General features: G+C 39.4%; 4 protein-coding genes across 11 annotated transcripts; 3 read left to right on the top strand and 1 right to left on the bottom strand.

The window, feature by feature from the left end:
* Positions 1–190,913: 190,913 nt before the first annotated feature.
* Positions 190,914–1,008,766, top strand: TRPM3 (transient receptor potential cation channel subfamily M member 3; the record flags this gene model as incomplete). 7 transcript variants are annotated; one of them, XM_079706363.1, is made up of 27 exons in its annotated part: positions 190,914–191,096; positions 749,844–749,923; positions 751,254–751,458; positions 767,986–768,199; positions 771,314–771,438; positions 784,987–785,158; positions 802,773–802,847; positions 825,039–825,213; positions 845,304–845,427; positions 888,692–888,764; positions 909,061–909,161; positions 910,554–910,688; positions 916,479–916,529; positions 923,755–923,790; positions 923,949–924,089; positions 925,235–925,264; positions 926,058–926,347; positions 927,001–927,229; positions 929,599–929,766; positions 935,205–935,345; positions 942,416–942,544; positions 947,051–947,302; positions 953,869–954,043; positions 994,817–994,967; positions 995,088–995,287; positions 997,257–997,389; positions 1,007,314–1,008,766. In XM_079706363.1, the coding sequence occupies 27 exons, from the start codon at positions 190,914–190,916 to the stop codon at positions 1,008,764–1,008,766; spliced, it is 5,241 nt and encodes a 1,746-aa protein (XP_079562489.1). The 7 variants fall into 7 exon arrangements, with proteins under 7 accessions (XP_079562489.1, XP_079562491.1, XP_079562493.1 ...); XM_079706365.1 differs by lacking the exon at positions 802,773–802,847; XM_079706367.1 differs by lacking the exons at positions 802,773–802,847; positions 923,755–923,790.
* LOC307054653 (peroxisomal biogenesis factor 19-like) lies at positions 512,823–513,722 on the top strand (the record flags this gene model as incomplete). Of its 2 annotated transcripts, XM_079706454.1 has the most annotated exons (2): positions 512,823–512,892; positions 513,169–513,722. In XM_079706454.1, the coding sequence occupies 2 exons, from the start codon at positions 512,823–512,825 to the stop codon at positions 513,720–513,722; spliced, it is 624 nt and encodes a 207-aa protein (XP_079562580.1). The 2 variants fall into 2 exon arrangements, with proteins under 2 accessions (XP_079562580.1, XP_079562579.1); XM_079706453.1 differs by having other exon boundaries at positions 512,823–513,722.
* On the bottom strand, positions 801,037–801,342 carry LOC307054590 (transcription and mRNA export factor ENY2-like; the record flags this gene model as incomplete). Its single annotated transcript, XM_079706370.1, has 1 exon — positions 801,037–801,342. The coding sequence occupies one exon, from the start codon at positions 801,340–801,342 to the stop codon at positions 801,037–801,039; it is 306 nt and encodes a 101-aa protein (XP_079562496.1).
* Positions 1,008,767–1,114,115: 105,349 nt separating the features above from the next.
* On the top strand, positions 1,114,116–1,134,885 carry KLF9 (KLF transcription factor 9; the record flags this gene model as incomplete). Its single annotated transcript, XM_079707113.1, has 2 exons — positions 1,114,116–1,114,620; positions 1,134,656–1,134,885. The coding sequence occupies 2 exons, from the start codon at positions 1,114,116–1,114,118 to the stop codon at positions 1,134,883–1,134,885; spliced, it is 735 nt and encodes a 244-aa protein (XP_079563239.1).
* Positions 1,134,886–1,153,433: the final 18,548 nt, after the last annotated feature.

Raw genomic sequence — 1,153,433 nt, 5'->3', positions numbered from 1 at the left:
AACAATTCCTCTACTTCCTCCACTTGTTTTCCTTCCTTGATTTGAATTCGTGGGAGTATATTTCACTGTTTTTTTTTTTAATGTAAGAGGTGGCTTAGCAAAAGAAACTCTTTTCCCACTTCCCAAAGCAACTGTTGACAAAGGTATGGATTTCAATCCAAACATACAGTGGAACTCATGGGACTGTTTGGAATCTTTGCATAATGAAGTTTCTCTGTGGGATTCTTGCTTTCTTCCCTATCCCATTAGGACTCCTCATATGCTGAATTTAGATAATGAACCTTCTGGTTAGGGATGTGTTTTCCTTATTTCATGGTTAGTGACCAATATTAGAGTGCTACAAGTTAGGGTAACCACATAATCCATTCGTTCTCTAACTTTGTCTACGTAAGAATCACCTGGGATTTTAGATCCCACAAACTGGAGATTCAGATACAGTATTTATAGGGTGGGTCTAGTAATCTGCACAGGATATACATCCCATATGCTGATGCAGCTGGTCAGTCCAGGGACCTCAGTTTGAAAAACAGTAGCATAAGCCAAAACTATTTGCAGCCACCAAACCAAAACTGAGTTTGGCGGCTGTGTTTTCCAAAATAGGCAGTGAAGTTTCAGAAAGAAATGCTTCATGAGGACATTCATTCATTCACTGTTTTAATTAATGTCTTAAATGTTATATATGTGTCAGGGCCTGTGCATATTCATTCTGAAATGAATGAGAGATGGATCTAGACTTTATGGCTGAAATGAGACAAACGTGCAAAAGAATAATCCCAATATACAAACGTGCAAAGGAATAATCCCAGTATAATGTCAAAAGGGCAAAAGTGTTGACCCTTGGAATTCTTAAGAGAGGTATCTGTGGCTTTCCAAATTTGCCATGTAATCCCCCCACCCCCCAAATATGTTAGTAATCGAGAGTGAAGAGCAACAATTTCAGTGAGACGTAGAGCCTGGGCTTTTATAGATTCCTTTTCACTAAATGACCTCCACAGGCTACTGTTCCAATTTTGTTCAGTAAAATGATAATTCCATGTCATGGACCTTCTTCTGGTCAATCAAGAATATTAAATTCACAATTGCCAAAGTTTATCTGAGATTAAACTACTGTAGAATAGTGCTTCTTAAATTTAAGCAAGCTTGTCGAAACCCAGATTCCCAGCGCCCACCTCTAGATATAATGATTCAGTAGGTCAGAAGTGGGGCCTATGAAGTCTTGGTTTTAATAATCTCCCAAGTGATGCTATTTCCACTGGTCTAAGGACCACATTTTTTTTTTTTTTTTTGCGTTACGCGGGCTTCTCACTGCTGTGGCCTCTCCCATTGCGGAGCACAGGCTCCTGGATGCGCAGGCTCAGCGGCCATGGCGCACGGACCCAGCCGCTCCGCGGCATGTGGGATCTTCCCAGACCGGGGCACGAACCCGCATCCCCTGCATCGGCAGGCGGACTCTCAACCACTGCGCCACCAGGGAAGCCCTAAGGACCACATTTTGAATAGCACAGTTTTAGAAGAGCTGTTGGTAGTACCCAGGAACTGAAATTGAGCAGGACCCTGTGGGGCTCCTGGGCACAGAAGCCTTTCTGTGTCCTTCATTTCTTATTTGTAGGGAATAGACTCCAACCTCCATGACCTTCCCTGAGTCCCAAAAGGGCAGGTTCAAACAGTTGCTAATCAGGGAAGGGAGGGGATGCAGAGACGAGAGAGGAGCAGCCAAGAAACAATAGTGCAGCCTTGGGGCAGGGTCCTGGTTCCACCTCAAGGGATACACATAACAATATCTTTGAACTCTTACAGAACTAAACCCCCCCCAAAATGGAAGATGTTATTAGCATTCTTAATTTCCGATTAAAGGAACCAGAGAAGCTCTTCAAGAGACTCCCTGAAGCTGGATTAAAGGAGTGCAAGCCCTGCACACACCCTAATCCTTCTCAGCAATCCCGCCCTTGAACCACTGCTATAAAATTCCTCACCAAATCCTCCCGGGTTGGGGACACACAGTTTTTGAGGGCAGGAGCCTGCTGTGTCCCCCTTTGCCTGGCAAAGCAATAAAAGCTGTTCTTTTCTACTTCACCCAAAACTCTGTCTCCGAGATTCGATTCAGCACTGGTGCACAGAGGCCAAGTTTTCAGCATCAGAACTAGTAATTAATATCCTAGACTGGGGAGCGGCATAACATGCTTATGAGGAGGCTCTTCACAAAGGACCTGGGTCTTGCAAGTTCAGTAGGAGCGCTTAATGTGGGACAGGGTGAATCATAAGTAAAGAGAGGATTTCCAGGCAGATGGCACAGTATATACAAAGACACAGAGACATAAAACAGCACAAAGTGTACAAGGGGCTTGTCTATAGACAGCTCTCTCTACAGTCTAAAAGCCCACAGTGACTCTGGAGGCGATGAAAAAAACAAAGCTTCTACTTGAGCAGAAGAGGAAATGAAAGCAGTGGAAAAGATAAGCTCCTACTTGAGCTATAGAGGAAATGAAGACAATGGTATTTGAACCTCAAGGAAGCAAATTGTGCCAAGAGATAGCAGGATGCACCAGTGTATGATGTCCCTTTGAGATATTCCTGAGGAAAGGGTGGGTGGTTTGCTTCCATTAATGAGTTAAGTAGAGTTTTGCGTGTGGGGGGCAGATAATGTTTAGAGCTCCTATTCCACATCTCTGATTCTGTGATATTAAAAATGCATTTAAAATTTGGAGGTACAAAAAGGAAAAATACTGTATATGTATTTCTACTTGATTTGACTTGAAACATGCAAAAAACTCTAAACGTCTCCTTGTAATACTTCTGAATGTATGCATTTGTGGCTGCAAGTTCAACTTAGACTGTAACTTCCCAACTGTATTCCTGGATAAAGAATCCTGCAATAAGCCACTTTCTCATTAGAATGAGCTGCCAGAGAAGGTTGTATTATTGGGCAGCAAAGAGCACTGCCCCTGGTCAATAGATGTAATAATTGGGTGAAAAGGGCTTCCCTGGTGGTGCAGTGGTTGAGAGTCCACCTGCCGATGCAGGGGACACTGGTTCGTGCCCCGGTCCGGGAAGATCCCACATGCCGTGGAGCGGCTGGGCCCATGAGCCATGGCTGCTGAGCCTGCGCGTCCAGAGCCTGTGCTCCACAACGGGAGAGGCCACAACAGTGAGAGGCCCGCGTACCGCAAAAAAAAAAAAAAAAAAAAAATTGGGTGAAAAGGATGAAAAGGAACATTTCTAATAACGGTCCCAGTGACTTTCACATTGCTAGGTCTTCATTTCTTTCCCCAGGAGGACTGGTAAGTCTTTTGCAAGAGGAAATAGAGCAACCAAGCCAGTTTCTGCATGTGTTCTTAAGAGAAAAATAATACCCACTTTGACCACAAATTTTTCTGATGAAAGATGAATTTTCTGTCTGCCCCACACTCCCAACAACTTCTTTGTAATTCTGGAGCTTGAAGTACTTCTGTTCTAATAAAAATTTCACCTTATCTATCAGCAGTAACTAATAGTAGACCCTCGGCATATGTGAATAGCCTGACACACTCTTTCAGGAACCTTTTAAAGTCTACTTGGGGAAGCTCCCCAGACAGGGCAAAATGAAGTCTGGCTCCTTTTTAGGAGGAGAAGTTTGCATTGAAGATAAGGGGTTGACTGGGGTCCGGTGATGCCCCTTGTGAAGCTGAGGAAGGCTTACAGGACAGCAGTAATAGCAAATGCAAATTCAAAGGAATGCTGCAGTCTTTGGGAAAGTGTAGGTAATTTGGATTGGATTTGGTTTGAGATGGTTGGTGCCAGCAGTTGAAGACAGAGATCCAGGAGGGGCCACCCAGTGACAGACCTGATACACAGGCATGAGGAAAATCCCTGGGTTCTCTGAAGGGTCTGGATATGTGTGTGTGTTATCTCTATACCCACCCTTCATCTGTGTAATGGGATAACAGTTGGGCTTACTTCATAGGATTGCTGTGAAGATAAAGTGAGATAACGTGTCAAGGTCTTAGCCTGATTATTGCCAATTTTTTGCTTTCCATAAATTGTAGTAATTGCAGTGACAACAGTGATAGTGGCTATTTTTGTTGGTTATGCTGATTATAGTATTTCTGCAGAGTGTTTTCGCTCTGGGCCTGTGAACAATTGTAGGGAATCTGAAAAAGAATCCTGGTGAATTTGTTACATCCCCTGGGGTGGAATGGTAAGATACTACTTGGAGACAGCCAGAGAATTCTGGGTTCCCTCCCTGAGCTGAGGATGAATAAAACCTTGATCAGGACAGTGAGAATAAAGAGGCAAATTTAATAACAAATCTCTCCCCAAATCTCCACCCCAAACTAGACTGCCGAACTTGACACTGCTTCACTGGTGCTCTCTAGTGGCCAGTAGGAAAAGAACATTTCTTATCAATAGGAGTGGGACTGAATACATTATACAATATATGCAGACTGTGGAATACGATGCAGCCATTTAATTTTATTTTTCTATTATTATTTTTTAAACATCTTTATTGGAGTATAACTGCTTTACAATGTTGTGTTAGTTTCTGCTTTATAACAAAGTGAATCAGTTATACATATACATATGTTCCCATATCTCTTCCCTCTTGCGCCTCCCTCCCTCCCACCCTCCCTATCCCACCCCTCTAGGTGGTCACAAAGCACCGAGCTGATCTCCCTGTGCTATGCGGCTGCTTCCCACTAGCTATCTATTTTACGTTTGGTAGTGTATATATGTCAGTGCCACTCTCTCTTCCCCTTCCTCTCCCCGTGTCCTCAAGTCTATTCTCTACGTCTGCATCTTTATTCCATCCTGCCCCTAGGTTCTTCAGAACCATTTTTTTTCTTATTTAGATTTCATATATATGTGTTAGCATATGGTATTTGTTTTTCTCTTTCTGACTTACTTCACTATGTACGAATGAATTAGAGCAATCCCAGTCGACTTGGAGGGATTTCCATGAGAAGCTGAGGGAGAAAAGCAGCTTGCAAAAAAGCATAAATAATGTGCACTCCCTCTTGTAAAACAATGCCCCCCAAACTTGTCATTATGATGTATAGATGTGTATGTATAAATATGTATATGATTAAATAGAATTATGTGAGCATAAATAATATATGAAAGGATATGGACTAAGTTTTAAAAGTGAATTCCCTTGGGGTGGGAACAAGGACTGATATGTATAGAGGGAAGATAAAAGCTTGAAAAAGTCAAACAACAACAAAAACATCCTACATTTATGCATTTACATAAAATCCTGTCTGAATATATACATATCCATAAATAAAAGTTAATTTACAAGTAAATAATCCAGATGATGGAATTTGTGAAGATAATTTCCCAGAAAAGCAAAATTCTATGGAAAACACTCATCTGTTTATAGCTTTTTATTTAGTGACTTTTTTTTTTTTTGCAAAAGCCTAAAATGACCACTCTTAAATTATGGTGTTATAGAAGTTCAGTGTATACAGTAGGATTTATTGAGCTATTTCTAAAGTTCAAACAGTGCAAAGTTTGTTTTCTGCAATACCCAGGTTTTTTTTTTTTTTTTTTTTTTTGCGGTACACGGGCCTCTCACTGTTATGGCCTCTCCCGTTGTGGAGCACAGGCTCTAGACGCACAGGCTCAGCGGCCATGGCTCACGGGCCTAGCCGCTCTGCGGCATGTGGGATCTTCCTGGACCAGGGCACGAACCCGTGTCCCCTGCATCGGCAGGCGGACTCTCAACCACTGCGCCACCAGGGAGGCCCTGCAATACCCAGGTTTTGCCTCCTACCATAAAAGTGTGAAAACAGTCTCAAGTCTGACCCTGATACTGTGTTTTTTTCCATCTGTAGCAGCCTTCACATGTGATAAAATGATGTTTGTGATTGTTTGCTTGTCTTGAAGTGCCTATTCTTCACTTTCATGTGAAGGGTAATAAAAATCTATCTGAAGATGCTAATTGAAATACATAGTAATAGCAATATGGTGTAGTGGAAAGTTACCAGACTTTGATCTCAGCTCTGTCACTCCCTATGTATGTAAACCTTAGCAAGTTATTATATTTCTGCTCTTCAGCTTCCTTATTTGCAAAATGGGGATTAAAAATAGGGACATAACTCATAGGTTTGTTGTGAGGATTGAATGAGATAATTAAGGTAAAGTGTTTAGCAATATTCCTGGCACAGGGTAGTCATTCATTCATCTATCCATTCATTCATTCATTCATTCATTCAAGAAATAGTTACTGAGGGCCTACTATGTATCAGGCTCCGTGCTGTTGTGTGGATATCCATTGCTACCTCTAGAGATCTGTTTTGTTTGTGAAAGGTGGAGTTTTAACCTAACAAAATCTGTGCCTTCCACTTTTGAGCCTTATTTCAAAAGTTTTTGTGTCATTAGTGTCCCTTGCCAAAGTCCCAGAAGTTGGTTGGTATGGGGAGAAGAAAGTTGGCATACCACTACAGCATTCTCCAGCCCTATATGCTTCAGGCAAGAATCCCTTCTATTTAGGATAATAATGAGGCACTAGGGCTTCCCTGGTGGCGCAGTGGTTGAGAGTCCGCCTACCGATGCAGGGGACACGGGTTTGTGCCCCGGTCCAGGAAGATCCCACATGCCGCGGAGCGGCTGGGCCCGTGAGCCACGGCCGCTGAGCCTGCGCGTCCGGAGCCTGTGCTCCGCAAGGGGAGAGGCCACAACAGTGAGAGGCCAGCGTACTCCAAAAATATAAAAATAAAAAAATAAAAAATGAGGCACTAATTTCAATTCACTACAATTTAATATATAACAACTATGTGTGTCATTATACAAATTTCTGGGAAATAAAAAAGTATTAAAACAGAGTTCTGATTCAGAAGAGGAGAGATTCATATAATAACTGTTATTTTTTAGTATTCTTCTTTCCTGGAAGGCAGTAAAGTAACCTTGGATGCTAACAGTTGGAAAGAATGCAGTCTAAAGAAACCTCCGATCCTGCCAAAAACTATTTTAGTACAGTTTTCCTCCATTGCTGCTTTCTGCTCAACTCCAGTGATTCTGGGACCACACAGTAAAATCTTCACCATTTTAGCCCTAAGAGAACCAAACAGTCCTGCTGCTGTGCTTGTCTGAATATCTAATCTCCTTGAGTACTGTGTACTTAACCTTTATTCATTTCTACTCTCAGATCTTGAATGAAGTGTCTTCTTGGTAGAACTTAGGTCACATGTAAAGCCCCAGGTAAAAGGGATGCATAGAAATGAAGTGTTAGCTTTCCACCCTCTGTTACACAGAAAAGCATGATAAAGGGGTTGGCATTAGGAATTTAGTGAGCAAGTTTGTAATACCTTCCACAGTCTACCTCTTTGGCTAGATCCACAAAGACCTATAATTGAACTTCAAAACAATAATGGCAACAAGAACACTTTCTTGAAAAACGTAATGCAACTGTTTCTTACCCTCATCCCAAAGGGGGGAATCAAAGTCTCACCAGTTTAATGCAAATATCTTTTTTAAATAGCTTTTAAAAAATTAACTAATTAATCTTTTTTGCATTTGGTCTTCGTTGCTGCGTTCGGGCTTTCTCTAGTTGCAGTGAGCGGGGGCTACTAATCATTGTGGTGCATGGGCTTCTCATTGCAGTGGCTTCTCTTGTTGTGGAGCACGGGCTCTAGGTGCACAGGCTTCAGTAGTTGTGGCACACAGGCTCAGTAGTTGTGGCTCGTGGGCTCTAGAGTGCAGGCTCATTAATTGTGGCACATGGGCTTAGTTGCTCTGCAGCATGCGGGATCTTCCCTGACCAGGGATCGAAACTGTCACCCCCGCATTGACAGGCGGATTCTTAACCACTGCACCACCAGGGAAGTCCCTAATGCAAATATTTTGATGTACATTTATCCTTTAGTTCAGAATTTGGCAAACTACAGCTTCCAGGTTAAATTCAGCCACCACTCTTTTTTTTTTTTTGCGGTACGCGGGCCTCTCAGTGCTGTGGCCTCTCCCGCCGCAGAGCACAGGCTCTGGACACGCAGGCCCAGCGGCCATGGGTCACGGGCCCAGCGCTCCGCGGCACGTGGGATCTTCCCGGACCGGGGCACGAACCCATGTCCCCTGCATCGGCAGGCGGACTCTCAACCACTGCGCCACCAGGGAAGCCCTCATTTTTTTTTGTAAATAAAATTTTATTGGAACACAACCATACTCATTCGTTTAAATATTGTCTGTGGCTGCTTTTTTTTTTTTTTTTTTTTTTTTTTTTTTTTTTTTTTTTTTTTTTGCGGTACGTGGGCCTCCCACTGTTGCGGCCTCTCCCGCTGCGGAGCACAGGCTCCGGACGCGCAGGCCCAGCGGCCATGGCTCACGGGCCCAGCCGCTCCGCGGCATGTGGGATCTTCCCGGACCGGGGCACGAACCCGTGTCCCCTGCATCGGCAGGCGGACTCTCAACCACTGCGCCACCAGGGAAGCCCCTGTGGCTGCTTTTGTGCTCCAATAGCCGAGTTGAGTAATTGCTGTTGATATAGTATGACTTGAAGAGCCTAAAATATTCACTGTTGGAGCCTTTACAGAAAAAGTTTGCTGACCCCTATTCTAGCCAATTGTAATCCAGTTTTGATATCCCCTAACTAAATTGTTAAAGTAATTACCATGAATGCACCACATATGAAATAAAAGGGGAAAGGGAAATTTTTTAAAAAGAAAAGCTTAGTTAACATATTTGAGCAATATGAGTGTATGCTATGGTCATCATTTCTACAACACATTAACAATTTCTTTTTCTCACTTCCCATTCTTTTACCCTCAGTGAGGGTATAATACCCCGGCAGAATAACCCATGCTTTCATTTTTAAGGGTCTGCGCCTCAGTGGTCCTGTCTCTATGCAGTTGTTGCAGTTGCTCATTGACTATTACTACTGAACATGGCAGTACTAGGAGGATCCAAAGGAATCATTGGCTTCTAGACATGTGCTTCTCTGTTTACATTGTAGAGAAACAACCTTCTTCCCTTTTGATTATTAGGGTCTGTTACCTCAACCAACAAAGTAATCCCCCAGCCCTTTCTCCAACACATTGCGGAGACTGAGGAGCTCAAAATGATCAGGTAGCATTCTTACCTTCTTGATCAGTGGAACTATTTGCCATCAAAAGTTGTCCTTCCCTGAGGTGCTAAGATTGCTACACAAACTGAGCCCAAAGACACAAGAATGGAAAACAAAAATTTTGTCAGGAGTTTATTAGAGGTAATGTTGAGAAATTCCATTCTAACTTTTACCCCTCTAACCCTTGTTATGGGCTGAATTGTGTCCCCTCAAACATTTATATGTTGAAATCCTAACCCCTAGTACCTCAGAATGTGACTGTATTTGGAAAGAGGATCTTTACAGACGAAATCAAGTTAAAATGAATTCATTAAGGGGTGCATTAATCCAAGATGATGGGTGTCCTTATAAGAGAGGAAATTTGGACACAGCCACATATAGAAGGAAGATGATGTGATGACACAGGGATAAGACAGCCATCTACAAGTCAGTGATAGAGATCTGGAACAGATCCTTTTCTCATGGCCCTCAGAAGGAACCAACCCTGCCAACACCTTGATCTCAGACTTCTAACCTCCAGCAATACAAGAAAATTTCTGTTGTTTAAGCCACCCAGTCTATGTTACTATGTTACATTATGATGGCAGCCCATATATTTTGGCTATGGGTGAAACAGTGCCATATATTATTTACTTGTTTAGAACAAACTGTAGGAGAGCAACCCAAACTCCCAGCTAATGTTATGACTCTTTAGTAGGCAATTCCACTATTTAATAAAATCAATTGCTTTTGAGTGATGGAGGACATCATAAGATCAGTGACTCCTGTGAGTGGCACCCATTGCTTTAGTTCTTTCGCTATAAGATTGAATTCATTAGTCAGAAGCAATATTTTGTGGTCTCCTTTAATGAGAGAGTCCAAGGGTGGTGATGTTGGCATAAGCATGGGTGGCAGGGAAGGCAAATCCATATCCAGGGTAAATGTCTATTTCAGAGAAGACAAATTACTTCCTCCACTGCACCAGGTGCCTGGCCGATCTCCCAGAGGTATGGTGCTAGCAGCTGGTTTCTGTGATTGGAATTTTGGATTGTCATCAATGGTATTAGCCAGATAAACCTTGGTGGTGTTATACCAGTGCATGCTTTCCATTCTTGCCACTATTGTTACTTGATAGATGAGCCTATTGAAAAGTGTCTGGATAAAGATGCCAACTGACGTCCACAGAGTAAGTCATCTTGTCCACATAATTATTGTTCAATGCTATAAGGAGGGGATTTTGGATGAGTATTGGTATATATATATATGTAATAATACTTGGTTCATTCTGAAAATATACATATACTTATTTCCTGATACCTAGTCATCAATTTAAGTCCATGACCATCCAGACAAACCATTAGCCACAACCTTCTGTGAATTATTGTAGATCTGAGTCCCCAGGCATTTGTCCTCTAGGCATTTTCCATCTGCTGTCCTTAGGGCCAGGCCTGATTAAGGCTGTAATTATGCGGTAGTCCATTTATGGCTGATGCCAGTATATTGAACAAGACCTTTTGTGAGTCAAGCTAATATATTTTTTTTTCCCCTCTTTGATAAACTTCTGAAAGGCAGCTTCCCACCAGGTCATATATGTGGCAGTATAGGAGAAGTAGGCATATTAGAAGTATTTATATAAAAATATATGCTCATGCAACTTATTTGTGCTTTCATGACATACTTGAGCCTGATATTAAATATAAAACTTCATTGATTATGAGGTGCTGCTGGGCACACTCAAGTTTATGGCTTGGTGGATCAATAACCCCAATTTATCATATGTATTTCAGATCTCATGGTTACTTTGTGTTTCATTGTCCATGTTCTCAGGGTCCAGGACCAAGTCAGAAACTTTATTTTAGAAGGAAAATAGTAATTTGCTAAAAAGTTCATGTTTTTTCCCCAAATTCCAAAAAGCTTACACTGTGATCCTTCTTTTTAAACTTGCTTCAATTACCACAAAACATCCTGGTTTATGATAGATATTTTAAGCATCTTTGAATTTGTTGGTTCATACAGGCCAATTGGCAGAATTCTTTGCTTGTGGGTTTTTTTTTTTTTTGGCTCTTTTTTTTTTTAACATCTTTATTGGAGTATAATTGCTTTACAATGTTGTATTAGTTTCTGCTGTATGACAAAGTGAATCAGCTATATGTATACATATATCCCCATATCCCCTCCCTCTGCGTCTCCCTCCCACCCTCCCTATCCCACCCCTCTGGGTGGTCACAGAGCACCGAGCTGGTCTCCCTGTGCGATGTAGCTGCTTCCCACTAGCTAGCTATTTTACATTTGGTAGTATATATATGTCAGTGCTACTCTCTCACTTCGTCCCAGCTTACCCTTCCGCCTCCCCATGTCCTCAGGTCCATTCTCTACATCTGCGTCTTTATTCCTATCCTGCCCCTAGCTGCCCCTAGGTTCATCAAAACCATTTTTTTTAGATTGCATATATGTGTTAGCATACGGTATTTGTTTTTCTCTTTCTGACTTACTTCACTCTGTATGACAGACTCTAGGTCCATCCACCTCAGTACAAATAACTCAGTTTCATTTCTTTTTATGCTTGAGTAATATTCCATTGTATATATGTGCCACATCTTCTTTATCCATTCATCTGTTGATGGACACTTAGGTTGCTTCCATGTCCTGGCTATTGTAAATAGTGCTGCAATGAACATTGTGGTACATGACTCTTTTTAAATTATGGTTTTCTCAGGGTATATGCCCAGGAGTGGGCCTGCTGGGTCGTATGGTAGTTCTATTTTTAGTTTTTTAAGGAACCTCCATACTGTTCTCCATAGTGGCTGTAACAATTTACATTCCCACCAACAGTGCAAGAGGGTTCCCTTTTCTCCACATTCTCTCCACGATTTATTGTTTGTAGATTTTTTGATGATGGCCATTCTGACTGGTATGAGGTAATACCTCATTGTAGTTTTGATTTGCATTTCTCTAATAATTAGTGATGTTGAGCATCCTTTCATGTTTGTTGGCAATCTGTATATCTTCTTTGGAGAAATGTCTGTTTAGGTCTTCTGCCCATTTCTGGATTGGGTTGTTTGTTTTTTTGATACTGAGCTGCATGAACTGCTTGTATATTTTGGAGATTAATTCTTTGTTTATTACTTCGTTTGCAAATATTTTCTCCCATTCTGAGGGTTGTCCTTTCGTCTTGTTTATGGTTTCCTTTGCTGTGCAAAAGCTTTGAAGTTTCATTAGGTCCCATTTGTTTATTTTTGTTTTTATTGCCATTTCTCTAAGAGGTGGATCAAAAAGGATCTTGCTGTGATTTATGTCATAGAGTGTTCTGCCTACGTTTTCCTCTAACAGTTTTATAGTGTCTGGCCTTACATTTAGGTCTTTAATCCGTTTTGAGTTTATTTTTGTGTATGGTGTTAGGGAGTGTTCTAATTTCATTCCTTTACATGTAGCTGTCCAGTTTTCCGAGCACCACTTATTGAAGAGGCTGTCTTTTCTCCATTGTATTTTCTTGCCTCCTTTATCAAAGATAAGGTGACCATATGTGTGTGGGTTTATCTCTGGGCTTTCTATCCTGTTCCACTGATCTATATTTCTGTTTTTGTGTCAGTACCATACTGTCTTGATTAATGTAGCTTTATAGTATAGTCTGAAGTTAGGGAGCCTGATTCCTCCAGCTCTGTTTATCTTTCCCAAGATTGCTTGGACTTTTCAGGGTCTTTTGTGTTTCAATACAATTGTGAAATTTTTTTGTACTAGTTCTGTGAAAAATGCCAAATGGTAGTTTGATAGGGATTGCATTGAATCTGTAGATTGCTTTGGGTAGTATAGTCATTTTCACAGTGTTGATTCTTCCAATCCAAGAACATGGTATACCTCTCCATCTGTTTGTATCGTCTTTAATTTCTTTCATCAGTGTCTTATAGTTTTCTGCATACAGGTCTTTTGTCTCCGTAGGTAGGTTTATTCCTAGGAATTTTATTCTTTTTGTTGCAATGGTAAATGGGAGTGTTTCCTTAATTTCTCTTTCAGATTTTTTGTCTTTAGTGTATAGAAATGCAAGAGATTTCTGTGCATTAATTTTGTTATCCTGCTACTTTACCAAATTCATTGATTAGCTCTAGTAGTTTTCTGTAGCATCTTTAGGATTCTCTGTGTATAGTATCATGTCATCTGCAAACAGTGACAGTTTTACTTCCTTTTTTCCAATTTGGAATCCTTTTATTTCTTTTTCTTCTCTGATTGCTGTGGCTAAAACTTCCAAAACTATGTTGAATAATAATGGTGGGAGTGGGCAACCTTGTCTTGTTCCTGATCTTAGAGGAAATGGTTTCAGTTTTTCACCATTGAGAATGATGTTGGCTGTGGGTTTGTCATATATGGCCTTTATTATGTTGAGGTAGGTTCCCTCTATGCTTACTTTCTGGAGAGTTTTTTATCATAAATGGGTGTTTAATTTTGTCAGAAGCTTTTTCTGCATCTACTGAGATTATCATATGACTTTTATCCTTCAATTTGTTAATATGGTATATCACATTGATTGATTTACATATATTGAAGAATCCTTGCATTCCTGGGATAAACCCCACTTGATCATGGTGTATGATTCTTTTAATGTACTGTTGGATTCTGTTTGCTAGTTATTTGTTGAGATTTTTGCATCTATGTTCATCAATGATATTGGCCTGTAGTTTTCTTTTTTTGTGACATCTTTGTCTGGCTTTGGTGTCAGGGTGATGGTGGCCTTGTAGAATGAGTTTGGGAGTGTTTCTCACTCTGCTATATTTTGGAAGAGTTTGAGAAGGATAGGTGTTAGCTCTTGTCTAAATGTTTGATAGAACTCGCCTGTGAAGCCATCTGGTCCTGGGCTTTTGTTTGTTGGAAGATTTTTATTCACAGTTTCAATTTCAGTGCCTGTGACTGACCTGATTATATTTTCTATTTCTTCCTGGTTCAGTCTCAGAAGGTTGTGCTTTTCTAAGAATTTGTCCATTTCTTCCAGGTTGTCCATTTTATTGGCATATAGTTGCTTGTAATAAGCTCTCATGATCCTTTGTATTTCTGCAGTGTCAGTTGTTAGTTTTCCTTTTTCATTTCTTATTTTGTTGATTTGAGTCTTCTCCCTTTTTTTCTTGATGAATCTGGCTAATGGTTTATCAATTTTGTTTATCTTCTCAACGAAGCAGCTTTTAGTTTTATTGATCTTCACTGTTGTTTCCTTTATTTCTTTTTCATTTATTTCTGGTCTTTATGATTTCTTTCCTTCTGCTAACTTTGGGGTTTTTTTTGTTCTTCTTTTTCTTATTGCTATAGGTGTAAGATTAGGTTGTTTATTTGATATTTTTCTTGTTTCTTGAGGTAGGATTGTATTGCTATAAACTTCTGTCTCTTAGAACTGCTTTTGTTGCCTCCCATAGGTTTTGGCTTGTCGTGTTTTCATTATCATTTGTTTCTACGTATTTTTTAATTTCCCCTTTGATTTCTTCAGGGATCTCTTGGTTATTTAGTAGCATATTGTTTAGCTTCCATGTGTTTGTATTTATTACAGTTCTATCCTGTAATTGACATCTAGTCTTATAGCCTGTGGTTGGAAAGGATACTTGATACAATTTCAGTTATCTTAAATTTACCAAGGCTTGATTTGTGACCCAAGATATGATCTATCCTGGAGAGTGTTCCATGAGCACTCAAGAAGAAAGTGTATTCTGTTGTTTTTGGATGGAATGTCCTATAAATATCAATCAAGTCCATGTTGTTAAATGTGTCATTTAAAACTTGTATTTCCTTATTTATTTTCATTTGTATGATCTGTCCATTGGTGAAAGTGGGGTGTTAAAGTTCCCTACTATTATTGTGTTACTGTCTATTTCCCCTTTTATGGCTGTTAGCATTTGCCTTAAGTATTGAGGTACTCCTATGCTCGGTGCATAAATATTTACAATTGTTATATCTTCTTCTAGGATTGATCCCTTGATCATTATGTAATGTCCTTCTTTGTCTCTTGTAATAGTCTTTACTTTAAAGTCTCTTTTCCCTGATATGAGAATTGCTACTCCAGCTTTCTTTTGGTTTCCATTTGCATGAAATATCTTTTTCCATCCCCTGACTTTCAGTCTGTATGTGTCCCTAGGTCTGAAGTGGGTCTCTTGTAGGCAGCATATATAGGGGTCCTGTTTTTGTATCCATTCAGCCAGTCTGTGTCTTTTGGTTGAAGCAGTTAATCCATTTACATTTAAGGTAATTATCAATATGTATGTTCCTATTCCCATTTTCTTAATTGTTTTGGGTTTGTTTTTGCAGGTCTTTTCCTTCTCTTGTGTTTCCTGCCTAGAGAAGTTCCTTCAGCATTTGTTGTACAGCTGGTTTGGTGGTGCTGAGTTCTAACTTTTTCTTGTCCGTAAAGGTTTTAATTCCTCAGTTGAATCTGAATGAGGTCCTTGCTGGGTAGAGTAAACTTGGTTGTAGGTTTTTCCCTTTCATCACTTTAAATATGTCCTGCCACTCCCTTCTGGCTTGCAGAGTTTCTGCTGAAAGATCAGCTGTTAACCTTATGAGGAGTCCCTTGTGTGTTACTTATTGCTTTTCCCTTGCTGCTTTTAATATTTGTTCTTTGTATCTAATTTTTGATAGCTTGATTAATATATGTCTTGGCATGTTTCTCCTTGGATTTATCCTGTATGGGACTCTCTGTGCTTCCTGGACTTGATTGACTGTTTCCTTTCCCATATTAGGGAAGTTTTTAACTATAATCTCTTAAAATATTTTCTCAGACCCTTTCTTTTTCTCTTCGTCTTCTGGGTCCCCTATAATTCTAATGTTGGTGCGTTTAATGTTATCCTAGAAGTCTCTGAGACTGTCCTCAGTTTTTTTCATTCTTTTTTCTTTATTCTGCTCTGTGGTAGTTATTTCCACTATTTTATCTTCCAGGTCACTTATCCGTTCTTCTGCCTCAGTTATTCTGCTATTGATTCCTTCTAGAGAACTTTAGATTTCATTTATTGTGTTGTTCATCATTGTTTGTTTGCTGTTTAGTTCTTCTAAGTCCTTGTTAAACATTTCTTGTATTTTCTCCATTCTGTTTCCAAGATTTTGGATCATCTTTACTATCATTACTCTGAAATCTTTTTCAGGTAGACAGCTTGTTTCCTCTTCATTTGTTTGGTCTGGTAGGTTTTTACCTTGCTCCTTCATCTGCGGTATATTTCTCTGTATTCTCATTTTGTTTAACTTACTTTGTTTGGGGTCTCTTTTTCGCAGGCTGCAGGTTCATAGTTTGCGTTGGTTTTGTTGTCTGCCCGGGTGAGTGAGGTTGGTTCAGTGGCTTGTGTAGGCTTCATGGTGGAGGGGACTGGTGTCTGTGTTCTGGGGGGTGGGGCCGGATCTTGTGTCTCTGGAGGGCAGGGCTGCGTCCGGTGGTGTGTTTTGGGGTGTCTGTGAGCTTATTATGATTTTAGGCAGCCTCTCTGCTAATGGGTGGGGTTGTGTTCCTGTCTCGCTAGTTGTTCGGCATGGCATGTCCAGCACTGTAACTTGCTGGCCGTTGGGTGGAGCTGGGTCTTAGCGTTGAGATGGAGATCTCTGGGAGAGCTCTTGCTGATTAATATTACATGGGGCCAGGAGGTCTCTGGTGGTCCAGTGTCCTGAACTCGGCTCTCCCACCTCAGAGGCTCAGGCCTGACACCAGGCTGGAGCACCAAGATTATGTCATACACATGTCTGCTAGTGTTGGAGGGTCTCCTGTGGCTCACCGTGGGACAAGGACACTGGCAGCAGAAGTTCTGGAAGTACTCCTTGGCGTGAGCCCTCCAAGAGTCAGTTGGCAGAATTCCTTGCCCTACAACTACAGTTGACCCTTGAATGACATGGGTTTGAACTTTAGGTCTTTAATCCATTTTGAGTTTATTTTTGTACATGGTGATAGAGAATTTCTAATTTCATTATTTTACGTGTAGCTGTCCAGTTTTCCCAGCACCACTTATTTGAAAAGACTGTCTTTTCTCCATTGTATATTCTTGCCTCCTTTGTTGTAGATTAAGTGTAGATTGATCGTAAGTGTGTGGGTTTATTTCTGGGTTTTCTATTCTGTTTCATTGATCTATATGTCTGTTTCTGTGGCAGTACCATATTCTTTTGATTACTGTAGCTTTGTAGTACAGAGAACAAAATTTTAAAATTTGTTTGGAAACTCAAAAGACCCTGAATAGCCAAAACAGTCTTGAAAAAGAAGATGGAGCTGAAGGAATCATGCTCCCTGACTTCAGACAACTCTTTTTAAAGTAACATGATAAAGTCTTCAAGTGAGGCAGCAGAAGTCTTATCAAACAGTGCAGTAAAGGCTACTTTTGCTGATAAGAGAGGCTCAGTGGGGTTTAAGAGAATGGGTAACCTGAAGTCTTCCAAATTCCCCCCATTTCCCTCTTTCTATTTTTGAGGTCTTACTCTTTGCAAATTAGTGCCCTAACTCTCATATAAGACTTTTGAGTGAGGTTGGAATTGACCTTACATTATAATTTAGCAATCAATAGGATCAGACCTTGCAGGTTCTGGGCTACATCTGCCCAGCAGCTGCAAGAGATAATGTCCATATTAGGGAAGTCATGTTTCTCTGACTGTGCCTTTGGCCAAGAATTTAAAAGCCCAAGCATGTCATTTTCTCTGTTAAAGCTCTCCAGCACAGTTAGAAATAGCTAGCCTACTTCCAACACGATCATTGTATGCATGATGTTCTTCAGAATAGCTTTTCATAGCAGTAACCTGGCCCATGAAAGCCTTTAGTAGTTTCTTCATTCATGGGGACCATAGTGACAATTTGACCCTGAATTCCATGGAAACTCATTAGATAATTAGTGCCCCAACCTCTAATGCTAACCAGCTAACTGACTTCACACCTAATTAGAATAGATAACTGATATGGACTGAATGTTTATATTCCCTCCCTCCCTCCCTCCCAAACAAACAAACAAACAAACTCATGTGTTGAAGCCCTAATCCCAATGTGCATGGTATTTGGAGGTGGGGTTTTTGGATCGTAATTAGTTTTAGATGAGGTCATGAGGGTGGAGTTGCCATGATGGGACTAGTGTTCTTATAAGAAGAGGGACCAGGTCTTTCTCTCTCGCTCTCTCTCTCTGCCATGTGAGGACACGATGAGACAGAAGCTCTCTGCAAGCCAGGAAGAGGGCCTTCACCAAGGAACCAAATTGGCTGGCACCTTGATCTTGGACCTTCCAAATTCTAGAACTTGGAGAAAATAAATCTGTTGTTTAAACACCCAGTTTTTGGTATTTTATTATGGCAACGGAAGCACGCTAACACAATAACCAACATTAAATTCCCATTTCCTTAAAGGATCCATTTTTTGTAAGCATTTCTGGTACAAATTCCCATATGGACCAGTGTTATTAGTTTCAGACAACAGAATCTACTTTAAGTTGTTTATACAGAAAGTGATTAATTTTAGAGCATTATGTAACATGCCAAATTTGTAGGAGGGCCAGGGAGCTAAGTTTGGATATACTGTACAATCAGGAAAAACATAAGTGTAGAGAAACTCTAAACCACCTTGGGATTATTTTAATGGAAACTTTCCTGTTGCTGTTGCATGCTCCTTGACATTTATGACAGCAGTGGCATGAGAGTAGAACCTCAGCCACAGTTACTGCAGGAAAGCCAAATGCCTCTTCTTGTCAAAAGTTCTGATCTCCCTTTGGGGCTGCCACCTACCATTGGTTATGCATTACAAGTCTCTAAAAGGTATTTCTACAAGAGAATGTTGTAACATTTTCTTCTACAAGAAGCAGGACAAGGTGTCTTCCAAGAATTCGCTTGAATCCTATGTATTCAACATGAAAGCAACTGTTGAAGGTGAAAAATTTCAAGGCATGATCAACAATAAGGACAAATAGAAAATTCTTGACAAGTGTGAAATCATCAGCTGGCTTGATAAGAACTAGACTGCAGAGAAGGAGGAATTTGAACATCAGCAGAAAGAGCTGGAAAAAGTCTGCAACCCCATCATTACCAAGCTGTACCAGAGTGCAGGAGGCATGCTAGGAGGAATGGCTGGGGGTTTCTCTGGTGGTGGAGCTTCTCCATCTGGTGATGCCTCCTCTAGGCCCACCATTGAAGAGGTTGAATAAGCCAGCCTGAGCATAGATTTAGCATTGTTCCACACAAAACATTGAAGGACCCAAATTTGTAGCAAATTCCATGGCAGTTTTAAATTTCAGCTGCTATAGTAAATAATGGGGCATTCTTGATACTTGAATATGGAAAATGTGCACTGGGAAAGGAAATAACATTGCACTTTATAAGCACTGTTTTATAAGTGGAAAATGCAATGCCTTAAATAAAACTGTATTTAAAATTGATACCAAAAATTTGTTTTGTATTTTAAGTCTTTGAAATATATTTCTATAAGAGAATCTTGTAAATTTCTACAAGAGAACCTGGCTGATGTAGATATTAGCTTTTTAGCACATGAAGGGGCATACTAGAAAGAACCTGAGGTGGGTGTTGAGTGTACCAATCTGTAGTATCTTCTGCAGCTTCCATGAAGTCTAATGAAAAATAATTGTGAAGACTTACATATGTAAGATTGTCAGTCTGGTCTTTTGTTACCCAGTTTAAATACTCAGAAAGACCCTCTATTTGGGGAATATAATCTAGAGTTATTAACTGAGTCTCTGTGGGGAAACAATTCATTATTCTAACTTCATTCTATGAGAGACACACAAAAGTATCATCCTGCTATTTTAAGGAGCTGCCCATTAGAAGTATGTTATTGGACCTGAATGCCTCATTTGCTGACTATAAGGATAAGCCATCCTTTGTAAGGATCCTTAAGGGAAAACTGGCTATGGGAGAGGAAAACTAGGTTGAAACTCTAGTTCTTTTTCTTTTTTCAAGCCTATGTATGTTTCTCAGTTCTCTAAGATCTAGTTGAATAGCTCAGGACTTTGTTATTGCTTTCACAGCAAGGAGAAAACCATAGCACAGGTTGACAGGCTGTAGCCACTTGTCTCCCTCTGTGGTCCTTCTGGAATTTGTTTTTCCAATGGTATGCCAATTCGTTTTTAACCATCCTAACATTGAAGTGTGTTTAGCAGTGAATGCTGTTTTCTGGTAATCTTTCATCTTCTGTGAAAAAGCAATTTGTCTTCTCAAATAAACTGCAAGGGGCTCTTGTCCTCCCACATGCCATTTTCTCACATTCTTCTTAGGTCTGAGGGTTGAAAAAAGATCTACAATATTTCTGCAAAAATACTATTAAAATGCATCTCTGAGAGCTTCAGTGTCTCTAATAGGAGTGACGTGGTCTTTGGCTAAGGCCAAGAGCTAAGGGGTGACTGTATGTTTCAACTCCTGAAAAAGAAACATGAAAAAACCCACACCTACTCAGGAACATTGTTCAGGCAGTGAGGAGGAACTGTGGACCATATTTTAAAGAGAAATGTATTCTGCCTAGGAGAGAAATGTTTGGGCAAAAAACTGCTCGGGGTAATGATGGTCTGGCTCACTTTGTTAAGAAATAGTAAATATTCTTTTTGGAAGGAAAAGAAATGACCTTTAGAAAGAGGAATTTAGAACAGAGGTTTTTGAATTGAGTCTGACTTGAGTCCAAATTCTGACTATTCCATTTACTGCCTATCTAAGTTTGGGCAAGTTATTATCTTTTTGAAACATGGGTTTCCACATCAGTATAATGGGTATAAGTATGCATAGCTGTCTATAAAAATATTGTCAGGATTAAATGTAACAATGTATAAAAATATTTTAGTGCCTGGACATACCTAGTAGCTATTATTATTATTACTGGTGATTTTATAAGTATCCTGAACAATGTAAGACTGCATAGGAACATTCAACTGGAGAGCTTTTTCAGGTGTATATAATTGATCTCTTAGTTTTGTGTGTTTGTAAATAAAATAATTAACATATTGAACCTTTATATGACAGAGAATGCTGGTTATCAACACAATATCTTTTTTTTTCTTTTTTTCTTTTTTGGCTGCATTGGGTCTTTGCTGCTGCGTGCAGGCTTTCTCTAGTTGTGGCGAGCAGCGGCTACTCTTCGTTGTGGTGCACAGGCTTTTCATTGAGGTGGCTTCTCTTGTTGTGGAGCACGGGCTCTAGGCGCGTGGGCTTCAGTAGTTGCAGCATGTGGGCTCAGTAGTTGTGGCTCGCGGGCTCTAGAGCACAGGCTCAGTAGTTGTGGCGCACGGGCTTAGTTGTTCTGCGGCATGTGGGATCTTCCTGGACCAGGGATCAAACCCATGTCCTCTGCATTGACAGGCGGATTCTCAACCACTGCGCCACCAGGGAAGTCCCTCAACACAATATCTTTTCTCCCATTTTCCTGACAAAGTCCTAATGTGCCCTGCTAAAAACTAGCATTCTTGCAGCTAGAAGTGGTGATGTGATACAGCTCTGACCAAGGAAAAGAAAGTAGATGTCTTGGGTGATTTCTGGAAAAGTTTTCCTTTCATAATAGTGCTGCTTCCTCTTTCTTCTTGTCACTTCCTTGTTCTGCGTTTTGATCAGAAGGTTCAGATGAGGATAGAGGTAGAGTTACATCTTGAGGCCACAGGGAGACAATGAGGTTGAGGGCTCCACTCACTGAGGCTGGCAGAGCAGAGAAAAAGAAGTAACTTGGGACAACCAATGACACTGTGGAGATGTTGCCTTGGACCACCTCAAGTTGATATTTTTTGAGGGACAGTAAATTCTTATTTGGTAATTCCTGCATAGAGTTTCTGTTATATGCAACTGACATATGCTGCTTGCTGGCAGCATGCTACTTGCTTTTCATGAATGATCTGATATAACTCTAAAAACAGCCCTATCCTATGAAGTACAAATATTACTCTCATTTAAGAGATTATGAAAGCTCAGAATCATTAAGTGATTCATCTATGGTCACATGGCCAGTATGTGGAAGAGCAAAGATTTAAACCAAGGCAGTCAAACTTCAGAACCAGTTTATCTATTTATACCTTCATTTCACTATATAATGGATTTCAGATTGCTTTCAAGAAATATATACAATAGGGGCTTCCCTGGTGGCGCAGTGGTTGAGAGTCCGCCTGCCGATGCAGGGGACACGGGTTCGTGCCCCGGTCCGGGAAGATCCCACATGCCGCGGAGCGGCTGGGCCCGTGAGCCATGGCCGCTGAGCCTGTGCGTCCGGAGCCTGTACTCCACAACGGGAGAGGCCACAACAGTGAGAGGCCCGCTTACCACAAAAAAAAAAAAAAAAAAAAAAGAAATATATACAATAAAAGAAACAAATATCAATAAAATTTCGATATAAAAAAAAGCCCCAGAATGTTGGTGCCTAGAAAACAAAAAGTTTCAATACGAGGTAAAAAGCAAGGGGGCAGTGAGTGATAAGGGGGAATAGAATAGAGGTGTGTGGACCATACAGTTACCTTAGGAAAGATCCACAAACGTAGTGTCTGAGCTTTCTGGTAGCTAAGTAAGTTCTAAAAGCAACTGCTGACATAGAGTTTCACGTAGGACATAAATATGAATAAGAGACTATGTTAAGACACAGATTCCTGGACCCCATTCTCTTGAGAATTTACATTTATCCCATACTTCTAGGTATCACTGATTCTGCTTGTCTGTGGACTTCATTTTGAGTAGCATAGATGTAGGACATAGGTCACAAACTTACCTGCCCAGAGGTACCAGCCAAGTCATGTAAATGATAGAAGTGGGCCACGGGTAAGACAATAGGGAGGGGTTGCAGTTGTGGCACATTAGCATTTTAAAGGGGTAGCTGCTTCTCAACACCAGCCAGTTGTTGCCTTGTGAAAACAGGCAAATATTGCTAGATTCTCAAGTCTTTCAAGAGAAACCCAATGTTATCAAGAGAAAATTATGTGAAATTTCTATTTCTAAAAACACTATTCAGGCCAAATACATCTATCTCTTAATTAAGGGGCTGTAGGGAATGAACATACCTTATTGTTTTTTTTAATAATTTCTCTGTATTTTTGTGAGTTTCATAAAATATTTTTCTGCATTTACTAACATGGTCATTTTTGATTAAGGAGTTCCTCCTGAGATAATGTGTGTTTATGGTTTTACTATGTCAGTGATTTAAGACTTCTTTCGGTTCCTAAGGGAGATTCTTATAAAAGGGGTAGGTAGGCTGAGTATGGTTGCAAAAACTCCAGTATCTTAAAGCAGAGGTGTTTGCTTCCATTTCCTTGGAGAGCAAGGGTTAATGTGAGATGGATAATTCTAAGGCTCCAAGATTTTGCAAATGAAAATTTTCTAGTCTTTGGTCCAGATTCTCTGCAAATATGAGCTAGAAGATTTCACATAGTCTTTTCTTCAAGGCAATTTTTTCTTCTAATAAATGGACAGAAAAAAAATCTCTGTTTGAAATTTCTAGAGTAGTTTCTCTTTTTTGACTGTTCTTACTTTAGTTCTATGATAGCACCTTTATTGTTTCCTAAATATTTTCTTCCTTTTTAATTCCTGTTCTCTTTTTTGAGAACTCCTAATATTCAAATATTGACCTCTTAGACTAATCTTCTAAATATTTGCTCTGTAGCTTTTAGGTAGATACTTGTTGTAAGATTAAGGAAGTTCCCTTCTGTTCCAGTTTTGCTAACAGCATTATGTTTTTATAAATGAATTTTTAATTTTATCAAGTGATTTTTTTGCATCTATTGAGATTTTCATGGTTTTCCTCTTGTTAATACGAAGAATTTCTTAGACTGATTTTATTTATTTATTTACTTATTTTTTAAATTTTATTTTTATTTTTGGCTGCTTTGGGTCTTCGTTGCTGTGTGCGGGCTTTCCTTGGTTGCGGCGAATGGGGGCTACTCTTCATTGCGGTGAGCGGGCTTCTCATTGCGGTGGCTTCTCTTGTTGTGGAGCACAGGCTCTAGGCACGTGGGCTTCAGTAGTTGTGGCACACGGGCTCAGTAGTTGTGGCTTGCGGGCTCTAGAGCGCAGGCTCAGTAGTTGTGGCGCATGGGCTTAGTTGCTCCGTGGCATGTGGAATCTTCCCGGACCAGGGTTCGAACCCTTGTCCCCTGCATTGGCAGGCGGATTCTTAACCACTGTGCCACCAGGGAAGCCCTTAGACTGATTTTAGAATGTTAAATCATCTACACATTCCTGAAATAAACCCTACTTGATTAGGATGTATCACAGTTTTCACATACTGCTGATTTGATTTTCTAAAAATTTAAAAGTATGTTGGATCTCTTTATAAGAAACTTTAGCCTGTAATTTTCTTTCTTATAATGTACTTGTCAGATTTTGAGATCAGGTTGTACTGACTTTATCAAATGAATTAGAGGTATTCTTTCATTTCTATTATCTGGAAATAAATAATATTAAGTAATCTTATTTCTTCTTTAGATATTTGGAGGATCACAGATGAAGCTAGCTGAAACTACAGATTTCTTTGTGGAAAGGTTTTGTTCAATTTCTTTAATGGATATAGGACTATTCAGATTTTCTATATTTTCTTGTGTTAGTTTTGGTAAGTTGTGTTTTTCCAGGTTTTTGTCCATTTCTCCTACATTTTCAAATTAATTAGCATAAGATAGTTTATAACATCATCCTTTAAAAATATGTTTGTTAGGGCCTCCCTGGTGGCGCAGTGGTTGAGAGTCCGCCTGCCGATGCAGGGGATACGGGTTCGTGCCCCGGTCTGGGAGGATCCCATATGCCGCGGAGCGGCTGGGCCCGTGAGCCATGGCTGCTGAGCCTGCGCATCCGGAGCCTGTGCTCCGCAACGGGAGAGGCCACAACAGTGAGAGGCCCGCGTACCACAAAAAAAAAAAAAAAAAAAAAAAAAATATGTTTGTTAAATCTATGATGTCCTCTTTTTATTTCTAGTAAGGATAATTTGTGCCTTTCTATTTTTTCTTGGTAAGAGTTACTAGGAATTAGTCAATTATTTGTCTTTTTAAAACAAAACAACTTTTGGCTTTGTTAATTTTCTTTTACTGAATAATTTGCTTTCTGCTTCATTAATTATTCTTTGTGTTTTTATCATTTTCTTATTCTCTCTTTGGGTGTAATTAGCTCTTTTTCTAACTTCTAGAGATATATTTTTAGGTCATTGATTTTCAGCCTTCTTTTCTAAGGTACTATATTTCTCTATAGAGACTACTTTAGCAGAAAATCACAAGTTTTGGTGTGTTATATTTTTGCTATCATTCAGTTAAAATATTTCTAGCTTTCACTGTGATTTCCTCTTCAACTCATAGGTTATTTAGAAATATATTGCTTAATTTTCAAATATTTAGAGTTTTCTTGCTATCTTTTGATTTCAACTGTGGTCAGAGACTGTTCTCCGTATGACTTCAGTCATTTAAAAATTTGTTGAAACTGGCTTTATGGCCCAGCATATAGTCAGTTTTTTGTATATGTTCCATGTACACTTGAAGAGAATAAATACTCTCAATTACTGAGAAATGAAATCTTATAATCCACAATTATAGTTGAAATCTTCAACTATAATTGTGGATTTGTCTACTGCTCCTATTAATTTCATCAAAAAAAATTTTAAATTTATTTATTTTTGACTGCGTTGGGTCTTCATTGCTGTGTGCGGGCTTTCTCTAGTTGTGGTGAGCGGGGGCTACTCTCCGTTGCGGTGCACGGACTTCTCATTGTGGTGGCTTCTCTTGTTGCAGAGCACAGGCTCTAGGCGCCCTGGCTTCAGGAGTTGTGGCTCACAGGCTCTGGAGCGCAGGCTCAGTAGTTGTGGCGCATGAGCTTAGTTGCTCTGCGGCATGTGGGATCTTCCCAGACCAGGGCTCGAACCCATGTCCCCTGCACTGGCAGGCGGATTCTTAACCACTGTGCCAGCAGGGAAGTCCCAATTTCATCAATTTTTTCAATTGTTGAATATGAGTTAAAATTTTTTATATTTTCCTATAAAAATAACCCATTAATTTTTTTTTTTTTTTTGCGTTACACGGGCCTCTCACTGCCGCGGCCTCTCCTATCGCGGAGCACAGGCTCTGGACGCGCAGGCCCAGCGGCCACGGCTCACGGGCCCAGCCGCTCCGCGGCACGCGGGATCCTCCCAGACCGGGGCACGAACCCATGCCCCCTGCATCGGCAGGCGGACTCCCAACCACTGCGCCACCAGGGAGGCCCCCATTAATTTTTATATTTTATAATTTACCCATTATTATTGTGAAATGTCCCTCTTTATCTCTAGTAACTTTGTGGCCTTAGAATTTACTTCATGTGATATTAGTATAGGCAAATGAGCTTTTATTAGTTGGTATTTCTATGGCATATATTTTCCATTATTTTAGTTTTATTCATTCTAAATTTTTACCTTTAAAGTGTGTTTGTTGTTAAGTAGCGTATCATTGGATTTTGGATTATATCTATCCTCACATCTCTGACATTTAATTGGAGCATGTAGTCCATTTATATTTAATACAATTACTTTGGTTTAGGTCTTCAATCTTATTATTAGTTTTTTGTTTGTCCAACCTGTTTTTACATTTATCTTTCTTCCCTTTCTTGCAGTCTCTTGACTAATTAAATATTTCTTATTATTCCATTTCCTCTCTACTTGCTTATTATTAATACATTCCTCTACTCTTTTTTTGAGTTACCTAGAAATGACATTATATATCATTATTTATTAGAGCCTAATATAAATTGTTACTTTTAAAACATCCAGGACAATGCAAGAAACTTAGGAGAGTTTACACCGCTTACCTTCATCCCGTGGTGTGCTGGAGCTGGCTCAAACCAGCCCCTGAAGGCTGACTGATAAATTTTCCGAAATTTTGCAAGCCAACTGTTGAAACATTGGTAGCTTGAAATTGGCTGTGGTGGGAGTATTTATACCACAGAAACTGAAAATAGTCAAAGTAGGATGTTTTAGTTTTTTTGAGAACTTGTCAAACATTTACTAACACATTGTTGTCTCCATTCCCATTTATGTTACTGTTTCTATATATTTTAATACTATATATAGTTTAGACCCCACAAAATTATTAATATTATGTTACACAGTTAGTATTCTATATGAATGGAGTGAGTAGAATAATAGATCCCTGACAGAACTTCCTAACTGTATTTTGAAATCACCATGCTTCAATAGCACAAAGGATTGAAGTACAATGAATAAATATCTAGCCAGTTGAACTGACTTCAGATGTAGGCAGAGGCTTTGCCTGATTTTGACTTCCTTTTATATCAACAACCTGAGGAATGTTAGCTATCTGTCCTGGGCATTCAACCTAGTGTTTGTTGAATGAAAGACAAAATTAATAAACACATGATCTATAACTTATTAGATAGTTATCTTCGATACTACTACTATTACTACTATTATAATAAAATTAAGAAGGGAATCTCTTTTACTGTATACCTGAAATGCAGTGTGCATTCAATAAATATTTGCAGAATTGGTGAATGAATAATAACAAGCCACAAACACCTACCCTCATCAGTGTAATCTTCTCTAAAACTGGGAGTATTCCTGTTTTATCTCAAAAAGGCTATTTATTGTTCAGGCTTCAGCTTCTTCTAGAAAGCCTTTTCTGACTTTTCCTGTTAGGTGCCCATTTGTGCTCCCACACCATCCCTGTCTTCCTCTTGCATGACACATATAACAGTGCTTTGTAATAGCTTGTTTAATTATCAGTCATTTCCACTGTTCTGTGTGCCCTGTGAAGTCAGAGATTATGGCTCTCTTGTCCTATCTTATATGCTAAATACATTTAACTTGAATATAGGAATCGCACATTCCCAAAGGCACGTGCTAAATCTCATTTGCCTATTTTTACTTTGCAAGGTAGGCATGGTACTACATTGCTCCATGGTTCTCAATTAATACTTCTTTTTAAGATTGCCTCCCCATTAGACCATGTGCTCAGAAAAAAGAAACTGCATTTAATATTAACTTGGACAAAACATAGAAGACCAAGCTTGGCTTAAACAGCCACACAATGATATTTGAAGTATTTTCTGTTTTAGCATTCCAACTTTTGTTCCTTTCCAACAATATTGGTGACTAAGCTCTTTTGGCGTTTCCAAAAAAAGGGCAAAATATATAGTCACAGGACATATTAATTAAAGCATTTCCAAACATTTATGTGGTATTGGATGGTGATGTTTAGCAAAACTTGGTAGGAGTGAATCAAATATGATACCAGAATTAATTTATGAGTCTTGAGTCCCAGCTTCATGGTTCTATAGCTTTGTTCCATTTGCTCAGCAGGCAGAATGCCTTGAAAGCTGTTTGTTGTGCCCCATATAGTGCCTTGGTCCATGTCATACCCAAGAAGTCAGAATCTATGTTTTTCCATCTAGTCATCGTTCTTCCACAAGCCTCGGGCTCCCTTGAACAATTGCTTTAACTAGAATAACAATTTTCCCTTTGTCTTGCCATTGTCAAAGCATACTGTGAAAGTTTAGAGACCAGAATCATGTATTTGGCACTACACAAAGTTTATGGAACTCCCTGGACATGGCCTTCGGCTCAGAACCAGTTGGCAACTCTGATTGGTTGGATCAATTACATTTGTAAAGATTTTAGTTCTTAGAAAATCATACTCTAGGAGTAATGAGAGGGGAAAGGCAAAACCTCTCTAACTTGGCTGGGATGAGGCTAGTCATGTCATCTGTCCTAAATTTAAATTTGTTGAGAATGGAGAAGACATAATCTGTTTTTAATGATTACAGGTCATGATTTCCATAGCCTGACTGCTTTTGGCAACATGTTATTGTGTTAAATGGCACATAGACAGTTTTGAAACCCAAACCATGAGATTTTCCTCCTCCTTTTTTTTTTTTTTTTTTTGCTAATCACAGCCTGCTTTGCCTAGAACTTCTCTTTGGCTGTGCTGTTAGAAAATCCTAATCAGAATTTCCTTAGGGAAGATTCTTCTTTGGGTCGGTCACTGAACATACTCTTTCTACTTAGCAGTGCATTTTTAATGAGTAATTGAAAGCAGTAGTTGGTTTATTGTCTAGTTTGGAGAACTGTTCAGTTTCTAGTGGCCCAGAGTGGCCTGGGCTTGAAAGCAAGATGGAGCCTGCACTTACCATGAGGGAGAAAGGTTTGCTGCCAGATCAGGATGGAAGAATACCTGCTCTAAGTCACATGCCACATTATTTATCTACCTCCTACTTCTGTCATCTTACTAGGCAAGAGATATCATTCCCGCCACCCCCCCGGGTCCCCTTCCCCAACCTCACACACAACTGTGTTTATTTTTGTGTGAATGATATGGGGATACAATGGGGACTATATATCTTTTTAATTTTCCAGCAGTGTGTTTACTTCCTTGTGATGCCTGTTAAGTACAGAGAAAAACCGAGTGACAATTCAGGGTTGCTTAAGGGAAGCAGGGCAAAATTCCCTCTGCCTTAGACATTCTCTTCACCTAATGTCCCAGGTGGGCTCCTACCTCCTCAACTCTGAGCCATCAGCCCTGAGAAAGGATGCTTGGGCAAACAGCATCCTCTACCTTATTTCCCTTATTCTTTCTTTAACCACAATTCTGGAAGGGGCAGCCTCAGGATAGATTCCTACTGTTGGAAGCAGTGTCCTCTCTGCACTATGGCAGAACCTCTCTGAGGCCATCCAACAGAGATCTTGACATTGGAACCATAGGATAACTTGGAACTATGGATTATTGAGAATGAAAATACATTGGTTTAATTTTTCCTCCTCAAAAGTAAAACCCTATTATGTACATTTACAAAATGGTGCTATACTAGTCATACTCTTTTGTAACCTAGTTAAAAAATAATGTCATAAACAGCTTTCTGTCTCCTCAAATATAAATCTGTATTGTCATTCTTAATGACCGCTGTTCAACTATAGGTTTGACCTTCCTTTGTTGATATAGAAAATAAAAGATTTAATTAATAGACCTCTTTTGTAATAGAGTTCATAGTAGTTGCTATGATTTATTTCAGGCCAAAAAATTGCTACCTCTATACTGTAGCATATTATTTTCAGTTTTAAATTCCTTTTTAATATTGTAGTTATTTTTTATTGCAGTGTAATTGACTTACAATATTATATTAGTTTTAGGTGTACAGCTTAGTGATTCAATACTTTTATACATTACAAAATGATCACTACAAAAAGTCTAGTTACCATTTGTCACTGTACAAAGTTATTATAATATTATTGACAACATTCCCTATGCTGTACATTACATGTTTGTGACTTACTTTATAACTGGATGTTTATACCTCTTAATCTCCCTCACCTATTTCCCTCATCCCCCCACTCCCATCCCCTCTGGCAACCACTAGTTTGTTCTCTGTATCCATGAGTCTGTTTCAATTTTATGTTTTCTCATTTCTTTTGTTTTTTAAATTCCACATGTAAGTGAAATAATAATGGTATTTGCCTTCCTCTGTCTGACTTATTTCACTTAGCATAATACCCTCTAGTTCCATCCATGTTGTTACAAATAGCAAGATTTCATTTTTTTAATGGCTGAGTAATATTCCATTGTATGTGTATATATACCACATCTTCTTTTTTTTTTGCGGTACGCGGGCCTCTCACTGTTGTGGCCTCTCCCATTGCGGAGCACAGGCTCTGGACGCGCAGGCTCAGCGGCCATGGCTCACGGGCCCAGCCGCTCCGCGGCATGTGGGATCTTCCCGGACCGGTGCACGAACCCGTGTCCCCTGCATCGGCAGGCAGACTCTCAACCACTGTGCCACCAGGGAAGCCCTACACCACATTTTCTTTATCCATTCATCTATCAATGGAACTTAAGTTGCTTCCATATTTTGGCTATTGTAAATAATGCTGCAGTGAACATAGGGACTCATATACCTTTTCAAATTAGTGGTTTTTTTTTTTCTTTTTTTTGAAAAAATACCCAGAAGTGGAATTACTGGATCACATACTAGTTTCATTTTTAATTTTTTGAGAAACTTTTGTATTATTTTCCATAGAGGCTGTACCAACTTACATTCCCACCAACATGCACAAGGGTTCCCTTTTCTCCACATGCTCACCAACACTTGTAATTTGTCGTCGTTTTGATAATAACTATTCTGAGAGGTGTGAGGTAATATCTCATTGTGGTTTTGATTTGCATTTCATTGATGATTAGCAGTGTTGAGCATCGTTTCATGTGCCTGTTGGCCATCTGTATGTCTTCTTTGGAAAAGTGTTCATTCAGATCTTCTACCCATTTTTAATTGGGTTGTTTGTTTTTTGATGTTGAGTTGTCTGAGTTTTTCATGTATTTTGGATATTACCCTCTTATCAGATATGTCATTTGCAAGTATCTTCTCCCATTCAGTAGGTTGCCTTTTCATTTTGTTGATAGTTTCCTTTGCTGTGCAAAACCTTTTTAGTTTGATCTAGTCCCATTTGTTTTTGTTTTTCTTTCCCTTGCCTGAGGAGACATTCCAAAAAAATATTACCAAGATGCATGTCAAAGAGCGTACTACCTATATTTTCTTTTAGGAGTTTTATGGTTTCAGATCTTACATTTAAGTCTTTAGTCAATTTTGAATTTACTTTTGTATATGTTGTGAGAAAGTAGTCTAGTGTGATTCTTTTGCATGTAGTTGTACAGTTTTCCCAACACCACTTATTGAAGAGGCTGTCTTTTACCCACTGTATGTTCTTGCCTCCTTTGTTGTAGATTAATTGTCCATATAAGTGTGCGTTCATTTCTGGGCTCTCTATTCAGTCCCATTGATCTATGTGTCTGGTTTTGTGTCAGTTCCATACTGTTTTTGTTTGTTTGTTTTTTAGATTTTTTTTGATGTGGACCATTTTTTTAAAGTCTTTATTGAATTTGTTACAATACTGCTTCTGTTTTATCTTTTGGTTTTTTGTCTGTGAGACATGTGGGATCTTAACTCCCCAGCAAGGGATCAAACCCACACCCCCCACACTGAAAGGTGAACTCTCAACCACTGGACCACCAGTGAAGTCCCCATACTGTTTTGATAACTGTAGCTTTTTAGTATAGTCTGAAGTCAGGCATCATGATACCTCTGTTTTTTGTTGTTGTTGTTTGTTTTTTGGGTTATTTTTTTACCGCACCATGTGGCATGTGGGATCTTAGTTCCCTGACCAGCGATTGAATCTACGCCCCCCCTTCATTGGAACTGTGTAGTCTTAACCACTGGACCACCAGGGAAGTCCCGATACCTCCAATTTTTCTCTTCTTTCTCAAGATTGTTTTGGCTATTTGTGGTCTTTTGTGTTTCCATACAAATTTTAGAGTTATTTGTTCTAGTTCTGTGAAAAATGCCATTGGTATTTTGATAGTGGTTGCATTGAATCTGTACGTTGCCTTGGGTAGTATGGTCATTTTAACAATATTAATTCTTCCAGTGCATAAGCACAGTGTATCTTTCTATTTGTTTGTGTCATCTTCAGTTATTTTTATCAGTGTCTTATAGTTTTCAGTGTAAAGTTGTAAACTCCATTTCTCTTTCAGATAGTTCGTTGTTAGTGTATGGAAATGCAACATATTTCTGTATATTAATTTTGTATCCTGCAACTTTACTGAATTAACTTATTAATTCTAATAGTTTTTGGTGGTATCTTTAGGATAGTCTATGTATGTAGTATCATGTCATCTGCAAACAGTGACAGTTTTACTTCTTCCTTTCCAATTTGGATTCCTTTTATTTCTTTTTCTTTTCTGATTGCTATTGGCTAGGAATTCCAATATTATGCTGAATAAAAGTGGTTAGAGTGGGCATCCTTATCTTGTTCCTGATCTTAGAGGAAATGCTTTTAGCTTTTTAACATTGAGTATGATGTTGACTGTAGGTTTGTCATGGATGGTCTTTATTGTGTTGAGGTATAGTCCCTCTATACCCGCTTTGTTGAGAGGTTTTTTTTTAATCATAAATGGATGTTGAATTTAGACAGAAGTGTTTTCTGCTTCTCTTGAGATTATCATGTGATTTTTATCCTTTAATTTGTTAATGTGGTATATCATATTGATTGATTTGTGGATATTGAAAAATCCTTGCATCTGTGGGCTAAATCCCAGTTGATCATGGTATGATCCTTTTAAGGTATTGCTGAATTCAGTTTGCTAATATTTTGTTAAGGTTTTTTGCTTCTATGTTCATCAGTGATATAGGCCTGTAGTTTTCTTTTTTGTGTGGTGTCTTTGTCTTGTTTTGGTATCAGCGTGATGCTGACCTCATAGAATGAGTTCAGAAACAATCCTTTCTCTTCAATTTTTTGGAATAGTTTGAGAAGTATAGGTGTTAACTGTTCTTTAAATGTTTGGTAGAATTCACCTGTGCAGCTGTCTGGTTCTGGACTGTTGTTTCTTGGGAGGTTTTTTTTTTAAATTACTGATTCAATTTCATTACTAGTAATTCATCTGTTTATATTTTCTATTTCATCCTGATTTAGTTTAGGGATATTGTACATTCCTAAAAACATATCCATTTCTTCTAGGTTGTCCACTGTATTGACATATAATTGTTCATAATAATCTCTCATGATCTTTATTATTTCCGTGGTGTCAGTTGTAACTTCTCCTTTTTGTATTTCTGATATTATTGTTATTTTTTTAAATTAATTTACTTATTTTTGCTGTGTTGGGTCTTCGTTTCTGTGCGAGGGCTTTCTCTAGTTGTGGCAAGCGGGGGCCACTCTTCATCGTGGTGCGTGGACCTCTCACTCTCACGGCCTCTCTTGTTGCAGAGCACAGGCTCCAGGTGTGCAGGCTCAGTAGTTGTGGCTCACAGGCCTAGTTGCTCTGCGGCATGTGGGATCCTCCCAGACCAGGGCTCGAACCTGTGTCCCCTGCATTAGCAGGCAGATTCTCAACCACTGCGCCACCAGGGAAGCCCCTGATATTATTTTTTGGATCCTCTCTTTTTTTAATGAGTCTGGCTATATGTTTATCAGTTTTATTTATCTTTCTAAGGAACTAGCTTTTAGTTTCACTGATCATTTCTATTCTTTTTTAGTCTCTATTTTATTTCTGCTATTTTCTGTATTATTCCTTTCCTCTACTAATTTTGGGTTTTGTTTGTTCTTCTTTCTCTAGTTCCTTTAGGTGTAAGGTTTGGTTGTTCATTTGGTATTTTTCGTGTTTCCTGAGATAAGCTCGTATTGCTATAAACTTCCCTCTTAGAACTGCTTTTGCTGCACCCCATAGATTTTTGGATCATTGTGTTTCCATTTTCATTAGCCTCCAGGTAATTTTTTTAACATCTTTATTAGAGTATAACTGCTTTACATTGTTGTGTTAGTTGCTGCTGTATAACAAAGTGAATCAGCTATACATGTACATATATCCCCATATCCCCTCCCTCTTGCGTCTCCCTCCCAGCCTCCCTACCCCACCCCTCTAGGTGGTCACAAAGCACAAGCTGATCTCCCTGTGCTATGTGGGTGCTTCCCACTAGCTATCTACTTTACATTTGGTAGTGTATATTTGTCCATGCCACTCTCTCACTTCGTCCCAGCTTACCCTTCCCCCTCCCTGTGTCCTCAAGTCCATTTTCTACATCTGTGTCTTTATTCCTGTCCTGCCGCTAGGTTCTTCAGAACCTTTTTTTTTTTTTTTTTTAGATTCCATATATATGTGTTAGCATATGGTGTTTCTTTCTGACTTACTTCACTCTGTATGACAGACTCTAGGTCCATCCACCTCAGTACAAATAACTCAATTTTGTTTCTTTTTATGGCTGAGTAATATTCCATTGTATATATGTGCCACATCTTCTTTAACCATTCATCTTTCGATGGACCCTTAGGTTGCTTCCATGTCCTGGCTATTGTAAATAGTGCTGCAATGAACATTGAGGTACATGACTCTTTTTGAATTATGGTTTTCTCAGGGTATATGCCCAGTAGTGGTATTGCTGGATCGTATGCTAGTTCTATTTTTAGTTTTTTAAGGAATCTCCATACTGTTCTCCATAGTGGCTGTATCAATTTACATTCCACCAACAGTGTAAGAGGGTTCATTTTTCTCCACACCCTCTCCAGCATTTACTGTTTGTATATTTTTTGGTGATGACCATTCTGACTGGTGTGAGGTGATACCTCATTGTAGTTTTTTTTTTTTTTTTTTTTTTTTTGCGTTATGCGGGCCTCTCGCTGTTGTGGCCTCTCCTGTTGCAAAGCACAGGCTCCGGACGCACAGGCCCAGCAGCCATGGCTCATGGGCCCAGCCGCTCCGCGGCATGTGGGATCCTCCTGGACCAGGGAACGAACCCGTGTCCCCTGCATCAGCAGGCGGACTCTCAACCACTGCGCCACCAGGGAAGCCCCTCATTGTAGTTTTGATTTGCATTTCTCTAACGATTTGTGTTGTTGAGCATCCTTTCATGTGTTTGTTGGCAATCTGTATATCTTCTTTGGAGAAATGTCTGTTTAGGTCTTCTGCCCATTTCTGGATTGGGTTGTTTGGTTTTTTTTGATATTGAGCTGCATGAGCTGCTTGTATATTTTGGAGATTAATCCTTTATCAGGTGCTTTGTTTGCAAATATTTTCTCCCATTCTGAGGGGTGTCTTTTCATTTTGTTTATGGTTCCCTTTGCTGTGCAAAAGCTTTTAAGTTGCATTAGGTCCCATTTGTTTATTTTTGTTTTTATTTACATTTCTCTAGGAGGTGGGTCAAAAAGGATCTTGCTGTGATCTATGTCATGGAGTGTTCTGCCTATGTTTTCCTCTAAGAGTTTGATAGTGTCTGGCCTTACATTTAGGTCTTTAATCCATTTTGAGTTTATTTTTGTGTATGGTGTTAGGGAGTGTTCTAATTTCATTCTTTTACACGTACCTGTCCAGTTTTCCCAGCACCACTTATTGAAGAGGCTGTCTTTTCTCCATTGTATACTCTTGCCTCCTTTATCAAAGATAGACTGACCAAGACCATATGTGTATGGGTTTATCTCTGGGCTTTCTATCCTGTTCCATTGATCTATATTTTTATTTTTGTGCCAGTACCATACTGTCTTGGTTACTGTAGCTTTGTAGTATAGTCTGAAGTCAGGGAGCCTGATTCCTCCAGCTCCATTTTTCTTTCTCAAGATTGCTTTTGCTATTTGGGGTCTTTCCTATTTCCATACAAATTGTGAAATTTTTTGTTCTAGTTCTGTGAAAAATGCCATTGGTAGTTTGATAGGGATTGCATTGAATCTGTAGATTGCTTTGGGTAGTATAGTCATTTTCACAGTGTTGATTCTGCCAATCTAAGAACATGGTACATCTCTCCATCTGTTTGTATCATCTTTAATTTCTTTCATCAGTGTCTTATAATTTTCTGCATACAGGTCTTTTATCTCTTTAGGTAGGTTTATTTCTAGATATTTTATTCTTTTTGTTGCAATGGTAAATGGGAGTGTTTTCTTAATATCACTTTCAGATTTTTCATCATTAGTGTATAGGAGTGCAAGAGATTTCTGTGCATTAATTTTGTATCCTGCTACTTTACCAAATTCATTGATTAGCTTTAGTAGTTTTCTGGTAGCATCTTTAGGATTCTCTATGTATAGTATCATGTCATCTGCAAACAGTGACAGTTTTACTTCTTCTTTTCCGATTTGGATTCCTTTTATTTCTTTTTTGTCTTTGCTGTGGCTAAAACTTTCAAAACTATGTTGAATAATAGTGGTGAGAGTGGGCAACCTTGTCTTGTTCCTGATCTTAGAGGAAGTGGTTTCAGTTTTTCACCATTGAGAATGATGTTGGTTATGGGTTTGTTATATATAGCCTTTATTATGCTGAGGTAGGTTCCCTCTGTGCCTGCTTTCTGGAGAGTTTTTACCATAAATGGGTGTTGAATTTTGTCAAAAGCTTTTCCTGCATCTATTGAGATGACCATACGGTTTTTCTCCTTCAGTTTGTTAATATGGTATATCACATTGATTGATTTGCATATATTGAATCTTTGCTTTCCTGGGATAAACCCCACTTGATCATGATGTATGATCCTTTTAATGTGCTGTTGGATTCTGTTTGCTAGTATTTTGTTGAGGATTTTTGCATTTATGTTCATTAATGATATTGAGCTGTAGTTGTCTTTCTTTGTGACATCTTTGTCTGGTTTTGGTATCAGTGTGATCGTGGCCTCGTAGAATGACTTTGGGAATGGTCCTCCCTCTGCTATATTTTGGAAGAGTTTGAGAAGGATAGGTGTTAGTTCTTCTTCAAATGTTTGATAGAATTGCCCTGTGAAGCCACCTGGCCCTGGGCTTTTGTTTATTGGAAGATTTTTAATCACAGTCTCAATTTCAATGCTTCTGATTGACCTGCTTATATTTTCTATTTTTTCCTGGTTCAGTCTCGGAAGGTTGTGCTTTTCTGAGAATTTGTCCATTTCTTCCAGGTTTTGTATTTTATTGGCATATAGTTGCTTGTAGTAAGCTCTCATGATCCTTTGTATTTCTGTAGTGTCAGTTGTTAGTTCTCCTTTGTCATTTCTTATTCTGTAGATTTGAGTCTTCTCCCTTTTTTTCTTGATGAGTCTGGCTAATGGTTTATCAATTTTGTTTTTCTTCTCAAAGAACCAGCTTTTAGTTTTATTGATCTTTGCTATTGCTTCCTTCATTTATTTTTCATTTATTTCTGATCTGATGTTTATGATTTCTTTCCTTCTGCTAACTTTGGTTTTTTTTTGTTGTTGTTCTTCTTTCTCTAATTGCTTTAGGTGTAAGGTTAGGTTGTTTATTTGAGATTTTTCTTGTTTGCTGAGGTAGGATTGTATTGCTATATACTTCCCTCTTAGAACTGCTTTTGCTGCGTCCCATAGGTTTTGGGCCATCGTGTTTTCATTTTGCGGTACGCAGGCCTCTCACTGTTATGGCCTCTCCCTTTGCGGACCACAGGCTCCGGACGCACAGGCTCAGCAGCCATGGCTCATGGGCCTAGCCGCTCCATGGCGTGTGGGATCTTCCCGGACCAGCGCACGAACCCGTGTCCCCTGCATTGGCAGGCGGACTATCAACCACTGCGCCATCAGGGAAGCCCCATTGTCATTTGTTTCTACATATTTTTTGATTTCCTCTTTGATTCCTTCACGGATCTCTTGGTTATTTAGTAGCGTACTGTTTTGCCTCCATGTGTTTGTATTTTTTACAGTTTTTCCTGTAATTTCTATCTAGTCTCATAGTGTTGTGGTCAGAAAAAATACTTAATATGATTTCAATTGTCTTAAATTTACCAAGGCTTGATTTCTGACCCAAGATACGATCTGTCCTGGAGAATGTTCCATGAGCCCTTGAGAAGGAAGTGTATTCTGTTATTTTTGGATGGAATGTCATATAAATATCAATTAAGTCCATCTCGTTTAGTGTATCATTTAAAACTTGTGTTTCCTTATTTATTTTCATTTTGGTTGATCTGTCCATTGGTGAAAGTGGGGTGTTAAGGTCCCCTACTATTATTGTGTTACTGTCAATTTCCCCTTTTTTGGCTGTTAACATTTGCTTTATGTATTGAGGTGCTGTTATGTTGGGTGCATAAATATTTATAGTTGTTATATCTTCTTCTTGGATTGATCCCTTGATCATTATGTAGTGTCCTTTGTCTCTTGTAATAGTCTTTATTTTAAAGTCTTTTTTGTCTGATATGAGAATTGCTACTCCAGCTTTGTTTTGGTTTCCATTTGCATGGAATATCTTTTTCCATCCCCTGGCTTTCAGTCTGTTTGTGTCTCTAGGTCTGAAGTGGGTCTCTTTAGACAGCATATATAGGGGTCCTGTTTTTGTATCCATTCAGCTGGTCTGTGTCTTTTGGGTGGAACATTTAATCCATTTACATTTAAGGTAATTATCTATGTGTATGTTCCTAGTACCATTTTCTTAATTATTTTGGGTTTGTTTTTGTAGGTCTTTTCCTTCTCTTGTGTTTCCTGCCTAGAGAAGTTCCTTTAGCATTTGTTTTAAAGCTGGTTTGGTGGTGCTGAATTCTCTTAACTTTTGCTTGTCTGTAAAGGTTTTAATTTCTCTGTCCAATCTGAATGAGATCCTTGCTGGGTAGAGTAATCTTCATTGTAGGTTTTTCCTTTCATCGCTTTAAATATATCCTGCCACTCCCTTCTGGCTTGCAGAGTTTCTGCTGAAAGATCAGCTGTTAATGTTATGGGGATTCCCTTGTGTGTTATTTGTTGCTTTTCCCTTGCTGCTTTTAATTGTTTTTCTTTGTATTTAATTTTTGATAGCTTGATTAATACGTGTCTTGGCATGTTTCTCCTTGGATTTATCCTGTATGGGATTCTCTGCACTTCCTGGACTTGACTATTTCCTTGCCCATACTAGGCAAGTTTTCAACTATAGTCTGTTCAAATATTTTCTCAGTCCTTTTCTTTTTCTCTTCTTCTTCTGGGACCCCTATAATTCGAATGTTGGGACGTTTAATGTTGTCCCAGAGGTCCCTCAGACCGTCCTCAATTCTTTTCATTCTTTTTTCTTTATTCTGCTCTGTGGTAGTTATTTCCACTATTTTATCTTCCAGATCACTTATCCGTTCTTCTGCCTCAGTTATTCTGCTATTGATTCTTTCTAGAGAATTTTAAATTTCATTTATTGTGTTGTTCATCATTGTTTGTTTGCTCTTTAGTTCTTCTAGGTCCTTGTTAAATGTTTCTTGTATTTTCTTCATTCTATTTCCAAGATTTTGGATCATCTTTACTGTCATTACTCTGAATTCTTTTTCAGATAGACTGCCTATTTCCTCTTCCTTTGTTTGGTCTGGTGGGTTTTTACCTTGCTCCTTCATCTGCTGCGTATTTCTCTGTCTTCTCATTTTGTTTAACTTACTATGTTTGGGGTCTCTTTTTCACAGGCTGCAGGTTCGTAGTTCCCGTTGTTTTTGGTGTCTGCCCCCAGTGGGTAAGGTTGGTTCAGTGGGCTGTGTAAGCTTCCTGGTGGAGGGGACTGGTGCCTGTGTTCTGGTGAGTGGAGCTGGATCCTTTCTTTCTGGTGGGCTGAACCACATCTGGTGGTATGTTTTGGGGTGTCTGTGAACTTAGTATGATTTTAGGCAGCCTCTCTGCTGATGGGTGTGGTTGTGTTCCCTTCTTGCTAGTTGTTTGGCATGGGGTTTCCAGCACTGGAGCTTGCTGGTCATTGAGTGGAGTTGGTCTTAGCGTTGAGACGGAGGTCTCTGGGAATGCTCTTGCCGACTGATATTCCGTGGAGCCAGGAGGTCTCTGGTGGTCCAATGTCCTGAACTTAGCTCTCCCACCTCAGAGGCTTAGGCCTGTCATCGGGCCGGAGCACTAAGACCCTGTCAGCCACACAGCTGGAGTGCCTTCAGAGTTGGAGAAGCTGGCCTGCAGTGGCTTTCCTTCTGCGCTGCACATTAGAATCATCTGCTTCTTCCTTGTTTTGCCCCAAAGGCAGTGTTCCACAGAGAAAAACAGTAGCCTTGAAAATAGTCACAGCTTGAGATGGCTTTTTTTCTTTTTTTTTCCTTTTGCTTAGTTGGGTTTCACTTGCTCACAGAGGGCCATGTGCAGAGACCTCGCATCTGGCTTCTTCAACTGGAGTTCCTAGTGCGGAATGGATGCTGCCAACACCTCAGCTCAGGCGGGCTGTGTACATAAGTGGGGCTAATGACACTGCAGTCCTTCCAGTTATTTTTTCATTTCCTCTTTAATTTTTCAGTGACCCATTGTTTGTTTAGTAGCACATTGTTTAGCCTCCACGTGTTTGTATTTTTTGCTGTTTTTCTTGTGGTTGATTTCTAGTTTCATAGCCTTGTGGTTGGAAAAGATGCTTGATATGATTTAAATTTTCTGAAATTTACTAAGGCTTGTTTTGTGGCCTAGCATATTCTGGAGAATGTCCTGTGTGTACTTGAAAAGAATGTGCTTTCTGCTGCTTGTGGCTGGAATGTATGTACACATTCCATACGTATACGTATACATACATATATATATCTCCATCTCATCTAATGTGTTATTTAAGGCCAGTGTTTCTTTATTGATTTTCTGTGTTGATTATCTGTTCATTGATGTCAGTGAGGTGTTAAAGTCCTTTACTATTATTGTGTTACTGTCAATTTCTCACTTATTCATGTTAATATTTGCTTTATGTATTTAGATGCCCCTATGTTGGGTGCGTATGTATTTATAATTGTTATGACTTCTTATTGAATTGATCCCTTGATCATTATGTAGTGTCTTTCTTTGTCTCTTGTTACAGTCTTTGTTTTAAAGTCTATTTTGTCTGATATAAATATTGGTGCCCCAGCCTTCTTTTCATTTCCATTTGCATGGAATGTGTTTTTCCAACCTCTCACTTTCAGTCTGTGCCTGTCCTTAGATCTGAAGTGACACTCTTGCAGGCATTACACATATGGGCCTTGTTTTTTTATCCATTCAGCCACTCTGTGTCTTTTGATTGGAGCATTTAGTCCATTTACATTTAAAGTAATTATTGATAAGTATGTACTTACTGCTATTTTGTGAATTGTTTTCAGGTTGTTTTGGTAGTTCTTCTTTGTTCCTTTCTTCTTCTTTTGCTCTCTTGTAATTTGATGATGATTTTTAGTGTTATTTTTGGATTCCTGTCTCTATTGTGTGTCTGTATCTATCATAGGTTTTTGGTTTGTGGTTACCATGAGGTTCATATGTAACAAGATATATATTTATGAATGTATGTGGATATTATGGATATAGATGAGTTTACTACTTTTGTCTTTTAACCTCCCTACTAGCTTTATAAGTTGTTGATCTGCTGTCTTTACTGTATATTTGCCTTTACCATTGAGATTTTTTTCTTTCGTAATTTTCATAATTGTAGTTGTGGTCATTTCTTTTCTGCTTAGAGAAGTCCCTTTAACATTTCTTGTAAAGCCAGTTTAGTGGTGCTGAATTCTTTTAGCTTTTGCTTGTCTGTAAGATTCTTTATTCCTCCTTCAAATCTGAATGATAGCCTTGCTGGGTGGAGTATTCTTGGCTGTAGGTTTTTTTTCCTTTCATTACTTGGAGTATATTGTGCCACTACCTTCTGGCCTGCAAAATTTCTGCTAAAAAGTCAGCTGATGGCCTCATGGTAGTTCCCTTGTGAAGAACTTGTTACTTTTCTCTTGCTGCTTTTAAGATTCTTTTATCTTTAATTTTCACCATTTTAATTATAATATGTCTTGTTGTGGGCCTCTTTGGATTGATCTTGTTTCGGACTCTCTGTGCTTCCTGGACCTGGATGTCTGTTTCTTTTTCCAGATCAGGGAAGTTTTTATCATCTTTAAATTAGTTCTCTACCCATTTCTCTTTCTCTTTTCTTCTGGGACCACTATAATGTAAATATTAGTATGTTTGATATTGTCCCAGAAATCTTAAAATCTTAAACTATCCTCATTTAGAAAGATTCTTGTTTTCTTCTTTCTGCTCAGCTTGTGTGATTTCTACTACTCTGTCTTCTAGTTCACTGATCTGTTTGTCTGTATCATTTAGTCTTTTTTTTTTTTTTTTTTTGGCCACACGGCTTGCAAGATCTTAGTTCCCTTACTAGGGATTGAACCCGGGTCACCTGCAGTGGAAGCATGGAGTCATAACCACTGGACTGCCAGGGAATTCCCTCATTTAGCCTATTGTTGATTCCTTCTAGTGTATTTTTCATTTCAGTTATTGTATTCTTCATCACTGTTCAGTTGTTCTTTATATTTTGTAATTCTTTGTTAAATTTCTCACTGTGTTCATCCATTCTTGTGAGTTCATTGAGCATATTTATGATCATTACCTTGAACTCTTTATTGGGTAGATTGCTTATTTCCATTTCACTTACTTAGTTCTCTTGCGATTTTACCTTGTTTCTTCTTTTGAGACATATATCTCTGTCTCCTCATTTTGCCTTATTCTCTGTTTATTTTATTTTTTAGTTATTATAAAATATTGGCTATATTCCCTGTGCTGTACAATATATCCTTATAGCTTGTTTATTTTATACATAATAATAGTTTGTACCTCTTAATCCCTACCCCTCTCCCCTTCTCTCTCACCACTGATAACCATCACTTTGTTCTTTATGTCTCTCTATTTTATTTCTATGTGTTAGGTAGATCAGTTACATTTTCTGATTGTTGGAGAGGTGACACTGTATACAAAACATCCTATGGGGCCCAGCAACACACTCCCCTCTAGTCAACAGAGCTTTATGCTTTAGGGGTGTCCCCTTTGTGGGCTTCATGAACCCTTTTGTTGTGGCAGGGCTGAATACTCTGGGTGCACTGTTAGGCAGGGCTAACCCCCAGCCCAGTTGGCTGCCAGGCCCTGCCTCATGTTGTGGCTGCCAGCCCACTGGTGGGTTTGGCTGGCTGCATGGCCTGAGGGGTCCTAGACCTGGTGCTGGCCTAGTGGTGGATGGGTAATCCTCCAGCCTGAATAAGCTAGAGGGAAGAATCCAAATTGGCCCTTGTCAGCACCAGTGTCCTCATGGTAGAATAAGCTCCCTCAAATGGCTGCTGCAAGTGTCTATGTCCCCAGCAGAGTCACAGGTGCCTTCTGCCTCTCTGGGAGGCTCTCCAAGATCAGCAAGTGGGTCTGAACCAGGCTCCTTTCAAAGTCCCAGTCTTTGTGCTGGGACTCAGAGCCTGTGAGATTTTGCATGTGCCGTTTAAGAGCTGAGTCTGTGTTTCTTGTGGCTCTCCTGTATGCAGGGCCAGCCATTCTGGAGGCTTATCTTCCTGGTGCAGGACCTCTAGGTTGGGGACCCCAGTGTGGGGCTCAAACCCCTTGTTCCTTGGGGAGAACATTTTCAATCGTGATTATCTTCCCATTTGTGTGTCACTTACCTAGGGGTGCGAGTGTTGACTATACTGCATCTCTGCCCCTCCTGCCAGTCTTACTGTGGTTCCTTCTTTATATGTAGAAAAATGTCCTGCAAATTTTAGACATTTTAGTTGTAGAAAAATTTCCTGCTAATCTTCAGGTTGTTCTCATAGATAGTTGCTCTGAAATAGTTGTAATTTTGGTGTGCTTGTGGGAGGAGGTGAGCTCAGGGTCTTCCTACTCCACCATCTTGGCCACCTGGCATATTCTTTTCTAAGCCTCTAAAAAAAACTCTAAGTCTCTTAAGGCTTTCCAGAATATTCTAGGTAAACTTTATGGTCATATCAGCCTTAACAGTCAAACAATTGCTAGTGAGGTTTAAGGTCCCACATAGAAATTTATAATGTGTTTCAGAAAAATTTCCTAACCTTCAGGACATACTGATAAACAGTATTCAGGTACCTGTATCTGTTTAAATCTGGGCCCAGGTGCTCTGGACATATGTTTATCAGTACCACCATTATTATTATTATTATTTTTTAACATCTTTACTGGAGTATAATTGCTTTACAATGGTGTGTTAGTTTCTGCTTTATAACAAAGTGAATAAGCTATACATATACATATATCCCCATATCCCCTCCCTCTTGCGTCTCCCTCCCTCCCACCCCTCTAGGTGGTCACAAAGCACGGAGCTGATCTCCTTGTGCTATGCGGCTGCTTCCCACTAGCTATCTATTTTACATTTGGTAGTGTATATATGTCCATGCCATTTTCTCACTTCGTCCCAGCTTCCCCTTCCCCTTCCCTGTGTCCTCAAGTCCATTCTCTATGTCTGCGTCTTTATTCCTGTCGGCACCACCATTATTAATGTGATGTCAGAAAACAGCTTCTTGCCTTAATATTTTTCCAATATTTGAATACTGTGAAATCCTACTTATAGTGACCTTATTATTTCACCTTTTGATTCCATGGTTATGAAATGCTATAGCTGTTAGCATCATTTATCCTATGGCGAATGAGTTTCAGAAGCCTTGTGAATTTTTTTCTCTGATTCTTTCTTAAAAAATGTTGTTTGAGGGAAAGAGGATAATGATGTTGGGTACCTAATATAGGAAGGTGGCCTGGCAAGTGTGATGGGGGAGGTTGGGGGGTTGGTACGGTGGCAGGGGTGGGAAGGTGAAGGGAGTGAGGGAATGTGGGGACAGGGGTAGATGTTTTATGAATTTGGGGTCTGGGATCACTACAGGGCAGTTCGCCCAATCATAGTTTTGTGCATCACAATTTCTGATGTGGTCATAGATAAGAGTGTAAAATTTGGGCCTTATGGGGAGAAGGGGCAATTTGTACATTCCATGGACAGGTCTGAAAAGGAGCTTGAAAAAAAAAGACTAATGTCCCAAACTTACAATGAGGAGAGAGTCTCTTTAATAGTCAACAGATGGCAAGCAGTCTCTTTTATGTAATTTATTGCAGTAGGCAAAGGAATCATAGGCAAAAGGGCCTGGAAATGCTGTGCAGATACTAATTTACTGGCAGTTGAGCACCCCTTAGGGGGTGGCCAGTGGAGAAGATGGTTCCAGGATCCAGAATTTTGGCCCCCTTTCCACTTTTCTTTTTTTTTTTTTTGCGGTACGCGGGCCTCTCACTGCTGTGGCCTCTCCCGTTGCGGAGCACAGGCTCCGGACGCGCAGGCTCAGCGGCCATGGCTCACGGGCCCAGCCGCTCCGCAGCATGTGGGATCTTCCCGGACCGGGGCACGAACCCGTATCCCCTGCATCGGCAGGCGGGCTCTCAACCACTGTGCCACCAGGGAAGCCCCCCGTTTCCACTTTTCAACAGTCTGTGGGGCAATGCCTGATGCCACTTGGGGATAAAAAGGGTCTCAAGGCTCCTAACTATTCATAATGGAGCAGTGGTAGTTTCAGCTATCTTTACGTCCAGCAGTTGTGAGAATTAAGATAAGTGGCAGTAGTTTGCAATCCATGAGGTACTACATGGATGTCAGTAGTCATTACTGCTATGACCACTCCCTGTAAGACTGTCTGAGATCTTATTTAGAAGAGAATATAATTTCATTCTCATAACAATCCTGAGAAGAAGGGAAGAAACTACGGTTGACCCTTGAATAACTTGGGTTTGAGATGCTCGGGTTCACTTATATGTGGATTTTTTTCAGTAAGTGTGTACTACAGTACTACACAATCTGTGGTTGGTTGAATGCATGGATAAGGAACTGTGGATAAAGAGGGCTGACTGTAAAGTTATACATGGATTTTTGACTGTGTGGGGGTCAGTGCCCCTAACCCCTGTGTCGTTCAAAGGTCAACTGTATTTTAATTTTACAAAATGAAAATAGCTTCTCTTTTGGGTCTGATTGTGGAAATAATACCTATATAGCATATCCAAAAAAACCCCAAAAAACAAAGAATAGTCCTTTAAATTTTGATACATATCACCAAAGAGCTCTTCAAAAAGATTCAGTCAATCAACATACCAGACATGTATGAGAGAAGCCTACTGCCTAAACACAAACACTGGGTTTTGCCCATCTTTTAAATTATAGCCAATCTGTTGTTTTATTTGCCTTTCTTTGATTACCAGTGAGGTTGAACATCTGTTCATATGTTTATTGGCCCTATTTTTTTGATGCCTATTCATATTCTTTACCCATTTTTCTTTCTGTTTTGTGCTGATTTATAAGAACTTGATGCACTATGCATATTTACCCTTTTCCTGGTACATATGTCACAAACATTTTTCTCTAGGTGTTTTCTTATAGCCTTGATTGAAATCTTTTTGTTACTAAAAAATCTTTATGTTTTATGAGAATAAAACATAATTAATTGTTTTCATAATTAATATTTACATTAATAATATAAACTAATAAAATTTCAATATTTTCATTCATGGTTTCTGACTTTGCACTAAGCATGGAAAGGCATTCCTCATTTAAAGATGTAAAATTATTCACCTGTATTTTCTTTGAAAATAACATTTATTGGATGTCTACATGTGCTCGGAGCTGTGTTTGCCTCATTACATTTATAATTTTATTAAATTTTCACCAAAATTTTATGAGGTAGATACTATCATCATCTCTATTTTGCAACTGAAAAAATTGCAGGTCAGAAAACAGGACTTACTCAAGGTCACCCAGCTGAGAAGTGGTAGATTCACAACTGGAAGACAGATCTCTAACTCCATAGAATATGAACTTTTCAAGCATTTCATATTCCAGAGATGATCCTGCCTGCCTATATTTAATTTGAATAAATTCATGAGGTAAAAAGAAGTCATTACAGATACTTTCTTCAGAAAAAATACCCAGTCCTGAAAAGAATTACTTTAATAGTTTTATGTAGGCCAGATAATAAAAAAAGAGGGATAATGCCTGAAAATGCAAAGAACTAGTTTATAGAGTAAAAATTATTAATTTCCATAATGTAGATGGATGGAATATTTTTGGTTATTCAAATATTCTAGTTAAAATAAAATGCAGGGCAGTATTGCTGTGAGCCAGTGGAGGAATATTCTGAGGTCCTTCCTGGGCAGAAATCGTATTCTTCTCTAATAATCAAGAATAAATACATGAATGTTATGTCCCCTTCCACAGTAGTCTTATAGTAGGGCCAACATTTTGTTTCTACATTCTCTACACATTTCATTTGTTAATTTATTTTTACAGTCAGGCCTTGGTTTCATACCTGTTTTCTTTCAGTTCAAGCACTGTTTGATACCATACCTAATTGTTTTATTTGAATTCCTTGTCATGCTACACATTTGTGAGCCACTTCTAGCAAAATCAAACCAGTGAACTACAAGATGTTCTGTAACTGAGTTAGTTATCCAGACTCTTGCTAAGATGAGCACTGGTTGGCAAATTAAAAAATATGTATATAAAGTATGATGAAGATATTGGTGTTGATATGGGTGTTTCATGTTGATACTTTGAGTTTTGGCTATTTTCAGAGGATTTGTAGAGGAAATGAGATGTTTTTATATTGTATAAAAAAGAGTTATTAACATTCCTTTGAAAGTTTCATATCACAGAGAAAATAGTGCTTTTTCTTGATTGATAATTCAGTAGTTAATGATGATTTCCAATATTTTAAAGCCAAGAAAAAAATACGTGGAATAATAAGGCAATGGGAGATGATTTTAACCAGTTTAATACTAGAAACTGTTGCAGAGTAATTTCAGTTTGCTTAAGAAATGCAGTGTATGTAAGAAACAACATCTAAGGAGGTTTTTTTTTTTGGCTGGGGTCTTCATAAAAAAGAATTTTATATACTTGAATTAAATATCTGACAAAGATAATTCATAAGATATGAAGAGGAAAGTTTGCAGGCAAATTACCCATCAAGTAAGGGAATACAGTGAAGGCAATAAGAAGTGAGCTCAACCTTTGTTGTCTTCAAGGAATGTTTCTTGGACACCAAAAATATAGATAAATTCCTTTGAATAAGCCAAATTTCTTTTTGCCTGCTTGTCCTTAGAAACATGAAAGAGACAGTGAGAGAGAGAGACTGACTACTAGGTATTATTCTCTCTCTAGACAGAGGAAAAGGGAGTGGGGACGAGAGAGAGAGAGAGAGAGAGAGAGAGAGCGAACAAGCGAGCATATGACTAACTACTGGGTAACAAACTTAATTTCTTTTTCAGGTGATCCATGCTTAATGGAGAGAGAGAGAGTTATGCAGAGTTGAAAGATGATGACTTGAATAATGGTTCCATTAACTAAGATGGGATGGCTATAGGAAGGAAGGCTGGGGGGAAGTGGACATATGTAGGTCTGGAGTTCATGACAAGGATCTGGACTGGAGATGCAGATGCAGATGCAGGAGTCATTTATTTATTTAGTCAGCAAATATCTATGGAGTATTTACTATGTGCCAGGCGCATTTTGGGAAGCACTGTTCTCTGTTTACTGTAGCTGTAGCCCATAGATAATTGGACTATTTGAGGAAGTACTAGGGAGGGTGCTTTGTCTCTTCTTACATCCCTTTGTTTACTCCTCACTAAGGGAGGGAGAAAATGTTCATTAGTAGCTCAGAATTTGAAGTTAATGGACTGCATTTTACTGTGGGCTGAGCCACTGTATTAGTGGTGAATGTTATCAATGGCATGTCCTCTTCTTTCATTTGCTTTCTGCATCCTTGCTGCTGGCAGGTTAGATTGTCAAGGACTTTCCCGTTGTGTGAAGTATGGTTATTCCCTTTCTCTGATCTTCCCTCATGGGTCAGACTGGTTGTCAGGTGGGGGACTGCAAACTTAGGTAAGCTCAGAAAAAAGCTTTCAAGTTGAGCTTGCTCTGTCTGTGGCCGTCTCTCTGTTCATCTGTGTTGGGGCTGATGAGGCAGGCCTCTCTCTGATTCTCATCCATGTGAGTAGATATGTAAGTGGATGTGGGGTTGCTGTGCAGTGCTGGCCTTTATTGCTCACTAACTCCAGGCATAGCTGAGTCTTAGGTCTCAAAGCTGGGAAGCAGTGGATCTCACTATGACCTTGAGCCTGAGCTGTATTTCCCATTCTAGCTTTCACTAGAGCTCTGCTTTGCTAATGCCATAGTAAACAGCAAGTTTTATTTGGCCAGTGATCTCTGTATCTCCATTGGCTAGGTCTTAAAGAGAAGGAGGGGAGAGTGGCAATTCAATTCAGTTCAGTTCAACTCAATTCTGAGTGCATTTAAATAACAAGTAGGGTACCTGAAGCCTTGGTAGTAAATAGAGAAGACAGGGACAGTATATAAAATGAGAAAAGAGGGAAAAGATGACAGAATCCTAGGAAAAACCCACAATATTTAAGGGACAGTTATTACATTATATAACTGTACTGTGAAAGAACAGAGTAAAAAGTCAGAGGGAAACATGCTAATAGTGCCCGTGTGGACATTGGCACCAGGGGAGGTTTCAGTATTCTTCTTGTTTTCACTTTTTGTATCTTTTTTCTTCTATCTTAACAATGAGCAGTAGCTACTTTTATATCATAAAATAAAACTTAGAAAAAGTCATATGGAGAAGGAATTTAGCAGTGTGATTTAGGCAGAGGAAAAAGTCCTTGGAACAATAATGTTTTAAGATGTTAGCTGATTCTAAAATATTGCTGTTTCTCTATGGCCTCAAGGACAGATGAATCTTCTTTCCACCCAGACTGTGATGAACAAACCCACTCTTCTATTGCACGTGCATTGTAAGTGTGCTTCTTTTGCAGTTAACGCATGTATGAAGCAAATATGGATTTTGACAAAATTCATTTGTGAGGTACCAACTGGGGACAGTAAAGTCTGAGGCCAGGAAGCACACACCAAGGCTGGGGAAAGTGTGCAAAAGGAAAGAAGAAATCTGCTGTAAGAGGAGAAGGAATTTATTTTCCATTCAACAAATCCTCATGGAGGGCCTGTTATATGTCAGGTTCTGTGAGAGGTGTTGGGAATACAGTGGTCAGCAATATTAATGTGACTTCTGTCTTCACTGACCTTCCATATTAGCAAGGGTAGTGGCAAGTAAAGAGGGAGTTACAACAGAGTGAAAATACGATGATGGGCCATTGTTACAGGAGCACCCGAAAGCATCTAAAACAGACCTTGGTGAGAGGTGAAGGGGGTGGTGGTAGTGATGTGATGGTGGCGGTGGAGAGAAACATATAACTGCTGAGGACCTATGCTTTTCCTAGCTGTATATCTGGAGATTCCTCCCCAGACAAAAAAGTATCATTTCCCCCCAAAACTGTGTATACAAAGTTGTGATCCTTCAGCATAGATATGCTGATGTTTCTATGACTGATAAAGAAATGACTGTTTTATTAACCAACAAAATAGCTAAATATAATGAGCACTGAGCCCAGCATCTGCATATGCTTTTTAGTTTTCCTTAAGAAGCCTCTTTCACTTCAGAAGCTGTCAGTTTTCCATACCTAAATCCCCCTGAATAGTTAATTCATGAACAGAAGATGTCAAAAGCCAAGAGAGACAGGCTGTTCTATAGCAGCTGTAGCAGATTACAGCCTGTTAAGTTTGTAATGACACATGTCACAGTGCCACTCTGCTTCAGGAAAGCCATATGTTCTATTGTTAAATGTTTTGGGTCTGAGTTCCCTCAAGGTTTCACCTCTATGCTGGTGTGTCTCGTAGATGTGTAGGGAGCCAGGGACATCAAAGCCATATCTTCTGGCTTAAAAAATTGCATGAGCAGGAGATTGAAACAAAGATTGGGATTAAAATGTGTAGCCCTATGGTTTTATTCTCATTGCCATATGGCTCTGAGCCTATGATCTGGCAAAAATTTCAGCCTAATTTCTGGTAAGCTTTTCATTAATTAAATGTGGGAATTGGTGTGTGTAAAATGACCAGGCTAGCTATATGGGGGGCTTACCTCTGCCTTTTGGGTTTAGAGATTCAGGGAAGTTTATGGGGAAGCATGGCGTTAGACCCTAACTTTTCTGGGCCGGGAGGTGCAGTCTCGGGGGATGCTCAGAGAAGACTGTGGACCCGTAAGGTTGTAAGGATTTAAAGACAGAATGGTCATGAAAACACTTAGAACATACAATAAGCATGTAATAAACACTCAATAAATGTTCTCTTTTCCTTTGCTAAAATTATTTCCCTCCTCATCCTGGCCCTCAGATTTTACCAACTCCTCTGCCATCTTGTTTGGGGACATAGAGCAGGTTTTGTGGAAGCAGAACTGTGGTAGCAGGGCCACTATTTCTACTTTAGCTTTCAGGGCAAGGACATAGTTTTCTCAAATTATAATAATTCTGGGGCATCCTTGACCTTGAAAAGAAGTATCTCTCAGTTTGGTTCAGTGCCCAGATCACATCTAGTCGCCCAGTCAGGGCCTGAGGACAGGTGATCAGAATGTTGGATGCAAAAGAGCAAGATTCTCACTTATAACAGTGTTCCCTTCCTTCCTTCCTTCCTTCCTTTCTTCTTCACTCTCTCCCTCCCTCCCTCCCTCTTTCCTTCTATCCTTTCCCACCAGAAAAAGGAAATAAAGCAGAAACAATTTAAAAGGAGTAGAAAAATACCTGAATTAGGAACCCTAGTTTGGCCATTTACTATAGCAATGTACCAAATGTACTGTAGCTCTAAACTTCCTAGAAGCAAAGCAAAACTACTCAAGCGTCCAGGAGCCAAAAATAGGCTATCTTAGCAGCTTGGAAATAATACTTTTGTGAATAATCCTAACCTTGGCTTGTTCAGTAGACTCAGTTTCAGTTCTCATCATCTTTATTGCTCAGTTCCTTTTTGCATCTACAACTATTTTTAATTATATAAAATTGCATCTTTTCTGGTTTCTTATCTTCTATCTTGATTAGACTAATCTTCTTGAGGGCAGGGACTGTGCCTGCAGTTTTTACTATTGGATACCCATTGCCTAGTACAGTGACTTTTGCACAGTAAATGCTCGTAAATTTTTGTGAACATGAGTGAATGAAAGATTTTGAAAGGTATATTTTCTGATAATGTGTACAGGTAAGTAAATGAAATCAAAAGGACTCCACCAAAAATCAGACCAAGGATGCAATTACCTCAGATGTTAAAATTTAGGGATCAAAGACCAAGAGTAACTTAGTAGCCTATAGTTTTGCATAGCAATTTGTTTCCACTGGACCCAAGATATTGAAGAGTAAATAATTAAGAAGGAATTGTCAATATCTCTCCTGCATACCTAACTTATGGAACTGAGTATCATATTTGTGTTGTTTTTCTGCTAGAGTATTTTACAGACAAGGCACACGGAATTTTTTCCTCTGAGTTGGGAAAACAGGAATAACCATATCCTACAAATGAAGAAAGAAAAGGATGACTTGTCCAAATCCAAATGGTGAGCCAGTGGCAGAGATCCCAGAAGTGACTAATGAGGTATGGGAGCCTCTCTAAGTCACTAATTCATCTGCCTCATCTGGCAGGTGGTATAGTAATAGATGTCCTGTTACTTGTCTTACAGGGTTATTGAGAGAATTAAATCTCCTACTAGATGTGAAAGCCTTTCAGAGACACTTTATATGAAAGTAAGATAAGAAAGTGTTATGTTTTATTTTACCTGCAGCATGTAGTTCTGTATTACTAGGGGAAAGCTAAACTGCTAAAACAATAGACCTAAAAGTAACGGCTCAAAAAAAGGGACGTTTTTTTCCTTCCCACATAAACAGTCCAGAGTGGTTTTAATGGTGACAGTGGTAGTGATCAGGTTGTGGGGGTAGATTCTCTCCATGCAGTCATTCAAGGACTTAGGCTGACTGTGGCTCTGCCATCCTCAACACGTGACTTGTGGTTGCTCTGGGTCATGCTTTTGTCACTTGTAGGAATGAGAATGAGTTTAATGGCCCAGGCCTGAAAGTGGCACCATTGACTTGTACTCATTGGAGAACTTTGTCACATTGCCACCCCTAACGGTGATAAAAAGCTGGGGAATGCAGTGCAGTTGGATAGCCCTGTGCCTTCTTCTGTGATAGAAACTGAGAGTGGATTTTGGTGGGCAGCCAGCAATCGATGTCCCTGCTCTTTTATCTGGATGGGGTAAAGTCCTCCTTTTATAGGATCTCATAGCACTAAATACCTCACATTTTTCACACTGGTCAAACACACAATTTCACATTTTATGTTTAGTTGATTAATTTTTCCCCACTAGACAAGGGCAAGGATCATATATCTCTTGTTCATCATGGATCTCCAGCACTTGACACAGTGCCAAGCTCATAATAGACCTTCAATAAGTATTCATTCAAATCCTCTTGGAGGGCCTGAGGAATACATGAATGTATCAAAGACATTGGTTGATCTTAAGAACCTCAAATGAGACTGTCTGGATGTATCTGGTGAGTTGCTGGGGCCTTGCTCTCATCCAGCATCTCTTTGCAACTTCTGATATACTTGGGGAAAGGAGGTGTGGTGGGCAGAATCCTAAGATGAACCCCAGTGACACTCACCCTCGTATAACCTCCTTTCCCTGAGAGTGGATGAAACCTTTAAATATGATGGGATATTACTCCATGATTGAGTTATATGTTATATGAGTTATATGTCTCAGTTGACTTTGAGAAAGGGAAATTCTGGGTGGACCCCACTTATTCACATGAGCCCTTGGAAGGGACTAGGTTCTCCATGAAGAGATTGGAAGTGTGAGGGGTTTGATGCAAGGGAGATTCCTGTTGGGGGCTTTTAATATGGACGGGGCCATATGGCAAGGAATACAGGTGGCTTCTAGGAGCTGAGAGTGGCTTTCAACTGACAACCAGCAAGGAAATGGAGACCTCAGTCCTGTAACCACAAAGAACTGAAATTTGCTAACAACCTGAATGAGCTTACAAGTGGATTTTCCCCCAGAGCCTTCATATGAGAACTCAGACTGGCTGATGCCTTGATTTCCACTACAGAAGACCCTGAGCAGAGATCCCAAGGGAGACACTCAGATTCCTGATCTACAGAAACAATGAGATAATGAATGCGTATTGTTTTATACCACTAAGCTCATGGTAATTTGTTAGGCATTAATAGGAAACTAATACTGGTTTATGTTTGTTTATTAGGAGCAAACATAGATGGGATGGAGCTGGGGCAGGAGGAGGTTGGAGAAGAGAGAATGGTGTCTGTTTCCTTGAGGGCTTCATGGGTCTGATGTCTGAAACTTAGGATGACTGATGATTCCAGTTTGCCTGGGACTGAGGGTTTCCAGGGGATGTGGTGTTTTCAAAGCCAATCCTAGGATAGTTCTGAGAAAACAAGGGCAGTTGGTGTCCCTGCAAACTGTAGGAGTTGCTTTGTGAAGAAGGGGTACAATGAAACTGGTGATAGGATGGCCTTCTTTTGCTCAGTAGGCAGCAGGAATACAGTGCTTACTTTGGCCCATGATGGCTTGTTGTTTCAGGAGCACTGATACCAATATAATTCCGGTGGAATCTACAATAGAGGCTGTGGGGAGGTCCAGCCCTTAAGGGACTCTGCAAGTAGCAGGCGTAAGTGAGGAATCCCTGATGGAAATTATATGAATGCTAAATATAATCACAGGGACGCCTCAAGGATTTCCCACAATTAATCACACACATCTCTGAAATGGATCTGCAGCTCCGGCATGATACAGATGTGGCATGTGCCAGGGAAATTTGCATTCTCATTGGCAGTGTGACCTCATCGTAATCACAGGCTCATGACACTAAGGTACATACACATTCACTGTGCCAGGCATTGTACTAAATGTTCTCACACGTGCCAGGTCACAAAATCTCACAAAATCTTACAGGGTGGATATTATAAGCCCCATTTTGATTATGAGCAATCTGAGGCTAGGCGAATTTACATAATTTGCTTAGGGATGGCCACTTGGGGCTATTTTACATGCATGCTGGACCTCCAGAAAATACTAAAAACAGCTTTAAGAATCAGTACATACAGCATCTGCAAAACACTGGAAGGACTGTGGGAGAGCACAGTGGTAATTTATCCTCTCTATTTGTCTCTGCTGACTTAGCTTAGGAGCTAGAAGCTCTATGGAGAGAGGTAAGGGATACATTGAGTCTGAATGCCATCTACATAGGGTTTCTGTGGCCAAAACATCTGCATTTATCAAGAACAACTAAACCCAGTATCTGGCCAGGAATTGATGTTAATTAAAAGACATTTGCAGATGGATTAATTGAATTAAAAAAATTAGCACGTTCTACTATGATGCTACTCCATAAAATAAAGACAATCTGACAAAAAGGCAGGAAAACATAACGTGTTTCCTCCACATTTGCTCCTTATTTGTAGTGCCAGGGCTGATACAACCAGTAAGTGAGCATCTCTCCTTCTAGCTCTTGTTTTTGAAGAAAATAGATTAAATATCTCACTTTCCAACCAAGGGCCACTGTGTACAGTTGGGCAGGTTGTTTACTGCACAAGAGTACCTGGCATAGCAGGCATCTTTTTTCTAATTTGCAAAGAAAAAGTGTTTAGTGGGCTAGAAGCAGCCCTCCTAAGCCCACTTTGTGCCATGTCTCTCTCTATTTAGGCAGAGCCTGGCCTCTAAAGAGGTACAGTGTATGCTGGCAGGGCCTTTCATATAGTACTGCTAGTCTGTTTGGTGGCATGGGTGTGGGTCAGAGGGAAAGAACTTAGCCTTGTATGTTGGGAGTTCATGTACTATTTCTGGTATAGTACCAGAAATACTGGTACATATATATATATCAGAGAACATAATATGGGGATAACAGGAAGATATCATTGTACCACACAGATCTAGACCCACCCCCAAAACTTATGAGGGAGTTTGAATCTTTAACTAGGTGTGCAAATAACTCTTAAATTTTTCTGTAATACGTCTTGTCTTTATTAGAAGATGTGTCTGCCTAATGACAGAACACTTAATCTCCGTCATTTTTTGCTAATTTCAGTTATTTCAGGTTTCAATCCAGACAATTCTGGTCCTCAAACCTCTCCCTGACCCCCAACACCACAAAGTCGAGTTTATTTTCTCTCTTCTTTTCTCAGTTCCAGGGGCTTAAATCCAGGGGCTTACTGTGGTGGGGTTGGGGGGAAGTCCTGTCCCCTGGCATTGGCAGCTGTCCCTTTGATTGATAGGAGATTTAACTCATCCCATTTGGACTTTGGTCTTTCACATCTGTGCCCACTGACCTTCAGTGTCATTCAGTGAATGTCTTAGTGTCAGGACATTCAGGGTACACTTGTTTCTGTTTGCAAGGAGCTGCTCAGTCTGCAAGCCTTTTTTAACCACTTTGACATCCTTTTGGGAATACAGGAAAATCTTAGTTCTCTCATACCACCACAGACTTGTGTAAGAGTCTTGGGGTACAGCTTTAGGGTCCTTTCTGCTTTTGAAGCCCCACTGTATTCTGGGAGTTTACTGTCCCTCTACTGAGATCTGTCCCAAGAGAGGTGGGGACTTGTAGGGGACACTTAGCAGGGCTTAACTTTCTTACTTTTACTTTGTTCTTTTAATCAAACTTGAGCCTGAGAACTGGCTTTTAAGTCACCTATTATTTATAAGATAAACTTTGCTTCTTGGTCCTTAAAACCCAGTTTTTGAGACTCAGAAGCAACTCTGTCAATGTATTTCCTGTGCTGAGAGCTTTAGATCTCCTTACGGAGAGAGCTGAGACAGGACTCTTCTTTGTTGTTCTCCTGTGGTTGTCCTACCCCAAGACATAAACCTGGAGGGCCTGACTGCAGCCTGAAAAGGGAAACTAAAAAGCCCAGAGCAGTTAATACCAAATATTGCTCCTTTATGCTTGCTAGAGTGAAATCAGGGACTGGACTGAGGCTGGGCAGGAGTGGCTAGAGAGCAGGACCATGAGTCATTGTGTACAGCCTCCCCACTGACAATACCAAGCCCAGGCAGACCATCCCTGGACTATGGTTGCGTAGAGATAATTCACATACACAAGGTCTAGAAAGAAGCCTTGCAGAATAAGGGAGAGGCAGTTGCAGCCGGCAGACTCAGAGGAAGGGCGGAGCTTTGAAGAATCACCTAGAGTAGCATCCAAAGAAGAAATCTCATCATCCTCAAAATGTGTATGGAGAGGACTTCCCTTGGTGGCACAGCGGTTAAGAATCCACCTGCCAATGCAGGGTACACGGGTTCAAGCCCTGGTCTGGGAAGATCTCATATGCCATGGAGCAGCTAAGCCTGTGTGCCACAACTGCTGAGCCTGTGTTCCACAACTACTGAAGCCTGCGCGCCTGGAGCCTGTGCTCCGCAACAAGAGAAGCCACTGCAATGAGAAGCCCGTGCACCGCAACGAAGAGCAGCCCCTGCTCGCTGCAACTAGAGAAAGCCTGCGTGCAGCAACGAGGACCCAATGCAGCCAAAAATAAATAAATAAATTTATTTAAAAAAAAAATAGTATGGGGTCTGGGTTCAAATTCTTTTTTTTTTTTTCCTAATTGGGGTATAGTTGTTTTACAATGTTGTATTAGTTTCTCCTCTACAGCGGACTGGAGTTCTCTATGCTATACAGCAGGTTCTTATTAGAAGAATAATAAGAATAAAGATAAAGAAACTAGGATAAGCAATGATGTAAAAACTAAATGGATTAGTTTCAAAAAGTCTAAGATGTCTTTTCCCAATTTAACATGTAACTTGCTTATGTACAAAACCCTGTACTATGAGCTCTGGGGACAAAGAACTATTAGATAAAGCTGGGATTCCTTCAAATCCATGGACACCCATGCTTTAAATCCTGAATGCCAAAAGCTTGACTTTTATTCAGGCAGAAGAATATAGACAGTCCTTACTGAGTGATCCTACTGAGCATTTTGTAGCATATCAAATTTAGATGACTTCATGATGATAGAAAGGACATTTCCTTTATTGTGTTCATTTTAACAATATTTTTTCTGGATGTTTGTTTCATGATTGTGTTAGTCTGCTTGGGCTGCCATGTCGCAATACCACAGGCTGGATGGCTTAAACAACAGAAATTTATTTTCCCAAACTTATGGAGGCTGAAATTCAAAGATCAAGGTGCTAGCAATATTTGTTTCTTGGGAAGCCTTTCTTCCTGGGTTGTAGATGGCTGACTTATAGCTGTAGCTTCACATGACCTGTCCTCTGCAAGTACACAGAGAGAAAGAAAGAAAAAGAGAAAGAGAGAAGAGAAGAGAGAGGGAGAGAGAGAGATATCTGGTGTCTCTTCCTCTTCTTATAAGGACACTAGCCTTATTGGATTAAGGCCCCACCCTTATGACCTCATTTAACTTTAATTACCTTCTTAAAGGCCTTATCTCAAATATAGTCACATGGGGGTTCCAGATTCAATGTACGAATAATAAAGCGACACAATCCAGTCCATATCAGCAGTCCTCTACCTTCAGTTGCGTGTAATCTCCTGGAGGGGACAGACATGCTCAACTTCTTGCAATGCAAGGAGAAATGGAATCAGCACTGGGATAGGAATACAAGAAAGTGCTGAGGGAGTTAAGAGGTTACCATTAGTAACTGCCACAGCCTTCTCCAAGTTAACCTTTTCCTTATCTCTTTAGTTACTTGTTTCTTCATAAACATCGATCAAATTTGTGTCAGTGGTGTTTTCAAACTGTGTTCTACAGAGCCCTAGTGTCCCATGGCCGTGTTTTAGTGATTCCTTAAATGTGTACTCCAGATTTCATTTAAAAATATAGTTCAACTATTAAAACTATAATAAAATAACACGTAAACAAGCCACATGAAATAACTCATGTGTGTTATATACCAAATTTTAATACATTAAGGACCACTTAAAAAAACAACTTAGAGTGCCAGGTTATCTTGATGCCCTGTAGGCCTTGGAATGAAACCACTGCCATTTCTGTCAAATTGAAGAATAGCTTTAGAACACAAAGCAAACTATCAGAAATAGTTTATCTATGCAAAGAAGCAAAAAAATTATGCAGATAAATTGAATGTTGAGGTTAATGTATAATCTAATTCTCATTTAAGCCCTGATTTCTGCTTTTTTTTCTTTTCATTAAAATAAACTTACTGACTTAATAAAATTGTTATGTATATGAACTTATACATCAAATTTATGCTAATGAATTTATGTTAATAAATAATGCCTTTATACTTATTTAATGTAAGATTTCATCTGAAAGTAGGGTTGCTGCTAAAGCAAGTTTGAAACCGCCGTTCTATTTGCTTACATGTATCCTATGCTGCATGTACTATTAAACAACTGACAACTGCTGAAGGCTATCATATGATGTATATTGAACAGTGAGGTGTGATATGGACCAAACAGTTAAGATGAGGCACATGGAAGTCTAGGTGGTTAGACACACATGTCATTTACGTGCCCTTGAGTCATTGGTTTTACCGCCTGACAGTGAGCAGTCATTCATTATAAATCATTAGAATTTTAATTTTAAAAATTAGTGTAGGGAGCTGAGTTGGGGAGGGACATTAATATGAGTATTTGGTATTAAGATGAGAACAGCTCAGTAGGAAACTTCCTAATGGAAGTGTCACTGATAGTAATTACCCCTTTCCAGTCAAGCAGCTCTTTGATTTTCCTCCAGCGTAGGGGACCAGGCAGCCTGACAGAGACAGCGAAGCAAGAAGGGTGGTTTAGAAAGCTAGAGAATCTGGAAATCTGGCTAGGGAATTTGGAGACAGCATGTAATTTGATACTTGTATCATCTGAAGAGTGCATTGGGTCATGCTTTTTAATTGCTAAGTGGAAATTCATCGGGAGCAAACTGGTGTGGGATGAGAATGGAGACGAGGAGCAAGAATCCCAGGACCCACAGATGTGTACTGGTGGGCAGGAGGTGGACAGGAGAACCAGCCAAGGCCAGGGGAACACTAACAGCCGCTCTCACTATTCTCCCATGAGATCTTTCTAGCTCTCTGAGGGCCCAAGGGTGGTGTGCCAGTGACCCTTGGAGTTTTAGGAAGATGTATAGCATCATCTTTCTTGTAGGCAGCATGTGAGATATTTATCATCACTCAAAGCTTATGAAATCTTACATTAATTAAACTGAATGTACAAAAAGCTCTAAATAGAGTCCCCGAACTGAAGTAGCTTCTTTTAGCTTAAAAAAAAAATTAATTCTTGGAATCCTTAAACCTAGTATCAGCAACATCCTACTTCCAGACAATATGCTTACAAGTTGAAAGGTGAAATTTCTGTTGATTACACAGCTTCTTGCCAGTGGATAAATATGTTTGCCTTCCATTCTTTAGTTTTCCAGTGTTATTATCTTTTATCATTTTCTCCCTCATAGAAACAGCTTTGTGATCTACTCAAAATGAAGAGATTGAATGAGAATTCTCGTCCTGTATTTTTCTTTTCTTCTTCAATGATGAAAACTTTCTTTATAAAGAACATTGAGGGAAACATGTCAGAAGGCTTAAATTATCTATCTTTTCATGTGACAAGTTAATAAGATTGAGTTCTATCTCTCTCTGGGGTGAGTCTCATTTCTCTGAGAATACATAATACACAGAGAAATACACATTGAGATGACAGTGTATAAATATGGCAAAGTGCTTAAGATTTCCATGGTGACGTTAGATGAATACTTTCAATATCTGAATTTTTTTTTGTCAAGAAAGGAAATACTACAGTTATCCTTCTGTAAAGCTAACCTGACTCTCTATTAACTGGCTGATGTAATGTTCACGGTATTGTTTGGTTGATTTCCTAGAGTCAGATAACATGATGCTTCACTGGGTCTGATTTTTGTGGGTTGGTAATGGTTCAAACACATGGGAGTAATTCAAAGCTTTGCTTTTGCGGGTTCAATAATTCCATCTCCACTTAGAAATGAAATGATAGATTTTTTTTAAAGCAACTAAATAATGCATGGTGTGATGGGATAAGGAGAGTATTGCTAAAATTCACATCAAAAAGCATCCTCTGTCATACTGCTCCATTCTCAGAGCTGTTCCATTAGTGCCCCTTTAACATGTAATATTTCCCAATTAAATGTGTTGGTAAGAATTATTCATTTTAATAATTAAAGAGCTTCCCCAGCTCCCTGAAGAGCGTTACCATGGAGGCCCAGCTCCACTGCTGGGAATAATCACAGCATGCTAATGTAAGGAGAGGGTGACAGTTGAATGCTAGTATTGCCATCAGGTGAAACTAACTTTGGGCTTGTTTCAGTGGCTGGGCCCTGGGACACCCATGAAGTGACCTTTTGCTGTAGCAGGCTGTGATATGGGTTAGTTTTGTGGCTATGATGGAGTATAAAATTTATCACCTGTTAACGTACGTAGACTATGCTTTGAGACTTTCTAGGATGACATGAGAAAGCTTTTTGACTGTCTTCAATATTACTTAATTATTAGGCAGTGATTCCCCCAATTGGGTTTAGTGATGCCTTAGAGCTGCCGTGAAATTCTGCAAAGAAAATTTTCTTTCATTTTAATTTAAAAGAAATATATGACCTTGGGGCTGTTAGGAGAGGCTGATGTAAAAGTAAACTTTGAGAAGGGGTCTTAACCAAATGTAACAGTAGTCGTTGGTCTGTTGGCAGCAGCTGTGTTGAATCTGGGTCTCAAGGCGGTAGTGAGACAGTGCCCTCTTGGGTATAAAATGCCAGTAAAGGTAATCACAGCTGACAGCATTAGGGGATTGATAATTCCCAAACACTTGAGTTACTATTATAAGAAAGTTATATAGTACCATAAAGCCAAAGACTCCATCCCATTACTTCATTATTTTAAAATAATGATAAGAATTAAGGTAACCATCACCACTACTACTCCTGGTAATCATCATCCTAATAAAATAGTTCATGCTTAGAGAGTACTTACCATGGAACACTGGTTCTAAGTGCATTACGTAAATGGAAGCATTTAATTATGATCTACAAAGATCAGGTCCTAGATTCTGATAATTTGATAAAGATATCAATAGTGGTAACTATGTCTACAAATATTAGCACTACCCCTGTAATGATAATGCTTTGTGACTGTTTAGTACTACACATCTTTGAAACCACTCTCACCCTTATTCATTTGATTCTTGCAACAAACCATTGAGGTAAACAGAGCTATTTTTATGTTAGTTGTACAGAGACATTATGAGATTTTCCAAAGTTTCAACAGTTAATCTTGGATTCCCAGAATCTCCAAATTGGAAGTATTTTACAGATTTTTACCAGTGAGAAAAAACTGACTTATAGAGATCTGTGGTTTGCTCAGGCTTTAGGTCTTGTCACTGTCATTCTTATGAATTTCCCACAACACTGGTATTTTTGCTTTGCTTTTCAAAACTGGAATGATCATTCTTTAGCTTTCCTTGATAGGAGGCAACTTTGCTTAAAGTCTCTTAGGAACACTCTGAGAACAAGAGCAACGTGGCTTCTCTAGAGGGTTTTCATCATTTCCCAAGTTAGTTAACCTGGAAAATGAATAAAAGATCAGAAGGCAGAAAAGGGCAGACGGTAGAGCGGGGGAGAGCAGATTACCTGTCTTTGGTTTCTGACACTCTCCCTGGGATAGGACAGAATTGAACACTTTCTGGTTCAGGCAGTGAGTGGACTGTGGTATTGTCTCCCATAGGATTCTAAGCTGCAGTCAGCCCATCTTGGGTGGCTTTCTCAAAGTTTTTGTCCATGTTTGGGAGTAGTCATAATGTAGTCGTGATGTGTGAGGGATGGCCAGAAGCCTGGGCTCTAGGAGCCAGCTGTCCACATTCCTCCCAGGGTGGATCTGATTCTCCATCTGTCAGCAGGCCTTGCCACAATCTTCTCTGTAATTCAGGCCCTATCTTGACAGATGGTTCTTACGTGATGTTATAATGGTTTTTGTTTTAGGAGAAGCTTTCTCAGCCCTCAATTTATAGTTAACATTTTAGTTAAATCTTTCTCTTGTTTTGGGCAGTATATAGCCATGACCTGGTGATTTTCATGTATACCGAGTAGTATACATAACCTGCTAATTCATAAGTTTGAGTACAACAATACATGCACATGATGTTTGCAGCACCCCTGAATTGAAGGTAGAGTCATCACTAACTACTGTGAGTAGAAAGGGAGAGAGATTCCTCTTATGGTTTGTCCCCTAAGTTCCTCCATGTCCCAGTTGTGCTATTTTCCATATTCCTAGATAATTATGATCTACTCCTTATCTGGCTAACTCAATCAGGGTACATTTGTTTGCAAGGAATAAAACTGAGTAAAATGAATCAGCTTAAAAAAAAATAAAGGATTCATTTTAAGGATATAACAGGGGATTTCAAGGCAGTCCACAGGTAGGAAATGAAGTGTGGCCTGTTCTTATGGGACGGGGATTTGGAAATATTGTCAGGGTGCAAACTCTCTTTCTCTGTCTTACTTTTCTTTCTGGAACGTCATTGTATTTGCTGTCTGCTTTTCTTGGAACATCTGTAAGACTGTCTTCTGCTGCTGGCATAGCCTATCATGGCCGTCTCCAAACGGCAGCTTCAGCTCTCAAATTTCCCTATTTTATAGTCTCATGTTGGCAGCCAGCTGACCTGGACTCTGTATTATCAGTCACTCTTCTTAATTGTAAGCACCAGAAACCACCATGGCTAATTTAAGCAGAAAAAGAATTTACTGGGGGATACTAGGGAGCTCACAGAATTGTTGGAAACTGTTGGCAAATGGGCAGAAAACAGGGGACGTCATAGCCAGAACCAGAGCCACAGAGCAGGTCCTGTGAGGACACTACTGCTGCCAAGTACTAGACCTGACTAGTGCTTAGACCACTGACCCTGGGGGCACTGGATTCAATACAGTTAGTCCCCTGCATATGAGCGAGTTCCGTTCTGAGAGCGTGTTCTTAAGTCCAACAAAGTTAGCCTAGGTACCCAACTAACACAATAGGCTCTATGGTGCTGTACTGTAATAGGTTTATAATACTTTTCACACAAATAATACATAAAAAACAAACAAAAAATAAAACATTTTTAATCTTGCAGTACAGTACCTTGAAAAGTACAGTAGTACAGTACAGCAGCTGGCATACAGGGGCAGGTTCGCATCTTTTTTTTTTTATTTTTTATTTTTTATTTATTTTTTTTTGCGGTTTGTGGGCCTCTCACTGTTGTGGCCTCTCCCGTTGCGGAGCACAGGCTCCGGACGCACAGGCCCAGCGGCCATGGCTCCCGGGCCCAGCCGCTCCGCGGCATGTGGGATCCTCCCAAACCGGGGCACGAACCCGTGTCCCCTGCATCGGCAGGCGGACTCTCAACCACTGCGCCACCAGGGAAGCCCCAGGTTCGCATCTTTGAAAGTTGCAACTTGAATGTTTGTATGTAGGGGACTTAACTGTATTGCTACTTCTACTGCTGCCCATCCTGGCCCCCCTGAAGTAAGATTCTCTAGTGTCCCTACAACTGTGCATCACTAGCTTCCAATTCAAAATCCAGGGCAGGTACTTCTGATCGGTCAGGCCTAGGCCATGTGCCAGTTCCTTGGCTGCACAGGAGGCTGGGAAAGCAAGTATCAGGAACTTTCAGGCTCTATAGTAGAAAGAAGGCTATCCCTTCCACCATGTCTCATAAGGTGGGAAATTCCTCAAACCCAAGAAGGGTATTTAGATTCTGGGCAGCCCAAAAAGCCAAAACCAAATGGTCACTATACTCAGTGTCCCAGTTCCTCATGTTTGAATGAATATGAACAATCCATTTTGAGTCAGATATCCATCCCTAAACCAATCGTCTATGGCCAGTGAAACAAGATGCCTTTATACATAGGGCTGCACTTTCCAGGGATTTAGGTGGCAGATTCTTCTCTAAGAAGGGGGGCGATGTGTGTGAAATCAGGGGTAGGTAATCATGGCCACCTCTATTCCTGATACCGGCTCAAGATTAGTTACTGAGGTGACTTGTTATATTACTTGCTAACTTGCCATCTGTTGCATTAATATGTTTATTTAGTTTCCCTAGAATAAAAATGGTACTTCGGGGCATTTAGTAGCTTCATGAACCCAGACCTCTTCCAGAAGGTCCAATTCCTTTTCCTGCTTAGGTAATTGACACACTTGAGCCTACTCTTTTGCCGGACACTTGAAATTGTAGCTTCTAATATTCACCAGACTGTGTCTAATGAAACAGCCCTATGGGGCTTTGACAAAGGTCTGGCAGGTATATTTTTTGAGGTATCTACCTGTGTAATCTTTGAGAAAACCTACCTGTGTATCTCTCAGGGATAGGTAAGTGTGAAAATGGAAAAATGCTTTGGAGAGATAAAACACTACTAAATAATAATTTTTTACAATTACTTTTGCTCATTCAAAAAATATATACCGTGTGCCTATTATATGCTAGGAGCTGTGCCAAATTTAGTTCCATTAAATTTCGTTTTCTTATTTTAAGAAGAAATGCTCATGGTAAATTGAAATAAAAGAAATCTCTCTCAACTGTAGCCAAGTAAATAACGAGTAAGAGCCATATATAGCCATACATAGTAAAAACCATATATAGCTTTTCATTTCTATAATTTGATAGTTTGGATATTTGGGATTCAAGTATAAGGAGACTGGGTATCTGGCTCAATATTATAGTCCCCCAGGAGCATGTGAAATTTTTTTCATCAATAAAGAGTTCTGAAACTCTTTCAGTAGTTTTTGTTTGGGGGCCTGAATTTTAAAAGTACAACTGGGTATTTGTTTTGAATTAGGCAAATGGTGCCAGGAGCAACAATTATCATTAATGTTTACTGTTATTTGAGCTTTAGAGGAAGAAAAAGAAAGCTTGTGGGAAATACCAAAGTTGATTGGTAATAAAAGGAGTCTATAAGAAGAAAACACAAGTAAGAATGAATATTATATGAAAACTTCATCATATTGAGGGGCAAGAATAGTAGAATGATTTTCTTAATTATATACAGTCAGATTTTTAAAGTACGAGGCTGTCATATTAAATATGGTGAAAATATTTGGTTTTTGGAAGGAAGATGTGGAAGCTTAAACATGGGCATATATTTAAAAATATTAATGATTTACTGTACCCTTTTTACTAATTCACCTTGTGATCTACATCTACATCTGTCTTTGTTCTGAAGGTCTGTTGTGTCCTGGGAAGATGTTGTAGTTGTATTTCAAAAGCAATGATACAATTATGTCACAAAAACGATCAGTGGGGCAGTTTTGTTTGATAACGTGATTGTATGTGAGATATATCAAAATAAGCCATGCTCTTTTATACCATTTTAAAAAAGAAGAAAACATGATGACAGGCGAAATAGTAATTTGTATATGCAGTAGATTTAAGACAAATCACTGTAAAATAAACTTTTTAGCTCTTAGGGGGACTGAGTTTTTGTTCAAGGTGCAAATACACATATAATGGCAGGCATGGCTGTAACTTGGAACCACATGTTATAGACTAGTCTACTGGAATGAGTTCCTCCTGCAACTACTCCTATTCAACCAAAATATGGATGGGTAAAACCCTCATAATGTAAAGATTAAAATCAAGCAAACTTACCATCTAACTGAATTCTCTAAAATAATACTTGGCCAACTTTCTATAAAGGGCCAGATAGTGAATATTTTTGGCTTTGTGGGTCCTATGGTCTCTATCACAACTACTTAACTCTGCCATTAGAGCGTAAAAGCATCCATAGACAATATGTAAATGAATAAGTGTGGCTGTGTTCCCATAGGATTTTATTTATGGGCACTGAAATGTGAATTTCACATAATTTCATGTGTCTCAAAACATTCTTCTTCTTACTTTTTTTTGGTAGACATTTAAAAATGTAAAGACTGTACCTAGGTGTGAGGGTCATATAAAAACAGGTTATGGCCAAATTCGGCCCATAGGCTGTAATTTACCAGCCCTGCTTTAAAGTGTACTGGCCTGGGACTTCCCTGGTGGCGCAGTGGTTAAGAATCTGCCTGCCAATGCAGGGGACACAGGTTTGATCCTGTTCCGGGAAGATCCCACATGCTGCAGAGCAACTAAGCCAGTGCACCACAACTACTGAGCCTGCGCTCTAGAGCCCACGAGCCACAACTACTGAGCTTATGCACCACAACTACTGAAGCTCGCGTGCCGCAACTACTGAAGCCCACACGCCTAGATCCCTGGCTCCACAACAAGAGAAGCCACCGCAATGAGAAGCCCATGCACCGCAATGAAGAGTAGCCCCCACTCGCCGCAGCTAGAGAAAGCCCGCATGCAGCAACAAAAACCCAACGCAGCCAGAAATAAATAAAATTAAACAAACAAACAAAAAACCAAATTTACCTCTTCTTATATAAAATCACCAAACCAGATTAGGACCCACTCTAATCCAGTATGACTTTAACTTAACTTGATTACATCTGCAAAGACCCTATTCCCAAATAAGGTCATGTTCAGAGGTACCAGGAGTTAATATTTAAACATATCTTTTGGGGGTACAGCATTCAATTTACGTCATCTGGTATCTCATCCTTGCTTGTCACATCAGTCCTGTTCTTTTTTTCTTCTCACTTTCCTTAAAGTGACTTTTTTGCTTACTCAGAGTTTTGTCATTCTTCTTTACTGTAAGATTGTCTCAGGCTTCCCTGGTGGTGTAGTGGTTGAGAGTCCGCCTGCTGATGCAGGGGACACGGGTTTGTGCCCCGGTCTGGGAGGATCCCACATGCCGCGGAGCGGCTGGGCCCATGAGCCATGGCCGCTGGGCCTGTGCGTCCGGAGCCTGTGCTCCGCAACGGGAGAGGACGCAACGGTGAGAGGCCTGAGTACCGCAAAAAAAAAAAAAAGATTGTCTTGTCCATGGTTTTGGCTTGCAGCATGCCAACTCCATCTCACACTGTCCTTCATTTTTTTTTTCTCTTCAACTTCTGCAGCTGACCGCAGCATTTTTATTTCCCAATTCAAATATCAGGAAGATGATCCCAATTGGCCAGATTTTCGCTTTTTGTTCTAGGCTTTAAGTTACAGTCAGTCAATATAGGGTTTACCTCTGAGTCAGGTGTTCACTCCAGATTCAAACAGTTGGATATGGGGTCACATAGGCATGACTACTTAGGCAGAAAGAGCTCTGGATGAATCCTATATGCACTTAATGAACTGTATTAACTGTACAAGGGGCTGTATTCTAGCCCCTAGAACTGTATTAACTGGCAAGGTATTGTATAGAAATAGACAAGATCATATGTATACATATAACTGATTAAATTTGTGATAAAGCAAAAAAAATAAAAAATAAAAAAAAAAAATAAAAAAAAAAAAAAAATAAAAATAAAAAAAAATAAAATCCAAAAAAAAAAAAAAAAAAAAAAGAAATAGACAAGATCATTCTAAGTTTTATATGGAGAGGCAAAGGAACTAAAATAGCTAAAAAATTTTGAAAAATAAGAACAAAGTGGGGGGAATCATCCTACTTTATTTCAAGACATTATAAAACTATGGTAATCACGACTGTGTGGTTGGCAGAGGGATAGATACTTAGACCAATGGAATGGAACAGAGAACCCAGAAATACACCCAAACAAAAGTATGCTCAACTGATTTTTAACAAGTGTACAAAAGCACTTAGGTGGAGGAATGATAGTCTTTTCTATTGTTAGAACAACTGGATGTCAATAGGCAAAAAAAATCAACCTAAATCTTATATGTTATACAAAAATTAACTCAAAATAGATCATAAACTTAAATGTACACAGCACGTGGTATTTCATACCTGCTTCTCACAGCATTCCCATTCCATTTTCTTAACATTTCTCTTAACAGGGTCTTTCACAAAGCAACATTTAAAAATTTTGATGAAAATTTATTGATTTTTTTCCTTTTATTAATGGTGCTTAAAAATTTTTTTGAACATCTTTATTAGAGTATAACTGCTTTACAATGGTGTGTTAGTTTATGCTGTATAACAAAGTAAACCAGCTATCCATATACATACATCCCCATATCTCCTCCCTATCCCACCCCTCTAGGTGGTCACAAAGCAAATGGTGCTTTTTGGTATGTCCAAGAGCTCTTGATCAATCCCTAGCTTCCAGAGATTTTCTCTCATGTTTTCTTTCAAAAGTTTTATGGTTTTATATTTTACATTAAAATATTTGCAAACTACATATCTGATAAGGGAGTCATATCTAGAATTTGTAATGGACTCTCAAAATTCAGCAGTAATAGAAAATAAGAAATTTGATTAGAATGTGGGCAAAAACCATGAAGAGTCATTTCACCTAAGAGGATAAACAAGTGGCAAATAGCACATGAAAAGATGTAAAACATCCCTTGCCGTTAAGGAAGTGAACATTAAGACCACAATGAGATATTACTCCATACCCATTAGAACAGCTGAAATAAAAAATTGTAAGAACACCAAATGCTGGCAAGGATACTAACAAACTGGACTCTAAATCGCTGTTGAGAATGTAATATGGTATAGCCATTCTGGAAATAGTTTGGTAGTTTCTTTAAAAAATGAAATAAACCCTTACTATATAATCCAGTAATCACATTACTGCATATTTTTCCAGTTAAATGGAAATTTTTGTCCTCAGAAAAAAATTGTATGCAGTGGTTCATAGTAGATTTATTTGTAATAGCCCCAAACTGGAAACAAAATGTCTTACAATACATGAATCATTAAACAAACTCTGATATATCTATACCATGAATATTACTCAATGAAAAAGGAGCAAGCTAGTGATACAACAACTTGGAAGTATCTCATGCTGAATAAAAGAAAGCCAATCTCAAAATTTCTCACACTGTATGATTTTATTCATATAAAATTCTTAAAGTGACAAAATTATAAAGGTGGAGAACCAGTTGATGGTTGTTAGGGGTTAGGGTTGGTGGGGAGAAGGGAGTAAGTATGGCCTTAATGGGTAGCATGAGGGGGATACTTGTGGTGGTGGAATAGTCTTGTATTTTGATTGTGGCAGTGGTTACACAGTTCTAGTCATGTGATGAAATGGCACAGAATTATAAACACACATTATACCAATATCAATTTCCTGGTTTTGATATTGTACTATAATTGTGTAAGATCTAACCAATGGGGGAACTAGGTGAAGAGTACACAAAATGTCTCTGTACTATCTGTGTAATTCCCTGTGAATCTATATTTCAAAACTGTATTAAGGGCTTCCCTGGTGGCACAGTGGGTGAGAGTCCACCAGCCGATGCAGGGGACACAGGTTCGCGCCCTGGTCCGGGAAGATCCCACGTGCTGTGGAGCGGCTGGGCCCGTGAGCCATGGCTGCTGAGCCTGCACGTCCGGAGCCTGTGCTCCACAACGGGAGAGGCCACAGCAGTGAGAGGCCCGCGTACCGCAAAAAAAAAAAAACAAAAAAAACCCAAAACAAAACTGTATTAATTTAGTCCCTGAACTCAGCAGAAAATGTAAGGAATCAGTAAGTGAGGCTACCTTGAAATTTATATACTTGTTTCTTTCTTTCATTACTATGTGTTTTTAGGTGTGTATACATTTATATCTTCCTGATGTATTGACTCTTTTATCATTATTAAATGTTCCTCTTTGGCTTTAGTAATATTTATTGTTTTAATGTCTAGTTAGTCTGATATTCATATAGTCACTCCAGCTCTCTAAAGTTACTACTTGTATGGTGTATCGTTTTTTCATCCTTTTATTTTCAACCTGCTTGTGGATTTGAATGTAAAGTTTGTCTCCTGTAGACAGCATCTCATTGGATCTTGGTTTTTGTCCTGTCTGACAATCTCTGTCTTTTGATTAAAGTATTTAGTTCATTCACATTTAATGTAATTATTGATACATTTGGATTTACATCTTCCATTTTACTATTTGTTTTGCATATGTCTCATGTTGTTTTGTTTTCTTGTTTCTCTTTAATGTCTTATTTTGTGTTAAACAAAGCTTTTTGTGTACCATTGCAACTTCTCTATTAATTAAAAAAATTTTTGAGTTATATTCTTAGTTGTTACTGTAGGGATTACAACATGCATCTGAACTTATCACAGTCTACTCAGGTTAATACTGACTCAATACTGGTAAAATGTAGAAACTTTGTTCCAACAAAGCCATTGTACTAATATTGTCATATGTGTTATACATTAATCCCTATAATGCAGTGCTATTATTACTGCTTTATATAATCTTATGTTTTTAAAATAAATTGAGAGGAAAATAAAAAATATATTTAGCCTTTTCTTTTTTTTTTTTTTTGGCTGCACCATGCAGCTTGTGGGATCTTAGTTCCCCGACCAGGGATTGAACCCATGCCCCCTGCAGTGGAAGCTTGGAGTCCTAAGCACTGGACCGCCAGGGAATTCCTCATATAGCCTTTTGTTCTTATCACACGTATTTATCAATTCTAGTACTCTTTATTTATTCCAGCGTATTTCAGTTATCTCTGGTGTCATTTGCTTTCAGTGTAAAAGATTACCTTTAGGATTAAAAAATTTTTGTTTTAAAGTTTTATTATTTTATTTTATTTTTTATACAGTTTTTAAAGGTTATACTCCATTTACAGTTATTACAAAATATTGGCTATATTCCCTGTGTTGTACAATACATCCTTGTAGTCTATCTTACACCCAATAGTTTGAACCTCCCATTCCCCACCCCTATATTGCACCTCCTCTCCCTCTTCCCACTGTTAACCACTAGTTTGTGAGTCTGATTCTTTTTTGTTATTTTCACTAGTTTGCTGTACTTTTTAGATTCCACATATAAGTGATATCATACAGTATTTGTCTTTCTCTGTCTGACTTATTTCACTTAGCATAATGTCCTCCAGGTTCATCCATGTTGCTGCAAATGGCAACATTTAGCATTTCTTACAAGACAGGTTTACTAGCAACAGTTTTTCTGAATTTTTATTTATCTTGGAATGTCTTTATTTCCTTGGAATGTCTTTATTCATTTTTGAAGGATAGTTTTGCTAGATATAGATTTCTTGATGGACAGTTTTTTATTTCAGTATTTTGATTATGTCATTCCATTGCCCTGTGGCCTATCTTATTTCTGATCAGAAGTCAGCCATTAGTTGTATTGTTCTTCTCTGTACGTGATGAGTCACTTTTCTCCTACTGTTTTGGATATTTTTATGTTTGTCTTTGACTTTCAGCATTTTGACTATGACATGTCAAGATGTAGATCTCTGTGTTAATAGTACTTGGTGTTCATTGAGCTTCTTGGATTGTTAGATTAATGTTACTTTTAAAAATCAAATTAAGGAAGTTTCACTCATTTCTTCAAATAATTTTTTTATTCCATCTCTCTCTCTCTCTTCTTCTTCTGTGACTTACCTTATACATATGTTGGTATACTTGGTGTTGTCCCACAAGTTTCTGAGATTTTAATCATTTTTCCTCTTTTGTTTTTTATTCCTCAGATTGGATAATTTCCATTAACTTTTCTTTAAGTTCACTGATTTTTTAATTCTGTCATCTCAAATATGCTGTTGAGCCTGTCTACTGAATGTTTCATTTCAGTCATTCATTTCAACTTTAAAATTTCCATTTGGTTCTTTTTATTGTTTCTACTTCTCTACTGAGATTACTTATTTGTTGAGTCATTCTCATCATATTCTCCTTTAATTCTTTAAACATGGTTTCCTTAATACTTTGAAATATTTATATTAGCTGCTTCAAAGTTCTAGTCTGCTAACCTAAATGACTATCAGTAGATGAATGGACAAAGATGTGAGATACACACACACACACACACACACACACACACATATTTATATATAATGGAATATTAATCAGCCATAAAAACTAGTGAAATCTGGGCTTCCCTGGTGGCGCAGTGGTTGAGAGTCCACCTGCCGATGCAGGGGACATGGGTTCATGCCCTGGTCTGGGAAGATCCCACGTGCCGTGGAGCGGCTGGGCCCATGAGCCATGGCCGCTGAGCCTGTGCGTCCGGAGCCTGTGCTCCACAACGGAAGAGGCCACAACAGTGAGAGGCCCGTGTACTGCAAAAAAAAAAAAAAAAGTGAAATCTTGCCATTTGAGACAACATGTGTGGACCCAGAGTGTATTATGGTAAACAAAATCAATCAGAGAAAGACAAATACCATATGACTTCACTTTTATGTGAAATCTAAAAAATAAAACAAATAACAATAGGAACAGAGTCGTAGATACAGAGAACAAACAGGTGGTTACCAGAGGGGAGGAGAGAAACAGGTTTAAGAGGTACAAATTTCTAGTGGCAAAATAAATGAGTCATGGATATGAAATGTGCAGTATGGGGAATCTAGTCAATATAGTCAATAATTATGTAATATCTTTCTATGATGTCAAATGGTAACTAGACTTATTGCAGTGATAATTTTGAGATGCATAGAAATATTGAATCAATATATTGTGTACCAGGAACTAACATAGTATTGTAGGTCAATTATACTTCAAAAACAGACAAATAAACTCATAGAAAAAGAGATCAGATTTGTGGTTACCAAAAGTGCAGAGTGGGGTTCAGGACCTGGATGAACGCAGTCAAAAGGTACAAATTTCCAGTTACAAGGTAAATAAGTACTAGGGATATACAGTACAACATGATAAATATGATTAATGATGTTGTATGTTATATAGGAAAGTTAAGAGAGTAAATCCTGAGTTCTCATGACAAGGACAAATTTAGACAGTTTATTTATAGACAAATTTAGACTTAGTTTATTTTTTTTTCACTGTTCTTTTTCTGCCCCGAGTACGGGTCCTACTTTCCTGTTTATTTGCATGTCTTGTAATTTTTTGTTGAAAACTGGACATTTTGGATAATATTTTGAAGCACCTATGTATTTTCATTTTTTCCATTGACAAAAAGCTTTATTTTGTATTTTGTAACTTACTTGGACTTGATCTGCAGAATCTTTCCTGTGGTATGTGGCAGTTTTTAAGTTCTTATTTTTATTTCTAGTCTAGCTTCCTAATGGCTGTCCCTGTGTCTTCATATCTCAGTTGATAGCCAATGATTTGGGCTGAGGTTGTACTCAAACACCTTAACCCCATAATCTTCCACCCTCTGCTGATGGATCAGTATGTATGTTTGGTAGCATGTTCAAAGTTCAGGTAATTCTTATCTGCCTTAACTTTTATTTACCACCAGACCATCTCAAATTTCCCTTGCACACATGTTTAGTTTCGTAGTCACACAGAGATGTGTGGAGAGCTTATCTAGCTCTTGTATGGCTCTCTCATTTTCAGATTTTCCCTATTAACTTTCTGGTTGGTCTACTGCTTCCCCCAACTGTACTTCAATCTCAAACTAGCAGAGCTGTAGATTTGCCCTGTTCTTTTTCTACTGCATTTGCCTCTTTTACTGACAGCCTTTCTGGGTGTGGGTTTTTACCTTGTGTCCCAAATCAAGTCTTCCTGCACTGGCAGAAAATTGCTGGTTTTCAAGGTCAGCCTTGCTTTTGTAATCCTACTGCATTGACAAACTGGGGGATTCAGAAGTGGAATGGGAGCAGCCCTGGGCAAAAAGGCTGCATAATTGCACGCCTCTTACCCAAAGTTCAGCTGATTTTCATGAATAAATGCTTCTTTTTTTTTTTTTTTTTTTTTTTTTTTTGCGGTATGCGGGCCTCTCACTGTTGTGGCCTCTCCCGTTGCGGAGCACAGGCTCCGGACGCGCAGGCCCAGCGGCCATGGCTCACGGGCCCAGCCGCTCCGCGGCACGTGGGATCTTCCCGGACCGGGGCACGAACCCGTGTCCCCTGCATCGGCAGGCAGACTCTCAACTACTGCGCCACCAGGGAAGCCCAATAAATGCTTCTTAATATGTTGTTTGCCTTTAGGTAATTTCCAGAGGCCTGATGTGATTGTTTTGGACTTTTTTCCCCCAGTTTTATACTTGTTTTATGGGTTGAGTGGGAGGCTTTTGACCTCTTTTCTTTTTTTTTTTAAATTTTATTATTTATTTTTGGCTGTGGTTGGGTCTTCATTGCTGCATGCAGGCTTTATCTAGTTGCAGTGAGCGGGGGCTACTCTTCATTGCGGTGTGCGGACTTCTCATTCGGTGGCTTCTCTTGTTGCAGAGCATGGGCTTTAGGCACGCGGACTTCAGTAATTGTGGCACGCGGGCTCAGTGGTTGTGGCTCACGGGCTCTAGAGTGCAGGCTCAGTAGTTGTGGTGCACGGGCTTAGTTGTTCCGTGCCATGTGGGATCTTCCCGGACCAGGGCTCAAACCTGTGTCCCCTACATTGGCAGGTGGATTCTTAACCACTGTGCCACCAGGGAAGCCCTTGACCTCTTTTTGATTTTTTAGCCAATTATATGTTTTTTTGTTTTTTTTTTTTGCGGTACGCGGGCCTCTCACTGTTGTGGCCTCTCCCGTTGCGGAGCACAGGCTCCGGATGCACAGGCTCAGCGGCCATGGCTCACAGGCCTAGCCGCTCTGCGGCATGTGGGATCTTCCCAGACTGGGGCACGAACCCGTGTCCCCTGCATCGGCAGGCGGACTCTCAACCACTGCGCCAACATGGAAGCCCCAATTATATGTTTTTAAAGCATCAGAGTGCAGATATCTTATTTTACTTATGAATCTAGTTTATGGCCAGAAGAAGGACCTGCTTCCTCAGGCCAATATTTCCCTTTTTTCAGAAGTATCACATCAGAAGTGATACTTTGATGTTGCAAAATACAATCTATTTAAAGATGGCAGTAATTTATAGATTTAATTTGATTTTTTTCTCATCACACGTGGATGACCTGTGGCATGCTAACTGTGAGATTATTTGTGTAGGTGGTATGACTTGGTTACTATATACGTAAAAATATTGATGAGTGGGATGAATATCATTAAGTTCCTTATTTCAAAGAGGATTTAAAGGTTATGCATTTTTGCAACTTTTAAACTGTAAATGTAACTTTTAATTATCAATGTTAATGGAGATGAGCAAAAGTGTGATAATATCCAAATATTGGGCAATGTGAAAATCATATATGCAGCTGAATGTTTTGTTTTTGTATTTCTATTGGAAAATAGTTTTATTTATTATACAAACAACAGTTTTTAGCTACCAGGGTTAAAAGCTGTATGTGTAGTCTTTAATTTAGTCTTGAGATTTCCATGAGAGGATTATTACATTATCATCATTTTACAGATGTGGAAACTGTGGCTGGGAGAAGTTAAGTAACTTGCTCAAGGACAGACATATAAAAATTCATGTAATGCACATTAGAAACCCAGTTGGTTTAACTCCCACAACCTTGCTTGTATAGTGTGTGGTCATGTGATGTGGAAATTCACAGTATTCTTTCCAATTGGGGGTAATATGAATTTTAGAGGCGAGGCTTTTTCATTTCCTTATCCTCTCTTTCTGCTGAGCTTTCAGCATTGCTTCTGAGACTGATTAAAAAGTGTCCACTTATAGCAATTCTGGACTCTTCTACCTTGCTGGCCTATGACTTCCTTAGGGCAGAGTTGTAATTGCTTTTATATACCTTATAGCTCTTGCTTTACTTGAGGCAACAAAATCCATAAGCACAATTGTTTTTAACCATCATTTAAATACAGGTAATCTTCTCTTTGCCTTCAAAGTATTGGAAAAACTTAGGTAAACAACTAAGATCTTAAAATTAATGTCTTTAAAATTCACAACTTTTTTTTTTTTTTTTTTTTTTTTTTTTTTTTTTTTTTTTTGTGGTATGCGGGCCCCTCACTGCTGCGGCCTCTCCCGTTGCGGAGCACAGGCTCCGGACGCGCAGGCTCAGCAGCCATGGCTCACGGGCCCAGCCGCTCCGCGGCACATGGGATCCCCCCAGACCGGGGCACGAACCCGTATCCCCTGCATCGGCAGGCGGACTCTCAACCACTGCGCCACCAGGGAGGCCCTAAAATTCACAACTTTTAACCCTGATGCATTAAACAGAGTGGTGCTCCAAATTCAATATTTTTTTATTGCCTTTATTATATGCAGATTACATGATGATGGCATAAAGAATACAAAAGCAGTGATAATTTTTGCCACTAGTAAAAAGCTTTGGGATAAACAAAAATATTATACACTACCCTTGAGTTTCATTTATTTATTTCCAACATAAAGTTCTCCCTTAAAGATATCATGGTTGTGCTCTATCCTTGCAAAACACATGTTAAATTTGAGTGATACTTCAGATATGTGAGGGGCTACTTATTTGTTAAAATTCACTATTTTCTTGTCTGTTTGTTTGAGAGTACCTGAAAAGAGTGACCAAAGTGTTCCTGTCTTCCTGGGAGCCAGCCTGGAATGGACACATAGCTGAATGGACTAACTATGCTAATGTTTACCTTTTGAAAATAAATTAGCCCAAATCATTTCAATCTCTTTGATGCCTACAAAAGAGGTAGAAAAAAATCTCATGAACAAGCAATATAAACTAGTCAGTCCTTACCTCTGCTGAGATGCTACTGCTAGCTGTGGGCTTTCTAAAATGTTGAGGGAGATTCTGAATCCCTAGTGGCTAAAGGCACACAAATAGTACCAGAAGGCACTCTTAGTGAAAAACGAGCAATAATAGAGGTATAGGAGCAGCTCATTTTTCCTCACTGATTTTTCTGAGGTTCGAATCACGTTCCTCTTTTTATTAAAAAAAATCTTTTTTTACATCTTTATTGGAGTATAATTGCTTTACAATGGTGTGTTAGTTTCTGCTGTATAACAAAGTGAATCAGCTATACATTTACGTCTGTCCCCATATCCCCATATCTTGCGTCTCCCTCCTACCCTCCCTATCCCACCCCTCTAGGTGGTCACAAAGCACGGAGCTGATCTCCCTGTGCTATGTGGCTGCTTCCCACTAGCTATCTATTTTACATTTGGTAGTGTATATATGTCCATGCCACTCTCTCACTTCGTCCCAGCTTACCCTCCCCCCTCCCCGTGTCCTCAAGTCCATTCTCTACGTCTGCGTCTTTATTCCTGTCCTGCCCCTAGGTTCATCAGAACCATTTTTTTTTAGATTCCATATATATGTGTTAGCATACGGTATTTGTTTTTCTCTTTCTGACTTACTTCACTCTGTAGGACAGACTCTAGGTCCATCCACCTCACTACAAATAACTCAATTTTGTTTCCTTTTATGGCTGATGCCACATCTTTTATCCATCCATCTGTTGAGGGACACCTAGGTTGCTTCTATGTCCTGGCTACTGTAAATAGTGAATCACATTCCTCTTATCACAGGAGGCTATTGTGCCCACAGCTTATTTCATTCTTATGTAGCTCATCATTTGAACATATCAGAGCACCACATTGCACTCATTGTGGCTCAGTGAGAAGGCATAATTTTTATGTAAAGCAGGAATAGCTAGTAGAGGGTTCTTTGCTCCCAAGGTTTGCCCACAAATACCCCACACCTGCAGATATTTTCAAGGCCCTCAGATGTATAAATTGTCCTAAAAAATCACCACCACAACTATCACCTACTCTTCAGAATCCTCCAATTCTGTCTACCCTCCCCAAACACACAGTTTCAACCAACTATCATATATATATATAGGCCCATAGAACCAAGAATATAGTCTGGTGGCTTCTATGATAAAATGCAAACAGATAATTAATTATAATTGAGAAAACTTTCTAATTGTGACCCCTGCATGTGTAATGCAATATTCTGATTTGTAGTCAGACTCCCCAGGAATTGAAGCACACAGATTGGGAGTCTGAGAAAATGAACAAGAGTGATCATAGGCAGATGCATAGCCCACAGAAATATTTCAGAAAGCAATACAGTTTGCAGAGTCCCCATGCAAGCTCCTAGACATAAGGATTTTGAAGAGGAGATAAATGTCCCTCAATACCTTTTTAGATGAATAATACAGACAAAACAAAATCTTTTTCTTCTTTATTTCAAATTGTTGGGAAACCTGCTAAATAGAAACTACTGCTCTAGAAATTCAGGGAATTGGAGTTGGCGTTAAGTTGTAAGTTTTCTGTTAAGCTCTTTGGAACTCAGAATTGACATGTGGAATGTCAGCTATTGTTTATGACTACATAGCTGTGACAGTACATAAATAAGAAATATTCACTTCATCTATGTCCAAGAGCCTGGGATGCTGGGATGACCTTAGAAATGCTACCTCTTTCTCACTGACAGTTATTTGAAGATGTTTTTGATGAATCAAGGTGGAAATTAACATTCTTTCCCATGAAACACTACCTTCAGGCCATTGGCTACAAGAAAAGGAGCAGGGTCTGTTGTGTTCTGATTTATTGGAATGTTCATTAAAATTCTCAGACGAAGCTTACCTTTATCTGTATAAAACAAATATGGATACTGTTTAGCAGCTATATTATTTCTGTACCTTAGAATGTGTGATATTGTGTGTAAGTATCAGCCAGGCTCCAAATAGAAACTACTCTGAGTTTAAAACAGGAGATTTAATACCAGATTGGCTAAACAGGTGATAGAAAAGCTGAGAAACCAAATGGGGGACACTTAGGTAATCTAGGAATTAACAGCAGGAAGTCATTACCATCCTATATTAATTATCTGTTGCTGTGTAACAAATTATCCATAAAGTTACCACAAAATTATTATCTCATACAGTTTTGAGGGTTGGGAATATTAGTGTGGTTTAGATGTTTACCTCTGGCTCAGATTCCCTCATGAACTTATAGTCAAGTTATTAGCTGGGGTTGCTGTCTTACCTATGGGTGCTTGACTAAGATGAGGCATCCACTTCCAAGTTCACTTAGGTGAAGGTTGGTAGGCTCCAGTCTCTTGCTATGTGAGCCTCTCCACAGGGTTCCCTTATGTCACGGCAGCTGGCTACCCCTAAAGCAAGTGGTCTATGAGAGGGAAAGAGTGCACTCAAGATAGAGTCCCAGTCTTTTAAAAAATATATTTATTGAAGTATAATTGACCTACAACAGTATGTTAGTTCCAGGCACACAACATAGTGTTTTGATATTTCTATACATTACAAAATCATCACCATGGTAAATCTAGTTACCATCTTTTGCCATATAAAGACATTACAATGTTATCAACTATATTCCCCATGCTGTACACTTCATTCCCCCGACTAATTTATTTTGTAACTGGAAGTTGGTACCTTTTAATCTCCCTCACCTATTTCACTCATGCCCCAGTCTTTTTATATCTGAAATGATATCCCATCACTTCTGCTGTTTTCTGTTTATTATAAGTGAGTCACAAAGTCCAGCCCACACTCAAAGGGGGGGAGGATTATACAAGTGTGAGAATACCAGAAGTATGTATATTAGTTTGCTAGGGCTGCGGTAACAAAGTACAATACTGCAAACTGGGTGGTTTAACAGAAGCTTATTTTCTCATTTCTGGAGTGTAGAAGTCTGAGATCAGGGTGTCAGCAGGGTTGTTTCCTTCTGGGGGCTGTGAGGGAGAATCAGTTCCATGCTACTCTCCTAGCTTTTGGTGATTTGCTGGCAATCTTTAGCACTCCTTGTCTTGTAGATGCATCACCCCAATTTCTGCCTTCATCTTCACATGATGTTCTCCCTGTGTTTGTGTTTGTCTTTCTGTATTTTTGCTTTTTAATAAGGATGGCAGCTGTATTGGATTAGGGTCCACCCTAATGATCTCAACTTGACTATATCTGCAAAACCTTATCTTCAAATAAGGTCACATTCACAGGCTCTGAGGGTTAGGAGTTCAATACATCTTTTTTTGTGGGGGACACAATTCAACCCATAGCAGTGAATATCATTGGAGGCTGTTTTAGAAGCTACCTACCACATACTGCTAGTCTGGAAGACAGAGGGAGGGGGCAGTCTCACAAGAGCCTGGTGGACCAGCTTCCACCTGACAGGAGCTAGGACCACAGTAAGCTGTCTGGTCAGAGGTGGGGTTGTGGAGAAAACTCTTTTGCTACCAAACTCTCTGCTACAGGAGCATAGAGAGAATGGGAGAATAACCTGCTTCTTCCCCACTCTGTCCCACTCCAAAGTAGACAGTCCAATCTCCCTTGCTGTAAGTCAGTTGATAAGGGCACCTAAAGAAGTCAGCTCGGGCTTCCCTGGTGGCGCAGTGGTTGAGAGTCCGCCTGCTGATGCAGGGGATGTGGGTTCGTGCCCCGGTCCGGGAGGATCCCACATGCCGTGGAGCGGCTGGTCCCGTGAGCCATGGCCGCTGAGCCCGTGCGTCCGGAGCCTGTGCTCCGCAACGGGAGAGGCCACAACAGTGAGAGGCCCGCGTACCGTTAAGAAAAAAAAAAAAAAAAGAAGTCAGCTCTTCTGAAAGACTGAGCAGAGCTGGAGAAAGGCAAGCTGTGGATCTGAGGCACATATGTGTTGTGTTAGATCTGCAGCAAGGTATCGCAGAGTGCTGTGGCAAACTCACAGAGACATTGCAGGATATTTTAAATATTTTGAGGTTAACACAGCAATACTTGATATCTGTTGGACACCACATGCAATACTAGCTCAAGGTAGTTCACACATTCAACATGAGATTGTGCTACATTCCTTTCTGATATCTTGGCAGTTTCTGTGTCCTAACTACTTTAGTAAGTGGAATTTTTAGATATATCTCTGCCTAGAGGAGCCATGAAAAAATTCCGAAGACATTAAGGACTCCATGAATTGAGAACATTTTGGAACCTCTGACGACAGGCATTATTTATATTATTATTCACCATGTCCATATTTATAGAGCATACCTGGGGAGGTCGATTCTTTAATGTCTTGACAGCTAACTTCCTGCCCTCCATTATCCCATTTTGATCTTAGAATGACTGAACTCAAGGTTGGGCTTTGAGGACTGTGCAGTTGGAATAATGTCAAGAGAATAGGAGAAGCCTTGCCTAAGAAACTCAAGGTAACATTTATGGATCCTGGAGAGTGGAGCTTTAAGATTTTAGTGATTCATCTGCAAAGATGCCATTTAAAAGAAAGAAAAATCTGGACACATAGATATGTTCTAGCCAAACTGAGTATCACATGTTCTCATATAGTTGCGGCTCTTGCACCTGCTGTTCTTACTGCCAGAGCAGTCCCCCCACCCACACCCCCATATCACCTCCTATCGGACTGATTTTCCCTCTAGGGCTCAGCCAAGAGCTCCCTTACTGCCTTACACCTATCCTGTGCTCAAACTGGCCTGTTTATGCTTTTTCATAGGTGCTGGTGCCCTCCCATTGTAACAGTTACCACATTGGACCACTAAGCATCTTTATGTATTTCTTCCTGCTGGTTTGTAAGCTCCATGAGGGAAGCAATCATTTCTGTCTTGTCACCACTGTATCTTCAGTATGACTACAGAGCCTGGCACATAGGCACTCAATATATATTTAAGGAATGATTAACTGTTTTGGAATTAGATTGCAAAAGAGAGGTTACAGCTTTCATTACAGTGAGCCAAAGGTGGATGCTTCCATTGGTGACAGAGTATCTTCTGTTATAGTCCTCAAAGAAACTACAACAGGAAATGGTTATTTAATAGGAAATGTAGTTTAGTCAGATCTGAATATTCACATTATGATGCAAATATCAAGTGATATTTAATGATATAAATCAAGTGACACTTGATTTACAGTGGACTGTTGTGCCCTTAATTGGCTTTTAAAGGTCACTCAGCAATTTTCCGTTTACAACTTAGTCTCTTCCATGTTAACTCAGTCTCTCTGAGGAAAGAAAGCTTTTCTTTTTCATGGAGAGGGTGGTCTATCTTTGGGTGGTTTGAGTGCTGTTTCTTATGAGGAGGGGAGCATCTGCTTTGCCGCCATCTTCTGACCCCTGGATCCCACTGCGGTCCTGTCTGGCCATGGTTATCCTGTTTGGCACCTGCCTGGGTTACTGAGCATCACCTGGAAGCCTTGATGATGTCCAGGTTCTGCCATGCTTGTGATCTTGAGGATCTTACATTTTGTAGCTTCCTTATCTCAAACTTGGGTCTCTTCTGGTTCACAAGACATCCTGGCCTCTACAAAGCCCAGAAAACTTTGGCTGCCTTCTCTGCACCACCTCAGAATGTGTGCATCCCTCAGGCTCCCCTGGGCCAATCCACAGGTGCTATTTTTATCACCTAAGCACCATGTCCTTGCATTGGCAGGCTGAATGCCAAGCTCCCTTGAGGCAGCTTGTACTCTTTCCAGGATATTCCCTGGAAAGCTGGGCCCAGCTGACTTTCTTTGTTATTCTGCCAAGCCTCCTTGGGGGTCCTGTTATTTCACACTCCCTGCAGCTAAGGCTCAGAGAATAGGGTGTTGGAAACTTGTCTCAGTGACCCACCCCGGTCTCACATCAATTAAATCCTTCTCTTCCTTCTCTACTTTATGACCTAATTTTGCAAACTCTTTGAGCTCAGTCCTCTAAACTTGGTCTTTTTTGCAATTCAAAATATAACCTCCTTTCACTTTAGTGCCTAGCTCTGACTAATCAAAAGCATTTTGGCTTTTGGAGGATTATTTTTCCTCTGGGTATAAAAACATTTTATTTGAAACTCAAAGCCAAGCAATGACTTCTTTGTTATAGGAGGTATCTGTCCTCCCTTTATCCAGGGAAGTTAACCTTGTGTTCATGGCTCAGCTTTACTGGTGGAAAGGATAACAAGTTCATAGAAGAGAGGTGGATAGGGAAGGAAATTTAATATAAAAAATATCCTACTACATTTGTAGTTAAAACTTATATTGCATTTGTGTTATATAAAGCTTTATAGTTTACAAAATGCTTTTATGTATGTCATCTTGAAGCAGTAGAGAAAAATGGTTAAAAGTCCACACTTTAAATCTGGGTTTTGACTATAATTCAGCCATGCACCAGCAATGTGATATTGGATGAACTAATATAAATTTCTTCATCTGGAGAAAAACAGTACCATACAGGGTTATCACCTTTAAAGAAGACTTCATTTATGTGGAGAACTTGGCATACCTCAAGAAATTAAAAAGTATAAATAAGGGCCACAGTATTGTTTTTTAAGCCGGTATTAATCTCTTTGGAGCTTTTTTCTTCGGTCAGAGTTGTTCAAACTCCAACTTTAGTCATGGATTTCCTTCTGTTTGCCTAGGGTAAAGAAAATGGAGGCCCTTAATTGCTAAAATATTTGGAAGTTCATGCCACTCTCAAATGGCCATTTCACATGACTCTGTGCTACGTCTAGGCTTGGGGACTTTGTTGACCGACACTAGAACTTGGGAGCTTCCAGCCCAGATTCCCTACATGGGAGGCAGGGGGTAGGGTCCAATCTCACTAAACCCACAGCCCGGCAGATGAATCTGTGTCTCCCCTTCCTCACCCAGTGATGCTCCTTCTCCTCCACCCCCCATCCTCCTCTGGGCCAACCCAACATAATCTCAAGAAGTTCACATTTTAAGAATAAAAGCCAGGAAGGGAGACTGATATCAGAATATTTCTGCTTTCTGTGGGGCACCTCTTGTGTTCTGCTGCAGCAAGAACAAAGCCCATTTTAATATCTCAATACATTATCCTTCTGTGCAATGAATAAATGAAAGCAGTTATTATATTTATGCCATGATATGATGGAAAGAAAAACTTTGAATTACACTTTAATCACTTAAACCAAATGAAAGAGTTTTAGAAATGACTGTTTTGAATATATTGAAAATGAGGGTAAAACATGAGACAATCAGAACTGTAAGATTTCTGTCAGGCTTGTAGAAAGGAGAAAAATGAATCAGTCCAACACTGAATGTTTGGTTTTAGGAATTTGTCCTAGTAATCAGAATGAATTTAGAAATCAGAAGCTAGGTCTCTATGATGATTAAAGATGGGAATGCAAATATTCATACAAACAAACAAAGTCCCCTCAATAAGTGGTGCTGGGAAAACTAGACAGCTACATGTAAAAGAATGAAATTAGAACACTCCCTAACACCATACACAAAAATAAACTCCAAATGGATTAAAGACCTAAATTTAAGGCCAGACACTATAAAACTCTTAGAGGAAAACATAGGCAGAACACTTTTTGGCATAAATTGCAGCAAATTGTTTTTCGATCCACCTCCTAGAATAATGAAAATAAAAACAAACAAATGGAATCTAATTATACTTAAAAGTTTTGCATAGCAAAGGAAACCATAAATAAAACAAAAAGACAACCCTCAGAATGGGGGAAAATATTTGCAAACGAAGCAACTGACAAGAAATTAATCTCTAAAATATACAAACAGCTCATGCAGCTCAGTATCATAAAAACAAGCAACCCAAATCAAAAAATGGGCAGAAGATCTAAATAGACATTTCTCCAAAGAAGACATACAGATGGCCAAAAAGCACATGAAAAGATTCTCAGCATCACTAATTATTAGAGAAATGCAAATCAGAACTACAATGAGGTATCACCTCACACTGGTTAAAATGGCCATCATCAAAAAATCTACAAACAATAAATGCTGGAGAGGGTGTGGGGAAAAGGGAACCCTCTTGCACTGTTGGTGGGAATGTAAATTGACACCGGCACTATGGAGAACAATATGGAGGTTCCTTAAAAAACTGAAAATAGAACTACCATATGACCCAGCAATCCTACTCCTGAGCATATACCCAGAGAAAACCATAATTCGAAAAGATACATGTACCACAATGTTCATTGCAGCACTGTTTACAATAGCCAGGGCATGGAAGTAACCTAAATGTCCATCAACAGAGGAATGGATAAAGAAGCTGTGGTACATATATACAATGGAATATTACTCAGCCATAAAAAAGAACAAAATAATGCCATTGGCAGCAACATGGATGAACCTAGAGATTGTCATTGAGTGAACTAAGTCAGACAGAGAAAGACAAATATCATATGATATTGCTTATGTGTGGAATCTAAAACGGTACAGATGAGCTTATTTACAAAACAGAAACAGAGTCACAGATGTAGAAAACAAACATATGGTTATTGGGGGTAAGTGGGGGGAGGGATAAATTGGGAGATTAGGATTGACATATACACACTACTATATGTGAAATAGATAACTAATATTCAATACTCTGTAATGGCCTATAGGGAAAATAATCTAAAAAAAGAGTAGATATATGTATAGTATAACTGTTTCACTTTGCTTATACCTGAAACTAACACAGCATTGTGAATCAACTATACTCCAATAAAAATTAAAATAATAAAAAACCTTGGCAAAGTATAAATCTATTTGAAAAAAATATTCTATTGAGATATTTTGGGCCACAGTTAATTACTTTAACTTCCCTTGAAAAAAATATTCCAAATTTGATCTAAAAAGTAGTTCACCTGATTACTGTAAACATTGGAGCCCAACCTATATGTCTTGAAAAAAAAATTTCGCAAGAAAACCTAGACTACATAGAGCAGTGGGAGAGAAATGCATAATCAAGACTAGAAACTCAGAGCTATAAAAGAAAAATGTAGTTATATTTATTTAAAGTTAAAAACAGTTATGATATGTGGGCTTCCCTGGTGGTGCAGTGATTAAGAATCTGCCTGCCAGTGCAGGGGGCACGGGTCCGAGCCCTGGTCTGGGAAGATCCCACGTGCCACGGAGCAGCTAAGTCTGTGTGCCACAACTACTGAGCCTGCGCTCTAGAGCCTGTGAGCCAAAGTTGCTGAAGCCCACGTGCCTAGAGCCCGTGCTCTGCAACAAGAGAAGCCACCGCAATGAGAAAGCCCGCGCACTGCAACGAAGAGTAGCCCCTGCTCGCTGCAACAAAGAATGCCAGCACCCAGCAACGAAGACCCAACGCAGCCAAAAATAAATAAATAAATAAAACTTAACAGTTAATGATATGTGATAGCATAATCAAAGTAATAAATGATACATTTAGAAAAAGTATTAGTAATACAAAAGACAAAGGGTTTATATCCATAATTATACACACATCACTTAAAACTTGGTTAAGACAAACTAGTAGATATATGGAAAAAGTATGTGCTCAGTAAATGCATGAAAAGTTGATATATCAATTTACTGACCTTAGACTGGTAAAATTAAACAAACATGGAAATGTAAAGTCCTGTCTTGGGGGACACACACATAAAAGAGTACATTCATGTGCTGATGATAGGATTTGTGACATCCTTTTGGAAAGAGACGTGGCAAGGCCCACTAAAATTAAAGAAAAATATACATATCTGTTGTCTTAGCAATTCCTCTTATAGAAATGTATTCCATGGAAATAAAATGTCAACTACAAAAGGAAATATAAATAAGAATATTTATTGTTATATTGTTCATAATAGTTAAGTAAATTATGACAAACCCACAGCATGAAAAGTTATGCATCTATTAAAAGGAATGACCTATAGCTGTATCAGTCATCTTGGAAGGATTTCTAGGAAATACTGTTGACTAAGCAAACAAAGATTTGGAGAAATATGTATAATACAATCTAATTCTTATAAAACAGTAATGACTCTCCCATGTAAGTGACTGGGTGTATGTGTGTATATATGATTAGAGAGATACACAGTAAATTTTAACATGGGTTACCTGGAGGGGTGGTGCTAGGGTTGGGGGCAAAGGAAAGATGATAGATGGAAAGCAAGGATAAAAATATCTAGACTAGGGCTTCCCTGGTGGCGCAGTGGTTAAGAGTCCGCCTGCCGATGCAGGGGACACGGGTTCGTGTCCCGGTCCGGGAAGATCCCACATGCCGCGGAGTGGCTGGGCCCGTGAGCCATGGCCGCTGAGCCTGCGCGTCCGGAGCCTGTACTCCGCAACGGGAGAGGCCACAACAGTGAGAGGCCCGCGTACCAAAAAAAAAAAAAAAAAAAAAACTAGACTAAAAAGTAAATGTGCAATATCCAAATAAACACACACAAATTCACATACAGAAATTAGGGGGAAAGAGGATAAATGTAGTTTTATGTATACTGCCTTATATGAATGGCCCATGATACTCTGTCAAGTTTTAATTTACAGAGTGCTTTGAATAATATGATTCTGTTTTTGTTAAAACAAGTAAATAATCACTTATATTTGTGTGTATATGTTTCTACACATATATGTATATATTTATACACAAACATGGGCAAGGGAATAGGCATGGAAAAGTAACATACTACTCTTAATATTGCATATTTTAGGAGGTGGGAATGGAACAAGGATGGGATTACATCTTTATCCTTTTATTATGCATTGTTTTAATTCTTATACTAAGCTTGAATGAATTTTGTAATTTATAACACACCAAATAAATTTAAATAATATGTAATACCTTACATATGTATAACTTTTAGATTCTACAAATCTGACTCAATCAAATAACATATCAACCCTGGCCTGTGGCCAGCATAACCTAAACCAAATTCTTATCTTATCCCAAAGTGAATTTATTCTCCTTATGCTAAGTGATTGCTAAGATGCTGTTTTCTCATTCATATTCTCATCTACTTCTCATCAGTAGCCTGAAAAGATATTATTATCCCTGTATTTATATACAGTATGTGGAAGAAGGAATCAGAGGTCTTCATTGACTTGCCAAAAGTCATAGAGCTAGTTGTGACCTTAATCCAGATCTCAAATTCCATTTTTTTTTCTATTATATCACAAATGCTGCTAAGCAAGTGTTTTCCTAGCTCCTTCCAAAAACTCAACACTCATCCAAGTCCTAGCCATGGATGTCTGTAAAGCTGCTCATACCAAATAGTGAAAATTTCTCCTCTGGTTGTCAACATACCATTTATTTTTTCCCAATCTCTGCTTGGCTAAATGCTATCCATTTGTGAAATCATTTGGGTACCTCCCAAATGCATGGCATCAAAAGAAGACTCAGCCCTATTAGATGCCTCCTGTTTCAAGTAGAATAGGCTGATCCTTAAGATAGTCCACGATCAAGATTTTCTCAGCCTGTAAGCTAAAGAAATAAGACAACTGACAAAAATAAAAAGACCTCACAGCTTCAGGCTACTACGGTGAAAGAAACAGAAAAAGAACCAAACTGTAAGGTTGATACAGGCTGAGTGTTTGTGTCCTCCCAAAATTCATATGTTGAATCCCTAACCTCCAATGTGATAGCGTTTGGAGGTGGGGTTTTTGAGAGGTAATTTGAGTTAGATTAGGTCATGAGAGTGGGGCCCTCATGATGTAATTAATGCTCTTATAAAAAGAGGAAGAGACAGAAGCATTCTCTCTCTACCATGTGAGAGTACAGCTAGAAGCCAGGAAAAGGGCCCTCACCAGACACTGAATCTGCTGGCACCTTGATCTTGGACTTCCCAGCCTCCAGAACTGTGAGAAATAAACCGTTGTTGTTTAAGTCGCCCAGTATGTGGTATTTTGTTACAGCAGCCTGAGCAGACTAAGGCGAAGGCGCAAACAATGAACAGAAATCCTTGATGCAACTAGTCTTGTAACAGTAGCTAATAGGAAGTGGCAGGACTATTGCACATATATGTCGGTGCTTTTACTTAAATTATGCTTGTGGTAGGCAAGATTCTAAGATGACCCCCTATCAGTTATGGCCTTGCATAATCCTATCCCCTTGAATGGAGGCAAAACTTGGGACTTGGTTCTAGCCAATAGATTATGGCGAAGGTGATGGGATAGTCAGTCGCATGATTGCATTACATTACGTTAAACTCTGTCTTAGTGGACTGGGGAGAGATTCTCTTGCTGGTCCATATGGAGGAGTAAGTTACCAAGTTGTGAGAGGGCCACAGCTGTGGGTGGCCTCTAGTTGCTAAGAGTGGTCCCCAGCTGACAGTTATCAAGAAAAGTAGGGCCTTCAGTTCTGCAACCACAAGGAGATAAATTCTGCCAACAACCACATGCACTTGGAAGAAAAACCTGAGCTCCAAAAAGAAATGCAGGCTGGCTGACACCTCTGAGACTCTGGACAGAGGATCCAGCTAGGCATTGCGTGGACTCCAGACCCATAGAAACTTGTATGAGATAAGAAATGTCTGTTGTTTTAAGCCATTACCTTTGTGGTAACTTCTTATGCAACAAAAGAAAATGAATACAATACTTAACAAGTACAAACCACGATGTTATGGAAAGAACGCAGCTCTGGAACATAGGATACCTGGGTTCATTCCTCATGAACAAGTGAACTTGCTATGGGGCATCAAGCAAGTCACACAACCTTTGGGGGCTTCAGTGACCTCATATGTGACGTGATGGCCTGTTTAAGATCTCTTTAAGGTCTTGATACTAACACCTCCTGGCTAACGTTGACATTAATTTGCTATAGGATTTCTACCCATATCAAATATACTGCATATTATCATCATACATTTTAATCTGGCCCACTTGCTTCATTTATTTAGTTTTGTCATTATCATCCTCCCCCCCCCACCTCCAATAAAGTCCATTAAAATCAGCACCCTCGGATTTTGATTTAAGAAGGCAAGAAGAGGCCTAATTTGAGAAAGGTGCCTAAAAAATTGTATGATGATCATCATTACTTTTCAGAAATTTCATTGTAAAATTGAGAAGCAAAACATAGCTAAAGTCACAAAAAAGGAAATGAGAATTTTATTTTCTGAAACATTTCAGGAATGTGAAAGTTGGATTAGATGTGAGCCCTTGTCTCTGTTTCTGGAGCATTGCACAACATAGGAAAACAACAAACTTTTAGCATCTCTGGAGAGAACTGCGTACATTCCCCAAGTGAGACTCTTAAATCAGAAGGTAGCACCTCATCAGCATCAGGATGCTGGTGGTTCATCAGGTTCATCTTAATCTGTGCAGTCACTCATGCATAAAAGAGAAAAGTGAACAAGGATGCAGCCACCATTCGTTTTATTGCACTTGTTACTAATATGAAGCATCATGGTTCATATTTATATTTAGCGTAAGAGATGAGCCTTCCAGAGGCAAAGCCCCAGCTCTGCAGGGTAAATGGTATATTCCCTCCTGATCCCACAAGGCGCTGTAAGCAAAGGAGACTTCTGCTATAAATAGGACCTGGGTCAGAAAACGTTTTGTGGGAGTATTAATAATCAATGCACTACACAGACAGTGTAAGGTGAGGGCCGGAGTCATTATCATCCCATTAGGAAACGAAGAAATGATTTCCTTTGTTGTAGGTGGCCTTTGGTGTGACCGCATGAAGGAATGTTTGATTAATCCAGCTTTTCCTCTTTGCATTGATTCAGCTCCACAGTGGACACAGGAGTACTGGGGCTTTCTGTAGGAGTCAGCCCTCGGAGCACAAGAGTTAGCCGTCATTTGCTAACTCACCACGCCACTGGAGGCAAAGCTAGAAGACAGAGCCGCCCAAAGCCAATCGCTGCCCCAACCTGTGGCAGGCTCCTGCCTGGGCTTTCCCCCCTGCCCCGCCCCGCCCCGCCCCGCCCCGGCGGCTCCCGACCCCTCAGTCCTGCTCCGCACGCCGGCTGCGCTCGCCTGCACCTGTCGCACCTCCTGGATTTGGCAGAAGGATATGAGGAGACAGCTGGAGTCACTGTAGTTTCCTCTGTTTGAAGGTTGCCCAAATGAAAAACAAACAAACGAATCTGGTGAGTTTCGTGTTTCTTTTAAGTGTACAGAAATGCAGCTGCTAAGTGGTGTAGGAGATCAAAGGAGCCTTTTAAATTTAGGACACCAAAGTGTTCTTCCTGGCTTGATCCTTGATGGAGATTTGTTAGAAAAGTTTAGAAGGAAGTTGCAGAAGAGGATTAGGTCTATTAAACTTGTCTGAATTGTGAAAAGTTCTTTATAAAGCTCATTAAGTGTCATCATTGATGATCCTGTGGAGAATGTGTTAGTGCAGTGAGCCCTGAGGTTGTATTTCTGTTTCGGGTGGTAGGAGTCAAGGGCATAGTTGAAAATATTTATTTAATAGAATGATAAGGTGATACGATTGATTGCCTATTAATTGTCAATTTCATAGCGAGAAACAAAGATATGTTACAAAGCATTCAGTAATTTCAGTACTTGGTGTGAGATGAAGATTAATCTGTTTCCAAATTTGAAGTTATGTCTTAAAACATAAAGACATTGCATAGGGAAAATAACTGGCATATTCTTTTCAGTGTACGTTGCAATATTTTAAATAGCTTAGATTCCAGTGATTGGGGCAAAAAATGGTTAATTGTTATTTCTATCAGTACTTTAGCAGTTGTTAATTTTCTTAAAATTTCTATTTATTTGTAAAAGAATGTAAAATTACTTACTGTAGATTGCAATAGAAAAAGTAAGTGATAGTATTTGAATATTCCAATTTTCTGAACACAAAAATCATAAACATTATATTTTTTAAGTTGCAATTTTAATTTTATTTTGACCAGAATTGGGAAATGGCTGGTTTGTAAATGGTTTGTACTTTAAAGTTATTTTTCTTTAATTTGACATGCTTTAAATGGCTTCTTGATCCCTCTCATTTCTCTATTTTGCATCAGAAAATTTTTAAATATGCTAAAGGGATAGAACTAACATGGCAGATGTGTTCTATGGTACATTTTGGTTATTGTTGATGATGTTTGTAAGCATGAAAAAAATCTATCTTGATTATTCTGAGTTTTTCTATTCTCTAAACTAATTAGTTGCTTTCAGTTAACTTTGTTTTCTGGTTAAAATAATATATCTAAAAATTAATTTCCACCTGAAATCATTTTAATCCACAAATTTAATTGAAAACTATTTAATAATTCGTCATTTTGGTCAAGTTTGAATCTTCCTTTGACAGCTTTAAGGGGCTTGCTGAGGAGGGGGAAGGAGGAAGTGAGTGTGGAAGAAGCTCTTGAATTAAATAATGTATAAAGGTTAAACATCAAACACTCCTGACTGTCATCATCATAATTCTAAATCACAGTTGACCATGGATATTGATGTCTTCCTCCAATAAGTCCTAACCTCCTTGATGTATTTTTTTCTTCCGTTGACCTGATTTTCATTTTCTTAGCCTCTAAGACGTTAGCTCCATAAAAGGTGGGTTTGAGGACAGGATCCCCCAAAGGTAGGTTTTTCATTTCATATTCATACCAGGCAGCTTACGAGGGGAATTACAAATGAGATCCTCATTCAGGTATACTTTCAAGGTCTTGTAAAATTGCTGAGCTATAGCATTGGTTGGTTCTCCAACAGAAGGCAAGTGAATATATGTACACATCTAATTGCAAGAGAAACTCTAGTTTTTCAACTATGTGTATAGAATTTCCGGAAATGAAACTTTAAAAACAGTTTATAGCTATTCATCAAAAAGCCATTTTATTTGTTTCTCCTCAAATTTGAGGAGTAATTCACAAACATTTTAATTTGGTAATTGGAATATGATTTGACTGTTGGAAAGAAACTGTGATTGTCCATCTTTGGCCTTCTATGTAAAATGCTACCCTTTTTCTTATTTCAGTACCCAATGGTATATGTTTAAGTTTTCGTCTTTTAATTTACATTTATAAAGTAAAGCCATCCAATTTGTAAAATAAAGCCTCTAGTTAATTTCATTAGACATTGACTGGAGTATGTATTTCACAAGGTACTTTGGAGTTGGAAACTTCATCAAGATGTCTTTTAGTTCAAAGTAAAATACATGTTACTTTTGGAAAAAAATTTTAAACATGGTACATGTTCATTGTAGTTAAATTAGAAGATGTAGAAAAGTACAGAAACAATTATAAAAACCAGTCAGTCTCAATAGGCAGAGAGAACTATTAAATATTATGGTGTATTTATTATTATAAAGCATGTATAATTTAAAAAGTGGAGTCATAATGTGTACAAACTATATTTTGATTTTTTCCATAAAACAGTAATTATTTTTAAGCACTCTTGGCTGTTTTTAAGTTAATACATGATAGTCTGTTAAATGGATAAGCCATAATTCTTTAAAATATTCATTTGTTGACATTTAAAGGTTCATTTTATAGTAAGTGGATATAGCAGGATTTCCTTGGTACAATGCAGTATTGAAAACACTGGCTCTTCCCTATTCTACAAATGTGTTTTCACTTCTCAAAATGGAATGTTTCATTTGGAAATGGATAAAAGAGGTTCTTTGAGTGATTTCAACACCTTCATTTTAATTTTAGTGATAAGCATTGGAAACACCTATTATTATAGCTAATATATTGATTGAGTTCTACAAAGATTCATTTAAAAGACTTAATATGCCATTAATACATCAAGGGAGCACCTTGCAAAGAGTCTCCTTTACAAATAATTTAGAACACTTCTCCTCCCACTTGTATATTTGCAAGCAAGAGGGATATTTGTCTTTATTAAAATTCTCAAGGTACTTCTGATACTACTACCTCTAATATAGCAATAGTAGTGTCAGCTGAGGTCTATGGTTTTAGGTGGGTTATAAAATCAGGGGATGATGGATTTTTAAATATTAATTATTAGCTACTAGCTTAAATTAACATTTGGCTAGCAGTCCCTGACACAACAGTTTCCTACCTTACACTAAAATTCTTAGGAAGGCATTTTAAAAGATGAATTCATTATACTTCCAAAGACCACTACTGACAGTCAACCTATTGCTAGGATCTGGGAGAAATTTCACTGGGCTAGAAAATATCTGTAACACAAGGTTCAGTGTGACCAGAAAATAGGAAGAAATCCACTTTATACTTTTTCTTGTGTTTGACTCTTAACTTACAACCTCACTGTCTATACCAAACAGGGAACTGGGTTTCCATCTTTTTACTGGGTGCTGCTTTTGAGGAAGTCAAAGTACTCCGTCCTTGCCTCTCCCAAATATTAGTATTTCTCTTTCTAAAATTGTCAGAGGTGGTAGACCACATAAACAACTGTGGAGAAAGAGGATGGAACATTAACAATGTTGGTGGTGGCCTGCATCACTCAGTAAAGCTTTGCAGGCAGGCTGAGAGACTGGGAGAAGCCCAGGAGCAGTTCTTATGGAGTTGAGGGTGTTACTCTATCTCTTCAGCCAGGGCTGCCTGAGCTGGGCAGTGCAGTTTGTGCCCCAAATGAACAGGGCAGATGGAGGCTGTCTCAAAAAGGAGCAGTGCCTTTTTGAAATTGTGTAGTTGTGCGTGTGTGTGTGTTATGTTTCATACAAAGACCTTGCATGTCCTAGTGGTGGCCTTATCTTTAGAGCATCAGAAATCCAGGCTGTGTAGGTAGGAGAAATACCAAGGCCAGCAGAACCATGATGCAAGTGTGACTAGACCCTGGAAATTGGGATGGGAGCTGTGCGAATCAGTCTACGTCCCAGCAGCAAAACTGAGAAAGGAATGTGACCAGATCCCAGGTGACCAAGAGTGAGGTCAAGGGAAAGTCTCCTTGCCTCCTTGTCTGCTGGCAAACACCTGGCTGAATTCTTTTTAATTGAAATTGAGTGCAATTCTGTTAGATAACAGATATATTTTAAAAATACCAGAAGGAAGATAATCTGGCTATCCTCTGGATGCTGAGATCATGGGATTATGAGTGATTTTTGTTTGACTTAAAAATAATCTGTATATAATATTTATTGATAATAATCAAAAAAATTAACCTTAACTAAGAAGAGAAAAACAACTAAAATAAGTTTTGTATTCATTTGTATGCCAACATATAATTGGGGTCTTTCTTGCCTCTCCTTTTATTTGCTTTTTCTTACTTAGTGAAGGTATCTAATGAGAAGATGTCAATAGTTCTATTTTCCTTTTGAATTGAAGTCTCAGTGACAGTCACCTTTTAGATTATCACACACAGGTTGGTTAGGTATTGTGGTAAAGAGACAAGGATTGCTTAGTCACCGAGATTTTCTTCCTTCCTGGAATAGCCATACCAAAAACCACACCTGAAACAACTCTTGTAATCTCAACAATTTTCCCCCTTGCTCTAGTTAGAGAATGTCAGAGAGTGCTGGGCAACCAAGGTTATGTGATCTGGTGGGCCAGATCTGATTAATGTTTTTAATTGTGTTTTCAAGATGTAACACACCCAGGGAGATTTGTTCCAGATGGATGCAGTACAAAATGAAAAATAAAATAAAACCCCCTCCAAGCACAATATTGTTCTGAATATTTCTTTGAGGCATCAGCAGTTTTTAAATCATTGGAAGATGAGCTGAAGGCATTCTCTACATTATTGTGCCTGTCCCAGTAATTTAAAATAATTTTTAGTCTTAAAGGCTTTTCCGTGTAGCCCTTTTCTCTCCCTGTCATTGGTGATCTCACTCATTACATATTTTTTTAAAAAGTATATGACAGGTCATTATGTGAGTAATTATGACTCTTAAGAGTATTTTATATGACATACCCAATACTTTGTCTTAGTGAATAAAAATTTCTGCATGTGTTTGTGTGTATATGTGCATACTTTAAAAGGTCAAAGACAATACAAAAGCTTTGTCTTCAGAGAATATTAAGTTAAATATGAAATGTATACATAATAGAGCAAACCATTACAGAAAAACTAATGAAACAAGTAGATTTGACACTTTTTTTGTATAAATACACAAGTTGTTGGGATATTTAAAAATATCAAATCAGAATTTATTTTTGTGCTAATTTCTGATAGTTATATTTTTTATTTGATACATACCCTATAAATTAGAATTTAATAGTATTTTAAATGGCTCTTAGAATCTGCAAACAAAAGCTAATTTGGGGGGAGGATATATTTGAAAGTAACTTAATTTGGATTTGGGTAAAGATTTCACACACACACATTAGGCTTACAAGCTGACTAGTTTTATCTTGGTGCTCTTAGATTAATAACTACTTCTTACAACTGACAACTAAGGAAATATCTTTGCATATTAAGGTGGTATTCCATATCTAATGCCATTTCAGCTTGTTGTCATTGGGGACTCTCAAGATTTATCTCCACGGTATTTTAATTGTGAAAACACAATAAAAAACCTAGGGCTTTACTTCTCTTTGGTTTTGCAATAAATTTGCCTTTTCTCTTTGGATTTAAGTAGTCTTAGAAAAGTAAAATCATCCTTAAACTTTCTCTCTTACAATTTAGAGGAAAAAGGAATGCATCGTAATCAGGGGCATTAGATGTTTAAGGAACAAAACTCTGTTTAGGAAATTGACTTCATGTTAAATCAACCACCCCGAATATAGAAAATTGTGTTGAGTGCGGAATAGGAGATGTGATGTTTGTCCTGGATCAGATGATGGGGAAAATTTTCACACAGGTAGGAGATGAAAACTTAAGTAAGTTATTAAATGATATGTTTAAACTATGCACACTTGTAAACCTCAGACAATTTATAACAGGCCTCGGCATTGCAACCTTAAGTTTCATTTTTAGGTAAATCAGTGAAGCAGTTTGCCATGAAACTTTTCCTACTAGAGATTCCATAATTTCTAAAACAAAAGAAATAGTATAAACCCATTTCGAATATTTGGCCATGGTCACTACCATTGAGGCTTTGTTCTCAATTTAGATTTCTATGTGAAGTTAAAGTCACATAAACATAACAAATAGCTTGAGCATCTTTGGCTAAATACTGTAACTATTTGAGCCTAATGGGAGTAGTTGCCTTAATTTTTTTTTAAAGCATTAGGAGGATGAGTTTTTTAAAAAAAAATATTTTATTAATGTATAGTTGATTTACAGTATTGTGTTAATTTCCACTATACAGCAAAGTGATTAGGTTATACATATATATACATTCTTTTTTATAGTCTTTTCCATTAGGTTTATTACAGGATATTGACTATAGTTCTCTGTGCTATACAGTAGGACCTTGTTGTTTGCCCATTCTCTATACAATAGCTTGGATCCGCTAACCCCAAACTCCCAGTCCATTCTTCCTCCACTTCCCCTTCCCCTGGGCAACCACAAGTCTGTTCTCTATGTCTTTGAGTCTGTTTCTGTTTGGTAGATAAGTTTGTTTGTGTCATATTTTAGATTCCACATATAAGAGATATCATATGGTATTTGTCCTTCTCTTCCTGACTTACTTCACTTAGTATGATAATCTCTAGGTCCATCCATATTGTTGCAAATGGCATTATTTCATTCTTCTCTATAGCTGAGTAGTATTCCATTTTATATATATATATACATATATATAAAATATGGTGTATATATATATATATAAAATATGATATATATATATATATATATATATATATATATATATATATACCACATCTTCTTTATCCATTGATCTGTTGATGGATATTTAGGTTGTTTCCATGTTTTGACTATTGTGAATAGAGATGCTGTGATCATAGAGGTGCATGTATCTTTTTGAATTATAGTTTTGTCCGGATATATGCCCAGGAGTAGGATTGCTGAATCATATTCAACTCTATTCTTAGTTTTTTGAGGAACCTCCATACTGTTCTCCATAGCGGTTGTACCAATTTACATTCCCACCAACAATGTAGGAGGGTTCCCTTTTCTCCACACCCTCTCCAGCATTTGTTATTTGTAGACTTTTTGATGATGGCCATTCTGACCAGGGTTAGGTGGTATCTCATTGTAGTTTTGAGAGAATGGGTTGTCGACAGTGGCCTGGAGTAGGTGTGGAAAGCTAGGAATCTGTGTGACCTGAGCACTAGCACACAATTGTTTCCATAGCATATTCACTGCTTGTAGACACGAGTGTCTGGGTGTGCTGCTTCTTTACCTCAAAGTTCCCTAAGTATCTCCTTGAAAGCAAAATTTTCAGATACGTAGCTATCCAAAGAACAGATATTTGGAAGTGATGATGATTCAGGAAGCGAATAGAATAGGAACTGATTTAGGTTGTTCTTTCAATCACAGTTGCTAAAATAACAATGTAGTTTTGTTTTAGTACACAGAAAATAAACATACACCAAGGATATCTTTTTCTTTTAATAAGTTTCCAAAGAACTGGAGAAAAGTTCCTGACTTGCATACTTAAAAGGATATGAATTGTGTAGAACCCTGGATTATGTATAGATTTGAGTTGGGAATTTTGTGGGAAAATGTCCAAATTATTTTCTCATTCCTGTATTTTTTGTAGGTCAATTCCATTTCTGTTAGTTTCTTTGGATGCAGTTGATGTGTGCTAAAATTCATTAATAAAGTCTTTTCTGTAAACTTTGGGAGACCTTGCCAGTTTTAAATTGACAGTTTGGCAAATGTGGAAATCAGCATTGTTGCAGAGAGGCTAAAATTTCACAGGCAAACTATTTTCTGAGTGCCGTTTGATCTGGTGGCATTTGAAGAGAAAACCCCTTTGAGATTATTGATTTACAGCAAGCCCTGTTGGGTGGTGTTGCATAATCTGCCAAACCATGGCTACTGTTTTATCCAGACCAGATTTTCATTTCTCGTCATTTGTCTGTCATGACCTTACCTTTTATAGAATTTATACCAAATAGGAAAGTTAAAATTGATTGTGGGATTGAGCCATCCTTTCACTTTTTTTTTTTTTTTATTCTCAGGCAGCTTCCCAAGTAGGACATTGTTTATTTTATTTATTTATTTTTAACATCTTTATTGGAGTATAATTGCTTTACAATGGTGTGTTACTTTCTGCTTTATAACAAAGTGAATTGGAGTATAATTGCTTTACAATGGTGTGTTAGTTTCTGCTTTATAACAAAGTGAATCAGCTATACATATACATATATCCCCATATCTCCTCCCTCTTGCGTCTCCCTGCCACCCTCCCTATCCCACCCCTCTAGGTGGCCACAAAGAACCGAGCTGATCTCCCTGTGCTATGTGACTGCTTCCCACTAGCTATCTATTTTACATTTGGTAGTGTATATGTAAGTCCATGCCACTCTCTCACTTTGTCCCAGCCTACCCTTCCCCTTCCCGTGTCCTCAAGTCCATTCTCTACATCTGTGCCTTTATTCCTGTCCTGCCCCTAGGTTCTTCAGAACCATTTTTTTTTTTTTTTAGATTCCATATATATGTGTTAGCATACAGTATTTGTTTTTCTCTTTCTGACTTACTTCACTCTGTATGACAGACTCTAGGTCCATCCACCTCACTACAAATAACTCAATTTCGTTTCTTTTTATGGCTGAGTAATATTCCATTGTATATATGTGCCACATCTTTATCCATTCATCTCTCAATGGACACTTTTTTTAAGGTGGCTGATTTAGTTTGTAACTTATGTAGATCCCCTCCTGCTCCAATCTCATTCTGCAGCTTGTCTCTATCAGTGTTTATCAAAGTGGGAGCAAAATAATAATTGCTGCAGGTAAGGCCCTAGGATGCCCTTTCAACAGGCATCTCCAGGTAAACTTTGAGTATCATTGCTTTAGGTGTTTCAGGAGTCATCACTTTGTGCTTCAGATACTTTGAAAGGAGATGAAATACACCTTCCTCCCACTCCTCACCTTCATGCAGTAGATTTTTTTCACTTGGTATTTTACAAAGAGTTTCATGTGGAAGAAATTAACTTGGATGGCTAAGATTCGACTGTCTAGGAGTTTAGTTTATCCAGTGCACCCATGTTAATGCAGAACTGATATGTAGTATGACTGGTCTAATAATACTAAATGATGAATGTAGGTATAATAGCTATGGAGGAAAATTTTTAGGACATTTCCTGAGTTTAGAAAATAAGAGGTCATCAGTTCTTCAATATTATTGTTGGTCATTGTCATTATTGTCATCATTAACAAAGGCAATTCAAAGCATTGTGCTGTTTTTTTTTTAATTAAAAAAATTTTTTTTGCGGTATGCGGGCCTCCCACTGTTGTGGCCTCTCCTGTTGCGGAGCACAGGCTCCAGAAGCGCAGGCTCAGCAGCTATGGCTCACGGGCCCAGCTGCTCCACGGCATGTGGGATCTTCCCGGACCGGGGCACGAACCCGCATCCCCTACATCGGCAGGCGGACTCTCAACCACTGTGCCACCAGGGAAGCCCAAAGCATTGTGCTTTTGAAGTTGAGCTAAGAGGTCTAAATGATTTCCAGATTGTGGGGAAGATCTTGACCAAGAGCTGATAATTTATAGCAAAGAAATATTTATATGTAAATAAGTCAGTGATAAAATCTAATAATATAAAATTCAATCATTTGTACCTATGTTGATGTTTTTCAACTAAAATTTTGGTTGTGCACAAGGCAAAAGAATGGTTAAATATATTGACACTCACAAGTAAACATATCACATGTCATCTTGGTATGCTACTGAAAACAATAAACTAAGATAAATAATAGCTAGGAGGAGAGTCATAAGCTATTAAATTCTGCTGATTTGAGACTTTAAAATATGTATATTTATGGATAAAATAAACTGTATGAATTAAGTCATATGTATGTAGAGAAGTGAGTGATTTGCAAAGGAAACTATTTAATAGTGTTCTGGGAGGGCAGAGAAAGCAAATTGTTATGATTTTAGGGTTCCTAACATCAAGTAGCTCACAACTGTTAGTAACCCCACAATAACAGTATGATATGATAAATACCATTTGGCACACACATGTTAGGAGAGAAGGTAGGCAGAGTTCTAAACTTGACGTGGGGAGGTTCTGGAAAGTATGCCAGAACAGATAACCCTAGAGCTGCTTATAGATACTATGTGTTCAAGAAACATTTGTATAACATGATTATTGTTAATCCTCTTGACAACTGACCTTGGACAAAGGTATTTTTTAGGTGATTTTTTCTCTGGGTTTAGTTTGACTTTAGTCTGTGGCTTTGGATATATTGATTTTCTCACTTTCTTCCTGTCTGTAAATACTACAGAAGTAGCAGTGAAACCATTTGGGGCTTTGATAAAAAGCCTGTAACAATGCTGTTTAACATGCATATAAGCCTTTAAGCAAAAACTTTGGAAATTATGTTGAAGGGTGTCGAGTTGCAGCTTTTGCAAATGGGAAAGGATGTCACAGAAGTACAGCTATTATAAAAGATAGTTTGAGATTTTTGAAAAGTCGAATAGACGGTGGATGTGGCTGCTAACAATATTATGTATCCTTTACAGGAAAGCTGGTGATATTGAGGGGGTTGGTTGGGTTCTCTTTAATTATTTACCTCACGGCCATTTTTTCTTCAATACCTAGAAAGGAAATAAATAAAAAAACAGAATTCACAAACAGGGGAAAGGTAAGTAAGGTTTTACATTTTAAGTATGTAACCTAGGTGAAGCGCTTAGACTTTTAACTGCTCATTGAAGAGAAACTTGGCTGAGAGTGAGAGGCAGCTTGAGGTCAACTGATTTAAACCTCACTGAACGTTTAGGACCAACTTCCTGGAAGAGCATTTCACTACAAGCTAAGAAAAGCTCAGGGTATATGTGGTTAAAGGAAACCTTATGTACCAATGAGAAGCATATTAAACTTCTTTATTTAAAAAATTGTATTTCATTTTATTTTTGTATTGAAGTATAGTTGATGTACAATATTATATTAGTTTCAGGTGTACAACATAGTGATTCAATATTTTTATAGATTATACTCCATTTAAAGTTATTATAATATATTGCCAATATTCCCTGTGCTGTACAATATATCCTTGTAGCTTATTTATTTTATGTATAGTAGTTTGTACCTTTTAATCCTGTACCCCTGTCTTGCCCCTCCCTCTTCCCTCTCCCCACTGGTGACCACTAGTTTGCTCTTTATATCTGTAAGTCTATTTCAGTTTTGCAGTTTTGCTATATTCATTCGTTTTATTTTTTTAATTCCACATATAAGTGATAACATACATTATTTACCTTGTTTGACCTATTTCATTAACTCTCTAGGTTCATCCATGTTGTTGCAAAGGCAGAATTTCATTTTTTTAATGGCTGAGTAATATTCCACTGTATTTATATACCACATCTTCTTTATCCATTCATCTGTTGATGGACAGTTAGGTTGCTTCCATATCTTGGGTATTGTAAATAATGCTGCTGTGAACATTGGGGTGCGTGTATCTTTTCAAGTTAGTGTTTTCTTTTTCTTTGGATGTATACCCAGGAGTAGAATTGTTGAATCATATGGTAGTTCTATTTTTAGTTTTTTGAGGAATCTCCATTCTGTTTTCCATAGTGGCTGCACCAATTTACATTCCCACCAACAGTGTACTAGGGTTCCCTTTTCTCCACATCCTTGCCAACATTTATTATTTGTAGACTTTTTGATGATAGCCATTCTGACAAGTGTGGGGTGATAGCTCATTGTGGTTTTCATTTACATTTTTCTGATGATTAAACTTCTTTAAAAATTGCTTTCTAATACCGATTTTAAAATGATGCTCATTTAATAAAAATTTTTGCTTTAATTTGCCAAATTTTATATTTTAACAAGTAAAAAAACCTGTCCTTTTATGAGGGAGATCTGACTAGAGTCTTCCATATTTGTGGTAGGCCACTTTACCATGTGATTTGAATTATATGATGGAGGCAGCCTTGCCTAATGGAGGTATATTAAAATTGCAAGTTTAATTTCTGTTCAAGTTGAGGTAGGGACTTTTATAAAATGGTAAATGCTAAACAGCACAATAGAGAAGTGATGGGAAATATCATCTTACTTTTTCTCAAAAGCTACTGTATGAAGCATATGGTTAAAAAGATCATAGAGATCTCTGGTAGTGGAAGCTAGAAAACAATCCTTTAATTGGAAGAATCTCCTTCACTTATGAGACATTTCTAATTAATGTAGAGCACAGAATACTGAGAAATATCTTTATTGAAAGATAAGTGAGTATAATATGGTCAAAGCATTGCATGTGACATTTATCAAGCTTCAGAGGAAAGAAAAAAAAAGAGATGTCAGTTCCCTGTCAGTCATTGGGCCAATACTTTCTATATTTATTAAGTCAATGATATGAAGCACACAGAACCACAAAAGCAGGCCGATGTTCTAAAGGCAAAAAGAGAAATGTGTAATATTTTAGCAAGAAACGAGTAACTCTGTGGTTTCTCTCCTTATTTCTTTCCTTAGCCTTTGTGGCTGTTACTACTTTTAGTGCCCTTTCCCATCTACATTATTTTTAGCATTGAGAATGAAGCTTCTAATCAGTCAGACATACCGTCAGAAGCTACAGATAAAATTATTGCTTTGGCATATGCTTACAGAAACTGAGTTTCCTAGAATTGACGTAAAGGTAGTATGAGCAGAAGCAAAATATATCCTTTTAAGTGTGGGTTTTTGCATCAATCTTTAGCCATCGAGCCATAAAATCACACAGTTCTATTCTCTTTTTCATTCACCTCATTATGAGAATTCCCTTATGAAAGACCTGACAACTCTTGGTGAATTGAGTGGTGCCATTTAGGCATTTTATGGAAAAATCTCTTTTGAGAGGTGAGCAACCAAATGGCACTCTGAACTTCTGATATTCATAGTGATTTCCTGAGAGTTGTAAGGTATACTAGTTCAGTTTTGTATCCTTCTCCTTTGTCTTTTGTGTACAGACCATCCCCCCAACCATTTCCACAATTTAGCCTCCTCATAGCCTCCTCCCACCTGCAAGGTGATGCAGTGCTGGCTCCCAAACTTATTCAGGTGGCTGAGGACCTGAACACTGGAGAGTTCTTTGTGGCACAGCATAATAACAATAAAACAAACTTAGAATTATTAAACATATCTTTGGAGCTCAATCACACATAATCTCATATGAGATTATATTATAAACAAGTGGTAGCAGCAACCAAAGGGTGAAGAAAACTCATGAGAGATTGACTTAGTAATGTTTTACTCATTATCCCATTGCTTCCCTTTGAAAATTGGAAAAAAAAAATTGGGTTGAAAGCTATCCTATCCCTTCTTTTGAACACCAGTGTTTTGAACCATAGTTTAAAAACGTTATGCTGAGGTCAGTGTGTCTCAGCCTTGGATGTGTATCAGAATCACCTGAACAATTTTTAAAAATCACATCAATACCTGGGATTCACCTTGGATCACCTGAACAATTTTTAAAAATCACATCAATACCTGGGATTCACCCCAGCTGGATTTATTGAGAATTCTTGGGTGTTTTGCTCAGGCATTTATAGTTTTAAAAAGTTTTCCTTTCCAGGCGATTCCAAGTGTACAGCCAAGGCTGTGGATATCATGCCCAGCAGGGCTGTGAATAGACATTGAGAGAGTATGTGAAGACTGTGATAAGCAGGGCAGCTGTAACTGTTACCCAGTGCCCTCTGCTTGATTGCAGTAACAACCCCTGCCAATCAGCTGCGGCAGCCTACCTCCCCCAAACTTCTGTATCACACAAACCAATTTGTTTGTTCTTCTACCTTCTGTTGGCTCTGCCTGTGCATTAATTCCTTTAATACCTGGTTACAATTCACTCATCTTTAGGGTAGGTAGTATTGTCTAGTGGACAGAGCATAAGCAGTGAAGTCAGGCAGACTTGGTTAAAATTTTAGCAGCCATTTACATATTGATACTTGGCTTTCTGAGCTTTTGTTTCCTCAACTATACATTGGGAGTTAAGATTGTCAGTTACCACATGTAAGCAGTGCCTGCTGCTCCCTGTTGTTGCTGTTTACACCTTAGAGCCACACCTCTCTTCTGTATGACATTAATGAATACTAGTAGTTATGATTGTACTGCAGATGTGCTGCTTCATGACTTGGTGGTCTGGGTCTATAGCTAGATTTCACATATATTTGTCAGGGATTCTGTCTTCTGTTTCTTGGTCATTCCCAATCTTCTTTTCATTGCTCCCAACCCTGATCTTAAATATATCCCAGGCTTCACAGCTCTCTCTGTAGTAGTTATGTTCTAAATATTGATGACAGACTGTCATTTTCTGATTTCAAAATTCCATAGACTTCCTAATGTAGATATTGAAAACAATGACATAGAATCAGGTCTTTGGTAGTTCAATTAATAAACTATGTAGAGTTAGATTAAAGGCATTTTGAAATATGATATTTTGAAATATTTGTTCAACCCTAAATAGAATCACCATTTTAAACTAACAGGAAGGCATAATGATATTTTCATGTAAAACAAATTTTTTCATTAATAATCAGAGGCTGTATAATTGTATAAATGCATGCACAAAATCAGAGTCTGCCAAGAATTATCAGCAGACAATTTTCATTTAAGACTTCTTTCTAATGTAAAATCAGTTACTGTGGCCTTTTTTTCTTTGAGCTCAAATTTAACTTTGATTATATCTAGGGGCTCTGCCTTGTGGTTATGTAGGCTTTCACACTGTGATGCTAAGAGCAGATGGGAAAATGTGCTATAATACTACAATATAGTCTTGCAAATAGCTGTGAAGAATCAACCTACTAAAATTTCATAGGCTTCTGCTTATGATGGCTACGCCTGTGTGGTTGTTGCATTTTTATAATGTAACTAGTATTCCTTCTTTGGAGTTTATCTTTATTTCTTTTAGGCTTCAAGTGGTTCCATAATGCTTTATTTGGGGTCCTGCCTTTGAAACTGGAATAGATAGGAAGGCTGTCCATAAAGCTGAGAGTAGGAAGGGAGGCTTAAGGGTTTGAGTAAAGGCTGAAGGTATTCTGTGCATGCTTCTGGCAAAGGTTGAGGATCTGCGGTGCATCAGAGAGGAAAGCCAGGAACACAAAATATATGCTCAAAAACCAGTTTATTGAGAACATAAACACTTGAATGAATGGATGGAGCCCCCACTACGTGCCAGACACCACCAACGATTCTTACATCTGTAGCTTTCCTATCTGGTCAACATCTAGACACCTTTCTCCAACCAATGCTGTCTTCAACTAGGTAATTCAGATTCTAAATTTCCTTTTAGTTCACTCTTCAAGTAGCAGGTACATTGTTTAAGAATTTTTTTCAATTTTATTTCCTTCTATTATTGATATCCCGTAGCTTTGAAGTATCAGTTTGAAAGCAAATTTACAAATTAAAAAATGATATTTTAAATATTCTACATAAAAATTAGTCAGTGCAAAATAAGCGTGACACTTTTATCTTCAGGTTCTAGAAATGTGTGGGTTTCATGGTGCTCCCCCACTTCATGCAGGGTTACTAAGTAGGCTTGTACAGATTTTGCACCATATAACTCTAGGGATTGTATGAGGGATTTCATTCTACCATTATCAAAGTGAATGGCAACCCTTAAATTGTGCAGTGTATATATAACTTGGACAGCTGTACCTGTTGGCCTAGTATATGTTACCTCCTCTTCTCAAGCAACATTTGGAGCTCATGAAATATGGTTATGATGAATATTTGTTTGAAGTTTTTTTTTTTTTTTTTAATTCAATACCACGCCAGAGTGACCCATGTAGTTGCTGTTAGAGGAAGCATTAACTGGACAGCCATTCCTGATGCTTCTCTATCTCATTCCTAGTTAACTATGATAGATGACCTCAGACCTTTCATTGAGGACCAGTTGGTGACTTGACTTTTCTCTTTCATGTTCTGCTATTTTACATTAGCCAATTTTAGTCACCCACCTGAAGTACAGGTTTCAATGTGACTATTTTAATTTGCCATTCCCTAGGGCAATGTGTGTCCAATTTGCCTGTTGTTAGGAATAGCAGTGTCTGTAAATACACTGTAAATACAGATTACTACTCTCCTTTTTATGTTTTTAGAATCAGAAGTTCTAAGGTAGGGCCTGGGGATTTTTGTATCTGTTCTGGGGTATTATATTTATTATGATGCAAAATTTCCTTATAGTAAGACATTGTTCTAGCAGAGTATCTCCCACAAAATGTCTCCAATACCAAAGCCCATAACTAAAGTCAAAAGTAATAGGTCAGGGGTATCCCAGGAACTTCTTACAGGGCCCTCAAATCTGTACATTCAGTGAAGAGCCTCATGGTGGCTTTTGCAAATTAGCCCATTGCATAACGTTCTTAAGTCCATCCTATTTGAGTTAGAGCTTTTCCAAAACATATTTCAACGAACAAAGAGGTCACTAACCAACCAGTGACTGTCCACCACTCATCAAAGGCAGGAGACATGCTCTGATGGAGCCAGAAGGAGTCACGTCTGCATGATTAAGAAAACTCTTTGGAATTATGCCATCTTGCTCAGACTGCAGAGTACTTGCCTACAAACTACTTCATGGACACCACACAACACCCTCCAAAATGGGCATAACTACACCTCTGCCACTGATGGAGGAACTGATAGTCCGAGAGGCTAACTCAGTCTCCCAAAGATACCCAGCCAGCCAGGGGCACGGCCAGAGCACATTTCTGCTTCTCTGGGATTCCAGCTTGATGGTGTTCTTTGACAATACCACAGCACCCCCCTCTATAACAGTGTGTGCTTGTGTTTTTGTGTGTTGGGAGGAGGTGTGTGTTCTGACTTGTTGATCACTCTCTGGTCACAGGCAGAATGGATGTGCTGGGGTGAGCGTGTGGCCTGTGGCAATGCATGTGTAAGTTGTGATGGCTTGTAGGGTCATGGAAGACCATTCTGGATAGGAAGTTGCTTTTCTAGTATCATCATCTCATCTGGGGGCCCATTTTCTCTGTGGCAAAGATGAAGAAACTCGAAACCAAGATACGCTAACATTGGTCTGGACTCCTCCTCAGCGTTTCTTTTCTGCCTGCCTCCATTTTGACACCAGTGCTTACAGATGCTGAATGTTCTCTCTACACACAGAAGACTTATGCTCCTGCAGTGTGTGCCTGTGAGGAGCCTTGATCTATGGGGAGGTGGATCCATGTGGATTTTGGCAGTGGACTCTGCCTAGAAACAGTTGAAAAACAAATGTGCAGGGAGTGCCTACATAGTCATTATGGATAGCATTATTGAGTAGGAGGTATTTGGGTCTTGAGTGACTCTGTCATCCTTGGGTTCTGGCAAAAGACTTTGGGTGTTATTTCATCTCAGGGATAACAACAGAGTGACTTCCAAGTGATTCTCAGTAAATAATGGGCCTTGGCATTGGCTTGGGTTACAGTTGTACTTTGTTTATAATTTTAGGTCTGGTGTAGGAAAATTTCAGAGCAAAAGTTCTGGTCAGGTAAAACAGTGTTCCAAGGTAGCTGTCTTCACATGGGGGTTCACACACACTGGGGGAGCATGAAGATGTCCCAGACTCTTAACATTCATATGTACTTCCCCCAATACTGGTGGGCCTGAGGTTTATCGGGTTTCTACAATCCTATCCTCCACGATTGCCCTTTCTTGGGTTACCATGTAATTATCATTCAAATTGGAACACTTCTGAGAGTGAATGAGGGAACTATTTTAATAATTATGGTGAGGCAGCAAGTGTGAACTGGGGTTATTTTGGATAAAACTGCATTGTATGGTCACATTACACTTCTCTCATTTTATGAAAGGAAGGCAAACCTCTTCCCCATGCTGATTCTTAGTGTGGTGAATGACCCTAAGTTGGGTAGATTTCTGGATGCCAAACGAAGGGACAGTTGAGAATCCATAACTCCATAGGGAATAAGTAGTTAGAGTAAGGCAAAGACGTTTTCAGTAAGAAATAGGTGGTGAGGCAGTGGCACCTTACGTCATTCATGGAGTAAACTCATGGCGAGTCCCTGTGGCTTCTCTCTCTCACTCTCTATCTTAGAATAGGAATTCAGAAGTGACCTGGTTGTCACAGGCATGTGTAGTAATACACTTATTTAAAATGAAAATGAAACCTGGCTTTTTAGGATGAAAAATAAATCTGATTTGGCTGATGGATTTGACAACGAGGACCGACATTACGTATCAGGTTAATATGACAGATATTTTCTCTAAATCAAATGAACTAAATCTTCAGTTCTAAGGTTTTGAAAAAACAAATATTTAAGTCATATGCATTTTAATATATGCCATGAATTACACCTGTAGCAACTATTAAACATACAACGATGTTTAAATATTAACTTAAAAGTATAGATGGTACATAGTTTTTATGATTTTTTTTAGCAATAATCTTTGAAGACCATTTGAAGTGTTTGCATTGAAGCTTCACTGTCCTGGCCTCCTGCCTCACAGTTGCTGTGTCATCCACAATGGCTGTCATGTATTTTCAAATGCAACCTTCCTGTTCCACACATGTGGACCCACTGTGGGCCCAGTGTCTCTTCATATGAAGAAATCCCATGCTAGAGAAGGTACCTGAAAGAAAGACCCACTGTCTTGTCCAGTCAGGCAACTCAAATGTCCTGGTCCAGACACTTCATTTGTGCTTGGATTTGTCAGGGCTCGAGTATACTTATTTCTAGGAAACTTGGTAAGGGCAATTTATTCCAAAGCATATACACTTTCCCCCCTTTATTTCCTATTTGGTAACTATGAAGTACATTTCTTTCCTTTCTCTTTTTTTTTTTTTTTTGTGATGGCATTTTTTCTTAACAGTAGGAAAGTAAATTGCTTTAATATTTGGTGCAACATGAAGGCTTTGGATGAGGCCATGAGATAAGTTTCTATTCATAGAATATTAGAATTTATACCCAAGCCATGGTTGTCAATCTAATTAGATCTTTATTAGATTGGCAAATTTTTCCTTGTACCTAAAAGATTACCGTTTTGTCTTATTTTGTTCTTCAGTGAATCTTAATACAATGATAGAGATGAACAGAAAGGAAGGTGATTGAAAAATTTCTTGAGGAAATTGGACATCAGTCTTACTGGTCAATGCACAGAAGAATAAAATCAGGTTTACACAGGAAAGAAAATTATCATGGGAATGATCCATTTAGTCTTCTTTGCAATTCTTAAACTCAAACTAGAAAAAATGAAACTGGTGAGTTTTGTCCAGTTCTGGGAACTTGAAGGTAAGGAAACATAAAAGAATAGGTTCAAGAAAAGGGCCTGCTGCTTTGGAACAAGAAAGGATACGGAGGGCCAGGTGGGGCTGCTTTTTGTGGTGGCTTACTCACCTGTACAAAGGGGTTATCATAGACATGAACATTGTAATTACATAAACATAGAGGCAAGCTTATTTTTGGGCAAATAGGAATTCTTAACCCAATTCTTAGTCTATATCTCTGGATGCTTCTGAAAAATTCTGAAAAAGTAAGTTCTCTCTGATCAGGTCAGCAATGCTAATGTACCTTTGGTATTTGACAATAAAATCTACAAAAAGTGGCTTATATTTTTGTAGATTCTTAGTTAGAAATGGCACCCTCCCATATATTATTCTGTTTGACTTTGACAAGAGTAGTTCACCACATGTGGAAATGGCGTCCATGCTGAAGAAGGCAACACTCGAGCATTCCTGCAAGGCTGGAAGGTTTATAAAAAGCATCTTCCAGGGTTACACTCTGCTTCTTGTATAAACTCTACTCATATCAGCAAATTAGCCTGTCAAACAGATAGTTGACTCATGCCTAATTAAAGAATGTCTCTATATGTAAGATGAAAACAAATGAGTAATTTACAAAAATTATTTTTGAACATTTGACAGAGCTAATTATGACGACACTGCTACCGTAGGTAAAACTAAACTAAACTAAAACTAAACTAAAGTAAAACTAAAGTAACTAAACTAAAACTAACTGCATTATAATTAAAATGTACTCTGGCACAGATTTAACCCACTGGCACAGATTTAACCCACGGTGTCAGGCTTCAAAAATTTTTCTTCAGCTCCCAAACTAGTAATTTTTCACAAAAGTCCATAAAACCTTCTAAAATAATACATACACCACTAGAAGGTAAACAACTGCCACAATTTTGCATGCTATCAAAAGGTGAAGGATTGGGTACAAGTAGTGTAATTTGACTGAAATAGATGAGTCTACAAATGGAAAAGGTAGGTTGGCACGTTAGATATTAATATTTGTGTAGGATTTCTCCTTTGTTGATTTTTACCTATCTTTTCTTTTTTGCTATCAATTTAGCACTTAATATTAATGGTTACAATGAGTTTTTAACATATATTTCTCATGGAAGTCCTAACTTAATAAACTAGAATGTTAGTTCAATACACAGCAGGGGAAGTTACATAAAATTGTTTTAACCATGAGTTTTGTTCCAGTTTTTCTTTCTATTTCTGCTGCCACTGACTAGATTGAGACACTTACTTCATTGGACTCTTGTAATAACACATTAAGCAGTCTCTGTTCCCGTGTGTCCCCCCTCCACTTCATTCTGCCTCTTCAGATTAATCTCTTTTGAGTGCCTGCTTCATCATTTACACCCCTTCAGTGGCTCAATGACTCATTTTACCAATAGTTGATAGGTAAACTACTTAGCCTACCAATCAAAAGTAGCTACAATTTATTCACTATTTACCAGATACTAAGGGCTATGGATGTACATTGTTCTATTTATTCCTCACAATAATCCTATATGGTAGATACCATTGTCCCCCTTTTATAGAGAAGGAAAGAGAAGCTCAGAGAGTTTGAGTAATAGTCTGAAGATCACACAGTGCATAAATGGTAGAGCTGGGATTTGAAGCTGATCTACCTGATGCCAGAGACTATGAATGTAACTGCTAGGCTAGACTTCCTTCAAAGAGGTTCTAAAATCTGACCCTAATTTAACCTTTTGCCTTCATGCCAATTACTTCCCTGCATCTAGTATTATTCATTCATTCATTCAAAAATATTTAGTAGGCATCTACCATGTGCCATGGACTGGTAAGGAGTGGTTGGTCCCTGCCCTCCCATTGCTTGTGATCTTGTGATGCTGTTGTTCCAGGCAACCTGGTCAAATCACTGTTCTCTAAGCATGCAATGCACTTTTCCTTCCCCATGGCATTTTCTAATGCCTTCTTTCCATATCCTGTTTATCCTTTGAGGACTGTCTCATGTTCTTCCCCTCCATTGTGTCTCTTAAACTACTCAGACCTATGGAGATTTCTCCCTTTCTAAAGTTTCAGTTTACATTCTTACTCTAGTTTCAAACATTAGCTCTGACACCAATTATCTGTGTGACCTTGGGAAAGTTATTTAACTTCTCTGTACCTTAGTTTCCTCATCTGTGAATGAGAATAACAAAAGTACCTAACCCATAGAGCTATTGTGAGGATAAAATGAATTTATTTATGTAAAGTTCTCAAAACAATGCCTGACATATATTAATAATATGTGTTAGCTAACACTATCACTACATTATTATTGTATGGTTTATTTGTAAAGGATCGTGTGACATTCCTGGTATTATGTATCTAGTATTACAATTCTCTTGTATTATTATTTTAAAACTGTTTATAGATTTCTTTTTCTTTCTGTGGCAATTACCAGAGTTCTTTGTCCTGCTCTAATTTTGCTTTGATTTTTTTCTTTATAAGAGAATTTCCTGTCAGAAGAAATATTATCCTTATTTATAAAAAGGTCATATTTTAAGAAGTAAAAGACCATGTGGTAGTGACTTCCCAAATATTGGGTTAGTATTGTGATTTAGCTTATTCTATTTGTAGTCTTATATTTTACTTAGCAGTATAAACAAATCCAGCTTTTCTAGTGGCTATATATTTACTTGTATATAGTAAACTTATCTTAAAAATGAAGACTAGACTATGGAATACATTAATAAAAATCTTTTCCACCTGAGTCTATTAATTGTTACTAAATCTTGGATCTGAAGGTATGATTACATTTTAGAGTTCTTATCTTAACTCATCTGCTTCAGACAGCAACCCCCAAAATAATCTGAACAAGAAAATTATCCCTTTTTCGGTGAAACAAATACCTGAAACATTTGAAAGGTTAAAGGAAAATGTGTGCCTAGTATTGATAAAAATGTTGAAGGAACATTTTGTTCCAGGAGAATAATCAGTTTCTTATCTTTTCCTCATGAAATCGAGATGCCTGGGGTAAACTCTGACTATGGAGATCTTCATCATCTAAGAAAATACAAATTCCTTGAGAGAGCTGAGAATTCTTTTCTAAAAATATTTGTTTTTCATGTACAAGAGAGTTCTGAACACAGATACATTGTTGATAAAAGGATACCCTAAGCTGAAGGAAGAAAAGTGGGCATGAGGATTTTGTGAATGGGGGAAAGGGAACTAATATGAGGGCTCTTCTGGGCCAGACACTGCTAGATGTTTTGCATGTTATTTTATTGGAGAAAGTTCAATAAGTGTTTTTGTTTTTGTTTTCTCGTAGCAGGTAACAAGAACTCAAAACAGCTTTTTTTTTTTTTTTTTTTTTTTTACATCTTTATTGGAGTATAATTGCTCCACAATGGTGTGTTAGTATCTGCTTTATAACAAAGTAAATCAGTTATACATATACATATGTTCCCATATCTCTTCCCTCTTGCATCTCCCTCCCTCCCACCCTCCCTATCCCAACCCTCTAGGTGGTCACAAAGCACCGAGCTGATCTCCCTGTGCTATGCGGCTGCTTCCCACTAGCTATCTGTTTTATGTTTGGTAGTGTATATATGTCCATGCCTCTCTCTCGCTTTTGTCACAGCTTACCCTTTCCTCTCCCCATATCCTCAAGTCCACTCTCTAGTAGGTCTGTGATGAATGGATAAAGAAGATGTGGCACATGTATACAATGGAATATTACTCAGCCATAAAAAGAAACGAAATTGAGCTATTTGTAATGAGGTGGATAGACCTAGAGTCTGTCATACAGAGTGAAGTAAGTCAGAAAGAGAAAGACAAATACTGTATGCTAACACATATATATGGAATTTAAGAAAAAAAATGTCACGAAGAACCTAGGGGTAAGACAGGAATAAAGACACAGACCTACTAGACAAAACAGCTTATTTTAAGCAAAAATAAAGTATTTTATTATGTAAGTAAATATAGTAATCCAAGATTGAGGCACAACTGGATGCTGGGGTACAATTGATGCCAATGAGAATTGGTCTGTCTCAACTCTGGTTTTCTCTGTGTTAGCTTCATGTTTAAGAAGACTCTTTCCATGAAGAGGCAAAGATGGCTGGCCACTGACTGATCTAGACTTACATTATTCTTTCTGCTAGGAATTTCAGCAAAATCTAATAGAGAAACTCTGGTCAGCCTTACCTGGATTTGGTGCCCATCTTTGAATAACCACTTTGCCTAGAGGGATGATGTAATCTGATTGCCCAGTCTGGGTCACATGTTCACCTTCATTCTGGTGGAAGCAAGGCTCTTTGAGGTAGAGGAAGAACCGTTTCCAAAATGGGATTATGATGATGAATATCCACTAGAAAAGAAATAAAAGCACTAATAGTATTCTGGGCTAGTAGGAATGGGTATGGCAGATATTTATAAAATAAACAATGATAAAAGCGTTAATGCCTTCTTGACTCTTTGTCCTTTTAAATCCCTCAGTCCTAGGAGGTTGAGCGTGGTTGGTGTACATTTCTGACTGCATTTCCACTTCAGGCTCTAGAGGGCAGCCCTCCTTTTAATCTTAGAAAGGTGAGGGTCACATAGGGAGCCCACCGTGCATAATTTACCAGTACAGCATCAAGTCAGTCTTGCTCTTGGTGTCACTCCAAACTTGGTAGCCTAATTCTCCATTTATTGAGTTCCTGCTATGACTGCTTATTATTGGGTTCACTATGACTGACTCCTTGTCCTGTTCTGTAGGGTGACAACAATCTGACCACTTCTAACTTAATGATCAACTTCTTTTTACTCCCCTTCTCTGGTTACTGAGGACTCCAGTTTCTGCCATGTCATTTTTTGACTGAAACCCTGTTTAATGCCCCAGCTCTGCCAGGAACTAGGTTGTCTTCCTGCAAACTCCTTATATATAATTAAATCCAATACTAGTTTCCTGATGCCACTTCTCTGCATTGCAGCCCAACTTGCCGTAAAAACATCTTCCATTATTTTGTCCTTTGGATTAAGCTGCTTACTTAAACATTCATTCTTTCATCTGTTAAATAGTTACACTATTTTTCCTCAATAAATATTATTTCAGGTCTCTTAGGTGCTTAGTTGTGGGTTATGGCTGGAAAGAAAAAAATGAATGCTTCCTACCATCAAGATTTTAAGTTTGGTGAGAAAAGACACTCAATACTCTCCAAATTACTAGAGAGCACTAGGGATGCATGTACAAAGGCCAGGCCTGAAAAGAAAAGAAGGTCAGGAAGGTTTCCCTGTGAATGTGCTCCTTGGTCCTTGAATGACTGGCAGTTAGCTGGAAGTAGGAGCTGCCCAAAGAAGAGGAACAGAATCTGCAAAGATTCAGTCTTTAGAGAACAGAACCATTAGAATCCTGTGTGTGATGTATATGGGAGAGTGTTGGCAGATAGGGAGATAAAGGCAGAGAGTGACAAGGTCATGAGGGATTTTTAAGTCATAGAAAGGTGTTTGATCTTTTTCTAAAAAAACCGTCTCCTGCCTTTCCCTACTTGAATAGACCCCTTTTACATTTATCTCATTAGAGGATTTTGGTGAATAGCAATTGAATTCTGCCTGTCTTCCTTTCAGTGTGACATATATGCAGCATCAGTTTACCAGAGCATTTAGATTTCTGTCTGAATGGCTGTCCTTAAAAAAACAGTACTGGGTCACATTTTTTGAGATCCTTTTTGAATTTCCTGACTCTGCTGAGGCTCACTGTCTTCCACTGTAAAGTTCTGAAAATATTTAACGATGGGCTGATCTCAGAGATGGTGGAGAAAACACCTTCCTTTTGGAGTAATCTGATATTACAGAAGGGCCCACCTAACCAAAAATACTTTCTCAATCCCTGAGCCTGAGACCGTGATTAGAATTATTCTTAAGGATCTTCTAGGATAAGGATGGGTCTACATTTTCAAAGTAATAGGAAAGAAAACATCCTAGCTCTCTGACACGTTGGAAGGGCTTTGTCTTATCAGTTTCCATGTAAGTTTTTATGAAGTTTAAAAGAAAAAGGATCAAGAAAGAGGAACATGGGGTGCTTCTCAAGTCTGTTAACCTTCCCTACCCTAAGCTTTAGAAGGGGGTCTCTAGCCTATAAGAAATCTGATGGTCTTCAAATATCCAGTAGAATGGATGAAGGATACCAGAGTAATTTTAGCCTGACTCTCATTTTTTTTTTTTTTTTTTTTGTGGTACGCGGGCCTCTCACTGTTGTGGCCTTTCCCGTTGCGGAGCACAGGCTCTGGACGCACAGGCTCAGTGGCCATGGCTCACGGGCCTATCCGCTCCGTGACATGTGGGATCTTCCCGGACCGGGGCACGAACCCGTGTCCCCTGCATCAGCAGGCGGACTCTCAATCACTGCGCCACCAGGGAAGCCCTGACTCTCATTTTTTATTAGAGACAACATAATATAGAAGGAGAGAAATACTGATTATGGGATATGGGGGAGAGGAAAGTTTAGCCATAGAACCTGGAAGAAGAGCTGGATATATGTTAAGTGGTTAAAAATCGTCCTTAGCCAAAAGAAAAACTTGCAGCTACTGAGAGAGATTGGCTGGAACATCTTCTAGACTATCTAGAATATTCTAGGACATACTATAAGTGAGCCAAGGCCATTTAAAGTTTACAACAGGCAGCGAATCCACATTTCCACTTGCTTTTGTAAATGCTTTTTATTACAGGGAATAGGGGATGGAGGGGAGGTGGAGGAAGTAGGAAGGCCCCCTCCCTTCTGAAAGCACTACACAGTTCTGAGGCAAACTGGCTGTTCCTTGGTTCTGAGTCCATTTACTTCTAAACTCATGGCAATGATTTGGTCTGACTCTATCTTTGTTTTATTAGAGAGGCCCCATTTACAAAGGGCATAGTCATCTCACCTTTAAAAATACTTTTATATAAAGAGAAGTGCTGTTTTATGTATCCATGTTTTTATTGGCACTAGACTATATCTTGTACTCCAAACCTTCATCTCCTCCTGCCTTTATGCATATGTAAGGTCAACACGGCTGTCTCCTACCGCATTACAACGCTGCCTAGACTGTTGTTGGTTTCCTTTCAGGCCTCCATTAGCAGAAGAGAACTATTATTTAAAACAAACATATAAGAAGTGTGCCTTTTATACTTCCTTTTTTTTAAAAAAATAAATTTATTTATTTTATTTTTGCCTGTGTTGGGTCTTCGTTGCCTGGCGCGGGCCTTCTCTAGTTGAGGCGAGTGGGGGCTAGTCTTCGTTGCAGCGTGCGGGCTTCTCATTGAGGTGGCTTCTCTTGTTGCGGAGCATAGGCTCTAGGCCTGTCGGCTTCAGTAGTTGTGGCACGTGGGCTCAGTAGTTGTGGCTCGCGGGCTCTAGAGCACAGGCTCAGTAGTTGTGGTGCACAGGCTTAGTTGCTCTGTGGCATGTGGGATCTTCCCGGACCAGGGCTCAAACCTGTGTCCTCTACATTGGCAGGCGGATTCTTAGCCACCGTTTCACCAGGGAAGCCCTATACTTCCTTGTTTCTTAACTCATTGCAGTTGCTTTCTATGTAAGGTGAACTGAGAAGTTCTGCAAAGTTGAGTCCACCCCATATATTCTCCATCAAGTAGCTACAGGACTGAGCTCTCTCCTTTCAGAATTATGCTTTTGGATAAAGAACTTGTCTGGTGAAACTATGTTAAAAGAAAGCTATAGAATTGTAGCATCTGGGAGGAGTAACGTTTGTATAAGGATGACAAATGCATGGCATATATGGTAACCATCCTCTACTCCTGCAAATCAACCGTGGTATTCTTTTCCACTGAATCTCGATTGGGCCTTAGAATCTTTGCCATTACATGCTACAGGAAACATTACCAATTAATTAGAATAGGACCTTGGGACAAAGTCCATTTGCTGTCAGTGCATGGATTGAGCTGGATTGAGTAGTTTATAAAGTTGATATAGCAGAAAGCCATCAGTAGGGGGTCATTAGAGCACTTACCTTTTGGTAAATGTAGGGAGTTGGGGAAAGAGGATGTCCTTCTGACTGTAGAGAGTGGAGTGTTAAAGAAAAATTATATACAACAAAAATAAGTGTTGGAACAGTGACAATTCACAATTTGTCTCTAAACTACCTCTGCACAGGTGCCTTGTATTTCTCTATGTTCTAATTCCAATAGAAAGGAGAGCTGAGGGGTTGTAAAAAGAAAAAAATTATGTAATTAAAAATATTCACCCCATTAGTTTCCACCATTTCATAGCAGTTTTAGGTTCCAGGGAAGGTCTCTGCTGGGTAGAACACTGGCATAAAAAATCACATTGGAACCTTGTTAGGATCATAATTTCTAAAGTTACTTATTGATTAGGAAAACTTCTCTTTTCTGACCCTCTCAGATCACTGTTATTTATAATCATATCTAAGGTATTTTAAAGGGCGTCACTTCCTGTTTTCACCTCGATCAGAGCTTCCAAATGGATGAGCCCATTTTATCCAAAGAAAGGTTCTGTTAAGTAGAATCTGTTTTCAGTTTCCTCTCTTGTGTGAAGTGTGACATACAAACATAACAAAATACATCTCGCTAAATTTAAAAGGTCCTCTCTGTCATCTGTGTACAGATATGTTTCTAGGTAGTTTAATAGGACAACTCATCAGAGAGCTTAACTTCAGAAAACTGTATTTAGGAGCAAATAGTAAATGTTCCCTGAGTGTCGAATAGGTATTGAGGAGATGTTCCAAAAGGAAGGTCCTGTAATCTAACCCACACAATGTTTCCATATTGGCCTTTTCTCTTTGGGCAGACTTGATGATTGGGGACTGTGGTCTTGGACAATTTTTGAATTGCTTTTTGTTTTGTTTTACAACTGTTGGAACTTTTTTTAAAGCTGTATACAGTGAAGTTCATTTATATAGTTCTGAGTAATTTTTTCCTGTGCTATCGTTCATGTCTATGGCCCTGCCAAAAAGAACATAGGCTTCAAATTAATTTTTCCTACAGATACTATTTTGTACATGTTCTGTCTTTATTTTGGGTTGTGTGAGGTCACCAATTTTGTTTTCCCTTTGGTATCCAATATTCTTGGATAATTTTCTGTGGCCTCAGAGAGACTCAGAGGGAACAGATGTTGTATAAACCATATCCCCCGCATGTTTTCCCACTTATATTCTCCTTTTGAAAGAAAAACAGATGACAGCTCTTGTGTACGAAACCTTTTCTTTTAAATGCCCAAAGACTATTTATGAAATCTGTCCTACTTCTATTGTGGGAGAGAATGCTCCTTTTCAAATGGAATGATTGATAAAGTCTCTGGCTGCTCAGAGGTTGATAAAGGACATTTTCTAGATACCCATCACTCTGGATAGCATATATAAGCCACTAGTTTACTTATTTTTTAATCCCCTTATGTGGGGACCTTTTGAAACACGTATTAAGTTCCAGCAAAGGTCAACTAGTCCAGGACCATATGTCAAAAATCTCAGCAGTGATTAATCACCCTACTTGGTTGAAAGAGACAAATTCAGTGTCTATGAACTTTAATATCTGGGTATTATATCCATGGGCCTGTTCCAATTTGCCAAGTCAAGCCAGAAGTCCACATCACAGCTTTCGTCCTTTTTCTCTGTGTAAATGTTGTGCCCCCTCCCCTGCAAATGTTTGAAATAAGCTGAATAAACAGAACACAGTAGGTAACCTGGGGAGTGTTCTAATCAGAAATATTTTCACTCATGGGGTAAGGCTTTATATAACCTACAAGGAGCTGTGATTTGAACCACCCATTGCAAGCATAAAGCATTGAAATGAGGATGTATTTTTATCAGATCTCCAGCTCCATATTTATTTCTTCTTTCTCAGCTGCTCATGTAGAACTTCATTGTGAATTGTGCAGATGCATAACTCTACCTGCCTATTGGGCAATATGTTTAAATGTCAACTTTTCCTCCCAGATAATTTTTTCCGTTATGTTTTTTCTTCTTCTGTCTTCTGAGTGTCAGAAGATAATATAAAAACACAAATGCATTGAAGAAACAAATGCAAAATAAAATCTATCCTTGTTTGTTGCACATTTCAATATTGGGTAGCTGATTTCAAACACACCCTGTAGACCAGTGTCTTTTAAATAGTTTTAAAGAAGTAGTAACTAGAGCTGTGGTTCTCAAGCCCAATATAGATACCCTGGAATCCCATCATAATTTGTGAGGGGTAAATTATTTGTTGCCAGTAATTCATTATTAGTCATAAAGATCCAATGTTTATGAAGCCCTTTTAAAATTTAAGAGTACATTCAAAGTTATGTTTATAAAGATGTCAGTCTTATTCATTTGCATTTCAACTTTCCTTAGTGGGAAGAAAATAGGTGGAGTTTGGGATAGCACAGTGAGAATTGCCTATAATTTTGAACTCACCTCCGGCAGTGTGTGACACATGTATGCTTCATCTATCATATTTTCACAGCAGAATGTGGTTGAGGGATTGGGAAATCATTAGACTATAAGCTGTGTGAGGCAGGATCCATGTTTTCTCATTCACTATTTGTATGCCCAGCAATAAGCACAATTCTGCCACGTAGGTTCTCAGTAAATATTGAAACAACCGGAAGCTGACATTCTAAGGGACTACAGGTAGTTTTTCTCATGCTGTAGGTACTAGAATTTCATTCTTATGCCAAGTGGGAAGGCATATGTCTTCTCCCCCATACAGGAGAAAAATATGGTGTTCAGAGTATTTGTGGTTGATTTAAGGTATTAGTCACTGTTGCTAAGTTGCTCCTTTGAGGTTCTAGAAGGAGTTGTGAACAGAGAGGCACTTATTTACTACACAGCATCTTATTGTGAGGCACTTCCTGATGTATGCATCCTAAGCCATGAGGGAGTTGTTGATGTATTAATGAAAATAATTGATTGAAATAATACAAAACCTTAGAATAGAAGGTGGTTCTGAGGAACAGAAGTTTAAATGGGTGCTCCCTTGTTTTGAAGGAAAATAATATTAAATAAAATCTTTATCCTGGATGGGGAAGACTCTAGATAAGGAAGAAATTTGAATTTCTTTAAGAAAAAGTTTAGAAGATGCTGATAACCAAGAGATTGAGAAATGAGATAAAAGGCTGTAATCGACTACTTTGGTCTTTAAATATTATTTCATTTTTTAAAAAGTTGGTAACAAGTTGTAAAGTGATTTCCTATGGTGTTGGCAGAGTGGGTGTTGGAGAATAGAACAATTGCTCCTTTGAGGGAGCTTGTTGGGTGTTTGCCTCCTGCAGTTAGATTTTTCTATTTAAGAGAGCCATCTGCTTCATTAAACTTTCCAAGATCAGGCACTATCTACAGGGAGTTCCACAATGTCTTAAAACTGAGAGCTGCAGCAAAGTTTTAAGTTGCTGCCAGAAAACCAGATGTTAACCAGATTGTCAAGTTCTTTTTTCTTTCCAGAACCAGAGATTTCAAGTGAGGCTGAGTGAATGCAAATGTTGGACAATCCTTATGGTTAGAATTTGGAGCCAACATTGGCCTCCTATAGCCTCTGTTCTTGAAGCCCCTCTGAACTCAGTCAAAGAGAACTCTGCTTATGGTTTAAAAAAAGAGGGAGTGTAGAGAAATTCTGGCCTTCCACATTCCCTAATGCACATTCCTTACTGAAAAATTACACATGCTAAATGCTGGAGAATCCAGTAGATATTCCCAGTGCTGTTTCCTTGGTCCAACATGCATCTGTCCATGTTCTGGATGGGTTTTCATTTCTGATTGTACCCTGCAGACTGCCTACTGATCTCAAAAAGGTTGAGTGGAGGACAAATGTGCAGTGGAAACTGAAACTGAAAACAGTTCCTTTCACATCCCCCAAGAGCTGACATTTGAATATCTGAATTATTTGGACTGGGTCTCTCAGTAGAGATTTGCAGGCATGAAAATAGGTATATCATTTCTAGAAACAAGTGCTGAGGGAGGCTGTGTGGTCAGATACTCTGGGGGTAGGAAGGCCTTCATTTTTGTTTTGACAAGTGCTAATTTATTTCTTGGGATTAGGGGGATCAGAGGTTCTCCCTATACCAACCAAACAAGGCAACATTCATATATTTTTAGGGATCCAAAACTCATTTATATTTTCTCCTCTTAACCGCTTTTCAAATTAAACTAAATCAAAACACTAAGCAACTGAACAACAGCAACAAAACAAAAACAATCCTTCCTTGTCTCTTATTGTGAGTCTAATACTTTAAAAATGAAGAGAATATGTTTTAGGTGAATCCTTTCTGTCATTAACTATTGTCCTCACATTTTATGAGACAAAAGCAAGAAAGAAAACCACAATTCTGTTTACAGGCTTAATGTATCTAACATGGCTTTTAATAAAAAAAAATTTTTTTACAGTTTAAATAGGTCTTTATTTTATTTTATTATTATTTTTATTGAAGTATGTAGTTGCTGTACAATATTATATGTTACAGATGTAGAATATAGTGGTTCACAATTTTTAAAGATTATACTTCATTTATAGTTATTATTAAATATTGACTATATTCCCATGTTGTACAATATATCCTTATAGCTTACTTTATAATACCTAATAGTTTGTACCTCTTAATCCCCTACCACTATCTTGCCCCTCCTCCTTCTCCTCTCTCCATTGGTAACCACTAATTTGTTCTCTATATCTGTGAGTCTGCTTCTTTTTTGTTATATTCCCTAGTTTATTGTATTTTTTAGATTCTGCATATAAGTGATATCATCAGTATTTGTCTTTCTCTGTCTGACTTATTCCACTTAGCATAATGCCTTCCAAGTCCATCCATGTTGCTGCAAATGGCAAAATTTCATTCTTTTTTTATCTTATTAAATAAAATAATTTATTTTAATTACTACTTATTTTAACTGAAGTTGGCTGTAATGTTTGAGCTTTAGCTGTTAATGCTTATGAAAACCTGCATTTTTAACAGCCTTAGGAGAATCAAAATAGATTGAATTCTTGGTATGCCAGATGTAAAGGTCTTCCACAAGTATACCTAAATGTCCTGATTCTGCTTTTGACCCACAGATGGGTCCTGTTGTCATTGCAAACAAGAAGGCCTTGGGCTTCCCTGGTGGCGCAGTGGTTGAGAGTCTGCCTGCCAGTGCAGGGGACACGGGTTCGGACGCTGGTCTGGGAGGATCCCACGTGCCGCCGGGCGACTGGGCCTGTGAGTCACAATTACTGAGCCTGCGCGTCTGGAGCCTGTGCTCCGCAACGGGAGAGGCCGCGATAGTGAGAGTCCCGCGCACCGTGATGAAGAGTGCCCCCCGCTTGCCACAACTAGAGAAAGCCCTCGCACAGAAACGAAGACCCAACACAGCTATAAATAAATAGATAAATAAATTTAAAAATTCACGACATATGTCAATATTTAAAAAAAAAAGAAGGCCTGATTCCTCCTCTGTGATAAGGGCGTGGCTTTCTGTCATAATGTGCTATCATATGATGAAAACGTCCTTTAGACACACATGCACTTATGCTTCTATTGTTTAAAGGTATTTCAATTAAATTGCTCATTTCCATCACTGGAGTCTACAAATATTTGGATTCAAATAGTACTGTCATAGTTAGTTTCAAGAATAAAAGGAAAAACTGGCTTAACACATCCTAGCAGATGTGTAGGGTCAGGGATATTCCATTTCTCAGTGTCCTTCATTCTTCACCTACATCACAGTCCTACCTCTGCTCAGCTTCCTTGAGGACCCGCAGGGAGAGTTGTATAAAACAGACTTCTTCCATTGCTAAGGAAAGAAAAGCCTACATTTCCTACTGTTCTACCTCTGTAGATAGATTTTTTTTCACAGAAAGAAGACTCTTATTTACCAACTTCAAAAGATGTAAACTGCTATGTCAACATCACCTCTCAACTCTGTAGGATTCTCCATAGCTGTTTTTGTCATCATTTATGATATATTTCACATCTTTCTATTTTTAACAGTTATTATCCAATCAAAGCAATGTAGCCTTCTGAAACATTAGTTTGCAGCTGCAGGAGAAGCATCCTGTCCCCTATAATAACAACAGTTTAAGGTTGCTGGCATCTAATTTTTCACTCACCACTGGCAAGCAGAAAGCTCACTGTCATGGCTGCACTGCTCTTTCTCCAACTGTATTTCCTTCTCTCCAAGTAACAATGTATTATCCTGTCACTCCTTAGAAACCCTTGGGTTTCTGCTACTCAAAGACAGAGCTGCTACAGATGGAACAGCTTTCTTATCAAATGAGCCGTGGATTTTAAAGCTGCCAATTCAATATGAATTAACATGAAGTTTCACTTGAGAAATGAGGATATCACTCAGAGAACATTTTTTAAACCAGAAAGCAGTCATATCTTTAAAAAAAACATTAATCATCATAATCTCTTTTCAAGAATTCTCTTTGCTCCTAGGATCTGCAAATAATATGCTCCAGATTTTCTTTACAAATCTGAGTAGTCTGCCTTTCAGTTTTGCAAATATGAGAGACTTCTTGGCTATTTGCCTGGGTTCTGCAGCTTCTACACTACCAAACAGAGTTTGAATGAATTTTAGACCAATGCTGATATAAAAAGAGGAGAAAGCCCTGCAGAGATCTCAGCAATACAAACAACTAAATATAGCCTTGGACCATTCTAAGGCTAGAACTAAATTGTGAGTTCCTTTTTGGCAGGAGCCATGTGTCTTACTTTCTTTGTCTTCCCAATTCTGCCTGTCACCGAACTGGGCATGTAGTAGGTGCTCAGTAATACTCTGAACAATTATGACTTTTTTCCTCCAGTTCAAAAAGCACATGCATTAAACAAGTTTAAGAAAATGTAGGAAGAAGAAAAAATTCACTCAAGGCCTCACAAGCCAAATTTCAGCACAAGTGGTTTAGTAAATGCATAGTTTGAAGTAAGGTCTCTGTTGAATATACTGGTGCCCAACTGTCAGGTCATTATCCCAGCCCACTCTTTCTCATTCCCTATAACCCCCAAAATAGTTCTTAAATACCCTTGCATCTGAAAAATTCCCATAAGCCACAATCACAGCTGGCTGAATGAGAGATCACATTCCTTCTAGTACGCCCCTATTGTTGGGCTTAGGGAATTCAGAAATTTGCATACAGAAAATGACATCAGAGCCCTTTTATCCATCCATTCTCTTAATTCAACAAATATGTGATCAGTGCTCACTTTGAACTAGGTCACTCTGTTATATTCTGAGAAAACAGTGGTGAACAAAATAGACCTATCTCTTTCTTCCTAGAGCATAAAATCTGGTGGGAGAGAAAGGATATAAATAAGTAAGCAAGGAAGTGAGTAAACATAGAATTCTGAGAAAATCAGGAAGCCAAGAGGCATAGGAAAGTAGATCAGATGGAGTTGCTTTTTTTACATTTTTTATTTATTTTTTTATTGTGGACCATTTTTAAAGTGTTTGTTGAATTTGTTACAATATTGCTTCTGTTTTATGTTTTGGTTTTTTGGCCCTGAGGCATGTGGGCTCTTAGCTCCCTGACCAGGGATTGGACCACTGGGGAAGTCCCCAGATGGAGTTGCTTTTGATTTCTTATTTGGCTAAGTGCTGTTCTCAGTTGGATTTTTTGACTGTTAGCTCCACTATTCAGTGGGCATACGAAGAAACCATACATGGTACAAGGGCGGTTTGGGTCAAAGTACTTGCAATAGGAGGCGTATTCTAGTTAGACTAGCAAGATGTGCAAACCAAAAACCAAAAAAGAAACAAACAGGACAAGCTGTATTAAATTGTTAGACTGCATGTAACAGACAAGTCATAAGAATAATAGATGTGATATGGTGCCTATTGTGTTTTAGAGACAGAGTGAGGCAGATAAATAAAGGGGAGTTTAATGCAGGCCCTGAGTGTACTCTGTACTTCTGGACAGTTAGAACTTTGGAGTGTTCTGGACCTTTCCTCTCTTCACTGCTGCAAATATCCATATTTCCCAACACCAATCCCAATTTCAACATTAAGTGAACAGAGTATCTTTTCCCCACTGAGTATTATTGGATCCCTAGTCAAATATTAGTTGACTGTATATGAATGGGTTTATTTCTGGGCTCTTGATTCCGTTCTATTGATCTATGGACTATCTGTTTTTCTGACTATAGCTTCGTAGTTTAGTTTGAAGTCAGGAAGTGGGATGCCTCTAACTTTGTTCTTCTTTCTTAGGATTGCTTTGGCTATTCAGGGCCTTTTGTTGTTCCATACAAATTTTAGGATTGTCATTTCTGTTTCTGTGAAAAATGCTCTTAAAAATTTGATAGGGATTGCATTGAACCTAAGGATGCCTTTGGGTAATATGGATATTTTAACATTATTAATTATTTCAATCCATGAACTTGGGATGTCTTTCCATTTATTTGAATCTTCAGTTTCTTTCATCAGTGTCATAGTTTTCACTATACAGATCTTTCACCTCTTTGGTTAAATTTATTCTTAAGTATTTTATTATTTTTGATGATATTGTGAATGGAATTTTCTTTATTTCTATTTCAGGTAGTTTGTTATTATTATATAGAAACACTACTGATTATTGTATGTTGATTTTGTATCCTGCAACTTTACAGAATTGATTAGTTCTAACAGTTTTTTGGTGGGGTCTTTAGGGTTTTTTATATATAAGATCATGTCTTCTGCAAACAGAGACCATTTTAGTTCTTCCTTTATGATTTGGATGCCTTTATTTCCTTTTCTTGCCTGATTGCTCTGGCTAGTACTTCCGGTACTATGTTGAATAGGAGTCGTGAAAGTGGCATTCTTGTCTTGTTCCTAATCTTACAGGAAAATTTTACAGAGTTTCACCATTGAGTATGATGTTAGCTGTGGGCTTGTTGTATATGGTCTTTATTATGTTGGGGATGTTCTTTCTATAACCAATTTGTTGAGAGCTTTTATCATGAAAGGGTGTTGAATTTGGTCAAACACTTTTTCTGCTTCTATTGAGATGATCATGTGATTTTTATCTTTCTTTTTGTTAATGTGATGTATCATTTATTTATTTATTTATTTTTCTTTATTTATTTTATTGAAATATAGTTGATGTACAATATTATATGTTACAGATGTACAATATAATGATTTACAATTTTTAAAGGTTATATTCCACTTATAGTTATTATAAAATATTGGCTATATTTCCTGTGCTGTATAATATATCCTTGTAGCTTATTTTATTTAAATTTATTTATTTTAAAATTTTAATTTTATATTGGAGTATAGTTGATTAACAATGTTGTCTTAGTTTCAGGTGTACAGCAGAGTGATTCAGTTATACATATACTGATACATGTATCTATTCTTTTTCAAATTCTTTTCCCATTTAGGTTATTACAGAATATTGAGTTGAGTTCCCTGTACTATATAGTAGGTCCTTGTTGGTTATCTGTTTTAAATATAGCAATGTGTACATGTCAATCCCAAACTCCCAATCTATCCTTCTTCCTCACCCTTCCCCTCTAGTAACCATAAGTTTGTTCTCTACATCTGTGAGTCTGTTTTGTAAATAAGTTCATTTGTATCATTTTTTTTAGATTCTGCATATAAATGATATCATATGATATTTATCTTTCTCTGTCTTACTTCACTTAATATGATAATCTCCAGGTCCATCCATGTTGCTGCAAATAGCATTATTTCATTCTTTTTCCATTATACAATGGAAAATATATACATATGTATCACATCTTCTTTATCCATTCATCTGTTGATGGGCATTTAGGTTGCTTCAATGTCTTGGCTATTGTAAACAGCGCGGTAATTAACATTGGGGTGCATGTATACTTTTGAACCATGGTTTTCTCCAGATATACGCCCAGGAGTGGAATTGCTGGATTATATGGTAGTTCTATTTTTAGTTTTTTAAGGAACCTTCATACTGTTCTCCATAGTGGCTGTACCAATTTACATTCCCACCAACAGTATAGGAGGGTTCCCTTTTCTCCACACCCTCTCCAGCATTTATTGTTCATTTTGTTGAGAAAATTTGCATCTGTATTTATCAGGGATATTGGCTTGTTTTCTTTTCTTGTACTGTCCTTATCTAGCTTTGGTATCAGAGCAATTCTGGCCTTCTAAATGAGTTTGGGAGTGTTCCCTTCTCTTCAGTGTTTTGGAAGTGTCTGAGAAGAATTGGTGTTAAGTCTTTTTAAAGTATTTAGTAGAATTCACCAGTGAAACCATCTGGTTCTGGGCTTTTTTTGTTGTTGTTGGGAGTTTTTTTGATACTGATTCGATCTCCTTGCTTGTTATTGATCTGTTCAGATTTTCTTTTCATGATTCAGTCTTGGTAGCTTGTAGGTTTCTAAGAAAGTATCCATTTCTTCTAGGTTGTCTAATTTGTTGCTGCATAATTGTTCATAGTAGTCTCTTATGATCATTTGTATTTGTGTGGTGTAAATTATAATGTCTCCTCTTTTGGGCCCTCTATCTTTTTCTCGTGGTTAGTCTACCTAAGATTTGTTAATTTTGTTTATCTTTTCAAAGAACCAATTTTTAATTTTGTTAATCTTTTCTATTTTTTTCCTATTCTCTATTCCACTAATTTCTGCTCTAATCTTTTTTATTTCCTTATTTCTGCTAATTTTGGACTTACTTTGTTCTTTTTTTAATTCCTTGAGGTATAATGTCAGGTTGTTTATTTGAGGTCTTTCTTTTTTCTTGATGTATGTGTTTATAGCTATAAACTTTCCTCTTGGAACTGCTTTTGCTGTATCCCATAAGTTTTGTTATGCTCTGTTCCATTTTTGTTTGTTTATCTTGTTAAGATTTTTAAAATTTCCCTTTTGGTTTCTTCTTGATCATTGGTTGTTCAGGAATGTTGTTTAATTTCCATGCCTTTGTGCATTTTCCAGCTTTCTTTTTGTTAATAGATTTTTAGTTTCATACCATGTGGTCAAAACAGATACTTGATATAATTTTTATCTTTTTGAATTTGTTGATACTTGTTTTGTGGCCTAACATATGATCTATCCTAGAACATGTTTCATGCACTCATGAGAAGGGTATGTATTCTGCTGCTGTTGGATGTTCTTTGTATGTCTGTTAAGCCCATTTGGTATAGTGTTGTTCAGATCTGCTGTTCCCTTATTGATTCTGTCTGGATGATCTGTCCATTGTTGAGAGTGGGGTATCAAAGTCTCCAATTACTGTGGTATTGCTATTTAGTTCTCCTCTTAGTTGTTAGTAATAGCTTTATATATGTAGATGCTCTGATGTTGAGTGCATACATATTTACAATTATTGTATCTTCTTGCTAAATTGATCCCTTTATCATTATATTATGACTTTTTTTGGCTCTTGTGACCATTTTTAGCTTAAAGTCTATTTTTTTCTGATATAAGCATGGCCACCCCTGCTGTCTTTTGGTTACCACTTGCTTGGAATATCATTTTCCATCCCTTCACTCTCAGCCTATGTGTATCCTTAAAGCTAATGTCTCTTGTAGGCAGCAAATCATTGGATCTTGTTTTTTAATTTTTAAATTAAAAAAACCTATTCAGCCATTTTGTGTCTTTTGATTAGAGAATTTAATTGATTTACATTTAAAGTAATTATTGATAGGTAAGAACTTGCTATTGCCATTTTCATTGTTTTCTGATCCTTTGTTCCTTGCTTCTTCTCTTGCTGTCTTCCTTTATGATTTGATGACTTTGGGGGTAGTATGCTTTGATTTCTTTATCATAATCTTTTATGTATTTACTACAGATTTTTCCTTTGTGGTAATCATGAAACTTACATAAAATATTTTATAGTTATAACATGCTGTTTTAAGTTGATAATGACTTAACTTTGATAGCATACAGAAACAATATTTTTTCTTCTCTCCCCCCTCACATTTAAGGTTTGATGTTACAATATTTTTAAAATTTATATTGTGTATCCAATAAATAATATATAGTTGTTTTTAACATGTTTGTTTTTTAACTTTTAAACTAGAATTGTGATTCATTCACTGTTATTACAATATTAGAGAATGTGACTTTCACTACATATTTACCTTTACTGGTGAGTTTTACACATGCATATGTTTTTACCATGTTAATTATCTTTTCATTTCAGCTTGAAGATCTCCCTTTAGCATTTCTTGTAAGGCTTGTTTAGTGGTGATTTATTCCCTCAGTTTTTGTTTGTTTGAGAAAGTGTTTATTTCTCCTTCATACTGGAAGGACAGCTCTTCCAGGTATAGTATTCTCTGTTGAGTATTCTTGAGTATTTTTAGAACTTGCAGGCTCACTTCATCAGGGAAAGACCTTCACCAGTCAGCTCAGTTTGGTGTACTAGATGGGTCAGCTTATAGTGTTCATGGGTAGGCAGGGCTTGCTATCAGGGTTTCTAGTTGGGTAAGGTCACTGCTCATGCTTGGTGGTCAGTGGGGGTTGCCACTGGCTCTGCTTTGTGGTTGGTTGGGCCTATTCAAGTAGATGCTGATGGATTCCCTAGTTCAATGGGGCTGCTGACTGTGTTCTATGGTCAGATGGAGCCACTAGCTGGGCTCTGCAATCACTTCTGGTCAGGCAGTGTTTCCTAGCAGGGTGCTGCCACTCTTTGGATTCTGCAGTTTGGCAGGACTGCAGGATATGCTCCATAATTACTCCTGGTCAACTGGGGCATCAGGCTGTGCTCCTCAACTAGATGGTGCTGCTGGCTGGACTCAGTGTTCAGGCAGGGTCACAGGCCAAGCTTCTCAGTCAGACAGGGCCTCAGGCTGTACTCTGTGTGATCAGGCAGGGCCACAGGCTGTGCTCCACTATTGGGAAATGTTGCTGGCTGGGCTCTCTGGTTGGGTAGGGCCTCTGACTCTACCCTCCAGTTGGGTAGGGCCGGAGATGGCTCTGTGGTCAGGCTGGGTCAGTGTCTGCGCTCCCTGGTTGAGTGGGACTTCAGGCTATGCTCTGCAACTGGGTGGGTTCACTGTCTGGCCTACCTGCCTGGCAAAGCCACAGGCTGTGCACAGCAATCAGGCATGGCCATAGGCTGGGTTCGGGTTTGTAGGCTGGGTTCCAAGGCTAGTCAGCACCACTGTTCAGGCTTGCTGATTGTGTGACACCAGAGGTTACTCTCAACGGTTGGGCAGGGCTGCTGGCTGCTGGGTGGCTTCATAGCTGGTACAGCTCATTGGCTGGGGATCCAAGTCAGGCAGAACTGCCAGCTGAACTCCCTGACCAGAGAGGGCCACCAGCTCAACTCTGCAGATGGGCAGAATCACTGGCTGGGAAGTCTGCTTTGGCACCACTGCAAGCAGGAAGGTTGTCCATCATAGTCTGAGCGCTAGTTGTTGTAAGCTTTGGCCCCTTCTCGGTCTCTATCTGATCACCAGTGTTGAGCTCCACAGATTCCCCTAGTGTTCCCTGTGAGGTGAGTCCTGAAAGGGCCTCCTGGGAAGCACCCCAGGAGGGGAACCTGGTTGTCCACTTTGGGCTCTCTTTCCCCACTAGAGAGACCTTAGGCCAGGGTTGAGGTGAGGTTTCACTCCTATGGCACTGTGCTAGTCTGGGACAGAGGTGGTGCAGTCAAAGTGCACTCCTCTTACCTTTCTAATGCAGTCCTTCTCCGTCTTTGTGGTCCAGGGGCCCCCAGGTTCTGGGATTTTCACACTGGTGTCTTATCTATCTATCTATCTATCTAATCTATTTATTTATGTCTTAGTTGAGGCAGGTGGGCTCCTTAGTTGCGGCTCATGGGCTCCTTAGTTGTGGCATGCATGTGGGATCTAGTTCCTAGACCAGGGATCAAACCTGGGCCCCCTGTATTGGGAGTGCGGAGTCTTAACCACTGCGCCACCAGGGAAGTCCCCACAGTGGTGCCTTGCCTGTGAAGAGTTGCTAGTTGACCTTCTGTGAGAGAGATCGAAGTCAGGAACAAACTGTGTCACCATTTTGATGACATCACTCCTCTTTTCATGATTTGCTGATTTCTGAAGATTGTCTTTGGACCTTATCCATGTGCACATAGGAAGAAATAGAGTTATGCTGTGCATTTAAAGGTAATTAATATCTTCACATAATGTATAAAAGGAAATTATTTACTCATGCTCTGTGAACTTGAGAGCATGACCTGAAAGGATCTGAAAACAGAATAGCTTTACTTTCCTTAAATTGTGTGTGTGATAGAGGGCATTTCTAACAACAGGTAGCAATTTTCAAATGACTTGAATCAAAAATCATGGGGGCTGCTTGATTTGAATCTCAGTATGCCTACTTATTAACAGTGGGACCATGGGTATGTTAAACCTCTCTGAACCTCAGTTTGCTTATCTGTAAGATGGGGAAAATTCCTGTCTAGAGGTTTATGCCCAAAGCCTGGCATTTAATAGACATTCAGTGGATGTAAGCATTCTCATTCATTATGGATGATTGCAAGAACTTGTGCATTATTCATTATCTGGTAGCTAAGAAAAATTTGAAAGGCTCACTTTCAGTTCAAATACCACAGTAGTTCTTAAATTAAAAAAAGATGTTATATAGGTCTTATAAATTAACAGCTTGTACTTTAAAACCATTCAGATATGTAACTTGTACAGATCTATGGAAATATAATAATAAATTGTAATAGCAATAACCGTGAGAAAAACAAAAACAATGATAGTAGCCAAAATTAACTGAAAGTTTATTTTGTGCACAGAGAACATGATCTTATTTAATATTTGCAAAACACTTGGGTGTTTATTATTCCCGTTTTTTGGATGTGGAGTTGTAGAGATTAAATTAATTGCTCAAGGTCATGTAACTATCAAGTAGAAAGTCCAGAGCTGGAAACTTTTCTGTCTTAATCCAATGCCCAAGGTCTTCTATGACCAGTACCACTTTTCAGCCTGGGCCCATGGGCCCCTGCCCTTCATCTTACCCTTAAAAGGATCTCTTCTTACGTTCCTTTGGCTGTGTCCTTTCCTAAGAGGCAAGAGCCTGAGGAGCAAAGGGGACATGCTCACCCAGAGCCTGTAACCTCTTCTACACTACAGACTGGGTACTCAGGGCCTTGGAATTCTCTGCATTCAAAGTCCCCAGCCAGCTTCCCAAACTTGCTTAGATTTATCCCCAGTGTATCCTCCTGAGCATGGACTATCCATGGTGTGCAAACCCCAAGTGGACTCATAAGCTGGTGTGTACACAGTAGGGAGATGGGGCACCTTGAGGTGTGGGATGAAATTGAGGGTGACGAGGAGACTGCAAGAATGCTGCCAGGGTGTTGCCATGCTCTCCAGGGGTTGGCTGTTGCATTCTGGACTAAAACTTCAAGGAGTTCAAGAATTCTAAACCTGAATCTGGTCTTTCAAATCATAGCAAAGGTATTTTTCTCAAGAGAGGAGATAAACAAATTTTATTTGATAGTTTATTGTCTTGATTGATAGATTTTAGTTTTTGAGGATAGTTAGAAGAGCTGTTTTCAGAACCCTTTCTGCTAATTCAGATATCTGGATTATTTGGAGATCTGTCTTTAGTGATTACCTTTTCCCTTGAATATGGGCCGTACTTTTTGGATTCTTCATAAATCTAGTGATTATGGATTGTATCCAGCAAATTGTGGTTGTATGTTACAGAGACTCTACATTTTATTATGTTTCTCTGCAGTGTTTTTTGTTTGTTTATTCTTTTTCCATTTTGTTCTAGCAGACATTTAAATGGACTGAACTCATATTTTCAACTCAACTTCCCCTGTGTGGGCAGAAGCTAAGTCTCAGGTTAGTTTTATTAGCTTTAGCTGAGCTGCTTGGAGTCTTCCCAGATTATTAGAATTTTATAGGTCGGTGAGAGATTTGGGCAGAGTTTTTATACCAAATTTGGGGCTATCACTTTTCTGGTTCTCTTCTTTCTCGAACATCTCTCCTCACTTTCCAGCTACTGTGGTTGCCCTGAAATCTCTCTCTTTATCAAGCCAGTAAAACTGCAGGTTTCTATCAGCATGATGGTGGAGGGGACCTGCCCTTAAACTAAAGGCTTTAAAAATCAGGAAGCTCATTTCTGTTTTCTTCTTTCAAGTGTCCACTCCTACCCTATGCCTTCTTTTAGTCACATTTAAATATGACTACTGAGTTGTTTACTAGTATATATTTCCTTGGACATGAATATCACTCATTTTCAGATAACCAAATAGAATTTCTTTTTAATTAAAATTTTCAATACCAAGAGGAAAAATAATAAATAATAATCAAGCCTTGGCTCCTTGGGTTGATTTATTTTTTTCCCTTGTGCTTATCTACAAAATGATTATTTGATCACCTATAAAATTATCTATCTTTGGCTATTCCAAATATATATCTTAATGATAGTGAGTGAGTCAAAGTTATTGTCAATGTGTATATTATTTAAAGAAAAAAAATATTTTCATGAAAGCAAGTATCTATTTGTTGAAAGCAAGACTGCATTGCCTGTTTTCCCATTTTGGCCTATAACAGTGTTTACATATTGACACTTGATGCTAATTGACTCCCAGGCCCTATTTGACTTACTACTTTAATCCATTGAAAAATATGGTAGCAATATTATTTCCATGTTATAGAACTTCTGTGGTCTAGTTTACCAGTTTTTTTTTTTTGTTTGTTTGTTTGTTTTTTTTTACCGTACACGGGCCTCTCACTGTTGTGGCCTCTCCTGTTGTGGAGCACAGGCTCCGGACGTGCAGGCTCAGCAGCCATGGCTCACGGGCCCAGCTGCTCTGTGGCATGTGGGATCTTCCTGGACCGGGGCACGAACCCGTGTCCCCTGCATCGGCAGGTGGACTTTCAACCACTGCACCACCAGGGAAGCCCGAGGCTGTTCTTTTTGAGTTAAGTAGTTGGAACAGAGTATGCTAAAGACCAGTAACAAATTCAGTATCCAAGGATCTTGCTAACAAAACATAATCCAAAGAGAAAAAAAATCTAAAAAAGATTATTTTTCATTTACATAGGTTACTTTTAAATCTCTTAAGAAGGGCACACATTTGAATAGATGGCTGAACACTTGTAAGAACTCTGGGTATTTTTCATTTCAAAGAGAGGTTTCAAATGCATATGATTCTTTATACCAAAATATACCAATACTGAATAATGAATCAAAGGGATTCAACTCTGGAGGCATTACTGCTGGTTTCTAATGAGCCCATAAGTCAGGGCAGACGACTTCTCTGCACTGGAGTTAGAGATGGTAAATGTTCCAGAGAATATGCCAAAATAGGGTTTTTAACATCATCATATGTCTAAGTCAGTTTGCTTCCTATAACAAGGGTGATGGTTCAGGTCAACAAAAAAAAGACATTTTGTAAATATGAGGTATTTTTTATTTGTCAGTACTACTATTCATCTGATTTTTCTGCCCCCAATTATATTTTGTTCATTACTACAAAATTCTGTATATAGCAATTTCTCTGTAATAGCCATGGTTAGAAAGTAAGATGCTCTGACAATAATCTTGATTAGTGGAACATATGTTATGTTTGACCCTTCTTCGATTATTCAGAAGAGAACACAATATCTCGTACTTTGGAGCCATTACAGTTATGGACATCATTCTTTTACTAATACATTGACTCATATTAATTTTTCTAATACCCATTTGTTGAATGTTTTCAATGTGTAAAATACCATGTTATACATATGACCGGAAATGATGTTTAAAGTGTCATTTAATCAAATTATGTAAAATTAATAATTTGTTATACTTTGTATAAGCTTCTGCGTACCCCAGATTATTTTGCTCCCATATCACAATGCAGTCCTGATGAAACTGAGGAATACATGAATTATTAACTGTCAGAAATCTGATAGAAGCTGAAACATGAATATTGCTACTTAAATTTGGAAGCATAAGTCGCGGTTCTTTTTTTTTTTAAACCATTTTTTTTTTTTGGTAAGATGGAAAACCAAAACAAAAATAAGCAATGAACACTCTCTCCTAGAGAAATTTGTTGCTGTCACTTAAGAGTTGGCATGTCCAATCTTGATGCCTTTATCTCTGATGGAAGGGTGTTTTTTTTTCTTTTGCGGTACGCGGGCCTCTCACTGCTGTGGCCTCTCCCGTTGCGGAGCACAGGCTCCGGACGCGCAGGCTCAGTGGCCATGGCTCACAGGCCCGGCCGCTCCGTGGCATGTGGGATCCTCCTGGACTGGGGCACGAACCCACGTCCCCTGCATCGGCAGGCGGACTCTCAACCACTGCGCCACCAGGGAAGCCCCCTGGAAGGGTATTTTGATGTCCCTCCTCTTAAATTGGGAAAGACCCCCTCACTTCACCTATTTCTTTCCTTCCTCATTCATTTTTCTAGCCTTTAATCTGTGAGTCAGAGACCTAGCAAGAAACATGTGGAGTAACTGAGGAGCATTTAATAAAAGGAAAAAATGTGGCTAGGGCTTAAGGAAACCAAAAAATGTCTTACCTTCCTTTGACTGAAGGAGCAATGGGAGGAAGCATTTACCTGTTACCCAAAGTTGCTGTATAGAGGCGGCCTTCTGACAGGAGCTGTGACCTCCTGGAGAGGGACACATCCAACCTGTGACAACTTGACAGGGAGGGATCCCGGGCAAGACATTCCCTGGCTTTGCTGTCTTCCTACTTTTTCTGGTAGTTCCAATTAGCCAAGACCAACCAGTAGCCAGAGACAAGGGAGCCTCCAAGGGCTTAGAGTAAGTAGATAAGCGTGGACATTGGATCTGAGGACACAGATGGAAAATATTCAGCATGTGCTGCATTATATGTTACCAAGTCAGTATCCCCACCACTTCTAAATGCAAGGAACCATGTTTCCCAGAATCCCCTTTGTCATAGGGATCTTAGTTAGGGTCTGCCAATGAAAGCCACTTGTGGGAGGTTAGAAAGAAGAGGAGAAGGAGAGACCATTCTTCCTTATGCAGCAGTGGACAGATGTGTACCCAAACAAGCAGTTCCAAGCAGCTTCTAGGTAATTCCTTGAGAACCACCCACTTCATGGCAAAGGCTGAGAAAGCTGGTGGGAGCATTTCAGACGTTTTGGAGATTCACAGCAACTTTCCAACAAAAGGGCCATAGGTTGAGCTCATTGGTGGCAGCTTTCCTACTCCTTTGTTCTCTCAACACTTCTGTTGGATATGTATGTCTCTATTTCCAAATTTGGAAAATGTGGAGTGGCTGCAGTTTTTCTGACTGAATTCTGATTGATACACAGAACAATTCCTGTCAGCTGATGTGCTAGAAATGTTCATTTTATTTGAAGAGGGAATATTGGGATAAATGATCAGCTTGGCACTGACACGAGGCCACAACAGGGAGCCCTAAGGATGGTGAGACAACAGGGGGCTCCGGGAGTGTGTAAAGGGGAAGAAAGAGGAAGGAAAACAGTCATGCTGTGCTATGGAGTTCCCTGGGGTAGCTATGAAGAAAAATTCCTTTGTAACCATGGAGTTGGGTGGCATTATAGGAATACCTAATAGATATGAGCCAGATTTGGTTTTGTAAACAATAGTCTGTTGTTTCAAGCATACTGTTATTATAATTATCAGGGCTATTAACCTCTTAGGAAAGTGACATGTGCCTCTTTTGCACACAATTTAGCTCATGGAGATGCCACCTGTACAGCTTCAATCACAGACTAAGCCAGTGGTTTTTTACTTCAGCTGCATATTAGAATTACCTGGGAAGCTTTTGAAAAAAATACCAATTCCCTGGAATCACCCCAAATCAGTTAAATCAGAATCTTCAGGCATCAGTGATTTTTTTTTTGAAACTCCACAGGTGAATATAATAGACAACCACATTGAGAAGTGGTTCTAGAGCCTTGCTACTCCAGCTCAGATCCCCTGATAGCAGCATGGGCATCCATCCATCTGTCCACCCACCCACCTTGATAGCAGTGGGCAGCCCCACCACAGGTCTACTGAATCAGAATCTGCATTTTAAGAAGATACCCAAGTGACTTGTGTGCACTGTTAAAGACTGAGAAGCACTAGTCCTGGCCATTCTAAGTAGGCAAAATTTACCATTTTACCAAATTTACCATCACATTTTCCTATTAGCACTTAAGTTTCCTCCTGTCCTTTTGTAATACCTTTTTCACACTCCTCCTCTCAGCCCTTCCCCCAGCCCTATCCCCATGCAACCATTGATCTGCTTTCTGTCACTATGATTAGTGCATTTTATAGAGCTTTATATACATGCAGTCATACAATATGTACTTTGTTGGTCTGGCTTCTTTCATCTAGCATAATTACTTTGAGATTTATCTGTGTTGTTGTATGTCATTCTTTTTCATTGCTAAGTAATATTCTATTGTATGATGTAATACAATTTCTTTATTCATCTGTTGATGAATAAAGCACTTGGGTTGCTTCCAGTTTTTGGCTTTTACAAAGAAAGTAGCTATGAACTTTCATGTACAAATGTTTGTATGGATATATATTTTCATTTTTCTTGGATAAACACCTAAAAGTGGAATGACTAGGTTATATAGTAGTTGTATGTTTAACTTTTCATGAAATGTGTTTCATAACGATCCTCTAAGGTAGGTATTATTGTTGATCTCATTTTGAAGTTGAAAAAAAGTGACCCAGTGAGGTTAAGTGATTACACTGCCTATTGTGAGATATTTTCCTATCTTTATAGTGATAACTCAGTGATGACAAAATTTTCACATGTTCTTGGATATTTAATTATAGCCATTATTAAAGTCTGGGGACCATTGCTTGCATCTCAGCCAGATATGACTCAAACCATTTGGTCCAGGGAGGGTCCTTACATGTTCAGCAAACTCCTTTTCCCTCTGGCCATCATATATTGTGAATTAACAGATGATGCTGGTTGAAGCCAAATGCCATCATGTCTATTGGGAAGTCTACTGTTAGGCAAATTGCCATACTTCATAGAAGATCTCTGTATCAGTCAGCTATTGCTCTGTAATAAACCTGAATGCTAAAACCTAAAAGCTTTCATTAATTCTCACATCTGTGAGTTAGCTGGGAGTCATATGATCAAGGCTGAACTTGGCTGGGTAACTGTTTCAAGCAGTAGGTCTGATTGAGCTTGGCTTTCACCGTGTGTTGGGCTCAGATTAGCTGCATTTGTCTTCATTTGGAGGCCCAAATATTAGTTTTTAGTGCAATTATTCTTCGTTAGGCCAACCTGTATGCTGAATTTTCTGAAGCCAAATTCCCAAGAAAGTGAGTAAAATTAATAGAGTGGAAGAATAGAAATTGCACAAGTAGGAGTGGAGAGGGACAGAGCACAGAATTTTTTTTTCCAAGTAGGATACCTTTAGCAGACATTGCAGTTATTTCTCACCATTCAGTCTGTGAAGAGGCTGATAAGTTCACATAAATAAATTTGGATAAATTAAGGGTCCAATGAATTCCATTTAGCACATCAAATTTTACCCAGTTACCGCATTCCACTCTGCTGCTTGAGGAAAGCCTGAAATTGACCTTGATAGCTTATAGAGGAGACTCATGAAGTAACAAACTCTAGTCTGCCATTTCACTTAAGGTTTGACTTTTAACATACGCGATGATCTAGCAGTATGAATAAGTTTAGCCTACTGGATTACAATGAATTTTCTGGCATAATGTGCAAGACACAGATTCAGCTGGCTTTGAATGGGATCATCAAGTTGGTGATAACAGTACAAATGAATGAATGGTCGGCAGATAAGAGCATTAAATGATTTTAAAATAATAGCATTCTTAGTCTGAGATATTTCCATTGGCTACAAATGCCCTAAATGTTATTAGACTAAATCAGCCTTTGACTGAAATAACATTTCACCTTTTCCTCTTTAATTAGTGTTTGTGTCTCTATTTGGGAGCAAATAAACATTTTCTCACTCATGTTACCTAAACTCCAAATGAAAATAAAGACATAATTAGTATAAATATTCAGTTCTTGGTAGGGTGTCCCAGTCTGTTAATTCTAATTTCAGAAATTCATTGTCTTTATAAAACAGGTGAGCAAAAACCACCTGGTTTGCAAATAATGGTACCAGACGATCACCACCATTGGAACTAATTTGATGTGGCATCATGCAAATGAAGCATGGGCATGGTTCCCTAGGGAGAAATGCTTTTGGAGATAGGCAGAACATTGGCAGATGATCTATACCTGCCAACAGTGGAAAGGGTTATACTCTGGCCAGGAACATTGTGATCTCTTGAATTTTTTGTAAACATACAGGTACTCTTCACTGACAGGTTACAAAATGAGTCATTTCAATTTTATAAGTTGTTGAAACATTCAACTAACCCTTGCATCCTTATGAATATCTTAATGCTAGTTGGGATACAGAATTTGTAGAAGCTGGAGATCGAATTAAACTTATATTAAGGAATCCCATGATACTTGGATGGTAAAGCAATGTAAGGCACAACCAGTCCTCCAAATTCAAATTCATGTCCCTAATACTAACGTTCTTTAACTTTTGTCTGTGACATACTACGCATACAGTAGAGAAAGATATTTTCCCTCATATCATTGATTCTCTAACTTGAATGATAATAAGTATATTCAAGGCTGCTTATTAAAACTTTAGATCCCCAGGACCCACCTTAGAGTTTCTGATTCAGTATATCTTGAATGAGACTGAAAATCAACATTTAAAGTAAATCCCACAGGGGATTCTTTTTAAGGTGGTCATGAGCTCACGCTTTGATATAGACGTCATTGGACCTTTGTAATAAAGAGCAGAACTGTCTTACATAGGTACAGGGTGACATGTCTTACCATCTTGGTGTCAGGATGTATCCCCTGGTTTATTACACAAAAGACTTGAAGTAGAAATAGCTTAAGATAAAGATAGATTTAAAAATAACATATTATAAGCAAGCAAACAATAAAAAGTAAGGAAGATTTAAAAACAATTTGAGTAAGAAGTCAAAATTGAGAGAAAATAGTACAAATAAAAAATGTATAAAATCTTGGTTACTTGCTATGATTAAACTAACAACTTGGTTTAAATTCTCTGGTCAGCCAAAACAATAGGAAGATACAGTCAGCTCTACAGTCAGTTTTCTGTTACCAAAATGAGGAAGAAATACACTGACTTAGCAAAACTTGCCCTGGCATTGCCCTGGCATAGAAGGACACTGAGTGCTGGGGCAGGTCATGTCCTCAGTGGCTTTCTTCATTGGTAGGAAGGAATGGTCCAGTCCCCCACTCCATTATTGTCTCCCTGCTCTTGAAAGATGAGGTATGTGTTAGTATAATCTGGGTGTAGAAGGCATCCAGCTGCCCCGAAATGCCCAGATCTTCTACTGTTTGAAAGCTGAAGATCAGCATAAAAGGTATTTTCCCCTAACTCTCACACCTTTCCTCACTCATCCCATCATTGGTAACAGTTACAGCCATCTTCTCTCCTGCCACGGAATCATGTTCTTCCAGCTAGCAGAGTCCTGTACACATGCTGTCTTCTCCAGGAGACCCTTTAGTCATATGATGGTTGTTCCCAGGATTGTCCAACTCTATCTAAGGAGGACTGCAGTATGGAGTTTTTGCAGTTGAAAACATGATACGAGCCAGAATTATACCACCCTTCCCATCATTCTCAGATCCCACTCAGCTTTTAGGTCTGGACAGGGAGGAATGAGACTGACATAGGCTCCTGACTGTTTCTGGCTACTGAATTTAGTAGGATGAGAAGAAATCTTGAAAGCTGCCTTAGATCCTGTTTGGGAAGCCTGCCTGCATCTTAAAACCATTGCTACACTTATGTGGAGGTGCAGTCTAGATGGTGAAATCTAAATCTCCTCAAGTAATATGTAGTTTAGAGTTGAAATTCCACCATTACCAATTCATTCCTTTGTATTTAAAACTTTCAACTGTGGTTGTATCCTAAAATATACAGGATGATTCAATATGAGTACATTAATCAGCTTCTTCGTAGCAGAAGGACCAGGATTAACTGAGAACCCTGAGATGCTAAAGGCAGGAATCGCTTACAAAAGGAACATAGGTGTGGAAGGGTAGCAGGAATTAAAGATATTTATCTATCTCATAATTTTACCTAGGGCTATTCTTGCCTACCACACTGCGGTGGAATGAAATGAAATTGTCTTTATTTTCTTTGTGAGGTGCCATGTGATCTGCTCATATTAGCATAAGAGACATAATCTAGAAACAAGGGAAACCCTTTAATGTTAGGGATGCTTTTGCTAAAATTCACACATGTAGTGCTGATATATTTAAAGGGGCCAGAGGAGATCATAATTAACAACTGAAGCATGAAGAGGAGAGTGCAGGACTGCAGGTCACAGCAGATGCCAGTGAGAACCTAGAATGAATTTTTTCCCCCAGGTGACCCTTATATTATTTGTGAGTAGTAAAGCTTGATTCCACTGGGAGGAGTCACAGGTCTGGAGTGGATTTTATCCAGAACATCAGGGAGGGGACATCGTTAGAGGGCCTTCCAGTCACTGGTCCCTACCTAATATGGCAAAGTTTGTGGTAATGATTCATGGTAGACACAATGCCTAATAATCTGGTAAAACCTGGGCAAAATGGAATTGTTATTCCATTTCAAAATGGACAGTCACTGTGGCCTCTTTGCTTCATAAAGTACATCTCAAAAGCACAGTAAGGTGTAATTGTCATTGCACATGAAAATAAGCCAAGTTTTCTGAAGATTAATCTGAGGGAATGGTCTTAACTGTAAAAGGAAAATGTCCAATGAAGTGACTGGTCTTGAGAACATTTCAATTACACTTTAGAAAGGAAAATAACATTAGCTTTTCATGGAGGGGAAATGGGAGGAACGCATTTTCTTTTCCTTGTTTTTTTAATATATACCAGTGGTATGTTTTTAGAAGCTATTTTGAAAGTAGAAGATCTTTGTGCTTACACAAACATCTTCCAAACTTATTTGTAGGCTAAAGCCCAATTTTTATTTAGGAATTAAAAAATGTAAATCCTATTATTATTTGATCAATTCCATTCTTATTTAAATCTTCATAGATTTTTAAAATTCTAATATCAGTAGGTAGTTTAGAACTTTGAATAACTATACTCATGGACAAAATGATGTAAATAGAAGTTAGGTTCTTAAGTCCCTTCATCAGACATGATGGAACCCACAGTGTAGCCCAAACCAAATCAACCCTAACCACCCTTTCACATATCCTTGGATCTCTGTATTATCCAGAGCCCAGGACTCTCAATCCTAACTCACCACAGGTTCCTTGGGCTGGAGGTTTATCACTCCGTGGCCTTTTAATTCTTACTGGGGTAGTGTTCCTGCAGAGAATGGGGCTGTGGCAATGAGGGACAAGCTTAGAGAAGGGAAAGAAGGACCGAGACCCCATTAACAGCAGATTCTGAGGTCAAACTGGAGAAGGGTTTTATTGTCATTGAAGTAGGATCATTGTGGGAGATTCCTTGTGGGGTAATTCATAAAGTCTTAATACTTTAAGGTGGGGACTACGTGTCTCTCATTTTTGAGCATTATCTTTGAGTGGGAAAAAAAAATGTTAGACCTTTTTCATATTGCCCCTGAAGTCAACCAGCAAAGTTGTTTGTTTGTTTTGGTATTTTCTTTTGGAGAAAAGAATTGGTTCAAAGTGATGCAGAATATAATCTTTTCTTTAGAAGTTTGAGTCACAGCTAGCAACAAATGGATGTTTTAGATAAAGGGAAGCACAATTAATAACAAGGCAAGAAGTATATAGTTACCTAGAGATCACTCTCCTTCCAGGTCTACTTATATGGGTTCCTCCTCTTTTCTTAGAAATGCAGTGGATTAGATGAAGTGCCAGCTGTAGGAACTGTGGAACACAAACATGGAATTGTGGAAACATAATTATGCCAGCCAAATAAAAAGCCTTTATGAAGTATACATTAATAACATTGAAGCTGTCCTTCTTGTAACATAAAAGACATAAAGTCTCAGTTTCTTGAAAAGACAAATCTATTCATGGAGAAAATCAGTAAATTAATACACAAAAGCTATAGAACATTGGAGCTGGGAGGTCTCTTAAAGGTTATCTGTCCAACTGCTTCATGCAGATGTGGAAACATGCTCAGAAAAGTTAGTAAATTGCTCAAGCTTGCAGAGCCAGAGGCAGGGCTGGGGTTGGATTAGAATCCAGGATTCCTAAATCCTCTTCAAATCTTTTCCCCTGCTTTCTCTACATACTCTGCTTCCAGAGCTGTGGTTCTCAAACAGGGGCAGTGTTGCTTTCCAGGTGTGCCCTTTGGCGATGTCTGGAGATGTTTTCAGTTGTCACAACTGGGTGTGTGTGTGCGTGTGTGCGGGGTAGGGTTGCTACTGGCATCTACTGGGTAGAAGCCAGGGATGCTGTTGAACATTGTACAATGCACAGGACAGTCCCTACAACAAAGAATGATCTAGCCCAAAATGTCAGTAGTGCTGAGGTTGAGGAAACCTGCTTTAATAATAAATCTTAGAGTATCCTGCATTAAGCAGACTGTGAGAAAAACTAGATTTAAAAACAAGCAAATGCTTTATAAAGTATTTACCAAAGGGTTTGATTAATTGATCATATATTCTAATGTGAGGATCTTAAATAAGGTTTAACCAACAACAAAAGACATACGTCAAAGAGACACAAGTACTATAAAAAATCCTGACACTCGGGCTTCCCTGGTGGCGCAGTGGTTGGGAGTCCGCCTGCCGATGCAGGGGACGCGGGTTCGTGCCCCGATCCGGGAGGATCCCACATGCTGCGGAGCGTCTGGGTCCGTGAGCCATGGCCGCTGAGCCTGCGCGTCCGGAGCCCGTGCTCCGCAACGGGAGAGGCCACAACAGTGAGGGGCCCGCGTAAAAGCAAAAAAAAAAAAAAAAAAAAAAAAAATCCTGACACTCTTACATGTACAAAACATGAACACAAGTGAGAAGTAAGCATAGTAATACTGTAATTTCTATACATTCTATAGGGTATGAAGTGATTTCACAGGTTGTTCTTCACTATTAGAGCCTTGTGACAACCAAGCCAAGTGGGAATGGGAAGCATTCGTATAAATCTGAAAACTAAAGCTCAGAGAAGTCAAAGATTCACTCCCATCATACAGCGCTGGAGCTGGTACCCAGACCCAGTATTTCGGTCTCCAACAACGTTCTCCCCGCATTTCCATGTTGTCTACATAATATATAGGTATTTATAAGTATGTATTTTAAGAATTCATAGTCTAGAACATGTGAAAGTTCTTACGTCTTGCATGTTTTGGAAGACTGTGCAGAGAAAACCAGTCTTGCATTATTTTTCACTGGGAACCAGAAATGAAAACAGTAATAATATTTTATAGGAACTTCTCTGCCTGAAAGTGGATTAATTTAAAAGTCACAACTTGCCTAGAGCCTCTCTTCTTAGGATCATTAGGCCTGTGTTAAGATTAGGTGGAGAAAGCCATGACAAAAATCCCTGGAGGGGTCCAGATAAATGTCACAGCTGATGCTTTCAGCTTATTTCTCATGCACGTTTTACATGATTTCTTTGCTCACTGACTTGAGCAGAGTTATGAAGATGGGGTAAAGGTGACAGGACTTTATTATGATCTGTTGAAGTCAAAAGGCCACCATCATCAAGAGTGTCAACTCTGCTACTTTGGAACAAAAATCTTTATTTTCAGTTTCTCTCTAAGTCTGGGTTTCTGTCCTTTTCTCATCTGAAAGATTTTAAAAGGAACAGCATCTCCAAGTGAATATTCGGTAACATGACATTTGATATTAATAAGGTATTTCTTGTGGGTTGTAGATTTTACTGTATTACTTTAAACTTGAAAGGAAATTGTTCTTCTGTTTCAAGGAATTGATAATTCAGAACCTCTTAATTTTGAACCTTTTAATACACATGTTTTTATAACATGTAAATACTGGATTATACACCAAGAACAAAAATGAAATCAAAAGATTTTTATGGGAATCTATTTTAATATTGTTTTATTTGGTTTTCTGTAGCCAAATTCTAAGTACCTTTCTGGTAGGCTATTTGTCTTTGGCTTCCAAGGTAACATAATTCATTCTCACACTTTTCTCCCCATCATTTTAGTCTTTTAATCTCTCCCATGGCAGAATGAAGGCATTTTTATTCCCTGCCTTCACTTCCTCTCAGTTGTTTCCATTTTGTACCCATCAACTAAGGTGAAGGGAATTTCTTCTTTGAAAGTAACTTTCTCCTAAATGTCCTGGGGAAGAAGATATTCTTTCATACCTGACTGATCCTTGGCATCCCATGGCTCAGAGGCAGGAGTCAGGCTTGGTCTGGATTAGGTTTCATAGAATATCTTGAACTTTATACATTACCTTACGCTTGTGTTTACTCTTAGGAAGGCTGCCCATGGAAAGACGCTGCAGCAGAAGGGGGCAGGGGTTTAGGAGAGAGCGAGGGTTCTGAGCAGCCAACCCTGGGAGCACCGTGAGTAGGTATTATGAAGCAGGACAGCACTGTTAGAAATGCAAGAAAATACTCAAACTATTTCAAGATACTGTCCTGGGAGGCCTCTGCCCATAGCAACAAATTCAGCTGCCAGTATTCCATTTACTCATCACTTCATTCACATATTCTTAATTCATTTAGGCATTAGTTTAATCAAATGTTTTGATTATAGATGATTCCCAGCACCACAATCTCAGAAAATTAGCTGCCCAGTTTTCTCAGGACAGAGTCCTCTTGTACCTGAATGTGCCGATGACATGAATTCTTCAAGAGTAGAAGAGTAGGGCTATGTTGTTATTACTTTTAGCCCTTGTGAAAAGTGCTTGAATTGGGACATCATAGGTCTGCCTGTTTGGGGAAGTATCCTCATACACACACACACACTCCATAGAAACTAATGGAAACATGATTTACTTGGAGAATATTGCTATACAAAGACATAGATATGTATACATAGGAGTTATGACTGAAATACTGAGGCTGATTTTATAGTCAAGCATGAAACTTATTTTTATCATTTTAGAGTTATGACTTTGCATTGAAATATGCTGCAAAGGCAGGAAGGGCCAGAATCTAAGAGTAAAAAAGTTGGGAAAAAGAGGTATGTCTGAAAATTCCAGAGGTGGATGAAGTCAATGCATATTTGAGGACCAAGGGTAATATTTTATGGAATTAATATTTTTACAAGTTATCCCCACAATGGTATGTTGATAATATTTTTACTTCTGCATGTTATGGTTAAAAGTAGAGAAATAGATATAAAGAAGTAAAAAGCCTGTATCCATATTTTCCCAATCCTCTATCTTATTGAAGAAATAAATATCAGTCTCTTCTTCAGCAAGAATGATTTCTTTATCATAACACAAATAAAACAGATTAGAAATAATTAGTATCTGGAAGAAGTATCTAAAATAAATGGAAAAGAACTTGAGAGAGATTTATTTTTGTGAGTTTTGTGGGCTGTGATATTAGATCTGGGCAGCTCATTGTTGGACAGATATCGGGTGGTGTGGTGTTTGTAGCTTCAGATCCTTCCAACAGAGCCATCTTTGTATTTATTAAGAATGTGGAATGCAGGGTGGGACAATAAAACTCCAAATTCATCACAGCAAGGCTCAACAGGGGAAAAATACATGGGTAAGAAGCATCAGGAGAAGTCCATTTAGCAACAGGAAGCTAATTGCTTCATTTTTATTCCATGGCAAAATCAAAACCAGGTGGCTGGCAGTCAGCCCACACATGAAGATGTTTCTTAGAGTTCCTCAGTCCTGGGTCATGGATGTTGTCAGATGAAGTTGGAAGGCTGAAACAGCCATCTGGTGGCCGGTCATATTGTTGAACTCAGTGGCCTTGGCTCCATCACAGAGCTTTCTAGCTAGATCACCTCCTGGTCTCTACATCCTTTATTAAGAATCAACAGAGCTGCTAACACTAGCCAGACAGATAAAGCCGCACACACCTAATTAACTCACATTAAGGTTGACTGATACTTCATTCTTTATAAAAGTAGAACTCATTAAGCAGTGCTTCTTGAACTCGGAGGGTTTGGTAAAACACAGAGTGCTGAGTCTCCTCCTCCCCAGAGTTTCTGATCTGGTAGGTATGAGGTGAGCTCTGAGAATCTGCATTTCTAACAAGTTCCCCAGTGATGCTGTTGCTCTGGTTCACCATCCTCAGGGGAGCCATTTATTGTGTTAGGTATAAATAAAACAAGAAGTGAGTTACATTATAATGCAATTTTCTCCATTCACACGTGACACAAAATTCCTGAAGTTTTATTTCTGACAAAGTTATAATGCAGGATTGCCTGTATTAACTTTTTCATAGAAGTTCCTCCTGATCATTACTTTTAGGTGATACACCTGTCCCCACCCTCTCACCCTGATAAGTGCAAATAAATTAATGTTCCTATTTAGAGTGACTCATTACTTGGTCAGAAAACAAATTCACATCCAGCGTAGGCTGACCTTACCTCCGGTTTATTAAAAAACAAAACAAAACCAAAGAACTCACCAAATCTATTGTGCTTTCACACTAACAAGCATTTAACAAGAAGTAAGGTTTCTTTTTCTTTGCTTCTCTTTCTGGAGAACTACATTGACCTATACCTAGTATTCTATGTAATGAACATTTTTCAGGGATTGCAATGATAGTAAAGTAGAGAGCAGTGGTAGGCTGCTGAGAGATGGCAAGGGTAAAAGACGTGCTTTACAATGTATCCAGAGATGAATAGTATCTATTTTTTGTTAAAAGTGATGAAGACAGGCTCTGAATATACAACTTTAATCTAATTGACTGAAATAGAAGTTGGTTAGGTGTATTAGAGGAAAGAAAACCTTTTTTACAGTATAAATCTTGAAAAGGAGAGACATAATCAGCATAGGCAAAAAGGAGACAGGATGGTTTAAAAGAGGCAGTGTTGTGTTTTCTTTTGTTTACATTTTTATTGAAATATAATTGACATATAACATTGCATTAGTTTCATGTATACAACATAATGATTTGATATTTGTATACATTGTGAAATGATCACCACAATAAGTCTAGTTACCATCTATCATGATACAAAGTTACAATATTTTTTGTCTTGTGATGAGAACTTTTAAGATTTACTCTCAGCAACTTTCAAATGTGCAATATCATCTTATTGATTATAGTCGCCATGCTGTACATTACATCTCCATGTGTATTTATTTTATAACTGGAAGTTTGTACCTCCTGACCCTCTTCACCCATTTTGCCCACCCTCCCTACCCCTCTCCCCTCTGGCAACCACCAATCTGCTGTCTGTATCTATGAGTTTCATTTCATTTGTTTTGTTTTTCAGATTTCATATATAAGTGAAATCATACAGTATTTGTCTTGCACTGTCTGACTTATTTCACTTATCATAATGCCCTTGAGATCCATCCATGTTGTCACAAATGGCAAGATTTCCTTCTTCTCTATGACTAATGTTCTATTATATATATATACATATATATGTATATATATATATATTCGTATATATATGTATATATATATAAATATTTATACAGCTCTACCTCGACTTATGATAGGGTTACGTCTGATAAACCCATGGTAAGGTGAAAATATTGTAAGCTGAAAATGCATTTGATACACCTAACCTACTGATCATCATACCTTAGCCTAGCCTACCTTAAATGTGCTCAGAGCACTTACAATAGCCTATAGTTGGGCAAAATCATCTAACACAAAGCCTGTTTTATAATAGTGTTGAATATCTCATGTAAATTATTGAATACTGTACTGAATGTTAAAAGCAGAATGATTGCATGCATTCACAATGGTTGTAACTGTATCAGTTGTTTACCTTTGTGATTGCATGGCTAACTGGCCATGCATCATGAGAGAATATCATACCACATATTGCTAGCTTGGGAAAAGATAAAAATTCAAAATTCGAAGTATGGTTTCTACTGAATGCATATTGCTTTCACACCATCATAAAAATGAAAAATTGTAAGTTGAACCATTGTAAGTTGGGGACCAGCTATATATTTTGGGTATTAGCCCCTTATCAGATATATGATTTGCAAATATTTTCTCCCATTGAGTAGGTTGACTTTTCATTTTTTTGAAGATCTCCTTTGCTGTGAAGGAGCTTTTCAGTTTGATGTAGTCTCACTTATTTATTTTTGCACTTGTTGCTTTTTCTTTTAGAGTCAGATTCAAAAAATCATTGCCAAGACCTGTGTCAAGGAGTTTACTGCCTATGCTTTCTTCTAGGACTATTATGGTTTCAGATCTTACATACAAGCCCTTAATCCACTTTGAGTTAATTTTTGTGAATGGTGTAAGATAGTGGTCTAGTTTCATTCTCTCCTGCATTTGGCTATTCAGTTTTCCAAAACCATTTATTGAAGAGACTTTCCTTTTCCTGTTGTATATTCTTGGCTCCTTTGTTGTAACTTAGTTGACCATATATGCATGGGTTTATTTCTGAGCTCCTATTCTGTTCCATTGAGCTACGTGTCTGTTTTTATGCCAATGCCATACTGTTTTAATTATAATGGCTTTGTAATATAGTTTGAAATCAGGGAGCATGATACCACCAACTTTGTTCTTCTTTCACAAGATTGCTTTGGCTATTCAGGGTCTTTTGTGGTTCCATACAAATCTTAGGATTGTTTGCTCTGTTTCTCTGAAAAATGCATGTGGAATTTTGATAGGGATTGCACTGAATCTGTAGATCGCTTTGGGTAGTATGGACACTTTAACAATATAAATTCTTCCAATTCATGAATACAGAATATCTTTTCATTTATTTGTATTATCTTCAGTTTCCTTCTTCATAGTTTTCAGAGTATAAGCCTTTTACCTCCTTGATTAAATTTATTCCTAGGTATTTTATTCTTTTTGATGCACTTGTAAATGGAATTAAAAACATTTCCCTCTCAGGTAGTTTGTTATTAGTTGTACAGAAATGTGACAAATTTTTGTATATTGATTTTGTGTTGTGAAACTTTACCGAAATTGTTTATTAGTTCAAAAGTTTTTTGGTGGAGTCTTTTTAGTTTTTTGTATGTAAAATCATGTCATCTGCAAATAATGATAGTTTTACTTCTTCCTTTCCAATTTGAATGATTTTTATTTCTTTTTCTTGTCTTATTGCTCTGGCTAGGACTTCCAATACTATGTTGAATAAAAGTGGGCATTGCTGTCTTGTCTGATCTTAGAAGAAAAGCTTTCAGCTTTTCATCATTGAGTATAATGTTAGCTGTGGTCTTGTCCTATAGGGCCTATATTGTGTTGAGGCATGTTCCTTCTGTATCCACTTTTTGAGAAATTTTATCATAAATGGCTGTTGAATTTTGTTAAATACTTTTTCTGCGTCTATTGAGATGACCACATGATTTTATCCTTCATTTTGTTAATGTGATGTATCACATTGATTGATTTACAGATTTTGAAACATCTTTATATCTCTGGAATAAATGTCACTTGATCGTAGTGTATGATCAATCTTTTTAATGTATTGTTGAATTTGGTTTGCTAATATTTTGTTACAGATTTTTGCAACTATGTTCATTAGGGATATTGGCCTGTAATTTTCTTTTTTTGTAGTGTCCTTACCTGGTTTTGGTGTCAAGGTAATTTTGGAGAAGAAGTGTGTTTTTTACTTTGGTGATTTAATGAAAATCTTGCCAATAGCTACCACAGTATCCTTTCTGTCTTCCATTTTCTTTTTCTCTCTCTCTTTTTCTTCTCTTTCCTTCCCTTCCCTTTCATTTTCTTCCCTTCCCTTCTTCACTCACTAGATTTTTACTTGTCCGTAATATGTGCAAACATAATTCAAGATTGTAGAGGGAGAGGTGACTCAAACACAGATTCTGTCCTCAAAAAAGTACAGGTTGACAATTTCACCATATTTAAATCTATTTGGGCTCAAACTATAATAATTTCATCTCAGATCCTTAATATGCACTTTCATTATGATAGACTCCTTTGAAGAATGACATGGTTGCCTCCCCCCTCCATCATGTTTTGCTTGACCTGGAGATTCCCTCCTCTCCTCCTGGGTGCCTCCCTAGCAGCCTCTGTCCTTTAATTTGCTATTATATTTTGGTAGGTTTAAATACATGTAGCTTACAATGGATAGGGCTGTGTGTTCAACACTCAAAGGAACTGGGCAGTCAAGATGAGGAATGTCTACGCTTCCAGCTGCTGAACTATACCATGTACCCCAAAGATAGGCAGTGTGCCAGAGGTCTGTCAATGGAGCAGTTACTACATTCATACAGCTATGGCTAATACTAAGTTATATTGGTTCATTCAGCGGTTTAATGTGTGGTAACTAAATTAAATGATTTACATTGTGGGCATGTTTATTGATTATTTTGTTGATGTGGAAATCCTGAGGAACAGAGCATGGTCATAACTTGGGTGAGTCTGCCTTTGAGGCATGTTGAGACCTTGACAGCACTGGTGGTGGAGGAGGGAAGGAACTGGTGAGTGAGCAGAATTGGGGAGCATGCCTTGGCTCCTGACTGTAGCATTGACCAGCAGAGAGTAGCAGAAGTACAACATATAGGGAAATACATGTAGTTGTTACCAAAAAAGTGACATCTGAGGAGTCAGGACCAAACTCCACCATCTACTGTGTATATGAACTTGATAAGCCAAAATTCCCAAGTAATATGGGAACATTGATATTGTATTATTAATAACAACAATACTCAATTTATAGGGTGGTTGTGAGGTAAGTGAGAAGTGTCAAGTATTTAGCACAATGCCCTCAATAAATATTAACTTTATTAATTATCTATCTATGCCCTCAAACACAAGCTACACATAGGCTTCTTTCCAGATTTAAGTGATCTAGTTCTCTATGCAGATGTTCTCAAAATGTGTCCTCAGACTGAAGTCACTGGCATCTTGCTCAAAGTGCAGCCCCTCAAGCTCTTCTCATACCTAGTAAGTCAGAAACGCTGGGGGTGGGGCCTAGTAACCTGTGTTTTCACAAGCATTCCAGGTGATTCTGATGTACCCCCTAGTTTAGAACTGTTGTTTTAGTGGGACATAATAGAGTCATTTTCAGCAAGGGAGTGATGATCAAAGCTGATGAGTGAAACACTGTGGTTCCAGGGGATTGGCAAATACAGCAGAGGCTTCTAGCCATCAGCCAGAGGTATTGAGGATGAGGTCTAACCTTCCAGGAGAGAAGGCTGGGACAAAAGATAGGCAGCATGGCAGGCTTGGCTCTATCCTTCCTTTCCCTATCCCATCCGTACCAACTGGCTTTGGAGACAGGATTCTTGTCCTTTGAGGGAATGGGGATGCTAATTATACCAGAATCCCATCATAAATTGGGGCAAAGTAAAAAGAGGGTAAGGGAAACTTGCAATTCTGTGGACCTGTAGGTAACCAGGGTTCACTTCCTGGAGGAGCAAAACTTATTCCTGATCAGATATGAATTAAGTTGGAACTAATGCTGAAGATGAAAAGTTTTCACTCTTTGAGCTGAATAGAGCTTGGCAAGGTAGGGACACTGAGATGCTGGTTGCATTAACACAAACTCTTTGGTAAAGCATAATCAACTTCAGTTCAAAGTACCTCTGATCCTCTACTCTCTTATTCTGTCCTGCTGGCTCACATATTCACAGGCTTCTTGGAAAAATACTTAGCATTTTCTTTGAAGGGCCAGCAACAGGCTGTGGCCAGGCTATTTGTGTCTGGTGGTGGCTGCATGAAGCCCCTGGGATTGCCCACTTAACTACAGACTGTGTCTGAATGCCCTGGGCTGGAAATTGAAAATGTGTGCTTGTGTGAGTGATCACCCTTGGCTGTAGGTGATGCTTTCCACAGTGCTCCTTGTAGAAGCCTCAGGGGAGGAAATCATGGAATGATATAACTGGGAGGACCTCTGAGAAATCATTTGGCCTTGCCTCCCATGGAGAGCCCAGGACAAAGAAAACAAGGAAAAGAAAAACAAAAAACAGAACCCTGATTCTCTTCCCTCTTGCTGGTACACTGTATAATGCCGGTGTTTTCTCCCCATGCTAGCAGAGGAAGTTAGGATCAGGGAACCACTTAGGTTTTTTCCCTGCCATCCATCATTTGAGCTTTCACAATGTGATACTCAACAGCTTGGAAATATTAGCACTAATATGTAAGATATGGATTAAAATTCAGCCTCACAATTATGATTAGAAATGAAATCACATTGAGCCGATGAGTGTCACATTGTCATTAAATAGAAATTAAAACCTAAAAATGTGAATGAGTTCAATAAATATTTAAGGTCCCATTAGGGTAGTTCTCAAATATCACATGGAAGTATCACCTGACAGGCTTATGTAAAGTGTTTTCAGGATCCATCCCCAGAATTTCTAATTCATTGGATTAGGAATGAGACCCAGAAATCTATATTTTTAACAATGTCCCCAGGGAGTGCTAATGCTAATGCTCTACAAAGCATACACTGAGTAGCACTGTTTGGGGAAAAGGACAGATATTTTGTGAGTAGTTACTATGTTCCGTCCCTAGACTATAAGCTTCCCACCTGCAGAAGCTTTTCATTTGCCACCATATCATTCCCGTGGCTTGTGGCTTTAAATACCATCATATGCCCACAATTCTAAATCTGTATTTTCAGCCCAGACAACAGTTCCTAACTTCAGACTCATATAGCCACCCAACACCTCCATACAGATGTCTAAAAGACATCTCAGACTTAACATGTTGAAATTGAACTTTTAATCTCCCCTAACCTACTCTACTTTCAGTATTCCCATCTCAACTAATGCTGAACAAATCCTTCCAGACGTTCAAGTAAAAAAATAGTAGGTCATCTTTGACTTCTTTCTCTCTCCTATACCCCTCATCCAATCTGTTAGAAATGCTGTTACCTGTGTCTTTAACCTATATCCAGACTCTGGCCACTTTCACTCCTACCACCCTGATTCAGCATACTCTGTCTAATCTCTCTTGAGTTATGGCCAATTGTCTCATATCCACGCTACCACTCCTGTCCCCTACTGTCTGTTTTCAACATAGTAGCCAAAGAGGTCCTGCGAAAATATAAATCAGGCCATGTGACTCTTCGGTTCAACACTATTTTGAGTAAAAGCCAAAGTTCTTACAGTGGACTGCAAAACCCTGTAAGAGGTGACTTCTCGTTGCCTCTCTGGCCTCATGTCTTGTTCCTCTCCTCCTTGCTTTGCCATGTCCACACAATCACTGGCTCTTCCTGCAATATACTCATCATGTTTGCATGTAGGCCTTTATATTGGCTGTTCGTTCACTTTGCCTGGAACACTATTTCTCCATATATCCACATAGCTCACTCTCTCACTCACCTTCTTCACGTCTTTGAGTCTTTGCTCAAATTTGTTTTTATTACCTTCTCAGTAAGGTCTATCTTGGCTGCCCTATTTATTGTTATAATGACTCCCACTCATCCCTAGCATTTCTGAACTCCTTCTCCTCTCCTCTGTGCTGTTTTTCCTATGGCATTTATCACCATTTAATATACCATGAAATTTACTGATTTATTATGTTTATTGTCTTTTCTCCCATTAGAATGTAAGCTTCACAAGTGTGGAGATCTTTGTCTCTTTTGTTCAATGATGCCACTCAAGCACCCACAGCAGTGCCTGCCACGTGGTAGGTGCTTTATTAATATTTGTTGAACAAATTAATGATGCATAATAAATTCTTAATATTTATTAAATGATAAAGCATTTAGAAATATTACTTCATTTAACTCACAGCAGCCCTTTAATCCCCATTTTACAAATGAGAAAACCAAGGTTGACATATATTAAGTAACATGATCAATATCAAATATCCAAATACGTCTGACTCTGAAATGCCTTCACTTTCTACTCTCCCACTACCTATACAATGCCCCAGGCACTATACTAGCTATTTAGAGGATATGAATGAAAGAGGCATCGTTCCTTCTCTAAGGATCTCATTTGTTAGAGAAGACAGATGTACAGAAAAAAAAAAAATATCCTACAAGGAACTTACAGTTTATTACTATAGCAAATGTACAGACAATTAACTACACTGCAAAGCAGAATGTGGCATATATTATAAAAAATGCACTAAGTGTCATAGAAGAGAGAGTTAGTCTTGCATGGAGTGACAAGAGATTGAACTTGTAGGAGGAGGAAATAATAATCATTGAAAATGTGAATAGTCCTTGGTTAGCTGCTGAATGATGGATAGGACTTAACAGCTAGAGATTCTCAGGACTAGTATTTCAACATGAGAAAAGGAAATAAGCAGAAAAGTGAAGGTTAGGTGTGGGGAACGTAGAATTTTCTAGAAACACAGTATATGAGGTGGCATAAAGGCAATAGCCTAGGTAAATCTATTGGAAATTTCTTCTGAATCTGCTAAAATGCTTTTGTTGAAGGGAAAGCTGTACTCTGGGAGAGCTATTCTGGCAGGCATGTGTTCATTTATGTAACATTATTTATTAAGTGCCTGCTATGTGTTTGATGAAGGGGTTAAAATGGAAAGAGAGATGGAAGATGCCTCTGCTCTTCAAAGCTTGTAACCTGGCAAAGATGACAGCTAATTAAACAAGGAAATACAACTCAATGAAATATGTACAGTGGAAGGAGACACAGAACCCATGACAAGGGAGAATAACCTTATCTGAGGTCAGGGAGAATAACCTTATCTGAGGTCAGGGAAAATATCAGAGACTTACTAGAGGACTTACATTTCAGCTGAGACTCGAGGGATGTATAGGCATTACCAGGGCAAATAAGAGGGCAAAGAGTGTTGTAGGCAAGGGAATGACATGTACAGATAACCAGAAGTGACCAATACCATTCACTGAGCCCGCCAGGACCCAGAAAACATTCAATATAGCTGGAGTATAGAATGAAAAAGGAGAGAGTGTAAAGGAGTAATGTGGAGGAGTAGGCAGAAACACATTATAGGCATGTTAAAAATTTTAACTTCATCAAAATGTGAAAAGGGCATCATCACGGGTTTCAAGCAGAGAAACTGTATGATCAGATTTTCATTTTAGAAGCTTTAATCTTGCTTTAGTGAGCAGAGTGGGTTGGAAGGGACTAAAAATGGAAGTAAGGAGATCTATTCAGAGGCTATGGTAATAATCCAGTTAGGTGGGGATAGATTAAAGCAGATGGATGAGATTGTCAGGATTTGGGGATTGATAGGATATATGGGATGGAGAAAAGGGAGGCGTCAAAGATGACTGGCAAGTTTCTAAATTGTGAAAATGGGTCATGGTATAGTCAATTACTGAAATATGACTGGATAGAAAGCATGCATGTGTGTGGGTGTATATATGTAGATGTAATCAGGGAGTTATTACAATAGACCAGACAAGAGACTTAACAATGGTAATGATAGAATAGAAGTCAGGGAAATAATCTTTAACCAAATTTATAAATATTTTAAGGTTATTAGTAAGAAATCGTGTAGACTTAGAAAGTGATGATGGCACAATTTTTATAATCCATTTGTAGTTTTCTAGATCATTGTTTGATATCCTGTCTGCGTACTGAGTTGTTGAGTCAATGCCTCATTTATTTAGTCAGTACTTACTTAGGGAGAGGATTTTTTTTTTTTTTTTTTAGATGTTGGGGGTAGGAGTTTATTAATTAATTTATTTATTTTTGGCTGTATTGGGTCTTCGTTTCTGTGCGAGGGCTTTCTCTAGTTGTGGCGAGCAGGGGCCACTCTTCATCGCGGTGCGTGAGCCTCTCACTGTCACGGCCTCTCTTGTTGCGGAGCACAGGCTCCAGACGCGCAGGTTCAGTAGTTGTGGCTCACGGGCCTAGTTGCTCCGTGGCATGTGGGATCCTCCCAGACCAGGGCTCGAACCCGTGTCCCCTGCATTAGCAGGCAGATTCGCAACCATTGCGCCACCAGGGAAGCCCCTAGGGAGAGGATTTTAAACCATCTTATAAGATCAAAATTTATTATTAAAAATGTTAAAAATATCCATCATTTTCATTTTATCATTTCATATCTCTGATGTAAAGAATGAGTGCACTACTTAAACAGAGCACTAATTTATTAGCTTCAGTACATGAGCTGCTCCCTAGACCTGACCATTCTTTTTTAAGAAACACACTAATTTGGGAATTGTTCAGTTGTATAGGCTTAAAAAGTAAACAGGGGCAAGGAAAAGCCACATACGGCTCATCTACATGAAGGATGACTGGAAGATCAACTTAGCTTGATTCTTCAGGGAGTGATTTTCTTTGAACACTTAGCTGAATTCACAGATAATATTCATCCAAGTGGCTCATTGCATCTGCAGAAAAAGCCTCATCTGGGCTTGCAAATATTCTTCTTTTAAAATGGTAAACTTAAACATTACTTTTGAAAGCACCAGTATAGAAAATGAGCCTTCAGACTATTCCTTCAGGGCAGTTATCAAGAAGATGGCAATCCTCTCTGGGCTAAGAATGATGGGTGGCCAGTGCTCAGAGGCTACCTCTGCACACTCTGATGGACATTGGGGTAGCAGTAAAAGATACAGCTTATAGGAAAATTAGCCTCGTCAACCAAATGGACTTGGTAAGATTCTCCTCTTTCTACCATTTTGAATAAAATGATGGGCTGTGTAGTTCATATAATTCTCAGGAGTGTGGTCTGCCTTTATTACATACCTCCTTCTTTTCAGAAAATATATAAAGAATTCCAGCCCTCCACCAGGCACTGTGCTAGGTCCTGGGGATACAATATACAAATTCTGGTTTCAAGAATCTTATAGGCTAGCAGTGGGGACATTCTCTTCATGCCATTCCTAGTAATTAAGCAACTAGCATGTTGACCTGCTTATGGTAGGTATTCAATACATGAATAAATGAAATGACAAATAATTCATAATATATAATCCACACTGCCTGACTTGACTTCCCTGATTCCCTGTAGAGACCCCTGCACGTGAGTGGTTCATTTCTCATGCAAAAGCAAATATTTTGGATAGGAAAATTTTAATGAATACTTACTGCAGAGCCTTTAAATTGCCAAAGTAGATTTTTCTCTATAACTATTGCTCTATAACACTGAACTTCTAAAACCAGAATTATTCCTTGCTAAATTATTTGCTACAAAGTAATAACACGTTTCTGACCTAACAACCAAAAACTAAAAAATCGGACACACGGAGCTGAATGGAAGACAGTTTACTCACTTAACAACACATGATGGAGGAGAACTATCAGCAAGTATATGGTGACTTGAAGGGCCTTCAGTTTATCTTTTCTTCTAGTAGCTCTCTTCTCCACACTGCGTCGTCTTCTTTGGATCTCTAATGCCATTCAGTTTTCAAAATCTGCTCTCAGGAAAGCACCTTATAACTTTGTAGAAGACAAAAATTATTCTCCCAGGTGGAGGGTCACGGGAGGAAGGATAGGGGATCCTTCTCAATATTCCTGTTATCAGACCACACAAGCACTGCCTTTGGTGTTCATAAGAGTGGGGTGCTCTGAATAAACATACATAATAAATTAATTTATTCATTCATTCCTTCAATAATTGAATGGTTAATAAGACAAAGTTTTTGGTGCTTATGAGACAAGATGGAGTTATGAAGTGACAGAAATTATGATTCAGAAGTAAAAGGCATACAGTAAGTAAAATGGAAACAATGAAGTCAGTAGATGAGAGAGCTGAGTGGAGTAGACTTAGGAAAACATAGACACTACTAAAAAGAGTAACTGGCCTCACATGTCTTAAAAGAACTGAGATGAGGGCCACACTTGACCCACATGCCTTTGGAAAACCATATTGGAAAGTATTTTAAAACTTTAAATAGAATGGAGATGAGAAGTTAGGAACCAAGAAGATAAGCCCAAACTCTTTCCTTCTATCTCATGGTGCCTTTATCCCTCATAATTCCAGCTCTACTTCTCCCCTTCATGACATTAAAAAAAAAATTGGCCTATCTTCAGACTACTTAATTTGTTCACCATTTCCAGAATACAAATTGCCTGAGAATAAGATTGGCCCAACTCATCTGTGTACAGTGGACTTGTTGTATTTATGTCAAATGCCTTTATCGTTGTCTAATCCATCATCCATCAATGGCTTCCCAGTGCTGGGGCTATGGGTAAGTAGGACTGTGCCCTTTAGAAGGGATTTGTGACACCACAGGCATGAAGGCTAAAAAAATGTAGAGCAAAAATGAGTTACTAGAAAATAAAAGGAGCTAACTTCTTTGAGTATTTGCCATATGCTACATACTGCTTTATATACTTTAAATTTAACCTTAATAACAATCCTTTCATTATACTTACTTTTTATATGAGGAAACTGAGGTACTGAGATATTCAGTAACTTGTCGAAGTTGACTTATCAAGTGGCAGAGTTGAGGATTGAACTCAGGCAGCCTGATTCCCGAACCTATGTACACAACAATTATGTTCTACTGAGTAGTTTAAAATTGTTTTCTCACTTACTGTTAGGTATGTGCTTCTAGGCAAGGGATACAACTCCTTTAAACTCTAGTTTTTCCATCCATCTAATGAAGGTAATACCTGGCCACATAGCACATAAGATTGTTCTCAGGATTAAGTAAAAATGTATTTGAGAATTCTTTTTAAACTGTAGAGCAAGGTATTACAATTTAAAGCAACAACATTATCAGTAGCAATAGGAATAATAAAAGTACGGAGAAGTTTGGTTAAGTAGTTAACTTTCTGAGAGCTCCTTAAAAAATTTATATGTTCTTTGCCCTCAAGTTTCCATTATAAAATAGCTGTCGTCATCTTTTACACTTCAGCATGACAGTCTTTTGGGGAATTTTTTTTCTTGAGGTTGATCAGATTACTGCTGTGTCATCCAAGAAATGATAATGTAATGGGAAAAGGGCAAACATCCTGCATCTACATCTATTTTTGTCATTTCTCTTCCTACCCATGATTATTTGTGGGATAGATAAATTTGTAACATGCTTTAAAAACTTCAGATGAAAGGTGTTATAGGCAATTTAAAATCAGTATGTTCTGTTACATTTTTTTTTCTTGAGACTTCCAGCAACAAATTGCACAATGGAAAGTTCTCTTACTACTTATCTCTTTAGTTATATGTCTGTTTTATTTTAGCACACTCACGTTTGCATGGCATACATCTAAATAAATGCTATAAAAAAGAAATCATGGGACTTCCCTGGTGGTGCAGTGGTTAAGAATCCGCCTGCCAATGCAGGGCACACGGGTTCGATCCCTGGTCCGGGAAGATCCCACATGCCATGGAGCAACTAAGCCCGAACACCACAACTACTGAGCCTGCGCTCTAGAGCTGGTGAGCCACAACTACTGAGCCCACGTGCCACAACTACTGAAGCCCATGCATCTAGAGCCTGTGCTCTGCAACAAGGGAAGCCACCGCAATGAGAAGTCCGTGCACCACAATGTAGAGTAGTCCCCGCTCGTCGCAACTAGAGAAAGCCCGTGCACAGCAACGAAGACCTGATGCAGCCAAACATAAATAAATTAAAAAAAAGAAATTATTAAAAAAATTTTTTTTCTTATCTGTGAGTCTTTCTTTTAACACAGTTCTGCAGATCCAGTAGGAACACGAATGTATTTAAAAGGGAATCATTTAGAATTGAGGCAGGCTTTTTTCCTTCCAGGTTTCTCTATTTCAGTAGTAAGCACCTTAAATGCCAAAATAGCATTAGCCCCAAGAACATATTAGCTTGCTGTGGGATACTTAGAGCTCCATGGTAACAATTATTTGCAGAATTCACAAGATACACTTTTGGAATTAAAAGATGCTTATCTCATTTTAGGAAAAATAACACGAATAAACGAAGGAGAATACGAGAAGTTTTAAAGCAGACTGTTGTTTCAAGAACAGACTTTATCCATAATCTTTTCCTGTGGTTATATTTAGGTTCTTTCACTTTCCCTTCTTATATTTCTCATCTTCTTTCACACTAAAAAAGGGTAAGTTTGTGTTTGCAGTCTGCTGGGGGATTGTATATGGTTATGAGTTTGGAAGATATTACATTTCACCTCATAAAGTTGATTACGTCCTCAGAGCATGCATAAAAATGAAATTTCCTTTGTTTACTCTTGGAGTAAGATTCTCAGGTAAACTACTTGTCTTCATTTTAACTAGGTTGATGGCCATATCCTCTTCCTGTCCTTTGTAATATTCCTGTTATGTCTTTACCTCTGGGACAACAACCTGTATGCACAAACACAGATAAGAGTTGGAGTAGTCACCTGTAGACATGGTATACATGATCAAAAGTTCAGCTATTATCCAGTGGCCCTGGCAGAAATTATGTTATTAAAGGCATAGATGAAAGAGGTCCTTTGGAGTTTGGAAGATGTGAAATGAATACTGTCATCAGTTTCTCCTGGTCATAGAAGCAGTGAAAGGAATAAACTTTGTCAAAATCATTGCCAATCATAGCTTTTCTTTCACCTCTGATTATGGTCCTAAAGTCCTTCTCCCATCTAGAAATAAAAATGTAATCCATAGCTGGATCAGTTTATGAGATTGTATTTTAATTCCTAACTGTCAAGATTGAAGACTTAATAGATATTTGTAGAACATTACATCCAAAAGCAACAGAATACACATTCTTATTAAGTGTGCATGGAACATTTTCTAAGATAGATCGTATGTGAGGCCACAAAACAAATCTAAGTAAACTTAAGAGGATTTAAATCATATCATGCTTCTTTCCCAACCACAATGGTATGAAACTAGAAATTAATGACATGAAAAAACTGGAAAATTCACAAATATGTGGAGGTTAAACAACATGATACTAAATAACAAATGAGTCAAAAAAGATATCAAAGGAGAAATTGAAAAATACCTTATGACCAAATGAAAATAGAAATGAAACATATCAAAATTTATGGGATGAAGCAAAAAACAGTTCTAAGAGGGGAGTTCATAATGATAAACACCTTATTGAAGAAACAGGAAAAGCCTCAAGTAAACAATCTAACTTTACACCTCAAGGAACTAGAAGAAGAACAAATGAAACCCAAGTTAGTAGAAGGAAAGAACAAAGATTAGAGCAGAAATAAATGAAATTGAGACTAAAAAGACAATGGAAAAGATCAGTAAAACTAAAAAGCTGGTTCTTTGAAAAGATAAAATCAACAAATCTTCAGCTAAACTCATGAAGGAAAAAAGGGAACTCAAATCAATAAAATCAGAAATGAAAGAGATGTTACAACAGATATCAAAGAAATACAAAGGATCATTAGAGACAACTATAAACAAATACTAACACATTGGAAAACCAAAAGAAATGGATAAATTTCTAGAAACATACAACCTACCAAAACTGAGTCATGATGAAATAGAACATCTGAACAGACCAATTACTAGTAAGGAGATTGAATCAGTGACCAAAACTCTCTCAAAAAGTGAAAGACTAGGACTGTATCACTTCACTGGTGGATTCTACCAAACATTCAAAGAAGAATGAATACCAATCTTTATCAAACTCTTTCAAAAAACAGAATAGGAGGGAACTCTTCCAAACTCATTTTATGAGGCCAGAATTATCCTGATAACAAAAACAAAATTACAGACAATATCCCTGGTGAACATAGGGATGAACAAAAATCCTTAACAAAATACCAGCAATCCATTAAAAGAATCATACACCATGATCAAATGGGATTTATTCTAGAGATGCAAGAATGGTTCATGTCCACAACTCAGTCAATGTAATATACCACATTATCAAAATGAAGGATAAAAATTATTATCTCAATAGATGCAGAAAAAAATTTGACAAGATTCAACACCCATTTATGATAAAAAAAAACCTCTCAATAAAATGGGTATAGGTGAATATATCTCAAAATAATAAAGACCATATATGACAGGTCTACAGGTAACATCATATTCAATGGTGAAAAGCTAAAAGCTTTTCTTCTAAGATCAGGAACAAGACAAGGATGGCTACTCTTGCCAATTTTATTCAACATAACATTGGAAGTCCTAGCTAGATCAATTAGGCAATATAAAGAAAAACCATTCAGATTGGAAAGGAAGAAGTAAAACTTTCACTATGGATGATATGATATCAGATATAGAAAATCCTAAAGACTCCATGAAAAAACTGTTAGAACTAATAAACAAATTCAGCAAAGTTGCAGAATACAAAATCAATACACAAGAATTTATTGCATTTCTATATGCTAATAACAAACTATCTGAAAAAATAAAGCAATCCCATTTACAATTGCATTAAAAAGAATAAAATACCTAGGATTAAATTTAACCAAAGAGGTGAAAGACCTGTATATTGAAAACTACAAGACATTAATGAAAGAAATTGAAGAAGACACAAATAAATGGAAAGATATTCCATGCTCATGAGTTGGAAGAATTGGGCTTCCCTGGTGGCACAGTGGTTGAGAATCTGCCTGCTAATGCAGGGGACGTGGGTTTGAGCCCTGGTCTGGGAAGATCCCACATGCCGCAGAGCAACTAGGCCTGTGAGCCACAACTACTGAGCCTGTGCGTCTGGAGCCTGTGCTCTGCAACAAGAGAGGCTGCGATAGTGAGAGGCCCGTGCACTGCGATGAAGAGTGGCCCCTGCTTGCCACAACTAGAGAAAGCCCTCGCACAGAAACAAAGACCCAACACAGCCCCCCCCAAAAAAAAAAATTGGAAGAATTAATAATGTTAAAATGTCCATACTACCCAAAGAAATCTACAGATTCAATGAAATCCTTACCAAAATTCCAACGACATTTTTCACAGAAATAGAACAAACAATCCTAACATTTGTATGGAACCATAAAGACCCTGAATAGCCAAAACAATCTTAAGAAAGAAGAACAAAGCTGGAGGCATCATGTGCCCTGATTTCAAACTATATTACAAAGCTGTTGTAATTAAAACAGTATGGTATTGGCATAAAAACAGACACATAGATCAATGGAACAGAACAGAGAGTCCAGAAGTAAGCCCACTCATTTATGGTCAATTAATTTGCCACAAAGGAGCCAAGAATATACTATGAGGAAAAGAGATTCTCTTCAGTAAATAGTGTTGGGAAAATTGGACAGCCACATGCAGAAGAATGAAACTGGACTGCTGTGTTACACCATACATGAATATTAAATCAAAATGGATTAGAGACTGAACATAAGACCTGAAATCGTAAAACTCCTAGAAGAAAACACAGGTGGTAAGTTCTTTGACATAGGTCTTGGTGATGAGTTTTTGAATCTGATACCAAAAACAAAGGTAACAAAAGCAAAAATAAACAAGTGGGACTACATTAAACTAAAAACCTTCTGCACAGCAAAGGAATGCAATGAAAATGCAACCTACTGAATGGGAGAAGATATCTGCAAATCATATATCTGATAAGGGACTAATATCCAAAATATATAAAGAACTCCTACAACTCAATACCAAAACCTAAACTATCTGATTTAAAAATTGGCAGAAGATCTAATTAGACATTTTCCCAAAGAAGACATACATATGGCCAGCAAGTATATGAAAATATGCTTTATATCATTAATCATCAGGAAAATGCAGACCAAAACCACAATGAACTATCACCTCACACCTATTAGAATAGCTGTTATCAAAAAGACTAGAAATAACAAATGTTGACAAGGAGGTAGAGAAAAGGAAGCCCTTGTACACTGTTGGTGGGAATGTAAGTTCATGCAGCCACTATGGAAAATAGTATGGAGGTTCCTCAAAAAATTAAAAATAAAACTACCATATGGCCCAGCAATTCCAACCCTGGGTATTTATCCAAAGAAAACAAAAACACTAACTCAAAAAGATAACATGCACCCCCAACGTTCATTGCAGCATTATTTACAATAGCCAACATATGGAAACAGCATAAGTGTCTATCGGTGGTTAAATGGATAAAGAAGATGTGGCATGTATATATAATGGAATATTATTCAGCCATAAAAAAGAACTATATGTGGCCATTTGTGAGAACATGAATGGACCTTGAGGGCATTATGCTAAGTGAAACAAGTCAGAGAAAGACAAATACTGTATGATCTCTCTTATATGTGAAATTTAAATATATGTGTTATATATTTAATATTATCTATTTTACATATATATCCAAATTTCATAGATACAGAGAACAGATTGGTGGTTGCCAGAGGCAGAGGGTGTGGAGGTGGAATAAATGGTGTATTGGTTTTGTTTTGTTTTTTTAGTTTAAATAAATTTGAAAAAAGTTTTTTTAAAACGTAATCCACACCTGGAACAGTTCATGAGACTCTATTTTAATTTCTACATGCCAAGATCGAGGACTGAATTTGAATGAGTTACAGTGTTTTGTGGCTATTTAGTGTGAACAAGTAATCTCCTCTGTTGGCTAGAAAGAGCACCTAAAATTATACTCTTAGAAGAGAATTCACTTAGGTGTTGCTTTATTTTCAGTCCTTGTGAGTTCCTTATTAAAATGAAGATTCCCAAAGTAGGGGACACCAGAGCCGTTATTTCTTCCTTGACTAATAGGAACTGAAACAGTAAGTTTATCCAGATGAAGAAAATTTTTACTCTACTAGTGGACAGCTAGCTGTATGCAAATCTCAAAAAGTAACAATGGGCTTCCAATTCTGGACCAAGATGGAGTAGACGTACTTTCCCCTATTCCTCCCACTAAGTACAGCTAAAAGCCCAGGACGTTAAATATAAAACAAACAGAAGACTCTGAAAGTGGAGAGAGAAGACAGGTTGGCTATGGTCCTGGAGACCTGAGGAACAACATGGCAATATGGGTTATCTTTTTGCCTCATATATCTTGGACTGAGTGCTGGAGAAGCACTGAAAATGTCACTGTGAGCAGACAAAAAAAGCCCCAAGGAAAGCTTCCTGTTTCTAGCCAAAGGACCAGAAAAGGGCAGCCTACTGAGACAGAAAACTTTTAGACAGTGGCCACTCTACTTTATCCAATTACCATGGGAAAAAAACATAATAATCCCACTTCCACTCTTGTCAGCAAAGGCTGAGTGGGGAGCCTAGACCTCCAGCCTCATCCATCTGTAATGAGGTTCCCCTCATCCCCTCCACCCGTGAAAGACTAATTAGGAGTCAAGACTTTCATCCCTGCCTTGGGGAGAGTGAATGGGGAACTTGGATTTTCACTCCCATTTGGAAGTAGTGAGTTAGAGCCCCCTTTCCCCAACCTGCGTTGAGTTAGAGGAGGCTTGCTAAAACAGATTTATATAAAAACAACTGACATACAATTATACAATTGAAAATCACATCATACCAAGAGAAAGGAAAATCACAATTTGAATGAGAAAAGGCAATCAACAGACAGAAACTTCAGTATGACATAGGTGTTGGAATTATCTGACAAGGCAGATATTATAAAAATGCTTCAATAAGCAATTATGAATATTTTTGAAACAAGTGAAAAAATAAAAAGTCTCAACAAAGAAATTGAAGATATGAATAGGAACCAGTGGAAATTTTAGAACTGAAAAGACAATAACCAAAATTAAAAGCTCATTAGATGGGTTCAATGGCGGAATAGAAGGGATGGAAGAAATAATCAGGAAACCTGAAAGTAGCAAAAAAAAAAATCCCTAATCTGAACCACAGAGCCAAAATAGACTGAAAAAAAAATAGACCCTTGAGAACCAATGAGAATAAAATAACTAAGCTAACATTCATGTCATCAGAGTCCCAGAAGAGAGGGGAAGGAAGGTGGAGGTAAAAAAGTATTCAAATAAATAATGGCAGAAAACTCCCCAAATTTGGCAAAAGGCTTGTCTGTAAGCAGTAAGCTCTTTGAGCTTAGCAATATATATATATATATTTTTTTAGATCTCCTCAGTCAAGGAAAACAAAAGCAAAAATTAAAAATGGAACTACATCAAACTAAAAAGCTTTTGCACAGTGAAGGAAACTGTCAATGAAACAAAAAGGCAACCTACTGAATGGGAGAAAATATTTGCAAATCATATGTTTGGTAAGGGGCTAAATGTCCAAAATATACAAAGAACTCATACAACTCAACATCGAAAAAAGCCAAACAACCTGATTTAAAAATGGGCAGAATGGGGCTTCCCTGGTGGCGCAGTGGTTGAGAGTCTGCCTGCCGATGCAGGGGACACGGGTTCGTGCCCTGGTCCGGGAGGATCCCACATGCGCACGGAGCAGCTGGGCCCATGAGCCATGGCCGCTGAGCCTGCACGTCCGGAGCCTGTGCTCCGCAATGGGAGAGGCCACAACAGTGAGAGGCCCGCGTACCGAAAAAAAAAAAAAATGGGCAGAAGACCTGAATTTACATTTTCCCAACATGTACATGAAAAGATGCTCAACATCACTAATCATCAGGGAAATGCAGATCAAAACCACAATGAGATATGACCTCACACCTGTTAAAATGGCTATTATGAAAAACAAGAAATAACAAGTGTTGGTGAGGATGTGGAGAAAAGGGAACCCTTGTGCATTGTTGGTGGAAATATAAATTTATGTTGCCACTGTGGAGGGCGTATGGAGGCAGTATGCAGGTTCCTCAAAGAACTAAAAATAGAACTACCATATGACCCAGAAATTCTACTTCTGGATATTTATCCAAAGAAAATGAAAATATTAATTCAAAAAGATATATGCACCTCCACGTTCATTTCAGCATTATTTATAGAAGCCAAGATATGGTAGCTTTACTCAGCTATAAAAAAGAATGAAATATTGCCATTTATGACAACATGGATGGTCCTCAAGGGCATTATGCTAAGTGAAATAAGTCAGAGAAATACTGTACAATTTCACTTATATGTGGAATCTAACAAATGAATAAGCATAACAATGCAGAAACAGACTCATAGATATGGAGAACAAACTGGTAGTTGCCAGAGGGAAGGGGGGTGGGGACATAGGCAAACTAGGTGAAGAAGATTAGGCAGTACAAACTCCCAGGTATAAAATAAGTCAAGAGGATGTAATGTACAGCATAAGGAATATTGTCAATAACATTGTAGTAACTTTGGTGGCAAATGGTAACTAAACTTATTACGGTGATTATCTTGTAATGTATAAAAATATTGAATCACTGTGTTATACGCCAGAAACTAATATAATATTGTAAGTCAGTTATTCTTCAATAAAAAAAAAAGAAAGATTCCAATTGATAACCTAATCCTCCACCTTCAGACACTGGAACAAGAGAAAACTGAATCGAAAGTAAGAAGAAGGAAGAAAATAATAAATATTAGCATGGATATTAATGAAATAGAGAGTAGAAGAACAATAGACAGAAATCAGTAAAACTTAAAGTTGATTCTTTGGAAATATCAACAAAATTATCAAGCTTTTCATTAGACTGACCAAGAAAAAGAGTAGATAAGACTCACATTGTTAAAATCAGAAATGAAAGAAGGAACATCACTTCTGACCTTACAGAAGTAAAAAAGGATTTCAGGGGAATACTGTGAACAACTGTATACCAACAAATTAGATACCTTAGATGAAATCATAAATTCTTAGAAAGACAAAAACTATGGAAACGAACTCAAAAGAAATAGAAAATCTGAATAGATCTTTAACAAGTAAAGAAATTAAATTAATAATTTTTAAAACTCCCACAAAGGAGCGCCCAGGCTCAGATGGCTTCATTGGTGAATTCTCCCATATATTTAAAGGAGAATTAATACTAATTTTTTAGAAACTCTTCCAAGAAATAGAATATTTCCCAACTTGTTCTATGAGATAGATACTACTCTGATACCAAAACCAGATACAGATTATCATGAGAGCAGAAAACTACAGCCCAATATCTTTTATGAATACAGATGCAAAAATCCTTGACAAAATAGCAAAGTGAATCCATAAGTCATTTTAAAAAGGTTGTACACCATGTTTAAATGGGATTTATCTCAGAAATGTGAGGTTAGTTCAGTACCTGAAAGTCACTAATGTAACACACCATATCAATAGAATAAAGTTTTAAAAACATATGATGATCTCAATAGTTGCAGAAAAAGCACCTGGCAAAATCTAGTACCCTTTTGTGATTAAAAACACTCAACAAACTAGGAATAAATGGAAATTTCCTTAATATGATAAAGGGCATCTACAAAAAACCCACAGCTAACAGCATACTTAATGGTGAAAGACTGGATGCTTTCCCCTTAATATCAGGAAAAATAAAAGGATGTTGTGGCTTCCTTGGTGGCGCAGTGGTTGAGAGTCCGCCTGCCGATGCAGGGGACACGGGTTCGTGCCCCGGTCCGGGAAGATCCCACATACCGTGGAGTGGCTAGGCCCGTGAGCCATGGCCGCTGAGCCTGCGCATCCGGAGCCTGTGCTCTGCAACGGGAGAGGCCACAACAGTGAGAGGCCCGCGTACCGCAAAAAATAAATAAATAAAATAAAAGGATGTCCTCTCTTACCACTACTATTAAACATTGTACTGGAGGTTCTAATCAGGGCAGTTAGGCAAGAAAAAGAAATAAAAATCATCCAGATTGGAAAGGAAGCAGAAAAACAATCTCTATTTGCAGATAACATAATCTTGTATATAGAAAGTTCTAAGGAATCCAGTTAAATATCTATTAAAACTGATAAATACATTCTGTAAGGTTACAGGCTATAAGATCAATATACAAAAATCAATTATATTTTTATATACTAGCAATGAACAATCAAAAAATGAAATTATGAAAACAATTACATTTAAAATAGCATCAAAAAGAAGCAAGTACTTAGGAATAAATTTAGCCAGCTACATAAAAAACTTGTACACGGAAAATTCTAAAACATTTTTGAAAGAAATTAAAGATCTAAATAAATAGAAATCTCACATTCATGGATTAGTAGTCTTATTAGGATATTTTTAGGATAGCAATATTCTCAAATTGGTATACAGACTTGATGCAGTCTCCAGCAAAATCCCAGTGGTATTTTTTTTTTTCCAGAAGTGGAAAAGCTGACCTTAAAATTTGTGTGGAATTGCAAGGGACCCTGAATAGCCAAAATAACCTTAAGAAAGAACAGAGTTGGAGGATTCATATTTCTCTATTGAAAAATTCATTACAAAGTGACAGTAATTAAGATAGTTTGATAGTGCATGAGAATAGACTGAAAGAACAATGGAATAGAATTGAGAGTCCACAAGCAAACCCTTACAGTTTTGATCAATTGATTTTTCAAAACAGTTATCAAGAAAATTCAATGTGAGAAAGAATCATCTTTTCAATAAATGGTGCTAGGACAACTGTATATCCACATACAAAAACATGAAGTTCGGATTTCTTTCTTACACCACACAAGTTAACTCAAAATGTATCATCAAACTAAATGTAAGAACTATTAAACTCTTAGATGAAAACATAAGGGTAATCTTCATGGCCTTGAATTAGACAATAGTTTTTTGAGTTACTGCACCAAAGCACAAGCGAACAAAGAAAAATACATAAATTGAACTTCATCATAATTAATTTTTTATTCTTCAAAGGATACAATCACAAAGACAACCCATACAGTGGGAGAAAGTATTTACAAACCATATATCTGAACAGAGACCTTTATCTAAAATATATAAGTAACTCTTACAACTCAATTGTAAAAATACACAAAAATCAATAATCAGTGGACAAAGTATTCGAATAAACATTTCTTTAAAGAAGATATACAATAACCACATGTAAAAATCCTCAACATCATTAGTCATCAAGGAAATGTAATGCCAGACCACTATGAGATGCCACTTAGCTCCCTTCAGGATAGCTATGATAAAAAAAAAAAAAAAGATAATAACAGGTGTTGACACAGATGTGGAGAAATTGGTACCTTCATACATTGGTGGTGGGAATGTAAAATGGAACAGATGTTTCGAAAAACCACTTATCAGTTCCTCAAAATATAGGACGTAGAGTTATTATATGACCCAGAAATTTCACTACCCAAGAGAAATGGAAACTACATGCAAACAAAAAATTGTACACAAACATTCCTAGCAGCCTTACTCATACTAGCCCCCAAATGGTAACAAACCAAATGTCCATGTGCTGATGAATGGCTAAATAATTTGTGGTATATCTATACAATGAATACCTTTTGGCAATAAAAAGAAATGAAGTATTGGTATATGCTACAATAGGGATGAACCTTGAAAGCATTATGCTAAGGGAAAGAAGCCAAGCACAAAAGACTGCGTATTTTATAATTCTGTTTATGTGAAATGTCCAGAAAAGACACATCTATAGAGACAGAAAGTAGTTTAATGGTTGCCTGGGCTGGGGAAGGAGAAGCAGGATGAGGAGTGACTGCCAATGGGCCTGGGGTTCCTTTCTGAGGTGATGAAATTATTCTAAAGTTAGATTGTGGTGAAAGTTGCACAAGTCTGTGAATACATTAAAAATCATTCCTTTTACACTTTAAATGGGTGAATTTTATGGTATGTGAACTATATCTCAATAAAGCTGTTTAAAAAAGTTGAACAAACCTCTAACAGGATAAACCCGAAGAAATTCATCAGGTTTATTCATGATTCACACATCATAATTAACTTCAGAAAACTAAAGACAAAAAAATATATTGTTTCACCTTTGAAGCAACATCTTTGAAATAACACAAATTGCATTAGATTATCATCAGAAACCATGGAGGACAGGAGTGGTAGAACATTTTCAAGTGCTGAAAGAAAAGAATTTTCAATCCTGAATTCTATATCACACAAAAATTTCTGTCAGGAATGAAGACATTATGAGACAAAGGAAAATTGAAACAATTTTCACCAGCAGACCTATCCTAAAGGAAGATCTAAAAGAAGTTTTTGAAAGAGGAAGGGTATCTTGGAACATCAGGAAGGAAAAACCATCATAGAAAGAGCCAAAATGTGGGTAAATAGACTTTCCTTTCACTCTTGAGTTTTCCAAATTGTGTTGGATGATCTAAGCAAAGCATAAAACACTGTCTGATGTGGATCACGGTATGTGTAGAGGAAACATTTAAGACAATTCTATTATAAATGGAAGAGGAAAAGGAATTTAAAGGAAGGTGTTTTCACTGTGGTTGACACCAGTAGGTTTTTTTGGTGCTGGGTAGTTCTGTATCTTGATTCATATGGTAGTTTCAGGAATCTACACATGTAGTCAAATGACATAGAATGATGTACATTTCACCGATGTCAATTTCCTGACGTAGCTACTGTGCTTTAGTTATATAAGATGTAACCATTGATGGAAGCTGGGAAGAGAGTACATGGAAACACTCTGTAGTATATTGGAAACTTCCTGTAAATCTACAAATATTTAGAAATAAAGCTTAAAAAGTAATGATGATTCAAAAACTAGAGAAACACCTATGGTGAACGTGTGTGTGAGAGACTAGAGAGACTAGATTTAATTGATATTTATAGGACATTCCATCCAAAAACAGAAGATTACACTTTCTTCTCAAGTGCACATGGAACATTCTCCAGGATATATCACATCTTGGGTCACAAATCAAGCCTTGGTAAATTTAAGAAAATTGAAATCATATGAAGCATCTTTTCTGACCACAATGCTATGAGATTAGAAATCAATTACAGGGAAAAAAACGTAAAAAACACGAACACATGGAGGCTAAACAATACATTACTAAATAACCAAGAGATCACTGAAGAAGTCAAAGAGGAAATCAGAAAATACCTAGAGACAAATGGTAATGGAAACACGACGATCTAAAACCTATGGGATGCAGCAAAGCAGTTCTAAGAGGGAAGTTTATAGCTATACAAGCCTACCTCAAGAAACAAGAAAAATCTCAAATAAACAATCTAACCTTACACCCAAAGGACGTAGAGAAAGAACAAACAAAACGCAAAGTTAACAGAAGGAAAGAAATCATAAAGATCAGAGCAGAAATAAATAGAAACAAAGAAAGCAATAGCAAAGATCAATAAAACTAAAAGCTGGTTCTTTGAGAAGAGAAACAAAATTGATAAACCATTAGCCAGACTCATCAAGAAAAAGAGGGAGAGGACTCAAATCAATAAAATTAGAAATGAAGAAGGAGAAGTTACAACAGACACTGCAGAAATACAAAGCATCCTAAGAGACTACTACAAGCAGCACTATGCCAATAAAATGGACCACCTGGAAGAAATGGACAAATTCTTAGGTATAACCTTCCAAGACTGAATCACCAGAAAGAAAGAGACAATATGAACAGACCAATCACAAGTAATGAAATTGAAACTGTGATTAAAAATATTCCAACAAACAAAAGTCTGGGACCAGATGGCTTCACAGGTGAATTCTATCGAACTTTGAGAGAAGAGCTAACACCCATCCTTCTCAAACTCCTCCAAAATATTGCAGAGGAATGAACACTCCCAAACTCATTGGATGAGGCCAACATCACCCTGATACCAAAACCAAACAAAGATACTACAACAAAAGAAAATGACAGACCAATATCACTGATGAATATAGATGCAAAAATCCTCAACAAAATAGTAGCAAACAGTATCCAGCAACACATTAAAAGGGTCATACACCATGATCAAGTGGGATTTATCTCAGGGATGCAAGGATTCTTCAATATATGCAAATCAATCAGTGTGATACACCATATTAACAAATTGAAGAATAAAAACCGTATGATCATCTCAATAGATGCAGAAAAAGCTATTGACAAAATTCAACACCCATTTATGATAAAAACTCTCCAGAAAGTGGGCATAGAGCAAACCTACCTCAACATAATAAAGGCCATATATGACAAACCCACAACAAACATCATTCTGAATGGTGAAAAACTGAAAGCATTTCCTCTAAGATCAGGAACAAGACAAGGATGTCCACTCTCACCACTATTATTCAACATAGTTTTTGAATTCCTAGCCATGGCAATCAGACAATAAAAAGAAATAAAAGGAATACAAATTGGAAAAGAAGTAAAACTGTCACTGTTTGCAGATGACATGATACTATACATAGAGAATCCTAAAGATGCCACCAGAAAACTACTAGAGCTCATCAATGAATTTGGTAAAGTTGCAGGATACAAAATTAGTGCACAGAAATCTCTTGCATTCCTATACACTAATGATGAAAAATCTGAAAGAGAAATTAAGGAAACACTCCCATTTACCATTGCAACAAAAAGAATAAAATACCTAGGAATAAACCCATCTAGGGAGACAAAAGACCTGTATGCAGAAAACTATAAGACACTGATGAAAGAAATTAAAGATGATACCAACAGATGGAGAGATATACCATGTTCTTGGATTGGAAGAATCAATATTGTGAAAATGACTATACTACCTGAAGCAATCTACAGATTCAATGCAATCCCTATCAAATTACCAGTAGCATTTTTTACAGAACTAGAACAAAAAATCTTAAAATTTGTATGGAGACACAAAAGACTCCGAATAGCCAAAGCAGTCTTGAGGGAAAAAAATGGAGCTGGAGGAATCACTAATTATTAGAGAAATGGAAATCAAAACTACAATGAGGTATCACCTCACACCAGTTAGAATGGGCATCATCAGAAAATCTACAAACAACAAATGCTGGAGAGAGTGTGGAGAAAAGGGAAATCTCTTGCACTGTTGGTGGGAATATAAATTGATACAGCCACTATGGAGAACAGTATGGAGGCTTCTTAAAAAACTAAAAATAGAATTACCGTATGATCCAGCAATCCCACCACTGGGCATATACCTAGAGAAAACCATAATTCAAAAAGACACATGCACCCCAATGTTCATCGCAGCACTATTTACAATAGCCAGGTCATGGAAGCAGCCTAAATGCCCATTGACAGACAAATGGATAAAGAAGATGTGGTACATATATACAATGGAATATTACTCAGCCATAAAAAGGAACGAAATTGGGTCATTTGTAGAGACGTGCATGAATCTACAGACTGTCATACAGAGTGAAGTATGTTAGAAAGAGAAAAAAAAATCACACATTAACACATATATGTGGAACCTAGAAAAATGGTACAGGTGAACGAGTTTGCAGGGCAGAAGTAGAGACACAGATGTAGAGAATAAACATATGGACACCAAGGGGGAAAGTGGTGGGGGGTGGTGGTGGGGGTGGTGGTGTGATGAATTGGGAGATTGGGATTGACGTGTATACACTGATGTGTATAAAATGGATGACTAATAACCTGCTGTATAAAAAAAATAAAATTCAAAAAAAATTATGAGGCACAGAAAATAGTACAATTCAGGAGTCCTGGCATTTGCTAGAGAGATAAGGAACTTGGGCCAATTATCCTGCGCATTCTCCCTTCCCCTCTACTTTGATATCAGAATGCTGAAAAAAATCCAGCTAAAACAAATTTAAAACATGAAAAGAAGTAAAAAACTGATGATGTTTACCCCACCACATTGTCTTGGTTGTGGTGGAGGCAAGGAAATTATGGGTTGAGGTACAATAAGAGCCCCAGTTATTTTAAAAAATAATCATCGGTTGGTAAAGCTGCCACCTCCCCACCAACTGCCTCCATGACTCATGGCCCATTCCCCATCAGCCCTGGGGAGCAAGTATGGGGGTGGCTGGGTGATAGACCTTATATAGTATTAAGTTGTTAGCTTACAAGTTTGGCTAGAAATCCAGCTGGTGGGAGGTGTTTCCCGAAGCACTGAAATGCCTGATAATGTCATCCTGGATTAGGCCAAAATCAAACAGCAGATAAAGTAGTAGAAACTTATACAAATAAGCATATTATCATCATTATCATTCATAACCCCTAGCACCATTACTGCTGTTGTACTGGAAATGAGAAATCAAGAACTGGGTGGCTTTTCTCCATTAAATAAATTGCCAGCCTTTGCCTTACAGCAGTTTCAATATGTATATTTACATCTGTTGCAATTATTTTCCTCCATACTCTCACAGGGCTATTGGGAAATGTTTAAATTGATTATGTAAGCAAAAAGGGAAACAATATACAGGTGCCAAACATTATTTTAAAATGTGGAGATTGGTTCAAGACTGGAGAGTAGAAGGACGTGTGCTCACTCCCTCTTGCGAGAGCACCGGAATCACAACTAGCTGCTGAACAGTCATCAACAGTAAGACACTGGAACTCACCAAAAAAGGTACCCCACATCCAAAGACAAAGGAGAAGCAGCAGTGAAACAGTGGGAGGGGCACAATCACAATAAAATCCAATTCCATAACCGCTGGGTGGGTGACTCACAAACTGGAGAAGAATTCACCCCCTGGAGTGAAGTTCACCCCCTGGAGTGAAGGTTCTGAGCCCCACGTCAGGCTTCCCAATCTGGGGGTCCAGCAACGGGAGGAGGAATTCCCAGAGAATCAGATTTTGAAGGCTAGTGGGATTTGATTGCAGGACTTTAACAGCACCGAGGGAAATAGAGTCTCCACTCTTGGAGGGCACACACAAAGTAGTGTGCACATCGGGACCCAGGGGGAAGGAGCAGTGACCCCATAGAGACTGAACCAGACCTACCTGCTAGTGTTGGAGGGTCTCCTGCGGAGGTGGGGGGTGGCTATGTCTCACCGTGAACACAAGGACACTGACAGCAGAAGTTCTGGGAAGTACTGTTTGGTGTGAGCCCTCCCGGAGTCATCCATTAGCCCCACCAAAGAGACTGTAGCTTCCAGTGCTGGGTCGCCTCAGGCCAAACAGCCAACCAGGAGGGAACTCAGCCCCACCCATCAGCGGGCAAGCAGATTAAAGTTTTACTGAGCTCTACCCAACAGAGCAACACCCAGCACTACCCACCACCAGTCCCTCCCATCAGGAAATGTGCACAAGCCTCTTAGATAGCCTCATCCACCAGAGGGCAGAAAGCAGAAGCAATAAGAACTAAAATCCTGCAGCCTGTGGAATGAAAACCGCATTCACAGAAAGACAGAAAAAATGAAAAAGCAGAGGACTGTGTACCAGATGAAGGAACAAGATAAAACCCCAGAAAAACAATAAAATGAAGTGGAGATAGGCAACCTTCCAGAAAAAGAGTTCAGAATAATAATAGTGAAGATGATCCAGGACCTCGGAAAAAGAATGCAGGCAAAGATTGAGAAGGTGCAAGAAATGTTGAACAAAGACCTAGAAGAATTAAAGAACAAGCAGAGATGAACAACACAATAACTAAAATGAAAAATACACTAGCAGGAATCAGTAGCAGAATAACTGAGGCAGAAGAACAGATAAGTGACCTGAAAGACAGAATGGTGGAATTCATTGCCATGGAACAGAATAAAGAAAAAGAATGAAAAGAAATGAAGACAGCCTAAGAGACCTCTGGCACAACATTAAATGCACCAACATTCGCATTATAGGGGTACCAGAAGGAGAAGAGAGAGAGAAAGGACGTGAGAAAATATTTGAAGAAAGTATAGTTAAAAACTTCCCTGTGTGTCCTCGGAAAGTTGCTGAGGCTCTCCAAACTGCAGTTTCTTACTCTAATACAGGTGAGAGGATGAGATTAAGTGTGTGCTCAGCTGTGCTTTGCACTGTGCCTTATTACATAGGAAATACTCCATAAATATTAGTTGTTTACTATTGTTATTGTTTTTTTTAATTTTTCAATTTTATTTTTTTATATAGCAGGTTCTTATTAGTTATCCATTTTATACATATTAGTGTATACATGTTAATCCCAATCTCCCAATTCATCCCACCACCACCACTGCCCCCGCCACTTTCCCCCTTTGGTGTCCATACGTTTGTTCTCTACATCTGTGTCTCAATTTCTGCCCTGCAAACCGGTTCATCTGTACCATTTTTCTAGGTTCCACATATATGTGTTAATATATGATATTTGTTTTTCCCTTCTGACTTACTTCACTCTGCATGACAGTCTCTAGATCCATCCACATCTCTACAAATGACCCAATTTCGCTCCTTTTTATGGCTGAATAATATTCCATTGTATATATGTACCACATCTTCTTTATCCATTTGTCTGTCAATGGGCATTTAGGTTGCTTCCATGACCTGGCTATTGTAAATAGTGCTGCGATGAACATTGGGGTGCATGTGTCTTTTTGAATTATGGTTTTCTCTAGGTATATGCCCAGTAGTGGGATTGCTGGATCATACGGTAATTCTATTTTTAGTTTTTTAAGAAGCCTCCATACTGTTCTCCATAGTGGCTGTATCAATTTATATTCCCACCAACAGTGCAAGAGGTTTCCCTTTTCTCCACACCCTCTCCAGCATTTGTTGTTTGTAGATTTTCTGATGATGCCCATTCTAACTGGTGTGAGGTGATACCTAAGTGTAGTTTTGATTTGCATTTCTCTAATAATTAGTGATGTTGAGCAGCTTTTCATGTACTTCTTGGCCATCCATATGTCTTCTTTGGAGAAATGTCTATTTTGGTCTTCTGCCCATTTTTTGATTGGGTTTGTTTTTTTAATATTGAGCTGCCTGAGCTGTCTATATATTTTGGAGATTAATCCTTTGTCTGATGATTCATTTGCAAATATTTTTTCCCATTCTGAGAGTTGTCTTTTTGTCTTGTTTATGGTTTCCTTTGCGGTGCAAAAGCTTTTAAGTTTCATTAGGTCCCATTTGTTTATTTTTGTTTTTATTTCCATTACTCTAGGAGGTGGATCAAAGATCTTGCTGTGATTTATGTCAAAGAGTGTTCTTCCTATGTTTTCCTCTAAGAGTTGTATACTGTCCAGTCTTACATTTAGGTCTCTAATCCATTTTGAGTTTATTTTTGTGTCTGGCATTAGGGAGTGTTCTAATTTCATTCTTTTACATGTAGCTGTTTAGTTTTCCCAGCACCACTTATTGAAGAGACTGTCTTTTCTCCATTGTATATCCTTGCCTCCTTTGTCATAGATTAGTTGACCATAGGTACATGGGTTTATCTCTGGGCTTTCTATCCTATTCCATTGATCTATATTTCTTTTTTTTTGCCAGTACCATATTATCTTGATTACTGTAGCTTTGTAGTATAGTCTGAAGACAGGGAGTCTGATTCCTCCAACTCTGTTTTTTTCCCTCCAGACTGCTTTGGCTATTCAGAGTCTTTTGTGTCTCCATACAAATTTTAAGATTTTTTGTTCTAGTTCTGTAAAAAATGCCATTGGTACTTTGATAAGGATTGCATTGAATCTGTAGATTGCTTCAGGTAGTATAGTCATTTTCACAATATTGATTCTTCCAATCCAAGAACATGGTATATCTCTCCATCTGTTGGTATCATCTTTAATTTCTTTCATCAGTGTCTTATAGCTTTCTGAGTACAGGTCTTTGACCTCCTTAGGTAGGTTTATTCCTAGGTATTTTAGTATTTTTGTTGCAATGGTGAATGGGAGTATTTCCTTAATTTCTCTTTCAGATTTTTCATCATTAGTGTATAGGAATGCAAGAGATTTCTGTGCACTAATTTTGTATCCTGCAACTTTACCAAATTCATTGATGAGCTCTAGTAGTTTTCTGGTGGCATCTTTAGGATTCTCTATGTATAGTATCATGTCATCTGCAAACAGTGACAGTTTTACTTCTTTTCCAATTTGTATTCCTTTTATTTCTTTTTATTGTCTGATTGCCATGGCTAGGAATTCAAAAACTATGTTGAATAATAGTGGTGAGAGTGGACATCCTTGTCTTGTTCCTGATCTTAGAGGAAATGCTTTCAGTTTTTCACCATTCAGAATGATGTTTGTTGTGGGTTTGTCATATATGGCCTTTATTATGTTGAGGTAGGTTTGCTCTATGCCCACTTTCTGGAGAGTTTTTATCATAAATGGGTGTTGAATTTTGTCAATAGCTTTTTCTGCATCTATTGAGATGATCATACAGTTTTTCTTCAATTTGTTAATATGGTGTATCACATTGATTGATTTGCATATATTGAAGAATCCTTGCATCCCTGGGATAAATCCCACTTGATCATGGTGTATGATCCTTTAAATGTGTTGTTGGACTCTGTTTGCTAGTATTTTGTTGAGGATTTTTGCATCTATATTCATCAGTGATACTGGTCTGTCATTTTCTTTTGTTGTAGTATCTTTGTCTGGTTTTGGTATCTGGGTGATGGTGGCCTCATAGACTTGAGTTTGGGAGTGTTCATTCCTCTGCAATATTTTGGAGGAGTTTGAGAAGGATGGGTGTTAGCTCTTCTCTAAATGTTTAATAGAATTCATCTGTGAAACCACCTCATCCTGACTTTTGTTTGTTGGAAGATTTTTAATCACAGTTTCAATTTCATTACTTGTGATTGGTCTGTTCATATTTTCTATTTCTTCCTGGTTCAGTCTTGGAAGGTTATAGCTTTCTAAGAATTTGTCCATTTTTTCCAGGTTGTCCATTTTATTGGCATAGAGTTGCTTGTAGTAGTCTCTTAGGATGCTTTGTATTTCTGCGGTGTCCATTGTAACTTCTCCTTTTTCATTTCTAATTTTATTGATTTGAGTCCTCTCCCTCTTTTTTTTGATGAGTCTGGCTAAAGGTTTATCAATTTTCTTTATATTTTGAAAGAACCAGCTTTTAGTTTTATTGATCTTTGCTATTGTTTTCTTTGTTTCTATTTCATTTATTTCTGCTCTGATTTTTATGATTTCTTTCCTTCTACTAACTTTGGGTTTTGTTTGTGCTTGTTCCTCTAGTTCCTTTAGGTGTAAGGTTAGATTGTTTATTTGAGATTTTTATTGTTTCTTGTAGGCTTGGTAGGCTTGTATAGCTATAAACTTCCCTCTTAGAACTGCTTTTGCTGCATCCCATAGATTTTGGATCATCGTGTTTTCGTAGTAATTTGTCTCTAGGTATTTTTTGATTTCCTCTTTGATTTCTTCAGTGATCTCTTGGTTATTTAGTAATGTATTGTTTAGCTTCCATGTGTTTGTGCTTTTTACGTTTTTTTCCCTGTAATTAATTTCTAATCTCGTAGCGCTGTGGTCTGAAAAGGTGATATGATTTCAATTTTCTTAAATTTACTGAGGCTTGATTTGTGACCCACAATGTGATATATCCTGGAGAATGTTCTGTGTGCACTTGAAAGTTTTAGCTACTGTTTTTTTATGGAATGTGCTATAAATATCAATTAAAACTATCTGGTCTATTGTGTCATTTAAAGCTTGTGTTTCCTTATTAATTTTCTGTTTGGATGATATGTCTATATGTGTAAGTGAGGTGTTAAAGTCCCCCACTATTATTGTGTTACTGTCAATCTCCTCTTTCATAGCTGTTAGCAGTTGCCTTATGTATTGAAGTGCTCCTATGTTGGGTGCATATATATTTATAATTGTTATGTCTTCTTCTTGGATTGATCCCTTGATCATTATGTAGTGACCTTCCTTGTCTCTTGTAACATTGTTTATTTTAAGGTCTATTTTATCTGATATGAGTATTGCTACTCCAGGTTTCTTTTGATTTCTGTTTGCATGGAATATCTTTTTCCATCCCCTCACTTTCAGTCTGTATGTGTCCCTAGGTCTGAAGTGGGTCTCTTGTAGACAGCATATATATGGGTTCTGTTTTTGTGTCCATTCAGTGATCCTGTGTCTTTTGGTTGTAGCATTTAATCCCTTCACGTTTAAGGTAATTATTGATATGTATGTTCCTATTACCATTTCTTTAATTGTTATGGTTTTGTTTTTGTAAGTCCTTTTCTTCTCTTGTGTTTCCCACTTAGAGAAGTTCCTTTAGCATTTGTTGTAGAGCTGTATTATTGTTATTGTTGCTGTTACTGTGAAGAAGTCAGGCTAACTTGAGGTTAATCTCAATGCTGCCACTTAAAAATTGAATAATTTGTGCCATGTTATTATTGTCCTGTGTAAGTCTCTTTTTTTCTCATTTGCAAAATGAAAATAATATTTCCTACTTTCTAGGGTTACTGAGAAGATTAGTGATCTCATTCAAGACACTCAGCATGGTGCTTGGCACAAAGAAAACAGTCTCTATCAGGCAGTTATAATTACTTCCTCCCTCTATCTGCTTTCTTACACATAGTTACATAGTGGGAAAGTGGATGGGCTCTGGAGCCAGACTCCCTGGGTTCAAGTCTAGTGTCTGCCACTCACTCTCTAGTTATATAACCTTAAGTGATTTGTTTAGCCTCTTTTGCCTCAGTTTCTTCATATGTAAAATGGAGTTACTGTGAGAATTAAATTAATTAATCCACAGAGAGAGATGAAGCCTGGCACATAGTAAGTGCTTAATAAATGTTAACCATTTTAATAGGATTGTTATTAATGTTTTAGTTTCTCTAATCCTACTTGGACTTTTAGGGACACTTTTGAATACTACATGAATAAATTGTTGACACTTGAAACTAAAATTACTACCATGATCTTAATCAGTGTGGTTACTTTACCTCATAAAGTAATTTGGAAAGAATGTGGTCATGACAGATACGTAGATTTCTATACATGCATAGAAAAAAGCTGGCTAGAAACTCTCAACCATCTTGCAAAGTTCTTCACTCAGGTGAACGGTTTGTGGCATCCAACAGAATCTGTATTAGTGGGCATGATGGAAGTAATGAACAGGAGTGCTTCATGTGTTTGCCATGACTCCACATTAGGTCTGGTTGAAAAATACTGGTAGAAAGTAAGAAGTGAAGCTAACTAACCAGTGAACAAATACTGAGGCATCATGTTGTTAGAGATCTTAAAAATCACTTAAGTGTTCACCTTTAGGTAAAAGAAACATTTGTCAATAAAGCCTTAACAGAAAAGAAGCATTTAGAGCACTATGACTTTCCCATTTGCATTCTCATTTTGGTTAAGTTTTTATTTTAACCAGTTTGGCATTGCTTTACATCTTATTGTAGTTTCAACACTGATGAATTTTGTTTTCAAGCCACCAAACTGGACATGTAAGTTCTTTCATTGTTGCAACATAATTCATACCTTTCAGCCAATCAGACCAACTTTCTTTTCAGCTAAATGGCATAACTCTACATAATTTGGTACATGTATTTCTTTTAACCCAATTTAATACAAACCATCTTTTAGTCTCAAGTGTTATAGTAGGCATTGGAGTATCTACTGAACCTCTTAGGAGCCCATTCACCAGGCAAAGATAATTTGTAATGGAATACATTGTGTTAATGACAATAGCTTGTCTCATTTTTAGCATCTTGTTGGCTTTGTTTCTTTTGTGGAAGTCAAAGGAGAATGTGAAGCACTTGAGAGTTTTAGTTAGTTCCTTGAGCCTCTGCCTTCAGACTCTTCTCAAGCCCCCATATGATTTTGCATGAGTTGGAGGAAATTAACTTTGAAATACATCAAAGATGAAAAGGTAACTAAGCTGCTGTTTCTTGTTTAACTAATTGCTTTCACTTCATTCACCTTTATACTTTGGGGGGGGGGTGGAAAATGCACAAATTTGTTCTGTTTTGAGTAGTGAAAAATGCTTAATAGGATTCTAGTTAATATGCTCAGATTCAGAAATCACATTTGAATAATTCTTTTCCAGTGCAAATAGAAATTGTGACTTTAAGAAATATGGGAGTTTTGCATGGTCACTTACATGTTCCCTTTTCACTCTGTTTTGTATTGGAGTAGATGACATTACTACTTGTCCTTCTGCAGAAAAGGACAAAATTGCACAAAATTATTCAAGTGGACAGTTTAAAATTTTAGTTTCATAAAGCCATTTAATACACTTACATTTAGGAAACTAAACGTGTTTAAGTGCTGGACCTAACTGTTTAAGACATTACTGAATAGTTTTATTGACCTGTGTGGTGCTTTTAGATATTCATACTTTCTTAAAAATTAAAAAGGAGAAAAAGTAAAGTCTTCCTCTAGTGATTAGTCCCTGTGTTCGTTTTGAAGATGACCTTTGATGTTTTCCTGCTCTTTATACTGGACAAACAAATAACTGGACTTTAGAAGAAATGATTGCCTTCTGTTTTAGTGGTCTAACTCAGGAGGAGGAAGGAAACAATAGTTTCCCTTTAGAAACCTCCAGGTGCTGCATTCTGTACCTCACCTTACCACATCTGTGTTGTATATCCTTCTCTCCCAGTCTCCTGGAGTTCTTGCTACACACCTAAAAAAATCTTGGCTTTAGAAAGGTGCTAATGAGTGATAAAACTTAAAGGATTACTCATTGAAGAAGGAGTGGCATTTTTAAAGAAGAAAAGTAGTGGAATTACAAAAGTTCAGGTATCCATGATGTCAGAAAAGCAGTTTGAGAAAACATGTGTCCCTTCTAGATGGGTAGCAACCAATTTCTTTGACTGTCAGCAAGACCAGTTCCTCCTGGGGATAGCTGAATCGCGTATCAGTTGAAAAGTCAGTTAAGCTTAAACAACGTATTTTAACTTAAAACATTATATTTATTTACTGTTTTTGATATAAGGATACAGTTTTTTCTTTGACAGTGGTACTAGTCATTGAACCTCTGATTTACCTCCTTACATAAACCACATCCATCACGTAGCATCTAATTTCCAGTTTCATTTCTTTAAAATAGAGATATTAATGATAACTGTAGAGCAATCTGGTGGTAGTGAACTTTTGTATTTTTTCTACTTTATTATTCTTATTTTTACAGTTGTCTACACTACATTATTCTTATTGCTTCATCCATGGTTTTGCATGTAACAGTGATTCATTTATTCTTATTACTGTATACTATTCCAAAACTTATATATCCATATTTATGCTGATGGGCATTTGTGTGTTTCTAGTTTGGGACTTTTACAAATAGTGCTGCTGTGACTGTTTTTTCAGTATTTTATTGATCGTGTGCATGCATTTCTGTTGGGTATATACCTTGGAGTAGAATCGCAGGGTCATAGCATGTGTATCATCAGCTTTAGTAGACAGTGCAAAATAGTTCTCCAAAATAGTTGTACCATATACTCCCACCAGCAGCGTGAGGGTTCCAGTTGCTCCACATCCTTGGCAACACTTGGTATTTTTTTGTCTGCTTAAATTTTCTATCTACAGAATTTTAGCCATTCTGTTGCTAGTATTATATTAATATTTAAAAATTTTAGACATTATTTTATAATAGATAAGAATTTATTTCACTTACGCTTTCCTTTTTTTGTTCTCTCTCCCTTTTTCCCCAGTTTTAATCATTAAATTATTTTCAATTCTATTAATTTATTTTTATAATTCTTATACAACTTACTTTAGTCATGATCTTTTAATTTTGAAATAAAATTTTAAAAAACCATGTAGATTTAAAAAGAGAGAAAAGTGTTTTTATGCAAATACATCAATGAAAGATAAAGAAGGTTTATACTAAAAATTTCTACAAATCATAATGTGTTTAGTGGGCAATTGGAGGATTTTGTTTGTTTTATGTTGAGGGAATGGTCTACAGAAAAATTAAAAATAGGAAAGAAGGAAGGGCGAAAGGAGAGTGGAAGAGAGAGAGAGAGGAGAAAGAAGAAAGGAAGGAAGGGAGGGAGGGAGGAAGGAAGGAAAGAAAAGAAACAGTGCAGATAGGCAGCTAGATTCTCTGACCTGCAATGACTCCTGCAGGGAGGACTTGGGTGTGTACCAGCTGTATCAGCTGGCATTTCAGGAAAGATATGACATTGTTTTCAGGAGGGGATCCCCAGAGAATTTCATCCACATAGATGGCAAACTTATATAACCAGGATAACCCTACTGCTCCTTTTCTTCATTAACAGTCGTGGGCTTTGGGAGATCTTTTTGCTCGAATTACAGGAGTAATTGTGTCAACTCTCACATTTGTTTGGCTTGTGTGAGAATCAGCCCTCATATCTACTGAAGGGAATCTAATCATAACTAAACACATCCTATCTCCTGCTTCATGGGTATTGACTAATCCCACTTCACTGTGAGTCTAGTCATAGTGATTAAGCTTTTAGTGAATTCACAAAGCAGTTGGCCCCAAATTCATTTCACACTCACCATTTTCAAATTCCTTAGTATGCTAGAATGCCAGTTCTGACTTTGCTCCTCCATGTGTGTGAGGATGTGACAAAAGGAACCAGACATTGTTTAGCTTAAGAGAAGATAAAAGTTAGGAAGCTTGTAAAGGCCATCTTCAAGGACCTGATGACTATCATGAGGAAAAGAACATATGTTAAATTAGGGTGACTCTAGAATTTGAAATAAGGGTAGAAGGCATGGGTTTCAGCTTAGTTTATAAGGATGAGCTTCTAATGCTTAAAATTGTTTAGTAAAGAAATGTCCTGCTTATGAGAAAGAAGATATCTAATGCTGCAGACTGAATGTTTAGGCAGAGGATGAATGATAGCTTGTTGGGTTTCTAAGGACAGACCTCTAAGTGTCTATCTCACTCTAAATCTCTATGATTCAGTAAAACATATTAGTCTGAATTTGAGATACCATCTATTATAAAAAGCATCCCGATTTCAGAGAGGTTAAAATGTAAAAAATTGAGTGTTAAAATTGATGAAATATGGTTCATATTCTCTTATTTTGTGAGGAGAAATTGTGGATCAAACATGGCTTTGTAGTTTTCGTCACTTTCTCTATGTTTACTCTCCCTTCTCACACTTTGCTTGATCTAGTTAGTCCCAGGGCATGCCTGTGGGTTTACACGTACTAGAAATAACCAAAGGAAAATATATTTACTGTTAACTCTCCTGCAATACAGTGCATGGCCATGTGACCCAGAGCAAATGGGATTTGGAGAGAGTTTCTTCTGATTATAGACTCATAATAGACTCAACAGGCTAGTAGGACCATGTGTGTTCATAGAGTACTTAGGGCTAACAGAGGACCTTTGGCATCTAATATTTTCTTGAAAAAAATTTTTTGAGTCCTACTTGAAGTTCACTTTCCAGAACACTTCACAATATTATATTTTGATTGATTCATGCATAAAACTTTTAAAATTTTATGTAGAAAATCTATTATTTAACAATATAAGTGATTTTGCCTTAATCTTTATTTATATTCACATTCTTTAATGCCAAGAAACAATGGAGGATAAAAAGGTTTATGTCATACTTCCCATTTACCTTTTTAATGTATTAACATCCACCTTTGTAATTGTGGTGACTCTTCCGGGAAAGTTAAGTTGCTCTGGAAATGGCTTCTAAGCCTGCTCCCAGAATTCCAATGCTGGTGATTTTAAACGTGTTCTTAGTTTTTGTTTTTGTTTTTTTGGGGGATACACGGGCCTCTCACTGCTGTGGCCTCTCCCGTTGCGGAGCACAGGCTCCGGATGCGCAGGCTCAGCAGCCATGGCTCATGGGCCCAGCCGCTCCGCGGCATGTGGGATCCTCCTGGACTGGGGCACAAACCCGTGTGCCCTGCATCGGCAGGCGGACTCCCAACCACTGTGCCACCAGGGAAGCCCGTGTTCTTAGTTTTGATGCCGCTATGCTCTGCTAAGTTTGTGAGAAATATGATAGACATTTAACCTAGTTTTCCAGTTCCTGGCTATTAGGGAACTTGAAAAAAGACAAATGAACATCAGAAGAGGAAGGGGTCGATATTCTGCTTGCTTATAATCATGTCTAATTTAGCCTCTTGTACAGTTCCCAGACATTTTTGGTCCTTGTCAAGTGCAAAAAGAAATGCAGAGATGGTCTTCAAACAAGGCTTTAAAAATATTGCTCTAAGATAAGGGCAATTGAAAGCTCATTTTCAGACCAAACAGCTAAAAAAAATGACATATGCAGTCAAAACTCATCACTAAGTTTTTCTAAGTGTGTTTAAAAAACTCATCAGTTGCTCTGAGTGCTCATGGATGTGCTGGTACCATCGTTCGTGACAGATACCATTGATTGATAGCAGGGTTATTTTCCCCTTAATAGGCAGATGCAGGTGAGCCAGGGGCTTGTGGCTCTGTGAGGTGAGCATTCTTGGATTTTATGTGCCTTGATATATCTGTGAAGGCCCCTCGTAGCTCCTTTTCAGGGATTTTATTATTACACCTAAAGAATGAACTTTCAAGTCATCCAAGTTGGCACACAGGCTTTTCATCTTCTAGGGAGTTCTCACTTATATTTTCCTTCATTGACAACTAAAGGAAAAGGTAAATATTTACTTTATCATAATTTATTGACTTTTATTCTACTCCCTAATTGGTATTTAGTTCTCATACTTGTCTAATTTGTAAACTATGCATAATCATTTTGATTTATTTTTGTCAGGGGGAGGAATCTGGGCTGAATTATTATATTTCCATGAAATGTCACTAATAATTTCAAATCCATGAACCTAGATAGGAAGTGTGAAAACGCAGAATGGAGCCTGTGGTTTTCTCATTAAATGGCATTGTGTGTTGCAAACATTGTTTAGAGTCTCATTTTGTTTAATATGGGTGTGTGATTTCTGGACACAGAGGATTGTTTAAAAAGGTAGAAAGTATGCTCTGTGAGTCCCTTTGCTTAAAATGACAAGATTAATATTAATGTAACACTACATACAGGTGCACAGCTGTGGGATATTAGGGCTCTGTATTCCATTCCTGTGAACTAGCCAATTCCAAAACTTCTGCTTAATCAGACTGACCACTGACAAATCAAATTATGCTTTTCATAACTGGCACCACAGCACCAATTTTCCCACAGCATTTCTCACTCTCTCTCCTTCCCTCTTATTCCCTTTTCACCTTTTCCTCCTGGGAAGACCTGGAATTACTCAAGTAGGAGGGAGAATGCTCGATTTCAGAAAGCAATGAAAATACATCTGTTGCCATTGCAACAGTTAAGTAACCAGACAGCCCTTTTCAACTAGGACCGAGTTTAGGTCTCCTTCCCTTTAGTAATGAGTAAGGTCATTGTATCAGTTTTTGTAAATTTATGATGCCCCCTACGGCCTTCTCTCATCTGATCAAGGACATTTCTGAATACGAGGACAGCTCAATCTGGTAAAATAACTAACACAAAACTGATGAGAGACTGCCGGCTTTCCTTCTGATGAGCAGAAGGCAGACGCGTGAACACAGGCGGAGGTGGAGGTGTCAAAGAATGTACAACAAACAGAAGCTCAAATATCATTCTCACTGCTTAACGGCTGTACCACCCTTGCCCCAGGAGTGAAAGGGTAAACTGAATACCCATTCCTACCTCGGAGAGAGAAGTGTGTTGATTTAAGAAGTATCAACCCTTTATCCCTTCCAAGGATCCTCCTCTGCCCTGTCCCTATAGCGCAGGTCCTTGAAGGCTCTTAATTGCGGTTAGAACAGCAAGAATCACCCAGGGAGCTTTTAACTATCCTGATTCCCAGGCTACAGCCAGGCCAATTAAATTAGAGTCTGAGGAATATCAGCATTAAAAAAATTTTTTTCCTTAGGTAAACTCCAGTGTGCAGTCAAGTTTGAGAACAAGTGGGTTAGTCTGACCAAGCGTGAGAAGGAATTAGCGTGGCGTCTGACAAGGAGACGAAGCTTTACTTTCCCCAGGGATACTTGGGAGACAGTTGTTGCTGCACAGGGGAGAAGGGGAAGAAAGAGAAAAGGAAGAACAAAGTTATACGTTTCCAGTCTTTCTCCAAGCCAACTGGAGTCTCCACCCACCTAGTGTGGGTAACCCAGGCTTGCACCTGCAGCTCGTGGTGGGGTGAGGTTGATCTCCAGGCCTGGGGGACTGGAGGTAGCTACCCAGCGGCGCATCAGTAGCCCCAGGTGTGGGCCGTGCCCCACCTCCCCCCAGGGAAGGCGGCGGCCGCGGGTGGAGAGCAGTTTGGGGGGGCGCAAAAGGAAGCTGTCTCGGGCGCAGGTGGCGCTCGCAGCCCCAGCCCCTAGTTTGGCCAATCGCTGGCTCAAGCGCAGCCTGGTGGCAGCGGCGGCGGTAACGGAGTGCAGCAGGGCTGTGGCCGGAGCCGGCGGTGGCAAAAAGGCGGCGCCAACAGTGAGCTACGCGCAGGCGGGAGTGCGACCCGGCGGCTTGAGGAGCGAGCGAGAGCGCTCGGCGCCGGGGTGTTGCCCGGCCGAGCGAGGCGAACTTAGCATGGGGAAGAAGTGGAGAGACGCGGCCGAAATGGAGCGGGGCTGCTCGGACCGCGAGGACAGCGCGGAGAGCCGCAGGCGCAGCCGGAGCGCCAGCCGGGGCAGGTTTGCCGAGTCGTGGAAAAGGTTAAGTTCCAAGCAGGGATCCACCAAGCGCTCGGGACTCCCGTCGCAGCAGACGCCGGTGAGTGGCTGGGGGAGAGCCCCTGGTGTCTTTCCCCTCTGCGCGCGACTCGAGCCCTTTCCATGGTGCTGAACTTGCCTCCTTAGAGGCTCAAGCCAGGAACTTGTGGAGCCGCTTCTAATGAAAGTGTTGGGGGCTGTGAGGAGGGGCAAGAAGGAACGACTTTCCTTTCCTCAGCTAGGGGAGGGTCTCCTGACATCTCTGGTGTCTCTGCAAAAAATGGAAAACATGTTTGAGAGGCGAGGGCTCACTGTCAGATCATTAGAGTTTTGCAATTAACGGGGCGTGGGAGATGTTGTCGAGTGTGTTGTTGTGACTCGCATATGTCCTGAGGGTCTGCCTGTGCAGCGTGTTCAAAGGTACTAGCCATCCGCTGAATGAGGGCGGAATAGGAAGGGCATGCCATATTTTTACTCTTAACACTTGCTCTTTTCCATCTCGCACCCCCACTATGTTAATAGGTGCGTTTAGTTGTTTGCAGAGTCATTTACACGCAGAAGATAGCAAGAATATCCCAGGTGTTTATAATCCGACTGTTAACATATACAGCGTTCAGAAAACAGTTTTCCCATGTGCCAGCTCCTTTTCAGTGTCTAATTAGTGCAGTAAAAGCACTCAAGCGAAATTAATATAGGCATCGTATGTGTGTAGAGAAGTACAGTTGATAAAAACTTTAGCTGCATTTGCATTTTTAGTATTTAAATATTATGTTTTCCTTCAGCCTAGAGGGAGAGAACTCTGTTCTAGAAGAGAGTGCAGAGCCCTCCTGTTGCTCCTAGGGAAGAAGGGTACACCACTTTAACTTCCAAGACATCACTGAGAACATCAGCGTGTGTGTATTTATGTTTTACATCCAGAGGAGTTGACAGCAGAGATTGTATAGTGAAGAGAAATTGAATTCATTTTGTTTTAAAAGGATGGTACATAAACATTGTATAGCACGAATAATGTTACCCTGTTCTGTTTTTGAAAGGTCATCATTGCAGGACAAAAATTAATCCCTAAAAAGCAGGATGTCTAAAATATTCCTTCAAAAGAGTAAAATATAAATGCATACCATTTTTTGGTATTTGTGTTTATTTTGTTTGCTTGTTCACAAAAACTACTAGCAGAAAATGTTATTAGATAGTTATTTGAAATATTTTAATATTTAGTGTGTTGAATGGGTAGATTTTTTATAAAAATATGGATATAGAACACTTAAAATGCAATTAATTTTATTTCAGCCATTTAAATATTATTTTTCTAGAAATGTAGACTTGAAAATATTTTAAAAAGGAAAATATTCTGAAAATAGGTTTTTTCTGAAATAAATTATGTAGAAGATATAAAATTGATTTTGGTTTCTATCAATTATGTGAACTAAGATTAATTTTATCCCCTTTTTAATATAAAGTCTAAGTATCAGTTTAAGTAACTTCTTTGATTTTGTTCAACAGGTACATTCAGAGTCTATATCAGGAACATATAAAATCTTCATAAAACTGTAAGTTAGATTAAATAGCTTGCAGGTCTGTTAGCTAGAATAAAAATGTGAGAGAAAGAGGACATAATAGATACCATGACAACCAGAAGACATCTGGAAAAGTAACCATGTCTCCTGTTTACTAAGGGTGATGATGGTGCTATATTTCTCTGTAGTACTTGTTAATTGCAACATTAGTAATTCAGCTAAAAACCAGTTATGGCAAAAGCCTGTGCTTATTCTCACATTGCATGGCAAGTTTGATATTGATTTTGTTCTAAAAAAATCTAATAAGTGCTCCTAGCCGTGATTTTAATTATCAGAATTTTTAAAACAAATATAATGAGGTTTTGTAAGTGTTGGAGCTGGACTGATGGTTTTTAACCAAGGCTTGATTCCATTAATTCATAACAAAGACTTTCTACTTCATTTGTAAGTAAGACATCCAACTTATTTATGCAAACAGGAGGGAAGCAATAATAATGTTTGCAACAGATATGCTTATAAAAGTTTTTAATCTTTAAGGTAAGATGTTTTACTCCCTCTTAAAGTGAGCTGGTGCTATTTTCAACTTTCACTGTATTTCATGTAAAAAATAGCTTAAATTATAGATATTAGGAAGAGATTAAAGCAGTTAATTTGATTAATACTGCTTTTTATTTATTCTTATGAATAAATAAGATATTCTGTGATGTGGCTTTGGATCTTATTCATTTTGTGTTGTACTCAGAAATATTGTGGCATCCATCCTGATAAAAATCGTATAAGGATTTTACTCTTTTCTTTGAAGACAAAATAGATAAATGTGGAAAAATTAGTTAATAAAACATAGAAGCTTTCTAACATCTTTCTGTCTTCTTTCTTTTGAGAATGTAAAATGATTATATAGTTGTTTTAATAACGTGGCCTTTGTTACTCTCTTCTCTGCTTTAGTTAGAGTCTTGAAATCACTTCCAGTTAAAGTTATTCCCAGGCAATGATACAGCCTATGACTCTGTCCCCAATGGGAATGATTGCATTATTTTTCATTTTCACTAACAACAAAGCAGACATACATCATGGATAATGGGGGAGATTTTCTTCAGCAAAGAGAGGTCTGCCATATTCTTGGTTATCCAGAAGTACTTTTCTTCTGTGATTTGAGTCATGATGATTTTGTGTGTGAAGTATAGAGGAGGTGTGTTTGAATCAACCTTGGCAATTAGATTTCCTACCTATCACTAAATATGTTGGGGTTTTCTTAGAAATATCTTAGAGGCTGGGCTGGTCCCATGATTTTAATGCTGCTATTAGAAATCAAAAAGTCACATTCCTGGCAATCCCTTTGGTGCTCAGAAAATGGTCTTCTGATAGTCTTTACGGAGTACGGCAGGCCCACATTAGGACAGTGTGTGCCACCCTTGCCCCAGCTCTCTGAGGTCTGCTTCTATTCTGCAGAAGCAGCACTACCCTGTGCAGTAGCTGGAGGAACAGGCAATTGTTCTGAGTCCTAACAGTGGCATTTAAAGGGCATATTTTCAATTTCTGGGCCACAGTTCTGGGTGTGTCTGACAAATCAATCCTTGCTGATTTGAAAATTTTTTTTTCATTTTTCTAATTCAAGAAACACTCTCCTCTCCACTTATTTTTAAACTTCATGGTTGACAATGAAAGCTTTAATCCAGTAATCTACAATACTCAAAATATACCCCAAATCATAAAATTCTGATAGAGTGAAGTATGATTTAATCATATTCATTCCTTGGAATTTGTTCCTCTCTGAAAGTGCATCATGGATTATTTTTTTAAATCTAAAAATACTGTTTTTTTTTTAAGATGTTGGGGGTAGGGGTTTATTAATTAATTAATTAATTTTTGCTGTGTTGGGTCTTCGTTTCTGTGCAAGGGCTTTCTCTAGTTGTGGCAAGCGGGGTCCACTCTTCATCGCGGTGCGCGGGCCTCTCACTATCGCGGCCTCTCCCATTGCAGAGCACAGGTTCCAGATGCGCAGGCTCAGTAGTTGTGGCTCACGGGCCTAGTTGCTCTGCAGCATGTGGGATCCTCCCAGACCAGGGCTCAAACCCGTGTCCCCTGCATTAGCAGGCATATTCTCAACAACTACGCCACCAGGGAAGCCCTGGGGTTTTTTTTTTAGTAAGTGTAAAGGAATTTTATATCAACTTTACAGTTAAATTAATATGAAAGTTATATATTTGAATTTTGGATATGAAATGAAGTTCCTGGATATTAATGTTTTATGTAATGTCTCTGTTGAATTGGTTAATAAGCATAAAAGTAATTTAAAACTTCTTTGCCTCCATTCTATAAGATCTGGATTTCATATTTCTCCTTGAAGTATTGTTCTTGTTATTCCTATTATTTGTTTTAATTCCACCCACACAGAAATATATGGAAATCTATTGAAAGCTGAGTCAGCAAGTGCTGTCTGGTGTTACAATATCAAATGTTCACCTGCGCATATAATAAATAGTACTTTTAATTTTGAAAGGCGATTTCCTCCTCTAGTCCATTTATACAACTATTTAAAGGCTTGTTTTCAAATAGATACAGAATTAATTTAATCTCTGAGTAACCTCTTGCAAAAGAAAAAGAAGCAGTTCTGAGGGAGACAAATGATGGAGTTGTTTTTCAATCTTAGATGTCATGCTTGCTTCCACTAATGCTATAATTACCCTCATCAGCAGGTGCCCACCACAGAACATCACACCTTGTGCAGACAAGAGGGCAGCTAAGAGTGTATAGAAGCAGCATTGAGTCTATGAAACAGCAGTCCTGCGAAGTAGATGAGACCCGTTCAGCTGGTACCACATTCACTCCTCCCACAGCTGTTTGAGATGCTGTGTGCGCAGGGGGGATTCCATGAACAAACCTGGTTCCGTTTCCGAGGCTGACTTGTCTCTTTTGGAGCAAGTGACTTCCAGTTGTTCCTGCCAAAAGCTGGGTTCTTCAAGATCTTAAAATAAATGAGAGAAAGCTGAGTCAAAGGCAGGGCTAAAGTCAGAAAAACTCATTTCCCAACCGATTGCCCATTTGAGGATTGTGTGAATGGTAGATCCCATGGTGGCCGTAGAAACAACAGCAACTTGGTGAAAAGAATCCTCATTTCCTTTTTCAGTGTCTAATATGCTATTGCAGTATCATTAAACCCCTAATAGTTTGTTTTTGTTACACAAAGGGCTTGCTGGTGAAAGCAGAACAAATCCCCTGTAGTGCTAGTCCATTACTGAATAAACCATTTCTTGACAGGTTGATTTTTGTCTACTGCCTTTTACTCCCTGTGTTGAAAAAATAAAAAAAGGGACAATGTTGTATCACTTAGGAATATGGCTGTATTTTCTTGTTGTGATTTTTTGATGGGGAAAAAAGCCATTTTCTGATAATCGTCTATTTTGTTTAAGCATTTCTGAATTCTTTATCTAGTAATTAATATAACTAACAAGCTTTTTCTCATCAATCACAGTGAATTAAAAATTTAATTTAATTTAGTTTCATCTTTAATTTGAGGGCCATGGTATTAGGTGTCAGGTGAGTAATTCAAATATTTTAAGTTTTGAGGAGGAAAAATATCCTTGTATGGGGATGGTTTTAAACATGTTTTCAGTTATTCCCAAATATATTACAGCAGTTTCTTCTGCCATTATTTATTGAGATCTTGAAAAAGAATTGAATCATTAAAAATCATTTATAAATAGTAGCAAAACATATTCATTTGTTCTGACCAGCTGTGCTGGTCTGTGCATTGGCTTTACTTTTTGTTTCTTTCATTTGCAAAGCCAAATGGGGGGCTGGTAGAGCAAATATGAAAGGATTATAGAGAACAATGTTTAAAGAAACTTTTATTCCTCTAACATTCATTGAGTACTTAGGAAGTGTTAGGCACCATGGTAGGTACTGAATAACTTCCTCAATAGAACTAATGGTTTAACACAAGACAGAGATATGCAAAGCAACAAGACAGGGTTATACATAGACTAGCTTCATGGTCAGAATACAGTAGAGCAAAGATTAAAGTAGTCAGTGCCTCTTAATGGATGGTGATGGAAAATTTAGATAAGAAGCATCCTAGACTTGGTGCCTGATTCTCAAAAGATGAGGAAGAAAAAGAGTTGCTTGGCTTTGGCAGTTTGGAAAGAGGGCAATAATTCCTTTCTCAGTCATTTTAACAGACTCATGAGGGTCGATGCCTGACTGCACAGCAGATGAGACAGAGAAGTAACAGCGATGACAGCAACAAGGCAAAACACATAGGTAGTACTCAGTATGTGCCAGGCATCACAGAATTTATTATCTATTGCCTGACTTCAGCTAGACTGTAAGCAAAAGTGGGGATCTTTGTTTTGTTCACTGATTTATCCAGATGCCTTGAATAGTGCCTGGTGTATAGTAAGCACTCAAATATTTGTTCAATGAATAAAGTGACCAATTAATTGTAAAATGGTGCTTGTTGATTAATGTGAGGTAGATTTTAGGTTCTTAGCTATGAAGGAAAAAAGAAATATAGGGAATTTTTCTTTTTTTTTCAAGATGGGAGAAATTTGAGCTTTCTATTTGCTGGGTGAAGAACCTATTAGAGAAGGAGGGTTTAAACAAGTAGGAAGAGAGAAAAGCGATGAAACTAGTTTATACATTCGGAGGAGTTGGGATTTGTTTAATGGGAGGGTTAAAGATCTGTTTTCCTTCATGTTCAATCCTGGCTCTACCCTCTTTGTCTTAGGGACTTGCCTGGTGGAAATTGGACCCGATTGTTGATTATTTTGCAGGTTTTACTTAGTACATATTTAGTCTATAGTGTTAGTGAATAATTCAAAATTATCATGCAAATATATGTATTTCTGGGAAACTATTGTTTGTTAATAATTAATAGATTGCTGAAATGCTACTTTGTATCTTTGACCTCTCTAAGTACCTGAATTCTTTGATCTCACCATATACCTCAAGTGATGTGGGAAATTCCTCAGATCTCAACAAGGTGGGAATCAGTACTTCAGTTTTCCTGAGGATGATTATTTTAGTTGAGTTGACATGGCAAGCTGCCAATCCCTGCATACAATGTCATGGGATTGTATATTTATTTAAAATGCCTCTGTAGAATACCAGAACTTCAACCACAAAATAGTCACACAAAATGGAACACATTCACAGTGATAATCAGTAGGTTTTGTCCTCCACAAGCGTTGATTTTTCTAGGACTTCCTTGGGAATGAACTTTATAATGGTGAGACTAGGAGGGACAACTCTTTTGGGTAAGTGTTTCCAACAGGCTCAATTTGAATGCAGTTCATCTCTACTTGGAAAGTTCTATGGACAATCTGAATTGATTTTAGAGAACAGTATGGTGGCTTTGGAAGCAAGCAAATCTAGATTGGAACCCTGGCCTCTCTCAGTTTTCTCCCCAGTTCTATCAGGAGGATTCCTTCTTCCTTTCCCACTGTTTAAGATTCACTTGTGTTCTTTTTTTTTTCCTAATAAAGAAAAAGTAATTATTGTATTTTTTATTTTTATTTTTTTTGCGGTACACGGGCCTCTCACTGCCGTGGACTCTCCCGTTGCGGAACACAGGCTCCGGACGTACAGGCCCAGTGGCCATGGCTCATGGGCCCAGCTGCTCCGCGGCATGTGGGATCTTCCCGGACCGGGGCACGAACCCGTGTCCCCTGCATCGGCAGGCGGACTCTCAACCACTGCGCCACCAGGGAAGCCCTGTTGTATTTATTTTTATTTAAAATTTAAATTGGCCCAAATAGGCAAAAATAGAAAATACTATGAAAAGAACTCACGTACTCATAATACACATTAAACCAAGGTTAACAATTTGCCATATATCCTTTATATCTTTTTAAGAGTAAACTGCTACAGACACAGCTAAAATATCCGCTTACCATTCCCTTGATTCCTTTCCCAAAGGTAAGAATTATTCTGTACTTGAGGTTCATTCTTCTCATATAGGTTTATTTAAAAAAATCTCTACTACATATTTATTTATTCATAACTACGTGTAAATAGTATGGTTCTGTATGTTTAAAATTTTTTACGTGAATGTATAGTATATATTCTTTTGCAATTTGCTTTTTTTCATTCAACATTGTATTTTTTGAGGTATATCAAGGAGTTAGAAGTAGATGTTGCATATTATATCAGTATGTTTGTACCACAGGTAATTTAGTCATTTCTCTACTGGCAAAATTTTAGTTTATTTCTTTATTTTTTTCGGCTATTACAAACTATATTCAGTGAAAATCTTTGTACTTGTCTCTTTGGTCCTTAACTTGCAAAAACAGGATATAAACTCAGGAACTGACCTTGCTCTTTGGAAGATATAAGGACCAGGGCTTCTTCCCTAGAGAAAGGTCAAGGTTGTCCAGCTCCTGATCTCTGAACAGATCCAAAAGTTGCAAGGAGTTGAAGGGGAATGGTGCTGGCCTTCTTTAATCCTGGATTGACATTCAGATCAGACAGACTTGATTTCCAGTCTGGCTCAGGTCATTAACTGGTTTTGCAGCTTTATCTTTCTGTGTCTCAGTCCTTTATCGTAAAATGAGGATGAGAATACCTGTCTCCAGGATGAATTGTGAATGTTAAGTGTATTGATGTGTGTAGCTATTTCAGTGTCTGCGAGAGCCACTTGTTAAATGGATGTTACCTAACTCTTGGTATTAATCAGAGGTCTTACAACAAATATAAGAAGTTGCCTTTGTTTGATGGGGAAGTGTTTATAATCTTTAATTCTTTTGAAATTAAAATGTTGGTTACAGACAAGAGGTAATATAAGGCTAATGATCATTTGTATTGGGCTTCTGGTTTTGAAAGTGCTTCGGAAAATAAAGTCAGCTTGTCTTCTCCAAGATGATTGTTTTCCACAGTTGATTCTGGTCCTTGAAATGTCCATTATTCTATGTTTTTACTGAAGGTAAATTTATTAACATTTTTAGAAATAAAATGTGAAATCTGTACCATATTGAAATACAGGATACTCTTTGCTTTTGGTATTTTTACTATTGGGTTCTTTATGTTTTGAAATAAATTTATGATTATAAAATTGTTATCTTCATGAACCTCAAGATTTTGGGGAAAGAATGCTTTTTAAAATACCTTTATTAAGGAAAATCCAAACATATACAACACTAGACAAAATAGTGTAATAACCACATTTACCCATAATCCAGCTTCAACAATTATCAAAACATGAGAAATCGTATTTCATTTGTATACCCCTATTTCCTGTTTTTTCCCTCTTCACTAGATTATTTGCAAATTCCAGATACCATATTACTTCTTCTAAAAAATATCTGAAAAATAAGGACCCCTTATCAAAACAAAACTGCAATACCATTATGAAGTTTAAACAAATTAATAATTTCCTTATACCCACATATATATTTTTTTTTTTTTTTTTTTTTTTTTTTTTTTTTTTTTCTGTACGTGGGCCTCTCACTGCTGTGGCCTCTCCCGTTGCGGAGCACAGGCTCCGGACACACACAGGCTCCGCGGCCATGGCTCGCGGGCCCAGCCGCTCCGCGGCATGTGGGATCCTCCGGGATCGGGGCACGAACCCGTGTCCCCTGCATCGGCAGGCGGACTCTCAACCACTGCGCCACCAGGGAAGCCCCACATATATTAAATTGGGATCACAGTTCCTTAATGATCTCATAATTCTGTTTTCTACTCACGGTTTGTTTGAATCAGAATACAGCTGTAATTTACACATTACAGTTATTTGTGGTTTTCAGTCTATAAGTTTCCTGTCCAGGTCTCCTATTTTTCTGTTGAAAATTATTTTTCAAAGAAATTTATTTGTCCTGTAGAGTTTCCTACATTATATATTTTGCAGAATACATCCCAATGGTGTTAATCTTACATGTTCCTCTGTCCGTTGTATTTCCTATGAACTGGTAGTTTGATCAGGAGCCTTGATCGGTTTTGATTTTTTTGGCGAGGATACTGCATAGATATTCTGGTTGCCTCTCATTTAAGGTATTAGCTACCATTGATGATCATTGTCTAGAGCAGGTGTTGGCAGACATTTTATGTAAAATCCAAATAGTGAACATTTTAGGTTTTGTGCACCATAAGGTCTCTTAGAACTACTCAACCCTGCTATTATAGCCCCAAAGGAGCCATAGACATTATATAAATAAGTGGACATGGCTGAGTTCCCATGCAACTTTATAAATAAACACTGAAATTTGAATTTCATATAATTTTTTACATGTCATGAAATATTATTCTTCTTTTAATTTTTTTAACCATTTAAGAATGTAAAAAATCATTCTTAGCTCACAGGCTAAGAAAAAAACAGGCCACAGACTGGATCTGGCCCTTAGCTGGAGTTTGTTGATCCCTGACTAAGATCCATTGCTTTATTAGGGCATTGCAAAATGATAATATACAATTCTATCTTTCCTTTTTCATTTATTAGCTGAAATTTTATAAATAGGAACCACTGCATCAATGATTTGTTTACTTTGAGTTATAATTCATACCATAAAGTCAAGCTAAATATTTGGGAGAGACAGTTTTTAAAAAGCTGAGCTAATAATAATAACAGGAGCTATGTAGTGGCATTGATCTCTTAGTTTACTGTCAAGCCTTAGATTTTAATTGGGTCACTGTGTTCGATTAACCATCAGAAAATATTTGGCCCTTTATTATGGAGGCCAATTAAACTGTCATTAAGAAATGGAATATGTAAAAGCATATTGTCAGACTATTTCTGTATTAAGGCTTTTGCTCTCAGTATTTAAAAAAACCCTGGGCATTGTGTTAGGTTTCTGCTGCTGCCATAAAAAATTACTACAGGGCTTCCCTGGTGGCGCAGTGGTTGAAAGTCGGCCTGCCGATGCAGGGGACACGGGTTTGTGCCCCGGTCCAGGAGGATCCCACATTGCCACAGAGCGGCTGGGCCCGTGAGCCATGGCCACTGAGCCTGCGCATCCGGAGCATGTGCTCCGCAACGGGAGAGGCCACAATAGTGAGAGGCCCGCGTATCTCAAAAAAAACAAAACAAACAAACAACAACAAAAATTACTACAAACTTAGTGGCTTAAAGCGACATGAATTTATATTATCTTACAGTTCTGTAGTTTGGAAGTCTGATATGGGTTTCTGTAGACCAAAATCAAGGTATTGACAGGGCTGTGTTCCTCTCTGTAGTCACAAGGGGAGAATCCATTTCCTTGCCCTTTCCAGCTTCTAGCAGATACCAACATTCCTTGGCTCCTGGCTCCTTTCTCTTTCACATCAAAGGCAGCAAAGTTGTCTGTCATTGACCCCTGCTTCTATCATCACAGTGCTTTCTCTGATCCTCTCTTTTGACAAACATTATATATATTTAAAGTATGTAACATGATATTTTGATATAGTATACATTGTGAAATGATGACCACAATCAAGCTAGTTAACATATCCGTCACTTCACATAGTTACCTTTCTGTTTTTGTGGTGTGAACATTTAAGATCTACTCTCTTAGCAAATTTCAAGTACATAATACAGTATTGTTAACTATAGTCACCATGCTGCACATTAGATTTCCAGACCTTATTCATCCTGCATAACTGAAAACTCTTTTGTTTTCTTAATGTTGAATTCACAGTGAAAACTGTAGAAGTGGAAATTACCTTTCCTACCAGTGGATATTCAGTAGATTTGGGGATACGAATGTTTTGTTTTGACATACATTTTAATGAGCACCCACTCTGTACAAGATAAAGCCTCAAATGCTACAGGAGAAAGAAATGTGAAAAAGACTTCTGGAAGACTTACTTGTGATTGGTGGGAGGGATGAAACTATAATTTGGCATATAACATGATATATTTACTGTAACATATTAGGTATAGAGTTAGCAATTATACATAAATGATATATTATGACTATTACTCATAAGTATATTAAAATTGCCTTAATTATATTATTAGTCTGCTAAAAAGCTTGGTAAGACTTGTCAAATGGTTGAGAAAATCAGTTGATTGGACCCATGGTGGAACTTTCAGTTTTTGATCCACAGACTTGAAGCTGTACAGGTAAAATGATTTTGGGGATATCTTTAATTAGTATTTTCTTAAAAAATTTTTTTTAAACTCTTATACAGTTTTTTTTTTCCTGCGGTACGCGGGCCTCTCACTGCTGTGGCCTCTCCCGTTGCGGAGCACAGGCTCCGGACGCGCAGGCCCAGCGGCCATGGCTCACGGGCCCAGCCACTCCGTGGCATGTGGGACCTTCCCGGACTGGGGCACGAACCCGTGTCCCCTGCATCGGCAGGCGGACTCCCAATCACTGCACCACCAGCAAAGCCCTAAACTTTTATACAATTTTTAAAAGTTACTTTCCACTCACAGTTATTACAGAATATTGGCTATATTCCCCATGTTGTACAATACATTCTTGAGCCTGTCTAATACCCGGTAGTTTGTACCTCCCACTCCCCTACCCCTGTATTCCGCCCCCCCAGCCTCCCCCCCATAACCACTAGTTTGTTCTCTAGATCTGTGAGTCTGCTTCTTTTATGTTAGTTATATTTACTAGTTTGTTGTATTTTTTAGATTCCACATATAAGCAATATCATACAGTATTTATCTTTATGTCTGACATTTCAGTTAGCATAATACCCTCCAAGTCCATCCAGGTTGCTGAAAATGGCAAAATTTTTTCTATGTAGATGTTTCAAAAAGCAATTTTTACTAGTTTGTAAATATTTTATTGATTTTTTTAATGAATGAAAATAACCCTTAACTTGAAATTTTGAATTACAACTACTTTTTAAATAGGGCTCTTAATGTTTTTTCCCGTTATTTGAGTACATCTGATTATTCATATAAGTGCTTGTCTCCTTTATTCAATAATCATTGTAACAATAGATAATTATTATAAATCACTGTTAATAGAAAAGAAAGAAGGATGAATAATTAGCACCAAGTGAGGACATAGCAATAGATGGAGTCTTCAAAATGCTAAGGTCAGATAGGGTGAGAAATTGAGTCTCTCTTTTTAAAAATGTTCCTATTTCTTTTTTAATTGAAATATATTTGACTATAACCTTGGGTACATTTAAGGTATACAACATGTTAATTTGATACATTTATATATTGTTATATGATCACTATAAAAGGCAAAAGGACCAAGATGAAGACAAAAGATCTGGACCTTGACTCAAGATAAAGACATTTCCTTCTATCATTCCTAACTAAGGGTTTTCCTGTGGTTATAGCTATGTATTATTGTTACTATTAATTATTACAACTTATATTTGTGATTAGGTTTAAGGTAATATTGGTGAGCAAACTCTGTTTTATTCCCTTTTTCTTGACTTTATAAAGTCTGTCATAAAATAAAACCTTCAGGAATTATTGAGGGGAAGTAGCAGAATTGGACCTGACAGACATTTGTCACCAGCCCATTGTCCAGTGTGGGTCCCAGTTTCAGAATAAGATCTATTTCCATTTGTTTGGACTTTATACCACAAAGTTGACCCCCCATGTAAAGACACATTTTTAACAAAAAGATAAAGTTTAAAATTGCTTTCCTTTTTTCTGAGTTGTTGGCAGCCATTTTGTGGGAATATGGGTTTTTAAGTATTTAAAAGTATTAGATACCCTAGCACTAAATGAAATTAGTTTTCTTTAAAAGATAAACAATAATGATTCAAATTACTAGAGCCTAGGACAAAGTGGGAATGATTTGGATTACAGCTACAAAAAGAGCTCATTGTTTAAAAGGTGCATCACGTTATCGGCTGTAACTATAGAATGCAGTGGTAACAGTAACTAAAACAAGAGCTTAATTCATGTTATGAAAATCACATACTCCAGGTGAATAGACTTTGATAAATGAATGCAGAAGGAACCAGTGATAAATAATGGCTAAGTCCTACTTTTGTCTCATTACCCATTAAGTACCCTTAGGGGAGGGGAGGGAAAAATAATGTGTGACTATACTGTACCTTGTATACCTGGTGCCTTTGGGTCCACTGATGGAGATAGACGACTAAGCTGGTATGATAACATCACGGTCCTGCATTGATCTGGGCAGTGAGGTAATTCACAGGATATTGTATTACTGCATAGTTTGTGAATCCTACACATTGTAAAACCTTTGGATAGCTGGGCATTATTTCTTCTTCCTGGGGAAAATGTCTGATTGTCAAATATAACCTTAAGTGTACCTAGAGTATAATTTAGTCCTTTGGTTTAGGATCTCCTTTAGGATGAGGTTTGTGTTTTATTTACCAGTGTAGCCCCACATTTTGCACAGTGCCTGGCATGTTGTGGAAACTCAGTACTTGTATGTGGAGTAAATGAGAGAACATAGTGAAAATGCTCAGGACTTAGGTGTTTCATACCTTGGACAGAAAAAGGGTGAAGAAAGGAAGAAAAGTAAACATTATTTTGGTATTTTTAAATACCAGGCACTTTCAGTGATCTCCTATGTAATCTTCTGTAATTATTCTGATGTAGGATTGATTTGCATGCCCAAAGCACAGATGAAGAAACAGAATTTCAAAGAAGTCAAGTCAGTTCTTGCCAGGGTAACTGGGAAATGGTAGAGATAGAATTCAAACACAACCATCCATTTAATTTTTTTTCAATACTCTGCTGACTTGTGAGTTAGGGATAAGATGATTTAAAAAGCATAAACAAAGTTTATGTATGTCTCTTCCCTCACAAAGGCGATTTGTTCTTGGAGGTGGCTTAAAGGTCACTATGGGTAGTGAGACTAAGTCAGAGCAGCACTGAGTAATGAAAGCAATTAAACTGTATTGTCAACAGTCCTGCCAACAAGCTTAGTCCCAGGAATAAACTATTGAATGGAAAAACAAAAACATGGTAACTTGTTATTGCTGCTACTTCTCTTTCTGTTGTTGGGTGAGAATAGGGCAATATAGTTGCATTTACATGATTGTGATACTTTATTTTCTTTATTTTTCTAAATATGTTGAATCATTTACTTATTCTTTCAAGTTTTTTTTTGTTTTTGTTTTTTTTTTTTGGTTTTTTTTGCGGTACACGGGCCTCTCACTGTTGTGGCCTCTCCTGTTGCAGAGCACAGGCTCCACATGCACAGGCTCAGCGGCCATGGCTCACAGGACCAGCCGCTCCGTGGCATGTGGGATCTTCCTGGACAGGGACACGAACCCATGTCCCCTGCATCGGCAGGTGGACTCTCAACCACTGTGCCACCAGGGAAGCCCTCTTTCAAGTTTTAAATAAACTCTGGTTATTTCATTTTTTGTGATGTCAAACAGAACCAGATTTAGAAAACTATAATTTCAAGTGAAACTTGAGTATAGAACCCTTGTTAAATAGGTTCTGTGTGTGTGTGTGTGTGTGTGTGTGTGTTAGAAAAATGTGACAAATAAGAGATAAATAAGAACCTTCCCTGGGAGTTTAATTTGAGAAAGTAATTACCTTGGTTTGTCTTGAGGTCAGAGTAGAGTCAGGCCAATATACTGTATCGTTAATATCTTACAGCAAATGGAATTGGTGTCCATAATAATGACCCTGAGCCAAGGTGTTGTACTCAGACATAAGAGAAAGATGGGTTTGTGTTCCGTGCTTCCTACTTACTAAGGCAAGAAGCTGCGTTAAGATCAGGAAGAGAGATGTTCAATAAAAATGGGTGAAAGAAAATGAGTTGTTGATTAACTAGGAAAAAAACAATCAAAAGAACCCTTTTCACAAGCATTCTTATTTAATCTTACTCTGTGTGCATGTAAGAAGTATATGCCTATATTTTCACAACCAAGGGTGTTTAAAATCTAATTAGGATATGCTGACATTTGCTGTAAATCTAAATAATGACCATAAAATTGAAGTTTCCATCCATTCTTCTCAGGTCTCTGGGATACTGATTGTGGGGGATGACGGTGGTGGTAAGAGATACAAGAGAGGCAATGTGCTCACCCTCTTTACTTGTTATCATAAAGAAAGTGTGAAAATCAACATTTGCTGTATGCTCAGCACTTCATTAGGCTTTTTTTAATATTTATGAAGGCTTTATATTTTATACATGCTATCTCATTCAGTCCACGCAACAAACTGATTAGGTAAGCATCCCTCCTGGAGCTTATATTCTAATGAGGGCTTACAGAAGATACACAAACAAGCACGTAAATATGTAATAAAATGTCTAGTAATTATAAGTACTATGAGGAAAAAATAAAACAAGGCCAGGAGGTAAAGAATGAGTGAGGGTGCTATTTTAGCTAGAGGGGAAGCCTCTCTGATAGGTGCTCTTAGGCAGATGTCAAGATGAAGTGAGGAAACAAGCCATGGAGATACCTGGGGAAGAACATTCCAGGCAGAGGGAACAGCAGGTACAAGTGTCCTGAGGCAGAGGAATGTCTTATGTGTTCAGCCAAAGATGCTGGAGCAGAATGAGCCAGGATGAAAGGGGAAGGAGATAAAATCTGATTTGAACCCAGGTCTATCTGGCTCCAAACTGATGTCCACACGTTCCTCTCACACCATGAATTGGGAAGATGTGTAGCACTAGAGAATGACAAAGGAAATTGAAAACAATTTGAGACTTTATAGTATGGACTGTAATTATTGTAGAAAATCAAGAATAGGACAGCAAGATGTTTTGTTGGAGACACGATGACATGGGCTTGGGCTCTAGGCTACACATAAATGTGGGCTTGCAGATTCAAACTACAAAGAGCAGATTAAAATGAAAAGAGCACTGACATGGGAATGTTAATAACAGTTACACGTGTTGAACTTCATGTGCCAGAAACTGTTCTGTGAGACTTACATGTATTGAATAATTTCCTCCATATCACAACCCATTTTATGGAAGAGGAAACCAAGGCACAGAGATATACAGTAACTTGCCCAATGCCATGGAATTTAGGTTTGAAATCAGGATGCCTGGCTCTGTATTCTGTACTCTTAAAGAATGGTGAGATTGAAAGAAAATGTGGAGCAATTTAAAAAATTCTTTAAAAAATCTTCTCCCATCACTTTCCTGAAGTATGTAACAAAGACTGACAGATGACCTATCAGAAACAAAGTTTACTCTTATCCTTCTGAAGAATATAAAAGGAAGTTTGGGCAGAATCAGTTGGGGAGGATGGTGAAGATACACATTAGTCAAAGTATTTTCTCATCTCAGTTTTCCTCTGGCTTTTGGCTAGGGTGAAAAGGTGATTAGCCAGTGAGGTACAGTACTGTGCACATAGTTGTCCGCAATAAAGAGCTCATTAAATCTGCTTCAAAATATTCTTTATATTATTTTTTCTTTTTTTAAAAATAATCTTTATATTAAATGAAGAAGCCAATTATTGAAACCTGGGGCAATTGGATGATTATAATGTATTAAATATGTGCTCAAGGGTTAAAAGAAGCCATGAGACAGTATAAATTTGTTTTCATTATTGCTTTTGTTTTTGTGTGTGTGTCTCTGTTTTGTGTTTTTCACTGAGCAAGAGTTTTAGGCTTGTTTCTCTTGTAAATTGGCTGCTGAAACATGCCAGAAGCATCAGAACAAGTAGTTTTAGATTAAATTTGTCAAAAGCTCTGTAGAGATACATCAGTGAGATTTAAAACAAACAAACAAACAAACAAAAAATCTATCCAGGAATTGTGAAGGAACTTAACTGTGAAATAGGAAAGCAGTTCATTGAAATGTGTAACTGATTGTAAATAGCCACAGCATTGGAGAAGTGTTCCCAAATCTCCTGGCCATTAGGATCACCTGTGAACTGTTTGAAACTATAGACTGCTAAACTGGCACACCTTGCCTGTGGAGTTTCCATCTCTGTGACAAGGCTGGAAAAACTATAATTTGATGAGATCCTCATGTGATTTAGATGATAACCCATATTTGGATACTACTATTTTTATAAGTATTACCTGTGATGGTGGGTCTCAATATTAGCACATATCAGAATCACCTGGAGGGCTTGTTAAACCACCTTCCGGTGGGCTTTAACTTCCAGTGGGCCTTAACTTCCGGTGTTTCTAAATAAATAGACCTGAGGCGTGGTCTGAGAATTTGCATTTTGAACAAGCTCCCAGATGTAATGGCTGCTGCTTGTCTGGGCATTGCACTTTTGGAGCCACGACTTAAAAGAACTTCAGAGTAGGATGTGGGTGACAGCCAGACAGGTAAGCAATATGACTTTCATTAATGGGATCTGGAAGACTTCATGGTATGGGGTAGAATCAGTGACCTTAAAAATAAAAAATTATGGTGAGTAAGGCAACATTATTGCTCTAAGGTATATTCAACCAATTCAGTTGTTTGTGGTTTTAGTAATTTTGTGAATAATGGCTTAACAAGGAAAATATAATTTATAAGCCAAAGACTAAGAACTTCTAAAACAATCTAGTTTCATGGAATTGGAAAAAGTGGATGTGCGAAGGAAATCTTTTTTTCCAAGGATGAGATCAGATTTAATGACAGACGTGAAAAGGAGATTAGCAATCATTTTTAAAGACACAGAAAACAAAATAGTGAATTACCTTTGGCAGTAGGTCTGGGAATTTCTTTTCTTTTTTTTTTTTTTTTTTTTTTTCTCCTGTATGCGGGCCTCTCACCGTTGTGGCCTCTCCCGTTGCGGAGCACAGGCTCCAGACGCGCAGGGTCAGAGGCCATGGCTCACAGGCCCAGCCGCTCCGCGGCATGTGGGATCTTCCCGGACCGGGGCATGAACCCGTGTCCCCTGCATCGGCAGGCGGACTCTCAACCACTGCGCCACCAGGGAAGCCCACATTTCTTTTCTTTAATGTTAGTAAATGTCTTACAACTGTGAATACCGTGGTAAATCACTCAGTGTACTTAGATCCTAAATTCTTCCCAGTAAGAAAATGCCAAGCTAGTAGAAATAAATTTAGGAATCTCTTCACAAAATCTGTGGTACAGGCAGGAGCAGCTGCATAGTTTGTGGAGCCCAGTGCAAAACGAAAATGTGAGGCCCATGTTCAGAAATTACTAAGATTTCAAGACTGCAACAGGAAAGCATTAAACGAAGCGTGAGACCCTGTGAGACTAACCCGGTCCGTGAAGCCAGCTCTGGGTATAGAGTCAAAGGGGCTTCAAGAGATTTGGAGTTAGAGCTAGATTTGAATTCCACCTCTGACACTGTGTCATTTTGAGTGATATACTTTTGCTCCTCAGCTTCTTGATATGTACAGTTTGTTGAATAATCCCTACTTTGAAAATCCATTGAGAAAAACAAGTTAGGGAATAGATGAAACTCTCTATGGCAGCACATGGTGTAGGGCAGACAATTTTTAAAAATTCTAAATAAACAAAAAAGAGTTGGTAGGGCTGGAGAGATTATTGATCTCACCAGGATGGGTGTGTCATTTCTCATATTCTTATAAAACTGACAAATTCATTAAAGGTTTGTTGACTGCTTATAAAGTGCTAGGCAGCGTCCTAGGTGCTGGTGTTTGTGCAGGTCACAGTCTAGTGGGAGACACAGCCAGTAAAGAAGTAGATGAAAACATAATTGTGAAATGCAAAGTGCACTGGAAGAAAATAACTGGCACAAGAGGTATGGCCTTGGAGGGAGGCCAGGGAAAGCCTCTCTGAAGAGGTGGCGTTGCAACTGCTACAATCTACAGGTGAGGAAAATCTAGTTAGGGGAAGAGAAGTTGGAGAGAGCAACACGTGCAAAGCTTCTTAAGCAGGAAAGACTTTGGTGTGTTTCAGGAACTAACAGAAGACCAGTAAGCCTACTAGAGAATGAGGTAGAGAGTGGTAGGAGATGAAATTGGGGAGGAACATAGGACCAGAACGTAGCCCTTTGTGGGAGAGTCAGAAGTCTGGATTTTATTCTAAGCGTGATGGGAAACCATTGAAGACTTTTAAGTACAGAAATGATGTGTGCTGATGGATATTGCTAAAATATCTCCAGATGCTTTGCATACAATAGTTGGAAGAGGGACAGAAGAGGAAGTGAGAGGCTATTGTGCAAAACCCAGTGAGAAATGATAATGGCATGGACTAGGTTTGTGACAGTGGAGGGAGGAAGAAATTGATTTTCTTTCTAATGTATTCTGGTGGTAGGAGCAATTGAATTTGCAATTGGTATTTGTGTGAGTGTGAAGAGAGACAGATGAATCAAGAATGGATCCCAGGTTTTGGGCTTGGGCAACTGGGTGGATGGTAATATTCACAGAAATCATGAAGAACTGGAGGAAAACAGGCTTTGGAGGAGAGTGAGAAGTCCAGTTTCGAACATGCTGATTTTGAGATGAGGGTATCAAGTTGGTTAGTTGAATATATGTGACTGGAGTTTAGAGGAGAGACCAGTATTAGAGATAATCCAGGTGTTATCTGTTTATAGATGGTATCAATATTAAAGCCCTGGGAATGAATGATGAGTAGCATGACAGTACATAGATAAGGGAGTCCAGAAAAGACCCCTGTGGATCTATTTAGTAGAGGGACCATCCAAGGCAACAGAACAACCAGAGATGTATATAACCTCTTATGTTACAGAGGCCAAGAGAAGATCTTTCAGGAAGGGAGAAGTGACCAAGAGGGTTGAATGCTGCAGAGATTGGTCAAGGAAAATGAGGATACCAAAGCGCCCATTGTATATGGCAATTTAGATTCTTGTGAATTTGCTAAGAGCAGTTTTGTTACAGTAATGGGGACAAGAGCCAGATTGGAGTAGGCTGAGGAATGAGGTGTGAAGTAGTGGAGACAGGGTGTATACTCAATATTTTGAGAAGTTTAATGTACAAAGGAGTGGGAAAAAAGGGGGTGGGCATTTAAGAGGGCATGTGCAGTCAAGGTACTTTTCTTTTTTCTTTTAGGATGAATAATACCAGGGCATGTTTGTGTACTGACAGGAATGATACCACATAGAGGGAAAGAATAATGATGGAGAGAAGGGATGCTTGTTAAACACAAAGTCATAGAGAAGGCTGAGGGGATCTATAAAATTATGCAAAAAAGCAGAGTGACTCACTGAGAATAAGTGGCCAGCAGGGTAAACCTAACATTTGAACTATGTCCTGCCTTATGATATTGCTTGTATTTGGATTATTTAACCAGTTTTGTATATTTATTTCTCTCCTTGGCTTGTCAGCTCCCAGAGGAAGAGAACATGCCTAATTTACCTGACCCCTTGCACAGTATCTTGGCTTAAGTGTCATCCAGATGAGTTTTCTAAAATGTTGTAGTGGGAAAAAAATGGAAATTTGAACCAGCTATCTTAAGAATTGGTAGATGGTTTGCCATAAGGCACAAAATGACTGTTTCTGAACAGTATAGGAAGGAGCGCAAATGCACATCAGACCTAGGGTTGCTGAATTGGGGTAAAAAACAGTAAAAAAATGAGATTTCTTCACGGAAGACTGTGTATTGAATTATCTATAAGAAACCTTATGATGTTGTAAAGTTGATGGTGGTCTATAAGGCCTCCTTAAGAATGCAAATGATATGAGCTCTGGGTGGAAACCAAAAGGCAGACCCCGGAAAGCTGGAAAACCGTTGAGCTGTATTTACTCTCACTGGGAGCACTCAAGGTCCAGAAGCTCAGCCAGCCCGACTTCATTCAGCCCTTTCTGTCACCTTGTCCCAGACAAGGTGGAAACATTACTGGATTTGGAAGAAAAGCTGATGAAGGAAGTAGGTTAATTACATGAAGTCTTGGTTGACATTTTAATAATTTTAGCCACATCAGAAAAAAAACATTGTTTCTCTGGGTTAAGAAATTGGGGGCTGAGGCTAAGATTTAGGAAGAAAAACTGTCAGAAATAGCAGAAAAATATTATTCAATGGCTTAGGCAAGGCTGTCATTGCTCTATAATGTTAACATCCTGAATTATCCTTTGAGATTTTTTCAAATATATACTTCTTAAATTCCATAGCCAAAGATATAAAAAACAAAACATTAAAAACAAAAACATTGTTTTTATTTCTAGAAGAACATGATACTGTTTTCTATTCACAAAAGCTCAGTAATGAGCATAAAATATTGAGAGAAAACAAACTTAAACTACTTTTATGGTGCCAGCCTTTAGTTCTGGAAGACTGTTTTGTAGAGAATGGTGACAATAAATGACTCCTAGAGAACAAAGGAATGGTTACTCAAAAATACCAGGTTTGTTTATTGCTTAGATGCAGTGTTTGCTTCTGTATTCTGGTCACATTCCCAAATAGTCTGAAAGGATGAATCTTGAAAACAAAATGGCAAATTCCAATTGGTTTTTAAAGGGTAGTTTGTAATATATATATATATATATATATATATATATATATATATATATAATAAATAAAAAATTAAAAAAATCCTATAGTAAGAGTTTTATGACCATCCTTACTGGATCTTTCCTGTTTATTTCGTATAATGTTAGTTTAAAGTTGTCTGTCAAAGAGTGAAAATCTGCTATGAACAGGAGAAGTAAATTTAATGGTAATGAAAGTGACTTGCTCACAGCAGGGAATGGAGTTTTGCTCCAGGTTTTTTGCTTTGGTGAGCAAGTGATGAGAGACTGAAATGAAAGTGCTAGGAACTGAACAAAACTCTTAATCAGCTATATAGAGGATTGTCATAGAATTCATTTGTTCAGTTTACTGGGATAGGAATTAGAGCAGTTTTTGCTTTGTAGATATTGCATATTGATGTGGGTAATGAATGTGGGGGGCACTTCAAAGGTTACCCATATCACTGGGTATGTGGGGTGAGCTGATAAATCCAAAGGTATAAAAATTATTCTTAAATCTCCACTGAACAAAAACTTACGAGTTGCTATAATATGTAGTTGTCTCAAAGATTCGGAGATACTGGAAAATTAATGTATTTTATCAGCTGAATAATCTTCAAAAGCTAACTGTAAGAAGCCAAGCATAGCAATATGACATGGGTTCAGCCAATGTGTCTCATTTGGACTCCCTTTTTAATTTCAGTGATGATGGAAATGTTTTTAGCTCCCTTGAAGCCTTTGGAGATATGCTACTAGAAAAATCTTGAAATTATGTTACCTAAAGTATAAGGAAACAGTGATTTTTTTTTTCAAACTACTTGGTGAAATCCCAGGTTTTCATAAAATGTCTGTTGGGATTCCTTGGGGAAGTAGGCATGTGGTCAAGCAGTCATAACTTTTGCCACTGGGTCCAGTAGTGAATGCAGATTGAGGGGTCTCATAGGCAGAAGGTGACCCAAGTCAAAAGGATGGAAAACCGTTGCCTTAAATAATACATACAGATGGCATTGCTTGCTGTGAGTGTCTATTTATAAGTGTGTAGATAATCTGCCACGTTTTCCTTCAGCATCTGAGATACTGATTCCTTTTTTTCATATTTTCCTTTTAGTGTGATGTCAGAATGGTCATGGTTCCTTCCTAAGTTAGTAGTCGTATTATCATACCTCTGTGATATTTGCTCCAGTACTCCCTTCAGAGTCTGTGCTTGACATATTTGCTCTAAACGTCATCCTGAAAGAAAAAGGGGTTTATATAAGACACATTTGTTCAGTTAATTCAGCGGCCCTTTACAGGAGGAAGTGGGCAATAGAGCAAGTCCGTGTAGCATTCCTGTCCTTGGTTTTTCTTCATTCACCTCTCTAATTCTCTCCTTTTCCAGTCCCCTCCTTACCAGACTTCCCACCCACACCACCCACCTGGTGATGTCTCAGATTCCTGCAGGTTCTCTCCTCATTATGGCTCAGAGTAATGTAAGACAAAGATGGTAGCTAATGTTTATGAAGATTTTAAATATGGAAACTATCAAAACTTATTTAAAATGGTATGCAGCAGAACACTTTATTTTATTCTTTTAATTTAATTTTTATTTTATATTATAGTTAATTTACAATGTTGTGTTAGTTTCAGGTGTACAGCAAAGTGACTCAGTTATACATACACATATATCCATTCTCTTTCACATTCTTTTCCCATAGAGGTTATTATAGAATATTGAGTAGAGTTCCCTGTTATACAGTAGGTCCTTGTTGGTTATCTACTTTTTAAAAAAATAAATTTATTTTATTTTATTTTTGGCTGCGTTGGGTCTTCATTGCTGTGTGTGGGCTTTCTCTAGTTGCGGCGAGCGGGGGCTGCTCTTTATTGTGGTGCGTGGGCTTCTCATTGCGGTGGCTTCTCTTGTTGCGGAGCATGGGCTCTAGGCACACAGGCTTCAGTAGTTGTGGTGCGCGGGCTCAGTAGTCGTGGCGCAGGGGCTTAGTTGCTCTGCAGCATGTGGGATCTTCCCAGACCAGGGTTAAAACCCGTGTCCCCTGCATTGGCAGGCTGATTTTTAACCACTGCACCACCAGGGAAGTCCTACTTTTAAAAAAATTTTTATTGGAGTATAGTTGATTTACAATATTGTGTTAGTTTCTGCTGTACAGCGAAGTGAATCAGTTATATCGGGTTGGCCAGAAAGTTCATTTGTGTTTTGCCGTAGGCTGTTACAGAAAAACCTGAACGAAGTTTTTGGCCAACCCAATACATATATCCAATCGTTATTAGATTCTATTCCCATAAAGTTCATTACAGAGTACTGAGTAGAGTTCGCTATGCTATACAGTAGGTCCTTATTAGTTATCTGTTTTATACATTGTAGTGTGTATATGTCAATCCCAGTCTCCCAATTTATCCCTCCCTCCTCTTTCCCCCTAGGTAACTATAAGTTTGTTTTCTACATCTGTGACTCTGTATTTCTGTTTTGTAAATAGGTTAATTTGTACCATCTTTTTAGATTCCACATATAAGTGATATAATATGATATTTGTCTTTCTCTGTCTTCACTTAGTATGGTAATCTCTAGGTCCATCCATGTTGCTGCAAATGGCATTATTTCATTCTTTTTAATGGCTGAGTAATATTCCATTTTATATATGTACCACATCTTTATCCATTCCTCTATCAATGGACATTTAGGTTGCTTCCATGTCTTGGCTATTGTAAATAGTGCTGCAATGAACATTAGGGTGCATGTATCTTTTCGAATTATGGTTTTCTTTGTATATACGCCCAGGAGTGGAATTGCTGGATCATATGGTAGTTCTATTTTTAGTTTAAGGAACCTCCATACTGTTCTCCATAGTGGTTGTACCAACTTACATCCCCACCAACAGTGTAGGAGGGTTCCCTTTTCTCCACATCCTCTCCAGCATTTATTGTTTGTAGACTTTTGGATGATGGCCATTCTTACTGTTATGAGGTGATACCTCATTGTAATTTTGATTTGCATTTCTAATAATTAGTGATGTTGAGCATCTTTCCATGTAGCAGAACATTTTAAATGTAAGAATGTACGACCAATTGGACTGTGATTGGTTGACTATTTTTTTTTTAATTTTATTTTTTGGCTGTGCCACATGGCATGTGGGATCTTAGTTTCCCTACCAGGGATTGAACCCATGCCCCCTGCATTGGAAGCGTGGAGTAGTTGTGGGAAGTCGCAGTGATTGGTTGACTATTAATAACAATTCATAATTTGATTTAAAAGAATAGTTTTGTTGGATTTCATTGAACCTTAGGAGCTTTAATGTTTGGTGAGTATCAGAATTATACCTTAAATATGTATCTGAACCAAGGTATGAGCATTTGTTATCCTTATTCTGACCTTCATTATAGAACAGAAACCATTAGTCTTACATATTATGGAAAGGAAATAAGCCAAAATGAGATTTTTTATATCAACTTTTTAATGTATTTTTACTTTTTTATTGTGGTAAAATATGTAACATAAAATTTATCATCTTGTCACTTTTAAGTGTACAGTTCAATGACATTAACTACCTTCACATTGTTATATTAGAACTTTTAAGGAAACACGTTTTGTGACATGTATTTCTGGTTATAAATTTTTATTGCAAATGTTTTGATCTCTTTTGCTATTATCCAATTATGAAAATTAAGAGAATTCAAGATTTATGGCCAAAATAAATTAACTGACTTGATACCTGACTGATTTTTCAACATGCTCAGAAATAAATTATTCCTCAGGCGAAGAGAAGCCTACCAACATAAAACAAACAAAAACACCACTGGTATGTACATTGGACATTTCTCAGTGTTATCTAAACTGTCATTGGATTTCTTGGTCCTTTGGGAGAAATTTTTAAATTCAAAGTCTTTTTATAATACAAATATCCACACATTACTACTACCATAAATAATTATTGTACTGTATTAAATCCTGTCAATAAGGCCTTTTCTATTATGAGTTCTATAAGTTATTTTGGAAGAAAAATTGCCCTAGGAAGTAGGTGCTATATTAAGATGAGCAAAACCCATAATAGCTCTGAGGTTTTACATTTTATGATAGCTTTTTAGTTTTATTTACCTTAGGTTTACATTCACTGCTATGTGTTTTCATATGTCCTCTTTAAGTTCATATCATTGTAATGAAATGTTAACATTTGCTAGGTGCCTATGGTTTCCTAAGCACTTATGTACATATATTGTATTATTAGAGCCTTTTAGGAACCTTTCAGTTGGGGAGGAGGGGCCATTCTCAGAGTTTTATAGATTGAGATATTTAACTTGCCTGAGGTCATTAGTGGAGATTGATTAGTTCCTGAATGCTCAGGACCTTTTTCTCTTTCCTAACAACACATGAATACCCTTTCCCCCTAGATACAGTCACCTAGGGCTGTAGTGAGCGGCCCACCAATACCTGGTCATGGGGGCAGGTATGAGACCTAAAGCACAGGCAGTTAGAGGCTCCCTTTTTGGAGCATGAACAATGAGATTGCTAGAGGCTGAGGTTACTCCATCTCAGCAGAGGCATGTCTTGATTTGACTGTTCCTGCTGAGAGCACTGCAGAGCTTCCAGCTTCCTCAATCTGAAGTGGCCTTGCTTCCTCTTTTCCAGGTTCTGAAGCCTCCTGGAGACTCTGGGAGTCCTTGATATTCTTTCAATAAATTCCCTTTAGTTTGAGTTTTCTGGAATCTCCTTCTGTTGCTTGCCACCCCAAAACCAACACAAGATCATTCCCAGTGTCGGTGTGGTAGAAATTATTGCTTGGACTCAAATATTCCCTCATGATGTTCCATCAAATATTGGTTCTTTTAAAGCATATTATTAAAGCTAATTAAAACAATTGCTTATCATTTTAAAAAAAGATTTCCAATTACTTTAATGTTTATTCCCATTCTTTTTCCTCCTTTCCATATGCCCTTCTCAACAAAGAAGAGTTTTTAGTCTTTTTAGAAACTTAAAATTTTTTTTGCTTCAGGCCCTTTGCTGACAGTAAGAGAGCATGATAAAGAGAAATGGTTCATCTAGTGCAGGCAAATAATGTGTTTTGAAGAGAAAATAAAAAAATCTTACCTCAAGGTTGAGGTAAGTCAATGGTTAGATAAAGATGCGTGTGAAATTGTTTGATATTTGGATTTCGAAGTAATCATGTCTCCTCCTAAACTATGAAGTCACTTTCTTAGAGTACTTCTTGTTTACATGTCTATGTGAGATAAAAGAACCCAGCGTGCTGTGTTCTTTAATATTTCCATTTTGTTGGCACTTTACTTCTTTTATGCCCTCTCACATGTGTTTCTAATACCTGTTTCCTGTAGATTCTTTATCCACTAACTTAGATTAGGACACTAATGTCATAGGATTATGAGGTAATACTTTGGAATACCAAGTCATTTATTCAGTCACTATTGAGTGTTTATGGGGTGGGCATTGTGTTAGTGTGGGTAGATATCTTTCAACAAATGAACTATTCTCTGAAAGATTTAAACAGGGACTTCACAAAGGAAGATATAGAACTGGCCAATAAACACACGAAAAGTTGCTTATTATCACTAGTTTATCCAGAAAATGTAAATTAAAACCGCAATGAGATACAACTACACACTAAACAGAATGACTAAATTAAGATTGACAATACCCAATTTTGGTAAGGATGTAAAGCAAGTGAAACTCCCATATTTGTTACTGAGAATATAAACAGATAGAACACTTCAGAAAACAGTTTGACAGTTTCTCATAAAATTAAACATACACTTACCGTATTTCGCTGTCTTCCCTACAAAAATATTACCACCCAAAGACTATCACTTGAATGTTCATAGCAGCTTTATTTGTAAGAGCCTTAAACTGGAGACACCCCCAAATGCCCACTAATAGGTGAATTAATAAACAAATTGTGGTATATCCATATAATAGAATATTCAGCAATAAAAAGAAATGAACTGCTATATAAAATTGCATGGTTAAATCCTAAAAATATGTTGAGTGAAAGAAGGAGAGAACTCTCACTTATGTGAGATTCCAGAAAAAAAAAATCTATAGCAGAGCAGGGAGTGCCTAGGGGTGGGAGTTAAGGTGTTTGGGAAGGGGCACAAGGAAGCTTTTGGGGGTGATAGAAATGTTTTGTATCTCATGGTGGTAGTTTCCCAGGTGTATAATTTTGTTAAAACTCATTGACATGTACTTTTAAAATGAGTGCATTTTATTGTATGTAAGTTATACCTCAATAACACTGGCAAAATGTAGGTGGATACTGTCTTTTTGTTTTACAAGCCAATTTGACATATGACTAATTAAAATGGAAACATCACAAGGCACTTAACTTTTATATTTTTAAAAATATAGTGCTTTTTTGAGAATTTTAAATAAAAATTCCCATCTATTTACAATGATATAGGATGGGGAAATTATCCAAGAAACCAAATATATTTTCCACTATTAAATAATCTTTTATTATGGAATAAGAGTTAGACAAGTCCTCATATCTTGAAGTAGCTTGTGCTACTAGTTTGGGGGAAAAATGTTAAAACAGCAACAGCAAAAAAAATTTATGCTAGGTGGTAATAAATTGTCAACCAATCCAAACTGATTTACCAAATATAAAAATGATAATTTTAACATACTTAACTCAATATTTTATTATGTTTTATTAAAATTGTAAGAAACCATGCGTTCATTTCTCCCCTGCTTTGTTAAACAACTGCTTTAAGTTATATGTTATGAAATCGTCTCCATGGACTTGTATCTTTTAACAGGTGCCAAACAAATCCCAAGCAATACTTTGATTCTGTAGGTAAAATGACCAGGTTCTTTCTTTGTGAAATAAAAGCATATTAAAAACTCATGTATTGGTATGGTGATACTCAGCCTTCCTGTCAACTAATAGAAAGTAATACCTTACCAAAAAAAAAATCATTGGGATATTATAACAGGATTATTAAATGTTTTCCTGAGGCCTCAGGTAATAATAGAAATTCAGTGTTCTACCATCTGTTCTTTTAATGCAATATCAAAGTAAGTTTTTCAGGAAACAGTCTCCTCACAATTCCTTTAAATTTTTACTTTTCTAACACGATTTCGTTTTTAGTGCTTATATTTTAAAAAATCCATTCACTATAAATCTAGAGAGGCTATTATAGGTGAGAACCTCACAAAGAGTCTCTTGGATACCCATTTGGGAGAGGCAGGGTATAGAAAACTCTCCCAGTGAGGCAGCAGTAGAAAGTAGGTGAAGCATTTTGTAAGCTGGAGTCAATCAACTTCCACATTAAGAGTTTAATGGCCATACATAGCAGTGGAGGTTTATAATTTAAGTCTGCATTTTTTTAATAGTTCTGAAACTTGAGGGTTTACCTCCTTAAAAGCATATTTTGGTAGCACCCTTAATACTTCTATTTATAATTTAGGAAAAAGAGTTTTTCTTATTAGGTCATCTTTAACAGGTCTAGATAAGTAAAAAAAATATTTTTATATGTATTTGAAGAATAATAATTAGATAATTATATCATATTGAAACTTAATTATGACTGTATCAGTTTCTTGTGGCTAATATAACAAAGACAACAGAAATTAATTTTCTTGTAGTTCTGGCGACCAGAAATCTGAAATTAGTATCACTAGCTGAAATCAAGGTGTCAACAGGGCCATATTCCCTGCAAAGTCTTTAGAGGAGCATCTGTTCCTTGTCTTTTCCAGGTTCTGGTGGCTCTAGGCATTCCTTGGCTTGTGGCCACATCACTCCAATCCTTGCTTCCATGGCCATGTTCTCTTCTGTCCAGGTCAGATTTCCCTCTGACCTAGACAGACTTGTGACTTCATTTAGGGCCCACTCAGATAATCCAGAATCACATCACAAAAAAAGACCCTTTTTTCAAATGAGGTAATATTTACAGGTTCCAGAGATTACCTGGGACCTCATATCTTTGAATGTCATTATTCAGGCTACTGCAAAGACCTAAAAAATGAAGCTTGCTATGCTGATTACATTGCTCTTTTTCCTGTCATTTCAAAGCACATATGGTCTTTCCTACACATTTAGTAGTTTAAATATATTACTTATTTACCCCAAAAAAGACTATTTCTGTTGTATAAGACACTGTCTGTTGTCATTTACAGTAATCAGAAGAATCTTAGGTCTTCTCTGCCTTATGAGTTAGTGTCCTGTGTCTCCATTACAGTAGTAAAGATTTTGAGCACAAGACCTATGTGATACTGTGCCGTGTATTGTGAACCTGAGAATTTCACTGATAGTATTAATTTAAAATATTCAGTCCTGTTGTTAACCAATGTGTTTATTACATGCTAAATTTTTGATTCAGAAAATGTGATTGCTGTATACAGACCATCTGATAGAGTAGGACTTTTAAAAGTATCTGTTCAAGAGAATAACGGCATTTCAGTTTTTTAAAGCTAGTTCACCATCACCCACTTCTATTTTTTTTCACTTTGGGAAAGGAAGTAAAAAGGTAATCAGTGAATAAGCTGTTAAGAGTGGCAATATCAAGTCTGTTTCACAACATAAAATGATAACAGCCTATTGTTATGATGAAGTGATTCTTGTAATAAGGCATTGATATAGAAAAAAATCCATCATATTAAAATTTCATTTCCATGGTTTCACTTAGATGCTGACATCTTCCCTCAAATGGTGTAATATTTTTTTTCATTTTAACAGTATCTTTTAGCTTTGTAGCCCACAGAACATGCTGCTTCTCTGTGAGAGGTCAGAGCTGCCCTATACATAAAGAATGGAGCTACAACAATTGCAGTACAATAGGACAAATTAAATTTTATTTTTACACAGCACAATTAAAAGGTTATATTTCAGTTTAGCCTTATGAATATTACAAAGCAAAGGGTCATTCTTGGGAAGCCATTTTTAGAATAGTGTCCATCGATGAGGTGTGGTGAAGTACAGAAGAGTGAAAACTGAGTAGACAGTATACAAGCCAGTGAAGAGTATGCACTATTCATTCATCCCCTGAGCAAATATAAAGAGCCTGTACAAGGTTGAGAGGCTTGTTAAGGGTGTAGTTTGGGGGGCCTGCCCATATGCATACAAATCACATTGTGACTACTTACTAATTTTATGACCTTGAGAAAATTATTTAATCTCAGCTACCAAAGTCTATTTTCTTCTCATCTATAAAAAAGGGATGATAATAGAAATTATCTCATACTTTTAAAAGTTAAGTTAGACGAACTGTAAGAAGCACTTAGGACTGACACATAATAAATGTTTAACAATATGAATTACTGATTTCGGGTCTGAACTAGATATAAACCATATAGGAGATAATAGCCAGTTTGATGAATTTAAGCCATGACCACACTCATACAAATTAATAAGTAGGCCATATTCAATGCATATGACCAACAAAAGTTTTTCCTTCAGTGTGGATCAGAGCTTCTTTGCAACTTCCAAACTGGCCCTCAAATTCCCCACATCAAACCTAATCATTACTCCAAACCTGCAGCCCTAAAGTCTGAGTTCTGAAACTCCAGACCACTTTGTTGTCTTTGAGTTCAGTCCTTGATCCCTCAATCAATACCATTATTTCCATTTTTTTTTTCTTTTAAGCTGTACGTGGGCCTCTCACTGTTGTGGCCTCTCCCGTTGCGGAGCACAGGCTCCGGACGCGCAGGCTCAGCGGCCATCGCTCACGGGCCCAGCCGCTCAGCGGCATGTGGGATCTTCCCGGACCAGGGCACGAACCCGTGTCCCCTGCATCAGCAGGCAGACTCTCAACCACTGCGCCACCAGGGAAGCCCCATTATTTCCATTTTTAAAGAGGACTAAATACCTCGAAACAAAGTCCCCTAATCCAATGGAAACTGTTTGTTATGGTTCTTAAAGGCAGTGACACAAATGACATGACTGTAACAAAGGCGGTGGAACAAAACAAACACATTTGGGTTGGGTTGATTTCAGGTCACTCTAAATATCTGGAGAAGTTTCAACTACATTTTTTCCATGGACAGAATTTCCATTTTCTCTATGTCAAAACAAAAACGAAACTAATTTTTGCTTCCTGTGTATGTGTATTTATGTGTGGTGTGTGTTGTATTTTTCTCTTGGTAAATTGATGTAAATGGTTTTCTTATTTAGGAAGGCAGGCTCTAGCTAAATGCTGATGTTGGAAATGTTTAAGTTAGTTCTCTGATGTTTTCTTCCCTTGAAGTTACCCCTCTCTAATATATCTGAATGTCCTCATTCCTTGAGGAAAATTTTGGTCTACTTTTACTTACATTTTTCTTTTCTACAAACTGTATCTCTGTAGACAGAGGCCATATTGTGTGCCTTCTTCCATGCTCTACATTCATCTCTTTAATTCAACAAATAGTAAGCACTGCCTATATCCCAGGCATTGTGCTAGGTGCTAGGAATACTACAGTAAACAAAATAGACAAGGTTGGATCTTTTTTTTATAAAGGGAGCTATTTACCAACTTCTTATTGTTTTAAAATAATGACACTGTATTCAGTAATGGAAGGCTTTATTTTTCTTGTTTTTCTCTGTTACCTTTTGAGTATGTATGCACTTAGGTGTGAGGCAATGAAGAATAGGTACAGAGATGTTTTCTTAGCCTTTGGCATCCTTTAAAATATATTTTCATCTTGAATATGTATTAGTTGTCATCTGCCAACTATTAATTACTGTTCTTTGAAGCATGCCTGGTACAGAGAATAAAGACAAATAGAGTTGATAATTTTGCATAGCACTGTGAAAAAAGGAATCATCAGAAGGAGATGAAATGCATAAAATGACATTTTTGTCATAAAGCAATTATAATTAGATCTCAGTATGTACAAAGCAAACAAAATTTTTCCAACAGAACTCTCTGAACTTATGGTGGTTAGAGTGGTTTAAGCTTACTTTTGTCCTCCTCTCATTTTCCAAAAGGAAAAGACACAAATCTGTTTGTATAACATTGACAAGCAGGAAAAAAATCCATGTTTATGGTTGAAGTTTCAGGGTAAGATCTTGTTTACATGGAAAGAAAACCTACCAATTATCTACTACTGTTGAACTACCTCTGGGAATTGGGAGGATGTGGGCAGCTGGTTTGTGTCTCTACCTAATCTAAACCCAATGTCTAATGATTATTTGTGCCCTTTCCTAAATTCCTAGAATTTAGCACAGGAGGAAAGATCCTATTTCTTTTTGACTTTGTATATTCCACTGGGCAAAGGACAGGGCCATACATATGGTAAGGAAGTGCTAAATTCGAATAGACTCAGAATGAAGTTGTTTTTATATGATGGTAGAATCTATGGAGACAGTAAGACAAGGAGTAATTATCACTACATTTGCCAGTCAATAGATATTTACTAGTAATTAGGTAAATATACCAAGTGTGGAGGGTATGAAGTCAAATGAAAAGAAACCTCCAATTTAGAGGTACCCACAGTTTAGGTATGACCCGTGCATGTTAATTGTAGTGCAATACAGGAATACCAACATGTAGATATGTACAAAGTACTGCAAGAGCTGGAAGGGTAAGCTGCCTGGATAAGTTGGAGGGCCTTACAAAGCACAGAGATATTTGGTTTAGACCTAGAAAGATTTTCTAGGTGTTGAATGAGACAAGGGCCAATGAATCTGTTTTGTGGGGAGGTGGCAGAAATTGAGGCAGGGTAGTTAGATGGGAGCCAGGTAAGGATGCATCTTGGGGATTGTGTGAAAAAGTTCAGAATTCAGTCTCCATACAACGAGGAGCCATTGGAGGTCCTAAGACGACCAGTGGCATCATTTTAAGACCTCCATTGGTCAGTTTCGAGAACAGGCTGGAGGAGAGGAAGAGACTGACACAGCTAAAACCTTCAGAAGGTGATAGCACCAGTCCAGTCAAGAGATGACCAGGATCTACCTGACATAAGGACAAGAAAGGGAGGAGAGATTTAAGATTTCATAAGGTAGCTTTGAAAGAAATTGGTGAGTAATTGAATGGTAGGAAAGGGAGTGATGAAAGATGGGTAAGAGAAAGGCAGCTGGAATAATTTCAAATTCACAATATTCCCATGGTATGCTACGTTGTTCAAGTGGAATGCATCTGATTAAGGTTGATATTAGCTAAATTTATTTCCTAATGAAAGTCTGTTAATGTAACAATCATTGAACACCTGTTTATTTCTTATGTGTTGGACACTCTTTTATCCTTAAAAATCCAGTAACAAAAACTAGCATTATTGAGCTACTACTTTGTGTTAGGCATGGTGCTGCACACTTAGATGTTTCTGTCTAGATATCTTAGATATCAGATGTTTCTGTCATTCTCACAGTCACCCTGGGATGTGTGTATTATGGTCCTAATTTTATATATGAGGATGCTGAAACTCTGATATCTAGTTTTCTGTGTAATTGAACTTATAAGAGGTTTACTAGTTGAACAAAAACTGGACATTTCTAAAACTCTGCTCTTTTCATTAGCTTACTCTGCTTCTCTATGTCAGAATTTCATATACCCTGCATTTTCAGGATTTTGAAAGGAGAAATATTCCCAGTTGGTCATTAGGAAGCACCAACTTGTTGACGTCCTCTAAATTCCTTTAAGTCTTATTCCTGTGGGTTCCTAATTCTCATTAGGAAAATGCACATGTCCTTTATCCTATAGGAGTCTGTGGGGTTCCATAAGTCCTACCTCTTTGGATGGCATCTCCCGAAGACTTTGTGGTGATAACTGCTTCATACTTGCCTTACTAGTGGTATAGAGCATAGGAATTATACCGCCTGGGTTCAGACCTCTCCTCTGTCATTCATTAGCTATGTAACCTCACTTCTGTTCTCTCTGCATCCATTTACTCACTTATCAAATGAAGGTTATAGTTTTACTTCACAGGACTGTTGTGAAACTTAAATGAGATAATGAATGTGAAAGGATTAGTAGAGTAGTACCTGGCAAAAAGCAAACACTAAAAAATGGTAGTCATTATTAATATCTTTTTCAACTACCTACGCATGAAGTGCTTTGTAATCTGGTCCGTGGTTATCCCTCTAGCCACATTCCTCCCCACTCCCCAAGCACACTCTGTGTTCTAGCTACTCTGAGCCACAAGCAGTTTCCTTTGAAACAACCAATTTTTTTGTCACTCTGCTATCTTTGCACGTGGTTCCCTTCCAGGATGGCCAAATCCTATCTCCAAATCCTCCATTGCCTCTTTCTCTAGAACAAGAGTTGGCAAGTTTTTTTGTTTTTGTTTTTTGCAAAGGGCCAGACAGGGCCTATTTTAGGGTGTGGTATCCATAGCAATTACTTAATGCTGCTATTGTACCATGAAAGCAGCCATGACAGTAATCGAAGGAGTAATTGAGGCTATGTTCCAATAAAGCTTTCTCACAACAAGTGAGCTGGTTTTACTTGCAGGCATATTTTGCCAACCCCCTTTCTGGAAAGTTCTCTGGAAGCTCCCAGTCTGAGGTGGGTGCTCTTTTAGATGAGCCTTTACCCACTCATGCTACCTGTAATCAAGCATTCTTTACCCTCAGGAAATTATTTGTTTCTCTGTCTCTCATAAGACTGAGAAATGTGAGAGCAGGGATTATATCTTGTCTTTTCTGGCTTTTTATACCTTTCCAAGAGCAGAGAAGTCTCATTAATGTTTCTTGTGGAAATGGATGAATCTCATTAACAAGATGCCGTGCACTGACTTTGTGATTCATTTGCTCTTTACAAAATCTGGCCTAACCTGATAAGATTAGTGTAAGGTTCAAATTGAGGCCAAATCAGCATGGCTCATACTTTCAAAAGGCGTGGCCTCTCTGTCTCATAGATAACATGAAATCGGCATATACCACTCCTTTCTGTTTGCTTTAAAGTATTTTCCCTATAAAAGAGTACAACTTTCAGAGGCCATTGAAGTGAAACAATTTAATAAAAACTGTTTGTTCATTTCTTAGTAATGGGATGATTCAGTTAAGTGCAATTTTAAATTTAATGATGTGGGGAAAAATTTGGAAAGGGAGTGTTGATTGAATGCTTTGGAAGTACCTGTCCTATAAGATTATTGAAGTAGGTAGAAGAAATACCATGGACCTTTGATATATCCATACAAGCCCTTAGGGCATCTTCAACATAGCTGAGTAGGGAGGAGGTTAAAGATAGGGGTTACCAAAATTATCAAAGAAGAATTATCTGGAGAAGATGGCAAACCAGATATCTTAAATTTGATGAATTTCTATCATCTCTTCTCCAGTTTCAGGAGATTGTGTACATTTCTTATTGTTGACTACTGAAGCAGCAAGGTTTTGTGGCATCTTGTCAAACTTTCATTAAGTTATCTTGACACATAAAAATGAATCCAATATCTAAAATAGCTTTGGATTTAAATTTATTTTGGCATATGTAAGCAGCAAAGTGCCAGGCTATGTAGACTTGCATGCTGATTCTAATTTGTGATAAGCAGTTGATGACAATTTGTTTGAATGTTCATTTCTCCATTTCAACCTTGCTGGCTAAAAGGTGGCAGAAACAATTCTGGTATGTAGGCTAGCCATAAATTTATTGCTTACATATTGATCATGAATGGTGTGCCCTTTTAGAACTCTTTCTCCTAGTAACCCATGAGAGTGATCTGAGGAGATAATATTAACTTGAAATTTCGATTTTTGCCTCTTCCTAATGGTTCTTCAGCTGGATAAATCATTTACTTGAAATAATTCTTCAGTTATTCAATTGTCTGTGGTCAGATTTGAGTCTAAGCTTTATTTTGACTTAGCCTAAGGAATCTTAGGCTGTGTCAATCTTTTCAAAGGCTTTTTTTTTTTTTTTTTTTTTTTTTTTGCGGTACGTGGGCCTCTCACTGTTGAGGCCTCTCCCGTTGAGGAGCACAGGCTCCGGACGCGCAGGCTCAGCGGCCATGGCTCACGGGCCCAGCCGCTCCATGGAATGTGGGATCCTACCAGACCGGGGCACGAACCCGCGTCCCCTGCACCGGCAGGCAGACTCCCAACCACTGCGCCACCAGGGAAGCCCTCAAAGACTGTTTTGAAATGACAAACAGGGGCTTTGCCTTCCTCCCCATTAGAGTTGTCATCACTCAAGTTCATCTCTTTAGCTCTTCAGCCTTACAGCTCATTTCCCATTCTCTGATTACTCTCTAACCACCCTGTGTGTTACTTCTGCTTTCAGGATATCATTATCTGTTCCAGAATATTCAGTGAATCCTTGCTATGCACATCATCAAGAGCAAACTCTTCAACTCTTCTTTTAAGACTGCTAAAATCTAGCTCCATCCTGTCTGTCCAACCCTCAATTTTCTCTTTCACCTAACTTAAAGCACTATTTTTATATCTCAGCTATTGTGAATAATGCTGCAGTGAACATGGAGTGCAGATATCTCTTGTCCAACTCATAGAAGTAGAGGGTAGAATGGTAGTTGCCAGGGCTGGCGGGGAAAAGAGAAAATAAGGTACAAAGTTATACAAGAGGAATGAGTTCTGGAGATCTAGTGTACAGCATGGTGAAAATAGTTAACAGTACTGTATTGTATACAGGAACACAAACACAATTGTAACTATGTAGAGGTAATAAGTTATTTAGCTTGATTGTGATCTTTGCACAATGTATGCATATATCAAAACATTGTTATATACCTTAAATAATACAATATTTATACGTAGAAGATATAATAAATAAAGTTGTTTTTTTAAAAAAACCCACTATTCCCAACAGATGAATTATTTGCTGCCCCTTAGGCCTGCCAAAACCATGTCCCCCATCTGCTTGCTTTTTCTCTGTCTGCTCATATGTATCCTGGGTGCTCTCTGAACCCCTCCAGTTCCCCACATCCCCTAACTACCCCAGCCTACTCTGATATCCTTTTCTCATCTTTATGCTACTCTATGTCCATTTGTTTGAATTAAATGGAACTCTAAGTTCCTTGAAAGCAGAGGTTAGTGGCTATATCATTGATTCTTAATGAATATGTGATCTTTTTTTTAATGAAAATTAGAAACCCCTTCTTTGATTGTATTTTTATAAAGTTTGTCTTTTTTCTTGTTAAGGCCTCTGGCAAATAAAGTATAGGAGTAAAATTAACACCTGTTTTCTAATTATCTGAAGATAACATTGTTGTCACTTTAGATTTCCTTGTAGCCTTATTTGAATACATATAATACATAACATAACTACAATCACTGTGACCATATGAAATCTACAATTTATCTAGTTATTTCCACTTCGACTCTGAGCTCCTTGAAGCAGGGAGTTTGTCTGTTTACTCTCCACTCAGCTCCCAGTGCTTTGAAAATTCTCAGCTGTATGCTGGGTGTTGACAAGGACAATCCCCTCTGCTTATTTCCACATTAAATAGTCTTCGAAGTCCTGATGGTTAATGGCTTCATTACATTCCTTCTTATAATTATACTATATTATTTTAACATCCCCTGTTTTTGTGCATTTAGGTTGTTGCCATATTTTTCCTTATAAAATTGCTGCTATGAAGCTTCTTGAACACAGATGTTTCTGTACATATTTGGGTTTTCTTAAATGGTAAATATTATTGTTTTAGAATTGAGGCAAAGCATATGGCCAAAATTCTTCTATTTAAAGGCAAATTATGGGTATTGTTAATGCCCTTGATAAATATTATCACTTTTGAGATTGTTCTCTTTCTGTTTAATGAATAAAAGGAGAATTTTAAAGCCTTCATTTCTCTTATTTATGAAATTGAACAGTTTCCTAACATGTATGGATTATATTATCAGTTGCCTATTCATGCCATGTGGCCTTTCTTTTTTTTTTTTTTTTTTTTTTTTTGCGGTACGTGGACCTCTCACTGTCGTGGCCTCTCCCGTTGCGGAGCACAGGCTCCGGACGCCCAGGCTCAGTGGCTATGGCTCACGGGCCCAGCCGCTCCGCGGCACATGGGATCTTCCCAAACCAGGGCACGAACCCGTGTCCCCTGCATGGGCAGGCGGACTCTCAACCACTGCGCCACCAGGGAAGCCCGTGGCCTTTCTTTTATGAGGCCGTTCCTCACATTTCTCACTTTACATTTGTATAGTGATTTACAGACTCAGAGTACAGACGGTCCCTGGCTTATGATGGTTTGACTTAACAGTTTTTTGACTTTACTGTAGTGAGAAAGTGATACGCATTGAGTAGAAACCGTACTTCAGATTTTGGATTTCGATCTTTTTTTCAGGCTAGCAGTCTGTGGTACAATGCAGCTTCCAGTTAGCCAATGCTATCATGAGGTCAACAACTGATATTTAGAACCATTCAGGGACTTCCCTGGTGGCCCAGTGGTTAAGAATCTGCCTGTCAGTGCAGGGACACTGCAGGTTCGATCCCTGGTCCTGGAAGATCCCACATGCCACGGAGCAACTAAGCCCGTGTGCCATGACTACTGAGTCTGTGTGCCACAACTACTGAAGCCTGCACGCCTAGAGCCCGTGTTCCACAACAAGAGAAGCCACCGCAATGAGAAGCCTGCGCGTAGCAACGAAGACCCAACGCAGCCAAAAATAAAATAAATAAAGATTCATTACTATAAAAAAAATTCAGTTTTTCCCTTTCAGTATAGTATTCGCTAGATTACTTTCAATAGTCAACAGTTTATTATAAAATGAGCTTTGTGTTGGATGATTTTTGCCCAACTGTAGCCTAATTTAAGTGTTCTGAGTGCCTTTAAGGTAGGCCAGGGCAAGGTGTGATGTTCAGTAGGTAAGTGTATTAGATGCTTTTTTTTTACTTTATTTTCAATTTATGATGAGTTTATTGGGATGTAACCCCATCTTAAGTCAAAGATCTGTACACATAGCACCTTATTTACGCATTGTAACAACCTTCTTGGAGAATAGGGCCGTGTATGAGCCTTATTTTATATATGAAGAGAGACTCAAAAAGCTAAACTGCTTGCTCAGGGTAATGGACTAACAGATGCAGCTGGGACCAGAACATGCCTTTTTACTGTTATCCTAAAGCTTTTCCCTCAACAGTACTCTGGCCTAAAGAAAACCTTTTCAAAGGAGAGATCCTTGAACTTGTAAAGAAAAATTAATACTATATGAGAGTATCAAGTGTAATTAAATAGATGTGTCATGAAGCTTATCACGACACAGACCAGTGTTGGTCAACTCAACAGTCCTATGCCAGTGCCTGACACAGGCGATGCACTTCATACATGGTTGCTGAGTAAATAAATGGGCAGAGTCTATGTTGGATAAACTGGATAAAGTTTCTGGGAGCATGCATGTTTTGATTGAAAATCTAACCTGTTTGGATGGGAGTTTGTCTTACTAAAGAATCCATTCTATTTATCAGGCAATGTTCAGACCTACATTTGAAAGTAATTTTTGCCAATTTAAAGAATCTCTAATGTGGAGTTGATGAGGTTTGATGGACTTAATATTCTGGAGTATATCATATAGGTTTCCCATCTTTTTCAGTCTTTTTCTTTACGATGTAAAAATGAGTTCTGAAAATGCATTGTAGTATTAGACTCATGAGTTCAGGTCACTGCATTTCAAATTGTATAATCCTCGTCCACAATTTCATTTCAGACTCCTCTGATTTAGGTGGGCAGATTTTTTTTTTAAATTAATTTTGGCTTGTTGGATCTTTGTTGCTGTGTGCGGGCTTTTGCTAGTTGCGGCGAGCAGGGGCTACTCTTCCGTTGCAGTGCGCAAGCTTCTCATTGCGGTGGCTTCTCTTGTTGCGGAACACAGGCTCTAGGTGCGTCAGCTTCAGTAGTTGTGGTACATGGGCTCAGTAGTTGTGGCTTACGGGCTCTAGGGCGCAGGCTCCATAGTTGTGGCGCACGGCCTTAGTTGCTCCACTGCATGTGGGATCTTCCTGGACGAGGGCTTGAACCTGTGTCCCCTGCATTGGCAGGTGGATTCTTAACCACTGCTCCACCAGGGAAGCCCCTGGGCAGATGTTTAATGCCAGGGATTTAACTCTTTGTCATTCCTTGTGCTTCTGAGGAAAGGTATCAGAGAACTACGGGGGACAGAGGGTAAGCCCCAACTCTTCCTCTGTGAAGTTTGCGTTTTTTAGGTTTAATCTAACAAACATTCATTGTGATGTTGTATGTAATAATCAACAGACCTTAGGGTATCAGGAATCACAGTTATTAAGATATGGTTTATAAGATTATTTGATTCAGAAAGACTATACCTTAGAGTAAAAAGGAGAAGCAAAAATAGAAGAGTGGTTATACTTAAAGGTCTTAAAAAACAGACAGTAGAATAGTATTAGAAAATATATGCCTTATAAACAAAACCTATTATCCCTGGCCAATATCCTCCAGATAAAGGCTATACTGTTCTGGCTGTAAAGGAAATAATAGTAGCTTCAAAAGTGGTCCTTCTCTAAATTGAGACACATTTCATCATTGGACGGGCATCGTTTTATCCTGGTTACCAACTGTACTATTTTATTTAGAAATATCTTATTGTACTACATGAATGTTACTGAATTTTCTACATTGGAGACACAGCTTCTATTTTATTTGTGATATGAGACTATTTTTCCTGCCTAATTAACATAATTAGATATAAACATTGGCAAAACAAAGCTTGTATATGTTTTTATTCAACTGTATATGTTGTATTCTTTTTCTTACAGAAGGATTTTGTTCCAAAGATTGATTTTAATTTCATAGACATGGTTCTTAAACATGTATCTTCTGAGCTGATATTCCTATGATTGGAATTTCCCAAGTGTAAGGGCATAATAGGATGACTCACATATAAAACTGGCCCTCTGACTTTAAAGTATTCTGTCCCATAGCAACAAACCTATTGCTTTAAATGAAAACTAAATCAAAGTTTCTGTAAATTATGATTGTTTTACAGCTGTTTAAGACCAAACTGTGTCACTCTCTGGACTCTTAAAAGTTGTTAAATAAAACTGTGCTTTGATAACCATAATCATTACTGATGTATAAACGTGTACATCAAGAGTATCTTTTAAAACAATAGTTCTTAAAAACAATTTATAAAGTTAAATATAGGAAAAGTATATCTGCTAAATAGTCTGTGATAAATTCTAAATATCATGAGCCAGAGCAGAAAACAATTTGCAAAGTTATTTCTATTACCAGCCTGCTTGAATCCATTTTATGGCTCTAGGAGTTGTTTTCCACTGGTCATGGAATTAAGACCAAATTACCAAACTTCTTCTTCAACGTAATCCTCTTACTTTTGTTAACTTTTCCTATTTTCTTTTTTTTTTCCATTTTAGCTTTTCTAGGTGGTTTTCCTGAACATTTTCTTCACTTGATTTTTTTTTTTTTTGGTTCCCACTCTTACCCTTGTTCATTCCCCAAATTCACACCCAGTGGAAATTGTTCCCCCTGCTTTCAGACTGTCAGCTTCTAAAATTTTACATTAATTCTGTAATTCCATTTCTCCCACTAAATCTTTACAGGTTAAGGAGGGGCATTACTTTTCCCTCCAGCTGTGTCTTTTCCAAAGCATGCAATTTCTTCTTTGTTCCCATCTTTTGCTTCAAGGCTCTCTCTCCTTGACCCTCTACTAAAAAAACCTTAGGTGAATTTTAATTGGTATGAAGCTTGTCCAGCACATGAACCTAATAAGTTCTTTTGATCATAATGATAAAGAATGAACTAACCTAGAGTTTAAGACCTTAGTCAAGATGTCTAATCCAAATGTTGAAGTAAGCTTTCATTAATTTTCTAGCAGCTAGAAAAATCAGAAAGGGAAATAGTTAATGTTTGATCATCTACTGTGGTACCAATATTGCCTGAGCACAGTAATGCTATTGTCAGTTATACTAAGTTAAGGTTAACAGTTCAGCTCAACATGTGTTTGTTTCTTTAAAAATACCTCTCCCTAGAAAGTCGGAAGTTTTTGCAATATCTGACCTCTTTCTATGTAACCTATTCTGATTTGTTGACATAGAGCTTAGCATTTATTAGATGATAGTACTCAGAATTTTCCTAGGTGACCACACACTCAGGACCTCAAGGTTCTGTTGAGGAATGCAAAGCATTTATATATGAAGTTGTTAATCCTTATATAAAAAACCATAATTAAGTACCAAACTGAGTACAAGAGATGGAGATACAGAGAAGGGATGCGATGAAGTGTTTGGGGGAAGTTTCATAGAGAAGATGGATTTGGACTTGAGCCCCATAGGAGAATAAGAGTGTATGGGAAGAACACAGACAAAGGCTCAGTGTTTCTCAGTAGAAGTGCTGTTGGCATTTTGGCAGTATGGCTCTTCATCATGAGGGACTGCTCTGGTCATTGCAGGATATTTAGCATCCCTGGTCCTTGGGTACTAAATGACAGCACTATTCCAGTTACAGTGTAATCAAAATACCCTACACAGGTCCAAAACACTTGCATGGGTGTTGTGCTGCCCTTGGTTGGGAACCACTGTGGAACATGCCATCCTCTTATGGATGGTCCTGATTTTGGCTTTCCCAGGCAGAGTTAATGATGCCAAGTAACAGGAAGTAGAGATTTATTTATTCACACTGTAACATATTTTAGAAGGTGTAGACTTGAGTATTTTTAAAGGATAGGTTGGATTTTTCTCTTGAAGTTATTTCAAAATGAGTTTTTCAGTCATCCAGGAGAAACCTTTTTGTAGGTTAGAGAAAATCATGTGTGAGATAGGTAGATCATACATAATTAAAAAGACTGGGATGTGTGAGGACAACATAGGCACCAACAAAATATAATTTTCTGAAATTGGTGAGTCTCCAGAAAAATTTGGGACTGGTCATTTTTGGCTGACTTATATACCTACACAGGGAAAATATCTTCACATTTAATTCTGGAAGCCTGTACTCTCCATGTATCTTTATAAATTATGTATACATATACAGATTAAGTCTAAAAAGGATAAAACAATACATGCTTATTTAAGAAAATTTAGAGGACACCAAACATTGTGGGGAAGAAAAAACTAAAAATTATAACCTCAATAATGAGGGATATTTTCTCAATGTTTTCTATGGTTCATACATACAATGTAGTTTCCTGCTTTTTTTCCACTTAAAGTTCTGATGAAAGTATTTTACATATATATTGAACTCTTCATAAGCATATTTGTCATGCATCAATAGAATATTTAATATGAATGATTGAGTCATTTATAGTACATTTTGTCTATTATCAGTTCTATGAAACCTCTCGTGTTAAATGAATCCTGGCAAGTAGGTGTCATTGATTTTATTTTTTTTTCTTATCTTTTAGCAATGGTACTTAATTTCTTGCATCCTACATCTCTTTGAGGGCCTAAGGAAGTCAGTGGATCTCCCCTCAAAAAAAGGCATATATGTATATGCTCAGAAAATTTCTAGACCACCTGAAGACTCTCTGTGGATCCTTTAAGGAAATACAGATCTTGGATTACAAACTCCTATTTTTCAGCATAAACTTTCTCTCAAATGCGGGAAATGTCAGGGGAAGAAAGAATGCCAGTGTTGAGATGTCTGTCACTTGGTGGTCTCACTGGAACTTAATGACATGAGTGTGCTGTGTGGTATGCTATTGCCAACTGTTCTGAACCCTGAGGCCATCTAGTTCGCTTATTCCAGGCCGTTGTACCAGAACCTGTTTATTGATGGAACTGGCTGTGTAGTGTTGGAAGGGATATGAAGAGTCTCTAAGTTGTTAACATAGGAAGAACTGAAGTCCACATTTCCAGAGTCTAGAGATAAGGCCTTTTCTCTGAGCACTGTTGATTTGCTGCAGAATTGGGAAGTATCCAGATTTTTGTTGGTGACTTCCCACTTTTCCTTCAGGTGTTTTTATTCCTTCTGTTTGATATTGCATCCTTAAGTTAAGCTCTATTGCAACTCTCCCCCACAAGCACCCTTAAGTAGCACTTACCAGCATCTCCTTTTTCATTCCTTGCCCCATCACAATCTCATCTGTTTTATTTTCAACCTAGGCCAAATTCTGGGACACAAGAATGAAAATGGATACCGTTTTCTCAATACGTGGAGCATTTCACCCCATATTATACTATTCAGTATCTATAGAAATGCCTAGAAAGTGGTGTTCTCAAAGTTAACTCTGTACTTCCCCTTGGCTGTTTTATTGCCATAGAAACTTTAACAGATTTAAAAGTTAATTCATTTATCTCACTCTCTTGGCTTGAATCGGTCTCTCCTTTTCTTACTGCTACATTATTTCAATCCCCCCAGACTCAACTTCCCGGTCATCTTTGACATCTTCATCTCACTGGCCGTTTAGAACTATGGTATCCTAATTCCTCCTAGAAAACAAATCACTTCCTCCTTTTGATCCTGACTACTACTGGCCTAATCCAGGACAATAATTTATGTCCTAGATTGGTTTCCTTTCTGTATTCTATATTCCTACCAAATCATGTTCTAGAATATTACTTTGACCACATTACACATGTACTCTAAAACGATTAATGGTTTTCCCATTTCCTAGAGGGTAAAGTGCTTTCAAGTGAATAATTATTCAACTAACATGTCTTAAATGCCTTTCTCCATGCTGTAAGTCACTCAAGAAATTGTTCAGTAGGAAAAGCAAGATGTGCATAGTTAACTATAATGCTAGATAGAAGGTGCTCTAAATTTTGAGAGGTAGAAAGTTATAGTGAATTTGAGAGGAGAGTGATGATGTTTTCCCTCCAACTGAGAGAAGTAAGGAAGACTTGTTAAAGCCAGAACTGAAAGAATGAATGGGATAGAGATGAGGGAGAAATGGGGCAATAGGTTTGGAAAACAGGGAGAATAAGCATAAAGACTGACGCTGAGCCAAGGCACATTTGGGGAAATTCAAGTTGTAGTTTAAACTTAGTCTTGCATTTGAGGGCCTTCCAGACCTTGGCTCAACCTTCTTTCTGGTTAACTTAACTCCTTTCATGTCCTTAAATGCACCCTTTGTTCTAACGAAATTGGCCTATACTTTCTCCTCTGACAAATGCCTTGATTTCCCTGTCGTCATGTCTTTGCCTTTGTGTTTCTGTTAGTAGGCTGTTTCCCATTTTCTCCATAACCAAAGTTCAGACTATCAGTTACAGGTCCTGACTCACTTCTGAAGATATGTCTTGTTTAGCAGGTACAATGTTTGTTTTCAAATTAAATTTGAATGCCTGAATGTGGGGCACCTATGCCCTCATTCACCGCAGTTCCCCTAAATTCTCTCGTAATATTTTTTTAAAAAGGCTTTTCCTTTTAGTTCCCACCCAGGCCCTTGTCAGCATTTGAGTTTGCAATCCCTATGAACTTGTTCAAATCCTACTGATTTTTTCTTTAATGATTTTCCAAATCACTCTAGCCCATGGAAATGACTTCTATCTTTAAATTCTCTTCCTTCTCTGAACTTACTGTTTTATCTCCTTCAGTTGGAAATTAGGTACTCCTTTAAAATGTCTATGGATTTAATGATTAAATTTGCAAAGATGTTTAACTATTATACCCAGTATCTTCAGCACCGGGTATGTAGGAGCTAGAAATGTTTTACAAGTTCTTCATGCCACAAGAATGCCTTACATTCAGCATGAGTGCAACAAATATTAGGTTGAACCATATGAAATTGTTATTTGTGTTGGTCCAAATGGTTGAATATTAACAATTTCAAACAGTTCAATGTAAGAAAAATCAAATTTGATTTTTAAATTTGCAAACTTATGAAACTTCCTAAAATGAATTTTTTAATTGTATGAGTAGAAGTTCATTTATTTAGCATCCTTCATGTGGAAAAATTCCAGTAACATTTAATAAAGCTTGACCATTATATTCATGAATTAGAATTTTAAAAAGTCATTTTAATCTAAGTATATGATTAATACCCATTATTAACCTATACTTATAATAGGAAAAGTTTTGAGAAAAGGTAATATCTTTGGAGAATCACTTTATATATTTTACCTATGTATAAATTTTTTTTCTTCAAGAAATAAAGAGGTAGATAGATGTAGTTGCTTTTGTATTATTGTAGAATCAGTTATCTGAACTTGATTTCTGGTTCTGAACAAGTCACTTCATCTTTTTAACCTCAGTTTTCTACTATATAAAATAGAAATAATGGTAATAATACCCCTCACAGGTTTGTTGGGAGGATCAAATAAGATAATATACATCAAGATGCCAAGGATGGTGCCTAGCATGTAATAGATGCTCATGTTGGTTTCCTTCCTTTTGATCTTCAGGCAGGGATGGTCTTAGGGAGTATGTTGATGATAAATGAGGGTAATTTGTAGTTATCAAGGCTATGGGGAATGTTTGCTTTTTTATTTATTCATATGTTATTCATTTGGATCTGCCTAATCTCTCTGGTCTTGTATTCAACACCTTTTACCTCTTCATCATACTGCTGTTCCCTCTGTTCTAGCCAACTCGAGGTTATCTTTTAATCTTTGCTTGAACTATAGTCTTCCCCATACTCATGAGGACAGTTCTCCCAGGACTCTGTGCTTTCTCCCTTGTAGCATGTAACCACACCTGCAGTGAAAAGCAACCATGTACTTCAGTGTTTATTATCTCCTCCTTCACTAGATTTAAATCTCCAATACAGTGACCATGTCAGTTTAATTTACCACCATCACTACAGGGCCAAGCATGGTATCTGGCCCATAGTAGGGTAGGGTTCAGTGAATGTTTGCAGAATCAATGACTGACTGACATCTAATTAGTGAATGTCTAGATCTAAAGTGGCGCATGTACAATCAGGATGGAGGAAGAGTCTGTTAGGTGGTCACCTCAAGGTAATTTGCCAGCTTAAACTGTGTCTGAAAGAATACTACTGATTCTTATTTATGGAGCTGGTAGAAAGGGGAGTCCTATCTTTAGCCAAACCAATGATTGTGTTCTGCATTTAGAATGGTCAGAATTTAAAGATATGCAAGTGACTGAAGCTGAAATTTAGACAACTCCTAGAAATATAAGTGCTGCTCAGATGACAACAGCCAAGTTCAATTGTTGATTTGAGATGAAGAAAGTTATTTAGTTGTTTGTTATGCACATAAACAAAGGAAACTTAATACTCTCGACATAGTACACTCATTCCTTTCTCCAGTACACTCATTCCTTTCTCCCTCTCATTTCCTTTCTTCCTTTAAATAAATGGGCTCCTAATAGTTTTACCTCTTGTTCTCTTCTATGTGCCAGTGAGATCTATTTATCCATCTCATATGGAGAATGTAGATGAATGTATGTATGTGTGTATACATGTCTATCTGTGTGTGTATATATGTGTGTGTATATATAGTCAATGCTGTCTTGTCTAAAATATTAAGTCTTCTAGATGGGTTGTTTGAATTTTATATAGGATTGAGATTATCTCTTATTTTTATCACATAACATTTTGTTCTCCTTTTTTGCTCTAAGAAGCTGTTGCTTTGCTATAGTTCTTACAGCACGATAAGACTTTTCAAGTGGCCAAACCTATTCACAGCAGTTCAAGTCCCCAGAATTCTCATTTTGATTTCTCTGAAGAATAGTAGACTGTTGATCCTTGGGCTCTGGACTGCAAATGTGCATTTCCTCAAACTGTTAAGAGTAATCTCTCCTGGGGAGCTGAAGCCACATTAGGGAAATTAAAGACAAAAATTCTCCTTTTGTTCTTAAGTTTTAAATGACTTTGCTCTGAAGATAAAGTCTCCCTTGACTGGTATATGTAGAGAATCTAGAGGCTAGTAAAATGTGCCTGTAGACCCTAATATACTGTGTCAGCTATTCTCTAGGCTGAAATAGGTAGATCGGGCAGGAGCATGGATTAATTTCTGCTTCAGCGGCAAATGACTTACATGTTCCTTAAGGGATTTTTCATACTGCCATTGGCTTTCCTACACACATCCCATATTATGAGGCCAAGATAATATAGCAAGTGCCATGTATGTACTCTAAGGTTTTATCTCAGAAATTTTGGGGGAGGGATTTGTGGCAAGCTTTCCTTCTCATTTGTTCAATTTTTATTTTAAGTCTTTCTCATAGCCCAGACTTAATTTGATTCTCTCAGACAGATGTAATTAAATAGCCAGATTTTATACTTTTCTTGAAAAAAGATGATGCACTTTGACTTTTTTTATTCCTCTAAATTTTGTGTACCTATGGGTGTTTCTGTGTAAGCTTGTAAAAATTAAAAGTATGACAAAACAAGCCCACAGGCAAGGTTTTCCCCTCCTGGTTCTTCATGTAGAAGGTGGGTCTTCTTTTTCTCGTCTAGCTATGTAAGATGGGTGCTGCTAAAATCTTCCAGACAGTGGCACAGAAATCTCTGACTAATGAGCCCTTGATTTCTGTGGCTTCTTTGAAGAAAGGAAAAGAATCCTTCAACTTCTTAAAACTGGAGCTGTCCAAAAAATATTATTTGGCAATGGAAAAGTTTTTGGAGAATATAGGTGAATATATATGTGTATGTTATATATATGGAAAATATGTTTACAATGTAGGATTGAGTGGAAAAACATTTTACAACATAGTGTCTAAAGTATGATCTTATTTTTATCCAATGAGAGAAGAGTTATATGTGTTTGTATCTGTGTGTGCCTGCATGTGCATTTCAGTGCTAGTAGTGGTTATCTCTGGAGACGGTGCTTTGGTTTTTAGAAAACTTTTGTAGTAGAAGTAGCTACTGGTAGGTAGTCTTGACTACTATGTGTCAGGCATTGTTATGCCTTATCTAAATTATTTCACTTCTCATATTTTGTAATATTATACATATTTTAATAAGACACAAGTAATATTTAATGAAAACAATAAAAATTAATGTTTCTAAAGAATGCTACCTTTTTCTTTTCCCTATTTTTCCAACTATACTAAAAGTGATATATATAGTTATCAGATATTTAACTTGGAAAGTTGTGGCACTAACATTACTTTTCATAAGGATTCAAAGTCTGTCCTATTTCCTTGTAGTTTAAGAACCCTCTTCATAGACTCAAGTTATGGATGTAAAATACCATGGTTATTGGTAAAAATAAAGATGGTATTTAGAACCCTGTCACTTCTACATATCTTTGGATCTGCCCACACTGGGTCCTTCCCTGATAAATATCCCCCACAGATAATTTGTTATCAATCAAATATTAGGTTCTAATATCTGATTTCATGTGACCATGAAGACTTAGAATTCAGAATCATGTTTAGCATCATGTTTGGCAACTGTCAGCTCTTTGGTGTCTGGTGGTCTACAATTCAGTGGTTGCTGAAGCTGTTTAGGAAGCTTCTTAACTGAGTTCAGTCATATATTCAACCCAGATGGTCTCAACAACACCTTATTCTTTCAAGAGGCTATGTCCTTGAAATGGCTGCTAGCATGGGAACCTCGACATTCTGGACCTCGATTGCCAGAGTCCAGCTCGTGGGTCAACCAGTAGTCACATCCTCTTGATGACCTCCTCCAACACTAGTCATTCTGATGTGTAAGGTAACCTTAATGAGTGTAGGAACCACCAGTTGAGTAAATGCTCTCTCTGGGAGAAGCAGCCTACAAGTATATTTTCCAGTATTCTGATTGTTATTCAGCTGTGTGCTCTCAGTGCCACTGGAGAAATGGTGCTCTTTCTAGAAAAGTAAATGTTTTTACTTTGTGTATATGTCTGTCAGTCAAGCCACATGGTCAACTAAGAATCAAACTGAATTTATAGAATGTTTTCTATAAATTTTCTATTGTCATTTTCTTCAGAAATTCTGTAAGTTCCCAGGTTTTAAAATATTTAAGTTATTCCTATAAACTGAGTCCTTATCCATGGCTTAAGCTACAGGCCAAGTATATATTGAGTGATAGTATCACGATGAACAATATTATGTAGTATAATTTTCTAGGGATTACCATTACTAGCAGCATGAAAATTAATAAAGGTTAGCTATATATACACACACTCCCAATATCCAATTTGCTACCTGATATATCTGAACCTCGATATTGCACAGGTACTATAAAGCCAATGATTCTAGATTTGTGCTCATTAATTCTGCTACCTCTGCCCCTCTGAATGTATCCTCTTCCTGTATTCTCTATTTTAGGTAGTAGTGTACCACTCTTCCCCTTTATCCCCACCAACCCAGAAATCTCAGTCATTCTTAGTTCCACTCTTTCCCTTGTAAGTTCCAAGTGGTGGTAGTCCAACCAACCACCATTTCTTACTGATTTATATGCCTATATATTCTAAGAATTACTTAAAAATTACATAATCTGTGAATGTCAGTGTAGTGACTAGTATGTTTTTATTGTAGATAGGGCTAGTCATTTAACGTGAGCATCACAGTTTAGTTGTAAAGTGATTGGGAATGGCAGGGATTGTGGCAAACTGAATAGTAGCCATGCAGAAGTGCAGACTCCGAGTTTTCAGATATTCCAGTATTTTAAGAGAAGCTGGAAATCTGAATCTTTGTGTCAACTCTTGATTTTTAAATGCAAGCTTCTAGTTTAAATAAAGAATATGCCAGGCTAGTTAATAAACTCTATAAATCCAATTTACCCTCTGAGTTGCCACCTTTAGATCTATGCATATAGATCATGTTGGGTACTATGTTTCATATATATTCAAATTGCTTTTTTTCCTAAATAGTTATTAAAGAAATAACTCCTTTTTCAGAAAAATTGATTTTTCTAGATTGATACTTTGAGAATACTGAAGAGACAAATGTGGAGATAATATTCTCCCTCCTTATATTCTGGAACCATTCTCTGGGACTTCAAGGACAAACTTCCATTATCCAAATTTAGGGCTCTCCGTGTGCTGCTGAAAGTTTTTAGATATTTTCTTTGTCTTTCCTTTTATCAAAGGAAGAGTTTAGTTTCACTCTCGGAATGGAATGGGAGATAACTGTGTCCCCATTATCTCAAGAGATTCAAAATTTTATAATTTCTTGGTTACATTTTGCCACAGGACTTCAAAGTCTATTATATTAACTTTTCTTTTCCATTATTTGAGAGATTTTTATTAACTGAAGAATTAATGCCTTTTATAACTGTTGATTCTTCTTAAATGACATTATAAATCTTTTATTTAACAATATTGAGAGCTCCTGAGCAGTTTTAAGGCTCACCTGGGATTGTATTAAAATGAATTCTTGCTCATACTGTGTTCATTGCACAGCATTCAATGACTGAACTTGTTACATTTAGGTACAAGATACCAACAGTTTTTTTTCTTTGTTTTCTTTTTGTTGTTGTTTTTTTTTTCTTTCTGGCATTACCAGAAAGCCCTAAGACTGCTAAAGCCTAAGAAAATCATAGCGGAAAATTCAGTGGTATCTATGGGAGAGTCAAGGAATAGAAAGGCTAGTGACTGGCAGTTTCCATGGCAACAACGGAATTTTCGGGCTAAAAAGATGGGTAGACTACACCATCAAATGTGCCAGAGATTGGTCTCCATGACGACAGCACTGTGAATGGGGAAATGTATGCTCATGAGATTTTGTTTTAAAAGCCTGTTGGGTTATCTTAGAAGAAAATCCTTGCCAAATCAATATTTTTTTCTATTATTTCCCTAAAAAATACATAGTCAAAATAAGGAATTCCATTTGTTCCAATATTTGAAAAAGTAACATTCTTGAATATTTGTGTTACAAAAGAGGTTACTGACTTACAAATAACTCCTTTGGCAGCATGTCTGAGATAAAGAACCCAAAGAGTACAGATTTTTCAAATGTATTTACTTTTAAATTTCAATATTTATTTCAGAGAGCAGTGCCTCCAAATGTGAAAATAACTAGAGTTATTTAACTTATGTTTCTGAACATAAATCAACAGCCAGAATGCATGATATGTTAAAGCTTTACTCCTGTTGTATCAGAAAGACAGGATTTATTACAGCAGTCATAGAATAAAAGAATGTTCAAGACTAATTACTACTCAAGTTCTTATGCTTCAATTTCTAAGAGCTCTTGGCAAATTTTCCTTATTGCTGCATTTTGAAATCTCTAATGTAAGCACTAGGGAAACAGACCGTGCGGTTAGTGCGTTGTGTGCATAATTGAGGACTCATATACATAGTGTTAGTTAAGGATCGATTCAACCATAGAAATAAACACTGGCTTTATGCCTAAGGTTTAAAACACTTGGTGAACACATTTTGTTTTCATTTCATGGGCAGATGCTTGTGTAATCATTTTTTGAGACCTACTTGGTAAGATTGATTTGTTTGTATTAGTGAGGAAATGTAAAATTTATGAAACTGTAAACAGGGTTGAGGAAAAAGGGATAGTATTTTCTGGGCTGGTACTAGCTAGAAGCATTTAGGCTAACCAGGACAAGAAGGCAATCCCAGAACTTGGAGAGAGGAGCTGCTGCACTTTTGTAGAGGGACACAGATAACTAACTTGGAGCAGCCTAACAGAGCAGGAGCTGAGAGTAAACACCCCGACCGCATTTTCCACTCTTCTTAATCTCTCATTGGTGTTTCCCATCGGCCGATCCCAACAGAAGTCAAAGAAGCAAATAGTCTCTGAAGGTCAATTGCCAAGGGCACAGAACAGGGAAAAGAAGGGTGGAAAATGAATCTGGAGGGGCAAATACAGGATACCCAGCACTACCAGAAGTGAGACATTTAAAAGTGTCAAGAATAAAAATTAGCTTGATTTAAAAATATCACATAACATATGTGTATGTGTAGTAGTTTGGGTTAATAGTGTTGTAAATATTGATGTAAAATGTTAGAGAAATCTTTTTATGCTCTGTTTTTTAAAAAAAGCAAAACTGAATAGTAATACAGAATATTGATGAATGTCTTTTTAAAATGAGTTCTATTTATCATTGTTGATAGTCATTTATCCAGCATCCATGTATAATATACAATATTATTGGGGGTTTATACAAAGTAAGCTAAAGTCCCCTTTTTTAAAGATCAGTACTGTAGGACTGAAAAGGATTATCAGACACTATTTTCATATTTGTTCTCTACTTTGAGACAATATGTAATATCAACTCTCAGCAAATTGATAAATAAAATGCATATGGTCATTTCTGACTAAAGGTGAAAAAGGAAGTATAAAACATTGCTCTGGCCTTTAAAGAGCTAAAGATTTAATTGAGAAAGAAAAATGTGTATTCAAGAGACTAAAGGACATTAAAAGCAATATGGGATAAACTGCAAAAACTATGGCTTTACAGACATAAAAGTTCTATAACTGTTTTGAGGTTTTTTTTTTTTTAAAGATTTTCAAACAAGAAAAATCAGGATATCACTCATTTCAGGGTTCATCTGGTGCTTTTGCTGGGTCTACGCAAGGCAAACATTTTCTATTAGTTCTCCCTTATATAGTCTTATATGTGGATTTTTCCCCCCTCTCTTACTGTTTAAATTCAATTCTAAATACCACGGTACTTAGAGTAAAAAGAACAAAAACACAAATTCACATCTTCGTTTTACCATTTTCTTGTAGAGTGGTTTGGATTTTTAACATTAGCGCCTCAGTTTCCTTATCTGTAAAATGTGAACTTAGAAGAAAATAATAAATGGAAAGGTTTTTCACATGCAGCTGCTGCACAGTAAACCCTATAAATGAAGTGGAGCCTGTCCTTTTATTTATCAGTTAAGCACTCAGTCAGGTTTTTATGGAGGGTTAGAGAAGCAACCATTTCAAAAGTTTAATTAACTAAAATTCTCATTGACTTTTCTAGTCCATAACTCATTTCCCCCTAGGTGAAACAAGTCGTTCCTTTCAAGGACTCAGTTTAATAACTGAATCTTTAGATTGGCTCCATGAGTTATACATACTTAGCTTCTTGTAAACTTACACAAGTATTTCGAGTTCCAAGTCTCTAGAAACTATGAATTGGTTTTCTTGAATTCACTGACCAATGTGGTAATTGTATACATTCATGAACAGTAAGAAAGGTAGACATTTGTTCATGTTCAAACTTGTTAGTGCTTGTGCCTAGTGGCACGGAAATGCAGGTCTGTCTAGACTTTAGACCACAGGACACCACCACTTCTAACGCCAGAATGACAGCAGTTTATTGAGTGCTTACTCAGTGTCAGATACTGCACTGAGTGCTTTACATACATGACTTCACTTAACCTGAATAGGGACCCTGTAACTCCTAGGTCTTATGATCCTCATTTTATGGATGAATAAACTGGAATTTTGAGAAATTACTTACACAAGGCTGCGTAGGTAATAAATGACAGAAGTGGGATTCAAAATAAAGTCAGACACTAAAGCAATGTTCTTAACCAAAACCAGTTTCAAATACTTAATTGTGTTAAAGGGCATGCATTTATTCATCCATCCATTCATTTATTCAATCAACCGTGGCATGCGTCACAGAATACTGCGATTGTTTATTTTCTCCTCTCTCCCGTGGGATCTGTCAGCACTGTGAGGTCAGGTCTAAGTAGAGAGGAGGTGCTCAAAAACTGTAGAATCACTCAGCATTTACTGAACCCAGCCTCTTCTCTAGGTGTTGGGGACAAATAGGAAGGACGAGGAACTTAGAATATTTAATAATCCCTCTGTCCCAGAACTAAAGCCATCCCAATATTAGAGAAAACCATGTAACATAATGAGTTGTATGGGCTCTGAAATAGACAATACCCACTTTCACATTTTAATTTGCTTGTTAGAATGAATTTGCTTGTTTCCGTGAGCCTCAGTTTCCTTACCTGTAAGTTGTGGTTAATAGTGGCTACATCATTATGTTGTCCTGAGCACTTGTATGCTGACAAATATTAAACATTCAATAATAATAATACTTTAGTGCCATATATTTTTCAATTCAGCCACAAATATTTTTTCAACTTTGAACTTGGCAGTTGCCTAGAGTCCCACTTAATCACTGAGAGTACTAAATGACACATGGGGCCTTACCTAGTCATTGAAATGGCCAGGTTCTGACTTGATCATACTTACGGGACTCCTATTTCTTCCTACTCTGTTTTCTTCGGGGATGTACTCGCCTGCTCTCTTCTACCTCTGTGGTTTTGATAATATTCATCCTTATGTCTGGGATGATCATCTTCTCTGTTCCCGCATCTGACTGTTACTAGCTCTTTAAGATTTAATTCCAACTTTCATTCTTCTAAAAAGTTTTTTCTATCCTCTAGTGTTTATTGATGGCTGAGTGTTCTAGTCTCTACTACATAATGCAACACTATTTTATGCTGTCTGAGGTCATCTGGTATCATTCCATATGCATGAGGCTTAAGGGCCGTGATTATGTCTTACATTTCTTTAGTCATGGTTGGTCCTTATTTCAACCTAGGGACTGACCTGACTCTGCTTATCTAAACCTGTGTGTGTAATGTCTTTCCAGTGGGTTACAAGATAGTTCCAGCTTTTCATTCTTCAGTCTTCTATTCCCTTGTACCTAGGGGCAAGATGCATAACTTCTTCCCTCGTAAGTTTTAAGCAGTTCTGAGTTGAGATGTTGAGTGCTTCAGAGTCATCTTGGCCAAAGATCAGGGGAGTGCATTCTCCCTGTCAGGCCCTAAGTTACTAAGTAGGTTTTATTTATGATATAGTGAGTGAAAGATTTAGAAATCCAAGAGACAAAACTCAGGAAGAATGGGTTTTTATTTTTTTAGTAAAGTCACTTTTTTTTTTTTTTTTTTGCATTACGTGGGCTTCTCACTGCTGTGGCCTCTCCCGTTGCGGAGCACAGGCTCTGGACGCGCAGGCCCAGCAGCCATGGCTCACGGGCCTAGCCGCTCCGCGGCATGTGGGATCTTCCCAGACCGGGGCACGAACCTGTGTCCCCTGCATCGGCAGGTGGACTCTCAACCACTGCACCACCAGGGAAGCCCCAAGTCACTTATTTTTTATGTAATAGAATGTTCAATAATAATAACCATATATTGGCCATACAGTACTGGTTTCTCAGCTCTTTGCTGATGAAGGTTCTTTCCCTGGGAAGAATTGTCTTTCTTAGAAGGGGGTGCTTTAGGGAGGTTGATCCATGGTTCAGCCCTGTGAACTGAAGTTGGTTACTGCTTCTCCAGGGTCGAAATGACCTGCCTCCCTCCTTAGGCAATGAAATGATTGACAAAGATGAAATAAAGTATGAACTTTTCCATTCTTAATTGTGGTGCTGAGAGTTGGGATTCTTTGTCTTCTAGTTGATAATATTACAAAATCACAAGCATGCATAATTTCTCATAACATAGGACAAGATTTAAAGTGTTTACATGCTATTTCATATATTCTTCTTCTGCCTTGTATGTATTATCCTTTGGGATTGGAATGGCCAAGGACTTACTGTATGAAGCACAAAGAACATCAATGACATTTTATAGCCCTGTCTTTTCCTAGAAATAAGAATCTCCCTAGGCAAATAACCAAGAAGACCACTGCACATTGAGGAAAAATGACAGTCCCTTCTAATTTTGGGAGTGTTGGACACTAACCTTTTAAATCAAGATTTGTACTTCTTGAATCTACACATATTAATAAATTGACTATGTTGAAGGATTGTGAAAGCAGTGAAAATTAATGCATTGCTTTTACAAACCTGGGCAATCATTATCTTGTCTTAGAAAAATTGATAATATTTAAAATATTATTCCAAATAATGCTCTTTATATTTGCATAAGACCTGCTTGAATAATGAAGATCTGTTCTGTCATGTCCTAAAGATATGATTAAGCATTTATATCATTTATATTCTCATAAATATGCCACTTGATATTTTACATTTATCTAATTGATACAGCCACTATGGAGAACAGTATGGAGGTTCCTTAAACTAAAAATAGAACTACCATATGACCCAGCAGTCCCACTACTGGGCATATGCCCTGAGAAAACCATAATTCAAAAAGACACATGTACCCCAACGTTCATTGCAGCACTATTTACAATAGCCAGGACATGGAAGCAACCTAAATGTCCAATGATAGATGAATGGATCAAGAAGATGTGGTACTTATATGGAATCTAAAAAAAAAAAGTTCTGAAGAACCTAGGGGCAGGACAGGAATAAAGACGCAGACGTAGAGAATGGACTTGAGGACATGGGGAGGGGGTAGTGTAAGCTGGGACGAAGTGAGAGTGGCATGGACATATATATACTACCAAATGTAAAATAGATAGCTAGTGGGAAGCAGCCGCATAGCACAGGGAGATCAGCTTGGTGCTTTGTGACCACCTAGACGGGTGGCATAGGGAGGGTGGGAGGGAGGGAGATGCAAGAGGGAAGAGATATGGGGATATATGTATATGTATAACTGATTCACTTAGTTATAAAGCAGAAACTAACACACCATTGTAAAGCAGTTATACTCCAATAAAGATGTTAAAAAAAAAAAAAGAAGATGTGGCACATATATACAATGTAATATTACTCAGCCATAATAAGGAACAAAATTGCATCATTTGTAAAGATGTGGATGGACTTAGAGTCTGCCATGCAGAGTGAAGTAATCCAGAAAGAGAAAAACGAATATCATATATTAATACATATATATGGAATCTAGAAAAATGGTACAGATGAACCTATTTGCAGGGCAGGAATAGAGATGTAGACATAGAGAATGGGCATGTGGACAAGGTGGGGAAGTGGAGGGTGGGATGAATCAGCAGATTAGGTTTGACATAAATACACTACCATGTGTAAAATAACTAGTGGGGACCTGCAGTATAGCACAGGGAGCTCAGCTCGGTGCTCTGTGATGACCTAGATGGGTGGGATGGTGGGGTGGGGTGGGAGGGAGGTCCAAGAGGGAGGGGATATAGGTATACATATAGCTTATTCACTTCATTGTACAGCAGAAACTAACATAACATTGTAAAGCAATTTTACTCCAATTAAAAAAAAGAAAAAAAAGAATGTGCTTAGTGATTAAAAAACAAAACAAAACTCCAACATTTTGAAAAAAACTAAAAAGTCAAAATATTATTTAAGTATTATATGATAAAGAAAGAGAAACATGGTCTTATTTCCATGTTCTTTAAGTCACCCCAAGTAGTTGTAAATTTCTGTGATGCAATACTGTACCTAAAATGGAATTTAAAAAATAAGACAAGAATTATTTTTGCTACTTAAAATTTATGCTCCTTTAATATTAATATCTTCACACTCATATCACATAGCAATTCTAATTTTACTATCATTAGACTTTTAAGAACAAAGATATATCTAAATTACACCATTGACTGTTTCAGCGATAGTTGTACACACTGTATATTATTATTCAGTAATATCTAATGCTATAATAGTATCTAAAGCAAAGATGGACCTGCTTAGGTTCTAGCAAAGGGAATTTTTTAACAAACAACTTGTTAAAATTTTACATAGATGGTATTTGAAGATATTCACTCAAAAGGGCATCGTTAAAGTTATAGTCTAATGTTTTGATAATTTGAATAGTAACAACATAGAAACATCCCCCAAAGGTTCCAAAGGGCAGCAAGAGGAAGCATCTCAGCATGAAAATATGAGGGAAGAACTAAGTTGGAGTCTTATATCCTCAGAACCTGGTACAATGTCTATGACTTATTAGGTATTCAGTAAGTGTTGGACTGAATAGCATTTCCATTTTGCCCAAATCAAGAAAATTATGGCAAAGGTTTTCAGTGCCTTGGATGGCTCTAATTGTAGCATTATTAAATAAGGAATATTACAGATGGTGCTACTATGAACATTTTTGCTAAATAGTTTTTTAAAGTAGTTACACCAATTTACAAAGCGGTTGTATCAGCAGTGTACCTAAATTCTAATTGTTCCATTTTCTTGCCAGTACTTGGTATTTTCAGTTTTTTTCCACTTTAGCCATTTCAGTCTGTGTATAGTAGTATCTTATTATGTTTTAATTTGTATCACCCTGATGCTTAGTGAAACTATAAGTCCTTTTGACATGTTTATTGACTATTTGCATATTTTTAGAAGTACCTATTTCAAATCTTTTGTTTATATTTCTATAAGGTTATCTTTTTATTTTTGATTTGAGTTATTCATATACTCTGGATATGAGTCATTTAGACATGTGTATGGCAAATATGTTCGCCCGCTCTGAAGCTTGCTTTTTATTTTTTGAATAGTGTCCCTTGACAATCCAAATGTTGATTAATAATAGAATGGATAAATATATTGTAATTTCATACAGTTGAATATTATATAGCAATGAAAAAAAATGGGCTACAGCTACATGGACAACATATTGGGTTGGCCAAAAGGTTCATTCGGTTTTTTTCCATAAGATGGCTCTAGTAGCACTTAGTTGTCTTTAATTTCATTCGAAATAATTTTCTTAGATTGTATGTGACAGCTGTCATATCAGCGTGCATTTAAAAAAAGACATTGAAATTGGTGAATTTTTGTGTAGCCATTTTAATATTGAAGATGGAAGAAGAAAAGCAACATTTTCAGCATATTATGCTTTATTATTTCAAGAAAGGTAAAAATGCAACTGAAACACAAGAAAAGATTTGTGCAGTGTATGGAGAAGGTGCTGTGACTGATCAAACATGTCAAAAGTGGTTTGTGAAGTTTCGTACTAGAGATTTCTCACTGGACAATGGTCCACCATCGGGTAGACCATTTGAAGTTGATAGCTATCAAATTGAGAACAATCAACGTTATACCATGGGAGATAGCCGACATACTCAAAATATCCAAATCAAGTGTTGAAAATCATTTACACCAGCTTGGTTATGTTAATTGCTTTGATGTTTGGGTTCCACATAAGTTCAGTGAAAAAACCTTCTTGACCATATTTTTGCATGCAATTCTCTACTGAAATGTAATGAAAACGTTCCGTTTTTAAAATTGTGACGGGTGATGAAAAGTGGATACTGTACAATAATGTGGAATGGAAGAGATCGTGGGACAAGCAAAATGAAGCACCACCAACCACACCAATGGCCGGTCTTCATCCAGAGAAGGTGATGTTGTGTATGTGGTGGGATTGGAAGGGAGTCCTGTATTATGAGGTCTTTCCAGAAAACCAAACGATTAATTCCAACAAGTACTGCTCCCAATTAGACCAACTAAAAGCAGCACTTGAACAAAAAATGTCCAGAATTAGTCAACAGAAAATGCATAATCTTCCATCAGGATAACACAAGACCGCATATTTCTTTGATGACCAGGCAAAAACTGTTACAGCTTGGATGGGAAGTTCTGATTCATCCGCCGTACTCACCAGACATTGCACCTTTGTATTTCCATTTATTTCGGTCTTTACAAAATTCTCTTAATGGAAAAAATTTCAATTCCCTGGAAGACTGTAAAAGGCATCTGGAACAGTTCTTTGCTCAAAAAGGTAAAAAGTTTTGGGAAGATGGAGTTATGCAGTTGCCTGAAAAATGGCAGAAGGTAGTGGAACAAAAGGGTGAATACGTTGTTCAATAAAGTTCTTGGTGAAAATGAAAAATGTGTCTTTTATTTTTACTTAAAAACTGAAGGCACTTTTTGACCAACCCAGTAGCTGTGTCTCACAAACAAAATGTTGAGTGAAGGAAGCCAGATACAAAATAGTATGTGAATGTTATATAAATGGTCTGATACAATGCAAACAGGCAAAAGTAATCAATGGGAGACTAGTAATGTTCTGTTTTTAAATCTAGGTGTTGTTCACATAAATATTGGTTATGTTGGTGTGTTTACTTAGAAATAAACCTTATACTCTAATGATTTGTATACTTTTCTGTATATATGTATGCTTTTCTATATGTATGTTATACTTAAATAAAAACTTTACATAAAAAAGATATAGACTAACCCCACTTATAGAAGGATAATGTATCAAAAATAGAAACTCTTTAACAGAAGATGAAAAGTAATGGGCATGGTGATTTATTATAGATCTACCTTATGATGAGCTGGTTCTGGTCAGGGTCACATCAAAATTTTGACTACTGAATACGAGCAATTCAATGGAACCAATATTTCATATTAAGCTTAAACTTGAGATTTGGTCTAAAGAAACTTAGATGAGAACCTCCATATGATTATTTCCTTCTTGTCAAATGACTCAAATGGTTATCTTTGGTTAGTGGTTAATACTCCATCCCTGAGGTTAAAGAATAATTAGAATGTTTTAATGCCCATATAGCTCAGGTTTATTATAATAATCTGTTACCAAAATATCTTTGGTTAATAGGAATTTCCAATAAATGGCTATTATATTTAAATATTTTATCCATACGAGGCAGTATAGCAGGGTGGAAATAAAAATATGACTTGGCATCTCCAAAAAGTGGTTTGAAACTCATTTCTTTCATGTATCAGTTGTTCGCATTTGTGTAATTTCCTTAATTTTTGAGCCATTTTTCAGTTGTGTAGTACTCAGAGAAACACTTTCATAGCAAATAGTAGATACATGATAATTGGTAGCTATTATGCAATTTTTATAGTCTTTTGAATTTTAAATTCCATTCTTTGAGAGAATCTTAATTGCAGTGATATAGATGAAGATTACATTTCATAAATAGCATTGAAAATAGGAAACACTTTCAAATTTAACTTAAATATTAAGTAGATATATAAATTTTCAGTCCATGATTCACTGTGCCTTTGTGAATAGAAACACAGAATTTCAAAATTTTCGGTTTTCTTAGCATGTCATTAAATTCGAATAGCACTGAATGTAAATCATGTTACCTATTTTTGATGACTAGAACCTGGATATATGCATTTAAATATGGAAAAAAGGAGTTATGATTCTAATGATAAAGGTGATAATGATGATGATAAAATAGCAAGCAATTATTGAGCCCTTACTATGTGGCAGGCACTGTTTTACTAGTTCAATATGCATTTTCCTATTTAATCTTAACAACTTGGGTAAAATAGAACATTTATATTCCTACTATACTGACAAGAAATGAGTAAAGTTAAGACATCATTTAAAACATGCTACAAATATAGAACTTTTGGAAAATTGCTTATGTAGCCATTTACTGATAATTATGAAACAGTGTTGTAGATTTTAAATCTTACTCTATTAAGGAGTTTCATGTAAATTACTTGGAGGGGAAAGTTGTTTTCTCAAAGTTGCAAGAATTGGCCTTAGAATTCTGTTATATTTTGTCTGATCTCCCATAATCCTAAATGAAAATGAAATATAAAAGTTTATTTTTTCCAGACTTCATTTAGTTTAATTCAGATTTTTTTTACTATAATCCCACCCCCTCACCACTCAGTGTTAGAAATTACTATCTATGAGTTTGGGGAAAGAGATTGCACTCTTGTCAGGAAGTATCTAGTTATGTAATTTTTTAAAGAAATGTTTTATCGCAGTATAATATACGTGAACAAACAACAAATTATAGGTGTAGAAACTGATTAAATATTCACAAAGAACACATTTGTGTAACCATAACCCCAATCAAGACCATTATCAGCAAGTCAGAAATCCCCCACTAGCCTACTCTAGATGTAGCACTAGTATATTGTCTGTCTTCATTTAGTTTCTCTAAGTTTTGATTTTTTTAAACAAATGTGTCCTTTTATTTATATTTAAAAGTGTATTGGCATAAAGATCATAATAGCCTCTTATTTTTTAAATGTATAGAGTATTATCCCCTTTTAAATTCCTGGTATTAGAATTAGTATTTTCCCTCTTTGTCTTTTGATCAGCATTATTAGAAATTTTATTAGATTTTTCAGAAAAACAAATTTAATTTCTCTTTTTATATGTTTATCTTCATTTCATTCATCTGTGTTCTCTGCTTTCATTTTCTTTTTTTTTTTTTATAGCATTGAATTTTCTTTTTATTAGTTTCTGCTTTATAACAAAGTGAATCAGTCATACATATATATCTGTTCCCACATCCCTTCCCTCATGCATCTCCCTCCCTCCCACCCTCCCCATCCCACCCCTCTAGGTGGTCACAAAGCACCGAGCTGATCTCCCTGTGTTCTGCGGCTGCTTCCCACTATCTATCTACCTTACGTTTCGTAGTGTATATATGTCCATGCCTCTCTTTCGCTTTGTCACAGCTTACCCTTCCCCCTCCCCATATCCTCAAGTCCATTCTCAAGTAGGTCTGTGTCTTTATTCCCGTTTTACCCGTAGGTTCTTCATGACATTTTTTTTTTTAATTCCATATATATGTGTTAGCATACGGTATCATTTTCATTATTTTTTTCCTTTTACCTTTTTAAAGGATTTAATTTGTATTTCTTTTTCTAAGTTAAGATGGATAGTTTATTGATTTTTAGCTATTTTGGTAATATATATATTTTTAAGACTATATCCCCAGTAAGCATGGCTTTTTCTATATCCTACATGTTTTGGTATGTCCTATTTTTATTATTCAGTTTACCAATTTTAAAATTTCTGTTGTGATTTCTTTATTGACCTTTTTTTGGGGGGGGAATTTCTGCTTGTCATACATTTTATTTTCACTTAATATTTTATTCTGCAAAACTGAGTGGGTTCAACAGAAGTCCATTATTACAAATTGTCTAGCTTGCTTGTTTTAGTATTTATCTAGTTGTTTTGTTATGGATCATATAGAAAATATTTGATTCTTTTCATGAACCAGAGCCAAAGCATTTTATTGCCTAAACTTAGGTGTGAAAGAACATTTCAGAACAGTAAATCACTAAAATTATTCCATGCAGTTATATTAAAGCTAGAGACGATTATACAACAAAGGTATTATAAATAATACCACATATTAAGCATTACCTATTTTGATTTGTTGTTTTAGAACCTTAATACTAATATAGAATAATGGAAGATTAAGCTCATTTTAGCCTGATATTGAAATTGGTGGGTATTTGGAGCTCTGCTTAGGGTACTAACGAAATTTAATTTATAAGGGATCAGAAAGAAACTTTATTTCAATGCTATGACATTTAGAAAAACATAGATTAAAATTAATATGTCATCTTTAAAGTGCTATTTAAATTTTACTAATTAAGTGAAACTTTTGGCCCAAAACAACAGTGTCGAAAGTTATATTAAATGCTTTAGAAGAGCAATAATAACAGTAATTGGTGAGTCATGATCTTATATTTCTACATATCAAAGGATAGTTTAACAATTTTTATGAGGCAGTAGCATTTCAATAGTAAGAAAAATCTTAAAGGTAATCTGAAATCTTGACTCAAAATCTAGTATCATATTATATATTTTGACCTAAAGTATACAATGCCTACAATGAAGAGTAACATCATTGTTAGGAAGAAAAATCAGAGGATCCCTACAACAGGGTAAAGTGATAAGACTCTAAAAACAGGTATATGGATATTCCTATAACAGCTGTATGTAGTACATTTTCCAGTTCCTGGTGAGGAATTTGTGAATGTTCCCAAAGCAATACTCTAGGTATATGAGATAATAAAGTATACGGGAATTTTAAAAGTTGCTATTTGAGTAAATGAAAATCCTTTTTATTTTTAAAAATGTGATGTTTATTTGTACTATATTACCAAACCGAACGTCTTTAGAATTTGATAATTATGCCTTCTTTTCTCTTAGCTTGAAATTATTGCAACTTTTTGTTATACATTGTTAAAGGGACTTACTGATATGTCTGTGCAGGTTGTACTGTAGGCTCAGTGGGTTTTTTTTGGGGGGGGGGAGGAGGAAATTTCTTTAAAAAATTAGAGATTCCATTAAAATAAGAGAAGGCTTCTGTGAAATAAAACACTTTAGCTTGTATTTAGCATGTATGAAAGTGGGAGGTGGGACCTTATAATCCTCATACTGTGTTACTTTTTCCAAAGCACTTCTTGGGGTGACCAACTATGATTTTACTTTGTTGTGTTGTAGTAAGTTGGTTTCTTCATGATGAAATGGCTTCAGTTAGTTGAACTTGTGATTCTTAAACCTCTTTTAACTTTAAATTTTCTTCTAGCTTTAAGATCCTAGGAATTAATGGGTAAAAAAAATTTTTGTCTGACCTTATTTCCCTTTTTTAAAGCACAGTGGATTAGTAAATACTACCTGAAGTCTACAAATATGAAATTTTAAAACCTTTATTTACATGAGAATATGGTTATAAATATGGTTATATAGGTTTTTATTCTCTGGCTGCCATTAGATTGTATTCCTGTGACTACTGCAAGCAGGCATTATCTAGATAGCCAATGAACTAGCAAGGTAACAAATCAACCAGCAAATTTAGCTACTGAAATTCTTTTCAAAGAGAAAATGAAAGTGAAAGTGAAAAGAAGAAGAAAAAATAGGTGAGTCAGTTAAACCAACAGTGTGGTTTAAAGTACACAAGGCCACATATGTGTATATTTTGTGGCACCTCTTGCTAAAGATGCACATCATGTCTGTGATATGCAGTGTAAAATACTCATGCTTCCCATTAATAGTAGGTTACAACATTATGTGATTTGATTAATGCTATTAAGCAGGAAACTCCAGGACACACAGAACTTAGGACAATTGAGAGTTGTAGGAATTCCTATGATTTGCGTCTCTAAACTTTATTTGAAAAAGTCATGGCATAGATAATAAAAATATTCATGTATTATTAATTACCCCAGAGTACATATGGGACTCTAGCTATAATATTTCTTTGCCTTCTTTCCTCCTTTTTCCTTTTTTTTTTTTTTAGACTCAACTTATGCACTTTTAGGAGCTCTGTATAGTGTAGATGCAAAGGACCCTTCCCCTAGATATACATACACATTTTATTGCAGGTCTATTCATTTATTAATTTAATAAACATTTTCCAGACCACATCACTAAATGTAGGCCTTCTGCTCCCCACTGGGCAAACACAATTAAACAAGATAGACCGGGTCCTTGTTGTCAGGGCTTTGCATCTACTGGTTGGGGCGCTGCTTTACTCCTTAGGTACCAAAAAAAAAAAAAATCCAATGATGGAACTTTTTTCCTATAGGCCTTGGGATAAGACTTTGGGATAAAAATTTCCTTGCTGTCACTAGGGTTCACATGGGAGTTCAGGCCTGGAGTTTGGCCAGGTGACTGAGGATTATTCTAATCCTCAGTTTGTCAGTAAAAGTTTCAAGGTAGCAGTAGCTCCCCTGAGCTAATGGATAAACTCTGTAGCTGTCAAACAAGTAATCAGAAGGTCTAAATCAGCTTCTACAGTTGTACTCACAATCAGAGGGAATAGCGCTGTTGGGAGTCTTCATCACATTTTACCAAGGAAAATTACCTTAAGGTCACAGTGGCACATCTAAAATCTTGGTCCTCTCTTTAATGGTTGCAGATCCATCTCTGGTTACTGATAGTTCTTTAGTCAGTTAACCTAACACACACACACTCAGAGGAAGACACTATGACAGCAAGTAGAAAGACCAGGTATTTAAGACATTCAAAGTAGGAGAGACAAATCTATTAGGAGGATGGCAAAAAAGCAACCTCAGACCATCCTAAGAGTAACTGAACATTTGCCCAGGACCTGGGCAGACACTAATAGCACATATTCCCCAGGAGATGTGACAAATTCCCCATGGGTATTCTGCCAGTTACTTAGCAACATGGAGAAATTGCTAATTCCTCATGTCTCTTCTCATCTGTTTACAGAGCACTTTTGCCTTTATCCTTTTATTTAATGGTTTTGGTGAGTTTGTACCTGCACTAGATCTTTTTGGATGAAAAAACAGGCTGGGGGAGAGTAGTGAAACTGTAACTAGAGCTCAGGTCTTCTTTCTCCTCCTATTACTGTTTTTCTGCTACATGCCTGTCTCTGATCAAAACGTCACAAAATGTTATAAACTTTTATTGTGTAAACCATAGACAGCTTGTTGAACTTCAAAACACCTCCATTTCCCTATCTTCCAAATGGAGATGAAAATAAAATCTTCATCATTGAGTTCTTCTGAGGATTAATGGCCTTATCCCCAGCACCTCGAACAGAGGCAAACACTCCAGAGGGGTCAGCTGTTATTATGCAACATGTTCCCAAATGCTTTACTGTGTGTAGTCTCTTTTCATTGTTTATATACACCCTTTTCGAATTGTGCTCTTAGCCTGGGGTAAAGCATTGCTAATATCCCCAGATTTTTCAAACTATTGTTTTAAGGAAGAAAATTTGATTCTGAGATTGCACTGAATGTTTTTCTTATGATCACTTTATTTTGTTTATCATCTATCTTGTTAGAACAAGAGAGTTCTAAAAAAAAATCTGCATGAAATCCCTTATTAATTCTATTCATCATATACAAGTTAATGCCCTCTGTCTGCCTGGCACTTTGAAACAGTCAATTAAATAGGTTCATTCGCCTTATAAAAATCTTCCATTTCTTTCAGTTGGTGGAATCTCATCTATAAGAAGTCTATTTGAATTTGTAATGATCTTTTAAATTTTTGAATGTGCAGATTCACCACTGCCAAATTATTTCTACTAGAGAGTAATCTAATCTGCATTAGAAAGAAACTCTTCTTCTCATGACCCACTGCCCTATGGAATAAATTATTAGTACAAGAATGCTCTCTTGGAGATAATATTTTAAGACAGTACCTGGCCCTGTGCCCTTAAAATACAAAGAGAATTACAGTGACTCTATAAGGTCAAGTCCTAAGCAAGTTGGTCACATAGGTGGGCTCAGGTGTGGACCCCATATTTCCTTCTCTCCTCCCCACACCACCTCAGCCTCTCTTCATGCTTGTTCCACGAGACTCCAGGCTGTCTGCTGGGCTGCTGAGCCTAACATGGCCCTTCCCTTCGTCGGCCAGTGTGTGTCTCAAGCCCCATCCACCTCCCTGCTCTTCTCCCTGGTACCATCACAAAGTGTCATTCCTTTAGGTTCTCTAACTCCATTTCTCCTGTTTTGCAAGGAAACAGTAAGAGGATAAAGCTGTCCATGGTAAGGTGCTTGTGCACGCTTTTGTACAAGTAATCACACTCGTGTATTTTAATAACATGGGCCTTAATAGAAAAGAAATAAACTTATAGTTTTATTATGACACCTACTGTGTTTGAGTGCTTACTAGGTGCTAAGCGTTGACTGTACTAGTTCCTTTATTTGTAAAAATTTGTATAATGGTTAATCTTTGGAAAGCTCTTTTAACAGCCTTCACCTAACTTTAGTCACATTATAGTTCCAGTGTAACCTCCAAAAGACCTTCCAAAAGATTTTAGATAGCATGGCACCCTTTATCCCCCTTTTCTATTTCATTATGTTTTATATCATTTATCACATTGGTGTTATATCCAATACTGATCATATGTTTGTTAATATTCTGTCACATCAACTAAAATAGTAGTCCCATGAGGTTATGACCTTTGTTTTGTTTGCTACCATTTCCCTGTATTTATAACAATAGGTATTACATGCATATTTGTTGAATGAAGTTGGACATTATCCCCATTTCCACAATTGAAAAAAACTGGGCTTAGAAAAATGAGCTCAACGTCACACACTTAGAAAGTGCATGGAAATGGGTGTGAATCTAGGCTTGTTTGGGCCCAAATCCTTCATGTCTTATTTACATCACGGTGCAACTTTTCCCACCCCCACATACCAACGAGGGATCCTAACTAAATAAATGGCAAATGCCTCTAGCTGTTCAAGAGACAGCTCTTTGTTAAGTCACACCATTCAGAATCCCTAAAATCATAATGCTTTAGGTTGTTATCAATTCTACCCATATAGCTAGCCCAGTTCATGTTTCTGTTGGGGGAATTTTAGACTCTAAAGTGATGTCTTGAGTGAAATGAAGTGAAAAGTAACATTACAGGATGAGAGAAATAATATGAAGATCAATATGTCACCTGGACATTGAAAATAGAAAAATATCCCTATGGCCTCTACATGGGGTCTGGGATTTGCTTAGTAGGAAAACAAAACTCAAAACCATGCTATTTCTCAAGAAAGAAAAACAGAGCTGGAGGAATCGGGCTCCCGGACTTCAGACTATACTACAAAGCTACAGTAATCAAGACAGTATGGTACTGGCACAAAAACAAATATAGACCAATGGAACAGGATAGAAAGCCCAGAGAAACCCACGCACATATGGTCACCTTATCTTTGATAAAGGAGGCAAGAATATACAATGGAGAAAAGACAGCCTCTTCAATAAGTGGTGCTGGGAAAACTGGACAGCTACATGTAAAAGAATGAAATTAGAACACTCCCTAACACCATGCACAAAAACTCAAAATGGATTAAAGACCTAAATGTAAGGCCAGACACTATCAAACTCTTAGAGGAAAACATAGGCAGAACATTCTATGACATAAATCACAGCAAGATCTTTTGACCCATCTCCTAGAGAAATGGAAATAAAAACAAAAATAAACAAATGGGACCTAATGAAACTGAAAAGCTTTTGCACAGCAAAGGAAACCATAAACAAGATGACAAGACACCCCTCAGAATGGGAGAAGATATTTGCAAATGAAACAACTGCCAAAGGATTAATCTCCAAAATTTACAAGTAGCTCATGCAGCTCAATATCAAAAAAACAAACAACCCAATTAAAAAATGGGCAGAAGAGCCAAACAGACATTTCTCCAAAGAAGATATACAGATTGCCAACAAACACATGAAAGAATGCTCAACATCATTAATCATTAGAGAAATTCAAATCAAAACTACTATGAGATGTCATCTCACACCAGTTAGAATGGCCATCATCAAAAAATCTACAAACAGTAAATGCTGGAGAGGTGTGGAGAAAAGGGAACCCTCATACACTGTTGGTGGGAATGTAAATTGATACAGCCACTATGGAGAACAGTATGGAAGTTCCTTAAAAAACTAAAAATAGAACTACCATACGACCCAGCAGTCCCACTCCTGGGCATATACCCTGAGAAAACCATAATTCAGAAAGAGTCATGTACCACAATGTTCATTGCAGCTCTATTTACAATAGCCAGGACATGGAAACAACCTAATTGTCCATCAACAGGTGAATGGATAAAGAAGACATGGCACATATATACAATGGAATATTACTCAGCCATAAAAGGAAACAAAATTGAGTTATTTGTAGTGAGGTGGATGGACCTAGAGTCTGTCATACAGAGTGAAGTAAATCAGAAAGAGAAAAACAAATACCGTATGCTAACATACATATATATGGAATCTAAAAAAAAAAAAGGTTATGAAGAACCTAGGGGCAAGATGGGAATAAAGACGCAGACTTACTAGAGAATGGACTTGAGAACACGGGGAGGGGGAAGGGTAAGCTGGGACGAAGTGAGAGAGTGGTAGTGTATATATGGACATATAAACACTACCAAACGTAAAACAGATAGCTAGTGGGAAGCAGTCGCATAGCACAAGGAAATCAGCTTGGTGCTTTGTGACCAGCTAGAAGGGTGGGATAGGGAGGGTGGGAGGGAGGGAGACGCAAGAAGGAAGAGATTTGGGGATATATGTATATGTATAACTGATTCACTTTGTTATAAAGCAGAAACTAACACCATTGTAAAGCAATCATACTCCAATAAAAACGTTAAAAAAACATGCTATTATGTGATTTAATATAAAAAAAGCAATTCATTAGGAACCAGTGGTGGGACGTTTGTGGTAGACTCCATTTGCTCATTTATTCCAGGGACCCAGGGTCATGGAATGGAGTGGGAAGAGGGGCCTTTGCCTGTTGTCTGCAGTGACCTCAAGGAGTAATCAGCTCTTCTTCTCTTAAATCCCCTACCAGTTAGCTTATTTCCTTCTGTACCTTTTCTTTTTCCTTTCTGACCTGATGTCACTAATACCAGGTCTTTCTTTTTTTGTCAGTAGGTCTACATTGTTAAAATGAGCAGATTCTAGTGAGAAACAAGATTGTATCTTATTATTCTATTTCTTTTCTGAAAAATAGATTATTTTCCCCCAGGCGAATGTCTATGAACATTCATGTGATTATTCAGTTAAAAAGAAGAGGGATGTATTCCTGTGTCTGAGTAAATCTTTAGTGATTCACAGTTCATGGTTTTCTTAATTGTATCCTTCTCTGTCATCACTTTTAGTACCCTGGGTCAGTAACTTCAGTGACCCAGGATGATAAAAGACATTTTATTTAATGAGACACACACACTACTCTCAAGCTGTAGGTATAAATATTCTTTTATTGTCTCATCCATAGGATCCTTACCACCTCCCCTCTCCTAGGATTTGTGAAGATTTTAAAATCACTTCTTTGTCCCAGTTTAGCTCTGAACCTCACGTTAAACTCTAAGAGGATTTATAATTTTTTATAGTCATTTGGAATAAGCAGTCAGTTCTGCGATAAACAAATTAGCCAAGCTTCTTCTAATGACTCTCTCCCTTTTGCACTGACACTGCCGGAGGCAGCTGTGTTAAGGTAATCTGCCCACCACACACGTTTTACCCCGACCAATTAGTGGCTGAAAATGTTCAGAAAAATATCCCATTTAATTAGGCAAAGATAAATGATGACTGCATGTGTCTCATATCTTTGAGTGCTCAAGTTTCCTTAAGTGATTAAGGAATTAGTTTTCAATTTTGTTTTTGGAATTGATATATTCTAATAGTGGTGAACAGAAATATTAAGGCTGCCCCAGGAATGGACAGTGTTCTCTTTGTTTATGAGAGCCCAATACTTTATTTTTTCTTGGTCATATTCCATGTGCTCTGCTTCTTATTTATTTATGTTTTGCATAAAGATGTCTTACTATCCTACTACGAGATAGCACTAAATCTTTTTTCCAGTCCTATTATTTTTCCTGGTTGGCATTAACAAATAAACAGTTTTCAAGATTCAAATGAACTTCAATACCACAAGCTTAGCATATTATTTCATCCATTTATTTCATAAATATTTTTGTATATTATTGTACGTGCTAGGCCTGGGCACACAGTGGGGTCTAAGCCATGTTCAGGGTCTACTCTCACTGAGAGTAGCACTTAATTCTAGTGTGATGTATTCTGGTAGTGCATGGGAGCTATGGGAACATGTGTCAGGGTCCTCCTGTTCAGGGATCAGGAAAGAATTCCCAGAGGAGGTATGTTGTAGGCTGAGAAGTGATGGGTGAGAATGAGTTAGCTTAGAAAAAGAGATTTTTACAAAAATACATTTTTACTTTTTATGCTTATGCTTATGCTTATGAGCTTCTAGTTCTGACAAATGTATTTTATGAAGATGGCTAGGGACAGAAGAGTTGTTTCAAACGAAAAGCAACTCATTGAGTTGAAAAAATAAAACAGATAATGAAACCATATGGGGCAGTGTGGTGACATGAAAATGGAATGACATTAAAATGATGGGGTCTTGGGTTCAAACCGCACCTCTGCTGTTTATTAATTGTGTGTCCCTGGACACATTAGTTAACTATGCCAACCCTCAGTTTTCCCTTCTCTACCTAGGGTTTGTTTGGATGAAATAATGAGGTATAAAGTATCAGCATACAGTAGCTCTTGTCTAAATGGTATCATTTTTGTTACTGATTCAGGACTCAAAGCAATCTATCACATTAAACATTTGCAAATAGGGTGAGCAAATAAGTCAACTGAAAGGCATTTGATTTGAGTGACCATTTTTGGTCTCTTATTCATGACATGGCATGGGCACCTTTTTTTCAGGATAAAATTACCCAAGCCAGGAAAGATGGTGATGATCATTGAAATTTTCTTCAGTTAGTAGTGAATACAAATGAAGTTAGCTTTACAAACACAGTGAATTTTATATGTTCTTATTGGACTTAAGAACCTATGCCAACATTTTGGAGTTGCCATTGCTATGTGGTTTTCTGAAGCACAACTTTGGAGTTCTGTGTTTTATTCCTTTAATTTAAAAATAGATGAACTTGATGGAATTAAGAGTATTTATTTAACAAGCTCTTAATCCAAATTCTGTGGAGAGCATTTTCATGGCACATTACATTTAAGCAATATGTATGGGCATCTGCATGAGAAGCAGTCACTATAGTGGCTGGGGACCAAGATTTCAGAGTTACCCTGACTGTGGTCTAGTTCTGGCCCTGCTACATACTAGCTTGTACAAGTAAATATCACCAACCCTCTCTTTCCCCATCTCTACAGTAATAATTATTATAATAATAACAGCCATCTGATAGTAATTTCTGGGTCAGTTAAGATAATGTAAGCATATACTAGATGCTTAGCATAGAGCAAGGGCTCAATTAATGGTAACTATAATCTCAATTTGGTTTGTAACATAAAAAGCACACCTCCAGGTCTCTTGGCTGGTGGACTGCTTATATATCTAGTATAGACAGGACTTAAGACAAAATTAGTTATTCCATGATCATACCAGGAAAGGATGGTAGAATGGTGTTATTAACCTGGGAGTGATGGCAGGTATCCTCTTATTTAGCTGACTGTTTCCCTTGATATAACTTTTCAGTAGTTATTTAAGTTCTAGCAGAACCCACATGCAGAAATTTTGCCATATGAAAATTTTATCAGAATGACCCCTCAGGAGTAAGTAGTACAGGTAGTAAAATGAATAAAATCAACATTTCTGGTTTCTCAGTCGTAGTACTGGCAAGGCTTCTTGTTTTCAAAGTATTGTTCTGAAGAAGATTTTGCTTTTTCAGTGTGCTTGTTTTAAATGAAAGAATTGCTCTTTATGACCTTAAGCAATTCCAATGAAATGCCAGTGTGTTTTCCCAAACCCATGCATACTAAGCTTAATTCCTAAGATGGTTATTATTATTATCTTTATAAATTCTGGCCTAAATTTTAAGCAGTTGTTAACTAGAGCCATAATCTGTGTTCCCAAGTCATTCAGCTTTAGTAGATACAGGTACTGTTTAATTTGAAACTTTAGATTTAATTTATTATGTTAAAATGTATTTAATTAAATTTCAAGAATTGTTATCCATTATGTTCAGGAGGTTTATCTGTAGTCATAGAGACAGGCAGTAATATTAAAGAGAGAGGATCATTCTGGATGTTGGTAGTTTGAAACTTTAATTTCAACTCGTATTTTTAGAATGTGTGAGTACAAGGGCTACCCTTGCTGAAATTTGCTTTAAATAGATAAGAGTAAAGTCCTTCAGGGCCAGCCGCAGGGGAAATAGTCAAGTTGACAGTTTTTCTTGGATCCAGTCACGGCTTCCTGTTCCACAACTCTTCTTGCTGTTCTGAAGAAAGCCCTGAAGTGAGCACTTTTGACTTCCTATTCACTGGACCCTGCCCTTCCCAAGGTCAGTATCCTTTGTTCTGGGCTGACTGTTAATGGCTATGGGCACATCTCCTCCCAGGGGAACTGGGTTTGTAATTCTTTATTCCTGAACAAGGCAACCTTTAAGAAGCATTCTCTGCAATGAAAGATGTTCAGGCTGTGAACAGGCCTAGACGGGGGGATGGAGGAACCTTGCCTGAAGTTTCTCCAGCCACCCATATATACGTGTGTGTCCTTATCCATGGGCGTCATTCATGCGGTGAAGAGCACTAGGGGAGTTTGTCTAAGGCCCCATCCCAATGTGGCATTAAGTAAGGTGTGATGATCTTGAAGCAAATCGCCTCCTAGCTGAACCTTGGATCTTTTGCCGGCAAAATGAAAAAGCTTCAACTTGAACATGCTGTGATTCTGTAATCTCTTTCATGACTTTTTGCACACTTGCTTCCATTGGACTGCAGGGAAAAAAACAATGAAAAGGTTTTATTTTTCAAATATATTTGAAACTGATTAGGGAGAAATGACTAGTCTTTCAACTCAACAATAAATCCAGTTTAATTAGTGTCAGCTTTTGGGTAGAAGTTGTAGAGTAGTGTAGACTTTGAAAAAAATTGGAAGAATTTCATAAAGAATAATTCATAGGCACTAGAAACAAAGAAAGCCATTTTTACATACCAGAATTTCTCCATTGCTGTGGCAGTGCCATAGGAATAACCACCAATAGGTAAGCAATCTGGTCAAAAGAGTGAGCTTGGGTGCAAACACATATGCAAGAGAAAAACTTAATCTCTTTTCCAGCTAGCTTGCTATACCTGAGCCCCTCGTATGTAAAACTTCTATAGCTATCACTGTCTAATCAACAATTTTGGTATAGTCAACCACAAGGACTGCACATGAACCAATTCCTGCCATAAGTATTTCCATCTCAGGGAGGTAGTGTTTTGGGATAAATTTTTCCTGTCCCTTTTGTTTCCTCTGCCTCTAACTTGTCCCTTTCATTTTCCTGAAGATCTTTGATGGAGAGTTAAATTTATTATTCTGTGATCTTTCAAAACATCATAGGGACATTTTCACATATTTATCAGTTTTTGGAAATGCAAGGCTCATTTCAAAGTTACATTAGAGTTAAGATTTATCAATGTCTAATTTTTTAAAAATGATTATGAAAAATTTCTAATATACCCAAAAGAAGATAATATAATTACTCCTCACATATCTATCCTCTAGCTTCCACAATTTTAAACATGTTGGCAATTTGCTTTCTTCCTGACTATTTTTCTGGAGCATTTTTCTACAAACTCCACTGCTACAGTTAAAAGTGTTGTGATATAAAACGATGTTGTGCTGGGCTCTGGCTATTGAATCTTCTAAATAAGAAATTCTTCTAAATTAGAAAAACTCTGAATGTACAGAAAACTACAACTAGGCTGTGTTGTCTGATTCCAAAGAGATGATGTTATGATGACGCTGTGCAATCATACAGTCTCTCAGTTGGTATATGAAACTATTTTATTAGTGAGTCATCTACTAGAATGCAAATTTGTGAGAGCAGCTTTCTTTTTTTTTAAAAGTGTTTTGACTGTGGTTTTCAATTTAGATTAGAATACCTTAGAAATTTAGAAATTGAATGAGCTTTTGTTACCCTTTTACATCCAACTATAATACCTAATCCAACAATTTATGGTGAAATTCTAATTTATTTTAAAGCTGATTTCAGTGAAATGAAGATACCATTTTGAAATTCATAACATCTTTATTCATTGTTTGAGCTCTTGTGATCTCTGTACCCAGAAATGTTAATAGCAAAACTATGATATTTATCATACCATTCTATCAGTTCATTGATTACCAAAATGGTAGAGACTTGTCCAAGTTGAATAATTGTATGTGGTTGAGTTAGAACTGGACTCCTGATCCCTGACTCTTAGGCCAGGACATCTACTGCTATCTCATAGTGCTTTCTAAAATCCAGTGGGAAATTACAGGTTAAATAACTACCTTATGATTACACAGCTAGAAAGTTAAGATTAGGACAAATGTGATAAGAACAATACTGATGAAAATAACAACCAACAATTATTCTAGCTATGTGTCAGCTACTTTTCCACCAACATTGTTCATTCTTTCTCCTTTATTTAATAAATTTGTATTGAATTCCTACTAAGTGCCAGGTACTCTTCTAGCTGCTGGAATGTAGCAAAAAGTAAAGTCCCAAATCCCTGCTCTCATGCATCTTATCTTGTAGTAGTATTCTATGTAGATCATTCTATTTGAATTTATACAGCAACTTTACAGATAGCTACTCTTTATTTTCCCCATTTTATTGTTGGGGAAATTGAGTCACAGAGAGTTGAAGTATCTTAAACTCCAGGTCACACAGGTAGGATGTAGCACGCAGAATCAGAATATAGGTGGTTTGGTTTCAGAAACCATTATTATAAGCATCATGCCCTATCGTCTCCATATTGAGCTCCAAAGCCTTTATTTGTGATCCTCTGCTATGCTGCACCTCTAGTTCTGAATTTCTTACTGAAGTTCTTAACCTTTATCCTAAAAAGTGAAACATGGATGGCAAACAGATTTTATATCCCTGTGGTTCAACCTGTTTCCAGGGAACTTCTTTTGGAGGCAAGGGGACAGTTGTATCTCCGTACTTGTTCAGTCATTGGTCTGTTAGGTAAGATCCTCAATTGTGATTTTTCTGATGGTAACACAGAGTGCTGGCTTCTTTCAAAATCTGAGCAGCTTTTTTCCTTGGGATCAATCTTTGAGCTGCCCAGCTGAGATGCCCTAAGTCAGTCAATATAAAATTGGATTTAGAGGGAAGGAAAATGGACTTCTTAAAATATCATTACCACATTTTAAGTACTTTTTTTTATTTCTAAAAGATAGCTCTCCTATGGGAGAAGAAAGTAGGAAATAAGAAGAAATTTAGCATATTTCTAGTACTGACTCATCAAGAATATATCAGAACGCGAGAGACGTAGTAACCAGCCAAAGAAATGAATTAAAGCAGCCAGAAATTGACAACATGGAAATTAAGAATTTGCTTTTAACAACAAAAGCATTTTCTTATAGTGTGCCTAGAAAATATGCCAACTGATGAGATGTTTGAATTTAAAAAGTAAAACAAAGGCCTTCAGAATCGAAAGTTAGGTTTGTTTCCCTATTAAAGGCTTCATACAGAGTAAGGGTAGTTTCCCTCCTTAGTGTGAGCTATTAAATATAAGTGTTAAGGACATTAAGTTGGGTCTCCGAGGCCCTAAATTGCAAAGGCTTCTATGGAAGAATCCATGGGTAGAAATAGCCATGAAGAGTTCTGAAGTGGATTAAAACCATTAAGACATCAAAGGCATTTGTGTTGTGACCAAAATCGACCGTGGTGCTTAATTTAAAATTTTAACATCGGGCTTCCCTGGTGGCACAGTGGTTGAGAGTCCGCCTGCCGATGCAGGGGACACGGGTTCGTGCCCCGGTCCGGGAGGATCCCACGTGCCGCGGAGCGTCTGGGCCCGTGAGCCATGGCCGCTGGGCCTGCGCGTCCGGAGCCTGTGCTCCGCAACGGGAGAGGCCACAACAGTGAGAGGCCTGCATACCACAAAAAAATAAATAAATAAATAAAATAAAATTTTAAGATCTTTCATGAGCCATCCTTTTTTTTTTTGTGGTACGCGGGTCTCTCACTGTTGTGGCCTCTCCCGTTGCGGAGCACAGGCTCCGGACGCGCAGGCCCAGCGGCCATGGCTCACGGGCCCAGACGCTCCGCGGCACGTGGGATCCTCCCGGACCGGGGCACAAACCCGTGTCCCCTGCATCGGCAGGCGGACTCTCAACCACTGCGCCACCAGGGAAGCCCCTCATGAGCCATCTTGACACTCTTGCTTAGGAACCAAGAAATACTCCCTGTGTGCCCCTTCTATTAGCCTGAGTCCTGAAAATAATGAAATTTTCTTCTTAATGTGAAACTCCAGGATGGAAATATGCACCGAAAGAGAAAATTATTAAGAATATACAAGTTAAAAATTTAAATATTGGCATAATAAGAACTATGGGAGGTTAACCATAAAATTTGTTTCCAGTAATTAAATTGACAAGTTAATGCAGTGGGTTTAAAATTATTTATATCTTAGAATAATAGCATTTACTTAGGTGCATTTCAGAATTTTCTGTCAAGGTTTCAGTGACTTCTGTTCAAGATTTCCTTTCTTCATGGGTGCAGCTATACTTGATCACAGATATAGCTCACAAAACAGGCATGTTTCCCTTTTTCCTTACTAACCATTTCTTGACTCTTCACCAAGTGGATTGTTTAAATTCTAACAGATTTATTGCCTCACATTCAAGCTCTAAGCCTCCTCTTTCTTCTGCATATTGATTGTTATCCCCTAATTCTCTTTCTTTGGGTAGAATAGGATAATTGATATAATTAATCCTCCCCTAACCCCAGTTCTTAACATTTAGGTAAATGACACCTAGCCTTCGTTTCAAGGCTCAATGAGGCACCATATCATCAAAAAGAAATATGACTGAATTCTTAAACAAATGGTCAATAGAGTGATTTAAATTTATTTTGATGTATAAAAGTCATAAATTATTTTTAGAAAAATTTAAAAGGCCTGAGGTATAACTGCTGCTGGCAAAAAGTTTGGGAATTACAGGCTATATCTGTACATTCCTTTAGCAGTAGCATCTGTGTGTTACAAGCCATGATAATTCCCAAAGTTATGCAATTTCCATAAAACTTAACCTATAAATGTTCTTCTTAATGACCTGTGCATTACAGGTCTGCTTGAAGAAGTCTTTGTGACACCAAAGTCACAAATATATTCTCCTATATTTTCTTCTAGTTGTTTTTATGATTTTTCCCCCTTCCACATTTATATCTTTGGTCTATTTGGATTTAACTTTTGAATTTGATATGTAGTATTCATCTAATTTTATGTTCTTCTATATATAGACCTAATTTCCCCAACACTATTTACTAAATAGTTCATTCTTTCCAGATTAACACATTCTAAGTTCCTGTGTAAATGCTTCTTTTTCTGTATTCTCTACTATATTTCCTTGTTCTCTTTATCTGTTATTGTTCCAGAATTGTGCTCTTGTAAATTCTGTGTATTTGTTATATGACTTCACATATGATAGGGAAAATCTTCTGCGTTTACTCCTCTTTGAAAAATTGTTTTATCTCTGTATTAAAAACTTTGTTCTTCCATGAAAAAAGATCTAGATCTGTCAGTTTTATTTCCTTCCCCTATGGTCAGATACTTGGTAGAAGCAGATGTCACATCTCAGTTTTAAAACTTCTGCTGACTTCCCCATTCACCTTGCTTTGTTATCTGCTCTTTCTGGTCTTCTGACCACACCCTATTTTCTATTTTCAGTACCTTTACATTTAGGATCTGAAATTTGAAGTATCTTGTAATTAGAGGGATTGTCAGTAGATTGTAAAACATTTCGGTTTATGGTCCATTTAATCTGAAGAGAACAGAAAGTTTGAGCAAATAGGGATGCTTGGAGCCCTTCATTCTGGAGTATATTCTAACCCACAATCTATAGGGTAGACTCCTTTAGTTTTTTTAAATTAATTTTTATTGGAATATAGTTGACTTACAATGTTATGTTAGTTTCTACTGTACAGCAAAATGAATCAGCTATATGTATACATATATCCCCTCTTTTTTGGATTTCCTTCCCATTTAGGTCACCACAGAGCATTGAGCAGAGTTCCCTTTGCTATACAGTAGGTTCTCATTAGTTACCTTATACATAGTATCAATAGTGTATATGCCTCCTTTAGTTGTTTTTCCTTACTGGTGGTGGGTTGTGTTCGTCTAGCTGTGCATCTCACTTGGCCCTGCCGGACAGATAATGCACATTTTCTAAAAGATTGTTTTAGGCTTAAGTGTCTGTGCTCTTGAAAGTGATGTAGAGTTAACAGATCCATATGGGGATTGAGCCTATAACCTTGACCTCATTAATCCCTACCAATGAGTGAATTGTTTACATAAAGAAGAAGAAAAAGAGAAAACAACAATAAAAACAAACACTGTTGGGAATGATAATGTTTGATAATAAGTTAAATGGATGTTCTGGTAATTACTGAACTTTCAGACTGTTTTGCCAAAAGTGAGGTTTGAGCCCAAATTTATCTAGTTTATTGAAGATAAAATGCCTGCAGTAATTAGGTTCTGTTGAGGAAGTATTTTATTCTCTTAAAATACAACAAATATTTTTACCTCCACTGTATTCATTTGTTTCTACACTTTTTCCTACTTCCCAAGGCCCTTGTTGCATTAGGATCTGGGACAGAAATGTGGAGTGAGTAATCTAGCCCATTTTGATAAACTGAAATTTGTTTGCAACAGAGTATTATCTTTCAAATTGCTTTCCAAATGCTTTTGGAATCACTTTCCTTCATCACAGGTTCATGGGAAAAGCTTTAGAACTGAATAGTTATTTGACTCTGGATCTCTTCATAATGATTAAAAAATTTTTTTTTCTTTCAAAGATAGCATATCACTTGAGTATGAAGCAGTTAAGCCTGCTTTGAGCCTAGTTCCAGTGAACTGAGGGCATGATTTGTATTTTAGAGAAGGTCAGTCAGTTTTGGTGTGTGACATCACAATACAGACAGTGTTCCCAGTTCCAGCAAAACATCTGGCAAATGCATGCTGTTGTTAGAGACTAGGCCAGAAAATGTTGATGGATGCAAATTCAAGCCAAAGTGAGCGCACAGTAGTGCTGTCTTTGTGAGTGATAGAGTTGTTATGAATGTCAGTACAGTAAAACGTGTCTGCTTAGCTTCGCATTTGGAACTCCTGAGCGTGGTTCATTGTCATGTTACACATCTCTCACTGTTGGAGCAAGTGGCACTTGAAGAATGTGAACATTCTTTTTAGGAAATATTACATTTTGGTTTGAAGATAAATGACATGAAGTTGTATCTTTACATGTACATTTGCTTCTTTAGAAATAACAGACTACACAGAAAATATTGGTAATGCAGCAAGAAGTAAAAGCTTGCGATGTTTGAGAATGAGTCAAAGAAATCAATTTTAACTGAGTAGTGTGTTCATTTTTTAAAAACAATTTCCTGGGCTTCCCTGGTGGCACAGTGGTTGGGGGTCCGCCTGCCAATGCGGGGGGCGCGGGTTCGTGCCCTGGTCCGGGGGGATCCCACGTGACGCAGAGCGGCTGGGCCCATGAGCCATGGCCACTGAGCCTGTGCGTCCGGAGCCTGTGGCCCGCAACGGGAGAGGCCACAGCGGTGAGAGGCCCGTGTACCGCAAAAACAAAACAAAACAGTTTCCTCCCATAGCAAACCTAGCATTGTGGTAACCCTAAGTGCAGTGGTATGCTGGAGGGTGGGCTCTCTGTTCATATACATCCTGTTGTCCCTGTTCACTGTTTTGTTTTTCACGGGTGCCATCAACAACATGGTTTGCCAACTGCTCTGGAAGAATTTTCTTGTCTCCATTTGGTCCAGTCATGTGGTTCCTGCCCTTCCACTAGCCTCTCTCCTTGGGGCTCAGGGTTGGGATACAGAAGGAGTAAGAAAGATTAAGAAATAAATATGCATAATAAACAAAGTGGTAGAAAGTCTCTGGGTTTTGTGCTATGTCAAAAAGTTACATTGTTCGTAAGTAAAAATTGAGACTCTCAAGCATCGACTGAGAATCTGCTATGTGCTGGACACTGACTCAAGCAGTTCCCATGCATTATCTCATTTAATTCTCACAGCAACCTAATGAAATTGTTATCCCATTCTATAGCTGTGAAAACTGAGGTCTAGCCAAGTGAAGTAACATGCCCATAAAGGTGGAAAGAACCTGAGATTTGAATTCAAGTACATCTTCCTAATCACTCTCTATGCTACTATCCTATAGTATAGACACATTAACCTCTGAATTTCCTGGGTCACAGACCTCCCATGAAAAGAGTTCAGTTAAAAGTACATGATCTTCTGGGCCAGTCAGTGTAGCTGTTTTCATTGGCTGAATGGGTAGTCACTTACTTGGCATGATTTCATGTGTGGTAGAGAGACCCACCTGTTGGTTATTGCCTGAAATTTCACAATTAGGGGTTTTCTCCAGGAGTGAGAACACATTGATGCCTAATGAGCTACTAACTGGCAGATTTTGTTTTTCCTAAAGTGTGCTTTTTCTGAGTGCCATAGTTTAGATCATTTGGACTTTAATGTGTTAGCTCTCCATTAAAAATCTTAATTTTTTTAGTGTATTCTCTCCTTTCAAAGGCTTAAAAAAAGTGTAGCCCCTAGGAAAACCAGGATAGACTGCATTATGCTGTGATAAAAATATCCTAACTATAAGTGGTTTGCAGAGACAAAGGTTTTGTTTAGCTCATGCTGTGTGTCCATGTCCATTGTAGGATTTTAGGGACCCATGTATGAGGGAATGAGAGATTCTGGAGGGTCTCACATCAGCAGTAAATTGCTTTTCCTGTAAGTAATACATGTACTTCTCCTTATAGCTTATTGGAGAAAAATAGTCACATAGCTCCAAATAGCCATAAAAGGGCCATATTAGTTTCCTACGGCTGCCATAACAATTACTACAAACTAGGTGGCTTAAAGAAAGAGCAGTTTACTCTCACAGATCTCAGCTAGAAGTCTGAAATCCAGGTGTTGGTAGGATTGGTTTCTTCTGAAGGTCTGAGTAAGAATCTGCTCCATGCTTCTCTCCTAGCTTTTGGTGGTCCCCAACAATCTTCTTCGCTTGTAGAAACATCACTCTAATCTCTGCCTCCGTCTTCACATGGGATTCTTCCCTGTGTGGGTCCAGAATCTGTGTCTAAATTTCCCTTTTCTTATAAGAACAGTAGTCAGTGGATCAGTGCCCACCCTAATCCAGTATTACTTCTGTGAAGATGCTTTTTCCAAATAGTCACATTCACAGGTACTAGGGATTGGGATTTGGACATATCTTTTGGGAGGATAAATTCAACCCTCGGGGCTTCCCTGGTGGCTCAGTGGTTGGGAGTCCGCCTGCCGATGCAGGGGACACAGGTTTGTGCCCCGGTCTGGGAGGATCCCACGTGCCGCGGAGCGGCTGGGCCCGTGAGCCATGGCCGTTGAGCCTGCGCGTCCGGAGCCTGTGCTCCGCAACGGGAGAGGCCACAACAGTGAGAGGCCCATGTAATGCAAAAAAAAAAAAAAAAAAAAATTCAACCCTCAACAAGGGCCATGAAGTACAATTAGACCATGAGGTTAGAAAGGAAGAGACACGGAAATATATGGCAAAGGGCACTAGTGATGGCTGCACTGCTCTTTGAAATTTGAAGAGGAGACACTTCTTTTCAGAAATTGCTAGGAGTTTAAGAAAGATTAGCAGCTCAAAGAACTAAGACTTGACTATGGATGTTAACCAAATAGCCTGACCTGCTAAGAATGTATGAATAGCAGAGGGATACTATTTGGGAAAAGAACACAAAGATATTATTTATAGTCTCAGTAGTTTGATGCCTCTGCATTTCTACCTATCTCTGCCACCTCATGGAAGGAAGTGAATCAGGGCTTTTGTGAGCATAGGGGCAGAAATAAAAACGAAGTCTTTTACCTAACTGGAGTGTTTTGTGTAGGATATGTGTATTCTCTTGGTGGTGATTATAACAGAAGATAAATTAGGAATAAGTAAGATAAGACATTTTGGTGCCAGGGATGTCTCAAGGTTGAGGATTTACTACAGAGAACACAGTTTAATTACAAACAATGACTGTATAAACTAATGATAAAAAAATTCAGGATTAATTGAAAAGTTGACAAGCTGTATCTTTTCGTTAATTAATACTCAGGTATATTTTAAAATAAAATTGCTTTGTGTTTAAATTCTGCAGTTTAAAAATGAATTATATTTGGGTAAGTAAGCTGTGGGAAATGCATAGAAATAAATGCCTTTGGGGTTAAGAAGGAGGCCCCATCAGGAGCTTGTTTAAAGTATCCATGAGTCAGTTCCATGGGGTTTGGGTCATGAGTTTAGTGTAAAGGAGGACACTGAATCCATAAATCAAAGTGGTAGCAACATCACAAGAATACTGTGTACCTAACCAGTATATGGGTGGTTGGGATGCAGGGAGTTTGCTTAGGATCTGCCAAGTGGCATGATACAGTCATTGAGATGGGGGCATCTGAAAACAACCTTTATCTAGGGCCATCTCTTATTATAGGATGAATCTTCCTGAACCCTCCTCTATGGCCTTCTACAGCTTGACTGTGTATTTCCCAATTGCCAGTCTCCCAGTTTTGGGGGCTAGGAATTGGTGGTGATGAGAACTTTCATGCATGAAAATCTCAAATGTCAGCAAAAAATGACACAGTATTTCAGAAGTAGAGAGGGTGAAGCATGTGGAAATAACAGAAGGGCTATAGCTATGGCCTGTGGTGAGTGGCCTAGATCTTAAGGAGGTCAGCAGTTAATCAAAATGTGAGGCCAGGAGATGGAGTGGAAAGACTGGGAGACAGAAGAGCTGGGTTCTAGGCCAAGTTTTGTCACCAATCATTTATGGCTTAGGCAAATCACTCATTTTCTTTAAAATTGAAACAGGTATTTCCTAAATTCCTTTCTAGCTAGGAAGTACTATGATTAAGGGCATTTGCATCTTTCTGTTCATCAATATATGTGGTCAATGATTCACGGCAAAGAGCCAGTCCTCAACATTGGGGGAAAGCTTTCTTTCCTAAAACTGCCAAATGTTTGTAAAGGAGGGGTATCTCAGGTTTGGTATCAGAACTGCATACAGCAAACATAGGAAAAAGTAATATATTTATTGAGTGTAAAAATAAATACTTATTGACAGACACTGTTCTGTTTTCTCTGCAATTAATCTGCATACAGTCCTAGAAAAGGAGATGGAACTACAGAAGTTGCCCGAAATGACACAGCTAGTGTTGAGGCTTTGTACCTTGCTCCTTTATCATAATTCCTGCCATGGATAAATACATAGACATTAGGTCAGGGGGAAAAGCCAGGGTTTCATAATGCCCTTGGTCTTCACTTAAATATATGCATTCACTTATTTACTAAACATTCATCTACTGTGCACTTGCTGAGTGCCAGTCACTGTTCTAGACACTAAAGATATAATTGTGATCAAGGGGAGCCCAGTTCCTGCCGTCACAGTATTTTCAGTGTAGTAGAGGAACACACAGAGTTAGACAGCACTTAGAATACAGTGCAAGAAGTGCTGATATGGGACCAGGTACAGTTAAGAACGTGTGTTTGTGTGTGTGTGTGTGTGTGTGTGTAGGGAGATCATCCCGGAAGTAACATTCAAGTTGTACGTTGAAGGATGCACACCAGTGAAGGGAGAAGAAAGAAGGTAAAGAGAGAAAAGTGTAGCAGAGAGAACAAGTGAGAAGAATCTAGAGCTAGCCCTTAAACTTTGGACAGGTGCTGACGTAGCAGCTTAAGTTCACTTGAGATTCTGATTGGGCAGGTATGGGCCTGGGCATTTGTATTGTGAACAGAGTGGTTTGAATGTCAGGCTGGTTTGTGAACCCTGAGTTTTAGGTTTTTGGCTTCAGGAACCCCACATATTCTAAGGTCCTTCCTGGAGGTTCTGAATCATTTTGGAAAAGGGCAGGTAAAGAACCTGGTTGGATGCCAGAGACTACAACCTCCAAGGTACCTTCCTGCTCTGGGTGGATTTGGGTCGTGTTTGAGACAGAGAAAGGCTGGACCTTCTGAGGGCATTCTGGGAGTGGCTTGGACCAGCCAGAGGGCATAAGTTCAAGGAGTTGCTGAAGCGACATGAGAGGACCTTTTTTCTTCTTGTTTGAAAAACTGTATTTGGGGAAGTATTTCATTCTCAAAGACTTGTGGCAGAGTTAAGTCACATGATGAGTGGTGTTCATTTAGGTGCCCTCTCTCACATGTGAACCATGTGGCAAGTGTCTGTTAGTTTTGTGACGACATTTGTAGATATTTTGCATTAATGTCATAGGCCAAATGCTGTGATAGCTTATCCCATTCTTATCAACAAAAAACCGTAAAGGAATATAAATGGGACCATCAGTTTTGGTTGTCTCAGTGACATCTTTATGCTATTCTTTCTAGGAAAAAGATTCATTATGTAATCTAGTGAAAAAAATCTCTGAAGTTATACTGTATTTGAGTCACTTTCAAAGTATTCACGGGAGAAGTTCTTAAGTCAGTTTTCTTTAAAAAACTTACTGATTTTTTCCTTTCGTATTATGGAACTTTTCTAATATATAAAAGGGTAAAAATAATATAATGAACACCTATATGTATCCTATTCACTTTAAAAATCTTCCTGATTTCACTTCCTTCTCCCTTCTTTTTATCACCCAACCCCTCCCATAACACTTCTTATTGAACTTGGTGTTCAGTTTCAGTTGGTGTTTAATTTAAATAATGTTTTAAAATGTCCAAATTACTACATATTTTATAGTTATACCCTTACATAGTAAATGATAACATCTAGGGCATTTAAAAATATTTTTCTATGTAAGTGTATGACCCTAAAAATATATAGTAATTTCGACATTTTAAAACATTTTTAAAATCATAGCTTCCTGTACATATCTTTCCACAACTTTTTTTTTAGCCCAACATTACACTTTGAAGATCTATCACTATTGGTGTGTATCACTACTTCATTCGTTTTCATTGCTTTATAGTATTTCACAATCTAAAAAGACCATGATTTAATTATTCTCCTATTGATAGGCATTTAAATTGGAAACAACCTATCAAGTTCATGACTAATTATACCTATAACTTAAATTATTCAATCTTTGTTATTTATAGCTGCCTCCTTCCTCCATTTTTTCAATGATCATCTAAGGTATACAGCCATTTTTCAGGAAGATTAAAGAAAAACAGACAACATTGCAATAACTAAATTTGTGTGAATCTAATTACAGCTTGAACATTGTGTGCCTAAGCTTACAATTGGAACTAATGATGACTTTCTGAAGGAGAGGAGCCGGTGAGCCATAATAAAGCTGAAGCTCTGGTCGTACTCCCTAACTTAATATTTTCTAGGTCCAGTGAATTTGTTAGAGGCCAGTAAATTGGTAGGTATCTACAGGAAAATATTTTCATATCAGCTTCTTCAGGATTTCCCAGCAGATTCACCTTAAAAGAATTATTTATTGTAAGAAATGGTCACCCAATCAGATCCTGTCACACTCTGGGTCTTTTCGGTCTTGAATTCTAAATTTTAAAAAGCCTGTTTTTAGCCATTCCCAACTCAGAAAATTTTAGAAATATTTGTTTCCTGAGCATGGAGATAGCTCCATATGGTGATTAGGCCATATTGATATCTATCATCCTCTCCCCAAAATTTCTTCAATATCAGTTATCATTGATGTTTCAAATGGTCTCACCAGAAGACACATCCTTTCTGCTGTATGACTAAAGATAGCACGTGTTAAATTTGGGTGATATAAATGTTTGTTAAATTTGGGTGACATAAATTTTGGCAAATGATTTGTAGGTTAGATGACAGAGGTGGTAACTTCATGCACTTGAAGGAGAAACCCAAGTGAGCAAAATAAAATCCCATTTTTAAAATTGCTTTGTTTCTTTTCTTATTATTGAATTTTGAGAGTTCTTTATATATTTTGGATATATGTTCTTTGTCAAAAATGTGATTTGTAAGTATTTTCTCCCAGTCTGTCGGCAGCCTTTTTCATTCTCTTAATATGGTATTTTTTGCCATGTAAATCATTTTATTTGTATATAGTAGTCAAGGTTATCAATCTATAATTTTATTGAATATAGATTTTTGAGTTGTAGTTTGAGAACTTTTCTTACACTTAGGTTACAGAAGAATTCACTCATTTTTCCCCTTCTAATATTGGCAGTTTTATTTTTAAAGTTTAGATCACTTATGTTTGGAGTTTATTCTAGTATGTGGTATGAGGAATTGATTCAGTAGACCCATTGTTACCTTTTTCCGAATGACTATACAATAATCCCAATACTATTTACTTGAGTATGTTTTGCCCCAGTGGTTTGAGATGCGACCTTTATAATATGCTAAATTTCCATAAGTTGTTAGGTCTATCTCAAGGCTTTCTGTTCTGTTTTATTGGTTTGTCTGTTCATGCACCAGTACACACACTGCTTTAATTTTGGAGGCTTTGTAGTATGCCTAAATATCAGGTAGAGCTAGATTTTCCTCAGAGCTCTTTTTTTCCACTGTTTTCCCAGTTTTTATTGCATATCTATTTTTTCCACTTAAACTGTAGTGTCAACTTGTCTAGCTCCAGGAAAAAAAGATTTTTATTGTGATCAAAAAGACTTTAAAACCAATAAAAGGGATGTTTTCCATTTACACAAGTCTCTGTTTATATGTTTTATGGGTGTTTTTATAATTTACTTCATAAAGGTTTTGAAGTTAACAGGCTAAGTTCATTTCCGAATATTTATCTTTATTGTTGCTACTGTGAATTGTTTTCTCTTCCATTTTATCTTCTAACTTGTTATTTGTTATATAAAGGATATTGATTTTTGCTTGCTAATTTTGTATCTGCTACCTTGTCTAATTCTTTTATAATTTGAGTTAGTCTTAACATTGATTCTCTAGGTGTTTCTTGGTGTAGTGGTATGTTACTTACAAATATAGTTTTATCTCTTCTTTTCTCTTGTCTCATTGCATTAGTTAATACATCCAGTACAATGTTAAATAGTTTTGGAAATAGTGGGTATTAGAATCCTTGCTCTGTTATTGATCTTAATGGGAATGTTTATGCTGTTTCCTCATCAAGTAAAATGCTGACTCCAAGACTGAGGTAGGGATGTGTGTGTGTGTGTAAGAAAGTATCCATCCATTCTTCATCAAGGGTTTTATTAGAAATAACTGTTGAATATTTTCAAAGGCTTTTTGGCTACCAATTAAATATTTTATTTCAGACAGTGCTTTTTTTTCAGTTCTATGATTTCCATTAGTTTCTTTTATAGTTTTCATCTCTCTCCTGAAATCCCCATCTCTTTACTCATAAATTCATCTTTTCTTGGAGTTTAACATTGATCAAATGTTCTTTTTTGTTTCTAATTCTTGTATGTTAATTCCAAAGTCTGCCTTGTCAGTGGATCTGTTTGTATTGACCTTTTTTCTCTTGACCAGGAGTCACATTTTTTTCTCTGATAATATACAGGGCATTATATATGACACACTGAAGAGATTTGAGTTCTGTCATATCCCTCTGAAGAGTGTTGAGGGTTGTTCTCGCAAGCCCTTACATTACTGGCAGATCACCTTTATTTTCTGGAGGCTTGGTTTCAGGTTTTGTTGGAGTGGCCCTATATCAGTTTTTTCCCTTAATCTAAGGAACGTCTTAGTCATGCAATATGATTTATACTCCTCAGGTAAACTGAGACCTTCAGTGGAATGGCTGAGGTGTTTACTAAGGCCCTCTGACTTAGTATAGTAGTTCTTTCAGTATTCTGTGTTTTTTTTTTCCTTGGGCTCTTCGGGGTCTTGCCTTTAATCATGTGCAGTGCAGTTAGAAGTCACCCAAACATCTTGAGAGAAATTTTTTTTTTTTTTTGAGAGAAAATTTTATGCAGATTTTGAGACTCCCTACATTTTAGCTCCCTCCTCTCAGGGAGCTTCCTCCTTGATTTATAGTTTTTCTGGCAACCCCAAACTCTGACATTGGACTCCTCACTTCATTAAGATTACCGTTTTCTGCTTGAGTTCTAGACCTTGCTCTGGAAAGAATGGACTGTGCTTGCAGAGGAAAAGCTGTATTCATGTGGATCTCATTCAGTGTCATTTCTTTTTTCAAGGGATGGATTCTGTCCAGTTCCTATCTATTTTTCAGTCACTTTCCAGTACCTCCAAACACGTTAAAAATATTTTACTTAGTTTTTTTATCGTTATCGGCAGGATACAATATAGTCTGATAAATTACTCTGCCATTACTTGAATCCAGAAGTACAGAACCAAGGTTAATCCCAGTGGAACTAACTCCACAGTGTGTGCTTGTTCCATTTTACCACACTTCCCTACCTACTTTATTAGTACTTCCTAGGTGTGAGAACTGAGTTTTATTATTTTCTGGTCATTTTTCAAAGCTAGATTGCCAGGAGTAGTCTTCTTGGAGTGTGGTAATAAGACAACAGTTTGGCTGTTTTTTTGTTGTTTTTTTTTAAAAATTATTTATTTATTTACATTTTGGCTGCGCCGGGTCTTAGTTGCGGCCTGTGGTCCCTGGTCGGGGAACTAGATCCTGCATGCATGCCACAACTAAGAGTTTGCTTGCTGCAACTAAGAAGCCCACATGTCGCAACTAAGAAGCCCACATGTCGCAACTAAGAAGCCCACATGTCGCAACTAAGAAGTCCACATGCTGCAACTAAGTTTGGCTGTTTTTAATGAATTGATTGGTAGTTTTGAGGAGTAACTACCTTGACTGTTTTCTCCTGTACCGATCAGTCTCACTGAACCCATGATAATTTGCCTGACTTTGGTAAACCCCTCTCTTGATTTTATGTTGTTTATATGCAGAATCTGAAGTCAAAGAGTACCATATCTTGCCACTTCTAAAAGGGTTAAAGATATTTTATACTGCAACCCCAAACTAGTTTACGAATGTTATATTTGTTAGCTTCTACTTGATAATAGACCTTTCCCAGATGTTCCTCATGTTTATAAATTTAATGTGAAGATTCGGAAAGTATATGGTATGTCTTTAAGAGAGAAACTCATTTAAAAAATGGTTATTTGCTTGTTCTTTCAAGTAACCCAGTTTATTGGTCCTAGAGCATAATACAGACTAACTTATGATTTCTTTCTCATTATTTCAAATGGAGAAGTGGTGAATTTAATTTTGGCAATTGTCTTCAGAATTGTTTCATGTCAATGGTGAGGAGATACTTTCATATGCAGCTTCATCAAGTTATAAAGTGTTGGTATGAGTCATATAATGGGAAGATTATAAAAGGTGTGTTCTACTTTAAGAGTACTCAGTATTTGAGAATTTAACTACTAGTTGTTAAGTTTAAGAATGGCTACTCATTTTATAAAGCATTATTTCCTTAATGTTGGTTTTGTAAAAGTGGTCTTCTGATATAAATAAAATATAATCTAAAAGAGTTTGATTTGCCAAGCTTCTACCCAGGGTTTTAGGGGAGGGTTTAGGTTCACTGAAATCTGTGATAATCTATGCTAAATAGCAAACCTTGCCAAAAAGGAGAGCTAACTACAAGTCCCCAGTGAGCCATGACTATGACTCATGTCTACAAACTTATTAATATGCTTTCATGTCACTAAAATTGATTATAGTTGCTGTTATCCATAATTTTTGGTTATCCATAATCTCCTTCCTAATATCTTATAGTTCATTTCATCCTGTTATGGTGGTTAAAATTTCAGTTGTGATTGCATTTTGTAATGTGGGGCAAAATTCTATTATATTATCATCAACAATTGATATTTTATTCAGTGACATTTTAAAGAGTTTGACATTGGTATGTATGTATAGTATAAATTAATAAAAGGGTGAACAGTTGGAAAGAAAAAGATGAATAGAAGAAAATGACATAGTAATTAGGGTGTTAGTTGGTGAGGGTTTGAACCCGCTGTCATTCTTGTAGAAATATAAAGGCAGTAATGTTTAAGATAATTAGATTAAAGAAATAAAATAAAGATTATCTAATTTGACTTGGTAACTGGATGAAAATGGCTATGGTGGAGCAGTGCAATGGGGAGGCAATTTGAGAAGAAAAATGAGTGTTGAATAAGAAATAGAATAGCTAAGAGAAAATACAATTTGAGATAAAGGATTGTAGTTTAAGGATCTGGCCAGGGATGAAATGCATATTTGGGATTGATGCTCATAGAAGTGATAGATGAAATGTTGAAAGTGAGTAAAATGGGATTAGCCATCATCCATATGAAAGCAGATGATGCTATGGTAATTCTGTGGCACAAATTTATAGAAACATTCTGTCTTAAAATATTTTAGTATGACTTATATCCCTGAGTACATTTCTATATTAGAAATTAGCCTCTTTTTCCTAGCAGTTAGGAACTCATGTATATTAACCATAGTATAGGTTTTTAAATTTTAAAAGGAATAAATAATCCCTTGGGTTTACTTTGCTGCTTGCTTATTACCATTCGGTAGAAACACATGAGCCAAATTTTAAGCAGCTTTAATATTAGAGCTTTGATTGATTTAAGGTCTCTGGTGAATTGCTCAGTTAGTTATGATTTTTTTCTTCTACTTTTATTACTGATTATCATACATCCTTGAAACAGGAACTTCTTACCTTTTAATATATCATTTCTGTTGTCATGTTATACTTCATAACTGGAAGAAGAAATAGTTTATTATTTTAGAGGACTTTATCCTCATTCCCATGCTTATCAATGCGTGTTCACTTTTGGTCATCATCTCTGGCACTTCCCTTGTTAGTGTATCAGAAACTGGAAATTTGTAATCTCCTTTAGCATTCAGATGTGGCTACATATTTATCTATTAAATGAATTGGTTTTCAAGTTTTAAAAGTTAGGAGATTTCACACACATGAATCTGAATTTCCAGCTACTTTGGAAAAATTGGAAAATCTGGTGACACTCTGCATTAGCTGTCTACCACTTAACACAACACTGTTATGTCAGTTTCTGTGGGTCAGGAATCCAGGTGCAGCTTGACTGGCCCCTCTGGCTCAGGGCCTCTCATGAAGCTGTACTCAAGGTGTGTACTCGATTGCAGCCATTGTTAAGATTCCACTGGGAGGATCATCCAAGCTCACTGCCAAGGTGGTTGGAAGCATTCAGCTCCTCAGGGGATGTAGGTTTAAGGCCTCCCTCCGTTCCTTTTCATGTGGGCATCTCCATAGGGCAGCTCATCACACGGCAGTTTGCTTCGTCAGAACAAAAATGAGAAGAGACAGAGAGAGTACCAGCAGGACTAAAGTCACAGTCTTTTGTAACCTAATCTTGGAAATGCCATCCGGACACTTTTGCTGTGTTTTTTTTTTCCATTGGACACAAGTCACTAGGTCCAGCCCACGCTCAAAGGGAGGACATTACCCAAGGGAATGAATGCTGTCATGAGCTCTTTTAAAAGTCATCCATTGCTATCTGTTCATGAGTTTTCACAATACAGGCATGTGTTAGAGCTGAGTCACGACCGGCTCCTTATGAGTGGGTCATGAACTCTCTGGTCCAGAGCTGACCTCGTCCAGTCCCCTTAACCTTTTTATGTTCCCTGCTGGGATTCTACATGCAGTTGAGTTAGTGACAAAATGACATTAAACAGGAATCACAATCTTTTTTGTAGAGATGTTTTCCACAGTTCTAAATTCTTCCCTTCTCTGCTCTGTGGAGACAAAATAACCACATGAAGTCAGAATAGTAGATTTGAAAAGGACCAGATTTAATATAGACTAGTTGTTTAAAATATACCACTTAGTTTTTCAGAAGTTCTTTAGGTATTCTCCAAATTTTGAATTAAACTTTATTAATACAGATATTTCAATAATTTAAAAACTGTTTAAGTAAACCTACTAGAGGTATTTAGTAAAAGTTGTCACACTTAGAAACCAGCAAAGCTTCATTTGCACATACATTTTAAAGTATTCTAAATGTGTTATTAATTAGAAGCTTGTGACACTGCACTGATTTTTTTTTTTAAAGTTCTATGAGATTCTGCATGAATGTTCAGTGGTATGAAGCATTTAGGTAGAATGGTATGAAGCAAGTTCTTCCTGAAATTGTGCAACTAAAATGAAATATATTAATAAATTGATGATGAAGTTGATAGAACACTGTAACTTTAATACTCTGATTTCACATTTTTGGGTTTATCAGATCAATGTATCAATGTATTCTCATTGACTTTATAAGTAAATTTTTTAAAACATGAACTTATGTTAATAAAATGCCACTTTTAGCTCAATTGCAGTACTGTGTAAGAATTCACTTGAGCAAAGAGTTTCACTACTAAAAAGCATAAACAAATAACATTCAAAGCTACTGATCTGGAATAATTTTCTTTTAGGTTAAAGAAACTTTAGCAAGAGATATTTCCAGTAAAAGCTATATTATTCCTAAACAAAATCATAAAATAGCCATTTAGAATAAAAGATATAGTGGAGCGGCATATTTAAAATACAAACTCGGAGGTGCAGCAAACTTCTGAAGTATCTTTTTTAATCTCCAAGATTTAATATTCATAGTATAGTTTACACCTTGAAGAGATTATCAGTTACCCAGATGTATTATTATGTTACCTGACTACCATATTCAATTAACCAGAATTTGCTATTCCCTGATCTGCAGAGTTTATTTTATAAACATTATGTCTACACAGTAACCTATCTAAATACTTATTTTATTTACAATGTTTACTTATTACTATTTTTAGGATATCACTTTAATGATAAGAAACATAAAATGTATGCTTAGATCTCCTGAGATTCCTCTTAGGTATTTATCCCCTCTCCGGGTAGAATTTAGTAGAGAATTGTGGCAGCTATATGTAGTAACAATGTTAGCAAATCAAATGTTAGTTAATCATATTTATTATAAGTCTACATTCTTCAAGGATATTTATTACTTATGCATCAAAATAAATATGTGGCTAGTTTATCCGAACATTAATGAAAAGTTTATTGTGCTTTTAAACATAGATATTTTAAGAGTTCACAATATAACTTTTTTTGATGCATTTCTGTTGCATAGTATTTGTTTTTATTTCACTCCATTTACCACTCCAATATGGAAATGGATTTATTGTATTATCTATAGATGTGCCATGTGGTTAAGGAACCTGATACCCAAAAGAATTTGCCTCATCCCATCTTTCATGCTAAACCCCTCCTGACACTCATAAAAAGCCCCTCAGGAGGAGGCCACCACTAGAACTGGGGGTATTAGCAGCCTCCTGGTTGAAACTCTCGAGTTCTATCTGAAATGGCAGATAATTAATGACAGGCATTTGTACATGGATTTGGGAATCCAACTGCCATTTATAATCCTTTGCTACAGTAAAGTATGTTCTAAATGCTAGCTTAGAGTTGAAATTTTAGAAGCCCACCTATTAAAGTTGAAGACTTGCTGGTACTCTGGTGTTAAAATAGGTGTGTTATTATCTCATCAATCAATACTTCTAATACAGGCGGAATCCTATTCTCAGATTTCCCTTTTTCAATCTGAATATAATGTTTGTTTTTATAAGAAATTTTATAAATTCGCCTATTTGGATGGACAGTTGTTGGGATGGTTTTCTTTCTTCTCACACTTCCCCTCCACATCCTTGTATCCACTGCAGCCTTTAGCACATGCCTCAGTGTTAGCTTTCGAGATACCCGTCACCTTTGTTCCTGCTTCTCTGAGATGGAGAAATCAGAAATGTATTCTGGGCTCTTTCTATTACACCATATTGAGAATTTCCCAGTATTACAAAAATATTGGCAATAATAAATTCTAAGATTTCAGGGATGGTTGTGATCATTAGTAATATAATACCTGGTAAGTGACTGGTATTCAGTAAATAATGCTCATTATCCTATTAGTGCAACTAATTAGTATAAGATTCTGAATTTTGGGAATGCCATTTATGTATGAATTAATACAATGACTATAAAAAACAGTTTTCTCTCATTAAAGCAGGTCCCACACTGAACTAAAAACCTTTTGTTAGCCTAATTGAGTTACTGTGTGTCCTTAAGTAATTAAACTACATAACATTAAAAAATTCTGCAATTTAGTTTTTCAGAAATCCAGGCTACAATTATTGCTCTGATTAGCCAACATTAGTGAGATGTTCCTGTTTGTGGTCTGACAGATGTGAGTTGCCTGCATAAAGGATGCACTAGGACTGTGCATAAAGAATGTATTTTTGGGTGCTATGTTGGGAACTGTGCTACAGCTCCTACCAGGCTATGATTTGTGAAGGGTTAGCTTTCTTCTGTTGTCTTTCTAAATATGGGTCTTTTTTTCTCACTGTTTTTTCCTGGTGTGCCAGCTTACCTCTAACAACTCCTTCAAATTAAAACTCAGAATATGATGCTTCCAAAAAGTTTTCTATATTTGTATAAAGGTTTATGAATACTTGTGTTTGAGTTATTGGATCATCAGCACATAGTAGGTGCTCAGCAATGCTCCTTTAAAAAATTCAGGACTATAAAACACATTTTTACCTTTTTATATAGGGAGACAGTATCCCCCAAATTCTGGGGTCGTGCATATATCTCTTTTCCTCAGAATGCAGGAAGAGTATAGGTGAAGATCACTCTAGTATTTAGAGATAGGTGGTTTGATGCAGGATCTCTAAGGTGTGTATTGATTTGTCTTTAAGGTGCCATATCATTTTAATTACCCATGGCAATGGTTTTCAACTCCTCTTTAATTCTCCCCCTTTTACCCAATTTCAATTTCATTCAGATCTCCAAGTTATAAAGCATATAAAGTAAAGCTTCTGGAGTTGAAATTGTATCTCCTTGGCCACTTTGAGCCCTTTGCTGTATCCCCAAGGCTCAGCTCAGCTATATGGCTTTGGGAGACTCTGTACCCAACTCTTCTTGACCAATTGACATATTGAAGAATCATCAGATAATTAAAACTTTTTTATTCTGACTACTGTATGCTTTAACTCACATTAGATGCTGTACAAAATATAGAAAATAAGACCCAGTCATGTTTCTCCAGATGCTAACTTAAGAGATGAGATAAACATACATGAAATAAGGGTGAACAATCAAGGCAGTAGAAATTAAGAATAACTTTATCACATTTCTGGGGGTTCTTGCTGTTGATACTCGTCATGGATGCTGTAAAGCCCAAGATAACAAATAGTGGCTAACTTTAATTCAGTAGTGTCAGGTACTTCTCTTGCCTTAACCTGTTTTATCCTCATAACAGCTCTGTTGTCACCTCTCTTTTACATATGAGGAAACTGAGGATCAGAGAGGTTAATGCCTTGCCCATATGCACCAGAGCTGAGTTTTGAAACCTGCTGTGTTCAAACTATTGATAGTTACACTTTGCTGGCATTTAGAGTTGTCCATATGTGAGTATGAAAGGTCTTGGCCTCTGGGGCATGGCGATAGGGATGCATTTCTTAGTCTGACAGCATTCAAGGTAGCGTTAAAATATAAATGAGATCTGTGCTATAATGCAATGCATGAGACATAATAAAAATAACAAATCAGCTGAATAATCTTTTGCATTTTGAAAGCAGCTTTATATACATTATCATAGATATGAATTTTTCATGATAAGCTAATGTTGTAACAGGTATTGCTGTGCACGTTGGAAAGATGAGGAAATATATCAAAAGATCTTAAATGATTTGTCCTAGATTACAGGGCTAGGAATAGATCTAGCAATAGAAATCAGTATCCTGGACTCCTTTCCACCAAGGTTTTCTTCAGAATTGGGAGACAGAGTAAAAAATGGATATTTTTGTGGACTGCCTGAATATTTTTACTAGTAGCAATTTTCAGTTTGTAACAATGATTCATGTTTGTCAAAGAAGTACTGGGTGGGAAGTTAACATTAATTGCTTGGACATGGATATTTGATTCATACCTATTTTTCATTTTCTTTTAGTAATCTTTCAAATTCTCCTGGAATTAAACTTGAACCTCTCAATTATTTGATCATATTCTGCCCCAATAGCAATTGTAGAGGAATTCAAAACCTGCTTGCATGAAACCTAATTGCAGTCACCCAGACAGTAGTAGTTACTGGCAATCTTTAGACTCTTGTGGTCAATCATTCCTTGAGTATTAGTAAATTAGTTAAAAAGATTTTTCCTCTTGGCTCAGAATTTCAGAGAAACTCCATCTCAGTCACACGTTGAGCTCTTGATCATTTGATTACCCCATGGCCTGATAGAGGTGAGGAGAAGATCAGGATGAAATATGAGGTGTCCTAGTCAGACACCCTACTCACAAACCTGACAAGTTGGGCTTCCAGAGAGGTAGCAAAGATGAAAGAGAAGCCAGAATATAGATAGGGGATTGAGGACCCTTTGGCCTCTTCATTCTGGTCACTTAGGTAGTTTTTACTCAGCAAAGCATATCTTTTCCTTGGCTAATGCCATCTGTAGTCATTCCCACTCTTTTTGATATTCAGAGACTCGTCATCACTCCCAAATGAATCCACCTCAGCAGTGCTGTAGAGCAGCCAGCACAGCTTCAGACAGGAGGACTGCTCCTTGAAGGACTGCATTCCCATTGTGCTACTTAATGTTAGATACCACACGTAGCTGACACTCATGAACTGATTCCCCTTACATCCTTTTTGGAAGCAGGGAAGAGATAATGATTAATACATTACAGCATTTTTAAAACATTGGTAGAACCTCTTAGGAAGATGTTAGTAGGTGCAGATTGTTTCCAAATCAAAGCTAACTTCTGATCGGAATTTAGAGGTTGTTGGAGAGAGAAAAGAAGAGTTGAGGGAACCTAGGAACAGTGTGTGTTTTCTTTAAGATACACAGAATTAAAAACCAGGCTACATTATTTAAACCTTTTGAAACACTGATTTATAGCTTTTGGTTTAGAAGCCAGTGGGTGACTTGTTCTGCACTCTTCCATTTGGTTATAGTGTTAATATCATATTTCATATTTATCTGGTGAATTTTGTCTCAGAAGCTGTAAATGTGACTCTTATTGCGGATAAAAATCCTTCTGTATCCCTGGAAAGCCAGTACATCTCTGCTGGAGGCAACATTAGCTCGGGAGGCAGAGTGTATGGTGTGGCTGATCAGTTAGCTTGTTCTAGCATGCAAGGTGCTTAGACATCCCCAGAAGTACTACCGTTGGATGGTTGTCCATTGCTCTCCACACTCACCTTTTTTTCAATGATCTTTTGACCCTTGTAACGTTTAAACAGAATCCCAACTTGATATCAGATCTTCAGCATCCCCTTAATAAAAGCTGAGACCTCCAGCCTCAGTACCACAAGAAAGCAAATGCTGTGGTCCAAGGAAAATGAAGTAGTAACATAACTACAAACAGCAGGTCCTAGTCTAAGCGTAAAATCTTGGATCTGTAACTGAGGAGAGTTTTCCATAGTAGTAGATGCTCTGCCAATAGCGCACACAATTGGTTTGGCCATGCAGCCTTATCTAGAGAGGCAGTCTTGATGTCATCATGCCAGGTGAATTCATCATCAGTGTGTTGGGCACCTGGAGTGAGAGAGTTGTGGATAGCTTGTTTTCCTACTGTGTGACCTCAGGAGGACCAGGACTTGGGAGCCACACCAGGGACACTAGACCTGTTTCATGTCTGCTGGGTCAGAGGAGGTCATGAGAGGGGACCCTCATCCATTACCAGGGCTCAGAGTTACTAAGGATGTGAAGATATTTCTGGGTTTGGGAAAGCTCCAGTTGTCTATTTCTCCTGTTGATCTTCCCTGTCACAAAATAGTGTACTTGGGCTGCTTTGCCAGCCAATCAGGAACACACTGTGACAGCGTCAACCATGGTAAAAATTGCATTAAAACAGCAATCATCTCCTTATTTGCCTTTGCTATAACTCATGCTTGAGGAGTTTAAGTTACATTTTACAGATTCTTGACTCATTCAAACAATACTTAATAGCACACTCATGCTGAGCCAAGTAAGTTGTTGGGTGCTATGGATACAAAATGAGTGAAATGCATAGTCCCAAGCTCATAGTCAGCTAAAGAAATAATTGCAATGTAAAGAGCACCCAGTAAGCATTACCAACCTGCCGGTCACCTGGGAAAGCTTTAGTTTCCTCATCTAAAATGGAAACATTGTATAAAATGGTTTCTTGGTTCTTCTCTAGTTGGATGTTCCATGATTCCTTCTGACCTGTTATCAATAAATGTCATTCTTAGGAATGCAGAATAGTTTGTTTGATAGCCTCAATTTGTTGGTTCAATTACTACATGTGCTCTCGCCCACAGTTACCAAATACTTGAACAACAATATTATGGTAATAAAATACAATGACCATATTTTAACACTTTAAAACCTGAGAAGTAAAGATATTTTCTCATAGGGGCAAGTACTATTGAACTGAAGGAAATATATAAGTCAAGTACCATGCAATATTTATCATATGGCTGGAATCTGATCTTTAGAATGGACTTCTGCTATAGTAGCAATATCTTCTGAAATGATAGTCTTAGATTCTGCCCAAGCTGGCCACAAATGTGTAAAATCCCTAGGTGAATTTGGTTATGATTAGCAATTAAAAATATAAGCAGAGTGAGAGAAATAAAATCCCCAAGGAAAATCATCAAGTTACCATGCCCATTTAATGAAGTATGTGGCAGCATCTGGATCACTGTGTGCATGTGTGTCTGCATGCATGTGTGTGTGTGAGAGAGAGAGAGAGAATATGAGAATATGGCTGGCATCTTTGAGAACAAAGAAGGGAGAAGTTGCAGCTTTGTTGACTTGGTTATTGCCATGATCTTTCTGCCTAAGCAATTCTTTCATTCATTAACAAACTTAATTACCTGTTATGTGAAAGGCAGTTCTTCAAAAATGTGTCTTGTCCTCTCTCACATACGGGCAAAGATGTATTTGAAGTTATGTGATGGTTTCTTCAATTCTTGGTTTTATAACTTAAAATTTCTGTGATTCTAGACTTGACATTTGCTCTCTCTGAGGCTCAATGTCCTCACCTATGAAATGCGGGGACACTTTCCTCACAAGATTTTTATGAGGATTTAACAAGAATATATGTGGGGAAAAAAGATCACACATATGCCAGTAGCCTTCAAAGATGACATGTGATAATAAACTGGTGCTCGAAGACATGTCAACACCTTTTCTTACCATAACAGCTCTGTCGATGAAAAATTAATCAGTCGATCTAAGAAAGAAATAGAAAATTTTATTTGAGCCAAATTGAAGATTATAACCCGGGAACAGCCCCTCAGAAAGCTCCAAGAACTATTCTACCCATTAGAAGTCAAAGCACAGTTATATAAGTTTTTCGAGACGGAGAACTGTACGTTAAATGACATATTATTGACAGTTTACACAATCCAGATCTGCAAGTACAAAGTGGTAGGTCACGTGACCCCTTACAAGATCAAGAAGGAACATTATCTTTAAAGGAGTTGTCTTGTTGGTGCTAGGAGAATGTTGCTCTTTATGGTTGAGCAGGTATTTCTGCTGATGGGTAAGTTTGGTCGATGCATAACACAGATATGCAACGCACAGTGAAGGGGAGAGAGGAGCCCAAAGGGCAGAGAAAATTTTTTGTTTAAATTTTTCTTGTCTTGCCATAAACTATGAATTTTTATTTCACAGCTCTAAATATAGAAATTGGCTTCTGTTGATATTAGTCCTGTTTCACAGTCATGTGGAAGCCTGTTTTAAAATTTTGTGCTAGGGAAGGTCTGCATTTATGGTTTGGGTTGCAGAAAATTCCATGAGTTTGGATCACATATTCAAGAGACCTGTGTTTTCCAAGACTCTTTTCATTTACATATTTTCCCTAATTATTTCCCGATTCTTATTTTCCTAATTATTTATATATATAATAATTCTATTATATATATAAATAAAACAACAATAAATCTATATATCTCTATATAGAAATTGAATAGAAAGTTATACCAGTGAGCACAGTCTGACAGTATTTAAGGCTATCAAAGAAATAGATTCCATAAAGAAGAGAAAATTCGCAATTTTGTGCATGACAGAGAGCTGTGGGAATAAAATCCAGAGCATGATGGTTCCAATTAGGTCTCTGTTTTTTAGTCAAGGCAGTTTGGATTGTGACAGAGCCCACTCTAGCTAGCTTAAGCAAAGGCATTCATTGTCTCTAGTAGTCAATTTCATTGTCATCCAAGATCAGGAAGTAAAGTACAGCCAGACCTCATGGGAATCAGAATTGGAAAGCCAGGTACAAGATTCTTTATCTCTTCTAGGTTGCATGGTTCCTTTCATGTTGTTTTCTCTCTGATCTCAGTGTGTCAACTTCATTTTATTTTCGTAACCATTTTCTTTGGCTTGCTCATATTTGACATGGCTTAACAAAGTCATTTTTTCATCCCTCAGACTACAGTGTGGCCTTTGATTTTTGATGCCTCATGCCACTGACAACAGTCTTTTTGTATCTTAGTTCAAATTCTCAAGACAATCTCATGGGTTGTTTGGGGTCAAATATCCATGCCTGATCAGTTTAGTAGTTTTGGTTGGGAAGGGTACAGACAGCAAACCATATGTAGTAAAACCCTTACTAGTTTAGTAAACTTGGATAAGATTCAGATAAATTTTGTCATCTGAAAAAATGTGGATAACACTACTTCCTTCAAAGTATAATGTGAGGATCAAAATCAAATATTGTTAGGTAAAGTGTAAAGACTTCTGTTTAGGGGTTAATGGATATTGGGTAAGTTGAAGTGTTTGGCAGCTAGTATTCCTGAATCTACAGCTATTCCCCTTTACATCCACTCCAACTCATTTCAAGGACTTAGGTCCCAATCGTGCTATAAGACATGAAGGCTGATGAAATGGTATCTCTGAAGAATGAATAGAGACCACAGTGTGTTTAAATTACTGGGGTGTGAAAACAGGACAAATTAGCTTGAACTGCAGAGGAGAAAAAATAACTTTGTTCCCAAATGTTGAAATATATTTAATATCCATCCAATCTTGACATTTAGAATGTATCACCTTTTTTTTTATTATAAAAGGCAAAAAAGACTTAGAAATATTGCAAGAAATGTGAATGGAGTGGCAGATCTTTCTGTGAGCAAACACACTTTTTTAGATGAACTATTACCTTTAACTTGAACTAAATACTTCTTTTTATCAAGTCAGTGTACTTAATTTGTGGTTTGCTTTAAGAAAAATTTTTTTGTTGTTTTTTGGCTTTTTTTGTTTGTTTTTTGTTTACTTTGGAAATGATAGAATCTGGGAAGAATTGCTTAACTGTGCAGCTCATCATTTAGAAAATATATCAGAACTTAGAGATCAGCCAAAAAATAAACAAAAAATAATTAATTGGTTGATATGGTGCTTTTACATGAAATCCTGGGCTAAATGTCTATCTAGTGTAGTTTATTTTTTAATCGTCTCCATTAACCTCATAAAATATAAATTGGAAAAAACTAACTGCTTTTTTTAATGCCTTGTTCCTAAAATGTTGTTCATGAGAGAGGACTTGACATTTTCATTGTAACCACCTCACTCACACAGAACATGCTGGCATAGTCTAACTCTGCTGTAACCTGAGGTAATATGACTGGCTGAGATGTCATTTGTAGGGTAATGTGTCAGGTTGAATAGCTAGTTATATATGAAGATGCTTAACAAATTTACTGCAATCTTACAAGAAATATTTTGAATAACAATATTTCATCCCAACAACTATGACATCATCATCTGATTGTGTGAATCATTTGAATGATTTCTCCAGATGTGAAATATCTGGGCAAATTCACAGGCCAACATTCATTTAACATATCAGTGGGGTCACAACCTTAGTGGTTGCATCGTCTGCAAATATTTTCTCCCATTCGGTGGGTTGTCTTTTCGTTTTGTTTATGGTTTCCTTTGCTGTGCAAAAGCTTTTGAGTTTGTATTAGTTTTCTATTGCTGCCATAACAAACTCCCACTACCTTAGTGGCTTAAAACAATAAAAACTTATTATCTTAGGGTTCTGTAGGTCAGAAGTCTGATGCAGGTCTTGCTGGGCTAAAACCAAGGTGTTAGCAATGCTGTGTTTCCTTCTAGAGGCTCTAGGGGAGTATCCATTTCCTTGCCCTTTTCAGCTTCTAGAGAGCTGCCCTTTATTCCCTGGCTCATGTCCTCCTCCCTCCATCTTCAAAAATAGCAAGATAGAATCTCTCTGTAACCTCTGACTCTTATCTCAGCCAGAAATGTTCTTTTAAGGAGTCTTGTGATTAGGCTTGAGCCCAGCCTAATCCTATTATTTAGGATAATTAGGATAATAATAATAGGATTAAATATCCTATTATTTAGGATAATCTCCCTTTCTCAAGGTCCTCAACCTTAGTTGCATCTGCAGAGTCACCTTTGCAACTAAAAGTAGCGTAGTCACAGGTTTCAAGGATCAGGACATAGACATCTTTGGGAGGCCATTATTCTGCCTCCCATATGGGTGAAATTCTAGAACAGTTAGGGACTAAAACAAGGGCAGGGAGAGATTGAATTAATGGATATGTTTTGAAGAGTATCTGTTGGTGTGGTCTTCTTCAACAGAAGAGTCAACAAACGAAAAAAATTATCAACAGAAAGAAAATCAGGCATCAGGATAGCACTTCGAGTTAGGAGTTGCCACACTTTGCACGTAAAAAGCAATCCTCTTTGTTCAGTCAATATTTAAATAAGCTAATTACATGAATGGGCCTGTTCTGTCATCTGTTTTTTAATCTGGTAGCAGATACAACGCCATCACTTAGGTACTTGAAGTTCTGTAGCAAACATTTATGAGAATGAGTTGACAATTATTAGTGTAAAAGAAAAGCTAGGTTAATACCATTTTTAAACCTAGAGTTTCTTGCTTAGGATGTATTAAAGATAAAGAAGATTAAACATGTAGAAGATGTTTTTTACTTAAATAGATAAAACTGATATGTGAACATCAGTAGGAGTGCAAGATTAGTTCTAGCTTTTAAATTAGCAAAACAAAAAAAATTCCAGTTTTCACAAAACTCAGTTGATAAGGAAAGGCAGATTATACTTCAGGAATCTTTTAAAAACACTGCTGGATAATCTTTTAAAAACACTTCTTTTTGTTTTAGTTGATTAAATACCTTTAATTCCTTACAGAATCCTTTTAAACTGTATTTTTCTTTTTTAAAATTGATTTTAATAAATGGGCTGGATAAAATTAATATTCAATTGAATCTAATAGATAGCTGTAAATATAGCTGGATTTGTTGGTCTTAAAATTAATTGTAGTTTGAAATTTAGAGCTCAAGCTATAAAATCAGTGACAGGTGAGTAAAGCAGAGATCCAGACAGAGTGGGAAGATAATTTTGTGTGTCATGGGAAATTCCTCAGCTTTAAATATGTAGAACATTTAAAAAATGCTCTCTGATCTTTTACATATAACAAATAGCTGAACTGTGCAATAGAATTATTTGGTCTGTTTTTTAAAGTTAACTCTATGTAGTTGTAAATTAACACCATATTTACTTGCATAATTCTCTTATTCCACCTCCTGGAGTGGGCTAGACACCTAGAAAGAATCCAAACTTTGCTTGATTTCACTCTTCCTTGAGCCTTGGAGGAGAAATGGGAAAGATTGAGTGAAGCGGAGGCCATCTGGAGGCAGGGAAGGGAATGAATGCTTCTTAGCACCAACTGTGTACTAGGTACACTGCTTCATGCTTTACACGCATTGCCACAACTTTAGTTATTATCCAAGAAAGAGAAATGGAACTTACAGTGGCCAAGAATTTTGTCAAACATACCCTAGGCAATAAAGCCTGACTTGAACACACGTACACTTGACTCCACGTACACTTGACTCCAAAGGTTTATTCTTCTAATTGTCTCTATGCTTCCTTCCTGAACCTTGAGACCCATTTTTCTGATTCCTCTCCTTAAATAGAAGGCACTGTGTACCGAAAAGAAAAGCAGCTCCCTCAAAACCGGTGACACTGACAGGTTTACAGGATTCCCCAAAGTATCTCAGGGCCCCAAATCAGAAAAGCCTTCAAGTCAAGGAGCCATTCTTGTTATAGTTGTGTGAGCCATCTACTCCTTTAACCAAAGGCCTCACTTCCAAGTTATGAATCTTCTCCAGGAACAGATGGACTATGAAGTCAGCCATGCTCTCTGCATGGTGACAGGGCATGGTTATACTTCAGCTCGGATCTTCCTGTCTTATTGACTCACATGAGATTTCTCGGAGGACTCCTGCTTCCCTGTCTGTTGCTCCCTTCGTTATACTCATCAGGGGTTAACAGGATAGAATGTGGGGCCCAAATCATTTTTCCTTATTTTAAAAGAACTTCAATAATGTGGACTGAAGTTGAAACTAGAGAATAAAAGGAATTATCACACAGGCTACTGAAAGGGGATAAAAACCTCTTAAGTGTTGTGGAGTAAGGAAGGCAGGAATATGTGGAAAATATGTTTGATGAAAAGGATGCAGATCTATGTGATCTTTGTATGTGATAAAAAATAATACAATTGTGTTCATGGTGTATTTATCACAGATATATTTTATCTTTAAGGCCAGTATGGTATCATTTAGAAAAGCACCTATGGGGGAACTTAAAATATAGGCAGGCTTTACTGTGAAAAGGTGTTGATTACATCATAATGCCCAGCAACAAGAAAATGATTGTACCTCGATGTGATGTCCTTAGTCTTTAACACTGATGTTTATAAAGAATTAATAGTGATACAACAAAAAACCTTTACAGTAATATTTTAAAAACAAGATGGAAAGTTGGGGATATGATTTTTCTTAATTATGAAATTGCATAAAATTCTAAACATAACTGCTAAAATGTTAACAGTGTTTGCCTGGGGAATTCTGGTTTATTGCTGGTTTTTTTTTTCTGCTTCATTGTATTTTTTCCAACACTTACAAGCAGAAAAACAAATAAGCTTCCATGATGAGAAAAAAAAGCAGAAGATTTTATGAGTATCCTCAAGTGACCAGTAAGGAAACAAAAGATCTTCCTGGCCAGATGAGACTTAATATTACTTCAAGTTAATTGATTCAGTGATCCTTCTGTTTAGATTAAAGCCAGTAGAAATCAGATGGTGACTGTACACCTAATTATCATGTTATTTTAGCAATAGGAAAAAATAATAAGCAAAGTTGTGCATCAATTTTTCAACTATAATGAATCAAGAAAGGGCATGTCAAGAATCATATAAGGCACATGTTTTAGACATTAAAATGTTTGTAGAAACAATCATAAGTCAATTATATAATTTTGAAGTAAAATATGAATAGTATGTTAATACATTTGCTATGTTCTACTTTTTGTAATTTCCTTTGATATAATATTAGCTCTGTCTAAAGAACCACACAGGTCATGTAGAAATTTGGAAACCAGCTATCAGGTGTCAGTTCATCCTTTTTAAAGCTATTAAAGTACTATATTTAGGGATTAACATCAGTAAGCAATGAGTTAGATTGTGTAAATTCATAAATATATTACTTTTTAAATTCTTAGTGTTTTATTTCTTTTAAATAGACTTTGTCAGAGCAGTTTTAGGCTCACAACAAAATTGAACAGGAAGTACAGAGAGTTCCCATATTTCTTTATACCTCTTTCCCCCACATAGATACAACCTCCCTCTCCCTGCCATCATCATCCCACACCAGAGTGGTACATTTGTTACAATCGATAAACCTACATTGACACAACATTATTACCCAGAGTCCATAGTTTACATTAGGGTTCAATCTGGGTGTTGTATATGTATATAATTATTTGTATCTACCATTATTGTATGCAGAGAAGAGTTTCACTGCCCTAAAAATCCTCTGTGCTCTGCCTATTCATTGCTCCCTTTCTTTAACCCCTGGCAAACACTGACCTTTTTACTGTCTCCATAGCTTTGCCTTTTACAGAATGTTATATAATTGAAATCATACAGCATGTAGCCTTTTCACATTAGTTCTTCCACTTAGTAATGTGCACTTAAGGTTGTTCCATGTCTTTTCATCATTTGATAGCTTGTTTCTTCTTGGCGCTGAATAATATTCCATTGTCTGGATGGACCACAGTTTTTTTGTTTGTTCACCTACTGAAAGTCATCTTGGTTGCTTCTAAGTTTTGGTAATTTTAAAAAAAGCTGCTATAAATGTGTACAGGTTTTTGTGTAGATGTAAGTTTTCAAATCTTCTAGGTAAATTCCATGGAGCATGATCACTGGATCATATGGTAAGACTATATTTGGTTTTATAAGAAACCAACAAACTGTCTTCCTAAGTGACTGTATCATTTTGCATTCTCACTAACAGTGAATGAGGGTTCCTGTTGCTCCACATCCTCATCAGCATTTGGTGTTGTCCATGTGTTGGATTTTGGCCATTCTGTTAAGTGCGTTTTAACTTGAAGTTCTTTATTGACATATGACTTGGTGCATCTTTTCAATAAGCTTTTTGTCATCACTATATCTTCTTTGATGAGGTGTCCAGACCTTTGGCCCATGTTTAATTGGATTGTTTGTTTTCTTATTGTTGACTTTTAAGAGTTTTTTGTGTATTTTGGATAATGGCCTTTGATCAGATATGTCTTTTGCAAATATTTTCTCCCAGTTTGTAGCTTGTCTTCTCATTCTCTTAGCAGTAGCTTTCACATAACAGAAGTTTTTACGAAGCCCTTATCAATTATTTCTTTCATGGGTTGTGCCTTTGATGTTGTATCTAAAAGATCATCGCTGTACTTAAGGTCATCTAGATTCTCTCCTATGTTATTTTCTAGGTGCTTTATGGTTTTGCATTTTACATTTAGGTCTATGATCCACATTGAATTAATTTTTGTGTAAGGTATAAGGTCTGTGTCTAGATACATTTTATTGCATGTGGATGTCCAATTGTTCCAGCACCATTTTCTGAAGAGACTATCTTTTCTGCATTGCATTGCCTTTCCTCTTGGCAAAGACCAGTTGACTGTATTTATGCAAGTCTATTTCTGGGCTCTCTATTCTCTTCCATGGGTCGATTTGTCTATTCTTTCACTAATACCACAGTGTCTTGAAGAGATACTACTTTGAAAACTAAAAGAAGGTATTAGAGGTTTTTGTTTTTGTTTTTGTTTTTGTTTTTTTGCGGTACACGGGCCTCTCACTGTTGTGGCCTCTCCCGTTGCAGAGCACAGGCTCCGGACGCGCAGGCTCAGCGGCCATGGCTCACGGGCCCAGCCGCTCCACGGCATGTGGGATGTGGGATCTTCCCGGACCGTGGCACGAACCCGTGTCCCCTGCATCAGCAGGTGAACTCTGAACCACTGCGCCACCAGGGAAGCCCTAGAGGTTTTTTTTTTTACTTGACTGTGATACATATTTTCTAAAACATAATTGTTCTTATAGAACATGTTTCTCTAATGCTAAAATTAGTTCTAATATCCTAAAGAGCTTAACTTGTGTTGAAAAAATGAATTTACAGAAAAATACTTTTTCCTAGTGACAATTTGGTTTCACTGTACGTATTTGTATACAAGTTTTAAACTACTCATTTGTGCAAGGATAGACATGAAATAATTATCAGAATGACATTATATTTTCTTTTTTGTGTGTGTGTGTGTTTTCTTTAAAGTCACTCTCTAAAAAGTATGTAAGGAAAAAAAGATGAAGAAAGAAGAAGTATAACATTGTGGTTTCTGCTCACCACAGTTCTAGAGTAATTTTTCTAATTTTTAGTAGAAATTTACATTGAAGAATAAAACTCAATTGAGGAACAGATTGAGAAGTTAAATCAATATCAGATTAGAAAATGTTTCAATGATTTATTATAATTTCTTAAAATTTTGAAATTTATATCTCTTATTTCACCTCTTATTTGCCTGGCTCTGTGATAAAGATAAACACATCAAGCTGTTTCAGGTTTATTTAGCCTTCCTTGGTGCCAACATTTTGGTAAAGAAAGTTATTCAAAATATTGTTCTGTGCTTGAAATCTCAGAGCATGTCTGTTCAGCTGGAGGTGATACAGCCTGAAAGATTGATTTGTATTAGCCAAAGTCACAAGAGACTGATTTATAAGTCTTAATGCCCACTCATTAGTTTACAGTGGGAGCTACATTTAGTACAATAACTGGATCAGCTATACAAGACACTCACTCCCTTTGGGTGAGTAGATGTACTCTAGTGGCCAAACTATAGATAGGAAACTTTCTTGGAGGCTATGAAATTAGACCAATGGGAATTGAATATTAATAGATATTTCTTTCCAGCTAGGGGAGCCTGATACTTTGCCCTTTGCCCCTCTAGGAATTTTTCTATTATAATAAGAGATGTTGCTCAGAAATTTCCTTAAATTTTTTTTAACCTACTACTCCTTTCTCTAGATTGTATAAGGTTACTGAAACATACTGTCATGAAATCATCCTTCATGAAATGTTGGTTTCTATTTCCAAGATTATAGTATGTTTCTCATTTGTTTAATTTTACTATGAGTTAGTTCTGCTGACTCTTGGAAACAGATCTTCCTCTAAAAAATAAACTATCTGAAAATAATGGTATAGTTTGCAATGAATTCCAGCTATTGTATGTTGATTCTTACCTCCGTTAATTACAGAGATTGCCATACTTTGATTTAGGGTTCTACCTTATTCTTTTGGCTTTTCCTTCTTTCCCTGTAGCATATTGAATGATAGATTATACCTATGATCTGAATTTTAATTTTATATTTTATTTTGATAGTTAAAAATATCAGTAGTATAGCATTTTTGCTATCTACCTTAATATATGTTATACTCTTTCTTTTATGAAAGAAATTCTTTTTAAAGTTTTGTTCTCCATTATAAAGTTCTTTCATAATTTGGTTTATGGGCTGAATGATAGAAATCCTTCATTCGGGCTTCCCTGGTGGCGCAGTGGTTGAGAGTTCGCCTGCCGATGCAGGGGACACGGGTTCGTGCCCCGGTCTGGGAAGATCCCACATGCCACGGAGCGGCTGGGCCCGTGAGCCATGGCCGCTGAGCCTGTGCGTCCGGAGCCTGTGCTCCACAACGGGAGAGGCCACAACAGTGAGAGGCCCCTGTACCGCAAAAAAAAAAAAAAAAAAAGAAATCCTTCATTCAATTTTAAATTCCATAAGTCACCTTCAGAAAGTAAAAAATTATGCTGAGGGAATTTTTTGCTGTAATATTTGTCAACTCTGCCATGATATTTTCATGATATTTTGATGAAAATGAATGTATATTTTAGTTGCAAATTAACATATCAGTATAAAGGTTGTAGGAAGAATGTCATTCTAAGAAAATCAAAACAATGAATTAAATATTCAAGTTGTGTTTTCCCCTGAAGTATTATTAAATACAGTGTGTTTGTTATTCCTTTGTACATTATTTCAGAATTACAGAGTTGTAAAATCAAGAAAATAATGACAGATCCAGCATTCGAAAAATGAAGTTTGGCGGATCTTGCCAAGCATACTTTATTTTTGAGTGATATGTGTTTACAGTGATGGCTGGAATACTTTGTGTCTACTAAGTAATTAAAATGAATTTGTCTTTAACCATTTGTGCTGGGAAATGTCTATTTTGCATTCATTGAAAATGAAAATATTACATTGGTATCTTTCTGGAAAAATATGAAAAATGTTTATTATTACTTTGAGCCTGTTTGTATTAACTGTTCATGAAACAAATATATAACACAAAAGTGGAATATTTATTAAACTCACCTCAAAAAGTCTAGATGTCCTAAAATTCTAGCTGTAAGGAAATGGGCAATAGCCTAGAATGTTTGTTGTGAGTTTTTTTGAAAAGGATACGTAATCTGAAGAAGCTATGTTATTCAATGCCCATTAAAAAATTAAAAGTGAGTTTCAGATGTAGATGTTTCTCTCTCTCATACTAAGTTCTGTTTCATAAGGTGACTCCTGTGATGCTTTGGAACATGTAGCAGGATCTTCAAATATTGACCAGACAAGAGTGCCCGTCAATCTTATAGTATGATGTCACTTGACGCTAGAACAAAATAGTATCTGGTAAACTTGAAAGAGATATTTAGGGAAGTATATAATTTAACAACAGTACAAGATCTCAGTTCATTAGAATTGGCTTCATAATCTTATGTTCCTAAAGACAGGGAAAATCGGTCTGAAGCCCATTGGTCTGTATATCTTTTCATTGAAAGTTTACCTTGGTTTTCTGCTTCTGTGGTTTCATGGTCTGTCTTTGAGCTTTAGTTACAGAGCACAGCAGTACTGTTTATGTCAAAGCCCCCCATTACTTTGCTGAAGTGTAAAATAATTTTTATTCTGAGCCAGAACAAGTCCTACCTAATCTCCAACTGGCCTCAGAAAATAAAATGACTAGGTTCTTTGATTTAAGGGTGTTAAGTACTACCTTTAGGAGAGGCATTTTAATGAAATAACTGATCATTAAATAGTTATGACAACTATACATTCTGCCTGAATTGCTAGTAAGACCAGATAAATGTAGTAATCACAAATCGGTGTTTAAATTATATGTCTAAACAACCTTATTAATCTTCCCCTCGGTTCTCTTGGATTCATGCTGAGAAAATCTCAAATAATTCTCTATGCTCAGATGGTGACAATGTGTAAAAACAAGTAATCTTTTTTTTTCTGAGATAAATATTTCTCAGTTATCTTACTTTCATATAGACTAAGTATAAATTATTTTTATTGATTTTGAGAGGCAAGGATATTAAAGTATATTGAGGCTTACATAAACCTTAAGCATTTAATTATTAAAATATGAGTAAAAGTTTTAGATAAAAACAGTTTTAAATAAATGGTCAGTTTGGGTGACAAATTTAGTTAGATGCACATTTTGTACAATTTACTACAATATTTCCAAAGAATTAAATTATAATAAATACATAAATAAGAAAAAATAATAAAATTGAGCTCTTAGTTGAAAAAATAATCTGAATTTAAAAGTGCCAGAAGAAGTTTAAAAGGAAAAAAATTAACAAATTTAATTAAATAACTTTTTTAAAAAGGTAGGCACCCTAAGGAACCAAAATAATTAGGTAACTAAGTACAATACTTGAAAAATGTTAAGAGCAAATAGAATTTTTCAAAAGACAATATATTTATATTAGTAATATATAAATATATAATGTATTTATAAAATAAATGTATTATGTAAGTATGTAATTTGGTGAGAAAAGTATTTAATCAAGTAGATAAAGGGCCAAGTCTAACATAAGATTCATAAAAGAGGGGTTATATTGATAAATAAACATGAAAACAGAGAAATATCAAAGCATTATTATATTAGGAAAAATTAAAAGAACAAAGCTAAAAGAAATTAAAAAAAAAAAAAGAAGAAAATGGTTTCTCCTGGTGAGGTTGCCATGAAACCACTGGTCCCATGTACTGCAGCAACCAGTCCACATAAAACTAACTTCAAAAATTATCAATATTCACAGAAGTGTTCATAGCCTTTGGCCCAGTAATCCCACTCTGGCATCCCAGATTAATCTAAATGATGATAAAGCCAAAATCATTAGGCTTAAAGCTGCATGAAATGTTTAGCACAGCACCATTTATTCTAGTAAGAATATTGGTAGCAAACTAAATAGTGAACAATATATGAATTGTTAAATTATGTTTCATTGTAATGTCAAGGGAGTCTTTTATGGACAGTGACAATGATACAATATAGAGAATATCAAAATATCCTTGAACAGATACTTGAAGTTTTTTTTAACTATCTCTATATTTGAAAAGAAATATAGAGAAAACTTAATAGATAGTAGAATAGTGCTTATATATATATATATCCCACTCTGTTTGCCAAATTGGATTTTGTAATATAAAAAGAATAAACTTTAAATTGAGAGAAAAAGGGAAACTTTCCATATTGACTATGTCTGTTTATTACTTATAAAAATATGAAACTAAGAGCAAAAAATGAAAAAAAGTGTTCATATGGATGTTCCTCATTCAATTCAGGTAGGGTTTTCGCTGCCGAGTGGTGCCAGTTACAAATGTAGGCCCTGGAGGCCAACAGAAGTCATGGCTGTTGAGTCTAGCAAGAACTTGTAAAGAAAGGAGAGATGGTCCAGTCATGTAACTGGAAAGTTAACAGATCTGCATGGATTTCCTGTTCAGTCCAGAATTTAGACTGCAGGATTATGATAAGATCTCAGTAACCAAAATGTTTCTTTCCACCTTCTAAACTATAACGGACCAAATATGTTTATGGTAATAGCAAGTAACAAAGCAAGGCCCCTGTGCATTTTTGCTTAAGAGATAATGCACTTAAAACAATTATATATATGCATGACAATCAAACATCCTTTTTATTAATGGCAACCATAAAGCCCTACAAGAGGATCAAACTATCAACTTGAAATGCAGAATGGGAATATCTAGTATACATGAGGCACTTTTCTTGGATGTTCTCCTTACAGTTAGAGAAAATTGCAAAGAAACATTCTGATCAGAATAAGCCATGATTGCATAAAGAAATTTCCAAAAGAAATAATTCTGGCATACATAAATAAGGTAAATCCTCGTAATAAGATGATACAGCTGTGAAGAATAGGCACCATGATCTAAAGAAAGAGAGAAAGCAGGAGAACACTAGCTCTTTGGAATTTCTAAAACCTAGTCTGAGAGCTCATATTCTATGTCCGTCTCACGTTTTCTGTAGAATGAGTCTCAAGCCTGACTGCACATGAGCGTCACCTTAGAGTGCTTAAGAATTCCTGACACCCAGGCCATGACAGAGCAATTAAAATGGAATCTCTGGAGGTGGACCCAGGCATCATTATTTTTAAATCTCCACAAGGGATATCAATATGCAGCCAAGGCTGAGAAGCAGTGCCTTAATGAAATGTCAATGGTTTAAGACAGTTATGTTTATCTGCAACCCCTGTTTTATGAAATATCTATGGGGTCCTGATAGGTAGTGCAAATGAGTAAAGCTGACCAGGTTTTTTTTTCATAATTGTGTCTTCAGTAGTATTTTTTCAAAGCAAACAATTTGCTTACATATTAAATGTATAGGAATGCTTTGTTCTTCTACCCACCACCCTGCCAAAAAAAAAACGTTTTCCTGTGTTTTTATTAAAATACATTTGGGTCTGTTTTTGGCTTGGGCCTATCTTTGGTTTGGCCAATTTTGGTAGAGCTCAGCACAAGAAATATTTCACTTTTTACTTTATTGTATGAAAACCTAGCACTAGGGTGATAATAAAAGACAATCAACATTTGTAGGCTATACCATGGCAGCTGCTCTTCAACCTTGGCCTTTGGTTACCATGCAGGAATGTAGATCCAATCATTGTCATATTTTTCAGATATTTCAGAAGACAGAGATTCAGATTTGTGTATGAAGTCACTCAGTATTTATATATTGGCAATTCAATTAAGAAAAAAAACCTCAGTGTACATCAACATTGCAAGCCAAAGAACACATCTGTGGGCTTTTTCTGCTCACAGACTGAATCTGGCCAGCAGGGTGGCAGTTCATATGTTTTGGTCTAAGGCAGATCTATTGAGGCTGCATAACCAGTTGACCTTATTGCATCATTTCAGAAAGAATCTGTTATTGGCTATAAATAAGCAGGGTCCAGATTGAGTTACAAAAGATGCCTTGTCTCAAAAATAAGGTCAAGGCACTAGACTTAAGGCACGTGGTCAGATTTAGACTACTGGCCAAAGAGATTTGATAATGAGTGACTCTATAGTAACATTAAATCAGCTCTTGCCAGGGGCAGGGCATATTCTATAGACTCTGGCAGGGCTTAGTGGGGAAGATGTAGGAACTAACATCAGTCAAGTCTGAGGCGCTGGAACAGATCTTTGCACTGTTGACTCATCCTGTGGCTTGTTGATATGGAAATCTTGTCTTCCTCTTGTTACCACCATGATCTAAACAGCTCACATAATCTGCCATATGGGCTTTTCACCAAGTTGGTTCTTGAAGAGAATTTGGGGAGAAAAATATGTTCTCCTTTGGCTGGCTAGACCAAAGATTGATGTTATATCTGGAGAGCAGTGGTTCTCAAACTTCAGTGCACATCCGAATCATCTGGGATGATTTGTTAAAACACAGATTGCCAGGCCCACCCCCAGAGCTTTTGATCAGTAGGTGAGGAATGGGACCTAAGAATTAGCATTTCAAACAAGTTCCCTGCTGGTGTTGATTGCTGCTGGTCTGGGAACTACATTTTGGATCCTTAGGTCTAGGATCTTTAATTCTCATTTTCCCACTAACCTGTTTTTGTACCTTTGTCTCTGATAGTGGGAAATGATGTTCTTTTGGTGTGTGTGTTAGAGTTCTCCTTTGAATAAAATAAAATACAAATGTTGAATAAATATTATGAAGTATTTCTTCATAGGGCTAGCACTGATCTTCAGGTTCTATTAATTGACAGTTGTAGGAGCCACTTGAGATCCTTATCCTTTAAGTTTTCTGTGGCAATCAATGGAAGCTGTTTCTGCACTTCCAAACTTCCTGGCATGTTGACGGGGATGGTGACTGGGGAACCCCCAGAGCCCGTACCTCATATAGTCCAAATACGGGTTCTTGGATTGTCTGGTTGAAAGTGTGGTGTCTGTCTTTTCCTTGTCTTTGTGTATCTGGTGTTATCTTCTAAGACAGTTGAATCATGAGGCCCATCCTGGAAGCTGCTTATGATTTCCTTGTTATTATGATGTTAGTTACTGGAGCTGCCATTTGTCAGGCATGGACCTAGTAATTGAACTCTCTGGAGGTCAGAATTACTGAGAGAGGGAAAGCATCAGTATATTCAGTTCAGCCAGATATTTTTTCTGTATTATTTTCTGAGAAGGCTACCATTTGGAACAAATCTTAAAAGAAACAGGCCCAGTGATTCTCAGCTGTGGCTGAGACATCAAAAAATCCTAGGCAGCTTCGAGGTGAGAGGCTGAATGCTTGGACCCCCAACTCCCACCCCAGACTAATTAAATCTGATGCTCCACGGGTGGAGCCTGGTCTTGTTATATTTTCAAATCTCCCTAGGTTAGTGGTTCTCAAATTTTGGCCTGCATCAACATCACCTGCAAAGCCTGTTGGAGATTGCTGGGTCCCACTGCTAGAATTTATGATTGAGTAAGCCTGGGTTGGGGGCCTAAGAATTTACATTTCCAACAGGTTCCCTGGGGATGCTGATGCTACTGGTTTTGGAACCATACTTTGAAGACCACTGCTTTGATGATTACAGTGTACAACTCTAGATAGCATGGCTGCTCTGGGCAGAGGTTGCCTTTTCTCTGAGCTCAGCTGTTAGCTACTTCATTAACCTCGGCTTCCCTAGCAGGCTAAATAATAACTCTCAAATCCACTGTGAACCTTTTTTTTTTTTTTTACAGACTAAAGTATTTTGGGGGGTTGTTCTCTTAGTTACATTGGAGCCCATTAAATTATATAGCAATTTAATTTTGTTAAACAAAACTATATTTGTATCAAATATGGCACTTTAGTCGCTTCTAGCTGTATCAGTGAGCCTCAAAGAGCTCTATCTTTGCTGATATTTTTCATTATATTTTCCTTTAATTTTATTTACCAGACCCTTAAATTGAAGAAAAATAGCAACCACAGCATAAGCAGGCCTAAAATAAATTAGATCTTTATGGGCAGTTTTCTGCATTATACTCCCCTGGTATGATAAATTCAGTCATCATTTTATGAGGCTCGCCATTCCTGGAAAGGTTATTTTTACCAAAAATGTCTAAAGAGCATCTTCAAACCTAGTGAACCTTAGGAGTTTCCAAATCTTGGTTCTTGACCTGATTCTGCAGAATTCTGAATGTATTTTAATCATAATTATACCTTTTAAAACAGGTATGTACATTGGCTTTCTCACTGTACCAAATGTTCATGCCTCTCTTGCTAGTGTGATAAGAAGAGCAAGGCCTTCACAGACATACCTTTATTAGTAGTATTACTAGCAGAGTAGGTTGGGCAAATTATTTGGTCACTCCCAGCCTTAGTTTTCTTATCTGTAGAATGGTAGGAATAATCCCTGTCTCACAGGGCTATTGCAAGATCAGATATAAGGAGGCCCAAGTCCCCAGCATAGTGCCTGCTAAAAAGTGCTCTATAAGTGGGAGCTGTTTTTTGTGGTGTTGATGGGGTCTAAGAAGCTCTTGGAATCCTCTTTGTGGGGAGAGGATGCCATGATCAAAACTGGATATTCACCCAAGCCACAGAACCAAATCAAACAAATCATATGTAACTCCATTGTGTCTACACATGAATTCACCACATGTCTACATTACTTTTGTACTTTATTCTAAAATATTAAAATGTGTCAGTGGAGAACATTGCAGGTCAGAGTCCTGCTCTAAAAAAATAACTTGTGCAAATATGATTGTTGACCTAGTTTTTAGTACTGTCTTTCATTTTTACATGGTGGCGTGATATGTCTATTAGGCACTCTTTTTAATGTGGATTCTTGGCAATAATTCATTTAGGCTTAATTAAAAATGGAACTTGATTTAATTAAAGGATTACCTTCACAATAAAAGCTAGGGTGGATTTCTTTGAAGTTTGTAGATCTTCATTCTAATGATCATATGGCTGATGCCTTGTGAGACTGTGCTTATTTACAGCTTAAACCAGTACTTACAATACAGACTTCTCATTTCCCTGAACAAAAAGGGTTTTGGAACTTTACCCTCCATTGAGTGAGGTGGGTGCACCAAGCAGGCTACTGTAGTTTTTCAAAGTCAGCACTAGTTTGGAAGAAATAAAGTCCATGTGAAAAAACAAAACCAAAATCAAAACCACACCTGGAGAACTCTAATTATTCTTATCTTGATATGTTAATTTAACAAGGTTATGATATTATATAACTATATAATATCATTATGTAAATGTATATTTTATTTTAAGTCCATTAAGCTCAACTTGTTGCATCAATTATGTGTTCAGTTTCTTCAAGTTAGGAATTTTCTAGACTGGTTCCCAAAATGTGTGTGTCTCAGTCTTTACAGGTGTTTTAATGTGTGTGTTTTTGTATAGGTCTGTGAGCATTTTGTTTGCTTGTTTTTATAATGCACAAAAACAACCCTTGAATAATCATTGTAGTATAATGACCATAAAGCATAATTTTGCTTTCCTTCAGTATTTCTGTTAAAAACCCATTTAAAATAATATAAAAATCATTATATTCTACCTTTTCTCTTTAAGTCTTGATAAAAAAATTTCTGTCTCTTTTTATTTTAATAAGCTAGTGAAACAAGCTAGGCTCTTAGATTTAATTTTGCCTAACTCTAGGTAAGGGTTGAGCTTTCTTCTATAGGGTGACCATTCCTCTCCTCTCTTCCCTCAAGGAGCTCATCTCTTCTCACTGCTGAGCTAAAAACTTAATAGTGATATGCCAAAAAACACATGGGATTAAGACCCCTGGATGAGGACAGTCCCCACATCTTTTATATGTATCCACTGGGCTTCTTGCCAACCTTCTACTTCTCTAGATATTCTTATTTGAACATTTCTGCTTCTCTCTTCTGCCCGTGTTCAAAAGTTAACCCCTAGGAAAGCACTGTCATCTATTGGGATTTACACCATAGGATGTACATGTACAGAAACTTGACTTTGTTTTCTGTAATTGAACTCAATTTGATCATGAGCTCCCATTTCTGCTGATGGTGGGGGAAAATAAACTTTTACTTTTTCAAAGTAATTTGTTTTCTTCCTTTATACAATTTTGTCTTTAGATAAGGCAGTGGGTCCTGGATTGTTTCCTACCATCCCCTTTCTGTTTCCTTGTCTTGAGAAAGAGGGAAAAGCTTATCGAACCTTATAGTAGTGAGATGGAATGGGTGGAGTGTTCAGGATGTCCTCAGTCTCCTTCTGGCCACTGTGGGTGAGGTAACCAGGTTTATTCACCTCTGAGTAGTGGTCAGCACCACTGCTAGTGTCCCTGGAGTCTGTGATAGAATCAGGCCTCAAAGTTCAGTAACTCTGTAAGCGTCTACTTTAACTTCACCGTGGCCACCAGGTATTCTCCTCTCAGAGTCCCAGATATGAGCCAGGGCACAATCCCTCTCTAACTTCCCCTTCAATCTATCTGTAGTTTATACAATTTCCTCTTGGACCCTCATCTTCACCCCAGCCAGGGTTTCTCAGGGACACAGGCAGTATCTTAATGCTAGACTTCTCATTTTACAGTCTCTTCATTCTGCAATACAGCTTGTAAAGGGCTTTTTAAAAAACCTTTTTTTGGTAAAGAAAAAAAAAATTTGTTTCCGTATTCTGCAGTTGACCTTATTTATTTCTGTGTCGAATCTTCCAGCTTTGACTCATTGATCCTCTGAATGCATCCTTGCAACAATTCCTGGCTCTTACAAGTGTCATCTTTAAAATGGACATTAAGAGCCTTTTTTGGAATTCAAAAGTAGAGTATCATTTTATTTTCTCTGCTGGATTCTGCCTTTCTCCTGAACCAACCGATACCTCAGCTTCAGGGAGCACAGACTAAGGGTTAGCAATAATTAAATAAATGAAATTATATCAAATAACATTTCAGAATTATTTGATATTACTACTTCAAATAAGCTTATGTGCTGCAGATCTTATATAATGATTTTGTCCAGTATTGTTTCAGAGACTATTTTGGTGAGTGTTGGACTTTCATATCAATTAGATAGCCCTATTTACTCAAATAGTCTGTTGGCTTTTCAATTTGATCATAAAATAGTATGTAATGAGGATGCATAAAATATTTATTAATATTTATTGACAAATTTCTATGATCCCAGACATACTAAGAAGTATCTGCAATGACCCTTATTCTCACTGTGTGATTTAAACAACTATGGTTTATTTTTTAACTGTGTAGGTTTTTAAAACTACAGTTACATAGAAAGCAATTTAAAAACCTACTATGTAGGAGTTGATTGTGACACTAAATTATATATATAAAACAAAAATAAATGTATATTTGGAGTTTGCTCCATTATTCCAAAGCTACGGCAATTATCTCTAATGGTTCATAGTAAAGAAGGGCAGAAACACACAAGCCATTTCTTTTCTATAAATTTATTTGTTTTATTTATTTATTCTCTGGCTGCATTGGGTCTTCTTTGCTGTGCACGGGCTTTCTCCAGTTGTGGCGAGCAGGGGCTACTCTTCCTTGCAGTGCGTGGGCTTCTCTTGGCAGTGGCTTCTCCTGTTGCGGAGCATGGGTTCCAGACACACGGGCCTCAGTAGTTGCGGTGCACAGTCCTAGCTGTTCCGCGGCATGTGGGGTCTTCCCGGACCAGGGCACGAACCCGTGTCCCCTGCATCAGCAGGCGGACTCTCAACCACTTCCCACCAGGGAAGTCCCCATAAGCCATTTTAATAAGGTTCATTCAACGCAGAATTGGTAGGGAGAATAACTGATCAGATTTTACAACTATTGAGAAGACCCCTTGAGGGCAAAGCCATGTTTCCACAGAAACATAAAGGGAATTAATATTTATGAAGCATCTACTGTATGCCAGGTACTACACTAATAGCTCATATGTATATGATGTTTTACTTAGTCTCTATTAGGTAGGTAGTTCTTATAGTAAAAGAAGCATTTTATAATGAAGCAACTGGCACATAGCCAAGCTGGAATTAAAGACTAGGTCTCTTCCCTACAACCCATTGCCAACACTAAAATCAGCTTTTATAATCTTCCTCTCTATTAGATAAGCAGTAGGTGACATTTGAATAAGGTAATATTTTTAAAAGATAGTCATTCACAGAAAAAAGTTAATCGTATAATTATAAAATGATTAAGAACTGTTTAAAATTGAAGTGTAGTTGACTTACAATATTATATTAGTTTCAGGTGTATGACATAGTAATTCAATATTTTTATAGATTATACTCCATATAAAGTTATTATGACAATACTGGCTATATTCCCTCTGCTCCACATTATATCCCTGTAACTCATCTATTTTGTGCCTAGTAGTTTGTACCTCTTAGTCCCCCTTACCCATTTTACCCTCTCCCCACCCCTCTCTCCTCTGGCACTAACCAGTCTGTTCTCTATATCTGTGAGTCTGTTTCTGTTTTGTTACATTTGTTCATTTGTTTTATGCCTTAGATTCCACATATAAGTGATAACATATAGTATTTGTCTTTCTCTCACTTATTTCACTTAGCCGAATACTTTCTAGGTCCACCCATTGTTGTTGCAAATGTCAAAATTTTATTCTTTTTTAGACCTGAGTAGTATTCCGTTGTGTGTGTGTATGTGTGTATATATATATATACATACATACATACATATACCACATATTCTTTATCCATTCATCTGTTGATGGACACTTCAGTTGCTTCCATATCTTGGCTTTTATAAATAATACTGCTATGAACATTGGGGTGCATACTTTTTTTGATTTAGCGTTTTCATTTTCTTTGGCTGAATACACAGAGTAGAATTGCTGGATCATGTTAGTTCTGTTTTTAATTTTCTGAGGAACCTCCATACTGTTTTCCACAGTGACTGTACCAATTTACATTCCCACCAACAGTGCATGAGGGTTCTCTTTTCTCCACATCCTCACCAACACTTGTTATTTGTTGTCTGTTTGATAATAGCCATTCTGACAGGCGTGAGATGATATATCATTGAGGTTTTGATTTGCATTTCCTGATTATTAGTGATGTTGAGCATCTTTTCATGAGCCTGTTGGCTATCTGTATGTCTTCTTTGGAAAAATGCCTATTCAGGTCCTCTAACCATTTTTAAATCAGGTGGTTTGTTTCCTTTGATGTTGAATTGTATTAGTTCTTTATATATTTTAGATATTAACCCCTTATCTGACATATCATTTGCAAATATCTTCTCCCATTCAGTAGGCTGCCTTTTTGTTTTGTTGATGGTTTCCATCACTATGCAAAAGCTTTTAAGTTTGATTGGGACCCTTTTGTTTACTTTTGCTTTTGTTTCCCTTGCCTGAGGAGACAGATCCAAAAAAATATTGCTAAAACCAATGTCAAAGAGTACTGCCTATGTTTTCTTCCAGGAGCTTTATGGTTTCAGATCTTGCACTTAGGTCTTTAATCCATTTGAGTTTATTTTTGTATGGTGTGAAAAAATGTTCTAATTTGATTCTTTTTTTTTTTTTTTTTTTTTTTTTTTTTTTTTTTTTTTTTTTTTTGCGGTATGCGGGCCTCTCACTGTTGTGGCCTCTCCCATTGCGGAGCACAGGCTCCGGACGCACAGGCTCAGCGGCCATGGCTTACGGGCCCAGCCGCTCCGCGGCATGTGGGATCTTCCCAGACCGGGGCACGAACCCGTGTCTCCTGCATCGGCAGGCGGACTCTCAACCACTGCGCCACCAGGGAAGCCCTACTAATTTGATTCTTTACATGTAGCTGTCCGTTTTTCCCAACACCAATTATTGCAGAGACCGTCTTTTCCCCATTGTATATCCTTGTCTCCTTTGTCATAAATTAAATGACCATATGAGCGTGGGTTTAGTTTTGGGCTCTCTATTCTGTCTCAATGCTCTATGTGTCTGTCTTTGTGCCAGTACCATGCTGTTTTGATTCCTGTAGCTTTGTAGTATAGTCTGAAGCCAGGGCACATGATATCTCCAGCTTTGTTCTTATTTCTCAAGATTGCTTTGGCTATTTGGGGTCTTTTATGGTTCCATACAAATTTTAGAATTATCTGTTCCAGTTCCCTGAAAAATGTCATGAGTATTTTGATAGGGATTGCATTAAATCTGTAGATTTCTTTGTAGAGTATGGACATTTAAAAAATATTAATTCTTCTAATCAATGAACATGGGATATCATTCCGTTTATTGGTATTATCTTCAGTTTCCTTCTTTAACTTCTTATAGTTTTCAGAGTACATGTCTCTCACCTACTTGGTTAAAGTTATTCCTAGGTATTTTATTCTTTTCAATGTGATTGTTTTCTTGATTTCTCTTTCTGATAGTTCATTATTAGTGTATAAAATTACAACAGATTTCTGTATACTAATCTGGTATCCTGCAACTTTACTAAATTTATTTATTAGTTCTGATAGTTCTTTTGTAGAGTCTTTAGGATTTTCTATGTATAGTATCATGTCATCTGCAAATAGTGACAGTTTTACTTTTTCCCTTCCAATTTGGATGGCTTTTCTTTTTCTTGTCTGATTGCTGTGGCTAGGACTTCCTATACAATATTAAATAGAAGCAATGAGAGTGGGCATCCTTGTCTTGTTCCTGATCTTAGAGGAAAAGCTTTCAGCTTTTAACTGTTAGTATGATGTTAGCTGTGGGTTTGTCATACATGGTCTTTATTATGTTGAGGTATGTTCCCTGTATACCAACTTGGTTGAGAGTTTTTAGTCAAATCTTTAAACATGGTTTTCACATAAAGTATAAACATTTACTCTAACTCTTATTTATTGATTCAGTTTATGACTTTGAAACTGGGTGTAAGTGATTGTGAGAACAGTTGGACACATAGTTTGGCACAAATTCAGTGACTCTTGGGGGCTGGGAATAACAGTAATCAATATAACATATAAAGCGTTATTTCCCCTCCTGGGAATTATTTTAGAAATAGAAGGATTTCCCATTTCGTGCTTTGTCCTATCCATAAAGTGAAAAATTACTCATCATCACATGCAAGTCCCAAACATTACTTGGGTGCCTATGGGCAAGGTACTATACCACTCACTCAGGAAACAAAGATGTGATCTCTTACATGTAATCAGATGTCTACACTAAATTTAAAGGTTTTTGGCACATGTTGCCCTGAGATAGTTCCTGGGAGCAGATATACTGTGTGTGTGTGTATATTTTAAATGTTGTATATGTAAGAAGTGCCCTATACATATTCATTTGATGGTAATGCAATGAGATCATGGTTAAAAGGAGCCTCAGTGTAGTAGCATGGAGTTTAGCACATATTAGCTATTCAATATGTATTAATTACTTTAAAGTGAATTTCAAAGTACTACTTAGACTTGATTGAGGGTCCAATCTGATTCTGAGAACATGAGTCATTAGCTCGTGTCCTTCTAAGCTCCGAAATCCTATATATCTTTTGGGGACATCATTGGCTTTTTTTTTTCATTTCATAAGGAAAAGATCTTTGAACTATATCATCTAGGAATTACACAACTTGGAAAAAACTGTCAGGGCTTTTCTTACTAATGAATGACCTTCAGTTAAGGATTCTAAATCAGGAAGTGGGAGAAAACTTATGACTTAGAATTCTGTTTAAATCAATATGATCTTTAAAAACAAACATGTATTTTAAAAGGCCTTGCTGTATTCATCATTCATACAGTCATTCTGACTTAACTGTAATGAGTTGAAAGTGTTGAATATGTGAATTGTGATTAAGTGTGTAGGTCCTAACACTTACACCTTCATTCTACATTTTGGCAAAATAGGATCCTTAGGAAGTCACTAAGATACCTTATGTAAGCTAAAAAATGCATATATTTTACAACTAAATGGAAAAATAATCCAATTAAATAATTTGCTATCTCATTAATAGGCAGGCATTAAATAGTACCATTAAAACCAGCTTGCAGCTTCATGCATTTTGAAAATATTTTGACCACCAGTGAGAATATATTTAAATTAAATTTTTATAAAATTAATATTTAAGTTACTTTTACTTTGATTGTCTTACGATTAAAAATATTTCACTATAAAAATATTTCATTATAGAGTGCTTTTTATCTTTAAGAACCATGAAATGAGGGACAGTGCCAGTGATGTCTTGTTTCTTTATTGCTCCAAGCACAGGAAGAGAAAATTTTCAATTAGAAATTCCATTTTCTCTTCATATATGGGAAATAGCACATAGAGGCAGATGAAACATTGGCCTAGCTATTTTTTTTAACATCTTTATTGGAGTATAATTCCTTTACAATGGTGTGTTAGTTTCTGCTTTAAACAAAGTGAATCAGCTATACATATACATATATCCCCATATCTCCTCTCTCTTTTGTCTACCTCCCACCCTGCCTATCCCACCCCTGTAGGTGTTTACAAAGCACCGAGCTGATCTCCCTGTACTATGTGACTGCTTCCCACTAGCTATCTATTTTACATTTGGTAGTGTATACATGTCCATGCCACTCTCTCACTTAGTCTCAGCTTACCCTTCCCCCTCCCCGTGTCCTCAAGTCCTTTCTCTACGTCTTCATCCTTATTCTTGTCCTGCCCCTGGGTTTTTCAGAACCTTTTTTTGTTTTTTGTTTTTAGATTCCATATATATGTGTTAGCATATGGTATTTGTTTTTCTCTTTCTGACTTACTTCACTCAGTATGACAGACTCTAGGCCCATCCACCTCACTACAAATAACTCAATTTCGTTTCTCTTTATGGCTGAGTAATATTCCATTGTATATATGTGCCACATCTTCTTTATCCATTCATCTGTCGATGGGCACATAGGTTCCTTCCATGTCCTGGCTTTTGTAAATAGAGCTGCAATGAACATTGTGGTACATGACTCTTTTTGAATTACGGTTTTCTCAGGCTATATGCCCAGTAGTGGGATTGCTGGGTCGTATGGTAGTTCTATTTTTAGTTTTTTAAGGAACCTCCATACTGTTCTCCATAGTGGCTGTATCAATTTACATTCCCACCAGCAGTACAAAAGGGTTCCCTTTTCTCCACACCCTCTCCAGCATTTACTGTTTATAGATTTTTTTGATGATGGCCATTCTGACTGGTGTGAGGTATTACCTCATTGTAGTTTTGATTTGCATTTCTCTAATGATTAGTGATGTTGAGCATCCTTTCATGTGTTTGTTGGCAATCTTCTTTGGAAAAATGTCTATTTAGGTCTTCTGCCCATTTTTGGATTGGGTTGTTTGTTTTTTTGATATTGAGCTGTATGAGTTGCTTGTAAATTTTAGTGATTAAGCCTTTGGCAGTTGCTTCATTTGCAAATATTTTCTCCCATTCTGAGCGTTGTCTTTTTGTCTTGTTTATGGTTTCCTTTGCTGTGCAAAAGCTTTTAAGTTTCATTAGGTCCCTTTTGTTCATTTCTTTTTTAATTTCCATTTCTCTAGGAGGTGGGTCAAAAAGGATCTTGCTGTGATTTATGTCATAGAGTGTTCTGCCTATGTTTTCCTCTAAGAGTTTGATAGTGCCTGGCCTTACATTTAGGTCTTTAATCCTTTTTTTTTTTTGCGGTACGTGGGCCTCTCACTGTGTTGGGGCCTCTCCCATTGTGGAGCACAGGCTCTGGACGCGCAGGCTCAGCGGCCATGGCTCACGGGCCTAGCTGCTCCGCGGCATGTGGGATCTTCCCGGCCGGGGCACAAACCCATGTCCCCTGCATCAGCAGGGGGACTCTCAACCACTGCGCCACCAGGGAAGCCCCTTTAATCCATTTTGAGTTTATTTTTGTGTATGGTGTTAGGGAGTGTTCTAATTTCATTCTTATACATAGAGCTGTCCAGTTTTCCCAGCACCACTTATTTGAAGAGGCTGTCTTTTCTCCATTGTATATTCTCGCCTCCTTTATCAAAAATAAGGTGACCATATGTTTGTGGGTTTATCTCTGGGCTTTTATCCTGTTCCATTGATCTATATTTCTGTTTTTGTGCCAGTACCACACTGTCTTGGTTATTGTAGCTTTATAGTATAGTCTGAAGTCAGGGAGCATGATTCCTCCAGCTCTGTTTTTCTTTCTCAAGATTGTTTTGGCTATTCGGGGTCTTTTGTGTTTCCATACAAATTGTGCAATTTTTTGTTCTAGTTCTGTGGAAAATGCCAGTGGTAGTTTGATAGGGATTGCATTGAATCTGTAGATTGCTTTGGGTAGTAGAGTCATTTTCACAATGTTGATTCTTCCAACCCAAGACCATGGTATATCTCTCCATCTGTTGGTATCATCTTTAATTTCTTTCATCAGTGTCTTATAGTTTTCTGCATACAGGTCTTTTGTCTCCCTAGGTAGGTTTATTCCTAGGTATTTTATTCTTTTTGTTGCAATGGTGAATGGGAGTGTGTCCTTAATTTCTCTTTCAGATGTTTCATCATTAGTGTATAGGAATGCAAGAGATTTCTGTGCATTAATTTTGTATCCTGCTACTTTACCAAATTCATTGATTAACTCTAGTAGTTTTCTGGTAGCATCTTTAGGATTCTCTATGTACACTGTCATGTCATCTGCAAACAGTGACAGCTTTACTTCTTCTTTTCCAATTTGGATTCCTTTTATTTCTTTTTCTTCTCTGATTGCTGTGGCTAAAACTTCCAAAACTATGTTGAATAATATTGGTGAGAGTGGACAACCTTGTCTTGTTCCTGATCTTAGAGGTAATGGTTTCAGTTTTTCACCATTGAGAATGATGTTGGCTCTGGGTTTGTCATATATGGCCCTTATTATGTTGAGGTAAGTTCCCTCTGTGCTTACTTTCTAGAGGGTCTTTATCATAAATGGGTGTTGAATTTTGTTGAAAGCTTTTTCTGCATCTATTGAGATGATCATATGGTTTTTCTCCTTCAGTTTGTTAATATGGTTTATCACATTGATTAATTTGCATATATTGAAGAATCCTTGCATTCCTGGGTTAAACCCCTCTTGATCATAGGGTATGATCCTTTTAATGTGCTGTTGGATTTTGTTTGTGCCTAGCTAATTTTATTAGACTTTCCTAGAATGACCTCTACCACAAATCTCTCCCATATAAATGTGCCCTTCTTGGGGATTTTTATCCCATTTTCCCTCTCCTTTACATTGCAGTGTGACATATCTCTGAATTCAGATGATCTTTGCCCACATATCTAGAGTTTGCTCCTTAATAGTTATATTTTTTCACAATTTTTTTCAGTTTTTATGTTTATAAACATGTTCAATACCATTTTAAGGGAAAGCGTGCAGTCTTAGTCACAGCTCCAAGAACTTTCTAGGTGGAATGTGTTGTTGGTTTTTTTTCTGCGAACTGAGAGGCACATTTTACACTAAAACTAATACTTGAATTATGTTACAGTTGGCAAATTGAAATAATTTCTCCATTACTGTAGTCCTTCCTTCCTTTTTTGCTTCCTTCTTCTTTTTCTCTTTTCTCTCCCTTATTTCCCCTACTTTGTAATTCTTCTCTTTCCTTCCCATTTCCTTCCTTTCCTATCATCTTTTTATATCTGTTTTACTCTTTCACTTTTTGCACTTTTATTTTGGTATAGTTTTAGATTCATAGACAAGTCATAAAAATAGTATAAAGAATTTCCATATACCATCCATCTAGCTTCCCCCAAAGTTAACATGTTATATAACAATGGTGTATTTATAAAAACTCTTTATTTTGTATTTTTCATGTACTCCAACCCTCTATTGCAATACCTGTCAACCAGTACTGTGTAATAGGACTGTCGTATATCAGTGAAAATAATGCATTTTTTGTTTTAGTTTTTTGTTTTTTTTGTGGTACACGGGCCTCTCACTGTTGTGGCCTCTCCCGTTGCGGAGCACAGGCTCCGGACGCGCAGGCTCAGCGGCCATGGCTCACAGGCCTAGCCACTCCACAGCATGTGGGATCTTCCTGGACCGGGGCACGAACCCGTGTCCTCTGCATCAGCAGGCAGACTCTCAACCACTGCACCACCAGGGAAGCCCAATAATGCATTTTTAAAAAATAAATTTATTTATTTATTTTTGGCTGCCTTGGGTCTTCGTTGCTGCGCGTGGGCTTTCTCTAGTTGTGGTGATTGGGGGTACTCTTCGTTGCGATGCACAAGCTTCTCATTGCGGTGGCTTCTCTTGTTGTGGAGCATAGGCTCTAGGCACGCAGGTTTCAGTAGTTGTGGCACACGGACTCAGTAGTTGTGGCTTGCGGGCTCTAGAGCACAGGCTCAGTAGTTGTGGTGCATGGGCTTAGTTGCTCCGTGGCATGTGGGATCTTCCTGGACCAGGGCTTGAACCCATGTCCCCTGCACTGACAGGTGGATTCTTAACCACTGCATCACCAGGGAAGCCCAATAATGCATGTTTCGCAAGGATACAGTGAAATAACCTCAGCGCACATCCTCTTTCTTTCCCTCTACCACTTATCCTTATTTACACTCTGATAGTGTATTTTTATGAATGATTTTAAAAAAATTTTCTCTAATATAATAGTCTCATTAAAGAGGCTGTTTCAGAGATTTTCTGTGGTTTAATATCACCCAGAATTTACTCCTTGAATACTGAAGCCATATCTGAACTATTCTCTTTGTCTCCAGTCTTGGCATCTCCATCCTTTCTCCAGCCAGCTGCCAGGGTGATCTTTTTAGAGAGTACATCAGAATCATGTCATTCTCTTGCTTCACATCTTTCCATGGTTCCTCATTGACTATAGCTGTGGTTCCCAAACTGTGTGCTAGGGCACCCCAGGCATGGCAGTTAACTCACATGGGATATTTTAAATATTTGGGGGAAACAAAGCAATCTGTCCCTTAAACACCCTCTGTAATAGCTCGAGGTAGTTCAGTTTCAACATTAGATTGGCTCCATTCCTTTTGATGATGTCATATTTTACAAAGCTGAGTTTTCAGTGGTTGCTGTGATGAAAACAAGCATTGTGTTAAAAAACAATGTAAAACAAAAAAGGTGGCAGTGTTCAATCTGATTCCAAAATCTGTGAAGATGTGCAGTGCCCAAGCAAGAATGTCCCATTGGTAAGTAATGTGGCTACTTAAGGATGAAATAAAAATGTTAATTTTCTTTTTAATTTATGTGTATTATGTTTTCAAATGGTTACTGAGTTTTAGGACATAAATATTGATTGCGCTTTTTTAGACATAACTACTTAAAGAGAACTGTTATTTATCTCTTTTGGCCTAGAGTCTCAATGAAAAAATGTACTGACACTAAGAGTGCTGCAAACCAAAAGACTTTTCAAATGTCTGGTCAGAAATTAAAATTCAAACTCCATGGCAAGGTATGGCAGGCACAGTCCTTCAAAATCAGTTTTCTGACCTTAAAATGAAGAAGTAGTACCATTCATGCTTACATTTCTAGGTTTCAAATTCCTTATCTATAAGGTTGGGATAATATAAGTACCTAATATATGTTAAGAGAGTTGTTGAAATTAGATTAACATGTACTGGCACTTAGCACAGTGCCTGGCACATGGTAAGTATGCAGTGAGGTTTTGGTGATTAAATTAAGCACAATGATATTTGCTCTTAAAATTAACATCATCTCAGTCAAAACAGTTACAGACTTAGAATCTGAGAGCCCTCATAGTCTTAAGAGTCCTAGTGTTGGTTAACTTGCTTAAGGTAGTTCAGCTAGTTAGTGGCAATGTGAAAACTTGAAGTCAGATATTTTGGGTCTGTCTCATCAGCCTTTCCTCTACTCTGCAAGCAAAATCAGTGGTTTTCATCCTTCAGAAGGTGTGCATTACAAAGTACCAGTCATGAGTAGAAACAGGTTTTCTAAGTTCAAGGAGGACATTAAGAAATCAAATCCAATAGTGTCTTTTTATTTTTTACTTATCTTTGGACAAAGATTTATCTGGTATTACATTTGTGAAAATGGGAAGAATAAAATACTGAGTTGTTTGCCTTACCTAGAAAAGTAGGACAGTGTGGGCTATAATTTGAATTGGTTCTTATTCCCATATTGCTTTTTTGCTTCTGTGTCTTTTTTTCCTTAAAAGGGAGGGTTCTATAAAAATACTCATATTTATTCTGCAGGTGGAAACACCTTGCTTTAGTGACGCAAGTACCCTGAAGGAGGCCTGTTTTGAGCTAGAGGGAAGGGTAGAAAGATCGTAGAGGTGACATTAGAAGGTCTTTCCTGTGTTGCTACCTGCAGTTTGGTCTTGGGCCCTGGCCAAGCAGAGATAGGGCATCTGTTTAGGCTTTGAATTCCTAGTATTGAGAGAAACAAAACGAAAACAAAAAGGAGTAGATGATGGTGTCAGGATTAGTGAAGTACCATACTAAGCATTACTGCTGCTGAACAAACTGAAAACTGTGAACCCTGATTTCCTCATCTAAGTAAGAAAAAAATATTTGATCAGATTATTTCTAAAGTCCTTTCTTGTTCCATCATAATTTGGAGGATCAAATTTATTGTCCACAGGGCCATAAACTCATATTCTACCCCTGGGGCTTAGAGAGGTCACTTAGCTCAGTGCATGAGTTTCCTGATCTGTTGGATTGATCCAGCTGGGTCTACGGATTATATTTCCTGATATCATGCAAAACAAACAAGCAACAAAACTAAACAAATCCTTATTCTAGATCAAATAAGTTCAGCATATAATACATCCTATATTCCTCTTAGAGATTCATAATACACATTTTTATATTAAAGACTCAAAGTATCCTTCAGTAAAGATAGGTTTATTTGACTCACTGTCTTAAAAGAACTTTTTTGGTGACACAGTTCGTTGACATACCATGGACTGACCACTCTGGACTAGAGTATTTCTAAGTCCCAACTGTAAACATTTCAATGCTATGTTTCCAAAAAATAATTTGAGATCGGATGAGTTGGTAGCCAGCTCTCTAAGTCTGCTGAGCTATGCCTTTCACCTTTTATTATATATGAGGGTCAATTACATTCTGGGCGTGCTAAGTAAACCATGAAATTGTTGCAGTCAAGTGGTCCAGAATAAAGATAATGGGACCAGACTGCTTGGATTCAAAATTCAAGCCTTGCCTCTGCCACTTCCTCGCCTTGAGAACTGGGACAAGTTAAGAAGCTCAGTGCTTCATTTTCTATCATCAGTTAAATGGACATGATGATAGTACCTACATTGTAGGGCTCAGACCAGGAGCAGGGCCTGGTACATAATAAGTTTTCAACAAACGTTACTACTACTATGATGATAGTAATGATTGCTAAGGGAGCCTGCAGACTTCTCTCCTGGAGATATTGAGAAGGAATGGAAAGAGTCTCATCTCAGGTTCACGCATTGTTAAATTTTTATCTTCTTAAAATTTCTCCTCTCCATAGTGTTTGCCATCTCAGTAAATGGCATTAGCCTTCAGTCAGCAGTGCAGGCCCCAAACTTAGGAGGCCAATTAGTAAGTTCTTTGTCCTCTACCTTCAAAATATCCTTCAAATTATATCTTAAAACCTGTTCTTTTGAGATATTTATTAATATTATCACAGTGCAAACCACCACCATCTCTTCCCTGGAATCCTGCAATAACCATCTAATGATTTGTGGTCCCCCATAGTCCCTTTATCAGTAGCAACTAGAGTGCTTATTTAAAACTTACATCAAATAATTTGCCTAGGGCCCCATTGCATTAGAATAAAATCCAGACATCTAACCATGATCTTCAAAGTCCCTAGCTGCCTCCATAATCTCATCCCCTTCATTCACAGTGCTTTGGACATCCTGGCGAAACACAGAAAGTTTGTTCTTACCTTGGTCTTTTGTATTTGATGTTCTTTTTGCCTACAGTATTCGTTCCACAGATTTTTATAAGCCTGGTTCCTTCTCTCTATTCTGGTCTGAGTCCAATGTTACCTTCTCAGAAAGACAATCTGCCATCACTGTAGTAGCCCCCAACACACTCTATCTGAATTTTAAAATTTGTTTATGTGTTTATTTTTCCATCCTTCAACCAGAAAGTAAAGCTGTACGGGAGTAGAGATCATGCAAGTCTTGTTCATGGGCATTTAGAATAAATTTTATTATTTCCATTTAAGTTATATATTTAATGACTGAATGAAGTTTTGCTTGAGGGTCTAATGGTACCCATCTCGCAAGCTTGTTTTGAAGGTTAAAAGAGAAACTACACATAAAGCAGCTGAATTCAGTACTTAGCAGATGGAAGCTGCTTAGTATCTGTCCTTAGTATTCCTTAGTATTTTTATGCCACTTCCTCATTTTCCTGTTCTATCCCCTCAAAGGTACTGAGAAAGAGGCTCAAGAGACTCCCCTTCCCCCTAATATCTGGAGGGTGCAAAGAAGTAGAGTCAGGTCTGGAGCCTCCATCTTTGGGCCTTCCTTTGGTCCAGGATGTCTCTCACTATGTCACCCAACTTCTATGGTAAAATATATTTAGCATTTAAGTTTTAAGAGACATTATATATATTTTCATATTCCATACAAATAATTCTTTTTCAAGAGGAAGGAAACCACAAGAACAGATTTGAACCCATGATGGAATTAATTCATTATCCTGTAATCATTTAAAATGTTTAAGATATAGCTAATCATCTATATTTTTTCACCTCTTCTACGATCCAACATTTGGAATGAGTTCTCATTCTATAGTGTTATACTCAGTCTACTTTAAATCCTAATGTAATTAAAATTTTTTATTTCCAAGCTGAAAGTGCTGACCATAATTATTTATCATTTTCCATACCTAATCCGTATTCTGCCCTACTGAGCTTCATGTTATTTGCATACTGAACTAGCAAGATTCATATTCAGGTACCTATGTTACTGATCAAATTGTACACAATGAAAGGTATTGAGATATATCATATGTACAAACGTGTGTAACATGAGCATTTATATACATATATACACATATATGTATACATATGTGTGTGTGTGTGTGTGTGTGTGTATATATATATATATATCTATATATATATAGTTTAAACAATAACAAATAAGCATCTCTATTCACCATCCAGGTTATAAAAATAGAACATGATCAGTACCATTGACATTCCCTGTGTGCCCGCCTCTATTTACAGAATTTGGTAATAATCATTTCTTTGCTTTCCTTTATATCCCTAAACAATATAAGTTTAGTTCTGCCTATTTTTGTTTACTTCATACAAATGGAATCATACTGTATATATTGTTTGGTGACTTGCTTTTTCACTTTATGTTATGTGTTTGAAATTCATCCATGTTGATGAATACAACTGTGATTCAGTCAGGCTCACTTTAGTACAGAATTCCATTGTGTGAATAAATCACAATTTATTTCTCCCCCATCTTGTTGATTTGAACTGTTTACAGTTATTTGCTATTATGAACAGTGTTGCTGTGGACAATTTCTTATGCTTGTTAGTACATGTGTGCAAGGGTTTTTCTAAGGTTTATACCTAGAATTGGATGACTCTGTCATAGGATATTCTCATATTCAGCTCTCCTGTGTAATACCAACTTACTTTCCAAAGTGATTATATCAAGTTACATTTCCCTCCAGTGGTACACAAAAATTCACGGGGCTTTCTATCTTCCTGAACATTGTCGGGAAGACTGTCAGGCTTTCAAGTTTTGCCAGTTTGGCTGGTGTGAAATGGTATCTCCTTGAGACTTTAATTTGCATTTCTTTGCTTACTAAAAACACTGAGCATCTTTACATATATTTATTTGGCATTCCCATTTTCTCTTCTAAGAAATGTTTATTTGTGGGGGTTTTTTTTGTATTTATCTTATTGATTTATGAGTTCTTTTTACATATTCTAAGTACTATTTTGTCTGTCATATTTACAACAAACACATTTTCCCAATTATTTGGATTGTCATTTCATGATTCCTTTTGATAAACAGAAGTTTAAAATTTTAATATCGTTGAATTTACCAGTATTTTCCTTTTCTAAAAATTGGCACATAAAACATTCTCCATATTGATGTAATATATTCTCCTACCTTTTTCAAAAAGCCTTAATGTTTAACTCTTCACATTAAAGTCCTTGAATAGATTTTTGTATGAATTCCAAGGAAGGAATCTTGTGTTTTCATGTGAATTTGTAATTATTCCAGCATAATTTATTGAATAATGTGTCCGGTTCCCACAGATGTGCATTACCACCTCTATCATATATCAAGTCTCCAATTATTCATGAGTCTGTTTCTGAGCTCTCATTCTCATTTTGTTGGCCTATTTGTCTATCCCTGGGATAATGCCATAGTTTTAAAATTGCTCTAGCTTTATAATAAGTCTTAATAACTGGTAGGGCTAACCTTTTTTATCATTTTCTTGACTCCTACATGAAGATATTTAGAATCATTCTGTCAAGTCCTATAAAACATCCCATCGGGATTTTTATTGAAATTGCATTGAAAGTGTAGATCAATTTGGGGAAGGGGGTTGATACCTTTACAACATTGGGTATTTCTATCCATGAAAATAGCATCTCTCTCCATTTATTTAGCTCTCCTTTAGGGTTTTTCAATAAAGGTTTGTACTTTCTACATAAAGAATTTGCACATATTTATATTAAAATTATTTCTAGGTACCTCATCTTTTGGATTTGTAAGTGATGTGTTTTCAAATTGTATTTTCTAATTTGTTCTATTAAAAAGCAATGTACTTTTATTAATTTTGATAATTAGGAAATGCTTAAGTTTTACATACAATGATGTTATCCTGAAATAATAGAAGTTTTATTTCTTCATTTACAAACCATTTGTATGTTTTGGGTTTTTTTGTTTTTTTTTACTTATTCCACTGATTCAAAAATCAAAGGTAATGTTGAATAGAAGTGATAGTGGGCTTTTTTTTAAATGTAAATTCAAAAGGAATGATTTTGATATTTCACCACTGAATAAGATGTTTGCTTGAATTTTTTTGTAGGTATACTTTTCAAGATAAAAAAGTTCTTTGATTTCTAGTTTTTAAATAATTTATTATGAAGGGATGCTGAATTTTATAGAATGCTTTTACCAGTTAATCAAGATGAATATGTAGATTTTTTCACTTTGAACTGTTAATATGAAGTACGTTTCTGATTTCTAAAGTTCAACCAACTTTACATTCTTGAGAGAAACACAGTCTGATCATAAAAATTTAGGGCTTTTCTGTTCAATGCTGTGTTTGTCATACTATTTTAAATACTTTTATTATTTATTTATTTACTGAAGTATAGCTGATTTACAATGATTAAGGTTTACAACAAAGTGATTCAGTTTTATATATATATATATATGTTTGTGTGTATATATATGTGTGTATATATTCTTTTCCATTATAGATTATTACAAGATATTGAATATGGTTCCCTGTGCTATACAGTAGGTCCTTGTTTTATCTATTTTATGTAGTAGTGTGTATCTGTTAATCTCAAATTCCCAATTTATGCCTCTTCACCCTTTCCCCTTTGGTAACCATGTTTTCTGTCTGTGAGTCTATTTTTGTCTTGTAAATAAGTTCATTTGTATCAACTTTTTTTAGACTCCACATATAAGTGATATCATATGATATTTATCTTTTTCTGTCTGACTTCACTTAGTATGATAATCTCTAGAATACTTTTATTTCTACAATTAGCATTGGCCTGGTATTTTTCTTTCCTATTTGCTTGTCTGGTTTTAGTGTCAAAAGTTACTCATAAAATTATTTGGAGATTGTTTCTTTGCTTTCTATTACCTAAGATTAATAAACATGAGATTATTGATTCCTTGAGGATTTGTAGAACTTGCTTTTAAAATGCTCTGGGTATAATGTTTTCTTGAAAAGAAGATTTTTTTTTATAGCTGTCTTTTTTTTTTTTTTAAGTGTTATTAGCATTCAAATTTTCGCTCTTCTTGACCAGGACTAATAATTTGTACATTTCTAAGACTTTGTCCTTTCTACTTTGTTTTCATATTTAATTGTATTCTGTTGTTTATAATGTCCTCTTATCTTTTAAGTTGTTTCTATTAGTCCTAAAATTGTTTTTTAAAAAATCTGTCTTTTTCTGGAGATTACTCAGTTTTTTTAGCCTTTAAAAACTAAAAAATTTGACTTCTCTAATCCTTTCTACTGTATCTTTTTTTTTCTATTTTCCATTCTTTATTTTCTATTTCTGCTTTTAATTATGTTGTTTTTTTTACTGCCAGCTTTAAAAAAATGACTTCCCTTTTTTACACCTTCTTAAATTCCTTAGCCTATTTTAACCATGTATATGTGTATGTATATGCATTTTATACTTTTCCTTCTAAGTGTACTTTATAAGTTTTGATACATTGTATTTTTCTCATCTTCGAGTTTTAAGCATTTCTTTATTTTCATTATGCTTTATTTTATACATGTGCTATTTAGAAGTGTGTTTCTTTAATTTCTATTTTTCTTTCTCCTCCTTATTCTATTTGCTCTTTTTGTCTTCCACCTCTTTTTATCCCTTCTATTATTTTTTTCTACCTTGTTTATAGTAAGAGAACATGATCTATATGACATTGATCCTCTGAAATATGGTGATATTTGCTTTGTCCTACATTGTGATCAGTTTTCCTTAAATGCCCCATGTGAACTCGAGAATATATACTCTTCAATTAATGATTGTCCATCAGATCAAGGTTCTAATTATGTTATTCAAGTCTTTACTGTTTTTACCAATTTTGTTAATATTCCTTTATAGTATCAGTTATAAAGTGAAGTATATCAGAACTTCCCACTGTCATGGCAGATTTGTCATTTTCTTGTTTTTATATTTTTCCTTTTGTGTTTTTGAGGTTCATAGAAATTTGGAATTGTTATATATTCTTGGTAAGTTAAACAACTTATCAATAGATAGTGACAAACTTTTACCTCTGCTAAGATTTTACCTTAGTCTATTATGATTAGTAATCTAATAAGTTGCATTAGCTTGGTTCAAGTAGTATTTTACTAATATAACTTTTGTTGCCTTTTTTCTTTTAACTTTTTATGTCTTTGTAAACACATATGTAAATTTTATCTTTTTTGAATCATCTGATATTTTTTATTAATTGGAGATTTAGTTCATTTATGTTGAATATTTCAGGTGTATTTGTCTTCGTTTCTAACATATTATTTGTGTTTGTATATATTTTTTCACTTGTCTTTTTTTTTTCCAGAATTATTTTCTCATTCCATTATTCTCTTCCTTGAGTTTAGAATTTATGTATGCTTTGTCTGTTCTTCTAGGTCAGTACACTTTAAATGCATATTTAACTTATCAGAGTCTAATGTTAATCCATATTTTATTATCCACCCAAATATAAAAGGATTTTAGAATGATTTAGTTAGTATTTTCTTTCTGACTTGTATAATTGTCCTAGCTTTTATCTATATCTTGATTCTTTTAACACCAGAAATAAGGCATGTATTTTTTTTCACTAGCTTAATTAATTTATTTTTTAAAGGGATCAGTATTTTGATTCTTCCTTTTTTTTTAAGGTGTGTATTATTATTATATACAGTGTCACACATATGTTTGCAAATATCCTTTCTTCATCATTTCTTCAATCTTATATATTCCTTTTGAGATCAGTTTTTTTTTTATAACATATAAGCTTTAGAAGGGCCTATAGAGAGAGTCTCTTGATTCTAAACACTGTTTCTATTGATTGGTCTGTAAATCTTTATTCCACCCTCATCACCCTGGACATTCTTGGTTGACTTTTTCTCTCTCAGTATTTTGAAAGTATTATTCCAACTACTGGTTTCCACTATTGCATGTAAAAATCATCATTCAATGTAGATTTTTATTTTAAATCTATTTTCTTTGTTTATGGTATTCTGAAATTTCACTATGACATATTTAAGTATGTACCTCTTGTTATTTATTCATGGGATATCTTGAACTTCTTAAATATATAAATTACTATCTTAGAAATACTAAGTTATTATCTCTTCAAATATTGCCTCTGTCCCATTTCGTCTTTCTTCTTTTTTGTGAACTTTGAATAGATCTGTGTTGCTGTTTCTCATTCTATTCTCTAGCCTTTTAGCCTCTTTTATATTTTGCCCCTCAGTGCTACATTAGAGTAATTTCTTTAGATTTATCTTTTAGTTTCACAAATTTTTTGTCAGCTTTGCTCAACCTTCTGTTAAACTCATTTATTAAGGTTTTGATGTCTATTATAGGTTTTTATCTCTAGAAGTTTTATTGCTTTCTTTTGCACAACTCTGTGGTTAATTGTTTTTTTTAAAAAATTAATTAATTGGGCTTCCCTGGTGGCGCAGTGGTTGAGGGTCCGCCTGCCGATGCAGGGGACACGGGTTCGTGCCCCGGTCCGGGAGGATCCCACATGCCGCGGAGCGGCTGGGCCCGTGAGCCATGGCCGCTGAGCCTGCGCGTCCGGAGGCTGTGCTCCGCAACGGGAGAGGCCACAGCAGTGAGAGGCCCGCGTACTGCAAAAAAAAAAAAAAAAAAAAAAAAAAAAAAAATTAATTAATTAATTAATTTATTTATTTGGCTGTGTTGGGTCTTTGTTGCTGTGCGCGGGCTTTCTCTAGTTGCGGCGAGTGGGGGCTATTCTTCATTATGGTGCGCGGGCTTCTCATTGTGGTGGCTTCTCTTGTTGTGGAGCATGGGCTCTAGGCGCGTGGGCTTCAGTAGTTATGGCACATGGGCTCTAGAATGCAGACTCAGTAGTTGTGGCACACAGGCTTAGTTGCTCCGCGGCATGTGGGATCTTCCCTGACCAGGGCTTGAACCCGTGTCCCTTGCATTGGCAGGCGGATTCTTAACCACTGCGCCACAAGGGAAGCCCTCTGTGGTTAATTTTTGAAGGTCTCTTTTTCCTTTGAGATACTCTCAGTGTCATCTTCTATTTGTTGCACTGAAAGCATTTATAGATGCTAAATATTTCTGGGTTTTACAGGACTGCCCCTGCCGTTTGTGTTTTCTGCTGACTATTTGAGTCAACTGCTGCCTTACATGTTTTGTTAACTTTTTTCTTATGAGCTTCCTGTTCCTTGGAACTTCACCTGTGGAAATTCTCTCAGGCCTGGTTTTACAGTGTGTTCCTCTAGAGAGGATTTGAGTTTGCTTTGTGTGTGGTGTTAGAGACACTACTCATCCGTCCCTCTTTAAAGTAAATGTGTACATTAGGGATTCTTGAGCGAATCAGGTTGTACAATAGGATGTGGGATTAGACAGTCTCAAGGAAAAGTTTTTCTCTCATTCCCACCTATAGTTAAGAGCATGAAGGGATGATACCCACTGTTGCCCTCTGCAGGAGGTTTTATTTTTCTCTCAAACACTTAAGAGATTCCAGCTATGTGTACACTGGTCTTCTGTCTGACCTCCCATCTACTTGGGCCTTAAGCTTTCCCCCCCTATTTTCTGGTCATGCAATCTTCAAAAAACCGGGCTCTGGGGAACTATGGTTTGGCTGATACTCCCAGAGTAAACACTGGTTTCAGTGCTATTTTAGCTCTCTGAATTCATCCTTTCTTGTCATTTCTCTCCTCCAACGAATTCTCAGCATTTCTCCATCGACTCAGCCCTGCATTGAAAGTAATTTTTAAAAATTTATCATTTTTAGTTCTGTATTATAAAGATGTCTCTGTGTGTGTTTAAAACTAGCCTGCCGGGCTTCCCTGGTGGCGCAGCGGTTGAGAGTCCGCCTGCCGATGCAGGGGACATGGGTTTGTGCCCCGGTCCGGGAAGATCCCACATGCCGCGGAGCGGCTAGGCCCGTGAGCCATGGCTGCTGAGCCTGCGCATCCAGAGCCTGCGCTCCGCAATGGAAGAGGCCACAACAGTGAGAGGTCCATGTAAAGCAAAAAAAAACAAAAAAAAAAACTAGCCTGCCATACTACTGGAAGGTAAATGTGCATAGTTTTCACTAGAGAACTTTTTATATTCAGATGAACTTTATTTTTATTGTCTGTGTGTTTGTGTCTTTCTGCATATACACGTGTTTAACATATACAAATATATGTTAAACAATTTAAAGCTATGGATAAATAGCATCATAAATTTTTATTTTGCTAATAATCAAACAATTTTAGCTCTACATACAGAAAATAACATATACTATGGATGGCATTGTAGATTTAGAAGTTGTTCCTGTGCTAACATGTCTTCTCCTGTCCTCAAGGTATCTCTTTTTTTGATGTCATAATTTAGATAAAATTTCAGGCATTTAGAATGAGGAATGATGGGGGGAAAAACCCTTCACTTTCAGGAAATAGCAAATCTTATAAAGTTTCCATCCAGCCAACAAAGGATAAGCCAATTTAACAAATACTTAGGATTGGACTTGGTCACAGAAAACAGACAGTTAACATAGGCCTTTTATCTGCTAGAAAGTTTAAGTTAAGGGCCATAGGTACCCATCCTTGGCAGTACCTGTAAATAAGCAAATGGGCAGAGGACTTCTCAGAAATGTGACCTTGCCTGCAGAGCTGACTTCTAGAGTTAAAATACCAGTTCTTATTATACAGGTGACATTGGATGCCTTTCTTAACCTCTCTAACCACCATTTCCTCATTTATTAAATGAATTTAATGAAAATAATAAATGTGTCTGTCTCATATAGCTGCTTGAGAAATCAAATAGTTTATTCAGTTGGATATACATTTGTGATTAATGTAAAGTATTAATAGGCCAGTCTAATTTTTCTGAGTCAGTGACAACATGTTCTATGATTCTGAGATTTTAGCCTTTTTATGCACTGAAATCCAGCAACCGAATTTTGAAGGCCTTCCTGCCTATACCCCAAATTGAGAACCTACACTTGTCATGTTCCCACTTTTCTGAGGTTGATCAGCATTCAAAAACATCTTGTCTGTTACCAGGAGCACATGTAGATTTTTGTACCCAGGTTAGTGTTTTTTCTATACTCCACATAAGGTGGAGTTTGTGTGCCAACTCTATAGTGACTTCCAGTTTTAAAATCTGTTTGATATGCAGCCACGAAAGCACATTGGTGCATATTCCAAGATTTCTGAGACTCAGGAAGGAAAGGCAAGTCATTGTCTCTTCCCTGAATGCCTATAATTCTTCCTCTTGACATTTGTTCAATGCATCCAGGTATTGTTTTTCTCAGTACTGTATTTCTTAAATTAGGTGGTGAATCTCTAGAGGGTGGGTATCCTGAAATGGTTTTCTTATGTTAATTATTCAATATATATTGTTTTTGAGAATAATCGTATCCCTAATTCATTCATTCACTCATTTAACAAGTATTCATTAAACACCTAAAAAAAAAAAGCACCTAAAAGAAAAGTTCTAGATCCTAGGGTATGCACATCAGTGAACAAGAGATACAAGGCCCTGTTCTCATGGAATTTACATTTGCTTAAGAGAGACTGGAAAATAAACAAGTAAATTAAAATGGATTATAAATAGTGGTAAGTGCTATGCAGTCGTAATGGATGTGGGATGGGAAGGATCACTTTGGCTAAGGTGGAGGGAAGGCCTTGGTAAGAGGTAATATTTGAGCTTTGAATTAAACAATGAGGAGAAGCCAAGCATGTGAGGATATGAGAGAAGAACAATCCAGGCAGGGGAAAGAGGTTGGCATTTTGAAAAACAAGAAGAAGGCCATTGTAGCTGGAACATAACAAACAAGGCGCATAGACTGGTACTAGATGAAATCTGAGAAGCTGACCGGGGCTGGATCATTTAATATGTGATTTTTACTAACAATATTCCAGGTGCAATTGAATAGGATTTACCATATTGACTTCTGTTTCATTTTGTTTCTTCTCCCTGTAAACTTGCTGCTATTCCCTTTGCTTAAGCTATCTATGCCAGTGAAAGTCTCTTTTCCTGTCTCAGCCTTCCACACTCATAACTCAAATGACCACAAAAACTAATTTGATTAGTAAGGGATTAAGGATTAAATGTATTAAGGTCTGGATTCTCTGGGAAGAGATTTTCCCTCTGAAAAGTGAGCTTTGCATATGAAGGGCAGATCACAGCAAGATTCTGGCTTCTTGCAATAAACAGATCACAAATCTGAATAAATTACATGTCCTCCCTTGGCTTAGCTTAATTTGAATTACTATTGTCTAATATGAGTTTCCTGAACTGTTAATCATGATTTATCAACAAGTTGATTGTGAAGCTATTAAACTATCTCTAATCTGATGACACAGCATTTCAGTGGTTACCACACCTTCCTAACCATAGGAGGAGCTTATGAAAGGGCATTCTTAGGAGCTTAGGGGACATCGTTAAACCTTCTCATAACCTTCTCATAGATGCAGGGCCCTTGGTCTTTTGGCTTATAGGTCTCTAGAAGTGTTGACATAGGGCCATTCTTTTCTGACAGTCGCATGGCTTTTTGCATTGGAAGAAATAAGTATTTGAAGGAAAATTGCAAGCAAATATGAATAATTTTGTCTGTGGCATTATCAGTCTTCTGCTTTTGTAAAATTGATATGTTTACTATTTTGAAATTATGGGGCATAATGGTAATTTGCACCTGCAGGGTGACTGTCAAAGGGAGTCTAGTTGGCGTTGCTCCATGAGACTTGATTTTGAAATTTGGTACAAACCCCAGCTGGGAAGTTAGGCTACAGAAAGCAGCAGGAGCGAGCTAAATGTACATAGAAACTGGTGGTGTTGGCGCTTGTTCTCAGCAGAGAGAGCCTTGTATGATGTCTGAGCACTTGAGAGACTTGGACCAAACAGCACTGGCATTATTTGATTTTGACTAAGTAGCCCTGGGATGAAATGGCCTTTCATTCAACTTTGTTAAACTTAAGGGCATGCTGGGCCTTGCTTCACTCTGAGTTTGCCAAGGACAGGGTTGGCAGCTGCAGAACAGAGCAAGACATTTCTGCCACATCAATCTCTTGATGGCAGCTGTATGCAGTACGGGCTAATAGGCACCTTTTTCAACTCTGAGAGTTAGACTGTTTACTCAGTGTTTCCTTGCTTGTCTGGGTACACAAAAAAGAATAGAAAGACAAGAGGCACAGAGCCTCTTTTTACATAATGTAGCTGGCGCCCTCTAGTGGGTGATGGTAAGTATGCAGGTAATTTGAACTGCAAGTCTGGAAAAATAGGATTATTTTTAATAATTATTATTATTGATTTTATTATTAATTATTTTAATAATTATTATTAACAATAGTTTTATTATTAATTATTTTTAATAATAATAATAATCCTAGGGTTATTATTAATAATAATCCTATTATTTAGAAATAATAGGATTATTTCTAAATGATGCATACCCAGGCAGGATTGGGTTTGGGTTAGTGGGGCCTAAAGCTTGTACAATTTAAGGGCCCCTTTTAGAAAAAAATGCAAAATATCTTATTTAAGTTTTACAAAAACCGGCAAACATGTAAACACAACTAGGATTCCTCCCTTATCACCTAAACCTCATGAAATTCATGGTAGATCCACCTCTGGATTTACTGGATTCTGTTTTTGCTGATTTTAAATAAAATAGAAATTATGGAGAATATACTTTTTTAAATGTTTGGGAATTACAGCTTTTTAGTCTATAAAAGTTTGGACAAAATTATAATATAGTTTTTAAGTACAATACACAATTCAGACTTAACTTAATTCTTTCTTTCTTAGAATTACTTAATCCAGCCTTTTATAGCATTTCTCAGAATGCTTATTCTTCTATTCCCTAGCTGAGTTCAGAACTGTATGTGCTAAGTAATGTATAACACATTAGTCTTTAACCTATAAAACCTTACTTGAGTATGGTAAAGTACAAAGTTAGTAAAGGTTAGTAAATAACTTTGCCTTCATTAACCTGAGGAGAGTATTTTAGTGATCAGCATATTCAACTTTGCTTATCCATTGGTAACTCTAGAAATAGATGAATCTCAAGCAGAAATGTTGGAATTTGCAAATTGGCTTGAAGATCTGCAAAGTGGGATCCAGAACCTGCCAAGTACAATGGAATAAGATTGATTCAGTCTTGAAGTGCAAAAACATTAACGAAAGACACTTCCCACTCAAACTAGGGCCTTGAAAAGTCCATTTTCTGAAACAAAATAAGCAATCCAGTTTCGACTGTTTCCTTGAATTAAAGGAGATATAGATGTGTGGTTTTGTGCTCAATTACAAGCTCTTTCTTAAAAATTAAAGTTCCAAGTAAAGTTACTAAGTCACAGAATTTTCTATACTAAAAAGCTCCTAGATAATGATTTATAGATAAGTTTCCTTTTTCAAATAGTTGAATTTGTGAATGGGTTTTAAGCATATAATGTGCTTCTTTATCACCAGAAATATGCAGTCTCACCACTCAAAAGGACCGTAGGCTAATAAAACAGTACAGAGTTTTTTGGAATCAGATTCAGAGAGACAAGAGCTCAAAAAGAACTTGTAAGGCCATCTCATCCAGTCTCCTTTTCCATTAGACAGGTCAGGAGTTGTGTTCTTCATGTTTTCTTCACACATAAGCATGGCTGATTTTAAAGAAAAACTTAAATTGAACTTCTCTATCTTCATAAACATTGAGGCAAGCTACCTTAAGTATTAAAAACCCTGGACTTTTAACATGAATTACTAGCTATTTTTATATAGAAATATAAGTTGATTTTATTTTCTCAAAGATAATGTATTCCAATTTAAAATCTAAGGTAATAATGGCTAGCCTTTTTGTTTGGTTTTTAATATATCAGGTACTGGTCTGTGTATTACTATAGTGCTTATGCTTCTCGTGTATTATTTCCCTTTTATCCTTACAACAACCCATTGAGGCTGGTGTACTGCAGATGAGAAAACTAAGGGCCGTAAAGGTTAAAGAAATTGCCCAGGGCAATTTAGCTAGCAAGTGGCAGACCAGGGCTCATACCCAGGCAGTCTGGCTTCCTGATATATTATCTCCCTGTCAGAAGACTTTGAGGAACCCGCTGGAGCATGTGACAGATTAATGCATTAAAAAAGAAGGAATACAGATTGGATTATAAAACACAAACTTCGGAAGACAATAACTGTACTCACATAGATGTTGGTGTATTAGAAAGTGCACTCAGCTTGGAATCTTAAACTTCTGAATAGTGGTGGTAGTTAAAAATGGAGTAGACAGCCATAAAAAAAAGATGAAACCTTGCCATCTGTGACAACATGGATGGACCTTGAGGGTATTACGCCAAGGTGAAGTAAGTCAGACGGAGAAAGACAAATACTGTATGATTTCACTCGTATGTGGAACGTAAAAAAGCAAACAAGACTCCCAAATAAATGAGCAAACCAAACAAAAACAAACACATAGATACAGAGAACAGAGTAGTGGTTACCAGAAGGAAAGGGGTGGGGTGGGAGAAGGCAAAATGGGTAAAGGGGATCAGCTGTATGGTGACAAATGAAAACTAAATTTTGGGGGATGAGCACTCTGTAATGTATACAGAAGTAGAAACATAATGTTATGCACATGAAACTTAGATAATGTCATAAACCAGTGATACCTCATTAAAAATTAAACTTTAAAAATATAGGAGTATGAGAAAACCATAATTCAAAAAGAGTCATGTACCACAATGTTCATTGCAGCTCTATTTACAATAGCCAGGACATGGAAGCAACCTAAGTGTCCATCATCGGATGAATGGATAAAGAAGATGTGGCACATATATACAATGGAATATTACTCAGCCATAAAAAGAAACGGAATTGAGTTATTTGTAGTGAGGTGGATGGACCTAGAGTCTGTCATACAGAGTGAAGTAAGTCAGAAAGGGAAAAACATATACCATATGCTAACACATATGTATGGAATCTAAGAAAAAAAAAAAGGTCATGAAGTACCTAGGGGTAAGATGGGAATAAAGACACAGACCTACTAGAGAATGGACTTGAGGATATGGGGAGGGGGAAGGGTAAGCTGTGACAAAGTGAGAGAGTGGCATGGACATATATATATACACTACCAAACGTAAAATAGGTAGCTAGTGGGAAGCAGCCGCATAGCACAGGGAGATCAACTCTGTGCTTTGTGACCACCTAGAGGGGTGGGATAGGGAGGGTGGGAGGGAGGGAGACGCAAGAGGGAGGAGATATGGAGATGTATGTATTTGTATAGCTGATTCGCTTTGTTATAAAGCAGAAACTAACACACCATTGTAAAGCAATTATACTCCAATAAAGATGTTAAAAATATATATATATATATAGGAGTAGATACAATTTCTAAGACAGGAATTCTGGCTAAAAGTGGAGGGGTCAGAATGTGGAAGCTTAGGGAACACCAGAGAAGAGGAAAGGTGGCTGGAAAGTGACACTACAAAGGAATGGTCAGTGGGGTGGGAGGGCTGCCATCTGGCAGTGCCCCGGGGGAGGGAACAGACACTCTCAGCAGCTGAGGGCAGATGGCAGTGCTGGCCGTCCAACACACCACACACCGCCTCCTTGAATAAGAACACCTGAAACTGACCTAAAGGTGTCTGGTCACATCAGCCACATTTAGAGTCTGATTATACCCTTATAATCAGACTGAGTCTTGTGCTCAGTCTGAAGTACCTGAGTTACTTCACAGGGGGTGGGACAGGGTGTTAGTATTCCTTAGATAAGAACACTGATCCAATGGTTTTAAGTTATCCTGCTGGTGAGCCTCAAACAAGAAAGAGCAGGCTGCTACTTTTGATTTTGAATTCCTATACAGATGGTGCTAACAGTTGTTTCCAAGCAACAGACTTCTAAAAATCACAACTCTACTTGAGGCTTCAAACACAAATACACACAGACTTTGTAGTGCTTTGGCATACCTCTTGTTTTAAAAATAGTACCACACTCTCAACCCCTTGGGGTGAGTGGAACTCTGTATTATTACCCTTTTCACATTTAGATGTACCTTACTATGGTTGAGAATGTTCATGTACACTTAAATGTGGTTTTCCTGTCTTTTTAATGGCTTTAACGGGATATGAACAATATGATGGCTGATAGATCCAGCAATTTCTAGAATAATATGAAAAGCACACTTCCCCAGCTTAGAAAACTACAATCAAAGAGATGTAGATAACAAAAGTGACAATTAAAAAAGACTTTTTTTTAAATCCCCAGCAGCAGAATTCATGCAATCATTAAATATTTGAGTGCATACCAGTTATCTATGTGGGGAGACAGCAATGGAGAAATGGATTCCCCTGGAGCCTTATTCTAGAAAATAAAATAGGTAAATAATGGATAGTATGCTAGGTGGAGGTGAGTGTTTTGGAGATAAGGGGACCCAAGTTTGTTCCTGATCCTTTAAGACTCTCAAGGTGTTTTTTAAAATTTTATTTTATCTATGGCTGCGTCACCTTTTTTTTTTTTTGGCTGTGTTGGGTCTTCGTTTCTGTGCGAGGGCTTTCTCCAGTTGCGGAGAGCGGGGCCCACTCTTCATCGCGGTGCGCAGGCCTCTCACTGTCGCGGCCTCTCATTGCGGAGCACAGGCTCCAGACGTGCAGGCTCAGTAGCTGTGGCTCACGGGCCCAGTTGCTCCACGGCATGTGGGATCCTCCCAGACCAGGGCTCGAACCCGTGTCCCCTGCATTGGCAGGCAGACTCTCAACCACTGCGCCACCAGGGAAGCCCCTCAGGGTGCTTTTGTACTCTTTTTAAAGGTCATTCTGGTTCTATCACTGTCCCTGCTGAAGTTTGCCTCTCCTCTGCCCCTTGTGTCCTGAGTTGCTGCTGCCTTCTTGGCTTCGTCTATGGTATAGGTTAACCTGGTAAGGTTACAACAAGCCAGGATAGGTCTTTATCATATTGATACACCTCTCAATTTCTCTTTTGAGGTCCTGATTTTGTCTGTAGTGGTGCTTCTTCCCCCAGTGTATTCACTGATCATTTCAGCAGATCTATATTGAGAACACATTATATGTCAGGCACTGTGCCAGGTGCTTGGGGGCACAGTGGTAAGACATACATGGTCCTTGCCTGAATGGAGCTTATTGTCTGGATAGGGGGAAGAGAAACAAACAACATAAACATGTAAGCACTCAAGTGAATCGGGTAAGTTCTACGAAGGAAGCAAACAGACTTCTGAAATAGAGAATAATAAGACATGGTGGTCAGGGGACTCCTCCTAGAAAGTGTACCATTTATCCTGAGATTGGAAGAAGGAAAGGAATCAGCCTTTTAATTTATGTGTTTGTGTATTTGTGTGAGGGGAAGTTGGAGGGTTGCTTTTCAGGCCGTGAGAACACCACGTACAAGGTCCCTTAGCCAAGGGGAGTAAAATCCGGCTCCTTCAAGGATCTGCACGAAAGCTTTTGCAGGACTGAGTTGGAATTGGAATACTGAGTGCCCTGAATCTGTCTCTTAAAGCAAACCTGATGGTAAAGCCTTATTTGACTCCATTATTTACTTTTTCCTACACACCCCTCTTTCAGGAACTTGGGGGTTATTTCCATCCGTGCTGGGTATTGGTGCAAAGTATGAATCAGCACTGCTCCCAGAACCACCTCTCCCTGTCGACCTTAAGTCCCACCACCCAGACTCCGTTCTCAGAGATTGTTTTCTGAGCATCGGGGAGACCAATACTTCCAAATGTTCCCACTGCTGTTCTTCCTAGGATGTCACAGAGTCCCCATCAGTCTCCCGTGTCATACCAGACCTCCTCAGAGGCTTGACACCCTTCTGAGACACTAGTCACCAACACACGTTTGGTAAAAATATACAATTTTAATTTTTTTCAATTAGATAAAAAAGTTTTCCTTTTAAGTCTAGATTTTGTTTTTCCTTTAAAAATACTATATTCTTCTAAAGTTCCAGGTAGACAAATATTTAACTACACTCTGAATTGCCTTGGTAAATCTCAGTTAGCCAACATACCTTTGAGCTCTGTTGTGTAACTGTCCATATTTGGGTTTTTTTTTTCCATAGTATATTTTTTACCCAGTGGGTAACACTCCAGCTGTTGATACTTCCACAGGAAGGGGTTGCCCTCTTATGCTTGTGTGAACATTTTGGGCTTAGTAGCTGGGGCAAAGGAAATACTTGTGGTAAGGGACAATCTGTTAAAGAAACTAAGTTACTTCCTTTCATTTCCACTACGGGGTATTCAGCAATTTGGAGAAACTGGAAGAAAATAATACACAGAAATGGTCATTGGGTGTTTTTTGTGCTGAAGCGGGATAAGTTTAGTGAGAAGAGAAATCAAGAAATAAGTGTAATCTTTGCCAATCTGATGTCCAAAAAGTAGCATCTTACTGTTTTAACTTGCATTTCTTTGATTACTATTGAGATGAACTCTCTCTAGGTTTACTTGTTGTGCATTGCTTCTTCTTGTCTCTTAGCCATTTTTCTTTTGAGGCTTTACTTTTCTTATAAGTAAGATTTCTATATATGTCACATATGGATATGTTAGTATGTAATCATTAACGCTCTTGTCGTATATGTTTCCAGGTTCTTATTTCTGGTCAGACCTGTCTATTTCTTTATATCAGGAACCATACGCTGTTGCTGTTTCTGTACTTCAAACATGGTTAAAAAATAATGTAGAAATTACAAATGATTCAACCTAAATAGTTTATGACTTAGAGTTTGTACTCACCCCAGATTTTATTGTTTCATATGTACTTTTTTTCTCATGCCTAATAACCTATATAATCCTTTAAAAATTGTGTTTCTTTGAAAATAAGTACTTTATTACTCCTTAGTGTATTAAAAACACTCTCTTCTAACATCATCTGCTTTTATCTGATTTGGTGCCTTTTGCTTTTGTTCTAATACAGTGGTGTTCATACCCTTCCTTAACTCTGTTTAGCTTCAGCTCAGGAGTTGCCCCCTCTGGGAAGCCTCCTCTGACCCCCTTAGCTTGGTTTGGTGCTAATGTTCTGTGCTTTGGTGGGATCCTATATATCCTTCTCCCCTGAAATTTACCACATTTACTGGGATTGTTGATTTCTCCACCTCCAATCTGGGACCACATTTTGTTTACTTCCAAGTCCTAGGATCTAAGATACTGGTTGCCTCATAATAAATTTCCAATTAATGTTCATTTTACCTGAATTAAACTACTTGAGCAGGAGTTTCCCACGGATCAAGGAATAGAGTCGTTATTTTTATAGCTTACGTGATATACGTGCAAGTAGCCTTCTCAGCGCAGCACTGATACACATAATAGGACCATGAGAACAAAATGTGCTGAATTGCATTGTTATCCTACACTCTTTCTAATTAGATCTCTCTTCCTTTTTCTTTCCTTCTAATTTATTTTCCTTTTTATATTTTCAAAATAACCTCCTTCCTTACATTTCTAGCCTTTGATCTTGTCTCTACATCCTTTTCCTGAAACCCATCTGTTGAGTGCAATGTTTAACTATTTCATGTGCATGTGTATTACACCATGATGAAGTGTTTTCCTATTTGAATATTTTACTCTTCATTTTACTTCAATATAGGCTAGATGTTTGTTGAAAAAATGTAATTAGAATAATCATATCATTATATTCAGACTGGACTGTAGGCATTTTCTATTTGGGGAGATGCTCTGCATTTTTACCTGATCATAAACATATTGTAGGCCATTAACCTCATTCATAGACTTCAGAATTTACCACTTTGTACTATTCTTTGCTGACCACATCTTTCTTTTTCAAGCCTGTGTTAAAAAAAAAAGTCACCAAATCCAGTCATGCTACTTTGATTTATCACACTAACTTTTCCAAAACTTTCCCCTCATAAATGTTGTCTTTTACATCAAGAATAAATAGTTAATCATAAACTCTTTTTATTTATTTATTTTAATTTTATTTTAATTAATTAATTTTTTCACATCTTTATTGTAGTATAATTGCTTTACAAATAAACTCTTTAGAAGGCAAAAATAAAAAAAGATTGTTATTGAGGAATAATGACTACATATGAAAAGGCACAGGAAAACATGAAGTTTAAATCAATAAAGAAATGCATATCTCTATATACTTTACTCAAAGCAAGAAATTTATTTACCATTTCCATTTTACTCTCATCTTTTTTCTGTGCAGGCCTTTGTGGGGAGAGTCATTATCCTGAATACTATTGTGTTAATTATTCCCTTACTTTTCTTGATAACTTTTAGAAAACAACCTTTCTAGGAATTCTGACATATTGTTTAGTTATCTGGTTTTGTAATTTAGGTAATTACAATAAAATCATACCATATGAATTTTTAGGTGATTTGATTCTATCATTCAACATTATATTTTTGAAATTTATTTATTTGATGAATGGAACTTACATTCTTTCTTTTTCATGGCAACATAGTATTTCATAGTATAGCTATATCACAACTATTTTTCCATTTTCTTTTGAGGAACACATAGGGGTTTTCCAGTTTTATTGCTATTTCAAGCAGCGTAATTGTAAATATATGTATTTCCTGGTGCACATGTGTGAGAACTTTTTCCAGGATAAATACCTAGTAATGAATTTTCTGAATCATAGGCTAGGCAACAAGTTCAACTTTCCTACATGATTTTCCAAAGTAGTTTTACCCATTATCATACCTAGTTTCAATGGATGAGAATCCTCTGTGTATATTCATGGCAACACTTAGTATTACCCTACATTTACATTTTTGCCAACCTTGTGGGCATGAATTGTATCTCATTGTGCTTTTAATTTACACTCCCTTGATTACTGAAAAGGTTAATATCTTTCAGTATGCTTTGGGGCCATTTGTTTCTTCTATTTTGAATTCATGTTCATTCCTCTTTCCCATTTTTCAATAGTGTTGTTTGACTTTGTCTTATTAATTAATAGAATTCTTTATATACACTGCATAGTAACCCTTTGATTATGTGAGTGTTGTTGTTGTTTGACTTATTAATTCATAGGGTTCTTTATATACACTGCATAGTAACCCTTTGGTTATGTGTTTTAAGTGTCTTATCCAAATTCATAGCTTGTATATTTATTTATTTACATTATTTTATTTTTATATTTGTATATATTTTATATTAATTAAATTTTGTATTTCTTCTAAAAATATAATTGCATTTACCAATTTTTCCCTTCATAATTTGCCCATTCTGTGCCTTGTTTAAGGAATAATTTTCTATCTCCCAAGGTAAAGAAAAAATAAATCTTTCCTAAATTGCTTCTAAAATCTTGTCTTTTACCTTTAAGTGCTTATTAATTCATCAGGAATTGATTTATCTGTATGGTCTAGAAGGGGATTTTTTTTCTTCCCACATATGTAGTCAGTTGTCCCAGTACAATTTATTTTAAAAAGTTCATTCTTTCTCCACTGATCTGTATTATAATCTCAGTCATATATTTTGACTGTGCAGTCATCATTGTATTTCTAGGCTCTCTATTTTGGTTGGTTGCTCTATTTGTTAATCCCTGTTCCAATACTTGACTACCTTTATTAATATGGCTTTATAATAAAGTTTAGTATCTGGTAGTCAAGTCCCATGATATTATTCCTCTTCTTCATTAGTATATTAGCAATTATTGGAACCTTGAAATTCCTTATATATTTTAGAATCAGTTTTTCAAGTATCGCATATAAAACACACACACACACACACAGAGTTGGGATTTTGATTGGAATTGAATTTATAGATAAATTTTTGATCAAATAATATTTTTGCAATACTGAATATTCCAGTCTGTTAATATAATATTTCCACTTTTTAAATTCTTTCATGTCTTTCAATAAAATATTATAATTTCACCATAGAGATTTTGCATGTGCTTTTTTATGCTACTCTAAGTGGTGACTTTTTTTAAAGTTGTCATTTTCTAAATTTTGTTGCCAGTGAATAGAAATTCAAATTTGTGTGCACTGATTTTTATATCCAATAATCTTGCTAAGTGTGTTGAAAGTAATTTGTTGTTTGAATCTTTTTTTTATTGTCTACAACCATTATCTTATTTTATTTATTTATTTATTTATTTTTTGTGGTACGCGGGCCTCTCACTGCCGTGGCCTCTCCTGTTGCGGAGCACAGGCTCCGGACGCGCAGGCTCAGCGGCCATGGCTCACGGGCCCAGCTGCTCCGCGGCATGTGGGATCCTCCCAGACCGGGGCACGAACCCGTGTCCCCTGCATCGGCAGGTGGACTCTCAACCACTGTGCCACCAGGGAAGCCCCTACAACCATTATCATATCATGGTGAATAAAGATAATTTTGTTTTTCCTTTTCTAATTCTTATGCCTTTATTTTTTCCTTGCCTTACTCTATTGGCTAAGAACTTAAGAACAAGGGCAAACAGAAGGGATGATAACATGCATCTTTGCCTTTCTTTGCAAACTCAAGAGATACTTTCAGTATTTCAACATTGAGAATCAGATGGGCTCTCTCTGTCTGCACTAGATCTTAATATTGTGTAGGCCCCTAAGTTGAGATAAATCACTGGAGGCAAAGGAGAGAATGCCAGCTTAAATTTATATTTCTGCCACAAAGCATATTAGGACCTTAAAGTAAAAATTAATTTCTATCAGAGAAAAATAAAATGATGTTATTTCTTGTACACCTAAGTTTGTAGACTAAGGTACATTCCCACTACATAGTGAATAGATTCAAGAAAATGACACTTTTTCCAGTGAGGAAAATATCATCAGAGCATTTTCCAGCTCTCTCAGTGGACAATTTCTTAAGGAATTCCGTTGCAAAAATTCTCCCTCTTAGAGAGCAACACAGTGGGTGACAGATTAACTAGTCATTGCAGCATTTCCTGGAGGAAGGGAAGGTGGCAGGGTGCTTGCAGTTCCATTTAACTGTCCCAATAAGTATATGAAGGACCTGGTTGCTCTTTTACCAGTACTTTACTAGGTAAGTGTTAAGTGATGGAAAGAAAAAACAGGACAATTGTACTACACAGCTGTCTCATTCTAAAAAAAAGAAAAAAAAACCCCAGAGACTCTGAAGTCTCACTCAGTAAAACCACTCAGTTCCATCCCAAATAAAAACAGAATACATGGTGCTGGTCCTGACATAAAGAAGGCTTTCTGTGTAGTAGACATTCATCCTCCTGAAATCCACTTGGAGGCTTTAGAAGTCAACCCCAGGCATAGCGAATCTAGGAGCACCTCTGGTTGACACACCCCTGTCTCAGTGAAAGCGCCCTGAGTCACAGGAGCAGCCTGTTGCTTGGGTGAATATGGACAAGGGAGATAGTTTATTTACAGCTCCAGGGAAGGAGAGAATGAACATTATACAGAAACCGTTGGTCACAGAGGAAGAAATATGTGGATTGTATCCATGGGCATATGCTATTCTTACACAATTGCTCAGAGATAAGAGATGGCATATCCTATATTGTCAGGAACTAGATTTGAGACACACAGGTTAACTCAGGGAGGAGCATCTGGGGAACAGTGTGTAGGCTATAACTGGGATGCTGGTTGGCCTAGAAAACATGTTTCATCATGCCTAGTGGACATGTCTCTTGGGCAGAGTAAGCTAGGCTTTGCTCCGGGCACAAACGTGAAAAAGATGCAGAAACGTGACATGTTTTTTAGAGATTCATCATCTCCCCCAAGAGTTCTCCCCCAAGATTAATAGTAAACATTGTAAAGTTCCCAGAATTACATAAAGTCTTCCTTTTGATATTGTAAACTTAATGTATAACTTTACTGACATCCTAATGACAATGCTAACAGGGAAAAATGCAAGGCATAGTGATACTTTATAAAGTTATCATTTATTGATATCAACTTGGCTTGCCAATGCTACCTTCCTCTTCCTGTGATAAGAGATGAAAGGGAATAGTAGATGGGAAAACAGGATTGGTGGTGAGAAGTCAGATGGCAGGGCCATCCTTCCTTTCTTTTGATAACGTGTTGTCATGTTTGTTGTCAATACCACAATGCAGTGATTGTGGCTTTGCTCTAGTAATCACTGTTGAAGGACTGTATAGATGGAACTGAACATGTCTCTGATGGTGAAGGGGGACATAGAACAAGTCAGATTTTGATTTTTCCCTTTTAACTTTAAGATTCTGGTCATGTAAAATTATTGTTAGGGAATTAAACATGCTTCAATATCATTTCTATCTTATAAATTTATGTAAATTTTTTAGATCCTGGCTCTTTGCTTTCCTAGAAATGTACATCTGAGCTCTCTCTACATAGAGCATAATTATGAATAAATACTATAACCCTATAATAGATGATCATATAAAATGATAAAATATATAATATGAAATTTTAAATTTGTATGATTCCTATTACAAATGGGCTAATTTCACAGCGTTAGACTTGAGGAATAAACTATATTCAGGCATGTGAGCTTGGTCTACTGGATACAGGTGCATTTAATCTTTTCATCAGATTATACAGTTCTGAGTCTGTTTCATCTTTGTACTTCCCAAGCTCCTTAAGTACTTATTGAATGAATAAATACATGGATGAGTCTGTAAATTAATAAATGAGCTAATACATAAGTACATAAATACTTGATATTTCTCTATAAGTGGTTAGTAAGTGGTTAGTACATATTGGCTTATTTGGGCTTTGTGCACTATATTGCCAAATAGACTTTCATTATTTTTATACCCCTTACATCAATGTACAAGGTTTTGTATTTTTAACTTAAAAATTTTTTGTTATTGTTTAGAATCTAGCTATGTGAAATTGTAATCACCTTTTAGAAATGTCAGTTTCTTTCTATGCCACTTCTACTTTCTTGATGTCTTCATCATTGAAAATTAAAAAAGAGAGAGAGAGAAAAATCAAACACGTCTCTTCCATACCCAGGCACTGTTTGAATAGGATGCTCTCTTAGTTTACTACCTGCAGGGTTCATTTGCCAAGATTCCTTTGAAGCACAGCTCTTAGCTTTCTAAGTTTTGAATTAAAAGGTATTCCCTCTATTACCCAAAATTATGTCTCAGATGATCCAGCTGGCAAAACAAGGCTGGGATAAGTGGTACAGGTCTGTTCTTCATAAGACAACGGATGAGAGCCACTAGTTTGGCCCCCCAGGGATAGAGAATGAATAGATCTTTATCCTTTTCCTCCTCCCATCACACTCCTGTTCACCCCTTTCTCTCATGTCTTTTGATTGAAGGAGACAGCTTCTGTTACTGTTCATCAAGTGGAAAAATGACTCAGCGTGTTTGGGACTTCGTTTCTAGGGCTCCTGGAGACAATAGTGACACCTCCCATTGAGAGGTGTGTTTGCCAGTTTAGTCATTTTCCAAATCAAATCAGGTCCGTCTGGGAGCCCCTTGTGATTCTTTTATTTTTAACTTTTTTGTTTTTTTCCACAACCAGACACTTCTTCTTCTGCCTCTTAAGTGGAACTTGTGTTCCTCACTTATCATGGTCTCTCAGAAGCCCACTCTCCTTTTCCTTGTTGTAAGAATGATCTACATTTCCTTTACCCATGACCATGATAAGCTGGTGCTAAGTTGCATCCGTGGTGGAGAAATCCAGAAAATATATTAAGTCAAAAGATATGAGACCCTTTCCAACTGTGATTCTCTTAATTCAGTAGTTAAGTTTTGGAACTAAAATAGGCTTAATAATTTTGAATATAGGGAAATTCTTTGTCAATTTTGTTCTTAGGTAGGAAAAAGGGAAAAATACTCATACTTTTTTATACTTGTCAACTGGGACTCATTTTATTACTAGCACTTATTGTAAATTATAGGGTTAATATGTTTATTCAAAACTCAAATAGCTCCACTCCCTGCAAAATTTCTCTCTTAACTGCACGGAAAATACTCTCCACATCAAATTTAGGAGAACTGTATTTTATTTCCTCTTAAAATTTTGATTGGAATTAGACACACTGGATGGTTTGTGTCTTTGTAGGTACACGAATGCCATTATACTTCCCACTGTAGCACGATTGGGAAGTCACACACACAGGAATGCATTGCAAGTATGTGAGGGTGTGAGGGGGTATAACGTTGCTTCATTTTTGAGAGCTCTGATTAAACAGACACCTTCTGTGGCTGTGACTTTGTACAGATGGCAGGACTAAACCAGAGAGGCTGAAAGCGCTTTCTAAAATGAAGCCAAGAAACAGATCTAGTTTTCTCCACTGAAAGTTTGGGGAAAACCACATGAAAGTACATGCTATTTGCATGTGCATGCATGCTGGATGTGTGTAAATCTTTTACCCCTATTTTTGGTCATGGAATTGTATATGCCACACCTACTACCTACTGGTGAAGTCTTAAACCATATACATATTATGTAGAAGCTTTAAAAATGTATGTTTTATTTAACAGAGAAAGTGGCTGGATATAGAGCAGTTTTCTCTGCCTTGGTTCTTTGAAACTGCTTTGGACAACTTGGGTGCAAATCTTTTAGAAGGTCTAAAGACAGCCAAAAGATTACCTCTATTACATTTGTTTGAATTGTTTTCCACCTCATCATATTTTTCTTTTTCCTTTTTTCTTTTTTTTTTTTTTTCTGATGATCATCTCTTCTACCTTAACTCTGGTCCTCTAACATTTTCCCCAGTTGGTTCTTGCTTTAAAAAAACCTTCTTCTCTGCATCATGTACATTTCTACTAGATCTCCATATTCTCTGCCCTAAAATCTTGCCTAAATAGTGGCTATCACACAAAACAAGACAAAACAAAAAATTTTACCCTTTCTGCAGTTCAGAACATGCAGTTTTGCTCGAGGGATAACAGCCCCTGGTTCCTCTTCTTGGCTGGGTTCAAATATTTCTCACTCTTGGATGGAATCTGAGCCACCACACAGGTTGGGAGAAGGATTCAACTCACCAACCTCTTATATGCCTTGGAGAAAAAAGTGAAATCAAATTTTCACAGAGTGCTAAGTTATTCTCTCCCCAGGTATCTATGGAGCATCTACTCTAGTTGATCCAATTCTTGGCATAAACATTGGTAAATCGGGCAGATAAAGTTTCTGCCTTCAAGAAGCTTACATTCCAGGACTTCCCTGGTGGTCCAGTGGTTAAGACTCCCGCTTCCAGTGCAGGGGGTGTGGGTTCGATCCCTAGTTGGGGAACTAAGATCCCTCATGCTGTGTAGCATGCCCCCCTGCAAAAAACACCCTAAAAAAAAAAGCTTACATTCCAGTGGTGGGGAGACAAACACTAAACAAAATAAAAATGAGCAAGACAGTAAGCTATGGATAAGTGTAAGAAAGAAAATAAAATGCAGTAATTTCATAAAATGTGACAGGGTCTTAAAATGTGTAGAGTCTTGGATTATATGTCAGGGGAAACCTATGTGAGAAGACATAATAGTTATTATTGCTGTGTAACATATCACCCCACATCTAACAGCTTAAAAACATTTATTGTATCACATGATTTTTGTTAGACAGGAATTCAGTGATGACTAAAATGGGTAGTTCTATCTCAGGGTCTCTTAGGAGATTGCAACCATCTGAAAACTTGACTGGGGCTAGAGAATCTGCTTCCAAGGTAACTCACTCCCACTACTGTTGGCAGGAGGCCTCAGTTCCTTCCCCCGTGGATCCTTCCGTATGAGCACACGAGTGTTCTTGTGACATGTTGACTGATTTTCCCCAAACAAATGATCCAAGAGGGCAAAGCAGAGTAGCAATATATTGCTTAGCCTTGGAAGTCGCATGATACCACCTTCTGTGCTGTTGGTCACACAGTTTAATGCTGGAGGACACTACTACAGTGGTGTGACTACCAGGATGTGAGGATCATTTGTGGGGTGGGGGGACATTTTGGATGCTGGTTACCACAGGAAGGGATAGTTGAACTCAGGCCACAATAATTATAAAAAATCTGTTAGATGAAGGCTCAGGGGGAGGGCATCCCAGTTGGCAGGAACAACAGTTCGTATGACACTGAGGCAGGGAATACTTGGTATTTTCAAGGAATAGATACAAGGCTGGATTGAGTAAATGGGAGAGTTGCATAAGGTGAGTCCAAAGAGAAAGGGCCAGATTACATAGGACTGTACAGGGGTTTGGAATATATTCTGAACGTGGGGAGAAATTGTTGGCACGTTTTAAGCAGAGGAATAACCGAATCACTTGAGTATGTGTTGAACAAAAGTACACTTTGAAGAACAGAATTGGACCTGAAAAATTGTAATACTAAAGAGAATGAGTTTGACTAAGATTTTTGACTTTGACTCTTGATGGTCATACTGTGCAAACGCATCAAAGATGTGACGTGTATTTATTCAACTCTGTTGAGTAATAGAACAAAATTGATCCAGAGATTTAAGCATAAAGTGTGAGCGTCTCTGAATTAGCCCGAACTCTCTATTCTGTCATCAAAAGGAGGCTGTACTTTTGACCCCGACCATTTATAGGAACCAAAACCCACAGGGAATTTCAGGCAGGAATATAACTATTGAGGTATTTTATAAATGTTTCAAAGGTCAGGTTGAATTCCTGCTGAAGCAGTTGGGTGTTTTCCCCTTTGTTTGCCAGATAGAATGTCATTTACTCCGATTTCTCCAGTTCTTTTTCGTGCTGTTAAAAGGCAGGAAATTATTCTCATTTTTAGAAAATTCACTTCAGACATAAAAGAATAGCTCTTTCTTCTCTTGACACCATGCCCCACCCTCTCAGCTCACTGGCCAGTGATGTCTTGCCCTTTAGAAGGTGGTTCTACAGAGAAAACGCAGCATTTTATTTTAAATGAGACTATTCTGCTCTGTTGCTCTGTGTGGGTGCTGAGATTCTGGCCATGGTTCACTGACTTGGAGGAGGGATGTATTCAGTTTTTCTCTTAACTACCTGCCATGCCCCTCAAAGCATTTCAACAGTAATAGAATGTATTTCATGCACATAAAAATGTTCATAGTCTCTGATCCTGATCATGTACACAAAATTAACCTTTGCTCCAGGTCTAATGGTTTGATGTGACATTCTTATCTCTTCACTGCTTACATTTCCTTCTTTTTGCTTAAGAACAGGAACATTTGACTTGCATATAATGTACCAGCTCCTCAAATACAAATCTACTAAATTTTGTGTGTCTTTATTATTTAAATATTTCTAACAGTTGGAATGTACCTGCATTGTAGAACTGAAAACCCATATCTTGGTTCACTCTCCACCTGTGCCCACACCCTACACCCTATGCTGTTAGTCACCAATAAGTATGCCATGTACTTGGCTGTCTTCACTCCTTGTTCATGTGGTTTGCTCTGCCTGAAATGTCCTCTAACCTTACTTCTCTCATGAATTTATATTTCTCTTTCAAAGTTCAATACAAATATCACTTCCCCTGAGAAGCCTTCTCTGATCCCTATAAGCAGATCTATCTCCACTTCCCACCATAAACCCACGCTAGGACATTCAGGTCTCTGCGAAGAGCATTTAGTTCTAAGTACCATAATTGCTTAATGATGTAATTCAATTCATAGTCTCTGATATATCATAGGCTCATAAATATTTATCTTAACCAGTCAGCCCAAAACCATTTTAAGTAATCAATATAAAGTATTTCAGTGTTATCAAGCAAATATGCTTCTGTGTCCTTTGCTCATCAGAATCTTGTAACAGCTTCAAGAAAAGGAACAACTTCAGGGTGACTGATCTCAAGAGATTTTATTTTATTTATTTTTATTTTTTTATTTTTTTTGCCGTACGCGGGCCTGTCACTGCCGTGGCCTCTCCCGCCGCGGAGCACAAGCTCCAGACGCGCAGGCTCAGCGGCCATGGCTCACGGGCCCAGCCACTCCGCGGCATGTGGGATCTTCCCGAACCGGGGCACGAACCCACGTCCCCTGCATCGGCAGGCGGATTCTCAACCACTGCGCCACCAGGGAAGCCCTCAAGAGATTTTAAATCCACTGAGATGGAAAGTAATTCCTGACTTTTCTTATACACTCTAGAAGCTTTGGTAGCAACAGTCAGGAAGATCAGAGGTTCATATTATTTGTGTGATGATTGTTCTCATCCTTTATCTCCCACTGGGAACATTATCAAACATGATACTCGCAAGTTCATCTTCTGTCACGTCCATTTATTTAGATTACATGGCAGTAAACAAATGCCAACTCTCATCTCTGGGCATTCTAAAAAGTAAATATAATTAACAATCACACAGAAAGAATGAGCCTTGGCATTTAAAGTGGGATACGGGCTGTGGGGTTTTAGGTCCTCTGAGGGAGGAATGGCAGAGATGATGAGTAGAGTCTGAGTGTGGAGCCTCCCTGGGACTTGTGAATTTCTCTATGCCTGGGGGAGTGACAGGAAGTAGCTGCAGTACAGAGTCCTTAGGGAAATTATCATCTGTTTACTTGTCTGTGTATGTGTTTATGCATGAATTCAGCAATCATCTATGGAGCTCTCCGTATGCGAATTCACTGTGCTAGGTACAGTGATAAATGAGACAGAAGCATATTGCCCTCATGTTGCTTCCAGTCTAGAAGGGAAGACAAACATGATTACATGAATAATTTGTCTACTATCCTTTTGATAAATACCATAAAGTAATATTCTGGGTTGTTAGAGCATGTAATAGTGGTTAGGGTGTTAACTTAGTGGGGGCCCTTAGGAGGCCCTAAGGAGGTGACAGTTACGTTGAATTTTAAAGGATAAGGTAGTCAGGCAAAGAGAATGGGACATGGGGAGAAGGACAGGTAGGCCAGGATTGGGGGGAGAGATCAAGCTCCAGGTGGGTAGAACAGCCCCTCGGGCACTCTCCATGGATGAATTTGCCATAAAAGATGGACAGAGTTAGGTTTCTTGCTTTTTTTTAAAGTTTGAGTTATGTGGAATTAAAATTTACTTTTGACATGACTTTTTTGGGGGAGGGAGAAAGATATGATATTCAAAGGATTCAAATTTTGTTCATTAATAAAAATACAGAACACACTAAAACAATTTTTGTTTATGCTTCTGTGCTCATTCTGCCATTTATGGAGAGAGTTAGGAAGGGAGAGAAAGAGAGATAAAAGGAAGGAGAGGACTCCTAGAAGGAATTACTGGAGGGACAAAGGCAGAGAAAGAGAAAATAGCAGGATAAAATATGAATAGAGTGACGCATTGTTCCCCAAATGTCACCCATTTCAAAGAAGGCTTTTAAAAATCAGTCTTACTAATTTATAGTTCCATGTCTTATCCAAATGATTCTCTCTTCTAAAGGATGTGGGAGAAAACAAGTTTAGTAAGCTGCATGAGGAAGTTAATGTCAGAAAGATAACCCAGGAATGATAGTCTATGTGACTACCATAGGACATCTCGGTATCATTATGCTCAAAGAAAATTTAAAATTACAAAACAATTTTTTATATTTTAAAAAGACATTTTGTAAGTAGCATATGAGAATGGCTTTATTAACCTTTTTCTTTGTGTCAGAGAAGTTCTAATTCATCTTTTCCCTTAATTCATATTGAAATAATAAAGATCCCACACTTGGATTTAAGAGAACCGAGTGGGTGTTGCATATTATAAAAATATCTTTCTTTGCTATCATCCAAATTAAATGTATTTCTTTGTTAAAACACCTTGTGGTAAGATTTAAACATTCTTTTCTCTAGTATTAATGAGAAATGATACACCCACACACAACCAACATGCTTCTAAGAATTTTTTTTTTTAATTTGGAATTAAGTGGATTTTCAAAATATGCCTTACCATAGAAATCTCTGCTTTGGGACACAAAGGCTAGAGGATGGAACACTTCTATAATGTGGGAAGAAAGGAAGGCAGAAATGAAGCTTAAGGAAAGGCAGAGAGGCACGATGGATATGTGTACAGCTCTGAAGTACACTTGTCTGGATTCTTACTGAGGCTCCATTCAAGGGCAACCTTGAACAAGTCACCCAAACTTTCCTAGCCTCGGTTTCCACATCTGCAAAATGGGCAATAGTGGTTCTCCCCTCACAGGGGTTTTGTAAGGATCAAATAAGTGAATGCAAAGCTCACATAGAGACTGCACATGGTACAGCCTCATCTACTGTAAGCCTCATCTATTATTTTATTCTAAGAGGAGGGCTATTCCTATGCTGATCTGGGGACTTTCCTTTGGGTCACTTAATGTGACTGTGGAAACAGCATTCAGTTTGTTGTTTCCTGGGGATGGCAGGCAGTAGAGAAGGTAAGGGAAGTCAAGCCCACTTTTAGCAATATGAGTTCTCCTCTCTACCCTCTAGACCGGCATATCATCCCACACTGTTGTTTCCTTATTCAGCTCTTTACCCTTTTCTTTGTCACTTTTGTTTCCTTTCCCTTCTCCTGTTACTTCAGAATCTTAACAGTTGGATCAAAGGTAACAGCATTAATTGTGTGAGCCAGAACAAGGAGTTAGGGATTAGTTCAAATTTTAACAGGGGGAGAGGGTTGCATGTTGAGATCTGGGGTGGTTATTCCCTTGGCTGGTTCTGTCACCCTTGTACATATTCATGGGCACTGTATTTCTGGACTCACTGTGATTATGCCAGAATTAACACACAGCTTTGCTTATCTCTTCTATGCAGAATAATCTAAGTGCTAAGAGTCTAGAGAAGGTAAATAAGACAAGATCACTTAGCCTAAGGAATGTGTCATCATAGACATACATGTTAACTGACAGTGCCATGGAGATCTGTGATAAGGGCCATGAGAATTATGGCTCAAAGAATTGAAAGATGAAATGATAGTTGTAGGCCCAGAAGTTGTCTTATTCTTTTGGGACTTTTTTTTCTCATGCTCTTGGAAATAAATTTCAAGCAAAATAAACAGTCTTTTGACTGCATCATCTCCTGCTCATTTTTAAAGTTTACTTTTATAGAATTAATCCCAAAGAAGAAAAAAAATGCATAGATTTGGTTACTGTAACTTTTATTTTTTATTAAAAAATTTTTTTACACATCTTTATTGGAGTATAATTGCTTTACATTGTTGTGTTAGTTTCTGCTGTGTAACAAAGTGAATCAGCTATACGTATACATATATCCCCATATCCCCTCCCTCTTGCATCTCCCTCCCACCCCCTAACCCACCCCTCTAGGTTGGCATAAAGCACCGGCTCATCTCCCTGTGCTATGTGGCTGCTTCCCACTAGCTATCTATTTTACATTTGAGAGTGTATATATATCCATGCCACTCTCTCACTTTGTCCCAACTTACCCTTCCCCCTCCCCATATCTTCAAGTCCATTCTCTAGGTCTGCATCTTTATTCCTGTCTTGCCCCTAGGTTCATCAGAACCTTTTTTTTTTTTTTTTAGATTCCATATATATGTGTTAGCATACGGTATTTGTTTTTCTCTTTCTGACTTACTTCACTCTGTATGACAGACTCTAGATCCATCCACCTCACTACAAATAACAATTTTGTTTCTTTTTATAGCTGAGTAATATTCCATTGTATATATGTGCCACATCTTTATCCATTCATCTGTCGATGGACACTTAGGTTGCTTCCATATCCTGGCTACTGTAAATACTGCTGCAATGAACATTGTGGTACATGACTCTTTTTGAATTATGGTTTTCTCAGGGTATATGCCAGCAGTGGGCTTGTTGGGTCATATGGTAGTTCCATTTTTAGTTTTTAAGGAACCTCCATACTGTTCTCCATAGTGGCTGTACCAATTTACATTCCCACCAACAGTGCAAGAGGGTTCCCTTTTCTCCACACCCTCTCCAGCATTTATTGTTTGTAGATTTTTTGATGATGGCCATTCTGACTGGTGTGAGATGATATCCCATTGTAGTTTTGATTTGCATTTCTCTAATGATTAGTGATGTTGAGCATCCTTTCATGTGTTTGTTGGCAATCTGTATATTTTCTTTGGAGAAATATCTGTTTAGGTCTTCTGCCCATTTTTGGAATGGGTTGTTTTTTTGATATTGAACTGTATGAGCTGCTTGTATATTTTGGAGATGAATCCTTTGTTAGTTGCTTCATTTGCAAATATTTTCTCCCATTCTGAGGGTTGTCTTTTCATCTTGTTTATGGTTTCCTTTGCTGTTCTCTTAAGTTTAATTAGGTTCCATTTGTTTATTTTTGTTTTTATTTCCCTTTCTCCAGGAGATGGGTCCAAAAGACCTTGCTGTGATTTATGTCATAAAGTGTTCTGCCTATGTTTTCCTCTAAGAGTTTTATAGTGTCTGGCCTTACATTTAGGTCTTTAATCCATTTTGAGTTTATTTTTGTGTATGGTGTTAGGGAATGTTCCAGTTTCATTCTTTTACATGTAGCTGTCCAGTTTTCCCAGCACCACTTATTGAAGAGGCTGTCTTTTCTCCATTGTATACTCTGGCCTTCTTTAACAAAGATAACGTGACCATTTGTGTGTGGGTTTATCTCTGGGCTTTCTATCCTGTTCCATTGGTCTATATTTCTGTTTTTGTGCCAGTACCATACTGTCTTGGTTACTGTAGCTTTGTAGTATAGTCTGAAGTCTGGGAGCCTGATTCCTCCAGCTCTGTTTTTCTTTTTCAAGATTGCTTTGGCTATTCAGGGTCTTTTGTGTTTCCATACAAATTGTGAAATTTTTTGTTCTAGTTCTGTGAAAAATGCCATTGGTAGTTTGATAGGGATTGCATTGAATCTGTAGATTGCTTTGGGTAGTACAGTCATTTTCACAATACTGATTCTTCCAATCCAAGAACATGGTATATCTCTCCATCTGTTTGTATCATCTTTAATTTCTTTCATCAGTGTCTTATATTTTTCTGCCTACAGGTCTTTTGTCTCCTTAGGTAGGTTTATTCCTAAGTATTTTATTCTTTTTGTTGCAGTGGTAAGTGGGAGCGTTTCCTTAATTTCTCTTTCAGATTTTTCACCATTAGTGTATAGGAATGCAAGATATTTCTGTGCATTAATTTTGTATCCTGCTGCTTAACAAAATTCATTGATTAGATCTAGTAGTTTTCTAGTAGCATCTTTAGGATTCTGTATGTATAGTGTCATGTCATTTGCAAACAGTGACAGTTTTACTTCTTCTTTTCTGATTTGGATTCCTTTTATTTCTTTTTCATCTCTGATTGCTGTGGCTAAAACTTCCAAAGCTATGTTGAATAATATTGGTGAGAGTGGGCAACCTTGTCTTGTTCCTGATCTTAGTGGAAATGGTTTCAGTGTTGCTCCGTTGATAACGATGTTGGCTGTGAGTTTGTCATATATGGCCTTTATTATGTTGAGGTAGCTTCCCTCTATGCCTACTTTCTGGAGAGTTTTTATCATAAATGGGTGTTGAATTTTGTCAAAAGCTTTTTCTGCATCTATTGAGATGATCATATGGTTTTTCTCCTTCAATTTGTTAATACGGTGTATCACATCGATTGATTTGCATATATTGAAGAATCCTTGCATTCCTGGGATAGACCCCACTTAATCATGGTTTATGATCCTTTTAATGTGCTGCTGAATTCTATTTGCTGGTATTTTGTTGTGGATTTTCACATCTCTGTTCATCAGTGATATTAGCCTGTAGTTTTCTTTTTTTGTGACATCTTTCTGTGATTTTGGTATCAGGGTGATGGTGGCCTCATAGAATGTTACTGGGAGTGTTCCTCCCTCTGCTATATTTTGGAAGAGTTTGAGAAGGATAGGTGTTAGATCTTCTCTAAATGTTTGATAGAATTAGCCTGTGAAGCCATTTGGTCCTGGGCTTTTGTCTGTTGGAAGATTTTTAATCACATTTTCAATTTCAGTGCTTGTGATTGGTCTGCTTATATTTTCTGTCTCTTCCTCGTTCAGTCTCAGAAGGCTGTGCTTTTCTAAGAATTTGTCCTTTTCTTCCAGGTTGTCCACTTCATTGACATAGAGTTGCTTGTAGTAATCTCTCATGATCCTTTGTATTTCTGCAGTGTCAGTTGTTACTTCTCCTTCTTCATTTCTAATTCTGTTGATTTGAACCTTCTCCTTTTTTTCTTGATGAGTCTGGCTAATGGTTTATCAATTTTGTTTATCTTCTCAAAGAACCAGCTTTTAGTTTTATTGATTTTTGCTACTGTTTCCTTTATTTCTTTTTCATTTATTTCTGATCTGATCTTTATGATTTCTTTCTTTCTTCTAACTTTGGGGGGTTTTTTTGTTCATCTTTCTCTAATTGCTTTATATGTAAGGTTAGGTTGTTTATTTGAGATTTTTCTTGTTTCTTGAGGTAGGATTGTACTGCTATAAACTTCCCTCTTAGAACTGCTTTTGCTGCATCCCATAGGTTTTGGGTCATCGTGTATTCATTGTCATTTGTTTCTAGGTATTTTTTGATTTACTCTTTGATTTCTTCAGTGATCTCTTGGTTATTTATTAGCATATTGTTTAGCCTCCATGTGTTTGTATTTTTTTACAGTTTTTTTCCTGTAATTGATACCTAATCTCATAGCATTGTGGTCAGAAAAGATACTTGTTACAATATTAATTTTCTTAAATTTACCAAGCCTTGATTTGTGACCCAAGATATGATCTATCCTGGCGAATGTTCCTTGTGCACTTGAGAAGAAATTTTATTATGCTGTTTTTGGATGTAATGTCCTATAAATATCAATTAAGTCAATCTTGTTTAATGTGTCATTTAAAGCTTGTGTTTCCTTATTTATTTTCATTTTGGTTGATCTGTCCATTGGTGAAAGTGGGGTGTTTAAGTTCCCACTTAAACTATTATTTAACACAATACTATTATTGTGTTACTGTTGATTTCCTCTTTTATGGCTGTTAGCATTTGCCTTATGTATTGAGGTGCTCCTATGTTGGGTGCATAAATATTTACAATTGTTATGTCTTCTTCTTGGATTGATCCCTTGATCATTATATAGTGTCCTTCTTTGTCTCTTGTAATAGTCTTTATTTTAAAGTCTATTTTGTCTGATATGAGAATTGCTACTTCAGCTTTCTTCTGATTTCCATTTGCGTGTAATATCTTTTTGCATCCCCTCACTTTCAGTCTGTATGTGTCCCTAGGTCTGAAGTGGGTCTCTTGTAGACAGCATATATAGGGGTCTTGTTTTTGTATCCATTCAGCCAGTCTGTGTCTTTTGGTTGGAGCATTCAGTCCATTTATATTTAAGGTAATTATCGATATGTATGTTCCTATTCCCATTTTCTTAATCGTTTTGGGTTCGTTATTGTAGGTCTTTTCCTTCTGTTGTGTTTCTTGCCTAGAGAAGTTCCTTTAGCATTTGTTGTAGAGCTGGTTTGGTGGTGCTGAATTTTCTTAACTTTTGCTTGTCTGAAAAGTTTTTAATTTCTCCATCAAATCTGAATGAGACCCTTGCTGGGTAGAGTAATCTTGGTTGTAGGCTTTTCCCTTTCATCACTTTAAATATGTCCTGCCACTCCCTTTTGGCTTGCAGATTGTCTGCTGAAAGATCAGCTGTTGACCTTATGGGGATTCCCTTGTATGTTATTTGTTGTTTTTGCCTTGCTGCTTTTAATATTTTTTTCTTTGTATTTAATTTTTGATAGTTTGATTAATATGTGTCTTGGCATGTTTCTCCTTGTATTTATCCTTATGGGACTCTTTGTGCTTCCTGGACTTGATTGACTATTTCCTTTCCCATATTAGGGAAGTTTTCAACTATAATCTCTTCAAATATTTTCTCAGTCCGTTTCTTTTTCTTTTCGTCTTCTGGGACCCCTACAATTCAAATGTTGGTGCCTTTAATGTTATCGAGAGGTCTCTGAGACTGTCCTCAATTCTTTTCATTCTTTTTTCTTTTTTCTGCTCTATGGTAGTTATTTCTACTATTTTATCTTCCAGGTCACTTATCCGTCTTCTACCCCAGATATTCTGCTATTGATTTCTTCTACAGAATTTTAAATTTCATTTATTGTGTTGTTCATCATTGTTTGTTTCCTCTTGAATTCTTCTAGGTCCTTGTTAAATATTTCTTGTATTTTCTCCATTCTATTATCAAGATTTTGGATCATCTTTACTATCATTACTCTGAATTCATTTTCAGGTAGACTGCCTATTTCCTGTTCATTTGTTTGGTCTGGTGGATTTTTACCTTGCTCCTTCATCTGCTGTGTATTTCTCTGTCTTCTCATTTTGCTTAACTTACTGTGTTTGGGGTCTCCTTTTCACAGGCTGCAGGTTTGTAATTCCTATTGTTTTTGGTGTCTGCCCCCAGTGGGTAAGGTTGGTTCAGTGGGTTGTGTAGGCTTCCTGGTGGAGGGGACTAGTGCCTGTGTTCTGGTGGATGAGGCTGGATCTTGTCTTTCTGGTGGGCAAGTCCATGTCTGGTGGTGTGTTTTGGGGTGTGTGTGGCCTTATTATGATTTTAAGCAGCCTCTCTGCTAATGGGTGGTGTTGTGTTCCTGTCTTGCTAGTTGTTTGGCATAAGGTGTCCAGCACTGGAGCTTGCTGGTCATTGAGTGGAGCTGGGTGTTAGCATTGAGACAGATATCTCTTGGAGAGGTCTCACTGATTGATATTACGTGGGGCCAGGAGGTCTCTGGTGGTCCTATTTCCTGACCTCGGCTCTCCCACCTGTGAGGCTCAGGCCTGACACCCAGCTGGAGCACCAAGACCCTGTCAGCCACACGGCTCAGAACAAAAGGGTCAAAAAAGAAGAAGGAAAAATAAAATAAAGTAAAATAAAATAATTAAAATTAAAAATTAAAAAAATATTATTAAAATAAAAAATTTAAAAAGTAATTAAAAAAAGAGAGCAACCAAACCAATAAACATATCCACCAATGATAAGAGGCGCTAAAAACTAAACTAAGATAAACATATAAATCAGAAACTAGTCAGTCGCATACAGCAAACCCCAAGTCTACAGTTGCTCCCCAAATCCACCACCTCAATTTTGGGATGATTCGTGGTCTATTCATGTATTCCACAGATGCAGGGTGCATCAGGTTGATTGTGGAGATTTAATCCGCTGCTCCTGAGGCTTCTGGGAGAGATTTCCCTCTCTCTTCTTTGTTCGCACAGCTCCCGGGGTTCAGCTTTGGATTTGGCTCCACCTCTGCGTGTAGGTCGCCCTCTGGTGTCTGTTCTTTGCCCAGAGAGGACAGGGTTAAAGTAGCAGCTGATTGGGGGGCTCTGGTTCACTCAGGCTGGGGGGAGGGCGGGGTATGGAATGTGGGGCGAGCCTGCAGCGGCAGAGCCCGCTGTGATGTTGCACCAGGCTGAGGCACACCGTGTGTTCTCCCGGGGAAGTTGTCCCTGGATCACGGGACCCTGGCAGTGGCGGGCTGCACAGGAGAGGGCGTGTGGATAGTGACCTGTGCTTGCACACAGGCTTCTTGGTGGCTGCTACTTAGCATTTCATGCCCGTCTCTGGGGTCTGCGCTGATAGCCGCGGCTCGCGCCCGTCTCTGAAGCTCGTTTAGGCGGTGCTCTGAATCTCCTCGTGCACCCCAAAACCATGGCCTCCTGCCTCTTCAGCAGCTCCACACTTTCTCCCAGAGTCCCTCCCGGCTAGCTGTGGCGCAGTCGTCCCCTTCAGGCTGTGTTCACACCGCCAACCCCAGTCCTCTCCCTGGGATCTGACCTCCGAAGCCCGAGCCTCGGCTCCCAGCCCCCGCCCGCCCCGGAGGGTGAGCAGACAAGCCTCTCGGGCTGGTGAGTGCCGGTCGGCACCAATCCTCTGTGCGGGAATCTCTCCGCTTTGCCCTCCCCTCCCCTGTTGCTGTGCTCTCCTTCGTGACCCCGGAGCTTCCCCCCTCCGCCACCCGCAGTCTCCGCCCGCGAAGGGGCTTCTAGTGTGTGGAAACCTTTCCTCCTTCACAGCTCCCTCCCAGAGGTGCAGGTCCCGTCCCTATTCTTTTGTCTCTGTTTGTTCTTTTTCCTTTTGCCCTACCCAGGTACGTGGGGAGTTTCTTGCCTTTGGGGAGGTCTGAGGTCTCTGCCAGCGTTCAGTAGGTGTTCTGTAGGAATTTTCCACATGTAGGTGTATTTTTGATGTATCTGTGGGGAGGAAGATGATCTCCATGTCTTACTCCTTCGCCACCTTGAAGGTCCTCCAGCTACTGTAACTTTTTTAAAGTATTTTTAAACTGTGAACAAACTAAGTCCAGATGTTTGGAAGAAAGTTAACTAAGTTATAATGTCGACTAAGTGAAATAAGATGTAGCCATTAAAAATGATAATTATAAAAACACATGACATAATGTTAAGTGAAATCAATATTATAATAGTTTTAGAAAGAAGAGAAAAAAGACAATGCTAGTCAGTGTGAAATGTAGGATTATAGTGATTTTTAGTTTTTTCCTGTTTTCCTTAAGTCCACTAAAGTTCTTACAAATGTAGTTTTAAAATAAAATTGAGGAGGTCAGGTACCCAACTACAAGTATCACCAGGAAATAAGTTTACAAAGCCACCTTGATCCCTAAAATAGTAAGAAGTCTGTAATTTTTTAAAATTGCAGTATATTTTGTTTACAGTATTGTATACAGCATAGTGATTCACGTGTACACGTGTACAGCATAGCGATTCATTTTTCTTTGCGATTATATTCCATTATAGGTTATTATAAGATGTTAGATATAATTCTCTGTGCTACACAGTAAATCCTTGTTGCTTATTGTCTATTTTATATATAGTAGTTTGTATCTGTTAATCCCATACTCCTAATTTGTCTCTTCCCCCCCTCACTCTCCCCTTTGGTAACCATAAGTCTGTTTTCTATGACTGTGAATTTCTGTTTTATATATAGATTAATTTGTATTATTTTTAGATTCCACATACAAGTGATATCATGTAGTATTTGTCTTTCTATATGACTTATTTCACTAAGTCTAATATTCTCTAGGTCCATCCACCTTGCTGCAAATGGCATATTTCTTTTTTATGGCTGAGTAATACTCCATTTTATATACATACACACACACATACACCACATCTTCTTAAGCCAGTCGTCTGTTTATGGGCACTTGGGTTGCTTCCATGTTTTGACTATTGTAAATAGTGCTGCTATTAGTCTGTAATTTTTTAAGAGGACAGCTTTCTGGATGCTGAGACCAGGGAAAATTTCTTTACCCCTTTGATTCTCAGATTTCTCATCTGTAAAATAATCTGTGGATGTTGGGAAGATTAAATATGATGATGCATGTAATGCAATTACCGTGGTACCTGGCAGTCAGCAATCACACAAAGATCTTAATGAGTTGGTATATTTAGAAGTATTGATGTAATTAATTAAAATATAAAAACATTACTTCAAGGGATAGAAATTCAAAGTGAAAGTTCTGCAAGGTAAATACCAATTTATCGTTATCATGAAAGTCATTTATTTTTGAATAAGAAAATAAGAAATAAGAGGAAACTTTTTCTCAGTGTAAAAAATCCAGATCATGGTTAGATAGAAAATCTAAACGGATAGATTTCCTACAATAAAAAGAATTCATGGGAACAGTGGGGACACCTGCTTGAAAGGTTAATGCTAGACAAGTACAGATAAGTGATGGCCAGGGGGTCAAGTGCTCATACTCTTAGCCAGTTTGCCTGGGTTCAAGTCCCAGCTTTGCTGCATGAACTTGGACACCCTACCTGACTTCAGTTTCACCATCTATAGAGCAGGATTAATAACAGTGCCTACTTGATACTGTTATGGTAGGAATTAAATGAGTCAATACGTGCAAAGATCTGACAGCAGTACTTGGTACATTAATGAGTGCCATGTAATTTACTTAGAAAATGTGATTATGAAGTTTTAAGCCTTATTATAAGTTTGTTTCCATAATTTTAGCCATTCATCCAATTTTGATTTGATAAGAAACCACTTACGGTATTAATAAAATAAAATATCGTTCTTGGAAAACGTAAGCCCTAATGCTTTTAGATGGTGAAAATCTTCAGATATGTGTTCTCGAGGTGTAAATACTTATTGAATGAGTATAAGCATATCATTCCATAGAGCAATTTAACACATAGTGATCATATAACCCTACCCCCAATTTTATGTCTCTTATAAAGAAATACCACTTCATTCTCAGAAGTGAAGCCATAAGACCTCTGGATGAAAATTAAAACAGTTCACTCAGTTACTAGGATATTAACTGGAATGGAGGAGTATTGACTGTCAGATGATATTATCAGAAGACTCACCAGCACTCTGCTTATCTCAGATTTAAAAATCAGCAAACATTCAGGTGCAGACTTAGTACAAATGCATTCATTTGTGATTACAGGTTTTATGAAAGTATTTTCCTGAGGATTTCTATAAATAATTTCTCTTGGTGTAAGTCAACTCCATTTAGATAAGTTTGTATATATAAATATGTAAAGAAAATATGTCTCAAATAGCTCAATCAGACCATACCTTTGCTATTATGATGAAACATATTTCATATGTAATACTTTAGTCATCACTGTCACATGGTATTATTGACCAGCCATTGAGCCCATGGCGTAAAGGTTTTCACCACATCAGCACAAAATCATTATTTGCTCCCAACTTGCTCTTATTTCCCTCTTTTATCAGATGACCCCACCATGTATTAAGTTACCCTGTTTGATAACACAGGATCCATCTTCTCCTCGTCTTACTTACACAGTACCCACCTCCCATCCAGTCAGTTACCACACTCTCAGAAGTCTCTCCCCTAAATCTTTTGCTATCCTATTAAAGAACTTGTCGTCTTCATGTGTACCATTATAGCACTTTCCTACCTGTTTCTTCCTCTAATGTCTAATAAATTACTTTAGAAGATGACCTTAAAGCAGCTCTTCTAAAATGCAAATTTAATTACAGTGCCAGACACTTCCCATATTGCTCTGCACATATTCATTCTGCAGGATGTTAAAGATGTTACATTTGGGAAATTCTGGGTTAAATCATGTTGAAACATGATTCTTCATCGTAAGACTTATCAGGGAGTTTGGGATTTATACATTATGATATCCAAAGGGTGGTTTTTTTTTTTTTTAATTTTAATTTAATTCAGAAAAAAGTTTTGGCCTTGCGGCATGTGGGATCTTAATTACCTGACCAGGTATCAAACCCATGCCTCCTGCAGTGGAAGTGCAGAGTTTTAACCACTGGACCACCAGGGAAGTCCCAAAAATGGTGTTTTAATATGTAATTTTTCCTAAACTGTACTGACCAAAAACTTTTTGGGGGGGGGCTGGGGTATAGTACAGAGAGGGCTGATGTCCTTCGGAATGCACTTTGTGAAATACCATTTTATGTGCCTCTCCCAATCCACATTAACCTGTAAGATAAAGCACAAATTCCTTAACATAACTTATAAGAACTTCTACGTTCAGCCTCCTGGTATCACCTTAGCCCCATTTACTGTTCTTGCACAGACACTTTTTGTTCTGATCCTGTCAAACTTTATTTAGACCCAATGTCCTGTATATTGTCATGCCTTACACGCACTGCTCTCTCTCTACCTGAAATATTTTCTCTTACCTTGTCTGCTGGATGATTCCTCTTTATCCTTCAAGATGAAGGATGGGGTACAAATGACACCTACTTTGTAAATGTTCCTGGACCGACCCAAGCAGTCAGTCTCTTTCTCCTCCATACTTGCTGGTACTTATCTCTCTTGTAGTTCTAATCAAATTTTATTAAAAATAAAATATTTGTATATAGTCCCCCTTCTGTGCCAGACTAGGGGTTCGTTAATGGTCAGTATTCTTTGATCCTGTGTCCTGGCATCTGGTCCATGATTGATGCTGAGTAAGAAAAGAAATGGTGGGCCTCCCTGGTGGCGCAGTGGTTGAGAGTCCGCCTGCCGATGCAGGGGATACGGGTTCATGCCCCGGTCTGGGAGGATCCCATATGCCGCGGAGCGGCTGGGCCCGTGAGCCATGGCTGCTGAGCCTGCGCATCCGGAGCCTGTGCTCCGCAACGGGAGAGGCCACAACAGTGAGAGGCCCGCGTACCACAAAAAAAAAAAAAAAAAAAGAAAAGAAATGGTGCTTCTGTAGAGGTAAATGGACACCCTGTTGTCAGAGGAGAGACATACAGTGTAATCAAGTTAAGACTCTAATGAAATCACAGAGGCAAGACTGTGTTTGCTAATGAATACATGGCAACTTCAGATATGAAAACATTTTCAGCAGAAACAGCATCTGAATACCAGTTCCTTTGTCTACTAACAACGATGTCCTCAAGTCAAATGGTGAGCATTTGTAACACTGAAGGTTACTTCCTACTTTTTTTCTGCTTTCCTGATCACCATATCTCTGAATAAAAGAGAAAAGAACAGAATGGCCTTCAGAGAGGCTGGAATCATTATTGAATATGTCACATCTCAGATCTTGGAAAGAGATCAAAGGAGAAACAATAAATAGGGTTCCCCCCTTTTGATTTAACCACTCACTCTTGCTTAGCTCTATAGATCATTCTTTTTTTTTTTTTTTTTTTTTTTTTGCGGTACGCGGGCCTCTCCCGTTGCGGAGTACAGGTTCCGGGTGCTCAGGCTCAGCGGCCATGGCTCACGGGCCCAGCCACTCCGCGGCATGTGGGATCTTCCCGGACTGGGGCACGAACCCGTGTCCCCTGCATCAGCATGCGGACTCTGAACCACTGCGCCACCAGGGAAGCCCCAAATCATTCATTTTTGAAATCAAGATAATTGTGGCAACAGCTCTCTGTAAGAAGCAAATAGCAGAGTCAGCTTTATCTCAGGACAAAGTATATTCAGAGAGTAAATTTACTCAGAATAATAACATTAGAGTTTTTACAATTAAAAGGGGCAAATAGAACCCATATTATTACACGTAAGAAAATGATGCTGGAACAGGGTAAAAGACTTGCCCAGGGTCACGAGAACCAAAGTTTTACTTTTTCTAAGTTGCAAAGGTATGTTTTTAGTCATGTTTAAAAATACAACTCACATAAGACTAGAGAAATAGAGCAAAGTAGACTTTAAGATCAGCAGGCAAAATCATATTGTCAAGCTTTTGTCTCTTTACCTTTCATTTGTGTAGAGCATATGTCTTTTAAGTAATTTTTACACTAACTGATGTTTTACAGAGATACATGGAGAGGGTATCAAGGAATGATTTAGGAAGAGACGGGTGGTGTTTGTAAGTTGGGGCAGGGTGGGCGAATGCTTGGCCAGCGATTGGGAGTGATGGTGGATCACCATCTTGTAAAAGTTTTGCAAGATGAATCTAAAGCATTCTTCTTAAATTTTCATTCATTTTTGTTTCCTAGTACAGAAGACCATGTATTATTGACTCACCACTTAGCATTTTCTTTAAAGTGAGCATTTAAAATTTTGTTAAAAAACAACAGAAAACTTTACCGTTTATGGAAGCAGGTTAACTGAGAGATGAGGCAATGGGAAGGCAGACGTGAACAGAGATGGTCACAGTAGTAGCTTCTGGTCGTGTTTGCTTAGAGCAGGCCCAGCGAAGGATTGGTGGTAGCTGTAAGGACTTTGACATAATTCTTTTGTGGACTCAGTTGGGCTGGCTAAAGGAAGGGCACAACTCCAGGGCTACTGAAATCAGCCACCAGGATGTGCCCTTGCTGGGATGAGGACTATCTACGAAGGAGGGAGGGGCTTTCTTTTGATACTTGGGAAGCTTCAGCCAACCTTATCTGAAGGAGAGGTAGGAGGGATAGTTTATCTTTTCTCCTTGCCCTTACCTCCTCTGCATTTTAGAGGCTGCATGAGATTTGATCTTAGAATTGTCAAAACTCCAGCAACAGTAAAAATTAAAACCAGATCAGTAAAATAGTATTTGTTAATAATTTATTGTGCACATAAGAAGAGTTCATGAACTGGGAGCTTTCAAACCCCAAACTGATGTGAAGCTTACAGAATGGCTTGTAAAGTGAAAATGAGGAAGTTGGTTAACCTTTATAAAGATTGGTTATTACAGTGGGGATTTCTAGAAGGAAGGAGATTGGTTAAAAGTGTTTATCTTGGGCTTCCCTGGTGGCGCAGTGGTTGAGAGTCCGCCTGCCGATGCAGGGGACACGGGTTCGTGCCCCGGTCCGGGAAGATCCCACATGCTGCGGAGCAGCTGGGCCCGTGAGCCATGGCCGCTGAGCCTGCGCGTCCGGAGCCTGGGCTCTGCAAGGGGAGAGGCCACAGGGGTGAGAGGCCTGCGTACCCCCCCCCCATAAAAAGTGTTTATCTTATACTTTAAAGAAGATGACTTTAATTTCTTGTATGATTGCCAGAAACATTTACCAGTGTTTACCTAAATTAAATTTTGCTTATGATTTAGTTTTGCTTACATGGCTTAAATGGTTTGTCTGCTCAGGGGATTTTCAAGTTGAGTCTCCACTTTGTATTTTACTTTAGCACCATCCACACATAAAGCTTTACAAACTATCTAAGGATATACAAGGCCAGAATGCTAAAGTGCTTTTGCGTTCAACCTCTTAAAAATACTGTCTTGATAGATCATAAGACTTTGGGTAAAACCAAAGTAGCTTCTAGGAGGATAAATTTGGGGGCTGCTGTTTTATTTTAGTATGTGTGAAAAGTAATTGAAACCTTAACTTAAAGGAGGATGTCTCAATCTTGACACTATTGACATTTTGGACCATATAATGCTTTGTTGTAGGCGGTTCTGTGCATTGCATAATATTTAGCAACATTTCTGTCCTCTACCAACTAGATGACAGTAACACAACCCCTGGCCCGCCCAGTTGTGACAACTAAAAATATCTCCAGATATTGGCAGATGTCCCCTGGAGGCCAAAATTGCCCCAGGTTGAAAATTACTGACCTAAAGCACAATGTATTGTTTCCTGCTTACTATGAAGTGAAAACTTGCCTTTGAGTCAGGAAACTTTCTATTAGTGCTGAAATCCCTTTTCTTTATCCATCACACATGTGTTGAACATCTTACAATTAATCAGATCCTGGGGATACAAAAATAAATAAGAAATTGCCCTTCTGGACTTACATTGTGGTAAGGAAGACAGGTATATGAAATACATCATTACTGTATAGGGTTCGAGTGTAGTTTTGTAGAGGTAAGTCCATGGTGCCACGCAAGCTCAAAGAATGCAGAACCAAGTTCGGAGTGAAAAACTCAGGGAAGTTCTGTAATGAAAGGCATCTCTGGATTATTTCAGAGCTGTTTCTCCTGTGTTAGATACAGTCCCTGGGAGGTGAGGCCCCTCTTAGCCCCATAGATGCAGGAAAGTCATTGATTTTAGTTATAAGAACCTGCTCCCAATAAAAATTGCACAATTTTATGCTGGAAGAAGTTGGTCCTGGTGTGCGACTTTCACAGCACTGTTCTGTGTTGATGTGGCGAGTCATTGTGACGGAGGTGTTCGGTATCACAGACTTTCATCATTTTGAGAAATGTGAAATAAGCAAAGTCAACATCAGGCAAACAGTGTCATCACTTTAAAGACAATGAACTGAACTCAGAATGTCACATAAATTCCCAGGAAAAACTATTGTTACCCTAAAATACTGTGTTTCCCTTGTTTAAAGAGCTGAGCAGTAGAGTTAATGAAGAATCATGTATTCTACCTCCATTGACTATAATTAGAATATGTGAAAGAATAAGGTTTTTCTTTTAGGTTAGAAAAGCTAACAGAATAAAGAAACTCAAAATTTATTATTAGCTTGTATCTGAATTTTCCTTTGGGGAGGCAAACGTTCTAATTTTAAAAATTAAATTTCTATGTTACAATGAATTAGTATTATACGTAAAATTTTATTTAGTTTAGTATTTATTGTATAGCTACCAAGTATAAAGGACAGTATTGTGGGACTGTAAACGATGAAGAAGACAGTGTTTACTCTCAAGCACTTATCATCTTGTAGGGAAGATGAGCACTAAATAACCAGGCTAATTCATCAGAAGGAAAGATTAGTGCTGTAATAGGGGAGTTCAGATGAGAAAGTGAAGAATTATAACTGGTGAATGAAGAAAAGTGAGCATCAACCCTTTGTCTTTCTGATTTCCTGAGCACAATAATATATATCAGGAATATTTGCAGGTCAAAAGTGTCGTCCTCTAGTATTAATAAAGCTGGTAGAAAGCTGTGATATGGTTTTAGTAGATTGTTCTCAAATTCAGTTTTCTCTTCAAACAAAACAGTAACAGGAAACTTTCTCTAAAAATGCAAGAATACTCTCTCTTGTCTTCCATTCTTCCTTCCAGTTATTCTGCCTTTTCCCCTATCTTAGGACCATTTCATATGCACCTTCAATTCTGTCCCTCTGCTCTTGACTCCCGCACGGCACTCTGCTGGCTCCTTCTCATGTTTTACATCACAGCTTAAATGTCACTGCCTAGAAAAGGTCCTTATTTACAACATTTGTTCACTTCTTCCATTACACTTCAAAGCATTACATGAAAGTAGGATCCTTGTCTATTTTGTTCACTAATATATCCCTGAAGAAGGCACAAGAAATAGTGTATACTTAATACGTATACTTTGAATGCATAGACAAATACATCTCTTCAAGTGTTTATCCCTACACTAGATTACCTATAAGCTTAAGGGCAGGATAAATGTCTGTTTTGCTCACCATCATATAACCATTACCTAGATCAGTGCCCAGTTCAATGAAGATTTTAAAGAAATATTTTTTTAAAGATGGAAATGAATTAATCAAGGTCTAGTTCAGGTAAAAAGCAAAAAAGGAAAACAAGGGCAATAGTAATAACAAAAACATGATCCTACCAGTAGCTTGCCAATAGGTATGGGAAGGAAAAGTAAACATTTGATGAGTCAATTTTTAAAAAAGTATAGCTTCAAGGTTAAATACATATAATCATCTTCTCAATTTGAATTTATTATGGTAAAATTCCTTAAACATCATTTATTAAACCAGATGTAATAATTTTAAACATACTCCCTCTCCCCCATAGAATTACGGCTGATAATCCATTATTAACATTCCTTATGAATCTGTCATTACTCTAAGTTAAATAATAAGTGCTGTTAATGGGGTTTACTCTGTTAGTGGCAGTGGGGAGTTACCAAGCCTTAAACTATGGACCACGTGAAAGACTGGTATTCACATTGTATAGTTTTATCAGTCTAAAATGGTTCTCAATATTGTCCACCAGATGGCAGTGTATGGGAAAACTTTCTCACTTCAAAAAGAATTCTTTCTTCAGCCACTTGATGGCATCTCTTCATTGTTTTCAAGAACTCTTGACCCACTCATCTTGATTCCTTTTGTGTTCCCTGTCTGCACAGCTTTCCTCCTGCAGTTCTTCCCTATCACATGGACTCCCACCCGCAATGCCAGTCATGCATACAGTTCCCTAAAGAGAAGGTCTTTAGGACATTCCTTTGAATGATATTCATTGTGAAAAATTTCCACTCTAATCGTTTAAAGTGTACTTTAAAGAAGAATTTTTTTCTTGTATTTTAAAGGCAACAGAAAGCTGCATAAGATTCTTTAAATATTATGAGAAAATTGTATGTATATATATAGACACACACACACACACACACACGCATGTTTATAATGGAATAAACGTGTGTGAGCAAGTGATGTTTTTGTTGAAAGGTTTTATGATTAGCTTGTACAATAGCATCACGTTGTTGAACTATAATATTATGATTCCATATAGGGAGCTTTAAGCTCTACCCTTCATAGGAAAATATAGACTATTTACACCTCTTTGGCCTATTAAAAATTCCTGATTAAAAAAAAATTAGGGTAAAATATAGAACCACATCAGCATTCCAGTGTAATTTAGACTTTGATTTTATAGTGTTTGCAGGTAAATTAACCTTTTAAAGTATGTATGTATATGTGTGTGTGTGTGTGTGTGTGTGTGTGTGTGTATTTTTAAGGGCTGGTAATTTTTCCTCTCAGGATATTTTCTCGTTAACATATTTGACTTGTCAACCAAAATTCTCATAAGGCCATTATGTAAAGTGAAGCTTTGGGGTATCATACTTTCAGGGGTCACTCTTTCAAGCATTTTAAAGATACTCCACAGGAGAGGAGAGGAGGACATTTGCCCCACCCACTCGAGCTAAGGAAGCCTGCTGGGCTCCCAGGTGAGGTCCCCCACCCTCTGAGACCAGGGGTGGGGGGCACGCCTGGACCCCTTCTGTTCCTTGAGCCTAAGCCCCACCCTCCACAGCCCCCAGGGCCTTTTCCAGACCTGTGGGTCCTGAGCATTGGCCCTGCCCACTGCCCAAACCTCACCCTTGCTTAAGCCCTGCTCTCCACAGCCAAGGCCTTTCTACCCCCCCCTTTTTTTTCTTCTCCCTCCTCCTCTTTTTTACTATGGTGGTACTGTTGTACCTTTCAGTTGTTGACTCATCTATATTTTTATTTTTATATCCTTTCTAACATATCTGTTAGTTTCCTGGTCTAATTTTATTTTTTTCTTTGTTATTGTCTCTCTCGCTCTCTTTTTTTTTTTGCTACCCCACACGGCTTGTGGGATCTTGGTTCTTGAGCCAGGGCTCAGGCCAAAGCTCCTGCAATGGGAGCTCTGAGTCCAAAACACTGGACTAACAGAGAACCTCATACCCCAGGGAATATCCATTGGAGTGAGCTCTCATGGAGGTCCTCATCTCAGCACCAAGACCCAGCTCTACCCAACAGCCTACAAACTCCGGTGTTGAAAGCCTCAGGCCAAACAGCCAGTAAGACAGGAACACAATCCCACTCATTAAAAAAAAAAAAAAAAAAAAAAAGACGGCAAAAAAAGATGTCACAGATGAAGGAGCAAGGTAAAAGCCTACAAGACCAAATAAATGAAGAAAAAATAAGCAATCTACCTGAAAAAGAATTCAGAGTAATGATAGTAAAGATGATCCAGAATCTCGGAAATAGAATAGAGGCATGGATTGAGAAAATACAAGAAATGTTTAACAAAGATCTAGAAGAGAACTAAAGAACAAACAAACAGATGAATAACACAGTAACTGAAATGAAAAATGCACTAGAAGGAATCAATAACAGAATAACTGAGGTAGAAGATCGAATAAGTGAGCTGGAAGACAAGATGGTGGAAATAACTGTCGAGCAGAATAAAGAAAAAAGAATGAAAAGAATTGAAGACAATCTCAGAGACCTCTGGGACAACACTAAATGCACCAACATTTGAATTATAGGGGTCCCAGAAGAAGAAGAGAAAAAGAAAGGGACTGAGAAAATATTTGAAGGGATTATAGTCAAAAACTTCCCTAATATGGGAAAGGAAATAGTCAATTAAGTCCAGGAAGTGCAGAGAGTCCCATACAGGATAAATCCAAGGAGAAACACACCAAGACACATATTAATCAAACTAACAAAAATTAAATTCAAAGAAAAAATAGTAAAAGCAGCAAGGGAAAAGCAAAAAATAACATGAAAAGGAATTCCCATAAGGTTATCAGCTGATTTTTCAGCAGAAACTTTGCAGGCCAAAAGGGAGTGTCAGGAGATACATAAAGTGATGAAAGAGAAAAACCTACAACCAAGATTACTTTACCCAGCAAGGATCTCATTCAGATTTGATGGAGAAGTCAAAACCTTTTCAGACAAGCAAAAGCTAAGAGAATTCAGCACCACCAACCAGCTTTACAACAAATGCTAAAGAAACTTCTCTAGGCAGGAAACACAATAGAAGAAAAAGACACACAAAAACAAACCCAAAACAATTAAGAAAATGGTAATAGGAATATACATATCGATAATACCCTTGAATGTAAGTGGATTAAATGCCCCAACTAAAAGACACAGACTGGCTGAATGGATACAAAAACAAGACCCATATATATGCTGTCTACAAGAGACCCACTTCAGACCTAGGGACACATACAGACTGAAAGTGAGGGGATGGAAAAAGATATTCCATGCAAATGGAAATCAAAAGAAAGCTGGAGTAGCAATACTCGTAATAGATAAAATAGAATTTAAAATGAAGACTGTTACAAGAGATAAGGAGGGACACTACATAATGATCAAAGAATCAATCAAAGAAGAAGATACAACAATTATAAATGTTTATGCACCCAACATAGGAGCACCTCAACACATAAGGCAAATGCTAACAACCATGAAAGGAGAAATCGACAGTAACACAATAATAGTAGGGGACTTTAACACCCCACTTACACCAATGGACAGATCATCCAAGCAGGAAATAAATAAGGAAACACAAGCTTTAAATGACACAATAGACCAGATAGATTTAATTGATATTTATAGAATATTCCAACCAAAAGTGGCAGAATACACTTCTTCTCAAGTGCACAAGGAACATTCTCCAGGATAGATCACATCTTGGAACACAAATCAAGCCTTGGTTAATTTGAGAAAACTGAAATCATGTCAAGTATCTTTTCCGACCACAATGCTATGAGACTAGATATCAATTACAGGAAAAAAACTGTAAAGAATATAAACAGGTGGAGGCTAAACAATACACTACTAAATAACCAATAGATCACTGAAGAAATCAAAGAAGAAATAAAAAATACATAGAAACAAATGACAATAAAAACACAACAACCCCAAACCTATGGGATGCAGCAAAAGCAGTTCTAAGAGGGAAGTTTATAACAATTCAATCTCACCTCAAGAAACAAGAAAAATCTCAAATAAACAATCTAACCCTACACTTAAAAGAACTAGAGAAAGGAGAACAAAGAAAACCCAAAGTCAGTAGAAGGAAAGAAACCATAAAGATCAGAGCAGAAATAAATGAAATAGAAATGAAGAAAGCAATAGCAACGATCAGTAGAACTAAAAGCTGGTTCTTTGAGAAGATAAACAAAATTGATAAACCCTTAGCCAGACTCATCAAGAAAAAAAGGGAGAGGACACAATAAAATTAGAAACGAAAAAGGAGAAATCACAACTGACACCACAAAAATACAAAGATATCACATTTAAAAAAAGATATCACATAAAAAGAAAATTATAGACCAATGTCACTGATGAACATAGATGCAAAAATCCTGAACAAAATACTAGCAAACTGAATCCAACAACACATTAAAAGGATCATATACCATGAGCAAGTGGGATTTTTCCCAGGGATGTGAGGATTCTTCAGTATATGCAAATCAATCAATGTGATACACCACATTAACAAATTAAGGAATAAAAACCATATGATCATCTCAATAGATGCAGAAACACTTCTGACAAAATTCAACACCCGTTTATCATAAAAACTGTCCAGAAAATTGGCATAGAGGGAACCTATCTCAACATAATAAAGGCCATATATGACAAATGCAAAGCAAGCGTCATACGTAATGGCGAAAAACTGAAAGCATTTCCACTAAGATGAGGAACAAGACAAGGATGTCCACTCTCGTCACTCTTATTCAACATAGTTTTGGAAGTCCTAGCCACGGCAGTCAGAGAAGAAAAAGAAATAAAAGGAATAGAAATTGGAAAAGAAGAAATAAAACTTTCACTGTTCACTGATGGCATGATACTATACATAGAAAATCCTAGAGATGCCACCAGAAAGCTACTAGAACTAATCAATGAATTTCATAAGATTGCAGGATACAAAGTTAATGCACAGAAATCTCTGGCATTCCTATACACCAACAATGAAAATCAGAAAGAGGAATTAAGGAAACACTCCCATTTACCATTGCAACAAAAAGAATAAAATACCTAGGAATACACCTGCCTAAGGAGGTGAAAGACTTGTACTCAGAAAACTATAAAACACTGATGAAAGAAATCAAAGGTGATATAAACATATGGAGAAATATACCATGTTCTTGGATTGGAAGAATCAATATTGTAAAAATGACTATACTACCCAAAGCAATCTACAGATTCAATGCAATCCCTATCAAACTACCAAAGTCATTCTTCACAGAATTAGAACAAAAAATTTTACAATTCGTATGGAAACACAAAAGACCCCGAAAAGCCAATGCAGTCTTGAGAAAGAAAAACAGAGTTGGAGGAATCAGGGTCCCCGACTTCAAACTATACCACAAAGCTACAGTAATCGAGACAGGATGGTACTGACACAAAAACAGAAATATAGATCAATGGTACAGGATAGAATGCCCAGAGATAAACTCACACACATATGGTCACCTAATTTACGATAAAGGAGGCAGGAGTATACAATGGAGGAAAGACAGCCTCTTCAATAAGTGGTGCTGGGAAAACTGGACAGCTACGTATAAAAGAATGTTATTAGAACACTACCTAACACCTTACACAAAAATAAACTCCAAATGGATTAAAGACCTAAATGTAAGACCAGACACTATACAACTCTTAGAGGAAAACACAGGAAAAACACTCTTTGACATAAACCACAGCAAGATCTTTTTTGACCAACCTCCTAGAGTAATGACAATAAAAACAAAAATAAACAAATGGGACTTAATCAAACTTAAAGCAAAGGAAACCAAAAAAAAGACAAAAAGACAACCCTCGGATAAAATATTTGCAAGTGAAACAACAGACAAAGGATTAATCTCTAAAATATACACACAGCTCATGGAGCTCAGTATTAAAAAAACAAACAATCCAATTAAAAAATGGGCAGAAGACCTAAATAGACATTTCACCAAGGAGACGTACAGATGGCCAAGAGGCACATGAAAAGATGCTCAGCATCTCTGATTATTAGAGAAATGCAAATCAAAACTACAATGAGGTATCACCTCACATCAGTCAGAATGGCCATTATCAAAAAATCTAGAAGTAATAAATGCTGGAAAGGGTGTGGAGAAAAAGGAACCCTCCTGCACTGTTGGGAATGTAAATTGATACAACTGCTATGGAAAACAATATGGAGGTTCCTTAAAAAACTAAAAATAGAACTGCTGTATGACCCAGCAATCCCACTACTGGACATATACCCAGAGAAAACCATAGTTCAGAAAGAGACATGTGCCACAATGTTCACTGCAGCACTGTTTACAATAGCCAGGACATGGAACCAACCTAGATGTCCATTGACAGATAAATGAATGAAGAAGATGTGGCACATATATACAATGGAATATTACTCAGCCATAAAAAGAAACGAAATTGAGTTCTTTGTAGTGAGGTGGATGGACCTAGAGTCTGTCATACAAAGTGAAGTAAGTCAGAAAGAGAAAAACAAATACCATATGTTAACACATATGTATGGAATCTAAAAAAAAAATGGTACTGATGAACCTAGTTGCTGGTCAGGAATAAAGATGTAGACATAGAGAATGGACTTGGGGACACGGGGTGGGAGGGAGAAGCTGGGGCGAAGTGAGAGTAGCATCGACATATATACACTATACCAAATGTAAAATAGCTAGTGGGAAGCAGCAGCATGGCACAGGGAGATCAGCTTGTTGCTTTGTGATGACCTAGAGGGGTGGGATAGGGAGGATGGGAGGGAGGCTCAAGAGGGAGGGAATATGGGGACGTGTGTATGCATATGGCTGATTCACTTCAACATATAACAAAAACTAACACAGTATTGTGAAGCAATTATACTCCAATAAAGATTTATTTAAAAAAAACAAAAAAACGATGCTTCAGATAAGTTTAGCTATTAACCAGCAGTTTGCAAATAAATGACCAAGTTTTGCAAATGCTGTTTTTAAGTCAGAGAGTATATTCCACATGAAACATTATTTTTGTTGCCTACTGTTTAAAAGCAAATCATAAACATCTTAAAGCTCATTAGAGTTGATCTGCTTTGAAATAAATCTGTTTTCATATTCTTCCCTCATGAAGATTTTATCTGTGTATCCTCAAATGGCTTTTCTTTGTACTTTGTGCTATAAGCTCTTTTTTCCCACAATTCACAGAACTTTATATATATATATATATATATATATATATATATATATATATATATATATATATATTTGTGTGTGTGTGTTGGGGAGGGGGGGCACGCGGGCCTCTCACTGCCGTGGCCTCTCCCGTTGCGGACCACAGGCTCCGGATGCGCAGGCTCAGCGGCCATGGCTCACGGGCCCAGACGCTCCGCGGCATGTGGGATCCTCTCGGACCGGGGCACGAACCCGCATCCCCTGCATCGGCAGGCGGACTCTCAACCACTGCGCCACCAGGGAAGCCCCACAGAACTTATATTTATGATCTTGAGGGCTCTTTCAAAATGTTGGTGTTTACGGAAGTTGACAACCTTAGGGAGCTATGTAAGTGTATAACAATAATTGGATGTGCATTATAACACAGACCAGGGCTCTGTTAAAAGTGCCTTGGGGACTTCCCTGGTGGCGCAGTGGTTAGGAATCCGCCTGCCACTGCAGGGGACACAGGTTAGATCACTGGTCCAGGAAGATACGACATGCTGCAGAGCAACTAAGCTCGTGCGCGCCACAACTGCTGAAGCCTACGCACCTAGAGCCAGTGCTCCAGAACAAGAGAAACCACTGCAACGAGAAGCCCACGCACCGCAACTAGAGAAAGCCCGCGCGGAGCAGCGAAGACCCAACGCAGCCAAAAATAAATTTAAAAATAATAATAATAATAATTTTAAAAGTACCTTTGCTGAATGGGAGAATCAATCAGAAAATGAGAGACATTGGTAATTAGCTGAGAATAGGAGCTTTCTCCTATGCCCCACCCCTTTAAATCAGTTAAGATGGGATTTGTTCCAACTAACAACAAACAAAAACTTAAAGTAACATGTAAGAAAAATGTGTTATCTCATATAGAAGAGAGGGCTGAGGTGTGATGTTTCCTGGGTTGGTTAACATAGAACCTGAGAGATATCCTTTCTGTCTTCCCCTTCTAGCATTCCCAACCTGTCAGCATTGTCTTCTGGCTTGTCCCCTCATGGTTAATAGATGATTGTATCTTTCCTGAAGTCACATTCAAACACCAGAATGCCCAGAGAAAAAAAGATAATGTTTAACCATACCCAGAGGTCCTGCAGGCAACTCCCTCTGGTCTCATTGGCCAGAACTTGTTGTATGTGTACTCCTTTCTAAACCAATCCATTCCTGCTATTTCCTCTGCAAAGCAATTTGATTTCCATGATGGCTCAGACTATTTAGTTTACCACTGAGTCACAGAGGGGAGAATTTTCCAATGAAAAACAGCCAAGAATGGTGGATGGGCTTAGGGTAGACAACCAATAATTTCTGGTGCCCTACCTTTTTCTCACTTGGTGGAAGTGTGGGAGAGCTTGGAAAAATTCGGTAATCAGATAAGAGGGAGAGTTTGCTTAAAATCTCAGTAGTTGTAATGTTCTTGGCTCGTGGACCCTTTGGGAATAATGATCCATTAGCCTTTGAGATTGTGCTGTCAGCTCAGGAAAAACTGGTCTCCTATTTATTCCCTCAAATATTTCGCTATTATATCAGCTTTAAAACCTTCATTCTAGCTAGTAAAATAGAGTATTCATAAAATGAAGACTTGGGGTTCTGGGCCTCCTTGTTTTAAACCTTAGTTCATAAATGTTGGATTTCATATTTCTGCCAGGAATGGTGATTCTAGACCATCAGTAATGATCAGGCAGGAGAAGGGAATCTATGCTGTGTTCCACTAGCCGGTTTCCCACAGCAGCTGTTCCCTCACACTGGGCTGATTACCTTGTATCCCTGAGAAAATAAAGGTCAGCTCATAGGTTGATCCTCTCTTTGTCATTTCTGAGTCTCTCCTCCTTCCCTCTCATTTTCAAGTATGGAATACCTCTCCTCCCTTCTTATTTCCTCTGCTAGTGTTTTTGATTCTTTTCTTTCCTGACTCCTTGAGCTCTGTGATTCCAGTCCTTCTCCAGGTCACCTGGGCTGGACACTTTGGACTTTGACCCCCACATGCAATGAGGTGCCAAATTCTATTCTTCCTCTCAGGTATCACTCATTCCTTCCTGCTGCCACTGTTGTCTCGTACTGAAATAATTTTAGGTTCTTGGAGCTCAGATTATGTTCCTTTAATCGAGTTGTGCAGTAGTCTGGCATTTGAAATAGAGTTTCTATTTTGCTATTTTTTATCTTTATTAAGTATTCTGAGAGGTAACCTTTTGGTGATCTATATTTGCTTTGCAGTACACTAGAATTGCAGGATGCACATAAAACCTGAAGAGGCTGAAATGGTAGCAACTAACCACCAAATACAGAGAGAGCACTAATTAAAGTGTCTTACAATTAAATCTTCCTTATATTAGGGTAGATAAATTAGAACTGTGTGAATTTATAGGGGCCAATTTTGAGATGACAAAATAAATCCCATTATTATTTACTCCCTAAAAATAGATTGATAGTATTGTAGGCAAATGTCAGTTAATTTTGTGAAACCAGTTATTTGTATAAATGGCTATTAACTAGGGCCAATTCAATTCTGGGTGCTTTTCATTAAAGCCGTTGTTTACTTTTCTTTTTTTCCTTTTAGTTGAAAATCTCAATCCATTTTATATTATCGCCAAGACTGAAGGGCTTGGTGAAACATCTCATTTTCCAGAACCATATGCTAAAAAGTGTAAAAGGGAAGCACCTTAAGTAATTTTATTTAGTTTGTACACAACTCTCTGTTCACTGTTCTACTCGTTTTCATTGATTTCATCCATTCACAAATCCAAAATATGATCAGTCTTATGTGCAGACATGACAAACATGCCTTTTTTCTAATTGTTTCTAAAATATAAATACTTGGAAAATTTTAAAAAAGTCATTTAAGTATCTACAAACTCTAGAGAAGAACATAAAACATTCTGGCAAAACCATTTTAGTGTTAGAACTTTTATTGAATTTACTTCTCCACCTATCAGTGGATCAAGTAAAGGGTACATTAGGCAACCAAATAAGGATCCAAATTATTCAGCAATCCATTTCCCAAACCCTCATTCAAGTCCCATAATTTTAAAAGTTTTATAACTATTTAAAACCCCAGCCCTACTCTAATCCCTTCCTTCTCAACTGATGATCTTGGATTCTGCTTCACTGAGAAAATACGAGCCATTCTATATTAACTTCATGAGATATCCATACCACTTCTTTTCTGTAAATCTCTTTTCCATTCTTTCCCTCTCTGGGGCAGTTGAGCCCTCCTCTTTTTCAACATAAACTCCAAACCCATGTATTTGATAACATTTATTCCTGTCTCCCAAGCCTTTAGCCACTATCCTTCTAGTTGTCCAGGCTACACACTTCCAAATCATTGTCAGCCCCTATTGGGAGCCCCTTATCAAGTGATTACTCATCCCAGTTTATTCAACTTCTCCATAATTCTTCTATCAAATTCTTTGCATTTCCACCACTACTGCCCTGTGTAAAACCCAGCTCATCTGCACATCCTTGGCACTACTAATTTATTCTTCTTACGAATTCCTTCAGCCGTGTTCTCAAAACAATTAAAATTACGTTACTCCTTGCCTCAACAAAATTCATCAGTGCCTCCCTGTGGTCTAAAGATAAAATTCAGATGTCTTCACATTTCATTCATACTCTTGCTTAGTCTGACATAAAACTACTTTTCCAACATCTTCTCCCAGAGTATTCTTCATTCTACCCACCTTGGACTTGCCCACGATGTACCAGTCACTCTGATTGTCCTGCCTCTGCTCATGTTGTTCTAGCAACACAGGAAGTCCTCCCCACCAACCTGAACTACTGAAGTCCTACTTACCTTTCAAGATCCACTTCAAACGCCATCTGGAGTTTCATAAACTCCTTCTCTTGATCCTTCGTTGAGAATTAACCCAACATTCCCTGTACTCCTAAACTAAATTTCTTATAGTGCTATCAAATCACTTCACTTATCCTGCTTTTTATTGTATCCAATAGTACATTTGCATTTTCCTCCACAAATGACACATCTTTTGAAGATGGTGACTATATCTTATTTATCTTTGTAGCTATTGTCACTTCCCTGCCTGAAGCACTTAGCAGAGTGTTTTGTACAAAGCAAGAACTCAGTAACATTTGCTGGAATGAAATTACCTGTTATTCAAATAGTCTGGCTTACATTTTGATGTGATCTTTTTAATTTCATGGCATTTACAATGAAAAGTAAAGCACAGTGTTCAACTTTCTAGTGTTCAATGCACTGGTTTGCCTTAAGTGATCTTTGATATGTCTAAATACTGATCCTCTTAGCATTCAAGGCAGCATGACAGAGCTTAGGGTACCTTGAATGATTTACCCCAATATGCATTACAAACATTGTCATTTTCTATGTTAACTGTGATTTGAAAAGGTTGTCAGAGTGCTTAAAAGCATGGGTATTGGAATCAGAATGGCTGGATTTGAAATCAAACTGCCACTCACTCTTTTAAGGCTCCAACTTTTGAGTCTTAGTTTTAGTTTTAGACTCGGGTGAAAAGGGTTCCTGCTTTAGAAAGCTCAGCTTTTCCTCTGGCCACACCTTTCTTCACAAGATGAAGAGTTCATGCCACCAAAAGGATGTTCTTACCTGGAGCCTGTATCTCCACTTTTAGAACATGCTTCTGGATTCCTGAAGCCTTTTATGCACATGACCTTGTACCCACTTCCAGGTCCTGCAAAGGCCTCTCTCCTCACCTGTCTTCCCATGGGTAGACCACAGGAACAAAGTATCCTCCAGGGAGAGCTATTTGATGGGGCAGGGACTGAGCTTGGACATGGGAGCTGGGCTGTCCACAGACTCTACACAAGGTCCCTCGCAGTGTGGGACATGGCCTAGGGTGGGAGATAAGGGAGGTAGGCTGGGGGGTGGGGGTCCAGAATGATCTTTTCGCATATCTCTGCATCCTTGTGTGGAATCCGAGGAATTAAAAAATTCAAGCCTGATCTCACGTGTTTTATGATGTTATATTGCCAAGATAAGAGTAGAGAACGTATTTTATGTAACAGTTTATTAGCTTGGTTTATAACTTTTGAGTATTTGGACTCAAAGTGTCTGGGTCCCCATTTGTCTTCCTCCCTAAGCCTTGCATATGTTATAGGCTATAAAACTGAGATAGGGCTTCCCTGGTGGCGCAGTGGTTGAGAGTCCGCCTGCCGATGCAGGGGACACGGGTTCGTGCCCCGGTCCGGGAAGATCCCACATGCCGCGGAGCGGCTGGGCCCGTGAGCCATGGCCGCTGAGCCTGCGCGTCCGGAGCCTGTGCTCCGCAACGGGAGAGGCCACAGCAGTGAGAGGCCCGCGTACCGCAAAAAAAAAAAAAAAAAAAAAACTGAGATAATTAACACTTCTTCCCTTACAGTCTGACACTGCAGATTAATTATGATAATGTAATCACAGCACATCGGTTCTTAGTAAGTGATCAGTAAATACAAGCTCCCATTAATAATAATTTATTCCTCCATTTGTTTGTTCAAAATATTTTTGTTGAGTACTTACAATGGATTAAGCACAATTTTACATGAAAACAGACAAGATTCCTGCCCTCATGAAGTTTACATCTTAGAGACAGTGAAAACTTGAACATAAAAATTGCAAGTTATGCCAAAAGCAATAAAAAGATGAGATGATAATCTAGAGAGTGATAGCACAGCACTGGGCATCCAGGAAAGCAGTCCATCAGGAGGTGACAGTTGAACAATGGAGATGACAGTAGCTGTCGGGAAGCTCCACACAAAGGCTGGGGCCTGAGAATTCCAGGTGGTGGGAACAGCAGGTGCAAAGGCTCTGGGACCCAAATTAGTTCAGTAAGATTGGGGGCATTGAGGGCCAGTGTACAATGAGCTGTGCCTTCCCCTGTACCTCAGCTACGCTAGTGTAGTATGAAATTGGTAGACAGGGACAAGATAATTCATGTTTAACAGGATCAGCAGCTTGCATTTTACTTTGAGCAGATGGGCAATTACTGGAGGACTTTTCAGCAGAGGTGTGATAAGGTCTCATTCATATTTTTTTATTTTTTTATTTTTTTTTGAATTTTATTTTATTTATTTTTTTATACAGCAGGTTCTTATTAGTTATCCATTTTATACATATTAGTGTATATATGTCAATCCCAATCTCCTAATTCATCACACCACCACCCCTACCCCCACCACTTTCCCCCCTTGGTGTCCATACATTTGTTCTCTACCCCTGTGTCTCCATTTCTGCCCTGCAAACCGGTTCATCTGTACCATTTTTCTAGATTCTACATATATGTGTTAATATACGATGTTTGTTTTTCTCTCTCTGACTTACTTCACTTTGTATGACAGTCTCTAGATCCATCCACGTCTCTACAAATGACCCAATTTCATTCCTTTTTACGGCTGAGTAATATTCCATTGTATACATGTACCACATCTTCTTTATCCATTTGTCTGTTGATGGGCATTTAGGTTGCTTCCATGACCTGGCTATTGTAAATAGTGCTGCAATGAACATTGGGGTGCTTGTGTCTTTTTGAATTAAGTCTCATTCATACTTTTGAAAGCTCAGTCTGGTTGCAATATGGAGAATGGATGATAAAAGTGATGAAGGCAATGATGGATAATGAAAGTATTAGAGTAGAACTAGTAAAATTAGTGGGGAGGCTATTACAGAAGGCCCAGGCAAAGAGTGGTTGTGGTAATGATAACAATGGTCATAGTAATAGAAGTAGAACTAATAATAATTATAAAAAGTAACATCAACATTAGTATCAGTAATAAGAGCAATAAATAACAGCAATGATGATAATGTAGAATTATCTTTCTTTGTCAGGTTCTGAATTGAATACTATAGAATTAAATTTTTAGGTAGCCAACTTAAATTGATTTCTGTTTTTATTGAAGTATAGTTGATTTACAATATTAGTTTCAGGTGTACAGCATAGTGATTCAGTGCTTTTACAGTTTACATTCCTTTGAAAGTTATTACAGAAAATAAAAGTTATTACAAGATAATGGCTGTGATTCCCTGTGCTGTACAATATATCCTTGTTGCTTATCTATTTTATATACAGTAGTTTGTATCTCTTAATTTCATCCCCCTGTCTTGCCCCTGCCCCCCTTCCCTCTCCCCACTGGTAACCACGAGTTTGTTTTTTATATCTGTGAGTCTATTTCTGTTTTCATATATAAATTCATTTGCATTATTTTTTAGATTCCACATATAAGTGATATCATACAGCATTTGTCTTTCTCTGTTTGACTTACTTCACTAAGCATAATATTCTCTAGGTCCATCCATGTTGCTGCAAATGGCAGAATTTCATTCTTTTTTATGGCTGTGTAATATTCCTCTGTGTGTGTGTGTGTGTGTGTGTGTGTGTGTGTGTGTGTGTGTGTGTACGTGTGTACATCACATCTTCTTTATCCGTTCATCTGATGGACATTTAGATTGCTTCCACATCTTGGCTATTGTGAATAGTGCTGCTATGAACACTGGGGTGCATATATCTTTTCAAATTAGTGTTTTCATTTCTTTTGGATATATACCCAGGAATGGAATTGCATCAAAATCTAAATTCCTTCATTGAAATGTTGTTCTGTTAACATAAGTCAATCTTAAATGAATAGGTCATTTTCTCTATTTAACCCATTAAGGACCTGGACTTTTCAGAGCAGGGCTATACAGTTATAGAGGGTATTTGGCTACGGGGAATCATACACTTCCTCAGCTAACTGATCATTTCACAGGGTCAGCCTTTTAGAGCTGAAAGTCATCCTGTGGATCCTGTGGATCATTTGCCAGTGAACAAACTGCCTCTGAGGATTTAGTGACCTAAGCTGGAGATGCCTCGATTTCTTTGTGGCTTCTAGTCTGTATCACAGCCACCCTCTGCACATAGCCCAGTACCTTGTGCTGCTGAAGGACAATGGAAACTTATGCCTGAGATATTGTTTTCCACATCTGTCTGCCACAAAAAACTATTTAAAGCTGTTGAGAGGCAGTGATTTCCCAAGTTGACACGTATGCAAATGAGAGATGCTTTTGTTTTAAAGTCTCCTTCCAAAAGCAATGTATATCTGAGTCATCCTGATTCTGTGTGCTCACTGTTGAAATGAGCATTGCTGCTAGATGTCTAATGAAATGAATGTCCTGAATAAAGTCACATGAGATGGATTTTCACCTAAGGATATTTTAAATCAACACTAATTTGCACAAAGTCCATTTCTTAAACCTTTACTTTTAAAATGAGTCTGCATACATGATGTTTACTTCTATAACTAGTTTTTTTTGCCAGTTGAGTTTAGATTTCATAGCATATCAAATTAGTAAGCTTATGAAGCATTCATACATTGCATAATAGAATTCCAGTATATTCTGTAAAGCATTTTTACATGAACCCAGGCTTCAAACCAGAATTATTTTTAAAGTGTTGAACCAATTGAATATTTGGCTAGATATGGTTAAGAAAAGGCCACCAGAACTACAGTGAAAAGAGCTATGAGGGCATAAGCAGAAAGAGCTGTAGCAGCTTTGCCATCATTACCACTGAAGAGGATTTTAAATTTAAAGGTGTGAAACAAGAGAACTGGTGAGCGTGTGATTGCCTGAGGTTCAAGGTCTGTTTGAAGAACTGTGCATGTAGGTGAAGGAATGTATTCTGCTATTAACTTTAAATCTTACAAAGCAATCATTTTGAGGTATTTTCCTCCATTTGCATTTCTCTTGGAATCTAAGAAACTTAGAGCATTTTAAAAGCTTTTTATATCTTTGGAAATAAAAGAAATAGTTTAACAAGGACACAATGTTCAGAAAAGTTCTAATGATCAACTAATAATATAAAGCAGAATCTACATTGTAGGAAATTTTCAACACAGAAAATTTGGTATCCTTCTAGGAACCAAAAACGTTCAATTAAAGTGTTACTCCTGGCATGACCTAGATACTACTAGGAATTCCTTGTAGCAGACCTAATCCTACAATGGGTGGACTGCAGACTTCTGTTTTGTTTTATTTTGCTTTTTCTCAAAAATGTTGGTATTCGTCCCTCCCTCTCTCACTCTTGTGTCCTTTCTCTTTCTTTTTTCTTTCCTGCATTCCTTCTCCAGCTCTATCTTAAACACTAAAAATGTTTTTGTAAAAGCATTAAGCACAAGAAATTGTTTTTTTCAAATTTCTTTTTGGTTCCAAAAATGAAAAAATACATTTGTTGTTATTGTTGTTGTTTAATTCTGGGTGTTTAATGCAAACATTTAAACTTACATTGACACTTTCAGAAACTATATTAGAGTAAATGTAGACTTAGATAAAAGATGTTAAACTTATGGGTAAAGCTGTATGGTAAAAATAATGCATCCCACTGGCTAAAAGTCATGGCTAGATTTACAATGCATTTATTCGTTCACTCATTCAAGATAACACTTGTTATTGCTTACTCGGTAAATGGGATGCCAGGGATAAAAGATGACTATGAGCTAATTCTTGCCCTCCAGGAATTTGTAATCTGGCCAATCTCTTTTCCCCTGATGGTCATTTTGAAAAGTATGACAATAACTTAACATTTCCCTAAAAGAATCCAAATAATTATTCAGTGTCTATGGAAAATTATTTTTAAATTTACAAAATAAATTTCCAATAAGGAATCTGAAACAGGTGCAAAAATTGGTATATGTAAGGCTCATCCAGTTCCAATGGGAAAAAAACTTTACATTTATGTAATGAATTTCAAGATGCACTGAATTATTCCTCTGAGCTATATTTAGATGCTATAAAGGTCTCTTCAGCTAATCCTTGACAAAAGAATGAAACCTTTTAAGCAAATAAATTCTTACATAGCAAGTGTGAATAAATTCTACAGGCTGCCCTAATTAATTCCATTTTCTAAATACAATGAAATCCCTCTTTTAACAAAGATCTAAATAGGCAAAGTAATCTTTGAAAACCCCAATCCATGAGGCTGAATCTTGGTGATATTATAGTTTTAGTGCATAACTTTTATATTTGGCATATTTAAGGACTTGGAGTTGATAAATTGCATGAAAACATATTTTCCTCGTTCCTATTTAACTAAAAAGAAAAAAACAGGCCATCAATAACTTATTCTAAGAAATGCATAGTATATTATCATTCTAAGAATGAATAAGTGTATTATATTTCCTGTTGAATTATATTCTGAGTTTATATCAAGTGAAACATGCAAATATTTCCTGTAACTAATGCAATCCCTCTTTTGATTCATGACTTTTGATGTAGAAAGGTGATTTTGTTTTAAATTTATGCTACTTTTTAGTGAAGTTTATTTTCTTCAAAATATTTATTTGATGATTTTTGAATGACAAATTCATGGATCAAAGTGGTTGTATCTTTTCCTATAGAACATTGAACTATAGTGATTGTAATTTAGTATTTCAGTGATTTAGAAGTGCCCTGAAGATATTTGAATTGCAAGAGCTGTGCACTTTGAAATATTTATCTGTGAGAAACTTTTCAAAATATACTAATAGTAGTGGTAGTAAACCTATTCTGCCATTCTGGTATGAGAAATGCTATAAATAAAAACATATTAATATGGTTAAATTTTACTGCATGAAATGTTAAAAATTCCACATTGGATTTGTAGCACGAGATTTGTAAAATTCTGTCATTTTTTCCCTTCTTCAAGGGAAGGAGGTAGGGAAGGCCATCTCAAGAAGAGAAGTGCATTTGACACAATACAATCATATATATTTTAGGATATTCTAATCTGAGATATTTTGTACCACATTGTACAGTTGGTAGGGGGCCATGTCAAAGAGAATATTAATATCTCTTAAAACAAGGGTTGGTAGTTTTTCAAAAGTGTTCTTCAAAAGTAATGTTAATACTTTTGAGGTGTGCTAGGGAGAAAGAGAGCCCAATACCCTTCTACAAGGAAGAGTAGATGACTGTGAGTTGTGATTTAAGTAGCACCAAGAAGATCCGCCTTTCCCTAAGTTTTCTTGACAATCTCACATATTCTCATTGCTTAAAGTTCTACTGATTAGAGGTACATTGAGTTTATGAGTAAATGGCCCTTGAAGAATAAAGATGTGTAATGCCAAATTTTATGTTCATGGTACCTTCATTTAATCATAACTCCAGAAAGAGGGCTTTCTTAAACAGTCAGTAGATATTGGAGCATGGGAACTTAAGAACTGAAACCCGAGAAATAAAGGAGCAAGATGGTCAGAATTAACTGAGGACAAAATAAAGGAGGACGTCAGAGCCTGGTTTCACTTTGAATGTTTTTCCTTTGGTTGAGCTGATAATTTAATTTACATCATTGTGTAACACTTGGATAGGGAGAGATAGGTGTCATTTTACCTACTTTAGGGAATGATATATGGAGAAGGAAACCAGACTGACTTCCTGAAATACTGGGCATCATCTTTGGCAGACATTGTTCATGATCCATGTGAGATGGAATAAAAGTAGGTTTACTGAGGAGAAAATGGTTATATTAATAATTTAATGCTGCTACTGCTTTTATTTTTCATAGAAATGTATTATGGAAATGCAGAAAATGTGTTACTTTGAAAAACATGTTGAATTTCTGCTAACCTTTTTTTTTTTTTTTTTTTTTTGCGGTACGCGGGCCTCTCACTGTTGTGGCCTCTCCCGTTGCGGAGCACAGGCTCCGGATGTGCAGGCTCAGCGGGCATGGCTCATGGACCCAGCCGCTCCGCGGCATGTGGGATCCTCCTGGACCGGGGCACGAACCCGTGTCCCCTGCATCGGCAGGCGGACTCTCAACCACTGCGCCACCAGGGAAGCCCATTCTGCTAACCTTTCATTGTAATGAGCCACTAGAAATTTGATAGGTATAACCCACCTGCCCCAATGGGGAATATGAAGGTGAAAGATCTGCCAACCACTTTTTGGTAGTCTTCTAATCTTTTGCTTGGGAGATTCATTTTTATATTGAAAATGGCATCAAAACCTAAAGAATTAAATCCTATCAGAAGTGCCTAAAGACTTTACAATGGAGTTCATCTTCCAGACCACCTAATAAATAAAAGTATAAAATTTGGGCTTTCTATTGCTACCCATACCTCCTCCCCCAGCCACTCTGTAAGAAATTGAAGCAGGTTTCTGAAACAGTGTACCTGGATGAAGAAAGACTACCTAAAATCCTAAGAGGGAAGTATTTTGAAAGGATATGATTTAGACAAATGTCCAAGTCATATTGGACATGCTCTAGAACTATGTTCACACTATCATCACCTCATTCAGAGAAAAGCAAAGAATATTTGATTCATGAGTATACTAAGAAGACTTTAGATAGGTCAAGTTCATGAATCAGGAAGTGTGAAAACCACACAGCCTAATTGTATCCATTTCTGGTATAGCTCAGAATTAAACTATTTGAACATTTAGCAACTTTTATGTACAGAATTTTTTTTTTTTGCTCGGAATGTATGAAAAGTTTTGCACAAAACTTGCTGTAGGGAGAAAAACATTGGCATATTGTGAACAATTATTCAGCATTCTAGTTAGGTAATTGCTATAAGACATATTATCCTGCCTCTGTCCTGAGGGGACTTAATTAATGTTTGTGACTAGGGTGTCTTATATGTGGAGAGTTCAAATTATGAAAGTCATCATAGCTAATTGAATGCCACTGCCTTTGTTTTAACAGAATTAAGAGTGCTGCTTATTTTCCTCCAATTGAACAATCAATAGAATTGTGTATTATATGACTACTCTTATGACATGAAGTGTGATAACTTAAACCTCCAGAAAATCTTCTAGGGATGAATTGGGAACGGCAGTTGAGGAGGAATGAATATTACCTTTCTTTTGATTCTTACTAAGTGAAATAAGATTATTTGCTTCTATACCACTGCTCTTCCTAAACTTTTCCAGTTACTTCTTTTTATTTATATCTGCAAATCTGAAGGTAATTTATTACATAATGATAGATAATTAGTATAATAATTAAAGGGGAAAGGACTCACCAAGATAGCTATATTCCTTCTTGTGAATCTCAGAGTTGATCAGTGGGGTTTCATTCAGTCTGAATTAAAGGAAAAGACTTTTGAGCTTCACTGCAAAAGAAATCCCAAGCCTAGAATGACATTTAAAAGGCCTAACTGAACATTTGGCTAGGGTCTTGAAAGTTGGGGTTCTTACAAACTCTGAAAGACCTTCTAATGCTAATAATAACACCTACAGTGTATTACCTGTAATTTAAAACACATGTTCACATGAGTTTAGTTTAATTTGGAAGGTGGCAATTGTTTCTGCAATTTCCTAGAATTTGCGTAGTGCTTTTCCAAAATTATCAAAGCTGCTTCCCCATGGGATGATGTATAAGATGATGGTTTTGTTTTTATGGCATAAATGATGCCTTTGCAAAGTAAAGTAAGACTCTCTCCCATTTTAACATGCCTTTTACTTTTGCATATACTACTTATACTAAGAAAGGAGCAAATGAAGATATCTGCATATAATTAAAGCAGATATGTTGACTGAAATATGAGTATTTGGTATTGAAACTCAACCTTAATTATCAAAGTGTAATTTGGAGACAAATGAGATGTCTGTTGGCTATAAGTGATTGCTGCTTTTATAAAATGAAAGCACGGAGTCTGATAAAGTTAATATGGATTGATAATGCTCCTTTTGAATTTTTTAAAAAATCTTTATTGGAGTATAATTGCTTTACAGTGTTGTGTTAGTTTCTGCTGTATAACAAAGTGAATCAGCTATATGCATACGTATATCCCTATATCCCCTCCCTCTTGCATCTCCCTCCCACCCTCCTTATCCCACCACTATAGGTCATCACAAAGCACCGAGCTGATCTCCCTGTGCCATGCAGCTGCTTCCCACTAGCTATCTGTTTTACATTTGGTACTGTATATATGTCAATGTTACTCTCTCACTTCGTCCCAGCTTACACTTCCCCCTCCCCATGTCCTCAAGTCCATTCTCTACATCTGTATCTTTATTCCTCTCCTGCCCCTAGGTTCATCGGAACCATTTTTTTTTCTTTAGATTCCATATATATGTGTTAGCATATGGTATTTGTTTTTCTCTTTCTGACTTTCTTCACTCTGTATGACAGACTCTAGGACCATCCACCTCACTACAAATAACTCAATTTCGTTTCTTTTTATGGCTGAGTAATATTCCATTGTATATATGTGCCACATCTTCTTTATCCATTCATCTGGCGATGGACACTTAGGTTGCTTCCATGTCCTGGCTATTGTCAGTAGTGCTGCAATGAACATTGTGGTACATGACTCTTTTTGAACTATGGTTTTCTCAGGGAATATTCCCAGCAGTGGGATTGCTAGGTCATATGGTAGTTCTATTTTTAGTTTTTTAAGGAACCTCCATACTATTCTCCATAGTGGCTGTACCAATTAACATTCCCACCAACAGTGCAAGAGGGTTCCCTTTTCTCCACACCTTCTCCAGCATTTATTGTTTGTAGATTTTTTGATGATGGCCATTCTGACTGGTGTGAGGTGTTACCTCATTGTAGTTTTGATTTGCATTTCTCTAATGATTAGTGATGTTGAGCATCCTTTCATGTGTTTGTTGGCAATCTGTATATCTTCTTTGGAGAAATGTCTATTTAGGTCTTCTGCCCATTTTTTATTTTTTTATTTTTTTTTATTTTTATTTTTTTTTATTTTTATTTTTTTTTGTGGTATGCGGGCCTCTCACTGTTGTGGCCTCTCCCGCTGCGGAGCACAGGCTCCGGACGCGCAGGCCCAGCAGCCATGGCTCACGGGCCCAGCCGCTCCGCGGCATATGGGATCCTCCCAGACCGGGGCACGAACCCGTATCCCCTGCATCGGCAGGCGGACTCTCAACCACTGCGCCACCAGGGAGGCCCCTTCTGCCCATTTTTTGATTGGGTTGTTTGTGTTTTCGATATTGAGCTGCATGAGCTGCTTGTAAATTTTGGTGATTAATCCTTTGTCAGTTGCTTCATTTGCAAATATTTTCTCCCATTCTGAGGGTTGTCTTTTCGTCTTGTTTATGGTTTCCTTTGCTGTGCAAAAGCTTTTAAACTTCATTAGGTCCCATTTGTTTATTTTTTTAAATTTCCATTTCCCTAGGAGGTGGGTCAAAAAGGATCTTGCCGTGATTTATGTCATAGAGTGTTCTGCCTATGTTTTCCTCTAAGAGTTTGATAGTGTCTGGCCTTACATTTAGGTCTTTAATCCATTTTGAGTTTATTTTTGTGTATGGTGTTAGGGAGTGTTCTAATTTCATTCTTATACATAGAGCTGTCCAGTTTTCCCAGCACCACTTATTTGAATAGGCTGTCTTTTCTCCATTGTATATTCTCGCCTCCTTTATCAAAAATAAGGTGACCATATGTGTGTGGGTTTATCTCTGGGCTTTCTATCCTGTTCCATTGATCTATATTTCTGTTTTTGTGCTAATACCACACTGTCTTGGTTATTGTAGCTTTATAGTATAGTCTGAAGTCAGGGAGCATGATTCCTCCAGCTCTGTTTTTCTTTCTCAAGATTGCTTTGGCTATTCGGGGTCTTTTGTGTTTCCATACAAATTGTGCAATTTTTGTTCTAGTTCTGTGAAAAATGCCAGTGGTAGTTTGATAGGGATTGCATTGAATCTGTAGATTGCTTTGGGTAGTAGAGTCATTTTCACAATGTTGATTCTTCCAACCCAAGACCATGGTATATCTCTCCAAAGTTGGTATCATCTTTAATTTCTTTCATCAGTGTCTTATAGTTTTCTGCCTACAGGTCTTTTGTCTCCTTAGGTAGGTTTATTCCTAGGTATTTTATTCTTTTTGTTGCAATGGTAAATGGGAATGTTTCCTTAATTTCTCTTTCAGATATTTCATAATTGGTGTATAGGAATGCAAGAGATTTCTGTGAATTAAGTTTGTATCCTACTACTCTACCAAATTCATTGATTAGCTCTAGTAGTTTTCTGGTAGCATCTTTAGGATTCTCTATGTACACTGTCATGTCATCTGCAAGCAGTGACAGCTTTACTTCTTCTTTTCCAATTTGGATTCCTTTTATTTCTTTTTCTTCTCTGATTGCTGTGGCTAAAACTTCCAAAACTATGTTGAATAATAGTGGTGAGAGTGGGCAACCTTGTCTTGTTCCTGATCTTAGAAGAACTGGTTTCAGTTTTTCTCCATTGAGATCGATGTTGGCTGTGGGTTTGACATGCTCCTTTTGAATTTTAAAAGAAAGAAATAAATTTGATTTGATTTGAAAGGATATCCTCTCTTATCTAGGTTTTATAGGTTTACTAGGTTTGTTAATTCAGTTGTCCTATGCTCTTTTAGGTAAGGATGATGTATACTGTTGGAAAATAAAGCAGGATGGTAAAATGAAGACTCTGGCTTGCCTTTTCTGGGCTACATATGGCACTTACACACGTAACCCCAGACAGAGTCTGGGGCTGGAGGCAGGTCACTCCTTAATAGAGGCTGAAGACGGACAGCTGATAGAGTCTGCTCATGGAAGCAAGGTGAACCCCATGTTCCCCGAACAGAGTGGTGTGATAATGGGGGCTAGAGAGTTAGCACACCAAAGCAGAGGGCCAAAGACAACACAGTGCAGGGAGAAGAGACACAGACTTAAGTTGTGGGCCAAGAAGAGAGATGGCACAAGTTAAAGAATAGGTACCTTGACACTGAATCCAATTTATAAATGCATTAAAATATGCATCAGGGAATGGACGGGGTAAGGAAAATGAACAGACGATCTTCTCATGGTGAGTACATGGGAAGCAGGATGGTAGAGCATTGATAACATGCACATTGGAGTCATATCAGCTTCACTTTAACCTCTGGTTTCACACTTGACTAATCAATAGTGTGATCTTGGCAGGTTGTTATACTAGTGCAACAAGATACCTAGCACAGGCCAGACTAACATGCAAGAAGTACAAACAATGCTGGTTCTAGTCTTATTCTAGATTGGAAGCTCAGATTCTCTATATTTGCTGTATTCTTTTCCTTCTTAGCATCCACTCCACTTGGTATCAACATTTGCTTGAAATCCTGTTCTCTAAGGCTATTTATTTTTAATTTGTAAAATATGGTAGCTTATAGCTAACAGACATCTTTTCAGTCTCCAGTGGAGCACAGTGCCTTTGGAGTACTTTGAGTTGAGCTCCTTGAAAGGACTAATATAAATGTAACATTTAGGGCTTCCCTGGTGGCGCAGTGGTTGAGAGTCCGCCTGCCGATGCAGGGGACACGGGTTCGTGCCCCGGTCTGGGAAGATCCCACATGCCGCGGAGCGGCTAGGCCCGTGAGCCATGGCTGCTGGGCCTGCGCGTCCAGAGCCTGTGCTCCGCAACGGGAGAGGCCACAGCAGTGAGAAGCCCACGTAATGCAAAAAAAAAAAAAAAAAAAATGTAACATTTAAATAATACCTGATTTTTAAATCTATTATTCAAATGTAATCGTGTTTATATAATATATATGTATTAGTTTCCTATCCCTGCTGTTTGACCACCGACTTAATGGCTTAACAAAGCACACATTATTCTCTTCCAGTTCTGGAGGCCAGAAATCCTAAAATAGGTTGGCAGGATCATGTTCCTTCTGGAGGCTCTAGAGGAGAATCTGTTTCCTTGCCTTTTCTATCTTCTCGTAACTGCCTCAGTTTCTTGGCTCACAGATCTACCCTCCATCTTCAAACAGAGGTGACAGCATCTTCTAATCTCACTCTCTACCTCTTTCTCTCTCACACTCTCTACCTCTCCGCTTCTGTCATCCCATCTCCTTCTCTGACCCTCCTGCTTTCCTCTAATAAGGACCCTTGTGATAACATTAGGTCTACTTGAAAAATCCAGGCTCATCTACTCATCTCAAGATCCTTAACTTCATCACACCTGCAGAGCTTCTTTTGTCATGTAGAGTAACATATTTACGGGTTCTGGGGATGAGGACATGGGTCCCTTTGGTGGTACACTATTCAGCCTACCGCAGCCCACTGACTGAAAGTAGTCAGGTGGAAGGAACTCTCGTTCTGTTCCATTCAGGCCTACAGATTTAAATGTTGATCTTTTCCAGAAACACACTCACAGATACACCCAGAATCATGTTTGACCGAATGTCTAGGTGGCCCAGTAGCCCAGTCAAGTTGACACCTAACCATCACAGTTATGAATATAGTTCCTATTCTATCTTAATGTATTTAAATTACCCATTACATGTATGGATATAGTCTGTACTGTCCTGATCAAAACGCCTCCACACTGGAGAGGTTAAGTAGCTGCCATATTCCCTAGAAGAACACTGCTTTTTACCCTGTGTCATTCTTGGGGACATTTAGCTAATACTGGTTAAACTGTGGCTCTGAAATCTAATAAAACTGGAAAGCAATAAATATTTTCTCCTGTTCTGCCACAAATACTTTCCTGTGATATGAGCAGTTTGAAGTTTGCCTTTCAAATGTGGAAGAAAGACAACACAGAAGCCAAAACAGAAATATGTGCTTTAGAGACACGAGGCTTGAGAAGTGACAGAACTGCATTTGCAATCCCCCAAATCTTGGAAGCTTGGCTGTACCCTTAGGTTGTCTTCAGTTCACGTCCAATTTTGAATCTCACTGCCTGAAAGCTATGCAGATCAGGCCCCTAATTTACTCAGAATAAGAGCATGAGCAATCTTGACCAAGTCAACTTGTTGAGTGCAAAATTTGGGACAGAAATTGGCTGACTTGGTCTAGAAGCACCTTTGTATTAAGTTACTTTGCTATAATTGCCTGTCTTAATTATTGGAAATAATACATATGGGTGACTCATGGTCAGGACTCCCCACTGCCCCTTCCAAAACAACCAGCCAAAAGAGTAAAGGGTGACTTCAGTTAACAGAATGTTTGCTTTTAGTCAATGGAACTTGATTTCTTTAGCTTTTGGACTCTGATACTTATTAAACTCTAAGCATCCTGGGGAGATTGAAACTGTAATCAGTCACTGAAAACTGGTTCATTATTATATTTTAAGTCATTCATGCAGACAATTTTCTATTCACTATCCATTTATCAACAGTATACTGCTTAGTTTCAGTTTCAACTAATATATTTCAAGCACAAACTAAGGGCCAAGCACTGTGGTGGGTACCATAATCACATAAGAAGATGAATATAATATAGCTTTTTCCTTTCAGAAGCTAATGATCCTTTAAGGATATATAACAAGTGTAAGAATTATTTCAAACCTAAGTGGTAGGGAAGTGGACATTTTATTAAACTGCAAGCAACTGTGCATACACACTTACTTGTTGCAGCTCTGGGCAGTTTCATCTTCTGGGGCTATTATGTCCCTTCATCCTTTTCCCTCAGGCATATTCTAACTTTCTCGCTTTTAATCTTACCGGGTTTTTGTTCCCTGATTTATCTCACAGAGTCTCCCGAGTTACCCATTGCCTGACGGGGTTCTCTGAGGTAATCTGCCTGTGCTGAGATCAGTGACTTGGCCAAAGTCTGATCACACAGCCACTTTTATCCTCATGATGCCACTGGCACATGTGGACCTTTAGAGTGGAACTGTGCAATATGGCAGCCACACGTGGCTACTGAGCACTGGCCATGTGGCTAGTTCAAAAGAAAGTAAAATCTCTCACTAATAATGTTGAATGCTTTTAAATATGTTGGATTAAATAAAACATTAAAATCTGTTTTACTTTTTTAATATGGCTAGTAAAAATGTAAAATTATGTATGTTTATATAATACCTATATTATATAACATTTAAAATTGAAAATTACACTGTGTTTCTGTTGCCCTGCTCTAGGACAGAGGTCAACCAACTTTTTCAGTAAATGGCCAGATAGCAGTGCTGTGGGAGCACAGAAGGATGTGGTGTGGGCACAGGGTGGTGCCAATAAGTTTGTTAGCTTTCTCTTGAGAGCCCTTTTTGATTTTGATGGGTAATCACAGATTTTTGCGTGCAAACACATATTATCTTATTTACTCTTCAAAACCTGTGAAGTATGTTATTAAGACCATTTTATAAGGAGAGAGTGACTGAGAAAGGCTAACGAATGTGTTGTTCAAAGGAACATAGTTTGTGAGAGGCAGAGCTGGGGTAGGAACGGGGGCTGTCTGAGACCAAAGCTCATATTCTTTTGTTGCTAAGTTGTACTGCTTCCTGTGACAGTCCTAAATGTTTGAAGTTGTGTTGAAATCTCAGAACAGGGCATAAACTAAGAAAATTTCAGTTGGCCCTTGAGTTAGCTAATAAATTAAAGGCTATTGGGAGCAGGTGGTGTGGGATCAGTTTTTCTACCTTAACTTACCTATTTAGGTCAGTTGGTAAACTGAGTACCAAAAAAAAAAAAAACAAAACCAGACTTTCTCAGAATTAAAAAGCACTACATGATAATATTCAGGACAGTAGACAAAGAAGGAAGTAATGATATCTACTGTCTATTCTCTTAATATCCCCAGGGCAGGATTTTCTTTTTTTTTTTTTTTTTTGTTCTTGCGGTAAGCGGGCCTCTCACTGCTGTGGCCTCTCCCGTTGCGGAGCACAGGCTCCGGACGTGCAGGCTCAGCGGCCATTGCTCACGGGCCCAGCCGCTCTGCAGCATGTGGGATCTTCCCAGACCGGGGCACGAACCCGTGTCCCCTGCATCGGCAGCCGGACTCTCAACCACTGCGCCACCAGGGAAGCCCCCAGGGCAGGATTTTCTAATCTCGCATAGTCTAGACATGGCCTTGGTATATGGTGGCTGGTGTCAAATGTGAGATTAGTGGTTCTTCTTAAACGATGGTTGACCTTTTGTGTTCAGTTTTGTTTTGTTTTTTTTCTGTTTTTTTAAAGCAATACTGGAGAAGCTTTCAAACAGGGAACTTCATGTGTACATTTTATTGTACAGTGAACCAGGCAAAAATATATACAATAAGCAATGAATTCTGAAACAATGGAGACCCGATATCACCTTCTTTCTCACTAGTGATAACTGTTAGCCTGATGGTTTTTAACCTTTTGGAGGAGGTGGAGAAAGGAAATACAAAGATTTTAATAAAAATCAGTCCTGGACAAATGTAGCTTTGAGCACTTACACACAGTTTTGTACACAATATCAGGCAGTTTATAGATCCTTGAAGGCCACCCATAGATGGAAGTTTAAGACTCTGATGTGTGTTCATTGTTCCACATCCTCTGTTGGGCAATCTGAGTTGCTTAAATTTACCCAAGATTCCCTGGTTCCCAACTCCCACACTAATGTTGTTCACATATTTCAGAATCTAAGACACAGTTGTTGAGACTGGAAAAATGTATGTGATATCTTGTAGCATATGCTTAAATACTTTTGTCAAGAAGCATGATGGAAAAGTAAGTGTGCAAGAGTACGTGATTTTTAGTTATCCTCAGTTAGTAGTAGATGACAACAGTTTCTTTTCTCAATTCAGGACAATTTTATTGGTTTCTTGGATGGCAGCTACTTTTCCCTGTCAGTGGTATAAATATTTTAAGAATGACTAGGCTGGCTTAACGTATCCCTTGAAAACTTAAGCTATAGATTTAAATAGCACAGAGTATCATCAAACCCCACTATAGCTAACTATAAAGAACATCAGGAATATGTATGCAATTTTAGAGATTAGAGAATACACTGATGTGTGCTATTTTGTGTCAAGTTGATGGCACTGTATGCATGCTCTAAATATTTTGGAAGGTGCTTAAATAACGGTAATTCAGACCCATGAATAAAAACCTCTCTTACCAACATTTTTTTGACTTGGTTCATTTAAATAAATCAACTGCAAAGAAATAGAAATACAGCCTGTTGTCCCTGGAAAGTTTTGAGTGAAGTCATAACATAGCCATGAAACCACCCGTCAATGTTTCTCATCCTTTTAGACTCGATTAAATTATCACTCACTCTGTAAAAGTTTCCTTGCCTTGGCAAACAGTCACCATCTTCTGTGCTCCTATAGCACTTTGAACAGATTATGCAGCATGTATTGGAATTATGGGCCTGCCTTTCCCAGTAGATTGCAAACAGTCTTGTCCCTCCTTGTATCCCCAACTCTAAGCACAATGCTTGTGTATAGTATGTGCTCAACAAATGTGTGTTTAATGAATGAGAGAATGGGTAAATGTCTATAAGAAGGACCAAAAGAGAACGGTCATATCAGGTAGCCAAATGAAACACTGAAATATCTATGCTGGGAATTAAAATTCACTCTTGGTGATACTCCTTGGCAAGTTTCATAGATGACAAAGAGCTTTAGCAGTATAACTTCGTGGTTATAAACAGGGACTCAGGAGCTAGATTGTCTGGGTGCAAAGCCTGGCCCTACTGCTTACTAGCTGGGTGACCTTAGGTGAGTTATTCAACCACACTACCTTTCAATCTATTTATCTGGAAATGGTTATAAAAGTATATCTACCTTATACATGGTATTGGTTATGTTACTGTTTGATTAAATGAGTCAATATTTGTAGAGTGCTGACATGTAAGAAGTACTATATGAGTGTGTTCTTTTTGTCGTTATTATTAAGTCTATGTATATTTGCAGTGACAAGGAATGAGCAGACAATTCACATGCCCTGTTCCACTTCCCAAAATTCCCTGGATACACTGGGATCGTGTGGATGGGGAAAGTTAGAAATGTAAATGAAATGTAAATAACCACATATCTCTTCTCTTATTTTGCCTTATATAAAATTTGTTGTTAATAGATTATGAAAATCAGTTATACAAAGCCATCCTGTTCTTATTGGAAAAAATTATTTATAAATAATTCCAACAGTCTGTGATCCAAGTGGACTGATTTGTAGTTTGGAAAGGAAATGTTTGAATGGAAACAGTGGTTCCTCGTTTTCCAGGTCCTAGTGGCTCCAGGGTTATAAGTTAGGTGTTAGAGGGGCTGCTGTCAAGTACAGTCCAGCAGAAGAGCCCTGGAGAGGACACTGTGGTCGGGACACACTGCTGCTTAAAGCACTGTTCCTCTGATGCCAAGTGTGCTGGCTTCGTTCCCAAGTGAGCTGTCTGGCTTGGGAAGCAGAATGATCTGGCCCAAAGAACATTGGATTTAGTTAAGAGAGCTAGATTTCAATCTAAACTTCAAAACCATTGCTTTAAACCTTTAGATATCACAAGTTTTCCATTCATCCTTAGCCTGATATGTTATTAAATGGCATTAGTTAATAAATGTGTATTGTGCATATTATAAGAATAATAATGTACAAAATACCATGGACATAAATTCTGACTTCAGAGAGCAGTGATGAAGGTGTCTGGGCAGAAGACTGCTCTGCTTAACTCTTTACTTGATCATAGAGGACACATATGAAAACATTCCTCAGTTTCCTCTCCCTACCCTTGACACACACATTCTTTAGTGCCTGCAAAAGTGTAACAAGATGACTGTTGTGTGGCATGTCTTTGCTAAAAGTATGACCATGAACTCCGTTACACTGTCTAGAGTCCATAGGAGAGACAGTGTTCTAAGAGAGGCCCAAAGAATATGCATGCACAAAGCTGATCTCACAAAGTACGGCTAGGGTGTGCTTATTGAATATTTTCATGAAGTAAATTTTCTTGGGTGTCAGTGAGGAAGTATTTGCTCTTCCCCGAGGGGTAAGGCTAGAAAGCTGATATTCAATTCAATGCTACAGACAAGTATTGAGCTCCTAGTAAGATAGAGATTCATCATTTCTTTAAAAGAATTTACAGGGAAGAGGATCTAACTAAATTTAAATATTCCAGGTATACTGGGTTCAATGCAAACATGATCTTTACTTAGCTCTTCACTTTCCATTCAGCCCTATAGAATAATTAACACATTAGTTACCTTTCTCTCCTTGTACACGTGTCTAAAAGTCATTATGGGCCTGTGTACTGGAATGTGAACACAAAGGTCCCAAGCATAATTTCAAGCTTTGTGCCAAAGAAAAGAGCTATATTTATTATTTTATGTAGATTAAAGTATAATATAATAATTGGATTAGCCCTTTTAGGCAATTGCAATGTGAAAGTGATTTATAATCTTTGATTCATTTACCGTAACTCACCAAGAACTAGACAAATATGAGACAAATAAGCATAAATACCTCTGAATCCATTTTAATCTGTTTGACAGGTATCTGTGAGATCAACTCATTGTAAGATGTGCACAAATGAGTAGAAGAATGATTAGTATTATAAGTTAATTGTTTGTAGTAATTACCTTTTAATAAAATCACATCTGTTATTAAACAACCAAGAATTTTTAGAGGTCCCCTTAGCTGAGAGCAAAATTCTGTCAGTAATTTTATGCTTCAGTTACAGTCAAGGTATAAGTTCTCACTTAAAGCAATCAAATTATTAGCTTTCACGATAGATGCCCACTGGACCCTTTTTTGCAGACCTCTGCTGGCTTCAGCCTATTAGCTTCTGATCCATCCTCAGTATAACATGTGCTTCTACTCTCCCATCCTGTGAGCCCACCAGGGGTAGACATTCCTGTGTGTTGCAAATAACTTTGAGGTGTCCCTGCTACTTAGTGATATTAACTTCCTTTGTTTTGCACTGAAATGCCTGTTCATCCTGACATTAAAAATAAAAAAAGAAAAGCCATGGAAAACTGTATTAAACAGTACATGAGCAAATGCCTTATGCAATTAAAACCACCAAACAGCAGGCTTCCCTGGTGGCGCAGTGGTTGAGAGTCCGCCTGCTGATGCAGGGGACACGGGTTCGTGCCCCGGTCCGGGAAGATCCCACATGCCGCGGAGTGGCTGGGCCTGTGAGCCATGGCTGCTGAGCCTGCGCATCCAGAGCCTGTGCTCCGCAATGGGAGAGGCCACAACAGTGAGAGGTCCGCGTACCGCAAAACAAACAAACAAACAAAAAAACCCACCAAACAAAAGTCTTCAGTTCTTTCCCAAAGTGGAACTGAGTACTTTAGAGATTCCACTCAATTTTATTTCACACTTAAGTAAACCTGCCTCTTAAATTTGCCAGTTTCTTTTTCCTTTTTTTTGCCAATTTCTTAATGGTAGTCTTGCTTTGGACTACTATTTGAATGTCAAGAAAATTTAGTGCATCCATTGGTAGTGGTCCAATAATACATTTAGTTAAGGCAAGATCAAAGCAAAAAAAAAATTAACTGATTGCTTCTTGAAGGAATCTCTTAAGCTGAAAAATAAGAGGAGTTAAAAAGTTCTGTAATTCCATGAATCCTAGCATTAAACTCGTGATCCTGGGCAAAAATGAATTGCAAAGCGGAACCCCCAGTCTAACTTAACTTTGGAGGCTTTCACAGAGGAGGCGACAGAGAATGCCTATTGTAATAATACAAACAGATGCCAGGAAACAATGGTATTTGTCTTCACTGTTGGTTTATTGGCATGCTTTTTTGAAATGACTACTTTTCAGTTGTCTCCTCCAATGCAAGCCAAATTCACTGTCTTAAGATACATTAAGAAGTAAGGTTTTTTAAAAAATGTTGCTTTCTAATGAAAATATGAGCTATGTTCAGGGATATTAGTCGTTCAGCAGATACTTTATGAACCACAACTTTTTGTCAGGCATCTGTATATTAAGCATGAATAAGGCATATTTCCTGTCCTCATGGAGCTTACAGTTTTGAGGGTTTCATGTGTGTGTGTGTGTGTGTGTGTTGGCAACGGTGGACAGATAAATAACAATAAAATCTGTCATAAAGTAAACAATGATAGACTTGTGACAGTCATGAAGAGGCCAAGCTATAGAAAAGGAAAAGTTTTTAAAGGTGGAAAGAGGTTGAAAAATAGGAAGTTATTAGCAAGGAATGCATTCTTTCAGAGAAGGTCACCCTCCAAAGGGGAACAGATTATCCTTACTAGTGCTGACTGGGTAATTCCAGGTTGATGGGTTAAATGTTACATATGGGAGGGACTGCAGTTAGGTTAGATATTAAGTCTTTGTTTGCTGATGTGGGATTTAGCACAGATGACTCCATTTGGGGCCTGCTGTCTCCTTTTTAACAAGACTTAAGTTTTCAAAGTAAATATAGATTTGCACCAGGCTCTACTGTGGCAAACAGGTTCCATTGTGTGTTTGTGGTATCGGAAAAAATGAGGCGTTCTTGACTTCTGGTCAGAATTTAAAAGTTGGAGATCTTTGTAATATCTCTTGAATGCACTCCCACTTCCTAGTAGCCTCAAGAACTGATGTTTCCCATCTGTGTCATACTCCTTTATGTTTATAAGAGTTTATAATTTATGTTTATAATAGTTATTTATTCTGAGCTTAAATGTAATAAACCAAAGAAAGAAATAAAGTGAATATCTAGTTTAGTGGTTGGCAAACTTTTATCTGTAAAGGCTCAGCTAGGAAATATTTTAGGATTTGTGCACCACACAATCTTGGTCATAACTGTTAAACTTTGCCATTGTAGTGCAAAAGCGGCCAGAGACAAAATGTTAACAGATTTACGTGGCTGTGCTCCTATAGAACTTTATTGATGGGCACTGACATTTAAATTTCATGCAATGTTTGTGTTGTGAAGTATTCTTTATTCGATTCTTTTCAACCATTTTAGAATGTAAAACTTATTCTTATCTCATGTGCATACAAAACCAGACAGTGAGTTGGATCTGTCCTGTAGGCAGCAGTTTGCCTCCCCACCATGGACAGTTCCCCTCCTCCTCCATCAGCAGGTGTTCTTAGCCTCTCCCACAACTTTTGCCGAGCTCACTATTGTTCTTTGTGCGCCAACAGTACATATTTGGTAGATGTAGGGGAGCAAATAAGATGGGCTCCACTACCAGGTATTGTTTTGCTTGAGATTATTTTGAAAAAGTGTTTTTCTTTTTGTCCAGTCGATTTATATTCATATTAGAGGAGACAGTATGTTCTTGAGATTGACAGGAAGACAATGTATTCTTGATTCTCTTGTTCAAGAGCGTCAAATTCTCTTCCTCTCCTCTCTCCCTCTTTCTCCTCTATCTCTGTCCCTAACTCTATCTCTGTTTCTCCAGTTTAAATTCCCTTGATTTGGTTAGATGTTTTAACTCAAAAAATTACTTTTGGAACTGGCTCCCTTAGACAAGAGTTAAAACTTAAGAAATGAATAAATTTTGATTATGAAAATGTGAATGTTCACTTCCTAATATTGAGAAATTATAAGCTTACTCCTTAAAAAAGCAAGCAGTTAGTTTTAGCAACCATTATGCAAAATAGAATTGGGGCATCAATTTGCTAATTATTCTTTCCCACTCTAACATCAGCTAGAATTCAGTTTCTAGCTATGGCATATGAATAATTGAAAGGATTGAAGTTTCATGATTTACATTATGTCTGGATGGGCTAAGATATATGCATTTAAATTCTTCACAAGAAGATAGTTTCAGGGACCACTACTAAAAGTCTTGATATTTTCACAACTGGACATATTTTAGGTTTGCTAGGGTTTGCAAGATATGTAATAAAACTTCACAGTAACTTTTAAATCACTGAGGGTTGCATTTATGTTTATATTTTCCTGGCCATTTCAATTTTTACCTTGGAAAATAGGACAATAAAGGGAGAACTGTAGTGCCTAGTTTAGCAGATATCATAAAAATATTTAGAGATGTTATTTTGACCATGAGATGTACTTCTATGATGGTAAATATTTCTGATGAGATAATTAAAATTTTTTTCATGTTAATTATAGGGTGCTTTAATTTGATTGACTTCAAAGACCCAAGAAAATTCTTGGTTCTTTCTTGGAAACTCACCTCACAGTCAGTGTTAATGAATGCAAACCAAATTAGGCCTTTATAAAGCATTTGAACTATTTATTCTTAACACATGCACCACCACCACCAAATGTTTGTATATCTTCTACTGCAGTAATGTTTTCTATTGACTTTTATTCCAGGTTTTGGGTAAAGGATGAAAGTCAAGGTCTAGCATTTCACTCAGTGTTTCCAAAACTTTTTAATACCTAAATTATTGCTATATTTTGTGAATGTTTTGTTTAAAATGAAAATTTTAAACTGCAACAGTAAATTGTGTTCTCACCTTTCCCCTTACCCCAGCAATATCATTTTGTGCTATTATTCAGTGGTCAGTTCCAGCGAAGGTCAATGTCAATTACTGGTTGGATAGGCATGCCAGATCAAATTAATTAGCTTAAAATACAAATGTGTTCTGTCTACGCTGTTTTTCTGGAAAAACACCAAAATTCTTTTTTCAGGAGCTCATTCCTTGTCCTTTTCAGGGCTAGAAATGGAAGAACAAAACTGAAATAATTTTGGCCTTTTCCTGTTTTGTTAACTGCCCTCCCTCCTCCTTACCCCTTCTGATATAAGATGCCTTACTCTATTGGTCAAGTGTAGACCTAAGAAAGGGAGGCTTTGGTAATAAGGAAACAATTCCTATCAAAGAATGGATTGGCATAATTTTGGAGCAGTTAAGGAAAAATAAAAATTTAAGCTATATTGGAGAACTGATGAAAATGTAAAACACTTGACATGCATCAACTCTTTTTGTTCTTTCATATTGATTTTTTTCAAAAGGGCAATGAAGATCTGTTGAAAGGCATTAAAATAGACCAACGGGTTTTCTGTGACATATTTAAAAATACTTTAAAGTTCATTCTCATTTTGAACAATAACTGATTCAGGGAGTTTTTGTGATTACACTATCCATTACTGTATGGAAATTTTATAGTGCCACACTATAAAGTGCCAAATTTCCCACTGAAGAATTAACCAAATGGTATGTAATATTTATTACAAAATATATGTTGAATATTTCACATTTATCTCTTTATCTTTTTATGCCAAAAATCAATTTAGGGAATAGTGACCGATTTGACTTAATTGGGCACACTATTGAAGAATCTCAGTATATTTTTTTCATTTTAAAGAGGTAAGATACATAAGAGATGTATTATTTATTCCAGAAAGTAGGTCTGTAATTGTTAATAGCATGTTAGATGTCTTTATAGTGTCTTAATCCTTTTACTTAAGAAAAAGAAATTTTAGTAGAAATCAGCTGCTTATTCCATAAAATTTCAAGGAAGAAAACTATCATTCCTAATCAGTTTCCAGGTATATAGCATGGATTTAAAAGATCAACACTTTATTTTATACTGGTAGCTACTTCTTAAGTCTTCTTGTTTAACTTCTGTACCCATTTCAACTGCTGAAAAGAAGAACATCCCAGTAAGGCCATCTTTGAGATAGCTTCGGGGTCATGAATTATTCGTTGAGGTAAGTTAGAGAAACCTCTTGGTACCTACATAAACCATTTTTGCCCTACAAGGCTTTTGGCAAACTTGTGTACATTAATTCCCCCTTATCTGCAGGAGATATGGTCCAGGACCCCCAGCGGATGCCTGAAACTGCACATAGTATGCAACTCTATACAGGTGACTCCTGAACACTCTGGGCGTTAGGGCTGCCAACCCCCAAGCAGTCAAAAATCCCTGCATAACTTTACTGTCAGCCCTTCATATCAGTGGTTCCACATCTTTAGATTCAGTTAACCACACAATCTGTGGATTGTGTAGTACTATAGTATGTATTTAGTGAAAAAAAAAATGAGTATAAGAGGACCTACACAGTTCAAATCAATGTTGTTTAGACACTGTATATAATGTTTTTTTCCTATACATACATACTGATGATAAAGTTTAATTTATAAATCAGGCACAGTAAGGGATTAACAGCAGTAACTAATAATAAAATAGAACGATTATAACAATATACTGTAATAGAAGTTTGTGAATGTGATCTCTCTCTGTCTCTGAGAATATCTTATCATACAAATTTAACGCATTTTCCATCTTAACTAAACACTCATCACACACTGTGGCTGTAACTTGTAGTTTGAGGTGTGACAGCAAAACTAGCACAGTTTCACAGATAGAAGATTCATTCTGACCCTAGATCTTAGCAACCTCAGCATACGATTTTTTTTTCTTTCCTTATTAAATCAGGAACTTCCATCTTTTCACTTTAAGGAGGCACTTTACTGCTTCTCTTTGGCATATCCGAATTGCCAGCATCACTACTCTTGTGCTTTGGGGCTGTTATTAAGTGAAATAAGGGTGACTTGAACACAGGTACTGTGATGCTGTGACAATGGATCTGATAACCGAGGTGGCTACTAAGTGACTAATGGGAGGGATAGGCTGGACAAAGAGATGATTTCACATCCCGGGCATGATGGAGTGTGACTGCGCAAGATTTCAGCACTGCTACTCAGAACAGTGCACAACTTAAAGCTTATGAATTGTTTATTTCTGGAATTTTCCATTAAATATTTTTGGATCTCAGTTGACCATGGATAACTGAAAATGCAGAAAGTGAAACAGTGGGTAAGGGGGTACTATTGCATTTATTTTACTTGGTAAGCTTTCTCTTTACCCCAGCTGTCCAGTATCCTTCATCTTAAAACTCCATGTTCTGGGCTTCCCTGGTGGCGCAGTGGTTGAGAGTCCGCCTGCCGATGCAGGGGACACGGGTTCGTGCCCCGGTCCGGGAGGATCCCACATGCCGCGGAGCGGCTGGGCCCGTGGGCCATGGCCACTGAGCCTGCGCGTCCGGAGCCTGTGCTCCGCAATGGGAGAGGCCACAACAGTGAGAGGCCCGTGTACCGCAAAAAAAAACCCACTCCATTTTCCTTTCAAGTTCCTGAAAGAGTGTTCTTAGAATGGAAGCCAAGGCTTCATTTGCTGTTGCCTTCCCCTGAGGTAACTCTTTCACACTCTTATTTTTACTGAAACCGTAGTGCGCAAACACAAGGATTCCTGTCATTTCTCATGGAAACTACCAGGACATGGTTCAGTTTGTTCATTTGCAGTCTTAGGCAAGAGGTATTTGTTATATCACGTGAATGAATCACTTTTAATGCTACATGAAATGTGAATTTGAGAAGGATGAGTACTTACTTCTTGAGCTGATATCATTCAAACTACATAGTATATAGTTCAAAATGTATCAGCATATTCTTTTAAGAAAATGCATAATTAGTAATATAGCTTTATTTTATCCTCAAACAATCCCTAATGTGTTTTAACGTTTCACACAGCATTGCATATAATTTTATTTTAAAAGTGTTTGCCCAACAAACTTGACATGGGTGCCATTCCATCTTCCTCACCCTCCTGTCCAGCGCTATTCCTCCTCAACCACTGTCTACCCCACTAAGAAAAACCTGGGCAGGGCACTCATAAATTCAAGCAAAGTAGAACAACTTAAATTCATTTTGAACTCAGTGAGTAGCTTTGTTTTTAAGCTTTGAGAATAAAGACTAATATGTATTTTCATAGAGGTAATCTTTTTCCTCCTTTTATACTCAAATCTTTGAAATGGTATTAGTAACAATTCTACTGCTATCTGTGGCACCAAACTGCATTTAAGATGATGATAGTTGATGTTAGCTGATACTTCCATAATGCTCTTCACACTGTACCAAGCACTATCCAGAGTACCATAGGTGTATTAATTCCTTTAATCACACAACAACCCTCAGAGGTAGACACAACTATAATTGCTGTTTTACAGATGAGGAAACTGGGACACAGAGAGGTCAAGCAACATGCCCAAGGTCACACAGCTAATATAGTTGATAGCAGAGCTGGGATTTCAAACCAGACAATCTGTCTCCAGGGTTATTCTGCCTTTCTAGTATCATTAGCACTCAGTTTTACCCAGCCCCTACTGAGACTTTGAGACGTAATTTTGGCTGAATAAACACATGAGAAGATAAACGCATAGACTGGAATTTGTGTCTGTTGCATTTTGGTACAAAATTAGGAATGGTAGGTTTGGCTGCAGCTTACTGAAACATGTTAAAAGGGAAAGATGGGGGTAACAATAATATTGAATATGCATTATGAGCCACTATGGTCCAGTAAGGGGGTATTTTTCAAAGATTTGCAGATAAGGGAGAATGAAGCCAAGAAAGGTTAATAAATGTGCCCAGAGTGACACTAAAGTGGTGAAGCCAGCATTCTAAACAGCTCTGTCCTGCTCCAAAGCTTTCTGCTTCTCTGGAACTAGACCTTCCTCAGAGAGTATGTATCAGTGTCAACCGAGAAGCAGAACCAGCTATATATCTATACTGGCTAAACCAAACACTTCTGGGGGCCAAACTGCAGGCCACCAATTTGTAACTTGGCCTTAAATAATTGATACTGTTTTCATACAGTCACTGCAGTGGGCCTACCATAGTATTACTTGCCTATTTGGGGATTTCTCTTTTACAAAAAGAAATGCGTAATTCAATATTTAAATGTCCTTACTTAGAGAACATTTTTCTAATACCTATTATGTATCAGACACTGTTTTAAGCTATTCACATACCATTTTCTAATTTAAGCCTCACAACACATTTATGAGGTCAGCTATACCATTAGGTTCATCTCACAAATGAGGGTACAAAGGAGGAAGGGACATTGTCAGTGGCATAGTTGGCATTCAGATCTGAGCAGTCTGGCTGCACAGTGTGAGCTCTTAAAAATGATTCTTTGCTAAAGTGTTACAACCAAGAAATGACACATAATTCTACATTGTCCAACTGAGTACCTGGGCCCATCAGTCTTCTCTGTGAGGCTTATATGTACCTGCTATGCTATACCTAGAAAGACACTCAGAGCAAGCACAAAGCAAAAGTCAGAAAGTGTTAAAAATAACAGCCTGGGATATCTATCTGCCTATGAAGTCTGTGCCGGAAAACTCTATAACAAGATCCTTTTAAAATGTTAATAATCGAGTTCTCTTGTGAGGTATACACAAGGAGCTAACCTGTGATCCATTCTGCCTCATAACAAAGAGTGCTGTGCAGTGCCACATGTATGCATAAACAATGGTTGAAGCCCCTGTTCATATCTTAGTTTTCTTTAGAAATATATAAAAGTCTTATAAGTATTACTAAATAAAATTTAAAGAAGAGAAAAGCTCCCTCTTAATGCATCTGATACTATTTGGTTTAGCAGGAATTTAATTGCCAGGTGTCAATGAGGAAACCAAATATTGGGGATGATTTGGGGTGGAGGTGGGGTGAGGTGACAGCAGCAGGATAGGTCAATATATAGGGGAAAAGGAGGCAATCTGGTGAAATACACATGACATTTGTAAACAGAAAATGTAGACTATAAAACTCCACCTGTGATACTAGGGTAAAAATGTAAATATCAAATATGCACATGAACAAGGCCAAAGGATGATAAAGATTTTCAGCAATGCAGTTGAGGATGTGAGTATGAAGTAATGTTTTTTTCTTTTTCTTTCTGTTATTTCAATACTATCTGAAATGAAGTATTAAAAAAGAAGGGAAAGAAAACAGTTAAAAAATAAATATATTAAAGATCAAGAAATTAGGAAGCCAAATAAATACACCACAAGTAGAGCAAATAAGATACAGAACACTATTTTGTGGGAATTTTTTTTTTTTTTTTTTTTTTTGTGGTACGTGGGCCTCTCACCGTTGCGGCCCCTCCCGCTGCGGAGCACAGGCTCCAGACGCGCAGGCTCAGCGGCCATGGCTCACGGGCCCAGCCACTCCACGGCATGTGGGACCCCCCTGGACCAGGGCACGAACCCGCGTCCCCTGCATCGGCAGGCGGACCCTCAACCACTGCGCCACCAGGGAAGCCCTGTGGGAATTTTTTAAATGCATATATCTTTTATAGTAGTCTTTAAAGTGACAGTCGGTGCCTATTATAAATTGCTTCTTTTTAGTTAACTCAATGAAATAAGAGATAGGGTGTCAATGTTTCTATGGGTAATATACATGTCATTACTCCTAGTGAATTACCTACTTAGAAATTGGTTCAGGGTGATTATTCTTGGTGGTTTTTGTTTGTTTGGGTTTTTTTTTTTTTTTTTTGATGTTGTTGTATACAGTTTGGTAACATTTGATCCCCTTTTCAAGTCTAGCTGAGTTCTCAGAACTAATTGAAATCAAAGTGTTTTCTTTTTTTCTAAGTAACTTCACACTTCCAACTGTATACTTTTTTTTTTTTTTTTTTGCGGTAAGCGGGCCTCTCACTGTTGTGGCCTCTCCCATTGCGGAGCACAGGCTCCGGACGCACAGGCTCAGCGGCCATGGCTCACGGGCCCAGCCACTCCGCGGCATGTGGGATCCTCCCGGACCGGGGCACGAACCCGTGTCCCCTGCATCGGCAGGCGGCCTCTCAACCACTGCGCCACCAGGGAAGCCCCAACTGTATACTTTTAATATGATCCATATACAACTGGTCCTACTCTAAAAATATTTTCTAACGCACGTATATTAGTTAAGGTAAAGCTTGCTGATGGGGCAGATAAATTTAGTGGTTTAGCACAATAGGAGTTTCTCTCTCACACGTGTCAGAGTTCAGTGAGGGTGTCCCTGGTTGGGTACCTCTTCTCCAAACAGTAATTCAGGGCCCAGGCTCTCTCTGTCTTGTGATTTCACTGTCATCAGTTTGACACCAAGTCTCACCTTGGGGGCCATATTCACTCCAACCAGCCAGTCACCTGAAGGGGGTTTTCATGGACTGACAGGGTTTGGAATTAGAATACATTCTTTTGCCCAATTCTGTTAGCTAGTATTCAGCAACAGGGCCACACCTAACGGGAGGTTGGGAAACATGGTGTAGCTGTGTGTTTGTTAAGGAAGAAGAGAAGGATTTAGTGAGCACGTAGTCTCTGTCACCACTGACCCTCTTGGTCACCATATCTCTATTTCACTCTTCCTCCCATACATGGAACATTCTCACCCCCTTCCCATGAGAGATCCTGAACTATTAGAGCCAATAATCACTTACTAAAAATTTCAGTGATCTGTAATTGTAAGTTCAATTTTCTAATTTAGCAGAAACAAAGTGAGGGAGGGGGGAACCTGATTCAAGCTACCAGTTACAAAAATCACAAAAAATATCACCCCTTCAATAAAATGAAACAATTTCAGCATCACCTATACTTGTAAAATATATCTATTCTTTTTCACAGTCTTTTCTATTATAGGTTATTACAAGATATTGAATATAGTTCCCTGTGCTATACAGTAGGTCCTTGTTGGTTATCTTTTTTATATATAGTCGTGTGTATCTGTCAATAACAAATTCCTAATTCATCCTCCCCCCCTTTCCCCTAAGTTTGTTTTCTATGTCTGTGAGTCTATTTCTGTTTTGTAAATAAGTTCATTTGTATCATTATTTTAGATTCTGCATATAGGCAATATCATATGGTATTTGTCTTTCTGTTTGACTTAACTTCACTTAGTATGGTAATCTCCAGGTCCATCCATGTTGCTGCAAATAGCATTATTTCATTCTTTTTAATGACTGAGTATTATTCCATCATATATATGTACCACATCTTCTTTATCTATTCATCTGTAGATGGGCATTTAGGTTGCTTCCATGTCTTGGCTATTGTAAACAGCACTGTGATGAACATTGGGGTGCATGTATCCTTTTGAGCCATGGTTTTCTCCAGATATATACCAAGGAGTGGGATTGCTGGATCATATGGTAACTCTATTTCTAGTTATTTAAGGAACCTCCATACTGTTCTCCATAGTGGCTGTATCAATTTACATTCCCATCAACAGTGGAGGAGGATTTCTTTTTCTTCATACCCTCCCCAGCATTTCTTGTTTGTAGACTTTCTGATGATGGCCATTCTGACTTGTATGAGGTGATACCTCTTTGTAGTTTTGATTTGCATTTCTCTAATAATAAGCAATATTGAGAATCTTTTCATGTGCCTATTGGCCATCTGTTATAAATTCTTTTAAAGAAACTTTCATTCATTTACTAGTCTCCTTTAGCCTGGACCTTAAACTGCCAAATTGCTTTCAGAGACTGAAACCTCATGCCTTATTTCAGCCCCATCCCCACCCTGAAGCCTAGATTTGGAAGAAGAGAACATTAGAAATGCTCTAAAAAGGAGAGAATCACCATGATACCCATTGGAATTTCTGTTCAATAATTTGTGCTTTTGCTATATTTACATAAAGATTAAAAAAATAGATTTAAGATAGTGTCTTCCTTTAGCTTAGAAATAAATGTTACCGTATATTAAATACATTTTTCTTAAAAAAATTTTTTTATTCCACTACTGAAAAGTCAGCACAATAAAGTAACAAATCTATCAGAATGTTGCATTCATTTCTATGTGAGGTAATAAAGCAGTCAAAGGCACCTTCTCACCAGCTCTCCAGGTGAGAAAAGGGAAAGGTACTGTGTCTCACAGATACTGTATTACCCTGAGGCCAAGGCTCCCAGCAGCTGAATTCACACTTCATTTCTCTGATCCTTGATGATGTGGTAGGTTCAGAAATTTACTATTCAGTTGTTTCTTAAGGAAACAAATACAGATTAAAGTTAAAATAATAGTTTGTCCATAACAAAGGATACAATGTTTACATTTGAAAAAGAAGTGCTCCAAATTGTCAAAACAGCAATACTTACAGTTTTTATCTCATAGTATTACAGGCAAGTAGTCCAGCACAGAGAATGCCTGTATCAGTTATCGCTGGGTGCCAGACATTAAGCTAAATGGTGTAAAGAATTCAAAGTTTAAGAATTAATGAAACCATGAGAATAAAAATAAGTGAAACAGAAGGACAACAAATACATAAATGTTACAGGGAATTTGGGTATTAATTATGATTTTCTAGTATAGACCATGAATTAAGGAGAGATTGAGGTGAGCTGCTAAGTCTAGTCATGGAAAGCATTATGGAAGAATGTGAACTTGAGAAAGGGGTTGAAGGTTGTAGGTAGGTAGATGGGCATTTCCAACATAGTCAAAAAACAAACAAACAGACAAAACCCACAGGATCTTGTTTTATTTATTCAATAAAAATCTATTGAGTGACTACTATGTACCCAACACCACGCTATCACTGAGGATAGAGACAAGTGTTGAAGTCAGAAATTACAGGCCTATTCAATACAGCTTTAGGTTTAAGAAGGCTTGGAATAAGTATTCAAACACTGGCAACGTTATTTTTGTTCTGTATGGCCTTAGTAAAGTTACCTTATCATTTTAGGCTTAAGTTTCCTCATCTCTAAATAGAAAAAGAAAAAGGCTCCCTCGCAGGGCAGTTGTAAGGAATAAATGAGAAGAATAAATGAGAAGATTTATCTCAGCTATTAAACAGTGCAGGGTGTGTATGTAATAAGAGCTCAGAAAATGAGAATTGCTCTTCCCTGGATTGAAGCTTATATTTAGTGGAATAGTAAGAAATGTATCCAGGTGCTTGGTTAGGAGACAATCTGTGAAAGGGTTTCAATGCCAGTGGGAATTTGGGCATGTTCTATAGGTTGTGGAGAGTCTTGCCCAGGGAATATCATGATCACTGTGGTGTATAACAGGGTGGACTAGATCAGAGGGGCAAGGTGGCTGGCTGGGTGGCTTTTTTTCAAGCTTGATGTCCCAGAAAAATGATATTGTGGTCTTCTGTGTTTAGGTAGATGTGGAGACTTCATAAGGAAGTGCATGTTATAAATGTATGGAACATATGACATTACCTGTAGGAGTTTATAAACTGTTGAACATTCCCTTTACCCAGTTCTTCATTATCCTACCCATCCCCTCTTAGAGAGAGGCCTCAGATGTCTGGAAGACTTGAATGTTTTCAGATATTTCATACATTAAATAAAATAATTGGATGTGCAAAGAGGATTGTTGTCATTGAGCTAATTCCATTAAATCTCTGTGGAAAGAGCTTCTTCAGTTTGATACTCGGATGTGTGTGGGAGTACCTACATTGGTGAGAATATGAAAAGGACGGGCATTCACTCAACACATATTAACTGAATGCTTAGTACTTAGATATTTGTGCAAGTTCTTTTAGAGGTAAGCTGGACTGAGCTACTTTGTTCAGCATATTAGATATCACTTGTAGATCCCAAGTCAAACGGGATTTCAGTACCACTGATGCCTTGTTTATACTGAGCAACTGTGCAAAATGACATGATGTGATTACTGCTCCTGCTTTATGTACTGAACTGTCAACACCGCCAAGCCCATGTACCTTTAATACAGAAGTCAAGGCAAAGGGCAAGGTGTTAGATTTACTCTTTCAAATTCTTACATCCCTTATGGTCATTGGGAAAATCAATTTGTAACTTAAAGTGTATAAAAGTGACACCAAAATCAGTCAAGAGGAGAAAAAAATCCTCTGCTGATTTTGCAAATTCTTTCCCAGTTACTGTGGGCCACAGATGGATTTTTATATGAATAGTGCATGTGAGTGGAAGCACTATATATGTCTGTTGATGTGTAAACTCTTGGAGATAAAAGATTCAAAAATCCAGGACACCCCAGGAATCCCAGAAATCCTGGACACCAGAGAGAGGCTATTGCTGATTACTTGATTTTTGGAAGCATCGTTACTGGCATGGTGTTGGCACAGATTGATTTGAAACCACTTCTAGGGGACTTCCCTGGCGGTCCAGTGGTTAAGACTCAGTGCTTCCACTGCAGGGGTCACGGGTTCAATCCCTGGTCGGGGTAAGATCCCACATTCCACGTAGCGCAGCCAAAAAAACAACAACAAAAAAACACTTCTAGATATTACATGCTCAAATTTTGAGGAAGAGAGCAATCAGTCTCTTCCTTTCTTGAATTTGTAAAATAGGTCCTTTTTTTCTTGGTGGACATGTGTGCAAAAAAAGCACAGTAATATAAAAATATCAATTTTATACATTTACTGTATGCCAAGTGCTGTGCCTATTACTTTGTATACATTATTTATTTAATTTAACATACATTTTAAGAGATAAGTATCATTTATTATCTATAGTTTACAGAAGAAAAAAGCTAAGTGTAGGGATGTTGAGTAGCTTGCTCACTGGCACAAAGCTAGTGAGTAGCTACATAGATTCATGTGCAGGTGAGGTAGCATGGTGGCTCCTGGGTCATGACAGAATATACTGGGGTGTCTGCGGACCATGCTCAGAGGTGGGCTGAGAGCAGTTCTGTAGGTGTTTGAGAGACAGGCACTTTTCCCCTAGCTCCTGGGCTCTCTAAGATCCTGTCTCCCAGCACACTTCAAAGTCTACAATTAGGAGTTTCTACTATGCAGCGTTATAATAATAAATATCACATGGTAACATCAGAAGTATCATCCAGAAGATTAAACAAGAAGAGAAAATATGAAATTGCTTGTACAGTCTTGTTACAGTATAGAAACCTATCTAGGGACATGGTTGGCCTATGCATGTCAACAATAGATGGCACTGCTGTTGTGTCAAAATGATGTTTTAAATTAAGAACTTCCCTTCTCCTGATCAGATTGGAAAAGATGAAGATGTTGATGATACCTGGTATGGGCAAGGATGTGGGGGAATGTGCACTCTCACACTGTGCTGCCAGGAGTGTAAACTGGTATAGCTTTAGAGGTTTCTCATTAAAATTAAAATGGTGCAAAACTTTTATTCAGTACTTCCTTTTCTAGAAAGTTATTGTATAGGTATACTTGCACTTGTGTCCAAAGGAAGGTGGTGTATACAGATGTTGATTGCAGTGGTTTCTAATAGAAGAAATGGTTTATAATAGAAAAAAGTTTTGCATAATATTCTTCTGTATCGTTTGAGTATTCTAACTTTATGAAGAGCATGCTGCTTTTTTTTATTTTTTAACATCTTTATTGGAGTATAATTGCTTTACAATGGTGATATTATTTTCTCAATTTTTTTTTTTACATCTTTATTGGAGTATAATTGCTTAACAATGGTGTGTTAGTTTCCGCTTTATAACAAAATGAATCAGTTATACATATACATATGTTCTCATATCCCCTCCCTCTTGCATCTCCCTTCCACCCTCCCTATCCCACCCCTCCAGGCGGTCACAAAGCACCGAGCTGATCTCCCTGTGCTATGCGGCTGCTTCCCACTAGCTATCTACCTTACGTTTGGTAGTGTATATATGTCCATGCCTCTCTTTCGCTTTGTCACAGCTTACCCTTCCCCCTCCCCATATCCTCAAGTCCATTCTCAAGTAGGTCTGTGTCTTTATTCCTGTCTTACCCCTAAGTTCTTCATGACATTTTTTTTCTTCTTAAATTCCATATATATGTGTTAGCATACGGTATTTGTCTTTCTCTTTCTGACTTACTTCACTCTGTATCACAGACTCTGGGTCTATCCACCTCATTACAAATAGCTCAGTTTCGTTTTTTTATGGCTGACTAATATTCCATTGTATATATGTGCCATGTCTTCTTTATCCATTCATCTGATGATGGACACTTAGGTTGTTTCCATCTACGGGCTATTGTAAATAGGGCTGCTATGAACATTTTGGTACATGACTCTTTTTGAATTATGGTTTTCTCAGGGAATGTGCCCAGTAGTGGGATTGCTGAGTCATATGGTAGTTCTATTTGTAGTTTTTTAAGGAACCTCCATACTGTTCTCCATAGTGGCTGTACTAATTCACATTCGCACCAGCAGTGAAAGAGTGTTCCCTTTTCTCCACCCTCTCTCCAGCATTTATTGTTTCTAGATTTTTTGATGATGGCCATTCTGACTGGTATGAGATGATATCTCATTGTAGTTTTGATTTGCATTTCTCTAATGAGTAAAGATGTTGAGCATCCTTTCATGTGTTTGTTGGCAGTCTGTGTATCTTCTGTGGAGAAATGTCTATTTAGGTCTTCTGCCCATTTTTGGATTGGGTTGTTTGTTTTTTTGTTATTGAGCTGCATGAGCTGCTTATAAATTTTGGAGATTAATCTTTTGTCAGTTGCTTCATTTGCAAATATTTTCTCCCATTCTGAGGGTTGTCTTTTGGTCTTGTTTATGGTTTCCTTTGCTGTGTAAAAGCTTTGAAGTTTCATTAGGTCCCATTTGTTTATCCTTGTTTTTATTTCCATTTCTCTAGGAGGTGGGTCCAAAAGGATCTTGCTGTGATTTATGTCATAGAGTGTTCTGCCTATGTTTTCCTCTAAGAGTTTGATAGTTTCTGGCCTTACATTTAGGTCTTTAATCCATTTTGAGCTTATTTTTGTGTATGGTGTTAGGGAGTGATCTAATCTCATACTTTTACATGTCCCTGTCCAGTTTTCCAAGCACCACTTACTGAAGAGGTTGTCCTTTCTCCACTGTACATTTCTGCCTCCTTTATCAAAGATAAGGTGACCATATGTGCGTGGGTTTATCTCTGGGCTTTCTATCCTGTTCCATTGATCTATCTTTCTGTTTTTGTGCCAGTACCATACTGTCTTGATTACTGTAGCTTTGTAGTATAGTCTGAAGTCAGGGAGCCTGATTCCTCCAGCTCCGTTTTTCGTTCTCAATATTGCTTTGGCTATTCGGGGTCTTTTGTGTTTCCATACAAATTGTGAAATTTTTTGTTCTAGTTCTGTGAAAAATGCCAGTGGTAGTTTGATAGGGATTGCGTTGAATCTGTAGATTGCTTTGGGTAGTAGAGTCATTTTCACAATGTTGATTCTTCCAATCCAAGAACATGGTATATCTCTCCATCTATTTGTATCATCTTTAATTTCTTTCATCAGTGTCTCATAATTTTCTGCATACAGGTCTTCTGTCTCCTTAGGTAGGTTTATTCCTAGATATTTTATTCTTTTTGTTGCAGTGGTAAATGGGAGTGTTTTCTTGATTTCACTTTCAGATTTTTCGTCACTAGTATATAGGAATGCCAGAGATTTCTGTGCATTAATTTTGTATCCTGCTACTTTACCAAATTCATTGATTAGCTCTAGTAATTTTCTGGTAGCATCTTTAGGATTCTCTATGTATAGTATCATGTCATCTGCAAACAGTGACAGCTTTACTTCTTCTTTTCCGATTTGGATTCCTTTTATTTCCTTTTCTTCTCTGATTGCTGTGACTAAAACTTCCAAAACTATGTTGAATAAGAGTGGTGAGAGTGGGCAACCTTGTCTTCTTCCTGATCTTAGTGGAAATGCTTTCAGTTTTTCACCATTGAGGATGATGTTGGCTGTGGGTTTGTCATATATGGCCTTTATTATGTTGACGAAAGTTCCCTCTATGCCTACTTTCTGCAGGGTTTTTATCATAAATGGGTGTTGAATTTTGTCGAAAGCTTTCTCTGCATCTATTGAGATGATCATATGGTTTTTCTCCTTCAATTTGTTAATATGGTGTATCACGTTGATTGGTTTGCATATATTGAAGAATCCTTGCATTCCTGGAATAAACCCCACTTGATCATGGTGTATGATCCTTTTAATGTGCTGTTGGATTCTGTTTGCTAGTATTTTGTTGAGGATTTTTGCATCTATGTTCATCAGTGATATTGGCCTGTAGTTTTCTTTCTTTGTGACATCCTTGTCTCGTTTTGGTATCAAGGTGATGGTGGCCTCGTAGAAGGAGTTTGGGAGTTTTCCTCCCTCTGCTATATTTTAGAAGAGTTTGAGAAGGATAGGTGTTAGCTCTTCTCTAAATGTTTGATAGAATTCGCCTGTGAAGCCATCTGGTCCTGGGCTTTTGTTTGTTGGAAGATTTTTAATCACAGTTTCAATTTCAGTGCTTGTGATTGGTCTGTTCATATTTTCTATTTCTTCCTGATTCAGTCTTGGCAGGTTGTGCATTTCTAAGAATTTGTCCATTTCTTCCAGGTTGTCCATTTTATTGGCATAGAGTTGCTTGTAGTAATCTCTCGTGATCTTTTGTATTTCTGCAGTGTCAGTTGTTACTTCTCCTTTTTCATTTCTAATTCTATTGATTTGAGTCTTCTCCCTTTTTTTCTTGATGAGTCTGGCTAATGGTTTATCGATTTTGTTTATCTTCTCAAAGAACCAGCTTTTAGTTTTATTGATCTTTGCTATCATTTCCTTCATTTCTTTTTCATTTATTTCTGATCTGATCTTTATGATTTCTTTCCTTTTTCTAACTTTGGGGTGTTTTTGTTCTTCTTTCTCTAATTGCTTTCAGTGCAAGGTTAGGTTGTTTATTCGAGATGTTTCCTGTTTCTTAAGGTGGGATTGTATTGCTATAAACTTCCCTCTTAGAACTGCTTCTGCTGCCAGAACTGCTTCTGCTGCATCCCGTAGGTTTTGGGTCGTCGTGTCTCCATTGTCATTTGTTTCTAGGTATTTTTTTTATTTCCTCTTTGATTTCTTTAGTGATCACTTCATTATTAAGTAGTGTAATGTTTAGCCTCCATGTGTTTGTATTTTTTACAGATCTTTTCCTGTAATTGATATCTAGTCTCATAGCATTGTGGTCGGAAAAGATACTTGATACAATTTCAGTTTTCTTAAATTTACCAAGGCTTGATTTGTGGCCCAAGATATGATCTATCCTGGAGAATGTTCCATGAGCACTTGAGAAAAATGTGTATTCTGTTGTTTTTGGATGGAATGTCCTATAAATATCAATTAAGTCCATCTTGTTTAATGTATCATTTAAAGCTTGTGTTTCCTTATTTATTTTCATTTTGGATGATCTGTCCATTGGTGAAAGTGGGGTGTTAAAGTCCCCTACTATGAATGTGTTACTATCGATTTCCCCATTTATGGCTGTTAGTATTTGCCTTATGTATTGAGGTGCTCCTATGTTGGGTGCATAAATATTTACAATTGTTATATCTTCTTCTTGGATCGATCCCTTGATCATTATGTAGTGTTCTTCTTTGTCTCTTCTAGTAGTCTTTATTTTAAAGTCTATTTTGTCTGATATGAGAATTGCTACTTCAGCTTTCTTTTGATTTCCATTTGCATGGAATATCTTTTTCCATCTGCTTACTTTCAGTCTGTATGTGTCTCTAGGTCTGAAGTGGGTCTCTTGTAGACAGCATATATATGGGTCTTGTTTTTGTATCCATTCAGCCAATCTGTGTCTTTTGGTGGGAGCATTTAGTCCATTTACCTTTAAGGTAATTATCGATATGTATGTTCCTAGTCCCATTTTCTTAATTGTTTTGGGTTCGTTATTGTAGGTCTTTTCCTTCTGTTGTGTTTCTTGCCTAGAGAAGTTCCTTTAGCATTTGTTGTAAAGCTGGTTTGGTGGTGCTGAACTCTCTCAGCTTTTGCTTGTCTGTAAACGTTTTAATTTCTCCATCAAATCTGAATGTGATCCTTGCTGGGTAGAGTAATCTTGGTTGCAGGTTTTTCTCCTTCATCACTTTAAATATGTCCTGCCAGTCCCTTCTGGCTTGCAGAGTTTCTGCTGAAAGATCAGCTGTTAACCTGATGGGGATTCCCTTGTGTGTTATTTGTTGTTTTTCCCTTGCTGCTTTTAATATGTTTTCTTTGTATTTAATTTTTGACAGTTTGATTAATATGTGTCTTGGCATATTTCTCCTTGGATTTATCCTGTATGGGACTCTCTGTGCCTCCTGGACTTGATTAACTATTTCCTTTCCCATATTAGGGAAGTTTTCAACTATAATCTGTTCAAATATTTTCTCAGTCCCTTTCTTTTTCTCTTCTTCTTCTGGAACCCCTATAATTCGAATGTTGGTGTGTTTAGTGTTGTCCCAGAGGTCTCTGAGACTGTCCTCTGTTCTTTTCATTCTTTTTTCTTTATTATGCTCTGCAGTAGTTATTTCCACTATTTTATCTTCCACCTCACTTATCCGTTCTTCTGCCTCAGTTATTCTGCTATTGATCCCATCTAGAGTATTTTTCATTTCATTTATTGTGTTTCTAATCGTTGCTTGATAAATCTTTAGTTCTTCTAGGTCCTTGTTAACTGTTTCTTGCATTTTGTCTATTCTATTTCCAAGATTTTGGATCATCTTTTATCAATTATTCTGAATTCTTTTTCAGGTAGACTGCCTATTTCCTCTTCATTTGTTAGGTCTGGTGGGTTTTTATCTTGCTCCTTCTCCTGCTGTGTGTTTTTCTGTTTTCTCATTTTGCTTATCTTACTGTGTTTGGGGGCCTCCTTTTTACAGCCTGCAGGTTCATAGTTCCCGTTGTTTTTGGTGTCTGTCCCCAGTGGCTAAGGTTGGTTCAGTGGGTTGTGTAGGCTTCCTGGTGGAGGGGACTAGTGCTTGTGTTCTGGTGGATGAGGATGGATCTTGTCTTTCTGGTGGGCAGGTCCACGTCTGGTGGTGTGTTTTGGGGTGTCTGCGGACTTTTTATGATTTTAGGCAGCCTGTCTGCTAATGGGTGGGGTTGTGTTCCTGTTTTGTTAGTTGTTTGGCATAGAGTGTCCAGCACTGTAGCTTGCTGGTCGTTGAGTCAAGCTGGGTGCTGGTGTTGAGATGGAGATCTCTGGAAGATTTTCGTTGTTTGATATTATGTGGAGCTGGGAGGTCTCTTGTGGACCGGTGTCCTGAAGTTGGCTCTCCCACCTCAGAGGCACAGCACTGACTCCTGGCTTCTCAGTTTGGGATGATTCGTTGTCTATTCATGTATTCCACAGATGCAGGGTACATCAAGTTGATTGTGGAGCTTTAATCTGCTGCTTCTGAGGCTGCTGGGAGAGATTTTCCTTTCTCTTCTTTGTTCTCACAGCTCCCGGGTCTCAGCTTTGGATTTGGCCCCGCCTCTCCGTGTAGGCCGCTGGAGGGCGTCTGTTCTTTGCTCAGACAGGACAGGGTTAAAGGAGCAGCCGCTTCGGGGACTCTGGCTCACTCAGGCCGGCGGGGAGGGAGGGGTGTGGAGGCGGGGCGAGCCTGCGTCGGCTGAGGCCATCGTGACGTTGCACCAGCCCGAGGCGCCCCGTGCGCTCTCCCGCGGAAGCCGTCCCTGGATCTCGGGACCCCGGCAGTGACGGACTGCAGAGGCTCCCCGGAATTGGAGCGTGGACAGTGACCTGCGCTCGCACACAGGCCTCTTGGCGGCGGCAGCAGCAGCCCCAGCATCCCACGCCCGTCTCTGGGGTCCGCGCTTTCAGCCGCGGCTCGCGTCCGTCTGTGGAGCCCCTTTAAGCAGCGCTCTTAATCCCCTCTCCTCGCACACCAGGAAACAAAGAGGGAAGAAAAAGTCTCTTGCCTCTTCGGCAGCTCCAGACTTTTTCCCGGACTCCCTCCCGGCTAGCTGTGGCGCATTAGCCCCTTCAGGCTGTGTTCACGCCGCCAACCCCAGTCCTCTCCCTGCGCTCCGACCGAGGCCTGAGCCTCAGCTCCCAGCCCCGCCCGCCCCAGCGGGCGAGCAGACAAGCCTCTCAGGCTGGTGAGTGCCGGTCGGCACCAGTCCTCTGTGAGGGAATCTCTCCGCTTTGCCCTACCCAGGTACGTGGGGGAGTTCCTTGCCTTTTGGGAGGTCTGAGGTCTTCTGCCAGCGTTCAGTAGGTGATCTGTAGGAGTTGTTCCACGTGTAGCTGTATTTCTGGTGTATCTGTGGGGAGGATAGGTGATCTCTGCATCTTACTCTTCCGCCATCTTCCCCGGAAGTCTCCGTTGCTTTTTTTTTTTTTAATAAAAATGAACATTAGGTTTAAAAAAAATCACTTGATTTTGTTATGGTTTTCTCCCTAAGACGATTCTGTGTTTCCCACTTGCGTTAATGCCAGTCTTCCTACCCTAGTCTCCCAGAAATTTCCTGTTGGAGTGAGTGGTACAATGTATATATATGTCTGGTTAGGATGACCAAGAGAGCACATCTCTCCTTCTTCTCCTTCCTTCCTTCTTCTAGCCTGTAGGCCTAGAACAATAAGAGGTGGAATAAGAGGTGAGCAAGAATTTGTTGCTGTTGTGACTGGGAATTTCCTGGAGGGAAGAGGAAACTTCATACTGTGTGTTGAAAGGTAGCTCAGTTGGAGCAAACTATGTGGAAACAAAGATTGTGATGCCAGCATATAACCTCTTGCATGTAGATTGACTAATTAGAAATGAGGGAATAATTTAACTTAAATTGAACTAAAGTTTAACTTTATCTGATCTATGAGAAGAGATTTGCCGAGCACAATAGTACTGTTATAAAGATAGCCAAAGGCTTGTTTTATCTGCTCTATAGAACTCCTGTTAACAATTAAGTGAGCTAATTATTGGTATGCAAAGGTACTAGTAATTATAAATCAACCTTATCTTTTAATTAAAATTGGCCCAGAACGTATGCTCACATGATAAAGTATTATGCACTATTGCAGATGATTTTTAAGAAGAGTTTTTAACTGATAGGGGAAAACATGTTTATGAGATGTGTTTAAAACCCTATGGCATTTTCATATTTGCTCATAGACCCAGCTGAGGTAGAATGAGATGGTTAGTCTTTTGCTAGCTCATCTTCTTATACAAAACATGTGCAATACATGTGAGAAAGGCTTGAAGATTTTATAGACATTCAAATCTGTTATTTTTTAAAGGAGCTAAGTATACCAATTAATAGCAAATTCTGCCTTTAGTATATTTCCATTTAGGAATATTACAAAATTTTATAGAATTTTAATAGATCTCATTCCTAATCTTGGTTTGGGCTGACCACATATTTCCATGATTCATTTATATATTCTCTCAGTCAGACATAGTTCATCATTGGACATTAATCAGTTGCCTTTCTGAGGGATAATTTGCAAACAAAATGCCTTGGAGATAGGAAGTTAAGGTAGGCATAGAACTTGCCCTCAAAAAACATACAGTCTTAAGACAGAGACAGAGAGGATATGAATTTAAGGAGAAGTAGAGGCTTGGGTGGCCTTTATAATATAATTACTTAGATTTTTCTAAGTTTGCAGTTAGAAAATAGTTTAAATTAATTGGTTAATTAATCTCTGCAATGTTGTTAATGTAGTAAATAACCTAGAAACTAAAGCATTTAATTAGAATGATTTTTCCATGAATGCGAGATTGTGATGCTTTTCACATGCACGTGCTGTTTTCTCTGCAAAGTTTTCCTGATACCCAGAGTGGTTAGTGATCCCAGGGATGAGTTACCTTATCTCTATGAGCCTCAGTGTCCTAATCTGTAAAATATTTAGACTAATACGTAATGACATATTAGTCCACACATGAAACACGGAGGATGGAGCCTGGCACATGATGGTTGCTTCAGGGGTACATGTGAATTCTCGTGCATTCCCTCTCTGTGAGTTGTGCAGGGCAGAAGGTTACTCCCCAAGAGCCTTTGTCTGAAGTCTGTCCTAATTAGTGTCTGAGTAAGAGAAGCCAGGTCTATGTCAGTGATTGGGTTTATTCCCCACTGGTCCAAACAGCTTAGCAGGAAGCGTAGAGGGTCTATCTATACTTCTAAAGCAAGCTTCTTTGGGTTTTGTGCTGTTGTTGTTGTTTCTGTTTTTTGTTGGTGGTGCTGGCGGTGGTCATTCCACATAAAATATATAGATACTTGTGGAATTTCTACAGGTTAATATCTTTGTTTTAGGTCGGATAGGATTATGCTTTCAGTGGTGAGAAGCAGGGAAGTAAAGGGTAGAAATGAAACAGCTGTGGTTGTTCTAAGTTTTGTACCCAGGGTTGCTCTGAATTGATTTCTTTCATAATGTCTCCTCTTTCCTTACATGTACCAGTTGTACAATGAATTTTTATTACTGTAGTTGTAGCTTCCCCACAGCAAGTTTTCCACCCCCAAAAGTTCCCTGTGGTTCGTTCGAGAGCACAGTCTTTGAAAAGTCACTTGGTTTCTCTGAACATTTGTTTAGCCATCAGTGTGTGTACTTTCATATCTACTTGTTATGAAAGACCAACAAATCTTAAGGCAGTCATCTTGTATCTTGATAACTGCTGTTGTAATCTCTGTGTGTCTGTTTGTGTGTGTGTGTGTTGACGGTTTTCTACTTTCTCCACTTTTTTGTGTGTGTGTGTGTGAGAATGAAACAAACTTCTTCATTAGAAATAGGACCTAAGTGTAGATTCTTCAGGAATGAGCAATGCATGGAATTAATTGGATGAGCATGCAAAAGCTGGTGTCAGATCCTTACTTGCACTAGTGATTTTTTTTAATGGATCAGAGACTGAAGTAAGCATAAGGATAAAGATTGGGTCAACAAGACAGGAAAAAAGGCTAAGACTGAGGCTGCTTATGAGAATTCTTTGCCTTCTTCATGATTTTGCCCAAGGCTAGTTCGAGGTTAACACTTCACAACAAGAAGATTGTCTGCCTGCTCAGTGCAGATACAGAATCTGCTCAGCTGGCATCATTGCAGAAAACAATTATGGAATGAACTGAGGACGAGCAGATATCAGGAGAGGCCCAGCCCACGTCTATTTTTCAGGGCTTCAGTAATTTTGAAAAGAGAAGAAAGTGCCAAGTCAGGTCACAAAAACTGTTCTATGGTTTAAATGATTACATTCAAAGAGTTAACACTTCTTTCATTTACAGAGAAAGCCAGGAGTCTAGATTGGAGACCCTTACTAAGAATAAGCATTGGGCCGAGTGGTCCTCTTGGAGCCCCCATCCCAGGCCCTGGCATGGACTGATACAATTAGTTATCCTTTGATCCATTTCCAGGTGGAATGTTTGAGATCAATTATTCCTAGTTAATAGCGAGATACCTCATTGTCAGAGGTGTTTTTCTCTGATGTCCACACCCTGAGGACATCTGGAAGAAGGTCCCCAAAAACTGCTCCTGAAGAGTTATCTTAAAAACCTGGCTACCTGTGTAGCTGGAAACCTATCGTGATTTTGGCTGAGCTGATGGTAGGAACTGACGATTCCTGACAAGGGTATAAGACAAGATGTGGCAGAGCTGTGATACTATTGCTCACTATTTGTCAGTGGGGCCCTGACTGAATTGCTGTTGAATTATCTACTCTGTGTACAGTAATGGGCGTATGAGTGAGGCCTGAAAGCTGTGTTAATTGTATTTTCTTCTTCTATTCCATAGCCTGTATTCCGCATAGTGGAAACATCCCAACACTTTTTATTTCTAATGCCCCCATAGGTTACACTGTGATAGATATACTTGTTAAGGAACAGAAGACCCCAAGAAAATTGTACCACTTCTACCATTCATGTTATTAGTGTGTTCAGTAAGCAGTGTTATTAGCTGTAGTGATAGGATAGAAACTCTAGAGGGGAAGGTTTTCCTAGCTGTGTGTATTTTGATGTGAAAGTGCTCTAGATAAATCATATTAAATATAAATTCTGGAATTAGCATGAAATTGATAAACAAAGCTTAGAAAGGAATAGGTTGGTATATAATGAATAATATTATGCAATGCAACTGTGCTTGGCTAGGACTGTTTTCAGAGTAGTTGCTGGAGAAGGAGCCAATAATTGTAATAAGACAGGAAATTAAAGAGCAAAAGAGGAAAGGCACTTTCAAAGGGGCTGGCTGGCAAAAGGGAGAAATGCTTCCAGCTGAGGAGAACTTCCAAGAGAAAGATCTGATTCAAGTGAGAAGTTTTTCTTCTCTGTTTGCCTACTTTTATTATCCTTAAAGAATCTGGGAGGAGATGAACAGGTGGTGCTGAGAATGAGAAAGCAAAGTAAATGCCTTGGACTTGACCTTGCAGGGCTGGTGGACTGTGCCGATCTAATTCAGGTGCACATTAATAGGTCCTGGATCATGAATACTTATTTGATTTTGGGTCACCCAAGTGGTGAGTGATGGATAATCTCATAATATATCCTTCTATTTACTAAATTCCCTGTTTATTGCCTTGCCAGGTACATTCTATCTGTAATATCACCAGATAAATGAATGTCTTTTTTTACCCCACTTGAGGAATGAGTAAAATCATTCGATTCCTTGATGGAATGAGCTGCTTGTTTTAAAAATTTTCAGTAGTGAGCATTTTTGGTCATATAAGTAAGCCATTATACTATTTTGTGTTTTGTTATGTTTAATTTGATCAAATAAGATTCAGAGTTGCTAAAAATATCTTTTAGGACAAATTGACTCCTTTATGTTTTTGGTAGATATGTATAAATTTAGGACCATTTTCTTCATTGAGGTTTACCTGCCATGTTAAGATAAATTAAAAAAAAGAAATGATCAGATTTTACTTGGCCATGTAGAAATATTTAAAGACTCAGAGGAATCCAGATTCCTTTCAAAGCCTTGGAATCCTGGAGAGCTACTCTTCCTCCTGTGACTATCTTTTGAGGAGGGAAATTCAATGGGACGGGAAGTATTTACATCACTATTATGTGTGGCCTGATAGATTAGCAATATTTATCACACAGCCCCCCTAATAGTTGTTTTCTTTCCTATTCTCTGCTATGACTTCAACTTAATCATCTCTGAAATCTTAGTACCAAATTATATTTAGGTGTAGAAAGAAAAACAAATGAACGTTTATTTAACACACACTCAAAGTGCCTGTTATATGCTTGTCTGAGTCTGGTAAAATATGGTCCATATATAAAAGGAACAAGAAAGCTGAGGGTGATAGGCAGAAGAGAGTACAGGGCATGAATCATGTAGATGTTGTGGATTTCATCATTCAGTGTGCTTAAAAATGGCCTGTGGGGCTTGTCAAACATGCAGATCTCCATGCCCCCATTGATTCTGGTTCTGTATGAAGTGGCTCAGGAATTTGTACTTTTACAAACACATTGGGTGATTATGATGCAGGTTACCACCTCAGGAGACACTGAGAGGGTAATCTTAAACCTGTGCTTTATGTTGACCACTGTGAGATAATCTTTAAATTGTTACCTGGGGCCAGACATTTGAGCAAAAGTTATATCTAAGGATTCCTCAGCAGCTAGTTCAGCTATAGCAATCCCATGTGAGTGAGTGTGTATGGCAAGATACAAGAACATAGAAGTGAAAAATGACCACTTATTGCTAAAGGACAATGGTAAGTTTGGCATCTCGTTTGTAAGTTTCAGAAAGAAAAACTCATTGGTAGAAATGCAATGTTATAGTATTTATCTCATAGGGAGGATTAAACATGATAGTGATTGTAAAATACTTCATATAGTATTTCACATAATGTCTAATACTAAGTTTAATAAACACAATATATTCTTCTTGTTATCATTTAGTTATTATTTAAGCTATGCATTTCCTATTCTCTGCTTTATTTTTAGTAAAGTAAGTTGACCTAAGGGCTTGTTTGTCATCTTGTGGTTTGAAGAGCTAGGTCTTTTTCTGCATCAAAAGAAAATAGCAGTTACCGACTCCATTATTCTTTTGAAAAATAACAGAAGTATTTTGATTAAAACAGGAGTTGGAGTAGAAAAAATGCTTACATGCTTTTACTTATAGGGTTCAAAGTTGTAGAGGGATGTGGTAATACAAGATCAGTTTCCATCCAATTTAAAAGAGAACCTTAGATAGTCTGAATGTTGAATGACTGGGATAATGCCTTTGTTCTCAGGAAGATCACAAGATCTTTCTTGTTCTATAAAGTAGGAGTATTTAAAAAAAAGGCGTATTACATTAATTTTAATGGAAATGAATCCAATTTCTGAAGCATCTGGGTCCTCAGGTAAGGGCAGTCTTGTCAACCCCCTGTGACTAAATTAGCATGATGGAAGTAAACACTAGAGTCTTTATGAACTGTTTGCTTCTATTCTAGCAGCTTAATTCACAGAGGACTGAAAGGCCAAACCTTAAAGGAGTACTTTTATCCTATAATTAGAAAATCCAATATGCCAGAATCTGGGGGGAGATGAAAGGCCTCTTTAGAAGAACTATTAGTCTTTTATTTACTCTAACTGCCTAATCTTGGGATTTAGAAGTTTTAACTGGGGTCAAATTGTTCAAATCTTATTTTACACAAGAGAGAAATTCCTAGGGATTTATGCTTTCTTCTTTTTGGTAAAAATTTTCAGAATTCGTTAGGCAACAAAGAGAACACGTGGTCTAGGACATCTGCCACTCACTACTAGTTTTAGTGGGGACCATATAGCCACTCTGCCTCCTTCCTTTATATCCAATAGGACATGTTTTCAGAAATTAATCTGACCTTAGAATGTCTGTTATGGATTCCCATGTGAGGTATTGCAACTCACATTTCTCACTAAGTGTAGTACTTAACAGAGTATACGTTTCTTTCTATTGATAGAAATGGGGTCAGGTCATGGCCCACACACCTTAGAGAATTCTATCCAGGTTAAATTCCTGTTCAGATGAACTGAATTTGAAATACATTGGAAATGATGTCCCTTTCTAAGAAAGATGGATGATAAGAATCTCCCCTTCTATTGTGTAATGTAAAATCTATTATATTCTACTGAGAGAGAGATGATTTCCAACATGGTAGTTCCAACAAAGCAATTTCCTACAACGATGAACACCAGCATCCCACACACATTAATGCCATATGGTGAGTCCTGCTGCTATTGCCAGGTGAGCCACTAAAATTTACTTCCTATTCTGGGAGGCAGATTTGATTAGGAAGTCTCATTATGATTTTAAAATTTTGTTTACACAGGATGCTTATGGAAAAATAAATTCCCCAAATGGGAATATCTGTTGGTTATGTTTAATTGGTATGACAAGTAAAGCACTTCTGGATCACTACAAATCACAGCTGTCTTCAGCTAAGTCAGCATCCTGCCCCTTTGGAAAAAGTGTAGAGTCTGGTTTCCTTACTGCCTTGCCTCCTTCAGGACAATTTTGTTTTATGGTTTCAGTATTTACTAAGTAGATGCCATTACAAACTGACTTGTTCAAAATTATCTAAACTGATCAAATTCACCAAAAATTAGCAAATCCTCCATTTTATTTCACATAATATGCATTGGGATTTGGTTCTTAATAAAGCAAAGCAATGTCAAGAACAAAAAACAGGAATATGGGGCACTCTCTTTGCCTGCAACTTTGGATGTGGTGTACAGTTTGCTCTTTTGCTGGACAAATAAATGTTTGATGTCGAATAACTCCCTTTAGAATCATGAATGGTGATGCCTACTGCCTTTCCCTCTCCCTCTTGATAATCGGCTCATCCTATCACTTCTTTTTTGTTTGTTTGTTTTTTTTTTTTTTGCGGCACGCGGGCCTTTCACTGTTGTGGCCTCTCCCGTTGCGGAGCACAGGCTCCGGACGCACAGCCTCAGCGGCCATGGCTCACGGGCCCAGCCGCTCCGCGGCATGTGGGATCTTCCCGGACCGGGGCACGAACCCGTGTCCCCTGCATCGGCAGGCGGACTCTCTACCACTGCACCACCAGGGCAGCCCCCTATCACTTCGTTTAGGCTCAGTCTAACTAGTCCAGTCCAGGCCCTCACTTTGGCACTAACAATGCATGGTTAGCTGGCACACTGCATTTCACGTCAAATTGTTCTCTGTTTCAAGTGTGTTCGCTTTTTCTCCTAAACTGGGTTATCAATTCCTTGAAAGCAGGGGAAATGCTGGGATTAAGAACTAAGGAAAATCAAGGTTCAATATCTTCTGGAAGTTCTCCTTTATCTAGTTCATCATTCTAATGTATGAAATTTCTATTAATAAAAGTTTAAACTGTCCTTTTAAAATATTTTTAAACAAAAGTTAATTTTTAGAATCCAGGCTCTACGGCAGCTGCAGTGTCACTGAGGGAATAAAATAGGTTAATTACCTTGACTTCCTAGAAGTAATTCCTTTGAAGTAAGAAAGCAGCCTCTGCCTGTCAGGGTTTCAGAGTGAAGGATGAAGGCATTTTTAACAGCAGCTTGGAATAGCAAGGACAAGGGGATGATGACTCTGATATAGTTATGGATGCTATAATATTTATGTCTGTATTTAATTGGGAAATATTCTTAGAAACTGAATGAATCTTATAAAATTGCTATTTCCTCTTCATGCATATTTTCATCTTATAATTTGCCTACTCTTAAGTGATTATTTCTTTAAATACTATCTTCTAAATACCAGTAACATAATGTCTGAAAAGAAAAGGTGCCTACAGTCTTACAGAGTGAGAGAAATTATATTTTGTTTTTACGCTCCTTTTGATTTTATTTATTTCCAGCATTATTGACATATAATTGACACATAACATTATGTAAGCTTAAGGTATACATGTTGATTTGATACATGTAAATGTTGCAAAATGATTACCATCATAGGTTAGTTACCACCTCTACCCCCATCACATAGTTACCATCTCTTTTTCTTCATTTCATTATAAATTGCCTGGGTGTGTAACCTACTCTATACAGAAGCTTTTATATTAAACTATTATGAGAAACATATTATTATGTTTATACTACCTAAAATAAAACATATTGAATTTACGTACGCACTTTCTGTAATATTCTCCACTCTGTTGTATTTTAAGCTGTAAATATGTATAACACATGCATAAGAATTCCTCCTTGCAAGTCTTACCAATATAAATGCAATAATACACTGTAAATCATATATTATCCATTGCTACATTTGCCATGTGTAGGTTTATTGCACTCTTTCTACAGTGTGGCTATATGATAAAAATCTTATCTAGAGGAAAATGAATTCCAAAAATTACCAAGCTGAATAATTCTTATACTGAGTTTAAGATCATATCTTGGTTTAATATAAAACATTTTCTGTTAGCAAAGGCAGGTTCGTTAGAAGCATTTTTTTCCAAACTGTCCTTTCCATTGTGGTACAAAAATACAATCTCCCTGTTAGCTTAAGGAACTTAAGGCAAACAAAAAATGAAAACCTCATAAAACTCAATTAGGATAACCCTATGTGGTGCTTCCATATGACTAAAAACTAAACCTTAGTGTGCTAGTTCCAGAGGCAGAGGAGGCAAGAGCTAAAAGTCTAAAAACCCAGTGACATTTGGGGTCCGGGTTTAGTAACTTTAAGAATATTTTTAATATCGTTTGGGTCTTTTTTAAGTTGAGTATTTGTGTATGGCAATAGCTGGGTTTCCTAATGCATGAATGACGCTGAATCCTGTCTATGTGTGTGAAAACTTGGGTGTTCAGTGTGCTGATTGCTTTTCATACCTTCCAGTATTTCTCCTCATGGCTTAGATTTTTAATGCCTCTCCTATCCGTGTCCTTTACCTTTTGATGATTTCAATTTCTATGTTAAAAGCCATTTGATTCCTCCATCACCTGGCTTTATGCCTTCTTTGATAGCACAGCTACTGGCAGCAGCCCAGACACTAAGTACAATGAGTGTTGCTTTGCTTCAAAGATCTCTTCTTGGTCCTCTTTCTTTCCCTGTTATACCATCCTCACAGCCTACCGCCACTGAGACCAGCCTGCCCGTCACATCTACATCACAGGCTGCCTGCCAGCTCATCACACTCCTCCCTCTCTTTTACCTGTAGTCTTCATTATATTAGAGATTTGTTTTTTCTACCCACATTTCCCTTGGTCTGCCTCATTGTTTCCCAAATGCACTGATAATGCCTGCAACTGTTTCAGCTTATGTTCTCTGCTCTTCTGCTCCTCAACTGCCAGGCTTGATGGGAGAGAAGCATAGAATTATACAGGCCGAGCCTATTACAGGTTCACACAAATGCAGTTTGACTATCATTGCAGCTCCGCAAGACATTTACTTCTCTTCTGTGCAATCCTAACCTTACCCTCCCAGAGGCTACTTGTGACCTTTCTTCTCTTCTTTGAATCCCAATCCTGCCTTCCCTCACTTCCAAATTCATGGCTAAGGTCATTACAGTCTGGCAGGAGCTGCTCTGCATCTTCGGTCATGTTTACCTCCATGGGTTTCTTCCTTCCTCCCAGTCATCTTCTCCCTAAACTCCCTGCCCCCATGATATTTGGCCCACCTGTCATTCTCTTCATGACTGCTTCAAGGCTCTCGGTCTCTCTTTCAATTCCAGTAGCCCCAGCTGCTCCTCTTCTTCTTTTAAGCAAGATTAGCCCTCAGTATCTGAAAACAAAACAGCCAAATGTGTTTTTCTTGGCCTCGCTCTCTAATCTTAGTACTCAAACATGGCTTTGTTCCTTCTGTTGAGCTGTTAGAATGTGTGGTCCTCACCTGATGGCTACATCACCTTCATCAGCAGCATCTCTTAAAATTCTCAGACTCTGACTTCTAAACTTGCTTTATCCAGATTCTGCCCAATAAATAGTCCTGCCCTGTTTTCCTCCGGTTACCTGATAGCTCCTTTTTACCTTTCAGACTTTAAATATATTTTTTTAAAAGTTTATCCTTGATTCTTTTCCCTCCTGGTTCTTTGCTTGGCATTCCCCAGTTCCAACTATCAACTGTCTTTTCATGATGCCCCAAGATATGTCTCCACACAAATCTCTCTCTAGAATTACAAGTCTACTTTCAAAGGCCTACTGGACATTCCAACTTAATTTTCCTATGATTGCTTCCATTTAGCTTGTCTAAAAGTTAATCAGTTATCTTTTTCCAAAGCCTTTCCCCTTTGACATTTTTTTCCAAATGGCTTTTAATTTCCAAATTTATTTTATTTTAATTTTTGAGGGAAGAAATATAATACTAGCGGAGACATACTCTTTTGACTTGGTGCCAAAATAATCATATGCAGACTCAGTTATCACTTCTGTAGATTATGAAATATTTTCCTTCATAGGAAGTACATTGTATTGCAGATGATTATTGTGATCTGGTTTATCTTGGAGTGCAGTGAATGTAGAATGCTTTTATTTTTAGCAATTTATAATGTAATGCAATGCCCAGATCATGTCAGTTATTTGCTGATCAAATTCATTGTATTTTTACAAGTAAAAACTCACAAGTAAGAACAGTAATTTCAGGAAATAAATTGGTCTTCCTAGGTAGTACATCTAAAAACAAATTCAAAGTTGTCTCATGCTGTCCTCCAGCCGTTTCAATATCATTCTTACCTTGAATGAAGGTAGAAAAAAAACATTTGGACAATTTGTGACATGCTTGTCTCCAAAGCTGGTTTACAGGCAGGTAGTAATCTGTCTCTCCCCTCAGCCCCCCAGGGAATTTTCCATAAAGAACCCAGACACCTCCATCAGTGCACAGCCATGGACCTACCTTCTCCCAAATGTAGGGAGATACTTGCCAACTACGTTTTAAGGAATAGCATTTTTGCAAAGTATAAATTGTTTCTTTCATTACCACCAAATGTAAGATTCTAAGGTAAATATATTGCCTTTCCATATATGTTCCATAGGAGGGGAACAAGTTTTCCTCTTTTCTCTTAGGGTTCCTGTCTAGGTCTGAATATTAAACTGGCAAAGACAGATTAACAGGAGAAAAGCATGCACATTTATTTAATGTAAGTTTTATGTGACATGGGAGCCTTCATAAGGAAATAGAGACCCAAAGAAACAATTAGCCCTGAGTATTTTTATGCTAGGTTTGATGAAGAGTGATCAGACGTGGAGAGATATGATAGGTCAAAGAGTATGAGGTAAGTGTAGTAATCTGGGGAAAAATTAGCAAGACCTGTTTGTTCGGATTCTTCTGGGCATCCTTTGTCTCCAGGGATAAGGATGCTCCTTTCCTGGTGTAGAGGAGCATCCTTATCTATACCATCCTCGTCTATACCTCTCACATGTGAGGTTCTGAAGTCATAACCTGTTTCAGGGGAGAAGTTGTAGGGAAAGGTCAGAGTGACCTTCCTGCTTCTACGGTTTTCTTAAACTCCCTCAGCTTACAATATTCAGCATACTAAGGTGACATATTTTGGGATAGTATGTCCTGAACCCCATCATTTACAGTTTACCTCCTGCATTCTTTGTTTCTCTAGCTGTCCTTATTTTTCTGTAATTAGGAAAACTTACTTATAAGACTCTACCAAGGAAAATGGGTGTTTGGAACAGGAAAGTCCTTTTAAACTGTTCCTAAGTGTTTGTATGGAAATTTGAAGAACCTGGGGCAAAGTTAAATTGCGATGCATAAGAAAGTGGTAGCAGTATTAGGGGCAGAGAAGGAAGATCAGGGAAAAATGGTAAATATATTGCCCCTGTATATTCCCCCAGTATGGGAAACCCCAGTAGGAGGCTGGGTGAAGGGACTGGAGGAAAAGGAACGTGTGCAATGAGGATTTAGGAAGTAGGCTATAGGGAATAAGACACAATGCCTTTCTCCAGTTATACTATAATATGTTCAGGGAAGTCAACTTTGATCACTAATCCTTTTCAGTATAAGTAGATTGTTTCTGGAAATGCAAAGACTCCTACACACTGATGGCACTCCTAAAGACTGCATGGTGGTGTTACAACTCACATAGCAGAAAGCAATTGTGATGCCATTGTTTTCTATTCATATTCATCATCAACATATATTCATGGCATGGGTTGATGCTTGAGGCACTATGAAAAATGCAGTTATGAGACAAGACACTTACAAGTCTAGTTATGAAGAGAGAACAACAATTATAAAAGCAATTGGGTATCATTGACAAGTGGGTGGTCCAGTCAAAAGGTGTTCAGAGGAGGAAGACATGGTTTGCAGAAAAACCATGTCTACCAGCTGTTCCTTCCTTCCCACATCTATGTGACTTTCTGCTTTGTCATGTATTAATATTTTGTAAATACCTTTGCCCTTTAGATACCTCTGTTTTCCATGTATGATGTCCTTGTGAAACTTTACACCATCTTTAGTTTTTGTGTTTCTTATGCTGCACCCTGATTCAATCCATTTTAGTTCAATGAGAAGAACCTACTTAGCTATTCTGTTTGGGGAGTTCTTTTACGTACATCACATTCAGTAAATCTGGGCTACAATGAGAAAGCTTTGATTGTTCCTCTCTGAGACCTCACAACTAAAGATATGACTTGTTATTTGGTGGCAAATGTCCTTTAAGCATAACAATGATGAAACTCTTAAGGACTTGTAGTCTTTTTTTTTTTTTTTAACACATTCATCTCACAGGAATGAGGTCATCCCTGTTCCCCTCCCTCTCTCTCCCAACAAGTATCTGTGTAGCTAAATTCTTCTGATACTTCTAAGACTCAGTCTAGAAGCAACTTCCTCCAAAAAGTCTTCTATGATGCCAAACTATTCTCATTTTGATGTTAGAAGCTGCCACGTTATGCAGTTCCAGGGGACGCCATTTACTTCCAGTCTATGTGAGCGACACCTCCCGGATTTACGCAGCTCACAGCCTGAGCAGCAGTACACGGCAGCCTTGGGTGCTTCTGCCATAGTACCCTATGCCTCAACTATTACATTATTGTTCCTTTCTATTTATGATTCTGTCCCCTAACACATTGTAAGTATTTTAGAGACAGAAACTGTAACTTAATTCTCCGCCCATAGTAATTACAGTGTAAAGGTTTATTTTATTAGTGAAAAGGAAAGAAAGAAGTTGAATGGAACCTCTTTGTAAAATTCATACCTTAATGATGTCTCTAAAGACCTATGGTTAACTCACACTGTTGTTACATATCCTGACTCATAGGTGTAGCAGTCCAGACTTTCTCCCCGATTCTGACTCCTGATCCAAAATACCGGGGTTTCCATTTTCTAAGAGCCTTGTACCCTTCTGACCCCATCTATTCCCTATCCCTTTCTCTATCTGCTGTAATCTTGTTCATTGGCCGTTATCACCTCATTCCCCTGACTCATTAACTCTATGGAACAAGTACTGGAGAATCTTTTCAAAACTCTGCCAACTCCAGTTTCTCCTCCAGGTCTTTCCCCCTCTTACTTCTGTTGTGCATCTCTCCCATCCTCCTCCACACTTGCCACCAAAAGTTAGAAATTCAGCAATAAAGGTTGAAATTAGATTTTTATATCACTGTATATTTTTCTTCTCTGCCTTCCTCCCCAATTGGGAGGAAGGCAGAGAAGAAAAATCCATAGGTTTAGTAATATCAGTTAGATATCAAATCTGTTTGTCTAACAGAATAACTGATTAGGGTGCATGCCTCTTAAATAGGTTAAAAATATTTTTTTATTTTTAGAAATAGGTTTTAGGTGACTTTCCTAATCCACCCTTGATCAGTATGCGTGGCCTCATTCTGCACATCATTTGTCTATTGCATATAAACAACATTCACCTACATACTCTCCCCTTTCAAGTCTGCGTTTCCAATTTTCTCTTACATAGAAGAGATCTGGGGGGTCCTGTTTCCAGCCATTGGTGAACATGAAGAGCAAGCCTTGCAAACTGGGGACTTTGACCTGCAGATGTGCTTTATTTAGAAAGCATACTACTTGGAAAAATTGTTGTTTATTTAACAAATGAAATTGGAAGATTTCACATAAGAATTCAACTTTACAAGTTTTCTTTAAAACTTGTTTTGAAATCCAACAGATGATCCGCTTTACAACATGGTAAAAATCAGTGGGGCTTAGTAGCAATTACTTCATTTATACTGATATCCACTCCCCATAGACCACAGTCGTCACTACTCCTTATTGTCTCTCTAATGTGGAGGTCCAATGTATCTCTGCTCTTTCACTGTATTATCTTATTGTGGAGAAATACTTCCTTGTATCCCTGGTTTTGTCAATTATAGGAAAATGAAAAATGACTGGAGAGGGCAGTTTATTTCATGCAAAAAGTGGAAGTAGCTTATTTCCTTGTGCCAGTGACACATATTTTTATATATCAAATGCAAAAAAAAATGTGTTTGTGGAACTTTAACCAGGCACCTTCACTCATTTAAGTTACTTTCTTGTTCTTGTACACATATTCTGTGACCCTTGAAAAATAAAAAGAACAATATTAAAATAATAACAACATTCCAGGAAGTAACTCATTGCCAATGGCGTAGGAGAATCCATGTAGAAAGAAGGTCAGGGTTAAAGAAAGGTGTTGGAGATGTTGAAGTGGCAAACAACAGTGAAGCAAGGCTCTGACTTAAACTCTTGTAACTCTAGATCACTGTGTAATACCCACTGCTGTCTCATCCTCTCCACACAAGTGGAATATGGGGCCTGGATTGGGAGAGGACAGATAGCGTAGGATCTGTCTTAATTTACCCTCTGGATACTTAAAAATCCAAATGAGTGAAAACTAGGCCACAGGGAAGACAGCACATAAGTTTTATTTTCAGAGTCATTGTAGTCTGTATGCCATTTGGAAGCAGAAGTGTCTTGGTGGCTTCAAAGCTATACAAACAATACCAATAAATAGTATACAGTGATGGGTGGTAGCTGTTAATTTGGTTTGCTTTGCCCATTAAAATACCATTTTTGGCAATCTATTTTTGTATTCTCTGTAAGATGATAACAATATTTTTTCCTCTAAATGAGGTATGTCATAGTGCACTTATTTTCAGCTTCAACAAAATTAATTCCATAGCAGTCTATTTGTCACGGTATTATGCAGCTGTTGGTGCGATAACCGTGTACCTAATAAAAAGTATTGTTTTATTTCCTCCATTCTCCCACATCCTGCCCTCCACTTACCCCTTCTAATTTCTCAATTTTTTCTTCTGCAGAGTGCAGCTAGAATGTTGTTAGAGTTTTAAAAAAATTATGCTGTCATGATTCCCTCCATAATTAGCTTATTGGGAAAGTTTGGGTAAATATCTCATAGCTCAGCAGGGAAAACATTAAAAAACCAAAAACAAAAAACTCTTACTCAACTCAACTTGTGCAAGGGGTGAAGTTACTAGGGAGTTTTAATTGAAACCTCAACCATGAGCGTATACTTCTCAGAATTCTGAAAACTTCTAATTAGGTTCAAAATTAACTTCTGCATGGAGTAGAAGACTATTGAATTTAGGAATGTATTGTCACTATGTGGAAAAGTGATATCTATAAATAATCCAAAATGAACTGTGTCACGAGAGAAAGAAGTGTGTATATGTTTTTTGTTTTTTGTTTTTTGTTTTATTTTTTTTGGCGGGGGGGCAGGAGATAATTGGTTCTTTCATTGGTTTTATGGACGAAGGAGATATTATTCTGGTAAGTTCACTCTTGTGTTCTAGAATAAAATATGGGGATAGCAGAGAAAAATAACAATGAATTTTAAATAAAAGGTAACATCTTTATACCATACTCAGTGTTCTTAAGGAAAAACACATGAGGGAGGTAAGATAAATAAATGAGGAAATCATCCAGGTAGGTCAGACTGAAATGAATACATCTTTTTTCAGAATTATCTGTATATTGTTCTACTGCCTTTTAGTCAGTGGCTTTATAACAACCACTGACTAGCCCAAATAATGTCTTTCATTTGATTCAAATTTTTGAAATAATGGCTGTAATAAATAAATTTTATTTTTGCTTTTCTTTTTATTTTAGATTTGTTTTATTCCTTGTGGTGCCAGATATTTGAGAGAGCCTAGTACATATGTATTGGTTGAGAAATATAGTTTGGCATAAGAGAGTAAAATGATGATCTCTCTGATATAAAGGGGAAACTTGAAAAAAAATCATTGAAACAGCATAAAACATTTAAAGAAAAAATGTGGACCAACTATATTTTAGAGACCAACTGTGATACTTACTTGGTATAATATTGGAATATTCAATGGAGTTCTTGAATCGCTTCTGCAATTTACCTCATTTTTCTCAAACAAGATGATGAGAAGAGATTAAAGTGATATGGACAGTACCTGGGGTATTTCCATGTTATTCACCATAATTCCTTTAATCAATTTAAATTAATCAGTGTATGATTCCAGTCATTTGTATGAACTTTCAATCTGTGCAACACATTATTTTACATTGTTGCTGTCTTAAATAGTCAATTTCCAAATATTTTATGCTTGATAGTATGGCTAAATTTACTTTTTTATGATGAAATATATATTTAAGTTTCACTTTTGCACCTATACATTGATGGTCCATGAGTCCTTTTGATTCTTCAAAACACTGTTTTAAAGAATATACAGGGGGGCTTCCCTGGTGGCGCAGTGGTTGAGAGTCCGCCTGCCGATGCAGGGGACACGGGTTCGTGCCCCGGTCCGGGAAGATCCCACATGCCGTGGAGAGGCTGGACCCGTGAGCCATGGCCACTGAGCCTGCGCGTCCAGATCCTGTGCCCCGCAACGGGAGAGGCCACAACAGTGAGAGGCCCGCGTACCGCAAAAAAAAAAAAAAAAAAAAAAAAGAATATACAGGGGGCTTCCCTGGTGGCGCAGTGGTTGAGAGTCTTCCTGCCGATGCAAGGGACACGGGTTCGTGCCCCGATCCGGGAAGATCCCACATGCCGCGGAGCGGCTGGGCCCGTGAGCCATGGCCGCTGAGCCTGCGTGTCCGGAGCCTGTGGTCCGCAACGGGAGAGGCCACAACAGTGAGAGGCCCGCATACCGCAAAAAAAAAAAAAAAAAAAGAATATACAGGGCTTCCCTGGTGGCACCGTGGTTAAGAATCCGCCTGCCAATGCAGGGGTCACGGGTTCGAGCCCTGGCCGGGGAAGATCCCACATGCCGCGGAGCAGCTAAGCCTGTACACCACAACTACTGAAGCCTGCGCGCTTAGAGCCAGTGCTCCGCAACAAGAGAAGCCAGGACAATGAGAAGCCCACGCACCACAACGAAGAGTAGTCCCCACTCACTGCAACTAGAGAAAACCCGCACTCAGCAATGAAGACCCAATGCAGCCAAAAATCAATTAATTAATTAAAAAAAAAGAATATACTAACATGGAAACATTATATTTTTATTTCTTTAGCCACAGCTGTCAACCTACTGTGTTTGTTGAATTTCCTGTTTCCTTCCAGTCCATTTTGGCCAGTCACCATAACTTTCTGGTCACTTTGGCTTATTATAATTAGTCTAATCCTGTTTAACTTCCGATATCATATCTTATTTCATTGTTTTCTTCCCTCCCCCCAGCTGTAGATTGTGATCTTGGCTACTTGGACTTTGGAGAGTAGGAGGGTCTGCCTTTTAGATCTTCATTACCTCTTCCTTTTTAAGGTCCAGTCTCTTGAAATAGGGAGAGAGAGGAATAGTGGAAGCAGAGCTTGTCTGTAACTAAGCTGCTCTGATTCCATCTGTGATCTACTCAGAGAATGGTCTTCGCATAGATGTTACATTTGGGTGGGGGTGGGGGAGTGAGGGCTTTGTTCCTCCTCCTTTTGATGACCTCTATTGCTGACAACTCCTGCAGAGAAAGACAGCTAGTTTCCCTTGAGTCCTTCCAGAAGGCCGTGTTCCCAGTTCCTTCTGGTACTTCCTCATCTGTCTCTGCCCTTCCTCTGTCTTCCTTGCTCCTTCATATGGGGCCACAGGAGTCATAGGAGGCTTCTTCTGTCCCCTCTGATGGCCTCTGGGAACTGAGAAGGGGCTGCCCCACCATTTTTCTTCACAAGTGTAATGGACATTAGTCCTTTTAAGACTTGCTGACAATAGACTACTCTGAAGACCTTTCTGCTTTCGGACAACCCTAGCCCAGAAATGGGCACCAGGTTCTATATTTATTATTATCCTACATTTCAGGGGGTAGATGTTGACCTCGCCTGAGAACTTTCTCACTGTTCTCAACTCCAGCTCAGGAATCAGCCAGCCAGGTTTCCTCACCGACTGCTGTACATGAGTCTCCTCCTCCCCTGACATGCTTGGCTTTAGCAAAATATTATTCTTGCCTTTCTCTTATGGTTGGGACAGGCATGAGTAACCTCTCACCACAAAGAGTGCATAGCCATTAAGTCTAAGGCTGACCTTCAGGATCGTTCATCTATGCACTTGGGGGAATAGAGGACAGAGAAAAAGTTAGTGAATGGGGGCTCTGGGAGCTGCTTCTGCCTCTGAGAAGAGGAACATATCTGGGGGGCTTGTTAGTACAATATTGTGCCCTCCCTGTAATATAAAAGGTCCCTCTCAACATGCTGTTAGGGTGTGTGTGTGTGTGTGTGTGTGTGTGTGTGTGAGACAGTCTCTCTCTTCCATGAATTTTAAGCTACTTTGAGGCAGAAACCATATATTGCAGCTTTTTCATCCCTTCCAACTACCACTTTAACAATAAAATTGATATCAAAATGGTAATAATAATAGTAAAAAGAGTAAATGGTGCTCACTTTTTAGGTCAGGCACTGTTCTAAAAGAGTTATATATATTTATGCATTTAATCCTCACAAACCCTACGAGGTCGGTATTGTTATTGCTGCAATTTAGCTTGTGAAAATAGGTTATGGAGTGGTTAAGTAACTTGCCGAAAAGTCACACAGCTGATAAGCGATGAAGCTGGGGTTGGAACCCAGGCAGCCTGGCTCTGAGGTTTATCAATACTGATTGTCCTCATCACAAGCATATGGCCTTACTGTGAACAGGTGTTGGTAAAGTTAATTAGAAACAGGGATAATTTGCTCAGTCTGATTTAGTATGTGAAGGAACATATTAAATTTTAATTTAAGTGAATTACTTAAGAGAAAAATCAGATTATTATTTATGCATGCAACTTCATAAATTATTGTTGAACTCAGTGAATATGAAACTTTATAGGTGAAATATAAGCAAAAAATTAGTCCCGAAAGAATTGAGAACATTAAAACAATTCCTTCTAAAGATGAGTCAGAATAGTTACTTAATGAGTGACTGTCCCTGAATATATTAGATATGTTTATAAAGGTAAGTTTACAAAGTTCAAACCATATTGGTTATCTAGTCTCAGACACTATCTGGTATCTCTTTGTTGACAAGAAAATAAAAATCAGAGTTCAGAACGATGAAGTCCATTGTTCTCACCTTGCATCTCCTTAAAATCACTGATGATCTTCTCCCAGATTTAAACAGATGCTTTTCAGACCATATCTGTCATAATCCCCTTCCCTCTCCTCCTCTGTCTCCAGCTCTGCCCCTTGTTTTCCACCCACTCATTTTCCCCTCAGTCTGTCCACTGCACCAGCTCTGAGGTGCACTGAGTCTCCTCTCTGCTCTCTTCCTGTTGTGCATTCTTCGCCCTCTACCGCTTCTCTGGCCAGCTCCCTGCAGTTCTAACAATGGGTATCTGGGGCAAATTCAACTCTCTGGACAATGCTCTAATGGAGAAAAAGAAAGAAAACTGGTCAGCTAAAACATGGCATAAATTTTTCACAAGCTCTTATCTCTACCCCATCCAATACACATTTCTGTAAACCATTTCAAATTGTCAAAAGAAGCAAGTATTTCCCTTTCTGACTTACTTCACTCTGTATGACAGACTCTGGGTCCATCCACGTCTCTACAAATGACCCAGTTTCGTTCCTTTTTTATGGCTGAGTAATATTCCATTGTATATATGTACCACACAATATCATATATTAAGTCATATATGTGGAATCTAGAAAAATGGTACAGATGGACCTATTTGCAGGGAAGGAATAGAGAATGCAGATGAAGAGAATGGATGTGTGGACGTGGGGAGGGGAGGGGGGAATGAATAGGGAGATTGGGATTGACATATGTGCACTGCCATGTGTAAAACGGATAGCTGGTGGGAACCTGCTGTGTAGCGCTGGGAGCTCTGCTTGGTGCTCTGTGGTGACCTAGATGGGTGGGATGGCAGGGTAGGGTGGGAGGGAGGTCCAAGAGGGAGAGGATATATGTATACGTATAGCTGATTCACTTAGTTGTACAGCAGAAACTAACACAACATTGTAAAGCAACTACACTCCAATTTAAAAGAGGAAAAAGAAGTAGATTCAGTGAACTTGTTATTTGGTGGATTGACTTTCAGCAATCCAGCCTTAAATGAAGTGGCCATTCAGTCAGCTGGTAAAATGGTGAATTGTCTTTTGGGATATTGGCCCTGAGGCTGCCCTGGTTCCTGCCTTTCTGGTTGTTCAGCTTGTCCTTTGATACCATGACCTATCCCAGCATGCTTTGTGCTTAAGCTGGTTGGCCTCTGTGACTTGATGGAAAGAACCCTGACTGTTTTGAACCTTCGTTCAGCTAGTCTCTGAGCAGGTCTGTTGGGAGTGGCAGAAGCAGAAAACTCTGGCGCCATCTGGCTCTCCTGTTTTCAGAGTTCCTGTGATCACCTGTGGTCTGTGCACCTGTCTTGCTCACAGTATAAACCTGGACTTTTTAATATGTATATTATATTGTAGATACACACTGATGGGGTTAGGATTAGGGTTAGAGTTATGGTTATGGTTAGCTTAGTGCTGGATTTTGGATTCTCTGGTGAGATTCTTCTGGTCACAGAGACTATTAACCTCCATATGGCCAAATCCAGTAGCTACGATTCTGTCATTATATTTCCTGATAATCCTATTGATTTTTGCAATGTTGAACATTCTCTGCTACTTAAAATCTTTTTCTTTCATTTCCAGAATCCATCTTTCCAGGATTTGTGGTTTCTCTTTTATTAATAAATAAAAATTTACTTTTTAAATAAACTGTTACTTGTGTCATCTTTACAAATCTATCTTTAGCCACCCACTCCCTTTAATAATGTGTTTCTTCAGGACTTAGGCTCTGACCCTCTAGTTACCTTACCTTACATTCTATTTTTAAAAAATATTTATTTACTTACTTACTTATCCGGCTACACTGGGCCTCAGTTGCAGCACGCAGGATCTTTGTTGCCGCTTGCGAGATCTTCATTGCGGCATGTGAGATCTTTTTAGTTGCAGCATGTGTCATCTTTTTTTTAGTTGCAGCATGTGGGATCTTTAATTGCGGCATGCGGGCTCTTAGTTGCAGCATGTGGGATCTAGTTCCCTGACCAGGGATCGAACCCGGGCCCTCTGCATTGGGAGCACAGAGTCTTAACCACTGGACCACTAGGGAAGTCCCTACCTTACATTCTTAAACATGCTTATCCATGCCCATGACTTCAACTGATACATCTCTACTTAAAATCCCCAAATTTCTATCTCTTGTTTTGGCCTCTCTACTGGTCTCTAGACACATAACAACTGTTTACTCATTTCAGTTTGGTTATTTCACAAACACTTCAAACTCATCATCATCCAAATTTTCCTCTTTGACATTGCCCATCTGGTAAATGGCACCACTGTTTACCCACTCCACCTAGCCGTCTCTGTCATCCCATTCAGTCACCAGATCCTACCATTTCCACCTTCTAAGTCAGCATCAACCACTCTCCCTCTTTGCTTCTCCCTCTCCTTTTCCCCCTCTGTCTTTCTTTTTCATCACCATTGCTCCTGCCTCAGTGCAGAGCTGCATCTTTTCTCTCCCAAATCATTACAACTGTTTCTGAATAATTATTTTTTTTCCAGTCTTACCTCCCTCCAATTTGTCCTTCATACTGTGGCCTTGGAGGGAGCTTCTGAGGTGCTGTTCTGATCATATCACTTCTCTGGGTAAACCTTGTCATTGATGTCCATTCCCTTTAGAACAAAGAGTTATTAGCATGAACATGTAACCTGGTGACATGTAACATGAAACCTTGTAACCTAGCCTCTGCTTAGCTCTCTTAACATTTATTCTTTTGCCTTCTAACATGTATTCATCACTCCAGCAATAGCAAACATGGCATTTCCTAAATGTGCCATGTATCTTAATGTTTCGCACCTGTTTGTAAGACCCATGTGAAGCATCACCTCCCCAAGGAAACCTTCTCTGACCCCTCAGCTTAACATAGATGCTCTTCCTTTGTGTTCCTACAGCCTCGAATACACACATACCTCTGCCTTAATGCTTATCATACCCTTCTGGAATAGTCTGTTTACTTTTCTGTCTCTTACACTAAGTCCAAACCTATTTACTTTATCTCCCCCAAACCTAGCTCAGTACATAGGAGGTAATCAATAATTGTTTATTAAATGATTAATATATTAATGAATGGGTGAAATATAATAAGAAAATTAAAACAGAAGAATTTTTCTTATTTAAAAATACAAATGATTCCTCTGAACAATTTCATTTACGTAATGTTATTTCTATTTTAAAATACTCTTTTGCATGTTTGGAGGGCAGTTGCATTCTTGCTAATTACATATTTCAATTAATATTGTGTAAAGCTAGTTATGCCATGTAAAGTATGCCCATTCTATTGAATAAGAATATAATAAAATACATGCTACAAAATATTGTAGTCCAAATGATTCAGTCTACATTGTTTTTCTGTCCTTTATTCATTGTTATGACTGTCATTATTATACAGTAGATAAGGGACCTGTAGGTTATGAGAAAGTCAGAAGTATTATATTTTATTATGAACTAATCTTGCTCTAATCCCCAATGCAGCTACTTCCTTTTAATAATATTGTTTTAAAAGATCTTCTGACATCTGCATACACTCAGTAACGTGAATATAGCAAACTTTTAGGTATTTCACTCATCTCTGTGCAACATATTAAATTACTAAGAATGTCCTTTTGGAATCATTTTCCTGGAATATAGTATCTTTCTTAAAGTCTAAGCCTTTTTTCTAAAACAGTCTCCCTTTCCCCTAGAGGCTGAGTAATCAGAGGCTCTCCTGTTCACCTTCTCCTTAGCATGGTACCAGATACTCAGCAAGTTCTCAGGGACTGTTTCTTGAGTCTACATCCTTGAAACTCTTCTTCTTTTCAGTTTTACCACATTTAGAGGATTTTCAACCCACCAAAGCCCCTAATATATTCTCTGCAAAGCCAAGGGTTTATTTAAGGGTATAATACAGCAGGGAACAGGAATTAGAGTGAGTGTTTCTTCATCTCCTTGGAATTGTGGGCCCCTTGAGAATCTGTTGTAGTCCTCTCTCAAGGAAAATGCACATACTCATATACTCACAAATGCTAAAAGTTCAGGGGGTCATAGAGCTCTAAAAGGATTTCATTGACTCTCCTGGGTCCATGGAACTCAGATTAGCTCTGAAATCAGGTTTGATTATGGCTGGAGTGAAGGATGTTGTGTTAGGACATGGTAGAAGATGAGGCCAAACCAGAGGTAACCAAGAGATGGAGAAGGACTTGGATTCCATGAAAGCAGTTGGGATTTCTTCCTAAGGAAGCATTAAAACTCATGATAACTAAATCGAAGGATATTTATAAAACCAAGACTACCAAGCCAGAAAGTAAAATTTCCATTTATTTTATGGGGAAGATAAATATAATTTTGCATAAGCATCAAGGGGGAAATACTGAGTTCCTAGTGTTGCCTCTTTGCTCAGTAAAATGCCACTAAGTTGGAAATCTCATATTTCATCAGACCGAACCTATTTGCACTGAGTTGGCAGTAGTTAAGTACCTTTCTCCACAAAGTATAAGGCTTACTTATGTCTAACATTTTGTCTAGTAAAAAAACAAAACCAGAAAGTTATGGCCAGTTCACTCTCATACATATAGTTGAGTGACTATAATGGGTCAGGCACTATGCTAGTCTCTAAGAGGAATATATAGACAATTTTTAGAAGACTAGAGCTTCTTGAACAGCTTGAAAAAGAGATGCACAAATAACTGTGGTGAATGCTATAACTAAGGTCCAGTTATAATGGGAAAGAAGAAAAGAGGATTTGATCCTCCCTAGTGGAATCTGGGAAGACTTCACAGAGGAGGTGGAGCTTGAGCAGGCTTTGAAGACAGTTGGATTCTGACAAGTGGAAGTGAAGTACGGAGACCACTGTAGTTAAAATATGTGCAGAGGGAAAACATGGAAGTTAGGGAGAGCAAGGAGAATGGTGAATAGTCTCCTTGGGTTGGCACAGAGGTGTCATGGTGCACGGTAAGGAAATGCCATATGTGGCAGAACGTGCTCTGCATTCCACATTCAGCAAACCTTGAGCACTTACTATGTGCAAGTGGAGAGAGAGAAATGATAAGCCATAATCATAATAGGAAAGTTATAAAGGATTTTATAAGTGATAATGTGATTAAAAAGAAAAGAAAAAATAAAGCAGGGTAAGGGGGATTGTAGTGCCTTATAGGACGCAAGTTAACATTTTAAATTGGGTGGTCCAAGCATAATTCATTGAGAAAGTGACCTTTGAGCAAAGCCTGGAAAGGGATTAGGGAGATAAACATTCAGATATCTTAGGGGAGAATGCTCCAGGAAGAGAACGATGAGGCCAAAGTGTGCTTGGTTTGTACAAGGAATGACTTGGACACCAGTATAACTGGAGCTGAGTGTAGAGGAGAGAAGTAGAAGACACAGTCAGGTAAAGTGGTGTGTGATGCAGGTGGGGGTGTGTCCTATAGGGTCTAATCGAAGGTTTAGGACCTTTCTTGCTTCCTCTGCCAATATTTTCCCTGAACACTCTTAACAGTTCCACAGTTTTGGAATCTCAAAGAAAACATGGAGGCAGTGTTCCCTGGAAGGGATGTAGTGTTTCATCTATTCATAGCACAGTGTATGGAATCAACATAGTCTATTTTATTTCACATTTTTTGACTCAACCATACAGATCTCTGGAAGGGAGATGATTTTGCTAGACTTCAAATAGTAAGGAAGCAGTACTTCAGATTGTTACATGTCCCCCATGATTGACATGGTTCTAAGTACTTTCGCTGCAAGCATCTTTGCTGCAAATATTTTCACCACATAACTAATTGGCTGTAAGGCAGTTTTTCCATAAAAGATACAGTAACAAAAAATAAAAGAGGGACATTTAAAAGGACATAATGAAATATGAGAAATGAATAACAAAATTAAAAAACTATTTTGAAATGTAAAATATTTGAATACATTTAAAATGTGTTGATTCATGGCAGTTCTGCATAAATAACTGATTTTATTTTGTGGGTTGTACCGAAGCACTTGTCTTCCAAGTATTTTCTCCTAGTATTTTCTGCTTTTTTTTTTTTTTTTTGCTTGTTGATTCATGTCCTTATCTGGCATCACACTTTTTCTGTTTTGCCAAAATTTTCATTAAGAGCGGTATCAGTTTCCAAATACTAGGATGTATATTTGTACCTGAGCTTTGTATTGCATTGTGAAAGCCTTCTACACTGTTGTTTGTTCTTGGCATATTGTCACATGTCCGTTGACAGACATGCCAAAGTCCTGTAGGAATGTGCATTCAACTCTGCACCTTGGAGGCCCTGGCCTCTTTCTCCTCCAATGTAGTGTGTTTCAAAATAAGAAACCAACTCTTGAGGCAAATCATCCTCATCTGTCAGCTGGACAAAGCCATCAGTAACGTCACTAACTGGAAGAAATGCTAATGTATTTCAACCAGTTGAAACCAAACTGTTGAACCAAAAGCTGTCAACCAATTGTATCTTTCACGGCAAAATTGCCTTACGGCCTATTAGTTTTGCGGCAAAGTGCTTGCGGCAAACATTTACGGCAAAGATGCTTAACGGACTCTGAGGCGTTCCCGTGTTGCTTTCGATATAACAGGTAGGAGTTATTTTTCATTGGAAAGGTTTTGACTTCAAAAATATTCAAAGGGGGGGGCTTCCCTGGTGGCTCAGTGGTTGGGAGTCCGCCTGCCGATGCAGGGGACACGGGTTCGTGCCTCAGTCCGGGAGGGTCCCACATGCCGCGGAGCGGCTAGGCCCGTGAGCCATGGCCACTGAGCCTGCGCGTCCGGAGCCTGTGCTCCGCAACGGGAGAGGCCACAACAGTGAGAGGCTCGCGTACCGCAAAAAAAAAAAAAAAAAAAAAAAAAAAAATATTCAAAGGGAATTTTTAGAAGGAAAGACGGTAGTTATGAAATAAGTTTCTTGGGACTTCCCTGGCGGTCTAGTGGTTAGAACTCGGCTCTTCCACTGTGGGGAGCGCAGGTTCCATCCTTGGTTGGGGAATTGAGATCCTGCATGCCAAGCAGCTCAGACAAAAAAAAAAGGAAAAAAAAAAGAAAATTCTGTTAATAAGTTTCTTAAAAACGAAAGATGGAGAGAAAATATGTTTATAGGTTTTAGGTTCATTAGGATTTTTTAAAAAACATATGTGTATTTTCTTTGGCCAGATATTGAAGTATGCATGCTTGATATATTTTATCCAACATAATGACATTTGGGTTTCCTCTTTAATTAACAGAGATGATGTAGCCAAGCCTTATTTCTTCACGTGACTCTATCTACAGCAAGGATGTACAAAAACATAGTTTTTGTGTTAATGGCCCTCTCTGGCCCATTGTGTTCACTACTGTTTGCACTATACTTTATTTCCTATCCTTACAATGACTCTGTAAGACAGAGATTTTTAGTCAAATTTTCAAGCGAGTTACCTGAAGCTTACAGAGGTAAAATAATTTTGCCCAAGTTACACAGTCTATTTGTTGTGGTGCTGTAATATTAGTTCATATTGCTCTGATCCCAAATCCTTTGTAATTTCCACATGATTGAATTGTCATCTTCTTTTTAATTCCCTTTGAACCATATGTAGCTAGAGTCCGGAGAAGGAATAAATTGTTAATAGGGTAGTAGCTACTGGGTAGCTACTTATCTCTGCCCGATATGGTATCCTAGACTAATTTAGGTAGTAGGCATTTAAAGGTCCTGGATTCAAATGCTACCTTCCCTCTATGAATGGTATGACCTCGGTAAGTTACTGTAGTTTTGAGCTCTCATTTCCTGATCTATAAAGTGAGGATTCATGCAGAGTTGTTGGCAGAATTGAATAAGGGCATATTTTGGACTAAGTAAGCTTTCCGTTTTTGCTAGTTGAATATAGTAAGACCTTTTCTTTGTGTGGTTGGCAGAGCATATTTTTATATCAAGGATTAATAGTCCAAGCTATGTCACAACTTTAAGATTGCATGTAATGTTGCTCCCTGTGTAATATTATAATTAGGTTTCAATTAGAAAAGTTCACGACCAGTCTTGCATGGCAAGTTGTGTTAACCTCATTTAACCCAGTCAAATGTTTTGTGGTACCAAATGCAAAATTTTTTTGACAATCTGTCCTCATAGTTTTTGAAATAATTTAATTATTTCAGTTTCAACAATCTGTGTGCTCTTCAGCTTAGTTCTTCTCTTACTAGACTACTTGATTCCTCCTATCCATGAAAGAATAACTTAAAATAACGTATCTTTAACCCAATTCCTTTATTACTTGCTATCTACCCTCAAGTATTGTTGCTTAAATATTAGGCCATCACAGATCTATAGTTCTTGTGTCCTGGTCATACTTAAAAACAAGAATGATGTAGCAAAGCATTTGTAAGCTAATAGCTTGGCCAATTACTGAACTTTGATTAGAGTTTTAAGTTTCTGAAAAAATGTATTAATGGAATACATATAGACTTATATAAGTATTCCATTAATACATTTGACTTATAGGTTTTGACTTATAGATTTTAATTGATAGATTTTAATTGATATTATCTTTGTAGTGTAATAAGATTCCTTAGATGGTGCCTTTGGTTTAATTTTATCTTGCTCTGACTATGAAAGAGTCAAGAGTTGGGCAAATGATACTGTAGGATACTGTAGGTGACTGTAGGATAGAAAGTAGCAGAAACTAACATTTTTTGAAATTAATAGCTATAGCCTTTAAAACTTTTTGAAATAAAAAGTAATGCTTTTAAGATGTTTAGATAGCATTATAGACACATTTATGGTAATTTGCTTCTGGTATTTTTAACTTGTGATACTTTGCTATTTGTTTAGGCAAAATATTCTTTGCCTTCAGAACTGTAACATTTGTTAGCTCAGCAAACCAAAATGTTCCCTCAGCATTGTGTGGGTGTTATGCTTTTTGTTTATAATGTACTATTATTCATCTTCTATTAATATTTGGAAAATAAACCTGGAGTCTAAGAAAGTGTGTGTCCAGTGTGGATTATTGCAGTCAGGGAAGCCCTCACTCATCCATGTGTTTGGGAAGCAGGCAGAAGTCAAACATTTAAATATTTGATCAAATATGCTTTATGGAAATTATACTGGACTTTGACATTCTTGGACACAATTTTCATGGAAGCCCCTTTGTGACAAGGGTTATGACTTAGAGTACTTTCAAGTGATTTGGTCTTGGAGAATGATTGTCATGAAGATGCTTATTATGACATCAAGCTGTGATCATTTTTCTTTCCAAAGCAATTTGGAATGCTTTCACAAGTGACATCTAGCATTCTTGCATAAGGGTTTGCAAATTTTTAACAGGGTGAAATTTTCCTGATCCTATATTAAGAATAAGTCTACAAGTCTCTTAAGAATCCTGAAGAATGCTTATTATAGCAAGTTTTCCTAAGTACGGTGATGAGTAATATAGAAATATAAGTACATTTTTGTCTTTCTCATAACTTGAAAAGCATTTAATAACATCATATGGGATTATATGGGTAGCAACCTAAGCACAATCAGTTCTTCTCATTTAAGTCTTTAAAAGAGAGCAAGAAATTTGATTTGCTTTTTAAAAAAAAGTAGATTAAAAGACTAAGCTAATCATTTAATTATTAATAATCATAGTTGGTATATACTGATCAGTTACTGTGTATCTGGTGCAGTGATAAGCTGATGAACAATGTATATACTGGTGGTATACTTATATCCTGTACAAAGAAACAAAGCCTTAAGAATTTAATGACTTGCCCAAGTCTGATGACAGTATTAAAACCAGGAATGATCTGACTGCAGAATTCAGGACCTCAACCAGCAGACGCCATGGCCTTTCTCAAACTCCCAAAGTACCTGAACTAACAAACATCAGCCTAGGGTTGACCACTAGGGAAAAGAATCTCAATACACAGTCTGGTTACTAGAATATGGCAGTTTCTAGATTAACTTAGAACAATGGCTTTCAACTCTCATTTTGTATTAGAATTATCTGGGCAATTTTAAAACATCCTGAGATTCTGATTCAATTGGTCTTGGGTGGAACCTGGACACTAGTATTTTTTAAAATTGCCCTATAATTGATGTTTTATTTATTTATTTATTTATTATTATTTTTTTTTATTAGTCTCTGCTTTACAACAAAGTGAATCAGTCATACATATACATCTGTTCCCACATCCCCTCCCTCCTGCGTCTCCCTCCCTCCCACCCTCCCCATCCCACCCCTCCAGGCGGCCACAAAGCACCAAGCCGATCCCCCCGCACCACGCGGCCACCCCCCACCATCCATCCACCCCACGCCCGGCCGTGTATACACGTCCATGCCTCTCCCCCGCCCCGTCACAGCCCCCCCTCCCCATATCCCCAAGCCCACCCCCAGTAGGTCTGTGTCTCTATTCCTGTTTTACCCCTAAGTTCTTCATGACATTTTTTTTTCTTAAATTCCATATATATGTGTTAGCATACGGTATTTGTCTTTCTCTTTCTGACTTACTTCACTCTGTATGACAGACTCTAGGTCTATCCACCTCATTACAAATAGCTCAGTTTCGTTTCTTTTTATGGCTGAGTAATATTCCATTGTATATATGTGCCACATCTTCTTTATCCATTCATCCGATGATGGACACTTGGGTTGTTTCCATCTCCGAGCTATTGTGAATAGAGCTGCAATGAACATTTTGGTACATGTCTCTTTTTGAATTATGGTTTTCTCAGGGTATATGCCTAGTAGTGGGATTGCTGGGTCATATGGTAGTTCTATATAATTGATGTTAATGTGTAGCCGAGATATAGATGCATTTATTTAGGGCAGACTGTGTCTTGTAAGACAGCAGCATTCAGTGGAAATACTTCAGGTTTGTTTCATGTTTAATTTTTAATATATTTGAACTATTAATTAAAATAAAATATACAATCAGATGTATTAACTACAAACGTTAAATCTCAGGATGAGCCAAGCTCATTTTAGCCTCAGGGTCTTTGCAGTTGGCCTGCAATACTTTGAAGCTTTGCCTGGATGGTTTCTTATTAAGGTTTCCACTCTGTTGTTCCTTTAGAGAGACCGTCTATGAGTGTCTCCCAAAGTACCTCCCCCGATTTTTTATCTCATTGTTTTTAAAGGTTTTCATTAAAACACTTCTATTTCCTGAAATTGTCTTATTTTCATTTGTTTTTTGTTGGCTTCCTTGCAAAATGTAAACAGAGATCTTGTCTGTCTTGTTTTAACATGTGGCTATCCCTAGCACAAGGAGTGGAGTCTGGCATCTAGTAAGTACTCAATAAATGTCTGTTGAATGAATGAATGAATGAACGGCGAAAATTTAGCATAGATTTTTGGTTAGTCCATCTGTTTATAAGCTAAACTGACTCTCCCAACTTTGAACATAAATTCTGTGTACCTTACTTCCTAGATAACTGGAAAAAGAACACACCTGGTACACAGGTAGAGGTATTCTGAATTCAGTTTAAAATAAAGGTGATTTGATAAAGCCTTCATTCGTAGCTGGGATTGTGACTCTTGATGATAAAACCATGTTTCTGGAAAATATTAATTGTGTTTTACAATAAATTGACATCTCTGATACGTAGCAAGTCTAGTTCTTTAGACTATCCAGCAAAAATAAAAGTCTAAGGTAATGCTTTTCAAGTATGTCATTAGTACACTTAATGTAGTTCTGTACATCTGTACCATTTTGAAGGGAATCTTGATTTTGAATTCTAGACTGTATCATTCTTTTCTTTGATAACCTTGGCACAATATTCTTTGGATAAAATAAAACTATTGATATTTAGGAAAGTTGAGTTTCTAAAAATGGGAACTTGGATAACAGGGAGTAATTAAAATACCTCATAACTCTTGGCCTTTGCTTATTCAGGATGGCAGTTCCTAGAAACCACTGAAGCAAGTTCTTAGAATAATATAAAAGAAAGCTCCCTTCTTGATTGATATTGGCTTAGTACTTAATGTGAGATGGGGAAGTTTTCTTCAGTTAGAATATTTTGAAGGAGGGAGGTCAGTTGGGTTTCATCCCGTGCAAGTATCTTTTGACCTGCTGCTGATTAAAGTTTGTTAGCTTGCAAAGTAGCAATAGACTTAAGAATCTTTAAATGTGAAGAAGACTTACATACCATTTAGTTCAATCACTTTATTTTACATCAAGGAAACTGGGGCCCAAATAGGAGAAGTAAATCTGGAACTCTGTCTTCCCTCAGTAATTGCAGTGTAGCTACATGCTCTGCCTTTCTAGCAAATGTAGTAAAAGGTTTGCTCTTATATCTTTTGGTGTTTTTTCGAGAAGAAGTGTTTTGCTTTGTACTTATAAAGGCTAACAATACATGTTTTAAATATATTAATAATTATATATGTATAATATAAATGTAAAATATCACTGGATAAGAGATCTAAGGCATAAGCAATCATCTGAAGTGCCAATTTGAAGCTAAAGTTTTTCTGTGGATCTATCTAAAATAGAATAACATTTACTTGGAGAATTCAAGGAAAATAAGCTCCAAAGTTTTTTTGTTTGTTTGTTTTTGCTGTTTAAGACTTGAACTTTGCCATTGCAGCTTCCCTCAGGTTCACTCTCACAGTGCCAAACTAAATTTATTCCTGGTGTTTTTAACATTGGCCTTACAGAAAAATGGCTACATAAACCTCAAATTGTGAAACATTAAAGGAATTTGAAAGAAAATATTCTATTTGACTATGTGCAAGTAAATCAGGTTGCTAAATTACAAGAAAAAATGAAGGTGCTTATTATACTTGTTGGGTCCCATTTTAGTGGTATAGAATTCCAACTCCTGTGGGAACGTAGTGAAAAAGCACAGACTTCAGTCAGGTCTAACAGGGTACAAGTCTCACTACTGCTTATGAGCCAGGGCTCTAGGGCAAGTGACAGAATATCCCTGACCCTCCTTTGGCTTAGCTGTAAAATTACCCTGAGATAAAAGTACAGTGAAGTGAACTAAACAGGGAAGGGTGTGTCCCAAGGCACCAATGTTAAGGGAGTACAAACCTTTTAAAAATTGAAATTCTAATGATGTCATTTAAAATAATGTAACATTTGCATATTGACAGCATATGCACTGAGCTTAGTACCTAATTAGCAAGAAAGAGTAATTAAAACAGGAAGCTACCATGTGACAAGTATTGTTACTGATACCTGCACCTGAGGCACATTACCAAGATGATCTGATGGTTCTACTTTCTGTGGGCTCAGTATTGCCAGTGACCGCCCTGATAATGTCAACTTCACAAGGGCGTTATACAGATTCCATGAAATAAAATGCTGCTATGACTGTATAAATGGTAGTCATTGGCCATTGTGACAGGAGCTCTTTCTCAGGTCTCTAAGTTTAGTATTATATTGACTTTCTTATCAACCTGATATCTCTTTTACTAGACTTTCTGCAGGGTAAGGTCATTGCACTGTTTTATTCTTTGAGTCTACCAAGTAAGTGCCTGATGTGGAATAGGTCCTCTTTGAAGAGTTCAAATGAATGTATACAGTCATCTAAAAGTTACTTAACTGGGGATCTTGTTATCATTTTGAGAGCTCTAATCTCTGTCCTAATAGGACAGATGAGCTAATAAAGGAGAGTTGAGTACCAGTTCTGCTCCCCAGATGGCCTCAACCTTCTTTGGCAGCAGTAAGGCCAGGAAGAGTCAGTGGTGATCACTCCATTGTGAGGACAGACTATATCTAATTCTGCTGGCTCTCCCCTCTGTATTTCCGTTCATCTGAAATATAATGGGTTGGAATTCATAAAATAAAATTCTCACTTATTTATATTACTTTCATTGGACATTAATGATCCAGTTTAATGGAAAATAGAACTTTTTTTTTTTTTTTGCGGTACGCGGGCCCCTCACTGCTGTGGCCTCTCCCGTTGCGGAGCACAGGCTCCGGACGCGCAGGCTCAGCGGCCATGGCTCACGGGCCTAGCCACTCAGCGGCATGTGGGATCTTCCCGGACAGGAGCACGAACCCGTGTCCCCTGCATCGGCAGGCGGACTCTCAACCACTGTGCCACCAGGGAAGCCAACAAGCCATAGTTCTTATACCTCTTTTGAAAGGAAAGGCAGATATATCACAGAGTGGTTTTTATAATGTACATTTTTCGGTTGTTGATGGCAGATAGTTGAAGCAAAAACCTCAGAACGCTCACACGAGAGTTTAACACATAATTTTGTAATAACGGAAGCATGGTTGTTTTCAACCTTTTTTTTTTTTCCCACTGGGAGCCCATTCCATATTAGTGTGTATAGAATTGCCTTGTACTTTTTAAGGGATACTAAATTCCTTTTTTTTGAATTTATATAATGTAGTCAACCATTCTCCTATGGATGGAAATTTATGCTGTTTCCAAACTTTTGCTGCTATAAACAATGATGCAAAGAATGTCTGTGTCCATGTCATTGAGCTTTTGGGTGAATACTCTGCAGAATAAATACCTAGCAGTAAAATTGCACATTTTATTGCATTTTTTATTTTTGTTAAAGATAGCCAAATTTTCTTTCATAGAAGTTGTGTTAATTTACACTTTCATCAGGGGTTTGAGAAGATACATAATTCTTCACATCAAGCTTTTAGATCTTTACCAATCCTGATGGGTGAAAAATGGTATCTGAACGTTTAATTTACACAGCTCTTGTTACAAATAAGAGCATTTGAAGTTATTTATATTTCATTTTCTATAAATGCTCTGTGTATTTTCTGTTCTTTTTTTAAATCTTAGCTTGTTCTTTTCTGATTTGTTGAAACTCTTTCCATATTGGAAAACCTATGCCTTTGTAATAGGGGTTGCAAATATTATTTTTCCTCATTTGGCATTTATCTTGAAGCAATTTAGTTATATGTTTTGTCATGAAGAAAATTTAGATTCTTTTTTACCTATTCAATTTATGAATCTTTAATTTGATGACTTCTCATTGCAAATTCTCCCCCCCAACACACACAACCTCTCTCTCTCTCTCTCTCTCTCTCTCCCCCACTCCCTCCCTCTCTCCCTCTCCCTCTCCCTCCCTCTCTCCCTCTCCCTCTCCCTCCCTCCCTCCCTTCCGCACCTCACTCACTCTCTTTCTCTCTCTTATTTGTTTGTAGGGTTTTATCTGGAATTTATTTTGTTATGAGATAGATATCCAACCTTAGTTTTTCCCAAATGACTTCCCAGTTGTCTCAATTTTTAATCTAGTTCTCCTACATGCCACTTACATCATAAACTGAAGTCCCACATTTATTTGGTTTTATGTCTAGACTCTGTTCTGTTCCATCTTTCTTTCTTTCTTTCACTGCAATATTTTAGTAGCAGTAGATTTATAATAAAACTAGTTTTCATTCCACCCACTCTTCTTCATTAGAATTCTTTTCTAAAAATTTCCTTTTGTACACATTTATTTTCCACATGAATTAAATAAACAGCTTGGTATAGGTCTAAAAAATATGTTGCAGTTGTATTTAAGATTTGTGCATCTATTTTCTTAAGTGTTATTCATTTGTGATTTTAGTGGGAGGCTATTTCATTGGATTTTGGCATCCATGTTATACTAAATTCATATAAATTAAAAGATTTTCTTCTTTTTTAATGCTTTGGAACTGTTTCAGTAGTTTTGGAGGTATCTGTACTTTCAAATTTGATATGGTATCGGTGCTATTGACTCTTTATAGACTTTTTTCTCCTGCAAAAATCTGAGACTTGTGCTTAAAGGTATAAGAGGCGGTAGAGGAATCACTCTTCTAGTGTTTCCTCGATTTTATTTTCACCAATTAGGATATTTATATATTCTGCTTATTTAGGTCAGTGGTTTTATAAAGCCTTTATTTTTTTAGAGCAGTTTTAATTTTACAATAAAATCGAGAGGATGGTATAGAAACCCTCTGCTCTCATGCACACATAGCCTCACCTGTTAACAAGATCATTCACCAGAATGGTACATTTTTTCACCAAGGATGAAGCTACATTGATACAACATCATCATAGTTCACCTTAGGGTTCTTGGTGCTGTACATTTCAGTGGGTTTGGACAAATGTATAATGACATGTATTCATCATTATAATATTCCACAGAGTATTTTCACTGCCCTAAAATCCTCTGGGCTCTACCTGTTCATCTCTTACCCACTCTAGCTCCAATTTTGTAAAATTATATTTTCCTAGTTAACCATATATTCTATACAGATTTTCAAATTGATTTTCAAATTGCTGAAAATAATAGCAGTCTCTTATTTCTTCTAATTTCCTCTGTTGGGATTATTTCCCCTTTCACCGTGTGCATGTATATATGTATGTGTGTGTCTCCATCTCCCACTTTTCCTTGCTTGTGTTTATTGTTTATTCAATTGTATTTTTAAAAAAGACTCATCTTTTGTATTTTAAATTCTACAATATTTCTGTATTCTAATTATTTGGTTTTCATCTCTCTTTACTGTGTTTTTTTTCTTTTTTGTATTGCTCAGTTTCGTTTTTCTCTTCTGTTTGAAAATTCTTGTGTAATACCTGGATAATTATTATTCAGTAATTTTATTTTTCATTATTACATAAATATTTTAAGACTAAATTTTTTTTTTTTTTTTTTTTTGCCGTATGTGGGCCTCTCACTGTTGTGGCCTCTCCCGTTGTGGAGCACAGGCTCTGGACGCGCAGGCTCAGCGGCTATGGCTCACGGGCCCCGCCGCTCCGCGGCACGTGGGATCTTCCTGGACCGGTGCACGAACCCGTGTCCTCCGCATTGGCAGGCAGACTCTCAACCAGTGCGCCACCAGGGAAGCCCAAGACTAAATTTTTCTCTTAAACCTGACTTTAGCTATTTCTTGCCATTTTTAAGATAAATTTCATTATCTGTGTTTGTTAAGTATTGTGCAATTTTTAATTTATTTCCTCTTTAACTCACATGTATCTATACTAATTATATTTTGGGGAGATTTATTTAGGTTTTCTAAATGGCCTAATACTTGGTTAATTTTTTTGTGGCTATTCTGTTATTACTTCAAAAGAAGTTATTTTGTTTGTTTAAAGATTATAGAAATTTATATCAATTACCTTGTTAATTTTGTCCCTTGGGTATAAGAAGACCTTGTTTATTTCTGTTCTACTTGCTCTTTTGTGAGTGGGGGAAAGAGGAGTTCAAATTCCCTATCACTGATGTGATTCCATCTATATCTCTTTGTTTCCACTAGTCTTTGCTTTATGAATTTTAATGTTATTTGATTCACAGATATCATAGCTGTAAACCTTCAGTTGGTTGAAATCATTGAATGCTTTCTTTGTTTTTATTTAATGTTTATGGCCCTGAATTTAATCTGTTTGGTACTAGTTCATAAACCCTTAAACCTCTTTTGTTTACACTTCTTCGAATACCTTTGCTCACCCTTTCATTTTCAACCATCCCTAATCACCTTGTTTTAAGTATATCTCTTGTGTACCACATATAGCTGTTTTGCTTTCAAGAATATCTATCTTTCAATAGACAAGGAAATTCTTTTTACAATTATATATAAGACCAATTTGTGTGGCCTAATTCTGTCATTATATTTAGTGCTATATGTGCTCCTTCTATTTCTTTAGACAATTTATTGGCCCTCTTCTGTATGTGGTCTTTAAATTAGTATACTTTCACTTTGTCTCACTTGCCTTCCCTCCTGTCTTTCCCTTCACAATTTTGGGTGATTACATTTTTACTAGTCCTGAAATTTAAATTATATCTTTGAATATCCTCTCTTTCTATTATTTGATTTATCAGCTGTATATGATGCATTTTGAATCTCCAGCTCTAAAAAGAGAGAATATCAGCATACATCCACTACCGTCTCCCTTCTTTCTCGTTTAAGTTTTGGTAGTTATATTATTTTTACATTTCATATTTCTATTACCATCATGGCCACAGGGTTGCATTTTTTCTTTATCCTAGAATTAGATGGCTTCAGTAGCCTCTGCATTTGCTGTTCTTACTCCATTTTCCTCTTCTTCAGCTGCAATTTAGCTTCTGACTTTCAAGAAATTTCAAACTCCTTCAAGAAAGCTTTCTTGGAGCAATGATCTCTGAGTTCTTATATGTTCAGAAGTGTTTTTCTGTGTCCTTTATACTCAAATGATTGCTTAGTTGGGAGTAAAATTCTTGGTTCATGCTTTTCCTAAGATCTTCCCAGGCATCACTCTACTATGTGCTAGTTATATATTCTGCTCCGGAGAATCGTGTGAACAGTTGACAGAAGGACAAGAGAGGAGATTTTTAAAAATCATAAAAATCCAAAATAAATCCCCTCCATAGCAAAGCATTTCAAAACAACATCCAATACACCTCAGTTGTATCTAAAAACATTACTGTAGCATGTCATGTGATAATGATATACATTACCATGTCCCAGGGTGTTAAGAAAAATGTAAATTACTTTCAATGTTATTTATAAAAATTCAGGCAAATGTAAATTTGTTTATAAATATCCCTCTACTGATTAATTATATTAATTAGTATTAATTATATTAGTCTAATATTTTAAACATCTGGTAATTTTAGCTGATTAAAAAGTATAGTTCTGTGAAATTACTTAAATCCTAAGGACTCAAGAAAAATACGGTACTTCTGCCTATAACAGTTTTTCTCAAATGGGAGTACAAATGTCATATTTACTTGAGAAGATTTTTAAACATTAGACAATTCCACCACTCCCTGTCATTTCTGTTTGAGAATTGGTAATTTAGTACCAAATGAAATATGGTAGGGAGAAGGATAAGGGAACATTGTTGGACTAAATTTTTTAAGGCAAGCTTCTTGATGAGGTGACTCTGGACCTGTCTAGATTTTTGTCAAGGTAGAAGGGAAAGGGAGCATATTTGTAGATTCCTGGAAAATGAAGTGTTGGTCAGAAAGTGCCACATAATGAGTACCGCTTGTAAGGACCCTGTTTATAGTGTTGTCACTTTTTCCAGCTGGTCTAAGATATGAGTTGTGTACCTACCTTTGTCCAGAGGCAGCATTTTCTGTCTCTGAGAACTTGAATCAGCAGGATTGGCAGCAAACGAAGTTATTTTTTCAGTCAATTATATGATTAGAGCACTTGAAACAGGCTAAATTCCAAAATGCTATCTTAACCTGATTTCCATTCAGACTGGAGGTTGGTTGAAAGAATCACTGAGTGATTCTCAATTCAGATCTCTTGAGGGTTTCTGTCAAGTATGGGCCTAGGACTTCAGAGAAGCTCTGGGAAAAAGTTCCATTATGAGGAAAAACAGTTGAATTTGCTTTCCATTAACCAGCCAGCACAATTTTTATTGTTCTGGGTGTGTGTGTGGAGGTCAGGGGGAGTATTTAATGACAGGTGTGTATTTTGTTTTAAAGAAAAATAGTTATCTGAACTCCTGTTTAGAATCTGAACTACTATTTTAGTAGTTCCTGTATGGAATTTCTGTTCTAAAGGTTCCAAGGTCTGTTTTTAACACATGAAGATTTTAAAGCAGGAGCAAATTAACCCATGCCTTTCAATACACTGTGAATCTTTACAGTAATTTCTAGGCTTTTCTGTTTCCTAAGGTACAGCTAAAGGTATGTTACATATTTTAATTCTTTATTTTATTCAACAAACGTTTGTTGAGCATTGTGAATTGGAGAAACACAGATATATAAAACACCTCCCATACATTCCAAGAATCCATGGAAGCAGTTGCCTACAGAGACCAAATCCATGGGAACTTTGGGAAGTACATGGAACTAAGTGGGGGCTCTGTGGCGTGTTTGGCATTTCCTGGCCTTAGGGATTCGTAAGCATCCAACATCCATTACCCAAAGTCTGTGGCCTCCCTGTGACCATCATTAATAAGTCAGGCCTGTGGCATGTCCTTCTTGCTGCACCTTTACTTTCTAATCAGTTCTCACTCAACACAAGAAAATTTTTAAAATTTTCATTTATTCTAGGTGTAGTTCATGAAATGTTTATAAACTTATGATTTGTAGACAGAGGGATTAGAGACAAATTTCATCTCTGAGCCTTATTAACTATGTGACATTAGGCTCTTAATCTCATCTGTAAAATGGAAATGATGTGAAGGGTCCTTATGGAGATTAAATGAGGTAACATAGGTAAAGGACTTCGCAAAGTGCCTGACATATAATAATTTGTCAATAATTATGTGTATGTGATATATATTCCTCTCACAATTATTGTTTTCAATAAACTATGAACTCCTTAAAGGCATGAAATAAGTCTACTCAGTTTTTCTATCTGAGAATTAGGAACAGTGTTGCATGAGACAGTAATGAAACAAATGTTTGTTCATTATGAAGGAATATTAATAAATTATGCAAGGCTTCCAGCTGCTGAGATCTTCAAAAGAAAGCATGTTCTTTCAAGGTTCCAAGGACATGGGTGATGCCTCATTTCCTATAATCAGCAGTGTCCTCTAGGGTATATATAAGTCAGGTGCTGAGTTTGAAAGACCTGGGGTTGGTTGTTATTGTATCATTGTGTAGATTGTAAAAGAGAAAAGAAAAAACGTCCATAGAATTATAAAAGAAAAAAGAAAAAAATATTCATCCATAGATGAATGATGATGCATCCACCTCAGTGGAACTATTTAGCATTTAAAAACAGATGGATCGGGAGGGTGGGAGGGAGGGAGACGCAAGAGGGAAGGGATGTGGGAACAGATGTATATGTATGACTGATTCACTTTGTTATAAAGCAGAAACTAATAAAAAAAATACATAAGCAAAAAAAAAAAAGATTGAATTAAAAAAAAAAAGATGGATCAATATATCCTGACACTTTAAGGAGCACTACAACGTATTGATAAGCAAGTGGAACATGATGCAAACACATACAACCATACATAAAAGGATTCAGTTATTTTAAACTATATATAAACTACTTCTGTGTCTATTCATTTACCCACATATCCACTCATCAATCTGTTATTTTTATACCTACATCTATAGAAGAGGCTATATATCTACCTATTCACTCATCCATCTATCCATTTACCCTCTCTCCATCTTCTCTTTGTAAACATGAAGAAAAAGGAGTTCTGAGGATACAGACTAAACTGATAAAAATGGATATGGTGCATGTTGGAGTGGGCAAGGGAAACTTTTGCTCTATCTGCAACATTGTAATGTCTTATAAGGAGAATCCTCTAATGAATTTCTTGTTTTTAAGCTCTATTGAGTATTAAACAAGAAATCATGGAGTTATCTCCTTGTTGAAAATATTGTATCCTATGTCAGAAAATGTTTTGCCTGTGTTCTCTTCTAGGAGTTTGATGGTGTCATGTCTTTTTTTTTTTTCATGTCTTACATTTAAGTCTTAAAGCCATTTTGAGTTTATTATTGTGTATGGTGTGAGGGTATGATCTAACTTCATTGATTTACATACGGCTGTCCAAATTTCCTAACGCCACTTGCTGAAGAGACTGCTTTTTCCCCATTGTATATTTTTGCCTCCTTTGTCGAAGATTAATTGACCATAGGTGTATGGGTTTATTTCTGGGGTCTCTATTCTGTTCCATTGATCCATATGTCTGGTTTTGTGCCAGTATCATGCTTTTTCATTACTGTAGCTTTGTAGTATTGTCTGAAGTCTGGGTGGGTTATGTGTCTTGATTTGTTCTTTTTCCTTATGATTAAGGAAATTTTGGCAATTCTGGGTCTTTTATGGTTCCATATAAATTTTAGGAGTATTTGTTTTAGTTCTGTAAAAAATGTCTTGGGTAATTTTTTAAAATTAGTTAATTAATTTATTTTTGGCTGCATTGGGTCTTCATTGCTGTATGCGGGCTTTCTCCAGTTGTGGCGAGTAGGGGCCACTCTTTGTTACAGTGCATGGGCCTCTTAATTGTGGTGGCTTTCTCTTGTTGCGGAGTACAGGCTCTAGGGGTGTGGACTTCAGCAGTTGTGGCTTGGGTGCTCCAGAGGGCAGGCTCAATAGCTGTAGCGCATGGGCTTAGTTGCTCTGGGACATGTGGGATCTTCCCGGACCAGGGCTCGAATCTGTTTCCCCTGCATTGGCAGGCAGATTCCCAACCACTGCACCACCAGGGAATTCCTGTCATGAGTAATTTGATAGGGATCACATTAAATCTAGCTTGCTTTGGATAGTATGGCCATTCTAACAATATTAATTCTTCCTCTGTTAGAAAATTTTAATCTGAAATTTAAATTCCATATTTTTAAAATTAATTAATTAATTTAATTTTGGCTGCATTGAGTCTTTGTTGTTGTACGCAGGCTTTCTCTAGTTGTGGCGAGCGGGGGCTACACTTTGTTGTGGTGCGAGGGCTTCTCATTGCGGTGGCTTCTCTTGTTGCGGAGCATGGGCTCCAGGTGCTTAGGCTTCAGTAGTTGTGACACATGGGCTCAGCAGTTGTGGCTCCCAGGCTCTAGAGCACAGGCTCAGTAGTTGTGGCACACGGCCTTAGTTGCTCCACGCCATGTGGGATCTTCCCAGACCAGGGCTCGAACCCATGTCCCCTGCATTGGCAGGCGGATTCTCTACCAGTGTGCCACCAGGGAAGCCCTAAGTTCCATATTTTAAGCCATGTTTCTTTCAATGCTTTTTTTGGTATATTACTCATAATAATATATTAACAGTAGTATACTTTTCCTTTTTGATTACAAAACTAAAATTACGATTTTACATGAAAAAATAGACTTTGGAATGCTCGTTCTGTCCATTCTTCATATTATGTCTATTTTCTTTTCCCAGAAATGCAGTTTTTTCCTGCAGGGCACCTCCAGGCTTCACAGCAGTTTACTAGGGCTCTCAAAGTTGGCTGAGAAAACACAAAATCATGACGTGGTATTTAGTGCTTTCTTAAGTTATAGAGTATTCCAGAATCCATTCTCAAAGTCCCATATCTAAAGGAACCTACATCTCTTACTGGAAAAAGGAAAGAGTAGCAGAAGTCCTTGCCTGAATGCCCACATTCAGTCATTTTTCTATTGTTATTCTCCTCTGGAGTGTATCACCTCTAGGGAAGTTACCCTATCAGATTTCCAAATGGAGTTCCATCTGGTATCTAAGATAGCATTTACATTTTGTCATATTTTCATATCCTTTTTGACTTCACAGTAGTCTGAAGGATATGTGACCCTTGACTCTTTGGTCTTCATTATAATTATGATATTAAACAGCTTTTCTAGTTTCTCATTAAGAATGATACTCAAAACTTTTCATAATTTTGATTTGCTGTAAAGTTTTTTTGCTGGACTATTAGCTAATGGATGTTTATGGAAACATAATTTTATCTATTACAGTGTTTTAAATAATTTACATATTCCTGGTAACATAGCTATTTGAAACTCAAAAACGTAAACGTGGGTTGTCATGGATACGTACATGAAGAAACTTACTTCATACATTTATTACAAGACTACCTGTTTATTTTTAGTATGTAATGTAGTGTAATCCAAAAAACTGCTGCTGTAATTGAGGTTCATTTTCGTTTTACTTAAGGTTATTTTATTAAGCATATTGCTCCTTGTTTATCTTTCGATTTTTTTTTTTTCTCTAAAGACATTATATTGCCAAAGGGCACAGTTTAAACTGTGTGTCAAAATGACTGATCAGCAGTCTAGGTTGACTTTTGCTGCCTTTCCTTTCTCTGGCTGATATGTCAAGTCAGGTCTATATATAACCCTCAGAATAATGATGGGTTAGACCAGCTCACTAGGGAGCTCATAGAAATTTAATTGACCCAGAGGGGGGAAAAAAATAAAACCCTAGCTCACCCTAAAAAAAGTCAGCAAATAATCCCCGTGCTTTGCCTTTTAAGGGTACAATAACAATTACTAAAAACAGACTAGAAGCAAAAAACACATTGAAACAATTATATTTTTGGGTTTTTTTGTTTGTTTTGGCCGTGCCATGCGGCATGCAGGATCTTAGTTCCCTGACCAGTATTCGAACCCATGCCCCCTGCATTGGGAACACAGAATCTTAACCACTTGACCACCAGGGAAGTCCAAAAAACACATTGATACCTAAGAAAGTAGGGGAAAGAGAATGAATGGATGGGTAGGTGGAAACAGTATAGGTCAGGTTGCCCAGGAGCAAAGAGTTAGATAAGAAGAATTGGGAAAAGTTTTTTTAGTTTGTTTGAGTAGACCAAGATTGCGTAAGACTAAAATTAAAATGATCAGATGAAACTTTGTTGAAGTAACTTGCTTGGATAAAACATACAACAGTACACGGAAGTTTACAGTACAGTAGTACTAGGTACACAGTACAGTAGTACTAGGTACACAGAAGTTTAAAAATCATGAACCTTATGAAATTTAGAACTCTTACTCATTTTTGTACTTTTTTCCCCCACAGGGTTGGCCATAAAGTAAGGGATATTTTGGTGAAACATAACAGAGAAAATATACATTTTGTTTGATAACTGACAAATATGAAAAGAAGTTTAGAATATATATTCTTAAAAGCCAGCTCTATTAACTAATATAACAGCTAATGGGACAAGGTTCTACCAGTGGAAAAATACAAAACTGCTTTGAAGATTGTGTACTATTTATATAAAGTAACAGAATCTGACAGTGCGTAAAAAATGCATCTTCACATAGGCAGAAGAGACAATTTTAATATAAATTGCAAGGCAAGCTTCTTTTTTATAGATTATCAGTGAAAAATAAATCTGAGAATGTTACCTTTGTTAAAGTTAGTGTGTTCAAATTAACTTGGTGTTTTTTGATAATCTGATTTTAATATTAAAATTTAAACATCTGATTTGATCTCAGGTTAAATTATACATATAAAATATATAGAAAAATGGAAAAGTCTTAAGCAGCACAGAGCCTTAAACATATTAGGTAGACATTCAATATATGCTTGTTGGAGCTGCTACTGCTGGGTGAATTTTCCAGCGTGGCTCACCAAGTTTTTGGTGTTATGAATTTGATAACAACGTTAAAATGTCAGCATAAACTGTTCCACTGTTTCAATGTCTAAATAATTTGCGTTACAGACAGGGATGGCTATTTGGCATAAGCAACTGTAGTAATTTCTGCATGCTCTGTTTCCTCACAGAAATGAGATAGGAGACAGCTTGGTGAATGCTGAATTTTTACAAAAGAACCACAGGCTTACCCAATAGCATTGCTCAAATAGATGTAGGTAGACTACTAAGCTAGAGACAGAAAGAACTTAGGGTTTAGTGGAGATAGGCATGCAGTGCAATCATTCCTATAATGATGTATGTGGTACGACAGAGCTCGGGAGTCAAGGGAAGCTGTGCACAGATGATATAACATTTGAGCTAGTTCAGAGGATGATCACAAGTCTGCCAGGTAGATTGGGAGAGGAGCATGGGAAGGAGTGGTGTAGTAGATTCCACCTATGTCCTTTCAACCCATTTTCAGTGCACTTTGCCTCAACATAAAATTCCTCACATCTGTATCTCTTTGCTTGATAATGCTGGCTTCTAGAGCCCTGCATGGCAGTCTGGAAGTGCTGGTGAATAGAACCCTTCCCTCTTAGTAGCCCCCAACCAATGACTGACAGGCATTGGTGTACAAATGTCCTGGCTCCCTCAGCCTTTGGGTAGGATAACTCTGGGAAGCAGGTTTGACATCATACAAAGCATCCCAGTGAAATGAAGCTCCAGGTACTCACTGTGGTAACTTAACATCGTCATTGTCTTTCCCCTAACTGGTTTCAATTCCTTCTTTCCTTCTTTGTTTCCTGGGATAACTACCAAACAAACTGATTGGGCTCAAATTCTTGTTCCAGGGTTTGTTTTGGAGGGAGTTCAACCTCAAATACTTAAGACATTTCAGAACAAATGGCCACCATGTCCAAAGGCATTTTAGAGATGCTCTGTCAAGAAATTTCCAAGCTTAAGCTCTTCTCTTGAGAAATAGGAAACTGGAGGTCTAGAGAGACTGATTCCTGGTCCAGTGTCACAAACATTAAAGAAAGAATTCTACCCTTTGGACTTCAAATTTAGTGTTTTGACACTAGTCAACATTAAGTGTTTATATATATATATATATATATATATATATATATATATATATATATAAAACAAAGGTAAAGCTTAAGATAGAAATCCTGCAGCAGTAACAAAACCCTTCCTGCTCAGTTTTGAAAACATTCAGATATTATATACTGGTGTTTTTGATGATATCCTTCACAGATAAGGACCTTGACTGTATTACAGACCCAGTGAATGGAATTTCAGAAACCATCAAAATACAAGTATAGTAACAGGGTATTAAAGATGTTATTGTGGATGAAGCAGCTTCATTTCATGGGAAATCAAAAGGTCATGCCAACATAATTGGGATTTTGCAGGAGAGCAACTAACAGAATTACAAACATGAGTGAAAGTGGTATATAAAAAATGTAGTCAGCCTATGAAATGTAATAAAAATTTATTGTAAGTGGTAGTAATATTATTAATTCCATTGTTCAAGACCTCACAGATATGCTTCAAACACTGTCATGTTTTATTGCAGATTCAGACAGTCAGATGTTGTCCATGTAATCTCATTAACTCAGAATATTCCATGTTTGTGTTTGAAAAGTCCCTTTAACTCAATAAATAATGCATGGAAAAAAAGGATGTCTTGGAACTAAAACGTGAGTGAAGAAAGACCTACTTGAAATCATCAGAAAAAGAATAGAATCAGAATCAGAGGTCAAAAGGCAGAGTTATATCCATCCCCAAATTAAAAACTAGGTGTTCACAGTTTGTTACAATCATTTTGAACATGAAAATCCATCTTAAATACGAGTTTTAGTATTTTTTGTGTTTATATTAAGTACTCAAAGTATTTGTAAAATGTGCAAGGATATCAGAATTCCCGTCAACTAGATGCTATTTATAAAGATGTCTGAAGCTAAGTGCATTGGTAAATTATAGTACTTTTAATACAACTAATTAAATTATTGAAAGTAGCAGATTAAGAACCAGAAGCTTAAGAACATGCTAATAGTCTAGATTTCTTAGGTTTTTGTGGAAATTTTAATTTTACTTGTCAAAGTTAAGTGTATCATGTTCAGTGTACTTGATTTTGGATCTTGTAAATATAAAAAGATAAAAATGGGATATGCATAATTTTTACATTTAAACATTACTGAACACATGACAAATGAGTTCGACATCAAGGGTGTAATCTGCATACTCCTGAGCATAGAAACTAATTACATTTGAATATGATATAGTCCAGCTCAAGCACACCCTCTTGAACCCCTGAGATGACCCCAGACAGAGTCAGTTGCTTTATTCCTCTGCTAAAATCATAGCTTGTTTACATTTATTTTATTATGCTTTTCATTGTAATCTGTTTATACAATATGTTAAAATACAGTATTTTCTTGTATAAGTGCATGTATGATTCAACTGTTAGACACTAGTCCTGTTACTCGTATCTCAGGGCCAGGCACATAGTGGAAGGTCAGTAAATGTTTGGGTGGATTGATGGATGGATGAATGAAAGAATGAAAAATATGCTAATTTAGAGCAGTCATTGAGGAAAGTTATGTGCCTGTTGGCTTTAAAGGTACCATAACATTAAGATACTTTCAAACATTATTCTAGGGTGGCACAAAGGACCAAACTTGAGTAGATGTCAGGATGCCATATTGAGGAAGAAGAGGAGATTAAAAGAGGTAGAATTGGAAAATATTAGGAGGATGAAGAAGGAAAGGGAAGTAACTCTGTTTTCAAACACCAAGCAATTTCCTTTGGAAATGAAAGATGTTGTAGAGCAGGGATTTAAGACACTGGAGACAAAGTGCCTGGGTTGAAATCATGTCTCTGCCACTTCCTAGCTGTGTGACTTTGGGGAGGTCAGCTTTTCTGTCCTTCAGTCTCTTCATCCATAATTTGCTTCATAGGGCTGTTTATTCTAAAGCAGAAAGCTGCAAGTAACAGAAGACTTACTAGCTGCTTAAATACTAAAGGCACTTAATTATATAGTATAAGTAGAAGTCTCAGAGGTAGTAGATTGTAGTTTGGCTCAACAGCTCAGGCAGGATGTGAGGGCCCTGGATGCCATGTCTGTCTGTCTTCTGACCTCTCACTCATGGCTTCAAGATGATTGTTATAGCTCCAGGCCTCCCCTTCTCAAATGACAGCATCCCAAAGGTAGGGAACAAGTAGAGGGACAGTAAGTGGCTTGGCATAGGGGCTGCAAGAGAACTTGGTGCCTTTCTTGTTTCTCACGAAGGGAAATCTTTCCCCTAACACACACATCAATTCTTTCCCTTTTTGACTAGAACTAAAGGTGAGGGAGGCTTAGAAAACAAGTATCTTTTTCTTAGCCTTTCCAGCAGAAGGACAAATAAGAAAGTGGTTAAGAATGGGAGCTGACTTGCCAGCCAAGAGTATATGTCACTTTTGTTGTAAGGATTATTACTGCTTAGCACCGTGCCTGGCACAGATTTGATGTTGTTATTATTACTATTATTATTGAATACTTATTTGATACATATTACAGTTATTATTATAACTACTCTGGAATGCATTGAAGAGAATAAATCCAGTATTAGTAAAGATTTTCCAAGGGAATATAGACTCCTTTCTACCACTTACAGTTATTTTTATAAATTATTTACAAACTCAGACATTACTCTTGTTCTCCTCTTAGTATTATCCCTACACCTACCCTTTCTTTATCACACCCCTACTCTGTTTTGTGTAAATTGCCAACTAAGAGAAGTCATTTTTTTCCTGTTTTCAGGACTGAAATGTAAACAGTGGTTTTTCTAACATATCAGTTAAGATGAGTGGAAACTTTTGTTTTAATTATTTTTAATATCCTGAGGAATTAGGGTTGAATTTTACCTCGGAGCTTCACAACTAATAAAATTTTAATTGCAGAGAACCTCTTGAGGTAATAACTTGCCACAGCCATTTCTGTGTGGACTGTTTAGCTAATGGGGAAATTCATCTTATATGCTATTCTCATCAATTTAATCTTTGAGGACATCGCTTATTTCAGTTACAACATGAATTGTAGTAAGAGAGGACAGCATTTGGGGAAGATTAAATAGCATGTATTCAGGGAATCAAGTAAATACCAAAGAGGTTAACAAAACAAACAAAAATGACCTCTAGAGAAGAGACAGAAAGATGAAAGTAATAAAATCTACATCACAGTTTTTATGCTATCAAATTAGGAGACTTCTTTCAATGTACTAATCACTAGTCTTTTATATGATACAAGTTATATACTAGTATAACTTGCAAAGTCAGAAGCCTTGAACAATAGTATTTTTCATGTTTCTAAGTAGAAAAGCAAATAATCACATTTTAAAAATCAATTTTTATATTGGAGCAAGCAGAAACATACATGACTATTTGAAATATATGTCACAGATATACTGAAGGATCAGAAGAGAGAGAGTATCTCCCCAGGAAAACCTGATGTGATTTCTGTTTAATAAATGGTTGAAGTATTGGGAAAATGGCACTAAAACCCAGACCTATTATTGTTTGTATGCTGTATTCTGTTTCTTTTTTAATAAAAACAGTTTTATTAAGATAAAATTTTTATACCATAAAATTCACCCATTTGAAGTATACAGTTCAGTGGTTCATTCTATTATTTTTAAGTGAAGTAAACTGAAAAAAAAAAGATAAAAGATAAAGAGAGAATGCTTGGAAAATGCTGATTTCCAGTAAGAAGTTTATGTAAGTACTAAAAAATCAATTGGAAGACAAATTTTTCATTTAAAACCCCGGAACAAATTAAAAGTAATATTTATGCATTGCATCATTCTCTGTATCCTGAGTTCAGGCAACCTTAGTGTTAGCACAGGATCACCTGCCTGGGAAGAGAAAAGCACTAGTTTTTCTCCTCAGATGACTGGAAACAAATATAAACTAAGACAGAGAAAGCTGGGAGGAGAAGGAAATCAGAGAGACCTTTGATGTGGAACCAGGTGTGTGAGTTTGACAAAGGAGGTTTTTGTTGCCATGCTTCATTTTTATTTTTTCTTGATTTCTAATACTTCCTTTTTCCAAAGTTTTGTTGTCTATTTCTAATTGCAAAAGTTCCTTGAACATAGATTTTCAACTGTTTAAATGATGTAAAAAGGTTACTTTTCTAAAAATAATACTTGAAATGTGTCATCCAAGCCTGAAGTTTCCTTTTGGACATTTTGCAGAACTTGAATCTTTTGCATATGAGTCCTTCAGTGACATGTCAAAAGTAAGGAACTGATGAGGATTACAGATCAAAGTCATGTGCTCCTCCATGTGGAAAATTAAAGAGAAATAAGAACCATCTTTTTCAAAAAAGGATTAAAATAATTGGAATTGCTTAGCCATTTTACCGAAGTTTATGTTGACACAGTTGCCAAATATGTATATTGTCTGTAATCCCACTAATGAATCTTCAAAATTCAGTTATCATTTCTTCATGTTACTGTGTTATGCTCAGGCAGGCTTGTCTTAAGTATTTACTTAAGTGTTTAAGGTCATCTATTCACTTGATATTTGTTAGACTATTAGATTTTTATTTGATACTCATTTATATTTTTTAACAGAGGAGAAGCTATATCAAATGTAATAGAATTTTGCCTTAGTCTGAAGCTGTGAAAATTGGGGCACTTCATCTTTATTTCTTTGAAGTAATATCTTTGTCTATTTTGTGTGAATTTCAATAGTTTTTTAAATTAAGTTTTAAGGAAAAGCCACAACATAAAAAATAACTTTTTGCGTTATGAAGCACATACTTGGAACATTATGTTTACCTCCATTCTATAATAAAATTTTACCTTTGGGTCTAGAAGTTAAAGGAAAATTTGGTATCAACCACTAAAAACTGAAGAATTAATAATTTTCTATAATTGACATGGTTTGCTTTCCTTCCTCTTGTTTTGCCCCACTCTGATCTATTTTCTACGGATAGTAGAGTCATTTTCTAAAACACAATCTTGATCACAAAACCTTAAAACCTCTCCCACCCCATCCAGTTTAATGATACAGTTCAAACATCTTAGTTCAAACTGTCCCCATCCACCCCCAGCCTAATGTTGTGCTATACAACACTTCTTATATTCAGAAAGTACCATGGTTCCTCTTACTTCTTTGCCTTTACCAGAGTGCTATCTTACTCTCATATCTGTGGCTAAATTTGCCAAGCTCTTTTGCTTCCAGAAATTGCGTTTCTCTCTGCTCCAGACTAAGAGGCCACTCCCAGATGCTCCCTTTAGCATTTTGTGTGTAGCCCTGTCTAGATCTGGATTAAGGAGCAAAGCTGGGAGTACCTACCTGGTCCGTGTTCTGTAATGGGCATTTGATTTCCTTAGACATACATAACACTGGAAATGTCCCAAGGAGGAGGATATTACATTTATTAGAGCTCCTTTTAAGGAGACTAAGGTATGTGGTTGGGAAGATTTGATTGAAAAGTAAGTAGGGTTGAAGAATAAAAATCCCCAGGAAGTAGATTCCAATCACAAGGTGGTCCTAGTCCCAAACTCATACCGTATGAGTCCCTTCTCAGGTATATGAGTCTAGTTACCTGTGACACTTTTGCGTTACCAGATGGAGTATCCATATTTGGTGTTAGAGCTGAACAACTCAGGGCAATAGAGGAGAGACTGGGCCTAGCAATCTTAAATCATTCCCCACGTGACACTCACCTTACTCCAAAGTAAGGTTTAAATGATTAGCCCTTCTTGAGCCACTACGTAAAGAATTTATGTCTTGAGTTTGTCTAGGAGGCTGTCTCTGTCCAGTCTTGCGTTTAGTCTGGCACTTACCATGCTATGTGAACCGCTTGTTTTCTCAACTAATGTGCTTATGTGTTCCATCATTGTGTGGACTATATACTAATCGTTTTATATCCTCAGCACCTGGCATAGTTCTGGGCACATAGCAGACATTCAGAGGGTGGTTAGATTAACAAATCTGTCCAGTGAGTTGGTAAATGTTAATTACATCACTTTTAAATGGTGTCTTCATAAATTTGCTAAAATCTTAAATTCAGGGTTAGGCTGCAAGTGTGGCACCAAACAAATTCTAGACCTAGGCATAGATATTTATGTAATTCCTCAGCAAACAATATGTAGTATTTGTATTATGTTAACAGCCCTTAAAATTCTACTCTACTTTACTGAGAAAAATTAAGACATCTAAAATTTGTTGATGTTTTTCTTTTTTCCTGAAGATGAGCATATGCTGAGGTATATCTGGCCCAGATTTCCATAGCATAAACTCCGGTAGAATAAAACTCTCCAGTTACATCTGTGATGCCAGTTGGCTCTGGGTGAGTTTATGAGGCTGTCCTATTACACAGACCCTATAGTAAGTGTTAGGCAGTATTCACTTTTTATTCAAAATGGGTAATGCTGAAAATGATTTATTTGTGGCACAATGAAATAGATGGAAACTATCTAGGAAGGAATTAGTATTAAAATCTAAAATGTTAGCTCTGGAAAAAACTCAGCAGAGCATCAACATCACTCTTATTATATTTTAAATTTTATTTTATTGAAGTATGGTTGATTTACAATGTTTTGTTAATTTCTGCTGTATAGCAAAATGGTTCAGTTATACATAGGTATATACGTTATTTTCCATATTCTTTTCCATTATGGTTTATCACAGGATATGGAATATAGTTCCCTGTGCTATATAGTAGGACCTTGCTGTTTATACATTCTGCTAATCCCAAACCACCAATCCATCCCTCTGCCATCCACCCTCCCCCTTGGCAACCACAAGTCTGTTCTCTATGTCTGTGAGTCTGTTTCTGTTTCACAGATAAGTTCATTTGTGTCATATTTTAGATTCCATATATAAGTGATATTGTATGGTATTTGTCTTTCTCTGTCTGACTTACTTCACTTAGTATGATAATCTCTAGGTCCATCCCTGTAGCTGCAAATGTCATTATTTCATTCTTTTTTATGGCTGAGTAATACTCCATTGTATATATGTACCACTTCTTTTTTTTTTTTTTTTGCGGTACGCGGTCCTCTCACTGTTGTGGCCTCTCCCGTTGCGGAGCACAGGCTCCGGACGCGCAGGCTCAGCGGCCATGGCTCACGGGCCCAGCCGCTCCGCGGCATGTGGTATCCTCCCAGACCGGGGCACGAACCCATGTCCCCTGCATCAGCAGGCGGACTCTCAACCACTGTGCCACCAGGGAAGCCCCCACATCTTCTTTATCCATTCATGGACATTTAAGTTGCTTCCATGTCTTGGCTGTTGTAAATAGTGCTGCTATGAACATAGTGGTGTGTGCACCTTTTTGAATTATAGTTTTGTCCAGGTATGTGCCCAGGAGTGAGATTGCTGAATCATATGGCAACTCTATTTTTGGTTTTTTTTGCGGAGCTTTCATTCTGTTTTCCATAATGGCTGCACCAATTTACATTCCCACCAACAATGCAGAAGGGTTTGCTTTTCTCCACACCCTCTCCAGCATTTGTTCTTTGTAGATTTTTTTTAATGATAGCCATTCTGACTGGTGCTAAGTGGTACCTCATTGTAATTTTTATTTGCATTTCTCTAATAGTTAACAATGTTGAACATCTTTTCATGACCATCACTCTTATTTTATACCATTATCCTGAGTCCAGAGGAGGGGGATGCCACCACGAAATTCCCCACTCCTACTTAGTGGTACAGCCTGGAGAAGAATCCAGCTGCCTTGGCTTCCATACTACTCTCATTCTACGTAATCACGTCTCTGTGGCTTCTGCTTCTCGCTCTCCTCTCTAACCCCAATCAGAACTGGAGATGACAGATGGCAGGTTTGTGTTGCAGAGGGAAATAGGGAGCTAAAGGGTGACTGCAAATTTGCTGTCCAGTGTGTGGGAAAGATGCCAACAGAAGATGACCTTACAGATGAATGCTTAAGGAGTCACATAATTCGAAGAGACTAAAAATTGTCATAATTGATAATTCCAGAGATTTTGGATTTAGCTAAGTATGTTTTTATAAGGTTGTGTTATGATGAGTTCCTTTTGTTGATTTTCTTCGTCATTTTGCCTCTTGCCCATCCTTCCTATTGTTAAGGTCCAGTGAGTTTTCAAGTTGGATTTTTCCCCAACTGGTTTGCTACCAGTTGACAGCTCTTAGAAACAGATGTTCTCCATTTTCTGGCTACTAGTCCAGAGAGCTTAGTTTAAGGTATTGACTCTGATCCTCGAAGTCTCAAGTGGCTTAAGTTCTGGCAAACTCAGAAATCCATGTTACATTTATTCAGTAGCTAGCCAATAAGGTACATTCAATTACTCATTGCTTTTACCAGTCATTTTTGTGGCAGAGATCATAGCCATATTGAATCTGCAGGATTGCATCTATCAGAGACTGAGATGACAGAGATTTCATGGCATTTGGATCCTTTTATTCAATGGAGATAGTGATTGTGGGAGAGAAAAGAAGCCTTAATACTATTTGAAAATATGAAGCAATAAACTTCATTTAGAACAGATTGTGGATTATATCATAGAACAGAAGATCCCTTTAGTCACAGTTATCACACCATTTGGATGGGCCTCTAATAAAAAGAGTGATATAGGATTGCAGTTTGGTTAAGTATCAGCAAAGAAATGTTAGTCCAAATCGTTTAAATATAATGAGAAAGAAAGAGAGAATTTGAGACAGGCGTGCATGTGTGTGTGCACGTGCACACACACACAGACTTTTATAAATAATAGGCAAAATAATGAGGTCACAAAGGAAGGTGAATGGACCAGAGATGGTGTTGAGATGCTAACGGACTATGGAACAGCTATAAGAATATATAAATGAGTATTTATTGGAGCCTGGCCTTCCTTTAGCTTAACGTGTATGATGGGAGCTACAAAGGAAATGACTGCTAGATTTGAATGTATAAATGTAAAAAAAATTTTTATAAGTTAACAAAAAGAACATAAACAAAATTAAAAGACAAGTGGAGGGACTTCCCTGGCTGTCCAGTGGTTAAGACTACATGCTTCCACTGCAGGGGGGTGCGGGTTCATCCCCTCATCAGGGAACTAAGATCCCACGTGCCTCGCGGCACAGCCAAAATATATTTAAAAAAAAAAAAGTGGAAAACTGTAAAAATACTAACAACTCATCTGACGATGGGTTAATACCTTTAGTATAAAAAGAGTTGTTATGGATTAAGAGGAAAAATAAAACTCTATTACAAAGAAGAAGCAATTTACTAGAAGAATTACAATTGGCAACAGGAAAAATGGAGCTTTATAAGTTACTCGTTGAGTGCACAATACATTTCTTTTTCTGTGATCGACTTGGTATATTAATGGTATATTAATGATATACCTGGTTTTGTAAATGATTCAGTAATAACGACATTTTTATCTATTGCTGAGGGTCATGTAAAATGGTACATTTTTCTGAATAACAATTTGGAAAATACCTATCAAGAACATAAAAAAATATTCATCACTTATGAACCAGTTATCCTTCAACCTAATTGTATCTTAAGGAAATGATCAGAGATGTGCACAAAAATGTATGAGCAAGTTTATCCATAGATAGAATTATTTATTACAATGAAAATGGAGCCAGGCTGATAACTTGCAGTGCATATAATACAATAAAATTCTATATACCAATTTAATATTATAATTTCTAAGAATATTTGATAACATGGAGGTCAATTTATGATATCATCATATTAAGTTATATATAAAGTATAATTCCTAAAATACTTGATAAAATTTTTTAAGTCACATCAATAGTTATTTATGGGTAGTGAAATTATAGGCATTTTAAATTTTTTATACTCCTATGAATTAAAAAAAATTTGTATTGAAAAGTTCTTTTTTATAATAGGGAAAAAAATATATTTTCCCCAGCTTTATTACATACAAAAAATTCACTAATTGTATGGTTTGATGAATTACAGCAATTATATGCAGTTGAGTAACTGGCATTACATTCAAGATATAGAACATTTTCATCACCCTAAAAAATTCCTCATGTCCTTTTGCAGTCAATTCTATCCTCAAACAATTACTGGGAGTCTCTGCTCTTTCTGTCACTATTGTTTGTCCTCTCTAGAATTTCATATATCATTTTGAGATCCATGCTGCTTATATATGCCATTTTTTTGTTCTAAGGATTTTATTTTGAAGGAATATTCAGTATGTGGTTCACCCCAAGAATTAACCCAGGGGTGAAGAGGCGATGGGGCATAATGAAAAGAAGAAATACTGCAGCTGGAGAGTCTGGATAAGTCATCTACACATTCTGATTCTCAGTTTGCTCATCTCTAAGATGACGTTAAAAATAACATTTTCCTTACCTGTACTTCAGCATCATTATGGATAACAAATTAGAATATGCTTGTTAAACCACTTTGTGAAGCATGTGTATCAATTTCTGTCTTAATTATTATTGTGAGTGTGACTATTATTGCTGATGTGTAGGTCAGTGTACCTATCCCCTTCAAAAGGAGATTTGCCTTTATGTGAAATAGAGGACTGCCTTCGTAAAGGTATATTCTGACATTAAGTTAAGCCCTAATAAATTGCTATCATGGGAGATGTTTGAGAATGAACCACACTGTCACAAGTGGTAAATGATTGAATTCTCTAGCATGAGTTATTTTCAGATTCAGGTTCTGATATCTATACTTTCCCCCTTTCCTCTTTCTCTTTTCCAAATCCCTCTACATTTAGAGCTTGGTCTCTACTAGCAGGTTAGAGTATAAGAATGTACTCCTTTTATTAACTTTTTTGATATCTAGTAAGTAATTCTTAGACTTTTCAAGGGAATGAAATTAAGATTTGGGGAAACAAAAAGGCAGTGAAACCCAATAAAATGTTCAACCCAGTTTGCAGATAAGCACCATGAAATAACTTTAAATAACTTGAAAGAAGGGATACAACAAACATGTCTAGGTCATTCATTCATTATTTATTCATTCTACAGTCACCAAATTTTGATTGAGTTTCCATCATGTTCTAGATGTTCTGTAGGACCTGGGATATAGTTAGTAATTGTCCTAATAGAAATTACAATCAAGTAGGAGACGAAGACAAAAAATAAGCAAATCATTAAATAGTTCCAAATTCTGATGAGAGTAAAAAGAATTCAAGCAAAAACTGCAATGGGTGATGGAGTGTAAGGCTAGAGAAATCAAGAAAGGAATGTCCAGGGAGACTACACTTATGCAAGAGCTGAACCATGAGGAGGAGCTAATCTTGGGAAGAGCTGGAGAAAAGAGCATTAGGAGGAGAAGAAGAAACACTATGTGTAAATACCCTGTGACAAGAAATACAGGAACTAAAAAAAAAAATCAATATGGCTGACACACGATAAATACGGAAAGGTCCATAGTTGAAGCCGGAGAGTTAATAAGCAGGATCAAATCAGGCTGAGATGAAGACTTTGGGCTCTATCCTAACTGCCTGGGGAGAACTGGATGGTTTTACTCATGGGGGTGCCTTAATCTGTTTTAATCCTGATTGTTTTCATAAAATCGAACTGATCATTCTCTCATCTGATCTGTAACCAACCATTTAATTGCAAAGAATTTAATTAAGATGCAAAGAAAACTTACACATATTAAAGCCGTATCTACCTATTTTCTTTTTTTTTTAATGGTAACTATTTTTTTATTTATTTAAAAAAAATTTTAAATTTATTTTTGGCTGCGTTGGGACTTCTTTGCTGTGTGAAGGCTTTCTCTAGTTACGGTGAGTGAGGGCTACTCTTCATTGCAGTGCACAGGCTTCTCATTGCAGTGGCTTCTCTTGTTGTGGAGAACGGGCTCTAGGTGCGTGAGCTCCAGTAGTTGCAGCACGTGGGCTCAGTAGTTGCGGCACGTGGGCCCTGGAGTGCACGGGCTTCAGTAGTTGTGATGTGTGGGCTCAGTAGTTGTGGTTCACAGGCCCTAGGGCGTGCGGGCTTCAGTAGTTGTGGTGCGCGGGCTCAGTAGTTGTGGCTCGTGAGCTCTAGAGCGCAGGCTCAGTAGTTGTAGCACATGGGCTTAGTTGCTCCATGGCATGTGGGATCTTCCGGGACCAGGGATCGAACCCATGTCCCCTGCATTTGCAGGCAGATTCTTAGCCACTACACCACCAGGGAAGTCCCTATCTACCTATTTTCTAAAATAATAATTTAAGATTTTTGCTTTGAGATAATTTCAGGTACTATAGGACATTATAGTTTTCTCCTCTATTATCATCCCTCCACTTCCTTATTGGGGAAGGCTTCCCAGGAACACCTGGGGGTCCCATGCAGTCAGCCAGATACCCCATGCCAGCACATGTATTGTTTAGGCTCCTGTGGGTGGCTTTGGCTAGATTTAGAATAACAGCAGTCGGAATCTGATTTATTAGCCAATTTAGAAGCTATTGTTAAGTCAAATTTTTCTTTGCTACCTAATTTTCTAGTTTAACAGCTTCAGGTCAGTAGTAAGTTTGGGTATTATTTTGTTTTCTCCCCAGATGCTTTTGTACATTTCATAGGCGGGTCAAGTAACTTTGAATAATCACCATAATTTTGTGTGATTACACAGATACCTTTGGTATTTACTTACTGTGATAGTTATCAGGCCAAGTGTATTTTTTGTATAATTGAAACTTCTTCTTACCCTAGTATCTAGAATATTGTCTTTCAGTCATAAAAACTGCTGGTTTTATGAGCTATCTAACTAAAGTATATGAAACTAATTCTATTGCCTTAAAAATAGATTTTATTTTTAATTTATATATTATAAAACATTATGCAATATCTCAAGAGTGAAACTGTGGCTCTGAAACTTACTGTGTGAACTTGAATAAGTATTTAACCTTTCTGTGCCTCCATTTTCTCATCTAGAAAATGCATGTGGGGATAAAAGTAGGACAGTAATGAGAAATAAATGAGTTCATATATGTATATGTATATATATTCAGTATATGGAGAACTTACCCCACATTTGCAAGAATCATGTGAATCCTTCAGAAAAATTCATTTTTCCGCTTAATAAATACTGTGTCCCGGGCCTTGTGTTAAAAATATTGGCATACCAAATGAATAAGGAGAAATCATTGTCTCACCAGAGAGACCTGAGCTTCTAGCCCAGGACAGGCTGCCCCAGCCAGATGGAACAGGAGAGTAGGGAAGGGATGTGGATGTTAGCAGTAAGAACATAAGAAACCCAGAGCTGGGAAGATCCCACATGCTGCGGAGCAGCTAAGCCCGTGCACCACAACTACTGAGCCTGCACTCTAGAGCCCGTGAGCCACAACTACTGAGCCCACGTGCCACAACTACTGAAGCCTTCATGCCTGGAGCCCGTGCTCCACAACAAGAGAAGCCACCACCATGAGAAGCCCGTGCACCACAACGAAGAGTAGCCCCTGCTTGCCACAACTAGAGATAGCCCGTGTGGAGCAACGAAGACCCAATGCAGCCAAAAATAAATAAATAAAAATAAACTAATTAATTAAAAAAACAAAACAAAAAGAAACCCAGAGCTATTGGGAGAACCATTGGTCCTCCTGTGCTCTGCAGGATTCTTACATTAAGGTTAGATGCACAAGTTACTTTTTCTGTTTTCAGATTGTGTCAGTGATCAAATACTACCTTCCTTTTGGAATGCAACCAAAAACTTCTATAAATCATTTTGTTTTTAATTGTAGTGGTATAGTGTGAACAGCACAGATTATAGAACCAGATGCACAGATTTTAGAATCAGATAGACCTGGATTCAAGTCCATTTACTACCCATGTGACTGTTGACAAAAATAATAAATAGTCAGTAATAAGAATATAAAAGGGTTTTATTTGAGCCAAACTGAGGACTAGCCTGGAAGCCCGCTTCCCAGATTACTCTGAGAAACCACTCCAGAGAAGGAGGGTTTTCAGTACAGTTTTATATCTTGTCAGAACAAAGAACATTAAACATTTCTTCAGGGGTTACATTTCTTCAGGGTTTCAAAAAAAGAAGAACAGACTAGCGTGTACACAGTGAGTCAGTATGGCCTTGGCACCTGGGAAGGTAGCCTTACCATCAGAGGAGTACCAGCATTGGCATTCTAGGAAGAGGGGCATTTAATCTTTATTTTTAACCTGGACATTCTTTATTTCTGGTCAATGTGCCCTTTTCTTTCATTAAATCAGATGTACAATGTATGTTTGATAGGCCACAAACAGGCTATTTTAGTTAGCATAAAATTCAGATTAATTCATGTATAAGTCAGAGTGAGTTCCCTGTATCTCAGTGTGTGAAAATTTCTTTTATTATGACTTACTGCAAGTTTCTTAACTTTTTTGAGTCTTTGGTTTTCTGAGACTATTTCCCCATCTGTAAAATGAAGATAATAATGCTACAAATCTCATAGGTTTGTTGTGAAAACTAAATGAGCTAGGCACTTAGAAGGATTAACACACTTCAGCATATAATAAGTGCTCAAAGTTGTCAATCATCATCTTAACATTATTATAATTAACTAGTATGTTTATTTTAAAGATGAGGATTCATAAAAGTTGTATAAATTGCCCAGTGACTTAATGTGGATTCAAACCCAGTTCTTCCTGATTTTGAAATCCATGTTTGCATTGATTTTATGCCGCCTCATAAGAAAAGCAAAACAAACAAAACAAAAACTGGACCAATCCCTCAAAAACTAGAATCATGTAATCCCCACCACTATTGTTAATTAAAATAAAAATGAAAGGCTCAGAGTTGTTAAAGATGTGATTTCAGAATAAACATCAACAGTGATACATTTTATGGTAGGCTGACAAGAGTAGATAGCAAGTATGGTTTTCATTAGCTTTCTTTGTTAAAATCCTCTTTTGTGCAGATCTCCTGCTTTGAAGATTTTCCAGATCACAGCATGTCTGTTTCCCAGGTGAGCAGACCTTATGGTTCAACACAGTGGTAGCCATTAGTGTCAGAAGCCCAGATGCACAAGGTGGAGTGTGCAGCTCAGGCAGTTTCTCTGCTCTCATGGATGGGAGTCAGATGGTGTTTGAGAAGGTATATGTGAGGCATGAGCTTGAACTTGTATCTTATTTGAGCATCCATTTAGTCAAAAGATCAGACTTATGCTGCACTGTTAGCAAGGAAATATTGAGCTTCCCTCCAATTCACACAGTTTATTCAAGCAGTAATTTGAGATTCACTGCTTAAATCCCCCTCCCAAAAGATATTCATTCACAAGTTTTGTACCAAGTTGGCCAGATTTGTGGTTTTCATAATGGAGGAGTCTCTAAAATACCTATATTCTCTGTGTGTGTGGTGCAGTTGAGTGTGTGTGTGTGTATGTGTGTATGTGAGACGTCTAGGCTCAGAATAGAGAATATCTGCAATAATCAGTAGCATTGTAAGTATTAAAAGAATGCAAATATTAAGTGGTTTAGAAATGCACATCTCAGATTCCTATAGTTTTAATAAGCCTCCATGGACTCATTAAAATTTTTGGAATTGTACAAAAAAGCAGTCCCCTTTGTGAATGAAAGTATTAGGGTTTCAAAGTTTGCATGAGGATGTATTTTAGCTCTTGGCCTTTGAATACTTGTTATACGTGTGTGTGTGTGTGTGTGTGTGTGTGTGATTTCTATTTTTGATGAAACAGAAACTGCTTATATACCTTAATGTTTTCCAACTGAAACATTTTATGTATTAAAGCTTTGTACTCTGTTAGTGGAATATATGATCCCCTCCCAGCTGCAGAGAGGAAAGCAGTAAGTAAAGGCAGGTGTGGTTTTCTTCTGTGTTTTCTGAAGCTTATCCTCTTACTGGAACAAGCAGAGGAGGAAGTGAAGGCGTTTTGCTTTGCTTTTCCTAGAGCAGCAGCTTTGGGAAAGACAGTACATTTGACTTCATATTATTAATAATCAATTACTAATATTTTTTCATCTTTTACCATGTGCTGGTTCCTCTTTTGAGGGTTCTGCATATATTAGCTAATTAACTTCACAGTATTCTTTGACATAGTTAGTAGTATTATCCCCAAGTTACAGATGAAAAAACTAAAGCATGGTAAGGTGAAGAAACTTCCCAAAGCAACATGAAATAGTAAAGCTGGGGTTCAAATCCAGGCCATTGGCTGTATGGCCTGTGCTCTTAAGCACTATGCCAGTGGTTTCAGTGAAGGAGATAACAGTCATCATCATCATTCATCATAATTACACTTAAATGTGTGTTTACTATATAAGCACTATGCCAATTGATTTTAATCTTCACAAACATCTTGAGGTGGAAACTGCTGTGGACCCATTTTACAACATAACTATGACTCTGGGAGGTTAACCAGCCCAGGGCTACACAGCTGTGAGAGGTAAGACTTGATTTTGAATTAAATCTGACTGCAAAGCTAGCAAATAAAGACAGGGAGAAGTAAACACAGACCAATCCCTGCCCATTTCTAGATAACATAGCTTCTAATTAGCCGGAGCTTATCACTACCTCCATTACAGGGGCACAAAAGAGGAAATTACATGCATTTCAGGCTTCAGATACAGTGGAGGTCGGTTTGTAACAGAGGTTCTATATGGCACACTTCACTTAGAGAGGGAGAGACAGTCAGTTATTAAACTGTATGTTGAGTAAACTAATTAATTCATGAAGAAAAATTTTTAAAGAAACTAAATTATTAGTGAGTTTGCCCTCAGAGCTCCCTGCAGGAACTTTATGAGAAGTAATTGAAGGGACATAAGAGGATTAGACACCATTATACTTAAAGTGCCCTATGACATAATATTGACTATAACCATGAGGAGGGTTTTTACATAATGATACTCCATCATGTGAAGAAGGATCAAAGGTCCAAGATGTCCAGTATGGAGAAGAGGTTTGAGTGGAGCTTGTTGCCTGTCTTTATACTTTTGGAGAACATTCTCTGGAAGAGAAACTTGACTGGGAAGTTCCAGGGAGACACATTTTATTTTAGTTGTAGGAAGAACTTGCTTTCAACTAGAGCTGTCCACCCATGGAATGGGATGCCTTAGAAACACACCCACTCCCTGCCACTGCATGCAGAGGTGGGGATAGCACTCAAGGAGCTGGGGAGAAATGGAGTAGACAACTATGATAATTTTGAGACCTTTTAATTTTATACAGCATAAATGTTGTTTAAGCTACTTAACTGAGTAAGTCATGGGTTTTAATAGATTTTAATGTATGTTAGAATCTATTATCTATAAAATATACCAAAAGGGGAAAAATAAGTGTAGAAAAAATTATTTAATCTATTTGGAAAACATATTTGAAACTAAATTAAGAACTGTTCTGTATCAGTGGAATCTATAAAGAGATTTAATACCTTAGAAAATATTGTTGAAGGATCTAAAATTTCTAAAAATTTTATTTGAGTGCGGTTAAAGCGAAGAAAGAGGAAAAGCATGTTTTTTTGATAAAAATGATAAATTGCCAGTGCTCACAACACAAATGTTTTTCTGATAAAAGTGATGAATTATCAAACACAACAAGTAGGGTGATGATATTGAAATTACAAAATATTAAGGCAAATGAAGTTATCTCGCAAAGGCTTACCCCTGGACTGGTTTCTGCTATTTCACTGGGATGCTTGAATATCGTCCTTCTGAACTAGGTACACTACATTCACTGTGAGAGCCTCGAAATATCTGTTCAATTAACGTCAGATACCTATGAATTTCCGTGTTTTAACAACATTGTGAAAAATTACATTGGAGCATTTTTTTTTAAAAACACATCTTAGGCGGCAGATTTGGAACACTGAACCACCCGTATACTGTGTCATTTCCTTTCTATTTTCTTAGGTTTTCATGGATCAGCCCCTTGTATATCTAAGAAATATAAGGGAAGACAGTGTGCAAAGTGGAGCAATGCTATGTAGAGGACGCCATGATTTTTTTAAAGAGAGGGAATGTAGTTTTCAAAAGGAAGGCAGGCAGCCTGTCTGTACTGTGGCTCGTCGTCAGCATTGAGACAGCTCAAATCTTAATCATAATTCTTAAATTTAGCATCATTAAGACAGGAAGTAAAACACAAAGATGATCAATGGGAAGTGGGCTTACATAGCATAGGAGAAAATTAGTTCAAAGGCAGGCTTCAGAGAGCAGAGATTTGATGTGCTGGGCTTGCTATTTTGGGGGATACTGAAAGCTAATGTGGTCATGTCAGGCTTTTAAGTCTGTTGGAATTTATTGTGTAGCTTTGTAAACATCCACATTCATAAAACTGGTAAACAAGCATTTTGGATTTATGAGGTGCAGACATCTGGGGCTGGGCTTGCTCCTCTCTGCTCTTTCCTCATTAGACTCCTCTCTAAAAGCCAGGAAGACATCATTCCATGTGAAAATATCATTTCTTGAAGCAGGGTGGGATCCTGAAAACTGCTTCAGATGTTGTGATAGCAAACAATTGTGGCCCAAACTATTCCAACAATGGAAGAAAAACCTCCTCTCATGCACTGTCATTCTAATTTGATCTTCACTTCTTTTGCGTGTAATCTCCAATTCTCTAGAGGTTTTGTGCTCCCTCCTCTAACGGCCATTAGAGAGGGCTGTGCATTCTCGTACTTCTCCATTCCGCAGAGTTCCAGACTATTCTCTTTGACCAAAGTTATTCAGTAAAAATTAAGGGGGCTAGGAGGATCAAAGGCTGTGTGTTTTCAGAATGATGCTGTCCTTTTTGTGGGGTCCTTAACAGTGAGGAACAGAGGAGGCAGGGGAGAGGCAACTGCAGTGTTTCAGCATTTTAACCAACCACTTAATAGTATTTAATAGCTTAGGGAGGTTGGTGCCTGGTAGCCTAACCAAAGGCAACATCTTGCAATCTGATGAATAACACTCTGCAGTATAGCATGAGGAAATCCATACTGCTGTCTTAGTTTCCCACTTTTCTCTTTACCCCATTTATTAATCTCATGGTAACTCATAAGAAGCTGTCAGGTTTAATCTGCTTGACTTCATTACCTGGTACTAAAAGTGTATACACTTGTGCATGCTTAAGGGAATCATCAACAGGTTCCCACCTCAGCATCAGTGCTTGTACCTGGAAGATAAATCATGGTATAAGAAACTCAGTATACGCCAGGCACTGTTCTAAGTGCTTTACTGATCTCTTAGCTGACTTAGTCTTTACAGCCTTAGGTGTGTGGTTCATTTTTATCTCCATTTTACAGATGAGGACTCTAAGGCACAGAGTAGGCCGGTAAATTACCCAAGGCCAGGGTCAGAATTAGAGTTTGAACCATGCAGCCTGATTCTAGAATTCATGGTATTTACTATATCAACATCAAACCAAAGAAATAATTTGAAACAAATGCTGAGCATTTTTTCTTCATGGTCTTTTAGCTCAACTCTTATGTAGGGTTAAATCACCAGAAAACTGAATCAGCAGCTTAAATGCTGTGGCTGCCGTAACTATGAAAGAAATAGGAAAGAAGATAAAGCTTGTCTTTATAGTCTTGTAGACTGGTTTCAGTCTAAATCCCAGTTTTATTAGTTATGTCATTACTAATTCTTAATTACTCATTATGAATTTCTCAAGACCTCAGTTGCTCAATCTGTGAAATGTGGATATGACTGTAGCATGTACTACATAGAGTTATTGTTGACGTGAACTTACGTAATGCATTTAGTGTGCCTAGCACAATGCTTGACACAGACATATTAGCTGTTACTGTTTTAAGCTGCCTTTAATCTTTGGTGGAAATAGAATGGTGGCAGATAGTGAACCAACTGTGTGTGTGTGGGGTCTATAAAGTGATATTGGTTAATAGAAGGAAATCAGATGCATGAATTTTATTACACAAGGCAAGTCAGTAGTCTGGATTCTACCCATGGACTAGATTTTCTATAAAAAAATCCTTAGTGTTCTTAGATCTGTAACACAGGACCATTGTGAGGGAAATACAGTTGTAATGTGGTGTGTCAGGTATATTACACTCCAGGGAGGTTCCATGTTGCTCCAAATTCTGAATTACAGCACCGTCTCCGTGTATCACATCTGCTCTCACATCTCCCGTTTCTGCTTCAGAACGCATAGTAGTCATGGAGCTGGGATTTACCATTCACTTCTAGTTAATTAAAAATTGAAAATTAGTGCAGTCATAGGGAGGGACATAAAGAGGAAGAATAAGATGGAAATGCTCTAAGGATGTGAGGGTTCTCCTGGGCAGCTGTCAGTCAACTGCACTCACTGACGTCTGATTCTTCGGGGTGGGGGCGTTTACGTGGGGCTTGAGACTTCCTCTTCCCACCCACCTCACTGCCTTCAACTGGGAGAGTTCCCCTTTATGCTTTCTCACCACCGGAGCCCTAAAGACTATTCACACCAACGCAGCAACTCTCTCTTAAAGCTACCCGTAGGAAATGGTGGGGGTGGGTATCCCCAATTCAGGAAACTCCATCTTTTATAGAAAGCATTCCATGTGGCACCTTAAGAGTTAAACTTTTGTCGCAGATGGAGTATCAAGTGGCTTTTCAGGATGGGATAACCCCCGTTATCTAAAAGGTAAGCCAAAGATACATTAGTTTACACTGCTTTCTATGAAAGGAATAACTCAACACTCCCCCCTGTGTGTGTTAGTTTGCTTCTCTCTCTGCCGTCTGCCTCCTCTAATCTATATAATGTATATATCAGGGTGAGGACTGTCAATCACAGTTAATAAAAAACCCAGAACATGACAGAGATCCCTTTTATTGTAGATCCATTTTACAGTAGCTCTCAATTTATTGTGTCACATAAATCAAAAGTATTTATCTTATCATTCGGAGGCATTCCCTTCTCCTTCTGTGTCCTAGCCCCTCCCCGCTGTGTCAGTTCCCAGTCCCTCAGAGATGCTTTGTACCAGAAAGTGCAAGTTCCCCATTCTGGCTTTATTGATGTTCCCTTTTGCTCTCTTCCTGGCTCCCCCCCAAACCAAGTGAGCAGAACAAATGGCCAGGGTTTTCCCCCAATGCCTGACCTGCGTTTACTGGGAGGAGGGTAGGAGAGGGAGCGCACATTCTGAGCAGGCTGCTCTGACTCCGACCGCGGGCTGTTCCGTGCAGGCTGTCCCTCTCCTTCAAAACCGTGCATCCCCTCCCCGAAGCAGCAGGCAGTGTGCCTCCATTCAGCCACATTTGGTATGCATGAGCACGGCTGCAGGGAGAGGGGAGGTGGCTTTCTTAAGAAGGTTCAGTGGCTCAGGCAACGCCACTTGACTAGTCTCCCAAGTTGCAGGAAGCCTTTGCCCTGATGGAATTCTCAGGTGTGGAGATGACCATGGGATGCCAGGGCTGTGGGGGACCGTTTATTTTCTAGGCACTGCTCAGGTTTGCGGCTTCTGGTTTTCCCGTGGAATTTGGACGGGGTCATGAATCAAACTGATGCTCCTCGACCCCTAAACTGGACCATCCGGAAGCTGTGCCACGCAGCCTTTCTCCCATCTGTCAGACTTCTTAAGGTACTGTAACTTGCTGCTTTGAATGGCTCTCATTGTGCTTTGCAGGTCTAAATACCCAACTTTGCACTTGGACTGGGACACACCTTTTGGGGAGTATAGATGCCTTGGAGTACTGGCCCTGTTGCCCATGGCTGGAGAGAGGTTCTAAACGCCCCTCACCCCATGGTGTCAGGGAGGGAGGATGGTCTGAGCCACATTTGAGAATGAGATTGTGGTGGTGTAGAATGGACTGCCTGAGTGCTCCCCACCCCCAGAATCCCTAAAATAGAATTAATTAACTTCTTTGGGAGGGTGGGAACAGTGGTGGGAGTGAAATCTCTTATTCCCCTGTGTTTGGCTCCTGGATTCTTTTCCCTCCCTGGGGAAGCCTTTTGACCCAGTTTTCCTTTAAATGGAACCTGGGAGAACAAAGGATTCTCCTTATTAGTTTAAAAGCCCTGTGTCCTTAGGTGGTCTCTCAGATAAAGACAAAGAACAAGCCTCATCAGATTGTGACTTTTTTGGTGACTTTTTTTTTTTTTAAGGCATGATAATTTTAGTCCCTTAAGTGAAGTCGGTAGTGGGGAATTATTGTTAAATATATACCGGGTGTGTGCCTCGAGCTTTCTCTCTAGCTGAGTTACACAAAAGAATGGTACTATACCTGAGCTAGGATGCTACCTGGTGTCTGCAGCACTCCTCTTTCTAGAAGCAAATACATTAAAGGTACTGAGAAATTCCCCACAACTTCATAATAATTCATCTTCATCATCTGCCTTGTAGGGAAGGAAATACAAGTAAAATTTAAAAGGTGCAGAAAACAAGTATTATTTTCCCTCAGAAAAGAGAATGTGGTAATACTTATTTGGGAAAAGTGCATATCTCTGGATGTTCCTCCCACATCCATGTGGAGTTAAAAAGGCAAGGTGAAGTTTTTAATTCTCTTTTCCATATTAATATGATACTGTGCTATAACGACCACTGGACCTTGAGTCCAGTGTCACAATAAAGGATTAATAAGTTAACCCTAAATAAATTACACTTGCAACATTTTTTTTTTCTGAGGCTGTGTTCTAGTTGGGTCAAATTTGATGTGGACAATTAGTTCTGTACAGCTAAGTGGCTTCTTACAATGGAGTATTACCTTGTCTGAGTTTCCTTGATTCTGTTCAGCACAAACTGAGATTAACTTTCTCAAAGGCTACCCTCACATACTGTTCAACACCTATCATATTGTTGTTATGATGGTGGTTTGCTTCCCTAGAAGAGTATTTTGGAGGAAAAGCAGGTTTGAGAGTGGGAGAGAAGTTTCCTTGGATATAAGGGCTTTTGCTGTATTGGAACTACATGTGTGATAGGGCATGAAAAAGAATGAGTCCAGGGAACCAACAAACAAATGTAAATTTTCTTCCAGAATTACTCCTGAATCCAGGGTCTGGGGTGAAGAGTGTCTTGTCAAACCTAACTATGACTGAGAAAATTGACTTTAGCAATTCCATGTGCAATAAGAAGCATTTTTCAGTTAAATCATTCATTGGCTTTACCCCAAAGTAATGCTTTTTAACTTACATAATGATTTTTTAAACAGGTGTGTGTATACCACCTTCAATATATTATTCATTAATACTCTCATTTTTTAATGGAAATGTTATTTATCATTTGCTAGTCACAAAACCAGCAGAGAAGTATCTCTTTGAGGTATATTACTTATTTTTAGAAGAGCTCTCATCTTTTTTAGCTGAAAGTACCATCCATGCTATATACCAGCAGACATTGTCAATACTACACCAAATACCCATGGTTGGCATACAGCTCGGTCTTACCATGGTTTATTAACATGGTGCTTTATAACAATTCATTCTAATAAAGTGCATTCATGAGTATCCTTCCAATTCTCTCAATATCTGAAAGATAGGATTGTTTTACCTGAGAACTTTCTTTCCAAATGACATCTGTATGTTTTGAAAGATTATACCTATCCTAGGAGACTTCAGATATTGAGCACATTTCAAACTAGAAAAAAAAAGTGCTACCAAATTCGTTCAGCAATATTTGGAAAGAAAAGCTGCTTCTGTATATGAGTTATTGTATTATCAACATTCTGGATATGAATGCCATGTAATTTTTTCCCCTCTGGATTGTTGCTGTCATTGTCTTTGCTTTCCTAGTCCCTGTGTATTCTTGCTCTGCTTTTACATTTCGAGTAGAAGGGAAGTTTCTGAGTAATCATTTGCAACTGTTGCTCAGTGTTCTTCCTGGTTTAGTCTATAAATTAAATATTTAATAACAGCAATCCTACTGTTCTTTCCATACTTTCTGCTGGTTCTCTCCCACTCCTCCTCCTCTCTCAGTCTCTTATTCTGTCCCCCACACTACCACAACCGTGTTAGTATAATGGATGGATTCTCTGGAGTCTATTGAAATTGTAAGTGAATAAACCCAGTTCTCCTATTCAATAGGTAATGTTTGTTCCTCTTTCAAGCTTTTTCTGGTGTGATATGCCCTTTCCAGTGCCCTGACTTGTCAGTAAATGCAGTTTAGGACATGATGGCATGATTAGATTTAACTAAACTCAGATCGCTCACCGTTTCTGACAGACTGGGCTCAAGCCAATTTCCCTCCCTATCCTTTCCTTGAAAATGTGTGTTTCTTTGCTAACTTAGTTCAATACCATGCTAATGTTTAGAAATGGCTTCATAATCCTGTTTCCTGTATTTCCCATTTCCTAATGAAAACGGGATAGTAAAGAATTAGAAGAGAAAGGCCAGCATTTGAAGCATGAATTAAACCCAATGAGTGTTGGAATATACTTATTATTCCTTCTGAAAACATCTCATTTGTTGTTTTGTCTGTCTCAGAGAAAATTTTGAACATGCCAACCAACTCACATTTTGAATTTGGGATTGCATTCAGAAATATCATTTGAAAATGAATTTTTGAACAGGCACATGACCATGATAGCCAAAAGTCAGAGGCTGTTTTCAAACGGATACATTTCAAATGGGACCCTTTCCAAAATGTTTCTCTTCAGTTGTCATTTGCTTCATTCTTATATGTTTCAAGATTTCATCTTACTATTAATCTCCAAAAGTCTAATTTATTTCAGTGATAGAATGTTCTTAGCATATTTTATATTCATTGTAAGGTGTGTCTCTGACGTTGTTTTATTTGGGAGATTTTATTTTGGTTACTTCTGTTGAATTTGAATATCAGTTTTAGAGCAGAGAGCTTCCTTTGTATTGACGTCTTGGTAGACTTAGTAAAGGGGCTTCTGAAAAGTGGATTGTTTTGGGGAAAAGGAAACTCTGCAGTTGTAACAGACTTTGGATACACATGTTTAAGCCAGTTTCTTAATGAAGACCAAATGGTCTGTATCATTTTATGATTTTCAAAGAAAAGAGTATGACTTTGCCACTTTGAGTAATGTCAGAAAGAGATGAACAAAATTATACTTTGGACAGTTAGGCCTAAACACTGGGTCCTAATTCCTTCATGTTCCTAATCACCTGTGTGACCTTGGGAAATTACTTAACCTCTCTGTAACTTGGTGTCCTTCTCTTTAAAATGAAGAGTTTAGGTCTTGACTTAGATTCAATGCTATGATTCCCTGTGGTGAAGGCGGCCATGCTCTGTGGGCATGGAAGAACATAGTCTATTGAGGCTAAAAGTAGTTAATCTGGATTGAACATTAAACTGGAAGGACTAGAACAGTCAGAGTTTAGATCATAAAGGGCCTTGTCTGCTAAGCCAAGGCAGTTGACAATGATCCTGAAAACGAGGGAGGGCCATTAAAGGGCTCTTAGCAGAGAACTGGTTGCTAGATTCAGCTATTAATTAAATAGATTGCTTTGGCTGTAGTGTCTAGAGTGGATGGGAGATGGTAGGATTGGAAGCTGAGAGATTAAATTAGAGGCCTGAAGAGTTCATGAGGACCAGGGCTAAGGCAAAAGTAATGAAGGTAAAATAAATAGGGACTTGTTAAATCGATTAGTTGTGGTGGAAGAAAGAATTTAGGATACCTTCAGATATCCTACTTTACTGTCTGATGGTCCCAGTGGTGGTGGTTCCAGTGTCTGAGAATAAAGGTCCTGAGAAGGAAAGATAGAACTTCTTGATTGGTGGTTCTTTGGTGAGCTAGAAAGGGTATGCCAGTTACTAATTCTAGTGGGACTGAGACAAAAGTAAGGAATGTAACTTCATGTCATTGATGAGTAAGAGCCCCATTGGATGCCTGATAGCAGAACTCTTTGATTAAATAATATACAATCAGAAATATCACTTCTAGTTTTCTTAGATTGTTTTTTTTTGCTCCTATAAAACAATGCATAGTAAATTCCCAGTTTTTTGAAATCCAGTCAAAAAGCTCAGAGTTTCATTTCATTTTTTTCCCTCCTTTCCCTCTTTTATGTTATTATGCAAAGAGGGATAAATGAAGGTGAACTGGGTATGACACAAGAGAAATAATTGAAAGAGCAGTGATCAAGTTAGGCTACCAGATCACAAATACTGCCCAAGTACCAATGTTTTCTACTCCTGTAATTTCATGTCATGGTAACCAATGTCCATTGTATTGTCCCTGAAGTGTAGCAAGATCCTGATGACAAAATAAGTTGGGTCTGTCTTCTACAGTTGATGCCAGGCATTCCAGAAACTGACTTCCCTTTGCTGTTCTCAAACTCTTAGAAAGCAATTATGTTGAGATTCATTTCAATTTGTGTGTTAAATTTATTACTTTTAATGTCTTCTTTTCACATCTGAAATTCTGAATCTTTACATGGCAGGTAGAATAACATTAATACACCAGAGCTTTTCCTTAGCCAGGACAAGGCACTCCTAAACCCATGCTGGTGAGTAGCCGTTAAGTTTCCACAGGAAGAGAGGAAACATATGCCTATTACATCTAGACATGTTCATGAATGGTGGTAAGTGAGGTCAGGGAACTTGTTATGGACCAATTCCACTAAGCACCTTAAAGATGGGAAACTTGAAGAATAAATTGCTTTTAGGAAAATGCAGGGTGTGGTTAGGCAAATTTTAAGGGCTAGTAATAAAGAAACTTCTGTCTTTCCATCTCAGCATGCCAGCCTCAGCTTCCCTTTAAGAAAATAAGAAAAATAAAAGAAAATGTGCCCAAACTAAAACCCAGGAGAGACAAAATCTGTCTGGTGTGTTTCAAGTGGTGGCTTCAACTCAGACTGCTGAACAGTGACCATGTGATTTGCCTTTGTGTGAAATGTTCCTCAGGCAGCCTGAAGGAAATTCCTGAGGCAACTAGAAACCTGTCTCTCTGGAGAGCTCTGTCTTCTGATGCCCACTATTGTGGAGTAAAGAATGAAAGTGTATGGTCACTGCAGAATGAGGAAGGGCATAGCTGGGATGTCCAAGCTCAGGACCATCTGGTTCTGGGATGACTTGTGGAGTCACAGTAAAATGGGGCAAGGTCTGTGTCAAGGAAAAGGGTTCTGCCTTCCCTGTAGATGACTTCCTACAGGGGGCAGGTGGGGAGGCGTGGCGGGGGGGCGGGAACACTGCCTCTCAAGCAGTGGCTCTACATCCTCCCCCTCTCTCAGTCTGTTGGTATAATCTCAACTGGCTCCAAGCTCATCGGCAGACAACTAGATCATATCCTTTCTCCATTTCCATTAGCTAACATGAAAAAGAGTTTTAAAGACTGTGGCTCACAAAAAGTATTCAGTAAATGTTTATTGAAAAATAAATGAGTGAAGGAACATGTAAATGATACGTGATATGCTAAGAATGCTTAGGAATCACTTGGGGAGCTTGTGAGCAAAGCAGATATTCATGTCCACCCCTTGGGGGTGCTGACTCAGTAGGTAGGTTGTGGGCCCAGGAATTTTCATTTTAACAAGCTCACTTAGTGATTCTGGTATGAACACCCCTTAGAAGGACCGCACACTGAGAAAAACTGCCGTAGATTCAACTGAGCTGGAGGGAAACTCAATTAAATGCCCTCTCTCTTTTGCTGGCATCTGGGCATAACAGATTATGTGTTAGTTAACAGTGGGAGCAAAGGGTTTTAAGTGAACAGTTCACAGGTTTTCAAAATTTTTAGTCATGAAAGATCATTTATATAGAGAAGTAATTGAGTTCAGCTGCCCCGTCTTGGTTTGTAGATGACATAACATCATAAAGTGAAGGAATGTTTGTCCCTATTCTTTTTCTTTTTCATTTATCTATTTGAGATTTCTCTGTGTATTATTTTCATGATGTTCTTCAGGCACATGACATACAATTCTAGATTTTTCTATCCTACTGAATTTATATAGAGATATGATTGTGAGCCAGAGCGCCCAGAGGTAGTGTCCATCGTCAAGATTCCGGAGCATCCTGCTTATGCCCCCTTTAAACTTCCCTGTGATGGTACTTGGAATTGCAGTGGTCACTCAGTGCATATCCCTTAGATTCCAGTAGTCTGTGATAATACCAGCTGAGCAGTGGTCAGTTAACTTCGGGACCAAGGCCAAAGCAGCCATAACTGATGACTACATTAGTAGAGATAATACCCCCACCCCTGCCCCCTGTCTGCTCTACCCTACATCCTTCTAAAACTAAGGAAGAGATTCTGGACAGGGAGGGTGAGGAATAGAACATCCAGGGCTTTCATTTGAAAAAGGATGTTCAAACTTAAAATTAATTTTATATTTGAATTTTTTAAATGATGCCCGGTATTAAATATTAAATGTGGAAAATTGAGCTGAACAAAATTTTCTCAGCTCCTGAGCATGTGAGAAAGATACAATGATATAATTGCTTGGGTAAGGTGGGGGCAGGTACCTCTAAGAGGGAGATATTTAATTTTTACATTTGTCTCACATAAAATTTATGTTTAAAGCATTTGGGAATTTTGTTCCAGCCATTGGCTCTTCTCTACTTCCATTTTCAGAGGCACATGCATAGAAGTTTGCAGTTTAGGGATAGCATTGATAACTTTTGCTTCTTTTCCCCCAAATAATTAAAAAATTTCAAAGTTTAATATATAGAGAGACAGACAGATAGGTGATAGTTAGATGATATATAGGTGATAGACAAATAGAAAGATAGATAGATAGATAGATAGAAGGAAGGAAAGGAAGGAAGGAAGGAAGGAAAGGAAGGAAGGAAGGAAGGAGTGTTTCTCAAAGTGTGGTCTAAGACTGCCTGTTGTAAGTCTGACTGAGTCCTAACTTCTTCCCTAATCATTCAGCCATTGCTGAAATAAGCAAGCTCCCTCACACCTGCTCCTTTTCCTCTGTTTTCTCCCAATTGCTAGAATCACCCATTCACCAGGTTGCCCAAACTGGAAAACTTGGGCTTATGCCTTTTGCTTTGTTTGCTCTCATCCATTACATAATCAGCCACAGCTCTGCCACGTTTTCTCATAAATATGTCTCTGATCCACCCGCTACTGTCTATTCCTAGTTCCCAAGACCAGTCTCTCTTTCTCTTGGGCCCAAAATACTACAGCTGTCTACTTCAAATTGATCCTTTCCACAGCCACCAGAATGGTCCACTTAAAATGCAGGTAAGACCAGGATACTGCCATGTTTGACATTTCTTGTAGAATAAAATCCTAAGCTCCTTGGATTGATATATAAGACCCTCTGTGATCTGTCCTCTGCTTACTTCTCTGCCTTTATACTTTGTTTTTCCCTTTCTCATATCATGAAATTCCTTTTAGCTGGGCTTTTTGCACAAGCTATTTCCATTGCCTGGAAAATCTGAACCACATCTTCTCCTACCTGACTCCTGCCCATATTTTAATACTTAACTCAAGTGAGTTGGATGAGTTCAAGAAAAATTTCCTGAATCTCTAAAGCCAGATTAGGCTCTTCTTTTATTCATAAAAAAATTCATAAAAATCAGTGGGTATTTCTGTCTTTGCTTTTAGCATGTTGTAGCATTATTAGCTCTTTCACCTCATTCTGAAGAGCTTCTTAAAATTAGGAACCATATCTTAGACAATTTCCTGTGTACATCATTTAGCAGAGAGCACAGGATAATTGGGGTGCTAGATGAATAGGTAAATGTTAGAGAGCATGCATAACTGTGCTCTTGATGCAGTGCTCTGAAGCCACTGCTTAGAAGAACCAAATGGTTTTATAGGGTCTTGGCATTTTTGTCTAATTAAAGGATACTTTGAGCTTGAGTTGATATACTTCATATGTTCCCCGAATTGGAAGATTAGTTAGGGAATTGAACTAATAATTATTACTCAGTAAAAGTGATGCAGATAAAATATGTACTCAAGGAAGAAACTGTAAGTGGGTAGCACCAGATGTCTGCTTTGAAAATATTTACTGAAAGTGAAAGTGAGAAATTGAAATTACTTCATCTATTGCTTAATTTAGTGATCTAAGAGACTTTAATATGTTACTTTCAATAATGTTGGCTGGGTTACACTGTGAATTAGAGAAAGTACTATTAGAAGAAAAACTACACTGTTAAACTCAGGCTATTCTTGGTTTAATCTTTAAATATGCCATTGGCTAATGTCTAGAGATAATTATGTACATAATTATATTGAAGTATTTTGTCATTTTCATTTAAAGGCAAATGTGGCTTAGGATTTGTTTTTCTGTTAGCATTAGGTCATTCAACTGTATCAGGTATCATGGATAGAAATATTTTATTATATCAGGTATCACGGATAGCTGGTATAAAATAGAAGTTTTAGTTTATCCCATTGTGACAACCAAAAATGTCTGCACACATGGTCAAATCTCCTTTTGGAGGCAAAATCATCCCCAGTTGAGAAGCGCTGCTTTTAAACATTTCCTCTTAAAGATGGAGGGTAGGTAATTGATTACACTGGAAACCCAACAGATACATCCTAGTGATGTAAAAGGGATGCTTTAACTTTAGACACACTTCCTTTTTCATTTTATAAAACACTGAAATTTACATTTACATTTACATCCCAATTTACATTTGGGAAATTAGCTGGTCAAGTTCTAGTCACTAAACACAGAAAGGCTAAGGGATTATTTTCTCATCTTATTGTCAGTCATCTCTTGTAAGAAAGTTGAATGTGGCCAGTTTGCCTGAAAGTGTTTGAATTTCCATATATTACTGCTTTATGAATTACAAGCAGATCAATCAATTGATTGATGTGTTAAGCAAAATATTTAATTTTTACCATTATTTTATTCTACAGTAACGTCTACTTAGAACTATTTAAGAATAATACAATATAAAATTCATTTCAATGAATAAATGAAGAAAATATTTTACTTCATCAAGATGAATTTTTTGTATAATGTTAGCTTATGTGAGCAAAGATTCTGAGATAAACCTAGTAATTAGCACAAGGAGGCTACATAAGTTAAGGATGAGTATAATTAAAGCTAATTTTTAACCATTAAATTGAGCATGATCACATGGACAGAAATACTAGGTTTTAGCCCTAATTCTGATTAATTAATATCCTAGCTGAGTTACCTAGAGTAAATAGTTTTATCTTTAGTTTTCTCCTCTATAGAATGACAGGATTGGGTTAGATAAGGGTTGGCAAACTTCTTCTATAAAAGGCCAGATGGTGAAGTGGCTTTGTGGGTCATGGATCCTGTCTGTCACAACTGTTCAGCTTTGCCATTGTAGTTTGAGAAAGCAGCCACCTACAATACATAACAAATGAATGTAGTTGTGTTCCAGCTAAACTTACTTACGAACACTGTGCTATGGTCTGAGTGTTCATGTGCTGAAGGTCCATATATTGAAATCCTAACCCCAAAGGGGATGGTATAAGTAGGTGGGGCATTCGGGAGGTACTTCAGTCATGAGTGTGGAAACCTTATGAATGGTATTGGTGCCTTGTAAAAGAGGCTCCAGAGAGCTCGCTATCCCCTTCCAGCAAAGAGAAGTCTGTGCCCTAGAAGAGGGCCCTACCCTGACCACGGTAGAACCCTGATCTTGAGCTTCCAGCCTCCAGAATTGTGGGCAATAAATTTCTGCTGTTTATAACCTGCCCAGTCTGTGATATTTTGTTATAACAGCCTGAACAGACTAAGACAGATTGAAATTTGAATTTCATGTAATTGTCACATGTCATGAAATATTATTCTTATTTTCATTTTTTCAACCAGTTTTAAATGTAAAAACTATTGTTAGTTTATTGGCTATACACAAACAGAGGGCAGGTGGTAGTTGGCCTGTGGAGTGCAGTTTGCCAATCATGAGATGATTGTTAAGTTCCCTTATAGCTCTAATATTCTTGGATTAATTCATAATAATAGAAAGCCATTTCATGCTCCTATTTATTTTAAAATTAGTTTGATATTTGAAAGAGCTGAGAGTAAATCATTTATTATAATAATGTTATCTCATGCTCACTGGAGAGCGGTGTGGAGTAGACTTACTGTCTCGTGATGTAGCTCACATTTTGTAAATGTTAGTAGGGAATGCTTGTTTTCTATCTCCAGCAATCTGAATGTCTCTGTCCTTCAGAAGATGTCATTATTCACAAACTATTTTGAAAGGTACAGAGACTACAAGTGAAATGATATTAAAACTTAACATTAAAAAGTCCTTTTCAGGGCCTCCCTGGTGGTGCAGTGGTTGAGAGTCCGCCTGCTGATGCAGGGGATACGGGTTCGTGCCCCGGTCTGGGAGGATCCCATATGCCGCGGAGCGGCTGGGCCCGTGAGCCATGGCCGCTGAGCCTGCGCATCCAGAGCCTGTGCTCCGCAACGGGAGAGGCCACAACAGTGAGAGGCCTGCGTACCGCAAAAAAAAAAAAAAAAAAAAAAAAAAAGTCCTTTTCAGTTTACAGAGTTCTTTACTTTACATCAAACAAACTGAACTTGATAGCAACCCTGTGACACAAGTATAGAAAACACGGCTATCCCTCTTTCGAGCTGAAGAATTGACCCACCTAGGTTACCCACATCATTGGACTTTGCTGTTCCCGAGCTCAGAATTTCCTCTGTTGCGCGCTTCTTACATCTGCCCCATCCCCACCACCTTCACTCTCTCTGCATCTGAAACCCAGCTAGATGATAGCGTTACTTGTGCATTGGTAATACACACAAGCGGATCATTTGTGTACTTGCTACCAAAATAATTAAATGGCATATTCTCAAAATGATCATTGACAAAATAGGAAAACTTCTCCAAATTTTAATTTCCTTAATTATAAATTAAATAAAAATATTGCTTTATGTTCATAAATTAATATGTTTGTTGTTGGCATACTCTATAGCCAGTATTCAGTTAATATGAGTTCCTCCCTTCCAGCCTAATAAAACAGAAATGGTGCAGTGCAAATGAACAAAATTCAAGATGTCTTTTGTAATAATTTGGGTTTAGGTAATACATACTATTCAAATGCAGCTAATTACACTTTGTAGTTATTGTAGGTTGTATTAGTTAGGGTTCTCCAAAGAAACAGAAGCGTGTGTGTGTGTGTGTGTGTGTGTGTGTGTGTGAATAAAAAGATTTATTTTAAGGAATTGGCTTACATGATTGTGGAAGCTTGGCAAGTCCAAAATCTGATGATGGACACTGGCAGGCTGGAGACTCAGGAAAGGCCTGCAGTTTTAGTCCAAAGGCAGTCTTCTGTAGAACCAGGAATCACTGATGTTGCCGATGATTTTCAAAGTCAGTCTTTTGGAGAATTCCGTCCTGTTTGGGGGAGGGTCAGCCTTTTGTTCTATTCAGGCCTTCAACCAACTACATGAAGCCCACTCACATTATGGGGGGCAATCTGCTTTACTCAAATAGCACTGATTTAAATGTAAGTCTCAGCCAAACACACCCTTACAGAAATATCCACAATAATGTTCGGCCAAATATCAGAGCACGGTGGCCTAGACAAGTTGACACATAAAATTGGCCATTGCATAGATCACTGTTACAGTTAAAGTTATTATTTTAGATGTAACAACATGAGCTTGAACTGTGAAGGTCCATTTATATGTGGATTTTTTTTTCAGTAAATATGTACTGCAGTACTACATGATCTGAGGTTGGTTGAATTCAAAGATGTGGAACTGTGGATATAGACGGCTGGCTTTAAAGTTACTTGCGGATTTTCAACTGTGTGGAGAGTCATTGCCCCTAACTCCTGTATTATTGTTCAAGGGTCAACTGTACTTTGCTTGCAAATAACAGAAATCCACTCATGCTAACTTAAATAAAGATTTTCTTCTAAGGCTAATCTCTGGGATATCTAGCAACTGGAATGGAAATACATCCAGACAACACAGGGACCCAAGCTTCACTGTAATGGGGCCCTAGAATCTCTCATTTTGGCTTCTCTTAGCCCATCTATTCTGTATTCCCATTTTTCTTTGTAGACTAGCTTCCTCTATCACTCTATATTTCTCTCATACTTGCCACAGTGTGCAGTTCTGTATGATCTTGCTGTTGCATTCCTTACATCTTACCAATTTGTCTCTCCCATTCTCCTAAGGAATCTCCCTGACTCAGGTTTGGTCAGATATCCATCCTTGCCTACATATCTTTGGTCAAGGAAATTGAATCACCTGATATAAATATGGCCACCTAGACACATTCTTCTAGTAGGTGATGTGGGCAGGGGCAGATTCTCTTAGCAAGGATATAGGCACAACGCTTCACTAATTCAATTAGCATGAATCCCCTACACACACAATAGCTTAATGTTTCTGGAAGTCATCCAGGCCCAAAAGTTACAGCAAGTAATCCAAAACTAAAATTTCATCCTGCAAGTGCAGATAAACAGTCTGCACCTTTTCACTAATATGTAACAGGAGGAAATGGATTCCAATTATAGAACCTGATTTTATGTGTACTATAAAGACAATATTTCTGAGGAAGGGCGTTAGAGAACCAGGGAAAATAGTAGGCTCTCCTCCATTAGAATCAAGAAGAAATGCTTTTTAGAGTCCACTACAAGATGGCATGATGGGCTCCAATGTCCCTTAAATGCCTCCTTGAGTTCTCCCATTTTTTCATGGTTTCACCACTGCTGAGAGGTCCTATGGAGCTTTTAATGGGGTTTGTCAGCTCTTCTCACTGAATGAAATTGCACCATCCCAAATGTATATCCCTGAGAAAAGCAAAATAGCACATTGTTTAGAAGTAGTAACGTGATGGTGAACTAAATATGAGAAAAGTTTTATGTTTTTAAAAAATTAACCATGCTAAAGGAATTCAGTCTGAGAGATTAGTGTTTTAATCAGGATATTCCTATTTTCCTCAGTGTTCATTTGAAGGGGAAAAGTTCATAGATTTTTAATGCTGTCAAAGTATTGTTTTGTTTCTAGGTGTACAGCAAGCAATTCACAAATCAAAACAGGAATATAAAATTAGCTTTTCTCCCCATTCATTTATTCATTCTTCACACTCTTATTCATTCTACAATTATCTATTGCTATGTGTCAGAAATGCGCAAAGGTATTAGAAGTTCAGAGATGAAGAATAATAGGCTCCCCATCAAAAGGAGGTAAAATGAAGTTAGGGAGACAGACAAGCAAATTGGAAGGGATACTGTGGTTTGATAATTGGTGAACATAGATAAGGGGCACCAAATAATAGCCTGGAAGGTACTAGAAAAGGTAACTCCTGAACTGAATATTGAAAGAGATACTTATGGGAAGTTAGGTAGAAAGAATATGCCAGATAAATAGAGTGGCATGTACAAAGGCAAGGCGATCCTGGAGAGTATACCCCATGGAGAGCACTCTCATGAGGGAAGCTGAAGTATCAAGTGTAAAGGGATTGTCATGGAGAGAAATGGGCCAAAAAGAGTGCCATGTAGCTAAGGGACTACTGGTGGTGGGTGTGGGGTGTATTTATATTGCTCTGGCGTGTACAGCTCGTACTCACTTGACAGTCTGCCCAGCTTAGGCTGCTCACATTGAAGTGCAAGCTGCCACCTCCTCACCCTCTGCCTCAGAGAAGCTCTGTAGATAGTACCACTGCCCCCAGCTGCGCAAATGCAGAGGCGAACTCAGATTCATTAATCATTAAATGTAGGAATTGTTCAGCAGCTGCAGGATGCTCTATTAAGAGTGTTACACTGTAGGAGAGCTCTTCATTTTTCTTCTCCTTCTTCCTTTTTTTTTGTGCCCCTGGCAAACTCACTTTGCCTCATCATGGAGAAATGTTTTGTCCTGTTTTATACATGCTAAAATGTCTTCATCCAGAGTGATAATGGCCTTATGAAAATTATAGTAAACAAAAGCTATGACACAGAACATCTTTCTTTTGCTCTGGACAGCTATAAAATGTTAGGCACAGGGGATAATGAGCTTGATGTGTAGTTGTCAATAATGGCATATCACTGAGTAGAGGGAGTAGGTGTGCCTTCAGATGTGTCCCCATTTAGCAAACAGGTGAACTCTGGACATCAAGACTGTTTAAATCTGAACTGACTTCTCTGGGATTTCAGTCATCCTCCATCATCCTGTAAAAGCCTCTACCAGGTGAACTACTCAAGTGAACAGTTAAACATCATCAAGAAGACTTTCTAAAGTTGAGGTAAACTTACATCCAGTAAAATTCATGAGTTTTCATTCTAAGCTCAATAATTTTTTGGAAATGTAATCACCTGTATGAGCACTACCCTTATCAAGGCATATTAGTTTACATCACTCTAAAGAGTTCTTGGTGCTCTTTCCCAGTTAATACCATTACAACCAGCACTACCCAAGGTAACCACTGTCAAGGTTTTATCATTCTATATTAGTTTTGCCTGACTTAGAATTTTGCATAAGTGGAATCATACAGTGTGTACTCTTGTGTCTGCTTTCTTCCACTCAACATAGTGTTTCTGAGATTCATCTATTTTGTTTTGTCTGTCATTCTGTGTAATATCACATTGTATGAATACTATAACTGGTTTATCCTTTTTCTTGTTAATGGACACTTGGGTTCTTTCCCACTTTGAGTTCCTATGGATAAAGATGCTGTAAACATTCTTGTAAACCTATGCACTCATTTGTGTTGGCTATATACTAAGATTGGAGTTGCTGGGTTATAGTGTAGGCATATATTTGACCTTAGTAGAAACTGCCAAAGAGTTTTTCAAAATGGCCATACCATTTTATACTCCCTTTTACACAATATATGGGAGTTTCAGTTGCTGCATATTCTCACCAAAATTAGCATTGTCTGTCTTTCTTTTAAGTTTAGCCATTCTGTTGGGTGTATAGTTGTATCTTACTGCATCATAGTTTTCATCTCCCTGCTGAATAATGTGATGTTAAATTTCACATGTAAACATATTAAAAAAACAATAACAATAGCAAAAAACATATGGATAAACCTAGGGAAAAGAGAGGAAAATTAATTTTTATTGAGTTATTATTGTGGCTAGAAACCATGATGCATGATTTATATCTTGTCATTTAATCTTTAATGAGGTATTATTATCTCCAGTTTTCAGGCAAGGAATTTATGATTAAAAGACATTAAATAAAGCAGGGATAGTTATAATATTAATTACTTTGCAATGTAGTTGGAAGAAATAAATGAATCATACACATTATACACATTGTGTTGTATACTCTCAAGTACTGAGAATAGTGCTTGGCATATGAGAGGCACTCAGTATGTTTTTGCTGTTTTGAAACATAGTGCTACAAATTGTAAATAACAACCAATTAGTTTGTGGTTTTTAAGGAAAGTCAGGATGTGGTAGGCTATAGATCTACCCATCTGAAGTCAACATGAGGAAGTTTCATACAGTGTTGGCTGTGCCACTAGGGATGTCTCAGAAATAGTAGTGATGGTCACCCTTGAAGAGTTGCTAAATGGGTCTGATTATTCTGAGCTATAGTTATTCCACGCAGCTTGGTTTGGATGGAGAGTGTCCACGTTTCAGGAAGAGGGCATAGGATGTCATTAGTTGAGTGATGTAGTCACTGCTTCCACCAAACTTGTCAGGTGCCTCCTACACATCAGATGTCATACTGAGTGCTGGAAATACAAACTTGTGTAGTGATTATAGTTACATTTCATGGAGCTGAAGAGAAGAAAAGACTGTCTTTCTGAGTGTACTCTATTTTCCCAGCCCATCACATCTAGTTCCTTAATCAGTTACATTTAGACCATGTCAGGTGCTTTTGAAGACTTAACAGCTTCCAGGACTCTGCAGTTAGAAAGATCTTTGTGTTTGGGACAGGCTTTTGTTTTTGGTTTTGTTTTTAGTTTTGTTTTGAGGTCCCTGTAAATAAATATCAAAGATTACAGTGACACAAATGACTGTGCCAGTATTTCATAATTTTTCATTCAACTTTGACTTCTGAAATCTCACTTTATTTGGAAGGCTTCTCAAATAACCATATTTTGACCTCAGCAGCTTGAAAGACTAGTTTTCATAGGATACTCAGGTGATAAGAGAGAAGATACTCAGCAGTTTGTTCTAAGGTTCCTATTTCACTTTTTCTTTTTAGTAATTCTCATTTTGTAATAAAATTTAATAGAGGTATTTACATTGGTTACAATCAAGATTCAATGGAAAAAATAATACAAGTGTTTGAGAAAACTTCAAACAGTGCAATTCAGCATGTGATTTATTAGGGATAGGTATTTTTAAATGACCAAAGCTGTTATCCTCTTTACATACTTACATTCTTCTTACGTCAAAGAGGATTTGAGGTAATAATATCTTTGCTTAAAACTAAAATCTTCTTTGGCTAGTTTTAAAATTTTTTTAGTTATACCTCAGAATTCTGTTAAAACACAAATATTGGGAGGGGGAGAAATGTCCTAGTTTGTCAGAAGGGGCAAAGCATATGTGCTGTTCTCATAATTTCAAGTCAATTCAGTAAATATTGTTGAGCATTTCCTATGTTCCATGCTCCATGCTAAGTGTAAGCAATATGAAGATGAAAATGACATACTCTATACATTCTAGGATCTGAACAACTTAAGGGAGAAATCCACATGAACAATTAACCATAATGCTTTCTAATAAAAAATATAATAGAAAAATGTTCCATGTATTAAAAGAGAACACTGTGCAAAATAACTAATTTTTCCTGAAGAAAAAGGCATCAAAAATGGGTTATATTGGGCTCATATGAATCTTAAAAGTTGATTTCAACATCTTTTAAGGAGGGCAAGGACATTCCGGGTGGAGAAAATAATATATGGAAAAGCATCGTGGTGTGAGTGAACATGGCATGTGTGGTGATTTGAAGTTGATCAGTGTAGCTGAGCAAAGTGGGCTGGAGGGAAAAGGAGGCATTGCAGAAGGAACTAGGGCAGGAAATGAGAAGGTATTCATGTGCAGTGTTCAGTAGCTTGGATTTTACATCTGAACTTGTTTCTAAAATGTTCTTAGGGGAAAATGTATTCACCAAATATTCACAGAAATCAGCTGTGTGGCAGAGTCTGAACTAGGCACTAGGAATACAGTAATGAATAAAAATTATTTCCCAGCGCTGAGAAATCCGAAGTAGAGCTAGACCGGCATAGAAGTAATGTGGTTGACTCAAGGATAGGTGTTTCTCTTACCTCATGGGATGAGAGTTGGGAGCAGAAGGGAAGGTGCTTGTTTTGCTTTACCTTTGAAAGGACACATTCCACTCACTACCAAGACAAAAATGTTCAGGTTATGAACCAAAAGCTTAATAAATCAGTAATGTCATTTCTGATTTTGCTTTGGCATGGAGGGGATGCTTGAAATACATTTGAAAAGAAAAATTTATACTAGAACTCCACTTTCACAGATTTTGGCTCAAAACACACACATATCCCCCTAAAAAGAAAGCTGGAGTCTTGATTTAATTGCTTCTTATGAAAGGCCCAGAGAGAAAGCTGTTGGGCTTCACAGGCTTTTAACCAGTTTTGTTATCAATAATACAAGAGATGGGTGCTTAAATGTGCCTTTCTCACAGGGGAAATGCTGCCACAGGAGCTAGTGACCTAAATTGTCTTTGAACATCAAACTTCCTAAAGTGAAGAGGACACATCTACCCTTTGGATATTAAACTAGTCACTAAACTGGGTCAGAATGCCTGCAGAGAGTGCATTTACAGTCTTCTCTCTCTCATAGAAAGTAATGTCTTGGGCCTTCATTACCGTGAAGAAAATAATTGTATTTCCTATACAAATTGCTTTTGATGGAACAAGTGTTTTACAATATTCATCTTTGACAGTATAGCCCTGCACCAATTTTTAGATTTTCTTAACTGAGTTTGAACTAATTCCTTGGGAATTACTTATCCCTTGCTACCTGTGTTCTCCACTTTTCTCCTCTATATCTGTCTCAGTTACACATACACACACAATTCAGCCCTCCCTTCAGACATTAGAAACAGTCTTAGCAATTGTTTGAGACTGCTTCAGCAGTTTTCTTACATCAGCACCCTTGGAAGGAGGATGTCAGTGAGGACTAAGAAAAGATGCTTGGGTTGAGCGATTTGGAGGGTTCAGGGTGACTCAGTCAGAATCTATGGCAGGGTGTTCAAGGAGCAAAATACCCACAACCATCTCAAGAGCAGAGACCATACCTTGTTCATGTTTCATTGCACAACACCTACACTGAAGTCACAGATGCTTTATGTTTCCTGAATGGATTAGTAAATGAACAAGTGGGAAGTAGAGGCAGTGGGTATACTACTTCAAGAAGATAAGCAGTGGAGGAGAGGAAACATATTGAGTTGGCTTCAGGTGGTTACATGGTCCCAAAAGAAAGGTATATTTAGCTTTTAGAAACATGACATAAAGCAAGAAAAGAAAAGATTTAGAATTCAAGCATGATTTAAGAAGAAAAGACGAGTCGGTATCAGAGGCCAGGAGTTTTCCTTGGAGCTGAGAAGTCTTAACAGTGGACACACAATAAATATTTGTTGAATAAATCAGTGGGTGAGTAAAGACACTTCATCTTCTAAGACATAAAAAAGGATTGGCTCAAGGTACAAAAATTTTGATGGAGAATAAAAGGAAGTTGGAAACTCTTAAAAGATCTAATCATCTAAGATAATTGTAGTAAAGATTTAGGAAATGATCGCTGTGTGCCAGGTGTCATGTTATGTACTTTACATATATTATTTCATTTAATTCTTACTCATAAGCCTACACTGTGCGTAGTGGGGGGTAGTATTTTGGTCATTTGTAGTTAAGGAAACAAAACTTAACCTTATAGTGATCTGGACATAGGGAACAGTTGTAGCTGAACTAGGACTTGAACTTTGGGACTCTGCCTCCAGAGGTCACTGCTTCCTGATGGTAAGGGAGTGAGGCTGGAGTCTTGAATATCCTTTGCTTTTAATTTTCCAGTGGTTTCTTATTTTCTTACGCTTATGTGGATCTTGCTATATGGATTATATATTCATTAAGCGTGAAGACTTGAATATGAATTTCCTTCAAATTCAAGATTTGAATTTCCTTCAGTGGCTAGCAAAATGCTTGGATTATTGTAGTCAGTTGGCTGCTTGTTAACTGATGTGTTAATCAAAGAAGTTAAATCAAAGAAGTTAAAATTTAGGATATGAAACTTAGGAATTGGAAGTCAGAAAGGAATTAATTTTTATAAAACATGATGAAACATAGAAATATGCCAGTCCCTTGAAGTGTGGCCAGTAAGATCTGAGGCTCTGGTATGTCAGGTAAAATTTCTAAAATAAAGGCACATAAAACTTCTTCCAGTGTTAAAAATAATGGACGAGGCTACAGTGCACTGTCCAGCACATAATAGGCTCAATATACATCAACAGTGATGCAGGATATCATAGGTATTGCTTGGGTCCAAATCTCATCTCAGTCACTAGAAACTTTGGATAAATTACTTAATCTCTTTAAACCTCAGTTTCCTCATCTGTAAAGTAAACAGATGATACCTCCTTCCTAGGGTTGTTATTAATATTAAATAAGGTAATGCACATAAAGCACTTACTTAAGGCTTTACACATAGTAAATGTTCAATAAGTATTAATGATTACTATTTGATGTTGAATGAAGGAAAGGGAGCTTAGAGTCATAAGACAAATATAGCATGGATCTCCTGGAGTCCAAGTTGCATTTTCTATCCTGGCATGTATGTAATGGGTACAGTGGGCTTGCCCCAGGCTTTTTAGGAAAGAACTCATCTAGAGGTACAGTCATACATACGCTTGGATCATTGAAAAGACCCCACACCAGAGAGGAGGGTTGGTTGTGGTATACAGCATTGTACCTACCCTGTGCATTTCAGGAGACAGGGATTATGAATTAAATATAGTGAGGAGATGGGAGAGTTCTTTTCTATAAAGTGCCTGAGATATTGGAAGTAGCAGCTAACATTGCTTTGGCTTCAGTGTCATGGCATGAGGTCTAAGGAATAGGGAACAGCACTTTCCCCCCTCAGCTGAGCAGCCCAGCCTGGTGCCTGCAGCAGCACCACTCTGACAGCTCTGGGAGAGAAGGAAGTAGGGATGCCCAGGGAGGCATGGATATCACTTCCTGAATGGTAGGTCTGGAGGTGGTGACACTTGTGAGATGCCATCATAGGTTTCACCTGGCCACTGCAATCTCCAGGGGAGTCCAAGACATCTTTGGATAAGACTTGAGGAGGATTAGAAATCCTTTGGGGGAGGTGGCAAGATGGCCACGGCTGAGGAGGATGATGGTGTTGGGGCTGAAGCCGACCGGGAATTGGAAGAGCTTCTGGAAAGTGCTCTTGATGATTTCGATAAGGCCAAACCCTCTCCAGCACCCCCTCCTACCACCACGGCCCCTGATGCTTCGGGGTCCCAGAAGAGATCGCCGGGAGACACTGCCAAAGATGCCCTCTTCGCCTCCCAAGAGAAGTTTTTCCAGGAACTGTTTGACAGCGAGCTGGCTTCCCAAGCCACTGCAGAGTTTGAGAAAGCAATGAAGGAGTTGGCTGAGGAAGAGCCCCACCTGGTAGAGCAGTTCCAAAAGCTCTCAGAGGCTGCTGGGAGAGTAGGCAGTGATGCGACTTCCCAACAAGAATTCACTTCTTGCCTAAAGGAGACATTAAGTGGACTAGCCAAGAATGCCACTGACCTTCAGAACTCTGGCATGTCAGAAGAGGAGCTGACCAAGGCCATGGAAGGGCTGGGCATGGACGAAGGAGACGGGGAAGGGACCATCCTCCCCATCATGCAGAGTATCATGCAGAACCTCCTGTCCAAGGATGTGCTGTACCCGTCACTGAAGGAGATCACAGAAAAGTATCCAGAATGGTTGCAGACTCACCGAGAATCTCTACCTCCAGAGCAGTTTGAAAAATATCAGGAACAACACAGTGTCATGGGCAAAATATGTGAGCAGTTTGAGGCAGAAACCCCCACAGATAGTGAAGCCACTCAAAAGGCTCGTTTTGAGGTGGTGCTGGATCTCATGCAGCAGCTACAGGATTTGGGCCATCCTCCAAAAGAGCTTGCTGGGGAGATGCCTCCTGGCCTCAACTTCGACCTGGATGCCCTCAATCTCTCGGGCCCACCAGGTGCCAATGGCGAACAGTGTCTGATCATGTGAAACACAACATGCTTTCTTCCCTGATTCCCAGCCGTGGGGGAACGTCTGGAGTCAGCAGAACCACTGGGAGCTGAGGCAGGAGTGTCGCCTACAGGAGTGGTCTGCCCACCGCCATCTGCCATCCCACCCAAGATTGTGCCATATCAGCTGAGGCTTTCTCTCTGTACTTCTAGGAGTAAGGCCTGTTCTGCAGATCATTTCTGTGAACCCCTTCCATTGTGGTTTCTGCTGCTAGCAAAGGCCCAGCTACCTACCAGGTGAAGGAAGGTGTCCCTTTGGGGGCATACACCTTCTTTCCTCTCCCAAAATAATGTTATACAGGGCCACACTGAGTTCACTTTTGTACCCAGGGTCTTCGTGCCTTGTCTCTACTCCCTGTCTTGGACCTGGGGAGCAGGGACAGAGTCCTAGGACTCTATATTTCTATAGTTCTCTTGGGCAGCACCTGTGGGAATGAATGGGGAGAAACTTAGCCTGGGCTGGGGGTTTAGGTCTGTCACCACACCCTCTTGCCTTCAGACTGTTCTGAATTCCCTGAAGGGAAAGTAAGTGGGGGGGCTTTTGCATCTAAAAATGCTACTCTTTCACAGTAGGTTGAAAGAGAAGCCCTGGGATTCTCCTCTCTCCAGGTACAGAGTCCTCAATTCCCTGTTCCAGCCTGAGAACTCAAGTAGCTGCCCTGTTCTTTCTATAATGCTGTGTGATCTGGGTGAACTCAGCCCTTGACCTTCCTTTACCCCCGCCTCTCCTCTCATCTCTCTATTTTAAATACCTCTTTATTCCAACCCTTCTCTGAGCCCAAACTGTGACAAAGAAGGGCCCATCCTGTTTCCCCTCATCTAGTCCATCCACCACCCTCACTGGCCCCCCTATCTCCCTGGCAAGCATATATAATTATAGTGTCAGGTCTAGGAAATGAATTACTGTTCTTCCCCAGATACATTTTGGCTTATTTGAGACATCTGATTCCTTTGAATCCTGTTCATTGATTCAGGGAGGTAGCTTGGGAAAGGGGGGGTGGGATGCAGCCTGGGTCCTTTTTCCTGACTAATAAATATTCTGAGTGAGGGAAAAAAAAAAAAATCCTTTGGTTGTCGTTAGAGACAGAGAACTGAGCTAAATTATATCCATACATTTACAACTTCCGGGCCATTGTGGTCAGGGGAATAGGCATTATGTAGAATTCTAGAGCTGAGAAGAATGTAACCGGTCATCTGGTTCAATTTTATCCTTTAATCTGTGGTCCAGGGAGCCTAAGTAATGTTCCCGGGATCACCTGCCATAAGAATCTGTGTAACAAAGTTTGAGTGACGGGGTATTCACCACTGCATATGTCCATTACTTACTAGCATTATGAAAAGTGTGAGTGAGCTGAATATATATGAGAGTGATTGCATTAAACCAGAAAACACCAGTATGAACAACCAGGCAGCCTGCTTGGTTTGTTTCCCCACATATATCTGCTCCTTTATCTCTCTTTAGCGGTTGCTAGCTAACTGATGATGTGAAAACAGACTTCCTTAACTCCTACACGCTAAATCAATTAGTGTTGAGTTGCCACTCGGTTCACTGAGAACTGTTGATTTCTACCCCGTTGTTTTAGTTGTTGCTTTTATTCTTTTTCATTACTTTTTGGTTTGGGATTGTGTTAGTAGAGTGAGGACATCTGCATGATCCATGGCCCTATTAAAGGGGCTAATAGGAGTTAAGTAAACATATTACAGATATTCCAGTGCTGACTACAGAGCGATCATTACACAATGAAACGCTCATGGCCTGAGCACAAATCAAAGAGGCCATGCTGGTGTTGGGTGAATTTTTGCATTTTCTTTTCTTCCTCTTTATAGAAGAATGCTCATGAGAGTCCTGGATGGTTTGAGGAGCTATCTTCTCTGCATCTTTCCCTTCCTGGACTGATTTAATCATATGCCCCTTCCTTTCTCTTCATCTCTAACTTCATGCCATCTGTGATACTTGGCAGCTGCTGGTATATCCAGAATACTCCTTGGCCCCAGCATCTGTTGGTTTGGATGAAGCTGGAAGTATTTTATCTATCAGTAATGTCTTTCAAAACCATAAATGGTTATTTTGTCACCTGTTATGTTGGGATAATCATTTCCTTTATATATGGCACCTTTGGGCACTTTGACCTCTTTTTCTTTTAGGCCCTAAAATGCAGAGGCACACAAGCTTGAATAATGGGAAATTTGATTTTCCTATGGGGTGTATATTTGCTTCTAGGAGATATTCAGTGGTGGCATTGAGAATAAAGAGAATACAGCGTTAGAAGAGTCAGAAAGTTCTCCGTGGTGTTTTTTAAGCTCAGAAAACTTTGGAACCAAGAAACTAAAAAGTATATATATATAAATTTATTTTGTGTCCATAATACTAAGTATAAACAAATACCATACAGACATACAAATTAAACATACCCTCATTTACACCATGTATACATTTGTATATGTATGTGGCTGTGTGTACAAAAAGTGTTGGCCAGTTGTATATGTATGTATATCTGAAAGTGTTCATAATATTACTGTATGACAGAATTACAGAAAATTTATATTTTCTTATATATTTTCTGGGTTTTTCAAATTTTTAAATGAGCTTGGAGGCCTTCTATAAAAAGGAACAACCAAACATTGTAAAGCAAATCCATGCTTGGAGTCTTTTTGACAGCACACCATAAAAGCTGCCAGAGTCAGGAAGGACATAGAAATTGCAAATGTTCCCTGGGCTCTGGCCAAATAGGTCACAGGAGTTGGTCCCCACCCCCCATCCCCACTCCCATCTCCTTCTTTGAGGTCCCAGCTGTTTTGAGACAAAACGATATATGTGATCAGTGAGGTGACTCAGATGGTATAACCAAACATTACTCCAGCCTCTCTTCTAGAGACAAAGTCTGATTATGTTTAAATTCTAAATTTGTATTTCCTCTCTAATAGTTCCAGAGAGTTCACTCACAGAAACTCCAGAAACAAATTAAGTTGACCACCAGCTGATTTGAAATTTAGCATTTAGTTACGAAGGACTGTTCTTTTTACAGATAATGATTGCAGCACTCCAGGTAAATAAAATCTGCCACTGCCATTGTGGGTTCCTGTACTCCTTCTCCATTTTATTTAATCGGGTGTGTGTGCACACAGTGGGGTCCAACAATCAGTGGGAGATCCTGCAAGCTTCTCATCTACTGGGTCCCGTTTTCACTCTTAACCTCTGGAAGAATTCCATAGAGCCCAGAGGTAATGTAGTATGTAGACTTTGCTTTTTCACAGGTTTCCTGACTGAGGTTATGCTAATGATTTTCAGTTAGAAATTTGACCATGAATATGACTGTTGTCTTCCTTTAGATCCTAGCAGGGTAGTTCCATCAATTTTTAGTAAAGAAAGAGAAAAGCAATTATATCTAAAAATCAGTTGCAATAAGAGTTTACCACACTCTGATGTTTTGATTCTGATAGAAGCATAGCATTTATAACATTATTTGGAATTTACATTTTTTTTTCAAACCACCGATCTATTTTTAGATTGGAGCAAATGAACTTATTTTTGAAACATTAACTTGACTTAAAATCAGATTTGGTCCTCCAGAATCAAGAAAGCTAATCTTGGAAAGTTATCCTGCTTGGATAAATACCTTTTTTAAAACTCTTAACTGAATAAAGCCATGGTGGTCTCCAGAAAAGAAAAACATAGGCCCACTTTAATTTTTATGACTGATCTATCTGAAAACGGAAGAGGAGAATTGTAATTCCTTGAGAAGTTATGCTAATGAAAATCTCAGGTGTCCATTCCATATCTCTGGCAGCTGTCTAAGTGAGCAGTGGAAATATCCTCATAACTATTAGAAGAGAATAAACTTAAATGGAAAATTCTCATTCTCCTGCATTGGGAGAGTTACTTTTGTCTTCTGCTTGTTTTAATTTGTGGTTAAGAACTTATAAGAAACAGTCCAAGAACATAAATAAAGTGTTCTCCCTTCGTGCCCCACATCACACCTCCCTCCAATTCCATGTTCTTTTATGAGAGAAGAAAAAGAAGGGAATCTGGAAAATGGTTCTATCTCTTATACACGATGATGGAGTCAGTTTGACCCCTTCTGTACTCATTTAATAAGCAAATCTTTTGTTAGTGAAAATAGGAGAGTTTTTGTTCACATGAATTTTAACAGCCAAATGTAATCAGAAACTCAGTCCAAGAAGCAAAAAAGGAAAAAGTAATATGTCCTTTGAGCCCTACTCCAGATAAAAGCCAAGGCATTTCCCAGGGCTTGGATTACAGTCCATTTTGTAGATTCTCATCTGTAGGGATGATATAGTTCCTCTTTTGAATACGGAGTAGTTGTTTTGGATGAAGTATGCTAAGAGGACTTAGGACCTTCCTGGCTGGAGCTGTGAGTACTTCCGAAACTTGATTAGCTCTAGTAGTTTTCTGGTAGCATCTTTAGGATTCTCTATGTATAGTATCATGTCATCTGCAAACAGTGACAGCTTTACTTCTTCTTTTCCGATTTGGATTCCTTTTATTTCCTTTTCTTCTCTGATTGCTGTGGCTAAAACTTCCAAAACTAGGTTGAATAAGAGTGGTGAGAGTGGGCAACCTTGTCTTGTTCCTGATCTTAGTGGAAATGGTTTCAGTTTTTCACCATTGAGGACGATGCTGGCTGTGGGTTTGTCATATATGGCCTTTATTATGTTGACGAAAGTTCCCTCTATGCCTACTTTCTGCAGGGTTTTTATCATAAATGGGTGTTGAATTTTGTCGAAAGCTTTCTCTGCATCTATTGAGATGATATTATGGTTTTTCTCCTTCAATTTGTTAATATGGTGTGTCACGTTGATTGATTTGCATATATTGACAAATCCTTGCATTCCTGGAATAAACCCCACTTGATCATGGTGTATGATCCTTTTAATGTGCTGTTGGATTCTGTTTGCTAGTATTTTGTTGAGGATTTTTGCATCTATGTTCATCAGTGATATTGGCCTGTAGTTTTCTTTCTTTGTGACATCCTTGTCTGGTTTTGGTATCAAGGTGATGGTGGCCTCGTAGAATGAGTTTGGGAGTGTTCCTCCCTCTGCTATATTTTGGAAGAGTTTGAGAAGGATAGGTGTTAGCTCTTCTCTAAATGCTTGATAGACTTCGCCTGTGAAGCCATCTGGTCCTGGGCTTTTGTTTGTTGGAAGATTTTTTATCACAGTTTCAATTTCAGTGCTTGTGATTGGTCTGTTCATATTTTCTATTTCTTCCTGATTCAGTCTTGGCAGGTTGTGCATTTCTAAGAATTTGTCCATTTCTTCCAGGTTGTCCATTTTATTGGCATAGAGTTGCTTGTAGTAATCTCTCATGATCTTTTGTATTTCTGCAGTGTCACTTGTTACTTCTCCTTTTTCATTTCTAATTCTATTGATGTGACTCTTCTCCCTTTTTTTCTTGATGAGTCTGGCTAATGGTTTATCAATTTTGTTTATCTTCTCAAAGAACCAGCTTTTAGTTTTATTGATCTTTGCTATCGTTTCCTTCATTTCTTTTTCATTTATTTCTGATCTGATTTTTATGATTTCTTTCCTTCTGCTAACTTTGGGATGTTTTTGTTCTTCTTTCTCTAATTGCTTTAGGTGCAAGGTTAGGTTGTTTATTCGAGATGTTTCCTGTTTCTTAAGGTGGGATTGTATTGCTATAAACTTCCCTCTTAGAACTGCTTTTGCTGCATCCCATAGGTTTTGGGTCGTCGTTTCTCCATTGTCATTTGTTTCTAGGTATTTTTTAATTTCCTCTTTGATTTCTTCAGTGATCACTTCGTTATTAAGTAGTGTATTGTTTAGCCTCCATGTGTTTGTATTTTTTACAGCTCTTTTCCTGTAATTGATATCTAGTCTCATAGCATTGTGGTCGGAAAAGATACTTGATACAATTTCAATTTTCTTAAATTTACCAAGGCTTGATTTGTGACCCAAGATATGATCTATCCTGGAGAATGTTCCATGAGCACTTGAGAAAAATGTGTATTCTGTTGTTTTTGGATGGAATGTCCTATAAATATCAATTAAGTCCATCTTGTTTAATGTATCATTTAAAGCTTGTGTTTCCTTATTTATTTTCATTTTGGATGATCTGTCCATTGGTGAAAGTGGGGTGTTAAAGTCCCCTACTATGATTGTGTTACTGTCGATTTCTCCTTTTATGGCTGTTAGTATTTGCCTTATGTATTGAGGTGCTCCTATGTTGGGTGCATAAATATTTACAATTGTTATATCTTCTTCTTGGATCGATCCCTTGATCATTATGTAGTGTCCTTCTTTGTCTCTTCTAGTAGTCTTTATTTTAAAGTCTATTTTGTCTGATATGAGAATTGCTACTCCAGCTTTCTTTTGGTTTCCATTTGCATGGAATATCTTTTTCCATCCCCTTACTTTCAGTCTGTATGTGTCTCTAGGTCTGAAGTGGGTCTCTTGTAGACAGCATATATATGGGTCTTGTTTTTGTATCCATTCAGCCAATCTGTGTCTTTTGGTGGGAGCATTTAGTCCATTTACATTTAAGGTAATTATCGATATGTATGTTCCTATTCCCATTTTCTTAATTGTTTTGGGTTCGTTATTGTAGGTCTTTTCCTTCTGTTGTGTTTCTTGCCTAGAGAAGTTCCTTTAGCATTTGTTGTAAAGCTGGTTTGGTGGTGCTGAACTCTCTCAGCTTTTGCTTGTCTGTAAACATTTTAATTTCTCCATCAAATCTGAATGTGATCCTTGCTGGGTAGAGTAATCTTGGTTGCAGGTTTTTCTCCTTCATCACTTTAATTATGTCCTGCCACTCCCTTCTGGCTTGTAGAGTTTCTGCTGAGAGATCAGCTGTTAACCTGATGGGGATTCCCTTGTGTGTTATTTGTTGTTTTTGCCTTGCTGCTTTTAATATGATTTCTTTGTGTTTAATTTTTGACAGTTTGATTACTATGTGTCTTGGCGTATTTCTCCTTGGATTTATTCTGTATGGGACTCTCTGTGCCTCCTGGACTTGATTAACTATTTCCTTTCCCATATTAGGGAAGTTTTCAACTGTAATCTCTTCAAATATTTTCTCAATCCCTTTCTTTTTCTCTTCTTCTTCTGGAACCCCTATAATTCGAATGTTGGTGCATTTAATGTTGTCCCAGAGGTCTCTGAGACTGTCCTCTGTTCTTTTCATTCTTTTTTCTTTATTTTGCTCTGCAGCAGTTATTTCCACTATTTTATCTTCCACCTCACTTATCCGTTCTTCTGCCTCAGTTATTCTGCTATTGATCCCATCTAGAGTATTTTTTATTTCATTCATTGTGTTTTTAATCGATGCTTGATTCATCTTTAGTTCTTCTAGGTCCTTGTTAACTGTTTCTTGCATTTTGTCTATTCTATTTCCAAGATTTTGTATCTTGGAAATAGAATCTTGGATCATCTTTACCATCATTATTCTGAATTCTTTTTCAGGTAGACTGCCTATTACCTCTTCATTTGTTAGGTCTGGTGGGTTTTTATCTTGCTCCTTCTCCTGCTGTGTGTTTTTCTGTCTTCTCATTTTGCTTATGTTACTGTGTTTGGGGTCTCCTTTTTGCAGGCTGCAGGTTCGTAGTTCCCGTTGTTTTTGGTGTCTGTCCCCAGTGGCTAAGGTTGGTTTAGTGGGTTGTGTAGGCTTCCTGGTGGAGGGGACTAGTGCCTGTGTTCTGGTGGATGAGGCTGGATCTTGTCTTTCTGGTGGGCAGGTCCACGTCTGGTGGTGTGTTTTGGGGTGTCTGCGGACTTTTTATGATTTTAGGCCACGTCTCTGCTAATGGGTGGCGTTGTGTTCCTGTCTTGCTAGTTGTTTGGCATAGGGTGTCCAGCACTGTAGCTTGCTGGTCGTTGAGTGGAGCTGGGTGCTGGTGTTGAGATGGAGATCTCTGGAAGATTTTCGCCATTTGATATTATGTGCAGCTGGGAGGTCTCTTGTGGACCGGTGTCCTGAAGTTGGCTCTCCCACCTCAGAGGCACAGCACTGAGTCCTGGCTCCTCAATTTGGGATGATTTGTTGTGTATTCATGTATTCCACAGATGCAGGGTACATCAAGTTGATGGTGGAGCTTTAATCCGCTGCTTCTGAGGCTGCTGGGAGAGGTTTCCCTTTCCCTTCTTTGTTCTCACAGCTCCTGGGTCTCAGCTTTGGATTTGGCCCCGCCTCTGCGTGTAGGTCGCCGGAGGGCGTCTGTTCTTCGCTCAGACAGGACAGGGTTAAAGGAGCAGCCTCTTCGGGGACTCTGGCTCACTCAGGCCGGGCGGGAGGGAGGGGCACGGAGTGAGGGGCGAGCCTGCAGCGGCAGAGGTCGGCGTGACGTTGCACCAGCCCGAGGCGCGCTGTGCGTTCTCCCAGGGAAGCCGCCCCTGGATCCCGGGACCCCGGCAGTGGCGGGCTGCACAGGCTTCCGGAAGGGCGGTGTGGACAGTGACCTGCGCTCGCACACAGCCTTCTTGGTGGCGGCAGCAGCAGCCCCAGCGTCCCACGCCCGTCACTGGGCTCCACGCTCTCAGTCACGGCTCGCGCCCGTCTGTGGAGCCCCTTTAAGCAGCGCTCTTAATCCCCTCTCCTCGCGCACCAGGAAACCAAGAGGGAAGAAAACGTCTCTTGCCTCTTCGGCAGCTCCAGAGTTTTCCCGGACTCCCTCCCGGCTAGCTGTGGCGCATTAGCCCCTTCAGGCTGAGTTCTCGCCGCCAGCCCCAGTCCTCTCCCTGCGCTCTGACCGAAGCCCGAGCCTCAGCTTCCAGCGCCGCCCGCCCCGGCGGGCGAGCAGACAAGCCTCTCGGGCTGGTGAGTGCCGGTTGGCACCTATCCTCTGTGCGGGAATCTCTCCGCTTTGCCCTACCCAGGTATGTGGGGAGTTTCTTGCCTTTTGGGAGGTCTGGGGTCTTCTGCCAGCGTTCAGTAGGTGTTCTGTAGGAGTTGTTCCACGTGTAGCTGTATTTCTGGTGTATCCGTGGGGAGGAAGGTGATCTCCGTGTCTTACTCTTCCGCCATCTTACCCGGAAGTCAAGCATAGCATTTTTAAGTTTTGATATTTCAAGGTGTTTCTTACCAAGCCAGGGTCAAAAGGTAGGGTCAACAGCCATGAAGCAAAAATTTATTTAGAAAGTAAAAAGGGACAGTAAATTTTTATGACTTGTTAAAAGAAAGAGGTGAGGGGGTGTTAAAAAATTCCTACTATATATAGATATAAATCAAGAATTTGAAAGTTTTACTGGAGCTTTTAAAATCATTGCACAGTTAGGTACTGTAATACTAACAGTACCTAACACTACATGCCTGACATTATGCTAAATACTTTTAATCCTCACTTAATCTTCTCAGGAATCCCATAAATTAGGTAGGTATCCTCATTTTACAAATGAAGATGCTCAGGCTTGGCGAAGTTAAATAACTTGTCTAAGATCACAGAGTGAGTGTAGTGAAGCCAGCCCTAAAATTTGGTGCAGTTTGAGACATAATAACTTAACCTGTGCCTTCAACCCCTTCTAACAGAAACAACCCATAGCAAGAAAAGCCTGCTTTCTGTACTGCTCGGGGCAAACAAGAAGAGCAGTGTAGCAGCCTGGGAAGCATATTTTAGAGGAGACCTTCCTAAACATGAAGGCATGGTATAGAAGATGGCCAAGATGGTGATGATTCTGGAAATTGGCAGATGAGAAGGTTCATATCGAGGAAAAAGGACATGATGACTTTGCCTCTGTCTTCGTTCAGGCTGTTATAACAAATTACCATAGACTAGGAGACCTAAATAACAGATGTTTATTTCTTACAATTCTAAAGGCTAGAGGTCTGAGGTCAGGGTGCCAGCAGAGTTCTGGTGAGGACCCTTTTCCTGGTTCCCAGATGGCTGTCCTTTCTCTGTGTCCTCACATGGTAGAGAGCAGAGAGAGAGGAAGCAAGCTCTCTCATGTCTCTTCATATAAGGGCACTGATCCCATCATGACGGCTTCACTCTCATGACCTAATAACCTCCCAAAGACGCCATCATCTCCAAATACTCTCACGTTGGGTTTAGTGTTTTAACATATGAATTTTGGGGATACATATTCAGCTTGTACCATTCTGCTTGTGAGAACTGGCTCGCAGATATGGAATTATACTTACCCTGCATAGAATGGTTGTTGGATGTTTCAGAAAGACAGTTTGCAGATAAGGTAAGACTTCTTAGCAGTTACCCATTGGCATATTCTGTTACTTCTGTCTACACTGCTTCTCCATTCTCTTTACATGTCTAAATACAACCCATCCTTGAAAGCTTAAAATGCCATTTATTCCACAAGACCTTGCTTGATTGCCTTTACCACTGCCGTCAAGTGAGGTATCTCCTTCCAGTAACTCCCAGAGCACTAAAACACTTGCCTTAGGACCTTGTGCTGTGCTTTATTAATGTAGAGATCTTATCTTTGACTTTAGCCTTAAGTTCTTTGAGGACGAGTGCTTTGCCAGCTTTATCCATGAACCTTTCTAGAGTGCCCCATTTGGCCTTGCACACAGCAGATGCTCAGGACACCTCCTGAGACGGCCTGGCTGGTGAGACAGGAGCTCCTGTTCCTAATCATCTTCAACAGAGTGCTGAAGACAGTGATTACGGGGATAAATTCCTGCATTAAGTGGAAGGCACATGAAACGACTTCCAAGACCTCATTTATTGTAATATTCTGTGATTTTTATGGCATAATTTTACACTTATTTTTTATTTTTTTTCACATCATTGTTGAAACATGACTTTATGCATCTGACAACAAAAAAAATCCTAAATGTATTTCTGGCTCTTAAGTATCTAGATGTCTCTAGCTAGACAGAAATATTTTCAGGTCATATCAATATAAAGGAAGATACAGATAACATAGCCATAGTCTGTTACTTTTGTCTACCCCTAAGTAGATCTGTACAAGTTATATGGAGCTATAAATGCTATATTAAGAAAACTATGTATTGTATTTATGTATTCTTTATTTTTTTGCTGTGTTGGGTCTTCGTTTCTGTGTGAGGGCTTTCTCTAGTTGTGGCGAGCGGGGGCCACTCTTCATCACGGTGCACGGGCCTCTCACTATCGTGGCCTCTCTTGTTGCGGAGCACAGGCTCCAGACGCGCAGGCTCAGTAGTTGTGGCTCACGGGCCTAGTTGCTCCGCGGCATGTGGGATCCTCCCAGACCAGGGCTTGAACCCATGTCCCCTGCATTAGCAGGCAGATTCTCAACCACTGTGCCACCAGGGAAGCCCTGTATTTATGTATTCTTGCATGTATGCTATATCCGTGTATAGCATGTTCAGAGTTATAAAACCGTTCTGAAAAAATCATTTCATTTTATAGTTATATAGAAACTATATATACCTATAAGCAAATGTTTGTATATATAACATATATATATAACCATACATACATACATTATATATGTATACATGTATATATACAGTGCATATGTTTTTTGGGTTTTTTTTTGCGGTACGCGGGCCTCTCACTGTTGTGGCCTCTCCTGTTGCAGAGCACAGGCTCCGGACACGCAGGCTCAGCGGCCATGGCTCACGGGCCCAGCCGCTCCGCGGCATGTGGGATCTTCCCAGACCGGGGCACGAACCCGTGTCCCCTGCATCAGCAGGCGGACTCTCAACCACTGCGCCACCAGGGAAGCCCAATGCATATGTATATTATCCACACACATATACACACTTACAGTGATGTATAAACTTGCCTTGATATTTGAGGTTGCCTTTTACCCTGGAAGGCAGCTGAAATAGTGCCGGGATTATTTTTCAGAAAGGATGAACTAGAGAAAGGAGAGAACAGTATATCAGCAGCTGTCTCCTTCCCCCTCAAGTTTCCATTACACCTTCTTCCCACTTTCTTTCCACCTCTCTACTTACAAATCTTATCATCTGGTCTCAGTGTACTAGTGCAAATAACAAGTTTGAATGGAGTGAGTTCCAAAATCAAAAGAGCATAAAGAATCTTTCAAAGAGAGGAAAGTTGTGTGAAGTGGTGTTGTGGATATTTAGTGCCTTGCCAACAACCACATACCAATTATGTTACCTTGGGCTAGGTGAAAATGAGGAGACCTCATTACGCCTTGCAAATTCTGCTACTTACACCTACAAGTGTCACTTGGCTTTCTGGTTAGCACAGAAAATTTTGGACTTTCTGAAATTAAGTAATGGTAGTCAGCTTGAGTCTAGAACAAGAGGAAAACATTGTTGATATATTTGGAAACATTTCGGTAACCATATATATACAGTTTAGTTTGTATAATAAGCTATAATTAGATTATATCTATATATTATGTTGCCTTCCAAAGATATTTTATATCGGTCTTTAAAATATGATATAATAGATTTTGGGGTATATCAAACCCATTCAGAACTCCATATATTTCTGTTCTTACTTCGTAGGGTGAAGTTCCTCCCTTGCTTTCTAAAGGTCCCACTCAGAATCTGTTTGAACAGCTTCTATCCTGAAATCCATTTTCTCTTTCCAGCTATAACCAAATGTTCTGTCTTCTGTATAACATGGGTTCATAAATGCTTCTCTCCACCAACACTTGTCTCAAGCTATTTTTCTTCCACAATTGACTATGGAGTCACTGTAACCTGATAGGTATAACTGTATCTCATTGTTGACAGGAGCTTACTGAAGAACATGTTTTGGTCTTATTTTATTTCTAGCAACTAGTCCAATCTCAAGCATAATGGAGACACATAGTAACCTCTTGATTAAAGAATGAATAACAGTATAAACGTTAAGGCAGATCTACTGCCATAGGTGCAATTGCTTTCTGGCAACATTTAAATCCAAAGAACATCATGTCCTAAAGAAAATGTGATATACATGCATATATATACATAATGGAAAAAAAAGATGAAATCTTGCCATTTGTGGCAACTTGGATAGACCTTGAGGGTATTAAGCTAAGTGAAGTAAGTGGAGAAAGACAAATACCGTATGATTTCACTCACATGTAGAATATAATAAACATAAATATTAAACAAATAAAACAAAAACAAACACATAGATACAGAAAATAGAGTAGTGGTTACCAGCAGGGAGGCAAGGTGGGGGAAAGGTGAAATGGGTAAAGGGAGTCAACCCTATGGTGATGGATGAAAACTAAACCTTCAGTGGTGAACATGCTGTAGTGTATACAGAAGTTGAAATATAATGTTGTACACGTGGAACTTAGATAATCTTAGAAACCAATGTTATCTCGATTTAAAAAAAAGGAACAGCCTGTCTATATTTCTTTGAGCTTTTCAAATATTTGTGCTTCCAATACTTATTTGCTTTGTATTTATGTGGTTTGTAATTTTCAAAATACAATTAGTCCATGTACTCACCCTGAAGTCATTTATTAGTTAGAAGTGTTTTCCTAGTCTTCATACCCAGTAGAATTGGCCTAAACATGCAACAGCCTATGTTTAAAATCTACTTTGCTGATTAAAAGAAGGAAATGAACTTGTACTTGCTTGCTTGCTCTCTCCCAAAGCTTATTAATCTATGTACACTTATTTTACTAAAGAATGTACCCAGTCATGCAGTGAAGTGCAAATATATTGAGTTCCCACCATGTGCTGGATTCTGTGGGAGTACAGAGACAAATAAAATGGACACTTCCCTCCAGGAGTCTAAATGGTATTCACAGAACAGATATAACCGTAAATAATGTTTTTTATAAAGGATCCCTGAGATACATGCTCTCTCAATGTTGTGAACAGAAAGAGGGGTAGAGCAAGGAAGGACAAAATTAATTGCTATGGGTGGGATCTGAAAAGGCCTTTCTGAGGAAGGGGCATTTGAATCAAGCTTTGAAATTCATGATATAAACATTGTACAGTATAAGCAGTCTGAAGGAAACTTCCAAGAGGAAGAAATGTCTTGGTCAAAAGGCTGGAAGCAGCAAGGTTGTTAAAAGCTATTCTTTGGCACAGATGGGATATAGGAGTGAAGATGGGGTATCAGATAAGACTGGAAAGTCAGATTTGGGTCAAAAGTTCTTGGTAAGAGGTGAGGATCTTGCTTTAATTTACCAGGCAGCAGGGAGAAAATGAAAGTTTTTAAGGCAAAGAAAAGAAGAGACAAGCTGTGATGTTTAAAAGTTTTCAAGAATAAGAGGCATCAAAGCCAGTGGCCAGAGAATTTATAAGTAGGAGGAAACTTGATAATCTTCATAAGGAAATAAAATGCCCAGACATTACTCTCCTCTTCTCAAATAAGTGCTGGTACCAGGGCAAAGCATGTGAGGTGAGTAGGGTGTAAATTTATAGGAGGCACTCATTCTTAGGGCTGTGAAAGTACATGAAATTGTACCTCTCTCACCTTAATCTAGTTCTGACACTGCCTGGAATATTAAATTGGCATTACTGTAAAAGATACTCCTGACATTTCCTATGAGAACTCGCTTCCTATGAGTACTCTCAAAGTGGTCTACTAGATTCTTTCCTTGGGCCACCATTTTCAGTTTCTGTAAGGGGAGAGGAAGGCTAATTCACATAGAAACGTTGCACTGCAATGAGATATTACACTGAACCAGGCCAATTAGAAGAAGAAGGTCTTAACCTCCATGAGCCTGAAGCTCCCATTTATCCTGACAGGATATGCATAATGACTCCCAGGTCTTTTCATTTTGACCTCTTTAATTTAGATTCTCAGTCTGAGGTGGAGAAAAGCACATGGACTGAATGGTGAGAAGCACCAAACTCTGAGCCATGAATTTGTGTCAGTGGTCCATTATGATAATCCAGACTTTCTGCCCATTTTTAAGGTTGCTGAGAAGAGGAGGAAAAAAATTAGAATGAATCTCTTCTTTTTTAAAACCAAGAAGTAGGTGACACAGAACATTTGCTCATTTGTGGCCAAGATCCCTTCATGTTACTGCTTGTTCATTATTGATTGCCTGTGTGATGCCTTGTACAATCATAGATTCTTAGAGCAGTTTTCATTTTATAAATATACTGTGTGGTCCATTGTTAAAATTAGTGTACACTACATATGACTATCCATTCTACAGTCAGTCAGCCTGTTTCTTACCCATGAGAAACAAAGGAGATATTCAGGAAGCACCTAGCACAACATTGGCACATTGTAGGTCCTCAGTCAAATACTGGCTCATTTTCTTCGCCTCTCTTCAAAAACCTCCTTCCTCTGTAGAATCACTCTCTCCCCCACAGACTGGGCCCACATCACTCAACTTCAAGATTCCACTGCTAAGATAATTTTTCTAAAGTATTATTTGAATATCCTATGCCTGGCAATTAATTGATTGGTTTAATATATTGTACCCCACCACTTAGAAGGAAAGTTGGTTAAAAAATATATATATATATATATATATACACACACACACTCACACATACATATATACACATACACATGCATGCCCTTCAATGTACAAGTCTGCTGAGTCCAAAAACAACACATAGTATGTAAAGTCATAGTCATTAAAAACAGGACTACATTAACTTTTTTTATATACGTTCCCATCCATCAAAAAAAGTGCGGTGTGCAGAGAGCATTGTGATGTTTACAACTTCAGAATACGTAGCTCTTAAGATTGGCTCATCCAGTAAGATTCAGAGAGATGCAGGATGCAGAATGGCAGCATGGGCTTTAAATCAGTAAGGCTTGGGTTTAAATCTCCTATCTACCAGCCCTGTGACCTTAAACAGGTGGCTTACTGTTCTGAATATTTGTTTAAGATATTAAATTGCCCCCCTGCAATTCTATAAGTATTAGATGAGATGATATATGTAAATCATCCAGTGTAGTTTCTGATCCATGGTTGGCACTCAGTAAGTGGTAACAATAAATGACATTGATTACAGTTTTAGGAAATTATTTCTGTCTCACACAATCACTCAGCCACTTCAATCCATGTATATTCTAAGGGATTTACTTGGAATTCACTCATACCTCCTTTATGTGTTCAATGGATTCTATGAAATGCAGTACCTGTCATATCCAAATGAAGGCTGTTCTTTGGAACACATACATAGAGTTATTTGAAAGATTTCCCTATTCAGGACAAGCTAGACATCTCCATATGAAATCTCCATGTAAAGAATTTTTTCAGATTGTCTTCTAAGATGTTGTCTGTCCTGTTCCTGCCTTTTCGATTCCTTCCTGCTATCCCCAAATCTCGTAAAACAGAAGTAAAATTTAGTACCTTACTGTGTTTTTATATGACTCTTCTTGCCTTTACTACCACAGAGATACTCTTCTTGTTAAACCCACTCTCAATGGTTACATTATTAACCTTTGACTGCTTTTCCCTGACACAGATCATTTTAATTCCAGTAACAACCTGTTCTTTCTTCCTTGATTTGACAAGGTATCAGGCCATGTAAGATCACGTAATCCACTAAGAATCATAGACCATTAGAGCTGGAAGGCATTTTATAGAGTATCTAGTTCACTTTATTCTTTATATACAGGATAAAAGGGAAGTTCTGAGAAGTTAAGGTACCTTGTGAACTATCATTCAATGTCTGAGATTTATGTCTTGAAACCAAACAAAGATTCTCTTTAATTACCTGGAATGAAATTAGAACATGTCTCTAACATACGCTATGGTCATCCTCTCTTTGTTCCTTGTCTTGGTAGGTATTACATGAGAAGACATGATAGAACAGTAAAATTATGCAGCCTTGTTATTAAGGTAACATTCCATCGATGTCAGGAAAACTGGCATCATTTGAATGGTTTCCTAACTTTTATTTTCGACATCAGCTATTTGGCAGTCTGTACCTATACTATTAGGAGCGAGCATTCATAGATCCAAAGCAACCAAATGATCATCAGTAAACACCAAGGGAATTTCCCTTAGCATATTCGATATATTTCCGTGATCCTTGAGATGGGCGCTGGGATTAGTTGAGAGTATACAACTGTTAACACACAGTTAACTATATTGGTATTTCAGGAACACTGTCTATTACATGTAAAACATTCATAGCCTGATAGATGCACTTTTTCTGCATTCTTTCCAATAGGATTTATTTTAAAACATCTGTTGATGTTGTTACATCTGTGCAGACATAAGGTTCTGCTAGGAGAAAAATTAAAAGATTGGTGGGTAGGCAGATGTGGTTGTTATCTTACTCAGAATCATCTGAAATTATAACTCCAATAAGTCAGTGTGGTAGTACAGCTAAAGGAAGAGCCAGAATGTAAGACAGATGTTTACACTTTTATTAGAACTGCTTGATACCAAATCAAGACTCTGAGTTTGGAAAAACCATTGGTAATCATTTCAGAAATAGCTTACAAAGCATGTAGTTAAACTAAGTCTCTTATTTCTAAGTGCTCCTGTGTGTGTGTGTTTGTGTGTGTGTTTTCAAATAACAATGACGTAAGGCATTTTCATCTAGATATTCCACCAAAGATCCTTCTTAACAAAAGTTCTTATGTTAAGCTCACAGTTCTTTCTTAGCAATGCCATACAAATTTTCAATAAAGGACTTTTGTCTTGGCACCTTACGAATCTTTCCTTGATTATCCTGAGTCCCTCAAAAACTTGCCTTGTTTGAACCCTTATATTTAACACTGGTGAAGCAGTTTTATGTGTTGAGTACTGTTCTAAGCATTTAATCCTTCCAACAGTTACTAGAGAAGTTATTCTAATTATCCTATGTTTAAAGATGAAAACACTGAAATACAGAGGTCAGCTTGTCCGGAGTCACACAGCCTGTGAAAGATGAGGCAGGAGTGGAATCCAGGCACAGCCTTCCTAATTACTTCTATAGATTGCCTCACTTGTTCACTATTAATTACCATTCTCTGGCACATTATATCCTATCTTTCCAGGTAGTTTGTTAATGCTTTATAGGCACTGTTCCTCTTTATACTCTTTTTTTTTTTTTTTTTGCGGTACGCGGGCCTCTCACTGTTGTGGCCTATCCCGTTGTGGAGCACAGGCTCCGGACGCGCAGGCTCAGCGGCCATGGCTTACGGGCCCAGCTTCTCCGCGGCATGTGGGATCTTCCCAGACCGGGGCATGAACCCGTGTCCCCTGCATTGGCAGGCGGACTCTCAACCACTGCGCCACCAGGGAAGCCCTAAAAAGAATTTTTTTTTTTGCGGTACGCAGGCCTCTCACTGTTGTGGCACAGGCTCCAGACACACAGGCTCAGCGGCCATGGCTCACGGGCCCAGCCGCTCCATGGCATGTGGGATCTTCCCGGACCGGGGCATGAACCCGTGTCCTCTACATCGGCAGGTGGACTCTCAACCACTGCGCCACCAGGGAAGCCCTATACTCTTAAAGGCAGAGTAGATTTTGTTTGGTAAAGACCAGTTTAGCTTCATGCCCATAGAGGAAGTGTCCTGGACTTTCTGAGGGCCACGCTGGAAGGGGGGCAGTCTTGCCTCCAACCACCTGGCATTTCTAGTCTCTTCCCTCACTTGCTCCTGGTCCTTGGTTTTATCTTTTGCAGGTGCAGGATTGACTCCAGAATGTGTATATACAAGGGGTTTAGCCACCCTGTGAAAGAAGGGACTTTAGGGACTTCCATGCCTACTGTGAAAACACAAGGCCAGTTACATAACTTGCTAGGTCTAGTGCAAAATAAAAATGTGTGATCTTTTACTCAAAAAGCAGGAAAAAGTTTATTCCTTTCTTCTGTGGTCTCTCTCTCAACCTGTCATGGTGGTTTTTATTTGCTATTTAATGTAGTGCTCCCTCAGGCATGGGGAACTCACTAAGCGAATGCACCTAGGGCCTCTGTAGGAGGGAGATGGGGAGAGGGCAGTGGCTGAGTGGGGTTGTGGTTGGGAATGACCAAGAGTCCACTCCAAGGAGGCAGTGGGAGATGAGACCATGGTTGAGCCTAGGCTCTGAAGGCCCAGCACATCCTTCATTGTCTCATCAGACCTCACAGAACACAAATTCACAATAAAAGTACTAAGAATTTCAAGATGGTAGCGCAGAGTTAACCCCCAAGGGTAGGCCCCCCTTTAGAGCACTGGCTGCAGACCAGACCCATGAAGCTGGCTCTTTATACATATTAATTTGGTTTGACTTAGGGGTCAGAGCTGATGAAGAATATGGCTGAAGCCCGTCTAAGCTGTCTTTTGCTCCTTCCACTGTTAGGGTGATAGCATCTTTTGAGGTATTGTTGTCACATCCCAATGACTAGATTGCAGATCTTCGAGGGCGTAAAGCATCTCTTCTGTGTCTTTATGAACTCTCGCAAGGTGACCAGAGGACCACTGGGGGTAATGAGGGCACTATGGAAAGTCCATTTGAGGATAGACAAACCTGTGCAACCCAACAGAAAGATGACTTGTACCACTTTATGATGGCAGAGAGTCTTCACGTCCACTGGACTCACTGAGAAACATTGCTGACTACTAAGCAAGCTTTACACTCCATTGGGAAGACTCTCATGCATTTTTAATAAAGAACCATTTACTTCCCAGCTTATCTCCAAATGGTACAGTCCTGAATGTGCAGACTGAATGGGACTTTCAAAATCATCCCATCCCAGCCAGGCACTTTACCAAAGAGAACAGTGAGGCCTGGGGAGGTGCCTTGACTTACCTAAGGTCACAGTCCTCCAGAGATACAGTTTTCATTCGACCTGGTCTTTAACACAGCGCACCTTTCCCTCGAAATCTGGCACAAGTTTTTGGAGACAGAAGCCAACCTGACGGAACAGTTCAGAGTGCTACCCTCTCAATCATTCCTTCACTCCAAACCCCAACTTGTCAGTGTCCACAGATGATAAACTTTTCCTTCCCCAGAGAGCACATTCTTTTTTCACCTTGTGCATTTTTCAAGTGTTCTATCCAATGTTTTGTTTCAGGGCAAATTATACTCAGAGACTGAGATTGTATTGCCAGTATTTTGTTTAACAAAGATTCAGTGTACAAATTATAATTTCACAAGCCAATAGCATACAGGAAAATGTCTCTTAACAAACCAATAAAGAAGTAGCATACTCTAAACCGATGATAATTACACTATTCTTCTGGCAAGGGGAGATGACAGAAATAAAGTCCAAATTTAGTTGCGGTGCACCTTTTTATGAGTTAGTACTCTGGGGAGGCAGCTTAGTCAATCATCAGCTGATGTCCAGCTGCTGGCAAAAACGAAAGTCCCCTGTTGTTGGAGCACATTGCTAGGGAGTGATGATGCTGGTTTGGGGGAGATGATCTCCTTCACGGGACCACTGCACAGCTTTCACCACTGCCGGTAAAAGAGTAGACTTTACCAAGGCAGGAGCTAATGCCCCAAGGTCTTCCCAGAGCTATTAGATCAGCAACAGCAAAGAGCCGCCTTGCCCAGATGGAAGACTCTCAGATGGTCCTCAGAAACTCTGAGTATTTATAGTCTAAATGTCCCATCACCATACTGGCCTCTGTGTATGTTCTTATTAATAAGCCCCAATGGCGCCCCCAGCAGCTGAGCTACCGAGTGCTCGTCAGCAACCACACGTGTGGATGACAACATCCCCACATGCAACTTCACGTTTATATCAAAACAACTTATAAAAACAACTTCATTTTTAGACCAAAACAACTGTACTCTTAAAAACAACTTCATTTAAAAAATGAGCCTAGAGTTTTTTGTCATAAAAAACAAGTGGATTTGAAATCCTACTGTCGACTGAAAAAAATGCACAGCTTAGAAGTTGAGAGTTATGTTTTATTTGGGTACTTTGCTGAGGGCTATAGCCCAGAGAATCAGCCTTTCAGATAGCTCTGAGGGACTGTTCCAAAGAGGTAAGGGATGAGACAGGATACTTAGGCGTTTTTGTTGGAAAAAAGAACATATAGTTGAACATCAAAAGATAACACACAAAAAAACCCAGACATTTCAAGTTAATGATTTTATTGCTTTTCTGTATATGGGAAGATGCAAGAGTCTGGGCTCATTGAAATTACTACTTTGATTTGCATCTTAACTATCTGGGTCCGGTATCCTGTTCTCTCCATCCTGAATTACCCTCAGGGCACACCATAGTGGGCCGCTGATGACAGGTAACTTTGGTTGTTTGCCGGAATGGCAGGCAACATTCTTTGTCTACAGTATCAAACCACTACACAACACCCACAAACCCATCACCAACTCTGGACACAGTAAAATCTTTCCTCTTTGAGATATTTGGGTTATACAGACAGAGCCCTAGCCAGGCCAGCATAGAGGCTTCTCCTCTCTGCCTCCCCAAGAGTTCAAGGTGGATGTAAGGGTACACTGTTGAGGCCTGATGTGGAAAAACTGGTTTTCATTCTACTCAACTGGCAGTGAGTACCTTGAGGATTCTGAAGTTGACCCAGGGGCTCAGTGGGAAAGTGTACCTTGGCCTTTGGTAGTGGCTTCCCAGGTGCCAGGGCAAAAAGGGTGGTAGTTCTGCCACCTATTTGCTTTGTATTAGCTTCTGTGCTTATTCTGGATTTCTTCCTGGATTTATTATGCTATAGTTTGATGTGCTATTGGAAAATATTTTAGCTGAAATTCTAGGCTTATTGATGAACTTTCATAACGGGCTCCTCCATTAGGCCCTGCCAGCAGAAATCCTCTCAACATATATTTAAAGAAGCAAGATGATTAGGGGAAGAGCCTATTGGTAATCTTAACATTGCAAACTTTTATTTAACAAAATGTTATACCTACATATATGCATGTAAGTCTAAATACTTTAAAACTCTTTTTAGTTATGATGATTTCTGTTTTTAAAAATTATTAATTGAAGAAGTAATATAGCTTATGGCAAAAATTTTAAAGAGTACAAGAAAGCATGCTATGAAAAATATTGTGACATCTCATCACCAATAATTAATTCCAAATTCTCCATCCCAAGAGGCAATTACTGTTAAGAATTCCTTCTGTATCTTTCTAGAAATTTGCTACATATAAACAAAAGTGTGTGTTTATACACTTGAGAAGATACTTTACATATTATTCTGCATCTTGCTTTTTTTCCCATGTAAAATTATATCTAGGAGATAATTACCTATCAGCACAAATAGATCTCATTTTTTAACATCTACATATATTTCCATTTCAAATATGTATTTTAATTTATGTAACAAATCATCTAAAGAGGATGCTTTCTAGATATTTGCAATTACAAACAACACTGTAAAAAACCTCATGACTATGTTTTTGCCCACATATGTGCATACATGTATAAGGTGATTTTCTAGAGGTAGAGTTGCTGGCTCAAAAGATACATGCACTTAAAAATTGTGATAGGTGTTTCCAAACACTCTAAGAAGTTTGTGTGACTGGTTAGCATTTGAAAAACCGTGATTGAATAGAAAAAGACAGATATAAAACCAAAATAGATGACTATGAATTGAATTAATATATTCTACTAAAAGCATAAAGGAAATAGTAATTTAAATGGAATCTAAAAACAATAAGTAGTTTAGTTCAGTTTATCAAACACTTGTGCCTTTGTGTACTGAGCAGTGTCAGGTGGATGAGAAGGAGCTGGAGGTCATGGGGAGGAAGGTGTGCACAGGTGAGTAAGGCTGCATGCTTGTCTTACCTTGACGGGGTCCCCAGTCCACTAGTGTAGGCAGTTGTGGGTGAAAACACAGGTGTTAGAGAAGCACAGGTGAAAAGGTTTAAGATAGGTGTGGGGTTGGTGGGGAGAGGGCTCATGTTTATAGTACTTTTTTCTACCTCAAATATCTTTCTCCTTCAGCCTATAGCATTTATGTACAATTCAGGAAGAACTGATTTACGGGCTGCTCCCTGTTTAACCATGGGTTGAATTCCAGAAGTTGGTTTTAAGTCCATCTGGAGCTTAGAGGACCTGTCCTCACAGAAACATTGCCATACATTGTTTCAATTCCTAAACCATATAAAAGCAATCTCACTGAGAGTGTAGCAGAAAAATTGTGCATATGTGGTTAAAGAAGGCAGTAATATTCTGGTAAGATCAGGTAATTAAGCAAAAGACAAAACAAGTCAATTTAAATGAGTAGCTTACCATCAATGCCTGCACTTGACTACTAGGTTTGGTTAGAGGAAGATGAAAAGGTCTGTGGAGATTCTGAAAGCTACCAGCTGTTTCTCTGGAAACTTTCAGGGGTTTTCGGAGCTAGCCAATCCATCCTAATTTCTACTTTTTTGTCCTCTGCACTCCCTTGGTTTTGTAATTCATGGAAATGAATCAGAGGGAAAGGTTTTCCTGAGGTAAAAAAGGAAAGAGTTGGAAGAAAGAGTAGAAAGAAAAATGAATTCAAGTAGGGTGTGTGTATCTCCGTGAGAAAGAGGTGTCCTGAAATGGAATTGAGGAGTGTCTGAATAGTTGAGTGATGAAGCTTGGAGTCACACAATTCTACAGTCTGCCCAGGAGGTTATGATGTTTGTCCCCCATGCCTTGGCTGGTCTTTGAGAGGGCTGGTGGGCTTGGTAGTGCTTCCTTTAAACCAGTGATTCTCAAACCTGGAAGTTCTTCACAGTCATTTGGAAATTTTAGAAATGCATATTCCTGGCTCTAATATCGGAGATTTGATAAGAAATTTCTGTTTTTCTGTCCAAGTGCATAATGTATCTAGGTGATTCTGATATTTAGCCAGGGCTGAGAACCACTACAGGGCTGGACTTCATAGCCTTGGGTGAAAGGGGAGAGAGATTATATGTAATCTGTTGATGGTGTAAAAAACACTTCTTTAAGCCAAGTGATTGTAATGTATGGAATGCTTATTTATATTTCAGAAAAGGGCAGTCTCCTCTTTTTGGAGCAGTGGAAGGTACGAATCCTTTGTTCCTGGGGACAGGATGGTAAACAAGATAGGTCCCTGCTGTCTTTGAGTTCATATACTGGTTTTTACTCTATTCAGTGATTCTGGTTAGTGATTCTCAATGACACTGCACCTAATGCCTGGTCCGTTCTTGGATGGGATCCGCTGGTTCCAGGATGGGACTCAAGCATTGATATCTTTTAAAGGTCTCCAGGCGATTCTCAACAGTGAAAGTATTAAGAACCTTGTCTAAATTTGCATGAGGTTGAAGAGGGAACAGTAACCTCTCTCCAGTGTTTCTCCTCTCCCAACTTAGCTCCCCTCTCCTCCTGGATTTCTGGTGTAAGAAAAGATGCTAGTACTGTCAAAAGTTTTTGAGATGAGGAGAGAGAGTGTTTTGTTCATCATCGTACTAACAGATGGAGAACTCTTAAGAGCAGCAGAGCTATGATCTTCAGTGACTCCCAGAGGATTTTCCCATGTGTGGAGCAACTGTCCCTTCTCCAGCTGATGGTTGATGCAGGGAACTCCCCACCCAGTCCAAGCATCTGAGAACAGATAAAAGCTTTTCTCCTCTTCCTAAGAATGGCTGCTTGACCCAGTAGCAAATTAGTCCATTGTTTTTATTGTAAGATTTTGTGATGTGCTAGTGAACGTTTAACAACCGGCTCTGGAAAGAAAACAGAATCCACGACTGGTAGTGTGTGCTAATTTCATGGTGTAAATACTCTCCCATGGCTGATTTCAAGCTGACAGCAGTTAAACACCTCACTTGCAAGGTTCCTGAAAGTGGAACAAGTAGCAATCCTGAGCAGTTAGAAGCCAGCACACCACTAGATGTATCTTTCCTCCACCCCTCTGCATTCCAATCATTTTTTAGTTTTGATAGTTTCTTTCACAAATGTATACAGTTGGCACTTTATTGTATATAAGTGATATATCAATTAAACAATAAAACAAAAACCAAAACGAAGTATTGAGGCTAAAGTTGTGCCAGTGATTTCCATCTCTGCCCTGTTTGTTTTCATTTATAGGGACAACTTATCTTCTTGCTAGTTAATATGACCTCTGAAGACTTTTCATTGACATGAACATTACAATTAAAAATAGTGTACAATATTTTTGTTCTGAGACATCTTGTTAGAAAGCTTATGCCAAAAGAACTAGTTTTCCTTAAAGCAGAAAAAAATTTTGTTTTAATATTTGCTTCTTTTCAATATTTAAATAAATAGCCTAGATATTATTTATGGTTTATTTATGACCCACAAGACACTCATTAGATGGCTTTATGAGGTTGACTTATAATGTGGAAGTTTTACAGATTTTAAAAAATAAAACAGATGTATATTTAAATTAAGTCTATCAAGTAGTATGGGAGAGCAGGTGGTTGCTTTTTGAGCATTTATTATCCAAATCTCTAAGGGAATTAAGGTTGCACAGGGGAGCACAGTTGAACATATAGAAATATTCACAAATGAACGGACCACTTATAAAATTAGCCCCCATTCAAACCACCCTCTCCACTTGACATCTTATCTGTTTAAACACTGAACAAAATGCAGTGCAAACTGGCTTCAAAGTGCATTGGAAATCCTTTCATATGAGGAATTTCTTTGAAGGCAGTGTTGGCTTGTGAATGGCTTGAATCTTGTGCAGAGCTGTAAACAAATGGTGATCTGATTGAGTCATCTGAATCAAGAGGTGAAGTAGAAAAGAAATCTGAAGATGAAGACAGGATAGGTTTTTCAGAAGTGAATTATTCAACATCAAAATATTGAGAGAGACCTCTGCAAAAATTGATAGACATTTTTGCCAAAATGGCTCTCTTATGGTGCTACAAAGTATCATGTAATTTTGTTAGGAAAGTTAGCTACATTCCCATCCACCAAAAACAAACAAAAAAAACCCCAGAAAACAAGAACAATTACAGTAGAGCCACTTGTTCTTAGAAACAATAGCCTAATTCACTGTGTACAACAGTACACAGCGGGTGCAATTATAATTTAGTTTTTTGATGTATAACATGTTATTTTAATAATTTTTATGAATTTATCAAAATTTGCCAAAATTTTATTGTCATTTTTCCAGGGTAAGGTTCCATTCAAACTTCACCCTCATTATTTATAATAAAATGTTTTTTCCTGCTTTAATTAGGGTCATTTCAAGTCAGCCTTTTCCAGGTAATGGTAATCCTTAAATAACCATAATGATGTACTCCTGAATTCGATCCAGAACTTGCCAGGTCCCTACTTATTTAGTAATAAGGACAACAATAATAATTATTAAGAATATGCTATGTACTATTCCATGTCTATGTGCTATTCTGAGTACTTCACAAGTGTCATCTCTTTTAATCCTTACAACAACCCTGTGAGGTAGAAACATTTATTAACAGCATTTTAGATGTGAAGTAACTGAATTGAGAGGCTGGAAAGTAACTTTCTAAGGAGGGGAAGCAGACACAGGTAATCTGGTACCAGAGCCTGCTGCCAGTGTTTACCAGTGACATAACGGCCAAGAAATATTAAAATGCTTAACGCCTCAAATTCTAATGGTGAAGTGACCAAAAGTCATATTCTTATCTACTTTAAAACATAAGATGAATATTATATTAACAGGAGTTAATAAATATCAATACCGGGAAATCCTCTCCCTAATAACTGGCTTATTCACATGTTAATCAGAGTTTAAAATGCTGCAAGAAACAGCTGCACAGACTGCTTGCCCCATAAGCAGAAAAATATTGTATAATATTTGGACAGTAACTTAAATAAGAGCTAACTATATATAGCTTGCCTGTTCTGGTAGTTACTAAAATAGAATTAATTGCAGGCTATTGAATTATATTGTTAACAGTAATCATGGTGCTGCTAGCCTGTTAGGTGAAGAAAAAAAGCATGTTGTAGTTCTTAAAGTTATTTATTATTATTTAAAAGCTCCAAATTAATAGAATCAAAAGATGTATTCTTTACATAGAAGAAAAATGGTACAGCAAAGAAAGTTTAAATTAGAGTAGATTTGTATGCTGGAAGCGTATTTTTCTCCTTAGGTTAGTGACTTTCCAACTTTTTAACAGCTCCTTGGGGAAATGAAATCAAGATAATGATAAATGCCTTTGTGTCACTATAAAATTCAGCATTCCTTTTTCAACATTATCTCAGCTGTATTTTTTATGGGTTTTTAAATATTAAATATATTAAATTTGTGCATCGTGGAGCCCCTGCCATATGTAAGCTGCCAGCTTGAAAAGCAAAGCTCTCTGCTTTAATATTATGTGATACAAGAAATAAGATTTTCCAAATAAATTGGTTTATTGTTCATTGATGAGTGGTGGAGTGGAATAGGGAAACACATTACATTTTACTTTAAAATAGAATTCGAGAAAATACAAATGGGTATATTAGAACATGGGCATTAGTTGAAGCTGCATCTCTGGCCAGCAAAATTAAAGCAATTAGATAGTGTCAGAGGCTAATTACTGATGAGACGTCTGTACTTTCTCAAGCTCGGAATCGGGAAATTAAATGCAGAGCTGAGGATATAGTAAGATACAGCATGTTTCTTTTTGAAAACTGTAATCTTCCTTTTACCATATAGTGAGAACCATGTCATATTTTTAATCTTCCTTTTTGTCTCGATCTACAAGAAGTTCAGAGGCACAAGTTTGGCTCAAATACAGGATCTTGCATTAAGCCTACATTTTTGACTGTTAAGCCTCACCTTCCCTCCACTCCTTCATTCTCATCTTTATTATTTTGATTTCCCTTTTTAGTCTTCAGTTCATAGTTTTACTTTTTTCTCGTTTCTATGCATTATACTATGGGTTTTTTTTGTTTTTTTTTTCCGGTACGCGGGCCTCTCACTGTTGTGGCCTCTTCCGTTGTGGAGCACAGGCTCCGGACGCGCAGGCTCAGCGGCCATGGCTCACGGGCCCAGCCGCTCCGCGGCACATGGGATCCTCCCGGACCGGGGCACGAACCTGTGTCCCCTGCATTGGCAGGTGGACTCTCAACCATTGCGCCACCAGGGAAGCCCTATACTATGTTTTGTTTTAGTTTTTGCAAGTTATTCTGAATCCTTGAAGAGACAGTGTAACTTTATGAGCCCTGGAGTAGGACTGCCTGGGACCAGATCTTGACTCAGCCACTCAAGAGCTGTGCGATCTCAGGCAAACAACTGAATTCATCTGTCATTTGTTTTTCTCATCTGTAGAATTGGGTAATTATGATACCCGACTCCTAGGGTTACTGTAAAGATTAAATGGGTTAATATATGTTCAGTGCTTTAGAAGGGAGTCTGGCACATGGTACCTTTTCAGTAAGTATTAGCTGTTGAAGCGATGGATGGACAGACATGCTCTAGGTGGAAGAGAAATAGGCAAATATAAGATAAAATGTTTTGTAGAAATGATGATAGGTTTAACTACCTGAACTTAAGAGAAAATTAACTGAAGGTGACCCTGAAAACAAAATGTGGCCTTGATACTCACCAGCTGTAACAGCAAATAGAGAAATCTCAAACAATGTAGAGGGCTTCCCTGGTGGCACAGTGGTTGAGAGTCCGCCTGCCGATGCAGGAGACACAGGTTCGTGCCCCGGTCCGGGAAGATCCCACGTGCTGCGGAGTGGCTGGGCCCGTGAGCCATGGCCGCTGAGCCTGCGCGTCCAGAGCCTGTGCTCCACAACGGGAGAGGCCGCAACAGTGAGAGGCCCGCGTACCGCAAAAAACAAAACAAACAAACAAAAAACAATGTAGGCATTGTCATCAATGAAGGCATTCCATAAACTACTGGAAACTAGATCTGAAATGTTTGGGTCTCCCAAGTCAGACGGGGATATGTTTTGTGACATTAGTGTCAATTAGTTCCTCTCTGAAGTTATGTCTTATAATTCTGGACCAAAAATCCTAAGATTACTACATTATTAAGAGATTAATCTTACCTAATCAAGAGACCAAATGCCAAAAAAAAAAAAAATTGGAATCCCACTTTCTACTCCTTCTTCTTGCCTCCTTCTTTCTTGCTTTCCTGGCGCTGAGATCTCTGTGATGTCCTTTGAAGGAGTAGAAGAAAGATAAGTACACCTGACATTTGTTGATTCCCTCTGCATGAACCAGGTTATCTACTAGAAGCTCTAGCCTGAATCCTCATGCTGCAAGCAGGTATTAATATCCGCGCTTCCGTTGCAGGTTCAGAGGACTTAAGTGTATGTCCCAACATCTTACATTTAGTGAGTGACAGAGTTGGATTCAAACCCTGGTTTGTATGGTGCTAAAGCCCATTCTCTTATGGATACAGCCTATTCTATATATCTAATCACTCTACCACAGAGTCTGTGGATAAAGATATAGCTATAATGCGTTAATTCAGTCTTGCTTAATTAGGAATCAGTTGCAGTGGTTGTACGGTCTGGGTTACAATTCATGCTGTAAATTTTTAAACTTTAAAAAATATATATTTATTTATTTAGTTGGTTGCAGTGGGTCTTAGTTGCAGCAGGCGGGCTCCTTAGTTGCAGCTCCAGGGCTCCTTAGTCGTGGTTCGCTGTCTCCTTAGTTGTGGCACACAGGCTCCTTAGTTGTGGCATGTGAACTCTTAGTTGTGGCATGCATGTGGGATCTAGTTTCCTTACCAGAGACCGAACCTGGGCCCCCTGCATTGGGAGCATGGAGTCTTATCCACTGAGCCACCAGGGAAGTCCCTTGTGTTGTAAATTTTTGAAGAGAGGTTTTCCTGGGTAGTTTAATATCGCTTATTTCATTGTCATGATTGAAGTCCTGTGGCTACAATCTTCTAAAAACCTCTCATCCTTTATTCTTTGTGACCCTACCCATTCTTGATTACTCATTAGCTAAGCTAATTTCTGAAAACACTCTCCTGTATGAGGTCAGGCTGTGCTTTTGTAACCCAAAGACCCAAAACCATAGTGCCTCAAGCAGAAGAGTTTATTTCTGTCTCATGTAGCAATCCAGGGCTAGCAAGCAGCTCTGCCATCCTCAAAACATTGCTTTGAATGTTGCCTCTTTCCAAGAAAGTGGGAAAGAGGTAGGCCAAGGCAAGGAGATAGCCCAGAAATGGCACATGTTACTGCCACTCACATCTTATTGGCTCAGACTAATTAATACAACAAAGCTAGCTACAAAACTAGAGAACCCTCTAACCAAGTGACTGTGGGGATAGATGTTCTATGCTAAAAGAAGGAAAAGAAAATATATACTGGGGCACAATCAGTGGTCTCTGACTCATCACCCCCGACTAAAGAACCCCTGAGCCTCCTCACTGTCTCTGTTATTGAAGCTGACCTAGATTCCAGTGCCCTCTGTGATGACGCCTCACCTTACCCATTCAGTTTTTTCCCCTGGAGCCTTGCCAACATAGGGCTATGTCAGCTTTAGAGCCAAAAAGAAATCTTTTAAAGCAACAGTTATGGTTTTGACATATGTAAAAGTCTGTATATCCCAGGCCCATCAGCTAAGTTGGAAAAATGTCCAGCCCCTCCCCAGGATGAAGAATGCTGCATGTGAGATGGGAAAAATGAGATTTGTGTTCATATTAACTAGACACTAAGATTTATATTTGTATCATAAAAAGGCAGTAACTACACTGCAAAGATAATTTCAGAATTGGATATCTCTTCTTCTCTCCCTCTCCAAACCTCATTATTAAAAAAAAAGAGGTGAATATGTTGTTATTTGCATGGGTATCAGTTGACAGTGCGTATCTGGCAACTCAGAGTTTTGCAAACGTTGTCCTTCTAAAATATCTTGCTGTGGTTTTGTTTTGTTTTGCTTTTTTTTTTTTTAAAGAAAATACATCTGATAAGAAATCTGGCCCAAGAGAGTTTAGAGAACAAAGCTTACAGAAATTGCAATGGATTTGTTCCACAAGCTGGTGCAAAGCTAAAAGCAAAGTGAAGCATATTTCTCTGCTTTCTAACAGTCTTCTCTGTTTCATTCCGAGTGCAGAGCTGTATGGCTGAACTTCTTGTAGCACCGTGCATCATTCATGACCTGATGGAGTAGACAGAGTGCATAACAGTCAGTGCAGAAATCCACTGCATGAATAAGTTCACCAATAGGTTACAGACATCTCCATTTTGTTTTCTGCTGATCTAGGACATTACCCCTTCCCATTTCAGGAGCAAATTACTGATACATTTTAATCATAACACTTCATCCCGATATGTTTCATCTTAATTTGGAAGTTGATTTGGGTGATGAGAGTTTTGACAACTGTTAGAGTGAAATATAATCATTGTATGGTCAACACTCATTAAAATCGAAATTAAACAAAAATGATAACTCAGCATATTAAGTTACTAGACTGGTGACTTTAAATCCACTTTTCTTTGCTTAGAATAAATTTATGTTAGGGGAAGAGACTAAGAGGCATGCTTTTTAAAAAAAATTAATTTTGGTAAACAGGTCTTCCTGTTCCTACCTACCTGTCTCTCCCCACCATGTGAGGCCCTATAGTAACCATTCTTATTACTCTCTTTATGCATTTACATATAAATGCAAATACATGTTCCCCTGCCACTCTTATATAAAAGGTATATATTGGGTTGGCTAAAAGGTTCATAAACCCGAACGAACCTTTTGGCCAACCTGATATATACCATACTATATATACTGTGGTGTACTTTGTTTTTCTTACATAAGACATCTTAGAGAGCTTTTGATATGAGTACATAGACAGCTTCATCATTCTTTCATAGAGTTGCATCGTTTCTTTTTTGTGCATCTGTCAGAGTTTATTTACCAATCTGAGGAGCATTGTTTAGTTAAATCCTCAGCTCTACAGTAGGCATTATTAATCTGGATTTTCAGAGAAAACCAAGGCTCTAGGAGCTTCTACAGTGCTTCCACAGTGATCTCTATCTTCCAGGGTTTGGTAGGTGGATTCATATTACATCACCACGGTGGAAGCAATAGTAACAGTTCTTAAATATTGGCTATTCTCTCTTTTTTTTTTTTTTTTTTTTTAGTTTCTGCTTTATAACAAAGTGAATCAGTCATACATATACATCTGCTCCCATATCCCTTCCCTCTTGTGTCTCCCACCCTCCCTATCCCACCCCTCCAGGCGGTCACAAAGCACCGAGCTAATATTGGCTATTCTTAAGAAAATCTCCTTCCTTCACATGCTCACAAGTACGTTTTCCTATGCCAGAGTTTCTCAACTTCAGAGTACAAGAGAATCATTTGCCGCCTTTGAGAATGCAGACTCTTGAGCGGCACTCTCATAAGTTCTCATGAGCATGTCTGGGGTGAGTTTCTGGAACACAGCTCTCCCAGGTAGCCCAACTCCATCATGGCTGTTCACATAGAGTGAAACATAGAAGTTCTGGTCGGCAGTACTCATTTGAACATATACTCCAGATTGTTTGCGGCAGTGATCCCTGAGCCACACTCTAACACACAGCTGTAGATAGTCCCTGGGTGTGTATAGTATTTGTGTACAGCATCATGCTTGGTAGTCGGAAGCATTCCCTGATCCCATTGCCACCTGGTTCCCTCTGGGCTTTGTTCTCCAGCTCACTTTGCACCCTGGCTGTACAGGCTGCCTGAGGTGCCAGTGGGTGCAGCAAAGCATGAGGCTGAATACCTCTTGTGCCTTTGGGATTGAGAAAGACTTTAGTTCTCTGTAGCAAATTAGCATATAAATAGGTGCTGTTGGAGTCCCAAATCCTGAGTGCACCAGGAATTGAAAGTATGTGCAAGGGATTTAATTAGGAAACTCTTAGAATCTCCAGTGAGACAGAACACAGAGAAATCTTCAGTGAGGAAGAACTGCTTCCTGAACTTACCTTTCACTTCTTTCTTGTTTCCACCATAGTCAGGTCAGGAATTATAAGAATGTGACCATTTCTGTAGGACTGACCACCACAGAATGCCAGAGCTTGAAGGACGATGAGAGGTCATGTAACATGAGGATTCTTAACATGGAGCCTCTAGAATGGACCCTTTAACTTCCAGAGGTCAGTAAACCCCACAAAATCATAAAGTACTGTGTCAAAGGAGTTTCTGATCTTCTCAAAATGATTAAGGACCACCCATATAGCCTAGCACCTTCATTTTACCAATGATGAAACAATGATGCAAAGAATTGCAGTGACTTTCCAAGGTCACATAATTATTTGTGGCAGGGATGGGGCCAGAATATGGGAATCTTCATATCTGGTGATTGATATCTCCAAGACTTTGAAAATAGTATATGAAGGTGGCTTAGTAAGAGCCCTTGGCAAAGGAACATGCCATTGCCAGGACTTGCAGTCTTTGTAATAGAAAATGCTAATTGACGGTGTACTTTGTGCTAGCCACTGTTCTAAGTACTTTACATATTAGCTCATTTGAGTTTCATAATCACTGCATAAAGAACCCTAAGAATGGATGAATTGTAGGAGTTAACTTTTGAGTACAGAGAGGGAAACAAAGACTGGACACGATGGTGAGATTTAGATGAGAAGGGGGACAGGGACCAGGAAAGACTGGCAGCGGGAAAGCTTTATGATAAGCCACATAGGAAAAGGTGGTCAGAAGAATAAATGATGTTCAGCTGTGATTTTCCCCACCTTAAAAAAAAAGGAATTCAATACGTTGTTGTTCTTATCATCCCATTTTATTTATGAGGAAAAGAAAGTACAAAGAAATTAATTTTCTGCTAGGATTTAAAGTCCAGCAGTTTGGTTCCACAACCATGTTCATCATTACGCTATGCCATTTCTTTCTTTGAAATGATGATTAATGTCAAGTGGGAGAATGAGCACCAAATCATTTACAGATGCACATTTTCATGAGACATGAGAGAAGGTAATCTTGGCTGTGTTCCTGCAAACTTCTGCACTTGAACATGAGCCGTAGAATGAAGAAACACCATTGAGATGCTTTCAGTGATAAACAACAAGATGGTTATACACTAAAATGTCCACAGTAGTTATCTCTGAGTTCTCCAGTATGCAATCTTATTTTTGCTTGGTGCTTTTCTGTTTTCCCAGTTTTCTACGAAGTATATCTGCCACTTTGATAGTCAAAAAGAAAATAAATATTATTTAAAAGATACTGTACACAGTATAAGAAACCCAGAAGTTCATTGCCCCCTTTTTTGTCTCAAACCATTGAAAGGGATCCTTCTATAGACATTTGCTGTCAGGTTTTGGGCCTCTGGGGTGTGTTCTTGTCTATCTTCAGAGTGCTTTTGTACAGTGGGAGTTTCAAGGGCCGACAGAACTGCTCTAATGCTTTCCTGGGTTGAAATATGGCACCATAGCACCAACCCCTAAAAGGAAACCGTTTTCCTTTAAACATTATCCAGAGAACACTTTGAATGGATGAATGGTAGGAGTTAACTTTTGTGTACAAAGAGGTAAACAAAGACTGGACATGATGGTGAGATTAAATGAAAAGGGGGAACAGGGGCCAGGAGAGACTGGCAGGGGGGAAAGCTTTAGGATAAACCACATAGGAATAGGTGGTCTGAAGAATAAATGATGTTCAGCCCTGATTTCCACACCTTTAAAAAAAACAGTAATTTAATATGCAACAGCTTTCAGTGCTATTCAGGAATAATCTATCAGTGTGTGTCTGTTATGCCAAAACTCAGAGTGGTTAATTATAGATAGAGCAGCATGAAATATGGTCTGCTCTGCATATAAGGCCATCAGGGACCCTCTCTGTTCCTTGCTGTCACTAAAGAGTGTCAGCACAGCTTAAAGATGGCACCCTATCTGCCAACACCCCATTTACAAAACATTTTTAGAATAGATTTATGGCTGGGAAGGTCTGTGTCATGGAGTTTGTTTCAGTTTCAAGTCTCAAGTTAATGGATAATTCCTTGGAAAACCTACACGGAATTCATTTCTTTAAACTGTATCTATTGGTATGAGAATCAGACCCTACCTTAGTCTTTCAGGAAACTTAACATTTCTCAAGTGTCAAGCTGCACCATAAGCAAGGTTGCCAATATTTTAGTAATAAAGTTCACAGAGTCAAGTCTTGCTTAGATATTACTGTCATCAGGATATAAAATATTTCAGTTCGGTAAGTTTTTTCAGAAGACTGAGTTTCATAACTTTAAGGTGTTAAGGCTATTTTCTCTAACTTTAAACACATGGGAGGAACATTTCTCAAATATGTGATACATTTCTCTCCCTTTTGAAACAAAGCACTGTACTCTGGGTGGCTAGGGGGTCACCACTGTACATGCAGTTGATAATTCTCAGAAAGTATTGGTGCATATGTAGCAGTTTCCCCTTGCATGTAAGTCCCAGACTGCCTTCCTGGGTCAGTTTATGTGTCTGCGTTTGAATTTGTGATCTCTTCGCTTACTATCCATCCCACTTCCAGATATCATTTCTTCCTCTTACCAGTGTGCCAGTCACAGACATGTTATATGAATTTTGATGACTTTCCTTAATCTCCTTGGTTCCAGGATTTCTTTAGGTAATTGAGGTGATTAGACAAGTGTTTTTTAGATAAGTGATATTTTGCTATGAGCAGCAATAGATATTTTAATGTTTTTTCAATGAATTCACTTAATGATATTCTCTCAAAGTATTTAGAAGAGGTTAGTGGTCCCATTGTTTAGAAAGGTGGAGTGAGCGACGGGAGTCACAGAATTCTGTGTTGGTGATTGAGGCCTAAGACTTAGCCAATCAGCAGCAGCCCATCAGTAGCAGCACTGATGGTCTCCTAAATCTCCCAGGGGTCAGAGCTCTCATTCATTCATTCATTCATTCATTCATCAAAGTGGTAGTTTAAGAAGGATTAATTTTATACATGCGTGTAGAATGATTTCAAAGCTATGGAGGCTTAGGAGGGAACAGGGCTTCAAAGACATATAATGTTGAAAGCAGTTGAAGCCAATTAGAAGCAATTTCAGTAATTTATCGTGAAAAGTCACCCTTACTTGACAGTCCTACTTGAACATGTTTTCTTCATCCATTAGCTTTGAGATTCTTCAACAACTATTACCTTTGACAGTAAAACTCATTCATATGGTGCAGTTCATTATTACAGAGATTTATACAAATGTCACCTGCAAAATATCATGTAAGATCTGATCTATCAATTGCTTACAAGCCTTACCAGTCATTGAAACAGAAATCTGGAAAAGGCCTGGAATGGAAGGGCAGCATAGCATGCCTACTGAAATAAGAAGAGGTCGAATTAGTTTGCAAACATGGGAAACAGAAAAAAAGAAATGGATATGAGAGGCTAAATGACAGCACAGCCAATAAGCACTGGAGACACTTCATGATATGGAGGTCCCATCAACGAAGTTTTAAAAAGTTGGTTTTAATGCTACACTCATATAATGTGCTAAAATTCTAATTCATAGCCTTCATTATAATTGTAACAAAATAATTATTAGTGTAATTTGATTTATTGTTATTCTTTTATAGCCCATAAATTTCTGCAGGCTGGGATTGTGTCTCAGGTACCTGGGGTAGGGCGTGGCATACTGCAGTTATTCAAAAACTGGAATTAATATATAGGCATATTAGGACGAGGGGATAACTTGAAAAAAATATATGATAAATTTTAAACAAGGTGAATTAGAGGTGAAATGTCTAGCAGGAGTAGCTTATTTATAACACATTCAACTACACTTAGGTTACAACCTCTTTCATACCTCTCTTCAGTTTTGTCTTTCTTATACCACACCTCCAGATGAAGCATCCACAAATGCCACATTGAAAGCAGAAGTACTCTGCTCTACAGACACCTTTGGTGGTCTTCCCTCACCAGCAAGAGGAATGCCAGCCTTCTTAGACTGCATTCTAGACTGTCCTCAGCCTGGCTCCAGCTGCCTACCCAGCCTTATTGTGCATTATCCCCTTAAACGCAGTCTCCCCTCAGCCACCTTAGTCCACCCATTGTCTCCTCAATGTGCATCTATGCATGTTATCAACTCCATCGGAAATGATCTCCCACCTTGGAGTGTTCTGTACCAGCAGACTTCATATTTCAGTGTAGATCCTTCCTGTAAAGATGTTTACATCCTCAGAGGGTTCTTTCCTTTCTGAACTTGTAAGAGTAATCTGCATTTCTTACTTAACATAGCCTTTCTGTTGTTTCATTGTATTGCAATGTGTGATTACACACCTAAGGCTGATGGTTTCTAGATATCAAGGACTGTGTCACTTTCAGGACACAGCACATGTTTTGCATGAAGTAGGTGCCGAGTAAATATTTGCTGATTTCATACAAGGATTCTAACTGTACTCAGCAAAGGTGAAGGCATTCTATGGATCCATATCAGTGAAGATCTCCATAGGAATAGCATGCCAGGCTCCTCAGAGATGTCTGGTCCGAGAGCTTTCTGCCTCTTTCAAGTGGAAGTTCATGGGAGGAGAGTAAGTGCTGTGATAACAATTTATACTTGCTTTGATAATGCGAGCAAGGTGGCCGGATTCCAGAGAAAGAAGACCAGTAGTGTTGTTTGGTTGTTTACTTTAGAAAGCAAGATTTGTCTTCCATGCCAGTTCTTATCTTTATTTTCTGTTTTCCTCTCCTGAGAATGGAAGAGTAAGTATACTGGATTTTCATTTACTTAAAGAAACAAAAGTATTTAGTAAGCAATATCCAGTTTTAAGCATTGCTCCACTGGAGATAGTGAAGTTGGCATATATTTTGTAAAATTTGCCTTTGTGGTTTTCTAGTGTGTTTGTATTGATAGTTCTTGCAATTAACAGAATATAAAGTATAAAGAAATGACTAAGTTTCCTAGGTTTTGAATAATAAATTGAAAGTATAAGAGAAAGAGGCCATTCAGACCGTAACGTTGACTGGCTTAATATAAAGATATAAAATGAAAATGACCTTATTACACTCATTGGCACAACCTGCATTTTAATAAAGGCAGATAAATTAAAGCTATAGAGCATTATGAAATTGGTTTTCTGAACTCCCGAAGGTAAGATGCCATGTTCCTGGGCAAATGCAGGGCAGTGGCACTGGGGATTGCAGGTGGTTGTTTAATATTTATTATTAATCTTTGTTGGAAGTTAGTATATGTCTTTAAATTTTCATTACCCAGCTGTGGCTCACTGTAGACATTTCCAGACCTTAGAGTCATGAAGCAACTGCAGAGGTGAGAGTTGCCCATTCTAACCCACCTTTGTAAGCCCTTCAGTGGTTGGAGGGGAAGCTTTGATTACATGGTCACTATAGGCTTTGGGGTCAGCAAGGTCACAAGGCCTGTATCAGGGGTCCCCAAGACCACCCTCCCCTGCCCCACTAGGTTTGGTGATTCACTAGGAACACTCAAAAGACTTATACAGTCATCCTCATGGCTAACATGTGTTACAGGGAAAGGACACAAAGCAAAATCAACAACAGGATGAGATGCATGGGGTAAAGTCTAAAGAAAACTAAATACAAGCTTCTGTGCTTTCTCCCAGTAGAGTCACACAGGACATGCTTAATCCCCCCAGCAGTAGCTGTGAAAATGTTTGTGAAATACTGTCTACCATGTAAGCTTATTAGACTCTCAGTGCCCAGGGTTTTTACTGCAGACTAGTCATGTAGAGGCACCCTCTGCCTAGCACACACCAGAATTCCAGACTCCCAGAAAGAAAGCAGGTGTTCAGCAAAAACCTTATTGTTTGTACGGTTTAGACACAGTGAGCCACTCTCATAAGTTTTGGGAAGGGTGGGAATCTTCTCAATATCCAGGTGTCCTGTTGCCAGCCAAGGGCCAACCTTGCAAACAAGACTTTTAGGCATAGCAGTCTCAGGTCTGCTGTGCTGTTTGTACATACCACCCAATCTCCATGTGCAACTGCATTGAGGACTATGTGATTGGGATGTCCCAAGCCACCAAGTTATCTCTGTCCTTATGCATTCATTTGTTCATTGAGAAAATTACATATTCTACATGGCCTTGAATGAAGTGGCTTCTGTCCACCTCTCTAGCTGCATCTGATTTCACTGCCCTCTTTATTAATAAGTCAGGCACCCTGGCTTTCTTTCAGTTCTTCAGTGCTCCAAGTGGTTTCCTATTTCAGGGCCTTGCTATACACTGCACCTGGCTGAGCACTGTACATCCTTCAGCTCTTACCCTGCCAATTACTTATTGAGGGATGTCTTCCCTGACCCTCCAGGTGAAATAAGGACCCACTTGTTACTCACTCTCTGAGCACTCTGTTCTCCTTCTCAGCATTGATGACAATTGTAATTAAATACTTACCAATACATTTTTTTTAAATGGTAAGTTTTTTTAAATTTTATTAACTAATTAATTTAGTTTTGGCTGCATTGGGTCTTTGTTGCTACACTGGGGCTTTTGCTAGTTGCAGTAAGCGGGAGCTACTCTTCATTGCAGTGTGTGGGCTTCTTATTGCGGTGGCCTCTCTTGTTGAAGAGCACGGGCTGAAGGCTCACGGGCTTCAGTAGTTGTGGTTCATGGGCTCAGTAGTTGTGGCTCACGGGCTCTAGAGCGCAGACTCGGTAGTTGTGGCACATGGGCTTAGTTGGTCCGTGGCATGTGGGATCTTCCCAGACCAGAGCTTGAACCCATGTCCCCTGCATTGGCAGGTGGATTCTTAACCACTGTACCACCAGGGAGGTCCATCAATACATTTTAATTTAATATTTACCTTCTCTGTAGATGTATGTATCTGATGGGGCTGGGATCGTGTCTATCTTGTTTGTTGCTGTATTCCTGGATGACTAGTACCTGTGATCAACCAGCATTTGTTTAATGAAAGAATACAATTCTTTCACTTTTAATGCTCTGAAAACTAAAGCATGGCCCCATCACAGATGAATTCACTACATTGGACTCAAGGCAGATAAACATATAATTAGGGTGCATGTACTAAGGATTGAACAGACAATGACTTGTGCCTCATGCATGAGATTTTGAGTCCTTCTATCACAGGGTAAGGAGAGTGTTTCCACAGAGAGTTGCCCTCTACACAGAGGCTTCCCAGGGGAGTCTGGGGAGTCAGGTGGGCCTGGGTTTGAAACCTAGCTTTGAAATCTACTTACTGGATGACTTTGGACCAGTTACTGAGCTTCCAAGAGCCTTATTTTTCCTGTCTTTAAAGTGAGGGCACTAAGCCCACCTTAGAAGTTGGGGGGATGACGTTGTGAAATCAGATATCTAAGTGCTGAGCACAGTGTCTGGCTCGCAGGGAGGACTCAGTAAATGATGGCTTTGATCAGAGAACTGTCAAGCTGGATAGGAGCCTCCAGGTCATACTCTCTCCTCTCACCTAATCAAGAAGAATCTTTTTTAATCTCCTGCCACGTATCACAGTCCTTTTAGAAAGCTGGTCCCTGGGAGCTGATCCAGGTCAAATGGTTCAGTTCTTGTGTTTATTGATTGCCCGTCTGCCCACTGTAACTTCTAACCTTAGGATCCAGTTTTGTATTCTGGGGCAACACAGAACACGGCTGATCTCTCTTCTGCATTTCGGACCTTCAGATCTATGAAGGCAGCTGTCAGATCCCACTTAGACCTTCTTCTTCCAGACTGAATATCTGTAGTGCCTTCAACCTCTCCTCACATACTGTCATTTCCAGACCTTCCTGGTTTCCAGATCGCTTGGAGTCTTGGCTGCCTCCCTCCCCACACATGCTCCGTTTGGGTGGTGTATCAGTCAGGGTTCTTCAGAGAAGCAGAACCAGTATGTATATATTTTAAGGAATTGGCCCATGCAGTTGCCAGTGCTGGCAAGTCCAGAATCTGTAGGGCAGGCCCCAGCAGGCTGTGGAAGCTCAGGCAGCAGCTGATGCTGCAGTCTGGAGGCAGAATCTCTTCTTCCTGGGAAACCTTAGTTTTTGCTCTGAAGGCCTTCACTTGGTTAGATGAGGCCCACCCACCTACATTATCAACGGTGAGCTGCTTAAAGTTAACCACATGTATAACATACCTTCACAGCGATGCCTAAGTAGCGTCTGATGAAATAACTGGGCACTGTCATCTAACCAAGTTGCCACAAAAGTAACTATCACAGACGATATACTTAAACTATGATGCCAGAACTGAGCATGAAACATTCGCTCTGACTAGGGTCCAACACGGGAGAATGTTAGCTCCCTCAATCTGGAAACTACTTTTGTGGTAATGTGGTCTAAGATTTTATTAAATTTTTAAAAAGTAGCCAGACCACACAGACTTGTTTGTGCTAAACATATCTGCTACCTTTGCAAGCAGGAGGCATGGACCCTGCTGCAGAAGCTCCTGGTCCAGGTAAGAGGGTGCTTGACAACAAAGGAAAACCCCAGATCAGAGGAAGTGGGGGGAGGGAGGGATTCTGTCAGGGAGCCTGGAGGAGGGAAGGAGACAGTTTTCTTTGACACAGTCCTACTTTGTTTCCAGTAGCCTTTAACATACCCTTCCCTCCTCTCCCAACCAACCCTTCTGTTCACATGTCCCTAACTGCCACCCAGAAGCTAGTAGCATAACACTAGTTAATAGTAACTTACAGTGTTATTTCTCCTATAGGTTATTTATAGCCTAATAGATGACTCTTGAAATTTGAAAAAAAAGTCATAGCAATGTATTTATTGCAGCAGAACTGCAGGCTCCAGAGGCAGGCAGGGAGGGAGATATTTTTGGAAACAGGCACAAGACCCATCAGGTGGACCAGCTGCTCTCCATTCCTGACATCTCTTCACTGTCCCTGTCAGGAGGCTGTGAAGGAGGTCAGGAGGCTGACCTCTGTGAGAACTATGTGCACTCAGTTAGTCTTGCAAGGCCAGCCCTCCTACATCTAGGCAGCTGTGCTGCCTCTGGCCCTGGCTGGTTTTCTAATTCCCATATAAATATTAAGAGAGACTGAGCATCTGACGAATCAGCAGGAGAAAACAGGAGAGTGGAGCACGTTACTTCAAAAATATTGTAGCCTGCAATACCCATCAGTCAGAGCTCTGGATTTGAAGCTACTGCCAGGTGGCTGCAGAGCTTGCTTAAAACATGTATATAGTAGCTTCTGGAAAAACATCAAGGCTTGCACTGGGCTATGCCCTGGGTTATTTTGTTCATAAGTGGTATCAGTTTGTAGTGCAGTATTTCACAGACTATGATACCCATACTATTGGTGACTCACAGATAATTTTAGGTGGTACATGGATGATCATATTTTATTCTAGACTTGTGTGCTTATTGATTTTAGTATACTTGTGAAATGTGTTGTAAGGTTATATTCATTTTAATGCCTATTTTAAAAGTATAGTTGTCTCACTGAGCTATATAAAAGTATAGCTGTTGCATACTGCTTAAGACAACGTTAAGGTAAAAATTTGAGGCTATTTAAAGAAAAATGTTCAATAGATAATAGTACCGATAGTATGTAGATATGGTAAAAGTTATGATAGTGACATGAGAATGACCACAATTAGAAAACACATGTCCAATGAGTAAAGTCTGGGCTTTACTATCTGACCTTTGTTCTGATATCAGTTCCATTATGGCCTCTTTATGGTCTTTTGTGTCTCATCGATAAAATGGAAATGTTAATACTTAACCTTTAGGATAGGTTTGAGGACTAGAGCTAATAATACAAAGTGCCAGGCTCATCATAGGTACTCCATAAATAGAAATTATTGCTTTTAGTATTTTAGATCTGTTAGAAGAAAATGGCACAATTGTCAGAAAGATGAGATCAAAGGCTAGAGATCTAGCATAAGACATAAAGACAGAAAACTATTTAAGTTGTGAGACTGCATCAGTGTAGTAGTTCACTTGACTGTTTAGAGCACTTCATTATCTGACACTAGCTTCAGATACAAAAGTAGAACATGAAGACACAGTCAGGGGAGGCCAGGCTAGACTCTGTACAGAAGTAGACTCAGTGGTATAGAAAGTGTCATGAAAGATTTTTCAGTTAAAAGTTCAGAGAGGAAGGACTGACAGCTCTCTGGCCCTTCAGAGGAAAGGGAGAAAGTGACGTGGACCCTCTGGTCCAGCGGAGGAGCAGTGAGAGGGGCATGGAGATCCAGTTCTGCATCAGGGGTCTCATGAGCCCATTACCTGGGTGTCTGGAGACAGTAAAATGAAAACAACACTACAGACTGAATCGTTTATTCTCTTCCTCTATTTTGTTGAAACCTAAAATAGGACACTTTGTCACTAAACTCCCAAGCCTCCCAAGCATTTCCTTGTCACTGTTTTGTCCATCTTAGTCAATGCACTAATAAGCTTTTCCTCACAAGGGAGGCCAGTGTGGATGAAGTGTGGATGGAGTGTGGATGAACCCAAGGATGCTATATTAGTTTGCTAGGGTTGCTATAACAAAGTACCACGGACTGGGTGGCTTAAACACAGAAATTTATTTTCTCACTCTTTTGGAGGCTATAATTCTGAGGTCAACGTGTCAGCAGGGTTAGTTTCTTCTGAGGCCTCTCTCCTTGGCTTGCAGATGTCCATGTTCTCCCTGTGTCTTCACTTTGTGCTTGTCTGTGCCCAAATTTCCTATTCTTGTAAAGACACCAGTCATACTGGATTATGGTCCTCCCTCATGACCTCACTGTACCTTAAGTACCTCTATAAGGCCCTATCTCCACATATAGTCACGTTCTGTGATACTGAGGGTTAGGACTTCAACATGTGAATTTGGTGAGACACAGCTCTGCCCATACACATGTTTGTTAACTGCTCCTGGAAGAAGAGAATTCACACAGTATGACCTGCTGACTAGACCACAAGCTTCATCTTCATTTCAATGAAGAGTGTCTAATTATCTGTATCTTTGCAGTGTTTCCTAAAGATTGGAGTTGAATAATCATCCTTCTCTGAAGTTTTAAAATTAATAAAATCAGATATCCTTTCAACACATTATGAAAAGATTACAACAAGAGGCAGCACACTGTAATTGGTATCTTAATTTCCCTTCCCAGCTAATGAGTACTTTGTAAACACTGGAATATAATTTATTCTTATTCAATTTTTCTAGTCCCAATTCTACTCCCAAACATGTTATTTTAATATATCTTTAAGTTTGATATGAATCATGGCTCTGCCACTAGCTGCTGGAGTGGCATTGGGCAATTTTGCCCATCTGGGTCACAGTCTATTGCTGTGTAGGATGGGGATGATAATTCCCTTATAGGGAGGCTAAGGGGATAACAGGAGACAATGGTTCTAAAGTGCTTTGTGCAATGCCTGGCATACAGCAGGCGCTCAATACATGATAGGTAAAGCTCTAAGGGTTATTTGTATACAGGGTATATAGAAAGGAGGGTGGATTCTTAGCTGTCGGATTAGGAAGAGCTAAAAAGGAAGGTGTGGTCCCCTTCAACTCATGCTCTCTGTCAAGAACAGAAGCTGTTCTGGATTACTACCAAATCATTCATTCAAATCAACATTCATTCACAAGCTCAGAAGGACTTGCTCACATTGAACTGTAGTGGCTTCAGCACATGTAATATTACCTTCAAGGAATTGGCATAAAGATCTGAATCCTTATGACTTCTATCTACATTATCCATTCCTTTAAGAGAGCAAGCAGCCAGGCTAGGGATTATATAATAGGTGTCAGAGCAGATAGCACAAAGCAGTAAGTGATATCGCCTGGACATGCATGCATTTGAATTCTGATTCATCTGAAGCTGCCTTTTTGGAAAAATGGTCCACTTGGATATAAGAAAGGATGTGTACTGAATGTTTTCCTGCTACTCACAAGCCCTGACTTTAACAATATTTGCTGAAAAGTAGGGAATTGGACCCTTTGTCTTTCCCCTCTTGATTCTGTTGCTCACCCTGAATACTCTACTTTTCTAAGCACTATATTTGAAATCTCGTAGACACCTGTAATTTCCTCTATTTTATTCTCTATTTCCAATGGTGTCTAATTATCCTTAGACTGCTTCCTTGTTATTTTTATATGTCTGTTGTACTGACTTTACCTTAAGTTCCCACTAACTCTTGACAAGATTATTATGTTTATAACTAGTCTCCTTGACTTTATTCTCTTTCCTCTCCAATCCATCCACTTACCTGATTAAGTTTCTTAAAATGTGACTCTCTTCAACCCAGCACTTGAAAAAGTGAATATTTAGTTAGCAGACTGCCTCCAAAATGGTTTAAGCACAACCTAATCTCTGGCTTCAATGTAACTAAACAGCACCTTACCTCCTAACTTGTGTTTCAAATGAACTGGAATCTCCAAATCTGTTCTGAACTCACTACTTAAACTACATATGTAGCAAACATTTGTAGATACGAGTGCTTAGTATCTACCAAGCATTGTGTGGAGTGATTTATATGTACTTTTAAATCATCACAGTAACTCTATAAGATGGAAGTGGGGCTGAGGAGGTTAAGTGGCTTTCCCCAGGTCACATAACTAGCAGTGATGGAGCTGGGTTTACCTGACTCCAAAGCCTGCCTTCTGCCCCAAATGCTGCTTCTTCACATCTGCCAGTCAGACCTTTACGGTACATCTGAAGCATCTCCACTAGTTAAAATTGTAAGTTCCTTTATTATAGGGACCGTGGAGATGCCACTGTATGTATGTATGTATATGTGTGTGTGTGTGTGTGTGTATATATATATATATATATATGTATGTGTGTGTGTGTGTGTGTGTATTTATATATATATTTGGTGCTCATAAGATCTAGCATAGTGTTAGCCTCATAACAGATACTCAATACCTGTTTGAATGAGTGGACAGAACAGATGATTTCAGATAAAGCATAAAACAAAAGTAAAAAACAAAGTGGTATGCAGTGCTACTGTAAGGACTTACATAAACAAAAGCTGAGCTGAATTAAATTTCATTTCACTTGACAACTACCTCAGTCTGCCTCAAGGGCAGAATAAACAGATTCTGTGAACTTTATGAGTTCATACGTATAAAAGAACATTGCTCATGTGTGGCCTCCTCTGAGAGGGAATAAAGTTTCATAGCAGGCATCCTGAATAACCGAAGATGCAGAACTCTGCACACGGGGAAACATCTTGGCCAGTCAACAAAATCAGGCTGCTGCCCTCCTAGGGACCATTTTGTTTGCTTAGCATCCACTCAACTTACTAGGTTGTCTTGGGCAAGACTTCACCTCTTTGACCAAGTTCCTCATCTGTAATGCAGAGGGCTGGTGGAGATAGTAACAGCTACCATGACATACTAGCATAGCTAGTATGAGCAGAGCTAGGGTTTAAGCTGACTAACTGAATTTAAAGCCTTAATGCTACTATTTTAAGGCCCCTTGCAGCTCTAAAATTCAGTGAAACTCCCACATGTTCTCTCTGACTCTGAGTTGGTTGGAGGCTCTTACACTCCCTTGTCTGAGGATCCTTTACTCTGTTTTGTGATGTTTGGTAATGATTTTTGTACTTCTAGCCCATGCGGGACCTGCTGGAGGGGTCTCAGCCATTATGCAGCTTGGTCTGGCTCACACCTGCTGAGGGCTGCTGGCTGGGGAGAGTGTGGAGACAGAGAAGACAGTAGAACAAAGCTTCTTTTGCCAAGTCCATGTCACTGAGAGGCGATTCGATACTTAAATTAAAATTTTGCATATTTCAAATTTCAAATATTTTCAAATTGTCATATAACCTCTCTAATCTAAAAGAACTGAAAAATAACACATTTTTCAAAATTGGGTAGTGGAATTGTAGGTGGCATCTGCATCTCTTTTATAATCTTGTTTTCATATACAATCAGCAGGTTGACCCTCACCTTCTGCCACTGTGACCTTGAAAGAAGACCTGAAATTCTCAGGGCCACAAACTGTGTGTGTGTATTTAACAATAAATCTTTTTACTTCTGGGATACTTTCCCTTCAAAATCTCTGGAGTGATATAAGAGGTACTTAAATGAATGTGAAAGGAAATGAGTGGACAGCACTGTATATTGTGAGGATAATGAGGCAGGATGAGTTAGTTTGAAAGGCCCAGCATTGCACAGACATCTGCAGAGGTCAGTGTGGCTCAAGCTTTGAAGAGACTCTTCTTCAGCAGGGATTGGAAATAGATGATCTTGAGGTCCCTTCCAGGTTGTTTAATTGCAAGATTTACTGCTAGACTGGAAGATAGCTTCCCTCTTCCCTCTCTGCTCAGTTTTTTTTTCTTTTTCATAGCATGGTTCTATAAAAAAAGGTACGTTAGTTTGCTCTATGTTATAAAACTCCAGATGCATCGCTGATGCCAAGAGAGTTACTGAGATGCACTTTGGGTAGGTGTAAATGTTGTTTTGTTATTGTATTTTTTGTAATAGTGTGATTTTTTGCCATGAAAGTACAGCTTCTGACGGTCATTTCAGTAAAAAAGAGAAATAACTACCTCACATGAACTTATGGGAAGTTCATTTTATCTGGTGAAACTGAGTTTTGCTTTGTGCGCTGAAGGAAGCAAATGATGGTACCTTGGCCATTTGCAGCAAACTCTTAGATACCTGGAGTTGTAGGTGTTTTTAGAAGGTTATATGTGTTTTGGCTCAGCTAGTGAATAGAGGTGGAAACAAGCCTTCAGTATGACCTATAAGGTTAAAAATTACTGTAAAATACTTATGATGAGCACTAGTTATTTTCTGCTGTCAATAGGTAGAGTGAAGGTCCTGAAACATGGAGCACTCATGGCCTCACTCTGGCTTGCACACCCTTTGTAGACATAACTGATTGAACTGGCACTCTTTCTTGACTTGGATCAAGACCTCAGAATCCTTTCTCAACACAGCAGTTCAGGAAGCTGCTATCATCTAATGAGAATGATCTAGCACCTAAAACCCAATTGCTATTCTGAGATTCATCCCTGTGGGCATCCAAGAAATAGATATGGGATCTACATACAACACATTTAATTTAGCTTGATTTGCATTAATGAGTATGAATTCTTGATCTGCCATTTACTAGCTGTGTGACCTTGGCCAAGTTTCTTAACTTATCTCATTCCTCTAGTATTAAATGGAGATAATAATATGTACCATGAACATATAAACATGGTTCCTTAACATGAAGCCAAGTTGTGCCCTAAATTTTCACTCTCCCCCATGATACAGAACCAACCACCTACTGCCTTTAAACTTTCTCCTTCACCCTGACTGCTTTTCTTCTCCTTCTGATACAGTTCTTCCAATGCCAGGAATATGTTTGATTAAGAGATATAGTACAGAAGCAGGTAAGATATGCCAGACCTGAACACTAATGAGGATGAAATTAAATGATAATGGATTTTCCCCTCCTATCCCCTAGATAATGATGAGACTGAAATGAACACCCAAACTGTGGTCTTCAGTAATCCATGGTGACAGTAAAAAGAAACAGCCAAATAACATATTGGCCTCAATATTCAGAGCACATTTGGAATGCAGAGTAAGACTGAACAATCCTCCATTTCCCTTTCTCTCTTCTTTTGTGTAGTATAGTCTGAGCAGGTATGTGGGTGAGGCAGTGTGCTCCCCCCAGGTCGGGGAGAGACACTAGGCTTGGGAATCAGAATACTTGTGCTCGGGTGTCAGCTCCATAACTGACTACCTGTGTATCTTTGGATACATGGCTTCCCAGCTTCCTGATCTTCATAATGGAGGAGAATGATGTTATCAACCTCACAGCAATGTTGAAATGAGATAATGAATTTAGTAATGCATTTTGTAAACTGCAAAGCACTTAAACACATTTTAGAGTCTTAGTAGGGATGCTCAAAGACATGCTGAATGAATGCAAATCAGTTAAGCAGTAGAGGCTAAGATCACCATCCTAGTAGATTCTTTATAGTATAATACTTTGTTCAAAGAAAATCTTATTATGGAAAGCCAAGTTTTTGCTGTCTGACATGGCAGAAACTTCAGGACCCATCTGAGAAACACTTCCATTTCTGTAAGCAACATTGTGCCTTATCCCTGTCCTACTGAAAGGTACAAATTGTACTTTTTTCTATTTATTTTTTAATTTATCTGTTACCAAGGTGTATCTGAGACCTACATGAGTCTCACAAAAAATAATTGATGAATCTAATTTACGTGCCTAAATATTAGTTGAGAGCTTCCTAGGTCCCAAGCACCATGCTCTACACCAGCAAAACAATAATGAAAATGTCACAATTCCCATATAACAATTTCCTATATGCATTGTTTCCTAGTATTTGCATGACACTGAGGGAGGCACAATTAATAATTATAGGCTACACTTAATAAGGCTCTTGAGCACCTTCTTTTTTTTTTTTTTTTTTTTTTTGCGGTACGTGGGCCTCTCACTCTTGTGGCCTCTCCCGTTGCGGAGCAAGGCTCCGGACGCGCAGGCTCAGCGGCCATGGCTCACGGGCCCAGCTGCTCCGTGGCATGTGGTATCTTCCCGGACCGGGGCACGAACCAGTGTCCCCTGCATCGGCAGGCGGACTCTCAACCACTGCGCCACCAGGGAAGCCCTCTTGAGCACCTTCTGTGTTCCAAGTCCAGTCGTTATTTTACTTTACAGTATTCCATTTAAGCCTCACAAAATCTGGATGGAGATTTTTTGTTTGCTTGCTTTTATTTTATATTGTGGTAAGAACACTTAACAAGAGGTATACCCTCTTTTTAAAAATTAATTTTTATTGGACTATAGTTGATTTACAGTGTTGTGTTAGTTTCTGCTGTACAGCAAAGTGAATCAGCTATACATATACATATATCCACTCTTTTTTAGATTCTATTCCCATATAGGTCATTACAGAGTATTGAGTAGAGTCCGTGCTAAACAATAGGTCCTTATTAGTTATCTATTTTATATATATTAGTGTGTATGTGTCAATCCCAATCTCCCAATTTATCCCTCCTCCCCCTTTCCCCCTTGGTAACCATACGTTTGTTTTCTACATCTGTGACTCTATTTCTGTGTTGTAAATAGGTTCATTTGTACCATTTTTTTTTGGATTCCACATATAAGCGATGTCATATATTTGTCTTTCTCTGTCTGACTTCACTCAGTATGACAATCTCTAGATCCATCCATGACGCTGCAAATGGCATTATTTCACTCTTTTTATGGCTGAGTAGTATTCCATTGTATATGAGCTGTACTCGCTTAACAGATTTTAAGTGTACAATACATTATTGTTGACTCTAGGTACAATGTTATACAGAGATCTGAAGGGAAGTTATTATTAACCCCTGGGTCACAGATATGGGAACTGAGTCTCAGAGAGTGAGATAATTTTCCCAGACTCACATAGCTGGAAAGTGGGGGAAATGGGATTTTTAACCTGGGCTGTTGGAACTCTAAAACCTATCCTCTTTTCCATTACACCACAGTGCCACCTCTGCCTTCAAAGAGTGACAGCCCAGCTGGGCAGATACAATCTACCTATAATGACCTGGAAAAGTAGAACTGGCTAAGGGCCAGTCGCTTCAAGGACCCTCTCATTTGGCCACTTCTTCCCCTCCTCCCTCAAACCCAGGCAACACATATGCCTCCTTACTGGCTTGGGCTCCTTGGGGCCACCCTTTCCTTTTTCCTCTCATGAACCAAGTAAAAGTTGGTTTACTTGGTTTCTGCATATAAAATGATGTTTTTAGAAACTAAAACTCACATTTCAGGTTGGGACATGCCAGAGCATTATTTTACAGAGTTTTCTCGTGCCCTGAAAGACGAGTACTTAACTCTGGTTATGACTGAGTATTTTGGCTGACGTGGCTGTCATTGGGTACAAGACAGGAGCTATGTGCCTGGAGGAGGAGCAAGTCATTAAGGCAGGTCAGCATAGCCTCGGAAAGAGGGAGTCAGGGTGCGCCTTGTGATAAAAAGGATAAGTGAGATGAGTCACTGACAGCGACTGTGACACATCAGCAAGAATGGTGCTAAAAATGTTAGTGTGGCAAAGATGTGGTGAAGAAAGTGAGGGTCTTCAGCCTGCTCTGGGGAAAGACTCATTTATTGTTATTTCCCTGGAAGCAAAATATCATGTCAAAGCTATTTTATTTTATAAAATGACATTGAATAATATGGATTTGAAGGAAATGAGTAATTTTCATCTGATTTCATCTCATAATGGCTAGCATGGGCCAGAATGGAGCCATAGCTCAGGGTCCTGATGAAAAATCATATGTCTCCTTCACATTAGCAGTGAGGGATTTTCAGTCCCTTTCGTTACTTAATGCTCCATGGAAGTCTGTCTTGACATTCCTCTCACATCAGCATCAAAGTGAGATTTTTGCTGTCTGTGGCCGTCTCAAAAATTGGCCACTGCTTTTCAGTCACCCAGTTTCTGTGCATGGGTGTGACTGCCTGCAGTTGTCCATCCCTGCTCCAGTGCAAGGCTCAGATTCTAACCCATACCTAAAACACGGTAGATTCATGTCACAGAATTGAATGAGGTGAGCAAGACAAGGCTCTCCCTGCTTGTTGGAGCCATAAAGTACCTGGAGAGGAAACCGAACCAAAAGGGAATTGTCCTGATTTTATGGTAGGTGAGAACCATAGTATTGTTGCTGAAAGCACACTCCGACAAGCATTCCTGCTTGGGGAAGGTTGGGCACTTCATGGATGGCTAGTGAGTAAACTGTCCTCAAAGATACAAGGATCTGAGGCCAGTAGGCCTACCCCTAAATGGAAGCTGACCTTCTGGGCAGTTGAGACTAGAGGAATTACTTAGTTCTTTGGCATAAAATTAGGTAATTCAATAACTAAATGCTCTAAAAAGTTAAAAGATAGTTTTAGCCATTCTTTCATTTAACAAATATACTGAGCACCTGTTATGAGCAGAACACCAGTCTAGGCTCTGTTGCGGATGGGGTAATGAAAATACTACTCACCTTTCAAAAAAAGTGTCAATAACATATTAGATTAAATATCTATACTAGAGTTGAATGATGATATGGCAAGAGTAGAAAATACGGAATCATTTATTCACTCAACAAATACTTATTAAGCATATAACTGTGTTCCAGGCACTCCACAAAGCATTGGTGAATCATTGGTGAATGAAAGTCAGATTCTCTGCCCTTGACACCCTTTTGTTCTGGAGGAATGCAACCAGTAGGCTTGCATTTTGAAAGCAATGATTTTCTCTGGTGATTGAATATCTGTAAACTTGCAGTTGTATAGTTTGTCTGTGGGGCAGATATAGCCATTGTCAGCTTTCACTAATCATGAAAGAATGAGTTTTTGGCATGTGGTGAACCAGAAGACCAGGTCCTGTCTTCTCCAGATACTCTTCAAGTGAAATAATCAGATGAGCAAGGTGTTGACTTATCCAGAGGATAGCCAAAGTTGCAGGAGTTTGGGACAGCCTCCTCTGTATCAGAAGATTTCAGTCCCTACACAAAATCAAGCTACTGATTGAATTCTTTCCAATATTATTTGTGCTGTGCCTAGGTTCTTAATGATGGATCCTGATTCTGGGGCACTCAGGTAAAGTATATCATTAGGCTTTTAGGAAAAAAAAATTATTAAAATGTTTTTACCTGATGATCAGTTCAGGCTAGAACATTTGAATGTTTAGAAGAAAACCAACAAAAACTGGAATAATAGAAAAATAATTGAAAGTCCATGAATGATTAAAGATTATACCATATTTATACATCTGTATAATCAGTATATAGTAATTCCTATTAATCTCTAATGATCTTGATTCTAAATTGCCAGAAGATATCCACATATGAACTTCTATCTTGGGTTAATTTGGGACCCTCTTCATTTATTGGAAAAGCATTTCATTAAATGGATTTTACACACACACACACACACACACACACACACTTTCCCTAAAAGAACAGTTTTGAGGAATTCATTATCCTTAAACACTGCAAATGCAGCTTGCATTTGGCCTTTAAAATATTCCAAGGGGCAGTTCTTAGGGATTACAAGGGTAAGCCTATTTTGGCATATGTGTGAAAGTCATGTGGTATTTGGTGCTTATTAATTTAAAGTATTATTTTGAACATTCTTAAGTAAATGTCATGGCATTTAGGAAAAAAAATGGACCACAACTATGAAATATCAAAGACCAGATAGAATATTAACTCTATTCCACTCTGATCAGTTTTTTATTCTGTGCCCCCAGGCAAAATATCTGTTCGATATATATGTTGCTCTAGCAACACTTTCAAGTCATGGTAAACCTATTTTAAATTATGAGTCTGAGAGTTGTATGTGTAGTTAATTTTCTTTTTCCCACCTTGTTTGGATTGCTAAGAAATCCCTCCCCCCCAAAAAAAAACCATGTTTCACAAAGTGGGAATAGGGAAGAGGGGTGGTTGGTGGAGGATAGAGCTGGAAACAGGCAACAAATAACTGATAGTCTGAGAAATCCTCAGGAGAGGGGACTGTGGAGCAGATAACATTATTTGGATGCTTGAAAGAGAAGTGCCCTTTTTGCTATTTTATGGGCCAGCTAATTTATTTTTTCCATTTCTAAGGTACGGAATGTTAGAATTGCCTTCAGTTTCTTATTTAAAAGCTCACAAAATATCAAATTGCAGAGGGTCAGTCATGTAGTGTTTCCCAACATGAGTTCCTCAGAAATGCTGTTCTTACAAGATACTCTGTGATAAAAGAATGTCTGGTCACATAAGTGCAGGAAATACCACAAGCTGCAGATTCTCCTGGAAAGTCATACATTAGTAAATGAAAGATTTCAGAAGTGGTACAATAAAGAATCCTTTTCATTTTTGTGTGTCAGATTTTCTCCAATTATTTGACCATAGAACCCCCAATTTAAATAGCAAGCAGCTACTCATTTTACTCAGACCACATTACTCATTACTCAGAACTAATGTTGTGCAAAGTATGCTAAATTCTATGGGAAGCACCCCTGTCAAGTATTCTTCCCTAAGAGTCCCTTAGCCTGTCCACAATTGAAAACAAATCCGCATTACTTCCTTAGATCTCTGCTGGAGGATACTCTAGTCTTTGTTTCTCTAGGTCATAAGACTTCTTGTCTGCTTGCTTTATGTCTCATCTGTTCCTCCACCTTCCTCTTTGGTTGCTTCTTTTATAAGACCCATCAATCCTCTCATGGGCAAATTTTAGGCAGAATTTATTCAATTCAAAAATATTTATTAAGCATCTATAGCGTGACAAATTGTGCACTAGGTACTCAGATACTCAGGTGAGAAAGAAAAACGTAGAGACCAGCTCAGTTCCTGTCTTTAAGGAGTTTACAATCTAGCGAAGAAGAGAAGCCATTGTACACATTATCATAATAACTTACAGATGTGTCACCTGCGATAAGAAGGGTATAAAGAAGGTGAAAATAGAGGAAAGATGTCCTAATGGGGGCTACCTAAGAAGGAAACATGGAGGATAACTGAAATGGTATTCTAGGTTGAGTGAAAGCATTAAAAAATAAAATTACAGAAATATTCAAAATAGTGATGAAGCTCAGAGACTCTTTAATGGAGAGCCTCCCAACTTGGCTAGACTATAACAGGGAGCAGTATGAACTAAGCCTGGAAAGGAAGTTTGGAGTTATGTAATGTAGTAGATAATCTCATGTGTCAAGCTAATGAATGAAGATTTTATATGTGAGGTAGTGGCAAGTATTAGAGAATCATCGAATGTCTTTATAATGTTACAATCAAAACCTTGAGATTAACTTAGTAGCAATTACTAGAAAAAAACTCAGGTGAAAGATGACTAGAGGCTGGGTCTACTGAGAAGTTGATGGAAGTGCAAATAATATAAACAGACTCAACAAGACTTGGCAAGTAGTCAGTTGTGGAGTGACTGAAAAACAAGGATGAGTCTGAGTCTTTGAGCCTTCTTGTCAGAGTCTAGGGAGAGAAATAAGAAAGCTGAAGAGCAGGGGCTTTTGGGGGTGGTGAGGACTGGGTGTTTGGGTTTTGATGTATTCCTTATAAGAAGCCATGGAACACAGAGATGGCATTTCTAATCAAGCAATTGGAGAGGTAAACTTGGAGACTCTATTAAGATTGAATAAAAGACAAAATTTTTAAAGTCCTGTGACTAAAATGAATGATTGAGATCATAGCGATGCATCAGATTCTCATGGCAGAAAGTATGAAGTGAAAGGCAAGGTGTAACTATGGAAGACTCCAGATAATAGGGAAAAATGTCAATGAAAGAGATAAAGGAATCGTGTGAGGTAAAAAGAGAATTAGGGTAGTACAACCACAGAAAGCAAGGGAGGAGAAAGTCTCAAGCAGTGATGTGAAATGGTACAGGGATAAAGAAGGATCAGGGCTAGGGTAAGACCCCTAGATTTGGTGAATTAGAGGTCCTTACTGAACTTTGAGAGAGTGGTTCCAAGAGGGCAGTGTTCTGACTGTGGTGTGTGTTGGAATCTCTTGAAGGGCTGGTTACAGCAGAGATGGCTGTTCAGTTCTCTTCCCTAACCACTCTCTGCCAAAATTTCGATTTTGTAGATCTACAGTGAGGCCAGAAATTTCCACTTCTAACAGATTTCCAGCTGATGCTGGTGCAGATGTGCTAGTCCAGGAACCATACGTCGAGAATCACTGTAATAGAGTGATGGAAGATTGTAACAGATGCAAGAGAATAAGGGAATAAAAGATAATCTAGATGTCTATGTGGCAAATGGAGGCAAGTTCAGAATACTTGCCTATGAAAAGAAGATGGGGAAGGGCAGTAGACTGTGGACTAAATTTTCCTCCCATAGCACCCAACGCGGTAGCTTATATGTATTAGGTTCTCAGGGACTAGCTATACACTGAAGTTAACCAATAGCCATTTATTTCTCCTTGCTCTAGTAGCAAAGACTTCTTAAATGTAGCCTTACGTGTAGTCACCTCTTCTAAACTCCTCCATCTCTTCTTGCCAGAAACTGCCCCCAAATTCCATCTTATGTCCAAAATATACCAGTTGTGTGACAATCACCTCAACTACCAAAGTTGAGGGATAGCTAGGTTTGAGGCTGTCTGCAAAGAGTTTAGCTATTAAAGGATAAGGAGAATATGTCAGACATCTTTAGCCTTGAAAATGCCACAGTGTGTGCATCCTTACATTTATGTGCTTAAAAGCTCAAGATGTGTTTTGCAAAGATATCAAATTTTCTGTTTCTCAGAAAACTGCAAGAACTTGGCAGAAAGCCTGTGCTTTGGACCAAATGCAGTCATGCTCGTGTGTAATCCCAAGAAATAAGAATGCAACTCTGGCAGTTCAGAAAAGTCATTTCAAAGTCTGTGTAGTGGTTTCCTTCATGGCGCTATGATTTTATTACCTATAATTTAAAACACCATGGTGCTTCCTGATGAGCTGTTTATGGCCCTTTGATTTTTCCCAACTGCCAGGTATGTAATGCTTATTTAAATTAAATTTTTCATCTCCTATTCAAAACCTTTTAAGGACTCTCCTCTTTGCAAGATTGACTCTTACCTGGGTAAGAAGAGAATGAAGAGTTACACAAATGTAATCACAGGCTGTCAGAAGGCTGAAGCTTCCATTAATGATTAGAAGTCAGCTTCAGGACATCCAAAGGTCACTTAGTTTGGATGTAAATGTTAGCTTAGATAGAGGAAATTGGAGGGATGAAAATTCAATACCACGAGATACTGTAAGAAGAAAAGAAACAGTATAAGAGGCTTAGTGTGTCCCTGCCAGTAATCATGGGATATTTATTGAATATCTACTATATGCTTAACATGTAAAAGAAACTGAAATGTAAGGTACATCGAGTTCTTCAAGTAAATACTACCTTTGGGAGACTAAACAAAATTACATAAAATAGCTACAAACAATTTTTTTAAAGTGGCTGTTGAGTGGCCTGGTATACATTATGTGGGGAATGCTGTATAATGCATAACACAGAAGAGTAGTGACATAAATTAGCACAGTAGAGGCTGAGTTGATTAATTTCATTTAATGCAATATATCTGAAACATATTTGACCATTATACTCTCCCCCTTTTTTTCAAATAACAACTTGAACATTCTAAGGTATATACTTTAGGAAGTGAGAATGGAAAGGACAAAGCCAGACAAATAAAAATTTGTCCTAACTTTTTTTTTTTTTTTTTTGTGGTACGCAGGCCTCTCACTGTTGTGGCCTCTCCCGTTGCGGAGCACAGGCTCCGGACGTGCAGGCTCAGTGGCCATGGCTCACGGGCCCAGCCACTCCGCGGTATGTGCGATCTTCCCGGACCGGGGCACGAGCCCGTGTCCCCTGCATCGGCAGGTGGACTCTCAACCACTGCGCCACCAGGGAAGCCCTGTCTTAACTTTTGATCTTCAGTTTTCTGAGCTCTAAAATGGGAACAATAATGCCTATCTCACAGAAGATGCAGGAGTTAAATTAGATTCTGTGTGTGTGTGTGTGTGTGTGTGTGTGTGTGTGTGTGTGTAGTGGCACACTTAAATACTTTACCCTTGAATACTTCAATGTATTTTCCCCTAACAAGGACATTCTCTTTCATAACAATAGGACAATGATCTAATTCAGGAAATTAACACAAGTACAACATTATCTAATCCACGTACCTTATTCAGATTTTGCCAGAGTTTTCCTTCTTCCTGGGGAAGTGCTTCAGTCTTCCCTTGTCTTTCCTGACCTTGACACTTTGAAGAGTTTAGAACACTTATTTTGCTGACTCTCTCAATCTTTGATCTCACCTGATATCTCCTTGTGATTATATGCAGGTTATACATTTTTGTCACAGAAGTGTCATTGTGTCCTTCCCTGTGCATCATATCTGGAGGCACCTGATGCCTGTTTCTCATTGCTGGTGATGTTCATTTTCATCACTAGGTTAAGACAGTATCTACTAGGTTTCTCCTGTTTGCCTCTGCTTTGCTTTGCAATTATGTAAATATCCTGTTACTAATCAAAGTTTATACTACTTGTTTTAGCATCCACTGATGACTCTTTTTAATCAGTTATAACCATGATGGCTGCCAAATGGTGGCTTTTTAAAGTCCACGTGAAAAGCAATTTTAAAAAATTATGTAATCAGAGAGATGCTACTCTATGTGAATGCCTCTAGTTTACAGAATGCCACCCTGAAATAATGTTTTTTTATACAGCATGAGGAAACATCCCTAACACCCAGCTGTGACTGTTAATGTCGTGGGGATAGCACTGCTGAGAAAGTCTGGGAAGTAATATCAGGCTGATGAACAGCTATGCATTTCAAAGCTTCTGTTATAGAGAAAGCTTTGTCCACTAATGTTTATCTATAAAATATATTGAGAAATATTGTGTGCTTTGAGATAAACTATTTTTATGAAGAATTCTAGCTCTGGCCACCAGGACTTGTTTCTGCTTCAAGACATAAAGAATTTTGTCTTTTGCTTTTACTCAAGCAATAAACTAATTTGTAAATGACTGAAAGCAGATTAGAAGCCTTTAAAGACTTGTTTGTAACAGCTACAGGCTTTCTCTTTCCTGCATAGGGACTCCTGCTCCCTTTTCTCCTTACTTGAAAATTATAGCAAAAAATTAATTCTCATAGTACCTGTGAGATGTATTGGAAGAGAAAAAAGTTTATACACTTTTTAAATTATTGCCCTTATAATAAAATTATCAAGTATTAGCATTTCAAATATTGTATTTTGAAATGTGATCTTTGTATACCATGAATAAAAAAGTATGACATCTACTGATCACTTATTATGCCCCAGGTACAGGGTATACTAATAGTCTATATATTCTCATTTAATCCAAAACCACTCTCTGAGGTGTTATCCCTATTTACAGAAGACAAAACTGAGACAGAGAGTTAAGTGCTCTTCGTTTCGTTTCCAGTGTTTGTGAGTCCTACTCATAAATCCTGAGAATTAGAACCTATCTTTGTTCATTTGTGTTAATGAGAATAGTCTTGAGATTGAGTTGACCATGCCTGGGGCCCAAAGAGGCTCACTGATATTTTCTACTTTTATGGCCACTTGTGGCATTTCCAGACCCAATATGTTTTCTTGAAATAGCACATTCTTTCATCCCTGGCAGTATCTAGCTGGAGACTATAGATTTACATTTTTGTAAATCGCTGATATTATTAAAGAGCATCTATTGATATTATGATTTAAGACTTTTACTTTTAAAATGTTACATACCTTTTTACCCATTTATTAAATATTTGTTGAATACTTAATATGTCTGGCACTATGCTAGGCTCTTTACATGTATAACCACCTGGTTCCATACTTCCTGGAGGGTAGTTTTTAATTCTGATTCTGCACATGAGAAAGCTGTAACTTAGAGATAGAAAGATTTGCTCAAGACCAAAACACCAGAAAGTTCAGAGTCAGGATTAAATTCCATGATTTGTTTGATTTCAGAGTCCACAATCCATATAGCACCCTGACAACACTGACTTTCATAAGGTTGCAGGGATGTGTGGGTAAGAAAAAGACCAACGTTGCATGGTTGAAGTGACAGGGTTTTAACATGATACAAGGCACATTTTCCTCTATTTCTTTTTTTTCAAGTTTACTTCAAAATGTTTATTCCTGATTTATTAATGCAAAGTTCAAAATTATACAGAAGTGAAAATATTTTAGAGGAAATGTTGGGCTGGGAATTGGGCCCATGACATGGAAAACAGTCATATAATACTCTTTACCATTGCCTGATGTGTCAGTTCTGCTGAGATCCTCCAGTGGCCTCTCCTGGCAGCTTTCTGCTGTGGGACATTAGCACAGACCATGTCCTCTGCCTGGAATGTTATATACCCCCATTCTGTGACAGACTGTGTCCTATCCCTAGGTCTCAGTGTGAATATGGCTTCACCAGAAAGCTTTTCCTGACCTGTCCATGTGCCCGACTAGACTATAAGTTCCATGAGGTCAGTGACGCAACTGAAGCCCTAGTCCCTAACCCTATGCCTGACACATAATAGCTGCTCGGTAAATAATTGTTAAATAGATGGATGGATGGGTGGATGAAAGAGAAAGAGGGAAATGAAAAAGACAAGGGGAAAGAGGTGGAGAGGAAAGGAAGGAGGGAGGAATATTGTTAGAAAGAGACAAGAGGGAAGGGGAGAAAGAGAGAGGAAGGCAGAGAGGGGAAGAAAGAAAAATTCTCATTCAGGTTATACAATAAGCATGTTGTAATGCAAAAACTTCCTGGACCTAAGGCCAGGAGAGATGAATTTAGATGCCCCTTTACTCACTTGTTCCATAGCATTGAATATATTATTTCCCCTCTCTGAACCTCTAATTCCTTATCAGTAAAATAAGGATTTAAACTTGAAGACAGGAGGCATCTCAGATCTCTTCAAACTCTGTCATTCTCCAGAATTGCAATTGTTAGTGGATAAGTGTTCTCAAATGCCTGATATGCACTTCTCCACTTCTCCTCCAACTCCCCAAAGACTAAAATAGCCCACGGCCTTGAACAATACAAATCTGTTTGAAAACACTTTATGCTCTGTCACTCCAGCTTTTATCTCACGAAGCTGTCTAAGACTATTGAAAATTCAGTAGGGTCATTAAAATCAGTTCATCAATTTCTTTTCCCTTGTAATCTGCAAGCACTACTATATTTTAACTGAAAAAGACCAAAACAGCATGTAAAAGCATTAGCAGCAAGAATGATAGGCTGCACCATTTATTTGAATGCATAAATGTCATTTTCTAGGACGACTGATGTTATCCAGGTTTTTCTTGATTAGGTTTCTCCTGTGGCATCCATGCTTGATGGAACTGTGTGGGTGGGCAGGAGGGAAGAACAGCAGACTGGCTTGTATTAAACAAGTAGTGGACTCTGTACATTACCGATTAGATCTGAGGTGATCCATTTCACTGAGAGGCTTCTGCATATGCCTGCCACATCATAGCAATGTTCTGCAGGCTGCTAGCTGAGAAATGAGGTAAACCATACAGTCAGCTAAGGTGGAAGACTTGAATAAGCAAGAAGTGCAGTTTTGTAACTTCATAATGGACAAGTTATGCAGAGTCAGTGGGCAAGGGCCACTTTTCTGCGTGCGCACACACACACACACACGTATGTATGAGCTTGTCTCACTTGAAGCCATACATTTTATGCACACATATCACGTATGTACATACAAATGTTTATGAACACATGAGGCTCCACTGAGTTTTAGGAAACACTTGGATTTCACCCAGTAAAGTTAAATCCAGTCAAAACACTGGATTTGTGTTACATATTCAAACTTTAAATGTAGTATTTCCCATGATACCAAAACTTACTCTGAGGTTTAGGGGGTAGCTACTAATTGTTTAAACTAGGCTAGCCTTACATACCTAAGTATCCAAGTGTTGCATTCTACTCACTATTTTAAGTTGAACATAATCATGATAAGACTTGAACACGGCTGGATGATCAAGATACAATTAATTCTCAATTAACACCCCTAAGAAAAAAATAAATACAGAGTTTGTAGCATACCTTTCCACGTGGGACGCTTTTTAAAGTTTTTCATTATTGCTGATGCTTCTCTTGTTGCTGCTGTCATTGGTCCTGAGTATAGCAACTCTGTCTCATATTTCTTGGTATCTCAATCATAGCTTTCTGTCATCATCGATGCTTAATAAATGCTTATAATCATATTGTACTAGATTGTCCTAAATTTTGCATAATTTAAAAATGATCAATCTGTGTTAATTTTGAAATGTGTGTTTTCACTCATATTTGAGTGTCTCTTGTCCCTCAACTCCTGTTGAACCACCTAATGACATCCCCAAGGCACAACGGAGTTGTCAAGTTCCCCATGCTGCCATTCTTATAAGTTGCTTCATAATGGTAGGCAGCTACTTCAAACTAATGCAAACTTAGCCTTCTTTCAAAAATTCTCTTTATCTGGGCATAGGGCCAAAAACTTCTGTTTCGAAGAGTTCCCCTCAGGCAAAGTAAATTGAGGGAGTTCCCTCATGCATTCACCTGTTCCTTCAAAAATAGTGTGCCAACAAATGTGTAGTGAAGCCTTTGTACTGTTAACTTTTTAGTTAATGCCCATCAAATGAAAAATAAGTAATTTAAATGAACTGGGGTCTGTGGAAAAGCCACAAAGCAGTGTAGATAATATACCCACAAATAAGTGATATTTGGTTGCACTGAGTTTATATGGTCTTTGTAAAAACCATGTCAGGGTGCCTGAGACATAAGTGCTTTCTCAAGAAAACTGAAGAGGCATAATTTACAGAGATGTGACCTGGAGGTCCCTGCTTCATGCATCCTAATTAAAGCAGTCACTGAAATTGCTTTCTGTCATCTGGATAAGAAGCAATTACAGTTACACTTCAGGTTGCTGATTTGGTTAGGGAATAAGGTATTGTATTTAGCTGACTTCTTCAATCAGCTGAGGGTTAATAAATTAATGTCCATAGTTGTGAAAAGGTAATGTGGCAAAGAGGGAAATCTAACTGCTTAGAAGATGGAGACTTTAAAAATTCAGTCTGAAACCTCTTTCCAGATCATAAAATTAGGGTTAGTGGTTATTTTTGTCTTCCCTCTTACAGAAACTGAAAAAAAAATCCCAAAATTGTTTAAAAAATATTTCCATCACCAAGTTGAGTTTTAACATGGTATACAATAAATTTAGTTAGAATAGATTTCTGATTTCTTTATAAAACCTCCTGTATACTTACTTACCTCTATTTAATAAATATTATAATCTGTGATCTGCTGCCAACTAGATGATGAGTTCTTCAAGGGTTGATACTGGAGTTTTTTCTTTGAGAAATCCTAATTATAGCAGGCCCCCATAAAGTTTGATGAAGGAGTAAATTTTTCTACTATGTTTTATGAATTGGCAAATTTGTGTCTCCTAATGCCTGTTCTTGAAATATGCTAAGTCTCTAAAAGTAGTTTCTGGCTTGTTGTTGTTGTTGTTGTTAGAATATTTTCTGGAAAGATTTCAAAGTTCACATTCATTTGTTTTTTGGTAGTTTCATCTTTCTCTTCCTGATCAATCAGCACTCTCTGAATTGCTGGTTACTTGATGGGTGCAGTTAGCTGAGTGCTCGTTAACCAAGTTTTTACTAATGAAGAAAAGCAAATGAGCTCAACTGCAAAAGCTTTTGGAATAATTCTAATTAACTTCAACAAAAGGGTTGTCCTACTAAAGGAAAGAGTGGGCTGGAATTATCAACAGGTTGAGATTAGTCCACTGTTACCAACTTTCCACTGTAAAAAATGAATAAGCACAAGGAAACTGTTAAGAGATTTTGTAGCTGCTAAAACATATATCTGACCATTTTTAAATGCATGGGTGAGCTAGAGGAAGATTTAAAGTTATTTTGACTAATTTTCCAGAAACGAAATTTGCAGAATGTGTGCACGCACACACATACACAGACACACACTGAGTAGTGTGCTGATGTATGTTTAACAATGCAAAGCTCTCTGGAAAAAAATAATGATACAAATACCCTGATTTGTAGCATTGCTGATTTCCAGCATAAGTTCTCCCATCATGGCCAATTTCAGCCTTCAAAGGTGATGTCACTGAGCACAGTTAGGAAGAGATGTGCACAATCACCTCTTACACTGAAGCAAACCAGCTCAAACAAACCACTGCACACTCGGCCCCAGTATACCATTTAACTCTTAATATCTCAGATATTGAATCCTGTGAATCATATATAGCAGTGTGACCCAAAAGCCAGTGTGAAAGTATCTAAACTGGAAGAATGAAGTATTCGCCTTTCTTTTCCCATGTTTCAGGCAACTAAACAGAACAATGAGGCTTGCCACTTCATGGGAATAAGCTCATTTTGGTGAAACACATTTACTTGATAAATGATATCTGTCAGCATGAAGCCCTCACCAAACCTTCTATCATTTTGCTGATGACCCAAACTTACTGACCAAGCTGAGTGCTGACTGGATCTCTGCTATTCCAAGCAGAGCTGGGGCATAGCCACCATGAGAACCAGAAAGAGCAGCTTCAGAGTCCTGGCTTTGAAGATATTAAAGTCAGCCTCCCAGTGACCAGCCACAATCTGCTTCTTTGAACAACTCAGTGTCTGTCTGTTTGGCTTCCCAGCAGTTTAGGACCCCTTCTCCTTATTTCCTGTGTTCCCTCTTGCTTCAGAGACTGCAAGCCCCAGCCTGCTTGAGATGGAGAGATGGCTCATGAATGGAGTATCAGACGGGTGCCAAAAGAGTCAGATGGAAATAGGATCTGATTGTTTGACTCTGCTTAGAATCAATAATTGGCACTAAGTAAAGCAGGGAGTTTTAATCAAGATAAATGGGACAGTGATGAATAGATAGCTAAATGGAGTCCAGGAAGTAATAGAGTATAATTCCAAAAGAAAGGTTACATTTAATCCAAATAAGTAAAGTGCTTCTGAGAGGGAGGAAGTTAATAGATAGATACACACCGAGAACCGTTGATGGTATGAATAGCTATGTACCAAACAGGAGGAATCTTCATGGCAAAAAACTGCTATAAAACAGATTTAAAACACACACACTCATACACATAACCCTTGGTGTTGTGGTAGAAAAAAATAAATGCCACATTTTCAGATGTGAGGTTAATTGGACACAGGTGATTGTTGTTTCAATCTATGGGTCACACTTTTACATCATCCTTATTTACTTAAAATGTTATTACATTTATGGAGACTTAGAATGACTATCCTCTTATCCTACCTCTCATTTCTGCAATCTCTTCTCTTTTTTCTCTTGTCCTATTAGCTTGTTTTACTTCTGCAATATTCAGACTGTATTTCAGTAATATGTTGAAATTAATGGTGGGTTTATAACCTGATATTTATTTTTAAAAACCTTGGTGTTAGTAAATACATCAAGGATGGGTCCCAATATCTTCCGTCTAGGTTAATATTTAGGAAGTGTCAAATTTCATTGGTTTTCAAATTATGGTTCGTGAAATATATTTTATGAAAGAATCAGTGGCTAAACATATTCAGGGTAGGATTAGCCCAGTGTCTCCAGCCTTGACCCTCAAGTTAAGATGTTTACGTATGAAAAGGGAGTGTGTAAATGTCTCAGAATCTCAGAAATTGAATGTTTCAAGGCCCTAGTGGACCATAACTTGGCATGGTATTTTGTAATCTGACTAAAAATATCAACAACAGCCACAAAGATAGTAATAGTGAGTATGCTTTCTTAAAGTATCTACTTTGTGCCAGGCATCTGACTTTCTTAAGTATCACTATGTGCTGAGTATATACTAGGTATTTAATATGTATTGCATTCATTCTTTTTTTAATTAATTAATTAATTAATTTTTGGGTGCGTTGGGTCTTCGTTGCTGCCCGCAAGCTTTCTCTAGTTGCGGCGAGTGAGGGCTACTCTTCGCTACAGTAGGCGGGCTTCTCACTGCAGTGGCTTCTCTTGTTGCGGAGCACGGGCTCTAGGCGCATGGGCTTCAGTAGTTGTGGCACAGGGGCTTCAGTAGTTGTGCCTCATGGGCTCTAGAGTGCAAGCTCAGTAGTGGTGGCGCATGGGCTTAGTTGCTCCACGGCATGTGGGATCTTCCCAGATCAGGGCTTGAACCTGTGTCCCCTGCATTGGCAGGCGGATTCTTAACTACTGCGCCACCAGGGAAGTCCCTTGCATTCATTCTTGAGAGAAACTTGACAAAGGAGTTATCACTAACCTGTTTTTATAAATGAAGAAATTGAAGCTTAGAAAAGTTTAGAGAGAAATATGAGGGAGAACCAATATTCAAACTCAGATCAAGCTGACCATAATTCTGCTCTCTTACTACTATGGCCATCTGATTTTAAGCTCTGAAAGGGCAGAGGCAATGTTGGTTGTGCTCATATTTCTATTTCTAGCACACAATAATTTGCTTGGCATTCAATGTATATGTGTGAGTTGAAAGAATAAATGAAATCTCTCATTTAAATTCTTGTTAGCTGTCGTATTTTTTTCCATCTGAAAGTGAGAATTATAATGTTAAAATTTTTTGTTAAACTTTTCAGACATTTAATGAGACCATATGACTTAGTGTGATTGCAGCATTTTAGTTCTCAGCATGCCGCAGTAGGAGCCCCCAAATGTAATCTATGAAAGACTACAGAGATGCTGAAATAAATTAAAAATTTTAATGAGTTCAGCAATTCAAACTTTAACTCAAATAATTTCTACGGTGATCAATAAATACCCTGTGCCTATGTAATTTCTTTTCATATGTTTCATGTCAATATCAGCATAATAAATGCAAGAATTAAAATCTCTAGGAGAAATAGCTTCAGATTCATTCAGTCTTTATAACCCAGATAAAACTACCAAATAGCACTGACTACATCCTGGGCATTGAATTCATGAATTTGCTATTACAACTTAATATACCCTTTATGTCCGAGCTCACATTGCTGCACAAGATTCCAAAATGAATAATCTTGTCTCTACTAAAATAATGTTTTGTGTTTTTAAAATGCCATTTAGCCCGATTGGTCAAGGAAGACCTGAGTGTCATTTTAGCCATCTAAGCTTCATTAAAATTTATGCTTCTGTCATTAGAAGAAAATTGAATGCATCTTGTCAAAGAAGGCATCTCTGTTACCTCTGAAAACAAAATCATGGCAAATTCTTTTTTAATATTTATTTTTTTTATTACTTTTTTGGCTGTGTTGTGGCTTAGTTGCAGCACGCGAGATCTTCGTTGAGGCATGTGGGATCTTTTTCGTTGCAGTGCGTGGGCTCTTCGTTGCGGTGCGCCGGCTTCTCTCTGGTTGTGGCGTGTGGGTTTTCTCTCTCTAGTTGTGGCGCACAGACTCCAGGGCACATGGGCTCTGTAATTGTGGCGTGTGGGCTTCAGAGCGCGTGGGCTCTGTAGTTTGGGGCACGCGGGCTCTCTGGTTGAGGTGCACGAGCTCAGTAGTAGTGATGCGTGGGCTTAGTTGCCCCGCAGCATGTGGGATCTGAGTTTCCTGACCAGGAATCAAACCCATGTCCCCTGCATTAGAAGGTGGATTCTTTACCATTGGACCACTGGGGAAGTCCCATGGCAGATTATTTTTAGATAATTCTAATAACTTTCCCTAACTATAAAATATGTTTACTGAACAAACTTTAGAAAATATGATCAAAAATTTAAAAATAATTATACCTCCTTAGCCTTAGGTGACCACAGTGAATGTTCATTAACGTTTGTGTTTGCTAAGAGACTTTATACTTTATTTATAGGTAAGTGAGTCAGTAGAAAGGGAGCATGAATCAGACATTCTTGTCTTTATAGAAAGCTTCAGCATGTAACTTCAGGCTTTTGGACCTCTGGAGTAGCTTCTTTTAGCTAAGAGTCCAGTCTGTATCCTGGTACATGACTCAAATGATAAAAGCAGCCCGCCAAAGTAATGTCATAGCCCTAATTCTACTCTAATTTTCCTACTAAATATTCTCTTCTGAATTCCAGTTACCTGTCTGACTATTGTTTATTATCAATATCTGTTGACATTTGAACATTTCATACATGCATGAAAAATGTGTTGATTTTCCTTTTTTTGGTCATAAGCTTAGATTGTCTAAACTGTATTATGGTATTTCTCTTCCTTTATTATATCTTCACATAGTAATTGAATTTCGAATGGGTAAATCTTGAACTTTTTATTGATGAATATTTACGTCTTAATTTGGTGTCATTTTATATTCTGGTCACCTTTCAGTATGTAGCTTTTACTCCATACTGAATTTTGTATATCTTTGGCTCTAGAAATCTGTAAATGCATAGAACATGTTAAAAATCCCTCTTATAACTATTAAGCTAATTTCTGGTAACATTTTATTTTTCACTCTCTCTTTATGAGAATATTTTGGTCTTATTATAGGTCAGGAGTTTTTTTTTTTTAATGTTGTGTTTCAGGTGTACAGCAAAGTGAATCTGTTATATATATACATATATCCATTCTTTTTTAGGTTCTTTTCACATATAGGCCATTACAGAGTGTTGAGTAGAGTTCCCTGTGCTCTACAATAGGTCCTTATTAGTTATGTATTTTATATGTAGTAGTGTGTATATGTCAATCCCAATCTTCCAGTTTATCTCTCTCCCCCACCTTACCCCCTGGTAACCATAAGTTTATTTTTACATCTGTAACTCTATCTCTGTTCTGTAGATAAGTTCATTAGTAGCCTTTTTTTAGATTCCACATGTAAGTGATATCATATGATATTTGTCTTTCTCTGTCTGACTTCACTCAATGTGACCATCTCTAGGTGCATCCATGTTGTTGCAAATGGCATTATTTTGTTCTTTTTATGGCTGAGTAATATTCTATTGTATGTATGTACCACATTTTCTTTATCCATTCCTCTGTTGATGGACATTTAGGTTGCTTCCATGTCCTGGCTAATGTAAACAGTGCTGCAGTGAACATTGGGGTGCATGTATCTTTTCGGATTATGGTTTTCTCTGGATATATGCCCAGGAGTGGGATTGCTGGATCATATGGTAGCTCTATTTTTATTTTTTTAAAGAACCTCCATACTGTTCTCAACAATTTACATTCCCACCAACAGTGTAGGAGGGTTCCCTTTTCTGCACACCCTCTCCAGCATTTATTGTTGTAGATTTTTTGATGATGGCCATCTTATAGGTCGGGAGTTCTTTACCTAGAATCCTCAGACTCCCAAGGGTTCAAGGATTTAATTCATAAGGTCTGTGAACTTGTATAGAAAAACATATACATATTCATATTCACTAACCTCTGACTAAAATTTAGCAGTTTCTTCAATTATAAATGTAGACAACAAACCACAGTACTGTTAGCAATATCTGACTTTGTCACCACTGAAACTCACAGATATTTTCATGTCACTTTATAGTTGCTATAGATATCTTAAAATATAATTACATTCATCACTATTTAGAAATTATCGAAGTTATTAGACCTACTGCTAGATCTTGATATTTAGTATATTAATAAGGGCTTGCATATTTTTATAACAAATATCTGGCTTTAATTTTTCAACAACAATATTTAGTGTTTAGTATTTCAATATAATAGGTTTTCTTTGTAAACAGATGTAGTTTATGCACGAAAAACTATTTTGATGATGCGACTGTATCTTTCACCTATTTATTTTACTCTTCCAAACATTAGGATTATATGCCAACACACAGCGTAAGTATCTTTCTTGGTACTTAGACTTCAAAAATATCTTTTGATTAGTTTTCATACTTAAAAAATGATTATAGAACTTGGAAGAACTGGATAAGAAAGAAACTTCGAAACAAACAAAAGGGAATGATTAAACGATAGAAGGAGAAGAGTAAACAAGGGTGATCCCAGACGATCTAGAAGAGGAAATTTCTTATATTTCTATTTATACATGATGCTAATTTCATCCAGGTGATGAGCTGCCAGATTAATAAGGATCATTTCAAGAAGGCCTAGTAAGACATGGCAGATGTACTTTCATAAGGAAGGGTAGTAAATTTGCAGAATATAGTTCTAGAAAGAGGACTGTTAAATCTAGAAGCCGTGGTTGACTGTTTCCCAAAGTGTAGTAGTGTCTGCAGCCAGAGATGCTTCCCCTTTCCCACTCATCCCCACCCTTGCAAAGCTGGTAATCTTCAGGAAAATTTCCAGAAGGAAAAAAAAAAATCCTGTGCTAATTATCATTATACACTCTTGTCAGAGGTATATCTCTGGATCCTGTACTTCCACAAAAGAATGAAGAATATGGAGGAAGTTGAGTGAGTGGTAACTAAAATGATCAGCGGATGGATGTATCCCTTGATTTGAGAAAGTGAGGACTGAGCAAATGCAAGGCCTGTAAAAATTTGAAGATTATAAACAAGATGGAGATGGCTCTGTTAACCAAATTCTTGAACATAGAACTCTTAAAAGGGATTTGATTCAAGAATTTGAATAAAAATAAATGACAGAAACACTATATACTGCAAGTAATAAACATATGGAACTGGTAGTCTCCAATGGTGGTATTCATCAATATAAACAAAAAAGGGGGGCTGAAAACAGTTGAGTGTGTGAATAGTGGCTTTCCAATGGGATTTCATTAAGGGAATGTTAAAATGATAAACCCACATGCTTAAACTACTGAAGTTATTGACAGGACAACCACTGCATGTGACGAAATACCCTTCAGTGACATTAACAGGAGCCATACAATTGGACTGTATTCTGGTGTTCCCACTGTGTGGTTGTTTTTGTTTCTCTGGCTGCATGTTGTGTATGGTATGCCAACAGTGATGGCTGGTAAGTCAGTGCTTGTCCTTATTAAAGAAGAAATGTGCCAATACCACCAACTTGGTATTTTCCCTGCAAATGATCGTATCCTGGTTCATTAGAAAATATGAGCTTCATATAGTTCATGCCCATAAATATTTATTCCTTTTCTATGCATCATGTATTCTTGCCAGTAAAGCTCAGGCTCTCGTAGAGCAGAATTCTCACAGCTGTCATCCTGTAGGCTTCAGGGCTACTTCAGCAGCTCCTTCTGCACTACTCAGAGCAAGTCTATCTGTAGGGGATTTAGAGCCAACAAGTTCAGTCTAGATCATTACTGCCTGCCAATCTTCATCAGTCAAGAGGGTTGCAAAATAAGGAAAAAATTTTACCAGCAGGGCTGGAAAATGATGATTACAGTTTCTCTTTGGGGAATGAGTGTTTCATTACTTGTGATGCATTGTACTTCGTCAGAGAATAAATAGGTTGCTTGGTGCTGAGAAGGTGAAGAAACCGCAGAATTATCTCTAATTTGGGCTGGACTCACAAAACAAAGATATTATTGGAAATCAGTCAGGAAAAGGGGGACAGGTTTGAGGGAGATGTATTGAACTGGTTTCCCTCTCCAAGTAACATTGTTTATACTTGGATGGGTAAGCAGCCACCTACACAATACTGTGCTTCTCTGGCCTGCTTTCAAACAACTTTAGAAATCAGAGATGCAGAGGTGTCAATTTCCCCAGCTACTGTGGCATAAGCTCAGTTAGTAGAAATATCAAAACACAGTAAGTAATAAGAAAGACACAGGAAAATTATAGCTTATGTTGCCCTATGATCAGGTAATGATACAATCAGCTAAGACTGAATACCAGGCACTCTTCTAAGATTTTTATATACATTAATTTATTTGGCCCTCATAATAGGCTTATAGGATTCATATATTATAAGGAACTTGAGGCATAGAGAGGTTTCAATAACTTGCCCAGGGTCATCCTGCTATAATAATTGACAGAGTTGATATTGGGTCTCAGGCAGTCAAGTTTAGAGCTCACACTCAACAGTTATATTCTACTGTATATTTTGGGTGTATTCTGTTCAAGAAGGCACCACGAGATACTTGCCCTGGATTTTCATCCCTAGTTAAGTAGAAGCTTGTTACCTCCTCCTTAAAATCTCAGTTTCAATCTTAACCAGTACTTACTTCTACCTCTCTGATATCCTGTATCCAGTTTGTTTTTTCTTTTCCAGAAAATGATAACGGCTCAGTTTTTGATACTGTGCACCTCTGTCCTGTGTGTGTGTGTTGTGTGTGTGTACGTATGTTTTTTGTTTTTATTCCAGTTTTATTGAGGTATAATTGACATACAGTACTATGTAAAGTTAAGGTGTACAGCATAATGGTTTGACTTACATAACATCGTGAAATGATTACCAAAGTAAGTTCAGTGAACATCATTTCATATAAATGCAAAATTAAAGAAATAGAAAAGAATGTTTTTCTTCTGATGAGAACTCTTAGGATTTGTTCTCTTAACAACTTTTATGTATAGCCTACAGCAGTGTGAATCATGTTTATCATGTCCAGTGCTGTACTGGCAGTTTTTACCTTTTGATGGCATTCATCCAGTTCCCCTCCCCTCACCAACACCACAACTCTGATCTCTTTTTCTATGAATTTGTTTGTTTGTTTTTGAAGTATAATTTTCCTACAACATTATGTTAGTTCCTGGTGTACAGCATAGTGATGTGGCATTTCTATACACTTCAAAATGATCACCACTATAAGTCTAGTTACCATCTGTCACTATACAAAGACATTACATAATTATCCACTATGTTCCCCACACTGTAAATTTCATACCCATGACTCATTTATTTTGTAGCTGGAAGTTTGTATCTCTTAATCTCCCTCAGGAAAGAAACCTATTTCTTCCCCCCCCGCCCCCGCACCCCTCTGGCAACCACTTGTTTGTTCTCTGTATCTTTGTTTCTGTTTTGTTATGTTTGTTCATTTGTTTTATTTTTTAGATTCCACATATAAGTGAAATCATATGGTATTTGTCTTTCTCTGACTTATTTCACTTAGCATAATACCCTCTAGGTCCATCCATTACATCTGTATTCTTTCTTTGAGTTTATAGCTGAGATATATTTTTGTGTTCAATAATTAAACATTTTTGTTTTGAGATAAATGTAAATTTACATACAGTTGTAAGAAATAATACAGAGAGATCCTGTGTATCCTTTACCTGTTTTCCGCCCATAGTAACATCTTGCAAAACCACAGTATAATATCATAACCAGGATATGACATATCCAATCCACCAATCTTATTCACATTTCCCAAGTGTTACTTTACTCATTTGTGTGTGTGTGTTTGTGTGTGTGTGTGTGTATAATTAGTTCCGTACAGTTCTGTCACATGGGTCTGTTCATGTGTCTGAACCACAGTCAAGATATGGAAGAGTTCTATCACCACAAGGATCCTTTGTGTTGCCTTTTTTATAACCATGCCATCTTCCTCCTGTACCTTCCCTTCCCAGTTCCTAAACCTTGGCAACCACTATCCTGTTCTCCATTTCTTAAATTTTGTCTTTCCAAATGTTTATTATAAATGAAATTACCATATGTAATTTTGGGGGATTGGCTTCTTTCACTTAGTGTAATACCTTGGAAACTCTTCCAAGTTGTTGCATGTATCAAAAAATTGTTCCTTTTTATTGCTGAGTAGTATTCCACAGTTGGTTTAACAGTTCACCTGTTGAAGGACATCTGGGTTGTTTCCACTTTGGGCTGTTATGAATAAGGCTGCTTTGAGCATTCACACACAGATCTTTGTGTAAACATAAGTTTTTATTTCTCTAGGATAAATGTCCAGGAGTATTATTGGGTTATATGGTAGCTGATGCTTATTTAGTTCTACAAGAAACTGCTAAATTGTTTTCCAGAGTGACTCTTTCATTTTATATTCCCAGTAGCAGTAAATGAGTGAGCCAGGTTTCTCCCCATTCTCACCAGCATCTAGTACTGTTACTATTTTTAATTTTTGTGATTCTGATAGGTGTATAATTATAGCTCATTGTGGTTTTAATTTGCATTTTCCTGATGTCTAATTATGTTGAACAACTTTTTATGTGCTTATTTGCCATCTTTATTTCTGCTTCTGTGAAACGTCTGTTCATCTCTTTTGCTAATTTTCTAATTGGGTTTTTTTTTTTTTTTTACTGTTGAGTTTTGGCAGATCTTCATGTATTCTAAGTAATAGTCTTTTGCTGGATATGTAGTTTGCAGATACTTTCTTCAATTCTGTAGCTTGTGTTTTTATCATGTAGCAAGAGTATTTCAAAGAACAAAATTTTTAAATTTTGATAAGGTCCAAATTATCAATTTTTCCTTTTAGGAATCCATGCTGTTGGTATCAAGACTAAGAATTCTTTTTTTTTTTTTTTTGCGGTACACGGGCCTCTCACTGTTGTGGCCTCTCCCGTTGTGGAGCACAGGCTCCGAACGTGCAGGCTCAGCGGCCATGGCTCACGGTCCCAGCCGCTCTGCGGCATGTGGGATCTTCCCGGACCGGGGCACGAACCCGTGTCCCCTGCATCGGCAGGCGGACTCCCAACCACTGCACTACCAGGGAAGCCCAAGACTAAGAATTCTTTACCTAGCCCTAGATCTCAGTGGTTTTTCTCAGTTTTCTTTTCTACAATTTTTATAGTTTTATGTTTTGCAATTTAAGTTTATAATCTATTTTGTGTTAATTTTTATATGGGTGTGAGCTTAGGTTGAGGTTCACCTATTTATTTATTCATTTTGCTTATGGATTCCAATTGCTCTAGTATCATTTCTTGAGAAAGCTATCTTTTCTGATAAATTGCTTTTGCACCCTTGTCAAAAATCAGTTGGATGTATTTGTGGGGGTCTATTTCTGGGTTCTTTATTCAGTTCCATTAATCTACGTGCACATCCCTTTACAAATACCATATTGTCTTGAGTAATGTAGCCATATAGTAAGACTTGATTTTGGGTAGAGTGATTCCTCCCACTTTAGTCCTTTTCAAATTTGCTTTAACTATTTAATATTTAATTTATGATGTTAGTTTATAATGAAGAACAACAGCCCATGCTACACTTACATTCTTATTCCAACCTCCTGGAGGCAGCATCTGTGAAGTAATTGCATTTTAGTTTCTTTTGGTGGTTTACCCTTTATTTCTTAATAGTATATATTGCTACCTCTTGATTTATCAACTTTTTGATGCTTTGCATTACTTTTTGCTATAATATATAGTGTCTTAGCTCACTTAAATCAATCCCCACTCCCTCACCCTCCTACCTTTTGCTATTGTTAAGCCACTAGTTTTAGTTTGTTCACTGGTCATTTGAGTACCTTAAAAAGACATGCCTGAACCTTCTTCTCTTGACTTCCCTCTTTGTTAGATGACAGTACTGCTCTCCCAACTCTTTCACCTCGCGTTGTCTTATACATTGTTGAACTTTTCAACATTTTCATTCTGTTTTGTAATGAGTGGTGATTGTCTTATTTCTTTGTAGTCTGATTTGAAAAGTTGAAAATCAGTAGATATTATTAGCTTTTTAAAACTGTAAATATTTAATCATAAATTTCTCTACTCTGCCAAATAGCCCTATGGACCATTCCCATTATAAATGTTCCTAATACCAAGTTGAATAGACTCTCCCCACCATCGTCAAAATTAAGTCACCTTTTAGATTACTTCACACTTGAATGATGCATTTCTTATTATTCCTTGAGTTGCATATTATCAGTCTTTTTGGAATAAATTTTCTTATTGAAGTATATGCATACATAAAAAGCAAAGATTATAACTGTATAGCCTGATATATTTTCACAATAAATAGAACATTAGCAGTACCCCCAAAACCTTGTTTGCACCACCCCAATCATCACTTGTCCTTCTCCAGTCATTTTCCTGACTTCAAACACTATATGTATTAGTTTTATTTGATTTTGAATTTTATATAATTTGAGATAAAATATTAATCTTTTGGTCTGGCTTCTTTTACTTAACATTAAGTTTGTGAGAGACATCTTTGTGGTTGCATTCAGCAATAATTCTTTTATTTTTGTTGCTGTAAAGTAATTTTTGTAGTAAAATACCACAGTGTCTTTATTCCAGCTGTGATTGGGCATTTTTTTCCAGTTTGGCTATTGTGGATATGCTGCTTTAAATCTTCTTTTACCTGTCTTTGAGTATATACATACAAACTTGCTGTTGGGCATATGTTAGGAGTATAATTACTGTGTTATATAATATGAATGTTTTCAAGTGTAATGAATACTGCTAAACAGTATTTCTAAGTTTATAATCTCACTAACATGTATGAGAATTCTACTTGATCAATTTCTTCACTAACAATTAGTCTTGGCAGTTATTTTCATTTTACCCAGTTTGGTGAGTAGATGTTTTTACCTCATTGTGATTTTAATTTGCATTTTCCTAATGAATAATGAGGTTGAATAGTTTTTCACATTTTTTGGCTAGTTCTTTAAATATTCTGGTTTTGAATCTATTTTTGTTTATTCTGTGGCTTTTCACTTTTTAAAAAACTGTCTAAATGAGCAAAAAAAATTGTAATGTTATCCAGTTAATCTCTTCTGTTTTGGTTAGTGTTTTTTTCCCCTTTTAAAACGTATTTGCCTATCCCAAGTTTATAGAAATATTGCATAATATTTTCATCTAGAAGCTTTATTGTTTTACCTTTCATATTTAGACTTACTGAAATTAATTTTTGTGTATGGTGTGAGGTAGGATTCAAAATATATTTTTTCCCATATAAATATCCACTAATTTGGTTCCTTCTTTAAAAGGCCATCCTTTTCCCAAAGTTCTGCAGTGAAATCTTAGTCATAATCAAGTGTCCATAGATGTGTGGGTCTGTTTCTGCCCCTCTGTTCTGTTACATTGTTCTATTTACCTATCTTTGTACCAGCACACACTTTAGCTTTTTACTGATTCTTGAAATGTGGTTGTGTAAGCCTTCCAGTTTACGATTGTTTTGGCTATTCTTGGCCCTTTGAATTTCCATATAAATTCTAGAATCAGATTATCATTTTAAAAAATTCTCTTGGGATTTTGATGTTTATAGATCAATTTGCAGAGATATGACGTCTTTACAATATCAATATTCTAACCCATGAATCTGATATATATCCCCCCAATTATTTAATTCTTTAGAAACCTCCTCTCAATATATTTTTTTCAGTTTTCTGGGTACTTACACTTCTTTTACTTCTTTTGTTAGAATTATTGCTAGGTATTTGAAGATTTTTGATATAAACAGAAACTTTTAAAATTTTCATTTTTAGCTGTTGATGAAATATAGAAATAAATTGATTTTTGTATATTGACCTTTAGCCAATGAACTAAATGATTTCACTTACTAATCCTAAAAATGTATTTTTAGGTTCTTTTCTAGTTATATATTTCTTTTAGTCACATAGTACAAGGTGTCAGTTTGGGAGGGTGATAAAAGTTCTAGAGATGGATGTTGGTAATAGTTGTGGAACAGTGTGAATGTACCTAATGCCACTGAACTGTACACTTAAAAATGGTTAAAAAGGTACATTTTATGTTATGTATATTTTACCACAGTTTATAAAAGAGATGTTGATGAGATCTGCAGTATACTCACGTTTGGTAATGTCATCAGAATTTCTTTACCTCCCTCGTGATTTATTATTATTACTCTGAAGCAAGTATGTAGGGAACTGTCCAAAACCTGCTCCTCAGTGTGACACATGTATATTCCATTCAAAACAAAAATAGACCCAAAACTCTACTGAATTAAACTAAACTACTCTGGTTCATTGGCTTTCTTTTTTGCTTAGCAGATTTTCATAAGGAAAGCTCTGATTTAATTGATAGAAAACACAAAACAAATGTAAAAGACCCCAAATGATAAACTCCGGAGTGTAATGGTAAGGGGACACTCTCATAGTACTCTGAAGTACTCTGAACATAAGAAAACACAAAGAATGAGGAAAATGTCCTTGAACTGCTATGGAATGATTTCCAGGATATACTGTCAAGTGGGAAAAAAAAGCAAGATTCAAAGGATTCAAAATACTTAAACTAAATCTAGTCTTGAAACTATAGTCAGACAAGTCAGTTTGTGGAAAAATCATTTAAGATAACTAACCCTAGGACTCTTTGAAAATGTCAGTATAATGAATAACCAGAAAAAGAAATATGAAGGTAATAGACTTATTCTAGATTAAGAGAGGGACTAGAGAGACTTGACAACCAAATGCTGTTAAGTAATCCTTTAATGAGTCCTGGATCCAACAACAACAATTATTAAAGACATCTTTGGAAAACTTGAATATAGACTATATATATATATATATTTTTTTTTTTTTTTTTTTTTTTTTTTTTTTTGTGGTATGCGGGCCTCTCACTGTTGTGGCCTCTCCCGTTGCGGAGCACAGGCTCCGGATGCGCAGGCTCAGCAGCCATGGCTCACGGGCCCAGCCGCTCCGCGGCATATGGGATCCTCCCAGACCGGGGCACGAACCCGTATCCCCTGCATCGGCAGGCGGACTCTCAACCACTGCGCCACCAGGGAGGCCCTAGACTATATATTAAATCATACTTTTCCATGTGAAATTTCTTGGTTGAGATATTGGTATTGTGGTTATGTAGGAAAACGTTCTTGTTGTTAAGTGATACATGCTGAAGTGTTTGGGGATGAAGTGTAATGATATCTGCAGCTTGCATTCAAGTAATTCTAAAGGATATGTGTGGAGAACGGACCTAGCTGAAGGTATAGAGGTGCTCATTATACTATTATTTCAACTCAAAATCAGACTTGAAATTTTTCAAGTAAAAAGTTGAGGGACAAAAGGGATATCCACGATAAAAAATAATTTAAATTAGAGCTATGCCATTTACTTATTTTGTAGTTCATTGGAGTTTGAGCTTACATTTAAGTAATGTTAAATGGTAATAAATTGGTCATCCTAACCAAATAAGCCTTCATTGAATGCCTGTTGTGTCTGAGGTGTGGTAGAGAATAGATATGTATAATGGAAGGAGAAAAAGAGTCAAAGCAGAAAAACGATCAACACAATGGATGAAGTTATAATGAAAACCTCAGTGTAGAATAATTGTGTTGTGTGTCTAAAAAGTTGGTCTTTCATTTTCTCTGAGATCTCTCATTAAAAAGAAATGTAGTCCCTTGTATTAGATGGTTTCCTGGAGACTGAGATTCCTTTTTAAAGTTTGAAAGCTAAAACCACTGGCTCCAGTTTCAATGAAGAGAAGTATTTCTAGCAACTGATGATAGCTTACGGCATATAGTATATAAAATGACTTAGTACATGGAGTCAGGGAATGCTTCCTTGAATTGATGTCAAAGGTGAACTTTGAAGGGTGATAAGAGTTAACTAGGCAAATGGGATAGATGAAAGTATTCTAAGTACAGGCAACAGCACGTACAAAGAACAAAAACGAGGGGAATGGTGCATTTGGGAACTAAGAGAAGGTCAGTATGCCTGGAGCACGGAAGGGGAAAAGATGAATGTAAGAAATGAGGTTGCAACCCTCCATCTCCCACCCCTTCATTGTTCATTCCTCCATCTCTATTAGCTTGTCAACCACAAGGGGGCTCCCAAGACCCAATACCTGGTCTGTGGCCTGTGTGCCATTCCAAATGTGTTTCCTTTCTTCCTTGGGGTTATACAGAACTATCTTGAGCAGCTCCCATCTCTTTCACATATGCCCCCGCCAACTGAGTAGCAAAGGGGAAACAAGCGAATAAGTTTCAAGTTACTACCAACACACAATAGATGCCATGTGTCTCATACTCCCTCCTGGGTTAGAAATCAAAATAGCTGCCTAGACACATGGGGATCAACAGTGCAGTCCTCCTTTCATTAGAATGATGTTTTGCTTTGGATTCTACATCAAAAAGGCTAATTTTTCGGGGTTAGGGACTTGCTGTTTTTATAGGAGGACAAAAAAAGAGGAGAGTGTTTGGTTTTATTTTTTACAATGTCTCTATTGTTCCTGGCTTTTTTGTCCTTAATGGACATTGTATGGCACCAAGGCATTTAGAAGTAACTCAGTATGCCTGTTCCGGAATCATGTAGATCAGTAGGAATATCATAACTTTTGAAACTAGAACTATGAGGTAGCAGAAATCTTAGGTTTGCTGAGATATATTTAAGCTTAAAATGACCTTAATGGAAAAAACAAATGTAAGAATCTAAGGGAAAATTACATGTGTGTATATATATTTTTTCTTTATCTCTATGTGTTAGTTATCCTAGGGTTGATAAAATTAATCAAAAGGCACAGTGACTGCTGAATTGGTTATAGACATAACCCCCACATTGGGATTGCTTTTGGGAAGACCCAAGGGTTCTCATACCACACCACCTACCACAGTCTGGACTCCCAGGTCCTGGCACTGGAGTGGCTCAGAACTGGCTTTGGGTTCCAACAGCACTAATAATCAGAATTCACTCAATTACCCATCCACCAACCACCATTCAAATATGTTCTACACCAATGTTTCATCTATTGGAGTGGAAGGCAATTAGGTAGAACTGAGGAAATTCAGCAGGCCAAATCATTACTTTGCATTCTGCATGTAATTTGTTGAGACCCTTCTAATAAGAAAAGGTATTTTGTTTGTTTTCTAGGTAGAATTATATTTATAGGAACAAAACTTATCAGGCTAATATCAGTTTCTGCTATGAAAGTGGCAGGACTGATAAATTGCAATATGATTATAATTTATCTTGATTCTGTGAAGATTTTTATTCTGTGCATACTAATGAAAAGAACTGGAGAGGGCTTCCCTGGTGGCGCGGTGGTTGAGAGTCCGCCTGCCGATGCAGGGGACACGGGTTCGTGCCCCGGTCTGGGAAGATCCCACATGCCGCGGAGCGGCTGGGCCCGTGAGCCATGGCCGTTGAGCTTGCGTGTCCGGAGCCTGTGCTCCGCAACGGGAGAGGCCACAACAGTGAGAGGCCCACATACCGCAAAAAAAAAAAGAAAAGAACTGGAGAAACAACCCACCTCCCTTTTCAGGGTGTTGTCAATCCTGTGGACTAAATAGCGGGTACGCACTTTATTGTCAGCTTCTCATGAACTGTGTGAGGGGTCTAGGTTAATGAGGTAAAGGGCAAGATCCCGTTCCTTTATGATGGCAGGTGATTATGTGATTTAATCAGCGAACTGTGTTTAATTAGCTCTAAAGGTAATAAAACTAGATAAGTTTGACAGCTGGAAGAGGAAAGTCAAATAAATTAAAAAGCAAAATCTAAGTTTCTCTGAATCCCAACTAGATTGAAGTTTTATTTGGGTTTTATATATACACTTTAAAATTTATTTTTCATATAAGCACCACAGCTCAGGGGTTTATTTTTACACCAGGAAAGCCCGGTCATGGATCTGAAAATCAATTTAGCACTTTCTTTATTTTATTTCTAAAACTTAGCAGTACTTTGGAAATGGCTAAAGAAAAAATAATAACTACAATGAGATGGAATTCAACACTTTAACCTCAGTGTTCAGCCAAACAGAATCTTAAGGCTCTAAATTGTAAACTCATTCCATTTGACTTGATTTTAGGGTCACATGGAGCCAAAACTAACTTATGTGCCTTGAATTCACTGCTTTGAACTGAAAAGTAAGCTATTTACTTGCTCCCAATGGGAATACATTATGCTGAAAGATCGCTTCCTGTCTGTCCTAGAGGGGATTCCCTGCCCTGAAAGAAGCCGTAAGTTGGGCCAGCTGTCTCTGCAGGGGCCGCCTCTGACAGCTTTCTCAGGATGAGGTCAGGAAAGCACCAAGCTGTCGCAAGATATGAAGCCAAAGGCTTGGCACAGCCCCGCCCCTCCCTTGCAGAGGGCTTTAACTTTAAGTGCGGCCTGAATGCTGAAGTCACAGAAAAGGGACACATTTCCCCCAAGTGACTTCTGCTGAACCACACTGTGGATTGTTTCAGATGCTCCTGAAAGTCACTAGGAATGCTGTCCTGCATGGATATTTTAGACCGTCTGTAGGAGGATTGCCCAGAGAGAGTTGCCCCTCTCTCTGATGTGACATTGGAAGGTGCTGGAGAGATAAAAATAATCCTGGATCAACATATGAGTCAAATGCAGTATTTATCCATTCTGCAGTTAGGGAACAAAAACTTAAAATGCCACCTTGCCGAAAATAACAGGCAATTAAAGTATGCCAAATCCATGATACTACATGTGGTAGCCAAGAAGCATTATTGTAGAGGAATAATTATTAATGGGGTTTCCAGTCTTTCATTTCCCCTGATATTACCTACCTAACTCTTTACCCTTTTGCCTTTGAAAAGAAGCGAAGAGTTTTTCTGGTTTCATCCATGGTAGTATCACCACTTCTGCTTATTATTTCTGATCACTGTCCCGGTAAATTCTAAGTATGATGCTAAGTTCTGGCATGAACCACTGCCGGAAGGAGTCCAAATGAAGAAGTGTCAACATCCAAAGACTGCCCCATTCACACAGCTGGAAAAATCAATTCAATTGAAAGCACACATGCAATCTACTTCAGGTGTGACAGACAGCATATTACCAGGTCAATGCGTTCATAATTCTTTCTTTCTAGTGAGGCCCTGTGGGAAATGGGCCAGATACTCTGACTCATCTTTACTGAGTGCTTTCATGCCAGCGTGCTCCCTTATCTGAAAGGCAACTGGAATTGAAGGAAAATGGAAAACTCATCTTCAGGTGAAATTGGAAGTGGCCAAGGAGCCACAAGCCAGTGACTGTCAATAGGCAGAAATAAGGGGCTTTGCTACAATCATGTCTCGTAAATGTGCCTACCTTCCATCATGGTGCCTTATGTCTAGCAAGTATGGAACAAAAAATTTTGGGAAGTATGAAAATAAGGAGTGCACTGTGTAGTACTACAGGGGACAAAGGGGTAGAAAGTAAAAGTTTAAAGAAGATGTGAAGACCATCATTGCAAAACAAATGGAAATGCAGTTCCAGGACTTCTAAAACCACGCTAGTGAAACTGTTGGTGTTGTAATCTGAGTTCTAAGAGTAAGTAATGTATCCTTTTCGTGGGAGAAGTCGCTGGTGGTGAAAGAACACGTACTAGAAAACAACTAAAAACTAGTGATAATGATACAAGTAAAATTCAGTAAAAGTGGTTACATCAGGGTAAGTAAAAAACTGAAACTAAGAAATAGAATTGAAGCATAATATATGGATAATATAGAGAATAAAATTAAAAACAATTTTTCAGCAACAGCGATAACCTGAAAACAATAGAAACAAGCTTGAAGGCATATGGGAAAGGTATTTCTTTTTTTATTTTTTGAATTTTATTTAATTTATTTTTTTATACAGCAGGTTCTTATCAGTCATCCATTTTATACACATCAGTTTATACATGTCAATCCCAATCGCCCAATTCATCACACCCCCACCCCCACCCCCCGCTGCTTTCCCCTTTGGCGTCCATATGTTTGTTCTCTACGTCTGTGTCTCAACTTCTGCCCTGCAAACTGGTTCATCTGTACCATTTTTCTGCGTTCCACATATATGCGTTAATATACAACATTTGTTTTTCTGACTTACTTCACTCTGTATGACAGTCTCTAGGTCCATCCACATCTCAGCATATGACCCAATATCGTTCCTTTTAATGGCTGAGTAATATTCCATTGTATATATGTGCCACAACTTCTTTATCCATTTGTCTGTCAAGGGGCATTTAGGTTGCTTCCATGACCTGGCTATTGTAAATAGTGCTGCAGTGAACATTGGGGTGCATGTGTCTTTTTGAATTATGGCTTTCTCTGGGTATATGCCCAGTAGTGGGATTGTTGGATCATATGGTAATTCTATTTTTAGCTTTTTAAGGAACCTCCATACTGTTCTCCATAGTGGCTGCATCAACTTACATTCCCACCAAGAGTGCAAGAGGGTTCCCTTTTCTCCACACCCTCTTCAGAATTTGTTGTTTGTAGATTTTCTGATGATGCCCATTCTAACTGGTGTGAGGTGATACCTCATTGTAGTTTTGGTTTGCATTTCTCTAATAATTAGTGATGTTGAACAGCTTTTCATGTGCTTCTTGGCTATCTGTATGTCTTCTTTGGAGAAATGTCTATTTAGGTCTTCTGCCCATTTTTGGATTGGGTTGTTTGTTTTTTTAATATTGAGCTGCATGAGCTGTTTATATATTTTGGAGATGAATCCTTTGTCCATTGATTCGTTTGCAAATATTTTCTCTCATTCTGAGGGTTGTCTTTTCGTCTTGTTTATGGTTTCCTTTGCTGTGCAAAAGCTTTGAAGTTTCATTAGGTCCAATTTGTTTATTTTTGTTTTTATTTCCATTTCTCTAGGAGGGGGGTCAAAAAGGATCTTGCTGTGATTTATGTCAAAGAGTGTTCTTCCTATGTTTTCCTCTAAGAGTTTTATAGTATCTGGTCTTACATTTAGGTCTCGAATCCATTTTGAGTTTATTTTTGTGTATGGTGTTAGGGAGTGTTCTAATTTCATTCTTTTACATGTAGCTGTCCAGTTTTCCCAGCACCACTTATTGAAGAGACTGTCTTTTCTCCATTGTATATCCTTGCCTCCTTTGTCATAGATTAGTTGACCATAGGTGCATGGGTTTATCTCTGGGCTTTCTATCTTGTTGCATTGATCTATGTTTCTGTTTTTGTTCCAGTACCATATTGTCTTGACTACTGTAGCTTTGAAGTATAGTTTGAAGTCAGGGAGTCTGATTCCTCCAGCTCCGTTTTTTTCCCTCAAGACTGCTTTGGCTATTTGGGGTCTTTTGTGTCTCCATACAAATTTTGAGATTTTTTGTTCTAGTTCTGTAAAAAATGCCATTGGTAGGGCATTTGATAGGGATTGCATTGAATCTGTAGATTGCTTTGGGTCGTATAATCATTTTCACAATATTGATTCTTCCAATCCAAGAACATGGTATATCTCTCCATCTGTTGGGATCATCTTTAATTTCATTCACCAGTGTCTTATAGTTTTCTGCATACAGGTCTTTTGTCTCCCTAGGTAAGTTTATTCCTAGGTATTTTATTCTTTTCATTGCAGTGGTAAATGGGAGTGTTTCCTTAATTTCTCTTTCAGATTTTTCATCATTAGTGTATAGGAATGCAAGAGATTTCTGTGCCTTAATTTTGTATCCTGCAACTTTACCAAATTCATTGATTAGCTCTAGTAGTTTTCTGGTGGCATCTTTAGGATTCTCTATGTATAGTATCATGTCATCTGCAAACAGTGACAGTTTTGCTTCTTCTTTTCCAATTTATATTCCTTTTATTTCTTTTTCTTCTCTGGTTGCCATGGCTAGGACTTCCAAAACTATGTTGAATAATAGTGGTGAGAGTGGACATCCTTGTCTTGTTCCTGATCTTAGAGGAAATGCTTTCAGTTTTTCACCATTGAGAATGATGTTTGCTGTGGGTTTGTCATATATGGCCTTTATTTTGTTGAGGTAGTTTCCCTCTGTGCCTACTTTCTGGAGAGTTTTTATCATAAATGGGTGTTGAATTTTGTCAAAACCTTTTTCTGCATCTATTGAGATGATCATATGGTTTTTCTTCTTCAATTTGTTAATATGGTTTATCACATTGATTGATTTGCGTATATTGAAGAATCCTTGCATCCCTGGGATAAATCCCACTTGATCATGGTGTCTGATCCTTTTAATGTGCTGTTGGATTCTGTTTGCTAGTATTTTGTTGAGGATTTTTCTTTTTTTTTTTTTTTTTTTTTGCGGTACATGGGCCTCTCACTGTTGTGGCCTCTCCCGTTGCAGAGCACGGGCTCCGATGCGCAGGCTCAGCGGCCATGGCTCACGGGCCCAGCCGCTCTGCGGCATGTGGGATCTTCCCAGACTGGTGCACGAACCCGTGTCCCCTGCATCGGCAGGTGGACTCTCAACCACTGCGCCACCAGGGCAGCCCTGTTGAGGATTTTTGCATCTATATTCATCAGTGATATTGGTCTGTAATTTTCTTTTGTTGTAGTATCTTTGTCTGGTTTTGGTATCAGGGTAATGGTGGCCTCATGGAATGAGTTTGGGAGTGTTCCTTCCTCTGCCATTTTTTGGAAGAGTTTGAGAAGGATGGGTGTTAGCTCTTCTCTAAATGTTTGATAGAATTCACCTGTGAAGCCATCTGGTCCTGGACTTTTGTTTGTTGGAAGACTTTTAATCACAGTTTCAATTTCATTACTTGTGATTGGTCTGTTCCTGTTTTCTATTTCTTCCTGGTGCAATCTTGGAAGTTTATACCTTTCTAAGAATTTGTCCATTTCTTCCAGGTTGTCCATCTTATTGGCATAGAGTTGCTTGTAGTAGTCTCTTAGGATGCTTTGTATTTCTGTGGTGTCTGTTGTAACTTCTCCTTTTTAATTTCCCATTTTATTGATTTGAGTCCTCTCCCTCTTTTTCTTGATGAGTCTGGCTAATGGTTTATCAATTTTGTTTATCTTCTCAAAGAACCAGCTTTTAGTTTTATTGATCTTTGTTATTGTTTTCTTTGTTTCTGTTTCATTTATTTCTGCTCTGATTGTTATGATTTCTTCTGCTAACTTTGGGTTTTGTTTGTTTTTCTTTCTCTAGTTACTTTAGGTGTAAAGTTAGATTGTTTATTTGAGATTTTTCTTGTTTCCTGAGGTAGGCTTGTATAGCTATAAACTTTCCTCATAGAACTGCTTTTGCTGCATCCCATAGGTTTTGGATCATTGTGTTTTCATTGTTTTGTGTCTCTAGGTATTTTTTGATTTCCTCTTTGATTTCTTCAGTGATCTCTTGGTTATTTAATAACGTATTGTTTAGTCTCCATGTGTTTGTGTTTTTTACGTTTTTTCCCCTTAATTCATTTCTAATCCCATAGTGTTGTCAGAAAAGATGCTTGATATGATTTTAGTTTTCTTAACTTTACTGAGGCTTGATTTGTGACCCAAGATGTGATTTATCCTGGAGAATGTTCCATGTGCACTTGAGAAGAAAGTGTAATCTGCTGTTTTTGGATGGAATGTCGTATAAATATCAATTAAATCTATCTGGTCTATTGTTCCATTTAAAGCTTCTGTTTCCTTATTTATTTTCATTTTGGATTATCTGTCCATTGGTGTAAGTGAGGTGTTAATGTCCCCCACTATTATTGTGTTACTGTCGATTTCCCCTTTTATAGCTGTTAGCAGTTGCCTTATGTATTGAGGTGCTCCTCTGTTGGGTGCATATATATTTATAATTGTTATATCTTCTTCTTGGATTGATCCCTTGATCATTATGTAGTGTCCTTCTGTGTCACTTGTAAATTCTTTATTTTAAAGTCTACTTTATCTGATAGGAGTATAGCTACTCCAGCTTTCTTTTGATTTCCATTTGCATGGAATATCTTTTTCCATCCCCTCACTTTCAGTCTGTATGTGTCCCTAGGTCTGAAGTGGGTCTCTTGTAGACAGCATATATATGGGTTTTGTTTTTGTATCCATTCAGCAAGCCTGGGTCTTTTGGTTGGAGCATTTAATCCATTCACGTTTAAGGTAATTATCGATATGTATGTTCCTATTAGCATTTTCCTAATTGTTTTGGGTTTGTTTTTGTAGGTCCTTTCCTTCTCTTGTGTTTCCCACTTAGAGAAGTTCCTTTAGCATTTGTTGTAGAGCTGGTTTGGTGGTGCTGAATTCTCTTAACTTTTTCTTGTCCGTGAAGCTTTCGATTTCTCCATCGAATGTGAATGAGATCCTTGCCAGGTAGAGTAGTCTTGGTTGTAGGTTCTTCCCTTTCATCACTTTAAGTATATCATGCCACTCCCTTCTGGCTTGTAGAGTTTCTGCTGAGAAATCTGCTCTTAACCGTATGGGAGTTCCCTTGTATGTTATTTGTCATTTTTCCCTTGCTGCTTTCAGTAATTTTTCTTTGTCTTTAATTTTTGCCAGTTTGATTACTGTGTGTCTCAGCGTGTTTCTCCTTTGGTTTATGTATGGGACTCTCTCTGCTTCCTGGACTTGGGTGGCTGTTTCCTTTCCCATGTTAGGGAAGTTTTCGACTACATCCCTTCAGATATTTTCTCTGGTTATTTCTCTCTCTCTTCTCCTTCTGCGACCCCTATAATGTGAATGTTGTTGCATTTAATGTTGTCCCAGAGGTCCCTTAGACTGTCTTCATTTCTTTTCCTTCTTTTTTCTTTATTCTGTTCCACAGCAGTGAATTCTACCATTCTGTCTTCCAGGTCACTTATCCATTCTTCTGCCTCAGTTATTCTGCTATTGATTCCTTCTAGTGTATTTTTCATTTCAGTTATTGTATTGTTCATCTCTGTTTGTTCTTTAATTCTTCTAGGTCTTTGTTAAACATTTCTTGCATATTCTCGATCTTTGCCTCCATTCTTTTTCCGAGGTCCTGGATCATCTTCACTATCATTATCCTGAACTCTTTTTCTGGAAGGTTGCCTATCTCCACTTCATTGAATTGTTTTTCTGGGGTTTTATCTTGTTCCTTCATCTGGTACATAGCCCTCTGCCTTTTCATCTTATCTATCTTTCTGTGAATGTGGTTTTATCCCCACAGGCTGCAGGATTGTAGTTTTTCTTGCTTCTGCTGTCTGCCCTCTGGTGGATGAGGCTATCCAAGAGGCTTGTGCAAGTTTCCTGATGGGAGGGACTGGTGGTGGGTAGAGCTGAGTAAAACTTTGATCTGCTTGACTGCTGATGGGTGGGGCTGGGTTCCCTCCCTGTTGGTTGTCTGGCCTGAGGCAACCCAACTCTGGAGCCTACCTGGGCTCTTGGTGGGGCTAATGGCAGACTCTGGGAGGGCTCACAGCAAGGAGTGCTTCCCAGAACTTCTGCTGCCAGTGTCCTTCTCCCCACAGTGAGCCACAGCTGCCTCCCGCCTCTGCAGGAGACCCTCCAACACTAGCAGGTAAATGTGGTTCAGTCTCCCCTGGGGTCACTGCTCCTTCCGCTGGGTCCCGATGCACACACTACTTTGTGTGTGCCCTCCAAGAGTGGAGTCTCTGTTTCCCCCAGTCCTGTCGAAGTCCTGCATACAAATCCCGCTAGCCTTCAAAATCTGATTCTCTAGGAATTCCTCCTCCCATTGCCGGACCCCCAGGTTGGGAAGCCTGACGTGGGGCTCAGAACCTCCACTCCAGTGAGTGAACTTCTGTGGTATAAGTGTTCTCCAGTCTGTGAGTCACTCACCCAGCAGTTATGGGATTTGATTTTACTGTGATTTCGCCCCTCCTACCGTCTCATTGTGGCCTCTCATTTGTCTTTGGATGTGGGTTATCTTTTTTGGTGAGTTCCAGTGTCTTCTTATCGATGATTGTCCAGCAGCTAGTTGTGATTCTGGTGTTCTCGCAAGAGGGAGTGAGAGCATGTCCTTCTACTCCGCCATCTTGGTTGAATTCCTGGGCAAGGTATTTCTTGTTATTGTGTGGGCTGTGGGCTGTGGGATATTCTTTTGTGAGGCTTTGGGAGATCTTGTTGGGTGCTGTGTAAATGGGTATTAGAGGAGTGTTGAGACTTATAAAAGACTCTCAATTCAGAGGAGGTAGACACAGCATATCAGAAAGGGCACAACAGTTCATCCAAGAAATGCAAAAAAAAAAAAAAAAAAAAAGAACTAGTGGAAATCCACAGTGGATTATAATTAACATTGATACCCAGGAACCCTGAACACTGAAGATTCTGTCAGATTAACTACAGTATGTGTGTTCTGAAGATCATCTGGAACTAGACATCAATGATGTGGCCTTCAAAAGAAGCTAGCCTACCTTCTTAAGAGGAAGGTGAAAATCTACTCTGATTGACTAGATTCCAAAAAGATTGGAAATGATAGTCTGGGAAAGACTGTGCAAGAATCAGATTTTGAAAAGGTGGAAGGAAGCCAAAGAAAGCATTAAGGTTAATGAGTATAAAAATGTGACACAGGGGAGAAAAAAAGAAAAGAAAAGGGTATATATATTACTGAAGGTATAAAACAGTTTTGAGCTCTGTAATTGGAAAATATGTTGTCCATCTAGTCCTTCTTAAGGTGTAGACAACAAACCATACTCAATAGAGCATTAAAGAGATTAAGGCAGAAGAAACCCTAATATGGCCCACAGGAGAAAAACACAGGAGTCATAAACCCCCAGTAAAGGTATATTTATGACTGATTATAAGTTTACTCTCATTTATGAAAAGAAATGGCAAACCTTCCCACAACTCCCTAGATCTAAAAAGTGTTCTTCCCATTTACCTGGTCATGGGTGCCAAATAACATGAGAAGAAATTTAAACCAAATTTCTCATTACTTTGAGATACTAGGTACTACATGTTAAATCTTTTGGAGGCAGTTTAACTGGATAATTACCCAACCCAACAAAAGAAAACTTGAGGCTACTGTTAAGGTGAAAAGAAAAGGAAATCCCAAATAAACTATTAAAGCAGATAGTATTCAGTACACTGGGAATGACCCAATGGGCTGACCTAAATGTGAGAAATTAGTGTGATTTAATATTGTGACTTGGCCAATGATTCACTGTTAGCCTTGCATACAATCTGAGTGCTCTGGCCATGGGATGTAGATGTAAGTGGAACCATATATTTACCATCCCTGTTTGCTCAGTCGTTCATAAGCCAACATAACGAATGCTCCTGGGTATCTTGTTCACTTGGTTGGACCATCAGGATTTGTTTACAGTAGACATATGGCCCAAGTTCTTTGGTGTCATTGTGGAGCAAGGAACAAGAGGACAGAATTCCTCTATCATATTCCCCATGACTTTCAGCAGTATTGGATCTATGCTTTTCACCACCTAGGACTTCACTCTCTAGATAGACTGAGCAAGGTGAGTTTGTGTCTATAGATCAAAGTTCTTAATCCCTTCAAATGGTAGGCAGGGTTCTGTTTCTATGGATATGTGTTTAGTTTTTCTAAGGAGAATGTATCATTGGCCATTCATCTGCCAAAGTTAAGAAGGGCCTTTCATTAATCCAACAATATATTGTAGTACCTTCAATGTATAAGACACTAGATTCTGTGATTACAAAAGTAAATATGACAGTAGTTGCCCTTAAGCAGTTTTCAGTCCACTGGGGTAAACAAGCCCCAGCCAATTTCAAAGATGCGGTAAAGACATGCATAGAACTAATGGATCCAGAGAATTACAGAGGAAAAAGGGACAAGATTAGAGTTTCTTCCTGAAATTGCATAAAATTATGGCAGTTAGGAACCAAAGTTGGGACACCAAGATAGAACAATTAAGTAAATGAGTCCAGCAGTATGCATGTGTGTAAATCAGTGTGCGTAGAAGCAGACAGCAGTTGGGTTTTACAGGGCTTTATTTTGAGCAATTAATTTTTAAGAGCCTGGAATGCTACATTTATTCATCATCTTACCCACACTTCTGGAAAGATGCTAGGAACCTCTGACCTAGCCAATTAAAACAAATGGCTCTTGTTGTGGCATTATGAATGGCTAGGCAAACAACATCGCACTGTTTGTTAGCAGATTCTGCCACACTAATGGAAGAAAAATGTCAGAAATCCTAGCAGATGTCTTTCCTAATTGATACAAGGACACTTGATGGGCAGGGATGACAAATGCTAAAACAAAATGAGATATAAAGAAAAATGGATCCAGCGTGTTGGGCTTGGAGATTAAGTTGATGAATTTTTTTTTAAAAAAGGAATAATCTAACCTGTACACTTTTGCAAAGATAAGAGTTAAAAGCAGTAAGTGATCCATCTCTCTTCCACTTTTCATCTGCCCTGATCTAGAGAAAATTTGCTTGAACTGCTGGTTTAAATGTAATTTTTTTTAGTAACTCCTTTTAGGAAACCCTGATGAGGACAGTTCAAAGAGAGTTAAGTAGATTCCTTAACCTTAGAAAATGACTTTAAAAAATGGTCAGCACCCATGTATTGCACTATAAAGACTCCTAGACCAATTTTCAACCAAACATAAGACAGGGCTTCCCTGGTGGCACAGTGGTTGAGAGTCTGCCTGCCGATGCAGGGGATGCAGGTTCGTGCCCCGGTCTGGGAGGATCCCACATGCCACGGAGCGGCTGGGCCCGTGAGCCATGGCCGCTGGGCCTGCGGTCCAGAGCCTGTGCTCCGCGGCGGGGGAGGCCACAGCAGTGAGAGGCCCACGTACCGCAAAAAAAAGGACAAAAAAACCCGTAAGACAGAAAAATGTGATGAGATTACACACAAACACGCATACAGATTTACACTCATACAAAGGAGAAAGCAGGAATCATGGAAACCTACATGCTCTGATTTCTGTAAGAGTCCCCTGTACCTGCCTTGGTGGTGGTGGTTCATTAGGAGCATCCACCTGGATCCAGTGAATCACCTGTACAAATACAAAGTGGGATGGAGAGCACACTCTGCAGAAAACAAGAAAAGATGTTTTGAAGATGATCACGCCAGACTGGGTCCATGTTTCTAATTGATCTGCAGGGATAAATTAACTGTCTCCCATCTTTTTTGTTTCTCATATCCACAGTGGTTGAAGATTTATTAAATAGAATGCACAACGAAAGCAGAGTCAGCAGGAATGTAGCTAATCCACATGTTTCACTGCAGTTTGGGAAAAGAGCAGTGCTTGTATGCCTTGCTGGCAAGCCCTGCATGCTGAGTAAGCTGGTGAGGTTCCCCTGGAGAGTAAGGTGGGCTGGGAGGAGGAAAAGGGGAAACATTGGGTTTCCCTGGGTACACATTTACAAAGGCCATGTGAAATTACATACTTCCTGCCAGAGAGCAGTAGGCAGAGCCAGTTTCAGGAAGCAGCACTTTCCAATTAAAAAAATGAATTAAATTAAAAAATTGTTCTTAGGGAGCATTAGAGAAGTAAACAGAGAAAGAAGGGATAGAGCCAAAATCAGGTAGTTCTCAAGCACAGGAGTCGTGGCATGGCACAGCAGAATGATCACAAGCTTTGGAGTTGCGTACACCTGGGTAAATTTCTTAGGCACAGTAACGGGATTAGTAACACTGACCAAGGTATTTCATTATCAACAGCTAATGCATTTGGGGCATTTATTATATGTTAGGCATTGGACTTGTATCCATTATTTTACTTAATTCTCCTTACAGCTTCACTTACTGATGAAATTTGGGAGACATTAAGTATCTTGTCCAAGGTTATACAGCCAATAAAGAGTGGAGTCAGGATTTTAACTCAGGTCTGTATGACTGTTTGTATACCAGTTACATTCTCTGTGAAATAGAGGTGCTATTACTAATCTTCCAGGGTGACACAGCTAGTAACTGTTGGTTCTCCCCTCCCTGACTGTAGCCATTTGCTCAGTGCAAAACTCAGAGTACACCTCTGTGGTGTGAACTTTGGGTCACTGATAGTTGGGCCCTTGGAATTTGCACATTTTGCCCCAAAGAGAAGTGACCCTGATCTAAAGAGAATAACCACTGTGCAGGTGCTGGTCAGCATACCCAGCCCTCCTGGAGCACTTTCTCTTTTCTGTCTGGGCTCATGACACAGTTGATTTCATCAAGTCCCTCAGCTTCAAAGACCATTTCTATGCTGCTGCCTCCCAAACCCACATTCGCAGTTCTGACCTTTCATTAGAATTCCAGACATGACATTTCCACTTGGATGTCTAATAGGTATTTTATACTTGGCATATCCAAAACTGAACTCTTGATTTTTCACCCTTGAGCTGGGTCTTGAATTTACCAGCAGTGAATTAGGGAGAGACTTTTTATCAGAGAGAACAGTGTGTCCAGAGATAAAAGAGAACTGTGATGGTTCAGTGCATCTGGGAACTTGAAACAGTTTGGAACAGATAGAAAGCAGAGTACAAGGATCAACACGCAGGCAGCGAGGCAGTGGAAGGAGACATGTAGATCATGGAAGGCCTTCGGTGAACCACAAAGGATTTGGACGCTATTAGGGAGATGGCTTGGTGCCACTGAAGAAGTTTAAGTTAAGGGAGTTACATTATGAAAACGTTAGAAAGATCCTTCCAGAGCAGAGGTTCTTAATTCTTGTATGTGTGCCATGGATTGCTTTAACTGTCTGGGAAAGCCTAGAGATCCCTTCTCAGAAGTGTTTTTTAAATAGACCTATATAATTTCAAAGGAGACCAATTACACTGAAACACAGTGGTCAAAATAAAAAAGAAACAAATCTGTAATACAGCTATATATGTGCTTCTTTATTAAATGCACTAAATAATAAGATCTAGGAGGAGGTCTAATAACTAAGATAATTTTGAATGGTGATGCACTTACATGCTATTGGGGATATTTGCTGTAACTGTAGTGAGATATGAAAATGTCTGTGGTTTTGTTTGGCGACTAGCTCACATCTACTACAAATAATACTGAAATTTGTTTCTCCTTTCATTGTAGAAGGAAATGCTAAATTTCGGTTTGAGATTAGTGAAAATAAAAATACTTTATCCAAGTTTATGGACCACTGAATTCTATCTGTGGGTCCAGATATAGAGCCCCTATTGTAGGTGATACGGAGAATAAACTTGGGGGTGAGAAAGAATAAGGGTGAATGTTGTGAGGCTTGTGATGAGACAGGGAAAGCAGTTAGAAAGATATTACCATAGTTCAGTGAGAGATGAGGAAGCTTGAAGGGAGCAATTCCTTTAAAACAGATGTGGCACAAATTCACTTCCAAAATAGATCATTTAAAGGGTAATTTTTCTATTAGAAATGATACATGACAAGTCCCTTATAAATAGGCTCCCCCTTACCTTATTTAAGATTTAATTTATATTAACTTTGAGATATGTAAGTTTCAGAGACACAGTATTTCTAGAGAGATGAAGTTGTACTAGTGCTATTTTCTATTTTTTTAACATCTTTATTGGAATGTAATTGCTTTACAGTGTTGTACTATTTTCTGCTGTATAACAAAGTGAATCACCTACATGTATACATACATCCCCATATCACCTCCTTCTTGCATCTCCCTCCCACTCTCCCTATCCCACCCCTCTAGGTGGTCACAAAGCACCAGGCTGATCTTCCCTGTGCTATGCAGCTGCTTCCTACTAGCTGTTTTACATTTGGTAGTGTATATATGTCAATGCTACCCTATCACTTCATCCCAGCTTACCCTTCCCCCTCCCCATGTCCTCAAGTCCATTCTCTACATCTGTGTCTTTATGCCTACCCTGCCCCTAGGTTCATCAGAACCATTTTTTTTCTTTTAGATTCCATGTATATGTGTTAGCATATGGTATTTGTTTTTCTCTTTCTGACTTACTTCATTTTGTATGACAGACTCTAGGTCCATCCATCTCACTACAAATAACTCAATTTTGTTTCTTTTTATGGCTGAGTAATATTCTATGGTATATGTGTGCCATATCTTCTTTATCCATTCATCTGTTGATGGACACTTAGGTGCTTCCATGTTCTGGCTATTGTAAATAGAGCTGCAGTGAACATTGTGGTACATGACTCTTTTTGAATTATGGTTTGCTCAGGGTATATGCCCAGTAGTGGGATTGCTGGATCATATGGTAATTCTATTTATAGTTTTTTAAGGAACCTCCATACTGTTCTCCATAGTGGCTGTATCAACTTACATTCCCACCAAGAGTGCAAGAGGTTTCCCTTTTCCCCACACCCTCTGCAGCACTTATTGTTTGTAGATTTCTTGATGATGGCCATTCTGACTGGTGTGAGGTGATACCTCATTGTGGTTTTGATTTGCATTTCTCTAATGATTAGTGATGTTGAGCATCCTTTCATGTGTTTGTTGGCAGTCTGTATGTCTTCTTTGGAGAAATGTCTATTTAGGTCTTCCATCCATTTTTGGATTGGGTTGTTTGTTTCTTGATAATGAGCTGCATGAGCTGCTGTATATTTTGGAGATAATCCTTTGTCAGTTGCTTCATTTGCAAATATTTTCTCCCATTCTGAGAGTGGTCTTTTCATCTTGTTTGTGGTTTCCTTTGCTGTGCAAAAGCTTTTAAGTTTCATTAGGTCCCATTTGTTTATTTTTGTTTTTATTTCCATTTCTCTAGGAGGTGGGTCAAAAAGGATCTTGCTGTGATTTATGTCATAGAGTGTTCTACCTGTGTTTTCCTCTAAGAGTTTTGTAGTGTCTGGCCTTACATTTAGGTCTTTAATCCATTTTGAGTTTATTGTTGTGTATGGTGTTAGGGAGTGTTCTAATTTCATTCTCTTACCTGTAGCTGTCCAGTTTTCCCAGCACCACTTATTGAAGAGCCTGTCTTTTCTCCATTGTGTTTTCTTGCCTCCTTGATCAAAAATAAGGTGACCATATGTGCGTGGGTTTATCTCTGGGCTTTCTATCCTGTTCCATTGATCTATATTTCTGTATTTTTGCCAGTACCATACTGTCTTGATTACTGTAGCTTTGTCATATAGTCTGAATCTTCTCCACTTATTAGCTGTATGATCTTGGGCAAATTATTTAAATACTCTATATATAGTTTCTGCATTGTACAAAAGGCATAATGTTAGAACTTATGCTACCTTTCTAGAAGAGATGTTATGACAGTTAAATTAATACACTTAGAGTGCCCACAACAGGATCTGGCATACAATTGCTTAATAAATGTTGTGTATTATTGTCTACATGGGAAATGCACACGTTTCCTACACAAGTAGAAATTCCTATATACACTTGCTTCAGGTTATAAAAAGGGGAAAAGAGATCATTATTCTCCTATTAGATCTGACCTCACTGAGATTGGAAACATGATTTATTTTTATTTGAAATACTTTAGAAGGTAGAGTTTGGTTGAATGTCTAAGTTCCTGGTCTAAATAATCCAAACCAATTGGGATTTAGTTTGAAGAACATATAAAGCTGCGTATTCTTACTGAAGTCCCAAGACTTTCAAAACAAAATCTTGATCTTCTTGATCAGATCAGAAGGCCAAAAGTACCAATTCCCTTCCCCCAACCATATAAAAGGACTAAGAAAATGAAAACACAATAACAAGGAAGGAAGCTCTTCACAGTTGTAAACCTTTGGGAATTGCTGTTTCTTCAAGTTAAAAGTTCAGTTCCTGTCACTTCTAGATTCTTAGCTAAGCCTGTGGGCAAGATGGGAACGTTATCTCACTGTAGGGCATTTATAACAAACTAAAGGAGATGGAGTGAAAGAGATGTGCATTTTTGTAGTCCTTGGAAATATGTCAAAATAGTGAATATGTTGTTTCTCCTTCTATTTGGCCCTCGGAAGATAAGAACTGTCACTTATTTCTGTTACAGATACAAGCATAGGTGTATGGTGGAAAAGGCAAGAGGAGGAATTTGTTCTTCAAATAATGTTAACTTTTAAAAACAATAATACAATTCTGTTATATATATATATTTATTGTCACCTTACAAATTATCACAAACTTAGAGATTTTAAAGAACACTTTATTATCTCAGTTCTATAGGTCAGAAGTCTGGCACAGCATGGCTGGCTTCTCTGTTCAGGGTATGGCAAAGATGATAGCAGGATGTCGGCCAGCTGCATGCTCCTCTGGAGGCTCCTCTAGGGAAGGATCTCCCCCTTTGCTCCTTTAAGTTGTTTCAGATTTCATTTCCTTGCAGTCGTAGCACTGAGGTTGACAGTTGGGGACTGATCTCATCAGCTACTCTCAGGTCCTTGCCATGTGGCCCCATAGGCAGTTCACAACATGGATGTCGGTCTTCTTCCAGGCCTGCCTAAGTGCATCTCTCTGACTTCCTGTGGGACAACCAACAAGAAAAATCTCTCTGTTTATAAAGGGTTCATGTAGTCAAGTCAGACCCACCAGAATAATCTTTCCATCTTAAGATCAACTGATTTGGGACTTTAATTACATAAGCAAAATTCCTATACAGAAATACCTAGATTCGTGTTTAACTGAATAACTGGTGGTTGGGAATTTGGAGAGGACCATCTTAAAATGCTGCCTATCCAAAAATACATATGCAAAGTATATAATGGACACTTAAGTAGCATGGTGAATACTTAACTAGCATGTACAAGGGTATGGTGGAGAACTGATTTTCTTGGGTTTCTTTTCTGGACCAAGTGCTGTTGGAAACTTTATACTGATTAATGTTTTCATTCTCCTAAAGGCCCAATCATTTTATAGGGGAGACAATGAAGGCTGCCAGACTTTAAAAGTATCTTAGGTCACCCAGCTAGTAAATGACAAGGCAAGATTTCAAACTTTCGAGTATTTGGATTCAACGTTTGTACACTTTACTCCATACTAGTGGTTCTCAAACATTAGGATGTATTTGAATCAAGGAAAACTGGTTAAACATGTTAATTTCTAGACCGTCCTCCCAGATATTCTGATTCTCTAGATCATGGTCTAGGAGTTACTATTCAAGAAATCTTGCTTTATAGCAGTGTTTCCCAGAGATTCCAAAGAATCTCAGTGGCTAACACAAGCTTGCCTACATGAAGAACAGGTATTTTAACCCTGAAAAATTTAGAAGAACATACAGAATAAGAGATAATCTCTTAGGTCCTTATTTTTCACACTTCTCCATAGAATGATAACAAAATTGTCATGAAATTTACTAATCCCAGGTCTGGCATTTGGGAACCACTGTTCTATACCATAGTTGGAGTGTTTTTAAATTAGTTATTTACATAACATACGAGTCATTAATTATCCGTGAAATAAAATTTTACTTATAATTTAAAACATAGGAATATTTTAATATAATGTTAAAAATTTTTAACACTCCGAAGACATTTCAGGAACCAACAGAGAATTAATCTTTGCTGTTTGGTTGATGTGCAGAAGGACTACTTAATGGAAAGTTCCAGCTGATAGATTTAGTAGATTAACAATATTTTATTCTGTATGTATGACTGTAGCCTCAGGATAATAATATGGCAGCAAGAGCCTCTCTGATCTTGTTTTCATACGTTCTTTTCCCAAAGAATTTTCATTGCTTGTAAAACACATAACTAATGTATGTGGGTGTTTACGCACATATAACCATATATGTGAGAATATATATTCTGACTTATTAGTGACAGTTATTGTATCACATATACTTGTCTCTGGCTTTCAGGTTTCAAAAATACCAGAATTAGTCATTGGTCATAACCTCTATGGCAACAAATTGATCATTTCACATCAGAAATAATATTGGTTCTTAAAATATTGGGGAATGTAATAGATTTTAGAGATCTTAGAAAAGGACATAAGAAATAGAGGAATTAAGCAGAATTTTCCAAACAGTGAGTATATTACAATTACCATCTACATCAAATATAGCACATGAAAGTTGCATCTTACTCAGAGCCTGTGTTCAGAATTTAGCAGGAAATGCAAAAATTATGTACAATCAAAATTACCTTTGAAACCAAATAAAGGGATAGAACAGATCATACTTTCTTCAGTTAAGCACTAGCTCAAGTATTTGGCTTAAGTTTGGGGGCCATTTTGTGTTTTAAAAACACATGTTGGTTTTTGTTTTTTGCTTTTGTTGTTGTGTCATCGTTGTTGTGTTGATTTTGCTGAGTCCATATGATTACACTGATGGAGTTTAATGGACATATGACACTATTCTCTTGTAGGACTTTTTAAAGCTTTAAAGCTCTTTGAGTTGGATTTCTATCTGTCACTGACTGGGGGATTCACAGACATGGTGATGTTTAAGCTGAATGCAACTAAATTTGAAAAAGTAGGAAAAGGAGGCAGATGAAGGAAGAAGAGATGAGCTGAGAATTTAAAAATAAAAAGGAAGTGTCCACATGTATTCCCATCACTGTTTTAAGTAAGTATCTTTTGGAAACAGCTTTATGGAAGCTAAAATAGTATTTCTCAGCTTTGTTGATAAGGAAACTGAGTGCTTGGGAATTCTTGCTAGGTTTACATTAACAAAGGTTGCGAACCCTTACATTTTTCTTTTTTTCATTAAACTTTCACCTTCACCCATTTTGCCCACTCCTCCCCACTCCCACCCCACCTCTGTGGATTTTTTTTTTAATTCCACATATAAGTGAGATCATACAGTATATATCTTTCTCTGTATGACATTTTTCTCTTAGCATAATGCCCTCTAGGTCCATCCATGTTGTCACAAATGGCAGGATTTTCTTCTTTTTTATGGCTGAATAAGATTCCATTGTATATATACCACATTTTCTTTACCCATCCATCCTGAAAGAGATTAATGAGATCTGTAATCTGTTCCTGTACTGTCCAATAAATTAAATGTAAATTAATTAGAATTAAATAAAATTAAAAGTCCATTTCCTCAGTCACACTAGTTGCATTTCACATGCCCAGGAGCCACATGTGGCTAGAGGCTACCGTATTGGAAAGATGCAGCAGAAATATAGAACATTTCCATCATCCAGAAATCTCTGTTGGAATATACTGACCCATCATTGGCTAAATGATGCTCCTAGAAGGTTAACTACAGATAATAAGAGACTGATGTGACCTGTGCTCTAAAACCAGAGATCTGAAGAGGCTCCACTAGATTAAACATCTGTTTTTGCACATTTGCCTGTATTCTATTTGCCTACATTTTTGGGAAATCACAAATGTTAAAGAAAGAGGCAGAGTAATATAGTAGAAGAAAAATAGTGCTGCTTCAAAATCTGGTTAATTCACTTGTGAATGCTGCTACTACAGACCAGTCACCATACATCTGTAGGTCTCTCTTTCCTCACCTGTGAAATAGGATCATAATATTGACCTCACATGGAAATTGTCTGACTTGACTTAGATAGTTAAAGGGGAAAACATCTCAAAGCACCAGATGATTCTGAATCATAACAAACTTCCTCTTGAGATGAATGTGTAGTCAAGTTTTGGGTTTTGGGTATTTATTAAAATATAAGTAATAAAATTATAATATTGCAAATAGAGTATGTTTCTCTTTCCCTCTTAGATTATAGGTTCCTTGAGTATAGGGATATCTGGCCCACTTTTATACCCACTAGAGCCCAATACTGGAAAAAGTCAGTTCTCAGAAAACACTTGACTCTTGAGCTGAGATTACTAGCAAGTACTTTAGATGGATTTAGAAGCCAAATTTCATTTTTTAAGTAGCATTTTAGTTATAATACTTTTGACCAAAAGTAATAGAATAAATTCCTGACTGAAAACAAATACAGACATTTCATTGCTTGTACAAAAAGAAGTTTGGAAATGTGCATCCCCAGGGCTGGTTCAGAGGCTCAGTGCTGTAAGGGCACTGGGTTGCCCTCTTTAGGATTCTCTTGGCCTCTTCCTCATGGTTCCAAACTGGCTGCAGAAATTCAGTATGACATGTCTGGACATCAGGCACACCAAGCAGGAAGGGAGGGAAGGAAAGGTCCTCTCTTCATCCATCTCTCTTTAAGAAAAAATTCTTTCCCAGACACTCGACAGCAGAGGTCTTAAATTAGTCAGCTCTGGATATTAGGGTTACTGATGACATTTTCACCTTAAGGAATGTCTGGTATTGGCCCCAACAGCCTCTGCCACAGTAAGCTGTCCCTAAGCCCTATAGATAATAATGCCATAATTAGACCTTCGTGATCTCATTTCATTTTACTTTTTTCTTCTTTTTTCCCATCTGTTCTTTGGCACTCCATACCATCTGCTGGGTATTGTTTACATCTGCATCTTAAAGTGTATTTAATCTGAGATAAAGAACCCAACAGCAGAAAGCTGGAACCTAGGATACAGGTGCAGGAAGCTCCACATGACCCCAAATAATCTGTAGGTAAATGAGACAGTGGATGACATATTAGCCTCCTATTGTTGCTTCGGCAAATTACCACAAATTTAGTGGCTTAAAACAATACAATATATTCTCTTACAATTCGGGAAGTCAGAACTCCAAAAGGAATCTTAAGCAGCTAAAATCAACATGTTGGCAAGGCCTTTTCCTTCTGGAGGCTCCATGGAATGTTGTTCCCTGCCTCTTCCAGCTTTTAGAGGGGGTTGGCATTTTTTGCCCCGTGGATTCCTCACTCCATTTTCTGCTTTTGTTGTCACATCACCTTCTGTTCCATTGACCCTTTTGCCTCCCTCTTATAAGAACCCTTGTGTTTATGTTGGCTTACCCAAATAATTCAAAATAATCTCACCATCTTAAGATTCTTAACACTATAAAGTCCCTTTCACCATGTAAGGTAGTAGATTCCCAGGTTCCAGGGATTTGGACGTGGACATCTTTTCTGGGGGAGGGCAGGGAGAGGGGACATTATTCAGCCTACTACATATAGGAAGTTCCATTGTACACCATCAAAAATATGTGGAAGTAGGAAACAAATGTCTGATCAGGAAACACAACTTATCTGAAGTCTTTCTTAATTATAAGGCACTAAGTAAATGCTGTTCTTACGGAGTTTTGCATCTCCAAGCAGCAACCTCTTTTTTTTTTTTTTTTTTTTTTTTGTGGTACGCGGGCCTCTCACTGTTGTGGCCTCTCCCGTTGCGGAGCACAGGCTCCGGATGCGCAGGCTCAGCAGCCATGGCTCACGGGCCCAGCCGCTCCGCGGCATATGGGATCCTCCCAGACCGGGGCACGAACCCGTATCCCCTGCATCGGCAGGCGGACTCTCAACCACTGCGCCACCAGGGAGGCCCACCTCTTTTCTTTTACAAATAAGGTGACATGACTTACCTGAATTGACTGTTTTGGAATCTGGGGCAGAAAGCGGGTGTCTGAGTCATAATTTATAAGAAGGATCAGGCAAGAAAAATGACCCCTCAAATGCACCAGTACATTATTGCTATTATGCCTGCCAAAGCAGATTATATGTTATATGCACAAGAGCTTTATTTGTAATGTTTTAAGGGAAAGTTGATCCAGGAGGTCAAAACAGGAAAAACAGAAAAGGAAGCTTCTGTTTCACACTGCATCATGTCTCCTTTCTACTCACTCTAAGTGTCATTTTCATTTATTTTTAAGATGTCAGTTTGATACCAAAAAAAAAAAAAAGTGGCAGTGTGGATACCAGTGCCAATAACAGATAAAGTATGATGTCATAAGAGAACAGTTTTCAAAAGGCCACTTTCTGAAGTCTTTTTCTAGTTTCAAAAGGAAATTTCAAAATCAGGGGCGTTTTAAGCATGAGATAAGGTTGTTTTGAGAGATGCCAATAACCACATAACCAGTATTTATTATGCACCTAAGGGCTGCAGAACATTACTGTGCTTTGAAGGAGCAATTATAAGAATCCTATGAGGGGGACTCATGAATCCTAACTATGCAAGGAGTTGAAGTATGAATGGAGCTACTTGGGGAAATTTTTCTGAGGATTGCCTGGAAATAGACTTTAAATAAAGGAAGGATGTAGTACGGAAGAGAGGAAGAACAACCATAATAGCACCTCCTAGGTACTCTGTTAGGCCCTCTACACAAATAATGGCAAATCCTTACAACCTGCATTGTCCCCATTGCATAGGAAAAATGTTGAGGCCCAGAGGTAACTCCCCAGGGTCATGCAGCTCATCAGGAGCAGGAGCAGGGTGCAAATCAAGGTCTTACTTTAAAGTCCATATTCCCTATACTACTGTGCTATGTAGCCTCCAGGGACTAAAACATTTATACCTTTAGAGTAGAGGAATCTTTTAGGAAATAAAGTGCTACATTGACAACCCCCTTCTGTTTTTTGTTTTTTTTTTTAATTAGTTTCTGCTTTATAACAAAGTGAATCAGTCATACATATACATCTGTTCCCACATCCCTTTGTTTTTTGTTTTTTGTTTTTTGTTTTGTTTTTTTTTTTGCGGTACGTGGGCCTCTCACTATTGTGGCCTCTCCCGTTGCGGAGCACAGGCTCCGGACGCACAGGCTTAGCAGCCATGGCTCACGGGCCCAGCCGCTCCGCGGCATGTGGGATCTTCCCAGACCGGGGCACGAACCCGTGTCCCCTGCATTGGCAGGCGGACTCTCAACCACTGCACCACCAGGGAAGCCCCTAACAACCCCCTTCTTTTTTAATGTGAAGTAGGGAAGAAGGAATGATCTGCCATGTATCTATGTCAGAATAGATAAAAAACTTCTGTCTTGTTGAGATCATTGTTTACAATGATGTATAGTAAATATAAGGATGGAAGAAACTTTCTATGATAGCACATAACAAAAAAACTTGATCTGGACAGGGGTTTTTGGAAAGGCTTCCCTGACAATACCATACTTCAGCTAAAGGATGAGTAGGAGTGAACTCAGCAAAGGAGGGATGGTTTGGATGCATTCCACATAGATGGTGGGGACAGTATGTGCAAAGGTTCTGTGGTGAGAAGGAGCAAAGTTTATTCCAGGAACTGAAATACAGTAAGCATGGTTGGAGTACGGGGAGCAAGGGAAAATGTAATGGAAAATAAGGCAGAAGAGCTAAGCACAGGCTGTGGAAGACTGTTGTAGGCCATGCTTAAGATTTCTATCTTCATCCCAAAAACAAAGTCAGGAAAGGTTTTTAGTTGGGTGGAAGCAGAAAGACAGGTTTACTGTATGATAAGATTAGCAGTGAGTATTTTCCTGCATAGTGCAGAGGAGATATTATGGTAACTGATAGCAGCGAGGATGGAGAAAAGAGAAAAGGTGTCAGTGGTACTGAGGAGATGATGATGGGAAGACTTTGGTGATAGGTTGGGAAATAAGGAGGTGGATAATAACAACATTAGCTAACGTTTATTAAATACTATGTGCGAGATGTGTTGGTAAATAACTTTTTTGTGGATTATCTCATTTTTCCCAGTAACTACACAGTAACATAGTATACTTTTAGCTTCAAGTGACAGAAATGCCAGCTTAACATGTTCTTATGTTGTAGAAGGGAAGTCTGCAGGTAGGGCAGTTTTGATGTTGAATTAATTCATCAGCTCTAATGTCATCTGGGACCCAGGTTCATTCTGTGTGTTCATTCTGTCATCTGAGTGCATATCATAGTGCTTTGGGTAGCCCCCCTCATGGTTGCAAGCTGGCTGCAGCAGCTCCAGCCATCACTATTCATACAGCTGTGTCCAAAAGGAAAAACTTTCCATCCCTGCCTCCTTCTGTTACCTTCTTTCCTCTTTAGGTAGGCATGTGTTTTAGTTTGGAGGTTATTCTCACACTGTTTCCTTCTGAAAATAAAAACAAATATGTAGATGTATTTATTTCCTCTTTTCTTACAAAAGATAGAATGCTATACACACTGTTCTACCCATAGATTTTTTTTTTTTTTTCTGTACGCGGGCCTCTCACTGCCGCGGCCTCTCCCACCGCAGAGCACGGGCTCCAGATGCGCAGGCTCAGCAGCCATGGCTCACGGGCCCAGCCGCTCCGCGGCACATGGGATCCTCCCTGACTGGGGCATGAACCCACGTCCCCTGCATCGGCAGGCGGACTCTCAACCACTGTGCCACCAGGGAAGCCCTACCCATAGATTTTTATTGCTTAACAGTATATCCCAAAGATCACTAATGTAAAAAGATCTTCCTCACTCCTTTTTAGAGGTACATGGCACTAAGTTTATGGCTGTACTAGAATTTATTCAGCTAATTCCTCATTGATAGACATTTAGATACATTCTAGTCTTTGCTATTACAAGTAGTGTTATATTGAGTGAACTGTTCATACATGTCATTTCATATTTCTTCCTGTGTATCTTCAAAATAGATTCCCAGAAGATGGATTGCTCTGTTAAAGGGTAAATACATGTGTAATTTCAGCAGTAAACACCAAAATCCCCTCCGTAGTGTATGCTGTACCTCTTTGCCTCCCCACTAGCAACATATAAGGCTGTTTGTTTTGTGTTGGCCTGGCCAATGACGATTATTGTCAGACTTTAGGTTTTTGAAAATCTGATAGATGAAAAGTAGAATCACATTATATTTAATTTTACATCTATCTTGTTAGAAGTATGGCTGAACATCTTTTAGTATGTTTGGGACCATTTGTTCTGTGAGCTGCCTCGTCCTGTCATTTACTTGTTTTTCTACTGGGTTGTTGGTCTCTTCTAAATTTTGAGGAAGCTTTTATAGATTACAGATTTAGCTGTTTGTAAGTTAATTTGCAAATGTTTTTCCTATTTTGACACACTCTAGATGGAATTTATCTTGGTGTACAGTGTGAGAAACCCACCCCATTTTATCTTTTTCCATACTTCTACTCAGTTGTCTCAACTTGATAAAAAGTCCATCATTTCATTTCACATCACTGATTTGAGAAGTTGTCTTTATCGTATTCTAAATTATCAAGTGTACTTGGATCTATTTGTGAATTTTCTGTCCTGTTCTATTGGTTTGTATCTGTCTTCATGTACCAGTGCATACTATTTTAATTGTAGAAGCTTATATAATATTTTAATATGTTAGCCACCCCTGTTCCCCTTCCCAACATTGACTTTTATTAAGTTTTCTTGGAAATTTTGCTTGCTAATTCTTCCAAATTACTTTGTAGCTGACTTATCTGGCTCCAGGAAAAAGCCAAATGGTACTTTTATTAGAATTTTATTACATGCATAAACTGACTTCTGAGAATTGACATCTTTTTGATATTGAGTCTTTCTTTCCAAGAACATGGTATATCTTTCTATTTGCTCAGGTATACTTTTTTTTAAAAAGACTATTTTTTAAAATTTTTATTGGAGTATAGTTGATTTGCAATGTTGTGTTAGTTTCAGGTGTTCAGCAAAGTGAATCAGTTATACATATACATATATCCACTCTTTTTTAAGATTGTTTTCCCATATAGTCCATTACAGAGTATTGAGTTGAGTTCTGTGCTATACAGTAGGTACTTATTAGTTACCTATTTTATATGTAGTAGTGTGTATATGTCAATCCCAGTCTCCCAATTTATCCCTCCCCCACCTTATCCCCTCATAACCATAAGTTTATTTTCTACATCTGTAACTCTATTTCTGTTTTTTTAAAGCCATCCAGCTGGACACTTTATTTATTTATTTATTTATTTATTGGCTGCTTTGGGTTTTTGTTGCTGCATGCGGGCTTTCTCTAGTTGTGGTGAGCAGGGGCTACTCTTTGTTGCAGTTTGCAGGCTTCTCAGGGCTTCTCATTGTGGTGGCTTCTCTTGTTGCAGAGCACAGTAGTTGTGGCACTTGGGCTTAGCAGTTGTGGCTCGTGGGCTCTAGAGCACAGACTCAGTAGTTGTGGCGCACGGGCCTAGTTGCTCCGCGGCATGTGGGATCTTACCAGACCAGGGCTCAAACCCGTGTCCCCTGCATTGGCAGGCAGATTCTCAACCACTGCGCCACCAGGGAAGCCCCTTATTTCTGTTTTGTAGATAAGTTCATTTGTACCCTTTTTTAAAATTCCACATATAAGCGATATCATATGCTATTTGTCTGACTTACTTTACTCAGTATGACAATCTCTAGGTCCATCCATGTTGCTGCAAATGGCATTATTTCATTCTTTAAAAAAATTTTTTTTTTTTTTTAAGAGCAGTGTTAGGTTCACAGCAAAATTGAGAGAAAAGTACGGAGATTTCCCATATATCTCTGGCCCTCAACTCATGCATAGCCTCCCCCATTATCAACATTCTCTACCAGAGTGGTACATTTGTTACAATTGATGAACCTACATTGACACATTGTAATCTCTGAAAGTCATAGTTTACATGACAATTCACTCTTGGTGTTGTACATTCTGTGGCTTTGGTAAAATGACATGAATCCACCATTATAGTATCACGTGGAGTAGTTCACTGCTCTAAAAATCCTCTGTACTCCACCTGTTCATCCCTCCACCCCCAGTCCCCAGCACCCACTGATCTTTTTACTGTCTCCATAGTTTTCCCCTTTCCAGGATGTCACATAGTTGGAAGCACACAGCATATAGCCTTTTCAGATTGGCTTCTTTCACTTAGTAATATGTATTTAAGATTCCTCCATTCTTTTCATGGCTTGATGGCTCATTTCTCTTTATCACTAAATAATATTCCATCACGTGATGTACCACAGTTTATCTGGTCACCTACTAAAGGTCATCTTGGTTGCTTCCAAGTTTTGACAATTGTGAATAAAGTTGCTATAAACATTTGTGTGCAGGTTTGTGTGTGGACATGTTTTCAACTTCTTTGGGTAAGTACCAAGGAGAATGATCGCTGGATCATATGGTAAGAACATATTTAGTTTTGTGAGAAACTGCCAGATTGTCTTCCTTAGTGGCTTCTGTTTTGCATTCTGACCAGCAATGGATGAGAGTTCCTGTTGTTCCACACCATCACCAGTATTTGCTGTTATCAGTGTTCTGGATTCTGGCCATACTTTGGGTGTGTTGTGGTATTTCATTGTTGTTTTAATTTGAATTTCCCTGATGATATATCATGTAGAGCATCTTTTCATGTGCTTATTTGTCATCCATATATCTTCTTTGTTGAGGTGTCTTTGGCCCATTTTTTAATCGGGTTGTTTTCTTATTGTTGAGTTTTAAAAATTCTTTGAATATTTTGTCCTTTATAAGATGTGTTTTTTGCAGATATTTTCTCCCAGTCTGTGACTTGTCTTCTCATTCTTTTGATAGTGTCTTTTTCAGAGCATATGTTTTGTATTTAATTAAGTGTACTTATCAATTATTTCTTTCATGAACTGTGCCTTTGGTGTTGAATCTAAAAAGCCATCACCATACCCAAGGTTATCTAAGTTTTCTCCTGTGTTATCTTCTAAGCATTTTATAGTTTTGCATTTTACTTTAGGTATTTGATCCATTTGATTTAATTTTGTGAAAGTTGTAAGGTCTGTGTCTGGATTCAATTTTTTTTGCATTTGGATGTCCAGTCTTTCTAGCACCATTTGCTGAAAAGACTGTCTTTGCTGTATTGTATTGCCATTGTTCCTTTGTCAAAGATCAGTTGACAGTGTTTATGTAGGTCTTTCTGAGCTGTCTCTTCTGTTTCGTTGATCTATTTGTCTATTCTTTCGCCAACACTATACTGTCTTGATTCCTGCCTCTTTGTAGTAAGTCTTGGAGTCCCGCAGTTTCAGTCTACCAGCTTGGTTTTTCTCCTTCAGTACTGTGTTGGCTATTCGGGGACTTCTGCCTCTCCATATAAACTTTAGGATCCACATATTAACTTGCTGAGATTTTTATTGGGATTACATCAAACTTATATATCAAGCTGGAAAAAACTGACATCTTGAAAATACTGAGTCTTCCTCTCCCTGAATATCTCCCCATTTATTTAGTTCATCTTTGGGAGGGTGGGGGGGAGACGCAAGAGGGAGGAGATAAAGGGATATATGTTTATGTATAGCTAATGCACTTTGTTATACAGTAGAAACTAACACACCATTGTAAAACAATTATACTCCAATAAAGATGTTAAAAAATAAAAAATAAATAAAAAGATTTAAAAAAAAGAAAACGGGGAAAATGAGAAATAACACGTCCACTGAAATATGGCATATATTATATCCTGTTACACAGGAAAGGTCAGGACTCTCTGGTAGAGATCAGTCAGTCATTCTGGTCATCTCTGGTTCTGCCCTAAGGAAAGATCTTTCTTACCTGTTGTCATTCTGAGTGACATCTGAGACATTTATTGGGTAGAATGTCCTTCCTTCGAGCCAATTGTTTTAGCACTATACTTCTTGTAAGTATGAGTTGTAGGGCCCCAAAATCACTGTAGGGTTTATTACAGATTATTTTTAGCCAAGCACGTGGTAAATTTAGCAGTGTAGTACTCAGAAATAAAAAATTATTAGGTTTCCATTCTGGTTTTTTTCCCCACAGGCAGCTCCATATTGTAAAACCAGCGCCAACAGTCTCCTTGTACATAATCCTTAAGAATATCTGTCTTCTGGTCACTGGCACATTTCCTCTGCTAAACCCAGAGCTTGGATTTTAATGTTAAAATATGGAATAGCATCTTCAGTGATATGGGAACACACCGCCTTTAAGCTTATTTTTGCCATCAGTCTTTTCCCCTTTGTCAAGCAGAGAATGATTAAGATGCCAGGCCCACTGTTTTCTCAAGTGTATATCCTACCTCTCTCTCTCTATTTAATTCAGGTTTGAGAATTCCATTATTCCAACACTGCAAGACTTCAAATTATAGAAGTCTTGGTTAATTTTAATTTCAGGCTGTTGGCACAGAGAGCTTCTCTTAGCAAGTTTCACTCTTAAAATACTATACTCAATTCTGCAGGGCTGTAGCTAACACATATGAGTAGGTTGAATTTTCCTTATATTACTATCAGCCTTGTTAGTAAAATTGTCTTCATTACAAGGCAGTAATGCAATAACTAAACCAAGCATTTTGACCTTGAATGACAAAGCTTATCAACTTCCAATCTAAGAATAATGGAATTCTCAACACCCTCCATCTCCTTTCTTCCTTCAATCAAGTTCTCATTTTTAGGGTCTGTTACTTATAATGCACCATTCCTGGTTATCATTGGACCAAGAACATAGCCAGTAGTTAAATGTTTTTAACACTTCAGAAAAGTGTGGGTAATGGCTGTTGAGTAGACAATTACTGTGTCTATGTCAGATAAGTCTCCCATTCTACTAATTTTTAGGTTAAGTAAATGAAAATTAAAACAAAATTTAAGTACCTTGTCCAGAGTTACAGAGCTCATGTGTGGTAGACCTATGAAATATAAACACAGTATGATTCCAGAGCTCACATTCTTATTATCATGCTATATTGCCTCCTTAGTTTCTGGTTTATGAGACCGGACTGATGGAGTTGAGAGACTTAATATACAAATGGACAATGGCTAGACCATATATAAAATAGAACTCTGACCCATAATCTGCAACAACCAGCCCAGGAAGTGAACCTCCCATTTATATTTTCTCCAACTGGAGGAATCCAGATATATACCTCTAACCAATCACATAGGAGGCCCACTTCTAGTTAGCCCACGTCCAGCTTTCCCATGCCAGCAGCCTCCAATCAGGACATACCTGGAGCCCTTTTTTCTTGACTGTAAAGCATTCCCACTCTTCTCCCTGGCTTTGAGTCTCTGCCAAACACTGGTGATGGTGGCTGACTCCCTTTTTGTGAATAAATAGTCTTTGCTTGCTCTCATTTGAGTCATCTTTTTGTTTATTTCCACAGAGGTATCTTTCAATGAGAGAGAAAGTACTGAAATGAAAGAAAATGAATCTTGGATAGGATGTGTTTGATGCTTTTGAAGTATCAAAGTACACGTGTTAAGTAGGCACTTAGATTTATTGGTCTGAAGGGCCTAAGCTATGAAGGGTGGATAAAGTTGCCTAGAGAAATATACAAAGTGAGAAGATATGAGGTATTAGAACCGATCCTGGAGGAACTCCCACATCTAATGGTTGGAAAAAGCAGTATCAGCCTGCAGAAGAGTATGAAAGGATGAGAAGGGGATAGGAGAAAAACAAGGGCCATGAGGTCATGGATGTCAAGGGAAGAGAGCTTTCAGAAGGAGTTGATCGGCAGCATCTATTGCTGTTGAGAGTTGAGTGGATTTAGCACCATGGAGGTCAGTGTGCTCCTAGCAGAAATGCTACTGTGATAGCATGGATTCCAGACTGGTGGAGATTGAATAGAAAGAGAGATGAGGAAAGAAAGACCAAAAGTTTAAAGAACTTTCAACAAGTTTGGCTGTGAAGAGGGGGGATGAAAATGTGCTGGGGGCTGAGGTAGAATGTGAGGATCAGAGAGGGTTACTTGAAAATACCTAAGGTTTGCGCGTGTTTAGATGCTGACAAAAAGGATTCATTTGAAAGGTATTGGTTGATTGTATGCAAGGGGAAAATGAATAGTCATATGTCAGGTTCCTGAGGAGACTGGAGAGAGATTAAAGCTTAGGCAAAGGCAATAAAAAGGAAGAACTCCTTTAATCTAACAGGAAAGAAGATGAGGGCTGTTGACTAGGTCAGTGGGTTTGTCATTTTCAAGTGGGTTCCTTTGGAAATCTTTGATTTTCTGAATAATATATAATGATATTGGAAATATTTCAAATAGTCACTGTGGAAATTAGGTGAGGTAGTTTACCAGGGAAATGATGGGAAAATGCTAGGCACAGTTGAAGGCCCATTTGAAGTTTATAATCTTGATTTTTTGTCACATCAGTAAATTGATCCAAGAATGTGAGGTTGTACAGTATAACTGACTTGGAGGAAATAATCACCAGAAAGATTCCATGCTGGGCTGAGAGGAAAAAGAGAATATTCATGATGGGTGAGGTGAAATTAGTCTGGAGAGTGTATATAACCCAGAACTGAGGATTGGTGAGGTTTAGATGGTGAAATAGCCCCAGTCTTCCAAGGTTTCAGGAAGAACAAGAAGCTTTGCAAGGTTTGCTCGAGTCACACCAGTATATCAAGGCACTTTACCATATGTCCTCTTGGAACTAGTGTTTTATAAATCTCCTGAGAATACTTTTAGTGCTTTATTGGGTGAAGTCCAATTTGTTTGGAAATAATATTAAGATAATATTTTCTAAGATTAGGATGTTTCTGTGCTTTTGTATTACTTTTTTGAAATTTGTATTACACATCTTAGATGCACGAGCTTCAAATGGAATGGGGAAAGAGATGCTATCATCCTCACATAATAATAATTATTAGCACTAATTGAGTATTTACAATAAGCCGGACACTGTGCTACATATTTGCCTACATTTCCACACTCCATCCTCCCAACAACCATGTAATTTAGATAGCATTCTTATCTCCATCTTACAATCAAGGAAACTAAGGTTTATAGAGGCTAGGTGACTTGCTGGAGGTCCCCCTACTAGGAAATGATGGAGTCAGGACCAGAACCCAGGATCTTCTCAGGCAAAATTGTGATATCAGCGAAAGTGATCATCAGGAAATTCCTGGTTCTCTTCCAGCTTTACTTTCTCAGACCTTGCCTAACAACTCCCACCTCCCCAAGATGACACAGCTTCTATCTTTTCCAAGTCAGGCAATAAAACATTCTTTGCTAATGGGTCAATCATGTACTCCCAGACATTGTATTCATTATTTATTAGGAAACTTTCTGGAGACACTGGCCTAAATCAGTGAGATTGCTGTAATGTTGCTTTTACTCTCCCATTTTCAAGTCATTCTGTGCTGTAAAACTGCAGAAGAGGTAACTACTGTTTTCCTTCACTAGGGCCCTAAAATCAAGACTCCTGTTGCTCTGGACCAAATCACATTGTCATCTTTCTCAGTAGAAGTGAGCAGGTCTGTGGGGATGGGAGAGCAGAGAAGTGACACAGATTGTAGGTTCATCAAAGCTTATGCTAATTAGGAAGCAACTGATTTGATTTGACTCTTGAGCTTCCAGTCACCCAAGGAAAGAGGCATCTTGTCTGTGCATGCATGTGTGTGTGCACTCACATATGTGTGTATTGAAATTGCTTTAGATTTATTTTTTGTGTTTTTTAAAATTTCACATTTATTGAGGTATGACTGATAAAGTTGTAAGATATTTGAAGTGTACATTGTGATAATTTGATGTATGTATGCATTTTAAAAGGATTCCCCCTCCACCCGTCTAGTTTATTAACACACCTTTTCCATCACCTCACATATTTATCCTTTCTGTTTCTTGTGGGTTTTTGTTGTTTTTTTTTTTTTGCTGAGATAGATTTCTTAAAACAAATTAATAGACTGCATTTCATGAGTCCTAAAACATACGGGAGGATGGAAAAAGGAGAGAAGAGGCCACAGCAGTGTGCCTATCTCTGGTGAAACATCTAGTTAGAAGTTTAGGCAAAAACAGCACAAAGTACCCAAAGATTGAGTTCCCACATTAAAAAAATAGTTCAGTTGATTTTTAATCACTTTTGCCCACTCTTTTTAGAGAGAAGCTCAAGGTAAGGCAGTTGAAGGGGGTATGTGTTGGCAGGGGCCAGGATGCTACTGAACAAATAAATTGGGCGTGGGAAGTAAAGGAGATGGAAACAAGATGAGTGTGTGTAGAGGGATGAGTTAATCAGTCAGCTTGATAGAGACTGGAGCAAAAGAAGAAACAGATGCCTTAGAACCAGAAACAGGTGCCTTAGAAACAGATGCCTTCGGACCGCTGGGAGTAGCCAACAGAAGTGAGCAGAGGGAGAAAGAAAAATGAACACCTACACATAGCTGACATTGATTAGCTTCCCTCCTCAGGAACATGAAGGAAAACCACCTTAAAACCACTTTAGAAAAGCAAAGGGAAAATACGGAAACTCTCCCAGACTGTCCCCTTCATATATCTTTCTTCCTTCTAACACTGATCTCTCTCAGGCTACCACTCCCTCTGGTCTTATTATCCTGTGTTATCACTCAAATCTTTCTTTCTGCCCTCCAAAGATGTCCAGAAATCCCAGTTCCTCCATAAAGCCTTTCCTGGCTAAATGAAAAGAGGCCACGCTGACTTCTCCTCCCTCCAGCAGTCTGGCAGAGAACACTGCAAGGCCTGATTTAAGAAGGTTACCCTCAGTGTAAATATTTAATGACAGGTGCCCTCACCACAGCATTAGCGCTTGGCTTAGTGTGCGGTGTGTGCCTGAGCATGTGCACATGCTATGGACTGAATTACCTACCCCACCAATTCATATGTTGAAACCCTAGCCCCCATGGGACTGTATTAGAGATAGGGTCCTTAGGAGGTAATTAAGGTTTAGTGAGGTCATGTGGGTGGGGTCCTAATCTGATAGGATTTTGGCCTTATAAGAAGAGGAAGAGAGACGTCCCATCCTCTGCCCAACCAATCCCGCACCCCTCACTCCCTGCTGCCCCGTGAAGACACAGCAAGAAGGAGGCAGTCTGCAAGCCAGGAAAAAGAACCCTCACTAGAACCTGAACCCTGCCTGAACCTTGATCTTGGACTTTTTGTCCTTCAGAACCGTGAAAAAAAAAATGTCTGTTGTTTACACCACCCAGTCTGTTGTATTTTGTCATAACAGCCCAAGCAGTCTATGGCAGTGTGTGTGGGTAGCGGCAGTTGTGAAGACTGTTAGTTGAATTTAGGTCATCCGTTGTTAGAATAAAACTCCCATAAGGCAAGGGTTGTCAGTTTAACTGTATTTACAATAAGCAAAGTATTTATGTGACGCCAGTACCTAATAAATACCAGTAAATTTCTGCTGTTTCTTTTAATACAGAAATGACAGATGTCTTCTGCCTATTTTTCTTTATGTATCCGTTTGGCTTCCCCCTCCCCTAAATTTCTGTTTACCTGAAACCAGGGACTCAGATATAGCAATACAGGTATTCCTCGTTATATTACACTTGGCTTTACTGCACTTCAGAGATACTGCTTTTTTTTTTTTTTTTTTTTTTGCAAATTGAAGGTTTGTGGCAGTCCTTGTCGAATAAGTCTCTTGGCACCATTTTTCCAACAGCATTTGCTCACTTTGTGTCTTTGTGTCACGTTTTGGTAAATTCCTGCAATATTTCAAACATTTTCATTATTATTATATTTGTTATGGTGATCTGTGATCAGTAATCTTTGATGTTATTACTATGACTCAGTGAAAGCTCAGATGATGGTTAGTGGTTTTTAGCAATAAAGTATTTTTAAATAAGGTATGTACATTATCTTTTTAGACAGTGCTATTGCACACTTAGTAGACTACAATATAAAGTATAAACATAACTTTTATATTCACTGGAAAACTAAAAATCTCACTTGCTTTATTGCAATGTTCACTTCATTGCTGTGGTCTGGAACCAAATCCGGAATATCTCCAAAGTATGCCTGTACTGGAACCTCTGGATTTTACAGGACAAGGTTGGAGTAAAGTTATCTATACCCCAGAAAATTGAGAGGCTTTGCCAATTAGGTGTAGATCTTTCACACTCTATAGCATTCCTATTAAATTAAAGCTGTAGCCAGCTGTGTGCATTTTTAGTTGTAGAACTCAACTCAGATAAATTATTTCAAGTAAGGACACTGGCAGTTATCAAGAAGTAGGCATTAGATGGCAGGTTAGCTGAAAAAGCGCTCTCCCTACTACCATAATTATTGTGCTGAAAAACTGCCTAGGAGAAGCCTGTAAGTAATTAGTGCTGTTAAAAGCAGGTGGAGGGAGGATGCTTCATTCTCCTCCCTGGGCCAGCACACCCACATGGTAATTTACATCAAGGAATCCTTCCCTCTGACTCAGAAAGAGGGTGGTCCCTGTGGGGCTCTCCTCATGTGAGGAATAAATGTGCCCCTGCGAACTCACCCTTTTTAATCATTAGATACTCCAATCTAGCAACATGGACCTCAGAAAAGAGTATTAACAAGGTTGGCAAAAAGCACATTTGCCCTCTATAAGACTTCATTCAGAGACAGCCTGGAATTTAAAATGGCAGTGGCCATTTAGCAGGAAGACTAATTCTGTTTCTCTTCCCATTACAAGGGTCGGGAGGAGGGGGACTATTAAGACCTTCCATTTTCTTGCATCTTTTTTTCCTACATGATACATCAGCACCTCAAAAGCCTTTCTTGCACCAGATTCTGTATTCCATATATCAATGAGCAATGCTGATTCCTAACTCTTGCAGGGTGCTGGCCAGTTAGGGGGAGAGGAAGAGAGCCCAGGCTCAACATCCTCCCTCCCACCTCCATCCCTACCCATATTCCCCAACCCCCATGAAAACCAAAAGGGGTCCTAAGGTCAGTGACTTAAGATGACAAAGGCTGATTTCTTGCTCATGCTTTATATTTATCATGGTTTGAAGGGGTGAGAAGGTCCTGCTCATTGGAGTAACTCAAAGACCAAAGTCACCATCCACAAACATTGCTGATCTCCATATAGAGGCAAGAGAGTTCTAGAGTGTTTCACATCGGCAATTAAATGCTCTAACCTGAAAGTGACACATTGCATTTCGGCTCCCAGCTTATTGTCAAAAACTAGTTATATGGCACAACCATGGGGGTATCATATATATTTTTTTTTTTTTTTTTTTTTTTTTTTTGCTTTATCACAAATTTAATCAGTTATATGTATACATATGTTCCCATATCCCCTCCCTTTTGCGTCTCCCTCCCACCCTCCCTATCCCACCCCTCCAGGCGGTCACAAAGCACCGAGCTGATCTCCCTGTGCTATGCGGCTGCTTCCCACTAGCTATCTACCTTACGTTTGGTAGTGTATATATGTCCATGCCGCTCTTTCACTTTGTCACAGCTTACCCTTCCCCCTCCCCATATCCTCAAGTCCATTCTCTAGTAGGTCTGTGTCTTTATTCCTGTCTTACCCCTATGTTCTTCATGACCTTTTTTTTTCTTAAATTCCATATATATGTGTCAGCATACAGTATTTGTCTTTCTCTTTCTGATTTACTTCACTCTGTATGACAGACTCTAGGTCCATCCACCTCATTACAAATAGTTCAATTTCATTTCTTTTTATGGCTGAGTAATATTCCATTGTATGTATGTGCCACATCTTCTTTACCCATTCATCCAATGATGGACACTTAGGTTGTTTCCATCTCCGGGCTATTGTAAATAGGGCTGCTATGAACATTTTGGTACATGTCTCTTTTTGAATTATGGTTTTCTCAGGGTATATGCCCAGTAGTGGGATTGCAGGGTCATATGGTAGTTCTATTTGTAGTTTTTTAAGGAACCTCCATACCGTTCTCCATAGTGGCTGTACCAATTCACATTCCCACCAGCAGTGCAAGAGTGTTCCCTTTTTTCCACACCCTCTCCAGCATTTATTGTTTCTAGATTTTTTGATGATGGCCATTCTGACTGGTGTGAGATGATATCTCATTGTAGTTTTGATTTGCATTTCTCTAATTAGTAAAGATGTTGAGCATCCTTTCATGTGTTTGTTGGCAGTCTGTATATCTTCTGTGGAGAAATGTCTATTTAGGTCTTCTGCCCATTTTTGGATTGGGTTGTTTGTTTTTTTGTTATTGAGCTGCATGAGCTGCTTATAAATTTTGGAGATTAATCCTTTGTCAGTTGCTTCATTTGCAAATATTTTCTCCCATTCTGAGGGTTGTCTTTTGGTCTTGTTTATGGTTTCCTTTGCTGTGCAAAAGCTTTTAAGTTTCATTAGGTCCCATGTGTTTATTTTTGTCTTTATTTCCATTTCTCTAGGAGGTGGGTCAAAAAGGATCTTGCTGTGATTTATGTCATAGAGTGTTCTGCCTATGTTGTCCTCTAAGAGTTTGATAGTGTCTGGCCTTACATTTAGGTCTTTAATCCATTTTGAGCTTATTTTTGTGTATGGTGTTAGGGAGTGATCGAATCTCATACTTTTACATGTCCCTGTCCAGTTTTCCCAACACCACTTATTGAAGAGACTGTCCTTTCTCCACTGTACATTCCTGCCTCCTTTATCAAAGATAAGGTGACCATATGTCCGTGGGTTTATCTCTGGGCTTTCTATCCTGTTCCATTGATCTATCTTTCTGTTTCTGTGCCAGTACCATACTGTCTTGATTACTGCAGCTTTGTAGTATAGTCTGAAGTCAGGGAGCCTGATTCCTCCAGCTCCATTTTTCGTTCTCAAGATTGCTTTGGCTATTCGGGGTCTTTTGTGTTTCCATACAAATTGTGAAATTTTTTGTTCTAGTTCTGTGAAAAATGCCAGTGGTATTTTGATAGGGATTGCATTGAATCTGTAGATTGCTTTGGGTAGTAGAGTCATTTTCACAATGTTGATTCTTCCAATCCAAGAACATGGTACATCTCTCCATCTATTTGTATCATCTTTAATTTCTTTCATCAGTGTCTTATAATTTTCTGCATACAGGTCTTTTGTCTCCTTAGGTAGGTTTATTCCTAGATATTTTATTCTTTTTGTTGCAATGGTAAATGGGAGTGTTTCCTTGATTTCACTTTCAGATTTTTCATCATTAGTATATAGGAATGCCAGAGATTTCTGTGCATTAATTTTGTATCCTGCAACTTTACCAAATTCATTGATTAGCTCTAGTAGTTTTCTGGTAGCATCTTTAGGATTCTCTATGTATAGTATCATGTCATCTGCAAACAGTGACAGCTTTACTTCTTCTTTTCCAATTTGGATTCCTTTTATTTGCTTTTCTTCTCTGATTGCTGTGGCTAAAACTTCCAAAACTATGTTGAATAAGAGTGGTGAGAGTGGGCAACCTTGTCTTGTTCCTGATCTTAGTGGAAATGGTTTCAGTTTTTCACCATTGAGGACGATGCTGGCTGTGGGTTTGTCATATATGGCCTTTATTATGTTGAGGAAAGTTCCCTCTATGCCTACTTTCTGCAGGGTTTTTATCATGAATGGGTGTTGAATTTTGTCGAAAGCTTTCTCTGCATCTATTGAGATGATCATATGGTTTTTCTCCTTCAATTTGTTAATATGGTGTATCACGTTGATTGATTTGCGTATATTGAAGAATCCTTGCATTCCTGGGATAAACCCCACTTGATCATGGTGTATGATCCTTTTAATGTGCTGTTGGATTCTGTTTGCTAGTATTTTGTTGAGGATTTTTGCATCTATGTTCATCAGTGATATTGGCCTGTAGTTTTCTTTCTTTGTGACATCCTTGTCTGGTTTTGGTATCAAGGTGATGGTGGCCTCGTAGAATGAGTTTGGGAGTGTTCCTCCCTCTGCTATATTTTGGAAGAGTTTGAGAAGGATAGGCGTTAGCTCTTCTCTAAATGCTTGATAGAATTCGCCTGTGAAGCCATCTGGTCCTGGGCTTTTGTTTGTTGGAAGATTTTTTATCACAGTTTCAATTTCAGTGCTTGTGATTGGTCTGTTCATATGTTCTATTTCTTCCTGATTCAGTCTTGGCAGGTTGTGCATTTCTAAGAATTTGTCCATTTCTTCCAGGTTGTCCATTTTATTGGCATAGAGTTGCTTATAGTAATCTCTCACGATCTTTTGTATTTCTGCAGTGTCAGTTGTTACTTCTCCTTTTTCATTTCTAATTCTATTGATTTGAGTCTTCTCCCTTTTTTTCTTGATGAGTCTGGCTAATGGTTTATCAATTTTGTTTATCTTCTCAAAGAACCAGCTTTTAGTTTTATTGATCTTTGCTATTGTTTCCTTCATTTCTTTTTCATTTATTTCTGATCTGATTTTTATGATTTCTTTCCTTCTGCTAACTTTGGGATGTTTTTGTTCTTCTTTCTCTAATTGCTTTAGGTGCAAGGTTAGGTTGTTTAGTCGAGATATTTCCTGTTTCTTAAGGTGGGATTGTATTGCTATAAACTTCCCTCTTAGAACTGCTTTTGCTGCATCCCATAGGTTTTGGGTCGTCGTGTCTCCATTGTCATTTGTTTCTAGGTATTTTTTTATTTCCTCTTTGATTTCTTCAGTGATCACTTCGTTATTAAGTAATGTATTGTTTAGCCTCCATGTGTTTGTATTTTTTATAGCTCTTTTCCTGTAATTGATATCTAGTCTCATAGCATTGTGGTCGGAAAAGATACTTGATACAATTTCAATTTTCTTAAATTTACCAAGGCTTGATTTGTGACCCAAGATATGATCTATCCTGGAGAATGTTCCATGAGCACTTGAGAAAAATGTGTATTCTGTTGTTTTTGGATGGAATGTCCTATAAATATCAATTAAGTCCATCTTGTTTAATGTATCATTTAAAGCTTGTGTTTCCTTATTTATTTTCATTTTGGATGATCTGTCCATTGGTGAAAGTGGGGTGTTAAAGTCCCCTACTATGATTGTGTTACTGTCGATTTCTCCTTTTATGGCTGTTAGTGTTTGCCTTATGTATTGAGGTGCTCCTATGTTGGGTGCATAAATATTTACAATTGTTATATCTTCTTCTTGGATCGATCCCTTGATCATTATGTAGTGTCCTTCTTTGTCTCTTCTAGTAGTCTTTATTTTAAAGTCTATTTTGTCTGATATGAGAATTGCTACTCCAGCTTTCTTTTGGTTTCCATTTGCATGGAATATCTTTTTCCATCCCCTTACTTTCAGTCTGTATGTGTCTCTAGGTCTGAAGTGGGTCTCTTGTAGACAGCATATATATGGGTCTTGTTTTTGTATCCATTCAGCCAATCTGTGTCTTTTGGTGGGAGCGTTTAGTCCATTTACATTTAAGGTAATTATCGATATGTATGTTCCTATTCCCATTTTCTTAATTGTTTTGGGTTCGTTATTGTAGGTCTTTTCCTTCTGTTGTGTTTCTTGCCTAGAGAAGTTCCTTTAGCATTTGTTGTAAAGCTGGTTTGGTGGTGCTGAACTCTCTCAGCTTTTGCTTGTCTGTAAACGTTTTAATTTCTCCATCAAATCTGAATGAGATCCTTGCTGGGTAGAGTAATCTTGGTTGCAGGTTTCTCTCCTTCATCACTTTAATTATGTCCTGCCACTCCCTTCTGGCTTGTAGAGTTTCTGCTGAGAGATCAGCTGTTATCCTGATGGGGATTCCCTTGTGTGTTATTTGTTGTTTTTGCCTTGCTGCTTTTAATATGATTTCTTTGTGTTTAATTTTTGACAGTTTGATTAATATGTGTCTTGGCGTATTTCTTCTTGGATTTATTCTGTATGGGACTCTCTGTGCCTCCTGGACTTGATTAACTATTTCCTTTCCCATATTAGGGAAGTTTTCAACTATAATCTCTTCAAATATTTTCTCAGTCCCTTTCTTTTTCTCTTCTTCTTCTGGAACCCCTATAATTCGAATGTTGGTGCGTTTAATGTTGTCCCAGAGGTCTCTGATATTGTCCTCTGTTCTTTTCATTCTTTTCTCTTTATTTTGCTCTGCATTAGTTATTTCCACTATTTTATCTTCCACCTCACTTATCCGTTCTTCTGCCTCAGTTATTCTGCTATTGATCCCATCTAGAGTATTTTTCATTTCATTTATTGTGTTTTTAATCGATGCTTGATTCATCTTTAGTTCTACTAGGTCCTTGTTAACTGTTTCTTGCATTTTGTCTATTCTATTTCCAAGATTTTGGATCATCTTTACTATCATTATTCTGAATTCTTTTTCAGATAGACTGCCTATTACCTCTTCATTTGTTAGGTCTGGTGGGTTTTTATCTTGCTCCTTCTCCTGCTGTGTGTTTTTCTGTCTTCTCATTTTGCTTATGTTACTGTGTTTGGGGTCTCCTTTTTGCCGGCTGCAGGTTCGTAGTTCCTGTTGTTTTTGGTGTCTGTCCCCAGTGGCTAAGGTTGGTTTAGTGGGTTGTGTAGGTTTCCTGGTCGAGGGGACTAGTGCCTGTGTTCTGGTGGATGAGGCTGGATCTTGTCTTTCTGGTGGGCAGGTCCACGTCTGGTGGTGTGTTTTGGGGTGTCTGCAGACTTTTTATGATTTTAGGCCACCTCTCTGCTAATGGGTGGCGTTGTGTTCCTGTCTTGCTAGTTGTTTGGCATAGGGTGTCCAGCACTGTAGCTTGCTGGTCGTTGAGTGAAGCTGGGTGCTGGTGTTGAGATGGAGATCTCTGGAAGATTTTCGCCGTTTGATATTATGTGGAGCTGGGAGGTCTCTTGTGGACCAGTGTCCTGAAGTTGGCTCTCCCACCTCAGAGGCACAGTACTGACTCCTGGCTCCTCAATTTGGGATGATTTGTTGTCTATTCATGTATTCCACAGATGCAGGGTACATCAAGTTGATTGTGGAGCTTTAATCCGCTGCTTCTGAGGCTGCTGGGAGAGGTTTCCCTTTCTCTTCTTTGTTCTCACAGCTCCCGGGTCTCAGCTTTGGATTTGGCCCCGCCTCTGCGTGTAGGTCGCCGGAGGGCGTCTGTTCTTCACTCAGACAGGAAAGGGTTAAAGGAGCAGCCTCTTCGGGAACTCTGGCTCACTCAGGCCGGGCGGGAGGGAGGGGCACGGAGTGCGGGGCGAGCCTGCAGCGGCAGAGGTCGGCGTGACGTTGCACCAGCCCGAGGCGCGCCGTGCGTTCTCCCAGGGAAGCCGCCCCTGGATCCCGGGACCCCGGCAGTGGCGGGCTGCTCAGGCTCCCGGAAGGGCGGTGTGGACAGTGACCTGCGCTCGCACACGGGCTTCTTGGCGGCGGCAGCAGCAGCCCCAGCGTCCCACGCCCGTCACTGGGCTCCGCGCTTTCAGTCGCGACTCGCGCCCGTCTGTGGAGCCCCTTTAAGCAGCGCTCTTAATCCCCTCTCCTCGCGCAGCAGGAAACCAAGAGGGAAGAACGAGTCTCTTGCCTCTTCGGCAGCTCCAGAGTTTTCCCGGACTCCCTCCCGGCTAGCTGTGGCACATTAGCCCCCTTCAGGCTGAGTTCTCGCCGCCAGCCCCAGTCCTCTCCCTGCGCTCTGACCGAAGCCCGAGCCTCAGCTTCCAGCGCCGCCCGCCCCGGCGGGCGAGCAGACAAGCCTCTCGGGCTGGTGAGTGCCGCTCGGCACCGATCCTCTGTGCGGGAATCTCTCCGCTTTGCCCTACCCAGGTATGTGGGGAGTTTCTTGCCTTTTGGGAGGTCTGGGGTCTTCTGCCAGCGTTCAGTAGGTGTTCTGTAGGAGTTGTTCCACGTGTAGCTGTATTTCTGGTGTATCCGTGAGGAGGAAGGTGATCTCCGCGTCTTACTCTTCCGCCATCTTACCCGGAAGTCCGGTATCATATATTAAACAAAAGACATAAGAAATAAGTTACATAATATGTAAGAAAGGGATGAGTGTGATGCAGAAAGAAAACATGGAGCAGATAAGGAGGATGGGCTGTACTGGGTAGAGGAGAAAGGGAGGAAGGTTGTAAATTTAGACAGGGTGGTCAGGGAAGACCTCAGGGAGATGACTTTCCAGCAGAGACTTAAAAGAGATGAGGGAGTCAACTATGCAGATACCAGGGGGAAGAGCATTCCGGGTAAATGAACAGAAGGAACCGCTAATGCCAGTGCAAATGCACACTGGGCGTGTTCAGGGCCAGCAAAGAGGCTGCTGGTGTGACAGAATGGAGTGGAGAGGGGCTTGGGGTTGTGTGTGTTGGGGGGGCGGGTGTAGGAGGTAAGGTCAGAGAGGGAAAGGGGCCTCAGTCTTCCTAAGGACTTGGCTTTTACTCTGACTGCAGTGGTGGTGACTTATTATAGGCATTTGGGAAGAGGACTGATGTGATCTGACTTGCCTTTTAAACTGATGCTCTGGTTGCCTTGTTGAAAATAGACTGTAGGAGGGCAACGGTAGAAGGAGGGAGACTTATGGGAAACTACTGCCATAATCTGGGCTCAAGATGATAGTTTGGGCCAGGGAGGTAACAGAGAGGTTGGAGGCAGAGATCAGATTCTAGATACGTTTGGAAGGTAGAGACAAGTGAGATTTCCTGACAGATTGGACATGAGGTGTGAGCGAAAGAGAAGAAGAGTCAGGGACCCACTTCGAGGTTTTTTGCCCAAGGAATCAGAAAAGTGGAGTAGCCATCAGCTGAGGTAGGGAAGTCTGAGAGGAGAGCAGGGTTATGGGGGGCAGACCAAGAGTTCTGAGTTAGGGTGAAATGTGAGAGAAAGTCTCTTGCAAAAAGCAGCTTCAACTGAAGTGCTATCAGTAGATGTCAAAAGTAAGAGAAATAGAAAATTCCACATGCTAGCACAGGCTAGCTTCCTTGATTTCACCAATCCAGGCAGATATGAGAGACCTGGGACAATCCTTTTGACAAAAGATGACGATTTTTACTGGTTATCATATGTTTCATAGAGATGCCTCAGAATGCAGTAGGATGACTGGGGTTAAAATTAGAAAGTTAACAATACGTCATATTCATCTTTGCATTCACCATGAGTAGAAAATCCATGGCACATTAGCAAATGATAAATATTTGATAAATGGATGAATGAAATTACCATACCCACATCTCCCCAAGTCTGAGCAATGGAATGGCAAATGGAGAGGTGTAACAGGAGAAAAGGAAAGCCAAGTGAAAGGCGTGGGCTTGAAAAAACAGCCATTTGGCCCAAAGGGGACTTGGTATGTTGACCTATCACTGGTTTCAAGAAGTACTACACACCTAATCTTAGCAGTAGTTGTATTAGTTGGAATTATTTTCTGCTCTTGAAAGGTATTCCTTTAAGATGACTCATCTCAAGATATCCACCAGGGCAATAACATTCAATCTTCCAATTTTCTTTCTTCCTTAGGGAGGAAAAAGTCTCATTTTAACTTTTTTCTCTCTGGCATTTGCGGAAAAGGTATGAGTGTGGCATTTTGGAACAATTATGTTCATTTCCCTGGAATATGGATGGCATCCAACCTCGAGGTTTTATGTTGAGGACACTGGCAGGACACCCAGTGAGCATGTAGCCAGGAGACAAACTTCCTCATATAAAACAGAGCCGTCTGACACCAAAACAAATGTGTTTCCATTTCATGCCATTTATGTTTTATGCAGTTGTTTAAATTATGCTGATGGCAAATTAACACTAAGCTAAATGCCTTACCCCACGATGGGAACTACAGTATTTCCTCGTGGAGGCAGTGTTTCAGGAACTTATGATGCAAGCCATGGCATTGGAAATAACTTGAATCCTGATGATGTCTCTAAAGCATTAAAAGCATCTCTTGTAGATGCATGAAATAAATAGGATTGTTGCTGGAAAAAGAAACATAAGTTTTGGGAAGGGAGAAACCTGTAAAGGGATTTTCTGAGCAATTTCAACTGACTGCAAAAGAGTAAAATACACTATACTGACACATTGTGGAATATACATGGGGCTGGTTTTTCTTACACTCAGTGGGCTGAATTGCATTTGCTTTGGTCACTAGACATAAATATCCAAGCAGGGAGCTGCCCTGAGAAGCATCCAAGACATTTTTCATTTCACCTGTGCACATTAGTCACATGCATTTGTTAAATATTTTTTGACCAGAAACAGTTTAACTTTCTCCATGTTATAAAATTCAGTTATCCATCCTTTCTGAAGTTATACTCTCAGGTGTAGCTGAGGGGCAGATGGGAAGAAAAAAAAATTTTTTTTTGACCTTCATACTTAAAGTAATGCTGTGCCTTTCTCTTAAAAAAAAAATCCCTGAATTAAAGGAGAATCACATTATGGTGATTCACAAATAAGAAAATCATGACTCAGAAGAATCAGAGACTTGCCCACTGTCCATCTGTGGCTGCACCCAGGTTTCTTCATTCTCAGGCAGGAACTTTTATTATTAATAACTATTATTTACAAAGGACTTACTAGAATCCAGTAGAGTGATGCATTATCTCATTTAATCCTCACAATAATCCAGTGAGGTAAAAACTATTATTTGTACCTTTTTACAGAGAGAAAATTGAAGCATAGAGTGGTTAAGAGACTTACCCAAGGTCACACAGCTACTAAGGTGAGGATCCAAGCATTAAATGCAGGCAATCTGGTTCTCAGGTTCTTTGCCCTTAACCAGTGCACAGACTTCCTTTTTAAAGACATAAGCACTTTCAAAGAAATGAGCTTTGATTGACTGATTGATTGATTGATGGATTGATTTTTGGCCATGCCACACAGCATGCAGGATCTTAGTTCCCCTACCAGAGATTGAACCTGTGACCCCTGCAGAGGAAGCGTGGAGCCCTAACCACTGGACCACCAGGGAATTCCCAAGAAATGAGCTTTTAGAAGATGTTCTCAAATTATAGTATACATAAGAATCTCCAGGAACCCTCTGATTCAGAAGGTCTGGGCTGCGGCCCAGAATCTTTTATGTTCAGGTGCTTGTGGCTGGGCCCGATGCTTTAGAACACCTCTGCTCTCTGGATAAGTGGTACTTGAGATGGGCCGGGGTGCTTTTGAAGCTCTTGACTTCAGTGTGTACTTTGGGCATTCTGCCTAGTGACCTGGCCTCGTGAGAACATTCACCTGGGTGTGGATGTTGGCGAATCAGGTGGAGAAATCACTAGCTGCGTGACCTCCTAGGCAGGAGAAGCTGAGCTTCCCTGTTTTGTGTTTTCTCTCACGGTAGACAAACCCTTTACTTCCTGAGGTTTTAGCTCATGACATAATACTCAGTTCACCTTGCTCCTTCTTGGCAATGCCTCATGCAGAGTTGTTCTGCACCAGGAGTGAAGAGCGTATCTGTGTTCGCCTTCCTCTTATTGTCCAGGAAATTTCACCGTGGATAGTCTTCTTTACACTGGAAGCAGACTGATTCTCACGAAGTAATTGCAATGAAAGTGCATATTGAATACGGTGAAATGAGAGTCCCCTTGGATTCTAAGGCTGGGAAGGGAGATCATGCTTTAGAGAGTAGGGATGGAAAGAAGGGACACTAAAATATGTGTCCTAGGCACTGTGCTCGCTCATTTGGGTCTATGGTCTTCAAGGTACCAGTTATGTACATTTTTACAGATGAGGACCCTGGGCACAGAGAAGTTAGCTAACATGCCCAAGTTTGTTCAACTAACAGATTCTGGCCTCTCTGATTCCAGAGAGTGTGTTCCTTCCATGGTACCGTGCTGGCCAAGACAATGCAGGTGGCTAGCTGAAGTAAGCTCCTAGATGATCCTAACATGCAGCTTACATCTTTAACCTTTGAGCTGAACCTGAGAGGTTCTCCGGGCCTAAGGTCTTACGTGGTACTTATCTACTGCAACTAATTAGAGAATCTTCTTTAGAAATTGTGACTATTCAATGTTAGATAAGTGTACATATAAACACTTATTTTTTTACTGATATGAATCAAAATGCATTCTGGCTTAAGGCCCTGGGTAGTATTATGTATGTGCTGTAAGGCACATAGAGGTGTTCGTAACATTGTAGATGTACAAAAAAGGTTTTTCCTCTGGGTATTTCCTAGGAATGGCTGTGGTGCAAGTAACAAGTTATTTTTCCTTTAAAGAATACTTTATTAATCTCTTATCTCTTACTCTTAAAATACATTTTGAAATAGGAGTAACATGATACTGTAAGATGGCTCTACTCAGCAACTCCTTTGCAGAAGTTATCTTTAGCTTCCTGAAGAAATTAATGGTCTTTCATTCTCATGGAACTGTAATCAAGTTTGAATTTTTGTCTTTATGTACATTTCTTAACCTTTGTAAATTTCACGTTTTTCCTATTAAAAACAAACACAAAAAACCTTTCTCATTTATAGCTGGAAATTGTTATATCCATCAAAAAAATTACCCATGTGAAAATGTTTCAGGAAATTTATCATGCTGTACAAAGAGAAAGAATTTGCTTTCAAACCATGGTGACTGGATTACTTTTCAGGATTAGCCTGCTGGTTTCTGTGGTCGGTGGGCAGTTAATAGCCTTTGTAAGTATCATTCCTTTTTACTTATGAAGTGCATATGTGTACTTCACTTACTATGCGCCAGGCATTATGTGAATAGTAACTCACCTAACTTATTCAGAATGTTGTCCTTTTAGGCATCAACTACTTTATAAAATTCCCTGTCTGTTAGTGAGGAACTTTATCACAGCTTTGAAATTGACCAATTCTAGGCTATGCAATTTAAAGAACTTTATCTTAAAATTTGTATTCAGTGAAGTTTTTGTTACAGTTGGTAGTCCTTTTTTCAGTGACTTTAGTCTGAATTTTCGATATTTTTCCAATGGGAGACAGTTTTGACCCAGTGGTGTGCCATAAAAGTTTAATAACCAGATGGATGATGTTTAACAACCAGGTTGGGGGAAGGGATTAAGACCTTAATTTGTATCATTGGCCAATTCCTATGGTGTAACCATGGCTGATTTGGTGTCACAATGTGGAATTGGGAAGAAATGCTTACAGGCAGCTCCCATGAGTGTGGTCTTTTTATATCTTATCTTAAAGATGCTATAAATTTGAGTTTAGTGAGAATGACCTAAATTCCTAGATAAGGTTTAAAAAAAAAGTGTCATGAAATGGAGGATATTAGTTGCCAGATAGTTACTACCTTTTCATGTAGGTATAGTTGATAAGGTTTGAAATCTTATATAAACTCAAACCAATAGGAAGACTACATAAGAATGAGTCACTTTTACTAGAAATTAAATGCTTTCACAAATGAATGAGACCTCCTTGCACTTGGGCTAACTGAGCTTAAATAAGCAAAGTAAGCAGTGTCCTTGTCAGTATGATAAGAAGACTAAGGAAAAAAGATCTCTGCTAGTATTAACCATCCACAACCTGTCATTGATGTGATAAAGTCAGTCCTTTGAATTAAGAAATAATTGTACACAGTAAGATGTAAAGAGGACTAGACTATGATGTAAAGAGGACTAGACTATGATTCAGCAAACTCACATTCCACATATGGAATCTGTCCACATCTTTCTATCTATGTCACTTAAAATCTCATTTAGGCCCCAATTGTTTCATCTTTATATTGGAAATAATAATTATTGAAAGCATGAATACCAAGGTACTTTAAAAACCAAAGGCATTATATGAATGATGAGGCATCTTATGTAGGGGTTAGATTTTTAAAGTGAGGACGTGAGAAGGCAGATCATACGTAACCTCAGTCCATGCTCCCAATCCTTTCGATATCATAGCTTCCACAGAAAATAATAATAGTGGTGGGTCACACTGGGCCCCCAGCTGAATAATGCTTACCAGGTGAAACCTTACAACTACTATAAGCCAGATACTATCTGGGGTTTCTTGTCCCTTGGGATGTAGAAAAAAATTCTGCACTGATACAAGTCCAAAGCCCTCTTCAAGAATCTAAAAAAAATTCCTAAAGCACTTTTTAAATAACAGCTTTGTTGAGATATTATTCACATACCAAAAAGTTCATCTTTTTTTTTTTTTTTTCCTTTTTTGGGCCACACCATGAGGCATGCAGGATATTAGTTCCCCAACCAAGGATCGATCCCATGCCTACTCCAGTGGAAGCAAGGCATCCTAACCACTGGACCGCCAGGGAAGTCCCAGTTCACCTTTTAAAAGTGTGCAGTTAAATAGATTTTAGTGTATTCACAGAGTTGTATATCCATCACCACTATTTAAATCTGGAACATTTTCATCATTTCCAAAAGAAACCCTGTACCAGTTAGCAGTCAGTTCCCATTTCCCCTCATCCTACCCCTGGCAAACACTAATCTGCTTTTTGTCTCTGTAGATTTGCCTATTCTGAACATTTTATATAAATGGAATTATATGTGGCTTTTTATGTCTGGCCTTTTTCACTTTACCATAATGTTTTCAAGATTCATCCATATTGTAGCATGTATCACACCTTCATTCCTTTTTATGGCTGAATAATTCCATTGTATGGTATACCACATCAATTGATGGGCCTTTGGATTGTTTCCATTTTGTATAATGAATAATACTGGTATGAACACCCATGTACACTTTTTTTATGTGAACATACATTTTCAATTCTCTTGGGCATATACCTAGGAAAGGAATTGTTGGGTCATATGGTTAACTCTATTTAGCATTTTGAGGAACTACCTCCAAAGCAGCTGGACTATTTTACATTCCCACCAACAATGTATGTGGATTTCAATTTCTCCACATCCTCGCCATCAATTGTTATCGTCCACCTTTTTCATTATAGCCATCCTAGTGGCTGTGAAGTGGTATCTTAATGTGGTTTTGATGGGTATTTCTCTAATGACTAATGATGTTGAGCACTTTTTCATGTATTTATTGGTCATTAGTAAATCTTCAGAGAAGTGTCTATCAAGTCCTTTTACCATTTTTCATTGGATTATTTGTCTTTATTATTGAGTTGTAAAGTTTATTTATATATTGTGGATACGAGTTCCTTATCAGATGTATGATTTGAAGATATTTTCTATCATTCTGTGGGTGTCTTTTCACTGTCTTGATGGTGTGCTTTGGTGCACAAAAGTTTTTAAATTTGATGAAGCCCAAAATTATATATTTTTTCTTTTCTCACCTGTGCTTTAGTTATCTAAATATCTGAAATAGATATCTGAGAAAGCATTGCTTAATCCAGGGGCACAAAGATTGACCTCTGTGTTTTCTTCTAAGAGTTCTTACATTTAGGTCTTAGGTCAATTTTGAGTTAACTGAGTTAATTTTTCTGTGTGCTGTGGCACTTATGCTTTTATGGTAACTCTACCCTCAGGCTCCTACTTCTGTACATAGTGTCTCTGTTCTCATATTGACACACAGGAAAACCAGGCCCTTCCTTGATTTCTACACACACATACACACACACACACAGACACACACACACACACACCTAAACTCCTCTGCTATAAAACATCCCCAGAATAATATACTTCACAAAAATTTTAATAATCACATCATATATCAGACAAACAACCTAAAATCACATTTTAGACATCTCTAACCTCCAGAGATTTTTTGGCCAAGGGATATTCACTGTTAATTGTCCCCAGTATGATGCAGTTTCTAAGTGGTTTTTTTCTTTATTCAGTTCTTCTCTCTCTCCCCTGTACCTCTCTCCAGGCTCTTGAGAACCGAAACACAAATGTCTCTCATTTTCTCATGTAGCACAGCTTAACTTCTTCATTTCCTTACTTGAGTTCCTCATGGCTTCTCACTTGCTTTTCGGCGAGAATGTATTCCCCTACCCCCCAAAAAGTTTCTCCCTAATGGAAATTCTGGTACCATTTTCCATACCATTATTCTAAGCAAGTTTTGGTAGAGTAATGGATGGAGAGTGGTCCTAGGAGTGAGTAGAGAGCCCACATACCTGAATAGCAAAAAATAAGAATCACCAAATGAATAAAAGAAAGGCACAAAAGGGGAGACCAAGAACACTATGATGACGAGCTTCAACTATTCCAACATGTTGACAACAGTTGAGGTAGCAGAAAGGGTTTTATAGGTCAGCTCAATACAATGGGGGAGAGATTAGGTTGTGGAGAGATTGGTCAGTGGAAGGGGGAAGGAAACCTACTTTTAAATATACAAAGTTATAGTGTTTTGATTATACAGATCCACAATACTTTGGGGCAGATATGTTTTATAATTCGGTATTTTTCAGATTTTAGAACATATTACAGTAGGTGTGTCATGTATTATATACAATATAATACCCAGGTAGGGTGAGGCAGCATCCCATAAGCAAACACAGCATCAAAATTATATAACATGAAGGGGGAAGAAAACTCTAAATAGCTTTATATCGATTATTTAGTCTTGTCAAATGAGTTAGGAAAAAAACTGTCTATTTTTGGTTTTGGTTTTTTTTATTCTGAATGTCATATTATGGAAATATGAGATCTGTAGGTGATAAACCACTATTCCAGTGTTCTCTTTTGCTGAGACTACTCAGCAAGGCTAGTGATGATGAGGATGAAGATGAGGATGCTTCCCAAGTGCCAACATTCTTTCTAGCCGGTGCATGTTTTGTAAGTGATTTGCCAGGCAGATCAGCTTTGCTGCTTAAAAGCATTCACTGTAGACTCATTTCCTCCCAGCTTTCTTTTTAGCTTCAGTCTTACTGCAGTGAATATAGTTGGAACATAAGATGATGAGCAAATGCTGCTCAGGATAATAACGTGAGTTCAAAAAAGAGAAAGAAATCACTACAGAGAGGAGAGTAGCAGGGAAGAAGTAGACTAAAGCAGTATTAGGAAATTGCTACCCACCCCTCAAGGGAAAAAAAGCCTATCAGCTGTACTAAAGCTCTCTTTGGAAAACCTTGAATGGTAATAAATGAGCACAGGCATATAGAAGGAGTGACCGGCAGCCTTTGTGGGCTTAATGGAGGAATTAATCTTAATTTTCCTTTTGCTTAAAGGAATTCTGATGCAGCTTTGATGCATGAAAAATGCTCAGGATTTGGATTCAAGATACTGGGTCTTAAGCAATCTCTTCCTGAATGTGACCCTAACCAACACCATTTGTTTTCGTTAGTGAAGATTACCATTTTGTAAAAATCACTGTGATCGGGACATTTTACATAAATTAGTTCTAATATTCATAACAGCCTTTCAATGAAAAAATACAGGTCTTAACATCTCCATATAATGGATGAGAAATTGAGATCTGGAGAGTTTATCTGACTTAACCCAAATTACACAGTGAAAGATCTCTTCCACTGGGATTAGACACAGTTCTGTCTGATGCTAGAGCTTATGTTCTTTCTGTTGTTCAGGATGCCTCTTTAGCTGAGACCCTGGTTTAGCACGTGAATACTGATTTTACTGTATATTGTAGAGACCTGCAGACCTAGCTTCAAATTAAGCTTATTATATACTAGCTATTCAAGCTTGGAATAGTAATAATAGTAGTAGTGGTAATAGTTACCATCACTATGTATCAAGCACTATTCTAAGAAACTTTATATAGATACAGCTGTAGATAGATATTTAAGGGATAAAGATACCAACTTGTTTTCTATGTAGTTCACATGACATAACGTGGATCAGCATTTTCCACGGTGCATTTTAGGAACTACTAGACTCTTGAAATATCCCAAGAGAAGAGGTTTTATGCTAAAACAAACTTGAAAAACCCTGACTATATTTTTCTTTTATAGGTTCTCAATGTACATCCACATTGTAATGATGCTGAGAAGTATTTAAGGTTAAAAAGAAATGGTTGACCCTTGTTTATTAACTCAGGGGTTTCCGCAATATTTTGACCACAGAACCTCTTTATTCAGAGTTTATCTGTTAACATCCTTAACTTCCATGGAACACAGTGTGAGAGATGCTGATATAAATGAAAGTCGTTTGTATACTGGTTTAAAGTGATACGATCACTCACATTATTTTGTACAACTAGTATAAGTTCACAAAGTAAACACAGAGTTTGTTTGGGTCAGAACATGTGTCTGACTTTAGCTTCTCATTCTACCTGTGGGCTTTGCCCACTTGAATATTTTTTAAATAAAAATAAATTTTAGGGTTATGTCTTACCATCCAAATTCAAGGCGCTCAAATCCTGGTCAAGGTTTCTCTCTTTCACAGAATCTTCCCAAGCCTCCCTCCCCTCTAGCCCACAGGGATCCCTCTGTTCTCTGCCCTGTCTCAGCAGTGATTGTCCCCAAGGAACTGGGGCTTCAGAGTCGTCTCTAAGAAACTAGAATTATGCGGAATTAAAATGTTCTGCATTTGATGGAGCTGAATAGGAATAGATTGAAATTAGTGAGAAAGCCACAGTTTTAAAACAAAAGGCAACAGTTCCTCATTAGCCAGTCAGGAAGAAATTCACAAGGGGAAACTAACTTTCTTGCTTTCTTTCTTGCTTTCTTCTTTGTGATCCAATCCTGAGTACACAATTACAAAAATTTTATTTACCAAAAACAGATATTCAGTTTGAGTCTTCTAAATTTGGACATGGATTTGCATTTAAATTTCTCATATATCTTTTTTTTAAAATACAACTGCAAAAAATAATGACTCTTCTCCCTGTGTGAGTCCTTGATTGTTTTTAATTTGTAACACTTCCCAGCTATGTGGAAATTTGTGAGTCTCTATTCAGAATCACTTTTTTTAAAAAAATGATGACGTGCAACATTCCTAATTGAAATTTAGCACCTTACTTATTATTGGGGACCCCTTTTATTAAAGTTGTGAAATTAAAGTACAGTGTTTACTCTGTTTAAAATGTCCTAAATATGCTCAGTGCTGCTCTTGCAAGAGAACCATCCTTTGGCCCTCTGACTAATGCACCAATGGAAATGTAATCTGTGCTAAAGGAAAATGCCCATGACCTGCTTCTACTATGAATTTTAAAAAATAAAGGATAGCTTGAGGGTGTGGCACTGTAGCTGTCCTTGGAGAAGCTGAAGTTAGGTAGGAGAGGATGAACGAGTGATCAGCCACACTGGGGTGCAGGTACAAAAAGATTGTGTCAGGCACTAGTTTACTGTACTAACTTAAGAACAACCACAAGCTAAATGTGGTGCTCAGTCTACAGAGAGAAAATTAAATTAGGCAGAGAAATAAAGATTGATGTAAATTTCTGTGGCTTCATATAATAGGAAAGAGAAGAGGTTTGATTTTGAAAATCCTCATGCTTCTCTAAAATAGAACTAGCCACCTAAGCAGAATCTTTGGAACACAAAGGGTGATTTATTTGAAATCCTGTGGTTAATTATAATACCATTAGTCAAATTCAAATTATGATTTATGAAAATTAGTCAAGGATAACAATTACACCTGTGGCTCTGACTTAAACTGGTGGTTATTTATAATAATACAGATCAGTTCAGAATATAACTGGAAATTTATCTATGAGTTCCTCAACCACATTATTCCCACCGCACGTACAGAGCCTGGAATGTAGTAACTACACAGTAACTGGAACAGAATACTTGCTCTCCAGATTAGTCATGTGGGTAAATAAAACAGAGTGAGAGAGATGGAAGCAGCTTAAGTGCCCTTCGATAGATGAATGGCTAAAGAAGATGTGCAAGTATATACATATATATATATTGGAATATTACTCAGCCATAAAAAAAGAATGAAATCTTGCCACTTGCAACAACATAGATGCATTTAGAGGGTACTAAGTGAATAAGTGAAATAAGTCAGAGAAAGACAGTGCAGGATCTCATGTATTATACATGGAACCTAAAAAACAAAAACAGACAAAGAAAACAAAATGAAAACAGACTCGTACATACAGAGAACAAAGAGGTGATTGCCAGAGAGGAGGAGAGTGAGGTTGGGCAAAATAAGTGAAGGGGATTAAGAAGTACAAACTTCTAGTTAAAAAATAAATAACCCACAGGGATGTATAAGGAATATGGTCAATAATAATGTAAATAACTTCATATGGGGACAGATGGTAATTAGACTCATCAGGGTGATCATTTCATAATGTATGTAAATGTCAAATCACTATGTAGTATACCTGAAACAAACATAATATTATTGTATGTCAACTGTATTTCAGTTTAAAAAACAAAAACCAAAAAAATAATTAGGAACCACAAGGAAAAAACAATGATAGTGAGATTGTTGCCTTGACTTAAGAAACACACTTCTGTCATTTACCAGAATGCCTCATAGTTTTTAAACTTATTTTATTCTGTCTCCTCTCTGTTAACTCATTCATTAATTTAAGCATTCATTCATTCACTCAAAACCTCTTCTTTGAGCCTATTCTTTGTTCCAGGTACTAGGTATACACTCTGACATCCTAGGGTTTGGTCTAGCAGAAGAGCCAAAAAACAAGAAAAAAAAAATCATAATTGGGATAAATAATAAGACTAAAAATAATGATGGTGAATACTTCAGTATGACAGGTCTAGGTGAACAGAAATTTCACCTTCCTTTGAGAAATCACTGTATTATATTGATTTGTACTCACTGATTTGCCAGTAAAGCACTTGTGACATTTAAAACAAAGGTTAGAAAGGTCTCTAACCCAAAAAAGACACTGCCAGAGAAAACACATTTTCCAAGGAAAGAACATAAAGTTAACAGGATCTTAAATGTCATAATTATCCCTCATTAGCTAAAAAACAACAAAAGAATCTTGCTTTAAAACATTTCTTTCTGACCCCGGACAGAAACTTTCTAGACCAAAACATGGCCTACTATTGATGCAAAAGACTCATATTTTATTCACTCTCTTTAAGGGCAGCAGACCTTGGGGAATACTGTGGATTTTGGTGCCCACACTGAGAAACAAGGGTGTGAATCTGTACTCTTCCACACGTTTTCCATGTGGACATGGACAGATTATTTAACCACTCAGAACCTCATTTTTGTAAGCCTTTTAGTTGACACACAAAATGTGCAGAATATCAATATACAGTTCAGTGAATTATCTCCAAAAGAAATCTGTGTAGCCAGGCAAACCAAGATGTGGGCCATTGCCAGCCCATCAGAATCCCCTCTCAGACCACCTCCAGTCACTTCCCCTCTCTCCTCTCTAAAGTAACCAGTCTTTTAACTTCTTACACTACAATTTAGTGTTGTACTTTCTTTTTTAAAACTTTATGCATATATAGGATCAAATCACATGTATTGTTTGGTGTCTGGTTTCTTTCACAGAGGCACATCTCTGTATCTGTAAAATGGGGGAAATCATACCTACCTTATACTGTGGTTACGATAATGATATTGGAATTTTGCAGCATGGAAAGTACATGGCTACCAGCTAGTTGGGAGAAAAGGGGAGTGGTTTATCCTCCCTAGTTCCATGTTCACAAGCAGCAGGTGAACATGCAGAAATGCTGGTGACAAGGATGGGATGGATTTGGAAGCATCTGATAGACCTGACCTTGCCTTGAGATCTACAGTTTAAAACATGAACCTTTATCTTGGCAGTTAGTTCTTCTTTTCCTGATGCCATTTCCTCCTGTGGAGTAGCTGTTCCTTCTCCATTAGTCTCCAAACGAGCTCAATTGGTTTGTGCACCAGAAGCTTGTAGAAGTGACCCAAGCAGGTTTTCAGATAGAACAATAGTTGTAAGTAGTTTTTCCTAAAGACACATTATGTGCCAGGCCATCTACTGATTACTTCACATACTTTATCTCATCTCATCCCACCACAGCCAAATGAGGAAGGTATTCCTATTATCCCCATTGTAGAGATGAGGTACTGAAGCCAGAAAGACTTGAAAGTTTACCCAGCCTCTAGGAGATGGAGTTAGGATTTCAACCTAGGCAGTTCATCTCCAGAATGTTGGCTAGCTGCTGATGTGCGGAGCCCTGGTACAAACAGATCCTGTCATTTTTACTGCACTTCTTTGGGAAGAGTTATCACATGTAGATTTCAACTTATTGGAGAGATTTGGTTGAAAAAATAATAAAGTGTTTTACACTCTCCCCTCTAACCTTACTAGGAAATGTCCTCAGTGAACAGAGTTTGGAAGACACAGGCCACATATGCCTCATGAAAAACCCTAAAATTTAAGGCCTAAATCTATGTTTATTGTGTTACCCCTGCACTAGAGCATGTCATGTTATCTAGGAAAGTGCTTTTGGGGATTTTAGTGCCCTCTCTAGTTCTACTACCATTTCCTTCTTTTTATCTTTATAACAGTTTTACCTATTTCTTTATTTTCCATTATTGACCAATAATCACAGCCCTATAGAGTCATTCGTGATGCTACTTCAGAAATTTAGAGAGCCCCTGTAAAAACCCACTGCCAGGTTTAATCCTGTGAAGTTGCTGGTAAGACGTTTTGTAATAAGTCTTCTTACAGCATTATTTAATATGTCAAACCAATACTTATTTCGTATTTTTTTTGTGCACAATACTATTCTAGGAGGGTAGAACAAAAAATTATATGACATAAGCCCTATCCTCAGAGTGCTTGAAATTCAGTTGGGGAAGAGGGCAAAGATGTAATCACAGAAAGTTAAATGTTAGTTCAAAGCAGTAGTAGAAATGTTAATAGTGCCTATGAGTAATAGGACATTTAAGGTGGTCTCAGAATAATTACCACAGATGTTCAGAGAAAGCAGGAATCACATGGTCAGAAAAGCAGCGGGATTTTTTTTTTAACATCTTTACTGGAGTATAATTGCTTTACAATGTTGTGTTAGTTTCTGCTTTTATAACAAAGTGAATCAGCTATACATATACATATATCCCCATATCCCCTCCCTCTTGCATCTCCCTCCTACCCTCCCTATCCCACCCCTCTAGGTGGTCACAAAGGACCAAGCTGATCTCCCTGTGCTATGTGGCTGCTTCCCACTAGCTATCTATTTTACGTTTGGTAGTGTATATATGTCCATGCCACTCTCTCACTTCGTCCCAGTTTACCCTTCCCCCTCTCCGTGTCCTCAAGTCCATTCTGTCCATCAAGCAGTGGGATTGAAGGTGCTCCTAGAACATGAATAGGATCTGCAGAGTCAGACTGTAAAACACCCTGGCTGATAAACATGGCTTTACTCAAGGATTCAGGAAGACGAGAAGAGAGAGGGTAGAAGGTCGAGTGCATTTGTTTCCTATTGCTGCTGTAACAAATGACCGCAAACTTGGTGGCTTCAAATAACACAAATGTATTATGTAAAAGTCTGCAGGTCTGAAGTCCAAAATAGGTCTATGGCTAAAATCAGGGTGTCAGCAGAGCTGCATTCCTTCTGTAGACTCTAGGGTAGAATCTGTTTTCTTGGCTTTTCCTTGGCTCCTGGCCCCTTTCTCCATCTTCAGAGCATATTATTCCAACTTCTGTTTATGTCATCACATCTCCTTCTCTGACTCTGACCCTCCTGCCTTCCTTTTATAAGGGCCCTGTGATTATGTTAGGCCCTCTGGAACTGTCCAGGATTATCTCTAAGTGTATCATCTCTACACTAACTGAATCACACATACAAGGTTTCTTTTGCCGGGTCAGATAACATGATCACAGGATCTGGGGGGTAGAACCCGGACATCTGTGGGTGGTAGGTGGGGGGGAGGCATTATTCTGTAGATTTCGCTCAGCACCATACTGAGGAGGTTTTAAGTGATAGGCTTTGAAGTTTACCTGGTGCAACATGAAACAATTGAACATTTCAATCTGGGAAGTGGCATGAGCAAAGCACAGAGTAAAAGGCAGAGCAGTGGTTAGAAAAACAGAGAGACAAGGAGACCAGTGCAGAGAGTGCTGAGTCAATCACTGGACAGTGTGCATGTGGTGTGTCATCTTTGCCTGTCTGTGTGTCAGTCATGTGTGGGGTGACAGACCACCCACATGTCCACCTACACTTGTACTTGTGAACACTGCCTAAGCTTGTTCCAAATGGATATTTGCCTGGCCGTGGGAAAGCAGCCACCCGAGGAGACGTGCACCTCTTCCTGCCTCCCAGTATTCCTGCTAGAGCACGGGTGATATGCAAGGATTTTGGTTTCTAAGTAATTGTCATTATACTTCAAAATATGGGACATTCAGAGAGCTGGGAGTTACCTCCCCAGACAACCATCCAGGTGTTCCAAGGGGGTTTCCATACTTTAAGAAGATCTTTTAAAAAGTAGTCTGTGATGGGCTGTTATACAAGCTGCAGTGATCTCCCAGAGAGACTGTTTCCTGGGGTGGCGGGGACTGTCACATAGTGGCAGCCAGGAGAAGTGATCTGATTAACAGGAAGTCTGAATGGTGTTCAGAGCAGAGCTGAAATGCTATTCATTAACTTGCCTCTCTATTGTTTTCCCTCTCTATATTGTCCAAAATTTGAAATAAGTTGTCACACACAGTGAGTTTTTGTTCAGACACTGCTTTATTGGAATTAGCTGTAACTATGGCTCTACACGGGTTTGAAATTAGGCAAAAACAAAAAAAGCCCCAAATCCCAAGCATCAAATGAATTAGCATACTTGAAGCAGCCCGAGAAATTTTTAGGAGAATTCTCACTGACATACAGGCAAAGGCTGGAGTTGCCTCTCTGGCCAAACAAATTCAGATAATTCAGGAGTGAGCAAGCCCAAATAGTTTATTAACTCATTTGGGGGTCCTGTCATCAGTGTAGTTGCTTATCTAGGGTAAAGCAATTAAGATGGTATCAGATAGCTGCACCCAACTTCCTAGTAAGACTTAATAACATGGAATTTTTGTAGCAAAAGGGTGTGTTTTCAGCAACGGGAGAGAAAATTATAATGTTGGTATTCAGACTTTGAGGAATTACAGCACAATCTGAAAGGGATGGATGTTATGAAGTGAACATGTTCCCCCTTCCCAAGGCTGAATGGTATAGCAGAGTTATTTTGGTGGCTTTTAACTATTACGATGTTCAATAGCAAAGAAAGATCCTCAGAAATAAGCCCAGAAGTCTCCGAGGGAAAACATAAATATTCAGCTTTGCTTTTAAACACTTGCTGTTTTCTTTCTTAATTGTGTTTACCTTTTAAACAACAGCAAACAGAAGCCAAAAACTTGGCAGAGGGATGCTTTTTAAGGACAATGTATTCCTTGGCTGCTAACTGAATACGCCTCTTTTTTTATTTGGTTCTTTTTCCTTTAAAAAAGAAAAAAGTGATACTTCCCATTTTCTTCATTCAAGAACATCTTGCCCTTCAGTCATCAAGAGTACTCAGACTTCAGAATGGGGTCCCAAGGAGGATAAGTCCGGGGATGTGTTTATTATTATTATCATCATTATTGTTATATTGCATGAAATTATAAGACTCAGGGTTTGGAGTATTAGAGATATACTAGATTGATAGAAACATTTGCATAAACAAATAATGACTACACAACATAATAAGGCATTTGTACTTAAAAACTCAATATGGGAGTGTTATTATTTTCAAGAGCGATGACCTCTAGTGAATTCATGCACGTGTTTGCCACCTTTAAAGAGTTCCTCACCTCATACAGCAAAACCAAACAAACTACAAAGCAGTAGCAACCTATCCTTTTCGAACCCGTTTCCCATGCTTGGGGTATAAGACAGAAGAGGACTATGGCCTTGGAGTCACTAACATTAGGTGGTAGCCACTGTGGTAATCAGGAGAGACCCCAAGGGGAAAGTGACCTCAAGTCGGTGCTCTCCTGCCACCCAATGTCCCTTTCTGTCCTTCATTGGGAAGTTGCAGGCTCCATGTCTAGTTAGGTGTCTCATACATGGTATTCCGAATTTTCTGGTTGTTAAACCCTCTTCCCTGTTCACTCAGAGAATATCTCCACGGAAATGGGTTCAGAAAGCAAACCACCATCTTTTTTACGTAACATCGCTTTACAGAGGCTAAAGCTTGTCAAGAGCGCTGAAGAACTAGAGGGGAACTTTTATACCATAGTAGAGGAAAGTCTGTTTCCTAAATGGAAAAAGTTCTGCCTCTTCTTACTGATTATATTTATGTGGACACCATGGACCAGTTGATGTTTGGGGAAGTTGGAGGAAGGGGGAGCAGGGTAGCTGCTAGGTTTGAAGACTTTGGGCAAAGTATTTGAATTATTGTGGGATTTAGAGAAACTGAGAGGTGTATTTATTGATGAACTGTGAGCCTCTGCTAAATAATTTAAATATTCATTTCATTTAATCTTAAAACAAAATATGAGGTTTACAGATATGGAAACTAAGGATTTGCAAGAAATTACCCAAATACATTATTGTTCCACAACCACTGAGTGACAAAGCTGGAGTTTGAATTTAGTCCTGCCAGAGGACTTTCCACCTCAACAGTGTAAACACCTTGGGCAGTGGTAATACACTCAGGCCTACCTCTGAGATGTGTGTTCAGTTCCGGATGACTGCAACAAAGCAAGTCACATGAATTTTTTGGTTTCCCAGGGCATGTTAAACTTATGCTTACACTATACTTTATTGTGTGCAATAGTATTATATCTAAAAAAAAATGTACATACCTTAATTAAAAAAATATTTTATTCCTAAAAAATGCTAACCATCATCGGAGCCTTTAGGAAGTTGTAATCTTTTTCGCTGATAGAGGGGCTTGCTGTGAAGTTGATGACTCCTGACCGATCAGAGTGTGGTGGTAGCCGAAGGCTGGAGTGACTGTGGAAATTTCTTAAAATAAGACAACAGTGAAGTCTGCCACATTGATGGACCCTTCCTTCCGCAAATGATTTCTCTGTAGCCTGAAATACTACAGAGCTTTTTAGCCACAGTAGAACTTCTTTCAAAATTGGGATCGGTCCTCTCAAACCGTGCCACTGTTTTATCAATGAAGTTTATGTACTGTTCTAAATACTTTGTTGTCATTTCAACAGTCTTCACAGCATCTTCTCCAGGAGCAGATTCCATCTCAGGAAACCACTTTCTTTGCTCATCCAAGAAGCATCTACTCATCTGTTAAAGTTTTATCATGAGATTGCAGCAATTCAGTCACATCTTCAGGCTCCACTTCTAATTCTAGTTCTCTTGCTATTTCCACCACATCTTCAGTTATTTTCTCCACTGAAGTCTTGAACCCCTCCAAGGCATCCATAAGGGTTAGAATCAACTTCTTCCAAACTCCTGTTGATGTTGATATTTTGATCTCTTCCATGAATCATAAATGTTCTAGGATGGTAAATGCATCCCAGGAGGTTTCCAATAGACTTTGCCCAGATCCCTCAGAGGAATCACTATCTATGGCAGCTATAGCCTTACAAAAAGTATTTCTTAAATAAAAAGACTTGAAAGTTGAAATGACTCCATGATGTTAGCAGGCATGAAAACGACATTAATCTCACTGTACATCTCCATCAGAGCTCTTGGGTGAGCAGGTGCATTGTCAACGGGCAGGAATATTTTGACAGGAATCTGTTTTTTTTTTTGAGCAGTATATATCAACAGTGAGCTTAAAATGTTCAGCAAACCATGTTGTAAACAGATGTGCTGTCATTCAGGTTTTGTTGTTCCATTTGTAGAGCACAAGCAGAGTAGATTGATCATAATTCTTAAGGGCCCATGAGGATTTTCTGAATGGTAAATGAGCACTGATTTCAACTTAAAGTCACCAGCTACATTAGCCTCTAACAAGAGACTCAGCCTGTCCTTTGAAGCGTTGAAGCCAGGCATTGACTTCTCCTCTTTAGCTATGAAAGTCCTAGATGGCATCTTTTTCCAATAGAAGGTTGTTTCATCTACATTAACAATCTTGTTTAGTGTAACCACCTTCATTAATGATCTTAGCCAGATCTTCTGGATAACTTTGAGCTTCTACATCAGCACTTGCTGCTTCATGTTGCACTTTTGTGTTGTGGAAATAGCTTCTTTCCTTAAATCTCATGAACCAACCTCTGCCAGCTCCAAACTGTTCTTCTGTAGCTTCCTTACTTCTCTCAGCCTTCATAGAATTGAAGAGGATTAGGGCCTTGCTCTGGATTAGGCTTTGGCTTCAGGGAATGATGTGGCTGTGGCTGGTTTGCTCTTCTACCCAGATCATCAAAACTTTCTCCATATCAGCAGTAAGGCTGTTGCACTTTCTTATCATCTGTGTGTTTCCTGGAGTAATACTTATAATTTCCTCCAAGAACTTTTCCTTTGCCTTCACAACTTGGCTAAGTGTTTGGCGCAAGAGACCTAGCTTTCAGCCTCTCAGCTTTTGATCACTAAGCTTAATCATTTCTAGCTTTTGATTTAAAGTGAGAGACATGTGACTCTTCCTTTCACTTGTACACTTAGAGGCCATTGTAGTATTATTAATTGGCCTAATTTCAAAATAGTAGTATCTCAGAAAGTAGAGGCCCAAGGAGTGGGGGATAGATGGGGGAAACAGCCAGTTGGTGGAGCAGTCAGAACACACTCAACATTTATGGATTAAAGTTGCTGTCATATTTGTGCGGTTTCCATGCCCCAAAACAGTTACAACAGTAACATCAAAGTCACTGATCACAGATCATCATAACAAATATAATAATAATGAAAAAGTCTGAAATATTGCAAGAATTAACAAATGTGACACAGAGACACAAAGTGAACCAGTGCTGTTGGAAAAATGGTGCAGATAAACTTACTCAATGCAGCATTGCCATAAGCCTTCAATTTGTAAAACACTCAGTATCTGTGAAGCCAGGTGTTCCTGTACTTCCTAAGTGCTTACTGGTCTAAACAGGCCAGGTGTTCTGCTCTTAAATTGATGCTGTCATTGCAATTATACACAAGTGCAGTTTAAAAATAAAACTTGAAAAGTTAGAAGCATTTTTAATGTAAGAAGTAAACCATTAAAACTTTCATTCATTTAGATATGATATACATATAAATGCATATACATATCAATACATCCCTATCTTTAGTCAATGCTAAGTTCTTACAGATTTTCAACATCTTTATCTTTGCATTAAAAGCTTGCTACAGCTATTCCATTTGCCTTGCTAATATGTTGCTTTTTTTTTTTTTTTTTTTGCTGCGTTGGGTCTCTGTTGTTGCGCACGGGCTTTTCCCTAGTTGTGGGGAATGAGGGCTACTCTTCCTTGCAGTGCGCGGGCTTCTCATTGTGGTGGCTTCTCTTGTTGTGGAGCACGGGCTCCAGGCACACGGGCTTTAGTAGTTGCAGCATGCGGGCTCAGTAGTTGTGGCTTGTGGCTCTAGAGCACAGGCACAGTAGTTGTGGCACACGGGCTTAGTTGCTGCTCAGCATGTGGGATCTTCCCAGACCAGGGCTCGAACCCTTGTCCCCTGCATTGGCAGGCGGATTCTTAACCACTGTGCCACCAGGGAAGCCCGCAAATTTATTTTTTCTTATTTTTTTCTATTTAAAATTTACTATCCTTAAGTAGAAATGTTGAATTAATTACAAACCTTTCTGAGGTGAAAAATGTGCATTTCTCTAAGTAGAGTCTTGGCTATATTTGTTCATGTGACTAAAAAATAAGATTAAATCCTAAAAGCTATCCAAATTCTGCATTTATTTATATGTTAAGTATATTCTGTGCTATGCTATTCTCAATATTGCCTAATTTCTTTATCTTTTTATTCTGAAAAGCTTATCTTGGAGTAAGCAAATATGTATCTCTTTCTGATTCTCAGTTGGATGCCCTTCAAGTAACACTGCCAAATAGTACAATTAGAATCCTGGGAGTGCCTCTGATATGAAAACTCATTCAATAGATATTAGACTACTGACTAATTGGCATTGGCCACTGAAAGGTTGTCAGAGATAATGATATACTGTCACTCTCACTATTGTTATACTTTTCCAGTATACCAAATATATTAGATGCCAATTAATAATCATGGAGCTGCCCCCCGCAATGATCTTGCATTTACCCATTGAGCTTGTTATATTAATTTGAAAAATGAGACTCGAAGAATTGACAAAGGCTATTCACAGAAAAGAAACATGGTAACGCAGAATTCACGGGCCTCATTCTATAGGAAATTTTCACCCATCATGAAAGATATATGCAGAGTCACCATCTTAGTGAGCTAGTAGAGTACTATCAGACACCCTGGAATAGTAGTGGTCAGAAAACTTGGATTCTGGTTCTAGCATAATCCCTGAGTTTCTGTGTGGCCTTAAATAAATCACTTCTCTGGGTTTCAAATTTCCCACCTGTTAACTAGGAAGATATAATGCCATTCCATTGTAGGTATAAAAGTACCATGAAGATCAAGTGAAATAAAATATATAAATATGAATTTAAAAGTATTAAGAACAAGAGAGATGTTAACTGCCACTGCTACTATAATTATGTAGCCTTGTGGAGTAGTGAAGATATCTGAAGACAGGAGTATGAAGTATAAATATAAATAAAGATAATTAGATGAGGTAAGGGAACTAAATAAGCCAAAGAATATTCCTTATTCTTCCTGTAATCTCTTCTGCAATGCAGAAACAGCCTCCAAAAAAAGACTACTCCCTAACTGTTTAAAAAACTTTTGATAGCTAAAGGCAGAGGGGTGTTACATAGGAAAAAGGAGAATGTGATTGTCACTTGTTTTCAATCACTCTACTTCAAGCAAAAAAGAATGTAATATAGGGAATTAGAGGCTGATATAACTGTTGGAAGGGCTGCAGAAGCTAAGGTCAGGGGGAGAATGCTGCTGGTTTTCAGGAACTCCAGAAGTGCAGGAAACACAGAGAAGCTGTTGCTGATAATCTTTAATTGCCGGCAATTCCCGAGTGACTTGCCACTGCTCACGTAATAAGCCCCAGGCAAAATCTGCTCTAGGCATCTGTCAGTGTTCGCCTGGCTGCTGCTGGAGAATGCAGGCTTCTCCTCTTCTGTGCTCCAGCTTTCCTGCAAGGATTCCCACTGGCATAATTCAAATTGGAACCTAGAGGGCGAGGGATCCCAGGAAGTGTGGGTACCAGGCTTCTCCCCAAGGATGGGAGTGATGTGCAGTTGACAACACAAGCTGACACACTCCTGCTCTTCAAAGCCATTTCTTTAATAACACTTGCATGAAAAGACTAGAGTTAGAAAGCAAGGATCTCAAATGTTAAATCAGAATTATTTGAGAGTGAGAAACTAGACTATTTCTGTATTCTCTCATATGTTATACTATTTCCACAGTTCTAAGTTTCCAACAATTAGGAGTTGCACCATTAATTTAATAGGAGCTTTTCAAAAAAAAAAAGCAACATAAAAAGTGCACATCCAATGGAAGACTTGCCCCCTCCCAAGTCACTGTTGTTCATAGTACAGAGATTAGTGTTAGAGACAAGGAACTAGGATGTTACTGTGATATTGGGGGGTTCTAGTGGGAGGAAGTTGGAAATCCCTTATCCTTCTCACATCCATCTACACACTGACAACTGATCCTTTAATCAAATTGGGTCAGGATCAAGGCATTTTCCTTTTCCACCGAAGAGGCCTGGTGGACATGCTCAAGGATATATTATTGGTTATTGAGCTATAGGGGTAATGGAGAGAATGTCACTGTCCTGGGCAGAGAAGGAAGGGGGACCAAGGAGTGTCACAGTCTCTCCATACATGGACTTCCTTACATTATGCTAGGGAGAAGTAGCTAGTTGTCTCTTTCTCTTTGGTTTCCTTCTGCTCCCTTCTGACCTTTGTCCCCATGTAACCATGGTAGAGGTGGCCCATTTCCTCCTGGAAGAAGCCTGGTCCTCTCTGTGTATTTCTTTTTGGGGTGCTATTTCTTCAGGGATGTTCCTGATGCCCCAGTCTCAGAAGACCTACCGAAGTTTCTCTAAACTAAATCTACTATAGGCGTTTCAGAAAATGTTTCCTCCATCTTCCTCTTTGAGCTCTTGGGCTGGCCCTGGATGAGAGCCTTTGCAGTGGTGTGGCTGAGATTTGGGCTTGGGCCCAGTGGTGTCCTCTACTCCGGCTTGTGGTCTTTTCAATCCACCTTGTGTAGGCCCTAGTGGTTCTACCCAGGGCCTCTTCCACCTCACTGGAGAGTTCTGCATTGGAGTTCAGTGGTTATGTGTACATAAATTTCCTTTGGAACCTGGTAAAGAGCGATGGCCAATTTATGACCTAGATTCTTGGACTCTTGGCCAAATTCTGTGGTGATCTCACTTTGTATTGAATAATGCCATGTTTATTGCCTAGAAAGTAATTTTAAGTATTTAAGCATATAATCAGTGTTGAGCAACTGGCATATGTTACCTGTTATCAGGAGTAGAAGTCCAGACACTTCTGCCTACTGCATCTTGATATTAGAGTTGCCAAGGAAAACACAATGATGTCAAGTACTGGATGGAATAGTGTTTTACTTAATAAAGAAGAGACAGAGCAATACCAGCTTCAGTAGTTGGGCATCCATCACCCATAGTGCCTACATGCACCCCAGTTGTGACACAGAACAGAAACCCCATCCCCTCCCTGTAAGGGTCAGGTAGAGCTGTGGAGCTGACCAGGTGCCATATGACATATACACTTAAGCAGAACAAAGGAGTTCACACTGAGTCTGAAACAGAGAAAGTGCTCTTCTTTCTCAAGTCCAGCACAGGCTTTGAGGATTTTTTAATTTTTGGTGAGAATGTATTCTAGGCCCAAGGCCTACCCTGTGCAGCTAACAGGGTTGAAAAAAAACTACATATATAGAACTATTTTCCTAACAATCAGGATTTTCAAAAAATGTATTTCCTGATTTCTGAAAAGAGTATATATGTACTCATGATGAAACATTTAAAAATGCTTGATAATGTCACAGATTTTTCTGGAAATGGTATTGTGTCCTACTTTGATTTTTTTTTTTTTTTTTGAGACCAGAAGAAGATTATTACCTGCAATAATCTTCTCGAGGGCTGATTGGTTCACTCTGAACTAGGTTTCACTTTGGAAGAATATCTATGGACACCCTGCCCCAATCATAAATGCCAACATGACAGCCTTCTCATCAGAGCCTAAGCTGGTTAGGTGACCTTGAGAAGCAAAAGCACTTTGAAACTGGGTGACCATTACATGAAACATTGTCAGGCAAACTCCCCACCATGGGAAAAGAAAAGAGAATATTTGGGGGTCTGTCATAGACCTTGTCTTTTATTTGTGCCATAGAAGTTCTGTTGAGCAGCAATGAAGCATGAAACATTTGGGGTCCCAGAGCTATGGACCAGTATTCAATTTTAGCCAATATATCCTTTTAACCAGAAAAGAAGCACCCATTTTTGAGGTTATTTCTGTTATATGGGTCAGTAGAGAAACCATTTTTTTTAGTACTTGGCATGGTTGCAGGAAAAAATGGTTTGAATGCTTTATCATTTCTTTGCTGAGTTTAATTCAACTTTTTCACTTCTTTGCTTGAAAATTCCTTCAGTGGCTCTCCCTTATTTTCTGGATAAAGTTCAGATTTTCTCACATGACTTGACTAGGACTTTCAGTACCTGGTTCCTCCTTGCCTATCCAGACTCATCTTCCAGTGACCTCCCACAGGCTGCAGCTCCACTACAGCCTGACTAAGCTATTGTCATTTCCTCTGACACTCATGGTCACCTGCTAACCCCTCTGTCTAGCTTCCTATCTCCCCTACTCCCCTCCCTCCCTTCATCTTTCAGATGAATTGCTACTTAACCTTCAGGAGAGCAGACTTTAAGTGCCTCCATAAATTGGCCATGTCCTATTCATCTCCAAACTCCTGGTGCTTATCAGAAAATTGGTACATCAGAGGTGCTCAAAAACAATCAGTGTATCTGAAATGAACTGTATAATTGTACATTTTCTGTATGAACTTTATCCCAGTGTCAAGAGTCTTCTGCTTAGGTAATGTGAACAATTACTAGAAATTGCTCGTTTAATTTCCGTGACATCTCACTAGCAAGAATCTCTTCATTACCAAAGTCCCTATTAAGAGCTGTATTATGAATTCCACATATAAAAATGTGTCCTAAAACACCATTTAAGAATTCAACAAATTGTAGTTGTAGGAGTGAGACCATCCCCTGTCTATGGGTTCAGGCTGTAAGATGAGCAATAAAACTTTGCTGCTAAAGAAAAGTGTGCTTTCATTAGTGCCACAAGTTCATCAAATATTAGAATCTTAGTTGAAAGACTGTGAGCAAATCTTTTAAGGAAGCAATTTGGGCTCATTGATGGTTAGGAGATGATACTTTTCTTTTCAGGGCATTGCATTTGTTTTCTGGAGGTAGAATCAAGGCTTCTTGGGTTGTGGATCCCAGGGAGCCTCCTGACCTTGAACATTTTGGTCTGCCCTAGAGCAGCCACTTTTAGCACAGAGTCAGCCCATAGGTTTAGGGGAAAGCTTTGTTCAACTGATCAGTAATTCTAGAAGGCTGAAGTGCAGTGAAACAAGTCACAGCTTCTTTGAATGTGTCTTAGTTGTTTTGCTTGTTTAAATAGAATTCCATCCTCATTACCAAAACATCTGTCATGTTGAGTGCTATTAGGAAACAGAAAAGAACAAGCAGCCCTTCCAGAAGACATTCCTTTAGCTCTGCAAAATCTGTATATCCCTGGAAGTTACTGCAGAGACTCAAGAACAGACTGTATAATGGAAATATTATCAATGAGCTTCACTGCCCTTGGGTATGTGAGCAACAGTACTCACATTCTGTCCTATTTCTCAAATTCTAGAAGGATCATAATGGTTTAGTATGCCTGATTTACAGAGTGTATTTAGTGAGGAGAAGCTAGCAATATAATAAAATAAAATAGAATGTGTTATATTTTAAAAGATTTAGTTTTCTTCTTAATGTTGTACCTATATTTTCTTTGATCTTTTACATACATAATATATATTTCACGCCAAACTCCTCTAATCCATAATTTGATTATTTACAGGATAATAGAATGTTGTCAAGTGTACTTTTTTCTTTTCTTTTTTTTTTTTGATTACCTTAGTCATATGGTTCACCAATTTAGAGAGTTACTTATATTGAACTGAAAATTACTCAAGAAGTTTATCATCATTATTTGTTGACATTCCCTCTTTCCACCTATTCAAACATAATTCTTCATTAAGCATCTACTAAGGATGAATCCTGAGATGCAATATCTAGTCATTGTTTCCACAAGCTAAGTTGGTTAAATCATAATATGTTCTTTTTTTTTTTTTGCGGTACGCGGGCCTCTCACCGTTGTGGCCTCTCCCGTTGCGGACCACAGGCTCCGGATGCGTAGGCTCAGCGGCCATGGCTCACGGGCCCAGCCGCTCCGCGGCACGCGGGATCCTCCCGGACCCGGGCACGAACCCGCGTCCCCTGCATCAGCAGGCGGACTCTCAACACTGCGCCACCAGAGAAGCCCGGTCATGTCTATTTTATAGAACACTGCTTGCCCAGGGTTTGATTCCATGCTCAGCCTATGGTAGATATTTAAATACTAATTGAAGAACAAATAAATTTGAGTATAATTACTGAGTCAGGTAGATGTCATGAAAATTTAAGCTAAGGGCATTACACTTTCTTTCCCTAAAACCACAATGTAGAGAAAAATTCCAGAATCAGCAACACAGTAGATCAGTCTGTAGTAAGGACATAATACGATCATACCTTTGAAGCAAAAAAGCATCTTCCTGCATTAGTTACCACTCTTGGCAATAGGGCAGATGGTTTAAGTAGTTCAGGGAAATCTGTGTCAAAAGTGGCTCCTGGTCCAATGTCATGTTGTGAATTCATTGGAAGCAGGGATTATCTTTTGGGCTGGCCACTTACCGTGAGTAGTGGCTGGAATACCAACTGCTGAGAGCAGCAGAAATACTCTTTGCTCCTTGTAAATTCCTAACAGGGTCATGTTTGTTTAATAGTCTCTCAACTACCCAAGCCATATTTTTGGAGACAGTCTCTTCAATTGTTAATAGATTCATTCATCTTTAACCTGCAACCCAGCCCACTGGTCACAGTTTCAGTTTTTTATCAACGTAACCAAACCAGGAAGCATGTTAAAAAAACGTATTTCAGTCGTCAAAAGGCTCTTTATTTTTCAAGCTTAGTGTTTCATTAGAGAAAAAAACAAGGAATGAATACAGTTGGAACTGTTAAAGTATATTTTATTTTCTGCAGTGTTCACATTGGCACAAATGATTCAAAATGTACCTCTCTGGTGTTTCCCAAGATAAAAAAATTATTTTAAATAATTTATATTTGAGAAAGATTCTAAAGGAATAAGATTCTTTCAAATCCAGGAGAGGAGAAACTGTGTGTGATTTGAACGTAAGCCAAGAAGATATATTCATTAGCTGGAACCCTTTTATGACAATGAAGAGCAGTTTAGTGTTCTATCTGAAGGCAAGAAAGGCTTTTGAGGGTGAGAATAAATATGTAGGAGCTGTATCCTGGATACTACTTATACTGTTATTTATAAAATCAAGTTGTGTTAAGGAGTTTGGTGGTGTTTCTGTGCACTCTCACAAATATAAAGAAAAGCAGGAACAACTTAAGTGTTTACAAGAGATATATCTTAATAATAGTAATTTTTCCCTATTTACTGTCCCTACAAAAGGCTTTGGAGGAAGTATGAGAGACTTAGGTATACCTTTTTTTTTTTTTTTTTTTTTTTTGCGTTACATGGGCCTCTCACTGTTGTGGCCTCTCCCGTTGCGGAGCACAGGCTCCGGACGCGCAGGCTCAATGGCCATGGCTCACGGGCCCAGCCGCTCCGCGGCATGTGGGATCTTCCCAGACCGGGGCATGAACCCGTGTCCCCTGCATCGGCAGGCGGACTCTCAACCACTGCGCCACCAGGGAAGCCCGACTTAGGTATACCTGTATGTGATAACAGTGAAAGTAAAACTTAAAACCCAAGCTGCAATCATGCATTCTCCTGCAAAATACTCACAGACGTGCTGTACTGTCATTATTCTCACACATACACCCAATCTTCCTACCCTCCATGCACCCCTGGCTCAGTTTCAAACATAAATGTCATGAAAACACCTTGCAGTCACTAAAAACGATGTCATGGAGCCTCCAGAATTAGGTCATCCTTCCTTACCGTCTTCCCCTCCCCCGCTCGAAACGCTGAGCAGGCCTGCAGAGCCAAGATAATTTTCTAATTCCACTTTGAATGGAAACAAAAGGAAGTGCAAGACAGTCTTTTATAAAAGACCCCCTTTCTCCCCTCCATTACCAGAGGATAGTTCTCTAAATTACAAAAGAAAAAAAAAGTGAATACAGAATAAAAATAGTGAATGCCCTTGATTTCTAAATTGGAACTTATAATTCTTTGAAAAGCTTTGGAGAGAGGCAGTTATTTGTAAAATGAAAGGTGGGGATAGTTATTTATAAAATAAAAAAGAGAGAGCACAGGCTTTTGACTTAGAAAAACCTCAGTTTAAATCTTGGTGTTGCTTTATACAAGGTATCCAAATACCCAATAAATAGCTGTTTAATTTCATTAGTCATCAAGGAAATGAAAAGTAAATCCACAATGAGATACCACTCTACCCCTCCAGAATGGCTGCAATGAAGAAGACAAAGTAGAATTTCCATATTCTACTCACGGGGAGTACTTATTTACAGCTAATCTCTGTTTTACGCTATATTCTAAAGCTGACTATATTAATACCTTATGAGCCAGAAATTCCACTTGTAGATATATACCAAATAAAAATGTATATACATGTTCACCAAAAAGCATTGTTTAAAGGTTTATAGCAGTACTATTGGTAATAGCTTAAATTTAGGAACTACTCAAATGTGGATCAGCAGTAGATTGGATATATCAGTTGTAAATTTACAGATAGAGTAACATACAACCATGAGAATAAAGGATTTTTATGCACATATAACAACAGATGCAAAGTTTAGAAGAGGCCAGATACAAAAGGTTATACATTGTATGACTCCTTTTATATAAATTACAAAAACAAGAAAGACTCCTCTGTGTGTTAGAAGTCAGACAATCAGTAATGAAGGGTGTGGGGATATGGCTGGAGGGGAGCGTGAGCAGAGCTTTTGGGTGCTGGTAATCTGTTTCATGGTTTGGATGCTGGTTACATGAGTGTTTGCAGTGTGGGAAAATCTGTCAAGGTATACATACATTTGAATAGCTTTTAGAAATTCTAGTGCCCCCAATAACTGGCTATGCATCCTTGTATATGATTAGTACCCACTCTTGTGCCGGTATTCTGAGAGCTTTATAAATAGTGATGCATTTAATCATCACCCTGGAAGATAATTATGATTATTATCACCTCGGTTTTACAGAAGAGGAAGCTGATGCATGGAAATGTATGTAACCTGCTGGAGACCCCGTGGCTGGTCCATGTTGGAGCTGGGTTTCCGATTCTGCCTGCCTCTCTACAAATTCAGTGTTCTTACCACTACACTGCTCTGCTTCCGTAGGCACTTAATATCTATGAACTACCATTTTCCCTTTTATAATGTCAGCATAATAATACATCAAAAGCTGCACTAAGGATTAAGTAACATATCATTTGATGTAGTATAGTCATTCCTCGGTATTTGCGGGCGACCCCCTGCAGATACCAGAATATATGGATGCCCAAGTCCCTTACAGTTGGCCTCCACATCCGTGGATTCAACCAACCAAGGATCAAATCCATGATTGGTTGAATCTGCGGCCACAGAAGCCTCTGAAGAGGGCCAAATGTATATGACATTTGTCTAGCTCACAAGGTGTTTAACTAACGTTAACTAAAAGCATGTCTGCTCCACCTTTCTGACCAGAGTTGACCCAAGATCTTCCTAGTTCAGGGTCAACAGAGTTTATTATTCACATACTTCTCTCTCCCTTTTCTGGTCCCATTGGACCCCGTGTCCTCAACACTCTGCTCCACTTCTCTCTTCCTCTGTACCTCTCCAGCCAGTTCTTACTAACGAGGGCTGCCCTGCCTGAATAGTACAGAACCTCCCTCAATTTTAAATTTAATTCAGAATTACCTTGTTCTATATTTTAGGGTTGCTAATGGTTGACAAGTGATAAGAACTGATCTAATTAATATTATTCCACCAAACAAGGAATTTACATTTTAACAATAGTCAGTCACAGCCAAATAAAGGAACCTAATGTTGAAAATTTCAAGCCAGGAGCTATACAGGGAAACATTTTGGGTTGGGTAGTATTTTGTAGTAATAAGAATAACATTTCTTGGCATTTTACATTCTCCACATTAGTTTATGTGGCCATGATTTCACTGAATCATCACAGCAGTCTAGCTGGGTAGGTAGTATTTTGCTCATTGTAAGATGAGAAAGCTGATGTTTAATGTATTTAAATGTATTTATTTGACAAATATAGAGAGAGTAACTACCCTGTACCAAATATTGTTCTGGGTCCACAAGATCTTACATTCCTGAGAGAGGAGAGTGATCGTACACAAATAACACACAAGACAAGTATATAAAGATAATTTAAATGGTAAGTTATGCTATGAAAAAGGAATAAAACAGAATGGTGAGATAGAAAGAGACCAGCAAGGCTGGGGCAGGAACTCTATTTTGTCCTGAGAAATTCAAGGCAGAATCTCCTAGGCCTTCTCACTTCCTTGTAAACTGTGTTTCTCCACTTTGGCTGCACGTTAGAATACACTGTGAGCTTTTAAAAAAGTACCTCTGTCCGTGCTTCACCTGCAGAAAGACTTTAATTAGGCGTAATACCTTTTAAAGCAAAAAACGAATGAGGCCCAAAGAATGACAGCACTTGCTTCTGTTGATGCTTTCAGTTTAATACAAAACATGAACATGCCTACATTGATTTCTGATCCCTCAGCTAGTTTTTATTGAGGCTTTTCTGTGGGGTTTTCCCCCATGAGCAGAGTAATCTGTCTCTATGCAATGGAAGAAGATAAAACCTTCCAAACATAAATGAGCATAAACATTTCCTTGCAAACCACAAAAGATTATTGTTAAAAGTTTAAAGTTCAAGGGTTTAATGTAGTCTTCCTGAACATTTTAAGAAATCTTTGAAAGACTGAAGGGAAATATGAAGTTATGTTATAATTTTTCTACTAAGTGTCTCTTAATCTACTGCTGGTATAAGCTGTCCATATGGAGGAATTTGAAGTGGTGTCAAAAGACATTATCATCCACCTTTACCCATTAAGGTATGAGGGGTGTTTGTGGAGAAGGAAAAGGGCAAGTCTTTACAGGGAGAATCTAGAATAACCCTTCCCTTATGATCTCATTCCTTGAAGAAAAAAAGAGATAAGGGAAAGAGAAGGAGAAAAAGGAAGGAAAGGAATGAGAAAATAAGAGAAAGTGAGAGTGTGGAAATGAAGGAGGGACGGGGGCTCTGCGGTCTAAAGTGTTGGAGCCGACTCAGAAGTCAGAAGACAAAATAAAGGTACATTAGAGAAACACACGCCTTGCTCCAAGGCTGCTTTTCACTTAGGCTTATGGCTTCCTTTTTTGCTTAATGAAGGCAGGATTGTTCAAGCAGAGTGGTCATTCATGATGCTGCTCCATGTTTTCTCTTCTCTGCTTTTCATTCATCCACCTCCAGCCCTCCAACTGCTTCCTTTTCTGTACTGCCAACTAGAGCAGAGGCCAGATTGCGCTTTCTTCTCTGTTACTTGTATAACTCTATGGAGTCAATTTTTTAATGAAAAAAATTACTTTAAAATCATCATCACCATTGTAATTACTCAATAACATTGCACAATAACATTATTATTCAGTATCAGACATTTTTAGAGACTTTGAGGCCTATACAAAATCTTTTAACCAAATGGTAAGGTTTTTTTTTTTTTTTTGAGTTTAATGGAGTGAAAAAATGGCTTAACTTGGAAGCATAGTTTAGTAACTATGACCTTTGTTTGCCATTAGCTAGGATTTTGGTCATAAGTTAAGAGGATTTGCACACAGTCAATAAAAATGACTCCTAACCCACTAAAAGAAATATTCCCTCAGTCTTTTAGGGAAAGTTAACTCAGGTTATTGAATGGGTGTAAGAAACCAACCATACAGGAACTATGTGTTATGTAATCAAAGCATTTTGTGTCAGAAGTTTTACTGAGTGTCATGGGTAAATGCAGTGGCAGTCATACTTTCAATTTCTACATTCATGGTATTTGTGATCTAAGTCTTGAGAAAGTTTTCATGGAGTTAAGCCATGTAAGTTTTGTGTCTAGAAGTTTCTAAATATGTAAAGAAATCCAAATGTGATAAGAGATTTCTTCTTCAGCCAACATCTGTCAGTCACCTCCTGTGAGCCACCTTGTCTCATCCAACTCATGACCCCTTGATGCGGGCACTATCATTCCCTGTTTAACAAATGAGGACACTATGGGTCACATAAGTTAAGTGACTCAGCAAAACTCCCACAGTTAGTAGGCAGTAGAACCCACATAGGGATTCAGATCTTGGACTCCACAAAGACAAAAAACTCCTTTCCATTTTACCACATGATCCTAGTTAAAAAACATTTATAGTAGGCCAGGTACTTGTTACATTAGCTCCTCTTTAATCTCCAAAATCAGTGGTTCTCAAACTTTGGTGAATATGAGGATCACCTGAGAACTTGATGAAAATACAAATGCCCAGGCTTTGTTCTCCTTTAATTAGTTTGACCTCTGTGTTCTTCATTAGGTCTCCACTGAAATTTGAGAAACACTGGTCAAAACCATCCATATTAGAGATGATCTACAGAGGTTAGTACCATAATTTGCCCAAAGACAATGCTGGAGCCATTGGTGGGGCTCCAAATGGGAGCCAGGACTCAACCCAGTCTGATCCCAAATCATTGCTTCTGAAATTGAAGTGGGATGCCAGTGGAGATAGAAGGCAAGGAAGGCATATGCTACCTAGAACCAGTCTTTATTACTGAAGAAGGTGGAAAAAATGATATGATCACTGATAAAGAAGAAAATGAATCCCTGCCCAGTGAATTTTCCAACAAGGTTTTGATCTCCAAGAGCCAAAGTTGACCTGTAAATAATCTGTGCATTGTGCTAATATGGTTGTTGAAGGTCGAGATGCTCACCTCTTCTTCCTGAATCTTGCCACCCTTTTCTTTTCTTTTCTTTTCTTTTTTTGCGGTGCGCGGGCCTCTCACTGTTGTGGCCTCCCCCTTTGCGGAGCACAGGCCCCGGACGTGCCAGCTCAGCGGCCATGGCTCACGGGCCCAGCCACTCCACGGCATGTGGCATCTTCCCGGACTGGGGCACGAACCCGTGTCCCCTGCATCGGCAGGCGGACTCTCAACTACTGCGCCACCAGGGAAGCCCGCCACCATTTTCTTTTGCCTCTCCTATTGGACTTCTGTACATTTTTTGGCCTAAATGTGTTTGCCAGTCTCTCCATCGCCTGAGACTCTCTAACCTGAATGGTTAATTCATTTGTCTGTGTATGTATGTGTGTGTGTATACAAACCTACATGACAGCCTGTGTGAGATTCCCAAGTTTAACTCTAAAAAGAATGTCAAAAGATGGTCCTGGGGTAGATTTTTAAGAAGGAAGATTGTCTCTCCTTTTTCAAAAGTCTGTTGCTGGAAACTATCTCAGTTAAAGGTTGGCCAGTTGCTCCTGCTGGTGCCTGCCAAACCTGAGCTGCATGATTTATTTGTCTCCCAGATAAAAATCAAATGGCATCCAGAGAAGTTGAAAACAGTATGTGGTAAGATTTAAGAGGAAAAAACTTACAAGTTTAGAACAAAATATAAGGGCCTCTACTGATTGTTTTTGGAACCAATAGAGACTGGTTGATTTCTTTTTCACGTTGAATATTTGGGGATAGAAACTACTTGCTGAATTGTGGAGTCAAGATAAACAGTAATCAGATCTATTTTCCAAAGAGTCCAATGAGTTCTCAGAAGGTGCCTGAGATTCAAGGGAACAAAATCTTATCCAGATGTTCATTTGGTACTATTCACTCCCTCTGGGTCTTCTGCAGTGTAAATAGAAAGCTGACAGTTTGCCACCTTTAATTAAGTGCCCCTTGCCTTTCTGAATCAGCCTGTGCATCAACAAAATCCACCCAGGGCAGATACCACACTGATACCCTCTTCACATTTTGCCCCACCCTACACAATGATTTTCACATTCCATTTTTGCCTTCTTATATGCAAACTGTTAGAAATCATAAAATATTTATTATTTTAAAGAAGAATCTTAATTAATACTTAAGCTGCAATGATTTCTAAATAGAGAGTTAATTTTGTCCCTGACTAAGACACAGCAATGCTGGTTGTACTCCATTTTTTCAAATACAAACTACTTCTCTCCTCAAGCCCTTGCACACATGCTCCTTCAGCATGAAACACTCCCTTCCCTCCACTCTCCATCCCCGTCACCAAACTTCTCATTGCTATCTCATCCTTCAGCCTTAGCTCCACTGCCACCTCCTCCGAGAAGCCATTCCTGGCCACCTTATAGAAACAGGTCTGTCTGTGCCTTGGTCTTCTATTTGCTTCACAGTTGTTTCCTTCACACCATTTATATTGTATACTCTTATATATTTTTGTTTACCGCCTTTGTTATATATGTCTTTGTTTCCCCACCATACCATAAACCCCATAAGGGCAAGAAACACCCCCCGCCTAGCATCACACTTAGCACATAGTAGATATTCAAGAAATTTTGAATTGATGGACCACCAAAACTAAGAGATTGAGATTGAGCCACTTTCTTGTCTCCATTCCCTACCGAGTATTCTCTAATCATGCTGTTTTTATATTCCAATGGAATCCTAGCAAAGTTTCAAAGAAACTTAGATAATGTAACTTGATGATGAAAAACACAAGCTTAAATGCCAGCTTTGTCACTTCATAGGTTGGTGAACTTAGGCAAAATATTTTACCTTTTTGTGTCTTAAGTTTCCTGTCTATATACCGAAGATAATACTTGTATCTAATTCCGAAGGTTGTAATGAGTCTTACACAAGTTAACACGTTATATGCTTTTTAAAATAGTAGCTGGCAGATAAATTCTGGCCAGAATAGTTTCAAAAGGTCCATACAGGGAGGGGTTCCAGCACCTGCAGGAATTCTGAATTGATGATAGGAAGGTTGAAACCACCCAACTGAGAACCTGTGTTGTGTGTTTTAAATACTGAGATATCATCTGGATTCCTCACTTTAGCTTCTTAACTTTAGCTAGAAAGCAGCTTACTGTAATTATAATGGAGAATCTGCCTCATCAAGCTGAATTCTAAAGGACCCTGCCACCTTCACACTTCAAGGAACAACATCTTATGTCATTAGCAGTATTAATTAATTTTACTTAATAGATGGGTACATTGAGGAGAAGGGACTCCCCAGGGCCATAGAAAGAGTGAATAAAGGTGCTTGGAAAAGGTTATAGCAGCTCTGTTTCATAATTCACCACTCAATTCAAATGATTGAGCTGCCCCTCATTTAGACTTCCTGTTCTCTCTCTCAATATAAATTTTAGTTGGATTTATCTTAGGAAATTTCTCTTTCCAATCTTTCACTGGCAAAATCAACCCTTGTGGGTGTGTCTGATCACTATAACCCAATTAGGGATTTGTTGATTTATCTTAAGAAACTGTTCCTTGAAGCATTAAAGTAAATCTCTCTGCAGCTTTTCAGATCCTGTATTTCTTTAAGCAATTGGGCTGGCTAATATTTGCTCTGCTGCTGAAATCGAGTGATAACTCATTAATCTTGCTGAATAATTAACGTATGTGAGAAAAGGGGAGGAAGTACTATCAAGTTCTGAGAGAAGTTTCAGGGACTCTTGGGTAATTAGCAAAGCAGGAGGAGGTGGAAACTTTTGCTCACTTTGAAAAGTTCTATCATCAAGACAATAACTTTGGTAAGAATTTTGGTAACAAAACTGTAAAGGAAACAAAACTCATTTTAGTGTTCTGTGCCACCCTTTCACTCTTCTCTTCCCCTTCTTACTTAGTTGCTTTGAAATAGCCATTATTTGTTATGCCTCCACCTTACACAGAGGAGAATGGCTCTGAAAAGCAGGTGTACTTTAACCCATTAGTAGTTTAATAAGGTATCTCTTGCATAAGTTATTGCATTACACAAGGTAAACCATAAAGAAACAAATGTCTAATGGTGGAATTTCAGCTGCTGAGACACCTTGGTAGAGGGAGAAAGGAGTAATATTACTGATAATTGGCAACATTTCATGATATGAAGGGGTTGAAAATGGGCAGCATCACTATTTAAAGAATGTTCAGAGGACAGGTAATCTGCAAAGAATGAGAAAGAATCAGCAGAGAGATAGAAGGAAAAGCATGATTAAATGGAGACATATTTACCAAAGGTAGAGAGAGCACCCAGGAGGAAGCTGTGGTTAGCAGGGGCAGATGTGAGGAGGGCTCATAGAAGGTAACTCCCATAAAGCATGCAGGAGTTAGCAACAGAGTCATTGGTGCCTTGAGTAGAGTGGGCGCAGTGCTCAGTAAACTGAGAAGGGAACAGAACCTGAGGAAGTGGGGATGACATGGTTACCACATGTTTGAATTGGTGTTTTGGAATCTGTCCAGATCTCTGTATTTTTTGATGCACCCTCACCCATCAATTCAAAACTCACAACAAAAATCACAGAGCACTTTAGCCCCTCTGCCCAGCCCTCCCTTACACCATTATAGTGATGCAGCCCCAGGTCCTCTTCCCCACCCCAGAACATTTAGAAGTCCTGAAAGTGGTCTCCAACTTCTGCTTACTTACTGGACAGAATATACTGAGAAATTATAATAGAAGAGGTTTCTCATAGGAAAGTAGCATATTCGAAAACAAATCCTCAGAATTAACTAAGAGGTCAAATTTCTGAACTTCATTAAATTGTAAAGGGAGTTCTTTAGAAGCAACCCCCTCCCAAAACATTGATAGCTTTTAGTCTGAGAGTCTAGTTAGGCTCTCAGCTGATTTCTGCAGGACCTGTGAGAGTGACAAGGGCTCACGGATACAATAGCTGGAGCCCTCCTGCCCCAGGAACTTCGAAAGAGGATTTCACAGTCCACCTGGTAAACATTCAAATTTCTGTTTAGGGATGGCCACATTTTCAGTCAGTCACACTTTGAGGCTTCTTTTCTGGTGAAGTTTCTGTACCAAAGAGTCAATGGACTATGCTGTGTATTCAGTTTCTTTTAACTCAAGAATGCTGTTAGTGAATTTTTTTAAGAGTCTTTCGTTTGGTTGGTTTGGTTTTTTTGTTCACAGGAAAATTTGTAATGTCTCAGTAAATTTGGACATTTCTGTCTGTAATATGTTGCAAAGTTATTTTAGCAAGAATGAAATTAGATATTGTGTTGGCCAAAAGGTTCATTCGGGTTTTTCCATGATATGTTACAGAATAACATAATATAAAAAATTACCATGTTTACTGATTCCAGTATAGTTCGTACAATTTAGATCCTCAAAAGATTGATTTTAAAGTCATAAATAAATCTTGTCATTTAGAGATGGCTACGCTGGGGGAGAGGTACCTAACAGATTTGCCCGAAGATGATAGTTTGTGGCCAAGCTGAGAAGAGAAACGAGAGAATAACATGAAACCTAAGTCTGATTCCAAGCTTAGTGCCTGTTTCTATGCCTATCTATCCACTTTTAACTAACCACTTTTAAAAACTTTTTCATTTTGAAATGTATAATTATGAAGTTATCTCATCAGCTCATGCCATGTGGTGAAGTTTCATCAAAATGTATAATAAAACAAGTTCATTATTATAAAGCAGAAACTAATAAAAAAAAAACAAGTTCATTAATTCTTTTAAAACTATTTTCAGCTCATGACATATTTCCTCATTGTGTTAATATTGAACAAAAGTATGATAATTGATGCCACAGGCTGATTTGTTTCCGAAGGCTTTTGAGATAGTAGAGATTAAAAACTGGTGATAAGCCATGTATCTTTTGTATGGTCTGGGAAGCTAAAGGCTGGAAGATCTTGACAGATATGAGTTATGGCACAGAAATCCTACTTAAATTTCCTCTTAGGTGCTAAAGCCTGGAGTTAGCTGAGCTGAGTACAAATGAGGTTGATCTTAGTTTACTTCACCTATGAGAACAACTCTCCTCCTGAGCAAAGAGCACAGTCATCCCTCGGTATCCGTGGGGGATTGGTTCCAGAAGCCAACCCCCACAGACTGGTACGAAAATCTGTGGATGTTCAAGTCTTCTATATAAAATGGCTTATGTAGTACTATGAATACAGTTGGCCCTCTGTGTCTGCTGGTCCTATATCCCCCTGTTCTGCATCCACAGATTCGACCTACCCAGTTTGCAGTTGGTTGAATCCACAGACATGAAACTCTCGGCTAATGAGGGTGGACTGTGTATCTCATTGAGTCATAATGAAAATCTATTTACTGAGTCAACAGAACTCTAAGCATAGGAGGAGACTTGTGCGATACAGAAGTCTCACGAATACTTTTGAGGGGTAAAGGTTGTAGCTTTCAGTTTACCTGAACCATTAGGCAAATCACCCAGCAGCCTAGCAGTGATCACACTATTACCAGTTCTGATTTCCACTCCTCCGCTAACCCATTAGTGGTCTCTGAATATATCAGTTGCTTTCCCGCTGAGGTGTCGCATTTCTACCAATTCAACCTGAATTTCCTTGTCTGATTCCAAAGGACTAATTAAACATTCTGTCGAGAGCTATAGAATACAGAATTTCATTCTTTGCCAAATTTCACAGAGGATGGACATAATTCTCTCCCTCAGTGGAAAATTCTGTGGCTGGAGGTCTTCATATAGATTTTAGTGAATGGGGTTGAGTGAAGTTTTTGTTTTGCTTTGTTTTAGAAGTTCCTAAACATCGAATCAAAGCAAAGCAATACTGTTGTTCACATCTGAAGGTTGGTACAGTTAGTCATTTATTTACTTACTCATTTACTGCATTTATTGAATTTACAGTACATTTATGCCATACAATCAAGTTTTAAACCCTTGGAGGCTGAAGACTGGAAATTATAAAGTTACTTCCATGGAGCAGTCACCCCAAGAAAGCTCTCTCTCCTATGTTTTTGCAGCCAAAGTTAATCCTATTGCTAAAGCAATGCCAGGTGTCTTTGGCATTATCAGAAAGCTTTTGAAAGAAGGGACGTGCGTAAATGCACAAGTATTTGCAGGCCTTCTGTTCTGTCAATAACTGGACCGCTAATACTCCTTTTCCTAATCTTTGTGGCTTTGAAGCACACTAGATGAAATTTGGAAATGGATTACTGATTTGAATGAACAGCATACCTAAAGATACTAGGATGTGGAGCATTTATCATGCTTGGGGGGAAAATCTTTTTCTTTTTAAAAAGTTCTCAAATATAAACAAGATTATGTTTAAGTCTCATTCAGAAAACATTTAAGTGTCTACCTACTCTTGGAATCAGACTATTAGATATAGTTTGTCAGAGTTCCTAGTGGCCAGTGACCCAGACAAATATGTAGGACACATATCGGTGAGGGAAAGATGCAAAGTAGGTGCAAAATGGTAATGGGTAATATCATGCATTTTCAGTATGCACAGGCCAAAGTTTAGGTATATTTACAGGCAACCTGTAAAGTGTAAACAACTTCCTGTTTAGATGGTATTTTTTTCATATATATATATATATATATATATATATATATATATATATATATGTTAGATAATTGTGCAAGTCAGCCTTGCCATTAAAAGTATCCCCAGGATTGATTCTTTACTTCATCTAACATTTATTGAGCACCATGGTACCTAGCCTGGAGTAAGCACTAACGTGGTTCCAAAAATGGATTGAATCCTTTATCCCTGAGATGCTCAAAGTCTGGTGGCAAAGGCAAATCAATTAACAGACTAATTAAATACAACCCAGTAAGTATTAAAATGGGGATATGTTCCAAATGTCAGTGTTCTATAAGCCTAGAAAAGATATCTGCCTGGAGAATTGGGGAAATCTTCATAGAAAAGAATATTTGCATTGAGTTGGGTGGGAGTTAATGAGGTAGATAAGAGAAGCAGTGGGTGGAAAGGGATGGGATGGTGACTGTGGTGTAGTTGCAAAGTAGGGCATAGGGAAGTGATGGAAGATGAGGTGATGAAGTACATTGGGGTCCAACTATGAAGGATTTTGTAAGGATTTGCATTTCATTTTCCGAGAACTTGATACTTTGGGAAAGGTCTTCTAGACTGCCAGAGTCTCTCCTACAAAATTTATATAAGCCCATGATTACCCAGTTGTTTTCTCTGGTCATTGTATGCCACAATTCATAAAACCTCAGGTTAAATTTCCCACTAGTTACATGTAAATTACATTTCCCATGTACTTCAGCAGCACACCTCCTCGTTACAAACACACACGGGCAAAAGAAAGAAAGATATTTGACATTTATTCTCAGGGAAAGAGGAATTTTATTGTAGTAGTCATTTTACCTGCATTATCCTATTTGATTCTTCCAAGCCTATGGTGGTAGGTATTATTAATACCTCATTTTTAGGATGAAGAAGTTGAGAAAACTGATACTTAGGGTAGTTAAATAGCCCAAATTCACCATCATAATAACTTTGCAAGTTACACTTAATGTATTACAAATGTATTGCAAGTACATTTAATGCATACATCATATATATTTCATGTATTGTTTATTTTAATCTTCACAACCATATGAGATCTTTTTTTTTTTTTTTTTTTTTTTTTGCGGTACGCAGGCCTCTCACTGTTGTGGCCTCTCCCGTTGCGGAGCACAGGCTCCGGACGCGCAGGCTCAGCGGCCATGGCTCACGGGCCCAGCCACTCCGCGGCATGTGGGATCTTCCCGGACCGGGGCACGAACTCGTGTCCCCTGCATCGGCAGGTGGACTCTCAACCACTGCACCACCAGGGAAGCCCATGAGATCATATTTTATTCCTATTTAGTGATGAGGAAACTGAAGCTAAGAAAGACTAAATAAATTGCTTATGATAAAACTGGGGTTTGAACCCAAGTCTAGCTGATTCCAACACCTATTTTTTTCCCCAATACTGTCACTTATGCTTATAAAGCAAACCTGAAATGCTCTTTGATTTTCCCAGGCATAATCCTAGAAGCATCAAATATTATGTTTTCTTGCCAAATCCTCTCATTATCCTTCCATTTTTCAACTGTGCCTTCTTTTTTATTCCTGAGTCTACCTGGGACTCAGCACATCTTGATACTGCTTTGTGTATTCCAAGGATTTTGGTACACTTATAAAAAGATTTTGACAAATACATGTTTTGGACAGCCAGGGGAAGTTTTTTTTATTATTCAGCATGTTGGTATAGCAGTGGAAGCCAGGGAATGCAGTTTTGTAGCTTCCGTAACTTTAGGAATTAAGTTTAGTAAAAGAGTTTATGCAGGCTTCCCTGGTGGCACAGTGGTTAAGAATCTGCCTGCTATGCAGGGGACATGGGTTCAAGTCCTGGTCCAGGAAGATCCTACATGCGGCGGAGCAACTAAGCCTGTGCAGCAGGACTACTGAGCCTGTGCTCTAGAGTCTGAGAGCCGCAACTACTGAGCCTGCAAGCCACAACTACTGAAGCCCGTGTGCCTAGAGCCCGTGCTCCGCAATGGGGAAGCCTACCGTAATGAGAGGCCTGTGCACCGCAACAAAGAGTGGCCCCCACTTGCCACAACTAGAGAGAGCCCGCACACAGCAACAAAGACCCAACGCAGCCAAAAATAAATAAATAAATATTTTAAAAGGCTTTAAAAAAAAAAGGTTTATGCATCAAGTAGAATGTTCAATTTTATGCTCGTTATCCTAGAAACTCCCAAATATATGGGATAGACAGACTTCAAGGTTTATTACAAAAATTTGATTTTAAAGTTTTTTTACGAATCTAAAAAGCATTGGTGAAAATATTAAAAGGTTTGTCATTTGGAGAAAATACATATTTCTTCAGAGAGCTCGTTTTTCCATTTCTTTCTCATCATTCTCTATGCTGCAAAAAAAAAACTATAGCACAGAAAACAAAAAGAGTGAAATAGTGATCAATCCTGCCTTTCATGTCTTTAAATGAAATGGTTTTTTGTTGTTGTTGTTGTTGTTGCGGCACGCGGGCCTCTCACTGTTGTGGCCCCTCCCGTTGCGGAGCACAGGCTCCGGACGTGCAGGCTCAGCGGCCATGGCTCATGAGCCCAGCCGCTCCGCGGCATGTGGGATCTTCCCGGACCGGGGCACAAACCCGTGTCCCCTGCATCAGCAGGCAGACTCTCAACCACTGCACCACCAGGGAAGCCCTAAATGAAATGTTTTCTTCAAACTTCATTTTATTGTTGTTATTGCTCTTATTGTTGTTATAGCTCTATTTTCTGGGTTCTGTCTCCAATCAGTTTTAGTCATCAAGAGCTCACATTTATGAAGCCATTCTTATTTCTTAATTTTGGACTTGTTTTCTTTGTGCATTTTCTTAATGCATTCTGAATACACTGTCTTAAAATTACATAACCTTTGCATTTTTATATTTCTTGAGTGCACTCACAAAATAGGAGTTTTTAAAATTTACTCTTACAGTTTTTTCAAATGCATTTCTAATTATTCTGAAAATATATAACTTACACATGCATTTAAATGCACTTACTATAATTATCATTACACCAGAAACCCTATTGAACATAAATTTCTTCAGAGTCTGAACACTGTCTTCCCAAAGCTGCCTTGCTTATTATTATCCTTATAAAACTCATAAAAGGCAGGAAACAATTCTTTACATTAAAAAAATTACTTTTGGGGCAAAGGGAGTATTATGCTTCTTTATCCAATCCAGAGCTTGGAACATATGGTTATTGAAGCCCCAATATTCAAAGTTATCTACATTTTCTCTGCTTTGATTATTGCATATGATGCATATAAATGTGTATGTTGTATTTCTCCTGCAGCTAGTTTCCTTTATTCTGCTTTTCCTGCTCCCAACTCCCACATCTCGACCAAACACATTGGCAAGATTTTGTCTTGGTTTTAATGACTGTTTAAAATGAACAGTTTTCTTGCTTTTGCCAAAGTATTTATGGAAACCACTTTCGATATTTAAGTTAATTGAGTTGAAATCATATTTTATTACAAGAAAACAGCCACGCAGTTATGTCACAGGACCTCATCGCTCCTTGATAATCCTGCATTTCATTCCTTAACACCTCCTAATGTAACATTAATAAGAATGTGTGCTGCTCTGCTCTATCCTTAACTTTTTGTTTATTGTGGATTCAAATATTAACACACTGTGGCTTAAATGTTAAGATTTAAATAAATGAAATAAGTCAATCATATACATGTTATTTTTTAATAATCAAAAAACAGTTGTAAGAAAAACATAATGATGATAAAAGAAAGTATAAAAATTCACCCAGAGAAACAATTTCCATGGCACTGCTGAACCCTCACATAGGAACTTACATAATCTGCATTAAGTGACAACACGGACAAATTCTTGAACTACAGTTTTGAAAAAGATAATACTAAATAGCTACCATTTTCTGTATGCTTTCAGTGTAAGGCATTATGCTAGGTACTTTACAAATGTGACTATATTTCTATCTATTAATTTGTTTTTTCTCACCCCACCCCTGTCCTGCATTGTCTCCTATGGGTTTCTTCATTTCTCCCACCACCCTTAAACAAATGTAGAAAGAGAAACTGTGGAAAACCAAGGATACTGTATCCCAACTCCACCGTTTACTATGTTTAGAATCTGTACTTTCTCTTTGTATGTTGTCTAAGCCTCAGTTGCTGCACAGGTAAAATGAGAATAAAAATATCTACCTCAGGGGCTTCCCTGGTGGCGCAGTGGTTGAGAGCCCGCCTGCCGATGCAGGGGACACGGGTTCGTGCCCCGGTCCGGGAAGATCCCACATGCCGCGGAGCGGCTGGGCCCGTGAGCCATGGCCACTGAGCCTGTGCTCTGCAACGGGAGAGGCCACAGCGGTGAGAGGCCCGCGTACCGCAAAAAAAAAAAAAAAAAAAAAAAAATATATATATATATATATATATATATATATATATATATACCTCAAAAAATTGTTGTGAAGAGCAAATCATATGTACACCCAGTGGTTGGTACTTAAGTTTCCACAATTTCTCTTGTACCAGACAGACTGAAGAGCTGAAATATTGAGGGCTAATTCTAATTGTATACAGGGAAGAAAGGCTAGACCGAGGGGCTGGGGAGGAGGACAGCAAAAGCGCGTCCTAAAAAAAACAAAACACAAAAAATTCTTTAAGCATGTTCAAGCCCTTGGAGAAGCTCTTGGTAAGATAAGGGTTCTGTGCCAGAAAACCGTGGGAGGAAGCAATTTTTCCCTGACCGTATTAACAATAGATTTTCCAATTATCAATGCCAGCCATAGAAACTCAGCCAGGACCCAGTGGAACATACACTTTTGGATAGAACTGTCTTCAAGGACCATCCAGAACCTATGATTTTGTAAAACACTATTATCGTATAGCTTAGGCTCCAAAGACATGAAAAAGTATGAGGAAGAATTATATTTAAGAGATGATGCAAAAAAGAAGGCAATGCTTGAAGACTCTTGGAACTTATCAGATATCAACTAAGTAAACCAAGAGGCTACTTTCTACCATTTGTGAATATGGCTGGAAAAACCACAAGGATGTAGAATCCTTTTTTTCCTGTACGTGTGCTGGGTCTTTCCTGGAATGTGGAGGAAGCCATTGTTGGCTGGCCAACTAAGAATCATAGTAATTTTTATCATATATTGTGCTGTGCCAGAACAGGAACTGAGGGCTTTTCTTAGGGACAGCTTGGTTGCAAGCTACTGAAACACATTCAAGCTAGATTCTGTGGGGATGGTTAATTGTCAGGGCAACCTCTCAGATACCCAAGAACAAGGAGCAAAGGTCAGCCAGGCCTCTCATGAGGTTGCATGATCCTCCCTTCATCATCTTTCCACATACCTACTTTGTTCTCCCACATCTCTCTGAGATCATGTTTCTCAGAGCCTCCTGTCATCCGTGGCTCAGGTTTGCCTTGTTTCCTTTGGATCCAGCTGAAAAAATATTCAGGTGCCAGACCCAGTGAAGTAAATAGAGAGGCAACCCCATTTGATAGTCAGTGTCACAGAGTTCCAGTGCTCCATATTGCCTCAACTATATTTGGCGTGTGTGTTTTAGATTGAATTTTCAAGAAAGACACTGTAATAGGCCGTACTTAATCCCTAGGTGCATTCTCTTGGTGTCAGGTTTCCACATTGCTCTCTCACTTTGGCCAGAGGGTCAAGATCACCTGTATGAAATCCACCTGTTCCTAGGATCACCCTTTTAGTAAGAATTGAAGAGAGAAGGTGATTTTTTAAAAAGGGGTGAGGAGACCTGGTTTATTCAGACAAGTCCAAATATCTCTAATAGAGCTTCAGCCTGCAATCCTGCAGGTAGCATTATCTGCAGTTCACAGTTGAAGAAATGGAGGCTCCAAGATATCAAAGCTCCTTCCTAATGTCACATACCTAGTAAGTTACAAAAAATGGCATTTCATCCCAGTTGTATCTCTCTGACCCCGAAGCTCATGTTCTTCCGATTTTGCCTTAACAGCTAAATATCCAGATGACCTTCAAAAATGGGGGCAATTTGTTTGAAGTCATAAGAACTCAGAAAGAATTAAAGGCTCCAAAATAGTTTCTACACTTCCAAGCAGTGTATTCATTATCTTGGAATTAAGAGATGTCTCAGGAAAGCTCTTCATAAAAAGAAAAATACTGCATTTAAATGCTATTAGAAACTGTTAATTAGTGGGAGGTGAGAAAGCTGCTCCCAAGCTAAAAATAGACAAAATAGTCTAAATTAGGGGGGAATGGACGATACCCAAAAGGAGACAAGAGACCCAATTGATTGTGCCTGCTTTTAGGGTTTTGCCCTAAAGCCCTCTGGCTGGCAGGTCCTGTCAGGTGCTGTGACATTGCCAGATCTCCCTTTTATATATAAAATGAGTTACCTCAGACTCTGTGCCCAAGCCTTGGAGAAACACTGAAAGGAAGAATACAGGAGAAAAGTATTCAGAAAGCCCTTGCGAATAGCAGAGATCATTAAACCAACCATTGGAAGCTGGCAGCCCAAGAAAGTATATAATAAAACATATTTTCTCTATCTCCATGAGAAAACCTTAATGTACTTTTCTAAGTTACAAAATTAAAACAGAAGATTTGGTTGCCTTTAAGGTTTTCCTAGTTTCATTGAGATTCTTTTACCTTTTCTCATGCTATGAATTTCATTAAATGTTGTTTGTTGGCCTACAGAACTGTCTGACAGTTACTTTGTGGATGGCATTTACCAATATCATTCAGGGAGCATTCAATAATGTCTTATCTGCAGCTTAATGTATTTTCACCTCTTATGTGCAGAACGTAATAGCATGAAAGTACATCTGAATTTCCATAAAATGTAAGGAGACATTCTTTCTCAAGCTTCCAAATAAGAGAACTTTTCTTTGGCCCCCTCAACATCCCTTGAAAAGAGCCTAGAGTACAATAAATTCAGATACAAAGTGATGATGAACAGGAAAATGTTTCAGTATGTCAGTAATAACTTATAGTATAAAACCCTGATAAGTAAGACTGAGCCCTTCAACTATGACAGTCGTGGAGAATACTAGAATAAATTTTCATGTTACCTGAAATGTAATTTCCTTCGATATGGTGCATTTTCAGGTTAGCACTTAACCTTTAAGCTGGAAAATTTCCGATTAAATCCAGTGCCTGCTGTAGGGAGAGCTGTCAACACAGGTATCCTCTGGTTGGAAGATTTCGTTGATATGTTCTTGCAGTGTGTGTATTTGCGATCTCAAATCTGCAAGGATGCTGACAACTTTGAAAATTTAGTCCTTAAAATACCTTCCCTAAGCACACTCGGGACTGATATTTCCCACCAGTTATAGTGTGTTTAGGAGCAACACAGCATCAGATATGCAGAAGACTAAGTAAATTATGACAAAAATTTCAAAAGCTGCTTAAAAATAATAGGTCATAGAAAAATGGTTCTGGTTGTTAACTTCTATTATTGAAGGCCAAGATCAGGATGTGAGTTGAGTTAAAAAGTGCCTCTATGTTTCTTTGAAGCAGTACTACATGAAGAAAAAGTTGTAGCTTTTTTTCCAGGGTGTTTTAAGATCTAAAACATAGCTCTGCCTTTGCTGTCTACCTGCCTCCTTTTCAAATGCTGCCTTTTGGGAGAGCCTGCCTTTCATTTTCTCGTGAGTCTCTCTATGGAATCACATGTAGTCATGTGATTTTGCAAAAGAATATGGTACATACAGTAGTATCTCTGAATTATATAACCACAAACCTTTACAAATAAATACAGATAACTTCATGAACAAATACATTAGTTTGGGCTAGACTTGAAATATTTTACAAATGCTTTGTCTCACTTTGGTCTTGGGGACACCTCACTCTGAAGATCACACAAGCCCCCAAACCCACATTTGTAATTTATTTCCATTTCTTGTCAAGTTACAAATATGAGAAGGAAACCATTATAGGTGATCTCTTGTCAATATTATTGGTCGGCAGTCTCTATACCAGCAGCCTATGGACCATTTTTGGACTCCTTGAAAGAAGGATGACTTTTCTGTGTGTATTAATAATAGTTGTTTGAGATATGCAGATTATAGATTGATTTTTAAAGGTGCGGGGAGGTTGTTTTGTTTCATTTTTTTCAAAGCCTTTTTCTTTTCTAGTTATGAGTGGATCATAAAATGCCTAACTGAAACTGATCCCTCTCCTAAACTGACGCTGTTTTCAGAGAAATGAGACTGGCCTTGCTTCCACACTGTAAACAGGAAAGGTGCTGTTCTCCTCCAAATCCTAACTGTGTTGAAGAGAACTTCTAACCTGTATTGCCAGGAAGAAATTTATCTCCATTGTGCTGCCTAAAAGGACATATTGTGCTGCTTCTTCCATCTTAACATTAAATTATTTTGGAAAATGAGTCACTGCTAATATCCCAGCCATCCAATCCATATTCCACCAACATTTCTGTGAAGCTATAATAGAAACAATATAGTCTGTATAATGACTCATAATCTTTTTATAACTACCCTGTTTAAGGCCCACCTCTGACTCCCACTGCCTCCCCAAAAACATTTACCTATGTGTCTTTAGGAAAAAGATCTGGTTTAATACATCATTGCTATAAGGTGGTGAGTCATCGTTTATTTGCCCTCAGTACCCCCGAAAACACATTTCTTTCAATACTGAGCAAAGACTGGTTTTGTATTTGAAGTCTGCTGTCTCATTTTCAGGTTCAGTTTTGGACCTGTGAGCAATTTCAATAATATCAGTGCACAAAGCAGACTTCATTGTACAGCCTTAAGCAGGCCTGCTCAAATCAGTCAAGTTATAAATTTGCCGTGTAGCAAATTTAAATGTTGGAAAGACAGCACCATCTGCTGGAAGGGGGCAGGTAGGGAAACACATGTCAGCCAAGTGTTGGAGAATCTGAAGACCAAAATCCCTGACTGGCTCAAGTGTATGCATATCCATGTTCAAATAATTCATGTTTTGAACCGGCAGTTGTGGTATTTCAATGATAATGACGTTTTATGGTTCAGTGGAAAGAGCACAGAGTGAAAATAGGATTTTGGTTCTGGTTCAGCCTTCTTCATCTTTTTTTTTTGTTTTTGTTTTTTTGGTTGTTTTGTTTTTGTTTAATCCATGTAACCTTGAGGAGATCACTTCTTTAAAATAAGAGTTCCTTATATGGGTCTTGGGGTGTGTGGGTAGTAGTACCTAAGCTTCCTACCTCACATTAGTCAGCTGAAAGAATGGTTGTTACAGTGCTTTGTACCCTGTAAGTCACATTAGAGTATAAGATATAAGTGTTAGTGATAACATATCAAATTTTAATTCAACAAGATGCAGTAGTAGCAGAGCAGGCCTGTTGAGTGTTCTAATACACTGCTGGAGAGACTGTTAATTGGGAAAGTAATTTGGCAAGAAGAGGAAGAGCTTTAAAAACATGCGTCTAGTTTGACTCAGTAATTGTGCTTCTAGGAATCCATCCAAAGAAGATCATTAGAGATGTGGAAATAGATTTATGGTCAAGAACATTCGTACTAACATTATTTATGATGTTGAAATACTGGAAATACAAACTGATGAATATCAGTAAGGAGTAAGTCCCATGATAGAACAGTGTGCAGCATTAAACATCCCATTTTGAAGAATAATGATATGAGGAAATATTTATAATTTAATTATAAGTAAAAAAATATGGGATTTGAATGTGAATGACCAGCGTGATTATAATTTTTGGAAGGAAAAAGAAAAGAAGGGATCAAGAGAGGAAAAAAGATATTGATGGACACTCAGTGAGATGTCAACAGCAGTTATCTCTGTTAACACCATCAACACTGTTGACATTGTTGACTATATAATTCTTTGTTGTGGATTTTGGGAGACTGTCCTCTATGTTGGAGGACATTTAGCAGCATCCCTGACCTCTATCCACTGGATGCGATAGTAAAACTTCCCCCAGATATAACCAAAAATGTCTTCAGACATTGCCAAATGTCCTCTGAGAGCCAAAAATCACCCTTGGTTGAGAACCATTGGTTTAACGGCAAGTAGTAAAAACATTACAGAGTTATTTCTGTGCTTGTACATACACTAAGCCCAGTTTGATCAATAAACTGGTTATAGGAATCAAATGGAGGAAGTGGAGAGTAACTCACTGGCTCTCCAAGATTTTGCCTAAAGGAAGTTCTTGGGAAGTGGATTGGACATCTGGCAAGAGGAACTCATAGGAGATACATATCTATGCACAGATTGAAAAAAAAGATTTTCTGACATATGACCTTTAGGAACTTAGGCCTTTTCCCTTTGTACTAGCTACATTACTTTATAGTCATTTCTTGGCAAAAGAGACTGAGTTCTCATCACTGACAAGTGATGATGAGTAACTTTTTTTTCTTTGCACTTTCTATATTTTACATATTTTTCTATAATTAACATGAATTAATTTGTTATAAGAAAAAGTAAATGTGTTTTAAGAAACCCTTGGAGCAGACCAGGAAGCAAATGCTTGAATCCTGGCTAGTGTTTTCCTGATGTAATCCTGATGAATTCATCTGCTCTTTGTATCCCTTCCATTATCTTAAAATCGGACAAAACCTGCATAATTGCCATAGTAAATATGAACATGTACTGAAAAGTTTAAAATGCAATGAAAACACGTCGTTATCTTAATAACACGTACCTTCAGGTTTTCCAGGCTTCTTTTTCATTAATTAGTTTACTCAAATTGTCAGATTAATAAATCAAGAAATTTTTAGGTTCCAGTTAATTGTTCCTGGATAGGTACCATAAATTATCACAGGCTGAATTGTCTAATCCATTTAGAAAGCCAAAGTCAGAAAGACCAATCACTTTTTTTTTCATCTTTATTGCAGTATAATTGCTTTACAATGGTATGTTAGTTTCTGCTTTATAACACAGTGAATCAGTTATACATATACATATGTTCCCATATCTCTTCCCTCTTGCGTCTCCCTCCCTCCCACCCTCCCTATCCCACCCCTCTAGGTGGTCACAAAGCACTGAGTTGATCTCCCTGTGCTATGCGGCTGCTTCCCACTAGCTATCTGTTTTACGTTTGGTAGTGTATATATGTCCATGCCACTCTCTCACTTTGTCACAGCTTACCCTTCCCCCTCCCCATATCCTCAAGTCCATTCTCTAGTAAATCTGTGTCTTTATTCCTGTCTTACCCCTAGGTTCTTCATGACATTTTTCTTCTTAGATTCCATATATATGTGTTAGCATACGGTATTTGTCTTTCTCTTTCTGACTTACTTCACTCTGTATGACAGACTCAAGGTCCATCCACCTCAGTAGAAATAGCTCAGTTTCGTTTCTTTTTATGGCTGAGTAATATTCCATTGTATATATGTGCCACATCTTCTTTATCCATTCATCCGATGATGGACACTTAGGTTATTTCCACCTCCTGGCTATTGTAAATAGAGCTGCGATGAACATTTTGGTACATGACTCTTTCTGAATTATGGTTTTCTCAGGGTATATGCCCAGTAGTGGGATTGCTGGGTCATATGGTAGTTCTATTTGTAGTTTTTTAAGGAATCTCCATACTGTTTTCCATAGTGGCTGTACCAATTCACATTCCCACCAGCAGTGCAAGAGTGTTCCCTTTTCTCTACACCCTCTCCACCATTTATTATTTCTAGATTTTTTGATGATGGCCATTCTGACCAGTGTGAGATGATATCTCATTGTAGTTTTGATTTGCATTTCTCTAATGATTAATGATGTTGAGCATTCTTTCATGTGTTTGTTGGCACTCTGTATATCTTCTTTGGAGAAATGTCTATTTAGGTCTTCTGCCCATTTTTGGATTGGGTTGTTTGTTTTTTTGATATTGAGCTGCATGGGCTGCTTGTAAATTTTGGAGATTAATCCTTTGTCAGTTGCTTCATTTGCAAATATTTTCTCCCATTCTGAGGGTTGTCTTTTGGTCTTGTTTATGGTTTCCTTTGCTGTGTAAAAGCTTTGAAGTTTCATTAGGTCCCATGTGTTTATTTTTGTCTTTATTTCCATTTCTCTAGGAGGTGGGTCAAAAAGGATTTTGCTGTGATTTATCTCATAGAGTGTTCTGCCTATGTTTTCCTCTAAGAGTTTGATAGTGTCTGGCCTTACATTTAGGTCTTTAATCCATTTTGAGCTTATTTTTGTGTATGGTGTTAGGGAGTGTTCTAATCTCATACTTTTTTTTTTTTTTTGCGGTACGCGGGCCTCTCACTGTTGTGGCCTCTCCTGTTGCGGAGCACAGGCTCCGGATGCACAGGCTCAGCGGCCATGGCTCGCAGGCCTAGCCGCTCCGTGGCATGTGGGATCCTCCCGGACTGGGGCACAGACCCTTGTCTCCTGCATCGGCAGGTGGACTCTCAACCACTATGCCACCAAGGAAGCCCTAATCTCATACTTCAACATGTACCTGTCCAGTTTTCCCAGCACCACTTACTGAAGAGGCTGTCCTTTCTCCAGTGTACATTCCTGCCACCTTTATCAAAGATAAGGTGACCATATGTGCGTGGGTTTATCTCTGGGCTTTCTATCCTCTTCCATTGATCTATATTTCTGTTTTCGTGCCAGTACCATAATGTCTTGATTACTGTAGCTTTGTAGTATAGTCTGAAGTCAGGGAGCCTGATTCCTCCAGCTCCATTTTTCGTTCTCAAGATTGCTTTGGCTATTTGGGGTCTTTTGTATTTCCATACAAATTGTGAAATTTTTTGTTCTAGTTCTGTGAAAAATGCCAGTGGTAGTTTGATAGGGATTGCATTGAATCTGTAGATTGCTTTGGTAGTAGAGTCATTTTCACAATGTTGATTCTTCCAATCCAAGAACATGGCATATCTCTCCATCTATTTGTATCATCTTTAATTTCTTTCATCAGTGTCTCATAATTTTCTGCATACAGGTCTTTTGTCTCCTTAGGTGGGTTTATTCCTAGATATTTTATTCTTTTTGTTGCAGTGGTAAATGGGAGTGTTTTCTTGATTTCACTTTCAGATTTTTCATCATTAGTATATAGGAATGCCAGAGATTTCTGTGCATTAATTTTGTATCCTGCTATTTTACCAAATTCATTGACTAGCTCTAGTAGTTTACTGGTAGCATCTTTAGGATTCTCTATGTATAGTATCATGTCATCTGCAAACAGTGACAGCTTTACTTCTTCCTTTCCAATTTGGATTCCTTTTATTTCCTTTTCTTCTCTGAGTGCTGTGGCTAAAACTTCTAAAACTATGTTGAATAAGAGTGGTGAGAGTGGGCAACCTTGTCTTGTTTCTGATCTTAGTGGAAATGCTTTCAGTTTTTCACCATTGAGGACGACGTTGGCTGTGGGTTTGTCATATATGGCCTTTATTATGTTGAGGAAAGTTCCCTCTATGCCTACTTTCTCCAGGGTTTTTATCATAAATGGGTGTTGAATTTTGTCAAAAGCTTTCTCTGCAACTATTGAGATGACTATGTGGTTTTTCTCCTTCAATTTGTTAATATGGTGTATCACAATGATTGATTTGTGTATATTGAAGAATCCTTGCATTCCTGGAATAAACCCCACTTGATCATGGTGTATGATCCTTTTAATGTGCTGTTGGATTCTGTTTGCTAGTATTTTGTTGAGGATTTTTGCATCTATGTTCATCAGTGATATTGGCCTGTAGTTTTCTTTCTTTGTGACATCCTTGTCTGGTTTTGGTATCATGGTGATGGAGGCCTCATATAATGAGTTTGGGAGTGTTCCTCCCTCTGCTATATTTTGGAAGAGTTTGAGAAGGATAGGTGTTAGCTCTCTCTAAATGTTTGATAGAATTCGCCTGTGAGGCCATCTGGTCCAGGGCTTTTGTTTTGTGGAAGATTTTTAATCACAGTTTCAATTTCAGTGCTTGTGATTGGTCTGTTCATATTTTCTATTTCTTCCTGATTCAGTCTTGGCAGGTTGTGCATTTCTAAGAATTTGTCCATTTCTTCCAGGTTGTCCATTTTATTGGCATAGAGTTGCTTGTAGTAATCTCTCATGATCTTTTGTATTTCTGCAGTGTCACTTGTTACTTCTCCTTTTTCATTTCTAATTCTACTGATTTGAGTCTTCTCCCTTTTTTTCTTGATGAGTCTGGCTAATGGTTTATCAATTTTGTTTATCTTCTCAAGGAGCCAGCTTTTAGTTTTGTTGATCTTTGCTATCGTTTCCTTCATTTCTTTTTCATTTATTTCTAATCTGATCTTTATGATTTCTTTCCTTCTGCTAACTTTAGGGTTTTTTTGTTCTTCTTTCTCTAATTGCTTTAGGTGCAAGGTTAGGTTGTTTATTCGAGATGTTTCCTGTTTCTTAAGGTAGGATTGTATTGCTATAAACTTCCCTCTTATAACTGTTTTTGCTGCATACCATAGGTTTTGGGTTGTCGTGTCTCCATTGTCATTTGTTTCTAGGTATTTTTAAATTTCCTCTTTGATTTCTTCAGTGATCACTTCGTTATTAAGTAGTGTATTGTTTAGCCTCCATGTGTTTGTATTCTTTACAGCTCTTTTCCTGTAATTGATATCTAGTCTCATAGCATTGTGGTCGGTAAAGATACTTGATACAATTTCAATTTTCTTAAATTTACCAAGGCTTGGTTTGTGACCCAAGGTATGATCTATCCTGGAGAATGTTCCATGAGCACTTGAGAAAAATGTGTAGTCTGTTGTTTTTGGATGGAATGTCTTATAAATATCAATTAAGTCCATCTTGTTTAATGTAACATTTAAAGCTTGTGTTTCCTTATTTATTTTCATTTTGGATGATCTGTCCATTGGTGAAAGTGGGGTGTTAAAGTCCCCTACTATGAATGTGTTACTGTCGATTTCCCCTTTTATGGCTGTTAGTATTTGCCTTATGTATTGAGGTGCTCCTATGTTGGGTGCATAAATATTTACAATTGTTATATCTTCTTCTTGGATCGATCCCTTGATCATTATGTAGTGTCCTTCTTTGTCTCTTCTCATAGTCTTTAAAGTCTATTTTGTCTGATATGAGAATTGCTACTCCAGCTTTCTTTTGGTTTCCATTTGCATGGAATATCTTTTTCCAACCCCTCACTTTCAGTCTGTATGTGTCTCTAGGTCTGAAGTGGGTCTCTTGTAGACAGCATATATATGGGTCTTATTTTTTTTTTTTTTTTTTTTTTTAGTTTTGCTTTATTTATTTATTTATTTATTTATGGCTGTGTTGGGTCTTCATTTCTGTGCGAGGGCTCTCTCCAGCTGTGGCAAGCGGGGGCCACTCCTCATCGCGGTGCGCGGGCCTCCCACCGCCGCGGCCTGTCTTGTCGCGGAGCACAGGCTCCAGACGCGCAGGCTCAGCAGCCGTGGCTCACGGGCCCAGCTGCTCCGCGGCATGTGGGATCCTCCCGGACCAGGACTCAAACCCGTGTCCCCTGCATTGGCAGGCAGACTCTCAACCACTGCGCCACCAGGGAAGCCCTGGGTCTTATTTTTGTATCCATTCAGCCAGTCTGTGTCTTTTGGTGGGAGCATTTAATCCATTTACATTTAAGGTAATTACTGATATGTATGTTCCTATTCCCATTTTCTTAATTGTTTTGGGTTCGTTATTTTAGGTCTTTTCCTTCTCTTGTGTTTCTTGCCTAGAGAAGATCCTTTAGCGTTTGTTGTAAAGCTGGTTTGGTGGTGCTGAACTCTCTCAGCTTTTGCTTGTCTGTAAAGGTTTTAATTTCTCCGTCAAATCTGAATGAGGTCCTTGCTAGGTAGAGTAATCTTGGTTGTAGGTTTTTCTCCTTCATCACTTTAAATATGTCCTGCCAGTCCCTTCTGGCTTGCAGAGTTTCTGCTGAAAGATCAGCTGTTAACCTTATGGGGATTCCCTTGTGTGTTAGTTGTTGTTTTTCCCTTGCTGCTTTTAATATGTTTTCTTTGTATTTAATTTTTGACAGTTTGATTAATATGTGTCTTGGCGTGTTTCTCCTTGGATTTATTCTGTATGGGACTGTCTGTGCTTCATGGACTTGATTAACTATTTCCTTTCCTGTATTAGGGAAGTTTTCAACTATAATCTCTTCAAATATTTTCTCAGTCCCTTTCTTTTTCTCTTCTTCTGGAACCCCTATAATTTGAATGTTGGTACGTTTAATGTTGTCCCAGAGGTCGCTGAGACTGTCCTCAGTTCTTTTCATTCTTTTTTCTTTATTCTGCTCTGCAGTAGTTATTTCCACTATTTTATCTTCCAGGTCACTTATCCGTTCTTCTGCCTCAGTTATTCTGCTATTGATCCCTTCTAGAGTATTTTTAATTTCATTTACTGTGTTGTTCATCATTGCTTGTTTCATCTTTAGTTCTTCTAGGTCCTTGTTAAATGTTTCTTGCATTTTCTCTATTTCCAAGATTTTGGATCATCTTTACTATCATTATTCTGAATTCTTTTTCTGGTAGACTGCCTATTTCCTCTTCATTTGTTAGGTCTGGTGGGTTTTTATCTTGCTCCTTCATCTGCTGTGTGTTTTTCTGTCTTCTCATTTTGCTTATCTTACTGTGTTTGGGGTCTCCTTTTTGCAGCCTGCAGGTTCATAGTTCCCGTTGTTTTTGGTGTCTGTCCCCAGTGGCTAAAGTTGGTTCCATGGGTTGTGTAGGCTTCCTGGTGGAGGGGACCAGTGCCTGTGTTCTGGTGGATGAGGCTGTATCTTGTCTTTCTGGTGGGCAGGTCCACGTCTGGTGGTGTGTTTTGGGGTGTGTGTGGCCTTATTATGATTTTAGGTAGCCTCTCTGCTAATGGGTGGGTTTGTGTTCCTGTCTTGCTGGTTGTTTGGCATAGGGTGTCCAGCACTGTAGATTGCTGGTCGTTGAGTGAAGCTGGGTGTTGGTGTGGAGATGGAGATCTCTGGGAGATTTTCGCCGTTTGATATTATGTGGAGCTGGGAGGTCTCTTGTGGACCAGTGTCCTGAAGTTGGCTCTCCCACCTCAGAGGCACAGCACTGACTCCTGACTGCAGCACCAAGAGCCTTTCATCCACATGGCTCAGAATAAAAGGGAGAAAAAGTAGAAAGAAAGAAAGAAAAGAAAGAAAGGAAGGAAGAGAGGAAGAGAGAAAGAAAAAATAAAATAAAATAAAGTAAGATAAAATAAGATAAAGTTATTAAAATAAAAAATAATTATTAAGAAAAAAAAATTTTTTAAGTAAAAAAAAAAAAAAAAACAGACAGATAGAACCCTAGGACATATGGTGAAAGCAAAGCTATACAGACAAAATCTCACACAGAAGCATACACATACACACTCACAAAAAGGAAAAGGGGAAGAAATCATAAATCTTGCTCCCAAATCCCACCTCCTCAATTTGGGATGATTTGTTCTGTTCATGTATTCCACAGATGCAGGGTACATCACGTTGATTGTGGAGACTTAATCCTCTGCTTCTGAGGCTGCTGGGAGAGATTTCCCTTTCTCTTCTTTGTTCGCACAGCTCCCGGGGCTCAGCTTTGGATTTGGCCCCGCCTCTGCGTGTAGGTCGCTGGCGGGCATCTGTTCTTCGCTCAGACAGGACGGGGTTAAAGGAGCCGCTGATTCGGGGTCTCTGGCTCACTCGGGCCCAGGGGAGGGAGGGGCACGGAGGCGGGGCGAGCCTGCGGCGGCAGAGGCCGGCGTGACGTTGCAGCAGCCTGAGGCGCGCAGTGCGTTGTCCCGGGGAAGTTGTCCCTGGATCCCGGGACTCTGGCAGTGGCGGGCTGCACAGGCTCCCAGAAGGGAGGTGTGGATAGTGACCTGTGCTCGCACACAGGCTTCTTGGCGGCAGCAGCAGCAGCCTTAGCGTCTCATGCCCGTCTCTGGGGTCCGCGCTTTTAGCCGCCGCTCGCGCCCGTCTCTGGAGCTCCTTTAAGCAGCGCTCTTAATCCCCTCTCCTTGCGCACCAGGAAACAAAGAGGTAAGAAAAAGTCTCTTGCCTCTTCGGCAGGTCCAGACTTTTCCCTGGATTCCCTCCCAGCTAGCCGTGGTGCACTAGCCCCCTTCAGGCTGTGTTCACGCCGCCAACCCCAGTCCTCTCCCTGTGCTCCAACCGAAGCCTGAGCCTTAGCTCCCAGCCCCGCCCGCCCCGGCGGCCGAGCAGACAAGCCTCTCGGACTGGTAAGTGCCGGTCCGCACCGATCCTCTGTGTGGGAATCTCTCCGCTTTGCCCTCCGCACACCTGTTGTTGCGCTCTCCTCCGTGGCTCCGAAGCTTTCCCCCTCCGCCACCCGCAGTCTCTGCCCACGAAGGGGCTCCTAGTGTGTGGAAGCCTTTCCTCCTTCACGGCTCCCTCCCACAGGTGCAGGTCCCATCCTATTCTTTTGTCTGTTTATTCTTTTTTCTTTTGCCCTACCCAGGTACGTGGGACTTTCTTGCCTTTTGGGAGGTCTGAGGTCTTCTGCCAGCTTTCAGTGGGTGTTCTGTAGGAGTTGTTCCACCTGTAGATGTATTTCTGATGTATCTGGGGGGGGGGGAGGAAGGTGATCTCTGCGTCTTACTCTTCCACCATCTTCCATAACACGACCAATCACTTTTATTCTTGGTGGACATGATCTTTGGCAAGCAGATCATTTGCACTGTTTCAGCTGAGCTCGTAGAAGGTGAGCTTTTGTGGAATGTGTTTACAGGGTCGATTCTCTTTCCTCAGGCCCCAAATATTACTTTCTATATAACATGGTGGTTACCTGCAAAATCTCCCTTTGAAAAATAACCTTTTGGAGATCTAAGCTCAATATGTGGAGAGAAAACGAGCCTGAGACCACTTAGCAGCCCAGCAATAACTGAAATCAAATAAAAATGAGCGGGCTGGTTCCCTTTCCAATTTTTCAAAATGAAATTTTCTCAGCAATGCAGTATCAGTGTGTGAGGGTTTAGCCACAAACTAAGCTCAAGGAGTTGTAATAAATTCTGAAAGCAATGATTTAGTGGAAAAAATGGTAATCAAGGCAAAGTATTACGTATCTTCAAATACAGTAGAATGAATAAATATCTGTAGAAGACCTGCAGACATGCAAAAATATAAGGGCTGACTTCCTACTATTTAAACCTCTTAACAGCTTTATCAAAGTATAATTTACTTAACATTAAATTAATTCATTTTAAGTGGCTGTTCAATAATTTTTAGGAAATGTGCAGAACTGTGCAGTCAGCACACCAATTGAACTTCTTTTTGAGGCCTAATATTTTATTGTCCAAGTCAAACCTTAATAACATGATGCATCACACATGTGTGTGTGATTGAGGACAGGATTTGGAAAGATGGTATGTATTCAGAATTGAGTCTCTTTTGCCAAGAACTGACTATAAAGGAATGTAGTTAATGCAAAGGGGAAAGGATGATTAGTTTTTAAGAGTTATATGTCAGAAAACATTTTTTCAATCCATGCATAGACATGTATCTTCTATGAGTTCTTCTTGTCAGATGGCAAATCCACTTCCTAAGAATTTCCTTTAGGCAAGGCCCTGGAGAGCCAGTGAGTTACCCTCTGCTTTCCCCATCTGAGTCCCATAACCAGCTTATTGATCAAACTGGGCTTAGCAAGGTAGAAGTACAGAAATTATTTTTTTACTACTTTATTTTAAACCAGTGGTGCTCAACTAAGGATGATCCTCCACCCCATCTCAGGGAACATTTAACAGTGTCTCCAGTCATTATTGGCTCTCGCAACAAGGGGGATGCTATTGACATCTAGTAGGTGGAGGTTAGGGATGCTACTAAACATCTCACATTGCACAGGATATTTTCCCCGGCCCCCCATACACACAACAAAGACTTATTCTGCCCAAACCATCAACAGTGCCAAGATTGAGACACCCTCCTGTAAACTCACTTCATGCATCTGCTAGTCCCCCCCATGGACAAAGTGTCAGGCAGGATACATATCTTCTCATCAGTCATTTTATGGTAATAAAAAGTCCTGTGGTCACTTTCAAGCACTTAAGAATTCACCCTAAGCAAATTATCAAATAATTCCAGTTTCATCTGGTCAAATATCAAAACTTAAAAGCTTATTTGGAGTGAACATTTTTCCCATGTAGTAGCTCAGGCCTGCTGGAAACCTGCAGCAGGAAAGGGACATGGTTAGAGGATTCTTCCCTCCTATCTTGCCTAGCTTTCTGGTCCCTGAGCTGCTGTTTCTGCACCCGTTAAAGTCCAGCCCAGGTGGCCAGGGAATTACATGCTGGTACAGTTGCAATTTGGCATCAGTGCTCTCTGGTATAATGCTTGGACAATACAGACTTTTTCATTCATGGATACTTTTGCTGTTTCTTTAGAGCATACTCTCCACCACAGCTTACCAAGGTCTTCTCCAACTCCTTTGTTTCAGACAGTGTCTTTCCTCCTCTGGCTGCCTACTTAAGATTCCCTGCTAGTATCTTGTTCTTCCACTGTTCATCCCTCTCCTGGGGGGTTTCACTCATCAATCCAGATGCTCTTCTGCAAGGAGATACCTTTTTAAGACACTCTCAGACCAGATCCCATTCATGGGGTCCAGAGTTGGTTCCCAAGTGTATTCGTTATCTACAGCTATGTAACAAATTATCTTGGAACTTAGTTGTTTAAAACAATAGCACTTGTTATCTCACAGTTTCTGTGGTTCCAGAATCCAGGTATGACTTAGCTGATTTCTCTGGCTCAGAGTCTCCCACAAAACCACAGTCAAGGTGTTGGCTGGGGCTGCTGTCTCATCTTAAAGCCTTATTGGGAAGGGAACCTCATCCAAGCTCTTTCAAGTAGTTGTTGGCAAGATTCAGTTTCATGCTGACTGTTGCACAAAGGCCACACTCAGTTCCTTGCCATATGGGTCTCACCTCATGGCTACTCACAACATGGCAGCTTGCTTCATCAGAGAAAGCAAGAGAGAAGAACCAGAGAGAGAAAGACAGAGCAAGAAGACCTTTGCTCTACTAGTGTTTGAAACAGTCACTCTCTGTCCAGCCTTCCTTCTAAGAGACACTTATCAAACTCTCCTAGTGGGCTGCTCATTGACCCACTTGGATCTATCACTTGGCTGAGGAAAAAGCAACCTCCTTTTCCCAGTGGAGAATTGTCAAAGCACCTCAACACCCTCCCCACAAATATTTTGTTTCTTGGACTGTTTAATATTGATCTCCTACGTAGATTGTGAGAGTGGGAGGCCTGGATAATTGCTGACAGTACCAATCTGGAGCTTGCTTCTTTGCAAATGCTGTACTGATGAGCTAGCATTTTGCTATACAACGTGAGGGAAGTTGGCAATTATTTATAATTCAGCATTTAGAGCTCAGCAAAACTGAGGCAGGAAGTACTCACTTAATATCCTGCTACCTTTTAATCTAGAGGTAGCAGAGAATAGAGAAGCAGATTATAAAATTTTATTTAGGTGCATTGTGGAAAACAGGATTTAAAATGAGAACTGTGATAAAACTGGAAGAGACAGACTAGAACATCTTGTATAGAAGAGTATAATCATTCATTCAGTTAATAATAAAATAGGCAAAGAATGATGAGGACACAGATGTAAGAGAAATGAATCTACTTGTTAATAGAAAATCAGTAGGGAAGGCAATCAGACATTTGGAAGAACTAAGAAAAGGTGATTTGGATCTGTGTTTGATGCCTGTTTTTCTCTTACAGCAACACTTCTCTGTCCACAGAGAATAGGAATATTGAACTAAGTGTGCAACCTGTATTTGAGGGGTCTGCTAAAAATGAATCCCTAGTATTGGTCTACAGCAAAATTTTCATCAGTTCAGGATGGAATAAGAAGTAAAGATGTTACAGTAAGCATTTCATATTTATTCAGTATAAATAAATATACTCTGGCATTTTTTGTATTTGGGAATATAAATATTTCCTCTTATTTATGAAACTGTTGAGGGTAGATGTCTGATTATTTAGATTGGAGGTTTCATGTTTTTTACTCTTAACCTTCAGAGATTTTTTTTAATGGTGTATTTCATCACTTTTTTTGATATGAACAAATATGTAGTTTTAGGAAAATATAGAGAAGCCAAAATCAGCTGTTTTAGCTCCTTGTTAGAGTTTTGGCCAGAAGTTTGATAGAGGAGACTTAAAATTCCAAAATTATTGACATTTTAAAATGGTCTGTCATTTTCCATTATTTTTTGTTTCTATTCTATTACCACATTTCATTATTTCCATTATTCCTATTTCATTACCACCACATAAAACTAATAGACTTTTCAAAGCCCTGACCCCACTCACTAAATGATGAAACAAAATTTTAGTAAGCACCTACTATGTACAAGGCACATAGGCATTGTGAGGGCTACAAATAAGAACAGGGCACAGTTTTTGCCTTCAGGAAGCTTGTAGTCAATGGGGAAGAAAAGCTTTTATCCCAAGTTTATTGATTTCTCACCAACAAGAATTGAATTCTCTTATAACAGGTACTAGGAACGAAGTAATAAAAAAGACATGCTCCTTACCCTTCTTGAGTAATCACCAAATGATGAACATGGGATAATTTATTATCCACAGTAAATATCTTTGTCAATTATGTCAGTTCTTTTTTTAACCTTGGACTTGATGTGACAGATTAGAGAAAGCAAACTGTGTTCTTGAAGGTCAATTTAGTCAAACCTGGGGAGAGCCTGTTCTGTACTTTTGACCCCATTTACACAAAAATATCTGCATTAGTTGATGGACAAATGCACACCAAGTTAGACCTTTACAACTAAATATCAGTCATGGACATACATAAATAAAAGATAAGGTAGAATATAAGTACTATAATAGGGAAATGAACAAAATGGCACAGGAGTGCAGAGAGGTGTAAGATTAATTCTGGCTGAGGAAAGTGATGAAAATAATTCTACTTGAGCTAGCCTTCAAGAAGCTAACAAACATATATATTGAGGTTTGGGTGGAGGGTAAGAGACCTTCCAGGCCACGACAGGGTTTGTCCCATGGTGAAGTCACTTGCCGAGGCCGGGCATGTTTCTAGAGCAGGGCTCAGTTTGACTGTGGCATCAGGTTCCTGAAGAAAAGTTACTGGTCAGGCTGGGAGAGCAGATTCCAACCTGATGATGGAGAGCCTTGGTTGCCATGCTGAGCAGTTTGAACTTGTTTCTTAGCAGATGAGTAGCTATTAACGGATTTTTCACTGAGAATGTAATAACCTGGTGCTTTAGGAAAGTTACTCTTTTGGAAGGATAGGTTATAGGATGAATTGGAAAAGGGGAAGGCAGTGGAGAGACAGACAGCTCCCTTGAGAAACTATTGTCAGCTCCATTGAGAGACTATTGTAACCACCCAAGAAAGAGGCAGTGAAGGCTCATATTTAATGAATAGCAATGGAAGTGGAAAGGAACAAAGACACTGAATAAATTGTGAATTGAATCTATAATACAGTTTTTAGGTTTTCTATAGAAAATGCTACATTAATTTGGGTAGAAAATATAAATCTGCTTCATATGAAAAACATGAGCATCATCTTACTGTACAACAATTATTACATATTTGTCACCATAATTTTTAAGTGGGGACCTCGGAAATTTATTTTTTAAACTCAAAACTGCCCAAATGAATAATCTGTACACCCAAAGCTGACTTTTCTCTCGAAACATTTGATTTTCTCTTTATCCAGTAGGTGCTCCTCTCTGAGCATCCCCCAAATGGCATCATTTTATGTTTGTACAATGCCCAAGCCAATGTGCTCCTTCATTAGCTCAAGACTAAGGGTTTTACTGCACTGATCTGTCTTTAAAATAAAGGGTTTCTATTTTATTCTGGGGATGAGGGATGGATGAAAACATATACAAGAAGGAAGAATCACAGGCTCATCCACATCTAAGTCCTAGAACAAAGCAAGTGACAGTCACTTAAATGCTTGAGTAGTGGTGGTCAGTTCCAACAAAATGGAATGAAGATTTCAAAACAAATGCAAGCCCCATTTAACTTGAAACAGAGGTGTTTTTGTAGATGTACCACTTTCTTCAAGACTAGAAATCATTAAAATATATTCTAATGGCATTTCCTTTCTTGAGGGTCTAAATGTTTTTAAAATTACAAAGAAACATGTAAAGTCATTCTTACACACTTTTAAAAGCATAGTCATTATTTAGTTGTAACCGCAGCTTGATCCATGCCCTTTCATCACCACACTGCACGTGTCTATTCTGCTTCAGCATCTGTCTCTATAGGAAGTTTATTTTGACACAGCTTTTTTCTCATTATACCTCCAGTGACTCTAAGAGATACAGATTATGGTGTTTAGCAGCCATCATTAAAGACTGTGATCTAAGTTATTTTGCCCAGGGAACATGGTGAGAAATCTGTAACTTTATTTCTCTATTCTTTGACCTGGTCTTTCTCATGCGCAATAGAACATGTTGGTGCACTGGGGTCTAGGTGTGGTTGCTGGCCATCACATAGAGGAAAGCAAGAACTTGTAAGCTCGACATGTTTTATGTTTTTAAGATTGATAGACAAGTCAATATTTTACTCCTGGGAAATTTGGGAGAGACAATTAGATGCTCAGAATAACACAGAGACTTAGGAAATTAGATTTAAACCTAAAAGAGCCTAATTCATCCATTGGTCTAGTAACAGCCTATTGTCTTTATGCTGGTACTACTGGATACCACAGATTCTACTCTAGAACAGTTAATACTTTGTTTATTGACGTATAGTTGATTTACAAAGTGTTAATTTTTGCTGTACAGCAAAGTGATTCAGTTATATATATGTATACATTCTTTTTTAAATATTGTTTTCCATTATGGTTTATCATAGGATATTGAATATAGTTCCCTGTGCTATACAGTAGGGCCTTGTTGTTTATCCTTTCTATATATAATAGGTTACATCTGCTAACCCCAACCTCCCACTCCATCCCTCCCCCAGCTTTCTGCCTCTTGGCAACCACAAGCCTGTTCTGTGTCCGTGAGTCTGCTTCTGTTTCATAGCTAGGTTCATTTGTGTCACATGTTAGATTGCACATGTAAGTGATATCATATGGTATTTGTCTTTCCCTGTCTGGCTTACTTTACTTAGTATGATAATTTCTGGCCGCATCCATGTTGCTGCAAATGGCATTATTTCGTTCTTTTTATGGCTGAATATTCCATTGTATATATGTACCACATGTTCTTTATCAATTCATCTGTTGATGGACATTTAGGTTGTTTCCATGTCTTGGTTATTGTAAATAGTGCTGCTATGAACATAGGGGTGCATGTATCTTTTTGCATTAGAGTTTTGTCTGAATATATGCCCAGGAGTGAGATTGCTGAATCATATGGTAGCTCTATTTTTAGTTTTCTGAGGAGCCTCCATACTGTTTTACATAGTGACTGTACCAACTTACATTCCCACCAACAGTGTAGGAGGGTTCCATTTTCTCCACATCCTTTCCAGCATTTATTATTTGTAGAGTTTTTTTTTTTTTTTTTTTTTTTTTTTTTTTTTTTTTTTTTTTTTTTTTTTTTTTGCGGTACGCGGGCTTCTCACTGCTGTGGCCTCTCCCGTTGCGGAGCACAGGCTCCGGATGCGCAGGCTCAGCGGCCATGGCTCACGGGCCCAGCCGCTCCGCGGCATATGGGATCCTCCCGGACCGGGGCACGAACCCGCGTCCCCTGCATCGGCAGGCGGACTCGCAACCACTGCGCCACCAGGGAAGCCCCTATTTGTAGAGTTTTTAATGACGGCCATTCTGACCAGTGTGAGGTGGTACCTCATTGTCGTTTTGATTCATATTTCTCTAATAATTAGAGATGTTGAACATCTTTTCATGTGCTTATTGGCCATTTGTATTTTTTGTTTGGAGAAATATCTATTTAGGTCTGCTGCCCATTTTTCGATTGGGTTGTTTTTTTGTTATTGAGTTGTATGAGCTCTTTGTATATTTTGGAAATTAAGCCCTTGTCAGTTGTATCATTTGCAAATATTTTCTCCCATTCTGTAGGTTGTCTTTTCATTTTGTTTATGGTTTCCTTTGCTGTGCAAAAGCTTGTTAGTTTTATTAGGTCCCATTTGTTTATTTTTCTTTTTATATCTATTGCCTTGGGAGACTGACATAAGAAAACATTTGTACGATTTATGTCGGAGAATGTTTTGCCTAAGCTCTGTTCTAGGAATTTTATGGTGTCATGTCTTATGTTTAAGTCTTTAAGCCATTTTGAGTTTTTTTTTTATATGGTGAGAGTGTGTATTATAATTAAATTGATTGACATGTGGCTGTCTGACTTTCCCAGCACCACTTGCTGAAGAGACTGTCTTTTTCCCATTGTATATTCTTGCCTCCTTTGTTGAAGATTAATTGACCATAGGTGTGTGGGTTTATTTCCAGGCTCTGTATTCTGTTCCATTGATCCATGTCTGTTTTTGTGCTAGTACTATGCTGTTTTGATTACTGTAGCTTTGTAGTATTGTCTGAAGTCTGAGAGAGTTATGCCTCCTGCTTTAGAATAGTTAATACTCTATAACACTAAGCTATTCATTTTTTAAAATCATTGATTATTCGTTATTTGTGTCTTTTTCTGCTATAGAAAATCATGGAAATTTTAGCAGTGGCTATTTTCCTCTACTCCTTTGAATTTGAATATTGTAAATAAATGTACATGAACTTGATGACCTTTTTTCCTACTTAATATCTCCCTCTAACCCACTCTCAGTGGTGGTAATGTGAAAAATGTGAAATCCAGGGGTGATCTTCACCAATCCAGGGAAAAGGTCACTATACTCTGTACTAGTTATAGCACTGACTTTTGACCCCCAAAGACTTTTGACCTCAGAGAGTACAGTAAATCATTTCTACGTAAACCAAATAAGACTATTGGGACACCTCTGTGTACAGGTGAAGTTTATAGTTCATACCTCTGAAACATGTCTAAGAAATAGAGGCCTGGAAAACAAAACCAAATACGTGGAAGTGACTCATTCACAAATTTTGAAAAGGGAAAAAAATGGCTCTTTCTACCATTTTGTTTTGGGTTTGGCAATTTCACCATTGGGAGGGTAAACATATGCCTACTCTACATTTATAAGTTGCCCATCCAGCTTTTATTTTACAGGATGCCGTCTCATAAGCAGGATACCCATGTATATAAGTGGTTGCCTGGGATGGGATGGATTATAAAGGAAGAGAAGGAAACTTTGGGGAATGGTTAAGTGTATGTTATCATAATTATCGTAATGGTGTCATGCTTGTATATATATGTCAAAACCCATTTCATATATGTGTAGTTTATTCAATGTCAATTGTATTGCAATTACTTTGTTTTTTCCCAAAGATTTGTTTATTTATTTATTTATTTATTTTTGGCTGCTTCTGGTCTTAGCTGCGGTAACGGGATCTTTGTTGAGGCATGCGGGATCTTTCGTTGCGGCACACGGACTCTTTGTTGTGGTGCGTGGGCTTCTCTCTAGCTGTGGTGTGCTATTGCAATTACTTTGTAAACCTGAAAAGTAGATTGAGAGAGAGAGAGAGGGAGAGAGAAACAGACGGAAAGAGAGACAGAGAGAGGCAAACCTAAAATACCTTTCATATAATGGGTGACTGCCGCAGAGTTGGTGCCCATTGCATTTCAGCTTGTTTTTCCTTCCCATTATTTATTGTTTTTTCCAGGCTTTCATTCCAAGTTTGCAATCTCAAACACTTGATAGGGGGCAATGTCCACATTTGTTTTGGCTTCCCATCAGCTGCTCCTTTCACTGAGCAGTATTTTCTAAATACTTCTGTTGATTTTCAGATAAGCAGCCCAAACATGTTTTTACATTTACTCTGCTGGGCTGCCCTGGTCTCTCCCCACTCTCTTCACCCACTATCTATTCTATCTGAGAAATTAGACTAAGAAATTCCAATTTGTTTTAGCTGTTTGAGGTTACTTTGCTTTATCAAGCCTGTTGAGGCAACTATTTAGAATTTCGTAGAACACCTTAGAATTGCTGTTTTTAATTCTTTAACAGGTACCAATGTTTTTTCCAAACATAATATTTTACCCATGAAAGAGTTGTTTTGTGGTTTTAACTTTGAGAAACTGTTTAACCTCTAGAAAACATTCTTAACTTTTAACATTTGGGGTAAAAAATACTAAGTGAGAATTTAAAAGTTCTTGGAAAACTAAAAATTAATATAATGATTCTCAGGGAAGATTGCATTAATCCTTTTAAATATTTATTTGCCTCCTCTTCCTCTCTTTGACTTTTCCTGCCTATATTGGCCATAAAGATTGTCCTGACATCAACTTCTGATTGAGACAGTCATGGAGGAATCCACTTTGACCATTCTGACTCTATTCTAACTCTTCTCTTTGGTTAGACATCATTCTGTTTCCTCAAGTCCAAGCCAACTCCTTTATTTTTATTTTTATTTTTTTTGGTTGTATGCGGGCCTCTCACTGTTGTGGCCTCTCCTGTTGCGGAGCACAGGCTCTGGACGCGCAAGCTCAGCAGCCATGGCTCACGGGCCCAGCCGCTCCGCGGCATGTGGGATCTTCCCTTTAGTAGTAGTTTATTCTTTTTCACTGCTGTATAGTATTTTGTAGTGCCAGCATGCCACAATTAATTTATCTGTTCTATAATTAATAGAAATTGGGGTTGTTTCCAGTTTAGGGCTATTATGAATAATGATACTGTATACATTGATTTATACATACCTTAGTGACCATATGTATGCATTTCTGTTGCTATTAGCCTAGAAATGGAATAGCTGGGTCATAGGGAATACATATATTCAACATTAGTAGAAATTCCAAGTAGTTATATCAATTTACACTCAAAATTGTAGCAATTTATACTCCACCCAGCATACAAGGGTTTCATTCTCATATCATCATCATCATCACTCTATTATTGTCCATCTTTTTACTTTTAGCCATAGGGTGGGAATGTACTGGTATTTCATTGTGGTTTTAATTTTCATTTTCCTAATGAAAAATGAGATTGAATATATATTAATATTTATTGGCCATTTGGATATCTTCACAGGACTTCATCAAGTCCTTTGCCAACTTTCCTATTAGATTGTATATTGAACCCAATTTATATGCCCTCCACCCAGTTCACTCCTTCTAACCCCAACTTTTTGGGCCCTTAGCTACTTGATCAGTGGACAGCCCAAGCTGCCAGTGCTGTTGCTTTTTTTTCTTAACACCACAGGCTGCCTAAGGCTTCCCCAGAATAAGGGCTGGGCTTCTGCATGGCCTCCCTCATGCCCACCTTGCCTGGGGCTACAGCAATTCTGGTTCCCAATCCCAACCCTACCAAACTATGGAGGATCTGGCTTCTCCCACCACCTCCCTAGGGGTTCCCTAGAAAGGCCAAGTGAATTAATCTGGAAATATAAAAATTTGACAGTGAAAGACATGAGCTAGAAGGAAACCAGCATACAAATTCTTCTCCTTCCCTCCTTTCCATATACTCTAGGTATTTCTCTATGTCCTCTCTGGAAACTGAGCAATCAGCTAGGTTTTCTTATAAGGCTGTGGGGTAGCTAGGTATTTGCTTTCCCTTTTTCCCTGCCTCTCTTCCCTATTTTCCTTTACTCTTGCTGCCCTGGACTTTTAACCCCCCAATAAAGCATTATCTTGTTTTTCCCTCAGGGTTGATTTTAGGGAAACTGGATTATTGATTTAAAAGAGTTTATATATGTAAACTTAATTGGTTATGTGTATTACAGATATCTTCTTCATTACGTGACTTCTTATAATTGAGTTTTTTGATTAACAGAAGTTCATATTTTCAGTGTATTATAATGAATCATTCTTTCTTGCTTGTGGTTTATGATCTATGTTCTAAGAAATCTTTGCTTACTCCAAAGATATAAAGGTACTTGACTGTCTTCTCAAAGCTTTATTTCACATTTCACATTTTTATCTACAATCCAGCTGAGATTGTCATTTGATGATGTGAGATCAGGGTATTTTTTTTCCCATATGGATATGTGGTTAACACAGCATCATTTATCCTTTATCTACTTCTCTGAGGTGTCATGTTGGTCATATATTAAGTGTCAACATATGTGAGGGTCTGTGTCTGGACCTCTGTTCTATTCCATTGGTCTGTTTGTCTATGCTTGAGCCAGTACCACATTGCCTTAATTACTGTAACTTTATAATGAGTGTTCATATATGCTAGTGTGGATACTCCAAATTTGTTCTTCTTCTTCAAGCTTGTTTTGACTATTTGGAGCCCTGGGATTTTAATTGAAATCACATTGAATACAAATCAGCTTGGGGAGACTCAACATTTCCACAAGTTTGGATCATCCAGTCCAGGAACATGGAGTATTCCTCCATTTGTTTAGGTCTTTAATTTCTTTCAGTATTGTTGTGCTTGCTTCTATGGACTTCCCTTTTGTCCTGGACCTTGGCGCCACAAGTCCTTGTTGCCTTCACAGCTTTCCAATGTCTTCAAAACTTGATGTATATTTTGTCCAGTTCATATAGTGGTTCTTGGTGGGAGTGTTGCCTGAAGTGAAACTGAAGTGAAACTCTCCCTATCTGTATTAAATAATTAAATATTATTTAATCAGTTGATTCTCATTATCTGTAATTATTTTCTGTAAAGTCACCAGGAACACTGAATTAGCAAATATGGGATCATTGCTCCTAGGGGAAATACAGTGTTAGGTTCTTATCCACTGTAACTGAATATATAAAATCCCCATCTAACCGTTTCTCAGCCTGGAGGATTCTTCCCCAAACTTCCAGAAGCTCCCTCAAACTCTTCTGGCATTTACTTCCCTGAAATTTAACAAAGGGATGGCACTAGCTTCACCTGCCAGAGGTCACCAGCCCTCTTCACCTTTGATTTCCACCCTCTCCTCAGAGCCCAGGCCAAGTGAAGAATCATGCAGCTGGGCCCCTCACAGGCTCATGGCAGAAAATGAAACTATGTGTCATTCCCATTTTAAGATTTTCTTTTCTTTTGTACCTCTTCATCTCTTTTCTGTGATAGATGTAAACTCCAAAATCTCTGGCTACTACCTGGGATTCTTTGTATACAATAGGAAAGAGCTGCTGATTCACAAGACCTTTTCCCCTAAATATTATTACAGAAATAAATATTCAGAAAAAAAAGATCCTTTAAGTTATGAAGGAAGAACAAAGTCACAATTGTATTCTGTCTTCCTGTGAGCTGTTATTGTTAGTTTGTTTGTGATGAGAGAAGTCAGAGGATTCTCCAACAAAAAATGATTCCTTTATCAGAAGCCAGGTCCAGGAAGTAGAGGATGCTTTGTCTTGGTATTGATCATCCCTTGCGTATATTTATTAATCACAGAGATGACAAATGCTTATTCATTGCATTTTTAATGTCCAGGTATTTATAAAATGTTGTAGCTTCTGTTTATGGCTAGAAATCTTGTTGGTCTATTTGCACAGTAGTATGTTACTCTTCCTAGTAATTAAATATACTTTATTGAGAGAAAATAGTATAATTACAGTTAAATAGAGGCCATTCCCTTCAGCTGGTTTTAATGACACTTAGTGAAAATTCCAACACAGGCATTTTGGTACCTTCTGCAAGATATTAAGAGTTGCTACTGGTCTGTAAACAAAGAGGAGAGGGACTTTTAATTTGTTTCGGAAATGTTGATTTAAACAAAGTTAAACAGCTTGTTTACTGCAGCACTTATGCTCTTTAATATGTCCACGTGTACTGGGCATCTCCAGAAGGAGATTACAGTGTACTGCAATCTTGAACATACTTAACTTCAGAACCACTTTAAGAGACAACTTGTGGGAAGAATGCTATGAAAGGCATAAATTTGAAAATACTACTCTAGAATATGACCTACATTATTTTTGTAGACTTAGAAATTCTAGTGGAGGAAAATGGATAATTAGTGATTGGCAGGAACCATGTCTATTTGTTATCGATGCTCTTGAGATGGCTTTTCAGGATTATTAGCACCGCCCCAGGATATCCTGAAACCTACCAAAACAATTGAGTTTTTGCTTACCTTCTTCATTAAACCACACTGTGAATGAAGCAGATGTTATGAGATTCAGGGATCATTACAAGGAAAGCTTCCCCAGCCATAAGAAAAATTTAAACTCTGGAATATAAGCAAAAGTTTTAGAAAAGCTACTTTCAAATTTTGTTAATCTCAAAAGAAGCCAATTGTCAATTAAAAGCTCTCCTCTAAGTCTTCTTTTAAAATGTCTTTAAATTAGCGAAACTTCATTTCAACACCTTTGAAGAGAAAATATTCTATTCGATTACCCTGTGAATATGTGTTTTCAAACTGAGTATGTGAAACCCAATTTAACCCTTCCTTGAGGGCTGTGTCATTTTGTGACATTTTGTGTTGAAAGGCATTGCTGCTCCAGGCCCATTAATATATGCTGGCCATTTACCCCATCCCTAGATGGGCCCAGGTTGCTCCGCTTTCTGAGATTACTTCTTATCTGCCTCTGAGTTCCTTCCTTCTTACCCCTCTTCCTCCTTCACATTCTTCCCTGGGCTGTTTCTGATCTGCTGGGCTTTTGGAAACCACAATCTGTATTACACTTGTTGGTTTAAGTAGTAAATTAGAGAAGGTGGGCCCTTGAGCACCTAATTTGCACTTCATTGATTAGAAAGAAGTAACTTTTCAGGAAACTTCCTTAGTTTTTTTTTTTTTATCAAACATGTATTCAGCCAACAAATATTATTATGGCTTGGGACTGTGTTTTGGATGGTCAGGTTTGCCAGAAAAGCGAAGAATCTTTATATTTTTATTAATTAGTTTCAAAAATAAGCAAAAAAGAAAATATATGATAACTTCAAATCCTACATAATTCTGTATCTCAGAGAAAACATGTTCTCCTTGCTATTCTTGAGTATACACAATGGACTCTTAATTGAACAATATTTAAACAAATTCATTTATCACGTACCTCTTATATATGAAGAACCCTGCTGTTTGCAAGCAATACAACCAAAACTGTGGCAAACTATAATAGATCCTTGCCCTAACTGTCTAGTAGTTTTAGCTAATAAACAATATTCTGTAGGTAGAGTTTACCTTAAATCACTCTTTAGTATTTTATATGCACCATTTTGCTTTTTCATTTTCTTCACGATAAATAAACAACAAAAAAAGTAAATGTCTTTCAGTTCCCTCGTTAAGGAAAAAAGTATGTTGATTCCTCATTGTGATCTCTTTCTTTTTGCCAAATCCCCCCCCCTTTTTTAATAGTACCCTTTTAATAGGAACACTTTTAACAGAGTACTTTAAGGGAAATTATCTTTTGGGGGAGGTGGATGAAGCCTCCATTCACACTTTACGAGGTCCAGAATGTTGGTGTAGGAGTGCCAACGTGGCACTTCCATATAATGGAGCTAATCCCCACACAAAATGTGTCAGTCATTTCACTGCGTATTAATGCCCCAGCTCTCATTTAAAGAACCAGGAAAGCTCAGATCTTTGTTTTAAGTGCAAAACCCTGCTGATGCGCCAACTTTGTTCAGGCCTCCGGCACATTGTCTGTGCTTCATGACCTGGAAAAAGGACCCATTATATCTGAAAATGTTAACGTTTCAACACAGGAAAGGACAGTAAGGTACAAACCAACACGGAGTCATCTTTCCTTTGTACTGGATTTGGTTTCTGAATTCCTTCCTGGGAAAGAGTTCCGGCTGTAATTTTCCCCTGGCCAGCTACGTGGATAACATCTTCACGTCCCCCTCCACTTCGTTTCCTCTTTTACATTTACAGCAGGACACACTATGCTTGTATTACAGCCATCTTATGTGCTTGGGCAACCTCTGCCCAGCCTGTAAACTGGAGGCTGGAACAAGGTTATGTCACTCTGCTATTTGTGCCATGACACCGTGAGCTCTTTCAAAAGGTTCTGTGACTTATTCTAATAACAGTCAAGCCAACAACTTTCTCTTCCCCTGAAACATCACTAGTGCAAGTCATAGGTACATATTTATTCACTTGTTCATTCATTCATCTAGAACTCCCAGCACCTAGTATAGTGCCTGGGGCTGAAAATGTCCTCAAAAACTGAATCAACGAGTGAATGGCCTGCGTTTTGCTCATTGTAACTTCTCTGGAAGAAGGAAGAAAGCAGCTGACATGATTCTTATTCAAATAATAGGTGAAAGATTGGAAGAAGAACTGAGCTAACTGTAACTTGTCTCATGCAGATGCAATGAATTTGTGACTTGTGCAGAATTTGAAATCTGTGTCCCTCCCTTATGCTCCCCGAGATTAAAATAAGTGGCCCACAGAGTAACAAAATAGATCTTAACCAGTTCCCATTCAGTCGTCGGCATTTATTGAATATGTACAGTATCAGGCACAAAAGAAATGAGGCATCCCAGATCTTGAGTGCAGTGAGGTCAAGCATAACCACAGCTTCGCAGAGTGTGAGGGATGTTGAGATGAAGGGGCATGCCTGAACTGGAGCTGGAGCCGTGACCAACCTTGCAAGATTCTGCTTATTTGCTCCTGAAACTTCTCTCATCCTGCCTTTGCTATGTGTTATTTGCTCGCCAGTGGGGTGAATTTGGTTTCTCATTAGCTATGGACATATTGGAGAGAAGCAGGCCTTGTAAAGGAGAATTACGTAAAAATTGCTATGTGTTGCTGGCTAGATATTCAATGTGGACCCTCACATTCTATGTGACTCCTCCCCTAACCACCAAAGAACAAGAATGTCAGAACAGGGCTTCCCTGGTGGCGCAGTGGTTGAGAGTCCGCCTGCCGATGCAGGGGACACGGGTTCGTGCCCCAGTCCGGGAAGATCCCACATGCCGCGGAGCGGCTGGGCCCGTGAGCCATGGCCGCTGAGCCTGCGCGTCTGGAGCCTGGGCCCCGCAAGGGGAGAGGCCACAGCGGTGAGAGGCCCGCGAACGGCAAAAAAAAAAAGAATGTCAGAACATAAAGACTGCTTTGTGTGGCTATGGGTGTCTGCCCATGTCACCTTTCCTAATTCTACGACAAGCACAATAAATGACATTTAATAGAAACATAATTATAATGATGAACATCCTCAGCTGGTTTAAAATTTACAAATATATGCTCTCATGAACTTGCTTATAAATTGTTCTCTGGAGTCATTAATTAATAGTAACTTGGAAGTTAATAACTTAGAAACAAAACTCGCCTTCTTTTTGTTCTTCTGTGCCATTAAGTAACATTAAACCTTTGATGCTTCAAATGTTTTAACTTATCAAAGTCTAATAATTACTCACAGCTCCACATATTGCTGCTCCTCTCCTATTATAAACAACTAATTTTTTAAATTTTTAATGCTTAAATTTTATTTTCAGTTTATTTGTTGAATTTATTTCTGGATATATAATAAAATTCCTAAGTAGTTCTTTTCACGGTATATTTCAAATTCCATAAAATGTTTTACCACCATGGACACAACATCTACCATATTGCTAACCGAAGTCAAATTTTTTAACCTACCTTGTTAAGGAAAAAAAAAAGCTGAATGTTACATCTTGATAATTTTATTCATACAAAGTAAACATGCCTCCTCTTCATATTACTTGATGGTGTTTGGAGCTGCCTCAAGGGGGTTTTCTCTCTAAGGACTGACTCTGTAGTATCTGGAAATGCTTATGGGGTCATTAATGAATGTGCCCTTTGAGCTCAGTGATCAAGGGTGTTTCCTTTGGTTTTAATTTGTGTTACTATATCCACACTCATAACAATTGTGTAGGTCATTATATTATGCATTTTTACCTAATTCCTGGTTACATTTTAGGTCTCCACCCTTATTTTTCTTTCTTTTTTCATGCCACTTTTATTTTAGTCTATCCTGTTCCTTGTGGAACAAGGAAGTATGTAAATAGTACTGAAGCAAAGGACAGTTAAGGCAAACCAATCAGTGATTTCTGTTGAACACAAATGGGGGAAAAGTTGTCCTCTACTTCTCCCTGAGAATATCATAGAAAGTAATTTTAAAAGCTCTTTATAAACTTCAAAGACATAAGTATTCATAGAGTCTCTGGCCCAGAAGGGAAACCTCCCTTATGAAAGTAGCGTGGTTGCCTGCCTGTGAGGCCAGATACAGATTCTTCCTCTAGATTGACCCTTCTCACTCATTATCAGGCCTATGACCATGACCACAGTTTAGAGCAGAATCAGAAGCCCTGTCAGATTGTATAGTAACTTTGACTTGGAGAAAAATGAAAAGAGTGTTTGCATAAAGGTTGATCCAAGTGAACAATCCACTTATAGTGGGAAAAGACTAGAAATTCTTGCTAAAAGATATTTGTGGATACTTCCCGATTTTTTGCTATAACGTATAGAATGTGCTTTTTGAGGTAAGGTATTTAATTTGCTTCTCTTTTTAATTTTAATAACCTATTTTTATAATGCTTGTGTCCATTTTCTTCTGTTATTCCTTGTTTGTGCCCTTGAATTCCAAATTTCGCTACTCTTTTTTTTCTTTTTACTTTCTTAATCTCTGCAAGAAATCTTTGAACCATGACCCACGCTTGTACCTTATATCATTTGATTTTCTAGAAATTTATTTCTTGACCTCCAATAAGTTTGATTTTACCTGTGTCATTAAAGTTATGATTTCCATATTGGAACTTGATTTTTTCTTTTTTGATGAATTTATTGTTAAGGGTCCTTCCACCCCTGAGATTCTCTGAAATATTTCTCCTGTCCAAGAAAAAAAAGGATAATGAGTTTATTCAGTGCTAGTTTTTGTATTCTTTGCAGACATTTTAAAGCAATTTTCATGCTGCAGTAGTATAATTAAAACCAGCCTCCTCAGGTATACGTTTATCCAGTGATTGGTTGATTGATCCATTCATTCATATATTCTTCAAACATTAAGTGGTTGATTGATCCATTCATTCATATATTCTTCAAACATTAAGTGACTTATCTATGCACACAGGATGCTAAGAACTATTTCTACAGTGATAAAGCAAAGAGGGTTCCTAACCCAGAGAAGTTCACAGTCTTGTAGATATAAACACACAATTAAGCAAATGCCATAAAGTGGAATCTTTACTATGATCTAAGCATCTATAAGGTGCATTGGGGCACAAAAGAGTGTGTGATCAGTTCTCCCTGAGGTATAGGTAAGGAAAAGCTTCATAGATGAGATAATGATTCAGCTGAGTTTTTTAAAACTTCTTATTTTATATTGGAGTATAGTTGACTAACAATGTTGTGTTAGTTTCAGGTGTACAACAAAGTGATTCAGTTACATATTTACATGTATCAATTCTTTTACAAATTTTTTTTCCCAACTAGGTTGTTACCAACAAGGACCTACTGTATAGCGTAGTTGAGTTTTGCAAGACAGTAGATTCATAAGGGGGCAGGGGAAGGGACAAAAAGCAGTTTGGACACAGAAAATAATACAAGAAAAACCAAGGAACATGAACCAATATACGCAGTTTAGGGTTTTGGAAGTGGTTCTGTGGCTCAAGTGTGAGGTGTGAAGTGGAGACAGAGTGGAAGGTGAGGAAAGAAAGAGATGGAAGAGAGCTCAGATGATAAGAAGTTTGGACACAAATCCGTAGGCAATGAGGATCTGTTGAAGAATCTGATCAGATTGCCTGAGAGACCCTGTTTTAATAAATAAACAATAACTGTAAGATTACCTCCAGGAATGACAAGTCATCTTTTAAGGCTACAACAAAATGTGGTAACAGGTTTACAGTCAGTGATGGTAGTTTGTATTATGCTCTAAAATTAAATCTTTCTTTCCCTCTTTCTTTCCCTCTTTCAATTTTGGTTGCCCTAATGCTTTCCGTTCCAGTACCACTGATGTCTCTGTCTTTGCTCTTGTCTTCCCTGCCCTGCTCCTTTCTCTGGAAGCATCAAATTTCAGGTTCTCTGAACACTTTACACAGGCACTGGCCTTGGCTCTGTTCCTTTCTCTGACTGTTTCCTACAGAGGGATAGTGCATTTATTTCTATTGTCCAAGCTGCATATTGGTAACAAGCTTGCCAGTTAGGCACACGTTTCCCAAAGCCATTTGGACCACCTTCATTCCTAGTAAGTCAGTCCAAATTCTATCAGAAGCTTCTGTTCTCCTCAGGCTGCTTTCAAATTGGTAGAAGTAGAGGAAAAAAACAAGTAAATCTTTCAAAAATATTTACTTTTAAACTTACTGGGAGCTGTTGAGTGAGAATTTGGGTTCCTTCAATACCAAAATAAAGACTGTTCTAATGAGTTGCTCAATTCGTAGCACTTGTCAGGGATCTTATTCAAGAGGGGTATCCCCAGAGCTAGAAAAGCTCCAGAAATTGGAGTGGTGCTTTATTTTGTCTTGATTTATCTCTGGTTTAATGACAACTGCCTAGACAGCTTCAGCCTTGCTGTAATTGATCAATCTGACTCTCCTTGACCTTCATAGGAGATGCTATTAATGGCCAGTGAGCTGGTGCACAGTAATAAAGAGAATTGTCTTTAGAAGCCATTGTTTAATTTTACAAACCATTAACATACTCTGAGTCTTCCCTTCACTAAATATAATCAGTTCCTTCTCCTATTTGGACATATTTACCTACAGATTATCTAGCTTTTCTAGGAATTTACCTCTGGGAAAATAATTTCCTCTTCAAAACTCAGCCTAGACTTTTTGGAGCTTTTAACCCCAAGAGTTGCTGGAGCTTTCTGGAGCAACTGTCCAATATAATCAAAGACACCTTCATAAGGAATTGTTTAAAAAAATTCAGTGGATATCAGGTTTGGAACTAGACCCTCTCCCTTGTGCACCTCAGTTTTTTCACCTGTCAAAAAAAATTAGAAGGTCTGCTTAGCTCTACAATGCTCTTTGGTGTTAGGAAGTTCTTTACACTGCTCTGCCACATAGAGCACTATTGTAAGCTAGAGGAATTGGTTTTAATAAAACATAAATCTCCTGATTTAGGCATTAGTCCCTACAAATCTCATCATTGTTGTTTGTTAGTGGTAATCTGTTAATTAAAATCTGCCTAATTCAATCCAAGAATGACATACAATGAACATGTTAGACTTTTATTAATAAATGTTCAAATATCTTACTGCACAATGAACATCAGTAGTGATTAAACAGCTCTGTGGGGGTTTTTTTGTTTATTGTTTTTTGTTATTGAAAGTACTCATTGTCTCTATCTGTTCACAAATCGATTAGTACTTTTTGTGTAATAATTCATGCACATTCACTTCTGAGTCCTTTTGTCTTCTAGCATCTGGTTCTTTATTTTCTGTGACTGTCTGTATCTTATAAAAGAAATTGAAGCTATGGCAGCTATCTAATCAGTGTAATCAGTATGTGTAGCTGAAGTCGGAAATTCATCCAGACCCCGGTATATTGTGAAGGGTTTTAGCCTTTGAGTGATCAATTTAGCTAAATAAATTTGTAAGATTAAATCACCACTTTCCACTAGGCTATAGAACTATCCTGTGTAGCCTACTCCAGCAAGGCATGACAAGCAGATAGAAGTGCACATCCCTAAAATTTGCCACTGTGCAGACACCTTACACAGCAAAAACATTGTAGTGTGGTAAATTCCTTGAAAATGGGGAGTTTTTCCCAAAAGTATAGAGGTAAGCACAAAACAAAAGATAACACTCTAAACCTTTTTTTTAACTAAATCTTTTTTCCAGTTTTATTGAGAAATAATTGATTGACATACATCACAGTATAAATTTAAGGCATACAGCATAATGGTTTGATTTACATATATTATGAAATGATAACCACAATAGGTTCAGCTAACATCCATCTTCTGATACAGTTACAATAAAAAGAAAAGAAAAGATAAAAGAAAAAAAGGAAAAAAATTTTCTCTGGGATGAGAACTCTTAGAATTCAGGATCAAAACTTTCTTATGTATCATAGAGGTGAGTTAGCTATAGTCATCTTGTTGTATATTACATCCATAGTATTTAATTATCTTAAAACTGGAAGTTTGTACTTTTTGAACCTTAAACCTTTTTATGAAACGCTGCTGTGCTAATCTCTATCTCTTTTTATGGGTATTGACCTTCATCTCATCTTTCTCTCCAAAAGCATTCTTAATCTCTAATTATCTTTCTTGTGACTCATCAATTATAATTTTTTTAGTTTCTTTTTGATCATTTAGGCCACCTGCTGTCTGACCCATTTGACCAGTAATGCATTTTATAAGAGGGGATGTTTTCCCTATGTGATGAAATTTCACCAGAGCCACTCTCCGGATAATCCCCTCATTCTTAACTTAGGGTTATCTAATACTTTTGCTGTCTCTACTCAAATTTGCTATCTCTTCCAGGTGTGTTTCTTATAAGATTATCCCTTTTAGTTTCTGGGGCATTTTGAGGGCTAGTCTATGGTCTGTCTCTTTTTGTAAGGTATAAATATTATTTAAGTTTCTAAGTTTCTTCTCTGTCTTTAAAATATATCCTCAGTGCACATTCCCCCAAAATAGCTTGTAGTGTGGTAAATTCATTGAAAATGGTGAGTTTTTCCTAAAAATATAGAGGTTAGCACAATTTAAATATACACAGAAGCATAGAAAGGATTATACTATATTCAATAAGCCCCTATTTATCCATCACCCAGCTTCAGTCTTACCAATTCATGGCCAATCTTGCTTCAATGACTCCACCACCCACTTTCTCCTTTCCTAATATTATTTTGAAACTATCCTAGACATATTTTATCCACAAATAGTGTTTTTAAAAAATATATAAAATATATATTAGAATATATATAACACATATGTTATATAAAAATACATATTAGAATATATAACATATAGCACATGTCATATGTATGATATATACAACATGTATATAATACATATATAATATTAAGTAGAAAATTGCCTAAAAAATTCTGGGAATTGTCTGTAACCCATTTGTCTATATAAACACTGGGAGTTATCATAAGTCATCTCTAATTGATATGCTTGTAGTATTAGATCATTCTAATTAAAATATCAGATGTGAAAGAGAAGAAAAATTAGAATTCCATCCAGATATTAATTATGTAGTTTCATTTCAAATAGCTTGGGCAGTTAATATGTTCCTCTAGATTTTCCGTGGCACATAAGCTATTTAGTAGATAGAGGGGCCTATTCAGAGTGGGCCAGGTGGTCCTGCCCAGTTGTAGAAAATATTACGGATTTTAAAAACCTTTTGCAGAGTTAATAAGCATTAAACATAGGAACAAAATTCAAAGTGGTGTACACTTCAGAATTCCATAAAGAACAAAATGCAGCACTGGATCTCTGCAAAGCTCAGATCTGCCTGTGTTTGGACTGGCATACAGAATTGTCATAATACTACTAATGTTTATATAGCACCTGACACTTTAATATCTCATCTGATGTTCAGTTCACCTTAGAGCTGGGGACTCTTATCATCTTCCCTGGGCTCATGAGGAAATAAAGGCTCTGAAAAGATGAGGCTCTCCCCAAGGCCCGGCCCTAGCACCCAGTAGAGGCAGCACTCAAACTGATGTTGTCTGTGACTCTAAAACTTGTGCTCTTTTCCTCATTTAGGATTCTCATGGGTCCTGTTAAACCGGTGTAGCCCTGAGATGTAAGCTTCTTGAAGATATAGACCCTCAAGAAGGTCTGTTGTAGGAAGTAGTATTGACATGATGTTACTAACATTTATGTAGCAAAATGTCAAGTACTCTTACTTAAACGTTAGTAATGTTATCACAATTCTGTATGACGGCCCAAACAGATATAGGTCAGGGCCCCGGAGAGGCCTAATACCACATTTTCTATTCTTTACAGAATTCTCAAGTGCACCTAGCTTTGTATTTTATTCTCATGTTCAACGTTTTCTTGGTCAACACTATATAACCGAGTTCCTAAAATGGTGTGTGGTACATGGTAGGTGCACAAGGAACATTTGTTGAATAAATAAATGGATGAAAAGTGATGACAGTATCCCTGGCTCTTGTACCAAAGGCACAGACCTTGATTTATAGAGAGAGATTCCATGAGTTGCAAACACTGAATATAGCAAACCAAAGCGGTGCAGTCCCAGGAAGCCCAGTTGAGGCCCCGTGGTCCCCCTTGCCCAGGTATCCATTCGCCCCATAGCCCAGGGCAGAGCTCAGCTGGGTCCTAAGCTTGGCTGCTCCTAACTGACAGTGTCACTGGACAGCACCACTGAAAGTGTTCCCTTTTGTTTGTTTAACAGTTACCAAAGCGCCTTCACATACATGGCGTCTAAGCCTCAAAACAACTCTGCAAGGAAAATCCCGGGCCCCTGCACCTTACCAAGCTCCTTGGTCTCTAAACTCCTTTCCCATTCTGGTGCTGTGATTCTGAAGAACTACTCTTTGCTCACTTGTAAATTAGAGACATGTGCTTATCTATCATGAAGCTACTTCCCAACTTTTAAGCTATTGTAAAGCAAAGTAGACTTTTTCTGTGGTAATTTTCTGCATATCTTATTTTTTATTTTGGTTTTGGATCATATTCCTGATTGACGTGTGTGTGTGCCCTAAAGCTCTACATCATAGTTAGATGACTGTTAACGTGCAAACATAGACATGCATCCACTTCATTTGCACATGATACCATACAAGAAAACTTACATCTTTGTAGCTCAACAAGGAGTACATATCAGTGTTGAAATGTGGTGGGATGGCTTATGAACACTTTTTCATTCTGTCTGCTGTATGTGTTCTCCTCTACCTGTTCCAAACAAGATTCCCAAGTTCTTGGACAGCCATGACCCAATTTTCCCTCCAATATAGTGCTGTTTCCTATATGTGAGATAAAGCCTTACACACATTATAACTTCTGGTATTTTCCAGTAGAAAAAAAATTGTGCTTACCTTGTCATATTTTTCAGCTTCTTTTAAAATAACTGAGAGGCTTAGAATGCTTTGCATAAGACTTCTTTCATATCCCAGGCCTTTTTGGGAGAAAAAAGAAAGAATCCTTTGATGTAAATCTTTTTTGATGTAATCCTTTTCTAATATTAATCTTATTCACTGTGTGTCAGTCTTTAATTACCATTAGCCCTTTAATCTGACCACGTGTGGGATTTGGGGTGGCGCTGGTGGCTTTGCTAGCACAGTAATGTGACTCCAGCTATATGAATTACTTGTCCCTTTTCAGTAAATAAGCTTATAGGGCCCTAACTGTTGCACGTCTAAGAGGTGTACTTTTAATCCCAAAGTTATCAAGGTACAACTAAAAATATCCATAATATACCATAAGCTGCTGGTGGTCACCATGGGGCATCTTGATATTTATGCTCTGCTATTATTATTTGTATTAGTCATACCATTATAACTTATATTTCTCTGGTACCTTACCATTTATAAAAGAGCTTCCTGTACAGGACACATTCATATTCTTTATTCATTTGACCCTAACAAAAACCCTGTGATGAAAACAGGGATCCCTTTTTATGGATGAGAAAATTTGGGCTAGGAAAGTTGACCAAGGTTCCTTGTGACAAAGCCAGCTCTTTGACCCAAGCCGCTGGTATGGTCTAAGTGACTTCAGCAAGCAAATATCGACGGTATGGTTATGCAGCCCTTCCAATTTGGAGGACCTATGGGGAGTAGTTTCATTAGCAAATGTGTTGCTGCTATCCCAGGCAATATCTGCATCAACATATTGTAATAGCGATCTGGTACAGGAGACTGTCCTTTGGGGAAATAGATCATCAGTGTTGCCTCTTTTTCAGAATATGTTGTGCAGAGATGGTGCTTTGTGTTTGTTTAAAATGCCATCTCATGTTGCAGCATACTAATAACCTTGTAAGTAGTTGCAGTGGGTGGTATTTTCTCAATTTTATTTATTAACATATATGGTCATGTAATTAAGTGACTTTTCTAGATATGTGAAGGTAACATCAGAACAAGAAAACTATAGTATTCTTTTTCGTTTGAGTTATCTTTTTTTCAAATTTTATTGAAGTATAGTTGATTTACACTGTGTTAATTTCTGCTGTACAGCAAAGTGATTCAGTTATACATGTATATATTCGTTTTCATATTCTTTTCCACTGTGATTTATCATGGAATTTTTTTTGGGTGGGGGAGGTTCACGGGCCGCTCACTGTTGTGGCCTCTCCCATTGCGGAGCACAGGCTCCGGACATTCAGGCTCAGTGGCCATGGCTCACGGGCCCAGCCGCTCCGCGGCATGTGGGATCTTCCCGGACCAGGGCACGAACCCGCGTCCCCTGCATCGGCACATGGACTCTCAACCACTGCGCCACCAGGGAAGCCCTATCATGGAATATTGAATATAGTTCCCTATGCTATAAAGTAGGACCTTGTTGTTTATCCATCCTATATATAATAGTTTGCATCTGCTAATTCCAAACTGCCAATCCTTCCCTCCCCCACCCCTCTCCCCCTTGGCAACCACAAGTCTGTTCTCTATATCTGAGAGTCTGTTTCTGTTTCATAGATATGTTCATTTGTATTGTATTTTAGATTCCACATATAAGTGATATCATATGGTATTTGTCTTTCTCTTTCTACTTACTTCGCTTATTATGGTAATCTCTAGGTTCACCTGTGTTGCTGTAAATGGCATTATTTCATTCTTTTAATGGCTGAGTAATAGTCCATTGTATATATGTACCACATCTTCTTTATTCATTCATCTGTCAGTGGACATTTAGGTTATTTCCATGTCTTGGCTATTGTAAATAGTGCTGCTATGACCATAGGGGCATGTGTATCTTTTTTGAATTATAGTTTTGTCTGGATATATGCCAGGAGTGGGATTGCTGGATCAAATGGCAACTCTATTTTTAGTTTTTTGAGGAACCTCCATACTGTTTTCCATAGTGGCTGCACAAATTCACATTCCCACTAACAGTGTAGGAGGGTTCCCTTGTCTCCTTTTTCTGTTCCACCACACACTATGGTTGGAATGACAATTACCCGTTTTAACCACTTACATCTTGGTATTGACTAAGAGTTAGAAGAGTCTCTTTAATTGGAAACCCTTGACCTACATGCAGAAAATAGATTCCCTAAGTTTAATAGATCCCTTGAATAGATTCCCATCCATGAACATGATAGTTTTTCATAAATGTTTACAGATAGGCTAATTTTTTGATCCCTTTTTTGAGGCCAAATAGGCCAATACAAAGCTTGAATCTAAAGAAGAAGGAACAGTGTATTAATTTGGGATTTTTTTTTTCATTTCAAAAGCATAAAGGATTGAAGTAACCAGAATTGAATTGAACCATAGAATTTCTTTCAAGATAATTATTTAAAAAATAAAAAGTGGCACAGTCTCAGTAATAGCTAAGACTATTCCCCAGAAATTAATCAAATATCAGAAATTGGCTTTATCTTTAATCTCAAAATTCAAAGCCTGACCCCATTAATGTAAAGGAAGAAAAGTGAATCACCCTATTTCTAGATATTTCCACCGATTTATAGATGCCTAGCTTAATGTCTGACAATAATAGTGGCTTCTTTCTCTGAAAGTTATTAAATATTATTAATTTATTTTGCTTTTTATAGTGTATACTACCCTGTTGGCTAAAAAAGTAAATTCTCTACTCCCATGAAAAATTAATTTCTAAATATAGTCTTTCAAAGTTTAAGGCACAAGATGTTAAAATAGTGTGGGTAATACATTCTGAAAATAAAGAATCCTCTTACATCTTGCTTTTTTCCCCCCTCTTCCTTTATAAATAAATTCCCCCAAAGAAGGATTAAAGTTATCATCTAGATGTCCACTTTATTATGAAATGCTATGAAGTCTAGGAGAAACATGCAGTCCATAACAATTTCTTAGAATCAAGCTTCCATATATAATTAAATGAAACTTCAGAATATGATGAGAGCATGGAACTCAAGGTGAAAAAGGCTTATGGTAGGGTGTGACTTTGCTAGCCCTCTGACCTTGGACAAGCCTTTGGAACTCAGCCTGAGTTCTCTTATCTGGGATGTGGGGACAAAAATGCCTGCCTCATGGAGTTGTCATTAGCATTAAATGAAATAGTGCCTAAGAGACTGCCTAACACAGGGGCTTGTAATAGATAATACAGGTTTGTTTTAATAAGGACCCTGGGGGAGATGGAAGGATAACTAACAATCCAACCTCCTACTCAAGTTTTGTTGTAGTTGTTCATTTAATTCTTATTACATAATTTTATTACATAGCTTAAAAAATAAAATAGAACTACAAGATCTTTAACCCAGAAACTGAGTCCCTTTCCCACTCCACATTCGTGCTTCCCATTCACTTTCCACTCTTTTAGCATCTTTTCCTGATATTTATCTTCATTTGTAAATAACATGCTTATATGTCTGCATTTTTTATTTTTCATAGTAGATATTTTTACCCTGAAAGATAGGATTTAGCTATTTTACTCTCCTTCCCCAACATACACTTCCTCTTCCCCCTTACTCCCAAAAGACCATTGATAAATTTTTTTTCAATCCATATTCAGTGTTTTTTATGAATATGCAAACTTTGTTCACTGCCGAGACAAGTAAGATTATTAAACCTCGTTTCCTGAACAGTATTTAAGGTTATCTGTGTTTGTTTGTTTCTGTTGTTGTTGTTTTCATATGTGTGATTTTCTTTGTACTTCTAGCCAGGTTCTCCAGTACCCTCAGCAGCTTTGTAAAATGTCTGGATCCAGTTTTCTCCATCTGTCCTTCTGCCCTAGTCTGGAGTGGTTGGTCCTGTGTGTGCTGTGTAGCTGTCTTGTCAACCTGGCCCTTGGTTTTTCCATCCTCCTCTCACTTCACTCTGCTCCTATCCCATGTTTGGTTCCCTGTTTCTTGCATACCATGTTTCCTCATATTTATGGAGCATATTTTCCAGTAGTTTTCTAAGAAAGGGTGCGCATAGCACGTTAAAATTTGAGATAGTTTAGATCATAAAATTCCTTTATTCTGTTCTTACACTTGATTAAGAATTACTTTCACTCACAATTTTGAGGTAACCCCCACTGCTTTCTAGATTTCAGACTCTTGATCTTATTTATGAAACCCATTTTCCCCTGTCTGGAGGCTTATAGAACCTTCTCTTTTTCTCAGTCTTTGGAAACTCTATAATGTTATACTATGGTGTAGGTCCATCTTCATTCACAGTGGCTCCTTCAGTTTGGAAATTTATGTTCTGCAATTCTGGAAGCTTTTCTTATATTGATTTTTGATAATTTTTTCCTTTGGTGTTCTCTATTCTCTTTTTTCTGCAAACCTTCACTACTGATTCTCTGATCTTATTTTTTTCTCCTGTTTTCTCTTTGTTCTGTTTACTAAGAAATAACCTTACCTTTATCTTCCAGCACTTCTATTTAGGGTTTTTTTTTTAAGGTTTTTTGTCATATCTTTAGCTTCTAATAATCCCTTGATGTTTTTGAAATGCCCTTTGTTATAACCTCTCTCCTTTCATGCATGGGGCTTCTTTATCTCTCTGAGACTATTGTTTACACCCATTCCCCTTGTTCTCAGCACTGTTTCCTTTGTTGATTTCAATGGTCTCTGTCTTTCATATTAGAGGCTTTCTTCAAGTCCTGGTAACCCTTGGCTGTTATTATATTTAACACTGAGGCACTAAAATGCAAATTGGAAATTATTTGTACTGAGGTGGGATTTTTTTGACTGATGGCCTTTTCAGTGGGTACCCAATATTTTGTTGGGAGAGCCCCCCCCCAAATCAAGATCATTAGGTCTCTGTTTGGTGCTCTTTAGTATTTGCAAAGGAAAGTCCTCCAATGTCCTGCCTAAAAGTGGGTACAGAATGGAGTAAGAGTGATCAGGAAGGGTGGTGAGGATATTCAGCCAGTCTGCCCATGTGTAGCTGAGAGAGGTAAGGAACTTCTGGGATCTCACTGGTCTGTTTGTAGACTTTCACTCAATAGTTTTGTTTTCAGTCTGGTGCCTCATGCCTTGTTTCAGCTGTGCCCCAGAACCCAATCCTCTGAGGTTCAACTTCTCAAAAGAGTAAACCTCTGGTCTTCTGCCTGGGTGGGACAGGGGCAGTTTCCTGGCTCTGTGGAGTGGAGGAGGAACTTTGGCTCCTTCTTTTAAATATTTTCAACCAATTATCCCTGTGGGCTTGGCCTCACAACCCCACCCACATCCCAGCCTTCAAAAATACCCCGATGTCTCTATTTCTAAACCTGTTTGAGGTTCAGCAGAGTGAATCAGCTTCTTTATTGTTGGCTTATGCCACCCTTTCCAGTCCCTTAGCTTGGAAGAGTCCTTCGTCAGCTAAATCAGTTACCACTCATCTACTTTGAAGCTTCCAAAAATGTTGTTGACATCCTTCATGTGTTCCCAGTTCCTTCTCCATGCTCCTGTCCTCATAGGCTATGCCTTTGTTGTTGTCCCTTTGTTATTGTTGTCATTGTAGGAGAATGTTTAAGAAGAACCAGGAAAACTGCATATATTCAGTCTTCCATGTTTGATCAGAAGAGCTATTGATTCAGTCTCTCCCCATTCCAAAACAGACATCATCACTCCTTAACTTAAGCAAAGGTCAGCCCAAGGGAACCATATCTCCTTCCTCTTCTCATCCTAGGACCAGGAGTCAAGTCAGTGTCTCTGCTGAGCCAGAGTAGCTAGACAAAAATGTTAGTGAATTGTCACAACCTCAGAAGGGGAGGGTAAGGTACATCCAGTCCTTCCAGTTATCACAGGAATTTTTTTAAATGGTATGCAATGTACATTAACAGTGGAGGTAAGACAATAAGCAAAAGTTGAAAGCAAAACATGTATTTGTCAATGGCAAAATAAATTCAAAAATAAAATCTCCTAATCATAAATTTTCTGAGAAAAATTTTGGAGAATATATACTATCTGGTTATTTCCAGTTTTATCTTAATTATCCAGAAAATTTTACATCTAAGATTGGATAAACTGCACACACACACACACACACACACACATACACACACACACAAAAGCAAAACGTACTCTCCTAACTCCTATTAGCCCAATAAGAAATTTTTAAAAATGAAAATATTGTTATAAAAATTCAAGATTTCAGGCAACTACTATGTGCTAAGTGGTTATAATAGTTCATAGTAAAGATTGAAGCTAAGCTTCCTTTAGTGAAATAAAGCCTCATCATTATAGTGATTTGGGGAAAGCCGAATCTTGTTAATAATATGCCTTCTTGGTTCTATGGAGCATGCTACAATCCGTGCCAGATGCAATTAAAGAATGGTTCAAATGGCAATCTGTAGAGCTTTGAAGATATCCGTGGGAAATAGGCTGCTTGGCTGTTCATTACCATTGTAATAGATTAGAAGTGACATTGGTTTAAAAAAAAATAACAACTCGTCATTCTGGTCCAGTTGACCAATTAGGGCATTCACACTTGTCATACTGCAGTTGCACAAGTTGTTGACATTATTTTTCATCATATGATGGTTATGGGAAAGGAACACGTTACTTTATAGACCTTTACAATATCTGTGCTTCTGCCCAAATGTAAGTCTTCTTGCATATGAGAGTTAAATATGTTGTGTTTATGTGCATAGATAAAATGGAGCAAACCAGTGTCTGGTGATAAGGAATAAATGGATTGATAGTTGAAAAACAGATGTTGAAACACACAGAAAACCAGATATCAAAAAAATATATTTGTATGAGTTGCCTCGCTCACCCACATGTAACACAAATGAGAAGAATTATAACTACTGAAATGGAAACTTATAGTTTCCTGCCAGAAGTTTATTCTTGTCATTTCAGATATTCAGGGAAACTCTCTTCTGTAATAATTCATAAAAAGAAGGCATTTATACTGACATGAATAGTATAGTATAAAATTATACCTGTTAGATTTGCATCACTGTATATTCTAAAATGCTCTAAAAATGGAAGAGAAAGCATTTTTATATTTATATTCCTTATGTTGTTTCCCACTAAGTTTTATTAGCACTTTAGATGAGTAACAGTATAGACAGTGAATAATTAGCTCTTTGAAGATCTTCCCAACACTTAAATAATCTTCCATTTTCCTTTTGTAACTTCAACATTGAAATTAGGAGGAAGACTATGTATAGATGTGATGCAATTTGGACTTAATAAGACCTGGAACAATCTAAACTAAGTCACCTGAATTCATATCCTCAGACCCCTTTCTTTCTAAGCAGGAGCCCGATCAGTTGGGCATAGGTGATATGAAAGAACTCCAAATGGCTTAAAAGTTAGGTAGTATATATTGGTAAACTTAGGCAGAATGCAATTACAGATTTCCATTTAGAAGAATGACTCTCCTTTAAAACTGTTTTGGTTTTGTCTTCTCCCAGTTATTAGTGATAAATAAAGACACCTTACAGGTAAAAAGAAAAACTCTCAAAGGACCTCCACCACCACCATCTTCCTCAGTAGTCCTCATTTCACCCTTGAGCTGTTGTCCCCATCTCCTCCTTCTGAGTTCAGGGTAGCTAAGGTGGTCAAAATAGGCGCTTTAGATCTGGGCTGAGACTGGATGTTTAGGATCAACTAGATGCATTTGTTATACAACATAAAGTAAGGACACAGGGCAATGAGGGGAGAATGGAGACAAGCTAATTGTTGTAAATTACTGTGATTGTTAATCCATTAATAGAGTAATTTCTAAAACCTAGAACTTCTTGGAAGTTCCCTTTGTAATAATTCTACCAAAGATGCTAACGTAGCACCTACTGAATCAGTGCTTTTCAAAGGTGACTTGAGGTATAATTAATATCTATTAAAAGCAGGAAAACACTAAAGCGAACATTGCTTGTGGGTTGGTTTGGGACTGGTTGTGTTTTAATTTTGGGCTGCTTATGAGTAGTTTGGTCACTTTTTCTTACTGATTTTAACTTTAGTTAAGGGCTTACTGCAAATTAAATATTCTAAAATGTTGATGGCTAATATCCTGACTAAAAATGCAATGCTGTAGGTCAATAGCACACACATTTCATTTTGTTTCCATCATTCTTGGTGAGTCAGTTATAACATATAGATTAAAAAACTTTTTATTCTCTGTGGTGTGCTTTAAATGTCACTTTTATTCATTTGCGCAGTTATTAAGGGCCAACTTGTGCTTTCCCTGTGCTCAGTGCTAATGACTTGGGAAGAAATACGTCCTGGTCTTTGCAATTGAGAGGGAAGGAGATGGGCAAAAAATTGGTTGTGGGACAAGTCTGAATGAATAAGCTCTAGATAGAGGCAAAAAAAAAAAAAAAAAAAAAAAAAAAAACTAGTACACACAAGGAAGGAGTGGAGATAATTAGGAAAATCAAGAAAACTTTGGAGAAGGTGGATTTTGAGCTAAGCTTTGAAGATGTCAGGTTTTCCTGGGAAAGCAAGCAAAAAACGAAAAGGATGCTTAAGGCTTGAGAAAAAGCAGAAGCTAATGTACAGAGTTGTGAATATCAATGGTTCTTGATATTGGGTAAACTAGAATGGCCTAGTTTGGTGGAGAGCAAGGATCATTGAGTAGTTTAGCAGTCGGCACGGCTGGAAACATGTTTTGGAGGCAGATCACATAGGTATTTGAATGCCATGGTAAAACATTTGGACAATAGAAGAAGAGACCTAAGGTTTAAGAGCAGTGGTTTTCAACCACGGTCTGTTCTTCCCCAAAGGGATATTTGACAATGACTGGAGACAGTTTTGGTTGTTACAACCAGGGATTGGGGATGTTACTGGTTTCTAGTGAGTAGAGCCCATAGATGTTGCTAAACATCCTACAAGGACAGGACAGTACCCACACCCAGCAAAGAATTATTAAGCCCCATGTGTCAACAGTACTGAGGTTGAAGAATTCTGGTTTAAGAAGATATTTCTTATGGCACTGTGATGGATGGAAGAGGGTGAGGGAGTGGGGAACAGAGAGGCCTGTTAGGAAACCTAGAGTCATGGTGTTGGAGTGAGAGAGAGGACCTAACCAAGGCAGTGGCAGTGGGTTTGGCATCTTGCAAATAAACATGAATAGCCGACTTCAAGAAACTCAGATTCTAACCAGTGGCTGAGAGGAAATCTTAGTGTTGCTCAGACAGTAGTTCACGGAATTAACTGTGGTTATTATTTAAAAATTGGGATGCTGGAGACCCACTATCACCTACAGATGCATAATCTATGAACAAGGGACCATAATGTACATTTTTCACAAACTCCTGGAATAATTTTTAGCAGGATTTCCACTTCAAGTCATAGATTCTTAAACCTGTTTTCTAATACATCAGAATGCTTATAATTATCTCCAAGATTATCCTAGTTTTTTTCATCACTTAAATTAGCAAAATACATGTCCCCCAGCTCTGTGAAGCAGGGACATAAATCACGCATATTTAGGATATTGCAAAAACAAAGGCATAGCTATGTCCTCTGTATACAGGAACTATTTGGGGTATTTGTATAAAATGCCACATCTCTCCTGTAATAAGGAGCACCTTTGCCACATGCCACATGCACACTCTGCCCCATGCTGGGGCCATCACTAGTTCTGCCCTCACATGCCTGGTCAGCACATTCTCAGATGAATGGTTAATTCAGTTCTGCATGCTTTCACCAGGTCACTGTATCCCAGGGAGAAATCAGACATTTGCCTTGTAGGCTTCTGGGGTATCCTATACTTTTCCACCAAGAACGTATGCCAACATGTTATCAGAGTTCTCTGGGGGTGGGAGTCAAGATTAGAGGTAACGTATATTTTCTTCTCTTTGTGTAACTGTTTTCCAAAGGACCCTCAGTGAATTAGCACAACTTTTGTAAGACAGAAAGAATGCACAAAATAAGTTGTAAAAAAGCAAATTAAAGAGTTTGCATGTGGGCGTTGTCCCTGCAAGGGATCATTGTAAACCACCCCTAATACAGGAAAACACCCTAGGAAGCTCTTCATTATGAACAACAGCAAAGGATAGAGACTGAAAGGGGATGCATCTCACTGTAAATACATGTCCCTAGATTTCTTAAGATCCCCAAAATATGTTTTTCAATATAGCCAAGAAAACAACTACCCAAATGCCAAAAATTATCGGGTTGGCCAAAAGGTTCGTTTGTGTTTTTCCATAAGATGGCTTTAGTAGCACTTAGTTATCTTTAACTTCATTCGAAGCAATTTTGTTAGGTTGTATGTGACAGCTGTCATATCAGCGTGCATTTTAAAAAAGACATCAAAATTGGTGAATTTTTGTGTAACCATTTTAATATTGAAGATGAAAGAAAAACAACATTTTTGGCCTACATATGGACAGGCAGGCACTAACTGAGATCTGTAGGAGCACACTGGTTTGAGTACTTCTTTATAATCCATGCTTTAGCACTCTTATATATCTATCCTTTTGAGGTTTGTCACTATCATATTAAGTGTTATAGTGAACATATATGTCTAGGGATGCTGTCTTGAGGAATGGGTCCATGGTTTAAACGGTACCCAGTCTAAAACAAAGTCACCACTCACTCAGATGAAGGACCAGAATCAGGTTTCATTCTTCTCTGCTCTTTATGATGTTGTGAAGTCATTGGGAACAGTCGCCATGACCTGCAGCCAAACATCCTTGCAAAGTCACTTGCAAGGGAGAACTTTACCAGTAAGTCAAGGTAGACCTCATATGATCAGTAGAATGAAGTGGGAGACATAGGAGTGGGATTAAGTTTAAAACTAATTTTGAGGAAGATGCTGTGTTCCAGAATACTCAAAATGTCTCACTAACTGAAGTTCAGGTGTCATTCTGAAAAAATAAAGTAGCTGTAAAGCCGATGGAGAAAACAGAAAGCAGCAGTGATTCCTAAGGCCTGAGTCTCCACACCTGCAGTCTTGATAATAATCTAATATCCAGGAATGGAAGAGAAAGAATACCAAGATTATTTCTAGAAACTTATTTCTAACCATTCCAAACAGCTTTGGCATTTCCTGTTAAGAAATGTTATTTATATCATCTCCACACAGTGTAGCATTTTTCTGGTTTGTGACTCTGTTAGAAGTATGGCAGACCTAGGAGTCCCAGAGGAATGAGGCCTCTGTCTCTTCATGTTGTGATGACACCAAACGCATGTAACCAAATCAACCAAAGTGAGGACTGGGTCACATCAAGACACTAAGTTAATTTATTTAGTCGACTAACAGGCCGAATGCTCTGTGTGTCCAAGAATCTATTGGGTAATAAATCATCATTTTACTCTTTCGTACAATCTCTTTCATATGTTGACTCTTAGTCTTTTGGCTAACACAGAAACTTTATACTCTGGCTAAGACTAACTTCCTAGAACTCGAAAACTTGGTGATAATGTTATTTTTAGAGCATACTTTTGATTATTTAAGATAATTCATTGTTTGTTAGGCAAACAGACTGAGTGCCTCGATACGCCAGATATGGTACTAATTGCTCAGGAATCAGATGAGAGACACGGCCCCCACCCTTGAGGTACTTACAGTCTGGACAAGGGGATAGACAGAAAATTTTAGGAAATAGTGGAAAAGTTCTGACTAAGGTAGAGAGAGCACAGCTTGCTCTAAAGCAAATATTTCCATTCATGGCTTACATTTCATGGAACTAACCTTAATTTCTAAGTAACATAATTCACAAGTGATGGGATTTGGTGTCACTTGAGAGAGATGCGGGAAACTCCAAAGGCAGTGCTCTAAAAGAAACTGCAGAAATGCAGAAATGGCCGAAAGCACCAATGTGATGTCGCCTTTTATTAGTCCACAGAGGAAATGTAATTATTCTGCTAAGTCTTTGTTTGCTATCTGAGAGCAACAAATTAAACCCCACTAATCTACCTCGCTGGATGGTACCTACTGAACCTAAGAGGCTTCAATTATCAACAGCTTAATAAACTTACTAATCTGCATTAAATGAAATCCTGTGCAAAATCACATTGAAACAATGCTTAAGTCATAATCAGCCTGCCTGATATCTGTAGCCTGCTGTGGCTGAGCCCCAGAATGCACTGTGTAATCAAATTCCATGTTACTTAAATCTTAGAAAATTCCTAATAGTTGGTTGTGTTTGTGTGTGTGTGTGTGTGTGTGTGTGTGTGTTTTGTCACATGAATTCATATAGTGCTTTTTTTAATCCAGAGAAAATTGACATTTAGGTATAAGTCAAGCAAGAATGTAATTTAGAACTGCTTAAATTCAACCACCTATTACCATAAAAAGAAAGCTTAAAAAGAATGTTCTATTCTGCATACAGCAAGCCAGCATTCTGTGTAACAAGTCTTCATATGACACTCAAAGAATCCAAGGTTGTCATCATGTTATCAATCCAGACCACAGTCCCTTGCGAGGTAATAAGAGAAGTATTCTTTAGGTTTGCAAAAGGAGAAACGGAGGCAATGGAATGCTTTGTCCCCAGTCATAGAAGGGAACACCAGCAGGCTACCATTTCATTCCTCTTTCTTTTTCTAAGCAGTCCAGGTAAGGGAGGACTGTTAGAACAGAATTGCTAACTGAGTGGTTTAGGATTCACATAGATATTCTCCAGGTGATTTGTATTGATATCTGGCACAGAAGCTCAAGTTGATAGTAACAGTGCCATGAGGAACTCATCAGTTAGGTCTTAAATGTAAATAATGAGCAGTGCGGTACAGATGAGGGTAGGATTTGTGCACGTAAGAACAAGGAAAGGGAGCCATAAAATTAACTGAACAAAGCATTTCAGGGTTTTGTCCTAAATTTTATGGACTAATTAATCATTTAAACCTGTCCAGGGTGCACACACGCAAATGCCAACTAAAATCTATCCATTTAGGATTCTGCTGGCATGGTCTTATTTTTTTAAGGTATAAAATGCAGAATTTTCTATCTGGATAAAACAGAATCTAGCAAGGACTGTCATTTAAAAACTACCTAGGGGCTTCCCTGGTGGCACAGTGGTTGAGAGTCCGCCTGCCGTTGCAGGGGACACGGGTTCGTGCCCTGGTCTGGGAAGATCCCACATGATGCGGAACGGCTGGGCCCGTGAGCCATGGCCGCTGAGCCTGCGCGTCCGGATCCTGTGCTCCGCAACGGGAGAGGCCACAACAGTGAGAGGCCCGCGTACCACAAAAAAATTAAAAATAAAATAAATAAATAAAAGCTACCTAGGTAGTAAAAGTTCTGATCCTCTCTATTATTTTGAATTATGCTGACTAAAATTATTTTTCAGATCATCTCCATCAGCCTGTAGTTTCTAAGACTTGAAAATTTTTGAGCAGAGGGGAGGTATAACATGTCTAAATTCAGTGGTAAAACATAATTGATGAGCAATTATACTGTTAACAAATGGCTGAATTTAAATAATGACATCTACTGACATTAAGAAAAGACTGCATACCCCCAAAATAGCATTTGACAATCGAGAACTTTTCTAAGATTTTTATCCTTAGATTACAGAAAATTAATTTGAAGGTCCAAGCATTCAAGAATGATCTATGAACCCATTGTCCTTAAAATGCACAAACAAGCTATAATGCCAGCAAAAGGAAGGGTGGAGATGAATTACATTTTTATATATTTCTCCCTTTTCAGTGCTTTCCAGCAAGTTTGTAATATAGAACTGGTAAAAGTAGAACTTGCTGTGTGCCTACCAGATTCCAACAGAAAAAAAGTGTGTGTGTGTGTTTCTGTGCACAAACACGGTGTGTATGGGCATGTGATCAGTGTAATCAGTCGACTCAGTGGCAGTGCTTTAAGTCTGACAGTTATATTTTGCTAATATTTTAAGGTTTGACAGTTCATGTTAAGGTTCTGGTGCAGAACGTGTTAGGAAAATAGAGAGCAATGAATATCTAAAAGAATGTTCCACCCGCAGCTGAACGATCTATTTTCTTGGTAACTTTATATTATTTTAACAAAGGTTTATTGAGGTACCAGGCACTTGGGGTTCAAGAAGAAGAGAGATGCAAATCAAAGCTACGATGAGATATCATCTCACACAGGTCAGAATGGCCATCATCAAAAAATCTAGAAACAATAAGTGCTGGAGAGGGTGTGGAGAAAAGGGAACCCTCTTGAACTGTTGGTGGGAATGTAAATTGATACAGCCACTATGGAGAACAGTATGGAGGTTCCTCAGAAAACTACAGATAGAACTACCATACGACCCAGCAATCCCACTACTGGGCATATACCCTGAGAAAACCATAATTCAAAAAGAGTCATGTACGAAAATATTCATTGCAGCTCTATTTACAATAGCCAGGATATGGAAGCAACCTAAGTGTCCATCATCAGATGAATGGATAAAGAAGATGTGGCCCATATATACAGTGGAATATTACTCAGCCATAAAAAGAAACGAAATTGAGTTATTTGTACTGAGGTGGATGGACCTAGAGTCTGTCATACAGAGTGAATATGTCAGAAAGAGAAAAACAAATACTGTATGATAACACATATATATGGAATCTAAGAAAAAAAAAAACGGTCATGAGGAACCTAGGGGTAAGATGGGAATAAAGACACAGATTTACTAGAGAATGGACTTGAGGATATGGGGAGGGGGAAGGGTAAGCTGTGACAAAGTGAGAGAGTGGCATGGACATATATACACTACCAAATGTAAAATAGCTAGTGGGAAGCAGCCGCATAGCACAGGGAGATCAGCTCAGTGGTTTGTGACCGCCTGGAGGGGTGGGATAGGGAGGGTGGGAGGGAGGGAGACGCAAGAGGGAAGAGATACAGGAGCATATGTATATGTATAGCTGCTTCACTTTGTGATAAAGCAGAAACTAACACACCGTTGTAAAGCAATTATACTCCAATAAAGATGTTAAAAATAAAGAAATAAAGAAGAAGGTAAAAACGTAAATAGATGTGGTCCCTTCCCTACATGAGCCTGAGGACGTAGGCTAGCTGCACACTATTAATCAGGACAGAAGGTGTTAATGGGCCAGGAAAGAACAAAGTATAGGGAAGCTCAAGGAAGGAAACAAACACTTTCACTGTAGAGTTGGAAACAGGGGAAATAGGAGAAGAAAGAAAAATTTGAGCTGAATCTTAAAAAGTGTAGAGTTGGGCCTCCCTGGTGGCGCAGTGGTTGAGAGTCCGCCTGCCGATGCAGGGGATACGGGTTCGTGCCCCGGTCTGGGAGGATCCCATATGCCACGGAGCGGCTGGGCCCGTGAGCCATGGCCGCTGAGCCTGCGCATCCGGAGCCTGTGCTCCGCAACGGGAGAGACCACAACAGTGAGAGGCCCGCGTACCGCAAAAAAAAAAAAAAAAAAAAAAAAAAAAAAAGTGTAGAGTTATGAGAACAGGTAATTAAATTGAAACCACCTCCCTGAAACTATGGAAATAGGGAAGGACAAAAATTATGTAACTCAGCGAAATGCAACCAAAATCATTTAAGTGCCTACTGTATGCTAGGAATGCTAGATATGTGCCAGACCCAGCTCAAATACCTGTCCTGTCCAAAGTTGACCCTTCCCACATCTGAGCACCCTGTCAGTCAGTCTCAACTTCTCTCATGTCCCTGAAGCTATTCTCATTCCTACATTCTGCTTCCTAGCTGTGTGACATTGAACTAGACTGTTAAACTCTACTGTCTGGTGTCCTTACCTGCAAAATGAGCATAATAAAAGCACTTAACTTCACAGGTTTGTTATGAGGATCAGATTAGTTGATACATGAAAATAATTAGACCAGTGTATGCATACTTACTGTAAGGGCTATAAACCTGTTTGTTCTTATTGCTCTTATTAAATGTTATTGTAATCTTTCATTCGTCTGATTGATTTCCCTGCAGAACAGTGCTTTTCCCCTGTGGATCTTATTAAAATGCAGATGCAGATTCGGTAGGTCTGGGGTGGGGCCTAAGAATCTGCATTTCTGACAGGTTCCCTGATGCTGCTGGTCCATGGACGGCTCATCGAGTAGTGCCTTATGGTACACAAACTGGTGCTGGCCCATGAACTGTTTGTGAATGATGAGAGATGAGCAAAATTGAGAGTAAACATTTGGAAACTTAGAGCAACTTGCCACTGCCACAAAATCCAAGTGCATAATCAATTCATTGCATTTTACAAAACTATGAGTTTGTAACGGATTGAAAAAAGTTTTAAAAATGGTCCTTCACCACAAATCATTTGAGAAGCATTGCTCTAGAACACAGCATAAACTTAAAAACAGATAAGAGGTCTTTGTAAAGTTTTGTACCACCTCATCAACTAAGTGAACTTTGTACAAGGTTCGTGTTCAACAGATATTCTTCAGTGCTTGTGAGAATTCATTTAAAAATAAGGGCAAGGGCTTCCCTGGTGGCGCAGTGGTTGAGAGTCGGCCTGCAGATGCAGGGGACACGGGTTCGTGCCCCAGTCCCGGAAGATCCCACATGCCGTGGAGCGGCTGGGCCTGTGAGCCATGGCCGCTGAGCCTGCGCGTCCGGAGCCTGTGCTCCGCAGTGGGAGAGGCCACAGCGGTGAGAGGTCCGCGTACCGCAAAAAAAATAAAAAAAAATAAAAATAAAAATAAAAATAAAAATAAGGGCATACAACTCTGATTGCCCATTTTCAAATTCTCCGTGTGATGGCTGGAGTCAGAGCTCCAGGTAGCATCAACTTTAATGAAGTACAGTTAGCAGTTGTACAACTAAGCTTCTGTTTATATCTTATGCTTAATGATTGTTTAAAGACTTCTGTGTTAGAACTGTAAACACAGGAAGGTGTTTTCTCTACTTGGTTCTCTCCTGTGAAATATTAGGTTTGTACATTTGTAGAAATACATGCCCACTTTCATAATAACTCACTTTCAAATAACTAACATTAGGATCTGAAGAGAGACAGAACACATACACATGTATGTTAATGTGAGTCTCATATTTCATCCTTGTTCTTCATCTACTGTGGCCTCAGGTAGAGCAGTATTTAACAGTAGTATACATATCAGTATGTCAAAGAAAAAAGTAAAAGGGAAAAGAAATACCTGTTTGAACAAAAGAAATATATTATTATTTTGGGTGTGTGTGTGTGAGTGAAAGTCAGTTAGTATTACAGTATATTTTATGACTCCACCTGTAGTGGCAGTTTTAATGACTGGTCACAGACAGTATTCTAATGAAAGGGATTGCATCCCAGAGTCAGGAATTTCATGTGAGTGTGTGTATTTATGATTTTCCTTTGCAGTTATCTCACCAGCTAGAAACAAGGTGTCATTCACCAGAAGAACTTACTTAGTTTTCTACTAAATATTGGAGGAAAGACCTAAGATCTCTTGCAAACTTAGGGTTTGAAGTTTAAGTTAATAGATGAATCAGGATACTTGGTCTCTGCTCCATGATTTTCCAGTGATTAACGTCTTTACTAATGACTTCCAAAATCATTATCATACTTATCTCTCATGTGCCAAACAGGAATCTTAAAATAAACTACATTATCAAATTAAACAAATCTGTGTTACGAAAATTTACATTCGAAATGCAGGCATCAGATCATCCACAACCCCCTCCCCCCAGGACATGAATGTTATTTGTATCCCCTCAAAAAGTAGTATTCAAATTAAAGAGTAGGGGCTTCCCTGGTGGCGCAGTGGTTGGGAGTCCGCCTGCCGATGCAGGGGACACGGGTTCGTGCCCCGGTCCGGGAGGATCCCACGTGCCGCGGAGCGGCTGGGTCCGTGAGCCATGGCCGCTGAGCCTGCGCATCCAGAGCCTGTGCTCTGCAATGGGAGAGGCCACAGCAGTGAGAGGCCCGCGTACCGCAAAAAAAAAAAAAAAAAAAAAAAAAAAAAAAAAAATTAAAGAGTAAATTCTATCATGATATTTTTACTCTTCCATCTCTTATGTGGAGAAGTTGCAGATCTGAAAGAAGGCTGGTACGGCTGGAGGTAGTTAGTTGGGATGTGACTGTGCAAGGCCTCTGAGGCCTGCCAAGGAATCTTGATTTTATTCTGGGAGTCACTGAGTGATTTGGAGTAAGGGAGATGGAATGCCACAAGCTAATACATCATTTTAAATGATCATCAGTAAAACTATTCTATATGATACTGCTATGATGGATACATGCTATTATGCATTTGGCAAAACCATAGAACTGTACAACACAGGGAGTGAACCCTGATGTAAACTGTGGATTTTAGTTAATGGAAATATATCAGTATCGGGTCATCATTTGGAACAAATGTAGCACAGCAGTGCAAGGAATTAAATAATATGGGAAACCATGGGGATAAGTGGAGGGAGAGGATATTTGAGAACTCTGTACTTCTGGTCAATTTTTCTTTAAACATAAAACTTCTCTAAGAAATAAAGTCTATTAATTAAGAAAAAAAATGATCACTCTTGTTGCTGGGTGGAGAATGAATTAAAGGGACCAATTAGAAAGCCAGCACAGTCCATTTTTAAAAATAGCTTTACTAATATAGCTTCCTTCAGAAGAATTTTGCTATCAGAATTTCATTTTGGCATCAAATATCCAAAGAATGGAATTCTCTACATCAGAGTAAGGGTGAGGTGGTAAGAAAACAGGAGGAAAATATCACGTTGCCATCCAATGGAATACAACTTGGAAACTAAATCTTTCCAAATATTTTTGCACTACCTACTAACATTTTTTACACCTACTTCTGAATTTTTGTTCATTTCTCTGTGCATCAAATTTAAATTAATATATTTAAAGAAAGCTAATAAATGTATTAGTATCTTCCAGGACCTAAAATCTTACAGAGAATTTTTTTTTTTTTTTTTTTTTTTTGCGGTACGCGGGCCTCTCACTGTTGTGGCCTCTCCCATTGCGGAGCACAGGCTCCGGATCAGAGAAATATTTTATATTAACATACTAAGGTAAGAATAAATCAAAAAGATATAGGCTTTGGTAGGGAGTATGTAAGGAAAGGCATTGACGATATATGGAAGCTAATAACCTTGAACCACTTTAAAACTGTCACATTAGTACAATATAACCAGAGGCTGAATTTATGTGGATGGCTTTATTTTCTACCTAACAATCTAGTAATTTGACAGAGAAAGATGACTATCAGACAGAAATACATTTATGCTGCATTACCTTAATACCTAATAATTTTTCATTTCCAGAGATAGGAATAGCTTTACAGTTACATCTGGACCTATCTGCTTATAACTTACTTCTGATGATAAAAATGGTATTGATTTGGCCTCAGTTTCTCCACTTAAGTAAGTTTTGATTGTTAGGTTAAAAAAAATTACAAATTGTGGGCAGACTCTGCATATTCTGACCGGAATGACCATCAAGATTTGATTTATTTGGTTGGGAATCAGGGTAAGAGAACACCAAGTTCTAGTCTTGAAAACTCTCTCGATAGCAGAAATAGAAATGTCAAGTTATTAATTAATTGCAGTAATGTCTTAATAATACTTGAAGTCTTATTGAACCAGAATTAGGGCTTGACACGTGTGCCAGATTGCTAAACCAGGGGCATTCTTAAGAATGGTTGGAGTCTGGGGAGAATTCTTTCAGGGATTACTTATTAATTCAAATCTCCTTATGTGCTTTGTGCTCAGTAAGCACAAAACTGTGTGCTCTGCTACATTTTCATTTGTTATCAAAAGAATAGTGGTTTCATGAATTTGTAAAAATTAAAATAAAAATACCCTCTTATTTAAAAAAAAAAAAAACCTCTACATCTATTTTGTACACATTAATGAGGAACTAATGACAAAGCTGTCAGGTTCTGATTCCCAGAATCCTCAGCTCTGAGAGCTGGGGTTGACCATGAGATCACCAAGATTAAGTCCTCCCCCAAGTTTACACGACTAGGTGTCAACAAGACATGGCTAGGATGCATATCTTGGGACCCCCTAATCATTCATGCTTCCACTAGGCTCTGCCTTTGAATGGATAAAGAAAATCAGTATTTCAGAAATAAAATCCTGCACCAAATTTAAGTCTGTACTTTGTGAGGATAAAGAGTTTGAACTGAATTAATCACTCATTGATTAAGATGAGTCTGCTTCTGTACCCAAAATACTTGAAGGTAATTAGGACTGATGATAAAGAAACTAAAAATAATAAAAATGAGAGAGAGAGAGAGAGAGAGATTGATTTCCTAAGCAGTTAATCCTCATATGAGAACTCTATTACAAATAAAAGTGCAGCTACTTATCCATTGTCCCCTTCTTCTTAGCATCTTCATCCTTCCAGGGCAAAAGAGGCAAACAAAATAAAAATCAGCTTCTGAACCTGTGATATCATTTGTCACATAAACTCCCCGTTTCAACATAACACAGAATGTTCCAGTTTCATGACTCAGCACATTTCATTGGTTCCTGACAAAATCAGAATGATGCGGGAATGAATTGTGAAAGCTAAACAGAATTAAGGACTTAAAGGATGACATTACATTGCCCCAGCTCTGCATTTACTTGACAGAAAACAAGGTTGTATTTCCCATGTATGCAGCCTCCAGGAATATAGAAAGCCCTCCCGGTGACTTGCTGTACACTGGCATTGTCACACTGTTGCTGCTTTCTAACAAATGACCCATCATTTTAAACTTTCTAGCTCTTGAATATGTCAAATCTCAGTCTTATAATTTTGTTAGACATAATTTTGTCTTTCATTTCCTCCTTCTCTGGGTGAAGTTTATCCTATTAGTATCTTCTTAAGATGTACACTGGTTTTATAGAGCTGGCTCCAATGTAGGTATGTTTTTTGGTCAATGAAGGCAGTGAAGTCACTAAAAGTATGTGTGGAGCTTTTAAGTTTTTATATCACCATGTATAGAAATAGCTATTATATTCAAACAGATGTCTAATCCTTGATCATAATTAGGATACTTTTGAAATAGAAGCCTATGTCCTCATTTCAATTTTTCAGCAGTCTTTTAGGCTTGATGAAGTATGTATATTTTTATTAAGATCATAATGATTAAAATGTACCTATCCCACCACAAAGAAGAAAAAGATGACTCAGCATTCCTAAGGTTAGTCATAGAATATAGAGGATACAGGGTTCTCTGTACCCTCTGTACCCTATGGAAGCACAAGGGCTTTGGCTCCATCAGGCTAAGCCAATAGCTGATGTACAACTTAGGAATGAGACTAAATCTCTGTAGACCCCAGTTTTTAATTTGCATAATGGAATTTTATAATACCTACCTTACAGATTTATTGTGAGTATTGCATAAAATACTATGTTTGAAAGCATTTGTGAACTGTAGAATACTTTATAAATGTAATATATTATTGCCAAGCAATAATTAACTGATTCATAATGAAGAAAAAATTTTCCAAAGAAACATGAAATATATTTTTAAATTGTTTACAAATATTCTATGAGGTTAACATTCGTATATATTCATAGTACATCTATATAAAATTTTGCCTGTATTCAAGTGTAATTTACACAGCATGACCTACTGAAAAAAGATGTTTCAGTTATAATTATAAAGCATAGTTTATTGAATTTTTTGCGAATCTAGTGATAAAAATGTAATCTAATTTAACTTTATGTTAAGGTGTATATGATTTAAGTTTAGAGGCTATAAGGAGGATTTTAGTACAAATAATTTGTATAATAATTTATATACTAATTATAGTAATTAAAATAATTTAGTATAAATAACCCACAAAGAATTATTCCCCAAAGATGACTAACTAGGAATGAGAAATTGATATTTCTGCAGAAACAATGTTAAAAATAGAAAAAGAAGGAGAGTGTCCTAGGCAAGGCTATGAAACTCTAGTTACGCCATGATAGACCCAGAGTACTGTGTGTTTGCAGCAGAAATTGGCAGTGGGTGATTATAAATCTTGAAATGAAAACAGATAATTATAAAATTATATGACTTTTCTCCTAATGGAAGTGTGAGCAAGGTATGGAAGTGGATCAGTAGTTGTGGTGATTCATTTTGTCTGGCAGTGGCCAGCCAAGCTTGTCAAAGAATACAATATTTTGTGCAGAGTTAGGAAGAACAAACAGGTGTTTCCTAAGTACAGAAGGAGGAACCTAGCATTCCAGGCAAATGGGACAGCATATTCAAAGGTTAAGGAGTATGGCACAGCATGGTGCATTAGGGAAAGAATCAATAATCTAGTGTACTGGAGCATAATGTGTTTAAAGATTTGGAGGGAGATTGAGAGATTTGAACAGATAGTTTCAGAGGCAGATCCTGAAAGGTTTTAAATACTGAACTGATCTGATCTTGTTGGGGTTGGGGAGCCAAAGAAGGGTATTGACCGGGGGTGTCCTGATTGACTGTTTTAGGAAAACCATGTTGGTGGTATTATGCTCCAGAGGCAGCTGGCTTTGTCATGTTCCTCTGGCATTGTTTTACTTTATAGGTCAAGGGCAATTCTGAATATTAGAGAACACAATACATTTATTTTCATGAATTAGAATAAAAACAAGGAGCCAAAGGGACATTTAAGAGGAATTGGTCCTGTGTTTCCCAAACTTCATTTGCTTATGTGGTACCATCATTATCTACAAATCATTTTTAATCTGATTTATTAAATATTTTTGATGGATTCATTTTTTCATAACTCCACAAAAGAAAATGTATGTCACCAAGCAATAATATTTATTAAATTACAGGTTTAGCCATTGCTTAAATATTATATATTATTATAAATCCAGCTGTTAAAAGGAAAATGCATCTGGGTACCACCTTTAGGAAACACAGGTCCATCTGATGTCATCCTCTTACAGGTGAGGAATTGATGTACAAGTAAATCAAATGTTGTCCCTAAGTCACCTATGTATGCTGACCACATCCCAAACACAGTTCTAGGTGCTGGGGTGACAGCAGTAACAAAATAAAATCACTGCCCTCAGGAGCTTACATTCTAGTGGGGGAAATAGACAAAAAATAAATATGTGAACACATGGCATAATGCTAGGTAATGTGAAAAGCTGTGAGGAAAAGAGGGGGGAGTTACAGAGTAGAGAATGATGACAGAGGTGTGCCTTCAGACGGGGTGTCCAAGCCTGTCCGTGTTCCTAATGTGCTGACGGAGCAAGTTGTGGGCAATCTGAGGATGGAGCTGTCCAGGTAGAAGGAACAACAGAAGCACAAGTACCTGAGAACTTGCCTGACATGCTTAAGGAAGAGCCAAGACAAGCTAGTGGTGGTGCCATGGAAGCCTGGTTTTTAGGACCATCACCCCCCTCCCCTGCTGCCCCATCAGACATACCCCCTTTCTCTACAGCGAGGGCTGACCAGTACACACCAGTTCCAGCCCACCGCCTGTGTTATTGGAATGCAGCAATGCTCATTTGTTTATATCTGGCCTAAGAGCGCTTTTGTGCTGCAACAGCAGAGTTGAATGTTGTGACGGAGACATGTGACCCACAGAGAGCCTAAATTATTTACCATCTGGCACTTTACAGAAAATGTTTACTGACCCCTCTCCTCTATATCATGCTCTTGTTGTCATTGTTGTTATTAAATGTGGGCATCACAGAAAGGAATGCTTTGGACATCTTTATAAAAATGAATACAAATCATCCATGTCAAAGTCTAGTTTCTACTTGTAGAAAATCTGATTTCATTTTTTAAAATTGAGTTGTGTACCAATGGGAACTTTTTAGTATATTCTATTCAAGTGTGATCTTTTTTCCTTAATGATGAATTGGAAGAATAAGGTAATCTGCCATTACATGAAGATAGGAGTGAAGAATAACCACAGTTCGCATTACACTTGTGGCTTCCTCTTGTTAGTAATCAAAGTACATTCTTTCTAAACTACATCTGAAACAAGATGGTGATATATCCTGTCAGGAGTTGGAGTTGCATTGTTGGGTAATGCATAGGATTTTTAAAAGATCTGTGTGGACAGTGTGGCCCAGAGCTACAAGTCTCTTTGGAACTAATTACCTTCTTAAAGAGTCCTGAAGATCATCTGTGACCTCATATGAAAGAAATGCTGTGCTGATTTTACCTCAGGCTTCCTTGTTCACATAGACATAGAATGCTCGTGGTTCTGGTGACAGTATTTTTGTCTTTGGTGTAAAGTTCATAGAAGGTGCCTCATATTCTTTTCCCTATCAAATATTTCTCTCCAGGAAGGAAAAATAAGCAAAAAGAAAAACAGCAACAAAAAATGAGTAAGACTAGAGAGAATAAGGCTAAAAAAAATACATGGGCAATATTTAAAAGACTCAGTATAGATCTGATTGAACTCAAGATTTAAAGTAAGTCAGATGAGGAACTGAAGTAGTATCTAGTGAAGAAGGAAGATGAGAAAGCTGGATTTTTCAAATATTTCTTAAACTGGGAGGATTATCTATAACCAATTTTAGTCTCACAGACAATCTATAGCTACTAGGTCAGTATCTCTCAGATGCCTGCCTGTCAGCCAGCCCTCCCCGTCTTCTTCCATCTCCTCCTCCTCTGTTCCCTTCCCTGCTCCTCTCTCCCTCCCTCCCTCCCTCTCTCTCTCTCTCTCTCTCTCTCTCCCTCCTACCTTTATACCCTAGGAAACTCACCCTGTACATTATAGAATGTCCCTTTCCAAATATTACCCACTGAGCCCTCTCTTTTAACTGAGCTCTTCCTAAGTCACTTCCTGAACTACTCTTTCCTAATGACTTCCGATTATCATAAGGTCGAGCTTAACAGCTGGAAAAAAAATCTGGAAATCTTCTGACCACATAGAATATAGTTTCATGACTTTAAATATATGGTTACAGAAGAACACTTTGGAAAATATAAAAAAGCAAAAGGAAGAAAATAAAAATTAGCTACAGTTTCCACTTTAGTATATTCCCAGTCATCTCTGTATCTATTTAAAATTTGTAATTATCCTCTACTTACAGTTTTGTCCTGCTTTTCTCACATAACAATGTGAAAATGTATATTTCTCTTTGTAATTAAATAGTCTTCTGAAACCTGATTGTGGTCCTCAAACAGCATGAAGTATAGTTTAATTAGCCTCCCTTTAATTTTCATTTTTTTCCAGTTTTTCTGAATTACAAATAATGCTGCAGTGAACATCTTTGTGTGCTCACATCTCTGCTGATTCCCTAAGAGTAAATGCATAGGAGTGTTACAGCTGCATAGAAGGATGGGTATCCTCATTATTAAGGCCATCACTACGTATTATTCTGCAGCCAACTCCTGAAGACTGTCCAAGGGACTTCTCCATCTCATGTTTAATGCTAATGCTCAGTCTGATGATGATTCATTTGCATTTTGCTTATTGTAAAGTTTCCTCAGTTGAAAGTCACTAAGTAGTTTGTTGCCCCTTGTCTCCGGGGAACCTTGGTAAGTGAGAGGCCAGAAGATGGTGGAGTTTGAAAGAGATCCATCCTGGAAACAGCAGAGAGGCAGGGAGAAGGCTATGGATCTGATCCAAGCTAGAAATAAGTCACCCAGTTCCCACTGTGACTCTCAGGGAGTGCCCACATAACACATACTATGCGCTTTGACAGGAGATTGTGGGAAAATGAAGCTCAAAATGACACTGCCCTCAGAGGTTCACAGCCCACAGAGTTGATGATACACACACCTCTCAGCTCTGACTTCCATCTGCAAGAAAAGATAAGTCTTTTGGAGATGAAGTGTTCACATAGTCACTTCTTTAAAAGTATTATTGCCTTGTTGAAAGTTGAGCTCTCTTCTTCCCCAGTTCGTTCACTTATCTAGCTAAGAACTACTATTATCTAAAAAACTTATTCTTGGAAGATATTTGAAAGAGCCCTTTTGTGTTGTGTGAGCCAGAACCTCTAAGTTGCCCTCCACCCGCCCCAGATAAACACATCACAATGCCACTGCTTTCAGCCTGCATCCATGTGCTGTAATAGTCCCAGCTCATCTTTTTTTAATAGGGAATCAGGGGAGTGTAGGTTTCTAGTCACACATTTACAGTAGTGGGGGAGGGGCTGCAGGATAAGAAGTGTGATCAGTTTTATTATTATTATTTATTGACATCTCAGAAGTTGTGGAAGGTTACTGACAGACCCCAACTTTATTCTCCTTGGGCTCACATTCAGGGACCCAGCTATCCTTTTGAAACATTCAGAGTTTTTAGCAGTTCCTCTTTAAAGAAATGCTATCATTCCATCCTTTGGGAAGGAATGAACAATGCCGCTTGTGTGTTCAAACCACTCGGAGCATTAATATACTGTTTCTTTAGAAGGATTTGCTTTCCAAAGTTGAACTTTTCAGAACTCAGAACACCTTATCACACTTTCACAAGCCTTCTCTCTGAAAATGGAAAAAGAAAAGGGGGGAGAGCCTGTCAGGATTTGTGCCAGTTAAATCCGATCTCTCCGGGGATTTGTTTTTCTTCTGGCGTCAGATTAGATGTTCAAATCAAGCAGTGTTTGAGGGCTGCGAGGGAATGTCCATGGGATTCTTAGTGAGGCTAATCCCAAAGCAGCACATTCCAAGGGGCTAATCTGCCCAAATTCATTGCTTACTTGAAACGTCTCTTGGGGGAAGAGCCGGGCAAGTGACTTTTTTTCCAGTGGGCGGTCATAAGAGCATTATTAACGGGATGACCAGCCCCAGACGCAGCAAAATGAAAGCAACAAGAGCTGCTCGTGGGACTGCCTTTGCCACCACCCAGAGTCAATGCTCAGGTAAAATGATTTCAGCTCATTTTCTTCTTGTTCAACCTCCCAATACTGGATCTGGGGATCTAGAGGAAGACCCAGGGAATGCCAGGGAGATGTTGAGGGAAAGCAAAAGGTAAAAATGAACGCAGGCATTCAGTACCTTGGGGTCTTTGGTGTTTTGTTCTGATTAGGGCAGAGTGTACCTTTTAAACCTGAGAGTCTCAAAATGAGGGATGTAGTAAAGTTTTGCTTGTAATTTGTTCCTATAAAGTTAGTGGACTCTTTTTTTCTAATCTTGCAATTACTGGACTGGATTGGTGTCCTGTTAAGTTGCCCTGCTAAAGGGTAGATTGCAGTAGCAGTTTCTGAGACTTTCTGTAGACAGATTTAATACATACTCTGTGTAAGTACTTGTAAATCATTGTTGCCTGGAGACGGTCTTAATTCTGTAGCTAATGGGGAGTGGGTGGTAAGAAGAATCAAAGAAGTTTGAGAGACTAATGTTTGTAGCAGAGTCTTTGTGAAAAAGAGTTGAAACCTGGTTAAATGAAACAATTTATTTTTCTTTTTTCAGTTCCAATTATTTTGATGCTTTATTGACTGTACATTTGACTTTAAAAATTCATACGTACTTTATTCTTTGAGGGTTATTATTATACTTTTCTTGAAATGTGAATGTCCTCATTTTTGTTTTGAATAAGATGTCCTTTAATTATTAGCCTTTGAAAAACAGTTCCCTATTACACATCACACATGACTGATAATGCAGAAAGACAAGAAAGAAAATAGCCCTTCACAAACTCAGTCATGGTGATGTGACTCTTCTACCTTTAGAAAGTGATTTTCTAAGAGCTGATAGAAACCACCTTTTCTAAGAGTACATGAGCCCTCCAAAGCATGTTTAGAAAGAAGAGATTTTAGGGCATGCTGCTGAAGTTTTGCATTAGAAGAGAATTAAAGGGTCAGCTAGAAATATGGCATGTCAAAACTGTTTCATTCTTTCTAACGATAAGGATAGCCATTCTGTGCTAACTTAGTTGGATGTTGCAACCAAGTATAAAGCTTCACACAGAGTAGTTCAAAGCCTTTGAACAAAAGAAAAGGGAATTAGTTTAGGGAACAAGTTAAATCATGATTATACATCAAATATGCCTTCTCTGAGAAAATGATTTTAAAAATCTAATATCCATCCACACTGAAGACTGAATAAAAGCACAATAAAGCAAAGCCCACAATAAATCATAGTAAATTGTGCATGGTATTTGGTAGAATTCCTAATTCATGTGCTATACGTGCACTCTTACTGTTATGTATTATGCTTTTCTTCTCAAAAAGAGAATCCAACTCAATTATGAATGATGGAAAGATTTTTTTACATTTTCCTCCCCTCCCAATTTTCTATGCCTTTGCAAGAGAAGCTGTTAGTTTGCTAATAATAAGAAATAGAAACTGATCCTCAATCCCTTTGCTGACAGTGAGGTAGCTTTTCACCTTTGAGAAGGTAATTAAGTTGCTAAACTGCACACAAGTCAGATTACTTAAAGACTAACAAACAAGTTGGCAATGCATATGCAGTCATTCTTATTACACACCATCTGTGTAAACCTTCCAGGGCCTTCCAAGTTGAAACCAGGATCCATGAGTGAGAGAAATAATGGAGGTGCCCTTGAAAAGTCTAATCTATTTGTTGTGGCCCCCAGATTCTCAAGTTGGGAGTCCTGTGTGATTACATTTCTTTGGGGTAGCCGTTATAATGATCCCCCCCCTTCTTTTACGTCTTTCTTATATTCTGATGTCTGCCTAATGTCCCACCTCAATCCTTGACCCCAAGGAGAGAAGAACAGAGAGCAGAGTGTTCGTTACTCCACTTGTGGGGACTGGAAGGGGGAAATAAGGAGGGGAAAGGTGCAGGTATGAACTGGTTCCCAGACATGCCTCTAGAAGGCACTCCCAGGCAAGCCCAGATGGCACTGCCCAGATCTAGGGTATTTAATACCAATAACACCTAATTTGGAGAGGCAGTTGAGTAGAGTGGGTAAGAGTGTCAACTCTGGAGTCAGACTGCTCACGTTCAAACTCTGTCTTCTAATCTGCTGCATGTCTGACTCAATTTTTTCATTGGTAAAATGGACATAATAGTAGTACTTCCCTCACGGGGTTCTTGTGTGGCTCCATGGAGACAATACGTATACAGCGCAATTCCAGGTACATGATGAACCCTTAATAAAGGTTAAGCATTGTTATTACCTACTGAGTGCCTACTATGTGCCAGGTGCTTTCTCTGAATCATTTGCTTTGATTAATACAACAACTCTCCAAAGTAGCTATGGTACCCTCATGTTATAGAAAAAGCTCAGGAAAGTTAAATAACTTTTCTGTATACCTTGTTTGTGGCCAGCCAGGCCTTCTGAAAGCATATCATCTCCAGTGCAAAGTGAAATCAATTTAGGTCAGATCTGTGACAGCAGTTTCATAGTAATCTCATCTAAACCTTTATCTGAACTTCTAGTACCAGACCAACCTAGGACTGGTCCCTGTTCTTGAAGTGAAAACTTGGTACCTAAATAATGGTAACAACTCTGTGTCAGGCATTATTTTTGTGCCCATTTTATAGATGAGGAAAACCAAGGATCAGAGAAATTATACGACTTTGTCCAAGCTGCAGAATCCCATTCACGACAACTTTTTCTAACTGCAAACGTCATTGTCTACCCATGATACTGCCATTCCTGCTTTCTCTCAACGAGTATTGATCAGCACTCCCTGAAATTCCCAGATAGTGGGCCACAAAAAAAGGGGAAGTATGCTCTCCCTTTTCTGCTCCCCAAGGTGAAGGAAAAGTTGGTTTCAGATGTCCAGTGAGGAATATTTTTACCATCTATCTGCCAAGAGATGTTATCAAAGAAAGTATTCAGTTTCTAGGAAAAATCACAGCCTATGAATAGTTTAACTTACAGGCTTTTTACGAAGATAAAGACTGGTTATCTATGCTGCTAAGCTCATTTCTGCTGCAAAGATATACCCACTAGTTTTCCCTATGTATTTGAAAAGAAAAATCTTTAAGAATATACACTAGGGCTTTTTCCATGCCCAGATGACAAATGGCTGTGAATGTTAGTTTTGTGGTGTGAGGGTGCAGAGGGCCACCTGGACCCAGGGATCTCTGTGGCAGGGTGGGTGCTCCTTTTCACGTGGACAGTGTTTATACACTCAGAAATTATGCAACCTGATTGTAACCATGACTGAAATAGGATGCAGGTCCTTTGTATCCCTCAAGCATCCCCCGCGTTGCTACTTTTAAAATGTGCTTTGTCATGAATATAAGACAACTACTTCCTTCTGTGCCACATGCTCGCATAGACTCCACTGTGAGAGAGGAGGCAGGTGCAATATTAAGGGGTTGAGGGCAAACCAGAGCTTAGCACAACTTATACAGACATTTGGGTCCCTGGCAGAGTCAATATTAATTACAGCCAACAAGCAGGGGCTTGTAACAGTTAACACTGGTCATTGGGACAGGCCAGGTAAACAGCTTAGTTGCGCTTTGGTCCTGTATATTTTAAAAGTAGGAATTTGGTCCTGATGCTGGGTTAGAGAGAAGACGATACCTTGTAGATATAACATTACACGTTACTCTAGCAACATCTGTCTTAAACACGCACTTAGAGAAGGAATCTTCTGAGTAGCTTACTAGATTTCGTAGGAGGCTCCTCTACTGTTTCAAATGCTGCTAAAAAAAGGGGTTAAGGGATGAAGGATGGACACTGTTTTGGAACAAAGATGGTACAGTTTGTTGAAACTTCCTTTATCCTTCTGGGAGCCCAATCTCAGTGACCAGGCTTCTGGGTGGACAGTCCCAACAGTGTTCATTCTAAGAAGCCATGTTTGCTGTGCTGAAAGGCATGTGGGATGCCAAAAAATGTGGTATCTTCCTTCCAAAGGCATTACCTGTGAAATTTTGGACTGTGATGAAGACATTTATCTTCCTAGGTTTCCATTTCCTTTCTTCCCCTCCATATTCAAGCATTGCTAATTTGGATTTTAGAAAAAGCATGGTGATGGATTAGGGCTCGAATTATGTAATTTCCTCACCATTTTTCTTTCTTTCTATAAGGAAAATCTAATGGAAGTGTCAGCCATGAAAATCGTAGGCTTATTTAGATATATTCCTTCCTACCACTGAATACTTGTTAACTAAAGGGTTATAAACATCCTGCTCTATGGCTTTCATTTTCTCTGTAAATAGCATTATTTTTCTGTTCTTCAAAAGTCATTATGAACTTATATATAGTTTCATTACTAACATTTTTTATTATGGTCATTTCCTTTAACTCTCATATTATAATGTTAAATAACCTAACCAGCAGATTCTGGTAATAATTGATTTTGTTATATGCAGTGCTTATGTGTGAAGTAACCACAATTTCAGTTCAGTTTATGAGACACTGGTCTCTTAAGTGATTATGAAATTTTGCTTTATAGTCAAAAATACTTAAAGGTTGTGTTCACCTTTCCTCTTCTTTTTTTTTTCAGGCTCAGAAGTCCTGGATAGAAAGAGCATTTTATAAAAGAGAATGTGTTCACATCATACCCAGCACCAAAGACCCCCATAGGTAATCTTGCTCTCTCTATAATGTAGCAAGAACTTGAAGTAGCAAATATGGGAACAAAAATATGATAGCAGTCACTATCCATTGCAAGAGAACAAATGTTAAAGATCATTTTTTAATTGTTGCTGGACATCTTTGAAGCAATCTCATATATATGCACCATGTAATATGCCATACCTGCAGTTAATTGTCTGAGAGCCTGTACAAAATAAAAGCTACACCATAGGGAAGGGAATTCATCACTGTCTATAGGAATGGGATATATATATATATATATATATATATATATATATGTTTAGTGTGATTACTGGTTTTCCCTTTCCAGCATTTCATCAAAATGCTTACTTTTTACCAAAATGCTCTGCTACAGTGAAAAAGAAACTTTTAAAGGAAATACTCCCAGCAGATTACTAATTAGACTGCAGACCTTCAGATTTCTAGCCAATCACATTTTTAATATTCTTACCTTCCTGAAGATCAACAGTATATAAGGTGGGAAGCATTTGGGATAAAGTAACATATGAATATCTGGAAATGCCCTTATGAAAAGGCAGTATAATGGAGTAGTTTAAAATATAGACTCTGGAATCATATAGACCAGCTGTATAACCTTGAACAAATTACCTAACTTTCAGAACTATAATATTTTACCCATAAAATGAATGTCACATTGTTAGTATTTAATAAATAATAGCTCTGTATCAGTATTATTGCTAATAGTCATAACAGTGCTAGTAGTAAAGTATGAAGGACATTTTCATGAGGGGCGAATTTTGTTTTCAAATACCTTGTGAATAATTTTTTCATTGTTTCTTCAACAACACTTAAGCTGTAGATCTTCATTCTCAGAATTGGATATATGACAGAGAGTGTCAATTGGGAAAAGATAAGTTAGGTTGTGACTCACATATGATTGAGAGTCCTTATTTAAATGTACCTGTTAAAATTCTTCCCTCAAAGCTGTTTAGTGTCCTTCGTGCAAGATTTGATAGATGGGAGGAGTGAGAAGTAGAAAAATCTACATGGCATTCATTCTTTTCGTTCCAATCCTGAGCAATGTGGCAGGTGTGAAAGGGGGTAGGTGCAGAAGGATGGGAGGCATGTTACAGCCTATACAGCTAGAGGAAAATGTGGAGGGGCCAGAAAAGAAAAGAAATGCATGTCAAGTAAATCCCGAGTTCACCATTTGCCAGGTATGGCCACATTATGGATTCCACCTGAAAACTGACTCGCTGGCTTGCTACGGTTTGTAGGTTTCTCTAGCAGGTTGCCTTCAGTGTGTATTACAGTTGTCGCTAATAAAAGGGGTTCACTTTGACCTCTTATGTTATAGGTGTTGCTGCGGGCGTTTAATAGGCCAGCATGTCGGCCTCACTCCCAGTATCTCAGTTCTTCAGAATGAGAAAAATGAAACTCGCCTCTCCCGAAATGACATCCAGTCTGAGAAGTGGTCCATCAGCAAGCACACTCAACTCAGCCCCACAGATGCTTTTGGGACAATTGAATTCCAAGGAGGCGGCCATTCCAACAAAGCCATGGTAATCAGAAACCATTCGACACTTCTCAAATTCTATCTCAAGTCCTGCAAAGGAATGGTGAAGAGCTGGAGATTTAGTCTTTGGGCTGAATCCCAACTTTGCCAGTTCCTGGCTGGGTGACCTGCTCTAACTGTGTTGCTCCTGTGCATCTCTGCTCTTCCTCTGTCAAATGGGGCAAACCTTCCTCTCAGGATTTTTGAAACGATTAGTATGAGATCAGACACAGTGACTCTTGTTTTTAATAATAATAACAAGTAGCTTTCTACAGTTATCCACTGTTCATTATTTTATTTTCTGGGTCTCATCCATTGAGACATGTTTTTCTAACTCCTTTGGTAAAAAATATCTTAACTTTAGGTCTCTGTTTCATTCTATTGGTAACTAGCATTTCTCTCAATTCAAGGTAGAAATGATCATCCCAGACTATTTCCTTCCCTGTTCTAACAGAGATCTTGTCATCCAAATTGAGTGCTTTTTCTTCAAGCAGCTGCGTTCAATAATGTTCTCAATAGAACAGCTCCATATGAAAAGCATTTTTTTTTTTTTTTTTTGGAAAGGAGGCATTAGGAAGTATACAAATTTTACTTCTAAGAGTTGTTGCTTCTAAATTTTAGCTTTCATCATGGACCTCTCCCTACTTGGCTGACAGATTTTGCCAGGAGAAAAGTCTACCATGTGTTTTTGGAAATTCTAGAAATGCTGTATTCCAACAAGCTTGCTTCTAACTTTTGAGAGAGAGTTAGTTAGTTGAGGGTGGAGCAGTTGGAGGTGACTGTTCTCAGGCATGCCACGGAGCTTTCTGAGTTTGGAGAGGAAATTTTGCTTAGAGAAGCATACTGCAAAACGCAGGAGAAGTCACTTCACACCAGTTACAGTCTAAAAATGTGCAATAAAGCCACCTTTCTTGTCTCTTTCCTCTCCTCTCCCCTTTCCCCCATCCCCCCCTTCCCACTGCAGTATTTTCTTCACCAAGAATAGCTGACCAAGCTATTCTCACAGTTCTTCCCTAAGAAAATTAATTCTGAGCAATATACTGAAAAGGAGGATGCTATGTGTAACCCCCAGAAAGGCCTGGGGAAAACAAAGAAGGGGTTAGGTAGTCTTGACCTGGACAGAACCAAGGGAAATGAAGATTTGGTAGCTTCTTCATCCACTTCACAGATGGATATGCCCACACAAGATCCTTAAGGGTTCCCAATTCAGTACAGTCCCCATTCACAGTATGAGATTGAACCATATGCAGTGTGGATCCTCTGGAACCGTGCATTAATTAAAAGTCACGAAAGTTCTCCCTGTAAGAAAAGTGCTGCAGATGAAGAAGTGGTTTAGCGGTCAATAATCATTATAGAGTAGTATACCCAGTGACTTCATAGGGTTCTTGAATGATGCCTGTAAGCATCATGCCACAAACCCAGAGGCATATGGTAAACTTCTAGCCGTTATTTCCTTCATTAATATGCAGTGTCTGTCAAATATAGAGCATAAATTTGGTCTTAAGTAGAGCATTCCTCCAAAGTCATCACCTAGCGAGATTCTAATTACCGTGATGCACGAGTGCACAGAACGTGTTTTGGGGACTGCTTTCAGACAATTTATAGATCACGAGAGAAAAGCACTCTGTATTTTCTTCAAATGACGTTTTTGATCAGAAGTTAATCCTGAGTACCTGAAATTCAAAAAACTTAGGGCTTTGTCACAAATGGCTTCTGCTAGTTTTTAAAAATCAGGTCTGTTCTCAGAAGATAAAGTTTTCCACCACTAAAAATTCTGAAAGAATGGAGTACTAGTTTGGAAGTGAAGAATGTGGGTTTTGGATGCAGACAGTCTAAGTTTATCCCAGAACCATCATATATTTGCTGTGTGACATGAGAAACCTCAATTAAATTCTCTGGGCCTCAGTAATTTATTCTGTTATCTAGGAATAATAATGCTACCATTGTAAATGTTAAATAGATGGCATATGTAAGTCATCTGGCACAGTGCCAGGACACATAATAGATGTAAAATTAATTTTAACTGCTATTTGTACTACTATCATCATTATTGTTTGCTTCAGACTTTGAAAATTTTTTAAATATTTTGATTAATACTCTGAAGGACATACATTTGGGTGCATATTTTGGTATATTATTTTAGAAAGTCAAATCATAATTTTTCAGTTGACCCTTTAAAATAATTCAAGAAGTTCTGATTTCTTCACCTAGTTCTTAAGCCCCGAATCTGAAGCCACATTGCTTTGTTTATAGTCTGGCCTGTCACTTACTGGTTTAAAATCTGGCCCAGTTTATTTAACTTCCCAGTGCCTCAGTTTCCTCATCTGCAAACTGAGGATAGTAATTCCTGCTTTATAGGGCTGTAGCAAGGATTAAGTGAGTCAATATATATTAAGTACTTAGAAGAGTACCTGGTGTTAAAGCTAAATTAATGTTTGCTATGTTATTACTTCCACTAAGTGTTCACGTACTATAGTTACAGGAGAGGCTTTGCAATCAATTAAAATAAAATGCATAATCTTGAAGTCATATAGAACTGTGTCTAAACACTCACTCTCTCTGCCTAGTTAAAAAGTCTTGGTTAAACCAATTAACTTAGCTGAGCCTCAAGATTTCTTATTTATAAAGTGGGCATGTTTTCCTTATGAGATGGTTACAAGGATTAGAGAGAATATAAAATCACTGGTATACAGCTAGTTCTCGGTATATTTATGAAAATCATAGTAATGGTGCAGTGAAGCAACTTTGTTTACTTCCTAGGAATCTGAAGATATGTTAACATATTTCCACAGGAGTACCAGGCTGCATACGCTGGTGTTAGTGACGGTCACTAATTGGAGGCTACCACTGTGGACACCAGCCCATCAGTGACTGGAGACATGTGGCTTGTAAACCACCACATTATACACTTTGACTTCCTCATTGAGTCAACCTCCTATATCCACTTATTCTAGCAAAATGGAAAATGAGCTATTACCTGGTATCCTCTCTACTTTACTCACTGTAGACTTCAACAATTAGATGGCTACTGTGGGTGTGGTATTTGTGCCTTTTATGATGGACAAAGCCAAGATTCCTTCTCATTATACAATTTTTTTCTACCTGAAATTTTTTCCCTCCTAAAAATTTCTAGTGAATTTGAAATTTTTAAGAACACTGGAGGGCTTCCCTGGTGGCGCAGTGGTTGAGAGTCCGCCTGCCGATGCAGGGGACACGGGTTCATGCCCCGGTCTGGGAAGATCCCACATGCCGCGGAGCGGCTGGGCCCGTGAGCCATGGCCATTGAGCCTGCGCGTCCGGAGCCTGTGCTCCGCAACGGGAGAGGCCACAACAGTGAGAGGCCCATGTAACGCAAAAAAAAAAAAAAAAAAAAAAAAAAAGAACACTGGAGATTGAATCTCCAAATAAATTTACTAGAACATGTGTCCTTCAAAGTATCAATCAAAGTACTTTTGCAACTGTTTTCAGGGTCTGTAGCAAATAATAATGACAGTCTCAATAATAATGGCAACTAAAACTTATTAAACATCTACTGTGTGCCCAGCACTGTGCCAAGTACTTATCTATGTTTGTATATTTCATGTTTATGACACTAGCATTATTATTCCTGCATGACAGAATAACATACTAAGGCACAGAAAAGTTAAGTAATTTGCCCTATGTCATACAGGTACTATATGATATGTGTATATTATGGTATCTAACAGTAGAGGAAAAACTTGAAGAGACAGCTAGATCTTTCACTCTGTTCCAGAAGGGTGAACACATTAGGACATTGAACCTTGACAGCCCTCCCCAGGCCCCACATAGCTCTGTCCAACCCAGAGCTGTCTGTTGGCAGTCAGGTTAGGCAAGGTCAACTACATGATTTGTGGAGCCCAGTATAAAATGAAAATGTAGGCCCTCAGCAGGGGTAGGGAAATCCATGCCCCTTTCCCATGACTACAGCCCCAACCCGTCAATGGATTGCCATCTCCACACTGGGAAGTGCTCAGTATCCAGTGGGGGAGGCTTCCCACAAAGTTGCTCACAAAACCCACCTTGGCACTGCCAGGCCAAGGCAAGGACAGCTACATCCTTACCCTGCCCTCAAATGCTACAGGCCACATGCCCAACCCTAACCCTGCCCCTGCCCTTGCCTGCACCCAGGTCCCAGCCAGGGATGGAGGGTAATGATGGAACACAGCCCTGTCAGCTGCCCCAGGAAGGGCTGGCAGGGACACTAAAGGCAGGAGCGGGTATGAATGAAATCCCATTCTGGCGAGGCAGCAGGAGGTAGGACGTGCGACTGTGAACGACGTGTGAGGCGAGGCTCTAGGCCCTCTGCACATGCCCCACTGTCCCATCAGCCTTCACTTACAAAACACGGATTCAAGGGTAAATTTGTCAAGAATTTCAAGACAGCAAGTGCAGAACATTAAACCCTGAACACTGCCCTTCTGAGCTCTGTGACTGGGCTGGTGGCACGACCATGAAGCCAGCACTGAGGTTAGGTCTCGCCTGCCCTAGGTGGTCTCAGAGCAGTCACTTCAAGGGGAAACCTTTCTTTCTGAGTCTAACCTGCCAAATGAGGACCACTTTTTCTTTTTTATTACAACCCAGTATTTAACAAGTGGGAGTCCCCACTGTTCATCTAGGCACAATGAGCATTTTGTCCACTTTGGATACTTGGCCTTGAATTATTCCGATTCTCCTGTCTAGACAAAGGGGTGGAGTTATCCATAGGACAGATGACTTGTTTTATCAGGCAGGACAGTTGTTTTGTGCCAACCTGTGACTTCTTTACATCTTGTTCTCTCCAACAAACCGACATGCAGTTCATCAAAGGGAAAAATCAGCAACTGCTCTCTGTTAAAGAGTGCCAGTCTTTAGATGGGGAAGCCATGGTTAAATATTCACCAAGACTGAAGTGAAACAGGTCAACTAACTTAATATGTCTTTGGTCCCCTTGTCCTGACAAGAATATTTGAAAGTTGAAATGATTTTTAACAAAGTGGTCAAAAAATTCTAGAGGGCAGATTAACTTTGACCTTCATTAATTTTTAAAAAAATAAGATATAACATTAACTTTTCCCCTCAAGACAGCCCAAAATAAAGCACTTGGGTCTTCAAAATGCCGATGTGGTCTGGACACCATTTGAGGCAGAATCTGCCATAGTTTGGTAGAAGATACAGTTGGAAAAAAGGGACTCATTATTAAAATGTGGTGGGCTATGTGAGAACCATATCTCACATATGTATCTCTGTTACCACATAGACAGTACAGCATGATGTCACAGGACTTTGATCACCAAAGACCCTTGAGGGATCAATGCAATGGTTCTCTACTTGGAGGCTCACAGTAACCTGTGGGGCTACTACCAATGCCCATGCCCAGGAATCATTCCCAGAGAGTCTCCTTCATTGATCTGATATAGAACCTGGACATCCAAAGTGTTTTATTTATTTATTTTATTTATTTATTTTTGGCTGCATTGGGTCTTTGTTGTTGTGCACGGGCTTTCTCTAGTTGCGGCGAGCGGGGGCTACTGTTCTTTGCGGTGCGTGGGCTTCTCGTTGCGGTGGCTTCTCTTGTTGCAGAGCACGGGCTCTAGGTGCACAGGCTTCAGTAGTTGTGGCATGCGGCCTCAGTAGTTGTGGCTCACAGGCTCTAGAGCACAGGCTCAGTAGTTGTGGTGCACGGGCTTAGTTGCTCCGCGGCATGTGGGATCTTCCCAGACCAGGGCTGGAACCCGTGTCCCCTGCATTGGCAGGCAGATGCTTAAGCACTGCACCACCAGGGAAGTCCCCAAAGTGTTTTAAAAGTTAGCCCAGTTAATCTGTTGTTCAGCCAGGCTTAAAAAATACTGAATAATCCCAATCTCTCTACCTGTTTTATAGATGAGGCAACTCGAGCCCAGAGAGGTTAAATTATTTTCTGAGAGTCACCCAATTATTTGACAAAGATAGTTCTCAAACTCAGGATCCTTAGCACTCTCCATCAGTTCTGTTTCTTCTCTGTCATGTATTCCTGGTGCAGCCTATAATAGATGTTTTGAAAGGAAGCTAATTACTATTATGTTTCTGACTCTTTATAAGGGTTTTGAAAACTTTCTAATAGAATTATAAAATCACTAGTATTTGATGAGGTTAATTACACTCAAAAGCTGTGAGCAGGAAGAGCTCTCTGTAAAATTATATCCTAGGTTAATGGAGCCATTTTCTGAGCCCTTCCCAGGGCTCTGTGGTATTCTGTCCTCAGTTCTCAGACTTGACAAACCCCAGTGAGATAGTGAAACCAGCGTCTCTCACGCTTTACGGAGAAAGAAGTTGTGACACAGAACGAAGACATTCAGAGCTGACAGTAAGTGAAGGATTCTCATTCCTCTCTCTTCTCTATACCAAGCCACATCTTACCAAAAAATTCATGCCCCCCAAATCCATTCCTGGGCTGTTAAACAACCTGGCAGTTCATGCAGATGCCTCATAAAAACCAGAACATGAGGACCAAGAAAGAAGGTACTAAGACACTAAAGCTCTGGTTTAGGCATTTTCTTACTAGACTGGATTCCAGGTAACTTTTTAAAACTGACTGAGAGAGCAATACCAAAATGGCCCAACAGCAGACATTGTTGGGTCCTTTCTCAAAGACTCTTCTTTATCTGGGGCTGAGTCTATTAAATTATTTAGAAAAGGAAGCAGTGCTGAACTTAATTAGACAGACTCTTATTTGCTTACTAATCATCTCTTCCAGTTAATGCTGAGCTGACTTATAGACCAGGTAAGTATAACCTAATTAAGGACTTGTATTTAAACTTCTTAAGTCACCCACATAATGCTCTTTGGGTTTTCCCTTGCTGTTTACTCAGCTTATTAGATCAGGTTGAGCCCCTTATTACAGTTTTTGTATAATTTAGAGAATTCTCCCTGTGCTTCATTTTCACACTTAGAGCTGTAACTGTTGAGTCAGCCAGGATGTAAGCCTTCTTCTCTGAGCATTACCAGAGAGTGTGTGAGAGGGAGTAGGTAAAACTGGAGAGATACTCAGGGGGGTGGGGAGGCTGTCAGCTGTATGACATCTACAACCTTATACTCTTAAAATGCTTTAGGATTAAATCTGATTTTTTAAAAATTATTTTTCTTTGCATTATGCAGATTTGATCTGGAAATCATTGACTGACATGCACAAAATACATTAAATAAATTCCAGTTCACAAAACAAAATAGCTAATCACTGGACTATAGCTAACTAAGAAGCTTTATATAGCATGGTATGGTTTTTGAGGGGTTTTGTAATTGCTCTGTTGCTTTCCAGTTTCCACCTTGAAATCTCTAGACCATTAGATTGGCAGTACCTTTGGAAAACCTTTCTGAATCTGGGAATAAAACTAGAATGTATCATTATCACTTAAACTTCTGATCTCAATCACACACCTATAGAGAAGGAAGAACCGACATTCCTCAAGAAACTCATCTTGTTCTAGAAAATTTTATACAAAAGCAATTCTGGCAGAAAATTCATAGAGTACCCCTGCAACTAGTCATATGCTCAGTGAAGTTTTATATTATTTCTAAACCTTTAGCTTTGGCTTATCAACATCCATCACCTGGAAGCAGCTGTTATCTAACATTGAAGAACCACAAAAACGATATAGAATAAATTACAATGGCATTTTCACTCCCAAAGTTTTGTGGGTCATCAAACTGGGAATCCAATAACAGTGACACCTTACATTTGCATTCCACATATTTTCTTTCTAGAGAACTTTTGCATACATTAAACCACCGTAAGCATTAAACATTTGGTGCAAAACCAACGGCTCCATGGACTTGGAAAGCTGATATCAGCAAAATGGTCTCAGCAGTCTGATGCAACATACTCTCCTTGGCCACAACTTTAATTAAAAATACTCATTTAGGGGCTTCCCTCGTGGCGCAGTGGTTGAGAGTCCGCCTGCCGATGCAGGGGACGCGGGTTCATGCCCCGGTCCGGGAGGATCCCATATGCCGCGGAGCGGCTGGGCCTGTGAGCCATGGCCGCTGAGCCTGCGCGTCCGGAGCCTGTGCTCTGCAACGGGAGAGGCCACAACAGTGAGAGGCCCGCGTACGGCAAAAAAAAAAAAAAAAAAAAAAAAAAAAATGCTGGGCAAAATGATGTGAGTAAAAATTTAGGGTTGAAAAGGTGACAGATTAATTATCAGAGACAAATTGCTCCACAGCAAGTGAAGATCAGAATACCAAAGGAAGATTATTATTATTATTTTAAATTAAACAACCCCAGCCTATTCTAAGTAGTGATGGCTGCTTCTCCACTTTCCAGCCTTCACCCACCCTGGGTGTTGTAAAGGGAAGGATACTGTCTGGTTTGTGACACCTCTGTACCCAGTTTAATGCAGTGAGGCCATAGTAAAGTTGAATTCTGCTTTGACAAGTGAATAGTAACATTTCTAATGATGAAGCAGGTTAGAGTGGCTTTAGAGAAAACTGCAGTGAAATCACTTGCTAAACAAAAATAAATTTAGCAACTGGAAAAAGCAAAAACTCAAAGAGTTTTAGCTACCAAAGCCCTCTGCCATTCGAACAAAAGAAAAGCTCTAGTTTGCTCTTATAGTCTCACTTGCAATATTTCATTTGTAAGTTTGTGGTTTGGAATTCAAAGTACGTGTTTTTGTGAAAATCACGCTTTTATGCATTGGCCTCCAAAGCACCTAAGAATAGATCAAATAGTACAATTTCAAGTAGAGCTAACTTCTGTTTTATACAGTACATTCTTTAGATACTCTTCTGAATCTCATTAGCTTATCACACAGGCTTTCTGCTGGCAGGCAGGGGCACTAATGATGGCAGTGCAGGCATGGGTAACTCATTTGAGCTCAATTTATTTCTAGAAATTAAAATTAAGGAGCTAAGGGCATGAGGGAGAAGGATAGGATAGGTAGCCAGACAGAGGTAACATTTTCCGCCTGGACAGGTACTTTTTATAACTTGCACCGGTCACTCCTCAGATAGCTCAGAGTTGAGAAACAAACGGCTGCTTTGAAGGGGACATTAAAGAGCTAACGGCGAGGTATCTGTATCTGGATCCTGTTGTATGCAGAAGTCATTTATAACGTGAGTGCTTGTAACTCTTATCCAATTTACATATACTGATTTTTCTGCCATTCCAGGCATTTCCCAGAATTTAATCTTTAGTGTTCTGTGTGGTGGTCAGGATCACCCTTATTTCACAAGAGAGGGTCTCAAACTGATCAAATGATTTACAGTGCCAGTACTGTAACTGATGCTAGAGTGTGATGCCACACGTGATTGGGAAACCTGTAAATAGGAACACACATCACCACATCAGAGTACTGCCCAGGTAACAAAATTTAATATACACATTAGGAAGATTTCTTGTTATTTGTAAGGTGATCTCTTGGCAATTAATGAGCTCACAAGTGGACAGTCAAAATTGCTTATCTTGACAACCAAATAGCTCCTAATTTCAAATCACATTGATCTTTGAGCAGGAATTGATTAATTGCTCTGGGTACAGCCATTTATGACCTTGAAGCTGCTGATTCAGCACCTGAGTTAACTGTTACATTACAAGCACTAGGAGAATTACTGAATAACCTGATTCTTATGGGTATAAGAATGTAATTTAAAAATTGAAATCTCCAGGTAATCATAAAGTGTCATTTCATCCCTTAGTTTTAATTATCCTCTTATCCCTAAACTGTTTCCTTGAGCTCTTAAACAATAACATACAAAAAGTAACAAATTGATTCATTTAAATGCTTCCTTTTTTAAAAAAATCTTTTATTCTCCAAGGGAAGGAAAAAATAAATCTAAAATAATGGCCAACATTAAAGGAACAGGGACACCCAGTATTTCTGTTATTTATCAGTTTCTGGATAATCAGGGGTGGGCTGTCATTAATCATGTGTTCCTTTGTATAAGAATTAGTCCTGGTGAAAAAGAATTAGGTAGGTGAAATTGAGTAGCTTATCAGTGGCTGCACTTTCCTACTTCTCATGGCCTGAGTAATATTCCATTATTTCCTCCATTCTTCTCTTTGATTTTCGTGTAAAATATTGAGTGTTCTTTCTTCCCTTGGGCCCAGTGATAAACGCTAGACACACCACTTAGAACCTTTGGTCTGGGGAAGAGTTGTAATCCTTGCTACTCCTGTGGTCCCTGGGGAGCTAGTTAGAAATGCAGAACCTCAAGTCCCACCTCACACCTACTGAATCAGAACCTGCATTTTTGAGGTCCCCTGGGTGAGTTTTGCATGTTAAAGTTTGAGAAGCACAGCTCAACCTAGAGTTTCCAGTGTAACAGTAGCTTTATTAATGGGTTAGGTGAGTGGTTAATTACTAGATAACTAATTCTGACTCCCAGTCACTCACCTTCCCTGGGTCTCAGTGTCATCTGGAAAGCAGAAGAACTGAAATAGAGTATTTCTAGTTCCCATGATTGCTAAGATAATTCTAAACTCCTAAGATTGTAACTACATCATAGCCAGTACTGAAAGGCTTATCCAAAATCGAAGGTCAGACCAAACATGATCCCTCCACTCAGAGATCTTGCAAATAGGGAGATAAAACTGACACAAACAAGAAACAACCGGAAAAAAATATATATTAAACTGGGTTTGACTGAGAGTTATATTGAGTCAACATGAGCTTGCATTCCAAGGAGCAGTCAGTAAGAGCCTTTGAAAGACAAGAATGATTTATGTAGATGAAAGGGGAGGGACTGGGTTTTCTAGGATTTGGGGAATAACATTAGCCAAATACAGAGAGAAGGGGGGAAACGCCTCTTAAATGAGTAGGGTAAGGCCAAACTTTGGGGACCATGACAGGCAGAATGGGAGTTTATGTATGATGTAACTATTTGAATTGAGAAATAATATGATCAAAAAGGAATTGGGAAAAGAAATCTGCCTGTTGGTGTCTCATTGAGAACACAGGGTTAGAGGAGCCAGTAGGACTGTTGCCACAACCCAAAATGACATCCTAGTAAAGAGCATTCTTATTTATTCTTTTTTTTTTTTTTTTTTTTTTTTTTTTGCGGTACGTGGGCCTCTCACTGCTGTGGCCTCTCCCGTTGTGGAGCACAGGCTCTGGACGCGCAGGCTCAGCGGCCATGGCTCACGGGCCTAGCCACTCCGCAGTATGTGGGATCCTCCCGGACCGGGGCATGAACCCGTGTCCCCTGCATCGGCAGGTGGACTCTCAACCACTGCGCCACCAGGGAAGCCCCTTATTTATTCTTAAAATAACAACTGAAGCAATAGAAGGAAAGGCCTGGATGAGAGCACCATTTAAGAAATGGATCATTAGGACTCGCAGACTGCTTGGTTGTAAGTGAAGGAAAAGGAGAAGTAAGGAGAGAGGAGGCATTTATGTTTTTGAGGTCAAGAGCAAGGACCTGGAGTCAGACAGACCTGGGGTGTGAATCCTGTCATCACCACTTAATAGCTGTTGAACTTACTGTTCTTTCCTGTCCCCTGTAAATGTGGATGCCACCAACCTCGTAATTGGGAGGAGTCCATGAAATGATGCATGTAAAGCACACAGTATGTATGTACCTGGAACACAAGGGATTTGATTGTAGCTTTGGGGTTTTTTCTCAGTAGTTAAGAAATTGAGAGTAGAGAGAAGTATGCATAGAGAGCCTATGAGCAACATGACCTTACACAGGCCAGACACTGAATACCTCTGTTTGTTCGTCTGTAAGACAGAGAACCAGGGACAAGGTGATCTAAGGTCATTCATTCATTCCCCCACTGGAGCACTTATTAACTGAGTAACAAGTGTTTCATGACCACCAGCAAGCTTTTCTTCGTTTCCTAGCTAGGAAAAAGATGAAGCTAGTTCAAAAGGAATTTTGACATATTCACTAGATTCATTGGTCACTTTCCAGTGAACTGCTTACATGATCAGTAAATTGGGTTCCTTATTGGTAAGTTGTAACTTTAGAAGCCCTAAAGGGAATTATTTACCAAGTGAGACTTATTCCTAAAAATGCATTAGGATTATTATTACTAATTACTATAAATAATTGAACTCCATAATATGTTATTTTTTAATATTTATTATTTATTTATTTTATTTTATTTTGGCTGTGCCAGGTCTTAGTTGCGATGTGTGCAATATCTTCATTGCTAACACATGGGATCTTTAGTTGCAGCATGCGGGCTTCTTAGTTGTGGCATGTGAACTCTTAGTTGCAGCATGTGTGTGGGATCTAGTTCCCCGACCAGGGATCAAACCCAGGCCCCCTGCATTGGGAGCGTGGAGTCTTACCCACTAGATCACAGGGAAGTCCCCATAATATGTTATTTAGCTAGGTTACACATATTAAAATTATTACACAGTCTCTGTAGTGATTTAGTATAATTGCCATATCTCTTCACATTGAGTTAATTAGTAATGTACGTGTGTCTATCCCCAGACACTACCTGTGGCTCAGAATCTCACATTATTTACCTGGCTAAATGAAACGTGCAGGTGGGGTTGCTCAGTGAGGCATCTTGAAGTTCCAAAAGCCATAATCACACTACTTTTCTTGTTTTTCAAAACATTTTACTGTTCTCATGTAAGCCTTCTCTCATCATTGGGACTACAGCTTTACAGTTCTTCAGAAATTTTAGGAACTAATATCTAGGCTTGCAAGGGGATTTTAGAAGGATTTTTTAAATTTAGAAGGATTTTTATACTTTAGATGTTTTTCTATATTTAGAAGTGCAATTTATATCTCACCTTAGAAGAATATGGATTCTTATTTAGTTGGGGTTTTTTGAAGGAATAAGAAAGTGATACTGAAATGAAGTTACTGAATAATTTGAGAAGCAGTTTCTTAGCATCTCCCACAATGAACATTCTTGGTTTGTATAGTTTGGAAGCCTTGTGAGTCTCAGTTCTAGTTTATTTTACTAAATATCCCTTTCTAGAATTATTCAAAATGGTATAAATTTAATCTAGTAAAGCTACCAAATTTTAACTACTTAAGTAGCATAAGTTCAGTGTACAGGCACAGAAAACATTTTATTCTTTTATTTTATAGCGCTCTATATAGATAGCTTTCTTATAAACAGTCACTCAGTGAGAAAGTAAATATAACAATAGATAATTTTAAAAGCTTTTATTTAAGAAACCCTTGTGTTTGCTTCCACCACTGCAGTACCGTCTCTCCAGCCCCAAGGCTCCTTGCATGACACAAAAACACATGTTGTTGTTGAAGATTTCTGCTGATAGATATCTGAAAGTTCTTGCCCTCTACATGAGAATTTGTGTACAAAATATGCAGTTTCCCACATTGTAAACTCTAGTTAAATTCTATCGATATAAGTGATATAATTCTTTTTTTTAACATCTTTATTGGAGTATAATCGCTTTACAATGTTGTCTTAGTTTCTGCTGTATAACAAAGTGAATCAGCTATATGTATACAGATATCCCCATATCCCCTCCCTCTTGCATCTCCCTCCCACCCTCCCTATCCCACCCCTCTAGGTGGTCACAAAGCACTGAGCTGATCTCCCTGTGCTATGCAACTGCTTCCCACTAGCCATTATATCACTTATTTTATACACTACCGATGTAAAATAAGTGATATAATTCTTTTGATATAATGTACTTAGCTAAAATTGCCAACCTTTACTCTTTCCATTCTAGAATTGGTTTTTGCTGAGTAGATTAAATCAATATAGAACCAGCTTGTTAGATTCTAACACTTCTTTGGATTTCTAGTATATATATATGGGAAACTTTAGCTCTTTTGTATTTCTTGATTATGCAGCTTAATTTATCAAGCTACTTTGATATTTTGTATGTTTGTGCCTCACATTTCTGCTAAATATATTTAAAATATACTTTAACAGAAGAATTGACATATAATTTTTAAGGTTTTTGCAACAGTGGGGTCTCCCCAATCCAAAAAATATTACAATGAATTGTCATCTGCTGCATAACCTTTTTTATTTATACATCCAAAAGCATATGTTTGTATGATTACATGCAAGTCTATTCTTTTGGTGATTATGCAACTTCAACATTAATACTTCACGAATTCCAAAATTAAAACTTTTCTCTCCCACATAATATATAGACTTTAGAATGCTTTGACTCTAATTACTACTCCCTAATTTATATGCTATATTATCCAGTGCTTTAGTTCTATCCCTTTCCACCATATATTAGACACTATTATCATTTTATATTTTACAACCAGTGCTTTTTAAGATTTACCCTATATGTGCTAATATCTTCGTTTACCATTCTTTCTTGTATCTCAGATCATCCATCTGGGATCATGTAACTTTAACTTCTACCTGCTACATATATCTTAAAATTTCCTTCAGTGAAGTCTGCTAGAAGTAAATTCTCAGTTTGGGTAGTCTAAAAATGCCTATAATATGCTCTCATTTTGGAAAGATAATTTTGCTGAATTCTACACTGACAGATAATTTCTCTTTGCAAATCGAAGACACTGTTCTGGCATCCATTGTTGCTGTTGAAAGTAAGCCATCAGTCTAATGACTGTTTCTTTGTAGGTAATCTGTCTTTTTTTCTAGCTCCTTTTGAAGGCTTTTCCCCTACCCTTTGGTGTTCTCTATGAGGTATCTGTGCGAGGGGTTTCTTTTTGTTTATCTTGCTTGGGATTCATTGAGCTTCTTGAATCTGAGAATTAGTATCTTGTAGTAATTCTGAGAAATTCCCAACCAATATCTCTTCAAGTATTGCCTCTTCCACATTATCTCTTTTATTTCTATCTCGAATTCTGATTACGTCTTCTAAAATTCTCAAATTTTCTTCTATGTTTTCAATTCCTCTATTTTTCTAGGCTGCATCTGGCTTATTTCTCTGGATCTATAGTTAACATGTCTGATCTGTAGTTTCATTTATCCCCTGTATTTTTCATTTAAATTGTTATATTTTAATTTCTAGAAGTTCTCTTTTTTACTCTTTTTCAAATGTATGTGATCATTTTTTATAATCACTTGTTCTTTATTCATATGTTCAATTTTCTCATTTATGTTTTTTAACATATTAAATGTAGCTATTTCATATTCTCTGTCTGAGCATTTCAGTATCTTTGAGGATCTTATTCTGCTACCTGTTGTCTTTTGGTTCTCATTCATGTTACTTTACTTCCTTCTGTAATTTGTGATTTTATTTTTTTTACAATGAAATGCTTATTTTCCCATGGGAATTATTTGAGACCTGGATTGATGATGTATTCCTCCACAGAGAATTTGCATTTACTTCTGAGAGTTATCTGGAGCCATTACCCCACCAGAACCATCTTATATTAAATACTCTGATGTTTCTCAAACCACACTGAGAGTGTGAATGTGGACCAGAACCTGTATGAGGACCCACTTTTGTTTATAAATAACCAGAGGAGAATTTTTTTTTCCCATCTGCTGAGAATCAAGGTTGAGGCCGGCAAGTTTCCTTGCTCTATTCTTTTGACCATCAGCCTTATTTATTTTTCTTCCTTACACTTGAGAGTGGAGCCCTTTGAAGTATCCCAGCTTTATGTGGGGTCTCTCCTTAGGCACCCCCATACTGCATTAACCTACCAAAGCAGATGCTCATGGTCTTCCAGGATTCAGGAGAAAGCCTCAAGGCCAAAGCTTGCTTTGGTATTTCCTTACCTCCTGAGATTCCAGCTTCCACTTTGTTTAGGTATCTGAATATTCTCTCTTTTCATGCCAGCTCAGCAATACATTTCAAAAGGCTTTCAAGTGCATTTGCCCAGTATTCCAGTTGTTTCCAGCTAGAAATGAAATGTTTATATAATTAAAGACCTAAATGAGTATGTGTGTATATATATATATATATAGTTATAGTTATATAGATGTTTATCATTATATGTATTTATAGCATTTTATTTATATATACTTATCATAACTTTATTTCCAGTTGCATCTGGTAATACCTTGATATCTGCTATGCACTTCAATTTTTTTCAACTGTTCTACAAAAATAATTGGAATGACTTCTGTCACTTTTCTTTGAAAGATAAAGAAAATATTTGGTATGCAGTTATTTTTAGATTTAAATAAATATAATCAGCTGTTACCATATTTTAAAATTCTTGTTACATTATGTAGAACTGTAGAATTTTTCAAAACCTCTCAAAATAATAGGGTCACAGAAACAGTCATATCTAGGTCCAGTTGGTATAGAGGGATTATTTATATTGAAAATGTTAGCAACATTTGAACTGTTGCACGAATTTTAAGGTTGGTAAAATATAAATACGATTTCCTTTGAGCAAAGAACCCATCCCAGGGAAAGTTGTGTTTACACTGCGTTTTAGAAGTTAAATAATTTAAAAATTTGTAGTCATTCAGAATTTCAAGAAAACCTTTTAAAATGATGAATCCCTTTGTCTAGAAGGCTCTTTTGGTAAAGCAATTGATTTGCCCCTTTTAAAAAATCTAGTTTTTATAAGACGTTTTCTTCAAGTAACTATACATATCATTGCAATCAGTAAAGATAAGCAGCCACAGTCAGCCCTGCCCTGTCTCCCTAATCAATGGTCGTCCTTCTTCTAGTACGTACGAGTATCTTTCGATACAAAACCTGATCTCCTCCTACACCTGATGACCAAGGAATGGCAGTTGGAGCTTCCCAAGCTTCTCATCTCAGTTCATGGGGGCCTACAGAACTTTGAACTCCAGCCAAAACTCAAGCAAGTCTTTGGGAAAGGTCTCATCAAAGCAGCCATGACAACTGGAGCATGGATATTCACTGGAGGTGTTAACACAGGTAATTGGAAGTGGGACAAAGAAGGACAACATAAGGCCACGAGAATGTTGTGACTAAGATCATTTTCTCCTGAGGTTAAATATATTTACGTTCCCCCACCTCATCCCCTACACCTGTGTGTCCACACCTGCTGGTTATTGCTCCTTTCACTGAGTCTCTCTCCTTCCTCTACCTAAATGATAACTGTACTGTCATTTCTCAACCAAGAATAATTATTTACACTTAAGAAACAGATTGGGATATTTAATACTTGATTCTACAGAATTTATAAACACGACTAGTGGAATTTCACAGGATATTTTCAATACCTCAATTTGCCAAATAGGCATCCAGTAATTTTTTAAGGAATAACTTTTGCTCTAAATTGGAGACTCTGTTCTTTAAGTGATTTTAAGTTTGATGCAAATAGCTTTAGAGTTTGCAGAACGCCCTTTCCATCTGGGGTGACAGCAAAGTCTGGAGTAACATGTGTTTATTATTTAAAGTATTTCATTGAATCAACTCTGCACCGACAGAAGACACACCCCACTCTGAACTCCAAGCAGTTTTTTCTACCTGCCAAATGAGTTTCTATATTGTGATCCAGGCAAGCTGCCAAATCAATTCTTACAAACCCACTTAGAGTTAAGTGCTTATCTGCAGAACATTATGAATGTGCAGCAGATAATGGAATGGATGCTGTAAATGTCTGGATGTATTTCCCCAGCCTGAGTCAGAAGTGCCGATTGGAAGAGACAGGTAATGCTGCAGTAAATTAATTCAGACTTGTTTCAAGACTCAGAGTCTGCACATGTGGACACATTTGAAGTTAGTGGGACATGCTGAACATAACCCTGGACCAACTAGTTTTAAATAAAATGTTATCTCAATGTTGTTTATTCATTTTTTTGTAGTTTAGATGATGTTTGAGTGAGACCTGCGCTCAGAATTCTCCTCCATACCTAGAAGTTGTGAACATTCAGCTCACAACAATATAGGTTCATTTACACAGCGAAATCTGCATATTGCCCTGCCCATCGTTGTCATGTGAAACCCTGACTCAGTCTGTATAGTGACATGATCTTAGAATGACCTGCTCAGCCGGCTCTTTACTGTTTACTTTGTGGTGATCAAATATCTACAGAGCAGTTTTCTTTCGTGGCTGTTCAGGCTTTAAGCTCCAACTTTCACTCACAGTTTAACAGGCATCATTTGCCTATAATTATTCAGTCTTTTGCTTTCCTGGCATAACCTGCATCTCCTGTGGAGATCAACTCAAAGGTTTCTAAAAGAAATGCTTACCCATCTTCTGTTTGGGGGAACTTGGAACATTGTTTATTGTTTTTCTTTTGTGAAATGCATCCAATATCAAAAGAAGAATTAACAGCATAAATGTTGTAAACCAAAGAATTCATCTCTGCCTCTCTCCAGGCATAGTGCTCAATCCAACACTCAAAGTGTGTTCCATTGAACGCTCAGCTTGGGTAAAAGGTGAAGGCGGAATTGTGGCAGATGGAGGGAGGGGCTACCATGAAGCTAACCTTCTTGTCCAGGACTGGACCCCAAGTGAGTTTTGCATATAAATAGGAAAAAACTTAACACTAATATTCACACCTTTACTCTTGTATTTGGCTTTCTTTATCAGTACTTTCTCTTAGAAGATCCATAGATGAGATAGTAAGTGAAATTGATATTCTTCCCAACGCTCCCAGCACAGCTCAGCATGGACTAGTGGCTATTTACGCTACTCTGTTGTTTGATTTTTTTTTAAAGGAGGCTCTTTCTGTTTGATCTTATGAATATTTCAGAATTGAGTTGTTCACACATGTCTGTTGTCTCCTGTGATTAAATTGCCTGGTGTGTTTTGTGTGCTTGTTAGTTCAGTGGTGCCCAGTTCCTGAGCCCTCACTCTGTGCCGGCACCTGAAGAGAGTAAGACACTGATCTCCAACCTTCCCCTCAATGAGTTTACTCTGAGCAGAGACATCCTCACATGTGATTATGAACCAAAGAAGAATATGTTCAGTGACATATTGAACTATTCAAAATATACAAACTGCAACCCTGTTCAAATGGAGAAAAAATCAAATCCAACTAAGCTTTCATATAGGAGATGGAACTAGGTGTGAGTTTTTCCTTGAAGAATGGGTGGAATTTTCCTTAAAGTATAAATGGAAGCATCTTTTCTTAGAGAATGTATTTTATATCTTCTATAAAAATGATCACTTGAGAGAGAAGTTAAAAGATTAGAAATTATATCTTATTTAAATGGTTTATTAAAAGATAAAAGGTAGTTCCCTACAATCTTGTAAACTGAATTTTCTCACTCTTAACTATGGTAAGGAAAGGCATGGTGATGGGAAGGCCATTATGACAGAAGAGGAAAATAATTAGAATGATGTCTAAAAAGGTGTATTTATATATTTTTAAGATAAATTTTCCACAGAATATGTCAACATTTTCTTTACAAGCAGGGTCTCCACATTATGTGCCCATAAATAAGAAGGTGAAATCAAGATTAACAAAATATGAGCTAAGTAATTACTCTATTTGCTGACCCTAACTCATACACAGACTGTGGTATAGATTTAATATAATATTATTTATGATGCTTTTTATAGGATATTGTCATGGTATTAGTACTTAGTCATACTAATACATCATTATACTTATAATACAAGAAAAGATTCTCTAAGTTTAAAGTATCGTATTTATTCTTTTTTTTTTAATGAAGTTTTATTATTATTTTGGCCACGCGGCTTGTGGGATCTTAGTTCCCTGACCAGGGATCGAACCCATGGCCCTTGCAGTGGAAGTGCAGAGTCCTAACCACTGGACCACCAGGGAAGTCCCTGTATGTATTCTTTTTATAGATATTGTATATGTGTTTTTTATCATATGAGATAGAATAAGAAATGTATTACTAGAGTTCATATACAAGTCCAGCAAATGTATCTGGCATTAGAGCTGCAAGTTTATGTTCTCTCCTGAACACGTGTAGTTCGTGTAGAAATGTGTCAAAACTTTATATTCAGTGCATTTAACCTTAGGAAAAACAGTTACCACAATTTCCTTTAGATCAATGGAAAGTAATTGCTTTAAAAGGCTAGAGTAATACTTCTCTTTTTCCTCTTAGGTGTTATTCGTCATGTTGGAGATGCCTTGAAGGACCATGCATCTAAGTCTCGAGGGAAGATATGTACCATAGGTATCGCCCCTTGGGGAATTGTGGAAAACCAGGAGGACCTGATTGGAAGAGATGTAAGTCCTGGGAGCTCCCTGTATGTGACTTCTCATAGAGGTGATATCAAAAGAGTAAAATAAAATTAGAATTCAAACTATGCATACTGGATTATTCTGTTAGTCCCCACCTCCTGAAATGAAGCTGATGTTAGGAATAGTTATGGGAGACCGTTTATTTTCCAGAATCTATCTATGTGAACTCCACGTCAGTTCTTAGGATTAGGAAAGGTCCTAAGTAAGACTTATCAACTACCCTCTTGGTTTGAATCAAGCAATGGTCTTTTATCACCCATCAAATTTTGCAAGTGCTCTTGGCACAGTTATGTTAAGATTAATTAACAACATGAATTCATTGACTGATACATAAAATGAGGACTTTCCTCACCCCAGGTCTCCAGCTTCTTTATTTGAGTGCCCTTCACCTAGGACAGGAGGCTACAGAGGGAGATTCTTTCCATTCAAACTTGTGGCTTCCCTGTTTGGTTTTTCTTTTGCTAAATGCTTGGGTGAGGAGTGGGCACAGTTGGGATCTTTATTTCCTGCTCTGGAACTACTCAGAAGCCCTTGACCAAGCTCAGCAGATTGTTAACCTCTCTTTCCTGTTCTGATGTCCGGGGCCACACACTGACCAATCAATCAACAGTTTTGCCAGAGAGAATTTGGTCCTATTTTTTCTGAGTCACTGTCTTATTTCCAGGGTCTCTTTTTCATTTGTTTAAAACCACAAACAGGTCATTCCCCACCTCCCCTCTAGGGTTTTTCTCTCCTACTAACAACCAGACTTTTTCCCCTATGTAATACTTTCCAGAATTCCACTGGTATGAGTTAAACTATGTACACAGATTGCCATGCATTATTTATTTCTTTTGTCCCCAATAATTTTAGCAATTAATTATTTATCAATGCTTCTCTATATCAGATCAATACAATCCTCCATTCCCAATCACGGCCTGCCATAGAGTAATAAATGTGCTTCGCAGTTCTCTCTAAGTAGCATGAAGTCTGTCTGAGTCAAAAAAAAAAAAAAAAAAATTTTTTTTTTTTTTAATCAAAGAGGTTGAGAAGTAACTGGTCCTAAACTGCTTCTTCTATTGTGTTGCAGTATAATGAAACCATCTTATTTCAGTGCAACACAGTATGTGCAATTTTTTTAAATGCAATGCAAAATACTTTGAATTTAAAAATCAAAGATCATGAAATAGAAGCAGTAAATAAACACTGTTTGAATCCTTCAGAACTTTATTTAAGTGATAAATAACTTTATTTTAAGTGATAAGAAATGTCCATATCTATGCTACCAAATTACATGTAGAAACACGAATTTATCCAGAATATGTAGAATAAGGAATGAGATAGTTTTATCAATGTAATATTCTCTTAACTAAAATGTACTTGCTGTTTTGTATCATAAAAAAATTGAATATCTCAAGCAGCAATTCCCAAAGTGTTACGTTGGCAGAACTGACTGGAAAAGTAATACTGATTTTTTCAAAGTATCTGGGACTAGTCTTTGATGGAACATATTTGGGTTAATATTTGCCTTAGATTGCAAGTTGGCTTTTAAGTATATATCAGTTGCGAACTAGAACAAATGCAGTTCTTAAAGAATTAGAATATGCTAAAATGCCCCCTCATACCAAGAGCATCTAATAGTTCATTTTATTAACAAATGAATTAACTGTTTAAAATGTCATGGTGATTCAGAAGTCATTTTTAAATGTTCATAGTTTCAGCATCTCTCTTGTAAACCTGAGTTGTTATTATTCAATTTTGTGGGGGGGGGAACCGTTTTGGAACTTTCTCATGCAGATGAACTATGAGTAAATGAAGGCTGATTATTTCTTTATTCAAGATAGAGTAACCATATAATTACCTCAGTTGCCTAATCATTTGCAGAGAATGCTGGCCTACTGCCTTTCTGTATCATTTTGTTTGTCTTCTAATTCTGTATGATTGTGGAAAGACAATACTTATATTGTACTTACTTGCCTTGCTGGGTTGGGTGAATCACCCCTAATTCATTTTCCTCCAATTCTAGCTTTTTTTCTCTTATTTCACCTCCTCATGTGCTCCTCTTTTTCACTCTTCTTTTCTTTCTCCCTGTATTTCTTACCTGTTCTATGCCAATAGGAACTTACATATGCCTATGCCAATGGGACTTACATTGTCTGACTTCCCAATGAAAAACTAGTCTTGATCCCAGTTCAGGGGGCAGAAAAACCCACTTATAAGTTCAATAAAATGTGCACATTCATTGTCCCTGCTCACAGGGGTCTAATAAAGGCAAGCCATGGCTCACAAAGATCCAAGTGAACTTGCGGAGAGACCGAGAAAAGGAAGTAAAATTGGCAGGTTGTAGAGAGCACAGGAAAAACAATCGTATTTTCATTTTTTAGTAAATCTTTGACCAAGATCTATTGAATTTCAACCACTCTGGCATGTTTTTCCCCCAAAATTGGGAAACCAGAATACACATAGGACTTCTCAGGCTCTTATATAATAAGAGTTTGTTTTTCAAGTTGTAAATTATTTGGAGCAAAAGTGCTGTTTTCTGTGAGGTTTTTTTAATTTAATTTAATTTTTTTAAATCTGTGCACTGACCTATTTAGGTGATTCACTTTCCAATCGTGATTTTCTCTTTCCTATAGATTCTTTCCTCTTTTCTATTTATTTATTTATTTATTTATTTTGCTGCACCGCGCGGCTTGTGGGATCTTAGTTCTCTGTCCAGGGATTGAACCCAGGCCCTCGGGAGTGAAAGCGAAGAGTCCTAACCACTGGACTGCCAGGGAATTCCCAAAAGTGCTGTTTTTGGTATACAGGATTTATGACATAGTTTGAGGGACATTTAAATATGAGTTTATTATTCTAATGTATAATTTAAATGATAATTTGAAAGGAATATGATGTTAGGCTGTCATAAAAAGAAGTATTTGAATGAAATATGTAGTCACTGGTGAAAATCTCCCTAAAATTCATTAAAACAGAAGTGTTGTCCGGTAAGCTTCTTAAGTAGTTACAATAATTTTCATAGTTAGCTTGATTTAATGCCTTCTATCCTTTTTCTTCCATTTTATATAAACAAACACACATGTAATAAACATCAAAAAGGAAACCTTATAGGATCAGACATCAGGTAGCAGAGAAAAACAACCAACATATTATTAAAAATCCTGACCACTTCAGAATTCTATCAAAATGCAATCATTTGAAAAAATAGGATTGTTGCATTTTTGGTCAAGTCTATGTCTGTGTTCCAGAATAAGATTGAAATGGCACAAAATAAATGTCAAGGGAAATCTAGGAAATTTACTTGAAATAAATAAAAAAATAAGGATAAAAGAAAGGCCCTATATCTTATTCCAGATATTTTATTACAGTAGATTTATATCCAAACCAATAGAAAATATAGATCATTTTATTTCTGTGGTGCTGACTCTCAGATGAGCACTTTTAGAAGCTGAAAATTCAAGTACTACTAGAGTTATTTTATTGATAGAAGTCATAGACATCACAGTTGCTATTCATCTTAGAATTTGAATATACCTTTGGAATGGCACCATAAAGGCAAATACTAGCCCTAAAAATAAAGAAGAAAGATTAATTTGCCCTAGGGTGTGCTTCTAGATATTCTGAAAAATGTACTTCCCTTCAAGTCCGATCTCTTAACTAGACTTTAAAGATATAAGGCATGTATCTTTGGATTCTGAGTTCAACTTAGAGCCACACACATAGTAGGTACTCAATAAATATTGAGGAGATGGATTGGCCATGATGAAATTCAGGCTTCAGGGAAAATAAACATGGAAAAAATATAATGATAAATTTTATCTGGTTCACAACTTTACCACAACTTAATCTCTACTCATATTACAGAGCTTGATCATACTATAGTAACGATAGTCGAGGGATTTTTTAACCAAGTATCTGAATATAAAACTATTTTCTTATGTAGCAGCTCAAGTTGGGAGGTGGATGGTGAAGCCTCTACACGTTGGGGATGGAGACAAAGAAATGTGGAATGTGAAGAGGCTCTTCTGTAACCCCTTTGAAAGATGCATGATCCTCCCAACTGAGTGATAGAACTAGCCTTGATTCTTTAAATTTAAATACCTTCAACTCTGTTTAACCAAATCTTTCAATTAATAGATAAAAACAACAGACTTTGGTGAAGAATAATGCTATGAATACTGAGATAGTAACAATCTTTTGCCCTGCCATTAGACCTGAAAACGAATATTGTTCAGCTCTTAAGGTTAACTCCACCTCTGTGATGTCTCCATATTATACCTACTGCTCTTCTTCTATGGCAACCCATAATCCTATACTTCCATCAAACTAAGCTCAAGGCTCCCTTCCACCAAGACGGCTTCCCTGACTTCACCCACAATATCATTTTCCTGATTGTAGTTCTCTCACAACTGTCTTTTTCCTCAACTTAATTAAAAGCTCCTCAAAAATAGGGATTAAATTGTTTTCTTTGTTTGATGGTAACCACTAACATAATACTTTGCATGAACATAAGGCCTTGACATGTCACTTAAACTCTATAAGATTTGATTTCTTCATCTCTAAGGTAACTATAAAACATTTGCTCTATTTTATAGAACTTCAATGAGCATAATCATAATAGTAATTGTAATTTATTGAGCTCTTATTTGAGGAAGCTCTCTGTGATTGTATATATTAGCCTGCTGAGATATGTTTTATTCCATAAAAAAAAAAAACTAAGCCAAGGTCCACTGTCTCCAAAGCCCATACTCTTAACTAGTATAAAATCTTATGGGAAAACCCAAATGAACTTTTTGGCCAACCCAATAGTATGCCAAGTGATATATAAGAAAATATTTAATGATATTATGTTTTTATTGTTAGTTGAGATACTGGCAGATATCTTATGCCTGTAAATTGAACTCAAAAGTAGACTCAATGAGAGTGACCTGAGCCCTTTTCTTTGTCCCTAAATACTCTCGATCTGGAATGATGATTATGAAAGTGTCACCAGTGTAAAGTCAAGAAAGAAATTCCAATGAATTGTGATTTTTATATGACTCATTTCAGACTTAGATTCTTGCTTTAGAAAACAATCTGACCAGAATTGTTTCAAGTAACTGAACAGTTTCTGAAGCCTTTATGATTTGTCTTTTCCCAAATTTAGATGAACAAAACACATGCCAAATGAAAAATCTAGGCATGATCACAAGAAAAAGCACTTTTCATTTTAGCCTGGGGATGAAAACACAAGGTGGATTTCCAAAGCATCATCTTATGTGGTTATTAAATTATCTTGACGTTCAATATCTTCTGTCTTCCCTAAGCTATAGATATATTCTCAGAATTTTATAACCTTTAAGAGTTGTTACATTTAATTGGCAAGTGTTCTTTTGATGTCATTTTTATATTTTAAGCCAAGAAAAATTGTTTAATAATGCAATTGATAATTCTAGTGTAGTTTTCAACTCAGTACATTTTTCATTTACTTCAAATGCAAGCCAAATGTGACTTCATACTGTAAGCTCAGAAAACGTCCCAGGAGTGTTCTTACGTGGAGTTTATTAGACTTCTATGACTAGGTTAGATAAGATATATTCAGAGGATGCGAGAGGAGAAGTTGAGACAAGGAGACCCACCCAAGTATTTACAGTCATGAAGGAGCCAATGCTAGCTAAACCTGGACCACACTCAGGTTCAGGGCCACATTCAGTGGCATGGGTAATACAGTTTCAGTAAACACAGTGTTGAGTTTGGATCTGGACATGTTGATTTCAAAGTTCCTTTGAAATATCTATGTGAAAATGTCCAGGAGGACAGTGAGAAAGATCTGTTTACCCACTTAGATTCAGAAGGTGTCTGCATATATATGATAATTAAAGCCACTGCAGTGGATGGATCACTACATACAACAGAGTATGTAGAGTGATGAAAAGGAGGGCCTGATGATATCCCGGATCCTGGTGATAGCCAATATTTAATGGTTGAGCAGAGGAAAAGCAGCCTGTGAAGGAGACCAGAGGAAGGACTAAGAGGGAGGAGCAAAACCAGGGCGTGTTGTAGAAGCCAAGGGAAGAGTGTGTTTTAGAAGGACCGAGTGAAGGGCAATGCCAAGTACAACTGAGAGTCTAAGGAAGAGAAGGACTTGGAAGTGTTCATCCAGTTGATCAAGACAGACATCATTGGTATCACTGGTTAGAGCTGTCTCAGAAGCATGATGGAGGATCAAGCCACATTTCAATGGGTTGAGGAGGAAAAAAAAGAAGTAGAGATGGCAAGTAGAAACTACCTTTTAGAGGTTTGTCTGGGATGAGGAGAAGGGACGTGAGTAGCCAAAGGGAGCCATAATTTGAGGGATTTTTCCTTCAAGATGGGAGAGACCTGAGTTTGTTTATATGTTTATGGTAGAAATGGAGTTAGGGATGGAGAGGAGATAATTAATGAAATAAGTCCTAGAGTGGCCCTAAGGTGATGGGGTCCAGAACTAAAGGGGAGATTAACCATCTGTACCCTTATAACCGAAGGAGATGAGGAAAGAATATGTAGGCAGAGAGTTGATGGCAGGATTTTGAAATTTAGCTGGAGGTTTATCATTTATCACTGAAATAATAATAACAACAATGATAATATCAACACAATTGTAGAGTTTAATAAGTATCGGCATCCATCCAAGCACTTTACACAGATAGTCATTTAATGCTCATAATGACACTCAGAAGTTGCTATTTTTAGTATCACTATCATCCTTCCCATTTTACTGATGGTGAAACGAAACACAGTGAGATTAAGTAACTTGCCCAATGTTACATAACTAATAAATTATGTAGCTGGGATGTAAACCTAGGCCATCCAATTCCCCAGATCATATTCTTACCTATTATGCAATATTACTTCTCCATATAAGAGCAACTATCATTTTTTTTGAGTTCATATGTGGATCATTTCATGAGTTTTATATCTCATTGAATCCTAAAAATGACCCAGTGAGGTAGTTATAATCATTATTAATCTCCACTTACAAATGGAGACACTGAGACCAGAAGGTAAATAACCTGCCTTGGGTCATCCGGCTGGCAAATGTGTAAACACAGGAGTCAGACCATCTGCCAAATGAGGAGAGATAGTGTTTGGGGTCAGGCGTATGAGGAACGTGGAGGATAGTAGTCATAGCCCCAGTTGTAGAACAGGAACCAGGACTGATCAGAGCCTAGGGATGGAATGCCAGGCAGCTTAGAGGACCAGAGTGGGGCAGGATGGAGGTCATGAAATTAGGATGCATCAGTGAATCCAGAGTAGAGGGAAGAGAATACGCTTTGAAGTCTCAAAGAAGATAATAATAATGCACCATTATATTAGTTATCTATCACCATATAACCCATTACCCCCAAACTTAACGACTTTAAACATTCATTATCTCACCGTTTCTGCGGATCAGGAATTTGTGAGTGGTTTAGCTGGGTAGTTCTGGCTTGGGGTCTCTCGTAAGGTCACAGTCAGGATGTCAGTTGGGGCTGCATCATCTGAAGGATTGAATGGGGTTACAGTACCCTCTCCCAAGATGACTCACTCACACGGCTATTGGGAAGAGTTTTCGCCATGTGGATCTCTACAGGAAGCTGCCTTATTAACATGGCAACTGGCTCCCCCCAGAGTAGGTGGTCCAAGAGAGAGCGAAGAGGAACCCTCTTATGACCTAGTTTTGGAAGCCACACACCATCACTTCTGTTTTATTCTACTTAGAAGTGTGTCACTGAATCCAGCCAGACTTAGGGAAGATTTTCAAAGAATTTCTGAACAAATTTTAAAATCACCCCACTGATACATGGTGATTTCTAAAGCAAGTAACCCCTTTCAGAACTCAAGGCCTTTTCCCACAACCAGTAGGCCCTGTATCTGAATGGTACACAGTCCAGCTCAGGACAGGGCAGAGGGAGGCGAGCCTATTCGAGCAGAAAGCCTGAAATGTGGACGGGGCATCTCTGCAGCCCGTGAGGTGAAGAACACATTTTCAAAGTGCTGCAAAAAGATGCAGTTGTTTTCCTGTGGATTTTAGTGGGAGTTACACGGCTAAAGTATCTGGGCATTCTTTAGAGATGGATCCCTGGGTTTGCTGGTTTCTTGTTTGGATTGCTGAGCTGAGAGTCAGCATCTGGGTTTCAATATGACCCTGCTTCATACCTAGACTTGCAGCTGAGCTGCCTGAATAGGAAACAACAAGCCAGTGTTCCCTCTAGCTCAGGCCTTGCTATGATTTTGAGGATACACAGTGCCTTTCTTTTTTTTTATTTCATTCTCTCAGTCCCCTTGTTTCTTTACCTCAGACACAGGTTGTTTCCCACTTCTCTGCAGTACACCCTCATCCCTCCCAGAAACGCATGCCTGATCTGAAGAGTACCTTGCCACTCCTTTTGTGTGTCTCTCTCCAAAGCACAAACCCCATTTTGCTGCCTGCTGGTGCCTTTCCTAACCTCTGTCTACTATACAGTTCTGGAGAACTCATCTGGAAATAATCTGATCAGCTGTCAGCAGGACTTTAATGCCTGGCTGAGTCACTGACAAAAATATCCAGCAGCAAAACCAACCATAATATCCTTTATAAATTTAAAATCAGGCTGGGTCCTCTGTCTTTCCTCTAAATGTCTCCTGCCCTGTAAAGGAATTTAAGATCTACATGCGATTTATAGGAAACAGGTTAGTGGGGCAGATCCTGTCAAGACGCTTTACTTCTCTGAGCCTCTATAGTTTTGTCTTTAAAATAAGCATGAAATGGATTAATCCATGTAAAAGTGTCTATCACAGTGCCTGGCATACAATAAGTAGTCAAAGAATGCTAATTTTCTTCCTGCCTAAATTGTAATCATACTGCTATTAGGAGGGAAAGAATGACTCATTGGGCTACACATCCCCTACCCTGGTATTGCCTGGGGCAGGTTGACACACACCTCACCAGGTAATAATGTCTGGGATTGCAGAAGGCCTGTGATTGATGACTCAGAAACCTGATTTAACTCAATTCAATTCTGTTCAGGAAAGAAGTCACAGATACCCAAACTGCCCTTGCATTGTGGAAAGCACCACAAAATGGAAGAGACCCCAATATATGAGCGAACTACTTTTTTTGTGGCCACCACACACAGAAGGTCATTGTTCTGTGCTAACTTGGAAAAGGCAAATGTATTTTTTAATACAGACTGTTCAGACTCAATTTTAGAGGTAGAAAGCCTTCAGAATTTATAGTCAAATCCTCTACCTTACAGATGAGAAAACCACCCTCCAAAAAGTTTCTTTCGATTAATATATTTTGAATATTTATTTGAGATATTACTTAGATGCAAGATTATATGTCTCCTCAAGCCAGTCCAATACTTATCACATACATTTCCTAGAGAAATTCTGAATGGGTGTGTGAACGAATGAATGAATAAATTTGAAGACTTGCCCAAGTTCACAGAAGTAATTAGGGGAACTAGAACTTGAAGTCCCATCTCCTGACTTCCTACTAAGTACTCCTGGGTGAGACCAGAACATGCATGAAAATAGCTAGGAAAACTCCAGCAGGTGTCCTAGATCAGCTCCCAAATGATTGATTTCAGCCCATCCAAGTAAAATAAATGCAGCACGCTGCACCAACACACGAACGATGTTCAGTTTCTCCACAGTGTCTCTAGATCGGTTCTCTCCTGGCAATGATAATGGCCCTACAAATATCTTATATAAAGGCCCTCCACCTCATTAACTTCTTGAACAGCTTCTATTACATTCCCTCTTTGTTGCAAAGTCAAGGTACACAGAGGCCTTAGAACCAGAGCTTTACCAATCAGCCAATACAAAGTGTGTACAATAGATTAATGAGTGAAATACTAAGTATCTAATATCCATTTCTAAGCAGATTTCCCTTCTAGGTATAGATACCAATATAGTTACCAATCATGAAAGATCACTTGATATGTAGGCCTGTCAGACACAATTCAGTCTTTCTCGACCCAGATTCCTCATTTGAGCTACAAAACACAGAAAATTATTTGAATGACTCTCTTCTCAATTCTCTCAAGGATGATACATAACGTGGACCATCCTATATTCTTAGGAGAGAATGTGATCCATTACATACAATGAATACTGCAGAGCATTAGGGCTTGATTCTCCCAGGAAACACTGGCTGAGAAACATGCTAGAGTAATCTGTATACCTACAGGTCACAATTGTTCTTGCTGTGCACACATGCGCATGCACACGCGCACACACACACACACATTTCCAAGAAAGTCCTTTTTATGTTATGCTCTTAACAATAAAAGTTTTGCATTACCTCTAAAATTTTGTCAGAAGGAAAAATTCACTTGTATTCATGTGATACAAAGGCATTATTTTTTTCTATTTGAAAAACTTAACAGGAAGATCAGCAAATCTTTTGTAGATATGCAAATTGTAACTTGAACAAAAATAGACTGCTGGTATGTTTGTTATGAAGAATATTAAGTATATTTTGTAGACAAGTTAGACCAAAATACATTCCTCTGAAGTATTTGGGAAGTTATTTCCAACTTTGCAGTTAATCAACAAATATTTCCACAATATCACCGTCTTAAATGACCTAGGAGGACATGCAAAAAAACCCACTTTGCATATTTTGGCAACTGATAAATTTGTTTTCTTTACTCATATTGATTGATTTAAATCTCTGTGTAAAACAAAAGTGACAGATTTGTCTCCCATCGTTTCATTTTGGTCACTAGTTTGCAACTGAAAAATCAGTTTATAGTTGTTAAGATAAAGCAGGACTTGAGAAGAAATTCACATTTGTAGATTGCCTACTAGGAGCCAGGCATGGTGCCAGGTACTTTGCACATATAATCTCATCTAACCCCCATGATGTAAGTGGTTTTATCATTTCTCTTTTACAAATTAAAAATGTGAGACTCAGATTCACACAGCCATTGACAGAACTGGGATTCAAAGAGATTTCCATGCCTCAGACGTTCATGATTGTTCCAGGATTCAACATACCTTCCTCCAATGATGACTGGAAAATAATTTAGGACATTTAACTTATTTTTTGGATTTATATCCTCCATTATTTGGCAGAAAAAAATCCCTGCCAAAATATAACTACCTTTAACTTACTTTAACATCAGATCCAAAGAAATGGGGAGCAGTAAGATGAAGAAATTAAAATTCCTGAGTGACACTGTAAACTTGATCCTCTTATCATGATTAATTCAAATGTACAGTATTCCCAAAGAGCTGGTACACCATGTTTCACAAGAAAAGAAGGTCAAAACTCAGAAGGCTGAAGCACCAATGTCCTTAGAATCCTATGGTGGGGGAAACAGATATGTAGAATATAGTCAGATGATTTAATTATGTTCTTTTATTCTCAGATTGTGGTGATTAAGTCAGGTTGACCCAGAATCATTTTCATTCCTTTATTTGTTTGAAAATGTCACTTTCACTGGTGGTCTTTAAGCTCCCAAGAATTAGAAAACGTGCCCCGTGTCTCATCTAGAACAAGTGTCTGGAGTTCTCCATCACAAATAGTTTAACCTCTAGAAAATCCACTGTCCCCTGCCCCTCACAGAACTGCTTTGGGATTCCCTCCTTCTTGGCATGGAGCCTTGGGGAACTGCCGTTAGGAAAGAGAAAACAGTAACCTAAAGCTTTTTCTTTTGTCCAAAAGTACAGTGCAGAGGTACTTTAAGAATAGGAGAAAGTCTTTCTGCTAAGCCTTTTCCAACAAAGCATTAATATTTATTAACTTGCACTCTGTTATAGAATGAATGTTTTATGATCAAAAATGTGTAACAGCAAAATGGGAATTTTAACCACAAGCGACCTACTCTTCCAGTGATAAAGAACTCAGGATAAGGTTAGCCAACCACTCTCTCTGTAGTTCAGGGGGAACTCTCATTCACTCATCTAGACAAAGGGGTAATTGAACACTGCTCCATGTGATTACTGGAAACAATAATCACAAATTTATAGGCTTCCTTTATAAATGAGAGCCATCTAGAATAAGCTGTGAATTAATGGTATATTAATGGTATATTAACAAATAGGGACATTTATTAAAAGGTCTGAAAGATATTTCAAAAGCTCAGAATTACCCATTTTAAATTTAGATTAGATCAATTCCCAAACAATTCAGATAAGAGGGGGTTTTTATTTTTCAACTTTTAATAAAAGCATGTCTGTCTCAAGTCTTTTGAATTAATCCATTCACTATTCATTGAGTAGATTCTGTTTGCCAGGCATACAGAAATGTGGGGTTTTGAATCAGCATCAAGGTGTAAACTATGACTTTTATGAGATCTTTTCTACTGATGCTGTCTTTACTGAATCACTTTGTAATTCCTTTAGCAAACTACTCAATCTTACTACAGCTTTGCCTGATGAGTTATTACATACTTAAAATGAACAAGTACATCTCAACTCTATAATTAATGTATACACTGCATAAAGGCACAGAAATAAAAGTCCCTTAGCATTTATTTCTGTCTTGTCAATTTCAGGATACAGTACAGAGATAACTGTATGGACACCGTGTAACAGTGAGTTGGTTAAATGTTCCTTTTCATAGTCTTGAGTGAAATTTCTGCCTAAGTATTTTAGGAGTAGATTTCCAACACATCATCTTGTTTCCATTGTGTCTAAGCAGTTTGGGAAAGGGGAATGAATAAGCATAGATTTTGGAATCAGGCAGACCTGGCTGTGATTTCTGGTTCTGAGCGTGGTAAACTCTTGTAAAACCTACTTAATCTCCATCTCTGTTCCTTCATCTACAAAATAAACATAACAACATCTACCTTGCAGGATTGTTGCAAGGAGTATAGATAATGTATATAAAACAACTGGCGCACAATAGGTTTTGTTTTTCTTTTCAGATCAAAAGTCTGAAAGACCATACTAAGAATTGTTCTGTTTCAGGTAGTCTGATTCACCATGAAATTAAAATAACACAACAAAAATTTAAGACAAGAGATGAACATTGTGAGCCTGATTTTTATTTATCTCATAATCCAGTTATTTTACATTCAGCATTTCCACTTAAGGTGTCTAATAAGACACCTTAAGGTGTCTTAAGGTCTGTTTAAATAACAGACCTTCAGATTGCTGAATGGGCTTGACAAAGATCACCCCTGACCCCATTCTCCACCCTCCACTCCCCACCCTCCACTGTACTCCAGAATCATGGTTGCTCTTCTCTGCCTATTAGATGTATGGACATGATGGAGAGGAGAAAGAAAGAAACAAAATAGCCAAACTTAAAAATTATTTTTGGTTCATCAGCATATAAACAATCAACTTCAAAATGAAACAGACATTCACTTGCCAGTTTTTGAGTACAGTGAAAGCACAAACTCTCATTTCTGTATGAATCCAGAAAATTAATGGAACACTTACTGTAAATCTTGCTTCTACCCAAAGCAGTATTAGGAGGAGGATGTAGACTATCCTTTCACTGTACCAAAGAATTGATTTCCCTTCTCTCTCTCTCTTTCCTGTCTGTCTGATTCTCCTTTTCATATTTTGCACTCTTTTCTCTGACTTCTGCCCCTTCCTTTTGAAATTCTGCAGGTTGTCCGGCCATATCAGACCATGTCCAATCCCATGAGCAAGCTCACTGTTCTCAACAGCATGCATTCTCACTTCATTCTGGCCGACAATGGGACCACCGGAAAGTATGGAGCAGAGGTGAAACTTAGGAGACAACTGGAAAAGCATATTTCACTCCAGAAGATAAACACAAGTAAGTCGGCTACTGTTCCCACTCAGCCTTCAAATAGGCTGAAAGTGAGAAAACTTGAGCAAATTTTGAACACAGATCATTTTCTACTGGGCCAGTGGTTAGAATTAGAGGAAGTCATCTAGAGGAGGATGATTGGAAGCTCAGTAAGTGTTTACACAATTAGTGGACTCAAGCTCATTTATTATGTGTGAAAAATTCAACCCTGTCTGGGGTTTATAAATGCAGATAAGCTTTTCTTTCCAAACTTTTTTCTACATCTTTTACACAATACTCTAAGGAGGAAAAGCACCCTGTAGAATTTTTTTTCTATTTATTAAGCTATTTTTGGTGGCTAAAGAAAAGAAAAAAAGGAGAAAAAAAACAGGTTTTGATCTTAGCATAGATCTGGCTGTGCGAAGGCATTTCAAGGGAACTGACATTGTCTAAACTAAAGCATAATGTGTAACCATGTTGATGAAACTTTAATTCTGTCTCTTAATTTTATGTATGTATTCATTCACTGTCTCTAGATACCTATATATTTAGATACATGTCTGTATTTATGGGTGCCACATGATACTTAGCCCATAGTTACACTGAAATTATCTCTTAAGTACTTATGTGTTCTATGCAGTATTTATTGTGTACCCATTTAACTATGAGAAGGTAGCATTGTAAAAACAGCAACGCTCCCCAGAACACTCAGTGGCTTGCATTTAAATGTGATAGAGGTATGAAAATAATCTACTAACCTTCCTCACAAAATAAAGTTCAATTTGTTTTCACAAAGTAACACATGGCTTCACGGCAGGCTCAAGCTTTCTGGTAATTGTATGTTCCATCAGGGAAACTTGGATTTAATTGATAAAACTTTCAAAGCCTGCAATTCCAAGTAACAAAAGATTTTCTTTGGCTTGATAAGCTTTCAAAAATTCAGTGTAATATGATTCAACCTGTCCAAATGGCTTTTCTCATCTCCAGTCTTTTCTCTGCATCTGTCCCAAATGGATTTTGCTTGCTCTCGCCACCTTCCTCCCAGAGCTAGGATGTCCAACCGATCAGACCACAACTTCTCTTTCCTGTACTCTCTTTTCTGGTCCCACCTTTTAGGAGCTACTACTGTTTAAGCAGTCAAGTTTCATACCTTCATCTTTTTCACAGAGAAGTCTGGAATAATAGATTTTGGTGTAGGCCTGAAGTCAACATTGTATTAGAAAACTCTCTTCTAAGAATCTTCAACTATCTTTGGAAAGAGAAAACACAGGATTACCCAAAGGTAAACATCTTTGGGGAAAAAAAGAGTAGAAAAGGCTAGAAAATCCATCCAGAAACCAGCAGAGATCCAAAGTAACAAAGCACTATAGCCAATGGGTGGTAGGTTTTGTTAAACTAAAATTGAATTTTATTATAATATTTGATAGGAAGGACAAAACTCATATCATTAATATTATCCATTTAGGTTTTTATAGGCTATAGCATTACTTTTTTTTACACCAGCAGGTTAAGAATGAGCCTAAATAGGAGTAACCTGAAAGCTGAAGAAGATGGGAGCAGGGTAGACAAAGGGCAAATGCAGGGTCAAGTTCAGTGCTCAACAGTGAGACCAAATTTGTCCAGACACACAAAGCATGCCATTGTGCCAGGTCCTGGTGGCAGCTGGGCCAGGTATTTGTTAGTGTTAGGAGGAGAGCTAGGTGTGCGGTTGTGTAAGTTTAAACACCCAGCTACGGTGGTGCCAGCAGGAGTTAAAACCCAGCCAGGGCTCTGTCTGCCAAGCCCTGTGCCTTATAGGCTGCCCAAGGAAAGGATACTCTTTTCTAATTAGTCATCCCAGAGGAGACATTGTTTTGTAACCTTTGTGCCTGGGGAAGCACCTGTCTCCAAAGCTCACAGAGTTGCTATATATGGGGATTGCCCTGAAGGGGAGGTTCATAGACAGTGGCCGGGCCTCCGTGAGGAGCAGAGCCCAGCAGCACAGAGTCCAGGAGAAGGCCAAGGCTGGTGGTCAGGGCATCAGGGATGCTGGAGGAGCCAGGACCCCAGGCACATGCCTCATGCCACTCGTGTGACACTGGACCCTTGCGAGCCCATCAAGGCAGGTAGTGGCATGCAGACACATTGCCAAGTGAAATCCCAGTCAAGGGTCTAGGGCGCAAAGTAGGGGATAAACACAGACCCAGGTTCCAAGCTGAAGAACCAGGTCAGAGAAGCTGGCTTGAGACTCCTAAAATGTTCCGAGTCCACAAACAGGATTAGGCCTTGGATCTGGGGTAGAGGCTGAGCCCCTAGGTTGGATTAAGTGGTAGTAGCTGGAACAGGATGGGGACAGAGAGAGGCAAATAGTCACTGCAATCGTCATAATTTATAAGCACAATTTTCCTCTTTGTTTTGGGGACTGTATTTGAGGCTTAATAGGAATCCACAGACTCCCATTCAGTGCAAATAATTAAATAAGAAGAAGAAGGTTAAAGATGCCCAGAGGAGATCCCTGAGGTCACAGGAAGTTATAAGGCTCAGGGCCAAGAATTTGCCACAAGCTGTAGTGAATGATGCCATGCCTTAGCTCTTCTACCAGTTCTATCCTTGAACTTGGTAGTGGGAGGGTGACCAACTTGACCCAGTTTCCCAGGGACTTTCTCAGATTTAGCATTGAAAGTCCCATGTCCCTGGGCCCCCTCCATCACAGGCAAATGGAGATTGCAGGTCGCCCTCCAAGTCAGACTCAGGAGTCATTAGTTCTACTTCTCTTTTTACTGCATTCACCCCGCAAAGCAGGGAAGGAGCAGCGAGGGCCTCAGAGCTTAAGGAGTGGCCCCAGGCTCCAGAAGTAGAGCAGGACCTTGAGATCTCCATTCAGTTAGCAGTAAAACAAAGTGCCCACTGAGAACCTGGAAGGCTCCAGAATAGGACTGACTGAGAAAAAAGGAGGAAAAGTTGACCTGGTTAAAATAAGAAACAGGAGAACTAAGAACATAGTTCTTAGTTCATAGTTCTTAGAACTAAGAACACAGACCTTTAATGTAACTCTCTGTTCTAATCTGAACACTTTTTTTCTTTATATCATAATTAGTGATAATATAATTCTTCTTATTAAAATAAGATTTTATTCTATAGCAATTCTAAAAATCTCACCTACTTCTTAATTTCCCTCTTCAAAAGTCTAAGAAATCTAAAATACAACAGGGGAACTCAATTTTGGGAAACCCCAATTTAGCCTCCTGAAATTAGACCCTCTACCAGGAGATACCACAATAATACTGTCACCACCTATTATGCTTAGCACGACCCTGGGGGTGTCTGAATACACTCAGCATTTTACTCATTAAAGTGCCATTCCTCTTCATCACTTAGGGATGACATGCATACCATAGGAATCTTTCCACAAGTCTGTTTCTTGCATAAATAGCATAATCTTCTGAAGAATATTTTCAAGAGACCTTTAAGCCCTTTCTCATCAACATGACAATTATGAATAATAAAATATTATAAGCACCAGCATCTTAGACTTCTCTCAGCACTCTGGCATCCATTATCTCAACCCTCCCCTCCCTCCACTCATTCCTGCTCTTAACAGTCCTTCCGGAAGTGTTGTCATTGTTTACTGAAGGACTTCTTTGCTGTTCTTTGTTCTGACATGAGCCACTTAGGAACACTCTCCCATCTGAAATTTTCTAAACTTCAAATTTAACATGCAAAGCCTCAAACAATCCCCATCATGCCTTTAGCAAACAAATATTTCTTGAACTCCTATTATGTACCAGTCATGGTTAAGGTCTAGAAAAGCAGCAGTAGATAATTCATGGAGCTTACGTCAAGAGGGGCAGAGTAATAAGTAAATAAGTAAATAGGCAAATATATGTAGTAAGAGAGCTGTTAAGAAACATAAAGCAGAGGAAGGGATATATGTATATGTCATGGGTACACATGTCTTCATGCATGCACATGTGTGTGATGGGAGGATAGTTTAGATTAGATGATTGGGTATGGTGTAATGTATAAGCAGAGACCTGAATGAAGTGAGGGAGCCAGCTCTGAAAAGAGCATTCTGGAGGGAGTGGAAGCAGGAACAAAGACCCAGGTCTTTGATGAAGAGTACGACCTTTGTAAAGAGTTGAATTTTATTCTGACAGAGTTTTGATCTGGCAAGTTATAGGATCTCCCTCGTGGTTTAAAACATCACTCTGCTGTTGTGTGTAGAGATCCACCTGATGCAAGGGGCAAGATTAAAAGCAGGTAGATGTTTCAGTAGGCTATTGACGTAATGCAGGTGAGAGATGACAGTGTTTTGAATTAGGATGACAGCAATAAAAGTAGTAAAAAGCGGTTGGATTCAAATTTATACATATCTGTTTTCTTAACTGATCTTTCTTTTAATGTGGTAAAATATATATAACATAAAATTTATCAGTTTAACCATTTTTAAGTGTACCGTTCAGTGCTATGAAGCACGTTTACATTGTTATGTAATGATCACCACTGTCCATCCCCAGAACTTTTCATCATTCCAAACTGAAACTCTATACACATTAAACACTTTTATTCCCTCCCTCCAGCCCCTGGTAACCATGATTCAACTTCATGTCTTTATGAATTTGTTCTAGGTACCCCACATAAGTAGAATCATATGATATTGGTCCTAAGATACATTTTGAAGGTAGAACTGAAGAGAACTTGCTACTGAATTGAGCATTCAGGAGAAGAAATAGACACATCAAGGATGCTGAACAGTCATCCTTACAGACACCAGTGTATTCTTCAAAGAATGGGGCTAGTGGGAGCCCCTAAGGAGTAAGTTTTTACAGAAAAGGGAGTTGAGGACTAATCTCTGGGGAGTTGAGACAAAGTCCTTGAGAAGGAGGGAGATGATGAGATTCAGTGCACAAATGAAGAACGTGGCCATAGGTAGAACAGGAAGAGTTTCATCCTGGGTAGCAGGAGGGAAGGCAGAGTTTATGTGCACAGATGTAGGTGGGATGGAACATTTGCTGCTGGGTAGATCAGGTAGTTCTTTATAGATGCTTTCTATATCTGAAGAAAATAATACAGAAGGTCATTGGCTAAGAGTGTGGAAAGGGAAGAGGTGTAGAAGATTAGGGAGAAAAAAGAAAAAACAAGTGTAGAGCCTGGGAGAGTGAGCTGACTAGGGAAATGTAGGACTGCCCACTTGATATTTTTGGTCATAAATTTGCAGTGGCATGAATCATCAGGGATGTGTGTTTGTTTCCAGGCATGTTCACCTTGAGTAGTAGAATAGGCAGAGACTTGGGTTGAGAGCCTATTGGGATTTTGCTAGGCAAGTAGAAAAGAGGAAGAGAGAGGCAAGGGAGTGAGGCTATATGTACTCTTTATACCTATATCCCAGGAGTATTGTCAGTGTCTGGATGAAAGCAGTGCTTTCCCACCCACATCTGTGCCCATTCACGAGAACATAAAATCATTCATCTAAAAGATCAGAATAAGGTGCAGAGAAGTGATTAAGATAATTATCAAAGGTGACCCACACCTTTAGTTAGTATTGCCAAGCATTACATATATTAAGTTCAAACCATTTAAGTAAACAAAGGTTCATAATAAGCAGTTCCTCATATTTATTTTATTGTTGTTTACATATTCATATAAGTTGAATCAAGTTAGCACAATGCTGGGAACATAGTAGCTGTTCAATAAACACGTGTTACCTGAAAGACTGAATACCAAGGGACTGCTCCAGAAAGACTGAATACCAAGGGACTGCTCCAGAAAGTAACGTGTAAGTAACCTGATGAACCTATAAAATCCCAAGCATATTTTCTGCATACATTTTTGCTGTTAAAAAAATTCCAAAAAAATTAGAGAATACTATAATAACCCCCGTAACTATCACCCAGACTCTACATTTATCAGCCCATAGCCAATCTTGTTTCCTCTATGTATATAACCACCTACATCTTCCTCCGGGTAAGTTTGAAAGAAATCCAAACAGTGTATCATTTCATCTATAAATATTTCAGCACCAAAGCATTTCTTTAACTTGTGTGGGCCACACACAAGGTAGATTTTTTAAGTATTTCCTTAACTTAGTAGCAACATAATGGAAAATACTGATCCAGGTATCCTTTAACAATTCTTTCAAAAAAATAAAAATTAAGAACTATGTTATCGCGTTAAAATTTATCTAAAATTTTGATAATCATTTTTTCTTGTCCCAAATTCTACACTAAGATGGCCAAAAAACATTTAAAACAAATATTACCTTGCAGTTCTTAAAAAGGAAAATTAGAAAAATCCCCAGCAATTGTGGCTTTCTTTGAAGCTTTTGAAGGGAAGAATATAACTTTTGGGAAAAAAGGAAGGCTTTGCCTATTTCCAGTGGTATAAGCTAAGAGAAACAGGGAGACCTGGGGGTTCAGATCTTCATGGCTCTGTGACTTTAGGTAAATTACCGTATTTCTCTCAGACTTTGTTTCTGTGTCTATGAACCAGGGATGATAATTTTTCACAGTGTGGTGATTAAATGAGTCAACCTATGAAAGGATTCTGGCATGTGGCAGTTCAGAAACACTGATAGGATGTCTGACAGAATATCTTTACCACAAATCGAACCTGTCTCTGCTTGTTAGGGAAAAGCCATGGATCTCTGGGGTTACAGAAAGGGTCCAAAGAAAAAAATGAGACTCAAAATTATATTCTGAAACATATTATCAAGCCTCTATTAACATTACTTCTTAAAGAGTAGTTGATTTAAAGTCTTGATCTTTGCAACAATAAACAGAAAACTCATGTTTTTTCATTATTGTTGAAAATATATTCTAAACCATGTTGTTCCTCTTGCTTGAGTGAAGAATATAATGGAGAAAATTTCATATTTCTTTAGAGAGTCAAGCTATTCTAGTGTCTTGGAGCAATCATTATGAATGTCAGTTAAGTTTGCAGAGAACTCTGTTTGGTGGAGGTATTAGAATTTGGGCTAAATGTGAATTGGTCCCGAATATATAAGATTAGATTTATATGTCAAGTTTAGATTTGGGCCAATATCAGATTTCCTTCTTATAATTTACTATTTTGTTTAAAAAGGAGATTGGAGGAAGAGGACAGAAATCTAGTTCGTTTTGGGCTCTAATTGATGAAAGTGTTATACTCCGTTGTGTCTGAATTTTATTTTAGGTTTGGCTAAATGCAAAGTTTTATTTGGATTATATATCTTAATTAATTTGTGAACATTAACTTTGTTTGTAGGAAATTTCATTATGAGGCTAGAATTTTCCGACTTTGTCATCTTCATACTATAAAGTGAAATCTGTGTCAGACTAAATCTAGTCTAAGAGACTCTGTCCCCACGGCAGTCATTATAGATACACCCATTCTGCAGTACTAATGAATGGGGATGTCTGAGTAGGTTTCAATTTTTGTAACCATTGCTTTTGCCACTGTCAGGGTTTTCTTGAAAGAGAATTTGATGCTCTGCATTTTCTTTGCCCCAGAGTAACAACTGACATTTGAGCATAGCCTCATCTAATGAAGCCACAAAGAATACTTTCTCTAAAGCAGTAGATTAAAATCTGCTTGGCAGGGGCTTCCCTGGTGGCACAGTGGTTGAGAGTCCGCCTGCCGATGCAGGGGACACGGGTTCGTGCCCCGGTCCGGGAAGATCCCACATGCTGCGGAGCGGCTGGGCCCGTGAGCCATGGCTGCTGAGCCTGCACGTCCGGAGCCTGTGCTCTGCAACGGGAGAGGCCACAACAGTGAGAGGCCCGCGTACCGCAAAAAAAAAAAAAAAAAAAAAAAAAAAATCTGCTTGGCAGTTCTAAGCAAACAAGTAGCAGAAATGATCACAGAATTCATAAAACACAATCAAATTTGGTATTTGAGAATATTGCTATTTAGAATTCTCTGGGAAAAAAGAACAGATGTTTTGTTATGCAGTCCCTAAGCCAGTACACCTATTTATATATGACTGTGTGCTTACTCACACAAACTAACAAAAAATAATAACAATAATAATGTCACCCACCCAGTAGCACTGATGTCATCCCTGATAAGTTATGCTTTATGATGGGAACAGATGTTTCTGATTTCCACTGAGTTGTTTGGTACAGGAGTCCCATGAACAGGCTAATCCATAGAGTGATAAAGTCTCATGGGTTCCAGGAGATTTTATTTTTAAAAGATCATCTTTGTGATGTGACACTCATCAATTTACAGCATTTTGTTTCAGTGAAATTTCCATAATCAGAAAAAATACTCATGACTGTATCCTTGTTCCATTACCACCATTTTTTGGTGATAATTCTTAAACATGGCTGTGGTAGTTTTCAACTAAGGTGACACTGTGTCCCGTAGGAGGTATTTTAAAATATCAGAGGGGTTTGGTTGACACAATTTCTGGTGCTCCCAAATGACACAGAGAGGAGGAGGGAATGTTAATATTCTACCTTGTGCAGGACGGTTTCACATGAAGAATTGCCTGGACCAAATGCCAATCCATCCTTTAGGAAACACTACCCTGATTATGTTTCCTTGAGTTTTGTTTTTCTTTTTTTGTTTTCCCAAATCTTTCCAATAGCCCACACCTGATGTGGCAGGGCCACACACTTCCAAGATACTCTGTCCTAGTCTAAAGGTGTAGAAAAAGCAGCAATCGTGAGCCAGCAGTGAGATTTAAAATATTGAACAACCTGTGAAGACTTTAGTGTCCTCAATCCACATGATAGGCTGGATGTCAGCCCTGACATGTCCTTCAGATCCTAACATCCCTTGCTGTTGGGAAGTTCTCCCTTATATCCAACTTCATTTGCTCTGAATCAGTTCTCTTCTGGGTGAGGACCAAAATCATCATCTGTGTTAGAGCTCTCAGCTTATTTGAAAACTGTAAATGGACTTGAATTGACCTTTCTGCCATAATGGCTGTAAGGAAGCTGTTTTTCATTTGAAGAGACACACTGACCTGCTTAACAGGCAGAACTGACTCAAGAAGTAAATCAGAATTTCCATTTTGGCAGCACCTGCTCTTAGCACCACTGCTTTTTATGTTTCAGGCTCAGTGACTCCAGAAATGTGCTCAATGCTGGGGGCTCTACTGTCAGAGTCCTTGATGTTCAGAGAAATCCTACAGTCCACAGTTATTAGCTGATTTGGGGGTAGAAACAGAAGCCCAGAAATGTGATTGCTTTACCTGCAGGCCCTGGAGAGCCTACTAACTAGAATTCATTGCCAAGGGAATATTTTAATAAACCAAGGTTCTAGGAGAATAAAGCGTTTGAAACTGAATACAAAGAGACCTCTAATTTTTAATCTATATATTACTGAGAATTATGTTGGAAATCAGGGAGCAGGGCAGTAATATAAATCTTGAGTGAATGAATAAATTCATGATGTAAAATGCCATAAAGCAGTGCTTTTTAAAAAGTCACATTTCATTTCTAGTGTATGTCTCTCATTTCCCTGGACTGTAATAGACCCCTTATACGTATTAGTATTTTTCTCTTGTTAAATTATGAAGCCAACTTGCCCTGGAAATTTGACATAGATTATCTAAAGAATACTATTGACATCCTTACTATTAAATCCTTACTATTTACCAACCTCTCTGACACCAAAACTAGCGTTAGTGTCATGCATAGTAAGTGCTCAATAAAGAGTTGCTGTTTGGCATGATACAAATTTTAGTGATTTTGACCCAGTCATATTATTATAAGAAATGTGTGAATTTGCAGTTTCAAAAAAATTCCAAAAATATTTTAGCAACAGCAGCGTTATTGAAATAAGCATGTAGCTTCCTGGGAGGCTATTTTAAAGGATTGTAGTCATTTATATATAAATAAATAATTTGTATCATAAATACTACATAAATTATTTATTTTTATTCTTATTATGACTGTTAAGTAAGTCTCATTTCTTTGTATTTACACCAAATACAGAGAGACCAAGCCTGAGTGTCAACAATAGCACAGAGAGGAAGGCATATGACAAAGGGAAGGTCCAAGGTATGAGTCACATCAGAGTTTCCTTGGAAAGTTTTCCATTTTGGAGTAAGTTGGATAGCCATGCAGTAAGAGGTTAGAGTTGGCATGGAACCATCGGGTCCCTTGCCCACTGTTGACATTGCAGACCTAGCAGGACACTTTTCCCACTGAGCCTTGATACAGCTCAGGACCATTTTGCATTCACTAAGACACAGGTTCTGCTGCTGTAACAATGACTCAAAACAATGGATGCCTCGATGAGACAGGAGTTTATTCCTTATGCATGTGTTATTCTGAACATGAGTCCAGGCCTTTTGTGGTAGCCTCACAATGTTGAGGACTCAGATTTCTTCTTTCTTTTGCTCTGCACATCCCTGTTTTCATGGTCTGCAGGAACTCACTATCACATCTACATTCTGCTCAGAAGGAATCAGGAAAAAGTCATAACTTGTTCCCTTAAAGGCACAATGAGGAAGTCATATACAGGATTTTGGCTTACATCCTACGTGCCAGTATTTGGTCACATATTCACACCTAGCAAAAGGGGGATTCAAAAATGTAGTCTTTATCCTGGGCATACAGCTAAAATTCTATCACTATGAAGGAGGAAGACAGGTAATAGGGTACAGCCAGCACTTTTTGCCACACCTTTCCAGCATAGCACTACAGATGTTTATTAAGAATTGGCTGGAGTTGGCACATGAGGTAAAACATACCTGCCATTCATAAATAAGATACAGCTACATGTTCTAGTGTTCATTGAGTAGCTTTGTCCATAAATAACTCCTGTAGCATATGCTTCATATCACGCCCTTTCACTCTTCACATGTGTGTTTCTTAATGATATGTAGTTGAAGAGTCTTCCACTGGTTCTGGAAATTGTAATTTCCCCTTGAAATGGGATTGAGACTAGCTGTCGAAAATAATATACATTATTTTAGACCATCCCGGTTTAGTTAACTTTTTAGGTTAACTCAAACAGATCCTCCTAGCCTCAAAGTAATTGCATAGGCTGTACTATGCATAATTTGTATACATTCCATAATGGATCCATAGCCACATATTTTCTTGCACATCATTTGTAACCTTTAAATACCTAAATATTAAAAATAAATAGAAGAGATTCAGTTCCGTGTTTCTATGACATTGTACTTAATATTAATTTTTCAAAGATAAATCCTAGGAAATAATTCTCATGTGACCTACACAGGACTGTACTCTTGGTAACAGGCAGTAGAATGGAGATTGCTCGCCTCTCAAATCCTTCCTGAGGGGGAAAGGTTGTAACTGGGCCTTGTTAGGGAAAAAGGACGAGAAACGCATCTTAGAGAGTAAAAGCAGCAGCGCATCCTCCGACTCTGTTGAGGAAACGTTTGAGGAGACCTGGAAAGCAGATGCATTTGTGAGGGATTTAAAGCTCTCTTATACCAGTTATCCAGTTTGACATTCCTACGTTTTATAACCCCTAAGTGATAACTCATAATTTGGCAAGATACAGCTGAAAGGCTCTTGAAACCTTCTGAATGCCTATAAATATATAATTAAGAGTATTTCCTGACACTGACAGTTATAAAAAGATTAATTAGTAGAACTTCTCTTAACAAATGGTGAGCTGGGTCACCTTGTTTTAGAGACTGAGATACATGTGTATTACTGGTCCAACCCTAGTTAGTTTTTCTTTTGATTTTAGCTTGTGTTCCTCAGTAAAACCAAAAAGATAGAGCTAAAAGCAGTTGGGGTTTCTTTTCTATCTTAAGTGAATAAAGCCTACGAGGATCTATTGCCGTACAGTTTTAATGAAACCACAGGTCGGCACTTTAAAAATAAACCTTGCCTTTCCTCTCTGGGTATTCTTTGAATAGAACAGTTTCTTGGCCTTGTTTCTGCCTTGCCTATATATTTTTTTCCCTCATCTTTTTATAGTACCAAACTCAGAGGTATTGTGACTTTTCCATTCAGACAAACTAAGTTTCTGTAGAAAATAGATTCCATGTTTAGAAACCCCATTAGAAAATAGTATAAATAAATTCAAAAAACAATTGAGAAAGCAAAGAAAATATTTGCAACCATGACAAAGAATTCATTTACATAATAAGCAAAGGGCATCTACAAATCCTAAAGGAAAATCCTGTAAGAAAATGGGCAAAGTATATCAACAGGAAAATCTTGGGGAAGAAAATACAAATGCTTAACTTCACTCAAAATTAAAGAAATGAAAGCTAAGACAACAATGAAATTTTTTTAACCTATCAAATTGACAAAAAACAAAGTTTAAAAATATCTGGTGTCAATAAGTGTGTATAGAAATCTGTACTGGAGGGTGTGCAAATATGGGCAACCTTATCTGGAAGATAATTTGGCTACCCGTATTAAATTTTAAATGCACATACCTTTTGGCCCTGTAATTTTACTTCTAGGGATTTATTTTATGCATATTTATTGCCATATTGTTTATAGTAATAAAAATGGAAATAATTCAAAGATTCACCAGTAAGTGACTAATTAAATTATATGTAGACATACAGTGAAAGACTGTGAAGTTATTATGAGTAATGGAATAGCTCTGTTTGGGCTCCTATGGAGAGATACCCAATGGTAGTTTTTATGTCCTTTTCTTAAGTTAAAGCCTATTGTACAACAGTAGAACTGTGTGTTTATGATCACATTTACGTTTTTTTAAATTATGTGTGTGTGTACATATATGCTTACAAAATATCTTAAAGGACACAGGTGAACAATTATAGCTTCTAGAGAATGAGACTTGAGGTAAGGGAAGTAAGATGAGAACTGACATTTTCCACTAATACCTTTTAAAAACCTCTCAGTGTTGTTTTTTGACAATGACCAAATATATCTTTTATAAAAGGAGGGAAGGAAGGGAAGGAGGGAGGGAGAGAGAAAAGGAGGGATGGAGAGAGGGAGAGAGGAGGAAGGATGGATGAAGGAAGAAAACTTTTTGGAAGTAGTCAGCCTATCTGTGTTCAGTACTTTCTTCCCACAAGTGTATGTTTATCATTCTTGACCTGTGGGTAAGGAGCCAACACAGCTGTGTTTGACACACCTTGATTTCTCTTGCTCACTGAGTCTGCTGGCAATTCTTTGCTTCATCTAAGACAAAAGGAAAGAGTCAAGTCAGGAGACCTAATGGAAGAGGCAGCTTAAAGACATGCCATGGAGAATAATATTCTCAAATCATATAAAGGATGTGTATAAAACAATAAGACAGCATAACAGGTTTGAATCTTATATTTGATAGTGGCTGAAATCAGAGTCAAAATTATCTTCCCTGTTTGGAGTTGGTAAATGACAAAATAGCCTAAATTTATTCCCAATCCTTAGCCATAACCAGATAGCCTAGTATAATGGGGCTACTGAAAATGCCCTACTTCTATACCTCTACCATGAGCACAATTCAGTAGAGCTAAATTGTTCATTTTCCTTTTATTAGGCTCTTGGGCACCCCAAAGTCCAGCTCCCCTCTCCCTGGATCCTACTCCCTGTGATGGAGTAGGCTCACACACCGCTCATTCAACAGCCATTTCATGTTGAGTATTGCCTGTGATGCTCACACTGGAAAAAAATGGCTGCCACTATATTCTTGACTCCACTGTACTCTTAAGATGCTTTGTATGGAGCCAAAATACATGTCAAAAGTTCATCAGCTTTTCAAAATATGGCAAGAATGAGAACTCAAAATATCTGTCATCTAAAATAAGTAGTGATCGCTCTCTCTGTTATTTTCCCCTTGATAGTTCTTCTGTTACTCCACCAGTATTTGCTTGTGTGCCTACAATATACAAAGCACTATCGAGGTGGCAAGATAAATAAGACATAGATGTGCACTTGAAGAACTTAGAGTTTCACAAATAAGTTAACAATAACTAGCTATTGAGTGCTATTCTAAAACTTTACAAGGAATAATTGATTCAGTCCTTACAACGACCCTATGACGTGAGTACCATTATTATTCCCATTGGCCAAAAAGAAAACTGAGGCACAAAGGAGGTCAAGTAATAGCCCCCAAGGTCAGACTGCTAAAAAGTGGCAGACCCAAGAAATCTGCCTGCGTCCATGCCTCAACTGTTGTGCTCCACGGGCTCTCAGTATGCAAAGGGCTGCATTAAACAGCAACAAGTGTCAAATGCCCTTGAGTGATACGAACTACAACAGGAATTCAGACAGAAAGCATTTCTGGATGGAATGTTCATGGGGGCGGTGTAGTCAAGGTATTCTCAGGAAGATTTTGACAGGTGGAATGTGGGCAATGGATTGCAAGCCATGCGTGTGAAAGCTTTCAACATTTAGAAAGGTAGTGCACAGCATGTGGTCTAATTACATTTATTTTACTTTCATTAAATTGTTTTTCTTATCTTCATAAGCAGAATTTCAGCTGCAAATTTAAATAAGGTCTACATGTGAACTAGGCTTAGTTTGTTTTTTAGGAAACACGATCATCAAAATCATGAGGATAAGAAGATGTTTCATTGTTTCCCTTTTATTGACCCTCCTTAATAGAATGATGTAAAGGTAGAATATAGTGTAATATGATAAATGGAACATTATTGCATATACATAGATATAGATATATAGATGGGGCAGAAGCAGAGCAATTCATACTCATGGGATTCTATATATCTATAACTATATATTATCATTGGTATTATATATATATATTTCACCTAGTTCATTGCCTTCATTTTCCAGATAGGAAAGCCCACTTGGAAAAGGTCAATCAAGTGTCCTACCTAAATTCATACAGTGAATTAACTGGCACAGCTTTTACCTGAACTCACGACTCCGAACTCCTAACTGCTACTCTTTGCTCAGCGTTGTCATTGCCTTAGTTTGGGAGGTACTTCTCTTATTCTGTTTAACAGAGTACCAGGGGAACTCAAATAACAAAAGGTTCTCCAGGCACCTGAGCAAGGAATAAAAGCAGGGCACTTAGGATATCAACGTATTTGATGCAAAATCCTTAACCCTTTATTCTCCAGTTTTTCCCCTTGAGACCATTTTCTCCCCTGCATCTTGAAGGGTAAGCAAGGAAGTATCAAGAGAATTGGAATCACAATCAACAGACACTGGATGTTCAGACATTTCCATTTTTAGCCGTGCAACAAATCGGCAAAAATCTGGTTGAGCTGCACTAAAATGCCATTTAACTTTTGTTCATTAGGACTTGGTAACTGTGGGGGGAAAGAAAGAAACTAAAAATACCAGTGTGCTGTTCAGTCTGCAGGAAAGACGCAGCTAAGCCAATTTTGTGCTTGGTTCCTTAAACAAGCACTTTTGTGGTAAATTTCCAGGAGGGTTTGTGTCATCAACTCTTTGAGGTTTTGCTCATAATATTTAACAAGCTGTCTAGTTGTTGCACAAAGTGGTGGAGTGGCCTGGGGAGGTGTGTGCTCCCAAGCTGAATTTATGTTCTCAGGAAGGTGCTAATTAGTAACTTTCTGGAAAATGTACAGTAGTTACTCTTGGCTTGTTTTTTTTAATTCATGAGATATTTATTAAAATAACACATTTAGGGGGAAAAAATCAATATAATTGTATGCATCATTACTGAAAACCGTATACCATCATACAAAAAAGGATTTTATTTTGGGAAATCGATTCCTAATTTATGGCAAGTTACCCCCCGCCCCCACGTTGGGTCTTCGTTGCTGCGTGCAGGCTTTCTCTAGTTGTGGCAAATGGGGGCTACGCTTCATTGTGGTGCGTGGGCTTCTCATTGCGGTGGCCTCTCCCGCTGCGGAGCGCGGGCTCTAGGCACGCAGGCTCAGCAGTTATGGAGCATGGGCCTAGCTGCCCCGCGGCATGCAGGATCTTCCCTGACCAGGGATCAAACCCATGTCCCCTGCGTTGGCAGGCGGATTCCCAACCACTGCACCACCAGGGAAGTCTGGCAAGTTTTACTTTCAGAAATAAAACCACAAAACAACACAATCCAATTCAATCTTAAAGGCTGGCGTGCTGAGCAAAGAATGTTCTTATTCTTTGCAGGAGCTCCTTCTTTACACTGTCAGGTACCAGGACTCTGCCTTTTGGTGTGATTTCAGCCACCAACTCATCAGTAGTAATGTGTTCTAGTCCTTTTTCTTTAATTACCTCTTTACAGTGTGCCTTCAACTGATCCTTCCAGCCACATTCAGTTAATTTAGCTCTCAGCCACTCTTTGAGGCATTCTCTTTCTCCAGTTTCTATCAACTTTTGGTTAATTGCTGCTCTCATCTGCGCATCTTTGTTCATCTTGCTAACCACCATCACCGCGTGCAAGGGCTGTCCCTTCCCAGTGACGAAATGACCCTTGGGCTGACGACCGTTACCTACCACACTCTTCGGCTGCCAGGACCTAGACCCTCCTTGGCTTGTTATTTTGCAAACTATCGATAATCCAGAGAACCAACCCTTACATTTTGTGCTTCAAGTGATATTGCTTTGTGTTTTCCCCAATGAGTACGTTCTTATGAAAAGGCAGCCCTGCCAAGTTATGGGCACTGAGGAATTACCAAGTGATGTTTTATGAAAAATGGGGTGAGACCCTACTGTGCCTCTCACTAACCAGCTATCCCCTGCCCAACCAACAGCCAACAACTACCACCCCAAGCTGTGGCTGCTCTAGAAGTCGGGCTTGATCCTAGGACACTAGGGCTAGAAGACCTAACTCAAGGATCTGGGCCCCTCTGTAAATGCTATTTTAGGGAAGGAGCAAAAGGGGCAGAGGCAGATTCTCCTGAGGCCTAGATTTGAAATGAGATCCTGCCTGAGTCATCTAGCCTAAAACTAGCTTGTTAGTAAGTTAACAACTCCAGAGACATTATTTACCATTAAATTTCTCTCCCAGTTTGGGATAGAATAGCCAGAATTGGTAGGAAACCTGTTATAATGAAATGTCTTTGACGACTTTTTTTTGGAAGATAGATAGATAGAAAGGTAGGTAGATAGATAGACAGACAGACAGACAGATAGAAAGAGGTATATGATAGAGATAATATGTGACAGATAGATACAGATATATATGGTTCTATCTATCTATCTATCTAATTGGTCATTTTCTTGGCCCATGAGAGAAGAAAGGGAAATGTGGGGATCTCTTCAGTAAATAACATGAGCTATGTTGAGTGACACATTGGCATTGGTTTCAGTTCCCTTTTAAAAAGAAAAGTTAAGTACATTAGCCTCTGAAGAAGTACTTCTTTTAGGCCAGAAGTAGCTAATTACCAGAGAATAAGACATGTATCTCTAGAAATAAGAAAAAAATGTTTTTAAAGGGAGAGAGGGAGGAATCCAGTATTTATTCAGCCTTGGAAGACATAATTATTGTTATAATTAGTATAACAAAAACAAACATTTCTTGAGGATTTACTAAGTGCCAAGCATTGTTACAAGCACTTAACATGGATTAACTCATTTAACCCTTTAACCACTACAACAGTTATCTAGGCTGAAACAGAATAATGAAGGCTCTGTCCTCCAGCAAAGGAAATGTTGATTTTAAGGACCCGTTTATCTGAGGGAGCAATGAGACAAGGCATAGCTGGTACAGAGCGCTGTTTGATGCTTTGCATAGGTCTGAATATGCAGTTGGGTTGCCATCACGTGTAAATTTATAAATTGGGAGATTGGTCTGCTTTAATAAAATGTGAATCCAACCATTGGGTTGTAGAAATTTCAAAGATTTTATTTTTTGACAGGATGCCTGCCATTTTTCTCTCTTGATTCCCACTTGTTTTATTCATTTTGGGGTAGTTGCCAATTAGACCCAATTGGTAAGTATAATTAATGGACAACATGAATTTCCTCTTAAACCCCAACCAAGAAAATTAACCGTAGAAATAGTCATTTCCTTTACAAATTCCTAACACTATCCCTCCCTGTGACTGCTGTTTATCTCTTCTAAGACATCCAACCACACCAGAGATTAATTACTCCCTATTATTTACCATCTTAATAATACCACATAAGACAGAGAAGAGAGAAATGAGCATTTATTGAGGTCCAAGTATATTCCAGGCACTGTGCTAGCATTTTCATATATACTGTCTCTTTCAATAGTCACAAAAACCCTTCAGAGTAGGAATTATTATCTTCCTTCTTTATAGTAGATGAAATAGCATCTCAGAGTAGTTAAGCCCTTGTTTTATATCCAGTTAGTGGTACAGACAGGTACAAACCTAGGCTGATAAGATTCCAAAACCCTTGCTCTTTTCACCCCACATAAGGAAGCATTCATTATTTCATTCAAAAAGACACTCCGCTAAAATTTTGTTACCTTGGAGGGTTTGGGGGTCATTATTTCATTCAACAACTATTTGAACACAAACTCTGTGTCAGACACGGGTTGAATATTGGTTCAGCTGGGAATAATCATCAGCAGAACTTTGGGTGGAGGACAGTGGTTAGTGGCAAATGGTAGAGGAATTCACAGGAACGAGATGAGGAGGAAGTAGGACAGGGTGGTGGCATGGGCGGTAGGGGTGAAGACAAACAGAGGAGCTCCTGATCGTGTGCCCATGGCTACAGTCTTTCTTCATGTGACTCGTGGACTTCCCTTTGTCATCCTATGCCTGAGAATATATGAAGGAGGCTGGGAAGGCAAAGGGACGTTCAATTGTCATCACTGGCATCTTTTTGATCATTGCACCATCATCCAGTGCATTGGGGTAACCATGACATGAAGTTTTCCATCATTGAGCTCATAACTGTTCCATGAGATAAATAACAACTCTGTAAGTTAAAGGTCATAGCAGAACTTCATCCAGGGAGCCCTGGAAGTAAGAAACAGTGAATTTATATTCTCAGAGACTGACAGCCCTGGATTCAAATCAAGTGACCTGAAAAGGATGTTAAACTTCCTCTGGGCAGGTTACATGTATATCAGGAACATCTCATTGTCTTCTTTGGATGCTGTAACACGTTCAGCCTAATCATTCAGACTTTTTACTACTGGTAGAATCAACCAATCAAGTAGAAGACCATCCAAAATACAAATACCAAATTCATGATCAGTTAACTTTGGACTGTGATAACTTGCCATTTTCCAGATGCTCTCAAGTGAATGTGTTGTTTGAAGTTTTCTCTGCCTTTTAAAGAATTTTCCCTTCAAAGGATAGGTTGTGTGAAGAAGACAGTTACAGTTTAAACATCTGCCCTCTCTTCATTTTATAAAGTGGCTTGACAGAAGTTGGCTGTGACACTGAACTGTTTGCCACGCTTGTTAATGAAAAGTCACCTTGTCAATCAAGAAAATAACGGAGTCAAAAGAATGATATTGAAGGAGTAGAACAAATTTTATTGAAACCTGTTTCTTGGTATTTGCCTGTCTTGTTTATCTGACTTATTTTCCAATTCCAGCTAGGAGCTCTCTCTTTTTTAGGAAGGAACCCCATTCCACATTGGAACTCTCTGTTCAGGGACTGGGACAGTTCCTGTAAACAAATGAGTCTGAAACAGGTAACTGTCCACCATTCTGATAAGACTTAGGTTCTTTTACACGTAGGGAAGAATGCTGAGATCTTTCAGATTAGAAAGATTTGGGTTGCAAATGTTTGACTGGCATTTTGGTCTCAGTTGCTGGTCAGAACTAATAGGTTCTTCTGATGGCAACTTTCTTGGTGGGACTCAGTCTCTTCCTTGTTTCACTAACTGGAAGACCTTCCATATCTTCTCATTTGTTGTTTTTCTAGCTTTCCTCTCCTTCCTAATGCCTGTGGACCTTATGTCCCACCCATTCCAAGCTACTTGCAGTTTCTCTTAAAGGACATGCCCTGTTCGATGTGTTTTTGTCCCATTTTGACATTTGCTGAAATTCCAACCTCTCCCAACTCTACTTATTGGCAAAAACCTACACTCTTAAGTCTCAGCTTGAAAATCTTCTTTTTTCTGAAATACTATCAGAAACCATAGACACACACACGCGCGCGCGCGCGCGCGCATGATCCTCTTAGGCTCAGTTATTCACCACATAACCCCCGTTCCCACAGCACTCTGTATAAACCTGTGTTGTAGCATTGCCTCTTTGGTAGAGTGGTTGTCTGCCTGCGCCTCCTCCCCATCACCTGTAGATTGTGAGCTCCATGTGAGCAGAGCCTGAGTCATACTCACTTTTGTCATCCTGCAAATCTAGCACAGCACCTGGCACATGCAGGTAGGTAGGTGCTCAATAAATTTTTATTGTAAACATCAATATTTGGTCTTCTGGCCTTATTTTTAACTCTCGTTTCCAACCTGATGTAAAAATGTAATAGAAGAGTTTAGAAACTAAAAGCTATATAGAAAGGACACATAATAAAACAATAATACGTAGATTCAGGGAGGATAAATAAATAGGAACGTGTACAGGCAAAGACCGTCAGGCATACTTCCAACTGTCATGGGCATAAAAACGTTTATTCTGGAAATTTGACTGCATTTCTGTTGACTTGTGCTTGTTGTCAAATCATTTCTATCTTGTGGATTTAGAGAGTCTAGGATATACATTTTTGTAGCAGCCAATGCCATCATGGCTTCATTATTTCCATTTACACAGAAAAAGAAATAAGTATTGATTTTTCTGCACTTATCTAAAGTGATAATTGCCCGTGGCTGCTTTTCAGTCTAGATTAGGATCAACCATTCAGTAGAAATGCATAGCTAACTTTAGAAAGTTAGACAAACATAAAATAGATGGGAAAACTTGTGCTGACTGAGTACTTTTCTGCTATAATCAACAATTTTACAGTAGGTTATATTTGGAGACGATAAGGTATCTCATTCTCTAGAGATCTTTTAAAATAGCGGGCTGAGATTTTAATTCACTGGAGATGGGTCAGGCCAGGGCAATTGTCATAGGGCCCTTCAAAGCCCCTTCCCAGGATTTAAAATAATTTGCCCATCCTTTGAAAATACTGTTTGGATCATTTCAAGCCATTTAAACTACTGGATGTAAGCCTATATTTCATATACGCTAGGAAAATGACTAGAAGTCGTTCTCCCAAAATGTCAGTAATAAAGTTGTCATAAGTTTTAACAGAATAAAAATCTTTTAACTTGAACCCTCAGCTTAAGATCATTAAGCCCTGAGAAATAGGAGAAAAATAGAGATGTTATGCCCTAATACTGGCCAAATAAGCATGCAGGGGTTTTTTTTTGTTTGTTTTTTGTTTTTTGTTTTTTTGGCATCCATCACTGAAGCAACAAGCGCTCTTACCCTTACTGAACAGGCTGTCCCTGTTCTGCAAGGAGGCCGGATTTCACAAGCCTCGCAGAGTCCCACATGCTGCAACCCTGCAGGCAAACACTCAAGTCCTAAATCCCAGGCAGAGGAATCAACAGTTCTTGTTGGCTAACGAGCCTTGACGTCTCTGGGTCCACGTGGGGTTTTGTGGGCAATTCCTGGCGGAACAAGGCAGAGTGGAAAAACAGGTGCACCTTTGCTAAAACAGAGGAATGAGGATTGAAGAGTCAGCTTTTCTGGTCATCAGAAAGATCTGAGCTGAACCCTTCCTCATTAGCAGCATTTCGTCCACCCAAAGGGAGAACACAGGAAGTGCATATTGACTCTGGTTCACATCAGAATTTATTATGAAATCATGGTGGAGTTTGGGGAAAAGTGAAAAGTTCATTACACCCTGTATTTCCATTTTTCTATCCTGTTTTCTTGGTTTGAGTGGGGCAGGGTTTCTTTTGTTCCATTGATTTATTTATTTCCATTATTCAAGTAATAAGAACCGTTGTTATGAGTATGAATTACTGTTCATAAACTTAGGTATGTAGGAAATGTCACATAATAACAGTTTTCCTTAATTCAGATAAATCCAATTCCAAGCCCCCTTTCCATCTAGTTTTGGTAAATTCAATCTTTATCTATTAGCGCTCTCTCTCTCTCTCTCTCTCTCTCTCTCTCTCTCTCTCTCTCTTTCTCCCTTCCTCCCCCTCCCTCCTTCCCTCTCCCTCCCTCTCTCTTTCATTCTGCTTCTCTCCCTCTTCCTCTCCTCTCTCCCCATATTCCTCTCTCCTCTACCCTTGTCCTCTCCCCTCCTCCCTCCTTCGCTCCCTCCCTCCCCCCTCTCTTCCCCTCTCTCCCTCTCTCTCTCCACCCCCTTCCTCTCCTCTCCTGCCACCTCTCTCCCTCTTTCCTCTCCTCTCTTCTCTCCCCTCCCCACTGTCCTCTCTCTCTCCCTACCGCCTCTCTCATGCTTATGGTGTACCTGGAAAATTGAATAAGAGCCTTTTAACCTCCCTCAGCCAAGGTGACCACTGATAAAAAAAACTGCCCAAGCCTGCTTGGTCCCTCCAGGGTGGAAGGCTCTGGTGCTGCCTGGCCGAGTAAAGCCAATGGTATCTTTGCTGCAGCTGGCATCCCTGTGCCCAGGGCTCTGCAGCCCCGACTCAGCACCCCAAAGTGCACTTCACAGCAGCCCCTTCAGACCAGATGCCTGTGCTAATCCCACCCTTAAGGAGTTTACATTTGAGTGGAAGGAGACAGAGAACAAACAAGTGAAATACATAGTGTATTGCATAGTGATAAGTGCTGGGGAGAGAGAAAAAGCAAAGAAGGCAGAAAGGCAAGCAGGGAAGGGGCTGCAATTTTCAGTAGAGTAGGGGGAGGACTCCGTGAAAAGGGGACATCTGAGTAAAGACTAGGAGGAAATGAGGGAGCAAGTTGTGTGATGTTTTGGAGACCATTTCCAGCAGAGGAAACAACATTAAAAAGGCACTGAGGTGGGAATGTGGGCAGCATGTTTGAGGAGCATCAGGAGGCCTGTGTGACCACGTGGGAGGAAGAGTAGGAGAGGAGTGGGGAGGAGGCCAAAGAGGAAACAAGGGCCAGGGCCAGGGAGGACTGTAAGACCTCTGACTTTCACGTTCACTCTGTGGGAGATGGGAGCTTGTGGAGTTTTGAGCAAAGGAATGAGTGGTCTTGTATGTTTCAATAGACTCGCTGTACCTGCTGAGTTGAGAGTCGTCCAAACTGGGAGCAGGAATGAAAACAGAGATGCCAGTCAAGAGAAAATGGCACCAATCCAGGCAAAAGCTGATGGTGACTAGACTAGGGGTGGTAGCAGTTGAGGAGGTGAGAAGTAGTCATATGTGAACTATGATATGAAGGTAGCCCAGGCAAGATTTACCATCAAATTGGATATGGGGTATGGTTCCAGATTTTGGAGGCTGATCAGTAGAAGAATGGAGTTTCCATTTTCCAGTCTGGAGAAGACTGTGGGGATGGGGATGGCAGGGATGAGACCATATCAGGAGCTTAGCTTCGGACATGTCAGATTTGAGAGGCCTCATAGCATGTGTGGAGATGTCAAGAGGGGCACAGTTATGTGAGACTGAAGTTCAGTGGAGATATTTGGCCTCGAATTATAAATATGGAAGATGTCTGTGTGTCGACAGTATATGAAACCATGTGAGTGGATGAGATCACCAAGGTAGCGTGTGAGGAGAGGACAGGACAGGAGAGGACCAAGAACTGAGCTTCGAGACAGTCCTTCTATCAGAGGAGAGACCAGCAAAGGAGATAAAGAAGGAGCAGCTAGTGAAGTGAGAGGGAAACCAGAGGAGAATGCTCTCTGGAAGCCAAGCAAAGAACATATTTCCAAGAGGAAGGAATGGCCAACTGTGTCAAATGCTGTTGATGGGACAAGTAAGGAGAGACCCGGGAACTGACCATCAGGGATGTTGCGAGTCCTTTCTGCCTGTCCCAGGAGTTGGATAATTTCCTCTCCATCTCATCCGCTTCCACCTCTCCCCATCAAATACATTTGTCTTTGTCTTCCTCCTCTTCAGGGCCTCGGCGAGCTTAGTTCTTTAACAAAAACCATCATGAGAGCTTATCTTCAGGCCACCAGCGTAAACCTCCCGTGAGAAAAGACAACCCAGTGGGCCCTTTTGGAAATAAGGAGAAGAAAAAACAAATTTAAAACGAAATATGAATTAACTGATAATCAATGATCCTGCTACACAGGAAGATATTACTGACTTTTAGGCAAAGTACCAAGTAGAGAGTAAATTAAATTTACGTAATTTCCAGCAGTGCAGCGAAACCCCTGTTGAATTAGGATGAAGTGGTGAGGCGTTGGTTTTTAAACAGCTGTAGGGGTTGAATTGCAAGAAGAGTGCATATCTTCCAGTACGGTTAATAGTTGACCCATCACGTGCAGCTAAAACAGGTGTCAGGGCTTGGCTGACACAGGTTTCCAGCTTGGTTGGTTTCTCATTGACCATAGGCATACTTGGACTCAACATACTAACAGATGTTGCAATATGTGAATCATATTTATCACATTAGTTAGACTCAGAGGTTGGCAAATTATGGCCTGTGGGCCAAATCCAGTGCGTTATTCATCTTTGTAAATAAAGCTTTATTGGAATATAGCCGTTTCCACGCTCCATCTTCCATGCAATGTCTCTGGCTGCTTTCATGCTACAGTGGCAGAGTTGAGAACTTGCAGCAGAGATCATCTAGCCTGCAAAGCTGAAGATATTTACTATCTGGCCTCTTACAGAAAAAGTTTGCTGACTCGTAGTCAGACTTCAATAGACTATTAGAAATATAACAGGGACATTTCAGTCCTGCTCCATGGGCTTTCATCTTAATTTATTCCAGGGGGCACGTCTTAGATTTCACTTCTTTTCACAGGTGAAAAGTCTCCATTCCCTACAGCTTTATGCTAGGGCATTGGTTCTCAGAGTATGGTCCGTGGACCAGCAACAATAGCATCATCTGGGAACTTGTTAGAAATGCACATTCTCAAGTCCCATTCTAGACCTACTGATCAGAAGCTCTGAGGGTGGGGCCCAGCAGTGTGTATTTTAGCTGATCCTCCAGGTGATTCTGGAGCATGCTAGGCTTCAGAGCCATCCTACTAGAGCACACACTGGTAAGAAGAGCTGAGAACTGGAAATGGGCATTTCCACACACCTCTTGTGATAATTTTCAATGCACAAACTAGTTCTTTGCACATTAGAATCAGGATTTTAAGAGCAGTCCTTAGAGTGCCACACTCTTCTATGTAACATTAGGATAACCCATTTACTAGAATGACAGTATTAGCACTGATTATTGATGTCAAGTGACTCTTGGTGGCAGCAGTAGGAATAACTCAAGTGGCTGTTTCACACCAACTCAACAGAGTAGGGTAATGAGGTTAACCACCCCCATGCCCCTGGGCCTTGACTCTCTCTGATTCCTCCTCACAACACTCCAGTGTGCTTAAGTGATAGAATGTAATGAGACATTTATTTATAAGAGAGAAAAGTAGAAGTTATTTATATCCAACTCCATCAAGGATATGCTAGAACACGAGAAAAACTTTAAATTGATCTTTTCCCCCTACAGGATTTATGCAGGTGCTGTTGTATTGTTGTTGCTATTTTCCTTTGCTTAATGATCTAATCCTTCCCTGGTGCTTCATCCCTCTGTGTGGCTAGAGGAAGAAATATCTCTGATAACAAACAGCTGTGATTTATTTAGATGGAGCTAGAAACTGGATCTCAAGAATCAGGGAGGGGCAACAAGTGAGTCTTAGCCTTTTTAAGCCAGGAAGAGATGAACAAAGGAACAGTGAACAAACTCAGGCCCCTTTCTAAATACACAAAATTGACATCTATTTTTAAAAATCTGCTAGAAACAAGTTTGAGACCCTAGAGTGACCATATGTACAGGTTTGTCCAAAACTAAATAATTCTGGTTTATATTGATCCTTGTCATCCCAGAGTAATTATTAATGACCTCTTCACTTGCAAGAATGTCCTGGTTTTTGTATGATAAATCACCTGGTCACCCTAGTGAGAGACAGGCGAGTAGATTGCAGAGTGCAGGCTCTGAATTTCCTAATAGGTCTCTGAAACCCTGTTCAGATATGTGATTTACTCTCAGTGCCTCAATTTATTTAACTGTAAAAGTGGGATGATAATATCTCTATCATAGGGTTGGTGAGCAGATTAAGTGAACATATACAACTTGCCTGGCTGAGTGCCCAGCACCTGGTGGGTGCTTCGTAGCCGCTACTTTCCCTACAGGAATAGGAAACTGCCTTCAGTCAGTTGGCCGAGTGGACTTCACTACATGAAATCATTCACTGCAACCCAGGAATTCATAAGCCCCCTTGTTTGGGTTCCATTTTTAATAAGCTTTTTTTAAAATCTGTGGCAATTGTTGTTTCCTTTTAAGGAGCTGTAAAGACATTAAGAAAAAATTGTCTTTCAGAAAAGGCCGTACTTGCATCTAAAAAATAAGATCACGTTAACAAACTTGAACCAGAGGTTCAGGTCTGTTAGATGCTGCTGCAAAATGAACACCAGCAACAGAAGTGACTGCATTGTAACTCATGGTGTTGGAGCTTGAGGAAGTCCAGTAAATTATAACTCACTCTTGACAGGACAAGATTCAAATTGACCGAGAGTTGAACACTGGAGTTAGGCAGATGGAGATCAAAATATCACTTCTATTAATGATGAAGTAGTTGAAGATAATGACTTATTGTGAGGGCCAAATGGGTTTGCCTGCTTACCTCAGCCCTCAGACAGCCAACCAGAGGAGAAATTTGGGTCTACAGAAACAGTTTTACTAATATCACTGACTGGCACTGGTCCATAGAGGAAGATGAGAAAAGATGCTAAATCCTCCTCACTGAGAGACTTTTAGTAGACTAGTCCTATCCAATCAAGAAACATGGACATTAGCCACCACCAACCAGGTTACTCAATTCTATATATAGAGACGAGAAGGACAAGGGGCTAGATGTGTCACATTAATGGAGCCCTCCACATGGAAACTTGACACCAGAGGAAAGAAGGTTTCCCATGACATTGTCATCATATTTCTCACTGAGGATTTAGTAACAGTGAAAATTTGATCAGATTGGACACATTATCTTTTGGAAAAGATGCCAGATAATCAAATAAAAATGTATCGCTTTTCCCAACTGCTGGGCAGAAATTGGATTAAATACCATTACTAGCTCCCAAATAATCAGCACCCTTCCTTTGTCTCATACATGATAATGGCAGTCAGTTATTTTAATAACTTCAATAACCTTTGTGGTGAATGAAGGTCACTCCTGGCCTACAGCAAGTTAGCTGCTAAAACATATCCATCACCTCAGAGAGAACAGAATTAGGTTTCTACTTCAGTCATGTAGTTCCCTGTTTATTTCAACTGGAGGAAATAATAGCTTTCACGGACATCCTTCCAGCAAGGGGAAGAGTGTAAATCTTTGTTCGCGTCTTTCTTCCCAGTGTCCAGGACACGTTGTCACTGCAGCTGGGTCCAATTCTGAGAAATAATAAGGCTTCAATTTAAAAGTACAAGACAGCTGAACTGAAATTGGCTATTCAAGTTCCTAAGAATCTGGACTCTTGTAGACTTAATCCAGATGGACAAGACAATGTGTGAGCACCCACCCAGGTCATTCAGCGTGTTCTTTTCTTGGTCTCTGACCACCACTAAGACCAGTAGTGAAGGCCTGTAAAAGGACACCAGGGACCACTTAAATGGCTGTCATTTCCACTTTCAGTAGTTTGCATCAGTAGTATTGAGGTATGATACTTAGTCCCCTTATAACAACCCATCTATTCATGTTGTTTCAGCTGTGCTAGTCCCAAGGTATAGACCCTAGGCATTGTACCTTCTAATTTTACTTCACAAGCATTTATTTGAACTACCTTCTAAGTATGAGGCACTATGGAAACCAGAATGTTGTCTAAGAGGGGTGTGGGTGTTTCTGTCCCAAAGAGTTTACAATGTAGTGGATGAAACTTTCATTAAAGCAAGGCAGAATTTAAAAACTGCCAAAGGATATGTAGAAAAATAAGTAAACAAATAATGGGACTACAAAGGAATGAATAATTAATACTGCCTGAGGGAGTTAGGAAGGGCCTCAGGAATTAGTAACATTTGAACTGGACTTTGCAGATTGAGTTAAGGTTTCTGAGGGGCTGCAATAAATAGCACCTCTTTTCCTCTTCCAAGTTCTAAACACTTCGAGAAATGAAAGAAGTAGTTGATGGAACTCAGAATATCATTTTTAGTTGGGGGACAAGTTAGCAGACATGGCTTTTAGACTGTTGACCAAGTGGGATTATTGACTCCCCAGAATTAGGCAGAATTCCACAGTAAGCCTTCATTCCCTACCCTACCGCATACACCCGCAGGGATAGGGCCCTGGAGGAGTTGGGAGATGTCAGGCTTCCTGCAGGCAGGAAGATGCCAAGAGAAAGAAGAGCGAGACTGAGTGGGCAAATCAGTTATTCTTCTCAAATCTACCAAGGAGTAAAAGCATAGAAAACCCAAGGATCTGCTTAGGAAAAATTCCTCCTCATGAAACCAAGAGTAGGGAAAGATACTCCTCTCTGAAAATTAGGATGGCTAAAGGGAAATTTAAAAATAGTCCTAGATGGAGGATAAGGAAGATAGTCTGGATGAGACTAGAATCAGAATGAACAGAAAGCTCTGGTGAGAGAGATGAGGCTGTGAATAAAGGTTGGGTCCAGAATATAGGGAGCCTTGTCTGTCATGCAAAATTATTTGGGCTTTTATCTATAAGCAATGGGAACCCACTAAATATTGTTACAGAGAAGACTGTATTTACAGATGATAACTAGCAGTTATATGATGATTGTTGTAGAGGCAGAGAAATCAGTTAGGAAGCAATCTCAGTAGTCCACAGGAAAACCAGTGAGCATAGAAACTGGGCATTTGGCATCATTCCTGATTTCAGGAGAATTTAAATCAGATCTAAGTGCCCTGGATCTCAGGTCAGTTGATTAAGGGAAAATTGCTTATGTCATAAAACATTTGAAAATTTCTATAGAAATAATTACATTGTCATATAACCTATGAGCAATCAGGATATACTTGAGGTGATTCAGTATCCTGCCTTCCTTCTGTACCCCAGATTTTAGTGAACAACTACTACATGTAGAACACTCTATGATATGCTGGGAATACAAAGATAAACCTACCTACAGAGAAAAGAGATGTCCAAACATGTAATTTAATGAGAGAAAACTTCAAGAGATATGTAAGGTACTATGAGAATTTTTTCCTTGATATCATAGTAGTTGATTGACAAATTTATAAAGTATATTCATTGGCATGGGCTTTTAAGAAAAGTAAATGCTATAAGAACACAAAAGTGAGAATAGTTAATTCTGCCTGGTAGGGGTGAAAGCGAGGGGCCTAAGGAAGACTTGTCTTTGAGCCTGGGAACTGCAGGATGCATATAAGTTCTCCAGAAAGAGTAAGTCAAAAAGAACATGCCTTAAAGAGAGAATAGAACTTTTCACATTTGGTGCAGGGAGAAGTAATAGCAGTCTCCTTCAAATGACGCAGAGATTTTTTTTTTAAATTATTTTGGAAGGGCAAATTAATATACAATTTTGCCATTACCAGCAACATTTCCCTCTCTCTTACCATTTACCTCTCCTACCCAGCCATGCCCTGCACTGTGGACTAGGTCTTTCCAAATCATAATTCCCCTGGCTGCTCTGCTGCTTATTAATTCTGTCAAGAAGCCAAATGATCTTGTACGAGCTGTGGACCTAGATCCTGGCACATTTATAGGGGAGTGTGGGCAAGGAATTATAAAGTAAAATGAGTTAGAATCACTTTGATTACCTTACATTTGAGAAGGCAAGGATGCCTTTTGATGTGGGTTTTGAACAGAGCAGAAACTAAGAAGACTGTAGCTTTGTTTGAGCGAGTTTTCTTGTAGACTTAGATCAATTACATTAAAACATTCAGCCTGCAAACAATGGCCCCAAAGAAAAAAACGCTGGCTCTTTCCTTTTATGAGAGTAATACTTGCCTTACAGCCCATGCAATTGTCCGTTCCCTTTCTTTTGAAACGATTCATGTGGAATGTTGCTTGGATGTCCTGGAAACGTACAGACGTTAATAGCAGAACATTTTAATCAGAGCTGTCTGGCCATGAGGGAATAACTGTTTTCCATTGATTAAGTCAAAAGCTAAGTTTGTTTACTAGCATGTAATATACTTGGAGTCAACTTATGAGTTTTGTTATTTGGCATTTACATCTTTGTCCAGCCCACAGAATTCAAAAGACTTAAGCTGATTGAAGCACTGAGGAGAGGCCCCTTGGTAGAAGACATCTGGGGAGTGACAAAAAGATCACCTACCCCAAAGCAGAAAGTTTTAGTGTTTTGGATAGGAGATAAAGGAATTTGCCTTCCTAAGCATATTACTGGTCTGCATGAGAGAATATTCAAACTTTGGAAAAGTGTGTTTCAAATTATTTATTTGTCGGAGCATACTTTTGGTTTAAATCCATAAAATGCATTTGTCATCATGAATCATTTATACAGTTAAAATAGAAACCTTTTACAAACCTAATAAATATATATAAGAATCTTTATATTTGTTTAACCATATAGTTCTCAGTAAGTGCCAGACTCTGTTCTAAGTACTTGACAAATAACTCATTACTCAAAACAGTGCTGTGAATTGTGTGCCAACTCTGTGTATTAGACACTGTGTAGAATTCTAAAATATATTGTTGGTTTATCAATTCATATCAAGATGTATTTTTGCCTTTCTAGGATGTGCATAGTTCCAGCTACCATGTTAGTAGTACAAGGTCTAGACATGCTGTCAAAGTTTACAGTAGCAAGGAGGTAAAGTAGACTAGAGTGACCCATGCTGAGTTAGAAAGTGGGGGTCAACGGGAAGCAGCAGACAAATGAAGGTAGAGGCAGTCATGAAACTGGGAATCAGAGTCAGAGATCAGGACAGGACAGGTTCAGCCCAGTTCCAGCCAGGCAGCCCATGATCTAAAGAAAAGAGTCATCATCTGAGTGAGACAGGTCCAGGCTTCCAGAGTATAGGGCAGAGATGGTCATGGTGTTGCATGAAGAAGTGCTTCCAGAAAAGTCCACTGAAATCAAGGCAAAACCCCAGTCTTGGGGCCCACATTGCCAGGGAGGGAGCAAGCAAATGTCCCAGCCTGGCTGGCTTGTAGAAGAGGGTGCCACTCTCCAGGAGCCAAGGGTATTCAGAGAGGACGGATTGCTCTCTCTGCTCTTGGGCTTAGAGCTCTCTGAAGACCATCTGAATCCCTTCCGCTGTCTGAGTGAAGCTCCTTGATCGACCCCATGAGTGAGTCCTCTTCTCTTTGAGAGAAGCAGAGCGGCTCACCATGACTGGTAACCAGGTTTCCCACATGAGCATCAGTTAAGCTCCAAAATGAAGGCCTGCCTGACACTGTGTAGATGGTAGGCTTACACCCAGTTTAGAACTGAATATTGCCCCTTAAAGCCCTACCTCAGGGCTTCCCTGGTGGTGCAGTGGTTAAGAATCCGCCTGCCAATGCAGGGGACACGGGTTCAACTCCTGGTCCTGGAAGATCCCACATGCTGCAGAGCAACTAAGCCCATGCACCACAACTACTGAGCCTGCGCTCTAGAGCCCGTGCTCTGCAACAAGAGAAGCCACCACAATGAGAAGCCCGTGCACTGCAACGAAGAGTAGCCCCCGCTCACCTCAACTAGAGAAAAGCCCACGCACAGCAACAAAGACCTAGTGCAGCCAAAAATAAAACAAATAAATTAAAAAAAAGAAAAGCCCTACCTCAAAAAAAAAAAAATCTCTGCTATCCTCCATTTTTCTCTTACAAAGAGCCCTCAAATACTGTCTCCCTGTGAGGGTCTTCAGACTGAGAAAAGAGCATCTGAGGACTTGCCATGTTGTAGGACAGGCGAAGACTTCCTTAGAGTCAGCAGAGGTGAGGCTGGGGAGGGGAATGTTTGGTGGCAATAAAGAGAAACTCACTCAAAATATATAAAGGAGTATTTTTGATAAAGAGAAATGTGTTTAGAGGAAGGTTTGCAAACTACGGCCCACCCTGTTTTCATATGGCTCATGGGCTAAGAATGTTTTTTTTCATTTTTAAATGTTTGAAAATAAAAGAATAGTTTTGTGACATATGAAAACTACATCAAATTCAAATTTCAGCCTCCATCTGAAAATTCCATTTTTCTCATTAGTAGACCTGTAGTACAAAAAAAAATGTATTCAATTGTGTTTTGCAATTCATCTATAAACATTCTGTATAATTTGTTTTCTCTCTTGCTATATAAGTACCTGCATGATGTCCTCTATTTTGCCCATTGTCCTACAAAGCCCAAAATATTTACTGTATAGCCCCTTACAGAAAAAAATTTACTACCTTTGATCTATAGGGGACTCCGTACAAACTACAGCCAAGTGACTGTATCTTGAACTGAAAAGTCACTAATAATCCAGGCAATAAATCCCTCTCTCCCTCTCCCTCTCTCTCCCCTCTCTCTCCCTCCCTCTCTCTCTCCCACTCTCGCACGCTCTCTCTCTCTCTCTCTCTCACCCCCAAACACACACACTCTTTCCCTCCCTCTCACTCAGGCCACGTGATCTCTCCTCTGTGATGCACTCAGTTCCCTTCTTTTCTTCCTGCACACAGACTTCTTTGCTTGTTTATTCACCCTGACATGGTGCCATCAGAGCTATCACTAATAGAGGCTTTACTCCCCAAATACTCACGCCCTCCCAGTCCCTCCCAGTTACTCACCTCGGGTTCAAGGTCTCCATTCAAATTGCAGGAAGGCAAATCTGACCCACTGCAGGTCTGGAATCTACCTCCATTCCAATCAGCTTTGAAAGATGCCAAGTAAGGCTGCTCTTCTGTGCTGCGGACAGTTCAGTTCTCTGATAGGCGAGTGTAGATAGAGAGGACATGATGGGAGTTGCCAGTACACATGCCACAGTGACCTCTTTGGTTGGCTTTCAAGATTTTTACATTCAATCCACTCATCCACTCCCCCAGTTCTGGCCTTTGGCCTTCAGTCGCTACATGGGAAAGCAAAGCAAGAAGGCAGTGTCCAAAATTATAGTCCTCTGGTGGGGCCTAGTACTGAATTCCTAAGAAAATACCTGCAGCGTTGATAATGCGAAAAATAGATTGGTTCAACAACAGAAAAAAATGCATTGGAAACAAACAGAAAAAAAGGGGATTGGCTATATTAATTTAGTAGATTTAACATTCTTAGTCCCCAGGGTAAGAAATGCTATGCACCATCTGTTTTCGGTCTTTTATCATTGTCTCAGAGATGTGTTTCCATGAATTCAAACTCTATATCTTCAGCGTCTTGACAACCTCATATCTTCAGCCAAATTTACTGAGATTTTAACTGCCAAGATAAAATATACATGTATGTTTATTCTGGAATATTGGCACTAGCTTTAAATATGGAAAGATTGTGTATGGATGGGGTCTGTTAAGTTAAATATCGACAAGGGAGTTGCCATAGGGATTGGTGATGATAGGAAAAGACATTTAAGCAATTTGCATTATCTTTACCCCTGCCTAGTCCTCCAATGGGTTGGAAATTTATGCCTCAGGGAAAGACCCCAGCCCTCTTTCAAGGAATTTCTTCCCCACCAGAAAACCAAAAGTGTCTAAAAGTGAAGCATCTTGTTGCATGTGGTTTCCTTTTGACTGCTTAATAATTTGTGCAGTATTTTATATTTCCAAATGCTTTTCTAAGCATCCATTTAGGTGCAGAATTATAGTGGCAAAAAAAATGTAGTAAGGATATACATAATTGGTTTGAACTGGGATTGGCATTTACCAATTGAATACATCATCAGGATTTGCTAAAATGAATGGGTTTATTACCCATTTCCAAGTGGGATCAGGCACATTCCAGTAATAGTTCTGTTGTCTTGAATAGATAATGTATTCTGTCTCTAAAACATGAAGGCAATATCTAAAACATCTGCTTCCATTGAAGACTGAGGAGACATTCTAGTTAAAATGAGATGCATTTTTTTTTTCTTATGTCATTCCTAGATATTTTCTTGGGCTCACTCTGTTCCTTAGTAGCTCAAAGATTTCCAATCACGTTTCTTTTTGCCAAAAAAAAGCATATTAAAATATTATCTTTCTATACAGTAATATTCTACAGTTGTACCTGAATATTCATGTTCTGGGAATCTTCCTAATTATAAGAAGCACCTTAAACTTAAAAAATAAGAATAGTATCGAGTGTTGTCGGTTAAACACAGCTGATTACCAGCTTTATTTAATTTTCGTAAATCCATCCCACAATTTGCAGACCATAGAAGATATTCATTAAGGGGAGCAAGAACCTAATTCTAAAACTATTTGTGAAAAGCCGTGGTATTATGCAAACTTCCGCCACTATTTCTCAAGTAGAGAGTAAACTGGTGCCCATTAAAATGAAGCAGATAGCTTGACTGCTTCTCCTCCCATCACTACAGCAATTGTTAATGCCCCCCAGGTCTGTATAAAGTTCTGTTTGTAAAATACAAGATCTTAAGGGGTTAGTGAGTTTTTATGGCACCATTCTAGTCCAGAAACAGGAGATGGTGACCAGTATATCTATTGGTCGAGTCAACCATTGAATCAAAGACCAGACTATACAAATGAGAAACGGGATAAAGGGGACATGTTCAGTGCTTTTTTTTTTTTTCGTTATGGGGGCCTCTCACTGCTGTGGCCTCTCCCGTTGCAGAGCACAGGCTCCGGACGCGCAGGCTCAGCGGCCATGGCTCACGGGCCCAGCCGCTCCGCGGCATGTGGGATCTTCCCGGACTGGGGCATGAACCCGCGTCCCCTGCATCAGCAGGCAGACTCTCGACCACTGCACCACCAGGGAAGCCCAGTGCTTTTTAATAATATAAATTAAAAATTTTGCAACATAAAATATATTGACAAGTTCTCACTGTATGCACGCTTTCAAAGCATATGCCTTCTCCAAACAAACTTCTAAATCATCAAGAATCACATAATCCCAGAACTGGCAAGGCCAGTGTGTTAACTGTGCTCATGTTATTGCTCAACAGCTTTAGCTGGTAAACAGAAATGCCTGCCCATCACTGCCAGACTCATTCTCAAAGTGATTAAGATCTTCAAGAAGTCATCGCTCACGTAGAGTTTGAAGCCTCCTTTCTAAATGACCTGTACTGTAATAATCACATGATCTGTGGCTTTGGTCATTAAGATTTAGCTAGGGCTTCCCTGGTGGCGCAGTGGTTGAGAGTCCGCCTGCCGATGCAGGGGAAACGGGTTCGTGCCTCGGTCTGGGAAGATCCCACATGCCGCGGAGCGGCTGGGCCCGTGAGCCATGGCCGCTGGGCCTGTGCGTCCGGAGCCTGTGCTCCGCAACGGGAGAGGCCACAACAGTGAGAGGCCCACATACCACAAAAAAAAAAAAAAAAAAGATTTAGCTAAATATCAATCTTCTATGCTCCATCTCCATGTAAATATAAACCGTTTTCCAACAGCAAAAATATTATTCCTTAGGCCCACTGGCATTTTAGATCACATATAATGATGTTGACAGTAAACCAAAGGATTAATTTGGTTTGATCAAAATTCTATTTATCCAAGCATTTCACTACAATACAGCAAATATTTTTACAAGTGGCTGAACTGATCGTACATTATAGTCTCACGTCGGCAGAAAGAGAAGAAAAAGGTCTTTCAGAATTTTAAGACATTCTTCTCTCCCTGCCACCTCCTTCTTTACACCACCCAACCCAATCTTTGTTTACGCCAATTTTGACAATATTTGAATTATTGGAAGCCCAGGCTTAACTGCATAGTGGTCATAACAAAATGGGACAAACATCTAAGAGGTTATCTTCTGCAAAGAACCATTAACTGGGGTTCAATTTATAATTTGAAAGCCCGAGGTCAACCTGGAATCCTCTAGAATGTAGTTGCTAAGTCCATTACTCAAGCTCACATTTTTGTAGGCTATAATGCTTCCAGTTCCAAAATTACAGAAACTAAAGAGTGTGGCAAACATCTTGCCTCTTCCTGAGTAAGCAACTCTGCATTGCTCTAAAATTAAATTCTAATGGAAATCTCTAAGAAGTTTTTGGTTATAGTAGAAAATGAAAAATTATTGCAATCAACTAAGGAATTAGCCTACTTTCCCCAAAACCAAAAGAACAAGTATTGACCAAAAAGATCTCTGAGGGGCCTAGATAAAATGAGAACGTTTTGGTGATAATAGAAGTCATATTTTTTTAAAACTATAAATCTAAACTACTTTTTGTGAATGGTCAGTAGTTTCAGCTGAGCAAGGCTTACATTTGTGAGGCTCTTCAAAGGAATTTATGTTAATTTTTTTGTGGGCATAAAGAAAATGGTAGTGGTCCTTATGAATCCAGCTGTATCTGCAGTGAATTCCCAAAACGTTTTCTTTATTTCACTAATAAAGAATATACCGTTCTTGTTTTTTAAAATGCTTTTTCTGTACTAATGATGTCATATGCTACAGATTTGTAAATTTGTGGTTTTCTCTAGAGACTTTTTTTAATATCCTATGTCTAAAATGTAATTTAGAAAAGAAAATGTGAACAGAAGAAATAAAGAAAAACAAGGAAGAGAGAAAGGAGTGAAGGATGGGAGGAGAAATAACCTATAGACAGTGCTTCACCTTGGAAACTTTGGCCAGTCACTGTAACCGGGTAGTAATAATGTGATATAATTTCCCTGGACATAGAGCTTTGTTTGAAAACCCATTCTGGAACCTGTCTCAGAGGCCTCAGTGGGCTTCATAAAAGAACATAAACTGATGCTCTTTGCATATATAGTGGTCCCTCAGTATCCTTGGGGGATTGGTTCCAGCCCCACCCCCACAGATACCAAAATTGCGGATGCTCAAGTCCCTTCTATAAAGTGGTGCAGTATTTGCATTGTAGCCAACACACATCCTCCTGTATACTTTAAATCTTCTCTAGATTACTTATAATACTTAATACAACATAAATGCTATGTAAATAGTTGCCAGTGCCCGGCAAATTCAAGTTTTGCTTTTTGGATCTTTCTGGAATTTTTTTCAAATATTTTCGCTTCACAGCTGGTTGAATTTGTGGATGTGGAACCCACAGATATAGAGGACCAACTGTATATCAATGTTCTTAATTTAGGGTGGGGCTTTGTAAGGGTCCATTAGCAAGATTTTTATGAATAGGCTTCAGGGATCCTTGAACTTTTGAAATGCATAGAAACATTTTTGTGACTGTCCTTATGAGCATTTTTTTTTCTGGGAAGAGGATCATTAGCTCTCATCAGATTCACAAAACTTTTCAAAGATTCTTGTCTCCAAAAAATAGGCTAAGAACCATTGCTTTAGGTCATTACCAATTATTTGATATCATTTTCTTTTCTCAGAAGAAAAGGTAATATGTGTGACGTGTGTGTGTGTGTGTGTGTTGACAAAAAGGCTTAATGTTACCATATATCCATATATTGGCAAGTTTAATTTACACAAAGCATATTTTTAGGCACGGCCTGATTCTCTACCACCTATAACTAAGAAAATCAAAAATGCTTTTGTTTTAGGCTATAAGCGTTTTTCATTGTCTATAGAACAAATTTCCATGTATTGTCACTAAAGGAAATGGGAGAGAATTTGGAGGCATAGATATATTGGATATATTCAGTTTATGAAAAAATAGATGATATTTTGATACTTTACTCCATCCAATTTTTAGCCCTGGAATATATATCTGAATTAATGTAGTTCTTTCCATCATTTCAGTTAATTACAGCTTCATTCCAAATGTAGGAAATCTGACCATCTAAATGCTTCTGTATTTCTAGAGGTTATAACAATTTGATTTATTGACAAATATAACTGACAGCTTATTGCTCTCAAATCTTCCTATGAAAATTGATCCTTTGCACCTGTGTTTCCTCTCAAAGAGAGGAGAGTTTTCCAGCCATCTTGCCTATTGTCTGGTAGACTCTGGATCACTGGAACATTCTAGAAGATCCATTCTGTGACTTCTTCCTTCATAAGTAGGTCACAGTTGGTCTGTGAGTAGGAGTAAAGATCCACTGATAGAATCAGTGCTCAAGAATCAGAATTTGGCCAAGGCCTCTCTTAGAAGATCCTAGAAATAGTCTAAATGATATCATTTGGTATAAAACAGTAGGTATAGCATATTGTCCCTTGACGTGAAACAATATGAGAACATGTGCTAAAGAAAAGCAAAGGGAAAAACTAAATAGCATAGTATTTTGGAAATACCTTATAAAATCACTTTAAACATTTAAGTTTATGTTTAAACTTTAAACATAAAATACTTTATAAAATAACTTTCAATGTGCCTTGGAAAAGAGTCTCTTTTCCAAGGCACATTAGAACATAAATCCATATAGGGGTGGGTATTTTTTATGTCAGAAAATTCTCCTCCGAAAGAAGTGTGCTGTATTAACATTTCAAGTTAGCCCTTAATCTTTAACGTGCCTTTCAACAGGAACTTACTTAATCCTCATAAACAATAGCAGTGGGAAAGTGTCTCCTTCATAGACACCCCAATAGAGCTTTAAAGTGGCCTTTTGTCTGAGTCATTAGAGCTTCTGGGTCAAAGGAGAACAGCATGACCTTTTACTTCCCTCTCCTTGGATTTGAAGGAGTAATTCTCAAAAACTCCCCGTTCTCAGAAAACTCTGATGGGGCTACAGGTCATCTCTCTCTCCCAATTCCTTCTGGGGAACAAAAAAAAATCTTGGCTTCTTGCCTTAATCAACAATTGTTATTTTCTTACATTTTTTAAATGTAGATTTAAAACAGCACTCTTTTTTTGTGTAACTGGCATTTTGGACCATTCTTTACAGATGAAAATCAAACCATGAAAAACACTGACTTATAAGAGATAAGGCCCTAGGAGACTGATGTACTTATACTTTAGAAGTAAAACAGGTCACACAAGTCTAATAAAATCTCTTACTAATGGAGCAAGAAATCAAACACCAAACTATTATTTCTCATAGGGAAGCAGTTTCTAGATAAAAGATAAAACCATAACAGAAGGGGGAAGAGGAAGGAAGAACTGAGGTGATTAAGGGCTTTTTTCAGTTCATATTTACAGAAGTGGTACAGAATCTTGACTCTATTTTTTAAGATAACTGCTTTGTGTACCTTATAAAACCCTTTCATTTTTATGGCACTGCCCAATTTCCTAACTATTCTGAGAAGATAGAGTGAGAAAATACAATGTGGTACCAAATTGAGCAAAAAAACTTATTCAGTGAACGATGATACTTGGGATGTCACTTGAAAACTAATTTAATTTCTTTCTCATGTCTCTCATGGACATTTGTTTTTAATACTTCTCTTTACTCTGTTAGGTTGAACATACATAAGTGTTGATGTTAGGGCAGTTTTTACTTGAAAATAGCAATGTCTATGGCTCAGCATAAATAGCTGAAATCCCTTAATTCAACTGAATTCAGAAAATGTTTGCCCATCATGTGCCTGGCACCTTCCTCAGTAGTGAAGGACACAATAATGGCAGAGGGCAGATGCCATATCTCCTGAGTAATTTATTATAACTATTCTAGTGTTAAGAATCCATAATCAAGCTTATCACCTATGGTCAGAAATAGATAGACCCCTAATTTTGCCACTAGTTGATTCAACAAGTTAAAATATGCCCCCAGCTGATTTTGGTAGTCTTTAATAAAAAGAACCATTTAGGCATTTTGTTAGCACTGTGATGACTTCAGGGAGGTGGCATTTTTTTAACTTCCCATTTTTCATATAGGAAACTGACCCTTGAATCCATATGAGACTTGCTTAAGATCACATTTAGCTTCCAGTCTTTTGGCTGCTGGCCCAGCACTTCTTCTACTAACCAATTCCTTTCCCACCCTCCTCACTCTACGCTCCCCTGTGAGGTATAGTCATCAGCGCTTTAAAACCCCAGCACCCTGGGAGTTGCAGGGAGGGGGCAGAGTTGAATGGACTCTCTAGTGGGAAAATTCTGCTAAAGGGTTTTCTGTACATTTTCGCTCCGTATGTTAGCCCTTCATATGTTGTTACCTCCCCCATGCTCAGTAATTTTAGTTTGTGCTTTTTGTTTCTCTTTTTGTTTCTTTGGTTTGCTGGCTTTGTGTTCTTTTCTCTTTTTTCCCTTTTCTTTTCCTTTTTTAATGCAGGAATCGGTCAAGGCGTTCCAGTGGTGGCACTCATTGTGGAAGGAGGACCCAATGTGATCTCAATTGTCTTGGAATACCTTCGAGATACCCCTCCCGTGCCAGTTGTTGTGTGTGATGGGAGTGGACGGGCATCCGACATCCTGGCATTTGGGCATAAATATTCAGAAGAAGGCGGGTAGGTAATTTTCCAGGCCCCAAAGTTGACCTGTGAGTGCTAAGCTTGTGTTCCAAGCTTGGAAGAGAGGGTGTGAGTTGATTAATCATTTGGCATGGGAGGGAGGTGGGGAAGAGCAGGGAAACATACTCTACATGTCGTATGAAGTGGGCAATTCCATGACAGCTCTACTAGTCCACACTGATGATAAAGAGAACTAGGGCTGGCCTCCCCTGGTGGTGCAGTGGTTGAGAGTCCGCCTGCCAATGCAGGGGACACGGATTCGTGCCCCGGTCCGGGAAGATCCCACATGCCGCGGAGCGGCTGGGCCTGTGAGCCATGGCCGCTGAGCCTGTGCGTCCGGAGCCTGTGCTCCGCAACGGGAGAGGCCACAGCAGTGAGAGGCCCGCGTACCGCAAAAAAAAAAAAAAAAAAAAAGAGAGAACTAGGGGGATGGAGGGGTCATAGGATGTGGTCTCCTTTCTGTTCTCTTCATTTTCCTTCTCTCTTGTCCTCCTCCCACTGAGGAGAAGCAGGAATTGGGTTTTAACACATGAAGCACAGCTAACCTGGACCATACAGTACAGGTTAGTAACTCGAGAGAAGCTAGGATGTGCAGCTTCCAGGCTTGACCTCCAAACACCACCTTGCCCAAGCTGCCATGTGTGTACAAATGCTAAATGTTTACAAAAGCATTTGGTGGCCTGTCCCATCAGATCCCTCTAGACTGGCTTGGAAAGTAGATGCTCTGCAATGGTAACCACTCTGTCCTGTGTAACCTGCTCTTGAACCCCTCACACACTTCCCTTGGTCTAGCAACCCCCTGATGCTGCTCTCAACAGTCCAAAGTACCCAACCCCATGGAGGATTTCCTTTCATGGCCCTCTCCGCCAAATCTGAGATCCCCCTCAGTGAATCCTGAAGTGCAGGCGCTCCTGCAGATGATTAGATCAAAGTAATTCATCTGAAGGTGTGAATGACTTTAAGGAAGAAAACTCAAGGGAGCAATTGAAGTTTTAAATAAGGAACTTTGTAACCTAATCAGTTCTCCTAACACATGAAAGTAGTGGGAGAAAGAAACCCTGAAGGAGTTGGGGGTCTTTTATTCATTCCTTTCATAAATATACAGTAAGTGTCTACTGGGTGCCAAGCACTAAGATATGAAAAAGAATAACAAGCTATTCCTACCCCAAAGAGTTCATAGCAAGTCTTGTAAGTAGACAAGCATATCATTATAATAATAGTAATGGGGGCTTCCCTGGTGGTGCAGTGGTTGAGAGTCCGCCTGCCGATGCAGGGGACGCGGGTTTGCGCCCCGGTCCGGGAGGATCCCGCGTGCCGCGGAGCAGCTGGGCCCGTGAGCCGTGGCTGCTGGGCCTGCGCGTCCGGAGCCTGTGCTCTGCAGCGGGAGAGGCCACAACAGTGAGAGGCCCGCGTAATGCAAAAAAAAATAAATAAATAATAGTAATGACAGGTGAGCTTGCCTACTCAGGCCACTCCCTCCTCCACCTCTCTCTCACCCAGCCTGACTTAAAATAGACTCGGTATGGCAGCTTAATACCCTCTCTGTCCCCAGTCCTCCTCTTGTCTTTGCCAGCAGCCCGGCACTCTGGGTGAGCCATTAAAACAGCACACTTCCCTGGTTAGTACACGAACTTAGACATGTGAAAGGAAGACGGTTGGAGACATAAGACTCAGCTTAACATTGCAAATATTGACAGTGACTTTAGGCCCTGTTAAAGCTTTTGATACTAAAAGAAAAAAAGCTAATTTTTGTATGCACCAAGTTGGAGTTTGCTTACTGGCAAATTCAGTGAAGTTACTGTTAACCTTCTTCTTTAATAGTGAATATCAGTCACATTTGCCTATGTGTCCACATGTCTGTTACCAAAAAGAGTTCGAGATCCTCAACTATGCTTTGCTTTTAGCCATAGTTCTCATTGATTTAAATATAGCAATTGGTTCTTTATTCAGAAATAGGTTAGAGAATGTACACAGTTTTTAGCTTTGGTGCTTTTTTTCTTTTTAGTGCTTGCAATTATTTTGCTGTATCCCTAAAAAGTAGATACAAGTTTGCACTCAGAATGCACATTTCATTTTGAGAAACCTCAGCATTTCAGGTTTCCAGGTCTATATACAATGAAAGTCTGGACCTAGTGCTTGTTTTTTGTCATTTTCTCGGGTTGGGTACCTTGAAAAATATTAAAATCTCTGATAAGTTGCTTTTCCTGATTCTGTTTTAATATAGGAGAAATGTTATACATTTTAGAGCTGGGTAAGACTCTATATATTATTTAACCTAGGGGAGAGATACACAGAGAAATTAAATGCTTTCCCAAGGCCACACAGCCCATGATCCCAGGCCATTTCTGGTGTATTATAAAAATTCACTGAAATGTGTTTTGTGGTATGTGCCCTAGTGTTTCTCATTTAGTACTTCAGTGATACTATCTTTTAAATATATAGGTGTACTTACTTAAGCTGCCTTCAGTTTCCTCTTTCTGTTATAATTTAATTTTTTTATTCTGTATATTCAAAAAAAGGTAAAATCAATGCATTTCTGGTTATAAACCAACATCCAAGCTGATCAACTCTACATCATGTAGATTCTTTTCTTTCTCACACCCAGATCATCATACTTCAACTCCAAAATTAAGAGTCAAAAATACCATGTCCTTTCATGCATGTAACTAGTGTGAAGATAAAGAGTTAAGATATAATTTTATATCTTTGGAATTATTTTCAGAAACATTTAGAAATGGTTATTAAGAATTAGAAGACTAAAAAGAGCATTATATTTGCCAGTCTAAATATATATGTATATATTTTAAAGTTATGATTAAAATGCGCTCTGCTTCAGGAAAGCAGTTATAAATTTAACATGATAAAATGCATTCAGAATGTTTCTGTGTGCCATCTGAATAACTGCCAGAATTAATCATGTTTATTTACCTTGGTAAGAAATTGTCCAGCCACACATATGCAGTCAATTTTAAAAATCATTAGTGCTTTATTATATGCTCCTGAAAAAAATGGCTCACCTGGACTTCATTCATCAAGAAGGATTTCTTCTTTGATTTTCAACAAAGTCCAACAGAGTTGAGACATGTTTCACTGCAAATAAATATAAACGCATAACTATATGTTCATATAAACAAATCTATATAAATAAATGTGTGTGATCATACATATACTATTGAAACATACATACCCTGTTTATTAAACATGAATCAGGATTTGAAATCACTTATTTTTATTTTTCAGTTACTTTGGTAATTTAAATATGATTTTTTAAATTTTAAGTTCATTTATAGGTTGTTAAATAGTATAGGCCCAAGCACTATAAATTTTTATATTCAGCTGTAAAGCTCTTCAATTTATAATCCTAGAGGAGTGAATAGAATTTACACACTTTGTAGTTTAACTTTTGTGAACTTGATATTTTGACTTTAAATTCCCTGTTATTAACTACCTTCCAAGAATATGAATTTGAAAGGGAATCGCTCTGGAAGCAAATTATCATTGGAAATACTGATTAACTTTTGTAGATGAGATTACGTGAGGTAGAAAAAGTCAGACTGTATCTCTCCCAATGCAAATGGGTTTGGATAGACTAGGAGACAATTGCAGTTAAATTCTTATTTTTATCTTTTCTCCCCATCTCTGTTCTGTGGACTATACTACCAGAAAGAAATGGTTAAACTTTGTTTTTTTCCTTATTGACATACTGGATTTTCTGTTTCTCATCTGTCATAGTTTAGAATGAGTCACAAGTCACTTTCCCTCCCTAATTTCATTGCTTTAGAAATATTATCAAATATTATTTCTGAATCACAAATGACTCAACACTGCAGACATAAATAGATGAATGCTATCTAAGTAGCATTAGATTCAATTACCTCAGTTGTTAAATACTAGGATTCCCCTTTTTGCTGTGTTGACTAACCAAGATGACCAGCATTCCCCATAGGCAGGAGCACCTTTCCGGCTGTAGGTTTCTGAGTTGAAGTTGGAGATTACTTTGCTTGATAATTGTCAACCCAAGTCTCAGATTGCAGAGAAATGTGGTCTAGCCCCTCATTTATCAGTTTGTGAGCAATGACTCACAGATGAAACACATCAGCATGAAAAAGGCATCTGAATGCATGTGAGTCCTGAGATGATTACCCCCATTCATCCAAATTGTATTATCAATGCTTATGTTTATTTTGACAAGTTTGTCCCAGAAATAATCATCCGGATTTACCATTTTTAGATACCCTAGGCAAGAAGCAGAACTTGCAGTAACAGAAAGCCTTAAAGTTTTCAGTAGTCATAACTCTTGGAAAGTTATTAATGGGGCAAACACCAATAGACTTCACATCCTTATGTGCCAGTGGAATTTGCATCAGGTATTGTGAAGAATAAATGAGCAATGGCTTGCTCTTGAATACGGGAGATAAATATTGTATTTGAAATAAAAGTCTGATTTGCCTGTTTAAAGGGAGCTTAATAGGGTCCCTGAATTTTTGGATTAGCTGAAATAAAGGCATAAATGGAACACAAAGTAGAAATGAAGAAGGAAAATTTTGCTGCATGGCTTCAGATTATATAACTGTATCCTACCAGAGATGGGACAAGTTTGTTTCTCTCCAAATACACATCAAAATGACCAAGGACAGGAGAAAGTTACCAGAAAACTAGTCATTTTAGAACCCCAGGTGTAGACTGTATTCCCTAGGGCATATCATTCTTTGTGGTGGCCACTCTTTCCTTCTGCTGCTTGAGAGATTTCCAGCTAAAGCTGAAGGATGCCACAGGCCTATCATTTGTCTCTGTAAGATCTGCTGAAAGAAAGTAATTGATCTCGATGGTTTGTATTCCAGCATGATTTAGACATAATGGGAATGTCAAGTGAGAAGGAAGGATACCAATAGCAGAAAAAAGAATCAATCTGAATAGGATTGAAGGAAAGCTGGTAAAGGGACAAATTATATGAGACAGTATGGTGTTTTGTGTGGTGGTGTGTGTGTATAGATAGATATTATTAAACTGAATTTATATATACTCAAATTCAGTGTAATGAAATTAATTGATATATTAATTTAATACTATAAAATTTAATTTTATATAATTAAGTATATATACTTATATATAAATGATAATAATATGTGTATGTATGTGTGTGTTTAAATTTTAAGTGAAAACTTAAAAGTAGGACTGATAACCTCACTTTCCAAATCAATCAATCACCAGGTATTTTTTGAATGCTTGTTTTAGGCCTTTCCTGGAGAGGTACAATCTCATTTGAACTAATATAATAGAAAATAATTTTCAACTAGATGTTAGTTACTGAATTCTAAAAGGCAGAAAGAGGCAGAGGTTGGAGTAGATGGAGAAAGTTTCATAAAGAGAGTATTATTGCGATTTTTCCCTCTGTGGAATATATAAATATATAGTTATATGGATACTTATGTCATTGTATCCAAGTTCCACAAGGGTAGAGTAGCTTCATTTATTTAGGAAAGTGCAAAATAAAATAAATATTTTTGCCTTAGAGTTTGCTATTTGATCCCTCCATGTGTGCCAACATGGGGAGAATGAAGCATTGACTTTAAAAAAAAATCTAGATAGTTCATGGAGGAAAGTACCGGTGAAAACTTTTATTGATATAAATTGGCCGATAAGTTCTCTACACTGATTAAATTTACTTTAGAATTGCTCAACTCCAAGTTGGGAAAATGTGATCTTGAACATAAAGAGCAAACATGAGAAAAACACAGAGCTGGGTAATCCATTACTGTAAAGAAATCCTTTTTAGGGAACCACTGCCCAGAACTTTTAGATAGCCTATCAATGCAAGTGCAGACTTCAAAGGTACCAGTTGTGTTCCCCTGAGATTTGCTTCGCTAACTCTTGGCCACTTGTTATATAGAAAACGTTCAAAATAAGCATGTGGTTATCACATTTCAGCATGCCTGAGAATCACCTGGAGAGTGAAAGAAAAAGTCCCCTAAGCATCCTGATTCAGTGTAGCTGGGCTGGGGTGCAGGAAACTGTATTTGAAACCAAAACCCCAGATGATTCCAATAAGAGTGGTCCATGGACCACACTTTCAGAAACTTTTTAAAAATTTATTTAATTGAAGTATAGTTGACTAACAATGTTGTGTTAATTTCTGCTGTACAGCAAAGTGATTCGGTTATACATATGTATATACATTCTTTTTCATATTCTTCTCCATTATGGCTTATTACAGGGTACTGAATATAGTTCCCTGTGCTATACAGTAGGACCTTGTTGTTTATCCATCCTATATATAATAATTTGCATCTGCTAATCCCAAACTCCCAGTCCATCCCTCCCCCATCCCCCCTCCTTGGCAACCACAAGTCTGTTCTCTATATCTGTGAGGCTGCAGAAGCTCTTTTAAAGTTTATAAAAATTAGATTTCTCTTTATATTTCTCTGGTGTTTCCAAAAACAGCTTCTTCACTTTCTATGCCTCATGTGCATTCTACTCACACAAGTCATTGCATTGTTACCACAAGCACTTTGTACTCTCTGCCAAACTTTGTCTTTGGAACCCAGTTGACTTGAAAAGTGTATTTAGCATGAATCTCCTCATTTCTTTCTTTATCACAGCTGTTCTTGGTTCCAAACATCTGTCAGACTTGAAAATTCTTCCCTTGAAGAGCAAGCTATAGCTCTTCATACAGCATAAAAATATGCATTTAGACAGGACTGGGAGACTTCTCTGTTAGTATTTTTATTTCTATGGATTTCTTAAGCTCTTCAGCTCACCTCCCTATTTCTCTTGAAAATTATTTTCTGAGTAGTTCAAAAGGTATGAACAATTCAAAAAGAGAAAGAAAAAAGGATGAGAAAAGCAATAGTACTTAAAAGTGAAGTAATGCTAGTTGGTTGTGAATGATGGCTCTCAGCTGTTTGAGAAGCCACTGACAGTCACTGGAGCCATTAACTTCAGCATTAGAAGGTATTACCTCACTTTCCTTTAACTTGACGATTGCAATGGATAACCATTTTAGAGTCCCAATTTCCCACTTGCCTCTAGTATTGATTTCACTTCTTTAAAGCCCCTGGACCCCTTCTCAAATGAAATCTCTGGTACAAGTGCCATTTATAAAACAGACAAGACACAGGTTTACTCTGTTGAAGCTGGGATAGAAGGCCTAGACCACTGGTTCTCAATTTTTACCTTGCGTCAGAATTACCCAGAGGGCTTCTTAGAGTCTGCATGCCACAACTAAAAAAGATCTAGCATGCCGCACAGAAGATCCCTGGTGCTGCAACTAAGACCTGGTGCAGCCAAAAAAGATTAAAAAACCATTAGCATTAAAAAAAAACTACCCAGGGGGCTTCTTAAAACGAATTGCCGGGCCCCACCACAGATTTTCTAATTCAGTAAGTCTGGTTGGGGCCAGGTGATTTGCATTTCAAAGGAGCACCCAGGAGATATGGGTACTGTTGGCCCAGGGTCCATACTTTGAGAACCACTGGCTTAGCCTCCTTCTCTCCACCTGGTTCTCACCCACTAAAGCAGTTCTGAAGCAGCTCTGGAGCTCATCCTCAAAATTCCAGGGGCTTCTTTGTAGAACCCAGTTGAAGACCATTAGTCTACAGGTTAAGTCCACATTCATTTACTTAAACTCAAGACTCTGCATTCTGGCCCCAGCGTCTCTCTAGGACCATCTCAATGAAGCTTCCATTTACCCGAAACCCAGCTGAACTGTCCCCCTGCACTGCTCTCCAAGCACAGCATGCTGCCATAGGCCTCTCTGCCTTAGCATGAGATGTCCATGTACATTTCTTTACCCACTTAATTTCTAGGAAATTTTTCTTTCTGAAGTCCAGTGCATAGTTTCTCTCTCATGAGGGCTTAAAAACCCACAAATACATTTAAAACTTATCTGGGTGAGGTGCAGATAATAAACTCTCCTGGTATTTAATCCCTCTACCTTAGGGGAAATGAATTCTGAATCAACCTGGCTGACATTAGAACCTGCAGCTGCTAAAAATACAGTGTATTAACATCTCACCCAGTGATCATTAATAGTAGATAATGTTTGGGATGTTCTTAATGGATTTCCCTCAGATTCGCATGCAATTCTCAGATGTTGATTATGAGCCACAGGATTTATGAAGACTATTTACAGCAGTAACTACCTGCTTACAAAAGCTTCTTCATCCAGAGAAACACTAAAGATGCATTAAAGTAGGACTCCAAGGTTAACTCAAGTTTGTACTTCTGAAAAGTACAAACTAGAAAAGTCTCCATTCAGTTTCAATAAAGCCTGTCCTTTATTGTCCTAATTGTTGGACAACCATCCTAGAGTTAATATACATGTTCATTGTGTTTTCTGGGTTTATTTAATGTAAATGAAGTGTCCGTCCATGAGCAGTGACCCCCTAAAGGTCTTAAGTAAGCAATAAAGAATCGGTTCTTCTAACTCCATGGAAACCACAGTTCAGTGTCTTAGAGACAGGCCTAAAATTTGGAGCTCTTTGACCCTATGATCTTATTGGTTTTCACCATTTGACAGTATATTTGAGATTTATTATCTTTGGTAGAGGGATGACGAGTTTTCATCTTTTTTTTTTAATTTTTATTTATTTATTATTTATGGCTGTGTTGGGTCTTCGTTTCTGTGCGAGGGCTTTCTCTAGCAAGTGGGGGCCACTCTTCATCACGGTGCGCGGGCCTCTCACTATCGCGGCCTCTCTTGCTGTGGAGCACAGGCTCCAGATGTGCAGGCTCAGTCACGGGCCTAGTTGCTCCGCGGCACGTGGGATCTTCCCGTACCGGAGCACGAACCAGTGTCCCCTGCATCGGCAGGTGGACTGTCAACCACTGCGCCACCAGGGAAGCCCCTTCATCTTGAGTGTCAACAATAATCAACCAGTAGTGGCTTCCTAGGATGATGTGTTGAGAGTGGTTCTGAGGCCACATCTGGACTCCGGAAAGATTACTGTGATAGATTAGCAATGATGCAAAGAAGGAAATTTATAGTCAAAATACCATGGATGTCTATTCTTATTCTTGAATAAAAACAAAATCTTTTAGCTAGCCTGCGTATATCGCTACCAGGCACGCATCAAGCAGCACACTGAATTATGAAACCAGGGGAAAAATAAGAACCTTATCTGCCTAAAAGATACTTAGGAAATACTCAGGTTTTTTTATCAACACTGTGAAGCACATCAGTCTTTAAATTATCTGATGATATGAGCCTTTTCACACAAGCATAATGCATAGGGTATGAGGGACAAGAAGTTCTTTATTGTGGGGTGATGCTGTTTGGAGCAGGACTGAGGGACAAAGTGCAATCGCCAATGGATAATGTATTAGAAAAAAGAATAACTTTTTCAAAAAGCTAGGAACTAATTCATCACAGAATACATACAAAAATAGAGAAAATTATATTTGCCCCAGCATCTCATAGAGTAAGATATAGGGTTAGAAGGAATACTTTGACAAATGACTTTGAAAGAGAAATGGTATTTACCACTCCCTTTTCCTCCACACCCCTGACCCTCCCCCCACTAGCATACTTGAGGAGTTGAAATTAGTATTTTTTAAAGCTTCTACATGCAAGAGCCTGATCTAGACACTTTATTTCATAAATGCTGTGAGGTAGCTATGATAATTATCTCAATTTTATAAATGAGGAAATTGAGTAGAGAAAGGTTAGGAAAGTTCAGTATCGCACAGCTAGAGAGTGGTCTGCCTAGGAAGGTTAGGGCTGGAACCTCTGCTCTTAGCAGCTGCACCATGTTGCCTCCTAGGAAAATGGGCCCCAGCAACTGCAGGAGGTTTACTTGCCCCAGAGCTGAGTTACTCCGAGCAACAGAGGAAGCTGCACCCAGCTTCCATCTTCTCCTTCTTGTTTCATATGCTGGTTAACTTCTCCTTTGAATTAAATGTTGGACCAACGTTTAAAGCATGTCAGTTGAAGAGGTGCCAGTGTTTTTGCCTGCCCAAGGAGCCTACACATCTCAGTCCAGCTCTGATTCTGTCTCTCATACAGGGCCTAAAACAACAAAAGTTTGATTATTCCTCTTGCCTGGCTATGTGCAGTATTCACTGATGGGATTTCACTTGGAATGAAATCAGAGGATGTGTTTTCCTTACAGTTTTGGCAGCAGAGAAGCTACCTGGCCATGTGGCAGTCCCCATATCCTCTGGCAACAATTCAATTTCTACTCTTGGGCACATTCATAACCAAAGGCAAAGAGAAGAATAGGAATTGGAGAGATGCAGCCAACGCTGTTCAGGATTTCTCACCTTAATTTCCTGCTAGTCCCTGACTAAGGTTGAGGATTTGGCACCTCTGCCTCAAGAGCAGCGCTATCCAATAGAACTTTCTGTGATGATGGATATGTTCTATATCTCTGCCATCCAATCAGATACGCACTGAGCTCTTGAATTGTGGCTAGAGTGACTAAGGAATTGAATTTTAAATTTTATTTAATTGTAACAAATTTAAATTTGAATCGCCACATGTGGCTAATAGCTCGCACAGCTCTGGCATTTCTGTAATGGGATTCTACCACACTAGGAACCCTTGAATGTCTGACAGATTTCCAATGTTATTAGAAATTGTTGCCTTCATTTTTAAATTACGTTCTTTCATCCAACCAACATTATGTACTGAGTCATTCAATATTTTTGGACACCTGCCATGTTCCAGGCACTATTCTAGGTGTGGGCAAAAACACACCTGTGAGCCAAATAGACAAACATTTCTTCTGTTGTGGAGCTTACATTTTAAATTTTAGCACAGTTAGATAGATAATAAGTAATATACATAATAAATAAGCCTGTAGAACATTTTAGAAGGTGATATACTATGGGGAAAAGGAGAAGGGTGAGGGGAATCCAGATAAGGAGGTAGAGGAAAAGTCTCTGTCTACAGCACGCCCATGAACACTGAGAGAAGGAGTACATAAGTAATATAACATGTAGTCCATGCATCCAAGGAGTTAGAGTTTGTTAGAATTTTCTTAGATTAATCTGTCTTTCTTAATGAAATGCCAAATACAAGATGCACAGCACAAAGCTTGTCTTATAATAGGTGTTAACTGCCTCTCTTAGCACCACCCTCAACCTTACCTCACCACCTACCTTCTGTTTCCTTTTGTATGTGTATCTAAGCCTTCTGTTTTACTATATCTGGCTCCGGATTGTAGAGTGGGTTTTAAAAAGTAGATAGATATTAGATAGGTAGGTAGGTAGGTAGGAAGGTAAGTAGAAAGAAAGGAATGTAAGACACATCACTCTATGGTTAGTGGTAGGTGAAATTTGCCAGAGAGCAGACTGTACCATCAAGGTATGTGCATCTTGCCCAGTTATAAGCAGCTTCTCTAAGATCCTTCTAACTACCTCACATTGCTAGATGGAAACCCTCAGGAAAAGCCCAGGTGAACAACTTTTCTAGGCCAGATGCTCAAACAAGATCAGAGGTACTACTTCTAACATGTCTTAGCTAATAAAGGCCATTTGTACCTGGAGCTGATCCTCAGTAAAACTTGGGCAAAGTAGTTGGTCACTTTTCTACATTCCATTCACATCTTCCCCAACTTTCTATCCAACTAGTGCTTCCTGAAAAACATCAACATCAGTCAATTATAGCTAAGTAGTTTAACATGAAATATCACATTAGGCCTTCTAATTGTTGAGCAAAATTGTTGTTTGCCTTTTAATTAATTTTAAAAGGAACTTGGGGCATCTGCTAAGTTAAGGGAGTAACTCTGAGAAAGTAGTGGATCCTTGAAATCAGATTACTCAGTCTTCTCACATATAAGATATATAACATCCTGTCTCAGGAATAAAACAGAAGAAATCTCCTCTTGTATCCAATCGTTTAAACGAATCACTAACTTTACTACACTGAGCTGAGCCTACGTGTTTAGGTTAGTATAATTCATTGTCAAAGATTATTCCTTCTTATTCTCTTGTTCTCTAAGCCCAGCTCTGATGCTTTCAGCTATGTAATCTTTAGCAAGTCAGTTTACCTGTTCAGGCTTCAGATTCTTCATCTGTAAAGTGGTTGTTCTAAAGTTGTATCATTCCTTTATCCTGAACTTCAAATTCCTCAATAGAATTTTCGGATTAGCACTTTTCCTAGAACACACAGACTCTAGAAATATCAAAATATAAGCTTCAGGAGGAGGTCATACTCAAGTAACAGTTCTGATACTAACAGCAGTTTGACTTCAAGATGACATAAAATTATCTAGAGTAGTGGTTTTAGGGTATCTTAGCATCACTTGTTTGTTTTTACATGACATTGATGAACATAATACAAGAGCTAATGAACTCTCTTCATTGATACCCTTCTAAGCGGTTTTGAATTATAGCCTTGGGCTTCCCTGGTAGCGCAGTGGTTAGGAATCCACCTGCCAGTGCAGGGGACACGGGTTCGAGCCCTGGTCCAGGAAGATCCCACATTGCCACGGAGCAACTAAGCCTGTGCGCCACAACTACTGAGCCTGTGCTCTAGAAACTGCAAGCCACAAATACTGAGCCCACATGCCACAACTACTGAAGCCTGCGTGCCTAGAGCCCGTGCTCCACAACAAGAGAAGCCACCACAATGAGAAGCCCACACACCGCAACGAAGAGTAGCCCCTGCTTGCCACACCTAGGGAAAGCCCGCGCGCAACAACGAAGACCTGACACAGCCAAAAAAATACATAAAATAAGATAAAGTAAATTAAAAACAATTATAACCTTTTCCATCCCATTCACAGACCTGCTCTGTCCAACTTTTATAGAAATGCTGCAGTTTTTCCCTCCTCCATAGAATTGGTCTCCTCCAGCTAATTTGCATACTCAATACCTTGCTTCAGCCCTGAGCTGGGCACATCATTGGGATTCCCTGCAGGTGCGAAAGCCCCTGGGGTATTTCATAATAAGAAAAAACTGCTTATTACTGAACGCCTACTACATACCAAGAACAGTGCTAGGTGCTTTCTATACCTTATCTTTTTCCAAATACATCAACCTACAAAGACATTCTACCCCCTTTCAACAGATAAGGAGATGGAGGCTTAAAGAGGTTGAATAACCTGCCTCAGGTCCCTCAACTAGTAAATGAAAGAACTGGATTCCAGCCAAAGGCACCATATCATAGTGCTTTAATTATAACATTCCATCTTCTATAGAAGATTGCAAAACTGACCTCACCTCTTCTATGTATGACATGGAATTAGTTGAAAAAATGTAGGTGTATGTTGAGTTGATCTTTTTAATTTTAGTTTATTTTATTGTAGTATAGTTGCTTTACAGTTTATTTTAATTTCTACTGTACTGCAAAGTGATTTAGTTATATATATATAATCATTCTTTTTCATATTCTTTTCCATTATAGTTTATCACAGTGAGTTGATTTTTATGTAATATAATTACTTCCATAAAAAAACACCAAGATCTATGTGAAGGAATTATCTTGATATCACTGAAATCCTTAAAAGTCTTTAAACAGTTATTGAGCACTTTTATGGGCAAGACATTGCCCTAAGCATTATGGGGGAGACACAGTGAATATGCATCTCCTCCTGATGAGCTACAAAGCAATTCAAAAGGGGAAAACAGTCTCCAGAAGTAGAACCAAATATAGATTATTGAGTTTGGTGGCCAATTCATTTCTAAATACCCTTTGAGTTTAAAGAAAAACTAGAATATTTCTTAGAGATGGATCTGATTGAATGAAAAACGATCAAGAAAATCAGATTGTTGGGGGGTGAGAGGCAAAACCCTATGCCACTTCTCTCATTCTCCCAAATAGGTTTGAAGTCCATCCCAGCATGAGGAGCAAAGGGGAATGGGGAAGACCACCTGGTTATCTGCCACAGAGTAGCTAATGAGTAGGCAGCTACACTTTCACTCAGTCAATCCACAGATATGCTTCTAGAACCAACAGTGAACTATGTACTCTTCTAGAGCTTAGGTACAGGAAGTGTGAAGATGCATTCACTCCTTCAAGGAGTTCATAATCTACTGGAGGGAGACATACATGTAAATAAATAATTCCCATACAATATAATCATAGTAGTAATTAATATGTATCCAGTGCTATGGGAACATCAAGAGAGTAGTAATCAGAGACTTTCACACAGGAGGTGGACTTGGAGCTGAATTATGAATGATGAGCCTGAGTGACGGGATCAGATGTAGAGAGTATTGCAAGCAGCAGGTACAGCAAGTTCACGGGCATAGAAGCATGCAAGAGTCTGGTGTGTTTGGGCGATAATAGCATTTTATAGAATATGTGTGAGAGAGTTGCAGGGGATGAGCCTAGCTGGGAGAGAGGCCATGATAAGCCTTAAATGCCATATGCAAGTTGAGGTGTTATCTTGCTAGTGATGGGAAGCTATTGCAGGGTTTTAAGAAGGATATGATAGACTCTTATTTGCCTTGTAAGAGAACCATTCAATCAACACCATGGGGAATATAGTAGAGGACATAGAGAAGAAACCAATTAGTGATCTGTTGGTACCATTTGCATGAGTCACCTCTGCCTGAATTCTTGGCCCACAAAATTATCAACACAATAAATAACTACTGTTTTACATTGCTAAGGTTGGGGTGTGTTACCTATTAATAAATGACCAGAATATGTTGACACACAATCCTGTGAGTTCCTTGAGGCTAGGACTGAATAGTGTTCATCTCTCTACCTCTAGAATAGTGCCTGGCACATAGTAAGCACAATATTGTTTGTTGAATGAATGAGTGAATGAATGTTTAGGTGCTGCCTGCATGGGATGTTTGCAAGGCTCCATTATAATTAAACCTCCAAATCTAAGTATCTCTCTGTCTCAAATGTAAGAAAGAATGGTGATCTCTGACCTCTCTGAAGTCAGAAAGTTATTTCTCCGACTGCATACCTGGCGAGCCCAGTGGTATAAGGATTGGAGTGTCCTTATACCGCTGGGGTCTCCAGGTATAAAGAGCACTGTTGACCCCAGGGGAGAGCTCTGCATTACCCACAGAGGCCCTGGCCACTGGTTGTGCTACTTGACAAGAAGGGCTGGTCAGTGACGCTTTCCTAAGGAGCATTGTAGGACTGAGCGCTAATAATAGCAAACGTTTACATAGGACTTGCTGTGTGTCAGGCACTTTTCTAAGCATTTTGCAAAGATTAATCCATTTAACATTCACAAGTCTATAAGTACTATTATAATTCCTATTTTACATATACAAAAAATATGACTTGGAAATACTAAGTAATTTGCACAAGATCACACAGCTAGAAGTGACAGTTGAACTCCAGACATCCTGGCCCTGGTGACCATGATGGTTTTATTCATGATGCTCTCCTGCCTCTCTGGGAAGAATCATGCTGTTACTTATGACCTCAGCCATTTGGGAAGAACTGGTAACTTTTACTAAAGAAGAGAAGGAGAAAGGGAAGAGAAAAAAAGAAAAATACCAGTCTCTGACCTTAGACATGTAAACTTTCTGTGCCCTAATGTTGTACTTAGTACTTTGCTTTGGTTTCAAGCAAATGATAAAATTTCTTTTTTTTAGACCATTAGAGATTCCATGGGAAATGATGTTTTGTAAGTACCAAACAGTGGTATTATTTTTTTTTTTTTTTTTTTTTTTTTTTTTTTGCGGTACGCGGGCCTCTCACTGTTGTGGCCTCTCCCGCTGCGGAGCACAGGCTCCGGACGCGCAGACTCAGCGGCCATGGCTCACGGGCCCAGCCGCTCCGCGGCATGTGGGATCTTCCCGGACCGGGGCACAAACCCGTGTCCCCTGCATCGGCAGGCGGACTCTCAACCACTGCGCCACCAGGGAAGCCCCCAAACAGTGGTATTATTAACAGTTGTTTTTATTTATACAAGTAAAATTTTCTCACATTGTATCTGAGTAGGTTAAGAGGGAGTGTCTGTGGGGGCATAAGAAGGGCTCCTCTCCTCAAAAGCCATTAGCCTAAGCCTAGCTGTTTGAGTCCCAATGAATTCTGAATGCGTTTTCCAATCTTTAAATCTAGGAACAAAACTCTGATATTGCAGATAAATTCATTTTGAGAAAAATATGTACATGTGGGTTGAATTGCCAGCATTTGAACAGAATATTAGTAGCAAACTGTGGCACGTTTTGGTTACTCTGAGCACTGGATGAACACTGACCTATTTCAGATAACTCTGTGACTCATCCGAAAAGCTTCAGATCACAAGTACAGCATTTAAATGTAGACACAAATGCTGTAGTGTAGAGATTTTCCTCACTTCAATGACTACACTTCCTTATCAGAAAACCTTCTAATTTGAAGTGTACCAAAAATAGCATTGGTACATATGGAACCACAAATTAACAGTTTCCATAAATAGGCACCCCTTTGTCAAAGACCCAGTTCTAAAACTAAAATTTTACATAATACTATGACCATGTTTTGGTGTCAAGAAATTTTCAGTCACTATTCTAGTGCTATAAAAAGAAATCTAAAATGAGCTTATTTCTATTTTTTGCTCATGATTAAATATAACAGTCAAGATTTTTAAATCATTCCAGTGTTGTGCAGAAAAAAATATGCAAAGAGCTAGGAAAGTAATAATTTCAAGAAAGTAGACCTTCCAGTATCATAAGGAGTATAGCCACAAAATAAGAAAGGTGCGGTGGAGAAGACAGTAAGAATTTGTGCCAAATGGAAATCATCTAGGTCAGCATAGAAAATACTTGTGGAAAATTAGAAGCAAATGTCATCTTCAGGGTACTAAATGCACTTTGTCGTTGTCCTCATTTACCAGTTTACCCTTATCTTCTCCAAACGTGTCTGATTTCCTTCAGATGTTTTCTATGTAACTAAAAGGAAAAGCAATTTCCTACAACAAATACACGCAAATGTCTACCTCCAGTGCAGATGAGTAGGAAAGTGAAAGGCACATTTATAGATTACAATCAGGAAAAGCAACACCATGGAAGGAAGGCTGAATTCAATAGACCCAACTGAAGCACTGAGATGATGAAGCTTTGTGACTTTGCACACATCACTTCACCTCTTTGGGCCACAGTCTCCTCTTCTGCAAAATGGAATTAATACCTGCTTTTCTCACAGATTGTTATGAAGAGCAAATAAGATTATCTCTGTGAAGCCCATTGTGTGTCATAAACACTGCTGCACTATGAACACATCAAACCATTATACAGTATCTTTTTAAAAACTATTATTAAACTCTCTGCAAAGAGTAGGGGACCTAAAACCTGTCATTTCTCTGTCAAAAGGGGGGTTTTGTAAGTGTTTGTGAGCTGTGAAAGGCAAAGAAGCATCAAAAATGAAATTTTCCTCTTGATGCAATCAGAAGGACAGAAAAAGAAGTAAACCAGGAATAACAGTTATTTAATGTTTAATGAGTATAACCTAATGCTTTGAAAGGACCAAATCACCTTTGTTGCACCTAAATTCATCTCAGCTCCAGCAGTGACAGTTTTCCTACACTCTGGAAAACACCAACCTAGAGAATTCTTGTACTTCTAGAAGTAGAATCCATGGTTTTTGTTGCTAAATGATTTAACCAAAGCCACTATTTCAGTCAGTTGCAAAATTGGACTAAAAAGTATAAGATGCTTAGTGTCTTTCAGCTCTCCTAGCCACTGAAGCCCACAATCAGCTAAGCTGTACATCATTTCTGAATTTTTACAAAGTGACAGACTGGGTACAGGTGACGACAGATCCCTCAAACAGTTAATGACCTCAGGGAACTGGGATTTCATTACAGATGTTTGGCAATAGAAAACAAATTTTGAGTTGTTGTCAAAATTAAACACCTGCAGATGAGTGATTGGATCTATCAAGTGGCTAATCAGGAGAGTCTTTTCTGTTGTTAATCATGTACAACATTTATGTACACATGATATTGCAAAAACCTCTAGACTGTCAAGTAGACACATGCCCAGGTATGAGTGCTCATGTCTTGACTCTTACAGAAAATTAATTGGCAACGCAAATGTAATCATGTTACTCTCCAACTTAAATCCTTCAATGGTTCTCCTTGCCTGGGGGATAAAATCCAAAATCTCTGACACCGTCTTGAAAATTTCCCATGATCTTGCCCTTGCTTACCCCTTCTGCAGCCTCATCTTGTTCCATTCTTTCTTTTGCTCTCTGTGCTCTAGCCATACTGGCCTTCTTTATTTTCTCCAAACTAGTCCTATTCGTGCTGTTCTGTTTGCCAAATATGCTCTTACCTAGCCCCCGGCCCCACCCCCATCCCACCCCCTTCAAGTGCTAATGCTCCTCCATTCTTCAAGTCTCAGATAAAAGAGCACTTCCTCAAAGAAGTCTGCCCTGAACCCCTTAGATTAGATTGTATTCAGCTGTCACAAGCTTCTCTACTTCCTGACCACTGTAAATTATAGTTGAATTGCTGGATCCTGTCTTTCTACTCCACTGGTGTGTAAGTCCATTGAAGGCTGTGAGTGTGTATATCTCATCTATCCCTGTACCCCTGGCATGCACCACAGTGTCTGGCACTAAACAGACATCACTAAGCAATTGTTGAATGAATGAATGAATGGATGGTTTCAGAGTGGTTCACAACTAAGAGTACAGAGTCCTACAGAATCATTCAGTAATCTTGAGAGGATTTGGTATCATTTTTCAACTTTATCTGGATCATTCTCTTTTTCTGAATGTATATGCTCATGATATAAATCTTCCTGGGGGGGCCAAAAGGGTAACCCAATCCTCCATCAAGATGAGTGACATTCCAGGATCCTTGGTATAATTCTGTCATGGGGAGTGCACCTGCCTCAAAGTAGGGCCACCATAATATCTGGCCTCGTGGGTCTGGGTGAATCTTCACACAATCCTGGGGCACAGCAGGTCAGTGATATGAAGACATTCTCAAGCCTCTCATCTTGCTTTCTTTTAAGAAACAAAGGAAATTTTATAATTTCCTGCTCAAGTAGCCACAGTGATGAAGAGAGGCAGTGGTGTATTGCAAGGTGTAATACGAGGCAGCGTGGTGTAGTGGAAAGAGCACTGGACAAGGAATCAGAAGAACTAGGTTCTGGTTTTGACTGTGCCACTTGTTTTCTGAGTGACCTTAAGCGTCTGGCTCTTCCTGGCTAAAACATCCTTCCCTTTTGAATTGGACAGATCTCTTGTCTATCAAATTTCTGTAGGCACCAAATGAGATAATAATTATAGTATACTATTTTATCTAGGAGTTGTTGGTGCTTCATATGTGAAGGCAATTTGTAAACTGTAAAGTACTAGGCAAATTATGATAATTTTGTCACTAGTCCTTAAGAGAAGTTTTATCTTCCTGATTTTGAATAGTATCTATTAATACAAAGTGAATTTTCATTCCTGCTATTTGATGGCTGATAGAGATAGACCAGTTCTCACCAGGCTAGTGGTAAAGGAGTTAAAATTAATTGTGATTCATCCATATGCAAGAGATAATTGAGCTTTAACTTGATATGATGCACCTTCCTTGTTTTAATTCACTCCTCTATAATACGAAAACTATCTTTAAATAAAGTAGTCAATGTAATACCTCTTTATGGGTCAGACTCTTGTTGGCAAACAACACAGCAAAAGTTCAACATAAATAGTGAGGACCTGAATTGTGGGCCATATCAGCTACTACCTTCACGGAATGATCTTAGAGGAAACATAAGTCCTGTTTCTCCTCATTGATACTCAGAAATCCCTTACTGAGACAAAATTTTACTTTCCACAGTTAGACATGAAGGTGAAATTTAAATCTGCTTCAAATAAGTAATATATTAATAGTAAATTTTTACCAAGATGCAAAGGATTAATTGAAGGTATTTTTTTGATAACAGCATTTGAGCAAGAGGGCATTAGACATATGCCATATAAAAGAAAAAAGAGAGAGCCAAAAAAGAACTAAATCCATCTTCTTCCTTTACTCATTTAGGTACTGAGATGTTGAAATGGATTTATTTTTAAATGTACTTTTTAAAAAAAATTATCACAATCAAAATAACTGCTATAGAAAAAAAATATGGGAAGAAATAACTCCTATCTAAAGTAAATCCTCATAATGCTTTCTCGTGTTCTATATTTATCAGAAATATGTACTAAATAGGAGCTGAGTTAACCCGTTTTCAACATTTTTTCACTGCAGACTTATAAACGAATCTTTGAGAGACCAGCTATTGGTGACCATCCAGAAGACTTTCACATACTCTCGAACCCAAGCTCAGCACCTGTTCATCATCCTCATGGAGTGCATGAAGAAGAAGGAATTGGTAGGTAACAGTGTGTCCGTGTGTGGCAGAGACCTCCCCACATTCCCTCTGTCTGTTTAACCATTTTCTTGAGTCACACACCCACTGTTTCTCCTTTCTGGCCAAGCTCACAACCATCCTCAGCCTCCACTGGCCCCTGTAGCTTCCTCCTTTCAGTAGCTAAGAAACTTTTCTGCCTGGATCTAATGAAGTGTGGGCAGCAGGGTTCTAGCATCACTTGCTACTGAAGCTCACCTGAATGCTCCGATTGCCTCAACCCAATGAGGTGAAGAGAGAACATGGGTTTCCTCTTGGAAAATGCTTCAGTTGATACTGTGTTAGGTTTGGAGTTTCACTTGACTTGTGAGTCATGAATCACTGATGTGCTTAGTATCAATGATCTTAGTGACACAGGGTCCAGGCTAATCTGTTCATCTGTACAGGTGGAAAATGGAGAAACGTAGCCAAGGAAGGGTGGGAATTTCTGTAATTTCTGAAATGTCCTTCAATAACTACTGAAACATTTCTGACATCTGGGGAAAGTGTCTTAGAAGTGTGTCAGCACAGAGACCTGTTACGGTGCACAGAAATAACCTGAACTAACACTGAAGGAGTAGGCAGGGTGCCAGATCTTTCCGTGTATTAGCTCACGTGATCTTGGTGACTGTCCCAATGTGAGAGGTACAGTTATTATCCTCACCTTACAGAAACCCAAAGTCCCTGATGAGTAAATCAGGAACTAGACTAAAAACCATTGGTATTTCATCTCTGTGGGAAGTATTTTTATTCAGAAGTTGTCTCATTGAAGCAAATGCAGTGAATCGCCCACTCTGGGTCGATTTGAGGTGGGCCTCAGTGAGAGGAGACTATTCTCAAAGGCCATGTGAGCCCACCTGCTGATGGGGAGGCGAAGGATCAGTTCAGACCTGAGCAGTAGCCTCACTCAGGCTTTGACGATCTCAAAGTCTGCGCAGGCATCCTGGAGTCATTATCTCCGGAGACGTCAGGGGGCACTGCTTCTTCAGAGGGGCACCAGGGCCAGACCCTAAAAGGCTCAACCACAGGGAGGTAGGTGGTGAGGAGAAGAACTAGAGAGCAGCTCCCCACTAGACTATAGCTCCCTGGGCCTGGGCTGGAACTGTCTTGCTCACGATGGTGTCCCTATGTATGTGACGGTGGCTGGCACGCACAGGTGCTCACTGAGGCTGCCAGGAGGGAGGGAAGGAGGCAATTTCTGAGTTTAAGGAACTAAATATTTAGAAAAAAAAGATTTGATTGAAATAAATAAGATCCAACTCTGGAAAGCATCACACAGCCTTTGTGAAAAGGCTTTCAGCAGCTTCTAGGTTTGGGATGAGAGGAGTGAGGTGAGGAGAATGGGGCAACACCTCTAATACTTGAGTATCCAATCTAAGTAGTCTGGCCGCCCTGCAGAAAGAAGCCCACGTGCAGACTGGGTTCACAGTCATGACTGCTGGTGTCCCAGCAGAGCCTCTGTCAATCCTGAGAGTGCCCTTGGCGTCCTCCCATCTCGGAGGCAGTTAGCTCACAGCATTTCAGCCCATGTGCTTCCTGCACTCCCAAGGAGGGCATGAAACTGAGCTTCTGCATGCTTGCAGCAGGGATTTTCTGCTAACTGAGGATTAATGATTTTCCAATGGTAAGGCCAATTACTGTGAAAGCTTACCAGAACTATGCATTTCAGCAGTCCTGCAAGTTTCCTAGAAAGGCACTCAGGCTCAAAATTCTAGGAACCAGTTAGAAGTCACAAAATCAAATGAGGCTGAATGTACTTTTCTGGGTATTTTACAGGGCTGTTCCCTGGGATTCTTTCTGTCTGATAATTATCTTGTTGCTTAGGTCAGCTGCATTTTCATGCAAGATATTTTATTCTAAGAAACGTGAGGTATCCCTAGCTCTAGGCTAAGGACATGTGATCTTAACAAGCAGTAAATTGTCCTGATTTCCATCCACATCTGGACAGAAATTAGGATCTTTAAAATCATAAATGTAATTAAAATAATTTCCATTTTTGAAGGACTATGTGTGTGGACAGTACTAGATGCTTTAGAAAGGAGGTGGAAGGAGGTAGGCATTATTTTTCTCCCTTTGAAAGAAACAGGGGAGGGAACTGAGGCTGGGGAGGTGAGGAGATGTGCGCACAGCCAGGAAGAGCCACACTAGGTCTGTCCTGCTGCAGAGCCCAGGTATCTTCTCCATGCTGCCTGGCTTAGCACACACAACAGCACTGCACAGGGAGCTCCTCTTCACTTTTACATCCTTCAAGTTGCCTTTTTTTTTTTTTTTTTTTTTTCTTTTCTCAATTAGGTAGTCTAGAGTTTTTATTCCCCCATTGGAGATTTAATCCATCAAGTATTAGGTACAGGGTTTCTTTGCAACTTTTTTTTAATTGAAGTACAGTTGATTTCCAATGTTTCAGGTGTACAGAAAAATGATTCAGTTTTATATATATATATAAAGAATTTTCAGATTCTTTTCCATTATACGTTATTACAAGATATTGAATATAGTTCCCTGTGCTATACAGTAGGCCCTTGTTGCTTATCTATTTTATATATGGTCGTGGGGTATCTGTTAGTCCCAAATCGCTAATTTATCCCTCCTCCCCTTTCCTCTTTGGTAACCATAAGTTTGTTTTCTATGTCTGTGAGTCTATTTTGTTTTTAAATAAGTTCTTTTGTATCATTTTTCTAAATTCCATGTATAAGTGATAGCATATGACATTGGTCTTTCTCTGTCTGACCTACTTCACTTAGTATGTTATTCTCTAGGTCCATCTGTGTTGCTGCAAATGGCATTATTTCTTTCTTTTTTATGGCTGAGCAATATTCCGTTGTTTGTGTGTGTGTGTGTATATATATATATATATATATATATATACACCACATCTTCTTTATCCATTCATCTGTTGATAGACACTTAGGTTGCTTCCATGTCTTGGCTATTATAAATAATGCTGCTATGAACATTGGGGTGCATGTTTCTTTTTGAATTAGTGTTTTTGTCTTTTCCGGGTATGTATGCCCAGGAGTGGGATTGATAGATCATATGGTAACTCTAGTTTTAGTTTTTTAAGGAACCTCCGTACTGTTCTCCATGGTGGCTGCACTAGTTTACATTTCCACCGATAGTGAAGGAAGGTTCCTCTTCAAGTTTCTTTTGATTTCCTTTACAAATGAAGTGGGATGTCATATCCTGAGGTCAATCTAACCATTCATTGCCAAGTTCAACTTAGGGATTTGGTTCTAGAGCTGATCATACATCTTTCTTCTCCCAGCATCCTATTAACTGTGTCATAAAGATCTGCACTATAGATGCTTGTGAAACCCAGGCCTCTGGGCTGTGTGACCTTATGGAAAATATGCATTGATGGGCCCTTTGTGTGAGTGCTTTCTACTAACTTCATATTGTTCTTGAAGAAATTCACTTCTCCTCTGCTTACTTCCCAGCTTGGGTCAAAACACCTGAAATCCTGTCACCTTCTGAGAAGATATATCCCCCTAGAAACCAAGCCATGAGCTAAATTCCATCATTGTTATTCAGGAAGAAATTAAAAGTAAAACAATAAAAACTGTCCCCAGCCAGTATAGTAATTTGGGGGCAAATGTAAGGGATCAGTGGCCCTCCACCTCCTTCCTCTCAAGAGGGATCTGGTCATAAAGAACATCAGGACAGGAAAAGTGGCATAGCATACCCTGAGGCTGATTGCATGTGTACAAACTACAGAGCCTTTTAGTTCCAGAGGACAGTGCTACCTCCTGCCTCTTGGAGCTCCTGCAGAAGCCTCCCCCCATCACCACTTCCAACCCACCAGTCCCAGGCTGGGCAGTACCTTTGTTCCTGACACTCTGTAGTGATGGGGTGCTGGTCAGACTCAGCAGTGTAAGCCCCATGGTACGTGTGGCCCTAAACAAGTCATGGTGGAGGATGACACCTGCCTGGCTCCTAGTTCACTACTTCCATTTACACACTGCTGGCTCCTCTAATTTGCTACCCTTCTCTCCCAGCCGTTGGACCTCCTAGGGGCCAGTTCTGTTCATCTGGCCACCACTTCCCAGTCACACCTGAGGATCATGTCTCCACTCAAGACTGATGCTGCTCTAAAATCCAAGACTTTCAATTCCATTCCCACCTCCAAATACAGTCACCCTCCCCTCCCCCCACCACCATCACTTTATTCATATCAAACTTGAATGCCAAGCTTTTCCATAATTTGCTAGTCTGAGATCAAATTCTTGAGATCATCCATGTGGAAGCATATTTTAAAGTGTGGTTTTCTTTGTCCTGCTCCTAGTTGAGAGTCCAAGCCATCACTCCCAAAGCTGAGTCATTGGTTCTAATTCAGTTAGGTCTTCAGTCCTACTGGGCAATCTCTTTATTCATCTCTAGTCAATTCAGGATGTACAGGAATGAAGATAAACTGATTTTTTAAAGACATCAGATGTCAAGAATCGACCAAGGATGTCTACAGGTATAGAGAAGAGGTAGTTTGGGGAGAATTGGAGGGGACCTGCTACCTACCTTTCTTTGGAAAATGATGGACACGTGCAACCTGAGAAGCTAAATTTAAGGAATAGGTCACTATTATGTCCTAGCAGCTGAAGCTATAGCATCTCAATATCATCACATTCTCACTTGGGTAGGGCACCTTAAGGCAAGGAAAAGCCAAAGACATAGAAATGTGCTAATGGAATAAACTGAAGCAAAGATGTTAGGTCATCAGGTTTGTGTCCTTTTCAGTAACTTCTCTGTAGCATTTGATGCTGTTAACTCCTCTTCCCTCTTCCAAGTTACATTCCTGAGGAGTCAGTGATGTTAGACTCTGTGGATTCTGTTTCCTTGCCATTTCTCTTACAGTTCATATATCTTTCTATTGCTAGTTCCCCTTTTTCCTCCCCATACTATAAAAAGATGTTTATCAAAGACCAGTTCTTGGCTCTTTCCCCTTTCATTCATTATTCTGACTTCAGTTATCATTTTGAGACAATTCCCACATTACATGTATTAAGCCTTGTCTTCCTCCAGGCTCCTTCCTTTCCAAAGTCCATGCTCTCATACATTCCCTTATTCTTCCTTTCCTGTCACTCTTCCCTATTAACATGGTTTCCCCTAATCCAGTATCCCACCAACAATCCATTTTACACACTGCAGAGGTTGGCAAACTTTTCTGTAAAGAGGCAGATGGTAAATATGTTAGGTTTTGTGTATTACATGCAGTTCTGTCATATAATTTTTCTGTTTGTTTGCTTATTTGTTTTTAAACAACCCTTTAAAATATAAAAACCATTCTCAGCTTACTGTCCACAGGAAAACAGGCCATGGACCAAATTTGACCCACAAGCTGTGGTTTGCTGACCCCTGCTATACAGTAATGCCAGATACTCTTGCTGGAGCAGAGAACCAATCACATCAATCATTTGAATATGAAGTATAACGTTTTGCTTATAGTTCCAGTCTTACGTTCCATCACTTTTTTATGGACCCCTTACACTAACCAAACTAATCTTCTTGCAGTCATTTTTTTATTTCCTACTTCCCTGAATTTGTTCAAGTTTAGAACCCTCTCTTTGGACGTAACCAGGTGCCAAACACATGCAAATACATGCATGTACATGCACACGTGCACACACACACCTAGAAGACACCTCACTCCTTTATTTGTAACTCTCTTGTGGTACTTACCATTTATACCTTAAGTTATTTATGTGTATCTCTAACTTCCCATGTAAACTCTTAAGAGCAGAATCGCTGTCCAATTTGTTATTCTCACTCATCCCTAGTTGTACTTAGTAGCATAGCATATATGTAGCAGATGCTCAATAAATCTTTGTTTAATGGTTGAGTGAGTGAATGAATGAATTCAGATGGATATACATTAAGGCAGAAAGATACATATTCAGTATCCATAAATTGCCCTAAAATTTTCATTAACACAGCAGCATGTCTCCTTAGGGCGTCGTAGATTTGGTTTATGGACGTAGATTTGATTCAGGGCCATCTGCTTAAGTTGCTGGACCTATGGGAGGTATCCCAATGCAGTGGTTATGAGGAGCAAGCTGTAGAAGCAGACAAACCTGGATTCCAGTTCTGGCTTCAGCGCTTAAGAGACTAAACTTCCATTGAGCCCCAGGGCCCTCAGCTTTAAAAGAGAGTGATATGTGTTCCTATGTGTGTGAACACACACATAGGTGAACACACACCTATGTGTTCCAGGATCTGCCACTTTAGAGCTTCTTCCTTACTGGTATAGATTATGCTTTGATTCTTTTTTTTTCTAACCACAATGAGACAAATATCACAATACCAAAAGATTAAAACTGGCACGAGGATTTCACATGCCCTGTCTATGCCCTACCAAGTTCAAGGCCAAGCAGTACCCAGACATCACTCACATGGCTTCTTGTCCTCTGCTTGATGGTCCCAGGCTCCAGAGCTGATGAATATCCACTAGACACTGGGGAAGGCAACAGAGGGATGTTTTCTGTGCCTTACAGGTGAGTCTTTGGAGGCCCAACTCTGCTACCTTCCAATGCAGGGAGATGTATTACTTTTATGAGGGCATATGTAAAGCATATGCTGATGTCCCATCACAACTCTCTAACCACATTTGGGAAACTGAGAGACAACTCTCTACTTGTCATTTCATAGATTCATAAAAACCAAGCAAGCATGACTTCTAAACAAACAGGTTTCTTCTCCTTTCGCAGATGGGTATCCTATATCTGAGAAAGAACCACAAAGTGCAAGATGTTCCTTGCTTAGAAAAATAGATGTTTGTAAGACTCTTAATACCATACACAGGAGCAGTTAGTGTACCTTGATGCATTGATACCTTAGCATCATGTAGGAGATATTCCTGAAGATCCCAGTTACCCCTCCACCACCCTGGGATGCTGGGAGAGTTGAGTGTTTCAGCCTGTGCCAAGAATGTTGGCACAGTTTGTGGCTCCTAGGAAATAGTAACCTCAGCTATCATTACAGTTATATGACAAGTCACTACAGATGCTAATCAGAGTACAGGTACAGATACCTGCTCTTACCCTTGTTTTTTCCCTAGTCCTATTGATAGTTATAATTGTCACTGGGGCACAGTTTGACTTGAGTCGCTTGTCATCCATCTTCACCTTCCATCTTCCTTCCTTGCTCATCACCACGGATAGAGGACAGAAAAGGGGAAACATATTTATATGTAAACTCCCATGTGACAGGAGAGGAGTGAGCCTGCGCCTTCCCTGTTTAACACCAATGGCCAAACAAGTGCAGTAGATCTCATGTGGTCATGAAGGAAATAAAACCTCTTAGAGCTGAAAAAAGGCTTTTTAGGCCAAACGGCTGAGAGTCAAAGTCACGTATCAAGTTTAGAAAACAGTTCTCTCTAACACAGTGTATGGGGAGAAATAGAAATACTCTTTGAGATCAGTGCTGAATAATTGTACCTAGCTCCTTTTAAGTTCATTTGACTATCATCGTAACAATTTAAGTCCAAACGTCTTAAATGAGATGGAAAGAGGATAGAGGAGAAATATTGTTCCATTAAAAAGGTTTTCATATTTGTTCTCAAAACACACTGAGTTACTGATTAATTTTTGGAAGTTCTGAAACTCTTTTAGGTGATAGAATATCACTATTCTAGGAATAAGGATGATGAAGCCTTTGGAGTCAGTTTGCCTGGCTTCAAATCCCAGATCTGTCATTTAATACATGGCATTAGCAAGTTATTTAATGTCTTTAGTTTTCTCCTCCAGAAAGTTGAGATAATAATAATATTTAGGGCTTCCCTGGTGGCGCAGTGGTTGAGAGTCCGCCTGCCGATGCAGGGGACACGGGTTCGTGCCCCAGTCTGGGAGGATCCCGCATGCCGTGGAGCAGCTGGGCCCATGGGCCATGGCCGCTGGGCCTGCGCGTCTGGAGCCTGTGCTCCGCAGTGGGAGAGGCCACAGCGGTGAGAGGCCCGCGTACCGCAAAAAAAAAAAAATAATAATAATAATAATAATAATATTTATGCTATGGGGTTAATTATAAGGATTAAATGAGCTAATATATGTAAAGCATTCAATAAATACTTTTATCGTAACAATGATGATGATGTCTATATAGCACTTTATCTTTAACAAAGACAATTTTCTTGTCATCTTATTTGATACTACAATCAACCTTGCTAAGGTCAGTATTAGAATCTCCATTTTACAGAGAGAAACCAAGACTCAGAGACTTAAGTGACAGGCCCAACGTCATGTAGCTTAGTCAGTGGCAACCCCAAGACTTGAACCAAGAACATCTTTCTGCAAGTCCTCTGCTCTTTCCACCATATTTCAGCTGATTCCATATTCAAAATATCAGGTATGACCAAGTTAAAATGACTTTAAAGTAGGAGCCAATTTTCTCTTTCATTCCTAGAATAATCTGAACAAATATTTATTAGATTTTTAGAGTCCTGGAAGGAAAAAAAAAGAATACATTGTTGGTTGATATTCCTGGAATGCCCTCTGCCCCTGTAGCCATTATATTCTTATAAGGAAAATGTAAGTACAGTGTCCAAATCACTTGAAATTTCTGCATCAAGGGCAAAGTGAAATTATTCTTTTCCAGCATAATATCTTAATCAGACTAACTAGAAGTCCCAATTAGAGATCAACTCTCCTATGTCTTCTCACAAAATATTCACTGAAATAAAAAAGAAATCTGAAGGAAATGTCATTTACACAATTCCTTGCCAAGACAGCTGATCATAATATCACCTTTCATTTAATGATGTATAATAACACTTTATAATAGACAGAGGTCTGTTGCACTCCTTGTGTCATTTGAGCTGCATAGCAATGGGGCAAGAATCACGTCTGTTTTTCAGCTAACCAGAAAAATTAAACAAATTGGGAAAGACCAGAGAAGTATACAGAAAATGGCCATCTGATTTTCAACCCCACTATCCAGGTCTCACATTCTCTCTCATAACCAATAAAAATGCATAGAATTTTAATGCTCCTGACTTTTTTCAACCATATTCATTAAATATTAGTAGATTAAGGCAAAGGGAAAATATAGCAAGGATTAAAATATAAATAATTAAATATAAATAATGCACAAAAATAAACATATTATTATATTATTTTATTCCTTTAGGAGCTGACTTACTAAATGGTTTACATGACAGTTGGTTTGAGTTCCAACTCTAGGAAGACTCCATCTCACCTCCAGTCTGCATTTTCCCTCTGCCTCCCTGGTCCAGGGTCTCACCATGTTCACCTAGACCATTGGTGTCTGCTTGGTCTCACCACCACCAGGCTCTCCATTCCAACTGACACTCAACTGCTGAAGGATTTCTTTTACAGAGTATCTCTCATAACATAACCTCCCACCCACTCAGAAGTCCCCATCGCACTCTCTAGTGTTTCCCAAAGTGAAGAATACCTACTGCTGATTGCATGAGATCATTTCAGGTAGAATGCAAATTCATATTTTTATTTTAGGAGATATAGTTTTTTGCATATGTATTTGAAATGATTACAATAGAATGCAAAATATAAGTATATATTAAGCCTTTAAAAATATAAGTTTTAAAGGGGAATCAGTTTTAAAAAAGAGCTAATTGTCATGTTGGGATATAGATCTGGCAAAAAGATGAAGATTGTACAAGGATGACTGTAGGCTGGAACATACTGGCTTTCAGAATTAAGTTGCAGTTTCTTAACCTAGCATTCAAGATCCTCCGTGATCCAGATCTAGTCCTCCTTTCCAGTCACAACTACCAGTACTACTACTCTTGTCCCTTATACTCTAGCCTCTCCATACCTAATTTTCTTTGAGGAAAAAGACTATACCTTATACATCTTTCTGTATTTTGTGCAAGCTCTTGAATCCTCTCTCAAATGTTAAATGCAGTAGGCTCTACAAGCACCAGGATGGATTCTTCACCCCTACCCTACAGCCTATTCCCAAATAGGAATTTTTCTGTTGTAAATAGGAATACATGGGCTAGTGTTTTCCCTGAATTCAATAGGCTAACAATTCTTAGCCTAGTGTTTAAGAACAACTAGAAGTCTCTAGGGAGTTCTGCGAATCCCCTGAAAATATACATAAGATTCTGTGTGTGTGGGTATGCCTTTCATGGAATGAATGCATTCAATTCTCAGATTCCCCAAGGTACAAATAACCCAAAAGAGTTCAGAACCACTATATTAGAGACCTCTCCATGGCAGCAACCAAATTAGAATCATGGGAGCCATAAACATTGTCTCACATTCCTTTTAGTTCCTCAGAGATATCCCATTTGGATAAACATTTAAACTCTGAGCAATTTTTAAATGTGTGAACCTCCACATTTCTCAATAAGAGTTTGTACATGTAATTTCTTCCATGCAAAACAGTCAATCATGCATCTCAGGAAGTCATCAGCTTATAAATGGGCTGTGATCCAAGGATCTATTTACAACCCAGAATCCATTTTCTCATAAAGCAATGTAAATAATTTAGCACAATTCTGGTTTGCTATAAAGAGTCTGAGAACAAGAAACCAAGAAATGTAGTAGGAAAGGAGGAAAAGATTGTCATTCCCTTCTCTGGGACATCCCCATCTTGTTCCTCCATTGTTACCCATCTCCCACCTCCTACAATTCCAAGTCCTCCCTGCAGAGCATCTTGTCTGGGAACCTGGAATCCCAGCAGCAGGAGTGATAGCTCTTTGACCTCTGTAACATACTTGAGCTTCCAATAGAGGAAACTTATTGAACCAAAGGAATTATTGATTAGGGGACTTTAAGGTAGTATAACAAATGAAGGGGGAAATACAGGTGGGAAGGACAATGAAGAGGTAGGATGTTGAGTCTTTTTTGGAAATCTTCTGATGTCAACTGTCATATTCAAACCATTTCCATATTCTGCTTCCTACAGCATCTTCATGATGGGTAAAGGCAAGGATAAAAAACATGCTGAATATGACAGACACCAGCCCACCCTTTCTCTGTTTTAAATTCATCTTAGTTCTGTAACCCTTCTCCAGTAATAGTTCATTCAACTAAAGATCATAGGACTAAAGTTTGAAAATCACTTCTCCAAAATAGGTGTTTCCCAGCTTATTCCCTTCCTCCACTTTTTTTTCATAGCTCTGTTTTAAAATTTTTATTGAAATATAGTTGATTTACAATGTGTTAATTTCTGTTGTACAGCAAAGTGACTCAGTCTATATACTTTTTCATATTCTTTTTCATTATGGTTTATCACGGGATATAGCATATAGTTCCCTGTGCTATACAGTAGGTCCTCATTGTTTATCCATCCTATGTATACTAATTTGCACCTGCTAACCCCAAACTCCCAATCTTTCCCTTCCCCACCCCACCTCCTCCTTGGCAACCACAAGTCTGTTCTCTATGTCTGTGAGTCTGTATCTGTTTCGTAGATATGTTCATTTGTGTCGTATTTTAGATTCCACATATAAGTGATATCATATGGTATTTGTCTTTCTCTTTCTGATTTAACTTCACTCAGTATGACAATCTCTAAGTTCATCCATGTTGCTTCAAATGGCATTATTTCATTCTTTTTTTATGGCTGAATAATATTCTATTGTGTATATATATATATATATATATATATATATATATACCACATCTTCTTTATCCATTAATCTGTTGATGGACACTTAGATTGCTTCCATGTCTTGGCTATTGTAAATAGTGCTGCTATGAACATAGGGGTGCATATGTCTTTTCAAACTATAGTTTTGTCCAGCTATATGCCCAGGAGTGGGATTGCTGGATCAAATGGCAACTCTATTTTTAGTTTTTTGAAGACCCTCCATAATGTTTTCCATAGTGGCTGCACCAATTTATACTCCCACCAACAGTGTAAGACACTTCCTCTACTGCTGATTCCACAATTTTACTCAAACATGTAAGTTTTGTTCTTGACCCACAGTGTTTGCAGGAGGAAGAGGGGAGTGGAGGGTTGTGGGGTGGGGGGGAATAAATGGGAAGGAGCTATAAAAGAGAGGCTATTTATATGTGTGGATTATTTGTAAACCAGGTTCTGAAACCAGATACTTTCTGCTTTCTCTTCCGTGCTAATCAATGTGTATAAAATACTTTCTATCATTTGATCTTATTCACCCACACTTCCTTCTATATTAGTATTTATGCTGCTTCTTATTAGATGTGAGGCTCAGTAAATGAATACATTCATCATATTCCAAGGTTTCAGGCAGGGCCATTAGCCTGGTGTTGATCACATGTTGCCCAATATATCATTCTCCCAATTCATGATCTGCCTTCCCCAAACCCAAACCTTGACCTGAGAACATTTTTCCCAATCAGAAGACAAACATACACTGCATAAAGAGCACTCCTACTACTATTATTTCTATCATTTATCTTTGGGTTTTTACTTGACCGTCTTCTTCCTTAAAGGGAATTTAAATATTTTACCCACTAATCTCCTCCTTTACATTAAATAATACTTCCTTTCTTTTTCCTTCTCATTTGGCCTCTGTATTTTCTTTATTCTCAGCCCACTTCTACTGTTTGTTGTCAGCACATGGCTATCAACTGTAGGGCCAGTGCTCAGGCCTTGTTCTGGAGCTGGTCTGTCACCTTCATTCCATAGTGATGTGACTAACACTTCCCCTGTCCTTGTGGGCCTTAGCATTGGCCCATGGCAGCCACATTAGTTTCCTTACCCTACTTCTCATTTTTAATTCATAGAAACATAGATACATAGTTCACAGAAGTATAGAGGCTTGGGGTGTTAAGAAACCACTTAATAGTGATTCTCAACCTTGGCTGCACATTAGAATCACCTGGGGAGTTTTAAAAACTGCTGATGTCGACCCCACCCCTGTGAAATAAATTAAAAGTTGCCTTATGTGAAACTCCTCCGTTTTCAAAGATACCAGCAAATGGGGCTTCCCTGGTGGCGCAGTGGTTGAGAGTCCGCCTGCCGATGCAGGGGACACAGGTTCGTGCCCCGGTCCAGGAAGATCCCACGTGCTGCGGAGCGGCTGGGCCCGTGAGCCATGGCCACTGAGCCCGCGCGTCCAGAGCCTGTGCTCTGCAACGGGAGAGGCCACAACAGTGAGAGGCCCCTGTACCGCAAAAAAAGATACCAGCAAATGAAGTATCCTGATACAATGAGAGCAGGCCTGGTGGGGGGCTGGGCAGAGAAAGAGCATTATTAAGTAAAACTGGCCCCAAACTGACTTGATTTTAAATGTTGTGATCACATCCTCCTCCATGCACTCGGCCATGACTAATAACAGTGGTGAGAATGACTGTTGGGGTCTCACACCACATCATGGGCTGTCTGCACATGCCAGCAACGAGCCATTCAGTGATAAAAGACAAGAGGCTCAAGGCATCGCCGACTGGTGGAGGGAAGGGAAGAAAGGAGGGAAGTGGAAGAGGAGGGAAGAAAGGGAGTAATTCATCCCTAGCTTGCCAGTTGCTTTTTGCAATTTTATCTTCCCTACAGCAGAGGCAAATAATGCCATCCCTATTTTTACAAACAAAAAAGTTGCTTGGAGTGACTAGAGGTCACTCAGCTAGCAAGTGGTCTGATCAGGGTTCCTCCTACCACTCCTGCCTTACTGTCATTACCTGTTCAAAGTCTACTGCTCTGGTTTTGAAGGTCAGGGAACACAGACCCTCCAGATCTGAGTGAAATAAAGTTCCAGGTGGGAGGAAGGGCAGCCTCCACCCAGGGGGAAGAGCATTACAGCTCTCAGCCCTCTGGGTAGAGGCAGGCTGACTTGGGACCCAAGAAATGGAGCTTGAGTTTTGCTGGCAGTGGTTGGCCTCCAAGGGGACCTGAGTCAGGGGAAAAACAAATTCCACCAAGCAGGTTCCAGCAGGCGCTACATGAATGCAAAGTCTGGAGTATGAGTCCTTTTGCCAGGCTTCCCCAGGAAATGGACTGGAGGACTTCTGTTATTGAGCTAATGGGGGGACAGTTTTGGTTGTTGTGGAGAACAGCAGAGCATAGAGTATTAACAAAAACCCACCATCCTCTCATCTAACGACACTAAGAAACAGTCAAATACTAATGATTCAAACATTTGGGCAAACCTGCACTTCATCCAAATGGCATCGTTTTGTTTCCATACTTGTAGAGGACAGAATGATAACCAAAGGGAGAGCTCTCTTACAACACAGCATTTAGGGGCAGGAGGTGGCCAACTCTCAAAAGAGATTTTCCAGAGGAATGACTACCAATATTTTCACCCTGTTTTTCTCTCCTTGCTCTAGCACTGGTCTCTCATCTCAGCCACTCTGGTCTTCTTTCAGTACCTCAAACACCCCTGTGTCTTCTTTGGTCTCAAGACATTTGCTTATATCCTTCCTTTTGCCTGAAACCTTTCCCTCCAGTCTTCATGTAGCTGGTGCTTTCTTATTCTTCATTCTCAGCTTGACCATCACCTCCTCCAGGAAGCCTTCCCTGAACACCCTATATAAAGCATTTCCCCCTTTCATTCCGCTATTTGTTTCCTATTAGCATTTATCACACTTGACAGTTCTCTCATTTATTTATGTTTGCATGTGTTTTTGTCTTTCTGCAACTTTAGCCTCTACGAAGGCATATCCATCTTGCCCAGCGAGTCACACATTTTTAGACACAAAGTAGATGCTCCATTTAAATGTTTGCTGAATACATTAGCAAACAAAGCCTACATCTGCCGTGTCTGATGCTGAGTGCTCTGGGGAAAGGGTACAGGGCCCAGATAACACCCCCACCAGCATCCCCAAAACTCAGGGCTTGCAAGAACCAACTTGCAAGTTCTGTGGACAAAAAAAAAAAAAAAAAACGGATCAGGGTGTTGGAGGAGAGGACCCCAATCCTGACATAGATAAAGTTTGAGATTGCTAGGACTGTCACTAGCCTATGCATAGCTTTAAATGCCCATGTTCCAACTCAGCCTAAGACAAAATGTTTCTCAACAACTCGATTCCTAACCAGACCTCAACCATCTGCCATCCATGAGCCATAAGCTCTTTGTCTTCCCCTTTCATTGGTCCTCGGAAGCTCTCCATTTCCACTACAGCTGTTTTATCTCCTTGTGTGGGTTGATTCTGTCACTCTGCCAGCTTAGGAATACTTGGTAGCTTTCACATCCCCAACAGGATAAACCAGAGAGCTCAGAGAGGAGAATTTCTAACCCTTGTAACATGCCAGTCAGCTCCCAGATGCCCTGTGGGCACAGGTACACGGAGGGGCAGGAAGCAGAGCAGATGCCAGGCACAGCATACATCATATACACATAAACATGGGCATTTGTAACTGAAGCTCACTGCAGAAAAATCCAAGTGGGAAATCCATCTCTTAAAGCCAAATCATTACACATGCCAACAAATTATAAGCCTGAACAGAAGTCCAGAATGTGCTCAGGAACTGCTCACGGCATCCATGGGGTGGACTTCAGCTTGGAACATATATTCACATTCCCCTCAGGGTCTCTCCTTCAGGGAAAGGCAGTCTGTTGTTACCTGCAATAGTTTTTTGCCCAACAGACTACTTTTGCAGTCATTCATTCCACAAACCTTTATTGTATGCTTGCCACATGCCAGGCACTATTCTAGGGGCTAGGGATACAACAGTACCTGTCCTCATTTCAGCCTACATTCCAGTGGGGAAGAAATAGTAAAGAAATTGGTACTGACCCTTTCGAGTGTGGCCCCAACAACGGTCCTCCTGCCCAATGTCATTTGAGCCAATACAGCGAGACCGTGTTCAGTGCAGAAGCAAAGCAAAGTTTTATTCTTTGATCAGAGAATGGAGAGGTGTGAGCTCACGCTCTAGAGTACACGGTCTTGTCTTTTGATAGGCTGTGGGCGGAGCTCCTTTATAGGGATCACGTCATCTGGGCGGGAGCGGAGTTCTGGTAGGTGGGCGGGGCTGTACTGTTCTGGCTCCAGATGGCAGTGCCGGGCGCAGCGCCTCTGCACACAGCCCACTGCCGCCATCTTGAATTGCAGTGCCAGGCGCAGCGCCTCTGCGCACAGCCTGCGCAGCTGAGGCGTCAGCGCAGGCGTTCGGCGCTAGGAACTCTGGACTGAAGGGCCAGGCGCAAGGCCTCTGCAGGCAGCACCGTGTGAGCAAGTGACACTAGACTAAGCACAAAGGAAAAAAAGGTTAGACTTTATTACCCAGATTCTATTTTTATTTCCAGGGACTTGCTAATGGGCTTTGCTGGTGACAAAATAAATACATGGAAATATGTATTATAATAAATGTATGATGTTATGCATTTAACGCATCAAGTACTATAAGTATTAAAAGTCTGCCACCAGATTTAGCAAGATGGAGTTCATTGGTGGCCTTAAGGAGCATGGTTTTGGTGGTGGTGTGGGCAAAAATCCTATGAATAGGGTACATTCAAGAGAGAATGAGACTGCAAGGAATGAGACAGTGAGAGTAGAAACTGCGTGAGGATTTTTTTTTTTTTTTTTTTTTTTTTGCGGTACACGGGTCTCTCACCACTGTGGCCTCTCCCGTTGCGGAGCACAGGCTCCGGATGCGCAGGCTCAGCGGCCATGGCTCACGGGCCCAGCCGCTCCGCGGCATGTGGGATCTTCCCGTACCGGGGCACGAACCCGTATGCCCTGCATCGGCAGGCAGACTCTCAACCACTGCGCCACCAGGGAAGCCCTGTGTGAGGAATTTTGAAATAAAGGAAAAGGAAAAGTGGGGAAGAAGCTGGAGGACAATGGAGATCAAGAGATGATATCACAGTAACTTGTCCATTAAAAAAATATTCCATGACCTTAAATATTTATCCTATCCAGTACCAGAGACACAGGACAGAAATTTCAGTACTTATCTTCATTCTCTTCTAAACCCAAGCGAAATGGCATCAAAATACTTCTGGCCTGGGGGCCACTGAGGAATCAAAGAAGTCAAATAATAATGATAATGTTAAAAGCTGCCATTTTGAGGGTGCTTTAATGATTAAGCAATTATATACGTGTATATATATTTCCCTCTCATTTAAATCTGAAAGACACAGTAAGAAGTTGACATTAGTGTCACCTTCCCTCTCTGAAGTTGAGAGAGGTTAAGTAATTTGCCCAAGGGACAATGGAACAGCATTAAGATTTGAATCCAGACTTGCTTGAATAAAAATCTTGTGTTTTTTCTTCTCTCTTCTAATGCGAGAACAGACTTTCAACTCGCCAGCCTAAAAATCTCACCTTGAAATGACCTGATCAGATGGAACACACAATCTAGATGATCTCTAGGTCCCTCTGGCACTGCTTTTCTTTTATTCTGTGATTCATTTACAAAGAAAGACTTTTTCATATTTCAAATTCTTTTATTTTTTACGAATTAATTTTACATCTCTCAGTGAACAATCATCTTAAACTTAATTTTTAATGTAGTTTTGATTTTGTTTATTTCTTCCATTGTGAAAGTAATATCTGCTGATTGAAAAATATGTTTTTTAATGAAAGGAGGAAAACTATCACCCACAGCCCCACAAGCACCAGTGACTTTTATTGTTTCCTTCTATGTTTTTTCTATGTGTCAATTTTTAGATTTATTTTGTTTTAAATACAGTTGTAATTAAGCATATATTTCTAAAGTAAAATTTTTCATTTAACATTAAAATATTTTCATTTTTCATACCATTCATAAGTATACATTTTTAGGATTAAATTATTCATTATGTCACAGTGAGATTTCCTCACTGAAAACATTAGGTTGAGTTTTATTGGGAAAAGTTATGGATAGTGCACTTAAGTCCCCCAGCCATGCTATTAGAAAAGAATAGGTGTCTGGTTATAAGGATACATGACTCAGTACTACTAAAAGCTTCTTCTACCATGGTTCTCCACCATGATTCTCAAAACTACTTTCAGTAGGTGATCTGCCTTGGCAAGTATAAATTTTGGGGTCATCCTGTTAATCAGTGTTATGACCCTGCTGAGAACACTTGAAAAAACTTTGGATTAAGAAACATGCCAACCCCACCTCTGCTTAACAAAGCCCTTCCTAAGCATTAAAATTGCACATGAATGCTGTTTATGATCATGTACTGAATATTCCAGCATTTGAGCAGAGGATAATGTAGAGACGACCTTTACTACTTGTCCCTTTTCACTCGTGAAGTTTATGTAATACAATTAATTTGAATTCACTTAATGTCCAAACAGTTTATTGGGCAATTTGTAGACTTGGTGAGTGTCATGGATTCTTAGACATTATGGAATATAACCTACTAGAGAACCTTTGTCCCCTAAATAGACAGTCCATGTGAAGGAGCCACAGCATAACAAGAAATGGCATGACAAAAAGAAATATGAAGACCCAGCTTGTACTTGACATCTGTGGTGAATGCAGCCTTTCACTGATGTACCCCTGCCAGTCCTACCTTGTTTGATTTTGCATTCTCCATGAATGTGGCTATAATGCTGGCCCTGGTAAAAGTTCCTTTGTAAGCTTCCTGTTTCCTGGGTGTAATACAGCCAGCAAGCTTACTTACATACCAGCTATTGACTAACAAAACAGTGACCTATTATTGAAGAGGTCTTGGGTCACTGTGCAGTATATTCTTTATGTTCAACGAAAGCTGTATCAGGGACAGTGTTAGAAACCAGTTCGAACCACCAAAGAGAATCCTCTTTCATTCCTTCTCTCATATAATATGCTCTATTTATCTTTTTGTCTTTCTTTTCCTTTTGTTTTTGCAAGGGTTATTTCCAGTAAATCTATGTGTGATCGGAAGTGGTTGATTTTGTAAAATGCCACTGAAATCGAACTACTGATGAATAGCAATTTTTTTTTTCTTCTCTGGACTATTGTTCCCTAGAAAAATTGTACCTTCCTGATTGCTTTGTCTCTCACCAGGATTTTTTAATACTTTTTTTAACGCATTTGGGTGCAATAAATATAGCCCTTGGATTTTGGTGGAGCCTAAATACAGGGAAATGTAAAGTAAAAAATCTCTTTTTCAAAAGAGGACATACTCACTAGCTCAAAGCCTAATTTTAAGCAGTTTATAGCCCCCATGACTAGCATTTATACTGCATAGGAAGATATTTGAGAAAGAGAGCAACCATTTGGGGGAATGAAGGATTTACAGTAGCAGTTGTTGGAACAACTGGTCATCAGCCTGTCCAAACATTCTCCCAGATTTATAACATAAAATTACCGTATCAGCACAAGCGAGCCTCCAGGGAGCTAAAACAACCAGTTGACAAGCTGTTCTACTCCCTGTTAAAGCTGAGCTGGGCCTCTCTCCTTCTGGATCCCAAAGCATTCAAAGCTTTTAAGCCCCCAGGAGAAATTACCTGCTTATTATCATTTCATCATTCTGACATTATAAAAAAACAGAAGTTATTTGCATGGAGCAAGACAAGACAAAACAGTTATTCTTACGCTTCCATTTGCTGCCGTGAGCTCTTAATACCTCAGGGTAAATTTTCATTTCTATTAAATGTTAACCTGATCCACTGATTTAGGATATTGGCCCCTCCATAGAAAATTGAAGGACTTTAACAGAGGTCACCAAAACAAAGAAACTGTAGGGATCGTCAAGATTAAATCCACCCATCCAGTTTACAGATGAGGAAACTAGGACTTTAAATAATAACAATAATAATAACAATAATAGCAACAGCATTTACTGAGCACTTACCTTTTCATTGGTTTGGTTTTTTTAGCTCACCTGTAAAGCCAGTTCAGTTTCTCCAAGAATATGCCAAGTTCTTTTCTGACTGCTTTACACGTGTTAATTCACTTTTCCCACAGCAACCTATGAAGATGATATTGTTAGTGTTGTTGTTTTGTAAAAGTTAGATGACTTGCTTGAAGCCACAGAGCCAGTTAAGTGGCCTAATATATTATGTGGGTGTATATCATTATATTACATTGTCTATAACGTTATTTATATGATAACTGTCAAATGTCACAATACAATGATGTTATATAATAATAAGTGTTATTATATGTTGAAACTTACAAAAATCCATTTTCCTGCAAGGTTCTATGCATTTTGTTTTTCACTGAAGAGGGTTGCAATAAGTCCATTATGTGCTGGTAAGGAAAACCAGGAAAAAATAATATGCCATATCCCTCGTAATAAAAGTTTTCTGATTTCACTAGATATTGAATTAGAACACCAACCTTGCATCTGAAGAAGGTGTTCAGAAAATATCTGTTGACTCAAAATCTGACTTTCTCTCTTGGAGTCATAATAGTGGATAATATGGGTCCAGAAACCATATTTTCAGAACTAAAATCTAGACAGGGTGGCCTTGGATGTGAGCTATAAACTGGGCAGAACATTTGAAATAGGGACAGTTCTGGAAAATTCCATTTGCATAGTGAGTGTGTGTGTTTAATATGTGTACTTGGTGTGAGTGTAAAATGTAGGATGCCATTTTTCAACTTCTTTTGTTTGATGCCGAGTAAAAACATTTGTAAATTTTTAAAACCTGTCTATTTTAGAAACTGTAGGTAAAGCCTAATAAAAATTTGAGTTAGAGAGCAGGAATGTCCAATATTCTCTCACAAGTCAGCATAAGTAAGTCACCAAAGACAAGGAGGACGTCTTCTCCCTGGGTTTTATCCCAGTTCCAGAAATGCCTCCTTTCCTTGTCCATATCAGAAAGTATAGGATCAGTCACTGTAAAAAGGTATGTTTAGGGTGCTTGATTTAGAAAGCTGCTAAAATATGCTTTTCCTTTAAGGGACTTTCCAGTTCTCTGCCAGCCTTTGTCACACTGGTCTGGGTGGTTCTGTGATTGCTGAGTGTGCTCAGTGAGGCAGTGCTTGAAAAGCAATTGAAACCTGAAGTTGACTGGGCCCATAACAGCAGCCAGTCTACTTGAAAATACACACTGGACTCCTTGAAATGGAACTTGTCATGCCCAGCAAGGCTGGTGACTGCCTGTCACATCTGGGAATTCTTGGAGGAATTGAACTAGCCTGACAGATAGACTCAAAAAACCAAGCAACCTGGAGAAATATTCCTGAGCTGCCCCTCCTTTGCAACATCCGGCATGCTGGTGGCTGTGGGCTGCCTTCCTCATTAGTTCCTGGTAGTTTGGTGGTCATGTTTCTGGTGGCTTTTTTTAAAAGATGGTGAGATACTTGATAAAATATTGTCTTGAATAACTAAAGGATTTGTCATTCACATGATATTTCTTCTTTTGGAAAAAAAAATTCTTCCTGTTGCCCAATTTATTTTAGAGCTGCCACAGTTCTGTCAAGTCTTAGACCCTTAGAATTATGGTATCTGTATATGGGGTAAACTTGGCCTTACATGCTTTTTCAGATTGATGATATAATTATGGAGAGCCACTAATGGTGTCATTCTCTCAAACACACTCTACTACTTAGTTAAAACTAGGTTTTTCTTTTCTGAAGGGTGAATAAAAATAAAACCTGCTTTCTTTTCAAGAGATTAGAATTATCCATTGTACCTGGTATAAACCCACTAATTTCCTTTTTATTCGGAATTTCAGGGACCCACTGAGTAGTACATAATTGGGTAATTTTTTCACACATCTAAATTTAGCTTCATTTAGCTGCTAATATGTTATATTTTTTCTTATTTTAAACAGAAAAACTCCCAGGTGCACTTTTCTCATCATCTAAGAACTATATTTGCTTTTTTAACTAATAAAATTACTCTTATGATGCAGTTTTTAAGGTTATAAATTTTGAACTGAGCTTCACCTAGCTACAGTTCCTATTCCATAGAAACAAATCTCTATCTAGAAAATATATATGTGTGTGTGTGTGTGTGTGTGTGTGTGTGTGTCCCTGCACAGTGCCTGGCCCTTTAAAGGCTCCTAGTTAATATTTTTGGAAGGAAAGGAGAGAAGGAATGAGGAAGAAAGGAGAAGGGGAGGCTAAAAACATAACTGAAAGAAATGCAGTGTTTGCATGAGAGAGGGACTCAACATTTGAATGTTTCTTGAATGTTCCCATGCATCTCTCCATACATAACTTTCAAGCTAAGGGATGTTCTGCTGCAATTGACTGATAAGGAAGAGATTAAAAAGGAGAGAAATATTTCTCACTGATGTCCAGAAATGAATAACGAAGTGACAGACTCAAAGACAGGTGCTGGACAGAAAATAATTACATTCTACTTTGCACCACTGTTACTTCAGTTTATGCAGTAGCTTTATAATTGCTAGCTAAAAATATATGCCTTTCCATGCCATTCTATCAAGCCTATTTTTGGGAACTTGACTTTCTTTAGCAGCTTGCTTTATTCCATGTTATTTCTACTTTGGGGCATCTAGGAAATTCTCTTATTTAAAAAGCAAAGTCTAAAAGAGCTGATGATAAATGATAAAAATCTGTTTGCATAGCTGACAATCAGTGAGTGCTCTTGCCAAAGCAACAGAGAGGAGGTTCAGGACTGAATAGTAGCGCTGTCTCTTTCATCACATCAAATATGGACACTACCTCTGACTTCAGTGCCGCTTCCATTCATTCTCTTTCTGTTCCTCCATAAAATCCAGGGAACTCTGATGAATCGTCCAGTAGAATGAGCGGGGAGGCCTTCAACAGTAGTGTTTGAGCACACACCATGAGAATTCCAACTATGTGACTTTGAATAAGTTACTTTACCTTTCTAAGCTTCAGGTATCTCTACTGGAAATTAAGAATAATAATACTGAGGGTCATTGGGAAGATGAGTGAGTTGTACATGTACAATGTTCAGAGGAGTGCTTGCACACTACAGCTGCTATTATTATGATTAAGAGCTCTCTTCTATTCTTACCTTAGGCAGATGTGCTAATGTCACTTAGCAACTGCTCTCCTTAAGAGGCTAGACATGTTCAATTCTTAACTCCCTAGTAGGGATTAGCAGAAGGAGTTCAAATAAAATTAATTAGAAAAATTTCCTGCTAAAAGTATGACAATGTCTAATTTATCTGAAGATCTCTTATACAGAATCATCAACTATGCAGAACCAGGAAATAAGAAATGAAAAAAGAGAGTTATTTGAATGCTGTCATTAATATCAGACAATCTGGCACTAAATCCCATACAGTCAAAAGCACTAAATGCCACAGAAACCGCCACTCTTTTGTTCAGTTTTGGTCTGGTACTTCTGCCCTTTATGCCTCAGGGGTGGTTTGAGAAGAGTTAGACTGTAGAGTGAGGAACCAATAAACAGCAGATACATGAACTCTGAACATGAACCGTCTGAGGTCATTTCGATAGGACGAAGTAGTCCTACCTTCCTGACAGTCAATGAGAACATCACAAAGTCACACCAAAAATAAATGGATTTTCATTTTATTTAATGTTGTCTAAGAAGACAAATGTGTCTATTCCATTTTAGAAAAGTTTCCATCCAAGAGAACTAACTTGTTTTCAATTGGTGTCAAGCAGTAACCCATACTTAACTAGAAAATTCACCTCTATAGAACAATTCATCATTCTTTAATATCTCCAAATAAGATAGACATCATCATATAACTGTACAATCAATGTAACAGGAATATGTAAAAAATGCAAGCATTTGATGAAAGTGGTAAATGTAAAGCTGAACATTTTTCTGAGGGTTCTTTGTGGGAAAGGCGATGCTGGTTGAAAGGTACATTCTTCCATCCAAGAGAACCACATTCAGATTGTACAGAGTTGCTTTCTGGGGAGGCGGTTAGCATATTTAATATTGCCAAGTCATGTGACTCACAGAACCACTGTGTGTGTGTATGTGTGTGCACGTGCACATATCTCCTTACTGTCATGATAGGATGTAAGTAAAACATGCCTCCAATTTTGCTCTCTAAAGAGAGCAACTTGATGAGAGCTTCTGTTTTCTCAGTCCTGGGTATCTCCACATACATACACATTGCTCTGTGGCAGTTATAGCCTGAAAAGCTGTTGACAGCCTCAAGTTTTGCCAAATCCTTCCCTTTCCCTACTCTTTAGAATCTCCTCAGGGCTTTGGTGTAGCTGTAGTCAAAGGCCTTTTAACAAAGAGCTCATCTTTTTGCTTACCAGTGGGAAGATTTCGAGGGCGTGTGAGCAGCAGGGATTCTACTCATTTTGGTTTCACTGCCCGGCAGGGCGCTGTCTAAAATCACCCCCTACCTTGTAGTGTGCTGCCCTGGGCCAATACTCAACTTCTGAGTCAAAAAGAATAGAAGTTATGGAAAACTCTTCACTTCTCCTGGCTTTTCTGTTTCTCTTAAAAACAGCCCCATGCTCTCAGCACCAAGGCTGAAAAATTAAGAGTCATCTTTGATTCCTTCCTGTCTCTTGACCCCTGAAAATCAACCCACCTTGTGATTCTTCTTGATGTTTCTCACACAGAGCCTCTTCTCCATCACACAGCCATATCCTAATCCAGGCCCTTGTTACTTCACCTTAAACCTGCTGCAACAGCCCTGAAGCTGGGCCTCACCTCCAGTTTGTACCCTGAGATTAATTTGCATCCAACAGTATTTGACTTCAGCAAGATAGCCTAGCAGGCTAAGGGCATAGCCTTTAGAGCTGAGCAGATCTGAGATCTAATCTTGACTCTGCCATTTACCAGCTAAGCGCTGTTGGGTACTAATGTAATCTCGGAGCCTCACAGCGTTGATGTGAAGATTCACAAGATAATATATATAAAGTGCTTGGCACAAGGCCTAGTACATAGTGAATTATGTCCAAATTCCTTAACACTGAAGATGGTTCACAACTCGGCCCCAACTTTCCTTCACTAGTTACCTTCCCTTTACAGTGCTCCAGCCAAATGAATATGTAATACTTTTATTTTTTTTAAGTACTTATTTCATTTTATTAGCTTTCTCGGAAAGTGCAAACTTAAATAGCCATATTTGTTCTCCTGGGCAACACCAAGTCTCTCTTGTGTCTTATTTTTAGTCTTGACAAGAAAACTGTCTTTGTCAATTTGCCTCAGAACAGGTGATGGATGTAATATTTATCCTCAAAGAAAGGAGTAGCAAGAAAAACAATAACCTACATTTATACAGTGCTTATACATATTTTACATCATTTGATTTTTTTCTTTTTTTAAATTTAATATCTTTATTGGAGTATAATTGCTTTACAATGTTGTGCTAGTTTTTGTTGTATAACAAAGTGAATCAACTGTACATATACATATATCCCCATATCCCCTCCCTCTTGCGTCTCTCTCCCACCCTCCCTATCCCACCCCTCTAGGTGGTCACACAGCACTGAGCTGATCTCCCTCTATTATGCAGCTGCTTCCCACTAGCTATGTCAGTGCTACTCTCTCACTTCGTCCCAGCTTACCCTTCCCCCTCCGCGTGTCCTCAAGTCCATTCTCTAGGTCTGCATCGTTATTCCTGTCCTGCCCCTAGGTTCATCAGAACCATTTTTCTTTTATTGATTCCATATATATGTGTTAGCAAACGGTATTTGTTTTTCTCTTTATGACTTACTTCGCTCTGTATGACAGACTCTAGGTCCATCTGCCTCACTACAAATAACTCAATTTCGTTTCTTTTTATAGCTGAGTAATATTCCATAGTATATATGTGCCACATCTTCTTTATCCATTCATCTGTTCATGGACACTTAGGTTGCTTCCATGTCCTGGCTATTGTAAATAGTGCTGCAGTGAACATTGTGGTACATGACTCTTTGAATTACGGTTTTCTCAGGGTATATGCCCAGGAGTGGGATTGCTGGGTCATATGGTAGTCCTATTTTTAATTTTTTAAGGAACCTCCATACTGTTCTCCATAATGGCTGTATCAACTTACATTCCCACCAACAGTGCGAGAGTGTTCCCTTTTCTCCACACCCTCTCCAGCACTTGTTGTTTGTAGATTTTTTGATGATGGCCATTCTGACTGGTGTGAGGTAATACGTAATTAAGTTTTTTTTTTTTTTTTTTTGCGATACATGGGCCTCTCACTGTTGTGGCCTCTCCCGTTGCAGAGCACAGGCTCCGGACGCGCAGGCTCAGTGGCCATGGCTCACGGGCCTAACCGCTCTGCGGCATGTGGGATCTTCCCGGACCGGGTCACAAACCTGCGTCCCCTGCATCGGCAGGCGGGCTCTCAACCACTGCGCCACCAGGGAAGCCCCCCTAATTAGTTTTGATTTGCATTTCTCTAATAATTAGTGATGTTGAGCATCCTTTCATGTGTTTGTTGGCAATCTGTATATCTTCTTTGGAGAAATGTCTGTTTAGGTGTTCTGCCCATTTTTAGATTGGGTGGTTTCTTTTTTTGATATTGAGCTGCATGAGCTGCTTCTATATTTTGGAGATTAATCCTTTGTCAGTTGCTTAATTTGCAAATATTTTCTCCCGTTCTGAGGGTTGTCTTTTCATCTTGTTTATGGTTTCCTTTGCTGTGCAAAAGCTTTTAGGTTTCATTAGGTTGCAGTTGTTTATTTTTGTTTTTATTTCCATTTCTCTAGGAGGTGAGTCCAAAGGAACTTGCTGTGATTTATGTCAGAGTGTTCTGCCTACATTTTCCTCTAAGAGTTTTATAGTGTCTGGCCTTACATTTAGGTCTTTAATCCATTTTGAGTTTATGTTTGTGTATGGTGTTAGGGAGTGTTCTAATTTCATTCTTTTACATGTAGCTGTCCAGTTTTCCCAGCACCACTTATTGAAGAGGCTGTCTTTTTGCCATTGTATATTCTTGTCTCCTTTATCAAAAATAAGGTGACCATATGTGCATGAGTTTATCTCTGGGCTTTCTATCCTGTTCCATTGATCTGTATTTCTGTTTTTGTGCCAGTACCATAGTGTCTTGATTACTGTAGCTTTGGAGTATAGTCTGAAGTCAGGGAGCCTGATTCCTCCAGCTCCATTTTTCTTTCTCAAGAATACATTGGCTATTCAGGGTCTTTTGTGTTTCCATACAAATTGTGAAAATTTTTGTTCTAGTTCTGTGAAAAATGCCATTGGTAGTTTCATAGGGATTGCATTGAATCTGTAGATTGCTTTGGGTAGTACAGTCGTTTTCACAATGTTGATTCTTCCAATCCAAGAACATGGTATATCTCTCCATCTGTTTGTATCATCTTTAATTTCTTTCATCAGTGTCTTATCGTTTTCTGCATACAGGTCTTTTATCTCTTAGGTAGGTCTATTCCTAGGTATTTTTTTCTTTTTGTTGCAATGGTAAATGGGAGTGTTTCCTTCATTTCACTTTCAGATTTTTCATCATTAGTGTATAGGAATGCAAGAGATGTCTGTGCATTAATTGTGTACCCTGCTGCTTTACCAGATTCATTGATTAGCTCTAGTAGTTTTCTGGTAGCATCTTTAGGATTCTCTATGTATAGTATCATGTCATCTGCAAACAGTGACAGTTTTACTTCTTCTTTTCCGATTTGGATTCCTTTTATTTCTCTTTCTTCTCTGACTGCTATGGCTAAAACTTGCAAAACTATATTGAATAATATTGGTGAGAGTGGGCAACCTAGTCTTGTTCCTGATACTAGAGGAAATGATTTCAGTTTTTCACCATTGAGAACAATGTTGGCTGTGGATTTGTCATATATGGCCTTTATTATGTTGAGGTAAGTTCCCTCTGTGCCTACTTTCTGGAGAGTTTTTATCATAAACTGGTGTTGAATTTTGTTGAAAGCTTTTTCTGCATCTATTGAGGTGATCATATGGTTTTTATCCTTCAGTTTGTTAATATGGTGTATCACATTGATTGATTTGCATATACGGAAGAATCCTTGCATTCCTGGGATAAACCCCACTTGATCATGGTGTATAGTCCTTTTAACGAGCTGTTGGATTCTGTTTGCTAGTATTTCACTGAGGATTTTTGCATCTATGTTCATCAGTGATATTGGCCTGTAGTTTTCTTTTTTGTGACATCCTTGTCTGGTTTTGGTATCAGGGTGATGGTGGCCTCGTAGAATGAGTTTGGGAGTGTTCCTCCCTCTGCTATATTTTGGAAGAGTTTGAGAAGGATAGGTGTTAGCTCTTCTCTAAATGTTTGATAGAATTCGCCTGTGAAGCCATCTGGTCCTGGGCTTTTGATTGTTGGAATTTTTTTTTTTTTTTACATCTTTATTGGAGTATAATTGCTTAACAGTGGTGTGTTAGTTTCTGCTTTATAACAAAATGAATCAGTTATACATATACATATATTCCCATATCCCCTCCCTCTTGAGTCTCTCTCCCACCCTCCCTATCCCACCCCTCCAGGCGGTCACAAAGCACCGAACTGATCTCCCTGTGCTATGCGGCTGCTTCCTGCTAGCTATCTACCTTACGTTTGGTAGTGTATATATGTCCATGCCTCTCTTTCGCTTTGTCACAGCTTACCCTTCCCCCTCCCCATATTCTCAAGTCCATTCTGTAGTAGTTCTGTGTCTTTATTCCTGTCTTACCCCTACGTTCTTCATGACATTTATTTTCTTCTTAAATTCCATATATATGTGTTAGCATACGGTATTTGTCTTTCTCTTTCTGACTTACTTCACTCTGTATGACAGACTCTAGGTCTATCCACCTCATTACAAATAGCTCAATTTCATTTATTTTTATGGCTGAGTAATATTCCATTGTATATATGTGCCACATCTTCTTTATCCATTCATCTGATGATGGACACTTAGGTTGTTTCCATCTCCGGGCTATTGTAAATAGGGCTGCTATGAACATTTTGGTACATGACTCTTTTTGAATTATGGTTTTCTCAGGGTATATGCCCAGTAGTGGGATTGCTGGGTCATATGGTAGTTCTATTTTGTTGGAATATTTTTAATCACAGTTTCAATTTCAGTGCTTGTGATTGGTCTGTTCATATTTTCTATTTCTTCCTGATTCAGTCTTGGCAGGTTGTGCATTTCTAAGAATTTGTCCATTTCTTCCAGGTTGTCCATTTTATTGGCATAGAGTTGCTTGTAGTAATCTCTCATGATCTTTTGTATTTCTGCAGTGTCACTTGTTACTTCTCCTTTTTCATTTCTAATTCTACTGATTTGAGTCTTCTCCCTTTTTTTCTTGATGAGTCTGGCTAATGGTTTATCAATTTTGTTTATCTTCTCAAGGAACCAGCTTTTAGTTTTGTTGATCTTTGCTATCGTTTCCTTCATTTCTTTTTCATTTATTTCTGATCTGATCTTTATGATTTCTTTCCTTCTGCTAACTTTAGGTTTTTTTTATTCTTCTTTCTCTAATTGCTTTAGGTGCAAGGTTAGGTTGTTTATTCGAGATGTTTCCTGTTTCTTACGGTAGGATTGTATTGCTATGAACCTCCCTCTTATAACTGTTTTTGCTGCATACCATAGGTTTTGGGTCGTCGTGTCTCCATTGTCAGTTGTTTCTAGGTATTTTTTGATTTCCTCTTGGATTTCTTCAGCGATCACTGCGTTATTAAGTAGTATATTGTTTAGCCTCCGTGTGTTTGTATTTTTTACAGATCTTTTCCTGTAATTGATATCTAGTCTCATAGCGTTGTGGTCGGTAAAGATACTTGATACAATTTCAATTTTCTTAAATTTACCAAGGCTTGATTTGTGACCCAAGATATGGTCTGTCCTGGAGAATGTTCCATGAGCACTTGAGAAAAATGTGTATTCTGTTGTTTTCAGATGGAATGTCCTATAAATATCAATTAAGTCCATCTTGTTTAATGTATCATTTAAAGTTTGTGTTTCCTTATTTATTTTTATTTTGGATGATCTGTCCATTGGTGAAAGTGGGGTGTTAAAGTCCCCTACTATGAATGTGTTACTGTCGATTTCCCCTTTTATGGCTGTTAGGATTTACCTTATGTATTGAGGTGCTCCTATGTTGGGTGCATAAATATTTACAATTGTTATATCTTCTTGGATCGATCCCTTGATCGTTATGTAGTGTCCTTCTTTGTCTCTTCTAATAGTCTTTATTTTGAAGTCTATTTTGTCTGATATGAGTATTGCTACTCCAGCTTTCTTTTGGTTTCTGTTTGCATGGAATGTCTTTTTCCATCCCCTCACTTTCAGTCTGTATGTGTCTCTAGGTCTGAAGTGGGTCTCTTGTAGACAGCATATATATGGGTTTTGCTTTTGTATCCATTCAGCCAGTCTGTGTCTTCTGGTGGGAGCATTTAATCCGTTTACATTTAAGGTAATTATTGATATGTATGTTCCTATTCCCATTTTCTTAATTGTTTTGTGTTTGTTATTATAGGTCTTTTCCTTCTTGTGTTTCTCGCCTAGAGAAGATCCTTTAGCATTTGTTGTAAAGCTGGTTTGGTGGTGCTGACCTCTCTCAGCTTTTGCTTGTCTGTAAAGGTTTTAATTTCTCCGTCAAATCTGAATGAGGTCCTTGCTAGGTAGAGTAATCTTGGTTGTAGGTTTTTCTCCTTCATCACTTTAAATATGTCCTGCCAGTCCCTTCTGGCTTGCAGAGTTTCTGCTGAAAGATCAGCTGTTAACCTTATGGGGATTCCCTTGTGTGTTATTTGTTGTTTTTCCCTTGCTGCTTTTATTATGTTTTCTTTGTATTGAATTTTTGGCAGTTTGATTAATATGTGTCTTGGCATGTTTCTCCTTGGATTTATCCTGTATGGGACTCTCTGTGCTTCCTGGACTTGATTAACTATTTCCTTTCCCATATTGGGGAAGTTTTCAACTATAATCTCTTCAAATATTTTCTCAATCCCTTTCTTTTTCTCTTATTCTTCTGGAACCCCTATAATTCGAATGTTGGTGTGTTTAATGTTGTCCCAGAGGTCTCTGAGACTGTCCTCAGTTCTTTTCATTCTTTTTTCTTTATTCTGCTCTGCAGTAGTTATTTCCACTATTTTATCTTCCAGGTCACTTATCCGTTCTTCTGTCTCAGTTATTCTGCTATTGATCCCTTCTAGAGTATTTTTAATTTCATTTATTGTGTTGTTCATCATTGCTTGTTTCATCTTTAGTTCTTCTAGGTCCTTGTTAAATGTTTCTTGCATTTTCTGTATTCTATTTCCAAGATTATGGATCATCTTTACTATCATTATTCTGAATTCTTTTTCAGGTAGACTGCCTATTTCCTCTTCATTTGTTAGGTCTGGTGGGTTTTTATCTTGCTCCTTCATCTGCTGTGTGTTTTTTTGTCTTCTCATTTTGCTTATCTTACTGTATTTGGGGGTCGCCTTTTTGCAGGCTGCAGGTTCGTAGTTCCTATTGTTTTTGGTGTCTGTCCCCCGTGGCTAAAGTTGGTTCAGTGGGTTGTGTAGGCTTCCTGGTGGAGGGGACCAGTGCCTGTGTTCTGGTGGATGAGGCTGGATCTTGTCTTTCTGGTGGGCAGGTCCACGTCTGGTGGTGTGTTTTGGGGGGTGTGTGGCCTTATTATGACTTTAGGCAGCCTCCCTTTAATGTGTGGGGTTGTGTTCCTCTCTTGCTAGTTGTTTGGCATAGGTTGTTCAGCACTGTAGCTTGCTGGTCGTTGAGTGAAGCTGGGTGTTGGTGTTGAGATGGAGATCTCTGGGAGATTTTTGCTGTTTGATGTTACGTGGAGCTGGGAGGTCTCTTGTGGACCAGTGTCCTGAAGTTGGCTCTCCCACCTCAGAGGCACAGCACTGACTCCTGACTGCAGCACCAAGAGCCTTTCATCCACATGGCTCAGAATTAAAGGGAGAAAAAGTAGAAAAAAAGAAAGAAAGAAAGAGGATAAAATAAAATAAAGTAAGATAAAATAAAGTAAAATTATTAAAATAAAAAATAATTATTAAGAAAAAAAAATTTTTAAGTTAAAAAATAAATAAATAAATAAAATAAAATTTGAAAAAACGGACGGATAGAACCCTAGGACAAATGGTGAAAGCAAAGCTATACAGACAAAATCTCACACAGAAGCATACACATACACACTCACAAAAAGAGGAAAAGGGAAAAAAATAATAAATCTTGCTCTGAAAGTCCACCTCCTCAATTTGGGATGATTCGTTGTCTATTCAGGTATTCCATAGATGCAGGGTACATCAGGTTGATTATGGAGATTTAATCTGCTGCTCCTGAGGCTGCTGGTAGAGATTTCCCTTTCTCTTCTTTGTTCCCACAGCTCCCGGGGCTCAGCTTTGGATTTGGCCCCGCCTCTGCGTGTAGGTCGCCGGAGGGCATCTGTTCTTCGCTCAGACAGGACGGGGTTAAAGGAGCCGCTGATTCGGGGGCTCTGGGTCACTCACCTGGGGGGAGGGAGGGGCACGATCTGGGGCGAGCCTGCGGTGGCAGAGGCTGGCATGACGTTGTAGCAGCGTGAGGCGCACCGTGCATTCTCCCGGGGAAGTTGTCCCTGGATCCCAGGACCCTGGCAGTGGCGGGCTGCACAGGCTCCCCGGAAGGGAGGTGTGGATAGTGACCTGTGCTCGCACACAGGCTTCTTGGTGGCAGCAACAGCACCCTTAGTGTCTCATGCCCGTCTGTGCGGTCCATGCTGATAGCCACGGCTCGCGCCCATCTTTGGAGCTCATTTAGGCGGTGCTCTGAATCCCCTCTCCTCGCGCACCCCGAAACAATGGTCTCTTGCCTCTTTGGCAGGTCCAGACTTTTTCCCGGACTCCCTCCCGGCTAGCCGTGGCACACTAGCCCCTTCAGGCTGTGCTCACACTGCCAACCCCAGTCCTCTCCCTGAGATCCGACCTCCAAAGCCCGAGCCTCAGCTCCCAGCCCCGCCCGCCCCAGCGGGCGAGCAGACAAGCCTCTCGGGCTAGTGACTGCCAACAGCCTTCCGCACCCCTGTTGCTGCACTCTCCTTCACAGCTCCGAAGCTTCTCCCCTCCACCACCCTCAGTCTCCACCCGCGAAGGGGCTTCCTAGTGTGTGGAAACCTTATCTCCTTTACAGCTCCCTCCCACTGGTGCAGGTCCCATCCCTATTCTTTTGTCTCTGTTTATTCTTTTCTCTTTTGCCCTACCCAGGTACGTGGGGAGTTTCTTGCCTTTTGGGGGGTTTGAGGTCTTCTGCCAGCGTTCAGTAGGTGTTCTGTAGGAGTTGTTCCACGTGTAGATGTATTTCTGATGTATCTGCTAGTGTTGGAGGGTCTCCTGCAGAGGCGGGGGGTTGCTGTGGCTCACCGTAGGGACAAAGACCCTGGGAGCAGAAGTTCCAGGAAGTACTCCTTGCTGTGAGCCCTCCCAGAGGCTCTCCCTCTCTCTCTCCCTCTCTCTCTCTCTCTCTCTTTCTCTTTCTTTCTCTCTCTTTCTCTCTTTTTCTCCCTTCTCTTCTGAGCCGTGTGGCTGACAGGGTCTTGGTGCTCCAGCCGGGTGTCAGGCCTGTGCCTCTGAGGTGGGAGAGCCGAGTTCAGGACATTGGTCGACCAGAGACCTCCCGGCTCCATGTAATATCAAACAGCGAAAGCTCTCCCAGAGAACTCCATTTCAATGCTAAGACCCAGCTACACTCAGTGACCAGCAAGCTAGAGTGCTGGACACCCTATACCAAACAACTAGCAAGACAGGAACACAACCACACCCATTAGCAGAGAGGTTGCCTAAAATCATAAGGTCACAGACACCCCAAAACACACCACCAGACGCAGTCCTGCCTACCAGAAAGACAAGATCCAGCCTCGTCCACCAGAACACAGGCACTAGTCCCCTCCACCAGGAAGCCTACACAACCCACTGAACCAACCTTAGCCACCGGGGGCAGACACCAAAAACAGGGGAACTGCGAACCTGCGGCCTGCAAAAAGGAGACCCCAAACACAGTAAGTTAAGCAAAATGAGAAGACAGAGAAACACACAGCAGATGAAGGAGCAAGGTAAAAACCCACCAGACCAAAGAAATGAGGAAATGGGCAGTCTATCTGAAAAAGAATTCAGAGTAATGATAGGAAAGATGATCCAAAATCTTGGAAATAGAATGGAGAAAATACAAGAAACAAGGTTTAACAGGGACCTAGAAGAACTAAAGACCAAACAAACAATAATGAACAACACAATAAATGAAATTAAAAGTTCCCTAGAGGGCTTCCCTGGTGGCGCAGTGGTTGGGAGTCCGCCTGCCGATGCAGGGGACACGGGTTCGTGCCCCGGTCCGGGAGGATGCCACATGCTGCAGAGCGGCTGGGCCCTTGAGCCATGGCCGCTGAGCCTGTGCGTGTGGAGCCTGTGCTCCGCAATGGGAGAGGCCACAACAGTGAGAGGCCCGCGTACCGCAAAAAAATAATAAATAAATAAATAAGTTCCCTAGAAAGGATCAATAGCAGAATAACTGAGGCAGAGGAACGGATAAGTGACCTGAAAGATAAAATAGTGGAAATAACTACTACAGAGCAGAATAAAGAAAAAAGAATGAAAAGAATTGAGGACAGTCTCAGAGACCTCAGGGACAACATTAAACACACCAACATTCAAATTATAGGGATCCCAGAAGAAGAAGAGAAAAAGGGACTGAGAAAATATTTGAAGAGATTATAGTTAAAAACTTCCCTAATATGGTAAAGGAAATAGTTAATCAAGTCCAGGAAGCACAGGGAGTCCCATACAGGATAAATCCAAGGAGAAACATGCCAAGACACATTAATCAAACTATGAAAAATTAAATACAGGGCTTCCTGGTGGCGCAGTGGTTGAGAATCTGCCTGCTAATGCAGGGGACACGGGTTCGAGCCCTGGTCTGGGAAGATCCCACATGCCACGGAGCACCTAGGCCCGTGAGCCACAAGTACTGAGCCTGCGCGTCTGGAGCCTATGCTCCGCAACGAGAGAGGCCGCAATAGTGAGAGGCCCGCGCCCCGCGATGAAGAGTGGCCCCTGCTTACCACAACTAGAGAAAGCCCTCGCACAGAAACGAACACCCAACACAGCCAAAAATAAATAAATTAATTTAAAAAAATTAAATACAAAGAAAAAATATTTAAAGCAGCAAGGAAAAAATAACAAATAACATACAAGGGAATCCCCATAGGATTAACAGCTGATCTTTCAGCATAAACTCTGCAAGCCAGAAGGGAGTGGCAGGACATATTTAAACTGATGAAAGGAAGAAACCGACAACCAAGATTAGTCTACCGGACAAGGATGTTTTCACATTCAACAGAGAAATTAAAACCTTAACAGACAAGCAAAAGCTAAGAGAATTCAGCACCACCAAACCAGCTTTACAGCAAATGCTAAAGGAACTTCTCTAGGCAGGAAACACAAGAGAAGGAAAAGACTTACAATAGCAAACCCAAAACAATTAAGAAAATTGTAATAGGAACATACATATCGATAATTACGTTAAATGTAAATGGATTAAATGCTCCAACCAAAAGACACAGACTGACTGAGTCAGAAAACAAGACCCATTTATATGCTGTGTACAAGAGACCCACTTCAGACCTAGGGACACATACAGACTGAAAGTGAGAGGATGGAGAAAGATATTCCATGCAAATGGAAATCAGAAGGAAGCTGGAGTAGCAATTCTTATTTCAGACAAAAGATTTTAGAATAAAGACTATTACAAGAGACAAAGAAGGACACTACGTAATTATCAAGGGATCAGTCCAAGAAGAATATATAAAATTGTAAATATTTATGCAGCCAACATAGGAGCACCTCGATACATAAGGAAAATGCTGACAGCCGTAAAAGGGGAAATTGGCAGCAACACAATCATAGTAGGGGACTTTAACACCCCACTTTCACCAATGGAAACAGTAGGAAAGATCAATAAAACTATAAGCTGGTTCTTTGAGAAGATAAAGAAAATTGATAAACCATTAGCCAGACTCATCAAGAAAAAAGGGAGAAGACTCAAATCAATAGAATTAGAAATGAAAAAGGAGTAACAACTGACACTTCAGAAATAAAAAGGATCATGAGAGATTACTACAAACAGCTATATGCTAATAAAATGGAAGAAATGGACACAATCTTAGAAAAGCACAACTTTCTGAGAGTGAACCAGGAAGAAACAGAAAATATAAAGAGACCAGTCACAAGCACTGAAATTAAAACTGTGAGTCAGAATCTTCCAGCAAACAAAAGCCCAGGAGCAGATTGCTTCACAGGCAAATTCTATCAAACATTTAGGGAAGAGCTAACACCTGTCCTTCTCTGTCTCTTCCAAACAATATCAGAGGGAGGAACACTCCCAAACTCATTCTACGAGGCCACCATCACCCTAATATCAAAACCAAAGATGTTACAGAGAAGGAAAACTACAGGCCGATATCACTGATGAACATAGATGCAAAAATCCTGAACAAATTACTAGCAAACAGAATCCAAGAGTGCATTAAAAGGACCATACGCCATGATCAAGTGGGTTTTATCCCAGGAATGCAAGGATTCTTCAATATATGCAAATCAATCAATGTGATACACCATGTTAACAAACTGAAGGATAAAAATCATATGATCATCTCAATAGATGCAGAAAAAGCTATCGACAAAATTCAACATCCATTTAAGATAAAAACCCTCCAGGAAGCAGGCATAGAGGGAAGTTACTGCAACATAATAAAGGCCATATATGACAAACCCACAGCCAACATTGTTCTCAATGGTGAAAAACTGAAACCATTTCCTCTAGTATCAGGAACAAGACTAGGTTGCCCACTCTCACCAATATTATTCAACATAGTTTTGCAAGTTTTAGCCATAGCAGTCAGAGAAGAAAGAGAAATAAAAGGAATCCAAATCGGAAAAGAAGAAGTAAAACTGTCACTGTTTGCAGATGACATGATACTATACATAGAGAATCCTAAAGATGCTACCAGAAAACTACTAGAGCTAATCAATGAATCTGGTAAAGCAGCAGGGTACACAATTAATGCACAGACATCTCTTGCATTCCTATACACTAATGATGAAAAATCTGAAAGTGAAATGAAGGAAACACTCCCATTTACCATTGCAACAAAAAGAAAAAAATACCTAGGAATAGACCTACCTAAGAGATAAAAGACCTGTATGCAGAAAACGATAAGACACTGATGAAAGAAATTAAAGATGATACAAACAGAGAGATATACCATGTTCTTGGATTGGAAGCATCAACATTGTGAAAACGACTGTACTACCCAAAGCAATCTACAGATTCAATGCAATCCCTATGAAACTACCAATGGCATTTTTCACAGAGCTAGAACAAAAAATTTCACAATTTGTATGGAAACACAAAATACCCTGAATAGCCAAAGCAATCTTGAGAAAGAAAAACGGAGCTGGAGGAATCAGGCTCCCTGACTTCAGACTATACTACAAAGCTACAGTAATTAAGACAGTGTGGTACTGGCATAAAAACAGAAAGATAGATCAGTGGATCAGGATAGAAAGCCCAGAGATAAACCCACGCACATATGGCCAACTTATCTTTGATAAAGGAGGCAGGAATGTACAGTGGAGAAAGGACAGCCTCTTCAATAAGTGGTGCTGGGAAAACTGGACAGGGACATGTAAACGTATGAGATTAGATCATTCCCTAACACCATACACAAAAATAAGCTCAAAATGGATTAAAGACCTAAATGTAAGGCCAGAAACTATCAAACTCTTAGAGGAAAACATAGGTAGAACACTCTATGACATAAATCACAGCAAGATCCTTTTGGACCCACCTCCTAGAGAAATGGAACTAAAAACAAAGATAAACAAATGGGACCTAATGAAACTTCAAAGCTTTTGCACAGCAAAGGAAACCATAAACAAGACCAAAAGACAACCCTCAGAATGGGAGAAAATATTTGCAAATGAAGCAACTGACAAAGGATTAATCTCCAAAATTTATAAACAGCTCATGAAGCTCAATAGCAAAAAAACAAACAACCCAATCCAAAAATGGGCAGAAGACTTAAGTTGGCATTTCTCCAAAGAAGTTATACAGACTGCCAATAAACACATGAAAGAATGCTCAACATCATTAATCATTAGAGAAATGCAAATCAAAACTACAATGAGATATCATCTCACACCAGTCAGAATGGCCATCATCAAGAAATCTAGAAACAATAAATGCTGGAGATGGTGTGGAGAAAAGGGAACACTCTTGCACTGCTGGTGGGAATGTGAATTGGTACAGCCACTATGGAGAACAGTATAGAGGTTCCTTAAAAAACTGAAAATAGAACTACCATATGACCCAGCAATCCCACTACTGGGCATATACCCTGAGAAAACCATAATTCAAAAAGAGACATGTACCAAAATGTTCATTGCAGCTCTATTCACAATAGCCCGGAGCTGGAAACAACCTAAGTGTCCATCATCGGATGAATGGATAAAGAAGATGTGGCACATATATACAATGGAATATTACTCAGCCATAAAAAGAAACGAAACTGAGCTATTTGTAATGAGGTGGATAGACCTAGAGTCTGTCATACAGAGTGAAGTAAGTCAGAAAGAGAAAGACAAATACCGTATGCTAACACATATATATGGAATTAAAAAAAAAAAATGTCATGAAGAACCTAGGGGTAAAACGGGAATAAAGTCACAGACCTACTTGAGAATGGACTTGAGGATATGGGGAGGGGGAAGGGTAAGCTGTGACAAAGCGAAAGAGAGGCATGGACATATATACACTACCAAACGTAAGGTAGATAAATAGTGGGAAGCAGCCGCAGAGCACAGGGAGATCAGCTCGGTGCTTTGTGACCGCCTGGAGGGGTGGGATGGGGAGGGTGGGAGGGAGGGAGATGCATGAGGGAAGGGATGTGGGAACAGATGTATATGTATGACTGATTCACTTTGTTATAAAGCAGAAACTAATAAAAAAAATAAAAATAAAAAAAAATTAAATTAAATTAAATTAAAAAAAGAAAAAAAGAAAAACGGAGCTGGAGGAATCGGGCTCCCTGACTTCAGACTATACTCCAAAGCTACAGTAATCAAGACACTATGGTACTGGCACAAAAACAGAAATACAGATCAATGGAACAGGATAGAAAGCCCAGAGATAAACTCATGCACATATGGTCACCTTATTTTTGATAAAGGAGACAAGAATATACAATGGCAAAAAGACAGCTTCTTCAATAAGTGGTGCTGGGAAAACTGGACAGCTACATGTAAAAGAATGAAATTAGAACACTCCCTAACACCATACACAAACATAAACTCAAAATGGATTAAAGACCTAAATGTAAGGCCAGACACTATAAAACTCTTAGAGGAAAACATAGGCAGAACACTCTATGACATACATCACAGAAAGATCCTTTTTAACCCACCTCCTAGAGTAGTGAAAATAAAAACAAAAATAAGCAAATGGGACTTAATGAAACTTAAAAGCTTTTGCACAGCAAAGGAAACTATAAACAAGACGAGGGCTTCCCTGGTGGCGTAGTGGTTAAGAATCTGCCTGCCAATGCAGGGGACATGGTTCGAGCCCTGATCCAGGAGGATCCCAAATGCCGTGGAGCAACTAAGCCCGTGTGCCACAACTACTGAGCCTGTGTTCTAGAGCCCACGAGCCACAACTATGGAAGCCTGCGTGCCACAACTACTGAGCCCAAATGCTTAGAGCCCGTGCTTTGCAACAATAGAAGCCACCACAATGAGAAGCCCGCGCACTGCAGCGCAGGGAACCCCCCCTTGCTGCAACTAGAGAGAGCCCGCTCACAGCAATGAAGACCCAAGGCAGCCAAAGATAATAAACTTTAAAAAGAAGAAGAAAAAGAAAAAACAAGACAAAAAGACAACCCTCAGAATGGGAGACAATATTTGCAAACGAATCAAGGGACAAAGGAGTAATCTCCAAAATATATAAACAGCTCATGCAGCTCAATATTAAAAAAGCAACCCAATCAAAAAATGGGCAGAAGACCTAAATAGACATTTCTCCAAAGAAGACATACAGATGGCCAAGAGGCACATGAAAAGCTGCTCAACATCACTAATTATTAGAGAAATGCAAATCAAAACTACAATGAGGTATCACCTCACACTGGTTAGAATGAGCATCATCAGAAAATCTACAGAAAACAAATGCTGGAGAGGGTGTGGAGGAAAGGGAACCCTCTTGCACTGTTGGTGGGAATGTAAATTGATTCAGCCACTATGGAGAACAGTATGGAGGTTCCTTAAAAGAACTAAAAATAGAATTACCATATGACCCAGCAATCCCACTACTGGACCCAGAGAAAACTATAATCGAAAAAGACACATGTACCCCAATGTTCATTGCAGCACTATTTAAAATAGCCAGGTCATAGAAGCAACCTAAATGCCCCTCGACAGATGAATGAATCAACAAGTTGTGGTACATATATACAATGGAATGTTACTCATCTATAAAAAGGAATGAAATTGGGTCATTTGTAGAAACGTGGATGGACCTGGAGACTGTCATACAGAGTGAAGTTAAGTCAGAAAGAAAAACAGATATCTTACATTAACGCATATATGTGGAATCTAGAAAAATGGAACAGATGAACCGATTTGCAAGGCAGAAATAGAGACACAGATGTAGAGAACAAACGTATGGACACCAAGGGGGGAGAGTGACGGGGGAGGGGGGATGAACTGGGAGATTGGGATTGACATGTATACACTAATATGTATAAAATAGATAACTAATAAAGTGCTGTATAAAAAATAAAATACAAATCAAAAAAGAACAGTAGATAAAGTATGTTATGATCATAAAAAAATAAAATGAAATGAAAACCTGATTCTTTGATATGACAATGATTTTGATGAAGTGAAAAAGAGGAATCAAAAAAGCTGCCATATAATGCTATACATAAAAGAGATTTTTAAAGTAATAAGAGAATTCTGTGTATAACTGTATACCAATAAATTTGAAAATCTAGATGAAATGTTTGATTACATAGGAGAATATATGAAATTGAGTCCAGGAGAAGCAGAAAATCTAAACTGATTAGTAACCGTTGAAAAATTTATAAAGATGATCAGTGATCTATCCCTAAAAATGCTTCATCCTACTAAACCTGCCGGAAGGAGAATTCCTTTGTTACACTAACCGTTCTAGGGCATAAGTAAATTTTAAAAGATTCCCAATTCATACTGAAAAGTTAGTGCAACTCTAATACCAAAACTAGGCAAGAATGGTGACATGTACCAACCTCACTTACATAGTTGAAAAGATGCTAAATAAAATATTAGCAAATAATGTTTTGCTAATGGCTGTTAAAGAATAATACATAAAAACCAAGGAATTTTATATCAATCTATCATACTCCAAAACTACTATTTCGATTCACATCCCCACCAAGAATAAGAAAACCTGGTTTTCCGCATCTTTGCCAACACCAGGGGTGATAGGAGAAGACGACTCTGGTTTTCTTTTTTGACTTCTCTTTGTTTCCTGCGAAAGACATATAAATTGAGTAATTGATATTTTTTACATTTTAATTTCAAATTAAAGAGTTTAGAGTAGGGCTTCCCTGGTGACGTAGTGGTTGAGAGTCCGCCTGCCGATGCAGGGGACACGGGTTCGTGCCCCTGTCCGAGAAGATCCCACATGCCACGGAGCGGCTGGGCCCGTGAGCCATGGCCGCTGAGCCTGCGCGTCTGGAGCCTGTGCTCCACAACGGGAGAGGCCACAGCAGTGAGAGGCCCGCGTACCGCAAAAAAAAAAAAAAAAGTTTAGAGTAGTGGAGACATAATATCTCAGGTCAACTCACGGGAAAATTATGAAATAAATTTCATCTTTGGATCCTCCAGCCTCCCTTTGGTGCTTCCTCTCCCTCTTTCTAGGATCCGTAGGTCCTTCAGTCTAAGCACACCATGGGGATGGGGTGCCACAGACAGGTGGACAGCCATCCCCTCCACACCAGTTTTCCAGAAAATCTGTGAAGCCCCAGAGTACAATGCTCTTTCAGGCTCCTGGACAAACAACAGCACACATATCTGCATCTCCACCACCCCCACCCTGAAATCCAGCTCCACACTGTAAACCTTCCTTTCCCCTCCTCAAAGCTGTTCCGAAGAAAACTTGATAATCTTATATTTCAGGGTAAATTTATCTATTTGCTACCTCGGAAGAATTTGCATCTGAAATGGGATCTCTAATTAGGCAGTGAAATTTAGGCATCTGCAGAACAAGTAGGTCAGATGTTTAAGGAATTCCGTTTGATGCCTAATTTCTGAATTCTTCTAAAACAATGAGAGCTGTTATTCTGGTAGTCCGCAGCTTGCTACCAGCTCAGCACACGGTAATACCTTTCAAACCCTAGCCAGCCTTGGCTTAAAGAGTTGAAGATTTAGCCAAAATTCCACTTCTGCCCCTTGGTTCTTTCTCCAGTGGACCTGAAGTTTTCTTCCCAATTAAGGCACTTCTATCTGAGTTCAGAACAGAGAACTGCCTCTCATCTCTGTTCTTGGTTCCAGTCACAGCTGTTCTTCTAACTTGATACTGACCATAAGCAAGTTACTTTGTCTCTGGATAGTGGACTAGAGGATTTCTAAGGCAATTGACAGTTTAACAGTCTGTAATTCTAGGTGCCTGTTCTCTTCATCATGGTGGCAAAACTTAGAATTATACATTAGCAAATCCTACAAAGTTTACTTCCTATGTGGTTAGAAACAGGGAAGCCCTATTATTTTCCCATTTTACAGATAAAGAAACTTGCAGTCTAAAGCAGTTGAGTACAGTAGTAATTCAACCAGTGTATATATTCAAATAACCTTTTGGCTTCCTTAAGTAGCTTCCATCTGACTTGGAAAAAAAATCTTCATTATCATTAACATGATGTGGGGACTTCATATTAATCCAACATGTATTAACCCTTCACTGCTACATCTGTACTCTCCTCCCCATCATTCATCCCCAGATAATACTTTTCTTCCCAGAATTAAGAGGAAGAAATGTCATTTTATTGTCTGCTTTTTCATTCTTACAACCTGGATACTGCTAAGTCATTCTCAAGAAGCTTTAAGGTTATTGAGAGGACTGAAGGATCTAGAGGCATCACAATATTGAAACCCTTGAATAACTTTTGCTGAGGAGAGAGTGTAGTGATGGCTATATTGCACACGTGCATATACACAAAAACACACACGGGCACACACACATGCATACATAGTGGGGCCACTTACCGAAGGGCATACTAACTAGCTATTTTTAAACACTTACTTTTTCAACTCATAGTTTAAATTATGGCTTACACATATTTGCAAATCTGGAAAGTTTTAATTCTAAAACTGAAATGGTAGAAGGGGACATTTTCTTTGGTCTCTGGTTTCAGAGATTGTAACCATAATGAATTATCTAAGTTGGTTTCTGTTTGGAGGCTACTGAGGCATCTCCCTCTTAATGAGTTGCAGACCCCTCTAATTGAATTCTTGCTATGCATGCTTTTCCTGTGGTTAAGAATCTACCTTATAGATATTAAGATAGTCTGTGTTCAAATATGGTCTCATTGATTTAATTTCTCTTGAGAGAAAAAATGCATTGCTAATGGTCACCTTGTCTCAAATTTCAGATTACGGTATTTCGGATGGGATCAGAAGGACACCAGGACATTGATTTAGCCATCCTGACAGCTTTGCTTAAAGGTAAAGAGTTTCTACGTCAAGAGAGTGCAAAACTAATTTAAATGGATTAACACAATAACCTTATGTCTCCTAAGAGTGGATATAATTCCAAATGATACCATGACACATCCAATTATTGATAACATAAGGGCCTCTGTTGTAAGGCATTCTTAATGCTATTAAATTCCCCTATAATAGACCTGTTACAGTGTGACTCAATTTCATAAAATTTAGGTGTACTACAATTCATCCGTGTCCACTGAATCATAAAAATATATGAATTAAAAGGCTAATGTAGGGCTTCCCTGGGGTCGCAGTGGTTGAGAGTCCACCTGCCGATGCAGGGGACACGGGTTCGTGCCCCAGTCCGGGAAGATCCCACATGCTGCGGAGCGGCTGTGCCCGTGAGCCATGGCCGCTGAGCCTGCACGTCCGGAGCCTGTGCTCCGCAACGGGAGAGGCCACAGTGGTGAGAGGCCCGTGTACAGCAAAAAAGAAAAAAAAAATACCACTGGGGAATCTAAGTAAGACATGTAATGAATACAGAACTAACAGAAAACAATTTGTAGGAAATCAAATGTCCTATGGACTTATACAATCATTTCAGAGATAATTACCATTTTATTTTATACAGTTCACTTCTCCAGACATAATTAATGCTATCAGTAATTAATAAACTAATTAATTACTTACCTATTCTTAAGCAGAGGAAGAAGAACTCTTTTTAAGATATGTATTTGTTAATTTGTTCAAACTATAAAGAAGAAAGTTTAAAATAAAAATTCAAATGCCAAAAGAAATAGTCAATATGTTCTAACTTTAGAAAAAATTTCTAGTAAGAATGCTATTGATTAGATTAGATCATACAAAACAATGAAAATCACTGTTTTCAGAGTCATTTTCCTTTAAAACTATCTTTAAAAAAAATCCTAAATTTGAAATAAAAGTGGGTAAAATCTAATGTTTTTAAACTACTTCTGAATGCATGCCCCTCCAACTCTATTAACTAGAAAATGCAGAATTATTGTCACAAACTAGTACTGATATCAATACACAATTAATATTGCTAAATAACTCATTTTTAAATGGCTTAATTAATCCTTGATAAAACAAAAATTTTGACATATATTCTAAAGTAGTTTCTGTCCAATAATTCTCTGCACCAGATACATTTCATAAGTAACTAACACCCTAGAAAGTTTACTGAGAAGCTGTCTTTGCTTAAACTTGGATGATTAATGAATAGGTTTTATGGGAATTTACTGTGGCTCTGCTTTGAAAATTAAAAAATTATTTCTAATTATGTGTTCCATCTTTCCCACCCTTTTTTCTGTGTGTAGGCAGCTTAATACAACACATGCATGATTGCTTTCTTTTTAATACTGTTTTTTTAAACCCAGAACTGTTTAGATAGCTTTATTAAGGCCAAAGAAGACATTCATGTTGACACTTTCATCGTTTATATACAATGCAAAGTTATTAAATATTATGCAATGGAAATAGATGAAATTTTGTCCCAAAGATATCTCCAAAGTCAAAATGTGTAGCATATTTATTTTAAGTTTAAAAGGGCATAGGGGGTAAACTGTGGGAGAACAGTGAAATATTTCAGGCCCTAGAGATGAAATTCACCCAGTATTTTTTACAGTGTAGATTCTTAACAAAAGTATTGTTAAGCCCTTATCTGTATGAGACCACTTTTAATCTTCCTTGTGTCCTTTGACTGTAAATCAGGCTCCCCCAAATGCACTTGTTTCCTGATGGTTCATTTTACCTCTTTAGCCAAATCTTTAACTTAGATGTCACGGAGCAGATTGGCCATGAGCATTAGAACCTTAGCATGGGCCCCCCAGACGTATGTCTGCTACTGGCCTCTTATTATTACTTCATCCCAAAGCCACCCTGAAGCCACAATACCCTCTTGCACCTTGCTACTCCCTTGCATTTTACAAACTTGGAAATTGAGGCTAAAGAGTCTAAAAGACATTCAAGATCATTAGGCAAATCAGTGGCAGAGCCAAGCCTTAAACTCAGGTCTCCTCACTTCTATTGTTTTCTTTACAAACATGTATGAGTCTTTGGGGCATCCAGGATTTCTTGGCTCTACACTGCCACAGAGATTTCAGGCATTTGCCCCTTTGACTCCAGGGGTATCCGAGTGATAACAGATCAGGACATCTACTTCCTTAAAACTCTCAGAACACTTACCAGGGCCCTCAGCTGCCAGATGATCTTAGCTGCACGCACAATATCTTAATGATGAAACTAGAATGCCCACAATTTAACCTAATGCAATGGAAGAAGAAGTATAGTCTGACACTTGTTTTATTTTTAAAGATTAGACCTCTGGTGAAATATTGACTTAACCAGGAATTTTTTTAGTTACATGTGACAGAAACACAGTTCAACCTAGTTCAAACAAAAAGAAATAAAATGGTTCACATAGCCAGGAAGTCTGAGGGTAAAATGAGTTCAGGCAGAGTAGCATGCAGGACTCAAATGGTGTCATCAGGGTCTATACTCCATTTCCTAGACGTTAATCTGTACACTTGTTATGCAAAACAGCGATCACTAATGCCAAGCTCACATCCAATCCACTGAGCAAACCCCAATTCAAAAGAGCCATCTTTCCTCGTACTTACAATGAGAAGTCCCAGGGAGCATTTGGATTTGCTTGCCTTGGTTCAGTGCCCATCCCTGAATTCATCACCGTGGCAAATAAGATCGGAGAATCCCTATAAGCATGAAATACAAGATGGAATCAGCTTCATCTGAGTCTCAGAGTTATAGATTCCCAACAACACAAAAAAGAGGTTCTGTAGGCAGAAAGTAGAGGACGAAAGAGTGCTGAGAAGACCAAAAGCAACTAAAAAACGTATACGTCTCTGCAGCTGTGTTAAAAGAAGTACTGAGGGTCAAAGAGTGTCAGATTTACCTCACATGCAAGCACCTCATGCACCCCAGTGGAATAAATTCTTCACTCAGTAGACAAAAATGGGAACTAGATCAAATGAATACTAATCAGGGTTCAGACATTCTCCCGAGGCATTCTCATGCAGTTCACTTCAGGTAGACCTAAGTATGCAATTTATGAATGTTATTTACTATATATTGTTATTTATTACTATAATCATTATAACCTTTTCAATTTTAATTGTCTGTACTTGATTATTTCTGCCAAAAATTTTAAAGGAGATTACATTCTTAACACTTTTTCCCCAAGACCAAAGTCTATCCCTTAGGAAAAAATGACTCTGGGAAGACCAAATCGTCCCAGGCTTTCCCCACTAGACACCATCCACCCCATCCTCCACTACCACCCCAACCCCTCAGAATAGTACTTACCACAGTGAGACCACCAGTAAAGGGCCTTATAATGGTAAGAATTACAGCCATACTCAAAGCATCGCTACTCCCTGATTGAACAAATTGCTTTACTTCATTGAAGCTTGGTTTCCCAATCTGTAAAATTGAGATAATTATCATACCTCACTTACAGTCATTGTAACAATTGTAATTAATAATGTAAGTAAAGCACTTAACAGTGCTGGAAAGTTAAGCACTGTTTAACCTGGAAAGTTGTGAAGCTTGTGAAGACATCATCACTGCAGACTGCCCAGCAGTGCTGTAGAATTATACCTCTTCTTCCTTGACTTGCCTGAGAGCAATGAATCAGCCATTAGTTAAATCAGTTATTGAATATTCTGAATTACATAACCATGCAGATTGGTAAGAGCATGATTCCAAAATGAATAGTTTACATTAATAACAAAAGTAATAGTGATAACAATAGTAAAACATGTAACAATAACAACTAATATGGCACTTACTATAGTACAAGCATTAACTAATTTAATTCTCACACTACTACAGTGGGGCAGGTACTATCAGTATTAGCCATTTTACACTTGAGGAAACTGAGGCACAAGCAGGCTGCCTTGGCCAAGGTCACACAGCTAGAAATTGATGGAGTCTGGACGTGAACTCAAGTTATTTGAGTCCAGAACACTTGCTCTGCATCCTAAGCCTCTATGGCCAGGATCAGATATTAAAGACTACCCCCATTTTTTAATGTGTTCTGAACAATAAATGGTGGCTAAACTTTCCTTGATGTATAAAAAAAATACAGATTCCTAATTAAATATGGTCCACTGAATACGTGGATCTACTATTATTAGTGTCCACTGAATCCCTCTAAAACAAGAGTAAATGGTTATTTATTAAAAGCATTGGAGCAGAACAATATTTTGTATTGGAGCAGAAACAATACTTTGTGTTCACCACACTGATTTCTCTTCTTGCACACTGGAGATTAAATATCCTAGCCTTCCTTCGAGAGAGGTTGGGACCATGTGACTGTGCTTCAACCAAAGGGATATGATCAGAAGTGGTGTAAGCCATTTCTAGACCTGGAAGATGAAAAGCCAATGTAAGAATGGAAAATAACACGCCAAAGAAAACTGCATACTAAGCTGATACCAAGCTGACTTACACTTCAAAATGCTCAAAAGGCCCAGAAAAAGTGGGGCACACAGAGCCTTTTTAAAGAAGTAGCCAGAATGCCATATCCACTCCCCTAGACTCCCCTACACTCCAAAACCCTGTCCAATCAAAAAGCAAAGATTTAGGGCTTCCGTGGTGGCGCAGTGGTTGGGAGTCCGCCTGCCGATGCAGGGGACATGGGTTCGTGCCCCGGTCTGGGAAGATCCCACATGCCGCGGAGCGGCTTGGCCCGTGGGCCATGGCCACTGGGCCTGCGCGTCCGGAGCCTGTGCTCCGCAGTGGGAGAGGCCACAACAGTGAGAGGCCCGCATACCGCCAAAAAAAAAAAAAAAAAAGCAAAGATTTATTCTCTGAAGAGGGTAAAACATATTATGTGCACCAGGAGACACCAGGTGCAAGGTGAGGGCTAGGCTATAGAAGTGACAATGGGGGTGCTAAATAAATTAATAGATATCAGATGCTGAGACCCCAACCCTTTGCCCTCCACTTGGTTCCCAGAATGCTGGTGGCTGGGGTCTTCATCCTCCAGTGAGGAGACTGGAAGATCCTTTTTTGTAAAACCACTCCTAACACCCATTGGCAACTCTGACATATATGTAAGCCCTTGATAATTTAGGGACCTCAGTACTTAATTCTGAGAATTACTGTTCTCAGTAATTACTGAGAATTACTGTTTCACTATACAGTTGGTATTCTGTGTGGTAATTGTTCTCCATCCAGGAGTGTCTTCATGGCAATGGCATTATTAACCTGATAAAATGATTAAAATATTATTATTAACCTGGTAAATTTATTGTCAGGAACGTGTAAGACACTCAGAATATTTGCACAGTGCTTTAATTTAACAAAACAATTTTTTCATCTGTTATTCTATTTAATCCTCAGTCCCTTGAGGGAGATATTGTTGACCTTGTTTTACATGAAGAAACTCGCTCTTGGGAGGATAAGTAACATTTCCAAGCCCCCCAGGTAATATCAGGGATAAACAGCCTAACGCTGGGATACCTACTATAAGGCATTATCTTAAGTGCTGCGAAGTCTTCAAAGTCTTAAAATATGGTAGAGTACACACCCCAATGTAAAATGTAAACAAAATGCTAAAAAAGTGCAAATGAAAGAGACTGCTGTGTTCAGGGGAAGTTTTATTATAGAGGCAGCATTTGAAATTCGCCTCTGCAGTTCAGAATACTAAGCCTATTATATTGAATAAACAGCCTAGAGAAATCCAAAATAAATAGTATGCCAATTATTTTTTCAGAGGAATTTAAAATCAAGAAGAAGATACTTGTTTGTTTGTTTTCTTTTTCAAATTATTTTCCTATTTAGGTTATCACAGAATATTGAGCAGCGTTCCCTGTGCTATACAGTAGGTCCCCGTTGGCAACCTATTTTAAATATAGTAGTGTGTACATGTCAATGCCAAACTACCATCCATACCCCCCGCCCTTCCCCTGTGGCAACCACAAGTTTGCTCTCCAAGTCTGTGAGTCTGTAAGAAGAAGATACTTTTAAAAAAATCTCATTAAGACTGAAAATCAGAGCCTCCAAATAAACAGGATATAAGAATGTCCAAACAGGGTTTCTTTTGTCTGTACAGGTGTGCATCATTTTATCCAATCAGTACCTTCCTTAAAATATATTTGTAAATTGTATCTTTTGAACTGTATCATACTTTAGACACACTTGTAAATTCCTAATTAAGGAAAGAATAAGCCCTTTTGCAAAAGAGAATCCTTTTACAAAAATATCACCTAAGTCACTGTTCTGTAAGTATTCATTTTTACAATATTGTTACCAAAAGTGGGGTCAGGCTGCTTGTCCCTCTGAAGCCGATAAAGAGGCAAGGCACGTGGAAAGGAAGTTTGCTTTATTTCAGAGGCCAGCAACTGTGGGGCAGGGTGGAGTCGTGCCCAAAGGCTGGCTCCCTGCAACTGACAATCAGGGGGCAAGAGTTCTTATGGGCGGAGGGAGGGGGCCACATGTAGAAACAGCACAGTCAGCTCTGCCAGTCCTCTTGAAGTTGGTCATGCTGTGGTCTGATCAGTGTCATCTTGATGTTTTCAGTAAAGTTAGTCTTCAGTTCCTGGTCAGTTTGTTTCCATTTCTTTGAGCCCAGTTCTCAGAATTGTGGCAACTTACGTCGTGGCTACAGTCTGGTCATCATGTAGTTCACTTCTTACACCTGGTGGGGGTTTCAATATCTACAAAACAGCTCACAGTACACGGCTCAGAATATTATTTATAGCCCTTGGGGAGGAACTAAAGGTCCTTGACTTTGCTTAATGACTAAACTTTTTTTTTTAATAAATTTATTTATTTACTTTTGGCTACTTTGGGTCTTTGTTGCTGTGCGTGGGCTTTCTCTAGTTGCGGCAAGTGGTGTCTACTCTTTGTGGTGGCGTGCAGGCTTCTCATTGCGGTGGCTTGTCTTTGTTGTGGAACACGGGCTCTAGGCACGTGGGCTTCAGTAGTTGTGGCACGCGGGCTCAGTATTTGTGGCTCACGGGCTCTAGAGCGCAGGCTCAGTAGTTGTGGCACATGGGCTTAGTTGCTCCGTGGCATATGGGATCTTCCCAGACCAGGGCTCGAACCCGTGTCCCCTGCATTGGCAGGCGGATTCTTAACCACTGCGCCACCAAGGAAGTCCCTTAATGACTAAACTTTTATTATTTTGTCCTGTTTGACTGTTTTCCTTTGCTTCTGCATTTTCTCACTTCTCTGATTAAATTTATTCTTTGACTAAAGTTTTTCTACAGACGAAAGGCAGGCAGTGGCCATGGTGGGGAAAGGACCATAGGGTCCTGCTCCATTTCAGCATGAGACTTTCAAATGGAGAACTCCTATTTATGACTATCAGGAAGGGGTGGCAGTAGAGGTGGGATAATTGAAATGAATGGAGCTGGTAGGGTAGAGTGGATGGAGCCCAATTTCGGACCAATCTTTTCTGTTCCAAAGGAAATGAAGAACACTGAATTCATTTTGGGTCACTTCAAAAACTGGCATAGACTCTTAGGTAGTCTTCTAAGGACTCGATCCAAAATAAGAGACTCAATAATAGAATCCAAAGGAGGACTCAGGAGATTACATATATATTTATTTTATTTATATTTATATTTATTTTATATATATGTGTGTGTGTGTATATATGTATATATATATATTTTTTTTTTTCCTTTGAGAGTAGAAACTTTGGTTCAACCTTGTTTTCCCCAGGGCCTAAAAGAAAGGCTGATGGAGAATTGGAATTCAATAAAAATCTGTTGAGTAAATGAAAACAGCTGGGGATCCAGCTCTCTTCTCTAAAGTCAGCCCTTAGAGGCAGTGAAATGAAGACATCAAGAATTTCAGCAAGGAGTGGGAGGTGGGGGTAGGTGAAATGGGTGAATGTGGTCAAAAGGTACAAACTTCCAGTTATAAGTAAGTTCTTGGGAGGTAATGTATAGCATGGTGACTGAAAGTTGCTAATAGAATAGATCTTAAAAGTTCTCATCACAAGAAAAAAATTTGTAACTATGTGAGGTCATAGATGTTAACAAAGTTTATATTGTACACCTAAAACTAGTACAACATTTTATGTCAATTAAATCTCAGTAAAACTGGGGGAAGATGTTTTTAATAAATAAATAAAACCTCAAGCCCAAATGGCTTGACTAATAATAATAATAATAACAATAATAATACTTAAAGAAGCTGAAATGTGAATTTTAAGTAACATTTTACCATCAATTTTGGACCTAATCGTAGGGCATTAGAGAATATTCTGGCTTACTTCATTAATGCAATGTGGGTTATTTTGTGATAAAGGAAGCAAAAACCTGTTTGCCTACTTCCCTTTTTGTTGTAGGTATGATGTTCTAAATTTCTATGAATCAGAAAAAAGAAAAGTTCAGCTCTTAAAACCAGATTGCCTGAGTTTGAATCTCATCTCTGAACCTCTTAGCCATCTCACCTTGGACAAGTTTCTGTGCCTCGGTTTCCTCATATGTAAAATGAGGATAATGGCACCTCAGAGCTTGTTGTGAGAATTCAATATGTTAACACTTAGAAACAGTGCCTGGCACAAGCTAAGCATGAAAGAAATATTAATTGTTATTATCTTTCTTATTTACTAAAGATAAACCAAGAAAGAAAACTCCATCTCCCCACAAAGGGCTCTTTCACTCAGCTGTCTGGGTTTTCTCTTACAAGCCAAATCCGAATTTCTTCAGCTAAAGTTAATCCAATTTTTCCTGATTCCTTTTACCTTTCTCCTGGGAGTCTACCTGAAGTTATTTTTACCAAGAGGAGATAGTTATCATTCAAGGCAAGAAAATAGAGCAAAGAATAATTATCCACAGACCTCACATACTTTATATGTGTGTGTTTCAAGCCTTTGATTTGTTTTTTCTCAACATAGCAGCTGCATTCCTAAGAGAGGCTCACAAGGCTAGGTCATGTCTCTACTCTGAGAGATAACTGAAGGTGTATCCTAGCAACCAAGTCACATGGCAGGGCCTTTCAACTACTTTCCTTCCACCTTTGTGGTTTTCATGTAGGTAAAGAATCTAAAGTCTTTAAATGAATGGATGGATGGGTTTTCACTGACTTACTGCATTTAGTTGCAAAACTTACCAGTAAAGTAAATTGATAGAAATGAATAGAATTCCTGGGAAGAATATTTAATCCAGACAAGATTCTTTAGATAAGACAAGGAAAGGCCCAAAGATCCCAGCAAGAAGAAATGTTCCTCAATTAATATAGGGATGGGCGGCATCATCCTATATATCACAGAATCAATGCACTACTAAGACCTTGCAAGGTCAGTACCTCCTGCCCTCTCCCACCACCACCCAGTCCATCAACTATCCATGCTTAAAACTCTCCAGGTCAAATGACTCACCCAACATTTTTATTTGGAAACTCTCCCAAAGAGAGTCCACAGCTCTATTTACAACCCATTGAAGTGTTTAGTGACCCTCAGGGTAATAAAAAACAAAACAAAACATAACTTTCCCTAATAGTGATGCTCAAGTCCCTAAATAAATATTGCCTGCAACACGTACCCATTGGTGCTATGACGTATTTGGGATGCCTTACCTCAAGTGGGCTCTAGCTGTGCTCCAAAACTGCTTCATTCTTTAAGCCTCAGCCTCAGACACATTTTCCATGTTCCTTCCTTCTCTTCAAGTCCCCACTTCCTCTCACTCCCAGCAGATGGTATCCCCTCTTGCTTAACTTACAATATTTAGGTTCATCTAAGCTCCCTTCTTTTCCTCTCATGAATATGTTTCTTCACTCAGCCTCATTGCTTTTCCTCCTCTCCCTGAAGACCTCTCTTTGCTAAAACCAACTACTCCCTGGCGTCCATTCTCCAGGATCTCAACCATCACACACTTGCTCTTTCCTTTTACATTTTCAATGCCTCCCTCACCAGTGGCTTTTTCCTTTCTGCTATAAACACGCTCCGGGTACTTGTCACCTAAGAAGACCTGGCTCCTCTCCACCAGGACGCTGAAGGAAGCATCCTACTTTTCTCATCTTAACCATCAAACTCTGAAAGGTAGCCTGCCTTTCTACCAGCATTCCTCACCCTCCACTCACTCTAAATTCTTGACTTACTTACTCTGCAAATTCTTGCATTCCATATTCTATCCCAGCCAATTTATTCACACAGCTTTCAGTGACTTGATGATGTCATCTTTACCCTCTTCTTACTGCAACTCTTTTTTATTTTGAGGGAAGGCCTCAATTTAAAGCCTAGTTCTACAAGTTAATCCACCTCTCTGAGCCTCTATTTTCTTTTCTTTTTCTTAAATTTTATAGTTGCTTTATTTAACAAAATTTATGCCAACTTTTCTATCTATATACATATGTGTTTCAAAATCAGAGCCGCAGACACACAATTTGTTAACACAGGACTTATAATAATGCTTAAAACATGTTACACAATGTTTTGTTTTCTGCTCATACTGACATTGACAGATTCAAAATTATTCCAAAGGCTGAGCAGCATCATGTCTTCATTTTCTTGGGTGGTTTATATGGTATGTCCTAAAGAAAGAGGGATGGAATTTTTGAGGGTTAATACCTTGTGTTCAGTTTAGTTCAACCAATAGTTCTTGACCCATAAGAGGAGCTCACAAAGTGTTTTGGACTGGGGATAAAAATTTGAATAAAATAGAATCTATTTGAGTATACTTTAAAAAGCTTTCTTCACTGTCATACCATAAATATAACAAGGTCATCTTGTTTCTGATCCCCCAAAGTAAGAAAATCTATTTTAAAAAATAAGTTAAAAATGATTTTAGTAGTAAGTACTATGAATAACATTTAGTGAGTAGAGATCCTTCAGAATCAAGGTAAGAAAGAGTAGACAAATACTCAACACAGTTCTGCCCCTGCCTTCTCCAATTTTGTTGGAAATATGTTCGTTTCATGACATGAAGATACATGTTCACAAGATGTTTTCTAAAGTTCTTTATATGGGGAAGACAGCCATTTTCTGCTTTCTCTTTTTTTTTTTACAACTTCCAGGAGCCCTCTTAATTCCTTAAAAAGTAAGTACTATAGTTCTGAAAATCTCAAAAAGCTTAGCTACATATTCTACTCACAAAATCTCTGAGCCTCCGTTTTCTGATCTGCAAACTGGGCATAAAGATATTCACTGTACAGATCTTTGTGACCATTAAATGAGATAATACATGTAAAATGCCTAGCATGTAATTGTGTGTATGACGGCAATTCTTTTTATTTTTCATTGGTGTCAGAGATACTAAATATTCTGCCTTTCTGACTACTCCTTTGTTTCTTTCATTAAACCCTCTTACTTCTTCACTCTGCCTCTGTCAAACTTTAAAAGTACCATAACTTTAAACAGCACATCTGCATGAATAACCTCCAGACTCACCTCCAACCCTAGCTTCCCTCCCTGCTCCCTTTTCTAATTGCCTACTGGATAACTCCCTTGGTAGTCAAATTCAATCAAATTAATTATCATAAAAATAAATATAAATAAATGAAAATAAATTCTTTGCCCAAAAAGCTAATTTCTACCATTTATGTTCATATAACAGCCATCCTTTTGGCTATCGAGGTTCAGAGCCTTCATCAAGTTCTTCCTCCCTTTGTTCGAGCAAATTCTTGCTAATTCTGGGCATTTTTACCACCATAATTTCCTTTATGTCTATCCCTTCTTTTCCCTCCTTGCTCAGTCAGCATCATTAGGCCTTCAGGACTTTTGATCTGAATTATTGCAATGGCCTCTTAAGGGATCTTCCTGCTTCTTGTTGAACATATTCCTGTCCATCTTCTATGCTTCAGTTAGAGGAATACTACTAGTGCAAAGATCTGATCAAAACACTCTTCTACCTACAAAATCCTTCAGGACTTCCAGTATAGACATGGCAACAAATTTATCATTATCTTCCTAGAAATCTTCAAAAATCAATAATGAAAAAGGAAGACAACAGCAAACAAACTCCATTTTTGGTAAACTAGGAAAAATTCCAAAATATTTGTATATGTGGGACATCTGTAGGAGGAAAGGGTGAAAGCTGAGGACAGAGAAACCAGCAGTGACAGTCCTCAGAAAGCACCAACAAAAATGTAATTCCTAGATGTGAGGAACACGCTAAGGTACAAAGTTCTCTCCTTTGTCTGGAACAGCGTGTGCAAGAACAAGAGGGAGTTGGATGGTGGCAGGAGACCCTCCTGTTCCTGACTTAGTACATATAAGTAGAGGAGGTGAGCCACATATGGAATTATTCAGATAAGCCATGTTTGCAGGAGAGAGTTTTCCTTCATGGTAGCTGGGAAGAAAACCTTCCAGCTGTGAGTAATAACTGGCCTGGAATGCTACCCTGGGCCCATTATAATCCAACTCACTAAATGATAAACAATAAAAAAGGAATTAGCATACAGATTTATTCTAAGAAAAAAATAACAAAAGAGCAAAATGTATTCACAGAAGACTAATACTCTATAAAAATGTTTCCAGGGAACAGATGAACATTATGAGTACATACTTTACCATGAACTTTAAAAAATTAAATGTCAATGAAGCACTTATCTATGAAGAAATACTTCAGAGTTGGAATACCAAAACTCATGTAAGAGTAGGTGAGGCAGCAAGAGGAGATAAAATGTGAATAGCACTCAGGAATAAAGTAAAGGGGGAAAAATAAAATTATCACAGAATTGCAGAAGAAATGGAAAATGGTACAAGATCAAATACACATTGTGAAAAACCCAGCGCAGGACACAAAGAATAGAAATGAGGAAAATATTCATAGAAGATAGAAAAGAGATCCAACATAAACATACTTGGTGACTCCAAAGAAGACGACCAAAATAACAGATCAGAACAAATATTTTGAAATATAATTACATAATTTAAAAATATAATTTAAGAATTTTTTTATTCAAAATTTTTAAAACTTTGACCTGGATATTGAAAGGGCCACATTATGCTAGGAAAAAAATAGATTCAGAATCCTCAACACCCACACTTAAAATCTTAGTAAAGTTACTGAACGTCAAAGAAAAATAAAAGATACTTTGGGCCACCAGGAAAAGTAATCAAGTCTTTTATGAGGTGAAAATCAAGCTGGCCTCAGACCTTCTTACAGTAACATTCAATGCCAGGAGTCCATAGAGGAATAGATTTTATATTGAACCAATGTCATTCAACTGCAATGACTACTGAAAAAGCAAAACAAAACAGTTTAAAACAGTCTAGAACTCTGGCAGTATTGTTCCCTTAAGTTCTTCTTGAAAAAAACTATTGGAGAATTCAAGCTACCAACCAAGAGATGCTTGGTTGGTAAAATCACTAATTGTGAGCATTGATACTAGAATCTAATAGAACTAAGATTAAAAATAAAAATGGGAATTTGAGTAACAGAACAGAATGTAAATGTTACTTGCCATTTACATAACAACAACAAAAATTAACAGGAGGAAAAAGGGTGAAGGTAAAGTTGGTAGGCTTTTTGCCCATTATTATATCTATGCCTTTTGCCTAAGGAACATAATTTGAGACACAATTCAAGTATTAGTAAAAGAAATATAAGTGTATTTGACAGCACAGAGTAAAACACTAAAAATACAATCTTATATTCTAAAATTGAATGGTGGAGGAAAGGAAAGGGAGAAAGGGTACATGCACTAATTTTATCATGATTGCAATAGAAAACTAATTAATGCTTGCTGTCTAGAGAAACATAATTAGGAGCCCACCCCAGACCAACTGAATCAGAATCACCATTTAAACAAGATCCCTGGGTAAATCATATGCACATTAAAGTTTGAGAATTGGTACCATAACAAATTACCACAAACTTAGTGGCTTAAAATAACAAAAATTTACTCATAATTCTGGAGGCCAGAAGTCTAAAATTAAGGTGTTAGCAGGGTTATATTCCTTCTAGAGGCTTCAGAGGAGAATCATGTCCTTGCCGTTTTCAGCTTCCAGAGGCTGCCTACATTCCTTGACTTGTGGCTCTTACCTTGCATCAATCCACCCTGTTGCTTTCATTTTCACATGTCCTACTACTACTACTACTTTGTTCCCCCTATGTTCCTCTTCTAAGGACTCTTGTGATTACATTGCATAAGGCCCATCAGATAATCCAGGACAATCTCCCCATTTCAAAATCTTAATTACAGCAACAAAATTTTTCTGCCATATAAAGTAACAGCTTCACTGGTTCCCAGGATCAGGACGTTGACATCTTTGAGAGATGGGGGCATCACTCAGCCTACAACAAACTCCATTTGTTCAAGTCTCCCTCATCCTTCCTCATCTCTCAGAAAATTCTACTTCCTCCTTAAAATTGCTCTGACTTAACTGACAGGAAGTGCTCTAGACTTATTTGTATAGCTTTTACAGAACTTACCACTTTGTTCTTTGATACAGAGATTTGTATACTTGTCATATCTCTCCTTTTATTCCATTCCACCTCCATTCTTATTAGATCATAATTTCCTTGAGGGAAGAGTTAGGAGACATGCTTCCATTCCCGTACTCTGCTGACAGTGCACACACTGATTTCATCAAGGACTTCTTTGTTGTTTTTTTGTTTGTTTGTTTTTTGTTTTTTGCGGTACGCGGGCCTCTCACCGCCGTGGCCTCTCCCATTGCGGAGCACAGGCTCCGGATGCGCAGACTCAGCAGCCATGGCTCACAGACCCAGGCGCTCCGCGGCATGTGGGATCTTCCCGGACCGGGGCACAAACCCGCGTTCCCTGCATCGGCAGGCGGACTCTCAACCTCTGCGCCACCAGGGAAGCCCCATCAAGGGCTTCTTAATTGCCAAATCCAGTGCACACTTTTAGGTTCATTTATTCATTCAACAAATAGTTATTAAACACCTATTATGTGCCAAGCACTGTTTTGGACTCTTAAGAATACAACAGTGAATAAAGAAGACTCAGTCCCTGACCTCTTGCAGTTTACATTTTGGTGAAGGAAATAAGTAATAAACTAATAGATGCATAAGCTGGTGCTCAGTAATGAGAAGAGTTGTGAAGAAGGAAGACTAGTCTTTTCACTTGCTCTCTTTGCAGAATTTGCCCTATTGACCATCCCCTCTTTCTTGAGAACCTCTCTTTCCATAGTTTAGGACACCATGATCTCCAGTTCTCTTCCTGTCTCTGTTTTTGTGTGTGTGTGTGTGTGCTTTCTTTCTAAACATTTGCTTTACTTTCATACTTTTTTAAGTATTGGTTTTTTAGTTACCCATCTTCTGCTCTCTTCTTCTTGTCACCTTCATGCTAATGTTTCCCAAATCTGTATCTCCAGGCCTCACCCTCCCCGCCACAGACCTCAATATTTAGTGGCCTCTGGTCATTCCCACCTGGACATATCACAGGCATTTAAGCTCAACATCTTAAAGAATGAAATTTTTCTGCCCCCAAATGCTCGTTTTATCTTGCATTGCCAATCTCAGTTGGGTTCCCAAGCTGGAGACGGGATCACATTTGACTTCCCTTTCTCTCTCGCTCCCCACTTTAAATCTTACCCAAGGCTGTCAATTTTGCTTTCTAAATATCCCTCCATCAAAGCTGCTTCTTCAGGTTCTCATTATCCCTTTCCTAGAATGCTGCAAAACTTTCCTAACTGCTTCTCCAGTCCACTGCTCTTCCAATCCACCCTTCACACTGCTCTAGTGATTTTCCTTAGTCATAAATCTGACTGCGTTGTTTCTGAGACAGAGTCCTCCAGTGGTTTCTCCATGACTTCAGGATAAAACAAAACTCCTCCACATCATTTATAAGTCTTTCTATTCTAGCTTCATCTCTCTCTGCTTCTAACTCACAATATACCCCAAGCATTGAATCTTCAGTGTCTTCCCATGAATTTTCCAAATTCACTGAGTTATTTAACTCCCCAATCTTTGCATACATGATTCCCTTTGCTAGAACACTTTTATTCCTCTCATTTGTCTAGTGAACTAATCCCTTAAAACCAAGTGTGGCCATTACTTATGCAGGGAAGATTACCTGCAGAAAGAGGAAATAATAAAACCATATTTTAATGTCTTATACCTACTTGTTTTCATTTCTATGTCAGGACCTTTGCACTTGATGTTTCCTCTTCCCAGAGTGTTTTCCCCCCAGTTCTTCACATGATGGCTTTTTCTAATCATTTAGGTCTTGGTTCAAGTGTTACTCTCGGGCGGGTCTCCTGTTCACTCATTTTAACAGAGCAGCTTCACCACCCTGATCATTATCAGTACCATCCTTAGACCTGTGCTTTCAAGGGCCTTTTCCATGGCCACCTGGGATCCTGCACCAGCTAGGGCTGTAGTACCATATGGTGGGGAGGGCAGGGACTGAGCTGACACCAGGACCTGCATAGACCCCAGACCCATTTCAATACTTCAGGGCATTTTTGAAACTTCTGTTTCCCACACAGGATCAACCAGATGCCCCAAAGTACTCCCAGACTTGCGCTAATGAGGTTATCCAATGGCTCCATGTCCAGCCTTGGTTTCAGGAGGGCAGCCTGGCCAGCAGATCACTCCAGCTGACTGGCACAGTACTTTTGTCCTGGGATCATATGAAATGGGTTGCCAGAATGTTGCTGCCACTTTGATTTGGAATGAGTCAAATTTATATCCTGGGAATGACACTGCTCCTTCATAGCACTTACACGTTCTGAAAGTATACTGTTTATTAATTCATTTATTCATTTATTTTCTGAGTGCCACTCCTCCACTAGTAGAAGTAAGTAGTAAGCTATGTGAAAAGAGTGACCTTAGATATCTTGTTCACCACCAGACATTCAGTGCTAAAACAGTTCCTGGCACCGAAGGTATTCAATAAATATCTATTGAGCAGATAAATGAATGATTGCATGAAATAGTGTATTTAACTACAGACCTCTCTCCTCCTCTAGAATGTAAGCTCTCAAAAGACAAAGGATTTTGTCTTATTCACCTTGGTCTTCATACTGGCATAGTGCCTGCCATATGAGAAGGCATGAGGTCAATATCTTTGAATTCATACATAAATAAATAAATGAGTGAATGAATGACCATATAATATCTAGACTTGAGGTTCTTCACCTTGTCTTCACAATTCTAACGTGTAAATGAGGTTAAGAACCTCTCGTTCTCAAAAGCTGTTAAGAAACTTTTAAAACTGCAGTGCTCAGGACCAGTTAAATCAGAATCCCTGAGGATACATCCCAGGCATGAGTATATTTTAAACTCTCCAGGAAATTTCAGTGTTCAACCACAGTTAAGAATAGGGTGACCAGCCATCCAGGTTTGTGCAGGACTGAGGGGTCTTCCAGGATTCAGAAATTTCAGTACTAACACTGTGACTATACCAGGCAAACTAGAATGGTTGGTTACCCTAGTTGAGAACCACTGATTCAAACTGTCGCCCAGCACCAATCTTGAGTGATATATTTTTGAAAAGTCAAGACTCATCAGTTTCATGCTTTTATTTGACACTTACCTAATTACATTCAGGCAGTTCACGTTGACCTCAGTGACTGCTTTCTGCTATGTGTTCTTGTTCAGATTTGTGTGGCTACTATTGACTTGGGTGACATACAAATTTATGGCATACAAATGGCAAAGGGAATGATTAAACCATTACAGCAGGTCAGCAAGGACCAATAGGGCAGCTAAGCTTCCTTAGCTGGAAGTTAGCATAAAGTGCTACCTTTCCAAATGCAGCTCCATTGAGCCTTCACTTTTCATTCTCCTTCAAAATGTTGACAGTACCTTCTGACACGTTCCTATTATCACTTATGTATGTCAGTTACCCTGGTATGAGCTTGCAATCCCTGCTGTTATCTGAGGAGACAAGAAATACTTTTCTTAATGGAAAAATCCCTATGTAAAAATATTGGGCTTCCCTGGTGGCGCAGTGGTTGGGAGTCCGCCTGCCGATGCAGGGGACACGGGTTCGTGCCCCGGTCTGGGAGGATCCCACGTGCCGCGGAGCGGTTGGGCCCGTGAGCCATGGCCGTTGAGCCTGCGCGTCCGGAGCCTGTGCTCCGCAATGGGAGAGGCCACAACAGTGAGAGGCCCACGTACAGCAAAAAAAAAAAAAAAAAAAAAAAATATTTACCATTCCAATTAGTTTAATTCCTAATTAATTTACTATAAATATGTGATTTATACTGAACCCATCAATATCTGGACACCAGAATAGAAATGCTCTTTGACCCTTTGACCTATGAAGGGAACATAGCACCGCAGCTCTCTAGGGCCTTGTTATTCAAAGGGTGGCCCTAGATCATCAGCCTCAGCATCGCCTGGGAGCTTGTTAGAAATACGGAGACTCAGGTCCCACCCCAGATGTACTGAATCAGAATCTTTGGAGGTGGGGCCCAAGAATCTGTGTTTTAAAAAGCTCTCCAGATTATTCTTATGCATGCTCAAATTTGAGAAGGGGTCATCTAGAGAACACTTCACTTACCTAATTCTTCACATCATTATCTCAAAGCCCAGAGAGAAGAGGTAAGGGTAAGCAGAGGAAAGAAACATGTGGCACAGTGGTCCGCAAACTCTGCTGCACATTGAAAACACCTGGAGATCTTAAAAACTATCTGCACCTGGCTTGCCACCCAAGGCACCTTGATACGATTGGTTTGAGGTGCAACCAGGGCACAGGGATATTTTAAAAGCTTCCCAGGTGATTCTGGTGTACAGCAGAGATTGGGAATCACTGATACAGCAGCCATATCCCCAGCTCCTTGCTTTGGGCTTCCACTGATGAAGAACCCAGAGGAATGGGCAGCATCAGCATTTTCTATCCCTCCTTCCTTCACAAACATCAGAATCAGCAGGGACAAAATGAAGGGGAAACTCACTGAGTCTGAATCTCACCTCTGGCATAATGAATGCTTATTCTGTTTACCCTCTGTTAGTAGCTGTTTGATCTTTAACCTCTCTGGACCTCAGTATCATCTGTCAAATGGAGACAGTAAGACCATTCCCAGGATTATTTGGGACATTACATATGATAACATGTGGATGTGCCTAATAGTTTGCCATTCGAAAGCATCTGATGCAGGAAAGAGTGTCATCTCTTTATCCTGGTCCCCTGGTGGTGGGACATCCAGCAGCATGAAGTCTGGCAAATATTTAGGGATGTCTCTTGCTCAGTACACCAAGGATATTGATGAATTGAAATAACCCTGTTCACGTGTGAGTTCATTTATATAATCCCATTTCAGTCTCACATCTCAGCTGGGTAAACAGGATAACTTTTATTGTCCCCATTTTACAGATGATAAAACAGTGGCTTAGAGAGGTCCAGTGCCACAGCAGTGAAATGGCAGACTCAGATCCTCTGACTGTAGCCCATTTTTCTCTTCATTCTCAATCTCACATCCTGCTGCTTGGCAGGTTGCATTTATGGACAGGATACATTGATTTAGACCAGCTCTGTCCCAGTAAACCATCTCTGTGATGATGGAACTGTTCTGTACTTGCACTGTCCAATTCAAAGGCCACCAGCCAGTGTGACTATTGAACACTTGAAATGTGGCTACTATGAGTGAGGAATTAAAGTTTTAATTTAATTTTAATTAGTTTAGATTTAAATAGCCACGTGTAGACAGTGCAGATCTAGCGACAGAGTCTGGAGAATAATGGGAAACTGAAAAATTGTTCAGTGGTTTCTACTCACAAATCAAAGTAAACCTCAGCCACTTGTTTGCCTCTCCCTTAAAAGATCTTCTTAACTCTTTTTCAATAGAGTGTTAAAGCTGGCTCACTTTCTTGACAAGGGCACCATCACCATGCAATATATAACTCAAATGATGCCTTGAAACCAGTGATTGGCCAGCAGAAACAAAATGTGTGTAGAGCAGGCTTCTCAAACTTCAACATGTACAGGAATCACCTGGGATCTTGTTGAAATACAGATTCTGATTTAGTAGGTCTGGGGTGGGGCCTGGGATTCTGCCTTTCTAATAAGTGCCCAGGTGATGCTGCTGCTGCTGCTGCCCTGTGAACCACACCTTGACTAGCAAAGCTATAGAGCAGCAGTCGGGTTAACATTGTCTCCCTTCACTCCTGGGGGCGTTTGGCAATGTCTGGAGATATTTTTGGTTGTCATGGCTTCGTGGGGGAGGTGCTGTTGGCATCTACTGGGTCCTGAGATGCTGCTAAATATTCTGCAATATATAGGACATGATAATTATCCTGCTCAAAATGGCAATAGGGCCAAGTATGAGAACCCCTGCTGTACAGCCAAGTCTGCTCTCCAGGAAGAGGGGGTGGATGGGAGAGCGATGGAGTGGGTCTTCTTGGTATAATAACTGAGTGCTGTTTTCTCTCTCTCATCTCTCCTACTTATCTACACACAGGAGCCAATGCCTCGGCCCCAGACCAACTGAGCTTAGCTTTAGCCTGGAACAGAGTCGACATCGCCCGCAGCCAGATCTTTATTTATGGGCAACAGTGGCCGGTAGAGTATATGTCGTCACCCCTGAAAAAGCCCGCTTGCTTGGGCAAGGGTATTTGTTTAAGGAATCTCTGAGAGCAGCTCAGGAAACCGCTGCTTTTTCTTTAGGGTAGAAACGTTCCTTTGTAGCTGTCCTCATTCTCAGCTCCCTTTCTTATATTTAGGAAAACAGTGTCATCTGGTGGAAGATATGACAAAGCACAGCTCCAAATGTTCCATACATTTCCATCTGTCTGAGTGGCCTTTGATAGCAATGTTTAGCTGCAACTAATGCCATTTCTTTTATATGCCTGAAAAAATATATATAAGAAAATTGTGTTAATTAAGACTAAGGAAGGAGCAGAGTTAGCAGTTTGTGTCTGGTTGTTCCGGAGGTTTCTGCTGCCATGTGGTGGCACCTCATGCTGGTGTGGGGCTGGGTCGCACCTTAGGATACAGAATTAGCAGGCGTCCACGGGCTGGTGCCATCTGGTCCTGGAGGCTGAGCACAGGTCCTCCCTGAACCCAAGAACAATACAGAGGCAACCAAAGCTTTATATAACTGTTGGTTTGTTTCCGTCAACTGGCTCTACCAAAAATAAAAACTTGGAAAATTGGCCATTGGGTGGTGTATGCTTGTATGCCCAGGAGGCAGCCAACAGTCTGGGATTTGATTTCTGTGCCTGGAATCACTGCAGGACAACACCTTCATGTACAGGTCTTTTTTTAACCCATTCTCTGCCCCAGAGAGCTTCTGCCTAGGATTGAAACCCTGGCTTCATTTAGTGCAAATGAATTGCTAGTGTGGAGAGATTTGTCAGGGAATCTGGACACTGGGAAATTTTTGTGAAAGAAATTAAAGGAAACCCTAGTAAACAGACCAAATGACCTAAATAGTTACTGGGCCTCCGTGTAGAAATGGGCGAGGTGGAGACAAGGTAGTATCACTTAACCAAAAAAAAAGAGCAGCCTTCTTTCTGGTCTGTTTACTAGGATCCCTCCTCTCAGGTCAGCCAGGAGTCCAATTTAGAGCCTAAGGAAGATGACAATGAAGACAGTAAAGTACTCACTTTGGCACTTCACTGGTTTTGTAGAAGTTTGGTCAGAGAGTTGGAAGAGGGAAAGCCTTGTAAACCCTTGCACCTTCTCAGAATCTAGAACAAAAAAAGAGATTCAAGGAAGAAATAGCTTTTGGAACTAGAGATCCTTGTGTTCTGTTTGCAAAGACAAGCCCCCAAACACAGGAGAGAGTGTGACTGTCCCAAAAGTGGGGGTGGGAAACTCTTGCTAGCATGTTCTTTGGGGTGCTGAAGGTTTACCGGATGTCAAAGGCATCCACTTCTAAACTCTTCAGGAGAATGCCAGAGAACTACATCCTTAGACCCTGGGTCAGACTAACTCTGACTTGATTTGCAGGTGGGGTCTCTGGAGCAAGCCATGTTGGATGCCCTAGTTCTGGACAGAGTGGATTTTGTGAAATTACTCATAGAGAATGGAGTAAGCATGCACCGTTTTCTCACCATCTCCAGACTAGAGGAATTGTACAATACGGTAGGACCAAGCTAAGGCACATTTTATTTTCTCTACTTTGTTTGTTTGTTTGTTTTACCTTCTCCTGCCCCCCACATGTCTGTGAGTCCCTGCCCTCCCCTCCAAATGCATGGATCATTTTCCACAAATGCTCCCTTAGACCTGTATAGACAACAAACACCAAGTCACCAAGAATCCACTTGTTTTAACTGCTCAGTTGTCAGCATCTAAGAAGCAGAAAGTTACGTGATCACCAAAAGGTAATGTTCTCAGGTTCTTACACAAAAGCATACGGCTCTGGAAATTAGAACACACTTTATTCTGTAAGCCCAGAGGGTGTTTGAGGCAATCAGCAGAGGAGGATTGATTTAACTCCAAGCATCAAAGGAGGCTGATTAACTATCCTGCACCATCTTGTTATCCTCAGATCTATGAAGTTCATTCATTCCACTATAATAGGATAAAATGTAAAAACCTCTTGTTTGGAGTTACCCAGAAAGATTTTTTTTGTTTTGTTTTATAATGATTTGTTAATTCATTCACTAGGGATACCAAGAAGTAATCAAAAGAAAACCTACTGTTTATGAAGTTGTTGAGAGTATCCAGTGAGTTAAGTACATCAGCTCTGAGCTGATACTCCCTAAAATACAGTGAAGTTTAAAGAGTAGATATTGTTTTCCCCCATTTTACAGATGAGGAAACTGAGGCCAAGAAGAGAATTGTCTTATTCAAGATCACAGAATTTCTAAGTAAAGAAAGAAGCCAGTACTGAACCAAAGCTTCTTTCTCAGAGACTGTTTTTCCCCTCATTTGTCACAGTGCCTCTTTGTCCCACCACCCACAGCACTAATGAGATGGAGCTTGTTGACCTGTCCCCAGCCAGTGATAGGTATTAGCTGGTGCCACCCTGGCTCTGTAACATTCCCACTGCTGGAAGTAGAAAACAAGTTAGCAGAATGACCCCACGCTTCTGTTTTCTCTGAAGATTTTTCTTAGTTCCACATACTAAGACTTTCAGTAATAATAGGCCAGAATGGCAGAGTGGGAGACCCAGCCTCTATCCCCGCCCCCACAAAGATCAACAATTAGACAGCTATCCACAGACAAAGACAGCTCTAGGACAGCTCAGGAGTTCAATTAAGAAACTTCAGCAAAACAGTGGAACAAAAAATATCTGAAAATAACCACACAAAAAGGAGAGGAAGAACAGCTTTATTGTGTCTGTATCACCCTGTCCCCTGAGGCCAGCACAGCTCTGTGCCAAGAGGAAGCTCCTCAGCTAGAAATAGTTCCCCTCACTGGAAAAGAGAGAGCCCGTGAGCCTTTCAGGGCACTGCACAAAGGACACACTTCAGTTTCACCCTGCCCAGAGACCTGCAAAGCTGAGACATACTGTGATAGCTAGGAACACTATCAGCCAGGCTGAAGGCTGAGTAACTACGGTTCCCAGGGACCTGCTCTGCAGAGGACCCTGGCATTTTTCACCAGTGAAGAAACCAATAGCCAGCACAGCTGCCACAGACCCCTGCAGATTTCACTGGCTTTTGCTCTACAGATATTTGCATTCATAGACACCAGTCACGCAAGCCCCTCACCACTCCCTCTCCCCTCACCCCTGCTGGCACCTGGGGTCCACACCAGCAGCCAGCCCAGGCCTCTGTGGCTACACGATGGCAAGAACCCAGCCTAGACCCCCATGGCTGACCTCCACTGCTGTGCACACTCTGAAAGCTAGCACCTCTGGCTGTGCACCTGTACACTGCTGGCCTAACACACATCGCCACTGCTGTGGAAATGCAAGACCCTAGAACTGCAAGACCCTGTAGCTATATGAGTACATTCCATCAGCCAAGGCTGCATGTCGACCAATAGCAAGTAAGGAGATTGAATCAGGAATCAAAAACCTCCCAACAAAGAAAAGCCCAGGACCAGATGGCTTCACAGGTGAATTCTACCAAACATTTAAAGAATTAACTCCAATTCTTTTCCAATTCTTCAAAAAAAATTGAAGAGGAGGGAATGTTCCCAAACTTATTTTAGGAGGCCAGCATTACCATAATAGCAAAGCCAGATAAGGACACTGCAAGAAAAGAAAACTACAGGTCTATATTCCTGATGAATATAGATGCAAAAATTCTCAACAAAATACTAGCAAACCAAATGGAAGCACATTAAAAAGATGGTATACCATGATTAAGTGGGAGTCTTCCTAGATGCAAGGATGGTTCAACATATGCAAATTAATAAATGTGATACATCACATTAATAGAATGAAAGACAAAAATCATATGATCATCTCAGTGGATGCAGAAAATATATTTGACAAAATTCAACATCCTTTCATGGTAAAAACTCAACAAATTGAGTATAGAAGTAACACACCTCAATGTAATAAAGGCCATATATGACAAACCCATAGATAACATCATACTCAATGGTGAAAGATTGAAAGCTTTTCCTCTGAGATCAGGAACAAGAAAATTGTGCCCACTCTTACCACTCCCATTCAACATGGTACTGGAAGTCGTAGCTAGAGAAATTAGGCCAAAAAGAAAAGGAGAATAAGCAATAAAATTTTTTTATCCAAGTTGAAAAGGAAGAAAGAAAATTGTCTCTGTTTGCTGATAACAGCATCTTGTATACAGAAGATCCTAAAGACTCCACCAAAAAAACTATTAGAGCTAATAAATTCAGTAAGTTTCAGTATACAGAAGCAACATACAAAAATCAGTTGCATTTATGTATGCTAACAATGAACTATCTGAAAAAGAAATAAAAGAATTCCATTTACAACAGCACCAAAAACAATAAAATACTTAGGAATAAACTTAACCAAAGGAGTGAAAGATCTATATATCAAAAACTATGACATTGATAAAAGAAATTGAAAAAGGCACAAATAAATGGAAAGATATCTCATGTTCATGAATTGGAAGTGTTAATATTGTTAAAATGTTGATGCCACCCAAAACCATCTATAGATTCAATGCAATTCTGATGGCATTTTTCACAGAAATAGAAAAAAAATTCCTAAAATTTGCATGGAAACACCAAAGACCCTAAATAGCCAAAGAAATCATGAGAAAGAAGAACAAAGGTGGAGACATCACACTTCTTGATTTCAAACTATATCACAAAGATACAGTAATCGAAATAGTATGGTATCAGCATAAAAACAGACACATAGACCAATGGAACAGAATCGAGAGCCCAGCAATAAACTCATGTATATACAGTTAACTAACATTAGACAAGGGAACAAAATATAGGAAACAATATGGAGGTTCCTCCAAAACATTGGGGCCGAGGGGCGGGGGAAATGGGGAGATGTTGGCCAAAGGATACAAACTTTCAGTTATAAGATGAATATGTTTCAGGGATCTAATGTACAGCATTGTGACTGTAGTTAACAGTACTATATTGTATACTTGCAAGTTACTATGAGATCAGAGCTTTAATGTTCTCACCATAACAACAACAAAATGATTATTAAGTGAGGTGAAGGATATGTTAACTAACCTTATTGTGGTAGACATTTCACAATATATATGAGCATCAAATCATCACATTGTACACCTTAGACTTATACAATGTTACATGTCAATTTTATCTCAATAAAACTGGGGAAAAAATAATGGGTTTTCAGTAAAATAAATAAATGAAAACACAGAGTTGAATGACCTTCATATAAATCAGAGAATCAAGGGAGTAGAGTGATTTATTCCAATGACTGGAAAGAAGTAAGTAGGAAAGTTATAGATCAAGAAAGGCCAATAGATTTCATCACTCCAGTCAAGTCTAATCAACGTTCCCTAGAGTACTCTGTTGAAAAGGATTATGGAACAGTGAATGGCCTCAGTGATAAGAATAGCTAACATTTTCTAAGCACTATTTTAATAGTTTTATAAACATTTCATCATTTAATCCTCACAACAGCCCTACCAGATAAATGGTAGTAGTATCCTCATTTTATAGATAGTAAGACTGAGTCACGGTTAAGCAGCTTGCCCATGGTCACAGCTGGTAAGCAGCAGGGTCAGGTTTGGAGCCAGGCATTCTGACTCCAGAGTTTGCATGTTTAATCCCTACACAATACTGCATCCCTCAGTGGGAAAAGAGTTCTGATGAGTATGTCCTCCTGAAGGGGCCAGTAGTTGAGGCAGTACACAGGGATTGTCTTGAATACTTGAATGTGTTACAACAGTGCTTAAGGATTTGCCATCACTGTTCAAGATCTTCCAATACGGTCACCAGATTTAGCAAACAAAAATACAGAATTCCCAGTTAGGCTTGAATTTCAGATAAAGAACAAATAATTTTTAGTATGTCTCAAATATTGCACAAGGCATAGTTATACTCAAAATTATTCATTGTTATTGGTCAAAATGTACAAAATTCCAGATTTATTTATAAAATAAATGTCATGAGGATGTAATATACAGCACAGTGACTATAGTTAATAATATTGTATTGCATATTTGAAAGTTGCTAAGAGAGTAGATCTTTAAGGTCCTTATCACAAGGAAAAAATCTAGGAACTATGTATGGTGACAGATATTAAATAGACGTATTGTAATGATCATTTTGCCATATATACAAATATCGAAACACTATGTTGTACACCTGGAACTAATATATGTCAATTATACCTTAATTTAAAAACGATGAGGAAACATAAAAGCAAAAGCTGTAAATCAAAAGATTAAGAGATATAGTTACATTTAAAACTTTTAATTTGATACATAAAAAATACATGAATACTAAAAAGAAATACAAAATAGGCCATCAGGGCTTCCCTGGTGGCACAGTGGTTAAGAATCCGCCTGCCAATGCAGGGGACAGGGGTTTGATCCCTGGCCCAGGAAGATCCCACATGCTGCGGAGCAGCTAAGCCCATGCACCACAACTACTGAGACTGCGCTCTAGATCCCGCGTGCCACAAGTACTGAAGCCGGCGCGCCTAGAGCCCATGCTCTACAACAAGAGAAGCCGCGACAATGAGAAGCCCGTGCACCGCAACAAAGAGTAGCCCCCGCTCGCTGAAACTAGAGAAAGCCTGCACACAGCAACAAAGACCCAACACAGCCAAAAATTAAAACAGATTAAAAAAGCCATCAATATGACAAAAAAGTTCAACATTAAGAATTAATAACATGAATGAAAATTAAAACAAAAGAAGTTATTCATTGGCTGTCTGGAACTCAGATTTAACTGGGCATCCTGTGTTTCATCTGATATTCCTGTTCCTGAAAGACAAGAGAATGGCAAACTACTTCACTTTATTCTTACCTTAAGCAAAGGTAAGGATCTTTTGCACAATGGCAGAGTTGAACAGTTGTGATGAAGATTGTATGGCCCACAAAGTCTAAGATATTAACCATCTGGCTATTTACAGAAAAAGTCTGCCAAACCCTCCTTTAGCCAGTTTCTCATTCATTATGGGTAATAAACAAGTTGGATTGGCAGTGTGCCAAATTGTAGTTCTAATGCAGTAAACTGGCCCTTTTGTCTCCCCCTGCTGCACAACTAGCCTCTTGAATGATGTTTTGGCCCAGCTGTCAACAGAGTTGATGGCCTCCTTTGTAAAGTTTGAATCTAGAACCTCAAATGCTTTTTCTTGAGGAGCCACAATCCAAAAACCTGCCACTCTGTTTGTTTAGAAAAGACAGGTACAACTGAGCAACTAGAACAAGGTTCATATTAATGAACTTCCCCTCTGCCAGCCAGAACCCTTCCTTCCAGATCCTTGTTGCCTTGCCAGTGAGAGCCCCTGACTAGCAAAACCATTTGATTCTTCTTTATTGTTTTCAGAGACATGGGCCCTCAAACACATTGTACCACTTGGTCAGGGATGTCAAAAAGGTAAGAACCCTCTCGACTGCAGGTCGGAGGCCCTGTCTTGACTGCTTCCTGTGATTAGAAAGTGCCTGTTTTGCATGAGCTGCCAGAGTATTCCTATCCCTGCCAGACCCCCTCATTTCAGGACACAGTGTGCGTGTATGTCTTTTAACTTTGACATCTCTGCTTATGATGCAGCTGCGGTTTTATCGCCAGTCTCCATGGTTTTAGATGCTTTCATTGGACATAATGCTTTTGGGTAGTGGAACCCTAGGCTTTCCCCCCATGCCGTGTGGATTTATGCCATTACCTGTATTTCTCCATGTGCTCCTCACTATTTGGGGAACTTGTTTCCATGCTTTCCAACTGACCATGAAAGGTATATTTATTTACTAGCTCCTGATACAGTGTATCACTGCCACGTCTAGCATGACACAGAGCATATAGTAAGCGTAGCTCAAAAAGTCTCAGAGAAACAGAGACTACAACATATATATACATTCCATTCTGCTAACACTTTATTTTCTCCAATGTATTTTTTCACATTCATCATCAAATTTGATGGGGGAAAAAGCCAGTTGGTTTGGATCTAGTAGATGTATGCCCAATTTAAAAATGAGGAGGTTGAAACACAAGGAGGTGAGAACTGTATTGAGTGGTTAGTAAGGAGCTAGAATTAGAACTCACATCCTTTAATAATCATAATCATAAGTAATGGTACCTAGGATTCAGTGATGACCAGGTATGTGACACTAATCCTTCTATGTGTTGTAGCTCATTTCATCTTCACAACAAATATATGAAGTAGAGTTATTATTTTATTTTTTTTTACTATATAGTGTTATTCCCATTTAAAGATGAGAAAAATGAGGCAAAGCGAGGTTACATTTAATCTTAACCAAGTGCTTGTTCTGCCCCATACAACCTCTTTCCAAGGTAGCTTCAGTTCTGAACCCTTGGCAGGGTTCCCAGAAAGTGATGTTTTAACACTAAAGGGTAAAATAAACGGTGACACTTCCCCTACCACATACACATGTACACACGCACACACACACACAGATATACCCACCTACCAGTTGGTAGCAATTCTTTGCCAAAGTCCATAGGGCATACTCGGAGAAAGCTACAAAGTGAGGTAAAAAGTAGAGTGCCATTCCTTCATCTCATAGGAAGTCATAGGCTAGAACTACCCTTTAGGTGTCCTGTAGCCACTTACTAATGTTTCCTTCGAAAGGCCCTGGGGCTGATTATAATGTACCTATTAACCAGCTGGACCTTTGCTGATAATGAGTAAAGAGTACTAAAAACCCTCCTTCTGTAGGCCCTTGGGAACTTTACTCCCATCTCTGCACAACCTTACTGAAAAATTTCTCATCCGTGTGAGTGAGTGAAGCCTGTAGTTCTTTCAAAGCAAGGGAAATAGATGCTATGCCATCTGTATATTTTACCAAGATCACACCTTTCCATGGTCTGCCTCATTTCAAGCCATAAACATACCTGCCCTCAACAAACCCATTTCTCTTTTCCTCAAGTCTTCCTATTTTGTTGAATTAATCTTGGCATAAAATTGCCTGGAAACTAAACAGAAGTATCTCAGAAGATTAGATGTACACACCCAGCATGTATTCTTTGCCAAGGTACTTGTTGCTCATGTTCAAAACTCAAAATGTTTTGAGTTTTTCTAAAATAATAAGTAAAATATCCCCCTTATCTTAATCTAGTCTGTGTCACTGAAGGAATTATGAGGCTTTCTGAAGAGACAGCTGTGTGCCTTTGTCCCATAGTCCCAGCCACTGGGCAGGCCAAGCCTTCATAAAGTCACTCATCTACCTCCATCACCAAGTTTCTCAATGTCTTGCCTGATTTTCAAAGAGGTTTTTGCAGTTAGATGTTAATGAATATAAATGATTGAAATCCCTCCTAATAGGTTCTCTTTCTCGTAGGACTCTGCTTTGCATATCATTTTTCTTTTTTCTGAAGTTCCGTTAGCTGCCTCTTACATTTGCTTACATTTAGTGGAAGGCATGTAGAGTATTTTTAAGGTAGAGTTTTCTTTAACTTCTTAGCTAAAGGTATACCTCAAAAATAATATAGACTAACGAGACAGGACAGGATGGTAAGAATTTGGGAGGACTATCAGTTAGGAGCAGTTTTATTTTTCTTTCAAGTGTGATCCAAATACCAGAGCAAGAATATAGTTATACAAGGATTCATTTACTTACTAATTTAGTAACGGGAAAAAAATAACAAATCACTCAGGATAGTACTGAAATGGCTTAGGAAAAATTTATCCTTTTTCTTGAGAAAAGAGACTGCCAATGTGGTTGGGAGAAACAAAAGCCTATGTTTAGTTTCTTCCCTTGGGAAGAAATAGGGGCAGGAAATGCAGACTCCATTTATGTCTATGATAAAGGTGAGTGTCTGACTATTGGAGAGCAAGAAAGAATAACAGTGGTAGGCAAAGGAGCTGTTAAGTGTCTATGTTTTATGGATGAAAGTAGCTAAAAATGAGGTTTTTCTGTTTGTGTTTTTTTAAGAAGTGAATGAGAGAGAAATTAATATTGGTAAACATCTTCCTCAGATGGTTCCAGATGACTTCCATCAATTTATGCCAATAAGATATGCAAAATCTACAAAAACTAGGTTTAAAATGCTAAGAAAATCTTGGGCAGTTTAAACAGTTTTCAAAATTAAGGAACATAATAATTAGCATGTGCTTTGTGCTTTATGATTTTAAGACTTTATGTACATATTAATTGATTTAATCTATGACAAAAATTAATCAGTAAGTGATAAGCCCTAGTATGAAATGAATGCTGTTCAAAAATTAGAAACACAGTTCGGGACCTTAAACGTAGTGTTTGATAATATGTCTGTAAAATAAAATGTAAATAACTTATGAACCCAGAGAATGCATTTAGGAATTATCAGACCATCATTAAGTTAACCAGCATATCTCCAAGTCCAACTATCCTTTGAAACCAACAGAACTGAATGTGGAGAATTACTTCCAAGCTAGTTTCAAAATCTTAAATTATTTATATCAAGGGAGCAATCTAGGAGCAATGAGGTAGAATTAGTATCAATCAGAAATTTAAAATATCAGCCAACCCAGTTCCCTGAACCTTTCTCGTGCATAAATCCATTGGATGTACCAATGCTCTCATGTTAAACCAGAGTGGCCTGAGTCTGTCCGCTTTTCCATGAAATCTAACTTGCCATTTTAGTAGCTAACTGTCTGCTCAATTTGTGCCTCTGTATGTTTTAAATTAGTAGTTTTTCTTTCTTAAATGTACTAATACTTCAGATTGCCTCAATTATCCCTCCCCACCAAAGAAGGGTGATATTTGAGTATTATGTAAGAGTAGTGGTGAAATTATGATAACTTAAAATTCATTTATATGGGAATCAAGACCCAGAGCTTTGCCGAATTTTAAAGAAAAAGCATTTCGGACACACTTTGGGGAAAGAAAGGATATTTTCATAACTCCATCTGCTGAATTCATGCAAATTTGCAAAAGCATTCTTAATTTTTAAAAGTTTTGTTGCCCAGTCTACTTCCATGCCAAACACTGAGGGAATGTCCTCTTTTCCCATGAATTTTCACCAGGTTGGTCTTTTCCCCACTCTCCCTTGGTAAATCTGACAACCAGCTATCATTTTATACCTTGCATACATCAGAAGGAAACAGTATTCTTTGAAGCCTTGTTACGAGTTTCAAAGAAAAAAAAAGTTTCCTAAACAGCTGAAATCTGATAGTGATATCATGAGCTGACATCTGAAAAACAGAGTGCATTTAGAAGAGCAGATCTAATAAGTGAATTTAAGTTATTCTTTTAATTAAAAGACATCCTTAGGCATGGCATGGATTAAAATTTAGCCTCAGCGTAGTATCTCATGGCATGGATTAAAATTTAGCCTCAGCGTAGTATCTCATGGCATGAAAAAAAAGGAGACAATGTTTTCAAGTTGTAAAATTTACCTACCCATGGATCCAAGCCTCTCTATTTTACTCTGTGGATCAAATTATTTGAATCCTGTGGCTTGCTATATGTTGTTAAGGCATGAAATGGGAAATAAGTGTTCAGACTTTACCAGTTACCAAAGTAATTACCAAAAAAGGGGAACAGGGAATAACAGAAACAGCAGGCAGAATGAATATTACTCCAGTATATTGACTTCCTATTCGAAAAGGAGCCAAGCACAGGAAGACTCCTCCAGAGGTTTTTGGACATTACCTGTGGAATATGAGGAGGCATTTTTCTCTGCTTTTTTTTTAAAGGAGGTGGATGTTATGAGCACAAGCCCATCCCTGTCTAACCCTTTACCCTCCCTTTTCTCTAAGCCTCCATCTCTACTAACCAAATTCCAACAGATTATTAGAAACTGCGTCAACTCTGGAAGCTCTGGACAGGGGTCTTTGCCCAGTGACCTGGCAGCATAGAAAGAAGAGCAGCCTTCCAGGTAGTGATCAAACAACTGGACCTTTAGAAACAGGACCTTAGAAGTAACTATGTCCACATTGCCTGTTTTCAGAGCATGAATTGAAGTACAGAGAGAGAACCCTCATTGCCTTGTATTAGGTGACCATCGCCCCCTTGTAGTCAAACAGAAATCAGGCCAGTTCCTTTCAGGCCATCACTCAAAGCTCAGTAACCCAGAATGGTCACAGAATCTTTTCTCCTACTTCAGACCAGATCATACAAAAATCACTCCAAAATAATCAAGCTTTATATAAGAAATTTCTAGGAAGAGAAGATTCCAGCACCTTCTTTGGTAGTATGTAAGCCTATCAGCCCTTTATGAATTTGCATAAAATTTTGCAAAACAGTGTTGCCAGTGTTTGCAGAACATTTGCAAAAAGTGTTGCCCCTCTAAAATTTTTGTTTATTTTGAATTTTACTATTATCACTTTGCTGACAACCCACGCTTACAGAGACCTCAAAAGCATAAATATTGCCATTCAATATTGGTCTTCAGGCAATATTGGTTCTTGTTCTTAGAATTCAAACTGATGTTCACACATAGGTTTCTCAAAAGGAAATATACAGGTGTTAGGCTCACTATTACCCAGGTTTTAAATTTGGAAAATTGTTACAGGACTAAAAATAGGCACAAATTCATAGACCCACTATGATTGTTGTTCAGTAGCATCACAGTAAACCTTTTGGGGATTTTTCTGAAACCTGGTACTTGAGCATTACAGACCATAAAGGTCATGGAGTTCAGCCCCTTTTACTGGGAAGAAAACTGAGGCCTTGAGGGAAAGTGGATGATTTGTGAAGGATGGACAGAGTCCAGAGCAACTGACTCGCAGCCAGTGCTCTTTCCCCTGCCAGCTTCACAGTGCCAAGGAAAATAGCACAGATGGGGTGAGCCTCCTCTGGAGGTCATCCATGTAGGAGCCAAATGCACAGGAGATGAGGCTGACCCAGATGTGCCCAGAGAAGCTCTGGGGCTCTTCTACTCTTGAAATAATAGCCTCTCCTAACCGTCCCGTAAGAGCCAGACAGTACAGAAAGTACAGTCTTGTTAACCTGCCCAAAATAATGGAGAAAAAGTGTTGCACAGGTATTTTATTTTTAGATTCAGTTTAATGTTTATAGAAAGGACAATACATAAAAAGTTCCTGCCTTAAAATAAATCTTTCTCTAAGTTCCCTTTTAAAGAATTCTGACAATTGGTCTTTCTTGATAACCTGAGGATAGCTGGGGCTTTCCCACCCAGGAGTGACTCATAAACTGTAACTAGTTAGTTGTTACTGAGAACATAATACTGAAGAACCCCAAACTGAGACTTGATCCCAAGTACATTGATTAATTTCAGTGTTTTACTTATTCACATTTTTGACAAAAAAAAAAAAAAATCTTGAATGCCTACCATACACCAGGCATTGGGAATACAAAGATAAATAAAACAATTAAAAATATGAAGTTATAGGTTTGATGGCAGGATACAGTGGGCCACCTGTAATCCTGAATCCCTTTCAAGTGATTGCTGTTGACCATAGGAAAGCTGATACAGATAACTGAAAACCTACCTTCAGTTAATAAAACTACATAAGCTAATTTCCTAGTGATAACGATATCTTCATACACTATGAATTTCCCAATTCTGCTGTGTAATCCCACCTGAACTTTACTTGGTAGACCTCAGAATCACCTGGACAGCTCATAAAGTGCATAGAGTCTCATACTCGAAGCAGGATAGGGTCCAGACCTTTGCATTGTCACCAAGTTCCTCAGATGGAGCAGATGCCACAAAGTTGGAAAACCACCACTATTATGAGCCACTTCTGTGAAGTGGCAGGAATCTCACACAGCATCCTGGACGGATCCTCCATTAAAGACAAACCCCACAGTGGACAAAGCCCTCAGGCCTCTCCAAAATGTATCTAAGAATGCAGTGTGCCAGGCTTCCAACACGGTGTGGTACCCCTGCCATTCATGGTATAGAGCACACTTCTGCATCAGGGAACTAAACCAGACAGTGAGACTTGATCAGTTGTACCCCTTGGAACTCACTGTGAGCTCAGAATTTCCCACAAACAGAACTAATTCTTCCTTGGCCTAAAAAAACAAGGATTTTCCTCAGACCCTATAGAGCTCCCTTTTGAAGTAGAAATCAGTAATGAGCAGATAATAATAAAAACTCTTGTACAACATTAAACTTATACCGTAGCTCTAGGTCCTTAAGAAGCACTATTCTCTGAAAGAAAATATGAAAAACCTCTTTAATTCTGAGAAAATAAATATTCAGTTGATAAAACTTCTCTTATTTCACCCCTCTTTCTCTTTAAACACAGGGGATGTTCATAAAGGACTTTGTCATGACATCCATCCTGCTCTCCTTTAAAAAAGGTGCCAATTTTTAAAAAAAGTTTAATAGAAGTTTTGTGTAAAGGATATTTGAGCTCTCAGCATATTTCACCTGATGCAGTCCCTGGTAATCACAATCACCTTCTGGAAGGAGTCTTCATTTAGTGACTGTGAAGAAATAACTGATCAGCAAGAGGACAGTAACAGGCCTGGGTCAGAGGCAGAGCAGCGAGGGGGTCCAGGGGGAGTATCTGGGGAACATAGTTCCTAGTGGCTGGGAATGGTAGAATTTGCCATGTCTAGCCTTGTGTTTCTTTCTGCTACACTGGTGTTTTTTTCTCCCCAGCTGAAGACTTGAATAAATATTTTGATTTTCTGTTATTGCCGACGATTACTGCATCTTCTTATTTAACTTATGTCTTCTTTCCAAGCGAGAATATCCAGGTTTCGGTTGGATCTATTTTAAGGTGAATTGATTAACCAGAATAATAATACATTCATATGTTTCTTTTTTAATTATTATTATTATTTTACTCTAAAATAGTTACAGAACACATGGAATAGAATCCCTAGTAAACCACACTGTCTTTTGGATGTGTCTGTTTGTTCCGTTCTTCCCTGATAGGGGAACCTGCCCCCAGACTACAGAATCAGCCTGATAGACATCGGCCTGGTGATCGAGTACCTGATGGGAGGGGCTTATCGCTGCAACTACACGCGCAAGCGCTTCCGGACACTCTACCACAATCTCTTTGGCCCCAAGAGGGTGAGGCTGGCAGCAAATTCCATTTCCTGGACTCTGGGGAGGACTAGTGTGTGGTAGATTTGGAGTGTGGATGCTTTGTCATCTCCAAGGGGGAGATCAGATGACAAGGCAATTGCCCTGCCTCTTCTTCCCTCTGCCATCAAATCTGTTTAAACAAGAAAAAAGAAAAAAAGGAATATACTGGGTGTTACATTTCTTTCTTTTCCTCACTAGATCCAATTCAAACCAGAAACTGGCATTGAAAGTGAACCTTTTTTAGCTTTTCTGCATGCTATGAATTGCGATGACATGCTCAACTTCTAAATAAGTCATTTTGTATATTAAAAAAGTAATTTTTCTCACTTAAAAAGAGTGAACCTTAATGATCAGAGAATAGTAAGTCAAATCTTATTATCTACCTCATCAGTTTTCACGGTTTTTGGCCTTGGGATCTATTTATAAAAAATTATTGAGGACACCCCCAAAGCTTTTTATCTATATGAGTTCCATCTTGTTCTATAATTTGCTGAGTTGCCTTCTCTTGCGTCTTGGTCTGTGCCTGTTTTTCACATCCCCAGCGTCACCAGTGGTGCTACTGTGTGTGCTTACACTTTCCATGCCATTCAGTGCCTTTTGCCATCAGCACATGCCCCTCTGGTCCCACTCACCCTTGCTCTGCTGGACAGCAGCAAAGAGAGATAGCCAGCGTGAAGCATCTCAACATATAGTATTTCTGAATAATATCCCAAGTCTCCAGATAATAGAGGTCTTTCAGAGGTTTGGGAAACATCTCGTAGTTTGATTGAATGTCTCATTGTTCACTCAAGTGCTTGATGTCATGGAGAGGTCGGCCTAGCGGGATGGTTTTAGGATGATGGAAGAAATCTTGGCCCACAAAAGAGATTATAAACCTGCAGGCTCTACCCTTGGGCAATCTCATTATGCCTCTCCAGTTTCCTAATTTTCTGTAATTCACCAAAATCACTAAATCCCTAATTCTCTTAGAATTTCTATAAAGAGTTTCCCCTGTGGTGTTTTATTTAGTGAAATGAATAAATGCTTATGGTACAATAGATTTGTTCTATTACCTGTTTAAGATACATTAGGATTCTTTTCTTACCTCTATAAAGAAAGATCTAACTTTGTGCATAACATTTTTTTAACAGCCCAAAGCCTTGAAACTGCTGGGAATGGAGGTGAGTGTTTGCTCAAATTATTAGTGTCAATTGTTTATTCTCTTTATTACACATTTCAAAATATATATATATATAAGGTCATTCCAGTGGTAGGGCTTAGTACATGATTCTAAAATAAGGAGGTGAAAATTTTTCCAGTGTCGAGGGGGCAGGTCACAGTAGCTTTGAAAATTCTATCATGGGGTTATATTAGCATTGCAAACAAAAAAATAAATCCTATTTGAAATACTGACTTGAAAACCAAAAAAGCATATAAATTCCAGTAAGTGAAATCTATTCATGGGTGTTTACAAATGGCAACAGATCCAAAGACCAGAAATTCTTCACAAATGCATCTAATGAAGTATTCAGAAACTCAAGATAGATTATCTGTCTCCCATCTTCTGTTCATGTGGTTATTATCATATATCCAATGGCAAGTATAGGATGTCCTCATCCTTTCAGCGGAAAGGGTAGTGCTGTCCATCATGAGGTACAAATAACCCTACTTGTAGAGGAAAAGAATGGACAAAAGTTAAGAAAAAAAAAAGCCCATTAAAAAATACTGTTCTAAAATTAAAGTATAACACTGACATGTTCCCATAGGACTGTGCTTATACATTTATTATAACTTGTTTTAAAGTAGGCATTCAGGGGCTTGTGAGTTCTTTTAGAATAGAAGCTAGGAAAAGATAGTTTATTTTTTCTATATCTATCCCAGAGCTGGGCCAGTAGTAGACATACAAGAACTATTTACTGAGTTGAACGGATTCATTTCTAACTCCATCTCTATGTTTTTTCCCTAAAATTACAGGATGATGTTCCCTTGAGGCGAGGAAGAAAGACAACCAAGAAGCGTGAAGAAGAGGTGGACATTGACTTGGATGACCCTGAGATCAACCACTTCCCTTTCCCTTTTCATGAGCTGATGGTGTGGGCCGTCCTGATGAAGCGGCAGAAGATGGCCCTGTTCTTCTGGCAGCACGGAGAGGAGGCCATGGCCAAGGCCCTGGTGGCCTGTAAGCTCTGCAAAGCCATGGCCCACGAGGCTTCCGAGAACGACATGGTTGATGACATCTCCCAGGAGCTGAACCACAACTCCAGGTTGGACAGCCTAGCAAATGGCGTGGTCAGGGGAGGAGAAGTGAAGGTGGTCCCCAGATACAGGTTTTTTGAGCTATCCAATACTTCAAGGGGAGACAGAATCAACCCAATGGTGCACACAGAGGGCGGACACAAACAGTTAACATTTACAGTGCACAGTGCTGGATACAGAGGTACATACAGATACATAGATTTCATTTCATCCTCTCAACTGCCTCAAGAGGTAGGTCCCTTATGATGCATACTTTACACCTGAAGAAAATGAGACTCGGAGAATTTAAGTAACCTGTCCAAGATCACACACTTGTGGTTGACAAGGCCCAGCTCTGAACTGAGGTCTGTCACATTTAAGAAGACATACTGCACTCTGAGTTTTGGGTCTGCCTTCCACATCCATATGCCTTGAACTGGGGGCCTTGAGTGCAGGGATTGTGCTTCATTTGACTTACACCCCCAGTTCTAAACATGGTATCTGGCACACAGTAGATGCTTAATGGGTGTTGGCTGAATGAATGAATGAACAGACTAGACCCCGTAAGGAACAACTAGACCACTCAGCGACCACCCTTTGTGGCTTGGCCAGTGGGTCCCCACTTTCATCATCTAAGTCTCCAAGATGGCCAAAAGACAGTTCCTCACATTCTCTCATTCAGGGACTTTGGCCAGCTGGCCGTGGAGCTCCTGGACCAGTCCTACAAGCAGGATGAGCAGCTGGCCATGAAACTGCTGACGTATGAGCTGAAGAACTGGAGCAACGCCACATGCCTGCAGCTCGCTGTAGCTGCCAAGCACCGTGACTTCATCGCACACACATGCAGCCAGATGTTGCTCACGGACATGTGGATGGGCCGGCTCCGGATGCGCAAGAACTCAGGCCTCAAGGTCAATGAGTCCAGAAGGCCCTGTTGGCTATGAGGGCCAGAGGGCTGGTGGGAGCTTTCCAAGCCAAATCTGCAGTGGTAGTGGGCATTCTCTTAACTCGGGAGGGTGGTTCTAAGCCCCAACTATGCATCAGAATCTTCTGTATAATGGGTTGTTTTTTTGAATACAGAGACGAGGGCCTACCCCAAGTTCTGCTAAATCAGAGCCTCTAGAGATGGCATGCCTAGACAGTAATATTCTTAGAAGATCCAAAGGTGATGGTCACACACAGGTACCATAGGAGGTATCATTTGCTCTGTCACAAGCCATGCTGCACCAGGAGACACTTACTTAGGCAACCTTTCACCTCCATGCGAGCCTGAACGCCTTGGCCCCTCCTTGGCACCATAAAGAGACATTGGCTCTTATCTTTTTTTTTTTTTTGTGGTACGTGGGCCTCTCACTGTTGTGGCCTCTCTCGTTGCGGAGCACAGGCTCCGGAAGCGCAGACTCAGCGGCCATGGCTCACGGGCCCAACCGTTCCGCGGCATGTGGGATCCTCCCAGACCAGGGCTCGAACCAGTGTCCCCTGCATCGGCAGGCGGACGCTCAACCACTGCGCCACCAGGGAAGCCCTGGCTCTTATCTTTAGAAATTTTTTAAATGAAATAAAAATGAGATTTATATGTAAAGATGTTGCTAGATAATCCTGATCTATTCTTCATTGAAGGAAAACAAGTTGCAGACCAATATGTAGAGCCTGAGTCCATTTCTTTGGTTTTTTTAAAGCATGTACATGTATAGTTCTATTTGTATAACTTCATTTAAAAAAAAATAGAAAGGATACACAGTAAATTGTTTGTAGTGGTTATCCCTGGGGTTGAAAGTATAAGAAATAGGATAATAAGTGGCTTTTGATTTTTTGTTTCCTTCAGTGTTTTACAAGGAAAACATTAAACTGAGAGAATTTGTTAAAAGACCAAAATAATGGGAAGGGAAGATGGAAAGAATGTTTTAAAATGCTTTATCTGTTTAGAGTCTGTGGCTGTTACAACCGAAGCCAGCCAGGCTTATACTTACCTAGAACTACCTGCTCTAGGTAACTCTGAGGTCAGCCCAAAACAAAAGGGCCACCAGACCAGATCAATCTGCTGAGGCCACCCTGATTGAACCAGCAACCCTCCCCCACTCCACCCTTTCCGTGGGCTCTTGGCCCAGAATCATAGAAGGGTTCCATGAAGTGGGTCTTGGGCATTCCATCACTACACTGCAGACAATGCCAAGCCTGGCTCTCAGCTCTGAGGACAGGGTGTCATGTCCCCTGAAGACTGCCAGGCATGCCACCTGAGCGTTCCCAGGCCTGCCAGGCACCCTGAGTCAGGGTCACCACTCTCCCCTTTCCCTTAGCTGCTCTCAAGTCCCTGGGCACTCGAGCACAGACTGTCCCTGCCTCATTACTTGAGGATCATTTTTACTTATCCTTCATGGCCTCTTTTAGCCCCTCACCTTGGTATACTTTCTTCAGGGAGGGTTGTATTCAGAAGCCTTGTACATAGAACCATTTTAGGACTGAGGAAAGAGGTGAGAGAAGATTTAGGGAACACAAATCAGATGTCAGTATTATCATTCAGAAACTTGGTCCCTGGAAATAGAGAATGAAATTATTGCCCTCTCATGAGAAAAGCCAGTGAATTTAGTGTCATCACGTGGAGATTTAAGCATGTGGTTTATAATGAGAGAAATACAGTGCTGAGCCTCCTGGGGCATTTGTGCTGAGGGATTCTCATAGTGATACAGAGCCCACGTGTGTGTGTGTGTGTGTGTGTGTTTCTGTTGGATAGTAGCAAATGCTGGGGGATGCTCTAAAATGAATACCGTTTTCCTACATGGACTTTCTCAAGGTCAACTTAGGACAGTATTTTTTACAGAGATAACCAGATGACACATAATCAATTCCACTTGGCATATTAATAAATAAATGCCAGTGGACATAAGTATGAACTGATTTCACAAAGTGCCATCAAGTGACTAAATGGGAATCTGAATTTTTTCCCATTTTTGCCTCGGGTAGAATCTTTTTTCTCTGTTTCCCTTATACAAAGTAGGTGTTAATTGGATAAGATGTATTTGGGTAAGATGCTTTGTTTCTCCAAAATCAGACTGAGCTACTGTGAGTTAACAGTTCCCAGTCGTGTGGGCAGAAGTGACCCTCTTAGCATGGATGTTCTTAGTTATTCAGATATGCAGGTCCCCACTGTGGGCACACCCAACACTCATACACCCTCACGTCACACACAGACCCCACCCCCCAGGCTCTCTGATTCTAAGCAACCACCCTTATCTTAATCCTTTAAATGTGATTATTATTATTATCATTATTATTACTTTAGGTAGTTCTGGGAATTCTACTTCCTCCTTCAATTCTCAGCTTGGAGTTCAAGAACAAAGATGACATGCCCTATATGACTCAGGCCCAGGAAATTCACCTCCAAGAGAAGGAGCAAGAAGAACCAGAGAAGCCCACGAAGGAAAAAGACGAAGAGGACATGGAACTGACAGTAAGAAAAAACTATTCAGTTATTGTCAGAGGGGAGAACCCCTAATCCACCTCTCCCATGGATATGGCTTAAGATTTAATAACTCTTGAGGTCAGCCTCCCACCAGGTACTTTCATTTAAGTATTGAGACCAGGTTATTACAAAAGTGTCCTCTCAGGGACTTCCCTGGTGGTCCAGTGGTTAAGACTCTGTGCTTCCAATGCAGGGGGCACGGGTTTGATCCCTGGTCGGGGAACTAAGGTCCCACATGCCGCATGGTGCAGCCAAGAAAAAATAAGTGTCCTCTCTGTGCACAAATAACATAACTAAAGGGACTGATTCTAATCCTTCAGCCAGGTAAGTGGCACTCAGCAACCCATTGAAATTCAGAAGCAATACACCCTGAATTTTCCAAACAGGCGATACTTTATAAACAACAGGTGATGTGGCAGTCTTAGCACATGAAGAAGGAAAGGGAATCTGATTTGGGAGCAGCTGGCTCCACGGAGCTGGAGCCGTTGTGCTGATCAGAAGCTAAGCCTTTATCTGTCTTCGAGGTCAGGCTCACAAATACAGTACTAATTGAATTTTGGGGTTTGTATGGAAGGCTTTTATTAGCTCTTCCTGGTATAATTATAGAGCATGGATGGTTTGTTCTGTAGGGGGAATGGGGCAGCTGGGCATGGGACAGCTTCCTGCAACCCCTGCTGGAGCAGCATGACTACCACTGGATTGTATCCAAAGTCTAAAAACATCACATGCTATTAAAGGGACAAACAAGGCTTCAGAGCTTTGGAGACATAAGGCAACAGCTCCACTGGACTCCCTGGATACCCCCCACCCTCCCCACCACCCTGACCAATTACCGTGACGAGCCAGAAGAAGCTGTTAGGGGGAAAAAAAAATTGGTTTTGCTCAGGTGACAGAAGGCCTTGGCATTATTATCCTAAGTGGGACCACTCTGCAAATTGTTTTTCCTCCAGATAAACACTATTTCCTTCAGTAGGTCCTTCCTAAAGATCTGTTTGCAGGCACATTCCCAGCCCCAAGTACAACAGGGGCTATGCATCGGGCCACTCTTTGGATTGATTAATCATTCACTGCTTTTGACTCACTGAGTTCAAGTCCTATGTTTGCTTTCAGTTTCAGGATCCTTATATAAATTAGTGGAGGAGTCTGCTTTCCTCTATGACAGGATCAAATGACTGTCTTCCCTAAAGAACTTACCATAATTTTGGCCTCTGAACCCCTTCAAGGATAGGAAATGATATTTTGATCATTAGCAGAAACGTTGGTAGTAGTAATACCAAATCTTTATTGAATGCTTCAGCAGAGGGGAAAAGAGTGTGCGCTCTGGAGCCAGAATCCTGCCCTGTCACCTACTCACTGTGGGACCTTGGGCACAGTTTCTTAACCTCTAACATGGGAATAATGACATTATTATTATTACTAGCTCACAGGTACATGTAAACTATGTAACAAGTGTACATGTAACTAATATAGACTGGTGCCTAGCACGTGGTAAATATTTGCTAATATTGCTATAATGGTGCTAAATGCTTAACCGTACACTTACTCATGGAATCCTCACAACAAGCCCACAAGGTAGGTACTATTGTTATACCATTTTATAGATGAGGAAGCTGAGACTCAAGAGAGGTTAAATGGTCCAAGGTTACCCACCTAATTAGTTGCAAAGCCGGGATTAGAACCCAGGCATGCAGACTCCACTGGCCATGCTTTTACCTGATAAAGCTAAGGGATGCAAAGAATTTCTTCCTAGCTTCAAAAGTAGGAGCTCAGCTGGTTTGGTCCACCACGTAGTAGAAAGAATCCAGTAGGGATGAATGGGCCTCCTGTGTCAAGTATGACATGGCCTTGACATTGGTGTACATCCTAGGAAGGCTCAAAGAAGGAACCTAGGAAGGTAGCCAGAAGCAAAAGCAGTATTCTTTCTGGTTGGGTCTCAAGGAAGATAACGAAAGAGGCAGCTGCCTCTCCTGCTCAGTCCAGAGTTTTGAGGATCTGATCTTTCAAGAAGCCACAATAAAAGATGCGTCTCTGGGCTTTCCTGGTGGCGCAGTGGTTGAGAGTCTGCCTGCCGATGCAGGGGACACGGGTTCGTGCCCTGGTCTGGGAAGATCCCACATACCATGGAGCGGCTGGGCCCGTGAGCCATGGCCGCTGAGCCTATGCGTCCGGAGCCTGTGCTCCGCAATGGGAGAGGCAACAACAGTGAGAGGCCCGCGTACTGCAAAAAAAAAATAAATAAAATGCATCTCTGGACTAAGAGCAAAGTCTACTTCCCAAAGAATAGCCCCTGCCGTTGTCTACTGAGAACCCAAGTAGAAGACACCACAACAGCATTACTGCCTGAGCTGATTCTCCACAGGCTGAAACAGCAGGGAGAAGGAAAGAAAAGAAAGGACTCATGGGCTGGCAAAGTCAGGGTTGGACAGCACTTGTTTTGTTTTGTTTTGTTTTTTGCGGTACGCGGGCCTCTCACTGTCGTGGCCTCTCCCGTTGCGGAGCACAGGCTCCGGCCGCACAGGCCCAGCGGCCATGGCTCACGGTCCCAGCCGCTCTGCGGCACGCGGGATCTTCCCAGACCGGGGCACGAACCCGTGTCCCCTGCATCGGCAGGCGGACTCTCAACCACTGCACCACCAGGGAAGCCCTTTCCTTTTTTTTTTTTAATTTTTAAATTTTTTTTTATTTTTATTTTTTGACAGCACTTGTTTTTAAGGTGGCACTTTCTTTGACCCTAATGACAAATTCTGTTACTGCTGGACCACTGGTCTCAGCTCACCCCAGACAGGATTGGAGAATACAGCTTGTTGACAACTCCACTCCCTTCATAGCATTGATATTTGAGCTTCTGTGTTAAACCAATATATCCTCTCTTGGAATGGAACATTTTCCCTTGGCCCTTCCAAAATTATACATGAAATATCAGCCTCAGTTTGCTTCACTTTAGTAGCCTTTAATAGCTTAGTTCACCTCAAAGGATCTTTCCCAGACTTGACATCTGTGTCTAGCCAGCAAAGATTCTGAAATCCATATTGTGCAGTCAATGTCTGTATTTGACCCTGTTACAATCTGCTTTAAGAAATGTAGGCTAGGGCTTCCCTGGTGGCGCGGTGGTTGGGAGTCCGCCTGCCGATGCAGGGGACGTGCGTTCGTGCCCCGGTCTGGGAGGATCCCACGTGCCGCGGAGCGGCTGGGCCCGTGGGCCATGGCCGCTGAGCCTGCGCGTCCGGAGCCTGTGCTCCGCAACGGGAGACGCCACAACAGTGAGAGGCCCACGTACAGCAACAAAAAAAAAAAAAAAAAGAAATGTAGGCTAAGGAAATGTTTGACTACTGGGAAAAGAAATCAACAAAATCAGCAAGTTACGCTGCTTAAGCTGGAATTAATGAAATGTCGAAAATGGTTTACTTAAACCATGAAAGACAAGCCTCTTAAAAATGCACTCACTTTGAAATATTTTTGAACAATAAAGGCAAAATAGATTGTTCTGTTTTTCACTTTGTTTTACCTGCCTTTCTAGGTAAGTGTCTTGAATTTTTCCTAATAAAGCCTCAGCACATCCACAGACCCAGGGCATTGTTACAACTCTGTTAGGAAAGCCAGCGTCCCTAGAGGTTACCCCAAGATGCCATTCTCCAAGATGCCTAAAACACTCCAAGCTGCCTTTACTCTCATCTAATTGTGTACCCAAATGGTCTTGTATTATTGAGCATATAAATAAGCAGAATAGAAGTAGGATAATTATGTTACATATATTATAAATTATAGAAGAGAAATATCATGTAACTTCAGAGTTTCCTGAGGTCGATGATCGATATTTATAGAACCCTATTGCTGTCTAGTGTGCTATATCCATCACAAAGATTGACTCAGCTCACTGATCAAAATAAATTCTTAGATAGGCCATAGTATGGAATCTTACCTATTCATTAGTTCAAGGTACTTTTCCAGCCAGAGAGTCCATAAAGGAATGGAAGTTACCCTTTCCCGAAATCCTATGGTTACAGTTAAATCATTTGTTGATTGTTACATAGTTGAGTAAAGTGGATATTTGAGGCAATGACAAAAATAGTTGAAACTAATAATCTATATTGTGGGTAAGGTAGTTTGAAACCAGAATTATCTAGTGGTTGTCTCTGTTATCAGCTTCAAGGTAAATTATTTTGGTAATTATATCTGCAACTTTAAACGCATATTCCTATACTTTATTTTCTCACAAATCCTTATCTGTCTTCTGTAGTTATAAGGTTTTACCCTGTTCTCACACTTAATAAAAATTTCATTTCCCAAACATTGTAGAACTAACCTTGCTTAGAACAATATGGAAAGAGTTAAAGCCAAGAAATTCTGCTGTAATAGGTGCCTAATATCACACTTTTTTTTTCTTGTGAGAGATCCCAACTAGATCATTTCAGTCACGAGTATCCGAGAAAGCCTTAGTTCACTTTAAAGACCAGCTAATCTTTACCGAGCACTTACTATGTTCCAGATGCCGATTGATTTGTAAACCAACCCTCTATCAGGTGCTATGACTACCCTTGTTTTACAGCTAAAGAAACTAAGTCTCAGAGAGGTTAAAAGAGTTGCCCAAGGTGCCACAGATTCTAAGTGTCCAGGGTAGGACCCAGTCCCTTTCTGTGTCCAGTTTTTCTCAAGTTCTGCCTTTTTTGTGATGTTTAATTGTTGTTGCCGCTTCTCCTGTCAGAAATGAGGAGGAAATAGTGAATTCTTAAGGAGATCTGCAACAACTTGGGAGATGAGGGCCTTTTCTGGTCAGGCCTGACTTCCAGTCCCATCTGGTTGACTCTGCCATGCAGAGGAAGGCAGTGTGCCCAGAAATCACCAAACTAGCACCAGCAGTAATTCAGGCTTTACAGGGTTTGAAATCAGGGAACTGAGACATATGCCTAAGAGTTGGGTAGACATTCCGAAGTTCAGGCACTACAGATAACTTAACCTCTTGAATATTCAACACCTTTGGATAAATAAGGTATTACTAGTCCAATTTACCCTTGACTTAAGAGTCGTTAGCATGAGTAGAGAACCCAGACCTGCCTGTTTCACGATATATAAAGAGAGAGAGGGGTTGGGAGGAATGATAGATTCCTGGCCTTTCCAGGTTACGCTCTTCCTGTCTCTCAGAACTCTGGGTATCTTCCAACAGCTCATCTTCCAGAGGTTCCAGGCTGGAAGAGAAGAGAATGGTCAAGAAATATCCCTAAGGCCTTCCATCCCAGGGAAAGGATACATAGATTCTACGTATAATGCAAATGCACACTTAGGGAAGGCACAATCTCTAAATCTCTGGGGGCCCTGAACAAAGCTCTTAGGTTCTGTGAACACACTTTCCCCATCTATAAAATGAGATACATGTTGAAACATGTTCTGCAGAATCCTGCTGTGATGGTATCGGTTCTCTTCCACTGTAGGCAATGTTGGGACGAAACAACGGGGAGTCCTCCAGGAAGAAGGATGAAGAGGAAGTTCAGAGCAGACACCGGTTAATCCCCCTGGGCAGAAAAATCTATGAATTCTACAATGCACCCATTGTGAAGTTCTGGTTCTACACTGTAAGCATCTTTCCTTTTCTCTTTTTATTAAAGAAGAAAAGGCCACAAAGAGCCAATGTCAGTTTCTCACACACCTGGGTGGTTTCTTCTACAAGTCATTATATAAAGACCTACAAGTCTACAAGTCATTATATACAGGCAGGAATAATGGCTCTATGACCTTGCTTTTTCCTATAGCTTTGCAAGATTTGTGGAGTTTGTGAGGCAGCTTCCACAGCTTCTACATTTCTCCTCCTTGCAGAAAAGAAAGGAAATGGTAAAAGTGAGAACTAGCAGAAATAGAGGTGAGATGAATATGAGTCTAGTCTAGAAGGGAAATAGAGGTCCTTCTACAAAACGCTTCCCTTTTCTGGATGGATGAGCAATGGATCAGAGTTGCCCATTTTAGACACCAGTCCTGGGTTTGGGGGGACATTTTGTGGGTAAGGGCTGAGCAGATTGTTAGAAGGAAAACTACTAAAGATGGGGATCAGAAGTGTGTAATTACTCCCAATCCGGTATGTCATCAAACAACCTTTCTTGCTCTGACACGGTTAAACAACATGCAAACCAAAGCAGCAAAAAACATGCAAAGCAACCTACAATCACAGCAAGTACTGTCCAGTAAGCACACCCTGCAAATATCTTCTGCCCACGAGATAAAAGATTATCCCTGAAATGGCCTCCTCATATGGGAGAAATGGCCCGTCTGCCCCTGTTTTTCATGATATTTTAAGCTTAAGGTGAGCTTTGACCCAGGTCTTCTCTGCTGCTCTCCAGCCAATGGTGGAGCTGTGCCAGATGAAAGATAGTGCATCTGTATTTTTGGCCTTTTTCACAACCAGCTCCACACCAGTCACTTGAGTCAGCAACAGGATAATCTGAGTCTGAGGCCGAGATGACGCAAATGACCAGATGAGGTCCTCTTTGTGTGGTCCTGTATGCTAACACTCAACGCTGGCTTTAAGCCAGGCTTTCCCAGCCTCTGCACGATTGACATGTGGGGCGGAATAATTCTTTGTTGAGGAGGGCTGTCCATGCGCAGCAGCATCCCCAGCCTCTGTCCACTAGATGCCAGTAGCAGTCTCCAGCCCCAAGTAGGACAACCAAAATGTCCCCAGACATTGCCAGATGTCTCCTTGTGGGTAAAACTGCCACAAGTTGAAAACCACTACTTTAAAGTTTGGTCTTCAAAGAGGATGGGAAATTATTAAAATACAAATATGATCTTTTTAGTGAAGTAAAAATTTAAATTTAAAGTTTAAATTTATTAACATTAAAAAAAATCCTTCCCCCCCTCAAAAAAAAATAACTAAGGCATGCAGAAACCATTTCTATTTATCTATTGCATGCAGATATACACTATTTTTACCTTGCAGAAAACAACGGAGTGGTGGCAAGCATGGACTTTGGAGTCAGACAGCCTAAGTAGAAATCCTGTCTGGGCCTCTTTATTATTGTGTCACCTTAAGCAAGTTACTTTAGCACTACGTTCCCAGTTTTCTTAAGATGGGGATAGTAATAGTACTTACTTCGTAAGGTTTGGTAAAGATTAAATGTGTTAAAATATGTAAAGCAGGGCTTCCCTGGTGGCGCAGTGGTTGGGAGTCCACCTGCCGATGCAGGGGACGCGGGTTCGTGCCCCGGTCCAGGAAGATCCCACATGCCGCGGAGTGGCTGGGCCCGTGAGCCATGGCCGCTGAGCCTGCACGTCCGGAGCCTGTGCTCCGCAACGGGAGAGGCCACAACAGTGAGAGGCCCGCGTACCGCAAAAAAAAAAAAAAAGTAAAGCACTTAGAACAGGGCCTGGAACAGGTAAGCACAATATAAATATAACTGTTGTTATTCCTAGGCTGGTCCCATTGCAGAGCAACGAGCAGTGTTTTATTCATCCACCCAGGCAGCAATGATAAACTATCATTTATTGAATACCTACCTTTCTCTTATATTAGACTGCTTTAATTGTCTAGGACAGAGCGTGGCAAACTACAGCTCACAGGCCAGACCCAGCCCACTGCCCATTATTGTGGCCCGTGAGCTAAGAATGTTTTGTTTTGTTTTGTTTTGCGGTACACGGGCCCCTCACCGCTGTGGCCTCTCCCGTTGTGGAGCACAGGCTCCGGACGCGCAGGCCCAGCGCCCATGGCCCACAGGCCCAGCCGCTCCGCGGCATGCGGGGTCCTCCCGGACTGGGGCACGAACCCGTGACCCCTGAGTCGGCAGGCGGACCCTCAACCACTGTGCCACCAGGGAAGCCCCTAAGAATGTTTTTTACATTTTTAAAGAGTTGAAATAAAATCTACTGAAGACTAATTTGTGACACATGAAAATTACATGAAATTCACATGTAATTCATGTGTCCATAAATTTTTACTGGAATACAGCCAAACTCATTCATTTACCTATAGTCTGGGTGCTTTTGTGCTACAACCGTTGAGTTGATTACTTGCGATAGAGACCATCTGGCCCACAAAGCCTTAAAAATTATCTGGTCCTTTACAGAAAATGTTTACAGACTCCTGATCTAGAGCATGAAAGAAACCAGTAGTAGTATCAAGAATTATCTATCACCTTTACAAATAGAATACTAGCATCTCTTACCCTTCCAAGGCATCTCTTTTTTTCTTTGTCTGAGTTCAGTATTAATTTTATTTCCTTGATTCCTCTAGTCCCCATTTACTTAGCTGAGGCAATTTGTTAGCCAAGAATGTTTTTAAATCACAGATGCCTTGCCAGTGGTTCTGAGCCTTGGCTATGCATTAGAATCACCTGGAGTGCTTAAAAAAAAAGACAACCTGAGTTCTATTTAATCTATATGTTTACTTAAGAAGATGCCTGGGTTCTTTTCCCGGAGATTCTGTTGACATTGTTCTGGGGCACAGCCAGGACATCAGGATATTTCAAAGCTCCCAAGTGGTTGTAATGAATAGCCAGGGATGAGAACCACTGCCCTAGACAAAGGGCTGAGTTTTCAGCCTGATATTTCCAAAACTTCCATAATGATAAGGGATTGTGTTAGAAATGCAAATTCCTGGCCCCATCACAGACCCACTAAATGAAATCTCCAGGGAGGAGCCCGAGCGGTTGTGTTTAACAAGCTTCCCAGGTGAGTCTTGTGGTCTGGGAAGCTTGGGGCATACTGCTCTTCTTGTACCATATACTACTGCAGGTTGTGAGGCTGTCCCTTTGAGAAGTGGGGCCCACGTGTCCAGCTCTCTTCTGCATGGCTGACTGGGTTACCCTCCACAAACCCATCAGACTGGATGCTCCAGTCATGTCTGACTGTGTTTGCACAATGATTTTCAGAAATCCATATGTATTGACAAAGTCTCAAAGAAGTAAATGGAGATGCGGAGTGTCAGTCTTTAAAGTCCCCAGAGATGCTTAACAATAAAATGCAGCTTTAGATCAAAGGGCCCATTTGCTTTTGGTTGTGTTTTTTTCTGTAAGAGTAGTTCCCACCTTGATTTCCCAAAGTATCCCCTTCTACACTCCCAGGGTTCTGAAAGGTAGGACACACCTCACTTCCACATAACCTCACTTCCATATCTTAGCAAGTTTCCAGAGGAGCAGGTTGAGTCCTCTTCTGTTCCAAGACGAAAGGAGGCAGGGATCCAACTGGATCCCAGACCAGTTTGTGGTGAGGGCCTGTTTCAAGTGCCCAGCTGGAGAGGATGCCAATTCAAGGTGCAAAGTGGTGCCAGGTCAGAGGGCACCGGGTGTGCTCTGGCCTTCTCCAGCAGGAACAGACTCCTTCCTCTGATAACACGATGGGCCCTTCCACGCTCTAGCGGCAGTAGGAAAAGGCCTGGGAAGAAGCGAGGAATGGCCAGGCCCCACCAGGGATCCCCAGGCAGCTTCAGCAGGCTTTGGTGCTTGCATTTCATACTTTAGGAGTCATGCACCTTGGTTAATGGTAAATTTATAAAAATATATAAGCAAATAAAATACACATTCTTATAGGATTCCCACTAACGTAAGAATCAAAAGGTTCTGTTTCTTTTCAAAGCTATGGCATTCTACACACAGCTTGTTAAAGCTTACAGAATATATATGTGTGTATATATGTGAATATATATTCAGACACACACACACACACACACATTAAAGCATGTCATGTTAGGGTTATCTGCAGCAAGGCCCCATGAATGTTAGCGAGTTCTAAGGTTTCTTCCAAGGCAGCATCCAGTCCTCTGTTGTACCACTGAAACATGTTTAAAGCCCTATTTTTGGAAGTCTGTATTTTGAGAGTTGTCCCAAAATATTATATTGTAGCTTGTTTATGGAAAGAAAAGCATTGTAGAGTAACTGATTTAAAAAATAGGCAGGAGCTAAAAAGGATGGTCGTGGAGGAGGCATAAGCAATGAGGTCAATTTAAAAAAGAAAAAGAAGAGAGGTATGAGTAGTTAAGGGGGGTAAAAAGGAAGGAAGGGCTGAGGTAAGAGGAGGCGAGAGGCATAGAAGTTTCTTGAAAAAAGAGGTGTATAATAATATCAGTCACCATTCATTGGGCCTCTATACTGTAGCAGGAGGTAGATGCATATTCCCCTCCCCCATCCTTCTGAAAGCTCTGCAGGGTCGGTAGCAAACATCTCCATTTCACAGAAGGGAGGCCCAGGCAGGCGAAGTGATTTTACACAAAAAGATACAGCTGGGATGTACTTGAGCCAGGATTTAAATCCAAGTTTCACTGACTTTGCGTCTACATTCCTTCCACCAAACACTAGTCCTTCTGCCAAACAAGTACATTAGACCTGTGTTCAGAGGAGAGAGGCAGATTGAAGGAGTTATTTAAGTACTAAAATGAAGAGGTTCTGGAAGAATTGTGTGTGTGTCACTGGGCCTACCTGTGACAAGAGAAGATAATGCTTTGGAATGTTTTGTAATGAACCGAGTAAAATGACAAAACCTGGGCAGTTAACAAGGCCCACCGGAAGCAGTGGAATTTGGTCCAACAAGGAGAAGGAAGCAACTAGAAAGAGAGAAGGATTTCAGGTCAGAAGGAGGCTAAGAGCATATTTCACCGTTTATCCACTGAAGTCCTTTCCTTGTGTTTTGTAAAATACAGAACTCACAGGGACTAGACAGTGGATGCCAGTGTATAATGGTAAACAGGAACCATATGAAACAAATTACACCCTAAACACCATCCTACACGATTTCACATTGAGTAGACTCTTTTCAGGTGCAGTTTTTCACAACATGCTAATGATCCCGAAGGGGGTGGGGTAGGAACTGAGGCATGGTTATAAATGGTGGTCCTTGGGCCCGGGGGTGGGGGGTGGTATACCAAAGTGAATCTCTCAGGAGGAGGTGGAGGTCTGTTGATCCTCCAGCATCTATGCAGCTGCCCTCTCACTTTCATACGTGATCTCATTCAACTCTGATATATGCCCACCCTTCAAGAGATGAGAAGTTATATCGCTGTGGCTGTAAATCCGTCAATGTAATAGTGTCTCAGAAAGTACCTTTGACTCATATTAAGGACCTATGTATTCATTTATTTTTGGGGAAAAAAAGGAAAAGGGGGAAGAAATAAGAAAAAGAAGAAAAAAAGGGAGGATAAAAAGGAAAAGGGGAGGAAAAAGGAGAAAAAAGGAAAGGGAGGAAAAAAAGGGGAAGAAAAAGGAAGAAAAAAAGGAAAGGGGAAAGAGGAAAAGGGGAAGGTATAAAGGGAGGATAAAAAGAAAAAAGGAAAAGGGAATAAAACAGGAAGAAAAATAGAAGAAAAGAAAAAGGGATGAAAAAGGAAGAAAAAGAAAAGGGGAGAGAAAAAGGGAAAAAGAAAAAAGGGAAAAAAGGGGAAGAAAAAAGAAAAACGGAAGGAAAGAGGTCCGTTAGTAGAGAAAGCAGTGTTTCTCTAGTTCTGCAGGGCCGCCCGTTCCCCTGTCTCCCAGCCAGACTGCATCTTTCTCCACCTTCTAAGCTGCCTCCAGGACTCCAGAATCATGCGGTATCTCCAAAATTCTCAAGGCCTCAATCCTTTTGCCCACAGCATATCCTATTCTTTGCTACCTAAGCTCCAAAGAGTGCAGATTTCAATAAATTCACTCTTAGTTCCTGTTCACAGCCCCGGAGGCCCCTAAAAGCAGCAAGTACCTTACTCAACCTGAAGCCTTGCCTAGAAAAGGCTTAACTTCTATGCCATTGCCCCTAGGATGAGTTTTTTTCTCCAGAGGCTCCTCAGCCCCTTATGTAAGAACCTCACTAGCCCTCCTATACTCCACTCATCTAGACATACCTGAGTTGTCCAGTGACATTCACCAAACCTGAACCCTGAGGAGTTTTCCTGGGACATCCAGCAACTCAGCTAGTTCCATCAGGGCTCAACCTGCAGTGCTAGTGCCTCGTGAGGATTAAACCTTACTCCAAGCCACAGTTGGCCCCACAGACTCATTCTTTCCTATAAATTGCTTGTCTTCTCTTGTTTTGTTCAAAGAAGCAGAAACCAGGAAGGAATATCCCAGCTTGGATAGGGCAGGAAAGCAGTGCCTGGAATAAGAGGTAAAACCTTCCCAGGGCACCGCCAAACCAAGCACATTAAGATAGGAGAAAAAAAGAAGACATTAACATAGAAGAGAATTAAAGTGGGGCTCCAAGAAATTCCAGGCTATTATTTATGTCGGTTTGACCAATTTACACGTATAGCATGTGTCTGCCTTTCCTTCTTACAGACATTTAATCTACCTGGCATTCATTAGGCAAAAATTCACTGTGCTGTCCTAGTTCAAGGACCCAAGGCTCATGCATGAGCAAGAGCAGCCCCTGAGAGAAGAGGTTCCATTTTTAGCCAAGAAAATATGAGAAACAGGGAATTGCAAAACAAAATGGTGCATCATGACACATAGGTACAAGCAAAGTACTGGGACGCAGAGACACGCAAGGATCAAAAGGAAGATTGTATATCAAATTATTTCAAAATTACAGTCTTTTAAAATTCTTTTGATTGTTTAGAGCCTAGAAGTTCATTTCGTCGTGAATTCCTAGTCCTGCTCGCTGACCTTGTTGTGTCCTGACTCAAATTGGCCTGGCCCAAGGGCAGGGCTCCCAGGTCTTTGCAGCCAGAGCACTGTATTGTGTTTCCTTACAGCTGGCGTACATCGGATACTTGATGCTCTTCAACTATATCGTGTTAGTGAAGATGGAGCGCTGGCCTTCCACCCAGGAATGGATCGTCATTTCCTATATTTTCACCCTGGGAATAGAAAAGATGAGAGAGGTAACTGCTTTCATAAAAGAGAACAGAGGAGAAAGACAGTGGTTAGTTACCTCTGTGGATAGAGGGGATCATGAAACACTCGGGATCCAAGTTAAGCCAGAAACTATTTCTCTAACACTGCCACAGAAACAAAGGACTTGGCTTCCACGGCTGCTGACAGACCTGGGAGGCTTCAGTGTGTTTATAGGGTTGTCAGTCCACGCATGCTTGGGATCTAGTCTATTTTCTGCTAGAGTTATCTCTTACCCCAAGAAACCCTCCAGTTGTCTTCAACACTGTTTACACCTCTCTTTCCTCATCCTGATAAACATGACTTTAAAATTTTTTCTACTTTAAGAAAGTTTTTTTAATCTTTAAATCTTCCACTTCTAACTCCCATTGCAACCCCTTACTCTGTGTCTCTTTGGACACAGTCCACCAATACCTATGATTCTGCAAATGCATTTCAGCAGCTCTAGGAGGAACTACGCTTTCATTCATTAATTTATTCCCTGGTTTATTCCTTCTCAACATTTATTATGTCCCTGCTGGGCGCCATCCTCTCTACCAGCCCTAAGTGAATTGAGCATATTTCTTGTCCTTCAGGTTGAGGATGTGGGTCCCTCTCTTCTCCCCCCAATGCCATCGCATAAAAGGAGCCATCAAAATGCCACCCTCCTGTGACTTGAAGTCAAAGCTAGCCTCGGGTCATCAGATTAAGAGCCGTTAGAATAAATGCAGTCAAGCAATAATCCACCAGAGGGCTCTGCAACCCTGCCCAACAAGCTCCCAAAGCCCATTCCCAAGCCCACAGGGGAGGCAGGCTTGGTATGATGATTCCTCCGCATTTCCCCCTGGAACTACAATCACCTGGAGAGGTTCTTCTGGAAGAATTACTCCCTGTCAAGTCCACTGCATTCTCGAGAGCTCTGGAACAACCCTACTTGCTGTACTACAGTGAGTAGGAAAATATATTGAGCTCCATAAAAAAAAGGATTCCTACAAACCCACAAATTCACCCTTGCCTTCATTACTAAGATAGGTTAAAAGGGCCTTACTATCTTAGGGCTTAGCTCTAGAATGTTCTCCAGAGAAAAAGTGGGATCATTTTTTTGAAAAAGCAAACATGTATAAATATTTAGAGCCCTTCCTTGGGTTTTTTAACTGCTTTGGGGATATTTAAATTCTAACCAGCATGCCCCTATCCTGAGAGTCCCATTTTATAAGGGACTGGATTTTTTTTTTTTTAAGTGGCTGCCTCTGCCTCATTCCAACTAGTTGTCTACTCTTAGGCTTTCCCATTCATAATGCCTTCCACTTCCTGACCACTGTTGTGCATTTCCCATTTGTAAACTGAAAACAGTAATAAATTCGCTTTGGTCTTTGTGTAGCTCTCTGAGAACTGAGGCCACAACTGCTGAGGGCTCTGTTGCTGTGCAGCGCCAGCTCACTGGCTTTGTGATTTAAAGCCCAGATGCCTATTCCTTCCCCAGGACAAGCAGAAAAGGGAGAGACTTGAGCAGGGAGACTGGAATCTCTCCAGGGACTAGACTGGAAGAAGACAGGGAGCAGTCTGTACTCCACGGACTGTTCTGGAAGAGGCTGCCAAGCCGGCAGGCTGCCAGGAATCTCCAGGCTGGCTATCCATTTCTCCTGAGGCGGCATATAACAGCGGGGAGAGCAGGCTTTGGAGCCTGGGGTCAGCGGGGGGTCAACCAAGAGTCATTGTTTCCCAGGAAGCAGTGGGGCGGGAAGCACTGACCGCCTACGTATCTGACTTTCCCTTCGGCCCAATGAGGTTGCGCCCTGGCCCCTCACCCCACGTCCCTGAACCCATTAAGGACATGTTCATTAAGGACATGCTCAGGCGCCGAGCGTCCCGCCTGGTGCCTCCTCACGGCACGCGGGCCCTCCAGACCTTAGACGTAGGCGCCTGAAAACGGGAGAGTCTGTAGGCTTCCGTGCCTCCGGGGGACCTAGGCGGGCTCTGTGGTTTCTCCCGGGGCCCGCCCCTTCCCGGCACACTTAACTTCTGCGCGCAGTCAGCCAAACAAGCCCCGTCATCCCGTAATCTCGTGTTAACTGCCCCCGGCTGGGGGTAGACAGCTTCTCACGTGGGGCCTCCTCCCCGCTACTCGTGAGGTAGGTGGCCCGCTGTGAAGACATCTCCACTGCACAGGTATGGGAACCAAGACCCAGGAATTGAGCAGTTTTTCTGCATCCCACAGCTAGAGAGGAGAGCTGGGTCTTAAACCTGACTGACCCGGCCCTAGGCCCACGGCTCTTTCCACTCCCCGCGAGGTTGCAAACTGAGACGCTCCCCGGATCCCTGGGATCCTAAGAGAGGCCTCACCCCAGCCACTCTGCTTTTATCTCTTTTTATGTTGAGATTTCAGAAAAATACTTTATTTAAAATACATATACATATATACTATAAACCTTAGGCGAGTGTGGGCAAAGGGTTAGAGAAACTCTAAGGCATTCCCCACCCCAGCACGTACGCTTGTGCACAGACAGGTTCTTTCCCCTAGTTAAGGTGGAGCCTGGGTGGGAAGCCATCAGGATAATAGCTGCTGCCGAAATTCCTCATGGGTTGGACAGTGGCTCCCAACCTGCGGTCACCAGCATGACCCGGGAGCTTTTAGCAATGTAAATCCTCAAGCCCCACACAGGCATACTGAAGCAGAAACTCCAGGACTGGGGCCCAGGCAACCGTGTTTTCACCAGCCCTCCAGGTGATTCCGATGTATGCTAAGGGCTAGGGTTTAGCAATGAGGCTACCACGCGGCTCTTGCTCAGCCTTCCAAGCCCCAGTCCTGACTCACTAAAACTTCCCTTCCTTAATATTTCAGGCCAAGGCAAGCTATTAAAGGCACCGTGAGGATGCAAATAAATAGCTGTAGATTAGACCTGGCCCCAGCCTTTGCACTCCTCTCCTTTGAGAGGTCCTGAGTCGGGAAAGGGGTGGGTCATGGCTGGAAGAGGTGGACGTCTCAGGCAAACAAGGGATTCGTGAAGGTAGCCCTGCTGTATAGCCTCACCAGGTTCCTCACATCCTGTGGTGCAGAATGGGTGTCAACTCCTACTATCCAACTGTTCATTTCATAGAGTGTGGAGCAGCAAAAAGCCCCTCTAGATTTAAGATAATTCAGAGTACCACCCAGCAGTTAAGATATACAAGGGAGTGAGGAATTGCTATGAGGTGTCTCTGCAACAATCAGTCAATACATATTTCTTGAGTGTCTATTATGTAGCAGGACCTGGGAAACAAAGGGTCTGTCCTCAAAGTTTAGTTATAGATGAGAGGAGAGATGGATGGATGTTGAGAGGGATGCATGGATAGATGATAGCTAGCTAGCTAGACTCTTATGTGTACATGTACGCACACATTACATGCATGCAGATGACTTCCATATAGTGATAAAAATCTTCAAAAAATAGAGTAGGATAATGTATTAGTGGCTTGGGCCTGTGGAGACCACTGCAAGGAGGTGGTCAAGGAAGTTCTTCCTAAGAAGGGGAAATTTGAGTGGAGACCTCGAGTGTAAGGAGAACCCAGACATGTAAAAATCTGGGAGAAGAAAATTCCCAACAAAAGGAACAAGTGCAAATGTCCTGAGTATAGAATGGATTTGTTATGCTTAAGAGCAAACCACTAGGCCTCAGGGTAGTGAACGGGGAGAATATGGTGGGACGTGAAATGAGGCCACCGTAAGGAGTTTGGATCTTTCTGTATTCATAATGGAAGCCATCAGAAGGCTTAAACATTCAGTTATCACAATTTGCTTTAGTTTTGCTGTTGTTCATATGTCTCTCAAGTCTCTCTCTTTTTTGAATTGAGGTATAATTCACCAGTAAGAAAATGAACAACTCATAAAGGTACAGCTTGATGAGTTTTTACCTACCCATACAACTGTGTAATTACCACCCAGCTCACGGCTTAGGCTTTTAAAGGTCTTTCTGTGTGCTGCTCAGAGAATACATTGAGGCTGGTCGGGCAACAGTGGTGGCAGGGATACCAGTTAGAAGGCTGTTGCAATCATCTGGGCAATGTAATGGGGCTTAGGATAGAGTGGCGACTCTAAGGATAGAGTGAAGATGGTGAGAAGTGGTTGGACTAGGTCATATTTGGAAATATAGGTAATAGGACATGTTCATGCAGAGGATATGGGTATGAAAGAGGAATGAAGGAGTCCTCCTAAGTTAGTGGCCTGAGTAACTCAATATGGTGATACCGTTTACTGAGATGAAGGAGGATTTTGGAGATTTGCAGGGTATTAGGAATCAATAATTTTACAGCAAAACCCTAATGCGTGTCTTAGAATTGTAAGGCATCCCAAAGGATCAAACTTGTTGCTTATATACAACTGAGCTAAGCTTAGGCCATCCAGATGAGTAGATAAGGTGAGTAGATACAGGTAGACAGAACAAGCTACTGATGTCAGCTAACAGACCAAGCACTTTCCAACTGGGCTGAAAATATAGACAGAAATCAAACCTAACCCCACTCTCTTTCCTGACTTTTAGATTTTGATGTCAGAGCCAGGGAAATTGCTACAAAAAGTAAAGGTGTGGCTGCAAGAGTACTGGAATGTCACAGACCTCATAGCCATCCTTCTGTTCTCTGTTGGAATGATCCTTCGTCTCCAAGACCAGCCCTTCAGGAGTGACGGGAGGGTCATCTATTGTGTGAACATCATTTATTGGTACATTCGTCTGTTAGACATCTTCGGCGTGAACAAGTATTTGGGCCCATATGTAATGATGATTGGAAAAATGGTAAGCACGGTCCTCTGATTCCATGTTATAAGTTCTCAGAGAAGGAGTGGTTATCATAGGAAGAGAGAAATAATTCATTTGGGTCTGCTGTCAGTGTCTGAGATGGCCCTGGGGGTGTTTTATTTTTTAATTCCTTTTGAGTGTTCGGAAGTTTGATTACATCTGTATATTATTAATACATAACTGGAGGATTAACTATCACTCACTCATTCACTTACTGACAAATATTTATAAACATCATCTATTTTGTGCCAGGCACCTGGGTAGGAGTTGGGTATATAAGGACACTCATTTAATGAGGTAGATGATGAGAGAAAGAGAGAAGTGATTACCATACAGTGTGAGAATGCTGTAATAGAGTTGTGTATAAAATACCTCAGGAGCATAGAAAAGAGACGATTGGTCAGGGAAGCCTTCACACAGAAGTTACATTTTATATTGGAGAAGGTATGGATCTCCACTGTAAATTTTTAACATTCCTTTTTTCTTAATGAAGTTCTAGAAAAATATCTTTCCCTACACAGAGGGGAAAAAAACCATAGTTTATTTGAGTTGAGTTAGGTTGAGTTTGAGTTGAACATTAAGTTCTGTCAATATATTTTGTGCTTTGTTACATTACTGGAGAATGGTATCTGTTAAAAACTAGGTTCCAGAATGATTCACCTACTTATCTTATTCTTTTAAAAAAAGAATCCCAAGTGCCAAGTTAATATGCTTCCCCACATATGGCTGTGGACTTGTTCCAGTATTCCTGGACCATACACTAGTTTCCAGACTTTGTCCATAAAGACTGAGCCCTCACAGGACAGCATCGGTGTAACCCTGGGAATGCACAAGTAAATCAGCCCCCTCTCCAAACTTACTAGAGGAAGAATCAGAGTCTGATGCTCAGAAACTGGGTGCTTTTTATCAGTTACCCCACTTTTCTAAGTGTGTCCCCTTAACCTTTACAGGGCATATATGGAAAAGCCAAGTACATCCATTTTACTGTGGCAAACAGCTCTTACTGAAAAATCTCATTCCCAATGTCCTCCACTCCACTCCCGTTGTATCAGCTCTTGAAACAGTTGAACAGTTGGTCAACAGATATCCTTCATCATTCTCACTCAGGTTTTACTATTTACATCATTACTGCTTACCTTTCAGTCAGCAAATCAATATTTATTATTATTGTGTGTGTGTGTATGTATGTAACTCTACTAAAATGAGTCTTAAATAACAAAAACTCTTCCTACAAAAGCACTGGCAAACTCATACGAAGAGAGGGAGACTTTGAATCTAAAAGGAAAGGGTTATAATACCTTGAGCAATTTATTTAACCTCTTTGAGATGCAGTTTACTCATTTCCAAGTAGTAATAATAAATGCATATCTCATCAGGTTGTGGTGATAATTAGAAATAACACAGGTTAAGTGGTCAACAGTGTCTGGCTCACAGTAGGTAGTTGATAGATTATATCTGTTACCATTGTTAAAGTACAATGGAAAAAGGGAAAATCGGTGAGCATACTTATCTGCTCTATTCCTAATCCTTTTGTACAAAAGCTTGGTGTTTATAAAACCAGCATTGTTTAGGGAAAATATCACAAAGCCCACTCTAGAGTGGAAAAACTTGAATTCGATAAGCTTGAGTTACTTACCCAAAGCTGAATCCCAGTTCATTTGGGGGGTTTTTGAGTAGGAAACAAATGTGTATCTTACTGTATAACACTACCTCTTACATCACCTTTGTACTTTAGTAATGAATTTGAGATGATGGTGAGAATTTCCACATCTAAAAGCAGAGTCTCCACTTAGTCTATAGAAGAGGTTTAGGAGAGAGGATCTGTTGGCTTTCCACACAATTTATGTATAAAAATGTGTAGATGTATGAATTTTCTGGACAGAGCGGACAGACATCTATGAGATTCTCAAATGTGAAATTCTCAAATGTATTCTCAAATGGACCCAATGAAAGTGAAGAACTATAACAGCTGCAAAATTAAGCCAAGTTTTCTCATTCTTGACACTATTGCTATTTTGGACTAGATAATTCTTCGCTGGGGGGCCAGGGACTGTCCTGTGCATCATAGGATGTTTAGCAGCATCCCTGGCTTCTACCCACTGGGTGCCAGTAACGTGTGTGCATGAGCGCATGTGTGCACGCATGCACCATGCACGTGCGCGCACACACACACACACAACAAAAACATCTCCAGATATTGCTGTATGTCCCCTGTGGAGCAAATTGCCCTCTGTAGAGAACCAGTACATTAGGTGAATACATTATCTGATTGGTTGTTTTTCGTAATTGATCATTACCTTATCTTATTTCAATAAATAAAATTGGGAAAGACCCAAACAAGCCAGATATATTAGTTTTAAGAGGTTGAGTCACATTTAAATACTTGAAATAACTAAAGTCACACTAATGCAGTAAGATTATTTTCAAATTCATATCTATCTTTTTAATAATGGCATAATTATCCCTGGTTTTGATGAGAATGAAACCTTACTGTGGAGTGAGCAAGAGAGATTGTACTGCAGTTTTTCTACATTCTAACTTATTCTTTTTTTTTTAATTTTCTTTTTATTTTTGGCTGCGTTGGGTACTCGTTGCGGTGTGCGGGCTTCTCATTGCAATGGCTTCTCTTATTGCGGAGCACGGTGTGCGGGCTTCAGTAGTTGTGGCGCACAGGCTTAGTTGCTCCGCGGCATGTGGGATCCACCCGGGCCAGGGCTCGAACCCGTGTCCCCTGCATTGGCAGGCGGACCCTTAACCACTGCGCCACCAGGGAAGCCCTAACTTATTCTTGACTGATTAATGAAGTCATCCATAAGTAGAAAATGAGTATATTTGGGGGCTTTGTTTGCTTTCATGGGGCTTTTAAGATAATTAGTTCAGTAATAGAGTCACTGATCCAGAAGGTAGGTAAACTATGCCTATGGAAATTATCAGTGAGCTGGATGGACTGCCAGGATGGAAGCTTAACAAAATATGCCCAGATGTGATTATACCGAAAGCCCCCAATATTAGAGAGCCCCTGTTAAGTACTAAACAGCCAAGTAACTCACTATGCCCTGTGGTCTAGGGACTGCAGGCTGCTAAAGTACCTGGACTCAATACTGATCAAGTATGATTCCAATTAATCTTCAGATCCAGAATCACTTAGTGGAATTCCAACCCCTTTTCTTCATATTCCACTTCTCAATGGGTCTCTAAGCCTAGCACTAAGCTCACTTATATAATGTGGAATAAAAACAACAATAATAGGTTTCATTTACTATGTGCCAAATACCATATCAGACATGTCAGTCATCATTACAACCCCATGAAATAGGTTTTAGTATCATTTCATAATTGAACAAACTGAAACTAGGCAAGGAACAAAGGAAGGATTCAGACTCCTATCTATCTGACTCCACAGCCTGACCTCCTTTCAATTCTAATAATAAACTTTTACTGAGAACTACCCACATTAAGTGTTTCACACATTATCTCATTTAATCCTTACAAAAATAATATGCATTATTATTATTATCCCCACTTTACAAATAAACAAGACCAAGCAACGTGCCCAAGATCACCTAGTTGTTTTTACTACCAGAGTCAAGGTGAAAACTCAGGTATTCTGACACCTGAGGACACATACTTAACCGCTACAGTATATACTCTCCTCTATAGAAACCAACCAAAGGATATTTGAAAGAATGAGACACAATCAGCTCTCTTCATATTGAACAAATTGGACAATTTAGCTTTAAAAACAGGTAACCAGGGCTTCCCTGGTGGCGCAGTGGTTGAGAATCCGCCTGCCAATGCAGGGGACACAGGTTTGATCCCTGGTCCGGGAAGATCCCACATGCCGCGGAGCAACTAAGCCCTCACACCACAACTACTGAGCCTGTGCTCTAAAGCCCGTGAGCCACAACTACTGAGCCCGCGTGCCGCAGCTACTGAAGCCCACCTGCCTAGAGTCTGTGCTGCACAACAAGAGAAGCCACCGCAATGAGAAGCCCACGCACTGCAACAAAGAGTAGCCCCCGCTCGCCACAACTAGAATAAGCCCGCACGCAGCAACGAAGACCCAACACAGCCAAAAATAAATAAATTAATAAATTAAAAAATAAATAAAAAATAAAAATAGAGGTAGCCAGACCCAGTTCTCACTAATAATGTCCTGTTTCTGCAGTTCACTCCAACAGATATCAGTATTTGTATGGAAGCTAAGACTCCTCTGAAATGTATGAAGTTGAGTGTTTGGGAACAATGTTTCTTTGATTGTTTTGACCCTTTGAATAGATACTACAATCAAGCTGAATGAAAACAGTCCTGAGAAATTAGATTAGAACAGTTGCTGTATTTACTGGCTGAGTTTTCTTGGGTCAGACTGGTTCCTAAGTCTCATAGGTACACACCTTCCTCTCCCCACCCACCTTTTCATCAGTCTAAATAAATATAACATGAAGGACCCATTTGTGTTTTCTCACTAATAGAACTTTTTGTAAATAAATGATGAAAGAATTTTATAAGATGAGAGAGAGGATGAGAAATAGACCCACATTCCCTAAAAAACTGTTTCAGCACAGCTGGCTTGCTCACTCTTAAGAGAGTTCTGAGGCCACTAAGTTGTGAAAAGAATAATTAACCAGCATATATTTTTAAGGACAGTGAACAAATACGAATGAACATCAAATTTTGAGAGATTCTTATTTAGTTTCAAAGTCAGACAATACTTGAGAGATTTTTAAGTTGCCTTGAAAGTTGATTAATTGGCCTAAAATGTATTGAGCCCCCAGTGTCCTAAGGCATACAGGAAGGCTGTAATGTTTTAATTCCAATAACTGGCACCATGAAACGTATTCTTGCAAAATAAAATTTTAAAACTAATTTAAAGCCTTCATTACCATTGATAAAATTATCATCAGTCTTTCTTTGTGGATGGACATTCCTTCAGGAAATTTGGTATCCAAGGGAAGATAGTCTTTTGTATTAGGTGGTTTTATGTAAGGGGTAGAAACCAATCTCCAACTAGCTTAAGCCCAGGAGGGGTAAATTGGTTTACAGCAGAGCATGATGGAACTGGGCTTAAAAGCTACTGCAGCCAGGCCCCCAACTACCATCCCAGCACAGTCTTTCTCTCTGGAATAGCTGCTTCATTCACTCTGGTCAGTGTCACTAGTGGGAGACTCAGCCTCAGACACTGAATTCACATCATTACAGAGAGAGTAAGGGAGCTTCTCTCTCCTGCTTCAGTTTAAAAAAAAAAAAAAATCCAAAGAAGGGATTCTGGTTGGTTTGTCTATGTCACATGCCTACCTCCTGTCACTGTTGCCAGAGAGCAAGGTACCATGATTAACCCAGCCTGGAAAAGACACCTACCTTTAGGGCCAAAATGGGTGGGAACTGTTTCTGAAAGAAGGAGGCAGTGGGTTCTGGCCAGGCAAAATGATAGTTAGTACATCCTCATCTACTTTTGGTGATCAAAGGAAAGTAATTTGGCATGTGAGAAACAGATCCCAGATAACATGTATCATGAAAACAAGCAAAAAAGAAAGGAAAAAAGAGGAACAAGAGATAACATTGTACTTGAATGGAGTCGAGAATTTTATAAACACGTCAAGATGAAAATCCAACATTTCGGCAGCAAACACAGGAATGGGCCATTAGGCTACCTGATTCTAATGCCTACAAAAACACCCTCCATAACTGATAGGATGCACTGCAGAAGAAAGCACAGAAGTGGTTCTCTGAGAGACTGGTTTGTGATAGAATACCATGCAATGAGGTAGGGGCCACAAGAATAAGATAGTATAAGGTGGATATTTGGGTTGTCCTAGCCTTGTTAACAAATGATTATTTTCTTGAGCTTTTCAGCTCTCCATAAGCCTTTCAGAATTTAGGGAATTTACAGCATTGCAATAGTTGTTGAAATAGTCCAACTATCTCAATTCCAATTTTGCTAAGAAGAAAGAGACCCAGGGCTTCCCTGGTGGCGCAGTGGTTGAGAGTTCGCCTGCTGATGCGGGAGACGCAGGTTCATGCCCCGGTCCGGGAGGATCCCACATGCCGCGGAGCGGCTGGGCCCGTGAGCCATGGCCGCTGAGCTTGCGTGTCCGGAGCCTGTGCTCCGTGGCGGGAGGGGCCGCGGCAGTGAGAGGCCCGCGTACCGCAAAAAAAAAAAAAAAAAAAAAAGAAAGAGACCCAGCAAGGGCATTTGCCTTTCCCAGGAGCAGAAAAAAAGTTAGTACTGCATTAATATAAAGACTCAAGCCTCTGTGTTATATGACTCTCATGCCTAGTCTTGACTAGGTCCCACAGAAAACAATGGAAGATGAAGGGGTTCCATTGTGCATGTGCTTTCTGTTTTTTTTAAATAATTTTTGAGTTACTGACAAGCTTGTATGGACATTGGCTTCAACAGACCAAGTGTTCTCTTACCTGAACACAGCTCCCTATGTCAACATCCCTTATCAGCAGTCTCAAAAGTGCACCTCCTTCAAAGGTTTCCATCAATGTCAGCACCACAGGAATACTCAGTCATTCTGGTTTCTTTTGTTTCTCCCTCTGCTTCCCCACCCTTCCAGATGATAGACATGATGTACTTTGTCATCATTATGCTGGTGGTGCTGATGAGTTTTGGGGTCGCCAGGCAAGCCATTCTGTTTCCCAACGAGGAGCCATCATGGAAATTGGCCAAGAACATCTTCTACATGCCCTATTGGATGATTTATGGGGAAGTGTTTGCAGACCAGATAGACCGTAAGCAAGTTTATGATTCTCATACACCAAAGTCAGGTATTTAACTTCATTTGGGTCATATCTTTTCCAAGTTCATTTGTTTGTTTTCAATAAATGGCTCAAGATAGAGGACTGATTCCTAGCTTGCTATCTTGGAGGAAAAAAAAACAATTACAGAAGGTGAATATACAATTTTAGCAAAGTAGTCCGCGGGTGTTTTTTTCAGGTATGTCCTTTCTGTGACATCTGTTGTGCCAAATTTGATCAAGAATGAACCATTTAAAAAGGTCTAAATTCTTTGGGGATTCAAAATCCTAGGGCCATGTGTTGAATATTTCGATATTAGGAGTATATTATGTCACTACTCCCCACCCTACCCCAGCCCCCAGCCTTTAAAAAATAAATTCCTTGGGTTTGACTTCAGAACAAATAAACAATTCTCAGTTTCGCCATCAGAATTCAAGAGGGCAAACATCTGCATGGTGTTTTCCTTGCACTGGAAACTATTCTCCTGCTCCTTTTCCCACTGTCTTAAATTATGTGCTATTGAGACTCAAAAGAAGCTAGTATTCATTGCCTGGAAGTATGGAAAATGCCTTAGGTTATAAAATGAGTTGCTTGCTTGTAAATGCCAGAAAAAAAAATAGTATCTATATCATGAAGTGATTCATGGTGAGGGAGTGCCAGCAGGCCCCCGACGTTTCATGCCCTAATAGATGCTGATTCTCTGTAATAAACACCCTTCTTGTATAGAGTTTGAAGATAGTTGTGTCCTAGCATTTGTGTTCCAGCATTTTATTTGGATCAAATGTCAGGGCACACCAGGCACTGGGAAATTATTTGGGAAGAAAGCATCAGGAAAGAAATATCTTTCAGTGTGGAGGAGTTGAATCCCAGGAGCAACCATTTCTCATTTTCCTTGAGGAGTTTAGCTCTAGAAATAACATCCTTCCAACATTGTTGAATTAACATTTTTCTAACATTTTTTGCTGACAGGCCAGCCATCTGAGCTCTGGACTATGGACATGGATTAGGATTATATAACTAGGTAGTATAGCTTATTAAGAACAGGAGCAAAAACTAGTCAGCATCTCCCCCACCCCACCCCTGCCAGTCCCAGGTAGGACTGAGACCAGGAAAGTAAGGACAAATCACCAAAAAGTGTGAGTCCTACAGGCCTGTGAAGAACATGTGTACACTGGCCACAGAACACACCAGTCTCTCATTTTCCCTTCCATGATGGGTTCTGAACAAATACTCTTTCCTTCTCACAGTGAGTTATCTGAGGCAAGAAGTTTTTTTGGAACACCTAATTGGAACAAATACTCATTTCATGAGACTTAGCCATCTCACTGAGCAAGAATTTTAACTCCATCTCCCAGTTGGAATGTCTTTGACAATGTGCAGCCTTCACCAAGACAGCTTTCCAGGGACTGGGGAAAACTCTTTTGAATTCCTTCTTTCAAATGGTCCCTAAAGGCAAAACAGCACTTAAAAAGCCCACCTATGATCATTCTCCTCAGAGATTAAATGTACTATTTTTCCCCAAGAAATTGCTTTTCCACTTACATTATTTTACTTTTTCTATCTTTCCTTTCTTTCCCCAAATGAAATTAAGCCCCCATGGGTCTTTTGACAGTGCAAGATTTTGGGATGGGAGAAGGAGGGAGGTGTAGGTGTGCTTTATGAGTGGGATTCTGTCCATCCGTCTACAAGTGGCCATTTATTGATGTTATACTATGAACCCAGCCTAGTGCAACAAACACCACCTTCTGGCTGAATCAGAGGTTCTATTATTGTTATTTTAAAAGAAGGGCTGATTGTAGTTTAGAACTTGAAAAAACCCTGGAGATGGAAGTGCAGTGTTTTGTGTGAGTGAAGTATGAATAGAGATTTCCCACATTGTTAATTAGATCTGTGGTGCTCTATGTGTGTGAGAATGAATTGCTACCCCATATCCCACATATCCCAGTATGTAGCCAACTCAGCCCTGGATGGATGTAACCTTCATGACACCCTTCCCCCGACCACTTACCTTCCTTTTTGATATTCTGAAATTGGCTGCAATGGTGACCACTGTTCTAAGCTAAATCAGCCAGTTTTCTGTCTAGGATGTTAAAGAGTATTTGTCCTTTCTCAAATGGGTATAGAACGCTGCCCCCAAATCTGTCATTATACTTGGCCAAAGTCATTGAACATCCCTGTCCTCTAAATGATTTGGTTTTCATGCCATGGCACTGAGTGGGCCAAAGGGGGATTGGGTGATGGCCCTGCCCGGACATTCAGAACTGCCCCGGAGACCCAAGTACCGAGCTATTTGAGAAAGGTACAAATCGTTTATGCTGCCCTGCGGTGTCTTGCCTCCTTTCTGTGCCGTGTCCAGGTTGCTTTGTGAAGCATGTGTTCAGGCTGATTGGATCTCATATCCACCTGGACCCACAACCCTGCCCAGGGTCCACCAACCCCATCCTGTGGATGTGCCCAGTGGGGACCTCTCCAAGTGCTGCTCATTCTCGCACACCTTCTCAGAGCAGCTCATTTCTAATGTAATGCACGAGCTCCATGTCTAACTCTTTTTGTTTTTAGCTGCAAAATTGTTATACCCATTTCATGTTTGCAGAAATAATCTTTCTCTTTTTTTTTTTTTTTTTTTGCGGTACGCGGGCTTCTCACTGCTGTGGCCTCTCCCGTTGCGGAGCACAGGCTCCGGATGCGCAGGCTCAGCGGCCATGGCTCACGGGCCCAGCCGCTCCGCGGCATGTGGGATCTTCCCGGACCGGGGCATGAACCCGCGTCCCCTGCATCGGCAGGCGGACTCGCAACCACTGCGCCACCAGGGAAGCCCAGAAATAATCTTTCTTAATTAAGACGAGTGTATATGGCTGTATAATGGGGCCCTCGGGGTGGGTTATTAACATCTGTCTCACACCTCAGAAGGGAGAACAGCTTTAATGCCCTCACTTCTGGGAGGCAATATTACCCAACTACAGATTTTTAATATACATTCCATTTTTTTCTTGTAGTTAGTCCTAAACCCAGAGACTATCAATAAGGCCAAAAAAGCTAGAATGAGACTTCTAAGGTTACTTTCCAAATGTGCTTAAAGACTAAAAGCAAAAGGAAAAAAAGAAAAAAAAAATGAATGTAAATTTACAAAATGACATATACTTTGACCTCTAAGCCAAGTTGGGTTAACACAAACGATAGTCCAGCCTTAATCTCAATTATCTTTAGAGGCTAAAACACTTGCTTTGGTGTTGGGAGCAGAAGTGAGTGCAAGAATGTGTTTGGAAACAGCAGATAATGATACTCAGGAAGGAACAGTGATGATCTGCTCGTCTAGACACTTTGCCTAACACCCTGATTAATGGATGGGAATTGAACCTGCTGTCATTGTCTGATTGGTGGGTTTCTGGGTTTTGTTTTTTTCAAATAGCCCAAAATCATCTCAGGTATTTATGTTATATATACTAGCTCTCTAAGACCCAATCTGTGGGCTAATGTGAGGGGACTTGGGCTCCAGGTTGCTAAAAGCATTGCTACCAGAAGGATGATATCCTTCTGGGCATCTCATTAAATGACCCATGTTGCATGGCTTCTGAGAGCTGGTCAGGATCCCACTGCAGCCTGAGGGGAAAAAAGCCACTTAAGAGTAGAGGAGGGCTTCTCTGGTGGCGCAGTGGTTGAGAGTCCGCCTGCCGATGCAGGGGACATGGGTTCGTGCCCCGGTCCGGGAAGATCCCACATGTCGCGGAGAGGCTGGGCCCATGAGCCATGGCCGCTGGGCCTGCGTGTCTGGAGCCTGTGCTCAGCAACGGGAGAGGCCACAGCAGTGAGAGGCCCGCGTACTGCAAAAAAAAAAAAAAAAAAAAAAAAAAAAAAAAAGAGTAGAGGAGCAGCAGAATAAATTTCCAGCACATTCACGCCAAGGCGGGGGCAAAGCTAAAATTAGACGGGTTTTCGCCAGCTGAGAAATCTGGTTCTACATTTTTGTGTGTAAGGTGCTTGGAAGTTCACCTCTGTTGGCAGAGAAAGTGGGGTGTCTCTAGCTTCCTCGAGCCTCTGAATGAATGAGACTTCCCTTTATTTACAGGGCATCCTTGCATTGCCTGCCATACACACAGATTCCCCAGGCTGTACCAGGGCAGGGGGAAAATGAATCATGCTCTTGAATACATTAAATCAGCATCTAAATTTAGTCCTTTTTTCTCTCTCTCTGAGTATTTTCACAAGTTTGGTTAGTAATGTGGAAGCAGAATGTCCAAAACTTACTTTCTACCATGGCAACTTATTTAGCCGTTTCTACTCACCCTAAATTAACTATCCAACCTACTTAATGCATGGGTCACATTTTATTTCCCTTATTGCCTAGGGCCTTTCTGCCTGAAATTAATAGGTTATCTGGAGTAAGAGGGATATTTGTGTTGTTGTTTGGTTTGATTTGGTTTTGCTCATTTATTTATTTAGTACTGAAGTTTTGCTGTTCAAAAACTCTATAGGCTTGTTGTCTCTGTGATGTTGACTGGATTTAAAGTGTTGTTTTTGTCAGGAAACAAGGAGCATGCATGGGCACGTAAAGCTCAGACATTCTCCTGTATTACTTTTCTGTCTCAAATCATTTGTTGCTCACTTCAGGTGTGGAAATTAGGATAGCTCAAGGCCGGTCTCTAAAATATGCCTACTTATGGTGAAGCTTAGAACAGCAAGAACAGAGAAGATGACTATTGTTATGCATTTCAATCCATAGACTCCAGTTCTGGAAACTCAGGGCTCTGCATCTGTTTGGTATTCAGGACTGACCTTCTCTAATGGATTCAGAGCACACTATGCCTGACAGCTGTGGCGTGGGGAGTGCTCCCTGACGAAAGAAAGTATTTTGGAAAAGACAAACTCGAGCCTGTGCCAACTTTTGGGAAAGGGGGTATTGTTTTGCTGGGTTTTGTTTTTGCAAATTGCTAAGGAAGCAAGCTAATATGAGGCACCACCCCCATTTTCTGTCCCTGAAAGTCAGCTTACACTCTAGAGAATCCCCACCCAACTTGTTTACTAATACAACCTGAGGGTTAACGGGCTTACAAACAGCAGAACTATCTGCAGACAGGCTGTTGTGATGATTCATTTCACTATTATAACCAACATTTGTTCCACTGTCATCATGCTGATTTTAGCCTTTGCTCACAGGTTAGGCTCCATTTTTAATTTGTTCATTTCTCAGTCAATGAATATTTATTTTGTTCCTACTATGAGCTGAGCATCGAGGTACAGAGATGCATGTGACAGAGACATTGTCTTCAAGGAATTTACAGTCCAGGAGAGGCAGACTGACGTGGTCCATATATGTGGAGATGGAGCCCCAGAAAGCAAGTAGTCAGTTCTTCCTGGGGTGAAAGGAGGAGCACAGTAGGTGAAGCCTTGCAAAGAGTGGGAAGGTTGAGCTGAGCCCTGAAATTTAAGTAGATATTTGCTAGACAGATGGGAGCAGGGGGGGTGTGAAGGAGAAGAATGACATTCCAAACCGAGACTTAGCATGGAAAGTTCCAGGCACAGCAGGTAGTTTAATATGGCTGACTGCAGGGTGAGAGGCAGGAGGCAGGAAGCAGGACAGATGGGTCTGAAGAGAGGCAGGAGTATAGATCTTAGCGGAGTTATACTCCCTGCTTAGGGTAGTACCATGATACGATATATGTTTTAGTTGGAGCTATCAAGCAAAATGTAAAGCGTCCATAAGAGGGATGGAGATGGAAGGTCGGAGGACATTAGCTAATGCAGTAGCAGTTGGGATGGAAAGACGGGCAGCATGAAACTTCAGGAAGGTAAAATCAGAAGGACCTGGATAGAAGTCAGATGGTGCAGAAGGTGGGAGCACGGGAAGTGGATGAGGATTTAAGATGGAGGAGATGAAGTTCACGCCAAGGTTTCTGGCTCAGTCTAAACAGTGCCGTCATCTACTGAGATAGAGGAGCAGGGAGGAGGAACTGTGTGGGGAAGGGGACTTGTCCACTTGGGCTTGGACGGAGCTTGAAGTTTCCATTGGAATTCCAAAAAAATTATGAAGAAGACTATTTTGTATATAGAACTCTGGAGCTAAGTAGAAAAAGCTGGACTGGAGATATAGATTTGGGGATCAAGAATATAACCACCAGTCAAAGCCATGGGAGTGGGTGAGCTTTCCAGAGAGCACAAGTAGAGAGAGAAGAGAAGGCCAGGGCAGAACACTGAGAATGGAGGAGTCAACAGTATCAAATGCAAGAGAAGGGTGCAACTAGGTGAATATTTAAAAGAGTCCATTCAGTTTGACCTTTAGAAAGTCACTGGTGACTTTGGCCAGAGAATTTGCATTTCAGTGGGGACTGCAAAAATCAATTACAGTGATTTAAGAGTAAATGAGTAGCAAGGCAAAGCATTTACCAGGGAAAAGGGAGGGAGAGAAGTGTTGTATATGTATGGGGCCGGGGGTGTCAATGCAGTGAGGCTTGGAAAAGAAGAGTATTGTTTTGTAATCACCTCTCAGAAAAGTCACTGACCCATACATATCAAAGAATTGCTTAGGGCTGCCTCTTTGCATAGTTAGGTTGTCTGTTTTCTCGGTCAAGACTCAGCAGCCCAGATCAGGAAAAACAAATAGTTGGATTAAGTCAAGATTGAAGATTTGTTGTGCCATTACAGCAGAAAGAAAGGGGCCTAGGGATTGTGAAGAGGCTTGCAAGGGTTCTTAAAGTTGTGCATTATAAGGTCTAGGATGGAGGGTGAAGAAAATAAAGGTACAATGTTGGTAAGTACCTAGGAGGAAAAAAGAATAATCAAAGGACTAGAATTCTAACCTGAACACCAAGGACACTGAGGACTAAGGGTCCTGAGAGCAGTGACGATAACGTGCTGTGGTCAGAGAATGGCAAACGGGCGTTCAAAATGGAGAGGTGCAACGATTTAGGCTAATGATAAGGCCCAGGAGCAGCTATAAGAACGGGTTCTAGGATATGCTGGAATCAAGGTCACACGTCGTGAAGCTAGGTTCTTCTGTGTTTGTCACTTACAGACATCAAAGTGTCCATGATAGTGACAAGAGAGGTGGTGGACAGGAAGACTTTGGGCAGGATGACCTGAAACCCAAACGAGAAAGGGCTTTTTGCACAACAGTGAAAGACAGTGGTTTAGAAGAGGCAAAGAGTATCAGCGAGAATGCAGATGTTACTTATGGGAACCACACTGGCAGATGAGCAGAAATGTGGGATTTCCATCTGAGAAGGTTACAGGGAGGCGGTGTCTTCCTACAAAATGGGTTTAGCTAAGCCAGGAAAATGAGGTATTGTTCTTATGATAAGTGTAAGAAAGCAGAGGAGTTTGTGTTCAGTGGTAAGGGTTTTCCAGAAGGCTCTGGGGAAAGGGAGGAAAGGGAGAAGTGGGAAAATTCAGTGGGCAGAAAGCACAACATCATATGAGGACAGTAGCATAAGGCAGGATAGTTAACCAGAGGAGTTTGCATTGCAGATATAGAGGATCATAGGTGTGGTGGGAATAACCTTTCCAGAGTTTTGAGGCAGCTGGAGACTGGAGCCCTAGTAGCATAAGAGGCCAGATGAGGCTGATGAGATCTAGGTCTCAGAGGCAGACTAGAGTGGCCATTGCTCAGGTTTCCAAGATTGTGTTGGGGACAAATTGCTCTGGTGCCTGAGGAATGGGTGTGGCTCCCAGATCACAGATGGAGAGGCTACCAGAAAATCAACATTATGTTTTATTATAATTCTGCTTATTTCTCTTTTGAACACCTACCCCCTTATGCTGGAGGAAAATCATGACCTCAGGCTCAGCCCTCTCTACCTTCCCTGAGGGGGGTTAATATTGGGGGTGGGAGCAGGTTGTAGTTTTTTTTTTTTTTTTTTTGCGGTACGCGGGCCTCTCACTGTTGTGGCCTCTCCCGTTGCGGAGCACAGGCTCCGGATGCGCAGGCTCAGCGGCCATGGCTCACGGGCCCAGCCGCTCCGCGGCATATGGGATCCTCCCAGACCGGGGCACGAACCCGTATCCCCTGCATCGGCAGGCGGACTCTCAACCACTGCGCCACCAGGGAGGCCCAGGTTGTAGTTTTGAGTAATCTGTCCACACAGTTTGCTGCCAAAATGTCCATTATGCCTGTCAGTGTAACCCTCCAAGTGTAGCTGACTTATGAGGTCTCCCCACAGTCCCAAATCCTAGACACTTGCTCCCTCTGGGGTCCTGCTACCCCCAAAAGAACTGCCAGGAAAACCACGCAGCCTGAGCCCACAAAGCACATGCAAGCTGGCGTTCACTCCCAAGCACCCTCACACGTATACACAGACACGCATTTCTTTCCTCTCCCCTCCAGTCTTGCTCCTGCCAGCATAATTTCATCTCTTCCCCAAATTCCTCTCTCTGTTACCCCTTCTACAAATGCTTGAAAGTCCTGAGAGCTGGTACATCCGGACCACAAAATCAGCCAGAGACTCAAAGGCTGTCTCTGGGTTGTGCCTTGCAAGCCCTCCTTCCCTGATAACAGAGCCATTACCTGCTTGCAAAACAGGCAGGAAATGTGAATGAGTATTTCATAATGCTATCCCACCACACTGATTTAACCATCTTGTAAGTAAAAACAGGATGCCCCCAATAAAAATAAACTTACTGGCGCCAGGCATGCTAGATGTAATCTCTGTGTTTCAAAGGGAATGTGTAGGAATCATAATAAATCGTCTCATGGTGTTGCTGCAGGGATTTCCTAAAGTCTCAGAATGGTAGTAGATCTTGCAAGTTCTTCTAGAATAGCCCTGTCCAGTAGAATCTTCTGTGATGGTGGAACTGATCTAGTCCTGCACTTTTAGTCACACGTGGCTAGCGGGCCCTTGAAATGTGGCCGGTGTGAATGAGAAACTGAATTTTTGTTTAATTTTAATTAATTGAAGTTTTAATTTAAAGGGCTGCACATTGCTAATTGCTACCCTATGGGACAGCTCAGTTCTAGTATATAAAAATCCTTCAGAACAGCAGCTCTGTGAGAGCTGGAAACACATCTGCCTTGTTCCCTACTGTAACCTCAGCATCTCAAACTGTCTGGCACAAAGTAGGTGCTCAGAAAATAGTTGGTGCATGAAATAAACCCCTTGACGTAAGGAATAGAAAGAAAGTAAGGTTGTTACCTGCTTTACATAATTAAAAAAAAGAAGATTTCAATGATACATATAAAGGAATTTGAAAATTTTCAATTGAGAGGATGAAAAGTTTATTATAAAGGAATTTAAAATTTGGGTTAAGTTAAATGTAGTGATCATAGATTCATACTTCAAATGCACACACACACACAGAAAAGTGAACTCAAATGGGATCCTAGAGTTGATAACTTCCTGCAGTTTAGCTGAATTTGTATTCAAGAAGAGAATTACAGCCACATTCAAGAAATATTTATTGAACAAGTCATCATTCTACACTCTGTGCAGAGATTGATTGTTGGGGTAGCTAGAAGAGAGGAAGGAAGAGAGGGAGAGAAGGGAGGAGGGATGGAGGGAGGGAGGGAGGAAGGAAAGAAGGGAGGGAGGGAGGGTAGGCATTTGGTTGTTGAGGGCAGCTGAGGAAGGAAGAGAGAGCTGTGTGAGCCCAGCAGTGCGGCTGGATGCAACCCAAACAGAGAGCCCTGCCACCTCCACATTGTGCCACACTGGAGGTGGTTGCCATGCATCCTGTAACTACGGGCCTTTCCACAGGCGCAGTGTTCTGACCAAACGCAACGAGGCAGATGGCTGATTTCCACTCAAAGCAGAGCAGAGTACATCCCTTCTGATAACGTGGCAAGATTTTAACTGATCTGTATCAACAACAACCAAAAAATAGACTGACCTGCACACAGGTTAACTATTAACAGACAGGGTCAGCAAGATTCACATGTTAATTGTTTTTTCTCAAATGTGACAAGAATCCAAATAAGCCTGCAGCCTCAGTGAGGAGGGGGAAGTTAGGTGCTCAAGATCTTTTACAAGATACTGTCCAGTGGAGTGAAGAGCTTCCTGCTGCTAGATTTCAGACTCTTGTCTGGCAAGTGACATTTGACTGAATCGCTTGGCCTTCAGCCAGATATTTGTTGTCTAGAGTATCAGGCCTGAGGTTCAAGATGAGGGCATGCTTGGCAGAAGACCCCAGTAACTTCAGATCAGGTATAGAATTTTGAGTCCTTGCCATGGTGACACACCCAGTTCAAGTAGATGACATTCACTGATGAGTTAAAACCCGAGGGGCTATTTCTTGACCTGGGTTGTCGTTACATGGGTTTTCATTTTACACTAGACATATATATATATATATATATATTTTTTTTTTTTTTTTTTTTTTGCGGTACGCGGGCCTCTCACTGTTGTGGCCTCTCCCGTTGTGGAGCACAGGCTCCGGACACACAGGCTCAGCGGCCATGGCTCACGGGCCCAGCCGCTCCGCGGCGTGTGGGATCTTCCCGGACCGGGGCACGAACCCGTGTCCCCTGCATCGGCAGGCGGACTCTCAACCACTGCGCCACAGGGAAGCCCTAGACATATATGTTTTATGGACTCTTCTGTATATATGATATATCTCACAATGTAATATAAAAAGGAATAAAACAGACAGGCTGCTATCACATTTTCTAGATTCTAGTTAGAATGGATTCATTCATTCAGTGACATTTACTGAGCGCTTCTGTGTGCCAGGCACTGTGCCAGGAGCTGGGGATTAAAAAGAAACATACGTTATTGCCTTGGCTTTGAAAAATGTTTAATAGGGATGATTGACAAGTAAACAAATCAGTATGATATATATTTCCGTAGATGTGATGTGTAAGGACTTAGCTCAAAGGAAAGAACATACTTTTATTTGAGGGTGGGTGGGGTGAGGGGGACGTGTTGAAGCAGAAAAGCAAGAGAAGGCAGAGTACAGCCAGAAAAACTCTCCTGGAGGTAACAGTTAAGCTGGATCATAAAGGGTATTGAGAGTTTCCCAGACAGATCATAAGAGGGCATTCTAGACAGAGGGGCCATCATGCACAAAGCTAGAGAGAGGTGACAAGGTATGCCAGGTGTAGGCATGTGGAGACAGCAGAGAAGTGAGACCTCCTCCCTGGACCGGTCAGTTAGGGTTAATCCCCCTTAACAAGGTGCTCCCAAGCCTCCTTTACCTGCCCTGGGTTAACACATAGCACCATATTGGTTTTGTCTGGTTTCTTATGTGTATCACCCACTGGACTACATGCATTTTGGGAGGGTGAAGGCTGGGGTTCGTGTCCATCTTTTTCACCATATTTGAGTGAATGAATGGAGAAGAGGTTAGAAAGGTAGATTGTAAAGCCTTTGTATGACAGGCTAAGGAATTTGAATCTTTTCTTATGGGAAATGCACAGCTTACCTTGTGTGGAGCTCATTTCTAAGTTAAGGCTGTAGTTTATGGAATTCGCAGGTTGTGAATGCCGAGTGGGGATATTGTGGCTGGAAAGTATACAACCATGATGCTCATTTCAGGGAAGCTCGGTGAGCCCTTTGTTCCAAAATGTCTTTTAAAAGAGAAACAGCAAGTTTCTAAGAGTCAAAACATCCCCTGAATGGGTTAAACCTGCTGACTCTTCTCCGCTTAGTGTGAAGTATTTGAATCTTTCATCTTAACCCTCCAAAAAAGCTGAAATCAGCATTCAGGGAAGGAAAGTTAAAATGGGGGCAGGTAAGGGAGGAAGCAGATGGCTCCAGCGGAGGGCGAGGCAGACTTTGAGCAGCCAGAGGGCATCATGAGGCGACTGTGTGCCTGGAGGGCAGGGAAAGTGAGGCGGGGTGTGGGGAAGGTGCGGAAAGAGAGCTGGTGGCAGAAACAGCTATGCCTACCTTGCAGTTTTGCCAAGGGCCCTGGCAGATGCCCGGCTTACCTCCAAAAACCAACTTCTATGCTGTCTGCAATAAATTGCTGATGCCTGAATTTAAATATCAGGACTACTTGAAGTTCTAAAAGCCTCAGGCCCCCCCCAGTTCAGGCTGCTGGTGCTGGAGTTCCCAACTCCTGCTTCTCCAGTTCAGCCAGGTTTCTCCTCACCTACACCCCGCCTCTCCCTGCTAGGAGACTGACAGATGTAAAAGAGAGAGAGGAAGACAGAGGAGAGGAGTCACATGCATTCAGGTACCACCCTCTCTCACCGTTTCCTTTAGTTCATCCTTTATTTATCTTCAGGTCCATTAAAAATCTATTTCCCAGGAAACTCAAATGTCTGAAAAAGCCCCGGGAAAGCCAACAGAAGCTGGAATACCTTCAAAGAAGTTTTCTTGTGACCGCAGAATCTCCCACAGTTAGGTCTGCCTCACTGGTTCTCAACCGGGGGCAATTTTGCCCCCACCAGCCCCACCCCCAGGGGACATTTAGCACTGCTTAGAAATATTTTTGTTTGCCACAACTCGAAAGATGCTACTGGCATCTAGTGGTAGAGGCCAGGGATGCTACTACACAGGACAACTTCCCAAGCAAAAAAATCTTCCAACCCAAAATGTCAGTAGTACTGAGGTTGAGAAAACCTGGTCTATTAGAATCCAAAATTCAACTTATTGTTGCTTCTCAAAAAAAAAAAAATGGCACAAGATAGTTGCCGTCAACATCTGCAAAGTCCTAAAGGACAGATCTGAAAAGATCCCATGTCCTCACAACCTGATGTCAGTAACAGTGTTCTAGGCCCCCATCTGCCATTGCTTACAGAGTTTCACATCTCTCTCCACTCTGCTCACTCATTTGATCTTCAGACCAAAGACCAAGTTAGGACATCATGCAATTATGGTGTCAGAATGGTCAACATGACAAGCCACTTTTAGCAAACACCAGTAGGTCCCATCACCTGTTCTTGGGGACCAGTTTTGGATGGAATAAATCCAGCTACCATTGCAGTGAAGAATGAGGAGAACCCAGAGGTCATATCATTCAGAATTCACCACATATTTTGCTGATCCAGGTAAAATCTAGCAAACTTCAACACTTCCCAAGTTTTTATCTGAGAGATGTCAGTGATTTTTTAATAGGAAAGGATCATCCTGCGTGACCAGAGAAAGTGGCTTCAGTGACCTCAGAAGTCCTGTGAAATTGACCAGTTCAATCAGTCTAGCTCATCATCTGAGATGAAACAGGAAGGAGAACCACACTCCCCATGATCAGACTCAATAGTTACAGTGACTGACCAACTTAACACCACTGGACCAAATCCAAAACCAGTTTTAAACATTGTGCTGGAGCCAGTGACTCTCTCCTGAGTAGACCACAGGATCCAGCTTTACAAAATCACAGTCCTTGAAGCAAAGGAGTAGAGTCTGTGGCATGCCCTTTTGAATATTCTGAACAAGGGCTTTAGAAGTAAAAGGCCACTGTGAACTAAGGGGTTGCAGTACTGTTGCAGGAAAGCCAGTTGCTGACAAGTACTTCAAAGTCACGGATGCCACCTGAGGAACATAGTGTTCAACGACCAGAGGAACTGTGTCTGGCGCATGCGGTTCTATTATACGGCAAGTAATTGAATATACAGGGTGGGGGACATCTCCATCGAACAGGTCAGGCACTAAAAGACTAGATTCTTTTCAGTGGATTTAAGATAATACAACCTGTCGGGAGTCTACATAAGATAACCAAATGTCGAAAATATCACTGCTTTTTGAAAAATATACGGCAGTTGCACTTAAGCAGATTGTACTAAATATAAGGATGCCTGAGTGCTTTATTAGCTGTCAGGTGTGTTACAAAGGCTGTGTCATGAGTTTCATGGGTTTCTTCTGGCATTTCTAGGTGAAGGGAAGTCAGTTAACATTTGTTGAGATCCTATTACAGTGGCTGGCACCAGACCAGGCACAGGATATACTGCAACCCACTTAATCCTGATTTACTGTTGATGTACAGAAAGAGCAGAGATTAAATAACTTCCTTACGGCACACAGCCAGGGTTGCAGAGGCGGAATTGGAACCCAGACCTGTCTAACTGCTAAGTCAGTGCCCTCATTTCTACACTGTAACAGAAGGCTGCTTCCATCTGGTTCCACAGGCCTCCTTTCTCCCCTGCACCTTGCTCCAGTGACTGGACCACAGTTATGCATTCATTTACTTAGCAACCACTTACCAAGTGCTCAACTTGGCCCTGGAGAGAAGGTGGTACACAGGAGAGACCTCATCTTTCCCTAAGTGGGAGTTATAGTCTACTGGGGGCAGGAGGGTGGTAGACAATTAGTAAACAAATACGATACTTTGGGATAGTAATAAGTTCCATAAAGAGAATAAATCCAAGTAGTAGGCTAGGGAGTCATTGGGGCGAGGAATTAGGGTACAATTTTACATAGAATGGTCAGGGGAAGACCTTGAAGTGATAAGGTTGTATTGAAATATGAATGATGAAAACAAGCATGGCAAGAACTGGAGAAAGAACTTTCCAGACAGAGGGAACAGCAAGGACAAAAGCCATGTGGTAAAAATGATCTATTAGTTGTGCTTAAAACTAGGATCAGAAAGAATGCCAGTGTGACTAGAGTTTAAGATCTAAAGCAGCTCAGGTTGGTATAACATGCCATATTGGAAATCCTGGGTTCAAATGTGTGGCTTAATTCTAAGTTAGGGACTGGATTTAAGAACAGATCAGCAACTCTGCAGTCATTCAGGAAACAGCACGCCACCATGTGCTGATAGGAGGGTAGGGAATCTTCCAGAAGCCGATGGCTTCCAGGATGAGGAAGGGAGCTGCCTCCACTGTTGGAGCCATCCTTTGGCCTCACTGAAGGGTTCCTTCGACACTGGGATGGTGATACTTTGGACACTCTCAGAAGCACCCATCATGGATGAATTAGACACCCACACGAATAACACATTGTACCTCCAAAGAGGAGATTGACCTGTCGCTCTGAGTATCTCAGATAGCATCCATCATCAAAACTGTGAACATCTTAGTAATGTAAACAAGAATACAGCACTTGTAAATGAGACATGTTCACAGATGGGTCAGAAGATTACAAATTGGGAAGAGGCAGCTAAAAGTGTTAGCCCTGAGATACCAGCACTGTGCACTGGGTATAACATTCTCAGGGAAAAAAATCTTACAGAAAAGTTTGCTTTGGGGAGTGATCATTCGTCCCATAGCAGTTCACATTTACACATGAGTGCCTGGTATGCATGTAGAACTCAGTTAAGAATGGTTTGAGTTACTGTAGCAGGGACAGCCCATGATGGAACCAAGAACCAGGCACTCTGAATCCCAGTTCTGTCACCTCTGATAACTCTGTGACCTTGAGCAAGTTAGTGAACCTCTCTATGCTTCAGTATTCCTAACAAATTAAGGACAGTAAGGAGGTCTGGCTTGGTAAACCTCCCCCCAGGAACACTGTTAAGAAAAAGAGCAGTCTTTCCCCAATGAGTATAATAAGCCCAAGAAATACAGGAGTTCATGCATATTAGTGTTTATGATGAAGCTAAAATCTGCATCAATGTCAAGGTGTGGTGTGTTCAAAGAAAACATTAATGAATAATAACCCTGGTGATGTGCACATGCGCCAAGTTAATGAAAGTGATACCCAAAGGACTGGAAGTTTGGGAAAGAATGAAAGAAAATTTGCACTTTATTTACTTATTTATTTTTGGCTCCATTGGGTTGCACTTTATTTATTTTTGGCTCCATTGGGTCTTCGTTGCTGCGCACGGGCTTTCTCTAGTTGCAACGAGCGGGGACTACTCTTTGTTGCGGTGCGTGGGCTTCTCATTGCGGTGGCTTCTCTTTGTTGCAGAGCGTGAGCTCTAGGTGCATGGGCTTCAGTAGTTGTGGCATGCAGGCTCAGTAGTTGTGGCCTGCGGGCTCTAGAGCACAGGCTCAGTAGTTGTGGCGCATGGGCTTAATTACTGTGCGACATGTGGGATCTTCCTGGACCAGGGCTCGAACCCATGTCCCCTGCATTGGCAGGTGGATTCTTAACCACTGCGCCACCAGGGAAGTCCCAAAATTTGCACTTTAAAAGGCACAATACCAAGGACTAATCAGAGATAAGGTGTTATTGGTAGTAAACAGGGAAAGGATGAAGTGTGGTTGCTTGTAGGGTTGAGTCCTATAAAGCCAAAGTTTGCAAATCTGTTGCTTGAGCCTCTGTTCCCTTCCAGCAGGGAAGCCAGCTCCAAATAGGTGCAGGAGCCTTGAGTCATCCAAACAACAAGGTGCTTTCCAGCATCCTCTATTCCACTGTGTTCTTTTCAAACAAAGCCCATTGAAACAGTTAAGCCAAAACAATCTGTCTCAAATAATAGTATGCCTCTCTCTCTTTACAGCAAAATAGAACCAAGGTTCTGTTGCTACTGATCATAATGAAAAACCACAATCTTGTTTGCCCTGTTGTGTCTGCCTTCTAGCCAACCCGAAAGTCATTTTGGACAGCTAACACAATTTCTCATCCATTCATGGATTCAGCAAATGTTTAGAACCTACTCTGTTCCAGGTGTTATGATGGGTGCTGGGGGTACAGTAATGAGTAAAATCTGAGTGGGGGCATCAGATAACAAACATAGAATCACACAGATACTTAATCAAGCTCTGTTAAGTGTGTGTTCAAGAAATAGAGGTAATATGAGAACATCAGACACGGAGACTCGGGGAAAGGCTTTCTGAGGAAGTGACTTTTTGAGCTAAGCTATGCAGAATAAATAGGAGTTTGCCAAGCAACGAGCAGGAGAAGAACCCAGGGAGGGGGAATAGTCTGTGCCAAGGCCCTGAGGTAGGAAGGAGGTAATTCTTGTCAGTAACTAGGAGAAGACCAGCATGGTAGAAGCATAACATGCAGGGGAAAATATAGTTTGAAAAAAAACTGAAGAGCAAATGAAGGTCAAGTTGTCCAGGGCCTTCTAGGCCAGTGTAAGGATATGAGTTTTCTCTTACATTTAATGGAAAATCTTCGAAGGGTTTGGTACAGGAATTTAGCTATAGTAATGATAGTGGTGGTTGTGGTGGTGTATATATGTGTGCACGCTTATGTAAGTGTGTGTTTGTGTATGTGATATGAATTGCATGATTTAATCAATCAGCATCAATCCAACGGTTACCACGGGTACTGTTGAGGGCTCAACAAGCACCAGATCATGCAGAATAGGAGCACAGACCTGAATTTCAGGCTAAGTTATGCTGACTACGTGGACCTAAACCCAGCCCCTTGCTGTGGACTGAACTGATTGGACTTAAACTAGATGAGTGGTGGTCTTGACAGGGCAGCATGGCCTCCATATTTTGGAAATTTTATCTTGAAATTCGAGGAGTGTTTTTGTTTTGTTTTGTTTTGTTTTTGTTTTTTTGCAGTACGCGGACCTCTCACTGTGGTGGCCTCTCCCGTTGTGGGGCACAGGCTCCAGACACGCAGGCTCAGCGGCCATGGCTCACGGGCCCAGCCACTCTGCGGCATGTGGGATTCTCCCAGACCGGGGCACGAACCCGTGTCCCCTGCATCAGCAGGTGGACTCTCAACCACTGCGCCACCAGGGAAGCCCCTTGAGGAGTGTTTTTGTTTGCCCTCCTTGATTGGGAGGAACCACTGGCATTCAGTAGGTGGAGTCCAGGGAGGGCCCCTGTCCTGCAATATACAGGACGCTCCCACAATCAAGCATTGTTCTCTGTCCCACACAGCTGTCCAGAGTTCCTGCAGGCATTCATGTAGGTGAAAAACCTGGTTATGATTATCTGAGCCTAGCTCTGTTTTACATTTAAAGATACAATATTTTTGCATGTTTTTAATAAGCAGTAAATTTTTCCAGGAATGAAACCACCATGAAGATTGACGGCAGTGGTATTTTGTTTGCTTTGGAACTTTCCCAAGGGTTGTTCACCCTTTTAGAAAATCAACTCACCAGTGACAATCCTGCCCATTATACTTGAGTCATCTGTCAGTCTACATTTGTGTTTCTCTCATACGTGGAGATTCTTCATGTAGGTGTAAGCATCTGACCGCTTCACTGTGGCTTGTGGAATAGTCAGACCTGAGCATTTATATATTGAAATATTTATTATTATATTATAAATCACTTGCCTTTTTATTTTCCCTTTATTTTAAAATTAGGACATTATATTGATTTTTGTGGTTTTTCTGATTATGCATACAGGTAAATTATGCCATCAATAAATTTTATTTCAGAACAGTAAAGGAGGCAGTAGAAACTACTTATTATAAAAAAGAGGTGTTGGGTCTGATAAGATTGATAACAACTGAACAAGCATGTTTGGTAATTCAAAATGCTATGATTTTAGGAATTTTGCTACTTACTATCTTTGAAGAGTCTCTTGGGAACTTTAATATGTCGAGAGTTCTATGTAAAAATTTTACTTTGTTAAATAGCCCAGGGAGGTATCAAGGTTGACACCACCAGTGAGAAGTCATGTGGGTGTCATTTACCCTCAGTAGAATATGATGAGACAGACATTTGACCTTTGTGGTATTCTTCCCTAAATTTCATAACCCCAGTCTAATCATGAGGGGAAAAAAATACGACAAACACAAATTGAGTGATACTCTTCAAGGCGCCTGACCAGTATTCCTCAAAACTTTGTCAAGATCATGAAAAACAAGGAAGACTGAGAAATTGTCACAAACCAGGAGACTAAGGAGACTTGATGACCAGATGCAACGTAGCATCCTGGATGGGGTCCTGGAAGAGAAAAAGGACATTAGTGCAAAACTGATAAAGTATTGACTCAAGTCTGGAGTTTAGTTAACAGTAATATACCAATGTACATAAATTTCTTCATTTCAGCAAATGCACAATAGTTGTGTAAGACCTTAACATTAAAGGATACTGAGTAAAGGGTACACAGGAATTTTCTGTACTACCTTTGCAACTTTTCTATAAACCTAAAATTATTCAAGTTTTTTTTTTCAGGTTTCTGCTTTATCGACTAAGGTAGATCTAGGGATCAAAATAAGCAAGGAGCTATATTTTTTTCATCTGCATATAATAAATAAAATTGGCTTTTGGTAGTGGTGATTGTATACAGGTCTGTGGGTCTTAATACATGCATAGATTTCTGTAACCACCACCACAGTGAGGATACAGAGTCATTCCATTACCCCCAAAAAACTCCTTTGTCTCAGACTCCCCCTGACCCCAATCCCTGACAGCTATATTCCAGAATATCACATAAATGGAGTCGTATAGTATGTAACCTTTTGAGACTGGCTGTTTTCACTCAGCAAAATGCCCTTGAAAGTAAAACCATGGTGTTGCATATCAATAATTTGTATTATTAGTTCATTCCTTTTTATTGCTGAATAGGATTCCATTGTATAGATGTATCACAGTTTGCTTATTCACCTGTTGATGGATATTCCGGTGGCTTCCAGTTTGGGGCAGTTATGAATAGCGCTGCTGTAAATATTCGTGTGTAAGTTTTTATGTGAACATAAATTTTTATTTCTCTGGGATAAATGCCTAGGACCGAGATTTCTGGGTCATGTGGTAATTTTGTGTTTAACATTTTGAGTGACTGCCAAACTGTTTTCCCAGTGATCGTACCATTTTACATTCCCACCAACAATGTATGAGAGTTCTGATTGTTCTACATCCTCTTTGGTATTGTCACTTTTGTTGTTCTTCTTCCTCTTTGTTTTGTTTTTATTTTGGCCATTCTGATAGGCTTGTGGTGATATCTTGTTATAGTCTTAATTTGCATTTCTCTAGTGCCTAGTGATGTTGAACGTCTTTGCATGTGCTTATTTGCCACCCATAGGTCTTCTTTGGTGAAGTGACTTCAAATTTTTGCCCATTTTAAGTTGACTTGTTTGCTCTCTTGTTGTTGAGTTTTAAGAGTTCTTTATATATTCTGGACACAGGTCCTTTATCAGATATATCTCTGCAAATATTTTCTCCCAGTCTGTGGGTAGTCTTTCCATTCTCCTACCAATGTCTTTCTCAGAGAAGAGTTCTAAATTTTATGAAGTTAGTTTAACAGTTTTTTTTCTTTTATGGGTTGTGCTTTTGGTGTCATTTCTAAGACATCTTTGCCCAATCCAAGGTCACAGAGATTTTCTCCTGTGTTTTCTTCTAAAAGTTTTATGGTTTTACATTTTACATTTAGATCTATGACCCATTTTGAATTAATTTTTCATAAGGTGTGTGATTTAGGTCAATGTTTATTTCTTTTGGCATGTGGATGTCCATTATTCAAGGGTTTTTTTAAGCCTTTTTTAAAAAACATAGGAAGACATTAGGGGTCCCACATTTAAAGATCACTTAATTTTTCTAAAGATATAAAATAATCATCACATGAAAAGGTACAGTTAAAACAGGAGAAATGTCATAACCTTCCTGGACCCTCACACTCCAGGGTCAATATATGAAGAAGACAAAGACAACATGGGAACCACTGTCAGCTGATGTAAAATAACTTGTCCTTAGTGAATAAACAAGTGCCAAGAGACATGGCAGAAATGGAATAGAGTGCGGGGGTCGATCACATGAATTGAGACCAAGCTTTGAAGGAGGGAGAGGGGCATTGCAGGCAAGACAGAAAGGCTGATTGACAGAAGCAGGCTATTCTTGGGAAAAGTTTGTGTCAAGCAGTAATGAGATGTGAGGGTAATAAAAATAATAATAGTAAATACTTAAATAGCACTTTCTGTAATCAGGCATTGTCCCATGTGTTTTATGAATGCTTACTCATGTATTTCCCCATAACAATCCTATGAGGTAGGGTTATTGCCTCTTTTTAAAATTAATTAATTAATTAATTAATTTATGGCTGCATTGGGTCTTCGTTGCTACGCACGGGCTTTCTCTAGTTGCGGTGAGCGGGGGCTACTCTTCGTTGCAGTGCGCGGGCTTCTCATTGCGGTGGCTTCTCTTGTTGCAGAGCATGGGCTCTAGGCGTGTGGGCTTCAGTAGTTGTGGCACGTGGGGCTTCAGTAGCTGTGGCTTGGAGGCTCTAGAGTGCAGGCTCAGTAGTTGTGGCACATGGGATTAGTTGCTCCGTGGCATGTGGGATCTTCCCAGACCAGGGATTGAACCCGTGTCCCCTGCATTGGCAGGCGGATTCTTAACCACTGCACCACCAGGGAAGCCCATTGCCTCTATTTTTAATGGGTAAGGAAACTGAGGCACAGAGAATATTATGTTCATGTTAGGTTCAGCCCTGTGAAGCTGCCATTTTTGTAGGTCAAAAATGATCTACTCTCAGAAAGTTCATATGGTCTGTCCTAATAAGTAACTTGCCTAAAGTGTATGGCTATTTTGAGAGGCAGAGCTGAACTTTGAACCCTGGCAGCTGGGTCAGGAGTCTAGACTGGAACACTACCAGATAGAGGGCCTCTTATAGACATGGCCAGCACTTACTGAATGCACACTGTGTACCTGGCACTGTCTAAAGTCTTACATGTATCAACAACTCATTTATCTTTGCATCAATACTCTTGAAGGTAGGTATGATAATCACCCAATAATCTGGAGAGGAGAGGCTTTTCCTGTCAAACCTCAGTACAGCTGCTGGGGGCTTTGCATTGGAAGGACACACAAGAAGGGGACATTGTATTTTCTGGCCAGCTCAAAATGAATGACATTGTTATTCTGATGGAATAGAAAATCGACCTCATAATCTCTTCAGAAATAAGGAAGTCGAAGAGAGAATGAATGATAATGGAACAGAAGGAGAGGAACATAATGTGAAAGGCTGGAAAATGGACTACAGAAGGTATTTCAGATGTTTCTATGCTGGAGATATTTGGAATCAAGTATTTTATTTGCAATTGGCTAGCTTCTTCCTACTCTTAAATGATTGGCTGGCCATTCAGTGGACATTTGGTGCTTGGATCTACTCTATCGAACAGTTAGTAGTCATGTCATAATGGCCCAATGTTCAGTCTACTTAATTTACACCCAGATTCTCTTAGGCAGAGAAGAAAAAAGTACCCAAATGTTGCTCTTCAGCAAATTAACTTTTTAAAGTATCATTTAATAATATGACCTAAAACTCTACTAAGTTTAACTGTCAGATGAATCAAATTAGCAAAAAAAAAAAAAATCTAAATTACAGAATATTTTAAAATGCAGTTTTATTATTTTTACATGTACAATATCTTAAGTTAGGCTAGCAAGACGATTGCCTAGCAAGACAATTCTACATGAATAAAGAGTCTAAGAATCTAAAGTAATTTAAATCTTGAGCATTAAATAATTCAGATCACCAAATCTACAAAACTATGGAAACATCCTTAACTTTATCTCTTTAAATCTCAAAAGAGAGTAAATTAAGTCCCATGAACCATTGTTTGTGGGTCAATATTCTGGGTCAGTTCTGCGGAAATATAACTTAGACTAGAGCCAGGCCTAAACAAGGCATAAGTATAAAAAAATTATTAACTAATTCATATGAACATTTAATTAATTAAATGAAAGAGACTGCAAGGACTGTATTATTGGCACCACCCTTCCCACTTGGCCCTGTATACCTGCCATAACAGTGGCAATTCTCTTGCATTTTGAAGCACATAAACATGACTGTGAACATCTCTGTTGGTCTCAGATGCTGACACACAGACTTCCACCAGTTAGTAAAGCCAAATCCCTTCATTTGATAGTCCTCGACTCGACATCACTGGTTCCTGTTGTAATGTGGGACCAGCTGGAGCAGTGTATATCCATGGCAACCATCAGTATAGCCAATTCCTTCACTCACCTAGTAATATGAAATAATAGTCTATTCTTTATAACACAGAGCAAAACAAGATTTGGTTTTGTTCCTTGATTGTACACTATTTTGGTCCTCAGCCTCTTCTCAACAGAGATCCTACTGCAAACCCAACACTACTATGTTAAATGAAGCTATCAGTCATGGTGGGTGTAAACAGCTATGCCTAAGCAAACAGCTTATTCTTGGGCCCATCTACACACTCTAGTGAAATGGAGAAACCTCTGTTTCCATGGGTTAAAAACAGACTGTTTACACAGTTAACTGGGATAAATGAGACCCAAGAAGGGCCTAAATCGAGTCTTCAAGCCTGTGGGATGAAGTGCCTTGCCCAGGGCACTCTAAATGATATTTCCTGGCCTGGAATTATTCATACCCCTTCCAAAGAATATTAGTTTACTCATTTTCAAAGGCACCACTGTACAATAAATAAACTAAAAACTGGGCTTTTAAATTTCTTTCATTATATTCGTGGTGATAAATATACATTTTCCATTTACACTGAATGTATTATCCACACAGATGTGGTTCTAAAGTAAACATGTTGGCCAAAAATCACTTCTGGTCCAACTTACTCTCAAAAGTCTTTATAACATGGAAAGAGTATTACTTATGGACATCACCACTTGAGAGCCACTGACCCAGACAAAAGAATGAAACACAAGGGTAGTCTAAATACAGATGTCTGGACATTCAAACCTTCATGACTCTAATGTAACTTTCAACTCCCTCACCATGAGAAATAGCACAATGCGGTGGTTAAGATGATGGAATCTTAAGTTTGAATCCAGGCTCTGAGGTCTCTTTCTCTTACTAGCTGTGTGTCATTGGGCAAGTTACTTGCCTATTTGTGCCTCAGTTTACTCACCTATAAAATGGACGTAATAGAATCCACCTGTTATGGACTAAATTGTGTCCCCCCAAAATTCATGTGTTGAATCCCTAACCTGCAGTGTGACTGTGATGGGGCCTTTGGAAGGTAATAAGATGAGATCACAAGGGTGGGACCCTTATAAGAAGAGACAGCAGAGAGCTTTCTTCCTCTCTCTCTGCCTTATGAGGACACAGTGAGAAGGTAGCCATCTGAAGCCAAGCTGAGGACTCTAACTGGGGAACCAGATCAGCTGGCTGTTTGATCTTGGACTTCCTAGCCTCCAGAATTGTGAGAAATGTCTGTTATATAAAACACCCAGTTTATGGTATTTTGTTTTATGGCTGTTTGAGCTGAGACACCACCTTATTTTTTTTTCTCATATTTTTATGAGCTGAAAGTTATAAAGCATGCAGAATAATGCCTAAAATATAGTAAGTGTTTTATTAATTAATTGTCAAATGAAATTTTAAAAAAATAAATGAACGGGTGGGAAATTCTAATGTGTTTCTTGCAGGGTTTCCACCACTTTTTCTTATGATCAGCCTCCATAATCTTAATAATCTTTTAAAAAATGTGTTTGTTATCATGACAAATGAGCTAATATATATGAAGGCATCTGGCATAGAATCTGATACACCCATCTCTAGGATGTTTGTAACCACAGTTGTTTGCTCTATAATTATAAATGCTTGTTGTACTTGAGTTTGAAACTTGTTTCATCAGACCCATATCAACCCTGTTCTTTGCAAAGTTGTAGTGAAAAACCTGGCCATCTGCCTTATGTCTGTCCAAGTTCACATGTCCTATTGTGGCCCTACGGAACAATGATCACACTCAATCCACTGGACATTGGTTTTATGTCATCTTAAGTAGAATTGCATCTTGCACTGGGATTTGATTGCAGCCAGCTCATACATTAAATGCATATAGGAGACTGTTCCTTTACATCTTGTTAGCTAACTTAGCAATCAAGCTGGATTTTACCCCATAACTTTCTTTTAGCTTTCCTTCCTTTTCTCTCTGCTCTCTCTCCTGCTGTCAGCATTGAGCATGCAGCCCAGAGCCTGCATGTTAACCATCCTCTTTTTACTAAACAGTTGTATAAGATACGGAGAAAGGAAGACAGAACATTCACTTACAAACTCCCCAAGTTTGCAACCCACAAGCTGGTCCACCAGAGCCCAGAGAACAGCCTTTGTTTCACAATTAGGCAAGGGATACAGTGGAAAAAGCCCAACTTGTTTCCTTTCTATGTAGGACCCAGAAACTAGCCAATTTTATACTGCTTTTTGGTTTAGTTTTCAGATTTTCCCACAGGTCTATTCAGACCAACTTGGCCAAAGGAAATGCCACTGCACAGCATTGCTTAGAGTAGAGCTGCGTGAGGCATAAGCTTATGAAAATTGGGAAAGACTTTTAAAAAGTGTGTATGTGTGTGTGTGTATGTATATATATGTCGGCTCTCACATGTCACTAGTTTGTACTTTGTGCAGTGACAAAGTGAAGCCATCCAGTTTTCAAATACATGAATCAACATGGTCAACTCAGTTGATCATTTGTGGAAAAAAGCAACATCTTTGTATGTGTGAGTTTTGTCCAGGTACAGGAGAAAAATACAGATTTTATATAAACCATCTATTTCACTTTAAAAAGAAGTAACAGCCTTCCTATCTTGATGAAGAAAAGAAATGAGAATTTAAATCCACCCTTTCTCTGCATATACTTTGTGGTGGGTAGGCACACTGTTGAATAAAACTGTCTAGAAGTTTTTCAGACTACTGCTGACTACAGCCTTTGGTTAGGTTTCCTGCCTCGGGAAAGGTTAGGATACTTAAGGAACAAAGGGGCTTTGCCTGTCCCTAAGCTTATTGTTCTTTGACACACCAGGTACAGCAAATAGTTTGCACTAAGCAGCAACCACTGAGGAGTTTAGCAGCAATGAGAAAAGCTGGATTGTGCTCTGAAGTCATTAGTAAGAACCTTGTTCCCTCTCCCAAGCCTCATACTGTGAGGACTTCTTCTATTTATAAAAGTTGATTTCGCTCAAATTAGATTAGAAATCAGCTTTCCCTCAGCAGGCTGCTTGTTTGGCCGATAAAGGGAGGATAGCTGTTGATGTGGGTAGGATTGAGAGGAAGAATGAGCCCAGGCACCTGTTCGCATTAGCCTTCCATCTCTCTCTCTCTCTTTTTTTTTTTTTTGCGGTACGTGGGCCTCTCACTGCTGTGGCCTCTCCCGTTGCAGAGCACAGGCTCCGGACGCGCAGGCTCAGCGGCCATGGCTCACGGGCCCAGCCGCTCCGCGGCATGTGGGATCCTCCCAGACCGGGGCACGAACCCGTGTCCCCTACATCGGCAGGCAGACTCAACCACTGCGCCACCAGGGAAGCCCAGCCTTCCATCTCTTTATGGTAGGTGGACGCAGAGGGAGTCTGAGAGCTACCATTCATTGCAGATTGTGGAGGACCAGGATTCAGCTGCTTTCATTTCACCACCTGGGGACAGAGGGTTGGTCCCTACTTCATTTAAGGGCATCGGGGGTCTATTGGGAAAAACAAATAATGAAGAGAGGGCTTACTGAGTAAATCAAAAAACCGTCCAACAGGAGCCGGAATGGATGAGGAGGAATTACTCAGCTTCTTTAATAAAGCCAATAAGGATTACAATAAATAGCAATGCCTTATTATCTGACTGGATCCTGGGAGGTCCTTCCATAGGCCCCACAGGAAGTTCGACTTCCCTCCACCCCTTAGCACTCTTTTTTCCTCTCTGCTCTCCTCTGCATTAGGGCAGACACAGAACACAGCAGGAGCACTTCTGCCCCAGGGCCTTTGCCTTAGACCTGCCTGCAGCTTCAGACACCCTTTCCCCAGATTGCTGCTTGGTTAACTCCCTCATCCAAGACTGGAGTCTGTTCCCGTCTCACCTTCTCATTGCTGTTCCCCGGCACCCACATGCCCGCCTGATCCTTCTTGCCCTGCCTTACTTTTTTTTTCTTCTACAGCACTTATCACCTTCTAACACACCACTTAGTTTACTTATTTATGATGCTGCTGTTTATTTTCTGTCCACCTACCTCTCCCAGTGCAGGCTGAAGAAGAGCAGGAATCTTTGATGCGTCCTTCACTGGTGTAGCCCAAGCACTTAGAACAGTGTCTGGCACATCGTAGGGGGTTCATAAATACTTGTTGAATGAATGATGAGGGAATCTGGGCATGTATCGTCATCATTATTAATATTATTTCTATTACTACTATATTCTATTAACATTACTGTTATTTTATCAGGCTTAGACATTTTAATTGATGTACTCTATGACGTGCATAGATGGCAAATGTCAGGTCTAGGACTCAAACTGAGCTCACTAAGATTAGTAGCTTGTGTCTAGTGACTTCAAAGAGTGATTTAATAAGATGGGAAATGTACAACAAGGAGATTATTTAAAATATTCAAACCACAATTAACAACGAAGTGCCTTTCCCATCTTGCTCCTTTCTATTCCCCCCACCCTGCTTCTCCACTTGATTGGCATCTGAGTTTCTTATTTTTAACAGATAAATCTTTCAAGATAAAAGTGTTTGTTTATTTTATTTTCACTGACATGTGCTAGCGTTGCTCTGGGAAAGAAAAAAGTTGGTAGTCCACTGTACGAGGGTGTACTGTCACCCAGTCTTTTGTTATAATAATAATAATGTTTATATTCTGCATACAGTTGGACTCCTATTCACAACATGACAGCAAGTGATGGGGACTGGAGTCTGAGCCCGCCCATAGCAGGCTTAAGGTTTAAGTAGAACACGAACTTGAGGTTTAAGTAGAACACGGACTGACTATGGTCCAGATTCTTTGCTGTTTGAAGAGCAGGAGTTGAAGTGTGAAAAGCTCACATTTTAGCAGTAAACAGAGACAAGTGGGCAGAGGGGCCTTAAAGTAAAAAGAGAGAGGGCGGGAAGAACAGAGCCTGGGATCTGGAGGGGGCAGTAAGGGGAGGAGAGACCCCAAGAGGGCTGTGTGCCAGGAGACTGAGCCAGGAGCGTGAGTTCTGAGTACAAATGGATTTCCTGCGTTATCTGTCACTTACCGGGGGATTTGTAAATAATGTCAGCAGGAGCTTGTGTTTGCTTACAAGCACATTCCTGAATATTAGGGGCCACATTGATTGTTTCCCTTTATGTCCTGTAATCCCGGGGGCACAATCCGATGGGAGCTGGCAGGAGCTGTGGATCATTTCCGTGGAGCTGGTCCAGCCTAGTTTCCCTGATTTACCTCCACACAGAGATATGCATAGCCTGGCTCGCTAGGCTGATCCTTCTCAGGGCAAAGAGCCCTGATGTCAGCTTGCTAGTTTCTTTCCATGAGACACTCCCTCTCGAAGAAGGCCCTGGCTCCTCCCTCTTCATACAGCCGGCAGGACAGATGTATGGGTTTCTGAAAAATTATGCAGTCCCTTTTTAAACAAAAGCAAGAAGCATGTTCCTTAACGTGAGGCGTGGTGGCTCAGGTAGAATGGACCCACAGGGGAAGCCTTTCCCGGTTAAGGCAATGAGAAGGGAATCACGCCCCCTGCACCTGGGATGGAAGGGACACCTGTTTCTGCCCTTGTAGCTCTGGAGAGTGTATTCTTCCAACATGAGGAGTTGGTACAAGAACGTCACAGTCAAGAGTTACAGTGGAAGTGGACATAGCACAAAATCTGGGAGAGTAAATCATTTATTTGACTTCTCTGAATGTTTTTGTTTTTGGTTTGAAGCAGACAAAAACTCATCTAATCCTATTTTGCTTAGGCAAATACCAAAAGGAATGAGATGAGCCCTCAGTAAAATTGTAAGTTAAATGCTTTTTATTCCCATCCTTCCGACCCTTCCCTGGGCCCCTTCCCCCCATCCCGGCCCCCTCCCTAATTGCCATGAGTTCCCAGCCTGCTGGATCTTGGCCTGCTCTGATGAAACTACCAGCCTGAGAAGCTGATTCTCTCTAAGGTCTTAATGGCTGTGCCCTCAACTAGAGAAACGTTGCTTGCAAGAAAACAAAACCCACTCAAACTAGATTAAATAAAGAAAGATTGACTGTAAGTGTCTAAGAGGAAACCTCAAAAACATTCAAAGACAGGAAACAAAGCATGACATAAACTGACTGGAAATGAAGCTGGAAGTTGTTTTGGCAAGCCAGAATCTGAAGACATGACCATACGTCTGCTTTTCTTTCTACTTCTTTCCAGGCTCAATCAATCAATCATCTCTCTCATTCTCTCTTGCTCTCTAGCTCTCTGTCTGCTTTCCTTCCCTTCCTTCCCCTCTCCTCTCTCAGACGGCTTGCTTTCCTTTTTTTTTTTTTCTTGGCAGTGTTGGATCTTCGTTGCTGCCTGCAGGCTTTCTCTAGTTGCAGCCAGTGGGGGCTACTCTTCGTTGTGGTGCGCGGGCATCTCCTTGCGGTGGCTTCTCTTGTTGTGGAGCACAGGCTCCAGGTGTGCAGGCTTCAGTAGTTGCAGCATGCGGGCTCAGTAGTTGTGGCACGCAGGCCCTAGAGCAAGCGGGCTTCAGTAGTTGCAGCATGTTGGCTCAGTAGTTTCAGCGCATGGGCTCTAGGACGTGTGAGCTTCAGTAATTGTGGCACGTGGGCTCAGTAGTTGTGGTTTGTGGGCTCTAGAGCGCAGGCTCAGTAGTTGTGGCGCATGGGCTTAGTTGCTCTGTGGCATGTGGGATCTTCCCAGACCAGGGATTGAACCTGTGTCCCCTGCATTGGCAGGCGGACTCCTAAGCACTGCGCCACCAAGGAAGTCCCTGGCTTTACTTTTTTTTTTTTTTTTTTTTGCAGTATGTGGGCCTCTCACTGTTGTGGCCTCTCCCATTGCGGAGCACAGGCTCCGGACACGCAGGCTCAATGGCCATGGCTCATGGGCCAAGCCGCTCCGCGGCATGTGGGATCCTCCCAGACCGGGGCACGAACCCGTGTCCCCTGCATCGGCAGGCGGACTCTCAACCACTGCGCCACCAGGGAAGCCCCCCTGGCTTTACTTTTAAATGACCTAACTTGGTCTGATTTTATATGATCTTCAATTAAGTACCTGCCATCACCTAACTAAAGTCTCTGCATCTCAGTTTAATTTCTAAAAACTAAGTCTGATTAGCCATTGGTCATTCAATGGATTTGGTCCTCCTTGGGTAATGATGGGATTTGATCTGAATTGAGGGGGGAGGATGAAGAAATTAGGAAAGGGTTTGTTAACCTGTGAGACCTAGGGCTACAGGTTGCCCTAGAAGAGGGCTACCTCTTCTAGCTGTGAGCAGGGCAAGGGAAGTGGAGCATGTATATCAGGTATCTTTGACACACACCCCAGAAGGCAGTGGCTTAACGCTGTAAGCATTCATTGAGCTCAGGAGCCTGTGGGTTGCCTGGATGGTTCTGCTGTCTTGGCTGGGCTTGGGCATATGCCAGGGAGTCAGCTGGCTGTCAGCTGATCCAAAACTACCTTAGCTCCCACAACAGAAATGACTGGGAGCAGAGGCTCCCGTGTTTCATCCTCCAGCAGACTAGCTCGGGCATGTTCCTCGTGGTGATGGCTGAAGTGGAAGAGTGGAAACAAAAACACTCAAGGTTTCTTCCAGGCTTCTATATGGATCACATTTGCTAACATCCCCATTGCCAAAGAAACTCACATGGCTAAACTCAGAACCAAAGGGCAAGGAAATAGATCCTGCCTGTTTATTGAAAGAAATGAAACTCTCAACTCACATGGCAAAGGAGGTTGGATACAGAGAGAGAAACTGGAGCTATTAATGCAATCAATCTGCTGCATCATGGCAACAAATTCACTGACATGTACAACAGGCTAATAGTATAGATACACATCCTTTGCCGGCAAAATTTGTATAGGATCTTACTGATACTAATTCCTGATCCCAAATAATGAACTACCAAGGTTGGAATTTTGAATCCTTCTCAAATAACAGCAAATAAATGACATGTTTGTCTCTAAGTAAAGCTAGAAATTAAGAATAACTAAAACACAGAACCAAGATAACAGAGGGAACTGGATGTTCTCCCCTTCCCCCCTCCCCCGCCCACAGTTCACACACAACATACCTAGGCTTATAACATCCTGCTTCATATATATATATATATATATGTATGTATGTATGTATTTCTTTTTTGTGGGGGGCAGCGGCTGCGTTGGGTCTTCGTTACCGCGCGCGGGCTTTTTCTAGTTGCGGCGAGCGGGGGCTTCTCTTCGTTGCGATGCCTGGCTTCTTCTTGTGGTGGCTTCTCTCGTTGCAGAGCACAGGCTCTAGGCATGCAGGCTTCAGTAGTTGCACATCCTGCGTTCTGATTCACTAGATTAAAAAACAAAGCTTATTAATTTAATTGTGTTTCCTAAATAGCTGAAAGCTGAGCATGTGTAACCCTAACCCTGTGAAGAGTTAGAGGCTCTGTCATTGGTGAGTTTTTTCCCCCTTGGTGGTGGCTGGGTTCTCTGTTGCACAGTGGGGGCTAGGTATTTGTTTGCTTTTCTGACGGGAATAAAAAGAATCCAGCTTTTATAGGTGACCTACGGTTAGCTCCTGGGATAGATAATCCAGCCTGGGGCTTATGCTGGTCTGCTGCTCCTCTTCTTAGATTCATAGAGTAATAAAGTGTCTGGACTAGATGGGGCTTAGAGATCATCTAGCGTTTCCCAACCTTGAGTTAGTCACATAAACCATTCACTGTTTTGTAACATCTGTCCACTCTTTAATGTTTTTAGTTAAATTGGCTCAATTTTAAAACCTAAATTAATGTATTTTTAAAAATTTACATCATTGGGCTTCCCTGGTGGCACAGTGGTTGAGAGTCACCCTGCTGATGCAGGGGACACGGGTTCGTGCCCCGGTCTGGGAAGATCCCACATGCCGCGGAGCAGCTGGGCCCGTGAGCCATGGCCGCTGGGCCTGCGCGTCCAGAGCCTGTGCCCCGCAACGGGAGAGGCCACAACAGTGAGAGGCCCGCGTACCGAAAAAAAAAAATTTTACATCATGGCCGTAAGTTGAAAAATCAGTGTGATTTGATGTAATAGAAAGTGAGCATAAAATAAACAGAATGAAAACACTGCATTGTTAGGAAATTCTGTCCAGATGCTTGAGCCTTCAGCCTGCCCAGTCTTTACTAAAAGTTTAGCAGATGTGAAGTTTAGCAGATGTGAAGGAAGTGTTAAAGAAATATTATCCTCAAACTGACGCATTCTCTCTGATGGAGTCAGGAAGATGGAAAGAGGCTTGAAAAGGTCATCACTTTCTCACTATCCAATTCAGTGCTACTTAGTGAGCTGTTCCTGCATCCCACAATCATCTTGGACTTCCTGAGTTGTGTGGGCAGTTCACTGTAGGGGATATCAATAATCCAGGTCCCTCCATTCACAAATGGAGGAACTGAGACCTCTTACTCCTTTCTCATGGTTGCCTTTGTACCATGTCACTACCAACTTGCATCTTGCCCAACACTTAGGATAGGGGAAGGGAAAAGAAATGAACCACAAAGAAGTAAAAGAGCTGGTGGGTGGTGCTTTCGACTCTACAAAGTTGGAGCTTACCTGGTATTCAATTACCTCTGTTCTTTCTGACCTCCATTTCTAGAGGACATTGACTATAGCCTATTAAAAGAAACAGAAAGATCCCCTTACTTACATAAAGAAGACTTCTGCCTGGATGTACTGTTATCCAAGACTCTTAGATCAGGAGCTTCTAGGTAGATATAGCCATACAAAAGGAGGTCTCTCCAGTTCTCTTGCCAAGGAAAGCAGGGTGTCAGGAAAAAGCCCAGAGCTATCTAAATCTGGTTCCTTGGAGTAAGCCATAGGAGCTGTGTAATGGCATTCTAAATCCTCCATGGCAAACTGTATGGATTTTCAAAATGAGATGGGGAAATCCTCTTTGTCTCCTTATCTTTTCAGGATGGATTTTTAGTTGAAAATCCTTTGTTTAAAAAAAATAGGATAAATGTAGTCATATGTTTCACTAAGCTGTTTATTCCATTGCCTGTGATTTGGAATAAGCTATTGAGACATTTCTTCAGCCAGGTGAGGAAGAGATGATCTTCTGGAAATATCCTTCTTCTTCATATTTTTAAAGATGATGCTCATTATATCATATATTGGTGTTTCATTTTTAATCTCTCATGCTTTTTGGAAACAGTATGGTATGTGTATTAAGTAAACAAATGTTTCTTTTCCCCATGCCTTATAGGATAAAATCAAAAGGGCAAATGTCTTAAACTTTGGGATGTGGGTGCCTACAGCTGGTACCTATTATATGAATCAAACTTCTTTCTCCACACTTCGAATTTTAGTGTTCTATATATTTGTACATGATCTGAACAGCTCAGGCTTTATTTGTGTTGATGGAAACAAGAAAAATTCAGATGTCTGTCAATCTGTCTTTACATTTGTTCATAATTGAGATTCCCCTCAACCCCATGTTGGCTCTTTCTTCAGAGGCACAGAGAAAAGATATTTACAGTTGAACAGGTTTGCATGGACATCCTGATTCTGTTCTTACTGTCTCTGAAATACTGACAGAGATACTAAAATTTTCTGAACCTCACTTCTTCACCTTTAAATGGGGCAATAAAATGGATCATGTCAAAGTATTATAAAGATTAAAATAAGGTGATATAGGTAAGGCTCATAGCACAGGGCCTTACACTGAAGCTTGCGATAGGTAGTCACTAGCAATATTACATTGGAAAGGCTGTATGAGATAGAGAGGCATACATGCAGCCTTTGGAGTCAGAGAGGAGGAGGACCCATTTCTGCTTCATTCATAAGTGCATCTCCAGAGCCAATTCCCACTGGCACGTAGCAGGAACTCATTATTTTTTGGATGGATGAATGAATGGGTCTGGCATATTCCCTTATTGTGTGATCTCAGATAAGGCATTGCACCCCTCAGTGCATGTTTCTACAACTATGAAGCAAGGATAATACATTTGTTATGGAGTTGCAAGGAAGCTTAAGTGCAATGGCTGATGTAAAGTACACAGCACAGAGACTGCCACATGCTATGCTTTCCACAGTTGTTTATTCCAAATCTCTACTGTCCTTCACTTTAGTGGATCCCAAATAACAAACTAGGATCAGCAGTTCCACTAGAAGTATCCATTTTAATTTAGTTTTGTTTTTTTGTGTTTTTTTGGCTGTGTTGGGTCTCTGTTGCTGCGCGTGGGCTTTCTCTAGTTGCAGCAAGCTGGGGCTACTCTTCATTGCGGTGCGCGGGCTCTAGGTACACGGGCTTCGGTAGTTGTGGCACACGGGCTCAATTGTTGTGGCTCGTGGGCTCTAGAGTGCAGGCTCAGTGGTTGTGGCGCATGGGCTTAGTTGCCCCACAGCATGTGGGATCTTCCCGGACCAGGGATTGAATCTGTGTCCCCTGCATTGGTAGGCGGATTCTTAACCACTGCACCACCAGGAAAGTCCCAGAAGTATCCATTTTAAAACGTATCTTTTAAAATGGGCACTGGGCAGTGTCCAGGAGCCCAGGACATATGTAGGTGGCCCTTCATCAAAAATGTCAGGGTCGGGCTTCCCTGGTGACACAGTGGTTGAGAGTCCGCCTGCCGATGCAGGGGACACGGGTTCGTGCCCTGGTCCGGGAGGATCCCACATGCCGCGGAGCAGCTGGGCCCGTGAGCCATGGCCGCTGAGCCTGCGCGTCCGGAGCCTGTGCTTCACAACGGGAGAGGCCACAACAGTGATAGGCCCGCGTATTGGGGAAAAAAAAAAAAAAAAAAAAGTCAGGGTCTAAGAAAAGCAGGATGTCTAATTTGACCCTTTTTTGTTCCTGGGCAACTTCAAGGTAGTATAGGTTGGGCAAAGGCCAGGCCGTGTGGGCATGAGGAGGATCCTGAAAAGAGGTATAGAAATTATCTTTCACCGAGACCTAATGTTCTCATTTTTGAAAGAACTAAGAGAAAGTTTCAATCTCTTGTGTCAACTTCAGTTGATTAGTCGTGCTTTGGGGAGTTTTGTCGTAAAAAGGATTCCAAGGCTACAACCTGACTGAAAAGTGTAATGATTGATTACCAAATGTCTGCCATGAGTTTAAGATGGGGTGTTATGTCTGGTGTGCCATGGAGATTTATGCAACAGCATTCAGAAGGGAGATTTTCTATAGCCTTTATCGAAGCCAGGCATGTTCCTTTGCAAGTTAATTGCAAAAACAAACAGATAATCAAGAATCTATTTTTTCCCCTCTTTCAGATTTTTGCTCTTACAGGAACCATCTCATATTAGCAGGTCATGGTGGCACTTAAGATCTTGAACTAAATAGGAAAACAAACACTGACCCAGTGAAATTGATCGAATGTAACCCTTACAGAAATGCCTGACATTGCAGGTCAAATGTACAGTATGTGATATTCCTGCCTGCATTCATTTGGCAAATATTTATTGAGCATCTGCCATGTGCCAGGCAGTGTTAGAGCTGTTGCTTCTTTAGTGAACAAAACAGACAAAAACGCTTTTCCCCGTGAAGCTTATGTTCTAGTGAGGGATTCTGTTGACCCTTATTTTAGTTATTATAAAAATTTATTTATGGTAAAAAGAATTCCAGCCATTGGAAGGCTGCTCTCCAGAACATGTACAGAAAAGGGAGGACTTTCTTACTCTGACCTGCATAATCTGGCTGGATTATAACTGCACAACCTGTCATTGTTCTAGAGCCCAGTCATCCATTTCACTTCTACTTGTTAATGCACTTCCAACTTTCTGCCTTGTGATGTGTCATTGTGATCCACGTAGATAAACCGTAGAGAATCTGCATTTCCAAATGTTTGATCCCTTCTCATTTGGCCATAATTGCATAGATGTAGCCTTTACACTCTGTACCCGCACACACACACACCCCCACCGGGGCTTCTTTGGCCTAATCTATCTATGATCACCTTCTAGAGCAAGGTTTTCTTCACTTTGGGGGTAGCTGGAAACTTTGGCCAGTTTCCCAAGTGTGTTTACCCTACTGACTTGATAATAAGTGAAATCTGTATCGTTAGTTTCTGAGTCAGAGGACAATTGAGCTTTGAGCAGTGTAGACCCCTTAAGTTCTTCTATGCTTGGGGAAGAAAAAGAGCAACAGAGCCTCTGGCTCCTGAAACCCTGAAACTGTGATTCAACCTTGATGTCAGGTCAGATTTCACATTGCCAGTTGCCTCTTCCAATCTCTTCATGCTACTCCAAGGCTCCAAATGTAGGCTCCCAGGAGTGGTATAAACAAAACACCAACATCCTTAATGACCGTGGACAGGGGACAGGGAGGCAAGGGTGACTGTATTAGCCAGGACTCACTGCAAATGATAGAAACCCAATTCAAATTGACTTAAGGAAAAAAGGAAATTTATGGTTCATATAACTGAAGAATTCTGGTTTTAGGCATGGCTGAATCAGGAATCTGTTTCTCTTCTCTGTGATGGAGTCACTCCTGGGCAGGCTCTCTTCACTTGGTAGACTTATATCGCATTGTAAAAAGAGCTTCTCTTTAATACGAGTTCTAGCAAAAGTCCCAAGCTTTATGCTCATTGGCTCTGATTGGTCAGGCTAGGATCACATGTCCATCTCTGAACTAATCACTGCAATCAGGAGATAAAATTCACTGATTAATTTCCTCAATATGGAACTGCATGCAGCTCATTTCACCCAAACTTCATGGACTGAGAGTAGGGAGGGACAGTTCCATAAAGGGAAACCAGGATGCTCTTAGCAGAGGAAGGGGAAGTGTATATACTAGGCAGGTGGAACCACCAAACATCCACCAGATGCACTCTGCCTGACTGTCACCAACAAAGAGGGAAGTGACAACATGTCACTTGGTATGAGGGTGGTAGTGACTGTGCATTTACTTCTTGCAAGAGGGTTGGGAGAAAAACCACTCGTGTCAGGTTCCAAAGCAGGGAAGGAGGAGGCGCAATGGCATCCACCAGCCCACACGTTCCTAAACATCCACCCGTGTGCCATCTTGGGTCTGTGTGCCCTGGAGTATTTCCCTGGGAATATGAACCCCCAGATACTGGTTGGTACTCTAACTTATATAAGTTATAACAGATAACTTATCCTAAAATCTGCTTGTCAGGGCTTTAAGGCACCCAGTTCATCTTCATCGGGGTAGACATCTGTAAGTTTGAGTCATAGCACTTTCTAGTGCAGATAAATGCTCTGAGCAAGGACATGGCTAGGAGCCATTACAAAGCAATGCTTTGCACTAACTGCTGCATATAATGTTCACTGCCTCTTTGCTGATATTACCAAATGAAGGCTGTTTCTTACTGATTCATTTTTATTATCATTATCACAAGGATCATCTAATTCATTTATACTGCACTTGTTGCTGTAGAGTCTAGATGGTAGTCCTCAAGGCTGATCCTGTCTACCAGCCTGCTCAGTGTGACCCAGGCTAGAAGGACTGCAGCAGTTCTGCTGTGCTTCTTCAGAGCCCCCAGCAGAGCTCACATCACCCATTAAATGCAATGTTCTGTTCCCTTTCTGTGCCCCCTACTAAACTGTGAGTTCCTTAGCAACAGGGACTGTCTCTTTAATCCCCAGCATCTCCTGTACCCAGCATATTATAACCACTCAATGAATGTTTGTAGAATAAGTGCTATGCTTAGTGATTGTAAAATAAAGAGGAATAAGACATAGTCCCTCACCTTGAGATGCTTCAAGTCTATTAATTACAAAATAACAATACCAATCATGACACCAACTAATGTTAATTAAGTGCTGTATGCTAGATACTGAGCTAAGTGCTCTCCATGCATTATCTCATTTAATGATCTTGACAATCTCCCCCCATATACTATTACTACCCCATTTTACAGATGAGGAGGCTGAAGTTCATGGAGTAAGCTAATGTTGCATCATTTGAAAATGGTGGAATCGGGATTTGAACCCAGGTCTGCCGGATTATAATGCATGTTCCTAACCACTAAAGTAATACTACTTCTATAAAGGCAGGATGAAAAAAAGGTGGGGGAGGGTGGAATAAATTAATACCCAAAGAATTGGCAGAGAGTTCCCAGAGCCAGTCATGATGACATCAAATCAAATCAAATCTTGTATAAAGGTAATGAGTTGGTCCAATTTTCCAACTAGTAGGGGAATGAAGCAGAGATCTAGAGACATGTTAATGACACTATCTGAAGACCCATGGAAATGCGCATGGGCCACTTGAAACTAGCGAGCACCTACTATTCTTCCTGGGTTTTTCTCTAGGCTGGAAGGTTTCTTCTCTAGTGGAGGAAGTGTCTGCATCTTCACTAAATACGGGGTCAGAAGCTGGATGAGCTCTGCCCCTCACAAGTTTATGTTACGTTCTCCCACAATGTAAAGAGAAATCTCAGAATGACATCATTAAATGGAAATCAGGGATCACATCTGTAAAAACTGTGTGCACTTTGTACCCTACCCCAAGCAGTTCTTTCTCCTGCTCTTTGTCGGCTTCCCCATAGAGATCTGAGCAGGAACCAAAGAAAAGGGCAGCACAGGAGTGACAGCCCCAAGGGAGGTCAAGTCAGGAGGAAGGGGGTCGGGTGGCTGGGCAAACTTCCTGAGCAGAGAAAAGCAAAGTGAGCTATTCCATGAGGCCTGCAGCCAAGTGGGTGTCAGAGACCCAGGCATCTGGTTGAGCATGAGAAGCCGTCTTGCCAGACCAAGGGCAGGATTTCTGGGAAGAACCTAAGGAAGGAGCCAGCAACTGCTTAGAGCTAGAACTGTCCATCATGAGTAGGCCTGCAGAGCTGTGGTGAATGTTAGTGCTCAACAACAACCAAATTGTGTTTAATGATCTTTATTCACTCAACAGTTTTCCTGTGTGGATATGTGTGGATGTGCTGTGTGTATGCACTGAGCCAGGTAATTGGAAACCAGGAAGAGACATGTTACCACTGGAAATCTTATGTAGGACACAGAGACCAGTAAATTGGCAGCAGTGATACGGTGTTGAGAAACCCCCCAAAGGGGCAAGCAAAGGGAGTTCTGGGATTATATGGAAGACAAAATTACTAAAGAAAAAATTATTTGTTAAAGAAAAAATTATTCATGACATTTGGTAAAAATGGTAAGGAAGACTTTGTTCAAGGGGGGCTACTGCAGTGGTGTTCTGTAATAGGAGAGAGAGATCGGGCTTGACTCTGAGTGAAGAAATTTTAAAAAAAGGAAATTTATAGCCATGAGCTGGGTGTGGGTCAGTGGATGGAAGATCACTAAGAGGAAACATCAGGAGTAAGGGGGGTTCTGGCTTACCTGACATAATGGATTCTTACTGAAGACAGACCAGTGTGATCAGACTTCAGATGGAGGATGGTGGAGAATGATGAAACTGATTCGACATCGATTGTGATTAGAAATTGAGGATGGGGATTCTGGCTAAACGTACTTAGCAAGATTCTTGCTAAAATTGGACAAATGCAGAGACAAGCATGGAAGTCCACAAGTTGAGGCCACAAAAAAGCTCAGAAGAGCCTGAGTGGAGTTTGGTCAAGCAGAGGATCTTTGTCAATACCTATCCCAGTCCCAGCTGGAAAGGAGCAGAAAGTTAGCTGAAAGCTAAGTGAGCACTGAAGAGTGAATAGGATCCATCCAGGTGAAGCATGGGAGTGGGAGCAAGGTGTCAGGGGGCCTTTGGGAAGCGAAAGAAGAAGCATGGCTCAAAATCAGGAAGTAGGGCTTCCCTGGTGGCGCAGTGGTTGAGAGTCCGCCTGCCGATGCAGGGGACGCAGGTTCGTGCCCCGGTCCGAGAGGATCCCATATGCCGATGCCGCAGAGCGGCTGGGCCCGTGAGCCATGGCCGCTGGGCCTGTGCGTCTGGAGCCTGTGCTCCGCAACGGGAGAGGCCACAACAGTGAGAGGTCTGCGTACCGCAAAAAAATTAAAAAAATCAGGAAGTAAGAGAGGGCATGACAGTTCTAGGAACTGCAAGAAACTTGGTCCAGTTTGTGCTCAGAGGGAGAGGTGGGAAGTAGCAAGAGATGGCACCAGGCTAGCTACCCTCAGAGTTTGGACTTCATCCTGGAGCCAATGCGGGCTCTATCATTGGGTTTTCCTTCCAAAGGAGGAAATGATCAGAGCCTCTTACAGGGCTGTCTTGGGTGCATAGTGCCACAACCGCCAACAACAAAAAAGATGCCGGTTCCTTGAGAACATCTGAGTCCATCAACACCTGATCATCTTACAGGCAGGTCCAAAGGAAGCACTTTGGCCATCTTTTTCTGGCCTTAAAAACAGAGTCTTGGTGTCCTGATATTACTAAAACCCTCATAAATTGAGAAGATGTATTTTGGACTTCAGAGCATGTCAAAAATCACATAATGTTTCTAGCCTAACTCTAGTTCAGTAGACTCATGTTAGTGGCACCTGAGAATTACCTGGGAAATTTTGAAAGAAATGTTGATGCCGGGGCCACCCACCCTCAAAGATTCTGGTTCAATTGACTGGGGTGGAGCTGGGCATTGGCAGTTTTTAAAGATCCCCACATGGTCCCCTGTGCAGTCAGATGTTTTATTTTCCTCTATTTGCCCAGTTATTCAGTGCAGTTGGGTTTTGTTCCCTGTGCCCTGGAAGCACATTTTTGGAATGGAAATGCTGCTGGAAAAAAAGCAGGTGGCTACAGGCTCCAGGGTCCTGGCCCATCTCCCCTCATTGCCCCTCCCCATGAAATGCCATCCATCAGGAGCACTGAGCGACAGTCCCCCTAAATACTTCCCAAGGTGCTGCTGTGTTTCGTTCCTTCCACACTGAGACAGCAAATCCTTAACTCAGAGTCCCTGGGTTGTTTCTTGAAGCAGTTAACAGCTGCCCCGGTGTTAATTCTGAGTCAGTAGCCCCTCGATGCTGCTGCTCTTACAGCTGTCGGCTTCTGGCCTCCACCGCACATTTTGAATGTAACTTGATGGACAGTGAGACTCTGCCCCTTCTGCACTCCCTGGGAAAGCCTTCACCAGGCTTCCTGGGGGGACACCAAGTGCCCCAGGGACTCGGCAAGCCAGCAGGGGGCTCCACCCACCTCTTTCGTGTCAGATGACAACTTGGGAGACTGGCAGAACCAACTCCCCTCAGCAGAGACAGCCCCTAGAGATATTCATGAAGCTTTCGTTTGTTTTGGCTTTTCTGGAATTCCTTTTTCTGTTTGTTTTGAGATGGCTGTATTTTTCCTTCATCTAAAAACCTCTCCTTCAACTCAGTCTGTGATTTAAATCGCAGAACCACACGATTTCTCACATCTTGCCTGTGCTGCTTCCTCCAGCTCCCTGTGGACAGAATGAGACTCGAGAGGATGGTAAAATAATCCAACTGCCTCCCTGCAAGACAGGAGACTGGATCGTGCCAGCCATCATGGCCTGCTACCTCCTGGTGGCAAACATCCTGCTGGTCAACCTCCTCATCGCTGTCTTTAAGTAAGAGGGTCCTTCTTCAGAGCCCTTGGAATGGAGTAGGGAGACTGAGGCAGGGGCGCGGCATGACGCTCCAGAAAGCAGGGGTTTTCCTCACTTGATTCTCTCTGGTCTCTATTTCAGCAATACATTTTTTGAGGTAAAATCAATATCCAACCAAGTGTGGAAGTTTCAGAGGTATCAGCTCATCATGACTTTCCATGAAAGGCCCGTTCTGCCCCCACCTCTGATCATATTCAGCCACATGACCATGATATTCCAGCACCTGTGTTGCCGATGGAGAAAACACGAGAGTGACCCAGATGAAAGGGACTATGGCCTGAGTAAGCTTTGAGTGACAACCCCCCGCAACTACAGAGCAGAAATCCCCACCACGTGTATAGGTGGTCACCTAGGACCACTGGGCACCTGGGTCCTCCTGCTTCCTGCCCACAGCTCCGAAGACTTGGGAGGGATGGGAGGGTATGCATGATGAGAAATGGTGCTGGAAGGAAGACAGGAGAGGCTGAAAGTGAGCACTCTTAGCCTCACACCTTTCCTAGTGAGATAAAACCAGGCTCCAGCAGGGCTGTTTTAGCACCCTCATAGGTTCTAAGCTTCTTACTTTACAGACATCCCACCACAAGATATATCAACCATGTTAGTATGCTCCCAATGCTGCAGTATATATAATTTAAGCATCCTGACATGAGTTGAGTTGTAGGTGACTAAGTTTGATTTTCCATGGTCAGTTTTGGATCTATCATGTTTTTAGGTCTTAAACATTTCCCAAGCCTTAAGGGTTGTGCCTATATGGCTTCACGAGGAAACCAGTCCTGCTTTCCATGATTCCAAGGACAAAAAAAAAAGACCCTCCACCAACCACCTTCTAGCCCAGTGTTTCTAGAAGGAGATTAGATTGACATTGGGGTGGAATAATTCTTCATTATATAGGATTGTTCCACATATTGCAGGAGATTTAGCACATCCGGCCTCCACACATTGAATACTAATAGCTCCTGCAGATTCCTAAATATCCCCTGGGTACCACCCACAGTTAAGAACCATTGGGAATCCAGCCCCCATACAAGCAACCTACCGTGGTTTCTCAAAGTGTGTCAAATAGACCACCTACACTAAATCTACTGAACCAGAGCCTCTAGGATTGTGGGCCAAGAATTACCTCCAGGTGATCACTAGTGCAACTGAAGTTTGAAACCAAAGCCACTTAATAATCAACTGCTTCTCTAAGTCTGAAGCTTTTAACAACTTCTCTGACACAGCAATGCCTGACTTCTTTTGAGACATTAAAATTGGAAAGTTGGAGAGGGGTTAAGAATTCCAAAATTCACTACTTCCATTTGAAACACCCATTTAGGCAAGTAGAAAGCTCAGGGGGAGAAAAGGTTCAGATTTCCACTGGGCTCTTTCTACCACTGTATCAGTTTTGAATTTGTTTACCAGCTATAAACAGAAAACCAGACTAACAGTAACACAAATACGTAAGGTTTTACTTTTCTCACACAACAAAAAGTGAAAAAGGTAAATAAATAGCCCAGAGCTCAACAATGACTCACTGAAGTCAAAGACCCCAAGTCCTGTTTTTAGGCTCAGCTATTCCTTGTCACACTGTCTTGTCTCATGGTAGCAAAATAGCTGCTGCACTTCCAGTCATCACGTTCATGTTCAGGGCAGAAGCGTGAAGGTGAAAAAAGGTAGAAAGAAGCAGCCACATACTTACAGTTTATCAGGAAAGCAAAATCTCTTCTCAGTGCACAACCCTTTCCTGCAGCAGGTTTTTTTTGTTCCTTGAGCCAAACTGGGTCTCATGGTTGTTGCTAGCTTGAAGGGACACTGGAAACATGTGTATTTGGCTTTCCAAGTCTCAGTAGTGGGAAGAGGGAAAAGGGAAATTGGGTTGCAAAGGGCTTTTAGTAAGGTGAATGAACAATGTCTGTCTGCCACACTCCTCAGCCCAGAAGTTGAGTTTTTAAGAAACCTCCATTCTCTGCATAGCTTCCCTTTCCTTTCTTTAGCTACATTCTTGTCCTTACAATATATAAAATTCTAACCGGTCTCTGCAGTAAACCAGGTATACTCAGGTGAGCTTCAGAGACCCATAATGAATCTAACACAGAGAAAGAGGACAGTGACACAAGTTGCCTGACCAGATTTGGATTTAGTTTGAGACTCAGTGAAGAATCTGGGCCCCATTCCCTGACCTTGAGTTAGATTAGGAATGTCATTAGACCCACAGGTCAGGTGCCATCGCTTTTACTTCTCTGCCTCATATCTCTCATTTCTTTTCCACAGAGCTCTTCATAACTGATGATGAGCTCAAGAAAGTACATGATTTTGAAGAGCAGTGCATAGAGGAATATTTCAGAGAAAAGGATGACCGATTCAACTCGTCCAATGATGAGAGGATACGAGTGACTTCAGAAAGGTGTGTTCCCGTGGGCACATGCCTCCTGGGGATGTTTTATACCATGGCATGCCTTATCAATTGATTTTGTTTGCAGGGCCACAAAAAAACAGAGACCCCGTTGTGCTTATTTTTATTGTCCAAGAAATCATCAAGCTTATGAGAGAACAGAATGCTGTCTGAAATGTCTATACATCAAAGTCCCAGACTTATAGACCCTAGACTTCTCCAGCAGGCAGTAGCAGCCGCCTTCCTGGACACTAGAGATTTTTGAGTCCAGGAAAGGGCAAGAGTTGCTGGCTCAGACCAGAAACTGGAAAGTTCTGACCCAGACATAAACCAAGAGAGACCCAGCCCAACTCAAGGCTCTCCATCAAGTTTGTGTTTCATGTAGATCACTGAGCATCTTCTCCAAAGGTGAGGATGGTCCTAGTGCCTGGCTTATATGGGTGCCCAGTACCTTCTGAATAAACGATAGCAAGAGAATTGTGAATTAGATAGAATAATGGTTGAGAGTTTTTTTTCCAATTGTTTTTTTTCTTCTTATAGAACAAGATAAAAGCAAAGAAATAAAGGCAGATTTTTTACTTACTTATTATATAATTTTAGATCTCATTAGCCAAATAGTTTTGTAGACCAGTAGTTCTGTAAGAAAAAAATCTCAGAATGAAGAGAAGAGAATCCTTTAAAGTTAATAAATCTAAGTTTATGTAAATGAACTTACATTTTCTTATTTTCCCCATTTTGCTGTAGACTAATATAAACTTCATTTCAGTCTGGCGCTCAAAACCCAGCATTTAGGAACTACTCTTCTAAAGAACACCCTGAGTGTTACAAAGCATTAGTGTAACTTTAAATTTTAAGCACTTTCAATATAAAGATGGCAGAAGCAAATTATAAATAATGGGAAAAGGATGATATACTGATGACTTCAGATGATATATGACTCAGACTTCTAAGATTTGAGTCAGTTGCCTCTAGTTTTCATGAAATGACATTTTGTCTGCTTACCCATGTCATACATTTTCTCTAGTGGCTCTGTAGAAATTACACAAATGGCATTTTTCTGTCCCTGGCCCTTTATTTCTTTAAAGAATGCAGTCTAGATAAGTGAGTATATACACATATGCCATTGAGTGATTGTATCCATAGGTACTCAGCCAATATTAATAAAGTTTAAAGCCATGCACAGATTTTATACACATCTGTCATTGCAAAATAGAGCATTTTATGATGATATGGTGTGAAACAGTTTTGCAGCAAACAGAGGAAGGAGCTGCAAATCTAAAGATCTCTCTCATGCTGAGGCCTTGAAAAAGCTATTTATTAATGGACATATAGCCATCTGATTCCCAGAAAATTGTGCCCTGTGGACACATTGTCCATTGCTCAGACATATTTCCAAAGCATATGTCCAGGGGCTTTTGAAATGCTTTTTGGATTCAGAAAACCACAGACCTGGGAGGAAAGAAAAGTAGGGGAAGGAGTGTTAAGATGCAAGGAAGTCTTTGTCTTTCTTTCTGGGGAACTAGAATGAGAGGTACAGACACCAGGGCATGTAAACTGTGACCTTGTCACCAATTCCTTTTGGATGGAAGCGTAAAGGAACTATAGCACCTCCAACTGAGGCTCTCACCCCACACCTACAAAAGCTTCCAGGAGACTTCTTCCCCAAGGCCCTATTCTTCTGTGGGTGGTTACAGAGCCCCACCCTTCAGAGCATGACCAAGATGAACAATTCCCAGAAATCAGGACAGTGTGCAGGCCCACCCTCCCTGTGTCCCAGGCGTTAGCTGACCTCCTGGAGTAACATTGGCCTAGAGGACCAGGACGAGTTCTCGGCCAAGCCCAGGTGCCAGAGAAGTGAACTTAAACCCGGGCCTCATTCTGCTTCTGTTGCTTCTGTGTTTATTTGAGGTTTTGCTTTTGTTGGTGGTGGTGGTAGTTTTGGTTTGTTTTGCATTTGTAAATGTGCCCAAAAATAACATCTTTAAACTCTAGGATTATACTCAGCACCATAGAAGCACCATGAGGTGCATAAGGGAATCAACCAAGGGAAGAGTGGGTCCATGTTACCAATCTCACACATTCTCTAGGCCGTGTCCTTTCTAAGTGGAGTGGCATGTGAAATCACCTGTTTTACATTAGCTAGCTAGCTCGATGGATAGATAGATGGTTAGAGAGTGATAGATAAATATGTATAAACACACATTTGAATACATATGTTAAATTTACATAAGTTAACTGTGCACATTCTATATAGTATATAAAATATTTTATAATTTTCTCTTCATATTAGATCACTTCAATACAGAGATTTGAAATCAGAAAAATTAAGAGCTCGTTCTTTACTCTACTAAAAACTTGGGGAAAGGGTTTTTTCACATAGTGAGCCCCATGCTTCTCCCCCTGCTAATACCTTTAAAATATAATTTACTTATACATGTTCTATTTGCATGAATCTTTTTAGAAATACAAAGATACTTGCATAATTGTCTATTTAAATGGATCATTATTAAATCATATTTTTGTCACCAAATGGTATGTATAGGGCTCAATACAATATTCAGGAGATCATTAACACCTTGGAGGAACTTTATCCTGAAAAATCCTTGACTTTCCCATTTTTATATAGCAATGACCATGATGTATCTAAAGCAATACAGTTCCAGAATATAATGAGCTAATTGATTGTAACCAGTGCCCTCACTTATTTGAGACAATATCTAGCTGGTGATAATTATATTAAAATAACCAGATTTCTAAGCTATTAAGCAACATTGGTGACTGGCTTCTTTTCTGAGGATTTTTTGACTTGGCTGAAGATAACCAGTCCTTGGAGTTTGTTCCATCAGATTCTGTGCTCATCATCCTTTAACTAGTTCAGTTCTGTTTCAGTACATGCATACTGGACCTTTACTGTATACCAGACAATAAGGCAGGGCCCTGTCCTCAAAAAACACAGTCTCATTGAGTTCCAGTTTACACCCAAGGCAGGAACAGCCAGAAACATCTAACTCAGTGTTGTCAAACTTTAGAAGGCCTGAAAATCATCTGGAAGGCTTGTTACTACACAGGTTGCTGGGCATCTGTCCCCACTCCGGGTTTCTGATTCATTGTGTCTAAGGTGGGGCCTGAGAATTTGCATTTCTAACAAGTTCCCAGGTGATGCTGATGCTGGTTCTGGACCACACTTTGGGGACCACTAATAGAATACGATGGACAAGATAAAAGTTAAAGTAGGAGAGGACGGTGCAAAATTATTCACTGTGGAACATACAAAATTCGGCACCTTACATTCAGAATAAGTTCGGGAGGTCAGTGAATACAGATTACTTGTACCCAAAGCAGTGTTTCTCCCACACACCTGACCAACAGCACTTTGACAAGCAGGTACTGAGCAGGGCCTGGGTTAGGGGTGGGGATATAAGGACTTTGGTTTAAAAGAATGCATAGTCGTTACACTCAGCCTCTATTTGAGCACCTCCTAGAAAGAGGAGAAATTGCCTTAGATACCAGCCTTATGAATAAATACAGAAAAAAATTAAATTCATTTCTCTCTGAGAAAGTATTTTACATAGGTGAAGATCACTATCATCTCCCCACTTTGCTTTGTCTTTTCTAAACTAAATACCCCAAGGTCTTTTAACCACTTACCATGCATACAGCAGGTCTCCCACTACCCTGCTCACTTTCTCAGTATGCACTTTAAATTGTCAACGTCACCCTTTAAATGTGGTCTCTAAATGGAACTTAATTCTGTGTTTTAGTTAGAGCTTAGATTCAATTCCTTTATTCATTCATCTACTGTTTTTATCATCTACTATATGCTAGGCTAATAATCATAGAGTACAATAGAACAAGCAGTTCTTTTCATGTTGCAAGAGAAAGAGCACAGTATAATGGAAAGATTTTAATACTAATTCTGCAGTAACTAGCTGTGTGACCTTGAACAAGTTACTTAACTCCCCTGAACCTATGTCCCCATCTGTAAAATGAAGTATTAATACCTAACTGTAGAATCTTAAAAGTTATTGAGATAACATGTATGAGATATTATGCTTTCAGTAACTGGTAGTTATTGTTTGATCTATACGTTTTATTTGCTATGAGATTGCATTACAATCATAGCAGCCAAGTCATGTCTTTGGTTCAGAGTGCGACTACAATTAATTAAAACCAGGGCTTTTTCACGTGAGCTAATTCAAATATCCTCAAACCTCTTCTTGTGAAATGTTTGTTTTTAACCTAAAATCAAGACTTAACATTCATCGCTGTGAAATTTTTCTTTAATTTGCTATGAGATTGCATTACAATCATAGCAGCCAAGTCATGTCTTTGGTTCAGAGTGCGACTACAATTAATTAAAACCAGGGCTTTTTCACGTGAGCTAATTCAAATATCCTCAAACTTCTTCTTGTGAAATGTTTGTTTTTAACCTAAAATCAAGACTTAACATTCATCGCTGTGAAATTTTTCTTTAATTTGCTCCCCCTTTGGCTCATTATTCTAGCATTTTAAGGACAACTTTGGATCCTGATTTTATCATCAGTCTATTAATTTTTCATCCTATTCTTTTTATATAATTGTTTGCTTGATAAGCATACCTGCTATGCCTTCAACATAATCCACCAAAATGTCACCAGCACAGATCAGGTGAACCAAGACAGAACTAAGATATTGCATGACTCCAAAAAATACCTCTCATGATGACATCGGCCCATTGGTTAATCAGCCAGCCGGGTGTCCACATTTCTCTAGTCACTCCAGTGTGTCAGCCTCCCTGCTAAAATCACAATGTACTTCATCAAAAGTATTGTACATCTGTGTCTCTCTATTAGTCTAGACTATCAAAAGAGAGGCAAGATTAACATTGAGCCCATGTAGTCTGTGTTAACTAATCCTATCTCTTTAAAGTACTCAAAAGATACCATCTGCTTAATTACCTACGACTAAGCATTCTGTAATGCTGCCTAGAATTGATGTCAAACTCCCATAATTCCTAGAATCCAGGAATGTTGAATGTCAGGAAAAAACATTTCCTATCTGCAGTCTCCTGGAATTTCTTTTCTTTTCTTTTCTTTTTTAATTAATTAATTTATTTTGGCTACGTTGGGTCTTCGTTGCTGCACGCGGGCTTTCCCTAGTTGCTGTGAGCAGGGGGCTACTCTTCGTTGCAGTTCGCAGGTTTCTCATTGCAGTGGCTTCTCTTGTTATGGAGCATGGGCTCTAGGCGCACAGGCTTTAGTAGTTGTGGCACGCAGTCTCAGTAGTTGTGGCTTGTGGGCTCTAGAGCACAGGCTCAGTAGTTGTGGCCCGCGGGCTTAGTTGCTCCACAGCATGTGGGATCTTCCCGGACCAGGGCTCGAACCCGTGTCCGCTGAATTGGCAGGTGGATTCTTAACCACTGCGCCACCAGGGAAGTCCCTGGCATTTCTTTTTACTTCCCTTTGGTTTTTAAGGGTCACGTACATTTTCTGTTGATCAGAGATGGAAGTTCTTTTCTGGTTCCTTTAACTCATTTAAAGCAGAATTTGAAAACTGGTTGCTCGTGGGCAGCGTCTGCCCACAGAGGGCTGTTGTGTTGAGCTTGCAATGATTGTTACAATTCACTCTGAATGCCTTTGGACTGGGTGTGCTCTCTGCTGACACAGAATCCTTGCCTCTGTTCTCTTATGCCTTGCCTGCTTCACCTACTTACTTGATCTACCCTTCTATAGGCATTTGATTCTCAGACCCCTAACTTAAAGCTTCCAGTTTATCCTCACCATCACCCCACCCGTAGGGCCCCACCTGTCAGAAGTTTCAGTTTGAACTTTCTCCTTGACAGTAACAATTTAAACAAACTGAGATATACATTATTCCTTGTTGTCATCTTTTAATCTAACATTATCTTTCCCAAACCAATGGGCTCTATACCCTTTTTTCACTTCACCTAGATCTAAAAAGTATTAGACAATGACTATTAATAGTATATACAACTTATAATTTTTCATAACAAAGAGAGAGGAATAACTTAGGATATATGAAATTTATAAATAATCCAAAAATAATGTAAGCCCAAAAAAATGAGCTTCACCCACTTGCCACCATGACTTTTTCTAAAACTGATCTTTGATATCTCCATTGATAGAACCAAGTTTAAACTTTTCTCCCTTTTTTTGGTCCCAGAGTTAGTGAGAAGGATAATTGGCCCAAAGGGAAGGGTAGGTGACCCTAAAGGACTTAAATAATTCACAAATTAGGTATCAGTCTGTGGATAAGCAAGAGTTAGCTTTAGCTGCTCTGCATCGTTGCCTTTGATCTGAAAACCTGTGTCAGTATACCCTTTTTTCCCCCTGCAAGAGTCCCCACAATTGGATTCATGTGTTCTGGGATTTTTTTGCTCTTCATCCTACACCCATTCTACTGCTAGCACTCCAGGGAATATTTGAAATTTAGAGCAGGCATGGTCTGCCAGTTCTCTTTTTCCTTTTACCATATTTCCTTTAACTACATTTTGAGGTTATCAGAAAAGAAGATGAATTTCTGGAAGGGAATACAATAATCCTTAAGAAATTACATATTGAAGTTGAAATTTTCTGTGCCACCAGAATCTTCTTTTGAATGCCCTTTTCCTTATCACATTGGCTGTTAGAGGCTGGTTGTTTTACTACCTGGTTTTTGTGTGTTTGTTTGTTTCACCAGCCTATTGAGTCCTCTCTAATGGGCTCCTGGCTGTCACTTTCTTGGCCTCCCGGGAACAGGAGCCACCTCACAGCTTTCCAGGGTTCTGTTGGGTCCCTATTGTGATTGCCTTGTGAGTTATTCTGAAATAAGCCATGCAAGGTCTGGAGATTGGAAAGAGAGAACGAAAAATAAAGTGTTACTTCATACAACATCTTCCTTTCCACAGTTCCTTTTCCTTTTCTTACTTAGTCACTTCCCATATCTATCTCCTTAAGGATTCTTATTGATCCTTAAGTTCTTATAATTCTTATCTCCATTTTATCTCCTGATTTATTTGACCGGAGTCAGCTCCTAGAAACTACAATCATGACTCGAAACTCTTGGTTTGTTCCTCAGACCTATTTTTATCTGTGATGCGTGCCCATTTGCAAATAACTTTTCAAGGATTCTTTTTTAAAGATTAAGAGAAGTACTCTATTTATGGAACAAGCATATGTAAACTTGACTCTAGGAACATTTATTCTTTCATAACTCCTACATTAAACCCCTATCAGTTATATCCGTGCTCTAATTGATGATATAATTAGGTGGTTAAACACATCTAGAATTCTGAAAGGAAATGGATCAAACAGTCCTTTTTTTTTCTTTTTTAAATTCAAATCTTACATTCCAAAGCACCTCAGAGCCCACAGGAGAATTAAGATTTGGTGAAGAATAGCTCCTTGGCCCTGTTCTAGCACGCTTTCCTCCCCTACTTCCATCCCCTGGAGCCATGCTTTTTTATCTTTGCTCTTGAGGCTCCACTGGGCACCTCCTTGCTTTCCTGGACGACCCTCTTCTTCCTTGTACCCCCTCTCTCTTCCTCCCATCCCCTTGGGCTCCTTAGTTTCTGGGTTCCGTTTATTCCCCACAACCAAGTCCTTAGTCTTCAATTGCCTCTTGGTGCCTTAGCTTGGCCTCTCACCTGCTAGTTTTCTCTGCAGTATTGGATCCTGGGGCTAAAGCGAGGTGGGATGCAGGGAGGGGAGGGTCCCCACAGTGCAGGGAGATAGCTCACCATGCTCAAATCAATGATCGCATGCAGTTATGCTCAGAGAGCATCTTTATCTCTTTCCATACCGACCTTGTATCCACCAGACTCCAGGAAAGGGCAGGAGAGGGAGGAAGAAAACTATCCTGCCTTTTGTTACTCTGCCAACACTAAAAAGCTAGGTAGACCCAGTACCTAGAGTATCCCAAACAAAACTCCTCATTCTATAGAAATGTACCATCTGTCCTTCTGACTTTAATGAAGGAAGTATTTTTGTCCACTTACTCAAAGCTTATTGAATTACAAAAAAAAATGAAATTGTAATACTTGAAAACTCCATAGGCTAGATGGTGAAGAAGTGAATTGTAAGTCTGTAAGACACACAAACTTATTATTATAAGTAATTTGTTTCTCAGGCTATGTTTATACCACAAAACAAAGTGAAACAGAGGAAAGTTGAATTTTCCTTCTGAATCATCTGTGTTAGCTGGATGAATAGCATTGTGTTTGCCAGACACAGAATTGCTCGATTTATAAGTCTTCTGGAAGTACACCTGGGCATGATGGCAGAGTGTGCCTGGACCCTGGGAGGCTCTGGATTGGCTATGGAGCAGCAGGAAGGAGAAAAAGAAAAAAATGTTCCCAAAGCAGGGCTCTTGAGAGCAGTCCAGAACCTTGGACCAGTGAAGGGAAGCTGAGAGGTAAAAGAGCAGAGTAGGTAGAGTGAGTTGGGAGGTTGTTGCTAAGAGAGGCAGAAATGGGCCCCAAGGCCGCAGCAGCAGAGGAGGAGGAGGAGGCTTTTAAAAGGCCTCAGGTCCCTCAGCAAGGGGGGCCACATGCCTCACATTTCATTCTGGCACTGAAATGTATAGTCTTCTCTGATAGAGGCACTGCTACTGTCAACCCACCATCCACTACACCAGCTGAAGGGACCCAGCTCTGATGCCCACCGCTCTTCGTAAAGCATGCAACCATGTTCCTTTTAAGGGTCAGCAGTCAAATGATTAGCTGTGCATATCGGAAGTATTGGGAAAGTATCTCTATCCTCCCCAAACAAGTTGTGAATGGATCTTATTTAGATTCTCCAAAAGATTTGCCTTTGGGCATCTAAAAGTGAAAGTTTGAGCTCAAACCAAAACTTAGCTTTGGTTTGTCCTTTCCAAGTTAACTTGAGCAGGTGAAAATATGGCACAATTTTATTTTAAATGTGTGGTCTCTGTCTTTATAAATAAGTGACCAGGCAACCTATTAGACAGTTGAAATCAAGTTCATCACAGTGATTGACTCAGTGAACCTTTATTGACACCTGGCCCGTATTGGGCTGGCAGCACGGAAATGGGAACAGGAATATGAGACAGATCACACGCCTAAGAATTTCCAGTGGGGAGGGTCAAGACCTGGAGAAATAACTGCAATATAAAGCATCTGTGATCAGCTACCCAGAGAGATGGAGAGAGAGGAGTAGGACTATTTATTTATTGATAGCCACTCCAGAGTAAGTTGCCATAAATTACTCTATATAATCTTGGCTGAATTTCTTGATGTTTGATTTTCCTTTACTAATGAAAGGATTCGGTTAAATTAGATCAGCTCCAGGTGACCCAGTAACAGTACTATTATCAGTTCCTTTGGAGGCACTACATTCTAAAAGGATTGTTTTGAATAACAACAACAGCAAAAGATTATTATATAAACGCAAAATAAACATAATCCCAGTCCACAGAATACAAATTTAAATGTACACTGCAGTAAGAATAGCTACATTCTGCAATTCTGCAAAATTCTGGGTAAAGTTATCCAAATGTAACATTCTCATTTTGTTGGTGACTGATAAGCCAACACCCTAATACTTATTTAGGTCATTGAACCCTGCCCCAAGCCACAGCGAAGCCAGGAGGGTGGGAAAAGGTGGGACTTTGGCCCAGTTTACTTCAAGAAGAACTACTCAATTTTGGTGTTCATTTATTGGGATTGAGCATTAATTTCCACTGAGGGAAAAGGGGATTAGTAGCTAAAAACCGCTGGATTCAATAATCTCTAAAGCCTCTTCCAGCTCCAGAAGATGGAGATTCTGTGATTCTCAGTGACAGGGTCACTGCCATCCTCTCCTCCCCACCCCCCTTAGTTTCCCTCCCGTGGGACAGCGAGGGCACAGAGTCCGGGCGCAACTCTGATCCCCTCTGTGCTCTCCAGCCTCCCACAGAGAAACCAGCCCCAAGTGACTCTGATTCTCTTTTCCCTCCCAGGGTGGAGAACATGTCCATGCGGCTGGAGGAAGTCAACGAGAGGCAACACTGCACGAGGGCCTTGCTCCAGACCATGGACATCCGGCTGGCGCAGCTCGAGGACCTCACCGGGCGCATGGCTACAGCCCTGGAGCGCCTGACGGGTCTGGAGCGGGCCGAGTCCAACAAAATCCGCTCGCGGACCTCCTCAGACTGCACAGACGCAGCCTACATTGTCCGCCAGAGCAGCTTCAACAGCCAGGAGGGGAACACCTTCAAGCTCCAAGAGAGTATAGATCCTGCAGGTGAGGAGACCTTGTCCCCAACTTCTCCAACCCTAATGCCCCGTATGCGAAGCCATTCTTTCTATTCAGTCAGTGTGAAAGACAAAGGTGGGATAGAAAAGTTGGAGAGTCTTTTTAAAGAAAGGTCCCTGAGCCTGCACCGGGCTACTAGTTCCCACTCTGTAGCAAAAGAATCCAAAGCGCCTGCAGCCCCTGCAAACACCCTGGCCGTTGTTCCTGATTCCAGGAGACCTTCTTCATGTATAGACATCTATGTCTCTGCCATGGATGAGCTGCACTGTGATATAGACCCTCTGGACAATTCCATGAACATCCTTGGGCTGGGAGAGCCCAGCTTTGTGGCTCCAGTACCTTCCACAGCTCCTTCAAGCCGTGCCTGTGCAACTCTTGCACCCACAGACAGACCTCCAAGCCGGAATATTGATTTCGAGGACATCACCTCCATGGACACTAAATCTTTGTCTTCAGACTGTACCCACCACCTGGAATGCCACAACCTGTGGGACACTGACCCTCCAATGTACCACACCATCGAGCGTTCCAAAAGTAGCCGCTACCTAGCCACCACCCCCTTCCTTCTAGAAGAGGCCCCCATCGTGAAATCTCACAGTTTTATGTTTTCTCCCTTGCGGAGCTATTATGCCAACATTGGGGTGCCTGTGAAAACAGCAGAATACACGAGTATTACAGACTGTATTGACACAAGGTATGTCAACGCCTCTCAAGTGGTTGCTGACAGAGCCACCTTCCCGGGAGGTCTTGGAGGAAAAGCGGAGGACTCATCATGCTGCCATCCCGAACGAGAAGCAGAACTGAGTCACCCCAGCTCTGACGGTGAGGAGAATGAGGCCAAGGGCCGAAGAGCCGCCATTGCAATGCGCCCCCAGGAGGGTGATAATTCAGGCAGAACCCTGTCCAACAACGTCACAGTTCCCAAGCTAGAGCGCGCCAGCAGCTACTCAGTAGAGGAGCCACGTTTGCCACATGCACACGCCAGGAAGAGTTTCTCCATCAGCGACAAGCTCGACAGGCAGCGGAGTGCAGCAAGCCTGAGAGATTCCTTCCAGAGGAGTAAGTCCTCCAGGCCAGAGGGCCGAGGGGACAGTCTGTCCATGAGGAGCCTCTCCAGAACATCCGCTTTCCACAGCTTTGAAAGCAAACACAACTAAACCTTCCAATAAGCTTTGCAGGAGGCTCAAGAATTCAGCCCTAAATTTCTCCCCAAACTTCACCTGTTCCCCTTCCTTGAAACTTACCTGCTTATTCTTAGCTGAGCAAAACAAATATTGCCTTGGGAGGTGTTAACTCAAAGGTGACTTCTGGGCCAGAGATCAAGAAAGCATTTGTTCTGGCCCAGTGCCAAACATGGGATTTAAGTCCTGTTCACACTTGATGGGTAGGGAGGGGAAAGAGGGAGAAGAAGGGTTGAGATGAATGTGTATCACTAGGCACTTCAGAAAGCCATGAGTTCTGGGAATGAACGGGGCTTCAAGCACTGTCCGTGCCAGGAGTCATCTTTCCATTTCTGACCGTTATCAAGAGTTTTAGGATGCAGGGCTAAATTGCAAAAATAAAATAAAATAGAATAGCCAGCATACAAATGAGATATTCTAAACTTTCAATTCTGTTTTCTTTTCACATTGGCTCCATCACTAGTGACTGATGAAGAGCATCCTTTTTATTCAGTATAAGCCGGCAGCAAGCAGTTCTACCTAACGTCCCACATCCTTCTCATGCCAACACTTCTGTAATTGATCATTATAAAGAAAAAACAAGGTAACAGTCATAGTTCACCTGTCTCTTAATTATTCGTTTCGTATATATTCGCTGTGCCACAACTTTTATCTTTTTTGAAGAAAATAAAGGGAAAAGAAATGCCTTTTTGTATTGCAATCAAAATGAAAGAATTGATGTTAAAAACAGATGTCAAGTGGTTTATTATAAACAGTGGGCATTCAAGTATAGTCAAGCAAGCTCAGGATGAATGTAATTAAATAATTTTATATTTTTTAATTTATTTTGTATCTCACCTGTCATCAGTGAAGCCACTCACTGAATATGTAATAGTGAACTTAAAAAAATAATAGGCAGAACTCACCTAAAACTGCCATATGGGATATTGGTATCTTCTCACCATCCATGTCATGTGTGATGCTGCTGTGTGACCTTCATCACTGGTATGAGTCTACCATGTCTTCTGAAAGTCTCCGGGATGTAACTGCCAATTTTCCACACCACTCATCACACGAGCATTTTGTATATGAATATCTGGTTACATGTGGATATTTTCATACCTAGAGTTTTGCCATTTAATCTGAGCTCAGCATAAATTTAATTGGAGTTTTTCAAGGGCTGGTATCTTTTTTATGGGATGTTCCAAAGCACTTTTTAAGGAAGTTTCAAAACCATAAATAACCTTAGAATTGACTGGGAGTTTGGTATCAACCCAAGCCATCAGTTGCAGGCATACCATGAATATTTTTCTTATACACAGAGTTATAAAAAAGATACAGTAGACTAAAATAGAAAACAAACATGTAAAGAGTTCTGTAGTATATGCTGCTTATATACATATATATGCATTTACCTAGGGAGACATGTTAATATATAGTATATAAACAGACATATAGAGTTTTCTTAAAAGGCTTGGACTTTTCTACCACCTTGAGATATAACTAGGATTTTTTAATATCCAATGAGTTCCATTGAAAGAGTTCATTATGTTAAATTTTGACAGATGTTGAAATTATGAATTTTTAAAATCCCTCTATGACTTCAGCTTTTCCTTGTACTAAACTAGAACATGACTCACTACCTTCCCTCTGCCCCTTTTTGTGCAGAAGCACTTGCTGTCATGACGTCTCATTTAGTCTGGTTTCTCCTACACAAAACGATTATGCCAAGTACAATCAGAATAGACATGCCAGTCTAAGCCAGATAGTATTACGGACTCGAGAATATAGGCATACATTTCTAGATCCGAATTTGGATTTAAAGTGGGATAAAGAAATCTTGACCCTCAAATCTTCGGATTCCTATTTAGATCACTGATTTCAAAGCGAATAAAGATCTTTAAGGAAAAAGACTTAATGTCTCTGACCCCAAATACTATCTGGCTCTTTTGTTTCTCTGTAGTTATGAACTCCAAATTGTCTCATTATGTGAAATCAAGTAAGTACATGGACAAAATCTCTAGCCTTTAAATATTTAAACAAAACCCAAAACCAAACCCAAAACCTTCTGAACAAGCTTTTCAGTTGTAGAGATAATGATGATAATGATGTGATAATGATGTAAAGAATTCCTTCTTCACTCCTTGGATTTAAGTGAATAAGAAATAAGTCACCAGAGTCCCTCATATATAATTGCTCTAGAAACACTTAAATTTTTATTGAACTCCATATTGGCTATTTCCCTCTCAGCAAACACACATTTGAGAATAGATCAGTTGCCCTTAAACTTCCTTGAGTCACGAATCTCTATGAGGATCTAATGAAAGCTCTGGGCCCGCTTCCCAGTAAAAAATGTACCTACATGCAAAGTTGCAATACACCTTAAAGGGTTCATGCACCCATGGTTCCATATTGATTGATAATGAGCAGGAGGAACTATGCTTGTTCATAATCAGTGCAGTTGTAATAGGCACTTTACATTTCAAGACCATTTCTCTGTGACTCTCAGGAAGGCCAAGTCTCAGCACCAGAGTTTGAACCAAGATTTTGTTATTTTTGTTCCTTAGATTAGCTTTTGCTAGTTTGATGTACTTACATCCTAACACTTTGATGGTTTTACGTATGGAGCACATTTACAAAGCCAGAAGCCTCTCTAAATCTGTAGAGGAATCTAAGAAAGAGGTGAAATCATTATTCTTTGAGCACAGAGCAGGATATCACAGCACCTCCAGGGCCTCATTCTGGACCAGATTGAAAGTAGGGGAAAGAAATTATGAGCATGAGTGTTTCCATTCATCATGATTTCTGGAGAGAACCGAGCAGAACCTGGGAAACAAAGTATTTAACAGCCCTGACCTTGTGACTACCTGGTCCTTTTGTTGTGCATGACAATGAAGTTCTTACACCTTTTGTGAAGTGTGTGAAATATATAAGCCAAATTTAAGTGACTTTAAACACAACCTGTGTAACTTTCATGAGCCCTTTCTTTCCTGTGCACTTACATGTGTATTACGTTTCCATCCATTTCTTTCCATTTCTGGGTGTTCTGCACACCGATGTGGCGTTGATTCTGTGGCCTTGTACAGTCAGCTTGTGTCCAGCTCATTTATTTCACCATGTCCCTGATCGAGGGGACGTTAATTACCTGTCTCTGTGAATTAAGCAGCCCGTGAGCAGCAAGTTATTGAGGAATGTAAATAAAGTCATAGAGCGCTCAAGGAAGTAAATAGCTTTGGTTTAATCATATGCTTCTAAGGTGCCAATTTTTATATACTACTATATGTAATGATTTGTTCTAAATTACTCAGTCCTTTTGAAAAAAAAAAAGTAAGGATGGTTAATGAAAATGACCATGGAAATTCCTGATTAACCAACATACTTTATACTTATACTTAGAAACTCCCTCCTTGATGGATTTCAGTGAAGCTGGAAAGCTTGAGTGTAATTGTTGTGACTAGTTTGTACTCAAACTAGTACTTCTCCAGCCAGAAGGTGTATTAGGGGTCAGAATTCAGCACTTTATAGAACTGGATTTTTTTTTAAGTCTAAGCTTCCAGGTCTAGGATATTATATAGCACTTTGAAAGTTCCCTCTTAAAAAATATATATTAGAATAATTGAATGAGAAAAATGTACTTGCAGGAACACAAAATGTGTTTCTTCTGAATGTTTCAAATGTATTCTAAAAGATGGTTTCTATAGATAATATTATGGTAGATAACTGGATAGCACATTTATTCTACTTTCTGAGGCTGTACAGTCTAATCTTTCTGAATGTTTGGGCTGTTTAACTTCTATAATGATAATAAATATTATCCAGTCATCGATCATGCTATATCTATAGGCTATACCATTCGACGTGTGTGGGGCAATGCTGTATTATAAAACACATGTAAAGGGCTTCCCTGGTGGCGCAGTGGTTGAGAGTCCGCCTGCCGATGCAGGGGACACGGGTTCGTGCCCCGGTCTGGGAAGATCCCACATGCCGCGGAGAGGCTGGGCCCGTGAGCCATGGCCGCTGAGACTGTGCATCCGGAGCCTGTGCTCCGCAACGGGAGAGGCCACAGCAGTGAGAGGCCCGCATACGGCAAAAAAAAAAAAAAAAAAAAAAAAACACATGTAAACAATATATGTAACCCGTGTTTAACTCAGCATAGTTGTAGCATGTGGTTGTATTAATGAACGTTACAGGACAGCTTTATAATCATTTACAAATCTGTAACATTCAATAAAGAAGCACATGTTGCAAGGATTAATGATGTTCCCAATTCCATGTTATTTAGCATCCTCATGAAATGGGAACTTTTGTTCCTGATCTGCTCTATGTTTTCACATTCCCATAGACCACTGTAAAATATTCGTATAAGCTGATGTGCATCTTCTAACCAGCCCTGCGAGCTGTGGTAGGCAAGTTGTGATTCTGTGAAAGACAAACTGGCATGTTATACAAAAGGCTATATGACAAATGAACTGAAAATAGTATTTTAAGTTCCAGTTGAATTAGCTGTTTGTTTACATCTGCTAACCCAACGTGGAAGCAGTGTACAGTATTTTATAAATATGTTCATGTAGTAACACTGATATGTTTGTTTCTAGATAAAGTGATGCTAGTGTGTAGGTGGTTATATCCTTGTTCTAGATATTGCATTATAGCTCACTATTCTTTAATAATAGTAATGTGACTTAAATGAAGTAATCCCGCTCCAAATCCAGTCTTAATTTTGTGGCAACAAAATGCATGCGCTGCTTTATGCGTTTCTTTTGACTTTTTAAAGGCACTTAACATTTTACTGTTGTTGCCTGCTGTGACACTTAAACCAGTTAGGAGCTCACTCAAAATGTCGGGCTTCTTACACTGTTTGGGGATTATGTCCAGTTTTTTTAAAATTAAAAACAAAAAAGCAACCAAGGATTTTTTATTATTTTTTTAAGCTCTGAACAAATAATATGGACTAAAGTATTAACCACAGGGCATATAGCTATGTGAGACCTGGATATAGCTAGCCAATACCACTTGGGTTTACCAAGGTCTAGGTGTTGGTGCATCTGTGATATATGAAAGACATGTTTCTGATTCTTTAGGGCCATGAGGTGCAAATTGCTAAAACAGAGATGAGAGGGAGAAGTCCATTCGCGACAGTGTAGAAGTCCACATATCAGTATGAATGAATCCAGTGGACAACATATGACCACGCTCCTACCTTGGGGCTTTTTTCACCTTCTGTGTGAGCCTGGCCCAGGGGAGGGCGAGAGATGGGTGACTGGGTGTGTGGTTGAGCACTGGGTGACTCTGAAGAGTTTGCCTTGTAAGGAAATCACCATTTCATTGTTAGAAGCCATTCAACATGTGGACAAGAGAGGGGCCAATGTGCACAATTTACACATCTTATAAATGATGGCTTCTCAACGAGTAGAGAGAACTTTTCTCTCAGCCTGCACTGGCCTAAGCTTTCGCTTCTTTTTACCTGTCACAGTCTCTTTCTCAGATGGGAGTCAACCAAAGGAGGGGTTGGTTCTGATTTAAGGAAAACGAGATTTTTTTTCCTTTTCTTTTGTAATTCGTTTGAGAATGTAGTTGTGTTACCTTTTCTCTGATGAATTCCTTGCACTGATCGCTGCTAATGCAATCAAGACATGACCGTTGCTACCTGTCATCTAAGAGAGGAATTCGGTGGCCAAGTAATCCCGAGGTTGGTAAGAGTGAGGTGAATTTTCCCTCCCCTAACTTACCTAGTCTGCTGGCCCCATTACACCTTCAGGCCATTGCCTATTTACACAGTGTTGTGTGCTGGGAAGTGAAAAAGACATGTGTGGCCAAAAGGCCTTAGGCTTTCTGATGAGCATCAATGCCAACTTTGACCCAGGCCTTCCCCTGGAGCAGGCAGGCTGCTGAGAGCTGTGGGACACAGAGGGGTGTTCAGCCCTGTGCCTGGATGCACAGCCTTCTTCACCCCCTTAACTTTCTTCCTTTCTCTTGGCCCAGCACAAGGTGTTTTTTGCCAGACCAGTTGACTCTTGCTCCTATTACCTCAATACCTGCTGGACACTGGCACAGTAAACTGAAACAGTGGTCACAAACATTCAGACTTTGTCCAACCCTCACCTTCCCACTGACTTTTCATCCTCCCCGCAGCTCTACCCCACATGCTCCTAACTTGGCTGGTGTTTGCATCAGCCTCGTCAGTTCTTTGCCTGTCTGAATCCCAACCCTCACATCTTCACCCCAGCTTCTCACATGTCATCAGCACCGGCCATCTGCATCTAGATTGTGGGGTTGCAAAGTCAAATATGTGGAGGGGCTGGATCCAGAACACGAATGTGTCAACTGGGCTGGCGAAAGACAGCAGGAAGAAGTTGGGCTTGTAGGGCACGAGAGAAAACCTGTGTCCTGCTGCAAAGACATTCACATTCAGATGTGCAAACACTGTGCTAGCCAAACAAACGTGTCTGCCAGCAGCTTTCAGTCCCAGAGGCAATAGTTTGGGACCTCTGGATCAGAGCCAACCAGGATCATATTCTTGGTTCCAACTTAGTGAGTATATACACAAAATGCACTGAAAATGGAGGCGGGAGGGAAAGAAACTCACCCTATTCAGGGTTCTGTGTGTTCTCCCAAATGATATGTGCATGTATATTTGCTAGCTGCATCACTCTGGACCTAAACTCAGGATCTTTGTGAGGGAGATTCAGAAGAAGAGTACTGTAGCATTGTATGGAGGCTTGTCTGCTTCCTGTCACTACAGTGTCTGACCTGAGTTTTTATTGCTGCTACTGCTGTGCAGAACAGTCCATGCAGTATACTGTAATCATAGCCGTTTCATAGCACAGAACTTAGACTCTCATTTGTAAACGTTCTAACTGTAGTTTATAATGGGGAAAATTATTCAAATATCATTTTTAAATGAACTCCTATAAACAATTTTGCAGTTGGGTTTCTTAAAGATATGCACATCTTTTCGTTCTTTGTGTATAGATAGACAGTGGTTTGCATATCTATCGACATTATAAATATATATAAATCCTTAGAGGAATTGTTCTTTTTTAAAGGTCTCTTACTGGATTCACAGTGCACTTTGAGCTTGTTCATTTAGATATATAATTCAAAGCAAAGGTTGGCAGATACTACGGGAGAAACTTTCTGAAATTTCTGTAACAAATGTTTTGCAATAAAAAAAAAAACAACTCAGTAGTTCAAAACATGACTTGGACTTCCTTGTGCATTTATTTGCCACCATGTGATCTCTACCATTCTCATGCCAAGAATTGTTGGGGTACAGAGAGACAATTGCCTTGGGCTCCATGAATTACTTGTAGAGCAGAGGCTGCAACTGGTGGTCTGTGGGTCATATCTAGCCAGCAGAGAAGGGATGTTGTTGTTCAGCACAAATATTTTCACTTCAAATAATAGTGGGAAAAGAAATTGCAGAACACATATATGTACAATCTTTTATTTTAAAAAATATTTGTTGAGCACCTACTCTGTGCCCAGTAGTGTGCCAAGGTGAATAAAGCAGGCAAAGGCCCTACCCCTGTGGAGTTTTAAATCTAACTGTAATAAAGTGTAATCATATATAGTTTTGTAATTAACCATTTCGCCGCCTAAGAAATAGAGCATGAAAAGTAAGAATCTATAGGTTCAGAGGAGTGACAGTGCTCTGTGGCTCAGGGCAAGGAAGGCCCTATGGGGTAGGCTACACCAGAATGTGCCCTGAAGAACAAGGGGAGTTTAACTAGTCGATAGGAGGAGGACATTCCACATAAGGGGGACATTTTTTTTAATTGAAGCATAGTTACTGTACAATATTGTATAAGCTACAGGTGTACAATATAGTGATTCACAGTTTTTAAAGGTAAGGGGGACATTAATTTGATAAGCACCCAAATGTTACAGTGCTTCATCCTGGTTAGAACCTCTAAGCAGCCCCAGCTTCACGGGCTGCATCTCCAGCATGGACCCTGGTGTTGAGAATGAGGCTTTGTCCCAGTGAGCACCTTTATCTTTACTTTTCCCACTGGCTCTGTCTAGTCAATTTTTTGAAAATGGAATGGCTGGCATGGCTTTCTGCACATTTATGTAACACATACAATATTCAATCATGTGCCCTCAGATTTCCTGTAAAATCAGGTCAACCATCATTTGCTGCCAAAATCTCAGATTTAGACCAACATGGGGCTTCCTTGAAGGATGTATTAATGGAGGTAGAGTAAGACTAAATTCTCTAGAGATAATATATCATCATTTCCTTTTTTACATTACCCAATTTGATTAAAAGCCGGAAGACAGCTTACCATAGAAAGACCTGGGTTACCACACCCTTGTCTGTGGAAAGTTCTCAGTAATTATTTCCTTTTCACCATGCCTGATCTCTGGTCGTTAACTTGGCCTCTGCCCTAACGTACAGCACATTACTTTTTTATAGTATGAACCATTTCCCGGAAACCTTGGGCTGTGTCACAGTCATTATCTTACAGTATATCATCGGATAGACATGATGACACAATGCAGACACCCTAGAAAGGCCTTCACTCAAAATCATGAACTGTTGCCCCAATATTCTTTACCTCAGGCACTAAACAATTTTATTTTTACAGACTGTATTAATCTGCTAGGACTGCCGTAACAAAACAGCACAAAGTGGATGGCTTAAAGAACTGAAATGTATTGAATCTAGACCTGGAGGCTGGAAGTCCAAGATCTGGTATTGGCAGAATAGGTTCCTTCTGAGGGCTGTGAGGGAGAATCTGTTCCAGGCCCCTCTCCTGCTTCTGGTGAGTTTCTGGCAATCTTTGGCATTCCTTGGCTTATAGAAGCATCTCCCTGATCTTTGCCTTCATCCTCACATAATGTTCTCCCTGTGGTCTGTATTCAAATATTCCCTTTCTATAAGGACACCAGTAGGGGCCCATCCTACCCCAGTATGGCCTTATCTCAACTAATTGTGTCCACAATGACCCTATTCCCTAATAAGGTCAAATTCTGAGGTACTAGAGGCTAAGATTTCAATGTATAAATTTTGGGGTGGCAAAATTTAACCCTTAACGGTGGGTGAATTTGTGAATAGGAGTGTGATGGTCACACTATCACACACACCTATCTTTTTAATATCTTTTAAGGTAAAGAGATCAGAATTCAAGAATCAATTGGAAATATGTTGATCAATAGAAAAATATAGATCAATTGTGCCACCGCATGGAGCCATTAAAATAATCAAATCTTTGTACATTGACATGAAAAAGTGTCATTGGTATATTGTTAAGTCTTTTTAAAAGGAAATACAAAGCAGCATATAGAGTGTAATCCCAATTTTTATAAAAACTAGACCAAGTGTATAGATATGGATATATTTGTATATAAATAGTAAAAAGACTGTAAGAATACACCTAAAGGGAGAGAAAGGAGTAAAAGTTTTGCAGTAGAAATTTTTTTTTTTCAAAAATTCAAATACTGTTTAAGAGTAATCTAAAGTGGCCTAAGTGAAGTTGGTTTAAGTATCGATAGACATCAACCAGGGACTTTCCTGGCGGTCCAGTGGTTAAGACTCCACGCTTCCAATGCAGGGGGAGTGGGATCGATCCCTGGTCCGGGAAGTAAGATCCCACATGCCGTGCACTGTGGCCAAAAAAAAAAAAAAAAAAAGACATCAATCAAGAGGGTTTTCTTTGGGCTTCCCTGGTGGCGCAGTGGTTGAGAGTCCGCCTGCCGATGCAGTGGACACCGGTTCGTGCCCCGGTCCGGGAAGATCCCACATGCCGCGGAGCGGCTGGGCCTGTGGGCCATGGCCGCTGAGCCTGTGCGTCCGGAGCCTGTGCTCCGCAGCGGGAGGGGCCGCAGCGGTGAGAGGCCCGCGTACCGCAAAAAAAAAAAAAAAAAAAAAAAAAAAAAAAAAGAGGGTTTTCTTTGCCTTGTTTCTGCTCTAGGCATTGTCACAATAATCACAAGCCCTGTAATGGCAAGTCCTCTCCCCCCAAGATATGGTGAAGGTGAAAGAAAAGAAAAATGGTAGCAATGGTTTAACTACTAATGTCATGAAATTGTAGGCACAAATACAATCAATGCCTTTCCAGCTGGTACTTTGTTCCTCTGGAAGAACTGAAAATTGTATTAAAAAGGCAAGACTGTCGTGACTAAAAAGATAATTACATATTGCAGTTATTTAATTAGAGCTGCTGAAAAAATGGGATGAGCGGCCCAAGTTTAGCTCATCAACACTAAAAGTGTTCATGTAGAAGCAACATGGCCACCAGGAAGGCAACGTGTGGATGGTTTTCACATTTGGGCAGGAAATTGGGCTATTGGGCTACATAATGTACTCTGACACTCTGCATAGAATAGAGGAGAGATGTCCTTAGAAGTAAGAGGTAAGAATGAGTATTTGTAGCCTAGCAGGGCCCAAAGTAATATGCAGGACTGAAAAGATAGGAGGTGAGGGTCAGATATTTCCAAGGCTGGAGTCCCAGGCAAAGCAAACGCGTAGCCATGAGAACACATAAGACACGTTGGGAGAGCCCTGGGCAGCCAACCTGAAAGGGCAGAGGGTTCGCGCTGGAGACTTGTGGGAAAGGATAACAATCCCTAATATTTAGTTAATCTTCTCAGTACGTCAGTGAATTTGGCATTATTATTCTCCTGTCCCAAATGGGGAAAAGGTGACTCGGCATTTTATACATAAATGCCAGGTTAGAGTTTGGACTTTATTCTGAGATAAAAAAGAAAGTGACTGAAGAATTCTGGGCGAAAATGTGACATGTAAAGATATGGCATGGCCGAGGAAGGAGAGATACAGTCAGAAGAACTGCAGGATTCCAGGCAAAAGGAGATAAAACCCCCTGGATAAAAAGACAGTTTGAAGAAATTTCACAACTCTTCCTAATTCCAGAAACATTTCATGGATACTATTTGAAAAACACTTGACCAAGTGCTGGCACATTCTGTTTGAAATGTCAACCTCTTACTTAATTCCCTGGTGAATAACTAGTCATCCTTTCCAGAGGACTAATTTTTACTGCGTGCCCAACTGAGCATCCTTTGAGATGCCTCCTTGCTGGCAGTTGTTTTATACAATGTGGAAGAGCTGTACCCTTTCCCTCAGCCACAGTTTTGGCTACATCTTTGGCAAAAGGTGACATTGACCCAAGAGTGCCAATCAGAGCTTTTTCCTTGGGAACTTGGAATAGAGGTAGGGGTGGGGACAGTCTCTGGCTAGTGAAACCATAACTTACAGACTCAGGAATTGTCTACCATCATGTTCCTACATATGGCTGAGCTGCAGAGGAAGTCAGTCTGAGGAGAAAGAAACAAGGAATACAGAGACAGAAGCAATTATGGAAAACAGAAAAATTCTAGACTCTTCCTGGGACGTGACTGTAGTCCACCTTTGGGGTCTAGAAACATCAGTGTCTTTGAATTCCTCGTGTGGTAGGCTAAATAGTGGTCTCTCAAAGATGCTCACATACTAATCCCCAGAACCTATGCATATTACCTAATATGGCAAAAGAGACTTTGCAGATGTGATTGAGTTAAGGATCTTGAGATGGGGAGATGAGGCAGCCTCAGGACCCAGCAGACCCTTCTATCCAGGACCCAGATGCTTGAAGCCTTTCAAAAATTACTTAAGTGGCATTGCTCTTAGTTATAATTATTCTCCAATAACTCCCCCCCAAACACACACCCCTATCCTTCTCAGTGTTTAATTAAGAAACTTTCTGTCTTATCTTATTTGGTAAGCACAGCAGTGCTTCACCAAATAGAGTGCTGTCTCTGTTTCAGAAAGAAAACTGAGGGACTTCCCTGGTGGTCCAGTGGTTAGGGCTCTGCCCTTCCACTGCAAGGGGCACGGGTTCAATCCCTGGTCAGGAGGCTAAGATCCTACATGCCACGTGGCAGTGCAGCCAAAATAAGAAAAAGAAAATCAAGCTCTCTTTTGCCTCTTTTGTGTCAGTCCTGCCAAGGGACCCACATTTTTTTTTAGACAGTGGGTGGAGGGGTCATGTGGGAAAGGACGTGGGTGGAGGGATGGAATTTGTTGACAGAGATCTTTCTTAATGATATTTTATCTCAGAGATCAAATGTAATCCACACAAAAGAACCTAACTGGTCTCCCCCCATGACTGGCTTCCAGAGACTGCAGGAGCTGCTCCTAAATTATGTTGCCTTCTTAAGGTTTTCGACCAGACTTGTCTCTGCTATTTGGGGTTTCTATGCTGACAGCAAAAGCTCCCTAGTGGCTCTATTTCATTCAACCAATTTTACCGGGCCTTTAGCTCAGTCTGCAGTGGGAGAAAACCAGGTCAGTCCTATAAAGTGTACAGACATTCCAAAAATTTTAATAACTGCTTCTTTTCCTGATTTGTTCTCTCGGTTTCTCTGTCTGTTATGTGGGGCTTAGAAGTTGGACCAGATCAGTGGCTTTTAAATTTCTTGAATTATAACCACTTATGGGATCTATTGAAAACTAGGAACCCTTCTTAGGGAAAAAAGCTTAGATTTGGGAGACTGTTTAAAGGGGCTCCTGGAAGCCCTGAAAGCCATCCAGAGTCACCAAGGGAAGACTCTCTGAAACCCGGGTTAAGAACCAAATGTCTCTCCAGCTCTAGAGTTCTGAGACTCCATGGAGCCTGGCAAAGCAGAAAGCACAGGGTCATTTTGAAACATCTGTCTGTAGAAGAAATCATGCTGACAGCTGGATGAGCCGTCATGCAAGCGTCAGGAGCTCACCCGTCCTCCCCCACAGCTGCTGAACAAATACACTGAAGTCGATACAGAAAGATCCCGAATTAAGTCAGTCAATCTATTCCCGATGAAGGCAATGCGAACCATCTGTGCACTTTCAAGTCTCCGGCAAACCACAGATTCCCCAGCCCTCCAACTGGAAGCTCTGCCTGCAAATGAGGGTTAACCAATAGTCTCCTCAATTACCCCGGTATGTCTTGAGATCAGGCTTCCTGCCTCCATCTCATGAAGAACTGTCTGCTGATGAGAAAGCCACCCCTATCTAAGCACCCAGCCTTTCTCATCGTGACTTTATGGGGTTGACACATAACTACATTTCCTCTCTGTCGGGTATTCTAAGTGAACAGGCTTCGTCTGCTATTTTTTTTTTTTTTTTTTTTTTTTTTGCGGTAAGCGGGCCTCTCACTGTTGTGCCCCGCCCCCACCGTTGTGGAGCACAGGCTCCAGACGTGCAGGCTCAGCGGCCATGGCTCACAGGCCCAGCCGCTCCGTGGCATGTGGGATCCTCCCGGACCGGGGCACTAACCCGCGTCACCTGCATCGGCAGGCGGACTCTCAACCACTGCGCCACCAGGGAAGCTCGTCTGCTATTTTCTTTTAAAGCAGTATGAGCTGCTGTTGCACAAACATGCAGTACAACTATTGTCATATCTCTTTGAACCCTCACATCTTGTTAGCTGACGTAAGTTACAACTCTTGAGTCTCCCACTCCCTCTTTCTTCCCTCTAACTCTTAACTATGAAAATTTTCAAACATACAGAAACATTGAAAGTACAGGACAATGAAGACTTTCATACCCTCTACCTATGTTCAATGATTATTGACCTTTTGCTCTATGTGCTTTCTCTCTGTATATATTATTTTCCAAAACTGTATGAAAGTAAGTTGCAATAATTGAAACACTTTACTTACACACACTTCAAAATTTATGTCCTAAGAATACTGATAATTCTCCTCCATAACCACGATGCCATTATCATGCCTAAGAAAATTAGCAATAATCCTTAATGCCATCTAATATCTGGTCCATATTCAAATTTCCCCAATTGTTTCCAAATTACTTATGTGGCTAATCTTTATTCCCCAAATCATAACATTTGGTTGACAAATCTCTTTAGCCTTTTAGCCTAGAGCAAGGCCCCAGCAAACACTAATTTTTCACGACAGTGACTTTTTAAAGAGTCCCGGCCAATTGTCTTACAGAACGCCCCACACTCTAAATTTGTATGATTATTTCCTTTTGTCCTGTTCATGCTCCTCTGTCCCCGTTATTTCCTGGAAACTGAAAGCTTGGTCTCAAGACTTTATCAGATTCAGGTTAAACATTTATGGCAGGAATACTTCACAAGTATCTTACATACTTTCACACCACACCAGGAAATGCATAATGCCAGGTGTTTCTGCTAGGAATAGTAGTGCTAAGTTTGACCACCAGATCTCTCCAATGTAAAGATATATTTTACCTCCACAATTCGTGAGGAACCTGTGGGGTGATACTTAGCTAACACGTGAATGTGCTGTTCCCCCAACGACTTTTCACCTAATGGTTTTAGTAACCATTGATACAGCCCTTGACTGAATCAATTATTACATAGCGGATTGCAAAATGCACCCTCCCTCCCTCCAGAATTACTCAATCCAAAGGATCAGTCCTACTTTCACATTCAAGTGAGGTGAGAATTAGGTCTGATCAGTCTGCCGCTGCCATGACTTCTTGTTGTCACAGGGTGTCACTGTTGAACACTGGCCCTGCACAGCCTCAAATGTCTGGCCCAGATCAGACCACTTCTCAGATCTCTGCCTACCATATTTATTTATATAAAGTACTGTAAAATGATGTTTAGTTTTAGTCAGTGTTTATCTTCTCCAAATACTTTTGTGCCAAGAACGTCGTTTTTTAAAAAACACCTGAATAAGGCACTTTTTCTGTTAAAGTCAATAAGTAAAATGGTAGAGAGGCCTGGAGTCATGGATATCTATTTCCTGAGCTTTGCTGTGAAGCTAAATTGAAATGCTTAAATGTTTCCCACTTCCACATCACAAAAGAATGACCACCACATCTCATTGCTTTCTATTTTGACAATATGTAATCCATTTCATCCAACTCACCTGTTGGAAAGCAAATGGCTCCACTAAGCAAGCCAGAGATGATAAATGGGGAGCAGAGTCTTTGCTGGCTGTGGTTCATCCATGATGTCTCCCAGGAAGTGAGACTCAGGGGAGCAGATATGAGTGAGGAGACCTCCCATGTGGCCGCCAGGAAGGAAGAGGCCACCAAATGGCATCGCCATACCTGCTCAGCTTCAGGATACCGCATTGCCAGATTGCTTCCCGTCTTATTCAGCATCTGAGTCCTCTAATCTCACTCCTCTGAGGCAGCACCCCCTCTCATCAAGAGACACCCAAGGGCTTCCCTGGTGGCACAGTGGTTGAGAGTCCGCCTGCCGATTCAGGGGACACGGGTTCGTGCCCCGGTCTGGGAGGATCCCACATGCCGCGGAGCGGCTGGGCCCGTGAGCCATGGCCGTTGAGCCTGCGCGTCCGGAGCCTGTGCTCCACAACGGGAAAGGCCTCAACAGTGAGAGGCCCGCGTACCGCAAAAAAAAAAAAAAAAAAAAAGAGACACCCAAAAAAGACAAACTTTCCATGTGCTGTCTTTCAGTTCTCTGTTTGCCCACTTTGATAGAAGAGGGCTGGTGTTTACTGAGTGCTGGCTCAGAGCCAGCCAGTTTGACACATGTTCACATTGAACAGCTACCACAGCCCTAGGAGGTGGGCATTACTATCCCCCTTTTAGAGAGATTATATCTCATGCTCAAGGACATGCAAATATCACATAACAGAGTTGAGAAATAATCCCAGGTCTGTGTGGCTGGTTAGTCTGATAACTCTTGACCCTCCTTCTAAGTATGTCCCTCTTCTGTTCTTTAAGAACATGTGTCAACAGGATGGGCATCAAACACTGTTTTAGCCTCTGGAGACTTTGAGCTGAAAGAGAAACTTACTAAGCTATCCTCTTTCGATGGCTCTTTGCCTCTCTTCTCTGCTATGATGACTTATGCTCCCTGGGCTTAGCCATTCTGTGCCAGCAGTAGTCTCATTCAAGAAAGCACATCAGAACTCAAATGAGTTGAGTGACATTATGATAGGAGACAGTGCTAAATCTGCTTTCATTTTTTTATTAAGTAAATGTGTACAAACTTTGCAACTTTATTATTTTATCTTTAATTACTGCTATACATATTATTATCTATTATTCTATAGTAATCCTGGGTTGAAAATCCTGATTTAGTTCAACCAACAGCCAAGGAAAGTAAAGCCCCAGTGAAGATAAGTGATTTGCCCAGGTCACACCACTTCTAAGTGGCTTTGCTCCAGCAAGTCTTCTGAACCAGGTCTTGATTCCTGCTACTACAACACAATATCCAGCCATCAGTCCTGCGCAAGGACAAAGTCTCGTTCCTAGTTCTTCCTGACTCCCCTCTTTGTGCCCACTCCTTCTCCGGAAGACCTTCATGCTATCTTCTCATTTCTACGTCTGCATCCTCCATGGACAAAGACCATCTTTCTCCCCACCCCACTCCCACACCCAGTGCCTTTCTTAACTTCTATCTCAGGAAAAAGGAATTCAGCCGACACTCTGATGAAGATGGCTAGGCACCAAACTAGCTATGCCACAGAGCAGTGGTTCTCAGATAGTTTGATCTCAGGATGCTTTACGCTCTTCAAAATTATTGAGGACTCCAAAAAGCTCCAAAGCAGAACAAACAAACAAACAAAAAAAAACAAGAACAACATTGTTTTATGTTTGCAAACCTCTTTAATGTCTGGCTTAAGAGAAGGCAACTGGATTCTCAAATCTGCTTCTGCATTTGATTCATTGTGATATCACCTATCATGTAGCCTCTGGAAAACACCATACAATCATGAGAGAATGAGAGTAAGAAAGGCAAATACTGTCTTACTATTACTATGAAAATAGTTCTGGGACTTCCCTGGTGCCACAGTGGTTAAGAATCCGCCTGCCAATGCAGGGGACACGGGTTCTAGCCCTCGTCCAGGAAGATCCCACATGGCTGTGGAGCAACTAAGCCCATGCGCCACAACTACTGAGCCTGCGCTCTAGAGCCCGTGAGCCAAAGCTACTGAGCCGGCATGGCACAACTACTGAAGCCCACGCACCTAGAGCCCATGCTCCTCAACAAGAGAAGCATGGCAATGAGAAGCCCGTGCACCACAGCGAAGAGTAGCCCCCGCTCGCCGCGACTAGAGAAAGCCCACGTGCAGTAACGAAGACCCAACGCAGCCAAAAAATAAATTAATTAATTAAATAAAATTTTTAAAAAGTATAATTTAAAAAAAGAAAATAGTTCTGATTACACAGATCAACAGAAATAGTCTCCAGGACCCCCAGATATCCCAGTATCATACACTGAAAATCACTGCATGGAGCAATAAACTTGAAGTTAGAGGAGCTCCAATCCTGGTGACCGCTTACTAGCTATGTAACCTTGGGCGTGAATTTATGCATAAGAAACAGCCTGGCACATACAGTAAATTTTTTTAGAGCTTTTTAAAAGCTTCTCCAAAAGATATTTATATAAGAAGAGATATGCCTAGGGATAGTGCCTGGATACAAAGAATGACTCTTAATGATGGGATGTCACAGGGCAGGCAAGGAAGCAGAGATAGAAAGTGAAATTTGAAACGTGGTGGTGCTGGTGGATATCCCTTGGATCATCTCTTCCCGACATCCTTAGGTTCACATAATGCATGTGACCACTTTTTGGAAAAAGTCTAGCTATAGTTACATGTGTTCTACTTAAGTCCAACCACATCTGGGTCTTTCAATCTGCACTGACTCGTCTGAACCCACCTCCGCCCACAGCATAGAATAGGAAATCTGAGAGATTGCCCTGCAGAAATGAGTCCCCTGATTGAATGACCTATCTGAGCCTATTGTTGGGCCTCCCTTTCTCCTGACAGAGACCACCTGGGGAGCCCTCACCCTCCCACCACCCCATCCCCGTGCCATAGGCATGGACGGCGTCTGGGACACATTCTAATCTATTTTCTCACTAGACGAGCAGGAATTCTTTTTTTTTTTTTTTTTTTTGCGTTACACGGGCCTCTCACTGTTGTGGCCTCTCCCGTTGCGGAGCACAGGCTCCGGACGCGCAGGCTCAGCGGCCATGGCTCACAGGCCCAGCCGCTCCGCGGCATGTGGGATCCTCCCAGACCGGGGCACGAACCCGCGTCCCCTGCATCGGCAGGCGGACTCTCAACCACTGCGCCACCAGGGAGGCCCAGGAATTCTTAATTTAACTTAGTTCTTTGGGAATTGTTTCTGTGGGTGTTATAAATATTAGAGAGTGGTCTGCATTCTGAATTGTGAAAATTATTTTTGGCGGCCTGGTGCACTCTGCTATTCCTACTCATCTTTCACAGCCACATAGGACCAAGAATGAGCTCTAAGGTCATATTCCTGCCACTGAGGAAGCAGGGTTTCTAGGACCTTCCAATCGTAATTTTAATTGAATCACACTGTCCAACGCGCCCCCCCCAAAAAAAACACAAAGACCTAAGGAAGGATGGTGAGGCCCTAGCTGCCCTGTCTTGCACATCCTTTGAGTTTCAATTTGAATTTAGTTTGGAAACACATGACTAAAATGTTAAGAGGGAGGAAAAGGTGTTGGGGGAAAATACAAATGCCATTACCTACTTCCCTAAACTAGGCATTACCAATCTGATAATCGGGCAGGTAACGTAAATGTCAGGTGGGGACTGTGGTTAGCAGGAGAGCACATGTTCCACCTAAAGGGGGCAGTACCTCCAGGCAACGGCTCTCCACCTCACTATACCGTGGGCCCCGTGGTACCAAACCTTTTCTCTCAAATCTCTCTTTTCAAGAAATTCTAGAAATCTGGATTTTTTTTAATGTGAAATCTTCCAACACAGATGTTTATACATTTTCGAATAATACATTTTTTTCTTTCAGTTTTATTGAGATATAATTGCCATACAGCACTGTGTAAGTTTAAGGTGTATGGCATAATGATATGACTTACATACATCATGAAATGATGATCACAGTAAGTTTAGTGAACACCCATCATCTCATATAGATACAAAACTAAAGAAATAGAAAAAAATATTTTTTCCTTGTGATGATTTTTTCCTCTTAGGATTTACACTCAACAGCTTTCATATATAACATACGACAGTATTAATTATGTTTATCATGTTGTACATTACATTCCTAGTACTTAGTTATCCTATAACTGTAAGTTTGTACCTTCTGACCACCTTCATCCAATTCCCCCTTCCCTCTTTCACCCCCTACCTCTTGTAACCACAAATTTGATCTCTTTTTCTATGAGCTTGTTTCTTTGTTTTTGTTTTTTTTTTGTTTTTTTTTGTTTTTTTTTGTTTTTGTTTTTTTTTTTGCGGTACGTGGGCCTCTCACTGTTGTGGCCTCTCCCGTTGCGGAGCACAGGCTCCGGACGCGCAGGCCCAGCGGCCATGGCTCACGGGCCCAGCCGCTCCGCAGCATGTGGGATCTTCCCGGACCGGGGCACGAACCCGTGTCTCCTGCATCAGCAGGCGGACTCTCAACCACTGCGCCACCAGGGAAGCCTGTTTTTGAAGTTTGATTGACCTACAACATTGTGTTAGTTCCTGGTACACAACATAGTGATTTGATATTTCTATATAATATTTCAAAATGATCACCATGATAAGTCTAGTTACCATCTGCCACCATACAAAGATACTATATACTTATTGACGATATTCCCCACCCTGTACATTTCATCCCCATGACTCATTTATTTTGCAACTGGAAGTTTGCACCTCTTAATCTCCCTCACCTATTTCTCTAATACTTAAATGTTCACAAATTTTTCAATAATACATTTTTTTGTATTTTTCAATAAAAATTCAACAAATTCTTTTCGAAATCAGTTTCAACAAAAAATGTCTGTGGGCTGCCAGTTTGTGTCCTGTAGCTCCGAATCTCATTTCTCATGGTGTAAGACTGTTTTCCCCAACCCAAAACACTGTGGCTCCTGTCTGACACTGCCCAGGGCTCAGTTTTTGTTTTTGTCTTCTACGATGATGAAAATTTGCACTTTACACTGTCATAGAACACATAACACTGTAACTGATATTTCACAATTTCAGGAGCTGATTTGGTGTACTTTTGACAGATCTGACATGTTTATACAAGAATATTCTTCCTTCTGGAAAGTTGCAGAGGTAACCAAGTAATTATGGCCTTGGGGTTCTCTCTTACTTCAGCTACCATTGTTTCCTCCCCCTGGTCCCCCAGGGTGCATTGCTGCCCAGCATGGTCAATACTATTTTCTTGGTACCCATTGGCACAGATGAGTCAAAGTGAAAATATCAATCAATCAATCCTAAATCATTGGGGAAAGCTGAAAGGCAAGGCAGAGCAGTAAGCAGAGAAACAGAAAAACACTATAAAACCACTTCAATTTACAAAGTACAACTCTCTGTTCCCTTCTTTCATGGAAAAAAAAGACCTTTATTCATGTTTTAATACTGTTACTATCTATTTATGTAGCCATACATGACACACAATACTGTTTTATAGATTTTAATTTTTCATAAATGATGTTACTGGATTCATTCTATAATGTTTTTTTTAATTTAATATTATGTTTTTGAAATCTTTGTTGTTATATATTGACCTAATTTGGGTCCTCTCTCTTTTCTTCTTGGTGAGCCTGGCCAGAGGACTGTCAATTTTGTTTACCCTTTCAAAGAACTAGCTCTTGGTTTTATTGATTTTTTTCTCTTGTTTTCTTAACCTCTATTTTATTTATTTCCTCTCTGATCTTTATTATTTCCTTCCTTTTTCTGACTTTAGGTTTTGCTTGTTCTTCTTTTTCTAATTCTTTTAGGTGGTAGTTTAGGTTGTTTATTTGAGGTTTTTCTTGTTTTTTGAGGAAGGCCTGTATCACTATGAACTTCCCTCTAAGAACTGCTTTTGCTGCATCCCATAGATTTTGTATGGTTGTTATTGAACTAGTTCATTCCTTTTCATTGCTATATAGTTTTCTATCACTTAAATACATCATAATTTAATTTAGCCTTTCTCCTTTTGATGGACATTTAGAGTTTTCTTTTTTGTGTGTGGTACTTGGGCCTCTCACTGTTGTGGCCTCTCCCGTTGCAGAGCACAGGCTCCGGACACGCAGGCCCAGCGGCCATGGCTCACGGGCCTAGCCGCTCCGCGGCATGTGGGATCTTCCCGGACCAGGGCACGAACCCGTGTCCCCTGCATCGGCAGGTGGACTCTCAACCACTGCGCCACCAGGGAAGCCCCAGGGTTTTCTTTTTTTATTCACACTAGTACGAACGATGCTGTACACCTACAACACTAAGTTTCTCTAGAAAGAGAATTGCTGAGTTATAGCCAGAACACTTTTGTCTGTTCCGGATTTTGTCAAATTGCCTTTCAAAGTGGTTATAACAATTGACAGTTCCAGCAATTGTGTATGGAAGGTTCTTCTAATAGGGTCTTGTTTTTTCCTGTGTGGTCCTGAAGACTGTTAAGATTTGGTTAGTACACGAATACAGTGAAAAATATGCCCTTTTAGGAATGTGGAATATCTCTATATGCTACTCAGGATAATCTTCAAGATAGATTGTTAAATACAAAAAAAACAAGAAGGGGAAAGAGTGTGTATGGTAGACTTCATTTATCTAAGAAGTAGGAGGATATAAGTAGATATATGCACATTGCTTATAATTTTTAATGAAATAATAAAACAATTTTTTAATGTTACCTATAGACAGAGGAAGAAATAGGTAGAGGGAACAGGAAAAAGGCTAGACTTCTTTGAATATACCTTTGTTTTATAGATTTAACTTTGGAATTATTTACTATTTTGCATAATTACAACAAAGTTAATATAATACAAAAACCACCTGAGAAGTCAGAAGCAGAATAAAGCAAATAAACCTAACCATATGTCTAGTTGGTGGCAGAACCACATAGAGATGAACCAATCTAAATCATTTCATGATATAGAACTGCAAAAAAAAGAAAGACCCTATTTTAGTTATTAAATTATTGGTTGTGGTGTTGGTATTTTTATTTTTAGACTGAGAGGGGCAAGAATAAAGCAATTTAGCAGTTATATTGTATCATTAGAAATCATAATTTTTAACATGAGAGAAAGGAGATACAGACATAAGGCTGATAAATTAAAACCCTGTAGAACTGAATTTAAATTTGAAATTTCACTTTGAATTCATAATATGTCTTTAAAACAGAAATTAAAATTCCCTATCTCTGTCTCTTAAAAAACTTTGAAACAATGACCAGGCCAGTGTTAATGAACTCCTCTGGCACCCCTGACGGTAAAGTCTAAAGATCATTTTCCACTATAAGGAACCAGGCTGACTTAGAGAAATTGCTGATTCTGGTCTGAAGTCAAAAGTGTACAAGATGAGCCTAGAACATTTTGTCATACCTGAAAGCAAGGAATTTCCCAAGGATCACTGGGATCATACCAAAGACTCAGGACCAGCCTGTTGGTCAAAAATGGGAGAACTTGGCAATCAATAAAGATACTAAGAGATTGAAAACACAACAAATATGTTTATATCTATATTTTCATAGTAACTTTTTTTTAAACATCATCATTGATTACTTTTGGAAGATGCTAATGAACCAACTCATTATCTTGAAAAATAACAAATAGAAGGAAAGAATCAAGCATTTATTCTGCTTTCCAAAGGAGCTATATGTCAAGGCAACCAAATAGTTGATGTGGGAAAGTTTCTCTTCATAGATGCGTTCCAGCCAGTAAAGAAGGATAAAATTAGACTGCTACCATCTTGCAACCCCAATGAATTGATGCATCCAGGCAATCGATATCAATGGCTCAAACCCTAAAGGAGAGATAACCAAACAGAAATACAAGAACAATTCTGAAGTCTTAGCCAAGAAAAGGGGGAGGAGGAAGAGTGGGGGCCGGGGGAGAGGGGTGAGGAGGAGAATCTACCCAAATGTCTGTGTCTAACTATAAATTTGCACGCACCATGCACCACAAGGGATAGAGAAATGCATTAAATGGCACCAGGGGAAGACGTAAAACAGGAGTATTGCAGGTTACTAGGTTGCTCTTGGATTGACATCTCTGTCAAACTGCTGAAACTCTTAATGAATCCTAAGGATTATTGACAGTGTGTCCATTTTCAGTGAAGCTGAGCCACCTAACTGCTCACATTGCTCCACCTCTTCTTGACTTCCACAATCATATCCTCAAAATAAACCCTGAAGTTTCTGATCATGTCTTTCTTTCATAAGGAAGCATCTTACACAAGCATAAGGAAGGACAAAATTCCCTCCCTAGCCCTTATACGCAAGTATATATATACTTGCTACCATATTTCCACTGATGCACCCCCTGAATTTGGATAATACTTTGAACCTGTGTTGAATGGGAGACAAAGGAGATTATGTCTAAAGGGACCTGATTCCCTAAAGATGAAAGTTGCTGTGAAATGTCTATTTCTATCATTTCCATGTGTTGGACAACACCCAGGCTATTAGAAAATATAAATTATAATTCATATATATTCTTTATATAAAAATATATAAATCCTTTGTATAAAATATATATAAAAATATATACTCTTGGGCCTCCCTGGTGGCGCAGTGGTTGAGAGTCCGCCTGCTGATGCAGGGGATACGGGTTCGTGCCCCGGTCTGGGAGGATCCCATATGCCGCGGAGCGGCTGGGCCCGTGAGCCATGGCCGCTGAGCCTGCGCATCCAGAGCCTGTGCTCCGCAACGGGAGAGGCCACAACAGTGAGAGGCCTGCGTACCGCAAAAAAAAAAAAAAATATATATATATATATATATATATACTCTTTATATAAAAATGGAAGCTCAGAGAGCATCTCCAGAAACTGTGACCATGCCAAGGGCTGTGACTTTTCTACAAGGATGGGATTTCTGATATATTGTGACCACAGCATTAAAGGGATGAAATGATTTCTTAAAAGAAGGACTAAAAAAAGCAGAACAGCTCCCCTGCTTCTCATGGTGTCTCAATGTTTTCCATATTTAGTGAGTAAGAGTCAAAAATATCAAAACTCCTGGGAAATTCTCAGTAAAAGAAGTTATTTTTGCTCAGCATAATTTAGTTCCATTTGTGACTTTATCGTGCAAGGCTCAGGATCCCTTATACTTAGAGGGAGAGAGAGAGAGAGAGAGAAAGGTTGGAAACAGGATGATCCATGATTGCCAATCAATGGTCCAAAAATTCCTTTTTCATTTGGTCATTTTCTAGCACATGTATATGAAATTAAGAAAATGGGATCAAAAAGAACAAAAATGTGGCCTTAAATAACAAACAATCCTTAGATGAAGAACACTAGGCTGTGATTTCATCAATGATATAGAGATCTTATATCATCTATGACCACAGAGTAAAGGAAGCAAATTTATGATGAACAATACAATGCAATGAGGAGGATGTTGATTTTAATTGCTCTTAATTTATTCTGCAAGTCAGACAAAAGGCAAGGCTTTGGAGAAATGAACGGTTTGTTTTTAAACCAAAACCCTGACATTGTGGAGTGCATGAGGACAGAGAACTGGGTTCTGACTCATCCTTTAAGAAGACATTTTTCCTTCTTCCCAAACAGCTTCTATAGCTACTATCCTGTAATATTGGCCTATGTCAAGATCTTGGACCCGGAGCAAGACTTGCAGTTACTGTGAGTGTAGGATTCCAAGTCTCAGCTAAGAAGGGAATTCAGTGCCATGTAGCTGAAGCAACCAGATTTTTTTTAAGGTATAATACTTGCTCTAGGTGTTTGGCTATGCTATTTTTAGTCCATTAGTAATGGCTGATTTAAAAGTTAGCACATCCAGACTGGAATGAACCTTGGGAATAAAAATTACTCCTAAATGACATATCTGCTTGCTATGGACTAAACTGTGTCTGCCTACGTTCGTATGTTGAAGCCGTAACCCCCAATGTGACTGTGCTTGGAGATAGGGCTTTTAGGAGGTGATAAGTTTAAAAGAGGTGATAAAGTTAGGGTCCTAATCCAATAGGACTGTGGAGTTATAAGAAGAGGAAAAGGGAAATCTCTATCTCTCTGTCTCTCCATGCCCACACACTAAGGAAACACCATGTGAGAACAGTGAGAATCTGGGCCGTCTGCCAGTCAGGAAGAGGGCCCTTACCAGAAAACAAGTTGGCCAATACCCAGAGTTTGGCCTTCTAGTCTCCAGAACTGTGAGAGGTAAATTTCTGTTGTTTAAACCACCCAGTCTATGGTATTTTGTTATGGCAGCCCAAGCCAACTAACACACTGCTACTTTTAAAGTTGCCATGCAGATGCTACAGATAAATCCATCATGTTTGATGATCTCAGGTTTCTAATCTAGTATACAATCATACAATTGGAGAATTTTTTGAGTTTAACAAAATTCTAAAAAAATGTCTAGTCCTGGGATGTATTGTATCGTGTCACTGGTGGTATGTTTGGGGCACTGTGTTGAGGACTCTGGTTAGGGTTGAGCTCAATGGGAAAAGAGAGCTGAGATCAACTGGGGCTGCAACTGCCACCTCTCGGCCCCTGGAGTGTGTCTGGGGTGGGGGGAAAGAGGGAAGGGAGGGATGTGTGGATTACACATAACACAGATTTGCCACCCCTGCTCAAGACCAACAGCCCATTTGGAGGCAAAAGACCCAGATCTACTCCTAAACTCTTCCACTAGCTGGTCCGGGCCAGTAACATTAGAAAGCAAAAATAAGCCACCTAAAATATTTGAGCCAGGGTTTATTCATCAGCAGTCAAATGAGGATAGTCATTAATGGTACTGCTGCAGCTCTCGGAGAAGCCAGGCGATGAGATCAAATAAGAGAATGTCTGTGCAAAGGCTTTGTAAACCCAGAACACTATGCAAATATCAGTTTGATTTTTTTTTAAAAAAAACTATAATCATCCCATATAGATGGCTACTGATCTTTCACTCAAGTGTAACTACTCCTAGCTGCAATCCACACATGGGCATTCCAATATAATTGGGAAATAAAATCAGATGGAACCATTTTTAAAGAATGTGGGTTTTTTTTAAAGGGGTGAATATTTTGAAAAGTTTCCATTTATTAATTATACGTATTACTAGATCCCTTCTTATCCACAAAGCCTTTGAGTCAGTGTACATACCATATAAAAGTACATACAGGGGCTTCCCTGGTGGTGCAGCGGTTGAGAGTTTGCCTGCCAATGTGGGGGATGCGTGTTCGAGCCCTGGTCTGGGAGGATCCCACATGCCACGGAGCGACTGGGCCTGTGAGCCACAACTACTGAGCCTGTGCGTCTGGAGCTTGTGCTCCGCAACAAGAGAAGCCATGACAGTGCGAGGCCTGCGCACCGCGATGAAGAGTGGCCCCCGCTCGCCGCAACTAGAGAAAGCCCACGCACAGAAATGAAGACCGAACACAGCCCAAAAAAAAAAAAAAAAAGTACATACAATACATGATTAATAGAAGCAAAGGCAAAGGGCACAAGACTGCCAGACAAGATGGAAAGTTTGAATCTGAGCTTCCTGGCAACCAAGGAAAAATAAAACAACACAGTTATATAATTCTCATTTTCAGAAAGGAGAAAAAAGTTTTACATAGGAATTGTAATGAAAAGAAACTTTCTTCACCGTACAGATAAGCCAGTATTTTTCCATCAAGCTCCCGTTTGCCCATGTAAATGTGGATGCAGCTAACAATGTCTCTCAGGAGAACTGTAAATATAAAGGAATCCGTGTCCCCAAGAGTGAGGATGTGCTTTGACCCTGGCAAAACATTCATTTCAGGAGCGCAGGGCCGTGCCCCTGAGGCCGCACAGAGCCCTGTTAAGAATATGGAACTGAGAATCTAAATCTGTTCCAGCCCCAGTCTCCCCATCTCTTGGCTGGGTGGCCGTGGGCAAATACTTTAATCGAGAGAGTCCCTATTCTCTCTCCTCTGAGAAGGGATAATTATACCTACCTTGGAAAATTGTGATAAGGAAAATGCAAAATCTATTTAGCAAACACTTGTAAAGCACTAATGACACATTTGTTGTTATTAACCCTGTGTTTACAGCCCATGAACGTACCTAAAAGCAATGCCCAGCATGTATTGAATGCACGCTAATGCCACATCTTCCCTCTTGGAGATTTAATGTATCTGACAGCATATTGCAGGCCTGAGAAGCCCTACCAATAAAATGCTCTGTTTAGCTTGTTTTCATTCAGCATTTCCAGACTTACTGGACTACAGACCCCACTCTTTTTTGGTGTGACCCCCTAGTCCATGTTGCATTTGAGGAGAACATTACACTAATCCACTGGGGGCAGTTTTGCACCTTAGGAGACATATGGCACTATCTGAGCACATTCCTGGTTTTCAGAACAGGGGTGGGGAGGGAGGAGCTCCTGTCCTCTGATGGGCAGAGGCCAGATACGCCGCTGAACATCTTCCAGTGCTCAGGACAAGAATCCCCACCCCCAACAAAGAATTCCCTGACTCAGAATGCCGATAATGCCAAGGTTGAGAAGCCCTAAATTAACCCCTTCTTTAAAATATTTATATTTCCAACCTGCCTATTCTTACAGGGCTAACAGGCCCAGAAATATACTACCTTCTGTGAGCCATAAAATCTTTCCTTCCCTCCGATCTTTTTTAGTCAGCCTGGTTTATATATCTACAGTGCTCCAGGAGTTCACAAACAATCCATGGGGCCCTCATGGATTAAATCCTCACCTTGCCGACTCTGATTAAATCTCCTATCAGCGCCGTGCATTCCAGGCCACAGTCATAACAACACAGCTGTATTGGGAGTCAGCACTGTCCCCGCCAACTTTCCTGCTTCTCTCACCGCTGCCCATCCCTGCATCTTCTCCAAGGCCGTACAGCCGTTCCTTCCTGGAGTGCAGGACCAGATCCACAGCCAGTACTACGGATACAGGGTGAGCCTTGCCGTGAGCTGGTCGCTTCCTACCAGAGACCACCGGTATGTTTCCCAGGCCACAGTCAAGAGCCAGAAAATGTCACCTCCTCCTCATTGTTTGAGGAAAGCCTTTCTATGTGTAACACATACAAATAGCAGCTAAACTGTGCCCACAGTGTATAATAACTCTCCTTTCTGTGATTAAGTTCCCCTTTTCAGCTCCCACTCTGCTCAATGGCAGAACTTTAATCTCAGTAAGTTCAGGATTCCTGGAGATCCCCATTCCTTTAGGGCTCCCAGGATTTCAGGGGAAGGTGTCGCCAGGTCCTCCGTGTCATCACCCACCATGCTGGCATCACAGAGGGGCCCCCACCCCCACCGTCTTCTGCCATATTGTTCTGATCCCCCCTGCTCACTGGCTCCCTGAACCTCGTCTATGCTACTCTCAGAAGCACAGGGTCCAGGCTGAAGTTCTCACACTATCCTGGGCTTCAAGAAACTCAGAGGGTTTGTCTGAGGACCTTCATATTCCATACTCTGCTGGGCACTTCCTTGGGCTCAACCTTCATGCCCTGTGCCTCAGTTTCTCAAAACTACCTGGGGTGCCATCATTCCTCCCCCAAACTTGGCCCAAGGCCATGCAGGGCACAGAAATCCTTCCCAAAGGCCCACCTCTCCCCATATTTCTTCTCCCCACTCTGACTTCCACTCTTGAAGAGCTTTTCCCTTTTTGCCTGTTTTCATTCTTTTTTTCTACTCATATATTCTCTGTGCTCTGAGTCCCTTATGACACATGCTTTTGAAACTCCAAAACTTAAGCTTTTCTCTTTTTTTTTCTCAAAGTACCATCTCTGCCAGGAGTTTCAAAAGTCTGTTTAGACTCTTAGCTCTCTCTCTGCCTTTTCAGGGACATTCATTCACCAAGAGACTGGAAGCAGAATGTCATTAGCCTGAATTCAGGGAAGGACTAGGGGCATAATGAAACGAGGGGGAAAACTATGGTTAAACCTCAAAATAATACAATTATTCCAAATAGTGAGCCCCTGGCCCCTTGTGGGTCCACTTTAGCGGCCTGTCCATGTCTTTTGTATCCATCTTGACAAGGTTTAAAGTTTCACTCCCTGGAAGAGCTGGGTGTAGGGGTAACAGATTTCATCTCTCTTGCTAAGTTCAGTTGATTGGTAGGCGCTGCCTACAGTAGTGTTGAAAAGGTTTTTTGAGGCCTCCGTTGGGCTCACTGGGCAAATGTGGATTAGTCACATCTGCTATGGGTAGGGGAGGAGAAATGTGATAGCACGTGTGCCAAGAACTAGCCATCACCGGCTTACTCTTATCTCATCTAGAACTTCCCCTTTTCGGTTCATATAAGTACTGTTGTTAGAGGGCCTGATGGAAAGTCTAGGATAAGAGGGGGTCCCAAATATAAAGGGTGTTTGGGATATGATATATTGTCTGTCCCTCCTTCTCAGCTCCCAGGCCTGCACTCAGGGAGGGGTGGCAGAATTTATGGGGTTTATACCCTCTGAAGTTAAGCACGGGATACCTTGATTACACAAACTAATTATTTATACCACAGGCAATAAGAACCACTGATGGGTTTTTTTGTTTTTTTTTTTTTTTTTTTGCGGTACGCGGGCCTCTCACTGCTGTGGCCTCTCCCGTTGCAGAGCACAGGCTCCGGACGCGCAGGCCCAGCGGCCACGGCTCACGGGCCCAGCCGCTCCGCGGCATGTGGGATCTTCCCGGACCGGGGCCCGAACCCGCGTCCCCTGCATCGGCAGGCGGACGCCCAACCACTGCGCCACCAGGGAAGCCCCCACTGATTCTTTCTGAGTGGAGGAATAACAAGATATGACAAGGCTTTAGCAAAATGAATCTAGCAGCCGCAGAGAGAATGGATTGGAGGGGAGAACTTAGAGGAAGAGCGCTTCTTGGAGAGCTGCCATAGAGGTCTAGGTGAGAAGTCTTTGTGAAGGGGAATAATGTTTAGCATTATTGAAGTGAAGTGAAGAGATAATGTTTAGACAACAGAGAGCAGTGGGCCACCCTCCCCTGGATGCAAGCCAAGTCATAGGCCTTACGGAAACCTGGAGTGTGGCGAACTTTCCTGAAACACCTTGTGCCTCTAGCCTCTGCCTTCACTTTTAGAGGAGCAAGGGATTTGCAAAAGTCAGAGTGCCTCAACGCAGAATGCTGCCAGCCTGGTCTGATGTAGGGAGACCTAGTTGGCTAGTTGGAACCCTAAAACGAGACAGAGTGCACCTGGCCCCTGCAGGCTGTGGGGCAGCAGGCACCGGGCATGCCCACTTCCAAGTGCCTGCATGACCAAGGGCAATTTCTGGTCTAGGGTGGCTCTAGGCCATCCTGAGAAAGGTCAGACTGCACTGGGATGTGGCCATAACTCTGGGCTAGGCATTTCTCCAGGGCTGGTAATAATTCCTCCAAGGCACAAGTCAGTCCCTCCCACTGAAACAAACTAAACCAGAAACACAAAGACAAAGCTGGGCACAGCACACAGAGGAGATTGCCAAGGAGGAATACACTCTGGGCTGGGGCTGCTTTTTGACCTATCCTATTGAGGATAACTGGGGCAGAGGGGCAGGGGTTGGGGGGTAAAGAGATCCTCGAATGCCAAGACAAGCCTTTGGAATTTCTCCATTCATAATAGTGAGATATGGAAGTTCTCAGAGCGAGAGGAACATTATCAAAATGATGTATAAGAAGATATCAAACTAGGGCCTTTCTTGTTGCAGCAGGATTGGAGCTCGGACCACAGCTGAAAACAACAGCAGTTAAGTAATACATATTGTGAAAAATAAAGGAAAAAAATGGGCCAGATACCACACTCTTCTGCAGCTGATTAACTGTGGCTTCACTCGAATCCCCCCCACTTTGAAGAGCTGTATAAGCACTTCCACTGGGGAGGGGGTGGGGGTCAGGAGGGGTGGGGACACAGTGGCTTTGCCTCCTCCATGTAGCAGGGACACGCCTTCTTCCCCGCCCCACCTCCCACCGGTGTCTGGGAGGGATTTCCGTAGAGACTGAGGCACTTGAAAGACAGGGAGGCAGCCATCCTTTGCCTGCTTAGGCAGCAGGGTGCTGCTCTCCCTCTGAGCCAGGGAAAAGGAAATCTGAGTGACAGCAGGTGGAGAGAGAAGGCAGCTGTGGGGCACCTGCACAGCCACCACTTGGTACCACAGTTCTGCCTGGGCTTCCCGTGATCACCAGGACACCTCGAAAAGTAGCTGTGCTTAAGACACAGAAGGTCACGTTGTGTATGGTTCCATGTATGTGAAATACCCAGAATAGGCAAATTCATAGAAAGCAGATTAGTGGTTACCAAGAACTAGAGGATATGAGAAATAGGGAGTAACTGCTTAGTGGGTACAGGGTCTACTTTTGGGGTGATTGAAAGGTTCGGGAACCACGGCAAAAGAAATCATAAACAAGACGAAAAGACAACCCTCAGAATGGGAGGAAATATTTGTAAACGAGGCAACTGACAAAGGATTCATCTCCAAAATATACAGGCAGCTCATGCAGCTCAATATCAAAAAAACAACCCCAAAAATGGGCAGAAGACCAAAATAGACATTTCTTCAAAGAAGATATACAGACTGCCAACAAACACACGAAAGGATGCTCAACATCACTAATTAGAGAAATGCAAATCAAAACTACAATGAGGTATCACCTCACACCAGTCAGAATGACTATCATCAAAAAATCTACAAACAATAAATGCTGGAGAGGGTGTGGAGAAAAGGGAACCCTCTTGCACTGTTGGTGGGAATGTAAATTGATACAGCCACCATGGAGAACAGTATGGAGGTTCCTTAAAAAACTAAAAATAGAACTACCATATGACCCAGCAATCCCACTAGTGGGCATATAGCCTGAGAAAACCATAATTCAAAAAGAGTCATGTACCACAATGTTCATTGCAGCTCTATTTACAATAGCTAGGACATGGAAGCAACCTAAGTGTCCATCAACAGATGAATGGATAAAGAAGATGTGGCACATGTATACAATGGAATATTACTCAGCCATAAAAAGAAATGAAATTGAGTTATTTGTAGTGAGGTGGATGGACCTAGAGTCTGTCATACAGAGTAAGTCAGAGAAAAATACCGTATGCTAACACATATATATGGAATCTAAAAAAAATGGTTCTGAAGAACCTAGGGGCAGGACAGGAATAAAGATGCAGAGGTAAAGAATGGACTTGAGGACACAGGGGAGGAGGGAAGGGGAAGCTGGGACGAAGTGAGAGAGTGGCATGGACATATATACACTACCAAATGTGAAATAGATAGCTAGTGGGAAGCAGCCGCATAGCACAGGGAGATCAGCTCGGTGCTTTGTGACCACCTAGAGGGGTGGGATAGAGAGGGTGGGAGGGAGGGAGATGCAAGAGGGAGGGGATATGGGGATATATATATACATATAGCTGATTCACTTTGTTACACAACAGAAACTAACACAACATTGTAAAACAATTATACTCCAATAAAAATGCTTAAAAAAAAAGGTTCGGGAACTAGATAGTGGTGATGGTTGCACGACACTATGAATGTACTAAATATCACTCATTTGTATACTTTAAAATAAATTGGCATATTTCATGTTGTATATTTGACCACAATACTTTTCTTTAAAAAACTGTAGCTGGGCTTCAGCCATCTTGTCAGTCACCCAGGGCTGCCTGTGAGGAGAGGAGATCCAGAAGGAAGATGTCACGGAACATAATACTTCCAGTAATGTGAGGGGAGGGACAGTGGTCTTCAGCCAGGAGTTTGACCTTCCTGGCCAGAGAAGGAGGCCATGCTGAATCTTCTAAAGAACTCACATGTGTGCCCTGTTGTAATCATCAGTGCTACTCCCAAATGTTCAAATGTTCAGAGCACTCCTTTTGGGCACATGGTAAGATTGTACTTCCTGTTCCCATTCTGGTTGGGTGGGGCCACATGACCAGTCCTGGCCAATGAGATGCAATTAGAAGTCATTCCAGGCCTCCGGATTCAGTCCTGGTGTAAGATCTTCTGCAAGCTCTTGTTCCCTCGGTAGGCTCTGACAGTGTTGGAGAAGAGGGCTGTCCCATGAGCCTGAGTCCAAGTGATCCGGTGAGCAGAGCTTCTCGTGGCCTGCAGTGGACATGTAGCATGAAAGAGAAGTAAGCCTTTAATGATCTAAGTTACTAAATTTGGGAATGATGTGTTACCACAGCATAACCTAGCCCAACCTGCAAGAATCAGCCTGTGAACTCTTGCTCCACAGACAGCCTCCATTAGCCAGAGACACTAGCAGAAAGACCAAACTATCTCAGCAGCTGGTTATGAAAAGAGAGACCCGTACCTTTTCCTCATCCTTCCTCCAGCACCTGCATACAGGAGATGCCTGGGAGAGGCGGCATGCCTTCCTCCTCAGGTCCCTATTCCTGAGGGGAAGAGAAGAGATGAGAATTAAGTCAGAGATGAGATTAAATTTCTAACCAGACTGGACCTAAGTGGTGATAAATTGAAATGACCAGGATACAATAAGAGCTCCCTAAGTGATAGGAAAGGGAAAGTCTGCAGAACTTGACTGACAGCAGTGATTGGGACCTCAGGACCAGTCAGGGTCCCAGCAGGAAGCACATGGTACCTTCAAATGGAGGTAATTTAAGAGAGTTTAATAAGACAGGACCACTTGCCCAGTGGTGGGCAAGTTAAGCCTAGCCGTAGTAGGGAGATGCTAGTATCCCGAGGTCCAAAGGTGAGAAAGTAGGTGTGGCTGTAGAAAGGGCTACCCAGCAGGGGGCTGTGGTCTATGTGAGAGAAATGTAGCCACTGCCGACCCTCTGGCCATCTGGGAGGCAGCCTAGGAGATGAATACCCCAGCCTTATCTTCCTCCTGCCCTTAGAGTCCTTGCCAGTGCTTCTTAACTGGCTGAGCCCAGTGGAAGGCTAGAGGACAAGGGAGCCCTTTGATACCTCCCTAAAGGTCTGTCTCCCAGGACTCAGAGCATGATGGAGAAGGAGGAATTGATCAAGAGGGGCAAATGGGGGCTTCCCTGGTGGTGCAGTGGTTGGGAGTCCGCCTGCTGATGCAGGGGATGCGGGTTCGTGCCCCGGTCCGGGAAGATCCCACATGCCGCAGAGCGGCTGGGCCCGTGAGCCACGGCCGCTGAGCCTGCACGTCCGGAGCCTGTGCTCCATAACGGGAGAGGCCACAACAGGGAGAGGCCACAACAGTGAGAGGCCTGCGTACCATAAAAAAAAAAAAAGAGGGGCAAATGGAAGCTCTCCAGAACCTCTCCGTCCTGAGTGAGACTGCTCCATAAATTGTTTCCAGGGGTTTGGGGAATATTATTTTTTAATGGGTGGTGTTCCAGATAGGGCAGGATGGAATGGAAATTAGAGGACCACTTAAGAAACAATTGGAGTAGTTTTTGTCAGAGAATGAGTGGAAAGGTAGAAGGAAAGGAGGATAGCGTAGCATCTAGGAGAGGAGAGGATAAAGAGGAAGAAATAACCTGAGCACGAGGGGTTAAAAAGAAGAGCAGGGAGGTTTTCTTGGGTACCTGTTTTGCGTGTCCCTGGTGACCATCCAGGGAGCTCTTCTGGAAGAGTGGCGAGGATGAAGGCTGTATAGTTAGTGTCCTGGCAGGAAACAGATGGACACTCAAAAAAGTTGGACTCTAAAGGATTTCACGAAGGGACTTTACAAGGTGTAGGCAGGATTAAAGGAGCCAGAAAGAGATGAGTCACTCAGAGACTCATGATTGCTGGAAGCTGTTTCCATCCTTGTGCCTGAAGGAGCAGGGGAGGGGGTGGTAACACTGGAGCCATGGAGGAACCCCTCCCACCAGGAACTGGGGCTGCAGAGGAACACAGCCTCTACCAGAGCCTTCATGAGGCTGCCATGGAGGGTCAGAGGCAGCCCACACCTCATCCCACAGCCCTCACACCCTCCAGTTTCCTGCCATGCCTCCCATTGGGTGAACCAACCAGAAACCCCAGAGCAGAGGAGCCCAAGAGGAGCAGGGAATGGATCTGTGGAGAGAGGGAGACAAATGGAAAAACCATCTACTTGGAGGAAGGAGGAAGTAAAAGAGGCAAGGAAACAGTGAGAAAATGGCAGATAGTGCACCAGGCTATGTTCTGGGTAAAGAAGAAGAGGGATGAGGGAAGAACAGCAGTGTCAAGCAAAGGTGTTTTCTAGGCAAAAGACACCTGAGCATGCTTTAAACTGAGACCCAATTTACCTAAACCACACCACCGATGTCATGGTGACCGGTTACTCCTGGCTCACATCGCGTTGGAAAGTTTCTGTAATTTCAGGTGCCCCAAAAGATACCAAGGATGAAGTGAAAGGGGCAACACGGTCACAACAACATTGCAAGCTCGTGCTGGCTGTAACTATCCATCTTTCACACAAGAGAAAGATAATCTTTTAGAATAGGAAGACCTTCACTCATAGTAACACAAAGGCTACTATATTGCATTCCCCGGCTCCCTGGAGGCTGGCTGGATCTAGTTCAAATAATTTCTTTCCGGAGTTGCTGTTACCAGGAGAATTTAGAATAGCAAACAGGGGTGGTCAATCTAGGTGAAGCTGCCTGTGTTTGCATCCCGTCTTCCTGAGCAATTCGGAGAAATCAGCATCTGACTTTCCAGCAACAGACAACTGTGGGCAAAGAATGTGCTGTGCTCATTTTAAAGGCTTAGCTATCCTCTGCAACATCACTCATCAGGACGGTTTAAAAGGAAGGATTCTCTTCCTTGCAGTTGGAGTGGGATGCGGTGAGCATCTGAAAAACCAGCAGAATCTGGATTGCTAGTGGGTAGTTAACTAAAAGAGACAGTACAGACTGCTGCATTCAGCATGAAATGAAAATGTGCAGAAAAGGGGAAATTGATAAATGGTCTTAGAAGGTTAGGTGAACTTTGCCAGGAAAATGAGGAGTTAGGCTTTCAGAGTTCAACCTCCTCAATGGTTCATCACCAAAGTCAGGTCCACAGGGTACAGCTGTGCAGGTTGTGCACTGCACAGAACAACCCTCCACCCTTGCCTGCCCGCCCTTCTGTCAACGGGGCAGGGACAGTTGAAATCCAGTGTGCTTTCCCCTCACCAAGCCATGCAAGCTAGCATACAGGTGTCTACCTAGAGGAAGGGGTGGCTTTTTCTCTGCATGAAGATCCTATTCCCCTGCCAAGCCATGTTCCCTGGAAACTGCACCACTCAGAGTTGGAGGGAAGGGTCTATTTCTGATTCTCACAGAGATTGTATATATGCTTATAACAACCCTGGCCAAATTCTTTCTAGTTGCTGATGATGCATTTACTTTCCACGCCTTGCCTGAAAGAGCATTGCATCATAATCAGAGCATGAGTGGGAGAAATTCAGAAAAGATGATGATAGTAATAACAACAACAATCCCTCATTTGGATTTAGCCCTTAACATTTATTATAAAAGTACTTTCGGGCTTCCCTGGTGGCGCAGTGGTTGAGAGTCCGCCTGCCGATGCAGGGGACACGGGTTCGTGCCCCGGTTCGGGAAAATCCCACATGCCGCGGAGTGGCTGGGCCCGTGAGCCATGGCTGCTGAGCCTGCGCGTCCGGAGCCTGTGCTCCGCAACGGGAGAGGTCACGACAGTGGGAGGCCCGCGTACCGCAAAAAAAAAAAAAAAAAAAAAAAAGTACTTTCCTATACAGGATCTCATTCAAGCCTCAGGACAACACAGGGATCAAATTGGGTAAAGGTATTCTCTCCCATTTAACAGTTGTGGAGACCAGAAAGACTCAGAGAGCCGGGACTGAAATCTCCGGTTTTCTGATTTGAAATTCTCCGCTCTTTGCACAATATAAACCCAAAAAATCTACACATTTAGAAAAGCTTCTAGGTATTGAGTTGGACGGCGAGCACCTTTTCGCACGTCTTCTGGGTAAACAGAACAGTAATTTCCCCCCGGGGTATCTGCTGCCATTCTCAGTCCACTTTCTTCAATCCAGAGAGAGACTTTTAGCTCAGGTCCGGCTCTTCAGGGCACTGCCCTAGTGATTGGTTCAGGAAGGGCACGTGATCCAACCAGAGCCAATGAGAGTCAAGAATATATTTGCGTAGAGGTTGGGTTTAAGATGGTGAAGCGGGGGGATCTGTACTCGTCGCGGACCCACCAAATTCGAAGTTTGGAAGGATTTCCTCTGAGAAAAACTTAAACACTGGCGGAGCGACCCCTTCACATCGGGCAAATGAGAGGAAACTCGCCTGGAAGCAGGTAGGAAACGCTGAAACACAATCTCGCCATAAATCCCACCCCCCACCCCCTAGCACCCGCCGCAGGACGGAACTCAAAACCCGGAGCTTCTCCTTGAGGAGCGAAGGGTTCCTACCTCGCACTGGGTACTCCAGCTTTTAAGACATTTGCCTCACCAGAGACTGGAGAGAGACCCATCTCTTTTCTGTTGGTCCTGAGCAGGCGAGAAGGTGTGCCTGGGGGTTTTGGCTGCAGTCTTACTCCCGTGTGGAATGTGGGAATAAATAAAGACAATGTGAGTGATAGGACAGCCAAAAAGTGACTAGAGGCAGGGTCCTAGTGGCAGCATTTGAGCCTGTAAGTGAGTCACACGCCCAAGGTCCTTTTTATTTACTTAAGCCCATGTATTTCTTTTATTATTTAGACAGCTTGAATTGCATTATCTGTCACTTGCAACTAAAATATCTTGGCTAGTTCAGGTAGTTTCTTCCTTTTTTGTCCCTTAGCCATATGCAAATGCAGGCAGTGCCATTCACAGCACTGGGGACCAGCAGTGGCCAAAGACTGAACTACAGAAATTCCCTCAGTGCCATTCTTTGGTTACTCACCACCTCTACTCAGCAGCCTGGAAAAGTTGGAAGAATTCCTTTTGCCCAGATGCCAGCAGAGTAGCCTAAGCTACTAGTAGTAATTGTGAGGCAATTGTGTGGTATAATGAGCAGACTCAGCCAGTGCTCTAATTGTGCTTGGACACCTGCATCAGATTGATCCCTGATGGTGCAAAGTTGCCTCTCAATGGTAATGGAGGCTCCATGCAGGAGAAGGAGTCTTCTCCCCCAAGCAAAGGACATAATTTCTCTCCTTCAGTCTTACTGGTCCACCATAAGTCATGTACTCCCCTCGGATCAGTAGTGGTTGCCAGGAGCATGCCATGCATTGATTGGTTTAGACTAACCAGGATCTACCCTGGATCTGGAAATGGTGTCACATTGGTGATCCCTGAGTCACACTGGGGAAGGGTAGGCGCCCAAACTGGAATTCTGTTGAAAAGAAGTAGGGACTAGATGTTGGGTAAGACCAAGAGTGTCATTATAGCCACTACTTGATCATGTGACCCTGGGATGTCTCTCTAACTCTTTGGGCCTCAGTGTCCTTGTCTGCAAATTGAAGAGGACAGAATGAAGGATATCAACAGTCCCTTTCTACATGTGCTATGACTCTATTTGACTCCAAACACAAAATAGAAAACCCACATAGTATGGTGTGGAAAGGAAATTTGATGATGGTGGTAATTAATTACTCGTGTTCATTCATTGCAAAGTCGCTTCACTTTGGGGAAGAGGTGTTGATAGGACACAGGTGTGTCCTACCTTAAGCAAACCCAAAATCAGATCCACAAAACACAAAAACTTAGGTGAGACTGCACATGCTATTGATACATTTGCTTTACAAAGGGATTAAACCACAGTAAATCCTCTTTCCTGATTTCTGTTTATTTCTAGATATTATGATGATATGATGTCTTAAGCTTGAAGAAATTGCTTTTACAACCTTTTGATATTTCTTTGGTTTTTGTTTGAGGAGTTCTGCTGTTTCTCCACACTTGAGAGGGCTTACAAGCATTCTTGTGTGATGAGTATGGGAAGGAACTAAGGAGACCTTCAAAGAAAGTGTGGGAAAACAAGCTTCAGAAGGTGTGATTCAGTTCAGTATAAATCAGCTTAACATTTGTATGTTTTAATAGCTTCTCATATCACTCCTGAGCTCTATTAAGGACATTTATGTCCAAACAGTGGTTTTCTTCTTTCCCTCTGCGTGCTCCAAAGTCATAAGAATGAGGGAGCCATAGGTATACCAACTGGTTCCACAGGCAAAATTTCATCTCAAAATCTAGCAGCTTCTAAAAGCATGAAGACAAATGAGTCTCACTCACATCTAACTCTCAGCACCTCCTTTTCCCGTGACAAAACTCCAGTCTCCTCTCAGTGACCTCCTACCTTTGACCTTAAATACTCTCTACCTGGTGCCTCTCTTTTCTTTTTTAAATTAATTAATTAATTAATTTTTGGTTGCATTGGGTCTTCATTGCTGTGTGCAGGCTTTCTCTAGTTGCGGCGAGCAGGAGCTAATCTTTGTTGCGGTGCGCGGCCTTCTCATTGCGGTGGCTTCTCTTGTTGCGGAGCACGGGCTCTAGGAGCGTGGGCTTCAGTAGTTGTGGTTCGCAGGTTCTAGAGCGCAGGCTCAGTAGTTGTGGCGCACGGGCTTAGTTGCTCGGCAGCATGTGGGATCTTCCCTGACCAGGGATTGAACCCGTGTCCCCTGCATTGACAGGCGGATTCTCAACCACTGCGCCACCAGGGAAGTCCCCTCGTGCCTCTCTTGATACTGTTTACCGGACACAAGCAGGGCCATTGTGAGCAGGACCCGTGTTCCTCCATGACACTCCCCTCCTCCCTTTTGCCTCAAGACCCATCCCTGGGACCCTGACCCTGGCCCAGCCAGCTTGGTTCAGAGGTTTGCCAGACTACTGAAAACCACTTAATAATACAGCGGGTACGATTCCTTCCAGCTCAGAACTCTTTCCCAGGCCATCTTCCCCACCTCGCATGTCAACTCCTTAAAGCTTAGGAAACTCCCAAAGAACAAACTAATATGTTTTCTAGTGCCTGTGAGAATAGAGAATGCTTCTTCCCCTATAGGCAAAGCAGCCTATAGAGGAGTCAATCCATAAAATGATGGGAATAAAAGTAAGTTGTAGAAATGGAGTGATTTACTAAAAAACAAGAAACCTGATTTTAAACAGGTTCCCACTTCTGTACAGTTTCAGAGTTCATAAAATGATGATGTGGTCCTCAAATGTGCTTTTTGGCACTCTGTTCTTAACACTGAGAGATTCTGCATACAAATATTAATGTGTATATTCTCCTCCAAAGTTGTGGCAACATTAAGACCAGATTCACTTGTCATTAATCAGCCAGAGTGGGGTCAGTGTTTCCCTTGAGAAAGGACTCCTGCCTCAGCGCAGGCCTGTGCTCCTGGCTGCCTGGTATCCTGCGCTTCGCCGGCACTTACCTGCCTTTCCCCAGCCCCAGACAGGTGTGTGAGGTTGCAAATCCCGGTTTACAGAGCGCTGCTCCCCGCACCGCCACTGCTTCGTAATCTCATTTAGGCTACACAGCAGTCCTGTGGAACGGGCAAGGTGAAGATGTCCCCCCTCCCATGACAATTCAAAAAAACAAAAAGTTTTTCCAAATTTCTTTATTATAAAATCATATTCTATGGCATATAGAAAGTAAATTCTAAGCAATGATAACCTGTTTAAACAGACTGGATTTAGCGTTTTTTGTTTGTTTGTTTGTTTTTCCTGGACCTGGTCAGATCATACAAACTACAGCACATTATAAGTACTTGGAAAGTTGTTTGGTTTTTTTTTTTGGCTTTTTAAAAATTGAAGTATAGTTGATTTACAGTATTATATTAGTTTCAGGTATACAGCATAGTGTTTAATTTTTTAAGATTATACTCCATTTAAGGTTATTACAAAATAATGGCTATATTTCTCTGTGCTCTACAATATATCCTTGTTGCTTATTTATTTTATACACAGTAGTTTGTATCTCTTAATCCCATACCCCAATCTTGTCCCTCCCCCTTCCCTCTCCCCGCTGGTAACTGCTAGTTTGTTCTCTTTACCTGTAAGGCTGTTTCTGTTTTGTTATATACATCGTTTGTTTTATTTTTCAGATTCCACATGAAAGTGATAACATAGAGTATTTGTCTTTATCTGACTTATTTTACTAAGCATATACCTTCTAGGTCCATCCACATTGTTGCAAATGGCAGTATTTCATTCTTTTTTTATGGCTCAGTAATATTCCTGTGTATGTATGTGTGTATGTATGAGACATTTGTATAGTTTGTATATTAACCACTTGTTGGTCATGTCATTTGCAAATATTTTCTCCCATTCCGTAGGTGGTTTTTTCATTTTGTTGATGGTTTCCTTTGCTGTGAAAAAGCTTCTACATTTGATTAGGTCCCATTTGCTTATTATTGCTTTTATTTCTTTTGCCTTGGGATGAGGGAAGGATTTATACAGGAAAAAGGCAGTGCTCCTCTCTACCCAGAGTCTTGCTAAATCAGTAGATTCACTTTGATCTGACCCTCAACCCAACCTAAACTGGAATGGGAATCAGTCTAGGCTAATTAGGGAGACCTTTTTAGTTGTAGATTACAGAATCTTAACAGAAACCGACCTAAACGAGATAATTTATTATGTTAAGGTACAGTAATGGCTGGATCTAAACACCTCAGAGATGTTATCCAGAATCCGTTGCTTTCCATCCCTCCACTGATTTCCTCCATGTAGGCTTCATCTTCAGACAGGCCCTCTACAAGTGGCGACAGTAATAATTGCCTGAAGTTCCTGTCTCAGGTTCAACCAGCTTAGCATCCTCGGATAGTTCTGGCAAAAACCTGGGGCTAATTTCCATTGGCCTAGCCAGAGTTACATACCATCTCTGAATCAGTAACTATGACCAGGGAAATGCAGTTCTCTCACTGGCCTGGCCTGGCCTCTGTCATATGCCCACTCCTCATTCAAGGTGGAGAGGTCAGCCCTGTTCATCCAACATGGACCAGTACTTCAGCAGGTGCCCAAAAGATAATTGGAGTATTTTCCTAGAAGGTGAATGGAAGCTGAGTATCAAAAACAACAACTCTGGACTATACTCTGCTAGCCCTGTTTGTGGATGCTGGAGTTATGACACCTCTTCTGACCTTCATTGTCATTGAATTTCCTGTGTCTGAAACTTAATAGGCAATTCAATAATAAATAGTTTTAAAATGAATAAATGAATGAATCTGGATAACAGTATAAACATGAATCATTTAAATAGTCTGCAGTATTTAGTGATGTTCCTAAATGGATGATACAAAAGCAAAGATGCAAAGATAAAAGGAGAGATCAGGGGTAGAGGCAAGATCTGAACTGGGTTTTGAAGGATGGATAGGTATAGAGAGGGGGAGGGGTAGAGGTGCATTCCAGGCAGGGGCACAATGGGGGCACAGCCACTGAGATCAGACAAGCCCCGTGCATCCAGGGACAGAGAGACAACTTGCCAGACTGAGCTTTGTGTGGGGAAATAGTGGGTGGGGCCAGGTGCAAGTCTGGAATGACCATCTGCAGAGTAGACACAGGGTGGGGTGAGAAGGGTTAGCATTGAAGAGTAGTACTGAAGGGAGGGAGGAAGCATTCAGTTTGGGACAGGATGAGTTGGCAGTGTCAGCAGGAAGCATGAAGCAGGATGACAGTGCTGCTTTGGAAAGATAAGCCTGGTGGAGATGGGGAGGGTGGAGGGATTGTCAGAGGTGAAGATGGAAGCGGGGAATTAGTCCAGACACTGTCGCCAGGTAAAGGTGATGAAGGTCTGGCCTCTACCCTTTCAGATAGCTGTTTGCAACCCAGCCTCAAAAGTCCATTCATCAACCTGCTCCACCCTTCCTCTTTCTCTCTTGCTACCTTTCCTTCCTCCACTTCCTGAATGCATGTCAGATATTTGATTATATTCAAGAAATTTTTAAACGCATGGAGGCTCCACTGAGAGAAGGAGTAACAAGTGCCATGAGAAAAGACCAAGCCCTGCCACACAAGGGACTGATGGCGATGACTTGGAGGCCCAGGTAGACCAAAGAAGATATAGCTTACTGTCACTCGCTATTCTGCAAGCTGACTTTGGATCTCAGCTTCCCCATTCACTGGCTGGATGATCAGGGGCATATCTGGGGCATATCTCCCTTAGCCTCAGTATTTCTCATCTGTAAAATGGAGGTAATAATTGTAGTTTCCTCAGAGGCTTATTATGAGAATTGTGTTAACAATGTTATGTAAAGTGCCTGACTCAATAAATGTCATTGGGCTTCCCTGGTGGCGCAGTGGTTGAGAGTCCGCCTGCCGATGCAGGTGACGCGGGTTTGTGCCCCGGTCCGGGAAGATCCCACATGCCACGGAGCGGCTGGGCCCGTGAGCCATGGCCGCTGAGCCTGAGCGTCCGGAGCCTGTGCTCCGCAACAGGAAAGGCCACAGCAGTGAGAGGCCCGCGTACTGCAAATAAATGAATGAATGAATGAATGAATGAATGAATGTCATTATTGGGCTTCCCTGGTGGCACAGTGGTTAAGAATCCGCCTGCCAACGCAAGGGACACGGGTTCGAGCCCTGGTCTGGGAGGATTCCACATGCCACAGAGCAACTAAGCCTGTGTGCCACAACTACTGAGCCTGCGCTCTAGAGCCCGTGAGCCACAACTACTGAGCCCACGTACCACAACTACGGAAGCTCACGTGCCTAGAGCCCATGCTCTGCAACAAGAGAAGCCAGTGCAATGAGAAGCCCGCTCACCACAAAGAAGAGTAGCCCCTGCTCGCCACAACTAGAGAAAGCCTGCATGCAGCAACGAAGACCCAACACAGCCAAAAATAAATAAATAAACTAAATTAATTTTTTTAATGTCATTATTATTATTAGCAACAGCAGCAGCAGCAGTAGTAATAGTAGTATTTGCAGCTGGGAACAAAACAAGCAACACTGCTGGTAGAACTCACCTAGGCTTCCTCCCAAAGCTAAAAATCCCTACAGGAAAGGGAGGCCTTCGGAGATGGAGTTAAGCTTTTCTCCAGGGGTCTTCAGGCTGAGCTGAGACTAGTAAGCTCTGTTCTTTCCTGAAAGATGCCAACCACTAGAGGGAGAGTGGATTTCTAGAAACCACAGCCCCTTAATCCCCATGTCTTTCACACTGCAGTTAGCCACATATTAGCAGTTGTGATATCAACTTACTGGGACCCAACCAGCCTTTTTTTTTTTTTAATGGAATAGAATAAAATTGAAAATGGTGTTAATTGCAGAAGATTCAGGCAGATATTGTTCCATAAAGCCCTTTGTTTTAGTTACATAATTAAGTATGTACGTGTAACATGTATTTCTTATTGTGGGACATGATCAGCCAACAGTAGCGTAAGAAACACTGCCTTAAAGGATATGCAAGAGAAAACTACCTTTTTTCTTTAATTCTCAGACAGACACCAAACAAGTAACATTCAGGTGAGTCACTTTTCTGTATTAAAGAAGAATCAGATACAAGAGTAGAAGATTAAATGAATGGTGCCCCATATTGTGAAAAACTTGTGTTATACAGCAGAAACTAAACACACCATTGTAAAGCAATTATACTCCAATAAAGATGTTTTAAAAAAAAAAAGACTAATGGAATTAAAAAAAAAAAACTTGTGTTATTTCTTGGATGCTTTTCCGCTGGTGTAAGCATCTCTCAAGGTATAATCAGGCCCTCTTTTCCACAGGTCTGTAAATGACCTGCATAGCTCCTTTTCTAGGTGATAACATCGACTCCCAAGGCTTTCAGTGGTTCCTTTAATGTGGCTGAATCCTGAATTACTTCTTTAGCTCTTAATTCCAGACATGTATTTCCAAATGATGGCTCGAGTTCTCTCCATAAGATGTCCCATATCCCTCAAATTCAACCTATCTGAAGCATAGCGTATCATCTTCCCTTTATTAAAAAAAAAAAAGTAAAAAGCTCTTCCTGTATTCCTTCCCTTGGACCCTGTCTTAGTCTTAGTCTGTTCAGGCTGCTATAACAAAATATCACAGGTTGGATAGTTTATAAATAACAGAAATATATTTCTCACAGCTCTGGAGGCTAGAAGTCCAAGGTCATGGTGCCAGCATGATTGGGTGAGGGTCCTCTTCCAAGTCTCAGACTTCTTGTATCCTCACATGATGGAAAGGGCTAGGGAGCCCTCTTGGTGGTGGTCACTTTTCTAAGGCACTAATCTCATTCATGAGGGCTCCACCCTCATGACTTAAGACCCCATCTCCTAACACCATCATTTTTGAAAGCTAGTATTTCAACATATGGATCTGGGGGGACACATTCAGACCGTAGCAGCCTCTTGCCTCTCAGTAACCCAAATGAGAAAACTCAGTATTGTCAAGTCTTCTTTCCCTCCTCTATCATCACCAAGTCCTATCACTTCTACCTCCCCAGTGTCTCATCTGTCCAACCCACTTTTCCCTCCCACTCACACCATTCTAGATGATTTGTGTAGTCTTCTTACTGGTCTCCCGTGGTTTCTAGTCTCATCTTTCCCATGGATCCTTCCCATGGCCATCAGCTACCTTACAAAAACTCAGGTTGAATCATGTCATTCACTCATATCATGTTGATTCTTAGAAACATGCAGTAACTCCCCAAGAACAACAAAATAAAATGCAAATGTGTAAGGATAGGATTTAAGGCCCAAGCAAAGAATGACAGATGGTTTTATCTCAAGTGCCAGTCCCAGCTGATTAGTGGTGGTTTTTTGGAGAATTGCATTGAGAAAGATTCTGAGGCTTCATACAAACTCAGCAAGAAAGACTAGCTGTGGGCATGAGATGAAAAAGTAGACATCCCCAATCTAGGCTCAATCTTTTTTTTTTTTTTTTTTGCTTCTTCCTACATACTCTAGCAATAACTGCTCAGCCATAAGAACTACTCATTACTACCCAAATAGCGTACACAATTCTATTAACCGCAAAGACCATCTCTCTTCATGATTTGTTTCTTTTTTAAAATTAATTAATTAATTTTTTATACAGCAGAATCTTATTAGTTATCTATTTTATACATATTATTATGTATATGTCAATCCGAATCTCCCAGTTCATCCTACCACCACCACCACCCCCCGCCCAACTTTCCCCCTTTGGTGTCCATATGTTTGTTCTCTACATCTGTGTCTCTATTTCTGCCTTGCAAACCAGTTCATCTGTACCATTTTTCTAGATTCCACATATTTGCATTGTATATGATATTTGTTTTTCTCTTTCTGAATTACTTCACTCTGTATGACAGTCTCTAGGTCCATCCACGTCTCTACAAATGACCCAATTTCGTTCCTTTTTATGGCTGAGTAATATTCCATTGTATATATGTACCACATCTTCTTTATCCATTCATCTGTCGATGAGCATTTAGGTTGCTTCCATGACCTGGCTATTGTAAATAGTGCTGCAGTGAACATTGGGGTGCATGTGTCTTTTTGAATTATGGTTTTCTCTGGGTATATGCCAGTAGTGGGATTGCTGAGTCATATGGTAATTCTGTTTTTAGTTTTTTAAGGAAACTATATTCTGTGCTCCATAGTGGCCGTATCAATTTACATTCCCACCAACAGTGCAAGAGGGTTCCCTTTTCTCCACACCCTCTCCAGCATTTATTGTTAGATTTTCTGATGGTGCCCATTCTAACTGGTGTGAGGTGATACCTCATTGTAGTTTTGCTCTGCATTTCTCTAATAATTAGTGATGTTGAGCAGCTTTTCCTGTGCCTCTTGGCCATCTGTATGTCTTCTTTGAAGAAATGTCTATTTAGGTCTTTTGCCCATTTTTTGGTTGGGTTGTTTGTTTTTCTTTGTTCTAGTTCTGTAAAAAATGCCATTGGTAAGTTGATAGGGATTGCATTGAATCTGTAGATTGCTTCAGGTAGTATAGTCATTTTCACAATATTGATTCTTTCAATCCAAGAACATGGTATATCTCTCCATCTGTTTGTGTCTTCTTTGACTTCTTTCATCAGTGTCTTATAGTTTTCTGAGTACAGGTCTTTTACCTCCTTAGGTAGGTTTATTCCTAGGTATTTTATTCTTTTTGTTGCAGTGGTGAATGAGATTGTTTCCTTAACTTCTCTTTCTGATCTTTGGTTATTAGTGTAGAGGAATGCCAGAGATTTCTGTACATTAATTTTGTATCCTGCAACTTTACCAAATTCACTGATTAGCTCTAGTAGTTTTCTGGTGGCATCTTTAGGATTCTCTATATATAGTATCATGTCATCTGCAAACAGTGACAGTTTTACTTTTTCTTTCCCAATTTGTTTTCCTTTTATTTCTTTTTCTTCTCTGATTGCCATGGCTAGGACTTCCAAAACTATGTTGAATAATAGTGGTGAGAGTGGATATCCTTATCTTGTGCCTGATCTTAGAGGAAATGCTTTCTCTTTTTCACCATTGAGAATGATGTTTGCTTTGGGTTTGTCGTATATGGCCTTTCTTATGTTGAGGTAGGTTCCCTCTATGCCCACTTTCTGGAGAGTTTTTATCATAAATGGGTGTTGAATTTTGTCAAAAGCTTTTTCTGCATCTATTGAGATGATCATATGATTTTTCTTCTTCAGTTTGTTAATATGGTGTATCACATTGATTGATTTGCATATTGTGAAGAATCTTTGCATCCCTGGGATAAATCCCACTTGATCATGGTGTATGATACTTTTAATGTGTTGTTGAATTCTTTTTGCTAGTATTTTGTTGAGGATTTTTGCATCTGTTTTTGTCAGTGATATCGGTCTGTGTTTTCTTTTTTTGTAGTACCTTTGTCTGGTTTTGGTATCAGGGCGATGGTGGCCTCGTAGAATGAGTTTGGGAGTGTTCCTTCCTCTGCAATTTTTTGGAAGAGTTTGAGAAGGATGGGTGCTAGCTCTTCCCTAAATGTTTGATATAATTCACCTGTGAAGCCATCTGGTCCTGGACTTCTGTTTGTTGGAAGATTTTTAATCGCAGGTTCAATTTCATTACTTGTGATTGGTCTGTTCATATTTTCTATTTCTTCCTGGTTCAGTCTTGGAAGGTTATACCTCTCTAAGAACTTGTCCATTTCTTCCAGGTTGTCTATTTTTTGGCATAGAGTTGCTTTTATGTTTTTTTCCCTGTAACTGATTTCTAATCTCATAACATTGTGGTCAAAAAAAAGATGGTTGATATGATTTCAGTTTTCTTAAATTTACCACAGCTTGATTTGTGACCCAAGATGTGATCTATACTGGAGAATGTTCTGTGTGCACTTGAGAAGAAAGTGTTATGTTTTCAGATGGAATGTCCTATAAATATCAATTAAATCTATCTGGCCTATTGTGTCATTTAAAGCTTGTGTTTCCTTATTAATTTTCTGTCTGGGTGATCTGTCCATTGGTGTAAGTGAGGTGGTAAAGTCCCCAACTATTATTGTGTTACTGTCGATTTTCTCTTTTATAGCTGTTAGCATTTGCCTATGTAGTGAGGTGCTCCTGTGTTGGGTGCATATATATTTATAATTGTTATATCTTTTTCTTGGATTGATCCCTTGATCATTATGTAGTGACCTTCCTAGTCTCTTGTGACATTCTTTATTTTAAAGTCCATTTTATCTGATAAGAGTATTGCTACTCCAGCTTTCTTTTGATTTCCATTTGCACGGAATATTTTTTCCATCCCCTCACTTTCAGTCTGTATGGGTCCCTAGGTCTGAAGTGGGTCTCTTGGGACAGCAAGAGGGACAGCATGTATATGGGTCTTGTTTTTGTATCCATTCAGCCAGCCTGTGTCTTTTGGTTGGAGCATTTAATCCATTCACATTTAAGGTAATTATCAATAGGTGTGTTCCTATTACCATTTTCTTAATTGTTTTGGGCTGTTCTTGTAGGTCCTATTCTTCTCTTGTGTATCCCATTTAGAGAAGTTCCTTTAGCATTTGTCGTAGAGCTGGTTTGGTGGTGCTGAATTCTCTTAGCTTTTGCTTGTCTGTAAAGCTTTTTTTTTTTTTTTTTTTGCGGTATGTGGCCCTCTCACTGTTGTGGCCTCTCCCACTGAAGAGCACAGGCTCCGGATGCACAGGCTCAGCAGCCATGGCTCACGGGCCCAGCTGCTCCGCGGCATGTGGGATCCTCCCGGACCGGGGCACGAACCCGTGTCCCCTGCATCAGCAGGTGGACTCTCAACCACTGCGCCACCAGGGAAGCCCTGTAAAGCTTTTGATTTCTCCTCTGAATCTGAATGAGATCCTTGCCAGGTAGAGTAATCTTGGCTCTAAGTTCTTCCCTTTCGTCACTTTAAATATATCATGCCACTCCTTTCTGGCTTGTAGAGTTTCTACTGAGAAATCAGCTGTTAACCTTATGGGAGTTCCCTTGTATGTTATTTGCTATTTTTCCCTTGTTGCTTTTAATAATTTTTCTTTGTCTTTAATTTTTGTCAGTTTGATTACTGTGTGTCTTGGCATATTTATCCTTGGGTTTATCCTGCCTGGGACTCTCTGTGCTTCCTGGACTTGGGTGGCTATTTCCTTTCCCATGTTAGGGAAGTTTTCAACTATAATTTCTTCAAATATTTTCTTGGGTCCTTTCTTTCTTCTTCCTCTGGGACCCCTGTAATGTGAATGTTGTTGCGTTTAATGTTGTCCCAGAGGTCTCTTAGGCTGTCTTCATTTCTTTTCATTCTTTTTTCTTTATTCTGTTCTGTGGCAGTGATTTCCACCATTCTGTCTTCCAGGTCACTTATCCGTTCTTCTGTCTCAGTTATTCTGCTATTGATTACTTCTTGTGTATTTTTCATTTCAGTTATTGTATTGTTCATCTCTGTTTGTTTGTTCTTAAATTCTTCTTGGTGTTTGTTCTGTAATTCTTCTAGGTCTTTGTTAAACATTTCTTGCATCTTCTCGATCTTTGCCTCCATTCTTTTTCCAAGGTCCTGGATCATCTTCACTATCATTATTCTGAATTCTTTTTCTGAAAGGTTGCGTATCTCCACTTCATTTAGTTGTTTTTCTGGGGTTTTATCTTGTTCCTTCATCTGGTACATAGTCCTCTGTTTTTTCATTTTGTCTATTTTTCTGTGAATGTGGTTTTCGTTCCACAGGCTGCAGAATTGTAGTTCTTCTTGCTTCTGCTTTCTGCCCTCTGGTGGATGAGGCTATCTAAGAGGCTTGTGCAAGCTTCCTGATGGGAGGGACTGGTAGTGGGTAGAGCTGGGTGTTGCTCTGGTGGTCAGAGCCCAGTAAAACTTTAATCCGCTTGTCTGCTGATGGGTGGGGCTGGGTTCCCTCTCTGTTGGCTGTTTGGCCTGAGGTGACCCAGCACTGGAAGCCTACAGGCTCTTTGGTGGGGCTAATGGCGGACTCCTGGAGGGCTCACACCAAGGAGTACTTCCCAGAACTTCTGCTGCCAGTGTCCTTGTCCCCATGGTGACCACAGCCACCCACCCCCCCCGCCTCTGCAGCAGAGCCTCCAACGCTAGCAGGTAGGTCTGGTTCAGTCTCCTGTGGGGTCACTGCTCCTTCCTCTTGGGTCCTGATTCACACACTACTTTGTGTGTGCCCTCCAAGAGTGGAGTCTCTGTTTCCCCCAGTCCTGTCGAAGTCCTGCAGTCAAATCCCACTAGCCTTCGCAGTCTGATTCTCTGGGAATTCCTCCTCCTGTTGCCGGATCCCCAGGTTAGGAAGCCTGGCATGGCGCTCAGAACCTTCACTCCAGTGGGTGGATTTCTGTGGTATAATTGTTCTCCAATTTTTGCGTCACCCGCCCAGCGGTTATGGGATTTGATTTTATTGTGATTGTGCCCCTCCTACCCTCTTATTGCAGCTTCTCCTTTGTCTTTGGATGTGGGGTATCTTTTTTGGTGAGTTCCATTGTCTTCCTGTCGATGATTGTTCAGCAGTTAGTTGTGATTCTGGTGCTCTCGCAAGAGGGAGTGAGCACACATCCTTCTACTCCACCATCGTGAACCGTATCCTATCATCATTTCTTATTTGATGATCCATGATTTCTTTCTTTTGCTGTCTAGACTGCACATGACCCAACTTCCACCTATTAGAATCCTCATCTTGTTCCCATGATACTCTGCATTCACAGTTTATAGCCTTGTCCTTCCATTGGATATACATCAACCTCCTTTGTATTGCATATGTATACAGTATTATGTGCATGCGCGCGCGCGTGTGTGTGTGTGTGTGTGTATTTCTGCCTCTCCCAGTGGACAACAAACTCTCTGAAGGCAGTGAACATATCTTACCCATCTCCCAACCCCTAAGTCCCATCTAATAACTTAAACATACCAAGTATTCAATGGGAGTTTATAGAATGTATGAACTAATCAACCAAAATTCTGATGGCATGTTGACTTTAAAAAAAAAAGATCACAGGGACCTTCCAGGAACTAGAATCATTTCAGAAGTAAAGACACTCTTGTAGGAATCTCCCAGTTGCCAGCAGTGAGCAGTGAGCAAGATCTACAAGACAGCAGCCCCTCAACTACGAGGTAGGTGGTGGAGCTGTGAATGCAAGAGAACGTCTTTCATTGGCATAGCAGTGTAGCACTGGACACTTATGAATGACTCTGTAAGTACACAAGACAAGCCCCTTTCACCAGCTGAGTTTTACATGGCATGACTTGACCAATATCACATGTGCACACATAAGTAGAAGACTCAAACACACAGCTCTCACAAAATTGTACTCTTCTGCTTTACCAGTGAGTTTTGGTTAATTAAAGAAAGGAATCTACTGCTATTAAAAAACAGTAAGCTGGAGGGCTTCCCTGGTGGCACAGTGGTTGAAAGTCCGCCTGCCGATGCAGGGGACACGGGTTCGTGCCCCGGTCCGGGAAGATCCCACATGCTGCGGAGCGGCTGGGCCCGTGAGCCATGGCCGCTGAGCCTGCGCGTCCGGAGCCTGTGCTCCGCAAGGGGAGAGGCCACAACAGTGGGAGGGTGGCGTACCGCAAAAAAAAAAAAAATTAAGTTGGAAAAGTACTGCTGCCTATCCTATAGAGGTCTCCCATTCAGATCCTCCAAGCAGACCCCCTAAACCATTTATCAATGTGCCCCCAAATTTGAGGCTCGGCCCTAAGACTAGGCAAAGATTGTTTTCAAAGAGAAATTTCAGACCACCTTACCAAGCATTGGTTGTGTCTCAAGTTGGTGATTTATGTGGAGGCAAATGACTCAGAACCCTTACTATCAGTTCTCTCAGGCCATACAGTAAATTGGGGACCACTGTTTGTAACATCATGATAGCCTGAACACCTGAAAGAAGTCACAGGCATAGGAGGCCTTTCCTTTCCCTACAGGAAAATATCTTTTATTGTTGTTGTCCCTTGAATGCCTAAGAGGAAAAAAAGAAAGAAAGAAAGAAAGAAAGAAATCTAGGAGAGATGGTGACAGACTTGTTCCTTTCCAAAGTGGAAGCTGGAGTACTGACTCAGAGAAAGGACATCACAGGCATTTTGTTCTTCCGAGAACTGTAACGCTTGGGATTTTTAATTTCGAGCAGTGAAAAGCAAATGATCAGGGCCAAAATCAGAGAGAACACAATGATTTCAACAATTTGGGGGTTATCTTCCCTGTTTTTTCCCCTCTGTGTCTGTATGATTCCTCAAACAAGTGGGTTGGAAAAGTTCAAGCTCAGTTCACAGAAGAGAACATTCTGTACTCTTCACAACAGGCTGGGCTGCTCTCTGTAAAACAAAATCAACAGTGTGATCTCAGCCACCGCGGCGGCAGGCACTGCGCCGCCAGCCTATGGCCCCAGCGTTTGAATAGACAGGCTGTCAAAGGCACCCCGTGGACAGGACACGCAGAAGGTGCAGCCACACGCGCATGCGCCCCCCACCCCCCAAACACACACACACGACTTTCTGTCCAATTGTTATTTCTTCTCTCCAGAGGGTGAAGAAAGTTGTTTGGATGTTTCTCTTTGGAGAGTTATTATAGCTGAAACATTTCCAAGGAAACAGCCCCCTGCGTGTGCACTTCTGCTCTGGCATTGATTGGAGCTTTTCAATCTGTTTGGATGTTACTGTAATCAAATGACAGCATTAACACTAAATAACGTGGCTGCTTCCCTACTAAGGGGGAGGGAGGCGAGGAAAGGAAAGAGTCAAGTTGGTGTTTGCACCCCTCCTCCACCCCCTCAGCTTTGCAGTTTTCTTTCTGGATCCGAAGCCTTTTCTTCTTTTGTCTAGAATTTAGCATGCAAGTCAGTAAATATTTATTGAGTGCATATTTGGTGCCAGGAACTGTCTACAGAATAATACCTGTAGCAAGGTTTTTCTCGTGAAGTGAAAACCTGGCCTTGAAGCCAGTCAGCGGAGGAAGAAAAGAGGAGCTGTATGTGTCAGCAGTGGAAGGTGGGAGGGGAGTTGAGGGGGTTCTCCAGGAGGGCTGAGGGACTGAGGTACTAGAAGGCCCTGAACATGGGTGGGTGTTCTTCAGGATGACAAAGCAGACATCTGGAATGGGGCTGCTAACCCAGTGCTCCTTCCATGCTGGAGTCAATCCTATTTGCTAGAGGAAGAAGCAAAGAGAATGCACAACTGCCCGCAGCAGGGGAGTGGAATCGCTGCCCCATGCCTCATTTAAAGTCACCCTTTCCTGCAGATGCTGCAGGACCCAGAGATGGGGAACTGGGCAGGGGTAGCGGGGAGAAGCGTAGAGAAATGGCAAGTGGGAATGCGGGGGCTCCCGTGCATGTGAGGGGGTTGGAATCCTGGCTTACTGTCTCTGTGGTCTCAGACGAGATTCTCAGACTTTGTGCCTGTGAGTCGGCTCCGCTGTGCCCTCCCTCAGCTGTTAACCGGGAGAGAAATTCCTGTTCCGTAGAACTATTGACTATTCTAGAATTTAAGGAAACAGTATATGCCTTTGCTTGGCATAGACTAGGTATTTAATAAATAGTAACCATTGTTATTATTAATTTAAGTACCGTTCAGAGAAAGCTGTTCACTGGGGTGTCAGTTGAGAACTTCCACCAGTGCCTCCTCTCAAATGTTTTCTTGCCCACGTAGTTCACAATTTATTAACTTACTGGGTGTCTGTTGAGCACCTGTACCCAGCACTGTGCTCTGTGTTTTAGGCACTGCAGCGGGCACTGGGCCAACAAAAGACTTGTCCTCAGGAAGCTTCCTCCCCTGACCAGGGAGGGAGTTTACACAGGGCAGTGGCCGCCCTGGGGCTTGATGGATGCTTCCTCACAGCCGACCTTCCTTCATGTTCAGGCTCATTTCTTCCATGTCCGAGACCACCTCTGTGGCTGTCACAGCCATCCCACAGAGAAAGCTGCTGGGGGGCGGGGATTGGTCGGGAATAGCCTTGATGCAAGACATTTCTCGAGACTGCTCTTCCAGAATGTAAACACCCTTTCTCCCTTCAGGACCAGAGCTCCTGCCAAGACTCTGAACAACAAGTTACACAAGCACCTGTGGGGTGGTTGGTCATGCCACATCACGGCTTCTACTTGGGGATGCGGGGGAGGGGGGTGGCCTCAAGGACTCAGTCAGGTACAGTGCATAAACCTGAAAACACAAGGCTCACTGAGCCAGGAGTTCAAGAAAACACAAGCCCTTGGGCACCACAGCAAGCCCCGGCGTGGGGAAGGAGTCAGTCATTGCAGATCATTTCACAGACTTCCCTGCTGCCATCACTGAAACAATCCCAGGGCTCAGTAGAAGAATCATCTGACATTAGAGCCAAGCCCAGGTCCAGGTGGGGCTTCCCTGGAACTGCGTACCATGACGTCTTGAATTCTCTCTCCCCCACAGAGATCACCTCCCTGACTATACCCACCTCACCAAGGGTCCTGTTTAACATTTTCGCAGCAGACAGCCTGTCACAAAAACACTTCCCCCCCATTGGACCTCCTTTGCCAAGGGCTCCTGCCAACTCCAGCCAGTTGCAGATGGACTTTCTGAAAAGGGCAGAGTATGCATGGGACAGCAAAAGCAAAACCCTGAGGATCTGAGATAGACCAAGCTAAATCAATCCAGGGACTTAGGCAAGTAACCAAGATCTCAGAATAAATGAAGGGAAGTGGTTCCAAGTTCATACCCATCCACACACACTTGATGGGAGGAGAGCCTAAGAGAGTGACATTAGTTGACCATTTATTATATGCCAGGTGCTTTACACATGTTCTCTCATTTAATCCCCATAATAACCCTGTGTGGTAGTTAGTGATATTATCCCAGAGTCAAAGAGCTTAAATAATTGGCCCAAGGTCATGCAGCCAAGTATATGGTAGAGCTCGCACTTGAACCCAGGTTTGTCCAGCTTGAAAGCCCAGGTTCCTTTCATTATACTAGTCTGCCTCCCTGTATGCAAGGATCTTTTTAGAACACTGTTGGAAGCATCTTGTACATTGATTTTGGTTTTTCAGAGACAGAAGTCTCAAAGATCTGACACCAAGTCCTACTCTTCAACCTCTGATATTGTACTTTATCTCAGTGTATATAATCAGTCAGCAATAATTATTGAACATGCATCGGGCATTGTGCTGTGCTCTCTGGGGGATAGAAAGGTGAGTTATGCATGAGTGCTGCCTTCAGGGAACTTATAGTCTGGATAGGATAGATTGTGCTGCAGTAAGACGCAATTATTTAATTTTTATTTATGTTATTATTCAAACAACCTCTGAATCGAAATGGCATAACACAGTCAAAGTATAGTTCTTACACCACATACCCATTGTGAATCAGCTGGGTCCTCTATCAGATTTCCAGGACAGTCCACTAGATATCTCAGTCATTGCCAGTGTCGGGGGGAAGACCAGTCACCAGCTCTTACTGCTTCTTCCTCTGAGAGCTTCTTCCCTAAAGGGGCTCATGTCAGTTCTGCTCATATTTCTTTGGCCAAAGCAAATTAAACAGCCACACATAACTTCAGAGGTTAGATAAGTACAAACCTACCACGATTCTGGAAATGGAGAAAAACCTGAAAAATCTGGTATATAGACCTATTAATGACCACATTCTAGGAAGAGGAATGGCCTTAATGCTTCATGCCCCAAATTCCAAACAATGAAAGCCTGAAAGATTAAGTGCCATTGGCACGGATGCATTCAAAACATGTCCTAAGGACTCAAGAGAGAATTATGCCTGGACCAGAGACCTCAGTGAAGTATCCTTAGGAAGTGAAGACCTGCATTGAACCTTGAAGAGTGAAGGCCTTGGGTGGACCCACAGGAGCAGACCAGTTGCATCCACCTTGGCCTTCAATAGGGTGAGGGTAATGCACCACTAGTCACGCTCATGAACTGCATAGGTAATTCCAGGCCTGGAGAGACCACCGAATGAGTTCCTGAAGGCGAAAATATGCGCGGTGGGCTTGAGGGGAAAGGGCCCATCACAGCTGGGGGCAGAGTGCTCAAGTCAGGGAGAAATGGCAGTTGGCCAAAGCATTGCTTTGAGAAGCCATGAAAAAATCTTTAAACAGGAGAAATACCATGATTACGTGGAACTTTCTGGATTTTAATCTATGGCTATATTCTTTCATCTCACAAATATTTTAAATATTTTGCATAGGAATTGCAAAGGTAGTTAAGGCTTGATTCCCACCTGTAGGTCTTTAGTGGCAGAAGAAATGTGTTTGGTTTTTTACCATTGCCTTTTAAGAGAATTGATCTCAAAGAGATACTTTGTTTGATGAATAGGATCTAAAATTTCAAGGATGTGCATTTATGAAGCAGAAAGGGCTAAAATGGCTAGTCTGCTAACCGGAGTTGGGATGGTGGTGAGGAATCCAGGAGTGGGAGGAGCATGGAAGTGGAGGAGACAGAGGGGATAAGGCAGCTGGCAACGAGAGAAAAGGCTTTGGGAATGATGGAGATTTTTTTTTTTTTTTTTTTTTTTGGCGGTACGCGGGCCTCTCACTGCCGTGGCCTCTCCTGTTGCGGAGCACAGGCTCCAGACGCGCAGGCTCAGCGGCCATGGCTCACGGGCCTAGCCGCTCCGCGGCATGTGGGATCCTCCCGGACCGGGGCACGAACCTGTGTCCCCTGCATCGGCAGGTGGACTCTCAACCACTGCGCCACCAGGGAAGCCCTGATGGAGATTTTTAGTGGGGATTTTTATGAAGTTTCATCGTATGGTGTTCAGTGTAAGCCCTCCACTTTTCTCCCTTGTGAGCATTTCTGTAAAATATACATTACTCAAAATACTTTGGGAGGTGACTTGAGAGGCCACAAGGGGGCAATTGAGTAGCAATGAAGTGTTGATTGTGGCCTCAAACTGTGCAGAGTGTGAGCCAGAACTGAAGCGAGCCCAGTCGTGTTTGTGTTAAATAGATATGTGCAATCACATTTGTACAGGATGAAGTGCCAATTCTAGCTGTGGGAGAGTTTGTCAAGAAGAGCTTCATAAAGGAGATTAAAGGTGATCCTTTAATCTGGGGCCAGGTGTTGAAATATCAGAAAGTGTCCCCGGCCCACCTGGATTAATGAAAAGCATTCCAGTCACAGAGAGCAGCAGGTGCAAAGGTACTGAGGTGTAGAACAGCCTGGTTTATTGGCAGTACTCTGAGCAAACGTTGATGGGTAGGATTTTGAGGGATAAGGGGAGAGGGAGCAAGTCCAGTTATCTAATCCAGTTGTCAGTGTTTGTGGAAATAAGGACATGTGTTTACCGTCAAAACCATTTCTTCAGCATTTGTTGACTCTCAGATACTTTCCAGCTTTTATATTGTTGCAAAACTATTTTGCTTTAATTTGGCAAAAAAAAAAACTGGGGAACTCATGAGTTTCTATTTTCTTACCTATTGGTGAGACAAAAGGTGGATCCAGAGATGAACTTTTCTAAGGATATCCTGAGTTGTTTATATTCTCTGCTCATGCACAGCATGCCAATATTTACCTGGCTGCTAAGCACCCCCTTCCCATGTGCAGTGCAGAGAAGTGCCAAGATCCTTCAGGTCCTATGTCCCAGGAGGTGAAGGATCGCCTGAGACAGCAGCACACAGAAGCAGAGAGCTGGTGACTGTTAAAACACACTTCTTGATTTACAGTCACCTGTCAGGTAGAAGAATTTATCCCTGCTGATCAGAGCAGAAAGTACCCTGAGTGTGGGGTGTGAGTGTATGTGTGTGCCTGGGTATATTTTAAGTATCCACATGGGAAATCTCTAAATCAGCAATTATTTCAATAATCTCATACATTCATATGGCACCTTTCTCCATAAATGCTTCCAAAGCAGTTTGTAAATTTTATGTAGCAGGGGAATCATCACTGCTGGAGTAGAAGGAAGTAGATGCTTATCGGCTTCCTAATGAGAACTCGGGACTAACTGTACTTTTGTTAAGAAGTACAGAGATCCAAGAATGTGTGTGTTTTTAAATGACATTGTATTTCTTTGAAATAGTATTCAAATTTCCTCTGAATAATCCATTCAAATTCTACCTAGCCTTCCAGGCCCACCTCTAGATTTAGCTCTACAGTTGATGCTAAATTTTGGTCGCCTAGAGCAAAGTACTCTCACCTTGCTCTGGATGTGGCTCTTTCCTCAGTACCCAGAAGAACGGAATTGGGCAGGAGACCTTCGTCACTCTTAACGTTATACGTTATGCTTTTCTGGCCCATTAGGAGGATGAGCAGTATCTGAGAGGCCAGCTAGCATCGGAAAGGAACTTCAACTCATTCATTCATTCAGTAAATATTTATTGGACTATTATTATGTTCTAGAAACTCTGCTAGGGTGCTGGAGATAAAACTAAGAGCACCAGAGACAGGGCCCCTGACCTGGAGCCAGCAGTTTGGCAGGGGAGGTGATCATTAGTGAAATAATCACACAGATCATTGTAAACTGAGAATCAAGATAAGTGCTACAAAGGATGGTTCTGAGAGCATAAGCAGGGAACTTCACCGAGACTGGGGAGTCAGGAAGGCTGCCTGAGAAAGTGAAGTTCAAGGCTTCAGCTCAACGATAAGTAGGAGATAGCTACGAGAGAGAGAGAGAGAGAGAGAGAGAGAAAAGAGAGAAGAGAGAAGAAAGAGAGAGAGAAAAGAGAGAAGAGAGAAAGAGAGAGAGAGAAGGGGAAGAGAGGAGGGGAGGGAGGGGAAGGAGGGAGAGAAGGAAAGGAGTGTGGATGGTGTGTGTGGATGTGACGGCCTCAGTTTCTTCATTCGTAAAACAGTGGTAGTAAGTTTTACAGTCTAAGTTTGGGGTCCCCAAAAGCAGATCCTGAGATAAGGACTCATGTGAACATGGTTTATTGGGAAGTGTCCCCAGGGGAAACTGCTAGAGAAGCTGAAGAAAGGGAACATGAAGGGAAGGAGGCCAAGCAAGGTTGAGAAGGAAGCAAAATGCCACGGAGGGGAGAACTGGAGACAAGATAGGTGCCACTGGGAGCTGGGGCACTTGTCCCCCTGCACTGTTTCGTTACCAGTAAAATCCTAGGCACTTCTCTCTCCGGGCTGGGACGCAAGAGTGGCTCCAGTAGCTCAAGGACTGTCCCCCAACACAGAGCCAGTGTGCTGGCTGCTGGGAGCATAGCACGTGGTGTTAAGTGTGTAGGAATACGGGGAAAGGATGTGAAGGGATGCGGGCAGAGCACCGGCAGCCTTTGCCACACAGGATACAGGGACAGGTTAAAGGAAGCAACGCATATAAGGAACAGAGCGCAGTGCCTGACACGTAGTAAGTGCTCAGTAAATACTCTCCTTGTAAGTCTTGTTTATTGACTAGGTGTTGATGTGGCCTGGAACAGGCTTCCTCTGCCCAGTTATCTCTGCCTACTCCAATCCTGAAGGAAGCACTACCCACCCACCACTCCCCGCCAGGTCTCCCGAGACAAACACATGTATAAATATAGCAGTATATATTTATATTTCCCAGGATTGTCACATTTCGCTGAGCTCATAATAGAACTGGACAAATAGCCCTGTCATCCTCTGTAATACGTCCCATCACTCACTGAGGCCGCGTCTCTCCCTGTCCTTCTGGACTCCTGGTGCGCAGAAATTCACGTGCCTGGCTCCTTCTTAAATGTAATCTGTACCAGCCTGATGCAATTCTCAGGGCTGCGTTTCCCGGGCAAGTTGATAGAATTTTTATACCAGAGGGACTTCCTAGCTATGCTCATCTTCCTAAGTGGTACACTGAACAATTGTTTGCTACTTCAAAAAGCAGCATTTTAAATAAAAAGGAATGAACTGTGGATACACTAACAAGAATGAGTCTCAGAACCATTATCCTGGGTGAAAAAAGCAGACGCAAAAGAATGTATATGGTATGATTTCATATGTTGGAAATTCTAGAACAGGCAAAATTAATCTGTGGTGACAGAAAGCCGGTCAGCGATTGCCTGGGGCAGGGGCTGGGGCAGCTGCAGAAAGGCGTGAGGAAACTTTTGGGAGTTGAAAATGTCCCACGTCTTGATTACACCAGTGTATACATTTGTCAAAACTCACAGAGTGGTATACTTAAAATGGGTGTGTTTTACTGCTTGTAAATTATACCTTAGTAAAGTTTATTCAAAATCAAATAGGCGTTTTATTGCCTGACCAGGAGATCAGAAGTAGATCCAAGACCAGTCTCAGGGACCTCCATGTGGCCAGACATGCAGATGCCTTTGTACTGTTCCCCATCCCCACCCCCTATTTTTTTCTTTTGGCAAGAAGTTGGTCATTATTATTTGCACCAATGGAGGGGAACAATGGCCCAGAGAATCTAAAAAGGGAATAATCCACGAATCATTGACATCTGGTGGCTCTAGAATGTGTTTTGTTGCCTATCTGGTATTTGAATAGAGATGTGCCTGCTTGACCTCCTGAAAGTACAATTCAGATGAAATAATGAAGTTCCCTATAAAGACCTGAATTGTTGGAAGCTTGGGAAGCACTTCACTTTCCCTGCCTGACCTCCCTTCTCCCTTCTCCTCATTCCAAGCAGGAAATGCAGTGTTTCACCTGGGCCCAAACCTTCCTTCAGACAGGTTCTCTCTCAGTGGGTGCCTCTACCTTGTGAGGTTTGGTGCCTCTGTGTTAACATGCGGTGTACCTAGAGGGAGCTGAGATACTCAAGCCACTGAAAAGCAGGCTTGAAAAAAGTTTTCTTGCCAACCACATGGAATCATCTATTTGCATGCAGATAATTGAGAACAGATTCTATAAAAATTGATTTCTTATATTTAGGATACAGTTTAGCCAGCTCTGGCTCTGCAAAGCCTCTGGCACCCCCCGTCCCCCGCCCCTCCCAACCCTGCCACCCCCAAGGCTGGGTTCGCAGCCCCTGCTATTTGCACCGCACCTCCTACCTCCAGCACCCTGGACTTTGTCCTTCATGGCACTCACCACGTGGAGGGCAAATGCCTGTTTACTAATCTGTGTCCTGGACCCGACTGAAAGCTCTTTGAAAGCAGGGTCTGCTGAGGTCACCAGTGTATCCCCAGCTGCTACAACAGTGGCAGGCTCATTGTAGGTGCTTAATAAATAGTTGATGAGTTGTTCTGATTCTGAACACATCACAACAGAATTTATTTAAGGCTTTCAAAATCAACTGCACCGACAGGAAAACTCTGGTGCTTCCAAAAAGAACTCCACCCAGACAGAGCTCCAGCAGGAAATACCAAAAAGTCAGTATCTAGCACAGAAATCACTGTGTGTGTTTCAGGGCAAACTCTTGTGATCTGATCTCTGAGAGGCTGTGGAGTAGTCTGGAAAATCCAAAGCTTTAGGAACTCTACATAAGAATTCTCCTCCAGGGCTTCCCTGGTGGCGCAGTGGTTGAGAATCTGCCTGCCAATGCAGGGGACACGGGTTCGAGCCCTGGTCTGGGAAGATCCCACATGCCGCGGAGCAACTGGGCCCGTGAGCCACAACTACTGAGCCTGCGCTCCGCAACAAGAGAGGCCGCGACAGTGAGAGGCCCGTGCATCGCGATGAAGAGTGGCCCCCGCTTGCCACAACTAGAGAAAGCCCTCGCACAGAAACGAAGACCCAGCACAGCCAAAAATAAATAAATAAATAAATTAAAAAAAAAAAAAAAGAATTCTCCTCCAAAGCAGTGACAGTCCCTAAGTGGGGGTGGAGGGAAGAGAGGAGAGGCTCCCAGGAGGTCACTCTGCGACTCTATAGAGAAGCCCTGAACTTGGAGCCAGTGGACCAGACTGGGCACCGAGACTCTTAGAACCTCTGTAAATGACAGTAATGACACCTCCCACAGAGTTTCATCTGTAAGTCCTGGATGATACACATTTTAGCTGCCTGTATTAGCAGGAAAAACAACAAAATACACCTAGGACTTTAAAATCGACAGAACAAGAAGAGGAGGAATGAGGAAATTCTAAATAAAAGTCATAAGTTACTGCTCATTTTTCAAACACTGACTTCCAAGATATAAACCACCCCAGTCCTTTCTTTCTTCCCCATGGCCTCCTGGGTGCTCACCTTGGGCTCATTCGTTCCACATGAGTGAGGAGAGAGCCTGGAGAGCTTAAATTTACTCAATGCTGCTACATATTATCCACATTAGAATGGGGAAAGGAACAGTGAAAATGAGCATTTGAGAGTATCTGAATGCCAACTTTCCATAAATTCACCTTGGTGGGCGCCTAGGTCTCAACATACAAAGAGTTAAATTTGTTCGTTGATTGATGGTGCTTCTTTCACTAAAATGCTTAGTTAGGAAGCGACTTCATGAACTTACCAGAGTACCGTGACTTAGACCCATCAGATAACTTACCTTGAATTTAGATAATGAATCATGCCAACATTTGGGGGAAACCAAAAGAATTGCAGAACATCAACAATCAGGTCAACTCCTAGTGAAAGTCCAGCTGGTGCATGTCGTGATATCACCAGTCATCCATTCATTGAATCATTCATTCAACAAAGGAAAAGATCTTTGAGTCTGGTCTGAATACTGGCTCTGCCTTTTATTAGTGATATAACCTTCATCAAATTGGGTGTCCCTTCCTTTGTAGATTACAGGTCACAATTCCTACCTTGGAGATTTGCCATGAACATTAAATGAGTAGTTTTAATTAGTAATAATAGCAGCAATAGCTATGGCTCGGAGCATAATATGTGCACCAGGAACCTAGAGCCATTTTGCTTCTCCCACTTTAAGAATGTTCTTTCCTTAAGGCCTTAAGGCCTTAAGTGGGTGTCATTGCCCTCATGCTCACGTGCCACTGGTAGACAGTAAAGGAAATCTTATACAAAGCAAGCTCTGGAAAGTGCTGTGTTTCCAGTAAGACAGTCACAGTTCCATCAGACTAAGCCATCTGAATGTTTTTGGAGAAAGAGAAAGCTTGGATGAGTAGGAACTGGAAAACTGGAAAACAGAAAGCACAAAGGATCAAGGTAAATACATAAGAAACGCAGTTTAAGCATCTCAAATCAGATCTTTCTAGCACAGAGTTGTGATGAGCACAAAAGCTTCTCTAAGTATGTCCCTGCCTAACCACAATTCAAGTGCAATGTTTTGTAAGTAATGTGTGCTGCCAGTACATGCAGTAAATATTCATCATGCTTCTGTGGCATAAGCAAGGTGAGAGAACCAAACATGAATTACATGGGGCCCTCCCCTGAAGGAATCTGACTGGTAGCTGCTTGTTGACTGAAAAAGAAAGTTTTCTATTTCAGTTCTCGTTTATCAAATTCCATAGCACCTTACCTGTCCCACTCTTAGGGAGCAGTTTCTCCTGAGCCTATAACTGACCTCCCTTGCCAGAGAGGGCAAGCAGTTGGGATGGATCCATGGCTGGTCCACCACTGTGTCCCTCACAGTATGCAAAAAACTGCCAAACACACACACACAGCATATTTTCTCCTCTCTCTCCCTCCCCCACACTTTCTCTACACCCCGCTCCCTCCCTCCTTTCCTCACACTCTCCCTCCCTCCCTCCCGCCCCGCCCAGTACTAATTCTGTTTACAGCTGTCACACCTATAAAGGCCTTGCTTTTGAAGGGTGCAAAACTGACCATAGTTTCTTATATCATTCTTGCACTGATTGATGAGATGGGCAGTGCATTCAGTTGGAATGTCTGAACCCCTGTTCTTTGCCAATTGCATAACACATAGCTCTCCAGTGAATGAGGACTGTCATATTTCCTATTTCTTTAAACCTCACCACCTTCTCCCTCCAATCATGTCTTCCTCTGGCTACCTATAAATCATTGGCTATTTGGAGCTCAAGGAACCAATACAGCACAGCCTCCACCATACTTACTACGCAGTGAAATTCAGGTAGTGAAGCAGGAGGCTGATGCTCCAGGTCATACAGCCAGTGATGTGGTCAGGAAAAGGACCTGGTTCCTTAACTTCTTGTCTTCCATATACTCCCTTTCCAAGGAAATTAAATCCCAGTTTGGGAGAGAGGCTTGATTCAAAGAGCTAACCTGGAGGGCAGCAGAAATATGGAAACAGTCCCTTCCTTACCTTTGCTGACTTTGAATTTTAATGGCTCTTGGGGAAGAGTTGTTCTATTATATGTAGCAAATGCATGTGTACACACATATTTCTTTGTGCATATGTATATTCATCTGTAGTGTTAAATCCTAAGATATATGTGTATATATAGCATTATTGTATATTATTATATATATATTATATAGCATTATTGCATATATATGTCAGATTCAGACATGGCCCGTTCAGCTATTGAGATTGGCTCCAGAAGATTTTTATTTGCATGTAGAACCAAGATGCTTTATTGGAAAAATTTAACCTAATGAGACATGAGTCTCAAAGTATCTGCTTTGTTGAAAGAGTCAGTTTGCCTTAAAGAAGGATGCCTAGAGGGCTATCCTTGGAGTGCTTCTGCCCATTCTTCCTGCTCTGTGTTCCTACAGTTCCCCCCTCTCTTTGATGATGTTATCATATGGTGGATGCTGGGGAAAAAATGTCTGCAGCAGCTGCATCAAAACAGCAACAGTGGAGTGTTACAGCTCATGTAGGGGAGGGAGTGACAACTGTAGGAATGTGCTATAGCAGTCTTGGATGCAGGCACGCAAAGAAAGAAAATGGGATTTGTTCCATGCAAACTGGTTAAGGACTGAACCAAAGAAACACTGTCTGCTTGTCCCTGGTCCTTTCAACCACATCAACACCCCTACACCCAAATACTAGACCTCAGCTGTTGTTATTTGAGGGAATCCCTTCCTCACCCAAGTTTGGAACCAATCAAGAAAAAGAGGAGTTAGGCAGATGGAGATGAAAAATACCGTCTTTATTGCTTGCTATAGGCCGACTAAGTGCCCCCAAAATTCACATGTTGAAACCCTAATCCCCAATGTGATGGTATTTGGGGACGGGGCCTTTGGGAGATAATTAGGTTATGAGGGTGGGATATAAGATAGGATTAGTGTCCTTATAAGAAGATACATGGTAGAGCTTGCTTCGTCTCTCTGTCCTATGCCATGTGAGGACACAGAGAAAGGACAGCCACCTGCAAACCAGGAAGAGGGCCCTCATCAGAACCTGACCATGATCTTGGACCTTCCCAGCCGCCAGAACTGTGAGAAGTAAATGTTGATATTTATGTCTATGATAATTGGTTATAGCAGCCGAAACTAAGACATTACTCAGAAAGGCTGGGTGGGAAGATGTGTCTGGGCTGTGCAGTAACAATGAGCTTTCTAATGCTGAATCCCAGAATTAGGCAGACTTAACTCACCCAGTCATAGGCAGCACTGAGTGATTACAAACCCCAGCCGAGGCGAAGGCCGCTCTATGTAGACGATGCAGGAGCAGAGCAGAATGGGGGCTGTCTGCCGGCCGGCCAGTCCCAAGGATAGGGAGAAACTGAGCCACAGGACCCAATTCGCTGCCTCCAACTCATCATTCCCTTACGTCGCCTAGCCTCTCCTGAGAGGGATGAGTAAAAGGGTATGGAAAGGCCAGGGATGTTGCCATAATCAAAGGCCCTCCACATGGAAGGAGCATCATGAGCAGGGAGTAAGCAGTCCCCAGCAGGAGCCAAGACACGAGCCGGGCTTCAGGTGACAGTGGAGGTCCCCAAGAATGGCTCAGAAACGGTGCTTTTCTTCCAGAGTCGTCTTCTTTCCTAACTTTCTAGTTTCACTTTGTTTACAGCCCCTTGGGCCACTCCTCTGGATTTTGAGTCATGGCACTCTTGCATGAGGGAAAGGAGTAACAATGAAACCTAGGGGGTCTTTTTTGTTTTTGTTTTTCACTTCAGTGACTTGACTGGAGAGGCACTTTGCGAGGATAGAGGATGGGCGCGAGGAGCAGGTCAGATTGGTGGTTGGTAAGCAGTGCCTCTGCCTGATCACCTTTTCCCCCTCTTCCCAAAAAGGATGCAGAACATAAGCAAAATGACTCTAGAGTCATAGCCTTGCTTTATTTTATTGTCCAGAGCTAGAGAGGAATCAAGTGAGTCGACCTAAGAGCAGACTTCTGGATTTACAAAGCTCATTAGTTCCCAGTAAGATGTACTCATGTGTTCATTCAGCATTTTTGTTGAGCGCCTAAAAGGTATGAGGCGCTAGGTATGGGGGACACAGGCACAGTCCAAGCCCTAATGAGATTTGTATCAAATAAGAATTTATGAGCATTTATGATGCACCCCATTGTGCCAGACATTCAGCAAACCCCTGAGATTTGCCCCCGCCGACCTGCTGAATGCAGCAGTGGAAAACGCTTACACGAAGTGTCCAAAAGTACGGTTTCCTTTGGGGAGAGATTTCTTCAGATTGCCTGAGAGTGGTGGAGGGTTTAGAAAAACAAAGTAAACGGCTGATTCAGTTAATTAAAATTAAACGTCTCTCATGGAAGACTGCACAACTTCTGAAGAAGGGCTCGTGAGCATGACTCTTGGGTAGGTAAAACCATTCTAAAAAATAATATGTGGTGGCTTTAAAAACGTTAAAGGGTTGAGAGTCTGCATCCCACCCTTGATGGAGGTGTGACTGCTGACCTGACCATGGTTCTTAGAGAGATGGATTTGTACATTTTTAGACACCATAGATTTCCTTCTGTCTGGGTTTCTTCTGAGCATTGTACATTTGGTAAAATTTTAAAACAACACAGCAGGTAAAAGAATAAAGGCCTTTCTCTCCTTTAGTCTCAGTTTAACTGTGTATGAAGGGCAGAGAGCCAAAAAGTTCATGTCCAGAAACTCAGGTGCTATTTATAGCTTTCCAATAAGCAAAACTTTTGAGGCCATTTACTCATTCATTCATTTTGTTATTACAAAACCTAACATGAAGATAGGCACATAGTAGGTGTCCAGTGAGGGCTTATTGAATGAATGAATGTCCAGAGATCAAGCCACAGTGTGTCCAGCTTTCCACAAGCACAGAGTGACTTTGGGACTGGCCAGCAGTAACTACCATGTTTATACCCCACCAGGGACTAGAAGCAGAGAAGTTCTTACATGCTGACCCCTGAAAGGAAAACAGGAAGTAGAGAAATAGGGTGGACTCATTCAGAAAGACTGCTGAACCCAAAAAATAGAGAACTAGAACACTTGAGAGATGAGAGGACTGGGGGATTTATAGACCCAATCTTACCAGCCATTGCTTGAGCTCTGTTAGGGGACAAGAGCATGTCTTCTGGGGCCCAGATTCCTGATTCCTCAGAAACTGTGAGATAATAAACATTTGTGGCTTTCATCCACTAAACTTTGGTGGAATTTGTTACGTGACATGGGTAACTGATACAGTTGTGATAGCATTGGAAATCCACTACAAGGTACAAATTATTTTTGAGCCTAAGATATTGTGTTTCTTTAAAATGAGCTTTATTACACAAGCTGCAACTTCTCTCCTGACCCACGTTTATATAAGTGCCCCAAAGCATAACATTCTGTCGTTTCACATCTCCCCACCCCATCATGAATATTCAGACCAGGTCCCTGACTCTGTGTAAGTAAAAAAACCAGCAGCTTCCCAGTGGGAAGTAATCCCTTCCTTTTCTGCCTCCACCAGCCCTAGTGTGGAGCAACCACTGATGATGGCTATGACCGGTGTAGCAGCTGATCACAGTCTCACAGAATCATATCATCAAAGAATCATAAGATTAGGAAGAGCCCCAATGAGATTTCTTTACTCTAAATTTAATAAAGGTAAAAATTGTATGCCCAATTAGAGAGGAAATCCTTAATACCTTTTCCCTCCCCTACCAAAGAAAGCTAACAGGGCCAAGAGCCCACTGAGTTCTTTCACTTTTAACTTTGCATATTAGAAATGTTCAACATAGAGAAGTAGAGAGAAGAATACAGTAAACCCATAACTCTTGCATCCATCTCTCATCTTCAACAATTATCAACTCAAGGCCAACTGCATTTCATCTCTTGCCTCCCTTACTTCACCATACACTTAACCCTCACCCTGACCCTTTGGGTTATTTTTAAAACAAATTGCAGACATCATATCATTTCATTTGTATACACTTCAGTACATATCTCCAAAAGATGAGAAGTTGAGAACTCTTTTTATTTAACATAATCATGATACCATTCTCATGCCTAAATTTTTTTTTAAAGAATTCCTTAATGTCATCAAATATCCAGTCACTGTCTTATTTCCTCCAATTGTCTCATGTTTTGTTTTACACTTGGTTTGATCAAATGAGGATCCACACAGGGTCTACACTTGGTTTGTCCAAATGAGGATCCACACACGGTCTACACATGGCATTTGGTTGATATGTGTCCTAACTCTGTTCGTTCTTCCTCCGTCTGTCACTACTCCCCACCTGCCACACCCTGCACTAGTGGTGCATTTTGAGGCAATCTTTCTAACCTTAGTGAACATTCTATTTTCTGATTTCCTCTAGTGACTCATCTCTCCTAATCAACAAATAACAGCACACTGGACCCCCTTCTTTAAGGTATAACTTTAAGAGGTACGCTTGAACTTGGGTCCATTTTAAAGTATCAAAATTTATCAAGGAGAGATAGTCTGATTACACATCGTACTGGAGGAGATAGATAGAAGTCAGTTTCATACTACAGTTGATATAACACTTTTTAAAAATGCTGCTATTGGGGGATGTTTCACGAAAGCCAATAAATATTTTGGTGCATTGACGCTGCCCTTGCCATAACTTTTAAATAATAAATATGAAATGAGAAAGTATTTCAACAGCAGTACACATCACTTACATCAGGTGGCCTTTCTTCTAAACCTCCTTAAGCTTTTTCTTATTTTCTCTGAAGTGGGATAAAACTAATAGCTTCACAGGAAAAATCTCACTGAGGCCTCTTCCCAAGTTTTTCCCAAGTGGAGACGCATCTGTGGAGAGTTGGCGTGAAGTGAAAACAGAGGGAGTAACTGATATCTGTGAGTTTATTTGGGACATCATGATGCTATTAACTGCAGGGTTTTGACAGGAATGCTGTGAAATCTCCTCCCAAGCCTGGTGTCGCTTAGGACCCAGGAGGAAACACATTCTCAGGGCCTGTTTACTCTTCAAACCCGTTACCCTGGGCTCGCACTTCACCCCTGCACTTAACACCTGACCAGACAGAGCTGGGCACTGCAAACTTGGAGGTGTGAGCCTCATGGCTTTTCCTATGGTGCATGCCTGGGATTTGTCCAGCCTTGGAACAGGCAAGAGTTCAAAGCAGATGGCACCTTTTCATGACTTTAGTCAATTAACAAGTGATTCCAAGCCAGCCTGGAAGGCCTGGTTGCCAGAAGGGCCCTGGAGCAACAGCTGGAATAAAACTAATAAAAACAACTACAGAGCAATTTGTGAAAATGTCAAGACCAGCACAAACACACTGACCCTCATAAACCTTGACATGAACTTGGAGAGGGTGGCCCAGCCTGCCTTCAGGATGGCAGAGGGGGTAGGGGCTGCTGCCTTCTTGCCAATTCTGTGGTCTTTCCAAATCTTCCTAATGCCTTGCTCCGCTGCCTGACCCTCTCCTGATCTGGCTTGCTCCAGTGGACCAAAGATCTGTGCCGTCCACTCTTTCCCTCTAGGTAGACCCTCTCTCCATACAAAACTCCCTCTGCGATGAACAAAAGTGTCGTATGTATCAGAGGTGGCTGGAGCCGGTAATCCTAAGAGCCTGTTAAAAAACAAAACAAAACAAAACAGCAGCTCCTCAAGCCTATAAAGACATTCAGAACCTAAATAAGTAAATGTTAGGACTCCAGACTTCTTTTCTTTTCTCCTCCCTCCCTTTAAATGGTTTGCTACTCACCACTGTTTACACAGAAGCAAATGCCTCTCTCAAGATAAATGGACTTTCTGTAAACTCACAGCTGTATCAGCTACAAAAAGTTACAGAGGTGATTAATTGATCAAGACCACAGCTTAGCTTATATAGACACAGGGCAACAGGCAGCCCAGATCACAATTTTGCAGCTACTGTAGGTATTGAACCAAATAACTGTTTCAGGACCCCTAAAGTCAGTCAGACTAAGGTGAAGAAAAATTAACCTATATTGGAAAAGGGAAAATAAGATTTGCTTTTATGTCATATTAATTTGCAAATGTGTGGTTTTTTTAAAAGTACTTCATGGGGAGAGTGTTTCTCTTTGCGGGGAAGGGTGGTAGGTGGCAGGACAAGAGGACATGAAAGGGGCTGCTGGGGTGCTGGCAGTGTTGCCCAGCATGATGGCCACATCAAAATTTGCTTTGTGATCAGTCACAGAGTTTTCATTCCTATTTTGTGTGCTTCTTAGTATCTGAGAGTGCTTCACAATTATATATGTATTTTGTTTTCAAGATTAATAGACAGTCCAAATAATGCACAGTCCCTAAAAACAGTTTACAAAAGTTTACTTTTAAGTACTTTTTTCTTCTTTTTTTTTTTTTTTTTTTTTTTTGCGGTACGTGGGCCTCTCCCGTTGCGGAGCACAGGCTCCGGACGCACGGGCTCAGCAGCCATGGCTCACGGGCCCAGCCGCTCCGCAGCATGTGGGATCCTCCCAGACCGGGGCACGAACCCGCGTCCCCTGCATCGGCAGGCGGACTTTCAACCACTGCGCCACCAGGGAAGCCCAGCACTTTCTTCTTATGGGCGCCTCTAAGAACTCTCTGTACCTTAAACTGTGGTCCTCGACTGCCTGCTTCTGAGTTGTATGAGATGATTGTTATAAAAGCAGAAAGTGGGATCCCACCCAACCCAACTGGTACAGACTTAGGTGAGGGAAGGAAGGAGGGAGAGAAGTGGTTTCTCCAGACCCCATTATCCAAGCCAGAAAACCAAGAACGAGCCTTTGTGCATCCCTCTCATGCACTGCCCACATCCAGACAGCTACCAGATCCATTCTGTGACCCAGTACAAAATTGACCCAGCCTCTCTACTGCTGCCTTTCTTCCCTGACCTCCTATTATGTATTCAGGTTCTGTTCATGCCCTCCACCCCCTCATCCTCTGTACTGCTTCCAGAACAATATTTCTGAAACACAAACATGACTATGATAAGAGACCCCCTTTGCTAAAGCCCCCCTCCTCACACACAGCCCAGCTCCTTAGCTGGGTCTACAGCTGTACCTCTCCACCCTCCTGTTTCCCGAGTGTACCTAGGGCCCCCGCACCTCCAACCTGCTCACTGTACCTTCTTGCCTTTGCTAATTGTGTCTCTTCTGCCTAGAAGGCTGTCCACTCCCTTCTGCAAGCAAAGTCCTACTCAGATGTCACCTTATCTGCCTTCGTTTCCTGCTGCCTGAGACCCTATAAGCTCCTCCCTTGCCGTGGCTTCACGACTAGAATGATATGTTGTGTCTGTTCTTTTGGAGAACTTCTCTACAAGGTTATAAACACCTAAAGAAAGGGACCTTGCCTTGTTTCTCTTGGAATTCCTGAAACCTGGCACAGTTTGAGACACATAGTAGGTGCTCAACAGATGTTTTCTCCATTGAATTTAATTGACTCTAACAAAAGCCCTATAAAACCTAGCACTTGCCTCCTCAGCCTTGGGCTCTCTTACCTAAACTGTTCTCTTTTGGTTCCTTTCCAGTCAGGGTGAACACTTGATCATTTCTGGCGTACCAAGATGCTTCTCCTAATGCAAGTCTCTCTCTACTAAGCCTCTCATTGGCCAAGCTTGGGCCTGAGCAGCTAACACTGGTGCCAGCAACTATAACCATTACACGCTTTTCCTGCCAAGAGCAGCCATGACCCAGGGGTAAGATGAGCATGGTCACTGGAAAGCATTCAGTCTTTGCCAGTTGATGGAACCTTCTCTGGTCACCTTCTGAATCAGCAAGTAGCAGATAGAATTACCCTCACTTGAGGCAGAGGTGTGTGGCAGGATACTTACCTTCCTACAAACCAAACCACCTTTTCTTCCAAATGCCTTTGCAGTCTAGGCTTCTGCCTCCCTTCCCTGGAACTTGCCTTCTTGGAGGTTGATTTTCCAGCCTAAGGTGGCAGAAAGCCGTCTTAGAATGCTTTGAGTTCTATGGGCAATTGCACTGACTCAGAGGCTGAGCACAGCTTTCATTCAGCTGCTCGGGGACACCCAGGACTTGAAAACAGTGGGACAAGCACTGGGTCCACAAAGCATTATATTAAAAGATTAGGATACTGGACAACATTTAGAATTATAGCGTGTTCACGTCGAAAAGGACATTAGGTAAATCTCAAAATGTCGTAGGAGCAACTTAGAGATCAACAAGTCCATGGTCCCATTTTACATATAGGAAACTGAGGCACAGAGAAGGGGAATGGCTTGCCCATATCACACAGCCAGTCAACGCTGAGCCTCACTCCATTTGGGGCTCTTTTCAGCATCCTTCCGTACTTAAGTTGGAGGACTTAACTGGCAAAAACAGACTACAGGGTTTTCCACACCTCTGCCCAGTCCATCTTTTCATCTGCTCAGTTGCTTTTAAGTGGGTTGAATTTCTGATCCCCTGCTTATTTATTTACAGTGCACGTTGACCCCCAGCAGCTGCAGACCATGTCCCCTCTCCTGTGCACTTGGAGGGCTTCCACTTAAGCCATGGTTTCTAAACCTGCACCAGACTACCTGGAGTGATTTTTTAAATACAGAATTCTGGTCCTCATATTGGTATTTTCCATTTCAGTAGGATGGGCTCAAGAATCTGTTTTGTTTGTTTGTTTTTAATCTCCTTCACTAATTCCCCTGTAAGGCAAAATTTCAGGACCACCCTGACAGCTGCCCTTTCTAGGTCCTTTCCAACCTGGAGGTTCTGTGCTTAAATGTCATATGGAATCCCTTACCTCTGATTTACTGGCAATCCATCATTCCTAATTTTAAAAAAGAAAGATACAATCAGAAGTATGGGTTCGTCGTCCAGACTTCTAGCAAGATAATGAGCATCCAGAGAGAATGAAAGTCGCTCAAGGTCACCAACAGACTGCCTGCCTCCGTAGGAGAGCCCAGCAGTTTTAACTCACTGACCACGAGGTGATGCTGTCCTGTAGAATAAGCAGCAAAAAGGAGACCTGTGACCCTGAATGACTCAGCCATTGCCCTGCAAGGTGAAAGTCAATTAATGTCTGTGCACCATTTCTTCATCCACGACATGAGAGTGATAATGCTTGCCTCTATTTCAGGTGACAGAGATGCTTATAAAACACCAAAAGGATAAAAGTGTTAAGGGAGGACAGACTGTCTTTTTAAAATAACCCACATGCTATTCCCTCTTAAGTGGCTGTGTTGAGTAAAATTTCCATTAGATCCAGCATGGAAATATGACTGTGAGAATACTGACATCTTAAACCACTGTTCATATAACTTGGGCTGCATGGGTGGCCTACTTGTGGCTACTTCAATTTATAATTTATTGAAATCAGCCTAACACCAAGATAAAGTTTTATCTGGTCAGTTGATTCTTTTAGTCTCTAGTCAAATCCAAAACCCCATTATAGATCTTGCAGTATGGAAGGTACCTCCAAGGCAAAAGTCATAAACCTTTCAACTGCAAACACTGGACTCAAGGAGCTAGAAACTAAGAGCTGGCTGAAGACCATTGCTTACTGATCCAAAGAAGATTCCTATAATCATTGTAGATCCCTGGGAGAACCTCTATATTAGCCTTCTACTCCATCTTTGTCCCAACTCCCACTAATCTGATGAACTGAAGGGAAGGACTTAGGCCTGATCAGTAGAATGCCTTGGATAGAACTGAAAGCTTAAGAAAGCCTTGAGGGACTTCCCTGGCGGTCCAGGGGTTAAGACTCTGTGCTTCCGTTGCACGGGGCATGAGTTCAATCCCTGGTCAGGGAACTAAGATCCCACATGTCACTCGGTGTGGCCAAAGGAAAAAAAAGAGAAAAGGAAGAAAGCCTTGAATAAAACGTCACTTAGATATATGGAATTTCAATGGCTACTGTCTTGGGGGTTTTAAGATTCTACAATGCTGAAGTTGTTTTGCAGTTTATTGTGATCTTCTGCTTCTGTCCATGTAATGCTCATACTCAGAGATTCCTATGGTTTTCCCATTGGTTTGTGGATGGGAAACTCTCACCAGTCTTCACATACATGTACTGGGAAACTGCAGAGGGAACAAATGGGCAGAAATACAGAGGAAACAGATTAAAAAAAAAAATGGAGCACCGGGACAGACCAGAGAGAGCAAAGTGGACGCACAGTGAAACAATAAGGTCATGTGTGGAAACTAGAGAAGCAAATGCAAAAACAGAGAAGGGAGAAGAAGAAAAGGCAAAGAGGGGAGAATAAGATATCTACCTTTCAAGGAATCCACATGCCAGGTAGATGGTAGATGGAGAAGGAGACAGTTCTCTTTTCCAGATTGTTTTGAGCTGAGGCAGTAGGAATAGAGATGGGAGGTGATAGCAGTTTTGTTGGCTGCAAGGAGAGGAAAGTCATGTCAGCCTGTGCGCTGACCATAGCAACACAGCCCTGGGCCAAGGAAGCTACAGGGAGATCACATGAAGGCCTTCTGGACTGGTGTGCAGAGCAAGTCCTCAGGATGTAAAATCAGACCACCTGCCAAGGTTCTCTGCAGAGCCTACATCTCTGGGAGAAGTCAGGTCTAGGGGAATCACAGGTGTCCATTTGTCTGAGTCAGCTCGGGCTGCCATAACAAAATACCACTGACTGGGTGGCTTAAAGAACAGACATTTTGGACTTCCCTGGTTAAGAATCCGCCTGCCAATGCAGAGGACACAGGTTCGATCCCTGGTCTGGGAAAATCCCACGTGCTGTGGAGCAACTGAGCCTGTGCGCCACAACTACTGAGCCTGCACTCTAGAACTTGAGAACCACAGCTACTGAAGCCCGCGCACCTAGAGCCCATGCTTCGCAGCAAGAGAAGCCACCGCAATGAGAAGTGCGCGCACCGCAACAAAGAGTAGCCCCTGCTCACTGCAACTAGAGAAAGCCTGCGTGCAGCAGCAAAGACCCAACGCAGCCAAAAATAAATAAAATTTAAAAAATTGAGAAATAAAAATAAAGTCTGTTTAAAGAAAAGAACAGACATTTCTTTTCCTCACAGTTCTAGAGGCTGGGAAGTCCAAGATCAAGTTGCCCTGCTGGCCAATTTGATTCCTGGTGAGAGCCCTCTTGCTGGTTCACAGATGGCTGCCTTCTCTCTGTATCCTTACCTGACAGAGAAATAGATCATCTCTGTTGTTTCTCTTCTTGTAAGGGCACTAATCACATTCATGAGGGCTCCACTCTCATGACCTAATTACCCCCCAAGACTCCTAACTCCAGATACCATCACACTTGAGTGTAAGGCTTCAACATATGAATTTTGGGGGGACACAAACATTCAGTCCATAGCACCACTAGTATTTGTTTTTCTCTAATTATGAAAAATTTCAAACCACGGGAAAGTATAATATAAGCCGTAGTACCCACCACCCAGACTTAATAAATATTAATACTTTACTGTATTAGCTTTAAATCTTTATTCTAAATGTTACATCTACACTTGGAAACTTATCTGGACCCTTCTCTGATCCTGTTTCCTGAGAAGTAACCACAATCAGGAAAATCGTGTTTACCCTTTAAATCTATCTTTTTATTTATTTTTTTACTACATATATATGCGTCCGTAAACAGTAGCTGGCATTGTTTGAGGGTGTTTTAAAAATTTGCATAAAAGATAGTACATAGGATCCTGAAACTTGCTTTTTAAAATTTAAACATTATGCTTTTGAGATTCATTTATATTGCTACTTACAGGTCTAATTTATTCAGTTAGTTGTTATATGTTATTCCCTTATCTGAATAACCCTCAATTTTTTAATTCATTTTTCTTTTAATAGACTTTTGGTTTTCATTTTTTGCTGCTGCAACACTGCAATAAAATCCTCGTGAGAGTTTCTCTAGGATATATGCTTGGTGGTAGAGTATATATATCTCCAACTTTCATAGATATAACCAAATCATTCCTGTAACAGTCCTCCCAATATATGTTCACCAACAGTGTGTGAGGTTGCCTTTTTCTCCACACCCTCACTATAATTGTTGACTTCTAATTTTCGTTGATGGGTATGAGATAATATCTCATTTTAATTTTACTTTGTATTTCTATGATGACTGGTGAGACTGAGCATCTTCCTCTTCAAGTCATCATCTTCTATGAATTTCCTGTCTATTCTTTTCTTGTTTTCCATTTTCTTTGGTTAGTAGGTTTTTTTCTCAGGTATTTAGGGGAGTTCTTTGTGTATTCTGGATGCTAATCCTTTGGGGTTTTTTTTTTGTTTGGTTTGGGGTTTGTTTTTTGTTTTTTTTTTGCTAATCTTTTGTATATTGTGTATAATGCAAAGTCTTCTCCCAAAATATAATTGTATTTTAACTCTGTTTTTTTTTTTTGGTGTCTTTTATCACTTAGACTAAGTTTCTTCTTTTTCTTTTTTTTTTTTTTTTTTTTTTTTTTTTGCGGTATGTGGGCCTCTCACTGTTGTGGCCTCTCCCGTTGCGGAGCACAGGCTCCGGACGTGCAGGCTCAGCGGCCATGGCTCACGGGCCCAGCCGCTCCGCTGCATGTGGGATCTTCCCGGACCGGGGCACGAACCCGTGTCCCCTGCATCGGCAGGCGGACTCTCAACCACTGCGCCACCAGGGAAGCCCTCTTCTTTTTCTTAGTATAGTTAAGTTTATTAATTTTTCATTTATGGCTGTAATTTTTGTTTTAAGAAATTCTTCCTTATCCTAAATGATAGCCTGCTATAATTCTTTTTAAAGTTTTGCTTTTTATATTTAGAGCTTTAGATATTCTAGAATGTATTTTTTTAGTATGATGGAATGTAGAGATATATTTTAATTCTTTCTCATGTAAGATATCCAAATGCCACAGCAGCAATGTTGAATAGTTCATTTTCCCTATTGATTTGTAATGCCCCTTTATCATATATTATGTTTTCATGTATGTTTGTGTGTCTTTATGGTCTCTTGGTTCTGTTCTATTAGTCTTTTTGCGTTATTACTCCACCAGTATCATACTGTTTTGATTAAATAGCTGTATAGTAAGTCTTGATATCTGCTAGAGCAAGTCTCCCCCCACCCACCTTCTTTAAGTTTTCAAAATTCTCTTAGCTTGTTCTTGGCCTCTTCATCTTCCAAATTAATTTTCAGATCAGCCTGTCAATTTCTGTGAAATGCCTCTTTGGGACTGCATTAGTTAAGAGTTGCATTAATTAGGAATTGATCAGAAACACACAACCACTATGAATGATACAGAATAGGGATTTTTTTTAGGGCTGTGTCTGGTGTTGGACCTGAAGTCAACAAGGCCAGTAGTAAGGAAACAAGAAAAATAGGGCGGAGCAGAGACAATTAGGAAACCACAAGGGCAAACCTGTGTCTTTCTCTCATTGCCCCCAACCTCCATGATACAGATGATTTTCAGGATAAGCTGGCACCCTTCACCATAGAATTGTCAACAGACTTGGTGCAGCTGCTACCTCATGAGTTGCAACGGGGCCTGGCCCTAGACAGAACTTCAGAGCATAAAAAATTACTACTGCTTTACCTCCACCTTCCAATCTTCACGCAAACTTTTCCTATGGCTCATCCTAACCTAGGACCATTCAGTGAAGATAAGTCTGGGTAACAAAGTTCCTGCCTAGCTAAATTGACACTGTTCAAAGCTACCTCAGGGATTTTATTTGGAATAGCTTAAAGTTATAGAATAATTTAGACTAATTGGCATCCTTAAAATATTTAGTCATTCCATCCATGAAACCAGTTTATCTCTCCTTTTATTCAGATCTTCCTTTATGTCTCTTGAAACATTTTATATATTTCTCCAGAACAGTCTTGTGCATATATTGAACCTTAAGTACCTTACAATTTTGTTTGATATTTTGAATGGAATCTTTTAGTGTTACATATCTTAGCTGATTACTAATGATTTATAGGATTTGATTTCTGTAAGTCTGTTGAAAGTATACCTGCTACTTATAGAATTTCACCACTAAGTATCATGTTTCTTACAGATTTTTGGAATGTACTTTATATTAATGTAAAAACTTTTCCTTCTATTCCTAATTTAAGTCTTTTATCATGAACATACTTTAAATTTTAACTAATGTTTTCGTTTCATTTATTAGAATAATTATGTACATTTTCTCCTATATTCTGATTGTGGTAGCCAGCCTCCAAGATGCCCCCAGTAATCCTCACCTCCTGGTATTCACACCTTTGTGTAATGCCTTCCGTTAGTGTGGGCTGGACCTAGTGATGTACTTCTGATGGTAATGTGGCAGATGGGATGGTATGTCATTTCTGAAATTAGGTTTAAAGATATTTTTTCTGGTTTTAAGAAATGAAGTAGTCAGTTTTCTGTCTTTTGCTGTTCTGTAAAACATTTGTACAGGAGGAATTATCTGTTTCTTAAAGATTTAGTAAAACTTGTTTGTAAAATTATCTGGGTTTAGTGTCATTTAAGTGAAGATTTTTAAAATTACTAAGCCAATATCTTAAATAGTTACTGATAATTCTTCGTGATTCACTTTTTGGTGCATTATATTTTTCCAGCATATTGTCCATTCCATTTAAGTTTTAAAATACAGTGTCATAACCTAGCTCATATTCATCACCTGTGAATTTTTAAATCTATAAGTGTTTATAGCTATCATCACAATACTGTTTATTTATACATTTCTCTTTTATCCCTTGATTAATCTTGCCAGTAATTTGACTATTTTATTAAACTCTTCAAAAAGTCAGTTTTGGGTTACTTCCCTGGCAGTCCAGTGGTTAAGACTCCACCTTCCAATGCAGGGGACGTGGGTTCAATCCCTGGTCAGGGAACTAAGATCCTACATGCCACGCGGTGTGGCCAAAAAAAAAAAAAAAAAAAAAAATCCGTTTTGGGCTTTGTTGAGACTCTATTGTTTCTTAGTTTTCTATTTTACTTAATTTCAGTTTTATAATTACTATTTTCTTGATTCTACTTTCTTTGGATTTACTCTGTTATTTTCTCTTTACTTTCTCAAGTACAATATTTATTTTGAGCCTTTCTTCATATCTAATTAAGTGTGTTGAATGCCCCACTTCAAGCAAAAACTTTCTTCACTGCTTCTGCCTGATTTGGACCCAGGGCCTGCTGCTTCAGGCCTACTCACTATTTGTCTTTCTGCTCCATTTCTGATCAACAAATGTTTGTCTTGCCTTTGAGCATGGCTATGTAGTTTTATTTTCTCATTTTATTTTTTATCTATCATCGGTATCATTGGAGCAAAGGTGCTGATTGGAGGATGAACTTACAATACAATCTTTACAGAAGTCTCCAGCTAATTCTTATACCAAGCCTCAAAACACAAAAGCCTTTGTCTGCATGGAAAAAATTAACCCTTATGGAAGGGACAGGGATGTTGTTCCAAATGTTGATTCAAAATCTGTGTTTGGAGGCCTGCAGCTTTCTTTTTGTGAATTTTATTTTATTTTTCCCCATCCCATATGCTCTTTAAAAAAAATTTTTTTTAATCAAAATATAGTTGATTTACAATGTTGTGCTAATTTCTGCTGTACAGCAAAGTGATTCAGTTATTCATTTACATACATTCTTTTTTCAATATTCTTTTTCATTGTGGTTTATCATAGGATATTGAATATAGTTCTCTGTGCTATATGGTAGGACCTTGTTTATACAGGTCCTATATATAATGGTTTGCATCAGCTAACCCCAGTCCCCCATTGCATCCCTCCCCCTTGGCAACCACAAGTCTGTTCTCTATGTCTGTGAGTCTGTTTCTGTTTTGTAGATAGGTTCGTGTCATATTTTAGATTCCGCATATAAGTGATATCATATGGTATTTGTCTTTCTCTTTCTGACTTATTTCACTTAGTATGATAATCTCTAGTTGCATCCATGTTGCTGCAAATGGCATTATTTCATTCCTTTTTATGTCTGAGTAGTATTCCATTGTATATATATATACCGCATATTCTTTATCCATTCATCTGTCGATGGACATTTAGGTTGTTTCCATGTCTTGGCTATTGTGAATAGTGCTGCCATGAACATAGAAGTGCAGGTATCTTTTTGAATTAGAGTTTTGTCTGGATATATGCCCAGGAGTGGGATTGCTGCGTCATATGGTAGTCCTATTTTTAGTTTTCTGAGGAACCTTATACTGTTTACCATAGTGGCTGTACCAGTTTACATTCCCACCAACAGTGTAGGAGGGTTCCCTTTTCTCCACATCCTCTCCAACATTTTTTATTTGTAGAGTTTTTAATGATTGGAGGCTCACAACTTTCGGTGTTGTCGCATATATTCTCCCTAAATTTGTGTGTGTGTGGGGGGGTGCATTTGTTTAGCCTTGCCAGTAATTGTGTTCCTGATCAACATCAGAAGTGATAGTGGCCATCACAGGGTTTACCCCAGGTGCCCCACTGCTTAACGATCCCTTTGTTTGGTGGAGAGATCCTCCCTGAGGTTTCCAGTCAAAGAAAGAGTTTACATACTGTTGGTAAGTAAACACATGTTTAAATTATTAAAACAAAACTCCAAAGATCAATTTACCCTTTAACTCATAAGGATATGCACCCTAATTAGGAGTATGTGGTCATGTGGCAGTGATGGCGGTGGGAACTACACATAAAGCCACTGAATAAGTACTATACAACCAGTCTCTCTGGGGGGACAATTTTACCATTACATTTGGGTAAGAAAAAAAAAAACTTTTATATTTTTATATTAAAATACATATAGATATGTAGCATCAATACAAAGTTCCTGAGTCGTTATAATAAAACACCAGTCTTCAAAGAAATGAAAAGAAATTGCTGTTTTTCTTTGTGGCAAGCCCTTAGAATCTCAGCGGTTCACTCTTCTGGCCTATTAGGATATTTTGGTAGAAAAGCTGGAGAAGAATCATCATAAATGAATGAAGTAAAATATAAGGTGGAATGAACCCTCCATTCCTTATTCATTCACCTCAGATTCCTGTTTTCCCAACTTTGTAACCAAGGAGGCCAGGACTTAAGAGTCAGTGGTTAGGACATTGTTTAAAGCCTGAGAGTTTAGTCTTCTTTACTTCAAATAGTTCTAGTTAATTCTAAAACAGACACAAAAACCTGTGTGCATAGCAGTAAGGATACCCCATGGTTAAATATGCTACCCCAAAGTATACCAGCCAACAGTTGTTTCCTTCCTTTCTTTCATTCACACCAAAAAATTATTTTGCCCTGTCCCAGGTCTTTATAGTCTCCCTGTGAGCAACATATTTTCCAAAGTATGAAACACATGATCTGACAATAGAACAAAATATTTGAAATTCGTACTATCCTAGAAAATATTTGATTCAATGGAATTATACTACTGAAAAAGGCCGATGATTGAACAGTATACAGCTTTCCACAAAATGACAAGATGGAAGAATGAAGTCTCAAAGGAGATCATCTTGTCACTACACCTAACATGTACTAAATGGTCAATAAATGGTGGCTGGAATTCTGCATGTTCCTCTGGGCATTCCTTCACCTCCTCCACCATCGTCTGCTCCCCAGCGTTCTCAGGTTTCTCTCATACAACAAGGGTTCCTGCTGACAGAGAGCCTTACAGTTATTCGTTTATTCATTCAACTTCCATGTTTTCTTTTACATATTAACAACTTTTCACCATCCCAGCCTTTGAAGTTATACCACTTTTTTTTTCCTTTTTTAAATTTATTTTTTATACAGCAGGTTCTCATTAGTTATATATTTTATACATATTAGTGTATATATGTCAATCCCAGTCTCCCAATTCATCCCACCACCACTCCCCGCCACTTTCCCCCTTGGTGTCCATACGTTTGTTCTCTACATCTGTGTCTCTATTTCTGCCTTGCAAACCAGTTCATCTGTACCATTTTTCTAGATTCCACATATATGCATTAATATATGATATTTGTTTTTCTCTTTCTAACTTACTTCACTCTGTATGACAGTCTTGAGGTCCATCCACGTCTCTACAAATGGCCCAGTTTTGTTCCTTTTTATGGCTACGTAATATTCCATTGTATATATGTACCATATCTTCTTTATCCATTCGGCTGTCAGTGGGCATTTAGTTTGCTTCCATGACCTGACTATTGTAAATAGTGCTGCAGTGAACACTGGGGTGCATGTGTCTTTTTTTTTTTTTTGCGGTACACGGGCCTCTCACTGTTGTGGCCTCTCCCGTTGAGGAGCACAGGCTCTGGACGTGCAGGCTCAGCGGCCATGGCTCACGGGTCCAGCCGCTCCACAGCATGTGGGGTCTTCCCGGACCGGGGCACGAACCCGTGTCCCCTGCATCAGCAGGCGGACTCTCAACCACTGCGCCACCAGGGAAGCCCGCATGTGTCTTTTTGAATTATGGTTTTCTCTGGGTGTATGCCCAGCCGTCGGATTGCTGGGTCATACCACTTTATTTTGATATAACAACGTTTTCACTCAAAACCTAAATAAATAAATAATGAACAAGAAGTAATATTTCTTCACTGGGGTTTCAAGCAAAAAACCCACTCACCAATTTTCTTGACACAGGTTTATTGTAGGGAATATTATTTGGAACCAATTTAAATTGTGAGCCATGTTTATATAAACCGCAAACATTTTGTTTTGTGTACATGGGCCCAATGAAAGGACTGAAGAGGTCGCAGCATCTATGACTCTTTGACCTGTTGAGTGCATGCACTATTTCCATATATTTCGAAGCACTATCATGTTTAACTTTTATTTTGCCTTAGAGGTATTTTTCTGTGCTATAATTTTATTTTTAACCCCGTGTAAGTGCAAAAATCTCCAAAGTGTTGAAAAATTGAACAAGAAAGAAGAAAAAGAAGTACAGTAAGCCTTTAGTACACTGTTTTATGTATAAACTGTATTGATTTAACTTTCAAATAGCTGTTTATTATAACTAAATTTATTTTCATTGTTCAAGTGATACATTTTTCTTTATCTGTAAAGTTGTTTGGTATCTTGGGATGGGATACAACACAATTTTTCCCATTAAAATGAATAGAGATTTTTTTTCATGTAACAGCTTTTCACATAGTAGCAGAATTTTCAGTACAAATTAAAGTCATTGAGTGAGAGATGGGTATACCCTGTTCAGGGCACCCTATAAGCCATTGGAAATCCAAAGATGAATTGAACAGAGATCCTGCCTCAAACTCATAATCTGATAAAAGACACTGGTGAGTCAACAGACAACTTGGAAAGCAATGAGAGAGTGCTATTCTAAAGATTCAGGGAGAAAGTTTAGGTCAACCAGAGGTAGGAGGATGAACTCTAGGAGGGCCTATGAATTTGAGGTAGGAGATAGTTCAGGGCTTTTACTTAGTCCTCTCTCCTTCAGCAAAACAAAAGTACTTGTATCCTATTCCTTTAGAACTTTAAGTTAACTAGGTTGTTAATCTGTAATAAAGTAATTGAAGGTAAGGAGTTAGTGGCTAATAAATAGCCAGCTGTCTACTAGGCTTGTCCACTGGACTGTCGCATAGACACTGCAGAGTCAGCTCCCCCAAAACCTAATTCTTTATCCTCACCTACAAATCTGCTTTCCACAGTTGTTGAATCCGTTAACCTAGGAGACATCCTTACCCTCTCCTTTGCCCTTCTCCACCAAACCTGATTCCCAAGCCTTGTCAATTTTTCATCCTAACTGCATCCAGAATCCGCCTACTTCTCTCCATTCCTTTGCCGCAGTCCTATTCCACGCTACTTCCATCTGTTCCCTGGACTCTCATTTCCGTTCCTCTAATCTTGGTTCCTTTTGATTCATTCTTTAGACTGCAGGCAGAGTGGTATTTCTAAAATACAAGTCTATGTCTCTTTCCTGGATAGAGACCTGAATGGCTTGCCATTGCCCTTAGGATAAAAGCCATATGGGTATTCACAGCCATTTAAGATCTGACCCATGCCTTCCTTCCCAGCCTCACCTCTCTTCACCCCTGCCTTCTCAGGCTACACTACTTTAAGTTCCTTATATGTAGCCTGATCTCTCGCTTCAGGACCTTCATACTTGCTATTCCTTCTTCCTAAACGTTCTTCCACCCGGTTCCCCTCCTTGCTTGCCTAAATCCTACTCAGCTTAGCTCTCAGTCCTTCTCTGATGCTCTGACAAGGTGAAGGACCCCTATTATGTTTTCTTTGTAGCACCCTTTAATCCTCTTGTCATAGCATTAATTACACTGTATTGCAGTTGATTATCCCCCTCCCCCCCCACACACACTTCTAGAACATAGGATTGGGAAGACAGTAGTAATGTGTGTTCTGTTCACCATTATATCCCTTGTGCCAATGCTGGCATATATGGAGGCCCAATCTATTGAAAAATGAATGAATGATGAGTGAATGACTTGCTTCCTTTATGAGTAACTGTAAAAACTTACTTATGGGCTCCATGCTCTAGCTCAGGAAATGGATTGTTAAGGAGGACATTTCAGACAACTGTAGCAGGTACGGTAGTCCCCCCTTAACCAAGGTTTCACTTTTCATGGTTTCAGTTACCCACAGTAAACTGGGGTCCAAAAATATTAAATGGAAAATTCCAGAAATAAACAATTCATAAGTTTTAAGTTGTGTGCCATTCTGAGTAGCATGATGAAATCTTGTGCTGTCCTGTTCCATCCCACCTGATTCATGAATCATGCCTTTGTCCAGAGTATCCTGCCATCTTGGTTATCATACGTGGTTATCTCAGTGCATGTGTTCAAGTCACCCTTATTTTACTTAATAATGGCCTCAAAACACAAGAGTAGTGATGCTGGCCATTCAGATATGCCAAAGAGAAGCCATAAGTGCTTCCTTTAAGTGAAAAGGTGGAAGTTTGTGATTTAATAGTTAAATAAACGATTTTTTTTTTTTTTTTTTTTTTTGTGATACGCGGGCCTCTCACTGTTGCGGCCTCTCCCGTTGCGGAGCACAGGCTCCGGACGCGCAGGCTCAGCAGCCATGGCTCACGGGCCCAGCCGCTCCGCGGCATATGGGATCCTCCCAGACCGGGGCACGAACCCGTATCCCCTGCATCGGCAGGCGGACCCCCAACCACTGCGCCACCAGGGAGGCCCAAATAAACGATTTTTAAAAATAATTTGCTGAGGTTGCTAAGGTCTGTGAATCTTGTATTAGTGAAATTGTGAAGAAGGAAAAAGAAATTTGTACTAGTTTTGCTGTTGCACCTCAAACTGCAAAAGTTACGGCCACAGTGCATGATAAGTGCTTAGTTCAGATGGAAAATGCATTAAATTTGTATAGTAAGATAGGTTGAGGGAGAGAGAGGCCACATTCACATACGTTTTATTAGAGTATGTTGTTATCATTTTTCTCTTGATTTGTTAGTTATTGTTAATCTCTTACTGTGCCTAATTTATAAATTAAACTTTATCATAGGTATGTATGTACAGGAAAATACAGTATATATAGTGTCTAGTAGTATCCATAGTTTCAGGCATCCACTGGGATCTTGGAATGTATCCCCTACAAATGAGGGGAGACTATAGGGGGGGTATATCTGAAAGTGTCTTATCCCAAAGTGGCCTATTCTTGGTCCCTAAAGGGCTGGAGCATTGGTTCTGAGCTCCTTGTGAGGTCCCTCTACTTCCTCCCCACATCACCTGCCCACCTTCAGTGTCACCTTCAGTGACATGGCATGCTCTGGTCATTGCTGTAATGTAACCACCCTACCAAAATCTCAAGGCCCTTCTCTGACCACCTCCCCCATTCCCATACTGTTGCTGGGTTATTCAGGGCCAATGTGCAGAGTGCTGTCTGCATCCAGGAGCATGTCCAGAGGCTCTGCATCTGGAAATCGGCCTGCTGAGCCTCACAAAACCCCAACTGCTGCTGAGTATCTGACCCACCCTTTTCTCTGCTCCAACAAGACATAGAAAGAAGAGCAATAAAAGGTAAATGTAATGATAGACCAGATATGCAAATACAAAAGCAATTACATAATAAATTTTATCACAGTCAACACATTCCCCAGTCAGAACTGTTTGCTCCTTAAAGGGGTGAGGTAGGGAAATTACATACCAAATCTCAAAGAGGGTTACTAATCTGACTCTCTGAGTTGAGAGGCCCGAGAACTAGTTCGACAACTTTTCTGCTTTTGGAACTGTTAGGAACTGCTTAGGGGAAACCTTAGGAACTTGCCTATCAGCGCTGTAACTAATTCATGGTTGGTTTCCCAGACATCTCTTTACAGTACTAAGTTCAAATTGATATAAACTTGTGGAGAGCAATTTGGCAACACATAGCAATCCTGGCATTTTCCTCTTTGCTGTCAGCTCCATTTTTGCCCATCAGTGCTGTGCTCTGCAGAACCAAATCCATAATTTGCAGGGTCAGTGCAAAACAAAAATGCTAGACTGTTTGTTCAAAACAAATTTCAAAAGAGTGACAGCATGGGGCTCTTCTGAGGATGAAGCCCTGTGCAACTGCACAGATGGAATGGCCATGAAGCTGACCTTGCTTGGCCTTGTGTCTCTGTATCACATGGAGCTGGACTCTGTAAACTATTTCTCCAGACTTCTTTGCCATCTTGCTTCTGATTAGGTTCAGTCAGTGGGAGGCATTGGTGGGGTGGGAGGGGCACCTGAAAGGCAGGAAGGAAGAAGGCATTTGTATCCCCCTCTGCTTCTGGCTCCATCTCCAGAAGCAGTGGAGCATCCCTTGGTTCCAGCAGCTGCAGTGGTGGTGACTGTGGTTCCCGCATCCTGCAGTGACTCTAGCAGTAGCGTGAGTGGTTTCAACAGTTAAGTAAAAGTCTTCATCAGTGTCCGCAGTGAGAGTGTCCTGGGTTCTGGCAACACTACTTCCTCCTGTTTGCTCCTATAATCCTAGTGTTGGTGGTGGCTTCTTGCAGTTACTAATGTAGGGGTTATCTCACCTTCCCTTTTTTGCTTCTTCAGTCCTTCCAACAATAATAATTATTCCTTAAATTAGGCACCCTGATTGAAACAATTACCATGGTTTTTATTTTCCTGATGGGACACTGGTTGAAAAGTAGCTAAATTCTTAAAATTATACCTACCCCTTGACCCAGCTATTCAACCTCTAAGGACTTATACTAAGTATATAATCATGGAGTGGGAAAAGATCTAGCCAAAATACTCTTTATTACAGCATTGTCTGTAGTAGTAGAACCCTGGAAAAAGCTAATTCGCAAATATCCAACAATGCATCCATTAATGATAATGAGGTAGGAAAGACAAATATTAATGAAACAAAATGTAACATAAAATCCAGAAATGGACATTTATGGAAATTTAGTATATGACTAAAGTGGTATCTCAGATGAATACATAGCAAGGACATTACAGGGAAAGATCAGTAGGAGGGATACTGATCAATATCCCTCATGAAAATAATATGAAAATCCTTAACAAAGTGTTAGCAAATAGAACCAAGCAATATATGAAAAGATAATAAATTATAACCAAGTGTGGTTTATTCCAGAAATGCTGTTGACTTAACATTCAAAAATAAATTAATATAATTCACCACATTAACAGAATAAAGGCCAAAAAAAAGCACATCACCATAGATATAGAAAAAGCACTTTTCAAAATTCATGATAAAAACTCAACAAACTAGGAATAGAAGGGTACTTTCTCCATCTGATAAAGTGTATCTACAACCTACAGCTAACATCATACTTAATGGTTATGGTTTCCTAGGCAACTCCATATACTGCAAAGTAGTTCAAATTGTCATAAACTTTGTGGAGAGCAGTTTGGCAACACAGAGCCAGCTGGTCCTTTACCTGTTTGCTCTCAGGTAAGATCAAGAACAAGGCAGAGATGCTCACTCCCCCTACTTCAGCCAACATTTTACTAGAGGTTTTAGTAAGTACAGTGAGGTAAGAGAAAGAAATAAAACGTATGAAGCTCAAAAAAGAGGAAGAAAACCTTTATATCTTTAAAAAATAAAATCAAAACATAGGATTGAAATAGCTAGATATCATTTGGAAAAAATTTAATTGGGTACATACTTCACAAAGAACACCGGAAAAAAAAACCAGCAACATTTAAAATAGATCAATGAAATCCTAAGGGCTCTAGAGGAAGCCCTGGGACGATTATTTTACTATGTGAATGGGGAAGGACTTTCAAATTATGAAATAACATCTAGAAGTATAAGAAACTGATAAATATAACAACAATAACAAAAAAAACACTTCTGCATAGCAGAAACACAATAAGCAAAGATAAAAGGCAAATGACAAATTGGCCAAAAATATCTGTGATTCATACCAAAGACAAAGGGCTAATATCCTAATATAAAAAGACTCTAGAGGGAAAAAGCCTACAGTCCAAAAGAAAATGGACAATAGCTATGGGTTAAAAAAGGAAACATCCAAAGCTCTCAAACATATGAAAAAGTTCTCAACCTCACCTCTAAAGAGAGAATGAAAATTTAAAGGCTGAAATATCATTTTTATCAATCAGAATGGCAAAGGTCAAACAGCTTTTTAACAAACTCATTGATGAAAATGTGGAGAAACAGGCACTTTTATACATTGCTAGTTTATACTTTTATACATTGCTGTATGGAGTTTGTACATGTACATAGTACAAACTCTAGGGAGAGCAGTTTAACATCTATCAAAATTACAAATGCACGTAGCTTTTAACCCAGAATTACACTCTAAGAAATTTATCCTTCAAGTGTATTGCTCCAAAGTGAAAGAAGGTTATTTAAAGTAGTCTTTTTTGAAATTCCAAAAGACCCAAAGTAACCTAAATGCTGAGCAGCAGGGGACTCATTAGAATTAGAATTCTATGGCAGTCCTTAGATGTGAGGAAACTGTATGTTTTGATCTGTAGTGATCGTCAAGATATATTATTAAGTTTGAAAAGCAAGATGCAGAACACTGCTATGATATAACCATTTGTGTAAAAATGTGGGCAAGATATGTGTATTTCTTGGATATATATAAAATATCTCCGGAGGGATTTAAAAAAAAAAAAAAACTTAGTTGCTTCTGGAAAGGGTAACTAGGTAGCTGAAGGACAGGGTTGGGGAAGAGATTTTTCATTACATATCCCTTTAAACTTTTTAAATTGAACCATGTGAATGCTTACTTATTCAAAAGATAACTCTTTTAAATAATAAGGTAGAAGAATGTAAAACAATGTGGAAAACATTCATAGAATTGTTAGCTGAAATTGTTCAGCTGACTTGTTAGCTGAAGAACAGGTTATACAAAAATATGTACGGCCTGATCTCGCTTTTATTTATTTTTTTAATGTATAGCTGTGCATAAAGAGGACAAAACCAATATATACTGAAATATTCACCACGGTTACCTCTGGGTTTGTGGGGTATGATGAATTTTTATTTCTTTTCTTTGAGTTTATCTGTATTTTTTTTAACTCTTTTACAATGAAAATGTATTCGTTTTGTAACAAGAAATAAAAGTTATTAAGAAAGGCCCACAAACGCATGGTTTACCATCTCAGCTGGGCAGCTGTTGCTGTTTAACGGTCCTGTTACTCATATTGAGTCAATCCATTCCTCCAGCAGACGGAACCTGCCAGGTACGGTGCAAGGAGATACCAATAAGGCGGCTTATTCTGATGACAGGCGTTCCAAACCCTTGCCTCTTTCCCCGTGGCCTCTGTCACATTCCCCATCATCTCCCTTGCACAGATTACCTTGTTTCTACTTCACAAAGAAGACAGGCATGAACTCCCCAGGGCTTTCCTCTCTCCACCTCCAAACTTCGCATTTCAACCAGGCTCACGGTCTTCTTCCTGCATCAAAGGAAGACAGAGCTTTACTTTTTCCTTCTGGGCTCTTGAGACACTTTTCCCTCTGTACCTTGTTTTATCGGTGATCTCCTCCTTTATATATTTTAAATTTGTGCCTAACCACTCCCTCCTTCTCCTCGATGAAACGTATTCAAGTATTTGCAATCTAGAAAAAATGTTCCGATCATCTTGCCTGCCCTCCATATACCCCTACATCTGCTTTTCCCCTTAACCTTCCAACTTCTTGCAAAACCACACCACAGGCTCTGATGATTTGTGTTTACCTATAGTTCACACCTCAGCTCATTTGAGTTTGACTAATGTGGCCCTAATCTATTGAAACATTTCTTGCTAAGTGTGTCTGTTAGGCCGCAAATAACAGAGCATCCAACTGGCAGTGGCTTAAACACAAACACTATGATTTCTCCTCATAAACAGGCCCAGAAGTAGGTCACTGCTAGCAGTTCAGCACTTAACCAATGACAGGGCTCTGGGTTGGTCTCAGATATCCTCTTGGCCTTCTTCTCGTGATCATAACAGATCTAAACATCCTACCCTCACACAACTGTGTGAGGGGATCTGAATGGCTCAATGAACAGAATTTCTCCTCCTTACACCCAGTTGTCGGAACCGAGTCACATGCCCACCTCCAGAGCAGAGATAGGCCTACTTTTTCTGAGATCAAGGGATCTCTGCCAGAAAGGAGAGGGGAGGGGTAGTTTTTGTTTAGGAAGTGAAGTGTCTGACTCACCAAACTGCCCCATCACCTCTTAATTTTTTTTTTTTTTTTTTTTTTTTTTGCGGTACGCGGGCCTCTCACTGTTGTGGCCTCTCCTGCTGCGGAGCACAGGCTCCGGACGCGCAGGCGCAGTGGCCATGGCTCACAGGCCCAGCCGCTCCGCGGCATGTGGGATCCTCCCGGACCGGGGCACGAACCCGTGTCCCCTGCATCGGCAGGCAGACTCCCAACCACTGCGCCACCAGGGAAGCCCACACCTCTTAATTTTTAAATCCAGTCCTCATCCTATTTGACCATGGTCAACAACTCCCTTTCTCTGGACCTTCTCTTCCTCTGGCTCTTTTATTTTTATTTTATTTTATTTATTTTTATTTTTGGCTGCATTGGGTCTTCGTTGCTGTGCACGGACTTTCTCTCTAGTTGAGGCGAGCAGGGTCTACTCTTCGTTGCCTTGTGCGGGCCTCTCATTGCAGTAGCTTCTCTTGTTGCGGAGCATGGGCTCCAGGTGCGCGGGCTTCAGTAGTTGTGGCTCGCGGGCTCTAGAGCGCAGGCTCAGTAGTTGTGGCGCACGGGCTTAGTTGCTCCGTGGCATGTGGGGTCTTCCTGGACCAGGGATCGGACCCACGTCCCCTGCACCGGCAGGTGGATTCTCAACCACTGCACCACCAGGGAAGTCCCCCTCTGGCTCTTGAGACACACCTTTTCTCCTGTTCTCCACTTCAGCATGTACACCATCATTTTCTCTTTTCCCTTGACATTTGCTCCCTGGACAATCTCATCCACTACCATAACCCAGTCTCAACCTAGACGGATAATTGACTTCTCTAAACCCTAAGACTCTTCTGAGATCCAGTCCTATCTTTCCAAATGCCTACTGGCCGTCTCTGTCTAAACAGATCAGTCAGGCTCTTTGTGTTGCAAACACCATAACAAAACTGGCTTTATAAAATAGACTACTTATTTGTTCACGTACCGTGAAAATTCGCATGTTGTATAAGCTTTAGGGTCAATTTGAGTCATTAACTCACTGGATCAAAGACCCCAGTTCCTTTCCAACTCTCTGATCTGACTTCTGCCTGTCCAACTCACCCTGTGGCTGGCTTCCCTCATGGTCACAGAATGCATGAAGATCTTCCAGACTCTGCCATCTCCCAAGAAATGGAAGAATTGGTATTGGGTGGACACCCAATGGCCCTCAGGCTCATCACACTCAAAGTGTCAAAACTAAGTTAATTACTCCAGTCTCTGCCCCCATGTTCAAGTTCACTCCTCCAGTGTTTTTTTTCTATCTCAGTTAATGGCACCAGTCCCCACATTCATAAGCCTGGGGCTTACTGTGGACTCCTCCTTCAGTTGGTTACTAAGCTTGGCTGATGCTATTTTCTGACCATCTCTCTGAGTAATCACCTCTCATTTTCCTGCCTCCAGGTTCTCTCTGCCTCAGTTGATGCTCCATATTTACCCTACAGTTATCTTTCTCTTTGAGGCCCTTCTTGACAGGTTCATAGTTCCTGCCACTCCCAGAGGAAGAATTAGATGACTCTTGGTGTCCCAAACACATTCTACACCATCTTGCCCTCACATCTATGCCAGGTGTGGGATGCCTTTCTTCCTCTCGTCTTTTAATCATCCTTCACAACCCAGCTCAAATATAACTTCTACCATGAAGCCTTTACTTATCTACCCCCCAAGGAGGGCTAATTACTGATTCCTTGGAATCCCAGAGGTCTTTGTCTTTGTACAACCTGTTTTGTTTGCACATACCACACTATGTTGTCATTTTTTGGACATATGTCTTCTTCCACCATACTGTGAACTCTTTGGGAAGGTATACCATAGTAGTCATTTATTTCCTGTACATCAGTATATCTACTTAGAGTTAATATTATACCACTTCACATACAATTTAAAAATCTTGTAATATAGAGCCTCACCCTCCCCCATCTTTTGTGTTATAATTATTATATGTAGTACACATACATTATGGTGAACTTCACAAGACAATGTTATAATTTTTGCCTTAAATAGTTAATATGTATTTTAAAGAAATGTTTTAAATCTTTCATATTTACCCACGTATTTGCCATTTCTGATTCTCTTTATTCCTTCCTAAAGAGCTGAGTGTCTATCAGAGTTCATTTTCCTTCATCCCAAAGAACTTCCTTTAGCATTTCTTATAGTGCTGACCCGCTGGTGGCAAATTCTCTTGGTTTTCTTTCATCTGAAATTATCTTTATTTTGCCTTCATTCTTGAAGGATATTTTCACTAGATATAGAAATCTGGTTTGACTGGAGTTTTTTCTTTCAGTACCTCAAAGATGTCATTCATTGTATTCCAGTCTTTATTGCTTCTGTTGAGAAGTCAGTGGCATTCAAATCATTATTCCTCTATATACAATATGACTTTTTTCTGGCAGCTTTTATGACTTCCTCTTCGTGTGTATGTTTCAGGAGCTTGACTATGATGTGCTTAGGTGCTGTTTTCTTTGTATTAATGCTGCTTAGTGTTCAATGACCTTTCTGAATATGTCAATTTACGTCTCACTGTTATTTCTTCCAATATATTGCCTGTCCCATTCTCTCTCTCTCTTCTCCTGGGACTCTAATTACACATGTATTAGATATTCTGGTATTGACCCACAGGTCCCTGAGGCTCCTTTTTTCCCATTTTTTTCTCTCTGTCTTCTGATTGGGTAATTTCTATTGATATCATCAAGTTCACTGGCTCTTGTCATTTCCACCTGCTGTTTTTAAATTCTCTAAATTTCCACTTGATTCTTTTTGTTTCATTTTCTCTACTGAGACCTCCTATCCATTTATTACAAGCATATTTTTCTTTCCACCTATGAGCATGAGTATAATGGCTGCTTTAAAATCCATATCTGCAATATACGACATCTGAGTTATCCAGGGGTTGTTGTCCATTGACTGTCTTTTATGATGTGAGTGGGTCATATTTTTCTGTTTCTTGATATGTCAATTAACTTTGGAATATGCCCTGGATACTGTGGATAACAGGTTGTAAAGACTGTGGATTCTGTTATATTCCTCTAAAGAGTGTTGATTTTTTTCCTTTAAGTGAACAGTTAACTTGGCTGAACTCAAACGGCAAAACTCCATTTCCCCTACAGAGAGTGGCTGCTCAGATTTCAGGTCACTTGTGTCTTCTTACCTGGGGTGCTTGGAGTCTGTCGCATGCATGTATGATTCAGTGATCAGCTAGAGATTTGGGCAGAGTTTATAGCTAGAATTTGGGGCTCCTCCTCTCTAGCGCTCTCTTTTCTGGAGTTTCTTCCCTTACTTACCAGCATTTGTGGGTGCCCCAAAACTTATCCCCTGGCTCTTTAAGCCAGTAAGATATTGCCTTTCTGTCAGTATTTTAGCCATTGTAAATGGTACAAATTAGGACCTACACGCAAGCTAAAAGCCGTAATAAACAGGAAATTCTCCTCATGTCACTCCCTTCTTCCAAATGTAACTCCCTTCCACTATCTGCCTGCTTTTGTTCACTCTTCAGGAGCCTCAGGTAATTTTATCCAGAGTTATATTTTATCCAGAGTTATAGTTGGTATCTATTAAGAGGGTTGGTCCAACAAAAGCATAGTCAGTAATACTGGACATGGGCCCAACAACTATTTCTAGCTCTCTGCCATCTGGGCACATGGAAGGATTGTGCTTCTTGTTCCCTTTATGGGTGAGATGGCGACAAATGAGATGTAATTAGAAACTATGACTTGAATGTTCCAAATAGTGGCTGTTCCAGCAACCTGGGTCCTGAATTAAGAGACTCCAGCCAGTCTTTGTTCAAAATATATGGTGAACAAGAAACAAATCTATTGCACCATGCTGCCTCTGTTCTACGAATATGCTCAGCATCTTCGTAAGTAGCCAAAATATTGTAGTGCAAGCTAAATACACGGCCATGTCCTTGCCCATCACCCTCACCCTTTCTTCAGCACGAGCATCTAGAGTAAGGGAAGGAGCCTGTGTGACCCACCTTGCTGCCACACACTCAGGTGACATCTGCATACGTCACAATGTGCTTCACCACAGCTGAAAGAACTCACTGTTGCCTTACAGCTTCTACATATACAGGGGCATGATAATAGAGTGCTAAAGAGCATGCGCTCTGGATTCAGAGTACTGAGTTAAAATCCTAGCTTCGCCACCATGTGAGCCTGGATTTGTCGTTGATTCTCTCTTAACCTTAATTTCCTCATCTATAAACCAGGAGTACTAAGACCACACAGAGTGTTTTTTGGAGTGCCTGGTATATAGCAAGGTTCAAACAAAATTACAGCTGTTTATCCCCTGTTTACATTCAGCAGAATTTACTGAGAGCTTATTATCTGCCAGTCCCTGTTCTAGACACTAAGAATACATCAGTGAACAAACAGCTTGTATTTAGTAGGAGACAGATAATAAACAACAAATAAGCAAAGTATGTAGCATGTGGGAATGATAACTGCCATGGGAAGACAATGTAAAAAAGGGCAACTGCAGGAGTTGCAACTACAAATAGGACAGCCAGGGAAGACCTTGCTTAGAAGGGGACATTGGTGCCAAGGCTTGGAGGAGGTGAGGGAGTGAGGCAGGCAGAGATCTTGGAGAAGAGGGTCCAGGTGGATGGGAGAGCCACTGCGAATGTTTTAAGGTAGGAATGTGGCTGGAAAGTTCCCAGCTGAGCAAGGTGGGCAGGGTGGCTGGAGCGGAATGAGGCAGGGGGTGCAAGAAGGAGAGGAGGTCAGACAGGTGGCTGGTATGGGCCCTGTCCCCATGGTGAGGACTTCAGCAGTCACCCTAAGACAGGAATCACTGTGGAGTTTTGAGCAGAGGAGAGATGTGACCTGTTGTGTGTTTTTAAAAGAGCTCTCTAGCAGTTGTGTTGAGAAAAGGAACCAGGGCAGGGGTGGAAGCAGGAAGACCAGCCGAAGACCACTGAAGTTATCTATACAAGAGATGAAGGTGATAGCAGTGAAGGTGACCAGAAGTGCTAGATTCTGGCTATATTTGGAAAATACAGCTAACAGGAGTTCCTGATGGATCTGCTGTGGGGTATAGATTAAAGAGAGGAATCTGAATAACTCCTTAGTTTTTGGCCTGAGCAATCAGAATCACAGGAGTACCTTTATCTAAGATGGGGGCGGTCTTTGAATTGAGCCTTTGGGGGAGGAAATAATCAGTGGTTCAATTTTATTTCTTTTTATTGAAGTATAGTTAACTTACAATGTTGTGTTAGTTTCAAGTGTACAGCAAAGTGATTCAGTTATACATATATATACATATATATATGTATACATATATATATACTTTTTCAGATTATTTTCCATTATAGCTTATTATAAGATATTCAGTATATAGTTCCCTGTGCTATACTCAGTAGTTCAGTTTTAAAATGTTAAGTTTGAGATGCCTATTAGAACTTCAAGTGGAGATGAGGAATAGATGGTTAGTCAAGTGTGATGTTTGAGAGAGGTCTGGACTGAAGATAAAAATTTGGCAGCCACTGGCCTATAGAAGGTATTAATGCCTTCAGGGTGGATTAAGTCACCAGGAGAGTGAATATAGATGTAGAAAAGGGCAAAGGATAGGGCCCTGGGGCACCCCAATTCTTAGAGAGCCAGGAGAAGAGCTGAAAAAGAGTCCAGCTAAGGAGACTAAGAAGGAATTAATTAAACTCTTTTCCTTGAAACAATTTCTCTTGGCTTCTAGGATACCATATTTTCCTGTTTTCCTCTTACTTTGCAGCCCACTCTTCTTAGTCTTCCTTGCTTCGAGGTGGATGAAGTGAAATAACTGTCCAATAGATTTCATAGGATGGAGGTCATTTGTGACCTTGACAAGAGTGGTCTTGGTGAACTGATGGGGGTGAAAGTCTGATTGCCATGAGATCAAGAGACAATAGGAGGTGTGGGCATACAGGCAACTTTGAGGTGTTTGCAGCCAAGGAAAAATGGCAAATTAGAGTAATATTAGAGGGGAATATGGGACTAAAGGGACATATGTGTACATAACAAAGACAGGAGGGTGTACACCATGTTTTTGTGCTGAAGTGAATTATTTAGGAGAGGACAATTGATGAGCAGGAGATGAGGAGATAATTTCAGGAGCATAGTCAAGAGGGGAAGGGACCATGGTGCCAAATGGAAGGGCTTGCCTTAGGTAAGAGCAGGGACACTACATACATGAGACAGGAGGGAAGGCAGAGTTGAGCAGAGAGGCAGGTAGGATGGAAGCCATGGGGTGGGAAGATGAGGTAGTTCTTGTAAAACTGCTTTTATTTTTCTCAGTGAAATGAGAAGTAAAGTTTTCAGCTCAGAGTGGGGAAGGGGAGAGGTGTTGATATTTGAGGACAGGAGGCGCAATGCAGTCGTTTCAGAGTGTGGGAAAGTAAACTGACTAGGGAAATGCAGAAGGGCAGTGTTGAGAGCCCACTTGAGATTTATGATCATAAACTTAGTGACAACAGTTAACAGTGTTATTTTTGTCCAGCGTGTTAAGCTGGACAGAATCAGGGTTTTGCCTGGCAGGTAGTCCCAGGAACAAGGAAGTGAGGAGTGTATGCAAAGGGATGATACAGTGATGACTATGAAATCTAATGTGCGTAGGAGAGAGATGAGAATATAGGGCAATGAAGAACAGTGGGAAAGTAGATTAGAGGTCAAAATGGGGGCAAAGAATCGTTCAAATGGGGTTATTAGAGTAAATAAGCTGGAAGGGAAAGACGTGCTGATCAGGGAACAGGATGCTTGAAATGAAAAGTTCAGCGGTGGTGCTGTTATTTGGTGATGCAAAGGTCCAGGGTACCCACATGACAGTAGGGTGGAAGGGGATATGGTTGCAGTTTAGATACTAGGGTTTCAGTTGGGTCATTATTCTACAAGGATGCTAAATTCACCGAAAATGTCAGCAGGAATGAGGTGGAGGTGCGGAACTCTGCTGTCAGATGCTAGAATCTCCAGGAATGGCGGGTGGGGGGGTGCACAAGAGAGAGATGTGGCAGAACATAGCAACAAGCAGGGCTTGGTATGGTCTTATGGCAGGTACTTCAGAGCAGCTGGGGGTTTTCAGCTGGAGGGCAGAGGGGAGAACTAGTCTAACTTGGGTATTAATTCTCTGGGTGTAGGTGGACCTGCTCTTCTGAATTCTACTCTCTAGTATCTCAATACGCTCCCTTCCCTCCTTTGGCTCTGAGAGGCCATCCAGAGTGAGGGATTTATTCAGGGTTACAGGGTCAGAAGGAAACCAGGGAACTGTCGGGATTTTCACTCTCTCTTCTCTGCTACCAAAATACCAAGGCAGTGTTTTGGATATTTAAAAGAACATTTAAAATGCCATCGTTTGTTTCTGCCTCTGTGCAACATTTGTGCTGCGGAAGGACAGGGAACTGGTAACCATGGTAGTGGAGCACAGCGGTGGTGAAGCGGTGGTTTTTAAATGGGGTGAACTTCAGGCAGGCGGCACCCAGAGCTCAACCCTCATGGCCTCCTCAGAGCTCTTTGTTCATTCAGCTTCCTTAGGGAGAGAGCTTGAATTCTTCCCCGCTGGGAAGCAAGCTTTGAAAGGGAAGGTTTTGGCAGATTCCCTATGGGGAGGGTGTGTCCCTGGGAGCAGGTTTCAGGGATCTGCCTGAAACCTTGGTCAGCAAGGAACTTTGGGCACCCTGTCATGAACGGGAGAGCCTGTGATAACAAGTAAGCCAGCTCTGCGGCATCCTGGATGCCGAATTCCTACACACCGTCAGCTCTCTCACTACCTATCCCTGGACAGGTGGCCACTCATGGCAGTGGCCCAGAGCCCTGGCCCAAAAGGCAGCCCGGCAGGGCCCCCACAGGACGATACCTGGTGCCAAGCGGGGAAAGGAAGAGGGAGGGAGGCCTCTGCCACATTCCTGGATGGGGAGCCCCAAGAGCCTTTCCAGGACAAAAAAGTGCCCCAAGTGGACACAGGGCAAGGCAAGGCAGGGCAAACCCAGGCCGCAGCTCGAGTCCAGGGAAGTCTCATGACTGCAGTGTTTTGCTGCAGGTTTCCCAGCTGCTCGGGGCGGGAGGCGGCGTGGGGTGGTGGGGGCGAGGAGGAGGGAGGGGGAGAGGAGGAGGGAAGTAAACAGAAGACCACAGAGAGAGCCAGTTCCCTGCGTTCAGAGAACACCAGCCGCCTCCGGTCCCCGGTGGGTGGCTGTATGTGTGGAAATGAAACTGGGAGGGGAAGGGAGAGAGGGAACAGTAAGCAAGCGCTCCTCGGTTGTTACCCACCCACCTCGCCTTTCCTGACCCACCAGCCCACTCCCCCTCTGGGGTGACCGGGTGGGAGGGAGACGGTTCACGAAGCGCCCACCCCCAAGTACTCGTAGCTGGTTCAGCTGTCGGTGAATCAGACACTGTCTAAGCAGCTGTCACCTGCGCTCAGGAGGGGAACAGGGGGCGGCCTTGGGAAAGGGGAGGATGGGTGAGTGGAAGATCCAGTACTGGCCTGGGCGTGGGGTGCCGCCTGGGGCTGGGAAAAGGGGTCTCCCTTCCAACACATGCACATTTCTCAACCCGGTCCCCACGACACGGGGGTATCGGGGGTCGGGGGTGGGACGAGGGCCTGGGGACACAACTTAAGTGGGAATTGGAAGCAAGGGAGGGGCTGGGAGGGAGGCTGGAGTGTACTGCGGCGGGAAGCGCTGGGGTGCAGGGCTGGCGGGGGCCGCGGGGCAGGCTGCTGCCGCCGCCTGCCCGCGCGGGGTTATGTGAGGTAACCGCGAGCCGGGAGGAGGAGGGAGGCGGCGGGGGCCGCGGGCCGGGGTGTCTCGCGCTCGTTGGACAAAGAGATGATGAAACGTGAGCGCTATATTTACCAAGGGGGTGGAGACCGAGCGGGGGTGGGGTGGGGGGAGGAGGGCGGGGGGTTAAAAAGGACAAACTGTTCCACAACAACTACAGGAAACACAGCCCATCTGACTCACCGGGAGAGCCCGCCGACCCCCTCTCAGGCTTAGCCTGGAGGCCGGCGCGGGGCTGGAGGGCGCGGAGGGTCCCCGGACCGACCCAGCCCGGCGCTACGGCTACAGCTGGGGGATGGGTTGATTTATATAAACAAAGGCAGCTTAGATCCAAGGGCTACGTGTGTGCGTGCGTGTGGCTTTTGTGGGGCAGGGGAGAGCGCAGAATGGCACGAATGTTTCCTAACCCCGTGGCCCCGGCATCCAGTGGCCCGACCACCGCGGGAAAGGCTTGCCTGCAAACTCCGTGAGCACGATTCCTGCAAAGTCATCTCCTCCCGCACAGCCTGGCTAGCCGGCCCGCCCCACCCCGCCGGCGGCCGGCAGCACACGCCTCCCCCGCTCTCCCCCCTCCCCCGCGCTAGCCCAGCTCGCGGCGCTCAAGAGTTGGGGTGCGGTGCGGGCTATGTTTAGAAGCTGATGTCATCCGACACCCTACTCCGCAGTGTTCCCAAGGGGACCGTAGGGCAGGTTTTCCTCTTCCCCGCGGGCGTGGGTGATGGAAAAGGTGCCTCCTCCCCCCAGTCCCCCCACACACACCTGTCTTCCCCCAGAGAATTTTTTTTTAATGCAACCCCGCCAGAGTTATGAAACGGGGGCCGTACGCACAGAGAGCGCAAACCCTAGGGCTTGGGCCGCGAGGGGCCAACGAGCAGCCTCCGCCCACCCCCACCCCTTCCCGACCGGGTGCAGGGGCTAATTTCAAGGTTAGCTCACGCGGGCGCGGGCGCCCGGAGCTTCTTGCACGAGTTTGGGGCGGGTTCCTCATCCCCTAATCTAGGGCAGTTTGTTCAACTGCAGTAAAGGGAGCTTGATGTTCCAGCAGGGAAGGGATTTCTGAGAACTGGGACTGTCCTCAGATGAACTCGCCTCCTCCGGCTGCTGCTGCGGCGGCCGCCCGCGGAAGACTTTTTAAAAGGGCGACGCCAGGCCGGGGCGCGCGGCCGCCGAGTGGCTGCGCCGCCCGCCAGTCTGCGGCCCCAGCCGAGCGCCCGCCCCCGAGCTCGGGTGATTCACCGTGCGCGCGGCGTGGGGCTCCTCTGAGCGCGCGGGGCTGAGAGCTAAACTTATCCTCCTACATATGCATGAACGGGTGGCCTTTCGGCTCGGCAAAGGAGAGGCCTGGAGTTTTGCGGAAGGCTGCTAAGTGGAGCGAGAGCAAAGTAGGGCGTCGTGCAAGTTTTCGCGCGGGCCGGAGGCGCCCCTCCCTCTCCAGCACCTGCGTGTTAACTGTCGTTATGGCCACGGGCATTTCAACAGATAGGGAGGGCTTTACCTGATTGCATTTCAAATCCAGGCACACCGCCATTGTTGGAAGCCCGATCCCTTCAGCCCCTCTTGCCTCCTCCCTCCTCCCCAAACTTGCCACCTTCCCCTAATTACCCAGCTTTCACTAAAATAAACACTGCTTCTCCTGCACCCCCGCCCCCCAATATGCCCTGTATGCCTTGGTGGGATCAATGAAGCCGAAGGACCTGGGTCCTGAAAGAAGTCTGGATCCAGCCCAGAGTGAGGTCCGACACGTGATCCCCTACCCCCAGCGGGCCATCTGTTCGCCTTCCTTCCAACCGGGAGGCTGGCAGCTCTGCCCAGCACCGTCCACGCCTCCCAGCAGGAAAGAGGGAGAAAAGCCAGCGTTGGAACCCACTACCTACAGAGTGCGATTTTAACCTAAAAGTCCCTGAGCCTTGGGCAAGGGTGAGACTGGGCAATGTGTATTTCAGATTAAGCTCCAGGTTATTAGCTCCCCCCCACCCCCCGGGAGTTGCCGTGGGCTCCATTTGAATTAAAACCTCCAGGGAAGGGGCCTGGGAATGGTCTGCGTGTGCCTGGAAATACCTCACTACGAGCTGGGGTGGAAAACTGGCCTAGGAAAAAGGGTGGGATTCTGTGACCCCTCCCCCGCCCCACGCGCTTCTCACAAACTAGTTTAAAGAAAGAAGCAGCACTATAACAAGAAATTAAGGAATAAAGGATTTAAGGGATTTGGGACGAATTTATATTTGTGCCTGCTAGCCAATTAAGTACTGATTTAAGGTATTCTCACCTTCACTGTCCTAAAGAGCTGCATTTGTAAATGCACAGCAGATGAGGTGATGTTTAAAGAACCCAAATCTTGCCTAGAATTGTTTGGTTGGAGGGAGGACCCCTGGAGTATTTGGAGTTTGGAAGGGACTACAGAGATGTATTAATCTAATCCCATTAATTCACAGATAAGGAAATAGCTCTAAGAGGTTGCCTAAGGTCACACATCCACTCTCAGGCCCAGGAGGCCAGTTCCCTGCCCCTCGCTGGCCTAAACTGAAAATCAGCTCACTGTAGGCACTGCCTCTTAGGAGGGGTGATAATGATAATAAAAACTTTAGGAGGCACAGAAAATCAGACTTAGATGTTCTTGCTACAGGCCATTGTTCTTGAGAACTGGGAAAATAAAGCCAAGGTTTAGGCAGAAATTAGGGAGGAAAATGCATACTTACAAACTGTAAGCACAGTTCTAGTCTTCGAATGCTCGTGCTCCTCCCAGTTGGTTTGTGTGGATTTGAAATGTGTATTTACAAAGATTAACTCGGGGGAAAACAGACTTCTTATATTTATGTGGCATAATATATACTTTACTATAAATTATTCATTGCAATTTGGAATGATTCACATTGATCTGGGATAATTTGTTTTGCCAGAATTTTAATTGGGACAACCACATGCTGGCAAAACAGCATTAATTGGTTTTAATTATAATATGCACTCTAGTACAGAAAGGAAATCCTATTGTTGAAAACACAAGAAAAAATCCTGATGTAGGAATTATTACTTGGGAGATATCTATATCTATGTTTATCTGTAGTTGTTTTTAAAATATAAGCCTTACTGAGGACAGACTGTCTTTTCATTTCTGTATTCCCCCATGCCTAACTCACTGACAGAAACATAAATATCTGGAGAGTGAATACATGGAAGAGGAGAAAAAGGAGAAAGCAGTCTACAGTTCTAGAATTGTTGGGTTTAAAAAGATATTCTAAATCAAGTAGTAGTTATGTTTTTAAGTGTGTGAGAGAAATTCATGTAAATGAAATCTGAGTTGTATTTTATTACTTTCTTGTATAGCTCTGAAATGAATGAGTTGGAAGAGTTCAGGGTTTATGTCCAGTCCAAACAAAATTAAATTAAAGGGAGTTAAAGAGAAGAGGGCAAGAAGTAAGTCTATATAGAAAAAAAAACCACAAAAAACACAAAAACCTATGATGATTGACTTATTCAACTTCCTGGATTACAATCTTCAAGGAAAGATACAAACTTTCCTCTTTTCTGGAATAACCCTGATGTTAACTCTAGGGCTTTCTGCTATCTGAAGGTGCCCACTGCAAGGCCAGTCACAATGCAAATCTGAGAGACTGTATAGGCTGTGCTCATGGGAGTCCTGGAGAGATCCTGCTGGTATCTGTGGTGGACCTTAAAGAGGCAAGCAAATGTGAAATTTCTAACTGATCTTGTATCCTTGGGGACAGAGTTTGTCCCAGAAAAATCATGAAGTAGGCAGACTCCCTTGGGCTTCAGTGAATTCTTTTCTAAAATTAAGGGGATTGGAATACAAGAACTCTAAGATGGCTTCACTTTACATGTACCTACCACCTACCTTAGTAGGATGGTGACGATGATATTCTTAGTTGACCAGCACCCCCTTTCTAAGCTTCCCTTTCCCGTGTAGTCACCTACTGCAGTATCTTTCTGTACCACTTTAAAAGCAAAGTCGAAATAAACTACAGTAGACTTCAAACTAGAAGGGTAAATTTGAGACCCTTCCTTTAGAGACCAGGAACCTGATGTAACTTTCCCAAACCTTAACAAAGGCTAATAGTCAGTGGGGAGTATGGTTAGACCTCACTGGATCTCCATCACATAGAAACAGGTATCCCTCACACCCACTTAGGAAAATAAATGTATTTTTAATCAATTCTGCAGATAGTACACCTCCTGGAAGACACATTGGCCCTAGATTATTTTCTCAGCTATCAAGATGGAAAACAACCCCATCATTCCTACAGAGGGAGAGGCAAACATAGCTAATCAGACCCTAAGAGTCATACTAATTGTTGATCAAGTAATACCACAATATTCAATGGCTAAGGATCTCTGGCTGGTTCCAGTTCTTAAGAATCTGTTAAGCAGAGTTAATATTTCACAAAACCAAAGAGTTCAGTTGTGAAGCCCGAAGAGCCAGGAATCAGATTTATGTTTTCAATGGAGTTCTGTCACAAGTCACTTTCTTGCATCTCAGTCTTCATATCTGTTAAGTGAGGGAAGGGATACACGCCCTAACATCCCACGGGAGTCTGTGGAAAGAAAATGAGCTAAGAATGTTGTTGTTTTTAAAGTTTTAAAAGTTATGCAGGGATTTTTGTCTCCATTTATTTTAGGGAGGTTACAATAGCGTCAAAACAAAACGAAAACAGCTTCCTTAGAATAAATTGCACGAGGGAAGGAGAGGAATTGAGGTATCACAAAAGAAAAGATGAAGCGTTTCAAAGTAAGACTAGCCAGACAGAAGAAGGACTATGCTTTAAAACAGAACTTTTGTCAGCTCTGCATTTTTGAGATGAATTAGTCATAGTTAATGTATTGGGTGGAAGAATTATTAAAAATCTGCCCCAAAGTATGCTGCATCCCGAAACGGAAAAACGAATTGATGCTTTCTCATTTGTGTTTATTCTTGAGCAACTTGGCCTGACATATTTAGTTGTTGTTGTTGTTGTTGTTTTAATTATTGACTCACTTTGCATTTATTTATCGCCACTGCCCTCCCATACATATCTCGATTTTACCATCAGCAACACAAAGTACAAGGATGTGTTCAGTTTCACTACAGCTCTTCGCGTTTACAAGTGTGCAGCGCTGGCCTTCGGAATGCCCTTCTGATTGGCTGAGCCAATGTCAGTGACATCAACCAACTTACTTTTGATTGGAAGGCTGGTTGCTGGGACTGTAGCGTTTGCAGGAAGTCACTTAACTGTTTGCGAGCTGGAAAATGAAACTGAAGTTCTCTTTTGTCGTAAGAAGGAACGCAACCGAGTAGGGAAGGTGTATCCCACAGCTCCGCAAGCTGGAACGTGCCCAAGAGGCCTGGACCGGCCAAGGGATTGAGAGACACTCCCAAAGATGCGCGGCTGCTCCTTTCCAGCCCCCCGGCTGTTACCCTTTTAAATGTCAGCGTTCGAGGCTGTAGAGGTAGCACGAGGCATCGAAACAGAACTGTCGGATTGGCCGCACGCCTCAGTTCTAGACGCACCTCTCCACCGAAAGGCTGTTCTGACTGGCAGGGGAGGAAAGTAAACAGAGTTGAATCACCCTCCCCACTGGCCAATTGGAGGGGGTTTGGATTGTGACGTGATGGGATTCTGCGAAACTGTTACTGAGCGAGAGAATGCCGGAACGGTGCGGACCGGCAAGAGCAGGGGCTCAGAAGCCGTCAGTGGACTGGGGGAAAAGTGTCTCTTAGACCTGGCGCTTGGTCCGGCCCTTGCCACCCACGTCCGGGTGGTTGGGTGAATGTCCTGGGGCTTTGGCTCGACTGAAAAGGCAGCCGAGGGCGTGTACCTCTCTTGCAGTTTCCTCTCCCAGCGCCTCGGGGCGTTTTCGGTCGAATAAACTTGCGACCGCCACGTGTGGCATCTTTCCAGGGGAGCCGGCTCGGAGCAGACCGCGCGCCCGTCGGGCGGATTGCGCGCGGCTCTGGGCGCCGGAGGCGGCGAGAGGCGGCAGCGCGGCGGAGCCCGGGGCCGTGGATGCTGCGTGCGGAGGCGCTGCCGGTTACGTAAAGATGAGGGGCTGAGGTCGCCTCGGCGCTCCTGCGAGTAGGAAGCGCCCCGCGCCCCCGCCCCCTTGGCCGCTGCGCCGCGCCGCGCCGCGCTCGTCGTCCGAGGCCAGGGCACGGCGAGCCGAACCTCCGCAGCCACCGCCAAGTTTGGCCGCGCCTCCGGGGCTGCTGTCGCCCGCACCATGTCCGCGGCCGCCTACATGGACTTCGTGGCTGCCCAGTGTCTGGTTTCCATTTCTAACCGCGCTGCGGTGCCGGAGCATGGGGGCGCTCCGGACGCCGAGCGGCTGCGACTACCTGAGCGCGAGGTGACCAAGGAGCATGGTGACCCGGGGGACACCTGGAAGGATTACTGCACGCTGGTCACCATCGCCAAGAGCTTGTTGGACCTGAACAAGTACCGACCCATCCAGACCCCCTCGGTGTGCAGCGACAGCCTGGAGAGTCCAGATGAGGATATGGGATCCGACAGCGACGTGACCACCGAATCTGGGTCGAGTCCTTCCCACAGCCCGGAGGAGAGACAGGATCCTGGCAGCGCGCCCAGCCCGCTCTCCCTCCTCCACCCTGGAGTGGCTGCGAAGGGGAAACACGCCTCCGAAAAGAGGCACAAGTGCCCCTACAGTGGCTGTGGGAAAGTCTATGGAAAATCCTCCCATCTCAAAGCCCATTACAGAGTGCATACAGGTTAGCGGCGTCTCTCTCTCCCACCCAACTCTCGGGTTAGTTAACCTTTGGCCGGGCAGCCTTTCTGGGAGTTAAAGGACACCACGCTCGGCCGAAAGGGTGCAAATACTTAGGATGAGATGCTGTTTAACTCTTTAAAATGATTGAACCGGTTAGAGACAGAAAGCTCACTCCTTAATCGTCCCCAGCCTCTAGAAGCCACGGAGAGCCTTAACCTGGCGGGCAGAGTGAGTGCCGAGTGCCAGCCGATGCGTGGCTTCATGGGGAGTGGTGCCGCCCCTCCCCTGTCCCGCCCCGCCACCACCCCCCCCACCCCCAGGACTCCCGCACCCGGCGACTCTGGGGCCACCCCACTTGGACAGACGCTGGCGGGGGTTGGGGGGCACAGTCAAATGGCGTATCTTTTATTTTACTCTCTTGTGGGATTGCCGCGAAGTGGCCGAAACCTGGAGAGAAGCGGCGCACGTTATATGGAACCTTTTAGGGATGACTAAGGGCTCGGTTAGCTGTATGCTTGCTACTTTTCAGGGCTTGCCAAGGTGGTTTTAAATTTGGCCAAGAGTCCCCAGAGAGGTTTAAAATAACACTGCTTCAGGCAGCAGAGAAGTTTGATCAAGTGATGGTTGGTTAACTTCACAACTAGTTAGCCTTTTTAATGAGATTTCAGAGTGGATTTTTTCCCACGTGATTTAGGTCGCACCCGCCACCCTGAATAGAGCAGTTAGTGAGGAGGTGTGGTTCTTGCCGGAGGTCAAGGCTGATAATGAACGTTGGGATGTTCTGGAGGCCCTGTGGAAGGGTCTCTCCCAGGGAGAGCCAAAGGCAGGGCTGATCAGATGCATGTGGCTGGTAAGACATCTGCAGTGTAAAATGGGCTTTGGAGACTTATAGGAACCTTGGTCAGCCAATTTTGTTGGTTCTGTTTAACATATTCAGAAAAAGTTGGAAAGCATTCACACTTGACCATGCTGTCTCCCCATCTTTAGTAAGGTTCCTTTACAGCTGCTGTTCTGATAAGGAAGCACAGTGCTTGGTCCTCTCACGAACTCCTTTCCCTCTGTCCTATAACACCATGTTTAAGAGGAGGTTGTTGGAGTTACTTGGAAAGTATTGTCGTTTTTTGGTGTAACTGTTGGTACTTTTAAGATGAGGCCCTGGGCCTGTGGTTTCAAAATGATCATTGGCTGGTTTGGTTAGGTTTTGCTTTTTTTTAAAAGAGGCCACGTAACTGCATCTCATATTTTATTTCCTTTGGAAAGTGCTTCTCGTGGAGGTGGCTGCTGGCACAGGAGTAAAGCTGAATTTCCTCCTCACGGTTGATGCGAAATCAGGTTCTGTTTGCAGTTGTCATCTAGGTTGCCATAAAACAGCACATTTTAAAGTTTGTGTCTGAAAGGTTGATGTGCCTGGCTTGGGGGATGTGACCTTTAGCGTGGCTCCCAGGGTGAAGTAGGGGTATATTAACCAGAGGGTGTTAGTCACCAACAGCTGTTGGGCGGGCCTGGCTGTGTCAGCCATGTTTCCGGGAGTTCAGCTCACAGGGACACCCACTGCCACCTTGAGCAAAGGCACTTTCTCCTTCAGGGAGCTGCCCAGTTGTGCAGTTGGAGAGGCCTGCGGAGCTCCTCTGTGAGCTCCCTGAGTCTGTCCAACTCCGAAAAGCATTCTGGACCATTCTGCTGAGTGATTTTCTCAGGCATTTATAGAAATGGCTGCTTATGTGTGCGTGCATGCATGCTGCTCTTTAATTCTCCGTGAGGCAAGTCAGCTCAGTTGTTTCAGGAGAAGCTTTTACGCAGTCCAGAGTGGGAAACGAAGTGAAGTGTTAATCCCATTTTATATGCTACAGTCAGTCTTTTGAAACTAGTGATGTGGTAATTGCAGGTGCCTTATTTATGTTTGGGGGCTCTGTAATGCTAGGACATGGTTGGACAAAAACCTCAGCCTCTGTAAAGACTGTCAGAAGTGTACTCCTGCTAGAGCAGGTGTGTGCAAGGGATAGATACTCTAAGTAAGAGACTTGTAGGAGGCCTCATGCATTTGGAAGTTTCCGATTCAGCTTCCAGTTAGATTGTCTTTAGGGTGGGGTAGCATCTTGATTTAAATTTTTTTTTTAATTTTTCTATTTTTTGCTGGTATTAAACCCAGAAGATGGCCAGGAGATAGCAATTGGAATGTCTGTATTTTGTGAAGACTTTAAGAACTAAAATCCCAGCCACACCCACCCCTGCACAATGTGGCCCAACCAGAATCCCTCCTGCTGCTTGCCCCTCCCCTCCTAGAGCCTCATACAGATGCCACTTTTATAGAACCAGTGGCTTTATTTATTTGTTTTGGCCACGCTGCATGGCATGCGGGATCTTACTTTCCTGACCAGGGATCGAAGCGCAGAGTCTTAACCGCTGGACCACCTGGGAAGTCCCAGAACCAGTGGCTTTAGAAGTTGAGCCACTTAAAATTGTGTTTAGTTCAGTGCAGTTATTTCTAGAGTATCCTGAGAGAAAAGACCCCTTTCAGGTGGACTGAGGTGGGTTCTGATTTGTCCTACTGTTTCCCAGTTGTGAGATATTTACCTAGTTCCTTGAAGTCAGAGTTTGTAAACTAGAGGTCTGCTGCTGAATTTGCTTTGCAAATTTGTTTGGCTTGACTAGCACAGGGTTTGTAAAGATTTTGTTACTAACATGGAAAAATCAGGATTTCCACACAAATCCAGATTTCTGGCTTCTCTGGAAAAATCGAATGAACTGGCAATACTGGGTCTGAATTCCTGCCCAGCAACAATTGGCTTGAACTGACCGTTCTTTATATGAGGCAGTGTCCCTTATTTTAATCATTTACATGGTCTCTGTTGGCATTTAAGTTTGCAGTCTCTTCTCTATTTGAGCCTCAGTTTCTTAATCCACAAGATAGGGTACTATCTCTGAACTTGGATTCTTGTGCAAAGATAATAGTTTGTGTGTAATGGGCAGAGCTTAAAATCAGGAAACATAGAAGAAACTTATTTTTAAGTAGTACAGTACTTTACATTTTCTAATACTGTGTTCAGTTTGTTTTTCTTCACCCTCTAGATAAGATATCTTCTCAGGTGATGTACCTCTAAAATTTAAGCAGTGGATCCATGGTTAATCTGAAAAAAAGTACAAGGAATATGAGCTTTTCTGTCTCCAGACCTTTTGGACACTTTAGAGTGTATTTATTGTTTCTGATTAAGTATTAGACCCATTGGAGTACTTTGCCTGAAAACATATTGAGCTTATTATTTGAAAATGCAACCCACTTTAAGTTTATCTTGGCACACCCCACATCCACACGCCGCCCCCCACCTCTGAGCACACACCCCAAATTGGCCCCCACAAACCCACACCCAAACCCACTGACTCCCCAGACCCTCTCCCACGTCCCCTCAGCCTCTCTAGGATGGCGAAAAGAAAAAAGAAAAAAGGATTATCCCAAGTTTCCTAACTTTGTGGTCACGCTGCACATGCACACAGGCACACCTACACACACATACACACATGGGGGTAGCTTTTGGAGAGGTAAACAACTGCATCCAAATTCCAACTCAAAAGTCATCAGAACCAGCTGATGTAGAGTCATGCTAGGTTGCCATCGCAGTGATAGAAACCTTAGGCCTTAACTTCCATGCCAGGTGCAATTTTTCTATCTTTTTGGAGGGACTTAAATCAGCTGTCCCCAAATGGTGACAGTGGGTTGAGCTTAGGGCGCTGCTTACAGGATTCTGAAAACCAGAAAGCCCTAAATCCCAATCAGCACACCCCAGTTTTGTGGGAAAAATTTTAAAACAATGTATTTTTTTAATAGGGCAGAAGGAAGTTCATGAAAAACAAGGAGAGACAAGAGCTGCAAAAGCAGCCAACAGTGGCTGCTTCTGTTTCTCTTTATCCTGTTTGAACATTTCTCTGGGCTACCTAGAATATCTGGTGGAGGGGACCTGGGTAGCTCCCACCATGGAAGTTATCCTCCAAACAGGAAATAGGTTTTCTGGCCTCTCTAGCCACATCCATCACTGGCTAGCTCTAACTCAGGCGGATTTCCTTCCCTGAGACTAAAGTTTTAAAAGTTTGCTTATACAGGAGCCAGGCCTGCTCTGTGCCTCATGAACTCTTCTTCCTTAATTGCTACAAAAAGCTTTGGAGTCAACTTTTTGGTTCAGGAGAGTCTAGTACCATCAGAGGTATGAGAAGGACCCACTTCCATTACCCAGGAGGCAGCGGTTGAGGGACAGGGCAGGGTGTTGAAATGGCCTCTGGGCAGCCCATTAATTAGCCCCTGCCCAGTCTTTCCCACTTGCTCTTCTCTTCATGAGTAGAAGGGAGGCCCTGTGCCTTGATCCTTAAGGAAACCACCTCACTGCCCCATTCTTCTTTCCATAATGCTCCCCAAAGTGATGTAGAGTGGTATTTCATAGCCTGACATGCTTCATCCAAGATGTAATTACAATTAGGTCTGAGTGGGGCCTGCATAGATCCTCGTTTCGCCACCTTTTCTTCCACTTTCTCTCCCCTAAGGAGATTAGCCATTTTTTCCCCTATAATTGTCCTTCCCGTGACATTTTAGTACCACAGATATACCGTAGAGCTGCTTATGTACTGTGCCCCTTTATAAGGCCACAAACCATTGTAATAGCTAAGACTTTTATAACCTGCCAAAGAGCCAATCTTTGCCCTGTGGGGGCGATTTCACCCCCATCCCCATCCCCAGTGAGACTGTCTAGACCCAGGCTCATGTATCCTGTCGGGGGAAAAATGAGAGCAAAGGACTGCAAACGGGCTCTAGCTGTGGAGGATGATACGAGTCTAAGAATTGCAAGGACGTCCTGCAGGGTTTGCTTCTGGGTTTCAGACAAGAGGCTAGAGACTCCCTTGCTTCCAAGGAAAGATGGCCCACAGCTGCTTGAGCCCCAGCTCACTGCTGTAATCTCACCCTGGGGACTGAGGCCTGTGAGGGGGCCTAACAGCTCGTATTCCTGGTCCTGGAGGTAGGAAGGACCAGTTGCTCCCTCCTCACTCTGCTGCCCCCCGCAACCGTCTTCATCATCCTGCACCTAGCTGCCCTAGCAAGACAAAGCGGGCTTGCCTTAGAAGAACTGCTGCTGCTGGCAGGATTACTGTCTCACAACAGAAAATACAAGTGGAGTAGAATTACAGAGTGAAACCATTGTTTCCCGTGATTTTCCTCTCAAATCTGTGAGTGGTGAGAAGAGAGAGGGGAGGAATGCAAGCGGGGCCTGGGTCAGGGAGGGAGGTACCAGAGTCCATAGCGTACTGTTTTGATGGTAACACCCCATTACCTTCAGACGCAAAGATGTAACCTGAGGGAAATCAGTTCTTGAGACACTGAACATAAGGGTCAGATATACATTCTTGGCTCAATTGTTGACGCTTATCCTAGGAACTAGTCATTCTGCAACGTCTGTGGGAAATTCCCCGATTGAACGTCCCAGGGAGAAACATCATATGACATATTGGGAAAGCGGCTGACAATGGTCTTCCTTAATAAGCTCATTGAGAAGAAAAGTGGGTGGGTGATTTCCCAGTATTCACGCGCTCAGGAGCCCCTAAAACAACCTGATGTCGTGCCCTGGTTAGAGTCGGATTTCTTGACCATTATTTTGATTTCTGAATGCCTTATGATCGTGAGCATACTTGATTTAAAAAAAAAAAAAGAAAGAAAAGCCAGCTTTGTCAATTTTGTTAGTCTTGACTTCCAAAAATGTTTTCCAGTTTCTTTTTTAATTTTCTTTCCTCCTCTTGTCTGTTCTCAGGCTTGGAGAAAGAGCTTGCAGCATTCCAGGCCTCTGCTGCTAGAATCCTCCCCCACGTCTGACCCTCCCACCTTTTCCTAATGTTTCTCCAGCAAGCCCGGCGCCCACTGAAGAGTGTAAATTAGTGCCTAGTAATTGGTACAAAGGCACTTTCTGTTTCTATGCAACACATGCAAAAAGGAGGGGCAAAGGAAGGAGGAAAGCCCACAGACAGTTAAAAAGGGAAAGAAATGGGATCCTCTGCCGTGGTCTTTGAGCAGTCCTGTCTCTTGGTCTGCCCCACTTTTTGTTGGGAAGTTAGTCACAGGCCTAAGCCCAACTCAGAGCATTTGGTGTAAGCAGTTGTTAGTATCAAAAGAATAGAATTTGGAGGTTGGAAGTGACCTTGAGAGGTCATCACATCCATCATTTTGTCTGTAAAAAAAGTGAATGCTTTTTTTTTTTTTTTAACCCTCTCAGATAGATGAGGATTGTTCCATTGAAGCATTGGGGGTGCTCTGGAGGGTTTGGAAGCACACCGCCAGGGTTCCAAGTCTGGCTCTCTGCCTTGGCAGGCACGAAACGTTGTTGGGCAGAGCGAAGTTTCCTCAGCAGCACAGTGAGGACATGGGGTCCTTGGAAGTTGAAGTCCTCCAGGCCGGAGCTTAGCCAAATGGAGATGTTCCTTCACTGTGAATTCTTTGCAGTTCTTAGGTTTGGATTCCTTTCCCCCATGGTCTCCTGAGGATTTTTCAATCTGGTTAACATTTTTTTGGTTTTGTTTTAACCTTGGTTTAAAGAGCTGCTTTGCATTAACCAAATTAACGGAGTGAAAGGGCAGAGGTGGAGTCAGTCGGGGGCCCTCTGCCCTTTTATTATGGGAGCAGCACTCTGAAACAGTCCAAGGCCATTGCTTGTGAGATTTCCTACTCCTCCCTTCCTGGAGGCCTCCCGAAACTTTAATACCTTTTTGGTGCATTAAGGCCAGGAGTAGACATTTGTCTTATCCCAGCCTCAAACAGTCCCCTCAGCAAATAATAGGACTAACGTTATTATTCATAGAGAATGCCTTTCCCACTAAGGGAGTGAGAGGCATCCATTTTTCATGCGTGGGATTTTCCAAGGCATCCTTTCTGTTTGTGCTTAAAGCCCATGTTTACAATGGTGCACCCGCAGGCTTCCCTTGTAATCTCAGTTTATCAGCCTTTCGAGGCTTGAGATGAGAATTGAACATCTGGATCTGAAATCTAAAGGTTCTAGAGCTGCAAGAACCAGTAAGCTCACCATCTAAGCCCAGGACCACTGGGCATTTGAATTTTTTTTTTTAACCAAAATTGAAAATGATCGCAAATTTGAACAGCAGAATGGAATTCAGCCCTGATTGAGCACCCCCCACCCTTTTTTTTTAAGTGAGGACTTTATTTAAATAGATTGAAATAAAGAGACGGGAGCTTAAGTCATACAAAACTAATGACAAGGATTTGAAAAGCAGGCAGCAGTATTTTGTATTAAACAAAGTATGAACGTTTTTCCATGGCGAGTCTCCGTTGTTTTAGAAGTGCCTCCCAGAGGACCTGACTTGAACCGAAGTGGGGCAGTGAGGCAGGCAATAGACAAAAGCGCAAAAATTCTGCCTGAGAATTATGGACATTTAAGAACTGGAAGGAATCTTACAGATCCTCTATCATCAAAGAGATGGAGGTTTCACCATCTCTCCCTTCCAGGGAGCCAGCTTTGATGAGATGGAGGCAGTCAGAAAAGCAGAGTAAGGCCTGTGAGAAGGAAACCAGCCCACCCTAAGGAACTTGAATATGAGGGGTCTCCAGAGAGGTCTCTACCTTCAGCAGGGAGGCAGTAGGTAGAGCCAGTAGAACACCGGCTTCGGGGTCCCTCAGACCTGTGTTTGAATCCTGCCTCTGCCACTTTCTAATTATGAGAACTCTCTGAGCCTCAGTTTTCCCATCTGTAAAATGGAGTTCAGTAATTATATATTCATAGAGTTTTTATGAAACTTAATTCAGATGAGGTATTTAATGCATTTAGCACAGTGTTTCCATATACTAAGTATTACAATTAAAAATAATCTACATGTGTTGGCCAGAAGCCCTTGAGGTGCTTAGAATTTTTGTTTACAGTTCTACATTAATCCAGCAGCAGCTCATTAATTTAAATAATACTTGTTATTGAGTAACTGTTACATGCAAAGAGGTGTGCTAGATGTTGACAGCAGGTACTGTGAATGCTGTGGATAATAATAGTGTTGATAGTAGTAATAATTATAAATTATTAATACTAGTAATAATGCTATTAATAGTGATAATAATGAAGCATCCAGCATGTATTACACTCCAAGTTCCAAGCCAGATGCTTTACACGCATTGTTACATTTAAATTCCCAGAAGTCCTATGCGATAGGAAGGTACTCTTATTCTCATTTTGTAGGAGGAATTGGAGTTAGTTAACTTAGTCCAAGGTTACTCTGAAGTTTTCCTAGTATGTTTCTAGGTGCTTGGAGTTGCACCATGAATGGTTGTTGACGAGGTCTCCTTGGGTTTTTGCCAGTAGTAAGCGACCCTGTGTTTTGCACACCTCTCTTGGATTTGGCCCCAGAGCCACCACTGTCTCTACTCTTGGGTTCTAGCTCTGGCTTCTGGTTTGTTTTTATGAAGCTTGGTGAGGAATACCTTCAGAAATCATGGACCTGGCGAAACCTATCCTGTATTTTCCAGTAGCTATCCAGAACCTTCATCCTTCCAACTGAAAAAGATCCCAGTTGTGGGTCCACAGCTGTTTTAATCAAGCCTCTTGGTTGTAAGGAGCAGAACCCAAACTTGGACTGGCTTAGTAAAAAATGAGAACTTTATAGGTTGCCGTTTCCACCACCTTTGGGGTAGCTCTGGTGTTAGGGATCTCTGGCTACAGGTGGTCAGTGCCTTCCTCTCTCCCTGGCCCAGCCTTGCTCTCCCCTGCTTTGGCTTCATTCACCGGCAGGCTGTCTCCGAACGGTGGTAAGATAGGTGCCAGCAGTTCGGACTCCCATCCTGCCAATTCAGCAAGCCCTGTGGAAAGACAGTTGCCCTTTCCTAGTGATTCCAGCAAAAGTCCCAGGCTTCAAGCTTCAGAACACAGAATTTTGTGCCTGTCCCTGAACTCAGTCACTGTGGCACAGCTGGGTCACATCCAACCTCTGGGCCTGGGGTGTGGGGTCGCCTGCCTGGAATTACGTAAACTCAGAGTGAGGAAGGAATGGTTTCCAAAAGGAAATTCAAGGTGTGCTGTTCATTACCCCAAAGAGGCAATAGGTGCCAGACAGGCAAAACCAACAGCTGTTCATTCGATCCGCCCATTTAGAACTACAGACAGGATATTACCAAAGGCAGAGTTTGACAAAATGAGAGACAGATTAGTATGACAACAATTTCTCTCATTTTTCTCCCCTTTGAAGAGAAAGAGCTCTGAACTCAACCTATAAGGTAGCTGTATACTAAATAGTCTTTGTAAAAGATAGATTATTTCAACACATATTTCCTATGGTCAGGATCAGCCCCATAGGCCCTGCTCAGCGGATGTTCTAGAAGCCAGTACCCGAAACCTCACATGGAACACGTCTAGCGGCAACAATGTGATCAGCGGCACTGTTCACTTGGTCTTAATTCCAGTCATCTGACTATTTTAATGCCCAGAGAAATGAATTGTGTTTACATGAACGTTTGTCACCCTGTGCGCTAATAGAGAGAGGCCTTGTCTTTACAAAGATGAGCTGTTTATATGGCGGTTCCCAATGGGATTCAGAAATCTATTCGGTGTATGTAATGCCCAACAAAAACACCGCAATAAATCGTAAGAGGCAAAAATTAGATCTTAAAAATAACTTTAAAAAACATATAAAAATGACTTAAATCCCTATGCTGTCATAATTCTACAGTAGTTTTGTACCATTGCTGTTTTAATGAAAATAAGCAGAATGACATCCAAACAGCTGCTTTCCCCCTTGGGTGTTGCAGTTCATACCCATGGCCAGCCACAAGATGCTTGAGCATTACCCACCGAAGCGGGGGTTCCCAGTGTGAAAGAGACACAGTCTGCACCTCTGACCTGAGTCATTTTTTCTCAGTGCCCTGCTTGCTCCCAAACTTCAAAGCGCTGTCCAGGAACGCCTGCCCCAGGAGGGCTGAGGGAGTCAGGCAGGGGCTGTTTGGTAAGAGCTGGACAGCTCAACCCTGCCGTTCTTCGTGGTCTTTGGTGACAAACACCAGACTGTATGAATTAGTGGCTCACTCTGTAAAAGCTGGAAAAATGATGTGCTGATGGCGCATGTGGCATGTGTGAGTAGAAGCCTTCCTCTTATGCCAGCAGTGTACAGAGGTTGAGCCCAGAGGGAAACAGCTGGAAACCTGATGCTGGAGCAGCATCACTAGTCACTCTGGGTCACTGTGAGTGCCGTGACCTGGGTGGCAGGTGGAGGAGGCATTCACTAACCAGACAACAGCCTCCCGTGTTTTCCTGGTTTGCTCATTGTCTTTTCCGAGCCAAAGAGAACTGAGTTCTCTTGAGCCCTCCTGCCCTCCCCACCATTTCTGCTGTTGGTGGACAAACTTTGTCTTGGCAATTTGGGGTCTCTCAGTCTCTTTTGTGTTAAGTTTTATTCTCTTTTGGGTACATAGTCACAAAATCAGAGTTCTCTCTGTCTCTCCTTTTGCCTTTCTTTCTCCTGGGAGTGATCTGCGTGGTGAGCAAGAGCCTCATCTCTTCTTCTGGCATCATGGAAGGGCTGTCCATGTTGCATGCCATCCTTTGACCTTGCTGGTCTCCCCCAGGGTGCCATAGACCAGCTTGGGTCCTGGTCCTCACATGCGACATAAGGAGGAGTGGAAACTTAGGCAAACACTTGAGACCCTTTTCTCAGCGTGGCTACCCAACTCCTCAGGTGCCCTGGTGTGTGTGGCGACTTCCCTAGAGAGGCTCAGACAGGCTCCAGGCATGCAGTGGGCCAGGCAGCAGTGGTCGCGCCTCTGGGACTGCCCAAGACTGTTTCTAATAGGAGAGTCCAGAACGCTTGCACTTCTCAGACCTCTGCATCTGTTCCCTAAACACAGCTCCTCCAATTTCTCTCCCTATAGCTCAGGTCTTGCTATGAAGCTCTGGCAAATTAAGAGAATTTGAGGATTTCAGGGTCTGCTTTACATTTTTAAAACTCTATTTTGAAACCCCAAGCTTAGCAGCAACTTGTTTTAAACTGTCTCTTCCTTCCCCGAGGCAATGCATCTGGAAAGGAGGGCCTGGGAGTAAAAGGATTAGAAAAACACAGAAAAAGGCTGTCTCTACATTTAGTTAAGGCCTGTGTTCTGCTTTCACCTCTAATCTTGTTCTGTGCTCAGAACTGAAGCTAGAATTTGAAAACTGGTTCTAAGGATGTCCTTGGGCGAGTCATTGGCTCTCTGAGTCAGCTTCATCTGAAACAGGACGGGTTTGAATTAGGTGGTCATAAAAATAACCCAGAATGCAAAGATTCAAAGAATCTACGTTCTCAGCATAGCTTTGCCATCAAGCTTACATACCCTGTTCAATGTTTAGTGCCTAGTAGGTTATTTATTTACTACTTCTCTTTTCCACAAAGAACTGGGCAGAGGCAGTACAGGTTGGGGTGGGAGGAAGAATGCAGTCATGGGAATTGGCTAATCTGGGCCTGGACCTAGCTGTGTGGACGTGGGGAGGTCACCTCACCTCTCTGCCATTTCAGAGTTGCTGAGCTGGGGGCCAGGTAATGGAGACATCAAGGCATAATGATATATCTCTTGCTGGGTTGAGAACCTAAAGAGTGAAGACTCTATTGTCTGTCATCTTCATTTCTGAGGTCCTGGCACATGTGCCATCTCACAGATCAGTTGAGATTGGGAATGTGCAAGCAATATTCGGACAGGCTTGCTTCCAAATAGCTAGGCACCAGCTTCCAGTGAGGAAGTACTGCATGGCAGACGTTACAGACGCCCACTTCCCAGTTCAGAACCTCAAGTATGGAGACAGGCTGCTTTCCACAGATAAACACAGGGACCAGGAAGTAAAATCTCACATCCAAACGCTATAGTGACTCTGTTGTATCAACAAATGAATTGTAAAAGGAAACCAAATCACAAGAAGGATTTAGAGAGAGAGGCCAGGAGCAAACCATAATGTAATGTGAAGGGATGGCATTCAGGCAGGATTCTTCTAAAGCTATCAAGAATTTTTATCTTTTTAGGACATCTACCTGTGTAGGTAGTAGCAATATTTCTGGCGAACAGGAGGCTTTTAATTTCTTGATTTTTGAGTTTGATATTACTTGGAATGATTTATGCAGGGAAATGTAGAATTGGCTGTACCCAGACGATGCAAGTGTATGGGTGCTTCTGCACTTGGGTGTGGAAATGAAAAACAGTAAAGCAAAGCTCACATTTTGTACCTGCAAGTTAGCATTGCTTTCCCATGGGGAATGAAGACCGATGATGATGGACAGTGGGGTGTCTATGGCTTTGGGTTGCGGCCACTGTGTGGGCTGGTGCTCCACCAGGAACGCTGCACTGGGCTCTGGGCTTTGTGTGTCTGCGCCTCTTTCTCCCCCTGCTTCCTAAGGAGACTGCTCCTTGGTGGGGCAGCCCTGCCATCACTGCCTGTGTCACTTGGTATCTGAAGGGAGATTCCTGTCTCTTTTCACGGGCCATTTTCCTTTCACATATGGAAAAAGGAGAGGAGGAGGTGGGGGAGGAGTGAGAAAACACATGTCGTTTACTCTGAAAGTTTCTCACTTTCTAACAATTTGAGAAGGAAGCAGAAGGATTCTTTGCCTTTCTTTGGTCTTGGACACTGGAGTCTATTTCTCAATAGAGTGTAAACCACCCACCCCTCGAATGGAATAGGATCTTCATCAACCCATTGGTGGAAAAATTTGAACTCATTGCATCAAAACAATTGTTACCTTTGTTTTATGTTAGACTTTTCTGACTTCTCATTATAAAAGAAATTTGTACTTGCTTAAAAAAATCAGAAAACATAGGGGAAAATTACAAAAAGAAGTAGAGGTTATCCCCTCACCTGTAGATAACTATTGTTCATATTTTGCGTATATTCTTCCAGGATTTTTCCTCTCCTTGGATGTTCACACACATACACAGCAGATCATGCACTGTTCTTTTCACTTAGCCGTGTATTGCTAACATCTTCTGTATAGAATAATAATCTAGTACCTTTTGAACAGGCACATATTATTCCACTGTATGGAACACTGAAGTATTGAACCAGTTCTTTATTGTTAGACATTTAGGTTGTTACCAAGCTTTACCTTTTATAAACAATGCTGGTATCCTTGTATGTTTTTGTTTTCCTCCCTAATTGTTATCACAAATAATTCCTGGACAAATGTATTGCCAGGTGGTCCTGGAACAATTATAATTTCCACCCATGCCTATTTCCTCATGCCACCATCAATGATAGGTATATGAGCATACTTTTTAACACTTTTACCAGCATGATGTGTATTTCATTGGTGTCTTGATTGGCATGTTTTGATTACTTATGACATTGACTATATTTTCATATATTTATTAATTGGATGTTAGTATTTCTTATTTTATAGATTACTTGTTTGCATCCTTGCCCAATTTTATTAAGTTGGGCTATTCATTTTGATTTGCTAGTGTCCTTTCTGTACCACAGATTTTAACCTTTTGTCATAGGCTGCAATTTCCTTTATTAGTTCACTGTTTTGGTTCTTAAATTTTTTTACTTATGTGTGTGTGTGTGTGTGTGTGTGTGTGTGTGTATGTATATGTATCTTACCATGCAGAAGTTTAACATTTTTAAGTATTTTAAAACTATCCTTCAAATAGGATACTGCCTTTGATTTCACGTTTAGGAAGTCTCTCCCTATTCCAGGATTCTAAAAATATTCACCTATATTTTCTTTTACCTTTATGGTTTTATTTTTAACATTTACGTGTACAGTAAATGTAAAAAATTCCATTTGGAATTTAAGTGTAAGGTATAAGGGTAGGGATCCAGATTTAACTTTTTTTTTTATCAGATATCTATGCCATTTATTGAATTAAACATTCTTTTCTTCACTGATTGGAAATGCCCATCCCTATAGTCTTGGGTTTATCTTCAGACTTGACTCAGCTCCACTGATTTGTCTTTTCCTGTGCTGGTATCAGACTATCTTAATTTTTGCAGCTTTAATCATACATTTTAATAACTGGTATTGCAAGTGCTCATTTATTATTGTTCTATTCCAAAATTTTCTTGGCAAGTTGAGTGTATTTATTCTTCCCAATGAACTTTAAAATAATTTTGTCAAGTTCAAGAAAAAAGAATTTCTATGGTGTGTGTTAATTTCATAGATGAATTTGTATAGAATTGCCATATTCAGAACATTGGGTCTTACCATCAATGGGACATGGGAAATGTCCCATTTATTCATTTCCTTTCATATTGTAGTTGTATCATTTTCTTCATGCAGGTCCTGAACTTTATTGGTAGGCTTATCCTGACTGACTGTGGTTAGCATATAAGAAAACCATTGCTCTTTTGTATATTTACACCTATGAATGCATTTTTTTCTTCAATTTTTTATTGAAGTATAGGTGATTTACAGTGCTGTGCCAATCTCTGCTCTGCATTTTTAATTTTTGTTATCTTAGACTTTCCAAATAGGAATTTGTATCAGTTGCAAGTAATTCTTATTTTGCCTCCTCCTTCCCACAATTTACTTCTTAATTTGTTATCTAATTGCACTCACTAGCATTTCCTGAACAACATTAAATAGCTATAATGATTGGGGCAGGAGTCCATTCCTGCCTTGAGCTTGACTTCCGTGGGAATGCTGCCTTCATTTTACTATTGACCCTGCTGGGGAAAGGTTTGAATCTATATTTTCTATCCTGTTAAGGAACTATTTTGTTTTCCTAAAAGCTTTTATTAGGGATGGATGTTGAATTTTATCAGATATTGTTCTGCATTTATGAAGGCAAGATATGAGTGTGGGTGGGGGTGAATTTAACGTATTAAATGACGTGTAATATCATTATGATTTTCCAATATCAAATTATCCTTTTATCTCTGGAATCCTAGTTGCTTTTTTGTAATTAAGAAAAACACGATTTTTCCTCGAGAAACGGCCTTGATTTTGTACATCTGTGCGAAGCTATGATTATTAATTGACATTTTTAGAGTTCTATTTTGAAAAGGAGGCCCAATTCCCTTAGATTTGTTTTACTAGATTGTGTTACTTTTGCTCAAAGCAGTGGAAGCTTCAGAGTTGGTATTTTTAACCCTCTTAAACCCAATTAAGTTTAGCCCATGTGGGGCTCTTCTGTGGAATTGTGGGAGCGGAAGAGAGAGAATCAGAGGGGGGAGGGGAAGGGTCGAGACTCTAGTCCAGGACTGCAATGGCTGTCCAACTGAGCTCTGGGGAGCTTGGACAGGGCTGGATATATCCAGTTAGCAATCCCCATACTTGTCCTCATTCCCCCTCTATATGGAAAACTCACCACTGTTCATTTCGCGACTTTACCGAAAAGAATAAGCTTCACTTGACATCATCAACTAATCACCGGGTAGGGTGGAGTCTCCTTAAAAGCAATGAGCCATCAAGTTAGGAAGTGCATAGCCAGAAGGCCCCCCTCCACTTCTCTTGAACCCACTGGAGACCCAGGAGAGTTCTGGAGGCCTGACCTGTCTCTGCAAAGAAAGCCTTTTACACGTTTGATGCAGTGTTCAGTAGCCGTTTTGATCCAGTATGTTTTATACTCAGAGCTGAGTCTGTCAGTGAGAGGCGCTGAGCTTGTTGCTGAAGGGGAAGGGAAGTGGTATATAAATAATGAGAATGCACAGAAACTTGTGCTGTTACCAACTCTGCTCCAGTAAAGCAGACTTTATTGTGTCACTGCCTCTGGGTGTGTTTTCCTGTGAAGGCCAGAAATAAAGCAGGAGTACATGTCTGTTCTTTTTTATTTATTTTTTTCCCCCAGGAGGATGGTAAAACTCTCATTAATATGAAAGACAAGTTTAAATATTCTTTAATTGATAGTTGCTTTACCATATGATTTGTTCCGTATAAAGAAGGTTAACCATCCTTTTGGGGGCCTTAGCCTTGAGCTAAAGTAAGGGCCTGACTTGATTTCCCCCCCAGCTGCAGGATGAAGGGCAAATCCCAGCCCTTCTAAGCCCTCTCTTTTCCACTCTGCACATCATCTCTGGTCCCATTCAGCCTTAAAATCCCTTCCCTCTCTACATATGATTTCTCCATTCCATACTTTCTTAGGTTCAAAACACGTATCTTTTTCTAGATACCTTAATATGTGTCTATCATTAACTAACATGTGGAAATGCATCCTATAGTATAGGTTGTATGCAAACTCTCCACTGGGTTAAAGAGGTGGATGATTTCAAAGGGCTGCAAATTGCATATCCCCAAGAAGAATCCAGGTCCCCTGAATACACACTGCTTGGCTGGCACAGTGTTTCATCAAGTGTTGAATTTGAATGCCTTTATTTGTGGAAAGCACTCCCCAGTTGGGCCCAGATTCCTCTACGACCCATGGTCTAATATACTTGGCATTTCACCCACTTTTATTATGTGTCTGGCTCCTGAAGACATTTGGATTTACAAATTCTGGTGTACACTAGATAGAAATTCAGGCCTGCAGATTGAGATCGGGGGTCAGCCAACTTTCTATAAAGGACCAGATAGTAAATATTCTAACTTTTGTGGTCCGTACTATCTCTTATCACTACTCAACACTGCTGTCGTAGTGAAAAAGCAGCCATAGGTAATACATAAACAATGAGTATGATTGTGTTCCAGTACAACTCTGTAGGCGGACATGAAAACCTGAATTTCATATAACTTTCTCCTGCCACAAAATATTACTGTTCGGTTTTTTCCAACCATTTGGTAAAAACTAAGTATAGGAATCGTGTTTATTCCAGCAGGTCAGATTTGACCTATGACCCATAGTTTACTAACCCCTGATTTAGATCATTGACCAAAAGCCCCTAATGCTTTTCCAAAGGATCTGAGAAAAATCAAAATGATCCTAGAGCTTTTAGACCAGCAACTCACTTCCAAGTAGATCTATTTTTAAACGCTTGGAAACTGTAAGCTTGAATTATACACATTATATGAATCTAACAAAGGCTACTGTTAGCTCTTATTTGCTCTGGGCTCCGTGGGTGGCCCTGTCGTCTCTGAAGCACTCAGGGAAAAGGATGCTAGGTCAATGACAGCACCTGGATTAGAAGCAATGAGAACAATCACATGACAACTATGAGGGGCAGTGAAGAGAGTGTAGCCATAAGCTAGACCGAAAGGGAATCCAATGGGAATGGACCCTGATTACACTTGAAATCTTTGTAAGTCATAAGCATAAATGCTTAATAGATCTCCAGTACATGCAGCTGATTCAGGTTTCATGACGATTTTCCACTATCACTTCCATCTTGTTAAAACAAGGGGTGCCTTATTTCTTTTCCAGTCTTAGCACACAGTAGAGTGGTCTTCTGACCCATTTTTCCCACAGTGGACACAGATTCGTTCAAATAAATTAATCTCGCCTCATGACTCGCTTGAAAGAAACATGTGCCAGTGAATAACTAAACCACATTACCACTCCTTCAAAGAAACCACCTCTGATGGGTGTCTGTCCTAACAAGTGTTGAGAAAACACGGAACTTCTTGTCATCCCTTTCCTCCCCACCAAATCATCAAGCAGTGGAGAGAGGGCTTCAGGAAAGGGACAACAGACAGGGGTTTTTTCTTTTTAACAACTTATCACGCTATCAATTCTAACTATTCATTATATTTTTTAACATAACATGTTTAAAGAACACTTCTCCCATAGATTCTTCATTTGGGTTAGTGAGGACTTGGCTGCAGTCTGGTTCAGAAATAGCCCGGAAATATTCCTGTGATCTGGGAACTTCTGAGCAGGATTTGGTCACCTGCGCGACCTGGAGTGTGAGCAGACTCAGCGCGCACACACGCACAGAGCTGAGGCCTTTACTAAATGCTTGACAGCACAAGTAGCACGGAGGTCAGACGGGACGTTGTCCTTGCCCAGGGAAGCTCAACCTTGTTGGGCTATGATAACCTGCATTTCGCCTTTTGCTCAAAAGTTCTGCTGAACTGGTTAAAAATGCTTTTTAATCCAACAGAAGTTGCAAAAGTGTAGTTTTCAACTCAGTGTCATTGGAATTTTCAGAGGGTTCAGTCTGAAGCTCTTTTTTTCCTCTCTCTCTCTCTCTTTTTGGCCCTCTTTGAGTATCCTCGTGCATCATCCACCTTGGGTAGGGCTCAGGATTCACTGGCTTGCTATTGCCTTTTGCTGCTGTGGCTTTTCAGCTTAGAGCTCAGTGAGGAAATATTTATACTTAGACCTGTGTATAGTGAATCTGTTTATATAAATTTATTTTGCCCACATCAGGTTTCCCATAAGAACAGGTAGGTTGTACATGGCGTGATGGCCATATCTCTGCTTAGAGAACAGCAAATAAAACCTTAGTCACGAAGGTGATAGAGGTATTTTGTTGTTCTTATCTTTATTTTCACATCTCTGGCACAGGTTAGGAGAAGCTGGGGGAAAAGAATCATTTTTGGATGACTCAGATGCACCACGCTGGGCAGCTCCCAGCCCTTTGAGCCTCTCTCTGGGTTCCAGGAAGATGGGGACGGGAGTGAGAAAAAATTCACTCCTCACACCTACCTAAGGAGTGTCTGGAGAGTTCTGTGGAAACCAGAGTCTGTGCCCTGAGTCTGTGAAGCAGCTGCTTTGGGCTGTGCTTGGAAAGGTGTGAGGAGTAGGCAGGCAGGTGCTCAGAGCTGGGGGGTGGTGACAGTCACTCACAAGAAGAGCAAGCAAGGCTCTGATCTTAAGCAGCTCTTCCTGCCTTTCTGCTTGTGTGTGTCCTGCCCAACAAACACGGACACAGACTCACCCCTGCCAATCCAGGGGTCGGGAGGCCCCCATTGCTGGCCTGATCATGTCTGGAGGGCAGGGCTTAGCTGCGTTTTAAGTGGGACAGGGAGACAATAGCATGAATCTGAGGAGAGCAACCGTACTGGGAGGGATGTGGAAACCCTGACAAGTGTTAAGCCTCATCTGTGAAATGGGCCACCTCCGTGGGGCGTCCTGTAAGAAGTCAGTGAGATAATGCATGGGAAGCCCTTAGTGCTGTGCCTGCGCTTCTGTTATTATTTTAGAATAATGTGAGTTCTTCTTTTATGAGAAATATGGAAGAAACTGGGATTGTTTCAGCTAGACCAGAAAAGATTAGAGAATGGCATGATAGCAGTCTTCAGATAGTTAAGGGATTATTATGTGGCAGAGGGGAAAAAACTAATTTTTAGTGTTAAGACAATATAACTTAAAATATGGCCTTCGCAGGAAGGCAGGTTTCACATCAATAAGAGTGTTTATTACAGGGATGCTCAGAAACAAGCAGGCTTCCTTGGCAGGTAAGGGGCTCTGCCACCGGAATTGCTCAGGCAGAGGTTGGGTGGCCAAACAGTCAGGAGCTTAAGGGGAGATGCCTGCCTCTGGTGGGAGGTTGGTTGGATTAGATGCCCCAGTTCTCTTCCATCTGTACGATGCCAGGACATTTAGCAAAGGGCTAAGGTTTTTGAGTCCTCGGAGAGAACTCGTGAAACCAGCAACCACGTAGACAAAAACTGGAAAATATAGTTTCCAAGGCCGTTGGGGATCCATTGGGTACAAATAGCAAGCTCATTTACCTAGAGAAGATGATTCTCAGCAATTTCTTCATGGTATTACTTTGTTAGGGCTGCCATGACAAAGTACCACAGACTGGGTGGCTTAAACAACAGAAATTTATTTCTCACCGTTCTGGAGGCTGGGAGTCCAAGATTAAGATGTTGGCAGAGTCAGTTTCTTCTGAGGCCCATCTCCCTGGCTTGTAGCTGGCCATCTTCTCCCAGCATCTTCACACAGCCTTTCCTCTGCGAGTCTGTGACCTAATCTCCTCTTCTTATAAAGACACCAGTCATTAGATTACATGACCTCATGTAACCTTAGTCACCTCTTTAAAGACCCTGTCTCCAAATACAGCCACATTCTGAGGTACTGGGGGTTAGGACTTCAGCCTATGAATGGGGGGGACACACAACTCAGCCCAGAACACAAAGGAGTTATTTTCTGAGTCATGGGGATGGTTGACCAGGACCAGCCTGGAGAATTTCGGTTACACGTTCTTTAACCTGTATCCCTGATTCTCTTCTCTTAGGTGAAAGGCCCTTTCCCTGCACGTGGCCAGACTGCCTTAAAAAGTTCTCTCGCTCCGATGAGCTGACCCGCCACTACCGGACCCACACTGGGGAGAAGCAGTTCCGCTGTCCGCTGTGTGAGAAGCGCTTCATGAGGAGCGACCACCTGACCAAGCACGCCCGGCGGCACACGGAGTTCCACCCCAGCATGATCAAGCGATCCAAAAAGGCGCTGGCCAACCCTTTGTGAGGTGCTGCCCACCCGAGCCAGGGAGGGACGGACCCGGAAGGACAAACTACTCCCAGCGAACAGACAGACAGGTGGGAACCACGGCCCAGAAGAGGTGCGCTGCCAGCACAGGAAGTCACTGTTCTTTGGTCACTAGTCTAATTTTCCTCTCCCTGCGTTGTTTTTAAAAAGCACATTGTAGCCTAAGATCAAAGTCAACACTTGGTCCTCCTTGCAGAGGCAACTCTGAACCGTCTCTGACTGTTGGAGGGAAGACAAATGCTTTTTTTTTTCTCTCTCTCTCCTTAATTTTCTTTTGGGGGGGGGGGTGGGTGGAGGGGTGGCAGGTGTGGGGAGGGGGTTAAAGCCAAGACTGGGGTAGAATTTTAAAGATTCAACACTGGTGTACATATGTCTGACTGGGTGAGTTGACTTGTAGCATCACGCAGTGATTCTGGGCCCTTTCTGCTTGCTGTCTCTCAGAATTGTTTTCTTACCTTTTAATGTAATGACGAGTGTGCTTCAGTTTCTTTAGCAAAACCACTCTCTTGAATCACGTTACCTTTTGAGGTACGAAACGCCATAGCACAGCTGTCTTTATGCAAGCAAGAGCACATCTATTCCAGCATGATCTGTCATCTAAAGACTTGAAAACAAAAAAGTTACTTATAGCCAATGGGTAAGCAGTATGAATTTATACTAATCAAGACACACCTTTGAAAGGTTACTGTAAGTACAGAACTTTCAAACCTTGCTTTGTATGAATTGTACTTTTTGAACATAAGCTGCACTTTTGTTTTCTAACGCAGAGGATGAATAAGTTAAATACATGCTTTAAGGATAGAAGCAGACATTCTGTTTGGAACCACGTTATAATCTGCTTATTTTACAGTATACACGTTTCCCTATGAAATCATGGCAGAGATGTGAGGGCAGAATATATACAACAGATGCTGAAGGAGAAGGAGGGTAGTATATATATTTTTTAATTTAAAAAAGAACAAACAATTTTAACTCTATTAACTTTTCCAAAATTTCCGATCCTTTTAATTAACCTCTTCTTATTGTACCATAATGCCACGAAGGGTGAGGGCTTTGACTCTGTTGGGTTTTATTTGAATGGGTGCATAACAGTAACTAGCTCTGGAAACGTTTATTCTTTGGGGAAAAGGTTTGTCGGTTACCTTCCCATGTTCCCACAGAACCCCCACTAACAGGTGCAAGAGCTACGCAAAAGGAAAAGGGAGCTGAAATGTGAAAAGAAAAATAACATACCCCTATAAGTAGTGAGCGCTAAGGGAAGATACCACGATGATTTCAGAGGAGACTGTGCAAAATCACCCCTTTTGGAGAAGGAAGGCACATGGAACGTATAGGAATGAAAACACAACACTGTATCTTTTATATCAGTAGCCTCACCACTATAAGATCGCGTATCCAGGGGTCTAAAATGGCCTCAACCACTATATGCATAATATGCCATTTACCTGAAAACTTAATTTTGGCCTTTACGTGGTCAGAAAAATGAACCGAGTTTTCATCGTTGAGAAGAAACCTCAAATAGGGGAGTCAGCAGTGATCGTGGGGGAAATGTTTACATATTCTTCTTTTTCATCAGAAACAACGTTTTCTGACAATTTTATCTGATATTTAAAACGGGGAGTTATGGTGCACTCTAGTTTTTACGTGTGCTATGAGACGTGTTGTGTAAACCGGGGGTGAATTCATCATTTCACCTGACACATGCTTGTTTCCAGTTCAGAACCAGTGTGGGCTCCTGCAGCAGGCGTGGGTCACAGCTGACTCCAACTTCCAATACAGTAGCCATCACTAGCACGGTGTTTTTCTTTTGTTTGTTTAACCAACGTAGTTGTATTAGTAGTTCTGTAAAGAGAACTGCTTTTAACATTAGGGACTGGGAGCAGTCCATGGGATAAAAAGGAAAGTGTTTTCTCACGGGAAAACATGTCAGGAAAAATAAAGAACACTTTCTACCTCTGTTTCAGATTTTTGAAACGCTTATTTTAAACCAAATTTTAATTTCTGTGTCCAAAATAAGTTTTAAGGACATCTGTTCTTCCATACGAAATAGGTTAGGCTGCCTATTTCTTACTGAACTCATGGAATGGTTCTGCTTGTGATCCTCTGCATGCTGCCTTTTAGTGAGTGAGGAGTTTGGCGTTGCCTAGCAACCCACTAACTTGTACAAACTCATCTTTCCCTCACAGAACGAAATGAAGGAAAACCAAGCAAAGTCAGTGAAAGACAATCTTTGTAGTTTCAGGAGTAAATTTACATGTGGCTTTTGTCCAGCACTTAGATGGATGTAAATGCAGCAACTTGTTTTAAAAAAAAAAAATGCACAATTTACTTCCCCCAAAAAGTTGCTACTTGCCTTTTCAAGTCGTTGAAGAACACACATTTGATATTCTCTTATATGTTATAGTAACATAACGTATAAACTCAAGGCTTTTTATTCCTTGTGATAAATCCTGTTTTAAAATGTCACAAAACAGGAACCAGCATTCTAATTAGATTTACTCTCTCAAGATATGGTTCAAATAGGACTACTAGAGTTCGTTGAACACTAAAACTATGAAACAATTACTTTTTATATTAAAAAGACCATGGATTTAACTTAAAAAAATCCAAATGGAGGATAGTAATTTTTGTTTACTTTTTTAACCAAACTGAATTTTTTGAAAGACTATTGCAGGTGTTTCAAAAGAAAGAAAAATTGTTTTATCTAATACTGTAAGTAGCTGTCATATTCTGGAAAATTTAATAGTTTTAGAGTTAAGATAACTCCTCTCCTTGGTTAGGGAAGAAGAAAGCCCTTCACCACTGGAACGATGCCGTGGCTTTAAGGTGTAGCCCTACATCATGCTTCTTTTGAGAATTATATTTGGTATAGTTATAATTACAGAAACTGACTCGTTGTCAGTTTGCAGGTAGATTAAGCACAGTACTCATCACTCTGGATAGATTGAGATGTTCTTTCACAACAGATGAATGATCTGTAACACTGTAAGATACTGATCTTTACAACTGTTTAATCAGTTTTATTTTTGTACAGTATTAGTGACCTAAGTTATTTTGCTGTCCCGTTTTTGTAAATCAAATGAAATTATAAAAGAGGATTCTGACAGTAGGTATTTTGTACATATGTATATATGTTGTCCAAATAAAAATAATAAATGATAAAGACTGAATTGTTCCAGCCATTATGTGTTGTAAAAGGGGCATGTTTTTGTCATACTGGGGGTTACTTCTTTAACTTGTGATGAGTGCAAAGATGATTTACCCTAGGCCTTTCAACATGTGAGATATTTGTGTAGACCTGTGTGTATTTACTATTCACAGACCTCTGAGGAAGTAGATGGAACGGAGACCACGTGAAATCACTGTATTATACTGGAGGGGAATATTTATATTTTCAGGTAAATCACTTAAAGAGGTTTATAAAGCTCATAACTTTTCTGGTGTGTGCCAGGAACTAGTCAGAGGATCTTCCTCAGATTGTTCTCTTGAGATATGATATTGATAAGAACACAAGTTGAAGTCTCAAAGGCAAAACAACAGACCCATTAAACCAAGTGAAGATGAACACCAAAGTGTGTGTGTGTGTGTGTGTGTGTGTGTGTGTGTGTGATTTAGTCTAGAGAATCTAAAGCCTATAATTGTAGTATAATCTAGCATAGATGTATACTAGCTAGCTAGTGTTTGTTAAGGTTTTATTGTATGCTAGTCACAGTGCCAAGTGTTTAGGACTTTTTTCTCATTTTATCTTTACAGCAGCTCTGTACAGCTCCTTACAGAAGATACCATTGTTATCCACATATTTCAGATGAGGAAGTTACTAACTTGCTAAAAGACACATCTAGTAAGTGGTATAGACCATATTTAAATCTGGATCTGCCGAATCCAACCCTCCATCCGTCTATGCCTGCGGCAGGTTATTTTCATTTGACTCATTTTATTGAGCAACTGTTAGTGCCACATGTTGTTGTCACTGAGGACAGGAAGGTGACAAAAACTTACCAGCTCTCTGCATTCAAGGAGTTTATGTGTTAGTGGATGGAAACACATAAGCAAGTAAACAAATTATCCATGTGATTTTGGATGGTGATAAACATTATGATGGAAATAGAGTTGGGTGACTTGAGTGTTGGGGAAAGGCTACTTTAGATTGAGTCTCCCTGAGGGGACTTAGACATTTGAGCTGGGACCTGGGTGACACGGAGGAGCCAGGCCTACAGATGTAGAGGGAGTGAGGAGAGCCAGTACGAGGAGTTCGGCAGGACGGTGATCAGGGTTTTGGAGGAACTCAAGGAAGGTGGGGTGGCTGGAGTATAAACAAGGAAGATGAGAGGGGATGGGAAGTAGGGGTCGTTGGCACGGGCCACATCACGGGGCCTGGGATTGCAGGTTACAGTGTGATGTTTGATTTTGATTCTAAGGGCAGGGCCGGGCAGTATTATGGAAGTTTGCAAGCAGAAGAAGGCTATGATCAGATATATATCTCAAAAAGCTCTTTCTGGGTGCTGGGTGGAAAATGGATTTTAGAGGGGCAAGAGTGGAAGCAGGGAGACTAGCATTTGTCCGGGCAAGAAATGATGGTTATTTGGACCAGTGGAAGTAGGAAGAAGTGAATAGTTCCAAAAACACCTCCGAGGCAGAATCATTGGACTTGAAGATGTTAGGATGTCAGGGGTGAGTGATGAAAAGGTCCCGTCATGACCCTTAGGTTATTATGGCCTGAGCAACAGGTTAGTGAAGTTTGATAAGGTGGAGGAAAGGACAAAGCTGGTATGAAGGAAAGTCATGGACTCGTCCGGGGACACGTTGAGGTTGATGTGCCCATCAGACATCACGTGGACATGTTGAGAGAACAACGATTGTGTATACTAGTTTAGAGCTCAGAAAAGTGGTGTGGACTGGAGATTTGGAAGTCACAATCATGTCTGATGGTAACTGAAGCCACAGAAATGGGATCACCTGTGGTAGAATAGAGAGAGAGGGTTAGAGTCTAGAACAGAGGGGAGGGGAGATAGAAAGTTAGCTCAAGAAGTAACAAAACTTAGAAAACTGCAGGGTCCTAGGATAAGGGGCAGTCGGGGAGGCAGAGTAATCAATTATGTTGAATGTCACTGGGGTCTGGAGTAAGACTAGTACTGAAATGTGTCCACAGTATTTAGGTATTTGAGGTTATTGGTGACTTACTAGAGCTACATTAGAATAGTGGAAATAGACCTCTGGTTGGGTAGGGGGAAGAGTAATCAGGAGGTGGAAAATCATAAATAGAAAGTATAGTCATTTCTTGCACAATTTGTAGAAAATGAAAACGAAACAAAAACAGCCTTGATCAATACACAGCACAAGATAGGAAAAAGAAAGGAGACACAAGAAAACCAAACAAAATAAGAAGGAAAGTAGAATCCACGTGTCACCTAAATCTCCTTATTTAAAGTTAGATTTTTCAATTTGGATCAAAACATGAAAGTGTGTGTGTGTGTGTGTGTGTGTGTGCGCGCATGTGCGCATGCGCATATTTCACTAGAGGCTCACCTAAAATGAAATGACAAGGAATATCTTTATCTGGTAAAGATAAACAAGGCAGAGGCCAACAAAAAATAATTCAGCAGTAGTCATACTGAAAACAAATAAGAATAGAATTTAATGTAAAAAAAACTGGATGAAAGAGGGGATTACGTTATACGGGCACATTCTATGTTGAAGGTGTAACAGTGGCTAGTAACATTCCATCAAAATACATAAAAAGAAAAATAAAAAACAAAAAACAGCAGGAGAATTTCATGAAAACTACAGTCTTACCCAAAAAAGAGAGGATTTTGGTAATATGCATCTTCTTTGCAAATATTCGTGGAATGTGTACAAAAAAAATGATATAATAAGACTGTAAGTAACATATTAGAGACTACATTTTCTGACCACCAGGCAATAAAGTGAACAATTCACAACAAAAGGATAGTTTTTTAAATACCAGAAATTTAAATATTGTCCTAATTCTTAGAACAAAGAGAAAATACAAATTATAATCAGCATTTAAGTCAATAAAAATAGAGAAAACTGTATCTCCAAGATATACCCAAAAGCTTTACTTAGAAGAAAAATTCAGAGCCTGATATGTTTTTATTATTATCCGTGAACAAATAAACCAAGCCATCAATTCAAGAAGCCGGAAATTGAGCAAAATCTGAGAAAAGCATGAGGAGAGAATAAAATTAAAGTGAGATTGACATATAAACCCAAGAGGTGGATCTTTGAAAAGACCAGTAAAAGTTAATTTTGACAAAGCAAAACAAGAAAAATAGAAAATCTAAATAATGCATGATATTACGAATGAAAAGAGAGATTATAGATATAATGATCTAATAATTTTGGACATTTTGATTAAATGGCTTTCCTAGGAAAAGAACAATTTTGATGAATAGCACAGTATAGACCAAAAACTATAAAAGAAGTTGACAAATGTCAGAGAATTTCAGCACCCAGATAATTTTATAGGCAAAATCTTTCAAATCTTTAGGGAACCAATGTTTTCTTTAGAATTTAAGCTGTTAAAACATAAAGCATAGAAAATGATGGGAAACAACTCAATTCACTGTAGGAAGCTAGTTTAACCCTGACTTACAAGAATAGTCAAGAATATTTTGTAAAAGAAAAGTGGGAGAATTTGCCCTACCAGGAATTACAGCCTGTTTTAAAGACATAATACTTTAATATATTTTGTAAGAGTGACATTCCAGATCAGTGGGGAAAATAGGAAGTATCCATTGTGTTTAGCCAGTTGATTATCTGAAAAAAAATCAACGTACATCATACTATATACCAAATTAACTCCTATATCAAAGCTTTAAATAAAATGATTAAAGCACTTGAAGAAAATATAGGTGAAGATTAATAAATCATGATTTGGGGAAGAACTCAAATATACAAATCTAAAGGTAGAAACCAATAACAGAAAGATTAATAGATTTAACTATTTAATAATGTGAAACTATTATAAATGAAAAATTAGCCTAAACAAAATTAAAAGCTACAGATATGGAAAAATGCACTTCAAAAGGGTTAGTATTGGGATTTCCCTGGTGGCACTGTGTTTAAGAATCTGCCTGCCAATGCAGGGGACATGGGTTTGAGCCCTGGTCCGGGAAGATCCCACATGCTAAGGAGCAACTAAGTCCGTTTGCCACAACTACTGAGGCTGCACTCTAGAGTCCCCAAACCACAACTACTGAGCCCACGTGCCACAACTACTGAAGCCCACGTGCCTAGAGCCCATGCTCCGCGACTAGAGGCCACTGCAATGAGAAACCCGCATACCGCATCGAAGAGTAGCCCCCGCTCACTGCAACTAGAGAAAGCCCATGTGCAGCAACAAAGACCCAATGCAGCCAAAAATAAATAAATAAATAAAATTTTTAAAAAAGCGTTAGTATCTTTAATATATATAACTTCTTACAGTTCAATATGAAAAAACACATATTTAGAAAAATCCAGCAAATGGTATGAATTGACACTTTATTGACAAAAAGTCAATAAATATTTTAAAATGTTCACCATGCTTTCAATCAAAAACACAATATAAAAAAAATAAGGTACAGTTATATTTGCCTATGCATTTAGTGAAGATTTAAAAAATAAAGCACCCATTTTGTCAAGAACTGGGGGAGATGGGCATATTGTTAGTGGGAATCCAGATTGGTACATGTTTTCTAGGAAACAGTTGGGCCATAAGAATTTTTTTTTTTTTTTTTTTTTTTATGGCTGTGTTGGGTCTTCGTTTCTGTGCGAGGGCTTTCTCTGGTTGTGGCAAGTGGGGGCCACTCCTCATCGCGGTGCGCGGGCCTCTTACTATCGCGGCCTCTCTTGTTGCGGAGCACAGGCTCCAGACGCGCAGGCTCAGTAATTGTGGCTCATGGGGTCAGCTGCTCCGTGGCATGTGGAATCCCCCCAGACCAGGGCTCGAACCCGTGTGCCCTGCACTGGCAGGCGGACTCTCAACCACTGCGCCACCAGGGAAGCCCTGGGCCATAAGAATTTAAAAACTATAAAAATGTTCTTAAGACTTTAAGAAGAGATGTCTGGAAGGGAGGTGGGTATGAGGCATCCATGCTTCTTATATCGTCCCTCTTCCTCTTCACTCCAGCTAACTCAGGCTCCCATCATCTCTCACCTGTATTCCTTGAATAGCCTTCTAATTAGTCTAGTTTCCTCCATGTTTTCCTCTTTTAACATCACCTTCCACTTTGCAGTGTCAGTGTCCCAAATATAAACTGTCCATGTCCTTCCTTTCACAAGGACCGCCCATGTCCCCATCACTTACAGGATTAAGGTCAATCTTCTTAATATGGCTTTCAAGGTTCTCCATGTTCTGACCCCTGCCAAATTTGCTAGGCACACCTTTTTTCCCCACTATTTTGCCATCCATTCATAATACCCATCTGCTTATAATTTTTACAGATGTGTTACTTCTGTTCATATTATTCTTTAAATTTAAAATTCAGTCCTGGGCTTCCCTGGTGGCGCAGTGGTTGGGGGTCCGCCTGCCGATGCAGGGGACGCGGGTTCGTGCCCCGGTCCGGGAGGATCCCACGTGCCGCGGAGCGGCTGGGCCCGTGAGCCATGGCTGCTGGGCCTGCACGTCCGGAGTCTGTGCTCCGCAACGGGAGAGGCCACAACAGTGAGAGGCCCACGTACCACCAAAAAATAAAAAAATAAAAAAAAATAAAATTCAGTCCTGTCCTCCCCTTCCTCCATCACTCCTCCAATCCTTTGCAGTGAAAGCTGTACCTTCCCCCAGGAAGCTTTCTATGACTTTCTGGGCTGGGTTAGGTACCCTGCCATTTGCTCCCACAAAACACTTTTATCTACTTACTCTACATTATGTTTATGAGATTCATTCATGTCATTGTAAGTAGGCGTAGTTTGTTCACTTTCATTTCTGTATTCAATTATAAGAATATTCCACAACTGTTGTTGGATAATTTCTCCAGGTTTTGGTTAATATGAATAGTGCTTCTATTAGCAATCTTGTGCATGTGTTTCGGTGAGCATAGGTACTCACTTCCGTTGGGTATATATCTAGGACTGGAACTGCTGAAGTCGTAGGAGGCGGTCAGCAGAATACTAAAAATAGCCCCCAAGAATCCATGCCCTAATGATAGATTTTCCAGGTGGGCTTTATTGGGAGATATCCAGGTGGGCCTAATATAATCACACCAACTGCTTTAAAAGCAAGAGTTCTCTCCAGCCGGGAGCAGAAGGGCAAGCCAGATTTGAAGTGCGAGGGACCCTTGCTGCCTCGTTGGGGGCTTGACGATACAGGGGTCCACATGTAAGGACTGAAAAGTGGTCTCTAGGCGCTGGGGGTGGCCCTGAGCTGATAGCCAGCAAGGAAACAGGACTTCAGTCCTACAAACTCAAGGACCTGGATTTTGCCAACAAACAGGATATGGCTTTCTCCCCAAAGCCTCTAGATGAGGATGTAATCCTCCCAGCGCTTTGATCTCAGCCTTGTGATACCCTGAGCAGATAACCCAGCCACACTGGGTCGGACTTCTGTTCTACAGAACCGTGAGCTAATAATGATTTTGCTTTTAAGTTTGTGGTAATTTGTTATACAGCAGTAGAATACTAATACATAGAGTTTGCATGTATTCATTTTAGTAGATGCTGCCAACAGCTGTGTATGAGAGTTTCAGCTGCTCTGTAAAATCAATACATGTTGCTTTTAGCATAGTCACAGAATATAAAGCACCTAGTAAAAATTTGCCTGATTAAATGTCTAAGTATTAATCATTAGTGAAATAAAATTAAAAGTGAAATGTAGCATTCACTTTCTCATGTAAAACAAAATTCTATAAATGATAACATCCATTTCTTAAAAACTATAAAAATGTTCATACCCTTGACCAAGCAATTGCATGTTGAAGGAATTATCATGAAAGTCTGCAAAGATTAAGTTGCAAAAATGTAAATGGTGGTATTGTTTATAATAGTGAAAATTTGAAAACAATCTCAATATTTAGTTCTAATGAACCATTTTTTTAAGAAATTTATTTATTTTATTTATTTATTTTTGGCTGCATTGGGTCTTCATTGCTGCACTCCGGCTTTCTCTAGTTGCAGCGAGTGGGGGCTACTCTTCTTTGTGGTGCGTGGGCTCCTCATTGCGGTAGCTTCTCGTTGCGGAGCACGGGCTCTAGGTGCGTGGGCTCAGTAGTTGTGACCCTTGGGCTCTAGAGTGCAGGCTCAGTAGTTGTGGTGTACGGGCTTAGTTGCTCCGCAGCATGTGGGATCTCCCCGGACCAGGGTTCGAACCCGTCTCCCCTGCATTGGCGGGCGGAATCTTAACCACTGTGCCACCAGGGAAGCCCTCTAATGAACCTTTAAATAACAATGGAATATCATGCATCCATTACAAACGATATAGAACAGCTTTTCACCAAAGGATATTCTGTAGAACATTAATTTTCCAAATGCTACATTATAGAAGGATCCCATGATTAAATAAGTTAAATAAGGGATACTCTGGGCAAGGTGAACCAGGTGTCTCCACTGGAGATCTTTGCAAGCCTTTGCTCTAATCAAACAGGCATTGTTAACATCTAAGGCTCTGACAGTGCAGAATTGCACAAACCTATTTGATTATGGTCAGTTTGCTTTGTTTTGGGGGACATTTTGCAAATTAGACTTTGAGAAATGACACAGAAACATGTTCATGATATATTTGGTGCAAAGTGGTACGAACAGCGTAGTCCCACTTTAAAACATAAAGGAAGAAGGCTAGAAGAATTTAAATTACACAAAAATGTTAAACGTGATTATCTCGATGGGCAATTTTTATATTATCTGTATTTTTCTAAAGTTTCTAGAAAGTAAATATAGGTTACAGTTGTAAAAAGTGGCAACATTAAAGCCCTAGCTCTTCAACTGGGGTTAACTTGTTATATGGTCTGGCCTTAATTAAATTAGATTTGTTAATGGTCTGCTTCTGGGCTGCCTCTCTTACCATGGCAGGCCAACCTGGGGGTCACATCCTTCAGTTGGTTTGGGTTGATTTGGGGTGGCCTCTGGAGCTGCTGTGCTCTCGTCACCCCGGCATCGAAGCTCTTGCTTCTTGAGCTTCATCTCTTCCGAGTGTAGCTTTTGTTCTTCCCATCTTCACTATCAACTCAGTTCTTCCCAGGTCACAATACCACATTGAAGGTTTTCTGAAAAGACCAACGCATGTTCAAACCCTAACTGGGAACCAGGTGGAGGCAAGGCACTTAAATTTTCTGAGTCTCACTTTCCTCAACTATGAAAAGTGTGCATGTACATGTAATACTATGGTATTAGTAGTATATTAGTACACACAATGTAGTAGTATTGTTGTGAGCAGTAAATCAGTAAGACTTAAACACAGTACTAGGTTTTCAAGAAATATTTGTTCTCTCCATCTGTCACCCCTTAAAGTTAACATGGCCTTCCATTAATACTAGGAGTTACCACCTGGTTTCTCTCTCATGGGTGGGCCTCGTTTTCTTACATTAGGCTTTGTTTACAAAAGAGTGTGAAGTGGAATGGGCAGGTGGTGTTTGTGTGGCCGTCAGCAAACTATGGCCCCTGGTCAAATCTGATCCACAGCTCATTTTTATAGAGTCAGCAAGCTAAGAATGGCTGCTACAGTTTTAAATGGTTGAAGAAATCAAAAAGAATTTTATATCAGACACCTGAAAATGATTTAAAATTCAAATTTCAGTGTTCATAAATAAAGTTTTATTGGAACACAACCACTCACTTATTTGCATGTTGTCTATGGCTGCTGTCACACACCTTCAGTGTTGAAGATTAGTGACAGAGACTGTACAGCCTACAAAGCCATATTTCCCATCTGGCTCTTTCCAGAGAAAGTCTAGGCTGTAGACTCTAGGCTAGGCTCTTATCTAGGCTCTAGGCTATTATTTAAGTATTTCTTAAAGACCAGCTTTAAATATGAGACATGGTGCTCACTGGATTGCATTTTTTTAAGTAATCAAAATAAATGTCTCTTGAAGGCTTGAGTTTTGAAGTTTCCATTTCTACCCTTTTTCTTTAACTTCAGTGAAGTCTGTGATAGGTTTGAAATGCAAGCCTGGCACAGCTAAGGCTGCATGTTTCTTTCTAGATGCTCTGCCTGTCTGTTAGTTAAGAGCCACCAGGTTAGTGGTCAAGACTAGCTTTTAGGGGTAAGCTCTTAGGTTATATACCTATTTTTAAGTAATTCAGATTTGTTTTTTATCATAGGTTTCAATTGATATTTAATCAGCAATGCCTTAGAACAGTGCCTTTGTCGTTGGCCTCCCTTGTTATTTATTTTTATTTATTTATTTTTTACATCTTTATTGGAGTATAATTGCTTTACAATGGTGTGTTAGTTTCTGCTTTATAACAAAGTGAATCAGTTACACTCCCTTGTTATTTAGTTTATAAAAAAGCATCTGAGGAGATGCTGCTTTCAAGGGACCCTGTGATCTCTTCGTCATGTGAGGATTCCTATGCAGTGAGACCATTGTCACCGTCACATTTCTCTGTAGGTGAGATGTTCAGATACTAATGGTAAGTATTCTGTTGCATAGTGCAAAGGGCAGGCCCCTAACAGGGACAGTAGGGTGTCTTGGGCAGAGCCTCTGCAGATTTTTTTTTCTCCTTTCTTCTCTGAGAATGGGTATTTTGGTGGAGACTATCTGCAACCTGGCCAGCTCTGGCTGCGTAAATTTTATAAATAGGTACGATGAGCCTAAATAATTGGAGGGTGAGTCCAATATATCATCCATTCCGTTTATAGTTCTTTCGTAAAGTAAAAATCTATTAAATGCAACTAACTAAGCAAAATGTTACCCAGGTGAGCAGGATTTAAAGGGCCACAGCCCTGTGTTTGAGTGATAATAACAAAGCCAAACCGAATTCGATTTGCTTATTCTGAAGACCTTTGTGTTGTTCTCAGGCAGAAATACCACACCGCCTGGAGACTCAGAGCAGGCAGGTTTTCTTCTGTGGCCAGCTCTCAACAACCATATTTGCCCAGTTTTAGAATACGCTTGCTCTCTGTTAGTCCTAGGAAAAACCTTAGGATCTTGTATCTTCTTTGCATTTTTACTAGCTGCAAACCGTCAGTGTTGGCAGAATTTCCCCATTTTCCTAAAGCAACAGGATACCAGCCCTTCCCTACTCCCTTTAGCCCCTTGATTTCAGCGCCTTGTCTCTACTGGGGTCTTTTCCTAGCGGTTCCTGCAGATTTTAGACCCCTGCTGAGGCCAGACTTTTTACTCTTTTGCATAACAGTTCTAAATAGAGATCTCCCAGAGAGGAAGTACTAAGTCGTCTATAGCTTCTCCAAGCTTTTATTATTTTCTAGGATGCGTTGATTAATTTCATTATGTAGTGTTTATGTGGCCCAGGATTCCAGCTAACTTCCCCCATTTTTAAGGGAGCCACGGATAAATGCATTCTAAACGGCTTGTTCTCTGTCTTTCTGGGTCGAGATCAGCATTGACGTGAAATGTACTGTTCCTAAGTACCTCTGGTAATGGCTAAAAATGTTTTCTTTTTCTATAGAATTTAAAAGCCTACAGTCACTTTCTGTGTTTCTCTGCTGGTCTTAGGTAATCAGCTTTGGGCATCCTAAAAAATAATTTTCTGTTATCACCACCCATGGAAATCCCAGCTGGCCTCTGAGGAATTTACTTAAACGAGTTAACCTTTATGTGTGTTTCAGTTTTATTTTTATTATCAAGTCTTATCATTTTTTTTTCTCTTCAGAATCCTATGCAGGAATGCCTCAACATTTAAATATTTACGTTTTGTGTCCTCCAATTTAAATATCTGAGAGTTTACATGTACTCCAAAAGGCATTTCAAAATGAGGCTGCCTGAAGTTTACTTTTGAAACCAGCATTTATTTAATTTTCCTGGTGCTTCTGTGCTCCCCCTTCCCCCCAAATACTATTGGAAATCTTGATGATAACATATATAGAAACACAATTGAAACAATAAGGTCAACATATTCTGGGGAAATAGACTAGAAAACGTTGCTCATTTGAAAGTCAGAATAAGCTTCTTTTGTTTTCTTGAGATGGGGGAGTGGTGGGTGGGAGGATGGTGGGGAAAGGGGCTGAGTAAACTACTATAAAGTTTTTCCTGAGAAAATGTTGCACTTAAGAGAATTGAAGTATAAAGGTCAAAAGACTCTGCATTTACTCAGATGAGGCAACGTTGTTATTAACCATGGAAGGCTGAGTTTTTTTTTTGTTTTTTTTTTGTTTTTTTTTCTGTATGCGGGCCTCTCACTGCTGTGGCCTCTCCCGTTGTGGAGCACAGGCTCCGGACGCGCAGACCCAGCGGCCATGGCTCACGGGCCCAGCCGCTCCGCGGCACGCGGGATCTTCCCGGACTGGGGCACGAACCTGCGTCCCCTGCATCGGCAGGCGGACTCTCAACCACTGCGCCACCAGGGAAGCCCCTGAGTTCATTTTTAAAAACAAAGATTTGGCTGCTCCTTCTTCTGGGCTCCTGAGCACACAGCATCATGAAATTACAGCTTTCTGTTTACTCTTGTCTTTGCCACGAAGCTCTTAGTACCTTGACTGTGTAACTTATCTTCATGTAGCATCCCTCCCACCCCATCCTTTGAGGGCTTCCATACCCTGTCTCTCCCAGATATTCAGATTGGCCCCAACAATGTTGGGGAAGAAGTGTGCTTGTCTGCTGCATTTGCTAAGTTGGACTGTATGAGTCTGGGACGGCGAAGGGCCATCTTTCCTGGCTGCACGAAAAAACTGTGTGTGCAGGAGAAAAAGAGGTAAGGTACAGAGGATGAAGAGCTCAGAAGCAGAACTTGAGTGAGCCCTGAGGATATGTGAAACCTTGGATACAGCTGAGCCTGTTTCACCCTGTACTTCCCAATTGTGTGTAAGTGAATTGCCTAATTTGTCTCAGCTAGTTTAAATTTAGCTTCTAATGATATAACTTTGTCAACCTAAATAAAGAGGTAAACTAAGGCAAACTCGAATTACTAGAAATTGAGTCAGGAATAGCAGAGGAACTGCAATTTGGGAAATGCATGCTCCAGCAAGCTACAGGCCAGTCCATTGAGGGTCAGGGTGGGCTGTATTTATGGACAGGGAGTGCAAAGAGGGGGCATCCAGCCAGAGTCCAAGCAGTGAGTTCATTGCCCTGAGGATGGAGAGAGATTCTTGGCGGATGTTCATTGGTTAGGAGATACATATCCGTTCTGTGAATCAGGCATTTATGGGAAATCAATCTCTCAGTTCATAAGGTTCCTTCTTCGGAGGGCACATTGGTGAGATTCTCCATTTTGCATCTTCCAGGTATATTTCACATTTTTTTTAGACTGTGTTACTTAGTTTATCTATTATAAATCGAACAGCATTGCAGTGTTACATTGACCAACGGTTCTTTTGGGGTCTGTTTTTTCCAGAATGAGAGGAAGTCAGGGACCCAGGTGGTAATTTTAATGTATCAGGGATTCCCCCCCAGACTTTTTTGTTCCTCTCAATCTGATATATTTGAGTTGTTTTAAATTGCTTATACCTACTCTGCTATGTAAGCAATACTTTCATTGTTTACAATTATTAATCTCTAATTCCTAGTAACTTGTCCAAGAGCAAACTGGTAAACAAACAACACTGTCTCCTACAGTCAATTCACAGATAGATAACATCTGTTCATTCCAGAGAGATTTTACAATTTAAAAATTTTTAAGCAACTGCTTTGTTCTAAACTACTTAAAATTTTTTTCAGTCAGGGATGCCACTTTGCCTGTTCGTCAGCACGTTCCACATTTTCTATTGGGTATTTCTCTCATGTTTAAGCAGGTTTTCTTCAAAACAGAAAACCCCAAACCTCTAATAGGATGATCAGTTTTTTATGGCATATTCCTGAAAAAATTTTATAAGCATCAGAGTGTAAAAGCAACATGTGAGAAGCATTGGAGAGATTATCTGTCATAAATTTAATCTGCTATGAAGAAAAGGTTGGAAAGAACCTAAATATCCATCACACAGGCTCAATTAAATACATTATGACAAATTTAGATAATGGAATAAAATTTGCTGTTAAAAAGAATGAGGTAGAACGTATGTGTGATATGGGACACTTCTCAGGATAGATGTTGTGAATAGCATTATTCATTCATTCAAAAACTATTTATTGAGTACCTTCTAAATGCCAGATAGGGTCTGAGCAATGGGGACACAGAATTTAAGATAGACAAGCTCTCTGATTCTCATGTCTACATTAGTATCACATATTTCTATTTGTGAGGTTTTTTTAAGTGTATCTATAAGTATATATAAAAGTATAATTTAAAAATATACTTGTGTGTATACGTACATATATACACATGTACATATACACATATACACATATATGCACACACATATATGTACATATAAAATGTTTGCTGTGCAATCTTCTGGAAGTATACCTAATAAACTGTTACAGTGATTGCCTCTGGGGAAGGGGAGGGAACTCTGAGGTAAGAGGGAGCCTTCCTTGTCTACTATATGTGTACCATATACATATATTACCTTTCCAATTGAAAATAAATGACTTTTAAAGTATAACTTTCCAATAATTATAGGCAGTATCTGTAACCTTCACTCTACATATATAACCATTGTTTGTTAAGGTAGAAGAGTCATTGCTGGTTGAAAAATTGTGAAACCATGACTGGAAATACTCATTTCCCAGTAAATCTGTCTGCTTCTGTATGATCATGTCTGGCATTCGATAATACTTGTGGGAAGTGACTAAAGAGTACACTACAGAAACTGGAGCAAGAGGCAACCCAAAGTAGAAAAGCATAAACACAGAAGAAAGGGGGAATAATATTAATAATAAAGAAGTACAAAATAAGGAATGGGTTGGTGAGAATTTTTGGTCTACACTAAGAAAACAAGGGGAAAAAAATCAGGAGATAGACTGAGCTCAAGGGAGATTTAAGAGTCAGCATTAGAACAGCAGTGAGGCAGTCGAGCAATTTCTGGGTACCAAATATTATAAGGTAGCAAACTCAGAAGGCGATTCATGAGAGGAAGAAGAACCAAGGCTTCCTTCAGTACAGGGTGCTGTGGAGACTCTGCAGGAACAGAATGGACCCTCTGCCCCAAATTTGGTTCAGACGTCAAGATTAATGATGCCTCCACCACACCAAGAGGTATGGAAAGGTTTATTATTCATATAACAAGACTTTCTGGAGAGAGCAGAGGAGGCCCCAAGTTTATTCAAAATGGCTTGAGAGCAAAGAGAGGAGAGTGGTGTGGGTTTTATCGTGGTTAGGGGCTGAGGTCAGGGTGAAGCTTTCTGCAGGTGGGTAGGGGCTTGTGAGGTTTGAACCACCTGCTGGCATCGAAGGAGGGGGCACCTGAGCTCTCTTGTCAACTTGCCCAGATGTGGGGCACAGGAGGAAGAGGCTTAGCCTCAGAAGTCAAATATCAACAACTCAGGCTCTATTGCACAAGGTCCAATGAATTTAGAATAATTTATCATTATTCCATTTCCATGTGAAAAAGATAGAATGGGAGAGAAAATTCTGAATTTCTACTGCCTACGTTTTAAGATTGGTAAGGAGGGAGTACAGCTCTGGAGAGAAAAAGATACCCAACGGACAAAGACAGTGTGAAAAGAGCATGGGAAGGATGATACACGAAATTAAAAATGCCAGGCAATCTCAAAGATGATTTAAGGAGTCAATGGGTTTGCAGGCAAGATTGCTACAATGTCAGAAAGTGGCTACAGAATTCAAAGTTAAAGATGGGAACTCATGGGACAGGTTTTGTACCAAAAAAAAAATTTTAATTTCAGTATTAAATTTGTTGATATCCATTTTGGCTTGGCAAAATATTTGAGGTGATAAAACCAATATAAAACCAAAGTTAGAAAATATATCTAAAAAAGAACAAGAAGGAAAATATGATCTCTCCAAAAGCAGGATATGGAGGTCAGTCAGATACAGAAATTCAGCAAGAAGGCAGTCAGTAGACCAGGGCTCGGGCTCTGGAACAAGACGGGGGATGTTCAAGTCTCAGTCCTGCCACTTACCCACTGTGTAACTTTAAGTAAACAAGTGACTTGATTTTTTTTTAAGCCTTAGATACCTCCTCTGCAAGCTGGAGATGATACCAGGACTTATATAGTGGTTGTAAAGATTAAATAAGATAGTATATATAATCTACTGAGCACAGGGTGTGGAGTTCAACCAGTGCTGGTATTAACTTATTAATATAAAAAGGTTCTGAGAGTACTTGGCAAAAAGGGAGGAGTGAGGGTGGCTCTGTTTTGGAGCGCGCATCATCTCATTTAATCCCCATAACAACCCTGTGAGGTGGATACCATTACTCTCTCCACTTTACAGATGCTGAAATAGAAACAGAGGTGTTCTGTCACTGGTCCAATGTAGGCATCGGAGCCAGCTTCCAAGTACAGGTCTTCATGGCTCCAAAGCCTCCAGGCTGTCCTATACCAAGATGCTTTTCTTTGCTACTCGTTAATGGATATTTT

Source organism: Hyperoodon ampullatus, assembly GCF_949752795.1.
Source record: "Hyperoodon ampullatus genome assembly, chromosome: 6".
In the NCBI taxonomy this organism is placed as follows: Eukaryota; Metazoa; Chordata; class Mammalia; order Artiodactyla; family Ziphiidae; genus Hyperoodon; species Hyperoodon ampullatus.
Note: the sequence above shows the minus strand (reverse complement) of the source record. Positions and strands in the feature narration are given on the sequence as shown.